This window comes from Schistocerca serialis, chromosome 2, assembly GCF_023864345.2.
Source record: "Schistocerca serialis cubense isolate TAMUIC-IGC-003099 chromosome 2, iqSchSeri2.2, whole genome shotgun sequence".
NCBI lineage: Eukaryota > Metazoa > Arthropoda > Insecta > Orthoptera > Acrididae > Schistocerca > Schistocerca serialis.
Window position 1 is genome coordinate 1130694305 of NC_064639.1, and position 1153433 is coordinate 1131847737.

Here is a 1153433-nt window from a genome sequence, read left to right on the forward strand (position 1 = left end):
TGCAAAACTATAGACCTATATCTCTGATGTCTATCTGTTGTAGAATTTTAGAACATGTCTTTTGCTCAAGAATCAGGTCGTTTTTGGAAACCCAGAATCTACTATGTAGGAATCAACATGGATTCTGGAAACAGCGATCGTGTGAGACCCAATTCGCTTTATTTGTTCATGAGACCCAGAAAATATTAGATACAGGCCCCCAGGTAGATGCTATTTTTCTTGACTTCCGGAAGGCATTCGATACAGTTCCGCACTGTCGCCTGATAAACAAAGTAAGAGCCTACGGAATATCAGACCAGCTGTGTGGCTGGATTGAAGAGTTTTTAGCAAACAGAACACAGCATGTTGTTATCAATGGACAGACGTCTACAGACGTTAAAGTAACCTCTGGCGTGTCACAGGGGAGTGTTATGGGACCATTGCTTTTCACAATATATATAAATGACCTAGTAGATAGTGTCGGAAGTCCCATGCAGCTTTTCGCGGATGATGCTGTAGTATACAGAGAAGTTGCAGCATTAGAAAATTGTAGCGAAATGCAGGAAGATCTGCAGCGGATAGGCACTTGGTGCAGGGAGTGGCAACTGACCCTTAACATAGACAAATGTAATGTATTGCGAATACATAGAAAGAAGGATCCTTTATTGTATGATTATATGATAGCAGAACAAACACTGGTAGCAGTTACTTCTGTAAAATATCTGGGAGTATGCGTGCGGAACGATTTGAAGTGGAATGATCATATAAAATTAATTGTTGGTAAGGCGGGTACCAGGTTGAGATTCATTGGGAGAGTCCTTAGAAAATGTAGTCCATCAACAAAGGAGGTGGCTTACAAAACACTCGTTCGACCTATACTTGAGTATTGCTCATCAGTGTGGGATCCGTACCAGATCGGGTTGACGGAGGAGATAGAGAAGATCCAAAGAAGAGCGGCGCATTTCGTCACAGGATTATTTGGTAACCGTAATAGCGTTACGGAGATGTTTAACAAACTCAAGTGGCAGACTCTGCAAGAGAGGCGCTCTGCATCGCGGTGTAGCTTGCTCGCCAGGTTTCGAGAGGGTGCGTTTCTGGATGAGGTATCGAATATATTGCTTCCCCCTACTTATACCTCCCGAGGAGATCACAAATGTAAAATTATTGAGCATCGAGCACACACAGAGGCTTTCAGACAGTTGTTCTTCCCGCGAACCATAGGCGACTGGAACAGGAAAGGGAGGTAATGACAGTGGTACGTAAAGTGCCCTCCACCACACACAGTTAGGTGGCTTGCGGAGTATAAATGTAGATGTAGATGTAGATTAATACATGCACTTCCTTCTTTCAAGCAGTTATTTATTTGGTTGCCAGGAGCAGTGGCAGTATTTAACAACGATTCTTCATGTAAAATTATTTGTTCTTCTAAATTATTTTTATTCAGTATTCATTCTTATCACTTTTTACCTAATGCTATTTACTTTTAATATTCTTTCTGACAATCAGTAGTTCCTCACATAGTTTGAGTTTCCATAACACTTCTAGCAATAATCTTATCTGCATCCAGCGTTAGGGTACCCCGAATGAGGTGCTCTGTTGGACATTGCGTAATTGAACACAGTTTCTCCATTACCTTTCTATATTCTTGGCAATGAGCTATTGAAAGGCTAGATTCTTGGTGACGAACTCTTGAAAGGCTGTGTTGGACACTTTGTCTAACTACACTGTTGTTGCTGTTAACGAACTCAATATCACAATTCTCACTTCATTTCAATGACATAGAACATATTGACATCACATCAATAGATCAGTCAATCAATCACACATCACATCAACAGCATCTGTCAATCATAATGTTCCCAACACATATACTCAACATAGAATGAGTATTAAAAGAACATTTCATTTGTCTTGTAATAACTGCCATCAAAATAATGTATATGTCATCTGAGGGCTTCTGCGCCTCTTCAAAGCAGATCAGCAATCCCCGGAACTTCTATATTCATGTCCATGCAAGTGTTTCCTCTTGCCAAGTTGCAGCAATAACGTCCTATCTTGAAGACGTGTGTCATTGCTTGGCATTACTCACCACATGCAAATAAATTAACAGTCCCACACAATATCTGTCCTTTTACCTACCATACTTCCATTTTATCGTGGTCATTCACAAGATGTCGGGATATGCATTATTCCTCTGAAATGATACATTATAACCACAAGGCAATGCAACATTACTGTAGTTTTGTCTTTGTTTTCATTGTTTACTTTCACTTCTGACCTCATATGAAGTAACCACTGAATAAATTGTTCAATGATCACAGGACACATTTATAATTTCATAATCTACCTATAAAGTATTTTAATCACATGCTGGTGAGCTGAAAAGTAATACCATGGATTTTTTATGTGAAACCTCTTAAAGCTTTTTAAATTCTACATATTTGCAGTCCTTTGTCATGAGAGGGCTCCGAATTCTAGCGTATAACAGTGACGAAGCGGTGCAAGCAGAGGTGAGGTTGAGGCTCTGTCAACAAAGTCAAACATTTGTCAGTGACAATATACAGTGACAGTATCAACAAATTGGTCTCTAGTTGCGAAAAATGTGTTTGTCACTAGGTTGACTACAATGAGAAATACATATGGACACATGAAAAATAGAGATGTACAATGTTAACAGTGTTTGCTTTACTTAAAAACTCTAAGAGTTTTCGCATACAAGATTCAGAAGAATTACTTTTCAGCACATCCTTGTACTTCTCACTTCTATCCCATATGTCTTTACATCGTAGACAGAATTTTTATAATGTGATTTCAGACTCTGTTGGTGTATTTGACAATCAGGTAGCTCTCAAGTGTTCTCCCAGATGGAATTCTGAAAATTAAATATGTCATCTGCACATGGTGTGAAAATATCAGTGTGTTTAAATGAATTCACAAATTTAGCAAAGGTTGACAAGGGGCAAGCAACATGGGCACCTAGAAGCTAACAGCAATCCAGTGTTTGAGAATACATGGAAACCAAAATAGACTTTTAATGCAGACTTCTTTTATTCAGTTCAATAACTGGTTTTGATCATAATGACCTCTTAGCAACCAGTAATTCTGACCTAAGGACGAGCATCAAAATGGATACAGGGATTAGTGAACACAGTGTTGTTGTAGTGGCACTGAGAACCATAACTCTAAATCCATCAAAAATAAATGAAAAATATATGTATTCAAAAAAGCAGATACAGACCAGATGTGGCTTGAATTCAAAGAAATAGTATCAACAGCAACTGAGACATTTATACCAAATAAATTTACAAACTATGGGTCTGGTACCCCATGGTACACAAAACAGGTCAGAACATTGTTGCAGAAACAACAACAACAAAAAATCCCAAATTCAAACGAACACAAAACCCCCAAGACTGGCAATCTTTTACTGAAGCTCCAAATTTAGCAAGCTGGCAGAAGAGCCAAAGAGATTCTTATCATATGTAAAGTATGCATGTGGCAAGACATAACCAATGTATTCTCTGTGTGATATCAATAGAAATACTATCAATGAGAGTGCTGCTGAAGCAGAGTTACTCAACACAGCTTTCTGAAATTCACAATCCAATTCAAGAACAGCTGCAAACGTGAGTAACTTAGAATCAGATATCCTTGCAGTAGTGAAGCAACTTAAATCACTTAATGAAAGCAAGTCTTCCAGTCCAAATTTTATACCAATTCAGTTCTTTTCTGTGTATGCTGATGCAATAGCTCCATACTTAACTATCATATACAACCAGCCACTCGAGGAAATAACTGTACCGAAAGACTGCAAAGTTGCACAGGTCATGCCAATAATTGAGAAAGGCAATATGTTTAATCCACTAAATTACAGATGCATATAATTAATGTCAATATGCAGCAAGATTTTGGAACATATATTGTGCTATCGACAAAGGATTTCAAATTGATTCCATATTTCTAGATTTACAGAATGTGTGACTGGATTCCTGATTTGCTATCAGGGAGGTCATAGCTCATAGTAATTGACAGAAAGTTACTGAGTAAATAAAACATGATTTCTGGCATTCCCCAAGTAGTGTTGTTCCTTATCTATATAAATGATTTAGGAGACAATCTAAGCAGCTGTCGTAGACTGTTTGCAGATGATGCTGTTGTTCAATGTCCGGTAAAGGCATTACAATCCCTTAAGTGCTCAATTGGAGGTAGATCTGGTGATTGAACTGGCCGGGGCAATATGTCAACACCCTGTAGAGATGTTGGAAAACACCCTCTGGAATGTTGTTCGTGAATGGTAACACAACAGGTTGAATCACCAAACTAATATACAATATACAGTCATGGTCTGCAGGATAATCATGAGGGTGCTCCTGCTCCCATATGAAATTGCACCCCAGACCATAACTCCAGGTGAAGGCCAGTATGTATAGTATGCAAACAGGTTGGGTGCAGGGCCTCCGCTGGCAGCCTTCTAACCAACACACGGCCATCACTGGCACTGAGGCAGAACCAGCTTCCAATCAGAAAACACAACAGACTTCCACACTGACCTCCAATGAGCTCTCGCTTGACACTAGTTAAGTCACAAATGGCAGTGGTTTCAGGTCAGTGGAATGCATGCTACATGGCATGCGGCTGAGAGCTGGCCTTAAAATATAGCTGTCGCACAATACAGTGGCCTATGTGCAGTGACCGGTTTTCATCCAAGGTGATGGGCGAGTTGATCCGTTTGTTCCAAAGGATAGGCCTATAAGTATTTTCCACCTTTTGGCCGCTCAGCAATGACAGAATTAAGGTGCGCACCCTGCAAGCTTTCTCTAAGGATTTTACAGAAACTTTTTGGTAAAAAAATTTCATTTTTCTTTCACTTACAGCTTTATGTGTTAAGTTCATGATGATGTGCCCATCATTTCATTAATGGTCATAGCTGTTGTGGTATTCACATGAAAGTAAGACACTGCATGAAATTAGGAAAAGTGTGCAATGAAAAAAATAGTGGTCACTATGATTTTGCGTTTGACGCTTATTACGTAATATATTGTTGCATATGAAATTTAGCTAATGTTTTGAATTTTTCTTTAGATTTGGGTAAAGGTATCTGTCATCAGTCTCGAGATAATTCATCTGATGTGGCCCACTCACCTGCAATTGTGCTGTGCCATTGATAAATCCAGAGTAAAATATCCACAACATTCCTCATATTTCATAAATATTGGTAAAGAATGTAATTTTTAAGGACCATTGATAGCTGCTGAAACGAAAAATGCTATAGGTTGTGGATCAATATATGTGAAGACATTACACTTTTTCATGTACCAAGGATGTGCTTTTTCATAAGCTTCTGACTCTTTTCTTCACTTAATAAACTTTATAAACCATTGTTTCAGAATTCTCTCACAGTTGTGTCTTCACAACATGTTAATGAGGTGAGACAGTGTAAACTCTGTTGTGTTTTGGCAAAAGAAGCAAATTTTGACATGTCAACCAGAGAAATGTGTAGGGTTTACTCAAAATTCACCACTCAAGACTCTTCTCTGAAAGTTACAAATTTACATACTAATGAAAGCAGAGGTGACAGGACATCTTTATGAATGGTCACCACGCAAGTGTGGGTGTGGAGGAGCCCCATTTAATATTCACAAAAAATGTGAGTGTAGGCTTCAGTTTAGAACAGCGCTTCCCCTCCAATGTTCAGCATTTCCCCTACAACTGCTGCTCTCCCCATGCTTCCTCAGCTGACCTGTGCATAACTGATTTGTAGCAGTTCGTTGTGTCACTGCTGAAATTGCTGCAGCAGATGCAGTACAGTCCACCAGAGACGTACACAGAACACGATGGTCTTCCGTCTCAGAATGCTATGTGGCCATCCGGAGCCCAGTCTTCTTGCGACTCTACATCTCATGACCACCACTACCAGCCACCATGTACAGTGGCTACATTCCTACCAAGTCTTTCTGCAGTATCACAGAAGGAACATCCAACTTCTCATAGCCATATTACATGATCTTGTTCAAACTCACTGAGGTGCTGATAATGGCACCTATGTTGCCTTAAAGGTGATCTTGTCTAACATAATTCACCACATCCAATCTAAAAAATAACTGACGCTCATGACCGTTACAGCATGTGTTTAAAGCAAACCTGATTTGCGTCCTCATAGTGGCCCTACCAGCACCACTCCTTAGTACTTGCACAAAATTTGAATGGGCATCATCTTTCAGATGTAGAAACATGCCTACCAACTTTCATTTATATCGCAAATCTCCTTACTGGTGTTGGAATTTTTTTCTGTCAGTGTAGTAGCAGTCCTGTAGTCATGAGATGAGTCTCCTGCATGGAACAATTTTTCATGCCACTGAAGAGCTCACACTTGACTGAAACCTTTGTTTCACGAATTGCATAGATGATAACCTTCTCCTTTGTTCTTAATTTCATTGCACAATTTCTTCTTCCTTAGATAAGTGTGCTTTTTTAACATGCCTCCATGAACTTCAGTGGTATTTATAGTAATGTTGACATATGGGACACACAAATGTTATGAGCTAGCAGTTGAATTAGCACTCACTGTTGGCACAAAGTAAATCATAAAGGGCATTACAAGCAACTAACATGGGAGCAACTTCACACTTACAGTCTGGCATCAAGTTCACGCATGTGCAGTGCAGGAATGGCGCAAGGTATCCACCACCTCTAGCCACTGGTGACTGGTTCAACACTGGCCAAAGAGTAATTTAGGCGCCCAAGAGTAATTGAAGTGACCAAGATCATCCCCCCCCCCCCCCCCATGAACCATGGACCTCGCCATTGGTGGGGAGACTTGCGTGCCTCAGCGATACAGATAGCTGTACCGTAGGTGCAACCACAACGGAGGGGGTATCTGTTGAGAGGCCAGACAAACGTGTGGTTCCTGAAGAGGGGCAGCAGCCTTTTCAGTAGTTGCAGGGGCAACAGTCTGGATGATTGACTGATCTGGCCTTGTAACACTAACCAAAATGGCCTTGCTGTTCTGGTACTGCGAACGGCTGAAAGCAAGGGGAAACTACAGCCGTAATTTTTCCCGAGGGCATGCAGCATTACTGTATGGTTAAATGATGATGGTGTCTTCTTGGGTAAAATATTCCGGAGGTAAAATAGTCCCCCATTCGGATCTCCGGGCGGGGACTACTCAAGAGGACGTCATTATCAGGAGAAAGAAAACTGGCATTCTACGGATCGGAGCATGGAATGTCAGATCCCTTAATCGGGCAGGTAGGTTAGAAAATTTAAAAAGGGAGTTGGATAGGTTAAAGTTAGATATAGTGGGAATTCGTGAAGTTCAGTGGCAGGAGGAGCAAGACTTTTGGTCAGGTGAATACAGGTTATAAATACAAAAGCAAGTAGGGGTAATGCAGGTGTAGGTTTAATAATGAATAAAAAAATGGGAGTGCGGGTAAGCTACTACAAACAGCATAGTGAACGCATTATTTTGTCCAAGATAGACACAAAGCCCATGCCTACTACAGTAGTACAAGTTTATATGCCAACTGGCTCTGCAGATGACGAAGAAATTGATGAAATGTATGATGAGATAAAAGAAATTATTCAGGTAATGAAGGGAGACGAAAATTTAATAGTCATGGGTGACTGGAATTCGTCAGTAGGAAAAGGGAGAGAAGGAAACATAGTAGGTGAATATGGATTGGGGCTAAGAAATGAAAGAGGAAGCTGTCTGGTATAATTTTGCGCAGAGCATAACTTAATCATAGCTAACACATGGTTCAAGAATCATGAAAAAAGGTTGTATACATGGAAGAACCCTGGAGATACTAAAAGGTATCAGATAGATTATATAATGGTAAGACAGAGATTTAGGAACCAGGTTTTAAATTGTAAGACATTTCCAGGGGCAGATGTGGACTCTGACCACAATCTATTGGTTATGAGCTGTAGATTAAAACTGAAGAAACTGCAAAAAGGTGGGAATTTAAGGAGATGGGACCTGGATAAACTGACTAAACCAGAGGTTGTACAGAGTTTCAGGGAGAGTATAAGGGAACAATTGACAGGAATGGGGGAAAGAAATACAGTAGAAGAAGAATGGGTAGCTTTGAGGGACGAAATAGTGAAGGCAGCAGAGGATCAAATAGGTAAAAAGATGAGGGCTAGTAGAAACCCTTGGGTAACAGAAGAAATATTGAATTTAATTGGTGAAAGGAGAAAATATAAAAATGCAGTAAATGATGCAGGCAAAAAGGAATACAAACGTCTCAAAAATGAGATCAACAGGAAGTGCAAAATGGCTAAGCAGGGATGGCAAGAGGACAAATGTAAGGATGTAGAGGCTTATCTCACTAGGGGTAAAATATATACTGCTTACAGGAAAATTAAAGAGACCTTTGGAGAAAAGAGAACCACTTGCATGAATATCAAGAGCTCAGATGGAAACCCAGTTCTAACCAAAGAAGGGAAAGCAGAAAGGTGGAAGGAGTATATAGAGGGTCTATACAAGGGCGACGTACTTGAGGACAATATTATGGAAATAGAAGAGGATGTAGATGAAGATGAAATGGGAGATATGATACTGCGTAAAGAGTTTGACAGAGCACTGAAAGACCTGAGTCGAAACAAGGCCCCTGGAGTAGACAACATTCCATTACAACTACTGACAGCCTTGGGAGAGCCAGTCCTGACAAAACTCTACCATCTGGTGAGCAAGATGTATGAGACAGGCGAAATACCCTCAGACTTCAAGAAGAATATAATAATTCCAATCCCAAAGAAAGCAGGTGTTGACAGATGTGAAAATTACCGAACTATCAATGTAATAATTCACGGCTGCAAAATACTAACGCGAATTCTTTACAGATGAATGGAAAAACTGATAGAAGTCGACCTCGGGAAAGATCAGTTTGGATTCCGTAGAAATGTTGGAACACATGAGGCAATACTGACCCTACGACTTATCTTAGAAGAAAGATTAAGGAAAGGCAAACCTATGTTTCTAGCATTGGTAGACTTAGAGAAAGCTTTTGACAACGTTGATTGGAATACTCTCTTTCAAATTCTGAAGGTGGCAGGGGTAAAATACAGGGAGCAAAAGGCTATTTACAATTTGTACAGAAACCAGATGGCACCTATAAGAGTCGAGGGGCATGAAAGGGAAGCAGTGGTTGGGAAAGGAGTGAGACAGGGTTGTAGCCTATCCCCGATGTTATTCAATCTGTATATTGAGCAAGCAATAAAGGAGACAAAAGAAAAGTTCGGAGTACGTATTAAAATCCACGGAGAAGAAATAAAAACTTTGAGGTTCGCCGATGGCATTGTAATTCTGTCAGAGACCTCAAAGGACTTGGAAGAGCAGTTGAATGGAATGGACAGTGTCTTGAAAGGAAGGTATAAAATGAACATCAACAAAAGCAAAACGAGGATAATGGAATGTAGTCGAATTAAGTCGGGTGATGCTGAGGGAATTAGATTAGGAAATGAGACACTTAAAGTAGTAAAGGAGATTTGCTATGGCAAGGAAAGCGTTTCTGAAGAAGAGAAATTTGTTAACATCGAGTATTGATTTAAGTGTGAGGAAGTCGTTTCTGAAAGTAGTTGTATGGAGTGTAGCCATGTATGGAAGTGAAACATGGACGATAAATAGTTCGGACAAGAAGGGAATAGAAGCTTTCGAAATGTGACGCTACAGAAGAATGCTGAAGATTAGATGGGTAGATGACATAACTAATGAGGAGGTGTTGAATAGGATTGGGGAGAAGAGGAGTTTGTGGCACAACTTTACTAGAAGAAGGGATCGGTTGGTAGGACATGTTCTGAGACATCGAGGGATCACCAATTTAGTATGGGAGGGCAGCGTGGAGGGTAAAAATCGTAGAGGGAGACCAAGAGATGAATACACTAAGCAGATTGAGAAGGATGTAGGCTGCAGTAGGTACTGGGAGATGAAGAAGCTTGCACAGGATAGAGTAGCATGGAGAGCTGCATCAAACCAGTCTCAGGACTGAAGACCACAACAACAACAACAAGATCATCAAGAATGGGTGAATCGGTGGAGAGTGTAAATCTGTCTCTTCAAGACAATCCTAACCTTGCCATTTATAAGCGTGCTAGTTCTTCAAATGTGTATTGATTATCAGGTCACCAAATTCTGCAAAAAGACCTTAAACTGAACCCTTACAAAATCCACCTGTTGCTAGATTTAAAGCCTCAGGATGCCTGACATAGTCTGCAGTCCGTTAATGATGGGACTGAGTACCCTTCATTTAACATCATCTGGTTTTTCACGTGAACGGTCATATCAATTGTTGTGACTCGCCGATCTTTCGAAGTGCCGCCGCGCAGTTACGCGCGTCATTCTACATGAGGCGCTGTCTGCCAGCCATGCAGCAGCAGCGCCACCTAAGCGGCCAGCCAGCCAGCGGCCGCTAGACTTGGACTCAGTTACGATTTGACTGTTAAAGTGTACACACGACTTACTCTGTTTACTTGATCTTTGACTTTCATGTATTGCGTCTTCCTTGAAATATATTTGTTCAACTTGAAGTTATAATAATTGGCGATGAGGTAGTGATTTTTCTTTTCCATCGTTGACCCACATATTCCATGGCTACTTTAGAGCAACTATTGCAAGGTCTCATAGAACAGTAAATGCTTCTCACAAATGCAATTTGTGATTTCGTTGCGGCGTCAAATGCGGGGCGTCTCTCATCTAGTCTCTACCTCCTTTTCCTCCTTACGACGAGACGGCGGAAGACTGGTCTGATTATGAAAAACGTCTTCGACAGCACTTCTTTGCATTTCATGTCACGGACAAACAAACATGTAAGTCTCTGTTCCTTTCATGGATTTCACCTCAAATGTATCGGTAGTTCTCGCTGATGGCTCCTTTGAAAGATCCTGCGTCTTTGTCCTTTGCTGAAATGTGCTCACTTCTGTCCGTCTATTTTCAAAAGCAAATGCATGTGGTAGCCTCTTGTGTTGCCTTTTATCGTTGTCAAAAACAACCCAATCAATCCTATCGTGCTCGGGCTGCTGAACTTCACGGCCTCAGTAGAAAGTGTCAATTTGTTACTGCAGTTCACAAAGAATCCTACGCCGATTCCATGGTACGGGATGCTATTATCCGATCAGCACCCAACAAATAAGTTAGGCAACGTGCCCTTCAGTTGGCAAATCTGACTCTAGATAAAGTCCTATCCATTGCTCAGTCTTTGGAAATTTCTCACGCCGCTGGAGTGCAAATAGAGGCATGGAGTGACATCGGGGAAATACAATCTCTGTGCGATGTTGACAAAGCGTGTGGCGTGTCCCTGCCGGCTGACGTGGGCACAGTAAGTTCCCAAGCGCAGCCTCAGCCTAACTGTAAACAAACCTCTAAGAAACTGCAGCAAAAGCCACGGTAACTTCCTTCATGTCTGCTGTGTTTTACGAAACATTCACGAGAAGATTGTCCACAACGTTGGGCCGTGTGTCACAAATGCAAAAAAAAAAAGGGTCATGTGTCATGCGTTTGCAAATCCGACCGCATACATGTTGTTCATTAACATGACGCTGATTCTGATTCCGTGTTGTCTCTCAATTGTACTTCTTCCCTTTCAGGGAAGTTATTCCTCACTGTCCAAATACTTGGTCGAGATGTTCGCATGCAGGTGGATACTGGTTCTGCTGCCACTATCATCAGTTCTCAGACGTATCTTCAGTTGGGTTCTCCAATCCTGTCACCTGTCACTAGGCAATTACGGACTTACAATAAACAGAAGATTTCTCTCTTGGGACAATTTGAAGCTGAGGTGTCTTACAAATCTGTCGTTTGCACTGTTCGCATATTTGTGGTCGACCATAGTAACACGGAGAATCTTTTTGGTTTCGATGCCTTTCACGTTTTTGGTTTCTCCATAGATGACTCTGTCAATATCGTCTCTGATGCTATTCCTTACGCTCAACTGGATTCCTTGTCGATGACATTTTTGTCCCTTTTTTCTCCTGAGTTAGGCCGTGCAAACGACTTTGAAGCTCATATCACGCTCAGACCCACTGCTCAGCCTAAGTTTTTTCGGTCTCGGCCCATTCCTGTGGCCCTTTGTGATCAGGTCAAACGGGAGCTGGATCATCTCACTGCTTCAGGGGTCTTGCTTCCTGTCACTTCCAGTGAGTGGTCCTCTCCTGTCATTGTTGTTGCTAAGCCAAATGGTGATATTCGTCTCTGTGGCGATTTCAAAGCCACTGTAAATGCTCAATGCCTTATCGACACTTACCCTATGCCTCAACCTGAAAAATTGTTCACTAAACTTGCTGGACGCCAGTATTTTTCTAAACTTGACCTGTCAGAAGCTTATCATCAACTTCCTCTCGATGTTGCTTCCCAGCAGTTTCTGGTCCTTAACACGCCTTTCGGCCTCTATCAATACCAATGATTCCCGTTTGGGGTTGCCAGCACCCCTGCTCTCTTTCAGCGATTCTTGGAACAATTATTGCTCACTGTCCCTGGGTGTATAAATTACCAGGACAACATTGTTGTCACTGGCTCCACCACTGATGAACATATTCAAAATCTCCACACACTTTTTCATGTCTTACAGACTGCCAGTCTTAAGTGTGATCTTCAGAAATCAAAATTTTTTCGGGCATCTATCACGTACTTGAGGTTTCAACTCTGTCAGGATGGTATTCGTCTGCTTCAGCAAACTGTCGCTGCGATTGATGCCCTTCCTCACCCTACATCTGTTAAGGAACTGTAGGCCTTCTTGGGGAAAATAGCATACTATCACAAGTTTTTACCGTCTGCTGCTTCGGTGGCTCAGCCATTGCATCGCCTGTTGCATAAAAACATGCCTTTTCACTGGTCTGCGTCATGCAATGCGGCTTTCCAGAAATTAAAGACTATGCTGAAACAGGCCCCGTGCCTGGCTACTTATCGACCTGGCCAACATCTTGTTCTTGTCACAGACGCCCCTCAATACGGGGTCGGTGCAGTCCTTGTGCACCGTTTTTCTGACGGTTCTGAACAACCCATTGCTTATGCCTCCAAAACGCTCACGGATGCCCAACAAAAATATTCTCAAATTGAAAAAGAAGCTTTGGCCATTATTTATGCTCTTCATAAGTTTGGTGTTTTTCTCTATGGATCCAAATTTCATCTTGTTACAAATCACAAACCCCTTGTTTCCTTGTTTCATCCATCAATGTCACTTCCCAACAAGGCTGCACACCGCCTCCAGCGTTGGGCTCTTTACTTGTCTCGTTTCAATTATGAGATTCTTTTCCAGCCGACAGCTCAACATGCGAATGCTGATGCACTGTCTCACCTTCCCATGGGTCCTGATCTGGCATTCAATAGGGACGAACTTTTGTGTTTCCACCTGGATGTTGCCGAGCAGCGGGTTCTGGACGGGTTCCCCACCACTGGGGACCAGCTGGCGGCTGCTACTGGTTCTGGCGCTACCCTCTCCCGGGTTTTACACTGTATTCAGAAGGGTTGTCCAGATCGTCCGTCTGCTAAGATTTGTGATCCGTTGCGCAACTACTACGCTTTGCGTTACCGCCTCACGGCTAGGGATGGTGTTATCCTCCTTTCCACCGAAAATGCTTCGCCGCATGTTGTGGTACCTGCGTCTTTGCGTGCTTCAGTCTTGCGCCTCCTTCACCCAGGGCACTGGGGTGTCTCTTGCACAAAATCTCTGGTGCGCCGTCATGTGTACTGGCCCGGCATCGACTCTGAAATCGCACACATGGTCGCTGCCTGTGGCCTTTGTGTGTCACAGGCCGCTGCCCTGAAGTCATCTTTGTCACTGTGGCCTTCACCTGAGAAGCCCTGGGTGCATATTCATGCTGACTTTGCGGGACCTTTTTTAGGTACTTATTGGCTTCTCGTTATTGACGCCTACTCTAACTTTCCTTTCATTGTCCGTTGCATGTCGCCTACCACCGCGGCAACCACCAATGCTCTAGCTCGCATTTTCTCTTTGGAATGCCTTCCCTCTACTCTTGTTACTGATAATGGTCCGCAATTTGCCTCTTCCAATTTTGCGGATTTTTGTGCCCGTCACAGTGTCACGCATATCACGGCCCCTCTGTTCTATCCACAGTCAAACGGTGAGGCTGAACAACTTGTCCGCATATTTAAGGCTCAGATGAGGAAACTCTTGACTTCTTCTGCTGCTGATGATGTGTTTCTCCAATTTCTGGCTTCTTACTGTTTCACCCGCATGGGAGACCACAGCCCGGCTGAGCTCTTACATGGCCAACAGCCCCACACACTACTTCATCTTCTGCAGCCTTCCACCTCACGGCCGTGGGTGCCTTCGCTTGGCCGGTTCACCACCGACGACCTTGTATGGGTACAGGGATATGGCAGGCGGCCAAAATGGAGTCCTGGCCGCATCTTACGACACCGTGGCCAACACCTGTATGAAATCCAGACAGACATCGGTGTTGCAGTGCGTCATTTGGCAGACCAGCTTCGGCCTCGTGTGCTGCCAATGCCTGTTCCGGATGCCGCTACACCACCTTCGGCCCTACCTGACACTCAGGATACTGGAATCTCTCATTACTCACAACGCAGTCCTCTCACCATCATATTGGTGCCAGCATAAGAACTGACGCCACCAGGAGACATGGCCATGCAGGAACCAGATGACCGTCATCTGTCGGAACAACTCTACTCAGCTCCTCGTCCTACGGACGCAGACACATCACCCATGTCTCCTGTTATAACAACCGGACTTGCCGCAATGGGCAGATTGGTGCATGGGGCCCCAGCAGATTCGACCCCACGTCTCCCAACATCTCGACCCGTTACCATTGGGAACACTTCTGTCCGTACGGGAAGCCTCCTCCTCGAGACTTTACGGCCAGTCAAACAACACCTATCGACGTTAGCAATCTACAGGCCACCTCCATCAAGACCAATGCAAAACCTTCAAAGGGGGGAAAAGTGTTGTGACTCGCCGATCTTTCAAAGTGCCGCCGCGCAGTTACGCGCGTCCTCTACATGCGGCGCTGTCTGCCAGCCATGCAGCAGCAGCGCCACCTAAGCGGCCAGCCAGCCAGCGGCCGCTAGACTTGGACTCAGTTACGATTTGACTGTTAAAGTGTACACGCATCTTACTCTGTTTACTTGATCTGTGACTTTCATGTATTGCATCTTCCTTGAAATATATTTGTTCAACTTGAAGTTATAACATCAATAATTTCCACTACTGGAGAGTAGTGCATTCTAAACAAAAGCATGATAAACCCCTTCATTCACAAAAAGTTACTGTCTCTGGCTATGATATCAGTTTGAGGAATAATTGGGCTGTACTTTTTCAGGGGGTGGACCAAACTAGCAGCGTGGTGGCGTCTGTACTCTAGTGGAGCGGCCTACCAAAGGCGTCTGTATCCCATGTCAGGGGCGGCCTGGAAATTATATCGCCAATCCGTTCTGAAGCAAGCGTGGCGATTATGCTTCTCACCTTCGAGTTATGTTGTGTGACATTAATGTTAAATTTTCCGGAGTAATAGCCCCACAGTCGGATCTCCGGGTGGGAGCAACTTTGATTTCCCAAACACCAAGTGGTGCTGAGAAGAAGATACAGACTCTTCAAGTCTGTATATATAACTGTCGCTCTCTAATAGGCAACGACAGACTAGAAGAGAGCTTACAAAAATCAACTGGAGTATTGTTGGTTTAAGCGAAGTACGCCGAAAAGGGGAAGACTGTCTCCGTTTGCAGTCTGGCAACTTGTTTTACTTTTGTGGCGACCCAGAAGGAAAACTCAATGGAGTTGGGTTCTTAATTAACAAGAATATTGCCAATAGAGTATCTGTCTTAGAAGGAACTTCCTGCAGGACAGCTCGAATGGTCCTGAAGGTGTCGGATAGGTACAAAATACAGATTGTTCAGGTGTACGCACCCACCTCAAGTCACCCTGATGAAGAAATTGAATCATTTTATGAAAGTCTGGATAGCGCCTGTAAAAAAGGTAGTGATTGTCACTTCCAGATGGTCATTGGCGATTTCGATGCAAAAGTTGGCACCAAGAAACAAGGCGACACAGTGGTGGGCAACTATGGGATTGACAACCGAAACGATAGAGGTGAGAGATTAGTCCAGTTTGCTGAGTACACCAGTATGTCTATCATGAATACGTTGTTTAAGAAGCACCCTGACCGAAAATGGACTTGGAGGAGCCCAAATTTCAGTGTCAAAAATGAGATAGACTTTATTCTGTCAAACATTTAACAGATTGTAAAAGACGTATCAGTGCTAAATCAGTTCAACACTGCCAGTGATCACCGTCTTGTGAGAGCAAGGGTCAAACTCAATGTAAGAAATGAAAGGAATAAACTTATGAAAGGGAAGAGAAGGGTAATCAACATCAAAAGCCTGGAAGAACATTCCTCGAAATTCCAAGAAGTCCTCCAAAGCAAGTTCCATGTAACTAAAGATGGTGATTTGGCGGAAATGATTGTTTCAAGTGCACAAGAAGTCGGTGGTCTATGCCAAAAAAATAAACAACCAAAGAAATTCAGTGCAAAAACTGAGGAGAGAAATGAAAATCCAAACCGATCGTGACATGGTAGCATATTCCGAACTATGTAAGGCAGTGCGAAGAGAAATGAAAACTGACATACAGAAATTCACTGAAGACACCTTACGAGCAAGCTTGGAGAACAAGACAAGTTTAAAGTCAGCCAAACGCAAACCCACAATCGGTAAAAAGCAGATTATCGCACTCGATGGAAATGACAGTCGAATCACTGAAAAGGAGGAGGTTTTGAAGTTCATCAGAGACTTTTATAGCAATTTGTATAGCAATCCAAGGGAAAATTTGAGTGCATCTAAATTAAATGATGTACCTAGTTTTCCAGATATACTCCCATCAGAAGTCAAGTGTGCTCTAGATACCATGAAGAAGGGAACAGTGCCAGGTGATGATGAGCTCAGTGTTGACATCCTCAAACTGGCGGGAGAGGTAACAATAAATCACTTGGCAAAAGTATTTACTTCCTGCCTGCACTATGCTTCAATCCCATTATCATGGAACAAGGCTAAGATTATATTGATACACAAGAAAGGAAGTATTCACAATATTAAAAACTACCGTCCTATCAGCTTGCTCTCAATTTTGTACAAAATTTTCACAAAGATCTTGTTAAACCAAATTAGTTCCACCCTAGACTCATCCCAATCTATAGAAAAAGCAGGATTCTGAAGCAATTTTAGCACTATTGACCACATTCTGACCATTAGTGAAGTGATAAGCAGAGCGAATGAATACCAACTGCCTCTCTGCATTGCCTTTGTTGACTTTGAAAAGGCATTTGACTCCGTTAGCCATGTAGCTGTCTTCCAAGCTTTGAGTGACCAAGGAGTGGGAGCAGCATATACTGAAGTGCTCAGGAAAATCTACGAGAATTCTTCAGCTTATGTTAACATCGGCGAATCAACTCAAGAATTCCGCATCATGAGGGGGTCAAGCAAGGCGATCCCATCTCCCCAAAACTGTTCTCTGCTGTATTGGAAATGGCTATGTCAAATTTGAGGTGGGAAGGTAAGGGAATTAGAGTTAATGTAAGAAGGCTTACCAACTTGAGATTTGCCGATCATATTGCCTTACTGGCCAAAGACTTCGCAGAACTCCAAAACTTAGTTACAGATCTTGCATCGGAATGTCAGCTAGTTGGCTTGAACATGAACCTTTCCAAAACAAAAGTAATGTCCAACAAATGGGTCCCAGCTGGAGATGTGAAGGTCAAGGACAGTCTGCTAGAAGAGGTCAGTGAATATGTCTACCTTGGCCAGATTATAAATATGAAGGGAGACATAAGGCCAGAAATCTATCGACGCATCAAGCTTGGCTGGCAAGCATTTGGGAAGAATTCAAAAGTATTCATACCAAAAATGCCAGTAAATTTGAACAAAGCAGTATTTGATCAATGCATTCTTCTTGTGATGACGTATGGCTGCGAGACATGGACACTGAACTCATTTACAAAGGGGAAACTTAGGACAGCACAGAGAGCCATGGAGAGATCAATGCTGGGCTATACAAGAAAGGACAGGAAAAGGGCAGATGACATCCGGTCTGTGACGAAGGTTAATGACATCTTAGAGACAGTAGGTTCCTCAAAATGGCAGTGGGCTGGCCACGTCGGAAGAAGAAGAGACAACAGATGGACGAAGGTAGTACTGGAGTGGAGTCCAAGTGAGCACCGGAGGCCTAGAGGAAGACCACCAGACAGATGGGACAAAGACATCAAGAAGATCGCTGGTAACACCTGGCAGAGAACTGCCCAAGACCGTCCCACTTGGAGAAGACTGCTGAAAGCCTACCTGAATCCACGACTCAAAGAGGCCACATCATTTAATGTTTGAATTGGCTGATGATGATGATGATGATGAGGGCAGTCGTGCAGGTACAGTGAATTTGGAACATTACAGTATGATGTTAAATGACTTTTTGTTGCCTGAAGTGCCAAAACTCTCACACATTCAATGTGTCTGTACTGCGAGTTTGTGAAATTTTCCCTGGTAAATTGATCTCCAAGAGGGGTGACATAAAATCGTTCCAGTCAGTCCAGCCCCCAGTCAGTCCAGATTTGAGCCCCACAGCAAGTCTATGTCAATAATCTGACTTCTCTGGAGCAACTGAAAGAAAACATATGTAGCAAATGGCAGCTGTCCCAGCCATCCCAGTGCCTGTGTGTCGAGGCCTCATGCAAAATTTTGTTCATTGTTGAAATGTGTGCTGTAGGCGTGCTGTATTGCATTTAAATGACATTATTCTTAATAAATAAATTCCTAAACTGTAGGTTTCAATAATAAATAAAGATTTTGTTGATAGACTTCAATCTCTATTTTATTTTGACACATCCAATTAAACTTTCTTTTGAGATACACTGTATTATACAAACTTTTGGTTGGTTTTCTATTTTAGGCCTAAAACTGTAAGATGTGCATCTACTTTGCTGTTGCTGCACACCTGAAATTGTATTATTTTAAAGACTGAGTTACAGAGGATGGCCTGGTGTTTAGCATTTTTTTATGACCTGACAATATGTAATCTGCATAGCAATCAGGAAAAGTATGTTTCTTTACTTGGTTAAAAAGTAGCATTTTTTTCTGAGAGTAACAGTAGTGGTTGTTCTGTTTCAATGTTTTGAGTTATGTTGTGTATCTTTGGTGGTTTGGTTGGTTGCTGTTTTCATTCAGAAAATGAGTTTAGAAAGACTTGTAATGTCACTCCCAAATTGCAACTGCTCATTTGTTCATTCTGTCAACTTTTGTCCAGTGTGCTGCTGATTTTGAATATTCAGTGGAAGTTTGTGCATTGAAAGAATTGAGGTAAACACACTTTGGTAATTGTCTATGAATGTATGTTATATATATTTAAAAACAAAGATGATGTGACTTACCATACGAAAGCGCTGGCAGGTCGATAGAAACACAAACAGACACATACATACACACAAAATTCAAGCTTTCGCAACAAACTGTTGCCTCATCAGGAAAGAGGGAAGGAGAGGGAAAGACGAAAGGAAGTGGGTTTTAAGGGAGAGGGTAAGGAGTCATTCCAATCCCGGGAGCGGAAAGACTTACCTTAGGGGGAAAAAAGGACGGGTATACACTCGCACACACACATATCCATCCACACATATACAGACACAATATGTGTGGATGGATTATCGGTTCAGAAGACATAGTAACTGAATATGGCGCCTTGCTAGGTCGTAGCAAATGACGTAGCTGAAGGCTATGCTAAACTGTCTTCTCTGCAAGTGAGAGCGGATGCAGTCAGTGAACCATCGCAACTGGGGCGAGTGATAGGGAGTCTCTCTAGACTAGACCTGCAGTGTGGCGGCGCTCGGTCTGCAATCACTGACAGTGGCGACACGTAGGTCCGACGTATACTAACGGACCGCGGATGATTTAAAGGCTACCACCTAGCAAGTGTGGTGTCTGGTGGTGACACCACAAAAATATTCCTTCTGTACCTGGATCGGGATAACTAAGTGATTGACAGTTAGGCACAGAAAGGGGTGATGTCAGTTTGCCATTGCCCACATGCTAATATGGCAGTGGCAGCAACAGCTCTGCTATTTGGTACTGAGTTCCTTTACATGTTTTCTGTTAACCTACAGTTCTGAGTTTGTCATGCAGGACCATAATAGCTTATCACTCAGCAGCCCATTCTCTCTATTAGCTGTAGATATTCTTTTGCATATTTATAAGACAAATCGACATGAAGAAACAAAGCATATGATGGAAATGAGTGACAGCAGTTACATTAGTGTTTGTAATTGTCTTCTGCAGAGCAATATAATGTTGGCAACCAAAACAGAAGACACAACCAAGCTTGTTACGTGTTTGGTTGTTGCTTTGGTAGCTCGTTTGCTGTTTTGATCTGTGAATATATAAGTTGTGCCAGTAACCATATGCTGTATGTTAAGTCTGCAGTTAAGCAGTGATCTCTTTGCAGCTATTTGTTGCAGTTCTGCATTATACTATTTGGCTTATTATTTATATTACATTCTATATCTTTCACAATACACATGTCACATGCAGATACATTTTAAAAAAATTGTCTGTCAGACATCAATGATCTGTGACTAGTAATTAAGAAAAACAGTGGATCAAATACAGATAGTCAGGCAATACTCACTTTATCCCAACCCAATTAAATGCAAATTTGCTCCCACTTTGTTCAAAGCTTCTGTTTATTTTGAGGCAAAATCACAAATTGGTTTGCAGGAGATAATCAGGTGAAAGACAAATAATTCAATAATACAGAGCTACAAAACAGTTTGTAAATACTCGCTTTATTGCTTCCATTACTTATATTTTCTTTCTTCTCACTGAAAAATTACATGTACAACCATTTATTTTGGTCACATTATTCTTTTCATAGTCACATTTTACCAGTTAATATAAATTTTTGATGCTGAGTTACTGAATCACAGTATACAGCACAAAAATGTAAACTTTGATTGTTATGGTCACAGCTATAGTTTTAAGCACATTAGAAAAGGTCACCAGAAAAGTTAACTATTGGCGTAAAACAATCTGTAATTTCGAAATCAGTTTTTATTTATGACTAGTTCTGAAGGAGCAAATTCTGCTACTTCTGGAAAGAGTCACTATTAAACTATTTTCTCTTTCATTGGATTTAATAAAACCATCTTTAATAAAGAAAATGTTGAATTTCAAGTGCAAAAACTTGATGGTGATTGTGAACTTGTGGGTGATTGTGAGCAGTAGGTGAATCTGGCCGGCCCTTGCACAGTGTGTTCCATTCAAATAAATTAGAGGTAGAATGTTTCATTTAAACAAATTTGTTCAAAACTTCTTTTTTCAGATCAGTTATTTTCAAGGCTTGTTAATGTAGTCCATCAGTTCTTGGCATAAGAAATCCTTATTTTCTGCTATAAAAAATCTGTCTACTGTTGTCAGACAACAGTTTCATCAAGTGTGTTTACAATAGATAAGTTGTTAATATCTATTGAGTCTGGGACATCCAATAAAGGTGTTTTCTGTGAGCACACCACTGCAGTTTTACTGTTCCTTTGCTCGTCTGGTAGTAAATGTTGCTGAGAAGAGTACAAACTGCTTCCAAGGTCACTGAGTCTTGATGCTGAAGAAAAAAGTTCACATAATTAATATGCTATGAATCAATAAATTGTGAATGACTGAATTTCTGCAACAGTGAAATTCATGCTAAATACATTAACTATTTTTATCTGAGAATTTTTTAGTGTTGTTTTTATTTTTTTATTTGAGTAGCCCCTTTGGCTAAAACATTGTTGATATAAATGATTATTGGTTAAATCAGTTAAATTTATGTTTCAATGATAAAGATATTTATGAATAGTGCTGACTTGGTGCCAGTTTTTGATATCCTGCAGACAATTGATAGAGACTTCATAGATAAATGGAAACCACTCAACATTTTTCTCCAGTTTTTGTGTTTTCAGTAGATTTACTGCCCTGAATCTGTTGTTAAAGCTTAGCTTTAACCCTGTGAACAACCGAATATTTTATATTCATTTTTTTCATTCCCTACACACTATGTGATCAGATATCCAGACAATGCAAAACAGAGTTTTATGGGACCGCTTCATCAGATACCTCACAGAACACAAAATATCATCCATAATTGCTATGAAAGATAAGGAATGACTGTTTGATGAAGCTAATGGACTTTCAGTATTTGCATGTGACTTTAAGCCACTACAGCTGGAGCCAGTAACAATGAGTTTAGGCTCATTCTGTGCAACTACGTCATTTATTCTCCAACAGCTAGTGAGCATTCTGTAGTGTTCTGAATGCTCTGTAGTAGATGCCATAGCCAGTGCAACCATTAAACTTCATCACATCAAGTTATTTAGTGAATTGTTATTCCATTTGTTGTAAATTAATGTCACTGATGGTGATGGTAAGTGACAAATTCTACATAAGCAACTGAGAGGCATAATTTGTGGGATACACAGATTCTTCAGGCACAAAACACATTTACATGTGAACACATTAATTCGTGTACCATAGCTGTCTCTTGAAACCAGCAGCACTCCCCATCCACACCTCCACCTGTGCGAACCACCATCACTCATGCACCAGACTACAGTGTAATAAGCTACTGAAGGTTATTTCAGACATTTTAAACTTAATAAGATAAACTTCCTTAAAGAAAGTGACTGTTCAGTGTGAACTGTAGCACATGGCTAAGTGACGGTTCATGGGCTACGAAGCACACTGAGAGATGGCAATCGGTAGATCTACAGTAGGATAATAAAACCTATATCAGTCAACATGTAAGGGTTTTTGGGATTACTGAATACATGGAAACTAATTAGCATATACAGTTGAAGGCAGGGCAAAAATGGATAGTTAGGATAGGATCAGAATCTATGTTCTTCCATCAACTAATCAAAAGTGGAGGGCAACTGGAAGTTTACCATTCAGAGTTGAAGCAGAAGGTAAAGCAGTAAATTGTTTAATCATTGTCACCAGAATGTACAATGTGTTTGCAATTAAATATATACAGAAGAGGCAAAGAAACTGGTACACCTGCCTAATATCAAGTAGGGTCCCATGAGCACACAGAAGTGGCACAACACTATGTGGCATGGATTTGACTAATGTCTGAAGTAGTGCTGGAGGGAACTGACACTATGAATCCTGCAGGGCTGTCCATAAATCTGTACGAGTATGAGGGGGTGGAGGTCTCTTCTGAACAGCACAATGCAAGGCATCGCAGATACGCTCAATAATGTTAATGTCTGTGGAGTTTAGTGGTCAGCGGAAGTGTTTAAATTCAGAAGAGTGTTCCTGGAGCCACTCTGTAGCAATTATTGATGTGTGGGATGTCACATTGTCCTGCTAGAATTGCCCAAGTCCTTCAGAATGCACAATGGACATGAATGGATGCAGGTGATCAGACAGGATTGTATGTCTCACATGTCAGAGTCATATCTAGACATATCACTCCAACTGCACATGCCTCACACCACTGCAGAGCCCCCACCAGCTTGAACAATCCCCTGCTGACATGCAGGGTCCATGGATTCATGAGGTTGTCTCCATGCATGTACACGTCTGTCCACTTGATACAATTTGAAATGAGACTCGTTTGACCAGGCAACATGTTTCCTATCATCAGCAGTACAATGTTTATGTTGAAGGGCCCAGGTGAGGCATAAAGCTTTGTCTTGTGCAGTCATCAAGGGTACGTGAGAGTAGGCCTTCAGCTACAAAAGCCCATATTGATGATGTTTCGTTGAATGGTTCGCATGCTGACTGTGGTGTCACTGCCAGACACTACACTTGCTAGGTGGTAGCCTTTAAATTGGCCGCGGTCCGTTAGTGTACGTCAGACCCGCGTGTCGCCACTATCAGTGATTGCAGACCGAGTGCCGCCACATGGCAGGTCTAGAGAGACTTCCTAGCACTCGACCCAGTCGTACAACCAACTTTGCTAGCGATGGTTCACTGACAAAATACGCTCTCATTTGCCGAGACGATAATTAGCATAGCCTTCAGCTACGTCATTTGCTACGACCTAGCAAGGCGCCATTACCAGTTACTATTGATACTGTGAATAATGTACCGTCAAGAGCTACGTTCACCATTAATGGATTAAAGTTAAGTATTCCACCAGCTACGTCTGTTTTTTCTAAATTCTAATTTCCTTGTCCTGTTCCAGACCTCATGCCAGCCTGCGTGAGCTAAAACGCGTGCCTTTCGGCTTCCTCTAGTAACACAGTGTTGGCTCTCCTGCCAACCACAACACTGACACTTGTTGATGGCCCAGCATTGAAATCTGCTGCAATTTGTAGAAGGGTTGCACTTCTGTGATGTTGAATGATTCTCTTCATTCATCATTGGTCCTGTTCTTGCAGGATATTTTTCCAGCTGCAGTGATATTGGAAATTTGATGTTTTACCAGATTCCTGATATTCATGATACGCTCGTGAATTGGTCATATAGAAAAATCTCCACTTCATTGCTACCTCAGAGATGCCATGTCCCATCACTCATGCACCGACTATAACACCACATTCAAACTCACTTAAATCTTGATAATCTGCCATCGTAGCAGCAGTAATTGATTTAACAACTGCACCAGATACTTGTTGTTTTATATAGGCGTTGCCAACCATAGCACCATATTCTGCCTGTTTACATATCTTTTTATTTGAATATGCATGCCTACACCAGTTTCTTTGGTGTTTCAGTGTAGTACTTAGACCCTGTTTTTCAATCACCAGATGCTTCTTTTATGTGTATTACTGAATGTTGATGCAAGAAAGATTAAATTTCATTTTCAGTTTTACCATTATATGAATTAAAATTTTTTTGTTGTAGAACAGCTTTCAAACAGTGTCATCCTTGTATTTGTGATAAGTTAGGCACAATTTGGTCACATCTCATCTCATCGCATGTAAAGAAAATTTAAACTTTGAAATATTGGCAGCAGAGCTATCAGGAAAAAATAGTAAGCTCAACAGATTAATCATTGCATATATGTCCCATTAAACCAAAGGAGGTAATCAGGTGTTCTTTACCAAGTAGCAACTGTTATAAAAGATAAATATTGTAATAAATAAGGCCGTAATTATGAAATATAAATGTTAACACAAGCACATCTATTATTAACACTAAAATTTTTCAAAACACATCAACAATATTATGAAAAGGACAGTTGTTACTCACCACATAGCGGAGTCGCAAATAGGCACAACAACAAGAGGACTGTCAGAAAGTGAGCTTTTGGTCAACAAGGGCATCATCAGAAATAGACAACATACTTAAAGACACACACTCGCACACACGTGACCAGTCTGTGACTGCTGAGTGTGGCCTCAGCAGCCAGAGACTGTGCTCATGTGTGTGTGAGTTGCATTTGTATGAGTGTTTATGTGTGTGTTGTCTGTTTCTGATCAAGGCCTCATTGGTTGAAAGCTCACTTTCTAACAGTTTTCTTGTTGTTGTGCCTATCTGTGACTCAGTATCTCTGCTGTATGGCGAATAGCAACTATCCTTTTCATAATATTGTTACATTACATCCTATATTTTTCAAGGCATATTAAGTAATTATCATGTCTTATTAAGAATTACATGTGCAACAATAGTTACTTTAACAATAGGCCATGCAGTAACAAATAAAAATGGTGATTCACATAATGTATCTGAAGACCTAGGTGTTACATATCATCACAGCCAAATTATAAAGATAAATTCGCTACGTGGAAACAGTTTCCTATTGTCTTGTCATTTGAAAATTGGGATGAGGTAATAGCTGTAAGAATTAAGTATGGAAAGTTCAGTGCATTGGCTACCATATTCAACACGAACTTGGAAGAACAATATCCCCAAATTATTGGCATCTACCACAAAAAGAAATAAATAATTGGTGAAAGACAAGGTTCTAGAATTGAGTCCTGCTTAAGCACAGTTGCAATCTGCTAGGAAGTTTCAAAACAGTACACTCTCTGATGAAGATGAAAGATTAATTCTGGAAACAACCCTTCAGGAGCATTAATCAGCAAGATCTACATCTAAATCTACACAAATTCTCTGCAAACCACCATGAGGTGCATGGCAGAGGGTATGTCCCGTTGTACCAGTTATTAGAGTTTCTTCCTGTTCCAGTCATGTATGGAGTGCGGGAAGAATGATTGAACGCCTCTGTGCATGCAGTAATTATTCTAGTCTTATTCTCATGATCTCTATGTGATACAAAGGGGATTGTAGTGTATTCCTAGAGTCACCATTTAGAGCCAGTTCTTGAAACTTTGTTAACAGACTTTCTCGGGATAGTTTACGTTTATCTTCAAGTTTTTCAATTCAGTTCCTTCAGTATCTCTGTGACACTCTCCCATGGATTAAAGATACATTGTAATACTTTTGTGAAAGTAGGAGAGTGGGACTGACAGAAGTGAAGTTGTGTGGCTGCATGATTAGTCATACGTGGGTATCATAGTCAGCAAGAAAACTGCCTACAAAAGGCAAGGTTTGGGTTTTGAGCCCTGGCCTGCCACTATATTGTTTAATACCATATTATTTGTGATAATACTCTCTAAATGTACCCTGTTAAATTGGAAAGAGCCACTACTTTAAAAAATAGCTGCTGTATATCTTCCATTCATAGCTTAATATTTACTTGATTACTTTGGTATTTTTCACATAAAATATGCACTTACATTTGTTACTAAAGTGAACTGTTCACAGTACACTACTATGATTGACATAGATTTGCAGCAAACATTGTTACTTGTCATGTGACCATCAGGAATTTTTAGTCTCTGACTCCAAATAATCACGTAATTTGTAGAATAAATAATTGTGGAGGTATGTTTTTAATTTTGTTTTGAATTGTTAGGGATTTCCAATTTCTTGCTTTATGTTGGATAGGACCTTGTTAAACACCACTGCATCACAATACATAATGCTATGCTGAATTCTAAGCAAGGAAGCAAAGTCTACATGAAAACCAGTTTTCTACTGTTTGTCCCTTTCTCCTTCCCCCAACACCTCTTCGTCTTTGCTACACACTCCAGCCAAGTTTGCTACTTACACAAATCAGATTGCACTCTCAAGAGACAATGATGGATCCGTTTAACAAAAATATTTGGCAAAAATTACAGGACACATCCCTCACATGTAGATGAAGAAATTATGTTATATGAACATGAATCTGGAAATGCTTTGTTTCCATGTTACAACATGTTTTCTCCAACTCATTAATCATGGGAAACACACAAGAACAGAACATTAGAATCATGGGGAACTTGCACTCTTGATTACGTCTGGCTATGTTGTGTACTGCCAGAGTTTTGTTTTAAATGTCCCTGTTGCCATGCAACATTGTTAATGACTGTTTGGTAGGCCCTCTCATTTTCTCCACCCAGGCTCAATCGACAAAGTTATCATAATTTCATAGAGAATGTTCTATCTGTTCTACTAGCTGATGTACCTTTAGCTGTGCGATAAAACATGAACTTCATACACAATGGGGCACCTCCTCATTTTAGTGTTAATGTCTGTCGACTTCTAAATAACAGATTCGGTGATGGATGGATAGGTACAGATGGACCAATTGCCTGGCCTCCATGCTCTCTGGACCTATGCCCACTGGACTTCTATTTGTGAGGGCATTTGAAAGCTCTTGTATATGGAACCCCAATACAAGATGTTGAGAGTCTCCATGCCCATATTATGGAAGGCTGCGAAACAATTTGACATACTCTCGGGATACATGAGCGCATCTGAGATTCACTACAACGATGGGTTGATGCATGTATGAATGACCATGGAAGTCATATTGAACATCTGCTTTGAGAAAGAGTTGCATGTGGTATGCTGGTGTATTCCATTTGTGTGTCTTTCCCATGGTCAATGAGTTGAAGAAAATGAATTGTAACATGGAAACAAAACATTTCCAGGCCTACATTCATACAACATAATTTCTTCATCTGTGTGTGTGTGTTTGAGTGTGTTCTTTGAGGCTATAGATACTGTGATAATGAATATCACCGCAGATAGCTCAATTGAAAAGGAATGGATGTCTCCAAAAAGGGCTTTCATGGAAGTTGAACAGACAAACATAGGTAAAAATGATTAACGGAAAATCTCAAATTAAGATGTGAAACAAATACTAACAAAGAGATAGAGGGGCTGGCCAGTACTTACCTGAGCTCAGTACAGCTGATAGATACACAAAACAGAACAGAAAATTTACATTCCTAGCTTTCGGAACTTCGTTCCTTCATCAGGGAGGAGAGAGGGGAAAAAAGGGAAGAAGGGTAAGTGGATTCAGTTACTCACAACCCAGGTTATGAAGCAACAGGGGAAGGTAAACAGGGAGGGTAGCAAGGATGGAGGCATGGTTGTCAGAGGGAAGCCAAAGATATATCTGACAACCATGCCTCCATCCTTGCTACCCTCCCTGTCTACCTTTTCCTGTTGCTTCATAACCTGGGTTGTGAGTAACTGAATCCACTTTCCCTTCTTCCCTTTTTTCCCCTCTCTCTTCCCTGATGAAGAAACAAAGTTCCAAAAGCTAGGAATGTAAATTTTCTGTTCTGTTTTGTGAATCTATCGGCTGTACTGAGCTGAGGTAAGTACTAGCTAGCCCCTCTATCTCTTTGTTAGTAAACATAGGTAAAAGGAAGATAACTCCAAAGAAACCGTGGGTAACAGAAGAAATAATTCAACTGATTGATGAAAGAGGGAAGTACAATAACATTTAGGGAAATTAAGGAATACAGAAATATGAGTCACTTAAGAATGAAATAAATAGAAAACACAGGGAAGCCAAGATGAAATTGACTACAGAAAAAAATCTGAAGAAATTGAAAAAGAAATGGTTGCCAGAAGGACTGACACAGCATATAGCAAAGTCAGAACAATCTTCAGCAAAATTAAAAGCAGGAGCATGAACATTCAGTGTGGAATGGGAATTTCAGTATTAATTGCAGAGGGGAAGAGTGGATAAGTGGAAAAAGTGCATTGAAGGCCTTTATGATGGGGGAAGGCTTACCTGATAATGTGACAGAAAAAAATGAAAATAATTATAAAAGTCATAGGGGATCCATATTAGAGTCAGAATTTTATCAAATAAGGCAGAAGGGATAAATAAAGTTCCTTTGGAATTTCCGAAATCATTGACAAAGTGGCAAACAAGTTCGTGTGTAGAATCTACGAGTTCAAAGATATACCAACAGACTTTGGGAAAAATATCACCACATGGTTTCAAGCTAGCCAGGACAGATACGCACAAGAACTATAGCACAATCAACTTAGCACATTGACTGCCATGAGGCTGCAGACACAGCAGAGCCTTATGCCTGATGCCATGTACATTCCAGAGGCCACTCACTCCACTCTCTTTAGTACACTATGCAGTACTGTGCACTGATTTGTATTTCTTGATCGAGTTGACACTGGGATACAGGAAAACAGTTGTAGCATCTTGTCCAATTTTGGTTTTTGCAATTTTACCTTCAGCAGACTTCTTATTACTTATTCTTACGAAATAACACTGCTCCACATATATTATAAAGTTAACTTCTAATTTATATTTTGATATGAACAGTGATATCTGCTTTATCATCTAAGGTGAGCATAAATGGTCTTAGCTCAGATGGATTCCATACTGTCAACCAGTGGAGTGGCATGACATAGTAAACATATAAATACGACTGGTTTTACAGACGAAGAATAACTGAGGATGTTCGAAGACCCTGATTTTGATGTAGGTGATCTAGTACTATGAGTTTTATGATGAAGAAGATGTGTTTGTGGACACATCTGATAGTGGCAGCTATGTCTATGACAATGATTATGTTGATTATGGTAATGGAAATGGACTGCGAAAAATCTACAGGTAGTGGTACTGCAAGAAATCACAACTCTGACCAGAGCTGAACTGATATTGTCTCACCAACCCAAGGTCGCACTTACAGGCCATGTTCATCCGAGGTACGTGTTATAGCAACAAGTTGCATGGGACCGTGATTGTATTACTAACACACCATCCAAAGATGTACTCTACTAAGCAGAATGGAGTTTTTGGCTCCCGACATGCACATGCCATCAGCATGAAACTCTGTTGTGTCCACTGGTACCCTAGTGGCAGTCAACATGTTAACTACATGTAGGAATGTGTTCTGATGTTTCAATCGATAACAGAAGCAGAACTTAAGAAAAATCAAGACACATTCATAGGATTTATAGAACTGGAAAAAGTGGTTAACAGTGTCAAATTGTGCAAGGTGTTCAAAATTCAGAGAAAAGTAGGTGCAAGCTATAGGGAAAGATAGATAATATATAATCAGCACAAGAACCAATATGGAACAATAAGAATGGAAGATCAAGAACAAAGCACTCAGATTAAAAAGCATGTAAGACAGAGATGTAGCCTTTCTCATCTGCTGTTAAATAAGTTCAGTGAAGAAGCAATGATGAAATATAAGAAAGATTCAAGAGTGTGATTAAAATTCTGGATGAAAGGATAACAATGATAAGGTCTGCTGAATATGTTGATATCCTCAGTTAAAGTGAAGAAGAATTACAGGATATGTCGAACAGAACAAAGAGTCTAATATGTACAGAATATGGACTGAGAGTAAAACAAAGAAAGTAATGAAGAATATTAGAAATGGGATTAGTGATAAACTTAACATCAAAATTGGTGCTTACAAAGCTAAGGAAATCTGCTATCTTGGAAGCAAACTATGATATCTGAAGAATGGGGTGCCAGGGCAAGGTTGGCACCTTGCAATGAAACTACAGAAGAGTATGGTCCCTGTATGCCACACTAATGAATGAGCAATGCCACTGTAGCTGTGCCTCCTAGAGCTTCATTGCTTCATTACACCACAGCAATCAGTGGTCCATTTATGGCTGAGCAGAGCAATGCTTGACCCATGTCACACTCAATGATCAGAATGACGGCATTGTCTTAGATAGACCACTAGTGTGTTAATGCCACAGGCACAACATTAAGGTGAACATTGGCAGATATTCTTCAGTTGAAGAGCCTTGTAAATTTGTCTGTATGAAGTGAGACTTTAATATTGAGAGACAGTTGCAAACACTCAGAACATTCCTGTGTAAATGGATTGTACAAAGTAAATTTTCATTTCTAAATTGCAATAAAGGGAATTAATATTTTATATGTTACAGTTCCACTTAATCTCTTGGAGCAAACCAAACAACCCATCATTGTGCTGGTGAGTGTATTTTCATATGGCACAATACATGGCAATGATGCTGGTTGTAAACTATCCTTGCATCACTTGCTGCATGGTTACAGAGTAAGAGAGTGCACGCTCTTTAACTGCCTAGTGTTGCCAGCTTTCTGTTCTTGAATTTTGTTTAACATATCAAGTGTTTCACCATTTGTGAGCCACTACAGGAAATGTCTTTCACTGAAATCACTCAGTTTCAGGTGTACCAGATTGAATGCCAGCCACTGATATCTCTACTCTCTCGTGCAACAGCATCGCTACCATTTGCTGCACTTAAATTTTGTCAATACCATAGTCAGAAAGAAGAATGGTCAGAACATCAGACACAACTGGAGGCTCATTTGCTTCTTGTACCATAACAGATATGGGACACAATGCTCTTTTTTGTCGATGATGGGAGTCAGTGTCTACTGTCTGTGAGTAAAATTGTATCTAGACACTAGTCCCGAATCAGTCAACTATGACAACATCATTAAAGTATTCAATGGTCATAATGATGACCAAATCCTTGTCACAGCAGCCATGTTTAAATTTTTTTCATGTCAAGCAGAAGCCTGCTCAAACACTAAAACACAATGGACTGCCAAACTCAGAGGTCTCTCAAGGCATTGGAAGTGTAAGTGTTCTTGCGGAATCAATTAGAGTGATTTCATGTTACGTGATTCAACCACACAGAATATATCAAATGCATACATTCATGCTGCAATTCTAAAACTAACACATCCTGTTAAAAACAGTTCTGTCTGTTGTAGAATCTCAAACTATTGCAAACTTAACAGAGGTTGATTTTGAGGCTCCATGTATGTCTGTTGTCCACAGTGCACAATTCACACAGTCTAAAGTATGTGAAAGTGTTAAAGTGGTTAAAAATTGGATTCAGACAAAGAGGAAGCTTAGAAGTAAAAACTATCAATCTTGTGGTACATGACATGTGCAACAAAATTCTGTGAGGAAGTCTTGTTGTGAGTGCTTTTTGAAAGGTGACCAGAAAGCTTGACCTTTTCATGGTGCAAAATGCCACCAGTGCAGATGGCAAGGTCACATTCAGACAATGTTTCTATGTGGCAACCTAGTCTCAGCAAAGAGCCACGACTGGGTGAACGTGCAGCTGCCGCACAGCTGTCAATAGGTGTTTACGGTTGTGGTGAAGCCATTAACAATGGCACAGGGCAAACCTCTCACTTCTGCATTGCAAAATCTTCCATTGCAACATGCAGGCAGGGTAACAAACTTTTTATTCCATTACAAGTGTAACAATAGACACTTATGTTATAGATGAACACAGGTCCTTCTGTTTCCCTAATTAATAAAGACACTTATGACAGAATTGATAGCCCACTGCTACAGCAACCTATTTCTATTTTGTCTACCTACAACAGATGAGAAATTCCAGTCCTTAGCATGTGTGGTTTACCTGCAACTTTTTATAGAGTGAAAAAATGTGTTTTGTTTCATGTACACAATTCCAGAAATAGTGGAAACATTTTTCAGTTAAGTTTATTTGATTTGTCCAAACTGTGCATGTGAGATAATGTGTTACAAATCAGCGTGCCTCACACTAATGGTTGTGACTTGTGTAGTAAGTAAAAGGAACTGTTTGAAACAGGTTTAGGATGGGCTAAAGAGTTTGAAGCATCAATTACAGTGAAGAACAATCTGGGGCTGTGATTTTTTCGCACACAGCCTGTCCCAAGCAGTTTATGTCAGTGTGCTAATTTTAAAGTAAAGGTTAATCCTGTAACATTAAGCAGCTCCAATCAGTCATGGGGAAGCTCACCTATTATATAAAATTTATTCATAATGTTGCACATATTACTGCATTGCTAAACCAGCTGTGCTGTGAAAATGTTTCTTTTGTGTGATCCAAAGAATGCCAGAACATATTTGTTGATGTTTGATTCATTTTGATTCAGCTGAGCCTGTCATGATAACTAACGATGCATCAAAAATTGCAATGCTGGGCTCTGATATTGTCCAATTACCAGTATGACTTTTTGTACAGGCTCACTGCTCAACATTTGAACACTGACTTGTTGCCTTGGTTACCAATTAGTGCTTGATTCATTTGAGGAATCTCATTTTCAAATTGATTCTCAGGATTTTGAAAATCTTAAAATTTTCCTCTTGGTTTTCAGTGTGTTGCCACACAGCAAGTGCTTCTGATGCAGCTCTTCAGGTTATTTTGTAATATGTGTGCCATGGGTGGCCACACAGATTGGAAGTAATTCCCCAACCAACGGTGCATCACTATTTATCACATTGTCACACGCTACCCACACAGTCAGGTGTTCTGCTGTTGCATACAGAGAACAATGATGAGCATGTTGTGATTCCTCACTTCCTCCAGCAGGAATTTTTATTTTCTTACTGTGCAAAGATTATTGGTGTGTAATCCATGCAAAAGTACTCATCTGATATTATTGTACTTGGCAGGGCATGGATGCTCAGACTGAGCAAGCAGCATCTTGTTGCAAAGTTTGTGCAGAACATCAATCAGTTCTACTACAATGTTGTTTTGAGTGGCCATGTCTGTTTGGATTGTGGCAACAGATTCATATGAGTTTGTAGGTCCGTTCTGGAACACACAATGCCTGTTAGTGGTAGACACTTATAATAACTTCCCTTTTGTTGTCCATGACATCCAAAACTACTGCAAGTACTGTTTCAGATTTGTCTTCCATTTTTTGTCTTAAAGGTCTTCCAGAGGTCATTGTTTCAGACAATAGACCACAGTGCATGTCAACCAATTTCCAAAAGTCATGTGCTGCAAATGGCATACACTATGTGACAACTGCAGCTTTTGATCCACGGTCTAATGGTGAAGCTGAATGGTTCTCTCGTACATTCAAAAGTCACATGGAGAAATTCCATGCCTCCTGCACGAGGGAACAGGCACCAAAAATTTTCATGTCATTTAACCACTCCTTGCTGCCTAACAAGAAGTTGCCAGTGGTATTGTTATATGGTCATAGTCACTGTATCCTCTTGCATCTTCTGTGCCTGCCACGATAGCAATCTGTTCTGCAAGGTCAGACAACATTTCAGCCGCAGGATGAAGTCTCCTACAAAGTTCTTTGAAAGGAACAGTGCTGGGAGCATGGAGTAATTACAAAAGCCACTGGATGTTCTTTTTACATCATCTAAGGCTCTGCAGGACTATTGCAGCACCGCCAAAACCTGCTCCGGTGCACTTCTGAGTATGTCATTGATTCTGGCACAGCATGTTTGTTCGTGGACCAAGCATGTCACTGTGGTCCACACCAGTTGTCACTTCCATCTTTCTGCCATTCATGACTGGTACATCCACTGTGGCACCCACAAAGGACGCCATCCCATCGCCACCAATGTCGGCACCAATCTCACAGCCTGAACCAATGTCCACAGACAGTCTGCCCATGGAAGGTCATCATACCACACCAGAAGGTCAGTTTGGTGTTCAACGGACCACAGCACCTGCTCCTCTGTACGTGGGCATCCAGCCTGTGACTGGTTTTTCAGCCTGTGTTCCAGGTCACCCACAAGGTGGATACCGGGGTGCAGTTAGAGAGCTGCCATCGGGAGGGGGGGGGGGGGGGGGGCGGGGCGGGGGGGGGGGGGGGGGGGAAGGGAATGTAGTGTTGTCCAAAGAATGGAGTACCAGAGCAAGGTGGGTACTTTGGAACGAAGCCACAGAAGAGTATAGTCCTCGCATGCTGCATCGCCAGATGAGCAACGCCAGTGTAGCCACACCTCCTACGGCATCACTATGCCGCTGCTATCAATGATCTACTTATTGCAGAGCAGAAGAATGCTTGGCCCAGTTTGCAGTCCACAATCAATACAATGACATTTGTCTTAGGTAGACCACCAGTTTTTAATATCTTAGGCATAATGCAAAGGTGAACATTGTTAGATATTCTTCAAGTGACGAGTCTTGTAAATTTGTCCATATCAAGTGATATTTTAATATTCAGAGATAGTTCTAACTACTCAGAACACTCCTGTGGAAGTGAATTGTACAAAGTTAAGTAAATCTTCATCTCTATAGTATAATAAAGTGAACTAATACTTTATGTGTTATATTTCCACTCAACCTCCTCCCAGAGCAAACCAAGGAACCCACCGTTGTGCCCGTGAGTCTATTTTCATACAGCACAACACAAAATAACATGACAGATGAAGCAAGGACATAAGAAGCAGTTTAGAACAGGCAATGAGGACATTTCTGGCCAAGAGACGTCTGGTAATATCAAGCATTGTAAGAAATGTCTGAGAATATACACACACTGTATGGTGTGGAAAAACTGGGAAAGAAAAGAATCAAAGCATTTGAGATGTGCCACTATAGAAGGACGTTGAAAATTATGTTGACTGAAAAAGTAAGGAAAGATGAGGTTGGCCACAGAATTGGCAAATAAAGCAACATATGGCAAACACTGACAAGAACAAAGGGCATAATGATATGACATGGAGGAGACGTCAGGGAATAACTTATATGGTTCTAGAGAGATCTTTAGAGGGTTTTTATGTAAGGGAAGACACACACTGGAATATATCCTAGAAATAATTGAAGATGTAGGGTGCAAGTGGTACTTTGAAATGAACAGGCTAACAGTTACAATTGCCATCATTTACTTGGAAAAATTTTAACTTTTTTAGTCAGCAATGGCATTCCTAGCGATTATTTGGTTAAAAAACATTTCTTACACTTGTCTTTTCCATCCATTTAAAAAAAATACTTGTGAGTTTTTAATTTTATCACTAGTAAGTCAGCAAATGATTATGACTTTATACTTTTCTGACCTATATATATTGTCATTTTTCTTTAGTTTTATTTCTGTATTGAACCAGAATCTCAACATCTGGGAAGAAAGGAATAGTCTCTAATAGAAGAGTAATGCATTATCTTGTTGAAGTGCCCTCAGTCAATGAGACCCAAGACAAAATCAAATCATTGTGTGGTTGCAGTTTTGTCCAAGACAACCATCAGAGGAAAGATAAAGAAATTTTTTACTGTTGAAGATAAGAGTCATTTATGAGTCTGAACAACATGTTGCAAACTTCATTGGCCCCTCTCTTTGCGTTACCTTCATGATACAAAAAGAGCTCTGAATTGTAATGCTGTTTATGAATTGGAGCCAAAACCACATGCGTCACTGACCTAAATTGTTTTTGTAATCATTGCAGTTTTCTGTGGGCCTATATCTTCAAGACAAGGCCTTGGACTATGAGTGGTTCCTATACATTTACACTGACTTTGGACAAGTCCATAGAGCCATAAAAATTATTACTAAAAATTCCAGACTAATTCTGAAATCAATGATTCATATATAAATGAACTGAATTCAATAAAATGGAATAAAATAATAACCCACAATATAGATGTTAATTAATCAAACAAAAAATTCTTACATCCTAAAAGTTACAGGGAATTATTCAAGCAACGCTGCTGTACTAAACCACAAAATGTAAAGAAGGAGTTCACCTCACAACTAAGTAAAATAGGATTCATAAGACTATTATATCATTATAGGTCTAAGTATAGCAATGCTAACAAGGAAATGTTTGTGAAATAGATCTCCAATCCAGGCAGCAAAATGCGTAGCAAGTGATCTATAAAAATAAACATAAAAGAAACACATTTGGCCAGTCCACTGTCAGATGACAAAGTCTTTAAAGATGTAAGTAAGTGAGAGGCACCACTACCAGCCACAAACAATATACTAAGAGATAGCTTTTGCTGGACTTGCATACTGTAGAAGTTATTCAATGACTCAGTAGCTAAGTTCAGAAAATCTAGAGTAAAGAATTACTATGGCCCCTCAAATAATATTATAAAATGCACTAAAAATAATAAGTAGATCCACTGATTAAAATAATTAATAAAATATTAAATGAAGACAATAATCCAGAATGTTTGAAAATATCTGTAGCTAAACAAATTCTTAAGAAAACAGGCATGCCATCTCTGGATAATTATCAATCTATTTCACATATACCTATAATATTGGAGATGATTACATAAATAAATGAACCAATATTTTAAATCTAATAATATACTTACAATTAGCTCATCACAATGTAATAGATGGAGGACCATCCTTTCTACAGTCAAAGCAGTTGAGCTGTGTAATAGTAAAAGTACACAGTTGTTTTGAAAATAAAGAGATAATCTGTGCAACGCCATTGGATCCAAGGAAGGCATTTGATGTAGTCTCTGACCAAAAATGCCAGTATAGAGTAGGGGAGAGTGCTCTATGCTTAAAATGCCTTAATGCAGACTTATTTGAAACAGGAAACAGTTACTGAAGATAAATAATCACAAGAGATTCTCTTTCATTTGCAAAGGATGTACTTCAGAGATCCGTTATTTGATGTTTCTGGTGATAATTTATGTGAATGATTTATCCTCAACTGTACCATGTTATACAGTGCAGTATGCACATGACACAACACTCATTACGTGCGGTACCAAGCTTAAAAATGTACATCACAGTATGCTGATAGCAATGGATAAATATTTCAGGCTAATGTACTATATAAAAGTGACAGTAAAACTAAAGATATTATGTTCAGTCTAATGGTTCCAGTCATTATAAGAAAACAGTCAAACCAAAGGATTTTAACTATTTTATATTAGCTTGGATACCCACTTGGGAAAATCTATGGCAGACTAACATCTCAACTACTTGCTGTAAAAGCTGAGGGGATGTGTCAGTACAGAACTCCTGTTATATACATATTATGAACTCTTTCACTGCCATCTAAATTATGTTGTAACTCTTTAGACTCAAAATTAATGTTTAATGGCAAAAGGAGGCTATAAGATGCAGTGCAGGATTTAGCCCATGAGAACTATTTAGAAATTATTTTAAACAGGTTAATATAATGATGGTGTCTAGCCCATGAGTCTATAAGGGCCTTGTCTTTATTAAAGAAAACCTAAGCAAGTATGACCAAAGGAGGTCAGTGTGTGTGTGTGTTTGTGTGTGTGTGTGTGTGTGTGTGTGTGTGTGTGTGTGTATGTGTGTGTGCGTGTGTGCGTGTGTGTGTGTGTGTGTGTGTGACTACACACATTATAGATGGAATTAGAATAAATTATGTTGATAATTGCATGTGACGTTGTGCGTTATTATTTTATCCCATTTTATAAAATTCAGTTTATTTACTTATTTATGAATTATTCGCTGCAGAAACCATGGAAGTCTGGAGTTTTTAATAACAATTTTTATGGCATTAATGGACTTATCTAGAGTCAGCATATATGCTGATGAAGTTAGTGTTGAGTGACCTTAGGCGCTTTCCAAGAGCATATAGGAACCATACTAGTCTGAGGCCTTGTCTCAAAGATAAGAGCCATAGAAACTGTAATGGTTGCAAAAACTATGTAAGCCAGTGACTCATGTTGGAGCTGCAATAGAGAGACTGTAACTTTTTTGCCCTGTGTGTACTTACCTTGCTTGGTAATGAACATCTAACACTCACCACTCATCTACATGAAAAAAGGGTTAAGTGCTAATTTACTTTACCTATGACACAGCTGATGGCTTGGTAATTTATTACTTTGTTATCAACCCATTTGTTATCACAATTAAATAAATTACATTATCAAAAAGTAAATAGTGGTTTTAGTATGCGAGTATTTTTTATGCATACAAAGAATAACTCTACAAGTGGAACAGACATATTGACACACACCTTGTTCAAACTAAGTATGCTACAGTGAAAGCAACTGTTCTCTGATGTCAGCAGGGCTGTGCACAGTATTAGGCTCACTGGTGACCCGGCGAAGGGAAGGATTCATAGGCACACTCAACGCATTATCTGTTGCCAAACAAACAGTAATACACAAAACACACATTAGTGATGGAAGAGCAGCATAACTTACTTGAGTGCATAAGCAGGACAGTACATACACAGGAACACAAAGTTACAAACATAAGTATAATCTGAAACTTGATGCAATATTAAATGCTGCATTAACTGCATTTAAATTTTTAAGTAAGCAGAAAGCAATTTACACTTTATATAACCACAGTAAGCAACTTGAAACAGTGTTAATATGATGAAGAAATATAATATGTTGTGTTTCACATTTTGTAAACATATTAAGATCAATGTATGTTTGAGATGCAGATTCTACAAATGTTTGTACAGAGTCATTTTATGTGGAAAACCTCAAAAGAACAACATGACAGGTGCTTCAGTTCATGAAAAACAAACACTCAAAGTATCTTCTTGTTAACAAAGTTTATAAGTGTTCCATGTGTATACCCTTCATCACATGGCACATGTCTAATAAATAGTCCTGTTCTGCTCATATCCAACCCAGCATATCAGGAGTGATGGTAAGAACAACTGCTGCAAGTCTTCAAAGTTCTGTGGTAGGAGTGGTACAAAATCCTATCCTTGATGCAACTACACAACAAAAAAATTGCAAGTGAGTGGTGGCCACTCAAGTGGTGGCAGGTCAGTGACTGCAGCACAGTCTATCCAGAGACATGGCAAAGTCTCATTCAGGTAACCTCTTACACATTTGTGGGAATGTGGAGGGGCTCCATCTTGGTGAAAGAAAAAACCCTTGCTATCTGTTTTACTTTGGGGCATGAGCCACAATTGCAGCATGTTGAAATAGGTGATACCACTATCAGTGTTTTCAGTGAAGAAGAAGGGTCCATAGACTGGCGTAGTGCATGTTAAATTTCACAGAATCCCAGATGTATTAGGCACTTGCATGTGGATTGTCTTCATCCATATGCATGTTGTGTGTCAGGTGACTTTTCCCAAAAGATGAAAAGTGTCATTGTCCACATTTGCTTGGGAACTCATCATTTTCAAGATGGTTATGCATATCAATGCAGAAATGCAGATGGTGCAATTTGTCACTATAGCTTATGGCTTGCAAGAGCTGCAATTTGTATGGCTTCACTGTAAGCTGCTTACAAAGGGTTTTCCATCATAAAGGTGGAATTGCTACAACACCAGCACTCCCCACACTGTGTTCTTTGACGTATGCATCTCACGTGCATGGTGACAGATACTTATTGATGAATTTTCTCTCACATGATCCAACATCTTTTCCTCAAATTCTACTGTGTGAATAATTCTTTGTCAAGAACTTTAGCAAGCTCTGTATAGCTTGAAGAAATCATGTTATACCCGTGAGATTTTTATTAGGGTTATATCTGTCGTAACCCTATGCATCAGTAACTTATAGTTATCAGTGCCACCACAGACACTCTCATGTATAATTTCAGCTGCTTTCTGAGTAATAGGTTTTACCTGTTCTAGAAAGTTTATTTTCTTGTCTAGAAAAATGCCTAACTATCTACAAACAGTACTGTTTTTTACAGGGACCCCGCCAAGCCTTGGCGAAAAGTTTCTGGCAAGGGAAAGTCTTCCCTTCAGAATTAGGTTGGTCGGTTGAGGGGTGGGGGAAGACACCAAACTGCTGGGTCATCAGTCCCTCAGAATTAGGCATGTGGTTTTATGAACAGCTGTAGTCAGCTTGTGTCCCTGTATCTGAGCAAGCACATCATTCGTCTTTTCCTCAAGTCTCGCCCTGGTGTCTGAAGATACAACTACTAGGATGTCACCTGCATGTGCAACAACACATTTTGGTAATCTTTTTGATTACCTTGCTTTGCCCTGCAAGCCACTGGACACTACATCCACTATAATTATCTACAAAGCTCTCATACAGACATTTGGGGACTCTGAGAGCTTGGAGGGGTGCAAACATGCAGTCCACCAAAGGCTACTAAATGCGCCTGCATTGTCAATTATTAGTGTGACTGCATACTCTGTTGTCGAATTTCCTGCAATCTGAAGAGCTATATTAACCACACCATCTACAGACTTCTGTTTTCTGAATCCATATTGATATTGATTTAGACCCAAGAGCTCCCTGTGCACCTACAATTGGTCACAGAACAGATGTTCCTGAACTTTGACCAAGACATTTAATAACAAAATAGATCTATAACTTTTCATTGAAGTGGGTCTACATTCTTTTTCCTTTTAATTACTACCTTTCTAGCAGTTTTTTATATAGTTGGAATCCTACCTATCTGCAAGGCCTCATTTAGAAATGCTGCCAGATATGGCACTACAAGTGGACCTACCATCCGCAAGACCTCAGGGCTCCAGATCTGAGCTCGGAAATTGCTAGCAATAGGAACTTCTTCATGAGTGAAATGTATAACCAACATCTGATTGTCGTATTTATTAAGTAGATTAAATAGGTCACTTCTAATTTGAGTGTGTATATCAGTATCTGTGTTTGTGTTATTATCTGGAAGTAGGGTGGTTAGCAGATATTCTGCTGACTCCTCCATCCAGTTGTCACTGAGCCACCCTGTTTACAAATTATGGACATCACAGTAGGTCCCTTAGGCTTCTCAGTCAATAATGTATTCAGTCTTCCCATTCATTTAACTTCCTGAAGCAATGTTTGTAGCATGTCTTAATTTCCCAGTATTTATGGAGCCTTGCAGTGTACTCTGATTGCCCTAAAGCATGTTGATAAGCTCTTCTTGATCTTGCCTTTCACCTCAGTGTGGAAAGCTTTGGGCTCCAGGGGAATGTAGCCTGACTGTTTACCTTTTCATTAGGGATATAAATGTCCTGTCTTCTTTGCAAGAGCTCAGTTAGTACTGTGCACCCAGGTCTACATGTACCAGAAGCGATTCCACTGGAAATGATACAATGTAAGCAAATAATCCATCCCAGTCCATTTTCCTGATGTCTAAACCAATCATGCTTTCCTCTGGTTGTCTCCCTTATCACTTAAGACACAACATTTGCTCCTCATAAAGACAAGGTGCCATAATGCACAAAGAAAGAAAAAGTAGGTGGCTGACTCTGTCTCTCAGCCAACAATCCCTTATGGCTTTAGCTTTACCTCAACTTGTAGTGAAAATGTGGACAAGAAAACTATGATGCACATTGTAGTAAATTTCTCTGATAATCTAAATACTTACGTACACACATCAAAAAAGGTTTTGCATCACCCCAGTTCCCATAATTCCTGAAGATAGATGTTGACTGTGGATATTGTATCACAGACATAGTCTCTTTGGCTTTTCAGAGATGTCACCAAATCGGCCCAAAGATGTAAACAACTATTTATGAGCAGCGCCTATTAGATGGAGGGGGGCCCAACAGCCAATCAGTGTCAGTCATTCCACCAGGAAGGAGGTACACAGCTCATGTTGTCTGTAGTTCAACAATGCCTAGACGGTCAATACTGTAGTTCGATCGTGACAACATTGTTACTTTGTGCCAGGAAGGGCTCTCAACAAGGGAAGTGTCCAGGCATCTCGGAGTGAACCAAAGTGATATTGTTCAGACATGGAGGAGATACAGACAGGAACTTAATGGCATGCCTCACTCAGGCCACCCAAGGGCTACTACTGCAGTGGATGACTGCTACCTATGGATTATGGCTCGGAGGAACCCTGACGCAATGCCACCATGATGAATGATGCTTTTCATACAGCCACAGGACGTCATGTTATAAATCAAACTGTGCGGAATAGGCTGCACGATGTGCAACTTCACTCCCAGCGTCCATGGCGAGGTCCATCTTTGCGACTAAGACACCATGCAGCGTGGCACAGATGGACCCAACAACATGCCGAATGGACCGCTCAGGATTGGCATCACATTCTCATCACCAATGAGTGTCCCATATGCCCTCAAGCAGACAATTGTCGGAGACATGTTTGGAGGCAACCCGGTCAGGCCAAACGCCTTATACATACTGTCCAGTGAGTGCAGCAAGGTGGAGGTTCCCTCCTGTTTTGGGGTGGCATTGTGTGGGGCCAACGTATGCCACTGGTGGTCATGGAAGGTGCCGTAATTGCTGTATGATATGTGAATGCCATCCTCCCACCGATAGTGCAACCATATCAGCAGCATATTGGCGAGGCATTTGTCTTCATGGGTGACAATTCGCGCCCTCATTGTGCAATCTTGTGAATGACTAGAGAGACCAGCATGTTCTCCAGACATGAACCCCATCGAACATGCCTGGGATGGATTGAAAAGGGCTGTTTATGGATGACGTGACCCACCAACCACTCTGAGGGATCTACGCCGAATTGCCATTGAGGAGGAGGACAATCTGAACCAACAGTGCCTTGAACTTGTGGATAGTATGCCACAATGAATACAGGCATGCATCAATGCAAGAGGACATGCTATTGGGTGCTAGAGGTACTGGTGTGTATGGCAATCTGGACCACCACCTCTGAAGGTTTTGCTGTATGGCGGTACAACATGCAATGTGTGGTTTTCATGAGCAATAAAATGTGAGAAAATGATGCTTATGTTGAACACTATTCCAATTTTCCGTACAGGTTTCGAGAACTCTCGGAACCGAGGTGATGCAAAACTATTTTTTTATGTGTGTATGAGGGGTGTACAAAAGATAAGGTATAAAACAACACTGCAGGTATAATTGAAGCCTTTATGTAAAAGTAATCCCCAGAGGTCTGAGCACAACTATTGCACTGTGGAACAACGTGAAGGATCCCCTGTTCTGAGACTTGCTGCGGCTGTGACAGGAGCCAATATTCCATTGTATCCTCGTTCCACATCATTACGAAATATTGTATTCATGATCCATGGAACTAGTATTAATCTAATCTAATCTAATCTAATCTAGTTCATCATCTGAGTTGAGACACTTTCCTTTGAGATGTTGTTTTAGTGGACCAAACACATGGAAGTTGTAGTGCGATGTGTCAGGCTGTAAGGCTCAAGCTGCTCCCACTTGATCTTGGCTGTTAGACTTTGTGAGACACTGTAGAGTTGAGGATGCGCATTATCATGGAGCGGAATCACTCCCTCCATGAGCATCCCAGGTGTTTGCTCTTGATGGACTTGTGTAGGCTGCTTAGTGTCTCACAGTATGTGTCACTGTTAATGATTTTACTGTTCTCAAGGAATTCAGTAACCTTGTATGTCAAAAATGACAGTGAGCATCCTTGCCTGCTGAGGGGAATTCTTTAGGGGGAGAGAGGGACAACACTACATTCATGTCCCTAGTTGTCTCACCATATTATCCAAAGCAGCATATGCAAATTTCATCTGGTTTGGCTGTTATGATGTTCCGAAACTTTTTGTTTGATCACTCTTTATAGACTGGTTAACAGGCAGCAGAACTGGGGTTATACAGAGTAAAGTTGTTTCTCCTTGATGACTTGGTGTGTAAAAACATTCTATCAAAAAGGAAATTCACTTGAAAAAACAAAAATTACTAGGAGACAGATTGGCTGGCAAATACTTACCTTCAAAAAAAAGAAATCCCATATACAGCTGATGGACATATTTAAAAGCAGGAAAAATAGTTATTTCTTAGCTTTCTTAGATGAGAAGATCACACCTGAAGAATGAATGAACAGCTCGGAGGGGGGGGGGGGGGGGGGGGGTAGGCAGTAATTTTTATCTATTTTTAAATGTTTGTTTTTTTATCTATTTTTAAATGTTTGTTTACAGAACTCAGAATTTCAGCTTCTTGTATATAAACTTTGCCTTTTTTCTTCATACAATACATATTCCAGATCTGGGTGACAATATGTCACAGAAAATGCAGTCTTAATAAAATTATTCTGATATACAGGGTGATTCAAAAAGAATACCACAACTTTAGGAATTTAAAACTCTGCAACGACAAAAGGCAGAGCTAAGCACTATCTGTCGGCGAATTAAGGGAGCTATAAAGTTTCATTTAGTTGTACATTTGTTCGCTTGAGGCACTGTTGACTAGGCGTCAGCGTCAGTTGATGCTAAGATGGCGACCGCTCAACAGAAAGCTTTTTGTGTTTTTGAGTACGGCAGAAGTGAATCGACGACAGTTGTTCAGCGTGCATTTCGAACGAAGTATGGTGTTAAACCTCCTGATAGGTGGTGTATTAAACGTTGGTATAAACAGTTTACAGAGAATGGGTGTTTGTGCAAAGGGAAAAGTTCTGGACGGCCGAGAACGAGTGATGAAAATGTAGCACGCATCCAGCAAGCATTTGTTCGCAGCCCAGGAAAATCGACTCGCAGAGCTAGCAGAGAGCTGCAAATTCCACAATCAACTACCAGAGGCGATGGCCGCCAGGCAGCCCGTGACAGAGCACTTCATCACTGGCCTCCAAGAAGCCCTGATCTTACCCCCTGCGATTTTTTCTTATGGGGGTATGTTAAGGATATGGTGTTTCGGCCACCTCTCCCAGCCACCATTGATGATTTGAAATGAGAAATAACAGCAGCAGCTATCCAAACTGTTACACCTGATATGCTACAGAGAGTGTGGAACAAGTTGGAGTATCGGGTTGATATTGCTCGAGTGTCTGGAGGGGGCCATATTGAACATCTCTGAACTTGTTTTTGAGTGAAAAAAAACCTTTTTAAATACTCTTTGTAATGATGTATAACAGAAGGTTGTATTATGTTTCTTTCATTAAATACACATTTTTAAAGTTGTGGTATTCTTTTTCAATCACCCTGTAGTTCTCACTTGTTCCACATATCATAAAATTCTTTATACATAATCTCACTTAAAAGTAATAACGAAAACTAAGGCATCAATATTAAAAAGAAAATTTGTATTTAATTTTTATACTGAAAAGAAAGCTTTTATTTTGATATATTGAAATGAGCGATTGCCTTTTTCCATTTCTGCTTATTGTCATCATCCTGGAATTCTTGCTTTTGTGAAACTAAGTTATATCCTGTCCACATTCATTAAGTTGCAAGTTCCTCGAGTATTATCAGGTAAGATAGCGAGGGGTGAACAAATGCAAAAATATTCTGGAATTTTTTCCTGGAACTTAAGACATAACAAAGAATTTTTAGCACGAAGCAGACTGAACTGAAAAATATTCTGAAACTCTCTCTCTCTCTCTCTCTCTCTCTCTCTCTCTCTCTCTCTCTCTCTGTGTGTGTGTGCGAAGAAATAATAATTGACTGTGGTGAACAGTAATTTAAAAGTGTCACAATTTCAGCCAGAGCTATGTTCTGGCAGCTCAGATTTATTTGGGTACCTATTTTTGTTTGTTTCTTATTTAATAATGTTCCAAATTGTTTATGCCTCATTATTGAAGTCTACACAAATGGACTATTCCAGTATCAAGAATCAGAGGACAAATTTTGCTGTCATCTCATCTTCATGAACTCACAGTTTACGGAAATGTAATATTTTGTTTTCTAACTTACTACAAAATGGAATAACTTAATGTATCAGCAATATTCTAACATTGTAATGTGACTTTAGATGACAAACAACTTTCATTGGTGAGAATTAGACAGGCAGGAATGGGTTTATAATCTTGCCTGAACACCACAAACTGATTTTTCTCTAATGTTTTTTATTGCATGCAGTTCTTTACCAAGTTATAACAGACATCTTAACACGAAATCATCAGCTAATTACCGAGTGTATGAAGCCAAGGGCATGCAGTTTCAAATAGGATCATATTTGTTACAGATCTGACATGTGAAAATGAACCATGACTAAATGTCTGTCTCAATTTTGAAAGTCAATAAACACTGTAATAGGGATTGTTCCCTTTTCATGATTTGACAGTCTAGTAGGCACCACTTCTGCTGGTGCTGTATTAAAGGTTTCTGTGATTCTGTTATTGTAGTGATTCAGACACTTGTAGCTTCAGTGTCTATAGCTGAGAAGCTTTGTCTTGAGTGAACTTACTAACTTATTCCAATCAATTTTGGTGAACTGCTTAATCATCTTAATTGTTCATTCATTGGTTTTACGTTGTACTAGTACTGTAGTGGAAAACAGTGCGGGAATTTGATCGCTGCCAACACTTTTAGCTGTTTAACAAGGAGAGCACAGGTGAGCAATTGGAACAGAGCAGAGGATTTGGTCAGGAACAGGCAACCTTCATGGTTGATAAACATGAGTGATTAGTTCATTAATCAGACAAGTGAGACATCATCAAGGATTCACTCAAGCACAACAGTTTCGGTGTTAGTGATATGATTGCCAAAGTTGGTATCCGTTATATTAAAGTTACCTTTAAGGATTCAAATGTGGATCTTGCTGGTGGAACATAGGTAGAGATAATGTAGACAGAGCTATTCAGGGGGTTTTAAACCTCACAGCTACAATGTCTTGATTGTAGCTTTAATTTTAGCACAGGCAGGGCTTTTTTTGTGCATAATAGTGAATCAATCAACTCTGTAGTTCTTTTCGGTGGAGCGATAGTAAATCAAGCCTTGCAGACATAGCTGCTGGGAGCTAGCTTTAGCTTCTGCAATGGCTATTGCATTATGTCTATTTTCTTGTTGTGAGAGGTGCTGCAATAGTGATATGTTTGTTGTTGAAATCATCAACATATAGAAAGGAAAAGTCAGTTTTAATTTCTTAAGAGGTTATTTGCTATTGCTGATCATTAGATGGAGAGTGGGAAATGAACCCCTGATGTTGTGGCAGGGGAGAGGGATGTAGTTGTTTGGTTCATTTTGCTATAGAAATTTATGAGGTGTTTAGTCCCATTAGTTGTTTTTTAACTGCACTTGTTTCCTTAGTGATTAAGTTTCTTCTGTAAGAAAGAATATTGTGGAGATTAACTTCAGTATCAAGTAGATTTAGCAGGACCCTCAGCTAGAAGATCAACAGATTCAACCTTTTTTGCAGTTTCAGGTGAGGTCAACTTTGTAGGTATTTCTGGGCAGACACAGAGGCAGAGCAGTGATCGTCTTGGTAGATAACACTTGGGCGCTACTGCAAGTGGTTATGGTTTGCTTCCTGGTGCATTTGCAGCTTTTGATGGTGTTTCCACACTGCTCAGCATTAGGCAGGAATCTTCAACAGCAGGACCACTTGCAGGGTTGCTTGGGTGTGGAGTAGGTGATGACACAGGTCGTGGTGGAACCCAATCCAAGGAGATAGCCCAACTTTCCTTTGTGGGATTTGATTACATGTAATTTGCATATAAATTCACTGGTGTTGCATAACTTGAACTTATTAACTAGAAAACAAAGTACTGGCACTGAGAAGTTTGAGTTAAGCCTAATATCTCTAATTGGGGATGGGAAAGTGGAAGAGATTGGGTGTAAAATTAATTACTAATGAGCAGTATTATTGTAGAAACCATATCTTTTGGGTTTGAGGTTCTAGATCGACTGATGAACATCTCAATGACATTTCATTGCTAAAACTGAGGGTAGGTTGAGAAAGGGGTAGCATCTAAAAATAATTTTAATTATCACAGCCCATTTTTAAATATGCCATCAGATAATAAGCTAGTAAGTTCAGTAAATTTTCATCATTTTCCTTCTGTTAGGTACCACAGTTGTATATATTTTTTGAACTGACAACGATTCATTCTCCACACCTAAGTATAGAATGTATTGTTTTAGCAATGACTATTGTTGGAGGGTCAGGTACTTTGGAGCCAAATATCAGGCAAGATGATAGTGGGCAAAGGGAATGCCAACTGGGAACATTTGGGAGGAGATTGCCAGTTCCAGCGTTTGCCTTACAACCATGGGAAAGCTTCCAAAAACATCAGTTAGAACTGGGGGATCGGAACCATTTTTATTTTCATTCTGAGACAATATGACACAAAGAAAAAATGAAAGTTTGATATATGTTTATGAGCAGTCTACATACGAACTTTGAGGTTCGCCGATGACATTATAATTCTGTCAGAGACAGCAAAGGACTTGGAAGAGCAGTTGAACGGAATGGATGGTGTCTTGAAGGGAGGATGTAAGATGAACATCAACAAAAGCAAAACGAGCATCATGGAATGTAGTTGAATTAAGTCAGATGATGTTGAGGGTATTAGATTAGGAAATGAGACACTTAAAGTAGTAAAGGAGTTTTGCTATTTGGGGAGCAAAATAACTGATGATGGTTGAAGTAGAGAGGATATAAAATGTAGACTGGCAATGGGAAGGAAAGTGTTTCTGAAGAGGAGAAATTTGTTAACATCGAGTATTGATTTAAGTGTTAGGTAGTCGTTTCTGAAAGTATTTGTATGGAGTGTAGCCATGTATGGAAGTGAAACATGGACAATAAATAATTTAGACAAGAAGAGAATAGAAGCTTTCGAAATGTAGTGCTACAGAAGAATGCTGAAGATTAGATGGGTAGATCACATAACTAATGAGGAGGTGTTGAAAGGATTGGGGAGAAGAGAAGTTTGTGGCACAACTTGACTAGAAGAAGGGATCAGTTGGTAGAACATGTTCTGAGGCATCAAGGGATCACCACTTTAGTATCGGAGGACAGCGTGGAGGGTAAAAATCGTAGAGGGAGACCAAGAGATGAATACACTAAGCAGATTCAGAAAGATGTAGGTTGCAGTAGGTACTGGGAGATGAAGAAGCTTGCACAGGACAGAGTAGCATGGAGAGCTGCATCAAACCAGTCTCAGGACTGAAGACCACAACAACAACAACAACAACATACAATGCAGTTGTGGACAACTGAAATAAAAACATTTTGAAAGGAGTAGCAGAAATGAGAACATTACCTAGTGTGAGTCAATTTTATTTTACTGTAATTGACTTGAACCAGGCATCCACAGCTCGTGGTATAGTAGCTAGCATTTCTGGCCCAGAATCAAGGGGTCCCGGGTGGCCGTGCGGTTAAAGGCGCTGCAGTCTGGAACCGCAGGACCGCTACGGTCGCAGGTTCGAATCCTGCCTCAGGCATGGATGTTTGTGATGTCCTTAGGTTAGTTAGGTTTAACTAGTTCTAAGTTCTAGGGGACTAATGACCTCAGCAGTTGAGTCCCATAGTGCTCAGAGCCATTTTAGCCAAGGGGTCCCGGGTTTGATTCGCGGTTGGGTTGGGGATTTTCTGTGCCTGGGGAGTGGGTGTTTGTGTTGTCCGCATCACTCTGTCATCATTCAGGAAAATGGCAAGACTGAAAAGTGAAGCAATTGGGTGTTTGTATGGGTGCTGATAACTACACCATTGAGTGCTCCACAAACCAAAATCATCATCTTTGAACCAGGCAGTGCTCTCATTTGTGCTACTGCTTCTAAGTTGTTTTATACCAGTTTTACTCACACTACTTGAAAGTTTTATGTTTGACCACCATACGCTGGTGACTGGACAGGTTTGTGAGCTGTCCCCATACGTATCAACTACCAGTACTACAGTTGTACCAAAGTCACACCAAAAAGCTCCTTTCTCTAACTTTTTATGTGCGGAATTAGAAAACTCTTATAATTTTGTTGATGTTGTTGTTGTGGTCTTCAGTCCAGAGACTGGTTTGATGCAGCTCTCCATGCTACTCTATCCTGTGCAAGTTTCTTCATCTCCCAGTACCTACTGCAACCTACATCCTTCTGAATCTGTTTAGTGTATTCATCTCTTGGTCTCCCTCTATGATTTTTACCCTCCACGCTGCCCTACAAAACTAAATTGGTGATCCCTTGATGCCTCAGAATATGTCCTACCAACCAATTCCTTCTTCTAGTCAAGCTGTGCCACAAATTTCTCTTCTCTATAATTTTGTAAAAAGGTTTAATAAAAATGAAGCACCATTGAAAAAATACTAAAATGAATTGTATTGGTTGTCACATCTTCATCCTGGAACTCGAATGCAGCTGTTGCACAAACTTGCTTTGCTGTATCAATATCTCTGCTGTATTTGTGTGAAAATCAGCTGCACAGTTTTCAGGATAAGATATGAAGCCCACGTTTAAGGCAAATTACTAAAAATTGAAGTAAGATGAAATGGTGTGATATATGTGAGGTTTATTTTCCATTTCACTTATTACTCTGCAACTGAAACAGTTTCTCAGCACAGATCAAGTGCCTCACATTTTCCATCACTCCAGCCACTCTTTTAACTCATTCTTAATCTTTTAATAGTAAAGCTGCTTTGATTGTATGTAGAATCATAGATAGCTTTGACACGCAGCACTTTGGATGTAACATCATGGTAAACACTCTTTCCTTGCAATGATTTTTTACCACAGTCCAATTTTATAAATGCATAAGACCGCATCTCCGAAAGATACACAAATTTGTTATCACATTCTCTGCGTATGATCAAAGCAATTTTGCTGCTTCAGTGTTCCATTTGCTTCCATTGGTCAGATCCTGTAATACCTTGTTTTCTTGTGAAAAGCTGTCACAGCTTGAAGCCTGAAAGATCATCTTGTATTGTAGTGTCAGGGTAGTTTCAAGGCAACCTAACAAAATGGCATGGTGAAACCAACTGCCCAGTGAGATTTGATTCAAGAACATCATGGGTTACATGTTTAGCACAGTGACTGGCAAACATACTTAAGACTTTCACTGTGTTAGCATTTCATTTAGATGCTGTCAAGAGTTCCATTTGTGTTAATACACACGCAAAGGCCTGCTTCCTGTGATCTTATGACGTCATATGTTCGAGCAATGCTGCTGATGAGCATTTGCAGAGTATACATCTGTTTACATGGGGTTTTCACTTACATGAACAGAGCATAGCTGCCTGTACACACCATGACTCACAACTCCCATAACTGTATTAATCAGTCACATTTGGCTTATTCTTGAATTCTTTTTTAATTAAGCTGCAAATCGAGCTGACTGGAACTTTGGAACAGCAAAAGTACTGAAGGAGCAAGCAGATTACGTATTCCCTCCACCATTTCTGTTTACTTGCTCCACGGCTGTATCCACCTTCAGCGTCCTCTCGTCGACCTTTCAGATGCTATAAAACCACAGCGATGTAATAGCAAGAACTCCACTGTTGAACATGAGCGAGCTGTGTAGGCAACAGCTGTGGGTGGGAAGCACACCATTGCCACAAACTATATTACAGATAGAAGTATGTTTCGTAGTAGTAGTAGTAATAGTAGTAGTTTCTTTTGATGCCATTTGGACGAAACTATGGCGTAGAAACGACACTGTTGACAACAGTATGTGTTGACGATAATGTACCTCTTTCGGCTAATTCTTAAATCATCTCTTTCTTTTTGGCCAGTTTTTGCGCCCTCTCAGTGCCTTGGCGTGGGCTCATCTCGGCATCCCCTTGGTACGGCCCTGACCGGTCCCACCTGGAAATGTCTACAGTGAAAAATAACCAATAATAACAGTCGATGGCGGAAATGTTGTCGTTTCAAATATGTTTGTCTGGCTTGGTATGACGCCAGCTCGCCGTGGAGCGTTTCTGTCTCGGGTACTTCGGCCGACGTTCGTCTGATGCTTTTTCTGACGTTTCGCCAGCACGAGTGGCTGGCATTGTCAAAACTTCACTCTCCATTGCTGGTGGTGGACTGGAGCCGAGCTCGCGGCTGCAAGCCATGTACCCGGCGTGCCAACGTCCAACGGCTTCTTCGCGGTCATTTCGGGTGCGGTTCTCGTCTTGCTACCTCCAACAGCCGTCGCTACAGCACGGGCAGCCAGGATCCGTTTACCTTGAGGCTTTCTTCTTTCTTGTTGAAGTTATTCTCATGTTTGTGTATTTCCATAGCTTCCCTGAGCAAGCAGGTGTTCACACAGCGCGTGCTCTGTCACGGCCGATTTCTGCCCCAACCTGCAATGTCGCTTATGTTCTGTGATTCTGGTGTTGATTGATCGTCTAGTCATTCTGACATAGACTTTTCCGCATGTTCATGGTATGCGGTATATTTCCGACATTGCAAGTGGATCCGTTTTATCCTTTGCCAATCTGAGACACTCTTTGATCTTCTTTGTCGGCTTATAAATAGCTTTTACACCGTGCCTGCGCAGTATACGGCCAATAATCTCCGTCACTCTAGGACTGCATGGCAGAAAGGCCATACCCGACATTTATTTTTCTGATGTGTCACTTCCCCGAGTGTTTGGCTGTGTTACACTTCTAATATAATTTGTGGAGTACCCATTGCTCCTCAGAACACTTTCCATGTGTTGCATTTAGCGTCTGAGGTGCTGCGGCTCAAATATTCGACTTGCTCGGGTTAACGAGCATATTGATCATGTCTCTTTTCTGGTCAGCTGGTGATTTGATGGTTTGTACAGATATCGGTTCGTGTGTGTCGGTTTTGGATACACGCTGTGTCCCAGGTTTTCACCATCCCTTGTGACCAGCACATCTAGAAATGGTAGTTTTTTGTCCTGCGCGAAACAGAAGGCCTACCACCTCGGGTGTCTGGATTACCAAAGATCCATAAGAATAACGTTCACCGAGACCGATTGTTAACTCTCCTGGCTCTCCGACATTTAAACTAACAAAACACTCGGCTGTCTGCTACACCCGCACGTCGGGAAGTCTGACACATATATGTAAAGGACTCAGGACATTTCATCAAGAAGCTGAAGAAACTAAAACTTGCACCGAACGACATCCTGATCAGCTTTAATGTTGCTTCTTTGTTTACGAAAATGCCACTCAGTGACTCTCTGGAAAACATCGGTTCCATTTTCCCGCAAGACATCACACAGCTACATCAGGCATGTCTCACCACGAGCTATTTCACGTGAAATGGCAACTTCTACAACAGCTGGAAGGCGTCTCTATGGGTAGTCCTCTTGGTCCAGTGGTGGCAAACTTCTTCATGGAACAATTCGAAGCACAGGCATTGGACTTGGCACCATGTAAAACTAAGGTGTGTACAGATACGTCGATGATACCTTCGTTGTGTGGAGCCCTGGTGAGGAACAGCTCGGTGACTTTCTAAAACACTTGATCAGCCTCCACGCCAACATGGAAGTAGAAAAGGGCAAAAACTACCATTTCTAGATGTGCTGGTCACAAGGGATGGTGAAAACCAGGGACACAGCGTGTATCGAAAACCGACACAAATTGCCCGATACCTGCACAGATTATGAAATCACCACCCGAGCCAGAAAAGAGGCATGATTAATATGCCCGTAACGCGAGCAAGACGAAATTGTGAACCACAGCACCTCAGACGCGAAATGAAACACCTGGCAGCTTGTCAACAAGTAGCCACAGAAGTCTTAACAGTTTTGTATATGTAGATGTTTATATGTGTGTATACATTACTTACCCGAAAATAATCGTTTAGTGTGTGTATTATTGCATTACACGTTTCCGCTACTGCGTATAAGGTAAAACTGCACTTGTAAATGTAAAGTCTTCGAAAGAATTGGCAGTGGCAGGGTATTGTACCATAACAGGTAAACGCTGACCTTGTGGAATTATGTATCTCATTGTGGTATTTTGTTTTTTGATCATGGGGATTTGAGCGTCCGCAGACATTTAACCTGAGGGGAGTGCAAGACTTTTAAAATTTCTATTTGTTATATAGATGAGTTGATCAGTTTTGGGGCGTATCCTGCCTCAAGAACTAAATCTTCTAGATGACACACAAAACATTATATCCCAGAGAATGGCGGTTAATCATTCAATATTTATTACACGTACATTACTTCGATATTGTACTTAAAACAATAAACGACTATACAGCAATGGCTAAATCCATAGTAGTGCAACATTTGGCTGAACGAGAGATTAAGCGGAATCTTTGGAAATCACTTCTAGAAGCGTATAAACATTTTGTAATGAATAAAAAAGCCGTACTCCAGATTCAATTGGAAAAGGGAGGGGGGGGGGGGGGGGGGGGAGTGCCTCTGTGTAGGGACACATATGTACGTACACAACCATTTCCAGTAATGTATCAACCGTTGGACCATCAACACCGAAAAAGTTATGGCTTTTTTTGGTCAATCTCAATTCACTCAACAAGTTTTCATGAGTGATCTTTGACGCCCCTTGATCAAATTTTTCGTCCACCTTATTTCCTGCTTACAACCAAGTAGAGAATTTATTATAGCAGCAGCGTCTTGAGCGTCGACGATCCAAACCACATTATTATTGCACAATTTACTGACCTGTGTAGGGAGTACGTCAATAATACTGCCTAACATTATTGCGCAGTACTATTGACCATTTAGGGCCCGCTTTGTCATACCACAGTCTAATAGACTGTGGTCATACATAGCACAACTTTTCTAATGTCGTAGTGGAGACAGAAAATTCCAGCCTCTTCACTTGTTTTCTTTCGGTGCATTTTCTGATATACTTGGTAATAAAATGTAGAGCAAGTCATTTGTAATATATTTCTACGTACACCAAACTATTTTGATCTCGTAAAATTGTATACTGAATGTAGAATGGATGTTTGCTTGGTTCGTTAACAGCTTTCGAACTATACAGGGTGTTACAAAAAGGTACGGCCAAACTTTCAGGAAACATTCCTCACACACAAATAAAGAAAAGGTGTTATGTGGACATGTGTCCGCAAACGCTTAATTTCCATGTTAGAGCTCATTTTAGTTTCGTCAGTATGGCTTCATCCCAACGTGATCAAATTGTAAATTTTCACAATCAACATGTGTGGGCTGACGAGAATCCGAACGCAATTGTGCAATCACGTCATCGACACAGATTTTCTGTGAACGTTTGGGCAGGCATTGTTGTTGATGTCTTGATTGGGCCCCATGTTCTTCCACCTACACTCAATGGAGCACGTTATCATGATTTCATACGGGATACCCTACCTGTGCTGCTAGAACATGTGCCTTTGCAAGGACGACACAACATGTGGTTCATGCACGATGGAGCTCCTGCACATTTCAGTCGAAGCGTTCGTACGCTTCTCAACAACAGATTCGGTGACCGATGGATTGGTAGAGGCGGACCAATTCCATGGCCTCCACGTTCTCCTGACCTCAACCCTCTTGACTTTCATTTACGGGGGCATTTGAAAGCTCTTGTCTACGCAACCTCGGTACCAAATGTAGAGACTCTTCGTGCTCGTATTGTGGACGGCTGTGATACAATACGCCATTCTCCAGGGCTGCATCAGCACATCAGGGATTCCATGCGACGGAGGGTGGATGGATGTTAACGGAGGACATTTTGAACATTTCTTCTAACAAAGTGTTTGAAGTCACGCTGGTACGTTCTGTTAGCTGTGTGATTCCATTCCATGATTAATGTGATTTGAAGAGAAGTAATAAAATGAGCTCTAACTTGGAAAGTAAGCGTTTCCGGACACATGTCCACATAACATATTTTCTTTCTTTGTGTGTGAGGAATGTTTCCTGAAAGTTTGGCCGTACCTTTTTGTAACACCCTGTATAACTATATCGTGTGTCATGGTGAACTTTTTACCTATTATGAAAAGATCAACGTCGATTAGCACATCTTGTGATTTATATCAGATCTGATTTATATATTAACCTATACTGTAGAAGGAATGCTACCTGTTTCGCAGCGAATTTGCAAATTTTGCCTTTAAAAGCAGCGCAGAAATCTTGTCCTCCTTTTTCTCTTGATGGAGGTTTACATATCTAAATTTATTTTTAGTGCTGCAGCTTTGTGATAACTGATTCTTATACCGGTATGAACATCTGCAAACACAACGAGATTGTCGTTGAAAGATGTAATACACCATCGCATCAATGTGAACTTCGTGCATGCTAGAGAAGTAGCTGTTTTCCGCTGACACCTTTACTATAGCTTTCAAAAATTTATTATGCATGCAGTCGACTTGAGACTTTTTCCACTTTGACTGAAATTTCTGTCACCCATTACGGTATATAGGCATGCCTGTTCGGAATCGTGTCTAGATTTCCACTGAACATTTCAGCAGTCGCACGTCCCGAATTTGGAAGGGTGAAGAAGCTTCCAAGAGCTGTTTCTCACAGTTGTAGGCTAAGCGAGGCCAAATTTGCTATAGGAATACATATATTATTAACAACGATAGTACATACTCCTTTCCAACATCATGTAACCGATGTACTCGGTATGTTATTAAATTTCATATCGTCATTGAATTGAATAGGAAATGGGAATAAACATATGGCAAATTGCATTCACTTAGGTTGAAATAGTAGTTCTAAATGTATTAAGAGTGACAGAAATGCTGCAGTTTCCATGTCACTCAGCTGATAAAAAACACAGCTAAATGGGTTTCTTTTTTGATGTGTAGCGAGTTCGGCAGTAGAAATAAAACCATTACATTAGCAGAAAGACCAAATAACGCTTTTACTCAGAAAGAAGAAAGTGTTGCACAACATTTGCCATCTGGCCTGTATTTTGTTATTTTAGGGTTTGGCCATAGTTTACTGTTAAAACACAATAAAGACACCTGCAATTCATCCAGCGCGGCACCTATAGAACTTAACTAGTCAAATTGTCTTTCATCAGTTGCATTTATTTCATCAGAGAATTTTCTAGAGATGTTATCGAAATAAATAAAAGTATTCCATAGCGGGACTGTTTCTACCTTACGTATTCTAGCTGAACCTACAAAAAAAATCCGTGCAGCACTACAAAGGTTTTTGAAGTTTGACAGCGACCCTTCACCTTCGTATTTATGAGGCCAAATATCCTGCTTCCTTTAAGATGACATTAACTGCAGACATGCACTAACGATTGCCAATTTCGTGAACTGGGATGAAAATTAATGAAGTTGTGAGGAGTCAAAGGAAGATGTTTTATTTTAGTTAACGGCAGTCATCTTGACCAATTGATGCAGTAGCTGAATTTACGATGATACGGATCGAATATTCATTGTTAATTACTGTAATGTTACTTATATGTGTTTGTTCAAATATGTTGTAGAGTACCAATGCAGAAGCGATGAAGTGTATTCGTGCTTCGAGCGGCAAAGACCATACCTACGTCGGTAGCGGAGAGCAGTAGCAGCTCGAGCAGCAAGATCTTGCAATAGTAGCAGCCGGCCACGTTGTGAAGAGTCGATGATCATTCGAAATAATGGCTTAATTGTTGAAAGTAATGGTATAACTGTACATTTGTTTGTGTAAGTCGTTCCAAAATGGTTTAAATGGGCCTTATGGTTAGTTAATAGTGGAGAAGTCGTACTGGGCATCTAGTTCACATTTGGGACTTCTCAGTGTAGGTGACCTGCTGACCTTTACAATAAGAGAAACAACTTTTTGGGGAGGGCAACCACCGCTCAGAGACATTCTGAATAACAGCAACAACATTCAGCTCCGAGTAATCGTTCAAATTATCATACAAATTACAACAACTAAAAAGTCAAGAATGATGAAGTGTTTGCAAAAGCCGCATAGTTGTATGCAGGTGCTTTACTCGCAACTACCGATTTCACGTCAAAGTAGCCGCATCTTCACGTTTATCTGTCAAAAAATACAAGCACTTTGTGAAATTTACAATTTAGCAGATGTATAATACTCAAATACTACTCCTTTAGTAGTTTTATAATACTGAGGTACTGATGTAAAGTAGATTATATTTTATTTTTCATTCGTACCTACAATAAACTACGGATTTTTAAAGTTACGTAATGCGGTTCCCAGTCTTCGGTTGTATTCCTGCTTGACTTCCGCCTTGCAGCCGCTCATGTGTTTACTTTGGTTGACTCTTAGTCGACGTGGCCTTCCGGCTTCAAGTGTATTGCTGACCTCCAAGGGCTGCTTACACCACATCGGCTTGTTATCTATACGGCAGAAGTAAGCACATTACACGGGATTCTAAGTTTTACGTCATTGCTTTTATACAGTTTGTGTCTATCGGATCTCATAATATATCCCACGTGGTATTATCCGGTAGGCCTAAGCTATTTTTAAGATCTCTTTCCATTCTCTACGTTTTGGGTCCTTACTGGATTATTATTTTTGGGATAATATTTCCCGTGTACTTATACCACCATTCCTAGACGTTAGTTATTTTTAGGCATTTTATCTCTGTTCACGGTAATGTTCCATTCATTATTAGTTTTTCTTCTGCTTTTTTCTAGGCCTGACTCATTCAGCAGTCATGCTTTGCACATTTTACAAGCATCCTTTGGGAGCACTCAATTTGATTCCGACAGCCCACCATTATGGTTTGACTTTTAACGTGGATTATTTCCCAAGAACTGGGATTCCGTAATTGTTCATATAGATATGGAAATATGTATAACGATTGTGAGTACTCGTCATTGTTTCTTGTGGAATGTCATCACTATGGCTCTGTATTTCTACCATTTGAAATTTTCACACAGTGATTTGTATTTTTGACAGATACACCTGAAGATGCGTCTATACTGACGTGAAACCGGTAGTTTCGAAATAAAGCACCTTTATACGGCTATGCGGCTTTCGGAAATACCTCATCATTCTTGACTTTTTAATTGTTATAATTTTTATGATAATTTGAACGGTTTCTGAATGTTGTTATGGTTATTCATGCAGTTACAATGATCTATAGAACGGATAGTCGCAGCGGAGTAGTGGAACTTTCAATGGTAGTATAGTTTGAATACTTAAAGTCCGAGTAACTATTCGCTCGAGGAAGCTGACTGATTAGTTTAGCTTTGCGAGTTTCCACCAGTGAGAACTGTCTAGTGGTTCCCATTGTGAAACATTGAATGGCTAGTTATGGAGGTGTGGCAACGTTATGGTAAAGAGCGGGCTTAAGTAATTTGTTGAGTGAGTATTGCACTGAGACCAAACACTCAATTGTGGATACATGATTGGACTGAAGGTCAAATGTTGATCTGGATTGCTCCATATTTACTAGCTAGTGTTCCTGCTTAGGAAGTTCAGAGGTAATTGAGTATTGATGTAATTATGTACATGTGGTTGGCGCATTCTGGGAGAATTGAATGCTAGCTGTATTACGTGGACGATAGTGTGGTGCGCCATTGTTGTAGAAAATGTATCGGACTGGTGGTTGGTTTGAGCGATAGTGATTCAATTTGCAACTTGGTTAAACAGGCAGCAGGGAATATCGGAACGAAACTACCTATTGGTCGTACAGTGTTGATCGCCCGTAAACTTCAAAGATCTTTCCCTTCAGGTTAAGTAGTAACACATTGGAACCACTTACGCACTCATATCACAGTATTATCATTATTTTCATTTTATATAAGTGGCAAGTGACCATCAGATTAGGAAGCGATAATGGGACGCGATTCGCCAACACCCGAAGAAGCTTAAATTTTGCTTGGATTGTATAGTTTCTTCGCTCAAGTGGAGTGGCACTTAGGTTTTTTATTTTCTATTTTAAATCGCTCTTTTTCTGATATACTGGAAAAGTTTTTAAAAAAAGCTTTGATACGTTAACCAAAAATAAAGAAGTCCTGAACATTATTTACAAATAAACGAGTTCTCCCCAAAAGTTATTTGAGTTCCAATAAAAAAAAACTGTAAAGAGACTTTCAGAAATTCGCAAGATAGATTTAAAAACAAAGATATTATTGATTTGTTACTAGTGACTGGAACGGAAGATACAAAATTCAGAAGTGCAGTGTTTTAGTATTACATCTGACTTGGTAATATTATTTGGGTAGAATGTCATACAAAATGAAAATAACTAAAGAAGGAAACATTATCCTTATAAATGATAACTACGGAAAGAAATATTTCATGGCAAAATATTTGAGAAAATAAAATAAATAAGAAATTAAATATTTATTTTAAACCTAAATAAAACAGAGGTAAACATTGTCGATAAAAATTGCATCGCTGACTTAACATTCAATTATTTCTCTGGTTTAAAAAGGTCGGCATTACTTCACAATCTAAGGGGAAGCTGTTACATTATGTGTTATGACGTGTCGCAAGTAAAAGAAATTTCTTAAGCGGTAAGTCTGATCATGATTAATTAACTTTCAGTGATAGATGGTTATTGAATTTTATATTTAACTAGAGAGTTATCTACTTATGTAACGTAGGATTCACGAAGGGCAAAGGTTTTTTGAACTGCGCGTTAAGATGCACCTTCTTATGACAGTTTTAGTCAAAAGAAAAAAAAAATCAATGATAATAAACTTCAATCGATTCTTAGTCCAAATAAATCACATAAAGCTACATCGTGACGAAACGGCACAGAGATCATTCGTGATCAGTTTTGTTGAGTACAACTGATAGATAATACGTAGCTAAAATATTTTGTTTTATAGTATTAAACGTACCTATGTGTGTATATTGCTTACAACAGCGTGTTGTTTTGTAGAACACGGAAGAAAAGGTTTGACAGTATTGCATCATTCAGTAAAGCATTTAACTGTAGCGATGGTTCGTTATTTAAAAGTCCAACTACGTACTTGCAACTTACCAAATATACCTAATACTAATGATCAATAGGCAGTTAAGACGCGATAATACGAGCAGCTCCTTGTACGAAATTTAAATTAAATAAAGATGAAAGTTGGGCTGGAGCGAAGTAACATCAAATTCGTTCACATATGTATGAACGTCGTAAGCGTTGTTCCCTAATTCAGGTAGTGAAGCATCGTTCGTTACAGGATATGCTTCTAAAACTGTACAAGGAGTGTTGACTGCCGCCAGCATTGTGTAATCAGCCACATTACGAGAAGTGGTGATCCCGAGCTACCACGGCATAAAGTAGCGATTGTCTTTGACTTAATTACGCAGGTATTCTTCAGACACGGTGCAAGTTCTTGCACTGTGTGAGACGATGTTGCTATTTCCTCATTGCTCCTTTTGTGGCCCTATCACGTCTGGGAAATGGAAATAACAAAATTGTTGTACCAAGTGGCATGTGCCGACGCAAACATTTATTGCTCAGAAGACCTCAGACATTAGCGTGAAATCTGCAGAACTCGCAATTTTGAGGCAGTTCAATTGCTTATATTTCCGAAACAGTTCGGTAATCTGTGTCTTGATGGTTAAACTGGATTAATTGTTTCAACAACAGTGGTAGTAGAGCACAAGAGTATTGTGGAAGTCATGATGTATGATGTTGTTAAATATTGTATTTATAGATGTTGGCGTGTCGTGATTCTAATCTTTTGTTTCAAATTTGCAGACACTGAACAGATATCCGATAGTGAATCTAAGATAGTTCGCTCAAGATTAATTCTAGGATCTTCAAGTTTCTTTGTCAGCAGTGTTTCTCACTAACCACTCGTCGAGTCGCTGCGCGTATCCTCTTCGTGCTTGTGTTCGTAACCGTATCTCGCAGAACCGAAACCAAATCCAAAGTTGAAACAACACACAGAAAACACGCTAGCGATAGGGAGGAAGATTGTGCCAAGGACCTGGTGAGGGATAATGTCACACAGCAGTTACATACATCACATCGTAACAATTGCACACCAAATAAAATCTTATTGCGACCTAACTCAACAAATTTATTTACAAAACCTGTACCTTAGGCAACGATCTCCATTATGTTTTGTAAGTTCCCTACCAACGTAAGAAGAGTGTCTTCATTTTATTGTCTCAAATAACAAAACCACACATGTAAGAGCAGAATATTCTAATCGCACACAGACACACAACATGGTAAGGTACACATGGATGTGATTTTTAGATGGCTTTCTATAAGTTCCCACATGAGCAGCCACTACCACCACACAACAAGCGAAGAAAAACTAGGCATCACGCGAACCTGAGAAAAAGAGTTCTTTTTTGTGTCGCGAGGACATTAATAACATTGCGAAATGAGACCAGTAATGATTTTAAGAGGGTACAATTTATCGATGTGTTCTAAATTCCACTAAAGATCCATTAATAATGAAAGCTGCAAGAAGCAGCGTTTCAACGTGTTTCATCCGCTATTGCTGGCACCCCTTCCAGAGCGCCGTCCCCGACGACATACGTACCGGGAGATCGAGCGAATTCCTGCAGGCGATAGAAATCGGCGAGGTCTTTGGCACTGCACAGCGGCGTGTCTACAGTGTGGGTGTTGTTGAAGAGGCTGTAGTTGACCTCGTACGCCTGGCGCTCCTTGTTGTACGCGACCATGGGCTCGAAGCGGTGGCCCCAGAGGATCTCCGTGGGCAGGTAGGAAGAGCGCGCCTGGGTCGTCTGGCCCGTGGACTCGATGGTGCCCTCGAGGATGACGACTATCTCGAACCGGCTCTCCGATCTGGTGTCGAGCAGGTCTGCGGCCGAGAGGCTGTACAGCGGGCTGGTCTCGGTGATGCGGTGGATGACCGTCATGGGCCAGATGAAGAAGAGGTTGTTGTCGCCGTCGTCGGTGCCCACGTCGAGCTCCCACTGCGACTGCGCCAGCTCCTCGCCCTCCTTGGTGCGCCGCGTGCGGATCAGCTGCGCGCGCACCGTCGCGCCGATGATGTGCGACTTGCGCATGTCGCCCACGCGGAACATGAGCGCCAGCAGCCCGTCCCGCAGGCAGATGACGGCGTTCCGGCTGAACAGCAGCGTCTGCGTCCGCTGCTTCGGCCGAGACATCTTGGCGAACACGATACCCACCTGCGAACAGAACGCCGCTCGCAGTGACGATGATATATCGTACATTGACGAAAAAATCGAGGCAGCAGTAAATAATTAATATAGAGTAATGAAATTAAGGGAATACATTTGTCTAGGTAACATACACTACTCGCCATTAAAATTGCTGCACCACGAAGATGACGTGCTACAGACGCGAAATTTAACCAACAGGAAGAAGATGCTGTGATATGCAAATGATAAGCTTTTCAGAGCATTTACACAAGGTTGGCGCCGGTGGCGACACCTACAACGTGGTGACATGAGGAAAGTTTCCAACCGATTTCTCATACACAAACAGCAGTTGACGGGCGTTGCCTGGTGAAACGTTGTTGTGATGCCTCGTGTAAGGAGGACAAATGCGTACTCTCACGTTTACGACTTTGATAAAGGTTCGATTGTAGCCTATCGCGATTGCGGTTTATCGTATCGCGACATTGCTGCTCGCGTTGGTGGAGATCCAATGACTGTTAGCCGAATATGGAATCGGTGGGTTCAGGAGGGTAATACGGAACGCCGTGCTGGATCCCAACGTCCTCGTATCACTAGCAGTCGAGATGACAAGCATCTTATCCGCATGACTGTAACGGATCGCGGTCAGCCATGTCTCCATCCCTGAGTCAACAGATGGGGACGTTTGCAAGACAACAACCATCTGCACGAACAGTTCGATGACGTTTGCAGCAGCATGGACTATCAGCTCGGAGACCGTGGCTGCGGTTACTCCTGACGCTGCATCACAGACAGGAGCGCCTGCGTTGGTGTACTGAACGACGAACCTGGGTGCACGAATGGCAAAACGTCATTTTTTCGGATGAATCCAGGTTCTGTTTACAGCATCATGATGGTCGCATCCGTGTTTGGCGACATCGCGGTGAACGTACATTGGAGGCGTGTATTCGTCATCGCCATACTGGCGTACCACCCGGCGTGATGGTATGGGATGCTATCGGTTACAGGTCTCGGTCACCTCTTGTTCGCATTGACGGCACTTTGAACAGTGGACGTTACATTTCAGATGTGTTACTACCCGTGGCTCTACCCTTCATTCGATCCCTGCTACTACCGCCACTCTTATGCGACTGACGTGAAATTTGAATAGACATCATTTTTCAGATGTAGGAACATACCCAAGACTCCAGTTTAAGTTGCACAACTCCTTCTTGGTGTTGCCTTTTTTTATCGTCATTGTACGAAAGTGTTTTGATAAGTCCGGTAAATTGCCATGAAAGAATGGAAATTTTTTTATGTGCTTTCATGATTGGTAAGCTTGACTGCTGCAAGGATCGTATAAAGAATTTCAACAATGTAGAGAGTACACTTCATTGTAGACGGCCGTCTGAACTGGTCAGTGTGTCGACTGTGATTGAAAATAGAGAAAACCGAGTTTCGTGCTGTTATTATACATTTTCAATTTGAAGGGCTGGACTGTGGCACAAATCAAAAACCGAACTGGATGAAGTTCTGTTGTTGAAAGTCTCCGAGTCATTAGAGCATGCAAATATGTCCATGCAGACTTCCAATTTCCCAAAACAGCTTTCAAACGCGAAGCGCAAACGGCTGTAGGCGGAAACAATAGCGATCTATAGAGCTATGTGGCAACGTTTGCCACAGAGCTGTTTACAGAACTCGCTGTAGCATCTCTGGTGCCGCGAATCAACTGCGTCCAGCGTACAGAAACTATCAAGCACGCTGTTCTTAATCTTATACATTTGTACATTATGCATATTTCTTTGTGCGACTGTTTTATAATTTCAAAGGTGTTCTCAAGGAATACGTGTAAATGAAATTTTTTACAAACACAGTTCATTTTTTGTGTTCGTTTCTATAGAAAATTGGCAAAATGAATACCCGGGCAATGCTGTTTGTCAGCAAGTACTTAAATATCAGTGGCGCTATCACTGATACTTGCTTTCAACAGTATTTCAAATATGATACGACTATCGTACGTTTGATTTACGTTGAGAAGTTCTAACAGAGGTAAAATGTCGAATTTGAAAATCCAGATTTCGTATCGCTCGAATGCTACTATATGTTCAACCAGCAGCGCACACACAGAAACCTCAAGGAGGGGGTGCTAAGGATATCTTCAGCTATCTTTACTTTTACTGTAATAAAAAAATAATCAAGCCACATGCAAAGTTTAAGAAAGTTTTATTTAAACTGATTATACACATATACAAGACAGTGCCATCTTATGATATAAAAAAGTTACAATTGTGGTTCTCTTCCTTAAACGATGAATTCTGTGTGCCTATTCTTCCTGGATAATTGGTTAATTATATCGTCAATAGGACAATCAATGTGAGGGTGTGTGTTCAACAGAGCTAAGCCATTAAGTCGATCCTCCTCCATTGTCTACCTCAGCCATGTCTTTGTACGGCGCTATGTTGAAGAACTTCTTTCTACTGTAGCAATAGGTGCAGGTAGACAAGCAAATATTTTGTACAGCTTGTGAAAAGTAGGATAGTCAGAGCTAGGGCAAACAGAACGCTTGCATAACAGAATGACGACCATTAAGGGCGTCTATACTCGTTTAGTTGTATTGAAGAATCTCTCCCATTAGTCTCTTTCTGATCACAAAGAGTGATTCTTCTTCAAAGAACGGTAGTTCAGTTAAGCGCAGATTCAATTTATGTGCCAGATCATTACCGTCTTGTTTCAGTAGTTATGAGGGCAAAAGTATGTTGAATTTTAAATGATAAATATTTTGTTCAGCATAACGTTCTCTCATGTCAGTCATAACATGGTCCAGTGCTGGAATAAAAACAGTTCTTTTCCAGTATGTGATAGCACCATCATTATGATCGCAGTTTTCCCTGTGTCTTTGTCTGTCTGTAAGACGAGGACCACTCACCTCTACGTCTAACTCTTCCATAACTGCCCCCTCCTCTTCAACAAAACGAGCAAAGTGGCTATGAGCATTAGCTCTCATGCTGTCATGCACCTTGAGCGTCGCATATAATTTTGCTTCTGCCATCGCGACGTCCAAGCTAGAGTCTTGTACGATTTTGCTGACTGGATATGGTATGCTCATAATATCACTAAGTGTAAACACAGTGATAATAAACTCGCATTTAGAGAGAGCTCGAAGGAGAATATTGGCTTTGGCAGCCGTTGTTCTATCCCTCCAACACCGTACTTCTTTAAGACTTTTGCAAACAGCCCATTTCAATTCTGACGTACTAACTGAGCAAACATCACAGCCTATACCCACACAGTTCTCCAGTTACAGAGAAAGGCTTTCCATTCTCCTTAGAATCGTAGTGCCTAATACTTCACCAGTAACGCTACGCTCTTCATCTTGACTCTCTTGGAGTTAAATTGTCTCGATAACATCACTGTTTCACAGCGTGAAATAAGTTCGTTACGCGTTGTTTTACTTTTGTAAGTGGCGTTCGCTTTGGCGGTCTCAAGGTGATGTTTTAGTTCCAGGTCTCCAGCGTCAATTCTAAATCTTAGGAGAGCTCTAAAATTTCCCTCGTTACTCATTATACTTTCACGATCATTTTCGTTTCCTAGTAGACTCCCATCATCTCTATTACCCCGCAGAGAAATATTTTGCTTTCCATGAAATATGATTGTTTTTATTATAGGTACAAGACGGTCTCTGTTTTCCCTAATGCTTTCCATTCTCTGTCTTGACAATTGAATTGTGAGCTCAGGTTCGCGGTTGTCTCGTGTCGCCAAAAATAATTTTGCATTTGTTGACGCTTCAACGTGGTACTTGAGCAGAGATTGGGTCTCAAGGTCACCAAATTTACCAGTAAATTTTGGTAATATGTTAGTATTTCAGTCACAGGTTACTTGGTGATAATGGATTTCTTTCCTCCAACCTTTCTAATATTCACAAAAATTGAACAGTTAATGCAAAGAAGTCCTTTTTTAACTTGTGAGAACACCAGCGACGGATACTGTTCAAAGTGATTATCATGCACTTGTCTGCATTCAACCCGTCCCCTCTTCTTGTGCTCGGACGTAGGAAAGATATAACCTTTTTCAGGTTTCCTTGGAGCTGTGAGAAGCTCGTGTTTTATATCATCACTAATATTTATTGACCCTAATATATCCCAATAATTGCCAATAACCGTGGGATTAAAGGAATCACTCGATGAACTTTGTTGTGTAAGTTTCGACGAGTTTTGGACTCTGCCTGTACATCTGGTGGTGTTTTTGCGGCTGAATGGTGACCGGAATCTTGAGATGTTTCTACTTTTCTTTTTCTTATTACATAACGATCCATTTTATTATACTGTTACGACGTAGGTAAATTATATGCCAATTATTCTCGAATAAACACTTTATTCGCACTGAAAAATGCAACACTAGTACACTTAGCTCTAAAACACACACGATCAAACTCCGCGTATTTTTAAAATCACTAAGCACAACACTGACTAGAGTCCGTAGTAATAGCCAATAATCGCAGTTCTTCACTTTTTACGAGTTACAAGTTATAGCGACGATTGTAGCTTTCAAACTGACTACCTGGCAGCGACTCTGCTTCCCTTATATATGTGACTCTGTTGTTTCGACAACATTCGCTGCCAGAATGATCGTTTCTAGACTTTAATGGAGTGTGAACAAATACCTACTGTGAAAGCGACAAGCCAATATGTGCCTTACGACGTATAATATAAGGGCAAGTTTCCAACAATGGCGTCATCCGGCAATTTATGTGTGTGGAACTTTTATTGTCGATTCGGTACCTTTCTAGTGCATTCATAGAGGGCCTATATAGTAACAATGCGTTTTTAGGAATCTCCTCGAAAGTCACTATTACCGGAGATATGCGCATCAATAGTTTCGCATGCCTGACTCGTATTACGAGTTAGCTATGGGAAACTATTATTACATTATTAGTAAAAATATTGTTACGAGCCCCGAAACAATATTTTCATTGAGAAATTACTATGAATTACTATTATTAGTACTTCACAATCAACTTATCACTGTCACTCTCGACTACTCTTCACACTTGCACTTGCTACAACTAGAACTTTTTACTCGTTCATTCTTCAGTCTTAATATTTCTGCTTCTGAATGTAAACTAGCTTCCTATTCGGAGATTAGCTGGCCAGTGTGGCCGAGCGGTTCTAGGCGCTTCAGTCTGGAACCGCGCGACCGCTACGGTCGCAGGTTCGAATCCTGCCTAGGGCATGGATGTGTGTGATGTTCTTAGGTTAGTTAGGTTTAAGTGGTTCTAAGTTATAGGGGACTGATGATCTCAGATGTTAAGTCCCATAGTGCTCAGAACCATTTGAACCTATTCGGCGATTAATCCGTGTTTAAAACGCTACGTATCGAAGTTTCTCTGTACAAGGAAACAGTAGAATATTCACGACTTTTCTGGAACAAATGCAAGACGGAATAACGTATCGAGATCACTAGAACGGCCGCGACTTTTCTCGTAGGTATGTGTTAGCTATCTATGTGCCAGGCAGAAACGTATAAAATACGATGAAGCGGACCGCGTGCTACATAGGAAAGTACAACTACTCGATAACTCGATTCAATCGAGTCGACTGACGAAAAAAACGAACGAATAGCATGCGGGCTGACTGGCGTGGGCGGCGCGGGTGACAATGCGGGCGGCTCCGTAAGGGGTTGTTGGGGGGGGGGGGGGGTTCCCGCGCGCCCCCCCAGTGTGTATCCGCCACTGCGTCCAGCGTTCTTGTACTGCGTCACATTTACTAGTCTCGTGGTAAAAACCGCTGTGGGATTTCCTAGTTCTATACCTTTCTGTGCGTAATTTACAAACACGCTATTTTACATCCATTTTAGCGTTTCAGTGTATTTTGTAATCAATATTTCCAGGAAGGAAGGAAGAATTACAATTATCGTCCCATCGGCAGAGGTCATTTAGAGAAGGAGCACAAGCTCGCGTACAGAAGGGTGGGGAAGAAAATCGGACGTGTCCGTTACAAAGGAACAATCGCGGCATTTGCCTGGAGCGATTTAGGGAAACCACGGAAAACCTAGATCTGGATGGATTTGAACCGTCGTTCTCCTGAATGCGAGTCCGGTGTGCTAACCACTGCGCCACTTGCCTCGGTCAATATTTCCAATTAATGACGCTAGTGTGTATTAATACAGTCTGAAAGAAATCAAGAAAGATGCAGGCTTTCCTTAACACTAAGAAACCGATTCATACCACCATTTACACTAAAGCTTTTTTTCCTACGAGTCAACGCTACAGAAGACTTGTGCACTGGCTGAGTCACAGCCAACAAAACTCGCGCTAGTGCTCACATAGTTACACAGCTGTTCAGAGAAAAGTAAACAAGGGATTACCGTCGTAAGGAATACACGCATGCAGATGTAGCAAATAAACAAAAGCACATATTTGAGGTCATGTATGTACATTTACGCAAGGGGCTTCAGCTAGCTGTTCCACTGATATTGACCCCATTAACAGAGTTCTTATTAGTCGCAACCCAGGGCTCTGCTGTGCACCTTCACCTAAACAAGGCGCAGTGCAGCTGTATTCGGTGTCCATATTGTTTAAGAGTAGTACGAAGGGCGTTCAATACGTAAAGCGACACTCTTTTTTTCTGAAAGCAGGCTGGTTTTATTCAGGACAATATTCTACGCCCTGTGTTATTCTCCCTCGTGGCAAGCCATCCTGAGCTTACATTTCAGCAAGATAATGACCGTCCGCACACGGTGAGAGTTTCTACTGTTTGCCGAACCCTGCCCTGGCCAGAAAGGTCGTTGAATCTCCGTCCAATTGAGAACGTTTGGAGGATTGTGGGCAGGGCCCTCCAACCAGCTCGGGCTTTTGAAAACCTAACGCGCCAATCAGACAGAATTGGCACGATATCTTTCAGGAGGACCTCCAACTACTCTGTCAATCGATGCGAATACGAATAACTGCTTGCGTAAGGGCCACAGGTGGATCAACGCGTTACTGACTTGCTCAATTTGTGAAACTTCTCTTGAACAATCATTTAATTTTTCTGAAATTGTAATCATTTGTTTGTCTGTACATGCACATCACATCTACCGATTTCCATCACATTCGGATAATTCCTTCGCTGTGTGTCCTTTCTTGTCTCAGAGTGCATATGGCTGTAAAGCAAAAGTAAAGTAGCCGACGATATTAATTCATCTTTACATTATGTTACAATGAAATGAACACCCTTGACATACGTCAACGGGGACAGATGAAAATGTGTGCCCCGACCGGGACTCGAACCGGGATCTACTGCTTACAAGGCAGACGCTCTATCCATCTTTTCTTTTTTTTTCATTTTCTTCGTATTCGTTCGTTGTATCTGCTCTGGGCGGACGTCGAAAGACACCCATTTCAGTTCGTTGTTGTTCCACTAACTCGGTTTTTTTATTACAGAGGGCAGCTAGCCCTTCGACCGAAATCCATCTGAGCCACCGAGGACACAGAGGATAACGCGAGTGCAATGATTTATCTCTGGCACGCCTCCCGCGAAACCCACATTCTCAACGTATTGTCCCGCACTACATTCGTAGTGCCCCCGTCCATTATACTCATTACTCGCGGCGCGTTGCCGATTCCCGTAAGAGTTCGGGCACTGTTTGTGCATTCGCACAGAAGAATAAGATGGTCAAGTGGCCGGTGAGCCTTAACTATATATATACATATTAAGATGGTATCTGTTCTTTCGGACATGTCCGAAAAAACAGATACCATCTTAATATATAATTACATTATGTCTCGATATACTTAACACCGCAAAGCGGCTGTTTGCGCTGCAACTGAAACCAAATTTTTGTGTTACTTACCCACGAAAAGTAACTTTTTTCATTGACGTACAGGGTGGCGCACGAAATGTGTTACCAATTGTTTCTTTCACAATTGACGTACAGGGTGGCGCACGAAATGTTTGACCAATTGTTTCTTTCACAATTTACGACGCACATTAGATATCCCGCTGGGATCTATACAGCAGTACCAGCAGAGCTTGGAAAAACAAATGACGTGTAATTCACGATACTGCCGCTAGGAGACTAGTAAGCAGCAATGGTTGACAATGGAACACTGACGACACACCAACGATCGGCGATTGTGTTACTTTTTCATGAAACGAAAAGCCTTGTTGTGGCTCAGAGGCGTTTTCGACAACAGTTTAACACACGATGGGTCCCTTGCAAGAAGACCATCCACAGGTTGTACGATAAATTTGTAAGGGAAGGGACAGTATTGGAAGCGAAGCGACCTCGGCCTAAACCTGTTCGTTCGCCGGAGAATATTGAAGCGGTACGAGTTGCCAGACGCTCCGTTCAACGCATTCTTAAAAACGACCTCCATATGTATCCATACAAGATGACCTGTGCACAGAAGCTCACTGAAGAACGCAAGCAGCAGAGACTACTGTTTGCTCAGTGGGAGGAGGATAGGGAAGAAACTCTCAACAACGTTTGGTTTTCAGACGAGGCGCATTTTCATTTAGACGGTGTGATTAATAAACAAAATGTACGCTTTTGGGCCACTGAAAACCCACAAGTGCTTCATGAACGACAACATTATGCTCCGAGGATTACAGCGTGGGCAGCAATTTCCAGTCACCGACTTATTGGACCCTTTTTCTTTGAAGAAACTGTGAACAGCGAGTCTTATTTGAGCATGCTTCGCAATAGGTTCATTCCACAACTTCTTGCTACTGCCTTGCCCTTCAACACGCAGTGGTTCATGCAAGATAGAGCAAGGCCACATACTACAAACACTGTGTTGGAGTTTTTACACGAGCATTTCGACATGCGGATCATTTCTCTCAGGTTTCCAGGTCGCTTCAGTAACGGACAAAATTGGCCCCCCAATAGTCCAGACCTCAATCCATGTGACGTTTTTCTTTGGGGGTACCTAAAGGAAAAAAATTTTTCCCGAAACGTCCACGTGATTTAATGGAGCTCAGAAGACTTATTCTTCAAGCTTGCAGTGAAATTACGGAAGACATGTGCCGTAGGGTAATCACTAACTTCAGTGTTCGTTTGAAGGAAGTTAGGAAACGAAATGGTGGACATATTGAGCATGTGCTGAGTTAGAACAAATCTCCATGGACGGCTCTTCATTGTAGTATATGTTCCTTTCAGATTGTGCTGACAATAAAGTTTATATTCAAAAACAAAATGGTAACACATTTCGTGCGCCGTCCTGTTCAAAATGGTTCCAGTGGCTCTGAGCACTATACGACTTAACATCTGAGGTCATCAGTCGCATAGAACTTAGAACTAATTAAACCTAACTAACCTAAGGACATCACACACATCCCTGCCTCGGGACCGTAGCGGTCGCGGTCGCTCGGTTGCAGACTGTAGCGCCTAGAGCCGCACGGCCAACCCGGCCGGCCGCGCCACCCTGAATTTCGTTTTGAATCAACGGGAATAACAGTTATTCACCACTGCTGCTACTAATAATTAAGACTGTACATAAGTGCAATGTTAAAGTTTCAGCCTTAGCCCAAACTATAAGCAAATTGCACTGTCCGTAACTCACATCAAAATTTCGGCTTGATGTTGGCGACCTGCGACACCGTACTCACTCTATAGACATTTTAGCTCTGTAGTCACTTCTGTGTGACTCCGTTACTTCTTTGACAGCCAGTTACTTTCCTGATCGAGGGCCGGCCGGTGTGGCCGAGCGGTACTAGGCGCTTCTGTCTGGAACCGCGCGAACGTTACGGTCGCCGGTTCGAATCCTGCCTCGGGCATGGATGTGTGTGATGTCCTTAGGTTAGTTAGGTTTAAGTAGTTCTAAGTTCTAGGGGACTGATGACCTCAGATGTTAAGTCCCATAGTGCTCAGAGCCATTTGAACCATTTTGAACCTGATCGAGGCAGTGGCCGATATTGTCGAAAGCGCTCGGATTTTTAGAGAGAACTAATGTAGCGAGTACATTGAATGCGACTGCTTTTGGAGTTTAGTAGTAGTGCGCAGCTCACCATGAAGGCCTGTATCATGACGCCGCAGATGCTTTGCAGGCACATGACGAAGATGGCCTCGGGGCACTCCTCGGTGGTGCTGCGCGACCCGTAGCCGATGGTGTGCTGCGTCTCGATGCTGAACAGGAAGCAGGAGGCGAAGCTGTTGAGGTTGACGACGCACGGCCGCCACCCCGAGTCCTCCTCCTGGTGGTCGGGCTCGAGGTCGCCGTGCGTGAAGGCGATCAGCCACCAGATGACGGCGAACGCCAGCCAGCTGAGGATGAAGCCGAGCGCGAAGACGAGCAGCGTCCAGCGCCACTGCGTGTCCACCAGCGTCGTGAAGATGTCCTGCATGTAGCGCAGCCGGCGCTGCGCCACGTGCGTCTGCACCACATTGCACTCGCCGCTCTTCAGCACGACTCGCCGACGCACCTTGCGGTAGCGGCTCCTGCGGGCACAAGCCGGAGGGTCACACACTGCGGGACGAGTTGGACGAACGTTTATGTAAAGGCCAGAGTAAGCAAGATCCGACATTTCTTGCGTACTTTGTAAGGGGTCCGTAGGCCCTTACTATAAGTTTGCACTCGGCACAGGTCGATAGGGCAAACAATCGATAGTGTCGTGTTGCGAGAGCGAGTGTAGAGTTGAGTCAGTTCCCAGGTCGCGGGCCGAGCCGTGTGGAGGCCTGTTGCTGTAATCCAAGGCTTTACCGACAAAGGGAGTGGCCATCGCCGCGGTTTAACCCCTTTGTGTTAGGATAATACGGGGAAAGTGAAAAAGCATAATTACGAGAGAGATCAGTGATATTTCTGTGCCGATATTTGTGGTTTCGCGTCTACCGCGCCGGCATCATTTGGATTGCAGTGTTGGATTGCAGTGATTGAATTTGCGTGTGACAATAATGAATAGCGAGGAAGCCTGTGCTGAGATTAGCCGTTATTAAATATGTATGACGAAGGCAGTGGCTGTCTCCTTTTTCTTGTGTTTTAGAGACGAATATAGGTTCTTGATTAATGAAGCTGTGTTGACGTTCTTCTTGTCACCAGACATTTCATTATTACAGCATTTGAGAAGGACAAAATGGAATGTAACAACTCCGTAGCAGTCAAATCCGATTGCCAGCCCCATTAGGTACACGGTCACATTAATTAATTATTATTTGGGCTGCTATTCAGATCCCGACCGAGCGGGATACATAGATCGGACTTGTTACAACTTCCAGCAGTTTAATGAATCAGGTTGTGTCGAGCTGTGCTTACTCTGAAGACTAATAGAATTATTTATTTTGTGTCTTGTAGCCCCTTTTCAAACTTACCTCTGTTTCCTGTCTTAGTTGTATTGTATTGTATGTTATCCGGGGACCTAGAAACGACGGAGAGGCTCCGTCCCCGCCGCAGCCGCAGTGGTTCACAACTCCACGACGACTACTGCAGTCCACTTCACCCCTTCGCCGTCCGACACCAAACCCAGGGTTATTGTGCGGTTCGGCCCCCGGTGGACCCCACAGGGAACGTCTCACACCAGACGAGTGTAACCCCTATGTTTGCGTCGTAGAGTAATGGTGGTGTAAGCGTACGTGGAGAACTTGTTTGGGCAGCAATCACCGACATAGTGTAACTGAGGCGGAATAAGGGGAACCAGCTCGCATTCGCCGAGGCGGATGGAAAACCGCCTAAAAACCACCCACAGACTGGCCGGTTTACCGGACCTCGACACAAATCCGCCCGGTCGATTCGTGCCGGGGACCAGGCGCTCCTTCCCAGTCCGGAACCTGTCTTAATTAAAGATGCGCTGATTTTTGAATCATCAACGGACTACTTGGAAATATTTCGAACTTGAATTCATCAGTGAATACGGCTCTTCCCAATACCCTGCTGTCTAATGTTGGTGTGTCGTAGTCCATTGAAGCCTTTTACTCTTGTTAACAAGGCGCAGAAATAGTTTCCTCGGTGCTACATAGCTCTGGATGTTATTTTCTGCCAAGCGCCGTCTCACTGTTGACTCAGTAACCGGTTCAAATGGCTCTGAGCACTATGGGACTCAACATCTGAGATCATCAGTCCCCTAGAACTTAGAACTACTTAAACCTAACTAACCTAAGGACATCACACACATCCATGGCCGAGGCAGGATTCGAACCTGCGACCGTAGCAGTCACGCGGTTCCGGACTGAAGTGCCTAGAACCGCACAGTCACCTCGGCCGGCCTCAGTAACTGGTATATCCCTATTTGTGTTTAGCTCAGCAGTCAATTCACGGACAGTTTTTGAATCTATTACTTTTAATGATCACGCCAAATTCTTTTTCTCGAGTTCTGATGTTATCCTGGGTGCTCCCGAGCGAGTACGAACATCATAGGACCCTGCATCTGGATGCCGTTGTACGGTCTTCACTACTACGCTGATGGAAATCTTCAATTTATTTGATATTTGTCGGACACCGTTGCCCTCTTGGTTCAAAAAATGGTTCAAATGGCTCTGAGCGCTATGCGACTTAACTTCTGAGGTCATCAGTCGCCTAGAACGTAGAACTACTTAAACCTAACTAACCTAAGGACATCACAAACATCCATGCCCGAGGCAGGATTTGAACCTGCGACCGTAGCGGTCTTGCGGTTCCAGACTGCAGCGCCTTTAACCGCACGGCCACTTCGGCCGGCGCCTTCTTGGTACAAAGAAATCTGGCACTTTCGAGCAATTTTCAGTTACTTTCATCTTCATTCGCGGCGCGTGTCGTACCTTCATATAGACGGAACTACAACTGAACTGCCGGCCGGGGTGGCCGAGCGGTTCTAAGCGCTTCAGTCTGGAAACGCGCGACCGCTACGGTCGCAGGCTCGAATGCTGCCTCGGGCATGGATGTGTGTGATGTCCTTAGGTTAGTTAGCTTTAAGTAGTTCTAAGTTCTAGGGGACTGACGACCTCAGAAGTAAGTCCAATAGTGCTCAGAGCCATTTTGCAACTGAACTGAACTGTGAACAACGTACGTCTACACAGTCGTGCAGTCTACTGGCGGCATCTAGCGTGTTTAGTAGAATTGCTTCGACAGATAAAGTCAATTTATATAAAACTGAGCAATAGCACTATAAATGTGTATGTACAATAATTATCTCTTCAATACTGTGTCATTATTAATCGTTATTTATCATACTATTCTGCATTATAATCAATAACTCACCCCCACCTAGGTCCTTTCTAAAACGCAGCATGCAGTTCCCAAACTTATGGAGGGTAGTGTAACTTTCTGCGGAATTGAAATGAGGGCGATAAGCGAATCGGACAAGAAGTCAGTGTCGTCGTAACTGCCGTCTGCTTCACGTCTGCTGTGCAGCGAGCTACCTTAATTTAAGTAATAACTGTAGTTTTCTTACTTGTCACTTCTTATTCCGTGTGTTTTTGCTTTTAGGAAGCTTTAATTGTCGAGTGCTAGTAATAGTGTTCCATAGATTTCGTGTTTGTTTTGAATACAGTCAGAGAGAGTCCCTTTAGTCAACCATTGTGCCAGTAGTGCTAGTGTTTGTTTTCAGTACAGTCCAGAGACAGGTAGTGCTATTTTCATTGTTTTCTACAAGAAGTGGCTAGAAACTACAGTTTAGTCAACAATCAGCCGCCTTTAATGAATTAGCAGTATAGTTAAAAGTTGATTAACTCTCTACAGTAAATTGATTTCTTAGGATGGATAGGATGTATGACTGCTGTGTACGGACGCAGGAGGAGCTGGCCACTCTTCGCGAACAGCTGAGCGTGTTGATGGCCGCGGTCAGCCGTTTTCAGGCTGCTGCCTCGGAGTGTAGCGGCAGTGGGGAGTCTGGTGCGTCGCATGGTACACCCCAGGTGTTACATGCTTCACCCACTGTCCCTGCTGTCGAGACACCTTCGCGGGTACCGGGCGCGGTTGGGCCATCCTCTCCGAAAGGGGAGTGGCGGGTTCAGCGGCGTTCGCGGCGCACGAGGCGGAGGGTAAATGTGGAGGCTGGCCGTGTGGCATCGCCCGCTCTGCCTGTGAGTGGACATGTGGCCGCTCCTTCAGCAAGGTTCGAGCAGGCACACAGGGGGAGGGGTTTATTAGTTATTGGGAGCTCCAACGTTAGGCGGGTGATGGAGCCCCTTAGGGAAATAGCGGAAAGGTCGGGGAAGAAGGCCAGTGTTCACTCCGTCTGCTTGTCTGGGGGTCTCATCCGAGATGTGGAGGAGGCCCTGCCGGCGGCGATAGAGAGCACTGGGTGCACCCGACTGCAAATTGTTGCTCATGTCGGCACCAATGACTCTTGCCGTCTGGGTTCAGAGGTCATCCTCAGTTCGTACAGGCGGTTGGCGGAATTGGTGAAGGCGGAAAGCCTCGCTCGCGGGGTGGAATCAGAGCTAACTATTTGTAGTATCGTTCCCAGAACCGATCGTGGTCCTCTGGTTTGGAGCCGAGTGGAAGGCTTAAACCAGAGGCTCAGACGATTCTGCGGAGATCTGGGGTGCAAATTTCTCGACCTCCACTATCGGGTGGAGAAATGTAGGGTCCCCCTGAATAGGTCAGGCGTGCACTACACGCCGGAAGCGGCTACAAGGGTAGCGGAGTACGTGTGGGGGTTTTTTGAGTTGAGAATTCCCTCCCTAGGCCCTACAAGACGCCTCCTGAGACGCGGCAAAGTAGGAGTAGGCAAAATGCAACAGGGAATAACAATATTAATTTGCTAATAGTAAACTGCAGGAGCGTCTATCGAAAGGTATCAGAACCGCTCTCATTAATAAACGGTCACACAAGGGACAGAAAGTTGGCTGAAACCAGACGTAAACAGTAATGAAATCCTAAACTCAGGTTGGTATGTATACCGCAGAGACAGGCTGGACAGTGAAGGGGGAGGCGTGTTTATAGCGATAAGAAGTGCAATAGTATCGAACGAAATTGACGGAGATCCGAAATGCGAAATAATTTGGGTGAGGGTCACGGTTAAAGCAGGCTCAGACATGGTAATTGGATATCTCTATAGGCCCCCTGGCTCAGCAGCTGTTGTGGCTGAGCACCTGAAGAATAATTTGGAAAATATTTCGAGTAGATTTCCCCACCATGTTATAGTTTTGGGTGGAGATTTTAATTTGCCGGATATATATTGGGAGACTCAAACGTTCATAACGGGTGGCAGGGACAAAGAAACCAGTGAAATTTTTTTAAGTGCTTTATCTGAAAACTACCTTGAGCAGTTAAACAGAGAACCGACTCGTGGCGATAACATATTAGACCTTCTGGTGACAAACAGACCCGAAATATTTGAAACAGTTAACGCAGAACAGGGAATCAGCGATCATAAAGCTGTTACTGCATCGATGATTTCAGCCGTAAATAGAAATACTAAAAAAGGTAGGAAGATTTTTCTGTTTAGCAAAAGTGACAAAAAGCAGATTACAGAGTACCTGACGGCTCAACACAAAAGTTTTGTCTCAAGTACAGATAGTGTTGAGGATAAGTGCACAAAGTTCAAAACCATCGTACAATATGCGTTAGATGAGTATGTGCCAAGCAAGATCGTAAGAGATGGAAAAGAGCCACCGTGGTACAACAACCGCGTTAGAAAACTGCTGCGGATGCAAAGGGAACTTCACAGCAAACATAAACATAGCCAAAGCCTTGCAGACAAACAAAAATTACGCGAAGCGAAATGTAGTGTGAGGAGGGCTATGCGAGAGGCGTTCAATGAATTCGAAAGTAAAGTTCTATGTACTGACTTGGCAGAAAATCCTAAGAAATTTTGGTCTTATGTCAAAGCGGTAGGTGGATCAAAACAAAATGTCCAGACACTCTGTGACCAAAATGGTACTGAAACAGGGGATGACAGACTAAAGGCCGAAATACTAAATGTCTTTTTCCAAAGATGTTTCACAGAGGAAGACTGCACTGTAGTTCCTTCTCTAGATTGTCGCACAGATGACAAAATGGTAGATATCGAAATAGACGACAGAGGGATAGAGAAACAACTAAAGTCGCTCAAAAGAGGAAAGGCCGCTGGACCTGATGGGATACCAGTTCGATTTTACACAGAGTACGCGGAAGAACTTGCCCCCCTTCTTGCAGCGGTGTACCGTAGGTCTCTAGAAGAGCGTAGCGTTCCAAAGGATTGGAAAAGGGCACAGGTCATCCCCGTTTTCAAGAAGGGACGTCGAACAGATGTGCAGAACTATAGACCTATATCTCTAACGTCGATCAGTTGTAGAATTTTGGAACACGTATTATGTTCGAGTATAATGACTTTTCTGGAGACTAGAAATCTACTCTGTAGGAATCAGCATGGGTTTCGAAAAAGACGGTCGTGTGAAAACTAGCTCGCGCTATTCGTCCACGAGACTCAGAGGGCCATAGACACGGGTTCACAGGTGGATGCCGTGTTTCTTGACTTCCGCATGGCGTTCGATACAGTTCCCCACAGTCGTTTAATGAACAAAGTAAGAGCATATGGACTATCAGACCAATTGTGTGATTGGATTGAAGAGTTCCTAGATAACAGAACGCAGCATGTCATTCTCAATGGAGAGAAGTCTTCCGAAGTAAGAGTGATTTCAGGTGTGCCGCAGGGGAGTGTCATAGGACCGTTTCTATTCACAATATACATAAATGACTTCGTGGATGACATCGGAAGTTCACTGAGGCTTTTTGCAGATGATGCTGTGGTGCACCGAGAGGTTGTAACAATGGAAAATTGTACTGAAATGCAGGAGGATCTGCAGCGAATTGACGCATGGTGCAGGGAATGGCAATTGAATCTCAATGTAGACAAGTGTAATGTGCTGCGAATACATAGAAAGGTAGATCCCTTATCATTTACCTACAAAATAGCAGGTCAGCAACTGGAAGCAGTTAATTCCATAAATTATCTGGGAGTACGCATTAGGAGTGATTTAAAATGGAATGATCATATAAAGTTGATCGTCGGTAAAGCAGATGCCAGACTGAGATTCATTGGAAGAATCCTAAGGAAATGCCCACTGCTTGAATACTGCTCAGCAGTGTGGAATCCGTACCAGATAGGGTTGATAGAAGAGATAGAGAAGATCCAACGGAGAGCAGCGCGCTTCGTTACAGGATCATTTAGTAATCGCGAAAGCGTTACGGAGATGATAGATAAACTCCAGTGGAAGACTCTGCAGAAGAGACGCTCAGTAGCTCGGTACGGGCTTTTGTTAAAGTTTCGAGAACATACCTTCACCGAAGAATCAAGCAGTATATTGGTCCCTCCTACGTATATCTCGCGAAGAGACCATGAAAATAAAATCAGAGAGATTAGAGCCCACACAGAAGCATACCGACAATCCTTCTTTCCACGAACAATACGAGACTGGAATAGAAGGGAGAACCGATAGAGGTACTCAAGGTACCCTCCGCCACACACCGTCAGGTGGCTTGCGGAGTATGGATGTAGATGTAGATGTAGAAGCGAATAGAAGGTTTTGAAATGTGGTGATACAGAAGAAGATGGAAAATTAGATGGGTAGATCGAATAATTAATGAGGAGGTACTGCATCGAACTCAGGAAAAAAAGAAATTTGTGGAACAACTTGACTAAAAGAAGGGATAGGTTGATAGTGCATAACCTGTGACTTGAAGGAATCGTCATTTTTGTAAGGAAAGAAGTATGGGGACTAAAAATTGTAAGAGACCACAACTTTAATACTGTAACCAGGTTAAATAGATGTAGGCTCAATAACGTGAATCATATTCCGAAGTGTGGGCAACAGCACGGATGTTCAGGTTATAGATAGACTGTTTTACTTACTATGATATCTCCCATTCAGATATTACAACGCCACGGTTATGGTTTAATTGAACGCCCATTTTACATAGATCTGATAGGACTTTGGCAATTGTTGGCCGTTACTTTTAGGACAGTTTCTGGTTACTTTCTTGAAAAAGAGTTTCCACTAACATTAAGAGGCGTAAATCAAGGTACTTTTCAACATCTGTATTGATCCTGAAAAAAACATGCCATACTATCAAACGAAAAGGAAGACTTCTCGCTATTAAAATTAACCACCATGTTACTTTCCCCTCTGCGTACTGTTACTTGTCCGGAAATAGACTACTACATGCTTTCGGTCGAGTGAAATCCAGTCTGTTCACTCAAGATAAAAATCACAACTATGCTTCGGAACAACTTCCAAGCTCTTCGTGCAAAAAAGCAAGAAGGTGTTAGGAAAAATCATATGAAAACCGGTCGTTCACTATAAACGAATGAGATTTACTAATGAAATATATATCAAGTTACCGTTTACCTGCCGCGCGAGGTGGCCGCCTGGTTCGAGGCGCCATGTCATGAATTGCGCGGCCCATCCGCCGGAGGTTCGAGTCCTCCCTCGGGCATGGGTGTGTGTGTTGTTCTTAGTATAAGTTAGTTTAAGTAGTGTGTAAGTCTAGGGACCGATGACCTCTGCAGTGTGGTCCCTTAGGAACTCACTCACACACACACACCACGCACACGCACACACACCGTTTACCACCCTCTCCAAGGCCATCAAAGTCACTCTGTAATACAGTGGTTACTGCAGTTTTGTACAGACTGTCTTAACACTGTGGCCAGATCGCGAGGGTTTTCTACACGAGTGAAATTATTTTAGCTGAGTAAGACACGAAAAATGAAGATTAGGGTTCTCATTCCGTTACACGGAAGTGAAAATATTCACATCAGTGAAAGGCTGTGGTATTCGACGACTGTAAATGTGTGGCCAAACAAGATTGCTCAGTTGAATCACTTCGGAATTATTTGAAGTTTTATTTGCAGCTCCTGCAGAAAGCAAAATGCGCCGGAAACATTATGCTTATACACAATTTTTTGAAATTGTGCTATCATTTAGTAAATGAATCAGTGATACCGTTTGTGTCTGCAAAGTAACACGGAACAAACTGTGAGAACACAGATGATGTCGGCTGAGTGTATATACAGAAGAAGCAAACACTTCGTCATCTGAGTGATAATGATTAACTATCGGTCATTGACGCTCTGACTGTTGCGTTTACCGGTGGTCATTCGAGTCCTTCCCGTTTTCTTCTGCCTGTCGCTAAGTAAAGAATAGGAAGTCGCAGCAGAAACATCGATTTTGTCTGGACACTACGTTGTTGTATGCAGTATTTTTCGGCTATTTTATCTTCAGGTTAGATTTTAAGGACTCATCTATATCATCATCATTAATGCTAGGTCAACTGGTTACAGATTGTGAAAGGAATCGCATACTGTCTTAACGAACCCGACATAGTCCCAAACTGGCTTCAAGGCGCTACTAAGATCTATTCAGCACGATGGACGGAAAAACGAGTACATTTTTACCAGTACGACACCTCCCCCATACCTCTTACAAAAAGTGGTAGTGTGGGCAGCACGCACACACTACGACGAAAAGAGCACCGACGTGGTAGAACGTCAACACCGGCAGTATTTGAGCAGTTGACAGATATTTTTCTACCTAGATAGGGTGTAGACCTATCAAGAAAATGACCTCTCCTAGGGTTACAAGTAGAACAAGGAGGAAGCAGATTAAGGTGTCCCAACACAGGCTGTGTAACAGAGCATGCCGGATGTTTCAACAACAAAGAAAGTAATACTAAAAGCAGACAGCAAAAATAGTTGAGGAAAATTGTTCTTAAATCAATCGACACATCAGCATTGTGGAGATGATGGTGCACAGTCTCTTATTTGTAAAGGTCAACATAACATTTTCAATGTCACCGCTACTACGCAGGTTTTCTGAACATTCTTTCTAGAAAAAGAGCCTTTTTACGTGGTTTCTCTGAATCATGAAAGTCAAATGCTGGAATGATATCTTTGAAAAGGAGACGACGAATTTCCTTCCCCCATACTTTCAGCAATCCAAGCTTGTGGTTCAAATGGCTCTGAGCACTATGGGACTCAACTGCTGAGGTCATTAGTCCCCTAGAACTTAGAACTAGTTAAACCTAACTAACCTAAGGACATCACAAACAGCCATGCCCGAGGCAGAATTCGAACCTGCGACCGTAGCGATCTTGCGGTTCCAGACTGCATCGCCTTTAACCGCACGGCCACTTCGGCCGGCTCCAAGCTTGTGCTCCGTCACTAATGCGATCGTCGTCGACTTTAAGTCCTATGCATTACAAATCCTGATGAAAGCCTCGTGTAGTGCTGGTTGAAACGTTAATTTTTTTAATATGATATTGTCTACAACACTGAATAATTTGATGGAAAATGACCACAGCCATGAAAGGTACGAGCACGAGATGAATTCTTGAGATCCTTAAACTGGAAAGACAAGGAAGGAAAATGGGTTAAAGAAGCGTTTCAGAACTACATGCGTTTTGTGGATGACGTTTTACTGTACTGCAGATATAGTTCCAGAATGATTAGAATAACTTCATTCAGTAATTTCGAAAGCAGGCATGAATTAGAATAAGACTAAAACTCAGTACGACGAACTTATCGAAAAGAAGAGCGTAAAAAATTAACAATGAAATCTTAGCTCCAGTTCAGTGTTTTTTTATGAGAAGTGAGGACAAGAGATGGACAGCAGAAGAAATAAACAGACGCGTAAAATGGCTAGGTTTACAGTCAGTGTCCATTAGCAGTTTTGACCGTAGGTAGTTATCGACTTGCTTTAAATGTGAAAAATCATACTCAGCGAGCAACGGAAAATGTTTTTGGTTAATTGCTAGGCGAGATACGAAAACAGGCAAATGGATCAGGGAACAGACTGCATTGGCAAAAGTACCTAATTTATGGAGATGAATGAGATATGTAGCCACGTCGGTGGTTCGTGGTTGCACCAAGAACACCCTTTGCTCGATTCCAAGGGATAAGAAAAGACAGACAACTTCATGGATGTTGGATGCATATACAGGGTGTCCTAGAAATGTTGCGACAAACTTAGAGGGTGTGTTGACGAACAAATTGAGGGTAGGAACCCGTTTCTGGAAACTTCATACAACGCCGCTACAGATCGTCGCATTCTTAGGCGCCGCTGCCCGCCACTATAGGGCACCCGTTCGGCAGCAAACGTGACGTTGCGCGTTGACGGGCCGTAGGCGGAACGTCTCGCAGTGTTATTTGCTATTCAGTGATGGCGACTGATTTCCACTGTCGCCAGTGGAGAAGATGAAGCTAGCTGTCGCATAGACAGGGCGTGCCTCCTACGAATGGGATGGTCTGTTGCCTCGGTGAATGACGGTTTCGGACACGGGTTTTCATCTGCATACCAAAAAAAATTGGAGGTGTTAGAGGGTCCCAGAAGAAAAATAAACTTCAGATGGAAACCCGTGTCAGCAACTTTCATCCACTAAGGCAACAGAGAATCGAATTCATAGAAGACAAGGCCTGTCTATGCAGCAGCTAGCTACATCTTCTCCAGTGGCGGCTGTGGCAATCAGTCGCGATCACCGACCAAAAGACAACGTTGCGAGACATTCCGTCTATCGTCCGTCAGCGTACAAAGCCAACATTGCTGCCGAAGGGATGGCCTGGACACACGCGCCTATAGCTTCGACGCTCTGTAGTGTTGTTGGTAGTCACATGGACGTGTAGCCTGAAAGGCGTTCCGAGGCACCTACGCCCAGTTGAGGATAGAGATGAAAGACCTTTGTTAGTGCAGGTTTCAGTGATTGTAGGCCTACGTGAGAACACACCAGGCAAGTGGGAAAGTTCTGCCTGTGCTTGTGTTTCAACGGTATGGTGGCAGCGAACAATCAGTGCTGGTTCAGCCTCAGTGTGTGGGCGGGGGTTATTGGCGACTACCTATCGAGACGAATCACCCTTCGACTACGTTCCACGAAACCCTGCCAACCCTGCTGGAAGACGAGTCTTTGGCCGTACAAAGGATAATGTGCCTACTACATCACTTATGATGCAGTTCAGCTCCTTAAAGTGCTGAGGCATATCGACAACTTATACACCGAGCACACAGTGAGACTAAACTGGTGCTGCTGGTTCACTGCCACCATACCACTGAAACACACAGTACAGAAAGAACATTCCCACGCGCTTGGTGCGTTCTCAGATATACTATCAATCACTCAAACCAACACTATCAAAAATTACCTTCAAGTGGGTGTACCCTCCTCACAGCGCATATCTGGCCATTCTGCATGCATATATGGCCTTTTTTCCTGTTCCTCTTAAAGTTTAGTCCCATTTAGCGAAATCTTCCAGTTTTTCAACAAATCAGAATCAGTGGAGCATATTAATGAATTTGTGTAATACCTATTTTGTACCCCAGATTACTAAATAATGTGTGGCATTTGAGACCTTGGCAACGGCCTTGCAGCAGTGGATACACCGGTTCCCGTCAGATCACCGATGTTAAGCGCTATTGGGCGTGGCCGGCACTTGGATGGGTGACCATCCGGGCCGCCATGCGCTGTTGCCATTTTTCGGTGTGCACTCAGCCTCGTGATGCCAACTGAGGAGCTACTCGACCGAATAGTAGCGGCTCCGGTCAAAGAAAACTATCATAACGACCGGGAGAGCGGTGTGCTGACCACACGCCCCTCCTATCTGCATCCTCAGTTGAGGATGACACGGCGATCGGATGGTCCCGATTGGCCACTTGTGGCCTGAAGACGGAGTGCATATTTGAGACCTTAGTTTCTCCTGGCGTATACAATGTCCAAATAACTTACGCGAATGTAGCCGGGTGACGTCGTCGACAACCGCCGATTTTTCAGTAGGACAACGCCCTGCCATTTTCAAGGCAAAACTACAGTAAGTAAGCGCTGTGCAAGCGAATGTAAAACCTCGGTTTTCAGAGAAACTCCGCAAAGATAACACACACACTCACACACACATGCACACGTCAGAAGTTGTTGACAGTGACGGGGAGTAGCATAAACACTGTCCCTTTTTTTTTTTGACAAGTGAGACAGCAGTATTCCATGCAGAATTTAAACAAAAACCACCATATCTATTTATAAGGTTACTTGCTAATTTAATTTCAATAGCTTCCTTAAAAACACTATCCCAATAACTGTAAGTGCATGCCACAATCTCCGTGTTGTTGTATTCCATAGGATGGGCGGTGCCAAGACAGTGTTCTGCAATGGCGGATTTACTCGGCTGCTGTAAGCATCTGTGCCGCTTACGCTTGGTACACTGGTCCTCCACGGTCCTGATAGTCTGACCAACGTTTGAAAAGAAACGGTAGACACCCGCCTTAAGCAAACTAAGTCATACTGTACGGAACCTGAAAAGGACCCTGATCTTAGACTCTTCACATTTCCGCAAAGTACGACCAATCCTGTACGAAATGTAGCCACCTCGGTATTACCATCTCTCACCCGCTGCACAGTTGGTCGATAGCACAACGTTCGTCTAATTTGTCTTTCACTATAACCATAATGACGAAAAGTGACTTCTAGATGGGATAAAACAGCTGACAAACTCTCAGGGTCCGAGATGACATGGGCCCTGTGAACCCTTCACGTTGAGTCGAATGGTGACAACTGTCAACTTGCATGTACAAATCAGTGTGAGTAGGCTTCCTATAAATGACATGCCACAAAGAACCATCCACCTTCCTCCTGATCAGCACATTAAGGAAAGAAGACAGCCATCCTTTTCCACTTCCATCGTGAAACCAATATTCGAGTGTATTGAATTCAGGTGTTCTAAAAAGTCGTTCAAATTCTCACTGCCATGAGGCCAAACAAGAAAGTACCGACTATATATCTAAAAATTGCAGGTGTCAAAGTCGCCGACTCCAAGACACCTTCTTCGAAATCTTCCATACACAAATTGTCAGTTATAGGTGACAATGGGCTTCCCATCGCAACTAGCATCACTGGTGACTGAATAAAAAGTAAGTAGAAGTCAACACGCGTCGAAATACGTTCTTTAATTCAGCCTCAAACCGAACTTCAATCAGCCGTAACGAATCAGACAGAGGAACCCGAATGAAGAGAGAGACAACATCGTAACATACTAGAATATCAGAGTCATTCAAACGCGTTCTCTCTAATCGACGTAAGATATCCGTCGACTACTTGATGTGGGCCGGCCGGAGTGGCCGTGCGGTTCTAGGCGCTACAGTCTGGAGCCGAGCGACCGCTATGGTCGAAGGTTCGAATCCTGCCTCGGGCATGGATGTGTGTGCTGTCCTTAGGTTAGTTAGGTTTAATTAGTACTAAGTTCTAGGCGACTTATGACCTCAGAAGTTAAGTTTCATAGTGCTCAGAGCCATTTGAACCATTTTTTCTTGATGTGGTGTCCACACCGACCTACCATAGGGCTCAACAGAGTAGCAAGGTGTTTTCGCTACTTTACTCACAATCGGACGAAGAGAAACGTTTTCCTTGTGGACCTATGGAAGGCCGTATAACCTAGGGGGAAGAGCTCAATAAGAATTGTGACTCTTGATAGTCTCCTGCGATAAGAAACTTTTCGTCAGAAGGCTGTTAAGTGTTTCTCTCAGCACTTTTTGTGGGGTCAGCATCGATCCTACGACAGGCTGAATCAGACAGTAAACACTGCTGTTTTGAAAGTAATCCTGCTTGTTCAGAACAACGGTAGCATTGCCCTTGTTCGTAGGTAAAATAATAATATCCCGATCAACTCAAAATGAGCGTAAAACAGGCCTCTCAGCCGCTTTGACATTTCTCTTGGGACGACGTGCCGCTGTCAACACACGATGTGCCCCCCCCCCTTCCCCCCCCCCCCCCCCCCCACCTAGCAGCCTCTGCAACATGTGAAGGTAGTTTCAAAATAACCTGTTAAATAGAACTAATAGAATCAACCACTTGCAAACGCTTTGAAGTCGGTGCAAAATTTAAACCTTTTCTAGTACGGATAAAAGCTTTTCCCGTGAGGTTTACCACAGAACATTGATATGTAGTATTAGACCCCAAGCAATGGAAGTGTTCAAACTTTGCCAAATTCCGGGCAGTTACAGAATAAAATTTCCACTCGGACTACGACCATGAAGCAGCAGCATCCAGCCAGTCCCATGAGAAAGACAAAATTTTTGAGGTAATTGTTAAAGGAAGCCGAAACAATTCCTTGGAAAGAAAAGCCAACAGTCGGCGAATGTAATGGAGCCTTTCACGAATAAGAGCTAGTTCAGAGCGTTGTTTAATGCGATTGGCGACAGATGAATTAATATGATGCACAATTTTGGCAAACGTTGCACCAACATTTTGATGACAACACCTCAGTGAAAATGATAACGCACATTGCAGTATCATTGTATTGCACCAAAGTTTATCCAACCTCCGCAAGCAACGATACATTTTCTCCCAGTAGTAGTAAACAATGTGAGACCTTCGTTTCTCCCGGCGTATACAACGCTAAAATAACGTGACGGAATGCAGCCAGGTGATGTCGTCGACAACTACCGATATTTCGGCAGGAGCACATCCTGACATTTTCAAGTTTTGCCGTGAAAGTGGCAGGGCGTGCTCTTGTCGAAACATCCGCGATTGTCGACGACGACCTGGCTGCTTTACCGTAAGTTATCTGAACATGTGTGAGATGACCCAACACTTCAACATTCTTGACGAATGTTGAGTGTAGTCAAAATTAGCCACCACCTCGAAAAAAAATAAAATTACGTGATTAGTGTTTTGCTTGTTTGCAGTTACGTGTCTGCAGTCCTGGTACAAACCGACGTTACACATTGAAATTACATTGTTGCAGAAGTTCTAGGTGTAAAAGCAAAATGGCGCAGGCTACTGATAAAGTGAAGTGGAATAATTAATTTTCGGCAGCATCAGAAATGTTACAACTTTGACAGTCAATGCAGACAGCTAAAGAAGTCACTTGACAAGGCAGCAACATTTCCGCTGCTGCCGAAACCTAATTACTGCACTATACTCGACTATCGCTGGGATACGCCATTTTGTTTTGCTCATATGGTACTGTAGGAGGGGTGGCTGGGGGGGGGGGGGGGGCGAGAGGAGGATGTTTAATGTATACGAGAACTACAAACATGTATCTCCAAACAAGCAAAAAACAAACTTTCTGGCAAGTTAAAACAGTGTGCCAGACTGAGACTCAACTCGGGACCTTTGTCTTTCGCGGGCAAGTGTTCTACCGACTGAACCTCAGGAGCACAAATCAGGACCCATACTCACAGCTGTACTTCCGCCGGTACCTCGTCTAGAACCCTCCAAACTTGCCGTTCTCCTGAGAAACTTGCAGGACTAGCAAGGTCCGGCACACAGTTTAAACCTGGCAGAGAGTTTCATATCAGTGGACACGCCGCCTCAGAGCGAAAAATTCGAGATGGAGTCAAGAAATTGCAGAAACGGTCATCAGGTGAAACGACGCATATTGTTGCGAAATTCCCACAATGTTTTATCGGCACAGCTGCCCGGCATCTTCGTGTGCGACGAACGCACTGCTGAGCAATGTCTGCGCCTTCTTATTTGTATCAGTCTGACTTTAAACCACGAAGGCGCCAAATCCAATGGAATAACGAAGCATTGCTGATCGGTAGAAAAGAGGACCGCCACGCCACCTATCCGGCGACAAACCGAGGACTCGGACGCACCCGCAAATGCTGTTGCTGCCCCCTTGCACTGCCGCCGGTGTCGCCCTCGACAAAGCCGCAACTCTGTTAGACGCGTCCTCGCTGGCGTCGTGGCCATCCTGGCCGCTGTCGTAGGAACATTTAAGTCTCTACTGAAGGGTTATCAACTGACTGATCAGTGGCTCCCTTTGTGGTCGCTGTGGCTTTAATATTGCAGGCCATGAGTCCCTTCCTGTGTTAAGCTGAAAACTTGCATCTTTGTTCGCGAGATTTGTCGAGTTGCGAAGTTCAACGGTTTCTTTCATTATTCTATCCCTATACGAAAATGTCGACAACAGAATTTTAGTAGACTGAAGAAGCTCAGCAAAGTATTCGCTACATCTGAAGTGCCTGTCAGTTACGGCAACGAAGTTTTGTGTGGATTGCACAACGAAATTCGCCCGAGAACGATTTGTTCAAATACTCCGTCGGCAAAGTCTTAACTAACAAAAAAGTTACGTAACAAGTTTGTGTGCGTGGCCATCATCCGCAACAACCACAGAAATATTCATTTTGTAAGTAGAAAAACAACTTTTTCTTGCTGCAGCATATTTTATGACGCGTTTCACTTTTTACTTTAAGGCATCATCAGTGGATCTAGAATGACACAGTTTTGTTTTGATGTGCGATATTTGTAGCCTATGAAACAGTTCACGGTTTACGCAAATAAGTGATTACTTACAGTTCAAATGGTTCAAATGGCTCTGAGCACTATGGGACTCAACTGCTGAGGTCATTAGTCCCCTAGAACTTAGAACTAGTTAAACCTAACTAATCTAAGGACATCACAAACATCCATGCCCGAGGCAGGATTCGAACCTGCGGTCTTGCGGTTCCAGACTGCAGCGCTTTTAACCGCACGGCCACTTCGGCCGGCTTACTTACAGTTAATCGAGTTTTTGGCTGGCATCTGCTTTCTCTCTCACCTGGTCACATGCTGGATGTCGCGCTGTAACTTCACTTACGGAACATAAGCACATTTTCACGTTATGAACTTCTTTCTTCACAATTTTCTTGTTCTTTGCGGTAGTTGCTGTGGAGCACTATGATTCTTCTGTCGCTAGCTATAGATATTTTACCGAAAACTGTGATTTAAAGTCGTAACTAATATGTGTTCACTTCTTATTTGGTTTGTTTATGTAGATGCTGCAACCTAACGCCGTATATCCTGAAAACTAACGTCTGTTCATTTCTGATCTCTTTTTATCCCGGTGGAGGTTCGAGTCCTTCTTCGGGCATGGGTGTATGTGTTTGTCCATAGGATAATTTAGGTTAAGTAGTGTGTAAGCTTAGGGACTGATGACCTCAGCAGTTAAGTCCCGTAAGATTTCACACACATTTGAACATTATTCTTTTTATACGGCAGGTACCAGCCAAAGACTAGAAAAACTGTAAACAATCACTTATTTACGTAAAAAATAAAACGTGAACTGTTTTATAATCTACAAATATCTCTCATCGGTCACTGAACTAAGCAGCCATGTTTAAAACTTTCATATTAAAACAATAGTGTATCATTTTAGACTCCACCGAAGATGCCTTAACCCTGTGGTGCATGAATTTCACTGCAGTGGACAACTTTTAATTGTCAATTCTCTGGATTTTCAATCAATCATGAGGCTGCAAATGCATGCAGGACACAACACCAGTAGGGAGTGCCCACTGCAGTGAACTGTGTGCATTTGCAGCCTCAGGACTGATTGAAAATGCCAAAGAAGCGACGATTAACAGCTGTCCACTGTAGTGGACGCTATGCTCCACAGGGTTAAAGTAAAAGGCGAAATGTGTCTGGAACAAATAAAATATGTTGAAGCAAGAAAAAGGCATTTTTTAATTTACAAAACTAATAAATATGCAAATTTATTTTTTCGACGTGCTAATTAAGAATTTATGACTACACTACTACAAGTCGATAGGGAGCATGCTTACGGTGGAGCAGAAGTACCGTTACCAAAGGACACAAATGTTGAGAATCTACCGCATCCCAGCCTCCCCCCCCCCCCCCCCCCCCCCCCGTCCAACACAAGTATATACTTTGTTCATCATAAGAATAAACCCATTGTAAACAAACACAAAGGCAATGATTGGTCAGCAGCAACACACTTTACACTGCTGTTGGAAATAGGTCCCACTTAATTGTTAGATATTCTTGTTACTATGTTAAGATAAATCAAACTTTAATATATTCTAATGTATTAAGAGCCATCAAAGTTTCTCTAAATCATACTTTAGCTATGTAATTTTTATTTAAAAAATCGCGGGCAGTCGCAGTCTGTGTTCTGTTGTGCTCTGATTGTCGCACTGGTAATACGTAGTGTGAAAATGGCTGACATTGCTTCCAGCTCCGTAGTGAAAATCAGAGCTGGAATACGGTTGAACAGTGACGAGAAACGTATTGTTCTCAATGCTTTTCACAGGTTTACAGAAAAAAATCACCTTTGAAGTTTACAGAAAAAATCGCCTTTGAAGTTTACAGGAAAAATCGCCTTTGAAGTTCTCCGAGAACTTTGTTTATTTAAGTTCAGACAGTAAAGTAAATGGGATGCATAGCGGAATCGGTAGCGTTGTAGAAGCGCAATTTGACGCCCGCGGATCGCTGGTTCAGATCTCTCTTTGGTCTTATTTTTTCGTGCAATTTGGAATGCCTACCTGTTTTAAATATAAAACTCATCAAATATATCCCGATTGTCACGTATCTAATCACGAGTTTTATGATAAATGCACGTGTTCTTGTTTCTAATTGCATATTGCACACAATATTCCAGTTTTCATTGGAAATATAAATGTTGTTGTGGTCAATCCAGACACTGCTACGATTTTTACCCTCCACGCTGCCCTCCAATACTAAATTGGTGATCCCTTGATGCCTCAAAATATGTCCTACCAACCGATCCCTTCTTCCAGTCAAGTTGTGCCACAAATTTCTCTTCTCCTCAATTCTATTCAATACCTCCTCATTAGTTATGTGATCTACCCACCTAATCTTCAGCATTCTTCTGTGACACGACATCTCGAAAGCTTCTATTCTCTTCTTATCCAAACTATTTATCGTCCACGTTTCACTTCCATACATGGTTAAATTCCATACAAATACTTTCAGAAACGACTCCCTGACACTTAAATCTGTACTTGTGTTAACAAATTTGTCTTCTTCAGAAACGTTTTCCTTGCCTTGCTAATCGTTTTTTCACGGCATCGAGTAAACTATACAAATGCTGCATCTTTACAGTTCCCGCCATACCGGTACAATATGAACCAAACAGAACTGATCTGGAGATAAGTTAAGGGATTTGTCCCGAGAAGTAACAAGACGTTTAAGCTGCCAGACGCACTGGAACGAATGCACGAAGCTTTGTCAACGTCACTGCCGAATGCTCGCGGAATGCAGAATGTTACGTCATAATAGAAGAAGAGAACATGTGGTGCTTGGCTGGCTTCGTGGATTCTGTTGTTCGATTCGTTATCAACGTAGCAAATGACAGTTCCAGTCCTGAAATGTATTTCTCGGCTTAGGATATGGCAGGAGTTCAAAGATTACCAGACGAATGACTGTAAGTAGACCTACAGTTACTTCATTATTAACAATATGATGCAGGCCCTGCGTGACGCTTTTAAGTAACGCATAGCTCAGGCGGAAAATTTACCCTGTGCTCACATTAGGAATTTTCATCAATCTTGTTTACAGTAAAAGTGCTATGTTAGCTAAGAACGTGCACTATTGCTGCAATTTTGCCGGATATTATTTCATTCTGTTTAAAAATTAAATTACGTACGAAGCTATATTATTTCTCTGCTCGTCCCTTTTTTTCGTCTTAACTGCAACTTACTATAACTGAAATGGCGTGGGAGTCGGGACAGGTTCCATCAGACTGGACGAAAGCAATAATCACACCAATCGTTAAACATGGAAACAGAAAAGATTGTAACAACTACAGAGGTATCTCTTTAATCAGCGTTGTGGGTAAAATCTTCTCAGGTATTGTTGAAAGGAAAGTGCGAGTATTAGTTGAGGACCAACTAGATGAAAATCAGTGTGGGTTTAGGCCTCTTAGAGGTTGTCAGGATCAGATCTTTAGCTTACGGCAATTAATGGAGAAGTGTTACGAGTGGAACAGGGAATTGTATCTATGCTTAATAGATCTAGAAAACGCATATGACCGGGTTCCTAGGAGGAAGTTATTGTCTATTCTACGAGATTATGGAATAGGAGGCAAACTTTTGCAAGCAAATTAAAGGTCTTTACTTAGATAGTCAGGCAGCAGTTAGAGTTGATGGTAAATTGAGTTCATGGTTCAGAGTAGTTTCAGGGGTAAGACAAGGCTGCAACCTGTCTCCACAGTTGTTCATATTATTTATGGATCATATGTTGAAAACAATAGACTGGCTGGGTGAGATTAAGATATGTGAACACAAAATAAGCAGTCTCGCATATTCCGATGACTTAGTTGTGATGGCAGATTCGACTGAAAGTTTGCAAAGTAATATTTCAGAGGTAGATCAGAAATGTAAGGACTATGGTATGAAGATTAGCATCTCCAAAACGAAAGTAATGTCAGTGGGAAAGAAATATAAACGGATTGAGTGCCAAATAGGAGGAACAAAGTTAGAACAGGTGGACGGTTTCAAGTACTTAGGATGCGTATTCTCACAGGATGACAACATAGTGAAAGAACTGGAAGCGAGGTGTAGCAAAGCTAATGCAGTGAGCGCTCAGCTACGATCTACTCTCTTCTGCAAGAAGGAAGTCAGTACCAAGACTAAGTTATCTGTGCACCGTTCAATCTTTCGACCAACTTTGTTGCATGGGAGCGAAAGCTAGGTGGATTCAGGTTACCTTATCAATAAGATTGAGGTTACGGATATGAAAGTAGCTAAGATGATTGCAGGTACTAGTAGATGGGAACAATGGCAGGAGGGTGTCCACAATGAGGAGATCAAAGAAAAACTGGGAATGAACTCTATAGATGTAGCAATCAGGGCGAACAGGCTTAGATGGTGGGGTCATGTTACACGCATGGGAGAAGCGAGGTTACCCAAGAGACTCATGGGTTCAGCAGTACAGGGTAGAAGGAGTCGGGGCAGATCAAGGAGAAGGTACCTGGATTCGGTTAAGAATGATTCTGAAGTAATAGGCCTAACATCAGAAGAGGCACCAATGTTAACACTGAATAGGGGATCATGGAGGAATTTTATAAGGGGGCTATGCTCCAGACTGAACGCTGAAAGCCGTAATCAGTCTTAAATGATGATGATGACGAACTGCAACTGCTCGGCTCATCGCAGGTTAGCTGGAGCAGCTGGCTGGGTGTCCAAGTTAAAGCTGGTAAAGCTGTTGTCCCGTATTACCGTTCAGTCGATGTGCTGGTAACGCAGAGCATAAACTATATCGCTATTATCGTACTTGACTGTACTTGAGACAGCATGCCTTCGCCCTGCCTGTAACGATATCCAGTGAGATGGACGCGGAAGAATACATGTTGTTGTTGTTGTTGTTGTTGTTGTGGGTCTTCAGTCCTGAGACTGGTTAGATGCAGCTCTCCATGCTACTCTCTCCTGCGCAAGCTTCTTCATCTCCCAGTACCTACTGCAACCTACATCCTTCTGAATCTGTTTAGCGTATTCATCTCTCGGTCTCCCTCTACGATTTTTACCCTCCACGCTGCCCTCCAGTACTAAATTGGTGATCCCTTGATGCCTCAGAATATGTCCTAGCAACCGGTCCCTTCTTCTAGTGAAGTTGTGCCACAAATTTCTCTTCTCTCCAATTCTATTCAATACTTCCTCATTAGTTATGTGATCTGCCCATCTAATCTTCAGCATTCTTCTGTAGCACCACATTTCGAAAGCTTCTATTCTCTTCTTGTCTAAGTTATTTATCGTCCATATTTCACTTCCATACATGGCTACACTCCATACAAATACTTTCAGAAGCGATCTTCCTGGCATTTAAATCTATACTCAATGTTAACAAATTTCTCTTCTCAGAAACGCTTTCCTTGCCATTGCCAGTCTACATTTTATATCCTCTCTACTTCGACCATCATCAGTTACTTGCTCCCCAAATAGCAAAACTCCTTTACTACTTTAAGTGGTCTCATTCCCTAATCTAATTCCTGCAGCATCATCCGATTTGATTTGACTACTGCTTTTGTTGATGTTCATCTTATATCCTCCTCTCAAGACACTGTCCATTCCGTTCAGCTGCTCTTCCAGGTCCTTTTCTGTCTCGGACAGAATTACAATGTCATCGGGGAACCTCAGAGTTTTTATTTCTTCTCCATGATTTTAATTCCTACTCCGAATTTTTCTTTCGTTTCCTTCATTGTTTGCTCAATATACAGATTGAATAACATCGGGGAGAGGCTACAATCCTGTCTCACTCCCCTCCCACCCAACTGCTCCCTTTCATGTACCCTCGACTCTTATAACTGCCATCTGGTTTCTGTACAAATTGTAAATAGCCTTTCGCTCCCTGTATTTTACCCCTGCAACCTTTAGAATTTGAAAGAGAGTATTCTAGTCAAATACATTATGTTTGCGTAAGATTTTTTCTTACGATGAACATGGTATAGACGCAGCTGCAATCTGGGGAATGGTGTGAGGAGATGAGGTGGGCTCTTACTTCCTTCCTCCGCCTACACAGGGACAGGGACAGTGATGTAGGCAGGGACCGGGCAGTACCTTCTGGAGGCGCCAGAGCGCGCGCTGCTGAGGTGCGAGGCAGGCGTGGCGCGGTTCCAGACCGCGGGGTTGAGCAGCGTGCGCGAGTCGTCGCCGTAGCTGGCTATCGAGTCGATGGGCGACCGCAGCGGCGAGTACCCGTCGTCGACGGCCGCCTCCGTGTTGTTGTTCTCGTCGTCGTCCGTCGTCGTCGTCGCGGTCGTCGTCGTGCTCGTCACCAAGTTGGACAGCGGCGGCCGCGGGCGCGCCGCCCCTTCCGCCTCTCCGTCCGTGGGCGGCATCGGAATGACCACGACTTCCGCTTTGTCGAAGAACTCCGCCGCGCTCATCGCCGGATCGCGCTCGCCTTTGCCGTACCGGAACTGCTATCACCACTACTCGCCAGACGGCTACGGTTCTCTTTTCATTTTAGTCGGGCGACTCCCGCTTCCGCCGCCGATCTCCGCAACTCGCCGCCCCTCTCGATAGCTGCGGAGAGCCACACGGTGAATGAGTAAATGGTTGCGAAATACGCACACGGGGCGCTCTATCTCGTGTCGGGTCGTGAGCGGCGTCTGCCTGACGTGAGCACAAACTGTTACGGACGCTTCGCAAGCAAAGATACTACGGTTCTCGCTACAGGACTTGGGCGAGACGCCTAACTTTCGTGACCGTACGATCGGCGCTGGAACGGTTTATCTGACTCACCCACTTCTGGGGACTTCACGCTCCTGTGGTGGGACGGGCACGTGACGAGGACAGTAAGGGGTGATACAGTGCGAGGGGGGGGGGGGGGGAGTTGAGAGAGAGGGGCATTGCATGCCTCACGGTCTTAAGCCATAAAAAAAGCAGATAAGGCATAAAACAACGGTTACCTCGATAGTAAATCCTCAAGTGGCAAGCAAAACTTCTAATTTACGAACATATCTGCTTCAGGTAATAAAATCCACGCATTTCAGAAATGATATGTTCAAAGGTTCCTAAGCTTACAAGTCTTTTTTTTTCATCTGATGATGTGAATAATTTTTTGAAATGCGTTATGACTTCATAACGAGGGCTAGAACTATCGGACAATCAGTTTAACACGTCATGGATCCAAGTTGCTGACAAGAATAATATACATAAGAATGGAAAAGAAAATTGAACATCTCTTAGATGCCCATCAGGTTGGTTTTAGGAAGGGTAAAGGCACCAGAGAGGGAGTTCTGACGTTTTGGTTGGTAATGGAAGCAAGACTGAAGAAAAATCGAGACACATTCATAGGATTTGTCGACCTGTAAAAAGCGTTCGACAGTGCAAAATAGTGCAAGATGTCCGAAATTCTGAGAAGCAGTAGGGGAAGTCGGGTTCCAAGTGGGAACAATAAGACTGGAAGACCAAGAACGAAGTACTCGGATTAAAAATGGTGTAAATAAGGGATGTCGTCCTTCGCCCCTACTGTTCAGTCTATACGTCGAGGAAGCAAGTGGGTTTAAATTCAAGATGAAGTGGTATCAATGATAAGATTCGCTGATGACATTACTATCATCAGTGAAAGTCAAGAAGAATTATAGTTTACGTTGAATGCAATGAAGTCTACTGAATATAGGCTGGGAGTAAACCGAAGAAAGACGAAAGTAACGAGAAGTAGCTGAAATGAGAACAGCGTGAATCCTAATACCAGAATTGATGATCACGAAGTAGATGAAGTTAATGCGTTCTGCTACCTAGGCATGAAAATAATCAACGATGAACGAAGCAAGAAGGACGTAAAAAGTAGAACAGAACTGGCCAAGAGAAATCTACTGGTATCAAACATGGGTCTTCATAAGAGGAAGTAATTTCTGAAAATGTACGTTTGGAGAACAGCATTGTCTACGATAGTGATACATGGACTGTGGGAAAACCGGAACACAAGAGAATCGAAGCATTTGAGACGTGGTGCTATAGACGAATGTTGAAAATTAGGTGGACTGAAAGGTAAGGAATGTCAGGTACTCCGCAGAATCGGCAAGGAAATGAATATATGGAAAACACTGATAAGAAGAAGGGACAGGTTGTTAGGACATCTGTTAAGACACCAGAGAATAACTTCCATGGTACTAGATCGAGCTGAAGAAGACAAAAACTGTAAAGAAAGACGAGTTTGGATACATCCAGCAAACAATTAAGGACGATGATTATGTCTGGTTTGCAGGGCGCTCAAATGCACGGTCACCAGCGCCCGTACGAAGTCCCAATTCTTACACAGTCCAGTTTTTACGCAATTCAATCTAGACACTGTTACAAATGATGATTATGAAATGAAGACAACACAAACACCCAGTCCCCGGGAAGAGAAAATCCTGAACCCGGCCGGAAATCGAACCTAATACCCCGTGATCCAGAGGCAGCAACGATTGACACTAGACCACGAGCTGCGGACGACAATTTAGGACGTGCGTTGCAACTGCTACTCTGCGCTGGAAAGGTTGGCACCGGAGAGGAATTTGTAATGGGCCGCATCAAACCAGTCAGAAGATTGGTGACTCGAAATATGGCTTCGTGACTAAATCTTGACTTGAAATTTTCCGTTATTTGTTTATTAAGTATAGCCAGTCACTACCTTCTGGCATATTCATTACTCCCGATAATTCCTAACAAAATTTTGCTTCATTCGTGGAGATGGATAACGTGCCGTACATCATACCTCTTCTAGCCTCACTTTGTCCGCCTCCGGTAGCGGGGTGATCAGCGCAAAAGAATGTCACTCCTAAGCGCCAGGATTCGATTCCCGGCTGGGTCGGAGATTTTCTCCGCTCAGGGACTGGGTGTTGTGTTGTCCTAATCATCATCGTTTCATCCCCATCGACGAGCAAGTCGCAGAAGTGGCGTCAAATCGAAAGACTTGCACCCGGCGAACGGTCTAACCGACGGGAAGCCCTAGTCACACGACATTTACATTTTACTTACCGAACATTGGCTTATCATACACAGATTTGTCACAGACGTGAATCGAACCTGCGAGACAGATTCGAACCTGTTGGTCTGGCGCAGCTGCGATTTAATTTTAACCTTAATGTTTTTTCCTACAGCCATGTAACAAATGCTGCGACAATGTCCCGTAGTCGCTTCAGAAAAACACAATGAACCGCAGAGATCCCGTTGATTAAAGAAAGAGCACCAGGAGGATCAGTTCAGAACTGAGCAAGCAATCTGTCCGGATTCTGTTTAAGGAACCAACCGAGCATTAGCTTCAAGCGATTTTAGGATACGAAACCCATTCCAATACAGAAAAGCTGTTTTCAGAGCGCATTCTGCGAATATTCTTTGAGTCAGAGTGTGTAGTATTCCAGTAGCGACCGCGATTTTAAAATTAGACTGATAATAGCCCCGCAAACAGGCGGTTACTCTTGCTACGCTACATATGTCAATGCACCGGGAGGGAACATCGAATGGTACAAGCACAATTACTACCGTGCGCTTATTTTCCAAATTTAAATGAAGACCAACACTTAAATGAAGCTGTAAAAACCTAATTCGTGACTGCCTCAACGGGTTTCGAATTTCAACGATGCCTAGTACGAAACCATTGTTTTAACCATAGCGCCACTGTGTTTCGAAGAATAATAACTTGAGAAAGTTGTCTTACTCAAGGCTTTTGCAGCTTTATATGACGTTAAGGAAGTATTACGGACCTGTGCTCTAAAGTTTGCTTTGGGTTCTGGAACTGTCTTCAGCTTATTTGCTCTTGATTAAGTAGAAAACTTAGAAAACAGATACTGAAGACAAATAGTTTTCGTCACTATTAACAGCGGCTCCACGAACAAGAAATGGACATGTAATGGACCTTTCCCATGCTCCATGAAAGTAGAGAGAAGATGTGGAGATAAAAATGGTTGAATTATTCCTGACGATCTGAATGTGAGAATAGCAAGGGTCGCCGGCACTGAGTGGTTTTTGACCTTCTTTCTGTTACATGCAACAGTACTGTTGTAATCATCTCGGTATGGTAATAAATGCCACCTTACTTTTGCTATGTCGCCATTCCGAGATAAACATATACTATGGCCTGAATTGCACCTCTCTGTTCAGTTTATTCACCCTTACTAGTCTCTTAATACTGGACTTAGCCATGATAAAGAAAAGAATTATATACCTTTTCCATATTTAAATGATTCCCATAGCTGTTTCTAAAATTCATCATTATTCTTCTGATATACAATCGAAATTTCTAATGTACTTACGCCATTATTGGGTACCTTTGAAGAATCAGCTTTTATGTCATTTCCGTTGAGAGTTACATCAGATTTTTTTGCTAAGAGATACCGAGACTTTCAAAATATTAAATATCGATTTGCTAATAGAGAAATCTTTTTTAAAAAAACTTAAAACAAGAAGTAATGGAAAGACAGAGGTGCTACAAATTAGTTAACTATTTACTTGGGTTCTCTTAAAAAAAATTGGAAATAATGATGGGAATATTTAGAAAATAAAGAATAAACCTGTTGAATAACTATTTTTGTTTTGCTTTGCGGAGTATGAGACGCTAGAGTATATGAGCGTAAGATAGGCAAGTTTTCGTATAATTCTTTTCCGAAGGAAGGCACCATGATCATTGTTTAACATCCGCCGACTACAAGCCCATTAGCGCCGGAGCACAAACTGAAGTTGGGGAAGGATGGAGGAGGACGTCTGCCGTGACCTTTCAAAGGAACCATCTGGCATTTCTGTCAAGCGATTTAGGCAAAATCTAAATGGTCGGGTGGGATTTTCAAGCGGCGTCCTCTCGAATGCCATTCCGGTGTGCTTCACCCACTGCGCCATCTTCCTCGGTATCTCTTTCGAAAAGTTATGACTTTCTATTAGCTAATGGAGGGAAGAGGGGGGGGGGGGATTTAAAATTATAGAGAAGACGAAGTCTCTAATACAGTAAAATCTAAACTCTGTCCAAAGGAAGGCCCAAAGGTACAGACCAGCTGCCGTGTCATCCTCAGCCCAAAGCCGTCACTGGATGCGGATATGGAGGGGCATGTGGTCAGCACACCGCTCTCCCGGCCGTATGTCGGTTTACGAGACCGTCTAATACAGTAAACAGGTTCAAATAGTTGTGGATTGCTGTAGTTTTGCAGAGTTGAAGAAACTTGCACAGGAAAGACGAGCCCCCTTTCTACGCCTATCTTCTTCTCCCCGTCTCTCTTCATCTCCTTTTACCTCCTCTCTCTGTCCATCCCTTCTTTTTCGCTTTCTGTGTCAATTTCCTCCCATTCCTCTGTCAATCTTTTGTTGCACACCTTCCCTCACCTTGAGCCTTGTTTATTGTTTTTGCAAGTTTAGATTCTGCAGTACGAGCCGAAAAGCAAGTTCGGATGGAGTTTAGTTTTACAGACATTATTTATAAACCATATGGCGTTCCAGTAGGCATATAAAAGTACGCACGTACTCGAAAGCAAGATTGTGTCAAAATTTCAAGGCAATTGATGAAGAACTTTAGGAGATTTACGATTTTGAACATACAAAATATTAAAACTGCCAAGCTGAGACTCGAACTCGGGACCTTTGCCATTCGCGGGCAAGTGCTCTACCAACTGAGCTACCCAAGCACGACTCACGCCCCGTCCTCACAGCTTTACTTCTGCCAGTAACTCGTCTCCTACCTTCCAAACTTACAGAAGCTCTCCTGCGAACCTTGCAGAACTAGGACTCCTGAAAGAAAGGATATTGCGGAGACATGGCTTAGCCACAGCCTAGGGGATGTTTCCAGAATGAGATTTTCACTCTGCGGCGGAGTGTGCGCTGATATATATTTCATATCAGCGCACACTCCGCTGCAGAGTGAAAATCTCATTCTGGATACAAAATATTTACATTTTTATTGACATAGGTCTAAATGGCGCAACTGTGTTCTAAAATCAACGTTGAGCATGTGCCCAAAGATATGACTGACCCTGATCTGATTGTCATACCGCTATGAGCGTGTCAGCCTGATCAGTTTCAGTACCTTGCAGCCAGCTACCAAACAAAGCTGAATTGCACGCAGTCACGATCACTTATTTCGGGTACCATCTTAGGAAATGTTTCACGATACTTTCACCTCTTGCCGAAGATGATGAAGGGATGTTACTGTTAATGCGCTGTCGAATAGTGTGTCACACGAACTCAATGAAGTACGGTGATTGTTGAATGTGTTAGCCACGGAAAATGACAAACATACCAGAAAGCGTGTCGGGTGTTTTCGACAGATGTTCTGGACATATCCTGCCAAGGCAGAATCTGCTTTCATCGCCACACTAATCAGAACATTGCGATACTCATCTGACTAGCTGGATATCGTCCAAGCATTCAAGTTTGTAACGCCTTCCAGCGAACGATTTCCTATCTTATCCGACACTCTGGATACGACATTTGTGGTGGTCATCTAAAGCAATGGCGAATTTATATGCGGGATCGCCGACATTGATACACAGCTGAGACCCCACGTACAACGTGTTGGGTAATTGAACCATCCAGCCTCCCGAGGGGCTATTAGGCGATCTTGCTTGTAGTAAATGTGAATCGTGCTTGTCGAAGCAATGTCCACTGAATAACTACGTTTATCTAAAACAGCACTTTGAGGTCGAGAGATACACCGTTTTCAAACTGATTACTTGGTTTTTATTACGTCCACAGCACGGTGGCGTGATTAATTACCTTTATCCTGCTCTACATCAATTGCCTATGCAAATTAAGCTTTCCTACAACACCTCTCTAACTGGCTATTTTTAATTTTCTACTAGTGGGTGATTTGGAAGGTTACACAGAGGGCTCTGTTGATAAACCAGAATAGGCTGATCGGTTAGATCAACGAACAGGCCTCTGATAGCGTATCTCAGTTTTAAAATTCCCGCGACAACAGAGAGGCAGATGCATCTGGGGCGTTTCAGCAGTACAATCGCTCCAATTGCATTTCTGAGTCAGAAACTACATGTAGTTGACCAAGCCATTTATGTTCTTGCCGGTTTCTTTCTTAACCGCGTTTGGGGCAGATTACACAACCAGGGCGGTGAAAATGACACAGTGTAGCCATGTGGGCGAGGCCTACGGCAACTGTGATACAGATGTCTCATGCCAGATACGGAACACTTAGCACTTACTGCTTGTTAGCAGAATGATAAGAACGCCGCTGTCGCACGAGGAAGACGTGCCTGTGGAGAAGGTCGTGGAACACGAGTTGTGTAATCAGAAAGCAAGGTAATCGGCGAAGCTCACTCTACTAGGAGAAGCTCCGCTAGTGAATGCTTGGTATTTTGGACAAAATGGCGCTCAGTTAGGCATACACTTCCAGAGAGTCTTCCTTTCTTTGTTTCCCTAGCATTCACTGCATCTGGTACGGTGTCCACCTTTCCAGGATTTGGCTAACTTCTACGTTATTGTTCCTTGTTATTATGACCAAGGTAATCTAACGGAGGGAAGACGGTGTATTATCGTATTCCGTTTGTGTATCGTATTCTCTGGGGCAGAATGTGGGGACCAGCCCTGAATTTGCCTCAACGAATGTGGGAAACAGCCTAAAATGCACCACGCAGATGCGATTTAGGTCTGCCTCATCTTCCTGCCTCACATGATAGCGCACTATGCGTTATGCTATGCGAGCACGTCGTAATATGCAATACAGTATGTTTATTAATTAGATCTATTACCGTAATGATGGAAGATGTGAAGATAGTATCCATACATACAGTATTACAAAAGTGAATGTACACGTATATGAATGTATGTATGTACAGGGTGTTTCAAAAATGACCGGTATATTTGAAACGGCAATAAAAACTAAACGAGCAGCGATAGAAATACACCGTTTGTTGCAATATGCTTGGGACAACAGTACATTTTCAGGCGGACAAACTTTCGAAATTACAGTAGTTACAATTTTCAACAACAGATGGCGCTGCAAGTGATGTGAAAGATATAGAAGACAACGCAGTCTGTGGGTGCGCCATTCTGTACGTCGTCTTTCTGCTGTAAGCGTGTGCTGTTCACAACGTGCAAGTGTGCTGTAGACAACATGGTTTATTCCTTAGAACAGAGGATTTTTCTGGTGTTGGAATTCCACTGCCTAGAACACAGTGTTGTTGCAATAAGACGAAGTTTTCAACGGAGGTTTAATGTAACCAAAGGACCGAAAAGCGATACAATAAAGGATCTGTTTGAAAAATTTCAACGGACTGGGAACGTGACGGATGAACGTGCTGGAAAGGTAGGGCGACCACGTACGGCAACCACAGAGGGCAACGCGCAGCTAGTGCAGCAGGTGATCCAACAGCGGCCTCGGGTTTCCGTTCGCCGTGTTGGAGCTGCGGTCCAAATGACGCCAATGTCCACGTATCGTCTCATGCGCCAGAGTTTACACCTCTATCCATACAAAATTCAAACGCGGCAACCCCTCAGCGCCGCTACCATTGCTGCACGAGAGACATTCGCTAACGATATAGTGCACAGGATTGATGACGGCGATATGCATGTGGGCAGCATTTAGTTTACTGACGAAGCTTATTTTTACCTGGACGGCTTCGTCAATAAACAGAACTGGCGCATATGGGGAACCGAAAAGCCCCATGTTGCAGTCCCATCGTCCCTGCATCCTCAAAAAGTACTGGTGTGGGCCGCCATTTCTTCCAAAGGAATCATTGGCCCATTTTTCAGATCCGAAACGATTACTGCATCACGCCATCTGGACATTCTTCGTGAATTTGTGGCGGTACAAACTGCCTTAGACGACACTGCGAACACCTCGTGGTTTATGCAAGATGGTGCCTGGCCACATCGTACGACCGACGTCTTTAATTTCCTGAATGAATATTTCGATGATCGTGTGATTGCTTTGGGCTATCCGAAACATACAGGAGGCGGCGTGGATTGGCCTCCCTATTCGCCAGACATGAACCCCTGTGACTTCTTTCTGTGCGGACACTTCAAAGACCAGGTGTACCGCCAGAATCCAGAAACAATTGAACAGCTGAAGCAGTACATCTCATCTGCATGTGAAGCCATTCCGCCAGACACGTTGTCAAAGGTTTCGGGTAATTTCATTCAGAGACTACGCCATGTTATTGCTACGCATGGTGGATATGTGGAAAATATCGTACTATAGAGTTTCCCAGACTGCAGCGCCATCTGTTGTTGAAAATTGTAACTACTGTAATTTCGAAAGTTTGTCTGCCTGAAAATGTACTGTTGTCTCAAGCATATTGCAACAAACGGTGTATTTCTATCGCTGCTCGTTTAGTTTTTATTGCCGTTTCAAATATACCGGTCATTTTTGAAACACCCTGTATGTTCCACATTTCCTCCTAAACTAATGGAGTGATTTCAACCAATTTGGTACACATATCACTTACTGTCTGGAAATCATCGCTGTGGACGTGAGAACCACCTATCTGTCAGAAGGGTGAGGGTGAAAAACCAGCGTAGACCTCGACGAGCGATTAGCCATACTTGAGTCATCCAGTATTTGAGACGCAGAGCGCTTAGTATTTTGGAACATACTTTAGACATAATTTCAATTCTTACGAGAACCTTTTCTCGCGGACATTCCCTACATGATGATGAAAGTAATTGCTAACTACATTTTTGCTCTTCGTGCAGTAAAACTGCGGCATGAAGCTTGACGTTTTAATTTATTACTTCCTTACTACAAACTGTATTCGCATTTTGTAGTATTACAAACTGTATTCGCAATTTGTAGACAGTATTCACATATACCACTGAACGTACCAGCAAAATTATATCATTGTACAACACATAATTCAGGACGTATGGCGTCATAAAAACTAAGATGAGTGAAAAACTGCCGCAACATGCGAGACGTTTAAATTTATTACTTCATTGCTACTAACTTACTTCGCAACAGTTTTCGCACACAGTATCCACATATGCCGCTGAAAAAGTATATCATTCTACTAAACGGAGTTAAAAAAGTATGACGTCATATACTGAGATGTATGAAAAAGTGCGGCATCATCTGTAGCATTTTAATTTACTGCATGTTTACTACTAACTCTGCTGGCAATATATTTCACATTTCCCCAGGCGGTATCAACATATGCTGCTGGATGTATCTAAAAAAATATATCATTGTACAACACATAGTTCAGCAGATATGACGTCATAAGCATTAAGTTGCCTGAAAAAGAAACTGCAGGACGAAATTCGCTAGGGCCACAGGTGAAATATATGTACAAATACATATGAACTACTTTGATATATGTGAAACATATTTGTCATGTGCGTACGTGGGCAACACCATGGACGAGAAGCTCATCCTAAACTCCTGGAACGATTTCAACCAAATTTGGTACCCATATTAGTTACGATCTTGGAAGAAATACTATGGGAGTAAGAACCAACAGCGCCCTATTGGTGTGACCATTGTTACGGCGTATAGTCAAGCGCCGGCACGCCAGTCGGGAACGACAGAGAAGAGAAGGCTGTGAGAAGAGACCAGCCAGCCGCACGCTGAACGGACCTCCCTCCAGGACCACAACGTGACAGCAGCGGCCCCTATGTGGAGAGGACATAAGCGCCGCGACTGACTTTTTTACGTCACGCTTACAGACTGCACTCAGAGTGGCTGAGCCTTGGATGGAGAAATGGCGTGTTAGAGTAAACGTCGACAAGTGCTAAGCCGTTCTGTTCACTAGAAGACCGAAGCAACTGCGCAAACACCGATACTGCAGACCAATAACTCTACATGCACGCCCAATACGTTTCCGTGAGAAAGTCAAATACCTCGGTGTCTGGCTGGGCCGGCCGGAAATTACTCTGGGGGGACCACATACAACACATGACCAACCGAGCTAGCGCGAGGCTCAAACAGCTCTACCCTACGCTCAACGGGCGTAGCACACTGAACAGAAGGGTGTCGAGGTCCATGTACATGACACTTATTCGACCCCTGATGACGTACGCAGCTCCTGTCTGGGGATATGCTGCGCCTACACGCCTGCGCCGTCTGCAACTCATACAAAACAAAGTACTCAAAATCATAAGCAATGCTCCACGATACACACCCATCGCGGACCTTCACCGGGAATACCGACTTGAGACTCTCACGGAGGTAATCCACAAACTCACCACAAAACTATACAGAAACTCCAGACATTCGCAGAACCCGTTTATTCTGAATCTGGGGAACTACGACCACAACCATAGATAGAAACATAAAAGACCAAAAGACATACTTGTAAGGAACTAACATTTATGGCCAAGCACACGCAAACACAACGGGACAGGTGAGAAGGGCAGAGAGAGGGGGAAAGAGGAATTGGACTAAATAGAAGACTGGAATAACTGCATACTCAGTATTAAATACACTACTGGCCATTAAAATTGCTACACCAAGAAGAAATGCAGATGATAAATGGGTATTCATTGGACAAATATACTAGAACTGACAGGTGCTTACATTTTCACGCAATTTGGGTGCATAGATCCTGAGAAATCAGTACCCAGAACAATCACCTCTGGCCGTAATAACGGCCTTGATACGACTGGGCATTGAGTCAAACAGAGCTTGGATGGCGTGTAGCCAATGGCACCCCATACCATCACGCCGGGTGATAGGCCAGTATAGCGATGACGAATACACGCTTCCAATGTGCGTTCACCGCGATGTCGCCAAACACGGATGCGACCATCATGATACTGTAAACAGAACCTGCATTCATCCGAAAAAGTCACGTTTTGCCATTCCTGCACCCAGGTTCATCGTTAAGTACACCATCGCAGGCGCTCCTGTCTGTGATGCAGCGTCAAGGGTAACCGCAGCCATGATCTCCGTGCTGAGAGTCCATGCTGCTGCAAACGTCGTCGAACTGTTCGTGCAGATGGTTGTTATCTTGCAAACGTCCCCATCGTTTGACTCAGGGATCGAGACGTGGCTGCACGATCCGTTACAGCCATGCGGATAAGATGCCTGTCATCTCGACTGCTAGTGATACGAGGCCGTTGGGATCCAGCACGGCGTTCCGTATTACCCTCCTGAACCTACCGATTCCATATTCTGCTGACAGTCATTGGATCTCGACCAACGCAAGCAGCAATGTCGAGATGCGATAAACCGCAATCGCGATAGGCTACAATCCGACCTTTATCAAAGTCGTAAACGTGATGGTACGCATTTCTCGTCCTTACACGAGGCATCACAACAACGTTTCACCAGGCAACGCCGGTCAACTGCTGTTTGTGTATGAGAAATCGTTTGGAAACTTTCCTCATGTCAGAACGTTGTAAGTGTGGCCACCGGCGCCAACTTTGTGTGAATGCTCTGAAAAGCTAATCATTTGCATATTACAGCATCTTCTTCCTATCGGTTAAATTTCGCATCTGTAGCACGTCATCTTCGTGGTGTAGCAATTTTAATGGCCAGTGGTATAAACTGCTAATCGCACTGTGATCATGATGGATATTAAATATTCTGTTTGTAACGTGGAGTGCTCACAGTGTCTTCCTTGACTCAATGTGTTTGTTTATAGGGTAAATTTTTTGAAAAAAGTGTTATAACATTTGGAATGTAATTGAACATTTATCCGACAATGCCAACAAATGTTATCCGTTATTGTTAATGTCTCCAGAACAGTGCTTCTAGCTACAGGTGCATAGCTTCAAATATAAGGTTGTTATTACGACACTGGACTAATCGTTTAGGCGTTTCGTGATGTTCCTAATATAAGCTACTGCCGGGATGACTCTTTAAATGACGCTATGACACGTTTTCTTCCTCACTCGACCAGTGCGATCTCGTGACATTTCCAACGACCATGACAGTGACAGCTGCTTGAAGTCCAACCTTGCTTCCTCCTCGTCAGAGGTGATTCACCACAGGGATTTAAGCTGTAGGAGGAGAAAATGTAGTGATGAAAGACCCTCTGGCTGCCGGCTACAGAGCTGCAAGAGGAGCGGTGTAGCTCTGCGGATGTTAACCAGTGCTAAACAATAAGACACTGAAGGGCAGTTATCTGATCAGCAAGGCGACATGCTATCCAGCATCACGCTTGAAGCTGTGGAGCAACTCACATTTTCGTAAATAACTAGCTGACGTCATCTTATCCCACGCGGGTTCTGACAACATGTTCATCTTCGTAATTTTTATGGCACTGTCTTAATAATTTTTACTGACGTCTCAACGTAAGCGCGATTGATTATCATTTGTATTCCAAATGCTCCTACAAAGCTAGAGTTGTCCGTTCATGATGGATGTCGCGCTCGCTGCCATGTAACTTTCCGCCTGTCATCGCGAGGGTTGTAGATGATCGCGCGGGAGGGGCGGGTAGCGGTGAGTTATTTCTCATCTATCAGCTATTAAACGATTGTAGAAAAGGCCTGAAAATGTAAAAACGATACTGGCACCTGGCGTATCCTTCTACTATGACATTTCAGCCTAAGTTTGGATGAGGAAGGCTCTGTCACGAAGAAGCTGCGCGTTGCATTTCCTGTAGCAATTATGGTACACTGAAATATTAAAATGGAGTGAAGACTTGCTGTAGGAGGGCCGAATATGATAGTTCTGTCAACTATTCCGTGAAGCTAAACATTGGATCGATTGCAGCGCAAACTGCTAGGGTCATTTAGATCGCTAATAGTGCTGCATTCAATGACAGAAAAGCGTTAAGCCAGGCAGGTGGACTAGTGCTCACTGAAAATGATACTGATATATGGCCTTGAATTCAAAACCGAACAACTTTTTGGGGTTCTCTGATGCAAGCCTGCGCACGAGACGGAAAGGTAACATAGCTATGTGACATCAGATCATTGCCCCCTGAGTACAAACATTCCGATCCTGCTTAGTGGTATGAGTCACAATGCTTCTCTCAAGTCAATGCCTTTCGATCTCAGAGTTCGGCAAAGTCAAAATTTAATAAGCGCTAAGAAACGTGCCGGCTCAGAGTAGTGTGGTCTGTTGACTTTTTGACGTGTGAACATGTGCGAATTCTACATTGTCAACAGCATTAATCTGACCTAGACTTTGTCTAGCCACTCAGCTTGGTAAGGTTGTAGGGAAATTTAGAGGGAGTACTTTTCTTAGGACGAAGAGACTGTAACGTCCTAGTCTTGAATCTTAGGCTTCTGATTTGGACTTCTGTCAGTCCCTGTGTCCTTATATGGAATCCAGGAAAGACGAGGCACAGGAATATCCTAAGAATAACTGTGAGCACTGTGTTATTCAGGAATATTAGATGTAACAAAGTCCAACAAGGAACGGCTTCCAGGTTTACTAGATACCCAGTTCACTATTGCGTCTACTGAAATTTGTCTTTCCTCGTGTTCATTCTGCCATAAGGTGGTCGCTTTTACTTGTAATTTTAAAAATTTAGTGTCGGGTTGCCTTTCGTGTAGTGACAGTTGGCAGTTAACCTGATGAAGGGAACTCTGTGGGCACCGTATGTCTTTGAGCGGTAAGAACTTTGTTGTGTACGTTACCGTTCTTTAACTGTTTGTGTATACGATTTTCTGAGGCGGAGATTAGGGAGTACCCGAGCATTTTCCTAGAGGAGCGTGGAATACCGTCTAAAGCCCACACTCACCCCTCTTGGATTCGTTCCAGGCCTGCCTCAACTCCCTGTCTCACAAGCTAGCACTCTGCCGAGCCACATCCACCGAAATAAGTAGATGAAAACGTTTCTTCAAAGCGGCGCCACAACCATCATTAAGGGAGCACTCATGACGTCTTTCAACAACACTAAGACTTTCGTTAAATCACCGAAGAGTGTTAGGGGCTTTGATGGTGGTCGGTGAAAGTAACCGTGTCACTGATTAGAGAATTAATCACCAATCAGGAATGATATTACAAAGCGCCTCGAAACAGTACGCTGCAACTACTATAGCATCGTAACTGACTGTCAGAATTTGTCATGTTTAAGAGAACCATGTTACTTTCGGGTGTCCATACCATCGCGACAAATATTTATTGTTGATGTACAATGAAACAGTTTGCCATTTGTTACCACCTTGTGCTTCTTACCTTGTTTGCTTTAAACAGCTTGTTAGGGTGCAAACGCGAATGTGATAATGACATGGGTAAACCCCAAACACGTCAGCACCTCTTCACTGGCCTGAAGGCCCGTGACTCGACAGGTTCTGTGGTCGAAGAGCGTTCCCCGAGCTAAATATTATATATATACATTGGCAAATAGTTACCGACAACTACTTGCCTTTTTCTATTTTCCTTGCTGTCTCAGTCAGTCATTAAGAGCAACGCTTTAATAAAGGCTTCTCTGCATTGCCATTAAAGGCAAGACATTGGTAGGAAATTTGTGGTGCTTTTAACCTCCATGATGTCCAACGGTGATCACATTCTTACCCACTTCTACAGAAAATTGTTTACAATGTTGTTTGGAACACTCTCTGAAAAACGGAAGGTCGCAGGGCCAAAATACACGGAGCAGAAGGTTACTCAAACTTGAGCCTGCCGTTTTAAGTGTATAAGAACGTAAAGACGAGCAGTGGTTGAGAAGGGAGTGAGACAGAGTTGTAGCCTATCCAAGATGTTATTCAATCTGCGCATTAAGCAAGTAGTAAAGGGAAAACAAAGAAATCTGGAAAGGGAATTAAAGTCCAGGGAGAAGTTATAAAAACTAAGGTTTGCCGATGACACTGGAATATATCAAAAATGGCAAAGGACTTTGAAGATCTGTTGAAGGGAATGAATACTGTATTGAAAGGATGTTATAAGATAAACATCAACAAGAGCAACACAACGGTAATTGAAAAGTAGTCGAAATAATCCAAGAATAACTAGATTAGAAAATTAGTCACTAGAAATAGTAGACTAATTATTTCGGGCAGCAAAATAATTGAAGGTAGAAGGAAAGGCAATACAAAATGTGGGCTGGCAGCAGTAAGACACGCGTTTATGAAAAAGACATATGTTAACTGCTAATATAAACTAAGTGTTGCGAAGTCTCTTTTTTTTAATCTTTTTCTGGAGTGCAACGTTACACGGGAGTGAAACATGTGTGATAAACAGAACGGACAAGACTAGAAGCTGAACCGAATTTTCACTCCGCAGTGGAGCGTGCATTAAATTGAAACTCCCTGGCAGCCTTAAACTGCGCACCGGATCGGGAGTCGAACTTGGTACCTTTATCTTTCGCGGGATAGTGCTCTACCGAGTAAGTTATCCAACCACGCACCGCTGCAGAATGAAAATTCGTTCTGGAAACAGTCGCCAAGGCTGTGGCTAACTCATTTCTCCGCTATGTCCTCATTTGTGGGAGTGCTAATCCCATAAGGTATGCAGGAGAACTGCTCTGAAGTTTGGAAGCTGGGAAGGAGGTACTGGCGGAAGCAGAGATGTGATGGCGAGTCCTGGGACGTGCCTTGATAGCTCAGGCGGTGAAGCACTTGCCCTCGAAAGTCGAAGTCACCGGGATCAAGTCCCAGCCGGCAAATAGTTTTAATCTACCAGGAAGTTTCAGAACAGAAGCTTTAGAAATGTAGAGCTACAGAAGAATGGTGCAGGTGTTAGATGGGTTGACTGGGTAACTAATGATGAACTACTGACTACAATTAGAGAAAAAATAAATTTATGTCACTACTACACCAAAAAAAGGAATCAATTGACACGTTACGCCCAAGAAATTAAGAAATCGTTGATTTAGTTTGGAGGAAAACGTGTGTGTGTGTGTGTGTGTGTGTGTGTGTGTGTGTGTGTGTGTGTGTGTGTTGTGGCTGGAGGCCAAGGCCCAAGTCAGCAAGTGGGTTCAGATAGATGTAAGGCGTACGTAACAAAGATGTAGATCCTTGGACAGATGTATCGACCCAGTCTTCGGACAGACGACGCCGACGCCAATCCTTCTACGAAATCATTCAACTGAGTCGCAGTAAAACTTGCAGTTTTTCCCCATTACACTTACAGGATACTGAAGAAGTGTGACCGTACCTCAAGTCTTAACGTGGAAACATCCTCGTCCAGGCAGTCAGAGTAAGCAGGCAGCCACAGTAAGTTCAACGATGTTTCTCTATATGTTTCAGGCAAATACTAGGACGGTTCTTTTGTGAAAAGACCGTGGTGATCAATTTCTCCAGTCCCGTCCAATGTGGGTCGTTCTCGGTCCGGCACCCAGTTTTAATCTGCCAGGAAGTTTCATATCAGCGCACACTCCGCTGCAGAGTGAAAATATCGTAGTGGATTCAAGAACTTTAATGTTTAAAGACTTTCGAGTGAGCACGGTACTCTACATTAAGCTACATTCTAATTGAGCTGTGTTGTAATTAAGAGGTTGTGTGGAACGTCATTGGCATTAAAACTTGTGATTGTTGGACACATTCGTGGTTATCATGGGCAGACTTCACTGAATTACCACATTACCGCAGTATAGTTTTTTCCTAATAAATTGCTAGAGGATTATGCAAACTGCAATGTTTTTGTGTAAACGTGAACTGTATTTTGTGACACATTTAAATAATTAGCTTCGCCACTGAACTGTGACTGTTAGGTATTTTGTAGATGCTGATCAGGTTCAGCGTGCTAATTTATATTCGTCGTTGACAAACTGATTACCGTTCTTGATAACCGAACTTAGTGAAGAATGAATGTGTGTGTTAGTGCAATGAAAATTATGGTGTCGCGTAGATCTTTCAGCAAACACCATCTCACACTCATCCCCACTTTCAGCTTAGCGGTGATCGAGAGTGGCGCTATCGAGGAGAGACTACGGAAACGAAGTCAGTATCGCTACACTATCTTGTGTCTTCGATGTAGACGAGGCCAACTTCACATGCGACATGTCGAAAGGGACTGTACTCTTCTGAGGTTCCATAACTGTCAGTCCTCGGTCTAGTTGACGCCATGGGTGCTCAGTTCGTTTGAGAGCGTGGCTGTCAGCTAGGCATTGGATTTAATACACTCCTATTTGATCAGTCCGGTTGGTTTGGTCTTATTTTAGGAATTGGAAGAATGAAGGAATTACGGCTGGAGTTTAACATTCAGTCAGTGACGAGGTCACAAGAGACGAATCAATAGCTCAGGAGAAAATATGCAAAGTGATTTAAGGAAACCATGTTGCACCTAAATCAGAATCGTCGGTTGGGAATTTGAGCGCGGCTACTCCAGTTCACAAGACCCTGTCTAACTCCACCTCATTTCTTCAATATAAATGCAGTCACTGAAAACAAAACGGACCATTCCTAAATTGTTTTCACAAGATGAGCAGCAGAGGCTCTCTAGGAAAGAGGTGCGAGTATTTTGAGAAAACCGACATGCTTCGTAATTTATGGAGTGACCAAAACCTGCTTTCCACGCCCGGGTTCGATTCCACATCTACATCTACATCTACATTGATACTCCGCAAGCCACCCAACGGTGTGTGGCGGAGGGCACTTTACGTGCCACTGTCATTACCTCCCTTTCCTGTTCCAGTCGCGTATGGTTCGCGGGAAGAACGACTGTCTGAAAGCCTCCGTGCGCGCTCTAATCTCTCTAATTTTACATTCGTGATCTCCTCGGGAAGTGTAAGTAGGGGGAAGCAATATATTCGATACCTCATCCAGAAACGCACCCTCTCGAAACCTGGCGAGCAAGCTACACCGCGATGCAGAGCGCCTCTCTTGCAGAGTCTGCCACTTGAGTTTATTAAGCATCTCCGTAACGCTATCACGGTTACCAAATAACCCAGTGACGAAACGCGCCGCTCTTCTTTGGATCTTCTCTATCTCCTCCGTCAACCCGACCTGGTACGGATCCCACACTGATGAGCAATACTCAAGTATAGGTCGAACGAGTGTTTTGTAAGCCACCTCCTTTGTTGATGGACTACATTTTCTAAGCACTCTCCCAATGAATCTCAACCTGGTACCCGCCTTACCAACAATTAGTTTTATATGATCATTCCACTTCAAATCGTTCCGTACGCATACTCCCAGATATTTTACAGAAGTAACTGCTACCAGTGTTTGTTCCGCTATCATATAATCATACAATAAAGGATCCTTCTTTCTATGTATTCGCAATACATTACATTTGTCTATGTTAAGGGTCAGTTGCCACTCCCTGCACCAAGTGCCTATCCGCTGCAGATCTTCCTGTATTTCGCTACAATTTTCTAATGCAGCAACTTCTCTGTATACTACAGCATCATCCGCGAAAAGCCGCATGGAACTTCCGACACTATCTACTAAGTCATTTATATATATTGTGAAAAGCAAAGGTCCCATAACACTCCCCTGTGGCACGCCAGAGGTTACTTTAACGTCTGTAGACGTCTCTCCATTGATAACAACATGCTGTGTTCTGTTTGCTAAAAACTCTTCAATCCAGCCACACAGCTGGTCTGATATTCCGTAGGCTCTTACTTTGTTTATCAGGCGACAGTGCGGAACTGTATCGAACGCCTTCCGGAAGTGAAGAAAAATAGCATCTACCTGGGAGCCTGTATCTAATATTTTCTGGGTCTCATGAACAAATAAGGCGAGTTGGGTCTCACACGATCGCTGTTTCCGGAATCCATGTTGATTCCTACATAGTAGATTCTGGGTTTCCAGAAATGACATGATACGCGAGCAAAAAACATGTTCTAAAATTCTACAAGAGATCGACGTAAGAGATATAGGTCTATAGTTTTGCGCATCTGCTCGACGACCCTTCTTGAAGACTGGGACTATCTGTGCTCTTTTCCAATCATTTGGAACCCTCCGTTCCTCTAGAGACTTGCGGTACACGGCTGTTAGAAGGGGGGCAAGTTCTTTCGCGTACTCTGTGTAGAATCGAATTGGTATCCCGTCAGGTCCAGTGGACTTTCCTCTATTGAGTGATTCCAGTTGCTTTTCTATTCCTTGGACACTTATTTCGATGTCAGCCATTTTTTCGTTTGTGCGAGGATTTAGAGAAGGAACTGCAGTGCGGTCTTCCTCTGTGAAACAGCTTTGGAAAAAGGTGTTTAGTATTTCAGCTTTACGCGTGTCATCCTCTGTTTCAATGCCATCATCATCCCGTAGTGTCTGGATATGCTGTTTCGAGCCACTTACTGATTTAACATAAGACCAGAACTTCCTAGGATTTTCTGTCAAGTCGGTACATAGAATTTTACTTTCGAATTCACTGAAACGCTTCACGCATAGCCCTCCTTACGCTAACTTTGACATCGTTTAGCTTCAGTTTGTCTGAGAGGTTTTGGCTGCGTTTAAACTTGGAGTGGAGCTCTCTTTGCTTTCGCAGTAAAGGCGGGGTCAGGGATTTTCTCTGCCTCGTGATGACTGGGTGTTGTGTGCTGTCGTTAGGTTAGTTAGGTTTAAGTAGTTCTAAGTTCTGCCCGCATCTCGTGGTCGTGCGGTAGCGTTCTCGCTTCCCACGCCCGGGTTCCCGGGTTCGATTCCCGGCGGGGTCAGGGATTTTCTCTGCCTCGTGATGGCTGGGTGTTGTGTGCTATCCTTAGGTTAGTTAGGTTTAAGTAGTTCTAAGTTCTAGGGGACTGATGACCACAGATGTTAAGTCCCATAGTGCTCATAGCCATTTGAACCATTTAGTTCTAAGTTCTAGGGGACTGATGACCATAGATGTTAAGTCCCATAGTGCTCAGAGCCATTTGAACCATTTTTTGAACCAAAACCTGCTGGAGAAAAGACAACGCATCCCTTTTGCAGTGTCATAATGAGGGAAATAAAAGTTTGAAACACCTCACGAACAGCTTCAGATCAGTTAGAAACGGTTAAACTTTGGCGAAAATACTGCTGTTAAAAAAGGATTAATGGACGATGTTTATTGCAACAGACAAGAATATCTAGTGTCACCACAACGTTTGCTGCAGTGGGCGATTTGTGTGCTTCTGTGGGGGACATAACCAAACTCCCCTTTGGAATGTATCTCATGTTTGTAATAACGAAGATTGTTCTTCTCTTTAGCACCAGTTGGTGAAGAGATCTTTGGAGAGGTTGCATAAGTACATAATAGGAAATAAATCTGCCGTGTCTTTTGCAGAGTGGAACAATCCAGCTCTTTGCATTATGGAAGAGAAACCACGGATGAGCAGGTGGAGAACTGAATACCAGTCTTCCAGACGGCGAATACGGTGTCTTAACCTCTCCCTCGCTTTTCTTGCTGCTGATTTCCAGGAGTCTATCAGGGGTACCGCGATTAATAGGCACAAAACTCCGACGTCATTCTTCCTCTGTTTCAGTGATACGAAATATTTCAATCTCTTCGTCGCTCGCATGAGCGATTGTGAGAACGATTGCAAGATATAATACGAACAATATGAGAATCAACAGTTACTAATAATTAAACATTAATTTTCTACATAAGTCTCCACTAGTTTATCTTTCCTCTGTAGTATATAGTATACCATTTAAAATGGCAGTGAAAGTTACTTTGGAGACTACGTCCAAACATTCAGTGTATGGGTTGTGGTAAAACAAACTGAATCAAATGGGTATATGATGGAGGAGAAAACATCTTTGGAACTATAACCTCCAAGCAATGAAAAAAGTGGTTCAAATGGCTCTGAGCACTATGGGACTCAACTGCTGAGGTCATTAGTCCCCTAGAACTTAGAACTAGTTAAACCTAACTAACCTAAGGACATCACACACATCCATGCCCGAGGCAGGATTCGAACCTGCGACCGTAGCGGTCTCGCGGTTCCAGACTGCAGCGCCAGATCCGCGCGGCCACTTCGGCCGGCCTCCAAGCAATGAGTACTGCCTGATGTTTTCAAGTACGTCAATACGTAGTTTGATAAATTTGCCTCTGTATCTCTTAATGCTATGAAGTTTTAACCATTAATCGAGCTAGAAAAATGTAAAGACCTGGTTGGAGTAAAAATAAGTACTATTGCATTAATAAGATTCACATTTTGAATTTTATTCCTAACGCTTTTCATCTCGGTGATCAAGGGCCGGTACTCTGCAGGTGTGCATTATGCCACTGTTCTGCCGACCTTGGTGGTTGTGGATTTGTTTTCTCAACGAACCAGTAATAGTGTGTGGAAATCGTAGCTCAGTTGGGAAGGTATTTCACAGGGGCTTCAATATACAATTAACTGGCAAACGTTTGCTGTGACAGTGCATCATAATATGTCTCTAAAAAGAATCTTTGTGTACATGAAGCAAAAGTCCCAACTCCTCAACTAGCAGCGATACCAACCGTCTTTTGTTATTGAAACAAATTACTAGAAAGACTTTAAGCTTCTAAACAATCTAATGTGGTGCCTGAAAAAAGTACGTTGTGTGACTAAATATCTGAAGGTCAAATGAGAAGCCTGATGTTGATAGAACGACATTTAGAGCTTTCGTAATGGCAGCACTGCAGGGCGAGAAAACGCAACGTCCGTTTTGTGGACAACAAGGACATTCGGTGCACTCTCAATTTACGTTTCTCAGACGCTTGTAGATAACAAGGCTTGTGTTGTTGCTGTATTTCTTTGTTTCGCGAAGACAGCCAATAGTGTTCTGCGCGTCACCTAATAAACATAATGTTTTTATGGAATAACAAACTGAAGACTATTACTAAGTAGCAATCTTTTCTCAAGTCGAAATAGCGCAAGGTATACTTCAAAAGCAAACGACGGGTTTGCTCTTCATTCTTCATGTAAATGACCAGGTAAATAGTCATCAGCTCTCTGGCTGTTTGTAGACGATGCAGTTTTACAAAGAAAGTTTACACCATTATGATCTTTTTGTGGAATTTAAGACGATATGGGGATGGAAAATGAATATTGCAAACACTTGATTTAGCACGAACAAGTTCAACATCATCCCGTAGAAACCCGGGAATATTTGATATCATGTGGTTCAAGCCAATCAATTAAAAAATCTATGACGATTTAAGTTAAAGTAATGTCACAGATTTAGTTGTGGAAACGCATACTCCAGATTTATTGAAAGGATTGTAAGAAATTTCAGTTCGTCCGTGAGTCAGGCCAATTACACAATTCTTGCCCAACAGGACACGTAATTTTATTTCGTGATAGGTTGGAATAATGATGACGGAAAAGTCACTGAAATACTCAGTCTGTAGTGGAGGATGCCACAGGAAATATGTTAGTCATCATATTTTGCTGTTAATATTCCAAGAGCTTAATTTGTGGACATGGCTGTTGTGATCTTCGAAGTCCCCTAAGACATCTAAAATAGTGATGATGAAGTGAAGTGAGACTAATGTCACCGTAAGGGTCATCGTAAGCGTCATCCACGAGCAAGTTTGAGGTCATGGGGGGGGGGGGGGGGGGCTGTTGACGAATAGTCCTGAAACAGTACGAACAACCGTCCTTCACACGTCGCACAGCAACGTCTATAGTGCGGGTGCAAAGTGGAATAAGATATTCCAGGCCTTGAGAAGAAAAGGGATAAAACGGAGACATTTAGGAGTAATGTACAATATCTACTGGATTACAGTTTGACGCAGGATTATAACTCATCGTCACTGTTATTCAGGAAGCAATTATTCTAAGAAGCAAGGAGGTGAAAGAAAATATCAGAAGAAGAACAAATATGCAAAGGGAAAGGTATATACGCTAAGGGTCTCAAAGCTCTTCTGGCCGCCAGAAAAGATGACTTGAGATAAAATATTGCATGAATCTGAGTGGCACTTAGTTTGGGTTAAGTGAATAAAAAAATACGACTGTAGAGATGATAAGTTGCGGAAGGTAGAACAGAGAGCTGCCAAACATGAAAACTGTTCATCGTAGTGGAAGTAAAATGCCTGATTGCGCTGAGCATGGTAATTGAGATATCAGAAGCAACAAGCGAAAAGAGATTTCGTCGTGGAAAGAGGTTTCAAACTTTAAAATTTATTAGAAAATGGTTCAAATGGCACTGAGCACTATGGGACTTAACTTCTCAGGTCATCAGTCCCCTAGAACTTAGAACTACTTAAACCTAACTAACCTAAGGACGTCACACACATCCATGCCCGAGGCAGGACTCGAACCTGCGACCGTAGCGGTCGCGCGGTTCCAGATTGGAGCGCCCAGAACGGCTTGGCCACTCCGGCCGGCAAAAATTTGTTAGAAGGAAATTCCTGAAACTATGTCTGGAACACAGGATTGTATGGAAAAGAAATTGGGGCTCTTGAAAATCGGAAAGGCTGAAAACGGAAAAATTGTTGTACTATATGGTGTTGTTAAATATTTAAGTGGACAGATGAAAAATGCAGGGATAAGGTACCAGAGGAAAACCGAGGTAAGGTGTATGAAAAATCTTAACCAGAAGTGCTGCAGGTGTGTAGCTCGTGTGCTAACAGACAAAGCAATACGGGCACCAGTAAAATGCGCCGCTTATAGTCACCAATATTAGTCACTACATTCACACCGCGTTTCGAGTATTTCTGCCTCTAATTCCATGTGCACAGACGTTATTTCATCTCTGAGGCTCAGTCCCTATAATATAAATTGCCTAAATCTATATGTTGTTGTTGTTGTGGTCTTCAGTCCTGAGACTGGTTTGATGCAGCTCTCCATGCTACTCTATCCTGTGCAAGCTGCTTCATCTCCCAGTACCTACTGCAACCTACATCCTTCTGAATCTGCTTAGTGTATTCATCTCTTGGTCTCCCTCTACGATTTTTACCCTCCACGCTGCCCTCCAATACTAAATTGGTGATCCCTTGATGCCTCAGAACATGTCGTACCAACCGATCCCTTCTACTGGTCAAGCTGTGCCACAAACTTCTCTTCTCCCCAATCCTATTCAATACTTCCTCATTAGTTATGTAATCTACCCATCTAATCTTCAGCATTCTTCTGTAGCACCACATTTCGAAAGCTTCTATTCTCTTCTTGTCCAAACTATTTATTGTCCGTGTTTCACTTCCATACATGGCCACACTCCATACAAATACTTTCAGAAATGACTTCCTGACACTTAAATCTATACTCGATGTTAACAAATTTCTCTTCTTCAGAAACGCTTTCCTTGCCATATAAGCCCGACGACTGACGTTTTCGTCGACAATTCCACACTTGCAGTCTATCAAGCCGGGAAACCGCCTCAAGCTGACCCATAAAACCCGCCTAAGTTGCAGCTAAAGTCGTCCTTGAACATTAAATACCCTATGTTCTAGCAAGTACAAAATGTAAAATTGACGTTTGTGTACATTTTACCCACATATTGTGAGTTGTAACAGAATAAAATCATCAATTAAATCGTTTTGTTCGCCTAGCATTCTTACTACACAATTCCTGTGTTCTTAAGGGTTAAGTTTAGGTCGGACTGTAAACGTAAATAGTTTTTGCATAACATTTACAACAGTCTTTTTTCTCATTGCCCTCACGGGGAAATTTAAATTAATAGTGTCAGTGAGATTGCGGACTAAGCCGGCGGCCTAAGAGAGAGAGAGCTTGTTGAAAATAACTTGCAGTGCGCATGCCCTGCACCTCAAGAAGCTTTTATAGGCCAATTTGAGGTTGTTTCCCGGCCTGATGCACCGCGAGAGTCCTATATCACATTATTCGTTCCGGCCTGTCCCACACCACTGTCGTGCGTTGTACACAGTTATCGTTTACACACTGTATATGTATACCGATTGCTTTATTTTCTGCTCTGAGTGATGTCATTGGGAAGGGTAGTTTTTTTGGTACTACTCTGTAAACGGAGAGTCGTAACGAAGAGTATTTACACGGTCTGTTATTTCGGCATTCAGTTTCGTGATAGAGGGCGGACTTCGCGTCGAGGTGGCCAGGTGCCTTCGCTGGCGTTTCTAATCCGCTCCTTACTCACTGAACTCCCCTTGCCGATACAGTATTCGCTTTTGACGGACAGGGTTAGCAGCAGTCTGCGACTGTTTGTTGATGTCGCTGCAGTCTACGGAGAAGTATCGTCGTTGAGTGCTGCAGGGTACAGAGCGACAGGCAGAATTTCTGTTTGGTGCGATGAATCGCAGCTTGCTCTACATGTTGAACAATACAAATAATGCAGATGAATAGGCAAAAGAATCCCGTAACATTAGGATGAAGTATTAGTGGCTTGGTGTCTGATACAATCACATATATTACATATCTATGCGTAACGTTGCAAAGCGACATGAAATGGAACAAGGACGTAAGGTGGATTGTAGAGAAGACTTCGGTTTCGGTTTATTGGGCGAATTCTGGGAAATCTAAGCTCATCTTTAAAGGTGACCGGGCATAGAACATTATGCTAACTTCATCGTAAGAATGTAGCTGATGCGAACATAACACAACGTATTCTCCTGCTCTTCATGGAATCTCACTGGATTTCGTTTCACGTGGAGCGGGAACCAAGCTGTCTTGAGTACACTTAAGTGCGGTAATAAGGTTACATCGACTCTGCGATAATACTGTACGCGAGAACAGCTTTTCCGACAGCTCTGGCCAGCCGGCTGGCCCAACTAACTTGCAGTGATGTGAACGGTCGCAGTTAAGATGTGAAGTGAGATGAGCTGAGAAACAACGTAACTTTTTAAACGGGATGAAATAATACGGTAAAAATCTAACATTGAGGTGTGAGAAAGCATCGTGCATTATTTCATTACGTCTGCAGCCTTTAACTTTGTCATTTATCACGACAAATCCATTAATCCATTAACTTGGATCCATACCAGTTTTATTGGGTTCTACCTGCAATGGTACATTGGTAACTGTAAAAACGCACATCTGGATGGTGTGCTCAATGGTGTGAAAATTGTTCCTGTTTTTCTATGACGCTTGTTTGAGACCTCATCTGTGGTGTTAAACAATGAAAATAGTCCAATAAAGAGTGTTCCGTTTTTCATATTTGTCCCAAAAATTTAATTTTTTAATGTTTTCTGAATTTAAGCAATCTTTTATAAAATATCGATGGTTAAGAATTGATATTTGCGCGAAAAACTGGAATTTAGCGTGCGATGTGTAATTAGGAACAAGAAGACGTGCAGTTTTCATAAAAAATGGTTAGATATGCGCTAATTAGGATATCTTTGATGAATTTTGTATTTAAATGATGTTGAGTTTTGAACCAAACGAAGAATAAAATCGAAAAAAAAACACAAAGAGAGTCGAACCAGCGATCCGTAGAATATGCGATTACGTTTCTACAACGCTACCGGTTCAGCCAGGCCACAAAAATCACTTAACTCTAGGAAATAAAGTTCTTCGGAAAATTTCAAAGTCGATTTTCTCTGTAAACTTGTGAAAAACGTTAAGAGCAATCTGCTTCTCGCCACTTTTTAACTGTGTTCCACGTACGTGCTTCATTACGGAACAGACAGCAGTGTCAGCCATTTCCACAGTACGTATTAACAGCGCGACAGTCAGACCATAACTATCGGTTACAGAGAATGCTAATGTACACGAATTTTGAAGTAAAAACTACATAGCTAATTAAGGAAAACGTTGATGGCTCTTAATACATTGAATATCTTAAGAGTTTCATTTACAGTAACCTGGTAATAAAGTGTTTAATATATAAGTAGGATCTGCTTCCAAGAGCGTAACAACACCAGTGTAAGGTGGGCTACAGCAGCTGGCCAATCACCAAGTCTGTGTTTGTTTACATGAGATTTATTCTTATGATGAACGAAGTATTGTAAGAACAATTCTTGAGTATTGCTAGACTGCTTTGGATCCCCACCAAGTCAGATTAAAAGTAAACGTCAAAGTCATTCAGAGGCGTGCTGCTAGATTTGTTACCGGTAGGTTCGATCAGCACGGAAGTGTTAGAGATGCTTCTTGAACTCAAGTTCAGTTCCTGGAGTGAGAAGACGTTATTTTGTGAAACGCTATTGAGAAAGTTTAGAGAACAGGCATTTTCAACCGACAGCAGAACGATTTTTTTCAACCGACAGCAGAACGATTTTTTTCAACCGACAGCAGAACGATCTTGCTGGCACTAACACACAGTATATCTCGGTGAGGACCGCAAAGAACAAGCTAAGAGAAATCAGGGTCGTACTGACGACATTTACAACTGGGATAGGAAAAGGAGTGACTAACACTGGTACAGTTTACCCTCTACCATGCACCGTATGGCGGCTTGCGGAGTATGTATACAGATGTAGTGCAGAAATAAGCGTATGTATTCTCAATAAATGTTTCTGTACTCAGCTTCACAAGATGCCGGTATGACTTAGAAAGAGATTTTTTATCGCGCAATTGCTCCGTATTGTTTCTCTTCTGGTGAAAAGGAGGCAAGCAGCCGAGATCACGAGTGGCGCTGGTCAGTACCTGCGGTCATAAAGCACTGATTATCGCGATATGTTCCCAGCCCAGACCTACCTCTGCCTGCGACGTATGTAGAAACACATACCACCGCACGTTAATATCTCTTTTTCAGGTAGATGATAACGGCAACTGTTCCGCTAATCAGCCAGATTACACGATGAGAACAATTAGGGCGATATGGACAGCCGCTCAAGTGGCACAGGAGAGTTATCAGGTTATCAAACAAATCAGTGCCTCGATTACCACGACCTGTTAGTACAGTAGATCGGTAGGCAAGCGTCATAATTTGTTAAGAACAGAGGTTTGCATCTTTCCAAAGGTAAAACAGTGATTTCCTGACACGGAAATAAAAATGGTAGGGAAATTCGTTCATTGACTCGAGAAATAGTAATGCGAAAGAGAAATTTCCGCCAGCTGAAGTGGCCGAGCGGTTCTAGGCGCTACAGTCTGGAACCGCGCGACCGCTACGGTCGCAGGTTCGAATCCTGCCTCGGGCATGGATGTGTGTGATGTCCTTAGGTTAGTTAGGTTTCAGTAGTTCTAAGTTCTAGGGGACTGATGACCTCAGATGTTAAGTCCCATAGTGGTCAGAGCCATTTGAACCATTTGAGAAATTTCCATATGAGCTGCAACCGGGTACTGAAATAAATCCACTGTCGAGAAGTGAAAATTTGTGCCGGACTGGGATTCGAACCCGGATTTCGCGTTTATGGGGAGCGGTCGCCCGAACCGTACGGCTATCCGAGCACGCTTTCGTCCAACCCAAATTCCAATATGTTGCACATTACATACATAGTATCACCTGCCCACTTCCTCATTGCTCACAGCCTCACCTAATTCTCGCAAGAAATCGAACGAAGAGTGCACCCACAATGAAGAATATTATTTAAAGACAAGGTGATTATGTTTATGTGTACGGTGTCTTTTATTTTGGCCATGTCCGAAAGAACAGACAACACACGTATAAAAAAAAACCATAAGAACTGACGACTTCTAGCACCGAACAGGAAGTGTCTTATTTGGCTGCCAAGCTGAGAGCCAAAGTCAACGTAAACAAAGCGGTCAGAAGTAGGTCGCAGCGCCGCACTGGACCCACAAAAAGCCGTGGTTGTGCAGCGCTGGTCTGAAAAATTTCAGATGCCACAGACCGACTTTGCGTGCCAATTTAATGTACTACGTTTTAGAAGAACGTTCACCTTGGGTGTTCTTCATGGGAGATTTTCCTCTCACTGGTTTAGCCGAATAAGTGTCTCTCACGAGTATGACAGTTTTATAAACGAAAATCGTTCCTCCTACCATATTAAGGAAAGATTGTGGTGCCAGGAAGTTATTGACGAGATGAACAGAGATCCTTCAGGTACTGGGTTCCAATGGTGGGATGCCAGAATAAATGAAATAAACACATACTCGTATCCATACTCATGACGTCCTTATGAAATGGAAATTGCGCGTGTCGTAAAAGACGCGCTGGCAGCAGTTTATGCCGACTGATTTATTTTCTGCTCTGGGTGTTGTCATTGGAAAGGACGATTTTTTTGGGATTGCTCTTTAAGTCAACAGTAAGTCTTAACGAGGAGTAGTTACACAGGATGTTATTTCGTCACTGAGTTTCGTGACAGTAGGCGGAGTACGCTTCCAGGTGGGTAGGCGTCTTTCGCTGGCTTTTTCAATCTGAACCTTATACGTTAAACTCTGCGTTCCGATCTAATAACTGCTTTACTCAGACAGCCAGTAACACAGCTGAGCACTCCACAACTGACGCGACTTTTAACCCAATAAGCGATGTGACGTAACTGAACGGGTGTGGGCGTACACTGGCTGTGTTCGACGCCATGTGCAAGAACCACACACAGACGGCAGGTGGCAGGGACAGCATTCCAGGGTATATAAAACGAGTCGAGGAGATGCGGAAAACAGGTCAGTGTTGTCAAAATGCAGAAACAGAGCGATTTATCTGACGTACAAAAGGGCATGATCACTGGTTTTCAGGCCGACTGTGGAAACATTTCCGAAGCGGCTAAACTTGTGAACTGTTCGAGTGTCGCTGCGGTTAGAGCATACCGTGCATAGCAAAATAGCATTATCCAAACCGGCACCAAGGCAGTTGTGGTGCACCATGTGCCGTAGATAACACGGGTGAAAGGCGGCTGCGGAGATTACGGGCGAATAGACGTGCAACTCTGGATCAACTGACTGCCCAGATGAACCAAGGGGCTACCAACAATGACTCCTGAACGACCGTTCACCGGATGTTCAATGGCGAGGAAGGCTGGAACTTCTACGCCAGTACCGCAACTAGATCGTTCAGGTACTGGGTTCTAATGGCGGGATGCCAGAATAAATGAAATAAACACATTCTCGTATCCATATTCATGACATCCTTATGAAATGGAAATTGCGCGTGTCGTAAAAGACGCGCTGGCAGCAGTTTATGCCAACTGATTTATTTTCTGCTCTGGGTGTTGTCATTGGAAAGGACGATTTTTTTGGGATCACTCTTTAAGTCAACAGTAAATCGTAACGAGGAGTAGTTACACATGATGTTATTTCGTCACTGAGTTTCGTGACAGTAGGCGGAGTACGCTTCCAGGTGGATAGGCGTCTTTCGCTGGCTTTTTGAATCTGAACCTTATACATTTAACTCCCCGTGCCGACCTAATAACTGCTTTACACAGACAGCCAGTAACACAGCTGAGTAGACCACAACTGACACCACTTTTAGCCCTATACACGATGTGACGTAACTGAACGGGTGTGGGCGTACACTGGCTGTGTTCGACGACATGTGCAAGGACCACACACAGACGGCAGGTGGCAGCGACAGCATTCCAGGGTATATAAAACCAGTCGAGGAGATGCGGAAAACAGGGTAGCGTTGTCATAATGCAGAAACGGAGCGATTTATCTGACGTACAAAAGGGTATGATCACTGGCTTAAATGTTCCCGAAACGACTAAGTTTGTGAACTGTTCGAGTGTCGCTGCGGTTAAAGTATACCGTGCACAGCAAAATAGCATTATCCAAACCGGCACCAAGGCAGCTGTGGTGCACCATGTACCGTAGATTAAACGGGCGAAAGGCGGCTGCGGAGATGTTTACAGGCCAACAGACGCACAACTGTTGATCAGCTGACTGACCAGATGAACCAAGGGGCTACCAACAGTGACTCCTGGATGTTCAATGGCGAGGAAGGCTGGAACTTCCACGTCAGTACCGTAACTGGACGTGGTGACAGGTGACGTTTTCAGATGAATCACGTTTTATGCTCCATCTGACATATGACCGTTGACATGTACAGCGTGATGAAAGTCTGAAAGCAAACACTCTGTAGCAGTTGTCGGAAGGGGAACGTGATCGTGGCATTCCGTAGGTGATCACGTGATCCTCAAGCCACAGTGGGTCAACACAAGTATGCATCTACCCTTGGGGATCATCTCCACCCCAGCACAGTTCGTTTCCCCCGCACGATACCATATACCAGCATGACAGTGCAACATATCACACAGCTCGTCGTGTACGGACCTGGTTCACAGAGAGCCAGAAGGAGTTTATCGTATTCTCCCGGCCACCAAACCCCGCGGATTTAAGCCCAGTCGGGATTCTGTGGGACCACGGCGATCAGGCACGTACCATCCAGGACCCCAGCGCAACTGGCGACGACGCAGTAGTCGCCATTATTCCACATCTCTGTCAGTATCTTCTAGAAACTCAGTGACTCTCTTCCTGCACGTTTCGCAGCGGTCCGCGTTGCAGAAGCTGGTCACTCGGCTTGGTTGGTCGGTTGGTTGATTTGGGGGGGGGGGGGGAGGAAGCAAACAGCGAGGTCACCGGTCCCATCGGATTAGGGAGTGATGGGGAAAGTACTCGGCCGAGCCCTTTCAAAGGAACCATTCCGGCATTTGCCTGAAGCGATTTAGCGAAATCATGGAAAAGCCAAATCAGGTCGCGAGTTTGAACCGTCGTCCTCCCGCATGCGAGTCCATTGTGCTAACCACTGCACCACCTGGCTCGGTGGTTTTTCAAGCTTTTGACAGTTGGTCACAGTGTATAATGAAAGTTTTTTATTACATTCTGCAAATTTTGAAGTGGCGTTCGAAGGTTACGTTGGTTGTCTTCATGTTCCGTTCAAAAACGGAAGGCCTGAAGAATAACTTTCTGTCCTTTCCATAAATTGAACGCATCGATAAAGCTAAAGGTTGGTTTGACCAGCATAGTGCTTTATTATGGAAACCTGTTGTTGGATAGTTAAAGCCTACACCTCCCTCAGAGCACACGTTTAGCTCAACCTGATAGCGACGGGTGAGTCTACATTTTAATCTTACGAATTAATCCTGCAGCTCATATATTGAAAATCTCTCTGCAAATAGTCAAATATCTATGCTAGGAAAAGACAGCTTTACGTTAGTACAGCAAAGAAAGATTACATTTGACTGATAGAGTCACAGAAAACTTTAAAACGAATGCTCCGTTGATTTAATAAACAAATGAGGTCTACTTGTACCAAGCTACAATACATTTCAGTATTCTGACAGACAACAGACACACACACACACACACATATATATATATATATATATATATATATATATATATATATATATATATATATATACGCGTAGCTGTTTGGACTTCGCATACGTTTTATTTATAGAATGGAAGCTGTTACCGATAAATCTCCAGTACAGATTAAAACCCAGTTCGAAACCTATCTTTGAATATTATACAAATGATGTCTTTCACGTTCATATCATTTAGTATTATGGACAAGCTATTCAGCAGAACCAACGGGAGTGTAACATTTGGTATTATTCTACATGTAGAAGCTATTGATTGAAGGTGAAACGGTAATTTCTAGGAAAATAATTTGAAAATCCCGAAACATAACCTCAAAAGTATGCCACTGGTCACTTGTGGATATCGTTTTAAGTCAACAGGGAATAGGCTTAAGGGCCAAAATTGTCACTAAAAACAAATTAATGGACGTCCAAAATCAAACAATTGTGGAACAACGTTCGTTTTTTTTTTACACAACGCACAAAGATATGTCGTAATTTGTCGCGTGCAGTAAGCAAAGCGCCGATCACTCAAGCTTTTTGTTTTGGAAAAAAAAAAAAAAAATAGACATGCAATCTGCATTATCTTCAGCCGGACGTGTGCTCACGTAAGTCAGATCCGATCCGATCCTATTTCTGATACTCTCACACCTGTATACAGAGACCGTTTCTTACCTATGGACATCTGAGTAGACGGAAGTGTCCCGACTTAATACCGACGGTTGGTGTAGTGATGTACGAGGTAAAACTGCACAGATGGCGAGACTATTCCACTTGCGGACAATCACGTGAAAGGCACTAACGGCCCAACTGCTGGTCCGCTACTGTAGACATCCCGCGAGCCGGAGACAGCCTGCCAGATAAGATGCCGCCCAGATAGCGAGGCACACTTTGACCCGCAGGCAGCGCTGTCGAGGGGCCAGGCAAACGCCACTGTTGATGCGTCACCTCTCATTGCCTTTGCGCATGCGCCGCCACTCTTCGGGCCTGGCAGAATTCTAACGGTGCAAGGAAGAACCGATGAAAAGCTGTTGACAAGAGACATACTCCTTCATTCCTTGCAGTAGCTTCGTGTAATAAAACTACTGGAGTCCTAAGATATGCTACCGTAGTCGATGGCGCAAACACATGTTCCTGCGAACGCATATTGAGCAGCACCTGCTTCGAATCCGGTTCCTAGTGGAAGAAGCTGTTATCGCCAGTGGTTCCAGATCAACAGACTGCGCGCCAATGTCCTTCGCTAACCCTTTCTGACTGTAGTTTCTGTTGAAGCCACTTGGGATTTTCTCATTTCGTGGCATATGCACAGTCGCTGCATTTATAGCCAGCCTTTACGTCTCCAATAGGTACTGCCCTACAGTAGCTGCAGTTTGAATTTCTTCACATGTTTCAAATGTTAGCAGTCAGAGGAGCTAATGTAGGAGCCATTTTTGTATGCAGTGCACGATTGTCTCGTGTTTTCAAATTGTGATTGAAGTTGTCTCTATAAGGCAGTTTTTGCACATGGATTAGGTACAGAAAACTGTTCTGTTCAAATTACATCTCTGTGTATTGCGATAATAATTAAATTTGTGTGTTTATTTTCGTAATTATTGTAGTGGTTCCTTTTTAAACCACTGCAGCTCTAAGGGCAACATGACTAGCTGTGACAGGTTGTTGCATTTTCAGTTTCAAGAGATGTACTCTCGCAGGATAAAGGAAGAGAAAATTCCGTTGTCGACTCAGAGATTGAAAGCAGCAGTAAAATTGGAGATGATGTGTTAGCTGCAGACAGTGATCTCGATTTGGGGATAGTGTGCTATAACAGTAGTTTTCCAGACTAATCAGAAAGTCCTGAATGGCCTTGTACATCGTCAGAACCATTAGAAAATAGTTTTTCTAGTTGAAGAACATACAATGCAAAGAAAGCATGTGTCAGTACATGGCACCTCAATGCGCTGTGTACACTGTAGCACAAAGAAGGAAGCTCACAGAGGCGGATGGAAGTGTGTTCTCTGTCAAGTAGCCCTCTGCTTATTGCGGAAAGGAACTGACTTGTACCTTGCCACCAAAAGTAATGACATTTCATGTGCAGTGGCTCCATTTGAAACCACTCTCTACGTGTACAATTAATGTACGTTAACAGCTGTTTTCCACAATGTTCTCCTTCAAAGTATGTCTAATAATCTCATAAAAAAGAAAATTCAAAAAATATAATTTTTAATATTTCGGGTCTGAAAGTGATAAATTCACAGCTAAGTGTTGTTTGTTAAGGAGTGGGGCACGTACAACTTGAAGGACACACATTTTTAGGTTATTCGCGTCGGTGCAAGCATCTCGTGGCTCGGCTCCGGTTACTACACTCTACCATTCGTTTCATTTACATTCTCGTGTCTGTAGCTACACGGACAGCAATGAACAACTGCACCCTTCTCCCTGTCCCTCACACGAACGCACACATAAGGATCCTACAACATTATTTCAGTGTGTCTTAGGATTACCCAAAACACTCGGATTCAAAATAATGACGTTGCAAAAGAAGATATTCTAGAATATGATTACTCCGAAGAATTCTTTACGAAAAAAAGGATCCAGTAAACAATTTTGAGTAGTGAATGTTGGTCAGAAACAATGATAATGTGAGATACTGCATAATGAAGGCTAAGAGAAATATACACCACCGTAACTTGGCAGTGCAAACTGTGATTATCTCACGTACAATTCCCAATATTGAAACAAGATTTCCAAGAAATGCTAGTGCTCATTAGGAAAATATTTTTCACCGTGATTTAAATTAAAACATTATCTGCCAATATATGGAAACTACTGTGGCTTTTGGGATAGAAAGCTATTACTTTTTGTGACATTCGGAAGATTTTGAAAAGAGGATCACAGTAATATAACGAGTTTGCAGTAACTGTGAGGAGAAGTTGATATGGAACAATGAAAATTTGTACTCTACTCAGAAGGTATAGAATCCGACTGTGGAAAAATGCACATTTTCCACAGTTACATTCTGCCTACATCTGTGATATCGAGTAATTGAGATTCATGAGGACTAGACATTATACACTCTATTCCATCTAGAGAGGGCCATTTACCAGTCGGTATCATGAGCAACAAATTTAATGAGATTGAAGTAAAAGCATGTAACTCAGCTGTCCCTTTAGGCAGTTAAAAGTACGTCACTTGATCGATTGTTATCGAAGAAAGTAGTAATTCCGAAGGATGTTGATGTATTAAAATGAGCGAATTGAGTAAACTCTTGTGCTGCTCCAACTAATGATATGCATTTTTGTTATTGGTAAATTAATACGGCTGATGTTGCATTTGTAAACGTGTTCTGCGAGCAAAACTTTAATGATTAAATCTATGACATTTTAAAAGTACCAATTCACGAGCATTGCAAGAGACAGCGATTGCAAATGCGTTCTGCGGTTGATTATTCAAAACATAAGACACCATAACGAAATCGACAACTCATATAAAATGGTGTATCCTGGAATTAAGACATCGAGCGTCACTCTATTTTTAACTATTAATTTAAAGGAATTTCCGCTGCGTTTCAGCGGTCAGAGCTCCTATAGAAACAAATAGCTGTATTTCTATGCTGTAAATGGCAACATCGAACACCAACAAGAAAACGAATACCTTTTGCGAGTCACGTAGCATAGAGGATGACAGATACAGAAAAATAATTAAGGAACTGGCCGCATTAGTTGTTAAAGAACGGTTTAAGAGTTCACATGTACTTGATTATAAATAGTCATAGGAAAGTTAAAGCAGAGTAGCTTCATGCAACAAAACTTTCATCCTTTTGAGCCTCAAAAACGTTTTCCCTCGCTACATCGGTAAAGACCGAACAGTGGAGAACCCAGGAAGGGAACTGATGTGAGGGGCAAAAAATGAGGTCGGAAAGATTCATCTGAGAATTATTTCTACAGTTTCGGCTTCTAAGTTTCGTCCAGTGACACGAAATAATGAAAAGAATTGTGCCCATGAAGGTAACTATCTCGATCCTTACCACTTGTAATCCGTATTGTGGGCCTTCTTAGCACCTTCAGCTTGGCGACATTATTTCAGCTATCCTATAATCGCTTGAATTGTACGACACGGCACTTGTCTGCGCGCTCTCCAGATTTTCATTGCAATGTTAGCCTAGCTGAAGTCCTACATATAAAACACGCACACACTTATGCAGCGCAACGCCTGGAAGATTATCGAAATTAGCGAGCAATCGAACTCGTATCCACTACCCCTCGAAACTGCGGAGTTTAATCTGTTCCACACGTAACGAACGTGACAGCAGAGGACACAGATGTCGCTACAGAAATGGCGCTGCTCCGACCAGCACGACCACAGAGGCGCTGTGGAGGCCGGGGTCCCACGCCAGGCAGGGCGGCGCTCGGCCCACGACTCACGACCCACGACCCGCCACGAGCGCTACTGCTACTGCTACGTACTGCTGCAGCCTGGTCGCCTCCTCGTCGGCGGACGGCGGATGGCGGACTGGCTGAGAGCGGCGCCGCGCCGCACCTTTTAGCAAACAAGATGGGAGGATCGCACGCTAACTGGCAAACACGGCGCGTGGCCTGCTAACACCTCGCGCAAACAGGCGCGCCCGCTTGACGCCGCTGCAATCTGCGCCACCGATCTCAATAACTGTCACGGTCGCTACATGGCTGCACAGTATCACTATGTCTACGTCTACGTACACTACTGGCCATTAAAATTGCTACGCCAGGAAGAAATGCAGATGATAAACGGGTATTCATTGGACAAATATATTATACTAGAACTGACATGTGATTACATTTTCACGCAATTTATGTGCATAGATCCTGAGAAATCAGTACCCAGAACAACCACCTCTGGCCGCAATAACGACCTTGATACGCCTGGGCATTGAGTCAAACAGAGCTTGGATGGCGTGTACAGGTACAGTTGCCCATGCAGCTTCAACACGATACCACAGTTCATCAAGAGTAGTGACTGGCGTATTGTGACGAGACAGCTGCTCGGCTACCATTGACCGGACGTTTTCAATTGGTGAGAGATCTGGAGAATGTGCTGGCCAGGGCAGCAGTCGAACATTTTCTGTATCCAGAAAGGCCCGTACAGGACCTGCAACATGCGGTCGTGCGTTATCCTGCTGAAATGTAGGGTTTCGCAGGGATCGAATGAAAGGTAGAACCACGGGTCGTAACACATCTGAAATGTAACGCCCACTGTTCAAAGTGCCGTCAATGCGAACAAGAGGTGACCGAGACGTGTAACCAATGGCACCCCATACCATCACGCTGGGTGATACGCCAGTATGGCGATGACGAATACACGCTTCCAATGTGCGTTCACCGCGATGTCGCCAAACACGGATGCGACCATCACGATGCTGTAAACAGAACCTGGATTCATCCGAAAAAATGACGTTTTGCCATTCGTGCACCCAGGTTCGTCGTTGAGTACACCATCTCAGGCGCTTCTGTCTGTGATCCATCGTCAAGGGTAACCGCAACCATGGTCTCCGAGCTGATAGTCCATGCTGCTTCAAAGTTCGTCGAACTGTTCGTGCAGATGGTTGTTGTCCCCATCTGTTGACTCAGGGATCGAAACGTGGCTGGACGATCCGTTACAAAAAAATGGTTCAAATGGCTCTGAGCAGTATGGGACTTTTCATCTGAGGTCATCAGTCCCCTAGAACTTAGAACTACTTAAACCTAACTAACCTAAGGACATCACACACATCCATGCCCGAGGCAGGAATCGAACCTGCGACCGTAGCGTTCGCGCAGTTTCAGACTGAAGCGCCTAGAACCGCTCGACCACACCGGCCGGCGATCCTTTACAGCCATGCGGATAAGATGCCAGTCATGTCGACTGCTAGTGATACGAGGCCGTAGGGATCCAGTACGGCGTTCCGTATTACCCTCCTGAACCCACCGATTCCATATTCTGCCAACAGTCATTGGATCTCGACCACCGCGAGCAGCAATGTCGCGATACGATAAACCGCAATCGCGATAGGTTACAATCCGACCTTTATCAAACTCGAAAACGTGATGGTACGCATTTCTCCTCCCTACACGAGGCATCACAGCAACGTTTCACCAGGCAACGCCGATCAACTGCTGTTTGTGTGTGAGAAATCGGTTGGAAGCTTTCCTCAAGTCAGCACGTTGTAGGTGTCGCCACCGGCGCCAGCCTTGTGTGAATGGTCTGAAAAGCTAATCATTTGCATATCACAGCATCTTGTTCCTGTCTGTTAAATTTCGCGTCTGTAGTACGTCATCTTCGTGCTGTAGCTATTTTAATGGCCAGTAGTGTACATATTCCGCAGGCCACCGCACGGTGCGTGGCGGAGGGTATCCTGTGCCACTACTAGTCATTTCCTGTCTTGTCCCACTCGCAAATAGAGCCTCCGCATGCACCCTAATTTCTCTCCTCGAAAAGAATGTCGCGTTCCCTTCAGAGACTCCCATTTGCTTTCAGGTGGGGATTCCAGGCTGGTCAATCCATTTCAGGAATGTTATTGTAGATAAACCATTGCCTCGCAGATGTTGCTTTATCACCGGGTGCATTGCCGTGCTGACAGAAACAGTTCTTGCCTCTGAACTGTTCCTCTACTGTACGCAGTACACAATGCTGTGAAATATGTTCGTATCCTTCCGCATTCAGCGCTTTGTTAAGCGCAAATAGGGGACCCCACCGTTAGCACAATAAACATCCCGATACCATAATTCCACCTCCTCCTCACTTCACTGTTGGCAGTACATATGTTGGCAAGATAACGCTCTCCAGGCATTCTCCAAACTCAGACCCATTCCATCGGACTGTCACAGCGCGTAGCGTGATTCATCACTCCAAATTACTCGTTTACAGTCATTTAGTGTCCATTGCCGTCGCTGGTTACACCACCTCTGGCGTCGTTTTGCACTGACTACAAAACTGCACTGAAGCACCAAAGAAACTGGTATAGGCATACATATTCAAATACAGAGATATGTAAACACGCAGAATACGGCGCTGCGGTCGCCAACGCCTGTACAAAACTAGTGTCTGGCGCAGATTATCAAGATTTATTAGCGTTTGAACGTGTTATAGTTGGCGCACGAGCGATGCGACGCAGCATCTTCGAGATATGATGAAGTGGGGATTTTCCCGTACGGCCATTTCGCGAGTGTATCATGAGTATCAGGAATCCGGTAAAACATCAAATCTCCGACATCGCTGCGGCCGGAGAAACATCCTGCAAGAAAGAGACCAACGACGACTGAAGAGAATGGTTCAACGTGACAGAAGTGCAACCTTTCCGCAAATCACTGCAGATTTCAATTCTAGGCCGTCAACAAGTGTCAGTGTGCGAACCACGCAACGAAACATCATCGATATGGGTTTTAGGGGCTGAAGGTCCAATAGTGTAGCCTTGATGACTCCACGACACGAAGCTTTACGCTTCGCCTGGAACCGTCAACGCCGACATTGGACTGTTGATGGCTGGAAACATGTTGCCTGGTCGGACGAGTCTCGTTTCAAATTGTAGTTAGCGGATGGGCGTGTACGGGTATGAAGACTACCTCGTAAATCCATAGACCCTGCATGTCAGCAGGGGACTGTTGAAACTGGTGGAGGCTCTGTTAACGGTTGGGGCGTGTGCAGTTGGAATGATATGGTACCCCTGATACACCTAGATACGACTGTGACAGGTGACACGTACGTAAGCATCCTGTCTGATCATCTGCATCCATTCATGTCCACTGTGCATTCCGGCGGTTTTGGGCAATTTCAGCAGGACAATGCAACACCCCATACGCCCAGAATTGCTGTATAGTGGCTCCAACAACACTCTCCCGCTGGCCACCAAACTTCCCAGACATGAACATTATTGAGCATATTTGAGATGCCTTGCAACGTGCTGTTCAGAAGAGATCTCCGCCCCCTCGTACTCTTACAGATTTATGGACAGCCCTGCAGGATTCATGGTGTCAGTTGCCTCCAGCACTACTTCAGACATTAGTCGAGTCCATGCCACGTCGTTTGCGACACTTCTGCGTGCTTGCGGGGCCCTACACGATACTAGGCAGGTATACCAGTTTCTTTGGCTCTTCAGTCTATACATTTAAAGTAGTAAGGGAGAAAGATACAGTTCTGTTTAGTAAATACCCACGTACGTTCATGTACTTCAGAAACAACAAAATGTTCGGAATCGATAAAGCACTCTCTCTTAAGCGATTGTACTATTCGCTCACACGCTTTGGCAAAGGCTTTTAGACCACCAATGACTTTACATGAGAGAGTTGAACGCTCTTGTGGATAAAGCAAGAGTCACACAGCCTTATTTACACCCCATACGCCCAGAATTGCTGTATAGTGGCTCCAGGAACACTCTTCCGCTGGCCACCAAACTTCCCAGACATGAACATTATTGAGCATATTTGAGATGGCTTGCAACGTGCTGTTTAGAAGAGATTTCCACCTCCTTGTACTCTTACAGATTTATGGACAGCCCTGCAGGATTCACGGTGTTGTTCCCTCCAACATTACTTCAGACGTTAGTCGAATCCATACCACGTCGTGCTGCGGCACTTCTGCGTGCTCGCTGGGACCCTACACGATATTAGGCAGGTGTACCAGTTTCTTTAGACCTTCAGTGTATGTGGATTATGAGAAGCTGCTCGATCATCGTAGCCCATTCTGTTGAACTCCCTACGAACATTGTGCTAGCTGGACTGCTATTAGCGCTTTGGAACCCACGAGCGATTTCACATAATTTCTTACAACCACCATGCGAAATGCTCGTCAGTCCCTGACAGTCATTAGTTGGGGTGCACCCGGTCTTGGTTTAGCCATCGTTGTTCTTTCACGTTCCAACTTCACAATCACACCAACAAAAATCGATTCGTACATGTTTGGAAGTGCTGAAATGCCCCTGATGGATTTGTTACCCAGGTGACATCCAATGACTAGCCTTCGTTCAAAGTCGCTGAGCTGCCGATCCATTCTGCTCTTTCTGCTTCTCCAGTAACAACACAACGCTTCCCTCTGACTTTTATACTGGCAGGTCCACCTCTCGTGACATCTACTGGTCAATTCCGCAATGCATAGGGATGTTCAGACACTTTTGATCAAATAGTGTAGATTTTCGAATAGAGAAGAAACAAAAACATTGACATAATGATTTGTTATTGTCAAGGAAGTTGACTAGAACTAATAAATAATTGAATTAATAAACAAATAAGAACAACAAATATATTGTTCGAAAATGAAGCATTCTAGTGCTCGGGCTCTGCGATTCATTAACTAAGTGATTGAATATACAAGCAAATGTGAGGTGTGCCAGCTGCAGCAATGAAATACAAATGTATGTTTACAGGTGGGCGATATTCAGCCGCCAAATAATTGTTAAAATTCATAGTGAAACCTTCAGCTGTGACTTATTTTGCACAATTCGCTACTGGTTTCGATCAGTAACCATTATCAAGCTTAGTTGGCTAGCTTGACCGACGCTAGTAACGAATTGTGCAAAATAGGTGACAGCTGAAGGTTTCAGCATGAATTTTAACAAGAAATGTAGATTATTTGTAATAACTTTTATTCACTTTTAGAAATGGACCGTTTAACATACGCTATAGCAACCCGGTAATTTTCATCAAACTCCAGCGACAAGCGTTACAAGAGAAGCGTTCTGCTTCACATAGAGATCCATCGCTAAAGTCCTGAGAGAGTGCGTTTCACAAAGTCAGGCAGTATGTTCCTTCCTCTCACATAAATTTTGAGGTATGACACGAAAGGAAATTCAGGACAAGTGAGAGCTGATGTGTCGAATTAACTGCAGTCTTTCTTCGCGCAACTGTTCGCTAGTGCAACAGGAACACCACTCACCGTGGTGTCGATTCCAGACCACAGATGAATTTCGGTAATTCTGACTATGGTTTCCTGTTCTAGAACTTCAAAATCGTATACATTTTATAACATTTAATAACTTTAAAATTTCTCATCGTAATTCACTGTTTAACAACATTAGTGCTCACTCTATTTATGAAATCAGCATCACTTTGTTTGAGTTTCTAGTTTTTTGCAGCTTTGACAGAAATGTACCTAGTTTAGTAGTACAACAAGGTACAGGACGGTGGTATGTAATTTAAGTGCCAAATCAGCTTTTAGAACGATAGAAGTTGTGCGTGTTCGTTCAGTAGATCTGAATAGTGGCTGGTGTTATCTCATGCAACAGATACCAGTCAAGTCTAGCTGACGGCCCACCGATCAGCGCTCTGCAGCAAAGTCTTGAGCTAAGTCTCAAGTGGCAGTGACTACATAGACATCGAAAGGGGTAGTGTTTTGTTTCTTCTCGCGTAGCGTCAGCGAAATATGCACTTGGTGTGCTCTGCATTTGACCAATTCGTATTTTCGGTCCCGCCATTCGATGTACACGTTAAAGTAGCCAACACGTTTGATGAGAAGCCGTTTGCTCCCCATACTGCTTGAAACAAGAAAATTACTCTCTAAAAGCGTTCGAAGGCGAGACTCGGTTACGTCAAAGTTTTTCCCCAGGACCTTCATGCTTCATGATTGTGCAGGCATTTGACGCACGAATGCTTGTAGCTACTTTTGTTTTCAAGCTTTCGGTCCCTCCGCAAGCTCGGTGATGCTGTTGCCTTCCTCTGGTAAACTGGCGCTCAATGAATGTCCCAAATCACGGTCTGCACGCCACTTTGTAGCAAAATACGTTTTCCCTTTCTGAGCCTCTCAATGTACCGCGCCGTTACAGTATAATCAGGAAATTGAAATGCCGCACTACAAAGATGGCAAACTATCGTCACTCACGGAATTAGGTCATTTAGAGATTGTGGGATTCCCAGATGAAATAATTAATTCTGACTATAGAGGTGTTGTCCACAATTTTTGCTAAATTAATTCGGAATTTTAGCGAAGACGGCGGGAGCACGACGGTTCAATCCCGCGTCCGGCCATCGTGATTTATGTTTTCCGCGATTTCCTAAAATCACTCCAGGCAAAGGCCGGGATGGTTCCTTTGAAAGGGCGCGGCCGACTTCCTTCCCCATCCTTCCCTAATCCGATGAGACCGATGACTTCGCTGTTCGGTCTCTTCCCCCAAACAACCCAACCTAACCCAAGACGGCGTTTTACGTTATAAAGGGAGCCTTCTGAGCTAAGTTTGAATACACCAGAGAGGCGCCATAGAAGTGGTTCTGGCCCCTGGAAGAAGCCATTGCCTGGCGGTAGCTGTGCATACACATCAGAACTGCGCAAATGAAGACAGCTATATTGACTGTTTTCTTCGAAACCCGAGGTTTTAAATAACCCTCACAGGAATTCCTAGGTGTTGCTGGGACCAGAATAGTTCTACAGCCAAGACACGTTTCCGTGGCTGGTAAGGTCAGACTCCAGACGACATGATCTTGACTACCGTTTAGGTGTCATAACGGATCTTGTTGTTCGGTTGTTGCAACAATCAGATCATCCGAAACTAAGACGGCAACTCGTAATTACGCTCGCATCCGAAGCACCGACGCTCCCATACCGGCGTTAAGGTGTTCCACCACGTTCTGGTGCTACGTTCCATTGTCAGACGGTGTGTCAACGGCCGTGCCAACGTTGTGCACTAGTTTCCACCAGTTCGTCGAAGTAAAGTTACGTCGGGCGTGGCCGTTACTTGTGTGGGTGACCGTCCAGGTTGACAATTTCCCTTTCGCCTTTACGGCAGAGGGGACAGGAGGTGTGATGGCGTAAAGTCCCTAATCGCCAGTCTTTGCGCTTATGTCCTGGATTAAACTGCAAACCTCTCTACAGTTTCTCGTGAAGTGAGTGCATGCGACACTATTGATGGTGACCCGTCCTTCGAATGGGGCGTTAAGCTTGGCGCACCCATTGGTGCTCTTGGAGAGGAGTAGACTGTGTGCTGACACCGGGTTTCACTCACTCTCTTCTCTCATCATCTCGAACACGACACTGCACTACACACACACACGGGATTGCAGTCATCTACTGTTAACAGCCACACTTCCACTCACAACTCTCATGCAGGGTGCTTATAATTAAACTTCCGCTACTTGAACCAGAGTATACGGAAAACACTTACGGTATGGGTGCCAAACTTTATAGGAGTGATTTTCATACTGTGATAATGTGCGCTGCAGGTTTTGCGTTGTTAGTAACTTCAGTGTCATGACTCGCCGCTAGGTGGCGGTACTGGTAGGACTATGTAGGACTGAAACACAATCATCAGTGTGCATTAAAAGGAGTACGGAGGAATTATCTTTTCGCATCGGAGTTGAAGAACATGATTCGGAAGTTGGAATTAAGTGGCGATTTGAGAATTGCTCCTGGGAGAGGCCGACGGCCAACTGCGCCACAGATAATTGAAGAAGTTACTGTTGCCATGGCTGAGAATACCGGGCGCAATGTGCGATCTTCAAGCAGTGCACGATCTGAACATTGCGTGTTCCACCGTTCGAAAAGCACTGTGAACAATTGTGAGATAGTCTCTCTAGTGTCGTTCCAGGCTGTCGTGGATGCAGGTGATCGTCACACTGAGCAGAATTTGTAACTTGGAACGTAAAGACGGTATGCAATAAACGAATGTTACCTCCTCATTTGGCAATTAAAATTAATTTATTTATTTAGCGTATGGCATTAAATATGAATAGAAACTAGCAATTGTGGATTACATAGTTTTACAAAATTTTACAAAAAATATATTAATTTCATGATTTATAATTTAAAAATGAGTCTATAAATTAATATCTAATTTGTCGATCCATTCAAGGGCTGCCTCTGTCACTTCAAACAAATCTTTCAAGTTTCCTTGGTAGGCCCCTCTGCTACAGGTTGTTACAATGTGATGGATCGTCTGGTGTTCATTTCCACAGTCACACTGAGAAGATGAAGCCCTTCCCCATCGGTAGAGGTTTTCAGCACAGATGCCGTGGCCTGTGCGGGTCCGTTTAATTGTTTTCCAGGCACGTCGCGTTAGTTCCATACCGGCTGGTCTTGGGTCAGATCTTTGGAGGGTCTGATGTTCCTCATGGGCAATACTGTTCCACATTTCTGTCCACTCTTTGTTGATACTGAAAGTAACTACCTGTAGGCATTCTTCCAGTAGGACAGATGGCTGCCTCGTGGGGATTTTAAGTAATTTTTTGTATCCCTAGATGAAGGCGTTCTGTCTTCGGAGGTCTGGTGGCGCAATGTTACTTCGAGGTGGTAACCAGTATAGAGGAGTAGATTTGATGCAGCCTGTTACTTTCCCCATTGCTGCATTTAGCTCCACGTCAATTTTTCTCACATGTGTGCTATTGACCCACACTGGGGCACCGTATTCGGTAACAGAATAGACCGGCCCTAAGGCAGCGCATCGCAGTCCCGTAGCTCTTGCCCCCCATGAGGTACCAATCAGCTTCTGTATGATGTCATTGCGCGATCTCAGCTTTGCTGCGCTGGTTTCTATGTGCTTCCTGTAAGAGAGGGTTCTACCAAGAGTCACTCCTAGATATGTTACAGAGCTTGATGGTGAAGGACCTGACAGGTAGAGGTGACATTCAACTTCGCATTGGCAATTAAAATGTGCTTCTTTCAAAGGTTTACTCCTTATTTCTTTTCCGCATGTCCTTAAAAATATATCCACAAAGTTTTCTTGTTCTACAATCACCCATTTTTCATGGTGCCCTCTCAAGTAGCGAACGTTTAATTATAACCGTACCGTACTTGGCGAAGGAAAGGTGCCTGCAGGTGCGAAGGATAGTAAAAACTCTTCCAATCAGGCGGCCGAACTTGCCTTCGCGGTCTCCCAGTCATTCATGCTATACGGCTTTCCGTATTAGGCAGTATCTCTTTTACTCGCCCTCAGTTACATGTTTTATTTTGTTCATTTAGTACATGTGCTCTGATTACTTTGGTTTTCTTGATTGGCAGAAAGTCGTCCCCCGGTCGAGTAATAACTATCTTGCATCCAGGCGTCTTCCGCCACATTTTGTCAGTGCCTCTTTTCACTTCGTTTAACCGTCTGAACTTCTTTATTTGTAGGTCTTTGTCTGTAGTCGGCTCTTTCTTAAGTAGAGTTGTGCTGGCCTACTCCATTTTGATTGTGAAGACAATATGTACTCACGCAGAGTAGGAGATGAATTCGATATTCTAGGCGCGGTCAGGGCAGTGGGTAGGATACTGCATGATCGTTTCCAAGCCACACAGCAGGGAATGTTGTTTCAACTCGCACAAAATTACCGCAAATTCCTGAACAGGGTGTCAGAAGTATTAAGAGCAACGTATATAATTACAATACATATGTAGTAAAACGCTGTTCAAAACATGTAAACATACGATTAGGAAATTTTTTTGAATTGTCTTTTGGACCGTGACAATTCATCCATTTCAATAATAATGTCAATTATGACGATACGAAAGTAATGACAGCACAGCACCCAGTTTGTGAGCACAGAAAATCTCTGACTCCGCCCGGAATCGAACACGGGCCTCCTTACTTAGCTACCGAGGCGGACCTAGGAGTGTTGTGATAGCGTAAAGACATTTTCTTGTAACAAAAATAACAAAATCTAAAATATTTTCCACGTTAACAAAACGGTTTGGAATTAATTCGAAATAAATCCGGACTGGGAGTCGAGCCCGGATAGCCCACTTATCGCGAGCAGCTGCCATAAGCCCCCTTTTTTTTTAACATGTCAAGTTGGCTACATTGTCACCACAGAGTACAAAATAATGCCGAGTGTTATAAAACTTTCAGTAGTACAAAACATACGTATAAACTGTATCGTGGCCATATTAATGGTTCAAATGGCTCTGAGGACTATGGGACTCAACTGCTGAGGTCATTAGTCCCCTAGAACTTAGAACTAGTTAAACCTAACTAACCTAAGGACATCACAAACATCCATGCCCGAGGCAGGATTCGAACCTGCGACCGTAGCGGTCTTGCGGTTCCAGACTGCAGCGCCTTTAACCACACGGCCACTTCGGCCGGCACAGTATTAATACTCAATCATTCATACATTACTCATTTTGTCTCTATGAATAGTCATAATCGTCTGATGGCACGTTAAGGCTTCGGGCTCCTCCTTGCGATAATGACAGTCGCCAAGGTGAAGATTCGATCCGGTGAAGGAGAATTCCCCTGCCGCGAGAAGAAGCTAAGCTTGTGTGTGAGTTGTCCTTTCGAGCTACAACTATAAAAATGTTTCCTTCGGACCGAGCTATGAATTTCTGCTTACAGAACCTCTACAGTTCAACTACATTTTTCAAGTCCTTCGTTCGAGTTTTAATTCCTTTGTGAGTACTTTGTCATTTTAGATCGTAATTACTTGCAGTGTGACCTGACCTGCGTTTGAGGGATGACATTTCAGGGTTCTGGTGAGGCTTTCACGGCTATCGTAGCGGCCACGGGGCCGACGATGTCCTCACCGTACTTCGCCCTCAGCAGCTATCCTCTACTTGTTGCTATCACCCCTACATGTTTCACGACAGTAAATTTAGCAGCTACGTGTTTCCCGACTTTTGGAAGATGTTCAGCGTATTTCCAAATTGAAGTTTGTGATCTTCTAATGACAGTGTCCGAAAATACTCTTCTTCTCCAGTGGGCTGTCATCTCCTTCTTGTTAATCATATAATTGACTTAATTCCCGAAAAGCCACATTATGACGTTGTTTTTCATGTAGGGATAACCTACCTAATCTGAAACCAACAAGTCGGAGATGTTTACATATTTACTATCAGTTCGTTTTAGCACAGCTGTTCTTCTTTTGATGTTCTTCCATATATCTAAATAGCGGTCACATGTAAATCTGTGTGGGAGCGTGTCAACAGGACGACATTTTTGACATAGAGATGTGTCGCATAAACAAATAGCATAAAGTCTCTCATTTCTACTGAAAACATTATTGAAGACTTTGTACCAGGAACCGTTCACTTCACTTGATAAAACATTTGTGGCGAAATTTTTCCGGACTATCTTCCAGTTCTTATCTGAATATTTATGTTCAATTTTGTTCCGTTTCATATTTTGCATTATCACTTCTACTATCGAACTGTTGTTTGCATCTGATTGGTTTCTTCGCTCGATTCTGATGTAACTGAGTTCAATGTGAAATTGTCGCACATGTTTTAATTTAGTACTGATCGATGTGACATTCGTCGACGGATCAAGACTCTTAGGCTCTCCCGCTTTTAGCAGTGGAGCAGTGATGGTGTCCGGACGGTTTACAATGCACTCTAAATATCTCTTTAAATACAAAGCTATTATTCTTTTGTGAAAATCTGTGAGACCTAGGCCTCCTTCGCCTATCTTTAGTGTTAAAGCAGTAGATGCGACGCGGAATAGGTGTCCAAGCCATATCTAACCACATACTTCAGTCATTATCGACTTCGCTATCCCTTTTGGGGATTGGCAAACATTGTCGCAAATAAAGTGCTTTTGCCAGACTAGTTATATTAACAAGCTGAACCGACTGCAAGACGCTCAGGTCTCTGCATCCGTTTTCTCTTGTGGCGAGTCTAATATTACGTAACACTGCCTTCCAATTTGTGGCATTCATTTTAAGAGGACACTTATGGAAGACGATGCCTAGGGATGTGTGTTGCTCCATGGTTTTTACTCAGTCAATTTCATCTGTGTAAAACCTCTAAGTTTAGCAAGGAACTTTTATCTCACTGATCATTGCTCCTGAGGCCTGACAGTACTCGTCCAGTGCAGTTTTCAAAACACTCAGATGTTCTCTGCTCTTGATTAACGCACCTAAGTCATCAGCATAGGCGTTTGTAACTTTTTTAGTGCCCATAACGGCGATTCCTTCCAGGTCACTGTATAACTTTCTTAGCAATCGGTCTGACATTATCACAAAGAGCAATACCAATAGCGGGCTCCCTTGTGAAACACCTGTTTGATTGTCGATTTGTTTTGCCCACTGGCTATTAATAACTATTTACATCGAAATGGCTCTCACCATATTCCCCATTACTTGCAGCATTTATCTATGCTGATCACATAGCCTTGGTGACGCAGGCTAACGATTTTACAACTTCAGAAATGACTCTCACTCAGGATCTGCGAATTCTAGGTGAATTTTTTAACGGATGGCGACTCAAAGTAAACAGAAGTAAAACTGAATCCTCCACCTTCCATCTGAGTAATAGGCATGCTCGCTATAAACCGCAAATTTCCTTTAGAATTCAGTTGCTGTTATATAACTCATTCCCAAAATATCTCGGCGTGACCTTGGATCGTTCGCTAACATATAGAAAACACCTAACTGAAACAGCTTTAAAAATGAGAACCAGAAACAATATATTACACAAACTCTCCGCAACAAGCTGGGGAGCTAAGGCACCAGTACTCAAGACAACTGCCCTCTCACTTGTATACTCTGTTGGGGAATATTGCAGCCCAGTATGGCTGAACAGCGCTCATACAGCCATGGTAGACACGCAGCTGAATGTAGCCATGAGAAGCGTATCCGGGACAATAAAATCCACACCCACAGAATGGCTACCTGTTCTGTCTAATATTGCACCACCGAAGTTACGACGTCAAGCAGCGTTGAAAAGGGAATGGGAGAAATGCTCCAAGAACCCCGAGTTACCGCTACACCAGGACTGTGATGCCACTCATAGGCAACGTCTTAAGTCCAGGAAACCCTCCTGGAGACTTGGAAAAAGGCTTACTTCTGAAGGATTCCAACCAGAAACAGCATGGCGGGAAGAATGGTTCGCAGCCAATCCCGATTCTGCAGGTCTCATTGCTGATCCTACACGAGTCCCTCCTGGATTCCACTTACCTAGGAGGTCGTGGACCACCCTAAATCGCATACGCACCAAGCACGGAAGGTGCCAGGACTTGAAGCATAAGTGGGGAATCGCTGAAAGTGCCAAGTGTGACTGCGGACACCAACGAAAAACAATACATCACATAGTCACAGAGTGTCCCCTACGAAAATATGCTGGAACTCTGACCAGCATACATGGATACTTTAGATATTAACCTATAGTTCTTATTACAACTTGAACTTCTGTTTGTCAATATTACTGTTTATAAAAACCACATTTTCTCTTTTACATGTAACTCATCCTAGTGTTTTTATCCATGTGTATATTATTGATTTATCGATCTATTCTAAGACTTTTATTACCATAAATGAATGTAATCTATTTTATTTGTAGTACATGCATATTGTATTACCAGTAACATCATTGCTGTTCAATTCAAGTAATGTATCCTTGATGCCAAACGAAATAATAATAAAAGAAACCTTTATCCATTCATGTCCATTGTGCATTCCGACGGCCTTGAGCAATTCCAGCGGGACAACACGACACCCCACACGTCCAGAATTGGTACAGAGTGGCTACAGCAACACTCTTCTGAGTTTAAACATTGCCGCTGGCCACCAAACAGCCTAGACATAAACATTATTGAGCATATCTGAGATGCCTGGCAAAGTGTTGTTCAGAAGAGATACCCACCCCATCGTACTCTTACGGATTTATGGACAGCCCTGCAGGATTAATGGTCTCAATTCCCTCCGGCACTATTTCAAACATTAGTCGGAGTCCATGCCACGTTGTGTTACGGCACGTTATTAGGCAGGTGTAGCAGTTTCTTTGGTTCTTCAGCGTATACTCAGTCTGAAGCCTTCTAGTGTCCCGAGGTCTCTTGCAGTTATACAACCTTCTTTCAAGATTTTTAAACCAAGTATTAGCGAGCGATTAAATTATGCTCTGCGAAAAATTCTGCCAGGTGGCTTTCTTTTCTATTCCTTCTTCCAAGTCAAGTCAGTGTGTTCCTATTATTTTTTCTACGCTTTCTTTTCCCATTATCGGATTCCAATCACTCATCACAATAAAAATTTTCTCTACTTTAACTACCTCCCTACCAGCTGTGACCGAGCGATCCTAGGCGCTTCAGTCCGGAACCGCACTGCTGCTACGGTCGCGGGTTCGAATCCTGCCTCGGGCATGGATGTGTGTGATGTCCTTAGGTTAGTTAGGTTTAGGTAGTTCTACGTCTAAGGGACTGATGACCTCAGATGTTAAGTCCCATAGTGCTTAAAGCCATTTGAATCATTTTTTTTATTCTTCGTACGTTCTTTCAATCTAATCATCTTTTGCGGAATCAGCTGGAATACTAATTTGTACTACTGTGGTGGGTACTTTTGGCCTCGTATCTGTGTTTGCTGTTAAAGGTAGTTTACCTGCATTCGTATTTTCTTGTTTGTTAATAGTCCTATGCCAGTACCACCCTTTTTTGATTTTGTGTTGATAAGCTTGAACTCAGTTGTTTTCGTTCTTATGGCCCGGGTCTTTGACTCCGTCGTGCTAGTGTGCCACTTGCGTAGTTTACACGGCTCAACAGTAATCTTCTCACAAACAGGAGCCGACTTCTTAAGAACTTAAAGCGATATACATCTACTATTGTAAACATGATTTGAGAACTGAAAAGTAGTACACCGTAAGATATGAGTGCATGGCACGGAAATCCAATGAAGAAAGTGGAAAAGCGTGTATGTGTTCACTATACATGAAGGTACATCAAGAAACTCCTGCACATTAAAATACTATAGCTTAACCAGGTACTAGAGAAAACATTTAAAACAAAGACATGCTCTGATTATTCTGAATCTTCATGCGTGCAAACATATTACCGGATTCCTTTGCAGACTTTTGACGGACAGTGATGGCTATATTACTGATCCATTAACATGCTTCCCATTGGCAAACAATGACTTCAAGCATCTGACTTCCTAACTCATAGTAATCAGATCCGGATCCACATAGGCGTATAAACTGTTTCTTTGTGATCTAGCAAGCTAGGGACACACTGTATCCATATAAGAAAATATTTCTTGAAATGTTTTTTTTTCACGTTGTGTAGCTAGAAATAAATATTTGCAACTATCTACGCCGCAATATCGTATGATGTTTTCATTCGGAGCCTTTTTACGTTGCAAGGATGAGGCAACTGCCTGTTCCGTGATCTTGAAATAACTTGATTCATAAAATACATACTGAAACAGCAGCAGGCGAGCAAGAAAGAAATTGCTCCTTCCTACGGGCAAGGCTTTAACCTGTCCTCTTTTCCCATTGCAAAGAGCTGCATTCCCCGCTGCCTTCCAAGTTTATCTCGGTTGCCCACATTCCTTTCGTTTTCTAAATTCCATTTCAACAGGAATTTATCCGGCTGTCGACACCGATTCTTCAGGAGTGGCTTAACCGTTTTTATTCCCTTTTATATTTGGGGCATTATTGTTGTTCGTCGCTTCCTCAGATCATCGCTGACAACATCTTACGTTCATTCAGTGAATTCCGTTACCGCTACTTACCGGTATATGACTGTCGTTTGCTGTCTCTCTTTGCATTTTGATCTGGCGGACGAGATATAACTGTATACCTCTAAGGTTGATGAAGATAATCATTAGTTTAGTTACTCTTATCCTGCTAGAGGTTTGACGGCTCATGCAGAGTCGTAGCGACATTTGTGATTTCTACTCATCAGCAGGAAAAGGGGAGATGTTACCGGTACACCAAGTACCATTGACAGCTCTCTATTCGTTGGCTTTCGGAGTATAGATACAGACAATGTCCGGGTTACCTTACCTGCATATATGTCGTACAGTTATTCACTCTGTTACGCGTTGTCAGTTAGTTCTCTGTGCCTTTCGATCAAAATATGTAGTCCCTTATACTGAGGTGAGGCAAGCCATGGCATAGCGAATGCACATATACAGATGGCGGTAGTGCCTCGTAGACAAGGTATAAAGGAGCAGTGCATTGGCCGAGCAGTCATTTGTACTCAAGCGATTCAAGTTATAATCTGCCCCCTCCTTCCTAAGTTCAATTATTGTCCACAGTAGCAAAGCCTTTTATGAAAAATTTGAGAGGAGCTAAGATTACAATAAACTTTCTAGTTTACTTAACTTTTCGTGTGGAGTTTGCTCCAGTTCAAGTGTGTGTGAATTCCTAAGGGACCAAACTGCTGAAGTCATCGGTCCCTAGACTTACACACTACTTAAACTAACTTATGCTAATAACGACACATACACCCATGCCCTAGGGAGGATTCGAACCTCCGGCGGGAGCGACAGCGCAATTCGTGACATGGCGCCTCAAACCGCGCGGTCACTCCGCGCGGCCTTTGCTCCAGTTCTTCTTGTCTAGGAGTCTGATCCTTGAAGCTGAAATTCCCACATTTTAGGTCCTCGTAGTTGAATTGATCTAAATAAATTTGAAGGTTATTGTCGCAGAATTTTTGTTATTAAGTTAATATATCTTGTCACATTTTAGTATATCATACACACTTTTGAATCACATTAACAAAGCCGAAATTACAGTGTTCGCCCAAAATACAAAAATACGTCCGATCATATCAGAGGCATGCTTACTACTACTTTACTCTGCGGTGATAACCATATTCCAAAGGGTTTGGCCGGCAGCAGTGGCCGAGCGGTTCTAGGTGCTTCAGTCTGGAGCTGCGGTGCCGCTACGGTCGCAGGTCCGAATCCTGCCTCGGGCATGGATGTGTGTGATGTCCTTAGGTTAGTTAGGTTTAAGTAGTTCTAAGTTCTAGGGGACTGATGACCTTAGATGTTAAGTCCCATAGTGCTCAGAGCCATTTGAACCAAAGGGTTTATAGTTTTTTTGACAAATGAATTTTTATTAAATTCGATTGTTATTTCATAAATGAATCCAGAAATAAACTTAGTAAAGAGTATTAGATTGCGTAATTAATAATAGAAATTTTAAGGGTGCCAAATAATTCGTAATTTAAAATGTTTCTAAAAAGAAATAATTTTAACTGTACATTCTGAGCTAGTACTTATCGATTGCAACATCGAAAATAAAGTAAATCCTTTTCATACATTTTAGCTTTAAATATAATATATTGTGTATAAAATTGTATGAAAGTTTTCAGAAAAGCAACTGAGATAATACTGACCTGTCGAAAATTCGAAAAATAACACTGGTATCGACAATTACTAATGCTAGAGGAGGATGACCCGTTACAATGTGAAAAGGTTCCCGACGTGATTGTGGCCGCATGACGGCAATTAACAGACTCTCAACGCAGAGTAGTAGTTGGAGCTAGACGCATGGGACATTACATTTAGGAAATTGTTAGGGAATTCAATATTCTGTGATCCACAGTTTCAAGTGTGTGCCGAGAATACCAAAATTCAGACATTGCCTCTCACCACAGACAACGCAGTTAACGAAACACAGCAGCGGCTTTTGTGTACAAATTGTCAGAGCTAACAGACAAGCAGTACTGCGTGAAAGAACCGCAGAAATCGATGTGGGACGTACGACGAGCGTATCAGTTAGGATAGTGCGGCGGTTAATGGGCTGCGGCAGCGGACGACCGACGGGAATGCGTTTGCCAACAGCACGACGTCGCCTTCAGCGGCTCTCCTGGGCTCGTGACCGTATCGATTTGAGCCTAAATGACTGGAGAACTGTGGCCTGACCACATGAGTCCCCATTTCAGTTGGTAACAGCTAGTGGTCGGTTTCCAGTGTGGCGCGGACACCACGACGCCAACAAGACATTGTGCAAGCTGGTCGTGGCTCCATAAGGGTGTGCGCCGTGTTTACATAGAATGGACTGGGTTCTCTGGTCCAACTGAAAAACTCATTGTCTCAAAAAGGTTATATTGGGCTACTTGGAGACCATTTTCAGCCATTCATGTACTTCGTGTTCCCAAACAATAACGCAATTTTTGTAGGTTGAGGCGTAGCGCTGTGTAACGACCCTGCCTTGGAGGCGGTTAAGTGGGAGATGTGTCTCAAGAGCTGAATAGTGACAGATGGTGACGCGAGACAGGACGCCCACGTAGTTTATGTATCAGCCGATAGAGGACGATATTGAATAGGGGGACTGTGATTTTAGTTTCGATTGTGCCCACTAGAGTGCACTAAAGTAATAGAATGTTTTTCATAAACTGTTCTGGTATTTCCATAAAGTGTTATTATGTGTTTTTGTGTATGTAAAATGTTATAAATGTGTTTTAGCAGTATGAACGATGCGTGAGTGTGGATTACTGTTAACATGAAGATAATTGTTTAACGAGTTATGTAGTAGGATTTAGTGTGGAAACATTTCGAAGAAGTATGGATATGAACAAAAGGGATTTTTGTAGAATAGATTTGTAAAGTAAGTTTATGGTAAAGGGAAAGTTAATTCAGGTATAAATAACAATAGTAAATAACTTTATGCATAAACAAAACTTCAGCATATTAGATAATTACTTCGGTAAAAAGTGCAGTCATTAGGTTTACTATTTTGCGATTGGTTATGGATGAAAAGCGCGGACTGACGCGGGAGAAAGTTATTTTGCTATTGGCTGTTGAGTAAACTGACCAATGGCAAAGCAATATTCTACGCGCCCCTTTCTCTGCTGGTAGAGAAGACTTGAAGTAGTGTAAGGACTCCTTACTAAGGAGTCGAAGCCTAGCCATGAAACAGATCGGACGTGTGCAGTAGTAGTTCCGATGGAAATGATAAGTTCCCGGATCTAGCAGTGTTTCATACATCAAAAGTGTTGGAAAGTGACGGCATAATTATTCCGATGTGTGTGTAGAAATTTCGGAATTTCTAAGTGAATTTTGAGACGAGGAAAGACAGAAATTCCGCGTGGCGTTTTGAGCAGGCAGGTGGCTAAAAACTGTGACTGCATTTGGTATCGACAGACTTAATATTTGGCGAGCATTATCGATCTAAAACAATCAGTATTTTTGTAGCTATTACGTTTTCGGGAAATGCAACACCATAAACTTGCTAACGTGAGTGAAAGGGATTGTGAGTGACTGTGTTAAGACTAGCACGGCCTTGACAGTGATACTTGTTCACCTAAGTTTCAGAGTATATTAATTGGGGACAAAATTTCCAACCTTTCAATTCGTGTTTCTCCCGAAACGTAGATTAGTGACTTTCATTGCAGCCTGGTTCACCTCGAAGTACAGTAGTTTTCGCTCGGCTGCCCTGCTGAGACAATGTTCACAGATAGGTCCGTCGTAAAGGGACGGAAAGAACCGCGCCGCCGCAAGGTGACACCGCGCCATGTCACCTGGCCACAGATGCTTGCGATTGGCATGAAGAACATTCTGGACAATTCGAACGAATGATTTGGCCACCCAGATTGGCCGAGTTGAATCCCATCGAACACTTATGGGACGTAATCGAAGGATCTGTTCGTGCACGAAATCCTGCACCGGCAACACATTTACAGTTATGGACGGCTACTGAGACAGCATTGTTCAATCTTTCTGCAGAGAACTTCAAGCGACTTGCTGAGCCAATGCCTCGTCGAGCTGCTGCACTACGCCGGGAAAAGGAGGTCCGACACGATATTAGGAGGTGTCCCATGACTTTTGTCACCTCAGCGTACTTTTAAGGATGATAGCCTGGGAATTATGTTTAGGGCAGCAGCTTAAGTTCACGGTAAGAAAACACGTAAATCCTTTTCAAACAAAAACACGAAGTCATAAAACAGGGTATGTGAAAGTGTGGCAAACAAATTTTCTTATCATATTTCTACCTCATAGTTCCAGCTCAGACTGACAGAAGATATAACAGCTCAGTATTTTAATAGCCTGCTACATTAGAACGTCGTTAGAAAAGAGATATTTTAATGTAGAAAAAGAAACAGTGCTCCACAATCTCATTAGCAAGCATTTTTAACTGTCGTAATTAACACATTCTCTGAATGTAATCCACTTTATTAATGCTACAGTTAAAATACACTTGAATTATGCCTAGTACATTATGTATTATATCACATTTAGCCCGTGCGATTAGATGAAGTTATGTAATTGGCAGATTGGTTCACCGAACGTAGTGTGTTGTCTGCCGTTTCCAGCCACTTACTCTATTATAAAACTAACATACCCTCAAAATCGAAGTGACTGCTTGCATACATATAGCACTACACAAATATACTTTCGTTCTACGGTTTGATTCGTTTTTGGGATTTATTTTGTAATAAGGACGGCATCTGAGAATGAACTGCTGCATAAATTCGCTGAGTAGCTTTCAAGGGACCAGTTCAAGTTTTACAGATTAAAGCACCGAATACAATTAACTGTTCTGCGGATGAATCTTGGGAAGAGGGATGACGACTGGCTGGGAAAGTGTAACCCTTATATAGGCCTATCAGTCTGCATCGTAGCAAAACTGTACTTAAAGTGTTCTGCGATGATCAACGTTGGGTTTCTCAGGTGTACCAATATTACTGTTGGACCGTGTCAACTATACTAGAAGCTACAGCTTCCTAATTGGATGGCTTTAAGAACGAAAGATGAGTATTGAGTATGAGGCCCATAAAGTTATAGGTGACGTTTTCGATTAGTTTTCGCGATATAAAGACGTACGATCTCGTCAACTCCTAGCTTCCTCAGCTGACAGCGTAAAATCCTCTATGTCTGAACTGTGGACATGAACTGATATACCATGCTCAAACTGCATAAATAGAACAAAAAAAATGTCCCTGAGTAAGTAGAAGCGAAGTAAGTCTTACGATGTACGCTATAACTTTAACCACAATGACAAAGATGGTTACATCAGAAACATCAACATTAATCTGTTCATAATAGCCTGATGGTGTGTTACCGACACAGTACTCTATATTACTACAAAGTGTGTAACAGAAGGTACTTGTCTGTACTGCCATAAAGAACTTTCTCCGCGTTCTGTTAACGAATGAAGCGTGGAAAGAAAGTTAGTTCATAGGAACCTGTGCAAGCTACTATTGGTCTAACTTTATCTTTACGACATCTACACGATTCATTAATGACTACTAGGGGCTGAAATATCTGCATTCATAGTTTGCGGCGTACAAACAGGATTTGGGATTTCCCTAAACAATTTTTCACAACACAGACATCGTATTACTTCGATGTCTGCCAGATGTTATACAAGATGTCTGTTTCATTGTCTCGTCATTCAAAGAAGCATGTGATCTTCCGCGCAACCGTTCTTTCCACAAAGTATATATATATATATATATATATATATATATATATATATATATATATATATATATATATGTGTGTGTGTGTGTGTGTGTGTGTGTTGTGGCGTAGCAAGACAGCCACGCCACGAAGTAGCCGAAAGGCACGCGTTTAGTTCACGCAGGCAAGAGATAGGTCTGTAACAGGATACGTAATGAATGCTATAAAGAAAAGTACGTAGCTTCTGGAATACTTAACTTTAATCCATCCTTGTTGTATACATCGCTATTGACGATATAAGTGAGACTCCATAGATACATGCAATGTTACTAATGGCGCCTTGCTGGGTCGTAGCCATGGACTTAGCTGAAGGCTATTCTAACTATCTGCTCGGCAAAGGAGCGAGGCTTCGTCAGTGTAGTCGCTAGCTACGTCGTCCTTACAACTGGGGCGAGTGCTATCCCGTATCGCGAGACCTGCCTTGTGGTGGCGCTCGGTCTGCGATCACACAGTGGCGACACGCGGGTCCGACATGTACTAATGGACCGCGGCCGATTTAAAGCTACCACCTAGCAAGTGTGGTGTCTGGCGGTGACACCACAATATATATATATATATTTCGCCACGACTGAGGAGTATTCCAGTACGGCATTTAAGTGGCTTGTTGACAATCCATTTACCTCCCATAGAAATGAGTTAATGTCCTATGGTGACTCTGGTGCAGCTAGAATCATGACAGACACACTATCTGACTTTGAACTTGGCAACTGAACTTTCTTTCAGGTCATGCATGACGTCATTGATGAACTGATGACTTCATCCTCCCTTCCCTACCTATGCCCAGATGCCATAGTGCAGCATTGAAATACAAGATGGCTGAAGTGGCACAATTGTATTAATGGAAAATTAATTAATCCCTCCCATTTCCATATCTCCAGCTAACTACAGAAGCTGACCTCATCTTCAGCCAATCATGACGCAATATTTAAAGTCCAAGGTGATGGAAAACAGACCAGGTGTGTGCTTTATATCCCACGCACTTCCTCTCTATATCCAACCAGTCAGTGTGTGGTATTAAAATAATGTCTAAAATGGTGTCAGATAACATTATTTGTGACATATGCATCAAGTCATGCCCCTTCCCCTTCTTACCCCGAGAAAATCATAACTGAGTATTAAAAAGATGCAAGAGTTGGAGAAAACAGATCAGTTGTGTACTGTGTACACTATACCTCTCTCCCTCTCAACTTTCCAGCCAATCAAAGTGTGGTACTAGAAAATAGCCCCTCTCTGTTAATAATAAATTAAAACCTATGCCCTCCTTATCTCCAGTCAGTCATATAGCAGAATTAAACCTCCAAATGAGGGAAGCAAACCAATTGTCCTATACATCCCACACATCCTCTGCTCCCTGCCTCCAATCAATCAGTTTTTAATATTAGAAAATGGCGCCAAATTTGCTGTAAAAATTACGTATGGTCCACTTGTAAGTCTCAGTATTTCCTTGAAAGTCAGAGATGTAATTTATTTCTGGCACAGAAGTTGTATCAATTTACATTATTTGCATACAGAAAAATTGTGCTCTATATCCTCTCCTCCATCTCCTCGCTTCCCAACCAATCATAGCTTAGTATTAGAAAATAGCAAATTTAAAAAAAACTGTTTCCCATTTCCTTCCCTTTCGCCCCATCACCAATCAATCATATGAGACATCTCTTCTCAGAGATTGGAGCAGTTATGCCGAAAGGAAACAGATGAAGACGTTACAAGCGATGTGTTTATGAAAGTAGTTGAAGAAGAAGAGGATGTTTACAACAAGGAAGATGAAGATCACGCTGAAGAGGAAGAAGAAGATGATGACATTCACGATTGGAAGATAAACTCCTGCAAATCGCCAGCACATTTCGACACGAATGAACTAGTGTAGCGATTAGTTTCCTCGCTGGCTTCTATGCGCAGGGCAATAATTCACTTGATAACGAAATAGTTTTTATTATAGAGAGGCCTCACGAAGCATCGATTATCGCCTGGAGTTGTGGAAAACAAACTGCATATCGATGTTAAAAGTGTACCCTACTGTCACAACAAACCGAATCAATACATTGACGTTCTTTACACTAACAAAATGAAATCCCAGAGACGCAATATCTCCATCAAGATGGTGTACTATGCGTTATAAGAACAAAAGATGAGCCGTTACGTATTTGGGAAAATAATGTTGTCTGCCCTGTTATTCACGATGGTGTGCAAGCAGTGATCTGTGTACTTAAGAGACATAGAGAGAGCTACCGTTGTCAGTTGTTTGGACGTCGAGAGGGTCAATTAGCAGAGATCGATTGTCTCATATTATTGAGTATACACAGTGTCTAGATAAGCTTACATTTTTGCATCGCACAGTTGTTGATGTTGAATGAAACCAGGCGTTGCCCATTTTCTTTTATATTTTCAGATCGTAGCACGCTGCAGACGACTTTAAAAAGACTGGAATACTGTGGTCGACACATTTGCGCAGTCGATGCTGAGATTGCGTAATGGGACTGTGTTTCGTGGTTAGGGCTTGGTATCGTTATTACACTTAAGAAGATGCTAAATGCAGGAGGACAGGAAGACATTTTACGTTATTGTGTATTATGTGTAGTAGAGGAGCAGTTCGAATGAAATTTATCAACATGGTAATGCACCCTGTCACACAGCAGCATGTTTGTGGAAAATAGTACTCCTGAAATGGCCTGACCTGCCTCGAGTCGCGACCTGAACCCGGTGGACCACCTCTGGGGTGAGCTAGAATGCCGACTTAGCTCCAGACCTGAATATTCAGTGTCACTGGTTTCCGCTATTATGGAAGAATGGGCTGCCGTTTCCTCACAGACATTCAGATGTCTCGTTGAAACTTTTCCCAGAAGAATACAATACGTCATTGACTCAAAAGGGTGGACATATCTCAGAATAATTTTTATAAATGGTTCAAATGGCCCTGAGCACTATGGGACTTAACATCAGTCCCCTAGAACATAGAACTACTAAAATTTAACTAACCTAAGGACATCGCACTGAAAGACGTATGTATTCAGTAGCAGCGATGGCGAGGCATGACAGAATCTCTGACCAGAGAGTTATTTATCGTTGCTAGTCTGCGCTTGACAGCGCGAATGTTCAGTTGCGAGAAGGTAGTTGTACGTAGCAACTCGCGAGAGCATGTAGTTCAGTTGCGAGTCGGAAGTCGTGTGTGAGGAGTCGGCGGGCGTCGACATGGGTCTCTGGTCAAGGTTCGGGACGAGGTATATTGTTAAATAAGGTAATGAAGCAGCATTGCGCTCAGCCAATAACATCTGTTAATTGTAATTAATTTGTTCAAGAAATGCCCCAATAATAATTTTGTTTTGAAAGCAATCGTTTTAAGAAAATAATCATTCCAATTGAAACATTATTTCCTATGCTTTTCCTCCCAGAATCAATTTATCAGATTAATTATTGCACAGGGCCTAAGGTCAGCGCAGCTGCCCTTATAAAATTTATCAGGTTCACCTTAACGTTAATTTTGTGGGGACTTAACATTTTTGCACATTTTTATTATCATTGAGTTTTATTACTGTGGGAAGCTAACATTTGGCACTATTTGCAATTCTATTCAATTCTTTTCATTTTCATATTTTTGTGGGAAGGTTACACTTGGCTCTATTAGGTTACACTTGGCTCCCATTTATATTTAATAAATATCAGTTTTATTCATTTTTGTGGGGAGGTTACAACACACATCCACGCCGTCGAACCTGCGACGGTAGCAGTCGCGCGTTTCCAGACTGAAGGGCCTAGAACCGATCGGCCACCGTGGCTGGCCAATTTTTATATTTTACAATTTTGTTTTGTTAGCACAATTTGCTGTAACATGAACCAAACGAAAGCGATAGACGGTAATATCATGAGGAACTTCGATTGTCATCTAAAACTTTTACGATAACTGATAAAAATACTAACATCAAAGACTGAGAGACATCCCATCGGTTGGGAAATGTCTGCAAAACGTTCATTCAGGAAAAGCCCACATATTTATTGTTTAAGATGGAACAGAACACACCGGATTACGGGCTTCCACATTAGAATTTAAAAAATTATTAAAGTAAGTATTACTGATCGTATAAAGCCAGGCAAAGGGACAAGCGTGCTCTAGTTGACACTCTGCAAGATAACAGACACGTGTAATCTTATCACTTGCAAGGATGCTGCTGGCCTCATGTTGCGGCTGAGACGTGGGCTCCTGTGTTTAATCATTACGCTGGGTAGAATTTTCTCTCGATAACAAAATAAATATTGAAGTGGTTCACTCTGTGATTATATTTTAATGCCTCCTATGGTTCTCTACAGCCTTGCGGATGGGAGAAGAAGAAGCTGAGTGCGGTAAGCCTTTGCAAATTTCTACAATGTTTTTTCTTGTCTTTCTCTACGAAAAAACAAGTGTCTCAACTTGCTAAGGCTAAACTGTTTTGTGGGAACGGGTGTGTCTGGAAAAGATACTGTGCAGTCCCCTTGATTCAGCACTCGAGATAAAAAATTCCTGCTGATTCAGCAGGGAGGTATATTATAAAAACTGGAAAAACTCGATAGGAAACTTTCATTTGGTGCTGAACGGCTGGAGAGTTAACACTGCACTCGCTGTATGTGGTAAAAACGTAAGTACAAAGAGGACTATATTAAGAACCTATACATAAATATTTTTCTTATAAATAAATGAAAGGAGGGATTCCATGTTGCAGAACTTGAGGAGTCTGGGGAACGCAGATCGCTGCGTAAAACTGCTGTCGTTGATAAAAGAGCTTCACCACCAAATTTGGACCAACAGTGCTGATTCATCTGAATGGTTGCAGGACATACATGCTGTCAGGATTCTCGACCACCCGTTCTGCCAAATTTGATTTCCTCAACAGTGGCAGACTGTGCGTAATATATCGTAGAAGAGAGAATAATACAACGCAGCTGATTTTGAAAATATTGATACGTAATTGTTTGTCTGCTTAAAAATACCAGTCTCTATTCACAAAGTATCACGGAGTGGAACAATAAGATATGTAAACACTATACCTCTAAAATAAGGCTGTGTGACTCTTGCTTTATCCACAAGAGCGTTCAACTCTCTCATATAAAGTCATTGGTGGTCTAAAAGCCTTTACCAAAGTGTGTGAGCGAATAGTACAATCGCTTAAGAGAGAGTGCTTTATCGATTCCGAACACTTTGTTGTTTATGAAGTACATGAACGTACGTGAGTATTTACTAAACAGAACTGTATCTTTCTCCCTTACTACTTTAAATGTATACACTGAAGAGCCAAAGAAACTGGTACACCTGCCTAGTATAGTGTAGGGCCCCGCAAGCACGCGGAAGTGGCGCAACACGACGTGGCATGGACTCGACTAATGTCTGAAGCAGTGCTGGAGGCAACTGACACCAAGAACCCTGCAGGGCTGTCCATAAATCTGTAAGAGTACAAGGAGGTGGAAATCTCTTCTAAACAGCACGTTGCTAGCCATCCCAGATATGCTCAACAATGTTCATGCCTTGGGAGATTGGTGGCTAGCGGACGAGTATTCCTGGAGGCACTATACAGCAATTCTGGGCGTATTAGAGTGTCGCATTGTCTTGCTGAAATTGCCCGAAAACCGCCGGAATGCACAATGGACGTGAATGGATGCAGATGATCAGACAGGATGCTAAAGTACGTGTCACCTGTCACAGTCGTATCTAGGTGTATCAAGGGTGCCATATCACTCCAACTGCACACGCCCCAACACCATTACAGAGCCTCCACCAGTTTGAACAGTCCCCTGTTGACATGCAGGGTCTATGGATTTACGAGGTTGTCTCCATACCCTACACGTCCATCCGCTAGCTACAATTTGAAACGAGACTCTTCCGACCAGGCAACATGTTTCCAGTCATCAACAGTCCAATGTCGGCTTTGACGGGCCCAGGCGAGGCGTAAAGCTTCGTGTCGTGGGATCATCAAGGCTACGCTATTGGACCCCGAAAGCCCATATCGATGATGTTTCGCTGAATGGTTCGCACGCTGAAACTTGTTGATGGCCTAGCATTGAAATCTGCAGCAATTTGAGGAAGGATTACACTTCTGTCACGCTGAACGATTCTCTTCAGTCATCGTTGGTACTGTTCTTGCAGGATCTTTTTTCGGCCGCTTCGATGTCGGAGATTTGTTGTTTTTTCGGATTCCTAATATTCACAGTACACTCGTGAAATGATCGTACGGGAATATCCTCACTTCACCGCTACCTCGAAGATCCCGTATCCCATCGCTCGTGCGCCGACTATACCACGACGTTCAAACTCACTTAAGTCTTGATAACCTGCCATTGCAGCAGCAACCGATCTAACAACTGCGCCAGACACTTGTTGTCTTATATAGGCTTTACCGACCGCAGCGCCGTATTCTGCCTGTTTACATATCTCTGTATTTGAATACACACGCCTATACCAGTTTCTTTGGCGCTTCAATGTATTATACATAACGTACACAGTACACAGTTTGTCCACAAAATACTATTCAATGCCATTCAGGTTTCATTAATAGAGATACAGTAGTGAAACCTAGATTGTCTAAAGGAGTTGTTTCAAATATCTACTCAAATGGCGAGAAACTGCTGTTTACAATACATGACGCTGCAAACCGTATGCAGGACGATGTAGTACGTCCATTAAATTTGTATATTTCCACTGTATAAATGTGAAAGCCCCGTGTGAAAAGTTTTATATAATGAAGCTATTTTAATATATTGTTTGTCTTTCCTTTTATTCCTCAGTAACGTATTAATATTAGAGGGTAATTTGATACAGATGTGTGTGCGTGAGTACTTGACAACACAGGTGTGAACAGTACTTTATGATGTAAGATAGACAGAGATATGTATGTATGTAAATGGTGAATAACGTCTTGACATTGGAATCATTTTTAATATTATTAACCTAGAGTTACGTATATGCGTAACTTTGATAATGACGTTCCTATATTACTGAGTGACAGGTATGGATATGTACGTAAATAATTTAATTTGACATCACTTTTATGCCAGAAATAAAGTACGAGGGTCACTCCAAAAGAAATGCACACTATTTTTGTAAAAATACAGTTTTCATTCTGCATGTGTGAAAGTTTTACAGTGTGTAAATACATGTTTTCCGCTTGTTTTCAAACTTTGTTCAACCTGTTCCCGTGAGTGGTGCCATCACAGCATGTCTTTAAGATGGATGCTACACTTGACGTTCGTCAGAAGCAATGTGCTGTCATATAATTCCTGTGCTGTGAAAACGAGACAGTGGGAAACATCCACATAAGGTTGAAAAGGTGTATGGAGATGCTGCTGTCGATCGCAGTACAGTTAGTCGGCGGGCGAGCAGGTTACGTGATGAAAGCGGGCACGGCAATATTGAGGATTGCCCTCGCAGCGGCAGGCCTCGTACTGCACGCACTCCAGACAATGTGCAGAGAGTTAAAGAACTGGTGACTGCTAACAGACGCATCACAGTGAACGAATTGTCACACTACGTTGGGCTAGAGGAAGAAAGTGTTTGCAGAATACTGAAAGTGTTGGCCTTAAAAAAGGTTTGTGCCAGGTGGGTTCCCAGGATGTTGACAGTGGCTCACAAAGAAACGAGAAAAACTGTATGCAGCGAACTTTTGGATACAGTACGAGAATGGTGGAGGTTAATTTCTTGGAAGAACTGCGACAGGAGATGAAACATGGCCCCATCATTGTTCACCAGAGACGAAGAGGCAATCAATAGAGTGGCATCATGCAAATTCACCCAAGACAAAAAAATTCAAAATCACACCTTCTCCTGGAAAAGTTATGGCTACGGTGTTTTTCGATTCCGAAGGACTCTTGCTTGTGGACATCATGCCAAGTGGAACCACCATAAATTCTGATGTATATGTGACGACACTGAAGAAACTTCAAGCTCGACTGAGTCCTGTTCGGCCACATAGGCAAAAGCAGTATGTTTTGCTGCACGGCCACATGTCAGTCAAAAAACCACGGAAGCGATCACAAAACTCGGATGGACAACACTGAAACACCCGCCTTACAGTCCTGACCTGGGTCCATGTGACTATCATCTCTTTGGGAAACTGAAAGACTCTCTTCGTGGAACAAAGTTCGAAAATGATGACTCCCTTGAGCACGCTGCCAAACAGTGGCTCCAACAGGTTGGTCCAGAATTTTATCGTACGTGTATACAGGCGCTGGTTCCAAGATGGCGTAAGGCAGTTGAGAGGGATGGAAATTATGTGGAGAAATGAAAATATTGTTCCTAAAGGATGTATCTACACACTGTAAAACTTTCAAACATATAGAATAAAAGATGGATTAAAAAAAATTGTGTGCTTTTCTTTTGGAGTATGAGACTTTTAGGTAGAGGTTTCGTAATTTTTACAACGTATCTGGTGCCAGTTTCTAGTGCTGGAATCTGATTGCTTGAAGATACGGAGGAGAGGGGGCATGGGATGTGCATAGGATGACTGATTTTTTTCCATCGTCTTGGATGTTTAATACAGCGCCTTGACTGACTGGAAATAGGGAGGAAGGCACATTTTTTAATTTCCCATCAGCAAAATTGGGCTGTTTTTTTAATACTACACTCAGATTGGTTGGAAAGATGAGAGAGATGTGGAATAAAGCACACAATCTGTGTATTTCAATCATCTATAGTATTTTTTAAATATTGAACTATAATTTGCTGGAGATAAGTAGAGGTTGGGGCGTGACTTTATGTGTACATCAGAAATAATGTAATTTGACAATGTTCTTGCACAACATTTTAACACTGTGCTCTGACTGGTTGAGGACAGAGAGGAGGGGTGTGGGTATACAGCACATAATTCATCCGTTTCAATCAGCTCTTGCATTAAAAAAAAAAAAATATTGCGCTAATGTTGCTGGAGTTAAGAAGGGGAATGAGGCATGACTTGATATGTGTGTCATAATTAATGTAATTTGACACTATTTTTACACATAATTTTAATACTATGCTCTGATTGCATTTTAATACTATGCTTTGATTGGTTGGAGCTAGGGGGGAGAGGTGTGGTGTATAAAGCCCACGCTTGGCCTGTTTTCCGTCATCTTGTACTTTAAATACTGCATTACTTTTGGTTCGAGATACAGCAGGGAGGTGAGCGGAACTGGGGGGTGTGGCTTCCCACTGATAAGGATGAAGAAGTCACTGATGATGTCATCAGTTCGAGACCATCGATAACATCATGCCTAACCTTGGAAAAAGGTCAATGACCGAGTTCGAGGTCAGATAATGTGTCCGGTTTGTAGCTGCGCCGGAGTCGCTCTACATACACCACTCACATTATTTTTCTACGCACTGTTACTGCTAGGTATTGGAGACTGACCAGGTTTGATTCCTTAATCATATACTCAGGAACTGCTACAAGTCATGTTTCATGAAATTCACAACTCTTCAGGTAGTTACCTTACAAGGCAGATTTCAATCGTTGCGCCTGGGTGATAATTTGACTAGATCAAAATGGATATTGCTAAAATTACTATCGGGCAGAATTCACTTATAAGTAACTCCAATGACTGAAAAGTCTGAGATAGCAAATACTATTCACCAACGCAACGTATTACTTGTAGAGTAATGCCCCTATTACTGTTCCCTGGGGTTGCTAACTATCCAGCGAGAATAAAGTGCTGCATTCCACCTGCCTGGAAATTATCAGTATAGTTTCAAGCCCAATTAGATACAGGAGGACTTCAATTACCTGAATGACTCGGAACGAGACCATGTCCAGTAACCAAACAGCCCCATAATTTGATAAATCATATAAACTTGTTATTTCTTTAAAAAACGAAAGTTAAATTAGTATACGCGTACTACTTTGCAATATTAAATTTTGACTACAAATCAATGTTGTTTGGAATTTGTACAGTAGTGTACTTACAGTGGCAGATCTTGAACATATCGGTCAGAGTCAGTAGCTAAGCTTTGTATGTGGTTTTATTATTATTAGGAATGCGGAGTTGTATGCAATTGGATGTGTTAATCATTCGGTTTATTTATCATCTCGACAGTTCACAGTTACGACAGATATGCTTGGTTCTCAATAACATTTCATAAAGCCATCCTGTGGCAACATCTCGATTAACATTTACTTTAAGTAAACTGTGCGAATAGGACTATCTATTCTGACGTGGGGATGGGTGGGGGGGACTGAAAATAAATAGTGTAAGTACTGAGTGAAATGAGTTAGTAAAGATCAGAAGTGCTGAATGCAACATGCAGAATTATGAAAGATAGTACCTCGCACCTGTTATGGAATTTATAAACAAACGTTTCATGACTTGCATGGTAAATCGTTAGAGTGAAGTTTTAAGATGATAAAGTTGTGAACTGCTTTGACTTTCCCTACATCTCATACAGAAGCGGCCCGATTTCACCATATTATAGTTGTTAGTATGAACGCTACTATCTCAACAGCAGCAGCATCCTTCCTTACAAGATGGTGTCATAATTTTAAGATTTGTGATGGAGATCTGAGTAGAAGTTCTGCGGCAAGCTCTGCGATGCGACCTGGAGGTGAGAAGATGAACTGTGTTTTTACTATGTGACGACATCCGCCAAGGAAGCCTCGCTTTGCCGCGTTTGTCGTTACAAGTTAGACGTGACTGGCTGGAATCTATTTCTTGTGAGCTCTGGCCGCTAAAAAAGCGTCCCTTGAGAATGCAGGTCTTCTTCCCTGGGCTATGTTTAACTTGGTTAACTAGTGAAATTCTTCCTAACAGTTTCCTGTAAAAAAATCGTTCCGCTGTCTCTTTCTTCAGCCAATAAAGGAGATTCCTTTCGGCATTGGTATGTTCTTAGTCACTTTGGAAAAAGTTCCAGATGAACCAACGTCCATCTTTCTTATGTTCTTAAACAAGATTTTTTGTGTAAGAGCCGCACATTCAGAAGCATCCCACGCTTTTCAAACACTGTTGTCTTTCTTATCACCTGCCAGCCGTGTACCGCAAGTCTCTAGAGGAACGATTGGAAAAGAGCACAGGTAGTTCCAATTTTCAAGAAGGGCCGTCGAACAGATGCGCAAAACTATAGGCCTATATCTCTGACATCGATCTGCTGTAGAATTTTATAACATGTTTTTTGCTCGCGTATCATGTCATTTCCGGAAACCCAGAATCTACTCAGTAGAAATCAACATGGATTCCGGAAACAGCGATCGTGTGAGACCCAACTCGCTTTATTTGTTCATGAGACCCAGAGAATATTAGATACAGGCTCCCAGGTAGATGCCATTTTCCTTGACTTCCGGAAGGCGTTAGATACAGTTCCGCACTTTCGCCTGATAAACAAAGTAAGAGCCTACGGAATATCAGACCAGCTGTGTGGCTGGATTGAAGAGTTGTTAGCATACAGAACACAGCATGTTATTCTCAATGGAGAGACGTCTACAGGCGTTAAAGTAAGCTCTGGCGTGCGACAGTGGAGTGTTATGGGACCATTGCTTTTCACAATATATGTAAATGACCCAGTAGATTCTGTCGGAAGTTCCATGCGGCTTTTCGTGGATGATGCTGTAGTATACAGAGAAGTTGCAGCATCAGAAAATTGCAGGAAGATCTGCAGCGGATAGGCACTTGGTGCAGGGAGTGGCAACTGACCCTTAACATAGACAAATGTAATGTATTGCGAATACATAGAAAGAAGGATCCTTTATTGTATGATTATATGATAGCGTAACAAACACTGGTAGCAGTTACTTCTGTAAAATATCTGGGAGTATGCGTACGGAACGATTTGAAGTGGAATGATCATGTAAAATTAATTGTTGGTAACGCGGGTCCAGGTTGAGATTCATTGGGAGAGTCCTTAGAAAATGTAGTCCATCAACAAAGGAGGTGGCTTACAAAACACTCGTTCGACTTATACTTGAGTATTGCTCATCAGTGGGGGATCCGTACCAGGTCGGGTTGACAGAGGAGATAGAAAAGATCCAAAGAAGAGCGGCGCGTTTCGTCATAGGGTTATTTGGTAAGCGTGATAGCGTTGCGGAGATGTTTAGCAAACTCGAGTGGCAGACTCTGCAAGAGAGGCGCTCTACATTGCGGTGTAGCTTGCTGTCAAGGTTTCGAGAGGGTGCGTTTCTGGATGAGGTATCGAATATATTGCTTCCCCCTACTTATACCTCCCGAGGAGATCACGAATGTAAAATTAGAGAGATTCGGGCACGCACGTAGGCTTTCAGACAGTCGTTCTTCCCGCGAACCATACGGGACTGGAACAGGAAAGGGAGGTAATGACAGTGGCACGTAAAGTGCCCTCCGCCACACACCGTTGGGTGGCTTGCGGAGTATAAATGTAGATGTAGATGTGGATAGAGACCTACAGTGTCTGCCCTAAAAGTCATGTCTGTGTACGGCAGACAATAGCGCTTTCTGCTAAGGTTTCTCCTCACTCCATCTCATAAAGAGTGGTTGCTACAGGAAGCTCACCCTCTAGCGGAGTTCGCACATCGGTGCTTCCGAGCGTCAGAGAAAGCTCTGCCATCCCTCGTCCAATGTGTGACCACCACCACCACCACCATCTCTTGTTCCCTTCATAGAAGAAGCATAACTGGGCGTCCGGCTGCCCCGGCGTTCGGTTCACTGGCAGTGTCGGCCAGTTTGCTTCTAAACCATGTCCTTACCTTCCAGTAGCATGCAAGTCTCTTCTTATACTACTGTAAGTAACGATCAGTCACACCTTCAAGTTAACTCTGCAGGCTGAGTGTGGGTCTATAATTTGAATATTGTGAATTTCATATCTTTCGGATTCATTTCGAAAAATGGTCCTGTAACATCTTCAATCATTTCGGCTGCCAGCCCATCCATGTTAGCGCAGTGTCAAGACATGCGAACACCTCACCAGCTGGCGGTTCCACATCTGGTCCAGTGACAATATCGTCCTCGTGGCCATGAGTTTCTTCTCTCACACTTTAAATGATTTCATCGTCAATGAGAATCTGGAATCCAGGGTGCAAAAAAACACAAGCAAGCCACTCACCTATAGCCTCTGGAGTGCTATCCAGACGTCCATGAATCTTCAAAAGGATGTTTCTAAAGTCTGCAAGTCATATTCGTCCTCTGCCACTTCTCTTTCATCTTCTTCCTTTTCACACTTTTTGTTTTCATCTCCGTCTTTCTGTACGTCATCTTTGGTTGAATAGTCTTTAAACTATTCCAAACTCTTTTTATAATACGGTTGTCTTCACCAAACTGCATGTTTGTGCCATCGTGTACGAACAATCGTGTGATGAGCCACAATGCTTTCTTCATTTCCGTCTTCTACCAAAAGCATCCTCAAATGTTGCCTTTTTGGATGTAATTTCATAGTTTCGATAACCGATTGGTCCATTGGCTGCGGCAAACTCGGTACATTTGGCGGCAGGAAGCATGTTTTGAAAGGTCCATCTTCTCTAACAAGGAGTACCTTTTTTCTCTATGGCCCATAGTTATTTTTTTACTTCAAGTACGAAAATTGAATCATACCATCCGCAAAACAAAGTATTTGTCATCCAGCCCTTTGGATGATTTTTGTAAAAGATGGAAAGTTTTTTTTAACATTTTTCAAGGCGCGGGTGTTCTTAGATTTTACTACAAACAGGAGAGGTACTTTGTGGTTTCACGTAGAGTTAGCACAGTTCAGCGCGGTAACGTGGTCTTTACTAACCTTGTGGCCAGGATCACCAGTTTCCCCTTTAGAAGCTAAAGTTGATCCAGGCAAAGCCTTCCAAATAAGACTTATCTCATCTGCATCGTATCAAATTCAGGGTCAAAAGATTTTGTTTCAATTCTGAATTTTTCAATAAAATTTTCTGCTGGTTTTGGAGCTGCTGATAGTTTTTCCCCATTTAAATATTACTCACGGATACCGTACCTTGCCTCGAAATTCCGTAGCCAACCATTGCTCTATTTAAATTAAGACAAACGCGATTTTCTAGACTATAAGTTTTGCTTTTTCACAAACACTTCGACTTGAAAGCAGGTTTCCCAGTGCTCGCTGCTACACAAACCACTTGAATACGGTCTCTTCGAGCTCTTTGTTTTCTGCTGTTCTCATTTTTTTTCCGAGCTCCCATCTTCATTCTCAAGGACAGACGAAGTTTAAAACTGAGGACTCGCTTTGTTTATGTCTAAAATTGTCGATGCTCCCACGCTAAACATGTCAGCTAACTGCTTACAACTGACGCCTTTGTGTAATTGTTCAAGGACTTTTATTCTGCCTGCAACGATAAGATAACGCGTTTCCTTTTAGAACACATATACCTCACAGTAAATTAAAAACGCGCAGACAAAACAAAACAAGAGGCACGGAAACGAGTAGTGACAAATCAGTGTATGCCTTAAGGTCACGTCACAGACTGGTGTACTCCGCACTGAATGACGGTCACCACAAACACAACAATACGCGTATTTCCTGTAAAACAATTGGCGCCCTGCATTCATTGTTCACCGTAATATTTTGTCTTTTAATACATTCGCCGCAGATTGATTTTATAACGATGAAGAAACATACAGTGTAATGTATGCTGTAATAACTATCGAACAAAACCAATAATTTTATTCATAAAATACAAATTTCTTTCATCAAAGCGATCCGGATAATTGGTAATATGGATAACTGGTATTATGTATAATTAGATTTCAGCTAATTGGAGTCCTACTGTATCTCATTCATACTAATCTATTCTTTTTGCAGGCGTTGGTGTCTTGTTAAATTGAAGACATTAAAACCCAGTGGCACCGAATTACTTGGTACCTATACTTAACGATTCTTTGAATATAGGGTGTGAAGTGCAAGAGTTGGGTTTCTGGACCGATACGTGTTAGTTTTTGTGGAGAAAGTAATTTTATTTCGGTCATTATGTTCGAACACGTAATGTTTCCTAGAATTCTCCTACAAATGGAGGTGACTGAAATAGCGCGATGTTTCTGTGGATCACTTCTGTCTTTTATTTCTTAGTAGATGGGTGTGACCTCAACCCTTTCCCAGTAGAGAATTTTATTAAATTATGGTCAAGTGTCGTGTTAATTCAGTCGCCATGTTTTCATACAAGCTGAAAAGTACTCTTTCGGTGACTGGGGGTTTGTTTAGTTTTTAACCGTTTTAACTGAGTGTCGACACCACTGTTGCATCCTTATAGAGGTATAGTATTTTAATAAGCCTATTTCCCTTTCTGAAATAACGAAGAAAGTCAGGCTTCAGCGTTTTGTCTTTAGTCTTGCTATTGTAGATTTCAGTCACGGTCTTGACAATATTTACATCTATTCTCTGCAAGCCATTGTTAAGTGTTTAGTAGGGTTACTTCCCATTTGATCATTTACAGGATTTCTTCCAGTTTCACTAGCGTATGGAGCGCGGAAAGTGGACTGCTAAAATACGAGGGCTGTCCAGAAAGTAAGTTCTGATCGGTCGAGAAATGGAAACCACTGGGAAAACCCGGTAAAGCTTTGCGCAGATGTGTTGGGCAGTGTCTCTAGTACGCCCATAGATAGTGTCGCTTTGCTCTTTCCAGTTTTGAGTGAACAGTGAGCACGTAAAGATGCGTCTCCCGCCAAGTATGAGGGCCTGGTTAGAGATTTCGCCTGTGTCAAGCAGCCCACATAACACAACTGTCGAGCAGTTCCTTCTTCATGCCAATTCTAGCCGCACACTGCAGGGGCAATGAAGACGCTCCTGCAGCGTTTCCAGTGACAAGTGTTTGATCACCCACAATACAGTTCATAATTGGCTCCCCCTGAGTCTCATCTCTGCTCACAAGAACCGCTGGCTATGAAGACAATTTTTTTTTTTTCCCACAGACAACGACCTGCGGACCAGTGCAGATAACTGGCAAAAAGCACAGGCGGCTGCTTTTTATGACGAGGATATTGGAAAGTTGACACAACACTAGGACAAAACTCGAAGTGGGAGCGGCGACTATGTAGAGAACTAGGTGGAAGCAGCACCTAACTGTTGCAAATAAAACGTTTCTGGTTTTCGCTGTGGTTTCTATTTCGCGACCGATCGGAACTTACTCTCTGGACAACCCTCGTACCTCTGTGGGCGCTGAAATTAGTCTAACCCTGTCTAAATGTTTGGACGTAACTTTCGTGGCACTGACAATTGGGAAAAATTTCTTATGGCATTAAGAGAGGTCCCGAGATATTTTGCTACTTGAGCTATAAAAGACTACTGGCACTGATCGGCTAGTAGTTAAGAGCGTTTCAGTTTATTTCTTCCCATTTTCAGATGTATGCACTGCTTTGTATTATAACTGTTCTGCAGAAGGCTCTGTTTCGTAAGGGAGTAATACTGTTTGTATTGCATTACGTTACATTACATTTATCGTTTTCCATGGATCCCTTCGAGTGGAGTCTCTGGGATGTGGACAGTTTTTTTTCCCTCTCAGATACATGGATATTGTACAATTCTAATGCAGACCGAGTTATGCGCTATAATCCTTGTGAAGATATTCATCGATGGAGTAGGAGGAGTTGGCCAACAGGAAATTCTTTAATTCACTCTGAAACCGACCGTTATCACTTACAAGACCTTTGATATGCTGTGGTAAGTTACTGAATGTATCAGTACCCATGTATTTGACTCCTATTTGTACTAATGTTAAGCTTTTATAGTCCTTATACAGATTGTTTTTGGTTCTGGTATTATAATCATATTTTGCACTATTTTGTGTAAAAAGAGACATGTTGGATATGACAAAGGACATCAATGAGTATATGTACTGAGAAGTAGTAGTTAGAATACCAAGTTTCTTAAAGAGGTCTCTGCATGATGATCTAGGACTGACAGCAGATATAATTCTAATGACCCGTTTCTGAATTTTGAAAATGTTCTCTTTGTGAGATGGGTTTCCCCAAAAGATTATTCCATAACTCATTAGTGAATGGAAGTAGGCCGAATAAACTAACTTCTTCCTTTTTAAATCACCTATTTCTGCTATCATACGTACTGAAAATGTAGCTGAACTAAGGCGTTTCATTAAGTCTAGAGTGTGAGTTTTCCAATTTAGCTTGAGGTCAATTTGCAGACCTAAAAATTTGACACTGTCTACAGCTTTAATTTCATTGTTTGAATACATTATACTTACAGGGTCAGGAATTCTTTGTGAGGTACTAAACTGTATGTACTGGGTCTTGTCAAAATTCAGTGACAATCCATTTGCTGTGAATCACCCATTGATACTTACAAATATTTAATTAGCTGATTGCTCAGTGAGATCACAGGTACTGTTTTTTATACCAATACTTGTATCATCTGCAAATAAGACAAAATTTGCATTTTGTGACACTGCATATGGAAGGTCATTAACATATAATAGGAACAACAAGGGACCTAAAATAGAGTCTCGGGGCACCCCTTGTCTGATGGTTTCATATTTTGAATAACTATTGTTATGTGGTAAGCCTGATACAGACACACACTGTTTTCTACTAAAATGATAGGATGAGAACCATGAACCTGCTACTCCTATTATCCCATAATATTTTAACTTTTGTATAAGGATATCATGCTTAACACAATCAAAAGCTTTAGCCAGATCACAGAATATTCCAAGTGGTAATAACTTTTGATTTTTTGTTTCTAATATATCATCTGTAAAAGTGAATATAGCTTGATCACTTGACAATCCTTTCCGAAATCCAAACGAATTATGAATGAGAATATTTTTCTGTACTAAGTGTTTATAAAGTCTATTGTACATAACCCTTTAAAACACTTTTGAAAATATTGCCAATAATGAAATGGTATGGAAGTTTTCCACTGATTATTTGTCTCATTTTTTTTATAATGGTTTGATAATAGCATATTTAAGCCTATCTGGAAAAGTACCACTGTGCAGGGATTCATTACATAAATAACTCAGTATGTCACAAAGTTCTGAGGATCAAAATTTAATTATGGTAGTGCTGATTTGATCATAACCACTGGAACATTTGTTTTCAAGAGAGCTAATATTATTAGAAATCTCTTTTGGTGAGGTAGGATATAGTTGAATTTTGTCAGAGTTCTGCAGAAATGCATTTTTTGAATATTTTAAACTGTCTTCTGAGGAACTGTGCAAACCTAAGTTGTCTGCTACTGAAAGGAAAAAGTTGTTGAAAGTGTCTGCAATTTTGGAGGTATCTCTAATCAACTCATTATTTACATTCGCCCTATTAGTTTTTCCTGTTTCACTTTTTACTATGTTCCACATAGTTTTTCTCTTGTTATTAGAGGCATTTATTTTTTCTTGTAAATAACTTCATTTTGAGGATCTGATCACTTTATTTAGAATTTTACAATATAATTTGTAATATGATTTAGCTCTGTAGTCATCGTGTTCCTTTGAAATTAAATACAGTCTTCTTTTTGTTTTGTAAGATACTTTTATTCCCTTTGTAATCCAAGGTTTTGAAATATTTAATCGGTTTGCTTTGATTACTTTCTTAGGGCAGCAGTTTTCAATGTGACATATTACTGTATTAGAGAAACAGTTATATTTTTCATTTATCCTGGGTGAACTGTATATATCTTTCCAGTCTGTAGTCCTCAAACAGTTTTTTATACCTTAAATTTCTATTTCATTTATTATTTGCATAGTTTCCCACTTCCTGTTATTAGTTGAATCAGACGCCAATATATTAAATGTAAGCATCTGGGCACCATGATCTGAAAGGCCTTTAAATATTGGATTTATACTGTGATTTGCTAGTGTGGTAGTATCTGTGAAAATGTTATCAACAGCAGTGGTGCTGGTACCCATAACCCTGGTTGTAAACTGTACTAAGGGAATGAGATTATAAGAAGTGGTAAGAGACTCTAGGATGGATCTTGTGTGACTATCCTCCAGAAAATTAAAATTAAAATCTCCACTTAGCATGAGTTCATTATTTTTAGATGTTAAGAAATATAATACTGCATCATGTTGTTTAGTGAATAACTGGAAATTACCAGTTGGAGCCCTGTATATTGTGGCTACAATTATTTTTCTTTTGTGTGTTCCTACTGGTGTGGCACATGCTTCAAAATGCTGATCACTGAAGTATGTAAGAATGTCAGTGTTTTTATAATTGTGACCCTTTCTAATGTAAGTGGCAACTCCTCCTTTCTCCATCCCTTTTCTACAATACTTTGAAGCTAAGGTATACCCTTCCACATTAAGCATTTCAATTTCACTACCTAAATGATGTTCAGAAATACAAATAATATCAACAGGATTTATAGACTTTAGCTCATCTAAACAGATCTGAATTCATTAATTTTGTTTTTTAAACCTCTGATATTTTGATGTTGTAAATTTTGTTGTCTTCGTAAGTATTATGCTTAACACTTTCAGATACGGCTTGTTTCAATACTGAATGTGTAGATAATGAGCTTAACCTAATAAAGAACTACTTCCATGAGTTACAGTGTCCCCCATTAAAGAATTTGATATCAACTTAGCCAGTACATCCTTGTCTATTCTACTGAGATGCAGGCCATGAGAAGTAAAGCCCCACCTACCAATAGTGTCAACAGGAACCGAATCAATCCCTGACCCAGCACCAGCCCGAAGCAGTCTATCCAACTCCATATTGACCCACTTCACAAAGCTGTTCAACTGGGGTCGATCGTACCGCTTGAAAACAGGGGCAAACTCAACGTTAGTATGGTTCGTTGCTGATGCTATTTTTAACAGGTCACTCTCAATACTGTAGCCCTGGTCCCTATCGATACTGTTCCCTGCTCCATCCACAATTACAACATGATCCTTCTTGGTGATACCTTTACACAAAGATCCTATGCCCTCTATCACTTTGGGTCTACCACATTTAATTATTGTGGAAGCTATGCATTTTTCCTGAGATTTAATGGCTTTTTGCCTGAACTTGAGTCGTAATTCCTCTGAATGTCCATTTTCCGAGTTAAACGATTCGAAGAGCTCGAGAAGCTGTAGATGCATCGCCGTAGTCTCCGTTTATGGGTCTGCCAGAGCTTACGCTTCCGAAGGCCATCTCGACACCGAAATAAACATCGCTCTCGGACTGCTTGTGTAAGGCTACCCCTTCCATAGCTGTCTGTAGTCGTGTTATATAACCGAGGGAGGAATTCTCGATCTGGGATGCGCACTGACAACTAACAAAGGGTTTTCTGCATCCAAAACTATGGACAAGGTCACTGTTGACACTGTGTTTCAAATTTCTCGTTACTCATAGACTGATGAAAACGCTACATAAACTGCTCCGAAAGCAGAGTTCGTCGTGAGATTTATGACATACTGTGAGGAGCTCCGTCGTGAGCTTCTGTATCACAAGGGTGTTCGTTGCTGTTGCTGTTGGTTGTCATACACCACAATATAGCTAAAATCACATTTCTGTTAAGGAGTAGTATTAACATAGGAATGCAGTGCCAGAAGAGAGAAAACAGAATTCGGGAGTTGTGGTTCGTTAATCACCGCCAACGAGCTAGCACGAGCTAGCCATTTTGTACATACCCCAACGTCTTTTGTCTAACAGTTCAGATAGATCACACAACACTAAACCATCTATCTCAGCGGATCTTAAAACCGAGGGCAGATTGCTAGTAAATAGGCTATCTTGTAACAAAACAAAATTCACTCAGCTAAAAGTTCCACAATATGGTGCGTTGTTGCTTTTGAGAAGGAATAAATACGTTTTGAGAGGAAGATGTTCGTAATGGGGATCTGCCCTATTCGAAGATGTGTTAAATAGAGCGTCATGTTAAACTAGACGGAGGGAGGAGTGTCCAGGTATTACAGTTGCTTTTATTGATCGCAACTCCCTCAACCGCTATTCGTTACATAGATGAATTTTTTACCACCGCAACAACATCACATACGGAGATGGCATATCCGGTCACGTTACACAAGGAGCATGCTTAACCGGCTCCCTCATTCCCATGTGTCATGGTGGCCGGCAGAACGACACCTACTTCCCCTGGTTTTCAAACTAGAGCATGTCGTCCTTTATATTATGAGCTTACTAGTTGCACACAGATGCTGGATGGAGCCTCAATACAGAATGCCTGTAATTAAACCTTCGCTTCTTGAGCCAATGTAGACGGAAAACTATTTACCATATGGGCAATTAACTTTGTAGGAATGATGTTCAGACTGTTCAAAATGGCTCTGAGCACTATGGGACTTAACATCTGAGGTCATCAGTACCCTATAACTTAGAACTACTTAAACCTAACTAACCTACGGACATCACACACATCCATGTCCGAGGCAGGATTCGAACCTGCGACCGTAGCAGTCGCGCGGTTCCGGACTACAGCGCCTAGAACCGCATGGCCACCACGGCCGGCTGTTCAGACTGTGGGTTTCATGATTTGCGTTTTTAGTAGTATTAGTGTCATACTTTGCCGTTAAGCGCCGCTACTGCTACGGTGACGTAGAGTTGAAACACAAGCATTCCAGGAATACTAGAGGTCTTCCCGAACCGCGGTTGAAGAACATGATGCGGTAGTTCGAATTAACTGGCGATTTGGTAACTGTTCCTGGGAAAGGCCGATGGCCAACTGCACCAAGAATTATTGAAGAAGTTACTGTTGCCATGGCTGAGAAAGCTGGAGCGATGTCAAATCTTCAAGTTGTGCAAGAACTGTGTCACGACAGTTGAACGTTCCGTGGTCTACCGTTGTTTCGGGCCGCAGTAGAGCAATCTATCGTGCAGTTCCAGGCTGTCGTGGATGCAGGTGGATGTCACACCGAGCAACGTTTGTAAGTGGAAGGTAAACGTGGTGCGCAAGTAACAAGAGTTACTGTTTCAGGAGGAAATTTAAATTTCTTTCTTTCAATGGTTTATTCGATAGTTCTCTTGTGCATATTCCTACAAATATTTCCACAAAGTCTCATTGTCCTAGGATCACTCGTTTGCTTGGGGACCCTCTCAGGTAGCAAAAGCTTTATAATAAAACAAGACAGGCCTTGATAGGTTAAATGCTGTTTTCCTCCTATGTCGAATGGTTTTGCTACTCGTGGGCTATTTCTTCAAAGTCGCCTGGATGCTTCTTAGGCCTCAAAGCGCTTCCGCAGAGCAGAGAATTGGGGTTCTGTAGCATGGCTGTCACACATGCAGACTATGGCAAGCACAAAGCGAAAGGACAATTCTTGTTAGAACTGACGTGAATATTCCTTCTCTGTCTCGCTTTACTTTAATTGGCGATGGCGACGATACTGGACCGTTATTTCACCTGGGATAGTCTATTGACTGAGTGTTATTACCTGTAGCTGGTTCACACTCTGGTTACTCTTTCCTTCCACCTCTGTATACCTACTACACATAAGGAGATACAGAACTGTTTTGAGGATTTTAATCATAGCACCCCGTCCTTCCCAACTTGTGCCCTGTTTTTCACATTTCAGTGCCAGGATGAAGATTAGTGGAACCGGTAGTTTATATCCCTCTAACGGTTCTTTTGTAATAACGGTTTTCCTGTACCATTTCACACCTGTGAGTCCTATTTTCTAGTAATGGCTGCCCTACGCACCTTTAGCAGTGTAAGTATAATCTTATTGTAGCAGTATTTTTGGAGACATACATTGTTGTACAGTCCAACTTCTGTCATTGGAAACATTGTCATGTGTTATTTGGTGTGTTGTTAATATTTAAGAATCTTCAGATCATTTTTCACTAAGATAGTTCTTATGGATTGACGGGATTCACAGTGAATGATGGCCTCTCATGTCGCTTTAACTATTTTGTAGTCCTTCACTGGGAACGCTACCGGTTTCTCACCATTACAGCTGCATCCTCAGGTGATGCACTGTTAATTAAAACGCAGTTTTTGGAACAGAATTTTATAAAAAGGGAAAAAATGTTTATAACAATTCTTCTAAATGTTTTTCACCCTTGTATTAACTGAAAAACTCTGAAATTAAAAAAAAAAAAACATTACTGACGTGAGTAGCCCTAAAACAATCGGGAAGCTGCGATGTCCCATATTTCAGGTGCATACCGAAAATGTTGATTCTTTATAGTCTGTCAGAACGAAAATTGGCATTAAGAGCCATCAGGTGAACGTCAAACTGAACACATGGGGTGATAAGACCTCGTGTAAAAATAAGTACAGCCATTAAAACTTACATAGCTAAAGCATGTAAAAAAACTTTAACAACGTTCGCGGTATGTAACATCCGCGAGTTCTACGAAAGTAAATAATAGCAACCTACGAAACGTACTGCTGCATTTTAGAATCACTCACCATTAAGAGCAAATGTGAAAACTACTACTTTTTGTTATACCAGTGCCACAGATAGGTAACTAGCGGTTTTGTACTACAAGTTCGTATTGGCAAACATTCATCACGAGTTTGATACCATGAATCATCTGATTTCCTGTGGTGGAAACATACGAAAGTGAATGAAGCTATAAGAAGGAGCCGCTTTCAGTACGCCTGGTTGACCTTTTTGTTAAACCAACGGCACGTGCCATGAAAGTGAAAGTAAGGTTCCTTACCAAAGCTTCTTTGCAGAGACGCCTTGATAAAAAGAATAAAATAAGGAAAAAATACTATAATACGTGTTTGCTCTGGCATATTTGGTATGTGTGATAGTACCAAAGTCTACGAGAAAACTGTCTAACGGCACTCTGACAACACCAGTGTGGTCTGTTTTCTTCGATGTCTCAATCTTTTCCACTGTAAGATGGTAGTTGGGGTTACAGAACTGGGTTCAGCTATGAGTGAACGTATGCATTTGACCATTTATTTACTATCGACATAAAACCTTAGTTTAAACAATTTCATTAAAAATGTTTTTAGTTTAGAGTAGCTGATTGGCCAAAACAACAACAGCAATCTATTGACCAGAATACGCTTCCTCAATAGAAGCCAAATGCAAGAGATAATATCAGCACTAAAGAACGAAAACAGTAAATAATCAAACATATTAAAATAAGATGCTTAAATTACACTATTTAAAAAAAGGCCAAACGCAATACCACTTCACGAAATATGCAATTCTCAGTAATAATTAAAATGTTAAAAGCGGAAAATAAATTTTCACTGTTACAGTGAATGCAGAAGACAGCAGAGACTCAAAGTTAGTCAATAGACTAGAGAGGAAGTTCAGTGTTAATTAACAGAGCCTGCGGCCCTGATGAAATGTACACTGCAAATGAATCAGATGTGTACGTAAGGATAAGACAAAGCCGATTTGATCACTGAGCAACGTCACGTGAATCTAAAATCCAACTGAAAACTTCTGCTCAAATTCAATGCCATAATCATTTAATATTCGTGTATATTAATAGAAACTCGCACAGAGTGGTTGCACTATACAGTTCTGCCTTCTGCTTGCTGTAACTACAACACAGTCCGAGCCGCAGGCAGACCTCCGACATGCGCCATAGCCTGGAGGATGCCGCACGTAAACAGGTGTACACACACGCGGCTCAAGTCTACCCCCAGTCCTCACACTCCACTAAACACAGCACAACCTGCTTTATTGAGCCCACGGCGGACGTGCCGTACTTGGTTCCACCAAAGAACACATTCTTACTAACAGCTGCCTGCCAGACAATGGCTAACCAATGGCTCTCAACTAGAGTTGACATCTACCAAAACTACGTTTAGGTAATTTTTGTACGCTACAAAATTGGCGTAGTACGTGGCAGGTTTACCGGAAGAATTGGTAGAATTGGTAGGGAGAGCAACATAAATGAATGTGTAAGAGAGAAAATGGGAGCCGACAACGTCCATTTGTTTTTTGTTTGTTTTGCACGTAATGACAACCGCACTACGTTCAGTGTTAGTCCACTGTGTATTTTATATCCTCACTGAATATAAATTGCATTTTATAACCAATAAAAACTAGATGTGCGAGTAACTTTTGAGCTTTTATGTCAAGAAAGCAATTACTTTTGATACAAGTACAGTTCACATGCGCGAACACAATATAAGTTATTTAGTCCCAGTATAACTTTCTTCATCACGGTCAAAGGCCAGAGCTCCCTGTTATTATTGATAAATGCGAAGAAGTATTGAAGCGCTGTTTGATACGAGGCGGATTCCGAGAGGAAGATCCGATCGGTCGCGAAATGGAAACCACAGTGAAAATCAAAAGTGTTTTATTTGCAATAGTTAGCCACACTTTTCAGCAACGTCTGAGACATTTGTCGTAGCGTTGTACCAACTTTTCAATACCCTCGTCATAGATGGCAGCCGCCTGCACTTTTCGCCGATTCTCTACGCCGATATGCAGCTCGTTGTCTGTGCCAAAACGTTGACTTCATTGCCAGCGGTTCAAGTCAGCAGAGGTGAAAATCAAAGGCCTCTATGGAGGATGATCAAACAGTTCCCATCGAAAACGCTGCAGGGGCGTCCTAATTCCCCCTGCAGAGTGTGATCTGGAGCTGTCAGGAAGAAGGAAATGAATCACAGGTATACTGTGTGGGCTGCATCAAATCAGGCGAAATATCTCATGGGCGCTCATATTTAGCGGGAGACACTGTTTTCTAGGCATCTTTACGTGCTCACAGTTGGCTCAGAACAGAAAAGACAGACGTGACGCAATCGATGAGCATACTAGAGACACTGTCCAACACACCTGTTGTAGGGAAGCAGCCTACTCACGCCGTAGTAAATGCACATCAGTCTTTCCATTGTGTGCCAGCCAGTCTGCTGCAACTAGCTCTGACGTCATTAATGTTGCGCAATACTTTAAAAGTCAAGCAAATAACCTAAAACATTTCTAGCATGTCAGGAGCAATACTAAATTAATATGTGTTGAATATCAGTTCGATAACATTAACCATTTTCGAAATTTTGACGTTTTTCTGTAAAAATCATTGGCGCAACAGAAAAGAGCTAGAGAATTCAAAATTTATAATTAGATTCATTTTTCATAATTATTTAATAAAAACAGTCTTCTGGATCTCACAAATTACGATTTTAGTGGAAATTCATGATTTTCTGGTTTTCGTCTCAAAACTTAAGGAAGCAAGATAGACTAAGTAGGCTAATAAATAAGGCTAGGATGTTTATATTTAAGTAGAATGGAGATCCGCTATAACTATGAAGATGTGAGAAGTTTCATTTGAATAACTATAAAACTATAGCGATAGCGTATCTCCAAAGGGCCAGTTCAGAGCTCGTCTACTGCGTGCAGTGTAATTAAATTAATTCTCTCGCCCAAAATATTTAACTTAGCCACGTCAAACTTTTATTATGATTACTTACCTGTGTGTTGAATGCACATTTCAACTGAGAGCTTCATCGGCCATCAGCAAAAGAAGCTATGATTTATTCAATAACTTAAAGTGGTGCATTACTAGTCCACCGGCTAGCCGGGAGAGCCGATTTGATCAGGCGTTCCCTTAGCCGTCCGCACCGCGGCTTTATATATAAGAACGCTGCGCGAGGAAGCAAGGCCCCAGTTCTCTCCAGACGCTGAATAGCACGTCATCTGTGTCGGGAGTCGCGTCACGTCGGTATCATTGCTACAAACGGCCTCGGATGCCGTATTAAGTTACTCGAGATACGCGTAACCATGAAATCATTTTTGAGTGAAGTGTTAATTCTGGGTTGACTTTAATTATCGATCTTCAGTTTGCGTATTGTCGTATTTTCACGTGCCGCCGCGGGAAAAACACTCTACCATTAGTTAGCGTGGCGTTTGATGAACCTTATCATCAAATTATGGCGAGCATTCATTTAAACATTTAATTTGGACATTTATAGTTGCATCAGCGCATTAGACTCTGAACTGCTCTGTTAGTTAGATTGTGTAGATTCTTTTGTTTTCATCTGTGACTTTCAGAATACAGAACGTTTTTTTTTCACGACCGTTTTTTGATTATAAATCCCAGACAATCTCCTAATTCATCAGAGCTATAAGCTGTAACTATAAGTGTATTCTCAGATGAAGTGGGCACTAGGAATTCTAATTACAGGCTTCACGTTTTGCTAATCACTTTCTGGTTGCCAATATTGTAGTTAGAGAGCCAGTGTTGAGAACGGCGAAAGACAGCATAAATAACATTCTAAATAATAGGAACTGGTTCTACATTCTACAAACATTTATGCAACAGTAATAATATTTTTTCAAACCGCCGCCCCACACTGTGCAAAGCCTTATCGGAGTTTCTCTGTGGTTTCCATTTCGCGACCGATCGGACCTTACTTTCGCAATACGTCTCATGTATTTTTGTTTCGCGTCTATTTTTTATTTTACCTTTATGTTGAAGAAATTACATTTTCTAGCGTTATATGATAAATCTGTACTTTTTTCATATTTAATACAACATCCCTCCGTTTCACGTTAAAGATCAACAATTTTCGAATTAAACCTAAATTAAACATTGACAGTTGCAGTGTTGCTATAAATACTGTGTATTCTTAAGTAACAGAGAGGAAAATAATTACGTAGAACAAAAATGTTCTGTCGGTCACTCGGCTCTTTATATATTCTCACTCAGTTTCTAGACAGTTCACCGCTTCCAATTTCTAGGTGAATCTAGTAAGACACTGATCGCATACGTAAAGAAAGGAATCGTTATGAGGTAACGCCCAATAGTATGCAACACACCCAATGTACAGGTAACGCGGGTAGGACCTTAACTGAACAAAGATACTAGGAAAACTACCGTAGTTTACCGTTACTTATTATTAGTCAATGGTAGCTTACAGTAGCTTTACAACTCTATTCTCAAAGGTTTCTGTTTGACCGTTCCGCCCTGCCTTATGGTGGCCAACGTGGTACTCAACGTTCTGTCTGTAGCACGCGGCGGACTCCCTCGTTGACTCCTGATGGCGCTGGTGCAGCGTCGCTCCCACATGCGATACAAAACGGAGAATCGTCGAGACGCTACATCTTAGCTGGAGGCCAACATGGGAAAGTACTTGGCTCTATCTTTACACTAGCAACCTCTCCACAACATTGAACGTCCACACTGCACTCCACGCATATGGTACGGTTTTATACAGTACGAATAAATTGCAAGATACATCCGACACAGACTCCAGAAAGCAACCAACAACCTCTGAAACTGGGCAGAGAAAGGTCCCTTGCCTTCAACGGAACTACAATACAGGTCATCGCCATCTACAGGAGGAAGTACTCCGAGCATCTTCCAACGCATAGAACTCTGAGGCACACCAGTGGCCTGGGGGAAAAACTACACTCTCTCTAGAGATGAAGCTAGATCGAGGCCTCACATGGAAGAAACAAGCCGAAAACGTTTACAAGAAGGCAAAGGATGAGCTGAGGACACTCTTCCCTCTGCTCATTCCTCACAAGAGCGGCCTCACAATGGTGCAGCATGTCCTTGAACATGCCGCAGTGGTGTCGGGTAAAGGTGCGTCGTGCAGAAGCGCGGCCTCCACCTGCCTTAGAACTTCCCAAACACCGAGCTGCACGACCTGGCGGGCATCCCTCCGCGGGAAATTCCGCCACTCGCAGCGAACCTTATACAAAGATACCCGAGGAGCCGACAGACCACTCAGTGAGCGCACGCCGTGGTCAGATCTCCTGAGAAGCTAAGGAGATTGTGAGAACAACACCCCAAAGAACCCTCATCGTCCCAAATCACCTTCTTGAATGTAAATATTGTACGAGGGCCGTTCAGAAAGCAACCTCCGGTTGATTTAAAAAAATACACCAAGTTAAATAAAAATATTTTAATATATACATCTTACAACTACATCTTTGCACTATTTTTCTACATAGTCTCCGTAGTGATTGAGGCACTTATCGTATCTCTTCACAAGCTTTGAAATTCCTTCTGCATAAAAATCACCCGCTTGTGCCTGGAGCCAGCCTGTGACCGCATCTTTGAGCTCTTCGTCGTCATCAAACCGCTGTGACCCGAGCCATTTCTTCAAATGCATGAAGAGGTGATAATCACTTGGCGCCAGGTCTGGGCTGTAAGGTGGATGGTTGATAACGTCCCACTTGAAGGACTCAAGAAGGGCCGTTGTTCTGCGAGCAGAGTGAGGACGGGCGTTATCGTGCAAAAAAACGATACCGGAAGTCAGCATACCACGGCGTTTGTTCTGTATAGCCCGTCGTAACTTTTTTATTGTTTCACAGTACACGTCTTGATTAATGGTCATACCACGTTCCATGAATTCAACCAACAACACCCCTTTGGCATCCCAAAACACCGTTGCCATCAGTTTTCTGGCAGAAAAATCTTGCGAGGCTTTTCTTGGTTTGTTAGGCGAATTTGAATGTGCCCACATCTTTGATCGTTCTTTTGTCTCAGGGTTCACGTACTTAATCCAGGTTTCGTCACCGGTCACGATTCTGTTTAACAATGGTTCTCCTTCGTCTTCATAACGTGACAGAAAGTCTAATGCAGAGGCCATTCTTTGAGTTTTGTGGTGGTCGGTAAGAATTTTGGGCACTCATCGTGCACAGAACTTACGGTAACCCAATCTTGCTGTCACTATCTCGTACAAGAGAGTCTTAGAAATCTGTGGAAAACCAGTAGACAACTCCGACATTGAGAAACGTCGATTTTCACGAACTTTTGCATCAACTGTCTGAACGAGCTCGTCAGTCACCAATGATAGTCCACCACTCCTCTCTTCATCATGAACGTTTTCTCGTCCACTTTTAAATAAACGTACCCATTCACGGACAACTCCTTCACTCATAACTCTTGGTCCGTACACGGCACAAAGCTCACGATGAATAGCTGCTGCAGAATATCCTTTGGCTGTAAAAAACCTTATGACAGCGCGCACTTTACATTTGGCGGGGTTTTCTATTGCAGCACACATTTCAAACTGCCACAAAAACTAAACTAGCGCAGGTACGACGTTCACTCGACCACGGCTTGATGCCGACTGACCTGTTGAGTGCGTGAACGCACAGATGGCGTCGCTACTCCCCCCACAACCCGCACTGTGACCAATCGGAGGTTACTTTCTGAACCGCCCTCGTATATAGATTTCCCGGTTCCCGGTTTCTTTACAAGCAAGTCGCCGGAGTAACTTCACTGTTCTCACTGCACATCACCGAGGAAGAGAGAAATCGCTCTCAAGAATAAAAGTTCGTGCCTACAGTGCTGATGCGTATGCAGCTCTAGTCGCGCGGGCCATCATATTGTCACGGACGTGTGACGCTCAGTGACGGCACATCGACATAGACAACTTGTCGTGCTTTTACTTCGTTGCCGGCCGATGTGGCCGAGCGGTTCTAGGCGCTTCAGTCTGGAACCGCGCGACCGCTACGGTCGCAGGTTCGAATCCTGCCTCGGGCATGGATGTGTGTGATGTCCTTAGGTTAGTTAGGTTTAAGTAGTTCTAAGTTCTAGGGGACTGATGACCTCAGATGTTAAGTCCGATAGTGCTCAGGACCATTTAACCATTTTTTACTTCGTTATGTAATTCGCGCCTTTTGAGCCTCATTCAGTATCACTGAAAAAATACTCCAACCAGAGCGCAAAGAAAAAGGTAGCTTTTTAAATGACTGAAAAATTGGGTATCAGCTGCCTCATTCCGTCTCCCTCGGTACCTTTAAAAATTTTCCTACTGGCATTGTCTCCTCCATTCGTTTCCTAGCACTGTTCTGTCACTGTTCCACTGCCACTTCGTCCCTCTCTTTCTCTCACATCGCCATTGTCTTCTTCGCTCTTTCTATACCACAAGCACTGTCTATTATCGTCCAGTATTTATTACTTTTCCGTCTCTTCCCCACTCCCACTATCTCCTACTTTCTCAACATTAAAAAGCACTATTATGTTCGCATGTCAAAATTTTTGGAAAAATTTTCCTCAAGGGAAGTAAAATGACGCAATTAGAACTCCATTCTTCACTCAGAGTCTTTTAAACAAGAGCATATTTACCTTTTAGTGCTCAGCTAGGAGCATCCTTCAGCTGGTTCTCCTTTTTTGGCTGCAGCAGAACATTTCGCTCATATAAAAAGAACGTAATGGTTCAGTAAAATTTTGATAATTTACTTACGTGAAATTGAAATAACGCCAAACTAAGTTACGCCTCAGACCGGATTTTACGTGCACAAAAGATTTGTATGTGCTTCAGTAATACAAAATGGGGTTCCCAAAACCCTTATGATGATAACGGGAATAATTTATAGCGTATTTCTGTGTGTTACGTCACTTTATAAACTGACACCGGATTTTACGTACGCAACTAGCGTAGCTTTGAACCTCTGTATCTCTGAAACAGATAAATATATCAATAAAATTATCACGGCTGTTCTAGATCGTAAAAATTACAGTCATTTGATCTGCATAGCCGTCTTGGAATCCGCGGTTCTGTTTTGGTACAAAAAAACCATGTTTCTGGATAAATTCCTAGAGAATATACCGTTAAAATTAGAACAATTTGCTGTGATTTCCTATTGAAATATCCGTTGCTGGCAGCGCAAAACGGTGAAATGCTTTTTTTTTGCATTTTCTCAGGACTAAATAGTGTCTCCATGAACCCCTTGGGCGAACCGTCTGTAGACCATATCTAATGCAAAAAGAACGATCCAGTTTGCTCCATTTGCGTAAGCTTGAGGAAGTGTGTAATAATAAAAAATGACCCTATACTGTAGGATAGCTAAAATAAGACGATTCTTATGCTGGGTATACAAATGGTCCTTAGCCCAAGGGCTATTCTAAAGACTTTCTACGACCAACAGAACCCGGCGTATGAGCCTCAGATAATCTCGTTTTTATGTTTTGGAACATATTCGTAGCGCATGCTGTCGGATGCGTACAAATTGGAATGACAGTTTTTCTTCCCCCTGGCGTACTAAAACTTGGCGTTACCATCACCTGCGAACAGTTTGAAGTTTTTTGTCGTAAGAAGTGTAGTTTTTCCAACACTTTTCTAGCGTTACTTAATTTCCCCTGAGAAAAATGTTCAATTTTTCGTCTTCTGTTTTAATGATGGAAAACATTCAGTAGTGCAGGCTGCATTATTGTACCGTTACTGCATCTTTTTGCGACAAATTACACAGGAACATGTTTGTTTTTTCATTCTAGTGTTATATCATTATTGTAAGCCATTTATAAATACAATAAACGACTACACCGCGAATGTTCTTTCGGAACGTTTGTATTTCTATTACAACTAAGTCATATCTGCAGCTACAACGCCAACGTAAGAAAAGGATGGGTACAGCCCAAGATCTTATCGACGTAAATGTCGTTAGAGACTTTATGCTAGTTGAGATGAACAAACACGGGGAAATAAATCGGCCTTGACATTTGTGTGATGTGATTCTGGACGACCATGGAAAATCTAAGCCAGATTGTCCGGAGCTGGGTTTTGCATTCGCGCTCATCCCTGAAACAAGATCAGTGTCTTAACCACAACATCACTTCCTACGGCATGCACAAGCTCTGACCCATCTCAAACAGGAAATACGCATGTTGAGTGTGTAATAATAATAATACATGATGTATCAGAAATACTTTTCGAGCGGATTCCTACCAGTACAAAGTTTTCATAACCATATGCCGGAAGAGAGTTTTTTTAATTAGTTATGAGAGTATCTTAAAACAAAACAGCTTCACGGAACTACCAAAAGCTGCCGTAATGTGTATTTATTTCTCGATAATGTGTTTAGGTACAGTGACCATCTTCAAGTAGCCCACATGTTAACCGATTTATGCAAGAAATAGTGCATGTCAAAATAACTTAAGATGAACTATTGTGTGTAGCAGACACTCATAGATACCATTCCATCATGTTGAAGGAAGGTTCCTTGGTGTCAAGTAGATAATCATTATCAGCTGCACCAACGAAATGAAATAGTTAAAAATACAATATATGCAAATAAATTTATAAATAGGGTACATACATAGACGCGTTATAAATACATAAAATCTAACATTAGTACCTGTCACTTACATATTTGGGTCCAACATTTTATGTAATACACAAATTGAAAGCCCACTGCAGTCTGCCGCACACTCTCTCACCAGTGTCCAATCATAAACTGATGACTTATTCAGCTGATATTTGTTTTCATGAGAGTACAGCGGTATTGCCTACAATAATGGATCACAGCTTCATCAGAGATGCTTTACTTTCAATGTCTGTGTGCTTGGTTGTGGACGATGAAAAAAATTAATAAGACAGAGGATGGGTCATCAAGCTTTAAAATGTGCTTGATGAAGCGTAGACTAAACTCATGCAATAGTAGATCGAAGTGTACACAGTTTTGCTCATATGATGAACAATTGCCTGGATTATAGCAGTTTGTATAGAAAAGTTCTACAAACACAGATTAGGTACATAAATATGTCCGCTATTATCAGCCTAGTAAAAAATATTCATGTCGTACTGTTGCATAAAAAATATGCAATGTCTAAAACTCTTGTTAGACAGGTACTCATGATAAATTCATATACATTTGTGTAGTGTATCGTAAATTTTCATGAATGTATTGTATTTTTAACTATTTCATTCATGTGGTGCAACTGATAATTATGTACTTGATGTCCAGGAACGTTCCTTGATGTAGTGGTACCCATGATCATCTGCTTTTCGCAGTTGTTCACCTTAATTGTTTTGACATACAAATACACATTCCTATACATCCCTGTTAATATATGCATGACTTGAAGACGATCGTTTGACCGAAACAGTTTGTGGATTTTGAAGCTGTGCAGCATTGTTAACAGGAAATATCTTAATGTATCTTCTGACTAATTAACGGAAAGAGTGATATTTGGATGAGATGAAATAGCAAATTTTGAACACCAAAATTTGTGGACGGATGAAAATCATTATGGAAAAATTTAGTCTACAAACCGCCAGCAGTTTAATATGTGGGATGCAATTGTAAGTGACTGCCTGACAGGTCCAAATGTTCTCCCACAGTGTCTGACAGGTGTGTTCGTCAGAGTGTTTATTCAGAACACCCTTCTGACCTTACAACATGTGTCACTGCAAGTACTAATAAGATGTGGTGTATATACGACGCCATTCCAACACATTCCAGTCACACGTTTCGAGAGACACTTGAAGGGATCGACCGAGGGAAAGTAAGGTTTTAAAGGCGCGTCGAGGACAAGGTCATTAGGGACAGAGCACAAGTTTGGACCTAGGAAGGAACGGAAAGGAAATTCGGAGTGTACTTTTCAAAAAGGAACCATCCCAGCATTTACCTTAAGAGATTTAGGGAAATAACAGAGTACCTAGATCTGGAAGGCTGGACGGGACTTGAACCGCCGTCCTGCCAAAAGCGAAACCAGTGTTTTACCATTGGGCCACCTCGCTCTGTGTACTGGGTGTACGCTCTACCAAAACTAGGGTTCAAATGGCTCTGAGCACTATGGGACTTGACATCTATGGTCATCAGTCCCCTAGAACTTAGAACTACTTAAACGTAACTAACCTAAGGACATCACACAACACCCAGTCATCACGAGGCAGAGAATATCCCTGACCCCGCCGGGAATCGAACCCGGGAACCAGGGCGTGAGAAGCGAGAACGCTACCGCACGACCACGAGCTGCGGTCCCAAAACTAGGGTTCAGTAGTTTCCGTGCACTACAAAAATGACGTAGTAAACGGTAGGATTACTGGTAGCATTGGTAGGAAAAGAAACGTAAATGAATGTGTAAGAGAGAAACTGGGAACCGACGACTTCTCTTTGTTTATTTGTTTGATTGGTTGGTTGTTTTGCACGTAATTAGAACCACACGTCAGCGTTACCCCTCGTATATTTTTTATCCTTACAGAATATAAATTGCACTTTATAAGCTTTTATGTAACGAAAGCAGTCACGTTTGACGCACATACAGTTTCCATTACAAACATAAATACATATATATAATTATTTTTGTTGTTTTGTACCCAATAGAGAGTTCTTCATCACGATCAAAGGCAAGAGTTGCCTGTTATTATTGATAAATGCTGAATTTATTTATGAGTAGCATAAACATATTTGATGTAAGTTCGACGAAGTATTGAAGCGACGTTTTACACATTTTCTCTTTTATTTTTACCTTTTTGTTATGGAAATTTCTCTTTCTAGTGCTATACGATTTTCTGTTTTCTTTATTTTTACTAACATCCTTCTGTTTAACATTACAAATCAAGTTGGATTAAACATTGACAGTTTCAATTTTGCTATAGATACTGATTATTCTTAAGTAACAGACAGCAGGATAACTAGATAGAACAAAAATCTTGCGTAGGTTACCAAAAGGCGCAGTTAAAAGTAGTCGCATCCCATTTCAATGCGAATGCAATATTTCGACTTCTGAAATAAGGGTAAAGAGCTACAACAATGGAGAGATTTATACAATAATCGATTGTTAGCATTCTTCTGTCAGCGTTTCAGTTTATTTCATCAGTGAAGTTAGAAGTTTCTCTTTGCCGTCTGCAAAATGACTTTCTCGACAGAAGAAAGAATTGAAATTGTGGAAGCATGTGTGAAAGCAGCTTCGACTAGGAAACTCGTGAAATTTTCGGGGTGAAGAAACCGGATGGAGGAGTACCAGGAAATAGAGCAATGCAGAGACTGTATAACAACTGGCGCACACATGGACCTATGCAAGATGTAAAACGATAAAGAATTCCTTCAGTTCACACACCAGAAGTTATTGAATCACTCACCAAAAAATTATTGAGAGCCCAAAGAAGAAACTGGGCCAACAGATGCATGTAAGTAGGAGGAATTGTCAGTGGATATTGAAAAGTTTTAATTTTGAGCCACATCGTGTGACGGTTGTGCGGCATTTACGGGAGGATGACAGAAACGAGTAGATTACTGCGCGCAACGTTTGAATAACATCATGAGTGGTAAAGCATGGTTTGATCTCTCTAGTCATGTGAATTCACAGAACACGAGTACTGGGCAACGGAGAACCCTAATAGTGTGTGTCAGCAACAACACCATGATGGAAAAAGCGGCGTTCGGCGCGGTGTAACAGTAACGCGCATCATTGGACCAATATTTTTTGATACTGCCCTCAACGCAGTTGGATATATGGAAATTTTTGATACATTTTGTGCTCAACTCACTGAATATGAAAGACAATACTGCTTCTTCCAGCAAGATGGGGTTACATGCCACACGTCTACGGCATCCCTGAAACGAGTCCATGACATCTTCTCCATGACGTCTTCACGTTCGATGGATCTAACGACATGAAATGTTTTCTTCTGGGGACACTTGAAAAGCAAGATCATGAAACAAATCCACATACAATACAGGAACTAAAAGACAATATCAGCCGTGAAGTTGCCGTCATCGACATCCGAACTTTACGTCGAGTGAAACTGAATATGCTTGGACGTGCACAGCTGTGTACTGATGTTTCAACGGGCCACTTTCATCTTCTATAATAAATGGCAAGTCCACTTCAGCTCTTCGTTTCTGTAATACCACTACATTTCCTTTATACTTATGCGGGCTACTTTTATCTGCTCCACCCTATGTATCCTCACTCAGTTTCTAGATGGTTTACCGCTTCCGTTTTTTAGGGGAACCTAGTAGGACACTGATCACATAAGTAAAGAAAGCGATCGTTATGAGGTAACACCCAATAGGTATGCAACACACCTAACATACAAGTAACAAGGGTACGACATTAACTGACCAAGGCTACTTGGAGAACTACCGTAGTCTGTGCTTACTTACGATAGTCTACGGTAGCCTGTGGTTGTTTTGCAACTCTAAATGCACAAATAAGACACAGATACGTGAAGACCAGTTTCATGGCTTGCACATTCCTCCACGTGAATACTTTCGCTTATTTCCTATGATTTTCAGTAGATGCATGCAACAGACTTCCATTAACACTTTAAACATAGGACCTGTCATACAGCGGCCCAATGAAAGTGTGTCCTCACTATGAAGCTAAGTAAAAATGTTTAAGTTGTTCAGTGTTATCAATGTAAAGTTGCGAAATGTAGCCCAGCCAATACAAGTTTCAGTTGATTCATTCTTTCAGTTTTTAAGTTTCTGACGATGTTTTTCGAGTGAAATACTACAAAAAACTCCTTTATTGAAATGATCAATTCCAGTCATCTGTTAGTAATTTTTCCTTCTGTTTCTAGACTGTCGATTGATAATGAAACGAAATAATAAAATTATAGCTGCAGTAACGCCATATATAAAACAAAACTGCCGCGCGGGATTAGCAGAGCGGTCTAAGGCGCTGCAGTCATGGACAGTGCGGCTGATCCCGGCGGAGGTTCGAGTCCTCCCTTGGGCATGGGTGTGTGTGTGTTTGTCCTTAGGGTAATTTAGTTTAAATAGTGTGTAAGCTTAGGGACTGATGACCTTAGCAGTTAAGTCCCATAAGATTTCGCACACATTTGAACATTTTTTTAAAAATAAAACTGAGTGGCAATAACAACGTAGAAAAAATAGTTACTCAGCTATCTTGCAAATTAAGGGCAAAAGCACTTTTTGTCGTAGAGAATAGATGGATATTCCTTTTCAGAACGGAAATGCCGCAACATGTACTTTTTGTTACGTAAGATTTTGTATTTCAGTGAAAAAAATAATAACATGCAATAATTTATAAGTTAAAAGCTACCAAAAATGCGAAATTCAAATTTAGCAAGTGCTAATCCAAACTGCGGATAGAAAAGAGAGCTGGGCAATATATACTTTATTTCGTCGCGTCTAGCGTCGTGTCGTATGTCCGATAACTGAAAGATTTCAGTGTGCAGGGGAACTCACTCGCGTCGACGATTCCGAACGAAGTGAGGTCACATCGCAAGTCTATGGCTTGCGTTAAAACGTTAAAGCAAAGGCGCGTCGACTAGGTGTCACAGAAGTTTGTGAAACCATGCCACACTATCCGGAGGTATTTGTGGTGCAACTGTGCACGATCCGACGATTGCGTAAGTGTTAGAAGAGAGTGGGGATTATTTTGAACTTTTATGAGTTTCACTTTAGAATTAGCCAAAATTTTCGACCATTAATAACTACAAAACCAATGCTTTTCAGAATAAATTTACAGTGGACGCTTGGTTTGGTGTGAGGAATTCGCCTCAAGACTCGTTGAAATACTTCTGCTCGCACTTAAGTCTTGTCGCATTACGTCTGCAGTTTGTAGGCTGTTACACCCCAATTGCACAAGACGCACGCGAACTATACAGTTGCCTGTCTATAACAGCAGCAGGCAGGAAATAACCGGCCAGTACCGGCGACAAGGGGAGACGGCACCGGTTGCGTGATTGGGTAAGGCTAACTCGTACCTGTCCGTCACAAATAAACGAATGCCGCTGCCGAAGCGGTCACTTTTCGCTCCTGACAGCACCGTAAATAAAATTACTGCAGCAACGGGCGACCCGGAAAGAACGTACACCAATATTTATTCATGCTATTTTAAGACTTTAGAGTAAACTCATTTTTGAAGGCGTTATTAAGCGATACCTACTTTTAAATAGTTGTAATTGCACGGGAATCAATATATTTCATGCACACAAACACGATTATTTAATTTTTTTTAAATTTAACAAGAACATAAAAAGCGCTTCAGTCTCTTTCATTAATTAGCCGCCGTTAATTCTTCCTTCTCCACATGCAGAGGAGGGGGTAGGGCGGGGCGACAAAGAAACACTCAACAAGGTTTGTTGACAAATAAGTGTTCAGATCGAGTGATTCGAGCAGGATAGGAGGAAGCAGAGAACTTCACTAAATAAAAAACAAAGAAAAGTCCGTCGAGACAGCTGGAAAGTATTAAAAAATAATGAAAACCATCTCAACAGCTTCTTGCAGTCAGTCCTTAACAAGGAGTTAGGCAAGCGAGCGACTGAAGTTTCAGCACGTAAAGGATCAGCGCATATGTCGCTGCTAGGAGCGAGATTGATAGAAAAAATTATAGAATTATGCGAATTCCCATCTAGTCATTCCAGTTTTGTTCTTCGAAGCTCGTACTGTTTCGTAGCGTTATTATCTAAGTCCGGATTTTTAACAAGGATTGTTCTCCCTGTTATTGAAGAATTAAAATGTTTTCGTGGATCTGAAAATTTTACAATTTTCAGTGCAGCTGCTAAATATACATCACTGCACGGGCCCCGTATCTGTTCAAAAAATGAACTCGCTCGCAGATAAAGAAATAGAATTTATTTGCCTTAGTGACAAAGTTGCACACAAAACACGTTAAATACAGATTTATGCACACAGCTTTAGTTTAACATTCTAATTGAAAGTTCCTACGTGTCCTCTTACAAAAACGAAATGATGCTTTATTTGCTATAATTTCACCGTCGTCTGACGCCTGCCGTGTAACGTGTTTGGAAGCGAAAATTACTAAAACGATGAACGTACTGAAATCAAAGGAACGAACAGCTAACGACAAAAAAAAGAGGAAAGAAGAAAGAGGAACAACAGGATAAAGAGGAAGATTACTTATCTGCCGTCGGGTGCAAGGTCAACAACTGTGTGCTCGATGTATGTGTGTAGACGTGTGTTGCAGATCTTGCAAGAAATCGTGTCGGACAGAGACTGGATGGCGAACAGAGACTGGGCGTCCGTTCTGCCTGTCAGGTACTGAATGCGGCTGCCTGGGCCGTTGAGACGAGACATGCATAGATACTTATCAGCTACTGTGAGTTAACAAAGTATGGTGACAACTCATCCCTGTTGACCTCTCTTACGGGTTGGGCTCGGTTGGGTTGGTTGGTGAAGGAGACCAAACAGCGAGGTCATCGGTCTTAACGGATTAGGGAAGGATGGGAAAGGAAGTCGGCCGTGCATTTTCAAAGGAACCATCCCTGCATTTACCTGAAGTGATTTACGGAAATCACGGAAAACCTAATCAGGATGGGCGGACGCGGGATTGGACCGTCGTCCTCCCGAATACGAGTCCAGTGTGCTAACGCTAACCAGTGGTCCACCTCGCTCGGTTTTCTCTTACGTTTCCGTTTACAATAAGAGATCATCTATAAACGTAGTGCCTCCTCGGTAGCAAAAGGAGTCTTGAAAGGTCAAAAAAGTTACGTCGCTATAAAATTATGTACGGGGACGAGATTTCCCCAACGGCTAGCAAGTTACTGAATAAGAATTCTATTATTACTTCTTTCGGTTGCAGACAAAGTGCCACGCCATTTTTTCGATGGCGACCTCCAAGAATCAGTATTCGTAAAATGAAGTAAATTCTGCTATAAGATTATTGTTATCATCAATTTCAATGTAATTTTCGTTCTGGCACTTCTGCTATTCAATTTTTAAATGAGTTCTGTTTATACAACGAAGTCCTACGATCTTGTATCGTTGAATAGTAATGAGCCAAATAAGTCCATGTGATATCGAACAACCGCTGGGTCATCCGTCTGCCTTTGGCATCACTTCGATGGGGCAGCACGGGAAAGGGGAGCACAGTTCAGTACACCAGAGCCCTCTCCCGGCCATTAGTGCCAGATTTTCCAAACCAAACCCTGTATTTCTCGATCAGGTAGGTCTCCACTTACAATAACGTGTCTGAGAGCACCTCGTTCCCGTCCCTCTCACTGAGAGGAAATCATTGCCCGTTGTATTAGGAACCTAACTCGGAACCTCCAGATGGTAGACAACATGATGACCACAGCTACGAAATGAGATTAAGTATAAGAAAGAAAAAGTGAAAATATTAGCTCCACAACTTTGCTTCCGCCGTTTTGCAATAGATGGTAGCAGCAGCAAGTGGTGGGGGTGCAGTTGGTAGGTCGTAAATCCCATACACTAAGCTTAGGAATTTGTAAGTATAGCACCATCAAAATATTAGAGGGTTTGTGATTGCATCATAAAGCTATTCTCGATTGAATGGCCAACTAACGAGCCCAATATTCGTCATATTCGGGAAGTTTTAATTTTCTGCTTTACTACGAAGAAACCTGCGGTTGAGGCTTATAAAATACTGGGTAATATCTATGATGAGGCACCTATTAGTGAAAGAACGTGCCGAGAATGGTTTCAGCCCTTCATGAACTCTGATTTTGAATTCTAAAATCAACGTGGCGGTGCAAAAGTGATGTTTTCGACACTACTCAAACCGACTGAAACAATCACAGGAGATCGTCATCGAAAGCAGCTGGTGCGTTTGAAACGAGCATTAAAAGACAAATGGCCACAATACAGCGATAGACATGAAAAGGTGAATTTGCGACATGAGAGTGCTCGATTCCATGTCACAAAGCCCGTCAAGTGGGAAATCCAACCCCACACGCCGTATTCTCCACACATTGCTCCCACTGACTATATTTTTCGATGAATGGCACACGGCCTGGCTGACCAGCGCTTCCGGTCGCGTGAACAAGTGCAAAATTGGATCGATTCGTAGATCTCCTCAAAAGATATCGGATGGCCAGTTTTTGAATCTTAATTTTTTTGTGAGTTTTTCAGAATAAAGCGTCGAACTTGGAGAGAAAACGGCGGAAGTAAAGTTGTAGACCTAACACTAAACAATCAGCTGACGAAACCAAAACAAAGAATCGGCAGTACCACTCACTACAGCCACAGCCGACATTGAAAACTAGAGTTTCTGTTGGAATATACTCATTTGCTTTGTAGATCGGAATATTTTACAGGCTATACTGAGAACTTACGTTATTTGAACTTCAAAAATAAGAAAAGATTGAAAGCGCTTATTGCTGGCGACAAACAGCAAGCATACAATTAAGATTTAACACTGGTATGAGATCCTTGATTTGCTCATCGAAAGAAATTGGTGAACTTCAGCAGGCAGAACGGTAAGAGTTTGGTCTATGTTTTAGCTCGTGAAGTTTTCTAATCCGCTTGTGAACCAGTGTGACTTTTATTCGAATCAGTTCCTATCACGATCCAATTATGCCTGCACAGAATGATGACGTCTATTGACATTTTTTCGGTAAAGAAAGAAGAAAATAGACACAGTTAGAAGTTATCCTCCAAATTATCGCAATTATTTCTATTAGGGTGACTGCATTATCTCAGAGACCTACTTCTACATTTATATACATACTCCGCAAGCCACCGTACGGTAGCTAGCGGAGGGTACGTTGTGACACTATTAGTCATTTCTTTTCCTGTTCCACTCATACATGTTAGCACACTGGACTCGCATTCGGGAGGACGACGGTTCAATCCCGCGTCCGGTCATCCTGATTTAGGTTTTCCGTGATTTCCCTAAATCTCTCCAGGCAAATGCCGGGATGGTTCCTTTGCAAGGGCATGGCCGACTTCCTTCCCCATCCTTCCCTAATCCGATGAGACCGATGACCTCGCTGTTTGGTCTCTTCCCCCAAACAACCAACCAACCAACCAACCACTCATACACACAGCGAGAAATTAACTTATCTATATGCCTCTGTATGAGTCCTAATTTCTCGTATGTTATCTTCATCATTCTTGCGCGAAATGCACGAGGCGGCAGTAGAATCGTTCTGCAGTCAGCTTCAAATGCCGGTTCTCGATAGCGTTCCTTGAAAAGAGCGTCGACTTCCTTCCAGAGAGTCCCACTTGAGTTCCCGAAGTATCTCTGTAATACCTGCGACTTGTTCCAACCTACCGTTAACAAATCTAGCAGCCCGCCTCTGAACTGCTTCGATGTTTTCCTTTAATCAGTTCTGGTGCGGATTCCAAACAATCGAGCAATACTCAAGAATAGGCGCAGTTCCATCCTATATGCTGTCTCCTTTACAGATGATCCACATTATTACAGAATACATACCATAAAACATTCTTCATTGGTGTTGGTGCCATTACGGCTTCACACACCGAAACACCGTTAAAATCGTTCTTAAAATGTCAACGTCCATACATGACATAGTTAAAAACAGTTTTTATCGTCCGTGGCCAGTGCAATTGAACGATGATCATAAAGCTGAAAACATTCAGTAGTAGAGGGAAGAGGCAGTGAAAAAGAACATCCGCGCGGGATTAGCCGAGCGGTCTTAGGCGCTACAGTCATGGATGGCGGAGGTTCGAGTCCTCCCTCGGGCATGGGTGTGTGTGTTTGTCCTTAGGATAATTTAGGTTAAGTAGTGTGTAAGCTTAGGGACTGATGACCTTAGCAGTTAAGTTCCATAAGATTTCACACACATTTGAAAAAGAACAATATTTGGATAAGGAACTATCCACTAAAATCACTCAACTTAAAAGGTATCGTCTTACCAACGGCTTCATATAGTAAAAATTTACTAACTTAAACAATCAGTATTTACATCATCTCGTAATAGAGATCGTCACGGATATGTTGCTGTAGCGTGGTACATGTGAATAGCGTGTTCAAGAAATGCAACATTCGTCCTGTACAAAGTATACGCACGTGCGGCCGGTACTACAGTGAAATGGTTTTGACTGCTTGAGGCGACGGCCGCTAAGTGGCGTTGGCAGCTGGCTGTATAACGCAACTTAAGATCTACGTGTTGTAATAACATTTTAAGGAGAAAGATGTTAACCTATTGAAAATTAAATAGCTGACATCAATAAAGCTCTTCTTATAGTTAAACCAACAGGACTTTAGCGATAATGACTAGAATGATAGAAATCTTTTGACATTATATAAATCAAGGGGTATAATTTTGTGTAACACTTTATCGTGCTGATACTTCACAATGGATTGTGAGACTTAGCCATTGCCTCAAAATATTTTTATTTGTAATATACCGGGTGATCAAAAAGTCAGTGTGGATTCGAAAACTTAATAAACCACGGAATAATGTAGATAGAGAGGTAAAAATTGACACACATGCTTGGAATGACATGGGGTTTTATAAGAACCACCCCATATTGCTAGACGCGTGAAAGATCTCTTGCGCGCGTCGTTTGGTGATGATCGTGTGCTCAGCCGCCACTTTCGTCATGCTTGGCCTCCCAGGTCCCCAGACCTCAGTCCGTGCGATTATTGGCTTTGGGGTTACCTGAAGCTGCAAGTGTATCGTGATCGGCCGACATCTCTGAAAGACAACATCCGACGCCAATGCCTCACTATAACTCCGGACATGCTTTACAGTGCTCTTCATAGCATTATTCCTCGACTACAGCTATTGTTGAGTAACGATGGTGGACATATTGAGCATTTCCTATAAAGAACATTATCTTTGCTTTGTCTTACTTTGTTATGCTAATTATTGCTAGTCTGATCAGATGAAGCGCCATCTGTCGGACATGTTTTGAACGTTTGTATTTTTTTGGTTCTAATAAAACCTCATGTCATTCCAAGCATGTGTATCGATTTGTACCTCTCTATCTACATTATTCCGTGATTTATTCAGTTTTCAAATTTATACTGACTTTTTGATCACCCGGTATATCTACAGAACGAACGAATTTATTAGGAACATTCGCAACACGCAACGCTATGGCCGACAACTGAGGCCGAACTAATGACAGAGTGTTTTCCGTCATTGTGACGGTAATAGGTAATAATAACAGATTATACAATTACATATGATTTAAAATGTGTGACAATGTACATGATGAAAGAACGGCATTTCTAACATGTTACTATGCGTTTCTTCATAATAAACCATGGTTTAAGGAGCATCACTCATATGCAACATTATGAATTATAAAGGAGGTCGAATCAATGACAGGCAGTGTTTCAAAATCTTATGTGTCACAATCTGGTGGCCGTCAGTCCCCATTTCGCTGTAGTAGGGTGCCTACCGGTCACCCAAGTGTATACTACGTATATAAGGAATGTTGCGTTTCTTGAACGTAGCGATAGGAATCACCTGCCATACTATTCATATGTACCACGTTACAGCAATATATATGTATGATGTTATCTGTTACGAGTTGATGTAAATACTGATTGTGTAAGTTATTAAGTTTTATGGCATAACCCTTTGGCAACAGGATACCTTTTACATTTAGTCATTTTAGTGGATAGTTCCTTATGCAAATATTGCCTCTTCTCTAGGTTCATGATGTTTTCAGTTTTATAGCCTTCATTCAGCTACACTGATCACGAACGATGAAAAGCTGTTTTTACTATGTTATGTACAGATGCTGTCATTTTAAGAGACGGTGTGTCGGTGTACGAAGCATAATGACACCAACACCAATCAAGAGTGTTTTATGGTATGTATTCTGTAATTAATTCTGTATAGAGTCTCGAACTCTGCAACAATATTATATGCACTTCTGTAAGCTGTTGTATGTTGTTGACGTCACAAAAATGTATGTTATATCTTAGATCTGAATATGGCTGTATTATTAACCGAAACTAGTAGTGATCCATTCAAATAAAGAAGATTTACCAGTAATGTGCGAGCTTTACTTCACGGGGTTTCAGTCCTTATCACAAATACAGAATTGTTCGTTTAATTCAATCTGAATTTTAAAACTACCGATCAATAGGTATCGTAGAGTAGCTTAAAAATGAGTAGTAGCGCCGTATGATGTACTCGTCTGAGGATTTGACTAAATAGTTTCATTGCTACGAACACTACTACATTTCAGTTTGACTCTCATTTAGGGCGCCACTTAGGCTGCGAATTCAAAATTCAGTTCATTCTGAATCGCAGATTCTTTAGATATGTTGAATAGCCCTTAGTAGGTGCTAATCCATACAGCGTGTTCGAAAATTCCCGTGAAAACTTCTAGGACTTGTAGAGGGACGTGTGCACTTAACATTTTGACGAGGAACTCATGTCTGAAAACTTACTGTTTCGGTGTTAGAGCCGCCTGAAAAAATGTTTGCTAGGTAGGTATGCAACAGAGAAGTCATGGTGAGGGGTGATTACCTCGGATCGGCTGACGTCATTCGACGTCTATCCTCCCTCTCTGACCTGGTTCGAACCTCATTAACGTGTCTATGAGCAACATGGTTGAGTACACGTTTGTAGAACACACCTACATGATCCTTCTGAGTGGCGAAGCTCACGATAATGGAAAAGCTGCTCGTCGCCTTTATCAAGATCGCCCTACACAACGACCAACTCCATCGCATGCCCTTTTCGCCACAATTACGCAACGACTTCGAGGAAGCGTAACCTCAACATCGGCACGCGTAATGTGGTGCTCCAAGGAGACGCCGCACATATGAATTGCAAGAGGCCGTACTGTATCACGTAGAAGGGAACCCGTCAACGAGTACAGGAGCAATTTGTTAATGAGTGACACTGTGAAACAAATGATGTACTGGATCGCGATTAATCAATTACTTGTAGAAGTGGTCGCGTTACTAACACGTTATGAAACAGTTGTATCGCGGAAAAGGTACGTTTCTAGACATGGGTTCCAATTCAAAATATTATCTACTTATGCCCCCCTACAGGACCTAGAAGATTGTAACGGGAATTTCCGAATACCTTGTATGACGTGATTTCTCACGAGTTTCAAGTAAGCAGTAAATAAATGACTGTTCTGAAATTTTTCTGGAATTAACGACAAACTTCTTTGTGCAGCTTGAATATGAGTATTTTAAGATTTGTAGCGTTGTCATGGAATGATGTCAGCGTGACTATGGCGCCAAATGGAGCTGGCCCCGCAACACGAGGCAGTTGAAGGAACGGGAAAAAGAGGGTTTATGTCAGTCAGCGAGCAGTTACGGTGCTCTGTGCTGGTGTTCTTCATTACAAGGTGGCCCAGAGACAACATCTGCATGGCTTCACACAGCGAAAACTCATCGGGAAGGTAGAAGTAGTACTAAGTGTGACGAGTGTGGCCCAGGAGTTTAGTCTTGCTGGCAGTATTGTTTCACTTGAATGGAGAGCATTCGGTACCACAAGTACTGCTGCTCGAGGGACTGAAGGTAGTCTACCATTGCCAACTACAGCAGTAGATGACCGCTACATAATGCAACGGACAAGAAGGGACCCCCGTCAAACGGTGCGAGCACTACATTTAACAAGACTGCAAATCATGCAAGCTCACGCTCTTTGCCCGACGACCAGTACGTTGTGTTCCATTAACACCCGCACTTTGGCGATATTGTTTGCGACGGTGCCATGAGCATAGTGACGGACCAACGCGGAGGGGGTTCCTCGGATGAGAGCAGAATCAATCTTGAGTAGTGATTCTGGACGTACCGTCATTTGACGAGATGTGGGAACTCCATCGAGGAATTGTCAAGTATGATCGTTATGGTGGTCCGTGTGTTATGGTGTAGGGAGACATAAAGCTGCATCGGCGTACTGACCTCCAAATCTTTGAACACACTAAACTCACTGGTCAGCGTTATTGTGACATATAGTACTTCCGCACTGTATGTCTTGTGAGGGGTTCGTTCGGCCCTGATTTGTTTTTATGGATGATATTTCTGAAGAAGAGAAATTTGTTTACATCATGTTTAAATTTAAATGTCAGGAAGTCCTTTCTGAAATTATTTGTATGGAGTGAAGCTACGCATGGAAGTGAAATATGAACAATAAATAGTTTAAACAAGGAGGGGAATAGAAGCTTTCGAAAGTCGTGCTATAGAAGAGTGCTGGAGATTAGATGGGTAGAACACGTAACTAATGAGGAGGTACGAAACAGAATTGGGGAGAAGACGAATTTGTGACACAACGTGACTAGAAGAAGGGATCGATTGAAGACCAAGAGATGAATACAGAAAGCAGATTCAGAAGGACGTAGGTTGGAGTAGTTAACCGGAGATGAACAATCTTGCACAGGATAGAGTAGCATGGAGAGCTGCATCAAACCAGTCCCTAGACTGAAGGCCACAACAAAAAACAACAACAACAGCAACAACAACAACCATTAGCGTCTGCATCAAACAGCGCAGTTGGAGGAGCTTTTGTAACGAGGAGATATTTTGCGAGTGGACTCAGCTATCCGCTCCTCCAACTTAAACTCTTCGAGCGAGTGCGGGATGCGTTTAGGAGACATATTGCAGCATATCCACATGCACCAACGACGACCCACCAGTTGTCAGACGCGCTGCTAGGGGAAAGGAACGCCCCACCACAAGAACTCGTAATCAACCTCGCGGCCAGCATGAAGCACATCGCAGAGCATACATTGCTGTCTGTGGCTATAACATACCCTATTAAGAAGCATGTACCGCCTTTTGCAACGTCTAGGGGACCATCAGAAATCGCGGTGACTTCCATATAATAACTGTCTTCGAATGCAAGTGTCATTTCTGTTGCCGGCCGCTGTGTCCGATTGGTTCTAGGCGCTTCAGTCCGGAACCGCGGTGCTGCTGCGGTCGCAGATTCGAATCCTGCCTCGGGCATGGATGTGTATGATGTCCTTAGGTTAGTTAGGTTTAAGTAGTTCTAAGTCTAGGGGACTGATGACCTCAGATTTAAGTCCCATAGTGCTCAGGGCCATTTGAACCATTTTGTCATTTCTGTTTGTCTCATAGTGTATTTCTTTCTGTTACCTTCTGCACTGTACTGTATCAGTTCTTTCTATGTATGGTCCAAGTTTCATCGAGCTATATTTGGAAGCGACACATTATGCGGAAGTTACTTTCGTCCTTAAGTTCTGCATGCTAGTGTATTTATGTTGCTCATTCATGTCTTTAACTATTCACAATACGTAAGGAAATATTCGAAAACTCGTCCAACTTTCTCTCTGCTTTTACTTAACGTGCAATCTGTAATTTTAACTAATAACATGTCGCCTTCAAGGTCTAGTGATTAGCGAATTAAGGGCTAAATGCCGCGGTGGTGTCGGGTTCGATTCCCGGTAAACCACCTCAGAGCTTTCTGTGGTGGAAATGTGTGGAATGGGAACTACTCCCTCGTGAAGTTTGAAACAAGCGGCGAAACTAAATCTAGACAGCATGAATAGCATGAAATCGAAAGGGTTGCATCAGGCTGAGAACCGGACTACATGTTTTTTGCTTATGAAATGTGACGACTGCCGAAAGTAAATTTTATTTTCTTCTTCCTGTAACTATTTCCAGCCTTTTTGCTTATCAAATTTTCGTTGCTCAAACGAGAAAGAGAAAAGAAAATTTTAAAGGAAACAAGACAGCATGTAAAGAGGAGTCGGGAATTTCAAGAAAATGATGACAGAAACACTACAGATTATCAGGTTACCCTTCACTCAGAAAGCTGTTGCACTCAGTGACTGTTGTGTTTTTTGCAGCGATCAGTCACCCTTTTTAAATTTTATTGTGCAGATATACATTTCAGCTTTAAGCTAGTCATTCTCAATGATAAGAATACAAGAAGTACATAGATGATGTCATAATAAGTTACAACGAGGTAACGATGTAACACCTGCCGTCTTGCCAATATGTAGCAGCCATTTGCATCATACTATACAAGTACGATGATTATAATTCTGAACCAACAGAACTTTTTCCATGATATGTTGGTTCAGATGCATAAAAAGTATTATTAACAGCAATTCAATATATTGGTTGTTTTGCATTTACAAGGAAAATCGGTTTTAATAGATAAAGAGGTTAGCACCCTCTATATCTATAGCGGAATCGCCAAATTGCACCAATCATGCATTTGACTGACATTTCGCGCCATCTATGAACTATTTAGTAAATATGATGAACAATATACTTATTATATTTTAATAAAGGGAGATATAATATAAAGATAAATAAATTTAAGCCATATCAACTAATAGGAGTATACAGCATGTGTCTTCTTGGGTTTTATAAATTTTAAAAAGTTTTTAAAAAGGTTTTACCCACCTGACGTAATTTAAATATTTTAAAATTAAAAACGGACCCCCCCCCCCCATGAACCATGGACTTTGCCGTTGGTGGGGAGGCTTGCATGCCTCAGCGATAAGCGATACAGATAGCCGTACCGTAGGTGCTACCACAACGGAGGGGTATCTGTTGAGAGGCCAGACAAACGTGTGGTTCCTGAAGAGGAGCAGCAGCCTTTTCAGTAGTTGCAGGGGCAACAGTCTGGACGATTGACTGACCTGCCCTTGCAGCATTAATCAAAACGGCCTTGCTGTGCTGGTACTGCGAACGGCTGAAAGCAAGGGGAAACTACAGCCGTAATTTTTCCCGAGGGCATGCAGCTTTACTGTATGGTTAAATGATGATGGTGTCCTCTTGGGTAAAATATTCCGGAGGTAAAATAGTCCCCCAATCGGATCTCCGGGAGGGGACTACTCAAGAGGATGTCGTTATCAGGAGAAAGAATTAGTGAAGTTCGGTGGCAGGAGGAACAAGACTTTTGGTCAGGTGACTACAGGGTTATAAATACAAAATCAAATAGGGGTAATGCAGGAGTCGGTTTAATAATGAATAAAAAAATAGGAGTGCGGGTAAGCTACTACAAACAGCATAGTGTACGCATTATTGTGGCCAAGATAGACACGAAGCCCACGCCTACTACAGTAGTACAAGTTTATATGCCAAGTAGCTCTGCAGATGACGAAGAAATTGAAGAAATGTATGATGAAATAAAAGAAATTATTCAGACAGTCAAAGGAGACGAAAATTTAATAGTCATGGGTGACTGGAATTCGGTAGAAGGAAAAGGGAGAGAAGGAAATGTAGTAGGTGAATATGGATTGGGAATAAGAAATGAAAGAGGAAGCCGCCTGGTAGAATTTTGCACAGAGCACAACTTAATCATAGCCAACACTTGGTTTAAGAATCATGAAAGAAGGTTGTAAACATGGAAGAAGACTGGAGATACTGACAGATTTCAGATAGATTATACAATGGTAAGACAAAGATTTAGGAACCAGGTTTTAAATTGTAAGACATTTCCAGGGGCAGATGTGGACTCTGACCACTATCTGTTGGTTATGAACTGTAGATTAAAACTGAAGAAACTGCTAAAAGGTGGGAATTTAAGGAGATGGGACGTGGATAAACTGACTAAACCAGAGGTTGTACAGATTTTCAGGGAGAGCATAAGGGAACAATTGACAGGAATGGGGGAAAGAAATACAGTAGAAGAAGAATGGGTAACTTTGAGGGATGAAGTAGTGAAGGCAGCAGAGGATCAAGTTGGTAAAGAGACGAAGGCTAGTAGAAATCCTTGGGTAACAGAAGAAATATTGAATTTAATTGATGAAAGGAGAAAATATAAAAATGCAGTAAAGGAAGCAGGCAAAAAGGAATACAAACGTCTCAAAAATGAGATCGACAGGAAGTGCAAAATGGCTAAACAGGGATGTCTAGAGGGCAAATGTAAGGATATAGAGGCTTATCTCACTAGCGGTAAGATAGATACTGCCTACAGGAAAATTAAAGAGAACTTTGGCGAAAAGAGAAACACTTGTGTGAATATCAAGAGCTCAGATGGAAACCCAGTTCTAAGCAAAGAAGGGAAAGCAGAAAGGTGGAAAGAGTATATAGAGAGTGTATACAAGAGCGATGTACTTGAGGACAATATTATGGAAATGGAAGAGGATGTAGATGAAGATGAAATGGGAGATACGATACTGCGTGAAGAGTTTGAGAGAGCACTGAAAGACCTGAGTCGAAACAAGGCCCCGGGAGAAGGCAACATTCCATTAGAACTACTGACAGCCTTGGGAGAGCCAGTCCTGACAAAACTCTACCATCTGGTGAGCAAGATGTATGAGACAGGCGAAATACCCTCAGACTTCAAGAAGAATATAATAATTCCAATCCCAAAGAAACCAGGTGTTGACAGATGTGAAAAATACCGAACTATCAGTTTAATAAGTCACGGCTGCAAAATACTAACGCGAATTCTTTACAGACGAACGGAAAAACTAGTAGAAGCCGACCTCGGGGAAGATCAGTTTGGATTCCGTAGAAATACCGGAACACGTGAGGCAATACTGACCCTGCGACTTATCTTAGAAGCTAGATTAAGGAAAGGCAAACCTACGCTTCTAGCATTTGTAGACTTAGAGAAAGCTTTTCACAATGTTGACTGGAATACTCTCTTTCAAATTCTAAAGGTGGCAAGGGTAAAATACAGGGAGCGAAAGGCTATTTACAGTTTGTACAGAAACCAGATTGCAGTTATTAGGGTCGAGGGATATGAAAGGGAAGCGGTGGTTGGGAAGGGAGTGAGACAGGGTTGTTATTCAATCTGTATATTGAGCAAGCAGTAAGGGAAACAAGAAAAATTCGGAGTAGGTATTAAAATCCACGGAGAAGAAATAAAAACTTTGAGGTTCACCGATGACATTTCAGTTCTGTCAGCAAAGGACTTGGAAAAGCAGTTGAACTAAATGGATAGTGTCTTGAAAGGAGGATCTAAGACGAACATCAACAAACGGAAAACGAGGATAATGGAATGTAGCCGAATTAAGTCGGGTGATGGTGAGGGAATTAGATTAGGAAATGAGACACTTAAAGTAGTAAAGGAGTTTTGCTACTTGGGGAGCAAAATAACTGATGATGGTCGAAGTGGAGAGGATATAAAATGTAGACTGGCAATGGCAAGGAAAGCGTTTCTGAGGAAGAGAAATTTGTTCACATCGAGTATAGATTTAAGTGTCAGGAAGTTGTTTCTGAAAGTATATGTATGGAGTGTAGCGATGTATGAAAGTGAAAAATGGACAATAAATAGTTTGGACAAGAAGAGAATAGAAGCTTTCGAAATGTGGTGCTACATAAGAATGCTGAAGATTAGATGGGTAGATCACATAACTAATGAGGAGGTACTGAATAGGACTGGGGAGAAGAGAAGTTTGTGGCACAACTTGACTTGAAGAAGGGATCGGTTGGTAGGACATGTGCTGAGGCATCAAGGGATCACCAATTTAGTATTGGAGGGCAGCGTGGAGGGTAAAAATCGTAGAGGGAGACCAAGATATGATGACACTAAGCAGATTCAGAAGGATGTAGGTTGCAGTAGGTACTGGGAGATGAAGAAGCTTGTCCAGGATAGAGTAGCATGGAGAGCTGCATCAAACCAGTCTCAGGACTGAAGACAACAACAACAACAACAACAGACGGACTCACAAGGGTTGAACATGGAAATTATATTACTTGCTGGCAAATATGAAATAAGTCGGACGACAATGTCAGAATTTTACTTATGTTTCATTTTATGTAATTCTCATGCAGATCTGAAGTGGTTTACTGCCCTTGAAGTTTATATACGTGGTTCATGTAGATGGCGCGATGTAACCTACCGATGTGTTGTCCGTACAGCCTACCTTCCGTAAACAGTAGTATTCAGTGAACTGTTCAAATGGTTCAAATGGCTCTGAGCACTATGGGACTCAACATCTTAGGTCATAAGTCCCCTAGAACTTAGAACTACTTAAACCTAACTAACCTAAGGACATCACACACACCCATGCCCGAGGCAGGATTCGAACCTGCGACCGTAGCAGTCCCGCGGTTCCGGACTGCAGCGCCAGAACCGCACGGCCACCGCGGCCGGCTCAGTGAACTGTGGATGAAGCCCGACCAATAGGCATTACATGCATGAGCGAAAATAATAGTGGTATGTAATATACAAACGATATGAGTTATGCCATTACTTACAACTTTTTATGACATCGTCTAACTATGTACTTCTTGTATTCTTAGCATTGAGAATGGCTAGCTTCTAGCTGAAGTCTAGATCTGCACAATAAAATTTAAAAAAGACGACTGATCGCTGCAATCTATAATTTACAAGTACTACAGATTATGTTCAATTAAACAAGATTATCATTTGGAAAATCTTCGAAAGGATGAAGAACAATTAAATAGTTAGTGTCGTACGTAACAGTGAAAGCCAGACTATCAGCGCCAGAATATCATACGGCAACATTTCCTGCATTTAACATGACTTTTACTCATTTGTAGAGATTCCTTGTTCTAACGGTAATTACGAAAGTCAATTACATCATACTCAACCTGAAGATGTTGTGTATATGTTTGGATTAAGTAGTAAAAAAAAAAAAAAAAAAAAAAAAATGTGAATGGTTATTAATCGCTTTCTAAAACTAAATCCTTGAGCAGAGCGATACTTCCTGGTTCTGCCAATTGTTTTTTTCTGTTATCAGCGAGATTTCTTTCTGTGATCAGCAGGCTTTTTCCCTTATCTGGTGATCTGAATGCGTATTTGCATTTTGTCCGCCATTACTGGACAGTAATTGAAACGAATGTATGATCAACATCTTTCTCACACTGTCGATCAACTACACACATACTTTTTACCATTCATCAATGGCAGTAACATTGAGACATGTGTCTCACGTATGCTTACATAGCTCATGAAAATGCGTTCTCAGAATTGTGGGTAGTTCCAGAAATAGGCCGGAAAGCGCTTTATTATTAACGTCAGTGAACTATTTAACAGCACAGCGCAACAGTAATTTTGTAGTGGGTGTTACACTGTTGTGGAGCCTAGACTGTATTATTATTATTATTATTATTATTATTATTTTCGATTATTCTCATTTAAAGAGAGCGTTTGAACCTGAATTCCTTTGTGATGTTTGTTTATGTTTTTCTGAGCTCAAATTTTCTTCATGTGTTCACTGTATTGTTTCTTTCGCACCGCTGTCCATTTGCATCGTGGTCTTTTCTGTGTTGTGGTGTCAAATTTATGTTTTTTGATGATGTTCCTGAATGCAGTTCTATTTTATGCATCGTTTACTGTTATTTGTGCTTGTCTGAGGTCCTCTTCAACTTCTTTTATCCATTTTGTTTTTCCCCCGTCTAAGTTGATGATTTTAAGAATTCGCTTTGAAATTCTGTTTTCATTCATCCTGTGATATGTCCGTAGAACTGCATTCAAATGGTTCAAATGACTTTGAGCACTATGGGACTTAACTTCTGAGGTCATCAGTCCCCTGGAACTTAGAACTACTTAAACCTAACTAACCTAAGGACATCACACACATCCATGCCCGAGGGAGGATTCGAACCTGCGACGTAGCGGTCGCGCGGTTCCAGACTGTAGCGCCTAGAACCGCTCGGTCACTCCGGCCGGCAACTGTATTATTCTTTTCCTTATTGTATCCGTTATCTTGTCTGTGTATTTATATAATTCTGATGTTGGTCTCTTCTTCCAGATTCCTTGTATCGGCCAAAAATTTTCCTGAGAATTTTCCTTTCTTGTTTCTCTATTTCTTTGATTTTAGTTTGCCCACCTATTTGTGTTGTTTCAGATGGATACAGTGCCTCCGGAAGTACGACAGTGTATTATTATTATTATTATTATTATTAGTTACTGCGAAGATGGACACCCGAGGACCACGTTCCAATTTCAGATACTCATTCTTTGTTCTTTCCCTTTCTTCCAGTATGTTGTCATCTGTTCAGTATGTTCCTTCTTCCTATCTTCAGCATTCTCATAAGACCTCATAAGTTGGAATCACATGCATAAGCTACATGGCCTAGGTCACGTGAATCGGACAGAATACTATTACAGTACCGGTAGCAAAACATCATTTATACGCACATTGTTTCGAGGTTATCGATACTGGGCACCTAGCGGAGTTATTCTTGGAAGTTATAAGCAAGTTACACTAAATTTAAAAGCTTTGAAGCTTCTTAGATCATGGGATCGATCTGAATCAAGACTATACCGTGAAAAGGAAACTGCACTTGGACTCAGGGTTTTTCAAATCTTTTCGATTGCAGGACCTTTCAGGAATCGGATCTATTCAGAGAGAATTAAACGTAACATTTCAACGATTCGCAGAGTATCCTGAGCATGGAATCTTCCAAGAATCACAGGAATTGTCCCTGGCAACACGACGCTTCCCAAATTCTTCGATCGCGAAATGTTACAAGGATCGTTCGTGCCTCGTGGAAGAAATGCTGCTCCTTACGTACCAACTCGGCGCACGCAAAATTTTATGCCGCATGAACCTTAACTGCATCTCAAGTTATTAGCTCGGAATCTTGAAGGAAGGAATATTAAGTTTAAAGTCCCGTGTACGACGAGGTAATTAGGCCGGAGCTCTAGCTGAATGTGGACAAGAGTGAGGAAGTATATCGGTTGTGCCCTTTTCAGAGGAACCGCCCCGGAGTTCGCTTTCATCGATTCACGGGTTGAAATGAAACTTAAATTAAGCCCTGCTTCGTCTAAATGCGATTCGAATGACTCAATCCTTGCACCATCGTACTTCAGTGTCATTGGCAACATCTTGGAAGGTGTTAGCGTCGAAATAACTTTCATGCAAGTGGTATTGAAGCAACAAGAAATCTTATTTTTACTGTTTTAATTTCTTTCGATGAGAAACTACCGTTTAAGTTGGTTGTTGATTTTCTCAGTAAATGGCTGCGGTACTTTCGAAAACAGAGTTTTCGCGAAGAATTATTAAGTGTCCACTTTTGCAAATTTGTCTGTTGTGTTAATTATTGTTATTTCGCTCTGAATAGAACCTTCAGATCGTATTGCATGCCGTTGAGTCGAAAATTACCGGTCGAATCCAGTTGTCAGTTCCGCGTACTGCGCTGCCGGCCTTGTAGAAGGTGCGTGTCCCGGTACATGGACCCTGCACGAGAGTGTCTGACGCACCATCGTTTGTCCCCGAAGTCAGCCAGATTATTCGGGATTTGTGAGATGGAATTTATTTTAGACGTAAATACATTTCGTGTCTTGTAAGATTAAGACCTGTGAGAAAATTCTATGTGAAGTACACTCCATTACTTCACGGATATATTCCTCTGTTTCATCGCAAACACCCGTTAGCACCCCTTATGGGAACTTCTTATATGGATGAACCGAACTCCACCAAGAAAACTTCGGAGGTTGTTCAGGGGTATTTTCAAAGTATTTTGGCATAAAGTACCCGTGATATCCGGTGGGTCGTCACAGAATAATTGTATTTAGTTTCATTTATTACTCCATTTATCTTTGTTTTTTATTACACTGAAAATATCTACACAAGAATGCAATTTTCTTGGACCATCCACTCGTGGTACTCGCTGTTGTCAACAGTAATGTCAATGACACTCTCCGCCTTCAAGTTTGCATTCGGTACTTCTCGGTTTTGCATCGGGCTTATTTTTCAACCAGTAGCTGTACGCTAATAGTTATATACAGTAGTGTGGATGAATTAACGGACGAAGAGTTGGCCGGTATGTACATCGTGTATGAGTTCACTGCATGCAGTCGATAAGGGATACAACGACACTACGGTGAATTGTTGCTCTGCGACGGCAACACTACAGTACAGCGCGTTTGCACTTCATTGGACGCTTTAGTTCTTCTGTGTTACAGCGACTGTGTATCACAGGCTTCTTCAAAGTTGTCAAGGTATTTTCTTGGAAACAAGGGTAACTGGTATAACAAATAGAATAAATCATAATTACACTATTGTTCAGTAACGTGCCGTCGGAGAACATTGGTCCCCCAAAAGACTCAAAAAATATTCCTCAATAACATACGAAATTTTGTCGATGGAATTCGAGTTCACTCTCTATACACTGGTGCGACAAATCAAGGTTTTCATATGGCACTGTCACAGTACTGCGTTCTTTCTCATTTTCTTGTTTGTGGCTTTTTAATTGCCTCATTTTAATTTAATTTCTTCTTGCGGTGTCACCGCCAGAAGCCACACTTGCTAGGTGGTAGCTTTTAAATCGGCCGCGGTCCATTAGTATTCGACGGACCCGCGTGTCGCCACTGTCAGTAATTGCAGGCCGAGCGCCGCCACACGGCAGGTCTAGAGAGACTTACTAGCACTCGCCCCAGTTGTACAGCCGACGTTGCTAGGAAAGGTTCACTGAGAATTACGCTCTCATTTGCCGAGACGATAGTTAGCATAGCCTTCAGCTAAGTCAATTGCTACGACCTAGCAAGGCGCCATTTATCCTTTGCTATGTATCTAATGACGCATATACTGTATCAACAAGTCCAATGTTCACCAATTGTGGATTAAAGTTAAGTATTCCAGCAGCTACGTACTTTTCTTTATAGCATTCATTACGTATCCTGTTTCAGACCTCACGCCAGCCTGCGTGAGTTTAAGCGCGTGCCTTTCGGTTACCCGTCACTGTGGACTGGATGTCTTGTCAGTCCACAACACTTCTCTATCGTTGTGTCATATTTTCTTCCGTCCCTCTTTTCTTCTTAAAAACTTCGTAACTACCAGGGCATGCTGAAAAGCAATGCCTCCGCGTTTCTTAATCTGTTCTCAATATCGCACATTACTCTGTCGACTTTCCCGCTTCGGTAACGCAAGTTACAAACCTCTGCCACTAAAGCGCTCCGGATTGTAGCGTGTAACTCGACGGTGCGCAAGGAACAGAGCGCTGTAATCGAGTTTGTAACCGTAGAAAACGTGTGTTTTGAGCGTGGGGGTGGTGGTTTCGTTAACAACATTGTTACAGGTGACTTCAGTTTACTGTTTTGAGCGCGAACAAAAGAGAGCATCAATGCAGTCCCAACACATAGGGCGAACGCCAAAACAGCCCAAGGACACGGCATTAGTAGACGAAGTCATACTCAGTGTGTTCTTGTGTAGTCAAGGTGCGGTGCATTTGGAATTCCTGCGTAACGGTACCACCATAAACTCTGCAAGATATTCAGAAAACTGAAAGGACGGGTTGGAAAAGTTCGTCCACTCATGGAGCACCCTCGACTGAAGCCAGACCGCACACGAGTGCTGCGACACGTGCAACAGCCCAACGCCTTGGGGTCGCTGTCACCGATCATCTTCCAAATAGAACGTGGGTTCATCAGATTTCGAAGTGTTTCCAAAACTTAAGGAAGACATTAGAGTTCTTCACTTCGATAGCGATGAAGCCCGTGCAAGCAGATGTGACGCTGTGGCTCCGACAGCAAAGTTAAACATTCTACAGTGACGGCATCAACATACTAGTGTCTCGTTGGGAGAAACGTGTTCGTCACCAGGGTGACTATTTTCAGTAATAAATATGTAGTCACGAAGAATAAAGATGTAAACCATTAACACAGTTTGTTGTGTTTAAAAAGCTTTAAGAATTTTCACAGAAAAAATTCAGTGGTATTACGTTCTAGCGCGACCTCTTACTCATACAAGCATTACATACAGAAATCCTTCTTTCATTTACTGCTGCATAGAGCTCTCTATTTCTCCCTGCTTTAAATGTACCTTTTTCTTTCATAAATGTCGTTTAGCTTCACAACTCTTAAGCTAAGCCTCACAACCATCATCACCACCACACCCTGCATCAGCAGCAGAGGTTCATTTATACTTTGTGAATCACTGTTAATTTGAAGCTCAGGAAATACTTTATTGTATCACATATTAAGGTTTATTTCCATTCCAATCGCGCATGGTGCGTCAGAAAAATGCTGTACACTTTTATGCCATTTATTACTTGCCTAATTTTATCTATTTGATCCTATAGCTGTGTCGTTGTTAAGTTGATCCTTGACAGTTGCAGCTAACTGGGCGCGGCAGCTTTGCAGGCTTCGGTAATGTAACGCGATTTTATAAACGTCTCTGTGTCAACGCCTGAGTGTTGTCGCTGCTTTTTAGATGGCGATTGTGTTTGTCCGTAGCTGTTAGCGCTTCACAGATCAAGCCTGGCAACAGTACTGTTGTCTGTCTGGGAATTTCTTACGTACTGTGTCTCGACTGTAGCGGGACAGATACACTGCTGGCCACCGTAAATGCAACACCAAGAAAGACAAGAGGTAGCACGACAAAATTTATTTTGTAGATAACATGTTGACCAAGTATCAAATGATTACGTTTACAGACGTCTGTGACATGTGGTTCCTGCCAGAATCAGTAGCCAGAGTAGCCGCCATTGTTGGAGATCACCGCTGCCACACGTCTCGGCATTGAGTCAAAGAGACGTTGGATGTATTCCTGGGGTACAGCAGCCCAAGCAGCTTCCACACGTTGCCAAAGAACATCTGGTGTGGCAGCTGGGGATGTAATCTGGGTCACTCGTTGAGCAACCATGGACCACATGTTTTCTATCGGCGAAAGATCCGGAGAGCGAGCCGGCCAGGGAAGCACTTCAATCTGGTTATTGACGAAGAACCTTTGGACAATGCGTGCCACGTGTGGTCGCGCATTATACTGTTGAAATATGGCTGTGGCCGAGCCCTGAAGGTAAGGAAGGACAACTGGCTCCAGCACCTCGGATATGTAGCGCCGGCTATTTAAAGTACCGGCAATGCGTACTAGAGGCGTGCGAGAGTAATATCCAATACCGCCCCATACCATAATACCCGGTGCAAGACCAGTGTGGCGGTGCATAACGCAGCTGTCCAGCATCCTCTCTCCACGGTGTCTCCACACTCGAATCCGACCATCGTGGTGCTGCAGACAGAAGCGTGCCTCGTCAGTAAAGACAACGTCATTCCATTCTACCGTCCACATCCGTCTGTCATCACACCATTGGCGACGGAGACGTCTGTGGTTCTGCGTCAATGGTAGACGGAGCAATGGACGTCTTGCGGACGGACCACTCTGCTGTAAACGGCGTCGAATGGTACGCGCAGACACTGGATGATGCGTTACAGACGCAATGTGCTGTGCTATGGTTCGGGATGTCACTGAGCGATCCGTCATTGCCATGCGCACAATTTGCCTATCAGCACGTGCAGTGGTGCACCGAGGTGAATGCGATCGACCACGACGGTCCGTCGTACCCTCCTGCATCCAACGGTCACATATCCGCATTACAGTTGTTTGGTTTCGTCCAACACGACTAGCGATTTCTCTGTATGATAATCCACAATCTCGGTAAGCCACTATCCTTCCTCTGTCGAACTCGGATACTTGATCAAACGATGTTCGCTGTTGTCTACGAGGCATAACTGATCGTCTTATGAAACAACCACAAGGAAAACACACGTGCCGAACGTATACTCGTCGAAATCGCCAAGCCTTAAATGCCGCTATGAGGTGGCGCCACAGGCACGCGTGATGTGCGTCTGCGCTGAAATTCTAATCAGTTGCATATCTCATCGCTGCAAACCCATGGTGTAAATTTCACTTGATTCGGATGCTTCCTCCAGGGTGTTGCATTTACGGTGGCCAGCAGTGTATATAGGCATCTGAGGAATGTTCATAGCTTCTGCCCCGAAAGACGACTATTATGGTCCTCTCTGCATGCTCCATGTACCCAGTTATTACGATTCACTTTTGAGAGCAGAGGGCTCATATCCTCGTCCAGCTGACCAGAGTTTGTGGCGGTTTCCTCTAATCAATGACGGGAAAGGCTGGGCCAGTTCCTTTGGAATGGCCGCAGTTGAGATCTCTCCCAATTTTTTAGTGACCCGGTCTCGTGCTCTGTCACTAATGACATGGTTGTCGATGGAATCGAGCGAAGTGGCAGAGCGGTAAGACATCGGACTCGTATTCAGAAGCACGGCAGTTCAAATCCTCGTATAGCTGTGGAAATTTAGATTTCCCGAAGTAACTTTAGATACGTCTTTTATGTGGAACATCATGGAAAAGACAAGGAGCGCAATAGTCAATAACAAGCAGTTGGTGCAGTTGTAACTCGCTGCACTGGATTGTGGGAGGGAGCGGAGATCAAATCCCTGTCCAGCAAGGCAGCTTTGAGTTTCCCCTACATCAACTAGCAAAATGTTGGGATGGTTCCTCTGTAGAAGGACATGGCCGCTTGTCTTGCATATCACTGTCCAACCCGAACTTGTTCCCCGTTTCTAATGCCCTTGTGGTCGATGGGACGTTAAAGCTTAATTTTCCTTCGTTTTCAAAAGTTCATTGGTACAAAATACTTTCATTACGAATATAAATTCTGTATTCAAGATAACAGTTAATAAACAATATGGATGAGTAGTGAAGGATTTGGGGTGGCTTGGGCTGCATGATGGTTTTATATTCACCTCAGGCACCAAACACTTAAAATAAATTGCCACCTCAACTCTCTTTTTTTATATATATAATGAATTTTGCTTACTGAATATTCGGTCGCTAGTTTGTGCCCTGAATCCGTGTGCCTTCTTCCCCCAACTTGGCTCACACTTCGCCTCCTTACAGGCTGCAGATAAAGCTGCAGAAAATTAACTTCTCGTTCTCATTCACTCCACCACATAAATAAGAAATGAGATTCAATTCACCTTCTTATATTATTTTCAAAATGACAACTCATTACGTGATAAATTAGGACAGCTATCAACTCGTATACTGCCCCTCTGTACTACGTACATAACAGATGTGATATCAACTTGATAATTAACAATTACAATATAATTATTATCGTTAACATTTCGCGTTCTTAGATTTCATGGAGCTCTTTCTTCCGCACCACCCCCTCCACGGAACTCCTATCTCTGTGCATGTAGCAGCGTAACGCAACTCGTCCACTTGCTGGAGTATACAGTGAACAGATGGAAACACAAGAAAAATACACATCAGTCACTCGATCAACCGGTCTCTAGTTGAGGTTTGTGTAACTGCGATACACACCAAGAAAGAGGTGGAAATGTTACTCAGCTATGGGGAATGAAATTTAGCAGATCAGTAATTGCAATAACGTTTTCTTATTTAGAGTACGGGTATATGTAGTACAATACCGTAGTGCTTTGAAACGATATGTTGCGTGCAGTCAGTGCAGTCCTTGACTGTGGTCATACATATCTTCAGCTGAAGATGGTTGAATGAGCGACCTATGTGACTGTAGCTCGTGTTTCCGTTCGCTTAGTGTCAATTCCAGCAGCTGGACGAGTACCTGTACTGTCTGCTGTTACAAGAGAGTCAAAGTCAGTGTTGTGTTACATTTTAATAGCATCATGTGGACGTGAATGGCACACTATGATACATTTTTGAATAGGCTTTGAGGAGAGTAAGTGGATTACCAAATAAAAAATATTGGACGCTATCTAAAGAGAGACGTACTGCTATTGACGTCTTTGCTGGTTTCTGGACAAAATGTTACTTAGGGGGATGAAGATAAGTGGGACACACTGCGTATCGTTCTGGAGAACGCTTAAAAAACTGGGATAAAGAACGGATAAGTTTTCATTGCTTACGAATATTAAAATTTCTGTGTACGAAAAATCTGGGTAAGTGCGTGAAGGACTCGCGCATTGAAGGTGCCGTACAAACTTAATTATGTCTACAGACTGCTGATCCATCCCGCGAATCGACGATTTTTGCCTGTTATCGACATCGATACGGGCAAGATGTCAGAATATTTAACATAAATTGTCATATCTTTTGATTGCATTATCGTAGAAGCTTGAATTTCTTACACCATCAAGGAACCGTAGATTTTCGTATGAAACAAAAATTTTAATTTGAAACGTGTACCCGTTCCTGAGAAAAAGGGGTCTTAACAGATAGACAGACAGATTATCGGGAAGAAAAAAATTTTAAAAAAATCGTGTGATGTAATTACAAACTAACAGTTTTCGAATTATTTCTTTTACATGTACTATGGAACTTTACTTCCTCCCAAATTTCATGATTCTTTGACAAAGGGAAGTAGCCTACAGGTTTTGAAGAGTGAGTTTGAAAGTATCAAAATCCCTGACATAAATGGCCGTATCTTTTGATTGCATTGACTGCATTGACGAGAAGCTTAAATATTTTACACCGCCAAACGATCATAGACCGTAGTATGTAATATAAATTTTAAACTTGACACGTCTACTCGTTTCTGAGAAAAATGGTTCTTAACAGACACATAGATACACAAACAAAGAAAATGACAAAAATGTGATACAATAAGGGTTCCGTTTTTGCCGTACAGAAAAGAATTTTTTTACTCATATGTTCGTTGCCGGATGGTGTGTTCAGCTCGTAGGTGGCCAGCTTGTAATTAAACGCGACTGAGAAGAATGTTGTACACTCCACAGGCATGAATGAAGTCCTATCAAGATGCCGTCGGCACACAGATTGTACCAGATTCATTGCCTCTCGGTGCTGTGGGGCGAATGGCCGCTGTAGATGTCGACCGCACGCCCCCATGGAGCCTGCAAGGAGGCGGTACCCGGCGAGTGGTGCAGTGTGGGCCGCCGCATAACTGTAGGGGCTTCGTCACCGGCGCCGGCTGGCCGTTACGCAGGCGAGTATCAACCGGCGGTAACCTGTTCCACCACACCTGCAGCGCCGCCGCACCGGGTTTCAGAAGGCAGCCTCGCGTCGTTCTGACGCAGGTACAGTACTGGGAAGTGGCCCAGTGGAGTCGAGTTCAAATCGCCGACCAGCCACACTGATTTGCGTTTCAGCGAATTTCCTAAATCGTGAGTTCCCTTGGAAAGGACGCGTCGGATTTCCTCCCCTGTCGTTGTACACTCTGAGCTTGTGATCCGTCTCTGATGATATCGACGGGAAGTCAAACATCTAATTTCCTTTCTACTTTCTTGAGGTCTATCTAGTACTATTGTTACATGCCATCCAGAACTACAACATTGTGTAGAAGCAACGTCATCATTCTAACTGACAAGAATGAAATAGTGACTAATGTTCCACTCAGAATTGGGCCATTGTGGCTTCGCCAATGCCATAAAAGAAAGAGGACCAGAGTTATGACTGATAGCATTAATCTGGATAGAACTGACAGTGTGTGTGGAGCTGTGGCAGTGTCCCAAGGCTAAAAGTTAGATTCACTATTTTTCTTCACATTTAAAGAAAAAAATGTTATCTTCATAGTTAACTGAAACATACAAATATAGTTTGTTAGTTAGTTGGTTGCGTGTTCCATTGATCAATTGCACGGTTGTGGAACGTGTCAAGTGCGCAAGAAATGCACATATGAAACAAAATTTTTTAATATATACGTATTACAATACAGAGTTAAAGATTAATATTTCTAATATTTATCCCATACCTTTAAATGGCACAAAATGCATATACTATATTTATAGATTTATTTATTCCTATTCAAGAATTCATCTATGGTATAAAAAGAGTTGTCAAGGAGATATGATTTCAATTTATTTTTGAAGCTATTACTGCTGTCTGTTAGACATCTTATTTCATCTGGTAATTTGTCAAAAACTTTTACAGCAGCATATTTTACCCGTTTGTGTGCCAAAGATAGATTGAGGAAAGGATAGTGTAAGGCTTTCTTTTTTCTAGTATTATAATCATGAATGTCCCTGTTGTTTTTAAACTGGTCCATGTTGTTGAGAACAAATTTTATTAGTGAGCAGATGTATTGTGAGGCTGATGTAAGAATTCCCAATCTTTTAAAAAGATGCCTGCAAGATGTGCGACTATGAACCCCACACATTATTCTAACCACTTTCTTTTGAGCAGTCAATACTTTTTGTCTAAATGTTGAGTTACCCCAAAATATTATTCCGTATGACATCAGAGAGTCAAAGTATGCAAAGTATGTTAGCTTACTAATTTCTATGTCCTCAAAATTGGCAATTATTCTGATCGCACAAAAGTTGCTGAACCTAGTCGCTTTAGGAGATCCAAAATATGAATTTTCCGATTCAGATTCTCATCTATGTGTACACCCAAAAACTTAGTGTGCTCTACCCTGTCTACTGACTTCTGTTAATGGTTTGCAGAAAACAAATTAATGACTTTTCCAAAGTCCTTCTTTGTATAATTTTCAACTGGACTTTCATTTACTGGATTAATAATGATGTTTGTACCATCAGAAAACAGTGTCAGTTCAGCTCCCTGTTTCAGATAGGAAGGAAGGTCATTCACACACATCAAGAACAGAAGGGGACCCATGATTGGACTCTGTGGAACACCTAATGTAATTTCACCCCAGTTAGATGAAGTGGCAAACTTATTTAAATCACTTGACCCATATAAGGAAACTTTTTCTCCCTGTTCTGTAGGTATGATTTAAACCACTCATATGCTATTCCATTTATACCATAGAATTGTAATTTCTGTAACATAATGTCATGGTTCACACAATCAAATGCTTTGTACAAGTCACAGAAAATTCCTATTGGTGACATTTACTATTTAAAGACTCTATTATGTGGACAGTGAAATTGTATATTCCTGTCTCAGTGGAATAGCATTTTTGAAATCCGAACTGTGATTTACTAAGTACTCCATTACTATTGAGATGGCAAACCACTCTTGAGTACATTACTTTCTCGAATATTTTTGAGAAAGCTGTAAGCAAGGATACTGGCCGACAATTATTGACATGTGTGGTGTCCTCCTTTTTGTAGAGATGTCTGATAATGGCATATCTTAACCTGTCTGGGAAAATACCTTGAGTTAGTGATGAATGACATATGTGACTCAGAACATCAGCTGTAATTGCTCCACATTGTTTTAATATCTTATTAGAGATGTCATCTACTCCAACAGAACATTTATTTTTCAGATATTTAATAATTTTACTTATTTCACAAGAGATTGTTAGGTGAAACTTAATCTGACTAAATTTTTTCAAACCAGACTCTTCCATGTACTGCCTAGCTTTTTCTCTTGAACTGGTCTCTCAATTTTTTTTTCTCCTACGCTTAAGAAATGGTTGTTAAATACATTAGCTACTTGTGTACTGTTAGTTAGGATGGTCCCATTCTCTTTAACAGTACAACTACCTACCCCAGTGGTTACTTTTCCTGTCTCCCATCTGACAACATTTCATATTGATTTTATTTTATTGCCTGAGTTGTTAATTTGTTCTCTAACATACACATTTCTTGATTTCCTTACAACTTTTCTCAGTATGTTACAATAATTTTTATAGTGTAAAACTACTGCTGGATCTTTACTAGTTCTTGCTGCCTCATACAGTTTTCTTTTTCTTTCCGAAGACACTTTAATACCTGTAGTAATCCAAGGTTTCTTTGAAAAGTGTGTGGTGTTACACTTAGTAATTTTCTTTGGGAAACAATGTTCAAAGAGGGATATAAATTTATCAAGAAATACGTTGCACTTATCATTAGCATTTGGCTCATTATATGCATCTCCCCAATTAACATTTATTAAGCTTTCTCTGAAGTGCCGTATAGATACCGGGTTGAGCGACCTCACACTTTTACTTAATGGTTTCTGAACTGTACACCCTGTTAGGTTTTATAAGTTAATCAGTTGTGCACCATGGTCTGACAATCCATTTACCACAGGAAAAGCACGTATTTGTTTTTTACATCCTCTTTCTGTACAAATACATTACCTTGCTACTGTCCTGAGCTATAAGTGTAGGGAAATTGATCACTGATTCGAATTTATATGTTGTTAATAACACTTCTAGTTCACTTTTACGATCAGAATTATTTAGAAAGTTTACATTGAAATCACCACAGATTAATAACTTCTTCTTTTTGCCTGACAGACAGCATAATAGGGAGTCAAACTTTTTTTATGAACAGCTCCCAGTCTCCTAATGGGGATCTGTACACTGTTGCTAATATCAATACTACATTGTCTAACTGAAGTTCACATGCACAAACTTAAAAGTGCTGATCAACACAAAATTTGCTTACTTCTACAGTTTTGCATTTATACCATTGTTTTATGAAAATGGCAACTGCTCCTTTATCCATCTTCGACCTCAGTACTTGCAGTTCCAAACGAAACCTTCATGGATGGGTGATGGAGGGTTGTCACGCCACATAACACCCATGGGAGTGTGAAATTCGCTTGCAAAGTTTTGGCGGAATGCGTAGAAAGACCACACTTACTTTTATTATACGTAGGGTGACACAGGTATAAGTGCAGACAGTAAGATCATTGGTACCTAAACACGTACCCACTTTAGTGTGTTATTTGCTTTTCTCTGCGTCTAAAAGTCTTCCTGCAAACACATAACATAATTTAATAGCTGATGTTCTCTGAACGGTCGTAACTGCGCCACTACGCGGACTACGCATCCACATTCAGCTCCTGACTTACTGCCCAGGGGAAAAACAGCGTTAATGGTTTGATCTTGCCACGTATACTTGGAGGTACTAACTACCCTAATAACTGTAATTATTATTTTGCAAATGAAGTAAAAACTGCTGTAATGTTGTTCAGTACGTTGTCCTTAGTTACCAGCAAAAATAACTGCACTTATATCACTAACATCCTGTGTATTGGTTTCTCCCTTCTCTCTCTCTCTCTCTCTCTCTCTATCTTCCCGACGAAGCTGAAAATCCTATGGTGCCATTATTCGATCAGTGAGATTTCCAAGGCGAGCTCATCAAAGTGGTTGCATTGCCTTCTCTCCGTGGTTATCTCTATGCGTAAAATCAGGTTTCTTGCTCCGTTGAGGAGGCGAGTTTTCAGATGTACAGTGCTTTTAAAGACAAGGCAGTCGTGCTGCACGCTCGAGTGCAGCACGAAATTTCGTAAACACCTCTCGAGATGGAGATAGCAAGACGGCACAGACTACGACTTGGAATAAACGCGCGTAATTTGAATTAACAACTTGTAATGCAATAATGTGAATATCATGAGCCCTGCACGAACATTGATGGAAAACTTATTTCGAGTTTCTAGTTGGGATGACATTTTCATTTTTCTGCACTGAATTTCGCCAGCTTCATCAGGCGCTACGCATATATTACTACACATCTAAAAATCATCCCATACATCTCTTTACGGAGACTGCTGAGTCATTTATCCAAATGTGTTAAAAATAGAACCGTCAGGCGACTGAACAGTCGAAACGATGACCAACTGCGTAGAAAAGATAAAACGCGCACATCGACAGTCTTTTGAGAGAGCCTTGTTCGTTTTCAAACAGTGTTGCTATGTTTCTCCAAACACGTTTGAATCCATGGAACAAATTTTTATCTCAAGAAAGTCGGTGTTATATAGTTATACCTTCGGCTGTTACCAAAAACTTCATTACTTTGCTATACATGGACCATCTTCTGGTACGCGTCTCAAAATTCGTCTAGTATTTTGATTCATGGGAACAGCTGTGTCAGTCACACACGTTTTCGATAGCCACTTAGCTCCCTGTAGATGGGTTTACGTAATGGGTCCGCGAAACAATAACCCACAGGGAAGGAGAATATGCATTGCGTCTACGCGGGAACGACCATATCGGTAGTGCTGCAATGTGAGCAGATTAAGAATAAATCAGGCAGGTCTTTCAAGAGGCGTATTTGCCAGTGCAGATTTGTTCATTTAGCAAAAGTGTATTATTGGCATGTAATAACGGCACTGTTGCTTGCCTGTTTAACTCGTAAGGCGCTGATTTGTAATGTACCAAAAAGCAAAATTGTATAACGAATTTTTGGACTAGCGTCAAAAGGTGGCCCACGTATACAACGACAACAAGTAGCAACTTAAGGTTTTTGACAGTAGCTGGTCGTGTAATTACACAAATATGTCTGTCTTGAAACATGGCGGCTGTGGGGCACCACTTTGTTAATAAATATCTCTTGTAGAAGTCGGCCACCATTCAATACAGAACAGATTTTTCCCTTGGTTCAGTGTCTTCAGAATGTCATGCAAGTCATTTTTTGAGGTGGCAGTTATTGGCGACGATTCAAGGCTGTGAAAGAGGGTGTTCGAGCAGTCCTCATTCCAGGTTTGGAATCATTTGGGAAATGTGAACTAAATTGTGTAGAAGTGCAAGACAATTTCAGACTAGCTTTCGACCGTGTTGCTTCGTGACGGACTGTCTGTCTTAGTAAAGCGTGTGACAGTATACCTCAGATGTTGATGATTTTATCAAGAACACCAAGAACACATTGAGCTAGTCACAAAATTCTGTCCACTACCAGCAATGGAGGGTGAAACTTTGACATTGCCAGTCACTCGTGCTGGCGAAACGCCAGACGAACTTCAGCCAAAGAACTGGATACAGAAACCAACAGGCAGTTTGTCAACACATGGCCACGAAAACGTTAACAATTTTGTAAAATTCAGTTGCCTTGATTTTACGTGTAGATTGTGTTTTCTTTTCAGCTGTGGTGAATTTGAATGACGCCACAGCACAGAATGCTATTTAGACAACAACCCAAATCACATCTTTAGCCGTGATATGCGAGAAAAATATCTTCAGTTATTAGTCTTCGGACCAGTGATGAATGTGGATACGTATTTCTTAAATTTATTTGAAGGAGCATCTTTCAGTATTCTTGCTATCCGTCTTGCAGACACCGTTCGGTATATAAGTTTCTCGAAAACATTTTGGTTCCTGGACTTTTATGAAGACTTCTGTTGTAAGTAGACTAATTACGAATTTGCCTCCAGTTTACCAGTCACATGTTCAACAACGCTGAGACCTGGTTCTACTTGTTGTCATTACACGTATTCCTATTGCCTTTCCTGAACACGCGACATCTTTGCCTTATTCGAATGATGACATTTGGAAGCCATTAAATCTGCGTTACTGAAGTAAAGTAGACTCCGCCTGGCCCCTAACCTGGTGTAAGACTTTCTATAAAATATGCGGTTTGCGTGTAAGTTTCGCTGTTTATTTCTGTTAAGCAGCTTGTCATTTGGCGTAGCGATATACAGTGTATCTCGTTACATAGCTTCCCACTACCAAAAAATAGTAGTCACTTTTTTCAATGACGAACTTCTATCTACAAATAACGATGTGAGAAATGTACATTTTTGTGTTTCCGAGATTATTTATGAACGTTGATACTATTGAACATGTATCATTAACACCTATTAGTAATAAGTAAAGAAGGGAGGCAAAATAATGTTCACATTACAGAAAGTATGTTTGAGAAGAAAAGTACGTGATGGGGATAGGGTGTTCCAAATAGCGGCCCCAAGTGGAATTTGTCCTGGAATTTCTGCATATATTTGGTGCTCTCCTTAGTCGTGTTGTGCTCCTCCCCTAGGTCCATGTTGCTCTTTTTGTTCTTTCCTCCATCTCGCCCCCCCCCCTTCCACCCTTTTCCCATTTGCCAGCCCCTCTCCCTCTCTTCTTGAACTTCGTAACCACAGTAACAACTTCGTAACTATAGTTGTTACTATGGTTACGAAGTTTAGAGAGACAAAGATTATCATATTGTTAGCCCAACATAAAAAGTGGGCGATGCAAGCACTACTTTTCAAGGTATTAACTCAGTAATTTTCTGGAGATACTGTAAACTGTCATTTTTATCAATTACTGCTAGCCGGTCTTATTATTTACATACGTTTAAGTAGTATTTGAGAAAGTAATGTCCTGAGAAATTGTTACTCATCTGTGCATAAACTGTGCTACGGTCGCAGGTTCGAATCCTGCCTCAGGCATGGATGTGTGTGATGTATTTAGGCTGTTAGGTTTAGGTAGTTCTAAGTTCTAGGGCATTTGTAGACTTAGAGAAAGCTTTTGACAATGTCGACTGGAATACTGTCTTTCAAATTCTGAAGATGGCAGGGGTAAAATAAAGGGAGCGAAAGGCTATTTACAATTTGTACAAAAACCAGATAGCAGTTATAAGAGTCGAGGGACATGGAAGCAATGGTTGGGAAGGGAGTGAGACAGGGTTGTAGCCTCTCCCCAATGTTGTTCAATCTGTATATTGAGCAAGCAGTAGAGGAAACAAATGAAAAATTTGGAGTAGGTATTAAAATCCATGGAGAAGAAATAAAAACTTTGAGGTTCGCCGATGACATTGTGATTCTGTCAGAGACAGCAAAGGACTTGGAAGAGCAGTTGAGCTGAATGGACAGTGTCTTGAAATGAGGATATAAGATGAACATCAACAAAAGCAAAACGAGGATAATGGAATGTAGTCGAATTAAGTCGGGTGATGCTGAGGGAATTAGTTTAGGAAATGAGACGCTTAAGGTAGTAAAGGAGTTTTGCTATTTGGGGAGCAAAATAACTGATGATGGTCGAAGTAGAGAGGATATAAAATGTAGACTGGCAATGGCAAGGAAAGCGTTTCTGAAGAAGAGAAATTTGTTAACATCGAGTATAGATTTAAGTGTCAGGAAGTCGTTTCTGAAAGTAGTTGTATGGAGTGTTGCCATGTACGGAAGTGAAACATGGACGATAAATAGTTTAGACAAGAAGAGAATAGAAGCTTTCGACATGTGGTGCTACAGAAGAATGCTGAAAATAAGGTGGGTAGATCACATAACTAATGAGGAGGTAATGAATAGGGTTGGGGAGAAGAGGAGTTTGTGGCACAACTTGACTAGAAGAAGGGACCGGTTGGTAGGACATGTTCTGAGGCATCAAGGGATCACCAATTTAGTATTGGAGGGCAGCGTGGAGGGTAAAATTCGTAGAGGGAGACCAAGAGATGAATACATTAAGCAGATTCAGAAGGATGTAGGTTGCAGTAGGTACTGGGAGATGAAGAAGCTTGCACAGGATAGAGTAGCATGGAGAGCTGCATCAAACCAGTCTCAGGACTGAAGACCACAACAACAACAAGTTCTACGGGACTGAGGACCTCAGCTGTTAAGTCCTATAGTGCTGAGAGCCATTTGAACCATTTTTAACTCTAGAAAAATAAATTAGTAATGTATTTAGTGCTGGCTAAATTTGTCTTTCGTTGAAAGTTCTTGTGCACTGTGAATGATTTATTCAATGGCAGTAAATACTACATATATTACGTACCTGAAATTGGTCCGCATAGTCATTAATGCGACCCCGAATGTTAGGGACATACGGAAGTACTGAGGTCTTTATTCCTCAGCGAAATGTATCGAGAGGATATCTGTGCACGTGCTTAACTGTGATGAGCTTATACTGCTAAAAAGAAGCGAGTATCATTGAGCTGAATAACGCCGAGTTTCTTTGACTTGAAAGGATATGCAGGCGAGCTAACACAGTCACTGTAAGTCCGCATATCATGCAGTCTACAGGCACGTGCACCTGTCTGAAACTTAATATCAGCTATTCTATGTACAAGATTAATTGAAGGGTTCATGCGAAACTAAAGCACATTTGCTATTTGTTGTAGTGATATACGATCCAGTTAATACGCAGCGATAAACGAGGTTTGTAAGTTTATTGGTCTTACGTTCCGTAAGAGTTTCTTTTAGGTATTTACAGATTTTTTAATTACCTACTTTGTCAGTGCTATTGCAAAGTGTCTTGTAATTTATTTCTACTTTTTCCACAGCCTATCCAACATCCTCTTCAAGAAATACACTTTTATTTCTTGACTACAAATAATTCTGATCTTAATGTAGAACTGAGATTTAATTTCATTATTAAGCTCCCTATAGATATACAATTTAGCTTCGGCGTACATGAAGCAAAAAAGTAAAAAAACAAAAAGAGAAATGTTTGTAACTAGCGTTTATATCCAAAACGATAATCTCTCGATTTCACTCCCAAATTTTTTCAGCTTTCTGATGTTTAAAAACATTATAGTAAGTTCTGTTGCAGTTCTGTTTCAGACGAAACCTTCTACTGTGTATCATAAAAAAAAAAACTGTCATTCAAGAATTCAAGCATGCGACATACTATTGAGAGCTAAAATTATGTCTTTGACTACTCCGCATTTCCTTGCTTAATGACGCGTGCCGGCCGTTGTGGCCGAGCGGTTCTAGGCGCTTCAGTCTGGAACCGCGTAGAACGCTACGATCGCAGGTTCGAATCCTGCCTCGGGCATGGATGTGTGTGATGTCCTTAGGTTAGTTAGGTTTAAGTAGTTCTAAGTTCTAGGCCACTGATGACCTCAGATGTTAAGTCCCATATGCTCAGAGCCATGTGAATAACGTGTGTCGCACTAGTAAGGGGCTCTAGTGAAAGAGTTAAATAAATCTTAATAAAAGAGGATATGAAACCAAATTCGTACATGACATACCTTTATAACTGAGAAATGAAGATACATTACAAGAGGTGCTGGAAGTTACCTCACTCCACTCCAAGTCCAACATGGCGCTGTATGTTCGTGAATGATATTGCTAGCTGCAGAGAAAAAGTCACGGGGTGAGGGGTCAAGTCAGGTGACCTTGGGGACCATAATCCTTTTGAAATCACTCCTTTAGGGAAAAATTATTCCATCGCAGGCATACTCGCTTTAGACGTGTGGCATGTTATCCCAAGTTGCTGCTAGCAGCGAAGTGGTTCACAAATTCATGAAACGATGCCGTGTGCCCTTCGTTTGTGATGGTGATGGCAAAAAAAAGGAAAAAAAAAAGAAAAGAAAAGCCTGATGATGCGCCGCTGTGATAATACGCAGAACACGCCCACCTTCTGTGAATGAAGGCGTTCCTCGAGAACTGCATGCTGGTCGTCAGTACTGCATGAACGTTTTGTTTTGTGAGTCCATTTGTTTTGACGAGTAGAACCACGCTTCATTACTGTACTACGTGTATTGTAAGATTCCAGACCTTTCAGCGATAAACCGCTGAAACCTATAGTACTACGTTTATCATTTGTAACAGTTCATGAACATCGTAAACTTAGCAACTTTTGACACGTGCTGCGTGATGGTCCAGTTTCCAGCCATAAACGGCGAAGAGACTTTTCTGGTGACACTAAAAATCCTGTCTTACCTGAGCCACACTTTCTTGCGGTGACAGCGGGCCCACCTCCCCCCTCCCCCCTCCCAATCAGTCTAGTCAAGAGACAAGAGATCGAAAGACGTAAGATGGCTTTAACTGCTTTACAGGGAGCCAGGGAAAGCTGGCTGAGGGCCGCAGATTTTGCACAAGACAAAGCACATGTCGAAGAAGTACAGAAAACTACGCAAATAAACCCAAGGTGAACAATGAGAATGTACGTCAAAGGAATGGTAGGGAATGCTCAACGGGTTTTATTGAGGAAAGCGGCACAAAAAATGTGTAGTAAAAGTTAACTTCTTTAAGAAAGGGTACCAGAGCTGACAAAAATTCTTCAAGGACAATAGTTGGATCATACTCACCAAAGAGTTCAACATTGCTGAGAGATGGAAACAATACTTCAGGCACCTCCTCAACTGTGATGAACCTAAAGGTATGTTCAAATTTCAGGCTTCTGACATCGAAGGTTTGGGTTATTTGCCACTTCTGCTGGAGGAAATAAAGAATCAGAAAGTGAAGATCAAGAAGAACAAAAGGCCAGGATAAGATGAAATCCAGGCATAGGTTATTCAAGCTGCAGGGGAGACGCTCCACAAGAGAATTCACCGTCTAATCAAGAGGATCTGTATTTTGGAGGAGATCCCAGAAGATACACAGGAAAAGGTGACGAAATAGACTGCACTAACTACAGAGGAATCACTCTCCTTAACGTCTGCTATAAGATCCTGTCTAATTGTATACTGGATAGAATCCAGCCGTTTGCAGAAAAAGTGATCGGTGAATGTCAGGGGAGTTTCAGGAACAGCCGTTCGACTGTCGACAACATCTGTGGGCTACGACAGTTCACCGAGAAGATGTGAGTATAGAAGAAGACATACATGTGCTGTTCATAGATTGGAAGAATGCATATGGCTGCATCCACCGGGAAATCGGATGAATTGGCTCAACAAATTTGGATTTCCAAAGAAACTCGTCAACCTTGTTCGATTTCGTCTCACTGATTTGAAAAGGCAAATTTAAGATCGGGAACCAAGTCACGGAAATATTTTACATAAAGACAGGATCGAGGCAAGGAAATGGTGTGGAACCGATATAGTTTAACCTGGCGCTCAAAAAGAAATTCGAGGGCATGGAGGTAGAGGGTGAGAAAACGAATTCAGCATGAAATCCGTTTTTCCTACGATTATTTTATGTTGTCATTCCACTTCACATCGCTCAGGACTGTTACTCCTAAGTATTTTGCGGTAGTTACTGATGCCAATGATCTTCCACCAGTAGCATAATCTAAAAGTAATGAATCTTCGTATCTGTTTATGCGCAAATACGATACATTTATTTTCGTTCATTGTCAACTGCCAGCCCATGCACCAAATTTCGATCCTCTGCAGGTTATTCTGCATTTCGCTTGTAACATCCACGAGATAAATTTTAGCTACAGTGTGACGAGAGGAAATTATGCCTCTAACAGTTATAAACATTATCTATCCGACATATAGAAAAACAGTGAAATAAAAGAAAACTATGATAAATATTAATAATTTATATAATATTTTATGATGTAATTAGACTTGGCGATGTGTATCATACCAAGACAACGATAATTGTAAATTCCTTTTATGATCTGCGTCTGTCTTCCCTTGTTTTTACCTTTTTTTGGTTGGCGTTTGTAGGTTGCGGACGCAAGACGCATATCAAAGTCTGTTAAGAAATTGTAATTATTTGTTAATTATTATTTGAGAATAGAGTTCATTATTATTATAAATATGAGTGAATAATTATTTGTAACTTTAATTCCTCTCTCAATAAGCATTATCTGTGTTAATTATTTCTTTCCGTTGCAAGAAGCGCAGCCACTGATGATAGCGATTTGTATCGCGTTTTTATCTGTGTTTCTTACGAAAGTATCAAAGGTTTGTCTGATGAAAATTAGTCTAAATAGTGCACAATATAAAAGTAAAATTAATCGGCATTAATTCAAATACTTATCCTCTTAAAAGGAAATTTGCTCTAACAATAGAAAGTCTCTGTCAATTATCTGCCGCCATCTTAACAATTATCTCAGCGGCAAATTCAAATTAGGCAACTCTGCAGACACAAATGCCAAAGGTGATAAAAATGTGTAAAAATAAATGTGCACCGGTGATCCCGAACTCATTTTAATGAAAATAATTCGAATCAGATTGGTTCTTCAAAACAGTGCTCATAGCACGATCCATATAACAAACTTTTTCTTGCTGATGTATGGAGCCGAAATTAATTACGCACGAGTTGCGAAGAATAGTGTTTCAGGTAACATCGTCAGTGTTGTGCGCGTTTGATATTCGGTGGTTTTAATGGTAATTTTGCTGAAGATAACTGTTTCCATCATAATCAATAGTTGTATAGAATCTGTTGTATGAACTGTGATTTAGTGACACACAACTTAACAGACGCCGCGCGGGATTAGCCGAGCGGTCTAAGGGGCTGCAGTCATGGACTATGCGGCTGGTCCCGTCGGAGGTTCGAGTCCTCCCTCGGGCATGGGTGTGTGTGTTTATCCTTATGACAATTTAGGTTAAGTAGTGTGTAAGCTTAGGGACTGATGACCTTAGCAGTTAAGTCTCATAAGATTTCACACACATTTGAACAACTTACAGACAACACTTTAATACAACATTAACTTGGATTTCTTTAGCAACTTGACCAAATATTTAGCCGGGAGAAAAAAATTATTTTGTAATTACTCACTGTAATGAAATAACATTATCATTTTCATTTACAAATCAGTTAAATACCAAACCACTGAATAACATAGCGAAAGCCACACGCTCCAGTCATCTGGCTTTGCAACCTTCCAAGAAACAGGATCCTCTGCAAAAAGCCACATAGAGGATTCCGATGTTGTTCTCTAAGTCATTTGTATATTTTGGAAACTATTATGGTCCTGAATACAAATTCTTTTGATTTCATCCCGGTAAGTAGTGAGTTGTATCTCTTAAAAAGAGATTCAAATCTCGTATTTCGTTAACTAAAAGACAGTGCGGAACTGTATCGAATGCCTTCCGGAAGTCAAGGAACCCGGTTGCCTTTATCTACCACGCTCTGGACTTCACTGACAAAGAGAATGAACTGTAAAACTTCCTGGTAGTTTAAAACCGTGTCCCGGACGGAGACTCGAGCTCCATACCTCGCGGGGAGGTGCTCTCTCGACTGAGCGACGCTTTCATGACTCACGCCATGTCCTCACAGCTTTATTTCCGCCGGTACCTCATTTCGTACCTCGCAAAGTTTTGTAGGAGAGTTTCTGTGAAGTTGGGAAGGTAGGAGATGAGGTAATGGCGGAAGTGAAGTTGTGAGGAACTGTCGGGAGTTATGCTTGGATAGCTCGGTCGGTAGAGCACATTCCCGCGAGAAGCAAAAGTCCCAAGTTCGAGCCTCGGTCCGGTACATAGATCTCTGTCCGGAACATGGTTATTATCTGTCAGGAAGTTCCACATCAGAGCACAGTCTACTACAGAGTGGAAATTTCATTCTGGGAGCGATCCGTATTTCGCAAGATCTCTCTTTCCGAAATGCATGTTGGTTTTTACAGAAGAGATTTTCGTTCACCGAAACGTCATAATGCATGAGTATGACTATGGCTATGAGTCTTGAATGAGTCGTAACTGTGTATGCCCGTTACCGTGTACACAATGAGTCCCATATGCGTTAAGACTGGCTATGAAAACTAAGAGTCATGCATTATGTTCACAGACTCACTGAATTTATTCAAAATGATCTTTCCCTTAATCGACACTCAGCTGAAATCATTTTAAAATGTTTTGAAACAGTCACTGTAGTCCTTTTTTGGAATTGTATTTAGTACTGCAGCACCGTTTTCTTGGATGTCCTTAATTCCATCGTGACGTTATCCTTTCATTGTCAATTTCAATTTGTGGAACAACCAGAAATCGGCTGAGGCCAAATCCAGCCAAAAACTCGGGCACAGTCTTCGCTTTGAGCTGGGGCGTTGACATGGAGGAGCCATCAGGAACCTGCCTCTCGGTATTCGGATCGAATTTGACGAATTCTCGGCCACAAACGATGGAGGACTCAGAACAAATTGGTGTTACCTCGCTGCTCCACCGTCGTTTTCGGACGAGTGTCAGACACGTACTATTACATTTTGCGGGCAGGACTCCTGCTGCATCTATGCTGGTGCTTTGGTTCAAATGGCTCTGAACACTATGGGACTTAACTTCTGAGGTCATCAGTCCCCTAGAACTTAGAACTACTTAAACCTAACTAACCTAAGGACATCGCACACATCCATGCCCGAGGCAGGATTCGAACCTGCGACCGGAGCGGTCACGCGGTTCCAGACTGTAGCGCCTAGAACCGCTCGGCCACACCGGCCCGCGCTGGTGCTTTTATCTTCTACGTGATTGTTGTTGAAACTTCAGGGATCGCAATGTCTCAACTCGCCATGAGACAGCATTGCCGTTTGGAATTTCATACAAGCAGTCCTAATGGAACTGGGACACACTGTGTATGCACTTCATCGTAGAAAGAGGTAAATGATTTTCTATATAAGGGAAGAACCATAATAAGATTAGAGTACGTTAGGAAACATGGGCTAGAACAAAAGTTTCCGAATAACCGTTAGTGAGAAATGCAGCCCCTGAAACGAAAGTCACCCAGTGAAAGTGTGTGAATTTAAAGTAATTTGCCCCGCTAATACCTGTTACTCCAGAATATTCAATTACTCGCTGAATTATGTTAGCATAGTTGTTTGGACTGAAAAGTGAAACCTTCTCAAACTTTAAATTTCTGTCTGCGACTAATTCCCTTAAATGCTAATTTTTTGTGATTGATAAAGCTTGACTACAATATCAACTACTCTAGGGTGCCGTAATTCCACTTATTTGTAAAGATATCGAGTTATACTACGCAAAAAGTACTGTAGTAAAGCAGTCGTCATGTGGCAGTAAGGTGTAATGTTTTTGACTATGAAATATAAAAGCGTTTTGCTGATGTATGGAGGAAATGAATAGTAACTAAACAAAAATACTGATGAAAAAGAAAACAAAAATTGAATTTTATTCAGTCTTGTGTGTTGAGGTAACAGGCGAGTTGTGGCGCCCAGAAAATATTCTAAGTTATTTATTCGTCTATGTCTTTGTTTATATCAGATATATAGTATTCATGAAGTAATTGGTCAAATATTTACTGTGTTTCAGAAAGGACAGAGACATTAGGCTACTGGCTTACTTTTGCTTCTATTCCTTTGATATATGTTTATTTAATCTGTTTATGTATTTAATAATGTGTGTTAGGGCGTGTTTGTGGTCCAGCCTAAGGAATATTTATTTAATTTCAAGTTATTTAAATGTAAATCCAGCATTTTGTGTGTGTTTCAATATGTTTATGGGTGTGCGTTGGGTTGGAGAAATGGCGGGAGCGCTCTAGCCAATCACAGCGCTCGTTACTATGGTAGGTGACTACCGAAGTCAATGGAGAGACTGGATGGAAGTGGGGCAGGGGGATTGGATGCAGACAGGAGATGGAGAGTGCTGAACGGGAAAGCGCGACGGACGGAGAGTGTTGACCAGTTTGCGCGTGGTCGCGGGAGATAGAAACATTTCGTAGTGCCGACTTGTGCACTTGTGAGATTTCCGTTGCTTCTGCAGTGAAGACGTAGTACGCGTTTAGAAGTGAATATCTCGCGAGCTATGTTGTTTTTCATAACTTATTACGTGAAGTAGGAATCTATTGTTTCCCTGTTATTCAACTTATATTTTATTGAATTGATGGACCATCGACACCAATAAGTGTTTAGCAGTAATAAATGACACTCTTAAAGGTAATTCTGCTATCGCACTCATCATTTAAAGTCGTTAAAATAGAACTTGCAGATTTTATTTAATTGCAATCTTTCATTTATAAATTTCTATGTTACATTCAAAATTCGCAATTGACGAATCGTAGGAACGTTCGACCATTCGATTCATGTGTATATTCATATTGTATACTGTAGACTCAGCAGTATGTGGCTTGTAATGCGTCAGCTACGCATCCCACCCCCTAGACAACAAAACCAGCCAAAACTTTTAATATTTCAACTCTTAGTCTGAGGGTACGTATTTGAGGGCCACACTTTTATTTGCAAGCCCGCATGTGGGAGCATAACTTACATTCTTGATTTCTCAAATAATTTTTTTTTTACAGTAATTGCTCGAAATAGTTTCCTCGAACAGCGGTACATAGGACACGTCATCGAACAAATGATTGGCACACCCTCTTTAGAATTCCTGTTATGTTGCGAATGATAGTGGCGGACTCCTAAATTCTTGCGCCCACATCGCCACCTGTGTTGAATTCCACGGGCTGGTCTGTGGCTGCCGTTTTATGACTGTTGTCCCACACCGTTGCATTCACTATCTCTAACCATTCGGCAAATTTTGTTCGATTCGATATGCGCTCCTGACGTTATCAGATTTTTTTCTGTACCCTGTACGTGCGAGAAAATGTGATGATTTGTGATGGTTTTCTTAAAAAAATCTCAGAAACTGCGAAATATGAGAATGATGACTGTGGCATCGATTCAAACGCAAATGCAACTCTCCAATTCTCAATTTTGATCTCAAGGAACATCAAAATTCCACCCGTTTTCTTCAATGCCTTTAAGTTTTCGTCCTGTCATGGTCAATAACGCTTCTAAGCAAAGTTTAAGCTCTCATAAACAGCGATATTATGCTGTCTCTGCTGACAAGTTACTGAATACTGTGCATTTCAACGACCTCTTGCAAGGTTATGTGAGCCTGAGTTAGTGGTGTTGCCGTTTCTTTCGATTTTGTGTCGCTGTTTGTTCGTGGCCAATAAAAACTGCCTGTGAACGAAAATAGGAAGTCTTGAAAGTGAGTTGTTATACAAACGTGCCAGCGAGTTCTTACCTGGGACATTGGAAATGGGCTGATCTCTGGGAAGAGGAAGCCTGACTTTGACTATAGGATGGACATAAAGTCGAGAGGAAGAAGGAAACAGCGTTCCTTTGGAATGTATAACGTACGACATGACAATATTTTGGTCAGTGGACAGAGTATGGGCCAAAAGCAAAGACATACACCTTGCCTCAGGGGTACTCGACCGTAAAATGTGGAATTGTTCTGTGCTTTGTACGAGAAAGTATTCTTAATTGTTTTAAGACATTTTACATGGAACAGTGAAAATACAACCACTTTTTCAGCCACAGGAACCACATTGTAGTATTTATATTGTAGCAACCATGAGCTTTTTGTTGGCAGTGACACACGTAACATATTGTTTTTTGGAAAAAAATTCATGTAATATTGTTCACGTGACCATATGCATCTTATTCAAGCAACTTAATATTTTTTATATGTAAACTGAAGGTGGAGGGGGAGGAGAAAGGAAAGCAAAGGAAAGGGATTACTGTTGTCAGCTGCATCGGGACGTTATGCAGAATCAGCGGCGACTAGTTAAAATATGTAGCTGACTGGGATTCGAACCTAAGGTCTCCTGCTTACTAGGCAGGTGCGTTAACAACCGTGCCATCCGGGACGCAGTGTTACTGCAACAGCGCGGAATGCCTCGGCACGCATCGCGGCCGACCCACATTTCCACCGAGCGCCACATTTCCGCAGTTCCTGCCCATTTCCTACATGCTTGCTGCTCAGATTGCCGCAGACCGAATGTACTTGTGCATCCGCACTGAAGAAGGTGGATCCGTTGCCCATCTACGTCTATCACTTATATGAATATGTCCAGAATAAGACACCACACATTCGTATACCATAATTAATATTTTTTCGCATCATTTCTGTAGGTGCCAAATGCAGGATTAACATCAAGGCTGGACTTCAACAACTTTTTCGGCTCTACTGTCGTATTGTCCTTATGTGTCAGTGTATTCATTGCGATAAGAACTTTAACGTTGTATTTACTTTCCTCATTACTGGTTTTAGCAACCTCGACACGAATGTCAACAAATACATGGTCAGATTCAAACGTGATCTAACAAAGATATGGCGTCTGCACCCACTTCGTACTCAGTATACACTGTACCCAATTACTACTTAATATTTATTTTGAATCGCAAGATACTAACTTTACGAATACAGCAAATGTCACTAAGTAAATGAAAAATGCTCATGTAGCGATTCCAATTTTCGTAATTGGCTTTACGGGTACTTTTGCGTTAGTCCATAACGAAAGCAGTAGTAATAATTTAAACCATACAGTTCACTTCGCCTGTCATCAGTTAAAATGAAACTGACATGCTGTGTCCTCAGAGTATGCGCACTTTCCGTGAATGAGCCAAAGAAAATATAGATCCGTTAAATGCATAAAAGCTGTACTTAGTGCCTTCACTAATATCCAACGACTGTAATTATGTCGGCTAGTGGCTTGTAATGAAAACTGTACGTTGTGCTGCAAGTGTCGAAAGCAATGGCGAAAGTGATCAGTTACTCAATACAGTTTGCGGCCGTAAATACAAGTAGCAGTAATTCAACCGAGCCTTGATCCAGTTTCCTTTTATTGCGAGGACTAACACCTGTACCTTATTCATACAAAATGATAGATGTCTGAACGCTGTACTTTTCTTATTGCTGCCGTTAATAAGACAGGTTTTGAATCAGAGGGTATCCACTGCATTCATTGACTATCGCACTGTGGCTACAAACACTGGCGAGTGTTAATTTTTTAATTAGATACTGAAGTCTGCAGCTGGTTTGCGGAGATTAGAAAAAGTTATTCCATTAAAAATTTGGGGCACTGTTGGGACGTGTACATTTATCTTCATCAGGACTGTAAGCTTGTTTAGATAGATTTGTTCTTTCAAAATTGTTATAAATAAAAAGGTGTCTTGAAAGTCTTTACACATGGTGCATAAGAAAACGTCACTGCAACACAATTACACTTTTCTGGTACTGAAAAATTAGTACAAGTCTAAATCAACGTTACTTGTGTTTCAAAGCATTGGCTTCTGCTTTAATTATGAAAGTTGAAACATTCTCAGTTAACCCATAAAAGACGTGATACATGTCAGAGAGATAATTGCAAACTTCTGGATTGCGGAGTGATTTATGGGAGGTAGTAAAACTCAGTTTTCTTGCACAAGGTTCCACTCTCATGATTACTCCAAGCGACATGTAATTTTACCTCATCAATCGTCACTCTTAAACATAATTTTTTTCACAATTGTTGACTTACCTAAACAGGTGCGTGCAACAAAACATTGGTAAATACCTCGCGGTACATCATATTTTTTTAAAGATATTAATGAAGGATTAGCAGGAACAGTGTAATCATATCACATCTGTTGAGCATTACAGATATCACTACCAAATTATGCGAAAGATCATGCTGGACATATAAGTCCTGGCCCTCTATCATACATTATTTTCTTGTATGGTTTCAATAAACTTGTTGGAGGAAGTCTTTTTCCTGCGAAGACTGTTTTTATTTTGAAATAATCACTTTATTTCATGATTTACCTATTACCTAATTGCGCCCCCTTGGAAATTTTCAAATTTACAGGAAAAAGGTGGCCAAATTAACTAATAGCTAAATCATGAAATAAAGTATATTAAAAACCTATGCACGAAACTGACTTCCATGAAGAAATTTACAGCGGATGTGGACCCATAGATACAAAATTTAATAAATGTACTTCTCTATAAAGCGTTATTATCAAATGAGTACCGAGCGAGGTGGCGCAGTGGTTAGCACACTGGACTCGCATTCGGGAGGACGACGGTTCAATCCTGTCTCCGGCCATCCTGATTTAGGTTTTCCGTGATTTCCCTAAATCGCTTCAGGCAAATGCCGGGATGGTTCCTTTGAAAGGGCACCGCCGATTTCCTTCACTTTCCTTCCCTCACCCCGAGCTTGCGCTCCGTCTCTAATGACCTCGTTGTCGACGGGACGTTAAACACTAATCTCCTCCCCCCCCCCTCAAATGAGTACTAGTAACATCATTGTGTCATTTGACTTTAGTTGTTCACTGTTTGTTTTATGAATGCGTTTAAAACGAGAGTACTAGAAATTCAGTCTCAAATCTGCAAAACATATATGCCGAACAGATACAACCAGTGGTGTTCGTATGTTCGTGTGAATGTATGCTTTAGGACGGCGATATATTTGCTATTAAAAATGACCTGGCGACTGTCAGAACTCACTAATCAACAGTTTCAATGGATAAAGCTCAAAATTATGGGGCACAAACGTTGCATAAAGTCAACATTCGTGTTGCTGTTGCCAGAAATTTCATAAGTAATTCTGAATGAAATATTCTTCTACGAGAAGAATGTTAACAAACTAGTCACACTACACAGTATGTTCCTCAGTACGCGAAAATAGCTTTACAAGTGGTCAAAAGTGCATGTTTGAATATATTGTAAACATTTGTATCAACAATTTATTATTTTTATTTTCTATTTCATCAGAACTGTCGCTGAAACTGCAAAATTTCTTCACAATTGGAGCATTCATCGTATTTTCTGTTGTTGATCAGAGAGACACTGGAAACAGGCAAGGTGTGTTCACAACTGGGAGCAGAATGTTTTCAATATGACATACTCGTGTGCTGGGTTATTTCCTTCTTCTTAACCGGAAGTTCTATAAATTAGAGTACTGAGGTACCACACCTGGACCCAACACGGCCAACTAACAGCTGGGAAGATTGTACAAAGACTTAAGCTTCCTCGCTGGTGTCAATCTCATTACAGCCCTTCTACGTGCTGTGACATCTTGTAAAATACTTAAAATGCTATAATAATACGAGGGCTGTTCGGAAAGTAAGGAACGATAGGTCGCGAAATGGAAACTACAGTGAAAATCAAAACTGTTTTATTTGCAACGGTTAGCTACACCTTCCAGCTACTTCTCTACACAGTCGCCGCTCAGACATCTGTCGTAGCGTTGTACCAACTTTTCAATTCCCTCGTTATAGAAGACAGCCGCCAGTGCTTCTCGACAATTTTCTACTCTGGACTGCAGCTCGTTGTCTGTGTCAAAATATTGTCTTCGTAGCCAGCGGTTCATTTGAACGGAGATGAACCTCAGGGGTAGCAAATTACGAGCTATATTGTGGGTGGTCAAACACTTCCCATCTTCATTGCCCCTGCAGAGTGTGGCCGAGAATTTTCATGTAGAACGAACCGCATGACAGTTATGTTATGTGGATTGCATAGCTTCAGGCGAAATCTTTCGCCAGGCCCTCATACTTGGTGGTAGACGCTAATTTATAGCCATCTTTACGTTCTCACTGTGAGCTCAGAACTGAAAAGATCGACATGATGCGATCGACGGGCGTACTAGACACAGTGCCCAACACATCTGTGTAAAGATTCATCATATTTTCAGTCTATTTTCTATTTCGCAACCCATCGTTCCTTACTTGTCGAATAACCCTCGTATAACCGACGTTTCTGCTGTATTGCAACCGTCTTCTTCAGGGCATAGACATTTAAGTTACAGTATGTAGATTTATGTACTGGTTTATTTGGGCTGGGTTGATTATGCCTTAAATTCCTGTGTCATATAAGACATTGTGTGTCATGCAGAACCATCCCGCTGGCTACAATAGTTTTCTGAGTTGAAAGCATTATTCCCAGAATAATTTACTGCACTATAACATCTAATAATGGAAGCACCCTCCACCAAGCATAAGATTGTGATGTTGGGCGTGAATAACGTCTCTGTGCAATATTGTAGTCTCATTGCTATGTAGGATACATCATAGTTAAGTTGAATTTATCCCAGGACAAAAATGTGAGTGTGGATGAGTTTGTTATTGTTTGCATCCTCGTTATCAATTCAGTGCACAGTTTTCCATAGATTATGTAAAAATCACGAACACCGCAATGATCCGGGAAGCATAAGACAGTTTACCTTAAACTTGAGTAATTTGTGCTGCACACGACTAGAACTGAAATCCTCTTGCATCACATGTACACAACTGGTAACTTCAAGTTTCACAGTAGGATGTCATCTGCAGTGGAAAGACGTCAGTTGGTCGAAAGGCTTGAAGGCATCATTTATTGGACTAAATGCGATAGAGACGCATGGAAAATTGGAGGCCGAGGGGACAATGTGATTAAATTATCATGCTTAGACTGTCCACTGTTTGTGACATTTTGTAATGAACATTCTCTGTGAAAGTTGTTCGTAAGTATTTTATTTAGAACTGTGTATACGCCCGTTTCTTGCACTAGTTCACGAGTGTGCTCACACATTTTCTGAGTTTCACCGCATTCGATATCTAACTTTCTGAATCATGGTCACTAATTTGTGTGACTTTTCGTGATCCATGAAAACAAGTGTGTCGTTAGTGGAAAACCTGTTTAGGTAAGTACAGCTATTGTTCCTTTTTGGGTTTCATCACATTTGTTGAGTATCATTGTATTCCACAGGAAACTTTCTGAATTATCGTACTAACTTGTGTGGTCTTTCCGTAATTCATGGAAATCTGTGCGTAATTTCTCGGACACTCGTGTCGTTCCTTTGTATTCGTTGTGTAAAGTAACAACGAAAGGCGTTCAATAAGCAATGCAACACATTTTTCTTCTGAAAGAAAGTTGCTTTCTTCAGCATTAAAATACACCATGTTGTTCTCCACTCTTTGGGCTACAAATCCCTATTTTTCAAGTTAATCTCCGTTCAACACGACGGCCTTACTGGGGGGGCTGTATGCCTGCGTGTTACCATTTTCCTACAGTATGTGCCACTCCACATCAATAACTTCCCTATGTCCGTCCCCGGTTGCCGAGCGCCGACACGGTAGCTCAACGTGTTCGGTCAGAGGGCTGCTCGGCCTCTGTAATAAAAAACTGAGTAAAGGAATCAACGATCAACTTGAACAGATGTCTTGTAACGTCAGCCCAGACCAAACTCGACGAACAATACCGAACAAAATGCAAAGTGGTCAGCGCGACAGAATGTCAATCCTAAGGGCCCGGGTTCGATTCCCGGCTGGGTCGGAGATTTCTCCGCTCAGGGACTGGGTGTTGTCTTGACCTAATCATCATCATTTCATCCCCATCACGCGCTAGTCGCTGAAGTGGCGTCAAATCGAAAGACTTGCACCCGGCAAACGGTCTACCCGACGGGAGGCCCTAGTCACACGACATTTATTCATTTTACTTCCCCATGATCCACGTACTGCATCCCACGGATGTCATTGGGACAAACACATGGAAGTTGGAAGGTCCGAGATCCCGGCTGTAGGGTGGATGAGAAAGAACAATCCAGTGAAGTCTTGTGATTTGTTCGCAGATGTGCAGACTTGCGTTGTCATGCGGAACGGTAGCACAATACACTTCAGAATTGACCGTTGCATCGTGGGGGAGGACATCAATCAGAATAACCCCTTCAGAATCCCACAAGAGTGTCGCCTTGACTTCACCGGCTGAGGGTGCGGTTTTGAACATTTTCTCTTGAGGATAGGCTGTGTGGCGCCACTCCATCGCCGTGACAATGTTCTAAAAAAAATTGTCGGAATCAGCTGCGCGGCGCGCGAGCAATTCCGCGAGCAGACGGTGGCTTCATTTCTGTGTATGTCGTTCTGTCCGCCGTCGAGCAACCCAGCGGGCCCCCACCATTGAGTACCGAGACTGGTGACCGAGTATGTCAACGCTACCAGCAGAGACGTGCAGTTGTGCAGCGACGTGTTTGCGATCCGTCGATTAGCTCGAGTGAGAGTGTCCGCACGTTCCAACACTGCAGCAGTGTGCGGCCGGTTGGCACCCAGGAGATTGGACAGGTTTTCGGGACCGTGTTGCGATGCTGAAAGACGCCCCGCCCAACGATTCATCGTGCTTTTGTTCATTGTCAGGTCTCCGTAGACATTCTGCAGGGGCCTACGAATATCTGCGAAACCAGCTTCCAGCCAAAGGGAACACAATGACAGCAGCCCTCTGCTTGAAACACACTTCCATTACTGGCCAATAAAATTGCTACACCACGAAGATGACGTGCTACAGACGCGAAGTTTAACCGACAGGAAGAAGATGCCGTGATATGCAAATGATTATCTTTTCAGAGCATTCACACAAGGTTGGCGCCGGTGGCGAAATCTACAACGTGCTGACATGAGGAAAGTTTCCAACCGATTTCTCATACACAAACACCAGTTGACTGGCGTTGCCTGGTGAAACGTTGCTGTGATGCCTCGTGTAAGGAGGAGAAATGCATGCCATCCGTTTCCGACTTTGATAAAGGTCGGATTATAGCCCATCGCGATTGCGAAATGACAGTTAGCACAATATGGAATCGGTGGGTTCAGGAGGGTAATACGGAACGCCATGCTGGATCCCAACGGCCTCGTATCACTAGCAGTCGAGATGACAGGCATCTTATCCGCATGGCTGTAACGGATCGTGCAGCCACATCTCGATCCCAGAGTCAACAGATGGGGACGTTTGAAAGACAACAATCATCTGCACGAACAGTTCGACGACGTTTGCAGCAACATGGACTATTAGCTCGGAGACCATGGCTGCGGTTACCGTTGACGCTGCATCACAGACAGGAGAGCCTGCGATGGTGTACTCAACGACGAACCTGGTTTCACGAATGGCGAAACGTCATTTTCTCGGACGAATCCAGGTTCTGTTTACAGCATCATGATGGTCGCATGCGTGTTTGGCGACATCGCGGTGAACGCACATTGGAAGCGTGTATTCGTCATCGCCATACTGGCGTATCACCCGGCGTGATGGTATGGGATGCCATTGGTTACACATCTCGGTCACCTCTTGTGCGCACTGACAACACTTCGAACAGTGGACGTTACATTTCAGATGTGTTACGACCCGTGGCTCTACCCTTCATTCGATCCCTGCGAAACCCTACATTTCAGCAGGATTATGCACGACCGCATGTTGCAGGTCCCGTACGGGCCTTTCTGGATACAGAAAATGTTCGACTGCTGCACTGGCCAACACATTCTCCAGATCTCTCTCCAAGTGAAAACGTCTGGTCAATGGTGGCCGAGAAACTGGCTCGTCACAATACGCCAGTCACTACTCTTGATGAACTGTGGAATCGTGTTGAAGCTGCATGGGCAGCTGTACCTGTACACGCCAGCCCAGCTCTGTCTGACTCAATGCCCAGGCGTATCAAGGCTGTTATTACGGCCAGAGGTCGTTGTTCTGGGTACTGATTTCTCAGGATCTATGCACCCAAACTGCGTGAAATTGTATTCACATGTCAGTTTTGGTATAATATATTTGTTCAAGGAATACTGGTTTATCGTCTGCATTTGTTCTTGGTGTACCAATTTTAATGGCTAGTAGTGTATATCATTTGGAAAGCTGAGTATAGCGCCGTCACCTGTGGGAACGTCATGGAACACTAGGGGCTGAAACGGGAATATTGCACGATATCCTACATATTAAATTCCCTATTTTTGAACAGATATTAGCCGAGAAAAAAATTACTGCATTACTTACTGAACGCCCCTCTTGTTGTTGTTGTTGTTGTTGTTGTGGTGGTGGTGGTGTTCAGTCCTGAGATTGGTTTGATGCAGCTCTCCATGCTACTCTATCCTGTGCAAGCTTCTTCATCTCTCAGTACCTACTGCAACCTACATCCTTCTGAATCTGTTTAGTGTATTCATCTCTTGGTCTCCCTCTACGATTTTTACCCTCCAAGCTGCCCTCCAATACTAAATTGGTGATCCCTTGATGCCTCAGAACATGCAATACCAACCGATCCCTTCTTCTAGTCAAGTTGTGCCACAAACTTCTCTTCTCCCCAATTCTGTTCAATACCTCCTCGTTAGTTATGTGATCCACGCATCCAATCTTCAGCATTCTTCTGTAGCACCAAATTTCGAAAGCTTCTATTCTCTTCTTGTCCAAACTAGTTATCGTCCATGTTTCACTTCCATACATGGCTACGCTCCATACAAATACTTTCAGAAACGACTTCCTGACACTTAAATCTATACTCGATGTTAACAAATTTCTCTTCTTCAGAAACGCTTTCCTTGCCATTGCCAATCTACATTTTATATCCTCTCTACTTCGACCATCGTCAGTTATTCTGCTCCCCAAATAGCAAAACTCCTTTACTACTTTAAGTGTCTCATTTCCTAATCTAATTCCCTCAGCATCGCCCGACTTAATTCGACTACATTCCATTATCCTCGTTTTGCTTTTGTTGATGTTCATCTTATATCCTCCTTTCAATACCCTGTCCATTCCGTTCAGCTGCTCTTCCAGGTCCTTTGCTGTCTCTGACAGAATTACAATGTCATAGGCGAACCTCAAAAATTTTATTTCTTCTCCATGGGTTTTAATACCTACTCCGAACTATTCTTTTGTTTCCTTTACTGCTTGCTCAGTATACAGTTTGAATAGCATCCCTTCCCAACCACTGCTTCCCTTTCATGCCCCTCGACTCTTATAACTGCCATCTGAATTCTGTTCAAATTGTAAATAGCCTTTCGCTCCCTGTATTTTACCCCTGCCACCTTCAGAATTTGAAAGAGACTATTCCAGTTATCATAGTCAAAAGCTTTCTCTAAGCCTACAAATGCTAGAAACGTAGGTTTGCCTTTCCTTAATCTTTCTTCTAAGATAAGTCGTAGGATCAGTATTGCCTCACGTGTTCCGAGATTTCTACGGAATCCAAACTGATCTTCCCCGAGGTCGGCTTCTACCAGTTTTTCCATTCGTCTGTAAAGAATTCGCGATAGTATTTTGCAGCTGTGACTTATTAAACTGATAGTTCGCTAATTTTCACATCTGTCAACACCTGCTTTCTTTGGGATTGGAATTATTATATTCTTCTTGAAGTCTGAGGGTATTTCGCCTGTCTCATACATCTTGCTCACCAGATGGTAGAGTTTTGTCAGGACTGGCTCTCCCAGGGCTGTCAGTAGTTCTAATGGAATGTTGCCTATCAAACTCTTCACGCAGTATCATATCTCCCATTTCATCTTCATCTACATCCTCTTCCATTTCCATAATATTGTCCTCAAGTACATCGCCCTTGTATAGACCCCCATTATACTCCTTCCACCTTTCTGGTTTCCCTTCTTTGCTTAGAACTGCGTTTCCATCAAAGCTGTTGATATTCATACAAGTGGTTCTCTTTTCTCCAAAGGTCTCTTTAATTTTCCTGTAGGCAGTATCTTTTGAGATAAGCCTCTACATCCTTGCATTTGTCCTCTAGCCATCCCTGATTAGCCATTTTGTACTTCCTGTCGATCTCATTTTTGAGACGTTTGTATTCCTTTTTGCCTGCTTCATTTACTGCATTTTTATATTTTCTCCTTTCATCAATTAAATTCAATGTTTCTTCTGTTACCCAAGGATTTCTACCAGCCCTCGTCTTTTTACCTACTTGATCGTCTGCTGCCTTCACTACTTCATCCCTCAGAGCTACCCATTCTTCTTCTACTGTATTTCTTTCCCCCATTCCTGTCAATTGTTCCCTTATGCTCTCCCTGAAACTATGTACAACCTCTGGTTTAGTCAGTTTATCCAGGTCCCATCTCCTTAAATTCCCACCTTTTTGCAGTTTCTTCAGTTTTAATCTACAGTTCATAACCAATATGTTGTGGTCAGAGTGCACATCTGCCCCTGAAAATGTCTTACAATTTAAAACCTGATTCCTAAATCTCTGTCTTACCATTATATAATCTATCTGATACCTTCTAGTATCTCCAGGGTTCTTCCATGTATACAACCTTCTTTTATGATTCTTGAACCAAGTGTTGGCTATGATTAAGTTATGCTCTGTGCAAAATTCTACCAGGCGGCTTCCTCTTTCATTTCTTTCCCCCAATCCATATTCACCCACTATGTTTCCTTCTCTCCCTTTTCCTACTCTCGAATTCCAGTCACCCATGACTATTAAATTTTCGTCTCCCTTCACTACCTGAATAATTTCATTTATCTCATCATACATTTCATCAATTTCTTCATCATCTGCAGAGCTAGTTGGCATATAAAGTTGTACTACTGTCCTGCATTAAATTCTCTATTTTTCAACAGAAATTAGCCGAGAAAAAAATTACTGCATTACTTACTGAACGCCCCTCGTACTTAAGAGAAAATCGTACAGGACGTTATTCACGCGCGCGTTGGTGAGCATTAAAGAAAAACATTGACTGAGAAGCGTAGTGGTAGAGACTTTGCTTAGAAACTCAGCGGAGAGAGAGAGAGAGAGAGAGAGAGAGAGAGAGAGAGGCAGAGGCGTGTGGTTTTGGACGGTGACGAACCTGGCGGAGTCGTGTCGCACGATGGTCTGGTTGATGGAGCTGGCGGCGGTGGACACGCGGACGATGGTGGGCGGCGCCGGGCCCAGCAGCGGAGCCCCGCGGCCCATGCGGAGGCCCTCCTCGTCGGAGCCGTCCTCCTCCACGATGGCCGCCGGCCGCACCTCCTCCAGCTTCATCCCGGCCGCTCTGCACCAGCTGCCGACCCCGCTGTTGTGGCCTCACACCACTCTCCTCTATCCCGATTTTCACTTGTCACCTCTCTGCAGAGTGTGTGTGTGTGTGTGTGTGTGTGTGTGTGTGTGTGTGTGTCCCTTACAGTGGCTCGGTGTATCTGACGCTGCTTTTACGCTACAACAAAGAGGACACTTACTTACGCAGGTCACCGAAACTGCACACCTACCTTCTCTTTCTGCAACCACCAGAGTAGGGATGCTAAAATAAATGCGTCACTCATAGCCCACGCTATTGTTTCAATAAACAATTTATTGTTTCTCTCCGCTGCGTACAATTACTTCACGGAAAACATAAATCGATCCTCGATTCTTACCATGCACTGAAACTGTACAAAACGGTAGTTATTCCAACTACTAGCTTTCAGTAATACCACTAAGCGTTCTCACTGACTTGTCAGTGCCGTATCACACACACACTTTTTACCTTTTATTACACTCGCGAGTAAACCTTTTTCATCGTATACGTTACATCAATGAAAACTGTTATGGCTCTACAAAACAGCTCAAGTCTTTTTCTTCTTAAATATCTGGAAAGCAGTTCTCATGTGGAAGAACTTAACGTTTCAGACTTTATACCTACGGAACGGATTCCTTTTGTGGCAATACACACCGTTGAGAACTGCGTACGCACAACAGCAAATGATGGATAAAACGTACAAAATCAAAAGCCAGCAAAAGGACGGCCATGCAGGTCTCAGCGACCTCATATAAAATTCGGTAAGAACACACGAATAGCGACGTTCATTCCACGGGCACAGAAATAGTAAATTAAAGCTCAGTTACTTCCTATACCTCTATATCCCCGCAAGCTAATTCTGCGTCAGTTCCGTGACGCTTTCCCACCTTTAATCTAAAAGCGAGCTCGTGTGAGCGACAACTGCTTCGCGTGATATTGGAGGCAGATATAATTCACTCACATTGTTCGAAACCGCACAAACGTTTACTGACACGAACTTCTACGGATGAGTGGGTACTGTCGGAATATTTACACATCAGATGTCTTTTTATGGTCACACGTAACACGGGCAGAATATGAACGAAAAGCTAAAAAAAGGTATGAACACTATCACAAATCTTGACGCGCGTCAACTGCAACTTGACGAGTCCACACAGAACGCACTTCAGCTACCGTGCCGTCCACATCACAGAAGTCATCACTATAGTCCGTCGCGAGCTCATCCAAGCGGTGCGAGCGGCTTCTGTAGAACGCCCACACCTCGTCGGGCACGATGGGGGTCCGCTCCTCATACGCAGTCACGAACTGCCTGCGAACAGAGAGAACAAGAGAACGAAATCACTACCTCAGTTGCAACAGTGTCACATAAGAGCACACGTACTAAAATACTATGCGCTACTATGGCACTGTCGACTAAGTTTCTTGGAGAAAATCAACTTTTCGTCCCCTCCCGCAGATAACAGCTTTCATGGAAATTCTTTATCGCAAATGTTTTCAAAACTCTTTTGTGCCGTTTGTGGTTGTGCTATCACTCCATGGTGGAAGACTGCTGCACATCATCACCGGAATCCAGATAGCATTCTGAATAAAATGTTCTCGGGTTTCCAACCGCGTCAATTGCTTAAAACTACACGAGCTTTCGGCCAAGCAATCCTTGGCCGTTGTCAAATGTATGGCTGCCAGTGGGCTGTTGGTGCGCCGTTATATACGCTAACTGCTGGCTGTGACGTCACTGGTGTCCGTGACATTGCCATATATGGGCATGTTTTGAGTCGGTGTTCGATGTGCCCTCTTCAACCACGCGATCGCTGGATCCCACGCAGTGCTGATCTGCAAGCCACCGTCTCTATTCTGGGTGTTTGCGGTAATTTTTATTTCAATAGCTTCCTTAATTGAACTGTCCCAGAAGCCGTTAGTGCGAGCCACGACAGAGGTATCGTCAAATTTTATGTGGTGACCGTTTTCTAACGCATGCTCAGCTAACGCAGATTTCTCTGGATAGCGTAGGCGATAATACCTCTCGTGTTCTTTCCTGCGTTGTTCCACAGTGCGCACTGTTTGTCCGATGTACTTCTGGCCACACTCACAAGGTATTTCGTAAACTCCAGGTGTTCTGAGACCAACAGCGTCTTTAACTGGTCTCAGTAATTGACGGATTTTCGTTGGAGGCCTGAAGATCGATTTGATCTTGTGTCTTTTCAACAGGCGGCTTATCTTGCCCGACACAGAGCCACAGAATGGCAGCAAAGCAAGTTTCTCTTCCTGCTCTTCGTCGGTGGTCTTATTCTGATAACGCCGACTCAAAACATGCCCATATATGGCAATGCCACGGACACCAGTGACGTCACAGCCAGCAGCTAGCGTATACAGGGTGTTACAAAAAGGTACGGCCAAACTTTCAGGAAACATTCCTCACACACAAAGAAAGAAAATATGTTATGTGGACATGTGTCCGGAAACGCTTACTTTCCATGTTAGAGCTCATTTTATTAGTTCTCTTCAAATCACATTAATCATGGAATGGAAACACACAGCAACAGAACGTACCAGCGTGACTTCAAACACTTTGTTACAGGAAATGTTCAAAATGTCCTCCGTTAGCGAGGATACATGCATCCACCCTCCGTCGCATGGAATCCCTGATGCGCTGATGCAGCCCTCGAGAATGGCGTATTATATCACAGCCGTCCACAATACGAGCACGAAGAGTCTCTACATTTGGTACCGGGATTGCGTAGACAAGAGCTTTCAAATGCCCCCATAAATGGAAGTCAAGAGGGTTGAGGTCAGGAGAGCGTGGAGGCCATGGAATTGGTCCGCCTCTACCAATCCATCGGTCACCGAATCTGTTGTTGAGAAGCGTACGAACGCTTCGACTGAAATGTGCAGGAGCTCCATCGTGCATGAACCAGATGTTGTGTCGTACTTGTAAAGGCACATGTTCTAGGAGCACAGGTACAGTATCCCGTATGAAATCATGATAACGTTCTACACTGAGCGTAGGTGGAAGAACTAAAATGAACTCTAACATGGAAATTAAGCGTTTCCGGACACATGTCCACATAACATCTTTACTTTATTAGTGTGTGAGGAATGTTATTGAACGTTTGGCCATATCTTTTTGTAACACCCTGTATAAGGGAGCGCCAACAGCCCACTTCCAGTCATACATTCGACAATGGCCAAGGAGTGCTTGGCCGAAAGCTCGTGTTGTTTTAAGCAATTGACGCGGTTGGAAACCAGAGAACATTTTATTCATTGTTATCGGCGCGAGACTCTGCATTCATACAGATAGCATTCTGTTTCATACCTCCCTCCTTCCGATTGAAATGACTGGCATGAGGGGGTGAAACTGTATCATGTCTGAATTTCTGTCTTGAAGAAGACGCGTACCAGTCTTCCACTATGGGGTGACAATAACAGCGGACGACAGCAACCTGCAACCATCAAATGAGGACGAGTTTTGGAAACACGTGACGTCACGCCTCCGCACGGGACGTCGGGAAAAAGAACTGTTACTGGCAGAGGTAAAGAGCTGGGGTGTGAATCGGACGCTCATAAATGCTACAACCCCTTAAAGATATCCTCCACAGATTGTGAAGCATTATTATGTGCCTCCAAGAAATTCATTCGATAACGGCATAATAGCCCGGAATATTGTAATAAGTGTGATATTTCTAGCCGTGAAAGTACACATTTTATTACGTAAAAGCAGATTTACATAAATGAACAACTTCTTCTTATATGTGTAACAGGAGGTATATTTTACTTGTAGCGAAGTTACAACATTACATTGCAATGATAAAACCAGTACGCGTAGCCGCAGCTAAATGCCTCGCCTGACTAACAAAGAACCCCTTGAGTGCGAGGTCGCAAAAAGCCAATGATACTTAACGAAATTCGACGCCCCACATATTGTGTACCACGCAGCCACAACATTGCCTGCTACTAGCAACAGGGGGCGGTACTAGAGATATCCAGTGGTGAGCACAGCATGGGGCTACTGAGAGTAGTTGAACCGCTTAGCCAACGAGTAACTCACAACAGTTCCAGTGATGTTGATACACACCAGGTCAATGGCAACGATAAATGAAGCAAACATTGCATTATATCTACAGCAACAGTTGCTGAAGTTGACATTTCGTGCCGGCCGGAGTGGCCGAGCGGTTCTAGACGCTACGGTCTGGAACCGCGCGACCGCTACGGTCTCAGGTTCGAACCCTGCCTCGGGCATGGACGTGTGTGATGTCCTTTTTCTGCCAAGATGAGTCGGTGTAATGTGTGGTGTCTTATACGCTCGATACTGCTGACAGTGTATATGGGGAGTACAGTGACGACGATACAGACTTAACAAGTGAAAGTGATATCGAAAGAGGTGTCGAGACATGTAGTTCATCAACCTCTTCGGACAGGGAGCCACAAAGCCTCGTCTCCAGTGAAAGTAGTAAAGGACAATAGTTGTCCAAGGAACGAGTACTAAACATAATTGAGTACGTGAAAGGACATCCGCAGCGTAGTGTAAAAAAAAAAGTTATGAACACATCTCGAATAAATACGCAGCAATATGACCGAGTAGTTCATAAGAAAAAGTAGGGTATTCAAGGGAGATCAAAGGGTACTTGTTACAACAATTGGTTTTTTGCACGTTTCAAGGATGCTCGATACAATTTACAGGATATGCGTGATAGCGACCTACGTTATGCACATCAAACTGCGCACGACATAGATTACAGTTGTTTCAAAGGAAGCAGTGGATGGTTTCATAGCTTCAAACAGTGGTACAGAATTGGAAGATAACGAAATTTCAAACAAAGTATCAACTTGACGATGCACAGCAAACTGCAGAATCGGCTCGAAAATTTGGAGATGAGATAAATAAACTTGTCTCATTGTTCATTAAGGAATTTGTTTTCAACTCCGAGCGGTCGGGATTTGAAGAGGAAATGCATATGAAAAGAACCATGGGTATTAGAAGTATCAAGAGAGTTGTATCAAGATCAACTAACATCAGTGCCTTAACGCATTCGTATACAATTATCGACTGCTAACCTGTACGGTAAATTGATTGGAAAGTTGTTTGTTATGCTGCGAGTAGTTGCTTCTCTTCCCAGTACGATTCTTTCTCGCGTGCGTGATGTTTAAAGGGCAGTAGGAAATGCTTACGTCACAGCAAGCAAGAGAGTGAAAATGAGCGTAAGTGAACTAAAACTACGGTATGAGCACTGCTTTTCGCCAACAGCTGGCCAAAATAACGTGATTTTGTTTGATTCCTGATCTGCGTAAAAAAATCGTACTCCTTTAGAGCAAACTAGTCTTCCAGAAAAGTTGGTAACACTGCAGTTTATACGACCTGGAACCAATGGCTAAATCCGTGAATGTGAAACATGTTATTGCAGTATCTGCAGCTACGCCTTAAAGAATAGCCAGTTTACCGGTAAGCTCCACAACAGACTGCTTCGCATTCTGTTGCATGCCATCACATTCCAGTAGTTCTTATCACCCTGTTACACCAGTATGGATCCCCATGCATTCTTTAACAGTGGATACAGTTCCCAGATGAGCGTCCCGCACGGTTTGTAACTCCCAAGGTGTTCACCTTCGATCTTGGTGGTGGGAACCTTTGTGATCAGTGTGACTCTCCACCTTTCATTCCGTGCCCATGGTGCAAGTTAATGGTTTGTTTTGAACACTTCTTGAATGTCTACAACTTCCATTTTGTGAAGTGTAATACATACATCCCACAGAAAATTGATCTCTGAGCATGTCGCACACTCATTTTCTGTCGCCCTCCTCATGCACATGGTGAGTCATTAGCAGCGAATATTTTTCCTGTCGTAACTGTTAACACAGCACTTTCAAATGAGCCTTACTAAAGATGCAACTTGCGACCTCGCTCTCAAGGGTTCTTGTAAGACGAAAATGAATCAACAAAATCCTGAGATAAATGTTGAAACCACTAAAACAAAACAGTGAATATAGGACGAGAATTAATGAAGATTTGTGTAAGAAAACTGAGCATCTATATGTAGCCTCGGAAAAAACGAATGAATCCATTCATATTATAAAAATAGGTGTGCGTATGTATGTGTGTGTGCGTACGTATGCTCCACGTGTCGTCCTAAATCACTCTGCCGATTTCAACTAAACTTGGTACATATATTACTTACTGTCGCTGTGGGGTAAGAACCAATCAAAGGGATGGGGGTGAAAAAGCTGTATGCCACACGACCTGCGGATACCCGTATTTTAGTCATCCAGTATTTGAGACTGAGGGCACTTTGTGACTTGCAATAAACGTTTCACATAATTTAAACCTTTACGAAACCTTTTCTTTCTGACAACCCCCACAACAAGACTAAGGGAAGAAAAGTTTATCGCTTGCTAAATTTTATATGTTATGCAGTAAAGCTGCCGCATGACTTTTTAAGTTATTGCTTCTCCACTAGTAACTGTATCCAGAACGCAATTCGCAACCAGTAGCCACATATACCTCTGGATATACCTGGAAAAATTGCACCATTGTCCGCTAATGCTTGAGGAGATACGACATAATACAGAATGTAACTTCAGGGCGAAATTCGCTAGAGATACAGGTGAAATGTGTGCACAAATATGTGTGAAATATGTTAAATATATGTGAAATACTCGTATATTATGTGCGTAGGCAAAGTCACGTGTAAAAAGCTTCCTTTAAAAAGGACATGGCCGAGTTCCTCGTCCATCTTTGTCCAACCTCAGTTTTTACTTCGCTTCTAATGATTGCGTCATCGACGGACGTTGAGCCCTAGTTTTCCATTGTTTCGGCTTCCAGTATTCTGAAATTACTAAAGACTACAAAATTACTCAGACTGCAACTGAAATGTAAACGCTGGCAGTTGTGTACTGCGTGGCAAAATGGTTGAGTTCTGACTCCGCCTGTCTTTCAGTGTCGGCCGTATGCTAGAGGAATGCAAGCATGCGGCCGATCCGTGTTGTCTGCACTCGGCTGCAGGGCGTGAAAGACAGGGCGAATAATCTTCACATAGGTTGATGGAAGTTACCGATGGTAACCGATGTACCTCGCCTAATGGCGCAGTGCGCACGTGCATGAGGCGCTCACCGTCTGTGCCAAAATTCTATGCAAAATGGGGTCCCTATTTCATTCAGTCAACGCGCCATCTCAGTCGTAGCAGCTGTCACCGATCAACCAGTTTAGAGCATGGTTATAAAATGAAAAGATTAAAATCGTGACCTAAGTTCGAAGTTTGTGAGATTAAGGAAGCTATCCATATAAGTATATCTCAAAATGTCATATTTTTGGGTGGACGTTCGATTCAAGCAAACTGAGAGAGGTTTTTAACGCTTTCGGCGCACCTTTGGAACAGGGGAGTTCAAATCCCTGTCCAGCTCTACAGCCTTAGGTTTTCGTGTTTCCTCCGTCACACGATGGTTTCTTTGAAAAAGGATGTCTTTTCTCTCTATCCTCGCCCAATCCGAGCTTGTGCTCCATTCTGATGACCTTGTCTACAGGATCTTCCTTCCTTTCAATTAAAGCAGAGCTTGGAATTCAGCAGTCAGTTTAAGATCTTGTCATGCATCTAATAGGTCTGATATGAAAATGCTGAGATAACGAACGGTTTAGTTAACGCCCCTGGACATCACAATCTACCAACAGTGTTCGGCGACTGTGACGAAGTGGACGTCTCTGGTCAACACTGAAGGCAAATGACTAAGAAAAGACCGGAATAGATTACGATTTTCTATCTCTTCCATATACTGTCTGCAGATTACTCACGTCAACCCTGCCTCCCGCACCAATTTACTCTCCCCTTATCTACAGAATTCTCTGTCGAAATTCTCTTCTTTTCTAGCAGCCACTGTCACTGTCATTTCAATTTTCTCGTTTTTCATTATCCCTTTCACTTCTTCTAATACCAAACAAGGCTTCAAAAGTGCTAAACTAATCAACATCATTCTTAATACTTACGTTATTTTATTATTTCTTTATTATTTCATTTTTTATTATTATTAGTGTTGTTATTATCATCACCAATTATTATTATTATTATTATTAGTAGTAGTAGTAGTAGTAGTAGTTTGTTATCATTCTTAATGCCTCCATTATTTGATTATGATATTTAGTGCTGCTACTACTATTATTATTATTATTATTATTAGCGAATGTCCCCATGGGAGAACGATAAGCAGGTGATTAACATTTCTTAATGTTCTTCTTATTTCTCCAGTATTTCTTCATTGCCTCCCCAAAGGCCTTCTTCCTTTCTTCGGTCCACTTTGGTCGGAAAGGTTTAGATTCCGTCTCTGGAGTAAACTTCCACTTGTCGATTTTTCTTCTGAATGTATCCCGGTCTGATGTGTTTGTTATGTCAATTTTTGCCTTTTTCAAATCCTTCTTAACTTCAGTTACCCAGGGTATTGTTGCCTTAAGTGATGTCATATAGTCCAATAGACGTTTAGTTAACCTGTTTCCAGGTAATCTGTCTATATGTCCATAAAACTTCATCCGCCTCTTCCTGATATCTGCCTCGATGTTTGATATTTTTTCGGTTGTCTCGGTAGTCTGCAGCCTGTATCCATCTTGTGTGTATCGTGGTCCTAGGATTTTTCTAATAATTTTTCTCTCTACTTTCTTAATTTCGTGTAAATCTAATTTTCTATTCAGGGAGAGTGTTTCACTTGCATATGTGACTGTTGGTTTGATGACTGTGTTGTAGTGTCTGATTTTAGTGCCTTTTGATAGACATTTCTTGTTATATATATTTTGAATAAGTCCGAATACTTTCTTGATTTTCTGTAATCGGTTTTTTTGTGCTATTTTCTCAAGTCCTGTTGGTTCAATAACTTCACCGAGATACTTAAAGTGCTTGACTCTAGTTATTTCACCATACTTTGTTTTTAGTTTCGAAATATCTAATTTTGAGCAGATGAATTCTGTCTTCTCAAAGGAGATTTGCAGGCCAACCTTCTCAGCACATTCTTTAAGTGTCTCAATTTGTTTTACTGCTGTTTCTTCACTGTCAGTTATAATTGCCAAGTCATCTGCAAACGCTAAATAAGGGATGTTCAATTTTCCTTTACCTCTTCCTAGTTCAATTGGCTTCCAAAAGCTTTGTTTCCTTAGTGTTACTTCCCACTCTTTCATAACTTTGTCCAAAACTATATTGAATAATAGTGGTGAGATCCCATCTCCTTGTCTTACTCCTGTTTTAATTGAGAATGGTTCCGAAATTTCCCCTCTGAATTTAATTTTTGATTTGGTTTCTGTTAGTGTTTGTTCAATTAGTTTTCGGGTTTTAGTGTCTAGGCCTCGTTCTTCGAGAATGTGACATAGAGACTGTCTGTCTATGGAATCGTATGCCTTTTTGAAATCAACGAATGTGCAGATTATTGGTTTTGACCTGATTGCTTTAATCTTTAAAATAGTTTTAAGGTTGAATATCTGTTCCGGGCATGATCTATTAGGACGAAAGCCTGCTTGGTAGTCTGAAATTGTATGTTCTAGTTGTTCTTGTGCCCTCTTTAGGAGACATGCAGATAGAATTTTGTAGGTAACTGGTAAAAGTGAAATGCCTCTGTAGTTGTTTACGTCTGATCTCTCTCCCTTTTTGTGCAATGGGTGAATTAGTGCACACTTCCACTCCTCTGGGATATTTTCTGTCTGCCAAATTTCTTTGATGATGCTAGTGATCTCTTTTAACGAATTTGGACCAAGGTTTTTCAGTAGTTCAGCTACAATTCCATCTTCTCCCGATGATTTATTATTTTTGAGTTTTCTAATGTGACTATAAATTTCTTCTTGAGATGGTGGTAGTGAAGTCTCATTCGTGTGTTCTGGTTGTAATCTGGGGAATCTTGTACTTGGTTGTGGGCAATTTAGGAGTTGTGAGAAATATTTAGCTAGTTCTTGGCAATTTTCTTTGTTAGTTAGTGCCAATTTTCCATTCTGTTTCCGGAAGCAGAGATTTTGTGGAGTGTATCCTTTGATTTGATTTGCGAATATTTTATAAAAATCTTGAGTGTTGTGGTTCTTAAAGTTTTCTTCAATTGTGTTTAGCTGTTCATTAAGGTATTTTCTTTTAGTTTGTCTAAGTATTTTAGCTGTTTGTTTTCTCACTTTGAAAAATGTTTGTTGTGTGGTTTCTGATTTGTCACAATTGTAATTTAAAAAGGCTTGTTGTCTCTCTTCTAATGCCTTATCACAATTCGAATTCCACCATGGATGCTTGGATATTTTCTTTAACGGAATCAAATCTCTTGCTTTCTGTATAATTTTCGTTCGGAAATCTTTCCAGTTGTTTGTTGGTTGTTTATCCCATGCTTCTGTAATTTCTGATTCCTTGATATTTTTCAAGTCAAATTTGGGAATTAGTGGTGATTTCCTTTGGCGTTTCCTTTTTGGAGTGAATTTAATTTTAACTCTGGTAAGGTAGTGGTCAGAATCTATATTTGCCCCTCTGCGGACTTGAACGTCGTGTATTTCTTTCTGGAAGTCATAGGAGATCGCAACATGGTCTATTTGAAATTCACCAAGCTGAAGGTTTGGTGATCTCCATGTTTTTTGTTTCTTGGGGTCTTTTCGAAGTGATGTTGTCACGATTTTTAGGTTGTTTTGCTGACATAGCTCGATGAGTCTCATGCCGTTCTTGTTTGTGAATTTGTGTGCAGGGTAATTACCGACTGTTTTTTTATATTTCCTCTCTTTGCCAATTTGCGCGTTGAAATCCCCTAGAAGAATTTTTACATCCTCCTTTGGAATTTTGGACATTTCAGTTTCGAGTTTTTCCCAAAATTTTTCTGTCTTCTCCGGTTCTTTTTTGTTGGCAATGTTGGTAGGTGCATGAACATTAATAAATGTATATATTTTGTTGGTGTGCTTGATTCGCATGGTCATTAGTCTGTTACTGATTTGATTCATGTCTATAACAGAGTCAAGGGTGTCCTTATTTACTATTATTATTATTATTATTATTATTGCAATTATTATTATTAGTTCCAATTATTATTTTCATTAATAACGTAAATTATTGTGATTTTTATTTAATATTATTTTGTATGAGTTGTTCCTGGTCATATGTAAGAGAGGGCCTTAAGGCCCTAATCGTGTCAGGCTAAATAAACGATAAATAAATAAATTTTCGGGTTATTGTATCTCAGAACACACACACACACACACACACACACACACACACACACACACACGCACACACACACGTTCAGATTTCTAGAACGTTGCGCTAGTGCAACAGACGTTTAGTTACTCCTTCATGTGTGCGAACATTCTTAGAAAAGTTCTATAATCATTTATAGGATTAAGAAAACTGGTAGTTGGGTAACTGCCAGAAGTTCTTTTTGAGTGCACAAGCCTCTCTCCTTAGTTGTCAAGTAGTGCAGGGGCTGGGCTGTTTTGGGGAAGGAGACCAGTCAGCGAGGTCATCGGTCTCATTAGATTAGGGAAGGACGGGGAAGGAAGTCGGCCGTGCCCTTTGAAAGGAACCATCCCGGCATTTGCCTGGAGCGATTTAGGGAAATCACGGAAAACCTAAATCAGGATGGCCGGACGCGGGATTGAACCGTCGTCCTCCCGAATGCGAGTCTAGTGTCTAACCACTGCGCCTCCTCGCTCGGTCAAGTAGTGCAGTTCTGGTTAACGAAACATGATACAATGAAATTCAAGTTAATAATGACAAAAAGCAAATAACCCTCTCTAATGGACACTTGCGTTTTATTATTATTGTGGTTTTCCTGCTATGGTTGCTGATTGCCTGACTGACGTTGTGTGTGTGTGTGTGTGTGTGTGTGTGTGTGTGAGTGAGTGAGAGAGAGAGAGAGAGAGAGAGAGAGAGAGAGAAGTTAATGAATGTATGTGCTAGATCGTCGGTACAGAAGCTGTGTTAGGACTTCAGGCACCATGACAATAACGAGGTTTTCGAGGTCAGTGTCAAGAACACAACCCAAATGGATGACTCAGCAAAACTGTTCCAGCAACAAGTTGTTTTTCGGTCGTAAAGAGTGGTGAGAGGCGCGAAGACCGGCAGTAGGAGGGAGGCAGGATGCGCTGAAGTGGCAGCTGACTGCGGTGGCGGCAGAAAGTACGCCGTGTAACAACACACCATCATTCACACTTTAGTACCAACTGGATGTTCTAGCCGGCATCCATTGGATTCTCTTCGTAAAAAAGCATCTAACAAGGAAGTCACCTTCAGTTTGCAGACGCCACTGAATGTTTATTTTCAGTCTCTGGAGGAAGATCTTTAAGTACATATCTTTAGGACAGAGTAGCAAGCTGAAAATGCATCTGGATTGTGATACAACTATTTGAAGTCCACAATCTCCTCTCCACAAAATCCTGAAATAGCTTGATTTCAAAGGTGAAGTGGTATTAGCAGTTTAAACGCAGTGGTGTATTTCTGAGTACATTCATGACCCCCACTTATAGCACACAGTAACATTTTTTTCGGGCAAAACTTAAATCCTTTTTCAGAGGTATAATTTACAATTTGTACCTTAGGATTCCGGAAATGATATCACAATTGTAATAGCGTAGAAGATACAAAATACTTTTAAAAACCTCCACTGGTCTCACTTCACCTGTGGCAACGTTCATATAGTATCTGGATACTTTCAGTGAATGCTTCTTTCGGAGCAGATCGAAGGATGGTCATCAGTGAGTCAGGTACACACGGGGGACGCTATGGTTACCTACGCTACTCTGTGTCAAACTGGTAGGGCCACGAGTGGAAAGTGTCGCTTTATTCTTCATACAGCCCTAATCCATGCTACCAGAGGAAGCTCATCCGTGGTCTTCGCAGTGACTCGGTGCCAACAGCCGAGCAACTAACACAGTACTTTCTTTCGTACGGCAAAAGGTCCTGCTGTTTACCAAAAGATAAAAATGACGAATAGCACGAAGATTATATGGAAAAGCGAAGCTCGTGACTATAGGCTGTGTAACTTGTCTTAAGCCTCGTGCGAATGCAAGGAGAAATAAAATACGAATTATTATTCTGCGATAAACCTACGCAGAATCACAAAATGCACATTGCAATACCTCCAAGGAAAAAATGTGGACGTTGGATAAAGTCCTAGTGTGAGCTGAGAGGGTTGTGACGACCTGCATCAAGTTACTCGGAGTGATGATCTAAAAATAAAAGAATAAAATAGCATGAACGTGGATTTGTGCTATTAAACCGGACACCTGTGACACTATTCTGTAAATGGAAGTAGTACTACCTCGACTGACCTTACTAAGGAACTACACTCATGCTCATAAATTAAGGATAATGCTGATACATAGTGAAACAACGCTCTGCCGAGCGGTTTGCGGGTTTAAATCACCTCGGGGTATGACCATGCGGTGCATTTGACCTGCGGTCGTCGCACGGTGGCGCTGGCAGCAGTCCACACACGCAGAGGTGTGTTGGTGCATGTCAGAGTAAGGTGCAGCGAGTAAGTGTGCAGACGTTTTCAGACGTGCTAATGGTGACTGTGTCTTGAAAATGGCTCAAAGAACACATATGAATGACGTTATGAGGTGTAGAATACTAGGGCGACTGGAGGCTGGTCAAACACAGCAGGTCGTAGCACGGGCCCTCCGTGTGCCACAAAGTGTGATCTCACGATTATGGCAACGATTCCAGCAGACAGGAAACGTGCCCAGGCGCTACAGTACGGGACATACACAGTGTACAACACCACAAGAAGACCGATATCTCACCATCAGTGTCCGCGGACGGCCACGGAGTACTGCAGGTAGCATTGCTCGGGAACTTACCGCAGCCACTGAAACAGTTGTCTCCAGACACACAGTCTACGGACGACTGGACGGACATGGCTTATTCGGCCAGAGACCTGCAAGGTGCATTCCACTGACCCCTGGTCACAGGAGAGCCCGTAAAGGCTGGTGTCAGGAACACAGTACATGGTCATTGGAACAATGGTCCCAGGTTATGTTTACGGACGAGTCCAGGTATAGTCTGAACAGTGATTCTCGCCGGGTTTTCATCTGGCGTGAACCAGGAACCAGATACTAACCCCTTAAGATCCTTGAAAGAGACCTGTGTGGAGGTCGTAGTTTGATTGTGTGGGGTGGGATTATGATTGGTGCACGTACACCCCTGCATGTCTCTGACAGAGGAACTGTAACGGGTCAAGTATATCGGGACGTCATTTTGCACCAGTATGTCCGACTTTTCAGGGGTGCAGTGGGTCCCACCTTCCTCCTGATGGATGGTAACGCACGGCCCCACCGAGCTGCCATCATGAAGGAGTACCTTGAAACAGAAGATATCAGGCCAATGGTGTGGTCTGCCTTTTCTCCAGACCTAAACCCCATCGAGCACGTCTGGGGTGCTCTCGCTCGACAAATCGCTGCACGTCTTCAAACCCCTACGACACTTCAGGAGCTACGACAGGCACTGGTGCAAGAATGGGAGGCTATACCCCAGCAGCTGCTCGACCACCTGACCCAGAGTATGCCAACCCGTTGCGCGGCCTATGTACGTGTGCATGGTGATCATATCTCATACTGATGTCGGGGTACATGCGCAGGAAACAGTGGCGTTTTGTTGCACATATATTTCGGGACGGTTTTCTCAACTTATCACCAATACCGTGGACTTACAGATCTGTGACGTGTGTGTTCCCTATGTGCCTATGCTAATAGCGCCAGTTTTGTGTAGTACCACGTTGTGTGGTACCACATTCTGCAATTATCCTTAATTTATGAGCATAAGTGTACTTTCTGTGGCACAATAGTGGGCAACTGAGTTTCGACCTTTAAGTCCATTACGCTTTGAGAAGTTTCAACAAAATCGGTTAACTCAGTGTAATCGACTAGCAGTTTACTCTAGATATTAGTGTCTGTATTAAGGTACATTTATTATGTCAAGACCGGTTTCTTTCGTTCAGTCAACTTCATCAGCTGACCTGCAGTTGAATAAAACAAATATTATGCTAATAGGTACAGTAACTTCCACGTAATAAATGATATGCAACTCATACTGCGAACAGTGTTTCTAACAAGTTCTCATAGAATTGAGCCGACGTCACGATTCAAGAAGTCTGATCCCGAAACGTTGATGGCACATTCTGAAGTGTGGCGAGCACGCATATCTCCGCCGAGAGTTTGGCGAAAGCACAGGGAACAGTGACTGCATAGAACATGGCGTACTCTGCACACAGACAATCAACAAAGGAAGTAAACACGTAAACATCGTCCCTGGCGTCTATCGAGTGCGAATAGCGACTGCAGGATGATATAATCGTGACGTATAAAGATAACATCCTTAATTACAGACATGATTTTCAAGCGTAAAAGATACCATACAGTTATTTCAAGAGTTTCGAAAAATGTAAACAAAAGAAATAAGAACGAGAAGGTTGTGTACAATAAAAGAGGAACAAGTATTAGACAGGTAAAACACTAAATCACTGACTACTGAGACCGATGGATATAAAAAATGAGATTATTACATGTCGTGTCATCATTAGACATGTTAGAGATTTAAATTACCCAGTTTGATTGGTTCAGTGCCGGCCAGGCTGGCCGAGCGGTTGTAGGCGCTACAGTCTGGAACCGCGCGACCGCTTCAGTCGCAGGTTCGAATCCTGCCTCGGGCATGGATGTGTGTGATGTCCTTAGGTTAGTTAGGTTTAAGTAGTTCTAAGTTAGAGGGGACTGATGACCTCAGAAGTTAAGTCCCATAGCGCTCAGAGCCATTTGAACCATTTTTGATTGGTTCAGACGTCTCCTTAACAACAAGTAGTTATATGCAACATAATTTATTCTACGTAATGATGATACAGTTTTTGGTTAATGTTTCTTCATACCCAACACCCACTCTTGCTACATAAATGAACTTTTTTTATTCCTCAAGTATTGATGTACTATCCTGGTTCAGATACTGTTCATCAGCGTTGTATGTGCACCTGCGGTTTCTTGCTGTATTTATAATTAAATTTCATCTGAACTTGATTCTACACTGAAGTGCCAAAGAAACTGGTATAGGCATGCGTATTCAAATACAGAGATATGTAAACAGGCAGAATACGGCGCTGAGGTCGGCAACGCCTATATAAAACATCAAGTGTCTGACGCAGTTGTTACATGGGTTACTACTGCTGCAATTGCAGGTCATCAAGATTTAAGTGAGTTTGAACGTGGTGTTACAGCTGGCAAACGAGCGAAGGGGCACAGCCTCTCCGAGGTAGCGACGAATTGGGGATTTTCCCGTACGACCGTTTCACGAGTGCACCGAGAATATCAGGAACCCGGTAAAACATCAAATCTCCGACATTGCTGCGGACGGAAAAAGATCCTGCAAGGACGGGACCAACCACGACTGAAGAGAATCGTTCATCGTGACAGAAGTGCAACCCTTCGCCTCAGATTTCAATGCTGGGCCACCAACAAGCGTCAGCGTGCGAACCATTCAACGAAGCATCATCGACATGGGCTTTCTGAGCCGAAGGCCCACACGTGTACCCTTGATGACAGCACGACACAAAGCTTTACGCGTCGCCTGGGGCCGTCAGCACTCACATTTGACTGTTGATGACTGGAAATATGTTGCCTGGTCGGACGATTCTCGCTTCAAATTGTGTCGAGCGGACGGACGTGTACGGGTACGGAGTAAACTTCATGAGTCTATGGACCCTGTATGTCAGCTTTCTTATTTGAATTGACGCGGCTGGAAAACCGAGAACGTTTTATTCATGTATGCCGTCGCGAAAGACTCCGAGGACACACATTACATTTTCGTTGTTTGTGCTGGAAAACTTCAGAATCACACATGACGTTTTAATTTATTACTTCTTTACTGCAGACTCTATTCGCAACACAGTTTGCATAAAGTATCCACATTAGCACTGAATATATCTGGAAAATTATATTATTGTACAAAGTTCATAAACTTTGAGATGCGCTAAAACACGCTTTTGCTTGATGGTTCAGATGGCTCTGAGCACAATGGGACTTAACTTCTGAGGTCATCAGTCCCCTAGAACTTAGAACTACTTAAACCTAACTAACCTAAGGACATCACACACATCCATGCCCGAGGCAGGATTCGAACCTGCGACCGTAGCGGTCGCGCAATTCCAAACTGTAGCGCCTAGAACCGCTCGGTCATCCCGGCCGGCGCTTTTGCTTGAAATGGAGCGCAAGCTACCCAGGCTACATTCGTCCAGTGTTTCATAATGTGATTACTTAGCAACTTCCAGAAAACTTAAGCATAATTTCAGATCCTTCCTAAGCCTTTTCTCGGTTACATGCTTAAAGTCAAATACTTAACACATTAACTCATTCGTACAGTAATTAAATGTACGATACTGTTTTGTACGAGGGAGTTCGATTCTTTAAAGAATCGGATGTTACCCGTATTTGAGTAATAGAACTGAGTACCTTGTACTCGATGGCGAATGTTGCACGGAAACGAAAGTAAATCGGGCGTGCCACAAGGAAGCTTAATAGGACCTCTAATATTTTCAACATACAGCGTGTAACGGGTATAAGTGCATATATTTCTATTGGTGACTGAGGACAGTGTACTGCACAACATTACATCATTTGCAAATTGATTATCGTAGCTATTACTAGTACTATGCTTTTTAGGCTGGTTATGATAACCAAATATATGTGGCAAGAACAAGCCATTAGTGCGTATTTTCCCTTGGGAAGCAGGTCAGATGTATGTATATGTGCGGCACGTGGACGGTTATTCTTTTTTGGCAGGCTTAGTTCACTCACTGGTGCAGTTACGACTGTGCAGAAAAAAATCAGGTCTTCAAGTTTGTTGTATGTTTATGTTAAGACTGTTCGACGCAGGGAAAAAAACAACTACCTCATCGGTGTGTGTACATATTATGGTAACGCATATAAAAATATCTGCGCTTACTTCCTTTACACCCCGTATATAACCGATGCATCGGATATGATAAGTAGCACTATAAGATTTTTCGCTGACGACAGAAAAATGTCGTCATTGCACGATCGTAAGTAAGTATAGAAAGACTTGGACAAAATTTCCACTTTATGTAATGAGTGGCTGTTCTCTGTAAACGCAGATAAATGTAAGGTAATGCCTATAGCAAAGAAAAAGAGCGATTACGTGCATTCATTGTATTGTAAAGGTGCCGAATGTCAGTTTATGGGATGGAGTTCCACGCCTGTTGCACTTGATCGGTCAATACAGGGACGATTAATACTGGCTGTGGATGACACTGGGGTTGTCCAACGATGTCCCACATGTGCTCGATTGGAGACAGATCTGGTGGCCGAGGAGGCCAAGGCAAGATATCGACACACTGGAGAGCATGTCGGGTTACAGCAGCGGTATGTGGGCGAGCGTTATCTTGTTGGAAAACACCTCCTGCAATGCCTTTCATGAATAGCAGCACAGAAGGTCGAATCACCAGACTGACATAAGAAACTGCAGTCAGGGTGCATGGGATAACCATGAGACTGCTTCTCCTGTCATACGAAATCGCACCCAGACAGTATCTCCAGTTACAGGTCCATTACGTAGCACGCAGACTGATTGGTAGCAGGTCTTCTCCTAACCAACACACGACCATCATCTGAGATAGAACCAACTTTCATCAGAAGACACAACAGGCCAATCCCCCCCCCCCTCCCTGCAATGAGCTCTCTGAAGTCGCAAATGGTTGTGGTTTGGGGTCAGTGGAATGCACGCTACATGGCATCTGGCTCAGAACTGTCTTTGAGGTAACAGATTTGTAACAGTTCGTTGTGTCACTGTGGTGCCAACACGTACTCAGACTGCTGCTGCGGATGCAGTACGATGCTCGAGTGCCACGTGGCCGTCCGGAGCCCGCTCTTCTTGCGGCCTTACATTCTCGTGACCACCGTGGCCAGCAATCATGTACACTGGCTACTTTCCTGCCAAATATATCTGCAAAATGGCAGGAGGAACACCAGCTTCTCGTAGCCATATTACAGAACCTCGTTCAAACTCAGCGAGGTGTTGATAATGGCGTCTTTGTTGTCTTAAAGGCATTCTTGACTAACATCAACTCACCACATCAACTTGTTGTTGTTGTTGTTGTGGTCTTCAGTCCTGAGACTGGTTTGATGCAGCTCTCCATGCTACTCTATCCTGTGCAAGCTTCTTCATCTCCCAGTACCTATTGCAGCCTACATCCTTCTGAATCTGCTTTGTGTATTCATCTCTTGGTCTCCCTCTACGATTTTTTCCCTCCACGCTGGCCTTCAATACTAAATTGGTGATCCCATGATGCCTCAGAATATGCCCTACCAACCGATTCCTTCTTCTAGTCAAGTTGTGCCACAAACTCGTCTTCTCCTCAATTCTATTCAATACCTCCTCATTAGTTGTGTGATCTACCCATCTAATCTTCAGCATTCTTCTGTAGCACCACATTTCGAAAGCTTCTATTCTCTTCTTGTCCAAACAATTTATCGTCCATATTTCACTTCCATACATGGCTACACTCCATACAAATACTCTCAGAAACGACTTCCTGACACTTAAATCTATACTCGATGTTAACAAATTTCTCTTCTCCAGAAACGCTTTGCTTGCCATTGCCAGTCTACATTTTATATCCTCTCTGCTTCGGATATCATCAGTTATTTTGCTCCCCAAATAGCAAAACTCCTTTACTACTTTAAGCGTCTCATTTCCTAATCTAATTCCCTCAGCATCACCCGACTTAATTCGACTACATTCCATTATCCTCGTTTTGCTTTTGTTGATGTCCATCATATACCCTCCTTTCAAGACACTCTCCATGCCGTTCAACTGCTCTTCCAAGTCCTTTGCTGTCTCTGACAGAATTACAATGTCACACACAACTTACCACATCCAATCTCAAAGGTAACTAACGCTCGCGACCATTACAGCGTGTATTTAAAGCAAACCTAATTGACATTCTCATAGTGTCGTTAATAGTGTCACTCATGTATTACTGGCGCGAAATTTGAATAGGCGTCACCTTTCAGATGTAGAAACCTACCTACCAACTTTCATTTCGTATCGCAGCTCCTTCTTGGTGCTGTGACTTTCCTTCCGTCAGTGTAGCTTCTGGTTACAAGGTTAGTGGCGGACGACTTGAGCAGGTCACATCGTACAAGTACTCGTATATAGGGACTGTACTAATAGGCGATATGAAGTGAGACGATTACATAAAATAACTATTAGGCATGGCAGTGGAAGACTTACGATTTGTTGGGTTCTGGAAAAGTGCGGTGCCGTTATCAAGGAACTTGCACACAAGACTAGTGTGACTATTTCTAGTGTGTTGTTCTAGTGCTTGGAGTCCTTATCAAACAGGCACGACAACAGAAATCGAACGAATCCAGAATCATGCTGCTAGGATCATAGCAGATCGGTATAGCCCAAATCGAAGTGTTACAGAAACGGTCGCGGAGGTTAAATGCGAAACCTTCGAAGATGCATTAGCACACAGTATTTGTGATGTACACATAAGAGTACGTCAAATGTTAACGGAAAGCGTTTTGTAACAGGATATGAGTGCTGCAACGGTCTCATCAGCCAACCTGTGCTCAATTTTAGGACACGGTGAATCGAATGTGGTTCCTGTTTTAAGATTCTATGTGACGACTGATCTTCTACGTACTTTCCTATGTAGAAGATTTTAAGGCGTTTCCATAGTCACTGGCTCATCTTTTATGTTCCCGATGATCAACCAGGCACGGTTCCCCATCAAATTACTTCAGCTATGCATTTAAAGATAAAATGAATTGAGGCTTTCTGTGTAAAAGTGTGAGTGACGGTGTAGCAGGGTCACTGAGAATTACTTTTCATGTTTCACCTTTTGGCGCAAAGCTTATCAAAGGAAGAAAAAAAAAGAACGACGTCTGTCTCCTATTATTGCATACCACCACCACCACCACCACCACCACCAAATCATCCTTGCAAGAAACATACCTTGGTTCCCGCAATATCCCGTTGCGGCTATTATGCTGCACACCGACGGATATCTCGCGTAGGGATGGTGAGAATAACAAAGCAGAGATTATGGTCGATGCAAAGGCATTTAGTTATTTTTCTCTGGAGCGATACCCTAATGAAACAGGAAACAAAATGGATACTATTGGTACGATGTAACCTCCGCCATGCACTAGACAGTGGCGTATTTATTTATGTAGATGTAGAATGTGCTTCGGAGCTGTAGACATCTTTGCCTCGGAGCTAATTCGTTTGCAACTTTGCTACTCACGTACGTACGCAGCAGGCGCCGTTCCGCTACGCTCATTGAGGTAGCGGGAACTGCGCCGTGGGAGAGCTTCAAGGACAAAGCTGAACGCACACTTGACCCTGACCTAAGGCCGGGACTACCGTACCGTACTGCTCTCCTGGCGAGATCCTAGCAGGCGTGGTTCTCGGCGGCCTCTCACATAACTGCAAATGGACGAGTGCGTATCTGTAAAGTGTGCATGTCTATGACAATTGTGATTAAAATCTGAATGAAACGAATGGAGGAACCTGATACCCTGGTGTGTACGGGTCTGGAGACAACCTCATGAATCCATGGACCCTGCATGTCAGCAGGAGGCTGTTAAAGCTGTGTCTTGGGAGCCACGGTGCAACCCTTCTTCACCCGAGTGCCGCATCGCTTCCCTTCGCTACGTGATATACTGCGGAGAGATTATGAATTTATTTATTTATTTAACCTGATCAGATGAGGGCCATATATCGGACGCAGGCATTCATGACCAGTTCTAGACGTCGCGAATTTTCCTGAGAGGGGCCTTGTAGGATAATATCGCTGTAGTCAATGATTGGGAGTATAAGCATTTGTACTAATTTCTTTTTCAGATCGAAAGGGAAGAGTTTATGTTTTTGTAGGACACGAAGGGATGCTGATGGTTTTTTGCACACTGCAGTTACGTGCTCTGTCCAGTTTAAATTTTCATCTATTATCACTCCCAAGCTCTTTGCTGAGGGAGAGAAGTTAATATTTGTTCCATTTAGGATAAGAGATGGTACGGATTCCCGATGTTTTGGGCTAATGAGCTTTGAGTGACCAACAAGTACCGCTTGGGTTTTAGCGCAGGCCTTTGACCTAATGGTCAGTGATTAAGGAGAATACTCTATTTGCTATCTGCCGTCCAAGTTTAAGGCGTTAAAAATTTTATTCCAACTTTAGGATTCGATTTTTCTTCCTCTGACTCCAGCGCAATTACATTGCATACCCTGGCGACATATTCGGTTTCAGAAGTCAGTACTGGAAGTTTAAATTGCAGTAATAATAGTATTTTTAACTTGTGTTAATTTTTTACACACACAGTTTTTATGGTACACAATGACGGCACCATAAAAAGTGATTCTCTCAAAAATAAGCACAAGTTCAAAATAAGTCAATCACTGATCTCTTTAAACAGAATGTCCTTTTTCTTTTTAAAAATAATGTCTATTGCAAAGAACGTATTGCGAAAGAACGGACACCAGTGTTACATAGAATGTAAGTAGATGAGGTTTTGCCGGTATAGTGACATGCAGAACACGAATTTTACGGCGACTCCAGTGAACGTAGAGTGGGTAGCAGATACGTAATATTTTCCTAAATTGACTGCAGTTGAGTGGTGTTTAATGCATACTGTATTATCTGGATATGTACACTGAATTCTACAAGTACTATAGTTTCTATACGTCAGCTGGACGGTAAAATGAAGGTATGACTTGGAAACGTCGAGACACTCCATAGATTGGCAGTTTTACTCATCAGCTTCTTGGCCACTCATGCTCTCAATTCCGTATCAATAAATAGCTGCCTGTGGTTTTTGTCTCTCATACTGTGCCTTTGCATCCCGTGTTAACTTCTCCAGGAGGACGCCTGGCCAAAAAGCTTGGTGATACACTGGTTAACTTTTACAGTCGGGGTACACCATGTCCCTTTTCTTGAACTGCATGCTAATCCTTTACATCATAAACACTTTGTTACGTTTAAGATAATTTTGAAAAAGTCTATTCCTTATATGGTTACTCCACGCATCGTACGCAGAAAATTATCAGCATATTATCTCCGCTACAATGTTCAAAACGATGGTGATATGAGGATCTGATATTGTCGACCTCGCTGAGAAAATGAGCCAAAATCGAGGTAACAGCACCTGCCTATGTTGTTGTTGTTCACGATATTTTCAGTGCAAGCAGCTGTTTATTACTTATGCCTATTTGTACTGGTCACTTGCTACTGTGCCCGGTGAAATAGAAAGGCTCCCAAGGAAAACTTCGAATTGCGGCCTATTTATTTGACTATATCAAAATAATGCCTAAAACATCAATGTATCATTTCCAGAAAACGCATTACGTTTCCAGTCACGTACCTAGTGTTTTAAAATTTCTTAAATTGTTTTCACTGATTTCTTCTACCAAGTTCCGTAACTGTTTTAAATTTTTCAGTAAGACTTAACCCTAAAATTTAAGTCTTAGTACTGGATGTAACTTCACACAACAAATATTGTATTCATATTTTCAAGTTCGGCTACCTTCTTACACACATATAGACTGAAGCGCCAAAGAAAATGGTATAGGTATGGGGTATTCAAATACAGAGGTATGTTAAACAGGAAGAACACGACGCCACGGTCGGCAACGCCTATACAAGACACTAAGTGTCTGGATCAGTTGTTACATCGGTTACTGCTGCTACAATGGCAGGTTGTCAACCTTTAAGTGAGTTTGAACGTGATGTTATAGTCGCCTCACGAGCGATGGGAAACAGCGGTAGCGATTACGGGGGGATTTACCTGTACGACCATTTCACGAGTGTACCGTGAGTATCAGGAATCCGATAAAACATCAAATCTCCGACGTCACTGCGGCCGGAAAAAGATTCTGCAAGAAAGGGACGACGACGACTGAAGAGAATCGTTCAACCTGACGGAAGTGCAACCCTTCCGCAAATTGCTGCAGATTTCAATGCTGGGCCATCAACAGGCGTCAGCGTGCGAACCGTTTAACGAAACATAATCGATATGGGCTTTCGGAGCCGAACGCCCACTCGTGTACCCTTGATGACTGCGCGACACAAAGCTTTACGTCTCGCCTGGGCCATTCAACACCGACGCTGGACTGTGGATAACATGCTGACTGGTCGGACGAGCCTCGTTTTACATTGTTTCGAGCTGATGGACGTGTACGGGTCTGGAGACTACCTCATGAATCCGTGGTCCCTGTATGTCAGCAGGAGACTTTTCAAGCTAGTGGAGAGTCTGTAATGGTGTGGGGAGTGTGCTGTTGGAGTGACTTGGGACCCCTGATACCTCTAGATACGACCCCGACAGGTGACACGTACGTAAACATCCTGTCTGATCACCTGCATTCATTCATGTCCATTGTGCATTCCAATGTACATGGGCAATTCCAGTAGGGCAATGCGACATCCCACACACCTAGATCTGCTAGAGAGTGGTTTCAGGAACACTCTTCTGAGTTTAAATATTCCGCTAGCCATCAAACTCCACAGACATGAACATTATTAAGCATATGTGGGATGTCTTGCAAAGCGCTGTTCAGAAGAGATCTCCGCCCCCTCGTACTCTTACAGATTTATAGACAGCCTCCGGGATTCATGGTGTCAGTTCCCTCCAGAACTGCTTCAGACATTAGTCGAGTCCATGCCACGTCTTGTTGCGGCACTTCTGCGTGCTCGCGGGAGCCCAACACGATATTAGGCAGGTGTACCATTTTCTTTGGCTCTTCAGTGTATATTTAAAAAGTATGTTGGGAATAAAAGTCAGCACAACTAACGAAATATGTATTTTTTAAATTTTTATGGTATTCGTAAAGTATTGCCGCTCGTTTACTGAGAATACGTCGGCATTGCTAAGGCTGTTGTAAAAGATATGTTCATGTTCTGCGCCCTACTTACACATTAGTTCTATTTAAATTTGCGTTGTTAACAAACGTTAGCAACAGTCAACAAAATTTGTTTTTCTTATAACATACAATACACTTCTCCCCACCCCCTTGATAGTAGTACACATTATGGAAAATACGTTGATATTGCTAGGGTTAAACATATTTTTATGCATACTATATCTGCCACAGTCTCTGCATATTCATCCATATTCAGTCACAGCCAGTGAAATGAGTAGTAAAACGTAATGTTTTAAGTGTTATTTTTCTTTCACTGAACAAGCCAAAGACAGCGCTACAGAAACCTTTTGTATACCCGTCAGCGTAACTCACATTACAGTTATTTATCCGACGTACTGGAGCACTTCTTGCGTGGTTCGTTTGAGCATTTCTGCTCACATACCGAAGCGCACAAACTGGGTTTCCTACAAAGAACAAAGCTTCCTATTATCGATATGGCCCTATAGCTTGGTATGAAATGCTGGTGCAAATGCCAGAAGACTGCGCAAATACCAGAGACTTCCCTCCACTTCTCCCAACACATTTCTGTGCTGCTGCAACATTCACGTCTTTGGCCATGGAAAAAAGTCGGCTTGCGCGTGAATCGTTCTTGAGGCTGTAATTTTCCATCAGAGACTTGCCGAATCATCGGATTATACTAGAGCGAAATGGATTATGTTCTCGAAGCACTGAGTCATAAGCCTATTGTCGAGAGAATCTGCACGCGACAACTGCTCGTCATTGTTGTTTATTCCACTGCTGCAGCTCTGTATCATAATGGTAGAAGCGATGGCAGGAGTTTCTAGCTGTTGGCTACAGACAGATCTAACAATATCACATAATCACGTTGACGCTAGTTAGCTTGAAAGCTTACACTGCAAAATACTATCCATTAAGAAGAAGAACTGCAAGAAATTCATACGTTTAAGATCCGTGTGCTCGTGAAAACAGAGTTAAGAGGGTAGTACAGTAGCAACATACGCAACCGAGATTGGAGGTTTTCCGCTGGCCCTGTCAAACAAAAGCCGTTCAGATAAACAGCAAGCGTGCTCTAGCGCGGCCGCTGCAGAGGCGCAGTTGCCGGGTTTTGTAAACACTGCAGCGGCGTACGCATTGTGTAAGTGGCGCCGCGCCGGTGAGAAACCTGCCGACTAAGCAGGTCAGCTGTCTCCTGTATCAGGAGACGCGCAGTTTGCGGAGAACCTGCCAACGCCGTGCCTACCCGAACGATTTCATTCTGCACATTAATTCAGAACAATGCTTTTAATTCTCAAATAAGCGTGTTTGATTATGTTTCGACGAATGTAAACGCCCTCTTCATTACTTTTTATTTGTACTTGAAAGTGCCGGCCGCTGTGGCCGAGCGGTTCTAAGCGCTTCAGTCCGAAACCGCGCTGCTGCTGCGGTTGCAAGTTCGAATCCTGCCTCGGTCATGGATGTGTGTGATGTCCTTCGATTAGTTAGGTTGAAGTAGTCCTAAATGTACGGGATTGATCTCAGATGTCCATAGTGCTCGGAGCCATTTGAACCATTTTTTTGTACTTGAAAGTTCTTCGCAGCATAATAATACGACTGTGTACAGAGAAGTATTGCAAACAGAATAGAATGTTATATAAATGGTTCTCGAGAAATCAACTGAAGACTTTTGTTACTCAAATTGTTGGTTGTTCTGCTGCAAACTGCTTTCCATTACATTTAGAAAAACAAGCGCACCGTAGTTACAGGCATGTAATTATAACACAGAATGTATCTGCATACGAGTATATTCGTCAGTAACAGTGAAACATGGCGGTACGTATATCAACAATTATAATAAAACACTCGTTTCTCTTAGTAACTGATAATTTGTAAATAATGTCTTATTGATACAAATAAAAAGCTATATCAGTATTCAATTATGTCACCTGTTTATGGTCATTACTCAGTAATATTTTCATCACAGTTGTTCGCATTCTACTGTGAATATTCTCCTTCTTGCCACAAACATTCTATTTATGAGCAATCGTGCGTAGAAAGAACAATTTCGCAATATATTTGGACCTCTCTGCTTGTGAATTTTTTCTTAAAAATATGGCTCAAGCTGAAAAGAGAAGTAGCAGTAGCAAGGGTAATACCTTACCTTTTCACGGAAGTAGATAAAAGTCAACTGATAGGTTTCATAAGAGAATGAGTGGACACGATGCGTTGGTTATGGCACTGAAATTGTGTTTAGGAGAGTTCAGATACTCATCAGACACTCCAGCTTCCGGTTTTGTTTTGTTTCCATAAACCCCTTGAGAGAATGCTGAGCTCACATGAAAAGGTCACCTTGTACAGAATTCATCTCTCGTATGTTAGACCAACAGGAAAAAATGCTACCCTTCAAATATTGAAAAGATGCATATTCAGAAATGTTTAATCTCAACTAGAGAGAAATTTTTTGAGTAATTGTCGTAAGTTCCGCCGGCCATTGTGGTAAGTTCCGCCGGCCATTGTGGCCGAGCGGTTCTAGGCACTTCAGTCCGGAACCGCGCTGCTGCTACGGTCGCAGGTTCGAATCCTGCCTCTCGCATGGATGCGTGTGATGTCCTTAGGTTAGTTAGGTTTAAGTAGTTCTAAGTCTAGGGGACTGATGACCCAGATATTAAGTCCCATGGTGCTTAGAGCCAATGGTAAGTTCCTATGGGACCAAACTGCTGAGGTTACGGGTCAGTAGGCTTACACACTACTTAATTTAAGCTACACTAACTTAAGCGCTAAGGACAACGCACACACCCGTGCCCGAGGGAGGACTCGAACCTCCGACGGGGGGATCCGCGCGTGACAAGTCGCCCTAGACCAAGCGGCTGCTAGAGAGAAGAAGAAAATAATTTTGTTGTTGTATCACCGAAACAACGTTCTTATACAGGGCTATTACAAATGATTGAAGCGATTTCATAAACTCACTGTAGCTGCATTCATTGACATATGGTCACGACACACTACAGATACGTAGAAAAACTCAAAGTTTTGATCGACTGAAGCCGCACTTCAGGTTTCTGCCGCCAGAACGCTCGAGAGCGCAGTGAGACAAAATGGTGACAGGAGCCGAGAAAGCGTATGTCGTGCTTGAAATGCACTCACATCGATCAGTCATAACAGTGCAACGACACTTCAGGACGAAGTTCAACAAAGATCCACCAACTGCTAACTCCATTCGGCGATGGTATGCGCAGTTTAAAGCTTCTGGATGCCTCTGTAAGGGGAAATCAACGGGTCGGCCTGCAGTGAGCGAAGAAACGGTTGAACGCGTGCGGGCAAGTTTCACGCGTAGTCCGCGGAAGTCAACGAATAAAGCGAGCAGGGAGCTAAACGTACCACAGCCGACGGTTTGGAAAATCTTACGGAAAAGGCTAAAGCAGAAGCCTTACCGTTTACAATTGCTACAAGCCCTGACACCCGATGACAAAGTCAAACGCTTTGAATTTTCGGCGCGGTTGCAACAGCTCGTGGAAGAGGATGCGTTCAGTGCGAAACTTGTTTTCAGTGATGAAGCTATATTTTTTCCTAATGGTGAAGTGAACAGACACAATGAGCCAGAACTGCGAGCTCGCATCAACGATGCTTTCGAACTCATTGATGGGGACATGCAGCGCGAGTGTGGGAGCAACTTGATTATCGGCTTGATGTCTGCCGAATCACTAAACGGGCACATATCGAACATTTGTGAATACCTAAAAAAACTTTTTAGTTTTTGTATATGTGTGCAAAGCATTGTGAAAATATCTCAAATAATAAAGTTATTGTAGAGCTGTGAAATCGCTTCAATCATTTGTAATAACCCTGTACTTGCACAAAACGATGTTCTGCAGTTAATGTGGAACTTCTTACTGCAGTATGAGTACTGTGGATACTATCACTATTTGGCTTGCACAGTCTTTTGAGCTTCCTCGCTGGGGTGTCCAGATTTTTGTCGCATGTTTATTAATGACTGAGAACTGAAATTCTTCTCTAATGGTGCCAAGTACGTCCAAGCCCGTGCATAGAATGTATCACGCTCACTACACTTGGCAGTATACTCTGATGAGCCAAACATTATGATCGCCCACTTAACAACGTCTTCGTCCAGCGTTTTCCCCCTGGAGTCAGCAGTGTTCAAATTGGTTTGATGCGGATCGCCACGAATTCCTCACCTGCTCAAACCTTTTCGTTTCAGAGTGGCACTTGCATCCTACGTCCTCAATTACTCAACTATTTGCCTCATGTATGCCAATCTCTGTCGTATCCCTACAGTTTTTACCCTCTACAGTTCCCTCTAGTACCATGTAAATTATTCACTGAGGTCTTAACACATCTCCTACCATCCAGTCCCTTCTCCTTGTCAGTGTTTAACGCATGTTGCTTTCTTTACCGGTTCTGAACTTTCTCATTCCTTACCAGTCCACTTGATTTTTCAGCATTCTTATGTAGCACCCTATCTAAAACGCTTTGATTCTCTTCTGTTCCTGCTTTCCCACTGTACGTGCTCCAAATGCACGTTCTCAAAAATTTTTTGTTCAGATTAAAGCCTACGTTTGATACCGTAGGCTTCTCTTGGCCAGAAATGTCCTCTTTGCCTGTGCTGGTCAGCTTTTTATGTTCTCCTTGCCTCCTCAATCATAGGTCATTTTGCTTCCATTGTACGGTATCAGAGTTCCGTATCTTCGTCTGTTCTGTGACCACCACTTTTCGTGTTAAGTTTCTTGCTATTCTCATTTCCGCTACTTCTCATTTTTTTGTCTTCTTAGCGTTTATTCTCAGTTCATATTCTGTACCCATTAGTCTGTTCATTCCATCCAACAGATCGTGTAATTCTTCTTCGCTTTCACTGAGGATAGAACGTTATCAGGGAAAATAATCACTGATATCCGTTCAAACCGAATTTTAAACCCACTCTCTTATTTCCGTCATTTCTTCTTCAGTGTATTGATTGAACGGGTAGGCACGCGAGACTGCTGTCTGTCTTACACCCTTTTCAATCCGAGCACCTCGTTTTTGGTCTTCCAGTCTTATTGTTCCCTCTTGGTCACATGTAAAAGGCTTTATGATCAGCGCTTCTGTGGGCTGGATCCGCCAAACACTCGGTAGATTTGCAGACGTCTATGGGACCCAATGTCTAGGCACAAGTACGCAGTTGCCGTAAATTGCGGGCAGCTGGTTTGTGGACGCAGAGCTGACGCGCGGTAACGCTCCAGGTGTGTTCCATCGGGTGCAGATCAGCCGAATTAGGCCTGTTGGCCTTTTTTGTGTGTCTTCTCACTAATGCACTTACATCTACGGTAAGAGTGATGACAGGAGTTCGAAAATGGTTCAAATGGCTCTGAGCACTATAGGACTTAACTTCTGAGGTCATCAGTCCCTTAGAACTACTTAAACCTAACTAACCTAAGGACATCACAAACATCCATGCCCGAGCCAGGATTCGAACCTGCGACCGTAGCGGTCGCTCGGTTCCAGACTGTAGCGCCTAGAACCGCTCGGCCACCCCAGCCGACCACGAGTTCAAGAAACAGCTATAGCTGAAAATAGACATCATACACTGACGATGCGTGCGACCGAAAGACATCAATGTGAGCTCCCTGTCATTGTGCTCAAACCACTGTAGCACGATTCCGGCCTTGTCATACGGACAATAATCCTACTGGAAGATGCCACCGCCTTTGGGGAAGACATCAAGCACGAAGAGAAGCAAAAATCTTCACGCAGTCCACAGCTTTCCCGGTGCCTTTGATTACTTCCACAGGTTCCATGGAAGCCCAGATGAATTACCACTACAGTATAATACCGGCCCCACCGGCCAGCGTCCGTGGCGCGGTACATGTTCCGCACAGCCGGTCGCTCGTACGAGAGCATATCCGCAGACAACAATCGGCCTGGTGTAACAAGAAACGTGATTCATCCTGCCACCTCCAATTTTGATGATGCTGTGCCCAATGCAGTTGCAACTGACGATGTCGTTGGATTTGACACGGGAGCACACGGGATCGTCTGTTGTGGAACTCTATATTCAAAGATACGTACAGAACGGTGTGCCCCGAAACATATGTTTGTGCCTGCGCCAACTTAGTCGTCAGATCTCCCACAGAAGGCCGCTTATATTGCTTTACAGAGCGGGCGTGCCTCCGAAATCCACATTCTGTGAAAAAGCGTGGATGTATAGCACCTTGTCAGTTATTCGTGGTCTCACCGTCCTTCAACCGCTTTCCGCAGGTACTCTGGACAGTAGCACTCCAACAACTGACCAGCATCGCCGTTTTCGGGACGCTCGAAGCTCCAGGTCTTGACAACCTGTCCTTCGTCAGAGTTGTTTCTGTCAGCGGATTTCCTTATTTGCGTCCCCTACTGTAGCTTGAATACTCCACATTCGTCTCCGCTTTGCTTATTAGATTTTCCTTGCCACTCCACGTGCTCGCAACTCGCCACCAGGTGGCGTTCAGTCTCGCGGTAGGAAGTAATCATGATGTTTTCGCTCAACAGTTTATAAAAAGAATCCTGTGCATATTAAGGGGCACAATTGTTTACTAGAGAAAAGTAGCCAAGTCTCGGATTATGAGTGTCATTATTTAAGGAGACTAAGGACTATTTTTTTCATTTTTCTTTCTCGACGGAGCTACTGTCTTGTTGCTAAGGATCGTGATTTAGACATGACGCTATACTCGCGTCTTAATCGATATCACCTTACCGTCTCCTTCTGCGATCGTTGTATTTTATCAGCCGTGATGTTGTTGTTGTGGCCTTCAGTACGGAGACTGGTTTCATGCAGCTCTCCACGCTGATCTATCCTGTGCAAGCCTCTTCATTTCTGAGTAAGTACTGTAACATATATCCATTTCTCTCCTTGCTGGCCCAGGTCTTCCTCCACAACTCCCCCCTCCCCTTCCCACCAATACTAAACTGATGTTCCTTTAACGTCTCAAAATATGTCATATCAAACGGTCCCTTCTTTGAGTAAAATAATGGCTCAAATTTCTGTTCTCCCAAATTCCATTCGGTACCTTCTTATTAGTCATTCGAGATACCCATATAATCCTCAGAATTCATCTGTAGCACCACATTTCAAAAGCTTATATTTTCTTCTTGTCTGAATTGCCTATCATCTATGTTTAAATTCTATACAGGGCTACACTTCAGACAAATACTTTCAGTAAAGACTACCTAGTACTCAAATTTATGTTTTATATTATCGAATTCCATGTTTTCAGAAATGCTTTGCGTGCTGTTGCCAGTCTGCATTTTATATTATGTTTACTACGGTCATTATCAGTGTTTTTGCTGCCCAAATAGCAAAATTCATTTACTACTGTTACAGGTTCATTTCTTAATCTAATTTTCTCAGAATCGCCCCATTTAATTTGACTACATTGGGTTACTGTTATTCTGCTTTCGTTGATATCATGTAATTTTGTTTCAAGACACTGTCCATTCCGTTAAAATGCTCCTCCAAATCCTTTTCGGTATCTGACAGAATTACAATGTCATCGGCAACCTCAGAAGTTTTACTTCCACTCCCTGGACTTTAATTGCTTTACTCCTTGCTCATTGCAGAGATTGAAGAACATGATGGATAGGCTACAACTCTGACTCACTATTCTCTGCTAATGGTCCCCTTTCATGTTCTTTTTCTTCTTCTTCTTCTTCTTCTTCGACTTTTCTCACTAGAGATTAGTCGACTTCTCCTTTCGATAGTCCCGTTTACTCCAATCGAAAACCGAGCGAGGTGGCGCAGTGGTTAGCACACTGGACTCGCATTCGGGAGGACGACGATTCAATCCCGCGTCCGGCCATTCGTAAGTGGCCACATTTCTGTACCGTAACTAAAAATTTTCTCAATAATACTATGGGATATCCATTTTTGGGCTGTTTATTAATATTATTGTTCCAGATTAAGGATTCGTAGCTCGTTTACCCAACGCTACTTTGATCTCAGATCTTTGTCCCAGGAACCTCATTACACATAAAAGTATATAAATATTCAAAATTTTCGCATTTTTTAAATTTATTCACCTTCGAGAACTACGTTCGTTCGCTGTTTATCGGCACTCATGTTCACTGTCTTTTCTAAACAAAGTTTTAGACCCGATCTTGTGTATTTCTTTGACAATTTATGCAGCGTGTGTTCCATATCTTGTCTGCTGTTCTTGACAATTATTTGGTCATCTACAAAAAGTAGTGAACGCATTCCGTCCTGTCCAACTAAGATACCCATTCCTGAACGTTTTTTGTACCATACTTCCACCGCTTGGTCTATATATATGTTAAAAGCTAATGGGGGTAGACTCCAATCTTCCTTAAGGCGTTTGGTGGTTTTAAAGCTTACCGTTATCTGTTTTCCATCTTTACTTTTGTTCTATCTCTTTTTACATTTTCATAACTACGTTAATCCATTTATCCCGTACTTTGTCTGTTTATGGCAAGGAAATCTCAGATCTTAGGGATGCTGTCGTATGCGTTTTTTCAAAATCCATAAAAGTCAAATGCATTTCCTGTTGCTTTCTACTACTATTTTAAGACAGTGTCTGTTATCCAAACATAATCCACCAGCCATAAAGTCAATCCGATCCTCTGAGAAAGTTATCTTATGTTCTGTTCATCTTTTCCTTAGAGATTCCAGAGAAACGTTTTGCTCTGAGGGTATTGCTCTGCACTGTTATTTGAACAAGACTTCTTATCCGTTTTTTGTGGATGTTACTTATAAAAAGCATTTTCCACTCTCTAGCTACATCCTCCCCTTGTTCTGTTTTGTTAAGAATTACATAAAAGTATTCTCTCTTTTAACCTCCACATTTCGAGAGTTGCATTCTAACATTTCGCGGACCAGAAACAGTTACAAATTTCTCTCTTCACAACTGATCGTACAATGTAAGTTTTCACGACCGATATTGTCTTCACTTAAAACTTCCGGGCTGACAGGCCGTGGTCGAAGTATAAAACTCTCTCCTGACGTTTAGTCTCCGACTGAGAGAGACATCCTCGGAGGTACAGCGGCGAACTGCGTAGAGAACTCGAGGAAGCGCTGATTACACAGGCAGTACAGAGGGCGCCACTGTCGACCACGTGGCGTCGGCTATGAGATTGTCTCTGGTAATGCCAACACTCTCGATTGAAAGTAATCGATCGTCACGCTTGCGGTGCAACGCTGACATCCAAATTTTATCCAGTTTAACACCTTCGTCTTTCCTGTTAAAATTATTACGATGTTTATCAATCTCGATAGCCTCTCTATAGAAGCGTGCTTAATAATGCGAGGTTTTTGATATGACGCTCGTCTCGCTGAATTTTATTTCATGATCACCTTCCTGGTAAACATGTTCCGCTACGGCCGATTTATCCGTGTGACCCAGGCGGCAATTCCTCTTATGTTCGACAAGACGGGTGTTCACACTTCTCTTTGTGGTACCGATGTAAACCTGTCCACAACTGCTAGGAATTTTATATACCCCCGGTGTAGCCAAAGGGTGTCGTGCATCTTTTGCCGACCTTAAAAATTCTTCTGTTTTCCTGGTGAGTCTGAGAATAGTTTCCACCCATACTTGCCTATAACTTTCCCAATGCGGTCTGTGACCTTGCTAATGAACGGAAGAAAAACTTTGCCCTTGGGCGACTGTTGTTCGTCATTACTCCTGATTCTCTGCCTAGAGCGAAGTGCTCGATCTATATCCTTGCTAGAATAGTCATTCTTCACGAAAGTTGACCGTAGATGTCCAATCTCATCTTTTAAATAAACTGGTTCACAAAGTTTGTACGCCCTGTCTACCAAAGTTTTCATTACACCTCTTTTTTGTGTAGGGTGGTGGTTTGAATCTTTATGTAGATAACGATCAGTATGTGTGGGCTTTCTATACACCTTGAATCTTTATGTAGATAACGATCAGTATGTGTGGGCTTTCTATACACCTTATGGCCCAACGTTCGGTCCCGTCGTTTAATCACAGACACATCCAGGAAATTCAATTGCCCATTCCTTTCCGTCTCCATAGTGAATTGGATTTTCGGATTAATGCTGTTTAAATGTGTCAGGAAGGCATCCAACTCCTCTGCTCCGTGTGTCCATACTACGAACGTGTCATCGACATAGCGATACCATCTGACTGGTCTCTTACTGGCAGTCTGCAACACCCGTTGCTCAAAAGTCTCCATAAATACGTTAGCCACAGCAGGACTGTTCTTCACAACTTCTCTTGTTATTTCCTCCTTTGTCCTCTCGCACTCTAAAATCACGTTTGCTATTTACAGCTGTCTGCATTCTTGTAACAGTCCAATGTAATGGGTTATATGGTGATGTTACCTGTATCGTATTTCCGTCCCTTGTATAGTTCTCATATTCTTTGTAGTCTTCCACGTCCCAGTGGGCTTGTTGTAACCAATGGTGTTATCAGTTCGTGTGCATACATTTTCCGATTAGTGGAGATAGTACTGCGTCACGTGTTCTACACTCCTCCGGAACCCAAAGTGATCTAATCACAGTGCTCAACATTCGCTCGTCCCCGTCATATAAATTTTGTGTCCATCGTCGCACGATACGCTGGAAGTGGAATGGAGTGATGACCAGCCTAGTGCGATCGAGTGTCAGAAACTACTCCATCTTGATTGAGTACATCTTCCGGATATGCTGCAGTCGTAGATGCTATTGAATAAGCGAGTAAATGATTCCCGGTGGACGTTAAAGTAGCGGACATGGCAATGATGTGGCACGAATCAACCGGCACTTGAGTCGCGGCTGGACGTGGATACGGGAAGCGGCTCGTTAGCTTCACAGCTGTGGGCCGATGACTACTAATGCACGCCGCGTGAATTAGAGTGCGCTCCTATTCAGAAGTCTCTCTTAGCGAATCTATCCATCGGGGGACTCCTGTGATAGGAGTAAGGTATGCCTGAAGTGTTCTGCACGTCTGAAGAACAAAGCATTTTTATTCATGTTGATGTTTGGAAACTGATAAATAGTGCTGTCACAGTGGGTACTTAGAATACCAAGCGATTTTAATAACGGGGAGTATTTTCCAGACATTTGATAAAATTCCGAAAAAGGCAAGTCTAACTGTAAAACTAATCACTTGTGAGATAGTAATTCCGTTCCCTAGTTTAGTTTTATTTGCAGGCGTGGCATAGCAACCTGTCTCAACAAATTTAGTGAGGTATTTGAAAGAGTAATTTTTTTTTCACAAATTTCCTTTAAGGGGCTCCGGAAAGGCTCAAAATCATGAAAAGTTCAATTTTTACTTTTTTGCGTTTTCTGAATCTGCAGACTATTACCTTTTAATAGATATATAATTTATTCAATTCCAAAGACTACAACTATTTTTAAATTTTTTTTGATGTGTGTTCTACATGGGCGTGACCCACTATGGCGCTGTTAAACTGCTGTCAAATGGTGTTATTATTAACGTCCGTGTGCATCAGGTACATTTTACATTTTAGTGATGTGAGATAAAGTATGTGTTGTGGCTAACCTGTGATGGTTCAACATATATCGCTGGTGTGATTGTCGATTGTTTCGTGTTTATTTACTCTGTCGTTATCTCGAAAATATTCGTAATTAATTCTGTTTCTTGAGTCTCTGTTTTGTTGAAGTATAATAATGAGTAAAAGTAAAGTTATTAGAAATCCTCTGAAGGCTTTTAAGAAAAGGAGAAATGTTGGAAAGCCAAAGGTATGTGTTATTACTGTAAACAATAAAGACGATAACCAAGTGAGTGAAGCTAACCTCTCAAGTACACCTGCCCATAGCAGTCAAAGTGTGAAAGAAAATACTTCACAGAAGAAGCTTGGTTCAATGAGTGAAAACTATGAATGTTTTATGGGCGAATCGGATGTGAATGAATTATTTGATATGTCGGTTCTCAAAGGAATTTTTTCAAACTGTGTAAGATGTATTCATTGTAGTGAAGTTGGTCTGGAACTCTCCATAATAAAGCACGTAGGACTTGCTAGTGAAATACAATTGAAATGTGATAAGTGTTCATACATGACCACATTTTGGAACAGTGTTGCAGTAACTGCAACTGAAGAAAATGGTAGCAAAATCTACGAACACAACAACGAGCGATGCTTGCTTTAGACAAGGAACGCCTTCGGGCTGCAGACAGGGCTGTAAAGAGTCTAGAAATACAAGCAAGAGTAAACAGGAGGAGGAACAAGAGGATGCTGAAGGAAGTGTTTGCAGAGGATGAAGATAATCCATCCTATGGACCTGGAATGCACTAAAAAGTTAATCCAATCTTTGTCGCTCGATTCCCAAAACTTTTATTTTCTCATACTAATTACATGTTTTCTAAGGATCTTCCAAACATATTTGTTTCAAACTTTCAGTAAATGTTACACAGTACCTTCTTCATAATTTAACACAGCCTTTTTCCAAAAAAACTGTATATTTTTGAATATATAAATAAAAAATTGCAAAAAAATGTTGTGAATTTTCATTACAATTGAAAAAAAAATCGTCTTTAATAACTGAACTAAAATTTTGTAAAATCCCTGTGTTGAGTTGTAGCCCATATAATTAATCTGTAAAAAGTTCAACTTCCTACCTCAAATACTTTGTGAGGAAAGATGTAATTTATAAGCGTTATTTTAACATTGCAAGTATAGGGCGTTCCGGATCCCCTTAACGCAATTAACAGGGATCTATTCTAATGGGTCAATATCATATCCCCAAATACAGACAAGACAAAATGCAAAAATGCTGTTAAATGTTAACAACAGTAAAAATATTACAAACATGCAAAATAAAGCAAAGAATAAAAATGTGCCCGAGTAGGCCAATATTTTTAATTTTCTCTTTATTCTGCATCCGTCTGAATATCTGAGAAGTGCATGTGTCACAGAATAGATTTAAGAACTACACGGTGTGCATAAACTGTTACAACTTAAGACTTAAATAGGTTTAAAACTATACTAGATATTAACGAATAGTTTACAACATTTTCAACCAAGTTTTGATGCAAAATTGAAAACCTTGGAAAATGTGGACGCCACTGGTGCAAGCTCACTGTGTGGCAGCCGCTAGACTTCTTCCTGTGGGATTTTGTAAAGCATCTGGGGTACCAAACAAAGGTTAGGGACCTACAGGACTTCAAGGCAAAGCACCCATTCGCAAAGCATTTGAACATGTCAGCGTGTAGATGTTGATCGTACTCGGAGAGAGATGGAATTCCGACTGGACATTATCCGTGCCACTAAGGGTGCACAAACTGACGCGTATGAACGACGAAACGAAACTTGGTGAGTTATCTCACCACGTGTTGGAAACCACTTGTTCCTATCTAGTACAGTTTTGAAGGTGTGGAAGTCTTAATTTGTAAAGATAATTTATGGACAGTGTATAATAGCAACAGTCTGTCACCACAGTGACATCAAAATTCACGCAAAATAAGCTCGGAGTGTGTGTTCATCTTTACCAGTATTACAACAAACACTACGAGTGTCAACACACATCTGCAAAATATAGCTATACCAATGCATAAATGAGGTCAATGGTGTTTCAATTGCTTCCCCTACGATCAGGAAGTCAGTCTTGCTGTTACTTTTTTCTTAATGGAGAGTCTTTTCCGTAAGTTTTTGAACACTAATGGGCCGCCTCAGCGCGTGCTCCAACTTCGCGTTTCGAAACAATCGCCCAATTGTTGTATTATTACTGCCACGCCGCTGCCTTCTCAACAGTCACCTTCTCTCCCGTCTCTCCTACTGACTGGACACGACGTCTCTCGGAGGCCAATTAATACTCTGTAGACTTGTGCTGAAGCCAAGGGCGCCCATCAAATAGTGTGCATCAGACGGAGGAGGGGGTGGGGGAGGCTAGACTGGGGTATGGTATATTTTTAATATTTTGGAAGACGAATGGCGACTTGTAAGTAGCTCTAAAAATTTTTCGGATCAGACCATGTTAAAAACTCGTGTGATACTGACTTTAAAATCGTTTTCTTGAAATAAAAACTCACTATATTTTTTTCTTTCCCTGAAAGTTAGGGGTGGTCCCCCGCCCCTACACCTCCCGCCCTCATGCCCACAGGCTTGGACGCCCTTGGCTGAAGCGTTTCAAAAGTGTTATTAATATCCCAAAGTTGGTACTTTTGATGGACGGTACAGTACTTGTTACTGCAGTTGTAGAAGTGTGCCAGCATTGTTCTTTATATATTACGAAGCCCACACCTACCACAGTAAGACTGGACACGACGACAAGTATATATGCCAACTAGTTCCGCAGATGAAGAGATTGAAGGAATGTATGGTGAGAAAAGAAATTATTCAGAAAGTGAAGGGAGATGAAAATTTAATAGTCATGGGGGACTGGTATTCGATAGTGGGAAAAAGAAGAGAAGGAAAAGTAATAAGTGAATGTGGAATGGGGATAAGGAATGAAAGAGAAAGCCGCCTGGTAGAATTTTGCACAGAGCATAACTTAATCATAGCTAACACTTGGTTCAAGAATCATAAAAGAAGGTTGTATACATGGAAGAACCCTGGAGATACTAAAAGGTTTCAGATAGATTATATAATGGTAAGACAGTGATTTAGGAACCAGATTTTAAATTGTAAGACATTTCCAGGAGCAATCTATTGGTTATGAACTGTAGATGAATACTGAAGAAACTGCAAAAAGGTGGGAATTTAAAAAGATGGGACCTGGATAAACTGACTAAACCAGAGGTTGCACAAAGTTTGAGGGAGAGCATAAGGGAACAATTGACAGGAATGGGGGAAAGAAAACAGTAGAAGAAGAATGGATAGCTTTGAGGAATGAAATAGTGAAGGCAGCAGAGGATCAAGTAGGTAAAAAGACGAGGGCTAGTAGAAATTCTTGGGTAACAGAAGAAATATTGAATGAAATTGATGAAAGGAGAAAATATAAAAATGCAGCGAAGGAAGCAGGCAAAAAGGAATACAAACGTCTCGAAAATAAGATCGACAGGAAGTGCAAAATGGCTAAGCAGGGATGGCCAAAGGACAAACGTAAGGATGTAGAGGCATTTATCGCTAGGGGGTAAGATAGATACTGCCTACAGGAAAATTACAGAGACCTTTGGAGAAAAGAGATCCACTTGTATGTAATCAAGAGCTCAGATGGGAAACCATTTTTGAGCAAAGAAGGGAAAGCAGAAAGGTGGAAGGAATATATAGCGGGCAAATACAAGGGTGACGTACTTGAGGGCAATATTACGGAAATGGAAGAGGACATAGATGAAGATGAAATAAGAGATATGATACTGCTTGAAAAATCTGACAGATCACTGAAAGAGCTAACTCGAAACAAGGCCCCAGGAGTAGACAACATTCCATTAGAACTACTGATAGCCTTGGGAGAGCCAGCCCTGACAACACTCTACCACCTGGTGAGCAAGATGTATGAGACAGGTGAAATAATCTCAGACTTCAAGAAGAACATAATTATTCCAATGCCAAAAAAAGCGGGTGTTAACAGATGTGAAAATTACCGAACTATCACTTTAATAAGATACGGCTGCAAAATACTAACACGAATTCTTTACCGACGAATGGAAAAACTAGTAGATGCCGACCCCGGGGAAGATCAGTTTGGATTCCGTAGAAATGTTGGAACACATCAGACAATACTGAAGAAGCCTACGTTTCTAGAGTTTGTAGACGTAGAGAAAGCTTCTGACCATGATAACTGGAATACTCTCTTTCCATTTCTGGAGGTGACAGGGGTAAAATACAGGCAGCGAAAGGCTATTTACAATTTGTACAGAAACCAGAAGGCAGTTGTAAGAGTTGAGGGGCAGGAAAGGGAAGCAGTGGTTGGAAAGGGAGTGAGGCAGGGTTGTAGCCTGTCCCCGATGTTATTCAATCTGTATATTGAGCAAGAAGTAAAGAAGACGAAAAAGAAAAATTTGGAGTAAGAATAAAATCCATAGAGAAGAAATAAAAACTTTGAGGTGTGACGATGAAATTGTAGTTGTGTGAGAGAGAGAGCGAAGTACCTGGAAGAGCAATTTAACGGAATAGACAGTGTCTTGAAAGAAGGATATAAGATGAACATGAACAAAAGCAAAACGAGGATAATGGAATGTAGCCGAATTAGGTCAGGTGATGCTGATGGGAATTAGATTAAGTAATAAGACACTTAAAGTGGTAGATGTGTTTTGCTATTTGGTGAGCAAAATAACTGATGATGGTCGAAGTAGAGAGGCTATAAAATGTAGACTGCCAATGGCAAGAAATGCGTTTCTGAAGAAGAGAAATTTGTTAACATTGAGTATAGATTTAAGTGTTAGGAAGTCTTTTCTGAAAGTATTTGTACGGAGTTTACCCATGTATGGAAGTGAAACATGAACGATAAATAATTTAGACAAGAAGAGAATAGAAGACTTTGAAATGTGGTGCTACAGAAGAATGCTGAAGATTAGATGGGTAGAACATGTAAATAATGAGGATATACTGAACAGAATTGGGGAAAAGAGGACTATAGTACTGGAGCGCAAAAACCATAGAGGGAGACCAAGAGATGAATACACTAAACAGATTCAGAAGGACGTAGGTTGCGGTAGTTAGTTGAGATGAAGAAGCTTGCTCAGGATAGAGTAGCATGGAGAGCTACATCGAACCAGTCTCTGGACTGAAGACCAAAACAAAAAAAAATGGTTCAAATGGCTCTGAGCACTATGGGACTCAACTGCTGAGGTCATTAGTCCCCTAGAACTTAGAACTAGTTAAACCTAACTAACCTAAGGACATCACAAACATCCATGCCCGAGGCAGGATTCGAACCTGCGACCGTAGCGGTCTTGCGGTTCCAGACTGCAGCGCCTTTAACCGCACGGCCACTTCGGCAGGCGACCAAAACAACAACAGCAACAAAGTATTACAAGGGAACACTTACTTAATAATTGACGGTATAAGACCCTCATTTTAATTGTTTTTACGCCTATGATTTTTTAAACCACCAGTCAGTCTATGTCCAGATTTTCTGGAAACTGCGTCTAGCAACAGTAGCGTCAATACCTGTCAGCAGTAACCGGTCTGAGGGCTGACACCGTGTCGATCAGTTTTGATGAAACTTTTCACAGCGTAAGGGAACAGTTAGAGGTCGAAAGGAAGTGTCACACTAATGGTCCTCTTCAAAGAGTTAACTAGTAATGTAAGAGGTTCTGTTTCTTTCGTGGTGGTATAGCTTACTCGGAACTTTCCGCGAGTCGTAACAGTTTGTAAGAGAATTTCGAAACACACTACGTAGTTCCCCGCAATGAAGATAAAACTTGAAGAACGCGGATTCTAAACAGGCAGCAGACAGAGCCATTGTGTCTTGAGTCAGTTCGCGGAAGAGCCGAGGCAGACTCGTAAAGCAGACTCGTAAATGGGTTGTTAGGTACCACATTTCATACGTCGTGAAGTATACAAATAAGTAGTCGTAGATCTTACTTTGAGTTAATTAGAGACGAGGTCGTCCAACGATTAACACGGTAAACTCTCAGTGTGACGGGCTGGCATTCTTGTACTTCACCCGTCGGCCAACGGGAAGCGAGGTAACAATGTTCCAATGTGTGTGAATTGCTGAGGGACCAATCTGCTGAGGTCGTCGGTCCCTAGACTTACACACTACGTTGTTGTTGTTGTGATCTTCAGTCCTGATGGTTGGTTGGTTGGTTTGGGGAAGGAGACCAGACAGCGTGGTCATCGGTCTCATCGGATTAGGGAAGGATTGGGAAGGAAGTCGGCCGTGCCCTTTCAGAGGAACCATCCCGGCATTTGCCTGGAGTGATTTAGGGAAATCACGGAAAACCTAAATCAGGATGGCCGGACGCGGGATTGAACCGTCGTCCTTCAGTCCTGAGACTGGTTTGATGCAGCTCTCCTTGCTACTCTATCCTGTGCAAGTTTCTTCATCTCCCAGTACCTACTGCAGCCTACATCCTTCTGAATCTGCTTAGTGTATTCATCTCTTGGTCTCCCTCTACGATTTTCACCCTCCACGCTGCCCTCCAGTACTAAATTGGTGATCCCTTGATGGCTCAGAACATGTCCTACCAACCGATCCCTTCTTCTAGTCAAGTTGTGCCACAAACTCCTCTTCTCCCCAATTCTATTCAATACCTCCTCATTAGTTATGTGATCTACCCATCTAATCTTCACACTACGTATACTAACTTAAACTGACTTATGCTAATGACAACACACACACCCATTCCCGAGAGAGAAATCGAACCTCCGGTGGGAGGGGCCGCGCAATCCGTGACATGGCGCCTCAAACCGCGCGGCCACTCCGCGCGGCAAAGGGAGGTAACACCGAGAAGCAGAGCGTACTTCCGCGGACGGTAATCGCGCGATTGCATAACCGCTGTTCACGCCACAGCTGGTTGCACTGAAGCAAATAATAAAAAAAAAAAAAAACGGGGGACGCTCACGCAGATGTATGCAAATAAAGTATCTGTTTTTCTCGATTTATTGCTGAAGTTATGCTCAAGCAATGGATTCGGCTTACGTACAATTATGCACATCTGATATTTCAAAATGCTTCAGGATACCACAACAATCGCCACATTTTTATAGGCAACACATTGCACGATAACAAATTTAGAGTTTTTTCAGGTTACTGATATGTAAGTAGCTTGAATAGGAGCTTCCGATCACATTTCCCTCAGGCATACACTAAATTAAAAAAGAAAGATTAGAGTGTAACGTCCCGTTGAGGTTCAAGTTGTTAGAGGAGAATCTCTTGCTCGGATTCAAGGAAATTGGTGAAAGGAAATAGCCACGGCTGATGAATTAGTGCAGTTTTATACATTTGAAGTGTCTGTAAAGTTCGATATCCGAAGGATCAGGCATTTTTGACGTTTTTATAAGTGTATAAAATGAGAAAATGTATTCGCAAATTCCGAATACGATACCACCGCAGCTATACAAGTTACTGAAAACGAACGAAAATTTGTACCGTACCGGAACCCCCACAGTACTCGCTTTACGCGAACGGTCGGTTTAACGGCTTCGGCTATCCGAGCACGCTTCGCAGACTGACCCAACCTTCCGTATGCCCCAGTGTCTGCTAGCCATGCTGCTCGCAAAGTTATGTGACTCCCACACAGAGAGAAACTGATATAACTATCTCGTCTGGTTGCCTTGGCTTTGCCATGGAATACATTAGTGCAGTATCTGCATCTGACAGCGTCTGCAAAGTTCGATGCGATATTCCTCTGGACACGCATGCGTGCGAATACGTTTCCTGGTTTAATACGGCTGCACGTCGTCAGCAGTGTCTTTTCCTCCGGACAAGCGTGCATGTCCGAAGTAACATTTCTTCGAACTTTACCGACACTATGAAATACAGACACTGAATTAACGTATTTCGTGCCAAAGTCAAGGCAACCTGACGAGAAAACTAAGTATGTCTCTCCCTGAGCTCCTATAAGCGAAGCAGTTAACGCGACCGCTCGCGTAAAGAGGGAAATCCGGGTTCGTGTCCTGATCTGCGACAAATTTTCATTTGCTTCCAGTAAATTGTGTAGCTGCGTTGGTACCATGTTCTCAATTTGCGAATACATTTCCTAAATATGGATTGTCTGACAGAACTACGTTGCTCGAGTTGGGTATTTTTATCACTGTGTCGCAGCTTTGGACTCCGAAGTTGTGTGTGCCGCCGATGACGAGCCTACAAATGGAACCATATTCCCACTTCTATCCTAAAAGTAGCTAAATTTTTTCGTCATTTCATGCAGAAAATTTTCAGCGAGTTACATCTAAATAAACTGTGTCGCAATCTCCTTATGCCCACTTACATTTATTTTACTTATCGGTTTAAAAACCAATACTAACTTGAGAAGCCGTCTGTTGTCCACCTTCTGTACGCGTTCGTATCTCGTGTTCCGGCATTTAGATGTTCTACGGTCAAAAATGGTTCAAATGGTTCTGAGCACTATGGGACTTAACATCCGTAGTCATCAGTCCCCTAGAACTTAGAACTACTTAAACCTAACTAACCTAAGGACATCACACACATCCATACCCGAGGCAGGATTCGAACCTGTGACCGTAGCGGTCACGCGGTTCCAGACTGAAGCGCCTAGAACCGCACGGCCACAAGGCCGGCCGTTCTACGGTCAGTTGGTTCTACTTGCATCTCCTGCCTCGTTTATTCTGTTGTCTGATTTTCAGTAATCTTCATTATTTCTAAGAAAATTCATTTCTGCACTTTATGTCTTACATGGAGTTCACTTTGTAAGCATGGAAAGGTACTGGAACAGCCATAACTTTATAAATTGCGACACTTTTCTTCTGGATTTACTTTTTAATTGGTTTTGGATTAGGTCGTATATGCTCACAAATATAGGTAGATTTACTACCTGAATAGTAGAAAGGTGATATTTTTTCCAAAATCGTATTCTTCACAGTGACTTTGACTTGCAGAACGTGTTTGCTATAGGAATCCGTCAAGAATTTTAGATCTTATCACTTTAACCTCCACACAGATGCACAAAGAAGTGAAGCACTCCTTTCTCTTTTGGTGTTCAGCTGTCCTCTACATTAAATCAAATACTTTATTTACAATATTTTCTTCAGATAATTTAGTATTTTTGTGTCTGCGTTCTTTCCTGTTTTAAGTAATATCATCAATGTGACTGTTAAACAGAGTTGTTGATATTCGACAACTTCTTGTCATCCTTTAACTGTTCAAATTTCAACCGTTTTGCTTTGCCTGCATTTGTTATAATCTTCAGCTCTTTGTGTTGGGCCTTCTATGGCTTTTATTAACTACTTGAGGTGTGTAGAGACTGAAGATTGGTCGCCGAAGAAAGGAAACATGCGTGTTTGAAACAGTAATGGCCAGAGAGGAGAAAATGGATTGGGGAAAAGACTGCAAAGGAAAAATTTTAAAAATCCGTTATGTAAGTGAATGGTGCTGAATGGAACTTGTAGACAGACAAGTACGTAGTAGATGAACCAAGAAAAATCTTCACAAGATTCCAAGGGATAAGGAAAGACCGAGACCACGGTTAAATGGAAGGTGAGTACACGGCATGAAAAAACACGGGAGAGAATCGTAGATTCATTCAACTGAAGTCCGCAAGGAGTACAACAGTCCAGAGGAATCTTTATTCATGATGTCAAACTGCTGATAATGATGATTAATATATATATTTCCGTCATGCACTTGATGATTAATGGAACTCCATGGGTACGTGTCGTAGTTTAATGTTATCGTAAGACAATAACTGATATTGAATGGTGGTACAATCAGCAACTGTTAAATTGGTATGAAACAGGGAAGAAGCTCATGTTCAGCCGACATGACCAACTACCACATTTCAGCAGATCTGGCATAGATGTGCGCTCTGCCAGCAGACTACTTGTCAAAGTAATTGTTCTGCAAGTCGCTGGTACTCTTAAGTCACTACACACGAATGTTAGAAATTTTCGGATGTGTGTATCTGAGTTAGTAGTAGAGTTCCTGAACTACCCTATATATTAAAAAATTTTTGCATCCATTGAGCAGAAAGGTTTGACAAAAATGGTTAAGAAATTTTCGTAAGTAAGTAGAATGAGAGAAAGGACATTTTTCAGTCTCACGAAAAGATACAAGGTGCCGTTACTGGCTGTGAGAACGTACAATACGAATTGCGTTCATTCCACAGGCACCTACTCTGCTCAGCGCACGCTGCACAAGCCCTCCGTTGTGGCTCCCATGTGTACTGAGGCGTTACTTCCGCTATGGGACCCGCCGCTATGTGCCGTGTCACACATTGACACAAAAACACAGTCCACTGTTACCTGTGCGCAAGATTTTCAAATGGCTCTGACCACTATGGGACTCAACTGCTGTGGTCATGATTCCCCTACAACTTAGAACTACTTAAACCTAACTAACCTAAGGACATCACACACATCCATGCCCGAGGCAGGATTCGAACCTGCGACCGTAGTGGTCGTGCGGTTCCAGACTGTAGCGCCTTTAACCGCTCGGCCACTCCGGCTGGCCGCAAGATTTTCGTGGCCAGTTAATGTCAGAAGCGATGTAACTATGGAGATCCACGTTTCTGCAGCAATCTTCTCCTACATCTACATCTACATTTATACTCCGCAAGCCACCCAACGGTGTGTGGCGGAGGACAATTTACGTGGCACTGTCATTACATACCTTTCCTATTCCAGTCGCGTATGGTTCGCGGGAAGAACGACTGCCGGAAAGCCTCCGTGCGCGCTAGAATCTCTCTAATTTTACATTCGTGATCTCCTCGGGAGGTATAAGTAGGGGGAAGCAATGTACTCGATACCTCATCCAGAAACGCACCCTCTCGAAACCTGGACAGCAAGCTACACCGCGATGCAGAGCGCCTGTCTTCCAAAGTCTGCCACTTGAGTTTGCTAAACATCTCCGTAACGCTATCGCGCTTACCAAATAACCCTGTGACGAAACGCGCCGCTCTTCTTTGGATCTTCTCTATCTCCTCTGTCAACCCGACCTGGTACGGATCCCACACTGATGAGCAATACTCAAGTATAGGTCGAACGAGTGTTTTGTAAGCCACCTCCTTTGTTGATAGACTACATTTTCTAAGGACACTGCCAATTAATCTCAACCTGGCATCCGCCTTACCAAAAATTAATTTTATATGATCATTCCACTTCAGATCGTTCTGTGCGCATACTCCCAGATATTTTACAGAAGTAACTGCTACCAGTGTTTGTTCCGCTATCATATAATCATACAATAAAGGATCCTTCTTTCTATGTATCCGCAATACATTACATTTGTCTATGTTAAGGGTCAGTTGCCACTTCCTGCACCAAGTGCCTATCCGCTGCAGATCTTCCTGCATTTCGCTGCAATTTTCTAATGCTACTACTTCTCTGTATACTACAGCATCATCCGCGAAAAGCCGAATGGAACTTCTGGCACTATCTACTAGGTCATTTATATATATTGTGTAAAGCTCCTGAGTTATACGTAAATCGTTCAGCAACAATAACTGAATTTTGTGACATAACTAAAAACTTTTGTGCGATTTTCCATCCAATATTTCATGACGCAGACTTTTATCTTGAAACGTTGTTCTGAATTCTGCTGTGAAAGTCCTGTGAAGTATGAAGTACTGAACCATGATCCACAGCAACCGCTTAATTCTCTATGGATACAACTTCGTTTGCCTACGGCTACAGCTTCATTCCCCTGAAATAATGTGCTAGCAGTGTCATCAGGTTTTGAAAATTGAAATTGGTTCTATTGGATCTGAGCACTATGGGACTTAACTTCTGAGGTCATCAGTCCCCTAGACTTAGAACTACTTAAACCTAACTAACCTAAGGACAGCACACACATCCATGCCCGGGGAAGGATTCGAACCTGCTACCGTAGCGGTCGCGCGGTTCCGGACTGTAGCGCCTAGAACTAGAATTGAAAACTTTTTTTTCTGAAAGTAGGACGATACATGTATGATCAGGCCCAAAGAACAATTTTGCAATGAAAGACAGGTAATTTTCGACTCGGGCTGAACAAATGGAATAAATAATTTATTCTGCATTATTGGAACCGAAGTCAACACAATAAAAATCTATACAATCGCTCTGGATCTATCATAATACAGAGAGGTACGTAAGCGGTTATTGACAGTGGATACAAAATAAGTGTACGTCAAAAAAGAAATCCAAATATAAATTAATGTATAGGTGCAGGCAATTTAGAATATAGCAATCACAAAAAAGGGTAATACCATTATAAATACATGTTCTTACTGTTGTGCTCGAATTCAAAATATTCTGTTTCGATAGCTACACTGTTTTCCCTACGCCAGGAGTGCATTTCCAAGTATAAATCCGTAGAAAGCACGAGAACTCTCTCCATCGTATACTTCCCGGATTCGAACCACTCTTCTCCATGCTAGAGTTCAGTTGCCAATCTCTGCAACAGATCGGATTCTTGTCGAGAAAGTATGAGATTACAGTTGGTATAACTCGCCTTGTTTTTGATATAGAGTGTAAACTACGGTGGCCCGCTGAAAAAGTGCGTGTCTTTTAATTGTAGCAGTGCGGCAACCAACCACTCGTAAAGCCACAAAAGGTAGCTACAAGTTACAGAACGCAAGGCGGCAGCAACGTGCAGTATGCAGTCCACAGAAACCCTGTACTGACTAAGGTTACGCCACGTGAGGGTGGGTGGGTCCAGAAATAAAACCGTATAAAAAACTATTGGTTGCTGTATTTCTTGAAATAAATCAGTCCATTGCCACACAGCTCAACCGGCATTAATATGGATAGGTTAATTTTACGTTTATTTTTCTCGTCCCTAGGTACCTTGTTGCAACCTGCACATCAACCCAATTACGAATCCATCTACATAATTAATATTTCCTTAAAAACAACGATGAATACACATAAGAAATCAGAAACTATATCGAGACCTTGACTGTGAGCAGCAGTAAGGGACAATGACAAACAAGAGTTATTGTTTATAGAATATGGCAAATGATACGATTTATTCATATAACTTGATAGTTTCCGATAAAGTGAGAAATGGCAGCTCTGTCTCTAATTTGAGATCCTCACTAATGGTAACTTTATTAGAATGTGTGCATGTAGACAGTGTTAAGCGCCAAAAACGTGGTTGCTAGCAGTAGTGACATTTGCGGTTTTTGTGCCTGGAAAATGCTTTTCAGGGAAGATCTGTATGAATCTGAGAATATTGTGGATAGTTACGATTCACAAAGATCCCGAAAATGTTTCTGAAAGCCAATGAGCTATGTTTTTAGTTATCACTAAACTCTAGTTTCAAGCATACTGGACGGCAATAGGCAGCAACTTAATATCATTCAATAAAATTACAAAACAGCCAAAGTTGCACAGAAGTTTGTTTTTATTTAAATGTTGACCAATTTCGGACCTTTGTAGTTCATTATCAAACCATTCACGTAAGTCCCACAATAACATGTGTACGCTGACCACATTCCTTGTACGAGTGTCTGATTGCAAGATACTATTTGCGTACTACGGTACAGTGCCGCTGGCAGCAGATAATAGACTACGAAAGACCGAAACTGATCACTTTAAAAAACTGTATATATATACAGATGTAACAGTTTTATAATTTTGTAGAATTAAGTAAATATGAATATTTATTTAAGCAAGTAAACGATGTTCTGTCGTGGCTCCTACTATAATTAACGGGAATATATTTGATACCATGATTGTAGAAATGTTAACGGCTATCCTTAACACTGTTTCCGTGTTGTTGTAAGGGGCTTGATAACATTAATTTGATTTGATTTTGCGCTGAATCACAGAGTAATTTTTGAGGTTGTTATACTTTTTATTGCAAAATTTGTTAATGCAAATCTCAGTATCAAATAATAAAAGAATTCAGACCTTTTAATCCTCTGTGGGCGATCTCCACAAATCTGTAACGGTTCCGAGACATTGCTGCATCTGCATAGCGAGAGGCATTTTCTCGTAGGTTGCTGTGTGTGGCAGGTTTGTAACGCTTCAGATTAGAAGTACAGGAGGTTGCACTGCACTCAGTTTCTGCAACTACTTGAACAATTGAATGTTTGGAGTTCTGTGTAACGTGGACGCGTGTTTTTCATATGTTGATATTTATTATTACTGCTATTTTTTAACTTCCTTGATACGATGGCAGTAAATGCACGGCTATTACACATGAGCGACTGTTACATTCTCGGCGTGCCCAAAAATAAGCCGCGGTCACTTTGTCAGTTCAAATCTGAAATAGCTGATGTCCTGTGCAAAATGAAAAAGGATTTAAGCGAAAGAAAGAGGGGAAGACACTGTACAAATGTAAACACTGAATATGAAAGAAGAAGAAAATACAATCAGCACCACAACCTGTTACCTAAAAGGCTGTTCGTCAGCACAATGTTGGACATTGGCCAGTTGTATTTGAGAAGAGAGGTAGATGCGAGATGCCAAACTGCAAAAGAAGTATATCAATTATCTGCCAGAAGCGTAATGTTAATTTGTGCATGAACAAGAAAAGGAACTGTTTTTTGAACGTTAATAAAGAACAAAAGCTGAAGGTCAAAAGTTCTTATATATTTTCATACGTATTATATATATATATATATATATATATATATATATATATATATATATATATATATATATATATATATATATATAAATTATTCAAAAGCCAAAATTTAATTCGTTTGCACCCCTAAATGCATAACGTAGCAAATATATAGCGTTACAGTATATTTTATATAAACATGAGTGAATGTATTTTTGTCAATATACGTTTATTGCGACCGTGAAGTAAGGAAAGTATAGTATTTACGGTTTTTTGGTCTTTATTGCGTCCAATTGTGTGTATAGAGAGTTCAATTTGTATTTTTAAAAAAGGTTTAGTTACAAAGTTTCGTTAATTAGCCCAGAAGTAAGTAGAGATAAGTCACTGATAACATGTTAATTGCAGTCACTTTGCAAGTAAGCTGGCCGGAGTGGCCGAGCGGTTCTAGGCGCTTCAGTCTGGAACTGCGCGACTGCTACGGTCGCAGGTTCGAATCCTGCCACGCGCATGGATGTGTGTGATGTCCTTAGGTTAATTAGGTTTAAGTAGTTCTAAGTTCTAGGGGACTGATGACCTCAGATGGTAAGTCGCATAGTGCTCAGAGCCATTTGACCCCCCCCCCCTTTTTTTTCTTTTTTGCAACTACACAATGTTATTAGGTACCCTCTGACATATTTTTAAGAATAGCATTTAGGGTCGAATTTACCACTTGAAAAATAAGAATGTGTCATTACGGTAGACATATTTGAAAACAATAATCTATCTGAATAAAAAGTCACTTTGGTTGTGTCTGAAATACAGGGTGTTTAAAAAATGACCGGTATATTTGAAACGGCAATAAAAACTAAACGAGCAGCGATAGAAATACACCGTTTGTTGCAATATGCTTGGGACAACAGTACATTTTCAGGCGGACAAACTTTCGAAATTACAGTAGTTACAATTTTCAACAACAGACGGCGCTGCAAGTGATGTGAAAGATATAGAAGGCAACGCAGTCTGTGGGTGCGCCATTCTGTACGTCGTCTTTCTGCTGTAAGCGTGTGCTGCTCACAACGTGCAAGTGTGCTGTAGACAACATGGTTTATTCCTTAGAACAGAGGATTTTTCTGATGTTGGAATTCCACCGCCTAGAACACAGTGTTGTTGCAACAAGACGAAGTTTTCAACGGAGGTTTAATGTAACCAAAGGACCGAAAAGCGATACAATAAAGGATCTGTTTGAAAAATTTCAACGGACTGGGAACGTGACGGATGAACGTGCTGGAAAGGTAGGGCGACCGCGTACGGCAACCACAGAGGGCAACGCGCAGCTAGTGCAGCAGGTGAACCAACAGCGGCCTCGAGTTTCCGTTCGCCGTGTTGCACCTGCGGTCCAAATGACGCCAACGTCCACGTATCGTCTCATGCGCCAGAGTTTACACCTCTATCCATACAAAATTCAAACGCGACAACCCCTCAGCGCCGCTACCATTGCTGCACGAGAGACATTCGCTAACGATATAGTGCACAGGATTGATGACGGCGATATGCATGTGGGCAGCATTTGGTTTACTGACGAAGCTTATTTTTAGCTGGACGGCTTCATCAATAAACAGAACTGGCGCATATGGGGAACCGAAAAGCCCCATGTTGCGGCCCCATCGTCCCTGCATCCTCAAAAAGTATTGGTCTGGGCCGCCATTTCTTCCAAAGGAATCATTGGCCCATTTTTCAGATCCGAAACGATTACTGCATCACGCTATCTGGACATTCTTCGTGAATTTGTGGCGGTACAAACTGCCTTAGACGACACTGCGAACACCTCGTGGTTTATGCAAGATGGTGCCCGGCCACATCGCACGGCCGACGTCTTTAATTTCCTGAATGAATATTTAGATGATCGTGTGATTGCTTTGGGCTATCCGAAACATACAGGAGGCGGCGTGGGTTGGCCTCCCTATTCGCCAGACATGAACCCCTGTGACTTCTTTCTGTGGGGACACTTGAAAGACCAGGTGTACCGCCAGAATCCAGAAACAATTGAACAGCTGAAGCAATACATCTCATGTGCATGTGAAGCCATTCCGCCAGAGACGTTGTCAAAGGTTTCGGGTAATTTCATTCAGAGACTACGCCATATTATTGCTACGCATGGTGGATGTGTGGAAAATATCGTACTATAGAGTTCCCCAGACCGCAGCGCCATCTGTTGTTGAAAATAGTAACTACTGTAATTTCGAAAGTTTGTCTGCCTGAAAATGTACTGTTGTCCCAAGCATATTGCAACAAACGGTGTATTTCTATCGCTGCTCGCTTAGTTTTTATTGCCGTTTCATATATACCGGTCATTTTTGAAACACCCTGTATCTATGACATTTTATTGAAACTTTACCACGCAATTTCTCAAAACTAGCTTCTTGTCAATTACCACTGTTTACAGCCGAGGTCTCCCTAACACTGTACCGTGGCAGGTGATTTACTGAAGAAGAATCACAACTGTAAAATATCGAGCGGTACCACCTGGAAAGATTAAAAGTGGAAGAGCCACATAAATCTATAATGGGGAAGGAAAATATCTGACAAAGCTTAAGTGAAAGAATCCGAACGAGGAAGTGGTCTGCAAAGCTCTCGTGCGGCTCGCCTTCGAGTATCGTGCGTCAGTCTGGGACCCGCCGCGCCTAGTTGCTCGCTACCTAAGGCAGCCGTTACTCCCGCGTACCGTCAGCGAGTGCAGTCAGCACCGACTCAAAGGAAGGCCTCGGCGCTTGTTCGTGACGTCACGTCGGCTAGGCACGGCGAGCGCCAGGTCTGTTGCAGGCATACTCATAATGGTGGTGTCTCCCTCTCTGACACAGGAAAATGTGAAACTATTGGCGGTAGTTGACCAACACTCATTGTTCTGAGAGATTTCTGCAATCAATTAATTGTGCAATTCATTACACTTCTTAACAAATAGTGTACTCCTGAACTTAAATTTCAACCTGTTTTAAGGACTGACATACAAAAACAACTTCACGGTCCAGCAGCAACAGAATTCGTGCTTCTTTACCTTATCTGTAAATCTGAGGAAGTTACGTTTGTACTGGGTTGCTTTGACAAGAAACTGTGAGCATATTGGTGCTCTTCTTTAGGTATCTTGGTTGACTATGGGGTGAGGAGCACTGAATGTTAATGAAATATCTTGGGATTGTACACGTTGGGGGAGGGGGTGGGGGACCGAAGAAGAGGCAAAAGAGAGATACTTGTTTTATCAAATAAAATTTTTTTATCTTATGAAGTTTCCCCTTTCAATTGCAAGAGGGGAATATTTATCTTTTCTAATGTGCATGTTTAAAAAAGTTTAAGCTCAGCAGTATTTTAGATGTATGAAGCTATTTTGTTTCCTGTTTAGAATTCCTTTCGTTGAAAACAATTGTAATCTAATGACTGGCAACAGTTGGACATTTACACATGTAAATTAGTTCACATTTCCAGTGACGATGCCAAACGAAAACTATGATCTTCATTTGCAGCTTTACGATAGGAAGAAAATCTTTCATCTGAATAAAACTGCAGAATCCAAAACAATACCAAACAGTTTGTCCAAAAATAAGAGATTTAGAGTGATAAGCACGCCCAGGCGTATCTGCCTGCAACAGACCTGGCGTTCGCCGTGCCTGGCTGACGTGACGTCACCAACAAGCGCCGAGGCCTTCCTTTGAGTCGGTGTTGGTGCAGTACGGAGGCGTGAGAACGACACTGGTACGAATACGTAGGCTACCCTCCACAACGCGCCTTACGCCGCTTTACTGACAAGGGGAGGCCGCCAATTGTGAAATTCAGATTCGATTCATACTGCGCATAATAAAAGCTCATGGCCAGAGGTGTAATGTGGCAAAGCACCAAGATGCACTTCTCAGCCGTTATCGAGAAAATCGACAGTTAAAAGAAACCGTTGCGGTGAAATGCTCTCTACGATTAATGATTTTTCTACAGCGTCATAGCGCAGCGGTAAGCGCTGGGGTTCGTAATCCGAAGGTCGCCGGATAGAATCTCGCGCCATGCAATATTTTTTTATTATTAATTTTTTGCAATTCAAATATATATATAAACTATTAATGAATTGCTTATGAATGTTGGTGAAGGCGGATCACTCTCCAATTGTACCGCCTCCATTTTTCTGTTTGTTTAACAGGGTGTACCAAAGCTGTCCCGTCCGCACTGATTTTCGACGATGTTATAAGTTGCGCTAGGGACCGCATCTACCTTCTTTCGAAGTTAGCAGGCAACTACGCTGTTATGGGGCGGCTCGTATCGGCCCATTCAACATCTGTCCTTCAAGTGTAACGAGCGAGTAACGGAGTTTATATTTCATACCTGCCACAGCAAGTTTGTGTTCGTGGGGTCTCTATTCTAATTCGAACGTTTGACTTACGCTATACGTATTCGTTTCTACGTCTTCCGTTAACTATACGTGGTTAACATTATGAAGACAATTAATAACATTTGTGAAATACAACTTTGTTTGCGGAAAACATAATGATGTTCGAAGTCGCCAGTATTTCCACGACAAACGACTTTCAACAACTTATTGTATGCATAATTGTTGCAACTGATTGTCGGGAATTATATATATATATATATATATATATATATATATAAATTACAAAAAACAAATACTAAAAAAAAAGTTGCATGGAGCGAAATTCGATCCGGCGACCTTCGGATTACGAACCCGAGCGCTTACCGCTGCACCACCACGCTGTAGAAAATTACTAATCGTAGAGAGTATTTCACCGCAACGGTTTCTTTTAACTGTCGATTTTCTCGAGAACGGCTGAGAAGTGCATCTTGGTGCTTTGCCACATTACACCTCTGGCCATGAGCTTTTATTATGCGCAGTATAAATCGGATCTGAATTTCACAATTGGCGGCCTCCCCTTGTGAGTACAGTGTAGAAGGAGAGGAAAACACGCAAGGCGCGATTCGCATCGTCCAGTGAGGCCGGGCAGATGGACGGCAGTAGTGACGAGAGACGGACAGCGCAGGGGATTTTCGGTCCGGGTGAGCAGACTGCGTGTGGGAGCGCCCAAGGTCGGCGCCGGCGCGGACCGCGCATCGCCGACCGGTCGCGAGAGGCGGGCGCCGCCGACCGCTGCAGCCGGTAGCTGCACCGCCGCCACGCCGCCTCCTGCGCTCCCACCCACACAGGGAGCGTGCCGGTGCTCGAGCTGATCCCCGGTCAGTGTGGTGGTTCACTAGCTGGCCTACACTATACAGTGTTGCCTGCATCAACCAGATTTTGAATAAAAGTTTTATCCGTTAAGGATTTGCGACACACCAACTGTTAAGGAATATGGGTAGCTTTACTAGGCAGCTACCCTGACGAGCAACTATATTTTAGGCTTTCCAAAATTAACAGATTGATCATTGGTTGGTATCTGGGCTACGCACAGTCCTGTTCAGAAAATGTGACTCGACGTTGTCATAGGATCGAGTAGTGCACAACTTCTTTCATGCCATTTAGCTGAAGTAACAGTTGTGTTGGCAGAAGAGCCAACACCGTGTTACTAGAGGAGGCCGATATGCACGCGTTTTAGCTCACGCAGGCTGGCGCGAGGAGGGAAGAACTATACTGACGTGAGGTCTGGAACATGACAAGGAATTAGAACTCAGAAAGCGGACGTAACTTTAATCCATTAATGATGAACGTCGCTCTTGACGGTACACGATTCACAATATTATCTGTTCAAAAAATACATTCAAAGTAACTGAATATGGGGCCTTGCTAAGTCGTAGCAAATGACGTAGCTGAAGGCTATGCTAAACTGTCGTCTCTGCAAATGAGAGCGTATGTAGGCAGTGAACCATCGCTAGCAAAGTCGGCTGTACAGCTGGGGCGAGTGCTAGGGAGTCTCTCTAGACTAGACCTGCGGTGTGGTGGCGCTTGGTCTGCAATCACTGATAGTGGCGACACGCGGGTCCGACGTATACTAACGGACCGCGGCCGATTTAAAGGCTACCACCTAGCAAGTGTGGTGTCTGGCGGTGACACCACAGTAACAGTTACAGATTACGGTCCTCTGGTTAATGTGTGCACTAACAACAAGTCAACAGATAATAATAACTGTAAATAATAGTTTTAAATCGTTCTCATAATTTAAATAATCCTCACCACCTTCAGTGGTTACACATTTGGTTCTTACATCTTGCCAAAGCTACGCGCCCCTCCCCCCCCCCCCCCCCCTCCCGCCGCTCACACACACACACACACACACACACACACACACACACACACACACACACACACACACAATGCAATACACATGCAATAAATATTAACCATATGATAATGAATGGCTAGACAGCTCGAAATCTGTAACTGAAACTAAAAATTCAAAAATAAAACCATAGGCGATTGATTCTGGAAACCTTTAATCACCTTTCGGATAATTCTCGCGCTTGTAAGGAAAAAGTGGAGAAAATTTCTATCTCCTGTAAGACACAGTTCATTTATTCATCACTTGCCCATACATACTTCACCAATTTACCTGCTGTCTTTAATGCTTTTTTAAATGTATTATTCTGCTTTGTGTAACACTAGCAGTTGCTTTGTGCTAATTAATTTGAAGAGAGACGCTTCAGTTGTACTAATGTTTTATTCAGTCCAAGACGGGTTTCTAGACGTTAAAATCTCATCTTTACGTGTATACGCAATTACTGTGCTTGCTCATAAATAACGCACTGTCTGGTCAGTCAGTGCAAGAGCTCCAAGTCAGTGCGTCTTAGACGGAAACTGCCCGCCCTCAGGCAGCCGCACGCGCTATGGACGAAAACAACAAAATCTCTCTCCCGTCATGTAAAGCAGTTGAACCTCCGCGGTCTGTAGTAAGAGTGAAATGAACGCAACACAGACATTCATTCATAGGCTTAGGATGGGATAATGTACTAAAAAGAAAACTAGTCAGAGTTAGTAATTTTTGAGAACATTTCTCGTGGAGAACTGCGGTTATCCTTAGTACCTTAAAATGAACATAATCAGTCTCGACCGCAAGAAACCTTTATTTTTGTGGTTACCGGTTTTGGTCAGCTACTGACCATCTTCAGACCTCATAACACATGGCCACCGCCTACCAACGTGGTATGAGATCTGAAGATGGTCAGTAGCTGACCGAAACCGGTAACCACAAAAATAAAGGTTTCTTGCGGTCGAGACTGATTATGTTGATTATATAGTCAGAGCTAACCTTATGTCTAAACTCTAATAATAATAATAATAATAATAATAACCAGAACGAAAAATGCTCGGATCAGGAAAAAAAAGGTGAATATGTCGTGGGTAGAGATAGGGATGCAAAAGACGTAAACTAGCTATTCAACTTATCTGGCAGCTTCAAAACATCTTCACATATTCGCGGTTTTTTACTTGTTAGTTGCTCTTACTACAGACAGCAGAGGTTCAGCTGCTTTGGCGGACGGGAGACAGATTCTTTTCGTCCATCTTGTGTGATATAATACATGATGTTATGTGGAACATGGCACATGCCCTCATGCCATACAACATGGAATTTCTGATGTCGAACAATACGACATATTCACCCCAAGAAATTCTATCCACCCAGAAAAACATTTTTAGCTATTATATGTATGCTCTTCAGTAAGATGATATTATATATTGTTTACTATGGCTGGGGAATGCTCAGGACTTTGGGCAAACGTTTGAGGCCTTCAGCGCATAGACTCAAAGATGTAGGTATGCGAACACCTTGCAGGTGAGAGAGCTCACCGCCCTGCGGAGGAAGGGTTAACAAGTAAAAATGCGGGAATTTGTCAAGATGTTTTGATTTAAATGTTTTTGAGGTTGGTAGACAAGACGAAAAGCTAGTTGTCTTATTTTAGGTACATTACGCTGCTCAGGATATGTCCGTCTTTTTCGTTCTATGATAGCAGCATTTTTCATTCTAGTTCCCTACTTTTACTCTATCATAATTTTGACATTGGACCATCATAGCTTGGCAACCGATGTAGATTTTTTGCTGACTTGGGCGACGACCGATCCGGTATAGCCGGCCTGAGTGGCCGTGCGGTTCTAGGCACTACAGTCCCTCTCGCATTACGACAAAGACTGCACGGTTTTCCGCATCCCACCGACAAGCTTTATATACCGTCCGCTGATAGTGTCGCCACCTGCTGTCTGTCAGTTGACGTCTAACCCAGATGGGCGTCACATTAAGGTGACTGGAGCGTGTACTTCCTAGTCCTAGCCTGCAGAAACACTCGACAGTGTCCTACCGTTCCAAGAATTGATAAAGACATGTACAACTGACAGAAAGGGAGAAAACACCGTAATAACTTGACATACATACGTGTGCCCTCACGAGCTACAATCAGATGCGAGCAATAGAATGCACCTTGCTCTAAACTAGAACAAGAGCGTACCATGTGGGGACCACCGATAGTGGTAGGACTTCGAAGACACATCAAAAGACCGGCCGCTGTGGCCGAGCGGTTCTAGGCGCTTCAGTCCGGGACCGCGCTGATGCTACGGACGCAGGTTCGAATCCTGCCTCGGGCATGGATGTGTGTGATGTCCTTAGGTTAGTTAGGTTCAAGTAGTACTAAGTCTAGGGGACTGATGACGTCAGTTGTTAAGTCCCATAGTGCTTAGAGCCATTGAACCATCTGAACACATCGAAACAAAGGAAGATATTTACGATATTTTTCCGTAAGTCTTCGTGTTCATTGACTTTCCAGTAACACCAGATTTCTGTCGACTCTCATAGGTGTCCGTCATTTAGCCCTCTGGTGTACCAGCTAGTAAGTGCTACAGTTGAGTTGGCGTAAGTTGATCCCTGGCAACCGCAGTGGAGTGGGCGTGGCAGCTTCGCGGGCCTACCTCAATCAGTAAGGTAACGCGATTTTGTGAACGTCTCTATGGCAACGCCTCACTATTCTCACAGCTCTGTAGACGGCTACTGTTTTCCCCTGCAGCCGTTAGCACTTTGCAGATGAAAGCTGGCAAAAGCTCTCCTAGCTGTCAGGATTCCTCTTAGGCTGTGTCGACTATAGGTATTTTCCGCTCGTATTTGAAAATAAAATCCTGACGGCTGTAGGAGGCGCCAGTAGAATGTGAGGTTCACAAAGCCACGGTGCGGCAAGCTTTTAGTCGGAAACGTCATCAATTCATCTAAGAAATTGATTTTAGACTGGCTACTCCGAACCATAAGAAACTTGCACGTTGTAGGACTTTTTTTTTATTTATTTTTTTGCTTTAAGCTCTCTCTCTCTCTCTCGTAACGTTTATCCCGTCGTACGCGGTCCGCTGTTTTCGTGATTTATTTGTTTTACCTTAGCGATTGGATACTCCTCCTGTTAATTATAATTACGGTAGTTACCGTTACCAGGTAACAACCTAAGGGAAGGAAGTCGTGTGTGACAGTATTTTAATTTTTTGTGTGACGCCTGTAGGAGCGTGGAAAACCGCCTAAAGGTCACAGTCAGGCTGGACGGTGTATCACACCAACGGTCGTTAATCCGCATCTGGCTCAGAGGCGAAGCTAGAGGGGTCGGGTCTGCACCACATACCAAGCTGCATGGGGATGACAAAACTTGCTAGGCACTGTGGCACGAGCTGTAAAAATAATTCTTTTTTCGTCGTTTCATTCCCTTACGGGAGGGGGTGGGAAACTAGAGAACTTATGGACTGGGCCTTATCCTTTTCCACTCTTACGCGGGTTTTACAGCTAAAATAGTCACGCAGTACTTGAGTAAGTGATATCAGTGATCTTAGAGACTCTGATTTGGCTTTGTGCCTGGGTGTGGGAGAGCATCGACAGGTTTCAACGAAAAATCGATACAAAATGCAAAACCACAGACTGTGTATCAGATCGTTTTGCTGTTTTAGAGCACAGCAATCTCAGAAAGGAGCTTCCCTCTATCGACAATTATGAGATAACTGAAAATAGTATCCTTGCAGAAATTCCACGCCGAAGAACATTTCTGAAAGCTGCCACTCTCTCTAAGATTTTTACACTACGTGGTTGAATACGAATTTTCCGAATCTATTTCCATCGTAATTTTGGAGTTTAGGTTCTTTTAACTTCGTGTGTTTCGATAACGTCATGCAAAAGAGCTTAGAAACTCAAACTAATTAAGAACTGTCTGAGGTCTACTATGAATCAAATACGCTCTTCTACTCGGCACTATTGTCAGTCGAAAATAGTGCAGCTCAAGGTATCGATTTTGAGGACGCAATTTTAAAATCTACAGCAGAACAAGTTAGAAGAAAGAGGTTCTGAGCTAAATGTCAACGTCACCAATGACTATGAAGATATTTTGTTATCTGTACTGCCTCTTTAATCACCAATTGAAATGTGTTATTTATAGAAAATGTGTTTCACTTATTTCCTGTCATAAGAACTATTTACAAAATAGTTGACGCTGTACATAGCTTACTTAGCCATTTGTGTCAAAAAACAAGCTCCCCAAAAATAATTATTTGATGTTTTGTGGGATTAGGATGTGAGGAAGGTATCAAGTTGAAACTTCGCAACGGGTGCCACACTTCCTTGCTACGCAACTGAACTCCCCGTCTTTACAGATAGCGTTCTGCGCGTTACGTTGTACGAACAGATCGTTGCCGCATTAAGCTACTATGTCAGAAGCATTCCAGGACGATCGGAAAAGTGCTGCTTATTATCTCAGTAGGTGAACCGTAATCTCTCCGTTTTGCTGTAATTAAAGACAGGGGAATTTACAAAGACAGTCTAGTGCTACGAATCAAATTATACCAGAAACTGATTGTTTATTATCACCTGATGGTACAATAGTGGTGACGGCTAATCTTATGAAACATTACAAAAGATATAGCGCTGTCGACGCTGAAAGACAATGTATTGCTGAGTAAGTGACTTACATGTCATAGCGACGGGGTTCAGTAAAGAAAAAATATTAGTAGGGGAGCTAAATATACCTTCGTATATCCGTTACCACCACACCCGTTCATCAAAACGAAATAGCGATGGCTTTGAAGAGTGGTTAATAACATGTGCGACCCTTTCTCACAAGTATACACTGGAAAGAAACTCTGTTTAAACACAATGGAAGGACTAGCTTAAATCTGTTGCGCAAAGCTTCCCGTGGTCTCCTGCTTTTAATGGAAACTGATGAAAAAACTACTGATCCGATTCCGCATAATTCGCGATTCTCGACGTTTTGCGGGTTACGATTCTTTTCAGTGAGATTTATGTGCAGAATTTGGGTCCAGCGGACCTGGAAGCAACAAGCATCTTACATATTTTTCTCGTTTTATTGGTCTCAGTAAAAGAAAAACTGGACAGACCAGATTTGGAGGTCACCGTTTAGTAAGGAATTTTTCCGCTACTTCTCCACCCACCTGTGAAAGGACAACTAGTTACTGAACGTAGGTTGGTAAATTAATACGCCTACTCTTTTACATAATACGAGCCTGTAATACGTCACACTGTCATTTGGCATCCTTAACACCTCGAAAGTAAGGCGCCCGCTGTGGAAGGGAGTGACCTCAAGAGACTAGGAAAGCTGTGATGACACACGTATCGAATGACGCAATGAAGGCGGTTACGCTGGATCGGAAGATTCCAGACAGCACCAGTGCTTGTTATTTTCCGAACACGTGTGATTCAGCAACTCAGGCGACGAATATTATACTTATGCTGGAATTCGTGAGATGTGCTGAATTCTGCAATGGCAACATCATTTTAGAATTACCCCCGCTAAGAAACCAGTTGACGGAACTTTATTCCAAAGTCGCTGTTGTACAAGATGTAACTTACTGATGTTGATATCTTTGTACCAAACAAAAATTACAAGAAAGGCATTTGTGGGGTCTGTGTCCTCCTGGTAGCTATAGTGAGCCTATTTGATACACTTTTTATTTTGCTTCTGAACATAAACGTATAAGGGGCGATCAAGATAAATTAAAATGGGACGGCCGGCCGGAGTAGCCGAGCGGTTCTAGGCGCTACAGTCTGGAACTGCTACGGTCGCAGGTTCGAATCCTGCCTCGGGCATGGATGTGTGTTATGTCCTTAGGTTAGTTAGATTTAAGTAGTTCTAAGTTCTAGGGGACTGATGACCTCAGATGTTAAGTCCCATAGTGCTCAGAGCCATTTTTGAACTTGAGACGATCCTACTCCAGTCAATGGGATTCCATGAAGCACTCCATACGGCACGACAACAAGGAGTGGTATGTCGTTTATTTTCATAGCAGGACCGCTTCGGTTGTCATCCGAGGCGTCTTTAGCTGCACAGCGATTATTATACGTCCCGTTTTGTTTCCGTTCGTGGAAGCAATTCTGGACTTACATTTCAGCAAGATAATGCCCGACCGCGCACAGCAAGAGTACCTTCTACTCCTCTTCGTGCTTACCAAAATGCTACCTTTGCCAGCAAGGTCGCTGCATCTCTCGCCAACAGCGAAAGTTTGTAGTGTTATAGGCAATGCCCTCCAACCTGTTAGGGATTTCGACGACTTAACGCTCCAGCTAGACATGATTTGGCACGACATCCAACATCTCTGTCACTTAGTCCCAGCCGGCCGCGGTGGTCTCGCGGTTCTAGGCGCGCAGTCCGGAACCGCGCGACTGCTACGGTCGCAGGTTCGAATCCTGCCTCGGGCATGGATGTGTGTGATGTCCTTAGGTTAGTTAGGTTTAAGTAGTTCTAAGTTCCAGGGGACTGATGACCACAACTGTTAAGTCCCATAGTGCTCAGAGCCATTTGAACCATTTTGAACTTAATCCCAAACCGAATAAGTGCCAGAGGTGGACCAAAGCTTTAATGGCTTGATCAGTTTGTGAAGCTCTTTCTCTTGAATAAACCATTCAATTTTTTTGAAACCGTAATCTTTTGTTGGTTTGTACATGCACATAATACCTACCGATTTTCGTCCCATTCGGGTAATTCCTTCGTGGTGCGTCGTTTTTTTGTTTTAGAGTGTATCACTTTCTGTATTTCATTGCTCTGATCGCAGATGTACAAATCACATTTATGGAATTATTGATTGTCTCACATGCCAGTAAACAACAAACAAATCGTATGTCCGCATGCACACGACTGTTGTTTCGCTGCTCGGATTACATGACCTACCACTTAAGGGCTATCTGCTTGAGAAAGAGGAAGCGAGGTTGAGTGTGAGAGGGAAGCGTGTACAGACAAGGACAGATGTACAGGGCTATTACAAATGATTGAAGCGATTTCATAAATTCACTGTAGCTCCATTCATTGACATACGGTCACGACACACTACAGATACGTAGAAAAACTCATATAAAGTTTTGTTCGGCTGAAACCGCACTTCAGGTTTCTGCCGCCAGAGCGCTCGAGAGCGCAGTGAGACAAAATGGCGACAGGAGCCGAGAAAGCGTATGTCGTGCTTGAAATGCACTCACATCAGTCAGTCATAACAGTGCAACGACACTTCAGGACGAAGTTCAACAAAGATCCACCAACTGCTAACTCCATTCGGCGATGGTATGCGCAGTTTAAAGCTTCTGGATGCCTCTGTAAGGGGAAATCAACGGGTCGGCCCGCAGTGAGCGAAGAAACGGTTGAACGCGTGCGGGCAAGTTTCACGCGTAGCTCGCGGAAGTCGACGAATAAAGCGAGCAGGAAGCTAAATGTACCACAGCCGACGGTTTGGAAAATCTTACGGAAAAGGCTAAAGCAGAAGCCTTACCGTTTACAATCGCTACAAGCCCTGACACCCGATGACAAAGTCGAACGCTTTGAATTTTCGGCGCGGTTGCAACAGCTCATGGAAGAGGATGCGTTCAGTGCGGAACTTGTTTTCAGTGATGAAGCAACATTTTTTCTTAATGGTGAAGTGAACAGACACAATTTGCGAATCTGGGTGGTAGAGAATCCTCACGCATTCGTGCAGCAAATTCGCAATTCACCAAAAGTTAACGTGTTTAAAGTTTACGGCCCCTTTTTCTTCTGCGAAAAAAACGTTACAGGACACGTGTATCTGGACATGCTGGAAAATTGGCTCATGCCACAACTGGAGACCGACAGCGCCGACTTCATCTTTCAACAGGGTGGTACTCCACCGCACTTCCATCACGATGTTCGGCATTTCTTAAACAGGAGATTGGAAAACCGATGGATCGGTCGTGGTGGAGATCATGATCAGCAATTCATGTCATGGCCTCCACGCTCTCCCAACTTAACCCCATGCGATTTCTTTCTGTGGGGTTATGTGAAAGATTCAGTGTTTAAACCTCCTCTACCATGAAACGTGCCAGAACTGCGAGTTCGCATCAACGATGCTTTCGAACTCATTGATGGGGACATGCTGCGCCGAGTGTGGGATGAACTTGATTATCGGCTTGATGTCTGCCGAATCACTAAGGGGGCACATATCGAACATTTGTGAATGCCTAAAAAAACTTTTTGAGTTTTTGTATGTGTGTGTAAAGCATTGTGAAAATATCTAAAATGATTAAGTTATTGTAGAGCTGTGAAATCGCTTCAATCATTTGTAATAACCCTGTAAATATGACTCGGCTATACGAAATATTCTCCACCTTTCGGCAACAACACTGGCGACACTTCGGCTCTATTCGGCAACTACGTGCAACAGCCTGCTCCTTCACAAAAATTGCCGCGCCATATCACAATACTGTCATGTATTGCGGCTACATTGCTGCAGTGTTGGCGGCAACACTATTAGAACCACACATTGCCCACGCAGATATTAACACTGCAGGAAAACTAATCATTAGGGAGAGAGAGAGAGAGAGAGAACTGGTTTGTCAGTCCAAACAACTGTCACGAATACATGTGTTAATGAAATAATAATTGATTCAGTAACGGTTATCTGACAAACGGAAACTCGTTTTTGAAAGTCACGACTCAAGAAAAGTATTTTATGAAAACTCTTACACGAATTCGTATTCTCCTTCAGTACACTCGTACACTAGCTGACAAATCCGGCGTTGACCAGGTGTTCACTTTGTCAATTTTCTATTAGAAACGAAACCTTATATGTACTTCTGCGATAGATTTTGTGTGAGATGATCGCGGAAAGTTTCTGCACGTTGGGCGCAGCGGTTTCGGATGGGTACAACGCGATTTTGTAAACCTCTCTATGGTAACGTCTCTTCACAGCTCTAAAAGGCTACTGTTTTCGTCTACAGACGTTTGCGTCTCGTAATTGAAAGCTGTAAAAAGCGCTGCCAGATGTCAGGGATTCTCTAAAGTCGACTCAACAACAGGAATCTCTTAGTAGTAAAAAATAAATGAGTTAAAATTTCATACTTGACGCGGCATTTTTTCTTGCATGTATCTCTTGAAATATGTGCCGTACAGCGATATATTTGCGTAGGTACATTCAGCGGCATATGTGGATACTGTATGCAAAATGTGTTGCAGATAGAATTAGCAGCAAAGAAGTAATAAATTTAAACGTCATGCATGATGCGGCAGTTTTTCACGCATCTCATTGTTTATGAGATCATATCTCCTTGAAGTATGATACGTAGGTGGTTCCTATCTCGACAGCGATTGTTGTCTGATAGTAAAAGATATGTGTACCAAGTTGGTTGAAATCGGTTAAGTGATTTAGGAGGAGATGTGGAACATCCATACACACTTCCATGTTCTTAATACGTATGCACTGCAAGCCAATTACGCAGCTCACAGAAGGCTCCTCGGCAAAAATCGTGCGGTGTTTTGAAAACGTGCAGACATGACAAGAAGACCACAGAAAAAGAGAAAGTACTCAAGTCCCCTTGACTTCTGCAAAGTTTTCGACTTTGTAACCATACCATCGCGTGATGTTCAGCTTTCATTCAAATTGTTAGAACAAAGTAATACAAGCGAAGAAATATCCATAATGGATCGATGTATTATCAATTGTTCCTCATTGCTTAGTATTGAGCCTAATACTGTTCACCTTGACTATTAATGACAAGCGAAACATTTTTACCGCTGCTGTCACTCATACACAACTTCGCTGTACTGTCCCCCAAATGAGAAACATATGAACTGAAGCACATCAACAGTAGTGTAAAATTTGGCAGTGGTACTGTATGGAAACCTAAGCAGGGACAATAACACGGCTGCAGGTTACAAGAAACGTTATTGGCTCGTCGTGCATAACAGAGATACAAAAAGCTATTTCTTGAGTAGTTCAAAATTACAATTTTACAATAGCTGAATATGCCAGTTTTTGATTACTCTAACGCTACGTATTAAACACGCTCTGTTATGAGACTGTGATGATTATGATGCATAGTGTATATCTGTTACGTTTGATTCTATCCCAGTGATGATGATGATGAGGCCCCATTCTCCTTGACAGAGCGAAGGGGACGATGCGGGAGACCCGCACCGCCGTACTAGGCAAGGTCCTAGCGGAGGTGGTTTGTCATTGCTATCCCAGTATCGCCCTGTGGAAAGAAAGTGCACTGGTTACGTGCAGTCCGCAGCTCGTGGTCTAGTGGCTAGCGTTGCTATGTCTGGATCACGGATTCCCGGGTTCGATTCCCGGCCGGGTTGGGGATTTTCTCTGCCCGGGGACTGGGTGTTTGTGTTGTCCTCATCATTCCATCATCATTCATGAAAGGGGCTAGATCGGACTGTGTACAGATTACACATGTGTACGGGCGCCGATGACCGCGCAGTTGAGAGCCTACATCTACATACATACTCCGCAATCCACCATACGGTGAGTGGCGGAGGGTACCTCGTACCACAACTAGCATCTTCTCTCCCTGTTCCACTCCCAAACATAACGAGGGAAAAATGACTGCCTATATGCCTCTGTACGAGCCCTAATCTCTCTTATCTTATCTTTGTAGTCTTTCCGCGAAATGTAAGTTGGCGGCAGTAAATTTGTACTGCAGTCAGCCTCGATTGCTGGTTCTCTAAATTTCCTCAGTAGCGATTCACGAAAAGAAAGCCTCCTTTCCTCTAGAGACTCCCACCCGAGTTCCTGAAGCATTTCCGTAACAATCGCGTGATGATCAAACCTACCAGTAACAAATCTAGCAGCCCGCCTCTGAATTGCTTCTATGTTCTCCCTTAATCCGACCTGACAGGGATCCCAAACGCTCGAGCAAACAGGTGGTATTAGTGTTTTATAAGCGGTCTCCTTTACGAATGAACCACATGTTCCCAAAATTCTACCAATGAACCGAAGACGACTGTCCGCCTTCCCCAAAACTGCCATTGCATGCTTGTCCCACTTCATATCGCTCTGCAATGTTACGCTCAAATATTTAATCGACGTGACTGTGTCAAGCGCTACACTACTAATGGAGTATTCAAACATTACAGGATTCTTTTTCCTATTCATCTGCATTAATTTACATTTATCTATATTTAGAGTTAGCTGCAATTCTTTGCACCAATCACAAATCCTGTCCAAGTCATCTTGTATCCTCCTAAGTCACTCAACGACGACACCTTCCTGTACACCACAGCATCATCAGCGAATAGCCGCACATTGCTATCCACCCTATCCAAAAGATCATTTATGTACATAGAAAACAACAGCGGACCTACCACACTTCCCTGGGGCACTCCAGATGATACCCTCACCTCCGATGAACACTCACCATCGAGGACAACGTACTGGGTTCTCACAAACCAAACATCGTCATCATGGTTACGTGCAGGTTAGGTGTGCAGACTTCCAACTCACTGAGACTACCGGTTCCTTGACTGCTGTAGGCATTCGTATTTTTTGAGGGTCTTACATCAGGAGTCTAGTATAAGTACTCATTCTTGCCACTGTAGTAAGACTCAACGAGTGAACCTCATCTGATAATGGTATAATCTATTATATCGGTCAGAGGGCAAATCTAAACTCGATCCAGATTAAAACTGGACTTCGATAGCTCGAAGTTGCAGCAGTCCAAATGGAAGCCACTACCATGATAGGTGGAGCTTGTTAGTACGCAAGTGTTATGGTTTTATTGACGCTGAAGTTACCGAAATAAGTCGATACAAAATTATAATAAGAATTTCTTTCGTATTTTGGCGCTTTATAGCGCAAAATGCTCAGGTATAAAGACCATCGTTTGGTTTTGTGACTAAGCAAGGCCCATGTTGCTTGTGCGCCTCAACAATACAGACAGCCGTACAGCAGGTGCAACGGCGTCGGAGGAGTACCTGTGGAGAGGTCAGACTGTCATTATATTTGCTTATTTACTTTTGACTCTCTGGTGCATACCAGTTTTCAGCATCTTACGACAGAAAAATGCTAGACGGGTAAGGAATCAGTGAGGTTTTAGACTGGAAGTAAGACATTAACCAACAGGCAGAAGTGTCTTATTTACGCACGTGAAGAAATTATAGGCCATTTAGCATACTCCTCGGCTGCAATAAACTTATCCAGAAACACACTACTTCTTCATATTTTTTCAGTAGCGAGATTAAGGCTAGGTATGAGTACACTTTTATGTCTCCAGATTGAGAACGCTGTGGAATAAAAACAAAGCTACTCAAGGAGCGACATCTGACGCTTCTGTGATATTTCCTGCACCTGCCGTAAGTTAACTCGTACAGGAAACGGACCCGGGAAGTGCCAGATGACGTTTCAGAAACCACTGTCTGGCCTTGCTTCAAGTGTCTTCTTGCAGTTTCTGCTTCTGGTATCGGTGTCGACAGAAACCGAGCAAGTCAAAGATACTGGCTATTGTGGAGACGCGCGTCACTCACGGTCGAATAACGACGCACCAGCAAAAAGTCTCAGGCGAAACTCAGGAGAGGTCGAACAAAAGGACGACAAATGGAACAATGATACGTCTTTGAAGACTGCCATGGCAGCTAGCTACTGCACAAACATCATGTGACATCTTCCTTCACTGAGAGAGAACAACTATATTCTATTTCCTTACAAAGTTACGGATACGTAATTTGCTGGAATATGCACAATATCTCTTGGATTTATGTAGACTATGTTATCGTCGTCTGTAGAGAACAGTCCAGCTTCTGTTGCTTACTAACTGGAATTACATAAACTACAATCTTTCGTAAACGACTTAACAATTATTATCTAAAGCTTATTTTTTACCTACTTATAATTTAGTAGTGGATAGTGTATGAAATGTTGGAACACGCGAGGCAATACTGACCCTACGACTTATCTTACAACAGAAGATGGGTTAAGGAAAGGCAAACCTACGTTTCTAGCATTTATAGACTCAGAAAAAGCTTTTGAGAATGTTGACTGGAAAACTCTCTTTCAAATTCCGAAGGTGGCAGGTGCCGAATACAGGGAGCGAAAGGCTATTTACAATTTGTACAGAAACCAGATGGCAGTTATAAGAGTCGAGGGACATGAAAGGGAAGCAGTGGTTGAGAAGGGAGTGAGAAAAGGTTGTAGCCTATCCCCGATGTTATTCAATCTGTGTATTGAGCAAACTGTAAAGGAAACGAAAGAAAAGTTTGGAGTAGGAATTAAAATCCATAGAGAAGAAATAAAAACTCTGAGGTTTGCCGACGACATTGTGATTCTGTCAGAGACAGCAAAGGACTTGGAAGGCAGCTGAACGGAATGGACAGTGCCTTGAAAGGAGGTTATAACAAGAACTTCAACAAAAGCAAAACGAGGATAATGGAATGTAGTCGAATTAAATCAGGTGATGCTGAGGGAATTAGATTAGGAAATGAGACGCTTAAAGTAGTGAAGGAGTTTTGCTATTTGGGGAGCAAAATAACTGATGACGGTCGAAGGAAAGCGTTTCTGAAGATGAGAAATTTTTTAACATCGAGGATAGATTTAAGTGTCAGGAAGTCATTTCTGAAAGTATTTGTATGGAGTGTAGCCATGTATGGAAGTGAAACATGGACGAAAATAGTTTGGACAAGAAGAGAATAGAAGCTTTCGAAATGTGGTGCTACAGAAGAATGCTGAATATTAGATGGGTAGATCACATAACTAATGAGGAGGTATTGAATAGAATTGGGGAGAAGAGGAGTTTGTGGCACAACTTGACTAGAAGAAGAGATCGATTTGTAGGACATGTTCTGAGGCATCAAATGATCACCAATTTAGTATTGAATGGCAGCGTGGGGGGGGGGGGGGTAATAATCGTAGAGGGAGACCAAGAGATGAATACACCAAGCAGATTCAGAAGGATGTAGGTGCAGTAGTTATTCGGAGATGAAGAGGCTTGCATAGGATAGAGTAGCATGGAGAGCTGCATCAAACCAGTCTCTGGACTGAAGACAACCACAACAACAACAAAAAAATGGTTCAAATGGTTCTGAGCACTATGCGACTTAACTTCTGAGGTCATCAGTCGCCCAGAACTTAGAACTAATTAAACCTAACTAACCTAAGGACATCACACACACCCATGCCCGAGGCAGGATTCGAACCTGCGACCGTAGCGGTCGCGCGGTTCCAGACTGTAGAGCCCAGAACCGCTCGGCCACTCCGGCCGGCAACAACAACAGTTTATGAAGCCACATAATCTGTTAGATAACTGCTGGACTTGAATTAAGTTTTTAATAAATCTGAAAGAAGGCTATACAAATGTTGCGGCAGATTTCGTATGAAGTTAATATTCCCTACCCACATGATCTCTATCTGATTCAGATTAGAAATCTGTTATGAACTAACTATTGTGAAACGGGAAATTCTTGTAGTTAAAATTGTGCCTTGATTATATTTCGTGAAAAATACTCGGACTTGCTGAGCTATCGAAGCACAGCAAACGACATAACTTGAAGTTTAAGTCTGCCAGTAGGTGTTCTTCTAGTTACTTCTTAAGGGTGAGTGGAAACGATGAGGAAGAAAGAACTCTCGCTATGGATTGTGAATCGTCAGTCTTTAATTATTCTTCGGAAAACGTAATGGTAAGGTCCAAGCGCTGTCTTTTGAGTAGAGTTTTTCTTTGCCAGTGCAAATTTCGAAGCACAGGTTCCTAATCGGTGATCCGCTTACTCTCGAAGGAACACTCTGCGATGTCTTCTTGCCAGAACCCGTATCCGTGGGACTCATACTGCTTTCTGAACTGCAATTTGCGTAGTTATAGTGGAAGATAACATTGCAATTTGTAATTAAGACTGCGCTATAGCTGCCGCAAATAATCTTATCTCGCTTGATGACCTCGCAATGAATATCCCTCGATCGCAACTGGAACTCTAGATAGGAACACGTGCTTCGAAATGTACATTGGCAAAGAAAAAGTTCTATTGAAAAGAAAGTAGAGGGACTTTACCTCCACTCATTTCACTGCTTCGGCTGCGCCAAGATTAGGCTGTAGTGTGACGTGTGATTCTGCGGATGTCCCAGTTCCCTGCTCCCCATTGGCCGACGAACGCGGTTACGGTAGGCAGTTAGTAAGTATGAGGCATGCCGCTTTCTGGAGGTATTTTATGGTAGATGCAAATCGGGCCCGTACCGGTCCTGCGCTATCGGCGAGGTGTGCAGCCAATGGGCGCTTTTTCCTGCTGGGTGGGGTCGTCAGCTCTGTATTGCCGCGTGTGGAAAGCGTGGAGAGAATTTGATCTTTATGGCGCCAAAGAAGTGTTCACCAGAGAACAAATAATGCTGAAATATGTTTGAAGCGATTCATATTGTCTTGATTGACTCCGACAGACAAACATTCAGTTATCTGACTGGAAAAGGCTACATGCAGATGTAGTCGATTGGTCATCAACTAGAATTGTATATTATAGACAATACATCGCGTTCAAACTAACTTGGTGTGTTATTCCAGAGGATACCTCGAACAACAGAAATCTCTTTCAAAACCTTTCGACGTAGGAAGAGAATTAGTTTTAGCACAGTAAATGGCGACCGATAAATCTCAAGCGCTTTGAAGCCTCAACCTACGGTAGTTCTACAGATTGCCTAATGAACTGTTCCAGTTATCAACATCTATAGTAGGTAAGTAGGGAAAGTAGGAAGAATTCAAACATTACGAATCACCTGGAAGGGAACGATCTATTGATACGTAATCAGCATGGTTTCAGAAAACAACGCAGCTAGCTCTTTATTCGCACGAAGTAATGGCCGCTATCGACAGGGGATCTCAAGTTGATTCCGTACTTCTAGATTTCAAGAAAGTTTTTGACACCGTTCCTCACAAGCGACTTCTAATCAAGCTGCGGGCCTATGGGGTATCGTCTCAGTTGTGCGACTGGATTCGTGATTTCCTGTCAGGAAGGTCGCAGTTCGTAGGAATAGACGGCAAATCATCGAGTAAAACTGAAGTGGTATCAGGTGTTCCCCAGGGAATCGTCCTGGGACCTCTGCTGTTGCTGATCTATATGAATGACCTGGGTGACAATCTGAGCAGTTCTCTTAGGTTGTTCGCAGATGATGCTGTAATTTACCGTCTAGTAAGGTCATCAGAAGACCAGTATCAGTTGCAAAGCGATTTAGAAAAGATTGCTGTATGGTGTGGCAGGTGGCAGCTGACGCTAAATAACGAAAAGTGTGAGGTGATCCACATGAGTTCCAAAAGAAATCCCTTGGAATTAGATTACTCGATAAATAGTACAATTCTCAAGGCTGTCAATTCAACTAAGTACCTGGGTGTTCAAATTACGAACAACTTCAGTTGGAAAGACCACATAGATAATATTGTGGGGAAGGCGAGCCAAAGGTTGCGTTTCATTGGCAGGACACTTAGAAGATGCAACAAGTCCATTAAAGAGACAGCTTACACTATACTCGTTCGTCCTCTGTTAGAATATTGCTACGCGGTGTGGGATCCTTACCAGGCGGGATTGACGGAGGACATCGAAAGGGTGCAAAAAAGGGCAGCTCGTTTTGTATTATCACGTAATAGGGGAGAGAGTGTGGCAGATATGATACGCGAGTTGGGATGGAAGTCATTAAAGCAAAGACGTTTTTCGTCGCGGCGAGATCTATTTACGATATTTCAGTCACCAACTTTCTCTTCCGAATGCGAAAATATTTTGTTGAGCCCAACCTACATAGGTAGGAATGATCATCAAAATAAAATAAAAGAAACCAGAGCTCGAACAGAAAGGTTTAGGTGTTCGTTTTTCCCGCACGCTGTTCGGGAGTGGAATGGTAGAGAGATAGTATGATTGTGGTTCGATGAACCCTCTGCCAAGCACTTAAATGTGAATTGCAGAGTAGTCATGTAGATGTAGATGTAGATGAAACGTTTCCGCCAGCCGCAGTGGCCGAGCGGTTCTAGGCGCTACAGTCTGGAACCGCGCGACCGCTACGGTCGTTGGTTTGAATCCTGCCTCGGGCATGGATGTGTGTGATGTCAGTAGGTTAGTTACGTTTAAGTAGTTCTAAGTTCTAGGGGACTGATGACCTCAGATGTTAAGTCCCGTAGTGCTCAGAGCCGTTTGAACCATTTTGAAGAAACGTTTCCAGGCACTATGGCTACAATGAAATGCTGTCAAGCATATTCTGATAATTGTGCTATTGGTAATTTTAACGTGTTTTACTTATAATTTATCAGGTGCAGCATTCGTACTGTGGCACAATGAGCGAGACCGAACGTCTGTGAAGTCACGTATAGAGACAAAATTCAGTCGCCCTTACAGGCACGACTATAGGCTGTGATAGGCAGTCAGGAAATGAAAGCGGCAGTCGAGGTGCTTCGGCGGTCGCTAAAGGACTTGCGAACTCTGTGTCGAGTTCAGCACACGGTGTGACCCAAGTTGTAAAGTATCACTGCCACGGCATCTGGTGCAAACACTGTTCATGAACTGCTCATTCTATGGAGCTGTTTGTTCTGAACTGACAGGGCAACGATCGAGAGTCTTTGTGTTTCGCAAACCGCCGATCGTTGTTTGTAATGTGTCAGTTTACACGATACCTAAGAAATACGGAGTGTACAGTGGAAAACAGATTAGGGGAAACAACAACGAAATTTTGTGTATTTACCATTACATGTCGATTGAACGTAATCGTACGTAAGTATGAGTGTGTTTGCGGCACGTCCTGGCAGTGGTACGCTTCCGGCGACGGTGGTAGGGCGTTTCGGACGCGGAAGCTGTTTTGCGATGGCGGAGATTACAGCTCGACATTGAATTAAGAAACAAAGTGACTCCGCTACGACTTAAAAAGCCGAGAAGATACCTCTAAAGTATGCTTTCGTCCATATTTCTTTCTAATGCAGACGGATTTCCTTCACAGATATATTTGAATGGACTAGTTTTCTTATTTTGATCATTAAAATATATCAACGAAAACATGGAAGCCAAGGAAGACTGTTTTTTGAAGCCACTTACGTTGGGTGAATCATGCCTCATATAAAAAAAAAGAGTAAAAAATAAAATTAAAAAAAATCAAAAATTCACTATTTCTTCGCTCCTTCTTTCAAGGGTCATGTCACTAGCATGAAATATTTTTTAAATATTGAATGTACTTGTGACATGCACAAGTGTCGTCTGTTTGGCAGACAGCGATTTAGCAAAAAGGTGCATCAACCGTTTGCTCCGATTCCACTCATCGGTCGTGACGTAACTTTTGTTGTGTGACGTCATGGAGGCACGACGTATTCGAAATGGGCTGTGTTTGAAGAGAGTGTGTTAGTTTAATGTCGTTAGTTAATGGTTACTGATTTGTTTTCGGTTTTGAAATTGTTAGTTCGTCATTTCGTTTATGAGTTGAAAGTTACAAAATTGTTAAGGCTTTCGTGGCCACTTGTTGACAAACTGCCTATTGGCTTCTGTCTCGGGTTCTTCGGCCGACGTTCATCTAATGATTTTTCTGACGTTTCGCCAGCACGAGTGGCTGGCATTGTCAAAGCTTCACCCTCCATTGCCGGTGGTGAACTGGAGCCGAGCTCGCGGCCGCAGACTATATGTACCTGGCGCGCCAACGTCCGAGGGCTTGTCCGCGGTCATTTCCGGTGCGGTTCTCCTCTTGCTACCTGCGACGGTCGCTCGCTGCAGTACGGGAAGCCAGGATCCGTTTACCTTAAGGCTTTCCTCTTTCTTGTTCAAACTGTTCGCGTGTTTTTGGATTTCTACAGCTTCTCTGAACAAGCGCGTGTGATAGTGCTTCTCTACAGCCAGAATTTCCGTGCAGGCGAATTTTATTACGTGGTCGGTCACATTCAGTGCGTGCTCTGCCACGGCCGATTTCTCCACCTGCCCCAACCTGCAATGTCGCTTATGCTCTTTGATCCTGGTGTTAATTGATCGTCCAGTCATTCCGATATAAACTTTTCCGCATGTGCATGGTATACGGTATATTCCCGACATTGCAAGTGGGTCTCTTTTCTCCTTCGCCGATCTAAGACACTCTTTGATCTTCCTTGTCGGTTTGAAAATCGTCTTTACGCCGTGTTTGCGCAAACATGGTGAATCTATCATGGTTTGGAGTGTTTTGCAGAAGACAGAGTTGTAGGCATTGTGAAAATAGCAGGGTGTATGAACCAGAAGCACTACCACCGCATACTTTAGTAACGTTACGTTACCATGTGGATTGCTCTTAATGGGGAGGAACACATGGAAACTGGATGATGATCGAAAATATCGGTCGGCGTTCTGTAAGAAATATATTGCACCGAAGGAAAAACAGAAGGTACTGCAAGATATGGAGTGGCCGTTCCAAATCCCTGACTCTAATCCTATTATAATGATGAAGTTACAGAGGTATGCTGCAGGTTGACGTAACAGTCAAAGAACATCTCTGGTATGTCGTTAAGGATGTATGGAGAATTGCAATACGTATAAAAACATATTGACCCCATGCCTCGAGTTTGTCAGGCAGTAGTAAATCCATGGAGCTTACTTTGATGAAAGTAGAATGTAATTTTTTGGTGTGTATTGTATATATTTAAGTGATTATAATTAAGATAATTGTGTTTTTGGAGAAATAGTTTTTTTTAATCCGATCATTTTAGGTTAGGCTTTACTGTAAGTGTTATTGATATCGAATGAAACAATGAGTTTACTGTTAACTGTCACCTCTTGTTTATATCTAAAACGTTTTTCAGACATTTAAATCTCTCTCATGTGGTGGACGTATGTGGTAATACGACATGTGTGTGTTGTGTTACGATATTGAGGTAACCTGTGGAACAGTAGTTTCCGAACATCATTTTTGTTCACAAAGTGTGACAGTTTGTATGTGGTGTATTACGACAGGGGAAGGAGCGTTTGAACACTGGAAATAGTGCCATAGATTACCCCAAAGTCGTAACACAACACACATATGTCGTATTACCACATATAAGACCACCTGATGATGCAGGTTTAGCCTTTGAAAAGTGTTGCGGATATGAATACAAAGTGACTACTGGTAAGAGTAAACTTGTCGTTTCATTCGAAATAAAGTTTTGTTTGTGTTCATACACTCCTGGAAATGGAAAAAAGAACACATTGACACCGGTGTGTCAGACCCACCATACTTGCTCCGCACACTGCGAGAAGGCTGTACAAGCAATGATCACACGCACGGCACAGCGGACACACCAGGAACCGCGGTGTTGGCCGTCGAATGGCGCTAGCTGCGCAGCATTTGTGCACCGCCGCCGTCAGTGTCAGCCAGTTTGCCGTGGCATACGGAGCTCCATCGCAGTCTTTAACACTGGTAGCATGCCGCGACAGCGTGGACGTGAACCGTATGTGCAGTTGACGGACTTTGAGCGAGGGCGTATAGTGGGCATGCGGGAGGCCGGGTGGACGTACCGCCGAATTGCTCAACACGTGGGGCGTGAGGTCTCCACAGTACATCGATGTTGTCGCCAGTGGTCGACGGAAGGTGCACGTGCCCGTCGACCTGGGACCGGACCGCAGCGACGCACGGATGCACGCCAAGACCGTAGGATCCTACGCAGTGCCGTAGGGGACCGCACCGCCACTTCCCAGCAAATTAGGGACACTGTTGCTCCTGGGGTATCGGCGAGGACCATTCGCAACCGTCTCCATGAAGCTGGGCTACGGTCCCGCACACCGTTAGGCCGTCTTCCGCTCACGCCCCAACATCGTGCAGCCCGCCTCCAGTGGTGTCGCGACAGGCGTGAATGGAGGGACGAATGGAGACGTGTCGTCTTCAGCGATGAGAGTCGCTTCTGCCTTGGTGCCAATGATGGTCGTATGCGTGTTTGGCGCCGTGCAGGTGAGCGCCACAATCAGGACTGCATACGACCGAGGCACACAGGGCCAACACCCGGCATCATGGTGTGGGGAGCGATCTCCTACACTGGCCGTACACCACTGGTGATCGTCGAGGGGACACTGAATAGTGCACGGTACATCCAAACCGTCATCGAACCCATCGTTCTACCATTCCTAGACCGGCAAGGGAACTTGCTGTTTCAACAGGACAATGCACGTCCGCATGTATCCCGTGCCACCCAACGTGCTCTAGAAGGTGTAAGTCAACTACCCTGGCCAGCAAGATCTCCGGATCTGTCCCCCATTGAGCATGTTTGGGACTGGATGAAGCGTCGTCTCACGCGGTCTGCACGTCCAGCACGAACGCTGGTCCAACTGAGGCGCCAGGTGGAAATGGCATGGCAAGCCGTTCCACAGGACTACATCCAGCATCTCTACGATCGTCTCCATGGGAGAATAGCAGCCTGCATTGCTGCGAAAGGTGGATATACACTGTACTAGTGCCGACATTGTGCATGCTCTGTTGCCTGTGTCTATGTGCCTGTGGTTCTGTCAGTGTGATCATGTGATGTATCTGACCCCAGGAATGTGTCAATAAAGCTTCCCCTTCCTGGGACAATGAATTCACATTGTTCTTATTTCAATTTCCAGGAGTGTATTTGAAATATGATATAGCAGTCGTGGTTTATTAAAATTAATGAACGGCACTGTAGGTGCTTGGTGGGTGCTAGTAACATTGATGTATCAATAGTGTCGGCTTACACCAGTGACACATGATGCCATGTTTGCTATCATTTCAAAATCACTAGCAAGATGACGTAGATTGGCGAACACTCACTCGAATGCAGGAAAGCGGCGCTTTTGTGTAGTCTTTTTTCCGTGCACGCCCTGTGTTCTGCGCCTGTGTAGTTGTCTCCGCTTACGAGGGGGGAGAGACAGATGACTGCTCGCGGAGCACCGAGTGACTGCAGTATTCTCGGCAGCTACTTGCTGTCTGTTTTTGAGCGGCTGCTCGGTACTTTACAAGTCTCCCGTGACGTCATCCCGTGGTGTAATGCGCCTTTGTGCAGAAGCGGAAATAGTTATGCAGGGCCTGACGCCTGCCTTTATGCGGCTCCGGGCAAAAGCAGGGACCGACAAAGCGAGCTCCACAGTCCCGTCCGTCGCTGCCCCGCATTCCAGACGACCCCCTCGGTTTACCTGGCTTGGGAAGGGTGTCAGTGTGGCCGCCTCAGACGAATGCACTCGACCTTCAGGCCAGGAAACAGGTACGTCTGCCTGCGGACCACACTTTGCCCGTGGGTTGTGCCATAACACGAACCACACGAACAGGCAGCAAACGGGAAGGGAAGGACGTCGAATTGGTACACAGTGTGTTCCATCATTCACCATCTCGCGCATTAGTATAACGTATTGTAAGGCGGACTGGTGATAAAGTGCGAGCCCGGAACTTAAAGGTGGCGAGATCGTATTCCAGTCAGATACCGGAAATTTGCAGTCTATCTTTACGCTCGCCTCCACCTCTCCAAAAAAAAAAAAAAAAAAAAAAATGGATCTGAGCACTATGGGACTTCTGAGGTCATCAGTCCCCTAGAAGTTAGAACTACTTAAACCCAACTAACCTAAGGACATCACACACATCCATGAACGAGGCAGGATTCGAACCTGCGACCGTAGCGGTCGCGCGGTTCCAGACTGTAGCGCCTAGAACCGTTCGGCCACATGGACCGGCTCCACCACTCAATTCAGCACAAAATAGGCCAGGAAATGAGACGTGGATAGAATTGCACTTTAAACTGTAGTTTCCCTGCCCCCGTAGGATTGCTGAGGGTAGATTAAGGGCACAAAATACCCGAAGTGGCGTCAAATTGAAAGAAGTTGCAAACAGGTGTCTCAGCATCCCTCTTCAGAGACTCCCAGTCGATCATGCCGTACAGATATACGAGCGGCATTCAATAAGCAATGCAACACTTTTTGTTCTGGGAGCAGGTTAATTTTATTCAGGATTCCAATACGCGATATTATTCCCCACTTTTCTGGCTACGAAATTCTTTTTTCAACATTGGGCAGACTCCCGCCACCTTACTGAGAGCGGCTGTACGCTCGCATGGTACCACTCTATAGGTCGACGTAGGGGCCAATGTCCTGTTGTATCAATAACCTACCCAACATCCACTAATTTCTTCCTGCAGAGTGTATCTTTCATTGGGTCAAACAGATGGAAGTCGGAAGGTGCGCCGGCCGGGGTGGCCGAGTGGTTCTAGGCACTACAGTCTGGAAACGCGCGACCGCTACGGTCGCAGGTTCGAATCCTGCCTCGGGCATGGATGTGTGTGCTGTCCTTAGGTTAGTTAGGTTTAAGTAGTTCTAAGTTCTAGGGGACTGATGACCTCAGAAGTTAAGTCCCATAGTGCTCAGAGCCATTTGAACCATTTCGGAAAGTGCGAGATCCGGGCTGTAGCGTGGATGAAGAAGAATAGTGAAATGTTTTATGAGCTCCCGTCGGGTGCGCGGACTTCTGTACGGCAGAAGCAGAAGTTTGTTTTCGTTTTTGTGGCGGCGAACACGCTGCAGTCGTTTTTTCCATTTCCTGGGAATATCGCAATACACTTCAAGAGTTGCGCGACCTTATTGCGTAGATGAGAGACGCTTCGTCCGACTCACCGTGCTCTTGTTCACTGCCATGTATCCGTAGACATTCTGCAAGCGCGTATGAATATTTTCAACGCTCTGGTTTTGCGCCAAAATAAAGTCAGTGACAGTTCTGTGCTCTAGGCGTAGCTCCATTGCAGACGCCATTTTGAAGCCTACGCATAGCGCCGCCACCTATTAGAACTTCTTGAGGGGCTGACGTGGGAATATTCTACGATGTTCCACAAAAAATCTGCATTGTTTTCTACCGTAATTGGCCGAGAAAAAGTGTTACGTTACTTTAGGAATGAGAATCTTCAGTGATAAGGTGTGAAAGATACGCTTACAAATTGCATGTGTGTGTCTCATTAACAACATCCAATCAAGAAATTTGGATAGCAATAAATAGCGTTAGGCCTAATTGTAGTGAAAAAAAAGTGAAGCCGCATCACCGTGAAGTCTGACATCACCATGTAAAGATCCCTGTAGGAGGGAAAAGAAGTATGGAAGTATACGATACTGAGGATAAATTACGATTTTTCATTAAATTAAACTCAAATTAGTTACATTTCGTATGGGTGCAATTAGGATGCAATGTTTTTCAATGTCATTAATACATAATATTTCGATCCAAAAGAGATTGCAAAGGCAAGGCACATTAAACTGTTTTAACAGGAATATTTCATTAGGAACTGTTATGTTTTGTTCACATAGGCTTATTCAAGGTGTCAACATATGTGACCACGAAATTGCTCGTTATAAAATTTGGCCAGGAAAATCTGATTATTCACTACAATTAGTATGAAAAACAAATAAGTTTAATAATACTTTTGCACTGTATACTCACGTAATTTACAGATTTGCACTTCTTAACCCCAATATCATTCAAATGAGAAAGGTCATATTCAACACTTTGTAATCCAGCTATTTCTCTTGGTTGACACTTGTAATTATTTGTAAAATGCACCATTTATGCTCTTAATCTAAACACCTGAGCACCAGAATCATTCGTAACTATTTAATGTAAATAATTCATTTAATAACAATTTAATTGACTCTAAACAAAAGAGAAAATTTGTTGATTTCTTTGGAACGTTATAAATACGAGCACTGTCAAAGACCGGCAGGCAGTTGGCTCAGTGTAGTTGTGGAAGTCATGTCGGTCAGTGATTTTAGAGCCGGCTAATTCCATTGTATGTAAACATGTGTGGATCGCAGAACCAAAGAGGTTGATGCGCAAGATGTAACTGTTTTGTCAGTGACGCCATGTAAACTTTACGTGTGTTTTTTAAAGAGGAATAAAAACGTGTGATGACTTTTATAAAACTACTAGATGTCTCCAGCATTACCTTTTTTAAAAATCCGGACCTCTTTTAAATATATAATACCCTAGACAACAAAAGTGAAGAGCCATAAACTTTATCTTTGAAACAATATTATTCAGCGTTGTGACGACCACCCTGCGAACATCTTTAAAATGTTTTGATGAGAAGTTATATTCTCCTAAAGCATGTTACATTTTATTTACTAACATAAAACTGAATTTTCATCATATTAAGGCAGAGGGCCGTTATAACCACCACATTACGTATCCCACGTTTCCAGAGAATTTGGAGACAGTACACAGCAAGCAGTCTCTTTCTTCCGTATCTTTCAATAATAGAAATAAGCTATAAACATTTATATACTGTAAGGTATCATCAATTAAAAAGGAGATCTTCACTGTAGCTGCGTTGTATGCTATCCCAATGGGTGAATATGTTTGCGGAGAGATGACGCAGTGGTATTCCAGTTGCAGGCACTGTGTTAACGGTTTAGAAGCAATTTCCTCATTTCTGTACAGTTGTTTCTGCAGGTCGTTGGAAGATGGATTCGTCCCGATCAGCACAAAGACCGTTTATCTAGTTTGTCTGCTTAGAAAAGGGGGCCGTGATTTACAAATTTATCGCAGGATGAGAGAGGTGTATCAAAGAGATGCACGGAGAACAGGGCCTCGCTTGTTGCACGACATTCCGGTGTCGTCGGCGTTATGAGGCGACTCGTGTATGCATCGAGACCGTGCCACGCCCCGGGCAGGTGCTCGGCGTTACCACCGATGCCACGACATCGACGGTGGAGGAGCTCATACGGACGATTCGTCGGATCAGCAAACGTGAAACCGCTGTTCAACTGTCGATAAGTGAAGGAACTGTGCTTCAAAAACTTCCTGGCAGAATAAAACTGTGTGCCGGACCGAGACTCGAACTCAGGACCTTTGCCTCTTGCGGGCAAGTGCTCTACCCGCGAAAGGCAAAGGTCCCGAGTTCGAGTCTCGGTCCGGCACACAGTTTTAATCTGCCAGGAGGTTTCGTATCAGCGCACACTCCGCTGCAGAGTTAAAATGTCATTCTGGAAACATCCCCCTAGGCAGTGGCTAAGCCATGTCTCCGCAAGATCCTCTCTTCCAGGAGTGCTAGTTCTACAGGGTTCGCAGAAGAGCTTCTGTCGTGAGTCGTGCTTGGCTAGCTCAATGGTAGAGGACGTGTCCGCGAAAGGCAAAGGTCCCGAGTTCGAGTCTCGGTCAGGCACACAGTTTTAATCTGCCACGAAGTTTCATATCAGTGCACACTTTGCTGCAGAGTGAAAATCTCATTCTGGAAACTGTGCTTCACGTTATCCGCTACGGCAAAGATTGTGCACAGTGGGTGTCCAAGATAATCAGAAGATGGTGAGAACAAAGTTTCCCTGACCCAAGGAACGGATTTCATTGCTCAGACTGTGGCAGACGTGACGTCACCACTTCGACCCTGCTTCCGAACTGATGATTAAGGAATGATAGCATCTCGGCTCCGCTCGTCCAAAAAAAGCCCGCTCTCCCCAAAAGACCGGAACAATGACGCTCAGTTTCTTTTTCGACGAAGAAGGACTTGTGTTCATCCACTGGCTACCACGGGGCGCACCCGTTAATGCTGAAGCTCAAACAAGTCATCAAGAACAAGCAGAGGATGGGGTAGTGCTTCTACAGGTCAGCGCCAGGCCACGTATGGCCAAGAAGACCTTCGAGCTCCAAACAATTTCAATGGGAGGTCCTGGAACATCCTCCTTACAGCACCGACATCTCCCCATCTGACTGCCATGTCTTCGGCCCCTTTAAAACAATCTCTGAGAGTTCAGGGGATAGATACTGGCAAGTAAGTGATACCGTGGAAAACTAGATCCGTCAAAAACCCAGAAGTTTCTACACTGAAGCCATCCACTCCCTCCCTACGCGCTGGCACCGATATGTCAATTTCAACGGCAGTTATGTATAGTTCTACTGTTACACATGAACTGTAACTAAAATATAGTTATTAAAATTTCTTTAGTTATGACTGCAGTCTCCTCTACACTTGGGCACGGCTCGTAACATAAGGATAAAAGGACATGAATATACAGGGTGATTCAAAAAGAATACCACAACTTTAGGAATTTAAAACTCTGCAACAACAAAAGGCAGAGCTAAGCACTATCTGTCGGCGAATTAAGGGAGCTATAAAGTTTCATTTAGTTGTACATTGGTTCGCTTGAGGCGCTGTTGACTAGGCGTCAGCGTCAGTTGATGCTAAGATGGCTACTGCTCAACAGAAAGCTTTTTGTGTTATTGAGTACGGCAGAAGTGAATCGACGACAGTTGTTCAGCGTGCATTTCGAACGAAGTATGGTGTTAAACCTCCTGATAGGTGGTGTATTAAACGTTGGTATAAACAGTTTACAGAGAATGGGTGTTTGTGCAAAGGGAAAAGTTCTGGACGGCCGAGAACGAGTGATGAAAATGTAGCACGCATCCAGCAAGCATTTGTTCGCAGCCCAGGAAAATCGACTCGCAGAGCTAGCAGAGAGCTGCAAATTCCACAATCAACTGTATGGAAAAAGGTTGGTTATGAAACCTGAACGTCAACTACCCGAGGCGATGGATCGGCCGCCAGGCAGCCCGTGACAGAGCACTTCATCACTGGCCTCCAAGAAGCCCTGATCTTACCCCCTGCGATTTTTTCTTATGGGGGTATGTTAAGGATATGGTGTTTCGGCCACCTCTCCCAGCCACCATTGATGATTTGAAACGAGAAATAACAGCAGCTATCCAAACTGTTACGCCTGATATGCTACAGAGAGTGTGGAACGAGTTGGAGTATCGGTTTGATATTGCCCGAGTGTCTGGAGGGGGCCATATTGAACATCTCTGAACTTGTTTTTGAGTGGAAAAAACCTTTTTAAATACTCTTTGTAATGATGTATAACAGAAGGTTATATTATGTTTCTTTCATTAAATACACATTTTTAAAGTTGTGGTATTCTTTTTGAATCACCCTGTATAATGAGTTGTGTACATGGTATAATCAACGCACAGGAAATTTATGTAACTTCTCTTTTCCGAAAACTTTACGCTTTTGTCTCGAAATGTGTTTACTTCATTATGATGAACTGGAGTTCTCTGTTACAAAATGAACAACACGTTAACGGATGCCGTCTGCCCTTTCGGGAGTGTATTGCTACAGTACGCAGAATCCGGAAATTTAGCTTCGTGTGACCTTTTTTCAGCTTGCTACATGTTCACCTTGGCCGACGCTTTCTAACATGGCGCCGGTATTATTTCTTTGTAGCACATGGATGGAAATGAAATACTTTTCAAATCATGCTGCTAATAATTTTCAGTTTTACCTGTTTGGCAGTAATACATAGTATTTGGCACATTCAGTAGGCGAGAGGAGCAGAAGACAAAAATAATCGTATCAGATTTTCTTAAAGGTCGAGAGTTGACATTGGGAACAAAAATGATTAAAGACTGCATTTACTGTGTATTGGTTGTAAATTCTTCATACCTTAAATACCCGTCACTGGAGTCGTTAAGATACTGCGCTTCACGTAATTATTAAGTTACGGATTCTATCAGTGCGTCGCATGACAGATTGAGGGATTTGAGATTCTTATAGTCTTAACAGCCTGTCTTACAGTTAGATAACTTCGCCACAGTAAGCCGCTCCACACTGATAGTTAATACGCGGAATCACAGGACATCTAACTGATATCTAATGGATTTACTCAGTAGCATTCTTGATCAGTAGTGACTCGATCATCTTCCATGGAAGTCATATAATTACAACAGGGGATGTGGGTTCGCTGATGCACTAATTATAGTAAAAAGAGATAGGAGTTCCCTACCGGAGATTTGGAGCAGGTCACGTTTTGATTACTGTGAATGCATTGTTTAGAGAGATTTTAGTTGCTGATATTTCTTGAATAATAAGAGTGTATGATATCGAAATATTGTTGGTAACGTATGTTACGATAGGCAGAACACCGTACATCATCCAGAATATAATCTGATTCCTTGGTGATTTTTTTGTTCAAATGGGGCTCAGATGTTCCCACGTGAAAACATACGAACAATAAGAGCTCATTTGATTTTACATTTCTGTGATCTACTATGTTATGATTTAACAACTCAGTTGTTGGTCCGATTGGATAAAAGATTAGGAGCTCCTCAAATTTTTCATTATTAGTCTATCAAGAGGCTATACTACGTAATTGTGGCTAAGATAAATTCTAGAAGAGTTTGCGTACCCCGAAGCATGGTCCCGTATACGAATACTAATATTTAGCATAAGTTGTTATTATCCTCTTACAGTTGGTAATTTCATTCGAATTCATTGGCTGCTGGCCAGTATCAAATAGCAGCACAAAGCACTGGAAAATAGTGGCTAAGTGTTGCGCAGTGCTGCTGGATATTAACGCTAGAGATGAATTTTTTTCCCTAAGCGACAGTGTGGAACTGTCGAATGCCTTGCGGAAATCAACGAGCACGGCATCAATCTTGGAGTCTTTGTCGATGGCGTTCTGGGTTTCATGGATAAAGAGAGCGAACTATGATTTGCAAGAGCTATGCGTACGGACTCCATGTTGATTTCTGTAGAGGAAAGTTTCGTTCTCCGAAAATGTCGTAACGCGTCAGTATAATACGTGTCCCATAATTTCGCAACAAATTAACCTCGGCGATATAGATCTATAATTATTTAAATAAATGCATTTTTAACCATCAGCTGTATAACTAAATCTTTACTCTCTACTTGTTTCGGTCACTGAGAACATCATCACCGAACGGAAAGGGAATAAATTACATGGAAAAGCAATTCACCTTTTTCTTAGACGTCCACCTGCCTGACGATCATTCTTGACCTGAGCTTTTATTCTGGCTGCTTGGTACCCTTCGTTGCTACAACGACCTACGATAGACGTGCTAGGAGGGAATCAGATTCTTTCGTGTATGTGCAGTCTTACGGGGATATCCGATCCAGATGCTTTTCCACTGTTGTCCGATTTTGATTGATTTTCTACACCGGAAATACTTATCTCAAAATCTGTCATTTCGGTGTTTGTGCGATGGTTGAAAGGGGGAACCGAATTACGATTTGGAGTTCTGAAACAGTGGGCAACGAAAATCCAGACAGCCACAATGATGGAAGTAGCAGAAAACGCCAGAAGATGAGTGCCCTTTATAAACAGTTCCGGAAGATCTAATGCCGTATTTTGGCTTCTCTCTTTTATCTTCCGTTTCGGTACCAGTACTGGCGATGATGATTTCAATGCGCCCACTGACTTTACGTGTGACAAAAAGTACTCGAGGTTTTTTATTACATCGGTTGGCTTTCGAATCCATTGCACGCTTCTCGCATTGTTCTCTTTAAACTAACTTTGGTTTCGTTAGTCTCCTGTTTGTCAGTTAGACTTTGAGTTTGCCTGACTCTGTGTGCATTCGTAGCAACTTTCTGACACGGTGGGTCTTCACAAGTTGCGACTTAGTCGCGGATTAAAACAGTCATCCAGGAAATGTAGAATAAATTTCTTTTATTTCCGTGAATGATCACAAAACTTTTGACCTTTGACTAGCGGTTCCGGTCGCAGCGACCATCTTCAGATCTGTTTTACAACATGTTCTAATATAATGCCACTGTGGCTCCATTATATTAGGACATGTCGTGAAACATATCTGAAGATTATGGATCTCCAGCAAGCCGGAGGTGAAGTGTGTAATGTTGTGTGCCTCACTGCCTTTTTTTTTAAACTGATTTGTCCCAGATTTTGTTTTGAGAAGCTCCGTAATGTGTGTAAATACCGTAAAGGTAAATGTGATTAAAAAGTACTTGAAGTGAAGTGAACCTCAGCTGGACAGCAAGACACCCTCAGCGCGGAATCCCCCAACGATAGTAGTTGTGAATCTTTGAGTATGGACTAAAAAAAAAACATAGAGGACGTGTTGCTAGGCCGTTGCTCAGAACGTATTGTTACATTTAACGAAAATTGATATTTTAGTAATAAAACCGAGTAAACTATGTGTAAGAGTTACCAAACATTCATGTATACAAATTTTCTGGAAGTGAAGAACAGAAATATCTTGTTTTTGGAAAAGGAGGTGAACTTCATTGTCATCGCCGTCTATCAATCGACAGAATTGTATGTGTACAAAGTTCACTAAAATACGGGAAAAGAAATGCATTCTTTATAGTTTCATTCAATAAGTAACAACCTCTCCTAATTTCTTAATTACAGTAATTGGATTATGTTCTTGTACAATAGTATGGTGCTTAACTCCACTGACCATTTTTGATGTAGCAGGACGTGTAGTTTGAAGGAAGTTTGTGTGCCAAGCAATCTCCTTTTCTCACGAAAAGCAGATTGCTGTTTGATCTTATTTACTTACAACACTGGTCCCTCATGTACGAAAACTGGGTAAAACTGAAGTGATATCAGGTGTTCCCCAGGGAAGCGTCCTGGGACCTCTGCTGTTCCTGATCTATATAAATGACCTAGGTGACAATCTGAGCAGTTCTCTTAGGTTGTTCGCAGATGATGCTGTAATTTACCGTCTAGTAAGGTCATCCGAAGACCAGTATCAGTTGCAAAGCGATTTAGAAAAGATTGCTGTATGGTGTGGCAGGCGGCAGTTGACGCTAAATAACGAAAAGTGTGGGGTGATCCACATGAGTTCCAAAAGAAATCCGTTGCAATTCGATTACTCGATAAATAGTACAATTCTCAAGGCTGTCAATTCAACTAAGAACCTGGGTGTTAAAATTACGAACAACTTCAGTTGGAAAGACCACATAGATAATATTGTGGGGAAGGCGAGCCAAAGGTTGTGTTTCATTGGCAGGACACTTAGAAGGTGCAACAAGTCCACTAAAGAGACAGCTTACACTATACTCGTTCGTCCTCTGATAGAATATTGCTGCGCGGTGTGGGATCCTTACCAGGTGGGATTGACGGAGGACATCGAAAAGGTGCAAAAAAGTGCAGCTCGTTTTGTATTATCACGTAATAGGGGAGAGAGTGTGGCAGATATGATACGCGAGTTGGGATGGAAGTCATTAAAGCAAAGACGTTTTTCGTCGCGGCGAGATCTATTTACGAAATTTCAGTCACCAACTTTCTCTTCCGAATGCGAAAATATTTTGTTGAGCCCAACCTACATAGGTAGGAATGATCATCAAAATAAAATAAGAGAAATCAGAGCTCGAACAGAAAGGTTTAGGTGTTCGTTTTTCCCGCGCGCTGTTCGGGAGTGGAATGGTAGAGAGATAGTGTGATTGTGGTTCGATGAACCCTCTGCCAAGCACTTAAATGTGAATTGCAGAGTAATCATGTAGATGTAGATGAAAACTTCGGCTCAAAGCTATCCGTAATACGGCCATATAACTAACAGAGTCGTATTTTAAACGTTAAAGAACAATAACTTCCTCCAAATCTTAATAGGTCACCAACTGATGCAGAAGCTAATCATTCAAGGAGGCAGCAACCAAAATTCAGGTACCAGTTACGACGTAAAAAATCTCAATTAAAAATCAATGATTCTCTCTCTCTCTCTTTCTCTCTCTCCAAACACATATATATTATTAAGATAAAAGTCATTTTATAAGTGGGGCCACAACTTTATCTTTAACGAAAGAGCGGGACGAAGTTGCCGTGCGGTTCTAAGCGCTGCAGTTTGGAACCGCGAGACCGCTACGGTCGCAGGTTCGAATCCTGCCTCGGGCATCGATGTGTGTGATGTCCTTAGGTTAGTTAGGTTTAACTAGTTCTAAGTTCTAGGGGACCAATCACCTCAGAAGTTGAGTCCCATAGTGCTCAGAGCCATTTGAAGTTATGTATGCGTGCTGGAACAGCTGTAGCAAATAATCCAGATCGTAATACAGGTATTTCAGCATACGACAGATAAGTTACAGGGAGCAGTGGGAAGATAACTGAGAGAGAAACATCTGAAGATGCTTGTTGTTGACCGAAACCGGTAGTCTAAGGGCCAAAAATTTTATGATCATTGACGGAAATGAAAGAATTTATTTTCCCGTTCCCGACAACTTTGCTCGGTGCATATTGGTTTACATCTCTGAAGTCGCCGGAGCCGGAAACTGCAAGGCGCCGTGGTTGCCATGGATACGCGGTAGTAGCTACCTGCCTTGCGTAACCTAGGGAGGCCGCGCGCGCGTGCGCTGACGTGTGGTGTGGTGTGCGGGTATTTGTCATGCCGGGACGCGGCGTCGCGCCAGCCAGCGTCGCTTTCACGTCTCCGTGCGGGACGCTCCGGCATTCCCGGTCATCTGCATCTCGCTTTCCCTTCCACGGCCAGTTTTTAGTGCTCCAGTAGGAGCACATGTCCGCCGGTTCGCTTCTTCGCCCTTCCGCAGGAGGGCATGTAACTGACATCAAAAGAAAAGTTTCGTTCAGTAAAATTACATGAAAATGAAATAACGTAAAACTAATTTTACACCTCAGACTGGATTTTACGTGCACAAAAATTTTGCATGTGCTTCAGTACTACAACACGGGATTCCCAGCTGATACCGGAGACGCTTTACAGCATGTTTCTCCGTGATATGTCATTTTATAAACTACGTTTTTACCTCACACTGAACTGCATGTGGGTATTTTAAGTGTTCAAATAGGGTAACCTTAAACGTTTGTATCCGGGGAACGGATAAAGTTATGAAGGAAATTTTCAAGTTTGTACGAGTCCGGGATCTTAGGAATACATCGTAAAAATTACTGCCACTTGCTGTGCATACCCTTCTTGGAATCCACGACTACGTTTTGGAACCTAAAAACAAGTTTTTGACTTGTTTTTGATAATGGATAAAGAGTTTTGAAAAGAGGAGATGGGTCTTCTGGATAAATGTCTAGAGAACACACTGCTCAAATTTGAGTAATTTGTTGCGGTTATTTATTATTTATATTTCAGCTCATACTGGATTCCCGGATTGGAATTCCCGACTCGGGTTTGGTCCGCAGGTGACGATGAAAGTATAGTAGAAAATCCTATTTGTTGTTTCCTGAGGATCCGGTCATGGGCTAATGGTATCTCCAGAAGTCCCATCAATCCCACAGTAGACCACATCAAGTGCAAAAAGACCAGCCGACTTGTTCTAACTGCTAAGCAGGAGCAAGTGTGTAATATTCATATTTAGATCCTTTACTGTTGGACAGCGACACTAAGGTGATCCTTTTGTTGGGTATACAAGTGGTCCCCAGCCCTAGGGCTATTCAAAACACTTAACCCTACCATTTTTTTTTTATCACCAATAGGACCCGAGGTATGAGGACCAGAAAATTCCGTTTTTATGCTCCGCGTTTTTGGAACATGCAGGTACGCATGTTGTCGCATGTATACCGATATTAACAGCTCGGTGGAAATGAATGAAACTGTGGGAGAACGCTGCCGGAAACCTCCCAGTCGGGCGTAGAAAGCTGGACTTTACATGGCGTGACGTCAGACTATAGCACCAAATGTGGCTGATCCCACAAAGCGAGGCACAGTGTGTCATTCAGCCAGCAGTTACGGTGCACTTTGGTGGTGTTCTTTACTGGAACATGGCCCGGAGACAACATACGGCTGACTCGACACGGCAGATTAACTGTGACTACTATAGCCGAGGAGTTCTGTATTGCTCACAACATTGCTTCAAATGCATGACGAGAAGGTGGTCCACTACAGCTGCAGATTACCGCTACACTGTACAACAGGAAAGTAGGGACCCACGTCATACGGTGGGCGCCATTGGAACCACACTTATTAACAAGATTGCAAATCACGAAGTCTCAAGGTCCACAGCGGTACAGCCACTGCACGGGGGTGGTCTCTTTGTCCGACGACCAGAACACAGAGTTCTGTTGACACCCGCTCATCGGCGGCCCCATTTGTGATGGTGCCAAGGTCATAGGGTCTGGACCAACGAGGCATAGGGTCCCGTCATCACCTCGGATGGGAGCACATTCAGTGTGGGTAGTGATTCTGGGCGTATTCTGATATGGCGAGAGGTGGGAACACGTAGTGCACTTAGGAACATTGACGAACATGATCGTTCTGGTGGTCCAGGCATTATGGTGTGGAATCCCCCTTCGAAATTAAGGAGAAGATCACGACGAATAGTTTACTATAAATGTCTACTTAGAAGGCACAAACGATGCATACCTTGAGCAGCCTCACAGAAAACGACATGCACAAATGTTTCGAGCAGTGGGCGTAATGATTGCAGATAGGAGCCGACTCAAATGGATATTTTTTCAAGGCGACCGTCACCAAATTAAAATTTGTTTTATGGCGTGGGATGTATCTTATCAATCTAACGCTTACTTTAATCAAGTTTTGCAATAAAACTCTTTTCTCTCTATTGTTAATGGTGTGCAGTAACCAGACACAAACTGTTTTTAGGTTACTTTTTGAATAAAATATCGTTACCGGTTTCAAATTTATGTAATTTGTCATCAGACGGTTTTCATATTTCCGTCAAACGAAATGATGCATCTCTTTAGTGGCATAGGACGGACAGTAATTCACAATTACAAACGTGAAATAAACATGATTGCGGCACAGACTTGCGTTGGAATCCAACTTACATGAAATGTAAGTCTGGATCATTTTTTTTTATAGTTTTCCTTCAGCTAATATCAGTAAAGTTGGTTGTATTTTCTCAGTCATACAAGTCGATTCGCATAATGAAGAGCTTCCGTTTGGTCACAAACAAATTTCTCGTGTGCAACACATGTTTTGACTCACTTACAACATATGAAAACAAATAGACTGTTTACAATGAAAATGAATATCAAATATGTTGCCATACAATGATATGTTACATGACACATGGCATTTTGGGAAAGGAAGCATGAATTACTTATGTTACATCGAAGAAGTATTTCGCATCAAATGTAGATCATAAAATACAGTTATATGGGATTTTCTGAATTACAGCGTTACAAACTTGTTTTACAAGCTACTCATAACAGTAAATAATTCCATGGCAGTAAATATGAATAAATTTTGATGTATTTTCATAATCATTTTTCAAATAGGAATTAAGGACTTCACACAATTTCTTATCCACATTAAAAGTAATGTCAGTGGGAAAGAAATATAAACGGATTGAGTGCCAAATAGGAGGAACAAAGTTAGAACAGGTGGACGGTTTCAAGTACTTTGGATGCATATTCTCACAGGATGGCAACATAGTGAAAGAACTGGAAACGAGGTGTAGCAAAGCTAATGCAGTGAGCGCTCAGCTACGATCTACTCTCTTCTGCAAGAAAGAAGTCATACCAAGACTAAGTTATCTGTGCGCCGTTCAATCTTTCGACCAACTTTGTTGTATGGGAGCGAAAGGTGGGTGGATTCAGGTTACCTTATCAATAAGGTTGAGGTTACGGATATGAAAGTAGCTAGGATGATTGCAGGTACTACTAGATGGGAACAATGGCAGGAGGGTGTCCACAATGAGGAAATCAAAGAAAAACTGGGAATGAACCCTATAGATGTAGCAGTCAGGGCGAACAGGCTTAGATGGTGGGGTCATGTTACACGCATGGGAGAAGCAAGGTTACCCAAGAGACTCATGGGTTCAGCAGTAGAGGGTAGGAGGAGTCGGGGCAGACCAAGGAGAAGGTACCTGGATTCGGTTAAGAATGATTTTGAAGTAATAGGTTTAACATCAGAAGAGGCACCAATGTTAGCACTGAATAGGGGATCATGGATGAATTTTATAAGGGGGCCTATGCTCCAGACTGAACGCTGAAAGGCATAATCAGTCTTAAATGATGATGATGATAATGATGATGATTTATTTCTTGGACATTTTGTAAAATAAGTTTGTAATGCTGTAATCCACAAGATCCCATCATCTAATTTTATTTAATGTCCTATGTTTAACTTAAAATAATGTCTGAATTTCAGATAACAGTGATTTATGCTCCCTTGTCCAAAACGTCATATCTTTGTGATATATCGTTGTACCACAGCATCTTTGACACTCCTATGTTATCCGCACAAACTAAGGTGACACTCAGCATTTCCAGTTTACGGTCTCTCCTATCAGCCACAGAGCGATTGTCAATGTAGTTTGTGCGGACTGTACTCTTTAAACTTGTGAGTGAACCAAAACATGTGGTGTGCATTGAAAATTTGTGTTGTGACCATACGAAAATGTTTAATAGTGCAAACCGACGTCTGTGATTGTGAAAATACAACCAACATTACGGATATGGTTCGTTGCAGGAAACCTGTAAAGGCAAATGCCCCAGACGGACACTTCACTTAAGTTGCATTATAATCCAAGACTGCAGCGCAATCATCTTTATTACACGTTCGTAGCTGCGAATTATTATTTATTCTAGGGCAAGTCACCAGTAAACCAATGTATCATTTGATTTGACAAAACCATGACAGCCGTCTGATGGTCAATTGTGTAAATTAGAAACCGGTAACGATACTTTCTGAATAAAGTAGCATATAACCAATCCGTGGCTGGTTGCTCCATAGCAGCAACAATTTGCTTCACGTAACAGCCGTAGAACGCAACAATGTCTTTATTTGAAAAAAATCCATATTTCCTCTATTATTGGTCTCAGTACGTCTTGATTGGTCAGTTGATTTATCCATCTAATCTTCGGTATTCTTCTGCGGCACCACATTTCAAACGTAATTTGCAACATCACCTCGTATGTTTGGTGTTGGTCTTCGTTTTATGGCGGTGAGTGAGAATGCATCAGTACTAAATGTCCCGTCCACTGCCATTGAATCGATCGAATTTGATGAACTTTTCACAGCTGTAGCTCTAAAAACAGTCGCGCAGTGATACATCATAACAATTCGTTCCTTAGTAATGTGAACAGTTTCGTTTCCTTTTCGTTAGACTATGCACATGGGAGAGCATAATTTATAGTGTATTTGGAGTACGAAATGTTCTTAATGTCGCCTATAAACCTAGAATGGCTTAATCATTTAATATACGTATACTGACGAAATGTAGTTTCTTGCGAAATATTCTTACCTTCCCTAGTAAGAGTCTGTTTAGTATTTGGTTAATACCTTCTTAGGAGATAACATGTCTTTCTTTAAGCATCCAAGATCCGTAGCGTATCGGAATCATCAGTATGGTTTTTTGGTGGAAGAAAGAGATTTTCTGGCTTCGTTCAGCTTAGGACTGGTATAGAAGCGGTAGATACCAGATACAGATCGTGGAGTTTACGTTTGTGAACAAAGTGTGTTGGCGATTTCAGACACTAGACAGACCGTCAAAAATTATAACAACTGCAGTGGAATGGAACAAGACCGGAAAGTGAATGGGAAGACCATGGAGATTGGAAATACGATTGGGATGGGAGTGGCAGATGGCAGTTTAACAAGTAACACTGCACAGCAGTTACCGTTTTCTTGGGTAATTTTCGGACTTTTTAACAAACGCTTCAGACAAATGCTGACAAACCTGGAGAAACTGTAAAGAGCGTAGAACTTAGAGTCTGTGTGTGACAGTAAAGAAAACGCGGCGGAAACCATTAAGAGAATTTAATGTACTGCCCGACCAATTAAAGTGTGTGCCTCGAAGGACGAATGCGCATTTTGGAATAGGTAAAGGTGTAGTGTCTGCCTCTCGCGGCTTTCTCCGTATTCTTTTAGGTTAGCCCTCCGGAAAGGTAAGAAGTACCGAGTGTAAAAGACAGAACTTGTTGAACAATTTTTCGTTTGCTCAGAGAAAGAGAATAACTAGTTCTATGCACCGAGGAAAGATGCGCAGTGGTTAAAACATTTGCCTCTCATTGGGGAGGACTGGTGTTCAAAACCCGTTCGGCCAGTTCGTTTTGGGGTTTATGTGGTTTCCATAATTATGTTAACGGAAATGCCTGGGTGGTCCTTTTGTAAAGGAGACGGCCTATCCCCTTCCTGAAACCGAGCTTGTGCTCCGCCTCTAATGACTTCGCGGTCGGCGGGATGTTAAACGCTAATCTCGTTTCTGTTTCCATGCAGAACGACAGAAGACACACTGCCGCCCTTATCTCCAGACACACATACACACACCTCTTGTACGGGGTGTAAACAAATGCAGGAAGTCAACGAACTGCAGCGTAACTGTTTGCTGTTTGCAGACGACGTGCTCCAGCAAACCAGTTTATGCATGCACCTCGCTGGTGGCCACTGCTTGAGTCCATCTTCCCAGCAGTGGCCACTGAATGTGCTGTGGTAGATGGTGATCAATTATTCATTGCTCCTTCCTCGAACACTAATACACTCCAATGACACGCTTACCCATACAATGAGCCAGATGAACTGATCATATCAAAAGAAAGTTACATTTACAAGTAGTGGCAAGACGGCTGTGTGGTTCTTAACACATGCACAAGCAAACGCTGTATTTTGCGATATAAATATATATTATTTATGTTTTGCTGTAAGACGTGTAAGAATGTGGAGGAGTGGAGGGAAGGAAGGGGGGTGGGAGGGAGTCACAAAATAAAACAAAACTAAAGAGTTCGGATCTGAAATTCGGCCAGTGATTCAATTTCTGAATGCCCAAAACATCACACCAGTGAAAAGGACCGTAGAATGTTTGTAGTTACGCCGACGAGTAAATCAGGGGATTAGTTATTTGTAGGTAGGCGCCGATTTTAGTTCCGTGACGTAAGAATGTTCATGGGGAAGAGCTAAGCGGATGGCCGTCAAAAGTGAGTGAGGAACTGATAGGAAATGTCGGTGGTGAGGTTACAGAGGACAAAAGTTTTACAATGATGATACTTGAACTTCCGTGACAGACAGAGTCTTTAAAAAAACTCGTGGACTGGTTATCGTAGGAGGCAGCTTTCTATGAACAGGATACCCAAACCTGGCCCTCACTACGATAATTATCTCTGCACTGGAAAAGATTACATGTCAAAACAATGGGAGGTACTCACTTGCATAAACAATAAACAGATATGTTAATGCGTGCGTGCGTGTGTGTGTGTGTGTGTGTGTGTGTGTGTGTGTGTGTGTGTGTGTGTGTGTGTGTGAGAGAGAGAGAGAGAGAGAGAGAGAGAGAGAGAGAGAGAGTAATTTCCTACGGCATTCGCACTTCCAGTTAAATGGACGACAGACATCTAAAAATTTTATTAAGTTTTTATTAATTCATACAGTTTTTTTAGATAGTTCATTTATCATCCGTACACGTCTTCTCGGCCCCATTTTTTTTCAATATTCTGTCCCTGGTTGCCCCCGGAACGATACGAAATAATAAAAAGAAGGAGAAAAGGACAAGAATCCAGGCATCAAAACACACGAGCATCTAAATTTTATAAGTGCAAAAGCGATAGAAAAATAAAAGGGAGCAAAGCAACGGTTGTAGAGAGGGAAATAAAGAAATCAGTTGAACAGTGGCTTATGTTCTGGCACGGGAAAAACAGGGATATACAACGCCTACCTTAAAGTCTTGAGAAATGTTGCTACGTGCACTAACATACGAATAGCGTGACAGATTTCTATTTGGTTACACTGATGAACGTCGTAGGCGTAGAAGTGAGCGAAAATAACACAAAAAAAAGTCCAAGAGATGGGATTCACTGAATACTGTAGCTGTGTGTTTTTTTATTTTTTCTCTCTCAATAATGTATGAGAGCAATAGTAAGTATGAAATTTTATAACGATAGTCTTGTAAAGCGTTCCATCATTGTATCTTGAAGGACCATCTCAAGGTTATAACGATCGGACAAAAAAGTTCCATTAATGATGCCCAGAGCTGACGGTTTGTACGAAACCATAGCTGACCTCATATACTGTCAATAAATCATGGTTGTTGACTGAACATTGTCTTTCCGGTCCACAGAAGTTGTCCTTACTGTTACTTGCTAAGCTAAAGACGAAGAGGGAAAGGACATTGAGAACCACACTCAGAAAGTGGCGTGAGAAGCAATAATTTCGCATAGAGAAGGACTTACAGTTGCAGCATGATGGTGAAAAATGCAGGTCCTTGACCATTCTGTTACTCCGGAAGAACAGAAGGACGAAGCTGACGGTGTGGTCAATACAGACGGAATACTGTCTTTCTGTGTTGTAGTCAGTCATGAATAGTTAATAGTTTTGTTTCTGAACTTTCATTTGTCCTAACTTCATTTATGGGATACTACTATTTACTACACTAAGAACACAAGCAAAGATTTTATACAAATATCGCTGTTACATCCAAGAAAAATCGACGGCAGTTAGGAAGTACCGTATGCTTAGAAGGATACAATTTTTGCTCAAAGTCCTGTAAACGTCGTTTGCATTTACGGTGACAATAACTTACTACGATTCCATTGTAATTCCGGAAGTAACTAAGATTCAATCCTATAAAAAGGTATCTTTAATTTTTTGACCTACATGGATTTCTAAATGGTTCAAATGGCTCTGAGCACTATGGGACTCAACTGCTGAGGTCATTAGTCCCCTAGAACTTAGAACTAGTTAAACCTAACTAACCTAAGGACATCACACACATACATGCCCGAGGCAGGATTCGAACCTGCGACCGTAGCGGTCGCGCGGTTCCAGACTGCAGCGCCTAGAACCGCACGGCCACACCTGCCGGCCATGTTGAGGTATTAAAGAAAAACATTAATTGTGTACTTGTAATAAGGTGGACCATCTTTGATTTATTACAAAAATACGTGATTGTGACAATGTGTACTGTTCTGTAAATGGTGTAATTACAGAGGTCCAGCCTTGTGTAAAAATGAAAAGCTCCGGTTTACTGGTGCATGCAGACACATTTCTCGGAAAACGCTTGCACTAGGTGTACAAGTTTCCCGCTAGAGTAAGCGGTATGCTTTCAAGGTTCGAGCTGTAAAATGCACTGTAGCTGATGGGGTTACGTCGTTGAGCTTGCGTGTAAAAAGAAATTGATAACAAAACAGAAGAAATAACGATCCGTTAATTTAATGTAACCAAGGAAATTTCATTTAGTGGCAGTTACAGATAAGAGAATGTCATAAACTATTTAGATCAAAGCACAAGTTCATAAAACGTTTTTGTTTCAGGGAGGTATATCCTTACCCCAGAAAACAACTGATCCACAAAGGAGAGTAGTGAACAGTCACACGCTGGTTTGACCCGCGGTACAGAAACACACGTGCCGAAACACATGTGACAGTAGGAAACCGTAGTTCTGCAAAAACTTCCTTCAAAAATTTCGAGAACCAGTTTTACCATACAGATGCTAGGAATATTCTGCAGTTCAGCTCATACTCCTCTCATACCAATCGGACAATATTCAACTCCTTACTGAGCAAAATCTTTCTGATTACTCTCGAATCCTGTACGGTACAGGCCGAAATAAAAAAACACCCTCCGCCAGACATCTCACAGTGATCTGCAGAAAGACGTGCTGTATTTCCGCACGCAGCTTTCGCAGTGGAGAGCGGGCACGTAAACAAAGAGCGGCACTTGTTGCCGGCCACCTGTTGCTACTCACCGGGACGACGGGTGTGCGCGCGCCGAGCGGACCGCGTGCAGACTGCGGAGCGGGCAGCCGCCGGCGGCTCGGCTCGGCACAGCCGGCTCCGGCCGCAGCCGCAGAGGGGGGAGCCGCGGCAAGCCACGCCACGCGCAGACTTCGGCGCCGTCTCGTTCGGCCGACCGCCTTCATCCTAGCCGTTTCGGCTGGCTCGCTCCCCCAAACCGCCCCTCTAGCTCGTACGGTCCTGTTCGTGCATTCAAAACCGAGAACCTACGCTTAGCTACACCGTGCTGGAGGGAAGATTCAGAGTCTGATTACTAAAGCAGCTATCAAAAAAGTGCGTCTAAATTCTACCGATCTTTTCTGTGTGTAGACGGTCCGCAACAGAAAAAGTCGTCACTTCACCGGAAACTTTTTCCTACTTCTAGCATCGCCGATGGGAAAACAGGAATATGTATTGGTGGAAAGAGGATAGAATGCATAAGATTTGCTGATGACATGGTATCAGTGTGTAATGGTACTTGAATTACGGCACCTCACCTGAACCTATCGATACCAGCAATATTCTACTGTGTTTCTGTAAAGTAGTTGACATATTTCTGAGACAACATTCAGATTTGATTTCATTAATGTAGAGGTACTTTGATACATCGATATGTTTATGTTGCAATGATATTATTCTTATGTGTAATCTTTCTTTTGTCAGTATGATCTTTGACGTACTTGTAACTCTCGATTTTTGGGCGCGTAAGCAGTTGTTAGAGAGTCGGACCTTGAGAAGGTCAAGTCTTGGACGTCATGTTGAAAAGACGCATATTGTAGTCAGCTTATAAAATGTGAACTTTAACAGTGAGGAAGATGTTTTCAGGTATGTTTTGTGTTGTGAAGTGATGTTTTGTGTGTTACGTGCTATGGCAACAAAAGCAATAAAAAAGAAGTGTAACTTAAATTCGGAGTGCTGATTATTTTTTTACATCACCATTGTGCTAACTTTGAAAGATCTAATCTTCAAGAATGGTTTGTGAAGCGCATCTACAAAACTTTTGAATATAGCAGAATAAAACCTAGGCCTCTTTGCATCTGAGCTTGGAATCACCACCACCTAGATTTTCGGCGATTGAGCCATGATTTTACAGCGAGACCAGCGTGGGAAACACAAAAAGATGACTGCCTAGTTTATTCATTATTACATGAAATGACTTTATTAACTGTGCTCTAATGACACCTGCCACATAATAACTTTGTTGTTGCCCGAAAATGCAGTATTTAGCAGCGTGAGCAACACCACAATCATTATTAAATTTTGACCTTTGTTGTGGTAGGGTTGTTAGAAGTGGCAGAAAGTGAGCGGCCAGTGAATAACATGCTGAAAGATCTGAATGAAGCTTGTGTGGAATATGGGACGCAAATAAACACAGCAAAAACAAAGAGTATGGTCATCAGTACAAGACGCAGACTGTCCAATATTAAAACAGGACAATCTACCATTAGCCAAGTAAGTGCATTTAAATATCTCGGAAGCACAATAACTGAAGATTTGAGATGTCGCCAGGAGGTGAAACTCGAATTGCCATAGCGAAGGAGGCATTCAACAGAAAGAGGAGACTCTTATGTGGCAAATTAGATAAAGGACTAAGGAAAAGGCGTGGCAAATGTTTTGTCTGGAGTATGGCACTATATGGGGCAGGAACATCGACGCTGAGACGAGAGGATGAAAAAACGTTAGAAGCATTTGAGATGTGAATGTAGAGGAGAATGGAGAGAATAAGCTGGATGGAAAGAATGAGTAATGAAAGAGTATTGGAAAGGGTTGGTGAGAGAAGATGTCTGCTGAAGGTTGTAAGAGAAAGGAAAAAAGAACTGGTTGGGACATTCACTGAGAAGGGAGTGCTTGCTAGTACATGCTTTGGAAGGATTGGTTTGTGGGAGAAGACAGAGTAAGAAGGAGATACAAGGTGATAGATGACATAAAGGGAAAAGGAAATTATGCAGACCTGAAGAGGACCACAGAAGACCGGACAGCCTGGAGAACTACCATGTGGAAACCCGCCATTTGGCAGAACACTGATGATGGATGATGAATATTCCCGACGCCTGCCTCCATTGGTGGACGATGCGAGGTTACGATACTGCAGCAACGAGTAACAACAGAACAGAATGATACCCTACGTGGCGTTGAATAAAGTGGACCCCAGGTTTATCCGCCAAGGAAATATTATAATGGGCGATTAAAAAGTTTATCTGGGGGCATTGCTGCGGCGCATATGGAACGTAGCTCGAGTGCGATGGAGGTATACAGGACGAATAACCTAAAACATGCACAACAAATATTTCGATAATGGAAGGCGCTATTGATATGCAGATTTAAATGGTAGGCAGGGGCCCACCTATTCAGTCCATACACAGAGTCTTATTAGTTTCAATGTGTATTTGTTTAGAAGAGGTACAAATATTTCAATGGAACATTGCTTATTGACAATACCACAATTAAAGTACACTAAATTAGAACGACAGTGGTGTTTGTTGCAGGAGTGTAGTGTAATTCGATTACGAGATATAGTAGTCTGAATATTGTAAACACCGACAGTCACGTTGAAGATCCTAAGAAAGTGGTGCACCTGCCTGTGTAGGACGCAGAAGTGCCGCAACATGGCGTGGCATGGACTCGAATAATATCTTAATAACCGCTGGAGAGAACTGACACCATGATTCCTGCAGGGCTGTCCATAAATCCGTAAGAGTACGAGAGGGTGGAGATATTTTCTTAAAAGCAAGTTCCAAGGGACCCCAGATATGCTCAATAAAGTTCAAGTCTGACTGGGTGGTGGCCAGCGGAAATGTTCAAGCTTAGAAGAATGTTCCTGGAGCCACTCTAGCAAATCTGGATGTCTGGATGTCCTGCTGAAATTGCCCAAGTCCGTCGAAATGCCCGTTGGACATGTCGTATCTAGACGTATCAGGGGTCCCATATCACTCCAACTGCACACGCCCTACACAATTACAGAGCCTCCACCAGCCTGAACAGTTCCCTGCTGATATGCAGGGTCCATGGATTCATAAGGTTGTGTGCATATCCTTACGCGTCCATCAGCTCGACCAGGCAACATGTTTCCAGTCATCAACAGTCCAATGTCGGTGTTGACGCGCCCAGGCGAGGCGTAGAGTTTTGTGTCGTGCAGTCATCAAGGATGCACGAGTGGACCTTCGATTCCGAAATCCCATAGCGATGATGTTTCGTTGAATGGTTCGCACGCTAGCACTTGTTCATGGCCCAGCATTGAAATCTGCAGCAATTTTCGGAAGGGTTGCACATGTGTTCGTTGGACGGTTCTCCTCATTCTTCTTTGGTCCCGTTCTTGCAGGCTCTTTTTCTGGCCGCAGCGATGTCGAAGATTTGATGTTTTACCGGATTACTCATATTCACGGTACACTCCTGAGATGGTCGCACGGGAAAATCCCCACTTCATCGCTATCTCGGAGATACTATGTCCCATCGCTCGTGCGCCGACTATAATACCACGTTCAAACTCACTTAAATCTTCATAATCTGCCACTGTATCAGCAGTAGCCGATCTAACAACTGCGCCAGACACTTGTTGTCTCATATAGGCGTTGCTGACCTCAGCGTCATGTTCTGCTTGTTTACATATTTCTGTATTTGAATACGCATGCCTATACCAGTTTCTTTGGCGCTTCAGTGTATGTGTTTCCCGTCATAGCACAAACAAGTGTGAATTTCACGTCGGTGCAACCCTACCCAAATGTAAATGAGTCTGCGGAGATGCCGTGCTGTTAAATGGAATACTGTGTAGGGCAAACGGGATACAGAGGTGAATGCATTACCTGTGTGTGGTCTAACACGTGAAGAACCAACGTATCCTTAAAGCCTGCGGTAGAAATGACCACCACCGGCGTCAACAGAAACTTGCAGTCAGCCACGTAAAGATTAGTGCACACGTTCCAGTATTTCAGCGGAAATTACAGCGCAGGCAACATTAATCCGCCGTTTCACATAATCTGTAATTGTGTGAAGAGGCTGACATCTATTGGGATGCAGTTTTGAACGTGGTTGTCTCTCGGCAATCTTATGTAAGTTACAATGGAGAAATAACAGACCCAACCGGTTGAAAATAATGGTTTAATGCATTTACCTAGGTTTGGACGCTTCTAAAGATATCTTCGTCAGAATGAAAAATTTAAAAGCCGTAAAGTTACATTGCGGGAAAGCAATAGTCAAAGTTTACAGTAAACATGCTCCAGTCAATAATTAAAAATTAGAAACTTTCCAGCCTTTGGCACGCAAGGACCTGCATCAACTGATGTTAGAGGCGTGTGTGGCCAGCATTACGGATTACGAACCGTTCCACCAGCTCACTAACAAGTAATAACCATTCACATGGCTCGATATCCTCTGACAATTGTTAAACAAACATTAAACAATATAAAGAAATAGAGTTAGTCCTAAAATGCGTATTATTATGTACTCAAACTGAGAAGCAGAATGTCAGTGAAGTTACTTATTTTCATTCGGTAAAGTTCGTTGGAATTATGTTATTCGGTAATTCATCGTTAAGGAAGGAAATTTAAATAGCCCAGAAGAATGCCAAAGAACTGTGCACGGTGGTATGTTTGAATCATCGTTTAGAGCGATGTTTAAGGACTTAGCGTTTCTAATTACTGCAACCAAAGTCCAATGTACTTAACATCTCTCATGCGGTTTATCGTATTATGCAACGTAGTTCGGAGGAATTACGAGTAATGATGCCCATAGCTGGAAGAGTAGAATAAAAGTGGTCGTCTGAAATTGGTTAGGTCAGGAAGGACTGAATTAAACTACTATCAAAATCTTTAACAGTAATCTAATGACATTAAGTGCGTGACAAATAGCAAAGGTAAATTTGAAAAGAAACCGAAAAGGGTTCTGCAGAGCTGCTCCAAAGACACTATGAAGAATTTTGTTATGAACTTTTAGTTTGGCCATATACTTAAATACTTACTTCTATTACTATGCAACATATTTCCACACTTGCAGAAACTCACCTGTAAACGGTGAAAATGCAGCCTTGTTTTTATATAACTTACGTTAAATTTGCAAAACGATTTGTTCCTCGTCTTTAGGATACACGGAAGAAGTAATTAATTAAAATGAACTAATATAAACCATCCCCAATTTGTTCTCGTGATTGGTTATTCAGGCATTGACAATGAGAAGCAGTTTGAAGGAGACAACACTATATGAAACGTTACCGGACACCCCTAAGCAATGCGTAACTGACCACTAGCTGTCACCAGAGGTGGGTGTGCCAGTATAAAAGGAGGAGGGAATACTTTGATGTTAGCACAGAAGCAGTAACTGGGCATGAAAACTCAATGACTTCGAACATAGACTCGCCACTGAATGTCTCGTCAGTACTAAATCCACCAGAGACATTTCAGTTTTTTCTAAGGCTGCCCAGGTGGACTATAAATGATGTGTAATGATACAATACCAATCGTCGTTATTTAGGTTTTATTTTTAGGCTACCAGTTTCGACGATATGTTACGTCATCTTCAGGCCTATAAAGTGGAGGTTATAACAGAGCAATAAGTACATATTAAAATACAGAGCGTATTGTCTAAAAGATGCAAGTGTTACATATTAATTTACATAATTAAAAGAACTCAGTCTTTATTGATATCTACATGATACAACGTAATATGTGCTATCAGAAATTAATTAGTTATTCATGCATACTGCGAAATCATCAGTAACCTAATGGAAGTGTTCATGAATCAGAAGTGTCAAAGTAATGTAACCATCAGTCCAGTATATCCATTGTCTCTAAAAATGTATGGTTATATGTGGCAGACTCTACTGGTTTTTGTCAAAAGTAAAAGACGGGTAAGGGGACCACAAACATATGTAAAGTAAGTAACAGGATCATATATCAGATAAATTAAAGGGGGGTACACTATAAGCAATGGTTCTCTTTATAGTAAGTATACACAGATAAACGATACATTAAAAAGGCATTACTCTTATTGAAACACCATATCTGTACTCAATGATTATTAGACAACACTCTGCAGGGAGGATCCAAAAGAACACTCGAGGATGATGACTGTGAGAAGTAAAAAATAAAAATATGAAAAGTAAAAAATAAAAAGTAAACATGTGTCCATTCATGTAATAAGACCATGGATGCCACAACCGAAAAGTGGATATTGTGTAAGTTAACTTTTCAAAAAGGACACCTTTTTCAACAATAACACAAGGTTTTTATGTTTCTAATTGTAAGAATACTATTTGGAAGATAGGAAACCAACATCAGTTATTTGGGCAGAAATTTCCCAACATCATACTTCTGGGGAGTATCTATGGAACGAAGATAATTAACAGTAGTCTCGTTATAGGAAGTCGCGTAATTAATAAATATACTATTAGATTATGTCGTATGGATTTACTTCTTACAGTCATCATCCTAGAGTGTTCTTTACATATGTTTAGTGGTCCCCTTACTCGTCTTTTACTTTTGACAAAAACCAGTATAGTCTGCCACGTATAACCATACATTTTTAGAGAAAATGGATATATTGGACTAATGGTTACATTTTTGTAACACCTGCATCTTTTAGACAATACGCTCTGTATTTTAATATGTACTTATTGCTCTGTTATAACCTTCACTTTATAGGCCTGAAGATGACGTAATGTATCGCCGAAACTAGTAGTCTAAAAATAAAACCTAAATAACGGCGATTGGTATTGTATTATTGACCAGCCGTAGTCCCACACTCCAGACAGAGGATGGAGTTACATGCATAAGTGATGTGATTCTGAAATAAAAATGGCCCTGAGCACTATGGGACTTAACTTCTAAGGTCATCAGTCCCCTAGAACTTAGAACTACTTAAACCTAACTAACCTAAGGACATCACACACATCCATGCCCGAGGCAGGATTCGAACCTGCGACCGTAGCGGTCGCGCGGTTCCAGACTGTAGCGCCTTTATGTGATTCTGAAGTGGAAGCGCGAAATAATAAGCCGCAGGTAAACCAAGAGCAGCCAGACCTCAGACACGGACGAACAAGGACTATGGAGAATTGCAGATGACGGTTGTAAAAAATCGCGTAAAATCAGCGGGGCGATCACTCGTGTGCTCAAAGTGCTGCCAACATTCCAGCTAGGACACTAACTGTGGGGAGGGAGTTAAAAAGATTGAGACAATCCACAATGATCGAGCAGCTCCTCATAAGCCGCATATACTAAGTGTAAAGTCCGAGGCCACTGGACAGTGGATGACGGGTGATTTGGAGGGATGAATCAGCTATAGCTTGTGGCAATCCGATGGAAGTGTTCACGGTTTGGCGACCACCTGCAGAACATTACCTGCCAACACGTGTAGGCCGACAGTGATGTGCGCAGGAAGTCGTCTTACGGTACGTGGTTAGGGTGTAGTCTTCTTATTACACTAAGAAAAAGCTTTACATAGAACGATGCGAACACATTTTTGAGCATTGTACAGGGTGATTCAAAAAGAATACCACAACTTTAGGAATTTAAAACTCTGCAACAACAAAAGGCAGAGCTAAGCACTATCTGTCGGGGAATTAAGGGAGCTATAAAGTTTCATTTAGTTGTACATTTGTTCGCTTGAGGCGCTGTTGACTAGGCGTCAGCGTCAGTTAATGCTAAGATGGCGACCGCTCAACAGAAAGCTTTTTGTGTTATTGAGTACGGCAGAAGTGAATCGACGACAGTTGTTCAGCGTGCATTTCGAACGAAGTATGGTGTTAAACCTCCTGATAGGTGGTGTATTAAACGTTGGTATAAACAGTTTACAGAGAATGGGTGTTTGTGCAAAGGGAAAAGTTCTGGACGGCCGAGAACGAGTGATGAAAATGTAGCACGCATCTAGCAAGCATTTGTTCGCAGCCCAGGAAAATCGACTCGCAGAGCTAGCAGAGAGCTGCAAATTCCACAATCAACTGTATGGAGAGTCCTACAAAAAAGGTTAGTTATGAAACCTCATCGTCTGAAATTGGTTCAAGCACTGTCTGCAGCTGATAAGATTAAAAGAATCGATTTCTGTGATTTTATCCTTGCTCAAATGGAAACAGATGAATCTTTCGTTTCAAAGATTGTGTTTAGTGATGAAACAACTTTCCACACTAACGGGAAAGTCAACCGTCACAATGTCTGTATATGGGGCACTGAGAATCCGCGGGAAACAACTCAGTATGAACGTGACTCGCCTAAGGTGAACGTTTTCTGTGCCATTTCAGCCAATAAAGTTTTTGGTCCCTTTTTCTTCGAAGGTGCTACTGTAACTGGACTACAGTATCTGGAGATGTTAGAGAATTGGCTGTTCCTTCAGCTCGAACAAGAAGCACAACAATTCATATTTCAGCAGGATGGAGCGCCACCACATTGGCACTTATCTGTCCGTAACTACCTGAACGTCAACTACCCGAGGCGATGGATCGGCCGCCAGGCAGCCCGTGACAGAGCATTTCATCACTGGCCTCCAAGAAGCCCTGACCTTACCCCCTGCGACTTTTTCTTATGGGGCTATGTTATGATATGGTGTTTCGGCCACCTCTCCCAGCCACCATTGATGATTTGAAACGAGAAATAACAGCAGCTATCCAAACTGTTACGCCTGATATGCTACAGAGAGTGTGGAACGAGTTGGAGTATCGGGTTGATATTGCTCGAGTGTCTGGAGGGGGCCATATTGAACATCTCTGAACTTGTTTTTGAGTGAAAAAAAACCTTTTTAAATACTCTTTGTAATGATGTATAACAGAAGGTTATATTATGTTTCTTTCATTAAATACACGTTTTTAAAGTTGTGGTATTCTTTTTGAATCACCCTGTATACTGCATACATTAGATGAACACTTTGGAGACTCTGTCATAAAGAAGCACCTGTGAGGCGGTGGTTTGTGAACAGTGGCATTCCTGAAATGGACTGGTCTGCCTGTAGTCCCGATCTGAACCAAGTGGAACACCTTTGGGTCGACTTCCCTCCAGATCTCAGCGTCGAACATTAGTACTTTCTGTGATTTCGACTCCTGAGGGAGAATGAGCTGCCATTCCTCCACAGACAGTTAGATACCTCATTGAAAGTGACCCTAACAGAGTTCAAGGCACCATAAATGCGAAAGCTGAACACACCCCACATTAGTGTCCACTAATAGGTGTCCAGATGCTTTCGATCAGAGTACTTCGAACATAGGGGTCATAAGAAACCTCGCCTTGTTTTACTCACTTCTTTTTCTCACCAAATGTTGCGAGACTAACGTAATTTACGTGTGGAATAATCTCGGTCCAACAGTGCGCGCTACCCAACCGGTAGCGTACGGTGTGTTCCTGTGAATGATCATCGCGCTTCTCACAGTGCGTGCACTCAGCAGCCACTTGCACCCGCACACTCTGCGCCGCGTGGTTCCTGTCAGGCCCTCCTCGTCTGCACGCTGGTCGGCCTTGCCGAGTTGGCGCCAGCGCCGCTCATAAAAATTCCTTGCAGGGCCATAGCTTCCCACCTGCTCGAAGGCCGTGGAATTTACAACTGCGGCCATCGCCCTTTCAACATAAGACAACACGCGTGTCGTGCCACGTGAAGCGAAGGAAAACAGCTTTGAGTTCGGCCTACAGGACGTGAAAGTCTTTAACTAACTCCCAGGTTCCTTCCGCAATCTCTGAAATTATATCTTTTCGGGATGTCTTTGGTACACCTTCTCCTGGACGAGCAATCACGACACAAAGCATGTTCGTCTTCAGTATGAGAGTTAAGCACACGCGGTGTCCGACAGGTTCGAGTAGTGCTGAAGAATAGGGTGAGCGCGTTCCTTGATAGCAGCCTCATTCTCAGTGAATTTAAAGTTAGAGGTGTTTCTGAACTGCGCAACAAGACGCTTTGTATTTTAAAATGGCTTTAATTTTTCGCCATCTCTGATTACTTGCTTAGACCCTAGTGATGGGTGCATTCATTGGCTGCTACGTGTGCTGGTTGACACTGCAGTATTTTCCTAGTGAAGTGCGCACACGTTGCATGGATTTCCTTAGGAAGGATTCGCTAATTTGCGACTGAAAACTCTTGAATTCATACTAAACGCGCAGTAACTTTCAACACGTGTACCACTGAGTCGCACTCTGTAAGCATTCAAAGAGGAATGTGACCTTCCGTTGGAAAACGAGTCTTGCATTTCACTGGCGTAAAAATAAATTTTGTTGAATTAGAATTTTCCTAGCTCTCCGACTGTGAACAGTTTATTGCTCTCTCTTGTCATAATTGTTCGAGTGATTTTATTTTATTTTATTATCCCTGGTATGAAACGTGAGTCGATACTAAGACAATTACAGGTGGCTAAACGTTCTGTATTACGTCAACTGGCACGTAGTTTCTGTTACGTTTTTCTGCTGAGTAAGACGTCGTAGTTCTAACACTATGTTAGTATTCGAAACAAAGAAAATTGTTCTGTTCACGATAAGGTCACAAGAGATAGAGCACAAGCTCGGGATGAGGATAAGGAAAGAAGTCGGCCATATTTTTTACAAGCCCGGCATTTGCCTTAGACGGTTAAGGGAAACTATGAAAAATTTAAATCTGGGGGGGGGGGGGGGGGGCTGGACAGCGATTTGTCGGCCTAGAAACCAGTGTCTTAACCACAGTACCAGATCATTTCATTGTAATGGAAGTAGGGAAGATTGAGGTATAACGTTCCCTCGGCCATGGCTATTTCCAACGAGCCATCCTAATTCAAGAGGGCGATTCGGAGAACTGATCCCTTACCGAAAGCAGGCCAGTATTTTAGCCACAAACGCAACCTGTGTTCAGGGCGAAGTAGACAAGAGACAGTGCGACGTTGTTGTTGTTGTTGTTGTGGTCTTCAGTCCTGAGACTGGTTTGATGCAGCTCTCCATGCTACTCTATCCTGTGTCAGCTTCTTCATCTCCCAGTACCTACTGCAACCTACATCCTTCTGAATCTGTTTAGTGTATTCATCGCTTGGTCTCCCTCTACGATATTTACCCTCCACGCTGGCCTCCAATACTAAATTGGTGATCCCTTGATGCCTCAGAACATGTCCTACCAACCGATCCCTTCTTCTAGTCAAGTAGTGCCACAAACTTCTCTTCTCTCCAATCCTATTCAGTACCGCCTCATTAGTTATATGATCCATCCATCTAATCTTCGGCATTCTTCTGTAGCACCACATTTCGAAAGCTTATATTCTCTTCTTGTCCAAACTAGTTATCGTCCATGTTTCACTTCCATACATGGCTAAGTGCGACGTTATATAGTAAAAATTTTGAAACGATGAATCAGAAAAATTCTGAAGCTATTGTCGCGCCAAACGCTTGTGAAATGTAATGATAAATACAGATCAATTACGACACGTAGAAGAGTTTATATTTAGACGGTATTTTCCCTGTCCTTGTCGACTAACGCCAAAATTGCCTCTTCTGCGTATTGAAAGTAATATTTCACTGACGGATAAAGCCGGTGATATTTTCCACTTTATTCATTTCACACAGGATTCTGCGTTCTACAAGAGTTCATTAATATGTAGAATAGGTTCGAACAAGAGAAGAATGGAACAGGTAATTGGCTGTGACTATTCCAAAGGTGTTCACAGTAACTGATTTAGAGTAAGTTAAATGACACGCTCAGGTCAATAAACGAATGTTTTTTTGGCGCTAAAACTGACGTTATCAGACGTAATGACAACATAAAATACAAATTGTAACTAGTAAGGAAAGCTTTTCTGAAAAAGAGAAACATGTTTACGTAAAATGCAAATTTAAGCGTTGTGAAGACTGAAATGAAGTGGGAGCGAATCGTATACGATAAACTGTACAGGCAAGAAGACTTTTAAACGCGGTGAACAGAAAAATGCTGCAGACTAGATGGCTAGATGGGGTTACTAATGAAGAAGGGAGAAAAGAAATTTACGGCACAGCTTGACTTTAAATGAGGAATCACTTGGTACGACACCCCTTGAGGCTTATAAGAATGGGTAATTTGGTATTTGAGAGAAATTTGCTACTAAACAATTGTTGATGGAGAGTAGGCTGAGAAATAGTAAATAAGTTCACATGTATATACCTGTACACTGTTGGAGTTATATGTGATGAAGAAATCTGCACAGGATAGACTTGCACGGAGAGCTGCATCAAAGCAGGCTGCGGGCTGGGTATTACCACTGCGTTTATCGAGCACTGCAGCATATCATTCGGCAGCGAGTCGATTTTCCAATTCTTTGAACCCAGTCTATCCCCGTTGTTGACACGTTTATTTCCCTGTCTTTGTTACTAGTATCCTAAAACTCTCTTCTTATTTATCTAAACATAATAACGTGTTGTTGTTGTTGTGGTCTTCAGTCTTGAGACTGGTTTGATGCAGCTCTCCATGCTACCCTATCCTGTGCAAGCTTCTTCATCTCCCAGTACTTACTGCAACCTACATCCTTCTGAATCCGCTTAGGGTATTCGTCTTTTTGTCTCCCTCTACGATTTTTACCGTCCACGCTGCCCTCCAAAGCTAAATTTGTGATCCCTTGAAGCCTCAGAACATGTCCTACCAACTGGTCCCTTCTTCTTGTCAAGTTGTGCCACAAACTCCTCTTCTCCCCAATTCTATTCAGTACCTCCTCATTACTTATGTGATCTACCCATCTAATCTTCAGCATTCTTCTGTGGAACCACATTTCGAAAGCTTCTATTCTCTTCTTGTCTAAACTATTTATCGTCCATGTTACACTTCCATACATGGCTGCACTCCGTACAAATACTTTCAGCAACGACTTCCTGACACTTAAATCTATACTGGATGTTAACAAATTTCTCTTCTTCAGAAACGCTTTCCTTGCCATTGCCAGTCTACATTTTATATCCTCTCTACTTCGACCATCATCAGTTATTTTGCTCCCCAAATAGCAAAACTCCTGTACTACTTTAAGTGTCTCATTTCCTGATCTAATTCCCTCAGCATCACGCGACTTAATTTGACTACATTCCATTATCCTCGTTTTGCTTTTGTTGATGTTCATCTTCTATCCTCCTTTCAAGACACTGTCCATTCCGTTCAACTGCTCTTCCAAGCCCTTTGCTGTCTCTGACAGAATTACAGTGTCATCGGCGAACCTCAAAGTTTTTATTTCTTCTCCGTGGATTTTAATACCTACTCAGAATTTTTCTTTTGTTTCCTTTACTGCTTGCTCAATATACAGATTGAATAACATCGGGGAGAGGCTACAACCCTGTCTCACTCCCTTCCCAACCATTGCTTCCCTTTCATGCCCCTCGACTCTTATAACTGCCATCTGGTTTCTGTACAAATTGTAAATAGCCTTTCGCTCCCTGTATTTTACCCCTGCCACCTTTAGAATTTGAAAGAGAGTATTCCAGTCAACATTGTCAAAAGCTTTCTCTAAGTCTACAAATGCTAGAAACGTAGGTTTGCCTTTCCTTAATCTTTCTTCTAAGATAAGTCGTAAGGTCTGTATTGCTTGTTATCAGGATAGAAAAGTGTTGTGATTTTTCTTACCTGTCATACCCTAAACCTAGTTGGTCATTAACTACCAAAAGTTACGACCCAGTTAGTCGAAAGTACCTACCGTCAATACGAGGGGCGTTCAACAAGTAATGCAACACATTTTGTTTCTGAAAGCAGGTTGATTTTATTCGGGATTCGAATACACCATGTTATTCCCCACTCTTTGGCTACAAACCCCTACTTTTCAACATATCTCCTTTCAATGCGACGGCCTGACGCGACTTTACTGGGAGGCCTGTGTGCCTGCATGTTACCACTCTAATTGTCGACGTCGAAGCTAATGTTTTGCTGCATCAATAACCTCCCCATCATCCACGTGTTGCTAAGCGCGGAGTACATCCTTCATTGGGGCAGCCATATGAAAGTCGGAAGATGCGGGATCCGAGCTGTCAGGTGGATGGAGGACGTAATAAAACTGGTTATTGTGAAATAAAATGTACTAACCGATCTTGAATGACTCATTGCCATGTTTAAGACTCAAAACCCAGAGATCCACTGCCAAATAGCTATACGAAAATGTATGACGTCAACGAATACACTGAAGAGCCAAAGGAACTGGTACACCTGCCTAATATCGTGTAGGGCCCCCGCGAACATGCAAAAGCGCCGCAACACGACGTGGCATGGACTTGACTAACGTCTGAAGTGCTGCTGGAGGGAATGGACACCATGAATCCGTAAGAGTACGAGGGGTGGAGATTTCTTCTGAACAGCACGTTGCAAGGCATCCCAGATACGCTCTATTATATTCATGTCTGGGGAGTTTGGTGGCCAGCGGAATTGTTTAAACTCGGACGAGTTCCTGGAGCCACTCTGTAGCAATTCTGCACGTGTGGGGTGTCGCATTGTTCCGCTGGAATTGCACAAGTCCGTCGGAATGCACAATGGATATGAATGGATGCTGGTGATCAGACAGGATGCTTAATTATGTGTCACCGGTGTATCTAGACGTATCAGTGGTCTCATATCACTCCAAATCACATGCCCTGCACCATTACAGAGCCTCCACCAGCTTGAACAGTCTCCTACTGACGTGCAGGATCCATGGATTCATGAGGTTGTTTCCATAACTGTACATATCCATTTCGTCCATACAATTTGATACAAGACTCGTCCGATCACGTTTCCAGTCATCTACAGTGCAATTTCGGTGTTGACGGGCCCAGGCGAGGAGTAAAGCTTTGTGTCGTGCAATGATCAAGGGTGGTACAATATTGGGCCTCCGTCTCCGAAAGCCCATATCGATGACGCTTGTTGAATAGTTCGCAGGCTGACACTTGTTGATCGCCCAGCACTGAAATCTGCAGCAATTTGCGGAAGGGTTGCACTTCTGTCACGTTGAACGATTCCCTTCAGTCGTCGTTGGTCCCACTCTTCCAGGATCTTTTTGCGGCCGCAGCGATGTCGGAGATTTGATGTTTTACCGGATTCCTCATATTCACGGTACACTCATGAAATGGTCGTACGGGAAAATCCTCACTTCATGGCTACCTCGGAGATGCTGTGCCCCATCGCCCGTGCGCCGACTACAACACCACGTCCAAACTCACTTAAATCTTGATAACCTGCCACTGCAGCACCAGTAACCGATCTAACAACTATGCCAGACATTTGTTTTCTTATATAGGCGTTGCCGACCGCAGCGCCATATTCCGCCTGTTTACATATCTCTGTGTTTTAGTGCGCATCACTATAACAGTTTCTTTGGCGCTTCAGTGTATAAACACTTCATGTAATTACTATGATTATTATGGATTTCTGAAAAAGATAGGCAATCATAAACAATTGTTTCTACTTTATTTTAATAATGTATGTTCCAAAGATGATTTTGCATGAATAGCCGGCCGAAGTGGCCGTGCGGTTAAAGGCGCTGCAGTCTGGAACCGCAAGACCACTACGGTCGCAGGTTCGAATCCTGCCTCGGGCATGGATGTTTGTGATGTCCTTAGGTTAGTTAGGTTTAACTGGTTCTAAATAAGTTCTAGGGGACTAATGACCTTAGCAGTTGAGTCCCATAGTGCTCAGAGCCATGAAGAGAGCCATGAATAGATCAATATATGATAGGATTTTCTTTTCTACGTGTTGTTGTAGGTAAATTTTCCGTCTCGTTCAGTACGAGTATGACGTACGAATTATGCATGTGTGGAGCTAGCATTGTGATTGAATTTAATTGTATTGTGAAGTAAATTGACTAAAAATATATCTATTCGATAGCAGAAACTCAACCAGTGTCCGTATTATTTAAGAAAATGAAGCGAAGCATCCTCTAGACCGATATACGAAGCTGCGTTTCGGAATTTAGTATGGTCATGGATTACGAGGCTGCAACTTTCGACAACAAAGGTCAATTATAACAGATGAGTACTGTGAAAACTAAAAAGTTAGTTTTCGTCGCCATCCTCCTTAGCAAGCATAGAAATACTTGCTATGTAAATAAAGCCACCTTTTCCTGCTGCCACTTAATTTATTTTTACCAGACGCGTTTCGCCTTCTCCCTGTTCTAAGGCATCATCAGTGGGATCTATAACGATACAGTTTTGTGCAAGAAAATTACCTCATACAGAAAACCAAAGCAGAAAGGATAACCCTGTCGAAAGATCAAGTACACATGCCAAGCAATTCATTGTTTACACTAATAGATAAAAGAATTGAATAACGCTCCGAAATATAATGTAATAATACCACCCAACATAATAATAATAGCACCCAACATCTTTACATTCACTTATCCATGAACCCCTCCACAGAATACTGAAAACAAAAGTTAAATCAGCTGTCACCAAAGCTTTCACGCCGCGCGGGATTAGCCGAGCGGTCTAGGTGCTGCAATCATGGACTGTGCGGCTGGTCCCGGCTGAGGTTCGAGTCCTCCCTCGGGCATGGGTATGTCTGTTTGTCCTTAGGATAATTTAGGTTAAGTAGTGTGTAAGCTTAGGGACTGATAACCTTCAGCAGTTAAATCCCATAAGATTTCACACACATCTGAACATTTTGAAAGCTTTCAACCACTCGCTAGCAGCTAGTACATTCATATTCAACACATACAGTTCACACCACCAACCTCCAGGTCTCTCTCTCTCTCTCGTACACAAACACACACGATACAAACAACATGAACTGAACTTAGTTTTGAACATATACTTCGTTAGGTTGGCAACAGGTACGTAATCACACCAAAGAGGAGGAAACGGGTAATGGAGTTGCAATATTTACGTTGCTGAAAGCAGTGTCCGAGGAAATAATTACATCGAGTCGCAAAAGAACAATAGTACACCACAAAAAAGAAGGAGAAACATGGTGAAGACTGTGAAAAAGGTCGGAAATCAAAATTGTGCTTACACATCGATAACAAAGTGGCAGTGCGACCTCCAGACCAGATGAGAGGAAACGCGGGTCAGCAAATCCTAAGTAATTACTTTTTTACATAAAATCGCGACATGAACTGTTTAATAATCTAAAAATAACAAAACTGTATCGTTATAGATCTCACTGATGAGGCCTTAGAAGAAGAAAAAGCCGAAACGCGTCTGGGATAAATAAATTAAGTGGTAGCAGGAAAAGGCTGTTATATTTACAAAACAAATATTACTATGAAAACTGTTCACTTACATTCTACCGTTGCTACCTCTCTTTGTAGTGTGGCCATATCTCAGGGTACCAAGTGCTGTGAAATTGTGACCAGCCGCCCAGATTTAATCTTACTTCAGAATTAATGAATAGACTTTGGGTTATAAGCAGGTGGTGCTGTTTAGAAGACGAACAATCCAGTGAAGTTTCGTGAGCTCCTCTCGGTTGCGCTGAGGTGTGTGAAGCCTTGTGTTGTCAGTGAAAGAGGAGAAGTTCGTTTGCTTTTTTGTGGCGACGAATATAGCGAAGTCGTTTCTCCTGCTTCCTGAGGATAGCTCAATAGACTTGAGAGTTGATCGTTGCGCCATGAGGGAGGACATCAGGCGGGCTCACCCTGTAACACGGTCGCCATGACTTTGCCGGTTGAGGGTGCTGTTTTGAACTTTTTCTTCGGAAAAATTTTGGAAATTTGTGGTAAGTTCCTGTGGGACCAAACTGCTGACGTCTTGTTCAAATGTCCAAATGTGCGTAAAATCTTATGGGACTTAACTGCTAAGGTCATCAGTCCCTAAGCTTACACATTACTTAACCTAAATTATCCTAAGGACAAACACACACACCCATGGCCGAGGGAGGACTCGAACCTCCGCCGGGACCAGCCGCACAGTTCATGACTGCAGCGCCATAGATCGCTCGGCTAATCCCTGAGGTCTTGTTTCCCTAGGCTTACACGTTACTTAATCTAACTTTAACTTATGCTGAGGACAACAGACACACCCATGCCCGAGGGAGGACTCGAACCTCCGACGGGGGGAACGCGCGAACCGTGGCAAGACGGCCGAGACCGTGCGGCTACCCCGCGCGGCTTTTCTCTTCGGAGTAAAGGTGGTGTGGCGCCACTCCATGGATTGCCGTTTTGTTTCCTGTTCAAAGTGATGGACCCATGTTTCATCGCCTGTGGCGATGTTCGAGAAAAAAATTGTCAAGATCGGCCTCGTAACGTGCAAGCAATTCCGCACAGATGGTCCTTTATGATCTTCTGTTTGGATGCGGGAATCCCAGCGGGCACACATCGCTGAGTATTCCAGCTGCTGGCCGAGTGTGTCGGCACTACCAGCGGAGACATCGAGTTGAGCAGCGACGTGTTGCTTTGCGATCCTTCGGTCTCCTCCAATGAGAGTGTCCGCACGTTCCAGCATTGCAGCTGTGTGCCGGCCGGCCGGCACGCGCGAGATTGGACAGGTTTGCGCGATCTTGTTGTGATGAAGACGGACACCTCTCCCAACGACTCACCGTGCTTTTGTTCACTGCTTCGTCTGCCACACCTGTGTGCCGGCCGGCCGGCACGCTAGAGATCCGACAGGTTTGCGCCATCTTGTTGCGATGATGACGACACCTCCCCCAACGACTCACCGTGCTTTTGTTCACTGCTGCGTCTCCGTAAACATTCTGCAAACGCCTATGAATATCTGCGGTGCTCTGGTTTCCCGCCAAAAAAACTCAGTGACTGCTCTCAGCTTGGAAAACACCTCCGTTACAGACGCCATTTTTAAGGCTACGTACAGCGCCGCCACCCAGCGGAACGTTATAAAACTACAGGGGCTGAGGCCTGAATGTTCCACCATATTCCACAGCAAATTCCATATTTTTTTCAACCGAAATTGACCGACAAAAAAATGTTGCATTACTTATTGAACGCCGCTCGCAGCAATTTGTATTAATGGACGTATACTCTTTTCTGCGCCAGAGAATGCTAAATTGCGCTGACCAGAAGAAGATAATGGGTAGCCCATGCTAAGTACCGCCTTTTTTCCACCGTTTCTATGCGTTCGACTTTTGTCGGTTCACCACCGTCCTAGGTTTAATTTTCTCCTTTTAGTGAACAGACCATATTTTGCTTTTTGATTTTTATATTTTCTCTTAGGAAAACAAGTTCAACGTTGAGCATACTGTGTTTACATAAATCGAAGTGGCTACTTTTCTGTCTGCCATAATACATAACTGAATATTTTTCAACTATGGATACTGATCTCTGTTTCGTCTGTGCCTGCTATTACCCTACTATTTCGTTTCTCTGACTGACTCGAGACCACTTTCGTGCAGATTTCGAGTAAAGAATGGAACTGTTAAGCCGTGGCGCCGCAGTGATAAACATTTTATTCAAAAGCGTTTAGTTAAAGTGATTTTCGAATTCTCGAAGAAACTACACGACGTTAGCCAGAAGGATATGTAAACAAAATTTTTATTCAGACGTAATCTCGTTCAGTAAACATTGTTCACCGAACAACGGAGAATTTTAGAAATTACTAGAGTACAGACAGGCGTCAAGGAATAGACTGGAGTGGAAGACATAAGTGAGAACGTAATGAAAACGACATCGATCTGAGTGTACATGATAGATGGACCAAGGTAGTTCTTTGTTGGATGACGAAGACAGAAAGAAATATCGAGCGAACCAGGAGAGCTTCTGTAAAGTTTGGAAGGTAGGAGACGAGGTACTGGCAGAAGTAAAGCTGTGACAACGGGGCGTGAGTCGTGCTTGGGTAGCTCAGTTCGTAGAGCACTTGCCCACGAAAGGCAAAGGTCCCGAGTTCGAGTCTCAGTCCGGCACACAGTTTTAATCTGCCAGGAAGTTTCATACCAGCGTGCACACCGCTGCAGAGTGAAAATCTCATTCAGGTGTAGATATAACCTCATGTTGCCGGCCGTTGTGACCGAGCGGTTCTAGGCGCTTCAGTCTGGAACAGCGCGACCACTACGGTCGCAGGTTCAAATCCTGCCTCGGGCATGGATGTGTGTGATGTCCTTAGGTTAGTTAGGTTTAAGTAGTTCTAAGTTCTAGGGGACTGATGACCTCAGATGTTAAGTCCCATAGTGCTCAGAGTCATTTGAACCATATCCTCATGTTGACGGATGAACTGATTTTCGCAAAACCTGTTGTGAAAGCACGTTCCTTGTCGATGGCAAAAGTCTACGACTTTCAGCCAGAACCGGACGTTGTCGCGTCGAATGCATAAGAGAATTCGCTTTTGCCTCGTAACTGCCGCAGTACAGTGACTAAGCGCACCAAGCGACAATACAAGAGAACATAAAAGCGCTTGCATCATTGCAGCAGAGTCGTTCTCCTCGTAGAATGCACCACAAGGAACAAAACATTCTCTGGTTTGTGGCTGCGGCGAATCGATGTTCCTGGAAGCCCATTTCAGCCAACGATTCGTAGCGCCTAGCTATACTTGCCGCAGCCGACTTGGAAAACTAGTTGAAAATCTTCAATTTGGTGAATCAGAGATGAACACGACAAATTGCTCCTAACCTCCTTGTAACAAGGCGGTTCAGTTGGACACTAAACGGTGGGAGGTTATCGACCTGATACCTGCCTTTCGAGGTGAACTATCGAAGCACGCCTCACGGATCCAGACAAAGCTTCGTGGAAGAGCAGCTATGGAAGATACCGAGAGCAAGTAAACACCAGGAAATCGGATCCGCCCACAGGAGCAGTCGGTTAGTGCAACAGGTCATGCACTGTTCGTAATACGCAGGTATCCGTGTACAGGTTCCAGTCTGATATTTCTCACAAATGTTGAAATACTCATAATTGTGAATTTCCATGTTTGATTTTATCATTTGCATAAATACCATGAACCTCCCCGACGTAGAGTGCATTATGCCCCTCTACAAGAAAAAATATCCGTATGTACAGGCAGTTGCACAGGGGGTATCGGCAGAAAGGCCAAACTGATATATGGTCTCTGGAGAGGGTTGTAGATTCAGTAGTCTGGATGATTGATCCGTCCTTGTACTATTAGCCGTCACGACCTTGCTGTATTGGTACTGGAAACTGCTGAAAGTAATGGGAAAGTATAGCCATTATGTAAGTTCGAATACTTCCACAGCTGGCCTCAGTTTGAACAAAATCCTTTTAGGAGTTACGTCGCATCATTATAAACCACTAAAACAACTATACAACCGACTGTAGAGAACCGCTGCAAGGACGGGGGAAACCGCGGATGTGTAATTGTTTGCGTGTTTTATACTGAAGCGGCCTTTTATTAAAATACAGCCGCCATGTTTCCCGACTGTATGAACTCTACCATACAGTTTCATGACTGTAGCATCGTTCTAGGATAAAATATTCCAGAACTAAAGCACCATTCGCTTCTCGGGGGTGGAGGAGGGGGGGAGGGGAGGGGGAGGAGCTACTCGGTCGGATGTTATCATCATTGACAACAAAATTCTGCCGATCGGATTGTGAAAAATTGGATCCCTTAATCTTTTAGATAGGTGAGAGAATTTAAATAGAAGAGTGGATATGTTGAAGTAACATGTAGTGAGAACTGGCTACGTGCGATGGCAGGAAGAAGAGGACGTCTAAACACCTGTGCACGGGGTTATCAACAAAAAATCAAAGAGAAGCTCTACAGTAGTACGTCTAATAATGAGTCATGAAACAGGACTGCGGATACACTACTATGAACAGTACAGTGACCGTATTATCGTAGCCAAGACTGATAACAAAGCCAACACCCGCCACAGCGGGCGGTACAGGCTTGTGTAGCTCTGAAAACGACGCAGCTCCCCCCCCCCCCCCCCCCCCCCCGGAGGTTCGAGTCCTCCCTCGGGCAAGGGTGTGTGTGTTGCCCTTAGCATAAGTTAGTTTAAGTTAGATTAAGTAGTGCGTAAGCTTAGGGACCGATGACCTCAGCAGTTTGGTCCCATTAGACCTTACCACAAATTTCCAAAAAAAAAAAAAAAAAATTTCCGAAAACGATGAAGAGATCGAAAGAATGTGTGACGAGAGAAAAGCAATTATTCAAATAGTTAAGGAGACGGATATTTAATTATGATGGCGCACTGGAATTCGACTGAGAAACGCAAGAGGAAGCCGCTCGGTAGAAATTTACACAAAGCGCCATCCAAACATTGTCAATGCTTGTTTAAGAATCGTGTTAGAAAGCTGTATGCGAGGGAGAGACCTTGATACACTTGCTTTCAGACAAGATACATAGCGATAAGATAGAGATTCCCAAATCAGATTCTAAACTGCAAAAGATTGCCAGAGGCCGATGTATACACTAACCATAATTTATTGGTTATGAACAGCAGATTAAAACCGAAGATACTGCAGAAAACTGGGAAATTAAGGCGATGGGTCCTGGATAAATCGAAGTAACCGGATGTCGCTGAGAGTTTCAGCCATAACCATTACCATAATCTTCATTCCTATAACGATAAGTCTGTTGATACGAAGTGTTTGTTTATAAATCACTTTCATGGAACCAGTCACGGTTGCCGTTCATTTATATTTTACGCGACGCATTTCAGGAAATGAATTCCATTTTCAAGTGGGTTTTCTCCGTGCGCTATAACAGTTTTTCGTATCATTTTACATTTCGAAAAAAATTACGAAAAACTGGTATTGTACTCACAGAAAAACGCCCTTGAAAATGGGAAACATTTCCCGAAATGCGCCGTGTAAAGTACAAATAAGAGAAAAACATGACTGACAGCAGAAAAGTTATTTGTAAACAAAAGCCGATTCTTTTCACAGTAGCATTTTTAATGGCTCAAATCAAATCTCTTGATGTGGATTCTCATTCGTAGAAATCTTATCCTGAAGCCGATCGAAGCAATTGTGTAATTATGTTCAAAAATGGTTGCAGTTAACTCACCAATATCATCAACATTAACACTATCATCATTACATCCATCTGATATCCAATACTATAATATTCCATGCGTTACGGACTTCAACAATACGCATCCATGTAGCCAGTGGATGATTTTTATCATCTACCAATCTTTCACTAGGTCTTCGCCTCGATATTTTATTGTAGCACCATCAACTACCTTGGTCCATCTATCACCCGTTCGCCTGACTACATGTACACTCAGATCGACGTCGTTTTCATTACATTCTCACTTGTGTCTTCCACTCTAGTCTATTCCTTGATCCCTATCTGTAATCTAGTAATTCCTAACACTCTCCGTTGTTCGGTGAATAATGTTCGGTTTCTGAATGATTTTTTTCCATTAAAAATGCGTCTCCCCGTCCTAAGTCCAAAATGATAGTAGACGCTGGTGGTAAACATTACTTTTCAGGCACATCGGAAATATATTTTTGAAAACGTATTAAGTTTACCAAAAGTACACCACGCCAATTTGGCTCTATCGTTTGTTCCAGCTGGTGTCCAATCACTCGTCTTCTTCAACCGCCCTCATTACAGAAACTGGTCAACTGCTTTTACGACTTCATTATTAATGTGTAGTAATTTCAGCCATTGTGTATGGGTAGCGTCCTCGATTCTACGTTCGGTACCAGCCACTGACTACGTTTTGAATTGAGATTATCAGAAAAGGTGGGAGGTGGGATAAAGAGTCACCCACGTTCTGCTATCGTCCTTGGCAAAGAGGGCGGCGCAATGCACATAGTTTCTGGGCAATCTCTTGCCCTTGGGGTGGGGAACTGTACCTAAAAGGTGGAAAAATCAATACTGATCAACGGCATGAAGAGGCCGAAGGCAGTGAAAACCACTACCTTAAAGACGTATAAGGTATATCGACATGTGGCGCATAGCTGAAAAACAGTGTCATGACGATCTCTCCACTGGCAAAAGATCCAGGATTAGGCCCCCATTAGTATCTCTGGTAGGGGACAACCAAGGGGTAGGTAACCAAGAAAATAAGATTGAATAATCTACAAAAGGGTGACATTCTACAAGACGTAGCGTTGGAATCTCGAGAGGCAGGGAAGCTGGGAAATCAGAAAGTTGGAATTAAAAGCCCTAGTCTAGGCTTAGTTGGAGTCAGTGGAGTGAAATGGAAGGAAGACGAGGATTTTTGGTCAGGTGAATAGGCTACAGAGCACCATCAACAGCAGCAGAAAATAATGTAAGGAAATAGGATTCATTATGAAAGGGGCAATAGGGCAGAGGAGAGAACGGATAGATGGAAATAATACATTGAAGGCTTCTACTCTGGCGGACGTGTTCGATGATGATATAAAACAAAAAATGGAATTTTGGTACGTAGTAGGCAAAAATACATGCCGGACGAAGCAAAGAGGAGATAAAAACAGACTAATACAGGCAAAAAGGGAAGTCTGCTACTTTCAAGCATAGGCCTTCACCTGAGGAAATAATTTCTGAGAATGCACGTCTGGAGTACATCACTGCAGTGGACGTGGACTGTGAGAAAATCGGGAAAGAAGAGCATCGAAGCGTTTGAGATATGGTACTATAGAATGATGTAAAAAAAAGTGGGTGGACCGATAAGGTAAGGAATGAGGAGGTTCTCCGTAGAACAGGCGAATGACAGAACGTTTGAATAACGCTGATAAGGAAGGAGGACAGGAAGATAGGACACGATGTGTTAGGAAATCAGGGAGTGATTTCCATGGTACTAGGGGCATATGTAGAAGGTAAAAACGGTAGGGGAAGGCAGAGACTGGAATACGTCCAATAAATGAGGACGTACAGTGCCAATGTTACTGTGAGATAAAGAGGTTAGCACACGAGACGAAATCGTGGCGGCCCGCATCAAATCACTCACAGAAATAACATTATCGAAAAAAAAACAAAAAAAATTATTATTTCGCCGGCCGAGCGGTTCTAGGCGCTACAGTCTGGAACCGCGCGACCGCTACGGTCGCAGGTTCGAATCCTGCCTCGGGAATGGATGTGTGTGATGTCCTTAGGTTGGTTAGGTTTAAGTAGTTCTAAGTTTTACGGGACTGATGACCTCAGAAGGTAAGTCCCATAGTGCTCAGAGCCATCTGAACCATTTCAAAAACATTATTTCGATATGTCGGTTACACTGCAGAAAGACAACTTTCAAGTCAACGCTGTTAAGTTCCTTCTTCGTCATAGTACTTAAGCTGCAATAGATGCAAACGGTAAAAAGCTGTCAGAAATATACGGCTGGTTCAAGTGTAGCCCATTTAACGCGTGTTACTTCTTTTCAGTTAAAATGTCTGAATACTCCCTTTGAGTCTTACGGAAGAAAGAAGCAATCGGCTTCTGTTCCTTAACTTTCTTTTGGCGAGAAACGTTTTGAATTTTCATCTTTGTTTGGCATAATTCAGTATTCATCATCATCATCTAAGCCGACTACATTCTGAATGCTGCAGTTGCTCTGCGCAAGGTAACAATTCCTTTAGGTCTGCTGAGAATTTTATATATAGGGTCTCATTACATCCTCCACCAATTCTGAATTTTTAACAGAATCTGTAAATCTGTTGCGTTGGCGTGTACATTTGTGAGTCTACATGCATTCATTCTAGTTGCTCTGATACGACAGACTGAAAACAGAACCGAGGTGGTTTGTTGCGCTCTGTGCGCGCGGCCGCTCGTCCAGGCGCCTCTGCGTGTAGTTTGACGCGAGTCTGGAGGGTGTAGCGATGGAGCACTGGAGCACTGGAGCGGGGCTCTAGCGGCACGAACCGCGCGCTTCTGTCACTCTGCCAACATCCTGACGTGACGTCACAAAAGCCGTTACCATTCCACACAAATACAGTCATCGTGATACATGTTTATGCACGTACAGGGTAAATAACTAAAGGTACAGCAAAGCTCGGCACAACAAATTAAAGATTTCAACGAGGTAAATATATTGAACTATAGATTGACTATGAAAATGAAGTATTTAATTAATTAATGAGTAGGCAAGTAATCTGTAACGACTTTTGTGCAAATACTGTACTAACATCTACACTAATTAATCCACAGAGAAGATGAACCTAGCAAATGATGGCACTCGTCGAGGCGAATCGCATGAGCTATTCACATGTTTATTTATGCGCTTAGTTAGCTGATGAGAACCATCTGAATTAACTGATTAATTAAGGTCAGTCGGCGTAATTATACAAAGCAACAGAAATAGCATTGCACTATGTGTTGTAAAACGTAACCACACATTACGAACAACATGTAGCTTGTAAGTTTATTTAACTGCCTTTTTTAAGCTGCTAATTAGATTTTTGGTTAGTTTTCCCATAATTTAAAGTGTATTACAGCTACATAAATTCGGGTGACACCAGCAGGAAAGAGCAACTCAATTCATATAAGACTAATGAGTCACTCGTTGTTGTTGTGATCTTCAGTCCTGAGACTGGTTTGATGCAGCTCTCCATGCTACTCTATCCTGTGCAAGCTTCTTCATCTCGCAGTACTTACTGCAGCCTACATCCTTCTGAGTCTGTTTAGTGTATTCATCTCTTGGTCTCCCTCTACGATTTTTACCCTCCACGCTGCCCTCCAATACTAAATTGGTGATCCCTTGATGCCTCAGAACATGTCCTACCAACCAATCCCTTCTTCTAGTCAAGGTGTGCCACAAATTTCTCTTCTCCCTTATTCTATTCAATACCTCCTCATTACTTATGTGATCTACCCATCTAATCTTCAGCATTCTTCTGTAGCACCACATTTCGAAAGCTTCTGTTCTCTTCCTGTCCAAACTATTTATCGTCCATGTTTCATTTCCATACATGACTACACTCTATACAAATACTTTCATATTAGACTTCCTGGCACTTAAATCTGTACTCGATATTAACAAATTTCTCTTCTTCAGAAACGCTTTCCTTGCAATGTGTCACTCATATTTTACTAAAATTAGATGTTTTGTAATTGCCTAGTGTTTAACTGCGTTATGAACCAAAGTATCTGCTCAAGTACCAATAAATGCAAAACCTGTCTTGCAGTTATTTTCAGTGCAAATAAATTTTGTAAATAGAGGTTTAGTGGATTGCCACATAAGGACATCTGTACCCAAGTAAACCCGCCCCATGGTTAAACCTTTTACCAGCACCATAAAAAAATTACAAATTTACGTAGTTCCTATTTCCTGTTTGTGACCGAGGTTTTCGAGAGGTTTCCCAGGGTTGTAAGTAAAGAGCCAGAACTGGAAACCTTCCCATATATCTCCAGCCGGGAGTTCCTCTTCCCTGGAATTTGACTGTAAAGAATATAACTTTAAAACAGATCGGAAATCGAACAGTACCCTCTACTTTTAGTGGCAGAGAACGAAAAGTATTTTTAGAAAAACCTGCTTGCAGCCTGAGACCGGCTGGCTGCGTCCTCTAGTGTGCATTTCTCTGCCCATTCAGGCCTCCAAGCACGTCGCACTGCGGGGCTCAAGGCCTCAAGCTGCCGCTGCCAGTCTCCCAGCAGGATTACCACCCACAGCAGAAGCGTGAAGTGGGAATGGGCATGCTTCAGCACGTTTAACTTGGACGATCCTGAATGAGATTTTCACTCTGCAGCGGAGTGTGCGCTGATATGAAACTTCCTGGCAGACTAAAACTGTGTGCCCGACCGAGACACGAACTCGGGACCTTTGCCCGAGTTCGGGTCTCGGTCGGGCACACAGTTTTAATCTGCTTGGACGATCCCTTTGGAGCCTCAAAGGGATCAGACGTGCTGGCGCCTTGGAGTTTGTTCTGACGGCTCAAATGGAATGACCACTGATTGTGGTAACGGTGAGATCATGTTTTAAGTTCGAATACGGGTCACAAACGTTGTTGAGTCTATTGGATTCACAGTGAATTGCCATTAATTTAAGTCATAATAAGTATTCGTTGCCACTGAAATAAAGAAAAAGATCCATCATCAAATGTGTAGACGCAAAATTGCATCTGGAGACGCAGAAATATTATTTCGCAACATTTCTTTGTCTTGAATGAATGCATACGAATTCTGATTCACCAAGAATGAAATATTGGTCTTGCGACAAATATAGGAGGAATGAAAATAAAGGTTAGAAACAAAGACCTAAAACGAAACTTCCAGTTTTAAAATTACCTTTCTCCTTTTTACCGTTGCCCTTCAGAGATCAGTTAAGGATGCCACTTAAGCAGTTAATTCAATTTTACACATCTTTGAATATACCTTTGAGGCGTAGCGACGTATGCCGATCCTGCCTTGGAGGCGGTTAAGTGGGAGATGTGTCTCAGAGCTGGATAGTGACAGATGGTGACGCGAGACTGGACGCGCACGTAGTTTATGTATTAGCCGATAGAGAACAGTATTGGATAGGGGGACTGATTTAGTTTTGATTGTGCCCACTAGAGTGGACTAAAGTAATAGAATGTTTTTCATGAACTGTTCTAGTATTTTCATAAAGTGTTATTATGTCTTTTTGTGTATGTAAAATGTTATAAATTTGTTTTAGCAGTATGAATGATGCGTGAGTGTGGTTTAAGGTTAATATGATGATAATTGTTTAACGAGTTATGTAGTAGGATTTAGTGTGGGAACATTTCGAAGAAGTATGGATATGGACAAAGGGGATTTTTGTAGAATAGATCTGTAAAGTAAGTTTATAGTAAACGGAAAGTTAATTCAGGTATAAATAACAATAGTAAATAACTTTATGCCTAAGCAAAACTTCAGCATATCAGATAATTACGTCGGTAAAAAGTGCAGTCGTTAGGTTTACTATTTTGCGATTGGTTATTAATGAAAAGCGCGGATTGACGCGGTAGAATGTTGTTTTGCTATTGGCTGTTGAATAAACTGACCAATGGTAAAGCAATATTCTTCGCGCTCCTTTCTATGCTGGTACAGAAGACTTAGAGTATTCTAAGGAAGAGGCGGAGTCTAGCCATGAAACAGTTCGGACGTGTGCAGTAGTAGTTCCGATGGAAACGATAAGTTGCCGGATCTAGCAGTGTTTCATACATCAAAAGTGTGGTAAAGTGACGGCATAATTATTCCGATGGGCGTGTAGAAATTTCGGAATTTTTAAGTGAATTTTGTGACGAGAAAAGACATATATTCCGCGTGGCGTACTGAGCTGGTCGGTGGCTAAAAACTGTGACTGCATTAGGTAGCGACAGACTTAATATTTGGCGAGCATTCTCAATCAAAAGCAATCCGTATTTTTGTAGCTATTACGTTTTCGGGAAATGCAACACCATAAACTTGCTAACGTGAGTCAAAAGGATTGTGAGTGACTGTGTTAAAGACTAGCACGGGCTTGGAAATGATACTTGTTCACCTAAGTTTCAGAATATATTAATTGAGGACAAAATTTCCAACCTTTCATTTCGCATGAAAACTTTCTCCCGAAACGTAGATTAGTAACTTTAATTGCAGCCTGGTTCACGTCGAAGTACAGTAGGTTTCACTCGGCTTCCCTACTGATGATATGCTGAGACAATGTCCACAGGCAGGTGAAGGTTCGTCGTAAAGGGACGGAAAGAACCGCGCCGCCGCGCCTTCAACAATTCACTTTTTTCTATTCTATTCCCATTAAACAGTTTTCTTTCTACTGTTGTTGGACTTTTTTAACCTGCCATCTTCTTATTTTTACGTCTATATTTTGCTTTGCCTTTGATTTATTGCTTATTTATGACAATTTCGTTCAAATCTTAACGTACATTCCTAACCGAATTACTCTTACCTTCTATGTCATTACGATCATTTATAATTCTTGTTTTCAGCGTTACAGTCATCGTAATTTAAAGGCACATTTCGAAAATTATTTTTTTCTAATTTTATATATAATATCTTTTACACCTCAACATATTTCTAGGTCCAAGCGCAGCGTCTGTGACTAGTAATTGAAACAACCTGGGCAACGGGTTCGTAATCAGACAATGCTTCAATTAGGAATAAAATCATCAGTAAGGCGGCCGGAAACACACTATCTAAGAAGTAATCTTCGTTGTGCCTACAGCCTTGCCAAAGAGGTGCAGGAACGGACATAGCTTTAAAGCAACTTCTTGCTCTTGTGATGGGAAAGTACCCCTAAAATACGGAAGAATCAGCACATGTGTCATATAATTGAAGAAAAAAGTTGCCATGACGATCTCTCCAGTGACAAAAGATTTCGGATTATTTCTCCATTAGGATCTGTGGAATGGGCACTGCCAAAGCGGAGGTAACTATGGGAAAAAGAATAAATAACCAACGAAAGGGTAACATTGTGGGAGTCGGATCGTGGAATATCATAAGTTTGAACATGGTATGGAAGCTACGAAACCAGGAAAGGGAAATGCAGGTACTCAGACTAGATACAGTGGGGGTGGTGTTCCAAAAATGAACAGCATAGAGATAGAAGTGATGACAACTTCTGCAGGACCTGACCATCATTTTGCACGACAATGCTGAAGCACGTACAGTGCAAGGTGTTACTGATATGTTTGACTGATGGGGCTGCCAAGTGCTGTACCACCAACTGCACTCCCCGGACTTAAGCCCTCGTGAGTTCAACTCGATTTCTAAACTGCAGGAAACACTTCACGGCATTCGCTTCAGAACTGCTACAAATTCGTCGGGCAATATATCGCGCCGCTCGAACTGTCAACACAGCTGCCAACGGGCTACACACAATGCTAGTGACTAGTTTGGAGGTCAGTAAAACTTTGAAACACGTATCTATTTTGTACGAGCTGTAAATAAATAATTACCACTATTAAAGTTCCAACACTCGTATTTAATTTTTAGTAGTTCCTGCTATCGATGTTTCCAAGTAAGGGCTTTGATTCAAACTGAATACGCTCAGCCCAAAAAGATAGCATGTACATGTATAAAAAATATGTCCAAGAAATATGCACACTCGGTTGGTCCTAAAATTATTCAGTTTTCATTGGCAATAAAATTTTGCTTCTGATCTATTAGTTTAAAGGTTTCTCTAAGTGCTCTTATTTATTGGTACTTTAACAATAATAATGAACTATATAGTTCTCTTGAACTATTTCAATAAGAAGAACTATTTCAAAAGGAATGGTTCCATAAAAAAAAGACTTTGCCCATCTCTACTATACACTGACGGGGAAAAAATCGCAACACCAAAAAATAATTAATGGAGAGTAATGAAATTTCGGGATATAAGTAATGAAATTTCGGGATGTAAGTATCTAGGTAACATAAGTGAGTGATTAACATTGTAAGATCGCAAGTTAATGTAAGCGCGTCATAAGCCATATCAAATATAAAACGCTGGTACTTTAATAACCGGTGTAACCGCCAGAATGTTGAATGCAAGCAGGCAGACGTGCACGCATGGTGTTGCACAGGTGCCGGATGTGAGTTGGTGGGATGGAGTTCCACGTCTCTTGCACTTGGTTCGTCAATACAGGAACGGTTAATGCTGTTTGTGGACGACGCTGGAGTTGTCGTGCGGTGATGTCCCATATGTGCTCGATTGGAAGCTACACTACTGGCCGTTAAAATTGCTACACCACGAACAAATGCAAATGATAAACGGGAATTCATTGGACAAATATATTATACTAGAACTGACATGTGATTACATTTTCACGCAATTTGGGTGCTTAGATCCTGAGAAATCAGTACCGAGAAGAACCAACTCTGGCCGTAATAACGGCCTTGATACGCCTGGGCATTAAGTCAAACAGAGCTTGGGTGGTGTGTACAGGTACAGCTGCCTATGCAGCTTCAACACGATAGCACAGTTCATCAAGAGTAGTGACTGGCGTATTGTGAAGAGTCAGTTGCTCCATTGACCAGACGTTTTCAGGGGGTGAGCGATCTGGAGAATGTGCTGGCCAGGGCAGCAGTTGAACATCTTCTGTATCCACAAAGGCCCGTGCGGGACCTGCAACATGCGGTCGTGCATTATCTTGCTAAAATGTAGGGTTTCGCAGGGATCGAATGAAGGATAGAGCCACGGGTCGTAAAACATCTGAAATGTAACGTCCACTGTTCAAAGTGCCGTCAATGCGAACAAGAGCTGACCGAGACGTGTAACCAATGGCACCCTATACCATCACGCCGGGTCGTACGCCAGTATCACCGCGATGTCGCCAAACACGGATGCGACCATCATGATCCTGTAAAAAGAACCTGGATTCACCCGAAAACATGACGTTTTGCCATTCGTGCACCCAGGTTCGTCGTTGAGTACACCATCGCACGCGCTTCTGTCTGTGACGCAGCGTCAAGGGTAACCGCAGCCATGGTCTCCGAGCTGATAGTCCATGCTGCTGCAAACGTCGTCGAACTGTTCGTGCAGATGGTAGTTGTCTTGCAAACGCCCCCATCTGTAGAGTCAGGGGTCGAGACGTGACTGCACGATCCGTTACAACCATGGGGATAAGGTGCCTGTCATCTCGACTACTAGTGATACGAGGCCGTTGGGATCCAGCACGGCGTTCCGTATTACCCTCTGAACCCACCGATTCCATATTCTGCTAACAGTCATTGGATCTCGACCAATGCGAGTAGCAATGTCGCGATACGATAAACCGCAATCGCGATAGGCTATAATCCGACCTTTATCAAAGTCGGAAACGTGATGGTACGCATTTCTCCTCCTTACACGAGGCATCACAACAACGTTTCGCCAGGCAACGCCGGTCAACTGCTGTTTGTGTATGAGAAATCGGTTGGATCGGGAGGGCGACGGTTCAATCCCGCATCCGGCCATCCTGATTTGGGTTTTCCGTGATTTCCCTAAATCGCTCCAGGCAAATGCCGGGATGGTTCCTTTGAAAGGGCACGGCCGAGTTCCTTCCCCGTCCTTTCCTAATACGATGAGACCGATGACCTCGCTGTTTGGTCTCTTCCCCCAAAAACAACCCAACCCAACCCAAATCGGTTGGAAACTTTCCTCATGTCAGCACGTTGTAGGTGTCTCCACCGGCGCCAACCTTGTGTGAATGCTCTGAAAAGCTAATCATTTGCATATCACAGCATCCTCTTCCTGTCGGTTACATTTCGCCTCTGTAGCACGACATCTTCGTGGTGTTGCGATTTTAATGGGCAGTAGTGTACATCTGGTGATCGAGCACGTCCAGGCAACATGTAGACACTCTGTAGAGCATATTGGGTTACGACAGCGGTATGTGGGCGAGCGTTATCCTACTGGAAAACACCTCTTGGAATGCTGTTTATGAATGGCAACATAACAGGTCGAATCACCAGACCGACGCACAGTGTTGCAGTCACGACGCGTGGGATAAGCACGAGAGTGTTTTTGCTGTCTTATGAAGTTGCACCCTAGACCGTAACTCCAGGTCTATTGTGCTACGCTCGCAGACAGGTTGGGTGCCGGTCCTCAATTGCTCTCCTAATCAGCACGTGGCGATTACTGGCAACGAGATAGAACCTGCTTTCATCAGAAAACACAACAGACCTCCACCCTGCCTTGCAGTGAACTCTTGCTTGACATCACTGAAGTTGCAAATGGCGGTGGTATCGAGTCGGTGGCATGCTATACAAGGAGTCTGGCTCGGAGCTGTCCTTGAAGTGACTGGTTTGTAACAGTTCGTTACAAGTACCTACTGCTGCTCAGACCGCTGCTGCACACGCAGTATGCTGCGCCAGAGACATACGACGAACACGATGGTCTTCCCTCTCGGTAGTGCCACGAGGCCATCCGGAGCCCGGTCTTCTACATCTACATCTACATGGATACTCTGCAAATCACATTTAAGTGCCTGGCAGAGGGTTCATCGAACCACCTTCACAATTCTCTATTATTCCAATGTTGTATAGTGCGAGGAAAGAATGAACACCTGTATCTTTCCGTACGAGCTCTGATTTCCCTTATTTTATCGTGCTGATCGTTCTTCTCTGTGTAGGTCGGTGTCAACAAAACATTTACGCATTCGGAGGAGAAAGTTGGTGATTGGAATTTCGTGAGAAGATTCCGTCGCAACGGAAAACGCCTTTCTTTTAATGATTTACAGCCCAAATCCTGCATCATTTCTGTGATACTCTCTCCCACATTTCGCGATGATTCAAAACGTGCTGCCTTTCTCTGAACTTTTTCGATGTACTCCGTCAGTCCTATCTGGTAATGATCCCACACCGCACGGCAGTTCCCTTGGTAGGTCTGTTACATTTTCTAAGTGTCCTGCGAATAAAACGCAGTCTTTCGTTAGCCTTCCCCACAACATTTTCTATGTGCTCCTTCTAATTTAAGTTGTTCGTAATTGTAATACCTAGGTATTTAGTTGAATTTACTGCTTTTAGATTAGACTGATTTATCGTGTAACCGAAGTTTAACGAATTCCTTTTGGCACTTCTGTGGACGGCCTCACACTTTTCCTTATTTAGAGTCAACTGCCAATTTTCGCACCATTCAGATATCTTTTTTAAATCGTTTTGCAGATTGTTTTGATCGTCTGATGACTTTATTAGTCGATAAACAGCAGCATCATCTCCAAACAACCTAAGATGGCTGCTCATATTGTCTCCCAAATCGTTTATATAGATAAGGAACAGCAAAGGGCCTGTAACACTACCTTGGGGAACGCCAGAAATCACTTCTGTTTTACTCGATGACTTTCCGTCAATTACTACTAACTGTGACCTCTCTGACAGGAAATAGCAAATCCAGTCACATAACTGAGACGATATTCCATAAGCACACATTTTCACTACGAGCCGCTTGTGTAGTACAGTGTCAAAAGCCTACGTGAAATCCAGAAATACGGAATCGATCTGAAATCCCTTGTCAATAGCACTCAGCACTTCATGTGAATAAAGAGCTAGTTGTGTTTCACAGGAACGATGTTTTCTAAACCCATGTTGACTGTGTGTCAGTGGACAGTTTTCTTCTTGCGGCCCTACGTTCTCGTGCAGCACTCATGTATACAGCGTCTGTATTCCTGCCAAGTCTTTCTGCACTTTTCTGTCAGTGTACATCGTGCACTTCCGGACATAATACAGATTATTCTTTTCCTGTGAGGAGTGTTGCGCAGAAGATTATCTATACGTGTTTTATACAACGAATGAGTACACTTCTGCACCGTGTAGACCTTGCACTGTTATCCGTTTCATAATGATTTACCCCTGACTTTGGGCTCATATTATGGTCACCGGAATCTTGGAAATGTCTGCTTTTATTTGGTGTATGAATATTACATTTTAGTTAAAAGGGGGAGACATTCGCTGTAATATTTAAGAGAAAGTGCGCTTTTTGGACCATTTTTTGGCGAGTGTCAAATTTTTGGCAGCAACTAGGAGAAAAATTTCTTTCGCGCAGTTTAAAGATACAGCCATACTCAAGTTCCAGACGAATTGTCATTCCTTTCCGGTCAGTCGTTTTGTCCTAATAATGGTAGGTGTAGATTTCTGCAGTTCGCCTAATGGTGGTACATATTTACAAAACGAAAAGTGTAATTGCATGCTCTGTTGTTGCCTTTTACAGCTGATATAATTTTGTGCAGGTAAACTTACATAAAGCGCTGATATCACATGTTTAATTTATTTGCTTTTGCGTTTCTATGCACCGTGTGCTCTCGTGTGCTGTGTTGCCGCACCTCTGAACGGTATTTCCACTTCATTTTTCCCTGTTGCAATGTTTACATCGCGGCTTCCCGTTAGGAAGGAAACAACCGTGCTCCCATTCATTGTCCTGTGCTCGTGTGAGGCAGTGCTCGTAACATAATTAGTTGTCTTGTACTTGTGTCAAATCGTCAATCATTTACAGAGTTGTGAAAAGTCTATGGTGAACGGTGCGCGTGCTTACTTGGAGGCAAAAATAGAGCAGGGTTCGAGCTGTTCCGTATCACAGCCAGTTAAGAGAACTTCTTAACGTTTCGGTATTAGTGAAAGTATAGTGAAGCGAATTTCGAAAGAATATAGAGAAACTTCCTCTCTTGTACTAACAAAAAAGAGTTCTGGCAGGCGACAGAAACTTGAATTGGACAAGTTTACACAGGGACTCTTAAGAATTAAAATCCACTATTTCTATTTGGAAAGGCAGTTTTCAACAGCGTCTGCCCTGCTGGAAAACTTGAAGACTGAAGTTTAAGATTTTCCAGGTGCGAGTGAAACGAAGGTTTGGCGTGCTATTCGAAAACTGTACTTTAGATACAAAAGGTTCAACAAAAAACCTGTGCTGAGTAAAATAACCAAGTAGCAGGAAAAAGAGACAAGTTCTTGTGCGGAATAAGACACTTGCACAACACTGGATGGACTATTTGTTGCACTGATGTGAACTGGTGTGGTGCAAATCATTCCATAAAATTTGATCGGCAGGAAAAAAATACCTTATGCATCAGCAAATGTATACAATTATCACAGAGGAAGTGTTCAAGAGTGGAATGGCTGGAAAGAAGAAATTCAAACACCGTCCGGTTCTGGAAAAAGGACTGTAATGCGCCACACTGGGAACGAGGATGGTTTCGTGCAAAATGCTGGCTTATGTTTTATTCAAAACATTCCCCCCCCCCCCCCCCCCCCCCCCCGGCCATGAACCATGGACCTTGCCGTTGGTGGGGAGGCTTGCGTGCCTCAGCGATACAGATAGCCGTACCGTAGGTGCAACCACAACGGAGGGGTATCTATTGAGAGGCCAGACAAACGTGTGGTTCCTGAAGAGGGGCAGCAGCCTTTTCAGTAGTTGCAGGGGCAACAGTCTGGATGATTGACTGATCTGGCCTTGTAACACTAACCAAAACGGCCTTGCTGTGCTGGTACTGCGAACGGTTGAAAGCAAGGGGAAACTACACCCGTAATTTTTCCCGAGGGCATGCAGCTCTACTGTATGGTTAATGATGATGGCATCCTTTTGGCTAAAATATTCCGGAGGTAAAGTACTCCCCCATTCGGATCTCCGGGCGGTGACTACTCAAGAGGACGTCATTATCAGAAGAAAGAAAACTGGCGTTCTACGGATCGGAGCGTGGAATGTCAGATCCCTTAATCGGGCAGGTAGGTTAGAAAATTTAAAAAGGGAAATGGATAGGTTAAAGTTAGATATAGTGGGAATTAGTGAAGTTCGGTGGCAGGAGGAACAAGACTTTTGGTCAGGCGAATACAGGATTATAAATACAAAGTCAAATAGGGGTAATACAGGAGTAAGTTTAATAATGAATAAAAAAAATAGGAATGCGGGTAAGCTACTTCAAACAGCATAGTGAACGCATTATTGTGGCCAAGATAGACACGAAGCCCACGCCTACTACAGTAGTACAAGTTTATATGCCAACTTGTAAGGTGTCAGGCAAATCCAACACCTTCCATGAAAACCCTGACATGATAAGCAAATCCAGTAGTATGTCACATAGCTCCGAATAAATCGTGGCATTAAATTAACCAAAGTAATACGAGTAACGAGTGAGCAAATGGAATACCACAGACTAACACAAGAATCCCTAAATGCATGTCATACATTCCCACCGTGAGACAGACGCAGTTCCGAGGGGAGAAACGAGAACAGAAGCCGAGAGCAGAACCGTGTTAAGCGAGAAGGCCCTACGATAAGGGACGGACACCCACGTCGCCAGCTAACCGCTACGACCACACCACCCGCAAGTTTTTAGCGTGAGACTTTTTCGCGTCTCTGTTACGTTGCAAACTTTAAAAACATCGCCCCACCACGAAAAGTATAATGTTTCTCATTGGATAGACAGAATTTTTGTAGCGGAGTTTAAGGTTGACATTGAGACCCTGATTGGTCAGATGAAAACACAGCCAGATAGTTTTTTTAAACCAACTTCGGTAAATTGTAGTAAGGAGAAGTTGGGAGAGAGTTGCTTCCGAGACGGCGAGGTGAGCGGTGCTGTGCTGTCCGCCGCCCCCTGACGAACACCGACAAGGTAATGAATGCACGCGATGCCGCATAACAGCGCATAAGGCTTCACTCAGAACTGCAGAAGTCTCATCTGTTACACCCCCTTTACGTAATACTAGTGTCGATCGTCAATTAAAGCTCATGGTGTTCACATTTGCCACTTGAAGTAAAAATCTGAAACGCGATGATTTTTCTGTTATATAGTTATTGAGAAGCCACATCAGCCACTGTAATTTACAACAAGTTAGATAAGTAATTAAAAAGATAATTGAGGGTCACTGTAGACCATTTTGATAGTTTTCTCTTTTGTGAAACTAAATTTAAACCTAGATTATAGATGTGAGATGGCATTTCGATCCATTGTAGAACTTGGAAACCCATTCAGGGAATATTCGTTCACATTTTTGTTGAACGCAGTTGGTTTTTACCATCCTGAATTAAAACATTTCCTTTTATCAATAGTGCAATTTAGAAACAAAGTTTTGTGAGTAGAATAAAATTTCCAATGGTAAACTTAACTGCTTTTGCGACGTTATTTTACCAGCTAACTAAAAATAGGAAAGCCTTGAACCCCTTCCACTAAATTTAGTTAGTATTAAGATTCTTTTACAGGGAGTGCAGTGGAGCTGACGCTGAAATCATTAAGTATTTGGTTATATCATCGCTAGTCTCACTGAACTCTTCTGAATTCTACATGTCATGTGTGGTCTGGCGTCTCCTTACCAGCAACAGGTCCCAGGTTCAAACGAGTCAATTCCCTAAAAAACACGCTCAGAGCGTCGTTGCGCGAAAGTGGTAGGGAGACACGATATAGAACAAACAGACACCACGCAGAATGTTTAGAAACTAGCTCCGCAGATGACGAAGAAATTGAAGAAATGTATGGTGAAATAAAAGAAATTGTTCAGGTAGTGAAGGGAGACGAAAATTTAATAGTCATGGGTGACTGGAATTCGGTAGTAGGAAAAGGGAGAGAAGGAAACATAGTAGGTGAATATGGATTGGGGGTAAGAAATGAAAGAGGAAGCCGCCTGGTAGAATTTTGCACAGAGCACAACTTAATCAGAGCTAACACTTGCTTCAAGAATCATAAAAGAAGGCTGTATACATGGAGGAATCCTAGAGATACTAGAAGGTATCAAGATTATATAATGGTAAGACAGAGATTTAGGAACCAGGTTTTAAATTGTAAGACATTTCCAGGTGCAGATGTGGACTCTGATCACAATCTATTGGTTATGAACTGTAGATTAAAACTGAAGAAACTGCAAAAAGGTGAGAATTTAAGGAGATGTGACCTGGATAAACTGACTAAACCAGAGGTTGTACAGAGTTTCAGGGAGAGCATAAGGGAACAATTGACAGGAGAGGGGGAAAGAAATACAGTAGTAGAAGAATGGGTAGCTTTGAGGGATGAAGTAGTGAAGGCAGCAGAGGATCAGGTAGGTAAAAAGACGAGGGCTAGTAGAAATCCTTGGGTAACAGAAGAAACATTGAATTTAATTGATGAAAGGAGAAAATATAAAAATGCAGTAAATGAAGCAGGCAAAAAGGAATACAAACGTCTCAAAAATGAGATCGCCAGGAAGTACAAAATGGCTAATCAGGGATGGCTAGAGGACAAATGAAAGGATGTAGAGGCTTATCTCAAAAGATACTGCATACAGGAAAATTAAAGAGACCTTTGGAGAAAAGAGAACCACTTGTATGAATATAAAGGGCTCAGATGGAAACCCAGTTCTAAGCAAAGAAGGGAAAGCAGAAAGGTGGAACGAGTATATAGAGGGTCTATACAAGGGCGATGTACTTGAGGACAATATTACGGAAGTGGAAGAGGATGTAGATGAAGATGAAATGGGAGATATGATACTGCGTGACGAGTTTGACAGAGCACTGAAAGACCTGAGTCGAAACAAGGCCCCGGGAGTAGACAACATTCCATTAGAACTACTAAGAGCCTTGGGAGAGCCAGTCCTGACAAAACTCTACCATCTGGTGAGCAAGATGTATGAGACAGGCGAAATACCCTCCGACTTCAAGAAGAATATAATAATTCCAATCCCAAAGAAAGTAGGTGTTGACAGATGTGAAAATTACCGAACTATCAGTTTAATAAGTCACGGCTGCAAAATACTAACGCGAATTCTTTACAGACGAATGGAAAGACTAGTAGAAGCCGACCTCGGGGAAGATCAGTTTGGATTCCGTAGAAATATTGGAACACGTGAGGCAATACTGACCCTACGAGTTATCATGGAAGCTAGATTAAGGAAAGGCAAACCTACGTTTCTAGCATTTGTAGACTTAGAGAAAGCTTTTGACAATGTTGACTGGAGTACTCTCTTTCAGATTCTGAAGGTGGCAGGGGTAAAATACAGGGAGCGAAAGGCTATTTACAATTTGTACAGAAACCAGATGGCAGTTATAAGAGTCGAGGGGCATGAAAGGGAAGCAGTGGTTGGGAAGGGAGTGATACAGGGTTGTAACCTCTCCCCGATGTTATTCAATCTGTATATTGAGCAAGCAGTGAAGGAAACAAAAGAAAAATTTGGAGTAGGTATTAAAATCCATGGAGAAGAAATAAAAACTTTGAGGTTCGCCAATGACATTGTAATTCTGTCAGAGACAGCAAAGGACTTGGAAGAGCAGTTGAACGGAATGGATAGCGTATTGAAAGGAGGATATAAGATGAACATCAACAAAAGCAAAACAAGGATAATGGAATGTAGTCGTATTAAGTCGGGAGATGCTGAGGGTAGTAGATTAGGAAATGAGACACTTAAAGTAGTAAAGGAGTTTTGCTATTTGGGGAGCAAAATAACTGATGATGGTCGAAGTAGAGAGGATATAAAATGTAGACTGGCATTGGCAAGGAAAGCGTTTCTGAAGAAGAGAAATTTGTGAACATCGAGTATAGATTAAAGTGTCAGGAAGTCATTTCTGAAAGTATTTGTATGGAGTGTAGCCATTAATGGAAGTGAAACGTGGACGATAAATAGTTTGGAAAGGAAGAGAATAGAAGCTTTCGAAATGTGGTGCTACAGAAGAATGCTGAAGATTAGATGGGTAGATCACGTAACTAATGAGGAGGTATTGAATAGGATTGGGGAGAAGAAGAGTTTGTGGCACAACTTGACTAGAAGAAGGGATCGATTGGTAGGACATGTTCTGAGGCATCAAAGGATCACCAATTTAGCATTGGAGGGCAGCGCGGAGGGTAAAAATCGTAGAGGGAGACCAAGAGATGAATACACCAAGCAGATACCGAAGGATGTAGGTTGCAGTAGGTACTGGGAGATGAAGAAGCTTGCACAGGATAGAGTAGCATGGGAGCTGCATCAAACCAGTCTCAGGACTGAAGTCCACAACAACAACAACAACAACAACAACAACATGTTTTTTTCGGCAAAATGGAGGTGCAGATTATCATTCTCAAACGAATGCCATACACTACGAGGAGTGGTTCAGGAACGTTCTCGAAAACTTACCAAACAGAGCCTCGATTATTTTAGATCACACTTCGTGTCACACAATGATAAATCCTATATCACGAAATCCATCTACGAAATGTAGAAAGGGTTCTTTTACTGAATTGATGGAAAGAAAAGATGTAGAGCGTCCGTGTAATGGCACGTAACATGAGACATTTACTAAAGCTGGCCTACTGGAACACGCGCAAGCGCGCTTCAGGACGCAGAACTATTTTCTGTAAAGTATGTTGCGATCAGTGTACAAGGACATTAAACTTCTGTGGTTGCCTGTAACGCACTGTGAATGAAACGCCATTGAAATCTGGCCCTTTACCAAGAACAGCGTAGCAAAGGCGAACAGGAATTTTAAAATAATGATATTTTACGAGGGCCGTTTCAAAAATCCATACAAAAAAAAAAATTACTTACGTCTTTGTGGTAAACTTTTTTTATTTTTCTACATAGTCTCCTTTTAGACTTATACACTTCGTCCAACGCTGCTCTAATTTGTTGATCCCTTCCGAATAATAGGAATTGTCGAAGTCTACAAAATAGCTATTAGTTGCTGCAATCACCTCCTAGTTTGAATAAAATATTCGTCCCGCCAGCCATTTCTTCAAATTGGGGAACAAATAGTAGTCCGAGGGAGCCAAGTCTGGAGAACAGGGGGGATGTGAAACGAGTTGGAATCCTATGTCCAATAATTTTGCACAAATGCTGAGGTGTGTGCTGGTGCATTGTCGTAATGGAAAAGGACATTTTTGTAGTCCAATCGCCGGTGTTTTTCTTGCAGCTCGGTTTTCAAACGGTCCAGTAATGGTGAATAATATGCACCTGTAATAGTTTTACCCTTTTCCAGATAGTCGATGAGGATTATACCTTGCGAATCCCAAACGACAGTCGCCATAACATTTCCAGCCGAAGGAATGGTGTTCGCCTTTTGTGGTGCAGATTCTCCCTTGCTAACGCATTGTTTAGATTGCTGTTTGGTCTCAAGAGTATAGTAATGTATCCATGTTTCATCCACAGTGACGAAACGATGCTTAAAGTCCTGCGGATTCTTCCTGAACAGCTGCAAACCATCCTTGCAACACTTCACACGATTACGTTTTTGGTCAAGCGTGAGCTATCGCGGAAACCATCTTGCGGATAGCTTTCTCAGATCCAAATGTTTATGCAAAATATTATGTACCCGTTGATTCAAGATGGCCACAGCACTAGTAATCTCATGCACCTTAGCTCTTCTGTTATCTATCGCCATATCAAGGAATTTATCAATTATTTGTGGAGTTGTAACCTCCACAGGGCGTCCAGAACGTTCAGCATCATTTGTGCCCATATGGCCACTCCGAAAATTTTGAAACCACTTATAAACCGTTCTAATCGAAGGTGCAGAGTCACCGTCATGTTTATCAAGCTTTTCTTTTGTCTCCTGAGGCATTTTGCCTTTCATAAAATAATGTTTAATTACCACACGAAATTCTTTTTCGTTCTTTTTTTGACAATCACTCTACTTCCTTGATTCACACGACTGCCAAACACCAATATGGCTGAAACTTGGTGTGCGTTCTTTCCAAAGATGCTACTAAATATCTTGACCTCGATACGCGCCGGCCGGCAGTTGGTGGCCGAGCGGTTCTAGGCGCTTCAGTCTGTAACTGCGTGACCGCTACTGTCGCAGGTTCGAATCCTGTCTCGGGGATGGATGTGTGTGATATCCTTAGGTTAGTTAGGTTTAAGTAGTTCTAAGTTCTAGGGGACTGATGACCTGAGATGTTAAGTCCCATAGTGCTCACAGCCATTTGAACCATTTGATACGCGCCGGTGGTGGCATCTCTCACGGTCTTTTGAAACGCCCCTCGTACAGTTGTGCCGCTCCGCTCTGGAAAGTGTTCTCCATAAGTGTCTGGAGGAATTCAGTGAGCCATCTACACAAAACAGTTGTGCACAAAGAGCCCTTTTTCTTGACATAGCAGTAAGACCGTTCTTGAAACAAGTAGACGACTGCAATAGTAGCAACAAACACCGAAAGATATTACGCTAGGTTTTTATTTCAGTCATCATTCTTTATTGCGAAATTTATTCGAGCTAATAGACTTTTCCATTTACTGTCTAAATGCGCTGTACAAATGTTCATTTAATGTGAGCTGCTTGCAAATCGAGCATTTATTTGCAGTTTGTCACATTATTTACCTGTGGTCGCAACAAAAACGGAACGTGCGGGAGCTGTACTGGAATGCGACTACGAAGTTGCCGTTCTTCGCTGGTGAACAGGCGTTTGTGGCGTATTACTACAGTGGCGGCGCGCTGGTGTGGCAACTACGCACCACTAGAGCCACGCATATGTACAGCTACTAACACAACTGCTTTACAAACTCTTGAGTAACAAACACGAGGAGTATTTATTAGTAAGGGCATACAATATAATCAACAAAAGTGGAAGCTGAACACCAGTGCTGTCTCTATCTCAATAGCTACAGCGGTAAGCTCAGTAGCAGCGTCTTGCGTTTGACATTACAGCGATGAAACCAGTACTCGTAATTAACGAAAGCCCACCTGTAAATAGAATAAATTTGTATCTTTAAACTGTGCAAAGTAAATTTTTCTGCTAATTGTGGTCTCGCTTTTATGACTCCACAAATTTGACACTCGCCAAAAAATGGTCCAAAAAGCACGGATTCTCTTAAATATTACCGCCTATGTCAATTTCAACTATGCTGTAGTACTGAAACACTGAATAAACGTAGACATTTGCACGATGCCGTCGAGGTACAATATACCGAAGTTCGTAAAGCAGTAGCACCAGCCTACGAGCTCAAAGTGAGGGGTCAATCATTACGAAACGGATGATATACTCGGGTAGTCAGGACCCACATTGCGCGACACGGACGGGGCTTCCTTTCAAATGGCTCTGACAAGGGAACCTCCCCATCGCACCCCCCTCAGATTTAGCTATAAGTTGGCACAGTGGATAGGCCTTGAGAAACTGAACACAGATTAATCGAGAAAACAGGAAGAAGTTGTGTGGAAATATGAAAAAAAAATAAGCAAAATATACAAACTGAGTAGTCCATGCGAAAGACAAGCAACATCAAGGAAATTGTAGTCTTAGTAGCGCCGTGGTCCCGTGGTTAGCGTGAGCAACTGCGGAACGAAAGATCCTTGGTTCAAGTCTTCCCTCGATTGAAAATTTTCACTTTATTTTCGCAAAGTTATGATCTGTCCGTTCGTTCATTGACGTCTCTGTTCACTGTAATAAGTTTAGTGTCTGTGTTTTCCGACCGCACCGCAAAACCGTGCGATTAGTAGACGAAAGGACGTGCCTCTCCAATGGGGACCGAAAACATTTGATTGCAAGGTCATAGGTCAACCGATTCCTCCACAGGAAAACACCTCTGGTATATTCTATACGACACTGGTGACGGCATGTGCGTCACATGACAGGAATATGTTGTCGACCCACTTAACTTGTACACTTGGCAAATGCGTGAAAAGATTCTTCTACCTTGCCCGATTTAGGTTTTCTTGTGGATGTCATAATCACTTCCAAAAAAGTGACGAAAACATAAGAGTTTGTCACATAAACTGCAACAAATAAATGCAACAGTTTCAAAGTCGCGTAGTTTTCGCTGTGCTCTGTCAAAACATATGTTTTTAACGTTTTCAATTTTTTCCGTGTGTAGACCGTCAAGTCCTGCGTATGTCCAAGCAAATCTGAACATGTCCTGGAATTTTGGAGAGCGACGTTGATTATGTGTGAGTACCTGAACTTTGATAATTATCTCAAAATAAAAAATTAAACTTTTCACTCGAGGGAAGACTTGAACCAAGGACCTTTCATTCCGCAGCTGGTCACGCTAACCATGGGACCACGGCACTACTGAGCCCACAATATCCTTGATGTTGCTTATCTTGCGCATGGACTACTCAGTTAGTATATTTTGCTTATTTTTTCCATAGTTCCACACAACTTCTTCCTGTTTTCTCCATTGATCTGTGTTCAGTTTTTCAAGGCCTGTCCACTGTGCCAACTTATAACTAAATCTGAGGGGGGTGCGATGGGGAGGTTCCCTTGTGAGCACTATGGGACTTAACATCTATGGTCATCAGTCCCCTAGAACTTAGAACTACTTAAACCTAACTAACCTAAGGACATCACACAACACCCAGCCATCACGGGCTTCCTTTCGCCGCGCTGCGTTCTCACGCGTGCTGATGGGCTAAACTGCGGAGAGTCGCGCCAGCTGCCCGCCGCGTGTTATGTGTGGCTGGAGGCCCGCCAGAGAATCGCGCCGGCTAGATTGAGGAAGCCAGCAGTCGGCTGAGCGACCTGCGCCAATTGACGCCGTGCCCGGCTCGCGCGAGACAGGTGCGCCGCGAGAACCCGACAGCGCAGCAGCCAGTGCGTGCCTACACCGCCAGACCCGCAGTTCCGTTTAATTTCATTACCGCTTCCAGCGGCGCAGTGCTACTGCCCGTTCTATAACCTGACACCTCAGCGCTGTTATACGCGACCTTGCGAGCTGTCGCAACTGCGCATGTGTCGGAACAGTCATTACCGCGTGTGAGTCAGTACTTGTTTCCAGCTTACGCAGTCCGTCGGTGTTTCACTGGTGGGCATGCACACTGTTGGTGTACGGTTATATACAGATACAGTAACACTTTCGTTCGTCAAAGCGGTGATATCAGGAAGTCAAGAAACTTTGGAAATTGAAATCTATAGCTTCGTTGCTTCGAGTGAAGTACTCGTATGATTTGCTACATTTACAGACTGATCTAACAGAACTACTCATGAAAATCAACAGTGTCTGAAGGGTCCAGAAACGACGCCAAGAAAAGAGATGACACAGTAAATGCTGGATGGCATCTTATACAAAATGGCCCTGAGCACTATTGGACTTAACATCTGAGGTCATCAGTCACCTAGAACTTATAGCTACTTAAAGCTAACTAACCTAAGGACATCACACACATCCATACCCGAGGCAGGATTCGAACCTGCGGCCGTAGCGGTGGCATCTTTTACAGCCTTTAGTTTGACCCACAAGTAATACACACTCTAAGCGAAAAAAAAGACTGCATCCAAAGAAAGAATTACATGAACTGGTCAGTTATTGATAGAGGTGATGTACATGTACAGACAAACAAATTACTACAATTTCAGAAAAACTCGACGAATTATTCAGGAGAGTTAGTTAGTTAGTTGGTTGCGGGTTCCATTGATCAATCCCACGGTACGGTAGCCGTTATGATGTGGAACGTGTCAAGTTCATCAAGAAATGCACATATTAAACAAAATTTTTTAATATTTCTTAAATGGCACAAAGTGCATATACTGTATTTATAGATTTATTTATTCCTATTCACGAATTCATCTATGGTATAGAAGGAGTTGTCGAGGAGATATGATTTCAATTTACTTTTGAAGCTATTACTGCTATCTGTCAGACACCTTATTTCATCTGGCAATTTGTCGAAATTTTTTATAGCAGCTTATATTACCCCTTTCTGTGCCAAAGATAGGTTGAGGAAAGGATAGTGTAAGTCTTTCTTTTTTCTGGTATTATAATCATGAATGTCACTGTTGTTTTTAAACTGGTCCATGTTGTTGAGAACAAATTTCATTAGTGAGTAGATCTATTGTGAGGCTGTTGTAAGAATTCACAATCTTTTAAAAATGTGCCTACAAGATGTGCGATTATGAACCCCACACATTATTCTAACCACTTCCTTTTGAGCAGTGAATACTTTTCGTCTAAATGTTGAGTTACACCAAAATTTTATTCCGTATGACATCAGAAAGTGAAAGTATGCAAATTATGTTAGCTTACTAATTTCTATATCCTCAAAATTGGCAATTATTCTGATCGCGAAAGTTGCTGAACCTAGTCGTCGCTTTAGGGGATCCAAAATATGAATTTTCCAATTAATATTCTCATCTATATGTACACCCAAAAGCTTAGTATGCTCTACCCAGTCTACTGATTTCTGTTGATATGTCATATTTATTGAAGGAACTGTACCTTTTGCAGCAGAAAATTGGATGTACTGTGTTTCTTCATAGTTTAGAGCAAGTCCATTTGTAGGAAACCAATTATTGACTTTTCCAAAGACCTTACTTGTATCATTTTCAATTGGACTTTCTTTTACTGGATTAATAATGATGCTTGTATCACCAGCAAACAGTGTCAGTTCAGCTTCCTGCATCACATAGGAAGGGAGGTCGTTCACATGTATCAAGAACAGAAGGGGACCCATGATTGAACCCTGTGGAACACCTAATGTAATTTCACCCCAGTTAGATGAAGTGGCAAACTTATTTAAATCACTTGACCCATATAAAGAAACTTTTTAATTCCTGTTCTGTAGATATGACTTAAAACCACTCATATGCTATTCCATTTATAACGTACCATAGAATTGTAATTCCTGTAACATAATATCATGGTTCACACATTCAAATGCTTTGGACAAGTCTCAGAAAATTGCTATTGGTGACATTTTACTATTTAAAGACTCTATTATGTGGACAGTGAAATTGTATATTGCTGTCTCAGTGGAACAGCATTTTTGAAATCCGAACTGTGATTTACTAAGAATCTCATTACTGTTGAGATGGCTAACCACTCTTGAGTACATTACTTTCTCGAAGATTTTTGAGAATGCTGTAAGCAAGGATACTGGCCGATAATTATTGACACCTGTGGTGTCCCCCTTTGTATAGAGAGGCCTGACAATGGCGTATTTTAACCTGTCTGGGGAAATACCTTGAGTCAGTGATGCATTACATATGTGACTCACAAAATCAACTGTAATTGCTCCACATTGTTTTAATATCTTATTAGAGATGTCATCTACTCCAACACAACATTTATTTTTCAGAGATTTAATAATTTCACTTATTTCACAAGGTGTTGTTAGGTGAAACTTAATCTGACTAAATTTTTTGAAAACTCTCTTCCATGTACTGCCTAGCTTTTTCTTATCAAATGTTATGACCAATTTTTTCTCCTACACTTAAGAAATGGTTGTTTAAATACAATAGCTACTTGTCTACTGTTGGTTAGGATGGTCTGGTTCTCTTTAACAGTAATACTACCTACCCCAGTGGTTACTTTTCCTGTCTCCCTTCTAACAACATTCCATATTTATTTGATTTTATTGCCAGAGTTGTTGATTTCCTCTCTAACATACATATTTCTTGATTTCCTTACAACTTTTCTCAGTATGTTAACATAATTTTTATAATAAAACTACTTCTGGATCTTTACTAGTTCTTGCTGTCTCATACAGTTTTCTTTTTCTTTCTGAAGACACTTTAATACCTGTAGCAATCCAAGGTTTCTTTGAAAGAGCTTCTCAAATACAGCAAGTGAATAACGCGTTGTTCCACCTCTGGCTCTTATGCAAGCAGTTAATCGGCTTGACATTTTTTGGCAGAGCTGTTGGATGTAATGCTGAGGGATATCGTGCCAAATTGTGTCCAACTGGTGCGTCAGGTCGTCATAGTCCCGAGCTAGTTGGAGGGCCCTGCCCATAATGGTCCAAACGTTCTCGACTGGGGACAGATCCGGCGATCTTGTTTGCCAAAGGGGGGTTTGACAAGCACGAGGATAAGCAGTAGAAATTCTCGTAGTCTGCATTGTCTTGCTGGAATGTGAGCCTAGGATGGCTGTCATGAAGGGCAACAAGACGGTACATAGAACATCATTGACGTATAGCTGTGCTGTTAAGGGTCCGGCGGATGACAGCCAAAGGAGTCCTGCTATGAAAACAAATGGCACACCAGACCGCCACTCCTGGTTGTGGGGCCGTATGGTGGGCGACAGTGAGGTTGGTCTCCCACCGCTCCACACACGTCTTCACTTCGAAGCGGGACTCATGACTGAAGGCAATTCCGCTCCAGCCATTGAGATTCCAAGCGTCTGCAGACGCTCCGGAGAGTGCTGGGTTACCAATCCGACTGTCACCCGCCGTACGACCCGCCAATTTGTGTAGCTCATTCTCTTGAATAAATCATCCACTTCTTTCTGAAACTGTAATCATTCGTTTGTTTGTACATGTACATCACATCTACCAATTTCCATTCCACCTGTGGTACGTTTCCTTTTTTTCCTTTCTTTTTAGAATATAGGTATGTCTGTTGCGAGCAACAGCCGCCGAAAGACATTTTCTCGAAGTACACCTCCCGTTAAGCACAGTGGCTATGACAGTGGACTGCTCTTTGGGAAGAGTGAGATTGAACAACACACTTGTTCTTCTTCATTTATGATTTTCATGACCTCTTTGGATCGCTCCTGACAAAGTGTAGCGTAGTACCTTCGAAAATGGCATGTCCAATAACTACCCTCGCTCTTGTACCTCTGAGCTAATGATTCGTCTCTAATGAGGTTGTCGTCCACGATATTCTTAACTCCAACTGTCATTATTTCCTCGCGCTACTGTTTCGACACTTTCTTTTTAACTGCAGTGACATAGAGAGAGGTACGCATCGAACCATAATCAGTACATTGAAAGTGTGATGGTGCGGAGCTGTTTCATATGAGAATTCCGAAAGTGAAGGCCTACCGCTTCAACCTGTTCGCCAATATCTATAGCCTTCAAGATCCCATCGACGAAGAAGGCGAGTTGCGTTTTGCATTTACATCACTTCGCAATTACTGTCCTGCCATGAGGGATGTGTTTTGCTTGCAGAAACTTCGAGCAAAACATGTTTCAATAGCGGGCGACACTGCTTGGTAGTTCAGACGCCGTCCAACCATCTTGAGTTGGATATTTACTTTGCATGTGGCTCACTGACTAAGGCAAGCCATTCAAACAGGAGCCTTTTCGACGGCTTGTCCGTGTGTTTCGTAGGTGAGTGTGGTGAGTTTAGAGTTGTGGTTCTAAAACTCAGGATGATGATAGAAGAGAGAGGATGAGATCCATTGTCGAACGTCACCTTCTCCTATCAAATAGTATAAAGGAGTCGCCGAAGGAAGAATTCTTGTCAACGATGGCGTATGCTCTCGTAACAGAACACTCTGCAAAGAGCTTTCAATATTAACAAACGAATTTGTTAGAAAGCTAGGCTAATATGGTATTTCATGGCACTGCCTCGTTCCGCTGTTGCCAGTTGAGTACTAGCAACGCACATTTTTTGATGTACCAAAATTCTACCTGTCTGCTTCAACATAGATTGCTAGCTGATGAGCGTGCGTTAAGTCTATGCCACATAAGGTAAGGTTCTGTGTACGTTCGCTAGGTGGTACATTTGGCTGTTGGCTGTAAGAGAGATGGGATGGCCAGCTCCCTCACTCTGTAACATTTAGCACGGCAGGCAGCAGGCTGGCCACACTACCTCGAAGGCCATGTGCGCAAGCGAACGCTCAGCAATGTTTCTCAGACGCGCTTTTAAGGAAATCATTCGGTAAAAAGTTTGATTCTCTTGTGTTTCATAGCCTGACACGTCAGTTTCGTAATGAACTGCCTATCATTTCGTTAACAGTCATAGTTATTGTGATATTTCGAAATTAAATAAGCTACTGCAAGAAATTCGAATAGTCTGCAATAAAAAACGGTCACTATGAGTTTGCGACTGTTACGTGTTAGGTCATACATTGGTGAATAAAAAATACAGGTAACACTGTATTGTATGTATTGTATGTTAACCGGGGACCTAGAAACGACGGAGAGACTCCGTCCCCGCCGCAGCCGCAGTGGTCTACAACCCCACGACGCCTACCGCAGTCCACTTCACCCCTCCGCCGCCCCACACCGAACCCAGAGTTATTGTGCGGTTCGGCCCCCGGTGGTCCCCCCAGGGAACGTCTCACACCAGACGAGTGTAACCCCTATGTTTGCGTGGCAGAGTAATGGTGGTGTACGCGTACGTGGAGAACTTGTTTGCGCAGCAATCGCCGATGTAGTGTAACTGAGGCGGAATAAGGGGAACCAGTCCGCATTCGCCGAGGCAGATGGAAAACCGCCTAAATACCATCCACAGACCGGCCGGTTCACCGGACCTCGACACAAATCCGCCGGGAGGATTCGTGCCGGGGACCAGGCGCTCCTTCCCAGTCCGGAAAGCCGTGCGTTAGACCGCACGGCCAACCGGGCGGGCTTAGCTAACATACTTAATTATTCTTTAAACTTGGGAGGAGTCCTCTACGTATCTCTACACTCGAGGAAATGGATTTATGTAGTGCACTCCATCCTGCTTCCATGCCCAGACGATAAAGCGAGAATGCAATGTTCATAACATCTTTCGCATCTCGTAAGTAGTTTAAGATATCGAGTATTTTGCGATATTGTTAATATGCGGACCTTTCTTCTGCAATATACAAATAACTACAGATTTTTTTCAATGGGATGATGTAATTTTGTACGAATCACCGACAGCTGGTAAAACAAGGATTGCTGTGACCTTTGCGACAGTTAAGTGAAGAAATTAGATGTTTATTTTTATACCAAGGATCGGCTTTAAATATTAACCTGTCTTTTCCTCAGTTGGTACTTTAATACAGTGAAGGGATTGCCTAATATGCTCCAAAACACCGCACCATAAAAACAGGATTTTTATTGGGCTCATACCTCGGTTTGTATCGGGTGATAGGAAAGTAGGACCAAGTGTTCTGCATAGCTCTTAGGCTAACGATAATCTGTATCGCTAAATATGCTTCTGACAGAGAAAATATGACACCATATCTTTCCAGACGATTGCGTTTTTCTTCACGTCAGTTCCTGTTACAGTTCACTATTCAAGTCAATAATGCTCCATGTGGCGTATTACAACAGTGAATGTGATTTCATTGATTTGCTTTGAGCACCGAGTTCCACGTTCATCTGTGTTGTCAGCAAAAATAGCAGCCGTTCTTTACGCAATTGGACCGAATCAAAGTAACTGTAGTGAAACTAAAGGCAGTCGTACACAAAAACTGTAGCTAAAACTTGATATTTGAGAAATTTCTCGGATAAAAACGGGATTTGACGGGTTGGCTTATAGTAATTTTTCGGACGACATTGCAGCCATGTGCAAAACGTACAGCTGCAAAATGATACTGCACATGCAAGTTCAGTTTAACGTATGAGGATGTGACATGTTTCTTCGACGCATCGATCAAGCTGATGTAATGTGAATGACAAGAAAATTGCTGTCTGATCACTGTATGTCAGACGAGAATACAGTGTCGGGAGAGATTTATTGCCGGCTGAGAGCGTGGATTACGTTCTCAGAAGCGCATGACGTACCATTTGTAGTAGATAGGAGGCGCCAGGCTCTCAAAGACTTCACCTGCCACCTACGATCAAGCAGTCACATTCATATCTTCTTTCAGACATTCACGAGAGTGTGAGATACTCAGCTAGATAATTTTTGCACAAGCGAAAGGTCAGTTTCGTAATTCTTATAAGTTCGTCGGGTACGATTATGAGGGCCTTGCGACGAATCTAACCACACTTTTTTATCTGAAGCTTTAATCTCTGCTTCGCCGCCGTTGATGACCTCAAGGTTTTCCACCTTTGAAGGACTTCCAGCACGTCTTTACTTCAACACACGAACAGAACATTACTGCTGGAGAGGAAACGACAGAAATCCATTCCTAGGTCTCCAAGAGGTAGAATCATTGTGCGTGAATTCCCTCTGTCGATATACACAGGGACTAACACTCCATAAATGGTTGCACCTCGCCTGTTGACGAACCTGATGACCGTGCGCGCTGATTTCATATAATTATTTACAAGAACCTGAAGACGTGTGGCACCGATCAATTCTATAATAATTTCAAGAGCTCAGATGGAAACTCAGTTCTAAGCAAAGAAGGGAAAGCAGAAAGCTGGAAGGAGTATATGGAGGGTCTATACAAGGGCGATGTACTTGAGGACAATATTATGGAAATGGAAGAGGATGTAGATGAAGATGAAATGGGAGATATGATACTGCGTGACGAGTTTGACAGAGCACTGCAAGACCTGAGTCGAAACAAGGCCCCGGGAGTAGACAACATTCCATTAGAACTACTGACAGCCTTGGGAGAGCCAGTCCTGACAAAACTCTACCATCTGGTGAGCAAGATGTACGAGACAGGTGAAATACCCTCAGACTTCAAGAAGAATATAATAATTCCAATACCAAAGAAAGCAGGCGTTGACAGATGTGAAAATTACCGAACTATCAGTTTAATAAGTCACGGCTGCAAAATACTAATGCGAATTCTCTACAGACGAATGGAAAAACTGGTAGAAGCTGACCTCGGGGAATATCAGTTTGGATTCCGTAGAAATATTGGAACACTTGAGGCAATACTGACCTTACGACTTATCTTAGAAGATAGATTAAGGAAAGGCAAACCTACGTTTCTAGCATTTGTAGACTTAGAGAAAGCTTGATTGGAATACTCTCATTCAAATTCTGAAGGTGGCAGGGGTAAAATACAGGAAGCGAAAGGCTATTTACAATTTGTACAGAAACTAGATGGCAGTTAAAAGAGTCGAAGGACATGAAAGGGAAGCAGTGGTTGGGAAGGGAGTGAGACAGGGTTGTAGCCTCTCCCCGATGTTATTCAATCTGTACATTGAGCAAGCAGTAAAGGAAACAAAAGAAAAATTCGGAGTAGGTATTAAAATTCATGGAGAAGAAATAAAAACTTTGAGGTTCGCCGATGACATTGTAATTCTGTCAGAGACAGCAAAGGAATTGGAAGAGCAGTTGAACGGAATGGACAGTGTCTTGAAAGGAGGATATAAGATGAACATCAACAAAAGCAAAACGAGGTTAATGGAATGTAGTCGAATTAAGTCGGGTGATGCTGAGGGAATTAGATTAGGAAATAAGACACTTAAAGTAGTAAAGGAGTTTTGTTATTTGGGGAGCAAAATAACTGATGATGGTCGAAGTAGAGAGGATATAAAATGTAGGCTGGCAATGGCGAGGAAAGCGTTTCTGAAGAAGAGAAATTTGTTAACATCGAGTTCGAGTCTCGGTCGGGCACACAGTTTTAATCTGCCAGGAAGTTTCAAAATGATGGAGGTTTATGTAACTGTAGTCATACACTGCTTTGATGTAGTACAGCAGAAAAAAAAAAAACAGTTTCTCCAACAATTCAGGGACCCTCTCTTGGATTTACATGGTTGTCAGTGTGTCTAGTATTGGGATCTATCGATTGGTGTTTCCTTATCTATAGAATTTGTTTATGGATTGTGTTTTTCCGAAACATGTTTTATTAAATATATCGCCCTCTGTGACAAATAGTGCGTACTGAAAGTTATACAGTGTCTGCACAACAGGAATAACACATAACGAATGACACCGAAATGCATGACTAAAATGTTATTCTCTTTGAGTCAGCATGACAATATCATGAAGAGGAGCGACGGTGGGTTGTTTGGATTTTCAGATCGTACATGCAAAAGTAATTTGCGTTAATGTCATGCTCATGTTCCACACCACCTCCTAAATCAATGGATGAGTTTCATCCAAACTTGGTACATATATACCTTATGGTCAGGCGACAGTTGCTATGGAGTTGTGGGGGTAAGAATCACCTACCTATAAAGGGACGGGGTTGGGAGTGGAAAAAGCATAACCTGCGACACATTCATCCAGAATGAGAGCACTTAGCGATTTGCGACAAACTTTACACATAATTTCAGATTTATACGAAATTTATTCTCACTGACAACCCCTACGAAATGATGAAAGGGAAAAAGTTTATCGCTTACTATTTTTCCGCTGTTCATCCAGTGAACGTACCGATAGGGCATGGCATTACAATTTATTACTTCTTTACAACTATCTGTATTCGCGACAATTTTACGTACGGTATTCAGATATACCACTGAATGTAAGTGGAAAATTATATCGTTGTACAACACATAGTTGAGGAGATATGACGCCATAAACATTGTGATGCGTAAAAAACTGCCGCATTGTACACGACGTTTAAATTTATTTCTTCGTTGCTGTTAACTCCATTCGCACTGTATGTTGCAGACAGTGTCCACATAGGCCGCTGAACGTACCTTCAAAATTGTATCATTGTACGACCCGTACATCAGGGAGTACGACCTCATAAACATTAAGCACAAAGCCAGCCGCCGTGTGGTACGGGCGTCGACGCAAGGCTATAAATAAATACCTGGATAACGCCGGGTTTCTCTGCTAGTCTATCTACATTGTCTTATAGCGTAACATACCTAAAAATTACTACGCCTTTAGGCACCGTTAGAAATAGAAAGCCAGCAGCAAACATGCACTGTCAAAAATAAAACTCTTTCTAGGACATCTCATGTTGGCGCATATACTCTGGCAAAGCTAGGATGTAGATTAAAGATAACTGCCTTATCTACCGAAGAAAGTAATATCCTGTAACGTATGTATCACAGCCCTCAAAGATGCTACTGTGCAATCTGTGACAATTGTATGTAAGTTCCTACAAATCCTATGAATCACTATAGCAATGTGTTCACTCACACAAAATAATCATCAGGAAACATTATAACTTCCCACTGAGCAGAATAAGTTGGCTTCTGCCTCTCAACAAGAACATTGCTATAGTAGGTCCAGAAAAGACCCTTAGACACTTCTCTGTCTTTTCATTTATCACGTCTATGCAGTCATCTCTGAAAGCACCAAAAGCTCTACTTACTCTAACTTTGATAGCAACCACCCTTTCTCTTAAAATCGCAATACTTCCATGCTGTCTGTCATTCTACCCAGCGAATTCTGCTCATTCTTGAGGTGCTTAGGCATCGCTACTGCGTCATTCTCTTTATTATTATGCTCCTTAAACCTCAATTTACAGTTTCTCCCCTTTCACCTCACATACTTCATCTCTCAATCCTGCCACTTTATTTCATAGACGCCCGCTTTCCCCATGCAACTGTACTCGGGCTCGTTCACTACCTATTTTTCACGTGGCTCATCTGCAAAGAGGGTTGGTAGTGAACGGTTGTATTTGCGCCCCTAATACTGAGTCATATTGGCTAGCCTTGGAACAACAGTGAATTGAATACACAATTGTCTATACCACAACCTTGCGAAAATGAGGTACACAATACAAGTTCAGATTGAAACTTATTTATTTCAAATAAGAAACACTTTTAACTTTGTGGCCATGCATTTTTAATTTATCAAATAAATCCGATCTGGATAAATAGTAATCGGTGCAATTCGTACATGGTTTATTGTCTCTTACCTGCACACTTTCACGTTGTTCCTTCATAGTTTATTCGCATACACTGGCGTCCATGCTTACATTCGCGGCACTTTGCTACTCCGAACTTACCACCACAACGGACAACGACCAAAAGGTCCCCTTTTCCCGCTCATATCCCCGGTCCTGAGTCGAGTCACGTGACACTACATTAATCAAAATAATTCCTAAACATGGCCACAATTCCTTTACAATTTTTATAAGATTTAAATACTTAAATCTAAATAAATTATATAATTTTACACACATTTATCGCCACATAATTTTATAATTCGTTGCAATTAAAAAAAAACAACACTATGCACGGAACTATGACGCTCATCAAAACAGAAAACAGGTATTTTCATGTCCTTTGTGCATTACACTATTTTCACTCTGCATTTAATACATAATTTTATTCTTAAGCCCGGAAAATTAAAATCAGAACTAATTTATGATATGCTATCAGATTTACATAATTAGGAATAACTCATTGTTTTGGCACTTTTTCACCCTCTCCCTTCGTTTAATGAAGTCTTTGCACGAAATATGAAACATAAAAATACTTGTCTGGCACTACAAATTATCGAAACTGAATGGTGTCTTCATAATAAAATAACGACTTACTTTGCAGTTGTTACTAAACATTTTTATAACTTAATTCTACTATGAAACATTTTGATTGAAGTACACCAGCCCAAAAACTTGCACTATCCTTTACTCAACCGATCTTTGGCACAGAAAGGGGTAAAATATACTGCTATAAAAATTTTCGACAAATTACCAGATGAAAGAAAATGTCTGACAGACAGCAGTAATAACTTCAAAAATAAATTGAAATCATATCTCCTTGACAGCTTCTTCTATACCATAGATGAATTCTTGAATACGAATAAATAAATCTCTATAAATATAGCTTATGCATTTTTTGCCATTTAAGGGAATGGGGTAAATGGGTAAATAATAGAAATATTAATCCTTAACTCTGTATTGTAATACATACATATTAAAAAATCTTGTTTCATATGTGCATTTCTTGTGCACTTGACACGTTCCACACCACAACGGCTACTGTACCGTGCCATTGATCAATGGAACAGTCAACCAACTAACTAACTAACTAACTAACATATTATTTCTGCTGCTGTACTTTTAAATTAAATTACGAACTACTTGGAAGAGCTCCATATTATCCCCCATTACCTTACACCCATGCATCTCTCATCTATGCAAGTCTCTTGCCTCACTTATGCTCGTTTGTTGCCCGTCCAGAATACAGTTTTAACCCGTTTATTGTTAAATAACGTCGCCAAATTATATGAAATAATTCCCCAACAGGGCATTACTCTACCCTTCTGAGGACTTACACTGGTTTTAAGGATTTGCTAGGAAATGCCATATAACGTATAAAGGTTTCACAGCAGACACTAGCACGTTGGGGGCTGTGATACATACGTCACAGGACAGAACTATCTTTGGTAAACTAGATACGTGAGAGTGTGTGCGCCAACATGAGATGCCCTAGGAAGAGTTTTATTTTTGGCATTGCATGTTTGCCACTGGTCTTTTGCTTTTGACAATGCCTAATTTTAGAGTGTATTGCGTTGTAGGACAATGTAGACAGATTTAGATGGCTGGCTCTGAGCACTATGGGACTCAACTGCTGTGGTCATCAGTCCCCTAGAACTTAGAACTACTTAAACCTAACTAACCTAAGGACATCACACACATCCATGCCCGAGGCAGGATTCGAACCTGCGACCGTAGCAGTCGCACGGTTCCGGACTGCGCGCCTAGAACCGAGAGATCACCGCGGCCGGCGACAGATTTAGATGATCGTCAGTATGTGTAGTAATGCGATGTTCTCATTTGTGATTCCATCCACATAGCACTTAGATTATGGAATTATGTGCTCCCATAACACGTTGTGGTAAATTTATTTATTTTTCTTAATTTATTGGCTGTCGGGACGTGCCCATTCAGCCATCTCAAGAATAGAAAGTCAATTACGATGATACGAACGTGTAAAGACAACACAACACCCAGTCCCCGAGCGACGAAAATCTCTGACCCGGCCGGGAATCGAACCCGGACTCTTCCGTTAGCAAGTTATGGTAAATATATCACTCATTTTGACATCTGTGCTTAGCATTCTCAGTACTGGTTACCTGTTTTGTCGTGGATTTAGTTTTCGTCGCTTTTACCGTGCATGAGATAAGCTGTAGCTATACAGTGTGAGGAAGCTAAGACAGGGCACCCAAAACAGAAGTAGAGCTGCGATTTTCGATAAGTTATAGCGGTCAATGCGATAAATTTCCTGGCGCACGCAGGTGACTGTTGAACTGTGACACGCTTTCTTTTAAATGAAACTATATAACTTTTTGTTTCGTATTCGAAAGAGTCTTCGAGGAGTAGTTCAACTACTACAAAAATGTGTGAAACTCTAACAGTTTGGTGACACTTGTTGTAAACGAAATCCCTGTCCACTTTCTCGACTGTCATACGCGTTGTGATAGTCGGAATAGCTTCACGAGCAACTGAGCACAGCACATACTGATGAGCATCATGAGCACAAGTAAACACAACAATCCAGCCGAAATTATGTGTTTACTCACATTTGGCACAACACGGCAGGCGTTTGTGGAACCTCTCGTCTCCTTACGGTTGGACTGTGATATGCGTCACTCTTATCTTGGTACTATATGATGAATTCAACACATTTTATGTCTTGAAGGTCCCTTCTTCAAAGCAATTGTACTGGATGGGCAATGCCTAATATTCCGATTCACCTATAAAATGTCTTAACTGTACTTGTAATTTTAGAGGATTCGTCGTTTATTTATTTATTTATTTTATTTTTTTATTTTTTTACTGTCGATAGAGATGGACGCATTCCTCAGGGTGTCGTGTTTAAATTCAGATTGCCTACACAACATCCTACAGTCGCTGACTGGAACCGTGACATCCCAAAGTGAATTTAAAAAATAAATAAAAGATTTTTGGCCTCATCCCTAAGTAATACTTCTTTTTTGAGCAGTTTTTATATGTCTTCAGCGACGTCAATAACGATTTATCAAAGGGGTTATAGGGATTATTTGTCTGTTAGTGTAATACATTTAGGTTTACAAACCAATGCCAAAACCAAGTCCTTCGTATTCGTGTATATTCAGGGAAGCAGGAAATAAAATAGAACCTCTATAGGCGTGTGTCATATCTCTTTGTTTGATGTCTTTCTTTGATGAGAATCATTTTAGCAAAGACTGTGATAGGTATAAAAAATTAATACTAATTCTTGCAAAGGCTTGGATAAATGTGTAAAACCAGTATTCTGTATGAGGAGCATAGCACAGCTGTAAGGAGTCGTCTTGAGTGATAACCGCTTGTCTGCTCTTGTCAATAGTTTATTTAACGATCAGTTTGGTAGCCTAGAAGCCACATAATCAAATTAGATCTCTTAAATTAGAAAAAACGTTCTCTACAATTGTGATATACTATATTTACTAGCAATAGTGAGAATTAGAGCAAATTACTTACAGGTAAAATCACGATATATAACTTGCGACATGGGGAGACCGAACATCCCTCGTCTGTTAATGGATGACGCAATTAGCTACTCTGCGTGTTTAAATTTCGTTACCATTATAACCACTGTCACTACCATGACCAACACCAGGATAAATGTATTTATTATCACCATAATATGAATAATCAGGTAAACAGAAAGGATGGGTCCGCGATTTCTCAGGCGTGCCTAAGAATGTTTTTAAAAACCCTTGAAAAGCGGGTTCTTGTCGATAGTTCCTACACTTTTTATTAATTTCTAGCTACTTTTGTTGGAATGTGGTATGCAATCTAATAGTTAACCGGTCATGTGCGGGCTACTATCGTCCTATCCGGATTCATGGCAGGTGTTTTTAATTTCTAATAGGGTGTTTTGGCCATTATTGATTTCATGTTACATTACGTTGGGCAGATATTTCTTGACAATACTTATTTTTTTTTTGGTTCCTTAGGTGAACTTGAGGGTTCGTAGACCCATGCTTCCCGCTTACCAGACGAATCTATAATTGCGTCATTTATTCACAGCGCTGTCGATTCGCAAGTTTAATGTCATGTTTAACATGTAGGTAAATTTGCTGTAGTTCTCATTATTTATTGTAGCTACCGTAGACCGCAATTTTAACGAACGCCTTTCCTATTGTCACAGATCTAACCTGATGATGCGGCTTCTAAGCTATGAAACCTGACGTTAAATAATTCTTTTGCAAGAACAGCCAAGCGGTTACTATTCAAGAAATATTCTGTATTTTCTAGCTAGCTTTCAACGAAATGATGATATTGCAGGCGGTAAAAGACAGAATCTCTTGTTTATATTATTAGATAAAACGTAAAGAGTTCGTATACGAAAATAACGGAGATTTTTAAATGTGGTCCTGCAGAAGAATGCTAAAGACTAAATGGGTAGATCATGATGCTAATGACGATGTACTTAATCGACTTGGGGAGAAAAGAAATTATGGCACAACTTGGTTAAAAGAAGTGGTTGGTTGACAGTTTACGTTCTGAGGTATCAAGAAGTTATAAATTCGGTAATGGATGGAAGTCTGGAGGAAGAATATTGTAGAATGCAATCAAGGCAAGTCTACAGTAAGCAGGTTCAAACGGATGTAGGTCGCAGTAGTTGTGCAGACACGAAGAATCGTGTACAGGATAGGCTAACATGCCACCATCCAGTCTGCGGACTGAAGACCGCAACAACAAGATTACATAAATCGATGTTAACTCTAGAGAAACCTAATGACAGCTTGGATTAGGTTTAATATTAATCGCAAACATTGGTTTCATGTGTACAGCTAAGATATACTATTTCTGGAAATCACAAATAGGAAAACTGAAAGCGTAATATCAAGTGAATATAAACTACCGGAATAAAGTCGCAACACCAAAACATAATTAATGGACAGTAATGAAATTTTGGGACTCAAAAAAATGTTCAAATGTGTGTGAAATCTTATGGGACTTAACTGCTAAGGTCATCAGTCCCTAAACTTACATACTGCTTAACCTAAATTCTCCTAAGGCCAAACACACACACACACTGCCATGCCCGAGGGAGGACTCGAACCTCCGCCGGGACCAGCCGCATACTCCATGACTACAGCGCCTCAGACCGCTCGGCTAATCCCGCGCGGCAATTTTGGACTCGTTTGTCTAGGTAATATATTTAAGTGATTAACATAGCAAGATCACAGATTAATGTAAGAGCGAGATAAGCTACTGAAAATGTGAAATACTGGTACGTTAATAATAACCGATGTAGCCGCCAGAATGTTCAATACAAGCATGCAAACGTGCTTGCATTGTGTTGTACGGGTGCCGGATGTCAGTTTGCGGAATGAAGTTCCATGCCTCTTGCACTTTGGTCGGTCATTACAGAGACGGTTAATGCTTGTTGTGGGTGACGCTAAAGTTGCCGTCCGGTGATGTCCCATATGCTCTCGACTGGAGACAGATCTGGTGATCGAACAGGCCAAGGAAACATATCGACAATCTGTAGATCATATTGGGCTACAACAGCGGTATGTGGGCGAGTGTTATCCTGTTGGAAAACATCATCTGTCACTGTGGTGCCAACCACTGACAGAAATCAAGTCAGTGGCTACATTCCTGCCATGTGTTTCTGCAGTATCGAAGAAGGAACATCCTGCTTCTCGTAGCCATATTCAAACTCAGTGGAGTTTTGATAATGGTGTCTTTTCCACCATAAAGACATTCTTTACTAATATCAAATTACCACGTCCAGTGTCAAAGGTAACTATTGCTCTCGACCGTTACAGCTTGTATTTAAAGCAAACCTGATTTGCATCCTCATAGTGGCACTAGCATCGCCATTCTTTTGTTACTGGTCCGAAATCTAAACAGACATCATCTTTCATGTGTGGAAACGCAGTATATTAGTATTTCGAACGATTTGGAATCACAGCGTATTTGTGCTTCACATACTTTATGACGCTCAACAATAGTGTGCTAGTTAGAAAATGATCAGAGGCATAAGGGAGAAAGGGAGGAAGCTAGAGTAGAAGAAAGCAAACAAATTTCACAATATAAAAGAAACTGTAGAAGTGCACCAAAATTCGCATCTTTTTAATTTCATTATTATTGATTGACGTTAGCCATCCATTCACACCACGTTGCGTAATTTTTAATACGACTAGAAGATAAAACCAATCGCTTTTTGTCATTAGGTGTATTCGCACACACACACACACACACACACACACCACACGCGTACGTTCGTTCATCTTCCATAGTACGTATAGCAACCTAAGTAAAATTAGAATAGAGTTTATCAGGATGGCCTAGAAGGCGTGTGCGATGCACACTCCCGTATTTTATAGCCGTGATGGAAATATGGCGATGACGAAAAATCGCGTAGATAGTGCAGGGATCAGCTCGAAAGCGCAAACGATGAAAACGGTTTTGTACGGACCATTAGAGAATATTTACCGTCTATGCTACACGCATGAGCAAATTTGATGCACGATACTAATTCTAATTTTATATCCGACGGGAGAATACTGATACTCTACCATTCCGACAGACTCAGAAATGATCATCCTTTTGCTTTCATAAACTGCTACTAGCTAAACAGAAAAGACAACAAGCAGCAATCGCTTCTTTCTTTATCATTTCCCTTCATCAAAGTGTTTACTGTCGACTCAGTGTGTGCTTAAAATATCTGTAACACGCGCACGGTTTAAAACAAGTCACAGAATTTATGTCGGAACCTACAACAGTTGTTAAGACAGTAATGCTAATAACCATTCATACCAATAAAATAAAACTTATTGTGTGTACTAATGCTAAAATTAATATTACCCTTTCAGTGACTTGAAAATTAAGTCACATTAGCTCCTCTGTGCTTAGTTTAATTAAATTACCATTATAATCATTGTCACTACCACTATCATCGCCAGCATAATAGTACTCAATGATGATAAGCATCATCATTATCGTATAATCAGTGTCATTAATGTCACCGAGAAATAATAATAATAAAATCATAATCATCATCAAAATAATCGCTGTCACCAGTATCACCAATGCCATGAACATCATCGTCACCAATATGCATTATCACCACAATTTAGTTTTAGTTACTACCAGTCACAAACAGCAGCATCGTAACTTTATCGCCAGTTATCCCCACGTTCGTATCTTCCTTCCGACAACTATAAGAATATCGCAGATTTATCTTCAGAGAAGACCTACTTTGCTTCCTAGCTTGAACTGTCTCAGCCGCCGGCCGGAGTGGCCGAGCGGTTCTAGGCGCTACAGTCTGGAACCGCCGCTACGGTCGCAGGTTCGAATCCTGCCTCGGGCATGGATGTGTGTGATGTCCTTAGGTTAGTTAGGTTTCATTAGTTCTAAGTTCTAGGCGACTGATGACCTCAGAAGTTAAGTCGCATAGTGCTCAGAGCCAGCCAATTAATGTCGTTTTCCTTGTACCTCTGAGTGTTTGTGGTAGATGTGTATGCTTGCCGGGCATGATAAACAGAATGGAACATAGGGTTTTGTAAACACAGGAGCTCTTGTGTCAGTAACTTAATAGGAAGAGAATGACGTCCCCATGATATAGGTTACGTGAAGTAGGGGACTCTGATATGGAATCATATTAGGGATAGTGCTGCTCAGTTTCTTTACTGGAGCAAAGAATTTTCAGAAACGTGTGGAAGTATTACTCCGTGTCAGTGTGGGGTATTATACAATCCTAGGAACAGATTTTCTGAATGACCATCATTCAAAAATTGATCTTTCGAGACATATTTTCGAACCCAGTTGGACGTAGATCCAGCTGGGTACGACAGCTGCAGGAGATACATTGTTGCAAGGTTCGCTGATAATGAAGGTGCCGCGCGGAGTGGCCGCGCTGTTTGAGGCGCCATGTCATGGATTGCGCGGCCCCTCCCGCCGGAGGTTCGAGTCCTCCCTCGGGCATGGGTGTGTGTGTTGTTCTTTGCATAAGTTAAAGTAATGTGTAAGTCTAGGGACCGATGACCTCAGCAGTTTGGTCCCTTAGGAATTCGCAAAGTTGAACTTTTTTTTATATATAATGAAGGTGGAACCAAATAAGCTGTCTACACTTTCACAGAAAAGCTGAATTCAGTGAAAAACTGCTAAGACGTACAGCAAAGTTACTCTGGGTGAGAGCGGGTACTGATCTACTGATCGATGTGTTGTGTGTTGTAGAACAAGTGGAACGCAAAGACGAATTGGATACTTCACATTGTTTTGTGAGTAGAAAACATGACACTAGTACAGGTTATAGAGATGGGTTCCAGTGAGTGTAGATAATTTTGGCTCTGATGAAATGAGCGTTAGTGGTTACTAATTTGGACACCCTAGGTGAGGACAATTTGAATGGGTCATGTAGAGACTTGTGCCGCAAGCAAATCGTCAGCGCATCTGCTTCACGTGAGGAGGTGAAGCATTCAAAAGGAATGGATAAGCCAGATATGGCAACTATGGTAACAGGTCTCGCGGATCTGTTCAGTCCTAGTGTACCATTGCCAGGCAACACCTACGCGTCAGCTTAGAATCCCAATGGGGAATAAGCTCCCATTTCCTGTCGGGAGTCTAAGCTGAGACACAGATGTTGCTGGTAATGGTACACCAGTACAGAATACCCAGGCAACCTGCAGAGTGTAACGAATGAATTCATCAGTCAGCAGTTGGCTGATTGAGTAACTGAGAGTGATATTCCATGGGGAGTAGCCATTGTCATTGTTCCAAAAAAGTCATCAGAGAGAACAAAGAAACACAACTTTTATTGCAGTTACTAATATCTAAATGCAACGGTCATGGATACACATCCTATACTGAACATAACGGAGACTTTGAACAATCTAGGTCGATGTAAATATTTCTCCACAAGAGTGAATATCACCAGTTGGAAGTGGTTACAGAAGACCACGTTTACCGTTGCATGGGATCATTATCAGTGTTAGCAGATTCCACTCAGTTTTAGAAATGTACCAGCCATGTTGCATACGTTACTGAATGTTGTGTTTAGGGGCTTTAAACCATGGCAGAATATGATCTGGCAACGGCCTTGCTGCAGTGGATACACCGGTTCCCAGCAGATCACCGCTGTTGGCTGTGGCCGGCACTTGGATGGGTGACCGTCCGGGCCGCCACGCGCTGTTACCATTTTTCGGGGTGCACTCAGCCTCGTGATGCCAAATGAGAAGCTACTCGACCGAATAGTAGCGGCTCCGGTCACAGAAAACTATCGTAACGACCGGGAGAGTGGTGTGCTGACCACACGCCCCTCCTATCCGCATCCTCATTTAAGGATGACACGGCGGTCGGATGGTCCCTATGAGCCACTTGTGGCCTGACGACGGAGTGCTAGAATATGATCTATTTAGAAATTATTATTGTGTTTTCTAAAGATCTAGACAAGCACACTTAACAACTGGAGGAAGTGTTGAACATGTTGCATGTTTAACATTAAGTACTGAAAAATGTCACTTTGTTTCAAGAGAGGTAAACTATCTAGGTCATGTGATTACCAATATGCTGTAAAGACTGATCCAGGTGATTGATATTTGTTGCCCTTGCTTCTTTACAGCTGCAAACAATGAATCAATTGCAATCATCTGTAGGACTGTGTAACTATTATAGAGAATTCATCGAAGTGCTCATGAATTTGTTAGATTGTTCACTCATTTGTTGAAAGAAGTGTGAACTTACGGTGGTCAACTGAGGATCAGGTCACATTCGAGAAACTGAATGAGGAACTAACGATGAGCCAGGTATAATACTTCCCGGTCACAAGAAGAATTTATCTCATCCTCTGACACAGACAGTCTGGTGACTGGCTGTGTTGCATATCAGGTTACAGATAGGGAAGAACACCCAGCAGTATATGTGTCGAGAAGATTGAATAAAGCTGAACAGAATTACTGAACCACAGAGAACAAAATGCTGAGTGTCATTTATCGCATTACCCATTTTCATTGTTACCTGTATATTAGGAAATTCAAAGTTTTGATGGACAATGCAGCAATAAGTTAGTACTAGGTCTGAAAGATCCCACAAGTAGATTAGCCCATTGGGCAAGAGTAGAGTGAATTCTACTACAAGGCAGTACAAAAACACAGCAGGGAACGTAACAATAGCAATGGCTTCAGCAAACAGATTGAGGTCATATAAGCACTTTGCAGAGAACTGGCTGAGTGGCAAAAAGCACTGACTGCTGACATGTACTGCCAGTTATTTAGGACACAGCTGCATTTAGTGACGTATAAGGGGCGCTTGAATGGGGTGGCAAAGCATAGGTTATGTGTTATGGTACCTGCAGCTTTCAAAGAAGAAATGATGAGAGAAGTACACAACCATATATTAACATGTCATGGAGAATGAAGGGCATCTGATCACTGAATTGCTGAAGAATACTGGTGGAGGCTGAAGAGGAAGGAAATCGATCTATTTATACTGTGTGCACAATGTGCTGGTCTCAGGTATCAAAGAGTACCATTGCAAAAATGTCCAACGGTATACAAGTCATTTGAAATGATGGGACGGACATTTTGCGTCCAATCAACTACAGGTAACCGTTACTTGTTAAACATAAAATACCACTTTCCACATCATATCGCAATAATTACAATACCAAATTAACAGGTGAAATCAGTGGCACATGCTATGATGAACAATTGGTTATTAAAGATTGGCATTCTCGACACAATAATTACGGATCAGGGCACCAACCTAATATCAGAGTTGATTAAGCAGCAGATCCAGAAGTTCAGAAATAGCCGTTTCCACCCCAGCCAAACGGAAGAACAGAACATCTCCTGTCGCAAGATATTAAGTTATTGAGTGAACAGCCATCATAATGATTGTCACGTTTACCTATCTTGCGTAACAACTGTGCATAATTCAGCACGTTAGAAATCTTATAGAAAACAAAGTGCAACAACAGATGTATTTCATAACATCCTGTACTTCGCTCAAGTAAGATTACAAACAAAGTTATTCTGAAGACGTTAACAGCGGTGATGCAAGAGGAGTGATAGGCGGAGGGAATGCTGAATTTTATCTGGCGGGAGATGTATAACGACTGCAGACGACACTTCGTGACGCAGCACAGTAAAAAGAACGTCCGCTTGGTTTTTCCGGTTTCTCGGTAGCGCTATCAGGATGTACGAGCGTCATAACTGCTGATGAATTGTTACATTACTTTCCGTTTGCTGCCTTTTACGGTGCTGAGATGTTATGTATTTCTATTCATTTTGCATACGATAACATCATTAGAGCAAGAAAACTCAGTCGAGTTAAATACGAAATACTTCAGCAGTATTTGATTAGCCACTAACATTACGATTCTGGATTCGGTCTCTTCCATTAAATGTTGTTGTTGTGGTCTTCAGTCCTGAGACTGGTTTGATGCAGCTCTACATGCTACTCTACCCTGTGCAAGCTTCATCATCTCCCAGTACTTATTGCAGCCTACATCCTTCTTAATCTGCTTAGTGTATTCATTTCTTGGTCTCCCTCTACGATTTTTACCCTCCACGCTGCCCTTCAATACTAAATTGGTGATCCCTTGATGCCTCAGAACATGTCCTACCAATCGATCCCTTCTCCTAGTCAAGTTGTGCCACAAACTCCTCTTCTCCCCAATTCTATTTAATATCTCCTCATTAGTTATGTGATCTACCCATCTAATCTTCAGCATTCTTCTGTAGCACCACATTTCGAAAGCTTCTATTCTCTTGTTGTCCAAACTATTTATCGTCCATGTTTCACTTCCATACATGGCTACGCTCCATACAAATACTTTCAGAAACGACTTCCTGACACTTAATCTATACTCGATGTTAACAAATTTCTCTTCTACAGAAACGCTTTCCTTGCCATTGCCAGTCTACATTATATATCCTCTCTACTTCTACCATCATCAGTTATTTTGCTCCCCAAATAGCAAAACTCCTTTACTACTTTAAGTGTCTCATTTCCTAATCTAATTCCCTCAACATCACCTGACTTAATTCGACTACATTCCATTATCCTTGTTTTGCTTTTTTTGATGTTCATCTTATACCCTACTTTCAAGACACTGTCCATTCCGTTCAACTGTTCTTCCAAGCCGGCCGCGGTGGCCGTGCGGTTCTGGCGCTGCAGTCCGGAACCGCGGGACCGCTACGGTCGCAGGTTCGAATCCTGCCTCGGGCATGGGTGTGTGTGATGTCCTTAGGTTAGTTAGGTTTAAGTAGTTCTAAGTTCTAGGGGACTTATGACCTAAGATGTTGAGTCCCATAGTGCTCAGAGCCATTTGAACCATTTTTGTTCTTCCAAGTCCTTCAATGTCATCGGCGAACCTCAAAGTTTTTATTTCTTCTCCATGGATTTTAATACCTACTCCGAACTTTTCTTTTGTTTCCTTTACTGCTTGCTCAATATACAGATTGAATAACATCGGGGAGAGGCTACAACCCTATCTCACTCCCTTCTCAACCAATGCTTCCCTTTCATGTCCCTCGACTCTTGTAACTGCCATCTGGTTTCTGTAAAAATTGTAAATAGCCTTTCGCTCCCTGTATTTTACCCCTGCCACCTTCAGAATTTGAAAGAGAGTATTTCAGTCAACAATGTCAAAAGCTTTCTCTAAGTCTACAAATGCTAGAAACGTACGTTTGCCTTTCCTTAATCTTTCTTCTAAGCTAAGTCGTAGGGTCAGTATTGCCTCACGTGTTCCAACATTTCTACTGAATCCAAACTGATCTTCCCCGAGGTCTGTAAAGAATTCGCGTTAGTATTTTGCAGCTGTGACTTATTAAACTGATAGTTCGGTAATTTTCACATCTGTCAACACCTGCTTTCTTTGGGATTGGAATTATTATATTCTTCTTCAAGTTTGCGGGAATTTCGCCTGTCTCATACGTCTTGCTCACTAGATGGTAGAGTTTTATCAGGACTGGCTCTCCCAAGGCTGTCAGTAGTTCTAATGGAATGTTATCTACTCCCGGGGTCTTGTTTCGACTTAGGTCTTTCAGTGCTCTGTCAAACTCTTCATGTGGTAACATATCTCCCATTTCATCTTCATCTACATCCTCCTCCATTTCCATAATATTTTCCTCAAGAACATCGGCCCTGTATAGACCCTCTATATACTCCTTCCACCTTTATGCTTTCCCTTCTTTGCTTAGAACTGGGTTTCCATCTGAGCTCTTGATATTCATGCAAGTGGTTCTCTTTTTTCCAAAGGTCTTTTTAATTTTCCTGTAGGCAGTATCTATCTTACCCCTATTGAGATAAGCCTCTACATCCTTAGATTTGTCCTCCAGCCATCCCTGCTGAGCCATTTTGCACTTCCTGTCGATCTCATTTTTGAGACGTTTGTATTCCTTTTTGCCTACTTCACTTACTGCATTTCTGTATTTTCCCCTTTCATCAATTAAATTCAGTATCTCTCCTGTTACGTAAGGATTTCTACTAGTCCTCGTCTTTTTACCTACTTGATCCTCTGCTGCCTTCACTATTTCATTCCTCAAAGCTACCCATTCTTCTTCTACTGTATTTCTTTCCCCCATTCCTGTCAATTTTTCCCTTATGCTCTACCTGAAACTCTGTACAACCTCTGGTTCTTTCAGTTTCACCAGGTCCCATTTCCTTAAATTCCCACCTTTTCGCAGTTTCTTCAGTTTTAATCTACAGTTCATAACCAATAGATTGTGGTCAGAGCCCACATCTGCCCCTGGAAATGTCTTACAATTTAAAACCTGTTTTCTAAATCTCTGTCTTACCATTATATAAACTATCTGAAACGTTCTAGTATCTCCAGGGTTCTTCCATGTATACAACCTTCTTTCATGATTCTTGAACCAAGTGTTAGCTATGATTAAGTTATGCTCTGTGCAAAATTCTACCAGGCGGCTTCCTCTTTCATTTCTTAGCCCCCATCCATATTCACCTACTACGTTTCCTTCTCTTCCTTTTCCTACTGTCGAATTCCAGTCACTCATGACTATTAAATTTTCGTCTCCCTTCACTACCTGAATAATTTCTTTTATCTCGTCATACATTTCATCAATTTCTTCATCATCTGCAGAGATAGTTGGCATATAAACTTGTACTACTGCAGTAGGCATGGGCTCCGCGTCTATCTTGGCCACAATAATGCGTTCACTACGCTGTTTGTAGTAGCTTACCCGCACTCGTATCTTTTTTATTCATTATTAAAACTACTCCTGCATTGCCCCTATTTGATTTTGTATTTATAACCCTGTATGACCTGACCAGAAGTCTTGTTCAAATGGTTCAAATGGTTCTGAGCACTATGGGACTTAACTTCTGAGGTCATCAGTCCCCTAGAACTTAGAACTACTTAAACCTAACTAACTTAAGGATAGCACACACATACATGCCCGAGGCAGGATTCGAACCTGCTACCGCAGCGATCGCGCGGTTCCAGACTGTAGCGTCTAGAACCGCTCGGCCACTTCGGCCGGCAGAAGTCTTGTTCCTTCTGCCATCGAGCTTCACTAATTCCCACTATATCTAACTTTAACCTATCCATTTCCCTTTTTAAATTTTCTAACCTACCTGCCCGATTAAGGGATCTGACATTCCACGCTCCATTCCGTAGAACGCCAGTTTTCTTTCTCCTGATAACGACGTCCTCCTGAGTGGTCCCCGCCCGGAGATCCGAATGGGGGACTATTTTACCTCCGGAATGTTTTACCCAAGAGGATGCCATCATCATTTAATCATACAGTAAAGCTGCATGCACTCGGGAAAAATTACGGCTGTAGTTTCCCCTTGCTTGCAGCCGTTCGCAGTACCACAACAGCAAGGCCGTTTTGGTTAGTGTTACAGGGCCAGATCAGTCAATCATCCAGACTGTTGCCCCTGGAACTACTGAAAAGGCTGCTGCCCCTCTTCAGGAACCACAAGTTTGTCTGGCCTCTCAACAGGTACCTCTCCGTTGTGGTTGCACCTACGGTACGGCTATCTGTGTCGTTGAGGCACGCAAGCCTCCCCACCAACGGCAAGGTCCATGGTTGATGGGGGGCTTCCATTAAATATCTAGTGTGAATATAAAGGAACCGTGCAATGAGAAACTAGTTAAACAATCAGTTATGGATGTAAGATATTGTTGAGAGAATATTGACGCAGGCAACACTCTCGTCCTCCATTTATTAATTATTAATTTGATGTTCTCGATGTTCTCAAAAATTCCGTGCATTGAGGAAATAATTAAAAAAAACAGTTATGGATGTAAGGTTTTGTTGAGAGAATACTGGCGCAGACAACACTCTTTTCCTCCAACTATTAACCATTAATCTGATGTTCTCAGTAATTCCGTATGAAGGGCAAATTGAGAGAAATTAATAGCCGAGTTGATAGTGCTGTTACCAATCGATTTATTTAATATGGTTCAAGTTTGTGGCGATGCTAGGGGAACTTATGTAGCTACAAGGAAGGGTAAATGTTGATTAATACGTATAGATAATGGAAAATACACAGAAGAGAAATAATTCCATAGCCTCCGGCGTATATTTCCTGTGCGATCCATAAGAGCAAGATAAGGTGGGTAGAGCGTGTACAGAGGCATACACACATTTATTTTCGGCCCGTCCGACCAGAGATCAGTTTATTTATCACAGCCATCAACCACGAATGGCAAACCACATACACATGCATTTGTATATCAGTCCACCCAACTTTATCAGTAGCACATGAACATTTAAACCTACTCACAGTCCAAGCGTCATCAACGGAACCAACGACGAACTCATGCGGAGTCCACAGAATGAGGACACCTTAAGCAAATACACGACAAAAAAAATCATAGTAATTACCTGACATTGTCAGTGTTGTAGGAGGCGTTCTTAAAATATAGTGTAGCACTTATTTGCCAAGATCGTAAGGATGGATGCCCTGATTACTAGTGTCGACTAGCTAAATGATCAGATAATGGAAGGCAGTGTCTAAATCGACTACTGAAGCAAGTCGCTTATGCCACAATCGTGTTTCGAATTCAGAAGTCAAAAATTGAGGTTTGAAATTATGAACACGATTGCAACAAAGCGCCTTGCTTCAGTAGTCGATGGAGACACTAATCTCTATTAGATGATCTGAGGATGGCCATTTAACAGGTCGAAACTAGTAATCGTTATACCTATCCTTGCGACCTTAGCAAATAAAAAGATTTCTAAAGATGACTGCAACACAGTAATTCATCGATTCGAGTGCTGCTTGCGGAGCATTAGACGATCTGCCGAGGACTGCTGAAGCACCTTAGCGGTCCTGGGTTCATTCCCAGCTGCGAGGAACCGGTACTGGCGGCGCTAGCCTCACCTCAGATTCGAAAAAGTCTTGAGTGTGGCGCCGCTTAGAGGCTTCGGGCTGACTACGTCGGAGATCATCTGGTCATCTGTTCGGATACAAGACCAGTTGCCAAATAAACACGAATGGGGGCGACCAGTAATGCTACAAATATTTTCTGCGTAAAGTATACAGTGACTCGCAGGATATTTACATAGACTAGGACGTAGGAATCGCCTCTAATACTTCTGAAACAAACGTCATATCATTTTCTCGAACCTAAAATGAAAATAGAATGTCTCGATAATTGTCAGTCCCCCCTACAAATCCAAATTGCAAAATGTATTTCCCTAATATGAAACTGCCATTTTATGAATCATAGAACTAAGGCGGAAAGATACAAGGGCGTGCTGAAAAGTAAATCCTCCGAATTTCTTATGTGGATACTGTTAAAGCTTTTTAAATAAAACAAAAGTTGAATATACCGCTACAGTTGTAAGGTTCTTTTATTTAACACGCGACCGGTTTTGGGCTCTTATACGTCCATCTTCACGTGTCGTAACTTGGTGCCGTGACCTCAAGCGCCGCGGTGGACGAGTACAAGACGCGGTGTGCTACCAACGAGAGCAGAGAATGGACTTCAGCTTTTTGGGCTGTTTAATGGCTCAAATGGCTCTGAGCACTATGGGACTTAACTTCTGAGGTCATCAGTCTCCTAGAACTTAAAACTACTTAAACCTAACTGACCTAACGACATCACACACATCCATGCCCGAGGCAGGATTCGAACCTGCGACCGTAGCGGTCTTGCGGTTCCAGACTGTAGCGCCTAGAACCCCTCGGCGACACCGACCGGTGAGTTGTTTAATGTACTTTCTTTCATTCCGACATAAATATATGTATTTGAAAAGGGTACGTACTGGAAGATCAGACCGAATGATCGCAAAAAGGGACGAAAATACTTTATAAGTTGAGTGAATTCCTGATTTTGGAACGCCATGAAAAAACAATACAGCAAAACAATAAAATATATTTGTCGGGCTTTGTTCATTCTGGGTTCAATAGTCTTCTATGGGACAAAGTAGCACTGCATGTTCGATAATTAGAAGAGACAACTGTAAGCTTTTTTTTCCTGAGAACGCTGGCCTTAACGAATAAATGATACTTGTCGAAATACATTTAAAAGCAACTGAAAATGCTTAAACTGAACAATAGAAAGGACAAACGAAGAATATAGGATCCACTGATGTGCGGTCGTAACGTTATGGTTCCATAATGGGTGCGAAACAATATTGTGACCATGATTAATTGTGACAATACATCAACGTCAACGGTAACAGGCTGTGAGTGGTGAGGGGGGGGGGGGCGGTTGGGGGGGGGGGGGGGAGGGGCTAACTGGATGAGTGATGAGGCGCCGAGTACTGAGAAGAACAGTCCTAGCTGGATCTGTGCAGAATTAGCCCCTGGTTGCTGACGATAACGAATAAATGCGCTCGGGATCAGTTACTGGCCTGGCCACTGACATGGTACACTCAAGACATAATCGCAGACGTGCAGGCGGAACGTAATGCACGTTAATTTTTGTGTGCAGAGATGGTCAGCAGCGACATACATCGGCTGTTGTAATAGGCCTCGTGCCAATTGTTTCGAAAGGCTCAAATGAAGAGGTAAGGCAGTTATCGTCGACGTCTGGATCATTACGAATGCGGTATTAGCTTAATTAAACGTTAGAGGCCTTGTGGAAGGAACCATCCCTACATTCAAGAGATTTAATCGAACTTTGAAAAACACATACGGGGATTGAGAGACGGGTATCTGAACTTCGTTCGTTCCAAATCGAAGTCTAGCGATTTGACTTTGAACTCAGCGTGCTCAGTGCTCAGTTATATGCATGAGACAGAGATATCAAGATTTTTAGAAGTTCTCCTACCACCATTGACTATCTCCTACTTAGTATACTCAGCGACTTGGAGTCTTCAGGCTCTATTAAACGATGAGCTGGCTGGCTGACTGGCAAACACCTTAGAAATTTTTTGAACATCTTGAAAATCTTGTCAACATACGTGTGGCAACGATAGTAAAATTGAAATTTGATGGAATTAATTCCCGACCCGAGTTTCTTTTTTCTATCGAGCTTTGAGTCGTCTTGAATTATTGGAAATTGGGAGACTTCGCCATTTACGTCTACAGTTCATATTACTGTGCACTGAGCAGCGACGACAGGCTTGAATGGACTGTTGTCGAGCAGTTGTGGCTAATGGACCAAGAAATGGCCGAACCGGTTGTAGGGTCTTCTTGTCTGGGTTTGCAGTGAAGCTTTTGAGCTTGGTGCTCGTATAGCCAGTCACTCTACAAATCGTAAAAGCATCTAACGAATCTCTAATATAACGTCTCTAATTTGAGTGAAAACGTCCAGAACAAAAGTCTTAACGGGAACTGAACAGAGTCGACGGAAGACAATTTACTTATTGTGTTTCCGTTAGTCTTAAACAGGTTTTTCTCTAGAACCTCGGTCGTTCTGATTGTTCAATTAGTGGATTTAGTTCTGTCGGTCCTTGCATTCATTTTTGCACCTGGGGACTTCCGTTAACTGCTGTTAACTCAATATTATCATCTCCATTTCTGAAATAAGAACCCTCTGTCCAATTCTTGCTATTGTGTGTGAGATACTGACCCTCCGCGTCATAAACGTTTGCAACCTTCGCTGTGCCAAATTTATTTATTTTATTTTATTTATTTTTATTTATTGATTTATTTAACCTGGCAAGATTAGGGCCATCAGGCCCTCTCTTACATCTAACCAGGCATTCTACTTATTTTACATTCATACGTTTTAGTAGGCATGTTAAACTACATCTAGTACAAAAAGTGAAATAAACAATTAGAAAGGTACGCCTGGAAAAATACATACATATAGAGTTTATATTCGTAGATCATAAGTACTGTTATAATTAGACATTACTGAAGAGACAAATTTTAGATAGGAGTGCTGGCAGCAGGGAGTATGAGGGAGACTCATGGTGAAGGGAGGAGAAGAATAGACATGATGAAACATAATTAAGGAAATATAAAGGAAAAGAAGATTGCCTGGCTAATAGAGATAGATGAAGAGGAAGGCATCTCAGGAGCAAGATAGGAGACGCTAGCTTTGTTATTTGACAGATGAGAGGATTGGTCTTGTACATTAATTTTGTGGAGAACTTTATGAGGATGATAGTAGGAAATGCTTCAACTTCTTCTTAAAAGCAGCAGGAGATTGAATTATGCGCAAGGTAAGAGGCAGTTTGTTCCAGAGGCGGACAGCGGCAACTGAGAAGGAGTTTGCAAAAGTTTTTGTTTTGTGAGTGGGCACAGTTAGGATACCAAATAAGAGTGACCTCGTGTTTCGATTACGATGGCATGACAGGTTTTAATCTCTGAAGCAAGGTACTGGGGTGCTTGCGCGACGAGGAGTCTGTGAAGTAGACATAGAGTGTGGTAGTCACGCAATTTGTCCGGCCGCAGCCACCCTAGCTCGGAGTATGAAGCACTAACATGATCATATCGGCGAATGTTACAGGTGTAAGGCACACAGGAATTCATGGTTAGCTCTAGCCGTCTTTTGTTTTCACTACTCGTGCCTTGTTGAATCACATCACAATAGTGGAGGTTCGGTAGAACGAGTGCTTGCACGAGCTGGCGTTTCAAGTCCTGTGGAAATATGTTCCGAAACTTTTTGGGAGCATAGAGACAAGCAGACGCCTTTCGGCACACTGCGACTGTATTCTCCGCCCAGTTGAGATGCTCATCCAAAGTTACACCCAAGTTCTTCACTGTTTTCTGATATGGTATTGGAGTACCGTCGAGCAGAATAGGAGGTAGCCGTTCGCGGAAATCTGAACTTATTAATTTCTGATGGGCTATTAAGATTACTTGCGTCTTTTTTGCATTTAGTTTAAGCCCCAGGCTTTTCGCCTATGTCACTACTGAAGACAGATCATCATTCATCTGAGCGATTGCAGTGTTTACGTCTTCAGGTCTGACGCTTAGGTAGAGCTGGAGGTCGTCGGCATAGAATTGATATTTACAGGAGGACAGAACCGACGAAATATCGTTGACATATAAAGAAAACAAAAGTGGTCCTAAGACTGATCCTTGTGGCACTCCCGAGGAAACATGTTTCCAGGAAGATTTTTCATTTACGCAGACAACACATTGCTGTCTGTCTTTTAAGTAGCTTTCAAACCATCTCATTGCACTATCAGAGAAATTAAGCTGTTGCATTTTTCTGAGCAATATGTCAAAGTTAACAGTGTAAAAAGCTTTGCTGAATTCCATTAGCGTCAATATTGTTGCCTTTCGATTGTCGATGGCACATTTCAGGTCATCAGTTACTTTAATTAGAGCAGTGTTTGTGCTGTGATGTTTACGGAAACCGGACTGAAATTTGTCATTTAGGCTGAATTCATGCAAGTGTTCAGTGATTTGCTCATGAACAATATATTCGAGTGCTTTGGAAACAGCAGGTAGTATGCTAATTGGTCGGTAATCACTAGGCAGTTGCGGGTTTTCGATCTTAGGGATGGGTCGAATTATGCTTCTTTTCCATGCAGTGGGGTATATTCCGTTCACGAGGGAAAAATTAAATATGTCAGTTAAGACAGGTACTAAGATATCGGTAACATTCTTAATCATGGTTATACCGATACTGTCGTTGCCTATTGCATCAGAAGAGATTCTCATTATTGCTTTTCTTGCCGTATTTGTTGTTACATGTTTTAGATGGAAGCTATCGTTGTTAGTTATCCTGTTTGGGGATTCTTGTGGACGGTAATTATCAGCCGTGCTGGTATTCAGAGGTGCAGAGAAGAATTCATTTAATTCGTTAGCTGACATATGAAAAGTAGTTTCCGATTTTGCCTTTCCGACCCCCAAGCTACGGAGATTCTTCCATAGAGTCGTGGGCGTCAGATCGCTGCATACAAGGGAGCGAGCGTGCCTGATTTTAGCATTGCGAATGCATTGTTTCACTCTGTTCCGTAGCTTTCTATATTCTTCGAAACGCTCGGGTTTCGGATCTGCCTCGAAACGCCTGTGGGCAGCATCCCTATTAGTCATCATTTGACGTTCTATCTGCGTGATCGGTACACTGAAATCTTTTAGAGAGTCATCACGGTTCTGATGAGTGCTTCCATCCAACACTGAAGTAACAGTAACCATGTGTTTGGTTTTTCATCTCACATCCCAGATCGCCAATGTGTTAGTGACATACAATACTGGCCATTAAAATTCCTACACCACGAAGATGACGTGCTACAGACGCGAAATTTAACCAAGAGGAAGAAGATGCTGTGATATGCAAATGATTAGTTTTTCAGAGCATTCACACAAGGTTGGCGCCGGTGGCGACACCTACAAGCGATTTCTCATACACAAACAGCAGTTGACCGGCGTTGCCTGGTGAAACGTTGTTGTGATGGCTCGTGTAAGGAGGAGAAATGCGTACCATCACGTTTCCGACTTTGATAAAGGTCGGATTTTAGCCTATCGAGATTGCGGTTTATCGTATCGCGACATTGCTGCTCGCGTTGGTCGAGATCCAATGACTGTTAGCAGAGTATGGAATCGGTGGGTTCAGGAGGGTAATACGGAACGCCGTGCTGGATCCCAACGGCCTCGTATCACTAGCAGTCCAGATGACAGGCATCTTATCCTCATGGCTGTAACGGATCGCGCAGACACGTCTCGATACCTGAGCCAACAGAGGGGGACGTTTGCAAGACAACAACCATCTGCACTAACAGTTCGACGACGTTTGCAGCAGCATCGACCATCAGCTCGGAGACCATGGCTGCGGTTACCCTTGACGCTGCTTCCCTTACCATCAGCATGTGGAGCGCGGGAAGGACTTCTTAGATGCCTTATACATCAGATGATTGCTCTAAGATCGTCTTGGCAGTCCCTACAAATGCGAAACGTAGTATACGCAGTCAGTCCAAAAACGTTTGAGACTGGATTTATAAGAGACAGAAGATAAGATGGTGGTTTAATGCTTCAGGTGTTATACTTAGTCTCCTGCTACTTGAGTGTAACGCATACAGAATGTTCATACAACCACATGTAACTGTCAGAGAAGTCTTTGGGGTCTTGTTAAATTCGCGCGTCACCTTCACACCTCCTCCGGTCGCGGCGAACCGTCAGTGACCCAATATTTTTTTGTTTCGTGGTAGGATCGTATAGATAACATCAGGTCTCGTCACCTGTGACGAGTTTTTTCTAGAAAAGAACTGTCCGCGTTTTTAATTTCAATCAAGATGCGGCAGGCGCCCGCGTGTCCTTGTCTTTGCTTCGGAGTCAACGTATGCGTGACAGACTTTGAACACACTTTTCTTTGCTTCAAAATGTTCTGGAGAATGTCTTTAACATTTGATTTAGACATGACCAGTTCGGTGCTTAGTTGCGATTTGTGGCACAACAACGCTAACACAGTATGGTCGCACTTCCGCTGCTTATCACTGTCTTATTCCTAAAATGGTATACTCCAATATGAATTCATTGATCACAATTGTGACTCATCGCCATTGTAGTTATAGGATATTATCTTCCTCAGTTTTGGGAATTGCATAATTTTACATTGTTCATTGTTGCTAGAGTGTGTGTAAGATGAGATTTACTCAGTGTCATCCGCGAAACTAATTATAAGTAATAGCGTCTGCAAATCTTACTCCTACATACTGCACAAGCTACCTTACGTTGTGTGCCAAAGTGTACTTCTGTGACGACTATCTTCACTTCCCTTTCACATTCATGTCTCACGCGTTGGAAGAATGATTTTCTCGTCATCATCATTTCACGCAACGTACGTGGACGGAAGTAATATACTTACCAACTGTTCTTTCAACATGCGGTCTTGAAATTGCACCAGCAAACTTCTCTGTGATACACAAAGCCTCTCTTGTAGCGCCTTTTCCTGGAGTTTGTAGAGCATCTCCATTAAGCTCTTGCGCAGACTAAGCTATCCCATAATGAAACGCGCCACTTCTTTCGTGAAAAAATTACGTTTCCTAACTGTTTTTTCCTACAATTAGTTTTATGCGGTCGCTCCACTTCAGGTCGCTCCGGATGGTTACTCCTCGATACTTTACGGTAGGTAGTGTTTCCAGTGATTTGTCACCAGTAGCGCAATCGAACACTAGTGGTTCTGTTGGTCGACTATTCGCTTATACACTGAAGCGCCAAACAAACTGGTATAGGCATGCGTATTCAAACACAGAGATATGTAAAGAGGCAGAATATGACGCTGCAGTCGGCAACGCCTATATAAGACAACAAGTATCTGGCGCCCTTGTTAGTTGATTACTGCCGCTGCAACAGCAGGTTATCAAGATTTAAGTGAGTTTGAACGTGGTGTTACAGTCGGCGCACAAGCGATGGGACACAGCATCTTGTAGGCAGCGATGAAGTGGGGATTTTCCTGTACGACCATTTCACGAGTGTACCGTGAATATCAGGAATCTGTTAAAACATGAAATCTCCGACATCGCTGCGGCTGGAAAAAGATACTGCAAGAAAGGGACCAGAACGACTGAAGAGAATTGTTCAACGTGGCAGAAGCGCAACCCTTCCGCAAACTACTGTAGATTTCATTTGCAGGGCCATCAACAAGTGTCAGCGTGCGAACCAATCAACGAAACATCATCGATATGGACTTTCGGAGCCGGGTGCCCACTCGTGTACCCTTGATGTCTGCACGACACAAAGCTTTACGCCTCGCCTGGGCCCATCAATACAGACATTGGACTGTTGATGACTGGACACATGTTGCCTGCTCGGACGATTTTCGTTTCAAATTGTATCGAGTGAAAGTGCGAGGTGCCGGGGCTAGCAGTGTATTTAACACTAAATTCTTCTAGAATCTTCAGATGGAAATCATGCTCTAAGCCCTCCCTTTTCTAACTCCGACTTTTGCTGTTGCACTTGGATTAAGAAGAAACGCGAACTGACTCTAATCAACCCTGCATGTGGAGTAGAAAAGAGTTTGGCACCTGCAATAATTTAATTTGATAGAAATTAATTTGATAAATAAGTTTCATTAACGTGGTGAGAAATGAAAGGGTTGCTCTACCGATCTAAAGAATGAAAGTTCTGTCCAAAATAACAATTTGATTTATTATGACTAAACTCAAAATAATAAACACAACACATGAAACATTTACAATACTTTAAATTATACTCAAATAAATGCTGTGAAGGTGGCGTTGTCCGTAAACTAGCTTGTGACGTTTATGACCAAGTGGTATGTGGAGCCAATTCCTTGCAACTCAAATCTTAAGAGAAACACCCATCCAACCCAACATTAATTGCTGTTCCAGTAGTGAGAACTCAGACAATGAACACCCAAGACACAACCACGTTAGAAAAGACGGGAACAGGCGCGCTCTGCTGAGCTCTGATTATCACCGAGCAAAATTCCCTAATCTGCCGGTGCTGCGGACAAACATTACCAAGCTGTCTTCTTAACTACAAGGACACGATCTGGCGTACCAGAAGCGATGGCTGGTTGCTTCGAAGTCCCGTCGTGGTGATGATAATGTCGCGAGTATAGTCCGAAACAAATTATCCTGGTCTGGTTGATCCAGATTAAAGACTTCCTATCAATACAAATGCGCCTCTGAGGGAGACGAAGGAGGCTCGCCACACAATCACTGACGGTACAGTGATTGATTTTAACAAGCGAAGTCACACAGTAACTCCGATACAGTCAACTTTAGCCAAAACTGCTCAAGATGGACAACATAGGCCGCTTGTACGCAGAACGCTCAATTGCCAACTGTACTCGGAAAGTTACGTTGAAGTCGAAACTTCAGCAACTTCGTCAAGCAGTTACAATTAAATGAAAGTATATTAAACAGCCAACGGAAGGCAGGCTGTCCAGAGCAGCGAGAGCTCAGTCTTGTAACCTACTCCGACCGAAAGGCGAGAGCCGACTCCCTCAAGAGTGCCCATACAAGCCGAACACAGAACATTCCCGCCCCCACGACAGTGGTCGTGGTTAAACATTCTAATCAGAAACTCGAAAACTGGCGAAAAATTCCACTCTATTACTGACGCACTACTATTCCACCAATGGAGATACTTGCCGCCAATTTCTGCGCCGATTTTGCTGCGTCACGGAACTATCCCCTGAGCAAGCCAATCACAGTTATGATTTTGCAGAAAACGCGGGAATTTTCCCGCCAAGACTGCCTGGGAACACAAATCATTCCCACACCTCGCTGGTAGCCCGCCAGAAAGTGTTTTCACTAAGTTTCTGCGAAGTAACGGAATCTCTAACCCCAGCCGCTCCGTCAGGCCCCTGTGGGCGTGTCGCCCCCGCTCTTATGACAATGTCGATGTCTGGAAAGCATCCACTCGACTCCCTCATACCCGTCAGCTGAACCCTTTCGAGATCAGCACAACCCGCCTGTCACCGGACCACCCGGGTGACGAGAGACACTGCGTGGGAAGTCCGCGTGTGAAGGAATAGCGACTTTTCACCGCATGCAATTAGAGAGGAAAATCGAATTACTCAGAGTAAGATAGAAATACGAGAGGGGGCTCATGCCACCTCTCAAAAGGACGTGTACGGGTATGGAGACAACCTCATGCATCCATGGACCCTGCATGACAGCAGGGGACTGTTCCAGAGGGTGGAGGCTTTGTAATGGTGTGTGGGGCATGTGCGGTTTGAGTGATACGGGGCCCCTGGTACGTCTAGATACGACTCTGACAGGTGGCACGTACGTAAGCACCCTGTCTGATGACCTGCATCGGTTCATGTCCACTGTGCATTCGGACGGACTTTGGCAATTCCAGGAGGACAATGCGACATTCCACAGTTTCAGAATTGCTGCAGAGTGACTCCAAGAACACTCTTCTGAGAATGCCTTGCAACGTGCTGTTCAGAAGAGATCTCCACTCCCTCGTACTCTTACGTATTTATGGACAGCCCTTCAGGATTCATGGTGTCAGTTCCCTCCAGTGTTACTTCAGACATTAGTCGAGTCCATGCCACGTCGAGCTGTGGCACTTCTGCGTGCTCGTGGGGGCCCTACACGATATTAGGCAGGTGTACCAGTTTCTTTGGCTCTTCAGTGTATATCATATGTTTATTTAATCATCGATTCTCAGCAGGTCTTTCTGTATTTCCCTAGTTTTCTGTCGACGCAGTCCTCCAATAAAGAACAGCAACGTTCACGATTTGCATCATGGAGCCTCCAATGATATGCGTTTCATTAAAGTAAATTGTAAACCGTAGTGTTCTGTTAACACTGCTCAGGGAACTCACGAAATTATCCTTATATATTTCGATTTTGTTCCGTCACCAAGGACTTGTTGAGTTCTGAATCCAGTCACAAATCTAATACGATATTCAGTAAGCTCGTATTCTGTTCACCCAACGAGAGGGCAAAACTGTATGGAATACCATGCGGAAGTCAAGCAAAACTGCATCAACCTCGGCACACTTGTCTATAACGCTCTGGGTGAACAGAGAGAGTTTTTAGAAGATTTGTTTTTCCGGAATCCATGTGGAATCGAAGTATAATACACTACTGGCCATTAAAATTGCTACACCAAGAAGAAATGCAGATGATAAACGCGCATTCATTGCACAAATATATTATACTAAAACCGACATGTGATTACATTTTCACGCAGTTTAGGTTCATAGATAAATCAGTACCCAGAAGAACCACGTCTGGACTTGATAGGCCTGGGCATCGAGTCAAACAGAGCTTCGATGGCGTGTACAGGGACAGCTGGCCATGCAGCTTCAACACGATACCACAGTTCATGAACAGTAGTGACTGGTGTATTGTGACGAGCCAGTTGCTCGGCCACCATTGACCAGACGTTTTCAGTTTGTGAGAGATCTCGAGAATGTGCTGGCCAAGGCAGCAGTCGAACATTTTCTGTATCCAGAAAGGCCCGTACAGGGCCTGAAACATGCGGTCGTGCATTATGCTGCTGAAATGTAGGGTTTCGCAGGGATCGAATGAAGGGTAGAGCCACGGGTTGTAACACATCTGACATGTAACGTCCACTGTTCAATGTGCCGTCAATGCGAACAAGAGGTGACCGAGACGTGTAACCAATGGCACCCCATACCTTCACGCCGAGTGATACGCCAGTATGGCGATGACGAATACACGCTTCCAATGTGCGTTCACCGCGATGTCGCCAAACACGGATGGGACCATCCCGATGCTGTAAACAGAACCTGGATTCACCAGAAAAAATGACGTTTTGCCATTCGTGCACTCAGGTTCGTCGCTGAGTACACGATCGCATGCGCTCCTATCTGTGATGCAGCGTCAAGGGTAACCACGGCCACGGTCTCCGAGCTGATAGTCCATGCTGCTGCAAACGTCGTGGAACTTTTCGTGCAGATGGTCGTTGTCTTGCAAACGTCCCCATCTGTTGACTCGTGGATCGAGATGTGGCCGTTGGGATCCAGCACGGCGTTCCGTATTACCCTCCTGAACGCACCGATTCCATATTCTGCTAACAGTAATTGGATTTCGACCAACGCGAGCAGCAATGTCGCGATACGATAAACCGCAATCGCGATAGGCTACAATCCGACCTTTATCAAAGTCGGAAACGTGATGGTACGCATTTCTCCTCCTTACACGAGGCATCACAACAACGTTTCACCAGGCAACGCCGGTCAACTGCTGTTTGTGTATGAGAAATCGGTTGGAAACTTTCCTCATGTCACCGCGTTGTAGGTGTCGCCACCGGCGCTAACCTTGTGTGAATGCTCTGAAAAGCTTATCACTTGCATATCACAGCATCTTCTTCCTGTCGGTTAAATTTCGCGTCTGTAGCACGTCATCTTCGCGGTGTAGCAATTTTAATGGCCAGTAGTGTATTAATGGAAGTCCCTAATTTACTTCTGTTGCGTATGACTCTCTGCCCCGGATAACGCGCTGCGTTCTGCCTGTCACGAACTTCTTAATCCTCTTACGAACTTGTTCGGGTGCCGCACACGTACGTACTTTCTGAGCAGTTACCGGCTGGCCTGGGTCAGCCGCAGCCACGGCCCTCGGACTGCCCCCGCCTGGAGGAGCTCACAGAGGCGGAGGCAGAGAGTGAGGCGGCGCGGCTTCTCGGCGGCGGCCGCAGCGCCGCGACAAAACACAGGAAGAGGCTCATTGCGGGCGGCGCAAATCTTGCGTGCCCGCTGCCGCTACTCGCCTCACCGCAGCCTAATCCCTAATGGCTGCTCCACGTACACAGGTTCCTCTCACTCTGATACTCAAATCGGAAAAGAAAGATTAACACTCGTTAGCTTTGCTCTCAAGTTTTTTGCGTTTTTTTTTTCCCCACAGATAGACCTAAGTCGAAACACGGGGCCGTAGATCAGACGACACTTCCTCACTGAATTTATGACATGTTTCGAAGAGCTATCCATGACTAAAGTGTTCCACGAGGTTTGTGTCACATATGGAAATGGCGTAATACTCTCAGGCTCCACTCTCGTGGGCCACTTTAAATGTGTGTGAACTCCTAAGGGACCAAACTGGTAAGGTCATCAGTCCCTAGACTTACACACTACTTACAAGGGAACCTCCCCATCGCACCCCCCTCAGATTTAGTTATAAGTTGGTACAGTGGATAGGCCTTGAAAAACTGAACACAGATGAATCGAGAAAAGAGGAAGAAGTTGTGTGGAACTATGAAAAAAATTAGTAAATTATACAAACTGAGTAATCCACGTGAAGATAGGCAACATCAAGGACAATGGGACTCAAGGAGCGCCGTGGTCCCATGGTAAGCGAAAGCAGCTACGGAACGAGAGGTCCCAGGTTCAAGTCTTCCCTCGAGTGAAAAGTTTAATTTTTTATTTTCAGTATATGTGACAAACTCTTATGTTTTCATCACTTTTTTGGGAGTGATTATCACATCAAAACCTAAATCGGGCAAGGTAGAAGAATTTTTCTACCCATTCGCCAAGTGTACACGTTAGGTGGGTCGACAACATTTTCCTGTCATGTGATGCACATGCCGTCACCAGTTCGTATAGAATATATCAGACGTGTTTTCCTGTGGAGGAATCGGTTGACCTATGACCTTGCGATCACATGTTTTCGGTTCCCACTGGAGAGGCACGTCCTTTCGTCTACTAATCGCACGGTTTTGCGGTGCGGTCGGAAAACACAGACACTAAACTTATTACAGTGAACAGAGACGTCAATGAACGAACGGACAGATCATAACTTTGCTAAAATAAAGAAAGTAAAATTTTTAGTCGAGGGAAGACTTGAACCAAGGACCTCTCACTCCGCAGCTGCTCACGCCAACCACGGGACCACGGCGCTCCTGAGATCATAATCTCCTTGATGTTGCCTGTCTTGCGCATGCACTACTCAGTTTGTATATTTTACTAATTTTTTTCATAGTTCCACACAACTTCTTCCTGTTATCTCGATTGATCTGTGTTCAGTTTTTCAAGGGCTATTCACTGTGCCAACTTATAACTAAATCTGAGGGGGGTGCGATGGGGAGGTTCCCTTGTTAGGGTAACTTACGCAACACACACACTCATGCCCGAGGGAGGACTCGAACCTCCCGCAGGAGGGGCCGCACCTACCGTGACATGACGCATCAAACCGAGTGGCCACTGCGCGCAGCCCTCGTTAAATCTACAACAGTATTCGTCAGCGACGAGCGCATTAACTTTTGCTCAAAATGTTCAAATGTATGTGAAATCTTATGGGACGTAACTGCTAAGGTCAGCAGTCCCTAAGCTTATACACTACTTAACCTAAATTATCCTAAGGACAAACACACACACACCCATGCCCGAGGGAGGACTCGAACCTCCGCCAGGATCAGCCGCACAGTCCGTGACTGCAGCGCCTTAGACCGCTTTTTTTTTCATTTTGTTTGGTACTGTTCGTTGCGTTTGGTCTGGGCGGATGTCACAAGACATCCGTTCAAGCTGATCGTTGATTCCTTTACTCAGTTTTTTATTACAAAGGGCGAGCAGCCCTCTGTCCGAACATGCTGAGCTACCGTGCCGGCAGACCGCTCGGCTAATCCCGCGCGGCTAACTATTGTAAATCAGGGAGATGCTAGATAGATTCTGTGGTGTCACCGCCAGACACCACACTTGCTAGGTGGTAGCCTTTAAATCGGCCGCGGTCCGGTAGTATACGTCGGACCCGCGTGTCGCCACTATCAGTGATTGCAGACCGAGCGCCGCCACACGGCAGGTCTAGAGAGACTTCCTAGCACTCGCTCCAGTTCTACAGCCGACTTTGCTAGCGATGGTTCACCGACAAATTACGCTCTCATTTACCGAGACGATAGTTAGCAAAGCCTTCAGCTACGTCATTTGCTACGACCTAGCAAGGCGCCATTATCATTTGCTATTTATCTTGTGATGCATGTACCGTCAGACCGATGTTCACCAATTATGGATTAAAGCTAAGTATTCCAGAAGCTACGTACTTTTTTTACTAGACTCAACTCCTTTAACTGTTCCAGACCTCACGCCAGCCTGCGTGAGCTTAAACGCGTGCCTTTCGGCTATGTCATAGTGGCTTGGCTGTCTTGCCAAGTCACAACAGATTCATTGGTTGAACCCTAAGGAAATGTAACGCTCACCATGAGGTGGCTTCCAAAGAAATCTTTCGACCCACTGAACACTGCTTAAATCTTTACTAAAATAGATTAAAAGGTGGGATAAATAAGAATCAAATGGCAGAAACACGTTTTGTTAGAGGTTTCTGTAGCAAGAGAGATATACTGTTGAAATTTCGGGAACGTACTATCGAATTAGAGCCGAGAAAGCTGTTAGTCTCGTTCACATACATTTCGCGAAATGCCTATGACGGTAAAACCGGACATTCCATGTCATCTACGGGCTTACCGACAGTCTTTCTTCCCGCTCACCATCCGCGAAAGGAAAAAGTGAAGTGATAGTGGCACTATTTAGGGGCTGTCGGAGTGTAGATACAGACGGACGTATGCAATGTTATGCGCAACACAAGAATTGAAACACACCATATTTTTTCTGTTCGTTATATGTGGCACTTAATCAATGGTGTTCCTCTTTTAATTATCTGAGAGTAAGACTTTGCAGCGTTATGTGAATGAAATTTATGAGTACGCATGCCTGCGTACGTGGACATAGGGGCAAACACAAAAAATTACTAACTTTCTTTGTTGTGAAAACGTTTATAAAATTCCATTTGTAAGTGACAGAGCTATCGTAAGCCAAAGTAATTGACTACAACACAGAGAATTTAACAAGTTAATTACAAACTCGAAAGTAGACTTTCGTATACGGGTGAGAAAACTGTAATTCTCTTTCTAGAAAAGTTGGAACAGTTTTCATGAAAAACGGAACGTGTAACTCCGAAATCATCCGTTACTTGCATTTCAGCAACTGGTGGGTAAAAATAAATATATTTACAGCGGAACTCTGTGTTTTTCAATCACGTCATATGATTCAGGAGCAACGCACGATGCTTTGTCTTTGGTTCTGAGCCATGCAGTGGAAGGCAGCACTGAATGTGAAGGTATTTTTAAAACTTGCAGTTTTCACCCTACAGGAGATTTATTGCATGTATGATCTATAGAACCATGCCATCTTGTAAATGAAAGATGAAAATATAAAGCTCTAAGGGAGTAACCATGGCTGCAGCACATGGCATCTGTCAAAAGGAGAGATGACGTCAGAAAAACACGTCCTCCGCAGAAGTAACCATTCACTGCTCTCAAGGACGGGTGTCTGTAAGACGGCAGCGCGGTGTTATTAAACCAGTGGTGGGGGAATTGGGCCCGCTTCCAGTTAAGTGATGAATAAGGCGAGAACCTTGAACTGCAGCGGCGGAAGGGACTGTAAAGGTTCGCCGTCGGGAAGGTCTGGTCAGCAAGTTATGAAACATTTCGCTGTAGTGTAGGAATGGAACGGAATCTTGTCCGTTCAGAAATACTAACACGGCAAAACAAGCCGAGACGGTTTAGGAAAGGATTGCAGGGTGTGAACATTAAAATTTTGCTGCTCAACTTGCTGAAGAGAAACGTTGTTTACCAATATTTTGAATATCTTCGAAGAAATTACCAACTGAATTATATTACCTCACAGCATCCTCAGTGAACAGATTGAACTAACTAACTGTGCATTTTTTAAAAAATTTTATCCATTGTTTTTCAGTGTTTCGTCCGCGACTGTTTTACTTTCGTAAAATGGAGAACAAACCGACTTCAGTCACAAGTTGCGTTTATTTACTGCACTATGCATTTCGAGCCCTGGAGTCTCATCTTCAGGTGCTTTTTAGTGATTTACATCAGGTTTTTGTAGTTGTGTGCATTTCTAAGAAACTTTCAAAAACTACTCTTTCATAGGATACAAAAATGTAATACGCCAGGTGCTAACACAAATATATGTCTTCTTGGTTCTGTTAAACTGTGTATGCAACATATGTTACATACAAGCAACAAAAAAGAAATTTATAATTTTTAAGAGCCACCACGTTTTCTTATTTCTGCTGCAAATTGCATTATTTATTTGTTATTGACGAAAACATATCGATGTTAATGTCATACTTTTCAACTCATCTCTGAAACCTAAAGTAAACAATGTATGATCTACTAAAGAGACTGACTACACTACGCTTGTCGGTCCTCTTTTTGGAGTGCTGCTGCGCGGTGTGGGATCCTTAGCAGATAGGATTAGTGAAGTACACTGAGAAAGTTCAAAGAAGGGCAGCACGTTTTGTATTATAGAGAATATGGGAGAGTGTGTCACGGACATAATACAGGTTTTGGGATGGACATTATTAAAACAAAGGCGTTTCACATTGCGGAGGCATCTTCTCATGATACTTCAATCACCAACTTTCTCCTCCGAATTGCAAAATATTTTATTGACGCCAACCTACATAGGGAGAAACGATCATCATAATTAAATAAGGGGAATCAGAGCATGCGCTGGAAGGTGTAGATATTCGTTCCTTCCACCCACTCTTCGAGAGTGGAATAATAGAATTATTGTGAAGGTTGTTCGATGAACAAATGGTTCAAATGACTCTGAGCACTATGAGACTTAACTTCTGAGGTCATCAGTCCCCTAGAACTTAGGACTACTTAAACCTAACTAACCTAGGCAGGAATCGAACCTGCGACCGTAGCGGTCGCGCGGTTCCAGACTGTAGCGCCTAGAACCGCTCGGCCACCCCGGCCGGCTTCGATGAATACTCTGCAAGGCACTTACGTGTGATCTGCAGAGTGGCCATGTAGACGTAGATGTACTTTCGCTCTGTAGCGTTTTTTTAAGCTATCAGTACATTTGACATGTGAAGTTAATATGAATTAAGATTGCACGATTCAAAAGTGCTAATGGCGACGCACGTTTGACTCTGTTTTTGAGGTTGTGCTTATAACACTGAGATACGTTTATCGTGATAACATTGAATGTTGCACGGAAAATAGTAAAAATGCAAGCCTTCAAAGCAAGCAGGACACATTCACTGTAAGTACTAGTCCTATACAACTATTATGCAATTTACAACTTTAAAATGTCTTCATTCCCTTTCTGGATATTTGTACGTTAAGATATATTAACTGTAAGGCGCCATGGTGTGCTAAATACCCAACATCTGATAAACCGTTCGCCATGTAATGCAGGCATCTGAAGATGAACAAAAGTTTGAAACTGGTAATGGCGAGGAACAATGAAACGTTTTAAATTAAAGAGTCGTTTACTTAGTGGTTGGCAGCTGTTTTTATAACATATACTGAAATTTTTGTTATGCCAAAAGAAGGAAGCAATATAAATTCTAAGAGAAAAAGCCACAGTAGATGTGAAGAGAAAAAGCCACAGTAGATGTTATAAACTTTTTGCGCGTAGACACTAAACCAAATGAGCCACTTGCACGTAATTGTACTGCACTGCTAGTGTACATTACAAAAGTTTTTAATTTTAGGAAAATTGACGCACCGTGTAATGTTATTTATTATGTCGTATGACACTCTTACAATATTCGAGGATCTATTTTCATTGCTGTATACACTGATGAACTAAAACATCAGCATCGTAATACCGCAGTGATTCTGTGTGTCATGGACTCGACAAGTTTCCGAAAGTAAGACACACCATATGCCTACCCAATTCCCGTGCGCCGCGCTGGGTAGCTGCGTGGTAAGAGGCGCCGCGCCACGGTTCGCGCGGCTTTCCCCGTCGGAGGTTCGAGTCCTCCCTCGGGAATGGGTGTGTGTGCGTTGTCCTTAGCGTAAGTTAGATTAAGTAGTGTGTAATCCTAGGGACCGAAGACCTCAGCAGTTTGGCCCCATAGGAACTTACCACCAAAACATTCCCATGAATTAATTAGTGGGCGCAGAGATGGCGCCTGACAGCATCCCATTGTTCCATTGGGTTCAGATCAGGCACATTTGGTGAGCAAGACATCAACGTGAGTTTACTATCACGCTCCTCAAACCACCGTAGCACGTTTCTGCCTCTGTGACTCTAACCGTTATCGTGTAGGATGGCGTCATTTCCGTCAGGGAAGACATCAAGCATGAATGGATGCAGGAGGTATTGTATTGTATTGAATTGGGGACTCAGAAACGACGGAGAGTCCGCTGTAGCCCTCAGTGGTTGAAAAATGGTTCAAATAGCTCTGAGCACTATGGGACTTAACTTCTGAAGTCACCAGTCCCCTAGAACTTAGAACTACTTAGACCTAAGGACATCACACACATCCATGCTCGAGGTAGGATTCGAACCTGCGACAGCAGCGGTCGCGCGGTTCCAGACTGTAGCGCCTAGAACCGCTCGGCCACACTTGCCGACGAGCCCTCAGTGGTTCACAATCCCCACAGCACTCTACTCACCCCATCGCCCAGTGGACCCCCTCCCCCGGGAACGTCTCTCACCAGACAAATGTAATCCCAAAACTTTGCGTGGTAGAGTAATGGTGTTGTGTGTGTACCAACATAGTGTAATTGAGGTGGAATAAGGGGAACCAGCTCGCATTTCGCCGAGGCAGATGGAAAACCGCGTAAAAACCATCCACAGACTGGCCGGCTCACCGGACCTCGACACTAATCCGCCGGGAGGATTCGTGCCGGGGACGATGCAGGAGGTACACAAGGTGGTGCTGCATCTGAGGCGCGGTGGATGTTTCGTCATCTGGTCGTCAGTTGATGACGTATTCAGACACGATCGTCGATGTGGTGCAACAAGAAATATGATTCATCAGACCAGATGACGCGCTTCCAACGATCGACAGTCCAATTTTAATGATTCCGTGCCCACTGCAATCGTAATTGACGCTGTCGTTGGGATAACATGGGAACACACAGGGATCGTCTGCTGCGGAAAGCCATGTTGAGCAGTGTGCTCCGAAACCAGCACTGTACTCGTCGGGAACTCTACCACAGACTGCCACCTATACAGAGCTGGTAAGCCTCCGACCGCCAAGTCCTGCGACGAGGAATGGACACCAAAAGCTTGTCACCTACTCGTGGTTTCAAAGTCCTTTAACTGCTTTCAAAATACGCTCACGACAGCAGGACGCAAACGGCCGACCAGCTTCGACGTTTTCGAGATGCTCGTTCCCAGATGCCAGGACGTAGAAGTTTGCGCTTTCTTAAAGTCGCTTATGTCACTTGCTGCCCGAAACCGTTAGTAGAATGAGTCCTCTGTCATCTCTGCTCCGCTTACATTACCTGATCAAAAGCCTCTGGACACCTATCAGTAGACATTAATATGCGTTGTGTCCAACCTTCGGCTTCATAACGACTTCAACTATTTGGGGCACTTTTAATAAAGTGTCTGCTTGCCTGTGTCAACCTATTCTTCCTCAAGAGTCGAAACCAGAGATTTCAGTTGTGTTGGACGCTAGGATCTGGAGCGAAGTCGGCGTCCTAACTCATCTGAAAGGTGTTCCATTGGGTTCAGGGCGGGACTCAGGGTAGCACAAAGCCTTTCAGGAACGCTACTATCCACAATCCGTTAAATCACCGATGCAGCTTCGTTACAAAGTGGATTGCCATGCTGATACATATAATCACTGTCTCGGAATTGTTCCTGTACCGTACGGAGTACACAATATTGTCACATCTGTTTATATCCTTTCGCATTTAGCGTTTCCTTTAGTGCACTGAGGGCATCAAAATCTAACCACGGAAAACACCTCCATACTCTGACAACACCACCTACATACTTCACTGCTGGCACTACACATGATGACATGTAGCGTTCTTCAGGCATTCTCCAAACTGAAACCGTTCCATCAGATTTGCACTGGACACGGCGTGATTCACCACTCCAAACAATTTGTCTCCTGTCGTGCACCGTCCACTGGTGTCGCTCTTCACAAGACCACAACCCATTACAGAAATATGTGGTTCACGCGGAGCGGCACGACCATTGTACCCCATTGTTTTAAGCTCCCTACGCATAGTACTTGAGCTATGTAGACTACTGGAAGCACTTTGAAACTCACGAGTGATTCCTTCCTCTAGCTTCACGTGATTTTTTTACAACCACCATCAGCGTCACGCAGAGACTCCTGTTCGTTACTACATGATGTGTACACGGTTTTGTTTTAGCTGCGATTCTCGTCTGGCGTTTCCGTTTCACAATCACATCATCAACAGTCGACCTAGACAATTTTAGAATGGTTCAAATTTCCCTGATGGATTTGCTGTTCAGGTGACATCAATGAGTAATCCACGCTCGACATAAATGAGTACTCCTAACCGACCCAGTCTGCTGCAACATAATACTGTCCGCCTCCTTTTACGCTGGCAGTTCTGCCTCTTGTGGCATCCGGTAGTCAGTTTCGCATTACAGAGTTGTGTCCGAATATTTTTGATCCGATAGTGCATATACTTTCCTTACCGCGCCAAGGGCTCAAATCTTCACCAGATGGCATTCATTATGTTTTGGTTAGTCAACGCATCTCTCTACAAATTGTATAAGTTCTGACCATATATCAATCTGAAGTTCGTAAGGATGGTTTTTACCACACTTTGACTTCTCACCAAGTCGACAGAAAGTTCAATCGTTATGCATCAATGTTTCCCGGCTTCCCTAGTTGACATTGTGTAGGCTCCCTAACTATCTGGCGTGTATACGTGTCAACATCTACATCTACATCTACATGATTACTCTGCAATTCACATTTAAGTGCTTGGCAGAGGGTTCATCGAACCACAGTCATACTATCTCTCTACCATTCCACTCCCGAACAGCGCGCGGGAAAAACGAACACCTAAACCTTTCTGTTCAAGCTCTGATTTCTCTTATTTTATTTTGATGATCATTCCTACCTATGCAGGTTGGGCTCAACAAAATATTTTCGCATTCGGAAGAGAAAGTTGGTGACTGAAATTTAGTAAATAGATCTCGCCGCGACGAAAAACGTCTTTGCTTTAATGACTTCCATCCCAACTGGCGTATCATATCTGCCACACTCTCTCCCCTATTACGTGATAATACAAAACGAGCTGCCCTGTTTTGCACCCTTTCGATGTCCTCCGTCAATCCCACCTGGTAAGAATCTCACACCGCGCAGCAATATTCTAACAGAGGACGAACGAGTGTAGTGTAAGCTATCTCTTTAGTGGACTTATTGCGTCTTCTAAGTGTCCTGCCAGTGAAACGCAACCTTTGGCTCGCCTTCCCCACAATATTATCTATGTCGTCTTTCCAACTGAAGTTGTTCGTAATTTTAACACCCAGGTACTTAGTTGAATTGACAGCCTTGAGAATTGTACTATTTATCGAGTAATCGAATTCCAACGGATTTCTTTTGGAACTCATGTCGATCACCTCACACTATTCGTTATTTAGCGTCAACTGCCACCTGCCACACCATACAGCAATCTTTTCTAAATCGATTTGCAACTGATACTGGTCTTCGGATGACCTTACTAGACGGTAAATTACAGCATCATCTGCGAACAACCTAAGAGAACTGCTCAGATTGTCACCCAGGTCATTTATATAGATCAGGAACAGCAGAGGTCCCAGGACGCTTCCCTGGGGAACACCTGATATCACTTCAGTTTTACTCGATGATTTGCCAACTATTACTACGAACTGTGACCTTCCTGACAGGAAATCACAAATCCAGTCGCACAACTGAGACGATACCCCATAGGCCCGCAGCTTGATTAGAAGTCGCTTGTGAGTAACGGTGTCAAAAGCTTTCCGGAAATCTAGAAATACGGAATCAACTTGAGATCCCCTGTCGATAGCGGCCATTACTTCGTGCGAATAAAGAGCTAGCTGCGTTGCACAAGAACGATGTTTTCTGAAACCATGCTGATTACGTATCAATAGTTCGTTGCCCACGAGGTGATTCATAATGTTTGAATACAGTATATGCTCCAAAACCCTACTGCAAACCGACGTCAATGATATAGGTCTGTAGTTCGATGGATTACTCCTACTACCCTTCTTAAACACTGGTGCGACTTGCGCAGTTTTCCAATCTGTAGGTACAGATCTATCGGTGAGCGAGCGGTTGTATATGGTTGCTAAGTGGGGAGCTATTGTATCAGCGTAACCTGAAAGGAACCTAATCGGTATACGATCTGGACCTGAAGACTTGCCCGTATCAAGCGATTTGAGTTGCTTCGCAACCCCTAAGGTATCTACTTCTAAGAAACTCATGCTAGCAGCTGTTCGTGTTTCAGATTCTGGAATATTCCATTCGTCTTCCCTGGTGAAGGAATTTCGGAAAACTGCGTTCAATAACTCCGCTTTAGCGGCACAGTCGTCGGTAACAGTACCATCGGCACCGCGCAGCGAAGGTATTGACTGCGTCCTGCCGCTTGTGTACTTTACATACGACCAGAATTTCTTCGGATTTTCTACCAAATTTCGAGACAATGTTTCGTTGTGGAACCTATTAAAGGCATCTCGCATTGAAGTCCGTACCAAATTTCGCGCGTCTGTAAATTTTAGTCAATCTTCGGGATTTCGCGTTCTTCAGAACTTCGCATGCTTTTTCCGTTGCCTCTGCAACAGCGTTCGGACCTGTTTTGTGTACCATGGGGGGATCAGTTCCATCTCTTTAACAATTTATAAGGTATGAATCTCTCAATTGCTGTTGCTACTATATCTTTGAATTTGAACCACATCTCGTCTACATTTGCATAGTCAGTTCGGAAGGAATGGAGATTGTCTCTTAGGAAGGCTTCTAGTGACACTTTATCCGCTTTTTTAAATAAAATTATTTTGCGTTTGTTTCTGGTGGATTTGAAAGAAACGGTATTGAGCCTAGCTACAACGATCTTGTGATCACTAATCCCTGTATCAGTCATGATGCTCTCTATTAGCTCTGGATTGTTTGTGGCTAAGAGGTCAAGTGTGTTTTCGCAACTATTTACAATTCGCGTGGGTTCGTGGACTAACTGCTCGAAATAATTTTCGGAGAAAGCATTTAGGACAATCTCGGAAGATGTTTTCTGCCTACCACCGGTTTTGAACAGGTATTTTTGCCAACATATCGAGGGAAGGTTGAAGTCCCCACCAACTATAACCGTTGTTGTTGTTGTGGTCTTCAGTCCTGAGACTGGTTTGATGCAGCTCTCCATGCTACTCTATCCTGTGCAAGCTTTTTCATCTCCCAGTACCTACTGCAACCTACATCCTTCTGAATCTGCTTAGTGTATTCATCTCTTGGTCTCCCTCTACGATTTTTACCCTCCACGCTGCCCTCCAATACTAAATTGGTGATCCCTTGATGTCTCAGAACATGTCCTACCAACCGATCCCTTCTTCTGGTCAAGTTGTGCCACAAACTTCTCTTCTCCCCAATCCTATTCAATACTTCCTCATTAGTCATGTGATCTACCCATCTAATCTTCAGCATTCTTCTGTAGCACCACATTTCGAAAGCTTCTATTCTCTTCTTGTCCAAACTATTTATCGTCCATGTTTCACTTCCATACATGGCTACACTCCATACGAATACTTTCAGAAATGACTTCCTGACACTTAAATCAATACTGGATGTTAACAAATTTCTCTTCTTCAGAAACGATTTCCTTGCCATTGCCAGCCTACATTTTATATCCTCTCTACTTCGACCATCATCAGTTAGTTTGCTCCCCAAATAGCAAAACTCCTTTACTACTTTAAGTGCCTCATTTCCTAATCTAATTCCTTCAGCATCACCCGACTTAATTAGACTACATTCCATTATCCTTGTTTTGCTTTTGTTGATGTTCATCTTATATCCTCCTTTCAAGACACTGTCCATTCCATTCAACTGCTCTTCCAAGTCCTTTGCTGTCTCTGACAGAATTACAATGTCATCGGCGAACCTCAAACTTTTTATTTCTTCTCCCTGGATTTTAATACCTACTCCGAATTTTTCTTTTGTTTCCTTTACTGCTTGCTCAATATACAGATTGAACAACATCGGGGAGAGGCTACAACCCTGTCTCACTCCCTTCCCAACCACTGCTTCCCTTTCATGTCCCTCGACTCTTATAATTGCCATCTGGTTTCTGTACAAATTGTAAATAGCCTTTCGCTCCCTGTATTTTACCCCTGCCACCTTTAGAATTTGAAAGAGAGTATTCCAGTCAACATTGTAAAAAGCTTTCTCTAAGTCTACAAATGCTAGAAACGTAGGTTTGCCTTTCCTTAATCTTTCTTCTAAGATAAGTCGTAAGGTCAGTATTGCTTCACGTGTTCCAGTGTTTCTACGGAATCCAAACTGATCTTCCCCGAGGTTGGCTTCTACTAGTTTTTCCATTCGTCTGTAAAGAATTCGTGTTAGTATTTTGCAGCTGTGACTTATTAAGCTGATAGTTCGGTAATTTTCACATCTGTCAACACCTGCTTTCTTTGGGATTGGAATTATTATATTCTTCTTGAAGTCTGAGGGTATTTCGCCTGTCTCATACATCATCCTCACCAGATGGTAGAGTTTTGTCAGGACTGGCTCTCCCACGGCCGTCAGTAGTTCCAATGGAATATTGTCTACTCCGGGGGCTTTGTTTCGACTCAGGTCTTTCAGGGCTCTGTCAAACTCTTCACGCAGTATCATATCTCCCATTTCATCTTCGTCTACATCCTCTTCCATTTCCATAATATTGTCCTCAAGTACATCGCCCTTGTATAGACCCTCTATATACTCCTTCCACCTTTCTGCTTTCCCTTCTTTGCTTAGAACTGGGTTTCCATCTGAGCTATTGATATTCATATAAGTCGTTCTCTTATCTCCAAAGGTCTCTTTAATTTTCCTGTAGGCGGTATCTATCTTACCCCTAGTGAGATAGGCCTCTACATCCTTACATTTGTCCTCTAGCCATCCCTGCTTAGCCATTTTGCACTTCCTGTCAATCTCATTTTTGAGACGTTTGTATTCCTTTTTGCCTGTTTCACTTACTGCATTTTTATATTTTCTCCTTTCATCAATTAAATTCAATATTTCTTCTGTTACCCAAGGATTTCTACTAGCCCTCGTCTTTTTACCTACTTGATCCTCTGCTGCCTTCACTACTTCATCCCTCAAAGCTACCCATTCTTCTTCTACTGTATTTATTTCCCCCATTCCTGTCAAATGCTCCCAGGTCCCATCTCCTTAAATTCCCACCTTTTTGCAGTTTCTTCAGTTTTAATCTACAGGTCATAACCAATAGATTGTGGTCAGAGTCCACATCTGCCCCTGGAAATGTCTTACAATTTAAAACCTGGTTCCTAAATCTCTGTCTTACCATTATATAATCTATCTGATACCTTTTAGTATCTCCAGGGTTCTTCCATGTATACAACCTTCTTTCATGATTCTTAAACCAAGTGTTAGTTATGATTATGTTGTGCTCTGTGCAAAATTCTACCAGGCGGCTTCCTCTTTCATTTCTGTCCCCCAATCCATATTCACCTACTATGTTTCCTTCTCTCCCTTTTCCTACACTCGAATTCCAGTCACCCATGACTATTAAATTTTCGTCTCCCTTCACAATCTGAATAATTTCTTTTATTTCATCATACATTTCTTCAATTTCTTCGTCATCTGCAGAGCTAGTTGGCATATAAACTTGTACTACTGTAGTAGGTGTAGGCTTCGTATCTATCTTGGCCACAATAATGCGTTCACCATGCTGTTTGCAGTGGCTTACCCGCATTCCTGTTTTCCTATTCATTATTAAACCTACTCCTGCATTACCCCTATTTGATTTTGTGTTTTTTAACCCTGTAGTCACCTGACCAGAAGTCTTGTTCCTCCTGCCACCGAACTTCACTAATTCCCACTATATCTAACTTCAACATATCCATTTCCCTTTTTAAATTTTCTAACCTACCTGCCCGATTAAGGGATCTGACATTCCACGCTCCGATCCGTAGAACGCCAGTTTTCTTTCTCCTGATAACGACATCCTCTTGAGTAGTCCCCGCCCGGAGATCCGAATGGGGGACTATTTTACCTCCGGAATATTTTACCCAAGACGACGCCATCATCATGTAATCATACAGTAAAGCTGCATGCCCTCGGGAAAAATTACGGCTGTAGTTTCCCCTTGCTTTCAGCCGTTCGCAGTACCAGCACAGCAAGGCCGTTTTGGTTAGTGTTACAAGGCCAGATCAGTCAATCATCCAGACTGTTGCCCTTGCAACTACTGAAAAGGCTGCTGCCCCTCTTCAGGAACCACACGTTTGTCTGGCCTCTCAACAGATACCCCTCCGTTGTGGTTGCATCTACGGTACGGCTATCTGTATCGCTGAGGCACGCAAGCCTCCCCACCAACGGCAAGGTCCATGGTTCATGGGGGGGACTATAACCGTATGAGTGGGGTATTTATTTGTTACAAGACTCAAATTTTCTCTGAACCGTTCCGCAACTATATCATCGGAGTCTGGGGGTCGGTAGAAGGAGCCAATTATTAACTTAGTTCGGCTGTTAAGTATAACCTCCACCCATACCAATTCGCACGGAGTATCTACTTCGACTTCACTACAAGATAAACCACTACAGACAGACACAAACACTCCACCACCAATTCTGCCTAATCTGTCCTTCGTGAACACCGTCTGAGACTTCGTAAAAATTTCTGCAGAACTTATTTCAGGCTTTAGCCAGCTTTCTGTACCTATAACGATTTCAGCTTCTGTGCTTTCTATTAGCGCTTGAAGCTCAGGGACTTTCCCAGCACAACTACAACAATTTACAACTACAATTCCGACTGTTCCTTGATCCAAGCACGTCCTGTATTTGCCATGCACCCATTGAGATTGCAGCCCACCCCGTACTTTCTCGAGGCCTTCTAACCTAAAAAACCGCCCAGTCCACGCCACACAGCCTCCGCTACCTGTGTAGCCGCTAGCTGAGTGTAGTGAACCCCAACTCTTAGACCCTATACAAATGGAAATGTATTACAGAACATGATAGATATTTCCTGTCGGTTTCAAAATTCATATACAAATAGTGATGATATATGGCACTGGTTAAAACATAGAAGCTGATCTACATACATACAGTTTATTACCTGGTGACATAGACTCGTTTTAGTGTGATCACGCTTGAAAGTTACCAATTAATCTGGCATATGCAGTGACATGTCAACGCTGAAGCATGTTGTCCATAGTTGGGTAACGGATGTTATCGAGAAAGGGCTGGACGCTAATAGCCAACCAACCCTTTCCCACAAGCGCTCTTTGGAGCCGAGATCCTGAGACGTAGCCGGCTAGAGTAGAAGGTCAACACTGTCCGACCCTAGAGCGTCGTGTGTTGTACTTGCACGCATTATTCGAAAGGGAGATATATTCCTACAAATTGTCCAGAAATAACTACACACTAGAATGATGATATCATTGACGCACGAATCAGAGGTGATTACGATGTGTGCCAAAGTGCTCCCCATATCGCAATTCTCGGAGCGTGGTCTGGAAGGCAGTCGCAAACACTTGACGGGCTGTCCAGTCACAAGAACATTTACGGAGAAGAATATCACTGACACTTTCACCAAGGCAGACTAGAAGATCCCCAAGTCACAAAAGACGATCGTCGCTGAATATCGCTCACCTCTCTTGAATAAATTGTCCTAATACTCCCACTTGCGTAGTCTCAGATTAACTTCTGTCAACGGGACACACCCCCGGAACTCCATGGGAATTTAGAACCTCTAATTAAACGTTTCTCTCAATTAAATGTTGGGATACATCGGCAGATGAAAGGGGGCCTAACTGCGTCTGTGATTACTTTGGAGAAGTCCTCTTCATCCGAGCGGCCTAGCTATCACTTACTCTAGAATTTATTGGGGTACTGACGGCGCATGTCTTGCAGCGTGAACATCCTTCTTCCCATGGTTTGCATCGATAAATGTGGTGCAGTGATTAGACGCCTGACTTGCATTTAGGAGGAGCAGGTTACAACTTACGGTCGGGGCATACAGATATATGATTTCCATGGTCTTCTTGAGTGGGTCGCATGGATGATTTCTGTGAGAAGTCGTTCGTCAATTTTCTGCCTCATCCGAGACCAAACTAAAGTCGTACACCAGTTCAAACCGCTTCTTCGTTATAATTGAACGGAAAAATTACAAAAGAGATCGCACGTTTACAAATGAAACTATGAGGTTCCAGAGATCTTTCCAGGTTTCAAACGTCTATGATGTATGCAGACTGAAGCGACAAATGAAAAATTGTACCAAGGCTGGGATTGGACCCTGGGTCTGCTCCTCACTAGGCAGATGCACTAACCACTATGCCACTCTGGCACAGCGACTTCGCATGATTGCTCGGACTACCCTACATGCTTCCCTCCTCAGTCCAAATTCCTATTCACGCCTCAGCGCACTTGGTATTCCCCCAAAACTAAAAGCGTTGCAGAGGTTCCCCAACTGTATCGGAGTAGCACCTCATCATCGGACGAAACAGGGGATCCTGTCTGAAACCCAGGCATTGGTGCTTCATTCAAATGAAACTACGTGGTTGCAGAGACCTTTTCAAGCCTCAGACATCTGTGATGTATATACGCAGGAACCATATACGAGGGTCAGTCAAATGAAAACCTTAAATTTGTAATAACAAATCGAAATTTCGTGCCTTTTTCCTGTAAGTTGGTAAGCGTGCTACAAACAGCGTGCAGAATGGTCTGTAGGTGGCAGCATAGTGCAGATGCACACATACCGTCGCAGTATCAGTATAAAGATGCGATTTGCACGAGGGAAGAACAGCGTTCTTTTATTAGATTTTTGCGTAGTGAAGGTGTGAAACCAATTGAAATTGATCGACGAATGAAGGTTCAGTACGGTGATGCATGTTTGTCACAGCAGCAAGTCTACGAATGGAGTAGGAAGTTCGCAAATGGTGGGACTTCAGTGGAAGGTCCTCCTCGTCCAGGTCAGGCACAACGAGTTGTGACTCCACAGACTATTGCAGCAGTTGAAGCCATAGTGAAGGAAAACCGCCGACACTGAATGACTTTACAGCATGTTTAGAGATTAGTCATAGGTCAGCACACCACATTGTGCATGATGTGCTCCAGTTTCACAAAGTGTCTGCAAGATGGGTGCCACGGCAGCTGACTCCTTAAATGACAGAACGACGTGTTGATGCTTGTGAAGAACTTTTTCGGCACTTTGAACGAGAAGGTGATGGCTCCTTGCAAGAATCGTTACTGGGGACGAAACCTGGGTTCAGTTCCACCAACCGGAAACGAAGACAGCGAGCAAGGAATGGCGCCATTCCTCATCACCAAAACCAAAGAAGTTTCGAACTGAACCATCAGCAGGGAAGGTTATGCTGACTCTCTTTTGGGACGAAAAAGGCGTCACTTTGGAGCATTACATGTCTAGAAGGACCACTGTCACCAGTGCATCATACACATATCTCCTAAAAAAAAATCATCTGCGGTCTGCAATCAAATCAAAGTGACGTCGATTGCTGTCAGCAGGTTTCCTTTTGTAACATGACAATGCAAGGCCCCACACTGCCCGTACAACAGTTGCGACAATCACAGACCTGCATTGTGAGTGTCTTCCTCATCCATCATACTCACCAGACCTTGCCCCAAGTGATTTCTATATGTTTGGACTACTCAGAGACGCAATGGGGGGAAAGAAATTCCGTTCTGATGAAGAGGTACGCAACGCGGTGCATGAGTGGTTGCGCGGACTACCAAAAGAATCTTTTTCTAAAGGAATTTGTGCACTTTGTAAGAGCTGGACGACTTGCATTGAGTGTGGGGGAGATTGTTGAAAGGTGATACAACTTTGTACCACTTCGGCACAATAAATAATATTTAAAAAATATTTAAGGTTTTCATTTGGCTCACCCTCGTAGTTTCGTTTGATTAAAGCACCTATGCCTGGATTTCAGGCAGGATCCTCCATTTCGTTCGATGCTGAGCTGTTATTCCAGTGCCGGCCGGAGTGACCGAGCGGTTCTAGGCGCTTCAGTCTGGAACCCCGCGACCGCTACGGTGGCAGGTTCGAATCCTGCCTCGGGCATGGATGTGTGTGATGTCCTTAGGTTGGTTAGGTTTAAGTAGTTCTAAGTTCTAGGGGACTGATGACCTCAGAAGTTAAGTCCCATAGTGCTCAGAGCCATTTGTTATTCCAGTACAGCTGGAGAACCTATGCAATGTTGTTCGAGTTTAGGGGGATACCAGATGGGCAGATCAGTGAATGTTGATTTGGACTGAAGAGGCAGGTGTGCTTGGATAGTCTGTGCAACTGTGCAAAGCCACTGTGTCAGGGTGGCGTAGTGCTTAGCACATCTGCCTCGTGAGCAGGAGACCTGGCTACGAATACCGACCTTGGTAGAGTTTTTCATTCGTTGCTTGTATTTATACGCCGTAAATGTTATCTTCGCGGACTCTGGTGCTCTCAAAAAATTGTGTGAATTCTAATTCAGAAACTGTTAATGTCAGCCTGGCGTAGAGATATGGCCCAAATGGTCGCTCTTAGTAAGAAGTGCTGCTCATATGAAAATTTCTAAAATAACCACTCACTTTGTTCTTGTGGCATGGTAGTCTTCTTATGCTGTGTTTAGGTAACTCTGTTTCTATGGCTATTTTGCATTTGCTAGTCATTGTCACCAAACTTCAAAATGTAACTTGAAACACAATGTCACAAACAAATCAACAGTGACGAAAACAACATGGCGGTCAAAACAAAGCTCACAGTCAAGCTTTGTATTGACCGCCATCTTGTTTTTCGCACTTACATGATCTTCAGAGAAGCCGTAGGATAGGTGCTCCCTGCTACTAACGGCAGGCTCGTACACTTTCAATCGTGTGCTGTGTACAGGGAGTTAGAAGCAGCAACAGCAAAGAAGCCGGAGTTGACTTACTGGTAAAGAGGATTCCCGGGAGCAGAGCGCGTGCAGCCGCTGAGGCGGCGACCACGGCGACGTGACTGAGCGGGGAGGGGAGGGGGCACGACTTGGAGGAGGCGAAGGCGGAGGTGGAGGTGGAGGTGGAGGTGGGACAATTGCGGCGGACATCTCCGGCGGCAGGCGGAACTGAGCACAGAGGTCGCGCCACGGCGGCTCGCTTTTTGCCGCCGAGTTCTCCGTGTGTGACGATGTACCGCGATGTCACTTGACACCGACGGGTGTGTCGCCCTGCCGACCTAGCGCCAAAACAGCACTGTCCCCGCACCGAGCCTCCGCGTCTCAGTCACCAGCACTTACGGTAGGCACCTCACCGCACAAATGAAACCAAAAAATCCGCCCGAACGGGCCTGGAAAGACCCAACGGCTCCGACCGACCGCCGTGTCGTCCTCAGACTATAGGCGTCATTGGATGCTGATACTGAGGGGCATGTAGGCTGCACACCGCTCTCCAGACCGCTGTCAGATTACGCCACCTGTATAACTAGTTCTCAATCGAGTAGTTTCTCAATTGTGGTGTACAGGAAGGTGTCGCCGTTGTGTGACTGTAGGAGGATACAAGATGGCATGGATAGGATTTGTGATTGGTGTAAAGAGTGTGTTGTGTACATAGTTCCGTGTAGTCAGCGTGTCCACAACTGTCCCACTAGAGCGCGCCCCGCTAAGCACAACAGCGCAGGCGCAGCGCTCGTCCGTCTCCGCACTACGAGATGGCGCTGCCTTAGAGACAGACCAAATTCTGCTTCCGCCGATCCGCGTATTAATACGTAACGCAGCCAATGAGATTGCTGCTAACGCAGAACCTTTTCTCCCGCAGATCACACTCACGCAGTGATACCTGAATGTGCGAGGTATTATAATGAGTGTACAGACCTCCAATTAGTCAGTCTGCATGTGTCTGCAACAGTCTGTACCAGTCTGCATTTGTCTGCACCAGTCTGTACGAGCCTGCATTTGTCTGTACCAGTCTATAGTCAAGTTTCAGCCTGCGCCTAATAAGATTATCAGATTCCTGTACATAGCCATGAAAAGAAATGTATAGACACTTTGTCAAGTATCAGAGACATGTCAGAATAAGATTAACGTACCAAGACCAAAGGAACTTCAGATTGTCAATTGTAAACAGCATCCAGAATCAAGTTACATAATGTCTACACTTTTTATTATTTTAATAAATGTGTGTTAAAATTAACCAAGTTCTGTTTAAAGTTGGTCACCGTCAATCTGCTACTCTAAGCGTGCAAGTGGCGTTTCTATCATCTGACCTAACGACAGAAGATAAACACGAGACTTATTGCTGACCCTCGCCCGCTTTGTTAGAGGGACAAGTCAAATAATCTGATGGTGTGTCTGCGGAAGGTCTTACAGTACGCACGCCACAGAATGCCAGCTAACTCTAAATATTGATAAATGTAAATTAATGCAGATGAATAGGAAAAAGAATCCCATAATGTTTGAATACTCCATCAGTAGTGTAGCGCTTGACACAGTCACGTCGATTAAATATTTGGGCATAACATTGCAGAGCGATATGAAGTGGGACAAGCATGTAATGGCAGTTGTGGGGAAGGCGGATAGTCGTCTTCGGTTCATTGGTAAAATTTTGGGAAGATCTGTAAACGAGACCGCTTATAAAACACTAATACGACCTATTCTTGAGTACTGCTCGAGCGTTTGGGATCCCTATCAGGTGGGATTGAGGGAGGACATAGAAGCAATTCAGAGGCGGGCTGTTAGATTTGTTACTGGTAGGTTTGATCATCACGCGAGTGTTACGGAAATGCTTCAGGAACTCGGGTGGGAGTCTCTAGAGGAAAGGAGGCGTTCTTTTCGTGAATCGTTGCTGAGGAAATTTAGAGAACCAGCATTTGAGGCTGACTGTAGCACAATTTTACTGCTATCAACTTACATTTCGCGGAAAGACCACAAAGATAAGATAAGAGAGATTAGGGCTCGTACAGAGGCATATAGGCAGTCATTTTTCCCTCGTTCTGTTTGGGAGTGGAACAGGGAGAGAAGATGCTAGTTGCGGTACGAGATACCCTCCGCCACGCACCGTATGGTGGACTGCGGAGTATGCATGTAGATGTAGATCTCTCTAGGGCTGAGTGCACCTCGCTTACCAACAGCACTCGGCAGGACCGTACCGCCACCTCTCCAAATGCTAGCCAAGCTCGACAGCATTGAACTCCGCTGATCTAACGGGAACCGGTGTCTCCATTGCGGCAAACCGATGGCACCGCGCAAATGCCTAGAAATTATTTTGACCGGCACTGGTATAAGAAAGAAAGAAAAAGTCGTTTGGTTTGGTTATGTGGGAGACCACGGGGGTTGTTGAGGCAGGTATCCGTGAAGAGTTTTCTTCTTCCGCGCACAATCTATTAAGTGTAGGTAACTGTAATGGACGTCTGTACACTATGGGATAAAAAATATCCGGACACCCTCAAAAACATACGTTTTTCATATTAGGTGCATTGTCCTGCCACCTACTGCCAGGTACTCCATATCAGCGACCTTAGTAGTCATTAGGCATCGGGAGAGAGCAGAATGGGGCTCTCCGCGGAACTCACGGACTTCGAACGTGGTCAGGTGATTGGGTGTCACTTGTTTCATACGTCTGTACGCGAGATTTCCACACTCCTAGATATCCCTAGGTCGATCGTTTCCGATGTGATAGTGAAGTGGAAACGTGAAGGGACACGTACAGCACTAAACCATACAGGATGATCTCGTCTGTTAACTGACAGAGACCCCCCGACAGTTGAAGAGGGATGTAATGTGTAATAGGCAGACATCACACAGGAATTCCAAACTGCATCAGGATGCACTGCAAGTCCTATGACAGCTAGGGGGGAGGTGAGAAACCTTGGATTTCATAGTCGAGCGGCTGCTCATAAGCCACACATCACGCCGGTAAATGCCAGGCGACACCTTGCTTAATGTATGGAGCGTAAACACTGGACGATTGAGCAGTGGAGAAACGTTGTGTGGAGTGACGAATCACGGTACACAATGTGGCGATCCGATGGCAGGGTGTGGGTATGGCGAATGCCCGGTGAATGTCATCTCTCAGCGTGTGTAGTGCCAACAGTAAAATTCGGAGGCGGTGGTGTTATGGTGTGGTCGTGTGTTTCATGGAGGGGGCTTGCACCCCTTGTTGTTTTGCATGACACTATCACAACACAGGGCTACATTAATGTTTTAAGCACCTTATTGCTTCCCACTGTGTAAGAGAAGTACGGGGCTGGCGATTGCATCTTTCAACACGATCGAGCATATGTTGATAATGCACGGCCTGTGATGGAGTGGCAACACGACAGTAACATCCCTGTAACTGACCGGCTTGCACAGAGTCCTGACCTGAATCGTATAGAACACCTTTGGGATGTTTTGGAACGCCGACTTCGTGCCAGGCCTCACCGACCGACACCGACACCTCTCCTCAGTGCAACACTCCGTGAAGAATGGGCTGCCATTCCCCAAGAAACCTTCCAGCACCTGATTGAACGTATGCCTACGAGATTGGAAGCCGTCATCAAGGCTAAGGGTGGGCCAACACCGTATTGAATTCCAACATTACCGATGGAGGGCGCCACGAACTTGTAAGTCATTTTCAGCCAGGTGTACGGATACTATCGATCACATAGTGTGCAGTGGTGTCTGTATAGTGTAGTGTCCTGCTTGTGTTGTATTATCAGAGAAGGGTGAGAGTGAAGCCCGATGTGAGTTATTGAATAGCACCGAGGTGACCCATGGCCATAACGTATCTTTTCGACGGACGGATTACCGTAAATAGCGTCATACGCCTTCACTTCATGGAGGTATAAGCCAGCAGTTTAAGCCAGGATACCTGTGGGATCCGGTATCACGATTCTTATGCCATGGTGATCAGGAATTTAACATATCCCTCTCTCCTCCTTGCTGGCGAAATACTGTGTACGGAAAAAAAAATTGTATGACAGTTATTGAGCAAACAACGAAAAAATATGTTCCAAAACGTCGTGCATAAAAACGGTATTTTTCTGGGGCTCATACCTAAGGTTCTATTGATAACAGAAAGGTAGGGCCAACTATTTTGGATGGTGCGTGGGCTAGGAACCTTTTGTGTAGTGCTGTGTGAAATCTTATGGGACTTAACTGCTAAGGTCATCAGTCCCTAAGCTTACACTCTACTTAACCAAAATTATCCTAAGGACAAACACACACACCCATACCCGAGGGAAGACTCGAACCTCCGCCGGGACCAGCCGCACATTTGTGTAGTCAACAGAAGTATCGTATTAAGGTAACAATCCTACAGTACAGGGCCAAACTTTGAATATTACACATTTTCACCGGCGCAGGCAAATGGAGCAAATCAGTTGGTTCTTTTTGCATTATTTGTGGTCTACGGTGGAGCTTAAGGAGTTTGAGGTACCATTTAGTTCAAGGTCTGTTCCTGAGAAAACCCGAAAAACGTGGTTTTTGGGTAGAAAAACTGAGCTGCGTACTCCAAGACGGTTATGCACAGCAAAAGATTGTAATTTTTACAATATATTCCTAATATCTTGGAATCATTCTCGAATATCTTCTTGATACCGTTATCCGTTTCCGAGATGCAGAGGTTGGAAGTTACCCTACTTGTACATGTAAAATACGCACGTAAAATCCGGTGTAAGACGAACGTGGTTTATAAAGTGAGGCAGCACGGAGAAATATGCTGTAACCTGTGAAGCGTATCCAGTATCATCACAAGGGTTCTGAGAACACATGTCGTTATAGTACTTAAGCACATGCAAAAATTTTTTGCACACAAAATCCAGTTGGTGGTGTCAATTTATATAGTTCTGCAATATTTCTATTTCAGCCCAGCAACTATCAAAATTTTACTAACTTATGAAGTTCTTTTCGTATGAGTGACATTTCCCGCTGAAAGAAGGGAACCAGCGGAAAAATGTTCCAATCGAAGCACAAAAAGCCGAATCTTCTTTTGTTTATATAAAGACTGTCTGGAAAGTTAGGTACCAGCTGGCTCAGCGCCTTTAAAAATTTCCTCAGAAATTTTGGCATGCGACATATTAGCGCTTTTTTATACTGAGAGAGTGAGACAGTGGCAGTGGGAAAGAGACGGAAAAGTAATAAATACTAGAAGTTAGCAGACAGTGGTTGTGGTATACAAAGAGTGCAGGAGACAATGGCTGTATGGGAGAAAATGGGGGGGGGGGGGGGCATGTGGCAGTGGGACGTACTCGTAGTTAACAGTGACAGAGCAGTTCTAGGATAAGAGTGAAGGAGACAGTGGCAGTGGGAGAGGAATAAAGAGAAGGTGAAAGTGGAAATGGGTGAGAGTCAGTGATAATGAGAAACAGAGTCTGTGAAAATGACACCGAGGAAGAGAGAGATAGTGACAGAGAGAAGAGACGGCACCAGCGGGAAAGAATGAATGAGATAGTAGCAGTTAGAGAGAGGGAGACTGTTGTGGTTGGCAGGAGAGCCAACACCGGGTTACTAGCGGAAGCCGAAAGGCACGCGTTTAAGCTCACGTAGGCTGGCATGAGGTCTGGTACAGGACAAGGAAATTAGAATTTAGAAAAAACGGACGTAGCTGGTGGAATACTTAACTTTAATCCATAAATGGTGAACGTCGCTCTTGATGGTACATTATTCATAATATCAATAGTAACTGGTACTGGCGCCTTGCTAGGTCGTAGCAAATGACGTAGCTGAAGGCTATGCTAACTATCGTCTCGGCAAATGAGAGCGTAATTTGTCAGTGAGCCATCGCTAGCAAAGTCGGCTGTACAACTGGGGCGAGTGCTAGGAAGTCTCTCTAGACCTGCCGTGTGGCGGCGCTCGGTCTGCAATTACTGATAGTGGCGACACGCGGGTCCGACGTATACTAACGGACCGCGGCCGATTTAAAGGCAACCACCTACCAAGTGTGGTGTCTGGCGGTGACACCACAAAGACAATGACAGAGAGAGACAAAGAAATAAGGTCAACGAGTTGGGATGAATGAGTGAGTGACAAAGAGCAAATGGGAGTGAATGGGTATGAGCAACTTACAGCAGTGAACTAGCGGGCGTGAGCGAGTTACACAGTTAGGGGAGCTTGTGGGTGTGAGAGGTGAGCTGCATGTTAAAACGAGCGCGAATAAAGTAGCATGCCGAAGTTTTTGGGACATTTTGTAATGATGCTGAGGAAGCCAGAATGAGGCAGCTGGTACCCTAGTTTTCAGTGAGAGTATTTTGAACAGGAACATAATCCCCTTTTCTCCGCTGATATAAAGTGTGTTCTACTTACGTGTGCGTATCGAAAACCTCACACGTTGTTCAAAAATCAAATCCCATGCCCAGGAACTGACATGTCTCTTAACTCCACAAAGTCAAGTTTGACTACTCTCGTTAAATAAAATTCTTTTGTGTTACGCGTTAACAATATGGGGAAATACAGCGAAGCAAAAATAAGTTTTTCGAGCTCCTCATGATCAGTTAGCCACACGTCAGCCACGTGATAATATCTCTCGGTCGGGTGTAATTCACGTCCACGTGTGACAGTTAGTGAACAGCGGAACGTGGCCATAGTCTGACACAAATACGTCAGCTACGTAGCAAAGAGTACACGGATGTACTATTTGCTAATCGGCAAATCACTAAGAATGAAAGTTTAGCAGGTATGTCACTATCTAAAAAATAACCGGTTACTGGCATCCAGTACAACGAAAGGGACACTGCTGGAACCATCCCGGAAATGGAGTAGTGAAATCTTCGTGAAAGTTCTGTTCATTACTAAAACATGGAATCCAAATACAAGGCGGAAGATGAGAGGATGGTGACAACTTTACGTTTCGCCGACTTCTTCAGTGTATAAAGGAGACGACATATAGGACACTAGTGCGACCAATTACTGAGCACTGTTCCAGCGTTTGGGATCCATAACAGGTCGGATTAAAGGTGGATATCGAGGCAGTTCAGAGGCAGGATGCTAGATTTATTACCAGTGGGTTCGAACAACATGGAAATGTTGCCTCGGGAACTCAAATGGGAACCCTACAGAGAAGGCGATATTCTTTTAGAAGAGCACTATTGAGAAAATTTAAAGAACCGTCATTTGAGGATAACTGCAGGGCGATACTAAAGCCGCCAACGTACGTTTCGCGTAAGGGCCAAGAAGATAAGATACGAGGTCTCAGGGCTGGTATGGATGCAGTTAGACTGTCGCTTTTCCCTCGCTCTATTGGCGAGTGAAATAGAAAAAGAAAGGACTCTTAGTGGTACAGGGCACCCCATACTGTGGCTTCAGGAATATGTATGTAGATGGGTAGATGTGGATACAGCTAAAACAGTCTCACACGGTGACAGACTGCGGGCTGTTCGCTCGTCGTAAAAGAATCGTGTGAGGGTGGTCACAAAGGTAGATAAGATCTTATTTGGATCGTGAGAATAAAAAACTGGTTTTCGGAGATGGAATGTTTGGAGTCGCTTGAAAAGAGCCATTGGGCTATCAACCTGTCATAAAGCTGTGACGTTTATTAACCTGATCACTGCGGAAAGTCCCGCCAGTAACAATGATTGGACAGCACCAAGGAAGACGAGGTAGGTTGGTGATCGGACACAGTTTTCCGAGAATAGCAAGCACGAATGTTGCTAACATCGGTTAGCGCAGGAAATTTTCTCAAGAGTGACAGATTGTTGCTAAAATGTTAAGATTTTGTCAGCTTGGAGCTGCGCCAGACACTTGTCTTATATTGGCGTTGCCGACCGCAGCGCCGTATTTTACCTGTGTACGTATCTCTGTATTTGAATACGCATACCTATACCAGTTTCTGTGACGCTTCAGAGTATTTCATATTGCTCCGAAAAGTTACGCTTACATATCTAATCGACATGAATATATCAAGTAGGACACTACTAATGCTATATTCGAACATTATGGGTTTGGTTTTCCTACTAATATGCATTAATTTACGTTCTTCTATGTTAACAGCTAGCTGTTCTTCATCACACCGACTAGAAATGTTGTCCGAGTCATCTACCACCATCCAACGACGACACCTTTCCATACACGACAACATCCTCAGCAAAGAGCCGCATCCTGCAGCTTACCCTGTCCGCCAGACCCACTACATCGCACGGGTCCCGCACAGTGCCAGCTTTCTCTTTAGCGCTCTTGCTGAGGGCTCTACGACGCCACCCGTGCCCCAGGTGTCTCCCAAGTTTCTCCGAAGAGCCAGCAGGCAGCGCCACGTACACAACACACTGACCTAGCGACCGCCCGTCTACGTGACCAGGCAGTCCGGGCTATCGTCCTGCACCGTTGGCGAGGATCTTCAGATTTCAGGTTAAGTTGTCCCGTGGGGCCACCTCCCTGGCCTGTGGGTAGCGAATTGTTCCTACATGGCCGCTCGGGATTTGCGGAGCGGTCTAAGGCGCTGCAGTCATGGACTATGCGACTGGTCCCGGCGGAGGTTCGAGTCCTCCCTCGGGCATGGGTGTGTGTGTTTGTCCTTAGGATAATTTAGGTTAAGTAGTGTGTAAGCTTAGGGACTGATGACCTTAGCAGTTACGTCCCATAAGATTTCACACACATTTGAACATTTTTTCGTTCCTACATGGACGGCTGACTTAATCAGATTCATTTAATAGAGGGATGGCTAGATCTCTGCAGTCTCCTTTATCACACAGTTTAATACCAAAGCTTGAATTAATCGAGAAAAAGGAGATCAACTGTTGGTTCAAATGGCTCTGAGCACTATGGGACTTAACTTCTGAGGTCATCAGTCCCCTAGAACTTAGAACTACTTAAACCTAACTAACCTAAGGACATCACACACATCCATGCCCGAGGCAGGATTCGAACCTGCGACCGTAGCAGCAGCGCGGTTCCGGACTGAAGCGCGTAGAACCGTTCGGCCAGAGATCAACTGTCACATGATTGATGATATATTAATGAAACGCGTCCGCCTCGGTAGTTGCGCTGTCATTGTGACGGATTGCTACGCAAAGGGGTCCGGGTTCGAATCCCGGCGGGGCACACATTCTCAACATGTCCCCAATGAAGTACATCAACGCCTGTTTGCAGCTAGGGTGTCCATTTAATTATCATTTAATTTCTAGCAAAGCTGCATGGTCATCCACGGTAACTGTTCTTTCGGGAACAGATACTACCGTCATACATAGTTAAAATATGGCTTCCCGGCCATTGACCTTCTTGTGCGAACGCACATGCTATGCCCGAACTCGTACGGGACTTTGTAGATTAATCTGCCATGAGTAATGAGTATGATGGGCAAACATCTAGTAGGCGCACTACGAATGTAGTGGTGTGGACATGTTGGGAATGTGGATCTCACGGGGAGCGTGCAAGGGATAAGTCCCTGCAGACGCACTATCCTCTGTGCCCACGGTGGCTCAGACAGTCGGCTTTCAGCCGTGTTACCGTGCGGACGGGCTCGGCGCGCCGGGCAGTGCTCCGCAGGTGTTGTTGTTTACCCGCTAGCGCGCGGTCGCGTCGTTGTCTTGCCGTATAGTACCTGTACCGACCCGACATGGCGTTCTCATATCGAAAAGCTACAATCAAACTAACGTTCAACGCATCGTACACGAGACCGAAGGCCCATGAAATTGAACGGTTTCTACGAGACATCATGCACATCGAACCACAAGAACTGATAGGAATTCATCTGTCTATTGTAACCAGCACAGTGTACCTCAAACTGATTGACGAAGCGGCCTGCGACAGATTACTCCAACGATCTGCAAACGGCTTTCGCTTCTGTCACGCAGACGGTAACGTGAGCGTGGTAGGAGTTGACCATGCTGGTCTGGGGGTGCGTACCGTGCGCATATTTGAACTACCGTTCGAAGTCCCTGCCAACCTAGTCGTTGATGCGCTGCGGCCATACGGCACGGTTCTGAGCCACACAGAGGAGAAATGGAACACATTCGAAACGTACCCTGTCCTTAACGGGGTACGACAAGTGCGCATAGAACTTAAGAAGCACGTTCCATCGTATGTTTTCGTTGGTGGCTGCCGCGCAATTGTTATATATGATGGACAACCGAGGACCTGCTCGGGCTGCGGCCAGGAGGGCCATGTTAGAACTGAGTGTCTGCAGCGCCGCCTCGTTCAGGTGCCCCGCAATGAACTTCCCCAACGATCCACTATGACCTCTCTCCCGCTAACATATGTGGAGGCGGCACGACATGATGTGATGGATGATCAAAACCTGTTACCTCCTCAAGCCGCTGCCAGCTCCGTTGGAGAGTCAGCGCCGTCGACGACGCCGCAGCCCAACGGTGCAGAGGTTCCTACAGCCTCCGCCCACCGCAGCGTCGTGGGCACCCAGCCACCGTCACTGTCGGGATCAGACACAGGGGTTCCTAGCGACCGAGACTGTGTCGAGTCCCGCCCTCCAGTGGATGTCGAATCTCGGACCCGAAAGCAAAAATCACCCAAGCGACACAAGAAGAGGCGATTGTCAGCTGACGAACAGGACAGGAATGTGAAGCCGGCGGAAGACATCGACTTCGTTGACTCGCCCACAATTGCAACGGACTCCAGTGGCATCATTCCCCAGAAGGTGCCTGAAGACAAGGAACACCCTCCTAAATCTGGTGGCCCAGAAAACGAGGCGCACTGCGTCGACTCCCAAAATGTGGGCTCCTGTGAAAGCGTCCAGCCCCCAATGACATCACAATCGTCTCTTGGTGATTGGGCAGACGATATGGAGGCAGATGATGCACAGCAAACATCGATATCTCCACCAGAGCCCATGGATGACAATGAGCCCGGAGGGCTCTGCCAGTCAGGGACTTCTACGGCACAGTAATGCACAGCATGCAGGTGGATGGCTGTGTGGTGTGTGATGTGTGAAATCACTGTGGGATTGCACCGGCACACTGCCTCCGCCACTTGATATGTCTCAGTCATACCGTGTGGGAACAGTCAACGTAAATGGTGTCCACTCCACTGTCAAGACCCGCATGTTACACGACATGATCAGAGCGGCAGACTTGGACATTGCCCTTCTCCAGGAGGTCCGTCCCGAGCTGTATTTAGACCTATATGGCTACACCACGTACAGCCTACCCGTAGGTGATGGCGCAGGAGGAACGGCCATCCTTCTCCGAGATGGCATAGACGCGACGGACGCGACGTACTTGCCGAACGGGCGAGGCATCGCACTCACACTTGGCGCAGTGCGCCTCATTAACGTCTACGCTCCCTCCGGTAATTCGCACCGCGGTGACAGGCATGTCTTCTATTCGGAGGAGTTGGCCCCACTTTTGCAAGGAAATATGGACCATTACATAGTGGGCGGCGATTTTAACAGTGTTCTGCGGCCCGAGGACCAGATACCGCATTACGTCCCATGCCCCGCTCTACAAGCATTGATACGTGACCTCGCGCTCCACGACACGTGGCTCTTGCATCATGGGACCCAGAGTGGATATACGCACTTTACCAGCCATTCTGCCAGTCGTCTGGACCGGATATACGTCTCGCGTGCCCTCCGCACAGCAACCCGTGATGCAGAACTCTGGCCGACGGCCTTCACGGACCATCTCGCGTACATCTGCACTTCTCCCTCCTTCGCGAGGAAGCGTGTCGGCGAGCAGTCACTGACACGTGGCGTCGATGTATCAGGCGCCTGCCTATGTATGCTTCCACGTTGCTGTGGTGGCTGGGATGTGTCAAACCTGCCCTCCGAAAGACCTTGATGGCCTATGGGCGTGACAGATCGAACTGGCAAAGGGCAACATCGGAATTTTACTATACAGCCTTACGTGAGCTGGCGACGCAACCGCCGTCTCCCGAACGTCAGATGTCCGTACAACGCATCAAAGCTCGTCTACTTCGCATCAGGACAGAGCAGCTAGACGGTGTCCGCATCCGTGCGCGAGTGCAAGACTGTATCCCCAACGAAACAGCGTCAGTGTATCACATTGTGCGCGAGAGGCGCCACCGCAAACGTCAGCTCATTACGGCGGTAAACACGGAGGACGGCGGGCGCGCAGTGACACAAACGGACATCGCGCACACGTTCGCCAGACACTATGGGACCTTGTACATGGAAGATCCGCGAAATGTACGTGATTATGACGGGCTGTTGCACGATTTTCCCGCCCCTCGGGACGTGACACCCGATGATAGTCTGCTGTTGCCCATTACACCCGACGAGCTGACATCGGCCTTGGCACGCGGTGCACCGAACAAGTCGCCTGGACCGGACGGTTTACCCCTGGAATTCTACCGCACTTTTTACCACCTCATGGGTGACAAGTGGCTCCAAATGTTTCAAGACCTGATCCGCCCTGATTTCATTGTCCCCACAGAATTCACAGAAGGCATCTTGATCCCAGTTCCGAAACCGAATGGTGGTTGTAGGTGGCAGGATTTTCGCCCACTCACACTCCTCAACAACGACTACAAGATCTTCGCCCGTATCCTCCGCGCGCGTCTCCACACCGCTATCGGGAAAGCCATCCACACCGATCAGACATGTTTAGGTGGTGTCAGCAACATTCATACGGCGTTAGGAGCATACCGCGACGTAATTGCGTTGACGGCGGCCTGCAAAATACGAGGCGCCCTTGTCGCCGTAGATTTTGACCACGCATTCGACCGCGTCGATCACGGCTTCTTACGCGCAGTTTTGCATCGCATGGGCCTCTCTCCGGAGTCTGCACAGGTGGTCCTTCGACTGGTCCACGGAGCGCGCTCCCGCATGATGGTCAACGGTTATCAGTCTGGTCATATTGTTATTGGACGGTCAGTGCGACAAGGGTGCCCCCTGTCGGGCATATTATTTGCTGCAGCACTTGAACCAGCTTTACATGGTCTACGGCAGCGATTAACTGGTATCTCCTTGCGGGACGTGACCTTTTGTTGTGGTGCATTCGCCGATGACGCGGTGTTCCTGGCCAGATCAGAGGATGAAATGCATATGGCGCTACAGTGGCTACGCCAGTACGGGGCGGTCGCTGGGAGCGTCATCAACGTGAAGAAGACAAAGTACATGGATGTCGGAGGGGGGATTTCCCACACAACGGCGGTGCCCTTTGACAAGGTGCCCGTACTCAAGTGTTTAGGAGTGCAATTCTATAGCAATGTCCGCCGCACGGCGGCGGCTACGTACCGCCGGCTCCTACACCAGACACGTGCTCTGCTGCAGGACAACAAACTGCGTCGCTTGGATATGCTCCTCAGAACACGTTATGTCAACACCTATCTTGTCTCAAAACTGAACTATTTTGCGCATATCCTTCCCTTGACAGCTACGATGGCCGACAGATTTCAAGCAGCATATGGACATTTCGTAAGCACCGGTCTGGTTTTTAAAGTCCGATACGCCACCCTGACACTGCCGCAGCGGGCGGGCGGTATCGGTTTAATTCACGTATATAACCGTGCGCGATCGCTTTATCTCAACACTATGCATCGCACGTGGACCTCTGCCCACGCCACTCTGACGGGCACCCTGACAGCGGAAGTGGCACCACACTCTCTGCATCCCCCGGTTTCTGTAGGACACATTTCACCGGCACTCACCCACATCAGAGACTTCTTTATTGACTTCAGCTACTTACGTTCAGAACTTCCGACGACACGGAAGCCCAGCACAAAAGACTATTATCGCCTCTATCAGCAGCGGCAACCTGTAAATACGGTCACCCACAGACACCCTGAAGTTGCCTGGAACACGGTGTGGCGAGCGGTACACACGCCTTTTCTACCTACGACGGTGCGTTCATTGTGGTATGTAGTTGTGAATGGGAAGTTCGCTACTCGTCAGAGGTTACATTCCATACATCTGACGGACGACCCCTTGTGTCCGACATGCTCAGTCGCTGACTCGGATGCACACCGTCTGACGTGTGCCGCGACCAGCGAGTGCTGGCTACTGACGCAGCGCATGCTGGCATTACTCTTGCGGCGATTGCCGGAGTCTATCTCCCCTGATGACGTATTGCGCCCCGACGTCGTATACTTTCCATCAACCAGAACGAACGCCGTTAATTGGCTAAAAGGCATGGCCGTTGACTACATATTTTGCGATGCTCCCAAAGGCACACTCGACTTTTGGTCCCTATTGATGACGACACATGCAGCTTTCAGCCGCCACCCGAAGTACAGAACTCGTTTCGCAAATTATTTAGGTTCATTATTTGCGGATCCTCCTGCTCACTGGGGCGTTCCGGGTATGAGACGCTGAAAATGGAGAAGAATCCTGGAGCATATTGATCCTCTACGGACGGAATAGGGGGGAACCCCTCCCAACAGACGAGAAGACGACTCGGACGCTCGGCTACGGCAGTTGTAGGATCTTTCTTTGTAATGAAACAAAAATAAATCTATAATACAAGAAAAATGTTATAAAAATTAAAGAAATAAATAAATAAAAAGAACAACATCGACAAACCCACTCCATCCTCTTCCTGATCCTTCGATCCTCGAACTCGAACACGTTGCTTGGGCGTGGCGGCGGGATGGCCAGGCTTCGGGTGTCGACCCCTGCCCTACCCGTCGTCCTGCTCCTGCAGCGGTTTATTAGGAGGGGGGGGGAAAAAAAAAAAAAAAAAAAAAAAAAAGATGGATAGAGCGCCCGCCATGTAAGAAGGAGGTCCCGGGTTCGAATCCCGGTCGGGGCACACATTTTCAACATGTCCCCAATGAAGTACATCAACGCCTGTTTGCAGCTAGGGTGTTCATTTAATTATCATTTCGTTTAGTGAATCTTAGGTAGAATTTGTCGAGTAAGGAGTATAACTAGTAAGTAAAGTTTGTCTAAGATATATTGAGATCTAGTGTGTTGGTGGTGTGTCAAGACATTGGACTAGGATTCGGGAGGGCCGCACTTCATACTCATCAGACCATTCAAATTTAGGTTTTCGGTGATTCCCGAAGGAAAATGCCGGGATGATACCTTTTAAAAATAGCACTCCTGATTTTGTTCCCCTCCTATCCATGCCCGAGCCTTTGCTCAGCCCCTAATGATCTTTTCGCCGACAGGAATTTGAACTAATCTTCCCTCCTTCTTCTACAGTGAGAGCTATTGCCTGTGTTTGCGCCTTGACGGACGTTTTGTTGCGGTCTAGCGGGATATTACTATAACTTTACCGGACAAAATTTCCTAATGGGTAACTGAATCATCTGAGAACAGCATGATATTGCCACTAATACGATAGGATATGTATTAGATACAAGCTGCCAGGTAGATGCTATTCTCCTTTACTTCCGGAAGGCGTTCGATACAGTTCCGCACTGTCGCCTGACAAACAAAGTAAGAGCCTACGGAATATCAGACCAGCTGTGTGGCTGGATTGAAGAGTTTTTAGCAAACAGAACACAGCATGTTGTTCTCAATGGAGAGGCGTCTACAGACGTTAAAGTAACCTCTGGCGTGCCACAGGGGAGTGTTATGGGACCATTGCTTTTCACAATATACACTCCTGGAAATGGAAAAAAGAACACATTGACACCGGTGTGTCAGACCCACCATACTTGCTCCGGGCACTGCGAGAGGGCTGTACAAGCAATGATCACACGCACGGCGCAGCGGACACACCAGGAACCGCGGTGTTGGCCGTTCGAATGGCGCTAGCTGCGCAGCATTTGTGCACCGCCGCCGTCAGTGTCAGCCAGTTTGCCGTGGCATACGGAGCTCCATCGCAGTCTTTAACACTGGTACCATGCCGCGACAGCGTGGACGTGAACCGTATGTGCAGTTGACGGACTTTGAGCGAGGGCGTATAGTGGGCATGCGGGAGGCCGGGTGGACGTACCGCCGAATTGCTCAACACGTGGGGCGTGAGGTCTCCACAGTACATCGATGTTGTCGCCAGTGGTCGGCGGAAGGTGCACGTGCCCGTCGACCTGGGACCGGACCGCAGCGACACACGGATGCACGCCAAGACCGTAGGATCCTACGCAGTGCCGTAGGGGACCGCACCGCCACTTCCCAGCAAATTAGGGACACTGTTGCTCCTGGGGTATCGGCGAGGACCATTCGCAACCGTCTCCATGAAGCTGGGCTACGGTCCCGCACACCGTTAGGCCGTCTTCCGCTCACGCCCCAACATCGTGCAGCCCGCCTCCAGTGGTGTCGCGACAGGCGTGAATGGAGGGACGAATGGAGACGTGTCGTCTTCAGCGATGAGAGTCGCTTCTGCCTTTGTGCCAATGATGATCGTATGCGTGTTTGGCGCCGTGCAGGTGAGCGCCACAATCAGGACTGCATACGACCGAGGCACACAGGGCCAACACCCGGCATCATGGTGTGGGGAGCGATCTCCTACACTGGCCGTACACCACTGGTGATCGTCGAGGGGACACTGAATAGTGCACGGTACATCCAAACCGTCATCGAACCCATCGTTCTACCATTCCTAGACCGGCAAGGGAACTTGCTGTTCCAACAGGACAATGCACGTCCGCATGTATCCCGTGCCACCCAACGTGCTCTAGAAGGTGTAAGTCAACTACCCTGGCCAGCAAGATCTCCGGATCTGTCCCCCATTGAGCATGTTTGGGACTGGATGAAGCGTCGTCTCACGCGGTCTGCACGTCCAGCACGAACGCTGGTCCAATTGAGGCGCCAGGTGGAAATGGCATGGCAAGGCGTTCCACAGGACTACATCCAGCATCTCTACGATCGTCTCCATGGGAGAATAGCAGCCTGCATTGCTGCGAAAGGTGGATATACACTGTACTAGTGTCGACATTGTGCATGCTCTGTTGCCTGTGTCTATGTGCCTGTGGTTCTGTCAGTGTGATCATGTGATGTATCTGACCCCAGGAATGTGTCAATAAAGTTTCCCCTTCCTGGGACAATGAATTCACGGTGTTCTTATTTCAATTTCCAGGAGTGTATATAAATGACCTAGTAGATAGTGTCTGAAGTTCCATGCGGCTTTTCGCGGATGATGCTGTAGTATACAGAGAAGTTGCAGCATTAGAAAATTGTAGCGAAATGCAGGACGATCTGCAGCGGATAGGCACTTGGTGCATGGAGTGGTAACTGACCCTGGCTTACAAAACACTCGTTCGACCTATACTTGAGTATTGCTCGTCAGTGTGGGATCCGTATCAGGTCGGGTTGACGGAGGAGATAGAGAAGATGCAAAGAAGAGCGGCGCGTTTCGTCACAGGGTTATTTGCTAATCGTGATAGTGTTACGGAGATGTTTAGCAAACTCAAATGGCAGACTCTGTAAGAGAGGCGCTCTGCATCCGGTGTAGCTTGCTGTCCAGGTTTCGAGAGGGTGCGTTTCTGGATGAGGTGTCGAGTATATTGCTTCCCCCTACTTATAGCTCCCGAGGAGATCACGAATGTAAAATTAGAGAGATTCGAGCGCGCACGGAGGCTTTCCGGCAGTCGTTCTTCCCGCGAACCATATGCGACTGGAACAGGAAAGGGGGGTAATGACAGTGGCACGTAAAGTGCCCTCCGCCACACACCGTTGGGTGGCTTGCGGAGTGTAAATGTAGATGTAGATGTAGGATAAATCATTAATGGGTAAAGTCACAAAGGAATGAGGGACTGTAACTGCGTGTGGGCATTGATTTAAATCAGTGGGGGAAAGTCGAAAATTTGTGCTGGAGCGGGATTCGAACCCAGATCTCCTGCTTAATAAGCACATGCGCTGACCCCCTGCACCCTCTGGACACAGCGGTCATTGCCACTGCACGGCGTACCCCAGCGTGCCTCCCGTCAGACCCTAGCCCTCGACTTATCCACACAGTACAAACGTACTGCCCCGTGTCTATGATGCTCAACACTGGCGGCATTTCTCCCGATTCCAGCAAGAGTTCGAACGTTGTGTTCATCTGCACTGAAATGGTCAATATCCCGCAGCCATTATTAATGAAGACACAAAAAAATTAATGACACTGATTTGAATGAATGTCCACTAGCAGCTTATGTCATTAATTGCTTTGTATCTTGATTCATAATCACTGCAGGATCAAAATTTGTCTGTTCTTTCGGACATATCCGGAAGACAGACGCCACATACATAAATATATGTGCACGTGGATTCCATCAGCAGTGGCATAGGAAAATGCACAGGGGGAGTAGCTAATCGATTTTAGTCTGTATGCAGATAAAAAACAAAAAACCAAAAAATTCCTACGCATGCACTAGGCTTTCATATTTGCTGTCTGAGAAATACTGTTCCAGAATGAAACTGAAAATATTTCCACCCTCTCATCCTCCCTCCCCCTCCACGTCCCCACCTATGGCCGATGGGACTTCCTCTGGCCCACCGCCTATTCGTCGGGAATGTGGCTGAAAACATCGTGACTACAATGGGTGAAATCTCAAAACAGTTTACTATACCTGTAGAGGTAAAGATTGAATGACTAGGGAACAGAGAAGAGAGAAAAAAGAAGTTAGCTCGCCGAACCGGCTGAACCTGCCGAGTAAGTTATCGACTATAGTTGGAACAGGCATTAGGAATGGTTGAATGGCTCTGAGCTCTATGGGACTTAACATCTGAGGTCATCAGTTCCCTAGACTTAGAACTACTTAAACCTAACTAACCTAAGGACATCACACACATCCATGCCCGGGCAGGATTCGAACCTGCGACCGTAATGGGAGCGCGGTTCCGGGCTGACGCGCCTAGAATCGCTCGGCCACGACGGCCGGCCAGGCATTAGCACGTAACATTGTTGCCTGGGACATGCTGTCCCAGAAATGAATTACAAAAAGCTCCAATCGACGAAGGTTTTGGAAAGGTTTCTTTTTGTTGCAAGGCAAATACCGGAACTGGAAACCCGCTCCGAAATGCGGCCTTACCTTCGAGGTGCAGAATGACACATATTTCATCCCTAAAAAGTGTTAAATGTGCGTGGCAGCAATTTCGTTGAGAATCTGGGATATACAGTTATACATACTGAGTAAACAGTCGACGTTGCTCTGTTACGTACAAAGAGACGAACCTACCATTAGGCTTTCATACTTCTGCCTGGAAATAAAATAAAATAGTTCCTGTGCCGCAGTTCCTGTCAGGACATTAAGGCAAATTCCACAGCTGGAAATCCTCTCCTCAGTGATCACAACCGGGATCTTCTGACCGTATTCTAGCTCGCTGGTGTCTGACTGGAACACTACAATGAACAAAGATATCGAACTGTTCGTTCTGCCACTCCGTCAGGGAATGAAAATGGTGCCAAGCGATTGACTTTACCCCACAACGTGCACAAAGACACGTAATGTATGTAGGCCTGCATGGGTGTACTTGTCGGGGACAGTAATGTAGCGGCAACAAGTATGAAATAGCTCTAATTCCCTGGATGCGATGAAAGTTTACCGTACGATTCCTTTTCTTATCAGGTGAATGCAGAAACAGGTAAGCTAATAAATCTACAACATCCGGCCCTGCCCCTTTAACTAGGAGAGGCTGGAATGTCTACAGTTAAAGGGAGAGGGGCTCCCCGACGGAGTTACAACCCACAATCGTTTGCAACGTCACTAAAAAATGTCTTGTTAGCATGGATTGGTATGCGCACATTCGTTGACTGTTATGAGTTCCACGGTTTGGATTAATTGGAAGAAAGTGGCGTTCATATCCACCACGGAAAGAATTCATCGATCATCCGGAAGAACGCTACGTTCTCCGTAACAGACTCAAAGGTGACACAGATTATCGATGCCCTATTCCCGATTTCAGCCTCACTTCTTGCGTATTACAGTCTACTGCCAATAGCCTTCCAGCCGATTCTGAAAAAAAATTTTAGTGATAAATCCCGGATTTTCAAATCTAATAAGATGAGGGCAGGGCAGCGCGCAGAGTACTGGTAGGACAATTAGAGGGAAAACGTCCTGTGGGGAGACCGAGGCGTAGATGGGAGGACAATGTGAAGGCTGATTTGAGGAGCCTAGGTATTGAAGGTGAATGGAAGGAAATGGCCCAAGACAGGGACAGATGGCGAAAATACGTTGCTACGGTAATGGACTCTCGAGTCCGCTATGACCAGTGAGTGAGTGAGTGAGTGAGTGAGTGTGTGTGTGTGTGTGTGTGTGTGTGTAATAAGATTTTTTTGTAGCACACTCTTTTTACCTCTTACAGAAGTTTAGAGCATTTGGTAATATTTGTACGATATATTCGGATTTGCGTATCCAATACCGTTTCTTAGTTTTAAATTTTTTAACATATTTGTTTTTGTTAATTATTATCAGCGTTAACGGTGTAGTGATTCGTTTCATGATCCAATAAATTTGGTTCTGTTTGGTCTTTTGGAACCTGACGAATAAATTAATGTTTATTATTTTATTTTCATGTGTCTAAATGGCGGAGTGCAAGTTTTTCAATTGGATGCCTCTTCGTCAGTTTGCTGAGTCCCTAACCTACCGAAGTTATCCCAGTGGGGAAAGGGGAGCTGCGACGTATACATCCTGATGACTACTCACGTCGTTGAGACGTGAAAGCTAAAGCAGAGTGAATATATCGGTCGTCCCATCGGGATTCGATTCTGCGACCTCTCGGTTTCCAAATACGCGCTTTACCACTAGAGCGTCGATCCCGACGATAAGTAAATAAAGCTACTGCACTGCACCGCTTGCACACTGTGAAGGGGGGTTCGAATGTAACGCGGGCGGCAGCAAGCGTGGGCGGTGCACGCGAGACACAGGACATCCTTCTTCGCGGACTGGTATGTGCCCGCTGCAGGGCTGCTGCTGTTATTCCGAAGCGCGTGGGACACAGCAGAGCACGTCACAGCACGCCACGGCACTGTACAGCCGCCCACTCGAGCAGACACACACACAGATCGTGCTCCGCGGGCGCCGCACGTCACTGCAGCACAGAGAGGAGGCGGGCGTCTGTTGCCTGGGGAGCACATTGAATCAGCCGTGATGGACGTTCAGCAGTAACTGGACAGCTTACGGAGCAAAGTAAGACGTCCAAGGAACAATCGGTTCATTAGAGAGTTCTGGAAAGTATTTCAACGTGCTAGGGAAAACTCAAATTGGTGACACCACTGTTCTCAGTGTTAGGAGCACCGAAGCCTTTTTATACTGGCACGGAACCGCGGGACTGCTACGGTCGCAGGTTCGAATCCTGCCTCGGGCATGGGTGTGTGTGATGTCCTTAGGTTAGTTAGGTTTAAGTAGTTCTAAGTTCTAGGGGACTGATGACCACAGAAGTTAAGTCCCACAGTGCTCAGAGCCATTTGAACCATTTTTTATACTGGCACAATGAAATCACTTTAATGAGCAGGAGACTATTCCAGCTATACTTGAACTTCCAATGTTTACATAATCACAATTTGCAACACAAGAGCCGGCCGCTGTGGCCCAGCGGTTCTAGGCGCTTCAGTCCGGAACCGCGCTGCTGCTACGGTCACAGGTTCGAATCCTGCCTCGGGCATGGATGTATGTGATGTCCTTAGGTTAGTTAGGTTTAAGTAGTTCTAAGTCTAGGTGACTGGTTACCTGAGATATTAAGTCCCATAGTGCTCAGAGCCATTTGAAGCATTTTTTGCTACACAAGAACCGAGCGCTTGTGCGTGTGTGTGTGTGTGAGTGTGTCTATATTACAGTCTGCGGGCATATTTATTTGTCCATTAAATTTATACATGATCCAAGCATGACTGATAAAATTACTTCAACAGGATAGTGAGAAATTCAGAACTGAAACACGATGCAATTGACTGCACTATTCTCTAAAGGAAGTTTCCAGACACCCGAACTGGGGAAAATGAAAATAAAAAAAATATGTTAACGGAACTTCCAGCACTTCTTTGCTCTGATGATGACTTTATCTCTAGTGTAGATGAACTTCAGTAAAAAATAGAACGCAATGGTGCTACTCTGAACGAAGTCTTAATAATTATTTAAATAAAAAAAATTCATATAACACATTTTTGTATTGGACTAAAAGTATAAAGTAATTTTCCCCAGCCCCATACAGATTCCTAACCCATACAGATAATCTTCAAAATTACTGATTTGGGATTTTAATAGCTATCAAAATACTTGTCAGATTTATAAGAAGAAACGTGTGATGCATGCATCAGATAATGGTTAGGGGATGAACTACTCATCCATCAATCATGCATTCCAAGCAACTGTGCGGCTGGTCCCGGCAGAGGTTCGAGTCCTCCCTCGGGCATGGGTGTGTGTGTTTGTCCTTAGGATAATCTAGGTTAAGTAGTGTGTAAGCTTAGGGACTGATGACCTTAGCAGTTAACTCCCATAAGATTTCACGCACATTTGAACATTTTTTTGCATTGCAAGCACGCCATGTTTTCCGCTGTAAATATTGCAAGTATTTTCATAGCTACTAAAAATTCACAATTACAAATTGTCAGGGCTATCTGTATGTGGTTAGGAATCTGTAGGAGGCTGGGAGAAATAATTTCATACCTTTTAGTACGATTTAAACATGTGTTATATTAAATATTTATTTTTATTTAAATAATTATTTTCTGCATTTTATTCTTCTGTGTGTTAAATTTTTCAATTGAATTCAATCATCTTGATGAGATTACAACAGAGTCACGTGGTGAATTTCAGGTTATCATCACCTGAGTCAATCAATATGTTGCTTCCTTCTACCTATATCTTGCGAAAAGACCGTGAAGGGATTTGAGCTCGCACTGAGGTTTACCAGCAATTCTTCTTCCCGCGAACCATTCGCGGCAGGAAAACTCGGAAATAGCAGTGGTAAACAAAGTACCCTCCGCCACACACAAGACAGGAAAGCGAGTTAATATTGCCCTGTCATCCAGTTCCGAGCTATGCTGAAAGTTTCAAGTCTCTAATTCAACGGGAAGTTAAGTTAAAACCAATTGCAGAGAGCGAGTTAATAAAAATGTAGGAAAATTAGTAATGCCTGTAACAAATTTGTTTGAAACTGCTCCAGGCGCCCGTGCGTCATGCTTGTATACCACCTCTTTTCTTCACCACCCTTAGCCGGAGCAGTGCTAAGGGGGTCTTAATGTCGTAGCAATCTTTTTCCAGGTTGCAAAGTGGTATGTGTGCCCAGTTTGGTAGAAACTGATTCAGGTGTTAGAGGTGTACCTACAAATCGAATCCACTGACGCAGACTTTCTGTAGCAGGTAATTTACGCATATTGCGTCTGTAGGGCCTACGAAGCTATCTGCTACACACAGACATCGTGCACGATCTTCAATTTTACAGATGGTGCTCTGCGTTATGCTACGTTGTAACCCGTTTCCACCCGCGCCCCCTCTCCTATTGCAGTTAGGTGGTTCTTACCCCACGTTACTACACTGTCATCCTTTTCTGAGCTATGTCTAAAATTTCAAATCTATAACTAATCACGAAGTTAGTTTAAAATCAACAGAATAATGGCAAATTTGCAAAATTTGTACCGAACTAATAGACAGACAAGAAAGCGACCTAATAACAACGTGTTAAAAATCAGCTGGAATCAGATAAAACAACGTGTAATCTACACTTCTAAAAGGAAATATGCATATTAGGCATAATGTCATAATCTGCTTGGAGAGCTGCACATGTTAGTACGCCGCTTCTGGGGATTCCCACAGAGTATAACGGTATTGTTCCCAGCTCGAATCCGCCTGACGGATTAACCACGAGGTTGGTGTGGCGCCCAACCTGGATGTGGGTTTTAGGTGGTTTCCCACACGCTACTTCTTGAATACCGAGCCGATACCCACGTCCTCGCCTCAGTTACACGCTTCGCACTTCTTTCGGAAACGTTCTCTCACTTTTAACGGATGCTAAATGCCTGATAAAATCGTGAAATGATGATGATGATGATGATGGATACAAGACTGTAGTGCTTTATACACATTTTCGTTGATTTATGTCTGTTCCAAATTTTTGAGCTACTTTGATGCCCTTTAGAGAATGTCTTAAGAAGCACATTTTCTGTTCCTCTTTTGTTGTATCAACTGTGCTATATGTTCGAGAAATAGTTGTATAGATTTCCTGGTTTTACTAAATCAAATGTAAATAATATTTGTCGTGGCAACTGTGGCCTAACAATGCATGACACTACAGAGTCATTTCGTTGATTAAGGTGGCAGTGGGCGCTAGCAGCCAAGGCTTAATTAGAGAGGGATGTCAGGGCTGTGCGTATGAGCCGGTCTTCTGACAGTGTCTTGTCGCGTACTCACTAACCACTGGTGCTAAGTCGCTCCGGCTTGGCCTCCTGGCTGGTAAATGGCTGCTAAGCTTCCTACCTACTAAATGGCTGCTAACTGCATGTATTGCTCGGTAATGTGATTTACCCTCTTAGCTGTACCCAACCATCAGTAATTCCTGGCTTTAGTTTGTTATGGGGAAGAAACAGAATCGCAAAATTTGGGGAACACGTGAATGTGATGATGCATATTTTTTTCATTAATAAAGTGTTGTAGCTCCTGGTGCATTATTGAACCTGGTGCTCATCCCGACGAAGATTTGCGTTCACTTGAGTACTCTCGAGTGAACACGAGACCATAGTTCAACCAACTGCTGTGGACAAATACTGAAATTTCGGTTTTAACAAATGGTTCAAATGGGTTTGAGCACTGTGGGACTTAACATCTGAGGTCATCAGTCCCCCAGAACTTAGAACTACTTAAACCTAACTGACCTAAGGACATCACACACATCCATGCCTGCGGCAGGATTCGAACCTGCGACCGTAGCGGTCGCGCGGTTCCAGACTAAAGCGCCTAGAACCGCTCGGTCACACCGGCCTGCGACAAAATAGACTTCGATTTAGTAAGTGCACTGGCTGGACGTCTTCTGACTGGTTTGATGCGAACCGCCACGTTCTTCTCTCCCTAGCCAACCTCTTCATCTCACAGCAGCGCTTCCAATCTACACTCCTGGAAATTGAAATAAGAACACCGTGAATTCATTGTCCCAGGAAGGGGAAACTTTATTGACACATTCCTGGGGTCAGATACATCACATGATCACACTGACAGAACCACAGGCACATAGACACAGGCAACAGAGCATGCACAATGTCGGCACTAGTACAGTGTATATCCACCATTCGCAGCAATGCAGGCTGCTATTCTCCCATGGAGACGATCGTAGAGATGCTGGATGTAGTCCTGTTGGAAGGGCTTGCCATGCCATTTCCACCTGGCGCCTCAGTTGGACCAGCGTTCGTGCTGGACGTGCAGACCGCGTGAGACGACGCTTCATCCAGTCCCAAACATGATCAATGGGGGACAGATCCGGAGATCTTGCTGGCCAGGGTAGTTGACGTACACCTTCTAGAGCACGTTGGGTGGCACGGGATACATGCGGACGTGCATTGTCCTGTTGGAACAGCAAGTTCCCTTGCCGGTCTAGGAATGGTAGAACGATGGGTTCGATGACGGTTTGGATGTACCGTGCACTATTCAGTGTCCCCTCGACGATCACCAGTGGTGTACGGCCAGTGTAGGAGATCGCTCCCCACACCATGATGCCGGGTGTTGGCCCTGTGTGCCTCGGTCGTATGCAGTCCTGATTGTGGCGCTCACCTGCACGGCGCCAAACACGCATACGATCATCATTGGCACAAAGGCAGAAGCGACTCTCATCGCTGAAGACGACACGTCTCCATTCGTCCCTCCATTCACGCCTGTCGCGACACCACTGGAGGCGGGCTGCACGATGTTGGGGCGTGAGCGGAAGACGGCCTAACGGTGTGCGGGACCGTAGCCCAGCTTCATGGAGACGGTTGCGAATGGTCCTCGCCGATACCCCAGGAGCAACAGTGTCCCTAATTTGCTGGGAAGTGGCGGTGCGGTCCCCTACGGCACTGCGTAGGATCCTACGGTCTTGGCGTGCATCCGTGCGTCGCTGCGGTCCGGTCCCAGGTCGACGAGCACGTGCACCTTCCGCCGACCACTGGCGACAACATCGATGTACTGTGGAGACCTCACGCCCCACGTGTTGAGCAATTCGGCGGTACGTCCACCCGGCCTCCCGCATGCCCACTATACGCCCTCGCTCAAAGTCCGTCAACTGCACATACGGTTCACGTCCACGCTGTCGCGGCATGCTACCAGTGTTAAAGACTGCGATGGAGCTCCGTATGCCACGGCAAACTGGCTGACACTGACGGCGGCGGTGCACAAATGCTGCGCAGCTAGCGCCATTCGACGGCCAACACCGCGGTTCCTGGTGTGTCCGCTGTGCCGTGCGTGTGATCATTGCTTGTACAGCCCTCTCGCAGTGTCGGAGCGAGTATGGTGGGTCTGACACACCGGTGTCAATGTGTTCTTTTTTCCATTTCCAGGAGTGTACTTCCTCAATAATTTTCTGGATTTATCCCAATGTCTGTCTTACTCTACAGTTTTTACCATCTACAGTTCCCTCTAGTACCATCGAAGTTATTCCGTGATGTCTTAACAGATATCCTGTCATCCAATAACTTCTTCTTGTCAGTTTTTGCCTAAGGCCTTTTCTCGCCAGTTCTGCGTAGGCCATCCCCATTCTTTACCTCAGCAGTCCATCTAATTTTCAGGACTCTTCTGCAACGCCACATCTCAAGTGCTTCGATTCTCTTCTGTTCCGGTTTTTCCACAGTCCACTTTTCACTACCATTCAATGCTGTGCTGCAAACATACATTCTCAGAAATTTCTTCCTCAAATTAAGGCCTATGCTTGATATTAGCAGACTTCTCTTGACCAGTAATGCCCTTTTTGTCAGTGATAGTCTGCTTTTATGTCCTCCTTGGTCCGTCCGCCATCGGTTATTTTGTTGCGTAGGTAGTAGAATTCTTTAACTACATCTATTTTGTGATCACCAATCCTGATGTTAAGTTTTTCGCTGTTCTCATTTCTGCTACTTCTGACTACTTTCGTCTTTCTTCGATTTACTCTCGGACCATATTCTGTACTCATTAGAATGTTCATTCCATTAGCAGATATTGTAATTCTTTTTCACTTTCACTGGGGGCAGCAACGTCATGAGCGAATATTATCATTGATATTCTTTCACATTGAATTGCAGTTCCACTTTTGTACCTTTATTTTATTTACGACAGTGCTTCTTCGATGTATAGATTTAACAGCAGGGGCGAAACTCTACGTCCCTATCTTACACATTTTTTACTTCGAGCACTACGTTTTTGGTTTTCCACTCTCATTGTTCCCTCTTGGCACTTGTAAATATTGTGTGTTACCTGTCTTTCCCTATAGCTGATCCCTATTTTTCTCAGAAATTCGAACATTTTGCACCATCTGACATTGTCGAACGGTTTTTTCTACGTACACAAATGCTATGAACGTGTCCTGATTTTTCTTTAGTTTTGCTTCCGTCATGAACCGCGATGTCAGAACTGCCACTCTGGTGTGTATACCTTTTCTAAAGCCAAACTGATCATCTTCTAACTCATCCTCAATTTGCTTCTCTATTCCTCCGTATATTGTTCTTGTCAGTAGGCTAACTTCGACGCATGAGACGTTAAGCTGATTGTGCGATATCTCTCGTACTTGTTGGCTCTTGCAAACTTTAGAACTGTGTGGATGATATTTTCCCGAAAGTCAGATGGTGCATCGACAGACTCATACATTCTACACAGTATCGTGAATAATCGTTTTGTTGCCATGTACCCCAATGATTTTATAAATTCTGATTGAATGACAGCTATCACTTCTGCCTAATTCGATATTAAGGAGGTTTTCTGGTATAGAAGTTTCAAATTTTTGTGGCACATTTCGATAACTTATGTTATGGAGAACATGTGGGCGAAATCGTTTTGCCCGCAAGCTACTGCCTATAGCGGAAATACACGATTATCGGACGGGCAGTACCGCGTCCTTGAGCGGCTAGGGACGATGCTGGAAAGCAATCGGACCGGTAAACTTAAAACTCAAACGAGTCGATAAATTCGCTGATCTAGAGGCTTTTCTCCAAAACCTACATATCCGGTAAAGAAGTAGTCGAAATTGCAAACACTTTGGCTACAATTATCTTCAACGGCGGCTTCATGGGACTCGCACAGACAGTGAATGTCAGTGGCATTCAAGTTGGCAACACGACGTTCGAATTTTGCAGAAGGCGCAACGCGGACTGCCTTCTACGCTCAGAGCACTTCTCGCCTACGGCCAATAAAGGAGCCAGGTCTGCGGCCCGGACGGAAGCGGTGCACGCCTAGATTTACGAGATGGAGGAAGGCGTACTGCGTGCTCCAGCCATCGCAGGCTGATGGTAAGTTCCAAAAGATCGACGAAAGCGCTTCCCAAAACTTTAAGCGCGATTTCGTAAACAACACTTTTTTTGCTGAGTGTTTGGATTGCCGAAAAATTACTCGACCGATTTTGATGCCTCTTAGCTGTTTTTGTAGGGAATTGAACTGGCTGTCTAAAAGATAAACAATTTTCAAAATATGGATTTTTTATGTAGGTACGTCTGGATTCCCAAAAAAGTGGATTGTTTTTACTTTTTGAATTAGTCGCCATTTTGTGAGAAAATGACATTTTCTCACTTTTCAGAGGTTCTGACCATACCTACACTCACATATTGTAATAAATGTTTGGTCTGGTTGTTTCACACCACCCAATTACCTGAACCAGGTCCACCCGCCTACCGGTGTAGGACGTGCTTTACGATCTTCGGTGCCATTTTGTTTAGTAACCCCTTAATAGTTCTGGACAAAGAAAATTTAATGCCGGTGAAAAATAGACGAATAAAGTGATACAAGCATTGTTTGACTTATCTTTTGATTTCACCTCAAAAAAATGTTGAAAATGAGCCAAATATTGGACTTCTGGATCAGAAAACCCCCTTAAGTCTTCCAAAGCTCTTTCAGATTCTGACTCTAATACTGGATTCCCTGTATCTTCTATTCCGCTCCCGTTTGTTCTTCTATCACGCCATCAGATAAGTCTTTCTCACATAGAGGCCTTCAATGTACTTAACATGGGATTACCATTGCACTCTTAATGTTACCACCATTGCTTGTAATTTTATCGAAAATCATTTTTTACCTTTCCTGCTCTTCCTATTTATTTCATTCGTAAGTGATTTGTAGTTCTTTGTTCCTCAAATTCGCTGAAAATTTTTGTACTTACTTCTTTCATCGATCAACTGAAGTGTTTCTTCTGTTACCCACGGCTTCTTCGCAGCTAGATTCTTTGTACCTATGTTTTTCTTCTAATTTCTGCGATTGCCCTTTTCAAAAAAGATGTCCATTTCTCAACTGAACTGCCTATTGAGCTATTCCTTATCGCAGTAACTACAGCCTCAGATAATTTCAAGCCTATCTCTTTATTCCTTAGCACTCCCGTGTTCCACTTCCTTGCTCATTTACTCTTCCTGATGATTCTCTTAAACTACAATTTATTCTTCACCACTGCTAATTTGCGATCTGAGTCTATATAGCTCTCGGGTGCGGCAGTGTCTGATTTCGGAATCTCTGCCTGACCATGATGTAATCTAGCTGAAATCTTTCCGTATCTCCCGGAATTTTCCGGGTATATCATCTCCACTTGTGATTCGTGAACAGAGTATTCTCTATTACTAGATCTTTTTTTGTTTCAGAACTGAGTTAGTCTTCCTCTTCTCTCACTCCCCATACCAAGCACATATTCTCCCGTAACCTTTTCTTCTAGTCCTTCCCCTACAACCACATTCCAATCCCTCATGACTATTGCATTTTCGTCTTCCTTTACATACGGAATAACCCGTTCAGTATCTCCATGTTCTGCTTTTGACGTTGCATTTATATCTGAATTATCGTTGTTGGTGCTTGTTTACTGTCGATTTTAAGAAGAACAACCCTATCACTAAACTATTCATAATGACTCACTCTCTGCACTACTTCCTGCTCGTAACGAATCTTACTGCCGTTACGCCATTTTCTGCCGCTGTTGATATTAACCTATACTCATCCGACCAGAAATCTTTGTCTACTTTCCATTTCACTTCACTGACCACCCGCCCCATTACATTTAGATTGAGCCTAAGCATTTCCGTTTTCAGATATCTTAACTTCACTACCACTTTCAAACTTTTGACATTCCGCGCCCCGAGTCGTAGAACGTTATGGTTTCATTGGTTATTCAGTCTTTTTGTCATGGTCACCTCCCCCTTGCCAATCCCCTCTCGGACATCGAATAGGGGACAACTGTGGATTCTTTTGCCAATGGTGGGGTCATCTTGTCATTTTTTCATTTACAGGCTACGTGTCCTGTGGATAGACATTCTTTGTCTTGAATGCAGTGGTTTTTACATTGCCTACTGCATCCGCATGCCGTTGGTCATTGCTGATTCTTCCGCCTTTAGGTACAGTTTCCCACCCTGAGGACAAGAGTGCCCTGAACCTCTGCCCGGGAAAGTCTTCGGTCGCCATGCTGGTGATTTTTATTCAAAATTTAAGTGGTAGCGAGGTTCGAACCCGGGACCGAAGACGTATTGATGACTAATAAAAGACACTACCCTTAGACCACAAAGAAGAATTAAGATCATAAATAGTTGTTCTTTTGTATAGCTGACCTTTCAAATCATTAAGTGTGGTAGCCGCACATTTTGTAGCATACGAGTCGGAAAAACACATGATGCAAAGCATTTACTTTCCACTTGGGTACTGTTTAAGCCAGCTTAGGTACCCTTGTTTGGGGAATGTGGAATAGGACCAAGAGGGTTCTGAGAGCGGTTTTTAAAAAGCTGCCTTCGGTCGATTGTGAGGTCCGTACCGACACGAAAGTGGCACTATACACTATGCTGAGTCGTATCTGAGTTGGAACCAAATTAACGTTTTATAAGTGTTATAATTGTTGCGATATCGGCAGCGTGTCACTGGTCCAGCTCAGCGGGGTACAGAGGATACGGGCTGCTCGGTTGCGAGCCACTGCAGCTCGTGACTGCGTCGTTACACTGCCTGAGCAGTGCGTCACCTGTTACGGCTCTACAGCTCTGTGTGACGCGTGTGCACGGAGGCGCCATGTTGGGAACTGTTTTTTCTGTGATTCACTTTCACAAATCGGAGGGAACTGGGCTTCTACGAGTAAAGTAATGTTTAATCACCACACGAAATTCTTCTTCGTACATTTTTTGACATATCTCGACTTCGTTGATTCACACGAATGCCGAACACAAAGAAATAGACCAATATGGCTTAAACTTGGTGTGCATTGTTTCCAAAGATGCTACTAACTAAACGTGACCTCGATACGTGCCGGTGCTGCCATCTCTCGGACTTTGCACGGACTTTTCAAACGCCCCTCGTAAGAGGTAATAAAATAACTATCGCATATTTTTATGAGCTTCCATGCTTCGGTTCCCTATTCTTCTCTGCGAGTAGTGTGTTTCCAAGCCAAGAATACAAGAGAAGATTAAAAAATTTATATTTTACAACTTTTACAAAAGAAGCATTTAATTTTAGACTGACATGGGAAACGATCGGACATTGTTTGCAATGCATCACGTACGTTAAATCCGTTTGACTTAGCGGCAAGTAGATTGTCCACGATGTATTCCAAACTAAAATGCCAATTGAAGATTTTTTCTTCAGAGATGAAACATTTGCAACTCTGTAAGGCAATTTCAAGCGCTGTACCACCAGAACGTTTTGTAGTAGCACTAGTTACCTCTGAGGAGCGTGTTCACTAGATTTTCTATGGTTTCACCACATCGCCTAAAACAGATGCTGTGATAGTTCCTGCGAAAAGGACGCAGCCAATTTCCTTCCTTATCCTTGCGCAATCCGACTGTCTGTTGCATATCTAATCATCTCATCCGCGATGGAAAATGGCTCTGAGCACTATGGGACTTAACATCTGAGGTCATCAGTCCCCTAGAACTTAGAACTACTTAAACCTAACTAACCTAAGGACATCACACACATCCATTTCCTAGGCAGGATTCGAATCTGCGACCGTAGCGGTCACGCGGTCCCAGAATGAAGCTCCTAGAACCGCTCGGCCACTCCGGCCGGTTCCGCGATGGACGTCAAACCCTTTCCTTCCTTTTGTTCATTCGAGAATCGACAGACCCATTTGTTCTTCGGGGGGTTATGAGTGTATCTAATATTTCGATGAATCATAACTCGCCCTATCTACAGATCTGAGACATCGCGTATGTAGCACAAATATTTTAAAACAAAATGAATCAGTTTCTGATAATTTTCCAGATTACGCCTAGTTGGAGCATTGGCGAATATGAACTGAAACACAGAAGTACGTAACAGTGTACAATGGTTTTTGCCTGTCCTAATAATCACAGTGAGGTACGATGTCTTACATACTTACGCAGTAAAGTTAATTAAAGAAATATTCTGCTTCGTATTAGATCAAGTTCAGGAGTCAACTCTATTATTACATTCACCAGTAAAATCTGCTCTTTGGTTCAAATGGCTCTGAGCACTATGGGACTCAACTGCTGAGGTCATTAGTCCCCTAGAACTTAGAACTAGTTAAACCTAACTAACCTAAGGACATCACAAACATCCATGCCCGAGGCAGGATTCGAACCTGCGACCGTAGCGGTCTTGCGGTTCCAGACTGCAGCGCCTTTAACCGCACGGCCACTTCGGCCGGCAAAATCTGCTCTTTCTTGCCGCTGATCAAGACGTTCTCCCACCCCTCGTAAAGTGAAGGAATGACACGAGGTTTCTCGATATCAACTAGGTAGCAACAAAATACACCTTCCTCCTTTATTTCGTAGACAGATGGCACTAAATGTTGTGCAGACTCCATACAGACTGACCGGACTATTTAGTACAAGGATTATTATACAAATTATTAAACATTTCCATAATATTTGTGCATTAGTAAAACAATTTGGTTTCAGTTACACCACGACAAATAACGCAAGAGATTAGGTTACAGCTTCCTTTCACCGATTGTGAAATAATATGTTTGTGTTGATGCCACTGCCCTTATTGAGTTCTGCTGTGTACCAGAAAGCCTCGGGTCTTCGACCATCTGCCTAATGCTGCAACTTCTCTGTATACTACAGCATTATCCGCGAAAAGCCGCATGGAACTTCCGACACTATCTACTAGGTCATTTATATATATTGTGAAAAGCAATGGTCCCATAACACTCCCCTGTGGCACGCCAGAGGTTACTTTAACGTCTGTAGACGCCTCTCCATTGAGAACAACATGCTGTGTTCTGTTTGCTAAAAACTCTTCAATCCAGCCACACAGCTGGTCTGATATTCCGTAGGTTCTTTCTTTGTTTATCAGGAGACAGTGCGGAACTGTATCGAACGCCTTCCGGAAGTCAAGGAAAATAGCATCTATCTGGGAGCCTGTATCTAATATTTTCTGGGTCTCATGAACAAATAAAGCGAGTTGGGTCTCACACGATCGCTGTTTCCGGAATCCATGTTGATTCCTACATAGTAGATTCTGGGTTTCCAAAAACGACAGTCGAGCAAAACACATGTTCTAAAATTCTACAACAGATCGACGTCAGAGATATAGGTCTATAGTTTTGCGCATCTGCTCGACGACCCTTCTTGAACACTGGGACTATCTGTGCTCTTTTCCAATCATTTGGAACCCTCCGTTCCTCTAGAGACTTGCGGTACATGGCTGTTAGAAGGGGGGCAAGCTATTTCGCGTACTCTGTGTAGAATCGAATTGGTATCCCGTCAGGTCCAGTAGACTTTCCTCTGTTGAGTGATTCCAATTGCTTTTCTATTCCTTGGATACTTATTTCGATGTCAGCCATTTTTTCGTTTGTGCGAGGATTTAGAGAAGGAACTGCAGTGCGGTCTTCCTCTGTAAAACAGCTTTGGAAAAAGGAGTTTAGTATTTCAGCTTTACGCGTGTCATCCTCTGTTTCAATGCCATCATCATCCCAGAGTGTCTGGATATGCTGTTTCGATCCACTTACTGATTTAACGTAACACCAGAACTTCCTAGGATTTTCTGTCAAGTCGGTACATAGAATTTTACTTTCGAATTCACTGAACGCTTCACGCATAACCCTCCTTACGCTAACTTCGACATCGTTTTGCTTCTGTTTGTCTTCGGTTTGTTGGGAGGATTTTAGGGAAGTGCGGTTCACCTGTAAAATAAGCAGCATACAGGACGCTGGTGCGACCTATTCTCGAATGACTGGGATCCGTACCAGGTCGGACTGAAGGAAGACATCGAAGCAGTTCAAGGCGGGCTGCTAGATTTGTTACCGGTAGGTTCAAACAACACTTAAGTTTTACGGAGATGCTTCGGCAACTGAAATGGGAATCACTGGAGAGTAGACAACGCTCTTTTCGTGAAACGCTATTCGGAAAATTTAGAGAGACAGCATTTGAAGCTGACTGCCGACAGTTCTACTACCGCCAACATACATGGCACGTAGGGACCACGAAGATAAGATACGAGAAACTAGGGCTCATACAGTGGCGTACAGATAGTCAGCCCCGCGGGATTAGCCGAGCGGTTTGGGGCGCTGCAGTCATGGACTGTGCTGCTGGTCCCGACGGAGGTTCGAATCCTTCCTCGGGCATGGGTGTGTGTGTTTGTTCTTAGGATAATTTAGGTTAAGTAGTGTGTAAGCTTAGGGACTGATGACCTTAGCAGTTAAGTCCCATAAGATTTCACACACATTTTTTTTTTTTTTTTTTTTGAACAGATAGTCATTTTTCCATCGCTCTGTTTGCGAGTGCAACAGGAAAGGAAATAGCTAGCAGTGGCACAAGGTACCCTCCGCCATGCAGCGCACAGTGGCTTGCGGCGTATTTATATAGATATGTAGAACTGCCAGGAAATCTTTTCTGGAAGTATTTGTCTAGACTGCAGCATTTTGTGGAAGTGAAACATGGACGATAGGTAACTCAGACAAGAAGAAAAAACAAGCTTTTGAAATGTGATGCTACAGAAGAATGTTGAAGACTGGATGGGTATATCCAGTAACAAATGAGGACATACTGAATCGAACTGTGGAAAAAAATAATTAATGGCAGAACTTGACAAAAAGAAAGGATCGATTGGTGGGACAATTCCTGAGGCAGCAGGGAGTCGTCAGTTTGGTAAAAACGACCAAGGCTCGAACACAGTGTGGAGGTTCACATTAATGTAGGTTGCGTTAGTTGAGCAGAGACTGAGAAGATTGGACCATGCAGAGCGGCATCAAACGCCTTCTGAGCGAAAACCTTCACCACCACTACAACAACAGGATTGTATTTGGGGTGAGTGAATAGATTATTTAGACACTCTACGACAGAATGAAACGCACGAAATCTGTTGTGTGAACGAAAAACAATGAGGAAGCCGTGGATGAAATTGGACCTGATTGAGACTCAGATGATCTGTCAACTTGACACCTCGTAGATTTGTGCGGAAATGACTGAATTATGCGACCATTTTCTCTCCCGCCTGTGTCAGAGAGAGGTTTACTTCATTACAGTTTAGGTACACACGACGCACAGCCTCAGACGTACTGGAAGAGATGACCAACGGCTGCAGCGATACAGGCTGGTCTCGGCCAGGCATTCAGGCCCACTCACGGTCTCAAGACTACTGTCCGTGTTCGCGGTTCGCGGCCTCTTCTGCACGACGTTGGAATTCATGCTTCCCTGTGGGCTGCCTCATTCACTATTAGGTGGTGGTGGTGGTTAGTGTTTAACGTCCCGTCGATAACGAGGTCATTAGAGACGGAGCGCAAGCTCGGGTTAGGGAAGGATTGGGAAGGAAATCGGCCGTGCCCTTTCAAAGGCACCATCCCGGCATTTGCCTGAAACGATTTAGGAAAATCACGGAAAACCTAAATCAGGATGGCCGGAGACGGGATTGAACCGTCGTCCTCCCGAATGCGAGTCCAGTGTGCTAACCACTGCGCCACCTCGCTCGGTCACTATTAGGTCATTGCTCGTTACTACAACCGAATATCATATTCTGGTATTCTTTAAGGGCACAGTTACGAGAGCTTTTAACAAGTAATACAACACTTTTTCTGAAAGCAGGTTCGTTTTATTGAGGATTCCGATACAACATTTTATTCTCGCTCTTCGGGCAGCAAACCCTGTTTTTAAACATAATTTTCGTTCAGTGCAACGGCCATACGCCACCTTTCCGGGAAGTCCTGTATGCGCCAATGGTATCACTCTACTTGTCGATGTCGGAGCAAACGCCTTACTGCATCAGTAACCTCCCCATCATCCACATACTCCGTCCTGTAGACTGAATTCTTCATTGGGCCAAACGGAAGTCTTCTGTCAGGCCGCGAGGAACCTAGTGAGCAGACACCTTTGGCTTCTCCAACTAGTGGACGAGTGTGTCCACACTACCAAGAGACGTCCAGTTGAGCAGCGAGGTGTTTGGTTGTGATCCGTCGATCCGCACTTTCCAACATTGCAGGAGTGACAGCTGTGTGTCGCTGGCCGGCATGCGGGAGATCCGACAGGTTTGCGCGACCTTGTTGCGATGATGACAAACGCCTCGCCCGATGACTCACCGTGCTTTTGTTGACTGCCAGGTCTCCCTAAACACTCTACAATGAATCGAGTGACATGTGTAGTGATTAACGAACTGGACTTGCCTTTGGTAAGACTGCGGTACAAGTTCCCTCCCTGCGATACTAATGTACACTACTGGCCATTAAAATTGCTACACTACGAAGATGACGTGCTACAGACGCGAAATTTAACCGACAGGAAGAAGATGCTGTGATATACAAATGATGAGCTTTTCAGAGCATTCACACAAGCTTGGCGCCGGTGGTGACACCTACAACGTGCTGACATGAGGAAAGTTTCCAAACGATTTCTCGTACACAAACAGCAGTTGACCGGCGTTGCTGGTGAAACGTTGTTGTGGTGCCTCGTGTAAGGAGGAGAAATGCGTACCATCACGTTTCCGACTTTGATAAAGGTCGGATTGTAGCCTATCGCGATTGCGGTTTATCGTATCGCGACATTGCTGCTCGCGTTTGTCGAGATCCAATGACTATTAGCACAGTGTGGAATCGGTGGGTTCAGGAGGTTAATACGGAACGCCGTGCTGGATCCCAACGGCCTCGTATAACTAGCAGTTTAGATGACAGGCATCTTATCCGCATGGCTGTAACGGATCGTGCAGCCACGTCTCGATCCCTGAGTCAACAGATGGGGACGTTTGCAAGACAACAACCATCTGCACTAACAGTTCGACGACGTTTGCAGCAGCATGGACCATCAGCTCGGAGACCATGGCTGCGGTTACCCTTGACGCTGCATCACAGAAAGGAGCGCCTGCCATGGTGTACTCAACGACGAACCTGGGTGCACCAATGGCAAAACGTCATTTTTTCAGATGAATCCAGGTTCTGTCTACAGCATCGTGATGGTCGCATCCGTGTTTGGCGACATGGCGGTGAACGCACATTGGAAGCGTGTATTCTTCATCGCCATACTGGCGTATCACCCGGCGTGATGGTATGGGGTGCCATTGGTTACACATCTCTGTCACCTCTTGTTCGCATTGACGGCACTTTGAACGGTGGACGTTACATTTCAGATGTGTTAGACCCGTGGCTCTACCCTTCATTCCATCCCTGTGAAACCCCACATTTCAGCAGGATAATACATGACCGTATGTTGCAGGTCCTGTACAAGCCTTTCTGGATACAGAAAATGTTCGACTGCTGCCCTGGCCAGCACATTCTCCAGATCTCTCACCAATTGAAAACGTCTGGTCAATGGTGGCCGAGCAACTGGCTCGTCACAATACGCCAGTCTCTATTCTTGATGAACGATGGTATCGTGTTGAAGCTGCATGGGCAGCTGTACCTGTACACGCCATCCAAGCTCTGTTTGACTCAATGCCCAGGCGTATGAAGGCCATGATTTCTCAGGATCTATGCACCCAAATTGCGTGAAAATGTAATCACATGTCAGTTCTAGTATAATATATTTGTCCAATGAATACTCGTTTTTCATCTGCATTTCTTCTTGGTGTAGCAGTTTTAATGGCCAGTAGTGTAGGTTCTACCTGATTTCCCTTAATCGCGTTAGGTGGTAGTTGCTTAAACGAGGCTGCGGCCGATTTTCTTCCTCATTCTTCCTCAGCTGTTGCTCTGTCTCTACAAAGGATAGTGAAATTGTTTTAGTTATGGGTTAGGAGAAATAACGCTAAGTAATCAAAGTTTTGTTTATTTGCGGGTATACGCCTGCCGTCCAGGTGGGCATAGAATTTCCCTCACCACACTATCATTACGACGTCGGCGGGAAGTTGAAATCCATCCTAGCTTTTTATTTGTCCATCTTTACTTCTAGAGACTTTTCGGATCATGTCGAATCCACGAGTCACTAAATAATGGATTCAAATTTACTGGGTTGATCTGCACAAAATAGAACTTCAGTACTAGATTTGTCGGGTGACGGCTTGCTACTTGATGGCAACGATCTATCTCTGTGAAAGCGGGCTGCAGCTCACATTTCTGCAGCGCTGGATTCATACGCTAGAGCAAGTACGTCGCAGAGTAAACAGAGTCCGTACTCTATACGGCGCGCGCGCACATACATACATATTGTGCATCCGCCCCGCCATCGCAAACATAACTTGCGGCGTTCCGCTAACTGTGTCTCTGAAAGGCATTCCACGCTTAGCTGCTTGAAGCTACGTATTGTATGCGCAAGGTCTGCCGAAAGAAATATGACAATGAGTGACAAAATGTGAGGTAGAGAATTCGCTGTGTCATGCAGCTCTGTAACGTCTTTGTGTCTCTGCAGTTGATACACACACATTCAATTGCAAACCAGCGTGAAAAATGTTGTCGGAACAAGAAAATAGCGGGCAGGGATTGGCAGAGAATATCGAGCAGAGTAATAACGAAAAACTTCGGCAGTGGGCGGAAGTACAATCACCGAGGGACGGAGACCGCGTTGTGTGATGTCAGATCGGGCTTTACGGTGTGGTTTGTCGAGTCATATTGCTGCAGTTCCGACACTGAAGGCAAACGAAGTGTTCACGGTTCAAATGGTTCAAATGGCTCTGAGCACTATGGGACTTAACATCTGAGGTCATCAGTCCCCTAGAACTTAGAACTACCTAAACCTAACTAACCTAAGGACATCACACACATCCTTGCCCGAGGCTGGATTCGAACCTGCGCCGTAGCGGTCGAACGGTTCCTGACTGTAACGCTTAGAACCGCTCGGCCACAGCGGCCGGCAGTGTTCAGGGTATACTGCACGAAGTCTACTATGAAGAGTGTGCCAAATGTACGAATATACTATTACGTGGGAGAGCTGCGGATGTGATACTCGATTGCTGCCCTTGTTGCTAATAATCGACTGAGTTAGTACGACCGTTTTCACATTCTAAAGTGACAGGCGCCACTATGTGGCCAATATTTCTACATTTCTCGACGGTATATTCAGACACTGAGGTTTCTTTATTCTGCTTGCGGGCTTCAGATAATATTTTTTGTGAATAGAACTGCTAGTGGACAATTTGAGTGTGCTGTTCTCTCTTTATTTGATGTATTGGCAATAACAAGAGCTGTATCAGATCTCATTCGAACAACTCAACGTTGTTTGTGCTTTTGATCTAATCTCATTGTGCAGTTTATTGCTTTTTTTTCTTAATGACATATTTTTCTTCTTCAGACACCAAATTTTCCATAGACTTTCTTCTAAACTTTCTCAAACTTGAGTCCTTCAAGCTATGTCCGTGTAATGTCTTTCAATATAATTTGTGGACTCCATTACGCATCTGCTCGATAATGTGTCTAAAGACGCATCTCGATCAGACAAAGCCTTTCTGACGAATGAAAATGATGGCCGCGGGAGGTTTCTTTCGGTTCTGATACGAGATAAATATCACTTGCTGCCAGATTTGGATTGTAAGCTGGAGGCGGATATACACTGAATTTTATGGTTACGTCAAGTACTTTTATTTTTGTTCCCCTGCATGCAGAGCCGTTGTTATTTTGGAACATGATGGTATGTAGAAGTGTAAAAAAAGACATTACGCAAAACCGTGATACAACCACATTCTTTTCAGGACTTTTTCCTTGAATTACTTGCAAGGCACTCACGTCGCCTGTGTTATGAGAGTTGTGGTGGTGTGGCAGTCTGCCGTCGCGTTGGACCATCCACAGAGCTAAAAGTGCATTCGCCCTCTCTGATGAAGCGTCGGTGAAATAGTCAGAAATCTGACATAGCGATGCGCACCTACTGCGTCTAGTGTCACAGCAGTTCATGATGATTTGTCTTTTAAACGTAAAGCGATACAAAATCAGTTTACTAATAGAGACAGCTGGGGATTATACAGGATTTCTATCTCTAACAGTCGGCCGGAGTGGCCGAGCGGTTCTAGGCGCTTCAGTCTGGAACCGCGCGACCGCTGCGGTCGCAGGTTCGAATCCTGCCTCGGGCATGGATGTGTGTGATGTCCTTAGGTTAGTTAGGTTTAAGTAGTTCTAAGTTCTAGGGGACTGATGACCTCCGATGTTCAGTCCCATAGTGCTCAGAGCCATTTGAACCATTTTTTATCTCTAATAAGATACCCGCTACCACATAAGTTACTGCTCATCTTACTATACTTTTAGCGAACATAATTTCAAGCAAAATTGAACTACAGAAAAAGTGTGAACAAAATACTGTAGTGTAGCTACTATTGTTACACCTATTGTAAAACCGGTGACTATAAAGGAAATGCTTCGGTGGTGAAAGGAGAACGAAACGCGGACTACGGACCAATGGAAACGTGAAATGTGGCTCGACTTGATAGTTTTATGCTGTTCTCTACCAGCGGACGGGTTTACGTTTTGAGCACACCGTGTAAAGCGTGCTAAGTAGACAGTCTTTTTCCACTCACGAAGGTACGCCGTCTTACGGTAATTTTAAATGTATCTTACGGAGCCATTGAAAGGGAAGGAAATTGGTAAGATCTTTTATATTATTTTTGAGGAACCATGTTTATTACGAGACGATAATAAAGTAACACAGTTGAAAACGATCGAGATACGTTTGATGGCCACGAGGATTGTAATGAAACGTTTATTGTACTCAAACACTCCAGTTGCCAATTATATTTTATGTCATACATGGTTTTATTCACATAAGCGGTTGTGCGCCAGTTACGTGTAATTTTCAAGTGAATGAAGTGGTTGTGCAGAGGACAGCACGGTCATATAATAAAATGCATACATTGGAATGACATCGGTGTAAGCTGAAGTAAAAATTTTGTCAACTGGAAAAAAATTTTATTTGCACTACTGGCCATTAAAATTGCTACACCACGAAGATGACGTGCTACAGACTCGAAATTTAACCGACAGGAAGAAGATGCTGTGATATGGAAATGATTAGCTTTTCAGAGCATTCACACAAGGTTGGCGCCGGTGGTGACACCTACAACGTGCTGACATGAGGAAAGTTTCCAACCGATTTCTCTTACACAAACAGCAGTTGACCGGCGTTGCCTGGTGAAACGCTGTTGTTATGCCTCGTGTAAGGAGGAGAATTGCGTACCATCACGTTTCCGACTTTGATAAAGGTCGGATTGTAGCCTCTCGCGATTGCGGTTTATCGATTCGCGACATTGCTGCTCTCGTTGGTCGAGATCCAATGACTGTTAGCAGAATATGGAATCGGTGGGTACAGGAGGGTAATACGGAACGCCGTGCTGGATCCCAGCGGCGTAGTATCACTAGCAGTAGACATGACAGGCATCTTATCCGCACGGCTGTAACGGATCGTGCAGCCTCGTCTCGATCCCTGAGTCAACAGATGGGGAGTTTCCAAGACAACAACCATGTGCACGAAAAGTTCGACGACGTTTGCAGCAGCACGGACTATCAGCTCGGAGACCATGGCTGCGGTTATCCTTGACGCTGCATCACAGACAGGAGCCCCTGCGATGGTGTACTCAACGACGAATTGGGTGCACGAATGGCAAAAAGTCATTTTTTCGGATGAATCTAGGTTCTGTGTACAGCATCACGATGGTCGCATCCGTGTTGGCGACATCGCGTTGAACGCACATTGGAAGCGTTTGTATCACCCGGCGTGATGGTATGGGGTGCCATTGGTTACACGTCTCGGTCGCATTGACGGCACTTTGAACAGTGGACGTTACATTTCAGATGTGTTACGACCTGTGGCTGTACCCTTCATTCGATCCCTGCGAAACCTTACATTTCAGCAGGATAATGCACGGCCGCATGTTGCAGGTCCTGTACGGGAGTTTCTGAATACATAAAATGTTCGACTGCTGCCTGGCCAGCACATTCTCCAGATATCTCACCAATTGAAAACGTCTGGTCAATGGTGGCCGAGCAACTGGCTCGTCACAATACGCCAGTCACTCCTCGTGATGAACTGTGGTATCGTGTTTGACTCAATGCCCCGGCGTATCAAGACAGTTATTATGGCGAGAGGTAGTTGTGATGGCTACTGATTTTTCAGTGTGAAAATGTAATCACATGTCAGTTCTAGTATAATATATCTGTCCGATGAATACCCGTTTATCATCTGCATTTCTTCTTGGTGTAGCAATTTTAATGGCCAGTAGTGTATATTCTCCTCTGCGAGAGGTTTTGGCAGGCCTAGGATCGGAGAGGATATTCCGTTTCATGCCATGCAGCAAGGATGCACTATTTTAATACATTTTAACATATTTCAATCTCAGTTATGCATCCTTTATGGACTCACATTTACATGTACATACATAGGTTTTTTTTCTAAGAATTTCTGTTAGTTCAGTTTTGCTTTCCTTGTGTTAACAATGAGGATTTATAATTTTGCAGTTTCGCCTGAAGATGGGACACTGGTCCTGAAACCGCCTTGTGCTTTCTTTTTTTAGACATAAGTATTTTTACAACTGTAGCGGATTCAACCATTGATGATGAACAACAGTTGAGGATGCCTCGTACAAGAGAAATGCGTTTCGTAAAATTCTCGAGGAATCAGCTTGAACCGGTCTCGCAGCAAAGTTTTGGCTAGTGTTTTGAGGTTACCCCGCCGCAGGATGTTCATCTGCGAGCCGCGCCTGTACTAACAAGATGTGCTGGTAGCGGAGATGAGAGGCAGCTCGTTCTCGACACGTTCAGCCCGTGTAGCCCGCACGTTGGCTGTAACGCAGTGAGACGGCGGCAGTGGAGTGGAGTGGGTGAGTCATGCCTGGCGGGCGGGCTAAGTGGGCCGCGGAGCCGTGGCAGGCGTCGCGGGCGACGCGAGCGCCAAGACGAGCGAGGCGCTAACGAGCGGCTGCGGCTGCGGCCACCTGCGGCCGCGGAGTGCGACACCGACGCCGAGCCGGCCGCGGCCACATCCTCATTGCGGGCAATCTGCGCCGGCGCCGGCGCCGCTGCCAACACGTGTCCGCAGGAAGCGCAGCCGACCTCGCGCGCGCACAGCTTCACACTTCCCGCTGCCGCCCGGCGCCTGTTAAACCAGTGTGGCACGAGCGACTCTCTGGTCAAAATCGATTACTCGAGGCGCGTGCGCCTTTCGTCCCACTGTGCAAATCAGCAACCAACCACGACGCGAATGTGTCTTTTATTGTTGTGGTCTTCAGTCCTGAGACTGGTGTGATGCAGCTCTCCATGCTACTCTATCCTGTGCAAGCTCCTTCATCTCCCAGTACCTACTGCAGCCTACATCCTTCTGAATCTGTTTAGTGTATTCATCTCATCCCCTCCAATACTAAATTGGTGATCCCTCGATGCCTCAGAACATGTCCTACCAACCGATCCCTTCTTCTTTTCAAGTTGTGCCACAAACTCCTCTTCTCCCCAGTTCTATTCAATACCTCCTCATTAGTTATGTGATCTACTAATCTAATCTTCAGCATTCTTCTGTAGCACCACATTTCAAAAGCTTCTATTCCCTTATTGTCCAGACTAGTTATCGTCCATGTTTCACTTCCATACATGGCTACACTCCATACAAATACTTTCAGAAATGACTTCCTGACACTTAAATCTATACTCGATGTTGACAAGTTTCTCTTCTTCAGAAACGCTTTACTTCCCATCGCCAGTCTACATTTTATATCCTCTCTACTTCGACCATCATCAGTTACTTTGCTCCCCAAATGGCAAAGCACCTTTACTACTTTAAGTGTCTCATTTCCTAATCTAATTCCCTCAGGATCACCCGACTTAATTCGACTACATTCCATTATCCTCGTTTTGCTTCTGTTGATGTTCCTCTTATATCCTCCTTTTAAGACACTGTCCAATCCGTTCAACTGCTCTTCCAAGTCCTTTGCTGTCTCTGACAGAATTACAATGTCATCGGCGAACCTCAAAGTTTTTATTTCTTCTTCATGGATTTTAATATCTACTCTGAACTTTTCTTTTGTTTTCTTTACAGCTTGCTCAATATACAGATTGAATAGCATTGGGGAGAGGCTACAACCCTGTCTCACTCCCTTACCAACCACTGCTTCCTTTTCATCTCCCTCGACTCTTATAATTGCCATCTGGTTTCTGTACAAATTTTAAATAGCCTTTCGCTTTCTGTATTTTACCCCTGCCACCTTCAGAATTTGAAAAAGAGTATTGTAGTCAACATTGTGATAAGCTTTCACTAAGTCTACAAATGCTAGAAACGTAGGTTTGCCTTTCCTTAATCTTTCTTCTAAGATAAGTCGTAGGGTCAGTATTGCCTCACGTGTTGGCGCAATCCAAACTGATCTTTTCCGACGTCGACTTTACCAGTTTTTCCATTCATCTGTAAAGAATTCGCGTTAGTCTATGACGTTAATTATCTATAGACTGTGCCGAGTGCCGAGTTCTAAATTTCTGAACATGACGCATCCTGCGAATGCACAGGGACATGGTACTCTGCTGGAGTCTGCTGACACAGGAAGTTATAACCTATTCTGGTCGAGCTCACTCCTGTTATAGAAATGGATTTTGTGTTTTCGTCTGTTCTTAATATGTATTATGTTTTCAGAATGAGACTTTCACTCTGCAGCGGAGTGTGCGCTGATATGAAACTTTCTGACAGATTAAAACTGGTCCGGCACACAGTTTTAATCTGACAGGAAGTTTCATATCAGCGCACACTCCGCTGCAGAGTGAAAATCTCATTCTGAAAACATCCCCCAGGGTGTGGCTAAGCCATGTCTCCGCAATATCCTCTCTTCCAGGAGTGCTAGTTCTGCATGGTTCGCAGGAGTGCTGTTGTGAAGTTTGGAAGGCAGGATACGAGGTACTGGCAGAATTGAAGCTGTGAGCACAGGTAGTGAGTCATTCTTGGGTATCTCAGATAGTAGCGCACTTGCCCGCGGAAGGCGAAGGTCCCGAGTTCGAGTGTCGGTCCGGCACGCAGTTTTAATCTGCCAAGAAGGTTCGCATTATAATGTTGTTTGCTTTGTTTTCATGGCACACTGAAAAGTTTCCCAAGGTCTTGTATTTTTTCGTGGTACTGTTCTCCAACAAGAGAGACGATGTATCTAAAGCAAAACGTATTTCTGTTTTTCAAAGAAAAAAGCTACACTAGACATAAATAAGATCGAAAATAGGTAAACGTGTTTCATCGAAAATTATTTCATCAGTGAAAAAATCAGATTTATTGGACGAGAAAAATAATTTTTGTTGTTACTTGGCACTTGGCAAGAAAAAAAAGTTCTAATGTGTGTGAATTCCTAAGGGACCAAACTGCTAAGGGCATCGGTCCCTAGACTTACCAACTATTTTAACTATGCTAAGAACAACACACACACACGCCCATGCCCGAGGGAGGACTCGAACGTCCGACGGGAGGGGCCGACTTGGCACGAAAACAAGGTACAAAGAACAAAGCAAAAAGATCCTATTTACTAGTTTCTACACATTGTATGATCTGTTTCCAAGTTTATAGTTTCTCGACAAAAATAAATGTATAAGTTCTGAAATATTTGGATGACACTTTTCTTATTCTTTCAGTTCTCAGGAGTGTGAACAATTTACCACACGACCTTAGACAAGAACTTGCACTATGAATTCTGCTTTGGTCATTGATAATCTCTGCTGTCAGTGCTTGTTCACACATTTTGTTACTATTTTTCGAATTTCCCTTAGAGAGGATAGTCCGTCGCACCCTCAAATTCACTCTTCAGATGCGAAACTTTGACAAGAGCGTCTACTATGAATTCTGCTTTGGTCATTAATGATCTCTGTTGTCATTGCTTATTCCTATATTTTGTTACTACATTCAGATTTTCCCCTAAAATGGATAGTCCACCACAGGCGCACTTTCACCATTCAGATGCCAAGCTCAAACGCAGACAGCTTTCACAAAATCAGGAACATTGACGCTGACGTGTAAACGAAAATGACCACCCAAAACGGACGAGAATCAGTCCTGGAATAAAACATCAGAGGCGCTGCAGCAGACCCACTTGTCTCTCGAATAGTCACTTGATACAAGAAAGCCGATTGTGTAAAAGGGCTTTACACGCTGAAACATTCGCACTGTCAGTTACAGCGTGGGCTTCTCATATCCTCTAGTACCGAATGCTAATTCATTTGATATGTTTTAGCACAAGGACTTACGTATTAAGTATCCAGTACATCGGTATGTTTCCCATCATGCTGTAAACACATTTCCATACGCCTCCGTGTTCTTCTTGACATTTTTTCGACCATTTCAAGTGTTCTAGTACGAGATGGATAATGGAATGTAGTCGAATTAAGCCGGGTGATGCTGAGGGAATTAGATTAGGAAATGAGGCACTTAAAGTAGTAAAGGAGTTTTGCTATTTGGGGAGCAAAATAACTGATGATGGTCGAAGTAGAGAGGATGTAAAATGTAGGCTGGCAATGGCAAGGAAAGCGTTTCTGAAGAAGAGGAATTTGTTAACATCCAGTACTGATTTAAGTGTCAGGAAGTCATTTCTGAAAGTATTCGTATGGAGTGTAGCCATGTATGGAAGTGAAACATGGACGATAAATAGTTTGGACAAGAAGAGAATAGAAGCTTTCGAAATGTGGTGCTACAGAAGAATGCTGAAGATTAGATGGGTAGATCACATAACTAATGAGGAAGTATTGAATAGGATTGGGGAGAAGAGAAGTTTGTGGCACAACTTGACCAGAAGAAGGGATCGGTTGGTAGGACATGTTCTGAGGCATCAAGGGATCACCAATTTAGTATTGGAGGGCAGCGTGGAGGGTAAAAATCGTAGAGGGAGACCAAGAGATGAATACACTAAGCAGATTCAGAAGGATGTAGGTTGCGGTAGGTACTGGGAGATGAAAAAGCTTGCACAGGATAGAGTAGCATGGAGAGCTGCATCAAACCAGTCTAAGGACTGAAGACCACAACAACAACAACAACAGTACGAGATGCATCCTCGATGGCGCCTACATCTACATCATTGCTCCGCCGTTCACAATTACGTACCTGACAGAGGGTTCATTGAAAAACCTTTAAGCTACTTCTCTACAGTTCCACTCTCGAACAGCACGCGGGAAAAACGAACACTTAAATCTTTCTCTTATTTTGTTATTATGATCATTTCTGCCTGTGTAGGTGGATGCCAACTAAATATTTCCATCCTGAAGAGAAAGTAGGTGACTGAAATTTCTTGAGAAGGTCCTTTCGCAGTGGAAAACGCCTTTAATGACCGCCACCCCAATCCATGGCGATCTCTCCCTTATTTCGCGATAGTAAAAAATGAGCTGCCCTACCTTTCAAGTTTTTCAATGTCCTCCGTCAATCCTGTCTCATGTGGGTCGCACACCGCACAGCAGTACTCCAGAAGAGAGCGGGCAAATGTCATGGACGCGATCTCTTTAGTAGATCTGTTGCATTTTCTAAGTGCTTTGCCAGCATATCGCAGTCTTTATCTTGCTTTCCCCGCTACATTATTCACTTGAGCGCTCCAATTTAAATTATTCGTAATTGTAATCCCTAACTATTTAGTTGAATTTACAGCCTTAAGATTTGTGTTACTTAACGTGTAACTGAAATTTAACGGATTCTTTTCAGTAGTCATGTGGATGACTTCACACTTTTCGTTATTCAGAGTCAGTTGCCACTTGTTGCAGCATACAGATATCTTTTCTAAATCATTTTGCCATTCGGTTTGATCATCCGATGATTTAACATGACGATAAATGACAGCATCCTCTGCAAACAATCTAAGAGGGCTACTCAGATTGTCTCCTAAATCGTTCATGTAGAGCAGGAACATCCGAAGGCCTATAACACTTTCTTGGGAAATGCCGGGCATTACATCTATTTTACTGGATGACTTTCCGTCAGTTATTACAAACTGTGCCATTTATGACAGGAAATCACGAATCCAGCTACATAACTGAGACGATATTCTATAGACACGCAATTTAACAAGAAGTCGCTTGTCAAGAACGGTGTCAAAAGCCTTCTGGAAATCTAAAAATATGGAATCAGAGGTCTCTTTGTAGCACAATTACGTGCGGACACATGTGTCTTAATGACGCCCCGTAATGAGTTATTAGGTGTGCTGAGGTCATTTCTTGGTGGCTATTTCAAGGGAACTGGGTTGCTGGCGAACCACGTTCTTGAAAGTGATCATTTAGGAACCGCAAGAGTGTAATGAAGGGGCGCTCCGTCCTGTTGCAGCCATATGCGTTATATGAGGCCCCTTTGTCCAGGCTGAAGTATTAACCCTGTTTGCCACATTTGTAAATAATCTGTGCTATTCGCAAACCCTTCGAAAAAAGTACAGTCGAAGCAAATGTTGTGATGGCATCACTGTACTTTATCATTATTTGGGTGGGTTCCTTAACAACTCGGCTGTGTAATAACAATTTGCTATGGCCCAAACGACAATATTTCGTAGTAAGTGAGCTGCGATAAATGGCACATTCATCTGAAAACATGACCTTGACACGATTCACTGCATTTGAAAATTGAGTTGGGTTGAGTTGTTTGGGGAAGGAGACCAGACAGCGAGGTCATCGGTCTCATCGGATTAGGGAAGGATGGAGAAGGAAGTCGACCGTGCCCTTTCAAAGGAACCATCCCGGTATTTTCCTGGAGCGATTTAGGGAAATCACGGAAAACCTAAATCAGGATGGCCGGACGCGGGATTGAACCGTCGTCCTCCCGAATGCGAGTCCAGTGTCTAACCACTGCGCCACCTCGCTCGGTTTGAAAATTGAGTTAACAAATCACGGCATGTTAAAACGCGTTCATTCCGACCTGTATCTGATGACTAGTTTACGAACGTCAGTCAAAAACGTCTGACCTTCAGGTCTTTTTTCATGCGATCTCACCTTTTTGTCCTCGATATACAGAGTTCCCAAGCATGTTCACGTGTCGACTTCAAAAGCAAGTGTGTCCCAATCCAGAAGTGTTGGGTTTCGCCTTATTAAATCTTTCCTGCAATGCTCCCTTACTCTGTCTCATTGTCTGCCCTGTATGTTATCGTTCGTATACCCACACACTCGTCACTAAGCGCTCCTCAGGAGTGTAACTATGATCGCTCAGGGCGCTACGGTATGGAACCGCGCGACCGCTACGGTCGCAGGTTCGAATCCTGCATCGGGCATGGATGTGTGTGACGTCCTTAGGTTAGTTAGGTTTAAGTAGTTCTACGTTCTAGGGGACTGATGACCTCAGCAGTTAAGTCCCATAGTGCTCAGGGCCATTTGGACCATTTTTTTATGATCGCTCACATCTTTAACGGATACAAATTAGAACTCGACTGCGATTGCGATGCATGTAAATGTGAACTTCAACAACTAATTCCAACAATTCAAAAGAAGCAACATAGCTACCAATCTGCATAATAACATTTGATATTAAAGAAGGGCTGCAGGGGTACGGGGACTTCTCACCCATCCCGTACTTTTGTGTGTCTTCAAAAATGCGTGTGAAATCTTATGGGACTTAACTGCTGAGGTCATCAGTCCCTAAGCTTACACACTACTTAACCGAAATTGTCCTAAGGACAAACACACACACCCATGCCCGAAGGAGGACTCGAACCTCCGCCGGGACCAGCCGCACAGTCCATGACTGCAGCGCCCCAGACCGCTCGGCTAATCCCGCGCGGCTTGTGTGTCTTCGTCGAACCAAAAATGTGGATGTGTTTGATCAGCAGCAGACAGCACAGACGTGTACATGTGCTTGCCTGAATACTCTGACGGAAATGAAAACTTTTTAACGATGAACAGCTTGACTGACCACTTCCAAACTGCTGGTCCAGCATGTCCATGCCTGTGGAATACTTTTATTAAAATATTGTTCATTTATTTTTATTAATTTAGGTATAGAAAAAGCCATTTATACATATGAAGAAAGGTGTCACTGGAATTTTTCTGGTGGAGATTGCAACACAGCATACCCAGAGGGCGCTCATCTGCAACTCACCGCCATCTTCCGGACTCTGAGAAAGATCGAATCACTGGGATGAGAGTTTTGGGAGCATGATATGGACAGATAGCACAGACAGTTCCGCTGTAGTGCGATGACTGCACAGAGATTACAGGCAGACTTTCACTTAGAACCGTCAGCTTCAGACAACCGGCAGCTGGGTGGAGATGTAGAGTTGCTATGTGTCGTTTAACGCTGACACCATGCCACAAACAACAAGAGACTTGCATGGTGTGGACCCAGAGTCAATTGGGACAATGATTGGCATTTTACGGTGTTCAGCACATCAGTCTCGCTTCTGTTTGTGACCATCAAATAGCCGTTAACGTGTTAATAGACGAGCCTGTGAAAGAAGACACGAAGCAGCCATTCTCCAGACACATACATCTCCAAAGAGTCGCTATATGGGGAGCTATTGAATATAACAATAGAGATGATCTGGTAACTGCTGAAGGGAAAGTGTAAAGCCTGTTGTCTCCGTGACCAGGTTATCAACTGGTATTTTCCAGTAGGATAATGCCTGACTTCGCAGTGGGTTCATAGAGGAATGTGTGGATCCTTGACTGATTTGTCACCCATAGATCTCACATCTGGGATGCCATGGGAAGACGTATACTTTCACAGCAGCTTCTAACCAGCAGTGTTCATGATAGGATACAACATGTGCTTCAGGCATGGCAAGAAATTTCTCAAGTTGACATTCAAAAAAAGAGTGTAGTTGAGCCCGTAGGTGACACACCACGTACTTTATTATGTTGAGTATCAAGCTAAATACAAACGTTAATGGATAATGAAACCCACCTCAGCTACACATTTATTATATTAAAACCGGTTTCGTTGATAGAACATCTTCAGGTTGCCGAGTTGTGCTTGGCAAGCTGGCAATCTAAAGATGTTCTTCGAACGAAACCCGTCTTAATGTAGTAAGTGTGTAATCAATACAACTGGGGTAGTTTTCATTAATTATTAACACCACATACTGATGTTCCGAATGGAATAAATGTCAATCTGGGAGTTCATGATACAACTTCATTCTGCATTTCATTACAGCAGTGAATTCCTCACCAGCCCAAGGAAAATGAAAATGAACACTGCTACAATGATATGACGTAATGATATACCACATTATACTGAGATGAATTTTTTTTCTCGTGTTACAGTTCGGGCCTAATTTTCCAGTAGTGGTACTATCTGAGCATATCGGTGATGCAGATGACATGCTGCGCATTTTATAAATCTGCGGTGGAAACAGACGGGAATTCACAGAAAAAACAAAATGTAATATAAAGGGCATAAATGTGATGTAACCAGCAGTAATAATATAGTGTACATAGGAGTTAACAAATAAGTGAGGCCAGATATCAAGGGACGGTCCTCAAACATAGAAGAAGCTCTTTATTTCCGCGTTGTAATTCATTTTCTCCAATTCATTATAAGAAATATTGAGGAAGAGAACGTAATCAGCACATCCCATGGAACATGTTCTTACAGTTAATGTTCAGAATGTCCTCTTGGCTACGTCTGGTTGATTTGTAGTTATTTGGTCCACCGCCAATGCTTTGTGTTTCATTTCACTGAAAGTAATATTGACCTGTGATTCACGATATTACTATGTTGACATGCCACTCACTTCAATGTCTTACCTACAAGGAGCTTCAAAAGTTTAAACGGTCTTTACGATCATAGCAACCCCACTATTGTTTTGTAGTTGTCGCTGATTACAGAACTTGGCTTCTGACAAGGTGCTATGGTAGTTTACACAAATGGGAAATTGCCACATGCCCATCTGATGTGCGGATTAGCATACAGCAACGGTCGTATAACTCAATGTTTATATCGGAAGTGATTTCCAGAACGACGGTGCCCCGACCGGAAGTGTTTCATGTAATACGCTATTCCTTTATTGATTTTTTTCACGATTAATATGCTGAAAAATTTGTACAAAACAAGTGGTAACACAGCAGTAAAAACCCATATAACATTTTCTTTTTGTTTGTGTTTGCAATGTGTCCTCAAAGTTTTTGTTACAAGCCAGTATTTTCAGAGAAATAAACATTCGCTAAGAATGACACAACTGTAGTGACACGTTTTCATAAACGTTTAACAAGCAAGATGGGGACCTTGTTAGTAAAATTTTATCGCATCACGGGAATAGAGCTACAAAATCCAGGGTGATTATGTCGAGTAGTGACTGAAACATACAAGGTAAGTGTGGTGTCACCGCCAGACACCACACTTGCTAGGTGGTAGCCTTTAAATCGGCCGCGGTCCGTTAGTATACGTCGGACCCGCGTGTCGCCACTGTCAGTGATAGCAGACCGAGCGCCACCACACGGCAGGTCTAGAGAGACGTCCTGGCACTCGCCCCAGTTGTACAGCCGACGTTCATAGAATGGTTCACTGACAACTACGCTCTCATTTGCCGAGACGATAGTTAGCATAGCCTTCAGCTACATTTGCTAAGACCTAGCAAGGCGCCGTATTCAATTGATATTGAGATTCTATTAATGACCTGCACCAGGCGAACGGTCTACCCGACGGGAGGCCCTAGCCACACGACATTTCCATTTTTTTTAATGTACCATCAAGAGCGATGTTCTACAAATGTGGATTAAAGTTAAGTATTCCAGAAGCTACGTACTTTTCTTTATAGCATTCATTACGTATCCTGTTTCAGTCCTCACGCCAGCCTGCGTGAGTTTAAGCGCGTGCCTTTCGGCTTCCTCTCATTGTGTCTAGGCTGTCTTATCTAGACACAACAGTAAGTCTAAAGGTTCAGTGAATAGTAGATAAAATGAAGAAAAGGAAAGAGTCATACGACACGTCTGTATTCGCATCCAAACTAGTCTTCATTTGTCAAAATTCACATTCGGTAACGTCGCGAAAACAGATTAAAACTACAAGCGAAGGCAACATTTGATATCACATGTCTTGACAACTGCACGCAGTGACTATGGTAGCTGTCTACTATACGGTGGGCCGAAGAGGTAGCCGCAAGTTTCGTGCCTCTGATGAGGGATCCTGGTCCCACGCGTCAACCAGATCTCGGTTTCTGTCCGTGTGTTGCCTTCTACTAGCCAGTCAATTTATACAGCATAAGTGTGGAACACACATGAGTATACCGACTACCCAGATCCTTGTCAATGCTTAATCACTGACCTTGCTAGTCCCCAGTTGTTCTGATTCACTCTCGCAGACAGTCTGTCAGTGTGCTCGTTGAAGGTCGACAAGAGATTTTTTTTTTTTCCTTTCGAATCAGTCACAGACCAATGTCCTGTGGACGTCATCTGTTTTATACAATTGCATCGACACCGAATGCAGCTTCGTAACGGTTTTTGTATTTTGTACATTTGCTTGATGTCTGCGCATTACTTCGTTACATTGAGACACAAGTCTTGACACTCAATACGTTCTACTGTCCGTAGTGAACAAATATGCTTCAGCTTATTGCGTTTGACACTACGTGGTGCTTTCCGAGATGTCTCACTGCGGGAATACGTGTGCATGCGTCGGTCACCTCAGCGGCATCTGTACCACACTTTGTCTCTTTCCCCCCCTCTACGGCATATTGAAATAATGAAGCCAGCTGATGGCAAGAAATTAGGTCTTTTAAAGCAATAAACTAAAATTTGACTGTGACTATTTGATAGGAGGACACACACGCCTGTCCAATAGAAACAGTATCTTGTGGAATGGTGGGTCAGTTTTTCGGGGTAAGCCAGCGGAGAATAAGTCAGTCGTTAAAAGCGAGAAAAAGACAGGAGATAATTTGCGGGCAAGCAGTTCGTAGGAATAAGAAAAAAAACACTCGAACTGACGGCAGATACTTAGTGTCTTCCTAGTAAAATTAAGTACGTATGTAGTAGTAAGAACAGCGGCAATAAACAAAGTGTGTCTTTGTTGTTGTTGTTGTGGTCTTCAGTCCTGAGACTGGTTTGATGCAGCTCTCCATGCTACTCTATCCTGTGCAAGCTTCTTCATCTCCCAGTACCTACAGCAACCTACATCCTTCTGAATCTGCTTAGTGTATTCATCTCTTGGTCTCCCTCTACGATTTTTACCCTCCACGCTGCCCTCCAACGCTAAATTTGTGATCCCTTGATGCCTCAAAACATGTCCTACCAACCGATCCCTTCTTCTAGTCAAGTTGTGCCACAAACTTCTCTTCTCCCCAATCCTATTCAATACCTCCTCATTAGTTACGTGATCTACCCACCTTATCTTCAGCATTCTTCTGTAGCACCACATTTCGAAAGCTTCTATTCTCTTCTTGTCCAAACTGGTTATCGTCCATGTTTCACTTCCATACATGGCTACACTCCATACAAATACTTTCAGAAACGACTTCCTGACACTTAAATCTATACTCGATGTTAACAAATTTCTCTTCTTCAGAAACGATTTCCTTGCCATTGCCAGTCTACATTTTATATCCTCTCTACTTCGACCATCATCAGTTATTTTACTCCCTAAATAGCAAAACTCCTTTACTACTTTAAGTGTCTCATTTCCTAATCTAATCCCCTCAGCATCACCCGATTTAATTTGACTACATTCCATTATCCTCGTTTTGCTTTTGTTGATGTTCATCTTATATCCTCCTTTCAAGACACTGTCCATTCCGTTCAACTGCTCTTCCAAGTCCTTTGCTGTCTCTGACAGAATTACAATGTCATCGGCGAACCTCAAAGTTTTTATTTCTTCTCCATGGATTTTAATACCTACTCCGAATTTTTCTTTTGTTTCCTTCACTGCTTGCTCAATATACAGATTGAATAACATCGGGGAGAGACTACAACCCTGTCTCACTCCTTTCCCAACCACTGCTTCCCTTTCATGCCCCTCGACTCTTATAACTGCCATCTGGTTTCTCTACAAATTGTAAATAGCCTTTCGCTCCCTGTATTTTACCCCTGCCACCAATAGAATGTGAAAGAGAGTATTCCAGTCAACATTGTCAAAAGCTTTCTCTAAGCCTACAAATGCTATAAACGTAGGTTTGCCTTTTCTTAATCTTTCTTCTAAGATAAGTCGTAAGGTTAGTATTGCCTCACGTGTTCCAACATTTCTACGGAATCCAAACTGATCTTCCCCGAGGTCCGCTTCTGCCAGTTTTTCCATTCGTCTGTAAAGAATTCGCGTTAGTATTTTGCAGCTGTGACTTATTAAACTGATAGTTCGGTAATTTTCACATCTGTCAACACCTGCTTTCTTTGGGATTGGAATTATTATATTCTTCTTGAAGTCTGATGGTATTTCACCTGTCTCATACATCTTGCTCACCAGATGGTAGAGTTTTGTCAGGACTGGCTCTCCCAGTAGTTCTAATGGAATGTTGTCTACTCCCTGGGCCTTGTTTCGACTCAGGTCTTTCAGTGCTCTGTCAAACTCTTCACGCAGTATCGTATCTCCCATTTCATCTTCATCTACATCGTCTTCCATTTCCATAATATTGTCCTCTAGTACATCGCCCTTGTATAAACCCTCTATATACTCCTTCCACCTTTCTGCCTTCCCTTCTTTGCTTAGAACTGGGCTGCCATCTGAGCTCTTGATATTCATACAAGTGGTTCTCTTCTCTCCAAAGGTCTCTTTAATTTTCCTGTAGGCAGTATCTATCTTACCCCTAGTGAGACAAGCCTCTACATCCTTACATTTGTCCTCTAGCCATCCCTGCTTAGCCATTGTGCACTTCCTGTCGATCTCATTTTTGAGACGTTTGTATTCCTTTTTGCCTGCTTCATTTACTGCATTTTTATATTTTCTCCTTTCATCAATTAAATTCAATATTTCTTCTGTTACCCAAGGATTTCTATTAGCCCTCGTCTTTTTACCTACTTGATCGTCTGCTGCCTTCACTACTTCATCCCTCAGAGCTACCCATTCTTCTTCTACTGTATTTCTTTCCCCCATTCCTGTCAATTGTTCCCTTATCCTCTCCCTGAAACTCTGTGCAACCTCTTGTTCTTTCAGTTTATCCAGGTCCCATCTCCTTAAATTCCCGCCTTTTTGTGTCTTAAGACCTGTAATAGAGCGGTAAACAAGATGTAAGCACCAGACTGTTACGCCGTACGATAAAGTACGTTTCATGTGGCAATATTATTGTTAGCGTTATGCGACCAAAAATTTAAAAGGAAAATACTCTGACGATAGTACATGAAGTGCAGACGTATGTACGGACTAAATGAAAAATTAATGAATTATGTCTTGCGTAAGGCCAAAATTATTTCCAGTTTTCCTTTACAAGCATGGAAATCAGAATGAGTTATGGTATCAGAAGGAAGATTGCTCGCAAGCCATTTCTGCCGTGCCCTCACTATTGCAGCATCTGACGAGTTGCCGTTTTCGCACAAACTTCCACCAACAACAACGCCCACCTCTTTAGAGCCACGGGAGCGTACTGACGACAAGCGGTCAGTAAGCGACACGTTGACCATCCCACTTCAATGCTCGTTTAACCAGTATCCCTGGAGTCATCCACCTAACACTTCTCATCGTAATCGACCTCCTAGTCAGGCACACCGCCGCCGTCACAGTGACGTCGCAGAGGCCTCTTCCAGACAAGTCCTCACAACAAGAAGATTACAACGTCATCTTCACCAAATTTAAGCGCGATTCGCCAGAGAACTTAGTTGGTCGCTACTGCTGCGCCGATTGCGACCTGCTACGTAATATGTAAGAAAGAGTTCTGACTTTTAAACAATCTACAGTTTTCGAATGCCTTGCCATTGAATGGAACCCACCTTATCCATAACTGTAATAACTGCTTTCTACAATCACTCGCTTATTTGTAACTGGCATCCTATGCAGCTCCTTAGGTATATTACTTAATGAAAATACTGATACAAATGCTTCAAATAACACCCGAGATACTTTGTTCTGGAGAAACCCAAGTCCACAATCGTAAACTACGCAAATCATAAAAAGTTTTGCATCAACCGGGTTCCCAGAACTCCTAAAGATAGACGTTGACTGTGGATATTGTATCACAGACATAGTCCCTTTGACTGTTCATAGATGTCACTAAACCCACCAAAAGATGTCAATAACCATGCTTGAAAAAATGGTTCAAATGGCTCTGAGGACTTAACATCTGTGGTCATCAGTCCCCTAGAACTTAGAACTACTTAAACCTAACTAACCTAAGGACATCACACACATCCATGCCCGAGGCAGGATTCGAACCTGCGACCGTAGCAGTCGCGCGGTTCCGGACTGCGCGCCTAGAACCGCTAGACCACCGCGGCCGGCAACCATGCTTGAGGAGCGCCTATTAGACGGAGGGTGTCCGGCAGCAGATCAGTTCCAATCATTCCACCAGGTACACGGCTCATGTTGTCTGTAGTTCAACCATGCCTAGAAGGTCAATACCGCGGTTCGATCGTGCCCACATTGTTACTTTGTGCCAGGAAGGGCTCTCAACAAGGGAACTGAACCACAGCGATGGGGGAGATACAGATAGACAGGAACTGTCGATGACATGCCACGCTCAGGCCGCCCAAGGGCTACTACTGCAGTGAATGACCGCTACCTACGGATAACGTTCGGAGTAATCCTGAAAGCAACGCCACCATGTTGAATAATGCTTTCCGTGCAGCCACACGACGTCGTGTTACGACTCAAACTGTGCGCAATAGGCTGCGTGATGCGCAACTTCACTCCCGACGTCCATGGCGAGGTCCATCTTTGCAACCACGACACCATGCAGCCCGGTACAGATGCGCCGAACAACATGCCGATGGACCGCTCAGGATTGGCATCACATTCTCTTCACCGATGTGTGTCGCATATGTCTTCAACCAAACAATCGTCGGAGGCGTGTTTGGAGGCAACCCGGTCAGGCTGAACGCCTTAGATACACTGTCCAGCGAGTGCAGCAAGGTGGAGGTTCCCTGCTGTTTTCGGGTGGCATTATGTGGGGTCGACGTACGCCGCTGGTGGTCAAGGAAGGCGCCGTAACGGCTGTACGATACGTGAATGCCATCCTCCGACCGATAGTGCAACCATATCAGCAGCATATTGGCGATGCATTCGTCTTCATGGGCGAGAATTCGTTCTCCCATCGTGCACAACTTGTGGATGACTTCCTTCAGGATAACGACATCGTTCGATTAGAGTGGCCAGCACGTTCTCCAGACATGAACCCTATCCAAAATGCCTGGGATAGACTGAAAAGGGTTGTTTATGGACGACGTGAACCACCAAACACTCTGAGGGATCTACGCCGAATCGCCATTGAGGGGTGGGACAATCTGGACCAACATTGCCTGAACTTGTGGACAGTATGCTACGACAAATACAGGCATGCATCAATGCACTGGGTATTAGAGGTGCTGGTGTGTACAGCAGTCTGGACCACCACCTCTGATGGTGGTACAACATGCAATGTGTGGTTTTCATGAGCAATAGAAGGGCGGAAATGAAGTTTATGTTGATCTCTATTCCAATTTTCTGTACAGGGTACGAAACTCTCGCAACCGAGGTGATCCAGAACTTTTTTTGATGTGTGTATGATTAAACAGAATTCTCTGGATATATATGTGAACCACATTCTGTGTAATTTTCATATTGACATTTTTGTAGTGAATTTCGATTTAATTGTTTCAGTCCCTCATATCGCCATGCCAAACTGGTTCAAACAACGTATGTTAAACGTTATTTGCATACAAGCAGAAATAGCCGTTTGTGTGCGTCCCTGATTAAGCCACGAACAAGTTGTGTAAGACATCTTTATTTCTTGTACTGACAACAACAAACTTTATTGAAAGTTTTTATTTGTTATTGATAAAGTTACGATCCCCAGCTATATCTGGGTTACGCAACCCAACTTACGGTTTGTAGCGGAGGGTACGTAGCGTACCACTGACATATCTCACTTCTCCTGTCTCATAGAGAGTTCGCAGGAAGAGCTGAATGGCGGCAGCCAGTCTACATTTCATATAATTGTGTGGTTTTATAAATCGGTAGTTTCATCCAGTTCTGCAGAGTGTATTTTTCTCTGCCCGTCTCTTCCCGTAAGTTTTCCATGTCGGAGTACATTTGAAATTCAGCACACGATGTATCTGTAACAGTCTGTCTTAAACATGAATGATCGATGGACTGAATGAATGTAGGTGTAATTACAAACGCTTCCAACTGTGTGAATTCCGGTGGACTTCATACGTTTAGCTTTGCAGCAGAGGCTTGGGAACGGCAACTCAGTTCAGCTTTCAAAGATAGGTTGAGGAGCCACTCAGGCGGAGGGTTTTCTAAGCGGGTTTCCGTTGGCTCTTTCAAAATCACATGCGAGGGACGCGTTCGTTCAAATTTCAGACTTCGAACGATAGAAAATTTTGAGTTGCAGTAAACAGGCGTCATCTCTCCTGTCTTCTGGTTCAAGGATAGGCGTGGCACCACTAAAAGATTCCGATTGTTGATTGCTCAATTAGCTCCCTCCAGGATTTTCGGTATCTGTGCTCGGAGACGAGGCAGACTGGTTTCGGAAGAAGTTGGCGAGTCGCGGAAGAGTCGAGACGCAGATGAGCTGCTGCGCTGCTGTGTGGTGAGCGATGCGTCGCTTCTGTGCTAACTTAGGCGGTGCTTTTAGACGGGGGTTTGTTCAAGTTTTTCGAGTTAGTACCTTTCTGTAACTATAAAGTCATTTTTAGAAGGTTATATAGTTCCAAGGAGTGATAACCATGGTTTCATTTAACTGACTCAGACTGGGCAGAATCTGTTTCTTTATGCGGTCACGATTCCCTTCACGTATCGTGATTCCGAGAGTTTAGAGTTTTTTCCGCTGCGAGGCACAAACAAGCATTGACGACTCAACTTTTACTGGATGACGATGTTGTCTGATCTGTGGGGCGCTCAACTGCGCGGTCATGTCATTAGCGCCCGTACAAAGTCCCAATTTTTACACAATCCAATCTAGCCACTGATACGAATGATGATAACGATGAAATGATGAGCACAACGCAATCACACAGTCCCCGGGCAGAGAAAATCCCCAACCCGGCCGCGAATCGAACCCCGGTCCCCGTGATCCAGAGGTAGCAACGCTAGCCATTAGACCACGAGCTGCGGACTCAGCTTTTATTGGAATATGATGGGGATTATTCTGTGAAAGGATATTCGCGTGTGAGGATATGTGCGTCCATGTTGAGCTCCTGACCCAGCCTCGTCCCTGCTCAATAATGATGATTAGTTTACCCTTACGGAACCATGGTGTTACAGTTTTTCTATGTGTTCCATGTTTAATGAAGTTCAGGGGTACATTCAACGTTGCAAATAAATTTGCTCTAATCATCAATTTAGTTCGTTAAACTCTTCCACAGTGTGTATTCCAGATTGTCATCCTTCCTACTGTTGTTACTAAGATCATTCGTCCTGTAAGAGAAAGTTAGTAGGAAATATTTAGTGAAGTTAAAACGTCGCTCTGTCGATATGAAGTCTGGCAGTAAGACTTCTGTTGCGCGTTTTCTTGGTGATGGAAATAGGACTAAATTTGAATTCATACTTCTGGGACTTGAGACGACTGACACTCAGTGGTAGGTAGAGAATCTTAATCATTGTTTTGTTCAGTAGGAAGCTCGTGGCTTCGATATCGAATAAACAGTGGGCGTCTTTTAACGTCGAGTATAGATTTAAGTGTCAGGAAGTCTTTTCTGAAAGTGTTTGTATGATATTTCACTATAAAAATACAGCAACCAGCCACTTTTTAATGCGTTTTATTTATGCCAATATGCATTTCGGGTTTGCACCCATCTTCAGCTGGCAAATTAGATGTACACTCCTGGAAATGGAAAAAAGAACACATTGACACCGGTGTGTCAGACCCACCATACTTGCTCCGGACACTGCGAGAGGGCTGTACAAGCAATGATCACACGCACGGCACAGCGGACACACCAGGAACCGCGGTGTTGGCCGTCGAATAGCGCTAGCTGCGCAGCATTTGTGCACCGCCGCCGTCAGTGTCAGCCAGTTTGCCGTGGCATACGGATCCCCATCGCAGTCTTTAACACTGGTAGCATGCCGCGACAGCGTGGACGTGAACCGTATGTGCAGTTGACGGACTTTGAGCGAGGGCGTATAGTGGGCATGCGGGAGGCCGGGTGGACGTACCGCCGAATTGCTCAACACGTGGGGCGTGAAGTCTCCACAGTACATCGATGTTGTCGCCAGTGCTCGGCGGAAGGCGCACGTGCCCGTCGACCTGGGACCGGACCGCAGCGACGCACGGATGCACGCCAAGACCGTAGGATCCTACGCAGTGCCGTAGGGGACCGCACCGCCACTTCCCAGCAAATTAGGGACACTGTTGCTCCTGGGGTATCGGCGAGGACCATTCGCAACCGTCTCCATGAAGCTGGGCTACGGTCCTGCACACCGTTAGGCCGTCTTCCGCTCACGCCCCAACATCGTGCAGCCCGCCTCCAGTGGTGTCGCGATAGGCGTGAATGGAGGGACGAATGGAGACGTGTCGTCTTCAGCGATGAGAGTCGCTTCTGCCTTGGTGCCAATGATGGTCGTATGCGTGTTTGGCGCCGTGCAGGTGAGCGCCACAATCAGGACTGCATACGACCGAGGCACACAGGGCCAACACCCGGCATCATGGTGTGGGAAGCGATCTCCTACACTGGCCGTACACCACTGGTGATCGTCGAGGGGACACTGAATAGTGCACGGTACATCCAAACCGTCATCGAACCCATCGTTCTACCATTCCTAGACCGGCAAGGGAACTTGCTGTTCCAACAGGACAATGCACGTCCGCATGTATCCCGTGCCACCCAACGTGCTCTAGAAGGTGTAAGTCAACTACCCTGGCCAGCAAGATCTCCGGATCTGTCCCCCATTGAGCATGTTTGGGACTGTATGAAGCGTCGTCTCACGCGGTCTGCACGTCCAGCACGAACGCTGGTCCAACTGAGGCGCCAGGTGGAAATGGCATGGCAAGCCGTTCCACAGGACAACATCCAGCATCTCTACGATCGTCTCCATGGGAGAATAGCAGCCTGCATTGCTGCGAAAGGTGGATATACACTGTACTAGTGCCGACATTGTGCATGCTCTGTTGCCTGTGTCTATGTGCCTGTGGTTCTGTCAGTGTGATCATGTGATGTATCTGACCCCAGGAATGTGTCAATAAAGTTTCCCCTTCCTGGGACAATGAATTCACGGTGTTCTTATTTCAATTTCCAGGAGTGTATCTTCAGTTTCTACAGTGGTACAATCTCGACAGCAGTTTGGATGCTGCAGCTGGCCTGTGCAAAAGCAACGATTCTAATTATTTACCTCAATTTCGCGAGTTTAAAGTTACGCACTATCAGTTGTTCATTTTACTTACATTCTCCTCTCCTTGTTTTTTCTTGGCTTTTCTTCTTTTTTGCAACAACACAAACACTTTTTGTCACGTATTTTACACAGGCGCACTGCGTTATCCGCCATGTTGTCGACTGACACTTTTTGTTCACATGCAAGCGGTTTATCTATGGACAGAGTTATATTTTACGAAAGTTTTGAGGTTCTAAGATAAGCTTCTGTTTTCTAAACATTGATTTGGGTGATTGAACTATTCTAAGTATGATGTATACTCTTTTTTTTTTTGGTTACTTAGGCAGTATTGAAGATAATAAACTAACATAACACATTTATACAAAGCAGTAATTCATACATTTACAATATAATGGAGATAGAAGTAAGATTTTTATGTTGTATATTATTACATGCATTTGTTGGGTTTATATTAGATTATGTTATTTCTTGATTGTGCTTAGTAAGTGGTTTGATAAGTAGAGTTTTTCAGAAATATTCGGCTTGGTAGCTCTGTTTGGTCGTTAAGTATGTCAGAAGGGGATGCATGTTTATGTGAATAAATTTCGATTTCTTCTAGGAGGTTCATTCTCTTTCCTTTGCTGGCTAGGTGGAGAAGTTGTAGGTTATGGGATATGTCTGTTACTTGATGTTCTTCTTCTGCTACATGTTGGGCGAATATGGATTTATTTAAGTTTTTTAAACGAAGATCATCCATGTGTTCTCGAAACCATATGTTGAAGATTCTCCCTGTTTGGCCTATGTATGTTTTTGGACATGAGTTGCAGTTACGTTTGTATATTCCTGATTGATTGTACGATTTGGTATTATTTTTAATGTTATGGATAGCTTTGTCCTTTATTTTTTTATTTGTATAGTAGCTGATTTTGATATCTGTACCTCGGAACAGGTTTGCTATTTTATATGACAGCTTTCCAACAAATGGCAAGCTTACATATTTTTCTTTTGGCTGTGTTGTGGTATTCTTTAATGCTGTTTTGTTATTGTATTTGGTTATGTGGGGATTTATCTTAGAGTTTAGTTCATCTATTAATTTTGGATTGTAACCATTATCGTGAGCAATTACTTTGGTGGTGTTTAGTTCTTCTATTTGGTCAGCTGCTTCTAGTGGTATTTTGTGCATTCTGTTTAGCATTGCTCTGTATGAAGCCATCTTATGTTTATCCGGGTGGCAGGATGATTTATTAATTGTGTTGTCTGTGCATGTTGGTTTCCTGTATACTTGAAATTTGTGTTTGTTGTTGGAGCTACTTATGCAGAGATCTAGAAAATTTAAACCTACTTCTGTTTGGTGTTCTACAGTGAAGATGATGTTCTGATGCATTTTATTCATTTCTTTTGCAAGGTTATCAATTTATTCTGCTGTGCCATCAAATAAGATTGTTATATCATCAACATACATTTTGTAATAAATTATCTTGTTTACTACCTGGGGGTTTTCTTTAAAAAATTTACATTCTAAGTTATTGATGAAAATATCTGCAAGCAAGCTGGCAAGACAGCTACCCATAGCAAGGCCCTCTTTCTGCTGGTACATTTTGTTATTAAAAGAAAAATAGTTCTGTGATAGTACTAGTGTTAATAGGTCAATGAATTCATATATTTCTGGTAATGCCAAATTTTTTTGTTTAAGTAAATTATTTTTAATTATTTCTATTGTTTCTTTGACCGGTATGTTTGTGTAGAGGTTTGTGATGTCAAGTGATGCAAACCTAGCAGTATCAGGAATCTGAATTACCTTTACACAATTAATAAGTTCATAACTGTTCTTTACTGAGTATGTCTCTTCAAATTTGAATGTGTTGCTAAGGATCTCATTCAATTTCTTGCTGATTTTATAAGTTGGGCTGCTCCGAGAATTAACAATTGGACGTATGGGACAGTTGACGTTATGGGTCTTAGGTTGTGCTCGTAGATGTGGTGCATAAGGGTTCATAACAGTGCATTCATGTATATATTTTGCATTTAAGAGGAAATCACTTTTTTTCATCATATTTTCAAGTTTATTCTGTAACTTCAATGGTTTTGGTTACATATTCACTTTCATACATTACAACAAACCATTGCTTTTATCTGCTTTTACTACTAAAGCTTTATTGTCACTTAGTTTCTTGTTAACACTTTTAAGTATTGTACTGTCATGGTGCTTTATACTATTATTATTATTTGCTTTCTCTATTTGTTTGGTGATAAAATTGTTAACTTTGTGGCCTATGGCAATCTGATCATTCTGAGTTAGTTTTGCCGTATCACAGGCTATTTTGGTGCCTACTATTAATTCTTTAATATTATTTTCAGTCAGAGATGGGGTGATATTATGTTGAAGCCCTTTATTCAGCAAAAAGGCATAAATAAAGCGCATTAAAAAGTGGCTGGTTGCTGTATTTTTATAATGAAATGTCAATTATCCAAGGCCACGGAGCTCAACAGTCCAAATAAAATGGACAAATTGTTAGTGTTTGTATGGATTGTAGCCACGTATGGGAGTGAAACATGGACGACAAAGAATTTAGACAAAAAGAAAATAGAAGCTTTCTAAATGTGGTGCTACCGAAGAATGCTGAAGATTAGATGGGTAGATCACGTAACTAATGAGGAGGTACTGAACAGAATTGGAGAGAAGAAGAATTTGTGGCCCGACTTGACAAGAAGAAAGAATTGGTTGGTAAGACACGTTCAAAGCCATCAAGGGATCACCAATTTAGTACTGGAGGGAAGCGTGGAGGGTAAAAATCGTAGAGGGAGACCAAGAGATGAATACGCTAACCATATTCAGAAAGATGTAAGTTGCAGTAGTTATTCGGAGATGAAGAGGCCTGCACAGGATAGGGTTGTATGGAGAGCTGCCTCAAACCAGTCTCTGGATTGAAAACCACAACAACAACATATGAGTGGAAATTCATAGCGTGACTTTTTGGGAAGTAATTATCGAATATCTGAGACATGTCCGTTTTCCAAAACAGGCTTATGTACTTTCTAAACGAAGGACCGGCTCCCTGTTCACTAGTGCACAGTTATACATGCCCAGAAAGCATGTTACGAGAGTTAGATCTGCTGCTGCGGTGTTTTTCCCGCCGCCAAGGTTATCCAGGTCACGCTTTTACATTTGTGGGCGCGGGACTATTTAGCGCGTGCGGTGGGCGGCTGCGGTACGAAGGGGAAGTGACTCCGCTGCGTAGTAGGTGCGTCTGCTCGGACCGGGTCAGCAATACGGCGCCAGACTTGGCCACACAAACTGGGGTAGTGCGTAAGTGTAACTCCTTGGTGATCCGTCTATATTTTCAAGACAGCTCGTTCTATTAATCTACTGGCTACTAAACTTGCAACACCATGAAGGCTCTGCGCAAAGTAGGTAAGAATAATGCCACCTGCATTCAGTACACAAGGAAATAATACGCAGACGTATCTTCATTCAAAAAAATAACATTTAGATGTTAGTTACTAGTGTTACGCTTCATTAAAAAAGAGTTCGCCTCCGTAGCAGAGTGGTCAGTGTGGGTGCCTGCCCTAAAGCAGAACCGGGTTCGTTTCTTGTTTCTGCCAAAAAAAAAAAAAAAAAATTTCTTGGTGGGAGGACTGGCATGGCGTGCACTCAGTCTATTTAAGCCAACTGAGGAGTTAGTTGGTGGAGTGGTAGCGGCACAACGGTCAACACATGGAAGATCACCGGGAGAGTGGTGTGCTGTCCACATTATCCTCCATACCGCACCCGATGATGCCATTGGCAGAGGATGACTCTGCAGTCGGCCGGATCCGATTGGGCCGTCTGGTGCCAGAAAGGCGAACTTTACTTTTTTGTCTAAGAAATAGAAAAATCTACCAGCACGCACGCAGAATTCGACGCCAGCTGGGTCGTAACCCGTCGTCATTGATAGATATCGTTCCACGCGTACATCTACATACATTCTCCGCAAGCCACCGTTCGGTGCATGGCGGCTAGCTCTCAAGGAAAGTAGTCAGATGTTTTTGTTTCAAGAACATTATTTAAAAGTCGGTATCACATAGCTTTTTAACGGGGTCGGAACCGGAAATTTTTTATGGCTACTTACAAGTTACGATTCCTCCTCCAAAATATTAAAAATAACCGATACCCCCAGGGTCTAGGCCCGCCTGAAAGATATCATGTGTCCGAGTTGGTCTTGTACAACCATTAGGCATTTCCTTCCCTGTTCCATTCGCAAATAGAGTGAGGGCAAAACGACTTTCTATATGCCCCCGTATGAGTCAAATTTCTCTCATTTTAACTTAGTGGTCGCTAGCGAAACGAACATTGGCGCCAAGCAGAATATATCTGTAATCGACCTTAAAGGTTGGTTCTCTGAATTTCCGCAACAATACCTCTGGAACAGAGGGTCGTCTTCCCTCCAGGTATTCCCGTCTGAATTCCCGAAATATTTCCGTAACATTTGCGTATTGAACGAACCAATCGGTAACAAATCAAGCAGCACGCCTCTGAATTGCTTCGGTGTTTTCCTTTAATCTGACATGGTTGGGATCTCAAATACACGAACAGTACTCAAGAACAGGTCGCATTAGCGTTCTATATGCCGTTTTCTTTATGGATGAGCTACACTTTCCCAAAATGCTTCCAACAGAACTAAGTAGAGCATTCGCCTTCTCTACTACCAACCTGACGTGATCATTTCATTTCATATCGGTTTGCAGGGTTACACCTAGATATTTAACCGATGCGACTATGTCAAGCAGCACCCTAGTAATAATGTATTCGAACGTTACAGGATTTTTCCCTTCTCATCCGCATTAATTTACACTTTTCTACTACATTTAGAACAAGCTGCCATTCATCGCACGAACTAGAAATTCTGTGTGAGTCACCTTTTATCCTCCTACAGTCATTCAACTATGATACCTTTCCATAAGACATAGTGTCTTCAGCGATCAGCTGTAAGTTGTTGTTCCCCAGTACTACCGCTCACATTGGTAGGGATGACACGACTGTCATATTAGAGTCGATGGGATCAGGATGCCACACTCAACACCATGTGGGAACTCTACAGCCACACGCGACTAGCGCCTGACAGGAGAGAGACAATGTTTGCTCAGCCGTGTAGGATCGTACAGCCACGTCACGGACCTTAAGTCAGTAAATGGGCTCGTTTACAAGATAAATTTTTACACCGCCTCTGTAACGAAGCACCATGGACTGTCAACACAGTGACCATTGTTGTGGCGTTCCTTGACGCGGCAGCAGAGCGCGTGCGTCGACAATGCTCCCCCAACGACAACACTCGACACAGGAGTGACACCATGTAATTCCACACGAGTCCTTGTTCCTGTGTACGGCATCACGATGGTCGTATTCGTATGTGGAGGTGCCGAGGAGCCCGAACATTGCTAGATTGCATTCGTCGTAGGGGTCCAGCACTTGTCGTGATGGAACCGGATGCCGTTGGTCACCCAACACGATTACCTCTGGTTCACAGACACACTATCTGGACAGCAGCCGTTTAATTTCTGACGCATTCAGAGCGATGGCTGTTCCCAATCTTGAAGTTATTCTTGACGACATTTTTTGAACAAGATAATTCGTCCTAACCCAGCACGATAAAGACAACATTGACTACTTTTCCGACCACTGCGTTCTCTAGATCTCACATCCATTGAAAACATCTGGACTCTGGTTGCCTATGGTCTGGAACGCCACCCCTCGGCAGTCACTACGGTTATTGAAGCAGCGTGGAATGATGAATCCATATCTTTCATCCAGACCCAGTCCGACTCAGTTTCGAGGTAGGCCAGAGCTGTTGCTGACAGAGGTGGCAACTCTATGTACTACTTTTCCCACCCTGCACATCTCCAGACCATCAAAAATACAGGGTGCAACAAGTATAACTCAAGGTATTAACATTGGTACCTGCTGACGTGTACTGAACAACGTTATATCCGTATTTACTTATTTCCAGACCAATAATTATAGCTATTAGGAGTAGTACCTCCAAGTACATGCAGCAACGTAAGCCATTATTGCTTATTTTTCGCTGGCAGCAGGTCAGATGATAAAGTATGCACACTTGGAACTCTCTATTGACGTGCATAGTCGACTTACAAGGGAAACGTGCGAACTTCCCCTCACCGATTTAATTAATACTGACACGGCGCATGGGGCACAACGAAAATTGCAACATGTATAAACAGAAAGACACAACTCTCTATCATTTTAGAAAAAAATCAGGGCTGAAAATTTTAGGCTTTGTTATACACTCTGTATGGACAGTGATACTCAAGTAGCCCGCAGCCGTGAAAGTAAGTGCTTAGTTTCATAAGTCCGAGATCTCTGGATCTAATCTTACTGCTGGTACTCTTCATTCATTCCCATGTAATTCTAGCAAAAGATTAATGTAACTTTGCAAATTATACTCTTTGTTCATTCCCATGTAATTCTAACAAAAGATTAATGTAACTTTGCAAATTACCATTTTTGTTAATTTATTGTTTTAAAAATCTTTGTCCTGAGAAAAGGACAAGTTTTTTTCGTAAGTTGGTCCCAAAGAATAAAGGATACACAAGAACTTTTAATCAAAACAGTAAAGTATTTTTATTTATATTATTGCATCTACATTTTTGACAAGTATGATGTGTGAACTATGGAGAACTGCACGAATCAGAATTATACTGATCGTAGAAACACGGAAAACAGTAATTATCGCTGTCTACAACACATGTAATAAACGCCAAATTATTGCAAGTTCATGGTTTTTTCAGTGTGTCTGCTGCAAAACAGTCTTGGTTTACGTTCACAAATGGTTCTCGGTCATCACACAGTTTCCTGGCCTGCCACACATATTGAAGCAAGTGACTGAAAGTCGGTGAAGAAAACTTACGGTGTACAAGTGATGGCATTTTTCTGCAGTCTTCTCTAGAAGCTACTCAGTCAGCTAGTCAAGCAGCAGCAGCTGGCAGAGACACAAGCAACAATACAGAAGTAGCCGATTTTGTGACATTTTACGAGTTTCTAACCAGGAGCGCATAGTATGGTTTCACCTGCGTGCTTTGGTGGTTTAGTTTCTTGAGTTTCTATGTATTAATTTAATATTTAATAGACACAGTTCTTGCATTTTCGTTTGCGCCGGAAAATAAATCGATTTTGTGATGTATTACAAGTTTGTAATTACGAGCGAATTATTTAGTCTCACCTCAGTGCTTTGGTAGTTCAGGTATTGAATCTCTGCGTGTTAGTCTAATTTATTAGACACAGTTCTTGCGTTTTCCTCCGTGTCTACAGTAGAGTGCCGTAACGCGATAGTCGTTTCTTCATTTGTTTTGAAAGCTAGTGACTGCTTGTTGGCCTTAGTCATCTAATCAGGCAGCAACAGTTGACCGTTACACAGGCAGCAATAGGCAAGTAATCGATTTTGTGACATTTTACGAATTCCTACCAAGGAGGGAATTGTGTAATTTCATCTGTGTGATTTAATAGTTCAGTTTTTGCATCTCTGCGTGTTAATCTAATTTATTAGACACACATCTTACGTTTTCCTCCCTGTATATAACAGAGTTCCACAGCACGTGTCAATTGCCCTTGTTTGTATAGTGTAGTTTTCCACAGTCTTCACTGTGGCTAGGGACTGTGATTGCTGTGTACAGATGCAAGCCGAGTTGGTGACACTTCGCTCTCAGCTCCAGGCTGTGATGGCTTCAGTTACACAGCTTGAAAGTGCAGTGGATGGGCATCACTGTTGTGGGTCGACATGCGGATCCAACGGACGTACAGCACCTTTGAGTCCGTTGATTGGTCTGCACTGTTGGCCAGCCCAGTTACTGCTCGCACTGTGCTTGACCCCTCACCTATGGTGGAGTGGGAGGCCGTCTCGGGGCATGGCAGGCAGCGAAAACTTCCCAGGGGGCCGCACATCATACTTTCCCAGTTAGTCTGACAAACAGGTTCCAGGTGCTGTCAGTGGCTCACCCTGTTCCTCAGCCATATGTAGTCGCTTGTCTTGTTTAAGAGGAAACCTCTCAGCCTGGAGGATCCGGGAAATACCTGTGTATACCGGCTGGAGTTATTTCAAACATGTTTTCTTGGACACGGAAGATATTCCACCCATGGCGTGGCCTGTTCGCTCTTCCGAATTGAATCCCATAGAGCATGTGTGGGATGCATTGCGGAGACGGGTTGAATCACGTCAGCATCCACCAACTACTCCCCAAGACTTGCGAGCAGCTCTGCAGGAAGACTGGCGTTGCAGCCTCAATATGAGACTGATGACATCACCTGCTGCGTGTAGTGTCGTTGTCAGGCCTGTATTGCTGCCAGAGGTGTTCTGGTCACGCCCGATACTGAGCACAATAATCAGTTGTCGGCATGTGTGTGCAAATCCGTTGTTGTTGTGGTCTTCAGTCCCGAGACTGGTTTGATGCAGCTCTCCATGCTAGCTTCTTCATCTCCCAGTACTTACTGCAACCTACATCCTTCTGAATCTGCTTAGCGTGTTCATTTCTTGGTCTCCCTCTACAATTTTTACCCTCCACACTGCCCTCCAACGCTAAATTTGTGATCCATTGATGTCTCAGAACATGTCCTAGTAACCGGTCCCTTCTTCTTGTCAAGTTGAGCCACAGACTCCTCCTCTCCCCAATTCTATTCAATACCTCCTCATTAGTTATGTGATCTACCCATCTAATCTTCAACACTCTTCTGTAGCACCACATTTCGAAAGCTATTTATCGTCCATGTTTCACTTCCATACATGGCTACACTCCACACAAATACTTTCATAAACGACATCCTGACACTTAAATATATACTCGATGTTAACAAATTTCTCTTCTTTAGAAACGCTTTGCTTGCCATTGCCAGTCTACATTTTATATTCTCTCTGCTTCGACCATCATCAGTTATTTTGCTCCTCAAATAGCAAAACTCATTTCCTAATCTAATTCCGTCAGCGGCACCCGACTTAATTCGACTACATTCCATCATCTTCGTTTTGCTTTTGTTGATATCCATCTTATATCCTCCTTTCAAGACACTGTCCATTCCGTTCAACTGCTCTTCCAGGTCCTTTGCTGTCTCTGACCGAATTACAATGTCATCGGCGAACCTTAAAGTTTTTATTTCTTCTCCATGGATTTTAATACCTACTCCGAATTTTTCCTTTATTTCCTTTACTGCAAATCCGTTAAATTGGAAAAACCGAACAACTTTTTTGTCTACGGTTACGCATGTTGTAGCTGTTTACCTTCTGTATTCTTTACATGATTTCTACTTGACTATCACCTGTTTATACTGTTTTATGGCAAAGTAAACGTAACCTTGCAAAAATTCCGTTTGTTGCTTTAACTGTGGACAGCAGTGTAAAACTGTTTATTGGGAAAGGAATTGAGAATAACAGTAGACTAAAATAAAGGTGATTGAGTTGCATGGAGGTGTCCTCGAGGCAGAAAAGCTTCTGTCCGCAAATCAGCACGGATTTAGGAAGCATCGCTCGTGCGAAACTCAGTTTGCCCTTTTCTCACATCATATCCTACAAACCACGGATGAGGGGCAACAGGTAGATCCGGCATTCCTAGATTTCCAGAAAGCGTTCGATACAGTGCCCCACTCAGACTGTTGACGAATGTCCAAGCATGAGATTTATGTTCCCAGATATGTGAGTGGCTCGAAGACATTTTAAGCGATAGAACCCAATACCTTGTCCTCAATGGTGAGTGTTTTTCAGAGACAAGGGTGTCGTCAGGAGTGCCCCAGGCAAATGTAACAGACCGGTCTTATTCTCTGTATACAGAAATGATCTGACGGACACGGTGAGCAGCGCTCTCTGGCTGTTTGCTGATGGATGATGCTGTGGTGTACGGGAAAAGGTCGTCGTTGAGTGACTGTAGGAGAATACAGGACGTCTTAGAATTTCTAGTTGGTATGATGAACGACAAAGTGCTCTAATAATAATAATAATAATAATAATAATAATAATAATAATGCCACAAATATAGAATACATCACATACATTCAGCAACAGAAAGATTCACATTAAGCAGAAAGGAAGGAGGAAGTGGATTTATCGACATAAAAAACCTACATTATGGACAGGTAGACAATTTAAGAAAATTCTTTATAGCACGAGCAGAAACTAGCAAAATACACAAAGCAATCACTCATATAAATACGTCGGCTACACCATTGCAGTTTCATAACCACTTCTACAACCCTTTAGCTCACATAACATCAACAGATACGAAGAAAGTAAATTGGAAAAGGAGAACACTACATGGCAAGCACCCGTATCATCTAACACAGCCACACATCGATCAAGACGCATCCAACACATGGCTAAGAAAAGGCAATATATACAGTGAGACGGAAGGATTCATGATTGCAATACAGGATCAAACAATAAACACCAGATATTACAGCAATCATATTATTAAAGATCCCAATACCACAACAGATAAATGCAGACTTTGCAAACAACAAACAGCAACAGTAGATCACATCACAAGCGGATGTACAATACTAGCAAATACAGAATACCCCAAAAGACATGACAATGTAGCAAAAATAATACATCAACAACTTGCCATACAACATAAACTAATAAAACAACACGTTCCCACATACAAGTATGCACCACGAAATGTACTGGAGAATGATGAATACAAATTATACTGGAACAGAACCATTATAACATGTAAAATAACACTACATAACAAACGTGACATCATGCTCACCAATAAGAAGAAATTAACACAACTAATCGAAATATCCATACCCAATACAACAAATATACAGAAGAAAACAGGGAAAAAATTGAAAAATACATCCAACTGGCTGCGGAAGTCAAAGACATGTCGCATCAGGATAAAGTTGACATTATACCAATTATACTGTCAACTACAGGAGTCATACCACACAATATCCACCAGTACATCAACGCAATACAGCTACATCCAAAAATATATATACAACTACAGAAATCTGTAATTATTGATATATGTTCAATTACCCGAAAGTTCCTAAATGCAATGTTACATATACCGTACAGTTAAAAGGAAGTCACGCTTGATCAAGGTCCGCGTCACTTTCCATTTTTAACCAGACATAACGTCTAAGAAAGAAAAGAAATAACAATAATAATAATAATAATTATTATTATTATAAGTTTATGCGGAAGAGAAGGAAAAACAATCCTGTAACTTTCCAACGCAGCTTTTCTGGGGTGCTGTTTGACACGATCATGTCGATTAAATATCTGGGCGTAACGTTGCAAACCGATGTGAAATGGAATGAGCACGGCAAGTTGTCAGTAGGGAAGGCGAATACTCAATTTCTTTTATTGGTAGAATTTTACGAGAAAGCAGCTCATCCATGCAGGAGACGTCGTATGGAACGCTTGTCCGACACATGTTGAATACTCTCCGAGCGTTTGGAATCGCTACCACACCGGATTAAAGGATGACATCGAAGCATTCGAGAGGCGTGCTGCTAGATTTATTACCACTAAAATAGGAATCCCTGGAGGGATGACGAAGCACTTTTCGCGAGGCATTACTGCGGAAATTTAGAGCAGCGGCATTTGAAGCCGACTGCGGAAGGATTCTACTGCCGTCGACGTACACTTCGCGTAAGGACCACGATGCCAGAAATTAGAACTCATACGGAGGCCTTTAGGCAGTCGTTTCTCTCTCGCTCTGTTTGCAAGTGGAACATGAAAATAAGTGATTAGTAGTGGTAACCTCCACCATGCACCGTACGGTGGCTTGCAGAATATGTATGTAGATGCTGAAGCTCCTAAATATACGTTCTGTTTTTGATGACAATCAAATATTTTTCTTGATCCACAATTTAGGTTGCACGCATTAGATTTCACGGATGTTTACTTCATTTAAACATTCTAGGAACCGTGTGCCTATATAACTCGCCAAGTAATTTTGACTAAAAATATAATACATGACCCGAAAATACGATAGAAAACATGGCGGCTGGGAGACTTAAAGCTCTGTCTTACAGACAACATCCTGCGTCTTATCTGCTTGGGAAACTGCATTCAAAACAGCTACCGGAGAATTCTGCAGCCGACGCTGTACTCCATTATTCCACAATGTAGAGCTCATGCATTACGATGAGAGCTTTATGTATTCCATCCTCTTCAGCCCACCCTATTCGGCCCAGTATCTATTACGAATATGAATGTTGGATATAGAATGTACCTATTACATCGATGCAGTATCATGTACATCAACGAAAGTCCATATGTATCAAAGAAGTCTTCAGCAGAAATCTCCAATAATTAAAAACTTATCAAAGATAGTAACAATAACGAATCGGTGCTTAATCACGCATTTACATCAAATCACCCAACAGGAAGTGCATATGAGTGAAAATCACGATAAGCGTTTGTTCAGAATCGTACGTGTTCTTTTGCAGACAAACTTTCTTCTGAAGAGTGCCTCATATGTTTGATGTAATCTTTCAGGTTCTATGTTTTACTTTACGATGTTTGTAAAGTGAACTTCAAAAATAGTGTTTGGTTTATACGCATAAGGTCCTACTCGTGTCAAATAAAACTAAAAAGTAAAAAAACAAACTTTTGAAATTATGGAAAGGAGCAAACACCCGACAGGCTGCTTTACATGGTCGCTACAACACACAGCCTAAGTTATTCGGGATTTAATTTTTTTTTTTTTTTTGAGTCAGTGCTAAGAACGGGCGAGAAAAAATGGGGTAACAAGTAACCGGGATTTGTACGAAACCTGAACTACTGTGACAAGCTATGCATATAGGGTACACGTTATTAACCAAAATCTTCAACCTATTTCAAGGGTCACTGTGGATGTTAAGTGGTTGGCTGTACTCCTGCTACTGCTGCTGCTGTTATCACTGCTACAGCCTACTAGTAATAACGCAAATAATAGTAATAATAATAATAATGGTGTGTTCATGTCCCAAACTGCCTTCGATAACGAAGTGATAGTAAATCTTGTATATTATTTTAACAAGGCCGTAATTAACCAGTAGCTCATTTAAGGGGGTAGGACATCAAAAGGGCGGACTTGGAGCAGCAGAGGCAGCACAGGACATTTTAATTTCCGCTGTCTATACTCTTACAAATAAAGTCATAAAACTTTGTCAGCATGACCAGGAAGGATTCAGTATTCACACTCACAGCAGTGGAAGTTCAAAAACATAACAAAATAATTTTTTTACATGTGAAATTTCATTATTTTTTGTTACTATTGGCTGCATTTATTACTGTAGGTACACTATTCTTAGTAAATAAGAGAGATTCTGTGATGTATTTTGCACAGCATACGAACCATACTTACAGGTGTATGAAAGTCCAGAATTTTCCAAGTCTATTAAAAACTGTGGTAAAAACTGAGATAATTAAGTATGAAATTTGAGTTTTTTCTAAACATGAAGTTTAAAATGTTCATTTTTCATAAATTAAGTAAATTCTAGAGTTTCATACATCTGTAAGTATGTTTTGTATGTTGTGAAAAATTCATCACAGAATCTCTCTTATTTACTAAGAATAGTGTACCTATATCAACAAATGCAGCCAATAGTACGTGAAAAAATGATGAAATTTCACATGTAAAAAAAATTATTTTGTTATGTTTTTGAACTTCCACAGCTGTGAGTGTGAATACTGAATCCTTCCTGGTCATGGTGATAAAGTTTTTTGAATTTATTTGTAAAAGTATAGACAGAGCCTTTCCCGCTCCAAATCGGCCCGTTTGATGTCCTACCCCCCTTAATGAAACACACTCGCTGTTAGAATTCTGTAGCATTTTACGTATTTCACTACTTGTAAACGAAATAATATTTTGTCAAATGCAGAGCGTAAAACAAGATTAAAGTTTCTCTTTTGACACGTATTGATTAGACGGAACAAAGCTTCTCAGTGATTATGGTGTCTATGCGTTTAATCTTTAGCCAGACAAGTACTCTTCTCTCATTAGCATGATCCCTTAAAACGCTAGTATTTAACTCACATTATAAAATAATCCGACAGCTTGGCTACAGTATTTGCGTAGGAAATCAGCTTAAGATAGTAGAACTACTTTCTTTCTACCTGCATTGGTTAAGTTCTAGTGTTAACGCAGAATTTTATGTACGTAACATGATTATAAAGGACTGTGGAGATGATCCAGTAGCCATAACATCTCCTTGCAGCAGCTAGGATGAGACGCGCATGTGTTGAGTTTGAACGCTACTAAAATTGATGCGAACTGATGCTGATTACATTCCATAACTTATGGGGAACAGGGTGTGTGCTTTAGGCAGGTAACTTTGTTCTGCATGCTTACGATTTTGTGCATCATGCATCTTACAAAGAAACAAAACGGACTAGAATCTACGCCAGCTCTCTTAGCCCGTGTGATCCCTAGGCACCAGTTCAGCTAAAGATTTCTCGCAATCTCTATACGTTCATCGCCTCTAGATGTCTAGTATTTATCGCACCCTGCTTGCCTGGTAAATTGTGATTCACTCCGTTGTGCCACGAAAAGGGTGGCCCTTGCTATAATAATTTATTTATCTTTTGCCCACAGCTGTAGTGATCAAAAGTAATGCTAAATGCTACACAGATACGACCCACGCCCTATTTTACGAATATCTTTAGTTACGTTTTAATACCAACTATACGGAGTTCTACTCGGTAAATAATACCGTCTCAGGAGAGTTCAGTGCTCTGGTCTGATCTGGAGCTTACAAAAGATTTCTTACATAAATAAAAAGATTTCACAATAACTGGCAAGGGCTCCTTCGCGGACGAGCCAACAAAATATTTTCTTGGCACTTGCCGACGCGGAGCTCAATGGAATTTTTGTCTGCTGCCAGTGAAATGAGCCATTGCGACAGTATTAACTAATGAGAATGATATGATGCGATCTATTCTTGATTCCCCTCTATGACTTTATAACACATGTCGCTGTCTAGTTGAATTCCAGTCGCTATGATTTTTATATATTTTCTCCTGGGTCCTTCGAGGCTAGAGAGGGGGAGGGAGGAGCAAATAATATGAAATCCTTCATTAATTCTACATATGCAGGACGTCAATCAGTACAAAGTATTGGCTCAAAGCAGTGCTGTATCTACAATTATTACTTGTTCTGTAGTCAGAGGAGTCGAAGAGTGTTAGTCACAAGGTCTGAAATGCCCTTGTAACGGGGTGGAGCTCCTGTGCATTCGACGCAACCAGTAGCACAATATCTCAATGAAAGCGACGGATCAAAAGCGACGGTCTTGTTGCATGCCAGCAGTGTCACACAATCTGTCTCTACTAGATTATTGTGTTTTGCGGAGGGCTAATTACGGAATTTGGATGCAGAAAATTCAAGGACAAGAGAGTGTGTTTGCTGGAATTTTAAATGGTTGTGTACATACATTTTGAATGAGAATATAGTAAGCCACATAAGCTGTTAATCTCAAACATTTCTGCAATAGTTTAATCTATCGTAACACCCAGACGAATTGTAAAAATGTACTTTGTAAGCAATGTACACGCATTTGTCACGGAAACATAGTCGAAATTATATTAATACCAACATCGTCTTCTTTCTCCCAAATAGATCTCCATTCATTTGTCTGGCGTATCATAATTATGAAGGAGACAAATTCAACGACGCTCGACTCTCAAAAACATGATAGATCTTTCGGGAAAAGTGCAGACTTTACAACGTAGCTTTTGAGCATAATATAGAAAACTGTCTTTCGTGAGAATTTATTATACCCTACAGAACTTTCGCGTCGGGCCGATGTTATTGATCAGACTTGCTGCAGGTGAGTGAGACTAATGACAAATTCAAAATAGTTGAGGGAGAAGATACAAAGCTCCATTTTCTCAGTGCCTGGTTCATACCGGTTTTGCGTCGGTGCAATAGTCCGTTTATTGTCTGCACAAGCGACATTATTTGGGTATAAAATCACAAAGTTCTGTAGACCACAGGTCAATTTCATATTAAGAACAGAGCTGAGTTCTTCGAAACTACTTAACGCATCTCGAAGAGTGAAACGCTGTGGAATTCTTCTCGTTCCATTAAAATAAAAAAGTTGATACCGATGTCTTTGTATTCTTGCTGCAATATTACTGTGAAAAGAGACTATAGTTCGTTTATTCCTCCGTGAGAAATAATAGATGCGAAGTCTTAAATGGTTTTGGAAACAGATGAGGCTAGGCGCTTATGTACTAATACTTCTTTGTAAGACAGCACGTACACGAGTTTTATTTCATTCAGGAAAGGCCTTACAGAAAATTACAGTAAAATATGAAGAGTACGATGTGTAAATTTACTTTCAGCTATCCTTTTGTTTCCTTTTTTTACACATACAGCATGTCAATATTGTACTCAATGTCCGCAGCTCGTGGTCGTGCGGTAGCGTTCTCGCTTCCCGCGCCCGGGTTCCCGGGTTCGATTCCCGGCGGGGTCAGGGATTTTCTCTGCCTCGTGATGACTGGGTGTTGTGTGATGTCCTTAGGTTAGTTAGGTTTAAGTAGTTCTAAGTTCTAGGGGACTGATGACCATAGATGTTAAGTCCCATAGTGCTCAGAGCCATTTGAACTATTTGTACTCAATGAAGATACAAGTATTTTGACAGACTGTTTCAATGACACCTAAGTAACTTGTCAGTACCACTTTTCTGGTATTGATGCTCTAGATGGGTTACATATGTACACCCCACTACCATGCAGGGTGAATCGACTTGTAACCCTGATGGATAGTATGTTGTAAACATTCAAAAGCATAAGGTCAGCTGACAGCATAGCTCTGCAGCTCTGTCGAAACCGGACATCCACCTTTTTTTTTTAAATCGATCTTGGCTTATGAAGTTTTCTTACGTTACCATAAACTGAAGATACCTCCCAGACTAACCGTGTCAGGAATATATAAAATGGCTGTTTACATCTACTGTCATAATAAAGACAGAGGGAGCGGACTGGGGGTGATGCAGGCGCAGGGGGCGACGGAGGAGGGGAATGGGGTTTTCCTTGTCAGGACCGGAACTGGCAGCACCCAATACTGACATGAGGGCACTAATTACCATACTCAAACTATAGAATGAAGTGGTAAACTGAGGATTCTATGTCAGTCGTCGTTTCTGTTCTTGCTTTATTAGAGTAGATCCAGAGTTCGGCTAATAACTAGCCATTATCAGTGCAAAAACTGCAAGAAGTACACGTTCAGAGCCTAGTATACAAAAGTTACAACTCGTGACATAACCTGTATACTTTGTACATTAAATTCATGCTAGTATTTCGGAGTTGTTATACATGCCTTAGTACGTCTACACCTCTGGTTCAGGCTCTTGTCACAGTAAGGTAGGCTTCTGAAAGCCATGAAACCGACTCTGATACTGTAATGGCTGGATGTTTGGATTTATAAGGGGTGAAGAAGAACATTCCGTTCGATGGCCGTACAGTGCAGAGTCGGTATGCCAATCAGGCAAAATCGGTCTGAGGATTAAGCGAATCACTCCATCCCTGCACCAGATTGAAGATACTCGTTTGGTAAAACACAGTGACATGCTGTGTCCGTAGCTGCCTGCTGCACTTCCTCCTCCGACAAGAATCGTCGAGCCTTCAAGGCCTTCTATAAGGGTTCGAAGAGGTGGTAATGGCCTAGGGAGATATCAGACTATAGGGCGAATGCTCCACTGTCTCCCACTTGAGCTGGCGTAATTTTTGCACTAGAGGGGACACGCATTAATCGCGACCAGCACGGAAATTAGCGCACCATTCCACAACAGTGGCTTTTGACAGATATCCTGCCCCAAACACGTTATTCATTATACGATCGCTGTCTGCCGGTACTTGTCCTTCGGTAGCGATGAAACAAATAACACCACGTTGGTGCTGTTTGGATGCATTTGGTAATAACGTCGCCAAATGGAATAATCATATAAAGTTGATCGCCGGTAAAGCAGATGCCAGACTAAGATTCATTGGAAGAATCCTAAGGAAATACAATCCGAAAACAAAGGAAGTAGCTTACAGTACACTTGTTCGCCCACTGCTTGAATATTGCTCACCAGTGTGGGATCTCCGTACCAGATACGGTTGATAAAAGAGATAGAGAAGATGTAACGGAGAGCAGCGCGCTTCGTTACAGGATCATTTAGTAATCGCGAAAGCGTTGCGGAGATGACAGATAAACTCCAGTGGAAGACTCTACAGGAGAGACGCTCAGTAGCTCGGTACGGGCTTTTCTTGAAGTTTTCACCGAGGAGTCAAGCAGTATATTGCTCCCTCCTACGTATATCTCGCGAAGAGACCATGAGGATAAAATCAGAGAGATTAGAGCCCACACAGAGGCATACCGACAGTCCTTCTTTCCACGAACAATACGAGATTGGAATAGAAGGGAGAACCGATAGAGGTACTCAAAGTACCCTCCTCCACACACCGTCAGGTGGCTTGCGGAGTATGGATGTAGATGTAGATGTAGATAGCTCACGTTTTCGCTTTTACTGCACGCTCATCGAAAAGAGACGAATGCCACACTACACACTAATGCCTTGTCTACATGTCGGTTGTTACATACTCTCATTGCAGTAGCGCTGCGTCGCGTATACGCTGCAGCAACGTCCTCACACGAAACGTTTTACCCCTTATAGTTACTATTTGTACAGTATTAAAGCAACCGATGATAGTGTGGGAAGTGACAAGTGGATCGGTGGTAGGAAACGTCTAGTGCAACTGCAACACAGGTAGTGTAGGTTGTCCGGCTGTGATTGAAGAAGTATTTGATGAAAGTCGTGAAAATGATTCAGGTTCTGAATTGGCTGCAAATTTAAATTTATATCCATGACCTAAAGTTGATTGGTAACTCTAGGCCTTTGGGAAACGCCGTCCTCTTGTGAGCATGGAGAACATAGTGATAGGCATCCCTGGGGTTGTGAAGCAGCTGAATGGGTTGAAAATAAATAAATCGCCAGGTCCTGATGGGATTCCAATTCGGTTTTATAGAGAGTACTCTACTGCATTGGCTCCTTACTTAGCTTGCATTTATCGCGAATCTCTTGCCCAACGTAAAGTCCCGAGCGACTGGATAAAAGCGCAGGTGGCGCCTGTATATAAGAAGGGCAGAAGGACGGATCCTCAAAATTACAGACCAATATCCTTAACATCGGTTTGATGCAGGATTCTCGAACATATTCTCGGTTCGAATATAATGAATTTCCTTGAGACAGAGAAGTTGCTGTCCACGCATCAGCACGGCTTTAGGAAGCATCGCTCCTGCGAAAGGCAACTCGCCCTTTTTTCACATGATATCTTGCGAACCATGGATGAAGGGTATCAGACGGATTCCCATATTCCTTGACTTCCGGAAAGCGTTTGACTCGGTGCCCCCCTGCAGACTCCTAACTAAGGTACGAGCACATGGGATTGGTTACCAAGTATGTGAGTGGCTCGAAGACTTCTTAAGTAATAGAACCCAGTACGTTGTCCTCGATGTTGAGTGTTCATCGGAGGTGAGAGTATCATCTGGAGTGCCCCAGGGAAGTGTGGTATGTCCGCTGTTCTTTTCTATCTACATAAATGATCTTTTGGATAGGGTGGATAGCAATGTGCGGCTGTTTGCTGATGATGCTGTGGTGTACGGGAAGGTGTCGTCGTTGAGTGACTGTAGGAGGATACAAGATGACTTGGGTATGATTTGTGATTGGTGTAAAGAATGGCATCTAACTCTAAATATAGATAAACGTAAATTAATGCAGATGAATAGGAAAAAGAATCCCGTAATGTTTGAATACTCCATTAGTAGCGTAGCGCTTGATGCAGTCACGTCGATTAAACATTTGGGCGTAACATTGCAGAGCGTTATGAAGTGGGATAAGCATGTAATGGCAGTTGTGGGGAAGGCGAATAGTCGTCTTCGGTTCATTGGTAGAATTTTGGGAAGATGTGGTTCATCTGTAAAGGAGACCGCTTATAAAACACTAATACCACCTATTTGCTCGAGCGTTTGGGATCCCTGTCAGGTCGGATTAAGGGAGGACATAGAAGCAATTCAGAGGCGGGCTGCTAGATTTGTTACTGGTAGGTTTGATCATCACGCGAATGTTACGGAAATGCTTCAGGAACTCGGATGGGAGTCTCTGGAGGAAAGGAGGCGTTCTTTTCGTGATTCGCTACTGAGGAAATTTAGAGAACCAGCATTTGAGGCTGACTGCAGCACAATTTTACTGCCGCCAACTTATATTTCGCGGAAAGACCACAAAAATAAGATAAGAGAGATTAGGGCTCGTACAGAGGCATATAGGCAGTCATTTTTCCCTCGTTCTGTTTGGGAGTGGGACAGGGAGAGAAGATGCTAGTTGTGGTACGAGGTAACCTCCGCCACGCACCGTATGGTGGATTGCGGAGTATTTATGTAGATGTAGATGTAGTTGACATTGCTAATTTCCTGCAGATTTTTTTTTCAAATTTTTCCAGCACTGACTTTGTGCTGCTGATTCATTGGTATGAACATTCAGCTCCATATAACTCATGGCTGACTTGGAAACAGAAAATAAATTGAAATGTTTTATTGACTAATGGTCCCAAAGTGTTGTGCTGGATACAACATTTTGACACTTGAAAGTCTAAAGGACAACAGTGAAAGTAAGTTCGATGTTCCAATGGTAATTTCTCATCTATGACTACGAGTTTCCCCTTCTTGTGTGGACTTCAGTCATTCTGCATTCCTTTTTGGAACCACCTGTCTGCAGTCGGGAACTCGGGAGCTAGCTAGACTTTGATGTGGGACGACTCACCGTCAGCCCCTCGCCTTGGCGGCGTCGGCGGCGCGGGCGGGCGCGCGCTATATGCGCGACTCGGGGCCGGCGGCGTCCAGCGGTGACGTCACGGTGACGACGGTGGGCGCGTCCTCGCTGTTGGAGTCTCCGCTGGCGCTGTGCAGCTCCAGAGAGTCGGGCGGCGCCCGCAGGCCGCAGCGCGCCTTGCCAGGCCCGCCGGGCGACGCCGACGGCGACGGCCCGCACTCTGCACACACACCGACGACACCTGCACTCACTTCTCTCTCTACACTCCGTAGAACGGGGGCGGGTACCCTAGCCAGTACCTCCAACAAGTGAAGGAGGCATTTTGCCCTTAGGTTGCATATTTATGAAGACATCTACATTTACATCTACATGGATACTCTGCAAATCACATTTAAGTACCTGCCACTGCTGCCTTTACAATGCGACTATCGCGGTGGGCGTCTATGCTGCGTGGACGTCCAGACCCTTGTCTACAGGTGTGGGAATGTTCACGTAACCACTGGCCCCAGCATCGTGCACAACTGACGCAACACACCCAACTTGCGTGAGAATACGCCGAAAGGACCATCCTGCTACTCGGAAGGCCACAATTTGACCGCTTTCAGACTCACTCAGTGGGATGTGGGAAGCACGAGTTCTCCGTGGCTTGGCTGCCTGCTTGCTTCCACGTTTTTACCGCACTGAGACTTCTGGTTGTGACCATTCCCGATTAAAGGGTGGATACAGATGGCGCTCTGGTAGCTATGCTTTGTTGGTTCAAAATGGTTCAGATGGCTCTGAACACTATGGGACTTAACATCTGCGGTCATCAATCCCCTAGAACTTAGAACCACTTAAACCTAACTAACCTAAGGACAGCACACACATCCATGCCCGAGGCAGGATTCGAACCTGTGACAGTAGCAGCAGCGCGGTTCCGGACTGACGCGCCTACAACCGCTCGGCCACAATGGCCGGCTATTTGTTGGTGGATGCCGTTGAAACCATTACCAGTATATCTACTACCCCCACGTCATTGCATGATTTTAAACCTTTCCAAAACTTTTTTGTTGCTCTATGTGTGACCAATCCGATACCAACAAAACCAAAAATAGTTAAGATTCTGTGCAATCGACAACAAATGGTTTACGTGAAACTTCCTGGCAGATTAAAACTGTGTGCTGGACTGAGACTCGAACTCGGGACCCTTACCATTCGCGGGCAAGTGCTCTAACGACTGGGCTACCCAAGCACGACTCACGCCCGTCCTCACAGCTTTAATTCCGCCAGTACCTCGTCTCCTACCTTCCAAACTTCACAGAAGCTCTCCTGCGAACCTTGCAGAAAGGCAAAGGTCCCGAGTTCGAGTCTCGGTCCGGCACACAGTTTTAATCTGCCAGGAAGTTTCATAACAGCGCACACTCCGCTGTAGAGAGAAAAATTCATTCTAGAAACATCCTCCAGGCTGTGGCTAAGCCATGTCTCGAAATATCCTTTCTTCCAGGAGTGCTAGTTCTGCAAGGTTCGCAGGAGATCTTATGTGAAGTTTGGAAGGTAGGAGACGAGGTACTCGCGGAATTAAAGCTGTGAGAACGGGGGGTGAGTCGTGCTTGGGTAGCTCAGTCGGTAGAGCACTTGCCCGGAAAGGCAAAGGTCTCGAGTTCGAGTCTCGGTCCGGCACACAGTTTTAATCTGCCAGGAAGTTTCATATCAGCGCACACTCCGCTGTAGAGTGAAAATTTCATTCTAAAAATGTTTTACATGCTTAACGTTGAATATTTAACGTATTACCTAATCTGTAAAGTAATCAGTTGTATAAAGATATTTCATACATAAGAGTTAGATTCTTTACAGAATCTGTGGTGGGGATGTACTAACGATTGTTTTCACAATAAGTATTAGAACTTTGATAATTTTACTGTATGTACTGTTCCCCAAGCAACTATCGGTTCTTTAATATATTGTTACTTTGTACTTAGATGTAATAAATCACTGTTGATTTCATGCAAAATCTGAATGGTTATAAATACTGAAATCCTTTCTCACATGATCACATGTTGATGTTAACGGTTACTTAACATGCGTAAAATAGCGTGTCAATCTGATGATGTGTGTATATAGAGAATGTGTGCTTTCGATCACATACAGTCTATCTTACACATAGGTGAGCGTAGAACTACATTTACAGAGACTTATGTATTACAGTAATGACAGTAAAAATAATCATAAAATTCGCAAGTAGGATTGAGGTTAACGTTCAGATTCAAACGATGCACTAACCTCTATTTGACATCCGAACATACGAATTAATCAGTTTCATGTGAAGAATGCAAAGAAGATAATGCTTTCTAGGAACCATGAAGGCTTCAATTTTGGTTTGTGAGTTTTTGAATTAGATTGGCGTCGCTAAATACTAGACAGTCGCTGCAGCGTATCGGTTGCAAGGAAGAATCTGCTTCTGACGCGGCGTTTATTGCCTAAAAGGCGTTTGCACGCTGCAGACCTCGTGAAAAACTATGATTGCTTTTGAGATTCGTGCTTTGACCCTCTCACTGGTTTACCGCGCGGCTCCGCCTGCTCATTACGCCCGGAGAGCGCGGCTTTCAGTGGACGCCTAAGCGCTATGCAACCAAAGCGACGTTGAAGCTGAGCTGTTAAACGAAATTGCAGGCGTTGACTAGCGTGCCTTGCAAGCGGATCCTCGAACAATGCAATGTTTCGTGCACGGAGGGCTCGTTTATTGCATTTTCATTTAGCACTTTTAAAATAAGGCTCGATATTCTAAATGAAGATATAATTTTTCGATTATAGGTGTCCTTCTGTGCATACAAATCATCTGTCTATATAGGGATTGATAATTTGGTAAATGAACAGGAACAAAGGAGGAAGTCTATTGCCAGTGAGGAGTAGATCACTGATATGTAAACCGCACATCCCGCAGGCTGTACAAATAGTCGTACCATTAAAGTCCTAAATTGTCAAATATTTGCCCGACTCAGCCAATGAAATAACTTCAGTAATCACATCCACTAACAGTAACAAGTATCAGCAGCTAGAAAATTGCCATCAGTGAAATCAGATCAGACCTCATTGATTTTTAGAACCCAGCACATCGGATTCAGTGGTAGAGAGTACGCATATGTCGGAGAATAACTCAGCCAACGTCGAAGTATCGGTTTTAACATAAAAATTACAGCCTACAGCGAAAGATGTCATGAAATTAACCTCTCTGATTTGCATACTGGCGCTATGAAATGTCTTTGCCTCTTTCTATCTGCGGCTAAGCAGTCCATTATAACATCCAAACTTCCATTAACTTTATCACAGTTCCGCAATGAAAAACAATTTATACAAGTGTACCGCGCTTAATACCATCAACGGGCTGAACCATAGAATGTGCCTAGCGTAATTTTAGAGAAAACAGCATCTTTAAGAACCAGTGTACAACTTGTACCATTTGTTTACCCGAGGAAGTCGGGTGGGAAGTTGGTTTCTGTGCACAGTACTGAAGCGATAATTTTCAATGGGATAGCTGCTCACACTCTGACGTTCATGAGAATGAATTGAACAATGACCTGCTCCACAGTGACCCATCTATCAGCGAATCTGACGTAGCTGACCTCTGTTCCTATTGTACACACATTAGCTCTGTAATCATTATATTTACCAATAGAAATAATAGCAGTTGATCCTTGACAAATCGACTCTCAAAATGCCAGTGCTCACGACTAGCGAAACGATCAGTATTTCTGTGTCGCTTGTTTAATAAATCATTACATAAAATCGGTACTGAAAAAATCTCAACAAAACCAGACTGTTGTATCTGAACTCTTTCATATAGATACTGTGGGCAAATACCAGCCACATGGACAGTATGAGATCTGCTAGAACCGTCACTTAGCATGCAGAGGTATCACGGTCTCTAATATTACAGGAACTCTATCTCACCAGCATGACAGCTACTTACAATGTAATTGTTCTGAAGTGTAAACAGTTGTTTACAATTTATCTCTTACGAAAACGGTCGAACTGCTAAGCAAAAGTGTGAAGCTGACACTCCGTTGCAATGAGGCGTTCGTTGCAGTCGCAGGTGCATATTTAATGTTTCATCATTAGAGCCATAAAGTAATTACAGATGTGGCTCAATGTGAGGAAAATCGTTAAATTACTAACTCCCAGCAGTGTCTAACACGTGAAGTCTTTGAGGAAATGATGAATAATTTCTGCATTTCATCGATCCCTTAATATGGGACGAAATAAAATAGAAAATATTAAAAGAGATATTATTTACTGTAGACACGGAACACAAATGCGTGTCACTTTCTGACATGACGTCCCCTTTGGTCAGTGCAAGTTTATCAAATCTCGTATAGTTCCTGAATTCTCGTACAACTCGATTCGTTTGTAGGAGCAAGCACTCGAACCATAGTGCGCCGTAGCTCTTCATCAGAACAGACCTTCTTTGCACCCAGTGCTTCTACAAGTGGTCCGAAAATATGCAAGTCACGAAGGTAAAGGTCTATGCGGGAAAAACTCACACGTCATGCCTGTGACAGTCTTAACTGTCGCACGGGCCCTCGTCGCCGTGCAATGTCTTGTTGCAGCAAAGGATCTACGTACAAAAGCCACATCGGTTTGGTTTGATTTCAAACTATAAATTTCTCACAAGGGTGTACTATGATTTAGAGAGTTGCTTTTCTCGTGCTATAACGTGGCGTTCGTAATCTGGACGCCAAACAATTTGGGAACATCTGACTTCATTTGTAGACTTGCTGCCAGGAAAAATACGTATTACCTATCTGACCCTTTCTTCAGAGAAGAATTTCAGTCAGAGACTGAGCAAGGAAATATTGTTTCTTCTTGGTTCAATATGCTTGTGCAATAGTCCTACTGGCTTTATTTCTGGACCAACGGATGTGAGTCTTCAGCACTGTGCCACTTAAGCATATCGACATCCTGTTAAGAGCAAAGCTTCAAACATACAGGCTACTGGCGCCATTTTCGCTGTTTTTTTTTATGCGTTATGGTTTTCAGTTGTACTCGTAGTTTCCATTTACCGGAGATAGCGAGAAATTGGAAGAGCTTTTTTCAACAGCTATGTTTTACTTGTGTGTTTGTCTCAGCTGGTCGCGAATAGAGAAAAGGGGAGGATTATTGTGCAAACAGGAATGTGGGGCAGCAGAGTTTCTTGCAGCACGTGTCGCAGATATTGGCTCAGAGCGAGCAGGCCTTGCATGTCGATGTCGCCGGCTAGCAGCTGCGCTGCCCTCAATTTCATTTTCTCAACAGACCCGCCCATCGGCAATACGACGAGAATAGTCGGAGGTCGGGAGACGAAAACAGTATACTCCTCTTATTGTCTGATATTTATGTTTGGATTTTATGACTTACATTGTGTGCTATTTAAATTGTAAGAATTGCTGCTACATATGACAGTTAAATTCCACCATACATAGCTTAGCTGAAAACTTAATTTTGTGGAATCATTGCGACATTACCTGAAGGATATCACGCACGCTCGGTAGGTGCCCTCTAAGGGCACTTTCAACCAGACGTTACCACACTCTTCCAATACCTTTTGATGACCACCTGCTTTTTATACGATAGCAAATATTACAATACGATCGATAGCATAGTCATGGTTTTCATTTATCCATATTGTTAATTGTATTAAGGAAGAATTGGTGAACGAGCTTTATACTCCGCTTTCATGAAATAGGACAAGAAATCGCTTTAGAGATCAGCGATTATTTTTAGAACTTACACACAGAATTTGGCTGTATGGCAACGTTTTCATTATTGTGTATTTCTGTATGATGTACTTCCGTTGTGGCGATGAGATCAAAAAAACAATAAAAAACACGTGCCCTGAAAAGTTCAGCACAGTTTTTGACGAGATTCATTGTACTTAACTCCGTTAATGTTTCTTGATCTGAGGCGTCTATGACTGAAAGGCGTCATAAGAAATAATAAATTTATCGCGATCCAAACAAAATTTGGATGTAAAAACTCTGCTGTCCCGCATCGACCCTATTTCTATCCATATGTGTACAACATGTTCTGTCCCCGTGGAATGAACAGAACTTGGACGATCGTCTGGGCGCATGCAGATCTTCATTGAAATTAATCCAGTTCCCGTCGTGCAGTTCAGAGGAAGTCCATCAAGGACAATTTAGTATCTGGAACTCAATTTTTGGTAACGAAAGTTTGCTGACTTGAAGCATTCAAAGAATAGCGTTTGGTATGGTGGATTTAAACTATTCTAGATTAGATTCACGTTCGCTATTAAACGAAGGCGTATACGATCTCTGTCACAACACTCTTTTTATTGGAAGGTTATACACCAAACAAGATAGGACCTATACTCGGTAGACACAGCATTAGTCCAGTGTTCTAACGACAGCGTTTTAACCTAGTGTGTACACTGTGCCACGTGAATGCGGTGAAAATTACATAGGGCACACTATCAGTACCGTGTCGAGTACTGCACTGAATCTGTGAGGGCAGTCAAGCGAAAACGAGACAGATGCAAAAAAGGAAATGAACTGTTTGTTATTTCAAAGACGATTGTCATAACTATTAATGCATTTATCCCACTGTGAGACGAGATGGTCAATTCCTTCATGGAAAACAGTTTTCGGTTACCCATGGAACCATGATTGCACGCAGGCGTACATCTCTTCGTCCGAAGCTAATCGACAGCCACGAATGTCTTTCATCAGGATTCAGGGCTCCAACAATGTTGAAATCACTTGGGGAGAGGTGGGGATTGCACGGAGGATACGTAAGGATTTCCCAGCGAAACTTATGGACCGTAGTCGAAACAGCCTTGGTACCTGAGAAGCCCTTACACTTTGTCGCCATGGAATTTCTATATTTTGGGAGTTCTGAAAAAAGGCAATTGTGACCGTGGAATTGTTTCGTGCGAAGAGCTACACGCCTGCATATAATGATCTTTCCGTAGGCAACCGGAGACATTTTTCCATGAAAGCACTGACCTCTGACCTTTGTGCCTCACAGTGGGGTAAATGTACTGACAATTATGGCGATTACTTTTGAAATAATAAAAAGTTTACCTACTTTTTTCCATCTCTCTCGTTTTCATTTGACTTCGGACATAAAAAAATTTCCTGATTAATTGCTGCAGATTCTGTCTCATCCCTTGCAGCACGAGTCCTTATTTTATTATTTTTGCATAGTGACTGGATTGCCTTAAGCTTTACCTTGTCGAACGCCTTTTCATATTCGATAAATATATAATAAATTAGTAATGTAAATTGTCTATTCTCGGTTACTTGCACCAAAGTTGAAAGACAATCATAACACGTATCTTGACAAATAGAAAATCTCTTCAGGTGTATGAAAATCCTTTTTATAGGACTCACGACCGCTTTCGTGTTTTTACAATCACATCTTCAGGTGATCATCTAGACATAGACACATATACGTTATATTTACCTTATAGTATAAGTCCTCAGTCTTAAAATGTAGCTGTAATAGCAAGGCTGGGGTTATGTGGCAGACTCAACATTCACTGTCAATCGAATAGATTGCCTGAATAACGGTCAGTTTCCAGATTCGTAGTTTTTACTGTTCCTTCCTATTGACATCAATCTTATTTTAATTCTAGGCACTGGCTTTTCTCCAGTTGAAATGCAGCCTTGGATCTATCACTGGTTTCAGAGAATAGCTCTCGGTGACTTGTTTCTATTTTATCCTACATTTTATAATGTCGTTTAATTAGGTAATGTTCTCGTGATTTCGTCGGTAGTAACGCAGCGTTTTATTATTTTTATTAGACCGTGCCAGATGATCGGGGATCGAATGACTACGTACAGCTTTTATTTTTGACGTTTCACCTCTTTATCGACCTAGCTTTTACTCTAAATTGACGACGAGTGTTGGGTCTTCCTTATAACCTCATGTTGCTCATCTTACAACCTGAGATATGTGAGTACCTGCTATTACAGCTACATTTTAAAGGGAAAATAGAATGGATATGTGTTTATATCTAGATGATCGCCTGAAGTTGTGACTGCAATGCCATGGAAGCAGTCGTGAGTCCAATAAAAAGAATTTTCATGCAGCTGAAGCGGTTTTCTATTTTCCAAGACGCATATTCGCAGCTGTGATTGCTATGATTATATAATAATAACATGCTTTACATTTTCTAAAACCATGTTGTACCTCTAACATACGTGCTTCTTTTGTTAGTATTAAGAAGTGTATCGACAAACAAAGCAACAGTGAAGGAATCTCAAGGACTGGAATCCATAGTATCAAAATTGTTCCAGATTGACGAATAATCGAACAAGTGTGAGCATTAAACCATTTAGGGTGTTATTTTAAATTTCCGAAGTCCGTTGATGTATAGCTAAAATTGGCCAGATTCAGATATTTCTCTGGAACAATACAATGTACATTGAAACATAACTTACGGACAGAAATATTAAATAAACTTTAAAAAGTAATAGCGTTGATCTTTCTGCTGTATGGTAGCGAATGTTGGATCCTAACATCTAATCGATTACGATGAATCGAATCATCGAAGATGAAGCCCCTCCACTTTGTAGCGAGACATTCGTTATTCGACCAAAGAGAAACACTAATATTAGACAACAACTAAATGTTGAGCCCATTACAAATATAATTGAAAGGTACCGACTGACTGGAAAGACCATATGTAAAGTATGTCTAATAACAAAAGCTACAATACAATATAACCCAACAGGAAAGAGTAACGTTGGACGTCCTTTAAAGAGATGGCGTGAAGAATTACGAGGTGGAACAGGCTAAAAGGCCTAATTCTTAAAGACGATTATGATGATGATTATGAAGATGAGTTCCAAAATTTCCGAAAGTCAGTGACATCAGAACACTGCCATACGAAGGTTAATTAGGTCAGCCTTGAGGATTACAAAATTTTTATCTCGAGCTGTTTTTTTTTTTCGAGAGCTGTTAATTATCACGATTCTACAGTGAAAAAAGCGGAGACGTTGTGGTGTCGAAACAGTAATCTCTCAAGATTAGTCTTAGAAATGATTTACTTCACTCCTCTTTTTATTTTTCCTTATTTGGTAGTGTTATCTTTGCATTGCTGTTACGATGGTACGCTTCGTTTTATGATTGTCTAGTTTGTAAGGCAGTCCAATTCCTTTCAGAGTATGCTTATATTTGGCAATCATGCACAACGGCTCGCTCGTCGAAAGATCCGTACCTAAAGACCAGAAATTTGCGGAAGTCAGTCAGCCAATACCCAAGAAAGGAAACACGAGTAATCTGCTGAACTACAGACCATATCGCTAACGTCGATTTACAGGAGGATTTTGGAACATATAATATGTTCGGAAATTGTGGGTTTCATCGAAAAAACGACTTTTAACAAACAGCCAACATGGAGTCAGAATATATCGTCCTTGTGAAACTCTAATAGTTCTTATCGCGAAGTAGTCTTGTCAACAGGGATGTCAAATTGATTCCATGTTTTTAGATTCCCAGAAGGCTTTTGACACCGCTCCTCACAAGCGACTTCTAGTCAAATTACGTGCATGTGGAGTATAGTCTCAGTTGTACGACTAGATCCGTGATTCCCTCTCAGAAAGGTCACAGTTCCTAGTAACTGACGGGAAGTCACAAAGTAAAACAGAAGTAATACCTGGCATTCCCAAAGGAAGTGTTGTAGGAGAAGTGCTGTTCGTGATCTACATAAACGCTTTAGGAGACAATCTGAGCAGTCTTCTAGTTTGTTTGCAGATGATGCTATTATTTACCATCTTATAAAGTTATCAAATGATCAAGACAAATATCAAAACGATTTAGACACGATATCTGTGTGGTGCGGAAAGTGGAAATTGACTCTAAAAAATGAAAAATGTGAAGTCATCCACGTGAGGACGAAAAGTAATCCGCTAAATTTCTGTTATAAGACAAATCACACAGATCTAAAGGCTATAAACTCAACCAAATACATAGGGATTACAGTTACGGGTAACTTAAACTGGAACGATCACATGGGTAGTGTTGTGTGGAAAGCAAACCAAAGACTGCGATTTATTAGCAGTACACTTAGAAAATGCAACAGGTCTACTAAAGAGGCAGCTTACACCACGCATGTCCGCCCGCTTCTGAAATACTGCTGCGCGGTGTGGGATCCGCATCAGATAGATGTGACGGAGGATATCGAAAAAGTTCAAAGAAGGGCATCTCGTTCTGTTTTATCCCGAAACAGGGACGAGAGTTGCACGGAAATGATACGCGAACTGGAGTGTCAATGATTAAAGCAAAGGAGATTTTTTTGCGGCAGGATCTTCTCAGGAAATTTCAATCAGCAACTATGTTTTGATAGTGTGAAAATATTTTGTTGGTGTCCACCTCTGTTGGGAGGAATGGTCGTTATAATAGAGTAAGAGAAATCGGACTTCGCACGGAAAAAAAGTGTTCGTTTTTCCTGCACGCTGTTCGAGAGTGGAGTGGTAGAGAAATAGCTCGAAAGGGGTTATATGAACTTTCTGCCAAACACTTAACTGTGAACTGCAGAGTAATCACGTAAATGTAGATGTGTAGATGTAGATTAGTTGTTACGTGAAGAATCTACATCTACATCTACATCCATACTCCGCAAGCCATCTGACGGTGTGTGGCGGAGGGTATTTGGAGTGCGCCTATCGGTTCTCCCTTTTATTCCAGTCTCGTATTGTTCGTGGAAAGAAAGATTGTCGGTATGCCTCTGTGTTGGCTCTCTGAATTTATCCTCATGGTCTCTTCGCGAGATATACGTAGGAGGGAGCAATATACTTCTTGACTCCTCGGTGAAGGTATGTTCTCGAAACTTCAACAAAAGCTCGTACCGAGCTACTGAGCGTCTCTTCTGCAAAGTCTTCCATTGGAGTTTATCTATCATCTCCGTAACGCTTTCGCGATTACTAAATGATCCTGTAACGAAGCGCGCTGCTCTTTGTTGGATCTTCTCTGTCTCCGCTATCAACCCTATCCCACACTGGTGAGCACTATTCAAGCAGTGGGCGAACAAGTGTACTGTAACCTATTCCCTTTATTTTCGGATTGCATTTCCTTAGGATTCTTCCAATGAATCTCAGTCTGGCGTCTGCTTTACCGACGATCAACTTTATATGATCATTCTATTTTAAATCACTCCTAATGCGTACTCCCAGATAATTTATGGAATTAACTGCTTCCAGTTGTTGACCTGCCATATTGTAGCTAAATGGTAAGGGACCTTTCTTTCTATGTATTCGCAGCACATTACACTTGTCTACATTGAGATTCAGTTGCCATTCCCTGCACCATGCGTCAATTCGTTGCAGATCCTCCTGCATTTCAGTACAATTTTCCATTGTTACAACATCTCGATATACCACAGCATCATCCGCAAAAACCCTCAGTGAACTTCCGATGTCATCCACAAGGTCATTTATGTATATTGTGAATAGCAACGGTCCTACGACACTCCCCTGCGGCACACCTGAAATCACTCTTACTTCGGAAGACTTCTCTCCATTGAGAATGACATGCTGCGTTGTGTTATCTAGGAACTCTTCAATCCAATCACACAATTGGTCTGATAGTCCATATGCTCTTACTTTGTTCGTTAAACGACTGTTGGGAACTGTATCGAATTGTACGGTATATCCATATTCTGTGACGTAAAGTGCCTAGTGGGATGCAAGAGAGGCCCTCAGGGCTCTAATCGGACAAGAGTAAATCACCGAACAAATTAGTGAATAACCAAACAAGCGCTGAGTGCGTCGCTGCATAGGCGGTCGTCGGCAGCTGGGGGCGCGCTGCCGGTTATGCGCGATTTCTGGGGCAGACGTGTCGGCGGTTGTTGATCGTAAAAGCTGGGCTGCATCCTGACCCAGAAACCGACTCGTATACAGTTTTCGCGAAGCGTTAACACTCGCAGCTACGGAAAGCGAGAGCGCCCACCAGTCCCGCAGATTGGCGCGAACCTCGTGCCATCTAACGAGGCCCTACTGTTTGTTTCCTGTCAGGCTGCTGCAAAGGCAGTCGCTGCCGGAAATGTGTCGAGCCGCAACTCGAAACAAACTATCAGTACTGGAGCTCTGCGCCTCTGAGGGACACTGCTGAGAATTGTTATGGCTTCAACATTCTCTACAGACTGTGGCGCGTGAGCTGTAAGAAAATAATTTTGGTCACTACCGGGTCTACTACTGTCGGATTCACGAACCGATGATACTGTAATGTAGGCGTAACAAAATGATTTTGTTTCTCGTTTTCCGTTTAAAATACTAAAAATAGTTGTAGTTATTGAGTTTGTACGGAGTTAATGGCGTCATAACGAAAGCAGAGCTGCCTTGCGGGGGTGCGTCTATTACATGTGAAATCGGTGGTCAATTGCTGTCGTAATTCTCAGTCAATAGCACCCGTTAGCGACACGTATTACCATTTGAACAATTGTAAAGGCTACCGTGGACAATCGTTCTGTGATAGATTAGCAATTTGGAAATCATTAAAGCACTCGCAAACTTCAGTATGAATGTGGAATAAATTTAACCTTTAAACATGTATGTTGGATCCAGGCATTGTTAGGAAGTGTGTTACGTACCAAATGATATGCACCGGTACAATTATTCTTTCAAAGCTATATTTTGCCACTTTAAATCGAAGAATTTTAGTATTCGTAAAAGAACGAGACTCGTTTTCGTTTGCGCAACATAGTCCCATTTCGCAACGAAACCTCTTCTCTCTGTTAACAATCCCATAACCGAGCACGATCGCTAAGGGAAGGAAGGCTACAGGGTTAGACCTGAGCTTTTATGCCATCTCTTATGATTTCGTTCTGGACGTCACGTTTAACTCTAATCTTCCTTCCTTGAGACATGACACATTTTTCTTTTTCAGGAGGTAATTCTCTTTGTAACGGGTGGGGCAGCTTCTGTCACCATTGTATAGCCTGTCGACTGTCACACCACTGTATTTAACTTGCGAAATTTTCAGCACAAATGAAACATATTTTTTATCACACAATTAATACATTTTGACATATATTCTATTTATGTATGCCATGAACTTCTTGTGATATCTTACTTACATAAAGTGGCAACTTATTGACATTTTCCGCCTCGTTTTTAATTCACGACGTACGGACATACAATACGGCGTTACGTTTAATATTTTAAATTCTACACTAAACTATATCCAGACATGACATTTCTAAATTTTTCACTCTTCTTATTGGTGTCGATAGTTTTTTAATATATTGTAGTAAATTTACGTTATTACTTGATTTCGACGGTACATTCCTAATTAACGAAATATCGGAAATAAATAATTACTATTTTTGGGATATAAATGCCAACAGGAATAGTGGTAACAATAGCTTAAAAACCATATGTTCTGACGCTTATGATTCGTCCTGGCCATTTGAATTGACGGCGTTTTAATAAAACCCTGGTAATTACTTCTGTGTGTTTCTAAAATCAATGTAAAATATGAGAGAGCTGGTAAATTGGGTCATAACGAGCAACTTTCTTGTAGGCACCAAGCTGTATCCCTTTCCGTTCGGCGCTGGGCGTCATTTAACAGCACCGCGCGTCGCCGGGAAGGTAGGCATACAGCCCACCATCCTAGTCCACATGGTAGCAGGACTGAAGGGCAACATTTTCAGTTTCTTCGTGACATTAACGTAAAACAGAGACGCGGTTGATGTTTCACTAACTTTTTTGCAAACAGTAACAAAAACTGTTCGACACTGCTTCGTCCTGCTTCAATGCAAGCCGTGCAACGGCGCCTAAGCGATTGTCGCACCCTTTCAAACAAACCTGACAAAATGGAGTTTACGTCAGAGGTGTCTTCATTCGCGAAATCATCTCTCTATCGGTGTCGAAAGCTGTTTGACGTACACAACAGATTTCAAGCGTCCACAGACGAAAAAATCAACGGCCGTCAAGCCGCAAAAATCTGCAAGCCATACCACACGCCCATCGTTCTATCCAGTTCTCGGCGAAGGCCTCATTAAAATGACTTCGCACTGCATGAGCGAAGTGCACAGGTGCACCATTACGTTGGTACCACTTGCTCTGTCAGACATATTCCACAAACTGTGGCAGTGTTTCCCTTAAGAATATCGAATACGTGTTTGCAGCGAGTCGTCTCAGGATAGCATTTATGGACCAGTCAGATTATCGCCTAGCAAACCAGCCCAAACGTTGACAGCGAAGCACACTTGGTGACCACGAACAAAGGCGGCGTGCCGACTTTTCCGTGTCCACACGTTCGGATTGTGGCTATTGAATACACCTTCCCTTGCGAAGGATGCCTCATCCTTAAAAAGTACGATGTATGGGAATTCAGGTTGAATGGCACTCTTCTGCAAAGGCACTGGCAAAAGTCAATGCAGCGCGAAAAACTTCTGGACTAAGGGCTTGAACTTTCTGAAGGCAGTAAGGATGCAAATAGTCTCAATTCCACACACTCAGCCGGCCGCTGTGACCGAGTGGTTCTAGGGACTTCAGTCCGGAACCTCGCTGCATGTTCGAATCCTGCCTCGGGCATGGATGTGTGTTCTGTCCTTAGGTTAGTTAGGTTTAAGTAGTTCTAAGTTCTAGGGGACTGATGACCTCAGAAGTTAAGTCCCATAGTGCTCAGAGCCATTTGAACCATTTAAACTGTTCCATTCCAATAACTTGATCTATGATCCGATAGGACCACTCATTAAAACGTGACTACATGCTTACAAAGCCCGAGAAAAAAGCGCGCATGGATACTATTCTTATCTCATTCGACGAGAGTGGAGGGGAGAGGTGGCGTTACTGATAGTGTAGCCAAACGCGCCCTCCGAAACTATTGTACCTCTTTGACACTGTCCACTGCTATGTGCTCTTCACTTTTACCTTTCACCAGGTTATGGTATACGAGATCATTCGCTGCATCACCAACACTGGTTGCCTGCGGAAACTTTTGAAATGCACTCACACTCACAGTCAGCCATCCGTAAAAATGATGAACTGATAGGTCTCACAAAAACGTAATAAATGAACAGGTAGGCTCGTCCTTTCTCCAGAAGTTCATTACGCGCTTGATGTGTGTTGTGAATCCAATACTGTAGTACATTTGGGCTTTTTACATCACATTTATGGAACGAATCCCATTGTCTCGTCTCGCCTTGTACCCTGCAATGGCAGCAGATGACCAAACAAACTGCAGCGTACACAGCGACACAGCAAATGACAGTCTGCGATACAGGGAATCTCCAATTTGTGTGCAAAGTAAATTGCTTACGAAACACTTTTACGGCCTGTAGTAGAGTACTGGTCACTTGTATTGGACACATACAACGGGTTAACAGACTGAAAGAAAGAGTGTAACAGAAGTGTCAAGAAACCTTAGGTGGCAGGCACTCGACGGTCCCTACAGCTCGCAGATGATGCGTGGGAAGTTTCTGGAAGCGCCTTTTGGGGTAAGACCTATGGATATTGCTCAGCCGGCTCTTAGACATCACGCAGATAAAATTAGGAAAATAGCGGCTGGCACAGAGGCTTCAAAGTAGTGTTCTTCCAGTGCTCCGGCGGGACGTTAAACCCTAATTTTCTTTACATTATTTCCAAAGCTCCATCCGTGAATGGATAGGAAAGAAGCCTTTACGCACTGTACAATAAAAACTACTCTCTACCACATGCTTCACAGTGACTCAGGGAGTATAGATGCAAATGAAGATATCATTTAAAGGGGGTTGGGTTAATTTGGGGGGAAGAGACCAAACTGCGAGGCCATCGGTCTCATCGGAAAGGGAAGGATGGGGAAGGAAGTCGGCCCTGCCCTTTCAAAGGAAATCACGGAAAATGCGAGTCCAGTGTGCTAACCACTGCGCCACCTCGCTCGGTATTATCGAAAGATGACACGGCTTTTGCGAGAGCGAAGCGCGAACGGCTTTCTGTAAGGGGGTGATCAAAACGTTTCCGTCCGAGGGCGTTGCTGTAGCGTATATTACACTTAGCGCAACTCTGATGCGGGTGTATAAACACCGACAAATAACCAAGGGATTAGTGTGACATTCGTGTCTTTCCGACGTGCGTGCGGTAAATTCGGAAACGTAAACTGTGGCGACGTTATTACCAAATGCGTCCAAACAGGACCGACGTGCTGCTGTCCTTTTCTTGGCTGCCGAAGGAAACAGACCGGTAGAAATCCGTCATAGAATTAAGAATGAATATGGGGCAGCACGTCTGTCGAAAATCACAGTTGTGGATTGTTGCATCAAGTTCATGATAACGTATGTCCACAGATCGGAAATGCCGTAACGCAGAACTTACGCCAACTCCAGTGGGAGGCGGTCTAGAACCGGATCTATACCGCTGATCTCTCCCCAAGCTGTTACCACACGTTGGGTCCCTTAAAAAAAGCCTTGAAGTGTCAAGGATTCCTGTCGGACGAGGATGTGCAGCAGGCAGTGACATTCCGAACGTCTTGACGGAGCAAAGCTCACGGTGATTTCACCTGATTGGCATAGCGATACTTGACTGTACAGTCTTCGAACGGAAATCTTTTGATCGCCCGTTATGCTATGAAATGAATTATAGACGCTGAAATAAAATGAATGGATGTATGGGGATGAAATCATTGAAAATAATACCAGTGCAGACCGTTCAAAGACGCTGAACCTCAAATGTGATGGTTATGCATGTGACAGCAGGGTGGCTGTACGAGAACAGATGCCTAAACTACTAGACTGTCTGAGTACTTATCTAGACCTGACTCAAAAACTTTTAACGCAGCTGATGTTTCCAGCTGTGATTTCCGCTGCTATAGCATATCTGAATGGTTTACAGTGATGTCATTTCGTGCCGTGGCATATTCACTGATTGCATCCCCATTGATCCGTTAATTTAATTTCAGCAGATTTAACTCATTTCACATACATTAGGACTATTACAGATACAAATGAAAGTCAAGCCTGTAGGTCTGGCTGCAGACCTGGTCTGCGGCAAAGTTTCAGTTGTCACTATACGTATATTCATCACATTGTAGGCTCAGCACGACATAATTTTATCTCATTGTAGATACAGCGCGAATCGGTGAAGTGAGATGGAAAGAAGACAATTATTTCTGGTCAGATGAGTACAGAGTCATTTCAACAGCAGCAGAAAACGGTATAATGACAGTAGGAATCGTTGTAAATATGAAGACAGGGGAGAGAGTGAGTTATTGTGAACAGTTCGGCGAAAGGGTTGTTACATCAGAATCGAGAGCAAACCAACATTGATTTACTGTAGTTCAGGTATACATGCCTAAGTCTCAATCAGAAGATGAAGAGGTCGAGAAAGTATAAGAAGACATTAAACAAATAATACAGTACGGAAAGGGAGATGAAAATCTAATGGCCATCCAGGACTGAAATGTGATTGTGGGGAAAGGAGTAGAAGAAAGGGTTACGAGAATGAGAGAGGAGAAAGACTAATTGAGTTCTGCAATAAATTTCAGTTAGTAACAACGAATATTCTGTTCAAGAAGCACAAGAGGAAGAGGTATACTTGGAAAAGCCTGGGCGGTATAGGAAGATTCCAGTTAGTGTAGACCATGGTCAGGCAGAGATTCCGAAATCAGATATTGAGTTGTATGGCCTATATGGCTTACCCATAAGCAGATATAGACTCAGATCATAATTTAATAACGATGAAGAGTAGGTTGAAGTTTAAGAGACCAGTCAGAAAGAATCAATGCGCAAAGCAGTGGCATGCGAAGTAGTAAAGAATGAAGAGATACGCTTGAAGTTCGAAAAAAAGAAGGAGGGAAGATTGGGTTTAACGTCCCGTCGACATCGAGGGCATTAGAGACTGACCACAAGTTCGGATTGTGTCAAAGATGGGGAAGGAAATCAGTCGTGCCCTTTGAAAGGAACCATCCCGACATTTGCTTGAAGAGATTTTGGGAAATCACGGAAAACCTAAGTCTGGATTGCCGGACGTGGGTCTGAACCGTCGTCCTCCCGAATGCGAGTCCAGTGTGCTAACCGATGCGCCACCTCGTTCGGTTTGAAGTTCGCTGGAGCTGTAGACCCTGCGGTACTGAATAGCTAAGTAGGCAGTTCGCTGAAGAGAAATGGAGATCTCTAAAAAGGCCAATGACTGAAGTTTCAATGAAAATTATAGGTGTAAGGAAAGTAACTGTGAGGAAGCCATGGGTAACAGAAGAAATACACCAGTTAATCGACGAAAGAAGGAAGACTAAAAATGTTCAGGGAATTCGGAATTACGGAAATACAAGTCACTTAGAAGCGCAGGGAAGCTAATGACAAACGGCTGGGAAAGGTAAATGTGAAAAAATTTGTGGTAAGGTCTTACGGGACCCAGCTGCTAAGGTCATCGGTCCCTAAGCTTATGCACTACTTAATCTAACTTAAACTAACTTACGCTAAGGACGTCAGACGTCAGGACTCCAACCTCCGACGGGGGAAGGCGCGCGGACTGTGATAAGGCGCCTCAGACCGCGCGGCTACCCCGCGCCTGCCGGTAAATGTGAAGAAATCCCAAAGAAATGATCCTTCGGAACGACTGACTGAGCATGCAAAAAAGTCAAAATAAACTTTGGTGAAATTAAAAGAAAGGGTGCAAGCATCTAGACTGCAACCGGAATTCCAGTGTTAAATGCAAATAGAAAAGGTGTGAAGAGTACATTGAAGGCCTCTTTGAGGGAAAGGGCTTCTCTGATGACGTGATAGAAAAAGAAAAAGGAGTCGACAGCGAAGGGATAGGGGTTCCAGTATTAGAATCAAAATTTAAGAGATCTTTGGAAGATTTACGATCAAATAAGGTAAAAGGGACGGATAACATTTCATCGGAATTTCTAAAGTTGTGGGAAGTGGTAACAAAACGACTACTCAAAGTGGTGTGCAGAATTTATGGAACTGGGAATGTACCACCAGAATCCACACTATTCCGAAGAAGGCAAGACCCGACAAGTGCACGAATTGTCGCACAGTCAGCTTAACAGCTCATGCATCCAAGTTGCTGACAAGAATAATATACAGAAGAATGGAAAAGAGAATTGAAGATGTGTTGGATGACGATCAGTTTGGCTTTAGGAAAGGTAAAGGCACCAGAGAAGAAATTCTGTCGTTCCATTTGATAACGGAAGCAAAACAGAAGAAAAATTAAGACACGTTCATAGATTTGTCGGCCTGGGAAAAGTGATCGACAGTGGAAGATGGTGCAAGATGTTTGAAGTACTGAGAAAAATTGGGTGAGCTATAGGGAAAGACGTATAACGTACAGTATGTTCAATAACCAAGACGGAACAGTAAAACTGGAAGACCAAGAACGAAGTGCTCGGATTAAAAAGGGCGTAAGACAGGGATGTAGACTTTCGCCCCTAATGTTGAGTCTATACATCGAAGAAGCAATAATGGAAATGGAAAAATGGTTCAAGAAGGGAATTAAAATTCAAGGTGAAAGGATATCAATAATAAGATTAGCTGACAACATTACTATCCTTGGTGAGAGTGAAAAAGAATTATAGGATATGTTGAATGGAATGAAGAGTCTAATGAATACGGAACATGGACTGAGATAAATCGAAGAAAGACGAAAGTAATCAGAAGTAGCAGAAAAAAGAACAGTGAGAAAGTGATCATCAGAATTGGTGATCACGAACAAAATGCGGTTAGGTAATTCTGTTGTCTAGACAGCAAAATACCCCAATAGGGACGAAGCAAGGAGGACATAAAAAACAAACTAGCACAGGCCGAAAATGCATTGCTGGCCAAGAAGAATCTACTAGAATCAAACATAGGCTTGAATCTGAGGAAGAAATTTGTAAGAACGTACATTTCCAGCACAGCGTTGTATGATAGAGAAACATGGAGCGTTAGAAAAGCGGAACAGAAGAAAATCGAAGCATTTGAGATCTGGTGTTGTAAGTAGGCTGTTTAGGTTTTCTTATTGTAAACGCCACGTAGCGCGCTCTATGAAAATCACCGGCTGTGCTGTGTGCAGTCTGTGGCTGGGTGGCATTGTTGTAATATTCGCTATTGTAGTGTTGGGCTGTTGGCTGTTAACAGCGCGTAGGGTTGCGCAGTTGGAGGTGAGCCGCCAGCAGTGGTGGATGTGGGGAGAGAAATGGCGGAGTTTTGAGAGCGGATGATTTGGACAGAGACAGCAAATTTGTAATACTGGATATCATGAACTGATGTATGTATTATGTCTTTTGAACACTGTTAAGGTAAATACATTGTTTGTTCTTTATCAAAATCTTTCATTTGCTCACTATGCCTACCAGTAGTTAGTGACTTCAATAGTTAGAATCTTTTATTTAGCTGGCAGTATAGGCGCACGCTGTACTGCAGTAGTTCGAGTAACGAAGATTTTTGTGAGGTAAGCGACTCATGAAAGGTATAGGTTATTGTTAGTCAGGGCCATTCTTTTGTAGTAATTTTTGAAAGTCAGATTGCGTTGCGCTAAAAATATCGTGTGTCAATTTAGTGTTGATCAGAATAGGTAAAGAGCGAAATGTCTGAGTACGTTCAGTTTTGCTCAGCAGTTTGAAAATCAAATAATGTAAGAGGTTTACCAGCGCAGTAAATCACTATTTTTTTTAAGGGGACGTTTCAGTGTTACAGATGAATGTTGAAAATCAGATGGACTGATAAGGTAAAAAATGACGAGGCTTTGCACAGAATCAACGAGGGCTGAAATGTGTGGAAAGCACAGGCAAGAAGAAGGGACAGAATGATAGAACAGGCGTCAAAACATCAGGGGAATAACTCTTTCATGTTACTAGCGGGGGCTTAAAGGGTAAGGCATAGATTGGAATACCTACAACAAATAATTGCGGGCGTAGGTTGCAATTAATACTCTGAAATGAAAAGGTCGGCAGTGGAGAGAATTCCGTGGGCGGTCACATCAACCCAGTCAGGAGACCGTCGACAAGGAAAGAAAAAAGTATCTTCGAGGATACAAATATTTTACTATACCAGCTACAGGGTCATTTCTGTCCAGGGAGATTTGGTGCCACCTAAGCAGAATACGAACACTCTACACCAGCTAAGGCTACCTGACACATATGGGTTGTAGTAGATTAACCTTAATAGCAGAATGGATCACGGACCACACCATCCTACAGTGCTTCGAGAGGAGATTCCCTGAGAAGCGGAGTTTTATTTCTTAGCAAATTGCAGTAACTAAGACTTCGCGTAGCAGGTGTTGCTAGAAGACAGGGCCACGGCGTTTTGTGCACAACGCCTCTCTTGCAACGTCTGCCAGTGGAGTTTGTTTAGCATCTCCGCAACGCTCTCTCGCCAGCTAAACATTCCCGTGACGAAACGATGCATGAGCTGTTAAGCTGACTGTTGGATCTTCTCTAGCCCCTTTATCAGTCCTGCTTGATAGGGACCGAGCGGGGTGGCGCAGTGGTTAGCACACTGGACTCGCATTCGGGAGGACGACGGTTCAATCCCGTCTCCGGCCATCCTGATTTAGGTTTTCCGTGATTTCCCTAAATCGCTTCAGGCAAATGCCGGGATGGTTCCTTTGAAAGGGCACGGCCGATTTCCTCCCCCATCCTTCCCTCACCCGAGCTTGCGCTCCGTCTCTAATGACCTCATTGTCGACGGGATGTTAAACACTAATCTCCTCCTCCTTGATAGGGATCCCAGATAGATGGACAATACTCAAGAATCGGGCGAATAAGCGCCTTATAAGCCAGTTCTTTTCTGGATGAGTTACAATTCCTTAAGATTCTTCCGTTGAATATGAGTCTGGTGTCTGCTTTTCCCACTATCTGTTCTATATGGTGATGAGGCGTTTTTACACCGGCCGGGCTGTGAGTGGGGACCCACCTGTCTTGCCGTGCGCCTGCGCGTTTTTACACCAGCTAGGCTGTGAGTGGGGACCCACCTGTCTTGCCGTGCGCCTGCGCGTTTTTACACCAGCTAGGCTGTGAGTGGGGACCCACCTGTCTTGCCGTGCGCCTGCGCGTTTTTCCATCTGCTAGGCTGTGAGTGGGGACCCACCTGTCTTGCCGTGCGCCTGCGCGTTTTTCCATCTGCTAGGCTGTGAGTGGGGACCCACCTGTCTTGCCGTGCGCCTGCGCGTTTTTCCATCTGCTAGGCTGTGAGTGGGGACCCACCTGTCTTGCCGTGCGCCTGCGCGTTTTTCCATCTGCTAGGCTGTGAGTGGGGACCCACCTGTCTTGCCGTGCGCCTGCGCGTTTTTCCATCTGCTAGGCTGTGAGTGGGGACCCACCTGTCTTGCCGTGCGCCTGCGCGTTTTTCCATCTGCTAGGCTGTGAGTGGGGACCCACCTGTCTTGCCGTGCGCCTGCGCGTTTTTCCATCTGCTAGGCTGTGAGTGGGGACCCACCTGTCTTGCCGTGCGCCTGCGCGTTTTTCCATCTGCTAGGCTGTGAGTGGGGACCCACCTGTCTTGCCGTGCGCCTGCGCGTTTTTCCATCTGCTAGGCTGTGAGTGGGGACCCACCTGTCTTGCCGTGCGCCTGCGCGTTTTTCCATCTGCTAGGCTGTGAGTGGGGACCCACCTGTCTTGCCGTGCGCCTGCGCGTTTTTCCATCTGCTAGGCTGTGAGTGGGGACCCACCTGTCTTGCCGTGCGCCTGCGCGTTTTTCCATCTGCTAGGCTGTGAGTAGGGACCCACCTGTCTTGCCATGCGCCTGCGCGTTTTTCCATCTGCTAGGCTGTGAGTGGGGACCCACCTGTCTTGCCGTGCGCCTGCGCGTTTTTCCATCTGCTAGGCTGTGAGTGGGGACCCACCTGTCTTGCCGTGCGCCTGCGCGTTTTTCCATCTGCTAGGCTGTGAGTGGGGACCCACCTGTCTTGCCGTGCGCCTGCGCGTTTTTCCATCTGCTAGGCTGTGAGTGGGGACCCACCTGTCTTGCCGTGCGCCTGCGCGTTTTTCCATCTGCTAGGCTGTGAGTGGGGACCCACCTGTCTTGCCGTGCGCCTGCGCGTTTTTCCATCTGCTAGGCTGTGAGTGGGGACCCACCTGTCTTGCCGTGCGCCTGCGCGTTTTTCCATCTGCTAGGCTGTGAGTGGGGACCCACCTGTCTTGCCGTGCGCCTGTGCGTTTTTCCATCTGCTAGGCTGTGAGTGGGGACCCACCTGTCTTGCCGTGCGCCTGCGCGTTTTTCCATCTGCTAGGCTGTGAGTGGGGACCCACCTGTCTTGCCGTGCGCCTGCGCGTTTTTCCATCTGCTAGGCTGTGAGTGGGGACCCACCTGTCTTGCCGTGCACCTGCGCGTTTTTCCATCTGCTAGGCTGTGAGTGGGGACCCACCTGTCTTGCCGTGCGCCTGCGCGTTTTTCCATCTGCTAGGCTGTGAGTGGGGACCCACCTGTCTTGCCGTGCGCCTGCGCGTTTTTCCATCTGCTAGGCTGTGAGTGGGGACCCACCTGTCTTGCCGTGCGCCTGCGCGTTTTTCCATCAGCTAGGCTGTGAGTGGGGACCCACCTGTCTTGCCGTGCGCCTGCGCGTTTTTCCATCAGCTAGGCTGTGAGTGGGGACCCACCTGTCTTGCCGTGCGCCTGCGCGTTTTTACACCAGCTAGGCTGTGAGTGGGGACCCACCTGTCTTGCCGTGCGCCTGCGCGTTTTTACACCAGCTAGGCTGTGAGTGGGGACCCACCTGTCTTGCTGTGCGCCTGCGCGTTTTTCCATCAGCTAGGCTGTGAGTGGGGACCCACCTGTCTTGCCGTGTGGCTGCGCGTTTTTCCATCAGCTAGGCTGTGAGTGGGGACCCACCTGTCTTGCCGTGCGCCTGCGCGTTTTTCCATCTGCTAGGCTGTGAGTGGGGACCCACCTGTCTTGCCGTGCGCCTGCGCGTTTTTCCATCTGCTAGGCTGTGAGTGGGGACCCACCTGTCTTGCCGTGCGCCTGCGCGTTTTTCCATCTGCTAGGCTGTGAGTGGGGACCCACCTGTCTTGCCGTGCGCCTGCGCGTTTTTCCATCTGCTAGGCTGTGAGTGGGGACCCACCTGTCTTGCCGTGCGCCTGCGCGTTTTTCCATCTGCTAGGCTGTGAGTGGGGACCCACCTGTCTTGCCGTGCGCCTGCGCGTTTTTCCATCTGCTAGGCTGTGAGTGGGGACCCACCTGTCTTGCCGTGCGCCTGCGCGTTTTTCCATCTGCTAGGCTGTGAGTGGGGACCCACCTGTCTTGCCGTGCGCCTGCGCGTTTTTCCATCAGCTAGGCTGTGAGTGGGGACCCACCTGTCTTGCCGTGCGCCTGCGCGTTTTTCCATCAGCTAGGCTGTGAGTGGGGACCCACCTGTCTTGCCGTGCGCCTGCGCGTTTTTACACCAGCTAGGCTGTGAGTGGGGACCCACCTGTCTTGCCGTGCGCCTGCGCGTTTTTCCATCAGCTAGGCTGTGAGTGGGGACCCACCTGTCTTGCCGTGCGCCTGCGCGTTTTTACACCAGCTAGGCTGTGAGTGGGGACCCACCTGTCTTGCCGTGCGCCTGCGCGTTTTTCCATCAGCTAGGCTGTGAGTGGGGACCCACCTGTCTTGCCGTGTGCCTGCGCGTTTTTCCATCAGCTAGGCTGTGAGTGGGGACCCACCTGTCTTGCCGTGTGCCTGCGCGTTTTTCCATCAGCTAGGCTGTGAGTGGGGACCCACCTGTCTTGCCGTGTGCCTGCGCGTTTTTCCATCAGCTAGGCTGTGAGTGGGGACCCACCTGTCTTGCCGTGTGCCTGCGCGTTTTTCCATCAGCTAGGCTGTGAGTGGGGACCCACCTGTCTTGCCGTGTGCCTGCGCGTTTTTCCATCAACTAGGCTGTGAGTGGGGACCCACCTGTCTTGCCGTGTGCCTGCGCGTTTTTCCATCAGCTAGGCTGTGAGTGGGGACCCACCTGTCTTGCCGTGTGCCTGCGCGTTTTTCCATCAGCTAGGCTGTGAGTGGGGACCCACCTGTCTTGCCGTGTGCCTGCGCGTTTTTCCATCAGCTAGGCTGTGAGTGGGGACCCACCTGTCTTGCCGTGTGCCTGCGCGTTTTTCCATCAGCTAGGCTGTGAGTGGGGACCCACCTGTCTTGCCGTGCGCCTGCGCGTTTTTCCATCAGCTAGGCTGTGAGTGGGGACCCACCTGTCTTGCCGTGCGCCTGCGCGTTTTTCCATCAGCTAGGCTGTGAGTGGGGACCCACCTGTCTTGCCGTGCGCCTGCGCGTTTTTACACCAGCTAGGCTGTGAGTGGGGACCCACCTGTCTTGCCGTGCGCCTGCGCGTTTTTACACCAGCTAGGCTGTGAGTGGGGACCCACCTGTCTTGCCGTGCGCCTGCGCGTTTTTCCATCAGCTAGGCTGTGAGTGGGGACCCACCTGTCTTGCCGTGTGCCTGCGGGTTTTTCCATCAGCTAGGCTGTGAGTGGGGACCCACCTGTCTTGCCGTGCGCCTGCGCGTTTTTCCATCTGCTAGGCTGTGAGTGGGGACCCACCTGTCTTGCCGTGCGCCTGCGCGTTTTTCCATCTGCTAGGCTGTGAGTGGAGACCCACCTGTCTTGCCGTGCGCCTGCGCGTTTTTCCATCTGCTAGGCTGTGAGTGGGGACCCACCTGTCTTGCCGTGCGCCTGCGCGTTTTTCCATCTGCTAGGCTGTGAGTGGGGACCCACCTGTCTTGCCGTGCGCCTGCGCGTTTTTCCATCTGCTAGGCTGTGAGTGGGGACCCACCTGTCTTGCCGTGCGCCTGCGCGTTTTTCCATCTGCTAGGCTGTGAGTGGGGACCCACCTGTCTTGCCGTGCGCCTGCGCGTTTTTCCATCTGCTAGGCTGTGAGTGGGGACCCACCTGTCTTGTCGTGCGCCTGCGCGTTTTTCCATCTGCTAGGCTGTGAGTGGGGACCCACCTGTCTTGCCGTGCACCTGCGCGTTTTTCCATCTGCTAGGCTGTGAGTGGGGACCCACCTGTCTTGCCGTGCGCCTGCGCGTTTTTCCATCTGCTAGGCTGTGAGTGGGGACCCACCTGTCTTGCCGTGCGCCTGCGCGTTTTTCCATCAGCTAGGCTGTGAGTGGGGACCCACCTGTCTTGCCGTGCGCCTGCGCGTTTTTCCATCAGCTAGGCTGTGAGTGGGGACCACCCTGTCTTGCCGTGCACCTGCGCGTTTTTACACCAGCTAGGCTGTGAGTGGGGACCCACCTGTCTTGCCGTGCGCCTGCGCGTTTTTCCATCAGCTAGGCTGTGAGTGGGGACCCACCTGTCTTGCCGTGTGCCTGCGCGTTTTTCCATCAGCTAGGCTGTGAGTGGGGACCCACCTGTCTTGCCGTGTGCCTGCGCGTTTTTCCATCAACTAGGCTGTGAGTGGGGACCCACCTGTCTTGCCGTGTGCCTGCGCGTTTTTCCATCAGCTAGGCTGTGAGTGGGGACCCACCTGTCTTGCCGTGTGCCTGCGCGTTTTTCCATCAGCTAGGCTGTGAGTGGGGACCCACCTGTCTTGCCGTGTGCCTGCGCGTTTTTCCATCAGCTAGGCTGTGAGTGGGGACCCACCTGTCTTGCCGTGCGCCTGCGCGTTTTTCCATCAGCTAGGCTGTGAGTGGGGACCCACCTGTGTTGCCGTGTGCCTGCGCGTTTTTCCATCAGCTAGGCTGTGAGTGGGGACCCACCTGTCTTGCCGTGCGCCTGCGCGTTTTTCCATCAGCTAGGCTGTGAGTGGGGACCCACCTGTCTTGCCGTGCGCCTGCACGTTTTTCCATCAGCTAGGCTGTGAGTGGGGACCCACCTGTCTTGCCGTGCGCCTGCGCGTTTTTCCATCAACTAGGCTGTGAGTGGGGACCCACCTGTCTTGCCGTGCGCCTGCGCGTTTTTACACCAGCTAGGCTGTGAGTGGGGACCCACCTGTCTTGCCGTGCGCCTGCGCGTTTTTCCATCAGCTAGGCTGTGAGTGGGGACCCACCTGTCTTGCCGTGTGCCTGCGCGTTTTTCCATCAGCTAGGCTGTGAGTGGGGACCCACCTGTCTTGCCGTGTGCCTGCGCGTTTTTCCATCAACTAGGCTGTGAGTGGGGACCCACCTGTCTTGCCGTGTGCCTGCGCGTTTTTCCATCAGCTAGGCTGTGAGTGGGGACCCACCTGTCTTGCCGTGCGCCTGCGCGTTTTTCCATCAGCTAGGCTGTGAGTGGGAACCCACCTGTCTTGCCGTGTGCCTGCGCGTTTTTCCATCAGCTAGGCTGTGAGTGGGGACCCACCTGTCTTGCCGTGTGCCTGCGCGTTTTTCCATCTGCTAGGCTGTGAGTGGGGACCCACCTGTCTTGCCGTGCGCCTGCGCGTTTTTCCATCAGCTAGGCTGTGAGTGGGGACCCACCTGTCTTGCCGTGTGCCTGCGCGTTTTTCCATCAACTAGGCTGTGAGTGGGGACCCACCTGTCTTGCCGTGCGCCTGCGCGTTTTTCCATCTGCTAGGCTGTGAGTGGGGACCCACCTGTCTTGCCGTGCGCCTGCGCGTTTTTCCATCTGCTAGGCTGTGAGTGGGGACCCACCTGTCTTGCCGTGCGCCTGCGCGTTTTTCCATCTGCTAGGCTGTGAGTGGGGACCCACCTGTCTTGCCGTGCGCCTGCGCGTTTTTCCATCAGCTAGGCTGTGAGTGGGGACCCACCTGTCTTGCCGTGCGCCTGCGCGTTTTTCCATCAGCTAGGCTGTGAGTGGGGACCCACCTGTCTTGCCGTGCGCCTGCGCGTTTTTACACCAGCTAGGCTGTGAGTGGGGACCCACCTGTCTTGCCGTGCGCCTGCGCGTTTTTCCATCAGCTAGGCTGTGAGTGGGGACCCACCTGTCTTGCCGTGTGCCTGCGCGTTTTTCCATCAACTAGGCTGTGAGTGGGGACCCACCTGTCTTGCCGTGTGCCTGCGCGTTTTTCCATCAGCTAGGCTGTGAGTGGGGACCCACCTGTCTTGCCGTGCGCCTGCGCGTTTTTCCATCTGCTAGGCTGTGAGTGGGGACCCACCTGTCTTGCCGTGCGCCTGCGCGTTTTTCCATCTGCTAGGCTGTGAGTGGGGACCCACCTGTCTTGCCGTGCGCCTGCGCGTTTTTCCATCTGCTAGGCTGTGAGTGGGGACCCACCTGTCTTGCCGTGTGCCTGCGCGTTTTTCCATCAGCTAGGCTGTGAGTGGGGACCCACCTGTCTTGCCGTGCGCCTGCGCGTTTTTCCATCAGCTAGGCTGTGAGTGGGGACCCACCTGTCTTGCCGTGCGCCTGCCGCAGCTCGTCGAGCGCCTTGGCGCTGCACAGCGGCGTGTCCACCTCGTACGTGTTGTTGAAGAGGCTGTAGTCCACCTCGTACTCGCCCGTCTCCTTCTTGAACGTCACCAGCGGCTCGAAGCGGTGGCCCCACAGGATCTCGCTGGGCAGGTACGACGAGCGCGCCTGCGTCGTCATCCCCGTCGACTCGATCACGCCTGCACCACACAGCCACCACAAACGTCACCAAACTGTGGTCCTCCCGTACAGCACGTAGGTTCAAAAAATGTTCAAATGTGTGTGAAATCTTATGTGAGTTAACTACTAAGCTCATCAGTCCCTAAGCTTACACACTACTTAACTTAAATTATCCTATGGACAAACACACACACCTTGCCCGAGGGAGGACTCGAACCTCCGCCGGGATCAGCTTGTAGGTATAGGCCCTACAACCACCACACAACTAGTCAACTTGTCATTCCTTCTAAAGACGCAGGGTAAGACGAAGCGCTTGTCTATACAGGGTGGTGAAAAACAACTCGAGAACAACGTCAGGGTTGGGTAGAGGACGTCGAATTCAGTAAAATTTTTGCGATAAGCACAAGTTGGAGTTTTACCGGACTGGAACTGCGACGGTAGATTGGTTCAAATGGCTCTGAGCACTATGGGACTTAACTTCCGAGATCATCAGTCCCCTAGAACTTAGAACTACTTAAACCTAACTGGCTGGCTCTGAGCACTATGGGACTTAACATCTATGGTCATCAGTCCCCTAGAACTTAGAACTACTTAAACCTAACTAACCTAAGGACAGCACACAACACCCAGCCATCACGAGGCAGAGAAAATCCCTGACCCCTCCGGGAATCGAACCCGGGAACCCGGGCGTGGGAAGCGAGAACGCTACCGCACGACCACGAGATGCGGGCTAAACCTAACTAACCTAAGGCCAGCACACAACACCCAGTCATCTCGAGGTGACAGTAGAATGCCAGCCAATCAGCGACGAGCGTGGAACTATCTTGCGCCAGTTAATACCTGTTGTGCTAATGAAGTATTTAAATTAGCTGAAGATAATTGTCTCAGTTGAACCGACAAAACTAGGCAAACTTTAAATTTCTATCCCTAGTTGGTTACGTTGGTCTCGAATTTTCCGTGATGTTTTCTGGGTAAAGGTTCGATATTAAATCAGCTACCGTAACATCATCAATTTATTAAGAAGATAAACTGCACTCCAGAAACAGCACTGCAAGAAATAATAAGACGGGGCGTGAGTCGTTCTTGGGTAGCTCAGATGGTAGAGCACTTGCCCGCGAAAACCAAAGGTCCCGAGTTCGAGTCTCGGTCCGGTACACAGTTTTAATCTGCCAGTAAGTTTCATATCAGCGCACACTCAGCTGCAGAGTGAAAATCTCATTCTGCAAAAAATAGTCAATATGTGTTACTATAACGTGCAGTATTACCAATAATGATTTAGTTTTTGATAAGCTACAGAATGAGTCAACTTTTATTCTAACAGAAGCACACAAGGGCAACAACCACAGCATAAAAAAGCAGCAACTCTGACAGAAAAAACCGCGCTGATAGACTCGCACGAACACTTTCGCTTGTTGGCCTAATTTCTGCACACTCATCATTGATTGGCTATTACACTATTGCCCTAGCTCCACAACGATACTTTTCCACCTATGGTTATTTGTAAATTTTGCTTGATTCGATTTTCCATATCCTGCTGTAGGTGTATGAGGTCGTTTCTCTCCACCGCGTATTTTCCTTAGTGTTCTCATTTCATTTGTCGTACCGCAGAATGATCTACACTGTCTGATCAAAAGTATCCAGACACCTATTTGTGGACACATTATGGGATGTACACTCCTGGAAATGGAAAAAAGAACACATTGACACCGGTGTGTCAGACCCACCATACTTGCTCCGGACACTGCGAGAGGGCTGTACAAGCAATGATCACACGCACGGCACAGCGGACACACCAGGAACCGCGGTGTTGGCCGTCGAATTGCGGTAGCTGCGCAGCATTTGTGCACCGCCGCCGTCAGTGTCAGCCAGTTTGCCGTGGCATACGGAGCTCCATCGCAGTCTTTAACACTGGTAGCATGCCGCGACAGCGTGGACGTGAACCGTATGTGCAGTTGACGGACTTTGAGCGAGGGCGTATAGTGGGCATGCGGGAGGCCGGGTGGACGTACCGCCGAATTGCTCAACACGTGGGGCGTGAGGTCTCCACAGTACATCGATGTTGTCGCCAGTTGTCGGCGGAAGGTGCACGTGCCCGTCGACCTGAGACCGGACCGCAGCGACGCACGGATGCACGCCAAGACCGTAGGATCCTACGCAGTGCCGTAGGGGACCGCACCGCCACTTCCCAGCAAATTAGGGACACTGTTGCTCCTGGGGTATCGGCGAGGACCATTCGCAACCGTCTCCATGAAGCTGGGCTACGGTCCCGCACACCGTTAGGTCGTCTTCCGCTCACGCCCCAACATCGTGCAGCCCGCCTCCAGTGGTGTCGCGACAGGCGTGAATGGAGGGACGAATGGAGACGTGTCGTCTTCAGCGATGAGAGTCGCTTCTGCCTTGGTGCCAATGATGGTCGTATGCGTGTTTGGCGCCGTGCAGGTGAGCGCCACAATCAGGACTGCATACGACCTAGGCACACAGGGCCAACACCCGGCATCATGGTGTGGGGAGCGATCTCCTACACTGGCCGTACACCACTGGTGATCGTCGAGGGGACACTGGATAGTGCACGGTACATCCAAACCGTCATCGAACCCATCGTTCTACCATTCCTAGACCGGCAAGGGAACTTGCTGTTCCAACAGGACAATGCACGTTCGCATGTATCCCGTGCCACCCAACGTGCTCTACAAGGTGTAAGTCAACTACCCTGGCCAGCAAGATCTCCGGATCTGTCCCCCATTGAGCATGTTTGGGACTGGATGAAGCGTCGTCTCACGCGGTCTGCACGTCCAGCACGAACGCTGGTCCAACTGAGGCGCCAGGTATAAATGGCATGGCAAGCCGTTCCACAGGACTACATCCAGTATCTCTACGATCGTCTCCATGGGAGAATAGCAGCCTGCATTGCTGCGAAAGGTGGATATACACCGTACTAGTGCCGACATTGTGCATGCTCTGTTGCCTGTGTCTATGTGCCTGTGGTTCTGTCAGTGTGATCATGTGATGTATCTGACCCCAGGAATGCGTCAATAAAGTTTCCCCTTCCTGGGACAATGAATTCACGGTGTTCTTATTTCAATTTCCAGGAGTGTATATACTCTTCACCTTTATTGTGGCTTGATCTCTTCTGAGGACACAAACAATGACGTGTATGAATGTCTGGAGGAACAGGAGACCATTCTTCCTCAAATGCCGAACTAGAGAAGGCAATGATGTTGAACGTCGAGATCTGGAGCGAACTCGTCCCCAAGGTGCTCCACTGGGTTCAGGTTGGGAGTCTGGGCAGGCCAGTCCATTTCAGTAATGTTATTGTCCACAAATCGGTGCCTCACAGGTGCTGCTTAATGATAGGACCCATTGTCATGCTGATACAATGAATCAGCCTCTTCGAAATATTCGCCCACCTGACGCAGAACACAACAGTGTAAAAACTGTTTACATACTCCTGCATTTTAGCGTTTTCTTGAGCGCAGTAAGGGGATCACACCGTAACCACAAGAAACACCCCCTTACCTTAACCACCTCCTCCGTATTTCACTATTGGCACTGCGCCTGATGGCAAGTAACGTTGTCTAGACATTCGCCAAAACAAAACCCTTCCATCGGACTGCCAGACTATAGCGTGATTCATCACTCAATATAATACACTACCTCAAGCGTCGCTGACCACTGACAAGAGGAATGTGTGGCTTATGAGAGTCGACTTCGGCAGGTTTCAAAGGGTTGAAATGTCCCTCATGGATTTGTTACTCGTGTGACATCCAATAACTAGTCCACGTTAGAAGTGACTGATCTCTCCCAACCATCCAAAGCTGTTGCTGCCTGTCTACTGAGAACACTCTGCGCCTCCGTCCCCAGTGACATCTACTGGTCAAATCCGCATTACATAGGGGTGCCCGTATGTTTTTGATCAGACAGTATAGTACTCCAGGCGTACATCACCCCGTCCACCATTGATCGATGCACCAGTACTAGCAGTAGGAATTTCGAAAATGTCATGTCAGGAAGAGTTTCATGTGGAATGCTGGTATGTTCTGTTCTGTGCGTACTTCTTTAATTGTTTCTTCGCAGGAAAGGCTGACTTAAAACACTTTTACCAAAAAAGAGAGATGGTTTAGTGGGACATGTGCTATGTCGTACAGGAATAGTTTATTTGGCACGAGCAGGAACAGCCGAGGGGAAAACTTTAGTGCAAGGTAAAGATTGCAGTATGTGACATAACTATCGATGACGTTTTGTGTATTACGCAAAGAAAAAAGATATGCATTAGATGGGAAGCTATGAATGACAGCAAAATATCAAACAAAAGGCTGACTTTTGAATCTGCGTATCCACTGCACTCTCTTCCTTTCTTATGCAATCCTCTTTCAAAACACAAATGCAAAAATTTTGTACAAACCTACTCGTTACAGACACATCCGAGACATCACCCACAATTCGGCGAAGACAATCGCGACCTACGTCTTCCAGTACCTTCCTCAGGACAGCAATGCACAAGCGATATCTAACTTTTTCTATTTGCCTCTCAGAAGACTCACAGACCTGTTTTTTTTAGGTACCAATAGTGCTATAAATATCCTACAGTCTTTGTTATGCATTTAAGCACCAGGAGACACCACTGAAAACGTTTTCAGCGTTACAAGAGGATTCGGTAGGTGCGGCCTGCAGCCTCTGTCTGATTGGCAAGATAACAGAGGCCGCTGTCTGTCCGCTATTTTCAGAGCGGCGACACCTGCACAAGTAGGACGGGGAGGGGGTTCGGATTCAGAAGCGCCGTGTCGCGAAGTATGCGTCTGCGCAGTGATGTAGTTTGATCACAGGAAACGCAATGCGCTCACTCATGCTGCGCCAGGCTGCTGCGAAGCGTCACATACCGAGGCCCACTCATATTACCTGAAGGTCAAAATTTTTGGATCAGTCAGCTCATTTCCCGGCAATCGCTCCCACTTACCGTGACTTGGAATGAAGTCCACCATAAACTACCACATCTCAAATCGTACCTGTTTTTCAAGTTGTTTTGATATTCTACAGTGCAGAATTGTTGACACGTTTCTATTACCAAACTGAAGCAGGAATTCTTATCTACGAGGGCAGTTCAATAAGTAATGCAACAAATTTTTTATCTCGGCCAATTTTGGTTGAAAAAAAACCGGAAATTTCTTGTGGAATATTTTCAAACATTCCCGCTTCGTCTCGTATAGTTTCATTGACTTCCGACAGGTGGCAGCGCTGTACGGAGCTGTTAAAATGGCGTCTGTAACGGATGTGCGTTGCAAACAACGGGCAGTGATCGAGTTTCTTTTGGCGGAAAACCAGGGCATCTCAGATTTTCATAGGCGCTTGCAGAATGTCTGCGGTGATCTGGCAGTGGACAAAAGCACGGTGAGTCGTTGGGCAAAGCGTGTGTCATCATCGCCGCAAGGTCAAGCAAGACTGTCTGATCTCCCGCGTGCGGGCCGGCCGTGCACAGCTGTGACTCCTGCAATGGCGGAGCGTGCGAACACACTCGTTCGAGATGATCGACGGATCACCATCAAACAACTCAGTGCTCAACTTGACATCTCTGTTGGTAGTGCTGCCACAATTGTTCACCAGTTGGGATATTCAAAGGTTTGTTCCCGCTGGGTCCCTCGTTGTCTAACCGAACACCATAAAGAGCAAAGGAGAACCATCTGTGCGGAATTGCTTACTTGTCATGTGGCTGAGGGTGACAATTTCTTGTCAAAGATTGTTACAGGCGATGAAACATGGGTTCATCACTTCGAACCTGAAACAAAACGGCAATCAATGGAGTGGCGCCACACCCACTCCCCTACCAAGAAAAAGTTTAAAGCCATACCCTCAGCCGGTAAAGTCATGGTTACAGTCTTCTGGGACGCTGAAGGGGTTATTCTGTTCGATGTCCTTCCCCATGGTCAAACGATCAACTCTGAAGTGTACTGTGCTACTCTTCAGAAATTGAAGAAACGACTTCAGCGTGTTCGTAGGCACAAAAATCTGAACGAACTTCTCCTTCTTCATGACAACGCAAGACCTCACACAAGTCTTCGCACCCGAGAGGAGCTCACAAAACTTCAGTGGACTGTTCTTCCTCATGCACCCTACAGGCCCGATCTCGCACCGTCGGATTTCCATATGTTTGGCCCAATGAAGAACGCAATCCGTGGGAGGCACTACGCGGATGATGAAGAAGTTATTGATGCAGTACGACGTTGGGTCCGACATCGACCAGTGGAATGGTACCATGCAGGCATACAGGCCCTCATTTCAAGGTGGCGTAAGGCCGTAGCATTGAATGGACATTACGTTGAAAAATAGTGTTGTGTAGCTAAAAGATTGGGGAATAACCTGGTGTATTTCAATGCTGAATAAAACAACCCCTGTTTCAGGAAAAAAATGTGTTGCATTACTTATTGAACTGCCCTCGTATTTAGCAATCTTCACTATCCAGTAGCTACGAAAGCCATACATAGTTCATAACAAAATGCAGTCGGAATAAGGCAGTCCTTGCTTAAAAAAAATCACCGAGTGAGATGCCGCAGTGGTAGGACATTGAATATACACGTGGAAAGATTTGGGTTCAAATCGCCGTCCTGCCATCCAAATGCATGTTTATCGTGGTTCCACTTACTGGCCGAATCAGATTACTTATCTTGCCACTTGACGTACAAAACTGGAAGTTGTCTGCAAGTGAAACAGTCCTACATTGGTTCGAGGTCCAGTATGCACAGGTTATTCTTGTGCACTCCACACATGCACAAGCCCCAATGCAAACCGTCCCTCACGTGATGAAGATTGGGAGACAAGTGGCTGGTCCCATTACATACATACCAGCTACATGAAGCGCACATGTCGCTGGTAACAATATTTGCACCAACGGCAGACCTCAGTTGGAATGGAGTAACTGTTCTTTCATTCAGATGTATATCCAGAAATATAGCCAAAATGTGTACGCCGTCTGCTGCCGACCGCTAAGGCGTCATTTGGGTGGTGTTGTGGTCGCAAGTGCTGACCGGTTATCATGGGCAGCTGTGATCCCGAAAAAACAATACCTAAATCGATTATATGTATAATTAAAGGGGAATCTGAAGATAGAGTTGGCACTTCCGAAGTCAGTTGTGCATTAAAGAAATTAGAAACCATCCTTGCAGCCAGAGGATAATTTATTTACAATTGCAAAGCATTTGCTAGTGTTCCAAGAGAGAATACCTGGGAGTGCCTAAGGAGAAGGAATGTACCTGAAGGGCTGGTAAGAAACATCCAGACACTGTACAAGGACTGTACTAGCTGCGTACAAGTTGGAGAGGGACGATCTTCTTGGTTTCAGACCAAGAGTGGAGTTCAGCAAGACGCAGCATTTTCCCCACTACCGTCCATCACCTTTATGGATGATATAATGAAGAAAATGAACAAAGGTTTTGATGAACTTGACGCAGTTGCCTTTGGTGATGATATCTTGATCAGGACAGACTCAACGTGAGGAAATCGCTGTTCCAAAAATACAGTTTTCAAATTAACTTGACCAAGACAATAGTGATGGCAGCCAACAGAGATGAGGATCCGGCAAGTGTGGGACTAGGAGACTACCAGCTACAGTGAGTAGTCAGTTTTCGGTACTTCTGAAGAATGATCTGCAGGATATTTTGATTATAAGGGGATTACCAAAGGGGTTTTGAAATCTACCAACATGTATATACACTGAGGTGCAAAAGTCATGGGATACCTCCCACTACAGTGTCGGATCTCCTTTTGCCTGGCTTAGTGGAGCATCTCGACGTGGCATGGACTGAACAAGTCGTTGCGGGTCCCCTGCAGAAATTTTGAGCCATGCTGCCTCTACACCCGTCCATAATTGAGAATATGTTGCCGGTGCAGGGAGGGGTTCCTGGAATAACTGTCTTCTCGACTATGCCCCATAAATGTTAGCTGAGATTCATGTTGGGCGATCTAGGTGGGCAAATACGAGTAGTTTCCTCGAACTGTCCAAAACTTTCTTCAAGCCAGTTGCGAATCATTGTCGCCTGGTGACATGGCGCAATGTCACCCATACAAATTCCATCAATGTTTGGGAACATGAAGTTCACGAATGGCGGCAGATCATCTCGATGTAACCGAACATAACGATTCATTTACAGGCAATGAACGGTGCAGTTGAACCGGAAGTCCCAGCCCATTCCATGTGAACACAGCCCACACCATTATGGAGCCATGAGTAGCTTGCACAATGCCATCTTGGCAACTTGGGTGCGTGGCTTCGTGGGGTCTGCACCACACTGGCAAGGTACCACGAGCTATTGCCAGTTGAAACTGAGACTAATCTGATCAGGCCACTGTTGTCCAGTCCTCTAGGGTTCAACCGACATGGTCACGAGACCAGGACAGGCTCTGCAAGCGATGTTGTGCTGTTACCAAAGGGAATCTCGACGGTCGTCTGCAGCTGCTGCTCATTAACTTCAAAGTTCGCCGCTCTGTCCTAACGGATTCGTTCGTCGTACGTCCCACACTAATTTCTTCCGTTATTTCACGGAGTGTTGCTTGTCTGTTAGTACTCATAACGGTACGCAAGCGCCGCTACACTCGGTCGTTCAGTGAAGCCCGTCGGCCACTGTCTTTTCCGTAGTGAGAGGCAGTGCTTGAAATCTGATATTCTCTGCACACTCTTGACGCCTTTGATCTGGAAATACAGGGTGATTCAAAAAGAATACCACAACTTTAGGAATTTAAAACTCTGCAACGACAAAAGGCAGAGCTAAGCACTATCTGTCGGCGAATTAAGGGAGCTATAAGGTTTCATTTAGTTGTACATTTGTTCGCTTGAGGCGCTGTTGACTAGGCGTCAGCGTCAGTTGATGCTAAGATGGCGACCGCTCAACAGAAAGCTTTTTGTGTTATCGAGTACGGCAGAAGTGAATCGACGACAGTTGTTCAGCGTGCATTTCGAACGAAGTATGGTGTTAAACCTCCTGATAGGTGGTGTATTAAACGTTGGTATAAACAGTTTACAGAGAATGGGTGTTTGTGCAAAGGGAAAAGTTCTGGAAGGCCGAGAACGCGTGATGAAAATGTAGCACGCATCCAGCAAGCATTTGTTCGCAGCCCAGGAAAATCGACTCGCAGAGCTAGCAGAGAGCTGCAAATTGCACAATCAACTGTATGGAGAGTCCTACGAAAAAGGTTAGTTATGAAACCTTATCGTCTGAAATTGGTTCAAGCACTGTCTGCAGCTGATAAGATTAAAAGAATCGATTTCTGTGATTTTATCCTTGCTCAAATGGAAACAGATGAATCTTTCGTTTCAAAGATTGTGTTTAGTGATGAAGCAACTTTCCACGCTAACGGGAAAGTCAACCGTCACAATGTCTGTATATGGGGCACTGAGAATCCGCGGGAAACAACTCAGTATGAATGTGACTCGCCTAAGGTGAACGTTTTCTGTGCCATTTCAGCCAATAAAGTTTTTGGTCCCTTTTTCTTCGAAGGTGCTACTGCAACTGGACTACAGTATCTGGAGATGTTAGAGAATTGGATGTTCCCTCAGCTCGAACAAGAAGCACAACAATTCATATTTCAGCAGGATGGAGCGCCACCACATTGGCACTTATCTGTCCGTAACTACCTGAACGTCAACTACCCGAGGCGATGGATCGGCCGCCAGGCAGCCCGTGACAGAGCACTTCATCACTGGCCTCCAAGAAGCCCTGATCTTACCCCCTGCGATTTTTTCTTATGGGGGTATGTTAAGGATATGGTGTTTCGGCCACCTCTCCCAGCCACCATTGATGATTTGAAACGAGAAATAACAGCAGCTATCCAAACTGTTACGCCTGATATGCTACAGAGAGTGTGGAACGAGTTGGAGTATCGGGTTGATATTGCTCGAGTGTCTGGAGGGGGCCATATTGAACATCTCTGATCTTGTTTTTGAGTGAAAAAAAACCTTTTTAAATACTCTTTGTAATGATGTATAACAGAAGGTTGTATTATGTTTCTTTCATTAAATACACATTTTTAAAGTTGTGGTATTCTTTTTGAATCACCCTGTATTGAATTACCTAAGGATTTCCGAAATGGAAAGTTCCAAGTGTCTAGTTCCAATTACCAATCAGCGTTCAGAGTCTGTTAACTCGCGTCTTGAGGTCGTAATCACGTTGGAAACCTTCTCGCATGAATCGCCTGAGTGCAAATGACAGCTCCGTCAATGCAACGCCGTTTTATATCTTGTGTAGGCGACACTACTGCCAACTGTATATGCGCATATCGCTGTCTCGTGACTTTTGTCATTTGAATGTAATTCATAGTCAAGTTGAGGACGGACGGTGTCACACAACATCTGTAGTTCAGTTCCCTTAGCTAGTAGTCTTTTCCTTGTTAGCGGGCGTCTGCTTTCATAAACAGCGATGAACACGGCCGACCATTTGAGCAGAGGTCACATGGTGCTCGCTTGTTTTTCCTGGTAGGAGCACGTGCTGTGCCGTGGCCGTCCTCGGCTTCGCGGTCGTAGCCAGTAGAGTGCTGCATGACCGCGTAAGCGAGCACAAAGTACGAGGTGGGGCGAGCACACCCTAACTGGATAGGCTGCCCGCACTAGTTCTTGTGACCGAGCATAGAAGCCGTGGCCGAACACGTAGCACGTAACGTCAAACACATTACACGTGTCATTATCCGTGTGAGACTGCAGCCAGTACGGGCTTCTCATTTGTGGTGTGCCTCTCTCTGTAATCATGCAACGCGAGGAAGCCAGTGCAGTAAGACCTAAGACTGAAACCAATGTTTACACATTGAAGGAACGGGAAGGTCTAAAAAGCCAAGTATGGAGTACATTTCTGTTGGTTGTAGACGAAAACAGTGCGTGTACTGGGTACACGCATAAACTGCTCCAAATTACTGTGTTTCCAGTCGGGAACCACTCATTTAAAGAAACACAGATGCAATAAACCTCAGAAAGATACAGCTCCTTCAGGGATACCGGCGGTAATAAAAAATAGTATTACAGCAAAGTGTGTTGGAATGTGTGCTAAAGATTTGAGACCTATTAATGCTGTTTCCGGTGAAGGTTTCAGAGAACTAGGCCAAGAATGAATAATTCTAGGTGCGCATTATGGAGAAGTTAACTTGGCAGATGTCATGCCACATCCCTGTTCTATAAGCAGACATATCAGAGAACAAGCTGATGCAATACGAAACAACATATGCCTTCTCTTATTGCGGAAGTTATTAATAAAACATGTGCTGCACGAGTTGATATGTGGACTGATTCGCATAACCAGCCGGCCGGAGTGGCCGAGCGGTTCTAGGCGCTACAGTCTGGAACCGCGCGACCTCTACGGTCGCAGGTTCGAATCCTGCCTCGGGCATGGATGTTCTAAGTTCTAGGGGACTGATGACCTCAGAAGTTAAGTCCCATAGTGCTCAGAGCCATTTGAACCATTTTTCGCATAATCAGGTGCACTATTTGTCGCTTACAACACATTACATTAACACAGATTGGTCTCTTGTGAACAATGACTTATTTACAACAAAATTCCTGGACGTTAAGAAGACGAGAGTAAATATTATGAAGGAAATTGAAGAGAGGATGGCTGATTGGGACATTCCGCCGGACATGTTCCACAAATTGTTTTTGTCTCCGACCAGGATGGCAATGTAATAAAGGCTTTGGAAAATCACGAAAGGATTCCCTGTGCTGCTCATTATATGTACACAGCACTTATCCATACTTTCGATGAAGATAGCTTCTTGTTAAATCATGCCCCGAACATCGCATCAACAATAAAGACTGCAAAATGCATTGTAAGGTGGTTGTTGTTGTGGTCTTCAGTCCTGAGACTGGTCTCATGCAGCTCCCCATGCCATACAGTAAAGCTGCATGCCCTCGGGAAAAATTACGGCTATAGTTTCTCCTTGCTTTCATCCGTTCGCAGTGCCAGAACAGCAAGGCCGTTTTGGTTGGTGTTACAAGGCCAGATCAGTCAATCATGCAGACTGTTGCCCCTGCAACTACTGAAAAGGCTGCTGCCCCTCTTCAGGAACCACACGTTTGTCTGGCCTCTCAACAGATACCCCTCCGTTGTGGTTGCACCTACGGTACGGCTATCTGTATCGTTGAGGCACGCAAGCCTCCCCACCAACGGCAAGGTCCATGGTTCATGGAGGGGGGGGGGGGGGGTAAGGTACTTTAACAAAAGTGGCCTCTGCTCGGCTTTGAAATCATCGTTGAAACAAGAGGTCTGCACACGCTGGAGCAGCTTGTACACCATGCTGGAATCCTTACACACTCAGTATAACGAAGTTACTGCTTTGCTGACGGAAAAGGACTCCGCTTACAAATTGCAAGGAAAAATTGCGGATTTTGTGAAACCAGTTAAAGAGGCCACGGATGAATTAGAAAGCGAAAAAGAACCGACAATCCACTTAGTCCTTCTTTGGTTTCACAAACTGCAACAAATTTGCAGTGTTAATGACACTGAATGTCAGGTGAGTAATTACTGTAGTTAAAAGCACTGTTTAATTATTATACGTGATAGATTTATAATTAAGTAGCGTAACTGATGTGTAGTAACAGATATGTATTTTTTAACAGGAGGCACAAAGGATTAAAAATCGAGCCTTGACTTTCGTTTGTGAGAAGATTGTAATCACTTCCAGACATAAAATTGCTACGTTTCTTTGGCCGTCTTTCCGTGATCTTAATATGCTTGAAATAAATGAAAAGCAGGAAATTCTTAGCAATGTGCGACAAATGTGTACTACTTACGCAGGTACAACGTGCAATCATTAACATAATCGTTTTTGCATAGTCAGTGGATAGTGTATTATAGAGAAACGGGAATGTTATAATTCGTATAATACAGGGTGATTCAAAAAGATTACCACAACTTTAAAAATGTGTATTTAATGAAAGAAACATAATATAACCTTCTGTTATACATCATTACGAAGAGTATTTAAAAAGGTTTTTTTTCACTCAAAAACAAGTTCAGAGATGTTCAATATGGCCCCCTCCAGACACTCGAGCAATATCAACCCGATACTCCAACTCGTTCCACACTCTCTGTAGCATATCAGGCGTAACAGTTTGGATAGCTGCTGTTATTTCTCGTTTCAAATCATCAATGGTGGCTGGGAGAGGTGGCCGAAACACCATATCCTTAACATACCCCCATAAGAGAAAATCGCAGGGGGTAAGATCAGGGCTTCTTGGAGGCCAGTGATGAAGTGCTCTGTCACGGGCTGCCTGGCGGCCGATCCATCGCCTCGGGTAGTTGACGTTCAGGTAGTTACGGACAGATAAGTGCCAATGTGGTGGCGCTCCATCCTGCTGAAATATGAATTGTTGTGCTTCTTGTTCGAGCTGAGGGAACAGCCAATTCTCTAAGATCTCCAGATACTGTAGTCCAGTTACAGTAGCACCTTCGAAGAAAAAGGGACCAAAAACTTTATTGGCTGAAATGGCGAACAAATGTACAACTAAATGAAACTTTATAGCTCCCTTAATTCGCCGACAGATAGTGCTTAGCTCTGCCTTTTGTCGTTGCAGAGTTTTAAATTCCTAAAGTTGTGGTATTCTTTTTGAATCACCCTGTATTTCATTAACGTAAAACACCTCGTTTTTAGGGGAACGTTTCGATGATTTCCACATCAGTTCTGTATTACCTGTCCCTACTGTTTATTATCATAGATCCATCAAGTACTGTGTCATCACCACCCAGAAAGAGAAATCGTTTCAAGGAATGGAGGAACAACAGATCATCCGCAGCAGATGAAGTAGATCTCTACATTTTAATGCACCCTGGAGATGATGACGATATCTTAAAGTGGTGGAGCAGACAGGAAACAGATCTGCCAGGCCTGGCTGCAGTTAGAAGACGTACGAGTATTTTATGTATCCCAGCAACAAGCGCACCTAGTGAAAGATGCTTTAGTAAAGCCGGCATGTTGCTAACAAATCGCCGCAGCCAATTAAATCCGGAACGCGTTAGTGATTTACTGCTGATCAACAATAACTATAATTTTGTTTCTGTTGCAGACAAGTGAGAAGTAAGACAAGTTACGTCTGTAAATGTTTAACGTTCTTTGTATGCCTTCTTTATGAAGATGGCTGTCTTCTAGATTACAGGGAGAACACTTATTTAATGTTTCCTATTAATGAAAGGAAAAATATATCTTCCGTTTGGAAATGAGACACGTCTTCTATCCGCGATTGTATTGGAATATCATTTTACTTTCCAAGTGCTTTATGAATTTAGCTGTGTCACGTACCCGTTCTTGGAAGCATTACTTTTGTACTAAAAGAAAGAGACAGAAATAAATACAGGGTTATTACAAATGATTGAAGCGATTTCACAGCTCTACAATAACTTTATTATTTGAGGTATTTTCACAATGCTTTGCACACACATACAAAAACTCAAAAAGTTTTTTTAGGCATTCACAAATGTTCGATATGTGCCCCTTTAGTGATTCGGCAGACATCAAGCCCATAATCAAGTTCCTCCCACACTCGGCGCAGCACGTCCCCATCAATGAGTTCGAAAGCATCGTTGATGCGAGCTCGCAGTTCTGGCACGTTTCTTGGTAGAGGAGGTTTAAACACTGAATATTTCACATAACCCCACAGAAAGAAATCGCATGGGGTTAAGTCGGGAGAGCGTGGAGGCCATGACACGAATTGCTGATCATGATCTCCACCACGACCGATCCATCGGTTTTCCAATCTCCTGTTTAAGAAATGCCGAACATCATGATGGAAGTGCGGTGGAGCACCATCCTGTTGAAAGATGATGTCGGCGCTGTCGATCTCCAGTTGTGGCATGAGCCAATTTTCCACCATGTCCAGATACACGTGTCCTGTAACGTTTTTTTCGCAGAAGAAAAAGGGTCCGTAAACTTTAAACCGTGAGATTGCACAAAACACGTTAACTTTTGGTGAATTGCGAATTTGCTGCACGAATGCGTGAGGATTCTCTACCGCCCAGATTCGCACATTGTGTCTGTTCCCTTCACCATTAAGAAAAAATGTTGCTTCATCACTGAAAACAAGTTTCGCACTGAACGCATCCTCTTCCACGAGCTGTTGCAACCGCGCCGAAAATTCAAAGCGTTTGACTTTGTCATCGGGTGCCAGGGCTTGTAGCAATTGTAAACGGTAAGGCTTCTGCTTTAGCCTTTTCCGTAAGATTCTCCAAACCGTCGGCTGTGGTACGTTTAGCTCCCTGCTTGCTTTATTCGTCGACTTCCGCGGGCTACGCGTGAAACTTGCCCGCACGCGTTCAACCGTTTCTTCGCTCACTGCAGGCCGACCCGTTGATTTCCACTTACAGAGGCATCCAGAAGCTTTAAACTGCGCATACCATCGTCGAATGGAGTTAGCAGTTGGTGGATCTTTGTTGAACTTCGTCCTGAAGTGTCGTTGCACTGTTATGACTGATTGATGTGAGTGCATTTCAAGTACGACATGCGCTTTCTCGGCTCCTGTCGCCATTTTGTCTCACTGCGCTCTCGAGCGCTCTGGCGGCAGAAACCTGAAGTGCGGCTTCAGCCGATCAAAACTTTATGAGTTTTTCTACGTATCTGTAGTGTGTCGTGACCATATGTCAATGAATGGAGCTAAGGTGAATTTATGAAATCGCTTCAATCATTTGTAATAGCCCTGTACATTGTGTGTGTGTGTGTGTGTGTGTGTGTGTGTGTGTGTGTGAGAGAGAGAGAGAGAGAGAGAGAGAGAGAGAGAGAGAGGCGTTGGTTTTGTACAGTACGGTGCAGCGAGCCGGGGCGATGCGAGGTGAGACGTTGGCGGTGACCGATCATGCTCGGTTACCCGCGTGTCCGGAATCCGGACAACAGACATGGGGCGAGTACGTGACCGAGCCGAGTCGTGTGGGGCCGGACACGAGCGGCTCGGTCCCCCTGTCAACGGGCGAGCAGTGACCGGCCAAACATTGAGCGTTGCAGCACTCTAGCAGCCAGCGCCTTGCAGTGCACGCAGACACGGGGACGCCTTGGCCGGCCGTGGCGCCACAGTGGCACACTGTGCGGGGGGGGGGGGGGGGGGGGGGCGACGGCGCGACAGGTGGGGAGCACACCGCGCCGCCGCGACGCAAATAGGTGGCGACGAGTCGAGCCGAGCCGCGCTCCGGCGGGCGCATTGCGCAAGGAGGGAGGTGGGGACCACGCTCGAGTACTCGCTGGCAGGCCGTCTTCTTATTTTCTCCTCGGTGGCGGTACCTCCATTACAGTGAGGTGACAAAAGCCATTGGCTGGCGAAGTGTCGATTTGCACAAATTCAAGTGCCGGTATTATTGAGTACACGAGGTGTAAAGGGGCAGTGCACTGGCAGAGGTACTCAGATAATTCACGTGAAAAGGTTTCTGATTTGATGGTGACCGCAAGACGGGAATTAACACACTTTGAACGCTCAATGGTAAATGGAGCTAGGCGCATGGGACATTCCATTTCGGAAATCCCTAGGGAATTCAATATTCCCATGTCCACAGTGTCAAGAGTGTGCCGAGAATAACAAATTTCAGGCACTGCCTCTCACCGAGGACAACGCAGATGCTGACGGCCTTCACATAACGACCGAGAGCAGCTGCGTTTGCGTTGTGTTGTCAGTGCTAACAGACAAGCAACACAGCGTCAGATAACCGCAGAAACCCATGTCGAACGGACAGTCAACATATCGGTTAACATAGGACGGCGAAATTTGGCTTTGTGCGCGCGGTCTCTTCCTCCCGTGGTGGCACATTGGAGTGTGAATGTATAGCGCGAGAGGACTCACTGTCCTGCCCCTGTTTCCACTCACAATAACTAGACGGAACAAGTTGTCTGGTATAAGTGTTTATTACATTAAACTTTACAACTTGCACAGGCAGCGCGCCAACTGCGGCTCCTGGCTTAGCTGGAAGACATACACGCCCGTCCGCTACGGCCAGCTACCTGCTCGGCCGTTACAACGGCTAATCCTACCTGCGCGCACAAAGGACCTGGGCGATCCACTTCTGCACATAGGTTGCAAATTCTTCCGACAGGGAGCAGACTATACTGGACAGTCTGACCTGTCCAGTTTGAAGCTGCCACTAGATGGCAGTTGCACTGAGTAGCAGAGTCCAAACAGGCTTTAATAGGCTTTTTCAGCAGACGACCGACGCGAGTGCCTTTGCTAACAACACATCATCGAAAGCAGCTCCTGTCCTGGGCTCGTCATCATATCGGTTGGACCCTAGACGACTGGATAACCTCCCCAGTTTCTGTTGGTAAGCGCTAATGGTACGGTTCAGATGTGGCGCAGACTACATGATCCATAGATCCAATTTGTCAAGAAGGCGTTGTGCAAGCTGCCGGTGGCTCCATAAAGGTATAGGCCGTATTTACACGGAATGGTCTTTGTCCTGTGGCCCAACTGAATCGATCATTCGTCGAAATGTTTATGTCAGGCTACTTGGAGACCATTTGCATCGATTGATGAACTTCACGTTCTCAAACAACGATGGAATTTTTACGGATGACAATGCGCCATGCCACAATTATTCGAAACTGCTTTGATGAACATTCTGGACAATTCGAGCGAATAATTTGGCCATCAACATCCGCTGACTTGGCTCCCATCGAACATCTGAGGGGCATAATCGATTGGTCATTTCGTGCACAAAATTTTACGCCGGAAATACTTTCGCCGTTATGGACGGCTATAGAGGCAGCATGAGTCAAAATTTCTGCAGGGGACTTTCAACGACCTGTTGAGTCTATGGCAAATCGAGTTGCGGCACTACGCTGGTCAGGCCGGAGTGGCCGAGCGGTTCTAGGCACTACAGTCTAGATCCGCGAGACCGGTACGGTCGCAGGTTCGTATCCTGCCTCGGACATGGATGTGTGTGATGTCCTTAGGTTAGTTAGGTTTAAGTAGTTCTAAGTTCTAGGGGACTGATGACCTCAGCAGTGAAGTCCCATAGTGCTCAGAGCCATTTTGAATTATGCTGGTCAAAGGAGGTCTGACACGATACTAGGAGGTATCTCATGACTTTTGTCAATTCAGTGTTTATTGCAAGGTCGGGATCTGACAAACAGCAGCTCGTAGTATACCTGACAGTCATTGAAGGCCTCACATGACGCCGTAATCGGTCCGAGCGAAACAGTGCGCGTAAAAACGTGTCTTCAAGCGGTCATATATCGGGCTCTATTGATTACAGAGATAAGGGGTCGAGTGTTTTGGGTATGCCTTGGCGTAGCGTCTATTTGTATACCTATCGCAAGAACGAACATACCGTAGATATTATACAGTAAAAGGTCAAAATATAAACTTTCCTGAGAAAACCCAGACGAACCAAAATTACTGGGTACGAAAAACGTCATTTGTGGTCATGACCGATTCTCTAAATTCTGTTCATGGCGGATCATCGAAATTTTTACTACATGTTCTTAAATCCGTCGCAAACGAGCTGCGCTTTCGAATGTCAACGTTGAGCGTGCCCAGTTCAACGTGGTACTGAACGCTCAAAAGCGATGCGACTTTTGCATAGAAAATGAGTGTGAATTCTTAAGGGACCAAACAGCTGAGTTCATCCGTCCCTAGATTTAAACACTACTTAAACTAACTTATGCTAAGAACAACGCACACACACTCATGCCGGAGGTAGCATTCGAACCTCCGGCGGGAGAGGCCGCGCACTCCGTGACGTGGCGTCTCAAACCACGCGGCCACTCCGCGCGGCGCTTGTGCGTATGGTAAGTAAGTGTACCTCAACGTGGTATAAGCGATGGCAGCGCGCTCCAGCGGCAGTTTTCGGCTGTAACTGACTTGCAAATGACAGCGTTTACGATACTGATGGCCATAAAAACCCTAGCTCTATTTGAACGCACATTTCTTCCCTTATCGCCTTGTTCTGTCTGTAATATACACAAATAAAAACTTCATCATTCATTAACATATTATAAGGCAAAAAGAAAAGTACCATGTCCAGTCAGTGACAGGGTTACTAAATGTTGCATTACAAATAGTGCGATAAAAATTTATAATAATTATCCACATAAGATGAAAATTATTTCAGCATTCTCACTTTTTAGTGAAAACCTGAGGTCATTCTTACTTGAATACTGTTTCTACTCAGCAGCAGATCTTCACAATTTGTGAAATACGAAACTTAAAGCAAGGAAGTGCAAAATATATTACTGCAAGTAGTGCATGCTGTCTTGAAGATTAAGCCAATCGAACACACTCACTGCTCACAAAGAGGGCACTTATATTTATATAACATCAAATAATACAGAATATACTTTTATCAAACTAATAAGAAAGTATCAGAAACTATGGGAAAACGCGAAGGTTGCTGAAGAAATGTTTGCATTCAGTGAGACGCGACCGGCAACACACAATCTGCTAACTTATCATTCTGCGACTCTATTCACAACACTACAACGACCGTAAATGATATACGACCACTGTTTGTATCTTACCATCTCCTGAAAGCTTTAATCGGAGATATATTAATAACTAACAAGAACACACTTTTGTTGGATCCTCAATGTGCGGTTGCCTTGAAACACGCAACTTACAATAATTCTTTAACAACCAATACGACGTTTCCTGTCATTTTATTATAACAAATCATATAATTATCGACGGGTTTACAAGAGATGCTCAATTTGTTGGTATAAATTATGCGGGATTTGTAGATTATGGTCCTCAACCGAAACTCAATATGGCGTCTCGCGTCTCTGTACGTAAGAGGGATGGTGTTGAGGCCGAGGTATACGGGTCCTGGAACGAATTTGTGACGTCACACTAGCCGGCTTATCCGCCACACTTCGCGAACGCTGGGGTCCTTGCAGAACCAACGGGAAATCATACATTTAATTGGAAAGATAGCCAGTAAAGATCTTAATTTTGTCGTGTGCTATCGAAAACTTGAATGCATTTAAACACACGGTCAACAATTGTTAAACTCGTCTGAAGCACTTTCTGGCTCCCCGGTGGAGACGGCTGCCGGCACTTGTAAGATCTCCAGAGTGACGTGCTGTGACGTACTGTCTTCCTCGTGGACCTCGGATGACGTGCATGCGACGTAGGTGGCGCTCTTCCACGTCATTGGTCCACGTTCAAACGCACGTTCACAGTATCTGACACTCTCTCAACCTTCGATGTGACGTCAGTAGCTCGACACCCTCAACGCCCAACGTTCGAATGCACGGTCCGTGTGCCGACGGTTCAACGTACTCGTAATGTTCTCTGGGAACTTCGAAACTTTTTTTGGTATCATATCCGTTACCGAGGTCCAGAGATTCAACGTTACCAAACTTAGGCACGTAATGTCCGGTCTGAGGCGTACATGTAGTTTTAATTGACGTAGTGAACACATGACAAGGGTCTAGAGTCATCGTTTGGGTTCTGAGGTCACCAAATTAAGTTTTAGTCAGCATTTTTCACCAATAAAACTTATAACGCGCTGTCTCTGAATAGCGGGCACTTCACCCTTATATAAATGCGCTCAAAGTTCTATTGCAGTGAGAAAAAAGGGCTAACATGCCCTGAAAAGAAGTGAAAATGACTGCCAAAAGTTATATGAAACTGGAAAGACTTAAAAGTCAGTAAAATATTTTCGTAACATTTTTACTCTTTTAGTATATAAATCTTTAGCCGATCATTTTCGTTGAATTGCGATCGATGAGCAAAGTATTCAGAAAAAATTTAAAGCAAACGATTTTGTGTTAACCCTATGTGTTGGTTGGTTGGTTGGTTTAAAGGCGGGAGAAAGAACCAAACTACGAGGTCATTGGTCCCTTGTTCCTAATAAAACAGTGCCACAAGTTTGAGAATAAAACGAACGAAACATGTAACACAAAACGGAAAGCAAGGAAAAGCCACAAAAAGGAAGGGAAGGCAACGAACACTAAAAGGAACAAAAGAAGACAAGAAAACAGAGACGCTAGAAACAGAAGAGAGTAAAACATGAAAGCAGATTACAGTCGCTGGCCAACCACGAGAATAAAAAGGGAAAGCCAACCACTCTGCAACATATTAAAACCTCCACCCCAAAAGCACTAGAGTGGAAGACACAGAGGGACAAAGGACATGCGCTAAAACCTACATAGAAGTATAAAACCCACTCTCACGGATAAAATGTAAAACTAAAGCTGCTGTGGAGACATTGTCGCCCAACACCGAAGGCAGAGTGCTGGGAAAGTTAAAAGTCTGCCGCAGAGCGGCTAAAAGTGGGCAATCGAGCAGGCGGTGGACGACTGTCATTTGGGAGCCACAGCGACACTGAGGTGGGTCCCCGCGGCGGAGGAGGTAACCACGTAGCCACGTATAGCCAATGCGGAGCCGCCAGAGGACAACTGATTCCCTGCGAGAGGCCCGCATGGAAGACATCCACACATTCATAGTCTCCTTAATGACACTCAGTTTGTTATGCGTAATGTTATGCCATTCCGTCCCCCAAAGCCGGAAGACCCTGCGTTGTAAGACAGAACGCAGGTCAGCTTCGGAGATGCCTATCTCCAGAAGCTGTTTCCGGGTCGCCTATTTGACCAGTCTGTCGGCAAGTTCGTTGCCGGGGATTCCGACGTGTCCTGGCGTCCACACAAACACCACGGAGCGGCGGGACTGTTATAGGGCATAGATGGACTCCTAAATGGACACTACCAGAGGGTGGCGAGGGTGGCACTGGTCGGTAGCTTGTAGGCTGCTCAAGTAGTCAGTATACAGGAGAAATGACTCTCCAGGGCATCAGCGTATGTATTCAAGAGCACGAGATATGGCCGCCGGCTCTGCAGTGAAAACACTGCAGCCAACTGGCAAGGAGTTCTGCTCAAAAAGTCCTCCACGAACCTATGCGAAGCCTACGTGACCATCAGCCATTGAGCTGTCGGTGTAAACCACTTCAGAGCCCCGGAACACGACAAGAATAGAGAGGAAGTAACAGCGGAGAGCAGCGGGGTTAATGGAGTCCTTAGGGCCATGCAAAAGGTCCAGACGAAGCTGCGGCCGGGGTCTACACCATGGAGGCGTACGCGAACGTGCCGCAAGCAGAGGTGGTAAAGGGAAGGGCTCCAGTTCGGAGAGAAGGGACCTCATGCGAACCGCAATCGTTAGCCCCGATCTGGGCCGCCGATGCGTGAGATGGACTGCCACGGGCGGGAAAAGCAGACGGTTATTCGGATGCGCAGGGGAACTATGAATGTGTGCTGCGTAACTGGCGACCAGCTGCGCACGTGTGATCTGCAGTGGAGGGACACCAGCCTCCACCAGTACGCTGGTCACCGGACTCGTCCTAAAAGCTCCTGTCGCCAATCGAACCCCACAGTGGTGCAGAGGGTCGAGTAAATGCAATGCTGAAGGCGCTGCCGAACCACAAACCACACTCCCATAGTCAATTCTGGATTGGACAAGGGCTCTGTAAAGGTGCAGCAGCGTGCTGCGATCTGCACCCCAATAGGTGTTGCTCAGGCAACGGAGGGCATTGAGGTGCTGCCAACACTTCTGCTTAAGCTGACGAAGATGAGGGAGCCAACCCAATCGAGTGTCGAAAACCAGTCCTAGGAATTTATATGTCTCCACTGCAGAGAGTGGATCGTCATTAAGGTAAAGTGTGGGTTCCGGGTGAACTGTACGACGACGACAAGTCCATGACACACGACTTTGCGGCTGAAAACTGGAAGCCGTGGGCTAGAGCCCATGACTGCGCCTTGTGGATGGCTCCCTGGGGGCGCCGCTCAGCAACAACAGTACTGGAGCAGCAGTACGAAATGTAGAAGTTGTCTGCATACAGAAAAAGTGAGACGGAGGGACCGACAGCCGCTGCTAGACCGTTAATGGCCACTAAAAATAGAGAGACACTCAATATAGAGCCCTGCGGGACTCCATTCTGCCGCATCCCCTGGATGTGGATGGAACTATGGGAGTCACCAACTTGGACACGGAAAGTACGGAGCGACAGGAAGTTTTGGATAAAAATCGGGAGTGGTCCCCGGAGACCCCACTCATACAATGTGGCAAGGATATGTCACCAAGTCTTGTCGTATGCTTTACATAAGTCAAAAAAGAGGGCAATGAGGTGTTGCCGTCTGGAAAAGGCTGTTCGGATGGCAGACTCGATGGTTACAAGATTATCAGTGATAGAGCGACCCTGGAATATATATTATGTGTCTTACATGATGTTTATACGTGCCAAAGTATATAAATGTGTAAGTACAGAAATAAACTATCAAAATTTTACTGACCTACAGTAAACACTTTATATAAACAGCACACCCTGCTGTTGCAGTGGAAAGAAGGGAAACAGCGGAAAAATGCTCCTTTTTTATTTTTTTTAGAGGTGGAGCCCCTCCACGCCCACACTGGCATGATGCCATATTTGCGTAAGGATTAGTGTTCACTAAAGTGAGGTGTCTCAGGGTACGGGTACTGCGATGTTTAGGTACGTCTGGTTAAGGTTAACCATTTATATGCGTTCATCTAGAGATAGACTGCGTCGAAAGTCGAACGATGGATACCGGTTTGAAGGGCAGAGGGAGAAAGTGCCAAGGCAAGCGCGAAGGGGAAAAAAACCTGTGCGATAGTTAGGTCGGGTTGTAAGAGCAGTAGCGGAAGTCCTGCTGACTGAGATAGGTCATGCAGGGATGGGTTAAGTTAGAAGCGGGTATCATGCAAGCGGATTCCATGTCATGCCAAATGTTCGTCATAAGAGATCAGTCCGTGACGGTGCTGCAGTTTGAGCTGTGAGAGCTCCTGCTGAGTCAGTGGTTACTTGGCGCGGGGGAAGGCCCAGGTGGCCCATCGGTGTCTGGTGGGCGAGCGTCGCAGCCAAGCGCTCGGAGATGTGCCGTCACATAGCGGCACCTTCCTCGATCGTTGGCTGCGCTGACAGGCTCGGTGAGGGCCGCGCCTGAGTCTTCCCTGTATAGCGGACGACGTAGAGCATGCCCTCGAGCGTCCTACATCTACATCTACATACATACTCCGCAATCCACCATAGGGTGCGTGGCGGAGAGTACCTCGTACCACAACTAGCATCTTCTCTCCCTGTTCCACTCCCAAACAGAACGAGGGAAAAATGACTGCCTGTATGCCTCTGTACGAGCCCTAATCTCTCTTATCTTATCTTTGTGGTCTTTCCGCCGTCCTGATCGCCGTGGTAGCCCACTCGTTGGAGCAGAGCTGCTCGGAGCCGATGGACTTCGGCGTCGTTGCGGCGGCTACCATCTTCTTCTTCTTCGGTGTGTCCAGTGTGTCCGCCGCGGTGTGTCCTGCCGCCGGCTGCTCCATTAAGGGAGCGGCGGCAGGCTTCTCTTCTCCTGCGGCGTCCACACAGACGTCGTGCGCCATCTGCGAGCGCAATTGCCGCATTTGGCTGCTTGCCACCTCCGTCTCTGCAGTCAGGGTGGCCTTAAGAGCTGCCCTATCTGCGTCCGTGGCTCCTACGTCACCATCCATCACACGGATTCCTACACCTCTTTTCCCTCCGCCGGTGTGCCCCAAGGCTCCGTCCTCTGCCCTCTTTTGTACCTTCTGTATACGGCGGACATGCCGCCGCCGTCACCCCCCGTCCACCTTCTTTAGTTTGCCGATGACACCGCCTTCCTTGCCCTCGCCCCCCCCCCCCCCTGCAACGCTCCCAACACCTTCTCCAATCCCATCTTGACCGGTTCACCGCTTGGTGCAACCAGTGGTTGCTCAAGGTCAATCCCTCCAAAACACAGGCGATCATTGTAGGCAAAACCATCCCTTCCTTCCGCCTCCTTGATTTCTATCTCACCATCTATGGCCGTCCTATCGCCCTCAGTCCCACCCTCAAGTACCTTGGCGTCACCCTCGACCGTTGCCTCTCCTGGACTGCCCATCTCCGGAAGATCCAAGCCAAGGCATGCTCCCGACTCCATCTCCTCAAGCTCCTTTCCGGCCGTACATGGGGTCTGGATCCCTCCACCATCCTCCACACCTATAAATCCCTCATCCGCCCTATTCTATGTTACGCCCATCTGGCCTGGATCTCCACCCCCCCCCCCTACCTTTTATAAATCTCTTCAAATCCTTGAACGCCATGCTCTCCGCCTCGCCTATTGCATCCGTCTCCCCTCCCCCACGCGGATCCTGTACAACCTCATTCCGTTCCCCCACCTCCTCCTTTTCCTTGAAAGGATACGGATCCTCTACACCTTCCGTAAACTCGATCCTCCTCACCCGCTTGTCTCGCCCAACCTCTCCCACCCCTGCCCACTGCCGCGCCAGTATTCCCACGTCCCACCCAATCTCCATCTCTCCACCCTCCTTACCCTCTCCCAAGGTGGCTTCCGCCAGCTCCCTCTCCCTAATGATGTCCTCCTCCCCTCCATCTACCTCTCCTATCGACTTTGATCCTCCCCTCCCACTTCCTGTGTCCTTTCCTTTAGGCACCCTCCCTCCCTTCTCTTTCCTTTTCCCCCATCCCCCTTCCTCTGCCCCTCTTCCTCCGGGCTTCCCCTCCCCCTTCCTCCCTCCCCCTATCTCCTCTGCCCTTGGCATCTCTGCTCTCCCCTCTCCCTCTCCCACCCCCTCCTCCTCTATTGGCAGGTCCCCGGACTCGTACACGCTCAGTGGACATTCGTGCGCCACAGATCATCGCCATCAGTGTCTCGTGTGTGTGCCTTCGTTTTGTGTTTAGTGTTCTATCGCCGTCACGCCACCACTGTTCACGTGTGCCGTCGCAGTCGTCCGTGTCAACAAGTGTTAGTGTTTTTTCTCGTCCAGCGTGAACGGCTTCATGTTTCTCGTTTTTCGTACCTGCAGTTTTTGCCCGCCATTTTTATTGTATTCTCTGTGCCACCTATATGTCATATTATCGTACCACTCACGGCTGAAGAGCAGCGTAATATGCTGCTGACAGCCCGCCTTCTATAAGGTGTTTAAAATAACAATAAAGAAAAAAAAACGTACGTGGCGGCTTCAAAGGCCGCAGTCGCCTCCCCCGCCGCGGCCGCCAGCACGGCCCGCATCTCCTGCTGCGCTGCCGCCGGCGGCCTGTCCCCCGCGCCACTCTCACTGGCGCGAAATTCCGGCCGCCTGTGGGCAGTGGGAGCTGTCTTCTCTCCTTCCGGTTGCGACTTCGCTCGTCGGCGCTTACGGCGCCGCCGTCGTGGCTTCCTGGTTTGCGCCTCGTCTCCAGCGCAGCCGTCGCTGGCGAAAGCCGGGCAGCCACGCCAGTTCGCCACTTGTGGGCCGCTGCTGATAGCACGAGCTGGCGCCTCTTCCCGTCGCCTGTCACGGGCGCAGGTGTGCGCGCCGGCGCACTTTATGCACCGAGCGAGTTGCGGCAGTATTTAGCCACACGCGCTTCGGCTTGGCATCTGAAGCACTGTGGCTTAGGAACCACGCCTAGGGGGAGACTGCACTGTACTGCACTGCATATCTCTGGTTACATCTACCAGGAGTGAGACAGGCTAAGCAACGAAGCTGCTGTTCCTGTGTGGACCTCAAGAACTATTTCTGCCCTCACGGGTAGGATTGGCCTATGTGAGCGGCCGCGTGGGAGCGGACGCTTCGTCAAAAGCGTCATCGGGGCTGCGGAAGAAACTACTCCCGCAGCAGATCAGGCCAACGCGTGGTCGGCCTGTGGTGGACTTGGTGTCCCAGTCCACGAATAAGACGACTGCCAGAGTGTTCGGCAGAGGCATAGAACACGCGGACTGCCTGAAGCGATCCCGCAGCAGCGGGACGCCTGCTTCCTTATGAAGGAGCCTCGTCGAGTAACGAGGCGGCCTGTGGAGAGCGAGTCTTAGCGCCCGATTCTGGACGCACTGGAGCATCGCACGCCTACGGAGAGAGGTTCGGCGGTCACAGGAAAGCCTTATAGCTTCCTTACCCTGAAGATGTCACTGCCATCAGTCGCAATTCCCACTAAGGCGATGTACAGCGAAAGCCTCTTCTTATTCGTGCGGTTGTGCAGCTTAGTGGTTGCACTCCGGAATCCGGCACTTGATAGCCCCTCTTGGGCCGTCCTCTCATCACAGATCCAAGGCAGCCCCCTGATCAGGGCCGTCGATTGCTTCTCGCGCTGTTTCGGCGCGGTCGTCTTCTCCACAGGAGGTGGATCAACAATGTGGGCGGCCACAGTGCCGCTCAGTGCGCGGTGGTCGGCCACGCTCGCTGCCTGCAGCTGGACGATGGCGCCTCAGTCCAGGGAATCTTCGCCTACTTCTTCCCTGCAGCAGCTGGCTACATCTACATCTACATTTATACTCCGCAAGCCACTCAACGGTGTTTGGTGGAGGGCACTTTACGTGCCACCGTCATTACCTCCCTTTCCTGTTCCACTCCCGTATGGTTCGCGGGAAGAACGACTGCCGGAAAGCCTCCGTGCGCGCTCGAATCTCTCTAATTTTACATTTGTGATTTCCTCGGGAGGTATAAGTAGGGGGAAGCAATATATTCGATACCTCATCCAGAAACGCACCCTCTCGAAACCTGGACAGCAAGCTACACTGCGATGCACCTCTCTTGCAGAGTCTTCCACTTCAGTTTGTTAAACATCCCCGTAACACTATCACGCTTACCAAATAACCATGCGACGAAACGTGCCGCTCTTCTTTGGATCTTCTCTATCTCCTCCGTCAACCCGACATGGTCGTGTGACTAGGGCCTCCCGTCGGCTAGACCGTTCACCGGGTGCAAGTCTTTTGATTTGACGCCACTTCGGCGACCTGCGCGTCGATGGGAATGAAGTGATGGTGATTAGGACGACACAACACCCAGTCCCTGAGCGGAGAAAATCTCCGACCCAGCCGGGAATCGAACCTGGGCCCTTAGGATTGACATTCTGTCGCTCTGACCACTCAGCTACAGGGGGCGGACAACCCGACCTGGTACGGATCCCACACTGATGAGCAATACTCAAGTATAGGTCGAACGACTGTTTTGTAAGGCACCTCCTTTGTCGATGGACTACATTTTCTAAGGACTCTCCCAATGAATCTCAACCTGGTACCCGCCTTACCAACAATTAATTTTATATGATCATTCCACTTCAAATCATTGAGTACGCATACTCCCAGATATTTTACAGAAGTAACTGCTACCAGTGTTTGTTCCGCTATCACATAATCATACAACAAAGGATCCTTCTTCTACGTCTTCGCAATATATTAGTCTATGTTAAGGGTCAGTTGCCACTCCCTGCACCAAGTGCCTATCCGCTGCAGATCTTCCTGCATTTCGCTGCAATTTTGTAATGCTACTTCTCTGTACACTACAGCATCATCCGCGAAAAGTCGCATGGAACTTCCGACACTATCTACTAGGTCATTTATATATATTGTGAAAAGCAATGGTCCCATAACACTCCCCTGTGGCATGCCAGAGGTTACTTTAACGTCTGTAGACGTCTCTTCATTGATAACAACATGCTGTGTTCTGTTTGCTAAAAACTCTTCAATCCAGCCACACAGCTGGTCTTATATTCTGTACGCTCTTACTTTGTCTATCAGGCGACAGTGCGGAACTGTATCGAACGCCTTCCGGAAGTCTAGGAAAATGGAATCTACCTGGGAGCCTATGACATCATACAGGGTGACCACAAAATCTTGCCGTGATTATAAAAATTTATAACAGAATAACCGCTTGACATAATAATTTACATTTGATGCCGTTACATAGGTTAGTGTTAGTAGTTTTTTTAAAGACCACTTACGTTAGTAAACCTCAACGTGTGCTCCCTTGGTAGCTCGGAGAATGTCGAGGCGGTATTGCAGTTTCCGCCAGGTGTTTCGTAACATGTGTTCTGTCACAGTACCAACAGCACCTTGTATCCTAGCCTTCAGTTCGTCGACGTGGGCAAATCGTTGGTGACCGTATTGTGGGTGCTTCCGTAAGCAAGGCAGGCGAAGTGTTTGGCGTTTCAAGAGGCACATTCGAGAGAAAGCGGAATAACATCATCCACTAAGTCACAACGCGGAAGAAGCTGTGGAATGATCGCGATGGACGGTCGTTGAAGAGGATCTTGACGAGAAATAAGATAACGACAGCTGCAGAAGTCACTGCAGAACTGAATGTCGCATTAGCAAACCCTGTCGTCATCAAAACAACACGAAGGGAACTCTGTAAGCAGGGAACTCTGGAATTCCAGACCCACTCTTTAGTGAGGCAAATGCCTAAGAGGAAAGCGTGATACTAACTTGGACATTAGAGCAGTGGAAGAAAGTCGTTGGGTCGGATGGGTATTGTTGTTTCTAACTTCTCGCCGAATTTACGTTCCAAGAGTGAAACATAAGGTGGGTTTGGTGACGATTTGGGCAGATACGAGGTGCGACAATAAAGTAATGAGACTGATTTTCTTTGCAAAATGTGGCAACCCTGCAGGCTTGCGTAGGTACAATATCTTTGACCTTGGTCTGTAAGCTGCTTCTAGTCCAAGCATCACATCGATGCAACTGCTCGGTCGTGAGTTGTGCTGTAATAAGTTAACACGTGTTTGTGTCTCTCGTCACGGAAATGGAACCGCATAATATTGCGAAACGGTATGCCATTTCTTCTTGCGTTAAATTGAGTGAGAACGCGACGACAACTTACGGTAAGCGTCAGAAGGGTGTTGGAGAGGAGGTTATGTCAAGAGCTCAAGTTTTTTGTTGGCATAAAATGTTTAGTGGAGGCAGAACGAATGTTGAAGATGAAGACCGCAGTGGACGACCATCAACCTCACGGATGAACATCAGCTTCGCCAGGGTGCGTAAACTCGTACGATCTGATCGAAGATTATCCATGAAAATGATTGCAGAGGAGCTAAACATCAATCGAGAAAGGGTTCGTCTAGTAATTTTGCATCACGATAATGCACCATCCCATACTGCTCTGTCAGTACAACAATTTTTAACCTCAAAACAAATTTCAGTACTACCACAGCCACCACCTTTTTCACCAGTTATCGCTCCGTGCGACTTTTTTTCTATTTCCAAGAGTCAAAACGGAGGCCAAGGGACACCATTTTCAAACAACACAAGATGTGGAAAAAGCTGTGACGAGGGTCTTGGAGGATATTACATAAGATGAGCTCCAGAAATGTTACCATCAATGGCAGAAGCGCTGCAAAAAGTGTGTGCAATCAGAAGGGAACTACTTTGAAGGAGACAACACTAAACTTGAGTAAAACGGTAAGCAACAATTTTTTTTCACATCAGTCTCATTACATTATTGTCGCACCTCGTATATCGTGGTATCCATAGGCCCCATGGGTAATCTGCAAGATAGCACTACTGTCTAGGATTGAGTGACCATTTCCGCTAATCTGGTCCAGCCCGTGGTACAATGCTCGTTCGAAGTGGCCGTGCGGTTAAAGGCGCTGCAGTCTGGAACCGCAAGACCGCTACGGTCGCAGGTTCGAATCCTGCCTCGGGCATGGATGTTTGTGATGTCCTTAGGTTAGTTAGGTTTAACTAGTTCTAAGTTCTAGGGGACTAATGACCTCAGCAGTTGAGTCCCATAGTGCTCAGAGCCATTTTTTTGAACAATGCTCGTTCCCCAGTAGTGATGATATGTACCAAGACGACGGAGGCCCCCTTCACACAGTTCGCATCGTCCAGAACTGCTTTCATGAGAGTGAAGATGAATTTTCACATCTATCCTAGTCACCACAGTCGCCATATGTCACTACTAAAGTGCATTTGTGGTCTAGTATGGCGAGAAGGGTGCGAGACCGCTATCACTCGCTATCAACTTTACCTGAATTGCCACTATTTTGCAGCAAGAATGGTATAAGGATCCCTTGCAAACCATAAAGGACATGTGTTTATCCACATCCGAGAAAACTGGAAGCTGTTTTAAATACCAATGGGTTTTCTACACTTTACTGGTCTTGACTATACGCGAACCCGCAGTCCTTATAAAGTTGCCTACCTTCCAGGGGAAACGTCGACTTTCAGAGACTTTCAGCGAATCATGGAACAAGTAATTCATAGGAACATAAATTGTGCTACATTTTTGTGATACTAGCAGCAACAGGTGGAATGCGATGGTTGTAATTCTGTAAATATTATAACAATACGCAAGTGCACAACGAATAACTTGCGAGATTAATTGTAGCGCTTTCTAGGAGCATTCTTCATGAAACGCCGCCTTTAAGTTTTTTCATGGTAAATGCTTGTCTGTGACATAAATTTCCGTAGTATAAAAGCAGGCTTAATGTAGCAGACGAAGTAGTGACTGTAGCAGCGAAAGGATTACTTTATGATTTTCCACCTGCCAACTGTAAAGCTTACCGATGAAGGATTTGTAGCAACAAGTAATTAATTAGCTTTTAATTTTATTTCATCTGCTTTTACTGGTAAAGGCTAAATTTAAAATCTAAGTACCTGTCAGGCGCTGCGAACTTTTATGTCAATAATATACGTTTAAAGCATGGTATTCCATAATAATCGGACGAGAAAGTAGAGAAATAACAATGTTTCGAAATTAAAGCGTGTTTCATGCTGAAAGTAAGAAAGAAACGTGAAACTTACAAGATATACTGGTAGAAAGAAAATGAAACCCGAACAATAAGAAGACATTGGGTTAGAGGGATAAAATGCAGGACAAACAATTGGGTAGGAAATATACTTATCTGAATCAAGTTGCCAGGTCACATTTTGTAGTATGGGCGAGAGAAAGATGTTAAGTGGTGGAACATTGATAGACGCTATAGCCACTCGATTTTGAATGCGTCGTATTGACACCGTGTGATATTTTATGGGCGACTCTTTCGCTCCTGTTGCACTTGGTCACTCAAATAATGGTACTTGGGTGAGAGCAGTGATAGGCAAAAGCTCGTTATCTATTAGAAAGTATCCTCTTGAAGTCTGCGACTGAATGGCAGCACCAGTTCAGTCACCTGTCTGACGTAAAATTTTGCTCCAATGAGCTCTACCTTGCCGTCACCCAAGTCGCAGATGGGGTTAATTTGAAGTGCCATAAACGCTACACGGCGTCGAGTTCGGAGTAAGTCCTCGACCAGTCGACTGGTTACAGTTCTGTATGTCAGTATGGCGCCAGCACAAGCTCTAATAGCTGCTACAGATGCAGTATGATGTACTGCAGCCATGCGTTGGACGCGGCTGTCTTCCCTCTTACAAGAGAAACTCCCATCGCCCCCCTCCCCCGTCCCCTCAGTTTTAGTGGTAAAATGGCCCGGTGGATAACCCGTCAAAAACAGAACTTGCATGAAAACAAGAAGAAGTTGTACTGAACTGTGAATAAAGAAGCAAAATAGAAACAGTGAACGCTCCAAGCTCAGTATGTGCAACATCGAGCGAGTTGCAAGAGCCATGTGCTGGATTACAAAGCAGGAGATTTCCCTCGTGTCCCCTTTTTTTCACAAAATTATGAACTTTTCGTCCGGTCATGGACGTGTCTTTACGCCTTCTGTATTGCCACACTATGCATTGGTTATAGAATATGAGTCATGTGGTAAGAAAATATTACAGTCACAAGTAAATGTGATGAACAGTGAGATAATATGAGAAGCCGCATAGGCCTCTCACAGAAATGAAAAGAACAAATAAATGGGTATGAACTAAGTTACAACAAAAGAGTTCAAGAGTTATAACTTTCAAAAAGAAACGCAAGAGTCATAACGTATGGTACTTGTTTAGAACAAATAGGAGGTATGTGCATCTGGAGGGTACTTGTATAGAACAAATAGGAGGTATGTGCATCTGGAGGTCCGTTCCTTACACGTCGCTGTTGCGAACGGACGTTACACAACACAGAAACAAATTTGAATACAGCGAACAGAAACGTCAATGACCTGAGGGACAAGGGCTCGTGGGCGATTTGAACATTCTGTAACATTACAGGAGTTATGTCCAATATAGTCGGATCTACTTTGCGTCACGTGAGTGCAGGGGAGTCGAAACAAATAGTGACCCATGACGTCATATCAACTTGAGATTTTTTTTATACATGTAATTCATTTATAAATTTTATTGATTATTTACAGAGTAAAGAATTTAATTATGTACAACATTTAATAGTTAATGAGTTTTAATGAGATAGATATAAATATGTTTAGACATAGCAAATCACCTTGTCGCGTTATGCATTATATGTTTTCTCTTTGTAAGAACAAAAACTTCCGTGTTGCTCGAGTGCGCGATCAAGTAGTCGTCGAGTGCGGATCTGCTGTAACTTTCATGAATGGGCATAGAATTGTTAATTTACAACACAGAGTTGATTTAAAAATCATTCTAGGGAACCACGACCCAACTTCCTGCAAACAAATCGCGTGCGAATTCTCAAATATCGGCGCGTAGTTTAAGATACATTTAAATCTACATACATACTCCGCAATCCACCATACGGTGCGTGGCGGAGGGTACCTCGTACCACAACTGGCATCTTCCCTCCCTGTTCCACTCCCAAACAGAACGAAGGAAAAATGACTGCCTATATGCCTCTGTACGAGCCCTAATCTCTCTTATCTTTGTGGTCTTTCCGCGAAATGTAAGTTGGCGGCAGTAAAGTTGTACTGCAGTCAGCCTCAAATGCTGGTTCTCTAAATTTCCTCAGTAGCGATTCACGAAAAGAATTTCTCCTTTCCTCTAGAGACTCCCACCCGAGTTCCTGAAGCATTTCCGTAAAACTCGCGTGATGATCAAACCTACCAGTAACAAATACGCGGGTGGGTATTGTCGCGTGTAGGATTCAGTAACATTAACCACAATTTACGGACAGTAGCTTAATAATAACTATCAAAGACTTACATGAGTGGCATAGTAATCGTAGTGATGCTTAAAGCAAGCGAGAAGCGATTTATTGTCGGGATACGACAAATATTAATCATTGCATAGTCAGCTTGTTGATACGTTGCTTAGCAAGTCATAAACGGACAATGATAGAATTACTGAAACGATCTTTTAAGTATCAGTGACCACTACACACACATCAGAAACTAATTACTCTAACTGTGAGGTTTCTTTTTATTTCAGATAATTGGTATTAATAAACTTCTTTCGAGGATGAAACTTCGTCAATGGTGTCCGCTCATTCAGTTTAGTAGAACGATAGATAGTATGCCTACTAGCTACGCTACTATTTATATTTTTAAGAGGAAAGAGAGCACATACCTGTTTTTCTTTTGAGAAATGTTCGCACTTTAGTCATCAGTCTTCTCAAACCAGAGGTACGAGTGGTGCTCCCTCACAGCACTACGGTATCGTGAACCACCACACACATGTGACCCTTCTCACTACATTTCTGCATTGAAAACCCTGAGATATAGCCGCGATACTAAGAAGGAAGAAAGAAGAGGAAAGATCAGCGAAAGAAACGGAGCAAAGAGAGAAGGGGAGGTCACAATTCCCCTTCATAGCTTGGACCGCTCACTGTCTCTTCTTTCCTTCTTTTTTCACAGTTCAGTACACCTTCTTCCTGTTTCCTTGCTTGATCTGTATTCAGTTTTTCACGGGATATCCACCGGGCCATCTTACCACTAAAGCTGAAGTGGTACGATAGGGAGTTTCCCTTTAGTGACCTCTGTGCGGTCGAAACCCGGTCTTCTTGAGGCAGTACCACCGCAGGAGCATTGTTACCGACAAAGATACATTTTGGGTGCATCTCAGCTAATACTTTCTGCAGCATGTTGGGTGGAAGATTACCTTCGGGTAGCCCTACAGTGTTGTTCAAATTCTACGAGCCAGTAATATTGTATTCTTCGTATCTTCAAAGTCACGTTTGACTCGCAAGGTGCGCCTGTCTCGATTAAAATATCTGTGGACACAATCAGCCATTGGCCAAGAGCAACTATTAATATTTTTATTTTGCAAGAAGTTGATCCGTGCTCAGCCAGAGTGGGTTGCAGAAATGTACTCTGCAGTCTTGACACCAAATGTATGTCCGAAGCCATACCGTCCGTCTAAGTTAAATACGGAGCTTGTGATGTCGGCTGACAGATGACTGCGGATGGCAGAAAAACACTTCGTCTTGAGACGCCTCAGGAGCCGCAGAGTAGAAACGTTGCGGCTGTCCGCCATATGCCAAGTTGGCGGCGGCCCAGCGCAGAGTGCATCTCATTATCTGACGCGCCGCTCGCCAAAACGCACGCACGCACGCACGCGGCACGGCCCATGCTTGTTTGCAGAAACGTCCGCTTGCTGGAGAGCACGTCACAATTTCGTACAGAAAGCACACAGCCAATAACATCTGTCTATTCGATACCTTGCATCTGGAGCGAAGAAATGCCGGAAAGGAACCTGTGAGAAATAGGTTTTATGAATTCGTACGTACTTGGTTTTTCGCAGCGAAAGGCTTGTGATGTTATGATATGGGGAACTTTGAACTGAAGTGATAATTCATTAGAGATTTTTGTTTTTTAATCAATCGTCTTTTGACTACTGAGCTAACATCGTTAGCTTTTTTCCTGACCGAGCGAGGTGGCGCAGTGGTTAACACACTGGACTCACATTCGCGAGGACGACGGTTCAATCCCGCGTCCGGCCATCCTGATTTAGGTTTCCCGTGATTTCCCTAAATCACTCCAGGCAGGTGCCGGGATGGTTCCTCTGAAAGGGCACGGCCGACTTAATTTCCCGTCCTTCTCTAATCCGATGAGACCGATGACCTCGCAAATTGGTCTCTTCCCCCAAACAACCAAACCAACCCTTTTTCCTGTGACTCTTCAGTCTTTTAATCGTAGTAGGTACGTTGCACAAAATATCCTAAATACCGAGTATTTGTGATTAACGTACAACTTTTCTCACAGGTCCAGTATAGTCTGTAATTATCGTATGGTGGTAAGGTCTTATGGGACCAAACTGTTCAGGACATCGGTCCCTAAGCTTACGCACTATTTAATCTGACTTAAACTAACTTACGCTATGGACAACACACACACACACACACACACACACACACACACACATGCCCGAGGCAGGACTCGAGCCTCCGACAGGGGGAGTCGCGCGAACTGTGGCAAAGCGCCTGAGACCGCTAGGCTTCCCCGCGCTGCAGTTATTGTATGGCAGCAAACCTTGGTAGGTAGTCTAATGTGTTAATGCGGACCCGATTAAGAAAAATATTTCCTATTTTTGGCGGAATGCAAGGGAGACGTGAAGAAATCTTACCATACGTAGTGGGTTACGAACGGAGCATGCCAGAAAAGTTTAAATAAATGAGAAGGGCAAAATGTTGATTTTATTGTTAGCCGCCGGTTACACACTGTGCTCAGTATGAGCTCCGGAGACGTCGACAAGATACTGTTCAAAAAATGGTTGGTTCAAATGGCTCTGAGCACTATGGGACTTAACATCTCAGGTCATCAGTCCCCTAGAACTTAGAACTACTTAAACCTAACTAAGGACATCACACACCTCCATACCCGAGGCAGGATTCGAACCTGCGACCGTAGCGGTCGCGCGGTTCCAGACTGAAGCGCCTAGAACCGCTCGGCCACCAAAGGCCAGCCAAGATACTGTACAGCGCCAGATTTTCAACTGGTGCCCAAAACTGGAACTAATTTTTTCCAGCGTAAATCAGTTCCGCATTAAGACATTAGCATATCTACCAAATTTCGCTGCCGTACGATGATTACAGCCCACAGTGGACCTCGGTGAATAGCTACACTTTAATTATAAATTCCGTTACTTGTGTTACACAAACCAAATTTTGGCTTTCCTTCTAAAATATCCATAAATTCCCTAATGTGGAAGGGAGTTAATTGCTTTATCCACGGGACACGTCTTCTGCGAGAGCTGTGTTGTAATCAATGGCCAGTCATCATGATTTAGGTCTCCATATGTCTTTTCTAAATCTATAGCTATACTCTGCTACATACTATGAAGTCCATGACAGAGTGTGCTTCCGATTTTAGCACATATTAGGGTATGTTGCACTCTCATTTGGAGCGAGTCCTCTGGAATTAGTCTAATCTTGTTTCCGCTATCCCTTAGGTACGAGTTTGTAATATATGCCTACATTCCATACTGGTTCTTGAAACGTTTTAAGAAGGCTTTCTCGGGACAGTTGGCGTCTATCCTGAAGCGTGACGCTCTCCTGTGGGTTAAATGTAACCGCTGAGACTACGTGGAGCCATTCATTGTATACATTCAGCGTCACCTGGTAGACATGTTTGGTATGGATGCCACGTACGTGAGCAAGGATGATTCACACGAGTGTTTTTTAAGCAATCTCATTTGTAGACTGACTGCGTTTTGTCATCATCTTACCTGTTTGCCTACTACTTGTTTTACCTGCGATTGAGTTATGTGGCCAGTCTGTTACACATCACTACAAACTGATACACTTATGCATTTGAGTGCTTCGGTATTTTACGATTTGACTGATTCCAGTCGCTACTCCTTGATACTGCAGTTATTTGATACTACGTTTTTTTCGTTTTGTGGGACGCACAGTTTTACTTTCCAACATTGAAAGCGAGTTGCCAATCACTTTGAAACCTGTATATTTGTGTAGTTTTCTTCAGCAAATGACAGGTTGGTTCCTTCAGTTGGCCACTAACGATTTCACTCCTCACCCTTGTGTAACTGTCCCATTGCTGCTTCTCTGATAGCTTAGAAATAAGTTTCTTCCCTTTTTATTTAATGTAATTTGTCACGTTCGGACTCTGAGGAAATGACCAGAAAACGTGTCGCTTTTTCAACTAGGGTTCCCTACGTCTAGAAGAATCAGATCGTCCTCTGATTTCAGTCGTTACCTATGTAGGTCGACCAATCAGAGATCACTTATTCTTACTCGCGGTAACAGTTGCTCCATACTAGGCATGGCTCTTAATTTCCATACTCTTAATTTCCATACTGTGGAAGGCAGCGAATCTGTTACCAGTTCGCGTGTCGGGGAATCCTACCTATTTCCCCCCCCCCCCCCCTCCCCCCTTTTCAATTATGTCCCAAAATACGTGTCTTTGGCATTACTATCTAACACGAACGTCGCGAAAACCTTGAAAACGCATATCCAGAACTGACATTAAAAATAGTCTTAAATAACACACATCAGGCAAACGCTGTTAGCAAGAAAGGAACTTGTTACCAACTGAAAGCGGGACCTGAAAACTATGTTAGACTGGTACGGATCCCTCAGATTCAGCTAGCTGGGCATTGTAGAAGCTCATAAAAGACATGCTTCGTCGAACCTACGCCACAGAACCTCTGCTAAATGGAGCTAACCGTCGTGTCAAGCCGCACCCTTAAGGCTAATTACACCTACACTACCGAACAAAAGTTTTCGATCACCTATCACAACTATGGATTTCTTGTTAAAACAGGAATTTTACTTTGAGTATTCATTATATCTCAGTTCTGATAATAAAATGGTGTAAACATACATAGAAGCGCCAAAGAAACTAGTATAGCAGGTATTCAAATACAGAGATATGTAAATAGGAAGCCGGCCGGAGTGGCCGTGCGGTTCTAGGCGCTACAGTCTGCAGCCGAGCGACCGCTACGGTCGCAGGTTCGAATCCTGCCTCGGGCATGCATGTGTGTGATGCCCTTAGGTTAGTTACGTTTAATTAGTTCTAAGTTCCAGGCGACTGATGACCTCAGAAGTTAAGTCGCATAGTGCTCAGAGCCATTTTTTTTGTAAACCGGAAGAATACGGCGCTGCGGTTTGCAACGCCTATATCAGACAACAAGTGACGGTGCAGTTGTTAGATGGGTTACTGCTGCTACATTGGCAGGTTATCAAGATTCAAGTGAGTTTGACGTAGCGCTGTAGTTGCTGCACGAACGATGGGACACAGCAGGCGACGAAGCGGGGCTTTTCCCGTACGACCATTTCACGAGTGTACCGGGAATATCAAGAATCCGATAAAACATCAAATCTCCGATATAGCTGCGGCCAGAAAAAGATGCTGCAAGAACGGGACCAACGACGACTGAAGAAAATCGTTCAGCGTGACAGAAGTGCAACCCTTCCGCAAATTGTTGCAGATTTCAGTGCTGGACCATCAACAACTGTCACGTGCGATCAAGTCAACGAAACATCATCGATATGGGCTTTCGGAGCCGGAGGCCCACTCGTGTATCCTTGATGACTGCACGAGACAAAGCTTTACGCCTCGCCTGGGCCCGTCAACACAGAAATTGGACTGTTGATGACTGGTAACATGTTGCCTGGTCGGACGACTCACGTTTCAAATCGTATCGAGCCTCATGAATCCATGGACCCCGCATGTCAGCAGGTGACTGTTCAAGCTAGTGGAGACTCTGTAATGGTGTGGAGCGTGTTCGGTTGGAGTGATGTGGGACACCTGATAAGTCTAGATACGACTCTGACAGGTGACACGTACGTAAGCATCCTATCTGATCCATTCATGTCCATATGGAATTCCTACGGACTTGGGCAATGCGACATTCCACAAGTCCAGAATTGCTACAGAGTGGCTCCAGGAACACTTCTCTCAGCTTAAACACTCCCGCTTGCCACCAACCCCCCCCCCCCCCCCCCGGACATGAGCATTATTGATCACATCTGGGATGCCTTACTGCGTGCTGTTCAAAACAGATCTACACCCCCTCGTGCCTTACGGATTTATGGGCAGCCCTGCAGGTTTCATGTTGTCTGTTCCCTCCAGTACTATTTCAGACACAGTCGAGTCCATCCCACGTCGTGTTGCGACACTTCTGGGCGTTCGCAAGGCCCTATGCGATATTGGGCAGGCGTAACAGTTTCCGTGGCTCTTCAGTGTACAAAGACTAAGCGCCCCTGATTTGTATTTGATTGGTTATTCGCATAGACTGCCGCGGATGAGTATAAAAAACTACGATGACTTGCCTTTATCTAAGAGCAGGGGTCGCCATTCTACGGTTCGCGGACCGAATACGGCGTGCGAACTCGTTTCATCCGGCCCGCCGATGGTACTTTACTCTGCTTGTTAAACATGTGGAATACGAGAAACACGAGATGTGATGCAATTTAAATTTAAATATAATGTTTAGAATATTAGTAGTTCTTCACGGGTCACAGACCTTTTGACTTTACGTGCCTAAAATTTAGTGTTTGTAAATTCCGGGCTCTCAGTTCATACCCTACATCATACAGTAGCAAGCACTCTGGGGGACAGCCGGCCGCGGTGGTCTAGCGGTTCTAGGCGCGCAGTCCGGAACCGCGAGACTGCTACGGTCGCAGGTTCGAATCCTGCCTCGGGCATGGATGTGTGTGATGTCCTTAGGTTAGTTAGGTTTAAGTAGTTCTAAGTTCTAGGGGACTGATGACTACAGTAGTTAAGTCCCATAGTGCTCAGAGCCATTTGAACCATTTGAACTCTGGGGACAGCCTGATGTTTCTTGTATACTGAAACCAGTCTTTTCTACTGTGGAACTTAACTCGGGGCCATGCGCTCTATCAGGAGCAGGTTTTTGTTGAAGAAACTGATTCTGAATTCTGTGACTTGCCTTACCCCACATCAGTGAGGTGGCTGAGCTGTGGTGAAGTCCCGTTTCGTTCTTAAAACCTCCGTAAGGAAAGAGATGTTTGCCTCATTGAAAAACACAGAGCTAGTCCACAGCTCCCAGATCCTAACTGGCTGTCAAATTTGTCATTTTCACTCGACATCACATGCCACTTTTTCTAGTTTTCACTAGTTTAAAGAATTTTATGCTACAATTTACAACGTCAACATCGATTTTCCGGAAAAAAATTATTCGTTACTTGAAGCATTCAAGGAAAACCTCATTACTACCGCCGAACGGACGGCACCCCAACATAAAAAGCAAAAAACATGCCTGACTGTCTCTAGAATGTGACGCTCTCATTGAAATAAGAAAACAGGCAAAATTGGCAGTCACAAAAAACAGAAGAAAGCAGATTAAATTTTGTCAGAGTTAGAGAGCAGTTAGATAAAAGTATAAAAGGCTTAAGAAGATTCATGAAAACAAAACTTTTCTACAAATTGATGAAGAATTTACTAATAACAACACGAGAAGCTTTTACAGAACGTTCAAACAAAGGTTATCAATATACAAAGCTCCCACCCTCCAATTTCGAGATGTAAACAGGACCATCGCTCTCAATAACACGGAAAATTGCATGGTACTACCAGGCTACTTTGAGAAGCTCGTGAATTGTGAACCCATCCTTGAAAAATCTGAATCCATCCCAAATAACAGTGAGAAGCCGGATCCAGAATCATCAACGACTGAAGAACTACAAAAGATAATTTCAGAACTGAAAAACAACAAAGCGTCTAGAAAAACTCAAACAGTGGCAGAACCGTGGAAAAAAGCTGACGAACATGCAGTTACATCCCTTCAATGTATTTTCGTTAAGATCTGGAAAGAAGAAGTGATCTACGCAGAATGGAGAAGAGCTCTCATCCAGCATTTACACAAGAAAGGCTTAAAGACAGACCCCAACAGTTACAGAAGAGTATTACCGCTGGATGCATCATACAAGATTCTTTGTAGAGTCCTTTTGAACAGGGCAGAGCCGCAATTGGATCCGCAGATCGGGTGATACAAGGGTAGTTTTAGAAAGAGCAGGTCATGCTCGGAACAAACACTAAACCTCCAAAACATTATGGCATAGCAAAAAATGGTTCAAATGGTTCTGAGCACTACGGGACTTAACATCGGAGGTCATCAGTCCCCTAGAACTTAGAAATACCTAAACCTAACTAACCAAAGGAAATCACACACATCCATGCCCCAGGCAGGATTCGAACCTGCGACCGTAGCAGTCGCGCGGTATGGCATAGCAAAAATTAAGGGTAAAGACATATGTAATCTCTTTCAATGTTTCAAATAAGCATATGATTCGACTGACAGAATATCTATTAGCAGCCCTGGAAGAAATGCGTCTGGGTAAGAAAACAACTAATTCCATAAAAGAGACCCTTACAAATACATTTTCCAAAGTTAAATTCATGGATGAACTATCATAACCTTTCGAAATAAAATCGAGGGTGCGACAGGGGGATGGACTTTCAACGTTGCAGTTAAATTGCGCGTTTGAGAAAGTAGTCGGAGAATGGAACACACATATAAAGAATGGTATAAGACTGGGTTGCAAAAACAGGAACCTTAAAGTAAATTGCATTGCCTTTGCAGATGAATGGCCCTGTTCGCCGAAACAATGGAAGAAGCACAGGATCAAATCCTTAAACTAAAGAAACAAGCAGCTAAAATAGGCCTTGGCATCTCCTTCGAAAAAGGATAGCGGCCAAAAAATAACCCTTATTACGCATACAAAATAAGGTGAAAAGATTGAAATCGGCACTGCGAGATAAAAACTGGAGCGTAAGGCAATAGTCATAAGTGTTACTCACTGATGAACCTAGGTTTGAAGTATCTGGAAGCAATCGTCGAATCTTTGTTCGACTTAGTGGAGATCGAGTTAGGAGTCAAGTGAGTGCGCGAGACGCCAACTGTGAAGCAAGCTCGGGGTAAATCAGCGTGTGGGAGTGTTTTACGGGTTATAAATTAAATGATCCAGTGAGAATTAATGGAACACTACAGAAGGAAGGATACCACAGGATACTGATCAACACTGTTGTTCCATATGGCAAAAAAAAAAAAAAAAAAATGTGTGTGAAATCTTATGGGACTTAACTGCTAAGGTCATCAGTCCCTAAGCTTACGCACTACTTAACCTAAATTATCCTAAGGACAAACACACACACCCATGCCCGAGGGAGGACTCGAACCTCCGCCGGGACCAGCCGCACAGTCCATGACTGCAGCGCCTCAGACCGCTCGGCTCCATATGGCAAGAGAGTTGTTGGTCGTGGGTTTGTTTTACAGAGGGTGTGTCAATAGAAAAGAGAAATGTGGAAGCCGAAGAATATGACCTGGCCAAGTCATCTGTCTTAAATCCGCTTTAGCTCTTACGGGATGAACTTAACAGGGAGGTTAGAAAACTGAGGTCACTTAATCTGAAGAGCTATACAACAATTTAGAGACGTATTGGGCTGCAATATCTGCAAAAACACTACAAAACCTTATCTCCAGAATGCCAAGAGTTTGTGCAGCTGTTCTGAGGGCGAAGAGTGGATACTTTGAAGAAGCAAACAAACCGTATTACATTATTGTACTTATATTATTATTGTATTATATATTGTATTGTTGTATTGTTGTATTGTATTGTATTATTATTATTATTGTACTTATATTATTATTGTACTTATATTATTGCACTTAATGATAGTGAGAGAAAATATTGTTTTTTTGGTGTATTTACTTTGTAAGAGGTGTTTGTACATTGAAATAAAGTATTTAGTTTTTATAGTGAGTGATCGAAAACTTTTGATCGGTAGTGCACTTGGGAAACGTCATTCGAAATCAACAGTTCTAAAAATGTTAACTGACATTATTTAAAATAGTGTGAGAAGTATGCTTTCTGATAATTTAATTTTAGCAACATATTTCAGTACATCTTTTGTGGACGCTCTGTCTCAGCGCCTTTAATTACGCGTTACCCCAGCTCGCAACGAGGACGGTGGGTATTGTCGTCGAATGCTCTGCCCGTATTCTTTTTACTCTACTGTGACGCGGAATGCAGGCCGAGAACATTTTTCACAGGACTGTGGCGCCGGGAAGCTGCAGAAGACGCGTGTGGGGCGTTTGCGGGATGCGGAGTGAGGCGGCAGGAGGAGTATAATAGGCCGGCGGTGTGCGGACGCCCGTGGCCGCAGCCGCTGACTGCGCGCTTATTGTGCCGACTTCGCACGTGGCGCGGTCGGCGCTTGTTTACGCCACGTGTCGCCCCGCGGCATCAAAACACCATTAAACGTCGCCGGCGAATCGAAAGAAGTCTTTTTCTACCGCGTGGCAGGCGCCGTTACTTTGAAGATTTCGGCGTTAGGTTTCTTATCGACAGTTTCTCAACAAAGATATTGGAAAAGTATCTAGCTCGAACACTTCGGGCTGCGGCCTTTTGCTTAGTACTTGCACAGCGTGAAATGACTGCCTTCGTGTAATCTACGCTGTCTGATCACCGAATAGACTATCGATACTACATTGTAACAGAAGTACCCATATGTAGTAACACCAAAGATTTGTTCAAAAGACAATGAAGTTATATATGAAGATCGTAACTGTTCTCGAAAGAACAGATACCATTGATGACCGTGCAGCTTCTCTAGAATAAATGATAATTATCATTTATTCTAGAGAAGCTGCATGGTCATCAATGGTATCTGTTCTTTCCAGAACAGTTACTGTCTTCATATATATTTAGTTAAAGGCTACCCAGCCACTGACCTTCGTCTGTGCGAATCCGCACAGGTTGCCTGAACTCTTACGGGAATCGTCACCTTAGTGTGCGCGAGTAATGAGTGGGTGGGCAAAGTATCTATTAGGTACATTACGTAGGCCTATGTAGATTGTCGACAGCTGCGAATGTGGGTCTCACGGGAAGCGTGCAAGGGATGAGTCCCTGCAGTCGCGCTATTCATCTGTGTCCTCGGTGGCTCAGATGGACAGAGCATGCCCCCTGAGTCAGAACCTCCCTATGTTTTGCCGGCACGGTAGCTCAGTGTGTTCGGTCAGAGGGTTAGCTACCCTCTGTAATAAAAAAACTGATCAACGACGAACTTAAACGGGTGTGTTACGAAGTCCGCCCCGAGCAGATGCAACGAACAAAAGCGAACAAAATGAGACTTTAAAAAAAATGGATAGAGCGTATGCCATGTAAGCAGGAGATCCCGGGTTCGAGTCGGCGCACACATTTTCAGCTGTCCCCATCGAGGTATATAAACAACACCTGTCAGCAGCTGAGGGGTAAATTAATTACCATTTACAATGAAGTTAATTTAAGTCTTCCTCTGTGAGATGGAAATCAGCGAGAAAGAGGGCACATGCAACGGCAGAGATTTAAATTAGGCTCACTGGGTCTCTGGTGTAGCAAGCGCACACTACTAGATCAGAATTTCAGTTTACTTTGGCGTAAAGTATCGTTTTTTAGATATTGATTAATTGCGCGCTATAGTATGCGTTCTACTATATTCATTTGCTGGCCCAGAAACTAGGCGTTGCCCAGGTATTTACCTGTTCCATACAGCGTCTTCCTTTCTCCTTTATGTTTATAAAATATCTCCTGAACTATGTTTCGTATAATGATACAATTCTCTACATACATTCAGCAGCATATGTGGATACTGTCTGCGAAATGTGTTGCGAATGGAGTTAGTAGCAACAAAGTAACAAATTTAAACGTCATGCATGATGAGGCATTTTTTCACGCATCTTATTGTTTATGACGTCGTATCTTTTGAACTATGTGTCGTACAATGATCTAATTTTGCACTTACATTCAATGGTATTTGTTCATCGTAAGGCACGAATACAGTTAGTAGTAAAGAAATAATAAATTATAACGTCATGCCTGATGCGGTGCTTTTACTGCATGAACAGTGGAAAAGTAGTGTAAGCGATAAACATTTCTGCTTTCATCATTTTGTACGGATTGTCAGCAAGGAAAAATTTCTTGAAGTACTGAAATTATATGTAAAGCTTGCTGCAAGTCGCTAAATGCTCTCATTCTCAAATACTGGACCAATAAAGTCTGGGAATTCACGAGTTGCGGGCTGCACTTCTTTCTCAGCCCCATCCCTACCCCTCTGATTGATAGGTGGTTCTTACCACCACAGCGAGTGTCGCCTGAAAGTAAGCTATATGTGTACCAAGTATGGTCAACATCTGTGCAACAGTTTAGGAGGAGATGTGGAACACACACACACACACACACACACACACACACACACACACACACACACACACACACACACACATGTATGTTTTTGAATATGTATGGTTTTATCTCTAGTCGTGCACCCGTAGGTTACGAAAATCCCCGTCCGATCATAGTGGTTAGGCTTTGCGTTCTTTTCATATAAATCTCTACACGAATGAATAGATACCTCTCGATAAGTGAATCGATAATTCCTTGGGCTCCAACAATAAGTTGGCCGCACCTGCTGCGCTGCTGGTAATGGTGCAGCAAGAGTTCTTAGAGAAAAGAGTGAAAGCTGCAAGCTAAGCACACAGTGCTTGAACTGCAGTTAAACATAGCCGCAAGTCTGTCATGCTACGAATGAGTGACTTTAATTCCCTAAAACTACCGCGTTACATTTCTAGCTAACGCATTAATTATTTATATAAAGTATTGTACAACATTAGTCGTGTGGTATAAAATTAGCAGTCTGCCAGAGGACGTAAACAGATTTCTACAGAATAACGTATACAGCAGAATTTGATGGTAGATATAAACACATAAAATAATCTACAAGGCTCTTTATGCCTATTAAAAATGATGATTTCACATTGATGGCATTTTAAAAGACAATACTGATATTAAGAAAATACTAACGGAGCACTTACACGAAAGTGCGAAGAACCTGCACCAGTAGGGGATAATTTGAGAGAGAAGAGGTTCAGCAATTCTGGTAATGTAAGGTGTAAGTACTCAGTGCAGCAGGAGTGTTGGTATTTAACTAAACTAAACTTCTCCCGCACAGGCCATGAAGGCACAAAGATACCGACCGGCCGCCGTGTCATCCTCAGCCCACAGGCGTCACTGGATGCGGATATGGAGGGGCATGTGGTCAGCACACCGCTCTCCCTGGCCGTATGTCAGTTTCCGAGACCGGAGCCGCTACTTCTCAGTCAAGTAGCTCCTCAGTTTGCCTCACAAGGGCTGAGTGCACCCCGCTTGCCAACAGCGCTCGGCAGCAGACCGGATGGTCACCCATCCAAGTGCTAGCCCAGCCCGACAGCGCTTAACTTCGGTGATCTGACGGGAATCGGTGTTACCACTGCGGCAAGGCCGTTGGCACGGTTGGTATTTAGGAATATGTGTCATGTGGGAGGGATTGGGATGTTAGGGAAACATGGAATTTAGGGTAAGTTAACTAGGATGTGGACTGGATACGACTATGATGAGAATGTGGGATAGGATATGGAGTGAGATCTGGTAAGTGGTGGAGTGGTGGAAGGGTGGAGGGGGGGGTCATTGTCAGGACGAATTTTATTGTATTTGAGAGAGAATATACTGAAATTGCGAGGGAGTGAATGCGGAGAGTGTGTGTAGACATAGAGTTTGAGGGTTGTGTTCGTCTAGGCGCGGCAACATATAAAAGCTGAAAATTGGAGGGGAAACTATGAGGGCTGTTGCATTCGAGTTTGCGCGATGTGCAGGATATACGGAAGTGTCTAGTGTGGGCGAGGAGGATGGAAAGACGATATCGTAACCAAGGAGGAGATCCGTTGCTTTCAAGAATTTGGTGAGAATGATAGGACTTTGGTGGAGCGGATGTACAGGCTACAGTGGCAGAGAGAGAGGATGATTTACTAGCCCGTCCTGGTCCAACATGGCCTCCTGTCTCGTTTCTAATGATCTCGACGTAGCTAGAACATTACATTCCGAAATTCTTTGACTTTCTATTTCATAGGCGATTCACATGAGCTGCAACATAAAAAGGTGGAGCTATAATAATGCATCCTAACGACTGATCACTAGAGAAAAAACAATAATAAACTGGACGGAGCTGGGAAAAGTAAATTAAAGAGAAATTTGTAACAACGAAATAATCGATTGAATTACCGCGTTCTTAAACTTTCAAAATGCGGGCTGAAAGAGACATCCTAAATTGATAACGAAGTCGGTAACATACTGGCACGACCCACTCGCTTCGGCCAGTACCTTTCTCCTGCCTTCCAACCTTGACAGGAGTTCTCCTGCTTAACGTAAGTTGGAATCACAAACGACGGCAGTCGAGTTTAGGCTTAGTCTGCACACCTGACGTCACGCATTCTCTGACAACCAATGAGCGTTCGCCAGTGTTCTGAGCGCCCTGCTGTGAACGTCGTAGCTGTTGCGAGTTTTTAAATGTCATCGTAGAGAGCTATTTAGTGAATTTTTATTCCATTTGTCACTAGTCATGGCTGATGACGGTGGTAAGCAACAAATTCAACATAAGTAAGTGAGAGATATAATGTGCTGGATATATGCTTTCTTCAACTGCAAAGCCGCTCTATGACCCTATGGCAACTGTCGCTTGAAACCGGCAACACTGGAATCCCTGTCCGTCCCTAGAACCTGCGCGAAACGCTGTCGTTTATGGATCGGACTACAGCGCTCCTGGTGTCCCTCTCCTAGGACTGGGTATACAGAGGACTTCTGTCAAGTTTGTAAGGTAGGAGGTGAGGTACTGGCGGGAGTGAAGCTGAATATACCACTCTTGTGTAAACTCATCTATAAACTGCTCTACGGTCGCAGGTTCGAATCCTGCCTCGGGCAAGGATGTGTGTGATGTCCTTAGGTTAGTTACGTTTAAGTAGTTCTAAGTTCTAGGGGACTGATGACCTCAGAAGTTAAGTCCCATAGTGATCAGAGCCATTTGAACCATAAACTGCTCGCATAAAACCGGACACGGAAGTTAATTACGTTAATTGGCTGTATCCTCGCTCACTGTACGCTGTACGTTATGAGGCAAAAATGAGCTAAGAAACACGTTACTAACGACTTAACTAACTAACTTGCTTCAGGATTCGGAGACTCAGTGGGGCTACTCTTACGTAGTAACTTATACACTGAATGGGTCTTCACATCATTCCGATGTACTTTGTGTGTTGATGCTTCTCTACTAATGTGACAAATCCCTAAAACTCAAGGAAAGGTCTGAGGACTGGACGGACAATATTGCTAACGTTCCGGGAAGTGTGTTCGCAAAGCTCAGAAGAAGATCAAATGACACGAATGTCTGAGGTTCTCCCAGTACCGACAGATCTGGTGTAGTAGTTACATAGTACACTAGGATCAAGGCTCAAGTCGCATTCCATTGGTCCTGTTTTATGTTGCAGTGGGTTCTTTAAACCCCGTTGACCTAGCACAGATATACGCTCTATCTCGAGAACTCATTCAGTTGTTTGATCATAGGAGCGGCTCATTTAGTACGCTAGACTGGATATAAAGAGGCAAAAATGCGCCTGTAAAATGTGCTATCTTCATGATTTTTTTTAGTCTGTGAACTTGTCTCTCATTAAATTAATATCGTCCTCCGGTACGTGTAATACAAGGATTCATACCTCCAGGATCGTGGCTGCGTCTATGCACAACATTAAAACTCTTTCCGTCTTTGCCTAAAATTTAGCCCTACATATCATGAACAAGCTACTCAATAATTATTATTCTACGAATTAGCCAAAACCATTCTACGCAGCTCTTTTTACATTGTATTTAGTTTCCCTAAGTAATATATTCCATGTACAACAACGTAACCCAAATTCTGTCTGATCTTTAATGTTTGCCTTTGCCTTGAGCATTACTTCTTCACAGCTCTTGCGTCCCAATTCTTGCAATTCTTGCATATCCGTTTCTTTATCTCTAGCTTTCCTCCTACTGATTGCCCCCTTCTCTCTCTTTCGTTATCAGTGTTCATCAACAAATTCTGTCTCGGGTGGTAATTCACCTTGGGGTTATTCTCAGTACGCTCCAAACAAAGAAAATCTCAGGAAAGTAATTATTAAACAACATAGAAAAACTCATATTAAAATACTTCGTTCTGACTATAAAAATGTTACTACTAGTATGATCCACTAAGTAGACTGTGTGACATAATCTAATCCTCTATTCACTTCTTCCATTTTACTAAAACGATTTTTCCGGTTTTTGTGAGTGGCTTTGGTGACATCCTCATAGAATGTTGCTGCACTGAACTGAAAGATATCCTTCAGTATGGTCAAGCTGTGTCTGATGGGATTCATAGTCTTCCCTTTGGACAGATCTTTGGAAAGCTTTTAACGTTAAAAGAATTCTAACCCGAAACCGCTGCAACTGTTTTTGTAAAAAATGTTGTACATGATACAGGCACAATTAGTAATGCAAAATTGCAAACCTCAGGTAGAGCTCTACACAAGTTTCTGCCCCTTATCACGAAAATCGAATATGATTTTGTAACTTTTGTCAATATTTGAAATACAGGGACAGGAATGCCCTTTTTATTTGTATTCGATGGGGAATATATGCCAGGCGTATGCTGCAACTGGTATAAGGTGACAAATCTTTCGTCTTTTCGCACAATCATACAGTCAGATATCTTTCTGGATAGAGATATTCTTAATAGTTTATGCTAGACAATTTAATTACGGCAGGAGATGATAGGTGTGTGGCTGAGATAAGTTGTGCAGCGGTCAGACCACAGCTGCCTTCCCACACGATAGACACAGCGCCTCGATGCTTGCTTATTCTCACAGGGCAGGTGATTTGCGGCACCCTCAGAGAAGTCACATGAACCGAAACTGAGGCTAGCAATGCAAACGCTGGAATGCTGCATGCAGTCGTGAAATGGTCCAGGAGTAGAGTCCCAGTTTAAATCTCACATCAGTGCAAATGTGGGTGGCATATTGGTATCCATGACGTTAAGAAACAGTTTAATACTTAAAATTAAACGAAAATCGGGGGCTTATGGAGTCTTTGTCGCATTCTGTACAGAATTTAGAACTGAGTTAGCCTCTCCGTTAATCTTAAAACACTACAGACGCCTCGGGATTTTTTTTTGTCCAGTGTTTGGAGCAGGAAGGGTAGCAGAAGTGATTGCACAAAACCATCGAACATTATCGTTGACATCCTGCTTCGTAGCATCTTGCAAGGAAACATCACGGACATATTTTAAGGAGAAAAAAGAACTAGCAAGATAACAGCCACAGATGCGCAGCCTTGTTAGTCACTCGCCTCACTGCATCCGCCTAATGTACGAGCGCGAAGTAACGTAAGCAGAGTGACAACCAGTGCCCTTCTGTTTGCGGAACGTTGAAGACGTGGGAAGATTAGAGAAAAGATACGCGTCTGCCGAACGTGTTTGGAAATCTTGTTCGAATCACATGTTATTTTACACGGAGATGTATTAACACTTGCCGGCCGGGGTGGCCAAGTGGTTAAAGGCGCTACAGTCTGGAACCGCGCGACTGCTACCGTCGCAGGTTCGAATCCTGCCTCGGGCATGGATGTGTGTGATGTCCTTAGGTTAGTCAGGTTTAAGTAGTTCTAAGTTCTAGGGGACTGATGACCTTAGAAGTTAAGTCCCATAGTGCTCAGAGCCATTTGAACCATTATTAACACTTAATGAAACACCAATAAACTATTAAACTACAAAAAATGAGACGATCTTGTTTATTAATTCCGAATTTACGGGCGATTAAACAGTGTATAGATTTTTTGGGCCACTCTGTAGGCTATACATACGTCGAAATCAAAATGAATAAACATACGCTACTGAAGAACTATTATGAATTATAGTTTTGATTTACAATTTCGTCATACCATTCACGTTGACGAATAGCAGAACTCCTGAAAACATAATTCACTGAAACTGTGTCGGTTTTTCCGTCCAAAGAAAATAACGCGCTACAGCGCTGTTAGTAATAGTGTTACGCTACATCTTTAATGACACGCTCATTTGTTTCACTGATATACTCTGCATTTGTGAATCGCAACATAAAAATCTTCAAAGCGAGATCTCTGGCAGCAGCTACAGATTAAAACCTAAGCATTACGACTCAATGAACAAAGCACTATAGCTTGTTGGTTCACTGACATTATAAACACAAACATCTTACTCATTCCACTGTACGCCGGCCGCGGTGGCCGAGCGGCTCTAGGCGCTCCAGTCCGGAGCCGCGCTGCTGCTACGGTCGCAGGTTCGAATCCTGCCTCGGGCATGGATGTGTGTGATGTCCTTAGGTTAGTTAGGTTTAAGTAGTTCTAAGTTCTAGGGGACTGATGACCACAGCAGTTGAGTCCCATAGTGCTCAGAGCCATTTGAACCATTTGAACCGTTCCACTGTACAGTGCTTGGCGCTCGGGCATTGGGCAGCGGAAGAGCTGCAGTGAGGCGGGGCGAGTGACAAACAACTGGGACGCGCACTGTTTTAATAGCTGTAGATTGAGGAGGTCATAACTGCGTCTTTTCAGAATTGTGGCCCAAATTTTCGAGCGGGTTTGATTGCTTGGGCTGGTATCTAGCAATTATGCTTTTTTTCCTTAATGTATGAGGTTGCAAATTTGTGGTAAGTTCCTACGGGACCAAACTGCTGAGACCATCGGTCCCTAGGCTTACACACTGCTTTAATCTAACTTAAACTAACTTACGCTAAGGACAAGACACACACCCATGCCCGAGGGAGGACTCGAACCTCCGACGGGTGGAGCGGCGCGAACCGTGGCAAGTCGGCCTAGACCTCGCGCCTACACCGCGTGGCAATGTATGACATCAAATTTCCGATGTTTTCTTGTTAGAGTATATTCTAAGCTCAGACGTAATAAGGTATGTCGAACAGATTGAGTTCTTCCATGTCATCCAGCGTGTATTCCTGAAACACTCGCGTTTCACACGTAAGTTCGTAAAAGCCGTTGATCAAGGCATTCAAGTGAATGGAGTATTTTTTGACTTTCAAAAGGCATTTGACTGAGTACCAGACCAAGGGGTGTTAAGCAAAAGTGCTATCGTATGTGATATGAAACAAAATTTGTGGATAGACTGAGGATTTCTTAGTAGGGAGGAAGCAGCTTGGATGGAGGGTCATCGACGGATGTAAAAGTAACTTCACGCGTGTTCTAGGAAGTGCGTTTGCAGCTCTGCTGTTCATGTTATATATTAATGACCTGGTAGACAATATTAATAATAACCCCAGACTTTTATTGATAGTAACCTCCGACTTTTGGCAGTTCAAGGAATGGTTCAAATGGCTCTGAGCACTATGGGACTTAACATCTGGGGTCATCAGTCCCCTGGAACTTAGAACTACTTAAACCTAACTAACCTAAGGACATCACACACATCCATGCCCGAGGCAGGATTCGAACCTGCGACCGTAGCGGTCGCGCGGTTCCATACTGTAGCGCGTAGAACCGCTCGGCCACTCCGGCTGACTTTGGCAGTTCATACAGTTACGTATAAACAAGTAGAGGAGAGTGTGGTACGCAGAGGATGGTGTACCTAGGAACACATGATGATTTTGAGTCGGTACTTAAATCTAGAGACTAATTTTAGAACCACGTGAAGGAACGCCCACTACAGACTACCATAAGGAGTTCCCACCATTTTCTGCAGTTTTTATTGTTTTTAGACATGAGGCTGTGTTTTGTGCAGCATTTGTAAATATTTCACGTTTTACACGTGTAGGTGCTTTATAGTATGTTAATGCTATTTCTAATGCATTCTTAATTCTTTAGTTAATAATTTTATGGTGATATATTTACAAGTGATAGAAGACAGCAGTCAGTAGTCCTTATTTGCAGGCTTTATTTGGCAAATCTAGATTTCGGCTAGTGCCTAACCACTATCAATGCACTATTTCATAGCATCAGTGCATGTCAGTTCCCTGTTGTTCGGGCGTCTGTCAAAGTTCTTTGAAGATAATGGCTAGGCACTAGTCGGAATCTAGATTTGCCAAACAAAACCTACAAAAAAGGACGACTGCTTGCTGTTGCCCCATCATTTGTAAATCATAGCACAGTCGCTGAGCGCACCTACGTTGCCAATGGAAGGTAACCTGAAGAAAATTCTATGTATTTTTAGAATTATATGTCTAACAAATGGACAGATAAATCACACTTCGTCGGTCGTCCACCATCTTGTATACTGAAAGAAAGGGAGGTCTTTTGCAATGGAATATGTGACACTTGTAAATAAACCGAGTTTCTTCAATGCCTTAACAATTTTACCGGTCTTGAAAGTGGAAATTTGTGTAGTTTCCTACATTTCAAAATCTATTTAACTCCTGACTGTTTTTTTGATATTAATTGTGCTTAATTTGATTACACTTTCTGATTACTGGAGTGTAATAATGTAACAGATAGACGTTTACATACTGTACTGAGAAGATTTTATCGATTGCAATGCTTTTACATGCCAACCTAACATTTGATCCTGACAATAAGTACGTGACCCTGTTGTACTTTGGAACACGTTTTCACATTTAGAAAAAAACTTAATTTTCCGAAATAATTGTTGTAATTTCGAGAAAAGGCTGCATCACATAAAATGTGAATGCCATCATTTGAAAATGGAATAAGAACGTTGATTGAACTTCTATACAGATGAAACTCTGAAAAGTCTACCAAGATACGGTAAGGGAAGAGAAGGAGAAGAGGACAGCTGCGAGAAGAGAGTGGGTTGGCGCCAGAGGCACGCACGTACCTTCGAGAATGACGACGATCTCGAAGCGCTCGCGCAGCATCTCCGAGGCGGACAGGGGGTACAGCGGCGACCACTTGTCGATGCGGTGCACGATGGTGGTGGGCCAGATGAAGAAGATCTTCTCCTCCTCGCCGTCGCCGCCCACGCGCAGCTCCTGCTGGTAGTACGGCAGCAGCTCGCCCTCCTTCGTCACCTGCAGGCCGCACAAACAGTGAGCGAACTCTCACAACACGTAACAACGTCTCAAGTATCGACAACGGTATGAGTACGGTGAGGAAGAGAGTGACATATTCAGTTGATGCCATTTCACTTGACTTCCGGAATGCGTTCGATACAGTTCCGCACTGTCGCCCGATAAACAAAGTAAGAGCCTAGGGAATATCAGACCAGCTGTGTGGCCGGATTGAAGAGTTTTTAGCAAACAGAACGCAGCATGTTGTTCTCAATGGAGAGACGTCTACAGACGTTAAAGTAACCTCTGGCGTGCCACAGGTGAGTGTTATGGGACCATTGCTTTTCAAAATATATATAAATAACCTAGTAGATAGTGTCGGAAGTTCCATGCGGCTTTTCGCGGATGATACTGTATTATACAGAGAAATTGCAGCATTGGAAAATTGCAGCGAAATGCAGGAAGATCTGCAGCGGATAGGCACTTGGCGCAGGGACTGGCAACTGACCCTTAACATAGACAAATGTAATGTATTGCAAATACATAGAAAGGAGGATCCTTTATTGTATGATTATATGATAGGGGAACAAACACTGGTAGCAGTTACTTCTGTAAAAAATCTGGGAGTATGCGTACGGAACGATTTGAAGTGGAATGATCATATAAAAGGAACTGTTGGTAAGGCGGGTGCCAGGTTGAGATTCAATGGGAGAGTCCTCAGAAAATGTAGTCCATCAACAAAGGAGGTTGCTTACAACACACTCGTTCGACCTTTACTTGAGTATTGCTCATCAGTGTGGGATCCGTACCAGGTCGGGTTGACGGAGGAGATAGAGAAGATCCAAAGAAGAGCGGCGCGTTTCGTCACAGGGTTATTTGGTAAGCGTGATAGCGTTACGGAGATGCTTAGCAAACTCAAGTGGCAGACCCTGCTCTGAGGCGCTCTGCGTCGCGGTGTAGCTTGCTGTCCAGGTTTCAAGAGGGTGCGTTTCTGGATGCGGTATCGAATATATTGCTTCCCCCTACTTATACCTCCCGAGGAGAACACGAATGTAAAATTAGAGAGATTAGAGCGCGCACGGAGGCTTTCCGGCAGTCGTTCTTCCCGCGAACCATACGCGACTGGAACAGGAAAGGGAGGTAATGACAGTGGTACATAAAGTGCCCTCCGCCACACACCGTTGGGTGGCTTGCGGAGTATATATGTAAATGTAGATGTAGATGAAGCCACTCATTGGTGATGAGACCCTGTAAAGCTCCCGAATTGTGGGGCGTTGATTGTTATATTTCATCCATTGTTCCATAGAGCCGCAGACATTCTGTACGGGTCCGTCACTAATGACCTCGATGACGTCGGGGTGGTAAACAGTACTCATCGTCATGCATTTCAATGGGCAAGTTTAGTGGACCAGTCGAGACGCAAGTGTTCAGCAAACCAGGAAGCTATGATTGCAGCTCTGTCAACACGGTTGTTGTGATCTTTGACGATGAAAGTGTCCACTGCATATCATGAATATGTTAAAGAAAGGACAATTTTCGGTGCCGGGGATGTAAAACATCGTTCTGTGCCCAACACATCTTACGAAAAGCACAACGGAAACACCACAGAACCACCACCGGTCTGAAGCAACGGGAAAGAATTGGCCCATGTCCATGCGGCTATAACATACCACTTTTTCCCGTATATATACTACTGGCCATTAAAATTGCTACACCAAGAAGAAATGCAGATGATAAACGGATATTCAATGGACAAATATATTATACTAGAACTGACATGTGATTACATTTTCACGCAATTTGGGTGCACATATCATGAGAAATCAGTACCCAGAACAACCACCTCTGGCCGTAATACCGGCCTTGATACGCCTGGGCATTGAGTCAAACAGAGCTTGCATGGTGTGTACAGGCACAGCTGCCCATGCAGCTTCAACACGATACCACAGTTCATCAAGAGTAGTGACTGGCGTATACTGACGAGCCAGTTGCTCGGCCACCATTGACCAGACGTTTTCAATTGGGGAGAGATCTGGAGTATGTGCTGGCCAGGACACCAGTCGAACATTTTCTATATCAAGAAAGGCCCGTACAGCACCTGGAACATGCGGTCGTGCATTATCCTGCTGAAATGTAGGGTTTCGCAGGTATCGAATGAAGGGTAGTGCCACGGGTCGTAACACGTCTGAAATGTAACGTCCACTGTTCAACGTGCCGTCAATGCGAACAAGAGGTGACTCAGACGTGTAACCAATGGCACCCCATATCATCACGCCGGATGATACGCCAGTATGGCGATGACGAATACACGCTTCCAATGTGCGTTCACCGCGATGTCGCCAAACACGGGTGCGACCATCATGATGCTATAAACAGAACCTGGATTCATCCGAAAAAAATGACGTGTTGCCATTCGCGCACCCAGGTTCGTCGTTCAGTACACCATCGCAGCCGCTCCTGTCTGTGATGCAGCGTCAAGGGTAACCGCAGCCATGGTCTCCGAGCTGATAGTCCATGCTGCTGCGAACGTCGTGGAACTGTTTGTGCAGATGGTTGTTGTCTGGCAATCGTCCCCATCTGTTGACTCAGGATCGAGACGTGGCTGCACGATCCGTTACAGCCATGCGGATAAGATGCCTGTCATCTCGACTGCTAGTGATACGAGGCCGTTGGGATCCAGCAACGGCGTTCCGTATTACCCTCCTGAACCCACCGATTCCATATTCTGCTAACAGTCATTGGATCTCGACCAACGCGAGCAGCAATGACACGATTCGATAAACCGCAATCGCGATAGGCAACCTTTTTCAATGTCGGAAACGTGATGGTACACATTTCTCCTCCTTACACGAGGCATCACAACAACGTTTCACCAGCAACGCCGGTCAACTCCTGTTTGTGTACGAGAAATCGGTTGGAAACTTTCCTCGTGTCAGCACGTTGTAGGTGTCGCCACCGGCTCCAGCCTTGTGTGAATGTTCTGAAAAGCTAATCATTTGCATATCACAGCATCTTCTTCCTGTCGGTTAAATTTTGCGTCTGTAGCACGTCATCTTCGTGGTGTAGCAATTTTAATGGCCAGTACTGTACTTTCACCGAATTTTGTTCACAAGCAACGGATTTTTTGAACCCCATGAAATACAAATAGTTTATCGCGGCACACAAGTGAAATATCATTTAAGGCAAATGTTTTAAACTGTTTAGGCAGAGAGGAAGTAATAGTTAAAATGGGCTCTATTTCGTTTTTCATGCCGCAAACGATGAAGAGAAAGAGAGAGACGATCTGTGACAGACGAGAGTATTGCCATCTGTTGGGATTAACGAGGACTCGATACAGAGGACGTGAGCGGTCCACGAGAGTGACATCTGAGCTCCAGTGAGAAGACCTAAATAGCACCAGCGATTTTCTAAACAAGAGCGGCACAGATGTGACTACAAAAACAGTAATTACTGTTTCGTTTGGCGATGTATTAATTTTTTATTCTTATGAATGTTCTCGTGTTTCCTGGATGGATAAATGAAATGTGCTATCTCCTATGAGATTATGACACGAAGAAGGGTTCTATTATAAAATTTTAAGCGGAAGAGGACACTGCACACTGAATAAACTTACGAAAGACCGTAAATAACGAATGTACGCAAACGAATTGGTATGATGAAACATAATGTAAGTACACGTTTGTTACCTTTCATTACTCAAGATTGCAGAGGATTTATTTTCTTGTAACAAACTGAATTACAATCTTTTAGTTTTAATAAAGGAAAGAGCATCAATACAAGAAACATTTACTAGTGAAATATGTAAACTATTGTGAATCGGACATACATTGGACTCACGTGGGACCTATTATACCCTGATATTCAGAAAAAAGCGAAGCACTACATTTATTTACCGCGTAGATAAACTGAAAGCCTTTACACAGCAGTAATTCACATTGTAGCTGTCGGCTTAATATTTTTTTTTCCAGTATCATCACCACAGCGAGTGAGAGAGTAGTAACTGATGAATTTAATTAGGTCTATTCACTAAATCCTTTCGCAAGGACGTTTTTTTGAAATAAGTGGGAAATATAAATTTATCTGCTACCTGCGAATTGTAGCTTAGCACACTACAAAGCTGCCGTTGCAATTGTGAAAACTAAATACAATTTTTCCACTGAAATCCAAGTCTTAAATTTCTCTCACAACAGCTAACTCTCTCTATTTACCTTCGACACAGGTGTTGGCTCAAAGCCTTCACCATCGAATTTGAGTATACGGTACTCAAAATTAGACTTGCGCTCTGCCAAATATACGGTTTAGTAAATTGTAGAATTACTGGCAGTATTGGCAGCATTGGTAGGGAAAAACACGTAAATGAATGTGTAGATAAACTCGCAGCCAACAAATCCTCTGTTTTTTGTTTGTTTTGCACATAATTATAACCGCAATATCGTTCAGCGTTAGTCTACTGTGTGTTTTATATCCTGAATTATAAACTGAGTTTCGTAAGTAACAAAATTTAGTTGATCGCGTATCGCCTGCGCTTTTATGTACTTGTAACAAAAGCCGGCCGCGGTAGCCGAGCGATTCTAGGCGCTCGGTCCCGCGCGAATGCTACGGTCGCAGGTTCGAATCCTGCCTCGGGCATGGATGTGTGTGATGTCCTTAGGTTAGTTAGGTTTAAGTAGTTCTAAGTTCTAGGGGACTGATGACCACAGATGTTAAGTCCCATACTGCTCAGAGCCATTTGAACCATTTTTGAACTTTTAACAAAAGTAATTGCTTTGATTACATAAAAGCGCAGAAGCTATGCGATCAACTAATTTTTGTTACTTATGAAACTCAGTTTATATTTAATGATACAAAATACACAGTAGACTAACGCTGAGCGATATTATTTGCTGTGCTGCCGAGGACAAAATTATATTTATATATATATGATTGTTGTTATTTTGTACTCAATTTCACGTTTCTCATCATGATGTATCATTGAAATGTGCGAAAGTTTATAAGTAACAGAGACGTGTTTCATGTAAAATCAACGAAGTACTGAAGCGATGATTGACATGTTTTTGTGTTGCGTTTTTTTTAATTATCTTTCTCTCAAGAAATTGCTTTTTTGAGCGCTGTTTGATATATCTGAATTGTTTATTTTTTTACTACAAAATCCCTCTCTTTTAACGTTACAAATCAACAATTTCCGGATAAAACCTGAATTGAACATGGACAAAATGAATTTTACTGTAAATATTGATTATTCTTAAGTAATATACAGGAGGAGTTCCGTAGGTTACATGGCTCTTTATATATCCTCGCTCGTTTTCTAGACGGTTTGCCGCTTCCGGTTTCTAGGGGAATCTCCTAGGGTTCTGATCGCATACGCAAACAAAGCGATCGAAGTGAGGTGACGCCCGATAGGTATGTAACATGAGTAAGCTACAGGTTACGCGGTTACGACCTTAACTGACCAAGGCTACAAGGCAAGCTACCGTAGTCTACGCTTACTTACGAGCGTACGGTAGTCTACGGTAGGTCGACAACTCTACTCAAATTAATTCGTTACACGGGAAACACCTCCAAAACTTCACACTGACCGCCGTCGGTGCATTGAACACCCTTTACCATTTGAAAAAAGGCAAATTCGCGACTGTCGCACAACACTTCACGCCTCTAGATGTCCATTACAAATAGTTCTCTACCCAATGTTCTTTCGTTTACTGGTTGAGATGGACCTGCATTCACAGAGTTCGCAACATTGCCACTGACAAGGTGCGACGCTTGTGTCAGATGATGTCGATTGGATACGTGTCACAACCGTTATTCTTACGCCGTGCTAAATGGCTGCGAGTGGTACTAAATTCCTTGTAGACACTCTGGGCTACCACTCCGTCACGTCTCCACGTCGATTCCGCGCTGATTCCATAGAACTGGCTGACACAGAGACACCATTTCGCTGTCAGGACTTCGGCCTGCAGTGGAGAGTCACGGGGTCTCCTGGTATCATTTCTACACCGTCTACAGCGCTCTTAAAGCGGCTACGTATCTCCAGGGGACGACAGCCGTACTCATAGTGCTGCAAGCTTACATTCCTGTTTGTGTGGACTCTCAGGACCTTACTGCACTTCGACTCATTCGATAATCCCGTAGAAAACGTATAGGACTATTTGAGTTGTACCTGACAAAATACTATCGTCAGTACAACGGTTGATTCTTTACTTGCTCTGTGAGACGAAAGATTGGAAACTAGAACGTGTAGAATATTAGTATTCTTGTGTAGTTAATGGATATGAAGATTAGCTTAACTTTGTATAATCCATTTCCACAGGAATGTTCCGAGTATTTACAACTGTTTCTGAAATGTTAAATTATCACCGGGCATAGACAAATTTACAAGAATCTTCATTTGGAGTTCATTGACATAATGTTCACAGTTAACAGTTCAGCATTAGACATGAAATACACTGGTGCCCTATTTTACACGATGCTGTCGTCTTAGTCGTTGATCAGGCGCTGGGGCTGCGCGTTGCTGTGCCCGGCTGTGTGTCAGCGTCTCGGTGCGGTGCTGCTGCGAACCTGAGACAGGGTGGGACAGGGTGTGGCTTCGCCAGAGCCTCCCACTCGTTGCAGTATCCAGCGAGCCATCATTGTCTTTTGTGGTGTCGATGGGAGGTGCCGATTTTGTTGCGGCACAGCGATCTTTGGACGAGACCACAATTTGAAACAGTGGGTGAAAGTGTCAATTAACATCCGAGGAATTTATTACCTCTACGCGATCTAATTATCACTGAGTGGTTTAAGCTGGGTACGCCACACCTGCAGAAACTTGTCGACTCTCTTCCTCGCTGAACAGACGTCATCAGCTAGCCTAGAGACGGTGTTAGCGAGATGTGCCGTGGAGTTTCATTTTTTTGTCCGTGTGCTTATGCCATGCACAACAATCTTTCATTTACTTTTCCAAAAACGCCAGATCAGCATGTAAATGATTAGAACTCACTGATTAAGTTGTTGAGGACGAACGTTTGAGTGATAATTACAGATTACAGTGAAACGTGATGATGTAATTGGAATCTGTGTCGTTACTGAGAGTTCAGTCCTGTTCACTTATCTTTAAGGGTCTTCTTTTTGTTTTGCCTTTTTCCCGTGCCTGTACTGCGTCATACATGGTTATTATCGGATTTGGTATTATTAATGTTAGAGGGTGGCCGGAAGTCCTTTCTGTCCCCAACCATTTACCCCCGGGACGTAATCTGTGTACCACAACTGTCTGCGTGTAAAGTTGTCCACGTGAAAATGTGCGAACGTTTTCTAATTGTTTGTGGACCGTGTAACTGAGGAGAGGCAGGACGTGGGTATTGTATTGTATTGTATGTTAGCCGGGGACCTAGAAACGACGGAGAGGCTCCGTCCCCACCGCAGCCGCAGTGGTCCACAGCCCCACATCGACTACCGCAGTCCACTTCAGCCCTGCGCCGCCCCACACAGAACCCAGGGTTATTGTGCGGTTCGGCCCCCGTTGGACCCCCCCCCCCCCCCCCCCCCGCCCCTCTTAGGGAACGTCTCACACCAGACGAGTGTAACCCCCTGTGTTTGCGTGGTAGAGTAATGGTGGTGTACGCGTACGCGGAGAACTTGTTTGCGCAGAGATCGACGACATAGTGTAGCTCAGGCGGAATAAGGGGAACCAGCCCGTATTCGCCGAGGCAGATGGAAAGCCGCCATAAAACCATGCACAGACTGACCGGTTAACCGGACCTCGACACAAGTCCGCCGGGCGGTTTCGTGCCGGGGACCAGACGCTCCTTCCCAAACCGGAAATCCGTGCGTTAGACCGCACGGCTAACCGGGCGGGTCGGACGTGAGTATGAGTTGGATGTGGAAAACTCCCTAAAAACCAAATCCAGGCTAGCCGGCATATAGCGTTCGTCGTTAACCCGCCGGGTGAATTCGATCCGGGATCTGCGCGCCACCCCAGTATCGGAAAGCGGAAGTTATGAACTACTCATCCCTCATGACGTATTTCAGGTCGGTATGAAGACTACTCTGGTATTATTCTTAGCGAAAGAACCAGAAAAAGCGAATTCCTTTTTGAGTTTCTAGTTAACAACCTGGGATAACCGCTTGCTACTTAATTTCTTTTGCAAGCTAATATTGTACTTTTCTTGTCTTGGCAACCGTTAGTCACAGTTAATTCTTTAATTTGTCAAGTTCATGATCGTACCAGTCCAGATCTAGACGCAGACTGTGTAAGTTGTGTGTCGAGCTATTTGTGGAAATCTCAGAAAATCTAAATATCGATGGCCGGACGGTGATCTGAGCGTCAGTCGCCCCGAATTTGAGTCCATTGCCTCAGTCAGTTCCGCGCTTGACTCGTTAGGACTAATAGGCTGGACAGAGGACAGCAGGTTTATTCAGAAAACACGAGAGCATTGCGGAGACGCTCATAAACCTTCAACTACAAGAGAGGCGTTGTTTATCGTGGAGAGCATTACTGTTAAATTTTATACATCGAATGTTCCAAGAAGGGTCAGATAAAAACGACTTCCTCCCAAGTATGTCATGATAAATGAATAAGACGGGAGAATCCGGGAAAGTATGACAGATGGTCAAAACAAATCATACACTGGAGTCCAGTTTAGCAACAGAGACCAAGGAAAAGGCCGGACAGACGGAACATTAGGCAACGGGAAAGCTCACGACCGTCAGGTATGGAAGGTCCTAAACTGCACCAGGTGACTCAACTGGATGACGATGATGACGATGATGATGATGATGGTGGTGGTGGTGGTGGTGATGATGGAGCCTTGCCGACGACTGTTATACCGTGCACTAAACGCGAATATAACTACAGGTGAAACTAATAATAATACCGCAAGCACCCTCCACCACACACCATAAGGTGCCTTGAAATGTACTAATGTAGATGTTTTTACATATACAGGAAGAGGACACTAGTCTCAATATTCATAGTCGCTAATGCCCTTAGTTGCGCGTCTCTGTTACATGTAGTTATCTGGAAACTTCGTATATATCCCAAGGTTCTCTTTTAATGATAATGGCAAGCAGGGAATGGTCTACAGCAGACTCCAGCGGCCTGAGAGCGTGACCGAGGCCACAGTCGGTTGCTGGGGATGCCGCTTTTTCCTGATGCGTAGCGCTGCTCTGAGAGCGCAAGTAAAACACACACTTTTTGCAACGCTTGTGTCATCTCAGCGTAGCAGTGTCCTTGTAACTACAGCAAGATATACAGTTTTTCCCACACGAATTGGCGCTGAATATATAGTACACAGAATGGAGAGGCTAGGTTGTCATTAAGAGTGTACTAATCTGAGTTACGAGTCATGTCCTCCTTAATATCCAACTTGCACACGATTTTCAACTGTTGCTTCAGCGAATGTTGGTAAGTCCTGTATCAAGCCCAAATACGTTGCATCAGCAGACGAATCGTACAACGCGGGATTACACTTTTTGCTGAGAAGTATTAACGTAACCCCTGTACACAATCTCCGATCGTACTCTGGCATAATGCGTGGAGAATTTACGATATTTAATTAGGAAAGTAAGTCACGTGCGGTTTCGCGCCAAGACCAGAGAAAACACTTTCAACAGATCAGAGTTTGTGGATCCATTTCGTTCTAGCCGCGACATGAAGCACCTTAATTGCAGTAAACAGCAGTTTTCATTTTGTCTCTAATTAATCTTGTAATCTGTATTACTTTCGTTCATCACTTGAATCCTGTCCTCTCCACTTAACTCTCCTTTTTGCTTCTTTTTCTCTGCAGTATATATATTCTTATTCTCCTGTCCCGGCGGAGGTTCGAGTCCTCCCTCGGGCATGGGTGTGTGTGTTTGTCCTTAGGATAATTTGAGTTAAGTAGCATGTAAGCTTAGGGACTGATGACCTTAGCAGTGAAGTCCATAAGATTTCACACACACACACACACACACACACATTCTCCCGTCACGCTCTCCGGTATCCCTGTTTCTACGTTCTGCCGCCTTGTGCATTGCTTCTTGCAACTAGCCACACTGTAACGAGTGCGCCGAGCTGCTAAAGCCTTGTTCTTCCGAGAGGGGAACCGGCACGGTAGCTCAGCGTGTTCGGTCAGAGGGCTGTTTTCTCTCTGTAATAATATAAAAAACTGAGTAAAGGAATCAACGATAAACTTGCACGGATGTCTTGTGACGTCCACCCGCTCAGACTAAAACGCAAAAAAAAAAAGAAATAAAAATGGGGCTGTAGCGACGTGCTGAGCTGCTGCTGACTCAGCTGTCTAAGCAAGTCATCAAAAATCTTGTAGTACACCGCAGTTTTGAAGTCACCCTGGAGATTAAGTATTTTACTTGGTTCTTTCAGATAACGTTCATATACAGGGTGATTCAAAAAGAATACCACAACTCTAAAAATGTGTATTTAATGAAAGAAACATAATATAACCTTCTGTTATACATCACTACAAAGAGTATTTAAAAAGGTTTTTTTTTTCACTCAAAAACAAGTTCAGAGATGTTCAATATGGCCCCCTCCAGACACTCGAGCAATATCAACCCGATATTCCAACTCGTTCCACACTCTCTGTAGCATATCAGGCGTAACAGTTTGGATAGCTGCTGTTATTTCTCGTTTCAAATCATCGATGGTGGCTGGGAGAGGTGGCCGAAACACCATATCCTTAACATACCCCCATAAGTAAAAATCGCAGGCGGTAAGATCAGGGCTTCTTGGAGGCCAGTGATGAAGTGCTCTGTCACGGGCTGCCTGGCGGCCGATCCATCGCCTCGGGTAGTTGACGTTCAGGTAGTTGCGGACAGATAAGTGTCAATGTGGTGGCGCTCCATCCTGCTGAAATATGAATTGTTGTGCTTCTTGTTCGAGCTGAGGGAACAGCCAATTCTCTATCATCTCCAGATACTGTAGTCCAGTTACAGTAGCACCTTCGAAGAAAAAGGGACCAAAAACTTTATTGGCTGAAATGGCACAGAAAACGTTCACCTTAGGCGAGTCACGTTCATACTGAGTTGTTTCCCGCGGATTCTCAGTGCCCCATATACAGACATTGTAACGGTTGACTTTCCCGTTAGTGTGGAAAGTTGCTTCATCACTAAACACAATCTTTGAAACGAAAGATTCATCTGTTTCCATTTGAGCTAACGCCTAGTCAACAGCGCCTCAAGCGAACAAATGTACAACTAAATGAAACTTTATAGCTCCCTTAATTCCCTTAGCTCTGCCTTTTGTCGTTGCAGAGTTTTAAATTCCTAAAGTTGTGGTATTCTTTTTGAATCACCCTGTATTTCAAGATCTTCCAAAACGATTAAAAATAAGTGCTTTAGGTGTCGCAAGCAGACTGAACCCAATGTACACGATCAGAAAACGTTCCAGACGCCCTCTGGGGAAAACAGCGTGAACTCTGTTGTAGTTCAGTGTTTTTTATTTATAAAGGTCAACAACATGTGTCAATGTATTAATGTTAAGTGCATTATGTATTCTGCTTCCTAGCGCCAAACTATTTGTACAATCTTTTTTACACAGTTCTTCTTTATATTTTAATAATGCGTACATCAGTAGTTTCTCCCCACTTCCACCTTGCTCCCTCCCTTAGCCATCGTTCATGATTATGGATTTGCATTCTTATACTGTGTTCAGTTTAGTGGTTGACGCCGTGGAATCTGCGCATAAGCGTACTTTTCTCCTGTTACCTTTGCTGTACAACTTTAACTATGTTCTTTTCTTTGAACAATTGTGCCTTCTCATCATTCGTGATTAATCAGGTACCTTTTCATGTATTTTATAAGTTGGACAATGCCAATCTTTGTAATTTCAATATGCAAGTACAATTTTAATGTCTTAAATATTAAATATTTTTCTATCTGTGTCATCTGAGTAAATAGTTATGTTTTAACGTTTCATTTCATTTTACTTTTAGATCTGAAGGTGATCATTGCTTACGACTGAAACTAGTAATCAAGTGTGAATTTGTGCCACTGAGACTGAAATAATAATTTTTTTACAAAAATTTGAACAGTTGCGGAATCTCTCGGGCAATATGCCACACATTATTAGAAAGGCTTACTTCTTTTGCCTATAATGGCACTTCTCTTTCGTGAAGTTTGAGAATTATGTCTTACGGAATTTTCTAACGTTATGCGATTGTAATCTGCGCGTGGAGATTTAGTGTCGTGCTCGTGTGGTTGATGACGATGAAAGCGAAGGGGAAGGTTGAATCCCAGTATCGGTAGGCTCAAATAGTATAAGGGGACCACGGAAACTGGGAAACTGAACGTTACCATGTAAAGCATAAAGCGCCATCAACTACTAAACGCCTTCATTCCTTAAGAGACTGTGGAGAGGTCTGGAATTTAATCGAGGACAAAGGTGGAAATCGTGGTTGTCAGGAACTTTTCAGCCCCATCTCTCCTCCTGCAACATCCCATTTCGTGACCGTTCCTGTGTGACAGTGTCGTGTTTACGGGGTAGGAGGAGCCTTGCTTCATCCTGGAGCTGATGGTCCGTTTTCCCACTAATCTTCTTGACTGAGCTGTGAGTGGAGCCTACAAGGTGGATTTGAAGAGCGAAAAATTTACCAACTACCGCCGTTGCAGGAAGAGTTCTTTATGTCCTACTAGGCTGCAGCACTTTACAGGGGCGTTGCAAGCAGGACCAGGAAACGGTTAGGGAGAAACCCTACTTTTCTGCTCGTGACGGGGGTAGGATGAGAGGCTTACACGTGAAACATTTTCGTCGAGTGGTTGCGGCCTCGCGAAATCGGGAAATCTGCCGCCGGTCCTCAAAGCTGTGTGTCCTCCGGGCCGGAATTTGTGGGTTAAAGTGATTATTATTTTGGATGTTTTGAATTAGTGAGTCTTCGTGGTCAACGAGGATCCTTTCCGGTTCGGAAAGTCTATAAACCATTGAAGGTACGTTCCTGTATACGAGCGTCTATTTCTGCTGGGACACTTTGCTGTTTTCTTCGACGAGTACTGTCGATTAGTGAACATGCGCTAGTTCGTTAAAAAATGAGGTGTCAAAGCAGAGCTTGGAGCCATAAGCTAGCTGGAGGTGCTGTTGGACAAAAAGGAGGGAATTGCCTGGGATTAATTCATGTCAAATTACATTTGTTTACGTGCAAATTTGAGAGTGATGTTTCTGAGTGAACTTTTACCTACTAACTTTTAACTGTGCTTCACTTTACTTGTTATGGTGATTATCACTGACATTTGCTAATAACCAAGTGAAGGTCGTGTATTGAACTGTTGGTGGTGCAGTAGTCGGATCTCGCAATCTTCCCTGAAAGTGGTTAGGGTGCTACAGGTCTTTTAATTATTTAGTTTCGTATACAGAAATATTTTATCATTGCCCGGGGTCGAAGCTAGAGTGGCGACATTTATTCAGACTGATTTTACATGTCTAGCGGTGTAAGGAACGAACACGGGTCCACGAAAAAACGGGCGGAGCAGTAAGTCAGGTAGTGTATCTCGTGCGCCGACAGCGAGAGGATTCTGGCCGCAGAGGCTTCGCGTGAAGCCACGGAAGCTCCGGGCTACGGACGAAAGGAAGGTTTGCCGGTCAAAATACTGGTGGCGAAGATTTCTTCTATCTTGCAGATTCGCACCAACACCAATGAATTATGCGCTTCCGCACAAGTACAGGGTGGACGAGAAATCCCCGTACCCCTGTAACCTCTGTTTAATATCGAACGTTATTATGCAGGTTGGTACCCACTGTATGTTACTTCTTATCAACTGTTGAATCAGTTGTTCGAATTGATGTTTACGTGTTTTCGCAGTTGCAGTAGCAGTCGAGTTTTAATTTGGAGACATGGCAGAGGTGAGCGGTTTTAGCTACGCTAATGGGAAGCATGATCGCCAACACACAGGGGTGACAATGAGGCAGACTATGGGAGCATTTCAGGAAAGATTTAACACGGCTCCACCGCGAAATCCAACACTTCTGGAATGGGAAAGATTTGCTTTTGCTTTTGGCAGCGTTAAAGGCAAGCCGCGGAGTAGAAGGAAGAAGACACGAGAAGAAACGAGTGTGCCGAAGCCTCTACTTCAATTAGATAATCTAGCCGGCCACTGTGGTCGAGCGGTTCTAGTCACTTCAGACCGGAACCACGTGGCTGCTACGGTCGCAGGTTCGAATCCTGCCTCGGGCATGGATGTGTGTGATGTCCTTAGGTTAGTCAGGTTTAAGTAGTTCTAAGTCTAGGGGACCTCAGATGCTATGTCCCGTAGTGTTTAGAGCCATTTGAACCATTTGAAATTGGATAATCTCCTATGAAGTCGACAAGCAAACGTGCTTTGATATCGGTATACCGAAGACAACAATGCGACATAACATGAAAAAACACCTTGAACCGGAATGAGAGAGTTTTGGGGTGCCGCGCTTTTTAATCTGCAAATGCAGTAACCCGTCCATTTATCGCTGTTCAAGTGTTAAAAATATTGTCATTTGGGTCAAACAGAATCCTCGCTACGCGCTTGAGTCAGAAAGGAACCCGTCTCACGGAGTATTATGGGCAGCGATGAGATCACAACGTCTGCTTAGATCGTACTTTCTTTAGCGACTGTGAATGGTGTACATTATTTACCCATACTAGAAACCTAGTTAGCATCTCAGCTTGAGGAATGGGGCCTCACAGGACGCATGTGGCTGAAGCAAGAAGGAATACTTCCTCACTACGCCCTTGCTTTGCGCGAGTTCCTAAACGAACACCTTCCAGGACGGTGGATGGGTCGTGGTTCATCAGCAACACGTGTTCCCCTGAAATGGCCGCCAAGAGGTCCTCACCTCACCACACCTGACGTTATGGCAAGGTAGCGCAGTGGGTAGCACACTGGAATCGCTTACGCGAGGACGGCGGTTCAAATCCGCATCCGGTCATTCACATTTAGGTTTTCCGCGTTTTCATTAAATCGTGTAAGGCAAATGCTGGAATGGTTCCATTGAAAAGGCACGGCCGATTTTCTTCCCCGTCCTTCCCAAATCCTAGCTTGAGCTCCGTCTCTAATGACCTCATTGTCGACGGGACGTTAAACACCAATCTCCCCCTCCTCCATCTGCACAGACGTCACAACGCCGGTACACCACACTCGCGGCGTGGATACTTCATGGCCGATGGTGGCTCGATAACAACCGGAGAATAGAATCCCGCGAGAGGAAACAAAACTCACCGTGTGAGACGATCTAAGGGAAGCAGAGAGTCCGAAACCACGTAGAGACGTGAACGGGAATAAATTAGGAACGCGGCTGGCGGGGACGGCTAACAACCAAGCACTCGGCAACAATACTCGGCAGGGAAGTCCGCGGTGGTTGAACTCGGCGTAAGCGCTGGCGCGTTTGGCTTACTGCCGATCACAGGTAAACGCTTGTGTCAGCAAGTCTGCCAATACTACTCCGCTGGGCTACCCATGACAGCTCATTTGCTTCAATCGCTGTGTCCGTTGGCGGCGATACTAAATCCAACACATGACAGTCAGAAGCACAGGTTTGTGAACCCTGTTGTCCTGTGTCTGCTGCAGTAACTGTCTAGGGGGGAGGGGTGTGGGGGAAGCTGTCGGACTGCAGCGACCACCCCTCCTAACCCCGCCCCCAGGAATGTACTTCTCCCAACAAAAGAGAGAGAGAGCGAGAGAGAGAGAGAGAGAGAGAGAGAGAGAGAGAGAGAGAGAGAGAGATATAGGCGGCCGTGACTGCCGTTGACTTGTTGTTCAGCCCTACAGTTCAACTCTATAGATACCGGGAAAAGTCCATAGTTTTCGTGATTTCGACAGCTGCCAAACGCAACAGTCTAACGTTTATTTACATCGGGCTTAATTTACTTTTATATATCGTACCAAATTACAATGTTCGCATGGATGTTTGTGATGTCCTTAGGTTAGTTAGGTTTAACTAGTTCTAAGTTCTAGGGGACTAATGACCTCAGCAGTTGAGTCCCATAGTGCTCAGAGCCATTTGAACCATTTTTACAATGTTCCCTAGTCATAGTGTTAAATGGAACACCCATGTATTTTTATTTTTATTTTTTTTAATTTTCAAATATCACTGTACATTTTCGTTTAAAAGTCAGCAGACTGACGCTACTGACAATATCGGCAATCATATGACTTATTATCAGTGTCACAACAGGCTTAATTTAACCTGATTGCTGGAAATGAACGTCTTTATCTTATGCGTAATTTCCATCATAGCAGCAAAACAATACGAGGCGCCTAAACTGGCAGCCACGTGACAAATTAACTAATTAACGTCCACCAATCGACGCGGCGACAACGTCAGAAAGTGTAAATGGTCCATTTAGTCATGTGGCGGTTCGACTGAGACAGACTTTGGTTACTTCCGTTGTGGGTTTACTGAAGTATCGAATGTACTTCGGTATCCTTCGTTATTCTTACCGGAAAATGAGTAACGTCTATACAATCAACGTGCTTTACAAGTTTTCTCAGTTGGTCTTTTATTCAAAATGGTTCAAATGGCTCTGAGCACTATGGGACTTAACATCTATGGTCATCAGTCCCCTAGATCTTAGAACTACTTAAACCTAACTAACCTAAGGACATCACACAACACCCAGCCATCACGAGGCAGATAAAATCCCTGACCCCGCCGGGAATTGAACCCGGGAACCCGGGCGTGGGAAGCGAGAACGCTACCGCACGACCACGAGATGCGGGTGGCCTTTTATTCTTTCCGGTGTTGCTGCTTAGATATTTCGGTTACTTGTTGCAGAGCACAAGTGAAAACTGCAAATGAAAGTGACGGTTTTGAACGGATGCGCTTCTCTTTTATTATAAAAAAACGTTCTAAGCTGTGAGACGAGATAATGTAGTGTAGTAGTCTACAACTGGTATAAAATTTGTGTAGATAATAAATATTTGGAGAAATTTAAGTTAAAGTCGTGATGTGACGTTGAGGTTGTAGTTCCGTACTGCACATACAAATGAGACACTGAATTGTTCGTGATAATTGTATTTATGACCTGAAATGTTTGTTAATGTCTGTTTCAGTAGAAGTGACTTATTGAGAAAAAAATACCGAAATATGGAACAGCAGTACGGACTGGAGACGTATTGAAGATGGCAGAACCAATGAAATCACTGCTTTAAACTTAGCAGCTCCTCTTACGGAATATGTGCAAACTAATACGAATGGCTGGCCTGATATGCAATATTTTGAATGTGAAAAACGCTCATTTCATACAGAAATATAGGGCCCTGCATAACATCTATTAGAAAGTACACAGATCAGTATTTTGAATGTTCAGATATTTCGAGTGGCCGCCGCTCGTTCCAAGCTCTGGGAAAAGAACAGGTTTTGTGGGTGTGTAGCGTCTGTCTGTTCCAAATGTTCCAAAAAATAGTAGTTATGTTTGAATATCGAGACGGAGGCTCCTTTCGAAAGCTAGAGCCTCGTATTATAGGTTAAAACAACGGTTTTCGTGATTTTATTTTCTTCACTATAGTGTTTGCAGAGTGTTTATTTTATCCACTTTCGTGATCTGTTTTTAAAAAGTGAATGAAACGCAAGCCCAAGTAGATGACGTGGACGGCAAAATTCATGAGCTATTGGAAAATATTAGTAATAGAATACTGTAGTAACAACATCAGTAGTTGAGAAGGTTACAATCATGTTCTGGCTGATATTTAGAAAGAGTCAAGGTTTCCTTAAGCACAAACATTGCGTCACAACGAAATGGGACAGTCTGTAATGTACATGCCAGATATTATAATTACATATTACTGATGTTATTAGAGTCAGAAACTAAGTTCTAGGGGACTGATGACCTCAGAAGTTAAGTCCCATAGTGCTCAGAGCCATTTGAACCATTTGACTCAGAAACGTACGTAGATTTTGTGGACATTAGTGGTCAAAAATGGTTCAAATGGCTCTGAGCACTATGGGACTTAACTACTGTGGTCATCAGTCCCCTAGAACTTAGAACTACTTAAACCTAACTAACCTAAGGACATCACACACATCCAAGCCCGAGGCAGGATTCGAACCTGCGACCGTAGCAGTCGCGCGGTTCCGGACCGCGCGCCTAGAACCGCTAGACCACCGCGGCCGGCATTAGTTGTCCTTCTTGATATTAAGTAAAGTGTTAGGTATAGGGAAAAAATCAAGTTTATATTTTTTTAAGAAAAACTTTTTATTTGATGTGTTACAAATAATTTGAAGTGAAGATTTTTAAACAAAATGCAGTGACAGATGTGGCAATTTAAAGAGAATCCTGCACGACAGTATGAAAATGTACGAGTTTTAGCACTCACCACTATAATGATATGGTACAATACTTTAATGACTTCTGCCCCCGCTCCCCATTTCACCAGACCAAAATCTTGGACTTGCCCCCGGTCTGTTGACAACGAAGAATTCAAATCGTGTCGTGTAAATTAAGACATGTGTTCCCTACAGTACGACATATTGATATCACAGTAATGGAACACAATACGTGACTATTCGGTACAAAATGCGAAGCACTGTGTTCGTTGTGAAAAACAAACCCCCACGAGTGTGTTTTAATTGGGTTGCTGTGTTGAGAGGTCGGCGATGTTTGCGGATCAGGGTAAAGGCGGGCGGCTGAGGTCCCTCACAGAGGAGAGCCGTTGGCCGCGTCTGCTGGCAGGGCGGCAAGAATTGAGCCGGCGGCCACCGTTGTAAACACCGCGTGGGGACCGCTGCCAGGGACTGCCAGACGCCGGGTTCAGCCGCTGCTGGTCGCCGCTTATTTCGCGACAAATTATCTTGGACGGCCTCTCCGCTACAGCTGTCCGTTCACGCTACGAGTCGATTCTGTTTCTTCCGACACAGCGCCACTCTGCACACAACGGTCGAGATCTGGGGCCTTACTGGCTTCCTAATCCGGCGATTTTCTTTCAAGTAAATTTCTTTTAAGTAAATTAAAATATTATGGCGTCACTGGTAGTGCTGCAAAGTGGTCTCAGTCATATCTTACTAATAGAAAACAAAGGGTGTCATTACGTAACACTTCAGCAGGAGGCAATCAGACATCATCTGACTGGGAAGAAATTGCATGTGGTTTTCCCCACGGTTCCATACTAGGTCCACTACTGTTTCTTGTGTATATTAATGACCTGTCATCTGTTACATTACCAGATGCCAAGTTTGTCTTATTTGCAGATGATACAAACATTGCAACAAATAGTAAATCAAATATAAATTTAGAAAGGGCAGCTAATCAAATTTTTACTGGCATTCATATCCAATTCACCATCATTAAACTTTGAAAAGAACCACTATATACAGTTCAGAACTTCCAAGAGATTTCCTTCTGGTGTGTGTATAAAACATGATGACATGGAAATAGAAGAAGTTGAGAGTGTAAAATTCTTGGGATTACAACTTGACAATAAATTCAGTTGGGAGCAACATACTAATGAGCTGCTAAAGCGCCTAAACAAGTCTGTGTTTGCAATGCGAATGATGTCAGACATAGAAGACATAAATATAACAAAAACTGGCATATTTTGCTTATTTTCACTCAATTATGTCATATGGTATCATATTTTGGGGTAACTCCACAAACAGAGAAAAATTTTTTAGAGTACAGAAGCGTATAATAAGAGTAATGAGTAGTGTAAATCCAAGAACATCATGTCGAAACCTGTTCAATGAATTGGCCATATTAACCACAGCTTCTCAGTATGTGTATTCCTCAATGAAGTTTGTTGTAAATAATACATCTCTTTTTCCAACTGACTGCTTATTACACAGTATCAATACTAGGAATAAGAACAATATACAGTACATAAAGATTTAAAATCACTTACTTTTGCCCAGAAAGGAGTCCAGTATTCAGCAACGCATATTTTCAATCAGCACCCATTAAGAGTTTAGTTTCAGACTAGGCAAAATTTAAACATAATTTAAAAGGGGTTGTAGAAAAATATCCGCTACCAGTCACAATAAAAGGTTGTTTATTCGCCACACGACTGGTTTCGGGCTTGCGCCCATCTTCAGGTGTTTATACAAACACCTGAAGATGGGCGCAAGCCCGAAACCGGTCGTGTGACGAATAAACAACCGTTTATTGTGACTGGTAGCGGATATTTTTCTACAACCCCATAAAGGAACAGTCACGGAGTTCGACAGAATCTACTATGGATAAAATTCATATAATTTAAAAGAATTTTTGGTGGCCAACTCCTTGTATTCCGTCCATGAGTTCCTCAACAAGTGCAGTAGACCATTCTAATTAAAATTTATTATACTTTAATTTTTGACAATACTTGGTTGTAACAGTCAAGTAACTACCTACTGTGTGAATGATGGATGTACGGAAAGGAGATGTAAGTCTTAAGTCTGTGAATAGTGGAAGTTTAATTTTAAATCTTGTACATAATCTGACTGTTCTTAACTGAGGATCACTGAAATGAATAATTTACTTTAATTTTGACAATACTTGGTTGTAATAGCCAAGAAACTAGAAAATATCTGAATGATGGATTTAATGAAAGCAGACGTAAGTATTAAACCTGTAAATATTAGAAGTTTAAATTTAATTCATGTACATAATTTTACTGTTTATTGACTGAGGATCATTAAAATTAATGAAACTCAAGTGTTTGTAATTACATTTTTGTAATGTGTTTATCTGACATGTTCTACACCCAGGAGGATTACCTCTTTTATGGGTCTATGGAATGAATCATTAATCTAATCTATTCTAGGGGCTCTTGCACTTCTTGGAAAAGTCTCGAACACTTTTTCATTTTCTTTGTCTGAATGTTAACCTATATCCAGTGACTGTTCCTGCTGAGTTTGATCAACTACCCTGCTGGCCATTAAAACTGCGACACAACGATGCCGGCGTTAACAAACGCCAAACTGGCAATTGCACTATATGCTTGGTTATGCTAGTGATTAACATTTCAGCGGGACAACATAAAATAGGTAGACTAACGCCATCTACGTTCTGTATGTAAAGAAAGACTGCGCGGCCGGTTTCTGCTTCAGGTATCACATATGAATGCTGATTGTGACAAAGCTGCGCGGAGTGGCTTAAGTAGTGTGTAAGTCTAGGGACTGATGACCTCAGCAGTTTGGGCCCTTAAGAATTCACACACATCTGAACATTTGTGACAAGCTCTTGTTGTTCCTCATATGACAAGGAGAACTGTTTACCGGCATATGTCCGAATTTGACAGAAGAAGTATTGTGGACTATCGAGATGAAGAATTACCGTTGCACGATGTGCACTACCTGTTCAAAAGTATCCGAACATCATAGTGTAACGGGGAACTGACCACTAGACGTCAGAGTCCGACTCGCCTGTATACACTCTGATGAAAGAAGTCATCGGATAGCGACATACACATATACAGATGGTGTGACACTGGTGTCAGCTGTACTCAGGGGATTCACGTGAAAGGTTTCCGACGTGATTATGGCCGCAAGACGGGAATTAACAGACTTTGAACGCGGAATGTTAGGTGGAGCTAGACGCATGGGACATTCCATTTCGGAAATCCTTAGGGAATTCAATATTTCGAGATCCACAGTCTCAAGGACGTGCCGAGAATAGCAAACTTCAGGCATTACCTCTCACCACGAACAATGCAGTGGCCGACAGCCTCCACTTAACGATCGAGAGCAGCAGCCTTTGCGTAATGTTGTCAGTGCTAACAGACAAGCAACACCGTGAAATAACCGCAGAAATCAGTTTAGGAAGTACGACGAACGTATCCGTTATGACAGTGCGGCGAAATTTGGCGTTATTGAACTACGGCAGCAGACGATCGACGCCAACAGCACGATATCGCCTGCAGCGTTTCTCCTTGCCTCGTCACCATATCAGTCGGACCCTGCACAACTGAAAAACTGTGGCCTCGTCAGATGAATTCCAGTTTCAATTGGTAAGGGCTGATAGTAGGGATCGAGAGTCGTGAAGACCCTACGAAGCCATCGACCCGAGTAATCAACAAGGCACTGTACAAACTGGTGATGACTCCATAATGGTGTGGGCTGTGTTTACATGGAATGGAGTTGGTCCTCTGGTCCAACTGAACCGATCACTGAGTGGAAATGGTTATGTTAGGCTACTTGGAGACCATTTGTAGCTATTCATAGACTTCATGCTTCCAAACAACTATGGAACTTTTGCGGATAGCAATGCGCAATGTCACTGGGCCACAATTATTGCGATTGGTTTGAAGTACATTCTGGATAATCAGAGCAAATAATTTGCCGTCCACCCAGATCGCCCGACGTGAATCTCTTCGAACATTTATGGGACATTACCGAGAGTTCAGTTCGTGCACAAAATGCAGCACAGGTAACACTTCCGCAGTTATGGACGGCTGTAGAGGCAGAATGGCTCAGTATTCTGCAGGGTACTTGGAACGACTTCTTGAGTCCATGCCACGTCGACTTGCTACACTACAACGGGCAAAAGGGAGTCCGACACGGTATTAGAAGATATGCCACGACTTTTGTTTGAAAAAATGGTTCAAACGGCTCTGCTCACTATGAGACTTAACATCTGAAGTCGTCAGTCCCCTGGACGTAGAACTACTTAAACCTAACTAACCTAAGTACATCACACACATCCATGCCAGAGGCAGGATTCGAACCTGCGACTGTAGCGGTCGCGCGGTTCCAGACTGAAGCGCCTAGAACCGCTCGGCCACACTGGCCGCCCAACTTTTGTTATCTCTGTGTAAAAAAAAAGCCGGGGAGAGTTGAGTTGTCAGCAGAAAAAGCAGTAATAGCAGAATGGTCATTGGGTGTTACTCGAGCAACATATCAACCCTTTGTAATGTCTCTTGCAGCGGTCTCTCCGGGATATTTTCAGAAATTTTATAAATTATATAACTCAGTACATATCTCGAAATATCTCTTCTTATCTTACCGATTCCTAAACATTAATTTACGATGATTATCAATGCAAAGTACAAAGTAGTTTCAAGCCCTATTATTCCTTGGAGCGTGCATTTACTCCATGGAATAGCTTCTCTGCTATCTATGTTTTCTTTTATGAAAAGAAGGATTCAGATCTTGCCGATTAGCTGTGAGAGAGTGAAGATGTATAGGTAGGTATTGTTGAGCTAGTCGCCATCTTGATGAGATTCTGTATGAGAAGGAATTTAATACATGAACTAAAGTAAAGTAAGTGTATTCGCGTATTATTTAACGGATTATTATTGACAGTGTCTGCTTACTACGCTGTGTTGCGCGGGATCAGTGGGGAACGTTTGATTTACACTGGACGAACCTGCCGTTTCGTACGCTCAAGATATCCAGTTTATTACTTTCAATAAATGGGCTAACACGGTCTTACCAGCAGATCTCCGGTCTTCCCCATGTGATCACCGAAAGTTAATAGTTATTACAAATGTTTTCAGGAGATCGACTGACAGTTTTCGTCGCACCGAGACTTCGAAATTGCTTCACTGCCTTATGGAATTTAAGTTAAGCTCAATTTAATCAGGATAGAACAGTATTGAACTGTGTGAATGTGATAAGCCTGCTTTGTGAAAGAAAATTCCCTTAATATATGCATGTTTTTTACTATCCTGATCAGTGAAGCTAAATCAGGCCGGTGTGAGAGAGGTTTTTAAATTTCAGATCCCACAAAAACAAAAAACAAAAAAAATTAAACCTTCTAAAGCTGCCCAAGTCGAATGTTTCTAATGTGACTCCCTAAGAGACCCTTGAGGTAGTGTAAAGAGCGACTCCAATGGATAGTGGGTGACTGGAAACGAGAGATATGAATTCTTTGGATTTGACGAATGTTAGCTGAATGTCACCTGCGATCTCGTGAAACGCGCACAGTGAAGTACAGAGGATGTGGCGTTACGGTATGCGGATGTTTTTTGTGGTTAAGGTGGTTAGGGTGTTATCCGCTTGTTCCACTTAAGAAAACGCTAACTATGGAATGATATTAACACATTTTACGGTAATGTGTACTGCTTACAGTAGAGGAACAGTTCGCAGAGTATAGCTGCTGTATCAGCAGGACAATGCACCATGCAGCATATGTGAGGCAATGGTTTGTGGACAACAACATTTCTGAAGCAGACTTGCCAGCGCAGGCCCAACTTCAAGCCAATGGAACGAATTTCACTGCAGATCCCAGCGTCCTAAATCACTACCTTCTCTGGTTTCGGCTCTCGAGGAAGAGTGGGCTGCCATTGCTCCACATACATTCAGATACCTCACTGAAGGTGTTTCCAGCAGAGTTCACTCTGTTATAAAGGCGAAGGGTGGACACACTCCATATTAATGTCCACTGGCCTTGCTGCAGTGGTAACATTGGTTCCCGTCAGACCGTCGGAGTTAACGTTGTCGGGCTGGGCTAGCTCTTGGATGGGTGACCATCTAGTCCGTCGACCGCTGTTGGAGAGCGGGGTGGATTCAGCCCTTGAAAGGCAAACTGAGGAGCTACTTGAGTGAGAAGTAGCGGCTCTGGTCTCGTAAACTGACCTACGGCCTGGAGAGAGGGGTGCTGACCACATGCCCCTCCACATCCGCCTACAGTGACGCCTATGGGCTTAGAATGACATGGTGGCCGGTCGGTGCCGTGGGGCCTTCGTGGCCTGTTCGGACGGAGTTTAGTTTTTAAGTTTTTAATAGATATTTGGATACTTCTTATCAGATAATGCAGTTACGTTTGTATGGATCCCACGATTGTCGTGCGAATATTAAATCAATTTCTTCAGGAGGACCGTACATAATGCCATGCAGAATCTAAAACGGCCCTCACGCCCCTCTCAGGCGTCCAGAGCGGTACAATGAACTGGGATATTTGCTTGTTTGCAACAAGATAAATATCCACGTCGACAGTACGACGCTATCGGGAGCATCATGGACTCTCAGAACGACGAAAACGTTGCAGCTTTCCTTACCGCGCTGGTAGAGTGTGACCTACCGATAATACTGTGTCCAGCGACAAAATGGAAGGAAAATTAGTGTTTGACATCCAATCGAGAACCAGGTCATTGGAGACAGCCCAGCGACAAGACAGCAAACAGGTGTGGCACCATGTAGTCATTTCAAACGACCCGGGCTCTGCTTACAGCATGCTGATGGGCGTACGAGTGTGTGTAGGCTCCAAGGAGAAGCAACGTTGCCATACTGCACTCGAGGTAGTCCAACAAGCACAGCACCTAGCTTGTGGTGTAGGCTGCGAGTCGGTATACAATCTGATCACCTCTGGTTCACTTGGCCGGTAATTTAGAGAACACATTTTACCTTTCTCACTTGGATTTTACCTTTCTCACTTGTGACGGCAGGTGCTATGCTCTGTCTCCGTGACATTGTGTTTCAACAATATAATGCAAGGTTGCCCATTGCCTACCTCGATACAGAGAGCGTTCGACTGTTGCTTTGGTCTCAGCGTTTTCCAGTCCTCTCAGCCAGTAAAAACATCTGGTCATGACTTAGCACCAGTCACCAGCCACTACGACTGATAATCATAGAGATGAAGCGGCATGCAATGACGTACCCGTATCTGTAATCCAAACTCAATTCGATTCGACGCCCAGCTGTGTCAGGACCATTGTCGTTGCCAGAGGTGGCAGCCCTGCGAACTAAATTTCTCGCCTTGTATACCTATGAATCACCTACAAATTTATACATGCCTTCTTCCTACCACACTGTTTACACACAGTAATTAAAATGTCATATTTTGTTATCCTTCCTGGTATTGCAGTTGTAATGGCCAGCAGTATACAAAGCTATGAGCACCGTACATAACTTCTTGTTTTTTGTTTCTTCTCTCATCAAAACCATGAACTTGGCATTGTCATTGTACCCATCGATTTACTGATGTGCCTAGATGTCGCAGATCCCTCAGTCTAATTTGGATATTTGTTATCAGTTTTATTTCACATGCAGATGCATAACATTATACGACCACCAGTTTAATGACGTGGCAACCAAAGGAGTCTGATTTTTACCGGATATCGGCGGTGGTGGTCAGTGATGAGCGGAGAGGTGAGTCTGTCATGTTTCGGCCCGGTATCATATATGGATACCGGATGTCTCTCACCGCTATGGGGGATAACTGAAGGCGACGCGGTATTAAGACTGGATTATCCATGCTATTGCCGGGTCTTCCAGTCAACAATCCGGTGAAAGTTTCGTCTTTCAAGACGATAATGAAGGAGAACTCTGTAAACACCTCCTACCAGGAGGGTGGACTCTATGAAACAGAAACGCCTTCGGTATCTACTGCCGTAAGCCCGATTGAGGGTGACTGGGACCAATTGAACCCTGACCTGTGTTATCGCTGCAACGCTCATTGCAAAGCCTCATGAGAGATGCCGTCGCATCACATTTGAGTAAAAACTTCTCGGTCCATAGCTCGTGGTCCTCTTGCTAGCGTCGCTGCCTTTCAGACGCAGGCTCGAGGGTTAGATTTCCAGCTGGGTTGGAGATTTCTCAGCTCGGAGTCTGAATATTTGTGTTATCCCAATCATTCAACCTCATCTTCATCGGCACGCATGTGTCCAAAGTAGCGTCAAATGCAAAGATTTCAATCAGGTGGTTAAACAACCACAGAAGAGGTCTCCTGGCCATCAATGCCATATGACCATTCCATTTCAGAAACGTCTCGACCAACTTATGAACAGAACGCCTAGAAGGTCCAAGCGGCTATAGCGCAAGGGGTGGAGCATCACGGTATTGTTACCGAGCAGCAGATTTTGTTTCCACAGATGTGGAAAGGTGCGACCACAGAGTTCCCGAAAGCCACGTCACGACAGTCCAAACCATTATACAATACGCACATTCTCCCTAAGAGAACACAAACTTATTTAGGGAACACTACAAAATTAGATTCGCTGGATCATTTTACATGTTTCTATTAGTCGGTAGGCCCAATTCTGTACGCTTTTGACCGCTGAAGCTTCTATGCTTTAAATTTATTCACAAGAGATTTCCCCATTCCAGCTCTACCATCAACATGGTACAATTTTTTAAAGAAATGAGTATTCCAGGCCCACATTAAGCCGAGTAATAGCTAACTTGACAGATGTCATCATGTTGTTGTTGTTGTGGTCTTCAGTCCTGAGACTGGTTTGATGCAGCTCTCCATGCTACTCTATCCTGTGCAAGCTTCTTCATCTCCCAGTACCTACTGCAACCTACATCCTTCTGAATCTGCTTAGTGTATTCATCTCTTGGTCTCCCTCTACGATTTTTACCCTCCACGCTGCCCTCCAATACTAAATTGGTGATCCCTTGATGCCTCAGAACATGTCCTACCAACCGATCGCTTCTTCTGGTCAAGTTGTGCCACAAACTTCTCTTCTCCCCAATCCTTTTCAATACTTCCTCATTAGTTATGTGATCTACCCATCTAATCTTCAGCATTCTTCTGTAGCACCACATTTCGAAAGCTTCTATTCTCTTCTTGTCCAAACTATTTACCGTCCATGTTTCACTTCCATACATGGCTACACTCCATACGAATACTTTCAGAAATGACTTCCTGACACTTAAATCAATACTGGATGTTAACAAATTTCTCTTCTTCAGAAACACTTTCCTTGCCATTGCCAGTCTACATTTTATATCCTCTCTACTTCGACCATCATCAGTTATTTTGCTCCCCAAATAGCAAAACTCCTTTACTACTTTAAGTGCCTCATTTCCTAATCTAATTCCCTCAGCATCACCCGACTTAATTAGACTACATTCCATTATCCTTGTTTTGCTTTTGTTGATGTTCATCTTATATCCTCCTTTCAAGACACTGTCCATTCCATTCAACTGCTCTTCCAAGTCCTTTGCTGTCTCTGACAGAATTACAATGTCATCGGCGAACCTCAAAGTTTTTATTCCTTCTCCATGAATTTTAATACCTACTCCGAATTTTTCTTTTGTTTCCTTTACTGCTTGCTCAATATACAGATTGAACAACATCGGGGAGAGGCTACAACCCTGTCTTACTCCCTTCCCAACCACTGCTTCCCTTTCAAGTCCCTCGACTCTTATAACTGCCATCTCGTTTCTGTACAAATTGTAAATAGCCTTTCGCTCCCTGTATTTTACCCCTGCCACCTTTAGAATTTGAAAGAGAGTATTCCAGTCAACATTGTCAAAAGCTTTCTCTAAGTCTACAAATGCTAGAAATGTGGGTTTGCCTTTCCTTAATTTTTCTTCTAAGATAAGTCGTAAGGTCAGTATTGCCTCACGTGTTCCAGTGTTTCTACGGAATCCAAACTGATCTTCCCCGAGGTTGGCTTCTACTAGTTTTTCCATTCGTCTGTAAAGAATTCGTGTTAGTATTTTGCAGCTGTGACTTATTAAACTGATAGTTCGGTAATTTTCACATCTGTCAACACCTGCTTTCTTTGGGATTGGAATTATTATATTCTTCTTGAAGTCTGAGGGTATTTCGCCTGTTTCATACATCTTGCTCACCAGATGGTAGAGTTTTGTCAGGACTGGCTCTCCCACGGCCGTCAGTAGTTCCAATGGAATACTGTCTACTCTGGGGGCCTTGTTTCGACTCAGGTCTTTCAGTGCTCTGTCAAACTCTTCACGCAGTATCATATCTCCCATTTCATCTTCATCTACATCCTCTTCCATTTCCATAATATTGTCCTCAAGTACATCGCCCTTGTATAGACCCTCTATATACTCCTTCCACCTTTCTGCTTTCCCTTCTTTGCTTAAAACTGGGTTTCCATCTGAGCTCTTGATATTCATACAAGTCGTTCTCTTATCTCCAAAGGTCTCTTTAATTTTCCTGTAGGCAGTATCTATCTTACCCCTAGTGAGATAGGCCTCTACATCCTTACATTTGTCCTCTAGCCATCCCTGCTTAGCCATTTTGCACTTCCTGTCGATCTCATTTTTGAGACGTTTGTATTCCTTTTTGCCTGTTTCACTTACTGCATTTTTATATTTTCTCCTTTCATCAATTAAATTCAATATTTCTTCTGTTACCCAAGGATTTCTACTAGCCCTCGTCTTTTTACCTACTTGATCCTCTGCTGCCTTCACTACTTCATCCCTCAAAGCTACCCATTCTTCTTCTACTGTATTTATTTCCCCCATTCCTGTCAATTGCTCCATTATGCTCTCCCTGAATCTCTGTACAACCTCTGGTTCTTTTAGTTTATCCAGGTCCCATCTCCTTAAATTCCCACCTTTTTGCAGTTTCTTCAGTTTTAATCTACAGGTCATAACCAATAGATTGTGGTCAGAGTCCACATCTGCCGCTGGAAATGTCTTACAATTTAAAACCTGGTTCCTAAATCTCTGTCTTACCATTATATAATCTATCTGATACCTTTTAGTATCTCCAGGGTTCTTCCATGTATACAACCTTCTTTCATGATTCTTAAACCAAGTGTTAGTTATGATTATGTTGTGCTCTGTGCAAAATTCGACCAGGCGGCTTCCTCTTTCATTTCTGTCCCCCAATCCATATTCACCTACTATGTTTCCTTCTCTCCCTTTTCCTACACTCGAATTCCAGTCACCCATGACTATTAAATTTTCGTCCCCCTTCACAATCTGAATAATTTCTTTTATTTCATCATACATTTCTTCAATTTCTTCGTCATCTGCAGAGCTAGTCGGCATATAAACTTGTACTACTGTAGTAGGTGTGGGCTTCGTATCTATCTTGGCCACAATAATGCGTTCACTATGCTGTTTGTAGTAGCTTACCCGCATTCCTATTTTCCTATTCATTATTAAACCTACTCCTGCATTACCCCTATTTGATTTTGTGTTTATAACCCTGTAGTCACCTGACCAGAAGTCTTGTTCCTCCTGCCACCGAACTTCACTAATTCCCACTATATCCAACTTCAACCTATCCATTTCCCTTTTTAAATTTTCTAACCTACCTGCCCGATTAAGGGATCTGACATTCCACGCTCCGATCCGTAGAACGCCAGTTTTCTTTCGCCTGATAACGACATCCTCTTGAGTAGTCCCCGCCCGGAGATCCGAATGGGGGACTATTTTACCTCCGGAATATTTTACCCAAGAGGACGCCATCATCATGTAATCATACAGTAAAGCCGCATGCCCTCGGGAAAATTTACGGCTGTAGTTTCCCCTTGCTTTCAGCCGTTCGCAGTACCAGCACAGCAAGGCCGTTTTGGTTATTGTTACAAGGCCAGATCAGTCAATCATCCAGACTGTTGCCCTTGCAACTACTGAAAAGGCTGCTGCCCCTCTTCAGGAACCACACGTTTGTCTGGCCTCTCAACAGATACCCCTCCGTTGTGGTTGCACCTACGGTACGGCTATCTGTATCGCTGAGGCACGCAAGCCTCCCCACCAACGGCAAGGTCCATGGTTCATGTCATCATAATGGAAGTAAATACCGTCTTTGATATCATCCTACTACTGTAACTATGTTTAATTCGTTTTTGGTTTTTTCCAAATCAAGCAGTGGAGGTTTTTGAATGAACTCTGGATGCTATCATGGCTGTTTGCACCTACCAAGCTGGCTACGACAAATGACACGTTGTACGACTGAAATATGCTCATTAAGAGAGTGTAGGTCACTGATGTCGTCAGTGCTTTACAACTCAGTCAAAAATCAAGCTCTCGAAATGAAGTGTACAGTTTGTTGATAACCCATAATTGTCTTCCATATAATGATATAAAAAAGTAGTTACTGTTTTCTGAAATTTCATTTGCATTATTTCTTATGTGTCAATATATATATCAACATACCAAACTAAATGTATTTTGTGTGCGTGATAAAATACAACATGTAGTATATTTTCAAATTAAGATGCATGCTAATTTTTTATCAACAGTTTGATATTGACTTTTTTCATATTTTACAAATGACGTCTTTTTAATAAGAAAATAGGCAATTGCCCTATGAAAGCAATTAATATGGAAAAGGATTGAAAACTACACTTACGCTGGTCGGTGTAACGGTACGTCGTTAGTTTGCCAACCACGTCGCATCCGCCTGTGACTCGCCTTATAAAAGGAGTGACGTGGCCCACTGTTTACGGCATAGTACTCATATTCCGAAAGATCTATGGTGATTTAGTTTTTAATGGGTTTGTTAGCTATTTTGAGGCAAATGCTGTGATGCTTCCTAAAACATGCCCAAGACTGAATTATTATTTGATGATTGTTCAGTGCAAGATACTGTCCTGGTTATACTGCGTAGCATAGATTACGCGATGCAGCAAGAGCAAGTCTCAGCGAGACAAACAATATTTTAATGTTCCTACAGTGTGATTAGACGAACGTGAACATAGTCAGACATGATATTGACCACGAACTGAATCTCAAATAGAGAAACAGTGCAGAAAATGCAAGTTTCTTCTTTATATGACCTCTAACCCGCAATTCCAACGCAAGAGATCATGCGATAAACATACAGAAATTCGCTGGCTGTATATAAAATAGTGATGAAATACAGAATGAGATTTTTACTCTGCAGCGGAGTGTGCGCTGATAGGAGACTTCCTGGCAGATTAAATCTGTGTGCCGGACCGAGACTCGAACTCGGGACCTTTTCCTTTCGCGGGCAAGTTCTCTACCAACTGAGCTATCCACGCACGACTCACGCCGTGTCCTCGCGGCTTTAATTCTGCCAGTACCTCGTCTCCTACCTTCCAAACTTCACAGAAGCTCTCCTGCATGTAGAGCACTTGCCCGCGAAAGGCAAGGTCCCGAGTTCGAGTCTCAGTCAGGCACACAGTTTTAATCTGCCAGGAAGTTTCAGTGATGAAATAGTTTAAAGTGGTTGGACCTAACGGGGAGAAAGACAGCAGGCTTGAAACACTCGGTGAAGACAGTTTCTGGAACGCGATAAAACATTACTTACTTTTCGGTGTGTGTGGTTCAAATGGTTCAAATGGCTCTGAGCACTATGGGACTCAACTGCTGAGGTCATTAGTCCCCTAGAACTTAGAACTACTTAAGCCTAACTAACCTAAGGACATCACAAACATCCATGCCCGAGGCAGGATTCGAACCTGCGACCGTAGCGGTCTTGCGGTTCCAGACTGCAGCGCCTTTAACCGCACGGCCACTTCGGCCGGCTCGGTGTGTGTGCTCTATTACATAAGAATACTTGTTCGTTTAGGAAATGTTCACGAATGATAATAGATAAAATATTCAATCGTACTGAAGAAATTAATAATTATTCCAAAAAAAAAAAAAATTGTTTGAAGTTAATTCTATTTGCTATTTCTATTTCCGTAACTAACATCCGACATCTGTTTTTGAAAAGTTTATTTACCGCATCGTAAACTTTGATCTGTGTGTATTTATATCTTTACTCGTTTACATATTTTGCAACTGAGGCGGAAGTGACAAACTACGTCGTAATTTACATAAATGTTTGTAAAAGACATCTCAAAGTTACGGTCTCACTAGCTGGTGTGCCAGATCAGTGGCGATTTTGCAATGAACCAATGACACAACCGACCTACCGATGTTCAAGAGACGGGAAACGCTCTTAAGGAGTAACGGAAGTCCACCATTTGTAGGCAAAGAGTTGTTTGACATTAGGGCGTTTCTTTTATCGTTTAGATAACTCGTCTATGATATACACGAACATCTCAAAAGCACGTGCACAATTTTACATATTGGACACTGTACGCTTACCCTGAATACACCGCGAAATTAGCCCCCATTAGCTCGTATTTGCCGAAAACCTTTTTCGTTGAGATTACACCAGCGGGATTGAAAAGAACTCAGGACAGTATTATTTACAAAAAGAATAAAGAGATAAGTCATATAATTATTGACTAATATCGCCAGTGTCTGTTTGTTGCACTATCCTGGAGCATATCCAAAGTTCAAATAATATGCAGTATATCCAGATAAATAGATTCCTTCTTGTGAGAGTTCTGGAAGGTTTTAGAAAGTGTATCATAGTGTCGAATAATAACCAATATACACTACTGGAAATGGAAAAAAGAACACATTGGCACCGATGTGTCAGACCCACCATACTTGCTCCGGACACTGCGAGAGGGCTGTACAAGCAATGATCACAAGCACGGCACAGCGGACACACCAGGAACCGCGGTGTTGGCCGTCGAATGGCGCTAGCTGCGCAGCATTTGTGCACCGCCGCCGTCAGTGTCAGCCACTTTGCCGTGGCATACGGAGCTCCATCGCAGTCTTTAACACTGGTAGCATGCCGCGACAGCGTGGACGTGAACCGTATGTGCAGTTGACGGACTTTGAGCGAGGGCGTATAGTGGGCATGCGGGAGGCCGGGTGGACGTACCGCCGAATTGCTCAACACGTGGGGCGTGAGGTCTCCACAGTACATCAATGTTGTCGCCAGTGGTCGGCGGAAGGTGCACGTGCCCGTCGACCTGGGACCGGACCGCAGCGACGCACGGATGCACGCCAAGACCGTAGGATCCTACGCAATGCCGTAGGGGACCGCACCGCCACTTCCCAGCAAATTAGGGACACTGTTGCTCCTGGGGTATCGGCGAGGACCATTCGCAACAGTCTCCATGAAGCTGGGCTACGGTCCCGCACACCGTTAGGCCGTCTTCCGCTCACGCCCCAACATCGTGCAGCCCGCCTCCAGTTGTGTCGCGACAGGCGTGAATGGAGGGACGAATGGAGACGTGTCGTCTTCAGCAATGAGAGTCGCTTCTGCCTTGGTGCCAATGATGGTCGTATGCGTGTTTGGCGCCGTGCAGGTGAGCGCCACAATCAGGACTGCATACGACCGAGGCACACAGGGCCAACACCCGGCATCATGGTGTGGGGAGCGATCTCCTACACTGGCCGTACACCACTGGTGATCGTCGAGGGGACACTGAATAGTGCACGGTACATCCAAACCGTCATCGAACCCATCGTTCTACCATTCCTAGACCGGCAAGGGAACTTGCTGTTCCAACAGGACAATGCACGTCCGCATGTATCCCGTGCCACCCAACGTGCTCTAGAAGGTGTAAGTCAACTACTCTGGCCAGCAAGATCTCCGGATCTGTCCCCCATTGAGCATGTTTGGGACTGGATGAAGCGTCGTCTCACGCGGTCTGCACGTCCAGCACGAACGCTGGTCCAACTGAGGCGCCAGGTGGAAATGGCATGGCAAGCCGTTCCACAGGACTACATCCAGCATCTCTACGATTGTCTCCATGGGAGAATAGCAGCCTGCTTTGCTGCGAAAGGTGGATATACACTGTACTAGTGCCGACATTGTGCATGCTCTGTTGCCTGTTTCTATGTGCCTGTGGTTCTGTCAGTGTGATCATGTGATGTATCTGACCCCAGGAATGTGTCAATAAAGTTTCCCCTTCCTGGGACAATGAATTCACGGTGTTCTTATTTCAATTTCCAGGAGTGTATGATCACGCAGAGTATCTTCGCAAATATGTTATTGGGTCGATTAAATACTGACTAATTGAACCAAGAGCTTTGTAGTGGACCGTGTATGTTGAGAAAAAATACAAATAACATGGAATGTGCCTCAAGAAAGTATAAGTGGACCACTAACAATCTCAGTATACTTAAGCTATACATTGCATTGTTCGCACACAATGCCATTGCCTACAACGAGATACACTGATCAGACAGAATATTATGACTACCTACCTATTATCGGTATTATCGCGTCCAGGCAATAACAGCGTCAATTAGCGAGGAATGACTGCTAGTCAGACACATGCACGGTGCGTGTAGCATCAGAGAGCGTGCTGTCTGTATGTAAAATGGGAAAGACGTGCAATCTATTTGAGTTTGGTCGAGGGCAGATTGTGGTGGCCCAGAGGCTCTCCACAATCATTTCGGAAACTCCACTACTTGTCGGGTGTTCGAGGTGTGCTGTTGTGAATATCTTCAATACGTGACGAAACCAAGGTGAAAGCACGTCAAGACGTCGTGGGATTGGGCGGCCACTCCTCGTAACAGATGTCGGACGTCGTAGGCTGGACAGACTGGTAAAACAGGACAGGCGGCGAACTGTGGCGGAACTAACGTCAGACTTTAATGGCGGGCAGAGAACAAGTGCGTCTCAGCACTCAGTCCCCCGAACACTCGTAACGATGGGCCTCCTCAGACGACGACGCATGCACGTGCCAATGTTAACACCAAGTCATCGGCAATTACGACTGGAAATGGGCGCGTGACCATCGGCGTTGGCTCAATGACAGAGCGTTGCATGGACTGATGAATCTAGATACCTTCTTCATCAACCGATGGGAGGGCGCGAATCCGTCGTCCTCCAGGGGAACAGTTCCTTGACACCTGTACTGCGGGACGGAGGCAAGTTAGCGGCGGCTCCATTATGCTCTGGGGAGCATTCGCGTGGACGTTCATTAATCCAGTGGAGCTCGTGCAAGGCATCATGACAGTCAAGGAGTATGGTACACTTGGTGCAAACCACGTACACCCTTTCATGACAATAGTGTTTCCCCGACGGCAGTGGCATTTTTCAACACGATAATGCGCCATGTCATAAGGCCAGGGGAGTGATGCATGGCTTCTAGGAACACAGTGGCGAGTTCCAATGTATGCGTTGGCCCCCAGCCCGCCGGATCTGAACCCAATCGAACACATCAGGGATGTGACTGAACGTGGCATTAGAGCTCATCAATCCGCTCCCAAGAATTTGCGGAAATTAGGTGAACTGTGTGTGCAGATGTAGTGCCAGCTCTCTCCAGCGTCCTTACAAGGCCTCATTGCTTCCCTGTCACTACGCTTAGCCGCTGTTATCGGTGCCAAAGGTGGACATGCCGGCTGTTATGTAGGTGCTCATAATGTTCTTTTTGATCAGTGTGCTGTCATCTGACGTATGTAGGAATACAGAAAAAATTCACACTTGGTTTAGCTAATGCCAGCTCTCTTTAAATGTGGATAAATGATAAATAATTTTACCCATAGCAAGAAAGTAAGTTCCCTACACTCTCGGATTGGAAAATGAGTGTTTAACATTTGAGTCACGTCATATTGCTTAAATTTGAAGGGCTAATACTAGGTTTTAACAGCAAATGTAAGATCTGTAGCAGGGAAAGCGAATCGAAGACTTTATTTTTTTGGAAGGCTTCGGGGAAAGGAGAGGGCGTATGTAAACCAAATCGCAAACAAGATCGCGCATAATGGATGAGTACTGTCCAAGTGTTTGGAGTCATTTTCAAAAAGACATCGAACGGATTTTAAAGATGGAGATGGGCTGCTAGAGTCGTACTGGTTCGGTATAGGCGATAGATATTATGACGAATGGCAGCTACCTCTAAATGTAGAATGGCAGCTATCTCTAAATGTAGGAAAATGTAAGTTAATGTGGATGAGTAGGTAAAACAAATCATTAATGTTCAGATACAGCATAAGCAGTGTCCCGCTTGACGCTGTCACGTCGTTTGAGCATTGGGCGTAACGTTGCAAAGCGATGTGAAATGGAACGAGGATTGTGGCACGGAAGGCGAATGGTCGACTTCAGTTTACTGGGAGAATTTTAGGAAAGTGTGGTTCATCTTCAAAGCAGACTGCAAAAAGGGCTCTAGTGCAACCTGTTCTTGAGTACTGCTGGAGTGTTTGGGATCCGTACTAGGTCGGATAGAAGGAAGACACTGAAGCAATTCAGAGGCGGACTGCTAGATTTGTTACCGGTAGGACCGAGAAATACGCGAGTGTTACAGAGATTCTTCGGGATCTCTCTGGGAATCCCTTTACGGTGAGTGATATTGTTTTCGAGGAAAACTATTTAAAAAAAGTTAGGGAACCGGCATTTGAAGCTGACTGCAGAGCGATTCCACTGCTGCCGACATACATTGCGTACAAAGAATACCAAGATACCATACGAGAAAGTAGGACTCATATAGACAATTGTTTTCTCCTCGCTTTATTTGCGAGTAGAACAGGAAAGGAAATGACTGGTAGTGGTGCAGGGTACCTCCCACCACGTGCCGTAGGGTGGCTTGCGGAGTAGGTATGTAGATGAAGATGTAGATGTAGAACATTGTAGCAAACAATCTCGGGGAACTAAAATGGGAAAAGTCGGAAGGAAGATAATTTTGTTCTCGCTCGACCTGTTGGGTAAATTTAGAGACAGACTGTGAAGGGTTTAATTCCTACTATCATGTATCTCATTAAGAAACGGGAGAACAAGATAAAAGAGAGTAGTGCGAGTACAGAATCATGCGCTCAGTCATTGCTCCCTCGCCGAATATGTGCGTGACAAGAAAGAAAATCACTAATATCGATACAAAGTAGCCTTAAGCCGTCGGCACACGGACCGTGCTGTCGAACGTTAACGTTGAGCGTGCCAAGTTCAACGTGCTGCTGAACGCTCAGGAACGATGCGACTTGTGCCTACGGTACGTGGGCCCCAAAGTGGTATACGCGATCGCAACGCACTCCAGCGGCAGTCGTGGGATGTTTGTAGTTCGTAAATCACACTGTTTACTCAGCAGGCGCGCTTGAAATTCCCACGTTAGCTCTATTAAAACGCACATTTCCTCCATTGTTCATATCCTAGTCACGTTGTTCTATATGTAATATACTCAAATAAAAACTTCAATATTCATGTACATGTTTTTAAGACAAAAAGGAAAGTACCATGTCCAACCAATAAGTACACAGACTTATAAAAGTTCCATTACAAACAGTGCGACACAAATTTACGATAGTTCTCCACATAAGATAAACACAATTTTATCTTTCCCACATTTTAGTAAAACCCTAAGGTCATTCTTACTTTATCACTGTTCCTACCAAGTAGCACAATCTTTATAACATGTAAATTAAGAAGGAACAAAATATCTTTATACAAGCAGCACAAGCTGTCTTGTACATTAAGCCAAACAAACAAATTCACTCCTCAGAAAAAGGTGAACTTCTATTTACACAACATCAAATATTGTAGTATATACTTACATTAAGCATCAGAACCTATTATATACGCGAATGTTAGGAAAAAAAATTACACTTGGCGAGACGCGAACCATCATCAGAACACATATCTGATCATGAAGCATCAACGCTACTCACTACGCTTTTTTGAGCAGGGGCCATGCTCATATTCTCTGTATCGTTCGAATTTTAGTATATGCACTGCCGAAGCAAGTACGTCTCTAAAGCGACAACGATTCATTTGTGGCCAATTCTAAGATGGTTGCTGCTTGCTAAATCCTGTAATCGTAGCTATGTTACTAACTGAAATTTAATTGTAACAAATTGCACCAAGAACAATGTGTTTTTAGTGGATCCTCAGTGTGTCGCTACCTTCAAATGACTTACTCTCATAATACGCAAGTTACAATAATTCTTTTACAACGAATATAATGCCTCTCTATTTTATTGCAACGAATCACGCAGTTAACAAAGGGTTTTCGAGTGATTCTCAATTTTCTGGTGCTCAGAAACGACATATATACGTAAAGGCTTGAACTGACTGCCAATATGGCGTCTCACAGCTCAATGCTAAAGGGAGCTGGGGTGCGAGGCCTACGAGAAAGACAGGCTGCGGCGCGTACGTCTCGAAAGTAGTCCTGCGCTCGCTCGCTCAAATCAGCAGACAAACTACGTTTCTACACCTGTTAACTCGTAACTAGGCTTGTCCGTACAAACTGAAACTGAATCTTCTACTGGAATCTGCTATTATGGAATCTTTCTGTTGTTGTTGTTGTTGTGGTCTTCAGTCCTGAGACTGGTTTGATGCAGCTCTCCATGCTACTCTATCCTGTGCAAGCTTTTTCATCTCCCAGTACCTACTGCAACCTACATCCTTCTGAATCTGCTTAGTGTATTCATCTCTTGGTCTCCCTCTACGATTTTTACCCTCCACGCTGCCCTCCAATACTAAATTGGTGATCCCTTGATGCCTTAGAACATGTCCTACCAACCGATCCCTTCTTCTGGTCAAGTTGTGCCACAAACTTCTCTTCTCCCCAATCCTATTCAATACTTCCTCATTAGATATGTGATCTACCCATCTAATATTCAGCATTCTTCTGTAGCACCACATTTCGAAAGCTTCTATTCTCTTCTTGTCCAAGCTATTTATCGTCCATGTTTCACTTCCATACATGGCTACACTCCATACAATTACTTTCAGAAATGACTTCCTGACACTTAAATCAATACTGGATGTTAACAAATTTCTCTTCTTCAGAAACGCTTTCCTTGCCCTTGCCAGTCTACATTTGATATCCTCTCTACTTCGACCATCATCAGTTATTTTGCTCCCCAAATAGCAAAACTCCTTTATTACTTTAAGTGTCTCATTTCCTAATCTAATTCCCTCAGCATCACCCGGCTTAATTAGACTACATTCCATTATCCTTGTTTTGCTTTTGTTGATGTTCATCTTATATCCTCCTTTCAAGACACTGTCCATTCCATTCAACTGCTCTTCCAAGTCCTTTGCTGTCTCTGACAGAATTACAATGTCATCGGCGAACCTCAAAGTTTTTATTTCTTCTCCATGGATTTTAATACCTACTCCGAATTTTTCTTTTGTTTCCTTTACTGCTTGCTCAATATACAGACTGAACAACATCGGGGAGAGGCTACAACCCTGTCTTACTTCCTTCCTAACCACTGCTTCCCTTTCATGTCCCTCGACTCTTATAACTGCCATCTGGTTTCTGTACAAATTGTAAATAGCCTTTCGTTCCCTGTATTTTACCCCTGCCACCTTTAGAATTTGAAAGAGAGTATTCCAGTCAACATTGGCAAAAGCTTTCTCTAAGTCTACAAATCCTAGAAACGTAGGTTTGCCTTTCCTTAATCTTTCTTCTAAGATAAGTCGTAAGGTCAGTATTGCCTCACGTGTTCCAGTGTTTCTACGGAATCCAAACTGATCTTCCCCGAGGTTGGCTTCTACTAGTTTTTCCATTCGTCTTGTAAAGAATTCGTGTTAGTATTTTGCAGCTGTGACTTATTAAACTGATAGTTCGGTAATTTTCACATCTGTCAACACCGGCTTTCTTTGGGATTGGAATAATTATATTCTTCTTGAAGTCTGAGGGTATTTCGCCTGTTTCATACATCTTGCTCACCAGATGGTAGAGTTTTGTCAGGACTGGCTCTCCCAAGGCCGTCAGTAGTTCTATTGGAATGTTGTCTACTCCGGGGGCCTTGTTTCGACTCAGGTCTTTCAGTGCTCTGTCAAACTCTTCACGCAGTATCATATCTCCCATTTCATCTTCATCTACCTCCTCTTCCATTTCCATAATATTGTCCTCAAGTACATCGCCATTGTATAGACCCTCTATATACTCCTTCCACCTTTCTGCTTTCCCTTCTTTGCTTAGAACTGGGTTTCCATCTGAGCTCTTGATATTCTTACCTCTATTAGTCCTATAATGATGGGAAGTCCATGGGTCTACTTATAATTTGTTACGGCTGTACCAGCGTACAATAAAATAAAATCATGCTAAAATGATTATCAGTTTGTGATATTCGCTATTTTTAACTTCATTAAAACAGCAAATACTCAATACTTTCAGCCAGAAGGCAAATACTTGTTTATAAAGTATGATTAATGTATAATATGGCGTCGCATAGCGACGGTGGAATTTCCTACATAATGTAAATCGTCGACTTTGGGCGGCAACATAAACAGAAGAATACGGATAGATATGCGATCCTTCACTATTTTGTTCGCTGGAGAACGAAAGAAGCCTTGAGCGCTAAACACTTGTGCTGTTTTTCTTAAGTAAGACTGACGCAGATTTGTGGCAGTCTGATCTAACTTTTACTAAATGTATAAAAACGTGTTCCGTCCAAGTTTGAGTGAAGTGTAAAAAGAAGAACTGTTATAACTTATCGTGACGACGCACGAGCGACTCAAGAGGACCACGGCTATATAAAAGAGCGCTCAATGGACATGAAACGGACATAAAAATCTACTGTCATTGTAGTACTAAGCTTAAGGTACGATATATGTTTTAGTTATAATAAATATTTGTTCTGGGAATACTGAATCATTTCACAGTGCTCATTCCTATTATCTCCTCAGTATTATTTTCATTTTAATTATGCATTTTGCTAAGATTACAGACACCAAGATCAGCAGTCTAATGTGCGTGTTACATTGATAAAAAGAAAACTGTTTTATCGTCTTCTTGCACCAGTTTTAATACTGAATTTCCCTTTTGTGTGATGTTACAGTTGTTTTTGCGCCCTTAAGAACTTTCTGGTCCCTTAGGAAATTGTTTTCTCGTAACAATAACTTCACGACCGGGTATGATCGTATCTACGATCATGAAGTAATTAGAAAGACGAAAACGCAATTTCTTAATCAATAGCACGTTAGTTGTGACTGCTTCAAGCCACGAGAAACTGCATTCACATTTCATAATGCAATATTTTATGACAATGGTCAATCCATGATTCTTACGCCAATTGTGATTGATGAAACAGTAAGCGAAATCTCAAACTCCAACTTTTCAATTGAATAACAACATCACTTTTATTTTGTTGCATCACAAGTTGCATAAGGCACCACTTCCAGCATTTAATGAGTACTGTTAAGCAGAAGAGACTAAATGCTATAAACAAGCAGTTATACCATTTATATCGATTATTGATCTTAAATTAAATTTTGCTGTAGTACTGTCAATCAGTAAGATTTCATAATAGCAGATTCCAGTGGAAGATGCAATTCTCGTTAGTACTTACACGCTCAGCTGCGAGTTAACAGGTTCAGAAACGCATTTTGTCTGCTGAGCTGAGCGAGCGAGCGAGTTCAGGACAAACTTCGTGACGTACGCGCCGCGGCCTGTCTTTCTCGTAGGCCTCGATGGCGTGCATGTGACGTAGGTGCCGTTGTGCCGTCTGATCGGTCAACGCTTAGACGCACGCTCATAATATCTGACATGCTAGATACAGCTCTGCACGTTCGGAAAGACTCCCGAACGTGCTATTACACGCTATGACGTCAGATTCTCTGCAAGCTCAACGCTCAACGTTCGGATGCACGGTCCGTGTGCCGACGGCTGTAGTCACGCACTTTATTGTGGCTTCCAGACGAAGTATGTAGATGCGGAACTTAGAGTACACAGTACCATGCTGTTGAGATCAATGCATAAAACACGCGCACACACAGTGGGCGAGAGCAGAGCAGGTGTGAGGCGGTGGGACTGACCTTCCTGCGGATGATCTGGGCGCGCACGTGCGCCTCGACGATGTGAGACTTGCGCATGTCGCCGACGCGGAACATGAGGCAGTGGAAGCCGTCCCGCTGGCAGATGACGGCGTGCCGGCTGAACAGCAGCGTCTGCGTCCGCTTCTTGGGCCGCGACAGCTTGGCGAACACGATGCCCACCTGCGAGCAAGGCACGACGAGCTAAATCACCTGTATGTCTGGTACTGACAAAAGACACTTGTTAGTTCACGAATACCTCCTAACAGTCTACCGAACGGCCTCTGCAAGGGGAGCATACACCCAAAGGATCGGCTATTTTCCTCGTCGTCCGTGCTATTGTACAGTGAGTTGAGAAAGTTATTAAGCAGTGGATTATATTAAAGCTCGATTTTCTGAAAACGCTTGAGAAGTTCACTGTGCAAGATCAGAATTCGTTACATTTAAGTATGATCTACAAACGTGTGGAAGATGAGCGAAATGTCTGTTGGGCAAATGCTTCCCTTGTGAGTGATGTCAGTGGATATATTCGTACTCGTACGGGGTGGACAACATTAAATGTAGGCGCTGCAGTCATGGACTGTGTGGCTGGTCCCGGCGGAGGTTCGAGTCCTCCCTTGGGCATGGGTGTGTGTGTTTGTCCTTAGGATAATTTAGATTAAGTACTGTGTAAGCTTAGGGACTGATGGCCTTAGCAGTTACGTCCCATACGATTTCACACACATTTGAACATTTTTTGAACATTAAATGTATCGTTATACATGACGGTAGTATTTTTAACAAGACCCCAATAAAGTATATCAACGCCTGTTTGCAGCTAGGGTATCCATTTAATTATCATTTCATTAAATGTATCGGGAAAATATTTCTGTTATTTCGTGCCAACGTAGTCCGAGCAACAAAGAGATCATTAGCAAAATATCCGAAACGAGTCCAGACCCACCACTCACTTGCTCAAGTCACATATAGATTGCAGAAAAGTCCAACAAAATCGGAACGCTGGTTAGATGTGCGAGTGGCCGTGCAAAATTACAAAACAGTACGGCACACTATCAAACAGTATCTGTTTTATATTTTCAACTAGCTGTAAACAGCCACGCTTTGCTTTTGGCCAGTCTGCTTAAATGGAAAACAAAGCAAAGAGAAAGCACGCGTTTCAAATTTTTATGGGAATTAGGTATACGCCCTAATATCCTTCTCTCTCCTGTCTCTGTCCATCTCGTCCTCCCCATTTCTTCGTCCATTTCCTCCTCCTTTCCTCTCTCTCTGTCCATCACCTCCTGCCCCTCTATCTGTCCCTCTTCCCCTCCCACCTTTCTCTCAACCTCCTCCTGCTCCCTCTCCCTCCCACTCTCTCAGTCCATCGCCCCTCTTCCCTTTCTCCGTCCATCTTCTCCTTCCTCCTCTCTCTCTCCATTTCCCCCTGCCCTTCTCTCTGTTCATCTCCTGCTTCCCCTTTTTTATGTCCATTTCGTCCCGCCACTCTGTCCATTTCCCGTTACTCCTCTCTCTCCCACCTTCAGCGTTCTTTATGGTTATCTCAAATTCAGATTCTGTAGTAGTGTCCTAAATATAAACAAATAAGTCATAAATACAAGTTTCCTGTTTGTTAGCAACGGTTCGTTACTATATATTTTATAACGTTTCCCTAGTATTAAATTTATATAAATTTGTGTATTACACATATTTAAAAAAATACGTGAATAAAAGCACGGGAGCGTACCAGTGGAACGTTATATCAAAATTTCAAAGCAATCGAGTTGAACGTTATGTCAAAATTTCAAAGCAATCGGTCAACAACTTTCGAAGATACATAATTTTGAACAAACGAACAGATACGTTTTTGTGTGTACAGTATAGATGCTAATACGTTGTCAACCATGTCTATGTTTCCTTTGTTTACGGTGAGGATTTATTTTAATACCGTGTTACTAATTTCACAACAGTTTCAAACGATTTTATAAATTTTGCGAAGTAAACACGCTGGCAATGTCAAGGATGTTGCATAGTATATAATCAAAGATACTTGTATGATCTAGATGGTACACAGGATCTGTGGCGTAGGAAGAGAACAAGAGAGTGTCGGAAGTTAGCAGTGCAGCTGCGAGAGAGAGTGCGCGAATTAGAGTGTATTGTACAACAGAGCGCAATGTTACTTAATCAAGGGGTTTCAGCAGAGTTACTGAAGGAAGAGTATTGCGGGGCTGAAACATGTTTATAAATTAACTGCAACTGGAGGGTGCGCCACAGTCAATGAAATTGTTGAAGCCGAACTAATACGTCGCACAAGCAGCGTCACCTCAGGTAAGACTGTAACATTTCAGACAACCAGTAATGGAAGAGACTTCTCAGTACCGTAGAGATTTGTTTGGACAACACATTGGGACAGTAAAATTTAATCCCAATCCTATTTATTTACCCAGGCCATCATTAACATAAGAAGAGGCCGTACTCCATATCCTATCTTTCTAACAACCGAATAACGTATTGTGATAAAGAGAAATACTTAAATATGAAAATGTCAAACGTGCCAGAAAGTAAAGCCAAATATTTTCTCTTACATTGAAAGAGCCATTCTTACTTATTAAATAAAGTCATAAATAACATTATTAGGTAAACCTTGTACTGAAACTACATTTGAAAATTCATTGAGTACTGAAATTATCGATTCTCGCAAACGATAGCTCATTTTACTCTCTTATTCAGATGTATATTGTGCAATTTTATGTGTGTAGTAATTTCATGTATCGATCGCTTGGCTATCGTATTTCAGCATTGTCTTAATATGTTGCTGATAATTGCCATTTCATTTATATTTAATTATTTTGTTTTTGGTATTGAATTTTGATCATCTGGAAGAAGTAGTTAGTTACACTCAGTGACAATTAATTTTATCCTGAGGTTACTCTACATAAATATTATCTTATGCGTAAGACAAATTTCAGTCACTTTTGATTCCAAGTAATTCTAAAGTGTGCAATATAATGGTATTCAACGAATTAAATTTTATGATAATCTGCAAATTCAAGTGAACTCCCATAACTATTGTCGCTTACGCACGTTATCATTAACTATAACGTAAGTTCATATTCAATCTAACTCAACCAGAATAAAAACTATTTTCCACTTTAGGACTGGCGAATGTATTTCAGTCAAAAATTTAATTTTTACTAAACTGAAGTTCCGTGGTTAGTAACAACTTTGAACGATTAATCAAAATTAGTTTTTATAACTACACATGTTTGCTCCCGATTGTTACTAGAGCAATATTGCCACATGTCATTCTAACGATTAGTTGTACGCTTTCCTACATCATTTTGGTTTATTTTATTCTGAATTGATACCTTTTCTGATAATTAAGCACACTTAAGGGGGCCACGCTCTGCCTATGTAACCCATGTTAATTTAGGCAAGTATTTGACCCATTTCTGAAAAAAGTATTTGATGCAGGACCTTAATATTTTTACTGTATGTTACATGATGCTCCTGAGCTCTATTGTATTTGCACCACGAATTTTCTCCTGATGGACACAATCCATGACATGGCTTATCATCAGTAGAGGACTTATGGAAGAATATGGCCCAAACATCTCTCTTCATTGCCTACAGATTTTCTTTATTTCTCCTAATTGAGTGCGCATAGTATACCAGCAAGTTTTCTATTTCAGTTCTAGTTAACCGACCCTGTCCGGTCAACAATTTTTTATCTTCTAATTTTTTTCCTCTGATATCAACAGTTAGTTTTCTCAGCCTTGTTCCCAAACGTTTTTGAACATGGCCTACACAGCCTATTTTTCTAATAATGGCATTTCCATATGGCTTAGAGTTCACCACATTGTTGTACGCCTTACTGTCACCATCGCCCAAATATTTGGTGTACCGTACGAATCTTGTTTCTACGGAGCAATGAAATATTTGTTGTACTCTATGAACTTCCATACCACCACTTGTTCCTCTAAAAGTACCCACACAGTTGTGTTCTTTATGTTCATTGACTTTACAACATTTGCACTGTTTATACGTTATCTCCACATCTAACAATTCACCGGTGTCTTCACTCGTGACAGTCACTACTCCATTCAGAGAAGTATGTCCTCTTTTCTGCCAACTTCCATCAAGTGCAACTGCAATATCCGAACATCCATCATTTTCTTCCACTGCTTCCCTAGCAGCCAGTTTCATGCTTTTCTCACTGACCTCACATACAGCTTTCTCTAATATTGCAGTCAGTTTTTAAAATTTATTTGGTGGTTGCTGTAAGTTCTTCACTGAACAAAATGTGCTCCCTGCAGCCAATGGATCGTAAGGCAAAAAACTAATCTAGTTTTTATTTCATAATGGCTTTTTGCATCTGATTTTGAAGAACTCATAAATGAAATCACAGCTGAGCATTTAGTGCAAATTAAATTCAAAGCAATTGCTAGATCTTTTCTCCCACTGGCACTCTCACAAATTTTCACACTCTGTGACTCACCACACTGTCTACATTGTACAAATTTAGAAATTACATCTGATAATATTCTCAGATTTATAATAATGTTACTGCACCCCTTATCACTTACAGTAAATTCGTTATAACTCTCTTGAAATGGTGAGAGCTTCTTTTATGATGCACTTGTTGAAGAATTACAATTGGAAACATCGTTGCCAGGCGACATAGCCTCTTGTACAGAAAGCTTTCTAAACTTGTTTCTTCTAAATTGTTGTTTGTTGAAATTGCCTTTACGTTTCGTCATATTCAATAAACACAACAAAACACGCGTAAACAAGCACTGCAAACGTAAGTATGGCAACTACTCGCAATCACACTTGAACAAAACTAACCGCTTGTTTGAAAGCGTGCTGCTTACAAACAGCAGAAACAAAAGAATACCGACCATTACATTGCAAGGATAGCCAACACACTCGGGAGTAAAAAAAATCCCTAACGTGAATGTAGGGCATATAAAGATCTAAAATAGATGGAGAAAAGTGGGTGACGGAAAAGTGGGCGTGGCACATAAACACACGTGGTAGGAAAATGGTCTTTAAATGCTCGAAAAATTTTTTTTTCAGCAAAATCCTTTTCAGAGTACTTAAATAAAACCTTAATCTATCGAAATATGATGAAAACCGGTTTTTTTCGACTTGAACGAGGGTGTGGTCCCCCTAAAACGTAGTCGATTCCCGAAGGGTGTGGGACAGTTACTGTATGATCTTCGTGTCAAGACTTAATCAAGATAAACAGGCTTCTTTACATCTATGCGTGTCCTGTTCTGGTTCCTGCATATTGTTGTACCGTCAGTGTTTCGGCTTTTTGGATTAGGCGTGGTTCAGTCTGTACTAGTTGGTAAACTCACGGAAAAGGCGCCATTATGCGTAATAAACTATTCGACAGAACGTTAATAGCCATTGCGTAGTGTTTAGACCGGCGTTTCTTTCAGAATTCCCGTGGCAGTTTTATTTTATATTCTTTTCATTGCGCCTGTGTCTGTGTCAATATCACAGGCACATACTGACAAAAATGTGAAGCACCCTGAAAGACAGTAGGAATCGCAACGAAATTTTACGGGTTGAGACGGTAAGTGATTACAAAGAGCCGACCGAGCGGTTCTATACGCTTCAATCCATAACTGCGTGACTGCTACGGTCACAGGTTCAAATCCTGCCTCGGGCATGGATGTGTGTGATGTCCTTAGGTTAGTTAGGTTTAAGTAGTTCTAAGTTCTAGGGGACTGATGACCTCAGATGTTAAGTCCCATAGTGCTCAGAGCCATTTGAACCATTTTTTGATTACAAAGGCGAGTCCAACTTACAAAGAACTTGGCAGAATGAGCCTACTTGTTGCTATGAGGTTGTACCCCCTCTGGCCTAGAGCATGCACTGATTCGGTTGGTAAGGGTGTCACAAAGCCTCTTTATCCTCTCCTGACACAAGATAGCCCACAACTGTGGCAACAGGTACTTTATATGCTGGATACTGGCTCTGGGAAGGAGTCGACATCCAGCAGGTCCTATATAAGTTCTATCAGGGACATAACGGTGGTCTTGGTGGCCACAGGAGTTCGCCAGCCTCACGCAGACAGTTCATAGGCATATGCCACGTGTGAACGAGAATTTCCCTGCTGAAAAACTGCACCAATAAACTGTCGTGTTAGATGCAGTACATGAGGAAGCAGGCTGTCCGTGATGTACCTTGACGTGAATTGGTAGCTGATGGCTCTTCAGACTAGGCATCTCCAAAACCTTGGAAGAACGAGACCTCTGTCTAAGTCGCCACCATACTCGCTGATGATGGTCATCCGAGTTTGTGCAAAAGCGAGATTCAGCGCTGAACACAATTCGACATCATTCATCAGCGGTCCCTGCCTCCTGGCCATGGCAAGACTCCAGGTGCAGTCTACGCACGAGACGTTAATTCCCCAGTCTCCGACCAATGCTGCGGGATTACACAGTATATTTCAGGGAGCCCTTAGCCGTTCTTGTGTGGCAGACGCAGCTGTGAAGGTGTTACGATGTGCTTGGTGGTTATCGTCCCTTGTGGTAGTCAAACGTAGTCGACCGGAACCTTCACGACGAGTATGCTGGTCATCACATTCCCATATGGTTCCATAGACTCACTGTTACACCTTAATGCTCCAGAAATGTTGATATTGTGCGATCCGACCAGTCAACCAAATGGAGGTCCACACTGAGGCCCATTTCCAAATTTATCATCTACATATATACTCCGCTAGCCACCAAGCGGTGTGTGGCGGAGGGCACAATTCGCTCCAAAGTCATATTCCCCCCCGCCCCCCGTCACCCCTCCCCACTCTGTTCCAGTCGCGGATCGCGCGAGGGTAAAACGACTGTCTGAACGCCTCAGTACGAGTTGTTGATAACAATGTCTCACACGAGTACGAGATATCTCAGCGTCTTTCACATTGATCACTCAGCATATGACACTGTTCACGCCCATTACATACCTTACCAGTGCTGTTAACAACACTAAACATAAACAACAGTTACGCACTCTCGTGAACATTATACTTGTTAGAGAGAATGGTGACTCTAATCATTCACATATCCACAGATGGTGGTGAAGCGACATTGACGTCTGACTGTGTCTTCTGGATGTTTCACTTTTTTTATCAGGCGTGTATTTCATCTACATTTACATGTACATACATACTCCGAAATCCACCATACGGTGCGTGGCGGAGGGTACCTCGTACCACAGCTAGCATCTTCTCTTCCTGTTCCACTCCCAAACTCTGCCTACATGCCTCTGTAAAAGCCCTAATTTCTCTTATCTTATCTTTGTGGTCTTTCCGCGAAATGTAAGTTGGCGGCAGTAAAATTGTACTGCAGTCTGCCTCAAATGCTGGTTCTCTAAATTTCCTCAGTAGCGATTCACGAAAAGAACGCTTCCTTTCCTCCAGAGACTCCCACCCGAGTTCCTGAAGCATTTCCGTAACACTCGTTTGATGATCGGACCTATCAGTAACAAATCTAGCAGCCCGCCTCTGAATTGCTTCTATCCCCCAAGCTAGGGCTGAGTCTTAACAGATCACAGCGTGGCAACTGCCCTACTGAGTACAACACCCTGCCCGCTGCTTAAGTCGTCTACAGACGATTCCGAGTCCCGACATCGAAATATAGACTTCCATGGTCCACCGGTAGAGGCAGGGCGGCGCCGGGAACAGATCCGCATCCGGCCTGAATGAGACGATCATTGGCGTCCTATTAGGTCTGTGACATTAGGTATGCTATTCACCAACAGAAGGACAACGGAAGAAATGTAGTCACATTAGACCGTTATCAAAAGTAATACATAAATCATTCAGTGTTATGTGAATGGCACATGAACTTAAAAAATTGCGCAAAAGCTAAAAACAATAGCCATCGTACAAGTTTAATGTTAATACTTCACAATGCACATTCTGCTTTTATTTGAATAGTTTATTTGTATGTAAAATCCATCCGAATTTCTTGTTGACTGAATTTCCTAAAGGTTGTTTCACAGAATTTTGTGTAAGGATGGAAGCTGCTAATCTGTAACTGTTCTGTCAGATGTTTCTAACTTTTACCATGCAACAAATGACTTTTCTGCAATTGGTGCAGTTAGAATTAGTACTGCCTACCACACGCTTAAGCAGACAGTATCTAAATTTCTACTTCTTCATGAAGCCAAAGTTTATTGCAGACTGTATGCATTTTTACGAAGAATAAAGTATGATGAGTTCTTTCTTTGAGCGGACAAAATTAAAGAATCAGTTTTCAATTTTCGTCAAACTCTTGAGATGCAGGAACAGACCTTATTACATGAGAGAACCCAAGAAAGACGTAAACTACAAATAATCTAAAAAACAGTAATCCCCTCTGTCATCAGCCCCTAGGACTTAGAACTACGTAAACCTAACTAACCTATGGACATCACACACATCAATGCCCGAGGCAGGATTCGGACCTGCGACCGTAGCGGTCGCGCGGTTCCAGACTGAAACGCCTAGAACCGCTCGGCCACGCCGGCCGGCCCTTTTTTCACCTCCACCGCTAATCCTTGTTCTTACCCCTCCCTCTGGTTCCTCCCAGACAGTTAGTGATATATGTATCAAGTTTGGTTAAAATCGAGCCAGTGGTTTAGGAGGATACGTGGAACATACATAATTGCGCGCGTGTGTCTGTGTGCGTCTATTTTTGTTGTGCCTATTTGCGACTCAGCATCTTCGATTTCCTTTTACTTGATTACCTCTGCCACTGTTGTAGCTTCTCGCTGTAACGTTAGTCAATAACTTCTTTCAGTAATATGTCGGTAGTAAAGTTAATAAGAGACTTTTATTGCCGTCCGGGTGGCCGAGCGGTTCTAGGAGCTACAGTCTGGAACCGCGAGACCGCTACGGTCGCAGCCTCCAGCATAAACATAGCCCGTACAAAATTTGACTACACTAAATTTCCTAAACATATCCCGTACAAAATTTGACTACACTACATTTCCTACAAAAAAGTTCTGTTCACTTTTTTTGTGGGACTAGAAGTATGCGTGAAGCGAGTGAGAGGATATGAAAATATTTGGTACGGTGGTAGGGGCCGTTGAATCACCTTGTATAAAAGAACGTAGCAGTTCACTAAAACAAGAACGTTGTGTCAGACAGGACGTGTAGGCATGATTTCACTCAGCATCGTGAAAACTTAGAGTAATAACTTTTATTGAGTCCGAGTCATCTGCCCGGGCGCGGTGGCCGAGCGGTTCTAGGCGCTTCAGTCCGGAACCGCGCGACCGTTACGGTCTCAGGTTCGAATTCTGCCTCGGGCATGGATGTGTGTGATGTCCTTAGATTAGTTAGGTTTAAGTAGTTCTAAGTTCTAGGGGACTGATGACCTCCGAAGTTGAGTCCCACAGTGCTCAGAGCCATTTGAACCATTAGCCAAACTTTTATTTTTCATCTCACGCAAGTGTGTGTGGACTCGGCTTCTTCCATGAAGTCGCTTAAGGTGTTGTTGGCCAAAGCATTGTGTTCAGAATTCAGGTAAATGTGAGATAGTGGTATGAATGTAGTAAGTCTTACTTTGCGTTGCGTCAGTTTTGTTGCTATAGCCAAAACTGAGAAAGACCGGGGAGGCTGAAAAGGTTGAATGTGGAAGCGGTTACAAGGCCGGGGAGCTTTTTGTACGGCTTTCACGACTCCAGAGCAGCTGGTGCCAGGAGTGCCAGCTGACTACGTAGAATGCCTTTGTCTGCCGTTGATAATTTTTGATTTAACCATGCAGATATTGTAATACTGAATCCGACTAATACGTACTGTAACTAAAACGAATTCCTACAGCCGAACAGTTATCGTGACCTGAATGAAAAGGCAGTTTTTGTGACATCTAGCTCTTGACGCATTATACACTACTGGCTATTAAAATTGCTACACCACGAAGAAGTGCTACAGACACGAAATTTAACCGACAGGAAGAAGAGGCTGTGATATGCAAATGATTAGCTTTTCAGAGTATTCACACAGGGTTGGCGCCGGTGGCGACACCTACAACGTGCTGACATGAGAAAAGTTTGCAACCGATTTCTCTTACACAAACAGCAGTTGACCGGCCTTGCCTAGTGAAACGTTGTTACGCCTCGTGTAAGAAGGAGAAATGCGTACCATCACGTTTCCGACTTTGATAAAGGCCGGATTGTAACCTATCGCGATTGCGGTTTATCGTATCACGACATTGCTGCTCGCGTTGGTCGATAACCAATGACTGTTAGCAAAATATGGAATCGGTGGGTTCAGGAGGGTAATTCGGAACGCCGTGCTGCATCCCGACGGCCTCGTATCACTAGCAGTCGAGATGACAGGCATCTTATCCGCATGGCTGTAAACGATCGTGCAGCCACGTCTCGATCCCTGAGTCAACAGATGGGGACGTTTGCAAGACAACAACCATCTGCACGAACAGTTCGACGACGTTTGCAGCAGCATGGACTATCAGCTCGGAGACCATGGCTGCGGTTACCCTTGACGCTACATCATAGACAGGAGCACCTGCGATGGCGTACTCAACGACGAACCTGGGTACACGAATGGCAAATTTTTTTTCGGATGAATCCAGTTTCTGCTTACAGCATCATGATGGTCGCATCCGTGTTTGGCGACATCGCGGTGAACGCACATTGGAAGCGTGTATTCGTCATCGCCATACTGGCGTATCACCCAGCGTGATGGTATGGGGTGCCATTGGTTACACGTCTCGGTCACCTCTTGTTCGCATTGACGGCACATTGAACAGTGGACGATACATTTCAGATGTGTTACGACACGTGGCTCTACCCTTCATTCGATCCGTGCGAAACCCTACATTTCAGCAGGATAATGCACGACCGCATGTTGCAGGTCCTGTGCGGGCCTTTCTGGTTACAGAAAATGTTCTACTGCTGCCCTGGCCAGCACATTCTCCAGCACATTCTCCAGATCTCTCACCAATTGAAAACGTCTGGTCAATGGTGGCCGAGCAACTGGCTCGTCACAATACGCCAGTCACTGCTCTTGATGAACTGTGGTATCGTGTTGAATATGCATGGGCAGCTGTACCTGTACACGGCATCCAAGCTCTGTTTGACTCAATGCCCAGTCGTATCAAGGCCGTTATTACGACCAGAGGTGGTTGTTGTGGGTACTGATTTCTCAGTATCTATGCACCCAAATTGCGTGAATATGTAATCACATGTCAGTTCTAGTATAATATATTTGTCCAATGAATACCCGTTTATCATCTGTATTTCTTCTTGGTGTAGCAATTTTAATGGCCAGTAGTGTAGGTTGCGATTTAAATATCCCAAACATTGTGAGCATTGTTCACTTTAAAAGCATTCGTACATTGTACAATTTTTCTCATCTTTTCTGTAACCACTGGATTTGTATTTATCCGACTGGCACTTTATTGGGATGTTCTTTTCTGTTGTCGTGTAGCGGCTCCAGTTAGCTCAGAAAGTGAAGGAGGTTCGACTACTTTGGAAGTGGTGCTCCACTTGAGTGGCGAGTGTGTTGCACGAATCTCAAAAGCTGTACCAGAGGCCCACCTATGTGACGCGCAGAACCTCGAGAGGGCCATAAATCAGAGTCAGCTGCTTGTGTTGGCTTGAGGCGCTCCCTCTGAACTCGTGCCAGTAGCCTTGTCTTGGTTTCGGACTACAAAACACCCACCGGGCATTGTTTGGTTTGCCTCTGCTGTTACTACGTGTTGTTTTAATGAGGCGTAATGGACTGGGTGTTCAAGTGGAAAACTCTCTAACGTTTCACTGTTTACCTCCGACAAAAGGAAAAAAGCAAGTTCTCTGAATCTTTTAAGCTGTTCCACGTGGATCTGAGCACATCAATTACCCTACCGTGTTCTTGATGATGTTTCAAGAGACATCTGCGGGAGCTCTTTGTTTTGTTGGCCTACATTATGTCTGTAGGGGAGAACATGGGATGAAGTTTCAGTTCCTCCGACCGAAAAATTTTTCTGTTTGGCTTTATCTCCTGGATTCCTGTGATAATATCAAACACCGGTAATTATTGAGTTTTGACAGTGTCAGTGGAAACATTTGAGTGCTGTTTAATACAAGGATGCAACAATTTTCCTAATATAAACAAACCTTAATACAAATTTTGATAAAATGTTCTTAATTAATATTAGGTTTCTACGTTCTGAAGTGTTACTCACGTTTTATGGGCAAACTAGCTAACGTGAATGCAAATTGCGTCAATGAAGAATTATTGAGATTTGAGTTAGAATGCTACTGGATGTCTGTGGTCATTATGAGCTGACAAATGTTGACATAATCTTGGAAATACCACGAAAACGACGATATACATGAGCACCGCATGACAACAACACACGATTACAGCTGAGCCAAAGCAGTCGTCGCAGTGGTTAGCACACTGGACTCGCATTCGGGAGGACTACGGTTCAATCCCGTGTCCAGCCATCCTGATTTAGGTTTTCCGTGATTTCCCTAAATCGCTTCACGCAAATGCCGGGATGGTTCCTTTGAAAGGGCACGGCCGATTTCCTTCCCAATACTTCCCTAACCCGAGCTTGCGCTCCGTCTCTAATGACCTCGTTGTCGACGGGACGTTAAACACTAACCACCACCAACAAAGCAGTGGTAAAGTAGCTGATCACCAGATTTTGCGCCAGTGTCTTGAATTAAATTCCAAACCTCTCTGCAGAGCCTAATGAAGCGAAGCGTACAACGATGTTGACGATGATCCGACCATCGTATGGGGACGTTAAATGGGCAGGCCACTTGCTACTGTTCGAAAAGTGTAGGCTTTGTGCTTGCAACGGGTTTCCCTCTCTCCCTCCTTTATCATCACTGACAACATAAACGTAAAATTCTTCTGTGCGCTCACTCAGTTGTAGTCACTTACATACACGAGACAGTTACACTTCAGAAACATGACACGCGGCTAGCCGAATGGAGTCGATTAAAAACGCTTGCAGGAGGGCGCGCGCCGCAGTGTTTCATTCAGTCACTACCGCATCAGATTGTTTCATTACTCAGGAAGCTATGTGAGTGTTGACAGCCCTCTTCCACGTATCTCTTTTCATACAACGACAAGTTTTGTGCGTATTTGTTAGAAAACGCATAAAAGTTGGAATGAGAATGTGATATCAGGTGCACACATACATACGAGGCAACGTAGAAGTGAACAGATGACAAGGAACTCACAGCAGCAACGAATGTTTCGATAAGAAGAGGAAAATAACTCTAAACCGCCCTGTCATTTAGTGACAGGAGAAACAACTGTTTACGTTTGGTCCCACTAACAGTAAAAGAATGGTCGTTCTGTTAAGACTGATTTTCAGTGCTTCGTAAGCAGACTGGTATACAACGAAAAAAGTGCAAAAATTTGCGTATGCAGCGTCCTATTTAATAGGACGCTGTCTACACGTCCACCATTCTCCACGTGTATAACAGAATGTAGCACTTCCTTAAACCAAGAACTTTCTGTGTAAAGGTGTGGATTCACTTAGCATCTTGAAAACGAGTTGTTTACTGTAAAAATTGCTATAGAAATCATTATCTGTATGCGTAGTTTCAACTGCGCGCCACCAGCAGAGAGAACGATCTTTACTTACACAAGATCTACGTTCTACGATACTATTAACGCTAGTGAAATAAGCTAATACAAACGTTCATACATATTTTATATTCATGAAGATGCACCCTCTTAGCGATATTAAAGATGTAATGAAAACGTCAAGTTCCAGTTAACTAACGTTACGTAGAACATGGGAAATAAGGTAAAATGTATATCTGGCATTACAGATAGGATTTTCCGTGTTAGTAACCAGCACGTTAGTATAACATTAGCTGTCAAAATAATGACATACCTGGTGGACGTCTAGTTCAAGTGCAGATGACTCGAAAATGGTTCAAATGGCTCTGGGCACTATGGGGCTTAACATCGGAGGTCATCAGTACCCTAGAACTTAGAACTAGTTAAACCTAACTAACATAAGGACATCACACACATCCATGCCCGAGGCAGGATTCGAACCTGAGACCGTAACGGTCGCGCGGTTCCGGACTGAAGCGCCTAGAATCGCTCGGCCACCGCGCCCGGGCAGATGACTTGGACTCAATAAAAGTTATTACTCTAAGTTTTCACGATGCTGAGTGAAATCATGCCTACACGTCCTGTCTGACACAGCGTTCTTGTTGTAATGAACTGCTACGTTCTTTTATACAAGGTGATTCAACGGCCCCTACCACCGTGCCAAATATTTTCATATCCTCTCACTCGCTTCACGCATACTTCTAGTCCCACAAAAAAAGTGAACAGAACTTTTTTGTAGGAAATTTCGTGTAGTCAAATTTTGTACGGGATATGTTTAGGAAATTTAGTGTAGTCAAATTTTGTACAGGCTATGTTTATGCTGGAGGCTTTGGTTTCGTTTTACTCAAGAAAACGCATTTAAAGATCACTTTTGTACATTGTTATTGAATAAACAGTGAGAACTATACGAGTACAGAATTTAACTACAATAACTTTCCAAAAAAAAAAAAGATTCTTTTAATTTTTTCTGCATCACTAATAGTTTGTGTGTAGCAAGCTAGAGAATATAAAAATGCTGCGTGTGGTGTTTGAAGGTGTTGCAGGTTGCATAAAACCCAGCTGTAGGGGCAGCTGAATCATTTGGCGCAAATGACGAAGACTTTTACTATTATCCCTCCCATCACCTCAAGTCTGACAAACCACATCAAACAACATTTTCTCCACAACTCCACTGCCAATTCTCTATCCGCCTACTCTCCACCACGATCTCGTCACACCTACTCATTACCTGCAGCGGGTTACCAGGCAAAAACTGACGCCGGCACCATCTTCTCCAACTTCTCGTCTCTAAGCAGTTCTGCATACAAAGTCAATTCCATCGAAGCAGCATCTCCACGTTATTAATAGTATCCTTCTTTGGCACGTTTCTGTGTTTTCTGATACGACTCTTATATCGTGCTACCAGATCGCGCCCGCATAGGGGAATGAAATGACAATAACGAAAAAGACTGTCTTGTTATATCAGGGAATATGTAAACATGGCGAACACGGCGACTGTGTCCTTTTAAAAACGAATGATGCATTGACACATTACATAGTGAGATGGAAAGAGCTACAACTAAAAGAAAATGTTTTTATAAATAGAGCGTATTATAAAGGAGAACTGGTCTGTAAGCAGATTTTTATTCTCGCAGCTATCACCTGAAAACCACATAACACTCCAAAGTCTCGACTATGATTAAAAAAATATATATAACAGTGCCGGTGTAAAATTGTGTCCGTTTTGAAATATTGCAGGTCTGTCGACAGAAGTTAAATGAAAAAAAAAAAATCTCTGCTATATTTAGCAGCCATTCGCTCGACTACACACCTTTTTATTTCAATTAGTCATAATTTCGTCTTCCAATAAAGTCTGTTCCATGATCCGTTAGTTTCTTATCCTGTTCCTTCCAACTCGCGCCTTTCCATTCCTCGTTGAACAAATCTTAGGTTCTTAACGATTTTGGCACGAAAACTGCCATAAGTCGAGCATGACAAAACAACCGTTTAAGAACCTTCCGTTTCAGCTATAGCCGGAAGATATTGAAAGAATATAAATGAGCAAATAATGGAAAAATTGCAGTGCCTGATTTATTTGTTACTAGTCTCATTACACACAGAAAAAAATATCAAGTTTATAACGTTGCTGGAAGTCAGATCAATGAGAATCATTTCTAGCTTGATTCAGGAGCCCATGAGAAATGGTTCAAATGGCTCTGAGCACTATGGGACTCAACTGCTGTGTTCATAAGTCCCCTAGAACTTTGAACTACTTAAACCTAACTAACCTAAGGGCATCACACACATCCATGCCCGAGGCAGGATTCGAACCTGCGACCGTAGCGGTCGTGCGGTTCCAGACTGTAGCGCCTTTAACCGCTCGGCCACTCCGGCCGGCGACGACATGAGAAGGGTAAACAACCCAATGTAAATATGTACTGTACAAGATGCGTCTAAAGTGTTCGTTGAGAATGCTGATATGTAAATAGCAACGTCTATTATAAATTCGTGCATGGACGAATGCCCATGGAGACACGATAATAAGTGTCACGTACCATCAAAAACGTCAAGCTGCAACAGGATTGTCTGCAAACAAAGACTAGTGTCACAGAACAATGAAGCAACACACAAAATTTTGTTAAGAATTGCAATAAATGAGGACGGAGATACATGAAGATGCTGACAGGGTATAGAACAAAAAATTTACACGCTTACGAGACATAAAGGAAACTGTTGATGATGTATCATGATCGGATCGACTGTCAACAGACAAAGAGACGGACAACGTCGGTTAAAGTGCGATAAAAGATGGACGAAAATCGGTGCCAACTAAATACGAATTACCAAATTAAAAGGAGATTCCGTCTTCCATTAGTACTAACTTAATAAAGATTTCCCTTTGAAGCGTTCATTTCGGTTATAAAAGGCTACATAGCAGTAAAAAATGTTTGCTGATGTATGACGTGTGTAATTAATTTCACTCGTCTCATTTGGCAGCAGGAAATGGCATCTGACACAAATATCAAGCAAAATATTATTTGTAATATAATTTCAAATAACACGCTAAGTGCTAAGCATATGTTCACGCCTCAAGATTAGACACATTGGACTGAAACCGGCTATTGAACCCTGTAAGAAACAAAAAAGGTATCTGGCATTTTATAGCCGACCGACAAATAACTTACAGGGAAGTTAGAGCCGTGGCTGTCCAGTGACTCAGTGGTCAGCAGCTTGTGAGAGTTAATGGGCTGCAAATATTCGGCCCCGCCCGCGAAACAAACGAGTCGGAGGGCAGGGGAAGCCTTTGTACGAGACAGCGACTAGCCTGTGTCTGGTCTTACCGCAATTTATTGTGGCTGTGGCGCCTCGCGAAGGGCGTGCACCTAACGTATCCGAACAATGCTCCCAGCTAAAGCGCAGGCAACTGCAGTTCCGCAGAGCGCGCCACAGGTCTCATCGGCTCTGACCACAAACGAGCGATACCTTTACATGCAGTGGAAAAAAATTACGCCAGTGAGTCATTAGAAGTATTTCCAGAACGAGGGAAGTACTGCAAGCCCTAATAAGCTATCAGAATTGCGGTTTGACGCGGCTGACCACGTGTCCTCTACTGCGCCAAACTTTTCATCTCAGAGTAGCACTTGCAACCTACGTCCTCAATTATTTGTTAGATGTATTCCTGTCTCTCCTTCCACCATCCTTCACACCTACAAATCCTTGATCCACCCCATCCTCTGTTATGCCAACGTAGCTTGGATTTCCGCCCCTCCCAGATTCTATAAATCCCTCCAAATCCTCGAACGTCATGCGCTCCGCCTCGCCTTCCGCATCCGCCTTCCGTCCCCAACGCGCATCCTCTACGACCTCATCCCCTTCCCCCACCTTCTCCTTTTCCTTGAACACATCCGCCGCCTTGATCCCCCTCACCCCCTGGTGTCTCCCTTCCTCTCCACCCCCAGCCTGTTGCCACGCCTTCACCGTTGTGTCCCACTCTCTCTCCATCTCCGCACCCTCCGCCTCCTTTCCCAACGCAACTTCCAGCATCTACCCCTCCTGGATGATGAGCTTCGCCCTGACGTCTACCCTTCCTACCAACTCTAACCCCATCTTCCTGCCTCCTCCTCAGGGCTCCCTCTCCTCCCCCTCCCTTCTCCAGAGCGGCTTCCCCCTCCTAATCCCCCTCCCTCTCTTGTGCTCCCCTTAAGTGTCTCTGCACTCCCTCCTGCCTTGTCTTCCCTCTTCACCTCTTGCCCCACCTGGCTCCTGCCTCTTGGTGCACCCGCTGATGCCCCTACTCTTCTCATCCCGCCCCCTCCCTTGCTGCCCCTTACTCTCCCCTCCTTTCCTTCCTCTCAGGCCTCTCCCTCGCCAGGTCCCACCTGGCAGTTTTATTCTTCATCGCGTGTGCTCCAAGTGGGTTTAAAGTGTGTTGTTCTGGAGTGTTTTTAATGCTGTGGCCAACTTTTAACCTGTGCGTGTGATTTCTGTGTCTTTTTTGCGTTCTACGTATCGCCAACTGTGTTTTTAAAATTTATGTCGACTTTTTTAATTGTCCCCCCATGAACGTCTCCATGTCAGTGTATTTTTACCTCCATTATCTCCCCTTACTCTGTTTTATGTCCCCCTTTTTTATCGCCTTTATGTAACATTTTATTCTTGTATTAGTTGTTATATCACTCTGCTGAAGAGCGGCGGATCGTGCTGCTGAGAGCCCTCCCCTGCCCATATGGGGCAGTGGAATGAAATCACAATAAAGAAAAAAAAAATTCCTGTCTCTGCCTTCCCCTGCAGTTCCCATCCTCTACAGCTCCCTCTAGTATAATGAAAGTTATTCCCTGATGCCTTAAAAGATGTCCTGTAACTGTTCCTTCTTCTTATTGTTTTCCATATGTTCCTTTCCCATATGTTCCTTTTTTCGCCGATTCTGTGGAGAACTCCTCATTCCTTACGTTGTGAGTCTATCTAATTTACAACGTCCTTCTACAGCACCACATCTCCAACGCTTCGATTCTGTGCTGTGCTCCATACATACATCCTCAGAAACTTCTTTCTCTAGTTCAGTCCAGTGTTTGAGATGTTTTCTGACTGTGGAAGCCCTCTTTGCCTATAAGACTCTGCTTTTTATGTCCTCCTTGCCTGATCCGTCACGTGTTGTTTTGCTTCCAAGGCAGCAGAGCTCTTCGTCCCCAATTCAGATGCTATGTTTATCGCTGTTCTGACTTCTGCTACTCCTCATTACCTTCGTCTTTCTTCGGTGTACACTCTGTCCATATTCTGTACACATTAGGCTGTTCATTTTATTCAACAGTTCCTGTAATTCTTCGCTTTTTCTGAGGATAGCAAGGTCATTAGCGAATCTTTTCATTGACATCCTTTCACCCTGAATTATTTCAATCCCTCTCTTAAATCTTTCTTTTATTTTCGTCAACGTCTCTTGTGTGTATAGATTGAACTGTAGGGGCGAAAGACTGCATTCCTTTCTTACACCCTTATTAATCCCAGTACCTCATCTTTGATCTTCTGTACTTACGTTTCCCTCTTTGTTGTTGAAGGCCTACATACTGTACATTGCCCTTCTTTCCTAGCTGCTTCACTACAACTTTTCTCAAAGTTTCGAACATCTTGCACCATTTTACATTGACAAACGCATTTTCTGGGTCGATAAATCCTACTAACAGGTCTTGGATTGTCTTAAGTCTTGCTTCCATAACCGATACAATGTCAGAACTGCCTCTCCGGTGTCCTTACCTATCCGAAAGCTTAACTAAACATCGTCTAACAGTTCCTCAGTTTTCTTTCCCATACTTCTGTGTGTTATACTTGTCATAAACTTGCATGTATGAGCTGCTAGGCCGAGTGAACGACAGTTCTCCCACTTACCTGCTCTTTCTCTCTTGGGGATTGTACGGACGATATTTTTCTGAAAGTCTAATAGTATCTCTCCACTCTCACAGATTCTACACACTAATCTGAATAATCGTTTGGTTGCCACTTCCCTCAATGATTTTAAAAATAGCGAAAGAATGTTATCAATCCCTTTTGCCTTATTTGACCACTGGTCTTCCAAAGCTCCGCAAACTCTGACACTAATAGTGAATCACTTGTGTCTTCTATATCATCTTCCATTTCTCTCTCTCTTCTCACTCTCACTGTCTCTTTCTCTCTCTCACTCTCACTGTCTCTTTCTCTCTCCCACTCTCTCTTCTACATCTAACTGTGGAATTCTCATTGCGCATTTGACTTCAATTTCACCAAAGCCATTTTTTTGGAATATCTGTATGCTGATACCATAGCCCGCCCGGTTAGCCGTGCGGTGTAACGCACGGCTTTCCGGATTTGGAAGGAGCGCCCGGGGGACTTGTGTCGAGGTCCAGTGAGCCGGCCAGTCTGTTCAAATGGCTCTAAGCACTATGGGACTTAACATCTGAGGTCATCAGTCCCCTATACTTAGAACTACTTAAACTTAACTAACCTAAGGACATCACATAAATCCATGCCTGAGGCAGGATTCGAACTTGCGACCGTACTAGTCAGCCCTACAGATCTCTTCCACAGATCGCAAAGCCATCTGGAGATACAGCCATTCAAGTAGGTGTAACATCGCATTTGTGCTCTCCTGAGTTAAGAACATCATCTCCTTATGTGAAGCGATTACAAGAATCTAAACAGAAACAATCAGCAGCTTAAGCTAAGAATAAGGCAGCGAAAAAGTTATTCGGGAAGAAGAGTGGAAAGTCTCCAAAACGTAGACCTAAGGCAGAAGAATCGTCTAGTGAGTCGACGTCCGGTGTCCACCTTGATGACAGTGGTGAATCAGGCAGCAGTGATAACAATGACGCAGAAGGTCTGTTCTGTATACGGCGCTTTTTAGACGACAAACACGGCCGATCCGGACTGAAACGACTAGAACCACTCGGCCACAGCGGCCGGCTCCGCCAGTCTGTGGATGGTTTTAGGCGGTTTTCCATCTGCCTCGGCGAATGCGGGCTGGTTCCCCTCATTCCGCCTCAGCTACACTATGTCGGCGATTGCTGCGCAAACAAGTTCTCCACGTACTCGTACAACACCATTACTCTCCCACGCAGACATTGAGGTTACACTCGCCTGGTGTGAGACGTTCCCTTCCAGAATGACTAGATCGCCCAGGTAATACCACGAAAACATTCCCCTTTCCACAACGCTTTTTTCTCCGGCTTGGATACTTTCTAAGATTGTTCCGTGATTGCTTTCACACATTTCACGCCCTCTACCACTCACCAATTAATCGCTTTCAATCAAACCATCCACATTCATTCACTTTAGAAAAGTATCTGATCTGATTTTCTCGTAATATATGCGACGACGCCAAAGTATTTTCTAGTGCGTGTATTCTTTGAAATAACAGAGATGCATATATGCATTCTCCATGGTTGTTAGAGTGGTAACTAGGACAGCTTCTGGAGTATCTGTTGAGGGATTGACGTGTTTCTGAGAGATACATATTCTGCCTTTCTTCTCGCTAAAGCAAGCCAATTAACATTTGTGCCGCTAGCGGTTTGTTTGAAGAGAAAGAGACTGTAAACGGAAAATAATTAAGACGTGGAATCACCGGAGATCTGGACATGTAATGGAGATGGATTTAATACACAATTTCCTTCATAAATAAGGTTTGTGATTTTTTGTTCTGGAGTGAATGAACGAATGAGTTTTTTCTGAATCATTTGAAGATCACGTTGGCCCTGTAATTAATGGGGAAGTGTCGAAGAGAGCCTGCAATCACTGAGTCTGTGTTAAATCGTCCAAAAAGGCTTCGTACACATCTGGAATTCGCAATCTTTCGTAAAAGGGCAAATTGTCCACACGATTGATTCTCCCGACTGAATGCAGTGTTTAACAGTAATAATAAATGTAAAGATCTCTTACAGCAAGCCAGCCGCTGATTACCAAGACGAAGGACTCCACCAAAGATTCTATTTGGCTGATTTCACGTAATGAAATATTATATTAAAAACTGTACATAGATAAAGGAGAGAAAGAGAGAAAGCGAATGAAAAATATAGATAATACTAATAATCCTCCATTACTCTAATTTTTCGCCTGTCTTATCACGGATCAGCCAAGAAATGGGAGGCCCTTACTTTACTGTAGAGATATATGTGTGAAGGTGAAGGGATCTTAAAGGCAACAGATACACGTCTATACAGACAAGACATTACACAAAGTTGGCGGCTAGCTGCATTCATCATCTGTTCTTAGATAAAGAGACGGTAACTTATTATCCCGAACATTAAAAAATGTTAAAACCACCCACTGCTGCCACTGCCACCCGCCGTCTGTGTGTGGTTATTGCACGCTGACGTCGAACATAGGCAGTGGTCACATTAATGCGACTGGAATGTAATATGGAAATGAGGTTCTGCCTTGAGCAAACACAATTCTTCCTGTTTTAGTATTCAAAAATGTTTCGGTGAAGTTTCACCATCTTCAGTGGGTTAATTTACCCTCTCAGAAAATTCTCCAAAACATGTTGGGGTATCAAAACAATAAAAACTGAATTTGCTTAAGGCAGAACCACATATACTAATTATATATTAGGAAGAAAACATGGACAAAAGAAACCTTGAACCACAAAATAATAGTTTGGGAAATAGTGCGCTGAGATTACGACGGTTTCAACCATTCCCCAGCTCAAGTTATGTGACCTCTGTCCTACTCAGCACATGATTTGAGATGTGTGCACGTTGGAACTGGCTCTCACTAATCTCCATGAGATATAGGCGACGGCTGAGCGATTGTGGATGGTGACAGCTTCTCAACCTCTTGTCTCGTAGAATTGAATACAGGATTCACGACGCGGATTTCAGTGCAAAATGGTGTTCCACACTCTGTATTAAATCGAAATTAACCATCACAATTAGCGCTCAGAGCACAAGAGTGGATGAGAAGATGATTGCGGCATGCACCAACTGTGTTAAATGACTAAGAACTATGAAATCGGTTACAACACACATGAAGCGAATGTTTCATGAAATAGTGGTTATTGGTGTTTTATCATATCATGACACATTTATTCCAGGTATCCAGACAGGTTGTAGCTTTAATATTTGACACAGACCAATGAGACGCGGGTCATAGTGGTCGCCAACAGGTTGTTAGCGCTGATTTCAGTTATACTCGTCCAGATTTCAGCTACTCAATTCTAACCTGCTATTTAAGCGACTCGACCCTTTTCCAAGCTTACAAGTATTATTCCATTTTGTGGGTTTTCTAGTGGCTGATACTTCGGTTAAAAATTGCAGTGTTACGTCTGGCGGTATGTAGCGTCTTCGAAAGCGGTCTTTATCTATGTGTAACTGAAATGGCGTTTAACTATCTTTTATGGCTTTCTTGACTATCTGCAAAATCTTATACTCACAGAAATAAACTAGGCTATACAGTAAAGTTTCTTCGTTATTATTTGTCTTCTTATAGTGTATCATTTGCGCGTACAGATTATTTAGAAAGAAAAGTTACGAGTGTGCACGTGGCACGAAAGTTGTATCAAGCACATACTTCGAGGGGCGGTAGTACTGGTGATACTGGACAAAAATCTTCAAATGAACGTATGTCCGCCGGCCGGAGTGGCCGAGCGGTTCTAGGCGCTACAGTCTGGAACCGCGCGACGGCTACGGCCGCAGGTTCGAATCCTGCCTCGGGCATGGATGTGTGTGATGTTCGTAGGTTAGTTAGGATTAAGTAGTTCTAAGTTCTAGGGGACTGATGACCTCAGATGTTAAGTCCCATAGTGATCAGAGCCATTTGAACCATTTCAACATATGTCTTTTTCTTAACAGTATCCGACACACGGCTGTTTGAAAATCATGGGCTTCAGTTGCATTTCCATCTTCAGCAGAATCCACGTGTGAATACTACAAAGCGACATTAGGCTACGTAGTGTTTTCTTTACTGACCATTCTGTACGGTCAGTGGCGGTACATCACTGAAACGTATCTTGGGCGTTGTATCGGTCGCCACGGAGTCATTTCTTGACCACCGGGGTCACGCGGTATTACTCCACTAGATTACTGTTTCTGGGGTTGGCTTAAGGGCGAAGTCTACAGAGTGGGCACAAAGGATGAGTTTCTCGCTCGTATTGTACACGCGTGTGCTCAAGTAATAGACCGTCCGAATGAGCTGAGATCAGCAGTACAGCAGCTGTCGTCAAGAGCTGCAAAAATGCTTAGCGTTAGACGGTGTACTTTTTGAGCATCTTTTGTGAGGAAAAGTACTCCATTAACCGAGACATCAAATCACAATATTTCATTTACTATGATCTACATTTGTCCTGTTCCCAATTGCTTTCATTAGTTTCAATTGAAACTGTTAAGAACAGGACATATGTTCATATGACGTTTTTTTGTTTAGAATCACTAATACTTCACCCCTAAAACAATGTACCTTCACTCCTGACTCACCGTGTCTTGTACTACTATTGTAGCTTTTGTTGATGCTCATTAACTCCACTCGCTGATTGTTATGTGTTGATAAAATGAAAACGCTATATATTCTGAACCCGTTTTCTGTTGATTATCTTCTACTGAAGGAGACGGAATTCATCTATATTAATTGCGATACAATTAAAAGAGTATTTTAATGTATTCACCCTTAAATATTTTGCATTAATACCTTAAACTACAATAATACGAAAAGAATATCACATCAAGTAACGTGCATATTTACTTAAAGAGCCTTCATTTCTATTTAGAAATTTGTATGTCGTGCGTCGCAATCTTATCTGGCATATTTTCACGTAATGAAATTTAATTCTCTGATTCTTCAGCGATACTAGTTAGAACCTACACCTTGTACACGACTCCGACTGCCAAAATTACTTTTATTGTCACAGAAATTAAGATTTTAAGAATATGAATAACACCAGATACGACGCGTAGTTCATACTGCTACATATTTTCCGTTCGCATGATGTATATATGGAGCATACCATAGTTTCCTTCCAGACCGCCGCTATGTCTAGGTGTTAGTGAACAGTGCCACACGGAAGCAGCCGGCAAGTAACGTTGTTTTCGGCGGAGTATATTTAGAAGTAATGCTACATAGCAGGAAGTACTCTTCCGTCCGGCATCTGCATATTACAGTTTTGGTGCTCGTTATTTAGTGCAGTGAAATGCAAATATTTAGATGACAGAAACTGTTCATTTCTAGATGTGTATCAGTAATGAATAATTTAGCAGTAACGCGAAAATACCTAAACTATATGTCATTTCCAGAAAGCAAACTGTTTAAATATTCAAATGATTTTGGTGTGTGTGTGAGAGACAGACAACAGAACTAAGTACCACTAAGTTCCACATATTTACCGAAACACGTCCTCCTAGTTAGACTAGTCAATAGTGACAGAAATAGGAAATTGTATTTCACTTGTGGCTCCAGAATACTGAAGAGTTCCCCAATGTGAGTGGACTGCCAATTCAAACGACTGCCCAGGATCGAAGGCCAATTTTTCAGGAGAAATTCTTTCAATATCTTCACTTTGTCATTATACAGGGTGGTCCATTGATAGTGACCGGGTCAAATATCTCCCGAAATAAGCATCAAACGAAAATACTACAAAGAACGAAACCCGTCTAGCTTGCAGGGGGAAACCAGATGGCGCTACGGTTGGCCCGCTAGATGGCGCTGCCATACGTCAAACGGATATCGACTGCGTTTTTTAAATAGGAACCTCCAATTTTATTACATATTCGTGTAGTACGTAAAGAAATATGAATGTTTTACTTGGACCACTTTTTTCGCTTTGTCATAGATGGCGCTGTAATAGTCACAAACGTATAAAATTGCGGAAAAGGTCGCTATCGTGTTGATGTGTGGCTATTATGATCAAAATGCCCATCGGGCGTGTGCTATGTATGCTGCTCGGTATCCTGGACGACATCATCCAAGTGTCCGGAACCGTTCGCCGGATAGTTAAGGAAACAGGAAATGTTCAGCGACATGTGAAGCGTCAACCACGACCTGCCACAAATGATGATGCCCAAGTAGGTGTTTTAGCTGCTGTCGCGGCTAATCCGCACTTCAGTATCAGACAAACTGCGCGAGAACCGGGAATCTCAAAAACGTCGGTGTTGAGAATGCTACATCAACATCGATTGCACCCGTACCATATTTCTATGCACCAGGAATTGCATGGCGACGACTTTGAATGTCGTGTACAGTTCTGCCACTGGGCACAACAGAAATTACAGGACGATGACAGATATTTTGCACGCGTTCTATTTAACGACGAAGCGTCATTCACCAACAGCGGTAACGTAAACCGGCATAATAAGCACTATTGGGCAACGGAAAATCCACGATGGTTGTGACAAGTGTAACATCAGCGGCCTTTTATCGATGACAATCTAAATGGTGCAGTGTATGCTAATTTCCTACGTAATGTTCTACCGATGTTACAACAAGATGTTTCACTGCATGACAGAATGGCAATATACTTCCAACATGATGGATGTCCGGCACATAGCTCGCGTGCGGTTGATGCGGTATTGAATAGCATATTTCATGACAGGTGGATTGGTCGTCGAAGCACCATACCATGGCCCGCACGTTCACCGGATCTGACGCACCCGGATTTCTTTCTGTGGTGAAAGTTGAAGGATATTTGCTATCGTGATCCACCGACAACGGCTGACAACATGCGTCAGCGCATTGTCAATGCATGTGCGAACATTACGGAAGGCGAACTACTCGCTGTTGAGAGGAATGTCGTTACACGTATTGCCAAATGCATTGAGGTTGACGGACATCATTTTCAGCATTTACTGCATTAATGTGGTATTTGCAGGTAGTCACGCTATAACAGCATGCGTTCTCAGAAATGATAAGTTCACAAATGTACATGTGTCACATTGGAACAATCGAAATAAAATGTTCAATCGTACCTATGTTCCGTATTTTAATTTAAAAAACCTACATGTTACCAACTGTTCGTCTAAAACTGTGAGCCACGTGTTTGTGACTATTACAGCGCCATCTATCACAAAGTGAAATAAGTGGTCCAACTAAAACATTCATATTTCTTTACATACTACACGAATATGTAATAAAAATGGGGGTTCCTATTTTTAAAAAACGCAGTTGATATCCGTTTGATCAATGGCAGCGGCATCTAGCGGGCCAACCATAGAGCCACCTGGTTTCCCACTTCAAGCCAGACAAGTTTCGTTCTTTGTAGTTTTTTCGTTTGACACTTATTTCGTGAGATATTTGGCCCTGTCACGATCAATGGACCACACTGTATAGAGAGGCCGTAACGTATCAATATGGACTTTACTGTCTTACTTACTTACTGTTACTTACTTATGCTTCGCGCAGTGGTCGCACCTAATTCGGAGCAGGTATTTCATCTGATGTTTTAATACTACGAGCTGTTTAGTTACACGAGACAGAACAGAGACTTTTGAAAATGAACTTTGCTCTTACTCACCATGAACGCCTGTATCATGACGCCGCAGATGCTCTGCAGGCACATGACGAAGATGGCCTCGGGGCACTCCTCGGTGGTGTGCTTGGAGCCGTAGCCGATGGTGTGCTGCGTCTCGACGCTGAAGAGGAAGCACGAGGCGAAGCCGGACACGTCGCGGACGCAGGGCCGCCAGCCGGCGTCGACGTCGGAGAGGTTTCGGCCGAGCGCGGCGGCCACCTTCTCGTTGTGCTCGGGCTCGAGGTCGCCGTGCGACAGCACGATCAGCCACCAGATGACGGCGAACGCCAGCCAGCTGAGCACGAAGTTCATGGCGAAGACGAGCAGCGTCCAGCGCCACTGCGCGTCCACCAGCGTCGTGAAGATGTCCTGCAGGTAGCGGCGGCGCCGCTTCGCCACGTTGCCCTGCACCACGTTGCAGTCGCCGTTCTTGAAGATGACGCGCTTCCGCACCCGCCGCGAGCTGAACCGCGTCTGCCGGTATCTGCGGACACAGGCGGCCACGCTTTACACCACGTCTCGTCACGCTACAGATCCGCTTAAAGTCGTGAATGGCAGCTCACACTAAATGCAGCTAACTGCGAATCATCTCCAGCTCAAGAAATACAAGATAAATAATGCGACAGCAAAGAGGAGCAGGCACTGATGTGGAGCATTAAAGCAGCTGCTGTATAGAAGTGAACAGTAGAGCGCGGTGCTCAAGAATTCTTCTATCGCAGTGTGGAGATATATACCGGGTGTGCCGGTCGGTGCGGCCGTGCGGTTCTAGGCGCTTCAGTCCAGAATCGCGCGACCGCTACGGTCGCAGGTTCGAATCCTGCCTCGGTCATGGATGTGTGTGATGTCCTTAGGTTAGTTAGGTTTAAGTAGTTCTAAGTTCTAGGGGACTGATGACCATAGATGTTGAGACCCATCGTGCTCAGAGCCATTTGAACCATTCATACCGGGTGATCAAAAAGTCAGTATAAATTTGAAAACTGAATAAATCACGGAATAACGTAGATAGAGATGTAGAAATTGACACACGTGCTTGGAATGACATGAGGTTTTATTAGAACCAAAAAAAGGCAAATGGAATGACATGGGGTTTTATTAGACCAAAAAACAATACAAAAAATCAAAAAATGTCCGACAGATGGCGCTTCATCCGATCAGAATAGCAGTAATTAGCATAACAAAGTAAGACAAAGCAAAGACGATGTTCTTTACAGGAAATGCTCAAAATGTCCACCATCATTCCTCAACAATAGCTGTAGCCGAGGAATAATGTTGTGAACAGCAACTGTAAAGCATGTTCGGAGTTATGGTGAGGCATTGGCGTCGAATGCTGTCTTTCAGCATCCCAAGAGATGTCGGTCGATCACGATACACTTGCGATTTGAGGTAACCCCAAAGCCAATAATCGCACAGACTGAGGTCTGGCGACCTGGGAGGCCAAGCATAACGAAAGTGGCGTCTGAACACACTATCATCACCAAACGACGCACGCAAGAGATCTTTCACGCGTCTAGCAATATGGGGTGGTTCTAACAAAACCCCATGTCATTCCAAGCATGTGTGTCAATTTTTACCTCTCTACCTTCATTATTCCGTGGTTTATTAAGTTTTCAAGTTTATACTAACTTTTTGATGTGTATATATATATATATATATATATATATATATATATATATATATATATATATATATATATATATATTACACTGAAGAGCCAAAGAAGTTGTTACACCTGTCTAATATCATGTATGGCTCCCGCGAGCACGCAGAAGTGCCGAAACACGACGTGCCAGGGACTGGGCTAATGTCTGAAGTATGCTGGAGAGAACTGACACCATGAAACCTGCAATGCTGTCCATAAATCCTAAAGTTTATGAGGGTGTGGAGATCTCTTTTGAACAGCACGTTGCATGGGATTCCAGATATGCTCCATAACGTTCATGTTTGCGGAGTTTGGTGGCCTCCAGAAGTGTTTAAACTCAGAAGAGTGTTCCTGCAGCCGCTCTGTAGCAATTCTGGACGTGTAGGGTGTCACTTTGTCCTGCTGGAATTTTCACACGTCCGTCGGAATGCACAATGGACATGAACGGATACAGGTAATCAGACAGGATGCCTGCGTACGTTGCACATGTCAGAGACGTATCTAGACGTGTCCGGGGTCCTTTATCACTCCAACTGCACACACCACACACCATTACAGAGCCTCCACCAGCTAGGACAGTCCCCTGCTGACATGCAGGGTCCGTGGATTCACGAGGCTGTCTCCATATCCGTGCACAATCCATCCCCTCGATAAAATTTGGCCGGCCGCTGCAGCTAAGCGGTTCTAGGCGCCTCAGTCCAGAACTGCGCTGCTGCTACGGTCGAAGGTTCGAATCCTGCCTCGGGCATGGATGTGTGTGGTGTCCTTAGGTTAGTTAGGTTTAAGTAATTCTGAGTCTAGGAGACTGATGACCTCAGATGTTGAGTCCTATATTGCTTAGAGCCATCTGAACCATTAGGACTAGTTTAATGAGCTAGTGATCAGTGCGGCCTGTCTCACCTTCACAGCTGGCGTGGCGCCAAGCGATTCGCCCCCACAGTAGCCGCAGCCATAGAATGTTTTGTTGTTAAGCGTCTTTTCCAGTCGCTGTGACATTGTCGTGTCGCCCTGATACTGCCTGCGAGTACGCGGAGTCGGCGGTGCTTTTGGAGATAGGAGTTGAGGTCGGCTGACTTAACATCTGAGAACATCTGTCAAATGGATACGTAAAAGGTAGGGGGTGTTTACCAGTTATTCCGAGGGGTACGTTATTTGATTCGTAAAGGTTAGCTAGAAGTACGAAATTCAGAATATTTCGCAGCCCCACTGAGTGGCCACGCGGTTAGAGGCGCCATGTCACTGCTTGCGCGGCTGGTCTCGCCGGAGGTTCGAGTCCTCTCTGGGGCATGGGTGTGTGTGTGTCGTTCTTAGCATAAGTTAGATTTCGTTAGTTTAGGCAGTGTGTAAGTCTAGGGGCCGATGACCTCGGCAGTTTGGTACCTTAGGAATTCACACATATATTTTGAATATTTCGCTCTGAACAGAAGTAAATTTACGGGACCAGATGGTAGCTCAGGCAGTTGGGTGAATATCCACTGTTAACGTGGACACTGACACGCAGAAAAATTTATAGGCGACTTTACTATATTGATAATCAGATTCATGACGAACATGACAAAAGAAAGGCTCTGAGCGCTATGGGACTTAACTTCTGAGGTCATCAGTCCCCTAGGACTTAGAACTACTTAAACCTAACTAACCTAGGGACATCACACACATCGATGCCCGAGGCAGGACTTGAACCTTCAATCGTAGCGGTCGCGCGATTCCAGACTGTAGCGCCTAGAACCGCTCGGCCACCAAGCCCGGCAACATGACAAACAGTGGCTTCTCTTGAATAAACGGATATTAGTTTGACAGTTATATCATTGTGAATGAGGAGGACATAGTTAGGCCTGCTATCGTTTGAAGGTCAACAAACTATAAGTCAATCCACGTCGTCTTTAATTGCGGACGATACTTGTCGCTACTAGTTACTAATTTTGCGTGGCATTCAATTACATGCATGTTGCAGCTAGCAAGCGGGCGTTTTCATCCCTTAGGTGGCGTGATCTGTTTATAAGTTGTCTTTCTTCGAAATATCCAACTGTAGTATTTTGTAAAAGTGGCGGATCTTACTTTAACGATGTGCAGTATTTCACACTTCTCTACTTTAATAGCTTCTTGTCAGTCTTTGGATGAGGCCGATATTCTGTCAACGTCTAACCTGATATTAATGCAGTTTTCACGGTAGCTGCGTCTTCTGGACAAATTCTGAGGTTGACTATCCGTAAAATCATTAATGTAAGATATATGAAGAAAGAATCACATTAAACTCCTCCGGGGCACAAATAATATTAGTTCTGTGTCTGATGCAAGTGAAATAAGAGATCCAGCATGAACTATAAATTCTTTGAGTTCAGTACTACGCATCAGTTTCCTAACAGGAGATATCTACACTACAGCATCTTTCGCGCACTTTAGTGACACCTTCAAGCAACGATATTTTTTTTCCTGAGTACGTTGGTACTGAAAGGGCCGTTGTGAGAATACTGAAATTTGAGCTGGCTGTCTAATTTGGGGAAGGGGACCAAATAGCGAGGTCATCGGTCCCATCGAATTATGGAACGATGGGGAAGGAAATCGGCCGTGCCCTTCCAAAGGAATCTTCCCGGCATTTGCCTGAAGCGATTTAGGGAAATCACAGAAAACTTAAATCAGGATGGTCGGACGTGGGTTTGAACCGTCGTCCTCCCGAATGCGAGTCCAGTGTGCTAACCGCTGCGCCACCTCGCTCGGTGAAATTTGAGGATGCCTTAGTACAGAAGTTTACCAATGCACCTTCAGATAGTACGCGTTCTCTGGCAAGTGTTATGAGCACGTAACACGTAACCGGCGGACATGTCAGTAGTGCAGTCTACAGGTGTACTACTTTCGGAAGATGCAGGTGCTGGAAACATCCGACTTCGCAATTCGTATTAAAATGGCTAGTGATTTTTTCATAAAATTGCTAACGATTCTGTTTACTAAATGATAACCGCTTCACAAGTTCTGTTTATTTTAACAGCTGGAATGGTCGTACCGGGGCTATGAGACCTGCGTGGGACTACTCTCAGATCTCACAAAGTTTTTCTAAGAATAATTGTGCTGTAATCTTCAAGGACTTAGACTTCTGGAAGCACGTTTAACTGGAGCGGCTTAGAATCCATTTTTGCGTACCACACTGAAATGCTGGACATACGACAGCTTAATGCGAGTAGCAGCCTCTTGGTTCAACACGATGATGGAGTCCTCAAACATTTCATTGTTGTAGAACGAGCACAGCTGTTTCAGCGTTGGGGAAGGAGGATAGGGCATGCAGGATTTATTACGTGATCTGTGTGCTCTCCTGTTTTCATGCCTCTTCGATCGTTTCTCTAGGTACTTGTTAATAATCTGCTTTACATTTCACCTACCGTCGTTGGAGATAAGTTGGTTGCCTTAGCGTATGATGATTTTCGCAACAAACAGAATATTGCAGTATTCGACAGAGCTGAGCGGCTATTTCGACGATGGTATAGATCATGTAATGAAACTCAGGGTAGGCTAATTTATTCAGATACCTGTAAAAAATGTAATGTGTATACAATTTTTATTATTTATTCTTAGAATATTACGGGTGTATCACATGAATAATTCGTAGGTGATAGGTTGTGTAAAAGAATATGTTCGTTAACTTATCTATGACCCATCTATCCTCAGTTTCGTCGGTATCGCTTTGAGGTCTCGACTATTTGTGACTGGTTAGGTTAATACGAAATGTCATACGAATGATCACGGTTTTATGTAATGCACGTTGCGAAGGAGTAAGGAAGTAACAGTAAAGATGCTGACGACATCGAGGTCACTAAAGACAGTTTGCTCAGTTAGAAAATATGAATGAGTGAATCAATGAAACATTTCGTCAGTTAATCAATTGTTGAATGAATACCATTATGACATCCGTTTGAAATGATATAGACTGGAAACTTAAACCAGCATTTGCTTATTTACCGTGGTTTTGGACTAATTTGCAAAGATAAAAAGTAAAAGAATAAATAGCTTTTTCAGAGAGTAAATATTGTTCCCTAATTCGCGTAATAATGTTCAATTTAGTAAGTACATTGTAGTACACACTTTCGGCAGTGGACTATGTTCTTCCTCATGGTTCAAGCTATCCCGATACCAAACTTCGTCCAAAAGATTACTTTCTCATTTATCATTTTGGTACGGATAAACTTTTCAGTTACGATATCGTTGATCCGATTTTGACGAAATGAAACCCATACGGTGCTGCAAGCTATGCCAAAGTTACCGGTGAAAAGCCATAAAAATTCGTCTAGTAGTTTTGGAGATTAGCGTGTTCAAACAGACAGACAGATACGACGGTTTTAGATAAAACTTTAATTCACGGTATTTTTTTCGTGAACCGATTTTGATGAACTATAGCCTTTACGGTGCCCCAAGTTATGCTCAAATTACCTGCGGAGCCGGCCGGGGTGGCCGAGCGGTTCTAGGCGCTACAGTCTGGAACCGCGGGACCGCTACGATCGCAGGTTCGATTCCTGCCTCGGGCATGGATGTGTGTGATGTCCTTAGGTTAGATAAGTTTAAGTAGTTCTACGTTCTAGGGGACTGATGACCTCAGAAGTTAAGTCCCATAGTGCTCAGAGCCATTTGATTTTTACCTCCGGAATCCCCATGAAAATTCGTGGTTTTGGAGAAGCGTGTTCAAGAAGACAAACGGACAGGAGAATTTTTTAGATTTATTATCAGTGTTGTAATTTTCAGCTTAACGTTTCTTTATGCTGCGGTAATTAACGATATCCGCTATAAAAGATACACGGCCTACAATTCTCCTTCAAATTTAACCGAAAGGAATACTGTCCATAATCAAGAAGCCCATTTTCCGTATTTTAGGTAAGTATTTTTTTTTAAATCTCTCTTTCCAGGCGCAGAAACTCTTCATACAGGGTCCTCTGTTTTCATGATTTGCCAAACTTATTTTTTTAACTTTTGGGATGGATGGCATTCCTCTCACCACAGTCGGTTGATCTAAGGGAAGTCGTGTGTGCCTCCTGTCTCTGAGTTGTGTGTGTCGCCGTACTTTAACTGTTCGTGTATCTTATTTCCTATGTAGGGAACTGAGAACCAGCCCTACATCTGCCTAAACGAGCGTGGAAAATCGTCCAAAAGTCAATCTCAGGATGACTGGTGAACTAGGACAATCTCCTTGTCTCACTAATCTAGCGTGCTTCGTGTTAAGCTACTCGAACAGACCAGTAAGAAGTTTCTGAAGTATTAGCAGTTAATAGCAATTAATGTTTCTGGGGTTGAGTACATTGTAGTATACTGGTGATGAAATAGTAATAGTCGTACCCAACGTTTGGATGTTATAAACAAGTAAAACACCCAAACATAACCTATGATAACTTCCATGGCGCATGTTTCATGTTGGAAAATAATCAACAAATAAATAAAATAAAATATTAGATTGTTTTTTAAGCCTGCTCCAGTCAGCAAAGAGATGAAGACACGAACTGTCTTACATCATTTGTTTTCATTCAATTACTGCGAATGTTGCTCCAGCTGCGAACGAAGCAGTTATTCCTGCCATCGCTCCGATAATAACTCTCGTTATATCACGTGATCTCGTTGTCTGTTACCACCTGTTGCTCCCACATCCTTTCCAACTACAACAGCTGCCAAGCTTTCAGACTTGGGCTTCCGTATTATTCTACGCCGTGTGTCCAAAATACAACTTTCAAAACTTAGTAATTTTCCGTGTTTAGGTGCCTAAATGGTCTTGTGGTGCAATTCGATACTCACTACATGCAATCGTCCTTTCTTCTTCCGCTCAAAAAATTCGAATGTAAGAATGAAGGGCGTGTGCACAGAGTTCTTCCTATCCTGTCACACTTGGATTTAATGCACGACACAAAGGGAAAAAAATAGAAAATGGATTTTCGTGTGTTAGAATATGCCAAATGTTTTTTAATTATACTCGTCACTGTTCGTATGTAGCGATCAAATGTTCGATTCCCGATGGAAATATGAATTTTTTCTGAGTTTTGGACGAATTGAAAAACGATCTTCTATCGTTTGTAAGCACTGACAATATGATGTTTGTGACTTCTCCTTACAGTGAGAAGCAGATAGGCAACGATAGAGTGCCGTACGAATGTATTATTATAAAACAATTTCGTCAAAGGTAGCAATGAAAAGTTTTATATGACTGTGAACCTCTCTCGAGGAAAGATAGTCTCTTTCTCGATCGCTCGATGTTTTTGTTTGGTCCCGCTGGTTGTTCAGTTTCACTGTCTTCATTATTGCTGTGTACCTCTATGAAGTCAAGGTAATGTTTCCATATTTCTCGAAAATTCGTTGTTGTATCTTAAATAGCGCAAATGGTTCAAATGGCTCTGAGCACTATGGGACTTAACATCTTAGGTCATCAGTCCCCTAGAACTTAGAACTACTTAAACCTAACTAACCTAAGGACATCACACACATCCATGCCCGAGGCAGGATTCGAACCTGCGACCGTAGCAGTCCCGCGGTTCCGGACTGCAGCGCCTAGAACCGCACGGCCACCGCGGCCGGCAATAGCGCAAATATTTAGCAATTTGCAGATTTATTTTTATTACATGTTATCCTGTGTTTTGCGTTACAAGTGTCATCACTCTCCTAATCCTGTATTAGCTGTTCTTGTTTATTACCTGTCACCCAGGCTTAAAAAAAATGGTTCAAATGGCTCTGAGCACTATGGGACTTAACTTCTGAGGTCATCAGTCCCCTAGAACTTAGAACTACTTAAACCTAACTAACCTAAGGACATCACACACATCCATGCCCGAGGCAGGATTCGAACCTGCGATCGTAGCAGTCCCGCCCGCATCTCGTGGTCGTGCGGTAGCGTCCTCGCTTCCCACGCCCGGGTTCCTGGGTTCGATTCCCGGCGGGGTCAGGGATTTTCTCTGCCTCGTGATGGCTGGGTGTTGTGTGCTGTCCTTAGGTTAGTTAGGTTTAAGTAGTTCTAAGTTCTAGGGGACTGATACCATAGATGTTAAGTCCCATAGTGCTCAGAGCCATTTGAACCATTTTTTTGTAGCAGTCCCGCGGTTCCGGACTGCAGCGCCTAGAACCGCTCGGCCACTCCGGCCGGCACCCAGGCTTCACTTTCGTATTGTATAGATGGTGTTGTCATTGGTCTTTAAAAAAAATTAAGCTCGTTGCACTTCTGATTTCTTTTTTTCTTTGCTTATAGTTCCTTATAGCAGTACGTAACTGTACACGTGAGTTCTTTGTATCATTATTTCTAATGGTTGATACGGGCTTAATGACTTGTCCTCCAATTTATCCGCACAACGAAACTCTGAAAACTTCTACAGCGGTACCTTAACAATTGTGCCAGCAATTTCAGCGCCCTCATCCACCATGGCATACCATCGCGCTTCCATCACCACTCTTGCCCGTGAGCAATACGCTCTGTGGAGAGTACAACAGACAGGAGAAGGAAGAGGGGAAACCCTGGCAACAAGAACTGATATGTTTCATCAGAAGAAGACAATCCATAGATAAGATCCTAAGGAGATAGTTACATCCAGAAGAGGCCCCCATTAGCAAAGTATTGGACTGATGAATGAAACAATTTAAAGAAACAGGGAGCACAGCAGAAGAAGATATTCAGAGCGACCAAGCACTTCTGGGGAGAGTCCAGTGTTAGAAGTTAGTATCACAACCCCTAGATCGCGGGGTTCCCCTTTCTTTCCCGGCCGGGTCAGAGATTTTCTTCGCTCTGGGACTGAGTGTTTGTGATGTCCTAGGAATTGCATTCATTTCGTCTTCATCTCAAGACGTGCAAGTCACCAAAGTGGCATCAAAGAGAAAGACCTGCGCTAGGCGGTCGAACAACCCAAGACTATCATTTCATTTCATTTCAAAACTATCATGCAAATTTATTTTCCTTGTTCTCAATAAAACGTATTTAATTTAAACTAAACATTATATAATTCACAATAGGTTTCACCTTGTTAAAGAGTAAAAGTTACTGCGAAAACTACACAAAAAAAATGAATGTGAGCTGTGTACAAACTGTCCAAGCGAGCAAGACATTTCCTCATTCCCTCCTGTCGTGTAACTGCAACGGATCAAAATCGACAATCCTTAACGGTCTTGACACTGTCTTCACAAGATCCCACAATATTTTAATTTTATACTGAGATGTGTGTCTCCTGCTTACGGAGTTCCCACTTTTAGCTTCTGTAGTAACTTTTCTTAAGAACTTCCAGTATTTACTGCATCGAGCTATAGTGGATCGCTCCGTGTGCCTCAAAACGATTCACGCCTTGTTATAAATGAAGTTCTTCTGCACTATTTTATCCACTCTCGCTGCCTGGGGTTGTTTTATAGTGAAAGGCATCTTTCTTGGAATGACCCATGCCAAAGACGTTACATAGGTGGAAAAGTGTCTAACTTTCTCGATAGTATCGAAAACGATATGCGACAACACGGCGTGGCTCGCTGGCAGACAAGGACGACGCTCAAAGGTAAAGCAGGTATGAAAGACAAGACAGAAAATTGCTCTTCCAGACATTTTCTGTAGACAGCATTTTGCCAGAGCAGAACGCATCCTAACTACAGAATCGTTGATTAGGATGTGGACACTGACGAATGGGAACTCCATCACGCGGAAGAAATGCCATTGTTTAAGAATAACAGTGAAGATGCCTCTCACCAGAAGCTGAATTAAATGTCTTGCCATGGGTAATTATTGGAGATTGAGTATGTCGCCTTATTCTTTCAATATTGCAGTTGTCAGCTTTAATTATAGTCTGCTTCCTCATGCTTTCCCGCTGTAAGTAAAATATTGTTTGTTGTTGTACTACGTACAAAGCTTTTTTATTGATTTCAGTATACAGCGAGGCGACAAAAGTCATGGGACAGCGACATGCACATCACACATGGCTGTGGTATCGCGGCGTGCACCAGGTTGGTTATTTGATTCGGGGGAGGGGACCAAACAGCGAGGTCATCAATCTCATCAGATTAGGGAAGGATGGGGATGGAAGGAACTATCCCGGCATTTGCCTGCAGTGATTTAAGGAAATCACGGAAAACCAAAATCAGGATGGCCGGACGCGGGTTTGAACCGTTGTCTTCCCGAATGCGAGTCCAGTGTGCTAACCGCTGCGTCACTTCGATCGATGCTTACACCAGGCACAAAGGGTCAGTCCATGGGCGGAGCTGTCATTTGTCCTCAGGTGATTCATTTGAGGGGTTTCCGACGTGATTGTGGTCGTACGACGGGAATTAAACAACTCTGAACGCGGAATGGTAGTTGGAGCTAGACGCATGGGACATTCCATTCCGGAAATCGTTAGGGAATTCGATATTCCGTGCAAGAGTGTGCCGAGAATACCAAATTCCAGGCATTACTTCTCACCACGGTCAGCGCTGTGTCGACGCCCTCCACTTAACGACCGAGAGCAGAGGCGTTTGCGCAGAGTTGTCAGTGCTAACAGACAAGCAACACTGCGTGAAATAACCGCAGAAATCAATTTGGGACGTGCGACGATCTTATTCGTTAGGATAGTGCGGCGAAACTTGGCGTTGATTGGCTAGTAGCAGACGACCGATGCGAGTGTCTTTGCTAACAGCGTGACTTCCCCTGCTACGCCTCTTCTGGGCTTGCGATCATGTCGTTTGGACTGCAGACGAGTGGGAAACTGTGGCCTGCTCAGATAAGTCCCGATCAGTTGGTAAGAGGTGTGGCTGGCTGGTTCAAATGGCTCTGAGCACTATGGGACTTAACATCTGTGGTCATCAGTCCCCTAGAACTTAGAACTACTTAAACCTAACTAACCTAAGGACATCACACACGTCCATGCCCGAGGCAAGATTCGAACCTGCGACCGTAGCAGAAGAGGTGTGGTGCAGACACCATGAAGCCATGGACCCAAGTTGTCAACAAGACACTGTGCAAGCTGTTGATGGCTCTATAATGGTATGAGCCGTGTTTACATAGAATGGACTGGATTCTCTGATCCAACTAAACCGATCATTGACTGGAAATGGTTGGGCTCGGTTACTTGGAGACCATTTGCAGGCATTCGTGGATTTCATGTTCCCAAACAACGATGGAATTTTCATGGATGACAATGCGCTATTTCACTGGGTCACAATAGTTCGCGATTGGTTTGGAGAACATTGTGGACGGTTCGAGTACCTGTCATGATTTCCATCGAAAACTTATGGGTTATAACCGAGAGGTCAGTTCGTGCACAAAATCCTGCCGCGGCAACACTTGCGCAATTATGGACGGCTGTGGAGGCAGAATGGCTTAGTATTTCTGGAGCGGACTTCCAACGACTTGCTGAGCCTATGCCAAGTAGTGTTGCTGCAACGCACCGGGCGAAATGATGCCCGACGCGATATTAGGAGGCATCCCATGACGTTATAACCTTAGTGTAATACTGCTTCAACAATTACTAATAAATGTAAGATAACAAAAGAGTCAACCAACTACAAATAGCATGGTCTGGGGTTCATTTCTCGATCGGTTGTAGGATTTGCTTCTCTCTTTTATTTTGCATCTCCTAATGATCTGTACGTGTGAAGAGTGGAAAATTATTCCGTAGTTCGAAGAGCACATCAAACTATATGTTCTCCACTGCTGGCTGGCTAAGTCACTTTATATATACTAACAAGGGAACCTCCCCATCGCACCCCCCTCAGATTTAGTTATAAGTTGGCACAGTGGATAGGCCTTGAAAAACTGAACACAGATCAATCGAGAAAACAGGAAGAAGTTGTGTGGAACTATGAAAAAAATAAGCAAAATATACAAACTGAGTAGTCTATGTCTAACATAGGCAACATCAAAGGCAATGTAAGATCAGGAGCGCCGTGGTCCCGTGGTTAGCGTCAGCAGCTGTGGAAAGGGAGGTCCTTCGTTCAAGTTCTCCCTCGGGTGTAAATTTTAATTTCTTTATTTTCGCGGTTATTATCTGTCCGCTCGTTCATTGACGTCTCTGTTCACTGTAATAAGTTTAGTGTCTGTGTTTTGCGACCGCACCGCAAAACCGTGCGATTAGTACACGAAAGGACGTGCCTCTCCAATGGGAACCGAAAACTTTTGATCGCAAGGTCATAGGTCAGCCGATACCTCCACAGGAAAACACGTCTGATATATTCTATACGACACTGGTGTCGGCATTTGCGTCACATGGCAGGAATATGTTGTCGACCCACCTAACTCGTGCACTTGGCGAATGGGTAGAAAGATTCTTCTGCCTTGCCCGATTTAGGTTTTCTTGTGGATGTGATAATCACTCCCAAAAAAGTAATGAAAACATAAGAGTTTGTCACATAAACTGCAACAAATGAATGCAACAGTTTCACAGTCGCACAGTTTTCCCCGTGCTCTGTCAAAACATATGTCTTTAAGGATTTCAAATTTTTCCGTGTGTAGACCGTCAAATCCTGCATATGTCCAAGCAAATCTGAACATCTCCTGGAATTTTGGAGAGCGAAGCTGATTGTGTGTGTGTGTGTGTGTGTGTGTGTGTGTGTGTGTGTGCCTGAACTTTGATAATTGTCTGAAAATAAAAAATTAAAATTTTCACTCGAAGGAAGACTTGAACCAAAGACCTCTCGGTCCGCAGCTGCTCACGCTAACCACAGGAGCACGGCGCTGCTGGGCTGTGGCTATCCTCGATGTTGCTTATCTTACACATGGACTACTCAGTTTGTATATTTTGTTTATTTTTTTCATAGTTCCACACAAGTTCTTCCTGTTTTCTCGATTGATCTGTGTTGAGTTTTTCAAGGCCTACCCACTGTGCCAACTTATAACTAAATCTGAGGGGGAAGCGATGGGGAGGTTCCCTTGTAAGATGGTATCTGTTCTTTCGGACGTGTCCGAAAGAATAGATACCATCTTAGTATATACACTCCTGGAAATGGAAAAAAGAACACATTGACACCGGTGTGTCAGACCCACCATACTTGCTCCGGACACTGCGAGAGGGCTGTACAAGCAATGATCACCCGCACGGCAAAGCGGACACACCAGGAACCGCGGTGTTGGCCGTCGAATGGCGCTAGCTGCGCAGCATTTGTGCACCGCCGCCGTCAGTGTCAGCCAGTTTGCCGTGGCATACGGAGCTCCATCGCAGTCTTTAACACTGGTAGCATGCCGCGACAGCGTGGACGTGAACCGTATGTGCAGTTGACGGACTTTGAGCGAGGGCGTATAGTGGGCATGCGGGAGGCCGTGTGGACGTACCGCCGAATTGCTCAACACGTGGGGCGTGAGGTCTCCACAGTACATAGATGTTGTCGCCAGTGGTCGGCGGAAGGTGCACGTGCCCGTCGACCTGGGACCGGACCGCAGCGACGCACGGATGCACGCCAAGACCGTAGGATCCTACGCAGTGCCGTAGGGGACCGCACCGCCACTTCCCAGCAAATTAGGGACACTGTTGCTCCTGGGGTATCGGCGAGGACCATTCGCAACCGTCTCCATGAAGCTGGGCTACGGTCCCGCACACCGTTAGGCCGTCTTCCGCTCACGCCCCAACATCGAGCAGCCCGCCTCCAGTGGTGTCGCGACAGGGGTGAATGGAGGGACGGATGGAGACGTGTCGTCTTCAGCGATGAGAGTCGCTTCTGCCTTGGTGCCAATGATGGTCGTATGCGTGTTTGGCGCCGTGCAGGTGAGCGCCACAATCAGGACTGCATACGACCGAGGCACACAGGGCCAACACCCGGCACCATGGTGTGGGGAGCGATCTCCTACACTGGGCGTACAACACTGGTGATCGTCGAGGGGACACTGAATAGTGCACGGTACATCCAAACCGTCATCGAACCCATCGTTCTACCATTCCTAGACTGGCAAGGGAACTTGCTGTTCCAACAGGACAATGCACGTCCGCATGTATCCCGTGCCACCCAACGTGCTCTAGAAGGTGTAAGTCAACTACCCTGGCCAGCAAGATCTCCGGATCTGTCCCCCATTGAGCATGTTTGGGACTGGATGAAGCGTCGTCTCACGCGGTCTGCACGTCCAGCACGAACGCTGGTCCAACTGAGGCGCCAGGTGGAAATGGCATGGCAAGCCGTTCCACAGGACTACATCCAGCATCTCTACGATCGTCTCCATGGGAGAATAGCAGCCTGCATTGCAGCGAAAGGTGGATATACACTGTACTAGTGCCGACATTGTGCATGCTCTGTTGCCTGTGTCTATGTGCCTGTGGTTCTGTCAGTGTGATCATGTGATGTATCTGACCCCAGGAATGTGTCAATAAAGTTTCCCCTTCCTGGGACAATGAATTCACGGTGTTCTTATTTCAATTTCCAGGAGTGTATAACTACAGATGAAATAAACTGAGTATCATCTCTGCATAAGACAGAAACGTACTTACGTGCAGTAGTTCAACAGAAAGTCCCTTTTTCTGTCTTTCCTGGAAACAAACAGTTCAATATTCTTTTCATTGAATTTATGTAGGCCTATATTTTGAGTAATGCCCTTTTCTGTGTAGACAATTACTAACGTGCTCGACTTGGTACCAGTCACTGCGCTTCTCAAAAATGTCTTGAGCCTACTCAGAGGCGTGAAGTATCTTTCTGCTTCAGCAGTAGCCTTAAAGATTGGAAACTCCTTTGTCAGTGTATACTTCTGAAAAATGTTGTACCTGGCCGTGGTGGCCGAGCGGTTCTAGGCGCTTCAGTCCGGAACTGCGCGACTGCTACGGTCGCAGGTTCGAATCCTGCCTCGGGCACGGGTGTGATTGATGTCCTTAGGTTAGTTAGGTTTAAGTAGTTCTAAGTTCTAGTAACCTGATGACCTCAGATGTTAAGTCCCATACTGCTCAGAGCCATTTGAACCAAGAAATAAGTAATTCAATAGTTGACAAAGTTTGTGACTGGTAGCGATAATTTAAAAAAGAAAAACAGTTGCATATTTCCTGAGACAGTCACGGTCGAAAAATAGTCAAAAATGGCTTCAAATTCTTCAAGACTTTATCATCAAAGACGTTAAAGGACATTCACGTTAAATAATCGGGACGCGCGCAGAACAAATAAAAAGCCTAATTTCGATTGAAATGGACATATCTTGCCACTGTGTATATGTTGCAACAGAAATGAAGTACTGCCAGTTAAACTGACTTCCGCTGTAACTGTAGCATTTGGCACTCAAGCACTCAGTCAATCAAAGTGAAACTATTTCGGAATACATATTCTGTCTTGCTCTAAACTTTTTTGTAGACAAAATTACTTAGCAAAACAATTGTTCCACAACCACTTCTCGTTGTTACTACAAAAAGCGTAAATTATTAAATTTAAATTATTTTGTACCTGTCAGTAGTAATCAAGTTTATAAAATGAAATACGATCAGCAGTATAGCAAAGGAGCTCCATAGTAATTTATTTAATACCGACACACTGAAAATGAAATTTTATGGTAGTTACGAGTCGTTAAAGTATCTACTGGTTTCTTACAAATGGTTGTATTGTGGCAGTTTCTTTCTGAGTTTGACTGTCATACCAGTGGAGTGACACCGCTGAGATGAATTTGAACATGATGATCTTTTCTCTGTGTCCTGCTCGTTGCTGTCACTGCCGCTGCAAGCTGGGGATTAACCTGAGGAATAGTGATCGTATGTACACAACGGTATTTTTTATGTTAAAATTTGATTTTTGCTATTTAGCGTTCTTTAATGACAGATTTGCTGAAGTTTTCTTAAATGCATAGCTGTATCTTCAGTAACGATTTCTTCGAGATTTATACAGTAATAGTAAGAAAGCCATTTTGAAAGTGATTGCAGTGCAGCGTATTAAGTGACGGAAATAACTACGTGCACGGTGCAAGTTGACCCGTAAGACACTGCCTCGTATCTGTTCCAACAGAACAAGTAGCACACAGATGTTGCACGCGTGTCGAGTGGTTCAAAGTGGTTCAAATGGCTCTGAGCACTATGGGACTTAACGGCTGAGGTCATCAGTCCCCTAGAACTTAGAACTACTTAAACCTAACTAACCTAAGAACATCACACACATCCATGCCCGAGGCAGGATTCGAACCTGCGACCGTAGCGGTCGCTCGGTTCCGGACTGAAGTGCCTAAAACCGCTCGGCCATCCCGGCTGGCCTGTCGAATGGTGGCAGTGCTGGAAAAAGCGAGATGATCTGGGCTGGCTGCACAATTTCACCTCATCAGTATGGGATCCGTACCAGATCGGGTTGACGGAGGAGATAGAGAATATCCAAAGAAGAGCGGCGCGTTTCGTCACAGGGTTATTTGGTAAGCGTGATAGCGTTACGGAGATGTTTAGCAAACTCAAGTGGCAGACTCTGCAAGAGAGGCGCTCTGCATCGCGGTGTAGCTTGCTGTCCAGGTTTCGAGAGGGTGCGTTTCTGGCTGACGTATCCCCCTACCTATACCTGCCGAGGAGATCACGAATGTAAAATTAGAGAGATTCGAGCGCGCACGGAGGCTTTCCGGTAGTCGTTCTTCCCGCTATCCATACGCGACTGGAACAGGAAAGGGAGGTAATGACAGTGGCACGTAAAGTGCCCTCCGCCACACACCGTTGTGTGGCTTGCGGAGTTTAAATGTAGATGTGGATGTAGACTTGCGCTACTAGGTCAGGTCAGAATCATAACCCATGTGTCATTGGGCGACCTTAACCCGGTGTACGCTAATCGTTTATTGCGGAGGACAAGGACGCAAGGACGTCGGGGGGGGGGGGGGGGGGGGAGGGTAGGGGAGGAGGCGGGGTAACGATGCAAGCTCCAGCCGGAGCCAGTTGCCAGGTGACGAGGGTCGGTCGCTGAGCGCCCTGAATGTTGCAGTGGACGTCAGACACGACAGCCAGACTCCATTAGCGCTGCCGCCGCGACCCGTGCTGACCCAGACGAACCCTCCAGTGGAGGTGCTGTGCTGCCACGGCCGCTGTCAGCCGCTGTCGGCCGTTAAACCCTTCCATACTAACAGCATTCAAAACTTCGCACATTAGCCTATACAGTGAAACTGAGGCTCATCAGAGACTTGAAAACTAAGGTCTTCAGTGATTACTCTGCTACTCACAGTAAAGTGCCTGGCAGAGGGTCCAATGAACGACCTTCATGCTGTCTCTCTACCGTTCCACTCTCGAACCGCACGCGGGAAAAACGAGCACTTAAATTTTTTCGTGCGAGCTCTGATTTCTCTTATTTTATCGTGATGATCATTTCTCCCTATGTAGGTGGGTGCCAATAGCATTTTCTCACAATCGGAGGAGAAAACTGGTGATTGAAATTTCATGAGAAGATCCTGTCGCAACGAAAAACGCCTTCGTTTTAATGATTGCCACTCCAATTCACGTATCATGTCTGTACCACTATCTCCCTTATTTCGCGATAATACAAAACGAGCTGCCTTTCTTTGTACTTTTTCGATGTCATCCGTCAGTCCCACCTGATGCGGATCCCACACCGCACAGCAATACTCCAGAATAGGCCGGACAAGTGTAGTGTAAGCAGTCTCTTTGGTGGACCTGTTGCACCTTCTAAGTGTTCTGCCAATGAATCGCAGTCTTTGGTTTGCTCTACCCACAATATTATCTATGTGATCGTTCCAATTTAGTTTATTTTTAATTGTAATCCCTAAGTATTTAGTTTAATTTACAGCCGTCAGATTTGTGTGACTTATCGCGTAATCGAAAATTAGCTGAATTCTTTTAGTACTCATTTGAATAACTTCGCACTTTTCTTTATTCAGGGTCAATTGGCGCTTTTCGCACCATACAGATATCTTTTCTAAATCATTCTGCAACTCTGTTCTGTTGCTTCTGTGACTGGACTGAGGACTCTCATCCAGATAGACCTCCACCCGCCGTTCTTAACGGAACAAAATGTAGGGATAAAGGTAAATTCGGGAGCACGCCAAGGAAGTTACGATCTAAAGTATAGGAGCGTTACAGGTTACAATATAAAGAGTGGTCATAAAGTCTCGAATCATTTCTAAGGAATTATACATAACTATAATCGATTTCTCTGCTAATGAGTTAGATGTGTCAAAATCAACGGTTCCGAGAGGTTTACGCATTACGCCAAAGAAAAATTCGTACCATATTCAGGTGTTTCACAAATTAGACAACAAAACTTACGCAACTCGCCAAGTTTGGTATTAAGATTTTGTTGAAGGTGCACACAAAGAACACTTCATGAATCTTTACTGTTGAGGCCAAGTACCATACCTATGAAAATAAGAAACATAACAGCCGCTTATGGGGTAGCGAGCCAATTGACACTAAGAGTGAATGACACCTCAAGCTATCACTGAATGTCAAAGATGCACACTAAAATTGAATGTATGCCTTGATTTTACACAAACTACAGTTTATGGACTCTTCGTTTTTGCAGTAGAAATAATCGCAGGAAACATTTACCTCTGCAGGGTGATTCTCGAAGATATGCAAATGTATTGCTACTTTTCAAGTAAAACTAAAGAAAAAATATAATATAGACATTGGTCCGCAAATTTTTAGTTAAGGAGTTAGGCTAATAAAAGATTTTGCCTGAAATTTACCATTTTCGCTAATATGAAGACATCGCTAGATTGTGCGAGGTTAAAGTAAAGCGCGATTTTCATTTATTTTGTTGTTATTAATCTGGGGAATAAAAGATGTCCCAGACATGTATCTGCAGTAGTTTTCCATAACGTCCAGTGAAGCAAAGACGTAATTTCGTAAAATTTTTAATTTATTAACTTCTCGTCCAAATTTGTTTTTTAAAGTCAAGACAATTTCACAAAGTTTTCAACAGAAGTTGTAGATAATTTAATTTTAGGAAAATTATGGTGATAACCTTAAATGAAACTATGAATGTGTCAGACAATGTGCTTTTATTAATACAATAGCACACGTGAATGTGGTGTCATGTAAATACACTGTTATTATTATGTTCTTTCACTGAACAATACAGGAAACTAACTCGTTTCAAGGTTAGGAAACGACTGAAACAACTCAATAACGGTTGCCAACAACGACATTCTTAATGGAACGTTTCTACATTCTTAATGGAACGTAAACAAATTTATTTGTATAATAATCTTTGCTTCTCTGGATGTGCTGGATAACTACTGCAGATACACGTCTGGGACATGTTTTATTAGATACACCAGACCAATAACAACAAAATAAATGGAAATCGTGCTTCACTTGGACCTCGTACAGTTTTGCGATGGCTTCACGGTAGCGAAGTTGCTAAATTTCAGGCAAAATCTTTATTAGCTGTAGCTCCCTAACTAAACATTTGTGGATCTACAGAACAAAGGTAACAGACAACCAGGATCTAAGAGCTCCATGCCGCGATGCAGCGTCGGTTACTGCTCGACATACGCTTCAGAATGTATTCACATCTGCTTTTAAACTGGGAGAGTAACTCTTCGAGGTGGACAGAGGTCACGCTGAACAGCAATAAAAATGAATACATAGACTAACAATAAACATATATGCGTATTATGTAAATGCATCCATTATTTCGTAGAAATAGATTGAGACCTTATGACCACCCTGTATGTTACCTAAAAAAAGCATGAAGTACGCTCACGACACGCACACAGCATCTGCTGGCTTGTAAATAATTAGAGCTACGGCTCTCTGTGAGAGGTAAATGGCCACCGAATACTTACCACGCCTGGTAGGGCATCTAATGGCCGCTAACAGCGTCAGATGTTGCGCGATCACTGTGAAAGTAATGGAGATGCCCCGTACCCGTGTGAGAGAGCGTTATCAGTATACAACAGTGTGAAAGGGGCCTTATTTTGTCTTCATTTGGGCTGCTCGTAGAATCGTCCAATATCCAGATTTTTGTGGGATTTAGATGCGAGAGTTGCCTGATGCTGGACTGCATGGGAAAGTGAGGGCAGTCATACCTGTCTAGTTTCCGGTCGACCACGTCCAACCGCCAAATGGGAGGATCGCCCAGTTGGGCGCCAAACATATTGTAACTCCTACATCTCTGCATCTGCCATCCGAGACCGGAATCCCTGCAAGCTTTCTGTATCATCCTGCCCGTTAACTCAGAGACCAGCAGCATCTCATACGTAGACTGCCGTTAACACGACAAAACAGCTGCGTTCCGAGTGGTGATGGGACCGATGATGAATGGCGTCTATAACTACCCACGTCGTGTTGTGCGCCGACTCCACTGTAGCTTGAATGCATTTTTAAGTTTGTTTTATATGCCCGACTTCTAATTTCACCACACAAGTCTCCAGGGTTGAGCAGTTATTGCCCGATGACGACACGCAATACAGTTTGCTAAAGCGGAGTTCGCCGATATTAATTATGTTTTTGGATTTAGCTTTATTACTCGTACAGAGACTCAACATTCCTTTGTTTAACAGCGCGTCGTCAAAATAAGTATGAAATGCTAATGTCTTTGCAATACATACTATCGATTATTGAGTTATAGTTCGTACCTGTTTTGCCATTTTAGAGAAGAGAAACCTTAAGCGCTTCTGCTTCTATAGTCTCAGCATCAAATGTTCACTAATTTCAATTTACTTCCTATCTCAGTTCAGTATTTAACACAAATTATATATCAACGTCATATCTGAGATATTACGTCGGTTCCACACTAACGGAATAACACGTAATTGTCATTTAACGTCACTTTTATTATTAATCCTTTTTCTTATGACGCAAATGTTAATAAATGATCACTATCTAGGAGGAAAGAGGGATTGATCCTAATCATGAGATAATAGCTTTTAATGAGTTCGCAATCGTTAATTACATAAAAGTCACGTTCAAGGATGATATGCGAACAACTTTCGTTACGTCCGTTTTCACGTATCTGTCAAAACTAATCCTGTCGCCCACAATTCAAATTAACACTGACGTTAACCCCTTTTGTCGGAACACCTAATCGTAACTATTATGTGAAAGTTTATTGTAGTCCCCGAATTAATTCCTTTCAGATACGCGCACGACCGAACAGCAGAACGAAACACAAACGACTTGTTTCGACAACCGAACAACGCAATGACGTTACATTACAACAATGTCCGCCCAATGAACATCTCTTTGGCTTTATCTGTTTTACTCTGATTAATTAAATTATTCCTAATTACAATTTATTTAGCTATTTAACGAAAACATCTAACAAAAAATAAAATAAATTTATCCCAACGTAAAAGATCCGTTGTACGTCACATTATGTTCAGTGGTGAATCGGTGCATGCATGGAGGCTAGAGGAGTTGCAACGTCTTACTTAAAGGGATACTCATATAGCCAAGTTTTTAAGGCGCCGCCCGTTTTATTTATACTTGATATTTGGTTGGAAAATTTGGCGTCTGACATTCATAAGAAGCCAGTTTTGGAGGGTGAACTGACTCCCGTGCTACGGGGGCGAAAACTGAAGTTCTGACCGTGTGCCTACGACGCACGCCCTATATATTCGCCTACACCTATAACTCAGTCCCTTCGAAGACAGTCTACTAATAATGAAGAGATTGCAATAGGTGAACACTTTCATACGACACAGTCAATTTATTTCACTTTAATTTCAAATATTACGCCCCTACTTGTTCTGATCGCACTCACTTTACACCATTACACTCATTCGTCATGGGCTTATATGAGTTTAGCATTGCCGATTCCTTACGGTAGGGTCACCTTTCAGTTATATAATAACTACCAAGATACGAAATTGATCCTGTGCTTGAAAATAATTATTTTCACCACGAGCGCTTTTCTCTTAAGCATACGCGTCCTACCCTCGTGATGGTTCTGGCGCTACTCGTTCCTTCGCGCCAAACGATCTCTTGGCACGAATCTGTCCCTTCTAGAACAATGAGGCATTACCGTCAGCTATGGAGCTGCGTTATAGCAAAGAACCCTAAGGATAGATTCGATCCGTCAGCTGCCGGCCGCGGTGGCCGAGCGGTTCTAGGCGCTACAATCTGGAACCGCGCGACCGCTACGGTCGCAGGTTCGAATCCTGCCTCGGGAATGGATTCGTGAGATGTCCTTAGCTTAGTTAGGTTTAAGTAGTTCTAAGTTCTAGGGGACTGATGACCTCAGAAGTTAAGTCCCATACTGCTCAGAGCCATTTCAACCATTTGATCCGTGAGCTACATGACCGATATCTGTATACCTACAAGTCCTTTATAAATTTGACCCGGGTTTGTAATCACTGAAATACATCGCTTACCCTCTAATCCGTGACGTATCGTATCATTTGCTCCTCTCCCTGCTGGGTGCTTCACTTCTTTTGTTACGCAGTGTTTATAAATTATCTAGTGGACAACATCGGAGGCGCCATAAGGATGTTTGCAGCTGATGATGTTTGTACGAAGACAGCAACGCCAGAAGGCTGCAGAGAACTGCAGAATGAGTTGCAGAGGATTAGTGATTAGCACAAGGAGTAGCAGTTGAGACTGAACGGAAATAAATGTAACATACTGAGCATAAACAGGCGAAAACGTTCATTTCTGTACGATTACACTATTGGCGACAAATTACTGGTGACAGTAAGTACCCTAAAATACCTGCCAGTAACCATCCGGAGCGACCTAAAGTGGAATGAGCGTATAAAATAAATAGAAGGAAAATAAGATGTGAGGCTGAGATTCACAGAAAGAATTTTAAGGTAATCAAGGTGTCGGCGGAACAAAACGCTAACCCACAATTTACTAAGGATTAACCTGATCACTTTATCTCTTCTGTGCAGTACATGCATGCAACAAATAGTTAGACATGTACTGATAAAAAGTGCTTGCTGTCTATGATATAACTTACTTTTTCTTACTGCGTTTGAATTGAACCCAACGTATAACATGCAGTAACGCAAAATACGTTCTTGTGTGTTAACATAATCTTTCGTCGATTGCTTCAACTTCATCCACGAAAGTATTGGCTTATAAAACACTTTTCCATCGATTCCCGAGTATTTCTCATCAGCATGAGACCCTTACCAGGTTGTACTTACTGGAGAGATAGACACTAATGGAAAGCTGCGCGTTTCTTTACACGATCGTTCACTCTGAATGAAAGCAGTACGGAGATGGTCTACAAACTCCAGTGGAAGACGCTAGAGCAGGGACATTGTAAGAGGGCGTGTTGGAAAGTAATTCTTCCGATTTTTTAAATGTAAAAACACTTGCAGCTTTCGAAGCTACACTTTACTCTTCATGTCTACAAATTGATTTCCCAACACAGTCGCCTTGACGACGAAATCGTTTCTCTCAACGAGAGATCATTTTCTGTTACCGTCGCTGACGACTGTTTGACGGAACCACCGTGTCACGTCTACATGCACCGCTCCATCACTATCAGAGTAAAGTCTTCGAAGCAGTTCTTTAAGTTTTGGAAACAGATGAAAATCAGATGGGGTGGAAACAGATGAAAATCAGATGGGGTCAAGTCGGGACTGAATGGAGAATGATCGGTTGCAGTGAACCCAATACGTCGGGTTGTTGCAGATGTTGCAGAGTTTGTGAGTGGTCTTGCGTTGCCATGAAGAAGGTGAGGATACTCCATGTGTGGACGAACTCCTAGAAATCGACACTCGATTAGACCACGCTGTTTCTCACGCACCGACATATGGTTGCGTCACACACCGCCATGTTTCACGCCACGGTTCGGAGCCCTGCAGCGGCAGTGGGATGCTGCAAATATGTAGACATGAAGAATACATATATAAAAAGTAAATAACGTTTGTTTAACTGCAAAAGCTTTATGTGTTCTACCTACAAAATTCGGAGGCGTTAACTTTCAGTATACCCTCGTACATCACGGAGAGATTTAATACTAAAAATTCGATAATTCTAGAAATTAGATCTAATGCGGAGCTTTACCAACAACCGTTATTCCCATGCGCCATTCACGAATGGAACAGGGAAGGTGAAAACAGGCAATGATAGAAGACATACTCTCCGCCACAAACCGTAAAATGACTTGCGGAGCAAAGATGTAGAGGCAGATTACAACAACATGTACAGGCCTACCATTGTTTCCAATTGTCCGGATTGCTAGAGTCCCTTTAAGGGTATACCACGTAACGTTAGCTGTTTTATAAGTAATCTCTATTTAATAAGACGTCGAGGGATTTTATTGTTGTGTTACTTGATAGCATATTTATTTTTTAGCGTTCGTCTAAAACCTATACACCACTTCTAAAATGTCATTGAGAAACCATATCGTACCTTTATTTAAAGAAGATAGTTTAGTTGTTCCAAAACCTAGCACATAAACAAAGTTAAAAAATATTCCAAAAACGCAAAAAATAGTCCCTTTGCGAATAATTTGTTGAAAAAATAGTTTAGATATCGCATATTAAATCAATTGTGAATTATTTTGGGTTTCCGTATTGCGCGAACAGTTGATATACATTAATGGTAGTCTTATTAAAATATAGTTCATCGTACAAAAACTAAGAATTTTCTTTAGATTAGAAACGGCATGTTTCTAAGAAACTCGTAACCACAATTGGGAACTATGTCTGTGTATTATTAGGTACAAGAGAAATTTTTATGCGAGACAAATGAACCAACGTAATGACAAACTCCTTGCTCTACTTTTTATTAAACACAATTAGTGAGACACCAACTTGTGTTAATATGCTTAGTGACTGGACTGAAGAATTCCTATCAAACAGCATTTAGCGTGTCACTCTTAACGGGAAGGAAACTATTGACGTAAAATATCTCCGGCCGTACCCCGAGGGAGTGCTATAGGACCATAAACGAGTACATAAATGATGTAGGTTTTAATGTAGGAAGCTCCAGGAGTCTGCTCGCTGATGATGTTGCATGTAGAGAAACCGCTACGAAATGCTCGAAAATCTGCAGTGGATGGCCTCTGGTGCAGAGACCGGCAATTGACTCTCAACGTAAAAGGATGTAACGTATTTAGCACAAACAGGCGAGAAGATGCATCATTATTTGACTACAACTTTGCCTAACAGTCAGTGGAAACACTCACATCCACTAAATATCCGGGATTATGGGCACGGAGTGATTTAAAGTGGAATTGTCATATCAAATTAGTTGCAGGGAAGGAAGATGACAGATTCATTGGAAGAATCCTTAGGAAGTGTAGTCCAGCCACGAAGCAGGTATGTTACAAAATTACCGTTCGGCCAATTCTTCAATATTGCTCCCTCAGTCTGGGATCCTTATCAGATAGGACTGAGAGAGGAAATAGAGAAGATCGAAAATATTAGATGCGCGTTTCATCACAGGATTTTTTGGTAGTCTCGAACGCGTAACGGAGTAGCTCATCCAGTGGGAGATGCTACAAGGGAAGTTTTGTGCATACCAGACGTGGTTCATTGTTAAAATTCAGAGAGCGTGTGTCCGTATAAGAGTCAACGGAAAGGCTATGACGACATCATGATACGACTGGTGTGCCTGAGTATACACAGAGGTCACCGGCAGTCGTTTTCTCTCTGCGGATCACTCGCAACTGGAATGGTAAAGGAGGAAAGTGACAGTAGTGCATTAAGTACCTTCCCCAAACGCACCTTAAGGTTGTGAGTAGAGTAATGACGTGTATGTAGATTTACCGGTACATAGAATAATTAGTTATCAGCCTGTTTCATGGATCATAGTTACTACTCCTCGCTATGATATGAAGCGAGTCAGTATACAATAACAGTACAAATTGTCGCAGAAAAATATGACAACATGCTGTGCATATACGCAATACCTTAAGTTATACTAATTTTGCAACAGGCGTCCAGTGGTCTACAGCTAACTATGTTCAATCTCTCTCTTAAATACACTTCCAGTAAAACACACACACACACACTATACCCTGAGAAATTATTCCTTGGAAGCGATGATCAAACAGATATCATTTCAGTTTGTGTATGAAGTTAATTTTTATTATCTATTAAAATCTATGCATCACTGAATAAGGGGTAAAGTTTTCGTGAGTGAGTAACTCACTCTTATCTGTTCCGCACTAAGCCTAAGTGACGAGCAATGTAAATCATTTCTCCTTCTATTTATAGTATTGTATTTATGAAAACATTATAAGGAATAAATGTGCAATGAGGCCGTGCCAGTATGCTGAACTGTTTAAGGAATTGTCTAGAAAAGGTTTTAGAGTGCACAGCACTCATTACACTATTACACACTTCTGCACAACAAAACTTTTTCCTCGATGACCCCAAATATGCTATAAGACATTAGAGAATGAAAAATGGAACAGTAAGTCAAATTTATCACATTTTCAACTCAAAAAACTGATATTTACCGCAACACAAGAGCTGCAAAGCTTTTGCGTTTAGGAAGATCTGCGTTTTCAATTTCGGTTCTTACCCAAGTAAATACCCAAAATTGAAATTATAAAGTTTCATTTATTGATTTACCATCATGCGTTATTTCTCATAGTCAGGTTTTGTGCAGTACTGAATAGTATGTTCTGTATTTTATCTCAATTCAGTGGCATTACATATGGAGATAACTAAATATTAATTATCAAAAATACTATTTGCATTTCCAAGTGTTGAAATTGCTTGATTATAATACCTGCATCGTCAGCAAAGAGAACTATTTCTGCCTTTTGGATATATGATGGAATGTGAGTTATATATAATAAGAACAAGAGCGGACCCAGTATCGATCCCTGTGGGCACCTGTAGTGCTATTCTACATTCTTAAAACAGTATTTCGCTATGCATACTGCCTGGGTTTCTTAATGAACATCTCTGCGTCTTTTTAGTTAGAGGACGAAAACCAGTTACCAGCAATATCTCTGATACCATAATTTGAGCTTGTGTGAATAAGGCGAACTACACAATCAAATGCTTTTAACAAATCACATACAAAATCAGTTGTCAATATTTCGTCATTTAAAATTTTTTAACCTGATTAGTGAATTGAAAAATAGCATGTTCTGTGGGAGATCCTTTTGCAAAGAGGTGTATTGTGGTTGTTGTATACCATACTTTTCCAGTACTTTCGGGAAAGAGGTAAGTAGTGAGACTGTTTAGTTATATCTAATCTGCCTAATACGCCTTACTACCTTTATTCTAAAGTAATCTGACAGTACTATATTTCAGTCTGGCAAGAAATGTTCCCTGTGATAGTAATGCATCGCATAAGTGACTGAATACACTGCATAGGCTCCCATATGAAGAAAATGATTTTAGTATTCAAGATGTTTTCAATTCCATGAGAGGTTTGGTTTCGAGGAAATTAGTAACATTCTTAATTTATTTCGCAGTCAGTGAAGAAAATTTCGTTTGCCTGTAAAATGTAAAACTGTTTCATGCGTGCGTTCCACTGTTCTATCCTTTGAACTCTCCATGGCATACTTCTGAGTTATGTGAAGAAAGTAATTATCAAATATTAGACATTATACAGAGATATTTTGATCACTTCCATAAGACAGCACAATATTTCTTGTAATATGTAGACACTTCTACTATTATGTTTGTCTTAATGTTTTTAAACAATTTCCTTTTCCTTGCACATTTGATAAAAGCTCATTCCCTACGACAGAGAAAATATGGAGACTGAATTCATTGCTGAAGCGTTCGGAAAGTAAGATCCTGTAGCCAGTAGTATGGTTTTCATTTAAGGCATATACTATACTAATGCTGCTGTTTAAGACGGGTGTGTATTTGCATTTGTTGTGAGATTGGGCTGAGTCATGACAGATGTTTATGTGCGTACAGTTGAAAAGGCTAGAACACGTAACATGCAGCAGCGATTCGTATTCTGAATTCGCGAACCAAGGCGGCCAACATTTCTGTTAAATCTGTGAGATTATCAAGTTAAAACAACTTTCAGTTCTAAATGTAAGACAGTTCGCGAAGAGGTGCAAAGGTACGTCAGACGTCAAGAAACGATGGAGGAAATGTTGGAAATTATTAGAGTGGCGGTTAGCGCCAACAGATGTTGGACAATTACGAAGTTGAGGTTCCAAGTAATAAAAAAAATCATGAACGCTCCTAATCGCTACCATAAGAGACATCGGATTTCTGAAATGAGGTATATAAAATTGGTAAAAGCCTGTGATGTGTCTCTACAACATAGGCAACACGACGGAAAAATAGTACAACTTATATTCCTTTAAGTAGAATAACCGACTTGTTATTCGTTGCCCTCTGCGGCCTAATTCGCTGGATGTAATTAAGATGTACTTCGTAACCTGCTTGCTGGTAGTTCCCGTCCATATATCTAGTTACAGTCATCATCACGAAAGGGACAGCACTTAGTATATGCGGGGTAGCGAATTACAGTGTTAAAACGTAGCATTGAACTGTACTGGAAGGTATGGGGAAATGTTCCAGAATGCACCAAACAACTAGTGGAGGCGATGTAAGGGAATATTATTTGACAGGCATTTATATTATAAACACAGATATTCGAGAAAGGAGGAGACAAAGTGAGAATTGAGAAAAGATGCGATGCAGCAGACGAAGCGAAGAGGAAGGTAATTACTGAGTTTTTTGTGCGAGTAGAAAGTGGCAAGACGGTTGGATATCACGGATGCACGGAACGAAGAAACTAAGTGGAGAATAATTATAAACTTTCTGTGGACGTACCACTTTAGCTTAAAAACATACAGTACGGCTGATTTTTGACCACGAAGAATAATGTTAGAATACATAAAGTCCTCTGTGTTCCCTCCATACTTCCAACTTCCAGAAGAATCGTGAATGACGACTTCATACGTAAGCCGAAAGGTATTGCGTAAATAATGCTACAGATTTTATTATCCTCATGAGATAGAATTTCATTTACCATCATACTGTACGCTACATAGGCGATATATTGACAATGATGTGGAAATAATGTACATTGCTGCTCACAATGTTTATAAATTTTTGTGTAAGGAATAGTAAGTATGATATCGCACCCCTGCAAGAAAAGTGACGCAAGTCAATAAACGGAAATTTTTAGTTTACGTCAGTGAAAAATACGTTTTAAGTGCCCCAAAGTGCACAAAAAATCACACCTCTACCTCGCAGTGCGTCGTCTACAGGGCTGTTGTGTCAGTTTGGCTGTAGGCCACTTCATTATTTGCCCCTGCAAGAACAAATTGTTGCTGCTGGCAGGTGTGCGTCGGCCATTCAAGAAAAGCGCCACATCCATGAAAGCAGTCTTGACGACTACAGCTGTTGTAAATATTACGAAATTTGTAAATATTACGAAATTTCGTGCGTTGCAGCGTATAAGAAAACACTGGGAATTTCTGCAGTAATGAAAGTTCACATTGAACCCCTTATTCCCGCCTAAAGTAATCCTACATTATATAAGCCCATTTACGATTCTAAGTTTTCGTAATCAGTTTTCTTTAAATTGTACCTAATTGATGATCCTTATCAAATTGTATTAATTTTCATAAATATTAATTTACACTTTTCATTTTACTAGAACAACAATTTCAATTTATTTTTCATATTTCATTCTAACTTATGTATCGATTTTGCCTCATTGATGTTCCAATGTCGTATTGTGTTACAGCAAGTTTAAAAAGTATATTATTTGTGGCGAAAAAGTGGCATAAGTATTACATGAGGGGTCATAACGAAAACAAAAAAAAAAAAAATCTTTTAGTTAAGCAAGAGAAGTGACGCGTCTCAAAGAGCTAATTAATAATAACCTGGTAGCATTCCACACGCGATGAAGAGTTACATATCCATATCACTGCTGCACAGAATATAATGCTATTTACTACCAAAAATACTTACTTGAAATTAAGAGGAAGCGTACACTATTTCAAAGTAAGTTTTATAGAATTCTTTAAGTCGATTTTTTTGCAGTTTTAGTTGTTCACTGTTTTTCCCGATGTGCGATGTGCGTGTTATCACAATACAAATCGCACAACTTCCCGCAATCAGAATGTAGGTAAAGATGTCTAAATTCAAGAAAGTGAAGAGTACTTATCTGCTATTATTCTTCAAGAAGAGTTATTGAAATAACGTTTAGGTCGTATGTGTAACAGAATCGTTCACGCAGTGCGGATCAATTACGTTCGAAAGAAAGCAAAATGTGTAGAAAATTTTAATATAACTAAAAAATTTTCCGCTTTTCCAAGTCTGGTGAAACTGTAACGCAATACATCATCATAGATGGTAGCACTGTTATTTCGCAAATATTAAGCAGTATATTGTCTGTTGCATTCATTTATAATATATTTAAGATTGTTGTTTAAATTTTTCCGTTTTGGAAATATCAATATTATCTAAGAGCTGCAGATATGCGCGTCTGCTCTGTGCATATATACATACATACATATATATATATATATATATATATATATATATATATATATATATATGTGTGTGTGTGTGTGTGTATGTGTGTGTGTGTGTGTGTGTTTGTAAACTATCGTGTCAGACTAATATGTTTTAGTGCTTATGTTCTAAGCAAGATATAATTCCCAGGTATGATACGTTGTAAAGCTACCCAAAAATGAAAGTATAAGGAACGTTCTTCTTCAATTCGAAACCTAACGCCAATCCCAGTAACAGAAACCAAATGAATTCCTCATTGGAAAGAGGTTGCTGTAAGAGACAGACAAAATTCGTAACAAAACTATTACTAACCTCGCTACAGGAATTAACAGAGCTTGCGACCGTACCAGCAGTGAATAGCAAATGTTCGCCGGTCGCCGCAGAACTGTTCTAGGAAAGGCATTCATCTCTACATCTGGATGACAGAGGGAGCCACGCGAACGTGGAGGCATTGGGAAGGCAGAGCGGACTATCTGGCGTTTTCAAACACTATTGTTTCTTCATCGTTGCTGCCGCCGCCGACTTCGCAGATGTCGCTGCACACTTTTCGTACGAGTACAAGTAGGGGCATTTTCTACCACAAGGTGCTCAACACTAGCACACGTCAGCGCTACTACGTGGGTATACACATCTAAGGCGTTCGGGAAAGGAACACTTACTTGCGGGCAATAATTCGCAAACACATATAATCGTTCTTGGAAGCACTGTCGCCCATGGTACACGCGTACACGCGCTTCACGAAACAGCTCAACCGATGGTGCGGTTGCGCCGCCACGTAGAGCATTGTTACGGCGCGGCCGAGCCTAACCCATATCGCGAGTCATTCGGCGGGCTGGATTCGCGAAGCGCTCCATGACAGGCCACCGGCGGTACGCACGGTCGACTGTTGACCGTCTAATATTAGGCGTCGCGGCTGGGAACGGGGAGCATAATGGGAGGGGCGCCGCCGCAGGGCTGTGCCAGGTGGACCGAGGAGCGGCTGACGGAGGGCACGCGCCGTTTCGCCACGGCTGCGCCGGGCCCCCGATAACAGGCCGAGCGCCTTCTCTGATGGCTGAGTACGACGCCACGTTTAAAGCTTAAATTTAATCACTTTTGTACACACCACCGTCAAGATGTCATGTTCAGCTGCATCTGCAGGGCGCAGCGAAAGGGTCCGACGACTTATGATGGTGCGAAATGTATTCGCAGTTGGGAATATGAATAACCATCCGTTGTATAAGTGAAGAACGACAACGAAAATTTGTATCGTACCGGGACTCGAACCCGGTTTTCCCGCATTAAGCGGGCGGTCGCCTTAACAGTTTTGGCCATGCGCGCACGACTCACGGCCACAATGAAACTTCCATATATCGTTGTGTCTGCGTCACAACCTGTACTCGTACACATAGTACGCAATTCCCGTACGAGGGAGGACATCTTAATTGAAAGTAGCTGCTTGGTCTCGACGGATAAATACAATACTGTAGTGCCTGTCTTGCACGCAGGCCGAGCTGCTCTAGGCGCTGCAGTCTGGAACCGCGCGGCCGCTACGGTCGCAGCTTCGAATCCTGCCTCGGGCACGGATGTGTGTAATGTCCTTAGGTTAGTTAGGTTTTAGGTTTTAGTTCTAGGGGACAGAAGTTAAGTCCCATAGTGCTCAGAGCCATTTGAACATGCATCGTTCTTCTTAACAATACAGGTACTACAGTCTCGGACTTTTAATTAATAACATCTCGCTTGTTACACAACGTTCTGACATGTTTACTGATGCATTATTCTGAGGTAAATTTGCCATTCAAGAGCCATAAAAATCCCCCCCCCCATCCATATATATATATATATATATATATATATATATATATATATATATAGTATATATATATATATATATATATATATATATACAGGGTGTTTCAAAAATGACCGGTATATTTGAAACGGCAATAAAAACTAAACGAGCAGCGATAGAAATACACCGTTTGTTGCAATATGCTTGGGACAACAGTACATTTTCAGGCGGACAAACTTTCGAAATTACAGTAGTTACAATTTTCAACAACAGATGGCGCTGCAAGTGATGTGAAAGATATAGAAGACAACGCAGTCTGTGGGTGCGCCATTCTGTACGTCGTCTTTCTGCTGTAAGCGTGTGCTGTTCACAACGTGCAAGTGTGCTGTGGACAACATGGTTTATTCCTTAGAACAGAGGATTTTTCTGGTGTTGGAATTCCACCGCCTAGAACACAGTGTTGTTGCAACAAGACGAAGTTTTCAACGGAGGTTTAATGTAACCAAAGGACCGAAAAGCGATACAATAAAGGATCTGTTTGAAAAATTTCAACGGACTGGGAACGTGACGGATGAACGTGCTGGAAAGGTAGGGCGACCGCGTACGGCAACCACAGAGGGCAACGCGCAGCTAGTGCAGCAGGTGATCCAACAGCGGCCTCGGGTTTCCGTTCGCCGTGTTGCAGCTGTGGTCCAAATGACGCCAACGTCCACGTATCGTCTCATGCGCCAGAGTTTACACCTCTATCCATACAAAATTCAAACGCGGCAACCCCTCAGCGCCACTACCATTGCTGCACGAGAGACATTCGCTAACGATATAGTGCACAGGATTGATGACGGCGATATGCATGTGGGCAGCATTTGGTTTACTGACGAAGCTTATTTTTACCTGGACGGCTTCGTCAATAAACAGAACTGGCGCATATGGAGAACCGAAAAGCCCCATGTTGCAGTCCCATCGTCCCTGCATCCTCGAAAAGTACTGGTCTGGGCCGCCATTTCTTCCAAAGGAATCATTGGCCCATTTTTCAGATCCGAAACGATTACCGCATCACGCTATCTGGACATTCTTCGTGAATTTGTGGCGGTACAAACTGCCTTAGACGACACTGCGAACACCTCGTGGTTTATGCAAGATGGTGCCCGGCCACATCGCACGGCCGACGTCTTTAATTTCCTGAATGAATATTTCGATGATCGTGTGATTGCTTTGGGCTATCCGAAACATACAGGAGGCGGCGTGGATTGGCGTCCCTATTCGCCAGACATGAACCCCTGTGACTTCTTTCTGTGGGGACACTTGAAAGACCAGGTGTACCGCCAGAATCCAGAAACAATTGAACAGCTGAAGCAGTACATCTCATCTGCATGTGAAGCCATTCCGCCAGACACGTTGTCAAAGGTTTCGGGTAATTTCATTCAGAGACTACGCCATATTATTGCTACGCATGGTGGATATGTGGAAAATATCGTACTATAGAGTTTCCCAGACCGCAGCGCCATCTGTTGTTGACAATTGTAACTACTGTAATTTCGAAAGTTTGTCTGCCTGAAAATGTACTGTTGTCCCAAGCATATTGCAACAAACGGTGTATTTCTATCGCTGCTCGTTTAGTTTTTATTACCGTTTCAAATACACCGGTCATTTTTGAAACACCCTGTATATATATTTATTTAATCGTATGGCTAGGGCCCACCTGTCGGGCAGACCGTTCGCCGGGTGTCGGTGTTTCAATTTGACGACACTTCGGCGACCAGCAGTCGATGAGGATGATAGGGTGATGATGATGACAGCACAAACCCAGTCGCTGGGCGGAGATATTCCCTCGAACCCGGGCCCAGAGGATTGACAATCTGTCACGCTGACCATTCAGCTACCGGGGGCGGATATATTATTTTTCCTAACCACTTAACCACACTTTTCACACGTATCACTTACTGCCTTAAAGAGTCGCTGTTGGGGTAGAAACTACCTGCGTATGAAAGGGGAGGGGGTGAAGGGGAGGGGTAAAAGAGAATTGTAGCCCACGACGCGTGAATACCCAGACTTTATTCATCCAGTATTTGTGATTGAGAGCATTTAATGACTTTCAACAGACTTGACACAAAATACGAAACCTTTTCTCGCTGATAACCCCCACAAAACGATGAAAGGTAAAAACTTTATCGCTTACTACATTTAGATTGTTCATGCAGTAAAACTGCCCCATTAGGCGTGACGTTCGCTACTAATTCTACTCGTGACACTTTTTCACGCTTTGTTCACATACACCATTGAAAGTACCTGCAAAATTATATCATTCTACAAAGTCCAGGAGATATGATGCCCTAAGCTCTGAGATGCGTGATAATTGCCGCATCATACGTGACTTTTAAATTTATTTATTTGTTAATAACTCAATTCGCAGCACATATGGCGCTGAATGTACCTAGAAAATTGTAGCATTGTACGATACATAGTTCACGACATATGACTACACAAACATTTAGCTGAGTGAAAACGAAACGGCAGGGTTAAATTCGCTACAAATACAGGTGAAATATGTGTATAAATATGGGTGAAACATATTAAATATATATGACATGTGCGTACGCGGGAAAGGTCACGGGTAAAAATCTCCTCCTAAAGCCCTGGATCGATATGAAGCAAACTTAGTACTAGCCATCTGGAAAGAAATACTGTGATGGTGTTGGGATAGGGTTGATAACGTGAAGAGAGAAGGGGGTCAGGAAGAGATGGACTGACAGTGGACCTAGAAACAGATATGGGGAAGGAGGAGGCGGAGAGAGAAATTGGAGTGGGAAACAGACAGAGAAATGAAAGAGGAGGATATGGACAGAGAGAGGACGGAGGAGATGGAATGAGAGAGGTGGAGGAGGAGACAGATAGAGGCAAGGAGATTGAGGAGGTGTACACAGGGGGAAGGAGTAGACTGGGTGGACCACTGAAACGTTTCAGCCCAAATATCTCTGAAACAAAAGTATACATTTGAGAAGGACCTTCACTGGTATGAACGTAAGGCAGGGACTCATTAAAATAAATACTATGAGATATTGTAAAACGCGGCAAGTATTAGTTTCAACACAAACTTATCTTTTCTTTTCTTTTTTTTTTTAATGGACACCCCGTATTATTTCTTACGCAACCAATGACATCAAAAATCACAAAAAGAATTGCGTTGGTTACATCGCAGTACAGTTTCATCCCGAGCAATTGGATAGCGAGTTTGACGCTTGAAATAAACGAAACGCGCCGCTATTGCGCACCTAGAGATGCAAGCGTGAAGCCCACGTTTCCCGTAATCGCGATGCGGCTGACGTACTTTCAGTGTTGTCACGAGGGCCGAAAGTAATAACAGGGTCTCCCGCCACAAACACTCATATGTGACGATCACGCTTGCGTCTCGGGATGTGTAGTAGCAGGGCATTCCGTTTATTTCAAGCGTCAACTTCGCTCTGCAGTTTTTTTGGGGTGCAGTTGACGTATTATGAGGCAAGTAACATCATTCTTTTTGTAGTTTTTTCATGTTATTGACTGCATAAGAAATAATATGGGAGCCCATTAAAAACACACCTGTTTACATTGTAGAATGTTTCTTAGTATTTATTTTCATTAGCCCCTGTCTTACATCCATACCATTTAGAGTCCTTTTGAATATCTATTTTTGTTCCAGAGATCTTTGAGCTGAAACTTTTAAGTGGGCCACCCTGTACATATATGTATCCATTTGGTTCATGATAAATATGGTCTACATGTAACAACGTTTTAACTTGTCAGATACTGTTCCTAGACGATGCAACTGTGTTATACAGAGTATTTATAATACTGTTATAAAAGATAGGAAAACTGAAGTGTTAACTGCCCTTCATGTACAGACTGCTGGTAGCAACTTAAGAACGTAATGTTGGTTGCCTGTATTTTGCGAAGCGGCATGTGTTCTGGAGACCCAGTAATGGTAGAAGGATGCAATACGACGACAGATTTATCTCAAAGTGAACGCATTTCTAATAGATACGCGGATGAGCACCAAGACTGCAACAACATGAGGGAGCATGGAAAGACGTCAAATTGGCATAAAGTGCACTTCGTACTTTGGTATTCACATTATTAGCATCTCAGCACATCTGTACAAATTTGGTACTAGTAAAGCCATACACGTACATTCTGCATACAGGACCGTCAGGAACATTCCGAAAAGCTTGTAAGGGTGTTGCACGGCAGGTTGCGCTGAGAAATGATAAGAAAAGAATTCGATACGTTGCGCTGTTTCTGAGTTAATTAACATGGAAGTTAGCCAATCAGATCGTTGCGCTTTCAAATTCAAGCGGCCCGCCAGAGCCGGTGTCGCCAAGCATGTTGTTCGTTTTGTATCCTCAAACCGAACAAGAGAGCGATATAGAAGCTGGACGTGGGACGATAGCAAGGCTCGAACCCGAGCCAAAGGATGAACAGCCTCGTGTGCTATCATCTACGCTACGACAAAACTGAAACTCATTATATCCGGCAGGCCGCTTGAACTCTGGCATGCAACGGCCTGATTGGCTAACTACAATGCTAATTAACTCGCAAACGGCGCTACTTGTCGTATTTTTTTCTTAACAATTGTTTCTTAGCAGAGCCTACCCTACAACACCCTTACAAGCTTTGCAGACTGTTACTGACCTATATAAGGAAAGATTACGCAACGTATTTGTATTTGTGATATCACATTTGAATGTTATTCATGTGTGAGAAGACCGCGTTCTGCATTCTGTAAGGAGAAACATTTACGAGAGTGCGTAGGTATTCGATAACGGCAGGATCTTGGGCTCATTGGGCTCAAGAGATAGCGGATTATCATTTAGCTGTATTTCAGCTAGGTTTTATTAGGATTCCATGACCGTCATGTCTATATTAAGTTGATTGTTTCGGGGGAGACATATTCGGCGCCATGCACTATTTCATTGGCCCCTACCAGACAAGCCATCAACAGGATAGACTTATCCTATGCAGGGTCGACCCGTCACGTGACGCATCTTAATCACGAAATGCGCTTGTTCGCAGCAAGACAAGTATTTATACGGAGAGCGGACACAGCGAGCTCCACCTGAGATAGGTGCTCCGACAACAGTGGATGCAAGAGTGACACCATCATTTTATCACACGAGTCGCGGTACGGTGTACATCATCACCATGATCATATCCATATGTGAACGTTCCGAGGAGAATGAATGTTGGCAGATTCCATCCAATATCGTCACATGGACTCAACACCAGTCAACGGCCTTTCTGATTAGCGTAGCCGGTAATTTTTACTTTTCTGATGTGTTAAGGCCGGCGGTTGTACGCTACCTTCGAGGTCTCTGTGACGTTATCTTCTAACAGCATAACGTAAGACCACAGGGCCCGCTCTACCTCGATACTAGTGCGTTCTCCAGAGCTCTGTGCCACTGAAAATACAGGGTGATTCAAAAAGAATACCACAACTTAAAAAGTGTGTATTTAATGAAAGAAACATAATATAACCTTCTGTTATACATCATTACAAAGAGTATTTAAAAAGGTTTTTTTCACTCAAAAACAAGTTCAGAGATGTTCAATATGGCCTCCTTCAGACACTCGAGCAATATCAACCCGATACTCCAACTCGTTCCACACTCTCTGTAGCATATCAGGCGTAACAGTTTGGATAGCTGCTGTTATTTCTCGTTTCAAATCATCAATGGTGGCTGGGAGAGGTGGCCGAAACACCATATCCTTAACATACCCCCATAAGAAAAAATCGCAGGGGGTAAGATCAGGGCTTCTTGGAGGTCAGTGATGAAGTGCTCTGTCACGGGCTGCCTGGCGGCCGATCCATAGCCTCGGGTAGTTGACGTTCAATTCAGACGATAACGTTTCATAACTAACCTTTTTCGTAGGACTCTCCATACAGTTGATTGTGGAATTTGCAGCTCTCTGCTAGCTCTGCGAGTCGATTTTCCTGGGCTGCGAACAAATGCTTGCTGGATGCGTGCTACATTTTCATCACTCGTTCTCGGCGTCCAGAACTTTTCCCTTTGCACAAACACCCATTCTCTGTAAACTGTTTATACCAACGTTTAATACACCACCTATCAGGAGGTTTAAAACCATGCTTCGTTCGAAATGCACGCTGAACAACTGTCGTCGATTCACTTCTGCCGTACTCAATAACACAAAAAGCTTTCTGTTGAGCGGTCGCCATCTTAGCATCAACTGACGCTGACGCCTAGTCAACAGCGCTTCAAGCGAACAAATGTACAACTAAATGAAACTTTATAGCTCCCTTAATTCGACGACAGATAGTGCTTAGCTCTGCCTTTTGTCGTTGCAGATTTTTAAATTCCTAAAGTTGTGGTATTCTTTTTGAATCACCCTGTAGATGATCATGTGTTGTAGAAAAACTGACAAGTCGCCAACCGCCAGCCACTACGACTGATGATCCGTGACATGGATTTGAAGCAACATGTGAAGACATACTCATATTCGTTATCCAGGCTCATTTCGACACGATTGATAGGCAGGGTGGAGAAGCTGTTGCTTTCAGAAGACTCAGAAATACCTGGTTTTTCAGTCTGCAAGTCCCAACTTGATCTAAAAGTTTCTTCCTACTACCCAGTATAAGTAAAGTGTCGTTATTTGCTTTCCTTCCTGGGGTTTTTAATACCCAAGTGTGGAATATGAGCACTAATGTAATGTGGTGACGGGTACATTAGGCATCAAAAGTAATCTGAATGTGCCCGGAGATCAGCAACTGAGTCCAGTGATCGTAAGGGTTCAGCAATGTGGTGGGTTAGTGATGTTTTGGGCCTGTATCGTGCAGGGTTGTCCATCGCTCAGTGATCTCACGCGACTAGCGCCTGACTTCTTACACCTGGTGGCTGTGCCTCGAAGTAGGTCTTCGTGGTGCTATCTTTGACCAAACTAACAAAAGACAAACTAACAAAAGACAATTTACTCATCATGTCCTGACCTACTTCGATGCAGTGAGTATTCGACTGTTGCCCAAGCCAGCACGTTCTCTGGATCTCTCACCCACTGAGACCGTCTGGTCACAGGCACGTCACAAATCGCCAGCCACTTTTATTGATGAACTTTGGCACAGAGATGAAGGAGCAGCGAATGACAAAAGGTACCCCTGTCCGGCGTCCAAACTAAGTTCGATTCGATTATCCAACCGTGTCAGAGCCATTTTGTGCTGCTAGGGGTGGCACGCCTGTGTACTAAATTTCGCACCTTTATACCCACAAATCATCTACACATTTAATCATGCATTCTTCCTAATAAAATATACACTTACAAAAAGTAGAATCTCGTCATTTGCTATCGTGCAGCAGGGTTCGTACTCTGGTTACCCATGGTTATAAACGGTAGATTACGAGCTTCTTGATCCCATCCTCGACTAAATGAACTGGAACAGCGTCTCTAGTAGCACTGATGTCGACGGACCTCAAATTTCAGTTCTTATGCTGCCCTTAAAATTTTTGGTTCCTTCCTACATACTATTATACCAGTCATGCGCGCCACTTAGTGTGAGAATGCTGATAAAATCTTCTGTGATTTGAATATTAAAAAAGATAAATAAGCTATCACTGCTTGGTTCTTTGAAAATAGAAGATGAGAAGTTGACTGATGAAAAAATAGAGGAAACTGAGTGTATACTATCAGACACCTGTTAGTGGATATTAACACAGCGTGCGTCCAACATTTGCCTTAATGAAATCTTAAACTCTGTTGGGGACACTGTCAGTGAGGTATCCCTCAAGGCCGAAACCAAACTTCTTAAGTAATAGAACTCAATACGTTGTCCTCGATGGTGAGTGTGCATCGGAGGTGAGGGTATCATCTGGAGTGCCCCAGCGAAGTGTGGTAGGTCTGCTGTTGTTTTCTATCTACATAAATGATCTTTTGGATAGGGTGGATAGCAATGTGCGGCTGTTTGCTGATGATGCTGTGGTGTACGGGAAGGTGTCGTCGTTGAGTGACTGTAGGAGGATACAGGATGACTTGGACAGGATTTGTGATTGGTGTAAAGAATGGCAGCTAACTCTAAATATAGATAAATGTAAATTAATGCAGATGAATAGGAAAAAGAATCCCATAATGTTTGAATACTCCATTAGTAGTGTAGCGCTTGTCACGTTGATTAAATATTTGGGCATAACATTGCAGGGCGATATGAAGTGGGACAAGCATGTATTGGCAGTTGTGGGGAAGGCGGATATTCGTCTTCGGTTCATTGGTAGAATTTTGGGAAGATGTGGTTAATCTGTAAATGAGACGGCTTATAAAACACTAATACGACCTATTCTTGAGTACCGCTCAAGCGTTTGGGATCCCTATCAGGTCGGATTGAGGGAGGACATTGAAGCAATTCAGAGGCGGGCTGCTAGATTTGTTCCTGGTAGGTTTGATCATCTCACGAGTGTTTCGGAAATGCTTCAGGAACTCGGGTGGGAGTCTCTAGAGGAAAGGAGGCGTTCTTTTCGTGAATCGCTACTGAGGAAATTTAGAGAACCAGCATTTGAGGCTGACTGCAGTACAATTTTACTGCCGCCAACTTACATTTCGCGGAATGACCACTGTTGTGTACGTAGTTCCGCGTAGTCATCGCGTACACAACTTTCCCACTAGAGCGTGCCCCGCTAAGCACAACAGCGCAGGCGCAGCGCTCGTCCATCTCCGCACTACGAGATGGCGCTGCCATAGAGACGGACTAAATCCTGCTTCTGCTGATCCACGTATTAATATGTAACGCAGCCAATGAGATTGCTGCTAACGTAGAACCTTTTCTCCTCGCGGATCACACTCGCGCAGTGATACCTGAACGCGCGAGGTATTAGAACGAGTGTACAGACGTCCGATTAGTCAGTCTGCATTAGTCTGTACCAGTCTCAACGAGTCTGCATTAGTCTGTACCAGTTTATAGTCAAGTTTCAGTCTGCGCCTGATAAGATTACCATATTCCTGTACATAGCCATGAAGATAAATGTATAGACACTTTTGTCAAGTATCAGAGATATATGTGAGAATAAGATTAACGTACGGATTCCAAAGGAACTGCAGATTGTCAGTTGTAAATAGCATCCAGAACCAAGTTAAGTAATTTTTATGCTTGTTATTATTTTAATAAATGTGTGTGAAAATTAATCAAGTTCTATTTAAAGATGGTCACCATCAATCTGCTACTGCAAGTGTGCAAGTGGCATTTCTATCGTCTGACCAAACGGCAGAAGATAAACACGCCACGATAAGACCACGAGACATATTGCTGACACTCGCCTACTTCGTTAGAGCGACAAGTCAAATAATGTGATGGTGTGTGTACCGAAGGTCTTACAGTACGCTCATCACAACCACAAAGATAAGAGAGACTAGGGCTCGTACAGATGCTTATAGGCAGTCATTTTTCCCTCGTTCTGTTTGGGAGTGGGACAGCGAGAGAAGATGCTAGTTGTGGTACGAGGTACCCTCCGCTATGCACCGTATGGTGGATTGCGGAGTATGTATGTAGATGTAGATGTAGATGAACCAGAAAGGTAGTCATCTTGAACGCATGGGTCTGGAGTGAAGTCTACATTCCAATTCATCCCATATGTAATCCACTGGGTTCAGGTTGGGACTTACGGCAACGCAGTTCATTTCAGTATTGTTATTGTCCACAAGCCCTTGCCTCACAAATGTGGCTTTATGATAGGCTAGATTGCCACTCAGATGGAAACTAACAGCTCCTCCGAATTGTTCCTCAACTGTAAGCAGTACACAATAGCGTAAAATGTGTTCGTAACCTCCGGCTCTTAACGTTTTCTTAAGCGCAGTGAGGGCACCACACCCTAACCAGGAAAAACAACCCCACAGTGTAACGTCACCTCCTCCGTTCTTCACTTCTGGCAGTACATACAGTCATGGAAATAAGTATTCATACAGTAGGTGGTGACAAACTACGATGGTGTGTTGGGATAAGCAAATCATCCACAGCGCCGATACGAATAAGTACGATGATGTAGCGTCAGATAACCACGTTGTTGGTAGTGAAGCTTCCCGTATGCCATGAATCTATTCTGGGAAAATAAAATATGTTACACTCCGCACGGTCTACGACAGGGCAAAATGTATTCATACAGGGGACTACTTTCAACCAAACAAACGGCTGACGCAGCCCCGGAGAGCATGCCACACTTGTGTAGTCGTGTGGTGCCCGTGAAGCAAGAGCACGTCGGACGTGGGTACCGTGGAGCAGCAGAATGGGCCGCAAGGTGAAGGAAACGACCATTGCGGAACGAAACATCGTTGTCGCCCAATATCTTCAACACAAGTCGTATGCCGAAATCGTGAACATCATAGGATGAAGCCGAGCGACTGTGCAATCTATCATTAAGCGATATAAGGACAGACATGTAGCAATAAACAGTGAACGACACGGTCGTCCACAGAAGCTTACAACAAGAGGAGCGACAGCGTCGGCACTTTCAGCATATATACATGACCACTTCCGAAAGGGCATCACTCCAACTGCAGTTCGTACCATTCTCAATCGTTCGGGCTACAGAGCCAGGGTCCCGAGACGAAAGCCCTACGTCAGCAAAAAGATCAGGAACGGCGGATGGAATTCGCGAAACAGCTTGTATCCACGACAGCAGACTTCTGGGATACTGTATTGTTTAGTGATGAAAGAAAATTTAATATCGTGCACAATGATGGTTGGTTTCTTGGACTGGAGAAGACCGAGTACAGACCTCGAGGGAAACAACATTAAACCGCGGTGAAGCACGGAGGTGGTGGAGTGATGGTATGGGGCTGTATGTAAGCCTCCGGTGTCGGAAAATTAGTGTTTGTGGAAGGTGCCATGGACAGGTTTGTGTATATGAACATTCTCAAACAGAACTTGCAACAGAGTGTTGACGCCTTGGGTCTTCCTAGAAGTTATTACTTCCGACAGGACAATGATCCTAAACATAGGGGTCCGCAGCTCGTGGTCGTGCGGTAGCGTTCTCGCTTCCCGCGCCCGGGTTCCTGGGTTCGATTCCCGGCGGGGTCAGGGATTTTCTCTGCCTCGTGATGACTGGGTGTTGTGTGCTGTCCTTAGGTTAGTTAGGTTTAAGTAGTTCTAAGTTCTAGGGGACTGATGACCATAGATGTTAAGTCCCATAGTGTTCAGAGCCATTTGAACCATTTTTTTCCCTAAACATACGGCGCAATTTGTCCGGCTGTGGTTGCTCTACAACACTCCACACACTCCACACACTCTTCGCGCTCCGGCTCAGAGACCGGACCTGAATCCCATCGAACACTTGTGGAATGAGCTGGAAACAAGAGTGAGAAAACACATCCGTAGTAAGGCCTCTTTGAAAGAGGCTCTCCTTCGAGGATGGGAAGATATCACGTCGGAAACTACAAGAAAATTGGTCCATTCCATGCTACGGAGGTTGCGAGAAGTAATACATCGGAAGAATAAGCATACGAAGTATTAAACATGTTCTGGCTTTGTTAGAAGTGTCATTTTTTGTTGGTGTGTGAATACTTAATTCCTAGCGCTGTAGAGGACTTGGCAGACGTTTTTGTATATTGTTATTAAAGGCTTGTTCACTCTCGTTCTATATACCGGCATAGCTGCATTGGCGACTGGCCAATGTGTATAGTGCATATCCAATTAGTGTTTTTGGTTTCGTAATGTCAATAAAGGCAGTTTTACTTTTCCCCGCTCTAGTGTATGAACACTTATTTCCATTACTGTATGATGACGGGTAACGTCCGCCTCTCGTAACATGTGGTGGTCGATTCTGCACTTTTGTTGTTGTTGTTGTTGTTGTTTATTTGGCCTTTGAGTGTGTACTCAATTTAGCCATCGGCAACACATAGTGACAATGTACACATAATTGAATAAACAAATACAGAAATGCATATTTACAAGAATAAAAAGCTTAACTGTTACCGTTTTGTACATAATGTTTTAAAAATTGAATTGAATTGGAAAATAATTAAAAGTGTCTTGGCTTACAATTCACACCAATTCTGAAATATCTTCATCAGCAAGAATTATTTATAATTTACGTACACCATTACAACCTACAGATTGTAACCAGTACTCTTGATGAAGTTAACTATCACTTTATATAGACGAACGTCTTTAGTACACAAAAGAGAAGAAGCTGATTGAGGAAGATGGTAGCCCATACTCAGCAATGTCTTCAGAAAGACCAACCGTTCACGGTCAAATTTGGGGCACATAAATAAGATGTGGTTGACATCAGCTTCCGACTCAGGATCACACTCACATGCTGGTGAACTGTAAACGTTGATCCGATGTAGATGTTGTGGGAAAGAGGCATGATTGAAGCGGAGTTCCACATTTCCTGCCATTGTTGTCTTGCGTGATCCTTGACTTGACGTAAGTAGTCTGTATAAGGAAGGTGCAGATCCAGGACGGTGCCTAAGGTTGCCGCTTGTTTGGCTAATGCATCAACTTCATCATTATAGAGGATACCAGAGTGGGAAGGTACCCACAACAAATGGATCGTCCGGCCGGTGCGTGTGCTGCGAATATATTCAGATATCACATCCAAGATATAACTGTTGGTTGTTTTGTTCCGTCGACTGTACTGAATGTTTTTAAGAACGCTTTGCGAGTCAGATACTATCAATATCTTGGGGAAGGAAGTGCTAGAGACAAACTTAAGTGCTTCCAAAACTGCCACTGTCTCCACCGTAAAAATGGAAGTGCTCGTAGGCAGTTTGAAGGTTTTGCGGATCTGGATCTGAGGGCAGAAAAAAGCGCAACCTTTACACTCTTCTTGCGGAATTTTGGAGCCATCGGTATATACACAGAGAAAACCCGGCCATTGTGCTTGAACGAGACGATTGAAGCCAACGTTGAGATTAGTACTGTCCAGCCAGGTCGTACTTAAATAATGGGCTGGGATATTGAAAAGGTGTTTCAGGATACTTTTGATCAGATGGTGTAGACGGCGCAGTACCCGCCAAGTAAGGTCAGTACTAGGAAGACTGACTTGTAACACAGAAATTTTCCGCAGTTCCAGGTCGCCGCAGAGGGGAGTGTGGCCACGGTAGCCAGACGGGGCGGCCTGATCCCGCGGTGGCCAAGGCCGAGCGGCGCGCGCCAGCGCGTGACGCAGCCGGCAGCCGGCAGCTGGCCCGACACCACGTGCCGCAGAGGGCGCGCTCTTGGCTGTGGCCGCCGCCGCCCCCGCCGCCGCTTTCATCTCACGCGCCCCCGCACTCGCTCTCCTTCCTCGTGTCGGAGCCGCAACACAAAGAAGCCGCGGAATCTCTTTCGACACTGGTGAGAACCTCAATAACAGACAGCCACAACGCAGTATCGGGCTCCTCCGGCTGTTACTTCTAGATAAGCTCAAGTACTGTGGTAGGAATGGGACAGTGCTCCAATGGTTTAAATCATACCTAACTGGAAGAGTGCAGAAAGTTGAAATAAGCAGTTCACAAAATATGCAAAAAACTGATGATTTCTCAAACCGGGGAACAATCAAGAATGGGGTGCCGCAAGGTTCGGTCTTGGGTCCTCTGCTGTTCTTTGTATATATTCATGACTTGCCATTCTATATTCACGAAGATGCAAAGCTGGTACTTTTTACCGATGATGCTATCACACCCAACAGACAAGAATTAACTGGTGAAATTGTAAACGATGTTTTTCAGAAAATCATTAAGTGGTTCTCTGCAAATGGGCTCTCATTAAACTTTTCTAAAACACAATATATACAGTTCCAAACAGTAAATGGAATGACACCACTAATAAATACAGACTTCGATCAGAAATCGGTAGCTAAGGTAGAATATTCAAAATTTCTACGTTATGCGTTCATGAGGGGTTGAACTGGAAAAAACACACTGAGGATCTGCTGAAACGTTTGAGTTCAGCTACTTATGCTATTAGGGTCATTCCAAATTTTGGCGATATACATCTGAGTAAATTAGCTTACCATGCCTATTTTCATTCCCTGCTTTCGTATGGCATCATATACTGGGGTAACCCATCATTGAGATAAAAGAGTGTTCATTGCACAGAAGCGTGTAATCAGAAAAATTGCTGGAGCTCATCCAAGTTCATCCTGCAGACACTTATACTGTAGCCTCACAATATATATATTCACTTATGAAATTTGTTATTAACAGTCCGATCGAATTCAAAAGTAATAGCAGTGTACATGGCTACAACACTAGGAGAAAGGATGATCTTCACTACTCAAAGTTAAATCTAACTTTAGCTCAGAAGGGGGTAAATTATGCTGCCACAAAAGTCTTTGGTCACTTACCTAATAGCATCAAAAGTCTGACAGATAGCCAAATAGCACTTAAAAGGCATTTAAAAAAATTCTTAATGGCAACTCCTTCTACTCATTAGATCAATTTTTGGATATAGTAAGTGAGTAATTTCCCCAACCCCCACAAAAAAAATTAAAAATGTTAAGTGTCATGTAATATTTTGTGTAATGTAATATCTTGTATAGACACATTTTACTAACCTGACACGTTCCACATCATTACGAAGTGTCGTATTCATGATCTATGGAACAAGTACTAATCTAATCTCTAATCTATAATCAGGTGATAAAAGTCATGGGGTATCTCCTCATATCGTCTCGGATCTACTTTTGCCAGTTGTAGTATAGCAACGCGTCATGGCAGGAACTCACTAAGAGAGGGAAGTCCCCTGCCGAACTATTGAGCCATTCTCCGTCTATAGCAGTCCATAATTGCGGAATTCTTGGCGGTGCAGGATTTTCTGCACGAACTGACATATCGATTACGTCCCAGGTCGCGCGATTCGGGTGGATTACCCATTCGATAGCATTGTCCATAATGTTCTTCAAACCAGTTGCGAACAACTGTGATTCGGTGACATGACGTATTGTCATCCATAAAAATTCCATCGTTGTTTGCGAACATGAAGACATGAGTCGCTGCAAATGGTCTCCAAGTAACCGAACATAATCATTTACAGACAATGATCGGTGAAATTGGACCAGAGGACTGTCTATTCCATGTAAACACAGACCACACCATTATGGAGCCACTACCATCAGCTTCCTCAGTGCCTCTTGGAAACTTGGGTCCATGGTTTTGTGGCGTCTTGCGCCGCACTCGAACCCTGCCATCAGCTCTTACCAACTGAAGTCAGGATTCATCGTACCAGGCTACGGTTTTCCAGTCGTCTACGGTCCAACCGATACGGTCACGACCCTATGGACCATATAGCCAAATTTCGCCGCACTTTCCTAATCTATACGTTCGTCGTACGTGCCACATTCATTTCTGAGGTTATTTGACGCAGTATTGCTTGTCTGTTAGCACTTACAACTACGAAACGTCGTTCTCTCGGTCCTTAAGTGAAGGTCGTCGGCCACTGCGTTGTCCGTGGTGAGAGGTAATGCCGTAAATTTGATATTCTCAGCACACTCTTGACACTATGGTCTCGGAGTAATGAATTTCCTTACGATTTCAGAAATGAAATGCCCCATGCGTCTAGCTTCAACTACCATTCCACGTTCAAAGCCAGTCAACTCTCGTCGTGAGGCCATAATCACGTGGTAAACTTTTTCCCATAATTCACCGGAGTACAAATGAGAGCTCCGCCAGTGCACTCCCCACTTACAGCTTGTATACGTGGCACCACCAGCCATATGTGTGCCCGTCGCTATCTCATGACTTTTGTCACCTCGATGTATTTCGGCACCGAACAAAGCAGAGCAGGGTGTAAAACACTGGACTCGTTTTAGGAAGATGTGAGGACATAAGACCTTTCCACCCACTCCACTGACGTATAGTTACGTTCTGGGTTTCGCAAAATCAATTCAGGAGAATGCTGGGGAGATTTCTATGTCCCTCAGTTTTCTTCTTCATCCTTGTCCGTTTGAACTAACGTTCCACCTGTAATGATGTCAACACCGAAGACCCTGAATATTTTAACCACCCTACCCTCCTGATGATGGTGCCGATTTCTCGCAGTATATAGTTCAAGTACTCGCCGTTACCATCCACCTTAGGTTTCCAGTGATTTCTTTAAATCGCTCCAGGAAAATTCCGACTTCATGTCAAGAAGCACACCCGATTTCCTTTCTCACCCTTTTGTAACCCGAGCTTGCGCTTCGTCTCTAATGACCGAGTTCTCTACGGGACTTTAATATTACTTCCTTCCTTCCTCCACGATGCAGAAGGAACTCGACGCCGAAAATAAGTGATGATGTTGGACCATTGCACGTAATTGATGAAGTTTGGTCGGGATAGAACCAAAGGCGCAATTCCCGCTCCGATACAAAGTTGTACCCCTCTGGGTCGACTTGGGTGACCTGAAAGGTTGGGAGACGTACTCATATAAATCTTAACCCATTTGGTAGTGATGGAGATTAAGTTCAACAACGAGTATTGAAACCTCGTAAGTAGGAATGAAAATTTATGCTACTACGTAATGACAAGTTGTTGTTTAACGTTGTTACAAAAAATCTAGAAAACATCTTGTCCGGTTTGCTTCAGATTTTTACATGATACTCTAATAAACGTTCGGACGGACGTAGGCTATATGTAAAGAGGACACGTTGCTAGCAAAAATGTACAATAGTACCTGACCAATTTACTTCAAATATTTATATGATGCACTATATATATATATATATATATATATATATATATATATATATATATATATATATATATACTCCTGGAAATTGAAATAAGAACACCGTGAATTCATTGTCCCAGGAAGGGGAAACTTTATTGACACATTCCTGGGGTCAGATACATCACATGATCACACTGACAGAACCACAGGCACATAGACACAGGCAACAGAGCATGCACAATGTCGGCACTAGTACAGTGTATATCCACATTTCGCAGCAATGCAGGCTGCTATTCTCCCATGGAGACGATCGTAGAGATGCTGGATGTAGTCCTGTGGAACGGCTTGCCATGCCATTTCCACCTGGCGCCTCAGTTGGACCAGCGTTCGTGCTGGACGTGCAGACCGCGTGAGACGACGCTTCATCCAGTCCCAAACATGCTCAATGGGGGACAGATCCGGAGATCTTGCTGGCCAGGGTACTTGACTTACACCTTCTAGAGCACGTTGGGTGGCACGGGATACATGCGGACGTGCATTGTCCTGTTGGAACAGCAAGTTCCCTTGCCGGTCTAGGAATGGTAGAACGATGGGTTCGATGACGGTTTGGATGTACCGTGCACTATTCAGTGTCCCCTCGACGATCACCAGTGGTGTACGGCCAGTGTAGGAGATCGCTCCCCACACCATGATGCCGGGTGTTGGCCCTGTGTGCCTCGGTCGTATGCAGTCCTGATTGTGGCGCTCACCTGCACGGCGCCAAACACGCATACGACCATCATTGGCACCAAGGCAGAAGCGACTCTCATCGCTGAAGACGACACGTCTCCATTCGTCCCTCCTTTCACGCCTGTCGCGACACTACTGGAGGCGGGCTGCACGATGTTGGGGCGTGAGCGGAAGACGGCCTAACGGTGTGCGGGACCGTAGCCCAGCTTCATGGAGACGGTTGCGAATGGTCCTCGCCGATACCCCAGGAGCAACAGTGTCCCTAATTTGCTGGGAAGTGGCGGTGCGGTCCCCTACGGCACTGCGTAGGATCCTACGGTCTTGGCGTGCATCTGTGCGTCGCTGCGGTCCGGTCCCAGGTCGACGGGCACGTGCACCTTCCGCCGACCACTAGCGACAACATCTATGTACTGTGGAGACCTCACGCCCCACGTGTTGAGCAATTCGGCGCTACGTCCACCCGGCCTCCCGCATGCCCACTATACGCCCTCGCTCAAAGTCCGTCAACTGGACATACGGTTCACGTCCACGCTGTCGCGGCATGCTACCAGTGTTAAAGACTGCGATGGAGCTCCGTATGCCACGGCAAACTGGCTGACACTGACGGCGGCGGTGCACAAATGCTGCGCAGCTAGCGCCATTCGACGGCCAACACCGCGGTTCCTGGTGTGTCCGCTGTGCCGTGCGTGTGATCATTGCTTGTACAGCCCTCTCGCAGTGTCCGGAGCAAGTATGGTGGGTCTGACACACCGGTGTCAATGTGTTCTTTTTTCCATTTCCAGGAGTATATATATATATATATATATATATATATATATATATATATATATATATATATATATATATATATAGAGAGAGAGAGAGAGAGAGAGAGAGAGAGAGAGAGAAAACGTTGTTAGCAAAAATCTCGATAAGCTATTGACCGATTTACTTCAAACTAGCGAGGAAACTCTGCGTTGCCCAGGTGTTCACTTATAGCTGTGTGTCCGCGCCTATACCACGCGGCTTCTGACCTTGTGCTCAATGCTGATGACGTCATATCTCCTCAACTATGTGGCGTACAATGATATTTTTTAGGTACATTCAGCGGCGTATGTGGATACTGTCTGCGAAATTGATTGAGAATAGAGCTAGTAGCAAAGAAATAATAAATTTGAAAGTCATGTATGATGCGACAGTTTTTAATGCATCTCATTGTTTATGGTGGCCTATATCCTGAGCTCTGTGTCGTGTAATGGCATAATTTTGCCCTTTCATTCAGTGGTATAGGTGCATGTTGTTGTTGTTGTTGTTGTGGTCTTCAGTCCTGAGACTGGTTTGATCCAGCTCTCCATGCTACTCTATCCTGTGCAAGCTTTTTCATCTCCCAGTACCTACTGCAACCTACATCCTTCTGAATCTGCTTAGTGTATTCATCTCTTGGTCTCCCTCTACGATTTTTACCCTCCACGCTGCCCTCCAAAACTAAACTGGTGATCCCTTGATGCCTCAGAACATGTCCTACCAACCGATCCCTTCTTCTGGTCAAGTTGTGCCACAAACTTCTCTTCTCCCCAATCCTATTCAATACTTCCTCATTAGTTATGTGATCTACCCATCTAATCTTCAGCATTCTTCTGTAGTACCACATTTCGAAAGCATACCGTCTGTAAAATGTGTCACGAATACAGTTTGTAGTAAAGAAGTAATAAATTATAACGTCATGCCTCATAAGGCACTTCTAGTATCTGAATAGCAGAAAAGCTAAGCGATAAACATTTTTCCATTCATAATTTTACAGGGGTTGTCAGCGAGAAAAAAAATTCGCAAAAGTTTGAAATTATGTTTAAAGTTAGTTGCAAGTCGCAAATCCTCCCATTCTGAATTACTGGAGGAATGAAGTCTGGGAATTTGCGTGTCTACGCTTCTTTTTCACCCACATCCCCACGCCTTTGATAGATAGGTGGTTCTTGACCCCACAACGATTGTCCGCTACATGTGTACCAAGTTGGTAGAAACTGGTCCAGTGGTTTAGGAGGTGATGTAGAACATACATACATACATGTGTATACACATACACACATCCATTCATCTATTGTTAAAATATGCAGGGATTTTTGCACCACACTCTAATAAACATTGGCATACCGATATATATATATATATATATATATATATATATATATATATATATATATATATATATATAATTTCTAGAGATTTTTGCTAAGATGTCTAGAAGTTATTGAGAGATTTACTTCTAATTTTACACAATGCTCCAATAAACATTTGGGTGCACATAGGTTGCATATTTCGGTGCATATAAAATTACGTAAATAAATGTACATTATATGTGATACGGAAGAGTTGTTAACAAAAATCCCAAATAGGTCTTGAGCGACTTACTTCAAACTTTTACACAACACTAGTAAACATTCGGAAGGACATAGCAAACAACAGTGTAGTACAGGTTTTCTATTAGAAACGATTGCAAGAAAGAAAGTACTGTGCTGTGTAAATGTACAGTTTCGTTGTCTTCCTCGCAGTCATTTTTAATTGGATAGCAGGGCATTTAAACCATTAGACAAATAGTTTCTCCCATACGTATTCTCCTCCTTCTATATAATTTTAAACAAAAACTGTGTACACAACTATGTGCTGTCCTGTTTTCTTTCTCGCAGTCCTCCTTGCATATAATTTTAAACAAAACTGAGTACAGAACTATGGACTGTTTTGTGTTCTTTCTCGTAGTCAGTTTTAACATAAAGCCGGAAAGTTGCATTTATAGCATATCGGTTTATGATTAGAATACTACTACGGAATCTTGAACGTCCAAAGCTTAGTAATTCGCCTAATTTTAATCAGCAAACTGGTAGGATTACAGTCACTGACGCTACTTTCCTCACAGAACCAGTAGCAGGATAGGTATCTCATACCCCGTACACTAATGATACCATTCGGTTTATCGACTCATTAAAAGACACTTCAATACGATTCGAGGGTTCGTAGACAATAACAAGGAACAAAACTCAAGGTCAAACAGAGGAGGGAAGAGGAGATGGACAGAAGGTAGGTGGGAGAGGGGGGTGGACATAGGGAGAAGAAAGGAGAAGATGGTCAGAGAGAGAGGGAAGGAAAACTAGGAGGAGAGGGATAGGAAAACGAGGTGATGTACAGAGAGGGAGAAGGGGGTGGGAAGGTAGTGGACAGAGAGGGAGAGGAGGAGGAGGTAGACAAAGAGGGAGGAGGAACAGAGAGACGGGGAGAAGATTAAGATGTATGTCAAATTTCCGCAATTGCGAAGCATTTACGGGCTCCCTAGTAAATTACAATTAGACTAAAAAATGGACCCAACGAAAATTGTAAAAATTAGAAATGAGATCATAGAACGAATTGATGAAGGCTGCTTGAAAACGACGAGTAAGTAGACAGAAAGAGAAACAAACAGAATAGGAAAATGGTCTGGAGTGCTATTGGTAACAAGTGTTAAAAACTAAGTTTCAGAAATATCTCAAAAGAAACATACTAATGTGTGTCCTACTTCATTATTTGAGGCTACCTTTCCTCTTGATTTCTCTACGTTAATATTTACGCTCATGCGTTACTAGCCGCTACGCGCGTTATAACTGTAAATACCCACCTAACTCTAAATGGATACTAGAATGGGAGCGAGTCTCATACAGCAGGTCTAGCAGTGCTGAATCCCTGTAGCAATAAGTGCCTTGCAGTAGTACCGCCTACTGCGTATGCAATCCTCAAGGAGCTGCTTACAAGAGCAAAGACTATCGAATAAACGAAAGAAACGTTACATGCGCTCATTCATTGCTAAACGTTCTAGACACCATTGAAATCGTAGCATCTTATGTTATCTGGGAGGGGGGGGGGGGGGGTGTATAGTAAAAAGGAGCGAAAGAGAAAGGCAACGTGCGAATACTCTGCAGAGCTTGCCCTTTTCCTAGCTCATATTTAGCAAATATCTTCATCGTACTGAACAGTTCCATGTAACTTAAAAAGAGAACTGGCCATGCTTGGTTATAAAAATGGTGCAGCAAATTACAGATTAATATCCTGAACGACCATGTTTTGTAGTATCCTGAGGTATATACTGATATCTAGTATTTTGATTTATCTAGCGGAAAATGACCTTCTACTCCAAAAATGTACGTCTCTCGATGGCTGCAAAGACTTAAGAAGTTTATATCCCTGATGCTCATGTGCATGTGCATGATTATATCCGTGCATCAACTGGTTATTTCACTTCTACACCTATGACCTGTAAGACACCTTACGATATGTGGCGAATGGTACTTCTTCCCTTTCCTGCGTCATAAGCGAATAGTGAAGGGGGAGATCGATAGTCAACAATGCACCGTATAAGTTCGAGTGCACTACGTTTCTCGTCATGGTTATTCTGCATTATTTATGCTGATGAAAGCAATGTGCTATCTGACTCTTTTTGGGACGTAACGTCTCGGAATTTTAGATAAGAATAGATATTATGGACGCTGTGATAATAGTAAAATAGCCACAGGTATTTTTTTTGGAACACTTTTTAATGTGCGTATTGAAAATATCATCGTCATATACAATTAAGGGAACAGACACCATACAATGTACTGAGACAACTAATGTGTGCCATGTGGAACAGGATAATACACTTATGGTGTCTGTTCCCTTAATTGAATCTGATGATATTTTCGAAACGGTTATTGAAAAGAGTGATCACAAAAATACCTTCGGCTAATTTACTATTATTACAGCATCCATGATAGCTGTTTCCATACTCCTAGCTAGTATCAACATGAGCGCACACCGCAACCGCGATTTTACATCGCAAATGCAATCTCGGAATCGTATCAAGAAATGTCTTTCCAATATATTTCTAACGGGAAACATAGATATCAAATGAAAAAGTAAAAAATAATAGTGGTATTAAAACTTGGAAAAGGAAGTAACAGATCTGAAAGCCAGTCCAACAGCCCTACTCGGCACAATATACAAACTGTTAGAAAGACTCATCCTCAGCATGATTAGCCATACAATGTTGGAATCTGTTCCACCTGAACGAGCCGGCTTCCGAACAAACAGGAGCCGCTGAGACGACGTTCTCTAAATGCTTATACTGAAGATGGATTTCAAAGGTAACTGGAATCATCTGTGGTATTTTTAGAGTTAACAGTATATGACGCTATATGGAGGGAAGGATTAATATGTAAGTTCTTTCATATTATTCCCTGTCGTATGGTCACTAGAAAATACGCTTAGCAACAGAAAATTCCAAGTGATTATTCGGATTACATGGAGCAAGCAAATCAAAACTGAATAATGATCTTCCTCAAGGCTCTATCTTCGCTTCTCTGCTGTTTAGTTGATAGGCGTATAAAGCATCTTTAAAATTGGGATATGCCGACGACTGGCTACTAGCTTCACAAGGGAATTAAGAAAACGAAGGATACCCTAACGAGTTATTTGGCTGCACTGGGTGACTGTTTCCGTAAATCGAAGCTCCAGCCCAGTTCAGCTGACCAAGGTTTCATGCTTCCACCCGGACAATAAACTTGCAGACACGGAATTTAGCATTCCTTTAAACAATGTCACACGAATTCGGACAGAACGCTAAGCTAAGCTATGAGGAATTCATGACAAACACAGCTACAAAGCAGCTTACAAGAAATATTATACAGAAGCTGTGCTGCACTACAGCAAGAAAACAGACATCGACCTACGTCACACAATGTGAATGGTTTCGGAGACCATTATGTGCACTACGTTCACCACAACTGCGAAGACAAAGCACTGCTTGAAGAACTTAGAAAGACTCAAAACAATCAACAACTTCCTTTCCATTTGTTCTCTGGTTATACAAGTATTGAACGACTCAGCTCTAGAAAACCACCATTTACGGAAGCTACATACTAACAACTATGATGTTGTCTGATACTGAAACAAAGGCTAGGAGGATACTGCAGCTGCTGATCCCAAGACATATCTCTGAAAAACAACCTGGCTTTGATTACCCAAAAAAATCCCTGGGTAATTCTAAACCGAATTAGAACCAACCATGAGACATATACGGACTCATTGTATAAATGGAAACTAAACCCATGTCTGAAGTGCGACTATGAAGCAGAAAGGCAGCATACACCGCAGGCTTGTTCATTAAGAGCTTGCACGAGACAATTTGAAGACTTCCTGAGTACGACTAATTGTTCAGTAAACTGTAATTGTGACCTAGATGTTCCTTTATGAGCGCTGTTCTTATTTTATGTTCGTTAATGTGATTTGTAACAGTGCCGTACGATAAATAACAAATTTGTAATGTAGTATACATCATTTTCAGGGCCTGCAACAGGTTGGATGAGCGCTTCCGTGACGTTCTCGCACTCACAAGACGAACTCAACCCGCGTCACTTTTTTTTCTCAATTTTCTAGCTCGTCTATTAATCTTAGGTCTCTTAGGTCGAAGGACACTAGATTGACGAGCAACACCGAAGAATCAATAAAAGGAGGATTTTGTACGTTATCTCCTTTCCAGTTTAGGCCGCTCCGGATCCATGCAGCTAGATACCTGGGCACTATTATCTGCTGCCCTATGGTTCTCATGGAGAAACAGTGCGAACTGAGTGTCTAAGAAAAGATTTTTGCGGAACCACTCTTAACTACTACAGAGGACATTTTAGTTCTTCAGAAGGGAAATAACATGGAAGCGTTATAAATTTTCCTTCTTGCTACAATAGATTGATATCAATATACCCTTTCCAACTTGTCTCAATATCCATCGTTTCAGCGTTAGTGTGTTGATTGGAAGGAGGAACTGTATCACGACTTTTCGCAGAGAAAGAATAACTTACTACAAGGCGACAATGTTCGATCAGACCGAGTTTGATCCGTGAACGGCAAACATTTCTGGGTGGTCAGCTCGATCTCCCAAACTGGCTCCCATAGAGAATATTTACGATAATCTCGGAAAGCGTGTTGCTACCCACATTGTTTATGACTAGTACCTTGCCACGATAAAAGCAGAATTCGAAGAAAAATTTAATTTGTTACGTCTGGAATTAGTAGATGCCTTGATTCTCAGCGTTTGGTGAGAGAGTGCTGTTGTACGCGTATAGAGTTGTAAATCTGCCGTAGTCCATCATAGACTGTCATGAGAGAGGCAGACTACGGTAGATTTTCTAGTAGCCTTGGTCAGTTAAGATCGTAACCGTGTTACATATACATCAGATATGTTGCATACCTACTGGACGTTACCTCGTTTCGATCGTTTTACTTGTCTGTGCCATCACTGCATTACTAGATTCCCTAGAAACCGGAAGCGAAGAACCGTCTAGAACTGAGTGGGGATGTAAGGGCCACGTAACGTAACGAACATTTTTGTGCTATGTAGTTATCCTCCTGTCTGTTGCTTGAAACTAGACAGTATTTAGGGCAAAATTGAAACTCCCAATTTTAATCCGGGTTTTGTCCGAAAACTGTTGATTTGTAACACAAAACAGAAGGACGTCGCAGTAAGAAATAAATAAATAAAATAAAATAAACAGATTTACTAAATACAACAGTCTAAAAAAAGAAGAATTAAAAAAAACGTCGCTTCAATAGTATGTGGGGCTTATATAAGACCAGTTTCTGTTATTTATAAACAACTTTCGCATTTATGAGTGAAAACAAAATAATTGTATGGCATTGTTGGGTTCGGCCGCCATGTGCAAGTGTCAGTCCAGTCGACGCCACATTGGGCTACTTGCGTGCAGATGGTGAGGATGTAATGATGATCAGGACAACACAACACCCAGTCCATGAGCGGAGAAAATGTCCAAGCCGGCCGGGAATCGAACCCGGGCCCGCTGCATGGGAGGCAAACACGTTACCACGCAGCAAAGCAGACGGATGAATTTATCATTAATCACAGGAGTCTCTTCCCTTTGATCATGATGATGAACGTTCTATTGAGTACAAAACAACATCAGTTATATAGATTTCTTATTTTTGTGCTGATGAACTGTACTTGCAACAAAAGTAATAGCTTTCATTGCATAAAAACATAGAAATTACGCGATCAACTAATTTTTATTATTTACAAAAGATGATTGACATGTAAGGATATAAAAACGCACAAAGGACTAACATTGAACGATGTGTGGCTATAATTATGTACAAAACAAACAATAAACGAAAAGGAGTCGTCCGCTCCCAGTTTCTGCTAATCCTACCATTTACTACGTCATTTACGTACTGTGCCAAAACCGCCAAGCAGTTTCTTTGGTAGAGTGCAGATATATACATATATCAATCAGTCCAGAGAGACAAAGCCATTTTGCATATGTCAGTCCTTTCATGTTCCATTTTTGCCTTGTTACGTATTTTAAATGTCACTTAAAACACACTATTTCAAATTCATCGTTTTTGTGATTTTTCTCCATCTATGGTTACGAATCGAGCATGAGCCATTGCCAACCAAGCAGTCTCAGTTCCACTACTGAGCTTTCAAAGTTATGAAAAGACGCAGGATAATTAAGACGGATCGGCTGTTTTTTTGTTAAATGTATAGTACTGTGTTCTATCAAACACTTACAGTTACATTTCGGATGTGGAGAACTTGTCCCATACCAATAACCTAAACAATTTTATGGCGGAAACTACGAAGTATAGGGGAGAGGGTGATACGTTTCCGTGCAATGAGTAAGAAGAAAGAAATAGGTGATCAGAGGACCGTAACACGAACATCTGCCGCCTCCCGCGGGGGAGAAGGGAATTAGTGCGTGGAGACCGGCAGTCGGATGAAAGCGAGCCATCGGCCACAGCTGCTGGGAGTCGTTAACAAGAATAGGAAAGGGAGCGGAATGGCTGACGCCGGGCACAGATCGAAGTATGTGAATAATCGTGTCGAAAATTGGTTCCACAACTTACGATCATCTTATGCTTTAAGTAAAAGCCATAGAATTTCCAAGTTACGACATGTTCGCGGATTAAAACAGCGATCCAGAAAGTGTAGAATGAATTTCTTTTATTTCCACCAATGATAAAAAACTTTAGGTCCTTAGACCACCAGTTCCAGTCAGCAACGAGCATCTTCAGATCTGCAGTAAAATAAGGAAAACGAAATACAACTACTGAACAGATTACATCTTAGAATTTTTTTTATAATTTATTGTAATTTCCATTCCCCATCAGGGGCGGGCTGGCAGCAGCATAAGCGATGCTCTTCAGCCGAGAGACATAAACAGACAGGAAGACATGTAAAAAATGGTTCAAATGGCTCTGAGCACTATGTGACTTAACTTCTGAGGTCATCAGTCGCCTAGAACTTAGAACTAATTAAACCTAACTAACCTAAGGACATCACACACATCCATGCCCCAGGCAGGATTCGAATTTTCGACTGTAGCGGTCACTCGGTTCCAGACTGTAGCGCCTAGAACCGCACGGCCACTCCGGCTGGCAAACATGTAAAACAATGTAAAGAAGAAAACATGGCGGAAAATAGAAACAAAAAAGACGGAACAGGAGAAAAGAAAGCATACAAGCGGTGACTGTAAATCGGAGATAAAAATCTAAAAAATATGTTACACAAAAAACACACACTAGATTAAAAGGCACCAGGCAAATTACGGCCGGAGCATAAAAGTCATAGAATGATGAAAACAGCCATGTGATGGACAGCGTAGCAAGGAGTAGTGATGAACGATAAACAGGTCGAGCGCACAATTAAAACCACGTCACTAGGGGACGCTGTATAATGGCACCGAAACACAACACAACACTAACGCATCACACTTATAACGTATAAAAACCTGGGGGGATGAGAGGGGGGCGCTCTGAAGGAGGACCAGGGAGGGAAGGGACGGGACGGGCGAGGAAAACAGCTGAGGAGGTGGTGCAGGGAGTCAGGGAGGGAAGGAGGAAAACCCGCTCTGGGAGAAGGAGCGAAAAGGAAAAGGGGAGCCCTGGGGAGGTGGGGGGGGGGGGGGGGGGGAACGAGGCCAGGTTACAGTTGGAAGGAAGGGTATATGTCATGGCGAAATTCAACATCCGGGAAGGGGAGGTGCTGGAAATTGCCCTGATGAAGGTTACATATCAGAACAATAAGATATGCCATAATGAAAAATTATTACTTTCATGGATGTGGAAAACGCGCTTAAAATGCGACGAGACATACCTGTTTTGTGATAGGTCCTAATATAATAAAGCCACAGAGGTACTGTCACATAATATAGGCAAAATCAGCTTAGCATCGTCCCACACATTTAAAATATGGTGTAAGCAGAGTCATGCTGTCTCTATCGCTAATGTTCATAAAAAACTGCAGTACACAATCCACAACATATGTTTGTTCTGTAAGCTCGTTAGATGTCACTACATTGAGTCTTCTTTTTTCTTTTTCTTCTTTTTTTTTTTCTTTATTGATTTTCAATTCCCCCCGAAGGTGGCGGGCTGGCAGCAGCTTAGTACGCTGCTCTACAGCCTACAGACTTTTTAAAAACGGAAGAAGAAAAGAAACAAGAAAAACAGGTGATAAAACAGTGACTTAAAGTGTAAAATGGCGGAAAAATGCGGAAAGTTAAAACAGAAAGCAAAAGGGGTAGGCAATGTCAATAAAATACACAGGAATCAGACAAGTAACATAGTAGACACACAATTAAAAAACACGGCGACAGTCTGGTTTCTGTTCGCAAGAGATAAAAAATCACACCCAGCGACAGTATGGTGGCCGTTCGCAACACTTCCCAAAAGACACAAAACGGAACACTCACTGTAAAACACTCGCTGTAAAACACTGCACGAAAATGGCGGCACAAAGATGACACTCCCGAGCCAAAGGCAGATGGGGGTGGGGGGGACCTGGAGGAGGGGGAAAAAGAGGGGGGGGACCAAGGAGGGAGAGGACTCATAAGGGGGGAGAGGGGCAGGGCAGACGCGAGAGGGAATGAGAAGAGGCAGAGGAGGGAAATGCAAAAGGACTCGGGGAGAGAAGGGCGCAGAGAGAGGGGAGGTGGGGAAAAAAGAGGATGGAAGTGGGGGGGGGGGGGGGGAAAGGGAGCCCATTGAGTCTTCACATATTCGTCAATTATAAAATTGTACAATATCCGATAAATGAAGAGCGCAATAGGTAAAGTCTGTAGTGGGTCCGCAAAATGCATGAATGATTACAGTGGTTAAGTGTACTAGTTAAAAATGTTAATAATGTTAAATTTGGAGCTATTAAAAGGAAATGCTTAAATCATAACAGATGATTTTGAAACGCTCTTATGGTCATTTTAGATAACATACATAAGAAAAAGTTTATGGAGCTAACAAAGTAACATATAGTGGATAGAATAACTAAGAAGAAGCGGAAAGGAAGAAAACAAGAGACTAAATTAAGTAACCAGCGACATCTGTTGTCGCAGCCGCCAGAATCCAGCATAGGCGAGAATTCGGAGGAACTTAACCGCCAGAAGACCTCAGTTACCTTGCGACAAGCCGTTCCAGGAAAAGTGTAATAAAATACTCTAACAGTCACTTAATAAGATTATCTTGTTAATGAAATGTACTACGTAAACAGAGAAGGGAGAATCAAATGTGATAGTAGAACTAAAAAAGGACGAAAATGGAGCAAATATGTGTTGTACTCTATATTTTGTAACGACAGGGCAAGATATACATATGAGAGACGTTCAATCATTCGCATACGTAGCACTCACCTGCCGGACTACTATTTAATACTACTCGACAATTTTCTCCAGGATTGCAAATTATATGTCTGCATTGATGAAAAGAATTCAACAACACGGCCTGTCCTTCAAGGACTTCCACAAGGATCGGTCATATCTCCACTGCTGTTTAATTTATACATTAACGACCTCCCGACGGTGCCACCCGTTACTGCCGGTTTCTTTGCCGACGACACAGCGCTCCTGGCTGCAGGCACCAGAATGGACCACCTCGTCACACGGATGCAGCGCCAACTAGATTTAGTGGACCACTGGACCCACAGGAACAAAATAACGGTCAATGCAGAGAAAACCAAAGTTATTGTCTTCACAAGTCGGAGACCCATCGTCAATGAACGCCTACGAATATCAGACCAGCCACCCCCCTGGGCAACAACTGTAAAATACTTTGGAGTGCATTTGGATGCCAAACTGCTGTATAGTCATCACATTATAGAGAAGAAGACGTCTGCCCTCAAAATGCTGGGAGCTCTCCTCCCATTTATGAAGAGCTCGTATCTCAGCCAACGCACGAAACTCCAGTTGTACCAAGCCACAGTCGAACCATCTATTTTGTATGGATCGACCTCTTGGGGTACTACGTGTGCCACTAACTACAAGAAGTTACAGGTTGTACAAAGCAGATGCCTACGATAAATCACTGGAGCCCAATGGTGGATCCGGAACCATGATATTCATCGAGCCTTAAGCGAATCTTACCTCTCAGACAAGGTCAAGGAGAAGGCACGAACCGTATTCCGGAAACTGGACATGATACGCGACAGTACACAACTCGCCACAGCACGTACGGTTGAACCCTTACGCAACCACAAATATAAAGTATCGAAGGCGATAGTATTTGAGCATCCGTAAATGTTGTTGTTGTTGTTGTTGTTGTTGTGGTCTTCAGTCCTGAGACTGGTTTGATGCAGCTCTCCATGCTACTCTATCCTCTGCCAGCTTCTTCATCTCACAGTACCTACTGCAACCTACATCCTTCTGAATCTCCTTAGTGTATTCATCTCTTGGTCTCCCTCTACGATTTTTCCCCTCCATGCTGCCCTACAATACTAAATTGGTGATCCCTTGATGCCTCAGAACATGTCCTACCAACCGATCCCTTCTTCTGGTCAAGTTGTGCCACAAACTTCTCTTCTCCCCAATCCTATTCAATACTTCCTCATTAGTTATGTGATCTACCCATCTAATCTTCAGCATTCTTCTGTAAATGTTATCCCTACGTAATTCTACATAATTTACGGATATAAAGTCCCATAGCACTTCTACACACTATTTTCAAATACGCACCAAAAGCAGCGAGTTAAAGGACCCCTCTTTGTGCCCAAACTAAAGCTGATAGAAGAATAAATAAATAAAACGAAAATTTTTACGCTTTCCATTCCTTATAGAAGTAAAAATCAACGAAGTTGATCAGACTTCAGCATCACCAAGCACAAAATAATAATAAAAAACAATCATTCACATAAAAAACGTCGTAAATTGAAATAAAGTAAAAACGGGCTACAGTACTGCGCTACCTATTGAGCACTTCTGCCGCGTGCTGCCATTTGGCACCATAAATTTTACGCTTTTCTAATAAATCGAGAACACACCTACTTTTCTCGGCAGTGTGGTCCGTAGGGAGTTCTGTTTTACTTGGCTGTACGTGGTTCTTAAGCCTTACGTCCAAAGGGCGGTCGGCTGGACCGAGATAATACTCACCACAATTATTACACTCGATCCTGTACTGACCGCAGCCATCAAAGTTGTCATGTGCACTTTTAAACTTATAGTAGTTTTACGCTAAGTTGTAGGGTGTGGCTAACTTGAAAACCTCATCTGACTTCAGATTTGCTAAAAAATTTCCGTAAAATTGTATTGGGATGCTGTCCATTCTTTCTTTATTAGTACTGTTTTCTGTTTAAGTGTGCTTTTGCCTACTATTTGTTTTTCGTTTCTTTAGCTTTCTGTACGGGTGCATGACATCATTTACAGAAAAACCACTGGCTATTGCAATCTGTTTTAAAATACCGAATTCTTTACTAAGTCGCGACGATAAGATGAGCTCATTGCAATTTAGTTGACGATTATACTGCTGTTATTACAGAAGATACGTCTTCAAGGAGTTAAGCATTTTAACTGCACTTTCACAATATACAGTAGGCCTATGTATATGATGATGAATAAACAATCCATCACATTCTGAGAAGCACAGAGATGTCCTAATCTAAAACACTAGAAGTAAAAATTACCTTTATTACCCATTTTCAAAGCTATCAGTGTGTGAGAAAGGAGTTAAATAAGCGACAACATAAATTTTTGTTCATTTGCCCAATAGTATCGACAGATAGCAAAGCAAGTTATCAGTTTGACCTAGAATCATTTCTTCTGGGCAACTCCTTCTGCTCCATACACGAATATTTCTTTTAGAAATAGATAACCGGTATAAAACATAAACAATCTTTTTTCTAAATTGCAGCAGCTTGAGTAGTACTGTAAAATAGCATGGTCATTAATGTTCATCTACTATGTACGCATAGCCTGTTAACTAATCCGTTGCACGTCATTTAGATTAAAAAAACGTTCAAATGATCCACGAAACGTGCCACTAACTAATTGATACACTTGCAACTGCGAATATTACTGAATGTAAAATAAAATTAGCATTTCACACACGCTTTAAGCACATGGACACTTGAGCTAAGTGTACGAAATAAACAATACTATACAACTGTGAAATACATTACACCGTTAGAAGCACAGAACTGCCGAATTAATACGCGGAGCGACAAAAGTATATTACCAACATAACCATAACTAAGGCCCTCGCAGTAGAGTTAATAAATAGTCAATGCCTACAGGCACAACCGGTTTAATAACAAGTGAAGAATCTAACACAAATGATAATGGCAAACGGCTGCTTTGGTGTTTAAGTGCAAGACGAATAGCAACAAAAGTGTCTTGCTAGTACAACGCGTGCATCTGAAAATAAAGGTATTGTTGAATGGGAAACCCTGAAGGGTAACTTTTCTTCCTCTGTGAAAAATGGCGTCTGTCCGTGCTGAGCGTACCCAAAGTTGTGTCTGCAGAACATTTGCAGATGGTTCTGGTGGATATATGATGTGACGTAATGTTTGTGCTGTATGATGATGAGATAATAACACCAAGGTGGCTGACGAGTCCATCGTCACCATCCGACGGAAGGATTCGAATCGTCTATCTCCTAGTCGAGGAACATTCCATAGGCGTGCGTTAACGATCTCGGCTATAGAGGCGGGTTTGTGGATGGAAAACTACCAGTATCACAATGAACAACACGACTAAACTTTCTGGTGGTCCCTGAGAGGTCATATAAGCTGTCCTCTAGCATAATTTGTGAGTCTCAGACCATTAACTTAATCCAGTGGGACTTCGCGGATTTGAAATGCCTATTTATATAATGATATATCTCACGCGAAAAGGAGCTTTAGGATATCAGATTCCCTGCTAACAACTATATTTCCTGGTTTAATACCCTTCGCAGTAGGTTTCAGCGTTTAAAAATCAGTAAAAGCTGGAGTAAATCACGTACAGAAAGTAGCCCTGCTGATAAGTTAACTCTTTTTATTCACACGTACAAGATTTTTATCTTTACGCTTCTCTCCGAGATGGAATGTTAAATTTGGCATCACTGACATCAGCTGCATGTTAATTTCAGTAATTTATTTTAGTCGAGCACGGCAGAAAAGTAGATACTCTTATCGGAATGCATTGAATCTTATGACATGCGCTCATTGGAATCTTATTATAATGGCTTGTCTATTCTTAACAGATTGATACATACACATTTTAGTGTCCCGATTACAGGTAGAATTGTATCTGTAAAACTCTAACGGGATGAAATACATGGCGTGACTGAAAGACTCAAATTTTATCTGCTGGTTTACAAAGATGAATGGATGGTGCAGAACACCTAACCTGTGTTTCATACACCTTCGGAAATTTTACATTTTCTTACCTGCACCATACCTGACAATTTGGCATAGTCTACGAAGTTTCGCATTAAGCAGCATAGGAGGCGGAAAGAGCGAACAGAAAACTAAGAGAGCGGATAATACGTGTTCTATCCCGTTTTCTTCAGCTCGAGTCTCCATTACTCAGTGCAGAATTAGAAATAATGACCGTGACGAAAGCAAACCTCTGTCTCATACGTCACGTGTCCTTGAACTAGCTGCATTGTGTTACTGTATATCTGGTGACTTTTCCGGACCATTGAACTCTGGGACAAGTACCATGTAATTGCGCGAGTTAAGCTTACACCCCGAAAATTCCTGAAACCGGAATGGGGCAGATAACTTGTGCCACTGAATCCTGCCATTGTAGTTTAAGTTCCCAGTCTTATGAGACAGTTGATGAACGTTATTCCTCCCGTATCCTCGAAATATAATCATGTAAATTAACCGATAAGTCAACCTAAACACATTATCCTAAACAAACAAAAAATGTGTAATGCCAGTATATACCATCTTAGCCTCTCCGTGCTGGAGGACTAGACCATTGTAAGAATGCTAAAATATCATATTATTTCTTGAATGTAGCAGAAACAAATGGATGATATATGTCTCGCATAGTCATAGAGCACGAAACCAAAAACAATTTAAAGAATTTTACACATTCTAGTCTGTTACAAATTATGGCCCCCGCAAAGCCGTGGGTGTTAACACGTAGCTTCCAGGATTCAGGGAGTCGAACCTGTCCCTGATCGAATCCGCCTCGCGGTGTTTAGACGATTTCACACATCCGACTAGGTGAACAGCGAGATAGACCCACGGCATCCCTGTTACATGCTACGCCCACATTTATAAAATGTTTTCGCACTTGAGCATGAGATTACTCTAGACACAGACGGATGGGGTATCCTAATATTGTTTCGGGGGAGTAGCGTCGTCAGAAAGGCCACAGACTCTCAAAAAACACATATCAGTGCCAGCCCCACAACGAAAACAGGTACAGGTACAGGAAAAGGAGGAGACAATATATTCCAGTTTAGGTTATAAGGTTATTTTTGGCTGTTTAATGTCTTGTGCTCAATGTTCTGCTGATAATTAGCACGATGTTCTAAACGCATGTCGAGAAAGATCTGAAACATAGCAGAAAGCGAATCTTTAGCTTATAATGACATTGCGATCGAGCTGCTAAAATCAGTGTGGAGAGGCATTGGTTTGAAATATTTGTTACCGTTGTTTGAAACTGTGCCTGAACTGAAAACAAGTTTCAACCAAAAAATCTCAGATTTTTTCTTTGCGTTTTATCTGAACTTAGACTCAAAAAAATGGTTCAAATGGCTCTGAGCACTATGGGACTTAACATCTATGGTCATCAGTCCCCTAGAACTTAGAACTACTTAAACGTAACTAACCTAAGGACATCACACACATCCATGCCCGAGGCAGGATTCGAACCTGCGACCGTAGCAGTCGCGCGGCTCCGGACTGAGCGCCTAGAACCGCTAGACCACCGCGGCCGGCGAACTTAGACTCAAGCACTGTATTTGGATCATCTGCATTTTTATTAATGTTGATTGCTATGTGGACATTGTACGTGATGGTCCACCTGATAGTGCTGTCTATTTTCGCTCACGGCATTGGCTAATGTAGTGATGTCTGATAATGGCCTCATGCAATCGTTTCGTTTACTGCAACCGCTTCTAGCGGATGTACTGGCTATAAAGTGTCGAAACCTATCCTGGGGACCGGGAAACCATTACTCATGGATAGCTGATATAAGGGCATGATGCAGGAACTTGTTCAGGGTTCAGCGCCCCATCGAGGTCTAGGTCATTAGAGGCAACGCACTATTTCGGATAAGGCATAAAACCTCCGCAGACTCCATCTTGCCTTTCTTCCAAAGACTCTCAAAGTCCCAAGAGACTCTCTGTTACTTTTGGGCATGGGCACAACTTTTAATGTTCCCGCCAGGCAGTGACTTGGAAGATATTGTTAATGACATCACAGAAATACCCACTTATGATCGCGGATTACAATCACTTTAAGTGATATAAAAAATGAGACACCTAAATGAGAGTAGCTGAACAGTAATTTGACATCCTCTGCTACCGAGAACGAGTCCGGTACCTTACCACTGTGCCAGCCTGCTCAGTTGTGACAATTCTTATCTCGTGAATATTCAGACTGCTTGAAATCAGCAGTCTGAGCAATTCAGTCCGAGCCTTTTTGTCGTGAAAACCTACCCTGCAACCCTACAGTACGAACGAGAGTTCTTTCGTGCTGTTACAGAAAATACCAATTGGAACGGTTCTTGGGTAGGAGGCTGTAAGGAAATGGTTATCATATCTTTGTAGCCTTTTTCACAACACTGCAAAACATACCCAAACTCTTTCCACCAAAACCCAACACTTTTCCTTCATTTCTCTTTCTCTCTCTGTCTCTCTTGAAATAATGGTACATTTCACAATGCAAACATAGAACAAATGACAGAAGCTGTTTAAGCATCTTTATAAGGACAAGTTGGATGGTCTTCGAGGCTGTAGATGCCTCGAAAACCAGAGGCTATAAATGTGGATTCCTGGGCGCCTAAACTCAATAGTGACTCAAACCTTTCAGGAAGAATTATGTATCTCTGTATGATTTTATTTACGAGCATATGGGATGAATTGTCAGTGAGGAAAAATTCCCAAGCACGTGTGCTGCTAAGCACAAGAAGAACCGCTACTATTGATCTCTTCTGAACCTCAAGACTTATAAAAGTTTATTTTTTCAGAGATGGGTCATTTGGCACAACAAAGTCCTGATCCGTATCAGCGCAGGGAAGGTACGGGAAAATAGCCCATCTGATCGTAGAATGCGAGTAATAGTATAAGAACTTGTGATCCATACGCTGCCGACTGAGAGAGAATGTACAGCCTTGTGTCACGTAAAGGCAGAGTTGCAAACGAAAAGAACTATCGATTACTGTTATCTACGCGGTCAATTTGAGAGTATTCCTGATCTTTCCCATGGATTATAGGCCTACTATCACACAGGAACACTCAAAGGCTGCTTTCGCACAAGTCAATTTTACGAAATTCAGTTGCATCGGTACTTATTAAAATACGAACTTCGGAATGACGGTTTTATGTTTGTAGCTCAAAGTGTGACTTAAAACAACAATACACTGCGGGACGCGAGTAAAATTTGTATATTTTGATTTTTTATATTTTAGTTTAATATGTTGAAATGTTTGGCAGTTTTGCGCAATTTTTGTATACCACAGCCTTTTAAAAAGACCTGAAAGCTATTCTTGCGAACAGCCAGAAAGCGATGGACAACGTACTGTTCATAGTCTTCAGTCCACAAGTCCGTCGCCGACACTGAAGTGAAATGTTCTAACTCTCTAAGAATAATGCAAAGGAATCAGGAACCGTGACGATAAACAAAAGACTAGATCGTTTAAATGAGAAATATATTTCAACAAAAGTTCACACACACAAGAAGTAATTTTGAGGATGAAACTTCCTGACAGATTAAAACTGTGTGCCGGACCGAGACTCGAACTCGGGACATTTGCCTTTCGCGGGCAAGTGCTCTACCGACTGAGCTACCCAAACACGACTCACGCCCCGTCGTCACAGCTTTAATTCAGCCAGTACCTCGTCTCCTACCTTCCAAACGCCACAAAAGCTCTCCTGCGAACCTTGCAGAACTAGCACTTCTGGAAGAAAGGATATTGCGGAGACATGACTTAGCCACAGCCTGGGGATGTTTCTAGAATGAAATTTTCACTCTACTGCGGAGTGTGCGCTGATATGAAATTTTGAGGATAATTAAAGTTTGTAACATACTCAGCATTTCACACAGTTGTTAATTACGTAAAGCCATCGCAACTTCGTGAATTTACAGTGGATGAAGCGGGAAAATTCTTCGATATCCCGCAACAAGCTGTACATTTTTTCAACGGAAATGTGCTGCGAAAAAAAGTTTGTTGCATTATTTATTGAATGGCTCTCGCCTTAAAAGTGGAGAATAATTTCAGACACTTGCCATGCGGTTTTCTGTAATACAGCGGGCAGCACTCGTAACAGAACTTTGGAAACTAAACACAGGTTTGCCAGCAAATATAGTTGTAAACCTACCGTAGGCCACTGTAGACAGTCGTAATTAAGCATAGATTACGTAGTTTTCCTAGTCGCCTTAGTCAGTTACGATCGTAACCGCATTACCTATACGTTAGGTGTGTTGCATACCTACCTGGCGTTATCTGCTTTCGATCGCTTTGTATGCATATACAATCAGTTTCTTGGTTTCCCTAGAAACTGGATGCGGTGAACCGTCTAGAAAGTGTGTGAGGATACATAAAGGGCCGCGGAACGTACAGAACATTTTTGTTCTATGTAGGTATCCTCCTGTCTGTTACTTAAAAATAATTCTTCAGTTTCAACAGGGAACGGCAACTTTATTTAAATTCCTTAAAACGTTTATTAATGGTTCTGTCGACAGTTGCAGTATTTACTAGGTGACTGGTTTCGAACCTTTACAGGCTCGTTTTCAAGCCTGACCTACTGAGGTTGCACTGACAGAGCCTTAATAATAAGCATTGAGTGGTAACTCATGCTCTATAAATTTTAGCAAGGTGAATGCCACAATCCACTCGTGCCAGTTTGATTTTGACTTGGTAACAGGTATGCGTGGATTGTGGCATTCATCCTGCTAAAGTTTATGGAGCATGTGTTGCCACTCTGCGTTTATTATTAAGATGTGGCACTATCAGTGCAGCCTCAGTAGTCCAGGATTAACAATGAACCTGTAAGAGTTAGTGACTAGTCGCCTAATGAATACTACTCCTGTTGACAGAACCATTAATAAACGCTTTAAGGATTTGAAAATAAACATATTTACTGCAAAATTGTCAATGTTTAATTCAGGTTTTATTTGAAAACTATTTTGTAACGTGAAACAGAGGGGTGTTAAAGTAAAAATTTAAAAAAAAAAATACAGATTCATCATAGAGCGCTAGAAAACGCATTTGCCTAAAAAAGGTAAAATTAAAAAAAAAAAAAACATCGTTACAGTACTTCTTCGAGCTTACATAAAACATGTTTCTGTTGTTCGTAAACAGCTTTCGCAGTTGTAAACAGGAAATTCTTGACATAGAATGAAGGCTTTCACGACGGGATGACATAGATGGTGATAAATCTTTCGGGATGTGAGGTCGTGATCCAAGAAACTCTTCTGTTCCTGGCGTTTCGTCCAGGACTGCGCTGGACATCTTCAGAGGCGCTCCTCCGCTGAGTTTTGCCGACGGATCGGTCGGACGTCCGAGAGCGACATACTTTGTATGTACAGTTACTTCGACCACGCCCCCTTTCCTACAGTATATAAGTCGCTCTCGGACGTCCGACCGGTCAGTCGGCAAGACTCAGCGGAGAAGCGCCTCTGAGGATGTCCGGCGCAGTCATGGACGAAACGCCAGGAACAGAAGAGTTTCTTGGACCACGATCTCACATCTCGAAAGGTTTACCAGCAGCTAGGAAATTCTTGTCTTTGATCGTAATGAAGGATGTCATAATGAATACAAAAACAACAATAATAATATAGATTTTTAAATGTTTGGCCTAGTAAACTGTACTTCCATCAAAAGTAATTGCTTTGGTTACATTAAAGCGTCGAAGTCAAGCGATCAACTAATTCTTATTACTTATAAAATGCTGCTCATATTTTGTAAGGAGATAAAATACACAATGGACAAATGCTGACCGACGCGTGCCTCTAATTATGCGTAAAAAAAAAAAAAATGATTTGTTGGCTGCCAGTGTCTCTCTACACATTCATTTTATGTTTCTTTCCCTGCTAATGCTACCAATATTACCGGTAATTCTGCCATCTGAAACGTCAATTAGAGCGGTACTTTAACTACTACCGAAAAATACGCTCCTGACGGTAAGCTTCCGATTTCTGTCCACCGATTGAGGACTGCAGCGAAAGTGTTTAACCTAGAGTGCTTCGAAGTATCTGATATAATAACAAGTGAAATGGGAAACAGATCTCCCGTCTAACATGTCATTTTATTTTAGCTTAATTTCCTGTCAGGAAACCTCTAACTTATTTCGAAATATATGCAACAGATTTTGGGGCCAAATATAGCAGAAAGAGCTGAGGTAGTTAACGAAATAGGGGCTTTCAAATTCCAACACAGAGCTAATGGTGAGCTCTGATGCTGCTTTCCACCTGGATATTTCGAAGTTTCTTTTCAAAGTGTGGGTTGTGAGATGCTTATCCCAACGTCCAAAATAGCTTTGAGTATAAGAATAACAATTCCAGTGACTGCAGCACCTTGTTATCGCAAACAAATTGACGATGATAAAAAAGCATAGAGTTGAATATAAGCGAAACAGAGTGCCAAATTCAGCTGCCTTGTCGACAGCTGCTACTTTTTACTTCAATGACGTAATCAATGAGTTTGACTTGGTTAAAGGATGGAAGTGGAAAGTAAAATTACAATAAAAACACGTTTCTTGGAAAGAAATGTGTTCTCACGACTTAATTGCAGCACTTTTTCTTTTATTTCCAATTAACAATTTAGACAATATCAACAATTTCTGAGGAGCAAATAAAATCTGTTATTTATTATACATGACACTAAAACAAATGTACAGTACCTGCAATAAACAATATCACACTGCAGCACCTTGTTATCGCAAACAAATTGACGATGATAAAAAAGCATAAAGTTGAATATAAGCGAAACAGAGTGCCAAATTCAGCTGCCTTGTCGACAGCTGCTACTTTTTACTTGAATGACATAATCAATGAGTTTGACTTGGTTGACTTCGTTTTTTTTTTAGTAAATGAGTACATTTTGTAATTTATTTACGAAACTCCGTCCGAACTGGCCTCGGAAGACTCAACAGTACCGACCGATCGGTGTGTCATTATCAGCTGCTAGGGGTCGCTGGATATGAATGTGGAGGGGCATCCGGCCAGCACACCGCTCTTCCGGCCGTTGTCAGCTTTCGTGGCCGGAGACGCGACTTCTCAGTCAAGTAGTTCCTCGATTGGCCTCTCAAAGGTAGAGTGGACCCTCCTGCCAAAAGACCCAGACGGTTACCAATCCAAGTGCTAGCCAAGACCGACAGCGTTTAACTTCAGTCGTCTGTTGGGAACCGATGCTACTACTGTGGCAAGGCCATCGGCGAATTTATTTACTACAATGTCACATTGCATTTGTTATGTACAATATTTTTCATTTGTATAACTCATTTAAGTAATCCAGAATGAGATTTTCACTCTGCAGTGGAGTGTGCGCTGATATGAAACTTCCTGGCAGATTAAAACTGTGTGCCGGACCGAGACTCAAACTCGAGACCTTTGGTTTTCGCGGGCACGTGCTCTACCAACTTTTTTTTATTTTTTATTTTTTTTTTGATCGTTGTGTTTGATCGTTGCGGACGTCGCAAGACATCCTGTTCAAGTTCGGTGGTAGATCCTTCCACTCAGTTTTTTATTCCAGAGGCCAACCGACTCTCTGACCGAACACGCTGAGTTACCGTGCCGGCACCAACTGAGCTACCCAAGCACGACTCACGCCCCGTCCCCACAGCTTCAGTTCTGCCTGTACCTCGTCTGCTACCTTCCAAACTTCACAGAAACTCTCCTGCGAATCAGTTGGTAGAGTGGTAGAGCACTTGCCCGCGAAAGGCAAAAGTCCCGAGTTCGAGTCTCGGTCCGGCACACATTTTTAATCTGCCAGGAAGTTTCATTTAAGTAATACTTTCCAATAACGTATCATTTTCATTAAGCCTACTTAACGAATGACAAAAAAAATCCTAAACTGTGTAGAAGTAATTGCAGAAGAGCCGCTTTTCTGGCGGGGGAAGGAGAGAGGTCGGCGCAGCTTTGGCCGTTCTGCCAGATGCGGAGGATCGCAAAGGTAGGCCTCTGTGTTTGGGGCTCTAGTTCTGGTCCGGCACAAAGTTTTAATCTGGCAGGATGTTTCAAAACAGCACACACTCTGCGGCAGAGTCAAAGATTCATTTTTGGTAAAATTTTACAATTGTAGAGTGATTGTGTCCTACACTGGAAAAACGAATGTGTCTGAAACAACTGCAACTATTTGTATTGAAAGATTTTATACAGGGTGAAAAGTATTTAAGCCGACAAACTCAGGGAGGTTGCAGGGGACATCAAAACAAATATTTTTCCCTAATGTCATTTTTTCCTATGAGGATTATTTAAACCGGTGGAGGGCGTATTACGCTCTTCAGTTGTAGGCAACTGCTGTCCACCAGTGTGGTAGTGCATTGTCTCTGTTTACCCAAGGAGCGATACACCTGGAGTGAGTACACCGATATGGTTGGTGCATACTGCGTACCGCACCACAACGGACGAGCTGCACAGCGGGTTTATCAACAACAATATCCTAATTGCCGTATCCCGCATCATACGACCTTTGCTGCTGTGTACCAACGGCTGCGTGAGATCGGACCATTTAGCAGGTTACCCGGACAGGGACGCCGTCGCACGGTAAGAACGCTGCAATTTGAGGAAGCCGTCTTGCAGCATGTGGTACGGGATCCTTCAATCAGCACTCGTGCAATTGCACGTAACATGGGGACGAATCAGACGAATGTAAGAACAGTCCTTCGAGAGCAATTGTTACGTCCATTTCACTTACAGCGTGTCCACAGCCTGGAACCAGTTGATTATCCACCCAGAGCACAGTCCCTCTACCGGTTTAAATACTCCTCATAGAAAAAAATGACATTAGGGAAAAATATTTGTTTTGATGTCCCGTACAACGTCCCAGAATTTGTCCTTTTGAATACTTTTCACCCGGTATGAACGTTTAGAACAGAGTAACATTGTTTATCTGCATTCGTATGTGTGGTTACTTGTTCCTAAAAGGGCTCATCTGTTTCTGTGCCACCGATATTGACGACCAGTTGAACGCCTTTGTCTTTTCTTTCGAGGCTGCCTCACAGAGCTTGGGCTAATGGCGTGCTTACAGAGAGGACTGCTGAACAGGTGCGACCACGTGACACGGCAGCATCCTTTAAGGAGGCGAGAGACAATAAGAAGAGCTCGCGGCTGGGCGCCCCACCGCGGCGGCAGCGCGCCCGCTGTGTTATTAAGCCGGGCGGTGGCCGGTAAACAAGCCGCAGCCGCAGCCGCTGCCACTGCCGGCCTTATTGAAACTGACGTTGAGGCTGCGCTGCGCGTCACGCCCCCCACACTTCGCACCAGCGGCCAGCCTCTCCGCCAGGCGGACTTGGAGCGCCGTACTCGCGACTCCAAGGCAGTCGCTCAATCCACTGTTCAGTCCCACTAATTAATATTTTACGTCGGGTTGGACCTGCAGCATAGTACACTTGACAGTATGACATTTTGAAAATGAAAGCTCCAGACTAGCTGCAATAAGTTTAATATTGTTTACGACAGCTGTTTCGGCTTTATTGCCATTTTCAAGGAACGTCTAGTTCGATTTGACGTCCATATTGCATCTATAGTAAACTGTCGCAGTCTAATTCGTAGTGATTGCGTGACATACAGCAATTGTAAACGTATGGAATAAGTTTCGACATGTATTTTACATTTCGCTTACTGTTAAGTACGATTTGACGTTTATTTGACTGTTCCTATACTACACCAAGAAAAAATGCAGATGATAAACGGGTATTCATTGGACAAATATTTTAAACTAGAACTGACATGTCATTACATTTTCACGCAATTTGGGTGCGTAGATGAGAGATCTGGAGAATGTGCTGGCCAGGACAGCAGTCGAACATTTTCTGTATCCAGAAATGCCCGTACAGGACCTGCAACATGCGGTCGTGCATTATCCTGCTGAAATGTAGGGTTTCGCAGGGATCGAATGAAGGGTAGAGCCACGGGTCGTAACACATCTGAAATGTAACGTCCACTGTTCAAAGTGCCGTCAATGCGAACAAGAGGTGACAGAGACGTGTAACCAATGACACCCCATACCATCACGCCGGGTGATGGCCAGTATGGCGATGACGAATACACGCTTCCAATGTGCGTTCACCACGATGTCGCTAAACACGGATGTGACCATCATGATGCTGTAAACAGAACCTGGATTTATTCGAAAAAATGACGTTTTGCTATTCGTGCACCCACGTTCGTCGTTGAATACACCATCGCAGGCGCATCTGTCTGTGATGCAGCGTCAAGGGTAACCGCAGCCATGGTCTCCGAGCTGATAGTCTATGCTGCTGCAAACGTCGTCGAACTGTTCGTGAAGATGGTTGTTGTCTTGCAAACGTCCCCATCTGTTGACTCAGGGATCGAGACGTGGCTGCACGATCCGTTACAGCCATGCGGATAAGATGCCTGTCATCTCGACTGTTAGTGATACGAGGCCGTTGGGATCCAACACGGCGTTCCGTATTACCCACCTGAAACCACCGAGTCCATATTCTGCTAACAGTCATTGGATATCGACCAACGCGAGTAGCAATGTCGCGATACGATAAACCGCAATCGCGAGAGGCTACAATCCGACCTTTATCAAAGTCGGAAACGTGATGGTACGCGTTTCTCCTCCTTACACGAGGCATCACAACAGCGTTTCACCAGGCAACGCCGGTCAACTGCTGTTTGTGTATGAGAAATCGCTTGGAAACTTTCCTCATGTCAGCACGTCGTTGGTGTCGCCACCGGCGCCAACCTTGTGTGAATGCTCTGAAAAGCTAATAATTTGCATATCACAGCATCTTCTTCCTATCGGTTAAATTTAGCGTCTGTAGCACGTCATCTTCTCGGTGTAGCAATTTTAATGGCCAGTAGTGCAAGATGGTAATCAGTGCGCGGTTGGTTTCCCAATCAGTAACCAACGACATTATACTGTTGTTGTTGTTGCTGCTGGTGTGCTCTTCACTCCGGAGACTGGACTGATGCAGCTCTCCCATGTTAGTCTATACCGTGCAAGCCTCTTCATAGCTATCGCAGTCTCCATCCATTTGACCTACTTCAAATTTGAAGTGCGTTTCCGGTTTCAACGCCATTTCAGTCGCACACTGTGATGTGCCTGTTATCCGTACCGCAGCAGAACTGCCTCTGGAGGGACCCAGAACACGCACTCTCTGCTGACAATGTGCCACTCTTACTCTGCAATGCTCTCTGCGTGAGACGAGATATATAGCTTTACATTTCACGTATCTATAAAAGACCACGTAGAACATTTGTGTACTTTCAATGGCGCTGGATATCGAGCTCATGCTCTGTGAATTACGTTTTTATTGAGCGCAAAGTCTATTTCCATTTTAATTTTTTACTCGGCTACGTTTGTTATTTCCTTTATTTGCAGGCTGTTTCGAAGCCCTGTATAGTTTCTACTTCATGAACATAGCCACAGTCATATCCTGTTGCTGTTGCACGTTATCCCCTAAAGTCGTAATATAAGTCTGTCAAGTTCATCTCATGTGCCAAAAAATTCGTTTTAGATAAACCAGCATGTGAGGCGTCGCGTGAAAAGCTTTGTTGTTGTTTCGTGACATATTGTCTGTTTTTGGTGCACTGAGTACGTGTTTGTGCAATTTTAAATAACGCTTCCGTTCACAAGAGCCCGAAAATTATTTGTCCGGACAGCCAGAAAGTAATCACGATACATGCTGCCCATAATCTCCATTTCACGATGCAACTCGTCGAACTAGAATAAAATGTTGTAACTCAACATTTATAATGAAAAGAAGTCAGAAACTACGGCGATAAATGAAAGTATACTGTTATCAACGTTGAATAAAAGGTCATCTGTTTTTGTTCTGCTGATTTTTGTTTATTTTTACTAGTTTTCGGCTTATTGGGTTATCTTCAGGAAACAACTGACTAGCGTCCGCAAGGGACGTTAGTTCTTAGGTAAACAAACACTACAAGCAAAGATACAATCCACTTGCAGAAGATGTTGTACACCGAACTTGTTTTGTAACGTCGTAAATTATACTTTACGTAACGGCCAATATTAAATGAAGTCAATTGTTAATAAGTTCAACTATTTTAATTGTTTATTTTAGTTACTTATTGTGATTAATATTGTCCATTGTGTACATTGCAATTTACAACGTCAAAAAACAACTTTGGTCCACAACATTCTGTTCTAGTGGATTGTATTTTTGCTTGTAATGTTACCTAAGAATCACAGCCCCTTGCGGACGGTAGTCAGTTATTTCTTGAAGATGACCCGATAAGCCGAAAAAGAAATAAACAAAAATCAGTAAAACAAAAAACGTTTACTTGTTATTCAACATTAAATATGGAAATTTTCTACCAAGAAGTGACGAAAATATACAGAAATAAAAAAGTCTACTGTTTTAATAAATCAGTATATTCAAGAAATGTACGCTTTCACACACACACACACACACACAAATTAAAATATTTCAAATTCATGAAAGTTTTCCTTTCGTAAGTCAGCACTCACTGCAGTTCAGAGACGACCTCTACGCCAAATTCCAAGTACTTCCACTTCTCGCTTTATTTGTTTATTAAGTGCAGTTAATTGCTCGTCTTAAAGTATTGAAAAATACTTGCATGCGGTTTATTAAAGGCGGAACACAGAACAAACACATCGACACTAAAACACAGAATCTCCAGCAAATCATCAGCTGACGAAAGTTAATCTCTACACATTTGCACAAAAATCTGCGACAGCAAATTCCATCGATAAGAGCCCAAGTCACTCGCCTTCAGTGCCATCCGAGCCATAGCATACGCGGTTGTGCACAGAAGTATGGCACATTCTGAAACGTAGCAAGACGCACCACGGGCAAATGACGACGATCGCATGAATTCCTATATACTGTACCTCTACGGTGGTCCTTTTATACCGTCCGGTGCAGTTTCGCAACGAACGACAAACAGGACACCTGCAGTCACAACGCCTTAACTGTCTGCAGTAGTGCTCAAATGGCATCCTTTCTGACTACAAGGTCTTACGTGTCGTTGTTGTTTGAATACTAACAACTTTTCCAATTTTTCTGTGAGCAGTACTGTACTATATGTATCTTCCATAAAAATATCATTTAGATAACTCTTAAATTCTGACTCCCGGAATTTTTCTAAAGATACCGAGAGTAGATTGTGACCTCTGAACTGACTGTATTTTCTCGTCTGTACCTCTGTAAAGTTACATACCTATCTTGCAATTTCGTACAGTTCAATCAATTCTTCTAATTAACAGAGTGCCGCAATTTTATCATTCTAACTTACTTCTAAAGACTAGTTAATCTATCATGATTTTATAACTTTTAGTACAAAAATCAGTTTTTACTTAATAACTTGAAAAATAAAAGATGCAACTTAAAAAAACCTCTAATGTGTTTTGACATAAAACGGAACCTAAATCCATAACGACATCTTATCTTTAATCATGGCGGTTCTGAAATTTCGTAATAGTGAATTTTTGGGGAAACTAATCGGAGGATCATACTCAAACTCAAAACATGTTGTATTTGTGTGGTCTTACATCGTCTGGTACAGTATTTTCTTATTTTGTAAATAATAATTAATGTTACTTTAGATCACTGAGCCACGCTTTGTCTGAACGTTAGCCCACACATTAAGCGCTTTGGCTGAGTGATGGGGAAGTACGGCGTTCATTCGCTCACCACCTTTGCCAGGTTTGAATTTACCACATTGTGGATGTGTACAGTTACGATAATTGCGCCAACTTCCTGAAGATGAAGCCATAAAAGGTTTCGAAATAGCTTGGAAGTACTGGAAAAAACAAAAACAGCTGACTGAAAAATTAGTATGGAAATAGACTTCGAGCCCCATAAAATATTTAGCACAGTGGATGTATTTATATGTTCTCCTTATTGCGAGGAGTTTTCCATTTCTGAATTACTTATTCTAATCAGTTATTAAAGAGTTGTGGAAATGTTACAGCCTAGTCTGACCTCTTTGTTTCGTTTTGTTGTGATACCGTGTCAACCCGCCCTTTGTTTTCATGACACAAATTTTTTTTGTAAACTGAACTATGATTATAATGCAATGTGGACCATCAATGATCTAAGAAAGTCCACACGTCATTTCTGAAACAATTCTTCGGTCCATAAGTAAAAAGTATCAATATACCGTAATTCTTCATAGTTTCGTATTTTATGGGCATTTAAAACATTTATTTTTCAATCATTGCTATCATTTTAGAGTTCATGTGAGGTGATGGTAGTTTTGAAGTTTGCGATCAAGTCTAATCGGAGACAAACACGAAGCACTAGTTTAGTTCGATGAAGATGGGATAGGGGGAAGGATGAACTCGTTGTTTTGGTGCTGAAGGCATCACACACCCCAATAAGAACCATATCCAACTGTTTGTAATGTCTAGGAGGCCGTCATGAGTCGCCATGATTTCAGTATAGGGTCATACAGAGCAATATTGGCCCTAAGACTTCTCTTGTAAGATAGGTCAAAGAAAGGCAAACCTACGTTTATAATATTTGTAGGTTTAAAAAGTTTTGGCAATGCTGAATCGAGTACTATCTTCGAAAGTCCAATGGCAGCAGGAGGAAAACACAGGGGGCGAAAGCTATTCATGGCTTGCACAGAAACGAGACGGCAGTTATAAAGAGTCGAGGGGCATGAAAAGGAAGCAGTGGTTGAGAAGGGAGTCAGACAGGGTTGTAGACTATCCCCGATGTTAGTCAGTCTACAGGCTGGTCAAACATTAAAGGAAACCAAAGAAAAATTTGCAGTAGGAATTAAAGTTCAGGGAGGCGAACTAAAAAGTTTGATGTTTGCTGATGACATTGTAATTCTGTCGGAGACAGCAAAGGACTTGGAAGAGCAGTGGAATGGACAATGTCTTGAAAGAAGGATATAAGATGAACATCAACGAAAACAAAATAATCGTTATGGAATTTAGCAGAATTAAACCAGGTGATGCTAAGGGACTCAAGAAACGGGACACTTGATGTAGTACATGAGTTTTGCTATTCGAGCAGCAAGATAAATGATGATGGCTGAAGTAGAGAGGATATTAAATGTATACTGACAATGGCAGAAAAAGCGGTTTCGAAGAAGAGATATTTGTTAACAACAAGTATAGATTTAACTGTTAGCAAGGTTTCCCAAAGAGTGTAGCCACGTAGGGAAGTGAAACATGGGCGATAAACAGTTAGACAAGAAGAGAATAGAAGCTACTGACGTGACGCGAAAAAAGAATGCTGAAGTTTAGAAGGTGTTGGGCGGCAGGTAATTTTCAAACGGTCGTTACTTCGTTATGTCGTTGTGGAAGATTCTTAAATTGTCTATGAGTGCTTTCCACCTCCCTCCGCCGTCTACGAGAGCGTGAAACTATTTTTGCTGTCAGCCAGAGACCGATGGAGAACATACTGATCATAATTTCCAGTCTGCAAGTCCACATTACTCTTTGTGCTTACTGAAAGGAAATGTTCCTATTTGCCATTTACTCAGCAGAATCTGGAACTACGACTATCAATAAAAGTTCTGAGTCTAAACTGATTGGCATATTCTGTAAAGTTCACACACACATAAAATATGCCTGAGTGTTGTAACTAATATCCCTATCGGAAACAGCACTATTAACAGTTCAGAGGTGACCTCTACGGGAAGTTCCAACTAAAATGGTCTATCAACCGGACTGCTAATCACCAAAATGTAATTGCTCACCTTAAAATCTGAAAATAACCTCGCCGCTTGCCACGTTATTTTGTCAACATTTCGGACAAAACACAAACAGTTACTTACGAGAAATCTAAGCGATTCAGAACGGTGTACAGCTCTCGCGCGTTCACTTCCTACTTTACCGAAAATGCGTTTGGGTCTTCCCAGCTCTGACGTCATCCGAGACACAACGCACGCAGGCGTTTGACTGACGAGGAAAATTTGGTATCTCGGTGCCAAGTGTTTCCTTCTGTTGCCTCTCTGGCTGTATTTATTTATATAAGAGTGTAGTGTGGCGCCAAACGCAACATCTGCTGTCGGTCACCCTAGGCACAACTAGCAGTGCCAAAATGGCCCCTTTCTCAGACACGTATTAATTAATATTTCTGACGTTTAACAATTTACAATCTTGTTAATTTGTATATCAATGGAGTTAAGTGTGTGCTTAGTTACTGAAAAAGCTTTAGTTCGGCTGCTTTTAAATTTTGCTGCCTAGAATTTTTAGGACGGAACTCGTAACAACAACAACGCTGTACTATTGTACATATAATAATTTTTTCTTCTGATTTTCGATAAATTAGTGTAATCGATGTTCTGAATTCACTTATTTTCTTTTCATGTCATTATGTTAAAGAAACTGTAAACAATTTTCGAGGTGAATATTAATGTTTATGTCAAATTGCAAGCAATATTATAACAAAATGGAAATGTAAGAAATGTTGAAACTGTTGTAAGATGTTAAAGTTGTAATTGTGTGCCTGGTCCATACGTAGGCAATGTATTAGGATATGTGGAGTGCAAAACCTTTGGTGAATACCCTGTCTGTAGGGAGCGGTAAAAGGTGGATGGCAGGCGAGCGCGGGAAAATGCACACGGGCGCGGCACGGCATAACGGGCTCAGCAGTAGTAGTCGGAGTTGGGCATCGGTCTGAGAAACACGTTCTGGATCGAGGAGGCTCTCCTGGAAGCTTCGGATGTGCCGTTTCCGACGCCTATACAGCATGGCAATATTCCATAGGCACTAAATGGAAAAGTATGGCGACGCTATGAAGAAGTAAAGTGCCGATACGTCAAGAGCCATTGCTGTGATTGTATGTGTGCTCTGCGCCTCGCCATCTCGCCGCCCGCCAACCGCCGCATCGATACGAACAGGTTGAGACTTTTAGTACTGTATTCGTGTGGACCAGTGTTACTTTTGTTCCTTACTGTTCAATAACAACTTAACTTTTACTAAAACTGTCCTATCATTTAATTATCCTCATCACTAACCTAGACAGGGTCCTTTCCACATGTTGTGCAATCCGAGTGTCCCGAGATGAAGATTTAAAGTTTATGTTAATAATAATTACCTGCAGACCTATCTATGTTAGAATGATGTTTAAAGAACTTTGTTGTTAATGAATATATAGGTAAATAATATAGGTCTGACCAAGTTGGAAGATAATGTTGAAATTGGTTTAGTAATGAAGTTTAATTAATTTGAGACAAAAATAATGGTAGTTAAATGAGCAAGAAATAAGACAAAAAGAGTAGTAACTCATATATTGGAAATCTTGAGTGCTTAACGATTTCGATAATCAAAAATTTCAGTACAGTGATCATAACAGTTTCAGGGTCCCCCCCCCCCCCTTTTCTTTTCTATTCATTTAAATTCTGAAGTGTACTGAACTGATTTGACCAGCAAAGTTAAAGTCAATATAAAACCAAAATTTATTAGTGTTTTACCTTTTTCAAAATTGACATTGTATGTGTGTTTCGAAAGTGCTATTTCTAGGGTAACCTATGCCCGATTTTAATCAGATCCATAGACAGTACGAAGTTTGTAGTAAACATTATAGTGTATTGTTGTATATTTATGGCTTGTCCATATTAGTACAGAAAGTGAAATTATTAGTTCAGTAGATTTTCTGGTTCTAAAATTTACCATATTATGCAGTATTATTACGTGTGGTTTTGCATACACGTACTTCAACTTGTACAGGGAAGAAATTCAGTTAATGCCTAATTAGGCTGGCGACCGTTTTATTAACAAATTGGTAGCATCTGCTGGGTTGTTTCTTGTCCGTGCTAACGTGTAGTTGCACTTCAGACTTGCTTGACGTATCATTGTAGTTACTGAGTGGGTGAAAGTCTGATTTTTCCTCCATTCTGGTACACGCGGTCAACATATATACCAAAATCCTTTCTTATAAGGTGAAGCCCGTCAACTTACCATAGTACAGGCTTTAAAAAGTATCGTGCGCAGTAGCGAAGGGTTACAAACTGACAGTAGAACATGACCTCTGAACTGTCTCCAAAAAGATTCCTTTCAACCATTGTTATTTACATAAAGGGAAGAGGAAATTATGCAGACCTGAAGAGGATGGCAGCCTGGAGAACAACCATGTGCATACCTGCCTTTTGGGTGAAAACCTGCCTTTTGGCAGAACACTGATGATGACGATGATGATGATTGTTATTTACAATAGAGTTTTGAAACTTGGTACAGCTGTATTATTTCATGAATGTAATTGTGTGCTGCAAATTGTAACTTTCTATTACAAATACAAATGATTCTGGATCTACCGTAAATAACGATATTTTCATTCCAAATTTGGGTTTTGGTAAGTAAGTTAAAACTTACAGAGGTAGCCTACTGGTGTCACACATGTAATGTTTCCACATGAAACTGAGGATACATACGAATTTTCAGCTTTCTGAGTCTAATATCTAGTGGCCTCAGTTTTACCTAAAAATGTGGATTTGAATCAGGATATTGGTACGAGAAAGTTGAGAGCTGTAACATTTAATTGTCACATACATTTACACATTCTGTTCAGTTTAGCCCCACTTATTTTTATCTTACAAATCGCGTATTTTTCCTAACCTACTCATTTGATCATTCTGAGACTTTACATTGGTAACATTAATATGCTTAAGCATACGCTGGTGAAGTTTGGAAAAGTCCTTTCAATCTCACTGTTAAATCATCGTGCAGACCTTGTATGCTGAGCGCAGCCGCGCTGTGATGACGTGGCTTCGGTGATAGTGAAATGGGGTCAGCTCCTGCACACTCGATCGCCTCTGTACCTCTTGCAATGATACAGTGCTTGTTTCGCCTCAGTGGGTAAATCGAGTGGCTAACGAGGAGGTACTGAACAGAACAGGGGAGACAAGAATTTTGTGGCATAACTTGGCTCAAAAACGTGTCGTTAAAAGGGCACATGCTGACAAGGGAAACTCCCCGTCACATCCCCCTCAGATTTAGTAGTAATAATGCCAGTGGATAGCCCATCAAAAACTGAACACAGATCAAGCATGTAAAACAGGAAGACTGTGTAGTGAGCAATGAAAAAAGAAGCAAAATAGAAACAGCGAAAGTCCAATTTTAAGATGTTCAACATCGAGCGACTTTGAATAGCCGCGACGCAATGGCCACGTGATCACCGTGCTGGACTGGGAAGGGGGAGATCCCTGTTCAGATCTCACTCTTGCCACACACACACACACACACACACACACCCTATATATATACTCCTGGAAATGGAAAAAAGAACACATTGACACCGGTGTGTCAGACCCACCATACTTGCTCCGGACACTGCGAGAGGGCTGTACAAGCAATGATCACACGCACGGCACAGCGGACACAGCAGGAACCGCGGTGTTGGCCGTCGAATGGCGCTAGCTGCGCAGCATTTGTGCACCGCCGCCGTCAGTGTCAGCCAGTTTGCCGTGGCATACGGAGCTCCATCGCAGTCTTTAACACTGGTAGCATGCCGCGACAGCGTGGACGTGAACCGTATGTGCAGTTGACGGACTTTGAGCGAGGGCGTATAGTGAGCATGCGGGAGGCCGGGTGGACGTACCGCCGAATTGCTCAACACGTGGGGCGTGAGGTCTCCACAGTACATCGATGTTGTCGCCAGTGGTCGGCGGAAGGTGCACGTGCCCGTCGACCTGGGACCGGACCGCAGCGACGCACGGATGCACGCCAAGACCGTAGGATCCTACGCAGTGCCGTAGGGGACCGCACCGCCACTTCCCAGCAAATTAGGGACACTGTTGCTCCTGGGGTATCGGCGAGGACCATTCGCAACCGTCTCCATGAAGCTGGGCTACGGTCCCGCACACCGTTAGGCCGTCTTCCGCTCACGCCCCAACATCGTGCAGCCCGCCTCCAGTGGTGTCGCGACAGGCGTGAATGGAGGGACGAATGGAGACGTGTCGTCTTCAGCGATGAGAGTCGCTCCTGCCTTGGTGCCAATGATGGTCGTATGCGTGTTTGGCGCCGTGCAGGTGAGCGCCACAATAAGGACTGCATACGACCGAGGCACACAGGGCCAACACCCGGCATCATGGTGTGGGGAGCGATCTCCTACACTGGCCGTACACCACTGGTGATCGTCGAGGGGACACTGAATAGTGCACGGTACATCCAAACCGTCATAGAACCCATCGTTCTACCATTCCTAGACCGGCAAGGGAACTTACTGTTCCAACAGGACAATGCACGTCCGCATGTATCCCGTGCCACCCAACGTGCTCTAGAAGGTGTAAGTCCACTACCCTGGCCAGCAAGATCTCCGGATCTGTCCCCCATTGAGCATGTTTGGGACTGGATGAAGCGTCGTCTCACGCGGTCTGCACGTCCAGCACGAACGCTGGTCCAACTGAGGCGCCAGGTGGAAATGGCATGGCAAGCCGTTCCACAGGACTACATCCAGCATCTCTACGATCGTCTCCATGGGAGAATAGCAGCCTGCATTGCTGCGAAAGGTGGATATACACTGTACTAGTGCCGACATTGTGCATGCTCTGTTGCCTGTGTCTATGTGCCTGTGGTTCTGTCAGTGTGATCATGTGATGTATCTGACCCCAGGAATGTGTCAATAAAGTTTCCCCTTCCTGGGACAATGAATTCACGGTGTTCTTATTTCAATTTCCAGGAGTGTATATATATATATATATATATATATATATATATATATATATATATATATATATATATAATCTCCACAAAATTATGAACTGTCCATCCGGTCATGTACAGAAAAGAAGTACAGCATGTTATAACTATTGTGCTCCGTTTCGGAAGTTTTGACTGTTGAATCCCTTTGATGTAACATAGTTAACTCATATATGTTGTTTTAATATCTGTGAGAGGTGTAAGCAGTATCTCGCCTGCTCTTACTATTCATCTGATTTACTTGCTACGGTAATACACTGAAGAGCCAAAGAAACTGGTACACCTGCCTAGTATCGTTTTGGGTCCCCGCGAGCGCGCAGAAGTGCCGCAACACGATGTTGCATGGACTCCACTAATGTCTGGAGTAGTACTGGAGGGAACTGACACCGTGAATCCTGCAGAGCTGTCCATAAATACGTTAGAGTGCGAGGTTAAGGAGATCTCTTCTGAACAGCACGTTGCATGGCATCCCAAATATGCTCAATACTGTTCATGGCTGGCGGGTAAAACTCAGAAGAGTGTTGCTGGTGCTACTCGACGTGTGGGGTGTCGCATTCTCCTGCTGGAATTGCTCAAGTCCGTCGGAATGCATACTGGACATGAATGGATGCAGATGATCAGACAGTACGTGTCACCTCTCACTCGTATCTAGACGTACCAGGGGTCCGATATCACTGCAGCTGCACACTCCCCACATAATCACAGAGCCTTCACCAGCTTGAGCAGTACCTCGCTGACATGCAGGGTCAATGGACTCATGAGGTTGTCTCTATACCCGTCCTCGTCCATCTGCTCAAAACAATTTGAAACGAGACTCGTCCAATATGAGCGTTGATGGACCCAGGTGCCGCGTAAAGCTTTGTGTCGTACAGGCATCAAGGGTTCGCGAGTGAGCCTTCCGCTCTGAAGGCCAATATCGATAATGTTTCGTTGAATGGTTCGCACGCTGACAATTGTTGGTAGCTCAGAACTGAAATTTGCAGCAGTTTGCGGAAGGATTGCACTTCTGTCACGTTGAACGATTCTCTACAGTCGGCGTTAGTCCCTTCATTGCAGGATCCTTTTCCGGCTGCGGCGATGTCGCAGATTTCATGTTTTACTGGATCCCTGGTATTTACGGTACTCTCGTGAAATGGTCGTACGGGAAAATCCCCACTTCATAGGTACCTCGGAGATGCTGTGTCAAATCGCCCTTGCGCCCGCTATAAGAAAACGTTCAGACTCACTCATATCTTGCTGACCTGACATTGTAGCAGCAGTAATCGATCTAACAACTGCTCGAAGCACTTTTTGCCTTGTACGAGTATATGCGTTGCCGGCCGCAGCGCCGTATTCTGCTTGTTCACATATCTCTGTATTTGAATGCGCATACCTAAACCTGTTTCTTTGGCGCTACAGTGTATATTCTTACCACATGACTCATATTCTATAACCAGTGTATAGTACGACAACTGCCAAAACTACAGAAGGAGGAAAGAAACGTAAATGATTGAGAAAACAGGCCACCAGGGAGATTTGAAGATGGATCTCACGCTTCGGCGTCCAACACCTTGACCACACAACTGCAACACCGGGATTCTAGCAATGTGCTCGATGTTGGACATCTTGAGCTTGGACCATTCACTGTTTCTATTTTGCTTCTTTTTTCTCAGTTCAGTACACTCTCTTGTTTTCATGCTTGATGTGTGTTCAGTTTTTGATGGGCTATCCACTAGGCCATTTTACCACTAAATCTGAGGGAGTAATATGGGGTTTTTCCCTTGTGAGACATCAAGGGATCACCAGCTTGTCCGCAGCTCGTGGTCGTGTGGTAGCGTTCTCGCTCCCCGCGCCCGGGTTCCCGGGTTCGATTCCAGGCGGGGTTAGGCATTTTCTCTGCCTCGTGATGACTGGGTGTTGTGTGATGTCCTTAGGTTAGTTAGGTTTAAGTAGTTCTAAGTTCTAGGGGACTGATGACCATAGATGTTAAGTCCCATAGTGCTCAGAGCCATTTGAACTATCACCAGCTTAGTATTGGAAGGAAGTGCCAGGGGAGGGAGAGAGGGAGGCGTGGGAGGTGAGGGTGGGGAGGATGAGGGATAAAAATCGTAGAGGAGACCAAGAGATAAATGCAGTAAGCAGATTCGGAAGGATGTAGGCTGTAGCATTTATTCCGAAATGAAGATGCTTCATTGTACAGAGTAGCATGGAGAGGTGCATCAAACTAATCTTCGGACTGAAGAAACAACAACGCTGTCTTTGAATAAAAGTACCATTTCTGTTCGTGGCATTACGTATTTCTTTGTTACCTTCTGCAGCGTACTGTACTGTACAGTAACAGTTCTTTCTGTGTGTGGTCCAAGTTACTTGGTAGTGACGCAACACGCGAAAGTTACTTGCGTCCTAGCATGAGTATGATTTAAGGGGGGTAGGACGTCAAACGGGCCGACTTGGAGCAGGAGAGGCACCACAGAACGTTTTAATTTCCACTGTCCATACTTTTAAGAATAAATTCTTAAAATTTTGTCAGTATGTCCAGGAAGGACTCAGGATTCACACCCATGGCAATGAAAGTTCAAAAACATAAAAAATGGTTCAAATGGCTCTGAGCACTATGGGACTAAACTTCTGAGGTCATCAGTCCCATAGAAATTAGAACTACTTAAACCTAACTAACCTAAGGACATCACACACATCCACACCCGAGGCAGGATTCGAATCTGCGACCGTAGCGATCGCGTGATTCCACAAAAACATAACAAAATAATTTTCTTTACATGTGAAATTTCAGAATTTTTTCACTTACTATTAGCTGCATTTGTTGCTACAGGTACACTTTTCTTCATAAGTAAGAGAGAATCTTCGATGAATTTTACACAGCATAGAAACCATACCTGCAGGTGTATGAAACTCTATAATTTATTTAATTTATGAAAAAATGAATGAGCTGTTAAATTTTAAACTTCATGTCTAGAAAAAATTCAAATTTAATAATTATTTATCCCAATTTTTACCACAGTTTTTAATAGATTTGGAAAATTCTAGAGTTTTGCACTAAGGAGTTTGTGTTTAACAAGAAATGCAAAATTAATCGAAGAATCTTTCTTACTTACGAAGGAAAGTCTACCTATAACATCAAATGCAGCCAATAGTAAGCCAAAAAATGATGAAAATTCACATGCAAAAAAATTTATTTTGTTATGTTTTTCAACTTCCTGGTCATGCTGACAAAGTTTTATGAATTTATTTATAAAAGTATAGACAGTGGAAATTAAAATGTCCTGTAGTGTCTCTCCTGCTCCAAGTCGGTCCGTTTGACGTCCTACCACCCTTAAGAAATATGGTGACGGTGGTAATGTTCTGGATGTATGACAAAAAAGTAGAAGTGGCTTTTCTTTGGCTAATCCACCCCTAGCGGAAAATTTTGAAAAAAAAAAAAAAGAACAGGTTGAAACTTGACTTATTTTCGAACCTGGTAACAATATCGAATATTAACACAGAAATCTGTGTCCCTGAATAATTAAAAACTTCTTGGGTTTCGTTCCCTCAGTAATTGAGTTGTAGACAGTGCCTGTGGTGTATCTTTCGACTAACAAGCCTCGTTCACGGGATTTTTAGGCTTGTTGGAGAAGTCTACCGTACCTCTAAGTAAGACGGCATTCTCGAGACACTGAGCCGCGCTGTATTTGGCGAAAGCCGGCGTGCTGTAGCCGAACTTGGCTGGCGCTGGAGGCGACGGTGGCGCCGGCTGGCGGGGCTTCGCCGTCTGATTGCCGAAGCCTCGCAGGGCGCGAGAGCTGGCCGCCGGCTCGCGGAAAACCACCGCCTCACATCACAGCTGCCGCCACGCGCCGTCTGAAAGACCCCGCGTGAACTCCGGTTCCTTTAAGAGGAGCCCCACCGTCCTCCCCGTTTACTATTAATTCTTCATTCTTTACCTCTGGCTGAAGGGGAAGCCTTTCGCATTGAATTTTAGCAGTTAGCGTTCTCCACAACAGACAAACGAGTGAAGAGCGAGAACTACGACCAAAAACCATTTTCGTCACACCAGGACTAACTAATCGAATTGATTTACTTTTCTGGTACTGTTCAATCCCTAAGAACAGAAAACGATTGATAAGCATGAGTTAACTCACCGATGCATGGCACGGCCAGACAGACATCTGAAATACCTTGCGCACATGTGGAACTCGGCCTACGTCGTGGCAACTCTTGAAGGAAACGCGATTGCAGAGGGACGACCTTCATGTGAACTACGATCTTATATCGCTCTTCATGAAAGAACATTTTAAAGATTCATTGGCATTCCTGGTTCATCACTTCGAACTGCAAACAATCAAACTCTCTGCACCCGCAAAACCACTTACTGCAAGTACAGCGAGGCATTTTCTAAACAAACAGATGAAACAACCATTGGATCCAGATTGGCCACTGGCTGCAAATATTTGGATGTGAGGTCCGCCAGTTATGCAAAACGCCGTTTTCGTCAGTACCCAAACATGTTTCGGCACCACTGTGCCATCATCAGTGGGTTTTCATCTTTTTATTTATTCTTTACATTTGGTGTGCATGAACTTTCTGGATCACTTTTGTGTTAATTACTACAGGTAGTTTGTCATGTTTTCGTGTGGCAAGCGCTTCCGTTCTCCACATCATGCTGAGATGTTGTGATGCATACGTAACTATAAACAGTATTTTCCACAAATAACGTAGTAAAATACTTTTTCACTACATCAGAACACGGTGTGAACAAACGACAATCACACTGTGTTCTGGTGTAGTGAAAAAGTATTTTACAGCGTTATTTGTGGAAAATACTTGTTATAGCTACGTATGCATCACAACATCTCAGCATGATGTGGAGAATGGAGCCGGCCGCGGTGTTCTAGCGGTTCTAGGCGCTCAGTCCGGAACCGCGCGACTGCTACGGTCGCAGGTTCGAATCCTGCTTCGGGCATGGATGTGTGTGATGTCCTTAGGTTAGTTAGGTTTAAGTAGTTCTAAGTTCTAGGGGACTGATGACCACAGATGTTAAGTCCCATAGTGCTCAGAGCCATTTTGGAGAATGGAAGCGCTTGCCAGCTTGCCACACGAAAACATGACAAGCTACTTGTAGTAACTAACACAAAAGTGATCCAGAAAGGTCATGCCCTCCAAATGTAAAGAATAAATAAAAAAACGAAAACCCACTGATGACGGCACAGTGGTGCCGAAACATGTTTGGGTACTGACAAAAACGATGTTTTGTATAACTGGCGGACCTCACAACCAAATATTTTTAACTGCAAACACAGCCAATACAAGGAGCTGCATATCAAAAGATGTATGTGACTGCAAATCTCATCATCAGTCTCAGTAGCTGGAATTTCAAGTTGGCCACCTACAACCCAAGCACTTCTTCCGCTACGTCGGTGATACATTCGTTATTTGGGTGCATTGCAGACAGGCGCTGGAAGCAATACTGATCACTTAAACAGCATCAATCACAAAATTACATTCGCGATGGCGCTGGAAGACAGTGGATGTCTTCGATTCATGGGTGTTTTAATAAGGTAGAAGGATTTCGGTACTGTAAGCCATACGGTTTAAAGGAAGGAGACCCCTCCGGACCTGTACCTTCACCACCAACGGGCACTGAGGAATACGGTGCTAACCATCTTGGCCCACAGAGCGCACGCCCTCTGTGACAAAGAAAGCCTCCAACCTATCTACATTACCTGAAGGAAGAGTTGCGTAAAAATATGTAATGTGAAGCGCAGATGAGAAAGGCATTCAAAAAAAGACAAGACGCAGCAAAGCAGGAGCAAGAGGGAGGAACTCGTTTTTGTTTCTTATCTGCGGCCACTCTGAGCCAAGATCGAGAGGCTGTTTGGAAAATACGATGTCGTAACTGTCTTCCGACCACCGCTTGAGAATAGAGCTATATTTGGCTACGTGAAGGACCCACTGGAACCGGAAGTGCCAGGAAAATTTAGCATGATCTGTGAGTGTGGCCGCCAACACATCGGGCAAATGCAGTGTTACGTATATCTCGAAACTGTGCGACGAACACAAGTATGTGCGTCTGGGATACACAGAGATATCAGCAGTGGCATTGCACGTCCTAACTTAAGAATATGCGTTTGATTTTGAGAACACCAAGTTGCTGTGTCGGGCATGTGGCTATTGAGAAAACATTATAAAGTTTTATAAGGTTCTTTAAGGTTCTTATAGAAGTAAGCGTTAGCAGCTATGCGCTGAGAACGCGCATAGCAGTAGCCAGCATACGAGATGGGTTAAGAATGCCCACGCAGAGGTTCGAAGGCAGACTTCGGCCCACCCCCACTCAACAGCTGCGTCCCCCTCCCAGCCACAAGAGCTTGGTTCGCAAGGCCAGGTGGACGGAGCAGCCTCTTCACTCGTGTAAATATATAAACATTCGCAGTCTCTCGACAATTCACCAGGAGGTATTGAGTATAACGTCGAAACTTATCGATATCTGAATAATGCCACTCGGTTAGAAGATCGAGACCTTTTATCAACAGGTGATTGAAATATGATCTAACGAAACAGGTAAAAACTCACTGTCAGAGTAATAATAATTTCGTGTTGCTCAACGGCTTAGTGCAAGTTTTTCGATTCAAACCATTTCGGCGACTTTCGTGTTCGTAACCTACCTCAGTCACCCAACCAAGAAAAGAGGACTCAACACTTTGATGGTGAATCGGAATCACGTGTCGTTTCTCACCATATGGTTGAGCGTAGTTGTAAAACTATCGTAGGCTACCGTAGACTATCATACGTAAGTTCTCCTAGCACCCTTGGTCAGTTAAGATGGTGATTGCGTTACCTATACGTTAGATGTGTTGCATACCTATCGGGCGTTACCTCATCTCGATCCCTTTTCGCGAATGCGATCAGTGTCTTACTAGATTCTTCAAGAAACGGGAAGTGGCAGACGGTCCGGAAACGGAGTGATGACATATAATAAAGGGCTGCGTAACCTATGGAACATTTTTATTCTACATAGTTATCCTCCTCTAGTTCCCCTAGCAGTCTTGGTCAGTTATGCTCGTAACCGCGTTACTTGTACGTTATGTATGTTCCACATCTATCGGGCGTTACCTCATTTAGATCCGTTTATATGCGTGTGCGATCAGTGTTTACTAGATTCCCCCAGAAACCGGAACAGGTGAAACATCGAAAAACTGAGTCAGAATGTATGAAGGACCAAGTAACTTACGGAACCTTTTTTTGGTTTCATAGTTATCCTCCTAACTGTTAGTTAAAAATAAACAGTATTTACAGGAAAAATGAAACTGTCAACGTTTAATTCAGGTTTTATTCGAAAATCGTTGATTTGTAACGTGATACAGAGGTGTGTTGTTGAAAAAATAAAAAAAGTAGAGATGTATCATGTCGCTGGAAAGCTCAATTTCTTCAAAAAAAAAAGGTAAAATTAAAAAAAAAAGCAGAACGAAAGCATATTGAACAACACTTCAATACTTCGTAGAGCTTATACAAAGTCTTGCATTTGATCATTTAAAGAACGTTCTATTAAGAGTACAAAATAACAATGTTTGTCCATGTAAACTGTAATTGCCTCAGAAGTAATGACTTTGGTTACATAAAAAGTGTAGAAGTTATACGATCAAATAATTTTTATTATTTATAAAATGCAATTTATATTTTTCCAGGGCATAAAATACACACTGGAGTAACACTGAACGATGTGCAAAACAAACAGACAAAAAACAAAGAGAAGTCGTCAGCTTCCTGTTTCTCTCTCACACATTCATTTATGTTTATTTCCCTTCCAATTCTACCAATACTATCGCCAGTCCTACCATTTACATCGCCATTTGTGTACTGTATAAATAATACCGAACCGTTGTTTTGGGAGAGCTTAATTCTAATTGAGAGACGAAGGCAAGGTTAAAGGCACACTGAAAAATCTCCGTGGTTCAAGCAGGATTCGATACTGCGATCCCTCAGTTTCCAGACACTCATTTCACCGTTAGATCACGAGGCTTGACTGCCGGAGTAACAAGACTGGACTTGTAGGAGCTTTATTAGTTGGGCGACTGGGCACCCATTGACTTAACGACAACTAAAACGAAGGAGAAAAGAGGGCGGTTTGTAATTCCTCGTTCACGGTTTTACGAAACTGTGATTGCACTATAGGTCGTAATCCCATGGGACACCGATAAATGACAATGTTCGCAGCATTCGTAGTCAGTTATGTTTTTTTCCCCGTCGGTGCAGTTAACGGAGTCCAATACGACAAATAATTTGTAACCGGAGGCAAATAGCTTTACGCAGTATATTGTTAGTTTGCTGTTAGTAGATTACATGTATTACCGTTCTATATTACCGTTCTAGCATTTTCTTGTCTTTTGTTACCTTGTATACAAAAGACAAGTACACTCGTTCCACATCCCTGAAGTTTCTCCTTCTTAGTTGGTCGACTGATTTAGGGTAGGGGACCGAACAACGAGGTCATCGGTCCCATCGGATTAGGGACGGAAGTCGGTAGTGGCCTTTCAAAGGAAGCGATTTAGGTAAATCACGGAAAACATGAATCAGGATGGCAGGAGGTGGGTTTGAACTGTCGTCCTCCCTAATGCGAGTCCAGTGTGCTCACCTCGCTCGGTGGATACTTCCTGCCAGCAGGTACACTCGCATTGTCCGCCTCCACGCCGAACTACCCATGGAGGCCATCATTGACGCTATTCGAATAACAACGACCAAACTGAATCGGAAACTAGACGATTTGTCAAACCGTTCACAACATACAAACTATTGGCAGGGCTTCCGTGGCATAGGTATAGTGTACCACATTCCTTGGTACTATGATGATGAGAAGACGAACAAACTGCAAGAGGTACCTAACGGGCAGACGTACTGCTCCTCACAAGCTGACATCCTAATTGCAAACAAATAAAGTGATTCCTTGAAACTAGAACCCTGCCAACATGAAGTATGAATTTTCAGTGACGATGATACTTCAATCAAGTTAGCGGCATAATAAATAAATTAGTGGGAACTAGGTAAGCACTCAGACGTCAGCAGCTGTAAAAATCCAGCATATCGAATGACTCGATTTCCCTACGAATATAAAATAATCACTAAGACCAAAGCATCTCTAGACGTAATTGATATGTTTAATTAACCATGACCAGATTCAACCCAAAAACTTTCTCAACTTGTAAAAATACATTTCGGCGGATCATATGTTGTCAAGACTGAGACCTTCGTGTGCTGACGAAGGTCGGTGAAGCAAAGAATGTTCGGACGCCGCTTGGAAATGATCTGACAGAATGTTGAAAGCAATCGGCGATGGCTAAACAAACCACCTACAACTAGAGCTGTCTTGTTCTTTCTTCTTCCAAACGATGTAGACAAAGAAAGATATATGTGTGGTATGACACGTTTGTACGAGTGTACCATTTCCTGAACTGTTTAGTAAACCCAACTCCCACAAGCGCCAGGAAGTACGGCTCCTGAGAGTGAACTCAGAAATGTGCAATATAACTCACAGGAAGTGAACAAGTCTGCTGTTACTTGATTGGTACTGAATGTCGAACAAAATTCTCTGTGAATCATATTACACCTATGCCATTGTAAAAGAGAACACTTCAGTACACAAGCACACTTGCAGACATCTGTGCCACGGAAATGCTGTAGAACAGTATGGAGATGCTGAGTCCCAGGCATCGCCTTGGACTATCGAACGATGTGGCGTAGAATTTAAGGCACTGGATTCCTTGTCTGGCCACCCCAGTTTATGCTTTTCGTGCTTTAAAAATATAATTTGAAATGAATGTTGCCATTGTTCCTGCAACATGAACAGGGCGGATTTGGCCGGCCGCTGTGGCCGAGCGGTTCTAGGCGCTTCAGTCCGGAACCGCTCTGCTGCTACGGTCGCAGGTTCGAATCCTGCCTCGGGCATGGATGTGTGCGACGTCCTTAGGTTAGTTAGGCTTAAGTAGTTCTAAGTCTAGGGGACTGATGACCTCAGATGTTAAGTCCCATAGTGCTCAGAGCCATTGAACAATTTTGAACCAGGGACGATTTACTCCTTTACTCTTGTCCAAATTATCTAGCTCGTCGTCTATAGTGGTGTCTACAGCCCACCAGATGTAAAATCCTAAAACTCCTTCCTCCTCTTCTTTAGAGTTCAAATTAACTACTACGTACTTCATTTTTCTTTTCAAGTAAGCACTCATCCCACTTACCAGCCTCTGAAGAATTAACTGCGTGTCGTCCTGTAATGCGATTTTTCCGCAGAGGTCGTCGATTTGTAAGCGTGACGTGGTGATAGACGTAGCGAGGTAGTGATGTGGTGCGGTCGTTGTAATAAACTCTGCTGCTCGCTGTGATAGTTGTCATACAGATCACGACAAGTGCACTTCACATTTCCAGAGCAGCGGCAGTCGTAAGCTCCCGTAGAGCTGGGCGTCTAATTACCAATTACCGTGACAGCAGATGAGGGCGACGGGGTGGGGGGACGCCGGCTTAGGTGGCCTGGCCGGAAAGGAAAGGCCTCTGTGACGTCAGAGCCGGCCTGACATTTGTCCAGCGGCTTCCTCCCCAGGGATACGAAGCACGCTGCAGGCCGCGTGCAGAACCCGGAGCCCGAGGGAGGCCAGTCCAAACGTTTCTGCGAATTATGTGAACAAATTCCTCTAGGTCGCTTAATGACTCTTTATTTATTACACCGTTTAGGCTATTGCTATCAACACATTTCTGCACTTGAGATTAAGGAACGTATGTAATGTAATGTATTGCGAATACATAGAAAGAAGGATCCTTTATTGTATGATTATATGATAGCGGATCAACACACTGGTCGCAGTTACTTCTGTAAAATATCTGGGAGTATGCGTGCGGAACGATTTGAAGTGGAATGATCATATAAAATTATTTGTTGGTAAGGCGGGTACCAGGTTGAGATTCATTGGGAGAGTGCTTAGAAAATGTAGCCCATCAACAAAGGAGGTGGCTTACAAAACACTCGTTCGACCTATACTTGAGTATTGCTCATCAGTGTGGGAGCCGTAGCAGATCGGTTTGACGGAGGAGATAGAGAAGATCCAAAGAAGAGCGGCGCGTTTCGTCACAGGGTTATTTGGTAACCGTGATAGCGTTACGGAGATGTTTAACAAACTCAAGTGGCATGCTCTGCAAGAGAGGCGCTCTGCATCGCGGTGTAGCTTGCTCGCCAGGTTTCGAGAGGGTGCGTTTCTGGATGAGGTATCGAATATATTGCTTCCCCCTACTTATACCTTCCGAGGAGATCACGAATGTAAAATTAGAGAGATTAGAGCACGCACGGAGGCTTTCAGACAGTCGTTCTTCCCGCGAACCATACGCGACTGGAACAGGAAAGGGAGGTAATGATAGTGGCACGTAAAGTGCCCTCCGCCACACACCGTTGGGTGGCTTGCGGAGTATAAATGTAGATGTAGATGTAGGAGTGAGAGGCGTTTGTTACGTAGCCTCAAAAGCTAAAAATTAAAACGTTTGAAGATAATTTCAAAAGTACTATCACTAACAACGTAGAACTTACATTCAGTGTCGAGTTCTAAGTTTTGGTGAATGTACTTTTTAAAATTAACTTTTAAGTTATTGATTTTTCATTTTTTGTGGGTTTATAACAATCACCAGTCGCTCTTTGTGTTTCTTTAATCTTAATTGCAAATATGTGATCATGGCAGTAGCCGAATACAGCTTGGTAAATTTATTACGCAATCTAGACAGTTTTGTTCACAAAATATTCACATTGATGACTTACTCACGCAGGAAATTTGTTTTCTTAATTAATCAAATGGTTATGACAAGTATGCTAGGTAAGATCAAAGCATAAAGAAAGCAGGAAAAAATGTTTTTGTGTATGGCACACGTCGAATAATGCGACATTTAAACCATACATACAACTACAAGTCATTCTTAGCGCCTACAGAAAACCAACAACATATAGAAACTCTCTCTCTCTCTCTCTCTCTCTCTCTCTCTCTCTCTCTCTCTCACACACACACACACACACACACACACTACCAGGATACCGATGTATGCTATGCAGAACACAAAAAATACCACTGAACTACAAAACGCAAACTGGGACCATTGAACGAATAGCAGCTGCAAATGGATTCCAACCTGCATTCGTACACAAGATGCCTAAGGAACTCATGAGAGGAATAAATAAAAATGTAAACAAGAACAACAAAGAAATCATCACCAGCACAGTGAGCAGAAAACAGCGAATTTGATTTGAGACCGTAAAATTTAAGAGATGGTGTTCAACCAGCAACAAATTATGTAACAAACTGTTTATCCTATTGAGGCATCTACAGCATAAAAGGTGATGCGTGTTCAGTACAGCATGTGAACCAGCGAGTCATACATCCAGACTAGATTCGTGGAACACATAAATACACATAGGTGCAGCTTCCCAAATAAATGTGTCATATCTACCCATTTTGACAACACAGGGCATTCTTTTAACATTGTAGACAATAATCTCATGATACTTCATAAACTAAAGAAAGACTACCAAATGAATCTCTTTGAATTTCAAAAGTTTCATTCACAAATGCACAGAACATCCTCAGTGACAAAGACGAACTTTTTCATAAGCTTCTCAAGCATGCATACTGATACACAACAACTTGTTACTACCATTTCTCTTTACTGATTGGAATTAGGAAAACCACACTCAATGTACAATCCACCAAACCTATTCATTATCAAACATATTCACTGAAATCTATGTATATAATTTCTGAAAACATTTAGATATTTATCCAAGACAGTTCTGTATCTCTGGTCTGCTGTTACCTGGCAGTGCTTCCAGACTTCCGGGCAGTGTGTTTCCATACTTGTACGAGCTCCGTATTGTATCTGTTTTGCGCTTATGTTCGATATTCAGTGGTATAAATGTGTGTGTATAATGGCCTGTAATGTGTTTCTTGCTGGAAAATTGAAGTAGCTTCGTTATTGTTTATAAGCTATTTCTACAATGGTATGTTATTATGGCAAATGGCACACGACAACTGAGCTGTAGCAAAATGAAATATAAGGCAGACAACTGGCTGTAACCAAGAGAAGAAATTTACGTGGCATCGTGTCACTATAAACGTAGTTCACTGAACCGCGATGGAAGCAGAACAATGACAAAGGATGTTGTAACACTATAGATTTACAGCTAACAGAAGAAAACGAAAGACTCTAAATTAATCAGAAACACTTCTGTAAAGAATGCGAGAAATGTGTAAGACTGAAGGTCGATACCAACAGAATTCAGTAAATGAACAACCACAGCAGCACAAATGTCGTGATTTTCTTTATGGATAACATTGTAAAAGCAATGTGCAAGAAAACATTTAAATCTAGATTTTAAATTCTGAGGTTTCATTCTCATTTTTCATTTGTGCTGGAAGTCTATTGAAAAGTGTTTAATAAAATAAAACATGGGCCGTAGTAGGCTATAATGTAGACGATTTTTATTTAAATCGTGCGAGTAGCTAAATTCGAAGATTTGTCATTTTAAAGCACATTGATAGCAACTTCGTCTACATTACAGCCTACTAAGGACCATGTATTCTTTTGTTATGAGTTTGGAGGCTGTGGATCCACACAAAAACAAAATTTTAAGGACATTGCCTACTACGTCTAAGCTTCAGCCTACTATAGACCATGTTTTCTTTTATTAATGTCGAGCGGTTCTAGGCGCTTCAGTCCGGAACAGCACAACTGCTACGGTCGCAGGTTCGGATCCTGCCTCGGGCATGGATATGTGTGATGTCCTTACGTTAGTTAGGTTTAAGTAGTTCTAAATTCTAGGGGACTGAAGACCTTAGATGTTAAGTCCCATAGCGCTCAGAGCCATTTTTTATTGATGTAGACCTCCACAAAGAGTGTTCTACAAAATGATGCTTACTTTTCTATATAATGGTGAAAAAAGTTTAATCCAGTTACAAATCTTTCTTCCATCTAGTCTTCACTGAATGAACGCTACAGTTTACTTGATGGGTCCATATAATCTACCACAAATTCAATAAGGAATGTCACATGTGCTGGGACGAAAGAGACTTCGAAGATGCTTGAACAATGGTCAAGAAGTTTGCGAACTGAAAACGCAACTCTTTTTATTGACTGCGAACAATCGGCTACGGCCCCAAAAGCTGTTGCGCTACCGTCTTGAACAAACTACAATGTGATCTCTAGATTCGCATAGAGGCGGAGACGGTTTCACATCCCACGTTACGCGTCTGGATTTAGGCATTTAGTAAAACATGGACTATTTGCTACTCATTTTACCTTTACAAACAATTATTCCAATCACAGAAGTGTAAATAATGAATGGTATTAAGCAAAATAACTGCATCAATATGTTATTAAGTAGGACTAACCACACAAAATGCATATTGTAACAAAATTATTGTAGAAATATTGACTACTGATGATGATTTTGAGAGAAAGGCGTTTCTTCAAATGCAAAAGAAATATAAAAGGAAGATATTAATCCTCTAAGATTCGGTAATTGATCCTTTATTTGGGGATAACGCACCATCCGCGTTACCTACGTGAAACACTCATGAAGAGCTCTACTTTCAGGCTGACTAACACATCGGACCCGCGATAGCTATGCCACCGTGCTCATTCGAGTTTGTCTCGCTGGGTGCCTTTCTTTTCTTTGAGCTTTACATGATGACTCACAAAAACTCTGAAATGCCGTGAGACTCCGGTAAATGCACAGACGAAGGTAATATTAAGGAATCCTGCAACAACTACGGTTCCTATGCCTTACTGATCAGTTTGAAATTTCCTGTAAGATTAAAACTGTGTGCTGGATTGGGACTCGAAACTAACACCTTTGCCTTTCTCTGGCAAGTGATCAACCAAATCAGCCATTCAAATACGACTCACGACTCAGAATCGCAGCTTTACTTCTGCCAGTACCACGTCTCCTTATACCTTTCAAACTTGAAAAGTTCTCCGGTATATCTTGCCAAAGTAGCATTCCTTGAAAGAAGGATATTTGCGGAGACATGTCTTAGCGACAGCTTGGTGGACTGTTTCCACAATGCACTATTTTCACTCTGAACGGGGTGTTCGCTGATTGAAATTTCATGCCAAATTAAAACTGTGTGTCTTATAGGGACTCGAACCTACGCTGTGGCAAAGCAACGCGTCCGCAACAATTTTCCTTACAGGAACGCTTGTCCCACAAGGTGCGCAGGAGAACTTCAGTGAAGTCTGAAATGTAAGAGACGAGGTAATAGCGGAAGTAAAGCTGTGTGGGTGGGTTGTGTGTCGTGCTTGGGTTACTGGATAGTTCAGTCGCTAGAGCACTTGTCTGCGAAATGCAAAGGTCTCCAGGTCTTTGTTTGTGGCTCAAATCACTCACTACTCGATAACCGCAGCTACTGTGGACATATTCGAAATTTAATCTTACCTGGAAAGGAACACTCGATCATGCGACAAAGTTGCAGCATAAAATATATTGTGCCGTTGCAAAAGTCTTTAACCATCTCCCTTGGCTTTCACTGACGAAGGCTACGAATTGGAATTCAGTGACGACCGACGACGTTCTTTGAGAGCCAGAGCAGCACGAATATTAGGATTCCGAAGAAGCGACCGTTCTATCTTCCATTTATTTACTTATTTATTTATTTTCAACCTAAGTAAATTTAATTTCGAGGAACGAGCTTAAATATCGAAAGGAAAAAGAAGAGAAAAAAGGAAAAACAAGCACGCTGAAGAATATAGCGTGAGAAGCTAGGTAAAGAAGATATTTTCCGAGAGTCAGGATAGGCTGTAAGTGGAGAAGGAAAAAGAAATAGCTCAGTCGGTAGAGCAGTTGGCCACGAAAGGCAGAGGTCCCAGATTCGAGTCTCGATTCGGCACACAGTTTAAACTGCCAGGAAGATTCATATCAGCGCACGCTCCGCTGCAGAGTGAAAAGTCATTCTGGTTACTGATTAGTTTTCTTTTTTTTCAGCATTGCGTAACATACATTTTCATAGTATGTAAAAGTGTCGACCATCATTCTGTACTCTGTGGGAGGCGCAAACATTTATTTTCTCTCTTCTTACCAGCTTTTGCTCCCCATTCTCTGTCTTTTATTAATATGTTTGCCGGCCTTATGTCTTGGTTTTCCGAATGTATGTGGGGAGACCAGGAATTACTCGGTTCTAGGAATCTCATATTATTCCAGGAATTTTAGCCAACATATGGCTGAAAAAACATGAGAAACTTCACGTTCTCACGATTTAGTGCAATACAAACTGCAAGGCGGTGCAGTTCAGCAAGCGATGAGAAAAAGCCGGCTCAGAAAAAGTACTCACAAATAAACGAAGCGGGTGTGGACTGCAAAGCTTCTCGCTGCTTGAAGGGAAGGTGCCGACTGAGGTGGAATATCAGTTTTCCTTCCCAGTAGTGCAATAAACGCGTCAAGCAAAAAGAGTGGCGTAGTTGTAAACAGTGTAACCTGCTTGTTCCAGCTGGCTGCACAAATCTCGGAGAACTTGAGACAGAGAACAAAACAATGAGCATCGTCAACAACGTTTGTGCTTGTGATGCAGACAGCCCAATTTTCGTTGTCACTAACCTTTGATGGCGGATAATGATAGTACAAGCCTTTTCAATTTGAAACGATCTTTCTCAAGGCCGTGTATAGCTTGGTGGGTCCATTCCGCTAAAGAGATTAGAACAATCAAAACTGCAGAGTCTATCGTTTGAAGAAAGAACAAAGATCTATCAGTTTTTGATGTCTTATATTGAGAGTGAGGCAATCATCTTTCCATCATGGCTGCCTTGTAACGAAATTCACCGTAGTTGCTTCAGCATTTCTGAGACGCCTTCGCGCTCTTCAAATTATCTTCTGTCTCTTACGTTAATTCAGTTACATACGAGACAGACGAGTAATGCTATAGAATGAACAAAACACAGTTTGATAAGCGCCGTCATCCGTGGGTCAATTAAATTTTCCTTAGGATTCTTAAGACGAATCAGTACCGCACCTGCGTTCCATATTGCTAGATAAATGTGGTCGCTGACCTACAATCGCTCCCGATGGATACTCCCGTATACTTGATATTTACAACTGGTTAATTTTGCCTTGAAATGATTTCGGTTTTCTCCGAATATTTATACGCATTACATTACAGTTGCAGCAAAAGCTCCAATTGGACTAGGATGAGGACCTAATTTGATTCGCGGTGTTTTAGAAGTAACCGTCACGTCATACACCTGCAGCGGTTTGGCGAAACCACGAATAACGTAAATCTGTGTGACCACCCGAACAACAATGCGACAAAGTACACGATTAAAGCAGCCGCTAGGCAATCAATAATATCGACAATATTTCCCATATGTGCAATAATACTGGCCATCTAGGGGTGAGATTGAGAGGTTGCGCACTAGTATTGAGAACCTCAAAAAATTGGGAAATATATTACGCTACGTGGAAATATTGTCCCGTCTGTGAGCAGTACTGACGATAACCTCTACAGTCTCAAATGTTTCACAACCAGAGAGGTTAGGTTAAGTTTGTTTGTTGTATGAAAAATGAGTTCGAAAGAAGAATAAAGAGGATTATTATTAAAGTGCATCGAAATGTATAAATCATTGTGGGCATTATGTGATTTTAGGGCAGATAAGCCCAAAACCCAGAAGTGTTAAGACTGACGAATCGTATGATTCGTTGCTCAGAAAGTATAGGGGACAGCCACAAAGGAAGAATTAAAAAAAAAAAAAATTAATTAATTCCAAGTTATGAATAAAAGCACACTCATGTTCAGAAAAACCAGACCACCTTGAACGACTAGAGATAGACCGTTTATATTCACAGATATGTACGTTAGTATTTTGTGCAGAAATTATTAGCATTTGAACCATGTCAGCCCGCGGTTCAAGGTCAACATCGATATCGCGACACAACGCCACCTACCGGTAAAATGTGCCTGGGTCTCGGTGTCGCCACAAACCGAAGTTAATGGTCAGTGTGACTCGAGCAGAGGTGTGCGCCAACCGTACCTTCAGATCATTGAGTTTGAAAGAGGGCGGATTGTTGGCATGAGAGAATGTGATGCATCCATCAGGGAAAGTGCTGCTCGAACGAAATGTTTCGGCAATGCAACGCGCGTATACAGAATGGTTCACGGAAGGCCGTAGAACACGACGACATGGATCAGGTCGCACCCCCCGTGAAGATCGACACCTCATCCGAATGGCATTGCAGGACAGATCTGCGTTCCTCGGCTCTGGAGCAACAGTGGAACTCATCGCGCGCTACCAGGGCTGACACTCCATCGCCGTTTATTATGGCACTGGTTACGTGCGCGTCGTCCACTTCTCCGCCTGCCTTTGACGACTGGGCAGAAACACGCTGGACGGCAATGGTGTATGCTACGACATCACTGGCGACAGGAACTGCATCAGATAGTGTTTTCGGACGAATCCAGGTTCTGTTTGTTTGAAAATGACGGCCGCATTTTGGTTCGCCGCTGACATTGAGAGCTGCAGCATTGTGGCTATTCGCACCAGACACACAGTGCCAACTAAAGGCCTTATGATGTGAGGTGCTATTGGGTACAACCAAAATCACAGTTGCTGCGTGTCCAGGGCACTGTGACCAGTGTCATCTACGAGAATGACATCCTGCGACCTGTCGCCATACCCTTTCTGCACAACACCCCAGACACCATTTTTCAGGAAGACAATGCACGACCACATGTTGCTGCACGAAGACGTGCGTGCTTGGTGTCAAAGGATGTCAGCCCATTGCGCAGATCACCAGACTTGTCGCCTGTCGAAAACGTGTGACGTGTGGTGAAGCGACGGGTGCAGCTCCGTGACCCAGTGCCAGCCAACGCAGATGAACTTTGGAGCCAGGTGAATGCAACACGGATGGCTATACCACAGGACGCCATTCGCGCCTTATATGCCTCGATGTCATCCCTCATGGAACAAGTTTTGAGGGCCCATGGTGCATCCTGTACCTACTAGGCAACAGGACACGTGCTAATCATTTCTGGAGAACATGCTAATGTACATGTCCTGTGAACAAGAACGTCTTATCCCTAGTTGTTCACGATGTTCTGTTTTTTCTGAACATGAGTGTATATAGAGCTACTTATCTCTGTGTTCACATGAATTACTTTATAAGTCTTTAGTGCACTTATTATTACATAACGTTTCAATTACTGTGTCTCAGATACTGTAAGGTGAAACTGCACTTGTAAACTCCAAATATTCGAAAGAATTGCTAGTAGGTAGGTATCGTAGCGCAATAGGCAAGTGCTGATTTGGTGGAACAGCATCGCTGATAGTACTACTTCCAGAATGAGATTTTCACTCTGCAGCGGAGTGTGCGCTGATATGAAACTTCCTGCCAGATTAAAACTGTGTGCCGGACCGAGACTCGAACTCGGGACCTTTGCCTTTCGCGGGCAAGTGCTCTACCGACTGAGCTACCCGAGCACGACTCACGCCCCGTCCCCACAGCTCTAATTCTGCCAATACCTCGCCTCCTACCTTCCAAAGTTCTGCAAGGTTCGCAGGAGAGCTTCCGTAAAGTTTGGAAGGTAGGAGGCGAGGTACTGGCAGAATTAGAGCTGTGGGGACGGGGCGTGAGTCGTGCTCGGGTAGCTCAGTCGGTAGAGCACTTGTCCGCGAAAGGCAAGGGTCCCGAGTTCGAGTCTCGGTCCGGCACACAGTTTTAATCTGCCAGGAAGTTTCAGTACTACTTCGTTTTTTGATGATGGAGGTATGGGCACCCACAGAAATTTACCTGGGAGGCGAGGAGCGGCAAGTCTCGTGTATGTGGTCTTTGATGCACCTTGCACCAATTTTTCATCCACCTTTTTTCCGTTTGCAACAAAGTGAAACAATTATCATAGTTAATAATTTTTTCATAATGCGGGGCCACAGTCATAATACATTTCTTTAAAGTCAGTACCGCCGTTAGACTATTGTTTATTTACAGTGATACATTTACACTTACACGATCATGATTTAGGCTTCAAAGTGCCGTTATCAAGTGTTTTAAGTGTTATAAATTGCCTAAGATGTCATACTGTTGTATTAAAATACTCTATTAGACACATTGTCTAAGAGTCGATATTTCTGGCAGAGCCTACTGCTTTGTTTCGTTACTGAATACATCATCTTGAGATCAGTCAACAATTTATAACTACGATTTCCGTTAGATGTGCGAATCGCTAGAATTGAGAGGGTTTGACTTCTGATCAGTATGGTGAATGTTAGAAAAATTATACTTTAAGATGCACCAGACAAACCTGGCCGGCGGCAGTTTTGCGAGTGATGTCCGGACCTTTCTTCATGTCTTGGAATGTACAGACCTTGTGGACGACATTTTGCAGGAAAGATACCAACTACTGTGAAAAAACTGAATCCAACATGTCACTGCAAAGTTTGTTCCAATGCTAGTAAGAGTCAGAAGGGAAAAAAAGACGTGTCGAAAAGAAACGCCCTGGTACTGTCCAAATTGTAATGCAGCTCTTTGTATGCCTGACTGCTTCAAAATGTCAGCAGTCCAGCTGCCCCATCCAAGCAGGATGAAGACGAGGCCAGTCTCGAAAGTGTGGAATCCATCAGTTTCTCCACTGTCGAGACATCTTTGGAGTTGGTGTATTCTCCGCGGTAAACTTGCTATTATTTTTTTTTTAATTTCGTGATCCAGGCCTCTTGTAAATCTAAATTTACGTATAATTCTATCCCGTATGAACTGGAATGCCTCTAATTTGGCTTTCATGATCTCTTCGGGAGATATACGTAGGAAGGATCATTATATTGGGTCATTAGTCTAGAAACGTACGGTCACGAAATTTTACGGCAAACTACACCAGAATGCAGAGAACCTCTTGTGGCATTGGACAATGGAGTTCGGAGTTTTTACGGAACACTTTCACGCTTACTAAATGACTTGTGACGAAACGCGCTGGACCGGCCACTGTGGTCGAGCGGTTCTAGGCGCTTCAGTCCGGAGGCGCGTGGCTGCTACGGTCGCAGGTTCGAATCCTGCTTCGGGCATGGATGTGTGTGATGTCCTTAGGTTAGTTAGGTTTAAGTAGTTCTACGTTCTAGGGGACTGATGACCTCAGATGTTAAGTCCCACATTGCTTAAAGTCATTTGAACCATTTTGAAACGCTCTGGCCTCCTTTTCTCTATTTCCTCTACGAATCCTTCCTGATGAAGCTCCAATATTCAGAAGCATTACTGGGCGAAGGATGGTTTTACACGTTACATCCTTCGTGGATAGACTGCTCATTCTGAGGATTCCGAGGAATGACAGTCTGGTATCTGACTTTCTCATGGTAGGTTTTATGTGGCGATTCTGTTTTAAATCGCTCCGTACACATATTCCCAACTAGTTAATAGATGTCAATGTTTCCTGTGATTCTTTGGCAATCGCATAATCAAACAATAACCCCGTCTTTCCGCTTATTTATGTGCCATACGTCACATTTGTGTATGCTAAGGAACAACTGCCGATCGTTACAAAAATCATAGAGCCTCTGCAGGTCTTTCTGCATATCTCTGCAATTTTCTACCGTAATTTTGTTCCACAGACGCAAGGTGGGAGTATCCGCAAGGATGTAGAACGTGTCATAAAGCAAGAGTGCATAATACATACATCATCAGTCTAAAAAATTCCGAGACTGTGTTAATAAAAAACAGGAGGAAGTTAAGATGGTTGTTTCAGCGCGTCAGGCTACATTGTCTCCCTCCACTGGAGTACAACCACCTGAAAATGTCGGAAAAGTTCTTATCATCTGTTGCTATCGGTTAGTTTCCCAGCTAATTCAAGCTGTTGGGGTAGTTATTTGGCTGCTGTCGCTTCCTGGAGTATGCAGAGAATGAAATCAATCTCGCGTCACATTGGTTCGAATGTCGATTATGTCGGCAAAGCATTGACCCTTCTTGTGAATTTCTGAACTTTATCGTTTTCTGGTAGGTTGGTATAGATAACACCAAGTCTCGTCACCTGTCAAGGTGCTTTCCAGAAAAGAATTGTCCGCTTTTTGCACTTATATTAAGTTCCGCCACGCGACCACGCGTCGTTGTTTTTGTTCAGACGTCAAGGTGTGCGGAACAAACCTTTCGCACACACTTTCCCCTTATTCAAAACATTCTGGAGAATATCTCCAACATTAGACTTAGTGATGTTGCTCCATTGCAATCTGTGTGCACAACGTTAACTCCTGCTTGTAGCTGACCGGTCGAATGGACATCTGTTGCTTTCAGTTGGTCTGTTAATTCAAGCTGTCACCGTAATCATTTGGCTGCGGTCGTTACAAGGAATGAAATCAATCTCAGAACTTTTTGGACGAACGGTAGATGCAAAAAACGAAAAAAGTGCCATATTTGGGACGAGCTTTTATGGTACGCTCCAAAGAATGGCTGATAGGTTTATATCCGAAATATTAACAGAACAAAAAGTTTAGTGACGGTTGAATTGTCGCAATTTTAAGAGAATGTCTTTCGTCTGAAAAAATTCTCTCCTTTAAGCGCGAAGTGTTGCATTCTACTTACTAGTAACTCTTCAGCTCATACAGAAAACGGGACCGAAATTTCGAACTCTCGTATTTTGTTCATTTTTGTACTACCTTTAATACCATGCCGAGAACTTTTCACGATGCTCTCATAACGAGGTACACCATAATTCCGTCGTGCTCTCCCTTCATGTTTCGTGACTGCTGCGTGATGAGTAGACGTATAACTACAGAAATTTGCACGAATGGTTACTAATGTCGATTGATGGAGCTCTCAGTGGCTTCGAACTCAACATGGACCCCAGTTTTCACACCTAAAGTCACATCTCCCATCTTAGCAGGTGCAGGGCTGTTTACGTGCGAACCGAGGCGACCACACGGTAGCCACAATCGCGGCGTCGCGCCCGCAGCGGCCGCGGGTATCGATTCCGCGTCTTCCGTGGTGCACTCCGCAGTGGTGTCGCATAGCGACACTCCGTGTCCGGGACCCACGTCCCGGAAGACCGCACCGCGCCGCGCCGCGCCGAGCCCCTGGCGAGCCGGCTACCTGCTGCGCTCGCCTGCGCGCGCCTCCCAACTTCCTACACAGCTTCTGATTTCGTTACCTCTTCATTCCGCTTATTTCTTTTCGCTACCTACCAACAATCCTCTAGGGTGTCCAGTAAGTTCCTAGCCTACTTCTTCCCGTGGAAGACTTCTGTGTAATTCTTCTAATGGTCAGCAGAGCTTAAACGTAGTCTGCACTCCATAGATTAAAAATAAATAAATAAATAAATAAAATAAAATAAAATAAAATAAATATTTCTTCTACCACCTTTCAGTGGATGCAGTGTGTAACGTAAAATCTGATTATAACAGCAACTGTGAAAGAGTGTAACAATGTTGCGTTCCAAAAGGCGAGATACACACATTCCAGAACTTAATATCTTACAGCAAGCTTTCGATTTTCGATTATCTGATTTAATCCACATATACATCTACGTGATTATTCTGCTATTCACAATAAAGTGCCTGGCAGAGAGTTCAATGAACCATCTTCAAACTGTCTCTCTACCACTTCACTCTCGAATCGCGCGCGGGAGAAATGAGCACTTACTTTTTTCTGTGCTAGCCCTGATTTCTCTTATTTTATCGTTATGATTATTTCTCCCAATGTAGGTGGGTGCCTACAGAATGTTTTCGCAATCGGAGGAGAAAACTGGTGATTGAAATTTCACGAGAAGTCCATTTAATGCGGATCCGGGACTGCATGGAAAATTGAAAAACATTGACAACGTAAAATACACATGGTTTTACCGGTAATGCTATATAATGTATCTATTGTGTATATGCTACATATCACTGTATTACGTACAGGGTAATGTATTTACAAAATTGCACTTGAAATGCAGTTGTTTCTTATTATTTGCTTTGAGTTCACGTTAGGAAAATTATCGAAATTATCGTCCAATTTTTTTTTCTTTTTCTGTTTATTAACCACTTTTTCCTGGAGAGTTAAACGAATTTGATTCAGTTTACTCTAATAACATATCAACGTAGTTAAGTGCCTCAGTGTGCACTATAATGGGTTCGTAGCTTGCCTCGTCTTGATTGTTTTCCTCTAGCCAACACACTTTGTTCGTTACAGCCGTGTCACTTAGCTGCTGTGATACCGGGTCACGGACATCGCTATTTAATCACTCGTCCGTATACTGTCATATGCGTCTTCATGATCAGAGATTTGTTTAACACCGTCGGACAGACAAAGACGAGTATCGTTTTTCTCGAAGTCCTTCGAATTAGAACAGAATACTTAGGGCCTCGTTTTTCATTTTACAGAAAGCACCGAACTATGCACAGATAATCGGCAAACTAAATGTAATAAAACGCCATGTAATTTCACTACGATATTAACTGTTTATCCGTAGATTTACGACATGGAAAATTCTGTATTTGATGCCTTATAAACTATAACGTGAATCAAGTGTATCCAATGTACAAAATAAAATTTAATACTCCACTGTATTTAGTTCGGTCGCTAGACGATTACTCTTAAGACAGTGTATGTTCAAAATGGCTCAAATGGCTCTGAGCACTATGGGACTTAACATCCGAGGTCATCAGTCCCCTAGAACTTAGAACTACTTAAACCTAACTAACCTAAGGACATCACAAACATCCATGCCCGAGGCAGGATTCGAGCCTGCGACCGTAGAGGTCGCGCGGTTCCAGCCTGAAGCGCCTAGAACCGCTCGGCCACAGAGGCCGGATCAGTGTATATGTCCATACGTTTTACAGAGAGGGTTATCTACCATTTGATGTACGCTTGTTTGCAAGCTGAAATACCATTATTATATAATAACTATGCAGTAATTCTGAAGCAACAATACGAAGAGCAGAAAGATAAATGTATAGGGAACTTGTACTATATTTTCATGAACTTTAAAAAAATTCTGCGAGGGTATATAAGAAGGGGCATTAATCACAAATGTATATTCGTAGACAGATACGATTACTGTACTGTTCATGCGTGATTATTGGTGTGTGCGATACACTTGAGATGAATTTTTGTTCCGATTTACGTAAGTATTTGTTATTTTTAATTTTCGCTTGTTATTAGTCACATCGCAGTCTTTACTCAGCAGAGATAGAAATATGTTCTGGAACTAAAAGCAAATTAACATGTAAAAAAAAATGATTTGACTAAAATACACGTTGCTTATGACCAACTTAATATTTCTGAAGGAGTATTACATTTAATCGAAATATAGCTGCCAAATACCATAGCAGTCGCTTCTTAAAACGGAAATAGTGACTTTCCAAAGACAGAATTAGGTTGCGTTCTGAATTATAATAAATGACAATACAAAACAAAGAATAACTGAAGCCAGTTTATGACAAAGTAAAATCTCCTTCACTAACAAAGAAATATACGAGAATACAAGGAATACGACCAGAAAACGAAACATGAATAAAGTTTTATAATACAATAAGAGGGTAGTTAAGCTTCCTTGAAGATTAAAACTGTTTGCCGGACTGGCACTCGAGCTCGGGACCTTTGCCTTTTCCAGGTAAGCGCTCTACAGACCGAGCTACCCACGCACGACGCAGGACACGTCCTCACAGCTGAACTTCCGTCAGCAGCTCATCTCCTACCTTCTAAACTTCATAGAAACTCTCGTGTGAAACTTTCAAGTCTAATACTTATGAAAGATAGGGTATTGCTGGGAGATAGCTTAGCTGCACTCTGCAGGATGTTTCCACAGTTAAATTTTACACTCTACAGTGGAGCGTACATTGATATGAAACTTCCTGTCGGATTAAAACTGTGTCCTGGAAATATCCCCCATGTTGTAGCTAAGCCATGTCTCGCAATATCCTTTCGTTTATGAATGCTAATCTTGCAAGTTTCGCAGGAGAACTTCTGTGAGGTTTGGAAGGTGGGAGATAGGTACTGGCAGAAGTAGAACTGTAGGAGATGGTCGTGAGCCGTGCTTGGGGAGTTCTGTCGGTAAAGTACTTGTCCGCAAAAGGCAAAGGTCCCGATTTCGGTTCTCGCTCCGGCACACAACTTTAATCTGCCACGGACTTTCGTATCAGCGCACACTCCGTTGGATAGTGAAAGTTTCATTCTGGAAGAATTCCGTACTTCACGTGCGTAACAGTAAAATCTTGAAAAATTAAAGAAGTTCCCTCTAACATTAGACGATTAATTTATTGATAGTGAACTAGTTCTCCATGGGAGAGCGTAGAAGTTAAACTCTCGCTTAGAGCTGACGATGCCGTCCAGTGTGGAGAATGTAAACATTGAGCAGTCCGCGAATATCGTTTCGGTCAACAGCGGAATTGCTCTGCAAACATTCGTGGGAAGCACCTCGCGATGCGCAGAAGGCAACACTATTACGGCTCTACGGGTGTGATGTGAAACAGTGTGACGTTCCTGCAATACTTGGATACGGCAGCGATGGTTGCCAGGAAACAGTGAATTTTCATGAATGTTGCCTTTAACATCCCTAGGACTTACTGTATGCGGTGTTTCAATCATTTAGAGAAGCATGCAAAAGAGTAGTAATAAATGAAATAAATGTTCAACAACTGGTAAGAAATCTGAATACGGTGCATTAGTGACCTGAAAGAAGACGAATGGGATAACTAAGCATATCAAATGTACCCGAGACATCGTACAGCAGACTTAAGAGCGAGGGAGGGTGACTGGCAGGTTTGGGGAAGGTCGAATTAGATAGAAGCGGTCGGGAAGTTAAAGATTAGATCTTTTGTACGTAATGTGCTAACAATTATTACAAACCAAAGTTTCGATGTCAAGATGGGTCTGCCCTGCACTACATGCACCCATAAGCGCGACCTCGTCCGAAATATGGCCTGAATTTTCTGAAACAGTATACCGGCAAACCGTCTGCAGTGGGCATGCCAACACTTTCACCACAATGAATATCGGCAGAGGACCGTCGTCTTTACGAATAAGTTCGCTTAAGTTTGCAACGTTACAGGAGATTGTATTTATTTGACAAGAAACCTGAATTGGTTTACATCCATCAAACAAATGAAGAGGCTGTCAGTGGAACTAAACTTAATCTGCAGACACTCTTGAATGAACCAGGAATCAACATTGAGAGTAGAAAGCTAAAACATAAATGCTTATTTCCATTTTTTAGCGTTCATTTACAAAGGAAAGTCCAGTAGTACTGTCTCAGTCTAATTCTTGCACCCGAAATAAAGGCGAGTCATATAGATACTATTGTCGACGCCATTGAGAAATAGCTGAAACCGGTAAAATCGAACAAGGTTCCAGACCCAGAAGGATTCCTATCAGATACAGTTTTAGAAATTAAGCTATTGCCCCTTCTAAACCCTTAAAAAATAATGAGGTATGTCGATCAGCCGGTCGGAGTGGCCGAGCGGTTCTAGGCTCTTCAGTCTGGAACCGCGCGACCGTAACGGTCGCAGGTTCGACTCCTGCCTCGGGCATGGGTGTGTGTGATGTCCTTAGGTTAGTTAGGTTTAAGTAGTTCTAAGTTCTAGGGGACTGATAACCTCAGATGGTAAGTCGCATAGTGCTCAGAGCCCTTTGAACCATTTGAACCATTTTTATGTCGATCAGGACGACATCCACCATCCAACATGGATTACGAAAAATCGGTAATGCAAGGCCCAACTGTGGCTGTCCTCACACGTCATCCTGAAAGGCATGGATCAGGCAGATGGGTGACTCCAGTATCTCTTAACTTCCAAAAAGCACTTCACTCTGAATAAAGCTAACATTTACTAACGGACGCATGATAATATGGGGCGTCACATAAAATTTTTGACCTTATTGAGGATTTCTTGGTAGAGAGGACGCGGAATTTTGCAGTTACTATCTGAAAAAAGCTACACAAATATCCAGTTTGATTTTGACAACAATTTCACTGTGGACCAAGGATTGGCAACTTGTTTCAGAAGTCTTCACAAAAAGTAGAAAAATAGTATCCAATGAGTGGAATATACACTAGTCACAGCCGGCCAAAGTGGCCGTGCGGTTCTAGGCGCTGCAGTGTGGAACCACAAGACCGCTACGGACGCAGGTTCGAATCCTGCCTCGGGCATGGGTGTGTGTGATGTCCTTAGGTTAGTCAGGCTTAACTAGTTCTAAGTTCTAGGGGACTAGTGACCTCAGAAGTTGAGTCCCATAGTGCTCAGAGCCATTTGAACCACTAGTCACAATAATTAGAGTCGTTCAACTCATATAGATACCTGGGCGTAACAATCTGTAAAGATATGAAATGATAACCTAGGCTCAGTCGTAGATAAAACAGGTGAAATATTTCGGTTCATTGACAGAATACCCAGGAAATGCGGTCAGTCTCGAGAGGAGCGTACTTAGAAAACTCTCGTGCATCCCATCTCAGAATACTGTTTACGTGTGTGGGACCCACGCGTAATCGAACTACCAGAACAGATTGTTGAGATACAAAGAAGGTTGACGCGAATGGATACAGATTTACTTGACCCACTGGAGAACGCCAGAAAAGTACCGTAAAAGCTGCACTGAAGGGGTTTGAAGTTATGTTTCAACTACTCCAGGCGAATGTCTACTTGCGAATTATCAAGGACCCGTAGTAAATGAAGGAAATACGAATATACTACAGCCCTCTATGTATAACTTCAAGAGATACCGCGAAGACAAGTTGAGGCTAACAACATCACACAGACATTTAAATAGTTACTCTTCGCTCCCCCTCTCCCCTCCTTCCGATACGCGAAGAACACTACTATGCAGTACTCTCTTCCGTCACTTCACATAGGTTTGCAGACTGCGGGGGTAGCTGTCGGTGCACAAACATCCAGTGAAAGTAGCAGCGTGAATTTCGAGTCGGAGGAGTTACATCGTACTAAAAGTCATATGTGAAAACTGATTTGGGCAGTTAGAAGCCGACTCATTAAGGTAATGTCTCAGATCCTCTGGTGCCTCATGGGCCCGCTGAAACCAAACTCACAAAAAACATTCCCAGGCGTAAATAAATGATATTATTGAAACTTGGCGGGTATGTAGATTGGACAAAATAATGCAATACATGAGGTTTCGTTTTTCCCCAATTTCATTTTTAAGGGGTGAAACACACCCCGAAATATAATTTGACGTATCAGGTTTAGAAAGAATATCTTCGAAACCCTGACATATTAAAAACTGTTTCATTTAAAAGCTGAAGTCTAACTAACGTTCTTGAAAACTGTAAAGTCAACTATTGCAATAATTTGAAATTTTGGAAAATACCCCTCCACCGTTAATTTCTAATAATGGAAATTTTTATCACATCGCATTCTTTTTAGTTTAACATTTCACACATGTGTATCTTATTACAATGTTAGTGAGTACTTCATTATTATGGTACAAAATCATTATAATAATGATTATCCACAGGGTAAAGAAATGATTAAAACACAACTTTTTTTTACACCACACACATAAAATGAACGCAATATCTTCAACTAATACACACGACGGACAACACAATGTAAAATATAATTCAGCAGGAGTCTCAAATTCTGGTGCGTAAGTATCGTAAATCGCATCCAGCGTATTTCAGTACTTTGCAAAACCTTGGCGAAGATTTTTGATTATGTATTAGCGACTGCAGCTTCATTATATTGTTCTTCAAGTGAAGACTAATATCATAATCGTTCAGAAGAACTAGGTTTGAAAATTTTCTCACGAAAATCTTCCAATATTGAAAACCGCATACGTCCAACAGCTGTAGCTCCCCCGTATGGGATTTTGGGTTCAACAGATGAACAATTTTCTTGTCCTCAGGAACGGCACTCAAAACGGTTTTTTCTCAGTCATCATCCCCCTTCATAGAGTTTTAAAAGAAACTAATGGAGAGTTTGGACCACGAATTAAAGAGTCTCTTTTTGGAGACAAAATGTTCTTGGGATGTCATCAAAATCTAGTAAACTAACGTCTGACCATGTCAATAGATATTTGACAAAAGTTTGTTTTGCCATAGCGCGAAGGAAAATCTGTGTTATTGTCAGTTTCTTGCAAAGGACAACGTGAAAGAACTGTTTTCAGTATCGTACCTGACGTCAGACAACTTGTTCATTTGATGATCTCAGAAGGTCGACGGGGCAGATACAGTCGTTGGATGTATATGGTATTCATGTCGGAAGAACTTTGTGAGGAGAATTTCGGATCTAGTTCTGCTGTATGATTATGACGTCAATCACCAGTTGAGAAACAATACAATGAAGTTGCAGTCACTAGTCCCCTTTGCCAAGGTTTTCCAGTGTCCTGAAAAATGCATGGTACACTTTCGGATATTTAGAAGGTCGGCCGCCACAATTTGAGAACCCTGTTGAGTTTTGTTTTATAGTATGTTGTCCGTCGTGTGTGTTAGGTGAAGAAATTTCTTTTATTTTACGTGCGTAGTGTAGAAAAAATGTTTTAGGAATTTCTTTGCAGACAATCATTCTTACAATGGTTTTGTATCGTAATAATGAGTTGACAACATTCCACGCGCCAGAGATACCTTCACGGTAACTATATAATACGACTAACATAATGCAATAAATGGACTTCTGTTCTTGCAACACCTGGTGCGACAACGTTTGACGGGTAGCCCAACTACCTAGGCGAAACCACTAGCAGCTGTGAATCTACACTCCTGGAAATGGAAAAAAGAACACATTGACACCGGTGTGTCAGACCCACCATACTTGCTCCTGACACTGCGAGAGGGCTGTACAAGCAATGATCACACGCACGGCACAGCGGACACACCAGGAACCGCGGTGTTGGCCGTCGAATGGCGCTAGCTGCGCAGCATTTGTGCACCGCCGCCGTCAGTGTCAGCCAGTTTGCCGTGGCATACGGAGCTCCATCGCAGTCTTTAACACTGGTAGCATGCCGCGACAGCGTGGCCGTGAACCGTATGTGCAGTTGACGGACTTTGAGCGAGGGCGTATAGTGGGCATGCGGGAGGCCGGGTGGACGTACCGCCGAATTGCTCAACACGTGGGGCGTGAGGTCTCCACAGTACATCGATGTTGTCGCCAGTGGTCGGCGGAAGGTGCACGTGCCCGTCGACCTGGGGCTGGACCGCAGCGACGCACGGATGCACGCCAAGACCGTAGGATCCTACGCAGTGCCGTAGGGGACCGCACCGCCACTTCCCAGCAAATTAGGGACACTGTTGCTCCTGGGGTATCGGCGAGGACCATTCGCAACCGTCTCCATGAAGCTGGGTTACGGTCCCGCACACCGTTAGGCCGTCTTCCGCTCACGCCCCAACATCGTGCAGCCCGCCTCCAGTGGTGTCGCGACAGGCGTGAATGGAGGGACGAATGGAGACGTGTCGTCTTCAGCGATGAGAGTCGCTGCTGCCTTGGTGCCAATGATGGTCGTATGCGTGTTTGGCGCCGTGCAGGTGAGCGCCACAATCAGGACTGCATACGACCGAGGCACACAGGGCCAACACCCGGCATCATGGTGTGGGGAGCGATCTCCTACACTGGCCGTACACCACTGGTGATCGTCGAGGGGACACTGAATAGTGCACAGTACATCCAAACCGTCATCGAACCCATCTTTCTACCATTCCTAGACCGGCAAGGGAGCTTGCTGTTCCAACAGGACAATGCACGTCCGCATGTATCCCGTGCCACCCAACGTGCTCTAGAAGGTGTAAGTCAACTACCCTGGCCAGCAAGATCTCCGGATCTGTCCCCCATCGAGCATGTTTGGGACTGGATGAAGCGTCGTCTCACGCAGTCTGCACGTCCAGCACGAACGCTGGTCCAACTGAGGCGCCAGGTGGAAATGGCATGGCAAGCCGTTCCACAGGACTACATCCAGCATCTCTACGATCGTCTCCATGGGAGAATAGCAGCCTGCATTGCTGCGAAAGGTGGATATACACTGTACTAGTGCCGACATTGTGCGTGCTCTGTTGCCTGTGTCTATGTGCCTGTGGTTCTGTCAGTGTGATCATGTGATGTATCTGACCCCAGGAATGTGTCAATAAAGTTTCCCCTTCCTAGGACAATGAATTCACGGTGTTCTTATTTCAATTTCCAGGAGTGTATGCTGGGCTCTTTCAGCGTGGTGAATCTCATGTGTTGTTTAACTGCATTCTTCTTAGAGAATCGTTAATAACAGAGGAAATGGCATGTGTTATTTTAACTCATATTCTAACACAAATACTTGCAGCTCCTGAAAGACGCTAACAAGGCAGAAAACCGTTAAAATATACGAGAATTAGTCATAAAATTTTACTTATGACCTTGAAAAAAAAAATCTAGCTGCAACCACGAAACTTGTTGTGAGCATTAGCCCATCTCTACAAACTCACCCTACAACGGGACACATTTTTCTCAATACTGAATGATTTGGCAGAGAGCTTGGCTGTAGAAGTCCTCGTTGTAGTTGTTCAGGAACCGTTTCATCTTGAAAATCAGCTCCTAGTCTGTCTAGAAATGCCTCTCACGCAATGGTTTTCTAATCTAAGGAAACAGGAAGAAGTCACTGGATGCCACGTCAGGAGAATACAGGGCTGAAACAAAATTTGACAGCTTAAAGAACTGTAGAGTGAAGAGCAATTGCAGAACGAATCATGAAGCTGTTCTGTCATTTGCAAAGATGCTGAAAACTGATGCGTGCTGGATTTACACGTATTCCACTATCGGCGTCGTACAATGGGGTAGTAACAACAGGTGACTCATGCAGCAAATTACAGTTTTTTTTGCGTGAGGTGATGAATGTGAGGAGCTCCAGGGCCGCAGGTGTTGGAGGTGGGCAGGGCAGCGGGCGTCCGTGCCGGCGAGTATTTCGCGCTCCAGTTTTGCCAGTCCTGGCCGCGCGCCCAGGAGCCAGAAGCCGGCAGGTGCGCGCGTATATTATTGTCGAAATAGAGCCCGCCTCTCTCACTCCGATACTTGTCTCCAGTCCTTATTTTTATTCTTCCAAATCACTAACGAGCTGAAACTGAAGATAATTTCGCAATGCGCAAGACTACACATGTCTGCCACCATCGGCTTTCTGACACCAGCTGCTGCATGACGGCCTCCTCTAGACTGTTCCACGCATTGTGGTCTTAACAACCGCTCGCGCGACAAAAGACGCCTACCTAAAGACCATAAGGTTTCACGTGTTACACCAACGCAGAAGAAACAAAATAGATGCAATCCACAGAATTATAGACCCATATCATTGACACAGATTTTATAGCTTGGTTCCAACATCATTAAATGTCTCGAAGAAAGCGATCTATTGACACATAATCTGCACGAGTTCAGAAAATATCGTTCGTTTGAAACTCAATTGGCTCTTAATTCACAGGAAGTAATAAGTGCTAACGACATGTCTCTCAAGCTGCTTTCATATTTTCAGTTTTCCGGAAGGATTTTGACACTGTACCCAACGACGGAGTAGGTATTAAAATCCATGGAGAATAAATAAAAACTTTAAGATTCGCCGATGACATTGTAATCTTGTCAGAGACAGCAAAAGACTTGGAAGAGCTGTTGAACGGAATGGACAGTGTCTCAAACGGAGGATATAAGATGAACATCAACAAAAGCAAAACGAGGATAATGGAATGTAGTCGAGTAAACTCAGGTGATGCTGAGGGAATTAGATTAGGAAATTAAACACTTAAAGTAGTAAAGGAGTTTTGCTATTTGGGGAGAAAAATAACTGATGATGGTCGAAGTAGAGAGTATATTAAATGTAGAGAGGCTATGGCAAGAAAGCGTTTCTGAAGAAGAGAAATTTGTTAACGTCGAGTATAGATTTAAGTGTCAGGAAGTCGTTTCTGAAAGTATTTGTATGGAGTGTAGCCGTGTATGGAAGAGAAACATGGACGATAAGTAGTTTGGGCAAGAAGAGAATAGAAGCTTTCCAAATGTGGTGCTACAGAAGAATGCTGAAGATTATATGGGTAGATCACATAACTAGTGAGGAGGTATTGAATAGAATTGGGGAGAAGAGGAGTTTGTGGCACAACTTGACCAGAAGAAGAGATCGGTTGGTAGGACATGTCATGAGACATCGAGGGATCACCAATTTAATATTGGAGGGCAGCGTGGAGGGTAAAAATCGTAGAGGGAGACCAAGAGATGAATACACTAAGCTGATTCAGAAGGATGTAGGTTGCAGTAGGTACTGGGAGATGAAGAAGCTTGCACAGGATAGAGTAGCATGGAGAGCTGCATCAAACCAGTCTCAGGACTGAAGACCACAACAACAGTGGTCTTAACAACCACTTGCTCGACAAAAGATGCTCAAAATGGTTCAAATGGCTCTGAGCACTATGGGACTTAAATTCTGAGGTCATCAGTCCCCTAGAACTTAGGACTACTTAAACCTAACTAAACTAAGGACATCACACACATCCATGCCCGAGGCAGGATTCAAACCTGCGCCCGTACCAGCAGAGCGCCTATGCAGAGTTTCCTCAAACCGAGTCATAGATTTCTCTAAATCTATGTAAAGTAAATTCTAGGGACCTTAACTTTTACATATGGACGTACAGACTGTTACCGACGTATGTCATGTGGAGGTAGCTTCACTGACTGATTGCTAAGTGAAGTTTGTTGTCCTTCTGAGGAAGACGGGTTTAACCTGCCGTTCTGTAACCGTTGCTGTAGTGCAGCCGTGTTCAAAATATTGCACACAATTAGCTACTTCAAGCTGATCTACGGGAGTGATGGACACGTCACTTTTGAGATGACACCAAACAAAAGCTTCCGAGGTATAAGGTGAGCTGACACTGAAGATCAAGCTACAGGCTCAACTGTACCTATCAACCTTTGACCATACGGATGCATTGTGTCTTGTTGTTTGTTCAAAAAAATGTGTGTGAATTCTAAAGGACCAAACTGCTTACGTCAGCGGTCCCTAGACTTACACACTACCTAACATAACTTAAACTGTCTTACACTAAGAACATACACACACCCATGGCCGAGGTAGGACTTGAACCTCCGGCGGGAGGGGTGTTGTTTCTTGTTTTGGTCTTCAGTCCAAGGACCGGTTCGACGCAGCTCTCCGTGCTACCCTATCCTGTGCAAGCTTCTTCATCTCCAAGTACCTACTGCAACCTACATCCTTCTGACTCTGCTTAGTATATTCATCTCTTGGTCTCCCTCTGCGATTTTTACCCATGCTGCCCTCCAATACTAAATTGGTGATCCCTTGATGCCTCAGAACATGTCCTACTAACCGATCCATTCTTCTTGTCAAGTTGTGCCATAAATTCCCCTTCTCCCCGGTTCTATTCAGTACCTCCTCATTAGTTACGTGATCTACCCATCTAATCTTCAGCATTCTTCTGTAGCATCACATTTCGAAAGCTTCTATTCTCTTCTTGTTTAAACTCTTTATCGTTACATGGCTACACTCCATACAAATACTTTCAGAAACGTCTTCTTGACACTTAAATCTATACACAATGTTAACAAATTTCTCTTCTTCAGAAACGCTTTCCTTGACATTGTCAGTCTACATTTTATATCCTCTCTACTGTCCGCCCCCGGTGGCTGAGTGGTCAGCGCGACAGACTGTCAATCCTAAGGGCCCGGGTTTGATTCCCGGCTGGGCCGGAGATTTTCTCCGCTCTGGGACTGGGTGTTGTGTTGTCCTAATCATCATTATTTCATGCCCATCGACGCACAAGTCACCGAAGTGGCGTCAAATCGAAAGACTTGCACCAGGCGAGCGATCTACCCGATGGGAGGTCCTCGTCACACGCCATTATTATTATTTATCCTCTCTACTTCGACCATCATCAGTTATTTTGCTCCCCAAATAGCAAAACTCATTTACTACTTTAAGTGTCTCATTTCCTAATCTAATTCCCTCAGCATCACTTGATTTCATTCGACTACATTCCATTATCATCGTTTTGCTTTTGTTGATGTTCATCTTATATCCTCCTTTCCAGACACTGTCCATACCGTTGAACTGCTCTTCCAAGTCTTTTGCTGTCTCTGACAGAATTACAATGTCATTAGCAAACCTCAAAATTTTTATTTCTTCTCCATGGATTTTAATTCTTCCCCTGAAATTTTCTTTTGTTTCCTTTACTGCTTGCTCAATATACGGATTGAATAACATCGGGGATACGCTACAATCCTGTCTCACTCCATCCCAACCACTGCTTCCCTTTGATGCCGTTTTCTGAACAAATTGTAAATAGCCTTTCTTTCCCTGTATTGGAACCTTGCCACCTTCAGAATGTGAAAGAGAATATCCCAGTCAACATTGTGAAAAGCTTTCTCTAAGTCTACAAATACTAGAAACGTAGGTTTGCCTTTCCTTACTCTATCTTCTAAGATAATTCGTAGGGTCAGTATTGCCTCAAGTGTTCCAACATTTCTACGGAATCCAAACTGATCTTCCCCGAGGTGGGCTTCTACCAGTTTTTTGTATTCGTCTGTCAATAATTCGTGTCAGAATTTTGCAGCCGTGTCTTATTAAACTGATAGTTCTGTAATTTTCACACCCGTCAACACCTGCTTTCCTTGGGATTATTATATTCTCCTTGAAGTCTGAGGGTATTTCGCCTGTCTCATACATCTTGCTCACCAGGTTTTAGAGCTCTATCAGGGCTGGCTCGCCCAAGGCTACCAGTAGTTCTAACGCAGTGTCTACTCCAGGGGCCATATCTCGACTAAGTTCTTTCAGTGCTCTGTGAAATTTTTCACGTAGTATCATATCTGCCATTTCATCTTCATCTAGTCTGCTTTCCCTTCTTTGCTTGGAGCTGGTTTCCCATCTGACCTCTTCATATTCATACAAGTGGTTCTCTTTTCTCCAAAGGTCTCTTTAATTTTCCTGTAGGCAGTACCTATCTTACCCCTAGTGATATGCCTCTATATCCTTACATTTGTCCTCTAGTAATCCCTGTTTAGCCATTTTGTGCTTCCTGTCGATCTCGTTTTTGAGACGTTTGTTTGCCTTTCTGCCTGTTTCATTTACTGCATTTTTATATTTTCTCTTTTCATCAATTAAATTCACTGTCTCATTTGTTACCCAAGGATTTCTGCTAGCCCTCGTCTTTTTACCTACTTGACCCTCTGCTGCCGTCACTATTTCATCTCTCAAAGTTACCCGTTCTTCTTTTACTGCATTTCTTTCCCCCGTTCTTGTCAATCGTTACCTAATCCTCTCTCTGGAACTCACTACAACCTCTGGTTCTTCCGGTTTATCCAGGTCCCATCTCCTTAAATTAATGCCTTTTTGCAGTTCTACAGTTTTAGCCTACAGTTCATAACCAATAAATTATCGTCACGGTCCACATCTGCCCCTGGAAACGTCTTAAAATTTAAAACCTGGTTCCTTACCATTATATAATCTATCTGAAACCTTCCAGTGTCTCCAGGCCTCTTCCAAGTATACAGCCTTCTTTTATGATTCTTAAACCAAGTGTTAGTTATGATTAAGTTACACTCTGTGCAAAATTCTACCAGGCGGCTTCCTCCCTCATTCCTTACCACCATTCCATACTCACCTACTACTTTTCCTTCTCTTCCTTTTCCTACTATCGAATTCCAGTCCTCTATGACTATTAAATGTTCGTCTCCCTTGACTACCTGAATAATTTCTTTTATCTCATCATACACTTATTCAGTCTCTTCATCACCTGCGGAGATAGTTGGCGTATAAACTTGTACTACTGTGGTACGCGTGGGCTTCGTGTCCATCTTGGCTACAATAATGCGTTCACTATGTTGTTTGTAGTAGCTTACCCGCACTCCTAATTTTTTTATTCGTTATTAAACCTACTCCTGCATTACCCCTACTTGATTTTGTATTTATAACCCTGTTCTCACCTGACCAAAAGTCTTGTTACTCCTGCCACCGAACTTCACTAATTCCCACTATATCTAACTTTAACCGATCCATTTCCCTTTTTAAATTTTCTAACCTACCTGCCCGATTAAGGGATCTGACATTCCACGCTCCCATCCGTAGAACGCCAGTTTTCTTTCTCCTGATAACAAAGTCCTCCTGAGTAGTCCCCGCCCGGAGATCCGAATGGGGGACTATTTTATCCTTGGAATATTTTACCCAAGAGGACGCCGTCACCATTTAACCAGACAGTAAAGCTGTATGCCCTCGGGAAAAATTAAGGCTGTAGTTCCCCCTTGTTTTCAGCCGTTCGCAGTACCAGCACAGCAAGGCAGTTTTGGTTAGTGTTACAAGGCCAGATCAGTCAATCATCCAGACTGTTGTCCCTGAAACTACTGAAAAGACCCCTCTTCAGGAACCACACGTTTGCCTGGCCTTTCAACAGATACCCATCCGTTGTGGTTGTACGGCTATCTGCATTGCTGAGGCACGCAACCCTCCCCACGAATGGTTCCTAGATGAGGAGTTGTGTTTTATCCGCTACGAAATGTGCCGATGCTCCAACATGTGTTTACCATATTCTAGGGACATGCTCTAAATTAGATCCCATTAAAGTGGGGGCGTAATCGAAAAGTTAACATATTAAATACTTTCGTACTAACTTCATACTGAAGCACGTTGTAGGTTGTAACCACAAACTCGCAGTTACCTCGCAAAATCGTATACTGTCAACCGCGTCAGCTTTCGCTATTAAGTATGATACACCCTGTGAGCCGAAATGAATGTGGCAAAATCTTGAATTGCATGTATTCATATACACACAGATATGATGTCAAAATTATTAATATAACCATTTAATTTCATCGAAGTTTTACAACTGCGGACGTGATTGTACTGAATATATTGACCGTAGTTTGAACAACTCCTTCATTGCAAATTTAGTGGACTGCATACACTTTGACTGGTACGAAGTGCGGTCCATTAGTGATGCCCGTTCCGGTGTCCAGTTACGCAGTGAATTAGAGACAAAACTGCTAGGTTCTGTGAAACTATATCTGGCGCTGCAGGTTCTCCATCATCTCTGTTTTATCAAACAGAGATGATGACGTCAACACTTTCAGAAAGGTTCTAACTCATTTGTGAAACTGAGTCGTAGGGTCAAATTCGGTTCAGAGACTAACTGACATTATGTTTTTTAAAGTTTTTATGGTACTTTTACTGTCCTAACATTGACAATGTACCTCTGTGCTGGAGTAAGTATTTAAAATAATAGATTCAGTCTTTCAGTTCGGTCAACTAATTATACTAGCCAACATGCTTATGATTACGTAATATATGCTTATATTAAAAGCCAACAAAATTTTATTGTTCCTCGTTTTTCTTTGTATGTAGTATGTGTGCTAAAGCAAATGTGCGAGTGTGTGTACTACTTTTCAGTTCTGTTAAGCCTACATCTTGTTTTTAAATTTTATTTCCATGTGGGTGCGTTTCAGTTATTTTCTAACAAAGTTGCTTCTGGTTGGTGTGACAGGTGCAGAAATTTCTGAGGGAAGTTAATATTAACCCATGTTTAGTCTGAGTTTAGCTTATTATTCCATCCCTCCTTTGTCGATCTTATACATCTGACGACTGGCAGCGGTGAATTCGGATTAATAGACCTATTCAGTGGAAAGAAGTTGTATATATGTTTCTCCTTTGCGTTTCTATTAAAACTGCACACGCGCCTAATGGTAACGGTTCGCGAAAGACCAACTTTTGTACGTGAGGAGTGTTGAATATTAATGTGTAGCATAGCGTAATAAATTAATGAAAAAACCACTGCATTACGCGATGACGTAAGAGGACTGCAACGGTACTGGAGTGCGCTTCTGTCTTTAGGGTATAAAGGGCGTTCAAAAAGGTTTGTACAGTCGCCTCTAATTTTTTTTTTTTTTTTTTCAGGAGGAGAATGAAATTTTTTGTGAATTTACTTGGAAAATTTAGCTACAAGTTTGTGTATAAAAGTATTTTCTTTTATTTACAGGTGAGCCACAAATGGACTGTGAAGTAGATATCAGGTGATGGAGTTCCTCTTCAAGACCGGCGACGACTCTGCCACATCGATTCACAAGAAGTTGCTCCCTGTTTATGGGGAGGACACAGTGGATCGCAGCAGTATCCCGCGGTGGTTGCAGAGGTTTAAAGAAGGTGATTTCTCTCTACTGGACAATCCACGGTGCGGTAGTCTATCGACGGCAGTGAGTGATCAGTGTGATGTCATTCTGATTGTTTTTTTGGAACCTGGCTGCACAATTAACCGGGACCGTTACTGTTTGTCACTGGACAAGCTGCTACGTGCCATCAAGACCCACAGACCACAGCTTCAGGATCAGATCATCAGACTACATCACGACAATGCCAAACCCCGTACAGCCCTTATGACGGAGGAAAAAATCAGGAAAATGGGTTGGAAAATTGCTCCTCATCCTCCCTACAGTCCGGACTTGGCTCCGTCTGACTTTTACCTCTTTGGTCGTCCGAAGTCCCACCTGCACGGTAAAACATTTGATAGTGAGAAACACGTTATTTCCTTTGTAAAGCGATGGTGTAAAAGTCATTCTCCAGACTTTTACTAAAGTGCATTTACTTCATGGAATTCATGGAAAGAACGTTGGGCCAGATGCGTCACAGCTGATGGAGGCTACATTGAGTAGGCTCAATGTATAGCTAAATGTTCCAAGTATGTTCACAAAAATTTCATTATCCTCCTGAAAAAAAAAAAAAAAAAAAAAAAAAAAAAAAAAAAAAAAACGACTGTGCAAAACTTTTTGAACGCCCTTTGTACAACCACTAACGTGACAACAAACTTGGGACAAAGTGAAAATTGCAATACTAACCGTCCTGTTTGACCGATGATGTACCGAAAATGCGTATGCATTAGAACTATAAGTAACATGGCGATTGTAACTTCATTTCGTCGGCCATATTTGGAAAAGTAAATAAAAGTCAGTTTTGATTCCTAGAATTTACTGCAGTGGGAAAAAAGTACTTTGAGTTACAACTACGGTGCTCAGTCACAGATAATTTATCGGAAAGCATATGAAACGAGTATCGGGATAATAAAAAAAGCTCTAGAGCTGAAGTGGATATCGCGAGACACATTTCGAACCGAAACAAAAAAACACATTTATCGTAATAATTCGAAACTAGTATTGCAAAACACTGTTTAGCTATATACTCTGTTTCAAGTGGGAACTTTGATGCTACAAAGAAACTCATGTATCAGTAGTAGATTGAAATGACTATCTCACAAGAAGAATTTTAACTATTAATCAGAAAGAGCACGAATCGAGTATAGTAAAAACTTCCTCCAGATAGAATGGGGATCACGACACGCTTACGAACTAAAAAAAGAAATAAAAGAAAAAAGTTATCGTAAATAAATTAGGACCGATCAATGGACTAAATGTTATAATTTTCGCCAAAACAGAAGAGATAGCATTTCGCTTCTCATACAGAGCAGAGATTTAAAAGATAATTTATACGGAAATCATAGAGCAGGAATAACAATGGAGTGAGTATAGCGTGCTGTAGATGTGGCTAACATCAAACGGAAATAGTCACATGATGTTCATGTGACTCTTGTTTACGTTTTGCGCTAAAATATAAACTTTAATATTTGACATATTTACCACGATCTCAGACCATTACTTATTAGCGACAGCAGTGCTAGTGGACTGTTGCTTCTAAGAATGCAATCTAAAATTCGTGAAAGACGGAAAACTTACTTTTCATATATAAGTACCACAAAGGCCTAATTGCAGTGATTGTACTAGTAAGAGAAAGAGGCGCAGTATGCATTGATGAATATCAAGACGAAGATTATTGCGGGCATAAAATGGTAGAGCTAATTAATGTGATTGTATGGCCATATATTTACGAGACAAGTGTAGATAAATTATGTAGTGTAGTAGGGTGCCACCAATCAATCTGTTAAATGTATACGCATTTAGAGCAATTTCCACCTATACCTAAAATTCACATATGGCAGTCTGAGTCATTTCTTCCGAATTATACGGTTCCACAAAGCATTCTGCCTATTTTAAAACACTGCCGATGCGAAACTGTTGTACTGATACATATGTTACAGAAAAAGAGTCAGTGCGATTAATATTTTAGTTTCGCTAAGGATGAAGGGCGCTTAAACATATAAAAACATATAAAAAGTAAAAACGTAAGACTTTGCTGTACATTGTAACTCTAAATTCCATCTTTTTCGGGATACTTATGCTTTGACTTACCTAGGATGCCTTTTCGCAATGCCACCCCTCTATCATAAAAAAAGGACAAAGACGTGTCAAACAGTAAAGCGTAGTACAAAAAGTGAAAAGATCCGTGGCTATCTCTCCTTTTCCTAAACCGAAAAAATACAGACATCTGAGCTGTGGCACTTGTGAACCGGTGTAATGCCCTTGGATTTATATTTTGAAAGCTCGAAGTCCGTTTCAAATATCTAATGCGAATGATTAAAATGTCTACAAAATTTGTGTAGAAAATACACGGTGCTTTTGAGCAGGATTTGTCTGCACTGGTGATGCAATGACTTTGAAAATGTGCAGCGCGAGTGACAAAACTTCCGCTCTGTATATCTGAATGCTCATTCCATAGACTTTCCTAATGTACGCCATAAGCCAGCGAAGATATAGAGAAATGTTCGATAGAAGTCGTTGTCTTTGACCAGTGACAAAGGAAACATGCGAGCAACGTCATAAACATTATGGCGGCAGACTTTTTATATTTTTTTATTTTTTTTAGTATCACATTTTAAGACTTCGTCTACCCACAACCAAACTGTTACCTTCCAACGTAAACTAGACCTCTGACATGGCAGTAAGTCAGCCTGTCACCACAACCAAGCTTTTTTTGTATCGCTTTCGCTGGATTTGCTAACTCACAACCAAACTCTTACCTTGACGAAGAAGGGACGCGACAGTGACGTGACAGTAGCCAGTAACATTACGTCACCGATTAAGGAGGGCCACTTGTATCGAACATTTCTCCTGACCTAGCCAACGAAAATATGACAATAAATAGCGCCACAAGGAAATGTAATTCAAAATGCGCACTAAGAAGTGAGGTCATAGTAGCCACTACCATTACGTCATAGCTCAAAGCCTGCTTCTAGTACCGTGAATTCCTGTTCACGCCGAACTATACTTACGCGCCTGTTTCTTCAGATTTTCTGAGTTGTCGTTTGTGCCCCCCCCCCCTCCCATACCCCCCCTCCCCCAGTTAATGATAATCGTTGAAATTTATAGATTACATTTCACAACTTTAACTGCCACTTGTCAGTTACAAATTTGTAATATATGATGAGTGCGATTTGGATTTCGACAAAAGTAAAAAATAAACTCAGTCAGTGCTGCGTTACTGTAACTCGGAGGTGTCGGCTAGCTGACAGTTTCCCTGGTACCAAGGATGACGGTTAGAGTGTGTGACAGGTAGAGTGCAGTCGGAGAACTGGCGCCCACCCCCGGGAGGATAGAATGGCCCGCGTGTCGCCGCCGCCGCCGCCGCCGCCGCCGCCGCCCGACTATTTCCGTTGCGCTCCCATTGACGTCACGGGATGAAACCATGGCAACGTCCGCTCCGCGTGGCGACGCCCAGCCACGCCGGGAGACGCCGGGATGGGTCTCCACATCCGACGCCGCCGCCGCCTCTTCTGTCCTCCGCGGAGTCACACAAAAGCCGATGACCTCGTCCTTGTGCCCGTCCACCTCTGCCTCTACGCCACGAAGCCTTTCTTACGTTCGGGTTTCTTAGCCCAGCATCACCTTGAGATGATGGCTTTATTACTCCAAGCTTTTAGTGGTGTACCTCTTTTGAAAACGAAATAGACTGAAACTGCGAAATAATGTTGTTAACGGCGTAACACAATTCTTTACTCAGCACCGGATATAAAATATTGTCGAAGATAATAACACAAGGACTCGCAATAAATTTAGAAAATATGTTGTTGGAGGAACAAAGTGGGTCTACAGAAGGTCCTGTTCAGACAACAACAACTTAAATGCATGTGGAATTTAGTAGACAAGCACATTTGCTGCTTACTGAGTACATGAAAGCTTTTGACAATGTAGACGTCACTTGCTGAGAGTAAGCCGACAAATGTACCAAGATTCAAAAAATACCATTGATGCGAAAGGCAATGTTAAAGTAACAACAAATACAGGTTTACGAGAAGGATACAGTTTGTCTCTGATACTTTTTAATATCTATGTTGACGATATGGTAAGAGGATGGCTCAAAGGAATAGAAACTTCCTGGCAGATTAAAACTGTGTGCCGGACCGAGACTCGAATTCGGGACCTTTGCCTTTCGCGGGCAAGTACTCTACCAACTGACGCCCCATCCTCACAGCTTTAATTTCGCCAGTACCTCGTCTCCTACCTTCCAAACTTCACAGAAACCCTCCTGCGAACCTTGCAGAACTAACACTCCTGAAGGAAAGGATATTGCGGAGACATGGCTTAGCCACAGCCTGGGGTGTTTCTAGAATGAAATTTTCACTGTACAGCGGAGTGTGCGCTGATGTGAAACTTCCTCGCAGATTAAAACTGTGTGCCGGACCGAGACTCGAACCCGGGACCTTTGCCTTTTCATTCTAGAAACACCCCAGGCTGTGGCTAAGCCATGTCTCCGCAATATCCTTTCTTTCAGGAGTGCTAGTTCTGCAAGGTTCGCAGGAGGGTTTCCTTGAAGTTTGGAAGGTAGGAGACGAGGTACTGGCGGAATTAAAGCTTTGAATACGAGGCTTGAGTCGTGCTTGGGTAGCTCAGTTGGTAGAGTACTTGCCCGCGAAAGGCAAAGGTCCCGAGTTCGAGTCTCGGTCCGGCACACAGTTTTAATCTGCTAGGTAGTGTCATATCAGCGCACACTCCGCTGTATAGTGAAAATCTCATTCTGAAAGGAATAGCTTTACACCTATAATTTTAATAAATAAAATTAACTGAGGAGAGCGCTCATTGCAGATTACCAACTGCTTACAGGTGACAACGAAGACACCCTTCAAAATCCATTTACAAATCAAATATCACTGACAAAAAAAAAACGTTATTATGGCTATAACGCCAAAGATGTGGTTCCGAGCAAAATTGTAATAAACGCTCAGAAAGTAGAACGAATTTAGCTTCTTAGGAAATACCATCTCTTCACAGACAAAAAAGAAATACCGAAAGCAATTGAAGGAATCAATTATATTAATGGAACCACATATAGAACACTGAACAAAAAGGTGAGGAAACAAACCCTAATAAAATTCTATAAAACAACAATACCGCTTATTCTTTGTGTGGTATGACTTGGAGAGTTGGACATAGACGAACAACACAACCTGCGGAAATGAGGTTTTTAAGACGAGCAGCTGGATTGAGACTATCTGGTACGGTAAGGAATACAACGAACAGACAAGAACTAGGAATTAAAAGCATAAACCAACAAACATATTAAGGGGCATAGAAATATACTGCCTGGAGTAGTGCAGCAATTTGACGTGGCATGGACTCAAGTCGATGAAAGTCCTTTGCAAAAATATTCAGACATGCTGCCTGTATAGCGGTCCATAGCTGCTGAAGTGTTGCCGGTGCAGTATTTACCACACGAACTGTTCGATGGGATTCTTCTCGCACGGTCTCGGTGGTCGAATCACTCGCTCGAATTGTCCACAATGTTCTGACACGGCGCATTGTCATCCATAAAAGTTCCATCGTTGTTTGGGAACTTGAATTCCATGAATGGCTACAAATGATCTCATAGTAGCCGAACATAACTATTTCCAGTCAGTGATCGGTTCAGTTGGACCAGTGGACCCAGTCCATTGCATGTAAACACGTCGCACAACATAATGAAGCCACCACCAGGTCGCAGAGTACGTTGTTGACAACTTGGGTACATCGCTTGTGGGGGTCTGCGCCACACTCGAACCCTACCATCAGCTCTTACCAACTGAAATCGGGACTCATCTGGCCAGTCCACGGTTTTACAGGCATCTAGGGTCCAACCGATGTGGTGAGGAGCACAGGAGAGGAGCTGCAGGCGGTGTCGTGCTGTTAGCAAAGACGCTCAGGTCCGTCATCTGCTACCATAGCCCGTTGACGCCAGATTTCCCGGCGCTGTCCTAACTGATGTGTGCACTTTACGTCCCAAATTGATTTATGCGGTTATTTCACCCAGTGTTGCTGGTCTATTGGCACTGACAACTCAACGCAAATGCAGCTGCTCTCGGTGAGTAAGTCGAGACCGTCGACCAAAGCGCTGTCCGTGGTGAGAGGTTGTTGTTGTTGTGGTCTTCAGTCCTGAGACTGGTTTGATGCAGCTCTCCATGCTACTCTATCCTGTGCAAGCTTTTTCATCTCCCAGTACCTACTGCAACCTACATCCTTCTGAATCTGCTTAGTGTATTCATCTCTTGGTCTCCCTCTACGATTTTTACCCTCCACGCTGCCCTCCAATACTAAATTGGTGATCCCTTGATGCCTCAGAACATGCCCTACCAACCGATCCCTTCTTCTGGTCAAGTTGTGCCACAAACTTCTCTTCTCCCCAATCCTATTCAATACTTCCTCATTAGTTACATGATCTACCCATCTAATCTTCAGCATTCTTCTGTAGCACCACATTTCGAAAGCTTCTATTCTCTTCTTGTCTAAACTATTTATCGTCCATGTTTCACTTCCATACATGGCTACACTCCATACGAATACTTTCAGAAATGACTTCCTGAGAGGTAATACCTGAAATTTGGTATTCTCGGCACACTTTTGACACTGTGGATCTCGGGATACTGAATTCCCTAAAGATTTCCGAAATGGAATGTCCGATGCGTCTAGCTCCACCTACCATTTCGCGTTCAAAGTTTGTTAATTCCCGTCGCAGAGCCATAATCACGTCGGTAACTTTTTCACATGAATCAAATGTGTACAAATGATAGCTCCGCCAATGAGCTGCCCTTTTATAGCCTGTTTACGATATACTACCACCATCTCTACATTATTTCTTTATTCGTATCAGATGTACACTAAAATGAACACATATACAATACATACAAAGAAAACTATACAGCATTGACCCATAATTGGACAACTTTGATAATATTGGGTGCTGCAGACGTTAAGTCCTTCATGCCACAGCTGGTTGGGCATAATTTACATTTGAAGAGCTGCCGGGTTGTCTGCAATTCACCGCATTTGCCATTTGGCAGTTGGAAGTTCCATTTAAGGAGATTGTGCCTCGATCTTGCGACTTCGGTCCGTACTCTGTTCAAGGACTTGCAGATAACCCACTTTTCTATGTATCCAGGGGGCAGGGATTCTTGTGCTGTCATCAAATTTGACTGGTGTTGGCATCTTTCTTTCGACTTGATGAGTCGGGTAGCCGCAGCTGATCCTTCTAAGGGCTGTGAAGTTGTTAGGAAACTCTTCCTGGACTTCAGCCTTGGCTTGGCAGGTTGATGTCCAAAGAGTGGCTGTGAGGTCACTGTATTTGATTTATGCCTCTCGATGTTAGCGGCGACTTCTCTTCTGATGTCACATGGAACAATCCCAGCGAGACACTGAACTGGAATGAGACTTGTTGCTGAAAGACCTCATAAGCAATATCTCTACATTTACATATCACTATCCCATGACATTTGACACCTCAGTGTAAGTGGAGAGATTATGTTACAACAGTGAATTAAAATAGATTCCCTTATGAATTACCGACCAGTAGGGATAATACCAACAGACAGACGAAGAAGGAAGCGGAGAGATCAAATAAAAGCCAAGCGCAAAGAATCGAGGCACTGAACAAGAGAACGTAAAATGCAAATGCCTAAAACCTGACGAAAGAAGAAGACAAGTAGAGCATATTATTATAGACGTTATGTTCGATTCCAGAATAAATTTTCACTCTGCAGCAGAGTATGTGCTGATATGAAACTTCCTAGAGAATTAAAACTCTTTCCCAGACCGGGACTCTAACGAACATTTGCCTTTCGCGGGGAGAATGTTCTACCGACCGATCTATCGAGATACGACGCACGACTTACCCACACAGCTTTTCTTCTGCCAGGAGAGAGGTGTTAGTGGAAACAAAGTTGTCTTGCCTGGATAGATGTAACATACTGCAATATGTAGACAGAAAGACATATTACTGTATCATTACACAAATGCAGATCAGTTAGTGGAAGCATATACTTCCACAAAATGTCTAAGAGTATGCGTACGGAGTGACCAGAAGTGGAACGACAACATAACATTAATCGTGAGCAAGGGAGATGCCAGACTGAGATTCATTGGGAAAATCCACAGGAAATTTAGTCCATCAACAAAGGAAGTACTTTACAAAAGACTCGTTTGGTCAATATTTGAATATCCCTCTTCGGTATGTGATCCGTATGATTTCGATACAGGTTAATTTAGTAAGCGCGAAAGCCTCTCTGAGGTGCTCAGCCAACTCCAGTGGCTGTAAGAGGCGTTCTGCATCACAGTATGGTCTACTGTTCAATTTCTGAGAGCGTGCGTTCCTAGAAGAGTCGCCCAATATACTGCTTCCTCCTACGGATATCTCGCGAGAGCACCATCAAGATAAAATCAGAGAGATTCAGCCCACACGGAGGCTTTCCAGCAATCTTTCTTCCTCGAACCACGCGTGACTGCAACGGGAAAAGCTCGAAGTGACGGGTACGCAAAGTACACTCCCCCACACATCGAAAGGTTGCTAGCAGAGTGTAGTTGCAGATGACTAGCTCAGCCGGGACGTCGAACGGCAGTTCGAATATACTCACCGTACGCACCCACGTATCAGCGTGGTCCACGATTACCGTGCTGGTGTTACCGTCAGCATTGCGAAAGTGACAGTTGTTGGTGGAACGTCGGACTAGGTTGGCACACGCCTTATCGTTCATCTTGAGGTAGACTGTGCTATCAGCTCTTGGGAATCGACATGCGTGTCGTCTCTCTAAAACCGTTCGATTTCATAATCTTTTGGACGCTCGTAGGACTCGTACAACAAGAGTTCTGGCGTCGCCATATCTAGTCAGAGCTCTGAATCACAACAGCGATCGCGTTACCTCACGCAAGCGAGTAAACAAACACACGTGTGGAGTGCTACTCGACGCGCAGCGCGTCCGAGACGTATCGCGGATGGAGGCCGACTGGTGTGAGCTATGCGACCGTTACCAAAAAAAAAGTCATAACTTTAGAGAATTAAAGTTCCTCGGAAAACTTCGAAATCGATTTTGTCGAGGAATTTTATGAGTTGCATCGTACCGATTTAAGGGAATGATACTTGCGTTCTGAACTTCACATACCATATGTACATAAAAAATTACAGAAATCCGATTGCCAATTTCAAAAACGTTTTACTGAATGTCTCTATCTAGCCAGCAGGATTCGTTCGCTTGTACTACTGTGTCTTCCCCAATTTTTATGTTTATCAAGCAACTATTAACCCATCTAGCAATACTCATCACTTTCGTATTTGATATGCTTAGCGTTAATCCACAATTTATTCTACATAGGCTATTCATTCTGAAACGTCCCCTTTCAACAATTATACAAGACTGTGCTTAAACTGACACAATATTTTTAGCGCAACGCAATCTGACTTTCAAAAATCCCTACAATAAAATGGCCCTGACTAACATTAACCTATGCGTTTCACAAATCGCTTACCTCACAAAAATCTTGGTTACTCGAACTACTGCAATACAGCTAACGCCACTACTGCCAGCTAAATAAAAGATTCAAACTACGGAAGGCACTAACTACTGATAGGCATAGTTAGCAAAATGAAAGATTTTAATAGAGAACAAACAATGTATTTACCTTAATAATGTTGAAAACTCATAATATACATATCAGTTCATGACATCCAGTTTTAAAAATTTCAAAACTCCGCCATCTCTCTCCCCACATCTACCACTGCTGGCGGCTCACCTCCAACTGCGCAACGCTACGCGCTGTTAACATCCAGCTGCCCAACACTACAATGGCAGACAACAATGCAAACTGGCCACAGACTGTACACAGCACAGCCAGTGATTTTCATACAGAGCGCTACGTAACATTGTCAATAAGAAAACATGAACAGCCTACTTACAATTCCATTCAGTTGTTCTTATGAATCGTCAAGAAATATTAAATTGTCGGGTATTTGTGGAGGTATCTGTTCCTACGGCACTTTTGCTCCTGTCCAGAAATTTTCTCTCACTTTCTGTATTACTTTAACATAAAAGTAAACAGTCGCACTAACAAACAGCGTTCCTGCCTTACATCCTTATTAAAAGAGTTATGTTTTCCGTAAAAGAGGTATGTTTCCCGTGAATTTCCAAGCTATTTTTTTCCCTTCGTCAATATTGTGTCCTCAGTGTCTTCATTTGTCATTATATTGCATTCCCATACTTCTGAAGATTTAAAGCATCTATTCTGTCTTATAGTGTGAAATAATTTATCTAGGTCCACAAATTCTATATATATTCAGTTTATTGTTATTTCTTCCCTTAGTAATAAAAATATATATAGGGTGGAGAAAAATTCGAGCACTCTGACTTGACAGCACGATTCCTTACATGCTAACGATACAAAAATGTCTGTCACAAAATTTCGTCCGAAGTATATTTCCGGACATTAAATGGTTGGTTCAAATGGCTCTGAGCACTATGGGACTTAACATCTGAGGTCATCAGTCCGCTAGAACTTAGAACTACTTAAACCTAACTAACCTAAGGACATCACACACATCCATTCCCGAGGCAGGATACGAACCTGCAACCGTAGCGGTCGCGCGGTTCCAAACTGTAGCGACTAGAACCGCTCGACCACTCCGGCCGGCCCGGACATTTAAGATTGGCAATTTGGCAACACTGTAATAACACATACAGTAACTACCTCCGTCACCAGACAGAAGTAGTTCTGTGCAGCTGGTGCAGTGGATAGCGTTTTGAGTTAGCATGCAGGAGGACGAGGGTTCGATTTTGGGCATGGTATGTTTGTTTTTATTTGCCAATTTCATTTTTCCATATAACACTGTAGTATACGCTCGTATCCGACATTTACAAAGTACTGTGTTTCTTAACAGTGAACAAAACAGACACTGCCAGATAATTCGGAAATAGACAGTTGAAACAAATGACCTGTCAAAGAACAGAGTTACTACAGAAGCAATATCAATTTCGCCGTGTTAAAGATGATTGCACAGTTAAATAACTCAACATGCAGTAGTAATTTAGGCTACATACAGTACGTCCGCTCAGATGTAACACATTAGAAGTCAGTGGCAATACTAATTTCCATAGTAATGACCCCTTGACGTTTACAAAAGAATTCGTTCTCCTAAGTATAGCAGATGCTCAAAGCGACACCCTCTGCACGTCCAACGATACAGTTCTGGACTCTTCGCAACATGGCTTCATCCAAGATACAAGAGCAGCATGGACGCAGTTCTTCCACAAGTGTCGGCAGAGCAGAATACACGTGCTGCTTCAAGCGTCACCACAGGAAGAAATCCAGAGGGTTTGGTCACGTGAACGCGGAGGCCATACTACTGGATCTCCCTGTCCTAGCCAGTTCCCAGGAAATGTTCTCTCTAAATACCGTCGCACATTAATTCCAAAGTGTGTAGCAGCACCATCATGTTGGAACAATAACCTCTGCCGAACATGAAGTGCAACATCTTCCAGTGCGTCAGGCAAATACACTGCTGGCCACCGTAAATGCAACACCAAGAAAGACAAGAGGTAGCACAACAAAATTTATTTTGTAGATAACATGTTGACCAAGTATCAAATGATTACGTTTACAGACGTCTGTGACATGTGGTTCCTGCCAGAATCAGTAGCCAGAGTAGCCGCCATTGTTGGAGATCACCGCTGCCACACGTCTCGGCATTGAGTCAAACAGACGTTGGATGTGTTCCTGGGGTACAGCAGCCCAAGCAGCTTCCACACGTTGCCAAAGATCATCTGGTGTGGCAGCTGGGGATGTAATCTGGGTCACTCGTTGAGCAACCATGGACCACATGTTTTCTGTCGGCGAAAGATGCGGAGAGCGAGCCGGCCAGGGAAGCACTTCAATCTGGTTATTAACGAAGAACCTTTGGACAATGCGTGCCACGAGTGGTCGCGCATTATCCTGTTGAAATATGGCTGTGGCCGAGCCCTGAAGGTAAGGAAGGACAACTGGCTCCAGCACCTCAGATATGTAGCGCCGGCTATTTAAAGTACTGGCAATGCGTACTAGAGGCGTGCGAGAGTAATATCCAATACCGCCCCATACCATAATACCCGGTGCAAGACCAATGTGGCGGTGCATAATGCAGCTGTCCAGCATCCTCTCTCCACGGTGTCTCCACACTCGAATCCGACCATCGTGGTGCTGCAGACAGAAGCGTGCCTCGTCAGTAAAGACAACGTCACTCCATTCTGCCGCCCACATCCGTCTGTCATCACACCATTGGCGACGGAGACGTCTGTGGTTCTGCGTCAATGGTAGACGAAGCAATGGACGTCTTGCGGACAGACCACTCTGCTGTAAACGGCGTCGAATGGTACGCGCAGACACTGGATGATGCGTTACAGACGCAATGTGCTGTGCTATGGTTCGGGATGTCACTGAGCGATCCGTCACTGCCATGCGCACAATTTGCCTATCAGCACGTGCAGTGGTGCACCGAGGTGAATGCGATCGACCACGTCGGTCCGTGGTACCCTCCTGCATCCAACGGTCACATATCCGCATTACAGTTGTTTGGTTTCGTCCAACACGACTAGCGATTTCTCTGTATGATAATCCACAATCTCGGTAAGCCACTATCCTTCCTCTGTCGAACTCGGATACTTGATCAAACGATGTTCGTTGTTGTCTACGAGGCATAACTGATCGTCTTGTGAAACAACCACAAGGTAAACACACGTGCCGAACGTACACTCGTCGAAATCGCCAAGCCATAATGGCGCTATGAGGTGGCGCCACAGGCGCGCGTGATGTGCGTCTGCGCTGAAATTCTAATCAGTTGCATATCTCATCGCTGCAAACCCATGGTGTAAATTTCACTTGATTCGGATGCTTCCTTCAGGGTGTTGCATTTACGGTGGCCAGCAGTGTAGTATGAGACGAATGCGCGATACCTTCGTTCAGTCAGCCGATCAGGCAGCAAGTAGGGGCCCAAACTCCTGCCTCACAATATTCCAGCACAGACGTTGGTTTCAAAGCTAATTTAATTTCCGCAGTCGCAAGTGACGTGCGGGTCAACGTCACACCAACGGCACGAGTGAACGCTTCTTCTTCCGATCATATGGTAGTGTTTATGAAGTCGTCGTTGGATTCCTGTTGTTGTTGGAACCATTCACAGAACTGCATCCGCAGACGGCGGTCTTCAACATGCAGGTGTTGCGTTAAAGAATAATGACAGGGGTGCAGCCAGCGCTCGTGCAGCATCTCAACGCTAGTGCGTTGCGAGACACGCAGCTGCCCTGCTGCGCTGCGTCTGCTTTTCTGGGGTTCCTGGTGTTTGACCTCCAGAGTCGCTGGAGTACGGCGAGTCCGTGGACGACCTCTGTCACGCGATGGCGGAAGGAGAGAGCCGGTTTCCTGAAGGCGAAGCTCCAGATTTTCATCTGAATGAAGTCGAACGGGTATCTAGCAGCAAATTCACGAGCGGCAACACCAGCCCTGTTATTAGAGGCACTAAGGACCGGAAGCATATCCACTTATTCATCGTTTGTACATGCATACGTCTGACTCATTGTTTTAGAATAACACAAGAAGAAATTACGATCTGCGTACGAATGTACATGGAGTCTATCATTTGCGCGTTACTCCGCTGGAAAGCAGTCCCTGTCTGGTGAGTGGCACGTACAGTATAAACATGTAATTAGTTGCAGCGCGTTGTCCCACCTAACGCGCATCATCTCTCTTGCAGCTTTTGTTCTGCGTGGTTCATCCTGACACAGCTAATTGTAAAATATTCGTTTTCGAATTATACTGTTTCCCTAACGGTAACTAGTGCGATGTTTCCACACTTCCATCGATAATGATAATGATAATAATAATAATAACAATAGTAACGCATTGAGATACTTACTAAACAGCTTGTGCTTATAAGACTCAATGTTGAAAGGCATAATTAGTTGTTCCGTGGGGATAAAACACACAAATAGTAACCAAGCTTGGAAATTATTTGCAAAGCACGTTGCTATCCCTACTGGTGACGTAAGGCACAAACAATATGTAATGGATCTGAACGTGCCAAGAATAATAGATGTTACTAATCTATGGCACCGCTGGGGAAGGGTACACGAAAACGGGTTTGTAATCCAGCAGACACAGTGCTGTGAAACAACTCGCGTCCACGACGTGCAAATGTTTTGTAGAAGACCCACTTCAATCGCTGTGTGACGATTAAGGTACCGTAACACGCAGACTACATTTACCAAATACAAACAAATGCGCCTCGACCCCGAAGCGACACCTAGACCTCATGGATGCTCCAAACGCTATCCACTGCATCAACTGCATAACGCTACTGATATATGCTGACAGAGATAGTTACGTAGTTACCACACATGTGATTACAGTGCTGCCAGATTGTCCATCTTTAACGTCCATTTACTGCCGGCAATATGTGCAGGACGAAATATTGAGATAGACATTTTTGTATTGCTAGTATGTGACGAATCGCGCTGCGAAGTCTGAGTTTGCGAATTTTTCTTCACCCTATTTATGTACATGTATAATACATTTTCTCTTCAGATAAATAAAAATTTACAATGGTTTTTCTCATTTATCTGCGATAATTATAATGCTTTCAAGAACTACGATGGCAATTGTCCTGTTTCATAATTTTCAGACACCAGATAAAAAACTTTCTTTCTAAAACTATTTTGTATCTGCTTCAAATTGTTTGGTTTCTTAATCGCAGATATCTAGTGATACAGGCAGCCAGTATTATACAATATTTAGAAGTGAACTCAACAGGATGCGCAAAAAGCAAAATCAGCCCGTATGACATTGATATGGAGCTAAATCGAAAAAGATGTAGATATAGGAATCATTGCTATGTGTCGAAGGTTGTTAAATCTAATTTCGCGCCAGTGCAAAATAAAAGTGTTAAAAATAAGAGTATGTTGAACACAGGGAAACTACCATATAAAAGGCAGACGTATATCGAAAGGTAGTACTACGGTGAAGGGCTGTTGCATACTGTGATTAAAAATGGGAGGAGATTGTTGAGAAATAATTGGTAGTCGAGAAATGCGGTTAGAATTTCATAAAAAAATAGAATCACGTGAACTCGAGAAAATCAGATATAAATGACGAGAAAACGCTTTGGGTGTACTGTTTAATCAAAAGATAATAGCTTGCACCAAAGTCCGTGAATTGTAGTGAGGATTTAGGACTGCGGCGTTAATAAATAATAGCAAGAGACGAAGAACTTAAACTTCGTAATTTTGTACAAGTAGTGTCACGCTTTCTGATTAACATGTTTGATCTATTCTGCAAGAGCGACTGCCCTTTCTTACTTAGGAGTTAAACATGCCTACAGGTTTATCTTGTGGAACAGATGCAAGTGACTTGCAAAAATCTTAAAAACAGTAACTATTTGAAAATGGGTTTCAAATGCTTGGTAGTTGTAAATGCAGGCTAGCCATGAAAGGTCTTCCACACCGCTAAGATACGTCAGCATCCCTAGTTAAAACTGCCTCGGGCATGGATGTTTGTGATGTCCTTAGGTTAGTTAGGTTTAACTAGTTCTAAGTTCTAGGGGACTAATGACCTCAGCAGTTGAGTCCCATAGTGCTCAGAGCCATTTGAACCCTAGTTAAAAACTTGTTTCGGGAAAGTGTATACGAAGAAGGCAAATCAACCGGAGGAAAGAGAAGTGATGAGTTGAGGGAATTACGAAGTACGTTCCCAAACATTCCTCAAAGGGACACATCGACGACCCTTGAAGTGTAAATATGGGCCTTGGTGAGAACACTTGCGCAACACTATTTTCTGCGGATATGATGTCGTTCGGCTAGCTCTTGAAACCTTTTATCTCCGTAAACGTATTACACATTCTGATGAAAACTGGCAACATTGTAGCGTCGCTGTCGTTCTGCTACTGAAACTTTTTTTAGCTGGTGATATGCGTCATTTGCATTTAGTTATGACCGATGTGCGGGTGTTGAATAACGACGACCGGAGTTGAAACAACCTCCCGCGCTGCAGTTTTCAAAATCTTTACGAGAAGTTCTGCTTGTAATTGTTATTATGAAAGGGCACAAATTTCTACATAAGGAACAGGAAAGTGGCGACTGCTGAAAATGTGCGATTAGAATGAAGAAAAATTTCGGTTTATCGCCCCTACTATGACGAGGTGGTTATATGAGAAACACAAGGACTGCGGGAATAGGAGAAAGGAAATCGGTCGTACCCGTATGAGTAGCAAAGTCTACGTTATGTGATTTAGAGGAACTACGAGAATCCTAAATCTGAATAGCTGTATGAGGTTTGTTCTTATATTTGTCTCACCAATATTGCCTTCCTCCTGCTCGCAAAAAAAAGAAAAATGTTTGGATGGATATTCTACACGTGATATAGACTATACCACTTCTATGTATGAACCATCTCCCACTATATCTGGTCGACTGGTGCACCTACCGTATGAAGATTATTTTTGAATAAAACATTCTTGGTTGCGAAAATATTGCCTTAATGACGCGTTTCGCCTTTGTAGGTCATCATCAGATTATCATGGATTCAGAGACTTTGGTGGAACTATTGTGCTGTGGAATAACCATACGTCCAGATCGAGCTAAACGGGGCATGTGGCTCCGTTACAGTCATGACGGAAAGTGCGGTGGTGCTGTGATAGGACCTCACTGCACTTGCCGCCATAACTGTAACGGAGCCACATGCCCCGTTTAGCTCGATCTGGACGTATGGTTATTCCACAGCACAATAGTTCCACCAATGTCTCTGAATCCATGATAATCTGATGATGACCTACAAAGGCGAAATGCGTCATTAAGGCAATATCTTAACAACCAAGAATGTTTCATTCAAGAACTTCTCTGTATCTTCATCATCTATTATGCTACTCCGAACTGTGGTTTGCTGGGGGCGTGATACCGATGGTCACGGGATGCGGCCGATGATGTTAACTATCGCCGCAGATGAGAAGCTGCGTAATAGCGAATACAGCAGTTCAGAAGAAATGAAACTATACGTATCTCAAAAGCTAGCGGAACTTTATCCTACAATAGACATCGCACCTACTCATCAGTTTAAAAGAGTTTTCCCAAGCTAATATTTCAGAAGAAAAAGAAATATTTCGCTAGAATCAGATCTCCTCCCACCAAGCTTTAATATTACAATGATAAGCGAAACACTCATAATGCTCAGGCTGTCGCAGTAGTTAACTGCCCGTTTACTGTTCACGGCGGCGGCAGTATAAAATGGTATATGGGAACTGCGCGCCGAGGAGCTGCTGGAGACGGGGGACTCTCGTAAACACGCTGGAGCCTCGCCAGAGGGAACAACCTGCCGCCACGGGCCAACGTCGGCTCGTAAATCTCACGAGCGTTCATTTATTCCCACCCTGAAATTCGCGCCGCCTGCTATTGAGAGTCGCAAGGTCACGCTGCGACTGACTCGAGTGCACTAGATTCAATCGATGAAAGCTGCCGTGACTTATTACCCTTTTACGCTACAGTCCGTATATCACCGCGCTGCTGGTATTCTCGAGCTGCCATTACACTGAAGTATGAACCATTCGTCCGTTTGCAAAAAATGAAAAGGAAATATATTCTGTTTGCAATGGTTCTCGCACTGTTATAAAATAGAAAAGCTAGACCAGTTCAGTACGGGATTACTTTGACCCCCTTATCGTGCAAGTCCATGTTTATACACGCACCAGTCACATTATTTTTGTGAACACCACCTGCATTCGATTCAACGTGCAGTAACCACTCACAGACGCCAGGTGGCAGCATTAGCAGTCGAGTCTATATAAAGCGTGTCAGCGGAACGCGGACAGCAGTGCAGTCGTAATGCGGGAACGGAGCGATTTATCTAACGTCCAAAAGGACGCGATCATTGGCTTTCGGCCCAAGGGTGGAAGCATTTCCGAAACGGCTAAGTTTGTAACCTGTCCGCGAACTGCCGTGGTTAAGGTATACTGTCCATGGCAAAATGGTGCTATCCAAAACCTTCCCCGAGTCAAGTGTGGTGAGGCGTAGCGCCGTATACCGATCCTGCCTTGGAGGCGGTTAAGTGGGAGATGTGTCTCAGAGCTGGGTAGTGACAGATGGTGACGCGAAACTGGACGCGCACGTAGTTTATATACCAGCCGATAGAGGACAATATTGGATAGGGGGACTGTGATTTTAGTTTCGATTGTGCCCACTAGAGTGCACTAAAGTAACAGAATGTTTTTCATAAACTGTTCTAGTATTTTCATAAAGTGTTATGTCTTTTTGTGTATGTAAAATGTTATAAATGTGTTTTAGCAGTATGAATGATGCGTGAGTGTGGTTTAAGGTTAATATGAAGATAATTGTTTAACGAGTTATGTAGTAGGATTTAGTGTGGAAACATTTCGAACAAGTATGGATATGGACAAAGAGGGTTTTTGTAGAATAGATTTGTAAAGTAAGTTTATCGTAAATGGAAGGTTAATTCAGGTGTAAATAACAATAGTAAATAACTTTATGCATAAGCAGAACTTCAGCATATTAGATAATTACGTCGGTAAAAAGTGCAGTCGTGAGGTTTACTATTTTGCGATTGGTTATTGATGAAAAGCGCGGATTGACGCGGGAGAATGTTGTTTTGCTATTGGCTGTTGAGTAAACTGACCCATGGTAAAGCAATATTCTTCGCGCGCCTTTCTCTGCTGGTAGAGAAGACTTAGAGTATTCTAAGGAAGGGGCGGAGTCTAGCCAAGAGACAGTTCGGACGTATGTAGTAGTAGTTCCGATGGAAACGATAAGCTGCCGGATATAGCAGTGTTTCATACATCAAAAGTGTGGTAAAGTGACGGCATAATTATTCCGATGGGCGTGTAGAAATTTCGGAATTTGTAAGTGAATTTTGTGACGAGAAAAGACGTGTATTCCGCGTGGCGTATTGAGCAGGTAGGTGGCTAAAAACTGTGACTGCATTTGGTACCGACAGACTTAATATTTGGCGAGCATTATCAATTAAAAACAATCAGTATTTTAGTAGCTATTACGTTTTCGGGAAATGAAACACCATAAACTTGCTAAGGGGAGTGAAAGGGATTGTGAGTGACTGTGTTAAGGCTAGCACGGGCTTGGCAGTGATACTTGTTCACCTAAGTTTCACGATATATTAATTGAGGACAAAATTTCCAACCTTTCATTTCGTGTGAAAACTTTCTCCCGAAACGTAGATTAGTGACTTTCATTGCAGCCTGGTTCACGCAGAAATACAGTAGGTTTCACTCGGCTTGCCTACTGATGATCTGCTGAGACAATGTTCACAGGTAGGTGCAGGTCCGTCGTAAAGGGACGGAAAGAACCGCGCCGCCGCAGTGGCTCAGCAAGGACCACAGATGACAGGGCTGAATGACGGCTGCGGAGATGTGCGCAAACGAATAGCAGTGCAACTGTTGAGCAACTCACCGCCCAGCTGAACATAAGGGCTATCAACACTGTCTGCTGAACGACCGTTCAGCGAACGTTGCTCGTTGCTGCGTATAGCCTCCGCAGCTGGTGTCTGGTTCATACAGTCATGCTGACTCGTGTTCATGGACAACGAATACTGGAATTAGCACGCAAATACCGCAATCATTGAGTGGCTACAGGTTGACCTTTCAGATGAGTGACGATTTATGCTTCGTCGGACAGGTGGCCGTTCGCTTGTACTCCTCTGCAACAATGGTCGGAAGGGTTCAGGTCCGAGGAGGGAGAGTTAACGTCTGGGGGTTGTTTTCTTGGCAGTAAGACTCAGTTTTTACAGTTTCTAACTCACAATTCAACAAGAACCGATATTTTGACCAGACAGAACGGGCATATTATAAGCGAGACGGAACAGTTCAAGTTCCTAGGCGTTCGGATAGATAGTAACCTGTTGTGGAAAGCCCATGTTCAGGATCTTGTTCAGAAACTAAATGCTGCTTTAATTACCATTAGAACAGAATCTGAAATAAGTGACAGTTCAACACGAAAAGTAGTCTACTTCGCATATTTTCATACGCTTATGTCATATGGTATTATTTTTTGGGGTTATTCTTCTGATTCAAAAAAGGGTATTTTTGGCTCAAAAACGGGCTGTTCGAGCTATGTGTGGTGTAAGTTCGAGAACCTCTTGTCGACCCCTATTCAATAGTCGGGGAATACTGACATTGCCCTCACAGTATATATTTTCTTTAATGTCGTTTGTTGTTAGGAATATTAGCTAATTCCCAAGAGTTAGCAGCTTTCACTCAGTTAATACTAGGCAGAAATCAAATCTGCATGTGGAATGCACTTACTTAACTCTTGTGCAGAGAGGAGTGCAGTATTCTGCTGCATCCATTTTCAATAAGCTACCACAAGAACTCAAAAATCTTAGCAGTAGCTCAAACGCTTTTAAGTCTAAGCTGAAGAGTTTCCTCATGACTCACTCCTCCTATTCTCTCGAGGAGCTCCTGGAAGAGCTGAAAAATTAAGCAAATTCCAGTGTTACATTGTTGATTTTCTTTATTTAAACTTACGAATTGTCGCCTGAATATGTTACTTATATTTCATTTTATCTGTTTCTACTATCGTGTTATAATTTCATGTATTGACTCGTTCCATGACCATGGAGAGTTCTCCTTAATTTGGTCCCACGGAACAATAAACGCCGGCCGAAGTGGCCGTGCGGTTAAAGGCGCTGCAGTCCGGAACCGCAAGACCGCTACGGTCGCAGGTTCGAATCCTGCCTCGGGCATGGATGTTTGTGATGTCCTTAGGTTAGTTAGGTTTAACTAGTTCTAAGTTCTAGGGGACTAATGACCTCAGCAGTTGAGTCCCATAGTGCTCGGAGCCATTTGAACCATTTTTTTTAACCATAAACAAATAAATAAAATCCCCAGGTGATCTCCTCACTCTAGAAGGCGCAATTGATCAACCCAAGTAAGCATCTTTGGGGATCATGTCCACCCCAACATGCCGTTTAATTTTCCTCGGCACTATGGTAACTATCAAAAGGACAATGCAATATTTCACACAGGTCGCAGTGTACGTGCGTGGTTCGAAGAGTACCGAGATGTGTTTACCGTACTTCCCAGGCCACCTAATTCCCTGCATTTACACCCAATCCAGCACCTGTGGAACCACCTCTATCGGGATGCTCGCACCGTGGATCCTCAACCGAGAAACCCAGCACAGATAGTGACGGGGTTGCAGTCGGCACGGCTCCACATGCCTGGCGGTGACTTTCAGAAACTCGTTGACTCTCTTCCTGCACGTCTCCCAGCGATCTTCGCTGCAGGAAGTGGTTGCTTAGTCATGCTTTTGACAAGTGCCGACATCAATGTCACCGGACAGTGTAGTTATACGACGAAATCTGCAGCATGAACTAAAAGGAAACCCAACGTATGTTCTTTCATACCTGCACCCTTACACTGATATGACAAAAGTCACGGGATACATCCGACTATCGCGTCGGATCTCCTATGGCCTGGCACCGTGCAGCAACACGACATGTTATGCACTCGACAGGTAGTTGTAATTCCCCTGCAAAAGTATTGAGCCACGCTGCCTCTATAACCGAGCATAACTGCGAAAGCATTGCCGGTGCCGGATTTTGTGCACAAACTGACCTGTCGATTACGTCCCATAAATGTTCGATGGGACTCATTTCGGGCAATCTGGGTGGCCACATCGTTCGTCCGAATTGTCCAGAACGTTCTTCAAACCGACCGCGTACAGTTGTGGCCCGGTGACGTGAGACACTTTTTTCCGAACATGAGGTCCATGAATGGCTGCTAATGATCTCCAAGTAACCGAACATAACCACTTCCAATCAATGATCAGTTCAGTTAGAGCAGAGGATCCAGTCCATTCTATGCAAGCACAGCCCGCTGTATTATGGAGCCACCATCAGCTTTCATAGTGCCTTGTTGACATCTTGGGCCCAAGGCTTCGTGCGTTCCAGCGTGACTCTCGAAGCCCACCGTCAGCTCTTACGAACTGAAATCTGGTCAGACCACGGTTTTCCAATAGTCTAGGGTCGAACCGATATGGTCGCCAGCCTAGGAGAGGCGCTGCAGGCGATGCTGTGCTGTTGGCAAAGGCACTCGCATCGGTCATCTGCTGCCGTAGCCCATTCACACCTAATATCTCTGGACTGTCCTAACAGCTACATTCGTCGTAACTCTCACATGGATTTCTGAGGTTGTTTCGGGCAGTGTTGTTTGCCTGTTACCACTGACAACTCTACGTGAACACCACTGCTCTCGGTCGTTAACTGAAGGCCGTCAGCCACTGCGTTGTCCGTGGTCAGAGGTAATGCTTGAAATCTGTTATTCTCGGCACACACTTGACACTGTGGATCTCTGAATACTGAATTACCCAAGGATTTCTGAGATGCAATGTCCCAGGCGTCTAGCTTCAACTACCATTCCGCGTTCACAGTGTGTCAATTCCCATAGTGTGGCCATAATCATGTCGGAAACCTTTTCACATGAATCATCTGAGTAGGAATGACAGCTCCGCCAATATATCGCCCAGCAGCGTCTGCATATTTCATGACTGAACCAGCCGAGAAAACATGCTGGGATATCTTGTGAACAGAACCGTTGTCCATGGCTCTGAATTTCTACAGGTACTTACCTCCAAGTGTCTGAATTAAAAGCGTCGTATAACTACTCTGAAAACCTGTCTAATAATTTCATCTTGCGAAGGTACGACTGACAATCCTGAGAGGAAGTGTGCGGGAAGCACTAAGCATATTTTGTGGAATTCCACAAGGTTCGATATAAGGTCTACTAAGTTCTCCATACACAAATGTGAAAAGCCACGCAATAAGGACACCGAGTTATTTTTACAGATGATCCAAGTGTAACTACCAGTCACAGTGGACAAACAGGAACAGAAGAACGGATGAGTAATATTTTATACAAATTAAAAATAGATTATCTTCAGATGGTTTTGTACGTGCTTCAGTTAGACATCGATATTATAAATCTCTAAGACAAACAAGACAGTGAGTTGATATATTTTACAAATTTACATTTGTTATTGTCGCACAGAAAAATAGCCTGCAACAACCTATAATCCAGAAGGAAAATTTTCCTTACACAATTCAACGTCGCATGAGTATCTTTTGTCGCTCATCCGCTTTAAATGCAACCTAAGAATATCAGTTTTCGACAACTTGTTCTGAATTATAGACGAGGTTTTGTTTGGAAAGTCTTGGCATCTACAGAATAAAAAAAAACACTGTGCTTGCGGTTTCTGACACATCGTGTAGTACACTGCACTATATTTGTTCTTACACGTACGCCATAATGCGAGTACAAAAATCAATTATATCAATAAAATTCAGAGTAATATGCCTATTAGTATTAAGGTAAGTCGTAAGCCTGACTAAAAACAGAATATTTGTGTTAGTTTTCCTATAAAGAAACGTAACCTCGGGTAAGAGCCTATGTCACACTAGAATAACCAAAAGGGTTTATTCATTTATTGGATTTCCTTTTTTAAGCAGCAATGTTGTTAGTTCCACATTACCTTAACACTAGGTACTATAGGAAATGAATAGCGTAAAATTCTAATTCTGTTTCTCCGTGTTCATTCTGAGAATACGAAATTAGATTTTTTTCTACCACAACAATAATCGTTCTTTTCCGTCGTACAATCAGGTAATCAGGTCAGTAGTGGTGATGCTGAGACTGCATCCTTCGGCCGATAGTGCCTCCGCTCAGTCGAATTTTGTAACGTGCCCCAGGGAGGTGCCAAATAAACAGTCGGCGATGGTCACTATCTGAGACCTATCTGCGATCAGGACTCCATCCGACCGGTCCTGGATCAACTCGTGATGTGTGGGCTGCCACGTACGCTGAGTCATCCAGTGGCTTCGTCTGAAGGAAATGCTCCTGACAAGTCATCGAACTCTTGAAGCTGACGATTTTCAGCCTCACTGGAGATGTGTGACCCAGAGGATGCCGCGAGATCTCCATCAAAGCAGATGTTTTGCTGGCTGGACATCATCGGATACTTAGGGCCAAACGACGATCCTTATAAAGAGTTTGCATACTCGCTGGTGTGTGAGACTAGTTTTTATTTCTTCGCTTTCACTACAGATCTGTTTCAGCTAAACTGCAATTATCGAGTGACGTGTATATTGTCTAGATAGAATGACATACACATGACACCGTTGGAAACTGTATTTTAATTGATAATTAATTTGTTATGACAGTAATTTGACAGTTCGGTAGCTACGATGTCGTACGTTTACGAAGTACAAGCACTCTTATACAGATGATGTATCATATGTGATATATCAAATATAGAACGATAGTTAAAATACACTTGCCAACGATGTTGTATATTTGTCAGTGCATCTAGACTTCACAGGGTGAAAAGTATTTAAACCGACAAACTCCGGGAGGTTGTAGGGGACATCAAAACAAATATTTTTCCCTAATGTCATTTTTTCCTATGAGGAGTATTTAAACCGGTGGAGGCCGTATTACGCTCTTCAGCGGTTAGAGGGCGTATTACGATCTTCAGTTGTAGGCAACTGCTGTCCACCAATGTAGTAGTGCATTGTCTCTGTTTACTAATGGAGCGATACACTTGGAGTGAGTACACTGACATGCTTGGTGCGTACTACGTAGCGCACCACAACGGACGGGCTGCACAGCGGGTTTATCAACAACAATATCCTAATTGCCGTATCCCGCATCATGCAACCTTTGCTGCTGTGTACCAACGTCTGCGTGAGACCGGGTCATTTTGCAGATTACCTGGACAGGGACGACGTCACACGGTAAGAACGCTGCAATTTAAGGAAGCTGTCTTGCAGCATGTGAAGCGGGATCCTTCAATCATCACTCGTGCAATTGCACGTAACATGGGTACGAATCAGACGAATGTGAGAAGAGTCCTTTGAGAGCAACTGTTACGTCCATTTCACTTACAGCGTGTCCACAACCTGGAACCAGTTGATTATCCACCCAGAGCACAGTTTTCGCAGTAGTACCTGGGACACTGTGAAATGCATCCTACATTTCCATCCTCTGTGTTGTTTACCGATGAAGCAACGTTCGGGCGTGATGGAGTCTTCAACATGCGCAATTCGCGTGTTTGGAGTGAGGATAACCCACATGCCACAGTTACTAGCGCTCATCAAGTGCGATTCTTCGTCAATGCGTGGGTCGGTGTTGTTGGGGACTGTTTAACTGGGCCGTATCTGCTACCTAGGCCATTAAATGGCAGGCACTATTACAATTTTCTCGCCAGAGCATTGCCAGAATTGCTGGAAAACGTCCCGCTCCCTAGAAGACAACGCATGTGCTTCCATCATGACGGGGCGCCGGCACATTTCAGTCGTCGCGTGCGTCGATTCCTGGACCGACGGTTCCCAGAAACGTGGATTGGCAGAGGTGGTCCTGTACCATGGCCTGCTCGACCGCAGATATGTCCCCTCTGGACTTTTTTGTTGGTTTAATTAATTTGTCGCCAGAGAAATCTTCCTCTACCGATTTAAATACTCCTCATAGGAAAAAATGACATTAGGAAAAAATATTTGTTTTGATGTCCCCAACAAACTCCCAGAGTTTGTCGGTTTTATTACTTTTCACCCTGTATATTTGTTACTCGATAGTGGCAATTTAGCCGAAACAGATCCGTAGTGGAAGAGGGAAGAAATAAAAATTAATATCACACAGCAGCGAGTCTGGACGCTCCTTATAAAAACGTCACTTGCTGACTTGTGCTACATTGCAGGCCCTACGGGATATAAACAACACTGGTGTGTACCATGTGGTCGATCTTAGCCGTATTGCTGTTGAAGGTATCTTTCTTCCTGTAATCTTTCCAACAGTTTTGAAATCAGGTTTCAGACGGCTTTCAATCTTCCATCACTTTCTTTCTTCCATTTGGATCACCAGTAACGAGAGGAGTTCAAAAGTAAGTCACACATTATTATGCCGGCCCTAGTTAACTTTAACTGAGTGTTGCACTGCCTTCAAAGTGACACCGATTCATAAGAGTATTTTTCAACATAATCACCAAATCTCTGTAAACACGGTCGGACGTTCTACCAACCCTTCAATTCCTCGACGACAGAAATCCACTCGTTGTCACAGAGCCATTATAACCCCGCTGTGTGAACGTCCTCATCGCTGAGAAATCTGTCACCCAAGATGTTCTCTCAGTTTGGTGAAAAGACGGAGATCGCATGGGAAAAAACTATACTTCCTGATTAGCATCACGCACGTCTCTGCGCCCTTTTGTCAAGTAGTTGGCTCTATTTCGCTATGGCTGTAGGCTGTACGCGACATGCCATTTCATCCATGTAACGCCAGAATTTCACGGTCAGTGTGTATACGATGCAAACGTTTTGCTCACAAGAACCCTACTGACCCATGTACTTTAACTTCTGAGCCCGTTTACAGCTGCTGCGCCATTTCAGTCGCACAGTGCGGTGCATCTGTTATCGGTACAGCAGCAGAACTGTTTTTGCAGGAAACTTGAAACGTATACTCTCTTCCGACGACGTGCCACTCTTGTTGCGCAATGGTCTCAGGGTGGAACAAGTGCAGCTTGCTTTCTGAAGCGCGAACGATCTTTCTATTTTATTTACACATGTTTATCACAAATTAAAAAACATATTTCTTTGATTTTCTGTAAAATATGACATGTTCTCTACAACAAGTAGTGTAGAGAAATCAGTATTTACTATACCGAGAATGTACAAAGGATTAATACAAGGGATCTTCGATAAAGACTGAAATTAACTCTATAGAACCCGAGTATTGAGTGGAAAACTACATTCCAAAATCCTCAGACAATCACAGCGTCGTACTTTCCGCCCTGTCAATTGAGTTGGAACAGCGAATGGAATCACATTCTTCGAATACAGTGGAATGCTGTGCATTGACACTGTTCCAAGAGCTGCTACATACAGGTCCTGAGTCATCTGATGGAGGATCAACGTTCCAAAGAAAAGGAAGAAACTGTTGGATGATGGAAGCTGCTTAACCATAATGCCATGCATCTCTTTGCCCAAGCGGTGATAGAGTTTTTGACCAAAAAAGGCATTTCTACGGTGCCCTATACTCCTTACTGACCAGTCCTGACGCCAAGTGCGACAGTTTTAAATGCCTCACTGCCAGAAAGGACCTTAAGGGTCGTCGGTTTGTTAATGAAACCTTAGTAGTGAACGCTTTAGAGGCGATTTTTAAGTGTATGAAAAAATCAGCTTCACTACAATTTCCAAAAGTGAGAACGGTGATTGGATAAGTGCATCGCAATAAGTGGGAAGAATATTAAAGGTAAGAGAAGTTTGAAGTTATTCTCTTCTGAAATCAATTTAGGAAATGAGTGCCAGTCTTTATTTTACCTCTCTCAATCATAGTAATCATTAAACAGCAATATTAGAATAAACTGTGTACTTTAAGAAAAGTAGGGTGTAGGGTTTCAAGTATTTTCAACTGTAGAAACAGTCAGTTTTATTCCGAAATTGTAAAATATACTCTAGTGATACCAAATTACATAAGTATCCATTAACGAAGTAGTATTTCCCACAAGCGACAGATCTTGAGTTTTTCTGAGGTGGTTGGATTGCGAACGAATGGCTTAAGAATTTTCACTTCTGTTTTAACTTTTCAGTAGCGTATACGGCCCCTGTTGCCAAACTGAACGACGCGATGTTGTGGTTTATGCCCTGGACTCACATTCTGGATTATTGAGGTTTAAACCGTTAGCTAGTCTTCACGATTCCGACTTGCCGTGGTCTTTTCACTAGATTAGTGAGAATGCTAGAACGGTTCCTTTGAATTCATGCCCCCATCCTTGTCCCAACGAACTTGCGTGAATTCAAGTGAACAATGTTATTGTTAGTAGGTAGCAAGGTCATTAATATCGAATGAGTTAAAGAAAATGCTGCAGTATTAGATCCACATTCATTTCGTTTTTGAGCAGTCGACGAGTGAAATACTGTTGTTGGTTTCTACCAGTTCTGCGATCATTTATCGCTCCGAAGGTACAGTTTGGTAGCTGCCTTCTGCTTGCTAGTGGAATAATGACGTAGTATGATTCATAAGGAGTATCATTAACAACTGCATTTTCGCAATGCATGGAAATCCGACCCTGCTATAAGGCGAAGAAAAGCATAAGTTATCGTATATAATAAAAGGCTTATCAACGCGAGAAACCACAAAGGAGCGGACTAGGAGCTGTTGAGATGGAACCAGCGACTCCTGTGTGGGCAAGAAACACTGAGAAAATGTGAGTGGCGGAACGAATTTGGCATTAGCGTAGGACTTGTGCACAAACTGCTATGACTACTCTACAGGGTGTTACTAAAAGGTACGGCCAAACTTTCAGGAAACATTCCTCACACACAAAGAAAGAAAATATGTTATGTGGACATGTGTCCGGAAACGCATACTTTCCATGTTAGAGCTCATTTTATTACTTCTCTTCAAATCACATTAATCATGGAATGGAAACACACAGCAACAGAACGTACCAGCGTGACTTCAAACACTGTGTTACAGGAAATGTTCAAAAAGTCCTCCGTTAGCGAGGATACATGCATCCACCCTCCGTCGCAAGGAATCCCCGATGCGCTGATGCAGCCCTGGAGAATGGCGTATTGTATCACAGCCGTCCACAATGCGAGCACGAAGAGTCTCTTCATTTGGTACAGGGGTTGCGTAGACAAGAGCTTTCAAATGCCCCCATAAATGAAAGTCAAGAGGGTCGAGGTCAGGAGAGCGTGGAGGCCATGGCATTGTTCCGCCTCTACCAATGCATCGGTCACCGAATCTGTTGCTGAGAAGCGTACGAACACTTAGACTGAAATGTGCAGGAGCTCCATCGTGCATGAACCACTTGTTGTGTTGTACTTGTAAAGGCACATGTTCTAGCAGCACAGGTAGAGTATGCCGCATGAAATCATGATAACGTGTATCATTGAGCGTAGGTAGAAGAACATACTGACGAAACTAAAATGAGCTCTAACATGAAAATTAAGCGTTTCCGGACACATGTCCACATAACATCTTTTCTTTATTTGTATGTGAGGACTGTTTCCTGAAAGTTTGGCCGTACCTTTTTGTAACACCCTGTATAGTATTGCGTACAGAGTAAAGCAATTTGTAACTAAATATGTTACGAACGAAAATGAAATGTAATCCTTCTCGGAAAAAAGAAGCAATCGGTTGTTGCATATTGACGGCTGCTGCATCAACAGCGTCGTTACAGTTAGTGAGCGCGGAAGTTGATAAAAATAGTGGTTAGTCGGTGAGGTCGCTATTGGAGACATCATCCAGTGATTACGACATGCGAATCATTCGCACACCGTGAAGCTGTACCATGGTTTTCGAGCATGAGCGCCGATAGCTCAGTCGGTAGAGCATTAGGCTTTTTTTGAAGTATCTTTTGAAGACACATACCACAACGTTCTTTAATCCAGTTACGCTACGCTGGTGCATGTCCTACTAAATGATTGTTCGAGAGTAAACCAGGTCTCAAGAACTCGGTAAACGCTACGGGCTTAATCTATCAAAATGTTGACTTTACACACTCGGAATAATCGTATTCAGGTCATTGCCGGGCAGTTATTCAGAACAAGGACGGTGGCAGAGTTACAAGCGGCGTTTATCCGATAAAACTGTAACAGTTGAGAATCTCTGAAGGAGCGGCCGCTGGGTTTAAGTAGCATTTATTAAAAGCCGGTGTTGGCAGTATTTTAAGTTTGGAGGGGTGCCTGCGCTGGAATACGCCTCTGACGTCACTGTGGCGGCAGTTAAATGCGATCCTCTGCATGTACTTTACCAACAGCAGGAAGTTGCCGTCTGGTTGTAACTCACCGGGCGCTTTGTGTTCCGTGACTTGGACGGTCACTCTGACAAAAATATCACAGCGTTTTGGAGAAGACCTTCATTATTTCGAAGGAAGTTACTAAGAGATGACTGTTGCAGCTAGGGAGGCTATACAGTTAATTTTATTTTTTGCATTGGCACAAAACATATGATAAAATATATCTTTCGAAAATCATCATCTCAAAGCTATAATATCTGAATCAGTTATCGACAGTCGAGCATCAGTTGAAATAAACTCACGATGCGGAACTTACGTGGAGTGACTTAAGTCGTCAATCACAAATAATCATACACTGTACTACATATGGTACACGGATTCGGAAGTTACTACCAGGGGCAAAATTGTGTGCCACATTCGGAGTCTAACTCAAACCTTTCTTAGCAACGGTTCGGGTTCGACTCATAGTCCGGCACGCCGGCCGGAGTGGCCGAGCGGTTCTAGGCGCTGCAGTCTGGAACCGCGAGACCGCTACGGTCGCAGGTTCGAATCCTGCCTCGGGCATGGATGTGTGTGATGTCCTTAGGTTAGTTAGGTTTAACTAGTTCTAAGTTCTAGGGGACTAATGACCTCAGCAGTTGAGTCCCATAGTGCCCAGAGCCATTTGAACCATAGTCCGGCACACAATTCTGGTACGTCGAGAAGCTCCAATGCGGAACACCAAGACTGTCACAATGATGCCACTGGGAAATTTCGTCGTTCGAAATAACTGAGAGGAAATTTTTGTCTTCTTTGTCGCATCTTCATTTTTAAAACTGTCTGTACATCCTCTCTAGGAAATTCAAGATAAAACATTATTTTTAAAACTTAAGTTTTTTTGTACTATAATTTGTTTATATTTTTCTTGTTGTGGCGTAGCAAGACAGCCACGCCACGGAAGTAGCCGAAAGGCACGCGTTTAGCAGGCAAGAGATAGGTCTGTAACAGGATACGTAATGAATGCTATAAAGAAAAGTACGTAGCTTCTGGAATACTTAACTTTACTCCATCTTTGGTACATCGCTATTGACGATATAAGTGAGACTCCATAGATACATGCAATGTTACTAATGGCGCCTTGCTAGGTCGTAGCCATTGACTTAGCTGAAGGCTATTCTATCTGCTCTGCAAATGAGCGAGGCTTCGTCAGTGTGGTCGCTAGCTACGTCGTCCGTACAACTGGGGCGAGTGCTAGTCCGTATCTCGAGACCTGCTTTGTGGTGGCGCTCGGTCTGCGATCCCTGACAGTGGCGACACGCGGGTCCGACATGTACTAATGGACCGCGGCCGATTTAAAGCTACCACCTAGCAAGTGTGGTGTCTGGCGGTGACACCACATTTCTAGTTAAGCAAAAACGGCTCTTGAAAGAGAAAAAAGTAATATCAGCAATAAAAGACTGTAATAAGTGAAAAAGATTACCTGAAACATTTGCTGATATGAAAATGTTTGTACATCTTAGGAAGGAATGGAGGACAGAGAAAAATTACTTGAAAGAATGTGGTCCAAAAGAAAAGTATCCCACAGAAATGCGACATTCCGTTTAAAATCGGTGACCGGATAATTATAAAATTCTGTTTATTTTTGATGCAGTCATAATCGGTTTCGGCTCACAGTGGTGATATTCGGGTGTTATGGGCGGCATTTGGTGAAGAAACGTTCATGCGTTGTCAAACTGTTATACAAGGCAAGAAAATTTGTTCACCAAGTGCCGCCCACAGCATATGAAGATGGCCTCTGTAGAGCAAAACCGATTACGGTTGTGCCATAAAAAGTGATTGTGTCAAAGATAAACAGAACTTTATAATAACGATGATTGTTATTCCGCCGTCGTACCCTAACGATGACGGCGACCTACCGACGCTTCTACCTCTGTTCTCAGCTTTATTTCATGATGTGATCTCACAGCTGTCCGGGCCGTTAACGGCGGTCATCAAAACCGGTAGGTAATGCTATGTCAGCTTTGGACAGATCCCCGGCAACTCTTCCAGCTGTTAGGTGGCGGGCGGGAGGTTGTGGGGGAAGCGGGAGGTCATGAGAGTTATGGCCTCCCCCCGCAAGAACATTTTACTAGAAGCGTACCAATTACACGTAACAATTTCCAAGTTTCTTAGGTAATTTTCGGGAAAGAAAGTAGCATGAAAACAGCCTAAAATGGCAAGGAATTCTAGAAGATTCCGAAAATAAAAGGATATTAGAAATCAGTCTTGTCCCACACGTCACGAAACAGTTGCAAACCAAACTCTTTATATCTCGAAATGGACTGTGTGTGTTTTTACCCTAGTGTATGTTGATGGGAAAGCAAGAAGAAACGCAGTTAACTAATTATTCGATGCCACGCAGTAAGCAAAGCATTTGAGAATTTAGAAGAGAAGAAACTAGCAAATATGTTTATTAATATGGAAACTAATCTGTAAATGTGAGCAAGGTACAACTCAGTGCCTTCATACATTTTTTGCCTGGGGATGCATAAGCTCTCTTTAAGACACGTTTTCAGTTATTCACTTGAGGAGGAGAAGATTAGTGCTTAACGTCCCGTCGACAACGAGGTCATTAGGGACGGGACACAAGGTCGGATTAGGGTTCCAAATTGTTCAAATGGCTCTAAGCACTATGGGACATCTGAGGTTATCAGTCCCCTAAACTTAGAAATACTTAAACCTAACTAACCTAAGGTGATCGGGGGCCGGGTTGGCCGAGCGGTTCTAGGCGCTACAGTCTGGAACCACGCGACCGCTACGGTCGCTGGTTCGAACCGAGTGAGGTGGCGCAGTGGTTAGACACTGGACTCTCATTCGGGAGGACGACGGTTCAGTCCCGCGTCCGGCCATCCAGATTTAGGTTTTCCGTGATTTCCCTAAATCGCTCCAGGCAAATGTCGGGATGGTTCCTTTCAAAGGGCACGGCCGACTTCCTTCCCCGTCCTTCCCTAAACCGATGAGACCGATGACCTCGCTGTCTGGTATCCTTCCCCAAAACCAACCAATCAACCAACCAACCAGGTTCGAATCCTGCCTCGGGCATGGATGTGTGTGCTGTCCTTAGGTTAGTAGGTTTAAGTAGTTCTATGTTCTAGGGGACTGATGACCTTAAAAGTTAAGTCCCATAGTGCTCAGAGCCATTTGAACCCAAGGACATCACACACATCCATGCCCAAGGCAGAATTCGAACCTGCGACCGTAGTAGCAGCGCGGTTCCGGACTGAAGCGCCTAGAACCGCTCGGCCACAACGGCCGGCTCGGATTAGGGAAGAATGATGAAGGAAAGCGGCCGTGCCCTAACATCCCGGCATTTGCCTGAAGCGGTTTAGGTAAATCACGGAAAACCTATATCAGCATGACCGTACGCATGTTTGAACCGTCGTCCTCCCGAATGCGAGTCCATTGTGCTAACCGCTGCGCCAGCTCGCTCGATTTCTCGGTTGGGAACCAGCCGGTATGGAGGAGCTTGCGGGGTGACCGGCAGCAGAGGACATGGCAGCCAGATAAATGTGCTTAGCCACTGGCTGGCCACACCTGCTGTCAATAAATTCGACACTGTTCTTGAGTCTGCACACAGGACTGGGAAACTTCAGGGCGTTGGGTAAGGCAGTACAGCAAGGAAATATCCCCTACTAAAGAAAAAGAAGAGATACATCAATTCATTCACCATAGGCGGAAACGCCTGAAAGAAACCACATTGGTCTCATTTATAACTTCCACGTTCGCATAGCCTTAGTATACCGACCTGTGTTCGCAATCGTGCTGCTAAGAGAAATACTGGTAATAGTGAAGGCACAATTAGATTTTATATCGTGAAAATTGTTCTCCTTGTAAGTTACGCTTGGGAGATGTACTATACGTAAATGTAATCATTTTATATACACTACCTGATCAAAAGTATCCGGGCACCTATTATTGGATAGCAATATGGGCTGTGTTCACCCTTCGCCTTCACGACCGTTTGAAAGCTGCTGAGGACACTTTCGGAGAAGTATCTGAACGTCTATGGAGGACTGACAGTCCATTCTTTCTCAGGAGCCGAAAAACCAGAGAAGGTAGTGTTGTTCTTGGACGCTGGGGTCCGGAGTGACATCGACGTTCAGACTCATCTCACAGCAGTTCCATTGAGTTGAGGCGGGGACTCTGGGTACGTCAGCCCACTTCAGGGATCTACATCTACTTCTACATCTACGTGATTGGTCTGCTATTCACAATAAAGTGCCTGGCAGAGCGTTCAATGAACCACCTTCAAGCTGTATCTCTACCGTTCCACTCTCGAACGGCACGCGGGAAAAATGAGCACTTAAATTTTTCTGTGCGAGCCCTGATTTCTCTTATTTTATCGTGATGATCATTGCTTCCTATATAGGTGGGTGCCAACAGAATGTTTTCGCAATCGGAGGAGAAAACTGGTGATTGCAATTTCATGAGAAGATCCCGTCGCAACCAAAAACGCCTTTGTTTTAATGATTGCCGCTCCAATTCACGTATTATGTCTCTGACACTAACTTCCCTATTTCTCGAAAATACAAAAGGAGCTGCCCTTCTTAGTACTTTTTCGATGTCATCCGTCAGTCCCACCTGATTCGGATCCCACACCGCACAGCAATACTCCAGAATAGGGCGGACAAGCCTAGTGTAGACCTGTTGCACCTTCTAAGTGTTCTGCCAATGAATCGCAGTCTTTGGTTTGCTCTACCCACAATATTATCTATGTGATCGTTCCAATTTAGTTTTTAATTGTAATCCCTAACTATTTAGCTGAATTTACAGCCTTCAGATTTGTGTGACTTATCGCGTAATCGAAATTTAGCTGATTTATTTTAGTACTCATGTGAATAACGTCAAACTTTTAATTATTCTGGGACAACTGCCACTTTTCGAACCATACAGATATCTTATCTAAATCATTTTGCAAGTCGTTTCGATCATCTGATGACTTTACAAGACGGTAAATGACAGCATCATCTGCAAACAATTTAAGACGGCTACTCAAATTGTCCCCTATGTCATTAATATAGATCAGGAACAATAGAGGGCCTAAAATCATTGGGGAAAGTGGCAACAATACGACTATTCACGTTGGTGTGTAGAATATATGAGTCTGGCGATATACCATCTGACTTTCGGAAAAGCATCATCCACACAATTCCGAAGACGGCAAGAGCTGACAAGTGCGAGAATTATCGCACAATCAACTTAACAGCTCATGCATCGAAGCTGCTTACAAGAATAATATACAGAAGAATGGAAAAGAAAATTGAGAATGCGCTAGGTGACGATCAGTTTGGCTTTAGGAAAAGTAAAGGGACGAGAGAGGCAATTCTGACGTTACGGCTAATAATGGAAGCAAGGCTAAAGAAAAATCAAGACACTTTCATAGGATTTGTCGACCTGGAAAAAGCGTTCGACAATATAAAATGGTGCAAGCTGTTCGATATTCTGAAAAAAAGTAGGGGTAAGCTATAGGGAGAGATGGGTCATATACAATATGTACAACAACCGAGAGGGAATAATAAGAGTGGACGATCAAGAACGAAGTGCTCGTATTAAGAAGGGTGTAAGACAAGGCTGTAGCCTTTCGCCCCTACTCTTCAATCTGTACATCGAGGAAGCAATGATGGAAATAAAAGAAAGGTTCAGGAATGGAATTAAAATACAAGGTGAAAGGATATCAATGATACGATTCGCTGATGACATTGCTATCCTGAGTGAAAGTGAGGAAGAATTAAATGATCTGCTGAACGGAATGAACAGTCTAATGAGTACACATTATGGTTTGAGAGTAAATCGGAGAAAGACGAAGGTAATGAGAAGTAGTAGAAATGAGAACAGCGAGAAACTTAACATCAGGATTGATGGTCACGAAGTCAATGAAGTTAAGGAATTCTGCTACCTAGGCAGTAAAATAACCAATGACGGACGGAGCAAGGAGGGCATCAAAAGCAGAATCGCTGTGGCAAAAAAGGCATTTCTGGCCAAGAGAAGTCTACTAATATCAAATACCCGCCTTAATATGAGGAAGAAATTTCTGAGAATGTACGTCTGGAGTACAGCATTGTATGGTAGTGAAACATGGACTGTGGGAAAACCGGAACAGAAGAGAATCGAAGCATTTGAGATGTGGTGCTATAGACGAATGTTGAAAATTAGGTGGACTGATAAGGTAAGGAATGAGGAGGTTCTACGCAGAATCGGAGAGGAAAGGAATATGTGGAAAACACTGATAAGGAGAAGGGACAGGATGATAGGACATCTGCTAAGACATGAGGGAATGACTTCCATGGTACTAGAGGGAGCTGTAGAGGGCAAAAACTGTAGAGGAAGACAGAGATTGGAATACGTCAAGCAAATAATTGAGGACGTAGGTTGCAAGTGCTACTCTGAGATGAAGAGCTTAGCACAGGAAAGGAATGCCGGATATTACTTCTGTTTTACTCGATGAGTTTCCGTCTATTACTACGAACTGTGACCTTTCTGACAGGAAATCATGAATCCAGTCGCACAACTGAGGCGATACTCCTTAGGCACGCAGTTTGGTTAGAAGACGCTTGTGAGGAACGGTGTCGAAAGCCTTCTGGAAATCTAAAAATATGGAATCAATTTGACATCCCCTGCCGATAGCACTTATTGCTGTCCACAAACAACTGCTTCAAGGATTCTGCCTCATGTCTGACTGTATTGTCATATCAATGCAAATACAGATAGTCACCAACTCCGATCCGTTCCTCTACCACACGCAGCGCACAGTCCGCATTTTGTGTGTCTTACCTCAATAAGAGGGCCATAGCGTAGCCACTAAACACACCTGCATACCGTAACAGAACATCTTCCGTATTTCACTGTAGGCACTATACATATTGGCAGACTACGTTCTCTAGGCATTCACCAAACTCAAACCTTGAGTCGAATGTGACAGAGTGTAGCGTGATTCATCAGTTCAAAGCACTCTTTTCGAACTAGCCGTTATCCAACACAACCTTACCACCGACAACATAAGTCTGTGGCTTACGAGGAGCTGCCACATGTTTGTACCCCAGTCTTTCTAACGCACTGCGCACAGTCACTGTGCTAGCTGGATGACTTACCTTACAGTGATTTAACACGGTTTTCTTACAACCACCCTCGACATTACTCGACGGTTCCTGCCCGGCAGCACACGAGATCTCACTGGTCTTGGTTCAGCTACGGCTGTTGCTTTGCGTTTCCACTTCACAATTGCATCACCAATAGTCGCTTTGGACACCTTTAGAAGGGTTGAAATGTCGCTGATGGATTCTGGTTCGAGGTCACTGAGGTCTCGTGACCGACACACTTTCTGTTACTGCTTCTCTACTGTAAATGCCGCGTGACTATGGCCTCCCGTCGGGTAGACCGCTCGCCTGGTGCAAGTCTTTCGATTTGACGCCACTTCGGCGACTTGCGCGTCGATGGGGATGAAATGATGGTGATGAGGACAACGAAACACCTAGTCCCTGAGCGGATGAAATCTCCGACCCAGCCGAGAATCGAACCCGGGCCCTTAGGATTGACATACTGTCGCGCTGACCACTCAGCTACCGGTGGCGGACGCTTCTCTACTGGCAACACAATACTCACCATCTTCTTTCATACCGGCGGTCGCACGTCTCGTGGCATCTAGTGGTCAGTTCTGCATTACGTAGGGGTATCCGGATATTTTCAACGCATTGTGTAAATCTGAGGAGAGGTGAAAAAAATTGGTCAGGTGTGAGTAGTATCCTCGGACGGAGGGTTGCGTACAAACTTAATTGTGTGTATAGACAGTGTATCCATTCCGGGACTCGGTAATATCGACGAGTTTAGCCTGTCATCGACGTTGATACTGATAGGATATCGGTCTCAAGGATCCCGAAACTTTTGAGAACGTTTCAATGTTAAGTTAGAAGACCGATAACGAATGACAAAAGAAATAATTTTTCTTGTGATATAATTACAAATTAACAATATCCTCATTTTATTTTCGTTACTTTCACAGTCAAATCTTTCTTCCTGCCAAATTTCATAATTCTATGTCAAAGAAAGACCCTAAAGGTCTTAGTGAGTTTGCGAGTATGAAAATATGTCACATAAATGGTCGTATCCTTTGATTGGCTCTGAGCACTATGGGATATAAAGGCACATTTGCATGCCGAGCGTGAGTTTCCTCGAAAACGCGAAATATTAATTAAATAAATAATCAGTGACAAATAAATAAAGCCTATGGCACACAACTGCAGCGCTGTGTCGCTGATAAAACAAAAGCACAATTACGTTACTCTTATGTTTGATTAAGAAAGAGAGAGCTCTGGTTGAAGTGGTGCGAGAAGCACGTATTTTATTTTATTGTCTGGCACACCGCCATATTTCATGTTATAGAAGAATACTGCGAGTTGCAACCACACTAGGCACTCGATTCTGTAAAGAATTTATATTTATAAAAGTAAGTAGGAGTATGAACTGTAGGCTTATTCATTGAATATATCTGATTTAACTAACTGTGTAACTTTTTATGTTTAGTAGACAATCACCTCTGTACGACGTATTGGCATGGCTGGCAAATTATTGTAATATTGAGATTTAGATTATGAGTCCGCACCTACCGCAGCAGTCTTTGGAAACGATTTAATTACGAAGTCCGATTATTCAGTTTTATTTCACGGTCAACTACGAGTAACATTGCCTTTACGAAAAAGCCAATGTCAAGCGTCTGATAACGAATAATCAAATGTCCACGTTCCAGATAAGCGAACACAATTGCAATCACAATCACCATCATACAGATAGAATAATTAACATATTTAAAATAACAATATATTTTTATTTATTTTTTTTATTTATTTTATATTGGCGACTGCGTGTCGGACTTGTTATTTTGTCATTTGTTACATTGTTCTCTTTGTTTCATGTTAAAAATCAACTTTCTGGACCTGGACGTCAATGTATGAGAGACAACAAAATCTGAAGATATTTTCCAATTCTGAAATTTTGCGGGAAGACGCAATGAAACTTCCAGCAAAATAAGGTAAGACGCAGCATCTTTGCATTGGTAGGCTTGACCAGACGTATAATTCAGTGTATTAGCTTTTCAGTAAATTCTGTAGTGTTTCTTTTCCGCATAACAGTTTCAGTGATAAATTTCATTCTCAGTACTTTTCCCTAAACAATAACGTATGCAACAATACCAATACACGAGTGTACAATATGGCCGACTTCTGTACGATATCATGTAACATGGCCAGCAGCCATTACCAATAATCTCAAATTCAGTTTATATTTTTAAATTAACAGACAGCCATTGTTGCTACGAGCGATTCATGCTCAACTACATTTTATTTTAAAATCAGTGTCAAAAATTTTCTTGAAACATATATCACGTGTGGCATGGTAATAACTAGAAAACAATACGCAAAAATGGAACAGCAAGGACGTACTATTCAGACGCAATCCGACTCGGACGTGAGACAAGTGTTAGAAAATGACTTTACGACAGCAACCGGTAGTGACGATTCATCAAACATTGACGCAAGTGTTGACGAAAATTTTGACAATAGGCCGTCCACTACAAAAATTTCAAAATCTCAATCAGAGCCCATGTTAATGCATGACGTCACGTCTAATGACGCGGCGGGGGCAGAGACCTTGCAAACGGTAAACATTGCCGACATGTTACAAATGCTAATGAAACAAAACGCCGAAAACATGGCAACCTTAAATGAACAGTTAAAAACACAAAATGACGAAATCAAATCTGATCTCATAGCAATCAAGATAGGTAATGACACTTTGTGTAAACGTGTGGAACTTATAGACGCCACACTGACCAAACAGATGACCGAACTCAGTACTAAATTTTCCCAGCTCAATACGAGACAAGAAAAGACTACAACTGACGTAGCACTTTTACAGACACAAGTAAAAAACCTTAATGTCACGTGTGAAGTTCTTACTGAACAAATTCAAACATATCCTTCAGTACATGACAATCTTGAAAAACGAATTACTGACGTACAGAATAAATTTGACAATGTAGAACAACACCTGACTGACATCTTACAATCTGATGCCACAGCTCATTTTCAAAACATTAATAAAGAATTTCATGATTGGGTTGAGAACAAAGACAAACATTTTGATAGATGCTTACGTGAAAATTTACCAACAATTGTGCACGACTCCGTAGCGCAATACATTACTAATAACAAACAGCTGATCAGTGACGCAGTACAATCCGTCACTGCACCCATGAGACAATTCACCGATCAACTACAGTCTAATTGTAACGAAAATATCAGTCAAAATGTACAGTTCAGAAACCAATATACATTCGAGTATGATACACACATTCCGCACACGACAAATACACAGGAACAAAACACACCACGACTACAACACATACCACGATGTGGAAACACAAACACAAGCTATTATCATGGTAAACCACAGCAACATTATCGTAATTACTCGCCAGCTGAACATACCAGTAATTACAGTGGAATAAATCCATATCAAAATGCGAAGGAAGATGAAAGCTTAATGAAACACAGGCAATTTCAGATTTTTATCCCAGAAAAACGAACCATTCATCCGGTGATTTTTCTTAAATCTTTTAGTAACGCATTTCCACGCACTTGGAGTGACCGGAAAAAGATTTCATATATTGTCGGTTACATCCAAGGCGATGCAGCTGTCTGGGCATACAGTCAAGCTGACGTATGTACCACGTACAGTGAGTTTGAGCGTGCTTTTCTGAACAAATTCTGGTCGCAATCCGTCCAGGAGCGACTCAGAAGACAAATTTTAGAACCTGAAACTTTTAACAGTAAAAATGGTAACTTACGCAGATATTTTGAAAAATACTTGAACATGGGACATTTTTTAGACGAACCAGTCGCAACGCGTGATATACTCCGAGCGTTGAAGGCCAAATTGCCTTTCAACATTAAGGAAAAACTTCTACATATCCCGGATGACGATTCAGATTATTTTTTAACAGCTTTAGATTCGGTTGACATGTTACTTGCAGATCAGCGCTTCGCGCGGCAAAACAGCAGCCACAATGTTTACACTAGTGGTATGCAAAACATGCAGGCTTGCCAACACAATTCTGGCGCGCCCACAATTGGATACGCGGTACAACAAAAACAGCAAACTCACATGCCGTCTCAGTACGGAAATCAAAATCAACACGCGTATTCCAATGCAAACAATAGTTACAACAGTAATAACATTTCATGCGGCAATCCATACAAAAGGCACCGCGGTAATAACTACAACGGTAACAACGGATACAAAGGTAATAACAAAAACACAAACAGAAATAGAAATAATAATAACTACGAGCCAAGACAGCATCAAGGTTGGACTCGTAACGATCAGTACTTTCATTCAAACTCTGCTTTACCACAGCAGCCACCAGGTCAAAATTGGAGCATACCTTACGACCGACAGGTAAGTTATAATGCGCAACAGCAACAACAACCGCAAAAGTTTGGAGATCATAATAGGCAATATCCGAATGTGAATATAATAGAAATGACACCTGATGCACAACCTCAATCTGAGTCAGTACCTAGTACAAATGATAATCCAACAAACTAGAAACAGTCACTACTTTGCCCCAGGTCGTGGCTGAAGAATTCTTGGGGGGCGACTTCAATGTTAATCAGTTATTTGACACCACACTTGAACAACAGAATAATGATATGCCGAGTAATTCTAAACAAAAACTACCTGTTTTATTTATAAGATACAACCACAATAACAATCTATCAGATGAACTTTTACAAGACAGTACACAATGTCGTTTAAACACAAATGAAATTGTTTTAGCATCTACTACTGGTGTAGTAGGTGGGATTCCAACTACTATTATCCTAGATACAGGTGCAGCTGTGAGCGTTTTGTCTTTTAATTTCTATAAAAAGATGTGTGAATTGGAACCTGTGCCTGAGTTTCCTGCCCAAAACTGTAAAATAACTACTGCACTAGGTAATAAGTCATGTAGGGTTACGAAGCAAGTTTTTGTAAACGTTAAAATAGGTAATGGAACCGTACAATGGCCATTCCTGGTTGTACAAAACCTTGTGACAAATTGCATATTAGGAATAGATATTATGAGCGAGAAGGACTGCATTATAGACTTCTCCAAAGGTAAATGTATTTTAAATGATAAAGGCAGTGTAATTATTATTGATTTGGACAGGAGAACTCTATAAAGCATGACAAACACTGTACAGGGTACAAGGTTCAGTTAGTACTTGACAAAGACATTCAAGACATGCAAACACACTCATCTGACACAGAGCTAATGGACTTGAAAACATTGCTTGATCATAAGATAAGTGAAGCTACAGCTCTCAGTGTACATGAACGTATAAAACTACAGGAAGTGTTATCCAAATATTTACAAGTTTTTACCAAACGATTAGGTGTTATCAACACGTATGTGTACAAGATTGAAGTTAAGCCTCACAAGATCTTCTACCATAAGACATATAACGTACCGTTATCTCAACGACCTGCTGTGTGGCAAGAATTAAAACAAATGTTAGACTGGAAGGTCATTGAACCATTCACCTCACCTTATTGTAGTCCTCTACTTGTTGTCAAAAAATCAAATGGAAGCATTAGGTTAGTGTTAGACGCACGAGCTATTAATGAAATAATTTTACCGGTTCACACAAAACCTGAAAATTTAGAAGAGCAATTACAGAAATTTCTAGATGCAAAATATTTTTCCACAATAGATCTCGCTAATTCGTTTTGGCAGGTGGGTATCACTCCTGATTCTCGGAAATATACTGCATTTATGTTCGGGGGGCGAACCTATCAGTTTTGTGTTCTACCCTTCGGACTGAATGTCAGCTCTGGGGTATTCATTACAGCCCTGGATACCGTGCTTGGCGACGATTTAGTTGAGACAGTCACACACTATGTAGATGATATACTGATAGCTACACAATCTTGGAATGAACACGTTGACACTCTTCAAGGAATTTTAGAAAAATTTGCACAAGCTGGAGTCACAGCCAACCTAAGAAAATCAAAATTTGGTTGCAGTGAGATAAAGTATTTAGGACATATCATTAATTCACAGGGCATACGTCCGGATCCCAGTAAATTAGATGCTATCAGAAACTTTCCTAGCCCTCGAACTAAAAAGCAGTAAAATCATTCCTTGGGCTATGTTCATTTTTCAGACTTTTTTGCCACAACCACTTTTGAACAGTAAACATCTGCTAAATCTACTCAGAAAGAATCAAGTTTGGATCTGGTCGGAACAGTGCCAGAATGACTTTAATACAATTAAACATGCTTTAGTGAATGCTAACATATTGAGCCATCCAGATTTCAATTTAGATTTTTGTATGACTTGTGACGCTTCACGTACTGGCTTGGGCTGTTGCTTATTTCAAGTTGTAAAGAATAAAGAGGAGGAACAGATAAGAATTATTGGGTTTGCGAGTCGCACTCTAACTGAATGTGAGCGTACATACTCCACTACTGAGTTAGAAACACTTTCCATAGTATGGGCATTCAGGAAATTCAATTATTATTTATTTGGAAAACATACGGTAATTTACACCGATCACCAGGCCCTGACATTTTTGTTAACTTGTAAACTTGTACATCCTAGACTATCACGATGGGCAGTCACACTTCAGAACTACTCTTTTGAAATTAAGTACATAAGAGGTAAGGACAACACCATTGCAGACACTTTGTCTAGACTTCCACAAGGTATAAATGATACCAACAGTGACTTAGAAAATATAAATGACTACAGGATTCTCTTAATGCAAGACAAGCAGTATCACCAATATTATATTGATATGTGCAGAAACATGGCTGAATTACAAAAATCTGATCCTCACTGGTATAAGATAATAACATTACTGGTAGAAAAACACAATCATCTTTTGACTAAGTATTACAAGTTACACAATGATGTGCTATTTTATCGACGACATCCAAATGCTACTAACTGGTGTGTATGCATTCCCAAAGAGTCTGAACGTAATCTAATTTGGCACACACACTTAGTTTGGGGTCATTATGGGACGAAAAAGTGTTTGGCAAAGCTCAGCACATACTGTTATTTTAGCAATATGAGAAGAAAAATTTACAGGGAACTGAAAACATGTGTTATATGTCAAAAATCAAAACCTCAGAATTTATCCACAAAAACAGATTTACATTCTATTTTACCTAGTAAACCCCTGGAAATTCTGTGTACTGACATCAGTGGACCGCATCCAGCAAGCTCTGGAGGCGTCAAATATATCTTAGCTTTTTACGATATATTTTCTAAACATGTAAAACTTTATGCTTTAAAATCCGCCACTGCAAATGCTATAATACGAAGATTCTCAAGTGATTACCTGACGCACGTGGGAAAACCTAAGGCAATTCTATCAGATAATGCAGCATACTACTCTGGGTACAAATGGAGAAATTTCTTGAAGGACAATAACATTAAAAGTATATTTATTTCGAGGTTTAGTCCACAATGTAACGCGACTGAGAGACTTTTCCGAGAATTAAATCGATTCATGAGGACCTATATTTCATCAAAACATACTAATTGGGTGTCCTACCTAAGTCTTTTCGAAGACGTACACAATAACTTAAATATTTACGATACGAATTACACACCTAACGAGATCATGTTCAATTGCAAACAGAACGATCAGTGGATAGAACCATTACCTAAGTTGTCAGACAAGGAAATCACACCTGAACAGAAAATAAAAGAAGTATTGACTACATTGACACATCACGCACAAATACGAAACAAACATCACAGAAACATAATAAAAAGAAAACAAAAATTCGAGGTAGGAATGCTTGTACTACTTCGTACTCATCATAAATCTGTAGCACTCAAACGACGCAACGCTAAGTGGCGTCTGCTATATGAAGGACCTTATATAATTGTTAACATACCGCATCCTGGTGCGTATCTGTTACAACATCCTAGAACTAACAAAATTATTGGGCTATACGCACACCGAGATCTTAGAGCATTTCATGCTGAATAATGTCAAAGTCATACCCATCAAAATATTGCTAAGCAACTCGAAAAACTCTGTTGTTACAACACAGATAATAAGTAGTATAGAAATTTTCATTTCAGCGGTTCCAGTGACGCAGTTGAAGACAGAAGAACTCTTCTTTCAGCGCGCGCCTCCACCTGAAAGACGGAATATTAAAGTAAAATTTATGACTACGTAGCAGTGGATGACATATTAATTTTTCACGCAACATTTGTTACTGAAGGTACCACTGACTTGGTGTGACACCTGACGAACTGACAGACGTCATCTGTGAAGCGATCTTTTACTTTGAGAAATAGATTAGACACACATCTCTCAACACGAAAAGCATCTATCAGTAGTCAAGGCCACACAGACACTCTACGCACACGCACAAAACGCGAGGAATCGAACATTTTCTCTCTCTTACTATTTTGAATATTTATTGAGTAGTGAAAACGCCTGGTCTTGCCTACTGATGTAATGAATGTTGTGTCTAACCTATCTTAATTTCAGATGACATCACAAAAAACATCGATAATATCCCAGCAAAACCGCTAAAGAGGATGTAAATATCTGCAATTCATGTAATCAAATGTGACACAATGTAATAACCTATAGCGATGTAATGATGATGTAAACATGTTTATGTGCAACTATATTATGTTTATGCTAAGAAAATATGTGACGTGTGTATGTATAATTACTTATTTTTTTAACTGATGTATAGTGCAACTGTTACTATGTAAAAATTTGAACAAAACGAGTGCCAAAAAAGACATTGCATAGTGAACCACTGTTCACGGACATTAACGAACATTACTAACTCTGCAACTACGCGGAAACCTATGTGAAAGAAACTGTTAATGCCATTCATTATGCAGCGTATCTATGTAAACGCGATGAACGATTTCCTTGATTAATAACTACGAACATTTAGGTGAGCTATATTCAGCAAAGAACTGAAAATGTGAAGTGCATAATTCGTGCATCATCTAGTGACATTACTACCGTACCCAACTTCAAGATGTTAACTGGATTAAATGGACACAAAGTGCCTGTCCAGAAAACAACACGACGGGTGGAAGAATTTTGGTTGGAACTTCAGGGAATGAAATGTTCTCGAAATGTGACGGACACTCTTACCTGGACTGTCCAAGGATCGACGCCAGCTATGTGCCGTCCGAGGTTCTGCAACCAAGCTTCCACGGAATGTAAAAAACGAACTGCACATGGACCAATTACTCGACGGGTCACGTCTGATCTGTAATAAGCAATGCTTTTAGTCACAACCAACTGCACCACTACGACTATAATGGAAATGAGAAATGGACACGCTTATGTATTAATCACGTTGTTATACAACAATGTTACTGTGATCAAAAAAAACTTTACCACGACGATACTAACCTGTAAAAAATTATTGTGCAGCGGATGAATATGAACTGTAATAACGACACGATGTGTATAGGTCAACGCACCTGAAAAATACGGACATTTTTCTTTGAAGTATTTCAAAACAATACTATGTAACTAAGAACATTCAACAATCTAAGTTGTATTGTGTTAAAACAAATATTGTAAATTTAAAACTAAGTTACCTGTCATAGAATGTAGTCTTCATATGTAATCTTGGTTGAATATTTTCTTTGTGCAACGACTGAAAAACGCGCGCACACGAACAATATGATCTGCAATACTGTGCCGCGTGATCTAACTGTACGATATAACGGCAGTGCCGCAGTTACACACACGCTTCTGCGCATGCGCGCACTCTATCTGCCAACATTAGAACTTTTACCGCGCACCCGCGTCATTCAAATTTTGTATATAATGTGTATAATGTGTAATGTAAGTCATGTAAATAGTTGTAGATAACTTAGATTTTCTTGTGCCTTTAGGTGAATTGCTCGCCTGCAGGTGTGTCCTTTCGCCTCGCAATTCAGGGGGCAATATAAAGGCACATTTGCATGCCGAGCGTGAGTTTCCTCGAAAACGCGAAATATTAATTAAATAAATAATCAGTGACAAATAAATAAAGCCTATGGCACACAACTGCAGCGCTGTGTCGCTGATAAAACAAAAGCACAATTACGTTACTCTTATGTTTGATTAAGAAAGAGAGAGCTCTGGTTGAAGTGGTGCGAGAAGCACGTATTTTATTTTATTGTCTGGCACACCGCCATATTTCATGTTATAGAAGAATACTGCGAGTTGCAACCACACTAGGCACTCGATTCTGTAAAGAATTTATATTTATAAAAGTAAGTAGGAGTATGAACTGTAGGCTTATTCATTGAATATATCTGATTTAACTAACTGTGTAACTTTTTATGTTTAGTAGACAATCACCTCTGTACGACGTATTGGCATGGCTGGCAAATTATTGTAATATTGAGATTTAGATTATGAGTCCGCACCTACCGCAGCAGTCTTTGGAAACGATTTAATTACGAAGTCCGATTATTCAGTTTTATTTCACGGTCAACTACGAGTAACATTGCCTTTACGAAAAAGCCATTGTCAAGCGTCTGATAACGAATAATCAAACGTCCACGTTCCAGATAAGCGAACACAATTGCAATCACAATCACCATCATACAGATAGAATAATTAACATATTTAAAATAACAACATTTTTTTTATTTATTTTATAGGGACTTGACATCTATGGTCATCAGTCCCCTAGAACTTAGAAATACTTAAACCTAACTAACCTAAGGACATCACACAACACCCAGTCATCACGAGACAGAGAAAATCCCTGGCCCCGACGGGAATCGAACCCGGGAACCCGGGCGTGGGAAGCGAGAACGCTACCGCACGACCACGAGCTGCAGACTATCCTTTGATTGCATTCACTTAAAAGATCTACATTTTTGTACGACCAAAGGACTATAGACACCAATATGTGACAAAAATTTCAATTTCATATGTCTTACTCAGACAAAGGGGTCTTAAGAGACAGAGGGACAGACAAAAGGTCTGGTAACAAGTGACAAAATTTTTTTTCATACAGTTTAATTACAAATTCACAATTTTCGAATTTTTTCCTTTGGCTATAGTGCGAAACCTTGCTTCTTGGCAAATTTCATGATTGTAGGACAACGGAAAGTACCCTGTCGGTTCTGATGAGTAAGTTGGCGAGTGTCAAAATATGTGACAAAAATGGCTGTATCTTATCACCGTCGATCTTCATATGTGACATAAATTTCAACTTGAACATCTTCTCGTCCCTGAGAAAAAGTGTTTTGAAAAGTCGGATGGACGGAAAACAAAGTGATCTTATAGGGGTTTCGTTTTTACCGGTTGACATACGCGACCCTAAAAACTGTAACCCCCCTTCGCTTTCCACATCACAATCCTAGGACCGCGCCTGCCAACAATATACACTACTGGGCATTAAAATTGCTACTCCACGAAGATGACGTGCTACAGACGAGAAATTTAAACAACAGGAAGAAGATACTGTGATACGCAAATGATTACCTTTTCAGAGAATTCACACAAGGTTGGCGCCGGTGGCGACACCTACAACGTGCTGACATGAGGAAAGTTTCCAACCGATTTCTCATACACAAACAGCAGTTGACCGGCGTTGCCTGGTGAAACGTTGTTGTGAGGCCTCGTGTAAGGAGGAGAAATGCGTACCATCACGTTTCCGAATTTGATAAAGATCGGATTGTAGCCTATCGCGATTGCGGTTTATCGTATCGTGACATTGCTGCTCGCGTTGGTCGAGATCCAATGACTGTCAGCAGAATATGGAATCGGTGGGTTCAGGAGGGTAATACGGAATGCCGTGCTGGATCCCAACGGCCTCGTATCACTAGCAGTCGAGATGACAGACATCCGCATGGCTATAACGGATCGTGCAGCCACGTCTCGATCCCTAAGTGAACACATGGGGACATTTGCAAGACAACAACCATCTGCACTAACAGTTCGACGACGTTTGTAGCAGCATGGACTATCAGCTCGGAGACCGTGGCTGCGGTTACCCTTAACGCTGCATCACAGACAGGAGCGCCTGCGATGGTGTACTCAACGACGAACCTGGGTGCACGAATGGCAAAACGTCATTTTTTCGGATGAATCCAGGTTCTGTTTACAGCATCATGATGGTCGCATCCGTGTTTGGCGACATCGCGGTGAACGCACATTGGAAGCGTCTATTCGTCATCGTGATACCGGCGTATCACCCGGCGTGATGGTATGGGGTGCCGTTGGTTACACGTCTCGGTCACCTCTTGTTCGCATTGACGGCACTTTGAACAGTGGACGTTACATTTCAGATGTTTTACGAGCCGTGGCTCTACCCTTCATGCGATCCCTGCGAAACCCTACATTTCAGCAGGATAATGCACGACCGCATGTTGCAGGTCCTGTACGGGCGTTTGTGTATACAGAAAATGTTCGACTGCTGCCCTGGCCAGAACAATCTCCAGATCTCTCACCAACTGAAAACGTCTGGTCAATGGTGGCCGGGCAACTGGCTCGTGACAATACGCCAGTCACTACTCTTGGCGAACTGTGGTATCGTGTTGAAGCTGCATGGGCAGCCGTACCTGTACACGGCATCCAAGCTCTGTTTGACGCAATGTCCAGGCGTATCAAGGCCGTTATTAGGTGAGAGGTGGTTGTTCTCGGTACTGATTTCTCAGCATCTATGCAGCCAAATTGCGTGAAAACGTAATCACATGTCAGTTCTAGTATAATATATTTGCCGAATGAATACCCGTTTATCATGTGCATTTCTTCTTGGTGTAGCAATTTTAACGGCCAGTAGTGTAATACACTTGGCAGTCTCGGGGAACATGATCAGGTTTTGTGTGTGGTAGTGAGACCTGCTCTTCTCTTAAACGTGCAGGGGAGCGCTAGAAGCGAGCGGGATCGCTAGGAGGAGTCCCGTGGAGTTTCCAGCAGCGCCAGCGCCGGCGCCAGGTGTGGCCCGCCAGCCGGCAGGCGCCGCGGAGAGCGCTTTGTGTACGCGCCGCCAGCAGCTAGTACAGGCAGGAAGCGACGCCGGGCGCCGGGGTGGCGACAGCGGCGGCCGCGGGCCACGTCCACGCCGCCGTCCCACAGCGTCTCCGAAATAGACGCCGGCTGCCCAGCTTTCCGCGAATCGTTCAGAACGAGCCGGGCGCCGCCTGCCGCCACCCCGGGCCGCCGACCGGCGTCCGTCAGCCGAGCACTCGGCGCCTCGACGTGTCAGCTCGTGCTCTGATCTCACCTCCCAATGATAGGGACCACTGCCGACTGTTCTGCATCCGTCACAAGTGCTTCCAACTGGTCACTGTGTCCGATGCTCCAAGGGTCAGGTCTAAACTCACGTTACAGATATACCTATATCTCTCTACACATAAATTTAAGTCGCCTTTTGACGTCCGTCTGTATATGCAGCCCAATCTCTGGAGACGCTGTACGGGTTTTGATCTGGTCTTCACTAATACACTCCGCAACACAATTAACGGAACAGTTTTCACAAACTCCCTAACTCTCTCATTGCAACGCATTAGTTTGAAATTTAGCTCAAGGCTACATTCAACCTTTCTACATCTACATCTACATACATACTCCGAAATCCACCACACGGTGCGTGGCGGAGGGTACCTTGTACCGCAACTAGCATCTTCTCTCCCTGTTCCATTCCCAAACAGAACGAGGGAAAAATGACTGCCTATATGCCTCTGCACGAACCCTAATCTCCCTTATCTTATCTTTGTGGTCTTTCCGCGAAATATAAGTTGGCGGCAGTAAAATTGTACAGCAGGCAGCCTCAAATGCTGGTTCTCCAAATTTCCTCAGTAGCGATTCACGGAAAGAACGCCTCCTTTCCTCTAGAGACTCCCACCCGAGTTCCTGAAGCATTTCCGTAACACTCGCGTGATGATCAAACCTTTCTCTGTAATGGTGCAAAAGTATGGTGGCTTGTAACTTCACCCTCGCGTTCAGCATGCTTAAAGTACCAAGGTGACCACACATGCGAAAAAAAGGCGAGGGTTCGGAAGTTCGCGTGAAGCGTAACGTAGGTTGATCATGTCACACTGGCACCAAATTTCACCGCAATTCTTTCCAGTAACATCGTGAGATGTGTCATACGATAAGAAGATGCTCACAGCACCTCTTACCCACATTTCACCCTTCTTTTGGTGTCTCTGCTGTGGCCAAAACTGTGACGTCCAGCGTCAAAATCACGCGGTTTTCTTATGGATGGCCGAGAAAAAACATTTCAGGTACACCGCCGTTCAGAATCCACACGAAGGAGTTGGTGTAAAAGTTTTCGGAGGAAGCACCCCTTCCCTTGGGCGTTGATTCCCACACATTTCGAGGTCGAAAACGAGAGTTTCCAATCCGATGAGCAACACGACGACGTTCTTGACAACGTTCAACAGTGCTGATTCCCCACTCCCCAGACACTCAACCCTACTCTAAGGACATCGTGGGGCTACAGACCCTTTGAATGTGTTCTGACCTGTTTGGAGTATAATTGCGAGCACAATTTTTGCTCTGGCACACAGAGTAGATCCAACAGGGACAGTTAAAAATCATTCTAAGAACTTTGTACGTGATCTAAAGCATCAACGAGTGTTTCCTATTTCCAGCCCTCTAGTTTCGCTTCCTCCAGCAACATTGATATATGTGTGAATAAAAGGGCCCGTCAATAATGTACCTCTCACAGAATTCGACGCCCATTCAGCTGAGTGGTGCCTCGTGGCTACTCTAGATCCTTAGGACAGGAAACACCTTTGACTCCCCTTAGGTCGCGTCGCGTACCCACAGGCGCTAGACAACCAGACGAACCATCTCTCACATGCATGGTAGCCCAAGTCTTTGTCCAGATGCATTTTTAAATTGCTCACCAAAGGCGAGTGCATGGCACTGAGGGCCTTGCTGAATGGGGGGACGGGGGTCTTAGGAGGCACCTTTGTGTTTTATTCACGCGCCTGTCAACTTTTCATCCCCCTGCGATCACGTCACAGGAGGGCTAAAAATAAAATAAAAAAAAATAAAATAAAACATAAACTCTCTTTGCTGCTTCGGATCACGTTCAAACTTCGTCGAATGGTTCTGAACGGCCCCTAATGGTTCCACCCCGGATACTAGAGCAAAAAATTCCAGTCGCGCTACACTCCAAAGGGGCCAGATCACGTTCAATCGGCTGCTGCCCCACGATGTCCTTAACGTAGTTTTGCCTCACCCAGGATTATCAGCACTGTCCATTGGTCGTTCTCGACCGCGAAAGGTGTCGAAATTGGTTGGCAGAAGTACTATCGATAACCTTCTGTATCAACTCTGATTTTTCTAACTTTCTGTTGTCGTCGTTTTGCCAGGCATATGTGGGAGGAGGTAATGCTTCCCCATCTTTCTTCCAACCACCTCTCTCTGAATTTTCTGAGCATCTCCATAACGGACACACGCTTATTGGAAGATCCCGCGACGAAACGCGCCTTCCATTTGTCCTATTAAATCAGCCTGGTGAGCGTCCCAGACAGACTAGTAGTAAGAGTCTGTTTTATACGTATTCTGTAACCTACTTCTTTCATGGATGAACTGCATTTCCTTATGAACCTTCCAATGAGTCTCAGCCTTTCATCTCCTTTTGCTACAGTTAGTTTTATATGGTCATTTCACTTTATGTCGCCCCGGGCGATTATATCATTATCTCGCCGAAGGTATTGCCTCCCGCCATGGACAACAGCCACAATCACTATCGCAAGAATAATCCATATAAAAAAAGAGTGTTGCATCAACTGACATTCACATTAAATAACGGAGTATCAAGGGAGACCCGTAATTTGGGATCAGTGCAGTGGTATTTTCCATTGCTGGTGTATGCCATCACAAGTTCCTCATGTGTGAACGTCGTCCTAATGAGAGCCTCTTCTCGTACTCATTTTTTTGTCGCTGTATAAATCTAAAAAGAGTATCAGACAAATATTGGTACAAGGAAGATAACTGCGAATAACCCTTGGGTAATAGAAGAAATAATTCAGCTGATTGATGAAAGTTGGAAGTACGAATATGTTCAGGAAAATACAATATAAATCACTTAGGAATGAAATAAATAGGAAGCACAGGGAAGCCAAGATGAAATGGCTGCAGGAAAAATGTGAAGAAATGGTCGTACGAAGGACTGACGCTGAATATAGGAAAGTGGAAACAACATTCGGTAAATTAAAAGCACGGGTGGTAACATTATCACTGAAATCGGAATCCACTGCTAAGTGCAGAGCAGGGAGCGGATAGGTGGAAGATTAGATTGAAGCCCTCTATAATGGGAAGAATTTGTTTGATGACGTAATGGAAAAGGAATGTGGAGTCGATACGAAAGGGATAGGTTATATAGTATTAGGGTCAGAATTTAAAGGCGATCTGAAAGGTATGAGATCAAATAAGGCCGAAGGACAGATAACATTACATCGGAATTTCTAAAATCATTTGGGGTTCAAATGGCTCTGAGCACTATGGGACTCAACTGCTGAGGTCATTAGTCCCCTAGAACTTAGAACTAGTTAAACCTAACTAACCTAAGGACATCACATACATCCATGCCCGAGGCAGGATTCGAACCTGCGACCGTAGCGGTCTTGCGGTTCCAGACTGCAGCGCCTTTAACCGCACGGCCACTTCGGCCGGCATCATTTGGGGAAGTGGCAACCAAACCATTACTCAAGTTTGTGTGTAGAATCTATGGGACTGACGATGGATGACCAGAGTTTAGGAACAATATCATCCACACAATTCCGAAGATAAAATGGGTAGTAAGCGCGAGAACTAGCGCACAATCAGCTTAACAGCTCATGCGTCCAAGCTGCTGACACGAATAATATACTGAAGAATGGAAAAGGAAATCGAGGATGTGATAGATGACGATCACTCTGGCTTTAGGAAAGGTGAAGGAACCAGAGAGGCAGTTCTGACGTTGCGCTTGATAATGGTAACACGACTGTAAAAAATCAAGACACGCTCATAGGATTTGTCGAGCCTGAAAAGCTGTTCGACAGTGTGAAAGTGTGGTGCAAGACTTTCGAAATTTTGTGACAGGCGTAAGCTACAGTGAAGGGAGGCTGATATACGACATGGACAAGAACCATGAGGGAACAATAAGACTGGAAGACCAAGAACGAAATACTCGGATTACAAGTGGTGTAAGACAAGAATGCAATCTTTCGCCGGTACTGTTTAAACTATACACCGATGAAGCAATGGTGTGTGATTAAGATTCAGGTGAATGGATATCAATAGTAATATTCGCTTATGACACTGTTATGCTGAGAGAAGGTGAGGAAGAATTACAGGATGTGTTGAACGGAATGAACAGTTTAATGAGTAAAAATATGGACCGAGAATAAACAAGAAAAAGATAAAAGAATGAAAAGTCGTAGAAATGATTATAGCGAGACACTTAACATAAAAATTGGCGATCACGAAGTAGACGAAGTTAAGGAATCCTGCTATCTTCGGAGCAAAATTACCAACAACAGATGGACAGCAAGGAAGATACAAAAGCAGACTTGCACATGCAAAGAGAGCATTCCAAAGAGAAGTCTACTGGCGTCATCCATATCTCTAATCTGAGGAAGAAATTTCTGAGAAGGTATGTTTGGAACACAGCATTGTATGGCAGTGAATCACGGTCAATGAGAAAATCGGAAGAACGTAGAAAATCAGGTGGATTGATAAGATAAGGAATGAGGAGCTTCTTCATAGAATCGGCGAAGAGAGGGTCATATGGAAAACACTGACAAGAAGATGGCACAGAATGAGAGGACATGTGTTAGGATATCAGAGAATAACCTCCACGGACTAGAGTGAGCTGTAAAGAGTAAAAACTGTAGTGGATGCCAGGACTGAAATACATCCAGGTAATAACTAAGGATATAGGGAGCAAGTGTTACTCTGAGATGAAAAGGTTGGCGCGGGACAGGGTGTCGTGGTGGGTCGCGTCAAACCACTCAGAAGACCGAGGACTTTAAAAAAAAAGGAGGATTGATCTTTACTCACAGACGACTGGGATAACCCTAACTGTAGCCAGAGGCCGGCCGAAGTGGCCGAGCGGTTCTAGGCGCTTCAGTCTGGAACCGCGCGACCGCTACGGTCGCAGGTTCGAATCCTGCCTCGGGCATGGATGTGTGTGACGTCCTTAGGTTAGTTAGGTTTAAGTAGTTCTAAGTTCTAGGGGACTGATGACCTAAAATGTTAAGTCCCATACTTCTCAGAGCCATTTGAACCATTTTTTTTTTTTTTTTGTGTCCAGAGTCAGGATCCCTTTAGTATGCACTGTCGGCGGTATTCGGGTATGGTGCAGATCTTGTAGACCTAATGAACACATAAAGACCAGTTCTCATAAATACACCGAAGTACGTGCAACATTCTCCTGGTCTCGTTTCCATTCTGGAATAACGTGCACAGAGGGAAAACAGCAGTTTTGAATTTATAGGCGGCATCCTTCTCGAAGAATAATGACAATATCATTTGCAAGATAACAATACTGCACGTCAAAAAATCGCTTATATTGGTCTGAAGTATAGTGTAACGATCTTTACCAATGGTATGACCAATCTGATGGCCACGAATTAATCCAACCAAACATTCGAACAGTAACAGACATCAACTATACCAATGTTGTTGTCGTAGAGACAGCTATGGAAACCGGCGTGACTGAACATGTTTTCCATGTACGAGGGCAGTTCAATAAGTAATGCAACACATTTTTTTTCTCGGCCAGTTTTGGCTGAAAAAACCGGAAATTTCTTGTGGAATATTTTCAAACATTCCCGCTTCGTCTCGTATAGTTTCATTGACTTCCGACAGGTGGCAGCGCTGTACGGAGCTGTTAAAATGGCGTCTGTAACGGATGTGCGTTGCAAACAACGGGCAGTGATCGAGTTTCTTTTGGCGGAAAACCAGGGCATCTCAGATATTCATAGGCGCTTGCAGAATGTCTACGGTGATCTGGCAGTGGACAAAAGCACGGTGAGTCGTTGGGCAAAGCCTGTGTCATCATTGCCGCAAGGTCAAGCAAGACTGATCTCCCGCGTTCGGGCCGGCCGTGCACAGCTGTGACTCCTGGAATGGCGGAGCGTGCGAACACACTCGTTCGAGATGATCGACGGATCACCATCAAACAGCTCAGTGCTCAACTTGACATCTCTGTTGGTAGTGCTGTCACAATTGTTCACCAGTTGGGATATTCAAAGGTTTGTTCCCGCTGGGTCCCTCGTTGTCTAACCGAACACCATAAAGAGCAAAGGAGAACCATCTGTGCGGAATTGCTTGCTCGTCATGTGGCTGAGGGTGACAATTTCTTGTCAAAGATTGTTACAGGCGATGAAACATGGGTTCATCACTTCGAACCTGAAACAAAACGGCAATCAATGGAGTGGCGCCACACCCACTCCCCTACCAAGAAAAAGTTTAAAACCATACCCTCAGCCGGTAAAATCATGGTTACAGTCTTCTGGGACGCTGAAGGGGTTATTCTGTTCGATGTCCTTCCCCATGGTCAAACGATCAACTCTGAAGTGTATTGTGCTACTCTTCAGAAATTGAAGAAACGACTTCAGCGTGTTCGTAGGCACAAAAATTTGAACGAACTTCTCCTTCTTCATGACAACGCAAGTCCTCACACAAGTCTTCGCACCCGAGAGGAGCTCACAAAACTTCAGTGGACTGTTCTTCCTCATGCACCCTACAGCCCCGATCTCGCACCGTCGGATTTCCATATGTTTGGCCCAATGAAGGACGCAATCGGTGGGAGGCACTACGTGGATGATGAAGAAGTTATTGATGCAGTACGACGTTGGCTCCGACATCGACCAGTGGAATGGTATCGTGCAGGCATATAGGCCCTCATTTCAAGGTGGCGTAAGGCCGTAGCATTGAATGGAGATTACGTTGAAAAATAGTGTTGTGTAGCTAAAAGATTGGGGAATAACCTGGTGTATTTCAATGCTGAATAAAACAACCCCTGTTTCATAAAAAAAATGTGTTGCATTACTTATTGAACTGCCCTCGTACTTTCACCGAAAGATAGCTTCGAATCTCGTAAGTTCAAATCACACAGTATTTTTGTAGCAATCCAAACACAGCGTTTGTTCAGGTATCACAAGAACGCGTAAAATACGTTGTGGATGGTTAGCAAATACCTTAGACTGGTCATCACTGATTTTCCACACATTCAGTCTCAGACAATGGGTACAATTCACTTGTTTTGTCCTTACTTCCAAGGTAATGCCGGGGCCAGCGCCCTCATCTGAGATGTATTCATGACCTTAGCATCAGACTTAAGACATCTGATAACCAACTTTGTTGCTCACCTTATTCATAATTCATAACCAGGTACTCTGCAGTGACTGCTCACTTACTATTTTCTGGATGTGATGTTCTCAGTTAATTACTCAGATTTCTAAAGAATCTGCTGTTTGTTCGATTTGTTGACGGCTATATGGAACACTGTCACATGGTATTTCAGCGAAGTGAGGCGATTGGAATTCGATGCCTTTAAAGTTCCTCCACATATAACAATGTTCCGTGTTACGTCTAGTGAACGTGGTCCATACAGAAGATTCTCGATGACGTGTGGATTACTGAGGATAAAATGTTGTACAGAATATTTCCAACGATTAAAGCAAGTAGGTCTCCGTGTACTCGTGCACGGCATGGCATAGGTGGTCGCACTGAGTATTCATTGCCGTCGGCAGAAATTGATCCAGGGGAACGGCGAGATTCTAAAATTTCAATTTTTTATGTAAGTAGTTTCGAAACGTGCCATTCCAAGAGAATTTTTAGGCAAACAAAAAGAAGCAAACTTATTACGTCACAAAGAATTGATGGTTACCCGCGGTGCACAAGAATCTCTGTAACGAATAAAAGTTCAGTAGTCCAGATATTCTCTCTCTCTCTCTCTCTCTCTCACTGCCACCTCGCACATGCCTATTATCCTCACTGTAGCAGAAATAGAATGCTAACGTGGAAATAAGGAAACTGATTAAAATAACTTTCTTTGTTTGTTTTGTAAATAGCATTCCTTGGTGTCGTAGGATGTACAAACTACAAATCATTCTGTTGATCTAGCTGCACGTGTACGAATTTGTTTATGTTAGTGGACGAAGTGTTTCCAGTAACCGGATACAACAGAAAATATTCTCAGTGTGTACTCAAAAAAAGAAAAAGATCTTCCCATAGTGGAAAGCGAAAGAGAATAACACTGACACCAACAATACATTGAGAAGCTGTTGGCGAATGTGAAGTCGATGGGAAAGAGGGAGAGAGGAAAAACATCATCATAGTCTTTTCTGGTCGACCCTGGCACCGTTTCACAATGTTTTTGTTTACATCCCGTTAGTCTGAGGTCGTTAAGGTTTTCACACAGAAGATTCTCTGGGCGATGAACAGTGTTTCTTTTATCTTTCGTTTGAATTGCAGTTCTTAAGCTCTTTACGTATCTCTTGACTGCTATAGCAAACGTGAAAATTAGTACCTAAAATTATTACTGTGCGTAAGCGTTCCACAGCAGTTTATCACGCTACATTTCACCTTTTCAGCAATAAGAGTGCAAACATTTGTTCATATGTATCTCCACCCACGTCTTCATATACACCTCGAAAGCCGTTTGTAGTGTGTCAGAGAAAATACTTTATTGCGTCCTGCGACATCTGTTGTACTCAGTCTATTCAGAAATGATGTGCGGGAGTAATGACTTCCTTCGAAATTAACTCTTTTTTTAGTGTCATTGATAAATATATACACCAGTGGTCTTAAATTTTGTTTATTACTTTATTTACCTCAAACAATCTGTTTTATTGGTGTTGATCTTTTCACGATAGTTTCTCTGCTAAATATGAACAACTATTGTATGTTTCGATGTTGATGGTCTTGAGATATCAGCGTAGAAGTGAGTTAATGGTATAGACATTTAGCGATGGTCTTTGAGGAACTCGTCTACAGAAGTGGTTTTGAGTGCCCTCAGCATTTGTCACCTGTGTGTTCACCCTTCAGATATCTTCTAATATAAACAACAGTACGTGTGATTTACAGCAACGTTTCCTACATCATAAAACATAAAATAATTACGCGGATCGTGTGTAAGCATATTTATAACTAGTTTCTTCCAAGCCGTACGTATATGCAAACAGATTGTTGTGAATTCAGTTCCTTGCTTCTCCTAAGAAGAATGAACATTGCGGATAATATTGTTTCACAAATTATCTGCAAAATATTAGTTGCTGAGTAAAATAAATTATTTTCGCTGTAATGTACTTGTAGGATGGTCACTGAAAATACAAGGCTATTACAAATGATTGAAGCGATTTCATAAATTCACTGTAGCTCCATTCATTGACATATGGTCACGACACACTACAGATACGTAGAAAAACTCATAAAGTTTTGATCGGCTGAAGCCGCACTTCAGGTTTCTGCCGCCAGAGCGCTCGAGAGCGCAGTGAGACAAAATGGCGACAGGAGCCGAGAAAGCGTATGTCGTGCTTGAAATGCACTCACATCAGTCAGTCGTAACAGTGCAACGACACTTCAGGACGAAGTTCAACAAAGATCCACCAACTGCTAACTCCATTCGGCGATGGTATGCGCAGTTTAAAGCTTCTGGATGCCTCTGTAAGGGGAAATCAACGGGTCGGCCTGCAGTGAGCGAAGAAACGGTTGAACGCGTGCGGGCAAGTTTCACGCGTAGCTCGCGGAAGTCGACGAATAAAGCAAGCAGGGAGCTGAACGTACCACAGCCGACGGTTTGGAAAACCTTACGGAAAAGGCTAAAGCAGAAGCCTTACCGTTTACAATTGCTTCAAGCCGTGACACCCGATGACAAAGTCAAACGCTTTGAATTTTCGGCGCGGTTGCAACAGCTCGTGGAAGAGGATGCGTTCAGTGCGAAACTTGTTTTCAGTGATGAAGCAACATTTTTTTCTTAATAGTGAAGTGAACAGACACAATGTGCGAATCTGGGCGGTAGAGAATCCTCACGCATTCGTGCACCAAATTCGCAATTCACCAAAAGTTAACGTGTTTTGTGCAATCTCACGGTTTAAAGTTTACGGCCCCTTTTTCTTCTGCGAAAAAAACGTTACAGGACACGTGTGTCTGGACATGCTGGAAAATTGGCTCATGCCACAACTGGAGACCGACAGCGCCGACTTCATCTTTCAACAGGATGATGCTCCACCGCACTTGCATCATGATGTTCAGCATTTCTTAAACAGGAGATTGGAAAACCGATGGATCGGTCGTGGTGGAGATCATGATCAGCAATTCATGTCATGGCCTCCACGCTCTCCCGACTTAACCCCATGCGATTTCTTTCTGTGGGGTTATGTGAAAGATTCAGTGTTTAAATCTCCTCTACCAAGAAACGTGCCAGAACTGCGAGCTCGCATCAACGATGCTTTCGAACTCATTGATGGGGACATGCTGCGCCGAGTGTGGGAGGAACTTGATTATCGGCTTGATGTCTGCCGAATCACTAAAGGGGCACATATCGAACATTTGTGAAAGCCTAAAAAAACTGAGTTTTTGTATGTGTGTGCAAAGTATTGTGAAAATATCTCAAATAATAAAGTTATTGTAGAGCTGTGAAATCGCTTCAATCATTTGTAATAACCCTGTATATAACATGATGAAAACAGTTTATCCACATACGTGAATGTCATAGGCACATTATGTACTCCTTTTTTCAAAAAATGGTTCAAATGGCTCGAAGCACTATGGGACTTAACATCTGAGGTCATTAGTCCCCTACACTTAGAACTATTTAAACCTAAGTAGCCTAAGGGCATCACACAAATCCATGCCCGAGGCAGGATTCGAACCTGCTACCGTAGCAGCAGCGCGGTTCCGGACTGAAGCGCCTACAACCGCTCGGCCACAGCGGCCGGCCTCCTTTTTTCGTTGGCTTTTATAGTTAGAGGGATCATAATGACTTTCGTATATTTCCTTTATGTCTATAAGAATGACGTAGGTGGCGTAGTTCCACGGCAGATGGAGTTCTGGCTGGCCCTGAAATGAACTGCCGGGAAGAGGTTAGAGAAGAGCAACCCGAAGGGATAGAATTATGAGAAAACTGATGCAGACGATGCAGCTACTATCTCTATCGATTCAAACACTACTGCAGTAACAGATGATAGTCTTGGTAACACAGTGTCAAGTGGACCAGTGGGTGAAACGTGTAGGATAGGTGCAGTAGACAGCGTAGACGGTCTGCCTGTGCTTAAACAAGCGTTTTGTGAAAGTCGTGAAACTGAGTCTGGCACTGAAGCAACTGCATATTTAGATTCATATGTGTGGTGTGAAGTCGGTTCTTAACCGCATTCCTCTGAAGTATGTGTTCCTCCTGGTTACTTATGTCTACTAACAGAAGCTGACATAGATTTTTTCTAACTTTCCAGTGAAACTGCCATGTATGATTTTGTGCTCCTGATTAATAGGTTTAAATTTTTACAACCCCGTAACTCATTGTGGATTTCGAAATACATTATAAATTAGGCAGTTTTACTTATTACTATTCCCAAAGAGTACATAAAGACTGTACTTCACTGATATGCTGTCTAACCATTTTGACACACAGGGCTGAAGTTAGCTTCACGAGAGTACATTCGTCGCTCAGCAGCAACTGTTGTAAATTTGTATGTATATTTTCAAGACTTAATTGAGATATCTATTTGCTGGCTCTGAATATTTAAAGTCTCTGACATTCTCACATTGCTTCAATAGTCATTGTGGCTGTTGCCCTGTTTTCACAAATTTGATTTCCCAATTCGTTTTAACTCATACAAACCCACAATACAAGCAATATCCCAGCACCATAGTCTGGGAGTTTTGTAACTTGCATTTTGCATGAACGCTCGTCCCTTTTATAATACGCAAGCTATAAAGCGTGCCAAACTTTTTACTCAATCTTATCCGTTATGATCACCCAGTTTCAAAGCGCAGTACTTGTTTGAAGCGAAAGCGTGACTGATGCGAGTGACTAAGGAATCGGTGATGTGTTAGTGGCACGAGACTCAACGCATCGAAGCAGGCTGTCGACTTCACTTCATCCACATCGTCATAATCATCTCCTGAGACGACTGTCGATACCAGTAGCCACAGGCAGTGCAGCGGTGGCCCCTGAACCTGAATGTTAAGCAGTGTTTAGTCAGGCGTATTTTTAATGTAGTAGTATCTGTAACGCGCTATTCATTTATTTAGAAAATACAACTAGCGAAGAATATGCGATACAGTATCCGATCAATAGTAACCGGACACCCCTATGTAATACAGAATTGATCACAAGGTGTCAGGAGAGGTGGACCTGCAGTATCAAAAGAGACGTGTAGTACTATGTTGTCAGTAAAGAAGTAGTAAAGTAGTAACGGCAGAAGGGTCCTAGAGCCCCGTGACCTCGAAGATGGACCAGTCACTGGATGTCGCCCGACTAGCGAGTCCAACAGGGCCTCCCAAAGTCGACTGTTGAAGATTTGGTTGTGAAGTGGTAACGCGAAAGAAGCACCATAGCTAAACCACAACCAGGCGTAATTTATATACTGCCGGCCAACGACCGTCCAGCATTACGAACGATGGTTGTAAAATATCGCATGGAACCAGTGAAAAGAACCAATCGCGGATTCCAAAGTACCACCAGCAGTCCAGGCAGCAAAATGACTGTGAGGAGTCAAAAAGAATGGCGAGCAGCTCCTCATAATCCAAACATTTCTGCAGTCTATGCAAGCGACGCTTGAGGTGAGGTAGAGAGCAGGCGCCACTGGACACTGGATGTCTGGAAACGAGTGGTCTGGAGTGATGGATCACGCTACACAATGTGACAATCAGATGGGAGGGTGTGGGTTCTGCGAATACCTAAACAGCGTTACCGCCTATCATGTGTCTACGTCTACGTCTACATCTACATGATTACTCTGCTATTCACAATAAAGCGTCTGGCAGAGGGTTCAGTGAACCACCTTCATGCTGTCTCTCTACCGTTCCACTCTCGAACGGTGCGCGGGAAGAACGAGCACTTAAATTTTTCTGTGCGAGCCTTGATTTCTCTTATTTTATCGTGATGATCATTCCTCCCTACGTAGATGGGTGCCAACAGAATGTTTTCGCAATCGGAGGAGAAAACTGGTGATTGAAATTTCACGAGAAGATCCCGTCGAAACGTAAAACGCCTTTGTTTTAATGATTGCCACTCCAATTCACGTATCATGTCTGTGACACTATCTCCCCTATTTCGCGATAATACAAAAGGAGCTGCCCTTCTTTGTACTTTTTCGATGTCATCCGTCAGTCCCACCTGATGCGGATCCCACACCGTACAGCAATACTCCAGAATAGGGAGGACAAGCGTGGAGTAAGCAGTCTCTTTAGTAGACATGTTGCACCTTCTGCCAATGAATCGCAGTCTTTGGTTTGCTCTACTCACAATATTATCTATGTGATCGTTCCAATTTAGGTTATTTGTAATTGTAATCCCTAAGTATTTAGTTGAATGTACAGCCGTCAGATTTGTGTGACTTATCGCGTAATCGACATTTAGCTGATTTCTTTTAGTACTCATGTGAATAACTTCGCACTTTTCTTTATTCAGGGTCAATTGCCACTTTTCGCACCATACAAAAATGGCTCTGAGCACTATACGACTTAACTTCTGAGGTCATCAGTCGCCTAGAACTTAGAATTAATTAAACCTAACTAACCTAAGGTCATCACACACATCCATGCCCGAGGCAGGATTCGAACCTGCGGTCGCTCGGCTCCAGACTGTAGCGCCTAGAACCGCACGGGCACTCCGGCCGGCTCGCACCATACAGATATCTCATCTAAATCATTTTGCAAGTCGTTTTGATCATCTGATGACTTTACAAGACGGTAAATGACAGCATCATCTGCAAACAATCTAAGGCTGCTGCTCAGATAGTCTCCTATGTCGTTAATATAGATCAGGAACAATAGAGGGCCTATAACACTTCCTTGGGGAACGCCGGATATTACTTCTGTTTTACTCGATGACTTTCTGTCTATTACTACGAACTGTGACCTTTCTGACAGGAAATCACGAATACAGTCGCACAACTGAGGCGACACTCCGTAGGAACGCAGTTTGATTAGAAGACACTTGTGAGGAACGGTGTCAAAAGCCTTCGGAAATCTAAAAATATGGGATCAATTTGACGTCCCCTGTCAAATACACTTTTTACTTCATGAGTATAAAGAGCTAGTAGTGTTTCACAAGAACGATATTTTCTGAGTCCGTGCTGACTATATGTCAATAAATCGTTTTCTTCGAGGTACTTCATAATGTTCAAATAAAGTATATGTTCTTAAACTCTACTGCAAATCGACGTTAGTTATATAGGCCTGTAATTCAGCGGATTACTCCTACTTCCCTTTTTGGGTATTGGTATGACTTGAGCATATTTTCAGTCTTTAGGTACGTATCTTTCTGTGAGCGAATGGTTGTATATAATTGCCAAATATGGAACTATTTTATCAGCATACTCTGAGAGGAACCTGACAGGTATACAATCTGGACCGGAGGCCTCGCCTTTATTAAGTGATCTAAGCTGCTTCGTTACACCGAGGATATCTACTTCTATGTTCTCATCTTGGCAGTTATTCTTGATTGTAATTCAGGAATATTTACTTCGTGTTCTTTGGTGAAGGAGTTTCGGAAAACCGTGTTTAATAACTCTGCTTCAGTGGCAGTGTCATCAGTGACTTCACCGTTGTTATCGCGCAGTGAAGGTATTGATTGTGTCTTGCCACTGGTGTGCTTTATGTATGACCAGAATCTCTTTGGGTTTTCTGCCAGATTTCGAGACAGAATTTCGTTGTGGAAATTATTACAAGCATCTCGTATTGAAGTAAGCGCCATAATTTCGAACTTCTGTAAAACTTTGCCAATCTTGGGGATTAAGCGTTCTTTTAAATTTGGCATGCTTTTTTCGTTGCTCCTGCAACAACGATCTGACCTGTTTTGTGTACCATGGGCAATCAGTACCATCGCTTATTAATTTATGTGGTATATATCTCTCAATTGCTGTTGATAGTATCTCTTTGAAAACATTCCACAACTTTTCTACACTTACATGATCAGATCGGAAGGAGTGAAGACTGTCTCTTAAAAAGGCGTTAAGAGCATTTTTATCAGCTTTTTTAAATAGATATACTTTGCGTTTCTTTTTGATGGTTGTAGGTATTACGGTATTCAGCCTAGCAGCAACTTCCTTGTGGTCGCTAACCCCTGTATTCGTCACAACACTCACTATTAGTGAGTGTGAGTGTAGTGTCAATACTGAAATACGGAGGAGGTGGTGTTACTGTATGCGTGCGTTTTTCGTGGTTAGGGTGTGGTCCTCGTACTGCGCTTAGGAAGTCGCTAAATGCGAAAGGATATGAACACATTTTTCAGCATTGTGTTCTGCGTACAGTAGAGAAAACGCCATCAGCATGACAATGCACCCTGTCACAAAACAGCATCTGTGTTGCAATGGCCTTCCCTGAGTCTCTACCTGAACCCAATGGAACATTGGGATGAATTAGAACGTCGAGTCGGCCGGTGTGGCCGAGCGGTTCTAGGCGCTACAGTCTGGAACCGCGTGGCCGCTGAGGTCGCAGGTTCGAATCCTGCCTCGGGCATAGATGTGTGTAATGTCCTTAGGTTAGTTAGGTTTAAGTAGTTTTAAGTTCTAGGGGACTGATGACCTCAGATGTTAAGTCCCATAGTGCTCAGAGCCATTTGAACCATTTTAGAACGTCGACTACGCTTCAGACCCTAGCCTCCAAAATAACTACCTTCCCTGGTTTAGGTCCTTGAGGAGTAATGGACTGCCACTCTCCCATATATGTCCAGATACCTCATTAAAAGTGTCCCAAACAGTGTTAGAGCCATCATAAAGGCGAAGGGTGGTCACACCCCATAAGATGTACACTACCAGGTTCTGCGTACTTTTGACCCTATTCTGTACTTAGAATCGTAGTCTCATTCAGAAACCACTCCCCACTTGGTGGAATACACTGGCGGCAGTAGACGTAGTTGTGGTAACAACAAATGTTTTCATCTAATACTTGACGTTCAGGGCATGACATCTCAAATTTTTATTCATATAGTCTTAGAAGTGGCATACCATACGACTTTTCTTTGTCTGTAATCATCTATAAATTTAAGCGAGCTTCCTTTGCAGTCAACAGACATTACTGTACGTAAATCGCTTCACAACATCGACCCAACACACTATACAATGAAACAAACCTGGGCCCCAGCCGCTTTTTCTCCACCAAAAAGCGCGAAGATTCCCACCGAATTCGGAAACCAATGCGCTTTACGCACGGCTTCCATTTCCTGGAAATTAGGCACGCACGAATGCCCATACGTAGTTGTGCTATTGAAAATTTATGCGCATGCGCAAAATTTAATAGAAAAAAGCCTTGCGTGGAAGCATCTTTAGCCTAATACTCCCAGGTATTCGCGTGTTTCGTTATATCTACGTTGAAGTCATTCTACAGCGTTACATTTATTGACTTCTGCTCCACTTACATCACAATGCCCTCTGTGTGTCAAACGTAGGTCTTGAAAAGATTAGAGAGGATGCTACCACAGTTTTCTGCATGTAGCCGGAATGATTGACGTACCAGATTTGTATTTAGGTAGGAGGTTAGTTCAAATCAAATCCTTGTCATCCTGAAATATGTTTTCCTCGATCTCTTGAAGCAAATGCCAGAATTGATCTTTTAAGGCAGTCACATTAATTTTCTCTCCCTTCTTTGTGCGGACGAGCTTCTAGAGGTCTGTGTTTCCCTCGACGCTGATAGGCTTTTAGCTTCCATCTTCCTCGCTTCGTGCGGGAGGAGCGGAGCTCATATTTCTTTCAAACGATGCTGATTTAAAGTTTCCCCAAATAACTTCGAGTAAACGTGCGTTTAGGCTCACCAATGCTCCTGACATTAGCCACAAATGTCATTTGCTCATGTTCTTAATCCAGTAATTGTCGATAGCTGCCTTACCGCAGTGTTACTCCTTGTCTGAGAGTCTCTTGTTCAGCTTTGTTACCACACGCATTTCTGTCACCTGTACGGTTTCACGACTAATCAGCTTCACCTTCTCTGTCTTTTTCGAAATGTCAAAAAATGGTTCAAATCGCTTTGAGCACTATGGGACTTAACTTCTGAGGTCATGAGTCCCCTAGAACTTAGAACTACTGAAACCTAACTAACCTAAGGACATCACACACATCCATGCCGAGGCAGGATTCTAGCCTGCGACCGTAGCGGTCGCGCGGTTCCAGACTGAAGCGGCTAGAACCGCTCGGCCACACATACCGGCGAAATGTCACTGTATTAATACATTATTGCCTTGTTTATTCCAAACAACACGACAAACTCCCGCATAAAACTTTACACGACAACCATTGAAAACTACTTAGTCAATCTTGGTCCAGAGTTATTCAGTAGGCTTCTGTTACCGAGCATCAACCTGGTAACTACGCCTAAATCAAATTCCATTAAACCCAAAAGACGCAAATTTGAAACTTTATGGTGCATGTGACACATGCGTGGGATTTTATGCTTTTTTTTAGCTGTAATAGGAAGAACATTACAACTATGACATTAAGAGAAATACATAAAAATAATGGCGAAGGATTACGTCACTTATGTAATATTTATATGCCACATTTCCAAAGAATTGTAGAAAAGTACTGAAGTAACAGAGTTAGTTATGAAGTAAGATAGCCAAAGTCTGCCTTCTGTAATGGTACTTGAATTACGTAACCATTACGGCGCCTCACCTCAACCTCTCGATACCAGCAATATTCTACTGTGTTTCTGTAAAATAGTTAACATATTTCTGTGACAACATTCAGATTTGATTTCATTAATGTAGAGGTGCTTCGATACATCGATATGTATATATTGCAATGATATTATTCTTGTGTGTATTCTTTCTTTTTTCACTATGATCATTGACGTACTTGTAACTCTGATTTTTGGGCGCGTAAGCGGTTATTAGAGAGTCATGCTTTGGTCGTCATGTTAAAAAGACGCAAATTGTAGTCAGTTTATGAAATGTGAACTTTAACAGGGAGGAAGATATTTTCAAGTATGTTATATATTGTGAAGTGATGTTTTGGAACAAGTTACGTGATATTGCAACAAAAGTAATAAAAAGAAGTGTAACTTAAATTCGGAGTGCTGATTGCTTTTTCACATCACCGTTGTCCTAAATTGCAAAAGTTTAATCTTCAAGAATGGTTTATGAAACACATCTATAAAACTTCTGAATATCACAGAATAACACCCAGGCCTCTTTGCATCCGAGCTTGGAATCATCACTACCTAGATTTTTGACGATTGAGCTATGAGTTCACAACGAGACCAGCGTGGGAAACACGAAAAGATGAGTGCCTAGTTTATCCATTATTTCAAGAAATGACTTTATTAACTGTGCTCTAATGACACCTGCCACGTAATATAACTTTGTTGTTGCCCGAAAATGCAATGTTTAGCAGCGTGAGCAACACTATAATCATAATTCATTTTTGACCTTTGTTGTGGTAGGGTTGTTAGACCTCGGTTGACGTCATCGACCCTTGGGTTATAGAAAGTTGATGTTACAAGACTGATCGAAAGTGTCTCGCACGCTTGACTAATGGAATTATAGTTATTGTTCGCAGAAGAAACTAGGGGCAGACCTATTCTTTCGCTATCAGTCACAGTGTTTCTACTCCACTTGGCTGCAACAACAAGGTAAAGGAAATAGAATGCTTTGCTCTCTGTTTCTCTCTCGTTCTCCACGCTGAAAACCATCGCGCCGAGCTGCTGCCGATTAGCCCGCCATCCACGCAGGAGCAGAGTTGGGTCGCATTGAGAGCGAAGCAGCTGGCGCGGAGTGTGTCCGGCAGATAGGGGCTACAAAGCGAGCCAGCGCTTTCTGCCACGCGGAGCGCGAACTCGCCTCGCGCCCGGAATGAAGAGTAATGGCGTCTGCCGGCGCTCCCCGCTGGCTGGCGGACTGCAGCCGCTTGCGACCAAAAGCGCCGCTGTCCGGTTCTCATTACCGGGGCGACCGTCTGCAAAGTGCACAGGGAACTCTCCCAATGTATTTTAGTTCGTTTGCATTACCCGCTTCAGATCCTTTGCCTTCAAAGGAAGGAAGGCTAGACTTTAGTCACTCGTTAACAGCGAACACATTAGAGGCACAGCTCTAGGTCACTAGAGACGGAGAAGAAGCTGAGACTGCGGAAAGACGGCCCATCATGGCGTTTGCTTTAACCGACTTGGGGCAAATCAAGGTGAACCTAAATCCGAACTTTTTTTCCTTTATTGAGTTTCGATTCTCCCCGAAAGGGGCGAGCTGGCACCAGCTTAGTATGCCGCTCTTCAGTCTACAGAATTTGTTTTAAAAAGAGGAAGATAATAAATAACAAAAACAGGCAATAAAATCGGAGACTTAAATGGTAACATGGCGGAAAAAAACGTGGAACTTAAAACATAGATGATGCAAATAAAATACATATGAAGAAGACAGCTAAAATAATAGACAGACAATTGAAAAACACGGCGACAGTCTGGTTTCTGTTTGCAAGAGACATAATATTCACACCCAGCTACAGCATGATTTCTTTTCGCAACACTTTGGAAAGACGAACAACACTGAACATTCACTTGAACACTGCACTAAAAAGTTGGCCAATATGACATACCACAGCCGAGGGCAGGTGGGGGAAACCTGGACAGATGATGGGAAAATAAAAGGGAGGAAGGAGAGGAAAAACGAAAGAGGGGGGGAAAGGTGGGAAAGGAGCCGATTGATGGCGAGGACCCATAAGAGGGGGGGAGGTGCTGGGCAGACAAGACAGGGAGTGGGGAAGGCAGAGGAGGGGACTACAAAAGGACTCGGGGGGGGGGGGGGAGAAGGGAGGTAGGGAGAGGGTAGGCGGGGAGAAAACAGGATGGAAGGGGGTGAAGAGGGAGCCCAGGGAAAGGACGGAGGAAAGGAGGGAGCGGGGTGAGGATCAGAGTTGATAGGATGGATAAATGGAGGGAGAGAGGGCATCATCTGGGAGGGGAGTTAATGGAAGCCACCTTGGGAAAGTAGATGAAGGGTGTAGAGGTGGAGGGTAGGGGGGACACAACAGTGGAGGAGTGGCAGGGGGTGGGGATGGGAGAGGCGAGGAGCAACCAGGGGGTGAAGGGGATCAAGGTGGCGGGAAGTTAGAGTATGCACAGATGTTCGAGGAATAGGAGCAGATGGGGGAAAGGAATGAGGTCATAGAGGATCCGCATGGGGGACAGGAGGCGTATATGAAAGGCGAGGTGGAGTGCATGACACTCAAGGATCTGGAGGGACTTATAGAATTTGGGGGGGGGGGGGCAGTTATCCAGGTGGGACTGGCATAACAGAGGATGGGACGGATTAAGGATTTGTAGGTGTGGAGGATGGTAGAGGGGTGCAACCCCCATGTCTGGCCAGAGAGGAGTTTGAGAAGTCGGAGGCGGTTGTGGGCTTTGAACTGGATGGAGCGGAGATGAGGGATCCAGGTGAGGTGACAGTCAATGGTGAGGCCAAGGTAGGTGAGGGTGGGGGTGAGGCAGACAGGCGGGGCGCAGACGGTAAGGGAGAAATCCAGAAGCCAAAAGGAGCGAGTGGTATGATTGCCTGGGCCTTGGAAGGATTGATTTTCAGAAGCCACTGGTTACACCATGTGACAAAAAGGTCAAGGTGATTCTGGTGAAGGCGTTGGGACCATTGGAGGGTAGGAGCGAGGGCGAGGAATGCGGTGTCATCGGCATATTGCAAGAGGTGTACTGGAAGGGGGGGGGGGGTTGGGGCATATCTGCCGTGTGCAGGAGGTAGAGGAGAGGGGAGAGGACAGAGCCCTGGGGCACACCTGCAGAGCCGGCCGGAGTGGCCGTGTGGTTCTAGGCGCTACAGTCTGGAACCGCGTGACCGCTATGGTCGCTGGTTAGAATCCTGCCTCGGGCATGGATGTGTGTGATGTCCTTAGGTTAGTTAGATTTAAGAAGTTCTAAGTTATAGGGGACTGGTGACCTCAGATGTTAAGTCCCATAGTGCTCAGAGCCGTTTCAACCATTTGAAGAAAAAAAAATGCAGTCCATTATTTTCTGGGCAACCCTCGTACAAAATGAAAGTAAACAAAAACAATATCCTCAGGATGCAAAGTAATTAAATCTGATAACACAATCAAATAATCTTCTTGATTTGAATTTAGATTAAGAATAATACTTTCTGAAGTGATTAGTTCGTTAGCAGAGAACAACAAAACTTGGAGCTTAACTAAGTCGGGTCGGACAGTTAATTCGGTACAGTTCTTAATCCGGCCGGACGCCTATTGCTGACTATAATTAATCGGCAAGATCACAATATTTGGTCTCCGGTTACAGACACACTAGCGAAATGTAAGGGACAGGCGGTATTCATTTGTAAGAAGTGCAACGTTCATCTGTGTCTGAACAAGAGAATAAACTGTTTCAGAGAATTTCACAGATATATCTGTATTGTGGACATAATTATTAAGAATGTATGCCACCATGCGTTTTAATTTTTAATTACGTAAATCCTACGGATGTATCATCAAAATATTAAAGAAAAATCCTTTACGAAACGGAGTGTTGTCAGTGCTCAATTTCTGTTTTGGAAATGTGCGACGTACCCAGTTATACCTGACAGATATATCTTAGATCTGACATACGTGTTCTATAACATATCATTACTGGTTACAACATATGATTTCTTATTTTTCTTTTAAGTACAAATTTATTTGGTTATAAAGTGCAAAATTGGCTCTGGGCACCGGTGTCTTCAATCTAATCTAATCTTGGCATCCCTACAGGAGCAATACTGACAGCTCTGAAGGATAATCTAAGTTCCTCACTTAATGCCGGTTCCTGGAACTGTGTAAGCAGCCTTTCTCGCACGGGAATTGACGTCTATCATCAAGCGACAACTAGTTCAGGTTTTTCAGCATTTCCTTTACGCTCTGCGTGAATAACACAAACTAGTGGCCGTTCATGTTGCCCTTCCTTGCATCCGCTCTGCATTTCCTGGTAGTTCTATTTAGAGTGGCTTCCACACTCTTGAGCAATAAGAGGAGACCCCCAAGTCTTTTGTAAACAGTCTACTTTGCCCGCAGTATCCGAACAAGTACACGAAGTCTGCAACTGCTTTACCTTCGATTGAGACTATTGATCATTCTAGTTCATACTCCAGTAACTTGTTTCATGCGGGTATTTGAGTGGGCTGAGTGATAGCAGGTGTGACTTAATGATACTGTAATCACAGGATACAAATTTTCTGCATTTTGTGCAATTTACAGCTTTATACTCGTAATTTAAATCGCATTACCGCTCTTTGAACCACTATTAAATGCTATCAAACTATGTCTACATATCTGTGCAACTTTTTCAGTTCTTTGATGTACATAGCTCCATAAGCTGAAAAAATTATGATGTTGCTATTAAGATTGTTTACCAGATAATTAACATACAACATAAACCGGAAGGGTCCCAATACACATCCTTGGGACAAGCCTGGAGATACTTCTACTGCTTTCTACGATTCTCCATCCCAGAGAACATGCTGCGACCTCTATAGCAAGAAATCTCAATCCAGTCACAAATTTTGTTTGATACCCTATAAGCTTAGGTGTCCTGTTTTTCTGCATAATGCCTTAAGCAAACCATTGTGAGACTGAAACAATCTTTAGACAACACGGTGCAGAATGAATATGGAAGGAACCACTACTTGACAGGGAGAAGACTGGAAGCAAGCCGCACTGCTTCACCGGAATGCATTCGGAAACTGGCTGAGACGGTCCTGCATTTTATTACCTTCCTGTCTGAAATGCAAACTAACAGCGGTCCTTTTGCACTGCTGAGTCATAAAAGACGAATTTTATTACGTATGTCTCACGCTATTTGTGCTTTGCACTTCTAAATTCATTCACCCCACAATTACAGTACTGAATAACATAACTAGGTCTAGTAACCGTCGTAATACCGAGAATTTTCAGAGACGTGAGGTAGTTCGAAATCCACATTTATGACTGCGCAAACAGAATTAAGTGCAGAAATTCTTGAGACCCCACGATGAATTATTATTCCGCATTCCTATCCTTTTGCCACAAACAAGATTTCACTGGATGACTTCTTCACACTGAGCAGATTCGGGACTTTACGTTCTCTCCTGTGACCAAACAACTTGCAGTGCGACTATAAAAACACGTGGTTTTTGACTGTTAAAGATAATAAATGACAATATGCAAATAATTTATGTTATATAGGGCGATTTATATAGGGCGATCAAAAAGTCTCCATTCAAGGGCCATACAGACCAGAATCGGTATGGCAATCACGCAAAATCGCCGTGAGCAATGAGGCAATCATTCTTCCGAGGCATGAGGTTCAAGATATCAGTTTGAAAAAAACTCATTTCCTGCAGCTTGAAGAAATCCATAACTGCCTGCTGCACATCCGCGCCCAACTGGAATCGCCGGCCCTTCAAGGGTATTTTTTTAAGGGACCGAAGGCATGGGGTCAGATCAGAACTATAGGGCCGGTGCTCTACTGCCTGCTACTGCAGTAAACGTTTAACTTCTTCGATGCGATATTTGCGAAATGGGGACGAGCGGTAATGTGAAGCAGCCGCACCCTTGGCGCACCATTCCACGATGGTGGTTTTCGACGGACATTCTGCCCTACACACATTCTGCATTCTCCTATGGATTTTTACCAGCGTTCGTCCTTCAGCAGCCAAGAAGTGCATAACAGTACATTGGTCCTGCCACAGTTCACGTTTCCGAATTTACCGCACGCACGTCGGAAAGACAGGACAGCCACACTCGGTTGGCCACTGTCAGTGTGCTCCCTGCCGCCGTTGGATAAGCAGCTGCAGCAGCAAGTCGTATACTCCTAGCTCACTCATTTGGTACATAGTTTAATTCTTAATTTCTTTGCGTGTTTTTGGTACTTGCATTGTTTAATTCATAAATTTCGGGCGTATTATAGTATTTGAGAGTTGTAGCATCGCGTTTTAGTACCTGAATAGTGTAAAATTGCGTAGTCTCCTTCCGCCGCCGAGCAGTGTGTCAGCAGTGCTCAAGTAGCAGATCACTGCATTTACTAGGCAATCTTGTATTTTAATAACCGTTTAAATTTTGTGTCGATTTTTGCGCTCTCTGTAGATTAGTTCAGACGTTCTTTGCACAACAGTTTTTAGCATGGATAGGGACTGCAACTGCTGTGTTCGGATGCAGGCTGAGTTGGCATCCCTTCGCTCCCAGCTTCAGGCAGTGTTGGCTTCGGTCACACAGCTTGAGGCTGTTGCCAATGGGCATCACTGTGGGGGTCCGGATGGGGGTTTGTCGGGGACGGCCAGCTCGTCCCACACATCCCCCGATCGGACTACGACTGTGGTTGCCCGGAATATTGCCCGCATTGAGGCTGATCCCACACCTGTGGTAGAGTGGGAGGTCGTCTCAAGGTGTGGCAGGGGGCGAAAGACATTCCAGAGGGCCGAACGGAAGGCCTCTCCAGTTTGTCTGACGAACCGGTTTCAGGCTCTTTCTCAGGCTGATACTGATCTTCGGCCTGACATGGCTGCTTGTCATGTTCCAGAGGTTGCCCCTCAGTCTGCAAGATCCGGGTGGTCGCAGAGGGTGGGCTTACTGGTAGTTGGGAGCTCCAACGTCAGGCGCGTAATGGGGCCCCTTAGGGATATGGCAGCAAGAGAGGGGAAGAAAACCAATGTGCACTCCGTGTGCATACCGGGGGGAGTCATTCCAGATGTGGAAAGGGTCCTTCCGGATGCCATGAAGGGTATAGGGTGCACCCATCTGCAGGTGGTCGCTCATGTCGGCACCAATGATGTGTGTCGATATGGATCGGAGGAAATCCTCTCTGGCTTCCGGCGGCTATCTGATTTGGTGAAGACTGCCAGTCTCGCTAGCGGGATGAAAGCAGAGCTCACCATCTGCAGCATCGTCGACAGGACTGACTGCGGACCTTTGGTACAGAGCCGAGTGGAGGGTCTGAATTAGAGGCTGAGACGGTTCTGCGACCGTGTGGGCTGCAGATTCCTCGACTTGCGCCATAGGGTGGTGGGGTTTCGGGTTCCGCTGGATAGGTCAGGAGTCCACTACACGCAACAAGCGGCTGCGCGGGTAGCAGGGGTTGTGTGGCGTGGGCTGGGCGGTTTTTTAGGTTAGATGGCTTTGGGAAAGTACAGAAAGGGCAGCAGCCTCAACGGGTGCGGGGCAAAGTCAGGACATGCGGGGACCAAGCAGCAATCGGTATTGTAATTGTCAACTGTCGAAGTTGCGTTGGTAAAGTACCGGAACTTCAAGCGCTAATAGAAAGCACCGAAGCTGAAATCGTTATAGGTACAGAAAGCTGCCTGAAACCAGAGATAAATTCTTCCGAAATTTTTACAAAGGTACAGACGGTGTTTAGAAAGGATAGATTGCATGCAACCGGTGGTGGCGTGTTTGTCGCTGTTACTAGTAGTTTATCCTGTAGTGAAGTAGAAGTGGATAGTTCCTGTGAATTATTATGGGTGGAGGTTACACTCAACAACCGAGCTAGGTTAATAATTGGCTCCTTTTACTGACCTCCCGACTCAGCAGCATTAGTGGCAGAACAACTGAGAGAATACATTTCACATAAGTTTTCTCAGCATGTTATAGTCTTAGGTGGAGATTTCAATTTACCAGATATAGACTGGGACACTCAGATGTTTAGGACGGTTGGTAGGGACAGAGCATCGCGTGACATTATACTGAGTGCACTATCCGAAAATTACCTCGAGCAATTAAAGAGAGAACCGACTCGTGGAGATAACATCTTGGACCTACTGATAACAAACAGACCCGAACTTTTCTACTCTGTATGTACAGAACAGGGAATCAGTGATCATAAGGCCGTTGCAGCATCCCTGAATATGGAAGTTAATAGGAATATAAAAAAAGGGAGGAAGGTTTATCTGTTTAGCAAGAGTAATAGAAGCCAGATTTCAGACTACCTAACAGATCAAAACGAAAATTTCTGTTCCGACACTGACAATGTTTAGTGTTTATGGAAAAAGTTCAAGGCAATCGTGAAATGCGTTTTAGATAAGTACGTGCCGAGTAAAACTCTGAGGGACGGGAAAAACCCACCGTGGTACAACAACAAAGTTAGGAAACTACTGCGAAAGCAAAGAGAGCTTCACTCCAAGTTTAAACGCAGCCAAAACCTCTCAGACAAACAGAAGCTAAACGATGTCAAACTTAGCGTAAGGAGAGCTATCCGTAAAGCGTTAAGTGAATTCGAAAGTAAAATTCTATGTACCGACTTGACAGAAAATCCTAGGAAGTTCTGGTCTTACGTTAAATCAGTAAGTGGCTCGAAACAGCATATCCAGACACTCCGGGATGATGATGGCATTGAAACAGAGGATGACACGCGTAAAGCTGAAATACTAAACACCTTTTTCCAAAGCTGTTTCACAGAGAAAGACCGCACTGCAGTTCCTTCTCCAAATCCTCGCACAAACGAAAAAATGGCTGACATCGAAATAAGTGTCCAAGGAATAGAAAAGCAACTGGAATCACTCAACAGAGGAAAGACCACTGGACCTGACGGGATACCAATTCGATTCTACATAGAGTACGCGAAAGAACTTGCCCCCCTTCTAACAGCCGTGTACCGCAAGTCTCTAGAGGAACGAAAGGTTCCAAATGATTGGAAAAGAGCACAGGTAGTCCCAGTCTTCAAGAAGGGTCGTCGAGCAGATGCGCAAAACAATAGACCTATATCTCTGACGTCGATCTGTTGTAGAATTTTAGAACATGTTTTTTGCTCGAGTATCATGTCGTTTTTGGAAACCCAGAATCTACTATGTAGGAATCAACATGGATTCCGGAAACAGCGATCGTGTGAGACCCAACTCGCTTTATTTCTTCATGAGACCCAGAAAATATTAGATACAGGCTCCCAGGTAGATGCTATTTTCCTTGACTTCCGGAAGGCGTTCGATACAGTTCCGCACTGTCGCTTGATAAACAAAGTAAGAGCCTACGAAATATCAGACCAGCTGTGTAGCTGGATTGAAGAGTTTTTAGCAAACAGAACACAGCATGTTGTTATCAATGGAGAGACGTCTACAGACGTTAAAGTAACCTCTGGCGTGCCACAGGGGAGTGTTATGGGACCATTGCATTTCACAATATATATAAATGACCTAGTAGACAGTGTCGGAAGTTCCATGAGGCTTTTCGCGGATGATGCTGTAGTATACAGAGAAGTTGCAGCATTAGAAAATTGTAGCGAAATGCAGGAAGATCTGCAGCGGATAGGCACTTGGAGCAGGGAGTGGCAACTGACCCTTAACATAGACAAATGTGATGTATTGCGAATACATAGAAAGAAGGATCCTTTATTGTATGATTATATGATAGCGGAACAAACACTGGTAGCAGTTACTTCTGTAAAATATCTGGGAGTATGCGTGCGGAACGATTTGAAGTGGAATTATCATATAAAATTAATTGTTGGTAAGGCGGGTACCAGGTTGAGATTCATTGGGAGAGTCCTTAGAAAACGTAGTCCATCAACAAAGGAGGTGGCTTAAAAAACACTCGTTCGACCTATACTTGAGTATTGCTCATCAACGTGGGATCCGTACCAGATCGGGTTGACGGAGGAGATACAGAAGATCCAAAGAAGAGCGGCGCGTTTCGTCACAGGGTTATTTGGTAACCGTGATAGCGTTACGGAGATGTTTAACAAACTCAAGTCGCAGACTCTGCAAGAGAGGCGCTCTGCATCGCGGTGTAGCTTGCTCGCCAGGTTTCGAGAGGGTGCGTTTCTGGATGAGATATCGAATATATTGCTTCCCCCTACTTATACCTCCCGAGTAGATCACGAATGTAAAATTAGAGAGATTAGAGCGCGCACGGAGGCTTTCAGACAGTCGTTCTTCCCGCGAACCATACGCGACTGGAACAGGAAAGGGAGGTAATGACAGTGGCACGTAAAGCGCCCTCTGCCACACACCGTTGGGTGGCTTGCGGAGTATAAATGTAGATGTAGATGTAGATGTAATCCCTTACTTACAAGTCCGTGCTTATATACCCGCACAGAGGTTGTGCTACGTTACATGTACGCTGCTGCGACGTCATCAAACGGAACTTTTTGTTCGTCCCTTACGCTATTTCTAGATTACGTAATTCTTTACGTAACAGCTATAGCCCAAAATTAAATACACTACTGGCCATTAAAATTGCTACACCAAGAAGAAATGCAGATGATAAATGGGTATTCATTAAACTAATATATTATACTAGAACTGACATGTGATTACATTTTCACGCAATTTGGGTGCTTAGATCCTACGAAACCAGTACCCAGAACAACCACCTCTGGCCGTAATAACGGCATTCATACGTCTGGTCATTGTGTCAAACAGAGATCGGATGGCGTATACAGGTACAGCTGCCCATGCAGCTTCAACACGATACCACAGTTCATCAAGAGTAGTGACTGGCGTATTGTGACGAGCCAGTTGCTCGACCACCATTGACCAGACGTTTGAAATTGGTGAGAGATCTGGATAATGTGCTGGCCAGGGCAGCAGTCGAACATTTTCTGTATCCAGAAAGGCCCTTACAGGACCTGCAACATGCGGTCGTGCATTATCCTGCTGAAATGTAGGGTTTCGCAGGGATCGAATGAAGGGTAGAGCCACGGGTCGTAACACATCTGAAATGTAACGTCCACTGTTCAAAGTGCCGTCAGTGTGAACAAGAGGTGACCGAGTCGTGTGACCAATGGCACCCCATACCACCACGCCGGGTGATACGTCAGTATGGCGATTACGAATACACGCTTCTAATGTGCGTTCACCGTGATGTCTCCAAACATGGATGCGACCATCACGATGCTATAAACAGAACTTGGATTCATCCGAAAAAATGACGTTTCGCCATTCGTGCATCCAGGTCCGTCGTTGAGTACACCATCGCAGGCGCTCCTGTCTGATGCAGCGTCTAGGGTAACCGCAGCCATGGTCTCCCAACTGATAGTCCGTGCTGCTGCAGACGTCGTCGAACTGTTCGTGCTTGTATTAAAAAGGATGTAAGACAAGGATGAAGCCTTTCGCCCCTACTGTTCAATCTGTACATCGAAGAAGCAATGTTGTTGTTGTGGTCTTCAGTCCTGAGACTGGTTTGATGCAGCTCTCCATGCTACTCTATCCTGTGCAAGCTTCTTCATCTCCCAGTACCCACTGCAACCTACATCCCTCTGAATCTGCTTAGTGTATTGATCTCTTGGTCTACCTCTACGATTTTTACCCTCCACGCTGCCCTCCAATGCTAAATTTGTGATCCCTTGATGCCTCAAAACGTGTCCTACCAACCGATCCCTTCTTCTAGTCAAGTTGTGCCACAAACTTCTCTTCTCCCTAATCCTATTCCATACCTCCTCATTAGTTACGTGATCTACCTACCTTATCTTCAGCATTCTTCTGTAGCACCACATTTCGAAAGCTTCTATTCACTTCTTGTCCAAACTGGTTATCGTCCATGTTTCACTTCCATACATGGCTACACTCCATACGAATACTTTCAGAAACGACTTCCTGACACTTAAATCTATACTCGATGTTAACAAATTTCTCATCTTCAGAAACGCTTTCCTTGCCATTGCCAGTCTACATTTTCTATCCTCTCTACTTCGACCATCATCAGTTATTTTACTCCCTAAATAGCAAAACTCCTTTACTACTTTAAGTGTCTCATTTCCTAATCTAATCCCCTCAGCATCACCCGATTTAATTTGACTACATTCCATTATCCTCGTTTTGCTTTTGTTGATGTTTATCTTATATCCTCCTTTCAAGACACTGTCCATTCCGTTCAACTGCTCTTCCAAGTCCTTTGCTGTCTCTGACAGAATTACAATGTCATCGGCGAACCTCAAAGTTTTTACTTCTTCTCCATGAATTTTAATACCTACTCCGAATTTTTCTTTTGTTTCCTTTGCTGCTTGCTCAATATACAGATTGAATAACATCGGGGAGAGGCTACAACCGTGTCTTACTCCTTTCCCAACCACTGCTTCCCTTTCATGCCCCTCGACTCTTATAACTGCCATCTGGTTTCTGTACAAATTGTAATAGCCTTTCGCTCCCTGTATTTTACCCCTGCCACCTTCAGAATTTGAAAGAGAGTATTCCAGTTAACGTTGTCAAAAGCTTTCTCTAAGTCTACAAATGCTAGAAACATAGGTTTGCCTTTTCTTAATCTTTCTTCTAAGATAAGTCGTAAAGTTAATATTGCCTCACGTGTTCCAACATTTCTACGGAATTCAAACTGATCTTCCCCGAGGTCCGCTTCTACCAGTTTTTCCATTCGTCTGTAAAGAATTCGCGTTAGTATTTTGCAGCTGTGACTTATTAAACTGATAGTTCGGTAATTTTCACATCTGTCAACACCTGCTTTCTTTGGGATTGGAATTATTATATTCTTCTTGAAGTCTGGTGGTATTTCGCCTGTCTCATACATCTTGCTCACCAGATGGTAGAGTTTTGTCATGTCTGGCTCTCCCAAGGCCATCAGTAGTTCTAATGGAATGTTGTCTACTTTCGGGGCCTTGTTTCGACTGAGGTCTTTCAGTGCTCTGTCAAACTCTTCACGCAGTATCTTATCTCCCATCTCATCTTCATCTACATCCTCTTCCATTTCCATAATATTGTCCTCAAGTACATCGCCCTTGTATAAACCCTCTATATACTCCTTCCACCTTTCTGCCTTCCCTTCTTTGCTTAGAACTGGGTTGCCATCTGAGCTCTTGATATTCATACAAGTGGTTCTCTTCTCTCCAAAGGTCTCTTTAATTTTCCTGTAGGCAGTATCTATCTTACCCCTAGTGAGACAAGCCTCTACATCCTTACATTTGTCCTCTAGCCATCCCTGCTTAGCCATTTTTCACTTCCTGTCGATCTCATTTTTGAGACATTTGTGTTCCTTTTTGCCTGCTTCATTTACTGCATTTTTATATTTTCTCCTTTCATCAATTAAATTCAATATTTCTTCTGTTACCCAAGGATTTCTATTAGCCCTCGTCTTTTTACCTACTAGATCCTCTGCTGCCTTCACTACTTCATCCCTCAGAGCTACCCATTCTTCTTCTACTGTATTTCTTTCCCCCATTCCTGTCAATTGTTCCCTTATGCTCTCCCTGAAACTCTGTACAACCTCTGGTTCTTTCAGTTTATCCAGGTCCCATCTCCCTAAATTCCCGCCTTTTTGCAGTTTCCTCAGTTTCAATCTGCAGCTCATAACCAATAGATTGTGGTCAGAATCCACATCTGCCCCTGGAAATGTCTTACAATTTAAAACCTGGTTCCTAAATCTCTGTCTTACCGTTATGTAATCTATCTGATACCTTTTAGTATCGTACAGATGGTTTTTGTCCTGCAAACGTCCCCATCTGTTGACACAGGTATCGAGACGTAGCTGCACGATCCGTTACAGTCATGCGAATAAGATGCCTGTCATCTCGACTGCTAGTGATTCGAGGCCGTTGAGATCCAGCACGGCGTTCCGTATTACCGTCCTGAAGCCACCTATTCCATATTCTGCTAATAGTCATTGGATCTCGACCAACGCGAGGAGCAATGTCGCGATACGACAAACCGCAATCGTGGTAGGCTACAATCCGACCTTTATCAAAGTCGGAAACCTGATGGTATGCATTTCTCCTCCTTACATGAGGCATCACAACAATGTTTCACGAGGCAAAGCCGGTCAACTGCTGTTTGTGTATGAGAAATCGGTTGGAAACTTTCCTCAAGTCAGTACGTTGTACATGTCGCCACCAGCGCCAACCTAGTGTGAATGCTCTGAAAAGCTAATCATTTGCATATCACAGCATCTTCTTGCTGTCGGTTAAATTTCGTGTCTGTAGCACGTCATCTTCGTGGTGTAGCAATTTTAATGGCCAGTAGTGTACTTATGAAGAGGAAGAGAAAAAGCATTAAACTAAGGAATGGGGAGACAGAAAAGTGAGGAAGATAAAACGTGTAAAATATTCCGCCAAACAATAACGAAAGTGCAAAAATTATTAACCATCTAATACCTTGTTACTCCAGCCCTGCCCATTTTAGCGGCCTCATTGCGTTGAGGAAGACAGCCTGTAAGTTTCTTCAGGTACACAAAATCGAGCTAAAGCCACTCATTGATAGCTTGATCTTGTAAGCTGCCAAACTGCAGGATGATTAGATTTCATCCGCTGTTCCAAATAGTCCGAGACATTTTATATGGGATTAAGGTCATGTGGCCAACGGCCTTGGCACAGTGGTAGCACCGGTTCCCGTCAGATCACCGACGTTAAGCGCTGTCGGGCTTGGCTAGCACTTGGATGAGTCACCGTCTGGGTCTGCTGAGTTCTGTTCGCAAGCGGAGTGGTCTGATCACGAAAACTGACAACCACCGGGAGACCGGTGCTGACCTCATGCCCTATCACATCCGCATCCAGTGACGTCTATCGGAAGAGGATGACACGGTAGTCGGCCGGTAGCATTGGATCTTACGAGGTCTGTTCGGACGGAGTTCATAGAATTAAAGATCGGATGACTCAGAAGACCAGTCGAGGATTGATTGCACGCCTGAGTATCAATGAAGCTAGGAACATATATGCACAGTCCTTTGAACACGGTGTTTTCATCTCAGAAGACGGGAGGACCCACAGCATACTCACCACACAGATATGACGGAAAGTGTACTACCTAGTTATCGAGAAAATCCTGGTTCATTTTCACTGTAAACTGAACAAGTGGAATAGAATCGTGTTACGAAAAACACACCATAAATGTCATAGACCCATCTTAGCGGTGAACTACGCCAGCCTTACATTTTGGTTAAACGCTTCATTGGGCTCTCGGTGCACTCGACACCTTGAATCATTTGGAAAGATTCAAATTCGCGATTCGTCGGACTCTCCTGGTCAGATAACGTCATATCTCTGTGTTGTATGTCACATATGTGCCGCTATGAGCAACGCCCTTTGCAAGGTAATGGACGGGAAAAGTACGCTGCACATTGTTCCCTTCCCAAAGTCCGCTTGGAAACCGGCTGATAAGGTTCAAATGGCTCTGAGAACTATGGGACTTAACATCTGAGGTCATCATTCCCTGCTACTTAAACCTAACTAACCTAAGGACATCACACAAATCCACGCCCGAGGCGGGATTCGAACCTGCGACCGAAGCGGTCGCGCGGTTTCAGACTGAAGCGCCTAGAACCGCTCGGCCACACCGGCCGGTGGCTGGTAAGGACCTGTATTTTCTGACAGCAGCAATTCGTGTTGAGTTGAAACCGACTGTTATTGACAAGGTGCGACATTCGCCTCTGGTTCCCATCGGACGGAAACTGCTCTGATTATTGTAATTAAGCTGCGACATATGGCTGTTAGTGCTGTACCACTCCATATATAGATATTCGATGGTCCGTGTAACAAATCGGAAAACTTAATATACAGTGTTGTCATGAGCACGTCCAAACATGGCAGCTTACTTCTACCGTCCTGTCAACTCCCATTTCATCTTATAGTGTTGAACTCATACAACCGATTGACACATGCATACCACTTCATTGCTGTAACGTTTGTCAGCTGTGGAGGACCACGTGACCGCCTGGTACTGGTTCTACAGGGTCGACATCCCTACAAAATACCAGTGTGCTTGTGTAAGGAGGGGGGGGGGGGGGACTAATATTCTGTCCGATGAAATTAAATGTGGGCTCAGCGAGGACACAGAGGTGCAAGTGCTAAAAGAAATAGGCGAGCTCGAGTTCTCTTTTGTATTTGACATACCAGAGCCGGTTTTCGAAACTCCTTCACAGGAGGGAAGGAAGAAATAATGTGTTTAACGTGTCGCCGATATTGAGGTCATTAGTGACGCCAAATCCCTTCACCAAAAAAAAGGGCTATGTAAATATTCCAGAATTGGAGTCAAGAATAACTGCAAACATGTACAACATAGACCAGTATAACCTCTTCGTAGTGAAGTAACTTGAATCACTTAAGAATGACAAGGTCTCCGGTCGAGATTCTATACAAGTTGGGTTCCTTTCATAGTATGCTGATTCGGTAGCTCCAAACTTAACAATCATACACAGCCGTTCGTTTTTCGTTGCAGCCGGATGTTCTCATGATATTTATATCGTCATCTTCCTTCTCCGAATGTGAAAACATTTTGTTGACTCGCACCTACTAGAAAATTGCACAGGGCACACCAATACTACAGAAAGGAAGTAGGAGTAATCGTCGAATGACAGACCCATATCACTAACATTGATTCGAAGTTGGTTCTTCGAACAGTATACCATGTTCGAAGATTATGAATTATCTCTAAGGAAACGTTTTATTGACAAATAATAGCCAACACGGATTCAGAAAATATAGTTCTTGTGAAACTCAGCTAGCTCTTTATTCTCACGAAGTAACGAGTGCTATCGACAAGGGTTGTGAAACTGATTCAGTATTTTTAGATTTCCAGAAGGTTTTTGACATAGTTCCTCACTAGCGATTTCTAATAAAATTGAGTGCCTCTGGAGTATCGTCTCAGTTGTGCTACTGGATTCGTGATTTTCTGTCAGGAAGCACACAGTTCGTAATAACTGACGGGAAGTCATCGAGTAAAACAGAAGTAATATCTGGCGTTAGTGTACTATAGGCCCTCTGGTGTTCCTGATCTACATAGACTATTTAGGAGACAATATGGGCAGCCTTCTAGATTGTTTGCAAGTGATGCTATCATTTACCGTCTTATAATGCCATCACCTGATCAAAACCAGTTGAAACATGATTTAGACAAGATATCTGGATGGTACTGAAAGTGGCAATTAGTCTAAATAATGAAAATTGATATGTTATCCACATGAGTATTAAAAGGGGTCCTCTAAATTTCTGTTACACGATAAATCACACAAATATAAAGGCTGTGAATTCAACTAAATACTTAGGTATTACAATTACGAATAACTTAAACTGGAACGATCACATGGATAAGGAAAGCAAACCGAAGACAGAGATTTATTGGCAGAACACTTACAAAATGAAACAGGTCTACTAAAGGCACTGCTAACGCCTCGCTTGTCCGCCCTCTTCTGGAGCATCCGCATCAGGCAGGGTTGACGGAGGACATCGAAAAAGTTCAAAGACGTGCATCTCGTTTCTTGTCATAGCAAAATAGGAGAAAGAGTTCCACGGATATGACACGCGAATGTGGGCAACAATCATTGAAACAAAGGCGTTTTTCGTTGCGGCCGGATGTTCTCAGGAAATTTGTATCGTCATCTTCCTTCTCCGGATGTGAAAACATTTTGTTGAATCGCACCTACGTGTGGAGAAATGATCATAATATCATCATAATAAAATAGGAGAGACCAGAGCTCGCACGAAAAGATTTTAGTATACGTTTTACCCCCGTGGTGTTCGAGAGTGGTAGGGTGGAGGAATAGCTTGAAGGTGATTCGATGAACCCCCTGCCAGGCACTTAATTGTGAATTGCAGAGTAATAATGTGGATGTAGATTTTTGTTCCGTCTTCACAAGTTGTCTGCCCATTTCGTCTTACGTCATCCTACATCCCATCTACCGCCTGTGCGTTTGGGTAATCGAATAATGTCCATAATCTGGACGTGTTCGTAACAAGCGTCCAGCTGCTTACTTAGATTCAGTTAGATCGACTTTTAGTTCCTTCCGCACTGTTTGGTTTCGTATTTGGTAGTCTATTCTTAAGTATTTCTTCTCCGTCATCATCTTCTTCTTCCTCTTTTTCTTCTTCTTCTTCTTCTTCTTCTTCTTCTTCTTCTCCTCCTCCTCCTCAGAAGTTACAGTTTTGCATCTTTTACTTTCCCATAAGTTCTTTATATGGTTAATCAGTTGACTCTCGCGGCGAACTGTTGGAAGGGCCGGGTTTTATTAAACGTTAATTCTTATCTTCCCAATCTAGACAAGCTAAAACGATTTTGCACCATACTCCTAAGTTGTGTAAGACGTAAACTTGTCTCTCAACTGATTGGGAAAGAAATGTTAACGAAATGGTAAAAGTTCTGTCGTCATTGAGGTCTTTGAACTTTAAACATAGCTCAGGTGAACGGAGATCGGCCTTAATGAATCGACCATTCAGACAATGCAGTAAAGGAAAATAGGGAAATACTGAAAAACCCTTATCTAGAAGTTCGGAGAGTGATTTGAAGCCAGCCCTTTCAAGTACGATTTCAGAGTGTCGCATTTGTGTGTGAGCTTGAGCTTTTCCGGCACTTCAACTGTTTGTGTTGCGCTCGGGTGTCCAGCCGGGTACAGTATTTTACGAAACGCGATATTTCGACAGCGTACCTTGCCGTCACCGTCAGGTGATACCTCTAGAATCAGCGGCTTTGTTATATTGCGCCTCCTTTATAGTCTTTGCCGCTTTGTTAGTACAGTAGACAGCTTTCCACATTACCAGAAAATCAGATGCATTTTAAAAGCCCTGCAGAATCTGGTAAACATGACGTGCGAATAATAAAGAGAAAGTAAACGTTTATGTCGGCTGTCGCACGTAATGTCTGCACACATGATACGCCACAAACAGTTCAAGACGTCGAAACAAGTGAAAATACATAAAGTAACGAGTTTTATGCTAGTGGTTAGTATTCATATGTTTTTCAACTACTGTCATAATACCAGAATGAGATTTTCACTCTGCAGTGGAGTGTGCGCTGATATGAAACTTCCTGGCAAATTAAAACTGTGTGCCCGACCGAGACTCGAACTCGGGACCTTTGCCTTTCGCGGGCAAGTGCTCTACCATCTGAGCTACCGAAGCACGACTCACGCCCGGTACTCACAGCTTTACTTCTGCCAGTACCTCGTCTCCTACCTTCCAAACTTTACAGGAGCTCTCCTGCGAACCTTGCAGAACTAGCACTCCTGAAAGAAAGGATATTGTGGAGACATGGCTTAGCCACAGCCTGGGGGATGTTTCCAGAATGAGATTTTCACTCTGCAGCGGAGTGCTAGTTCTGTAAGGTTCGCAGGAGAGCTTCTGTAAAGTTTGGAAGGTAGGAGACGAGGTACTGGCAGAAGTAAAGCCGTGAGTACCGGGCGTGAGTCGTGCTTCGGTAGCTCAGATGGTAGAGCACTTGCCCGCGAAAGGCAAAGGTCCCGAGTTCGAGTCTCGGTCGGGCACACAGTTTTAATCTGCCAGGAAGTTTCACTGTCATAATAAAGCCAAGATTTTCTTAATGTTGACTATTCCACTCTTTAGCGGCGGGGGACTTGAGGAGTATTATTAAGTAACGTTTTTCAATGTTTACTAAGAAAAGTTTTCACAAAAACAGCGAACTAATCGAATTGTGGGGAGTCAAGATAACAGAGGGAGACTTTTTGTTCGTTGTAAATGAAGTAAAGTAGGTGAAACTGATCTGTGTTACCATCTTTTGTCATCGTATTTAGGACATTTAACAGGTAGTTTTGGGAAAAGATTCACTGCGTACTATTACAAGATTTACGTCACTATATTCAGGTTTCTAAAGGTTCTCCAGGTTCGTCAGATAGGAACATCGTTCTATCAAAAACCCGTCATTGTTTAAACACCGTGTATAAATGGTAAAATACTCAATACACAACACAGACCATGTAGTTCAATCACCTATCGATACGTCCCATTGCAAATTTGAGCTCTCTAAGATATATTAGAAGTGTTCTCTTTATGGTGGACCCTCTGTCCAGCCTAAAACTTATGGAGAGAGTCGCAGCCTGGTTTCGTTGCTTTTACATCTCAGCTGTGCGGCAGGAATTGGAGAAACGTTCATACGTTATGCTCTGATTATCTGTTTGGCCTTGGAAGACGATGCGACTAAGCTGCAGGGTCAGTAGTCCAAATATAGGAAGAAGGAGGAAAAAAGCCGCTAATTTCTCTTACTGCGCCTTCTCTCGCAGAGTCTGCCAACACAAACGTCGCAAAATAAGTAGCCGCTATTTTCAGCGACCCACCGAACATTTTTCTTAGGCTCGCTGTATCATTAGCGGCCAGATACAACAACGATAAATTTGAAGCGGGGTGAGGTGGCCAACCCTGGAAGCGGTGCGACGCTTTGATGTATGAAGCGGACGTAACATTGCCAACATCGTCTGCATCAAGTGCAAGTGCGTAACACGCAACGTGGCCCCTCTTTGATGTAACCGCTCACACACTCTCCTTGGATATTAGTTTAAGTCACGCACTTCCGCCTCCGCTTTTCCGAGCGCATGAGCCAGATGCACTGTACGTGCTTAGTGTGTGACTTAATGCAGGCGAGAGAAATACGGCAGGCCAGTGTCTCTCTCACTAAGTGAATGGTAACTAAGTATTTCTGTGCTGCCACGATGAATTCCATTGCTTACGTCACGAGACATTTAAGTGCCTTGATAATTAGTTGTTTTTCTTAATTTTGTACGTGTTTTTCCAATTCGGTTACTTCCTAAACCTAGTGCAACGTCTGTATCTATATAACCTGCACCACAGTGTAGGACACAACACATAACTAAGAGTACTTCGCTACACTATCAGGCACTCTGTTTCCGCTTGCAGACACACACGCGCGCACACACACATCACACACACACACACACCACACACACACACACACACACACACACACAAAATAATCGGTATATACAGGGTGGCGCACGAAATGTGTTACCAATTGTTTCTTTCACAATTTACGACGCACATTAGATATCCCGCTGGGATCTCTACAGGAGTACCAGCAGATCTTGGAAAAACAAGTGAGTTACGAGATGACGTGTAATTCACGATACTGCCGCTAGGAGACTAGTAAGCAGCAATGGCTGACAATGGAAGACTGACGACACTGCAACGATCGGCAGTTGTGTTACTTTTTCATGAAACGAAAAGCCTTGTTGTGACTCAGAGGGGTTTTCGACAACAGTTTAACACACGATGGGTCCCTTGTAAGAAGACCATCCACAGGCTGTACGTAAAATTTGTACAGGAAGGAACAGTATTGGAAGCGAAGCAACCTCGGCGTAAGCCTGTTTGTTCGCAGGAGAATATTGAAGCGGTACGAGTCGCTGTACAGAGAAGTCCCGGGAAATCGTGTAGAAAGGCAGCAGTGCAACTGGGAATATCCAGACGCTCCGTTCAACGCATTCTTAAAAACGACCTCCATATGTACCCATACAAGGTGACCTGTGCACGAAAGCTCACTGAAGAACACAAGCGACAGAGACTACTGTTTGCTCAGTGGTCGGAGGATAGGGAAGAAACCCTCAACAACGTTTGGTTTTCAGACGAGGTGCATTTTCATTTAGACGGTGTGGTTAACAAACAAAATGTACGCTTTTGGGCCACTGAAAACCCACAAGTGCTTCATGAACGACAACATTATGCTCCGAGGATTACAGCGTGGGCAGCAATTTCCAGTCACGGACTTATTGGACCCTTTTTCTTTGAAGAAACTGTGAACAGCGAGCGCTATTGGAGCATGCTTCGCAATAGATTCATTCAACAGCTTCTTGCTACTGCCTTGCCCTTCAGCTTGCAGTGGTTCATGCAAGGCCACATACTGCAAACACTGTGTTGGAGTTTTTACACGAGCATTTCGACATGCGCATCATTTCACTCAGGTTTCCAGGTCGCTTCAATGACGGACAAATTTGCCCCCCCTCCCCCCCCCCCCCCAATAGTCCAGACCTCAATCCATGTGACTTCTTTCTTTGTGGTTACCTAAAGGAAAAAATTTTCCCGAAACGTCCACGTGATTTGATGGAGCTCAGAAGACTTATTTTTCAAGCTTGCAGTGAAATTACGGAAGACATGTGCCGTTGGGTAATCACTAACTTCAGTGTTCGTTTGAAGGAAGTTAGGAAATGAAATGGTGGACACATAGAGCATGTGCTCAGTTACAACAAGTCTCCATGGACGGCTCTTCATTGTAGTATATGTTCCTTTCAGATTGTACTGACAATAAAGTTTTTACTCAAAAACAAAATGGTAACACATTTCGTGCGCCAACCTGTAGTAGTAAGCAACGCGGAAGTGGCCGGTTAAACTGACTGCAACAAAATATATTTTAATGGGCATACAGGCAGAGTTTACTTGCTAGCTGGAGGAGACGTAGCAGCATGCAGAGATAATCAACAGATAATCTACATCTGCAATCAGCAAGAAACTGTACGGTGTTTAGCAAAGGCTCCAAACTGTATCGAACTCATTTACACCATTCCTTTTCCGTTCACGAATGTTGCTTGGAAAGAAACTGGCGGGACGCACCGTATGATACTGCATCCCTGTTTGATTCCATACCTGTAGTTACACCTACAATCCGTGATTGGGCGTTACGACAAGAGTAATGAAACAATTTAGGCATAAGCAATTCCGTGACGCAAAACTTATTTCGTGAATTGCCGCGCCCTGGATATTGTTGTGCGTTTCTATGACCTTGTCTCGTTCACCTAGCAAAAAATAAAAAATCTGGCGCTATTTGTTTGTATTTATAACCTCGTTAAGGTGCCTTTTTCGAGGAGATGATTAGGGAGAACTTCATCCCCTCTCTCAGCGTTTCAGTGTTACCGTTTCAGGATGAAATAACGGAGTATATTTTTGTATAATGGAAGTAAGCAACGTAAATATTATTTCGGTGCAACAACAGTTATAGGTGCTCTCATAAGCAATTGAATTAGAGATAGTTGGCATAATGTGGAAAGAGCGTTTCTGTTTCCAAAATTACTGGAATAGTTTGGCGCATCACGTGGCTGTTATGAATCCTGACCTAATACTAGTCATCGGCGAGACAGTCAAATGTATGATAGGAAAGATACACGGTTTCATCGTATTTGATTGAGGCTAGATCGTCGGTGCTCACGGGACGCCCGTATCACATATGTTACAGGCACTGATTTTTTTCACGTGACACTGCGCCAAGACTGCACTGCGAGTACCTTGATTCAGGAAAAACCGTTACCACCAGAGTCACCTGCCCTGTGCAACATGTAGTACTATAGCTCAGTGTCACATACACACTTCACATATAAGTTAATATTTTTTCAGAATTTTTAAAACTATGGTCTGTACATGACTGCTTAGGTGAAATCTTATAATGAACATTAAAGACGATATGGATATATTACACGGTTTTGCATTAATTAGAGGGAGATGAGGTATCCATATAAAGGTGAGAGGTAGATAGGAAATTGGAAAACCAGGGGAAAGTACCTCTGTAGTAAGGAGACGTGAAGATGTGAAATGGAAAGGCAGGAGTCGCAAATTGTGCACACACCAACCCAACACACACACGGAAAGAAGCTAGCGTGCAGTGAGCGAGTATGAACTGCTACCATATTGCTATCATTTGGAGGGAAAGTATGGAAGATGACACGCTAACCTCGCTTGATGCGATAACAAAGGTTTTACCGGAAAGAAGAGCTAAATGCCAGTCGAAAGTGCTTAGTGAGAGTCATAGTTGGAAAGAGACTATGTGGACGGCATAAACAACCGCTTCCGGATATTCGCAGCGTCTTGTCGCCTTCGAATAAAGTACCATTTAGTTTTATAAATTCAGTGGTCAGTATGTGTTGTTAGAGTTTTAGAATAGTATCGTTTGTGGTATTTCAAATATGATTACGGAAGACGATTGTCCTATTTCATGCCGCCTGGGATAGATTCCTTTTTCGTATCCTTATTCTGAAGCTCGGTTTTCTGATAGAAACGCATTTGTAACATACTGTACTAAAACTACTATTTAATGTTGAAAAGAAATTTTTGCTTATTTCTACAGTTACGACATGTAATACATTTTCAAATTTTATTTGGCATTGATGAGTAAATTCAATTTTAAGTAGACTCCTGGCTTCTAGAAATATTATTCTTTGTAGTGAGGCATAATTTTAGACTGTTTTTGAGTAATTTGTCTAATATAATTGCATTTGAAGGAGCTGCGAATGTGTGATCACATATACTTAGTACCTTCATTGTTGTTGTGTTATTGCAGTTTTATGTACAGAGAAATGCTAGGAAGTGTGTTAACCAAAAATTTGTGTGATCAAAAAGTACATGTTCCCGCAACTACGTAGTATTATTAATGGTTTATTTACCTGTTCAAAATTGCTTAGTCGAATTATTTACGTAAAGTAGGATACTGTTCTTTCCTGCTAATCATATTCTTTAGCGTGTGAAGAGAGAAGTTCCCTTTATGTGTAAAGTTTTCGCTTACGGTGAACCGACGAATAAACGAATGATTAATGTACGCCTTTGATTTGGACTGGATACTATAACTGCCATGAATCACCTGAACAGTGACGAGTTGTCGGGTTCACGCATACTTCGCCCACAATCGGCCGTGTTTGGAACTACACTGCAATTTAAATTTTCTTATGCGTATTTACTCGCTCATTTACACATCTCACTTACGAAGCAAAACTGAAAGAATGAAACGGAAAAAATTGCTGTCCAAATACCTTTACCAAGAAGGCGAGTTGGAAATTACAAGTTTTCCCAGGTAGTCTATGAGTATTTGTAGTAATCTAAACTTTGGTAATGTTCAACAAAATAATTTCAACTTGTGGCACAATTCTTTTTACAGTGGCTTCTTTGAAATACCTATTCAGTGGCCCGAAGTGTAATACTAATAAAAATGGACTGTATGTGTCGATCAGTAGCTGATTTTAAACCTGTTGTGATCACCTCAATAATTCAAACACGACACTACGCTTAAAAGTACTATCATAGTTAAGAGTGCTAGACAGTTACATTTAAAACTTATGAAACGCAAGCCGCCCTAGTTGCGTCAAATAAGAGAGCCTACGATGAAGACTTTCATGACTGGTTGATTCACTCGCTGGGAAATTTTTAGGATTGTGTGGTCGTGTTCCATGAAACTTCTTTGTTCCTGGCGTTTCATCCAGAGCTAAGCTGGATACATTCAGCCGTTCTTCTGGTTTCGCTGAGTCGTGCCGACTGACACAGCGAAACCAGGAGCACCAATGAGAAAGTCCACAGTAGCTTTGGGTGAAATGTCAAGAACAAAAGAATTTCATGAACCATCACATATATTCTGGAAAATTCGTCAACAACTAAGGAAAACTTACGCCGTACAATGAGCTACTCTAGTAAGAAAAATCGACTTTAAATTCCGGCCAATAATCATATATGAGTAAAAGGGAATGTTTAATGGTGATTCGAATACGCCTTAAATTATAGAACTCTTGATATTTGGGGCCCTTTTACTGGTTAGAGTGTGATGTGCCCCACGATTCTAGCAGGAGCATGACAAATACGATAGTTTAGTGTACATATCAGCCTTCGCTTTGGACCAAGCCTGCTTTCTTCTCCAATCCTCTTCTGTTTTTCTCGGTAGCTACGCTGGCTCCAAAACTGGCTGAAAGATGTTAAGTCTATTAACAATCTATAGCAATAATGTTTTCGACACCAGAAATAGATTTTCTACACTTTAATTATACTCTTGGTGGAAATTATTCACACATACGGCCAGTTTCGGGTCTGACATATAGTTCGAATCAAAGGAAAGCAGAATTTTACCTACTAAATGAGTTCATAGTCTATTAAATTGTCCTAGTGCAGTAATCACACAACAATCCAGTGGATCGAAGCGATTCACATGTGGCGAAAATACACATTCAAGGAACTTGAAACAAGACATTGCAACAAAAAAATCAGTATGTCCGTCAACACTGCCCTGCTAACCACTCACTATTCGTACGAGTAAATAATCACTGTGTTTCTCTAATAAGTTCTCACTCGGAATTAATTAGTAATTACTGTCAGAGAAGTCACAGATTAAACCCACGAATGAAGAAAATGAACAGTACGCAACATATGAGAATATTTCAGAACGTTAGTTATCGTACAATGGCACATTTCTCACGACAAGAGACATAGGTGTTGCTCACTTTATCCTCAGCCGCAGACTGCGTGATCTCATATGTGCTACGCCTATATACAGTTTCGCTTATGAACAATGTTTCACACTATTCATTACTGACGGCAGCCATCTTAAATAAAATATTATATAACACTCAAAATATTGAACTTTCTAATTAGTGAGTTAATTCAGAAATCTTGCACATCAAATGGAACATTAAAAATATATCAACGCACTTATAGTGCCCATGTCCAGAATCTAAATGTAATTTTGGCATAATTTCTGACTGAAATTAGCAGTGGTCTCAAGTTTTAATGGTAACTGATTCGGAAGATAATTAGTTTCAGACAATTTTAGATACCTTAAGGAAAAGTTCGAGAAATGTACCTTCAAATGATAGGCTTTAATATTCCGAAATATGTTTCCTACCGCTATCTAAATATGTAATGTCGTACTATATTAACCTTTCCAATATTTCATAATTAACAAAGATTCTTAGTTAATTAATTAGATCACTACATCGACATTAGCAAGCAGTATCTAATGAGCAATGAAATTCAATGGGACTAAGCTTATTTATGAACTTAAATATTACTATTAGGTACACTACCATACTGTCATTATAAAAATTTAGGAAAAAATTTAGAAAATTTCGGGAGGCCGAAAAACATAGCAGATGAGATTGGATACTATACTTGCTTCGTCTTAGCTTTACGATTCCTTGGCGTTTTATAAATCAAGCATTATCATGTGTTTCGTACAATAATTCTACGCCTTTCAAGCGTGATCTATGAACTTTAACTGAAAAGGATCCTATAATCACCGATACATCTTACACAGGAAATTACAAAACAGAACAAAAACGTACAGAATCATAATCAGAAATAAGGTAAATGGCAAACTTTGCTGTACAGCCGAAAATAATCGAAACTAGAAATAAGGTAAATGCCAGGCTTTGCTGTACAAAGGGAAAGAAAATTCGGTAGCTGGGTGTCTGCTACTCACAAGTGTAAGAGAAACAGTGGACAGCCTCCGTAGGGACGAGTATGAGAATCTGCCTCGGGGTCAGTATTACGCAGGTTAGACTTGGTCAGAAGAGCGCGCTGAGGCCTGCTGCTCTTAACGAAAGGAAGGAAGGAAGAGGTTATCGTCCTGCCGATAACGAGGTCATTAGAAACAGAGCAGATGTTTGGACTGGACGAGGTTACTACTAAAAAATCGACTTTAGTGTTTTCAAGGCAATTAACTCGATAGTGGCCAGAACGGGAGATTGCAAAAGGATTTCGACGGCGTTGTACGTCTACATCCATACTCTGGAAGCCACCTTGCGGTGTGTGGTGAACGGAATTCTGGTTCCACCAGCACGTCCTCGTTTTCCTGTTGCACTTGCAAATGCTACGCGGGAACGACTCTAACGAAAACCTCCGTATGCGCTCTAGTTTCTCTTATTTCCTCGTGTCGTCATTTCACAAGACTTTTTAGAAGTAATATGTTGCTCGACTCTTTCTTGGAACGCACGCTCTCGGATTTTAAACCCATCCGTCATGTGTAAAACCTCTCCCGCCGTGACAGCCACTGGAGTTTTTTGACCATCTCCGTAACGATCTCGCGCTTATGGGAAACATATCACGACGAAACGCGCCGATTGTCATAACATCTCCTCCGCGTCTTCTAATAACCCAACCTCAAACTCATAAGCAAGCCATTTCTTTCGTGGATGAATTATGTTCTACAAACAGCTCGACGTTGTTAATCCACGTTAGACCATACCACAAAGTTACTCCTAGGTATTTTATGATTATTACTGTTTCCAACCGCCTGTTGCTGTTAGTGTAATCGAACAGTATTTGATCAAGTCACCCATTTATGTACAAAACGCCGACATTTATCTACATGGAAGATCAACTGTCAGTCTCCGCAACGTTCTTCGTTCCTCCGCAGGTCTCCCTCCATTTCGCCAGTTTTCTAAAGTCTAAACCTTCGTATAAAGAATAAAATTATCCGTGACAGTTCCACGGAACCTTCGACGTTATCCACTTCGTAACTAATATACTTCGCAAACAGTGGTACCCGTGTAAAACGCCTTCAGGTGCTTCTGAAACTATTTGTCGATTTCCTCCCGTTGAGTTCTGACTGCTAGTAAACTACGAATCCAGTGGAAAATCTAGTCCGATACTCGGCAAGTTTGTACTTTATTCACAGGAAGACCGTGCGGCACCTTGTCGGATGCCGCTGGAAATCAGAAAAGTAGGGGTGTTGATAAATATCGATACTTCTTCCACAAGACGTCTATATTTCGGCAGTATCTCATCTCACCGATTTATCGATATCGAAATGACAATATGGAATGCCGATATTTTTAATTTATATTAAATTTTTTTCGCATTTTTCGATAAATATTTGAAGTTATTTTGAAATTGCAATTGAACGTTATTTTACTTACATCGTATGAAGTAGCGTTACTACTTTTTGAGGTTTCATCACGTCCAGTCTTTATCTTTGACTGTGTTAAGCAAGTATAGATGGCACAAAGAAGTCCAATTGCACTGGAGTGGGGCGGTGTGGCGGTATTAACGTAATATCGAGACATCCGATGTGAGTCGGTCCTAGGAGCTTCGGTCCGGAACCGCGCGACTGCTACGGTCGCAGGTTCGAATCCTGCCTCAGGCATGGATGTGTGTAATGTCCTTAGGTTAGTTAGGTTTAATTAGTTTCAAGTTATAGGCGACTGATGACCTCAGATGTTAAGTCCCATAGTGCTCAGAGCCATTTGAACCATCCGAATGTGAAGAAATTGCACACCAGTTGCGTTAAAAAGTAATTTTTAACGTAGCTAATGTGTTATTTCGTCACTTCGCCATTCTTCAAAAACAGTTGCTGAAAATGATGAACAAAAATCTTAATGACAAGATTGGTCTTTGTGCTGGGCGGAGACGCGTGAGGGGAAATGCTGACGTAATGGGCGCTCGGCGCTACCAACAGAACCTGCAACGTTTAACTTCACCACGCAGTTCTGACACCACAACTGCTAGGTCGCTGGCAATTCCAGAAATGGAAAGCAGGGAAGCCGACACGAAGTATTCCGCACAAATCCGTTACGTGGTGAAATCGAACGACAGACGAAGACGTGACAGCAACTGAGCCCTCAGTTGCTGTGACGTCTTCGTATGAAGCAGTTGTATAATGATTGGAATTCACGATATCCAGTGATTTATCGCACTATACGACATGTTCGTTTATTTCGATAAAGGCGTATGGGGCCTGAAGATGGCAAAATGAAATGCCGAAACTGTTTGCTTTCGGAATACAATAAAATATCTCGAAATATACGGCTGTTGGTGAAGTTTATTGACATTGAAAATATCTTTTGGGCCGGTAAATCGATATTTTTTCCGTCGAAATATCTGTAATTTTTTCGATACATCGAGGGGCGGTAATGCTACTCCTAGACAGGTGGCAACACCACGCACACTGTGATATATAGCACCCATAAGATCAAAGCCATGGATCCTACCTCTTTTAAGCAGGTCTTCCATAGTTGGAGCAGGTGTTTCCTGATTAGAACTACGTCAGTATCATTATCCACAAGCAGTTTAGATAAGTACTAGATTTTAGCTCGGCTAATACCTTCTATGTTTAAATGGCATATTCGGATTGAAGGGTCAAGTCTTTTAATCAGTTGATCCTGAAAAGATCCATTTTTAAAGCTTTTTGATTTGATTTGTCTTTCGGATTGAAGGGTCAAGTCTTTTAATCAGTTGGTCCTGAAAAGATCCATTTTTAAAGCTTTTTGATTTGATTTGTCTGCATGTCTGTAGCTAGGGAATCCAATACCTGTACTGGCTGCCTGTTCGTTCTGGCTCATGTAGCGTTACCCAGGGTGTACGTGTAACATTCCACTGCGGACGGGAGCCAGTTTACAGTCCTACAAACAACAGGTCTCATCTTGGGCGCCGCTGTCCATTTCCAATGACGGCGGGACTTCAAACTCACCTTCCATTCTTTCTGAACACCGTGAGGGGTAATTACAGGATTTGAATTAATTATGCATGTGAACAGCAAGCGAGAAACAATTTGGAAACGCAGAGGGTATTCCTATGCAGCTGTGTAAAAACAACTTGACGGAAAGCTAGCTGTGAGCTACATACTTGGAATTAACTTTTCGCTACTTCAGAGAGCCGCCGTGAAAGACGAGTGATCGTAGGACAATAAAACATGATGTAACATTTTTAAGGACATGCGGAAGAGAAACAAAGAGTAAACAGATGAAATAAGCCCATTTTAATTCCCAAATGAGGGGGTAACATTTGTTAATTGCGTACCATGTTTACGTTCCAGGTTACAAACACTGCTCAGTGTGACGACCACCTGCATCCTAGACAGACTGGAGCGGCACTAGAGAGACCGTCTCACAATTGTTCGCAGCACTTTTCGAACGGTGGTACATGCAATGTTCAGCTGTCGTGACATGCCTCATGCACTGCTTGAAGTTGGCACACTGCTTCCTGCATTCTCAGCCGTGGCAAGAGTAACTTTCTCAACAATTTGTGGCGCAGTGGGCTGTCGGCTTCTCCCAGGATCAATTTTCAAATCGCCAGTTACTTCGAATGTCTGAATCACGTTATTCAACCCTGATGCGGAGAAAGTATCTCTCCGTATTCCTTTAATGCGTCGATATTCACTTAGATCACCAGCGCTATTGCTCTTGGTTTGGTAAAGCAGCTTTACGAGTAAAGCTCTGCTCACCTTGTCCAGATCCATCTTGACTGTCTGCAGCTGTAATGCACACAGATGCTTGTGCTTCAACCCTTCGTCGCCGTACCATTACCAGCGCCGAAAGACAAGTCATGGAATTATCACTACTACCGATCCAATTCCTGCAAAGTACAGTCTGAACATCATTCCCATGAAGCTGGATACCCATAAGGTAAATAATGATCCGTCTACACTGGCTCCAATAGCGAAAGTTTAATTATGTCCACCCTGCACATACATTATCAATAAAGACAATCACGTAACAGACGTCAAAAGTAGGCCGCAGCTGCATACGACTTACGAGTAATTTCAAAAAGATCATTCGCCATAACCACTGTGGGTATGTAAATTTGATAATTCGGAGGAGCGAGGACATCGGTGTTTCCTTCAAGTGTGTAGATAATCAAAATGCTTCAAATGGCTCTGAGCACTATGGGACTTAACATCTGAGGTCCTCAGTCCCATAGAACTAAGAACTACTTAAACCTAACTAACCAAAGGACATCACACACATCCATGCCCGAGGCAGTATTCGAATCTGCAACCGTAGCGGTCGCGCGGTTCCAGAATGAAGCGCGTAGAACCGCTCGGTCACTGCGGCCGGCGTGTAGATAATCAGGTTGCATTAATATATGAGAGGTGATAAGGTCAATCAGAAACGCATGATTAACACTTCGACGTCTCATTCTTTGAAGCAAAGAACACGTGGTATGAAGTAACGATTTTTTAGTGAACGTAGACGACAAAAGGATGTGGTGCCATAGTAGTGTCGACGAAAGAAGATTCCCTACAGTTGCAGTAGGCTTGACGCGGATCCTTCATGCGTCCATCTCAAACAATCACGTAACGCGATTTTGTATACGTATCTATAGCAACGGGTCAGTGTTGGCGCAGCTCTATAGACGACCGTCGATTTCACCTGCAGCCGTTTACGCTTCGCAGTTGAAAGCTGCCAACAACGCTGCTAGATCACTCTGCTATAGTAGTCATGTTACACAGTAAATACATACAACCTGAGCAGGTTGAGCATCGTGCTCATCGAAAGCGCCTAGCTTCCTGTCGCTTCTACATTGTAAAGTTTAACGCGGAAAGGCTGTTACCATTAACAACTGTATGTCATGTTCCATCTTGGCAGCTGTATTTAGTGGGCAGTGCAGCTGTATTTAGTGGACAGTGCATCGCTAATTGAGCTAGTCAACATGACAAGGTGTACCTTATAAGCCAAAACATCATAACCACCGCCGACCGCAACGTTGGATGCAGCCTGGTGGCCTTGCGGGAACGTGGCGCAGTAACAATACTGCACTACTGGCCAATAAAATTGCTATACCAAGAAGAAATGCAGATGATAAACGAATATTCATTGGACAAATATATTATACTAGAACTGACATGTGATTACATTTTCACGCAATTTGGGTTCACAGATCCTGACAAGTCAGTACCCAGAACAACCACCTCTGGCCATAATAACGGTGTTGATACAGAGCTTGGATGCCGTGTACATGTACAGCTGCCCATGCAGCTTCAACACGATACCACAGTTCATCAACAGTAGTGGAAGAGGTATTGTGACGAGCCAGTTGCTCGGCCACCATTGACCAGACGTTTCCAATTGGTGAGAGATCTGGAGAACGTGCTGACCTGCAGTCGAACATTTTCTGTATCCAGAAAGGCCCGTACAGGACCTGCAAAACGAGGTCGTGCATTATCCTGCTGAAATGTAGGGTTTCGCAGGGATCGAATGAAGGGTAGAGCCACGAGTCGTAACACATCTGAAATGTCACGTCCACTGTTCAAAGTGCCGTCAGTGCGAACAAGAGGTGACAGAGACGCGTAACCAGTGGTACCCCATACCATCACGCCGGGTGATACGCCAGTATGTCGATGACGAATACACGCTTCCAATGTGCGTTCACCGCGATGCCGCCAAACCCGGGTGCGACTATCAGGATGCTGTAAACAGCACGTGTATTCATCCGAAAAAATGACGTTTTGCCATTCGTGCACCCAGGTTCGTCGTGGAGTACAACATCGCAGGCGCTCCTGTCTGTCATGCAGCGTCAAGGGTAACCGCAGCCATGGTCTCCGAGCTGATAGTCCATGCTGCTGCAAACGTCGTCGAACTGTTCGTGCAGATGATTGTTGTCTTTCAAACGTCTCCATCTGTTGACTCAGGGATCGAGACGTGGCTGCACGATCCGTTACAGCCGTGCGGATAGGATGCCTGTCATCTCGAGCCGGCCGAAGTGGCCGTGCGGTTAAAGGCGCTGCAGTCTGGAACCGCAAGACCGCCACGGTCGCAGGTTCGAATCCTGCCTCGGGCATGGATGTTTGTGATGTCCTTAGGTTAGTTAGGTTTAACTAGTTCTAAGTTCTAGGGGACTAATGACCTTAGCAGTTGAGTCCCATAGTGCTCAGAGCCATTTTGAACCTGTCATCTCGACGGCTAGTGATACGAGGCCGTTGAGATCCAGCACGGCGTTCCGTATTACCCTCCTGAACCCACCGCTTCCATATTTTGCTAACAGTCATTGGATCTCGACCAACGCGAGCAGCAATGTCGCGATACGATAAACCGCAATCGCGATGGGCTACAATCCTACCTTTATCAAAGTTGGAAACGTGATGTACGCATTTCTCCTCCTTACACGAGGCATCACAACAACGTTTCACTAGGTAACGCCGGTCAACTGCTGTTTCCGTATGAGAAATCGGTTGGAAACTTTCCTCATGTCAGTACGTTGTAGGTGTCGCCTCCGGCGCCAACCTTGTGTGAATGCTCTGAAAAGCTAATCATTTGCTCTGAGCACTATGGGACTTAACATCTGAGGTCATCAGTCCCCTAGAACTTAGAACTACTTAAACCTAACTACCGTAAGGACATCACACACATCCATGCCCGAGGCAGGATTCGAACCTGCAATAGTACGTAGCAGCAGCGCGGTTCCGGACTGAAGCGCCTAGAACCGCTCGGCCGCAATCGTGCTCGGGATTCGACCGTCGATCAATGGAAACGTGGCGACTCTTCGGTATCTCACGTTTTTGCTACACTAGGTTGACGGTCGTTTCCACAAACGCCGTCATCGAGGCGAACGGCAGCTTGAAACGTATAGCAAGCCTCAGACGCAGGCTGGTGAGAGCTGTATTCTCCTGCGCTTGTATGGCACCTGTGTTAGTAATCGAAGATACACTGACAGCTGTGGTGTTCCCTGATCATGTTACCCGGATTCGCCTCCCTGCTGAATATACCGTTTTCGCAGCGGAGCTCCACGCGATGCTGAAGGCACTGGAGCTGATGCATCGTGTTCGGGGCGATCGATTTCTTCTCTGCTCCGATTCTCTTAGTGCCTTACAATCACTGCAGAACCTATACCCGACTGAGGAGATGGTCCAGCTGATATATGACCAGCTGTACTTGCTCCAACGGCGGGGTAAAGAGGTATCCTTCTGCTGGGTGCCTGGTCATGTCGGAATATGGGGCAATGAACAGGCCGATCGGGCTGCCAAGGAGGCAGGATGTGGTCCAGTGTCCTATCCCCTTGCAGTCAGTCATCGCTGCACTCCACAGGAAGTGCATGGAGTTGTGGGAGGACGAATGGCTGGCGGTGACGGCCAATAAACTGCGGTTGGTAAAGTCAACCACTCGGTCGTGGCGTTCCTCCTGCCGGTTGCTCAGGCGGGAAGAGGTGGCCCTCACACGTCTTCGGATCGGGCACTGTCCTCTCACACATAGCTTTTTATTACGGCGGGAGGATCCTCCGTTTTGTGATGCTTGTGGTGTGCACATCTCTGTCCGGCACATTTTAATAGACTGCATTTTATACCGTGATGCACGGGCAGAAGCACAAGTTGATGGGGATCTACCTTCTGTTTTAGCTAATGATGAGTCGTGTGTGTCTAGGGATTTTAAGTTTTGTGACGTGTCTGGACTCTGGCCTAAACTTTTAGGCTGGAGGTTTTAGTGTATTGCAGAGTGGCTGACTCCTCCCCTTTTTTCTTTGTGGTCAGCCAGCCACTTCCATCTGCTACATTGTTTTAGCTCCCTCTATCATTTTCTTCCTGTGTTGTCCATGTTTTACTGTTGACACCCTGCTTCATGCCACGCTTCGGTGTGGATGAGCACATATTTTTCACCGATTGTTACCCGTGTTTTATGTTCCGTTTTATATTCCTGTTCTGGGGTTTTTCTTGACACCCGTCTCCCTACGTTACTGAACGGGCGCTGAAGACCTTGCTGTCGTGCGCCCAAAAAACCCCTCTACTACTACTACTACTACTACTACTACTGACAGCTGCAAACCAACCACCTGCATCCCTTCATGCTTAATGTCGTCCGCGACAGCGAAGTCATCTTCCAGCAGTACAACTGTCCGTATCTCGGAGCCAAAACCTTGCTACAGTGGTTTGAGGCGCATTATACTGGACTCACGTTGATATCTCGGCAACCAAATTCGCCTGATGTAAATCCTATGGCAAACATCTGGGTCACTATCGATCGCCATCACCGGGTACGCAAATCAGTGACCCCATATTTACGCGAATTACATGACCTGTGCGTGGACATGTAATGCCTCCAAAGCCTACCAGCAAACTCTCGGATTCCTGATACGCAGAATCAGCCATGGATTTCGTTTCAAAGCCGGGAAAACAAGCTATTAAGCAGGTGATCATAATTTTTTGGCCCTCAGCGTATTGGCAAGTGTCCGCGATTCAGCGTCGGTGACACACGGTCTTGAGGTTGGCGTCACGTATCAGAAACACAACAAGCTGCTTCATCGCGTAAGCGGCAGTCACCTCATAAGGAACTAACAGTGTACTTACGTAATTCCGAAATATAAAATGGCGTCTCTAGATTCGTGAGCTTATTGAAGCAGCGCGGCCTTGCGCGTATAGCGAGGCGGAGCACGTGTTGGAATAAGCCGGCAGGTTACCTGGGCGACAGCAGGATCCGCCAGCGGCGCGTGCTCACTGGCGCCAGAAACCTCTGCATGGCGCGCTTCTCTGGAGCCCACACTGACCGCCGGCCGCCGCTGCGGAGATAAGCCGGCGGGCGCTCCGCCCGACCTCGGCCGCCTTATCGCCAGAGGTCGCAGCTGACTGACGGCTCCCTTCCCGCACCGCCCCATCTGGACAGCCCTTGTCATCAGTTTCTCCACAGTCTGACGCGATCGTCCGTCTTTTTCTGACGCCCATCTCTTCATCTTTCCGCACTTGTTATGGTCCGCATTGCCGCGAGTGGTGTCGAGGAAGGAAGGCGCCTTTTCGTTGCGTTCTCACAAGGGAACCTCCCCATCGCACCCCCTTCAGATTTAGCTATAAGTTGGCACAGTGGATAGGCCTTGAAAAACTGAACACAGATCAATCGAGAAAACAGGAAGAAGTTGTGTGGAACTATGAAAAAAATAAGCAAAATATACAAACTGAGTAGTCCATGCTCAATATGGGCCACATCAAGGATAGATTAAGTTAGGAGCACCGTGGTCCAGTGGTTAGCGTGAACACCTGCGGAACGAGAGGTTCTTGGTTCAAGTCTTCCCTCGGGTGAAAATTTTTGCTTTCTTTATTTTCGCAAAGTTATGATCTGTCCGTTCGTTCATTGACGTCTCTGTTCACTGTAATAAGTTTAGTGTCTGTGTTTTGCGACCGCACCGCAAAACCGTGCGATTAGTAGACGAAAGGACGTGCCTCTCCAATGGGAACCGAAAGCATTTGATCGCAAGGTCATAGGTCAACCGATTCCTCCACAGGAAAACACGTCTGATATATTCTATACGACACTGGTGACGGCATGTGCGTCACATGACAGGAATATGTTGTCGACCCACCTAACTTGTACACTTGGCGAATGCGTAAAAAGATTCTTCTACCTTGCCCAAAAAAGTGATGAAAACATAAAAAATTAAACTTTTCACTCGAGAGAATACTTGAACTAAGAACTGTCGTGCCGCAGCTGCTCACGCTAACCACGGGACCACGGCGCTCCTGAGCTCGGACTATCATTGATGTTGCCTATCTTACGCATGGACTACTCAAGTAATTCGACACTGAAGCGCACCAGTGGAGCTCGGGGAATACCACGAAGTGGCTGCCCAAATCGTCGCCGAAGCCCGGCTACGTTTCACTCTTTGGACGTAGACTCTGCCAGACATTTTTCATAGTTCCATACAACTTCTTCCTGTTTTCTCGACTGATGTGTGTTCAGTTTTTCAAGGCCTATCCACTGTGCCAACTTATAACTAAATCTGAGGGGGGTGCGATAGGGAAGTTCCCTTGTCAGCGGAGAGAGACGGGGAATACATTGGGACGTGACCAGTTAGCTCTCTCTCCATATCTATAGCTACAGGGGCTGAACAAAACTATAGAGAAATGCATGCTTGAATATAACCGTAAATGATAGCCAAGCTGCAAGTTGCTCTGTTGTATTTGGTTGCGCTGTTGTATTTGATTAAGAACGGCACCTGTACAATGCTCTCAGTGCGTTGAAAGTGTCAGTCGGGTTATGTTGGAGCTAAGTGAATTAGACATTAGCAAATTGTTGGTGGTCGTATGGTGTGTACTTCCGTAATCGAGGTAGCCGAAATGTTTAGCATTTCAAAAGGCAATGTATCGAAGATTTATATCGCATGCAGGGAAAGCGGAGACACGTCATCCTCTAAGTCGCAACGCGGAAGACTGTGTGTGTTGAATGATCGTGACAGACGGTCGCTGCACAATATTGTGACGAAAAACAAGAGGACGACAGCTGCGAAAGACACTGCAGGTCTGAATGTTGCACCCGCAAACCGTGTCAGCACCAAAACAACACGAAGGAAGCTCCATATATTGCAGGGCGAACTGTAACTCGAAAAACACTCATTATTGATGCAAATGACCGTAACAGGAAAACGCGGTACTGAAGCCATAAAAACCTAGACTACGGACCAATGAAAAAAAGTCATTTCGTCGAATGAGCCTTGTTTCACACTGTTTCCAATGTCTGGCAGAGTCTACGTCCAAAGAGTGAAACGTAGCCGGGCTTCGGCGACGATTTGGGCAGCCATTTCGTGGTATTCCCCGAGCTCCACTGGTGCGATTCAGTGTCGAATTACTTGATTATTTGACCATATTGGCTGATAAAGTCCACCTCATGGTACAGTGTTTGTTCGGCAATGGTGATGCCGAATCTCAAGGCGACAGGGTCCCCGCTCACGTAGCTCGCATCTTCCAGGAACTGTTTTGTGAGCACGGGGATGAACTGTGGCATCTCCCCTGGCCACTACATTCAGCACAGATCAGTCTTATTGAGCTCTTGTGATCTACTTTGGAAGGAAGGGTGCCTGATTGCTATCCTCGTCCATCATCGTTACCTGATCTTGCGACTATTTTGCAGGAAGAATGGTATAAGATTCACTTGAAAACCACACAGGATTTGTGATTATGTACTCCGAGACGATTGGAAGCTTGGCTGAAGGCCATCGGTTTTCCTACACCGTATTGGACATGGTAATGTGTCGTGTTTTTGGTGTTTTCATATTTTTGTTCAACCGCTGTATATCTAGATATGTATTCTACAAACCACTGTAAGTGTATGGCGGAGGGTACTTCGTACCAATATTGTCGATTTTCTGCCCTATTCCTTTCGCGTATTGAGCGATGTGAAATCGACTGTACACACCTCTCTCATAACGTATTCTCATTATACCTAGACGAATTATACCAGGTGTTAGGAGAGTAATCGTAGAGTCTTCACCGAATATAGGCACTTGAAATTTAACCAGCAGGGTCTCGGGAGAATTATGTTGTTACGTCGCCTTTCCTCCATGGTTTCCCTTTTAACAGCAGACAAGCTTGTAGGTGCGGCAACCACAGCTATAAGTTTTTATCTTAGGTATTAATAGAGCGCTTCAGCTGTATTTAGTCTTTTATTATTGGATCACTACTACTTTAGTGACACTAAAAGCCACATGTACAGGTGAACATATAAGGAAAGCATTAGAGCTGAAAAGCTTGGAACTTTTCCACACAACATTCGTTGTCCACCACAACAAAACTACGGCTAAAGGGCGTATGTCATAGAATAGTCTGCCGATCATATCTGTTAGACTTTCGTATTACCTTTCACGATAAAAGCACTGCGTCTATGAATTCATTCGATTTCTGTTGTCATGCGTGCTTTGATACGGACTCCAAAGGTAGAGACAATAGTCTAGCATTGGTAGCACTAGCGCCTTATGTGAGATTTATTTTACAGATGCACTGCTCACTCCCAGAACTTTTCCAAAAAGTATAAGTTTTTCATTCTGCTTCCCTACTGATTTTAAGTGTGAGTATCTCATTTCGTATCACTTTTAGCTTTGTGTGTTATATGTATTTAAGATGTCCAGCGAAACTTTGTAATGGTACACTACAAGGTTCTGTCTTTTTGTTATAGGGACTGTCTTACATTTAGCCTCATTTAAAGAGAGCTGCCAAGCTCCTGCGTACAATTGCTCCATATGTTTAGAAGCCTATGAGTGTCAAAAGAAGTATGTAATTACACGTGAAATAATCGAAGAGGGTCCAGACCTCGACAAAGATCGCTCGTGTATCGGCTGTCTACACGTATGCGTCTCTGCGCAAATTTTTGGTAAAAAGCTAGCAACGTGAACCATCAATCCCAAGTGTCGCACACTGGGCTGAATGGCTGTCAGCCGAAACATCGTGGCAAGAAGTTGACGTTATCCAGCAGCAATCCCGATACTTCATGAAACGACCTTCATTGACACAATTTCTTTGATAGTTTCTAACGCTACGCCATAAACATATTGAATATAATTTTTTATACTAATTCATTTGTTCACATGTCGTGCTCCGTAAATTTCACGATGAAGGAGGGCCTTCACGGATGTGGCAAACGTCGAGAGACTTTATGCATGACGTATGAACTTAAGAAACATATCCTGATGGTGTAATTACAAAACCTTTAGCAGTCAGTATGCAAGATAAAACCTTTTTCACAGTTGTAACATTTGGAAAATTTACTAACATCGCTTCATAACGCATGATGGTTAAGGGCATTACTTGTTAAATAATAACGCTATCAAATATAGTACATCAATGTCCTACTGGAATGTGATGTCACTGGAGAGATTGCATAGCGTTAAGAGTTTGAACTTCTATTCTGGAAGTGCATAGTTCAAATCCTTGTCCGGTTATACAGGTTTGGAAATTATTTCGTTTCAGAGGAAAGCCGGAATGATTTCTTGAGTGACGCGATGATGGATTATTGTAAAACCGAATTCTAATGACGGCGCCATCTTTATTGAACTTTCAGGTACCACACTAATACACTCCTGGAAATTGAAATAAGAACACCGTGAATTCATTGTCCCAGGAAGGGGAAACTTTATTGACACATTCCTGGGGTCAGATACATCACATGATCACACTGACAGAACCACAGGCACATAGACACAGGCAACAGAGCATGCACAATGTCGGCACTAGTACAGTGTATATCCACCTTTCGCAGCAATGCAGGCTGCTATTCTCCCATGGAGACGATCGTAGAGATGCTGGATGTAGTCCTGTGGAACGGCTTGCCATGCCATTTCCACCTGGCGGCTCAGTTGGACCAGCGTTCGTGCTGGACGTGCAGTCCCAAACATGCTCAATGGGGGACAGATCCGGAGATCTTGCTGGCCAGGGTAGTTGACTTACACCTTCTAGAGCACGTTGAGTGGCACGGGATACATGCGGACGTGCATTGTCCTGTTGGAACAGCAAGTTCCCTCGCCGGTCTAGGAATGGTAGAACGATGGGTTCGATGACGGTTTGGATGTACCGTTCACTATTCAGTGTCCCCTCGACGATCACCAGTGGTGTACGGCCAGTGTAGGAGATCGCTCCCCACACCATGATGCCGGGTGTTGGCCCTGTGTGCCTCGGTCGTATGCAGTCCTGATTGTGGCGCTCACCTGCACGGCGCCAAACACGCATACGACCATCATTGGCATCAAGGCAGAAGCGACTCTCATCGCTGAAGACGACACGTCTCCATTCGTCCCTCCATTCACGCCTGTCGCGACACCACTGGAGGCGGGCTGCACGATGTTGGGGCGTGAGCGGAAGACGGCCTAACGGTGTGCGGGACCGTAGCCCAGCTTCATGGAGACGGTTGCGAATGGTCCTCGCCGATACCCCAGGAGCAACAGTGTCCCTAATTTGCTGGGAAGTGGCGGTGCGGTCCCCTACGGCACTGCGTAGGATCCTACGGTCTTGGCGTGCATCCGTGCGTCGCTGCGGTCCGGTCCCAGGTCGACGGGCACGTGCACCTTCCGCCGACCACTGGCGACAACATCGATGTACTGTGGAGACCTCACGCCCCACGTGTTGAGCAATTCGGCGGTACGTCCACCCGGCCTCCCGCATGCCCACTATACGCCCTCGCTCAAAGTCCGTCAACTGCACATACGGTTCACGTCCACGCTGTCGCGGCATGCTACCAGTGTTAAAGACTGCGATGGAGCTCCGTATGCCACGGCAAACTGGCTGACACTGACGGCGGCGGTGCACAAATGCTGCGCAGCTAGCGCCATTCGACGGCCAACACCGCGGTTCCTGGTGTGTCCGCTGTGCCGTGCGTGTGATCATTGCTTGTACAGCCCTCTCGCAGTGTCCGGAGCAAGTATGGTGGGTCTGACACACCGGTGTCAATGTGTTCTTTTTTCCATTTCCAGGAGTGTAGATTTCTCTCGTTAGATACCGATTCGCTTTCCACCAGTGGTATCGATACGGCTAAAGATAAGAGTGTAATGTTCTAAACGGGTCGCGGATTAAAAAAAAAAAAAAAAAGACACATGGCAGTGAACTAACCTATTTCCTCTTCTTAGAACTTAAAAAAACCCATTAAAAATCGTTCAGGTTAAGAGTCAGCCTCCAGCATGCGCAACATAATTTTGCTGGCGGCTGTTGTGACTGGACTATCAATTTTCATCCTCTGCAGGGTCCCGTTGTGCCATGAGCATGGACTGGGGTATTCTAAAAGTCGCGAATACGACTGCAGTTAGTGACATCGTGCTTGGCAAATGGAATATTCAGGAACGGATTAGGCCGCAGAGTACACATTTGCCACTAAGATAATTTGAGCCAATTGGGATCCTAACTCCGCATCGGAAAAAGACATCTACTGACAGGCACACCCCTATCCTGGTAGCGATCTCTAGACATTTTATTGTTCATTTCGGATAACATGTAGCTAATACTTCTATTCTGTACTGAAGGCAACATAGGAGAGAGGCAAAAATGCAGTGTGTTAAGAATTTCAGATTCACGAACATCTACATCCACCTCATACTCCGCAAGCCACCCAATGGCCTGTGGCGGACGGTACTTTTCGAGCCATTGACTGATCGCTCCAACCCCGTTCCACTCGCGAATAGCGCGTGGGAAGAATGATTGTCGGTAAGTCTCTGTATTGGCTCTAATGTCTCGAAAATTTCTCCTCGTCGTCATTACAGGAGACGTATGTGGAGGGAAGTAATATGTTGTCCGACTCTTCCCGAAAAGTGCTTTCTCGAAACTTCAATCGCAAATCTCTCCGTGAAGCACAACGCCTCTCTCTTAAGGTCTGCTAACGGATTTTGTTGAGCATCTCCGTAACGCTCTAGCGCCGGCTAAACGGTCCCGTGACGAAAAGCGCCGCTCTTCGTTGGATCTTCTCTATCTCTTCTATCAGATCTACCTGGCTGGGATCCCAGACAGACGAACAATACGCTAGAATCGGTTTAACAAGCACATTATAAGCTACTTTCTTCGTGGATGAGTTACATTCCCTTAACGTTCTTCCTATGAATCTGAATCTGGCGTCTGCTTTTCTCACTATTTGTTTTATGTGGTCACTCAACTTAAGATCGCTCTGGATAGTTACTCCTAGATATTTTACGGTAGATACTATTCCCAGCGGTTTATCAGCAATAGTGTAGCTATACAGCAGTGGACTTCTTTTCCTATGCACGTGCAATGTGTTACATTTATTTACGCTCAGTGTTAACTGCCAGCACCTGAATCATTCATCAGTACTCTGGAGGTCGTTCAGCAAATCTTTAGTTCCTTTTGGCGTTCGTACTTTGTTATAGACAACCTCGTCATCTGCGGACAGCCTTAAGGAGCACCCTACATTTCTAGTACATCATTTATATACAGGGTGGTCCATTGCTAGTCACCGGGCCAAATATTTCACGAAATAAGCATCAAACGAAAAAACTACAAAGAACGACACTCGTCTAGCTTGAAGGGGGAAACCAGATGGCGCTATGGTTCGCCCGCTAGAAGGCGCTGCCAGTGGTCAAACGGATATCAACTGCGTTTTTCTTAAATAGGAACCCCCCAATTTTTATTACATATTCGAGTAGTACGTAAAGACATATGAATTTATTAGTTGGACTACTTTTTTCGCTTTGTGACAGATGGCGCTGTAATAGTCACAAACGTATAAGTACGTGATATTACGTAACATACCGCCAGTGCGGACGGTATTTACTTCGTGATACATTACCCACTTATTTACAGCTACATTCTACATTTATACTCCGCAAGCCACCCAACGGTGTGTGGCGGAGGGCACTTTACGTGCCACTGTCATTACCTCCCTTTCCTGTTCCAGTCGCGTATGGTTCGCGGGAAGAACGACTGTCTGAAAGCCTCCGTGCGCGCTCTAATCTCTCTAATTTTACATTCGTGATCTCCTCGGGAGGTATAAGTAGGGGGAAGCAATATATTCGATACCTCATCCAGAAACGCACCCTCTCGAAACCTGGCGAGCATTCTACACCGCGATGCAGAGCGCCTCTCTTGCAGAGTCTGCCACTTGAGTTTATTAAACATCTCCGTAACGCTATCACGGTTACCAAATAACCCTGTGACGAAACGCGCCGCTCTTCTTTGGATCTTCTCTATCTCCTCCGTCAAACCGATCTGGTACGGATCCCACACTGATGAGCAATACTCAAGTATAGGTCGAACGAGTGTTTTGTAAGCCACCTCCTTTGTTGATGGACTACATTTTCTAAGCACTCTCCCAATGAATCTCAACCTGGTACCCGCCTTACCAACAATTAATTTTATATGATCATTCCACTTCAAATCGTTCCGCGCGCATACTCCCAGATATTTTACAGAAGTAACTGCTACCAGTGTTTGTTCCGCTATCATATAATCATACAATAAATACCCGTGTTAAAATGGACCGTTTACCAATTGGGGAAAAGGTCGATATCGTGTTGATGTACGGCTATCGCGATCAAAATGCCCAACGGACGTGTGCTATGTATGCTGCTCGGTATCCTGGACGACATCATCCAAGTGTCCGGACGGTTCGCCGGATAGTTACGTTATTTAAGGAAACAGGAAGTGTTCAGCCACATGTGAAACGTCAACCACGACCTGCAACAAATGATGATGCCCAAGAAGGTGTTTTAGCTGCTCTTGCGGCTAATCCGCATATCAGTAGCAGACAAATTGTGCGAGAAGCGGGAATCTCAAAAACTTCGTTGTCGAGAATGCTACATCAACATCGATTGCACCCGTACCATATTTCTATGCACCAGGAATTGCATGGCGACGACTTTGAACGTCGTGTACAGTTCTGCCACTGGGCACAAGGGAAATTACGGGACGATGATAGATATTTTGCACGTGTTCTATTTAGCGACGAAGCGTCATTCACTAACAGCGATAACGTAAACCGGCATAATATGCACTATTGGGCAACGGAAAATCCACGATGGCTGCGACGATTGGAACATCAGCGGCCTTGGCGGGTTAATGTATGGTGCGGCATTATTTGAGGAAGGATAATTGGCCCACATTTTATCGATGGCAATCTAAATGGTGCAGTGTATGCTGACTTCCTACGTAATGTTCTACCGATGTCACTACAAGATGTTTCACTGCATGACAGAATGGCGATGTACTTCCAACATGATGGATGTCCGGCACATAGCTCGCGTGCGGTTGAAGCGGTATTGAATAGCATATTTCATGACAAGTGGATTGGTCATCAAAGCACCATACCATGGCCCGCGCGTTCACCGGATCTGACGTCCCCTTTCTGTGGGGAAAGCTGAAGGATATTTGCTATCGTGATCCACCGACAACGCCTGGCAACATGCGTCAGCGCATTGTCAGTGCATTTGCGAACATTACGGAAGGCGACATACTCGCTGTTGAGAGGAATGTCGTTACACGTATTGACAAATGCATTGAGGTTGACGGACATCATTTTGAGCATTTATTGCATTAATGTGGTATTTAGAGGTAATCACGCTGTAAGAGCATGCATTCTCAGAAATGGTAAGTTCACAAAGGTACATCTATCACATTGGAACAACCGAAATAAAATGTTCAAACGTACCTACGTTCTGTACTTTAATTTAAAAAACCTACCTGTTACCAACTGTTCGAGTAAAATTGTGAGCCATATGTTTGTGACTATTAGAACGCCATCTATCACAAATCGAAAAAAGTGGTCCAACTAAAACATTCATATTTCTTTATGTACTACACGAATATGTAAAAAAAATGGGAGTTCCTATTTTTTTAAAAAAAGTTGATATCCGTTTGACCTATGGCATCGCCATCTAGCGGGCCAACCATAGCGCCATCTGGTTTCCCTCTTCAAGGTAGACAAGTTTCGTTCTTTGTAGTTTTTTCGTTTGACGCTTAATTCGTGAGATATTTGACCCGATCACGACCAATGGACCACCCTCTACATTGTAAACAGTAACGATCCTATCACACTTCCTTGGGGTACTCCGGAAGTTACATCTGTCGATATTATTCCGTTAAGAGCGACGTGTTGAGTTCTATCTGCAAGGAAGTCTTGAATCCAGTCGCAAATCTGCTCCGATTCTCGATAAGCTCGTATTTGTTTCACTAAACGGCAGTTGCGGAACGGTGTCAAATGCCCTTCGGAAGTCAAGGAACACGGCATCAACGAGAGCGCCGTTGTCGACTGCCAGCGGTACAAAGGGAACGCTGTCATTGTCTGTGGTGAGGCAGTGGTTGGGAGTAAACAATATTCGCCGCGCGGTTAGAGGAGTGTGTAAGTCTAGGGGCTGATGACCTCAGCAGTTTGGTCCCTCAGAAATTCACACACATCTGAACGTTTGAAACAACATTCTCGTCATTAGTGAAATAGTGTCATAAAAATAGTGACAATATCTCGTACACTAGGTGGCACTCAAGGCACAGCCTTCGCGAAGGATATTTTTAATTTTCTTCTGATCTTCTGATAACGTGGACGATGTGTAACTGTAGCGTTTCGTTTAGTGTGGTCAGTGCTTGGGCGATGGAACCTTGCCTTATGTGGACAACAGCCGAAGAATTGGGCGTCTGGCCGAGCGGTTCTAGGGGGTTCAGCCCGGAATCGCGTGACTGCTACGGTCGCAGGTTCGAAGCCTGCCTCCGGCATGGATGTGTGTGATGTCCTTAGATTAGTTAGGTTTAAGTATTTCTAAGTTCTAGGGACTGATGACCTGAGATGTTCAGTCCCATAGTGCTCAGAGCCAATTGGGCGTCACAATCTGATGCTGAGATATAGTCGCATCCTCTCGAGAAGCAACACAGATGCTACTGATACCGTATATTGGTCACCTTAAGGTAGGAATACTATCGACTGTGTCCTACATTACCTGTCTATTACAAAGGTTTGGAATTCAGTGGAAAACATTGACAACCTGTGCCGTAAACCACACTATAGCGTATTAAGCAGTGAAATGAGAGTAGAACAAATATCAGAAAACGTTTTCAGTATGACGAACTTACAGGAGCCAGCGCACATCGTACGGCTGACTCTAGTATTGACATAGGACGGTGAAGAAAAGCAGGGTCCACTTACCCACCGACTTGCTGAGTATCCGGACGGAGGCGGCTATGTTGAGTCTGGACACGACGTGTTGAGAGCAGCAACAACAAACAGCCGAGCTCCGGACACTGTTTCCATAGCCCAGTAACGTTCTTCCGCGTTTCATACGCTGCCTTGGCACTTGAAGCTGTGCAGAAGCCGAGCGTAAACAGCAAAACACTACTACTGCCCGTAATAGGCCTAGCCAGTTGAAAGACGGCACACAGCAATCGTAAGCAGTCTGTGTTTCAAGTCTATCATGGAATGATAGGAAGTCTTTTTTTTTTTATATCCTTAGAATGTTACCGCTGGAAGATAAATCAATAAAATAGCAGTACAGGGTGAGTCGCACCCCGTGTTATTTCCTGAATGGTTAAAGATGTCGGATCCGCGCGGATAGTCGTGCGTGTGAAGGCGTCGCTCGGGGTACAGGGAGGAGCGCCGACTTCGGACCGAATCCGTCCGGCGGATGAAGGACGGGCGCCGGTGTTTCGGCCAACCTGGCCGTGGTTTTCAGACAATTTCTGATATCCCACTAGAAGAATAGCGGGCTTGTACCCACGTCCAACCTCAGATACACGTCATACAAACATTTTCTCACACTTTCCAACAGGATTTAGTGCAGACGAAGACAGGTGGTGTACACTGGTTCCGTCCTGGAGGTGGGCTGGGGGAGGGGGGGGGGGATTGATAGGGGACAGACGACCTTAGATGTTTGGTCTCATAAACAGAGGCAGTAGTTGTTGCAGACTCTTGTAAATAAAATTTAGTGTGTCAGAAAGGGATTATATTTTTCATTTACTGTTTCCACGCTGCACCTGGACTACAAGAGCCCACCATCTATTAAGTTTTGTGCGGTCCCGATCGCACAGCTTTCATGCTACGCAGCTGAGGCCGTGGGCTCTGTCGCTCATGCAGTACCACGTGGAGACGGGGCCTCATCGAGATCTTTTGTCCTCTTTCTTTGTGTAAATCGCAGCTGTATTATACTTACAGAAGAAAAGCGTTTCTGAAGAAGAGAAATTTGCTAACATCGATTATAGATTTAAGTGTCAGGAAGTCCTTTCTGAAGGTATTTGTATGGATTGTAGCCATGTACGGAAGTGAAATATGTACGATAAACAGTTTAGACAAGAGGAGAATAGGAGCTCTTGAATTGTGGTGCTGCAAAGGAAAGTCGAATATTAGATGGGTACATCACGTAACTAATGAGGATATACTAAAAAGAATTGGGGAGAGGAGAAATTTGTGGTACAACCTGACTAGAAGAAGGGTTCAATTGATAGGCACATTCTGAAGCATCTAGGGATCACAAATTTAGTACTGGAGGGAAGCCGTGAGGGGTGAAAATCGTAGAGGGAGACCGACAGTACAATAAGCAGATGCAGAAGGATGTAGGTTGCAATAGTTACTCGGAGAGGAAGAGGTTTGTACAGGATAGAATAGCATGGAGAGATGCATTAAACCAAGCTTTGGACTGAAGAAAACAACAGCAACAACAACAACAACACCATGGGTGAAAATGGAAATACGCGAAAGGAGGAACTTTTACTTTTCGTAGGTACGTATGACGAAGGCAAGTGTCTTCTGGAGTTTGTTGTGACTTGGCAAGACAGCCAAGCCACTAGGAGGTAGCCGAAAGGCACGCGTTTAAACTCACGCAGGTTGGCGTGAGGTCTGGAACAGGTAAAGTAATTATACTAGCAAAAAAGGCACGTAGCTTCTGAAATACTTAACTTTAATCCATAATTGGTGAACATCAGTCTGACGGTACATGCATCACAAGATAAATAGCAAATGATAATGGCGCCTTGCTAGGTCGTAGCAAATGACGTAGCTGAAGGCTATGTTAGCTATCGTCTCGGCAAATGAGAGCGTAATTTGTCAGTGAACCATCGCTAGCAAAGTCGGCTGTACAACTGGGGCGAGTGCTAGGAAGTCTCTCTAGACCTGCCGTGTGGCGGCGCTCGGTCTGCAATCACTGATAGTGGCGACACGCGGGTCCGACGTATACTAACGGACCGCGGCCGATTTAAAGGCTACCACCTAGCAAGTGTGGTGTCTGGCGGTGACACCACAGAGTTAATGTACGTTCCTTACAAAAAAACCGTGCAGTGCATCTGAACGCTAATTCCATAGAAATTCCTGCTCTAAGCTTCGCACAAGCATCTACGAAGCAAAAACGGAAATTTCCATTGACGTCTTTCGACATATATTGTCACTGATTCTATTTAGGATGTTGCACAGACGTTGTGTCGACATAGAACGCTGCAACGAAAACAAGTAAACAACAGCTGTGGAAGAATGCCGAGTTATCTTCGACATTCCCTGGTGCGAGTCAGTTCCTTTCTAACTGCGTCGAAGTGCAAGCCGCATATGGAGTGCGAGTGTCATTGATCACACCACGAGTTGTGCGTACAGGAGCATGTGTCGATGTAGGATGCTGCAAGGAAAACAAGTAAAAACCATCTACGAAGGGATGGAAAGTTACCTGCCACGTTCGCGGCTGGGAATAGGTTCCTTTGTATTTGCGTCTTTGTGCAAATGGCATATGGATTGCGTTTATCATTGGCCTCACCATGAATTGTGCTGCGTGGCATGTTACTGTGAACTTCGTGACATTCACTGCCAAGGTGCTGACAACCAGCCCCACCTCTGATTGTCTCAGAGGGTCTGCTGCGAGCGATAAAGTAGTAGTATTTATAGTGAGCGGCTAGCCACAATAACAGCCACAGTCTTGCAACACAGGCCAAAGAATTTTTCGAGCAAATGAAAGTTTTGGTCTCAAAACGAAAGCCAGTGTGTGACGTGAGACCAGTTACACACATCCCTTCTTATTAATTAGCACATCGCTTAGTTTCGTAAATCTGTGAACTTAAAAAACTCTTTAAAATGTTTACAGTGTTTTGATACATTTTTGTTCTAGTGTATAGACATGGCAACACTCCAAGAGCAATTTGTAGACATTAGTATGCACAGCACACACCTATTTTTCTGAAGAAAAATGAGCGTAAGCTAAACCAGCAGTTGAAACCTTTGGCAGATGTTTTCAATAACTAAAATAAAGTAATAACTTCAATCAATTTATTATTTGTATTGATCGTATAGAGATCACAATGTTACAAAAACTCAGGTCCGTGGCATCCTGCTGTTCAAAAGCTAGGTGGTGAAGACACCATTCAGCAAGTTACCTCTTCTGCTAAAAACAGTATTTCATAGCTTTTTTTTTACTAACTTCGTTGCAATACTTAAAATGAGTTAACAGGCTCCAGAAAATGACATTCAGCTCATAATGTGGAACATATAAATGTTAATATAAATGTTAATGAAAATTGATAGCTGTCACAATGTCGAGACACTGAGAAAGGGTGTTTTCAAATTCCGACCAATCTATTATGTTTCAAATTTTCCATGAGATTGCTCAATCATAATGTGGCGAACTCTACATCGTACGTATTCGCAATCCCTCTCGTTAGCATGGCTGCTAACGTCGTCTTAAATTCTTTCGTTTCTTCAAAATGAGGAAACGTGTACAGCAAAAGTGAAATTAAAAAGTTACAGTATCTCGTAAGACTACAATAAAAACTAACAGACGTTTTTAAAATAGAAAATGGCAATACCTACGTTCATTCTGCTGCTAGTAAGCCACTAAATACTAGCGATAAACGCTAAACGACTGCGTCAGAGCCAAGAAAAAAGGTCTATCCGTAATTGTTTTTATTTGTTACTTTACAACAGATATCAGACATTTTATGGCTACGACAAACATACAGACTTATTTTTAATTGTTTTTCAGTGTCTGAAAGTCCGATTTTGTATCACGCTTAAAGTCACTGGCTCTCCGCCACAAAGTTTACAGCTCAGGTTTCTTACAAAAAAAGTAAACAAACATTATTCACAGAAGTCTAGTGGAGTACCATCAAAAGAAATTCTCAAATTATAGTTCGTATTTCTAGAAATAACATAAAGACCGTGTGTTTGCTTGGAACTCAACCAAAGTATAATTACTGTAGGTCAGATTCTTCGCTACTGCCACAGGAGTGACAAGGACTCAACTCCATCTTACAGAAATAAGAACCCTTCAATCTCTTTGTCAACTTATTAATTTATAAGGACTAAACAATAACGCATTGTGGAAGAGGATGTCCTCTGCTGTTCCAGCCGAAGTGTGAGTAAATAGTTTTATACATTTTTTTATTACACGTGGTGGATAAGTGCTGTCTCTATCTAAAGTAGTTATTTCCTTTTCGTGGAAATTTATCATCCTGCAGAGACCGAAAGGCACTGTTTTTTTCGTGGAATCATAATTATATTCTCCTGCAACGGTTTAGTGAAGTTATGGAATGTCACTGATACATCTAGACAAAAAAAAGTAGGGGGGGGGGGGTGCGTCAGTTTATGATCCCTACAGTTATAGCGCCTAAGACTCTTGCCATCAATCGTGGAGTATTGCTTTTCTATGCGAAATCCGTAGCAAATCAGACTAAATGGTGAGTTCAAAGAAGTACTGCACGATTCACGACACGTTTAATTTGTTGTAACGTTACCTTTACAGAGACGCACAGGTAAATCCAATGCGTTACCCTATTACAACTGTGGCTTATGGTATATCAAAGGTCAGTCAATAAATTTCGAAAGTCTGTCTTTGTGGAAGATTTCCCGGTTCACTTATCGCGCAGATCCTGTAGTGATACTGAAGATGTTCTTGCCCACAATAACAGAAACTGACGTTCTCTCCATTCAGCATTCGTGAACGGAGAGAAACCGGACCAATCAATTCAAGTACATTCGAATGAGACTCGCCTTAACCTGTACCACAGTCTGTGGCGAAACAAGCGCTGTATCATTCTGGGGGGAGACAAAGGCGAGTGAGTGTGCCGAGACTTACCCCACTTCACAACTATTAGCAAAAAAAAAAAATGGTTCAAATGGCTCTGAGCACTATGGGACTTAACAGCTGTGGTCATCAGTCCCCTAGAACTTAGAACTACTTAAACCTAACTAACCTAAGGACATCACACACATCCATGCCCGAGGCAGGATTCGAACCTGCGACCGCAGCAGTCGCGCGGTTCCGGACTGAGCGCCTAGAACCGCTAGACCGCCGCGGCCGGCAACTATTAGCACCACGTCATCATAACGCACCTTTGCGTAGGATAAAAAGTATTGTACCCTAATCTTAGAGTGAAATTAAAAGTTAAAATAACTTTTCCAAACTTTGCCAATGTATACTTCAGCATTTTAATGTTAACACTGAAGTCTGAGAATGATCTAATGAATATGTTTCGCTACATATGTTATTCTAAGAAAAAAAAATCAGTGACGCTAGAGGCCCCGCGGGGTATCCGTGCGGTCTGAGGAGCCATGACACGGCTCGCGAAGCTCCCACCGTCGGGGGTTCGAGTCCTCCCACGGGCATAGGTGTGTGTTGTCCTTAGCGTTAAGTTAGTTTTAGTTGGATTAAGTAATGTGTAAGCTTAGGGACCGCTGACTTCAGCAGTTTGGTCCCATAGGAACTTACCACAAAAAAGTGGCGCTAAATAATGCAGTTAGAAAGCAAAAATCGTTCATAATCTGCAAATGTATGTCACAATCAAAAGTTTTAAGTCTCAATATTTTGATCAAAATCGGCGTTTTTATGAAAATTTGAAGGGGCTGACTAAGAGAGATAAAAATTTGTGTGTAGCCCCAGTTTGATACAAAAACATTAGCCGGCCGGTGTGGCCGAGCGGTTCTAGGCGCTTAAGTCTGGAACCGCGAGACCACTACGGTCGCAGCTTCGAATTCTGCCTCGGGCATGGATGTGTGTGATGTCCTTAGATTAGTTAGGTTTAAGTAGTTCTAAGTTCTAGGGGACTGATGGCTTCAGATGTTACGTCCCATAGTGCTCAGAGCCATTTCAACAATTTTTATAAACATTAACCATGTGACTCCATTACGCTACCTTTATTAGTTTTCAAGTTATTCACTAGAAACTAAATTTGAAACAAAAACGTCCTTATTCGTAATAGATTAAGTATCATTTGTAATTGTTAAGGAAAGTTCTAATTACAGCAATTGATTACATCCGTTAAATAACACAGCTGTACCAAGATTCAAGACTTTACGGTAAATAGCAATCACTATAAGGAATCTTAAAGACGCAGTTCAGACGTTATGTTGCATTGTCGGTAGACTGTGCCTCGGATGACGTCACAGCCGGCTAGCTACCAAGTGCATTTTCCGTAAAAGTAGGAAGTGAACTCGCGAGAACTGTTCGCTGTCCTGGATCGCTTAGTTTTCACTGAAGTACCAGTTTGTGTGTGTCCCGTAATGTTGACAAAACCGCGTGGCACGTTGCAAGATTATTTTCCACGTTTAAAGCGAGCAATTAACTTTGATGATTAGAACTCAGGATGATAGATCATTTTACATGTAACTTCCCATAGAGATCGTCTTCGAACGGTTAATAGTGCTGTTTCCGATATGGACATTATTATTGTTATTAGCAATAATATTTTATATTGCACATGTGAGCTTACACTGAATATATCTATCAGTTACAACCAAAAACATTTATTTGTTGTCATAGTTCCTGATCCCGCTGAATAAATAGCTGGTTCAAATGGCTCTGAGCACTATGGGACTTGACATCTCAGGTCATCAGTCCCCTAGAACTTAGAACTACTTATACCTAACTAACCTAAAGACATCACACACATCCATTCCCGAGGTAGGATTCGATCCTGCGACCGTAGCGGTCGCGCAGTTCCAGACTGAAGCGTCTAGAACCGCTCGGCCACACCGGCCGGCTCCGGATAAATAGCAAGTAGTTTTCTTTCAGTGGGCACATGAATAATATCGACTTGCAGTCTGGAAATTAAGATCAGAATGTTCTCCATCGCCTTCTGGCTGATCGAAGAAATAGTTTTTAACATCTCGTAACGGCGAAGCTTTATTGTACACTATTTTATCCCCCGCCCCACATGTAGTGCACCGGCTGGGAAAATGAGCAGTGAAAGTGATCGGTACGAAACAGCCAACTCGGTAGGCACTAATAAAATACCGAAGCGAAATATGCCGAAATTAGTGCGAGAACAGCGTTAAGAATTGCTCGCAAGTTCAGAAGCTAAATTCGTAATGTTAGCCACAGTAACCTCTTATGTGACGGATGGAGATCAGAAGAAAACACTACATCACGGCTACAACCAGCACTGAGGTCAGAAGAAGATGATGCATCATCACGGAACTGCACGGACCTGCGCTCAGCTGTCGCCAGCCTACCATGGAGCTACTGCAGCAGGCGATACCCGCCGCCATCCTCACTGCCACAGCTGCTACTGCTGCCTGCCTAACGTCGCAACCTGCCGCGTCATGTTTGCTTATACACTGCACTGGAATTCGTTCGTCGAGGTCAAGCAATTAAGTCAAAAATATTTACAGAATTCCTTAACTACTTCTAACAAGCTATTAACTATGGAATCTAATGATAAGGATAAGATAAAAGTTAAGACGGAACCAGTCTCTGACGATGATTACTCAGAATTCGAAACTGAATTTAACAAGGATCGCCCCATCAAGGTAATTAATCCAAAATCTGAGGGTGATTTGTTCGAAGTAGAATCAGAGGTAAATTTCAGTGCTCCTGCGAAGTTAAAACTAGTTTCTGATAATTAGGTAATTGAAGTTGAAGTCAAAAAAGAAAAAGTAGAATTAATAAAGTTTACAATGAAACTGTGTTCAATATTTCTGAAATTCAGCCAAGTCAGGGAACGCTAGAAACTCCTTTAAAACCGGTGTAAAAGCCAAGTGGCAAGATAGAGGCATCAAATTGGAAGCAATTACTGTTTTCCAAAATTTGAATCGCATCATAAAGAACTGAACAGTAAGGCTGAATGTAGTAGAAAGAACTAAAGCATGAAAGGACTTCAAAACTGGATAGCTTATAACATTGATTCTAACCACCATAATCTGCAGGTCAAAGAAAGGCAAAAGCTAACTAAATTGCATAGTATTTTCAAAACCGAAATTGGTGAAGTTCGCAAAGGTTTCGAAGACACAGATGATCTTATGGAAGTGAGGATGGCAGAAAGAATAAGCAATGAATCCGAACTTTTTGCTCTAATTTATTTGAAGAAGTAAGTACTAAAGTCAACCGCGCGGGATTGGCCGAGCGGTCTCAGGCGCTGCAGTCATGGACTGTGCGGCTGGTCCCGGCGGAGGTTCGGGTCCTCCCTCGGGCATTGGTGTCTGCGTTTGTCCTTAGGTTAATTTAGGTTAAGTAGTGTGTAAGCTTAGGGACTGATGACCCTAGCAGTTAAGTCTCATAAGATTTCATACATATTTGAACATTTTCTACTAGAGTAAATGCTTGTCAAAAGAATATTAAGAAAGTAAAATCTGACCGTATGAAATTATATGAGGATATTTGTAAAAAAAATTCTGATAGAATGGATGCAGTAGAACTACAAGTAGACGAAATAAACACTAGTATTACTGACATAGAAAATAGGGTAACCTCTGGCAGTTGCTGTAATACGACTGTACAGCATGTGGCTTCAGCTGACGCCACTTTCATCGGATGGCGTCAGTTTTTACGTTTTGATCCAGACAAATAAATTCACCCATTAGAGTTCTGGAGTGATACTGAGGATTTTTTACCAAATGCGTGATCAGAACGTCAATTCATTTGTGAGGAGATGATTTGCGATGCTCAGATGACGTAATGATTACACGTAAAACGCTTTCTGATTTTAAAACTCGGTTTCTTAATGAGCACTGGACCAAAACAAAGGAAACGTTGTTTTGAGAGAGTTATGGAGTGGTAAAAAGTTTACTCCAGGTCGTGAATCAGAAAAAGAATTCTCTAGAAAGTGGGTTTCACGGCTGTCACATCTGACAGAAAAGATGAAGCCGGAAGTGATTGTCATGGGACTAGAAGGTATGATGTCTTGGGGTTTATTTGCAGAAAAGAATCCTTACCATACGTAGAGATAATGTGGGTAGTTTCACTGAGTATCTGAAGCGAGTAGAAAGAGTAGATGCTATTAAGGTGCAAGTGCAAAATAATAATAGGTCATCTGACAATAACGTAAACAACCGAAATAATGACAGTGGGAACGTGAGTGTTAGAAGTATGGAGGTTCAGAATACTAGATCTAATTATCGTGGTCAAGGAAGAAGACGAGGGAGTAGACAGCCACTGCGCTTTCGCAGTAAGTATTATGACGAAGGCAGAAACATAAATAATGTGTCGTCGAATCAAGATGGAAAGCAGAATGCTATCCTATCTGATTCTGCATCGAATGAACATAATAGGCTGCACGTGGGAAACTAAGTCCCGTCTATGAGGAAAGTGGCGCTAACAAGGCGGGAACAGTAACACCGCCAGCAACAGAAACACAGACCCCAGGCAAACTGCACACTCAGACCGATAGCAGGGATGATGAAATAGGAAGAGACAGTATCAGTGATGTGCTAAGCCACTCGCATTACATAGCTGACACCATTTTGAACACATTAGAAAAATGGGTGAAGAAGGAGAAAGAAAACGCTACAGATAACAGGGAGGAACAAATTAACGTGTTTAAATCAGGTAAGGACGAAGATGAAGTAGAGGGTTACACCTTCGATAGTAATGGCAATCTGAAGGCTAATGTTTCGGTAGAGGCAGTAGAGTCAGTTTTGCCAGCTTTTGAACAGGATGAGTTATTGGATGAAGGGAAGGTAAAGGAACGTATTAGCCGTATTGACATGTCACAAATTGTAAAAGCCGACGACAGTGTTATAGATAGCAATGTTGCGCAGGGACGCAGCTGCTCCGAGGTAGACAGTACTTTCGCCGATGTGCAGCAAACGAAAAGTAGAGGAAGTCGTCAGGTTCTTTGATTTCAAATTGGTGAGCGGGTTGGAAAAGCAGCTGCGGATGCAGATATTGATGACTCAATAAATCTAAGTGTAAATGTACTCACGGCTGAACAAAATTACTTGAGCTGGAAACAGATTGAAAGGGATTTATTAGTAGACTTTTATGAGGAGCCTGTTCAAACTAGAATAACTCACCCTATTATAAAAACTAACATCTCAGGAGTAACAGGGCGTTACTTCCTTGATAGAGGCGTTGAAGCAAGTGCTTTGTCCCAAGTATTCGTTGATTTTGTTCCTAATAAGAATGAACTAACTGTCACTAAAGCAAGTGGTTGAAGAATAGTAGGTGCTACTGGAAAAGTTTCTAGACCAGTACAGAACGAAGCTTTGATACCAATTGGTATAGGTGACATAATAATAGAGCATCCTTGATTGATCTTGCTCAATTCAAGTGTTGAGATGTTAATTGGCACAGATCTTTAAACGAAATATCAAGGGAGGATTGACTTTGATCAGACTCATTTAGTATCAACCTTACCAGATTCTCTAGTGGTCACAGGGTAATAATGAAGCATGAGAACTGCCTATCAGAGCAGTGAGAAATAAGGGATACCTGCAGGAAGGTACTGAATTTGAGAATAATGTGCAAGATGCTAATGCGGAAAAGAGCGATATCCTGCGAGAAATAGAGGCTAAGGTACAGCAACAAATTAAATTGCTGATAAAAGAGCTATAGACAGAAAAAGATGGCATGACGCAAAATCTTCCTCCATTAGTTTTAACATTGGTGCACTAGTGTTAGTCAAAGAAAAATAAAAATCTAAGAAAAGTTTATGCATGTTCATTAAGGATCATTCAGAATAGTAAGTATGCCTCATGCGAACACAAACTGTTTGGAATATCCAAAAAGTTTGTGAGAACTATATCTACGAAACACTTTAGATCTGAAGCCGTTCAAAACTACACTACTGGTCATTAAAACTGCTACACCAAGAAGAAATGCAGATGATAAACGGGTATTCATTGGACAAATATATTATACTAGAACTGACATGTGATTACATTTTCACGCAATTTGGGTGCATAGATCCTGAGAAATCAGTACCCAGAACAAAAACCTCTGGCCGTAATAACGGCCTTGATACGCCTGCTGAAATGTAGGGTTTCGCAGCGATCGAATGAAGGGTAGAGCCACGGGTCGTAACACATCTGAAATGTTCAAAGTGCCGTCAGTGCGAACAAGAGGTGACCGAGATGTGTAACCAATGGCACCCCATACCTTCACGCCGGGTGATACGCCAGTATGGCGATGACGAATACACGCTTCCAATGTGCGTTCACCGCGATGTCGCCAAACACGGATGCGACCATCATGATGCTGTAAACAGAACCTGGATTCATCCGGAAAAATGACGTTTTGACATTCGTGCACCCAGGGTCGTCGTTGAGTACACCATCGCAGGCGCTCCTGTGTGTGATGCACCGTCAAGGGTAACCTCAGCCATGGTCTCCGAGCTGATAGTCCACGCTGGTGCTAACGTCGTCGAACTGTTCGTGCAGATGGTTGTTGTCTTGCAAACGTCCCCATCTGTTGACTCAGGGATCGAGGCGTGGCTGCACGATCCGTTAGAGCTATGCGGATAAGATGCCTGTCATCTCGACTGCTAGTGATACGAGGCCGTTGGGATCCAGCATGGCGTTCCATATTACCCTTCTGAACTCACCGATTCCATATTCTGCTAACAGTCATTGGATCTCGACCAACGCGTGCAGCAATGTCGCGATACGATAAACCGCAATCATTTGCATATCAGAGCATCTTCTTCCTGTCGGTTAAATTTCGCGTCTGTTGCACGTCATCTTCGTGGTGTAGGAATTTTAATGGCCAGTACTGTATATTTTACGAAGCTAACTTATTAACCACGAAACAGATGCTCCCCTGTCACATTATCTTATTACAAATACTATTTCTAAAATAACTGAAAAGTCACGATCGCTTCAATATCGTTTACTAGATGACCTGTTTCAGCACTCAGAAGGTGCCATCACACGGATCTGTGAAGGTATAAGGTTAGGTTAGTGGTGTTTAACGTCCCGTCGACAACGAGGTCATTACAGACGGAGCGCAAGCTCGGGTTAGGGAAGGATGGGGAAGGAAATCGGTCGTGCCCTTTCAAAGGAACCATCCCGGCATTTGCCTGAAACGATTTAGGGAAATCACGGAAAACCTAAATCAGGATGGCCGGAGACGGGATTGAACCGTCGTCCTCCCGAATGCGAGTCCAGTGTGCTAACCACTGCGCCACCTAGCTCGGTGTGAAGGTATAACATCACAGGTTTGAAGGAGGGCTAAAATGAGTTAACTATATACATTACAATTATTACAGAACCACATACCTGAAACGTGGATTAACATTTACAAAACCATATGGACATCATGGCACATGAGGCAGACCATCTGATAAAAATCATTGTCACAACCAGTAAAAAATAATAAAAACTGCTCTCATGGTCGTTCTTTCATATAAAATATAAAACTGAAGTCACCAGATGACACTACCACTGCTCGCCTAACACCGGTCGACATCATCACTGCCCTATTCCGCGCAGGCTTACCTGCTGTGATTCTAAGCGGTTCACAACCGGCCACCAGATAGCGCTGTCCAAGCAGCGCATACTCAGTCCCACGGTATAACCACTCATTACTACTAAAACACAACGTTACTGCAACTGCTTGTCACATGCCCTTGAAAAGCCCGCATTCGATCATACATTTCCTGTACATACTATACATCACTATAAAGTACGTCAATTACAAGGTAAAAGCATCTGAGGCACAGACACTATCCATTAGCGCCTTACAAAATTACATATTATAATTTACCATTATTCATATAGGGACGTCAGGAATATGCACACAGAAAGCTGTTCATAACACGACTTAGGTACGAAGTGACGAGCGATAAAAACCTGTATGCTGGGTTTTAGCTGTCTAGGCACTATGATCTTAGGTATTCTAAGCGCTAAAAAAGAACGTATTAATTTGCTATAAAGTCTCTCACCATCTATACATTCGTTATGAGCAAGGTACGAACCAACTACGAAAACCTGCATAGGCACATGGAATTAAGGAATGCCAGGTCAGAAGCAAACCGAAGGGCACAGGAACAGGGGGGAAATGACATGCGGACCAAGATCCACAGTGACTCCACGTACACTCCCATCGGCATGGCACTACTCCTTTACTACTTAAAGTGACTCACTTCCTAATCTAATTCCCTCAGCATCACCCGATTTAATTCGACTACATTCCATTATCCTCGTTTTGCTTTTGTTGATGTTCATCTTATATCCTCCTTTCAAGACCCTATCCATTCAGTTCAACTACTCTTCCAAGTCCATTGCTGTCTCTGACAGAATTACAATGTCATCGGCTAACCTCAAAGTTTTTATTTCTTCTCCATGGATTTTAATACCTACTCCGAATTTTTCTTTTGTTTCCTTCACTGCTTGCTCAACATACAGATTGAATAACATTGGGGATAGGCTACAACCCTGTCTCACTCCCTTCCCAACCACTGCTTCCCTTTCATGCCCCTCGACTCTTATAACTGCCATCTGCTTTCTGTACAAACTGTGAATAGCCTTTCGCTCCCTGTATTTTACCCCTGCCACCTTCAGAATTTGAAAGAGAGTATTCCAGTCAACATTGTCAAAAGCTTTCTCTAAGTCTACAAATGTTAGAAACGTAGGTTTGCCCTTCCTTAATCTAGCTTCTAAGATAAGTCGTAGGGTCAGTATTGCCTCACGTGTTCCAACATTTCTACGCAATCCAAACTGATCTTCCCCGAGGTCGGCTTCTACTAGGTTTTCCATTCGTCTGTAGAGAATTCGCGTTAGTATTTTGCAGCTGTGACTTATTAAACTGATACTTCAGTAATTTTCACATCTGTCAACACCTGCTTTCTTTGGGATTGGAATAATTATATTCTTCTTGAAGTCTGAGGGTATTTCGCCTGTTTCATACATCTTGCTCACCAGATGGTAGAGTTTAGTCAGGACTGGCTCCCAAGGCCGTCAGTAGCTCCAATGGAATGTTGTCTACTCCGGGGGCCTTGTTTCGACTCAGGTCTTTCAGTGCTCTGTCAAACTCTTCACGCAGTATCGTATCTCCCATTTCATCTTCATCTACATCATCTTCCATTTCCATAATATTGTCCTCAAGTACATCGCCCTTGTATAGACCCTCTATATACTCCTACCACCTTTCCGCTTTCCCTTCTTTGCTTAGAACTGGGTTTCCATCTGAGCTCTTGATGTTCATACAAGTGGTTCTCTTATCTCCAAAGGTCTCTTTAATTTTCCTGTAGGCAGTATCTATCTTACCCCTAGTGAGACAAGCCTCTACATCCTTACATTTGTCCTCTAGCCATCCCTGCTTAGCCATTTTGCACTTCCTGTCGATCTCATTTTTGAGACGTTTGTATTCGTTTTTGCCTGCTTCATTTACTGCGTTTTTATGTTTTCTCCTTTCATCAACTAAATTCAATATTTCTTCCGTTACCCAAGGATTTCTACTAGCCCTCGTCTTTTTACCTACTTGATCCTCTGCTGCCTTCACAACTTCATCCCTAAAAGCTACCCATTCTTCTCCTATTGTATTTCTTTCCCCAATTCCTGTCAAGTATACCCTTATGCTCTCCCTGAAACTCTGTACAACCTCTGGTTCTTTCAGTTTATGCAGGTCCCATCTCCTTAAATTCCCACCTTTTTGCAGTTTCTTCAGTTTTAATCTACAGGTCATAACCAATAGATTGCGGTCAGAGTCCACATCTGCCCCTGGAAATGTCTTACAATTTAAAACCTGGTTCCTAAATCTCTGTCTTGCCATTATTTAATCTATCTGAAACCTGTCAGTATCTCCAGGCTTCTTCCATGTATACAGCCTTCTTTTATGATTCTTGAACCAAATGTTAGCTATGATTAAGTTGTGCTCTGTGCAAAATTCTACCAGGCGGCTTCCTCTTTCATTTCTTAGCCCCAATCCATGTTCACCTACTACGTTTCCTTCTCTCCCTTTTCCTACTACTGAATTCCAGTCACCCATGACTATTAAATTTTCGTCACCCTTCACTATCTGAATAATTTCTTTTATTTCATCATACATTTCTTCAATTTCTTCGTCATCTGCAGAGCTAGTTGGCATATAAACTTGTACTACTGTAGTAAGTAGGTGTGGGCTTCGTATCTATCTTGGCCATAATAATGCGTTCACTATGCTGTTTGTAGTAGCTTACCCGCACTCCTATTTTCCTATTGATTATTAAACCTACTCCTGCATTACCCCTATTTGATTTTGTGTTTATAACCCTGTAGTCACCTGACCAGAAGTCTTGCTCCTCCTGCCACCGAACTTCACTAATTCCCACTATGTCTAACTTTAACCTATCCATTTCCCTTTTTAAATTTTCTAACCTACCTGCCCGATTAAGGGATCTGACATTCCACGCTCCGATCCGTAGAAAACCAGTTTTCTTTCTCCTGATAACGACATCCTCTTGAGTAGTCCCCGCCCGGAGATCCGAATGGGGGACTGTTTTACCTCCGGAATATTTTACCCAAGAGGACGCCATCATCATGTAATCATACAGTAAAGCTGCATGCCCTCGGGAAAAATTACGGCTGTAGTTTCCCCTTGCTTTCAGCCGTTCGCAGTACCACAACAGCAAGGCCATTTTGGTTGATGTTACAAGGCCAGATCAGTCAATCATCCAGACTGTTGCCCCCGCAACTACTGAAAAGGCTGCTGCCCCTCTTCAGGAACCACACGTTTGTCTGGCCTCTCAACAGATACCCCTCCGTTGTGGTTGTACCTACGGTACGGCTATCTGTATCGCTGAGGCGCGCAAGCCTCGCCACCAACGGCAAGGTCCACGGTTCATGGAGGGGGGGGGGGGGGGGGAAGCTGGCCTTATAACAAGTATTTACTTTATTTTACTTTATTTACCAAGGTAGGCCCTACTAAAGACGTACAAATGATATTAGCAATATTCTAAAGGTGGATTTCCGAGCATAATAGATACACACCACGCATCACAATGTGTGAATAGGTCGCACCGGGTCTCTAGAGCACCGCATCAAATATGTCAAAGAAATTATGATCCTCCGATTCTAACTGGTCGTTCAAGAATTTGCTCGAAAGCTCTTTCTGTTTTTGTAAATTCCGATGTTTTCCAAAACGTTGAGTTTGCTTCCTTTCGGTGCTTTATGCAAGTTTTTCATACCTTGCTGCCTATCAGTAATTTTATGGTTCGAATCCCGCAGATGGTTCCCGAAGTGGATTTATTGTGGGCACTCGCTTTGGGTGACCATCTGCGGGATTCGAACCATAAAATTACTGATAGGTAGCAACGTCCCATTTAACATGAGAACGGCGAGCTTCAGTACAGAAAGGGATAACGCCAGACCAATACATTATTCCTTTTAAAGTAAATAAGGCCGAGACTTAGGGTAAGTGGCTGCACGTCATTAACGGGGCTAGGCAGTGACCCAGCAAGAAAAATAAAAATGTATTCACCTCTAGTGAGACGGTGGTTGACTGAAGCCATACTTCACGACGCAGTGGGGAGATCCCCATTATATAAAAGCATTTTGAGAGCTCTTTCTCTCTCTCTCTCTCTCTCTCTCTCGTCTCACGGTGGACTGCACAAGTGTGTGGTAATAAGCGAGGGCGTTGAGAGCTTTGCTTTCTGCGAAGTGAGGACGATACGCTTCACATATTGTGGCAAAGCGGTAGTTAATTATTCCTGTGGGAATTTTAATGTGGGCAAAGAAATTATGCACATCGCTCCAACCCATAGCAAGTGTGCAGTAGTCATTATTTCGACTAGGGACAGATTAACATTCTACGGAACACAGGAAAGTTGCGGCTGAGTGAATTCACTCAAGGCCACAGCAGGGCATTAGCATATCAGATCCAGCACGGAGACAACACCATCGCAGATGCCGCTTGGTAAAGTACCATCGCGCATTAGGCCACAGTAAATATTGAGTCTAGATTTTGCTCACTCCAACTTGTGTATGCTTTGAGCATTGAATATCAAAAGCTAGGATACTAACCTACCCTCACATTGACTACATGAGAGTTTTTTCATTGGTTCAAAAGGTAAATTTATTCTCCACCAACTCAGTGCATTTACCAGCTATGACAACATAGATTTACATGAGCTGATGAGGATTTTTAATAATCATTCTTTCTTGTGATAAAAAAATTTTCATGTTTAGAGATAACGATTTAATAATCTTGATTTCAATGTGTCCAAGAATTAAATATTTTATTATTGAGTGTCAAAAGTAATTGAACATGATTGTTGTTTATCACTTGATCCCTGAAAGCAACAGTTGATAAATTATATGTAGAATAAAACAGGGAATAGCTGTGTTGTCTTTCTAGAATAGATCCCAAACTTTCACTTTTATTAATTCACGCATTCTAGGTACGTGACAGCAGCATTTCTAATGATTTTTGTTATGATCTGCACCTGATATTAGCTGCCTTACAAGGCCAGGGTCATATTTATTTAGAATGTCTGTTTGACACCCTGGGCTTGAGGAAACAGTTCAGATGTTTTGTCCATTTGAAGGTACAAAGGTCGGACATACGACAAGTAGATTTGGTTTATTCAAGATTCCAATACACCATTCTACTCCCCACTCTCCTGGTTACAAAACCATATTTTTCTACGTAACTCCATTCAGTGCGATGGCCTTGCGCCACCTTACTACGAGCATCTGTATGCCTGCATGGGACCACTCCGATAGTCGACATCAAAGCCAACGTCTTGCTGCATCAATGAACTCCCTCGCAAAGCGAAGCAATTCAGCAGAGAGATGCTCCTTCGTTGCTCTTTACAGTCTTCTGTTTGGCGGAGAGGAACTCAGTAAGCAAACATTTTTGAGTACCCCAACTGATGGGCAAATCTGTCACCATTAACAACAGACATCCAGTTGCGCAGCATAGTGTATGATTATGGTCTGTCGACCACCTAGAATGAGAGTGTCCACATGTTATTGCAGCGGTCGCAATTGTGTGCTGCCGGCCGGCACATAGGAAATCGAACAGGTTTGTGCAACCCAGTTGCGATGATGACAGATGCCTCGCCTACAGAATCAACGTGCTTTCGTTCGCTGCCAAGTCATCATATACATTCTGCAAGCAGGTATGAATGTCTGCGATGCTTTGGTTTAACTCAATAACAGCTGTCTGTTTGGAATGCAACTCCGTTACAGACGCCATCTCGAAAGTTAAACTATCGGGGCTTAAGTGGAAATATTCCAGGCTGTCCCACAGCAAATTCAGCATATTTTCGACCAAAATTGGCAGAGAAAAAAAGAGTGTGCATTACTTATTAAACGCCTGTCACATATCATTGGTGAATTTCTTTGTTCGATAATTTATCGAAGTTTCGTTTTTTTGAGGGGACATGGTACGTAGGATTTTGAGAGGGCCGGAAAAGTGTAGAGTAGGTGTGGCAGTGTAGCAGCATTGGATATTAGTGTGAAAGCCATGGGGCTTGTGAGTTGTGCAGGATATTCATAGGAGTTCGGTCGTGGGGAGGAGTCAGTAGAATGTGATGAAATGGTAAAGGATTCGTACTGGAGAGATGAAGAGAGGAAGATTAGAGTTTAACATCCCGTCGACGAAGAAGTCATTATAGACTGAATACAAGTTCGGACTGGTGGAAAACAGGGAAGTAAACTAGTCGTGCTGCTATGAAGGAAGCATCTTGCCAACTGGTTTATCCAACTTGGGAAAACTACGGAAAATCTGAATTCTAGCGAGAATTTGAACTGGTGTTCTTCCGTATGCAAGCCAAATATCTTATCATTGTGCAACCTCGCTCGGTCTTAGGCGCAGATGTTACACTACTGGCCATGAAAATAGCTTCACCACGAAGATGACGTGGTACAGACGCGAAATTTAACCGACAGGAAGAAGGTGCTGTGATATGCAAATGATTAGCTTTTCAGAGCATTCACACAAGGTTGGTGCCGGTGGCGACACCTACAACGTGCTGACATGAGGAAAGTTTCCAACCGATTTCTCGTACACAAACAGCAGTTGACGGCGTTTCCTGGTGAAACGTTGTTGTGATGCCTCGTGTAAGAAGGAGAAATGCATACCATCACGTTTCCGACTTTGATAAAGGTCGCATTGTAGCCTATCGCGATTGCGGTTTATCGTGTCGCGACATTGCTGCTCGCATTGGTCGAGGTCCAATGACTGTTAGCAGAATATGGAACCGGCGTGTTCTGGAGGGTAATACGGAACGCTGTGCTGGATCCCAACGGCCTCGTATCACTAGCAGTCGAGATGACAGGCATCTTATCCGCATGGCTGTAACGGATCGTGCAGCCACGTCTCGATCCCTGAGTCAACAAATGGGGACGTTTGCAAGACAACAACCATCTGCACGAACAGCAGCATGGACTATCAGCTCGGAGACCATGGCTGCGGTTACCCTTGACGCTGCATCACAGACAGGAGCGCCTGCGATGGTGTACTCAACGACGAACCTGGGTGCACGAATGGCAAAACATTTTTTCGGATGAATCCAGGTTCTGTTTACAGCATCACGATGGTCGCATCCGTGTTTGGCAACATCGCGGTGAACACACATTGGAAGCGTGTATTCGTCTTCGCCGTACTGTCGTATCACCCGGCGTGACGGAATGGGGTGCCATTGGTTACACGTCTCGGTCACCTCTTGTTCGCATTGACGGAACTTTGAACAGATATGTTGCGAAGCGTGGCTGTACCCTTCATTCGATCCCTGCGAAACCCTACATTTCAGCAGGATAATGCACGACCGCATGTTGCAAGTCCTGTACGGGCGTTTATGGATACGGAAAATGTTCGACTGCTGTCCTGGCCAGCACATTCTCCAGATCTCTCACCAATTGAAAAATGTCTGGTCAATGATGGCCGAGCAACTGGCTCGTCAAAATACGCCAGTCACTACTCTTGATGCCGGCCGGAGTGGCTGAGCGGTTCTAGGCGCTACAGTGAGGAACCGCGCGACCGCTGCGGTCGTAGGTTCGAATCCTGCCTCGGGCATGGATGTGTGTGATGTTCTTAGGTTAGTTAGGTTTAAGTAGTTCTAAGTTCTAGAGGACTGGTGACCTCAGAATTTAAGTCACATAGTGCTCAGAGCCATTTGAACCATTTGAACTACTCTTGAGGAACTGTGTATCGTGTTGAAGCTGTATGGGCAACTGTACCCGTACACGCCATCCAAGCTCTGTTTGACTCAATGCCCTGGCGTATCAAGGCCGTTATTACGGCCAGAGGTGGTTGTTCTGGGTACTGATTTCTCATGATATGTGCATCCAAATTGCGTGAAAATGTAATCACATGTCAGTTCTAGTATTATACTCTCCTGGAAATTAAAATAAGAACACCGTGAATTCATTGTCCCAGGAAGGGGAAACTTTATTGACACATTCCTGGGGTCAGATACATCACATGATCACACTGACAGAACCACAGGCACATAGACACAGGCAACAGAGCATGCACAATGTCGGCACTAGTACAGTGTATATCCACCTTTCGCAGCAATGCAGGCTGCTATTCTCCCATGGAGACGATCGTAGAGATGCTGGATGTAGTCCTGTGGAACAGCTTGCCATGCCATTTCCACCTGGCGCCTCAGTTGGACCAGCGTTCGTGCTGGACGAGCAGACCGCGTGAGACGACGCTTCATCCAGTCCCAAACATGCTCAATGGGGGACAGATCCGGAGATCTTGCTGGCCAGGGTAGTTGACTTACACCTTCTAGAGCACGTTGGGTGGCACGGGATACATGCGGACGTGCATTGTCCTGTTGGAACAGCAAGTTCCCTTGCCGGTCTAGGAATGGTAGAACGATGGGTTCGATGACGGTTTGGATGTGCCGTGCACTATTCAGTGTCCCCTCGACGATCACCACTGGTGTACGGCCAGTGTAGGAGATCGCTCCCCACACCATGATGCCGGGTGTTGGCCCTGTGTGCCTCGGTCGTATGCAGTCCTGATTGTGGCGCTCACCTGCACGGCGCCAAACACGCATACGACCATCATTGGCACCAAGGCAGAAGCGACTCTCATCGCTGAAGACGACACGTCTCCATTCGTCCCTCCATTCACGCCTGTCGCGACACCACTGGAGGCGGGCTGCACGATGTTGGGGCGTGAGCGGAAGACGGCCTAACGGTGTGCGGGACCGTAGCCCAGCTTCATGGAGACGGTTGCGAATGGTCCTCGCCGATACCCCAGGAGCAACAGTGTCCCTAATTTGCTGGGAAGTGGCGGTGCGGTCCCCTACGGCACTGCGTAGGATCCTACGGTCTTGGCGTGCATTCGTGCGTCGCTGCGGTCCGGTCCCAGGTCGACGGGCACGTGCACCTTCCGCCGACCACTGACGACAACATCGATATACTGTGGAGACCTCACGCCCCACGTGTTGAGCAATTCGGCGGTACGTCCACCCGGCCTCCCGCATGCCCACTATACGCCCTCGCTCAAAGTCCGTCAACTGCACATACGGTTCACGTCCACGCTGTCGCGGCATGCTACCAGTGTTAAAGACTGCGATGGAGCTCCGTATGCCACGGCAAACTGGCTGACACTGACGGCGGCGGTGCACAAATGCTGCGCAGCTAGCGCCATTCGACGGCTAACACCGCGCTTCCTGGTGTGTCCGCTGTGCCGTGCGTGTGATCATTGCTTTTACAGCCCTCTCGCAGTGTCCGGAGCAAGTATGGTGGGTCTGACACACCGGTGTCAATGTGTTCTTTTTTCCATTTCCAGGAGTGTATATTTGCCCAATGAATACCCGTTTATTATCTGCATTCCTTCTTGGTGTAGTAATTATAATGGCCAGTAGTGTAGAATAACGATCAATGATATTAATCTACAGATCGGCTACTGAGCATAAGAAGGAGTTTAATGAAGCAACTGTCAACGAACTTCGTGGGTAGAAGCAGCTTGGAAACGGGTCAGTTCGACTCGGTCCGAGCACCGAATACTGGACGCACTGTGTTAAGTCCGCCAGGTGGTGTTTGCTGTGACTGGAATCCATTCTGCGCGTGCGCGCCACGTGGCGAGCCTCCGGCCTGCAGTGTTTATTACGTCGCGATCTGCCGGCCGGCCAAGTCGGCCGCTGCGGCCGCCGTGGCCCGGGGTTGCCAGCACTCTGCGCGCTGTTTACACGGGCAGAGCCGCCTTCCGGCTTCCCGCTGGCAGCCTTCCGAGGCTGGCGCGATCGTGTAGGAGGGGGTCAACACTTGTGCGGGAACCGCTCTCGCTGCGACCAGTGGTCTGTGCCGATTGAAAAATGTTTCCGATTTCGATTCACACTGCCGTCACCAATGGAAGTACGCCCAACATCAACATCTACATCTACATCTACATACATACTCCGCAATCCACTATACGGTGCGTTGCGGAGGGTACCTCGCACCACAACTAGCATCTTCTTCCCCTGTTCCACTCCCAAACAGAACGAGGGAAAATTGACTGCGTATATGCCTCTATACGAGCCCTAATCTCTCTTATCTTATCTTTGTGGTCTTTCTGCGAAATATAAGTAGGCGGCAGTAAAATTGTACTGCAGTCAGCCTCAAATGCTGGTTCTCTAAATTTCCTCAGTAGCGATTCACGAAAAGAATACCTCCTTTCCTCTAGAGACTCCCACCCGAGTTCCTGAAGCATTTCCGTAACACTCGCGTGATGATCAAACCTACCAGTAAGAAATAAATCTAGCAGCCCGCCTCTGAATTGCTTCTATGTCCTCCTTCATTCCGACCTGATAGGGATCCCAAACGCTTGAGCAGTACTCAAGAATAGGTAGTATTAGTATATATATGAAGACAGTAAGTGTTCTCGAAAGAACAGAATACTGTTGATGACCGTGCAGCATTTCCCTGGAATAAATGATGACTAGCTGAAACCCTCAGTTGCCGACAGGTGTTGTTGATATATCTAGATGGGCAAATGTCTATAAGGTACATTACATAAGTAGAATTGTGGACAGTTGGGAATGTGAGTCTCACGGGAATCGTACAAGGGATAAGTCCCTGCAGTCGCGCTATTCATCTGTGTCCTCGATGGCTCATATGGATAGAGCGTCTGCCATGTAAGCAGGAGATCCCGGGATGGAGTCCCGGTCGGGGCACACATTTTCAACTGTCCACATCGAGGTATATCAACAACAACTGTCGGCAGCTGAGGGTTTCAGTTAGTCATCATTTATTCTAGGTCGTATTAGTGTTTTATAAGCGGTCTCCTTTACAGATGAACCACATCTTCCCAAAATTCTACCAATGAACCGAAGACGACTATCCGCCTTCCCCACAACTGCCATTACATGCTTGTCCCACTTCATATCGCTCTGCAATGTTATGCCCAAATATTTAATCGACGTGACCGTGTCAAGAGATACACTACTAATGGAGTATTCAAACATTACGGGATTCTTTTTCCTATTCATCTGCATTAATTTACATTTATCTATATTTAGAGTTAGCTGCCATTCTTTACACTACTCACAAATCCTGTCCAAGTCATCTTGTATCCTCCTACAGTCACTCAACGGCGACACCTTCCCGTACACCACAGCATCAGCAGCAAACAGCCGCACATTGCTATGCACCCTATCCAAAAGATCATTTATGTAGATAGAAAACAACGGCGGACCTACCACACTTCCCTGGTGCACTCCAGATGATACCCTCACCTCCGATGAACACTCACCATCGGGGACAACGTACTGGGTTCTATTACTTTAGAAGTCATCATCTGCACTAACAGCAGCAACGTATCGACCATCCCTTTACCAGCGCTGTAGCAGCTGTCAACGTAACATCCCGCACAGACGATATCGGTTATTCCATCACTCTGACGTCACAATCGGTTTTATGGGCTTCATTCCTCCCTTCTCCCCTCTACTGGTGTCGACTCTCCAGTCGTCATAACAGCCAGCGTCACAAGACACACTTTTACCCTTGACACACAAGCAGCCCAAGCGGCATCAGTCAGAAAAGTGTTACATCTGGCAGTCGACCACAAGAATTCGTTTCCATAAAAAAATCGAGGATGTACATGGAAAATTGGCAGGACGAGGATGAAGCGTTTTCTGTGATGCGTTACCTCTTATGGTTTGGCACTCTCTGGTTGAAATGTAGTGTGTCTTGAAGAAAAGATATGACTTTAGACCTAATAGTTTTGTTTGATAAATTTATTGAAAAGGCTGCATATGTAAGGATAACTGATCATTTTATATAACACGATTTGCTATCAAATGTACAGTCCGGCTTTAGAACTCGTTTAAAGGGAGCCTGAAAGACTTACTAGTGGCCAACTCTTTCTACTCCATTGACGAATTTTTTAATAGAAACAAATGATGTATTGTATATATTCATACTATTAGTATTCTTATTTCAGCTTGAAAAAAAATAAAAAATAAAAAAAAATTGACATGTTCCACATGCACGAGGATCTCCTCAGTACGGATCTATGGAACGAAAAACTAATCTAATCTAATCTAACAACTGAAAATGCTATATTCTCTTTTCTATGTGAGGTACTGGGTGGGTTAAAGAAAAGGTTTCCAACGCTAGGCATATTTTTTGATTTAACTAAGGTGTTTAATTGTGTTGATCACAAAATATTGCTCCAGAAGTTGCACCATTACAGAATACGAGGAGCAGCTCACAATTGGTTCACCTCTTACTTTAGCAACAGACAGCAAAAGGTCATTATTCGCAACGTTGATAGCGGTTGTAATGTGGGGTCTGAGGGGGTACAGTTAAGTGGGGGGTGCCCCAGGGATCAGTGTTGGGGCCACTCCTGTTCCTTTTTTATATAAATGATATGCCCTCTAGTATTAAAGGTAACTCTAAAATATTTCTGTTTGCTGATGACACTAGCTTGGAAGTAAAGGATGTTGTGTGCAACATTTCCTTGGTTTCAAATAGTGCAGTTCGTGACCTAAGTTCATGGCTTCTAGAAAATAAACTAATGCTAAATCACAGTAAGACTCGGGTTTTACAGTTTCTAACACACAATTCAACCAAACCTGACGTTTTAATTTCACAGAATGGGCATATGATTAGGTGAGACTGAACAGTTCAAATTTCTAGACGTTCAGATACACAGTAAACTGTCATGGGAAGCCCACGTTCAGGATCTTGTTCAAAGACTTAATGCTGCCATTTTTACTATTCGAAAGGTATCTGAAGTGAGTGATCGTTCGACACGAAAATTAGTCTACTTTGCTCATTTTCATTCGCTTATGTCGTATGGTATTATGTTTTGGGTAACTTTTCCCATTCTAAAAGATATTTTTGGCTCAGAAACTGGCGGTTTGGGCAATAAGTGGTGTAAGTTCACGAGCCTCTTGTCGATCCCTGTTCACGAGTCTGGGTATTTTGACATTGGACTCTCAATATATATGTTCCTTACTGTCGTTTCTTGTTGACAATATTAGCTTATACTCAAGAATAAGCAGCTTTCACTCAGTTAATACTCGGCAGAAATCAAACCTGCAATTGGATCGGACTTCCTTAACTCTTGTGCAGAAAGGTGTGCAGTATACTGGTGCACCCATTTTCAGAAAGCTACCACTCGAATTCAAAAACCTTAGCAATAATTCACGCGCTTTCACATCGAATCTGAATAGTTTCATCATGGGTCACTCCTTCTATTGTGTCGAGAAGTTCCTTGAAAAATTAAGCTGATTCTTGTTGTATTGTTGATTGCGTTTACTTAAACTTATAGATTGACTTTTTTCGGGTTCATAAACATTTTATTTTTTTCTGTTATTACTTTTATGTTGTAATTTCATGTACTGACACGTTCCATGACCTTGGAGATTTGCTCCTCAATTTGGTCCTACGGAACTTGAAGTGTAAATAAATAAAAATAAATAATAAAATAAAATGATGACAAAACTTGAAACCATTGGTATCGTGCCCAGGGCTTGACGCGTGCTTCATTATGATGCTGAATGGCCAACACGTACAACAAAGGGCACAGTCTAGTTTATCTTCTACGTTTTTTATGAATATCTCTAAAGTAAGTGTTACTTTGTACATCTGATTTTGGCGCAATTATAGCCCACTGTTTTAACCACGACCAGTTACGTCCAATATCCTTATAAGACGGCAAGAAAATGTTTCTAGTATACACCAACACTTACATCCGATGTTTATAACATGCGAAGCTTTTCTTGTGGATCTGTGATTTGTAAACTTCAAGTTTACAGACACTTTTTCTTCAGGGAAGTTGCCAGAACGAAGCACTTGTATGTGGACACAGTGCAAAAATACTATCAAATTTCGAAGGCGAGATGGATTCCAGTCGCAATCGGGCATCGAAATGATTCGAAGGTGAAAGCTGAAAATTTGTGCCGACCTGGGACACGAAGTCGTATCATCCACTTAATGAGAGGATTGCCTTAATCACTTCGGCCATCCGGAGGACTTGTGTTGGTGGCTAAGGACGGCGTACTGAACAATATTACATTAGTATTTACGCCATTTGTGAACTAATAATTGCATAATTGCATAAAAGAAGGTTGTATACCTGGAAGAATCCTGGAGATACTAAAAGGTATCAGATAGATTACATAATGGTAAGACAGAGATTTAGGAACCAGGTTTTAAATTGTAAGACATTTCCAGGGGCAGATGTGGACTCTGACCACAATCTACTGGTTATGAACTGCAGATTAAAACTGAAGAAACTGCAAAAAGGTGGGAATTTAAAGAGATGGGACCTGGATAAACTGAAAGAACCAGAGGTTGTACAGAGTTTCAGGGAGAGCATAAGGGAACAATTGACAGGAGTTGGGGAAAGAAATACAGTAGAAGAAGAATGGATAGCTCTGAGGGATGAAGTAGTGAAGGCAGCACACGATCAAGTAGGTAAAAAGACGAGGGCTAATAGAAATCCTTGGGTAACAGAAGAAATATTGAATTTAATTGATGAAAGGAGAAAACATAAAAATGCAGTAAATGAAGCAGGCAAAAAGGAATACAAACGTCTCAAAAATGAGATTGACAGGAAGTGCAAAATGGATAAGCAGGGATGGCTAGAGGACAAATGTAAGGATGTAGAGGCTTGTCTCACTAGGGGTAAGATAGATACTGCCTACAGGAAAATCAAAGAGACCTTTGGAGAAAAGAGAACCACTTGTATGAATATCAAGAACTCAGATGGCAACCCAGTTCTAAGCAAAGAAGGGAAGGCAGAAAGGTGGAAGGAGTATATAGAGGGTTTATACAAGGGCGATGTACTTGAGGACAATATTATGGAAATGGAAGAGGATGTAGATGGAGACGAAATGGGAGATACGATACTGCGTGAAGAGTTTGACAGAGCACTGGAAGACCTGAGTCGAAACAAGGCCCCGGGAGTAGACAACATTCCATTAGAACTACTGATGGCCTTGGGAGTGCCAGTCATGACAAAACTCTACCATCTGGTGAGCAAGATGTATGAGACAGGCGAAATACCCACAGACTTCAAGAAGAATATAATAATTCCAATCCCAAAGAAAGCAGGTGTTGACAGATGTGAAAATTACCGAACTATCAGTTTAAGAAGTCATGGCTGCAAAATACTAACGCGAATTCTTTACAGACGAATGGAAAAACTGGTAGGAGCGGACCTCGGGGAAGATCAGTTTGGATTCCGTAGAAATGTTGGAACACGTGAGGCAATACTAACCTTACGACTCATCTTAGAAGAAAGATTAAGAAAAGGCAAACCTACGTTTCTAGCATTTGTAGACTTAGAGAAAACTTTTGACAATGTTAACTGGAATGCTCTCTTTCAAATTCTGAGGGTGGCAGGGGTAAAATACAGGGAGCGAAAGACTATTTGCAATTTGTACAGAAACCAGATGGCAGTTATAAGAGTCGAGGGGCATGAAAGGGAAGCAGTGGTTGGGAAAGGAGTGCCTCTCCCCGATGTTATTCAATCTGTATATTGAGCAAGCACTAAAGGAAACAAAAGAAAAATTTGGAGTAGGTATTAAAATTCATGGAGAAGAAGTAAAAATTTTGAGGTTCGCCGATGACATTGTAATTCTGTCAGAGACAGCAAAGGACTTGGAAGAGCAGTTGAACGCAATGGACAGTGTCTTGAAAGGAGGATATAAGATGAACATCAACAAAAGCAAAACGAGGATAATGGAATGTAGTCAAATTAAATCGGGTGATGCTGAGGGAATTAAATTAGGAAATGAGACACTTAAAGTAGTAAAGGAGTTTTGCTATTTATGGAGTAAAATAACTGATGATGGTCGAAGTAGAGAGGATATAAAATGTAGACTGGCAATGGCAAGGAAATCGTTTCTGAAGAAGAGAAATTTGTTAACGTCGAGTATAGATTTATGTGTCAGGAAGTCGTTTCTGAAAGTATTTGTATGGAGTGTAGCCATGTATGGAAGTTAAACATGGACGATAACTAGTTTGGACAAGAAGAGAATAGAAGCTTTCGAAATGTGGTGCTACAGAAGAATGCTGAAGATAAGGTGGGTAGATCACGTAACTAATGAGGAGGTATTGAATAGGATTGGGGAGAAGAGAAGTTTGTGGCACAACTTGACTAGAAGAAGGGGTCGGTTGGTAGGACATGTTTTGAGGCATCAAGGGATCACAAATTTAGCATTGGAGGGCAGCGTGGAGGGTAAAAATCGCAGAGGGAGACCAAGAGATGAATACACTAAGCAGATTCAGAAGGATGTAGGTTGCAGTAGGTACTGGGAGATGAAGAAACTTGCACAGGATAGAGTAGCATGGAGAACTGCATCAAACTAGTCTCAGGACTGAAGACCACAACAACAACAACAATAGCAGATCTTACAAGTCGTATGTTTTTAGATTGGGTAGTACCTCGAAGTACATGTGGCTCAAGCAAGCAATAAACGTTCATTTACTCCACAGCAGCAGGCCAGATATTTAAGTGTGCACACATGGATGAAAAAAGGTTATCTATACTGACATGCGTCGTTCTCTTCGCAGTTCAAATACGGCCATGCAGAAAACAACATGCAGTAAAGTTTGTGACGTGTTTGTGTTTCAAATGGCTCTAAGCACTACGGGACTTAACATCTGAGATCATCAGTCCCCTAGACTTAAAACTGCTTAAACCCAACTAACCTAAGGACATCACACACATCCATTCCCGAGACAGGATTCGAATCTACGTCCGTAGCAGCAGCGCGGTTCCAGACTGAAGCGCCTAGAACCGCTCGGCCACAGCGGCAGGCACGTGTTTGTGGGAAGACTCCTGGACAATCAACACTCGGATGTGTGTACATGTTAAGATACCACATATAAAAATATCTGCAGTTGAAGCTACACCCTGTATAATATAAAAATAATATTAAACACCGATGGCGAGAACTTCTCCTGCCAGCAGAATATGTTCCACTTCATTTTCATCTTAATACCGGTGAGTTTTGAACATCAAATTACAAAAGATATGTGCTGGTCGTGGCGCTTATTGTGAACAAGGACTGCCGTTACGAATTCCGCGGTTCCCGGTTTGCCCTCAAGCAGTTTTGTGTGTATGATTCACGTGAGAGATTTAGCGTTTGTGCTTGTTTTTCCAAGCGAGGCCCTCAATATTTTGCTTTTGTTTGATACTGTAGTCACGCTGAGAGGATCTATTGCTTCGAATAGAAAACGTGCGGCAAACTTAATTAAACCTATGTACGAAGTTGATGCTGAAGAATCTTCCAGAGCGAATCAGCCTGTCTACGGGTGTTTGTTGTAATGTTACACATTACGTAGGTGTAGTGAAATACTGAAGATGCTGCTGATCTTCAAATGTTTAACGTAATTTTAAAATAATACTGAAGCTCGACAGAATTTTAATCAAATAAGTGCGGTTGGAACGTTTGAAAGACCACAAGCGTTAAATTAGTTTAGGAAATGTTACCACGGTCGTGCAAATGGCACCGTTAGCAGCATATGCAAAATGGCACCGTTAGCAGCATATGCAGTATTGGGATCTTTTTGTCGGAAACACCCAAGTATCACGCTCTCTAATGGTTCAAATGGTTCAAATGGCTCTGAGCACTGTGGGACTTAACATCTTAGGTCATCAGTCCCCTAGAACTTAGAACTACTTAAACCTAACTAACCTAAGGACATCACACAACACCCAGCCATCACGAGGCAGAGAAAATCCCTGACCCCGCCGGGAATCGAACCCGGGAACACGGGCGTGGGAATCACGCTCTCTAATCTAACTTCTCATAAAATAAACTGCAAATCCCATATTACAAGATCATGCTTGTCCTTGTAATCAGTAGCGACAATAACATACTATAATTTATTATAGCAACTTAATTCGGGTAATAGGAATGGAACTCGCCTTCGTTAACGTCTTTCATGGTAATATGCAATCCCGTCCAGTACGGGGTAACGCTCATGTAGAGTGTCCTCATTTTCTCAGTCAACATTATCCACTTTGCTTCATTATACTGCGGAACAGACAGTTTTTCAGGACGCATGACTTCACTGTTTCAGCTTACACAATCATGTTCCTCGCGGTCGGCGGTATCCGCTCTCAGACACTGCAAACTGAATGTGGTCGGCCGGGTACCAGTTTAAAGTTGTGGCAAATCGCCTCCCTGAAAGCTTATCGAAACCACCAGAGGGAAATAAGAAAAATGGGTCCTCATAAAACTTTCCTAAGTAAATTATACACTACTGGCCATTAAAATTGCTACACCAAGAAGAAATACAGATAATAAACGGGTATTCATTGGACAAATATATTATACTACAACTGACAAGTGATTACATTTTCACACAATTTGGGTGCATAGATCCTGAGAAATCAGTACCCATAACAACCACCTCTGGCCGTAATAACGGCCTTGATACGCCTGGGCATTGAGTCAAGCAGAGCTTCGATGGGGTGTACAGGTACAGCTGCCCTTGCAGCTTCAACACGATTCCACAATTCATCAAGAGTAGTGACTGGCGTATTGTGACGAGCCAGTTGCTCGGCCACCATTGACCAGACGTTTTCAATTGCTGATCTGGAGAATGTGCTGGCCAGGGCAGCAGTCGAACATTTTCTGTATCCAGTAAGGGCCGTACAGGACCTGCAACATGTGGTCGTGCATTATCCTGCTGAAATGTAGGGTTTCGCAGGGATCGAATGAAGGGAAGAGCCACGGGGCGTAACACATCTGAAATGTAACGTTCACTGTACAAAGTTCCGTCAATGCGAACAAGAGGTGACCGAGACGTGTAACCAATGGCACCCCATACCATCACGCCGGGTGATGGCCAGTATGGCGATGACGAATACACGCTTCCAATGTGCGTTCACCGCAATGTCGCCAAACAGGGATACGACCATCATGATGCTGTAAACAGAACTTGGATTCGTCCGAAAAAATGACGTTTTTCCATTCGTGCACCCAGGTTCGTCGTTGAGTACACCATCGCAGGCGCTCCTGTCTGTGATGCAGCGTCAAGGGTGACCGCAACCATGGTCTCCGAGCTGATAGTCCATGCTGCTGCAATCATCGTCGAACTGTTCGTGCAGATGGTTGTTGTCTTGCAAACATCCCGATCTGTTGACTTAGGGATCGAGACATGGATGCACGATCCGTTACAGCCATGTGGATAAGATGCCTGTAATTTCAACTGTTAGTGATACGAGGCCGTTGGGATCCAGCACGGCGTTCCGTATTACCCTCCTGAAGCCACTGATCCATCATTGGATCTCGACCAATGCGAGCAGCGATGTCGCGATACGATAAACCGTAATCGCGATAGGCTGTAATCCGACCTTTATCAAAGTCGGAAATGTGATGGTGCGCATTTCTCCTCCTTACACGAGGCATCACAACAACGTTTCACCAGGCAACGCCGGTCAACTGCTGTTTGTGTATGATAAATCGGTTGAAAACTTTCCGCATGTCAGCACGTTGTAGGTGTCGCCACCGGCGGCAACCTTGTGTGAATGCTATGAGAAGCTAATCATTTGCATATCACAGCATGTTCTTCCTGTCGGTTAAATTTCGTATCTGTAACACGTCATCGTCGTGGTGCAGCAATTTTAATGGCCAGTAGTGTACTTATGTAATTCATGACACAAAATGAGTGCGATCACCTATTAAACTAAAACAGAAAAAAAGAAGCGTAGGTTTGCTTTCATGCAAACTGCAACTTCTTATTATTCTTAGATTCCAATAATTTCTTATATATTTACGAAAGTGTGATACTCTTGCAGTGGCTATGAAACCCAGATGAGAGAACTTCAGCTGATTGGATATGTTCTGTGGTCTTGTTGTAACAACTAGTATTTTGATATATGATTACAAGACCGTATACCGAAAAATTAACTTTTCGCCAGAGCAATGGTGAGTCGCATCTCATTTTATAATAGCTCCATATTCACCTAGGATGCTTAAGTTTTTTCTTGTGAATTTTATTTAAGAAGAAACATCGTCTTTACATCTGGAAGTCTTCTATTCGTCTCGTTAGCACTTTCTTTACCGTTAGACATCTAGCTCTTAACAAACTACCAGCTTCGGTGGGGAATCTGATTTTGCTGGGACGCAATTACTTCTAAATGAACTCCTGGAACGACTTCAGAACAGACAAGCAGCGACGCGGAAGTTATAAACGGCCAATAATGAGCCGGCTGCCAGGTTATGGAGCCAGGAATAGAAGCGGCGGGGAACGGCTATATTGGCAAATAGTTGCGGCTAATTTTGATGCGCAGCACCTGGCGTGCTACTTGTTAACAAAGGGGGCGCGCGGGCCGCCGCTTTCTGCCGAGGTCCTAATCCCAGAGGCACAGGTGACATGTCCGAGTCAGATATATATTGGGGGATTATCAGCTAGTTTGGTCGAATGCTTGTGCCATTAAAAAACTGTGGGCTTGGGGAGGGTGTGCCATAAGCCACACTCTGCAGTTGCTAGTCGGTACACAATCACCAGCATCAGGCTATAAACAAAATCCTGTTCGTTTCACGTCACGAGCTCAGAGTGCAGAGGCTCTCCATCGCGGCCGCCAGTATCGAATTTCGTTGTTGCGGGCCGCTGCCCAGTAGCCGACGTTGAAAAACGGCCACACGCGAGACGTCGCCACTGCTCTGCTAACGAGGGAAGCGAACGCCCAGCGGGTCACTGATTTTGTTCAGACCTCGCTTGTCCTCAGTACATACTTAGATTGACGAGTGCTGGTATGGTACGATGCGCTTGTTCAGCATTTTCGAGAAATCGAGCTTCAGAGTTTTACGAGCCTAGGAGAGCGCCAGCCGTCGAACAGCAGAGTTGGCGGAATCGGCGCCAACGGCCTTGCCTTGTCTGCTACACCGATCCTCGTCAAGTCAACCAAGTAGAGCAACGTCGGGTGCGACCAGTGATTGGAGCGGAAACGACCCAGGTATGCTACGTACTGTTGGTAGTGGTGGGGTAAAATCCATCATCAGTCTTGGAGCCAATATCCTGCATTCAGTTCCAAACATCTCCGCAGTGTCCCATAAAGGGGTAGCGTGTAACTTATGTTGATAGTGGTCCGTCCGCCGCATGGAGACATTAAGTTCGGCGGCCCTCTTGGTGCTATTCGAGAGAAGTAGGCTCTGTGCCGTTTTCACCCTCCCCCTTCTCTCTTCATCTCCAGCACGAACACGTCACCGTGCTACACACATTCAAACACGTATCAGGTACACTTAAATACCCATCTATCATGCTTCGCGAAGGGAAGGTGACATTCTGCACGAAGGATATAAAAATCTTTCCAATTAGGCAGCTGAATCTCCCAGCATCTGCCAAACTCTTTAGTGGAACCGAATAAGGTGACAGATCACACGTCTGTTGGTACTACTGCCACGACTCACCATTTTCCTTTCTATAACCTTCCTTTAAACAAATACTTTTATCGCTGCAGTTGTAATGGTACTTGAATTACGTAACCATTACGGCACCTCGCCTCAACCTCTCGATACTAGCAATATTCTACCGTGTTTCTGTAAAGTAGTTAACATATTTCCGAGACAACATTCAGATTTGATTTCATTAATGTAGAGGTACTTTGATACATCGATATGTATATATTGCAATGATATTATTCTTATGTGTATTCTTTCTTTTGTCACTATGATCTTTGACGTACTTGTAACTCTGATTTTTGGGCGCGTAAGCGGTTATTAAAGAGAGTCAAGTCTTGGTCGTCATGTAGAAAAGACGCAAATTGTAGTCAGTTTATAAAATGTGAACTTTAACAGTGAGGAAGATATTTTCAAGTATGTTTTATATTGTGAAGTGATGTTTTGTGAGTTACGTGATTTTGCAACAAAAGTAATAAAAAAGAAGTGTAACTTAAATTCGGAGTTCTGATTATTCTTTTACATCACCATTGTGCTAACTTGCAAAAGTTTAATCTTCAAGAATGGTTTATGAAACACCTCTATAAAACTTTTGAATATCGCAGAATAACACCTAGGTCTCTTTGCATCCGAGCTTGGAATCATCACCACCTAGGTTTTCGACGATTGAGCCATGAGTTCACATCGAGACCAGCGTGGGAAACACGAAAAGATGAGTGCCTAGTTTATCCATCATTTCATGAAATGACTTTATTAACTGTGCTCTAATGACACCTGCCACATAACATAACTTTGTTGTTGCCCGAGAATGCAATATTTAGCAGCGTGAGCAACACTACAATTATAATTAATTTTTTACCTTTGTTGTGGTAGGGTTGTTAGACACTGAATCACGTTTCTGCAGAAAGGAACAACAACACCACCAACATTAAAAAGAATAATAAAAAAGAGGTACATTCGCGGCGAGGTACAATCCAAATATAATAATAAAGGTGATGAAATGAACATCTATTTCTCGAAACATTCATGTACATGTAGCAAACACAGTGTAGATTAATCAAAGGAGGTATATCGCAGTACGGCTTCACTGCGATACAGATATTATAATAATAAGGAATGGTGTGGGTGTTGCAAAGGGTTGGTGAGAGAAGATGTCTGTTGAAGGTTGTAAGAGAAAGGAAAAAGAACTGGTTGGGGCATTCATTGAAAAGGGAGTGCTTGCTAGCAGATGCTTTGGAAGGATTGGTTTGTGCGAGAAGACTGAGAGGAAGAAGGGGATACAAGATGATAGACGACATAAAGGGAAGACGAAATTATCCAGACCTGAAGAGGATGGCAGAAGACCGGACAGCCTGGAGAACTACCATGTGGAAACCTGTCTTTTGGCAGAATACTGATCATGATGATGCATCTTGCAGCTCTCAAATATTGAAGAGAAGACATTTTTTAATGCTTAACACCAAATCTGCTAATTATTCATTGACTTACAAGTTTCGGATTTTGCCCATTTTCAAAAGCCACGCATATTGTATTTGTCATAAGTGTGGTGTACACATTTCTATTTATGCAAACAGTCTTCGTGGGTTTGCCGCCGGATCACGTTGTGCAAATTCCACAATGTTTCCAGTTGCTCCGAAGAAATATTGTGGAATCTGCACAACGTGATCCGGCAGCAAACCGGTGAAGACTATTTACAACATATCCACCGGAAAGCTTGAAGAGTCACATTTCTTTTTATGCCATCACACTTAAACGTAGCTCAGATGTGAATTATCCAGCACGATCACGCTGGGTAATGAAGATCTGAGCTGCATTTAAGTGTGATGACATGAACAGAACTGTCTACACAATACTTATCACAAACACAAAATAGTGGTTTGTGAAAATTGGCGAAACCCGAAACTAATCAGCTAGTCAATAATTAGTAGCTTTGGCGTTAAACATTTAAACATGTCTTTTCTTCAACTTTTAGCTGTATCATTCGTACGTATATCGCAAATAGAGTGAACGTTATTTGAAGCATGTATAGCCCGGTATCATTTCATCGTGGTACGCGCATGAATGTGTCAAGAAATAAATGTTTTCATCGCAATTCCTTTTTATATCTTATTTATACCTTACTAAGGATGTAGCACAATGGTTATCATTATTTTATTGTTCCTTTCCAAGGAAACATTATTCGCTGTTTTAATACAAGATTTTGTTGGAAGATTAGAAAAGAAAGGAAATTACTTGATTTGATGACAGTACAGGTAGACTTGTGATCTAGCGCCCAGCCAGTTCCTCTAAGGGCGGTACTTGACAACTGGCGCTCTCGTATGGTGTTCAGCAACCTCTTAAAACGTTGAGCCTCGATTTCTCAAAAACGCTTGAGTAACGTATAGAAGCACAGCAGTGTTCGGTACATCTATGCATGTACTATCGTCGTGTGAGGTTTGAGCAAAATATTTGACAAGGTGGGTTTGTAAGACATTTTAGATGAAGGCTTACTTTCTTGGTCCTTCATGACTACGGCCGTGAATTTCGTACTTACTTGGGTTTCATTTGGTAGTTTTTACGATTAGTTTAGCAACGGTCTTTGGTTATGGACACGAATCGGCTTGGTCCTGTTTGGAATAAGCCTGTACTTCAGTATACACCGTACTAGTTCGTTACTTAGTTAACTCCGTAGTTATATGCTTGCTCCATGGAACATAATTATGGTCTCTCCGTGGGATGTGGATCGATTCAGTTCACAAAAGAAAAGTATGATCTCATGCTAAGACAGAAATTCTCTTGTGAACAGAAGTCGTTGTCAATTCGGTATGATGTCAGTTTGTATTTGAAATTACTTTAAGTATCTCTTCGATTTCTACGTCACTGAATAAGTGGGTAATATTGTTTTTGGGTAAATATCTCAATACTCTCTATGCCAGTGAGGGTTAGTGGAATTCATTTGTCCTATTGTTGTTTCCGAATTGCTAATATTGCAGGCAAGAATGTCCGTAAAGGAAAGAAAAGGTACTTCGAAGCCCTTGTCGAAATGTCCTACTGTTTAAGGAGCTGTTACACAAGGCCTTATAATACACACCACAAAACTCTTCTGACCAGCTAACACATCCTTCTTCAATAAGGACTCGCAACGGTATATGGTGCCATAAGACATTAATGAATGAAACTAGATAAAGGAAGTCAAAATTTTGACATCTTCGAAATATGGTAGTTTGGGTGACGCTATGGTTGGAAAGCTTAGACGTATAATAAGATCTGTAACATTTTACTTCCAGTTCGCGCTCCTATCAACAATACAGTAAGAAATTAGAACATTTTGTCTTATTTATTGATTTTACCTTGTGCACTATTTCTGATGATGTCAACAGGGCTTGCAGAACTCAAAATCGCATGTATTGCGATTAATCTAAGTTTAGTACCAGCCCATTCGCAGAAAACAAGTTAGTAATTTTAAAACTTAAAAAAACGCCGTTTCATTTGTTGAAGTTACTTCGTCATACCTACTTATTCCTGTTAACTCTGCAGTATTGTTCAGCCGCTCAAGGCCGGTGCTTGTAATAACGCGTGTGCAGAACAGGCAAAGCAAAAGGCTTTCTCTAACAATTTCTCCTTTAGCCTGCTGCGAGACGCGCAACTCGAGACAAACACGTCACTACACTGTGAGGAAACAAAAGGACCGGAACAATCGCGTCTTTCCCTTCAGCAGCGTAGTTTGATATCGCAGAGATCGAGAATCCACTATAGAGACAGCAATAGCCGGCACACGATTCTTATTTTTCATTAGCCATCTATTATAACAACGGAAACTACCCATCGCATCCCCTCAGATTCAGCGGTAAGAGGGGCCAGTGGACAGCGTGCCAAAAACCTAACACAGGTCAGACATGAAAACAGGAAGAAGGTGTACTGAACTGTGGAAAAAAAAAAATAGAAACAGTGACCGATCAAAGTATCTCAAGTGCAAGATACAGCAATGTCAAACCGCCGTCGCGTCATGGTAGAATGGTCGCAGTGTTTGACTGCAAAGCGGACGAGCTATGTTCAAAGTTCTTTGGTATAAAAAGAAACTCTTTTTCGCTGTTCGCTGTATTCAAATTTGTGTCCGTGTCGTGGTGTAAGGTCCGTTTGCAACAGCGTGTATAAGGGACCTATAGTGAAAGTTGATTCTGCACAACTAATTAGCAGCCGACAGGAAGTGGCTTTCGAACAGGAACTGCAAGCCTTTGAAGACAAGGCGACAAGTCAACCGAATCCGCCACAGGAGAATACGTCTGGTGTGTCATACGCAGAGTTAGTGATAGTATGTGTGTCATGTGATAGGAATCTCTTATCGACACATGTAATTTGTATACCTGGTGAGAGAATGAGATATACCTCCTCGCCTGATTTAGGTTTTCGTACGAATACGAATGTAATGATGAATGATGAAAACATAATAATTTGTCACATAAGCTGTAACAAATTAACGCAACAGTTTCTCAATCACACAGTTTCTTTGTGCTCTGTCAAAACATACGTTTTCAACGTTTTTGAATTTGCATTCTATTTTGGAAGGTTTGACTCTTGAATTCCTTTGTTGTAACATAGTTCACACACGTTTATTTGTTGTTTTCACTGCTCATCACATTTACTTGCGCCGGTAATGTATGCGTGCCACTTGACTCATATTCTATAACCAATGCGTAGTACGACAACTACCAAGACTACAGAAACAGAACGAATTTCTCAACCCGACTCGTCCACTTTCCACGCCAACGCCATGACCAATTTTTTTTAAATCTCATTTTGTGCATTACTGTTCCTTGCATTTGTTCGTGGCAGACGTCCCTTGACATCAGTTCAAGTTTAACGTTGATCCATTCACACTGTTTTCTTAATTGCAGAGGGCAACTAAGCCTCTGACCGAACACGCTGAACTACCGTGCTGGCTAAACCACGACGCCGTATCTACACTACTGGCCATTAAAATTGCTACACCACGAAGATGACGTGCTACAGACGCGAAATTTAACCGACAGGAAGAAGATGCTGTGATATACAAATGATTAGCTTTCAAGAGCATTCACACAAGGTTGGCGCCGGTGGCGACACCTACAACGTGCTGACATGAGGAAAGTTTCCAACCGATTTCTCATACACAAACAGCAGTTGACCGGCGTTGCCTGGTGAAAGGTTGTTGTGATGCCTCGTGTAAGGAGGAGAAATGCGTATCATCACGTTTCCGAATTTCATAAAGGTCGGATTGTAGCCTATCGTAATTGCGGTTTATCGTATCGCGACATTGCTGCTCCCGTTGGTCGAGACCCAATGACTGTTAGCAGAATATGGATCGGTGGGTTCAGGAGGGTAATGCGGAACGCCGTGTTGGATCCCGATGACAGGCATCTTATCCGCATGGCTGTAACGGATCGTGCAGCCACGTCTCGATCCCTGAGTCAACAGATGGGGATGTTTGCAAGACGACAACCATCTGCACGAACAGTTCGACGACGTTTGCAGCAGCATGGACTATCAGCTTGGAGACCATGGGTGCGGTTACCCTTAACGCTGCATCACAGATTGGAGCGCCTGCGATGGTGTAGTCAACGACGGACCTGGGTGCACGATTGGCAAAACGTCATTTTTTTCGGATGAATCCAGGTTCTGTTTACAGCATCACGATGGTCGCATCCGTGTTAGGCGACATCGCGGTGAACGCACATTGGAAGCGTGTATTCGTCATCGCCATACTGGCGTATCACCCGGCGTGATGGTATGGGGTGCCATTGTTTACACGTCTCGGTCACCTCTCGTTTTTATTGACGGCACTTTGAACAGTGGACGTTACATTTGAGATGTGTTACGACCCGTGGCTCTACCCTTCATTCGATCCCTACGAAACCCTACATTTCAGCAGGATAACGCACGACCGCATGTTGCAAGTCCTGACGGGCCTTTCTGGATGCAGAAAATGTTCGACTGCTGCCCTGGCCAGCACATTCTCCAGATCTCTCACCAATTGAAACGTCTGGTCAATAGTGGCCGAGCAACTGGCTCGTCACAATGCGCCAGTCACTACTCTTGATGAAATGTGATATCGTGTTGAAGCTGCATGGGCAGCTGTACCTGTACACGCCATCCAAGGTCTGTTTTACTCAATGCCCGGGCGTATCAAGGCCGTAATTACGGCGAGAGGTGGTTGTTTTGGGTCTTGATTTCTCATTATCTATGCACCCAAATTGCGTGAAAATGTAGTCAGATGTCAGTTCTAGTATAATATATATGTCCAATGAATACCCGTTTAGCAATTTGAATGGCCAGTAGTGTATTTCACTTCACTCGATGTTGCACTTGGACCGTTCACTGTTCCTATTTTGCTTTCTTTTTGTTGTTCAGTACACGTTTATCCTGTTCTCATGCTTGATCTGTGTTCTGTTTTTGACGGACTGTCCACTGGCCAGCTTATCAGTCAACCTGAAGAGGTTGCTATGGGGAGTTTCCGTTGTGAGCAGAGGGTCACGTGAAGTGACAGTAAGTATTAGTTCACACAGCCCCATCTGGCTACCTCGATGACACTAGTGTAATACCAGAGGATCAGGGGCAGTCGAAAGGTGGGTCAGCTCGGCCATTCCAGGCCGGCGTACACTGCTATCCACAGGAAGGTAGCAGCTGAACCCTAATGCACTGACAAAACGAAAAGCTCGCTCTACCGAAGATCAGTTTGTTGGTGCATACTAGTTCGCATCTTATTTCAACTTTAAACTATTCTCTCAGATTGTGAGAAAGTTAATGAAAATTATAACGAATTAATACAGGGTGAACATTAATATAACCGACAAACGTTAAGGGGCGGGTATCTGACTGGAGATGGAGGAAAAAAGGTCCTGTGAACACGCGTCCCGAGATTTATCTTTGCCACTGTACGCACAGTCCGCTGCCTCCCTGCACGTTCGTCTGTCTGAAAGGAGCCGTGCTGCCTCTCCACCGTTTCCATCTTCTTGGTTGTACACGAACACCACCTCGGCTTGTTCTCGACATGAATACCGGACCATTCAGCTCCTTACGGTACCCTGCGTCAATCGCACAGCCTACAGCACACAAGGAACACACGGCACGTGGTCAGAGGAACTGAGATTCGTCAGCGCCATATACTGTGGCAATGACGCATTTCCGGACACACGTTGGTTGGACCTTTTCTCCTTCATTTCCAGTCAGGAATCCGTCCCTGCAGTTTGTCGGTTCTATTAATGTTCACTCTGCATATCTCGTTCTGTAACAAATAAAATTGTAATCTGTAAGGCTGCAAATGATTAGCATCGCTTGTGGGATTTCGTGTTTCATTTTTTTTTTAAATAACTGAGGCACGTAGAGTTCCTTCTATTATTACCTTTCGCCTTGCGACTGTCTACATATAAAACCCGGCCGGTGTGGCCGAGCGGTTCTAGGCGCTACAGTGTCGAACCGCGCGACTGCTGCGGTCGCAGGTTCGAATCCTGCCTCGGGCATGGATGTGTGTGATGTCCTTAGGTTAGTTAGGTTTAAGTAGTTCTAAGTCTAGGGGACTGATGACCTCAGATGTTAAGTCCTATAGTGCTCAGAGCCATTTGTCTTTATAACGATCTATTTCTTTGTTCTCTGTAATCTAGGTTACAATAATAATGTTACCTAAGTTCATGTATATTTATCTTTAGCCGCAGCAGATCGGTATTCCTTTACTAATTATGTACACAGAGTTTATCTTTCAGCTATTTAACTACTCAGGGTAGCGATTGTGTTGGTGACGTGTCGACTGCGCGCCATTAGCGCTCTATCGTACACACATTTGCGTTTTATAAGTTGTTTCAACGATCTGAATTTCAGAAGAGAAATTTGTTAACATCCAGTATTGATTTAAGTGTCAGGAAGTCATTTCTGGAAGTATTCGTATGGAGTGTAGCCATGTATGGAAGTGAAACATGGACGATAAAAAGTTTGGACAAGAAGAGAATAGAAGCTTTCGAAATGTGGTGCTACAGAAGAATGCTGAAGATTAGATGGGTAGATCACATAACTAATGAGGAAGTATTGAATAGGATTGGGGAGAAGAGAAGTTTGTGGCACAACTTGACCAGAAGAAGGGATCGGTTGGTAGGACATGTTCTGAGGCATCAAGGGATCACCAATTTAGTATTGGAGGGCAGCGTGGAGGGTAAAAATCGTAGAGGGAGATCAAGAGATGAATACACTAAGCAGATTCAGAAGGATGTAGGTTGCAGTAGGTACTGGGAGATGAAGAAGCTTGCACAGGATAGAGTAGCATGGAGAGCTGCATCAAGCTAGTCTCAGGACTGAAGACCACAACAACAACAACAAGTTGAAACTTACGATCTGAATTTCTTATTGCGAACATAGTTTACTGTTTCTGGGTAACGCAAATCATTTCTCCCATTACAGTTCTTATTATCACGGTCCACCTTCACCAACCTTTTCCGTTCCCAAAAGACAAATGGATCAAATGGCACTAAGGACTATGGGACTTAACATCTGAGGTCATCAGTCCCCTAGACTTAGAACTACTTAAACCTAACTAACCTAAGACAGCACACACATGCATTCCCGAGGCAGGATTCGAACCTGCGACCGTAGCAGCAGCGCGGTTCCGGGCTGAGGTGCCTAGAACCGCTCGGCCACAGCGGCCGGCTCCAAATGACAAATCTGCACTTGAGTCTAACGTAAAAAAATCAGAAAATTGCAGATAATGGAGCCATCATTGGCCTAGTAGGAGTCTTAATACAAGGTAGCATTACCATTACCATTATACATATTTTTCAGTGCGCTGCTGCAGTCATCGCTGTGATGTGTCCCATCTCCGAACAATCAGCTTTCGGAGAATTGCAGTTCAATAATTTTAGTACACATTCATTATTTGTGGGACACACTACAAAATTAATCAAACCAGAGGCAGTGTAGAATACAAGAAAAAAGTTGTGTAGGTGGTCTGACACAAACAACAACTTACACGAAACTTCCTGGCAGATTAAAACTGTGTGCCGGACCGATATTCGAACTCGGGGCCTTTGCCTTTCGCGGGCAAGTGCTCTACCAACTGAGCTACCCAAGCACGACTCAGGCCCTCTCGCCACAGCTATACTTCCGCCAGTACCTCGTCTCCTACCTTCGAACCTTCACAGAAGCTCTCCTGCGCTGCGTCAGTCGTGCTGCGGTAGCTCAGTTGGTAGTGCACTTGCCCGCGGAAGGCAAAGGTCCTGAGTTCGAGTATCGGTCCGGCACACAGTTTTAATCTGCCAGGAACTTTCACATCAGCGCACACTCTGCTGCAGACTGAAAATTATATTCTGGAAATAAGTCATATCTACGCAAGATATGTACTCGTTTTAGGTATTTGATGAATCTTCCAGCCTACCAAAAAATGAAACAATAGACATAGTTACAATTCTTCTTGTTAAATTACCGAAAGGAAAGAGCATCTAGTTCAATATTAAATAACAAACAGTTGATAGGTGATGAACTAAGACAGAAAAATTTTGAATTAGAACAGAAACATTTTCACAAACTACTTTTTAATGACTGAAGTGTCAATCGTCCCCGTGCTACATAATGAGCGCCTCAGCTGGTATCAGAGCAACTTCACTAGTACTGCGAGCTCTTACTGCCGCGTGGCACATATTCCCCGTTTGTTTATTTCTTCCTCCGCTCTAACACAGTAGGATGTGCAAGCGCCTGCGACTGAAAAATGTAAGTTCAGCTTCCAAGAAAGTAAACGCTAGTAGTTCGCGGAACAGTGGCCGCTTCTTAATGGAGATGGCTTTACTAACTTCCTGGACTACTTTACAGCCGTTAGTGATAGGGTATAAGCTCAGAGAATGGGCAGTCTTCAAGATGAATTGCACACTTCTTAAGACGGTGAAAGATGAGACGGCCAGTATTAACTCAGGTCCGTGCGAAAAGTTAACTGTATGTCAGTTCCATAACAAACAGGTCATCAGTCCCCTAGAACTTAGAACTACGTAAACCTAACTAACCTAAGGGCATCACACACATCCATGCCCGAGGCAGGATTCGAACCTGCGACCGTAGCGGTCGCGCGGTTCCAGACTGTAGCGAATAGAATCGCTCGGCCACTCCGACCGGCAACAAACAAGGCACGCGAAACCTGGACAGTAGTTTTCCTAAAATATCCATATTCTGATTTACCTATTTTAAAGCTTTAGTGTAAGACCATGAATGTGAAGAAGCGTTTTGTGTCTCACCTTGCAAACGTCATCATCCTCGAAGAGGCAGAAGAACAAAGAAAGAAAGAGTAACATCCGCTTTTATCCCGGCGTATACAGTGCTAAAATAACTTAAGGGAGTACAGCTCGGTGACGTCTTCGACTGTCGAAGAAGTCACCCGGCCACATTCCCCATTGGCTGAAAGGTCCCGGCGGATAGCTTCAACCGCATAGTCCGAAAGGGTTTCCTTCTTCCACCAACCATGGGCCGTTCCCAGCGTCCAGCGTGCGGTGCTTGGCGGATGCTATCCTGTACCACCATTAGCCATTTCCTTTCCTGTTACCGGATGCCACACTGGTTACCGCCTTGAACTCGCATTCGGGAGGACGACGGTTCAAACGCGCTCCCGGCCATCCTGATTTAGGTTTTCCGTGATTTCCCTAAATCGCGTCAGGCATATGTCGGGATGGTTCCTTTGAAAGGGACCGATCACCTCGCTGTTTGGTCTCCTGCCCCGAATCAGTCAACCAACCAACCTTTCCTGTTCCACTCGCTAAAGGCACGAAGGGAAAAATGACTGTCTGTATTCCTCCATATGAGCCATAATTTATCATATCTTAAATTCGTTGTTCTCACACGAAATGTATTTTGACAGCAATTGAATTGCTCTGCATTCACCTCCAAGCGTCGGTTCTCTAAAATTTCTCCGTAGTGTTCCTCGAAATGAACGTCACCTTCCCTCCAGGGCCGGCCGGTGTGGCCGAGCGGTTCTAGGCGCTTCAGTCTGGAACCGCGCGACCGCTACGGTCGCAGGTTCGAATCCTGCCTCGGGCATGGATGTGTGTGATGTCCTTAGGTTAGTTAGGTTTAAGTAGTTCTAAGTTCTAGGGGACTGATGACCTTAGATGTTAAGTCCCATAGTGCTCAGAGCCATTTGAACCATTTTTCCCCCCAGGGATTCCCATTTAGTTCGCTAAGCATCCCCGTGACACTTGGATGCTGCTCGAATCTATAGGTAGCAAATCTAACAGCCCGCCTCTGAATTGTTTCTCCGTCTTCCTTTAAATCGACCTGCTGCGAACTCCAAATACTCGAGCCGTTCTCAAGAATGAGTCGCACTATAATCCGATAAGCGATCTTCTTTACAAATGAACCACACTTTTCTAAAATTCTCCCAATAAATCAAAGGCGCCATTCACCTTCCTTACCGCAATTCTAACATATCCATGCCATTTAACATGGCTTTGCAACGCTACGCACAGATATTTAAACTACGTAACTGTATTAGTCAGGAAACTACTACCGTTATATCCGAACATTATTCGTTTGTTTTACTACACATTCGTACTAACTTAACGATTTCTACATTTAGATCTAATTACCATTCCTCACACCAAACAAATTTGTTTCTAAGTCTTCTCGTACCCTCCTACTGTCACCAACTTCGACACCTTCCGGTACACCACAGCATCGTCCGCAAACAGCCGCAGATCGCTGCCCACCCTGTCCGTCAGATCATTTATGTACATAGAGACCAACAACGGTCCTATCGCACTGCCCTGGGTCACTGGTGACGATACCCTAGTCTCTGACGAACACTTGCCGTCGAGGACAACGTACTGGGTTACATTACCTAAGAAGTCTTCGAACCATTCACATATCTGGGAACCTATTCCATATGCTCGTCCCTTCTTTAACAGTGAGCAGTGGAGCACAGTGTCAAATGTTTGCCCTTCATCCACAGTTCACAGTATATCACGTGAAAAAAGGACAAGGTGAGTTTCAGACGAGTGATGCTTTCTAAAGGCGTTCCGATTCGTGTACATCAGCTTTTCTGTCTCAAGGAAATTTGTTATATTCGAACTCGGAATATGTTCAAGAATCGTGCACTAAACCGATGTTAAGGATATTGGTCTATAATGGTGCGGGTCAGGTCTTTTAGCTTTCTTACATACAGGAATAACCATCGTTGTTTTTCAGTCGCTTGGGACTTTGCACTGGGCGGGAGATTTGCGATAAATGCCAGCTAAGTAAGGGACAAAAGCCGTAAAGCATTCTTTGAAAAACTGAACAGGGATTACATTCGGACCCAGTGACTTACTTGGTTTGATCTGTTTCAGTTGTTTCTTTAGGTGTGAGATGCTTATTACTATATCGTCTGCTCGGGAGTCTACGCAATTGCCAGACGATGCTATGTTTCTACCATTCTCCTGGGAGAACGGATTCTTAAACTCGAAATTTAAAACTTCGGCTTTCGTTTCGATATCCAGAATTTTCTCGCGTTGTCGACCAAATCTCTAGCTAAGGTACGATGGCGATAGTAGTATGCTCGCGCATAGATCTTTTTATTGACTCACTAATCTCTTCTAACTTTTGACTCTCGTCCTTTACAGGTTCTCTTTCGAATCGAGAATGCAGCGGGCTATGCTTTCTGAGCATTTTCCTAATTTCGTACCTAAACCACGGTGGGTCTTTCCCGTTCTTAAACCGCTTCTTCGCGCATACTTCTCCGGAGCACGATTTACAAGCAGTTTAAACTATGCTCACAATTTCTCTGCGTCCATCACAGCAGAACTAGATGATGTGAATTTGTTGTCTAGGTGAGATGATAATAACTATAGCCTTTCGTGCCCGTCATCACTGAAGTTCAAATCTTATGGGCTATTAGATCGCGTCATATTTCCTCTAAAATGATCGACGTTACGACCCCTCCGCTAGGATCTTCCTCAGGATCTTCCGGTGTCCACTACTGCTAGAACACGGTGTTCTAGCAGTACTGGACGCCGAAAGATCCTGAGGAAGATCACAGCAGACCCGTCGAAACGTTGACATCATTTTAGAGAAAATATGACGCGGCCTAATAACCCAGAAGATTTTAACCTAAATGATAATAACCCATTATCTGCTCTTTCTAGCAGAAAATCTCTTCTAGCATTCTTGACTGATTTATTAACTTTCTTAACCATGGTCGGTATGATGACACACACTGATCAGTCACAGCAATATGACTATCTACCTAATAGCCGGTATGTCCACCTTTGGCATGGATAACAGTGACGACAAGTCGTACCATGGAAGCGAAGAGGCCTCCGTAGCTCCATGGAAGGAGTTGGCTCCGTATCTGCACACACAATCCACCCAATTCTCGTAAAATCCGGGGAGGGGGCGATGAGCTCTGTTGCCACATTCAGTAACATCCTAGATGTATTCGATCGGGTTTAGTTCTGCCGAGTTGGGGGCCAGAACATCAATTGGAACTCGCCACTGTGTTTCTCGAACCACTCCATCACACTCCTAGACTTATGACATGGCGCATTATCTTGTTGAAACATGCTACTGCCGTAGGGAAACCTGATCGTCATGAAAGGATGTACGTCGTCTGCAAACAGAGTACGATATTCCTTAGCCGTCATGGTGCATTGCACGAGCCCCACTGAACCTATGGATGTGCAAATGAGTGTTCCCTAGAGCATAATGGAGTCGCCGCCAGCTTGTCCCTGTGTGCAAATATATATATAAAAGTATTAATCGAATTAATTACACTATTGTCACGTTTGATTTTTATAGATTTTGCAGCTAATGAATTGTCTTTCACTTTTAATTTACCGAGCTTGTAAATTGTAAGTCAGTGGTGGCGTAAACTTACGTCGGTTCGTGTACTCTCTATGCTGTTGAGATTTACGCAATTTGGTTATATGCTTCTTCTTCAACCATAATTACTTCTCATTTTTTGTCCGTGAATACAATATTGATTTTTATCGGACTTCCTCTTCAGATGCAGGCAGCTACAGTGAGATGACATTAGCATAGTGCGCGGAAGAAAAGAAAAATTCCGAGGTTTTGCACTAAAAAGAACTCTCATACTTCATACTTTCATAAAAAATTAGTATTCAGGCAACACAATGTCTACTACACACTTGTCGCAAGAATACGTCTTCTACCTGCGAGAACTAAAGACAGAGTCTTCTAAATAATTGACAAAAAAATTGAATGTAGTTTCCATCATTTGTCATTCGCCTTCCGGCGTAGCAAAATACATCTCTGCCGACGCTTAGTGTGGTCGCGCTAGTGATTGTTAGCATTGGTTTTAAATTTTTGTTGTAGCTTGTTGGGGCTTTTCCTTATGTACCTATACACCCGTCCCGCAGTACGTGTGTCAAGGAGGTGTTACCCTGGAAGACGACGGGTTCGCGTCCTCCCATCGGCATGGTGGAGGAGGTATCGGGATTCATCAGACGATGCCGTGCTCTGCCACTGCGCCAACGTCCAATGCTGTGGCCACGTGCCCATTTCAGTCATACTTGCCGATGTCGTTAATATTGGCACATGGATGGGTCGACGGCTGATTAGGCCCATAGTTAGGAGTGTTCGGTGCACTGCCTGTTCTGTTTTACCAGTCTGTCCAGCCTTCGATGTCCGACATCTTTACTGAAGGGTGGCCGCCCAACCCCAGGACGTCTGGACATGGTTTCACCTCGGTTTCGCCACGTAATGGTCACGCTCACCAGAGCACTCTTCGAATACCCGAGAAGTCGTACAGTTTCCGAAATGCTCGTGGCGAACCTCCGGTCCATCAACAAATTCCGATAGATCGCGCGCCTTCCCCATTCTAAACACGGACAGCCCACTACGTGCAGCGTGCGTGTGTCTGACTGGCAGTCGTTCCTCGCCATGTGACGTTGCTGTCGCCTGGACGGGTTTGTAGCGATAGTAGGTCTGCAGTCATGATGTTCTGGCTGGTCAGTGTATGTGTTGAGTGTAGTTGACAGTAAGGGTTCGTGTATAGTGTGGTGTTATGTTTTGTGTTATCGTGAGGGAAGGGAGAGGATGAAATCCGATACCGGCACAGATCACATTCCTTAAGGGGCTCCGGAACGCCCTATACTTGCAATGTTAAAATAACGCTTATAAATTACATCTTTCCTCACAAAGTATTTGAGGTAGGAAGTTGAACTTTTTACAGATTATTTATTGGAATATGGGCTACAACTTAACACAGGGATTTTACAAAATTTTAGTTCAGTTATTAAAGATGATTTTTTTTCAATTGTAATGAAAATTCACAACATTTTTTTGCAATTTTTTATTTATATATTCAAAAATATACAGTTTTTTGGAAAAAGGCTGTGTTAAATTATGCAGAAGGTACTGTGTAACATTTACTGAAAGTTTGAAACAAATATGTTTGGAAGATCCTTAGAAAACATGTAATTAGTATGAGAAAATAAAAGTTTTGCGAATCGAGCGACAAAGATTGGATTAACTTTTTAGTGCATTCCAGGTCCATAGGATGGATTATCTTCATCCTCTGCAAACTCCTCCTCCAGCTTCCTCTTGTTCCTCCTCCTGTTTACTCTTGCTTGTATTTCTAGACTCTTTACATCCCTGTCTGCAGCCCGAAGGCGTTCCTTGTCTAAAGCAAGCATCGCTCGTTGTTGTGTTCGTAGATTTTGCTACCATTTTCTTCAGTTTCAGTTACTGCAACACTGTTCCAAAAGGTGGTCATGTATGAACACTTATCACATTTCAGTTGTATTTCACTAGCAAGTCCTACGTGCTTTATTATGGAGAGTTCCAGACCAACTTCACTACAATGAATACATCTTACACTGTTTGAAATAATTCCTTTGAGAACCGACATATCAAATAATTCATTCACATCCGATTCGCCCATAGAACATTCATAGTTTTCACTCATTGAACCAAGCTTCTTCTGTGCAGTATTTTCTTTCCCACTTTGACTGCTATGGGCAGGTGTACTTGAGAGGTTAGGTTCACTCACTTGATTATCGTCTTTATTGTTTACAGTAATAACACATACCTTTGGCTTTCCAACATTTCTCCTTTTCTTAAAAGCCTTCAGAGGATTTCTAATAACTTTACTTTTACTCATTATTATACTTCAACAAAACAGAGACTCAAGAAACAGAATTAATTACGAATATTTTCGAGATAACGACAGAGTAAATAAACATGAAACAATCGACAATCACACCAGCGATATATATTGAACCATCACAGGTTAGCCACAACACATACTTTATCTCACATCACTAAAATGTACCTGATGAACACGGACGTTAATAATAACACCATTTGACAGCAGTTTAACAGCGCCACAGTGGGTCACGCCCATGTAGAACACATTTCAAAAAAAATTTAAAAATCGTTGTAGTCTTCGGAATTGAATAAATTATATATCTATTAAAAGGTAATAGTCTGCAGATACAGAAAACGCAAAAAAGTAAAAATTGAACTTTTCGTGATTTTGAGCCTTTTTGGAGCCCCTTAACAGCAACACTGGGGCCACCGAGCTCAGACACTGCGGAAAGGCTTTGAGGCAAACTCGAGACATTGGCGCAAAATCAGATGATCAAGACCTTCACGCCATTGCCTCTCCTCCCTTGGAGGGGACGGGTTTGGTGGTTGACGCACAACACACAACAGATCTACAGTAAATTACAATTACAACTAAGCTAGTTTTGAAAGAACTATCCGCCGGCCGTGGTAGCCAAGCGGTTCTAGGCGCTACAGTCTGGAACCGCGTGACCGATACGGTCGCAGGTTCGAATCCTGCCACGGGCATGGATGTGTGTGATGTCTTTAGGTTAGTTAAATTTAAGTAGTTCTAAGTTCTAGGAGACTGATGACCTCAGAAGTTAAGTCCCTTAGTGATCAGAGCCATTCGAACCATTTCATAGAACTATCCGCAGTGTAAGGACACATTTCTGTAAGAGTTCTGCAAAGTTTGGCACAAATATTCTACATATACGTCTACTTCCATACTCCGCAAGCCACCTGACGGTGTGTGGTGGAGGGTACCTTGAGTACCTCTATCGGTTCTCCCTTCTATTTCAGTCTCGTATTGTTCGTGGAAAGAAAAATTGTCGGTATGCCTCTGTGTGGGCTCTAATCTCTCTGATTTTATCCTCAAAGTCTCTTCGCGAGATATACGTAGGAGGGAGCAATATACTGCTTGACTCCTCGGTGAAGGTATGTTCTCGAAACTTCAATAAAAGCCCGTACCGAGCTACTGAGCGTCTCTCCTGCAGAGTCTTCCATTGGAGTTTATCATCTCCGTAACGCTTTAGCGATTACTAAATTGTCCTGTAAGGAAGAGCGCTGCTCTCCGTTGGATCTTCTCTATCTCTTCTATCAACCCTATTTGGTACGGATCCCACACTGGTGAGCAATATTCAAGCAGTGGACGAACAAATGTACTGTATTTCCATGGAAAATAGTTCCGTTCTGGTGGAAGCTTACCTTTCTTTGGGGAACCGCAAAGAGAGATGAATGAAAATCTAATTTTTATGATTTTAGACTATAGTATTAAAATACACAAGTTTCTTCCGAACTATAATAATCTGGACTTTTCTCATTTCGCTTTGGCTTTCAAATTTGTCGCCGTGTAGTCAAATACGTCTCGAAGAAATGTGTCTGAGTTACAGTTAAACACATGAACTCTCTTTATATACGCACTGCTTCAATGTGAACAACTAATCATTCCCCTCAGCTAACTAGTCAGAGCTGTGGGAAAAGCAGTATAATTTTACATACGATATTACAGGACTCTATTTACTATGGCTGGTCGCTGTGTTATGAAGTAATGTGCTGCTGTTTTCTTTCTTCGGCAAGCCACTTGCCAGTAAATTTTGTTCATAAGACAAAGATAGCTCTGTCTGTATTCGTATGTTATTAACTATAAAGTGCGTCGTCTTGTGTCAGCTGGTTATTTCACCGGGGCGCTGACGCTCTCTACCAAGTCGCAGCATCTGCTGAGTCGTGGGCTGTTTCTTGATGCTTTCAGCTCGGCCACCGCTCCGAGTGGCTCTTGGAACACTCGAGATATTTCCTTCCAGTAAATCTCTCACGCTATCCCCCAAGAACTGCTTACAGCTACGAACGCTTTCGTATCGGGTTTCGTAACACCTGCTTTTACTGCCTCACTGAGAAACTGTGTGAACCTCTCTTGAACACGTGGTACACAAAATGCGCCTCGGCAATGTCGTTTACATTTCGTAGTAGCAGTGAACGGACTTTCGCAAGCAGAACTTCGCCATTCACATTTTCGCTCCAAGTGTAACAACACGAACAGCACATCAACGTACAGTGTCTTTTCTTGCTCTATTTTTTAAATTTAGCCACCTTCGAGAATAGATGCAAAAATTAAATTAGGCTCTTAACAGATGACTCAAACTCTTTACGTTTCTCTGAAAGTGATCGAATGCATCGCATGTATGGGAAGATAGTTGCTGTGCCGCAAGTTGATTTTTCTTCTTACGAGGCACTTGACGTAGCCTCTGTCCCCTCCCCTTAAACTGAAGGAAAATTATATTTCTCAAAGACCCAACCTACACCCTGTCACGTCTATTTACAGGTGCAACCATCGAGTGTCAGCTTGCAAAAAGAAAGAGTATGCAATGGATACTACGTTCTGTAAGCAGTGCTGCAAAGATTCAGATGAGTTTAAGGAACGTCATCCAGAAAATCAAATAAAGCTGTGTATTTATTTATCGACAATCTGTTTCGATCATATTATCATCTTCAAGTCACGAACGCCACGACATTAGGTCAAAGGAAGGATCCCTGAAGCCGGGGACCTAATTGTACAAGTGCAAGCTGTTGTAATAATAAACCACCAGATTGGTTTTTTTGAACATTTTATTTACCGGTATCGGTTTCGAGTGTTGGCCCGTTCTCAAGAGGAATCTAGATACAATCAAGGTATTCCCGGCATATACGCGGCAAAAAAATGCAAATCCTTTTACAAACGAACAAAAAAACCATAGAAATGAAAACAATATTAAGAACCTTGACAAAATTCTTATCGGTGATGTATAATTCAGAACAAAAGACAATCCTGTATTTTACTTGCAATGTAACAGGATTTTCATCAAAGATATAAATTTATGAACAAACCATATCCCTGACACACAAGTCTCTATTGTAACAAACATGCACAAATATGACAAAACAAAAGTAGCTCATAACAGAAAGATAATATTTCAGGTCTTTTAAGTAAAAATTATACATGCAACCAAAGACTGTACATTTCTATACACGGTTCAATGTGTGTAAGGGCAGATGTCTCTGCTGGTGATCAGCGTTACATCGGTATTTACTTTATTTTCGGACTAATAATTGTATCTACACTGACGTAACAAAACACAACACCAATAAATAATTAATGTAGAGTAATGAAATGTGGGGAATACATTTTTTCAGGTAACATATTTAAATAATCAACGTTGCAATATCACAGGTTAACGTAAGCACGAGTTAGGCAAATCGAAATTTGAAAAAAAAAGTGTCTGAAATCTTATGGGACGTAACTGCTAAAGTGATTAGTCCCTAAGCTTACACATTACTTAACCTAAATCACACCCATGCCCGAGGGAGGACTCGAACCTCCGCCGGGATCAGCCGCACAGGAAATTTGAAATGCTGGTACATTAATAAACGTGTGACCACCCGAATGGTGAATTCATGCATACAAATGTGCATGCATTGTGTTGTACAAGTGCCGTATGTCAGTTTTTGGAATGGAGTTCCACGCCTGTTGCACGTGGTCGCTCAATACATGGACGGTTATTGCTGTTTGTGGGTGACGCTCGACTTGTCGTCCAATTATGTCTCATATGTGCTCGATTGTAGACATATCTGGTGATCGGGCAGGCCAAGGCAACATGTCGACACTTTGTAGAGCATGTTGAGTTACAACGGCGGTATAACGGTCAGCCTTATCCTGTTGTAAAACACCCCAGAGAACGCTGTTCATGGACGGCAGCACAACATGTTGGATCACCATACCAAATTAGCTGTCAGGGTGCGTGAGATAATCACGAGAGTGCCCCTGCTGTCGTACGAAATCCCACACCAGACCATAACGCCAAGTGTAGGTCCAAAGTGTCTGCTACGTAGATAGGTTGGTCGCAGGCGCCCACCTACCTTCCTTGTAACCAACACATGGCCATCACTGGCACCGAGCAAGAAACGGCCTCCTATCGGAAAACACAACAGACCTCCACACAGCCCTCCAATGACCTCCAGTTTGACACTACTGAAGTCGCCAACGGCGAGGCACTCGTCTTCATGGACGACAATTCGCGCCCCCATCGTGCACATCTTGTGAATGACTTCCTTCAGGACAACGACATCGCTCGACTAGAATGACCCAGTATGTTCTCCAGACATGAACGCCATCGAAAATGCCTGGGATAGACTGAAAAGCGCTGTTTATGGACAACGTGACCCACCAACCACTCTGAGGGATCCACTCCGAATCGCCGTTGAGGACCAATCTGGACCAACAGAGCCTTGAGAAACTTGTGGATAGTATGTCACGACGAATACAGGCATGCACCAGTGAAAGACGACATGCTACTGGGTATTGGAGGTACCGGTGTGTACAGCAGTCTGGACCACCACCTCTGAAGGTCTCACGGTATGCTGGTACTACACACAATGTGTGGTTTTCATGAGCAATAAAAAGGGCGGAAATGATGTTTACGTTGAGCTCTATTCCAATTTTCTGTACAGGTTCCGGAACTCACGGAACCGAGGTAATGCAAAAGTTTTCTTGATGTGTGTATTAACAACATTATTATGCACTCAGTAAGTAAACTGTATAGGTGGAGCATGTTGCCAAACTAGCAAAACAAATAACATGTAAAAAACAGTTTATTGAAAACGCTGGAGGACGTTTTTTCCATTGTTGCAATTACTTGACAATAAACAGCGTACTGGATTGATTTTTATTGTGTGTTTTCCTGATTGTACGAAATTAATTTTCCCTTCAATCATTTCGACCACTAACAATCTCACTATTAACATTCAGTAATCAAATTCGCGGATATTCTGAAATGCTGCGACGTATTGAAGCAAATGGCGATAATAAGGTCAGTTGCATACGTGTTACACAGCGATCAGCTAGAACATTATGACTACCGGCCCACTATCGATATAAACCTGTCCAAGCCACAGTAGCGTAACCTGGCGGGGAATGACTGTTAGCCAGACACGCACGGTGCATCTAGTGTTCAAATGTTTAAATGTGTGTGAAATCTAAGGCTATCAGTCCCTAAGCTTACACACTCCTAAACCTAAATTATCCTGAGGACAAACACACACACACCCATGCCCGAGGGAGGACTCGAACCTCCGCTGTGACCAGCCGCACAGTCGATGACTGCAGCGCCTTAGACCGCTCGGCTAGTCCTGCGTGGTGCATCTAGTATCAGTGAGCCCGCTGTTCGTGTGTAGAATGGAGAATGCACGCAATCTGTCTGAGTTTGACCGAGAACAGATTGTGATGGCCCGGAGGCTTGGCACGAGCATTTCGGAAACTGCACGACTTGTCGGGAGTCCGAGGAATGTTGTGGTGAGCGTCTTGAATACACGGCAAAACCAAGGTAAGACCACGTGCAGAGGTCGTGGGGTTGGGCGGCGACACTTCATTATACAGGGTGTTACAAAAAGGTACGGCCAAACTTTCAGGAAACATTCCTCACACACAAATAAAGAAAAGATGTTATGTGGAGATGTGTCCGTAAACGTTTAATTTCCATGTTAGAGCTCATTTTAGTTTCGTCAGTATGTACTTTACTTCCTCGATTCACCGCCATGATTTCATACGGGATACTCTACCTGTGCTGCTAGAACATGTGCCTTTACAAGTACGACACAACATGTGGTTCATGCACGATGGAGCTCCTGCACATTTCAGTCGAAGTGTTCGTACGCTTCTCAACAACAGATTCGGTGACCGATGGATTGGTAGAGGCCGATCAATTCCATGGCCTCCACGCTCTCCTGATCTCAACCCCTTTGACTTTCATTTATGGCCGGCCGAAGTGGCCGTGCGGTTAAAGGCGCTGCAGTCTGGAACCGCAAGACCGCTACGGTCGCAGGTTCGAATCCTGCCTCGGGCATGGATGTTTGTAAAGTCCTTAGGTTAGTTAGGTTTAACTAGTTCTAAGTTCTAGGGGACTAATGACCTCAGCAGTTGAGTCCCATAGTGCTCAGAGCCATTTGAACCATTTGAATTTCATTTATGGGAGCATTTGGGCATTTGAAAGCTCTTGTCTACGCAACCCCGGTACCAAATGTAGAGACTCTTCGTGCTCGTATTGTGGACGGCTGTGATACAATACGCCATTCTCCAGGGCTGCATCAGCGCATCAGGGATTCCATGCGACGGAGGGTGGATGCATGTATCTTCGCTAACGGAGGACATTTTGAACATTTCCTGCAACACAGTGTTTGAAGTCACGCTGGTACGTTCTGTTGCTGTGTGTTTCCATTCCATGATTAATGTGATTTGAAGAGAAGTAATAAAGTGAGCTCTAACATGGAAAGTAAGCGTTTCCGGACACATGTCCACATAACATATTTTCTTTCTTTGTGTGTGAGGAATGTTTCCTGAAAGTTTGGCCATACCTTTTTGTAACACCCTGTAGATGTCGGACATCGTAGACTGAGCAGACTAGTAAAACAGGAGACGTGGCGAACTGTGGTGGAACTAATGTCGGTCTTTAATGCTGGGCGGAGTACAAGTGTGTCTGAACGCACAGTGCACCGAACACTCTTAACGATGGGCCCCCTCAGCCGATGACCCATGCACGTATCAATACTAACACCACGACATCAGAAACTACGACTGAAATTGGCACTTGACCATCGGCACTGGACGTTGGCGCAGTGGCAGAGCATGGTCTGATGAATCCCTATACCGTTTTCATCATGCCGATGGGAGGACCCTAAAACCGGCATCTTCCAGGGTAACAACTCCTTGACACACGTACTGCGGGACCGAGGCAAGCTGGCGGCGGCTCCAGTATAATCTGGGGAGCAGTCACGTGGCCATCCATGGGTTCAGTGGAGCTCGTGCAAGGCACCATAACGCCAAGGGGTATCGTACAATGGTTGCAGACCACAACACCGCTTCATATTCCCCAATGGCAGTGGCATTTTGAACAAGGTAATGCGCCATGTCACAAGGCCAGGAGTGTGATGGAGTGGTTCGAGGAACACAGTGGCGAGTTGCAACTGACGTGCTCGCCCCCCAACTCGGCAGATCTGAACAGGAGCGAACACATGAGGTACGTGTCTGAACGTGGCGTCAGAACACATCGACGCCCTCTTGGGTGACTTGTGTGTGAAGATGTGGTGCCAACTCCTTCCAGCGAGCTACGAAGGCCTCAGTGCTTCGCCAGCCGCTGTGGCCGAGCGCTTCTAGGCGTCTCAGTCCGGAACCGCGCTGCTGCTGCGGGCGCAGGTTCGAATCCTGCCTCGGGCATGGATGTGTGTGATGTCCTTAGGTTAGTTAGGTTTAAGTAGTTGTAAGTCTAGGGGGACTGATGACCTCCGATATTAAGTCCCATAGTTCTCAGAGCAATTTGAACCATTTAAACCTCAGTGCTTCCATATCACGACGCGTAGCCGCTGTTATCCGTGCCAGAGGTGGACATACCGGCTATTAGGTAGGCGGTCATAATGCTTTGGTAGATTAGAGTATGTTCTGCCGATATGCTGTTATTTTTGTAAATTCTCATCGCCAGTTTTGTTAAGGCCTTCTCGCTACTGCTGGGGAGGCTGAGTTGCCACTGTTATTGCGGTAGGACGAGTTCGTGAAACGGCTTCTCGTGCAGTACACCGCTAAGAGAATTTCTCTTTTGCCGCTATTACACAGCGATGCCCCACGGTCAGGTAACAGCATAGGAGAATGAAGGATCTACAACACTCCCACAAATTACTAACAAAGAGTTGAAAATGTTTACTTATCCTTGTGACTTGTCGAATAATTAACTCTGCAACACTGCTTGTAATATAACACAAAAAAGGCCCTCAAAGACTAAGTGCATATATTCATAGGTAAACTTCAGTGCATAGCAAATGCAAATTAACAACAACTGTAAGAACACTTCTAAGAGTTCGCTAAACAATGTTCCCTATGTAAGTCAGCCCTCGACGGTGATCTATAACCAAGTGGGCGAGAGCTGCTCTTCTGTCTTCCTAGTAAGCTATTGTCCGTTGTCGTCCGGTCATTGGCGGATTGTACTGGGCCAGCAACTGGCTGAGGCGAAGTCGATATCTTCATCCTCAGCGCCGCCCGTGGCGCTGGTGGAACTCGCGCAAGTGGCACTGGCACCAGCTCGTATCTCCGCACCTGTCGTGTTTTTACCCTGGCTGTGTCTTGTTCGGACGACACAGGAGTTATGCTGCGTGATACGGAGTATACGAAAGTAACAATTTATTGTAGCTAGATGACACTCATCGAGTAGCGGTTCTGAGTAGATTTGGGAAAGTTTTCTTAAAGCAAATATTTCCACACAGTAATGAAAGTATTACACTACTGGCCACTAAAATTGCTACACCACGAAGATGACGCGCTACAGACGCGAAATTTAACCGACAGCAAGAAGATGCTGTGATATGTAAACGATTAGCTTTTCAGAGCATTCACACAAGGTTGGCGCCAGGGGCGACACATACAACGTGCTGACATGAGGAAAGTTTCCAGCCGATTTCTCATACACAAACATAAGTTGAGCGGCGTTGCCTGGTGAAACGTTGTTATGATGCCTTGTGTAAGGAGGAGAAATGCGTACCATCACGTTTCCGACTTTGTTAAAGGTCAGATTGTAGCCTACCGCGATTGCGGTTTATCGTATCGCGACATTGCTGCTCCCGTTGGTCGAGATCCAATGACTGTTAGCAGAATGTGGAATCGGTGGGTTCAAGAGGGTAATATGGAACGCCGTGTTGGATCCCAACGGCCTCGCATCGCTAGCAGTCGAGATTACAGGCACCTTATCTGTATGACTGTAACTGATCGTGCAGCCAAGTCTCGATCCATGAGTCAACAGATGGGGACGTTTGCAAGACAAGAACCATCTGCACGAACAGTTCGACGGCGTTTGCAGCAGCATGGACTATCAGCTCGGAGACCACGGCTGCGGTTACCCTCGACGCTGCATCACACACAGGAGCGCCTGCGATGGTGTAATCAACGACGAACCTGGGTGCACGAAAGGCAAAATGTCATTTTTTCGGATGAATCCAGGTTCTGTTTACAGCATCATGATGGTCGCATCCGTGTTTGGCGACATCGCGGTGAACGCACATTGGAAGCGTGTATTCGTCTTCGCCATACTGGCGTATCACCCGGCGTGACGGTATGGGATACCATTGGTTACACGTCTCGGTCACCTCTTGTTCGCATTGACGGCACTTTGCACAGTGGACGTTACATTACCTTTCATTCGATCCATGTGAAACCCTACATTTCAGCAGGATAATGCAGGACTGCATGTTGCAGGTCCTGTACGGCCCTTTCTGGATACAGAAAATGTTCGACTGCTGCCCTGGCCAGCACTTTCTCCAGATCTCTCACCAACTGAAAACGTCTGGTCAATGGTGGCCGAGCAACTGGCTCGTCACAATACGCCAGTCGCTACTCTTGATGAACTGTGGTATCGTATTGAAGCTGCATGGGCAGCTTTACCTGTACACACCATCCAAGCTCTGTTTGACTCAATGCCCAGGCGTATCAAGGCCATTATTACGGCCAGAGGTGGTTGTTCTGGGTACTGATTTCTCAGGATATATGCACCCAAATTGCGTGAAAATGTAATCACATGTCAGTTCTAGTATAATATATTAGTCCAATGAATACCCGTTTATCATCTGCATTTCCTCTTCGTGTAGCAATTTTAATGGCCAGTAGTGTAGTTGTGATTATGTAATTATTGTAAACGGAAACGTGTTTCACGGGACTTTGCCAGGCAGTGTTAGTACATATACTAACTGTCAAAGATATGCCTAACAACAACTACTGGTCACCTGTACTTTTTATAAGACACAAAGATTTTTGACTAATTAGTAATGCATACCATTTGTCTGTTAGTTACGTAATTACAGTGCCTGCTGTCTTCTTCAACGTTTTTTCTTCATGGTATATGTTTTATTCGTGTGTGAAAGTGTCTAAAAACGAATGTTACGATGCTGCAGGTTGTCACTGTCCGTTACCACATGCACATCTCCCGCGTATTTAATGTCTGTGACTGCCCATGGGTTTTCATGCTCTAAAATAAAATCCATTAGTGTTTTTTTTATCTAAAACAGTCCCATAAGGGTTCTTGTGATATTTATCCGTCACGTAGTCAATAACCATTATTAATATTATCGTGGAAAACACCAGTCCAGTGTTACTTGAACTTTTAATTGCTGATTTTCATCAATGCAGTAAGACGAATGTAAGCGTGTGTAACCTTGATACCAAAACCAAATCTCGTATGGAATTCTCTTTTTGAAGGTCCTATAAAAAAACAAAAACAAACAAGAAATCATCTCTTTCTGTATCCCATCGTGTATCGGAGATGTGCCTGTATTCCTTACGATGGTTAATCGTATTTTTCTTTGCTCATATTGTCTGACAAAAATATATGAGAAAAGCATGCGGGAAATAGGACAATAGGTGAAAGCAAAATCACTTCAGAGCAACTGCAGAATTTATTTCAGAGGAAAATCAATGTAGTCTAGCTGAATGATACAATGGTGTTAACATTTCAGAAACTGGTTACAATGACAAATTAGAATTTTCGGGCGAGGACATTACAAAAAATCTAACTCTCTCAGAAAATGACATACACTCTCACAAGGTGACATGACAGAGAACTAAGTTGTTTGCCCTTACAGAGTCAGCAGTCGTTGCACTCAGAATGTGTGTATCTAGGTGTATCTAGGTTTATAATCTAAAGACAATTGTTTCATGTAAGCGCATTCGCGTTTCGCCATAATTCGCTTCTTCTGGTGGCTCCAGTAACAGGCGACATAATCATTTCACAATGACGAGTTTGTGGTTTGTAGAGTTTCGGTGATACCGCAGACAGAACAGCTGAGGGCGCCTTCAGCGGTATAACAATTCACACATTCCAAGAACAACGGACGACAGTCTCTTCTGTTTTGTATGTGAATCTCGTGTGGCCTAGCATAACGGTTCACTCAATAGGTTGCGACTGGAAGCAGCAGCCTTCATATCCCCATCCGATTATCCTGTTTAACATGCCGTCTAAATTATTTAAGATAAATACCGGAATGACCCCTCCATTTTTCTAAAGCCACTATCGATCCATTCTCCAGTTTCTATGCGGACGAGAAATATTTGGTGTGTAATGAACTCAGCACTCGACAAGATCTTCTTCTCATTATTTTTGTAGGTGCGACTATGTATTCAAATATGAAAGATACGTGTTTAAGCACAATTTTGATGTGGCTGCAATGGCTGAGGTATGCGCTGATGATGGCTGTTCTAGAGTCGAAGTCGATCTGCAATAAATTCCCATTATTCGCGAATGACCGTTGAATCCTTCCATTTTTATATCCTACGGTCGCTGCACAAGGGAATCCTACGGATTCGAACATAAATAAGATGTTATTTCCTACATTTCTTCAACTGGTTTTCAATTGAATATCGTATAGTAACTTCTAGTAACATGTACTTCGATGCTGTTAGCGTTGATAATATGAATTTCTCAATCTTAACGTAACTATTGAATAAATAAGTATGACACCTTTATTAAAAATTTGACATTAATGTTTTAAACCGTATACGTTTTAAACCGGCTCCAGTTTTGTTTCATTTGCAATAAACATTGGATTCAACGGATCAATGACCATTCTAATTTCAATACCGTAAATCAATGATTCCTTAGTAACCTTATTTTGTACTAGTCTACTGAAGAATTCTGAAATTATGAAGAAATTTTCGTTTTTACATATAATAAAATTTTGTCTCCATTTCATGCAGCAAATTTTGCACCGTGGCCTGCATTTCTTAACCTCCGTTGCGCTAGGCGTCTGATAGTATAGAAACAACTGCCAAAGTAAACGAGGGCGCAGGATAGCCGTTCGCAAGAATATTGAATTACACCTGTCCAAAACAAATAAACGGTCAGCTCTGGTTGTTCTGGTTCTACGGCGTGTCAGCCAGCGACTTAAGATCCCGCAGAATTTCTTAAATGGGTTTCTAGGACACGTAAATAGTGGCTGGGGCTTTGTGCAACGCCTACTCAACCGTCGCGTACTGAGATGATTTCTACAATGAAGTAGACCGTAAGACGGAACCTTTACCTTCGTAGTTACATCTCCTACAACTCTTGGATTTTGTGATTTCATGCGTCATTCTACGTCAGGGGCGCCAGTGGTTAATACGAGGGCTGTCCAGAAAGTAAGTTACGATCGGTCGCGAAATGGAAACGACTACGAAAATCCGATAAAGCTTTGCAAAGATGTGTTGGGCAGTGTCTCTAGTATGGCTCTAGGTAGAATTATGTCGCTCTTTTCATTCCTGAGCTCTCAGTGAGTGCGTAAAGATATTATAGAAAATAGTACCTCCCGCCAAGTACGAGGGCCTGGTGAGAATTTTCCCCTGAAGCTATGCAACCAACATTACATAACTGTCGCGCGGTTTCTTCTTCAAGACAATTCTCAGCCTCATTCTGCAGGGGCAATGAAGATGTTCCTGCATCGTTTCAATTGGGAATGTTTGGTTACCCACAATACAGTCCGTAATTGTCTCCCACTGAGTTTCATCTCTGCTCAAACGAACCGCTGGCTATGAAGACAACATTTTGGCACAGACAACGAGCTTTAGGCCAGCGTAGAGAATTGGCGGAAAGCACTGGCGGCTGCCTTCTATGATGAGGGTATTGGAAAGTTGGTACAACGCTACGACGAATGTCTGAGTCAGAACGGCGACTACGTAGAGAAGTAGCTGAAAGGTGTAGCTAACCTAACGAAACTAACAAACGGATTGTCATTTTGGAAGCCCCACCATTCGCACGGACGACTACTGCAGACACAACTTTTATAATATCTGTCAGTACGTCAACCCTGAAACTGATTAGAAACCATCATAATAGACGTACCAACCCAGTAGTTGCTATAATTTTTGATGTTGTGTTTCGAGTGAAGAAGAATTATCGAAAAAACATTACGGTATGGATGAAAATCCACTCTAGGATGCCTGGAAATGAACAAGTAGATGTCCTAGCAATGCAAGTATCCCTATATGGAGCACTTAAATATGATAAACGCACTGTCTCAGATATGATATCCATACTCAGCTGTCATCGGATTGTCAAGAGGGATGGTCAAAAACATCTAAAATCAAAGGCCATTCACTACGCGCTAATTCATCCCGCGATTGCAAGAGCATCATGGTACAGTAAACAATAACATCGAGGAGCTTCACGACAGTTCCACGCGTTTGCAGAAAGGAAGAAGATCCAAATCACGTATTTCTACAATTTCCTTGGAACATGGATTCATATAAACCTACTTGAACGTAATCTTCTGCATCTTCGTTATCAGTTTCCAGGCAGCCACCATATCTTGTTAACACCCAACGATGTTAACAAAATACTTTACGAGTTTGTCAACAGTGCTGACATCCAGATATAGTTCCCTGCGCTGCTAAGCGTGGTAATTAAAATGCCAGGGGAAGAACAAAGCACAGTTTAACTACGATTATCATCCCGCGCTTGTCAGCAGGATGTGAAACTTTCAACCTGTAAATATATGCCACTATGTACAACCAATATATATGTGTCTGAATACTAGTGTACCTATGTGTATGTTGTAATACATAACTCTCGTTCACGTACTCAGTTCTCATATTCTACTTAGATGGTACTTATAGATCTGCACATACATATACCATTCTGTACCCGCAGCCTCTAAAACAATTCTTACTGGATATCCAAAAGAACAATTTATTGTTACTTTAGATACACAGTCACTAATAAGGACTGAATTGAGAGTATCCCAAATGTGTACCAACAGGGTTTGGATTTTATAGCCTACCACCTCTGTGTATCCTGGGTCAAAGTTTACTCGTTTCAGAACATTGTGCATGTGAAAATTTGTTTTATGTCAGAACCTGTCCTTTGTTATGTCTATCTAACCTGCGTACCAGAGTACATATTAAACTAACGCATGCTCCGAATTGCAAAAAAGAAACTGAAGTACAACATTTCCAGTGCTGAGACAGCATTAAGGGCAGATCTCAAAAGCCATTAAACTAAGGAAAAAACTAACAGACTGTATTTCTGAAAGAACAACATTTTGTTTTCAAATTACGAAAATCGAAGACAACCTAGGCGTTGTCTAAAGATACAAGCCGACTAAAGACAATAAATACAAGAGAACTAATCAACAAAAGACAATCATGCCCCGGGTGGAAGTAGGTTAGGCACGATACTGAGAAATTTGAAAGGAACAAATACGCGAGAAATTATTCGAATAAACAGAGTCGCACACACACACACACACACACCGAAGAGAGAGAGAGAGAGGGAGAGAGAGAGAGAGAGAGAGATATCTTCGCAGCAAGCATGAATAACCGCTTCTAGCACAGCTGCATCAACTTCCAGCTCTAGCGGCGAGTATAGAGACTGGGAATTACTGATGAGTGTTGATGCTAGATGGCTGTGTGGCGTAGTTTCGCATAGGGGCTGGTCACCATCCACATACCGTGTTCAAATTAACTGTGAACACGAATGTTGACCCAGAACATGGAGGGTTTTCGGAGTTCTAACATGGAATACACACTGTGAAGTGTCTTCAGGCCTATGCAACGGGATCGAGTGTGTGCATTTCTGAACGTGTAAGGTCGTGGTTCACTGTGTTGCGAAGTACCGAACAGAAGCCGATTGGATTAACCTTTACGAAGCTAAGGTGCCACATTTGATAGTTTCTCATATTGTAATTTGAGCGCAAAGATGGTATGCTGTTTCGAGGCGGGCGCATGTTGAAGTTTGGGACGTTTGCAGTACGATTTGTAACAGTGAAATGTCTAGACGACATACGTCGGTAGGGATAAACATTTCTTGTATTTATTGATTTTGAGCCGTGATTCTTGACCTCCTGCCTAGGTAATATAGCAAGTCGTGTTGTATCTCGTATATGCGTAAATTTTAAACGTGTTCTAGTAGTAGCGTCTTTGATTCGTAATCAAAATGTCCTGGATCTAGTGTTCGAACCCAGCGACTGCTTGTCTTTTTATTACGAAATGTCATATGGCTAGGGCCTTCCGTCTGGTAGACCGTTCGCCTGGTGCAAGTCTTTCAAGTTGACGTCACTTCGGTGACTTGCGTGTCGATGGGGAAGAAATGATGATAATAAGGACAACAAAACACCCAGTCCCTGAGCGAAGAAAATCTCCGACCCAGCTGGGAATCGAACCCGGGCCGTTAGGTAGGACATTCCGTCGCGCTGACCACTCAGCTACCAGGGGCGGACTGTCATCAGCAATGGCAGTATACGGAGCAGCCCTCGTTCTGGCATCGGCCTTGTCAAAGAGGAAAAGGAATGGGCAGCAGTTTAGGCCACCCTTCTGCCCTTGAGGTGAGACAATTCCCCTAAAACGCGAAAGAATCACCAATGGTTAACGACGTGAGGATGCAGAAGGCAATGAGAAACACTCCATTAAAGAATACAGTGTCTGTCTAAAAGACAACTGCCTTGTAATTAAAAAGTGTCTTGATGATCTCACCATTGTCAAAAGATTCCGGAGTAGTCCTCCTTTTGGATCTCCAGGTGAGGACTGCCAACCGAGAGATAACCACAGGAAAAAAAGAGAATAATCAACGTAATAGTAACATTCTGAGAATCGGAGTGTGGAATGTCAGAAATATGAATGTGGTTAGGAAGCTATAAAGTCTAAAAACGAACATGCGAAGACTCAGTCTGATTGTAGTGGGGTGGAGGAGGGGGAAGTGAAATCAAATAGAAAGAGGATAATGATTTATGGCCGGAAAAAACATGAGGTTATGTCAACAGCAGCAGAAAATGGTATGACAGGAATAGGAATCATAATGAACATGTAGGTCGGGCAAAGAAGTAGAATCGACAGCAACACAACGCCAACACCTATAATTCAGGTACACATACCAATGTCACAAGCAGAACATGAAGAGAGACAGAGAGACAGAAAGAGAATGTATGAGGGCACTGAAAGGGTAACTCAGTATGTAAAGGGAGATGATAATCTGGTAATTATGGGTCACTGGAATGCTGTGGTAGGAAAAGGACTTAAAGACGGTGTCAATGGAGAATGTGGGCTTGACAGTAAGAATGAGAGATGAGAACGACTAATTGAATTATGCAATAAACTTCAGGCTGTAAAAGAGAATGCACTGTTCAAAAATCTCAAGAGCACTTGAAAAAGATCCGGACACATTGGAAGGTTTCAGCTGGATTACATCACATTCAGACAGAGATTTTATTGTCGGGAGTATCTAGGAGGAGCTATAGAGTAAGACACAATTTAGCAATGACGAAGAGTAGATTGAAGTTTAAGAGAACCGTCATGAAGAATCAGCGTGGAAAGAAGTGGGATACTGTAGCACTGAGGAATGAGGCAGTTTGAAGCTATTTAAGGCTATAGATACTGTGTAAAAGATAACCACAGTTCCAGTTCTTTTGGAAGGGAATGGACATTCTAAAAAGGCCAGTCACAGAAGTTGGACAGAAAAATATAGGTACGGGGAAGGTAACTGCAAAGAAACTCGGGTAACAGAAGAAATCAACTGATCGACGAAAACAGAAAGCTCAAAAATGCTGAGAAAAAGACAGCTACACAGCAGTAGAAGTCACTTAGGAATGAAGTAAATAATTAGATTGAAAGAATACACTGAAGGAGGGAGGAACAGTCTGCCAAAGTGATAGAAGAAGAAGTCCGGCCGCTGTGGCCGAGCGGTTATAGGCGCTTCAGTCCGGAACCGCACTGCTGCTACGGTCGCAGGTTCGAGTCCTGCCTGGGGTATGGCTGTGTGTGATCTCCTTAGGTTACTTAGGTTTAAGTAGTTCTAAGTCTAGGGGACTGATGACCTCAGATGTTAAGTCCCATAGTGCTTAGAGCCATTTGAAGAAGAAGAAACTGGAATCGGTAAGCAAACCACAGAGGTTCCAGTACGTCAGTATTTGACACAGATCTGGAAGACGTGCGATCAAATAACGGAGGAAGTATACATAACATTCCTTCGGAATACGTAAAATCATTTGATAAATAGCAACCAAAAGATTATTCAATTTGACGAGTAGAATCTATAAGACTAGAGATATACCCGCTGACTTCCGGAAAAATATCATTCACGCAATTCCAAAGCTACCAAGGGCAGATAAGTGCGAGATTATCGCTCATCTAATTTGCTGACAAGAAGAACATACAGAATGGAAAAGAAAATGAGAACATCTTAGGTGACGATCAGGTTTGCTTTAGGAAAGGTAAAATTACCGGAGCGGCAATTCTAACGTTACTATCGATAATGGAAACAAGACTTAAGAAAAATCAAAAAGCGTTTATAGGGTTAGTCGACCTCGAAAAAGCGTTCCACAACCTAAAATAGTACAAGACATTTGAAACCGGGTGATATAGGGGAAGAGCACACCAAGTTTTTTGATCGGTACTTCGGTCTAGTGACAGATTTTAGAATCTCATGAAAGAATGCGCACTAGAGGCCGCCAAAATCAGTTTCCACCATTTTCTAAGGTTTTGTTGTTGTTAGACATGAGGTTGTGTTTTGCGCAGCATTTGTATATGTTTCGCGTTCTACACGTTTAGGTGCTGTATAAATATGTATTAAAGCTATTTCGAATATATTATTAACTCTCCAGGTACAGAATTCTGTGGCGAATAAAGTGCTAAATGCTACACATTTTTATATACATTTATTTAACTTGTGGACAGTTGAGCCATACTTGGTCGATCATACACCATTTTATACCTTGAAACAGGGGAAGATTTTTTATCATGGAACAGGTGGTACTTGCAAAAGAAGTAAGTTTCTTTAAGGTTTTAACAATTTTACCGGGCTTGAAAACGGGAATTTATTTTAAGACCAAGAACGAAGTGATAAAATTAAAAAGGGTGTACGACAGACATGTAGTGTTTCTCCCCGACTGTCCAATTTCTATGTCGAAGAAGCAATGTCTGAAAAAGAGGGGAATGGGATTAAAATTCAGGGTGAAAGGATATCAACGATAAGATTCGCTGATGACGTTGCTGTCCTCGGCCAAACCAAGTAAGAATAATTACGGGATCTGTCGAATAGAACGAACAGTCTAATGAGCATACACTATGGGTTGAGAATAAATCGAAGAAAGACAAAAGTAATGAGGAGCAGCAGAAATGAGAAGAGCGAGGAACTTAATATCAAAATTGGGGATAATAGAGTAGGCCAAATGAAGGAGTCATGCTACTTTGGAAGCAAAACGCAGGCCGGCACACCATGAAAGGAACGCTTAAAAATCAACCTAGTACAGGCAGAGAGGGCATTATTCCTGGTCACAAGAAGTCTACTAGTATCAAATATTGGTATTAATTTGAGGAAGAAATTTCTCAGAATGTATTTCTGAAGCTCATCGTTATATTTTAGTGAATTATGGACTATGGAGATACCGGAAAAGAAGAGAATAGAAGCGTTTGAGAATTGGTGGTATAGAAGGACGTTGAAAATTAGGTGAACTGATGAGATATCACATAAGAAAGTTCCCCGCAGAATGACGAAGAAAAAATTGTGTAGTAAATAATCACAAGAAAAAGGGGCATTGTGATACAACAGGGAATAACTTTCATGGTACTAGAGGTAGCCGTAGAGGATAAAACCTACAGGGGAAGTCAGTGAGTACTTCCAACAAATAACCGAGGACCTCGTGGATACGTGCTATGCTGAGATGAAGAGGCTGACACAGGGGCGACATCAAACCAGTAAGAGGACTGATGACTTAAACAAAAACTCATTGTACTTGTATTCTAAACTCAACAAGGAAAGAAGAGTACTCAGTTAAGTTATATTAATTTATTGGTGTCTTACAGAAACATGTTAATGCACTAATGCCTCGTAACTAAGTTATAATTAGAATACACCGTTATATAGGGTTAATGGGTATAAGTGCAAATAATTCTACTGGTGACAGAGGAGGGTGTACTAAACAACATTACATCAATATTTTACTTCATTTGCATAATATTAGCTACTAGGAGTAGTATGTTTTTGGTTGGTTAGTACCTCCAGGTATGTGTGGCAAGACCAAGCCATTAATGTTTATTTTCCCCTGGGAAGCAGGTAAGATGTTGAAGTGTGGATGTGAGGACACATCTATACCGAGAGGAGTGGTGCAGTTACGATCATGCAGAAATCATTAGGCAGTTAATTATGTTACGTGTTTGCAGGAAAATTTCTCGACACAGAGAAAAAAAACAACACAATGACGTTGTGTATATTATGGAACTATACATAAAAGTATCTGCACTTATACCCGTTACAGCCCCATTTTTCCTGACACAGTGGATATACACTCCTGGAAATGGAAAAAAGAACACATTGACACCGGTGTGTCAGACCCACCATACTTGCTCCGGACACTGCGAGAGGGCTGTACAAGCAATGATCACACGCACGGCACAGCGGACACACCAGGAACCGCGGTGTTGGCCGTCGAATGGCGCTAGCTGCGCAGCATTTGTGCACCGCCGCCGTCAGTGTCAGCCAGTTTGCCGTGGCATACGGAGCTCCATCGCAGTCTTTAACACTGGTAGCATGCCGCGACAGCGTGGACGTGAACCGTATGTGCAGTTGACGGACTTTGAGCGAGGGCGTATAGTGGGCATGCGGGAGGCCGGGTGGACGTACCGCCGAATTGCTCAACACGTGGGGCGTGAGGTCTCCACAGTACATCGATGTTGTCGCCAGTGGTCGGCGGAAGGTGCACGTGCCCGTCGACCTGGGACCGGACCGCAGCGACGCACGGATGCACGCCAAGACCGTAGGATCCTACGCAGTGCCGTAGGGGACCGCACCGCCACTTCCCAGCAAATTAGGGACACTTGCTCCTGGGGTATCGGCGAGGACCATTCGCAACCGTCTCCATGAAGCTGGGCTACGGTCCCGCACACCGTTAGGCCGTCTTCCGCTCACGCCCCAACATCGTGCAGCCTGCCTCCAGTGGTGTCGCGACAGGCGTGAATGGAGGGACGAATGGAGACGTGTCGTCTTCAGCGATGAGAGTCGCTTCTGCCTTGGTGCCAATGATGGTCGTATGCGTGTTTGGCGCCGTGCAGGTGAGCGCCACAATCAGGACTGCATACGACCGAGGCACACAGGGCCAACACCCGGCATCATGGTGTGGGGAGCGATCTCCTACACTGGCCGTACACCACTGGTGATCGTCGAGGGGACACTGAATAGGGCACGGTACATCCAAACCGTCATCGAACCCATCGTTCTACCATTCCTAGACCGGCAAGGGAACTTGCTGTTCCAACAGGACAGTGCACGTCCGCATGTATCCCGTGCCACCCAACGTGCTCTAGAAGGTGTAAGTCAACTACCCTGGCCAGCAAGATCTCCGGATCTGTCCCCCATTGAGCATGTTTGGGACTGGATGAAGCGTCGTCTCACGCGGTCTGCACGTCCAGCACGAACGCTGGTCCAACTGAGGCGCCAGGTGGAAATGGCATGGCAAGCCGTTCCACAGGACTACATCCAGCATCTCTACGATCGTCTCCATGGGAGAATAGCAGCCTGCATTGCTGCGAAAGGTGGATATACACTGTACTAGTGCCGACATTGTGCATGCTCTGTTGCCTGTGTCTATGTGCCTGTGGTTCTGTAAGTGTGATCATGTGATGTATCTGACCCCAGGAATGTGTCAATAAAGTTTCCCCTTCCTGGGACACTGAATTCACGGTGTTCTTATTTCAATTTCCAGGAGTGTAGAAAGGTATGCAGATGTTTCTACACCAAGGATTAAGTTTCAGCCCTGCCTGGGTGACATGGACCTAGTCTGTAACCCTTAGAGCCAATTCTCGTTGAATGTAATGTTGCACTGCACTCGAAGGCTACCATATGAGGATGCATACATCTGTCACAGGGCCAGAAATCTCCTCCAAATTTCTCCTCTCCGCTTTCCGTTCCGTTGCCATTTCGCCACAAGCTACCCACCCATGCAGCCATAATTTCCATCTTCTTAGGCTTTATCGATGATATCCTGATCACCATGCATCGGTGCCTGAAAAGATAAAAGGAAGGACACGTTTTCCTTTGGTCTTGGCGCTCTAATTATATGAGAGCAGTATCGCCACTGTCTCCCACAGGACGGCCGCACTACTCGTGTGGCATCCTTGCAGTGGAAGATCCCCTGCTGTTCTCACGCAACGTCGTCCTCAATATAGTGTTGTACGTATCGCAGTTTTTCTGGACGTGCGTGTCTGTAAGATACTATAGAAACGTTACCTAATCCAGGTATTTCATGCGTGTCAGTTATCAGTTACTTAAGTGTTATGTGGTATGCGAGCCAAACGAGGACAATAACTGCCGCTGGAGATCATGTTAATGGCCTGGAACCTTGTGATCTATTGGTTTCTAAGCGTTCCCCATAACCGTCGAAAACCAAGCCTTTATGGCGCACATTTAAGGCTCACAGCATGTGTTAATACAGTTTCACATTCATCTATGATGATTTAGTGTTGCCGATACAGAGCACGTGTTGTGCTCAATCTCTGTGGTGGCAAAGGTCTCATGGTAGAACAGTTGAGGCAACTAAGTACAGGGACTCGGTGCTGACAAGAGAGGTCCATTCTATGGTTCCTGCTGTCGTCCAGTACTGCGGCCCAAACACATACCGAGGGAGGCAATAACTGTATCGTTTTCTCTTCAGTGGTCAAATTCCATCGTAATAAGACTAGTATCATAGGCTCTCGATGGACATTCGCTAGAGTTAAATGTATTGCCCAGTTGAAGTGTTTATTCCTCACCTCGATTACCTTGTATGGGTATTTACACATTACATCCAGCTCTGTCAACTCTCCCATGTGCAGCCAGCCTACAGCCTCTCGAGGACCATCGTTAAGGCTTCCCTTTCGAAAATAAAAATATTACAATAATCTTGTTTCTGTTGTCTTCGAATCATTAATGTGTATGTCACTAAGAAGGAGTCCGCAATATATTAGATACTCGTAGTATGTAGAAGTTCCTTGCGTTGTGCGGTCCAAAATCGGGTGAAAATTATCTCTCTGTTACTGACAGTTTCTAAACTCTCGTTTATTGACGAGACATGTAGTTGCGACCATGGACAACGAGCACATTCGTAGACTCAAAAGTGTGCTATGGAAACGTACACACAGAGCAGAATAACGCCACTGCACCATACTTCACTATCAGTCCATCGCGGAGCTTATGTTTATTGCCGCACGAAGTCTCTGAGTTTCAGGCACTTTTCAAAAGAAATACAGTGTCACTGTGTAAGTGGTGGCGCCTCTTTCGCACTCTGACGCCTCCTTGGACTACTTTCTGGCGATGTATGCACCTTACCGTCTATAACATGTATGCTGTCACTTTACAACCGAAATTTGGGACATACATCACGTTTCGCATCTTCCGAAATACCATAGAGGGTCGATCATTCGAAACAATTGGGGATGAGGATGTAGAGATAAGTAGATCATCTACGAAAAAATATTGCGCCACTTTCCATAGGAAGAGGAACATGGAAAAAAACACTAAATTGAACAAAAAACCGGTCATGATACATTTTGTTTCACATGTCTTACGAATAACAGAAATAAGAATTTCAAAATGGCCATTAAAGTAAACGAACACTAACAGAGCTGAGACTCGTTTCTCCCGCTAAATTTCGTAAACGTTTTAAAATCAAGAACTGGAAAGCATGACATCCTCTTTGTTTTTTCAACCACTTAATATCTGTAGCTGTCTCCAGCCAGTAAAAACCTTCGCCACTGTATGGTTGAACGGTCCTTTTTCAGCACGGTCATCGCATTGCCGCTATGCTCTTCCTCCGCACTGCAGAGTTATGATTGTTGATAACACTGGCGATTACTACGTACATCGTCCGTCAATACTTAATCGTCAAGATCATTAACATCAAATTTGTGATAGTCTTGAATATTTTCCTGATCGGAGTATTCAGATCCTCAAGATTTTTTAATGAGCCCAGTTAGTTCGAATGTATTCCACATTTTGAGAGGTGGTAATACGGACGAGGGCTAGACAGTATGACCAGTAAACATTGGCCCTAAAACGCATAACTTAAGAGCTACGAGCACTTGTTGCTCTTTCACTGCAAACTCTTTGCTTTTACGAACGATTTGCAGAATACAGTTAGCAAATGAGTGAACAAATAAGACTACATTAGTCTGTTACTTTGAAACAGCAGAGTGTTTAATGTAAGTGCTTGCTGTTGCAGACGACCTGCACTTGTGAGTGATCGTTACAGGAGATACTCAATATGGCGTCCATTTATATTAAGCCTGCTTCTGCCCGGCATGTTAGGGGAACCAAGCACTCTCTGAAAAACTCACATCGTTAATGGGGCCTGCATACGTGAATTATTTCAAGTATCTCTACAACCAATAATCGAAGGGATTAAGATCGCGGGAACGCTGATAAACGTACTGGACCTCACCGACTTATCCACTGCCTATTAAATGCCTGTATGAGGTGTTCTCGGACATTTCGCAGAAAATGGGCTGGTACTTCATCATCCACGAGTTTGCAGCCATTGTTGGAGTAGGACCTCGTGTAGCAGGACAAGCGAGTAGTTTGAAAGGAACTGATGATACCTTGCACTTGTCAACCTGTTTGGTAGCATATAAGGTCCTATCAGTCTATCGCTAATAATTACAGCCCACACAATAACTGGAAATCGACGCTGATGACTTGCTTCATCAAATGCATGTCGATTTTCATCATCCCACACAGGCTGGTTGTGAAAATTCAAAATCCCGTCTTGCGTAAAACAAGCCTCGCCTGTGAAGAGTTCCTCTGACGTGAAATAGGGTTTTTCACCACATCTTTGCACCAGCCATTGCCAGGAGTGCTTTCTGGCAGGTTGATCTTGTAGCTGAAGGGCTTGGATAGGCTTTACGTGAATGATAATGGTACAGCAACTGTTCATACAGAATCGCCCAGACTAGAGGATGACTAACCCCTACAGATGCTGCTAGTTCCAGGATCTTATTCCATTCGTTACAATACTCGCTCCTCCACAGCAGGAGCAGGAACGGTGCAAAGTCTGCCACGTTTCGCCTTTGATGGAGCGCCGAAGCTAGTCTGCTAGCCGCTGGGAAAGAAGGTTGAGTAATTGGGAATTGTGGATATTTTTCTGCATACAGAATAGAGCTCGACGTTTGCTTCCACTTTCGAGACGATAACAGAAGATCATGTCTGCCATTTCCCTTGTAGAATAATAGGCTTCCACTATACTGGTATGTCCAAAGATAAAACTACAATTTGAAAGCGTTTTACAAACATCAAAAGACAAAATGGTTCCATTGGAATAAATGTATGCGCTGCACTTACCCAGAATTGTCAATACGGCTTTGAGTAACAACACTAACAGGTGTTTACTGCTTGCTGTATCCATGGACAATAAAAGAGGAATGTGTCTTCATTTGTTTACTACATTTTAAAAGTTGTATGTGTAAAAAAAATGGAAAAAAGAAAAAAAAGCTTTCTGTAGAAGAGATGTGTTGCACTGTCGTGAAGATGAGCAAGTGTTAATAGCTGTTACAATATGCATTTCAGACGTTTTTGTCTTGTTTTGGTATATACTGTCACTGCTCAAACTATGGAATACCTTGTGTAGGGAAGCAAACCCAACTACAGCGAGTAAAGATTTTTTTTTCCCCCAGTAACTAACTCAAGGTCAGTCCAACAAAGCGCCAGGGTGGTTGCCGTGTGCCACTAACAAGGAACCACTGGCGGATACATAGGGAGGGGGGCGCGACTCCACCCCTCCCCCCACCCTCCTCGCGCGCCGCGCGCATTGCCATTTGCCCCACCGCCGCCAATCAGTCCGCACGCTATTCGTTCGTTTCTTTCGTCAGTCGATTCGACTGAATAGAAAATATTTATCATTTAAAATTCAACATAGTTTTGCCCGCACAACTACTGAAACATAACGGTAATGACCTAGCACGTAAATTGAGTCAGTGTTTAACTGAACTACCGTTCCTTGAAGAAGAATAACTCTTTGTGATTACAAAGAGACTAATTGGAGAGATTCTTCAATACAAGCAAGCGAGCATAAACGCCCTTAATGATCGTGATTCTGTTATGCAAGCGTTGTGTTTTTGTCCTAGATCTGACTATCCTACTTTGCACGCACCATATAAAATATTTGCTTGTCTACCTGCATCTATTGCTATAGTAGAAATAAATTTTTCAACATTGCGGCCTACAAAGACATGGCTGAGGTCCGACAATGAAGGAGGATCGACTTAATGGCTTAGCTCTGTTGAACACACACCCTCACATTGATTGTCCTATTGACGTTGTAATTAATCAATTTGCCAGGAAGAATAGCCTCATCGAATTCATCGTTTAAGGAAGAGAACCACAACTGTAACTTTTTTGTATCATAAGATAGCATTGTCTTGTGTATGTGTATAATCAGTTTAAATAAAGTTTTCTTAAACTTCGCATGTGACTTGATATTTTTTATTACAGTAAAAGTAAAGGTAGCTCAACATTTCTTTAGCACCCTCTCCTTGACGTCTTTCTGTATCCGCCACTTACATGTTTAAGTATCGTTTAAAAATTTGTCAGATTATAATAAATAATAAAATGTCGTGTGAATAGGGCCTCCCGTCGAGAAGACTCCTCGCCTGGTGCAAGTCTTTCGATTTGACGCCACTTCGGCGACTTGCGCGTCGATGGGTATGAAATGATGATGATTAGGACAACACAAGACCCAGTCCCTGAGCAGAGAAAATCTCCGACCCAACCGGGAATCGAACCCGGGCCCTTAGGATTGATATTCTGTAGCGTTGACCACTCAGCTACCAGGGGCGGACTGTCAAATTACGTAAGACTATGAAAATGTTAAATATCCTGAATCTCAATATGACTCACTAATTAGTTAATTCAGACATTTACTTTTTGTAAAATTCTAAGAGGCGCACAGTATTAAAGCAAGAAACATCTACTTCTGAAAGTACATGCAATTTATCATGAAAACACATGATACAAGTGTATGGAAAGCTACCTCTTTTACTTTTTTGAATTATTCTATTTTCTGGGAAATATTAAAAGCGCATAATATTAAAGATACAAAGTTCAACTTCTGGAATTCGGTTCTGTTTATCACAAAAAGTATGATAGAAGTTTCCATGAAGGTGCCTGATCTACTTACTGAACTTCTAAAAAAAAATTTTTTATTATCTAATAATAATTATGAACAAAGTTTCAAGACAATATTGTTACGCTTCAAGGTTGTTGTTGTTGTAGTCTTCAGTCCTGAGACTGCTTTGATGCAGCTCTCCATGCTATTCTATCCTGTGCAAGCTTCTTCATCTCCCAGTACCTACTGCAGCCTACATCCTTCTGAATCTGCTTAGTGTATTCATCTCTTGGTCTCCCTCTACAATTTTTACCCTCCACGCTGCCCTCCAGTACTAAACTGGTGATCCCTTGATGCCTCTGAACATGTCCTACCAACCGATCCCTTCTTCTAGTCAAGTTGTGCCACAAACTCCTCTTCTCCCCAATTCTATTCAATACCTCATCATTAGTTATGTGATCTATCCATCTAATCTTCAGCAAACTTCTGTAGCACCACATTTCGAAAGCTTCTATTCCCTTCTTGTGCAAACTATTTATCGTCCATGTTTGACTTCCATACATGGCTACACTCCATACAAATACTTTCAGAAACGACTTCCTGACACTTAAATCAATACTCGATGTTAACAAGTTTCTCTTCTTCAGAAACGCTTTCCTTGCCATTGCCAGTCTACATTTTATACCCTCTCTACTTCGACCGTCATCAGTCATTTTGCTCCCCAAATTTACTAATTTAAGTGTCTCATTTCGTAACCTAATTCCCTCAGCATCACCCGACTTAATTCGACTACATTCCATTATCCTCGTTTTGCTTTTGCTGATGTTCATCTTATACCCTCCTTTCAAGACACTGTCCATTCCGTTCAACTGCTCTTCCAAGTCCTTTGCTGTCTCTGACAGAATTACAATGTCATCAGCTTCAAGGTACAGAAGATAAAAACAGAGAGAGTTCAGAGCCACCGTCCACCGCAGCTCTGTTTAGAAAATTATGGACTTCAAAATTTAAGGGCTGTCGGGCTAAGAATTTATACAACATAAATAAAGTACAGATTTTCTTATAGAAAAAGGGAGATCATTGTTAGTCTTCAATTAACAACGATACAAATAATTTTGTAGTCAGAAAGGGCGCAGGCTGAACGCTGTTGCCTATGCTAGAAGCAGGCTTGAAGCAAGTGTTCCCTTTAGGCGTTCGCGCCGAACATATATAAATAACGAGGTGTCTGCGTTCGGAAAGGTATTCGATAGTTGTCAGACGGTAACGGTACTGTGATTACCGCGCCTCCACCAGAGCAAAGATGTGATTTACGATCGCGCATGCAGAAGAGCGCTGCGCCAGCGACAGATTTTCATAAGTAATTTTGATTTTCTTTTACTTTTACGTAGGTGTTTCGTTTAACAACTAGTTCATTACTCTCTTGTTATCTTGTCTTCATACGTTTCAGATGTGTATTTTTTGGCGCTGATGTTAAAGAATGATTGTAAGTGGAAATTAAAACTATATGAAACGAACACACGGCGTCTCCAAGTTATTTCAGTAGTGATTCGCAATGGTTATCGCCAAATTTATAAATTAATCCAGACAGTGAGAACTTCAAGAAATTTTCATCAGACGGAGAACAAGAGGACCAGCGAACAATAAAAAAAAAGGACATCCTACAAGAAAATCAAGAAGTATTCCAGATGCGGCCATGAAGACCATATTATAATAGATACTACGTTTCTGACAGAATTCTAAGATAAATTTCAACTTATTTCTGATGCTGTTTCCTTACAGTCGCTTTTTGTAGTGTTGCCGACGCGGTCTGCCATTCACGGTCAAATTACAGCACTATCTCAATCAGTAATACGAGGTCCGCCTTATCCGTAACTTACTCCATCAAAATTCAAACCCCAAACTGATTTTCTATTTTGTATTTTCACGGCAGAACACCGAGGAAAGGAAACACTACAAGTCTTATGGGAATATGTTACTCTCCTCAGTGATTCTGTTCGGTTCGCTTAAGCTTCGGATGGCGTTAATAATGGCTGACATTATTGTGATTCGGTCGAATCATAATAATTATAACTGGCGAAACTGTGTAAAAGCGAACTTACTTGGATTATGAATTTATCCGGTTAACCAGTGCTTCGTTCTCCGTGTTCTGTTTCGTGTGCCGCCCACTGTACTACAGAAAACTGCGGGACAAGCGTGCAATATTATTCTCTCTTTTTAAGACAAGCAGCTAAGGCAAAAAATTTTACCTGCTGCCCCCCTCCCCCCACCTGCATAGTTGAAATGTTTATTTGAGAGTGGTTCCACATCGGAGCCTTTAACTACGAGCTGCGGATGTTATGTACAAAATTGTCCAAGTTACTACTTGGATCTTAAAGAGACCCTCTTGGTCCCGATAGGGCAGTACTCTTAGTGTTGCAGGAAGTGGTGCAGGGCTGAGGCTGGTTTAGTGGGAGCCGAGAGATTAGCGGACAAAGAGCGGCGGCGGCGGCGGGCGTTGGCCGGGCAGCAGAGGAAACCTCCATCAGAGGCGGAGGCGCGTCCCCGTGATTGCGGCCATCCGGTGCGCCCACGTGCAGCGGCTCGGCGCCACCGCCGCACGCTGGCCGGTCCTGCGCCCTGTGCCCTGCTGTACACGGCGCCACGCCGCGCAACGCTGCGCCCAACACTCGCGCAACACTGCGACGCAGCATTCAGCTGCGGACCGGTGTCGTCCCACCAGTCCGGCTCTATCGGGCTTCGTTACCAACCCGTGAGCTCTTCCTTTGCGACATGCAACCAATCGTTCGACGTAAACTTGCGTCTCCATAAGCCGTCCAATGGCGTTCGATTGAATCCGATCCGTCGTACCGAGGTGATCAAAATAATTTAAATTTTTCAATTTATGTTTCCAAATTTTCAGCTGATTTATAGAGAATAATGTACACTACTGGCCATTAAAACTGCTACACCACGGAGATGACGTGCTACAGATGCGATATTTAACCGACAGGAAGAAGATGCTGTGATATGCAAATGATTAGCTTTTCAGAGCATTCACACAAGGTTGGCGCCGGTGGCGACACTTACAACGTGCTGACATGAGGAAAGTTTCCAACCGATTTCTCATACACAAACAGGCGTTGCCCGGTGAAACGTTCTTGTGATGCCTCGTGTAAGGAGGAGAAATGCGTACCATCACGTTTCCGACTTTGATAAAGGTCGCATTGTAGCCTATCGCGAGTGCGGTATATCGTATCGCGACATTGCTGCTCGCGTTGGTCGAGATCCAATGACTGTTAGCAGAATATGGAATCGGTGGCTTCAGGAGGATAATACGGAACACCGTGCTGGATCCCAACGGCCTCGTATCACTAGCAGTCGAGATGACAGGCATCTTATCCGCATGGCTGTAACGGATCGTGCAGCCACGTCTCGATCCCTGAGTCAACAGATGGGGACGTTTGCAAGGCAACAACCATCTGCACGAACAGTTCGACGACGTTTGCAGCAGCACTGACTATCAGCTCGGTGACCATGGCTGCGGTTACCCTTGACGCACCATTACAGACAGGAGCGCCAGCGATGGTGTATTCGACGACGAACCTGGGTGCACGAATGGCAAAACGTGATTTTTTCGGATGAATCCAGGTTCTGTTTACAGCATCATGATGGTCGCATCCGTGCTTGGAGACATGGCGGTGAACGCACATTGGAAGCGTGTATTCGTCATCGCCATACTGGCGTACCACCCGGCGTGATGGTAAGGGGTGCCATTGGTTACATGTCTCGGTCACCTCTTGTTCGCATTGACGGCACTTTGAACAGTGGACGTTACATTTCAGATGTGTTACGACCCATCGCTCTACTCTCCATTAGATCCCTGAGAAACCCTACATTTCAGCAGGATAATGCACGACCGCATCTTACAGGTCCTATACGGGCCTTTCTGGGTACAGCAAATGTTCGACTGCTGCGCTGGTCAGCACATTCTCCAGATCTCTCACCAATTGAAAACGTCTGGTCAATGGGGGCCGAGCAACTGGCTCGTCACAATACGCCAGTCACTACTCTTCATGAACTGTGGTATCGTGTTGAAGCTGCATGGACAGCTGTACCTGTACACGGCATCCAAGCTCTGACTCAATGCCCAGGCATATCAAGGCCGTTATTACGGCCGCAGGTGGTTGTTCTGGGTACTGATTTCTCAGGATCTATGTACCCAAATTGCGTGCAAATGTAATCACATGTCAGTTCTAGTATAATATATTTTTCGAATGAATACCCGTTTATCATCTGTATTTCTTCTTGGTGTAGCAATTTTAATGGCCAGTAGTGTAACATGAAAACAGAGTGTCTCGAAAATGTCAAGGGATTCTACTTCTCAGCTATTTTGATAGGAAGTAGGACTGTCGATATTTTTAAAAATATAGGCATCCGATATATCGATTTTTGAAACAATAGCAGTACAGGCGCTCCATAGATCGAGGGAGTTTATCGATTTATGGATATATCGACGGATGAAAGAACGGCATACCTGCCTATAAAAAAATCTGCTGCACAATGTAAACACGCTGCCGTTTTTAGAGCTGTATATTTAAGTATCGATTTATTATTAGATATTCTGTACATCAATAAGCTATCAGCCTGCCCATACCCATTAGAGCAAGAATTGAAAAGGAAACAATGCACGTTTACGCTTGGCGACAACCATTTTTCTAACAATGGTAACTGTACGTAAGTGGGTCCGTCGTCCAGTTTCGTCACATATCGGATATGTCCGGAACACTTCATGTCGACTTCCCTGGTTTTTTTTTTTTTTTTTTGATTTCTGCTAACGCCACTGACTTGGCAGTTGTAGTGGCAAAATTGCCTACTGAAACTAAACAATGCAGTTTCTGATGGTTGCGCCGAGCGACGAATACGTCAAAATTTGCCCTCAGACGTCTCCACCCACCGCAAAGACTAGTCTTGTCATTTAGATTTTTGTTCATCGTTTACAAATGGTTCAAATGGCTCTGAGCACTATGGGACTTAACATCTGAGGTCATCAGTCCCCTAGAACTTAGAGCTACTTAAACCTAACTAACCTAAGGACTTCACACACATCAATGCCTGAGGTAGGATTCGAACCTGCGACCGTAGTGGTTGCGCGCTTCCAGACTGTAGCGTCTACAACAGCTCGGCCACCTCGGCCGGCCATCGTTTGCAGCAACTGTTTTTGGAGAACGCATATGTGAAGAAATAGCACACTAGTTGCATTAAAAATTGTTATTTAACGCAAATGGTGAGCTGTTTAATTCACACCGGAAATCTAGTTACTCCGTCCACCACCCCCGCCCCCCACCTTCCCCCCCTTCCCCGCCAGTGCAATCGGACTTGTTATTTTGTGCCATATACACTTCCTTCACACACTCAACAGAAACACTGGCAGTGTTGCAATCTCAAAAAGCATTAAGACTCCTTCACACAGTGAAAGTATAATTATGATATTGCTATTTTGATATCGATAAATCGATAAGTCTGTGCGAAAATAATCAGCGTTACATATCGACATTCTATGGAATATGCATCGATATATCGATATTTTGCCATTACCCTAACGGGAAGCAGATTGCGGAGACCGGCTTTCGGCCTGGTCGGCCGCAGAGAACGTTTTAGCCGGCTGAAGCTGCCCGTTTACAGATGGACCGCAAACCTAACCCGTTCTTTACTTCAAGTGAGCTGCGTACGTCAACACAGAGAGGTCGACCGTTCCCAAACATAGGCAGAAGTGACCAAAGCAAGAAGCACTTACGCCATTTACGTGCTTCCAGAGCCGTAGTACCCAGACCTATAGTCACAAAATTAGTGCTAGGTGAAATATCATGGAGCGTGGGCACTTCGACTGTATACAGTACTATCGAACGCGCCAGTACTTCGCGACTGCTGTATATGTGTGGAAGTTCAACACACACGCCAGACTCCAACTCCTCTCTCTGCGTCCATCTCCTCTTCCACCATCTCTTGTCAGTCTCCTCCTTCTCCTTCTCCTCCTTCTCCCCGCTCACTCTGTACATTACCTCCTCTCGCCTTCCCTGTCCTTCCTCCATGGCTCAGTCCATCTCCTCTTCTCCCCTCTTTCTCTGACCTTGAGCCTTGTTTATTTTTATTGCAAAATGAGTGGGTAAGTCGTGTGGGATGAGTACTATACTAGGTATCAAGGTGCCTCATCCAGCTGCTGGATTTGTGAGGGCAGGTGTTTCAATGACAGTACTTCGCATAGTTTTAGTCTGTGGGGAGGTGGAATTACTAAGTTTCAGAAGCATCAGATTCTATAGTAGTATTCTAATCGTACGCCGTTAAGCCAAAAATACAACTTTCCTGTTTTTGGTAAAACCTCTGGCAGGGAAAAAACTAAATAGCACATTGTCGTGCATACAATTTTTGTTTAAAATTATATGTAAGAACAAAGAATACTTACGAGAGAAACGATTTCTCTAATAGTTTGCATGTCCTGCTGAGGAAGAAATCGCACAGCTTAACAGTACAGCACAGCATTTTCTTTCTCACAGTCGTCTTTAACAGAAAACCTTTGCAGTGTCGTTCAAAAAAATATGTAGCCGATGTCCATCTGAATGCTTTTTAGGGCAATGCGTAAAAATGTGAAGTAAACAGAAGTACTTGTCTAGATTTTCGCTATCAGTCTTCTTTTTCATCGTAGTACCACGAAAAAAATTTGAAGTAAACCGGTCAAGAACTTTTCGGCATTTTTGGGAGTAACTTTAAACAACGACTTGTCTTTATACAGGGTGTTACAAAAAGGTAAGAACGACTTGTATGAATATCAAGAGCTCAGATGGAAACCCAGTTCTAAGCAAAGAAGGGAAAGCAGAAAGGTGGAAGGAGTATATAGAGGGTCTATACAAGGGCGATGTACTTGAGGACAATATTATGGAAATGTAAGAGGATGTAGATGAAGATGAAATCGGAGATATGATACTGCGTGAAGAGTTTGACAGAGCACTGAAAGACCTGAGTCGAAACAAGGCCCCCGGAGTAGACAATATTCCATTGGAACTACTGACGGCCGTGGGAGAGCCAGTCCTGACAAAACTCTACCATCTGATGAGCAAGATGTATGAAACAGGCGAAATACCCTCAGACTTCAAGAAGAATATAATAATTCCAATCCCAAAGAAAGCAGTTGTTGACAGATGTGAAAATTACCGAACTGTCAGCTTAATAAGTCACAGCTGCAAAATACTAACACGAATTCTTTACAGGCGAATGGAAAAACTAGTAGAAGCCAACCTCGGGGAAGATCAGTTTGGATTCCGTAGAAACACTGGAACACGTGAGGCAATACTGAACTTACGACTTATCTTAGAAGAAAGATTAAGGAAAGGCAAACCTACGTTTCTAGCATTTGTAGACTTAGAGAAAGCTTTTGACAATGTTGACTGGAATACTCTCTTTCAAATTCTAAAGGTGGCAGGGGTAAAATAGAGGGAGCGCAAGGCTATTTACAATTTGTACAGAAACCAGATGGCAGTTATAAGAGTCGAGGGACATGAAAGGGAAGCAGTGGTTGGGAAGGGAGTAAGACAGGGTTGTAGCCTCTCCCCGATGTTGTTCAATCTGTATATTGAGCAAGCAGTAAAGGAAACAAAAGAAAAATTAGGTGTAGGTATTAAAATTCATGGAGAAGAAATAAAAACTTTGAGGTTCGCCGATGACATTGTAATTCTGTCAGAGACAGCAAAGGACTTGGAAGAGCAGTTGAATGCAATGGACGGTGTCTTGAAAGGAGGATATAAGATGAACATCAACAAAAGCAAAACAAGGATAATGGAATGTAGTCTAATTAAGTCGGGTGATGCTGAGGGAATTAGATTAGGAAATGAGGCACTTAAAGTAGTAAAGGAGTTTTGCTATTTGGGGAGCAAAATAACTGATGATGGTCGAAGTAGAGAGGATATAAAATGTAGGCTGGCAATGGCAAGGAAAGCGTTTCTGAAGAAGAGAAATTTGTTAACATCCAGTATTGATTTAAGTGTCAGGAAGTCATTTCTGAAAGTATTCGTATGGAGTGTAGCCATGTATGGAAGTGAAACATGGACGATAAATAGTTTGGACAAGAAGAGAATAGAAGCTTTCGAAATGTGGTGCTACAGAAGAATGCTGAAGATTAGATGGGTAGATCACATAACTAATGAGGAAGTATTGAATAGGATTGGGGAGAAGAGAAGTTTGTGGCACAACTTGACCAGAAGAAGGGATCGGTTGGTAGGACATGTTTGAGGCATCAAGGGATCACCAATTTAGTATTGGAGGGCAGCGTGGAGGGTAAAAATCGTAGAGGGAGACCAAGAGATGAATACACTAAGCAGATTCAGAAGGATGTAGGTTGCAGTAGGTACTGGGAGATGAAAAAGCTTGCACAGGATAGAGTAGCATGGAGAGCTGCATCAAACCAGTCTCAGGACTGAAGACCACAACAACAACAACATACAAAAAGGTACGGCCAAACGTTCAGGAAACATTCCTCACACACAAAGAAAGAAAATATGTTATGTGGACATGTGTCCGGAAACGCTTACTTTCCATGTTAGAGCTCATTTTATTACTTCTCTTCAAATCACATTAATCATGGAATGGAAACACACAGCAACAGAACGTACCAGCGTGACTTCAGACACTTTGTTACAGGAAATGTTCAAAATGTCCTCCGTTAGCGAGGATACATGCATCCACCCTCCGTCGCATGGAATCCCTGATGCGCTGATGCAACCCTGGAGAATGGCGTGTTGTATCACAGCCGTCCACAATACGAACACGAAGAGTCTCTACATTTGGTATCGGGGTTGCGTAGACAAGAGCTTTCAAATGCCCCCATAAATGAAAGTCAAGAGGGTTGAGGTCAGGAGAGCGTGGAGGCCATGGAATTGGTCCGCCTCTACCAATCCATCGGTCACCGAATATGTTGTTGAGAAGCGTACGAACACTTCGACTGAAATGTGCGGGAGCTCCATCGTGCATGAACCACATGTTGTGTCGTACTTGTAAAGGCACATGTTCTAGCAGCACAGGTAGAGTATCCCGTATGTAATCATGATAACGTGCTGCATTGAGCGTTGGTGGAAGTACACACTGACGAAACTAAAATGAGCTCTAACATGGAAATTAAGCGTTTCCGGACACATGTCCACATAACATCTTTTCTTTATTTGTGTGTGAGGAATGTTTCCTGAATGTTTGGCCGTACCTTTTTGTAACAGCCTGTATACACTGGTGTCCAAAATTAAAGCAACAAGCGAAAATTTTGCAAAGTTGCGTTTATTTTACGACAAAACAGTACGAACAGGTGATAGTAAAGTATAAAAACGTAGAGAATACTTCAATGGTACATGAAAATGTTCTTTGTTATATTCCAACTTAACGGACTTGCAGACACATTCCGACAACCCGTTAATGTGCTCCGCATTGTGTGTGACAACCTCTGGCACCAATACAGCCATGACAACGACAGGACATGCTATGAATGATGTCATCAGTCTCATGTTGAGGCAATGGCGCCCATTATTCCTGCAGAGCTGTTCGCTATTCTTGGAGAGTGTTTGGTGAATGTTGACGTCGTGCAACCCGTCTCCCTAGTGCACGCCAGACGCGGTATGAGACTGAAATCAGGACAGCGAGCAGGCCTTGCCATGTGCACAATATCTTCCGTTTCCAAGAGCACGTTAGCCACCTGTGCTCTATGAGGTCGAGCGTAATCGTTCATCAGTGCGAAGTATGGGCCGACAGGACCTCGCAACAACCGCAGATGAGGTCCCGAGATCTCGTCACGATACCTGACAGCATTGCCTATTCACCGCTACAGTTTCATGAAGAGGTGTTCAAGCAGTCAACATAATCCCTGCACGCACCATTACGGATCCGCCTCGAATTCGGTCCCTTTCCAAAATGTTTGAGTCCAGAAATCGTGCTCACATTCCCTCCAAACGCGAATCCGTCGACAGTCACTTTCCAGGCCAAATCGGGACACATTTGAGAAAAGAACATTGGCCCACGGTTCGACCTTCTAGGTGGCGTGTGCGTGTTGACGACTCCACTCTGGACATCCCCTTCGGTGAAGACGCGTCAGAGGCGCACGCACAGCAGGTTTAAGACACTAAAAGCCACTTTCCCAAAGCCTTCTGTACACGGTTTGCCTTCATACAACGTCCAGTGGGTGCTGAGAGGTCAGAGAACAGTCGCCGTGCAGTGCTAAGGCGGTAACGTCGTGCCCTTACAGCCAAATAACGGTCACGGGCTTCTCTTTCAGATGTCAGCCGCGGTCGACACAGCCCTGATTTTCAGGATACAGTTTCGGTCTCTATAAGCCGTCGTCACGTTCGAGAAACAACATGACGATTCACGTTAACCCATTGGGCCACATCATTTCGTGACTGTCGTGCTTCCACTCTTCCTATGGCCTTCCGCAGCAGAGTGTCTGGTAGGTGTCTTCTCTGTGCCATATTGCACCCTGTGCGACTGTGTACACAACTATTGTGGGTGTGGACTATCCGTCAAACACTACACCGTCTGATAGGAGCCCTGACATCATCGTTGGCGTGGTTGTCCGTTGACCGAAAAGCCTTCTTCCGAGCAAAACACGATCGTACGGACATCTGTTGACAGTTCGTATGGTTGTATCGTGAATTAGCACAGGATGGGGAAATAGCGGTTTGTTGCTTTAATTTTGGACACCAGTGTAGTAGTTGTTGTTGTTGTTGTTGTGGTCTTCAGTCCTGAGACTGGTTTGACGCAGCTCTCCATGCTACTGTATCCTGTGCAAGCCTCTTCATCTCCCAATACTTACTGCAACCCACGTCCTTCTGAATCTGCTTAGTGTATTCATCTCTTGGTCTCCCTCTACGATTTTTACCCTCCACGCTGCCGTCCAGTACTAAATTGGTGATCCCTTGGTGCCTCAGAACATGTCCTACCAACAGATCCCTTCTACTAGTCAAATTGTGCCACAAACTCCTCTTCTCCCCAATTCTGTTCAATACCTCCTCATTAGTTATGTGATCGACCAGTGTAGTAGTATAGTTTTATATAAATTATGAGATTATCAACGTTGTGAAATTGTGTTGCTATTAGGGTTCTTAAATCAATTTCAGTCATATTTCTCCAATTTTCCAGTGACATATTCCTCTTATTTACAGTTTCTTCAAAGTTACGTAATATCGACATACTAAGCACTCATCTAAACAAATTATTAACTTATTATCATTAAGTAAAATAGTTATGCTGTATTGTCATTATTATTAAGGGCATAAGCATCTACAGCATGTTAAAACTGAGGGAGGGGTAACAGTGTGGATATCAGTAACCTACAGTGAAAGTAGTCTACATACTGATCAACAACAAAAAGAGGGGGGCGGGAGACATCACTCTCAGGCCCCCTTCCCCTCAGAAGAGACATCGAAGATGAAACATATATGAAAAATCATCGCAATTCGTGAACACACTGTGTCCTCCGTCCAGTCGAACTTTGAGTCAGTTCCAGTCGTCTGGTGGTAGATCGAGCAGTCAGCGAGACAAACGCTAGTGCTATGGAGCTAGACTTGTACGCAGTCTTATGTAAATCACGCAAAATAATTGTGAAACATTCTGAAACCGATACTAACCGCATTCTCGTTACCTAAATCGCTCTTCCTGCGTTTGTTTCTCATTTCACCACAGCATTCTTCAATCACATTTGCTCCTCGGAAGTTATCATTTCTATTTCACTTCCGCTGCCAGAAATATTACGTATTCTGTATTTCCTAGCCGCTAATAAAGGTTTCAAGATTTAGTTCTTTGAGACTGAGCAGTCGAGAGAGGTAAACTGTTGACATGTTGATGGGCATTATTATCAGGAACGAATCAGCGACGGACTGGCGTTGGTACGCAAAATTCCACGGTTCTGCTTCGTTCAGCAACCTTACGAAACTATTCTGCTGCTGTATTTCACTGCAGTGCACTTTCAGAGTTAAGAAGCATGACTTGAATATCGGTACATAGGAGAATTAAGACAAAGTCATTGGTAATCGTATTATCTTAAACTAATTTAATAAATGAAAAGTACCAGTTTGCTTTTGTTCTACAATATTACTTTTATTGTTAACCGGTTTTCGGCTTACAAGGCCATCTTCAGACATTTACTGAGTATTATCACCAAAGAAGCTACAACGTTTGCAAACAACATTGGAAGAGAAGTAACACGTCTAGACTGAAGTACAAACATACAGCCTAAAACCGGTTAACAATAAAAGTAATATTGTAGAACAAAAGCAAACTGGTGCTTTTCCTTTATTATAATGTTGTTCTACCAAGAACCGGGGGAAGGTTCTGTTAACATGACTAAACTAATTTAATAACAAATTTACTAGTGAAGCAGTGGCACTTGATGCGTGACTGGGGGACATTAATGACTGACGGTTTTATTCCTTAAGGTGTAATATTTCTCTCAGTGGCGACGCTGTGGTAATTCAGTGAAACTGGACAAATGTTACGCTTTTCCATATACTGAGTGAACCCGAACTCCAACGGCAACATTTCGGATGGTGTGTCAGGGTTCTTCTCTAGCTAGTTTGCTATAATGGAGCTGTCGTCTGCAGTGGCTTACTACAGAGTAATTTCTTATCCCCATTTATTTTTAAACCTGTATTTCACTGAAAGTATCCGCAGAACAGTTCAAATGTTGACGATATGCACTGTGTGTCTTGTTTGGAAACAAACCTGTTCCACTCACTGACAGTACTTGCTGCTGAAAACAGTAAAGCCTACTTTACCCTTCACCCTCGAGCTGGCATTCAGCAGTGCTCGCTTCTGTCTCTAGTTCGATTTTCCAGCAGTGTCATTGTACGTTCGCAATGATGCACAGCAATACTATGGATAGGTTTACTAATGAGGAAGCACTTCGTGTATGGGTTCAGTGAATGCAGTAGAAGTGATTGTCGGTGCTGCGAACGTATTTTAACAGGGTAATTGGCGTAACGTACATGATAAATCATACACTATTACTCTGTAACGAGCACAGGAAACCATACATTCATTATACGAAAATAGTAAATATCCAGTTTGCTTTTGTTCTACAATATCATTTTTATTGTAAACCGGTTTTCGGCTTACAAGGCCATCTTCAGACATTTACTGAGTATTATCACCAAAGAAGTTAAATGTTAGCAGACAACATGGGAAGAGAAGTAACACAGCTAGACCGATGTAGAAACATAAGGTAAGTAACATCTTTGCAATGAAAAAGTAAACCTGAACTGTACATGAATAACAATGGAGTAGTCAGGAAAACCTTTAGCACAAAATAGGAATAGCATGCCTACATAACAGTTTCTATTAATAAACAAAACTAATAAAACAAAATAAAATTAGTACTAGACAGGTCTTCACCAGGAGGTATGAAACATGGAGAGTGATACACAACAAATTAAAAGAAGAGACAGTTATTGATAACTGAATTTACTGTAGGTTCCCTCAAACACCTCCATTTTCCTGCATTTACTTATTTCTGTTTATCTTGTTGATATTGCTTAAGTTCCTTAAGTATTCTGTATTTACATTGATAACTGTCTCTTCTTTTAATTTGTTGTGTATCACTCTCCATGTTTCATACCTCCTGATGAAGACTTGTCTACTACTGATTTCATTTTATTTTATTTGTTTTGTTTATTAATAGAAACTGTTATGTAGGCATGCTATTCCTATTTTGTGCTAAAGGTTCTCCTGTCTACCCCAATGTTATTCATGTACAGTTCAGTTATTACTTTTTCATTGCAAAGATGTTAGTTACTGTATGGTTCTACATCAGTCTAGTTGTGTTACTTCTCTTGCAATGTTGTCTGCTAACATTTAACTTCTTTGGTGATAATACTCAGTAAAAGTCTGAAGATGGCCTTGTAAGCCGAAAACCGGCTTACAGTAAAAGTAATATTGTAGAACAAAAGCAAACTGGTGCTTTTCAGTTATTATAATGTTGTTCTACCAAGAACGGACGGAAGATTCTGTTAATATAGTAAATATCCCTCAACAACGTATGAAATTTTGTCGTTGGAAATCAGGTCCATTCCATCTTGATAAACAGCGCACGGATCTGCCTGTTACCGTCCTGCCACTAACATCATATACCGTAACTAATTATATCACGAAAGACCAACAACAAAAGGTTTGTGGTAAAGTTGAAACAACAACTCCAACCAGCCGTAAGCTATATTCCGTCATGGTGTCATCTGTCTGCATTAAGACACTGCAAGAGTATCGTACATCTAATGTGAAAACGTCGCGCAACGAGAGACTGCTGTGTCCCCCCAGTGCTGACAGCTTGCGGCGGCGGACTCGGAGGAGCGCCGGAGGAGGAGCAGGCCGGGACGCGGCTTGTTACAGCGTCACGACATTGTTAGGTCGGCCGTAAACCGGGGACCGCGTCGCCCACAATCGACCCTTCCCTTACCGCCGTTTGTCTGGGCCTGGCGCTTGCCCGACCCGACGACAGTAAACCGAGAGAAGTAGGGCGTCCTGGATCGTATTCTAAGCGTGACTCCTTCCTACCACTGTTCTCCTTTAATATTCGCCGGCACTGACATTTTTATGATTGCAATTGCACCTAAATTGTAAGGCTAAGCAAAAGCAGATGGGTTGAAATCCGTCTTAAAATGTTCCTTTCGAAAGGAAAATCAAGAGTATTGCCCCAGTTTAATTCTCGTACCACTCAGAACATGACTGAAATAGATATTAGTGACAGTGGCGACGAGAAACAGCTGAAGTTGTTAAAAGTTAAAGTTAAAAGCTGCTACAGAAGAATGCAGAAGATTAGATGGGTCGATCACATAACTAATGAGGAGGTATTGAATAGAAATGGGGAGAAGAGGAGTTTGTGGCACAACTTGACTAGAAGAAGGGATAGGTTGGTACGGCATATTCTGAGGCATCAAGGGATGACCAATTTAGTATTGGAGGGCAGCGTGGAGGGTAAAAATCGTAGAGGGAGACCAAGAGATGAATACACTAAGCAGATTCAGAAGGATGTAGGCTGCAGTAGGTACTGGGAGATGAAGCAGCTTGCACAGGATAGAGTAGCATGGAGAGCTGCATCAAACCAGTCTCAGGACTGAAGACTACAACAACAACAACAACAACGAAGTTGCACAGCTTCGACGGAATCCCTACCGATTCTACACCGAATTGCGGATGAGCTGCGGGCCGTTGTGACAGAGCGGTTCTAGGCGCTTCAGTCTGGAACCGCACGACCGCTACGGTCGCAGGTTCGAATCCTGCCTCGGGCATGGATGTGTGTGATGTCCTTAGGTTAGTTAGGTTTAAGTAGTTCTAAGTTCTAGGGGACTGATGACCACAGCAGTTAGACGTCTCGGTCACCTCTCGTTCGCATTCACGGCACTTTGAACAGTGGACGTTAAACTTCAGGTGTGTTGCGACCCGTGGCTCTGCCCTTCATTCGATCACTGCGAAACCCTACATTTCAGCAGGACAATGCACGAGCGGATGTTGCAGGTCCCGTACGGGGCTTTCTGGATACAGCTGTACCTGTACACGGCATCCAAGCTCTGTTTGATTCGATGCCCAGGCGTATCAAGGCCGTTATTACGGCCAGAGGTGGTTGTTCTGGGTACTGATTTCTCACGATCTATGCACCGAAACTGCGTGAAAATGTAATCACATGTCAGTTGTAGTATAATATATATAATGCATTTCTTCTTGGTGTAGCAATTTTAATGGCCAGCAGTGTAAAAACTGAGTTGACGCGCGCTTGAAGAAAGACGCAAAGCCTCCCGAGAAAACCTACTTACATAGTCTCAAAAACCTTATAATGATGCACCTAGTAATATATTACAAACCCTTCTGTAGGGATCGCCAGGACAAGCAATAATTCTTCCCCGATCCGTGTGTTAATAGAACGAGAAAAAAACCTTAGTAACTGGTACTGTGGGAAGTACCCGCTGCCATCCACTTCACAGTGATTTGCAGAGCAGTGTGGGGAAACAAGTGAAGGCGATGGCTTACGGAAGGTGCGGGACTGCACGGAGAGCCGGCCCGAGTGCGACTCCCCCTGCGTCCTCTCCTTTGCTGGGCAAAGCGAGCAGACTGCGCCTGACCGTGCAGGCAGCTATAAACTGCGCAACACACCACGAAGCAGTTATGCGAATGGGACGGAAATAGGTATGTGTGACGCACACCTTCAGCAAACAATTGATTACAATTTCAGAAAAGCTGGATTAATTATTCAAGAGAAATTTACAAATTCAGTAAGTCAATAACGCGTTTATCCACCTCTGCCCCATATGCAAGCAGTTATTCAGCTTGCCATTGATTGCTGCAGTTGTTGGATGTACTTCTGAGGGAGACCGTGACAAATTCTGTCCAATTGGAACGTTACATCGTCAAAATCCGGAGATGGTTGGAGAGACCCCAAACATTCGTAATTGGGGAGATGTCCGGCGACCTTGCTGGCCAAAGTTGGGTTTTGCAAGCACAAAGGCAAGCAGTGAAAACTCTCGCCGTGTGAGGGTGAAATGTATGCCCAGGATGGTTTGCAATGAAGCGCGACAATACGGGACGTAGAATATCCTCAGTGTTGTAAGTATGCCCCACCTGACAACCAAAGTAGTCCCACTATTAAATGAAATGGCACCCCAGACGTCTTCACAGGTCATCGAGGTTGAATTCGAAGCGGGACTCTTCACAGAGGACAATTCTTGGATCTGTTGTTAGGTAACTGCAATGACAAATTTCCTCATTGCCTCAGGCCATCATTACATAACAGGGTTTTAGCTACGAAAAATGTCAAAGCACAGTGAAAACTACAGGCAACTCCTCACAGCTGTTTTCAGGTTCCCTATCTTAGTCTCTACAGGCCGTTGTTGTGTGGGTGGACAGAAAACCAAGGTCTTGAAATACTATATACACTCCTGGAAATGGAAAAAAGAACACATTGACACCGGTGTGTCAGACCCACCATACTTGCTCCGGACACTGTGAGAGGGCTGTACAAGCAATGATCACACGCACGGCACAGCGGACACACCAGGAACCGCGGTGTTGGCCGTCGAATGGCGCTAGCTGCGCAGCATTTGTGCACCGCCGCCGTCAGTGTCAGCCAGTTTGCCGTGGCATACGGAGCTCCATCGCAGTCTTTAACACTGGTAGCATGCCGCGACAGTGTGGACGTGAACCGTATGTGCAGTTGACGGACTTTGAGCGAGGGCGTATAGTGGGCATGCGGGAGGCCGGGTGGACGTACCGCCGAATTGCTCAACACGTGGGGCGTGAGGTCTCCACAGTATATCGATGTTGTCGCCAGTGGTCGGCGGAAGGTGCACGTGCCCGTCGACCTGGGACCGGACCGCAGCGACGCACGGATGCACGCCAAGACCGTAGGATCCTACTCAGTGCCGTAGGGGACCGCACCGCCACTTCCCAGCAAATTAGGGACACTGTTGCTCCTGGGGTATCGGCGAGGACCATTCGCAACCGTCTCCATGAAGCTGGGCTACGGTCCCGCACACCGTTAGGCCGTCTACCGCTCACGCCCCAACATCGTGCAGCCCGCCTCCAGTGTTGTCGCGACAGGCGTGAATGGAGGGACGAATGGAGACGTGTCGTCTTCAGCGATGAGAGTCGCTTCTGCCTTGGTGCCAATGATGGTCGTATGCGTGTTTGGCGCCGTGCAGGTGAGCGCCACAATCAGGACTGCATACGACCGAGGCACACAGGGCCAACACCCGGCATCATGGTGTGGGGAGCGATCTCCTACACTGGCCGTACACCACTGGTGATCGTCGAGGGGACACTGAATAGTGCACGGTACATCCAAACCGTCATCGAACCCATCGTTCTACCATTCCTAGACCGGCAAGGGAACTTGCTGTTCCAACAGGACAATGCACGTCCGCATGTATCCCGTGCCACCCAACGTGCTCTAGAAGGTGTAAGTCAACTACCCTGGCCAGCAAGATCTCCGGATCTGTCCCCCATTGAGCATGTTTGGGACTGGATGAAGCGTCGTCTCACGCGGTCTGCACGTCCAGCACGAACGCTGGTCCAACTGAGGCGCCAGATGGAAATGGCATGGCAAGCCGTTCCACAGGACTACATCCAACATCTCTACGATCGTCTCCATGGGAGAATAGCAGCCTGCATTGCTGCGAAAGGTGGATATACACTGTACTAGTGCCGACATTGTGCATGCTCTGTTGCCTGTGTCTATGTGTCTGTGGTTCTGTCAGTGTGATCATGTGATGTATCTGACCCCAGGAATGTGTCAATAAAGTTTCCCCTTCCTGGGACAATGAATTCACGGTGTTCTTATTTCAATTTCCAGGAGTGTAGTTATCTGCGAGAGCTATTCGAAATGTAAGGTCGGATAGATCGCGAAAAGGAAAACACAGTGAAAAACCGATAAAGCTTTCCATAAATGTATTGGACAGTGTCTCTACTATGCCCGTCGATTATGTCATGTCAGTCTTTTCATTTCTGAGCGTACAGTGAGCATGTAAAGATGGCCAGAAAATAGTGTCTCCAGCCTATGAGAGATTTCGCCTGATTTCATGCAGCCCACACAACTTAAGTCACGCGTTTCCTTCGCACGACGATTCTCGTTCGCACACTGTAGAACCAATGAGGACTCTCCTGCGTCGTTTTCAATGGGAAGTGTTTGGTCCCCCACCATACAGCCTGGACTTGGCTGCCTCTGTGTTGCATCTCTGCTCACATCAACTGCCGGTTATGACGTTAACATTTTGACACAGACAACGAGCTGCAGATCAGCGTAGAGAATTGGCAGAAAGCACAGGCAGCTGCCTGTTGGTGCAGGGCTACGACAAATGCCTCAGTCGGAGCAGTGACTACGAAGAGAAGTAGGTGGAAGGTCTGGCTAACTGTTGGAAATAAAACATTTTTCATTTTCACTGTGGTTTCCATTTCGCGATCCTTCGGATCTTACTTTCGAAATGGCCCTCTTACATCCGAAAACACAATTGCCTCAAAAAACGTGAAAAGTAAAATTTTAAAAAAACGCAAACAAAAATATATCAAATATCGTTTCAGTACTTCATCGAACTTAAATAAAATATATTTCTGTTATTCATAAACAACTTTCGTACTTATCAATAATAACAGAAGGCTCTTGGCTTTGATCATAACGAACGATCCATTGAGTATAAAATAATAACAATTATATAGATCCAGTGAGGAGACGAGATACTGGCAGAAGTAAAGCTGTGAGTACCGGGCGTGAGTCGTGCTTCGGTAGCTCAGATTGTAGAGCACTTGCCCGCGAAAGGCAAAGGTCCCGAGTTCGAGTCTCGGTCGGGCACACAGTTTTAATCTGCCAGGAAGTTTCAATTATATAGATTTATATGATTGTGCATGTAGCCTGTATTGCAACAAAATTAATTGCTTTGCTTACACAAAAGCGCAGAGGTTACGCGATTAACTGGTTTTTATTGCTTATAAAAGGCAATTTACATTTTTTAAGGATGTAAAGTACACAATGGGCTAACGTTGTACGATGTGCACTTATAAGAACGAGCAAAGCAAACAAGAAACGAAGAGGAGTCGACAGCTCCTAGTTTCTCTCCACACATTAACTAGTTTCTTTCCCTACCAGTACTAACAATACTACCGGTAATCCTGCCATTTACTTCATTTACGCACTGTACCAAAACTACCAAACTGTAGTTTAGGAGCCGGCCTTATGGCCGAGCAGTTCTAGGCGCTTCAGTCCGGAACCGCGCTGCCGCCACTGTCGAAGGTTCGAATCCTGCCTCGGGCATGGATGAGTGTGATGTCTTTAGGTTAGTTAGGTTTAAGTAGTTCTAAGTCTAGGGTACTGATGACGTCAGATGTTAAGTCCCATAGTGCTTAGAGTGAACCATTTGTAGTTTAGGAAGGGGGCCACTCTACGTGCAAGCCTCTTCATAACTACCGCAATCTACACCAATTTTACCTACCCCACCTTTGAAGTGCGTTTCCAGTTGCTGCGCCATTTCATTTCACTCGCAGAGCTGCCTGTTATCCGCACTGCAGAGAACTGCGATCAGCCCCTTCTGTGCCCAGAACTGCAGACCCTTTCTTTCGTGTTTCTCACAGAGGAGAGCTGCATGCTTAAATCATTCCGCCACTTTGCTCGGTCCAATTATTTTATTAACAGGAAAACGTTTGTCACTCATGGGGATGCAGTTTCGGTTTGCATACTCAAATCTCATCTGCCGATGAAGTGTTCTAAATTTAGGTACGGCGAGTATCTGATATGAAAACTCATGAGTTTTCAGAAATGTTGTTTCAATCATAGATCCAATGGCGATGTCCAAATCTCACACCAGCGGCCCACGGTGCTCTCTAGTTTCCAGTTCTGTTATTTAGAATGGTCTCATTTGCCAGCTCACAATTCTGTTTAACTGCTTATTACACGATTAACAAAACTCCACTGCTTTCATTGCTCAAACACCCGATAATTACTCCTTTCAGCACCTCGAATAAATCACCCCTTTCATGTAACAGTAATTAGCGCTATATATGTAGACGACGAACTGCACGTGTTCTGTATTCATCACGTCACACCATTCGACGTACTTAGCGTGCAAAGCAATGGCTTTAAATGAGGGGCACGCTCGTAAGCCTATCTGTAAAGTAATCGGTGTCCACTGCATGCATTTTTAGAGACCAAGTAAGATAATAAAGAGATAATTCATTAAAAATGAGGGAACACAAATTGCACATCTCAAAACGCAGATAATTTAGGAAGTGGCACTGCACGCTAATGTCATGATAAAATATCTTTCAAATTAAGCACAAGTTAAATAGATGTACATCACACGTTATTTTTATTTCAAACATGTGACCGTTTATAAAAAATTCACTTTATTGCCATTGGAAATGTTTTCACTTTATCATCACTACACATGTTCCCTTTAACATCCTTCTTTTATTAGGCTGTGAACTTGGTATGATTGGTATAGCTAGCTTTCATCTTCAGCTGCCCATGTAAATATTTCATTTATTACTTTGGTAGATGTAATGTCGCCCGCTACTGGCGGCAATATATAGCTTTATTTGCCGAACCGGAAATAGCTTCATTTGCCGAACCAGAACCTGTTTTCACTAACGATATGAACTAGTATCGCTTAGCTGCAATTAGTAAAACATACAAGCTCCTTGAGATGAAAATCAAATACATCATTTCATAAGACCGATAGTTCCAAGTGTTTGGGTTGAAGTTCCTCATACAAATACCCTCGAAACGTGCGTAATAATATTTTTAATATTTTAATCTACCGTTCGCTCTTGTTCAAATGCTTTCACTGCAATACGTATCCTTCGTAGCCCCTCCAGAAACGATGGCACGGTTTAGTCTCAGAAGGGTAAGGTAACTGGCATTACTGATTTTATTGGCCGACAGCTGATGAGATTGCAGCGTGATCTCTTCTGAAAGCTAGTAATAGCTCGGTCTTGCTTTAGATCTCTAAGGCTATTGGTGAACACAGGAGCGTTAAGTAGTGATTTGGCGTGCCTCCCATCCGGATAGCGTGGCTGCATCTGAAATGACTCCTGCGTATCTGGATTATGCACATTCTGCAGCTGCACAGAGCATCTCAGAACTCTACGGTGAGAAGTATATAGACGATAGATGGTCGTAAACTATTTTGAGATCGGGCGTCATTGCTCTGAAATGAATATTTCGGACGGTGCAAGGTAACTGAGTGATGTTTGAGGCATGTATCAATTACCTATGTTTCTGAACAAACAACTGCCTGCACATCGACGCTGGTGGCACTACACTGAATTACAGCACGTCATCGTGTGTGATGTGTCCGCGTGTAAAGTATCATTCCCTGACCACGTCTATGTGCTCTTTCTGTGGTTATTGCCTCCGCCAGAATAGGTATCCACGGAAGGCGGGAGGGGGGTAGGTCAAATTTTTCTAGGTGGAGGTGATGGACTGGGTTTCTCTAATCCTCTAAATGGGTTGTGGAGGTGACCTAAAAAGGCTGGCTCAAGGGCAGGTCCTGGGAGGCAGCATTTTCTGAGTGGAATAATTACTGTGAGGGGGAGGGGGCGGGAATGGCAAATTAAAATGCTTACTGAGTCTAATTGGCCTAAAGGGCTGAATGTTAAATAACTTCGTGGAGAAGTCTGGAGCTTGCGAAAAACACGAGTCTACCGGTAGTCCTCGTGGTGTGTAGGAACGGCGTGTCCTCTGGGGCTGAGATGGTGTTCCGTGCCGTATTTAGGAAATCAGTAGAAAGGTGATACTACGTAATCTATCAAGTTATTTCTTTCAGTATGATTAGCGAGTGTGCAAAGTCTTTACTCCATCAGATAGCCGACCCAATACCTAGCTGGACGGTAAAGTTTTTGTGAATGAGTCGGGCCTGGCGAGTTTTAAAAGAAGCCAATAAATTACATTTCTTTCCGCAGAATCTGAGTACGATGTTTTAAATCTGACACTTTTCCGTGGGGTACCACCGACATTTGCAGATGCCTCAGAGACTCTGTCGGCCGGTCCCCAACAAAGGAAGCGTACTTATTTATTTATTTGCATAATAATATTTTCAATTATATATCCACACAGGACGCAAAATTGCAAATTTAATGATAGTAACCATGGAAAATTGTGTGAATATTTAACAAGTCTGAAATCTAAGTAGGCAAATATCAATTATAATATCAATTTTCTGGACTCACCATTGTGTTACCTAGATAAAGGACCATCACATGGTGGAGCTGAATCAATTTTAAAATCAGCTCAACGAATAGTTTGAGAAAGTCACAAGCTGGCGTAAATTGGTAAAGAAGCACGCATTCAAATTGGCAATACAGATATGCCAACGAGGAAGAGAGTGATTTCTTTTGGGAGTTGCTCCAATGCAGAAAGGCCTCACCTCTACAGTCAGAAGCCGCTGGGCTTGCCTGCGCTTCCCACCCTCTCCACTGCCCCCCTCCCTCACCCACCCCCATGCCCAAGCGTGGCTACGAGAATACTTTTTTTTCCCCCTCTGTAGGCTCTCCAAGGTGTTTCCTCAGAGACATTAAAAACATGCATACCAGCTCTCCGATTCCCCTTAGCTGCAGCTTTTAGACAGAGCTCATTCAGTTACACGTTCATGAGGGTGTTGTTAAGTGGTTACTTCAGGAGTCGCTGACGTCTTTAGTTAATATAGAGCAGCTTCCATTACTTTGCAGTCAGCCTGTGTAAAATCGCACTGGTAGAAATCTAGTCATACCGCGAAAGTAATCACGTGATTACTGAGACCACTGTTATTAAGCGTGCTCCCACCTTGCTTTGTGAGCTGCCTGCGCATCACTCACCAGTACTGAGAGAGTAACAGAATCTCCAGTAGCCGTCGTAAGATGGTTCCCCATGTCTCACTCGTTGTTACTCTCTAGGGGTACATGAAGATTTATTCCTTGTTCGATTTTTTTCTTATAACTTTTAATTCCTGTGGCTGACTGACGATCTGAGTAGTAGTAGTAGAGAATTTTGGACTGATCTTGTCTCATGCTGTAACGAGACTGCCTAGCATTTAAACGTGTTTGCAAATAGTCAGTATAAATTTCTTACATTGATTTACTCCTTGTCTGTTACGTGCTTATATAACTTTTCTGGAGGAAACACCTGCTGTAGAGTTGACCTCCTATGCTGCCACAATACGGGGACAGAAGATCTGCAGGTAAGGTATCTTTTGTAAAATAAAAATCAAACTGCTTTCAGTCGCAAATAGTGATTTATTTCAATGCACGATGCATTTAGAGCCCTGGGGACTCAATTTCAGATGCTCGACCAGTCTGTATTATTTTTCAAATTTAGGTTAATACTCGTCTCTTTCTACTAAGGGTTACATGGTTTTGAGCTACAGTACGAATAGTCATATTTATATACAAACGAGCTGTGTGAGAAAACTAATGAGTGATAACACGGCGAGTGATGCGCAGTGCTATGTTGTTCTACTTGTGTAGACAGGTGGGTTCATCCCTCCTAGACGCTCAATCCAAGTGTGGGCTCCGTACAGTCATCACGCGATTTTTGAGTGTGCCATCAGTGAAGTTATGTTTTTTTGTGTGATATGAAAATGGAACAGCGGAATTTAGAGCAACGTTATGCCATCATGTCCGCAATTCTGACCTTTGAATAGTTGAAACAGTCCTATGGCGAATATATACTATCAAGAACACAAGCTTTCCGCTGGTATAAATCTTTTTTAGGAGGGCAGAGAAGATGACGAAGACGAATCTCGCTCAGGGAGACCTTCAACTTCACAAACCGACGAAAAAGTCGAACGTTTGCGTGCTGTTGTGATATCAGACCGACGTTTAACAATAAGGATGATCGGTGTTTTGCAAAGATGCCCTTGAAAGGGTCAGGGGAAAGGTGAATCTAGTGGGACCAGACATTACAAAAAAGTGCATGCTGAATGATGACAACGCCCCATGCCACACGGCCGCTTCCAACGTGGAATTTTTTACCTCAAAAGGCATTCGTGTTGTTCCACAGCATCCCTATTCACCTGATCTGACACCATGTGACTTTTTTCTTTCCTCTACATCGAAAAATGTCTTAAAAGGAGATCATTTTGAGATTCTGCAGAACGTTCAAAGTGTGTGACCGACATGTTAAAGACGCTACCAGTTGAAGCCTTTCAGTGCTGCTGCCAAGAATGAGAAGAACGACTCCACTGGTGTGTAGCTGCCGAAGGGAACCACTTTGAAGGGGACAACATTGTTGTTTGAAAAAATAAAATCTTCCGTGGATACAAATAAGTCTCATTAGTTCTCTCACTCACCTCATATGTACACTTTCCACCTTAAGCGCATTTGTGAACAGACTTGTTTTGAATTGTGTATCTATGTACACAAATATGACTACTCATGCTCGTAATGCATCCTCATTTGAAATGAATCACAGCCTGTGACTAAAGGCGGATTTTTTGTTTTACAAAAGTAATACAGTCACAGAAAAAACCCTCAAACACTGGATAAACAGCCGGCCGAAGTGGCCGTCCGGTTCTAGGCACTTCAGTCTGGAACCGCAAGACCGCTACGGTCGCAGGTTCGAATCCTGCCTCGGGCATGGATGTGTGTGATGTCCTTAGGTTAGTTAGGTTTAACTAGTTCTAAGTTCTAGGGGACTAATGACCTCAGCAGTTGAGTCCCATAGTGCTCAGAGCCATTTTTGAACTGGATAAACTAGAGATTTCGTTTATCTACTGATAGGGGAGTAGTAACAAACAGGACAGCTAATTCTATGTAATTCTCCTCCTCTTCGACCTCGTCAAAATCGTACGCACTAGTCTATTTCGTTGTGACTCGTTCCTTATTAACTTTGAACTGTATGACAAAATAGAGATTTCGTTTATCTAATGATACAGGAGTAGTAACAAATAGGACAGCTAATTCTATGTAATTCATCTCCTCTTCGACCTAGTCAAAATCGTACGCACTAGACTATTTCGTTGCGACTCGTTCCCTATTGACTTTGAACTGTATTTCTGATTTGTTGTTGCGGTGATTATCGCCTGGATTTGCTAGTGGCCAGTTGGGGGGGGGGGGGGGGGGGCGGTGCACTGAACGATAAGTCGTGAATACGGTCGAGTCCAATGGTCGGATATCGGGATCTTCCCAGAAAATGCACCGGTATGCAGAAATTAAGCACAAATATAGTATGATGTGTCAATGCCAAATAACATACCTCGGTGATGCTTGGACCACGCATAAAAAGAATTGCCATCGTATATACAGAAAGTAACTGAAAGAAATATACAACGAGACGAACAGAAATGACAGTTTCTTCCATCGCATTCAGTAAACCTGTGTATAGGGTGCATAGCAGGCAACTCTTCATCTGTAAATCTGTCCAGAGGGTATCACTGTTAATGCACAACAGTGCAGGAAAGCAGAACCCTATAAACGGAGCCGAGCAGTACTGAACGAAAACTTGAAGGCAACGAATTGTTGTCACAGCAGGCACCGTGAGCGAATGGAAACAATACACACAGCGCATACCGTTGACGTCTGCACTGTTGTGCACTATTTTTAGTGTAATAGAGATACAAACCTAACAACAACCTCTCAGAGTTTGTCGTTGGAGTTCTGGTTCACGCTGTATACAGTAGACACAACACTGGCAATTGGTTAAACTCTAACCTTCCTTTTATAGAGCGGAAAATAACAAATATTGTTCTTATTAATAATTTACACCTGCTTCACTTAACTACACTACTGGCCATTAAAATTGCTACACCACGAAGATGACGTGCTACAGATGCGAAATTTAACCGACAGGAAGAAGATGCTGTGATATTCAAATGATTAGCTTTTCAGAGCATTCACACAAGGTTGGCGCCGGTGGCGACACTTACAACGTGCTGACATGAGGAAAGTTTCTAACCGATTTCTCATGCACAAACAGCAGTTGGCGGCGTTGCCTGGTGAAATGTTGTTGTGATGCCTCGTGTAAGGAGGAGAAATGCGTACCATTACGTTTCCGATTTTGATAAAGGTCGAATTATAGCCTATCGCGATTGCGCTTTATCGTTTCGCGACATTGTTGCTCGCGTTGGTCGAGATCCAATGACTGTTAGCGCAATATGGAATCGGTGCTGGATCCCAACAGCCTCGTATCACTAGCAGTCGAGAAGACAGGCATCTTATCCGCATGGCTGTAACGGATCGTGCAGCCACGTTTCGATCCCTGAGTCAACAGATGGGGACGTTTGCAAGAAAACAACTATCTCCACGAACAGTTCGGCGACATTTGCAGCAGCATGGACTATCAGCTCGGAGACCATGGCTGCGGTTACCCTTGACGCTGCATCACAGACAGGAGCGCCCGCGATGGTGTACTCAACGACGAACCTGGCTGCACGAATGGCAAAACGTAATTTTTTCGGATGAATCCAGGTTCTGTTTACAGCATCATGATGGTCTCATCCGTGTTTGGCGACATCACGGTAAACGCACCTTGGAAGCGTGTATTCGTCATCGCCATACTGGCGTGTCACCCGGCGCGATGGTATGGGGTGCCATTGGTTACACGTCTCGGTCACCTCTTGTTCGCATTGACGGCCCTTTGAACAGTGGACGTTCCATTTCAGATGTGTTACGACCCGTGGCTCTACCGTTCATTCGATCCCTCCGAAACCTTACATTTCAGCAGGATAATGCACGGGCCTATCTGGATACAGAAAATATTCTACTGCTGCCCCAGCCAACACATTCTCCAGATCTCTCACCAATTGAAAACGTCTGGTCAATGGTGGCCGAGCAACTCTATCGTCACAATACGTCAGTCACTACTCTTGATGAACTGTGGTATGGTGTTGAAGCTGCATGGGTAGCTGTACCTGTACACGCCATCGAAGCTCTGTTTGAGTCAATGCCCAGGCGTATCAAGGCCGTTATTACGGCCAGAGGTGGTTGTTCTGGGTACTGATTTCTCAGGATCTATGCACCCAAACTGCGTGAAAATGTAATCACATGCCAGTTCTAGTATAATATATGTGTCCAATGAATACGCGTTTATCATCTGCATTTCTTCTTGGTGTAGCAATTTTAATAGCCGGTAGTGTACATAACGCTCAAGATGAAATTGATGACCATAACTCACACTACACTGTTATATTATAGAAAGAGCATCAAAGAGACGTGATTATGAGTTTAATTCAGAAGGACATTGTGTGAAGGCTCGGAATAGTTTTTAAAACCTGATGACGCTACAAACAAACAGTTGTATAACAATATTTTAATTGGAACTATCAACTTCAGTCGTACAGCATTACGTCGTCAGTTATACGAAGCTGACATATTAATTGGATGTCCTGTGTCCATATATCATTCTTACATCTCCTGCTAAAACTCTACCGCCCAGTGTCACTAACTATTGGACAGACAGGACTTGTATTACTAAATCAAATGCAAGCAAGTTACAAAATACTGCAATCAATATCGTAGAAAATATTCCAAGTCCCTAAGCAAATCTGGAATGAAGTTGTCTTGATCAGATTAGTAATATAAAACATTTTTTTAAATTGAAAACGACGTAATACTATGATTCTCCCGCGCCCCTAACGTGATTTTGCCTCTGGCAATGATGTGTGAGAAAAATCAAGTTGTTCTAAGACGTATTTCTCATCAAACTACGCGCTGCTCATCTCTCCCTCCGCCCACCTCCTCTATAACTGTTGAGGTTAGTCGGTTCGTGGATCATAAGAAGATAAGTAAGAAAAAAGTCTTGCAGCTCTGTTAAATGGAAGATCCAAGAGGGATACGTACAACCACCTAGTAGGAAAGGTTTCTTCCTTCGCCCACAGTGGTACCTTACGTTCGCGATGTGAGAGTGTGCTGTCTTAAGGCCATCCGTTGAGTGTGGATCACGGCAATGAGTACAGGAGGGGTTTTGATGTCGTGCTTGTGCCGGTAGCGGTAGTGGGACAGAAGGTGAGGGCAAAACCTGTTACGGGTGCACAGTCCACTTCTTTCGATTAGCACTGAGATGGCCGCCAGGCGGATGGATCAGCATCGACGGCGTCACATGCTCTCACTCCACGACCCACCGCACAGACGTTTAGAATTTGACCCGAAGCACTGGTGCAAAGTCTGCTGAGGAGAAATATCAGATAAACACTATCTCACGGTCAGATATTGGAGGTGGAAATTTTTTAAGCCGAAGTGAACCAAATCACCGTATCATGAAGTAACGTACGAGGGCAGTTCAATAAGTAATGCAACACATTTTTTTTCTGAAACAGGGGTTGTTTTATTCAGCATTGAAATACACCAGGTTATTCCCCAATCTTTTAGCTACACAACACTGTTTTTCAACGTAATGTCCATTCAATGCTACGGCCTTACGCCACCTTGAAATGAGGGCCTGTATGCCTGCACGGTACCATTCCACTGGTCGATGTCGGAGCCAACGTCGTACTGCATCAATAACTTCTTCATCATCCGCGTAGTGCCTCCCACGGATTGCGTCCTTCATTGGGCCAAACACATGGAAATACGACGGTGCGAGATCGAGGCTGTAGGGTGCATGAGGAAGAACAGTCCACTGAAGTTTTGTGAGCTCCTCTCGGGTGCGAAGACTTGTGTGAGGTCTTGCGTTGTCATGAAGAAGGAGAAGTTCATTCAGATTTTTGTGCCTACGAACACGCTGAAGTCGTTTCTTCAATTTCTGAAGAGTAGCACAATACACTTCACAGTTGATCGTTTGACCATGGGGAAGGACATCGAACAGAATAACCCCTTCAGCGTCCCAGAAGACTGTAACCATGACTTTACCGGCTGAGGGTATGGCTTTAAACTTTTTCTTGGTAGAGGAGTGGGTGTGGCGCCACTCCATTGATTGCCGTTTTGTTTCAGGTTCGAAGTGATGAATCCATGTTTCATCGCCTGTAACAATCTTTGACAAGAAATTGTCACCCTCAGCCACATGACGAGCAAGCAATTCCGCACAGATGGTTCTCCTTTGCTGTTTATGGTGTTCGGTTAGACAACGAGGGACCCAGCGGGAACAAACCTTTGAATGTCCCAACTGGTGAGCAATTGTGACAGCACTACCAACAGAGATGTCAAGTTGATCACTGAGTTGTTTGATGGTGATCCGTCGATCATCTCGAACGAGTGTGTTCGCACGCTCCGCCATTGCATGAGCCACAGCTGTGCACGGCCGGCCCGCACGCGGGAGGTCAGACAGTCTTGCTTGACCTTGCGGCGATGATGACACACGCTTTGCCCAACGACTCACCGTGCTTTTGTCCACTGCCAGATCACCGTAGACATTCTGCAAGCGCCTATGAATATCTGAGATGCCCTGGTTTTCCGCCAAAAGAAACTCGATCACTGCCCGTTGTTTGCAACGCACATCCGTTACAGACGCCATTTCAACAGCTCCGTACAGCGCTGCCACCCGTCGGAAGTCAATGAAACTATACGAGACGAAGCGGGAATGTTTGAAAATATTCCACAAGAAATTTCCGGTTTTTTCAACCAAAATTGGCCGAGAAAAAAAATGTCTTGCATTACTTATTGAACTGCCCTCGTATAAGAATTCGTTAAGAGACTCCAGCTACAGAGGCGGATATTATACCAAGAAAAACACAGCGAAGTCGATATCAGTCTTGGGGTCGGAGACTGCTTTACTTACTTCAAAGAGAGTTAAAATGATATAGGAGAGTATACGACAGGGAGTCATAAAATTGTAATTATCACCTCGAAAAAATAATGTCACGTAATTAATCTTTTTCTTTGTTTGCAGGTACACGCAGCAACTCTGCAGCACGCTACTAGAGGATCAAAAGAAGATGGCACTGTAAATTTCTAAAATTGAGTACTGTACGGTGACTCGTTTCCTCATCTGAAGAGGAGAACGCCACAATAATCCGTGGTGACCTGTCGGAAGTGTGCGGGAACAATACGCCACCAGTGACACAGTTGTTACGTAGCGCAACGCTCCCATTGTGGTCAAGTAAGTCTGAAGGACAACAAACGAAGAGGCAGAAAATATCTCTGTGAAGAACTGGGAAGCGAAAGAGGATAGGAGTGGAAACCCTCTGCAGGAATTCTGTCGTCCCACTATCGAGGCGAGTTTGGAAAAAGTGGAGTTTCAACGTCTCGCGTGCCATTTCGAACATTACAATAGTCACCATCCACCGCCTTCGACGACCGCTCAGATCCATTTGTAAAGACCACCGACTCGGTCCGGCAGCGGAAATAGTGCTTGGCCGATCTAAATGACTTCTTTAGCTCCCTAATCACCATAAACTGGTATCACTACGACCCCGAAATAAAACAGCATATGCAAAAGTGGAAAGATGTGGATTTACCGCCATCGGGCAGTATGACGCTGTTTCTTGGGATTGCCGATTATTCAATCTGTGTATTGAGCAAGCACTAAAGGAAACAAAAGAAAAATTCGGAGTAGGAATTAAAATCCATGGAGAAGAACTAAAAACTTTGAGGTTCGTGCATGACATTGTAATTCTGTCAGAGACAGCAAAGGACTTGGAAGAGCAGGTGAACGGAATGGACAGTGTCTTGAAAAGAGGATATAAAATGAACATCAACAAAAGCAAAACGAGGATAATGGAATGTAGTCGAATTAAATCGGGTAATGCTGAGGGAATTAGATTATGGAATGAGACGCTTAAAGTAGTAAAGGAGTTCTGCTATTCGGGGAGCAAAATAACTGATGATGGTCGAAGTAGAGAGGACATAAAACGTAGACTGGCAATGGCAAGGAAAGCGTTTCTGAAGAAGAGATATTTGTCAACACTGAGTATAGATTTAAGTGTCTGGAAGTCGTTTCTGAAAGTATTTGTATGGAGTGTAGCCATGTATGGAAGTGAAACATGGACGATAACCAGTTTGGACAAGAAGAGAATAGAAGGTTTCGAAATGTTGTGCTACAGAAGAATGCTGAAGATTAGATGGGCAGATCACATAAGTAATGAGGAGGTACTGAATAAAATTGGGGAGAAGAGAACTTGGCTCAACTTGACTAGAAGAAGGGATCGGTTGGCATCAAGAGATCACCTATTTAGTATTGGAGGGCAGCGTGGAGGGTAAAAATCGTAGAGGGAGGACAAGAGATGAATACAGTATACAGACTCAGAAGGATGTAGGTTGCAGTAGGTACTGGGAGATGAAAAAGCTTGCACTGGGATAGAGTAGCATGGAGAGCTGTATCGAACCAGTCTCAGGACTGAAGACCACCACAACAACAACGGAAGTCAATACTCATTGGGTTCCGCGAATGCTCAGATCCATTTGTAAAGACCATCGAAACGGTCCAGCAGCGGAAATGGTGAAACGGCAATCGAAATGACTCCATCAGCCTCCTAATCACCTAGAACAGGTGCTGAGTATCACCCAGAAATAAAGCAGTAAATGCTACAGTGGAAATATGTTGATTGACCACCATCCAAAAAGGTGAAAGCTCACCCAGCATCGGGCAGTGTGACTCTCTTTTTTGGGATTGGGTCTTAATATTATGCTCGTAAGGGACAGACCGTCACAGGAGTCTACTAGAGACATCTCCTGACGAGGTTACTGGAGGTTTGAAACAAAGCTTCGGGAGAAGCTGTCCGAGATTTTCTTCAGGCATTTCCATGATGATGCCTATGTAATCTCCAGGGTGTGAAGATTCTCGAATAGCCAAAATGCAATCTTCTAAACAGAACTTAGCGCCAAAGCATCCATTGTTGCAGTGTTGGAACAAAAGTGTGGCATTGCGTGGTGAATGTGTACAAGAGAACTAACACCGTCACTAAGTTTCATGGTCGCGACTTGATTTTTTTCGAGGTGATAATAAAACTTTATGACTACCGCTACTACGGTGCGTTTTGAAGGGGCTGCGTTATAGTATGGAACAGGAGCGAGACAGAATGATAGGCAGTACCCACACTGCGCCTGTCGTCGACAAGCGCGACGTCTCATCTCTGAGCGCCGGAAAATTGCGCTGTTTTGCGGTGCTCCGCCGGGGACAGCAGGGGGCAGAGCGGCTGCGACCGCTGACCCTGCGTGCGGCCAGCGGCGTCCGGCGTCCAGCTCAATCAACGCGCTCGTCCGAAAATTGCTGTGCAGGGGGGCTTTCAGGTGCAGTTGAACGTACGCGCCTGAATACTGCAAAAATTACTAGCACACACGAAAGCGAAGGACGCAAGCAGAAAGACGAGGTTTCTTGTCGCGTTGCTATTTGGGCGCTGGTCGTCAACTTGGGAGACCGTAATACACAAGGGAAAACGGGACGAGTCACTTGTTAGAGATGACGAAATACAGTAATTGGCGTCTGATTACCCCCAGAAATATGTAGTTTCAGGTCTCTTGAGCAAAAACCGACTTCGTCTCCGAGAAACAAGTTGCGTAAATGTCGTCTTCCGATGGAGATAACAACAGTTTACTTGGTGATTTCAGTGGTAATTTGATGTCAGGTTTAGGATGCTCGGAATCGTGGTCATTACCACCAGAACACAAGAATTATTTAAAGAGTGTTTGGGTAAGAGCACACAGACGTAAATGAGAAATTCGCTAAGATGTATCACAAATAATTTGAGAATTTTTGGGGAAGACTCTTCATATCAAAATGAAAAAAGAATAAAAATGCCTCGAACTTCTAAAATCAGAAAACCACAATAAATTTTCGGAAAATATCTTTCAACTACATCTTACACGCATGTTAACTAACCAGGTCGTGGACTGCTGTACCAATCTGAACACTCCTGGGCAGTGCCTGTTGTGCAGATCGGCAAGAGGTGTCTGGTTACTGATGTGACAGATGTTGACCCCAATTACAAGTACGACTCCTCATCGGGTATCTACTCAACTGCTCCTCTCTGCGGACGCGGGATACTTCCCGCAAGTGAAGACGAGCTCTGTGAAGTGGATTTGTGGACACGCAGCTCACTACTTGTTTGCTGATGGCGAGAAAAATATCCAAATACAGACAACCTTTCTACAATTTCCTTCTAGAACCGATATATTCTCTGCTCATCGGAATGTTCTCCTCGGAAAAACTATACGTCGATAGTCTCAATGAGTTTGACGTCTTCTTGCGCCCTTATTCTCGCGACTCAGGTTTCCTGCCACCCTCAGTGCTATTAATGTTGATTAAAATAAAAAAGGTAAATAAATAAATAAACCACTGATGTTCATTGTTTCTCTACTCTACGTTCCCCTCGCTTTCCTTGGTTCCTGGAGGATGGGAGCGGGAGATGGTTACCAGGTCTCGAGTTGCAACCCGTGCCCAATTTGCCCTCACCCGTCCCTTTGGGCGCCAGGAAGGTTACTATCGGAAAAAAGTGGTTAGTGTTGAAGCTTTGCAAGAGGGTCGTGAGAGTGACGACGGTTCGAATCCCGCTAACGCTTATTTTTTAATCTATATTTTTTTCATCACTGACCGCACTATTTAGTTTATGAAATTTGAGATAAGCGATTTCGCAAATCACCACAGGCATTCCTTTTCAGGGAAACTCAATCCGCTTCTTCGTTTAGCTGTCGATACTTGTAAATAAATTTGGTCTAGCAATTAAATTTAATTAAAAATACTATGTAGTCAAATAACTTTAAATTCACTAGCAATTGATGTAAATACACGTGATTTTTGTTAATTGTGTTAGCTTCAGTGTTATATAAATAAAATAATATGACCAGTGATGGAAAAAAATAGATTAACAATTAAGTCTGAGAGTGAGTCGAGCCGTCGCCACATACACGCCCGTCTTACGAAGCCTCAACGCTTATCACTTGATCACTATTAACTCTAACATCCGGCACCTAAGCACACATATATAAGCCACATAATAGAGGAGTAAAATTTGTGTCGCGATTTTCTCGGAACTGACAAGGGAACCTCCCCATCGCACCCCCCTCAGATTTAGTTATAACTTGGCACAGTGGATAGGCCTTGATAAACTGAACACAGATCAATTGAGAAAACAGGAAGAAGTTGTGTGGAACTGTGAAAAAATAAGCAAAATATACAAACTGGTCATCAGTCTTGGCCACATAGGCAACGTAAAGGAGAACGTGAGCTCAGGAGCGCCGTGGTCCCGTGGTAGAGTGAGCAGCTGCAGAAGGAGAGGTCCTCGCTTCAAGTCTTCCAACGAGTGAAAATTTTACTTTCTTTATTTTTGCATAGTTATTATCTGTCCGTTCGTTCATTGACGTCTCTGTTGACTGTAATAAGTTTAGTGTCTGTGTTTTGCGACCGCATCGCAAAACCGTGCGATTAGTAGACGAAAGGACGTGCCTCTCCAAGGGGAACCGAAAACATTTGATCGCAAGGTCATAGGTCAACCGATTCCTCCACAGGAAAACACGTCTGATATATTCCATACGACACTGGTGACGGCATGTGCGTCATATGGCAGGAATATGTTGTCGACCCACCAACTTGTACACTTGGCGAATGGGTAAAGAGATTCTTCTACCTTGCCCAATTTAGGTTTTCTTGTGGATGTGATAATCACTCCCAAAAAAGTGATGAAAACGTAAGAGTTTGTCACATAAACTGAAAATAAAAAATTAAAGTTCTCACTCGATGGAAGATTTGAACCAAGGACCTTTCGTTCCGCAGCTGCTCACGTTACCACGAGACCACGGCGCCGCTGCGGTCCCAGCGTCCTTAATGTTGCCTATCTTGCCATGAACTACTCAGTTTGTATATTTTGCTTATTTTTTCACAGTTCCGCACAACTTCTTCCTGTTTTCTCAATTGATCTGTGTTCAGTTTTTCAAGGCCTATCCACTGTGCCAACTTATAACTAAATCTGAGGGGGGGGTGCGATGGGGAGGTTCCCTTGTGAGAGAGTAGTGTATCTTACCATTTGCACATTATATTGTTTTTAATGCGCTGCTAAAGGTGTAGAAAGTTTGAAGTAAATTTGTGATCCAATCGTCGTGGCCCGCCCTTGTCAGTTACCTCGCACCCGTGGCCTTCGTTCTCCGCATCCAGGAACAATCTCTGGTCCAGCCGTTCTAGTGTACGTAACTAGAAGAAGATTTAATTAGTGCGTCCTAAAAACAAATTAATAATATGTTGTAGTTGGGATGTGACCTGATTTCGCGTTGTTTATTCCGAGTTGGGAATCCTGCGGCGATCTTGGAGTTTTTATTACTTCCTGGTGATGTTGCTGCACATCCTGTATGCAGAGCGTTGGACATATCCGCTGTACGACTGGCTATAGACAGGGTGTTACAAAAAGGTACGGCCAAACTATCAGGAAACATTCCTCACACACAAATAAAGAAAATATGTTATGTGGACATGTGTCCGGAAACGCTTAATTTCCATGTTAGAGCTCATTTTAGTTTCGTCAGTATGTACTATACTTCCTCGATTCACCAACCATGATTTCATACGGGATACTCTACCGGTGCTGCTAGAACATGTGCCTTTACAAGTACTACACAACATGTGGTTCATGCACGATGTAGCTCCTGCACATATCAGTCGAAGTGTTCGTACGCTTCTCAAAAACAGATTCGGCGACCGACGGATTGGTAGAGGTGGACCAATTCCATGGCCTCCACGCTCTCCTGACCTCAACCCTCTTGACTTTCATTTATGGGGGCATTTGAAAGCTCTTGTCTACGCAACCCCGATACCAAATGTAGAGACTCTTCGTGCTCGTATTGTGGACGGCTGTGATGCAACACGCCATTCTCCAGGGCTGCATCAGCGCATCAGGGTTTCCATGCGCCGTATGGTGGATGCATGTATCCTCGCTAACGGAGGACATTTTGAACATTTCCTGTAACAAAGTGTTTGAAGTCACGCTGGTACATTCTGTTGCTGTGTGTTTCCATTCCACGGTTAATGTCATTTGAAGAGAAGTAATAAAATGAGCTCTAACATGGAAAGTAAGCGTTTCCGGACACATGTCCACATAACATATTTCATTTCTTTGTGTGTGAGGAATGTTTCCTGAAAGTTTGGCCGTACCTTTTCGTAACACCCTGTATAGGTGAAGATATGCGCTGGGGTCGGATGTACGAGTAATCGGGCAGTACAGAGCAGATCTCAGTCCGATGGATTCCTCAGGTTACAGTAGCTGCACGCCCTAACACAAGACAGCGCCAGCATTTCAGACCCCTAGCACCACGTCTAGCTTGTGCCACCGTAAAGTGCTGCCAAAGAAAAAGTTCAAAATAGTGTAATCAACAGGGATAGTGATGTCGATTGTTGAGCCCTTACTGAAACTACGAGGCTGTAATTAAACGCTTTTCTTCTACTGCTTGACACTGTAACACCACAGCTGTGACTGTAACAGCAGGTCCTGCCTCGTCAGCCGTGCTTTGTTGTGTGGAACTGGTACCGTCCGACGACCTTCTGCCGGGATCAGCAAAGGAACCTCATTGGGATCGTCTCTTTGAACATAGCAAAACTGCGAAGTTGCTTGCGCCGACGGATGAAGAAAAGAGGCAGCAGTTTGTAGAGCACGGAAATATATCCCTGTGACAAAGGCGAATAAATTTGTTGAAAAAACGGAGGATTGTAGTGAAAAGTGAAAAACCACAAAGCTTGCCAGAACAAAGTGTGTACATCTGGCTTCGATTTACTCTGAATTACAAAACGAATATGTTGTTGTGTTGTTGTGGTCTTCAGTCCTGAGACTGGTTTGATGCAGCTCTCCATGCTACTCTGTCCTGTGCAAGCTTCTTCATCTCCCAGTACTTACTGCAACCTACATCCTTCTGAATCTGCTTAGTGTATTCATCTCTTGGTCTCCCTCTACGATTTTTACCCTCCACGCTGCTTTCCAATGCTAAATTGGTGATCCCTTGATGCCTCAGAACATGTCCTACCAACCGGTTCCTTCCTCTTGTCAAGTTGTGCCACAAACTCCTCTTCACCCCAATTCTATTCAATAATTCCTCATTAGTTATATGATCTACCCATCTAATCTTCAGCATTCTTCTGTAGCACCACATTTCGAAAGCTTCTATTCCCTTCTTGTGTAAACTATTTATCGTCCATGTTTCACTTCCATACATGGCTACACTCCATACAAATATTTTCAGAAACGACTTCCTGGCACTTAAATCTATACTCGATGTTAACTAATTTCTCTTCTTCAGAAACGATTTCCTTGCCATTGCCAGTCTAAATTTTACATCCTCTCTACTTCGGCCATCATTAGTTATTTTGCTCCCCAAATAGCAAAACTCCTTTACTACATTAAGTGTCTCATTTCCTAATCTAATTCCCTCAGCATCACCCGACTTAATTCGACTACATTCCATTATCTTCGTTTTGCTTTTGTTGATGGTCATCTTATATCCTGCTTTCAAGACACTGTCCATTCCGTTCAACTGCTCTTCCAAGTCCTTTGCTGTCTCTGACAAAATTACAGTGCCATTGGCGAACCTAAAAGTTTTTATTTCTTCTCCATGTATTTTAATACCTACTCCGAATTTTTCTGTTATTTCCTTTACTGCTTGCTCAATATACAGATTGAATAACATCGGGGATAGGCTACAACCCTGTGTCACTTCCTTCCCAACCGCTGCTTCCCTTTCATGTTCCTCGACTCTTACAACTGCATCTGCTTTCTGTACAAATTGTAAATAGCCTTTCGCTCCCTGTATTTAACCCCTGCCACCTTCTGAATTTGAAAGAGAGTATTCCAATAAACATTGTCAAAAGCTTTCCCTAAGTCTACAAATGCTAGAAATGTAGGTATGCCTTTCCTTAATCTATTTTCTAAGATAAGTCGTAGGGTCAGTATTGCCTCACGTGTTCCAACATTTCTACGGAATCCAAACCGATCTTCCCCGAGGTCGGCTTCTACCAGCTTTTCCATTCGTCTGCAAAGAATTCGCGTCATTATTTTGCAGCTGTGACTTATTAAACTGATAGTTCGGTAATTTTCACATCTGTTGACACCTTCTTTCTTTGGTATTGGAACTATTATATTCTTCTTGAAGTCAAAGGAATATACCCGCGCGGTTTGAGGCGCCATGTCACGGATTGCGCGGCCCCTCCCGCCGGACGCTCGAGTCCTACCTCGGGCATGGGTTCGTCTGTCTTCTTCTTAGCATAAGTTAGTTTCAGTAGTGTGTAAGTCTAGGGACCGGATGACCTGAGCAGTTTGGTCCCGTAGGAATTCACCCACACATGAACATTTTTGAAAAAAGGAATAGATTACGGGGAAACACTTTCTTACCATTTACTAAATTTTTTTTGTTTTAGCAGTGTTTGCTCTCTGGCGTATCTCAACTAATGATTTGCTTCCTGTTATCTCATTTAATCATTTACATTCTTTTGTAAAAATATGCTCCATTGATTCGAAATCCGCTTGTATTATGAAGGAAATAAATCAATCAGTCGAGAAGACCTTGCTGGCCCATCGCCTATTCATCACAACCTTCCATTACTGTAGGACGACATTATAGACGTCTCCGCCGCACGCTCTGCCAATGGGCTACTTTGCGGTATCCACTGCCCCCATATGTCGCGCTTCTAGGACGTTAACTGCGGCAACCAGTACACGTGTCTGTCAGAGGAACAGAATTTCTGAAACTAAATATGCTGCTGACAGTGTGGCAAGCTAAAGACGCCGCGGTTAGTTGACATATACAAACACAAGTTTCTCGTCACATACATTTAAGTCCCACTTCATCTGGCAGCATCAGCAGTTTCTTCAGCGATAATGGCGAACGACCAGCACTAGGAAGTGCGAAAACTGTGGAAATCGACCATAAATAAGACCAACCTTCTAGAGCTCCTTGAGTTGGCGATGTTCTGTTAATAGCGGTGGCGAAGTAGAGTTATTTTTTCCATGTGTTTTCGACAGTTTCCGGTCACACGAGCGACAAGGCCACCGTTTTGCCAGGTAAATAAACTATCCTCTAAGAGAAATAAGCTACCTCTGCGGTGACGAAGCCATTCTCGATGGAGGAGCATTACCAACAACACTACCTTAGTGACGCGCAGGACATTTCTTTTAATCGCGTGAAGAGTAACTATTTTTCTAGCGAGGCTTAAGGTAAGACAGTAGTCTACATCGGCACACACCAGTTACAGTTTTCGTTCTCTATTATGTGTGGGGTTACAATTAAGTGCAAGAAACTGGTATTCCCTTCAGTTTCTTCATAACTAAGTTATCATCGGGATCATTACAACGGAACACTGTAATGTGACGCGCACACATTATGTGCATAAGAATACCACCAATTCCATTCTAAGCTGTATGATTATAACTGATGTTTTTCGCATTGTTAACACTAATTCCAAAACAGTGACTAAGATAGATGGGATGTCAATTAGTATAATCATTGATAGCAGGCATTTTCGACGTTAGGCCTCCCGGGATTCTGTAAGACAGCAGGTTAAAAACAAGATATGATACTCTCTTAGCCGTTGCAATTTAACGTAATAATATTGTACAACGTGTTCTGAGGCTTTACATGTCACTATCATGTGTTTCCTTCCTGTCTATTCTGCTCTGATGTTGTCTAAGCGATGGTGTGGTAATGTTTCCACAGGAGACACTGTTTTCTATAAGTAAATGTTGAGAGACCTATAGTATCATCACTGCTGACATTCGGTATCTATCAGAGTACTTATGTTCCACGAATTTGGTCTTAAATAATGGAAACTTCAGAGACTAAGTAAATGTTGTGCTCCATCAGTGCTCGATTCCAGTGTCGGAGGGAACTTAAAGCTTTGAAAATTTTCTCCGGTTTGCGACTGTTGAGAATAATGATGAGAACTGAAGCTCACAAACATGCAACTATCAGCCATTTCTCTTCCTGTTGTGACACATGAAATGCTGCCGGCTAGTTCCTAGCTCATTCCAAATTAAAAATAATTAAACGAGCAGCAAATATCCAAAAAGACGAAGTAATTAATATAGCAAAATGAAAAAAGTTAGAAACTGATACAAGGAAACTAAAATAATTATCAACATACTGGTAAAAACCTTAATCTTGATCTTACTTACTTCATATTGCAGTAAATATCAGTACTGTAAAAAAAGTAGTATTTCTCGAAATACTGACATACGTAGCACGTTAAAAGATAAAGCGTATCTATTTATTCAAAATACTCACTAATACGATTACATATTCTTCCTAAATAAATGTTTCCGAAGTTATTTTACTGGCGGGCATGTCACATACAAGGTTTTCGTTTTTCTTCTCTCAGTTTGTATTAACAAGTAAGTCGGTCACCAAATTTTCTAATATTTTACGCTGAGTTATTAAGCTTAATCAATATTACATGTTATACTCACATAGGCCACTTCCATCATCATAGGCGGACTTACGACATACCTGAAAAAGAAAGATTTTGGTCAGACTAGAAAAATTATGACTATAAAATAAAGAATTTGTGCTATAAAATATATGTTTCTTATCAGACTTTCATACCGCGTAGGGAGACTTCCTGTTCGAAATACATGAAAAGTGTTTAGGTGAAGATACCTTTGGGCGCAAAAATCTAGCATTGCTCATCATAATAGAAATAACAAAACACAAAAAGTCTCCACGGTACACTGAGGTCAAAACATAATGATAATAATAAAAATTAATTAACACCGCACCCCTAAGATCAGTCTCAACGCCGCAGTGTTTTACCAAGAACGGCCCTTATGCCCTTGCCTTCCTTCGTCCTTTGACATTACTTACGCTGTCAGCTACTGGGAGAACTGCAATTTAGTGTCGATTCCGTGTCACGGTGCAGCTTCGCGGCATTTTTCACATTAACATATTACTGAGACAAGTGAAAGAAGTCATAAGTGACTGAAAAAGTGCTGGAGTCAACTCAAGATAGACCTCAGGACCTGTGTGTTTGTAGTTTGGCACCTATTCTGATATTATTTACATAAATAATAATAATAATAATAATAATAATAATGAAAGACACGAGGCTGGATGAACAGGCAGATGGAGAAACGTACAGGCGCTGACGTTTCCTTCGTAAGCACTCCAAAAAGACATGTAAATCGTTTCTATTTATTACTCTGCCTCATATACGGCTCAATAGACTGGCTGAGAGTTTGTTCTGAATGGTTCAAATGGCTCTAAGCACTACGGGACTTAACATCTGAAATCATCAGTCCCCTGGACTTAGAACTACTTAAACCTAACTAACCTAAGGACGTCACACACGTCCATGCCCGAGGCAGGATTCGAACCTGCGACCGTAGCAGCAGCGCGGTGAGAGAGTGTTATAATGGTCCTTACAGCAGGAAGAAGTAACACACAATTGAGCCAAATACAATAACGCACATCAAAATAGCATGCCCGGGCGTCGTTAGCAGTAAGATATAAATGAAAAAAAGGATAAAGTGTATACTGAACTAGGTAGAAATATTAAACAGAAAGATAAGACTATCTGATGTTCGCGTTAAAGGTGCCTCGAATGTAATGTCATTTTAGACATGTCAATTTTGCGAAACAAACTGAGGATTAAATGAAGAAATGAGTAACTAAACTACTGCTGGTTTCTTACCTACTTTTGATGAAGACTATTTGTATACGGATCATAACTCTTGAATTAACGTAAAATTATCAATTTTGTATGAACACATTCTTCACTAACATAGCAATGTGCGTTTGGCGACAAAAACATAAAGGTTCAAAGTTAAGAACAGCAGGGTGTACACCAAACAGAGCAGTAAGAAAAATTTAATCCAATGGTAACGTAACATCAGATCAACAATACGCAGAATCTTCCGATCCATCACAAAGCGCATTTGTACTTCTTTAAAGTATTGGGTTTCTGAGGATAACATCAGATGCCACTTCAAAGCACTTTGTCCAAATATTTGGAAATACTTCCAAATTAAAGTACGAGTCACTTTAATTTCGTGGGTTCAATACGGAACGTGTGCTTCTGTTAAATATTTTGAAAGGGTCTGATGGGCTGCATCTGTTTCCAAAGTCGCGACTCGCGAAACGGAATGGGACCAGAGCCAGCGAGAGGCGCCAAGCACATTACTCAAAATGTGAAGCGTCTGCTTTTGCCCTTGCTGCTGCCATTGCCTCTCACAGAGACCGCACATGGCGAAGAAGCGTTCTTGGGGAATACTGAAGTGGGCAAAGAACGCTTCCACTGGCAGCGTGACCTTCTTCCAAAGTAATCGACTTGGTATTCTTTACTACGGTAAATACTAAAATTAAATAAAAAAGTAGTTTATGTTTTAGAAAGCTCGAAAATATCTCTCTTTAAATTAATTAGGCGTACTGGAAGCGCTCTCATTTAGAAAAACTTCAGGGAGAAATACGCATAGTATTTTATCAACTTAATTCTCAGTTTAAGATTATACATATCAGTTTTAAGAAGACAAATTGTTTGATCGACAGAGAAGTGTAATGAATCAGGCCTTGTACTATGGATTGACGTTTTCATGTCGTTAAGAGGACTAGTACCTGAATGAGTGTCAAATACGGATTTTTAAATTTTTGCCTTCAGAAATTCTCTGCAATTTTCTGAACAAGAAAAAGTTTACTAGGAATTTAAAAGTGTCTGCACACATGACGACGCGCCCCATGTCACTCAGAGAGCTCGCTTAAAAAAAAAGAATTTTGTTCACACTTATTTGTTTTTTATTACTTCTTTGTTTCTAATGTCTTAGTGCTACACGATCATTAGAAAAGTAATTGCATGCTAACACCCAAGACCCAACCGAAAGCTTTAACAAATGCATGTGGGAACGGATGTCAAAACTGTTGTGGTACCACTAAATACTCTGAAAACATATGTTCTGTATGCGCTGCTGTATTTCAATGGTAGTGCAGTGTTAGGTTTAAGGTTATGGTATTGATGGGAACGCCTGGTGGAGTAAATAGGCAACGAATTTTAATTGTCAATGACCGCAGGAGATTCATCGAAGCAGAGAAATCAGTGTTGGAAGCAAGAATGAGAAGGAAAAGTCAGAAAAAGAAAGGGAGGGAGAACAATACCAGAAACAAGATGAATATGCACATGGGACGTTATGCTAGGGTAGGAAGAGAAACAAGCTTTATCTTGAATTTGCCGGAAGTTTGCTTTTTTTATGTTCTGGTACACACTGATCAAAAACTATTAAAAATAGAGGGCTTAAATTTCTCATACTGTTTTAAAGAATACTTTACTAGAATGTTGACTGTTGTTATAGCATAAATTTGAAAATTAAATATGGGTTAATTATAGATATTATGATAATTATTCTTAAAAATGTTTTTGAACCATATTTAAGACAGCGTCATTTTTTAAAAAATCAACTTAATCATAATAGTGTAAAAACTACCAGAATAAATCAATCTTCTATTTTTTTATTTCGAGGTATGTCTACTAAAGCTGTATATAAAGATTTAACACCCTTTATTTCAGTTGGAACACAAAATACAATTCTACATCTACATCTACATGATTACTCTGCAATTCACATTTAAGTGCTTGGCAGAGGGTTCATCGAGCCACAATCATACTATTTCTCTACCATTCCACTCCCGAACAGCGCGCGGGAAAGACGAACACCTAAACCTTTCTGTTCGAGCTCTGATGTCTCTCATTTTATTTTGATGATCATTCCTACCTATGTAGGTTGGGCTCAACAAAATATTTTTGCATTCGGAAGAGAAAGTTGGTGACTGAAATTTCGTTAATAGATCTCGCCACGACGAAAAGCGTCTTTGCTTTAATGACTTCCATCCCAACTCGCGTATCATATCTGCCACACTCTCTCCCCTGTTACGTGATAATACACAACGAGCTGCCCTTTTTTGCACCCTTTCGATGTCCCCCGTCAATCCCACCTGGTAAGGATCCCACACCGCGCAGCAATATTCTAACAGAGGACGAACGAGTGTAGTGTAAGCTGTCTCTTTAGAAGACTTGTTGCATCTTCTAAGTGTCCTGCCAATGAAACGCAACCTTTGGCTCGCCTTCCCCACAATATTATCTATGTCGTCTTTCCAACTGAAGTTGTTCGTAATTTTTACACCTAGGTACTTAGTTGAATTGACAGCCTTGAGAATTGTACTATTTATCGAGTAATCGAATTCCAACGGATTTCTTTTGGAACTCATGTGGATCACCTCACACTTTTCGTTATTTAGCGTCAACTGCCACCTGCCACACTATACAGCAATCTTTTCTAAATCGCTTTGTAACTGATACTGGTCTTCGGATGACCTTACTAGACGGTAAATTACAGCATCATCTGCGAACAACCTAAGAGAACTGCTCAGGTTGTCACCCAGGTCATTTATATAGATCAGGAACAGCAGAGGTCCCAGGACGCTTCCCTGGGGAACACCTGATATCATTTCAGTTTTACTCAACGATTTGCCGTCTGTTACTACGAACTGCGACCTTCCTGACAGGAAATCACGAATCCAGTCGCACAACTGAGACGATACCCCATAGGCCCGCAGCTTGATTAGAAGTCGCTTGTGAGGAACGGTGTCAAAAGCTTTCCGGAAATCTAGAAATACGGAATCAACTTGAGATCCCCTGTCGATAGCGGCCATTACTTCGTGCGAATAAAGAGCTAGCTGCGTTGCACAAGAACGATGTTTTCTGAAACCATGCTGATTACGTATCAATAGATCGTTCCCTTCGAGGTGATTCATAATGTTTGAATACAGTATATGCTCCAAAACCCTACTGCAAACCGACGTCAGTGATATGGGTCGGTAGTTCGATGGATTACTCCTACTACCCTTCTTAAACACTGGTGCGACCTGCGCAATTTTCCAATCTGTAGGTACAGATCTATCGGTGAGCGAGCGGTTGTATATGATTGCTAAGTAATCTGAAAGGAACCTAATCGGAATACAATCTGGACCTGAAGACTTGCCCGTATCAAGCGATTTGCGTTGCTTCGCAACTCCTAAGGTATCTACTTCTAAGAAACTCATGCTAGCAGCTGTTCGTGTTTAAAATTCTGGAATATTCCATTCGTCTTCCCTGGTGAAGAAATTTCGGAAAACTGCGTTCAATGACTCCGCCTTAGCGGCACAGTCGTCGGTAAAAGTACCATCGGCACTGCGCAGCAAAGGTATTGACTGCGTCTTGCCGCTTGTGTACTTTACATACGACCAGAATTTATTCGGATTTTCTACCAAATTTCGAAATAATGTTTCGTTGTGGAACCTATTAAAGGCATCTCGCATTGAAGTCCGTGCCAAATTTCGCGCGTCTGTAAATTTTAGCCAATCTTCGGGATTTCGCGTTCTTCTGAACTTCGCATGCTTTTTCCGTTGCCTCTGCAACAGCGTTCGGACCTGTTTTGTGTACCATGGGGGATCAGTTCCATCTCTTACCAATTTATGAGGTATGAATCTCTCAATTGCTGTTGCTACTATATCTTTGAATTTGGGCCACATCTCGTCTACATTTGCATAATCAGTACGGTAGGAATGGAGATTGTCTCTTAGGAAGGCTTCTAGTGACACTTTATCCGCTTTTTTAAATAAAATTATTTTGCGTTTGTTTCTGGTGGATTTGGAAGAAACGGTATAGAGCCTACCTATAACGACCTTGTGATCACTAATCAGTCAGTATCAGTCATGATGCTCTCTATTAGCTCTGGATTGGTTGTGGCTAAGAGGTCAAGTGTGTTTTCGCAACCATTTACAATTCGCGTGGGTTCGTGGACTAACTGCTCGAAATAATTTTCGGAGAAAGTATTTAGGACAATCTCGGAAGATGTTTTCTGCCTACCACCGGTTTTGAACAAGTATTTTTGCCAACATATCTAGGGAAGGTTGAAGTCCCCACCAACTATAACCGTATGAGTGGGGTATTTATTTGTTACGAGACTCAAATTTTCTCTGAACTGTTCAGCAACTATATCATCGGAGTCTGGGGGTCGGTAGAAGGAGCCTATTATTAACTTAGTTCGGCTGTTAAGTATAACCTCCACCCATACCAATTCGCACGGAGTATCTACTTCGACTTCACTACAAGATAAACCACTACTGACAGACACAAACACTCAACCACCAATTCTGCCTAATCTATCTTTCCTGAATACCGTCTGAGACTTTGTAAAAATTTCCGCAGAAATTATTTCAGGCTTTAGCCAGCTTTCTATTAGCGCTTAAAGCTCAGGGACTTTCCCAGCACAACTACAACAATTTACAACTACAATTCCGACTGTTCCTTGCTCCAAGCACGTCCTGTATTTGCCATGCACCCTTTGAGATTGCAGCCCATCCCGTACTTTCCCGAGGCCTTCTAACCCAAAAAACCGCCCAGTCCACGCCACACAGCCTCCGCTACCCGTGTAGCCGCCAGCTGTGTCAAGTGTAGGAAAAAGAGAGATCAAAAGCTATGGTTCGTACCTCAAATTGTTTCCAAAATATTTTTTAAACGATGGTGTGCGCTATATGGACTTACAATTCTTATTCTTTGAGCAATACTTTAGAAAACTGACAAGTTTTTCAAGATTCCTCGTTGTGTTCACGAACCAATCCCCTTAACTCGCTTTTTTTTATCCGTCTACCGGTTTCTGTTTTTCCTCGTTGATTACAGTACGATAACTTTTATTTTTCATGCACTGGCGAATACAAGTGAATGGCACCATAAAATATTTATTACATTTCATACCCGTACTAGGCATTTATTTACTTTCTAAAACAATAAACGTTAAATACTAAGACTTTTTTTCTCCATTCTTGATACTACAGATAAGTGGCACTCGTTGTTGATCGCTAATAGAAGCCAGGTAAAACCACCATTCCAAAATGTGTTACAGGTGGGGAAACCATTGTAACAATATTTGTCAGCAAGGGTAAGCAGCGGTAATATGAAACAGTGAATTTTTTTTTCAGAGCTTAAAAAAACGTATTAAAGGTACCTCTTCAAAGGAGTTTTGAGATTAACTTTCTTCTCATTCTATGACTCAGAATAGAAGCAATGTGTATCAGTTATTAGTATAAGTCATTCTGTCTAGTTATAGTAAGAGCGAGTGTATGGTCTTTGACGTAGTGAAGTCTTCTACTATCAAGACAAAAAATACTTATGGTCTTTTAATATCGTCATTAATAATTGTACCGTTTTTAAAAACTGTATGGCTGACGAACAAACAGTTAGCTGCTTGTGACACTACAATACAGATGCCAGCTAAAATTTTCGCCTATTTTGTTTATTGTAAACATGATGTTCTTGTTTTAATCTATAAATCTGTAGACACTTTGTGTTAATTAGAAATGTGTAAGTGTTGTAATTTGTGTAAATTATTTTATATTATGACGTATTTATTCTGGGTTAACGGCCTTTGCCGGCCGCGGTGGCCGTGAGGTTCTGGCGCTGTAGTCCGGAACCGCGGGACTGCTACGGTCGCAGGTTCGAATCCTGCCTCGGGCATGGGTGTGTGTGATGTCGTTAGGTTAGTTAGGTTTAAGTAGTTCTAAGTTCTAGGGGACTTATGACCTAAGATATTGAGTCCCATAGTGCTCAGAGCCATTTGAACCATTTGTTAATGGCCTTTGGGAAAGTTGGGAAGAGCAGTAGTAGAATGCATGTGGCGTCAGAGTAGAGCGTTCAGGAGATTTACTAGGTAGTGAGACGTAAGAGTGAACACATACAAGTGGCGTGCATATGAGGTATGCAGTTGTTACTAGCGAGGCACCACGAGCCTGACGGGTGTGGGCAGATGTAAGAAGCTCCAACAATATCAATATCCTGCCCCACAAAACGGTCATTTCAAATTAATGTGTGTCCGCAATGTTGCGTGGAGCAATGGGAGCATTGTAGACGACAACGAAGAGGACGGCTTAACACCTGCAACGAACTGTAAAGTTGTAATATTTTCGTTCATGTTAGGAACTTTGTGGGACGTTACCCAATGACACTGTCAGGGAACTTTACTCCAGTAATAATTGTTGCACGTAAAAACTCCATGCAACTCATCTCGTCGTTATCCTCAGTCATTGTTACCTGCTTTTTCAGTTATCGAATAGCCGAGTGTTGTTGTTTAAATAGCTAAAAGTATTCAAAGACTGTCATTGCCAGTTTTATTTGTTGTCTAAAAAGGTAACTGAAAATAATTAATAATGAAGCCTCAAAAAGTTAAATAAATTGACAGTTTTGTTCAATAACGTTCAGAGGCAAAGTCATTCTTGCTAATTGATTCAAGAAAAAGTAGAGTAACTAAAATTAATGTGGTTGTGGCAATCTCAAATAAAAGAAAAGAATAGATTAAGTTCGCATATTTCATATCTTTGTCTATTGTAATAATGGTTCGCATTTTGGTGTTGTCAGTCTATTAAAAGCCAACAGTTGATCTACTAAATTTTCATCATAAATACAATCGAAAATCTGACTTGCTATGCCCACGAATTTAGTGTACTTAACTAAACGTTAATTTGAGGTTACGTGGTAACAAAAGAGCTTCTCCAGTCAGTCATTTACCTATTAGTAAAGTGTTTACACATCTTTTCCAAATTAACATAGCTGAGTTTTAACGATATCAGACAATTGCTTTCTTTATTGATTATTACTTCGTAAGGATTCAAGATGCTACTGCAGGCGGGTGTTAAGTGACTGTGCCCAATGGAAAATAATAAACGCTAAAATGAAGATTTTGCCCCGTCCGACCACCCTCTGAAGCAGATCTTAGGATCTCTTAATGCCCTTTAACATATAAATTCCAACCTAAACAGAAATGAATGATTAAGGAAACTAATCATACTAAATGATAAACGTTGTTGCTGCTTATACATTTATTGTATATTAAGAACAGTCTTTATTACAAATGTTTATATTTCCTAACTAAAATTACTGATCCATTGAACAACTCTGTCCTTTTATTATGACTGTGCGATCTAATATAAATAACGCGAAATGACTGAAATCATCTATGTACCAAACACAAGAAGACACTACTTTTAAAGATGATCTACAATGGAGTGTAACGTCAGTGGAAATAAATCCTCCGTGCTCACAGCTGTTTAGCCTTATAGCCGCCAATAAGCCGAAGCAGTTAGCAATATCACCGTATGTACTGCGCCCGGTGCGTCTGAGTGATGGTTCTCGTACACGTCTGTGACGATGGAAGAACTCCAGCCACAAAATAAACTCTTTCAAAGAGTAGGACGGCTGAAGGTGGTCCTCTGACTACTATACCCTAATACTGCCTTCTCCTCTCTGTGTTCTACAGACGAGAAACGCGATCTCCCAGCCACAAGGATGGAGTTCAGATAACGTGTCAACGTAAGTATTGGCAGAAGTGCTGTCAATGACTGAATGCTGCATACTCAACGACGACTTCCAACCCGGAGGCGAAATCCAGAATCGTATAAGTTCACAACAGTACAGTGCCTAACCGTTGTAACTATAAAATCTCGTGAGAGAAAAGACAGCGAGTCCGGCCGTACCAACATGAAGCTGATACTGAGCGACCGTCACACACGGGAGTTCAAAACGGAAGACCGCGTCTCTCCAGCGCTGGTTTCCAAGCAAGGCTTGGATTCCCACCGTCGTAATTCCGAAAACGAATCATATCCCGAAACCATGGAATATTTGTAAGTAGGCTGTTAAGGTTTTCTTATTGGTAACGCCACGTAGCGGTCTGTATGAAAATCACTGGCTGTGCTGTGTGCAGTCTGTGGCTAGTTTGCATTGTTGGAATTTGCTATTATATATCCATATATATATATATTGAACACTATTAAGGTAAATACACTGTTTGTTGTCTATCAAAATCTTTCATTTGCTAACTGTGCCTATCAGTAGTTAGTGCCTTCAGTAGTTTGAATCTTTTATTTAGCTGGCAGTAGTGGCGCTAGCTGTATTGCAGTAGTCTGAGTAACGGAGACTTTTGTGAGGTAAGTGATTTGTGAAAGGTATACGTTATTGCTAGTCAGGGCCATTCTTTTGTAGGGATTATTAGAAGTCAGATTGCGTTGCGCTAAAAATATTGTGTGTCAGTTTAGTGCTAATCAGAATAAGTAAAGAGCGAAATGTCTGGGTATGTTCAAATAACGTAAGGGGTTAACCAGCATAGTAATTCATGCGTTTTTATAAGGGGACGTTACAAATTCTCCCTCTCTACAGATTCTTCAGAATGCCGACCAACCATATTTCAGTCTTTTGTCGTCCAGCGCGTCAAGTTTGTGAGGAAAAACCTGTACTCGTACAATGGTACTCTTCTGAGTAAAAATCCTTGGTAATAAACAAGCCTGCGTGGCCTCCGAGGTGCCGCTTCTTCGTTCCTCTCAACTGCGTCCAAGATTTTCAGCGTTTCCAAAGAATAACCCTTCCGGTTCGGCTACAAAAACCGGCCGGTCGCGACTCTATTTTGCTCCAGCGCTTAGGTGCTACGACGTCCATCTTGCTATTTCCTGTGTTTAAGGAGTACCAACACACCTGCGTGGGCCTTCCTCCCAGGGCTTCAGTGCCGCCAGCCGTTTCATCTCTTCTGGCGTTCCAACCTCTACTAGTATAAGCAATCATTTATTACACCGTTTTTATAATAAAGCCACTCCGTCACCTTTCATGCAGTAATCGTTAACAATTATTAAGAAGACGTACATGACAATGTCAGTCTTTTTTATATATACTCATATATACAATGTACAACCTATCAAATGATAACTAATTGTTTTTGTAGATCACGGCAAAGTATGTGTATGAGTGCTTGTAAGGTGCGAAATTATAGCCACCTTACAATGTATTGTGTTGTTAGAAATGCTTGCCAACTTTAGCCACCCGTGGAGCCGAATGGGTGCATATTAATTGCTGTCCTCATTATTCATCAGATATTGGATAAGCAGGGGCCAACTGGGATCGCGACCGTACTAATTAGTGTATTATTTCAATTATATTTGTTGTGGATTCTTTGAAACTTGTGGGTACCCATTTTAGTTCAGTATAGCATGTTAGCGGTGGAACTGTTTAAAAGTACTAAACCAAAATCCAAATAAATACAAGGGCTATCCACGAAGTACATTACGTTTTGGAATTGAAAATAAATAAAGTATTGGAAATTTTTTTTATTATATACAGATGAAAGCCACACTTTTCTACATAGTTGCCATTTAAATTAAGGCACTTATCGTAGCGATGGACGAGCTTGGAAATTCCTTCGTCGTAAAATTCGGCCGCCTGCGCCTTCAACCATGTGGTTACCTCTTCTTGAAGCTGTGCGTCGTCATCAAAACGCTGCATAGCCAACCACTTCTTCATTGCTGGGAATAAGTGGAAGTCGTTCGGTGCCAGGTCGGGACTGTACGGCGGATGAGGAAACAACGCCCACTTAAAATATTCGAGAACTTCACGAGTGGCATTTGCCGTGTGGGCCCGGGCAAGATCTTTGAGCCCAACTTTCCACTGCGATTGTTTTGTATTGCTCTTCTGAGGTTGTGCAGAGTTTGGCAATACCTTTGAGAGTTTATTGTAGTGCCGCTTTCCAGGAAGTCCACAAAAATCACACCTTTTCTGTCCCAAAAGACAGTCGCCATCACCTTCCTTGCCGACATTGTCTGCATGCATTTCTTGGGTTTTGGGGGGGAATTTGTGTGCCCCCACTTCATTGACTGCAATTTGGTCTCGCAGTTCACATGCTTAACCCATGTTTCGTCACCAGTAACGATGCGATCGAGTAATGAGTCGCCATCTTTCTCGTAAGCGTCCAAAAACGTTAACGCTGCAGCCATTCGCTGATTTTTGTGAATCTCTGTCAAGATTTTTGGTATCCATCTTGCACAAAACTTGTGGTAACCAAGCTTTTCGGTAATGATTTCGTGCAACAAACTTCGTGAAATTTGTGGAAAACTCATAGAGAGTTCCGTTATTGTGAAATTACGGTTTTCACGGACCGCGGCATCGACTTTTCCGACAAGTTCGGCAGTTACTATGCTGGGTCTTCCACTTCGCTCTTCGTCGTGAACGTTAGTTCGGCCATTTTCAAATTTTATGACCCATTGACGCACTCCACCTTCAGTGATTATGTTGTCCCCATACACTTCACAAAGCTGCCGATAGATTTCTATCGGTGTACAATTTTTTGCAGTCATAAACCTTATTACGGCACACACTTCACTCTTCGCGGCATTTTCAATTAACGCTGACATTTCAAACTGTCACAGTAACTCAACGGAGTACAGCACGAACCTCTCACTAGCACGGCAGGATGCCGACTGAGCAGCGGAATGCCATGACACCTAGATGGCCGTGCTAGCCCCGCTCCTAATGGACACAAACGAAAACGTAATGTACTTTGCGGATAGCCCTCGTAGAAAGTGCAGAATCAGAACAGGCTGTTCACTAGAATAACTTATTCTACACTTCTCTTCATTAACCGGCCATGTTTCTTCGTAGAACATAGCCTTGTCCAAAATCAACTTCATTAGGCAAACAAGATCACTGTCATATTGTTGTTGTTGTTGTGGTCTTCAGTCCTGAGACTGGTTTGCTGCAGCTATCCATGCTACTCTAGCCTGTGCAAGCTTCTTCATCTCCCAGTACCTACTGCAACCTACATCCTTCTGAATTTGCTTAGTGTATTCATCTCTTGGTCTCCATCTACGATTTTTACTCTCCACACTGCCCTCCAAAACTAAATTTATGATCCCTTGATGCCTCGTAACATGTCCTACCAACCGATCCCTTCTTCTACTCAAGTTGTGCCACAAACTCCTCCCCAATTCTATTCAATACCTTCTCATTAGTTATGTGATCTACCCATCTAATCTTCAGCATTCTTCTGTAAAACCACAGTTCGCAAGCTTCTATTCTCTTCTTGTCCAAACTATTTATCGTCCATGTTTCACTTCCATCATGGCTACACTCCATACAAATACTTTCAGAAACGACTTCCTGGCACTTAAATCTATACTCGATGTTAACTAATTTCTCTCCTTCAGAAACGCTTTCCTTGCCATTGCCAGTCTACATTTTATATCCCCTCTACTTCGACCATCATGAGTTATTTTTCTCCCCAAGTAGCAAAAGTCCTTTACTACTTCAAGTATCTCATTTCCTAATCTAATTCCGTCAGCATCATCCGACTTAATTTGACTGCATCCGATTATCCTCGATTTCCTTTTGTTGATGTCCATTGCCGGCTGGAGTGGCCGTGCGGTTCTAGGCGCTACAGTCTGGAGCCGCCGGCCGCGGTGACCGTGCGGTTCTGGCGCTGCAGTCCGGAACCGCGTGACTGCTACGGTCGCAGGTTCGAATCCTGCCTCGGGCATGGGTGTGTGTGATGTCCTTAGGTTAGTTAGGTTTAAGTAGTTCTAAGTTCTATGGGACTTATGACCTAAGATGTTGAGTCCCATAGTGCTCAGAGCCAGCCAGTCTGGAGCCGAGCGACAGCTACGGTCGCAGGTTCGAATCCTGCCTCGGGCATGGATGTGTGTGATGTCCTTAGGTTAGTTAGGTTTAATTAGTTCTAAGTTCTAGGCGACTCATGACCTCAGAAGTTAAGTCGCATAATGCTCAGAGCCATATGAACCATTTTTGATGTCCATCTTATATCCTCTTTTCAAGACACTCCTTTCAAGACGCTCGTATTATCGCATAAAAACCAGTTACTGAGAGGGAAGTTTCATGCTGCCTGCGCGTCTTGGCAACAAAATGAAAGACATAACAAATATCAGCGGAAAAACAGGTCTTATACCATACTGAAGGGCGGAGTGCCGGCCGCTGTGGAGGAGCGGTTCTAGGCGCTTCAGTCCGGAACCGCGCTGCTGATTTTTATTTTACTTAGGAAATCGAGTAACCTTTATATGGCTTATTTATCAGATGGAGTAATATCTAAAGAAGTCGTTTGTTCGATAACAGTTACTTTGCTTTGTTATACACACCATTAAAAAGCTCTGTTATACTACACCAATATTCTACAATCTGCATTTCTTGTCACATTAGTTTACCTATATTGTTGTCTGTATGTGTCAATATTTATCTGTTAAATTACGATCTGCCTTATGCAAGATTACGCGTTTCTCAATCTTTTTTACACGACTTGAGAGAATTACCCACCAATTTTCCACCATTTTACAGTATATGTCATCCGACTGACCTTATTATTCCTATTTCTCCGTACCTTCATTTCTGCGTATATTTTTGCGCTTCTTTCTCCCTTTTATCTTCTTTAGCCTACTGACCTCATTATTTACATACATTTTTGGTGTCATCCTCACAGCCGGCCGGCGTGGCCGTGCGGTTCTAGGCGCTTCAGTCTGGAACCGCGTCACCGCTAAGGTCGCACTTTCGAATCCCGCCTCGGGCAAGGATGTGTGTGATGTCCTTAGGTTGGTTAGGTTTAAGTAGTTCTAAGTTCTAGGGGTCCGCAGCTCGTGGTCTCGCGGTAGCGTTCTCGCTTCCCGAGCACGGGGTCCCGGGTTCGATTCCCGGCGGGGTCAGGGATTTTTCCTGCCTCGAGAAGACTGGGTGTTGTTGTGTTGTCCTCATCATCATCATCATTTCATCCCCATTACGGTCGGAGGAAGGCAATTGCAAACCACCTCCATTAGGACCTTGCCTAGTAAGGCGGCGCGGGTCTACCGCGTCGCTCCCCTACGCTCTGTAAAGGAGTATAGGACCCGTCATCATCATCATCAAGTTCTAGGGGACTGATGACCTGAGCTGTTAAGTCCCATAGAGCTCAGACCCATGTTTTTGAAGGGCGGACTACCTAACTGGCAGCCGGCCAGTAAGTTAAGTAGGCGATGTGGTATGGTGAAAAGTGTGCTAGACGAAGCGACTTGGAATGTGAGATCAGAGCAACGCGGAGAGTGTACAACATTGTCTGCAGGAAAGCAGCGGTCAGGGCATCATGGGAAGGGCTATGCGACCGCGGAGGCAGCCCCAGCCTGCCGATGAGCGGCGACGCTCCGGGGCGCGCCTCGCTGGGCCGGGTTTTAATCACGCATGGCGCGCAATGAGCAAGGGGAGGGGGGGGGGGGGAGGGGCGCAGACCGGACGCGTTCTGGCAGCCAGTGGGAGGCTGGCTCTGACTGGACCGGCACAAACACTTCAGCGTTGTGCCACGTTCTTGTCTCTCGTGCTGCTGCGCCCCTGTTGTGACATGCATTCGACACAGCAAAAATGCGTATTAGGACAGTCTCAGACACCGTTTTATTTACGTTTTCAGGGAATACAGAATGCCCATAAATTAGGATTGCAGTGTTAAAAAATATATCGGCTCAACCACTTGTTTATAGTGTAAAACACAAACATTGACGCGTTTCGGAAGTCAAGCTTCCATCATCAGAGTAATAAAAAGTAAAAGATCCTGTTAAAACTCGCTAAAATGGAACATGCACCAGGCACAATAAAATTGATAATAACATTAAAACATCGTGGCTACATCCCTTGTTGAAGCCGTGTCTTCCATGGTGCATCTCCACATAGTCGTCAAAATATAAAATAACTCTAAAATGGTGTCGCCTATGGTGTTCAACATCTAACCACATGGTTCTCTCCTCTATCGTCGTAAACCGCCCGTGCGTCTTCGTTGATACCACACATCACGTAGCCACACACGACACTGAAACGCGAGTGAGCTCACGCGCAAGTAAACAAGGAAGTCACAGAGACGTCTAAACAAACAGATAACGTGTACATGTTCCAAGGACCTCATGAAATGATGGTATCCTGCCAATTGCTAAAAATGTAGCTACTAAATGAAACCAGTGAAATGTTTGAAAAAGTTATTTGTATCACCAGTTAGCTGTTCATTCAGTTCAAAAATGGTTCAAATGGCTCTGAGCACTATGCGACTTAATTTCTGAGGTCATCAGTCACCTAGAACTTAGAACTAAGTAAACCTAACTAACCTAAGGATATCACACACATCGATGCCCGAAGTGCCGGCTGGAGTAGCCGAGCGGTTCTAGGCGCTACAGTCTGCTGACCAGAGAGAGAGAAAGAGAGAGAGAGAGAGAGAGAGAGAGAGAGAGAGAGAGAGAGAGAGAGAGAGAGAGAGAGAGGCAATTATGAGGTTGGTGCATAAGTTCGTAGCGTTTATCCATAAGTTTCATAATGGCAACAGGCAAAAATAACTCAGTAATATATTCTCCTTCACTATTTGTGTCTGCCAGCGTAACTTTTCGACTCCGCGACTCTAGAAATCACGTGGGTTTGAGACGAAGAACTCATCGAGCCATGTTCGTAGCGCATTTTCATCCGGAAAGTAAGTTCCTTCTTGAAGGTTGTTCGACAGAGAGCGGAAAAAGAGAAAATCAGAGGACGTAAGATCAGGTGAATGATGTGGGTGCGGAATGACTTCCCATCCCAGCTCCTGTACAGTGTTTTGTGTCAGTCCAGCAAAATGTGGGCGGGCCTTATCGTGGACGAGCATCACTTCACGCAGTCTTCCTGGTCGTTGTTCTCGAACTGCGTCTGCAAGACGTCTCAGTTGTTGACAATAAAAGTCAGCAATGACGATTACACCTCGGGGAAGCAATTCGTATTACATCTCAACGTCACTGTTCGATCAGATGCATAACATTATCATTTGTGGATGCGCGCGGGACTTTCTACAGGGAGTTGTTGCTTTGTTCGGGCATCTCTCACCAACTGAGAACGTCTGAAACGCTATGGGCAGGACCCTCCAACCAGCTCTGGATGTTGACAGTCTAACGCGCCAATTGGACAAAATGTCGCAGCATATCCCTCAAGAGGACATACAACAAGTCTATCAGTCAATGCCAAGACGTGTAACTGCTTGCATAAGGGCCAGAGGTGGAACAACGCGTAACTGACCCGCTGAGTTTGTGAAGCTCTTTCTCTTGAATAAATCATCCAATTTTTCTGAAATTGTAATGTTTTTTTTTTTCTTAGAGTGTATATTAGTGGTAACTGTCACTACAACTAGAGGTTCTCGCTCAGGGTGTATTGGAACAGCACTGGAAGACTGAATCTGATGGGCGAGCAGAGATTACTGTGTCATAGGCATACACATTAAGTCAAATATATCGAGTCAGTGGGGATTGAAACCAACAAAGACGTAATGACATGAGCTATTGAACGTGCAATGTAACGCGATTTCATTTCATTACAAGTAATTCAACTGATATACTCTGCTGGTCATTAAAATTGCAACGCCATGAAGGTGGAGTGCAATAAACTTTAAATAGGCATGAAGTGTAATACAAGCTTAGACCTGCATATGATTAGCAGTCCAGCTTATCTGCACAAAGTAGATGCGATTAATGCCATACGCATGGTGTAGACAGCCGGCCGTGGTGGCCGAGCGGTTCTAGGCGCTACAGTCTGGAACCGCGCGACCGCTACGGTCGCAGTTTCGAGTCCTGCCTCGGGCATGGATTTGTGTGATGTCCTTAGGTTACTTAGGTATAAGTAGTTCTAAGTTCTGGGGAACTGATGACCTCAGAAGTCAAGTCCCTTGGCGCTCAGAGCCATTTTGAAGCATGGTGTAGACAGGCAATAACTATGCAGCAGGTTTCTTAGAAATCACGTTTAAATGTTGATTGTTTGTGAGAAGTGTGTGTTATGCTTCGTATAACAAGGAGAAACGTCTAGCACAAGTTTCGAAATACGACAGCGGCAGACTGTGGATCCTCGTTCCGTGACATTGCTGCTCGCGTTGGTCGGCGTCTCGATATTGTCATACGAATACGGAATCTGTGGTTTAGTTGCGTCAAACTCAACGCCATTCAGGGTCTCAGCGGCCCCAGGCAACATCTTGCCCGAAGCGACTAGGGCCAAAGATGATAGGCACATTGTTTGCTTGGCCATGCGGGATCATACAGCCACGTCACGAACCTTGAGTTGGGTAATGTGCTTGTTCGCCGCAATACAAATATCCACACCGACAGTGCGACTGGCGAACTCTGGCACAGGGCTGAAATGTGACGATCGTATGGCATTACTGCCCGGGACGATGAACAGTGGAAAAACGTTGTGTGGACTGACGAATCAGGGTACACAATGTGGCGATCCGATGGCAGGGCGTGGGTATGGCGAATGCCCGGTGAACGTCATCTGCCAGCATGTGTAGGGCGAAGAGTAAAATTCGGAGTCGGTGGTGTTACGGTGTGGTGATGTTTTTCAGAATGGTTCAAATGGCTCTGAGCACTATGGGGCTTAACATCTGAGGTCACCAGACCCCTAGAACTTAGAATTACTTAAACCTAACTAACCTAAGGACATCACACACATCCATGCCCGAGGCAGGATTCGAAACTGCGACCGTAGCGGTCGCGCGGTTCCAGACTGAAGCGCCTAGAACCGCTGGGCCACACAGGCCGGCGATGTTTTTCATAGAGGGGGCTTGCACCCCTTGTTTTTTTGCGTGGAACTATCACAGCACAGGCCTACACTGATGTTTTAATCACCTTCTTGCTTCCCACTGTTGAAGAACAATTCGGGAATGGCGATCGCATCTTTCAACACGATCGAGCACCTGTTCATAACGCACGGCCTGTTGCGGAGTGGTTACGCGACAATAACATCCCTGTAATGGACTGGCCTGCAGAGAGTCCTGACCTGAACCCTATAGAACACCTTTGGAATGTGCCCGCCGCTGTGGTCGAGTGGTTCTAGGCGCTTCAGTCCGAAACCGCGCTGCTGCTACGGTCGCAGGTTCGAATCCTGCCTCGGGCATGGATGTGTGTGTGTTGTCCTTAGGTTAGTTAGGTTTAAGTAGTTCTAAGTCTAGGAGACTGATGACCTCAGATGTTAAGTCCCATAGTGCTTACAGCCATTTGAACAATTTCTTTGGGATGTTTTGGAAAGCCGACTTCGCGCCAGGCCTCACCGACCGACAACGATACCCCACCTCAGTGCAGCACTCCCTGAAGGATGGGCTGCCACTCCCCAAGAAACGCTGTCATCAAGGCTAATGAATTCCAGCATTACCGATGGAGGGCGCCACGAACTTATAAGTCATTCTCAGCCAGGTGTCCGGATACTTTTGATCACATAGTGTACGAACAGCACGGTTGGCCATGACATGTCAAACCACGCACGAGCCCGATGGCCAGTCACGGCTTTGCTCTGTACTTCCCGGCGCGAAACGTCGCTATTTGTTCGTGGTATGAACGACGTTCGTATGTCCAGTGGCTGTGAGCACAAAAAGAGACATTCTCGCGATCAATCGTTAGAGGTCTATAAAAATGGATGGGAATGACAGAAGAGAGAGATAAGAATTCTCAATATATATTATGCAGTCGCATCATCTACGGATAATGCAAATTTGCTATGAAACGGCAATACAATACTAAGCAGAAAGGACTTAAACATTTAGTTGGCAATGAAAGTGCAAAAAATTACAGGGATCGACAAGATGGGGTTAATTGTTCTGTACATGAAGAAGGACTTTCTGCTAAATTTACAGGCATCCAGGACGTCAAGCAATTGGTGACGCGAATACTAAAATTTCTGTAGTCGCACATGTTATTACACTGTCAGTGCCAACAGTTTTCAAGGGAACTGAACAAGGAGTACGGAGACTTTATACAGAGTGATTCACAGTCCATGTTAAACGCTTCTAGACGTTAAGTTTTACGTAGGAACCCATGTCCGGAAACGTCATCCACCGACGTTGCAGAGCGTCAAAGTTACAGGTGACGGTGCCTCTAAATGTATGTAAATACAGGTGATTCCGTGATCATGTTATAAACTTTTAAGGATGATGGAGAAGGTTAGTCTGAGATACGAGTCCCTTTACCGCAAACAAACAAGTCGAAAGTTATAAGTGAGAACTATTATGACGGTGGAATACACGTGCCGGTACTGTTGCTAAAACTATAGAGTAGGCAACTTTCAGACGCCGTAGTATGGACCAAGACAAGAAAAAATGTCTAGTAAATGTGGGCTCTAAAATGCACACCTTAAGAGCAGTGGGCACTTGTTCAATTGAGGAGATGTGTTTCACACTAGCGAATATGAACAAGTGCTCACAGCTCCTCAGATACGCATTTTAGTGCCCATGTTTACCAGACATTTTTTCTTGTCTTGGTCCATACTACCGCCTCTGAAAGTTGCCTGCCTTACCTTCTTAGTAACAACAGTACCGGTATTTGCATTCCACTTTCAGAATGATTTTCGCTTGTAATTTTCGACTCGTTCTTTGCCGAACCAGGGAACCTTACCTCAAATTGATACATTTATCCATCTTCGCTGAAAGTTTGTAACATCGTCGTTCAAATGGTTCAAATGGCTCTGAGCACTATGGGACTTAACTTCTGAGGTCATCAGTCCCCTGGAACTTAGAACTACTTAAACCTAACTAACCTAAGGACGTCACACACACCCATGCCCGAGGCAGGATTCGAACCTGCGACCGTAGCGGTCGCGCGGTTCCGGACTGTAGCGCCTAGAACCGCTCGGCCACCCGGCCGGCTACATCATCGTGGAATCACGTTATGTATACATACATTTACAGGTACCGGTGGTTATAATTATGACGCTCCGTCGCGTCGTTGAATGACGTTTCCGGACGTGCGTTTCTAAGTGAAACTTGATCTACCATGTCCCCTCTGAAACCTGTAGAAGTATGCAACATGAACCGTGAAATGCTCTGTATCTTACTCCAAAGTAAATTGGTTAAGTCAAAGGAGCATGCCCGCAAACATTTTTCTCTTTAAACCCACTATTGTTGAATTTGTGAAAGAAAAAGGAGTGCGGGAACGAAAATTATGAAGTAGGAAATGGATTACGGACCTCGCGTTTTAATTTGGACTTCACTGTTCACTGCCCACGGTAAGACACCGCAGAGGTGAGAAACAACTTATTTCTTATTTTATGGGGTTGCATTTAAAAAGAAAATTGCATTGCAGTAGGGATAGATTCTGACAAAGTTCATTTCGCTAAGCTCACTGGCGTTTAATGAAACATGTGGTCTGACTAATTCACTGTAAGCTTGAAAGAATTACAAGAATAGTTTTCTGAGCGTTCTGAGGACTTTGCTTACAGTACATCTGATTTCGAGACCGTTTGCTGTTTCACTTGAAAGTGCCCCTGTGCGTTCGCAGATGCAACTGACTGATCTGCTTTGTAATCCATGACATTTACATTGTTTTCCTCAGGTAGAGTCTCCACGCCTCCATAATGAAGTTGCAAAAGAGTTACAATACTTCAATCAACATATATGTGTGAAAAAGTTTTTTCGGTTATTGAACTAAATAAGTCACTCTTACGTGGCAACATAAACGCGAAAAAATCTTTGAAATTTTCTGCGTCTGTCTGAATGTCGACAGTTTGTATCAGATAAAAATTATATTATGTCTCCAGGACACCAAAAATAATTAAATAATACTCTTTTGTTTGTACTTATGTTGTTTGGACATGTATAACATTGAACCAAGTCGTATGCAGTACAACTGAATTTCCATTAAAACGCAGCACGTTCGCGTTTGCCGCACGCATGTCGGAAAGACGCGAATGCGCCTACTTGTCGGTGCCTTTACAACCGAATCGGAGTCGCGATACATTGCATACACGCTACAGCAACGTCCTGAAACGGAAACTTTTTGATCTCCTCTTATACAGGGTGAAGAAAAATTCACGCACTCGTATTTCGCAGAGCGATTCCTCACATACTGGCAATATAAAAATGTCTCTCATAAAATTTCGTCCCGCGAAGATTTCGGGAAGTAAATGGACATAAAAGATTGACAGTCTGGCAACACTGTAATTATATGTAGGTAACTAATGTCAGCACATACAATAGTGCTGTGCAGTTGGTGGAGTGGTTAGCGTTTTGGGTTAGCATGCAGGAGGTCGAGGGTTCGATTCTGGGCAAAGAATGATTTGTTTTTATCTGCAAAAAGTAGCTGAGTTGTACGGTATCTGGCGTTTTTATCGTTGTCCAGAGACTACAGTGGGCCTTCTACAAAACATCTGCAGTTACATACGAACACGGAAATGGAAGTACAATTGTTTTCATTGGTCGGCCTTCAAAGAAGCCTTTTGCACGTCGTCGACGTGAATTGTTTCGCGCCACTGCATCTACTAGATTCCAGACCTGTTTTCTGTGTAACGTCCGTCAATGGTCCCATCGAAATTATTTGGCTCTGAGCACTATGGGACTTAACATCTGAGGTCATCAGTCCTCTAAACGTAGAACTACTTAAACCTAATGAACCTAAGGACATCACACGCATCCATGCCCGAGGCAGGATTCGAACCTGCGATCGTAGCGGTCGCGTGGTTCCAGACTGAAGCGCCTAGAGCCGGTCGGCCACAACTGAGCTCTGAGACGCTGAACTACGCGTTGTAGCGCTTCCCAGGGGCTATATTTATTCTCGTACCGGTCGAAATGCAGAAACGCAGCTCTCACAATATTTGATTAAAAGATTGTCATTCACGCTTTCAGAACAGACGGGAATATAATTAGTTGCATGAAGCTAGTTTTTAAAGCAGCGCATTACAAACTTACGAGCACATTGAATCCCGTTTCAAAAAGCAGCACTAAATTAGATTTCCATGTGCAGTAATTACTGGCACCTGTCGACTGGCACAATCAAATTTTCAAGCGAAGCAGACAATTTGCAGCAGTCAACTGGGACCATCAATAGTTCGGTAGAAGCAGAGAGCGGTGTCATGTCCGCCACCAATAAACTAGCTAGGGCCGGTAATTAAAAACCAGTACAAGCAGAAAGCGCCTGGCGGCAGAATGCTACTCTCGTTTGTCAGCATTAGTAGGTTCAGTGACTTTTCGTTCTCTGGTAGCTATCGGAACGAGATCGTGTTCATTTTGTTTACTTATTTATTTATTGTTCCGTGGGACCAAATTAAGGAGAAGTCTCCATAGTCATGGAACGAGTCAATACATGAAATTATAACACGACAGTAGAAACAGATAAAATGTAATACAAGAAACATATTCAGGCGACAATTAGTAAGTTTAAATTAAAAAAAAATCAACAGTGTAACACTGGAATTTGCTTAATTTTTCAGCTCATCCAGGAGCTCCTCGACAGAATAGAAGGAGTGAGCCATGAGGAAACTCTTCAGTTTAGACTTAAAAGTGTTTGGGCTACTGCTAAGATTTTTGAGTTCTTGTGGTAGCTTATTGAAAATGGATGCAGCAGAATAGTGCACTCCTATCTGCATAAGAGTCAAGGAAGTGCATTCCACATGCAGATTTGATTTCTGCCTAGTATTAACTGAGTGAAAGCTGCTAACTCTTGGGTTTAATGGTTTAATGGCTCTGAGCACTATGGGACTCAACTGCTGTAGTCATAAGTCCCCTAGAACTTAGAACTACTTAAACCTAACTAACCTAAGGACAGCACACAACACCCAGCCATCACGAGACAGAGAAAATCCCTGACCCCGCCGGGAATCGAACCCGGGAACCCGGGCGTGGGAAGCTAGAACGCTACCGCACGAAAACGAGATGCGGGCTTTCTCTTGGGAATAAGCTAATATTGCTAACAACAAACGACATTAAAGAAAATATATACTGTGAGGGCAATGTCAGAATACCCAGATATTGAATAGGGGTCGACAAGAGGTTCCAGAACGTACAACACATATAGCTCGAACAGCCCGTTTTTGAGCCAAAGCCGGCCGCGGTGGTCTAGTGGTTCTAGGCGCGCAGTCCGGAACCGCGGGACTGCTACGGTCGCAGGTTCGAATCCTGCCTCGGGCATGGATGTATGTGATGTCCTTAGGTTAGTTAGGTTTAAGTAGTTCTAAGTTCTAGGGGACTGATGACCACAGAAGTTAAGTCCCATAGTGCTCAGAGCCATTTGAGCCAAAAATATCCTTTTTGAATCAGAAGAATTACCCCAAAAAATAATACCATATGACATAAGCGTATGAAAATATGCGAAGTAGACTACTTTTCGTGTTGAACTGTCACTTATTTCAGATACTGTTCTAATAGTAAATAAAGCAGAATTCAGTTTCTGAACAAGATCCTGAACATGGGCTTTCCACAACAGCTTACTATCTATCGGAACGCCTAGGAACTTGAACTGTTCCGTCTTGCTTATAATATGCCCATTCTGTCTGATCAAAATATCAGTTCTTGTTGAATTGTGAGTTAGAAACTGTAAAAACTGAGTATTACTGTGATTTAGCATCAAATTATTTTCCACAAGCCACGAACTTATTTCATGAACTACATTATTTGATAATGTTTCAATATTACACACAAGATCCTTCACTACCAAGCTGGTGTCATCAGCAAACAGAAATGTTTTTGAATCACCTGTAATACTAGAAGGCATATCATTTATATAAATAAGAAACAGCAGTGGCCCCAGCACCGACTCTTCGGGAACGCCCCACTTAACAGTGCCCCATTGGGACTGAACATCATTACCACTCTCAATATTGCGGAGAATTACCTTCTGCTTTCTGTTCTTAAAGTAAGAGGCGAACCAATTGTAAGCTATTCCCCTTACTCCATAATGGTCCAACTTCTGCAGTAATATTTTGTGGTCAACACAGTCAAAAGACTTCGTTAAATCAAAGAAAACACCTAACGTTCGCAACCTTTTATTTAATCCGTCCAAAACCTCACAGAGAAAAGAGAATATAGCATTTTCAGTTGTTAAACCATTTCTAAAACCAAACTGTACATTTGACAGCAAATTATGAGAATTTAAATGCTCCAGTAACCTTGTATATACAACCTTCTCGATAGCTTTAGCAAACACCGATGGCATAGAGATAGGCCTATAATTGTCAACATTATCCCTGTCTCCCTTTTTATAAAGTGGCTTCACTACCGAGCACTTTAATCGGTCAGGAAACCGACCACTCCTAAAGGAAAAGTTACAGATATGGCTAAGTACATAGAACAATACTTCAATATGCTGCTAGATACCCCGTCATATCCATGAGAGTTCTTGGTCTTTAGTGATTTAATTATTAACTCATTCTCCCTCTTGTCAGTATCGTGGAGGAGCATTTCAGGTAACAGTCTCGGAACACATTTTTCTACGAGTGCTATATGATTCCCTGTTGGGACTAGGTTTCTATTTAGTTCACCTGCTATATACAGAAAGTGATTAATAAATACTGTACATATATGCGACTTATCAGTAACACGGACATTCCCACTACGCACTGATTCTATATCCTCGACCTGTTTCTGCAGACCAGACACTTCATTTACGACTGGCGATATGGTTTTAATTTTATCCTGAGACTTAGCTATTGTATCTGCATACCACATACTTTTTGCCTTCCTAATAACTTCTTTAAGCACCTTACAATATTGTTTGTAATGGGCTGCTGCATTTAGATTTTGACTGTTTCTAACGTTTTGGTATAATTGCCACTTTGTTCTACAGGATATTCTTATCCCTTTAGTCAGCCACCCAGGCTGCCTGTTTGTGCTAGTACCCCGTTTTGAAGGTTTGCATAAGATTGTATGAGTTAAGGAGGTCTGCCAGCATCCTTTTCCTTGCACAATCACTTATACAATTAATATTGAAGTCACCACATATAATTAACTTTTTGTATTTCCTATAAAGTGAACCAAGAACCTTCTCTAGCTTTAGCAAAAATGTTGTGAAATCGGAGTCTGGGGATCTATAAATAACAACAGTTAGAAATTTAACTCCACTAAATTTAACCATACCTGCGCAACATTCAAACACCTTTTCAGTGCAGTACTTTGAAATATCAATTTACTCAAATGGGATACCGTACGGATACCGCTTGTGCATCAATCGTCGCTAAGACCAATTCAACTGACAATTTAGGAATGAACGCATGTAGATAAGTTCACATTTTACAGGAGATAATCAAAACAAGATCGTCGGCATTTTTATTATCTGGAAGTATGAACATTATATGAAAGTGTGGAGGTTATCTGGAAGCGTTGTAGACCTACATCTCTAGCTGTGTATGGCGGAAATACGCGGGGTACCAGTATTATTGTCTCCACCCACCCCATCTCCCTGACCCCTCTTTACCTTCTACCTTCCCGATTCACGGATGTTTCACAGAAAGAAGAATTGTTGGTACCAGTCTATAAGCACCCGAAGTTCTTCCTGTAGTGCGCCCATTAAGCGAGATCCAATGATGAGCCAGTACATTACGACCACCTGCTTAAATAATGTGTTGCTCCGACTTTGGAACGATATACCGCGGCGATTTCGCGTAGCACGCATTCGACAAATCCTTGGTAGGTTGTAGGATGTGTTTGGCAACACACTTCTTCGGCAAAAGTCACACAAATTACTGACCGGTCATTAATGAGTGTCGAGCTAGCCCCCAGATATATCCCAAATCTGTTCCACTGCGTTCAGATCAGGTGGATTTTTTCGCCAAGATATCAACGCGAGATCACTGTCATGCTCCTCATATCACTGTAGTACGATCTGGCCTTGTGTGACGGACGGTTATCCTGCTGGAAGATACGATCGCCGTCGGGAAGACATCAAGATAGAGGGGTGCGGGTGGTCCCTAATGATGTTCACGTACTCGACAGCTACCAAGGTCCTTAGATTGCTACCATAGGCCTCATGGATATCATATCCCCCACCATATAATATTGCTAACACCGACCATCGTCCACGGTGTGGTGTATGTTTCAAGAAATCGTTCGCCTTCAGACAGAGTATCCGAATACAACCATCAACCAGATGTAACAACCCCAAAAGTGATTCACCCGGCCAGGTCGCACTGCCCAAAATGGATGATCCCTTGCCGTCTACAATCGTAATTGGGTAAACATGTAAGGGTCTGCGCGGAGCCACATGTTTAACCCTGTGCGCCGAGCAGTGTGTCACGAATCACGAGTGCCTGCGCCAGCATCTCACAGTCCGTCGCACGGATCGTCACCCGCGTTAAAAAGCGGGCTGAGACGTGGACGTACAGTGTGTTAACAGTGTAAGACGGCAGAGTTATGAGAGGGGAATGCGGGGGGCGAGGGGGGGGGAGGAGGAAGCAAGCATTGGCTGCCGAGGGGTGAGGAGCCGTTGGGGGGGGGGGGGGGAGGGACAAGGCACGCCTACCAGTTGCAGTTCAAATGGCTCTGAGCACTATGGGACTTAACATCTATGGTCATCAGTCCCCTAGAACTTAGAATTACTTAAACCTAACTAACCTAAGGACAGCACACAACACCCAGCCATCACGAGGCAGAGAAAATCCCTGACCCCGCCGGGAATCGAACCCGGGAACCCGGGCATGGGAAGCGAGAACCAGTTGCAGTGCTGGCACTACAAATTGCGCGTCATGCTTACACGAAAGCAGATGAAAGGCTTGGAAGTAAAACTCGCTTTAAATGTTGCTCGTAAACGAAACTGAAATCGTCAAGTACATTAATTTATATATATATATATATATATATATATATATATATATATATATATATATATATATATATATGTCTACTATGCGCTCACAAACCATTCATCCGATTGCAATGAAACTTTGGTGAGTTGTTCTCCGAACCCCCGAAAAGCGTAATAAACAATGTTTCAACAGTTAGGTCCCTGTAGGATGCGTAGCGCAATTGCATAGGTAAAGGCTTGTTAAGCAGTGGACCCAGGTTTAATTCCCGCTATTCGCAATTTTTTTTTTCATTTTATTTCATTCCCTGCAACGTTAAACTATTAATTATAAAATTTAAATATACTTAAACAGGTCATATAGTATAACGTAACTGTCAATCTCTATATATAAAAATGAATGTATGTATGTCTGCCCTCTGTGTGTTCCCAAACCATTGATCCGATTGCGATGAAATTTTGGTGATTTGTTCTCCGTACGCCCACGAAGATTCCTAGCCGAAAAAAAAAGAAATAAGACACATTCTTGAGGAGATATGTGGTCATAAACAATGAGATGCCACCGCGGGAAAATACCCAGATTTATGCATCCACTATTTGAGAATGAGAGCACTTACCGACTAGCAACAAACGTTACATACAATATCAAACCTTTAAGAAAATTGTTCTCGCTGACAACCCCCACAAAATAATGAAAGGGAAAAAGGTTGTCGCTTACTGCATTTCCTCAGTACATACCGTAAATCTGCCGCAGTAGGCATGACGTTTTAATGTATTATTTCGTTACTATTAACTCTAATCGCAGCATATTTCGCATACAGTATCCACATATGTCAGTAAATGCGCCGGCAAATTTATGTCTCTTTTCGACATATAATTCAGGAGATATGACGTGGTAAACATCGAGATGCGTGAAAAAGTGCCGCGACAGGCATGACGTTTTGTTCTATTATTTCTACACCACTAACACTATTCGCAACACGTTTTGCAAACGTATTAAAAAAAAAAGTATATAAAACCACGGGCGTATTCCTAAAAAAACTCCCGAGAGGGGCCTGCAACTGCCTCTTCACTCATTTTCATAACGTTTAGCACAACTGCACAATAAAAACACGCAGAACAGTACAGCGCAAAACAATAACAGATCAGACGACAATGGCTACCTTGTACAACACAGACAGCTACGTAATGTTGGCAGCAGTCGAAACTGCGTGCCTACCGAAGCCTCCCGACGATTGCCGACTTTACCGATTCAGGACTAGGGAGAGGTCTGCCATCTAAAAGTTTTTTTTGTACAAACACCTTGTCGCCTGCTCGTGGTTTCACTGACCGACAAACATTTTCCACAGACGCTAAATACAGTAGTAGGCGAACAACCGAGCAGTTTCACAGGGACGCTCTTTCCATACTTTCCTTATGGTGTCACGTTTCCGCGATTCAGTCTCGAGGTGAGCAGTAGGCATAACATTTTAATTCGACGGAACGGTACGTTTGGTGATTTATTTTGGAACACGGAGGAATTCTGTGAGCAAGACTCTTCGCGATGCATAAGGTTTAATAATGTATAATGTATAATGTATAATGTATAATGTATAATGTATAATGTATAATGTATAATGTATAATGTTAATAAGGTTTAATAATGAATAGGAAAATAGGAATGCGGGTAAGCTACTACAAACAGCATAGTGAACGCATTATTGTGGCCAAGATAGACACAAAGCCCATGCCTACTACAGTAGTACAAGTTTATATGCCAACTAGCTCTGCAGATGATGAAGAAATTGATGAAATGTATGACGAGATAAAAGAAATTATTCAGGTAGTGAAGGGAGACGAAAATTTAATAGTCATGGGTGACTGGAATTCGTCAGTAGGAAAAGGGAGAGAAGGAAACGTAGTAGGTGAATATGGATTGGGGGGAAGAAATGAAAGAGGAAGCCGCCTTGTAGAATTTTGCACAGAGCATAATTTAATCATAGCTAACACTTGGTTCAAGAATCATAAAAGAAGGTTGTATACCTGGAAGAATCCTGGAGATACTAAAAGGTATCAGATAGATTATATAATGGTAAGACAGAGATTTAGGAACCAGGTTTTAAATTGTAAGACATTTCCAGGGGCAGATGTGGATTCTGACCACAATCTATTGGTTATGAACTGCAGATTGAAACTGAAGAAACTGCAAAAAGGTGGGAATTTAAGGAGATGGGACCTGGATAAACTGAAAGAACCAGAGGTTGTAGAGAGTTTCAGGGAGAGCATAAGGGAACAATTGACAGGAATGGGGGAAAGAAATACAGTAGAAGAAGAATGGGTAGCTCTGAGGGATGAAGTAGTGAAGGCTGCAGAGGATCAAGTAGGTAAAAAGACGAGGGCTAATAGAAACCCTTGGGTAACAGAAGAAATATTGAATTTAATTGATGAAAGGAGAAAATATAAAAATGCAGTAAATGAAGCAGGCAAAAAGGAATACAAACGTCTCAAAAATGAGATCGACAGGAAGTGCAAAATGGCTAAGCAGGGATGGCTAGAGGACAAATGTAAGGATGTAGAGGCTTGTCTCACTAGGGGTAATATAGATACTGCCTACAGGAAAATTAAAGAGACCTTTGGAGAGAAGAGAACCACTTGTATGAATATCAAGAGCTCAGATGGCAACCCAGTTCTAAGCAAAGAAGGGAAGGCAGAAAGGTGGAAGGAGTATATAGAGGGTTTATACAAGGGCGATGTACTCGAGGACAATATTATGGAAATGGAAGAGGATGTAGATGAAGATGAAATGGGAGATAAGATACTGCGTGAAGAGTTTGACAGAGCACTGAAAGACCTGAGTCGAAACAAGGCCCCGGGAGTAGACAACATTCCATTAGAACTACTGATGGCCTTGGGAGAGCCAGTCCTGACAAAACTCTACCATCTGGTCAGCAAGATGTATGAGACAGGCGAAATACCCTCAGACTTCAAGAAGAATATAATAATTCCAATCCCAAAGAAAGCAGGTGTTGACAGATGTGAAAATTACCGAATTATCAGTTTAATAAGTCACAGCTGCAAAATACTAACGCGAATTCTTTACAGGCGAATGGAAAAACTGGTAGAAGCGGACCTCGGGGAAGATCAGTTTGGATTCCGTAGAAATGTTGGAACACGTGAGGCAATACTAACCTTACGACTTATCTTAGAAGAAAGATTAAGAAAAGGCAAACCTACGTTTCTAGCATTTGTAGACTTAGAGAAAGCTTTTGACAACGTTAACTGGAATACTCTCTTTCAAATTCTGAAGGTGGCAGGGGTAAAATACAAGGAGCGAAAGGCTATTAACAATTTGTACAGAAACCAGATGGCAGTTATAAGAGTCGAGGGCCATGAAAGGGAAGCAGTGGTTGGGAAAGGAGTGAGACAGGGTTGTAGCCTCTCCCCGATGTTATTCAATCTGTATATTGAGCAAGCAGTAAAGGAAACAAAAGAAAAATTCGGATTAGGTATTAAAATTCATGGAGAAGAAGTAAAAACTTTGAGGTTCGCCGATGACATTGTAATTCTGTCAGAGACAGCAAATGACTTGGAAGAGCAGTTGAACGGAATGGACAGTGTCTTGAAAGGAGGATATAAGATGAACATCAACAAAAGCAAAACGAGGATAATGGAATGTAGTCAAATTAAATCGGGTGATGCTGAGGGTATTAGATTAGGAAATGAGACACTTAAAGTAGTAAAGGAGTTTTGCTATTTAGGGAGTAAAATAACTGATGATGGTCGAAGTAGAGAGGATATAAAATGTAGACTGGCAATGGCAAGGAAATCGTTTCTGAAGAAGAGAAATTTGTTAACATCGAGTATAGATTTAAGTGTCAGGAAGTCGTTTCTGAAAGTATTTGTATGGAGTGTAGCCATGTATGGAAGTGAAACATGGACGATAACCAGTTTGGACAAGAAGAGAATAGAAGCTTTCGAAATGTGGTGCTACAGAAGAATGCTGAAGATAAGGTGGGTAGATCACGTAACTAATGAGGAGGTATTGAATAGGATTGGGGAGAAGAGAAGTTTGTGGCACAACTTGACTAGAAGAAGGGATCGGTTGATAGGACATGTTTTGAGGCATCAAGGGATCACAAATTTAGCATTGGAGGGCAGTGTGGAGGGTAAAAATCGTAGAGGGAGACCAAGAGATCAATACACTAAGCAGATTCAGAAGGATGTAGGTTGCGGTAGGTACTGGGAGATGAAGAAGCTTGCGCAGGATAGAGTAGCATGGAGAGCTGCATCAAACCAGTCTCAGGACTGAAGACCACAACAACAACAACAACGTCAATCTTGTAACGTCTTGTTGAACATTCCTGTGATAATCTGACTCTGAGTCAACGTCAAATAAGAAACTAAACTATTTAATACAGTGTTCAGCAAGTGAAACCTTCCCTGATCATTTTTTTATGGTGACCGCCGAATTTATTAAGACTTGAGGGGCATTTCAACTGCATGAAATATCACAAACACTTTGTTAGCTGCATAAATAAAAAAAATACAAAAAAGGAACTAATTTCAAAAAATAACTAAAGATTTGGAATATTGAAGGCAAAACAGTCGTAAAGATGAAAAAAATTCTTGTACCAGCTGTGCATCAGTAGTAGAGGAAGACTGTCGAATTTCGTTTACGATTCCTGAGAATTCTGTCTGAGCGTAGTCTCAGCAGAACTAAAACGCATTGAAACAATAATGAAATGTCACAAATAACAGTCAAATGATTCTACGGACAAGCACATGATAGAACTGAATGAATAACTTCTATTACAATAGACTGCTAACAAAGATGAATTTACTGTGTTTAAATACAGAGAGACCCTAAAATTTAGCTCCGTCTCCTGCGAAATAATATTAGCATGCAACAGACAAGCATGAAAAGATTTTTCTGTCTGCCACAAATCTTACGCTTCTTTTATTGCTAAAGTATCGAAAGTGGTCTTCAATAGCATACACAGAGATGTGTCAATATTGTCTAATTACAACAACAATACTGTATCGGTTAAATACATCGATATCACCAACCAGCTTACAAGATACTCATACGTCGCGTTCGCGAGTACCGTTCGTATGTCTGAAACTCACATCAAAACGAAGTTCCCGGGCAAACGAGAGAAGCTCAAATAAGATATAAAGAATTCCCGACTAGTTTATCTGGTAGAGCTTTCTCTTTTTCATCAGCCTTCTCCCTTATAGCTATGAGACCGTTACGAGAATGGTCAGCGTGAACCATTACAATAACCGACAAAATGTATGTCGCGCAGTATGTGAAGTGCTGCTACGAAGTTTTCGGGAATCCTGTTTTCTGCTATTTCTACTCCGACGCTTATTTTCTGCAATGTGCATGGCAATAGATATCGTTACGTAATTTACCAAAATTATATTCATGAGAGGTGACGAGTGCAAGAAATATTGCTTATAGGCCTCTGTGTGAGACGTTACTGTTCTGATTTTATCTTCACACTGTGAATGGACTGAAGAATACTTGCTAAATGGATCTTGAAAACTCAGTTTTGGAGTGGTATATTTGTACCACATACTTGACGACTTTTACTACCTGTCATATTCCTGTTACATTCTCTCGCGAAGCAAACGAGCATATAATCATATGTGCGTCCTTCATTAGTATGATCTGTTACGTCCCCTGTTTGTCCAATGTGATAAAGATCCGGCACACTTCAGTGGCATTGCCGTCTTCCGTAAATAACGGACCAACCGTAATCCCCCATTATTCCACAAATGAATCGAAGCCTGAATCAGAACTTTTTAACTGTGGTTGTGTGTTCGATCTATTCAATACAAGCACGCACTGTTGCTTCCAAGTTTTGTATGGCACAGTAGACTGCAGCTGCGACCCGTCACTCGAAGAGAGAGAGAGAGAGATGTACAGGTTTCTACACCGGACAGTACACAGCTTTAGATTGCTTTACAGCGGTGGTGTACAGACCTGCCAGTACCGTAAGCCGCAAATCCCTCACTGTGACTGTGGAACGGCCGCAAGTTCAGAAATAACATGGCGTGGGATAACTTATTATTCTGTATTGGGATCCCTCTGCCGCAATGCTAGCGAGACTGAGCACAAAAGAATGAAGTTCTACAATGGACCGCTGTCTCCTTCACGCGAGCGAATGAAAGATGAATTTAAAAAAAGTTAGAAGAACGAACGCTGAGTGGCGGACCATCATTAGATGTAGCCCACCGTTTGTGCACTTCTGCTCTACAACACGAGTTAGTCTCTCATTTTTGCACTTATGTCAATATGACTGGGTATTACCACATTTTTATCGGATAATACCTCTTAGCTTATCGCGCTTTGGCAAGAATTTTGCCTTCGGGGGTATACATTTTTAAACGTTAGTTTACGTTTGAACGATTCGCTCCCGTCACTGTCCTACAGTCTGAATACACAGCTCTGCAGACCCAGTTTCCAGTGTGAGTACACCGTGGTTCCTACGTGTGAAACATTCTGAGTGTGTATACCAACACGGAAACTAAAAGCTGCCGGGCTAAATTTATCAGTGGCACGTCCGACAGTTGAAATACGTAACATCTGGAAAGCTATAGTCAGACTGACGATTGCCGCAACCTCCTAACCGAGAAAAAGAGCGAACGGTTCTCATGTTCACAAGGAAAGCGAAGAGGAACTGGTTCTTCACGCCAACAGCCATATCGTTACGTAAGTCCCATCGCTCTCTAAATGTGTAATGATCGGTAAGAAAAGTTCGAATACCGATTTCCTTAAGCGCATGGAAACACAATTCAAAATTCATTAGCAAACCTGTGATTTCAGTGCAACAAGATACATTCTAATTTAAATTTAGATCTGATAACCGAAAAAATTTGATTAAAATATCAGAGAAATTGGATGGTTTACTCATGAGAACGGGCTTCACAAATTGAGTAAGTAAATAACGCGTTCGTCCACCTCTGGCTCTTAAGCAAGCAGTTATTCGGCTTGGCATTGATTGATACAGTTCTTCGATGTCTTTCTGAGGGATTTCGTGCAAATACTGTCCAATTGATGAGTTAGATCATGAAAATCCTGAGCTAGTTCGAGCGCGCTACTCATAATGCTCCAAACGTTCTCAATTGAGAAGATATCGCACGACTTTGCTGGGCCAAGATGGAGTTTGGCGAGCACGAAGACGAGCTATAGAAACTCTCGCCGTTTGCGGGTGGGCATTCATCAACATCATCATCATCATCATCATCGTTTAAGACTGATTATGCCTTTCAGCGTTCAGTCTGGAGCATAGTCCCCCTTATAAAATTCCTCCATGATCCCCTATTCAGTGCTAACATTGGTGCCTCTTCTGATGTTACGCCTATTACTTCAAAATCATTCTTAACCGAATCCAGGTACCTTCTCCTTGGTCTACCCCGACTCCTCCTACCCTCTACTGCTGAACCCATGAGTCTCTTGGGTAACCTAGCTTCTCCCATGCGTGTAACATGACCCCACCATCTAAGCCTGTTCGCCCTGACTGCTACATCTATAGAGTTCATTCCCAGTTTTTCTTTGATTTCCTCATTGTGCATACCCTCCTGCCATTGTTCCCATCTACTAGTACCTGCAATCATCCTAGCTACTTTCATATCCGTAACCTCAACCATATTGGTAAGGTAACCTGAATCTACCCACCTTTCGCTCCCATACCCACAGAGTTGGTCGAAAGATTGAACGGTGCACAGATAACTCAGTCTTGGTACTGACTTCCTTCTTGCAGAAGAGAGTAGATCGTAGCTGAGCGCTCACTGCATTAGCTTTGCTACACCACGCTTCCAGTTCTTTCACTATGTTGCCATCCTGTCAGAATATGCATTCTAAGTACTTGAAACCGTCCACCTGTTCTAACTTTGTTCCTCCTATTTGACACTCAATCCGTTTATATCTCTTTCCCACTGACATTACTTTCGTTTTGGAGATGCTAATCTTCATACCATAGTCCTTACATTTCTGATCTAGCTCTGAAATATTACTTTGCCAACTTTCAATCGAATCTGCCATCACAACTAAGTCATCGGCATATGCGAGACTGCTTATTTCGTAACTTCCTTGCAGATTAAAACTGTGTGCCGGACCGAGACTCGAACTCGGGACCTTTGCCTTTCGCGGGTAAGGAGTGTTCGTTCTGCAAGGTTCGCAGGAGAGCTTCTGTAAAGTTTGGAAGGTAGGAGACGAGGTACTGGCGGAAGTAAGGCTGTGAGGACGGGGCGTGAGTCGTGCTTGGGTAGCTCAGTTGGTAGACCACTTGCCCGCGAAAGGCAAAGGTCCCGAGTTCTAGTCTCGGTCCGGTACACAGTTTTAATCTGCCAGGAAGTTTCATATCAGCGCACACTCCACTGCAGAGTGAAAATCTCATTCTGCTTATTTTTTGTTCACATATCTTAATCTCACCCAGCCAGTCTATTGTTTTCAACATATGAGCCATAAATAATATGAACAACAGTGGAGACTGGTTGCAGCCTTGTCTTACCCCTGAAACTACTCTGAACCATGAACTCAATTTACCGTCAACTCTAACTGCTGCCTGACTATCTATGTAAAGACCTTTAATTGCTTGGAAGCCAGTAATATGCCTTTTCTAGATCTATAAAGCATAGTTACAATTCCCTGTTCCACTCGTAACACTTCTCCATTATTTGCCGTAAGCTAAAGATCTGGTCCTGACAACCTCTAATCAGAGCAAAATGCCTCGGGTGAGCATTGTCTTGCTGAAATATTTGTCCTGTATCGCTTGCCATTACGGCAACAAAACTGGGCTTAGAATATCACCGACATCTACATCTACATCTACATGACTACTCTGCAATTCACTTAAGTGCTTGGCAGAGGGTTCATCGAACCACAATCATGCTATCTCTCTACCATTCTACTCCCGAACAGCGCGCTGGAAAAACGAACACCTAAACCTTTCTGTTCGAGCTCTGATTTCACTTATTTTATTTTGATGATCATTCCTACCTATGTAGGTTGGGCTCAACAAAATATTTTCGCATTCGGAAGAGAAAGTTGGTAACTGAAATTTCGTAAATAGAGCTCGCCGCGACGAAAAACGTCTTTGCTTTAATGACTTCCATCCCAATTCGCGTATCATATCTGCCAAACTCTCTCCCCTGTTACGTGATAGTACAAAACGAGCTGCCCTTTTTTGCACCCTTTCGATGTCCTCCGTCAATCCCACCTGGTAAGGATCACACAGCGCAGCAATATTCTAACAGAGGACGAACGAGTGTAGTGTAAGCTGTCTCTTTAGAAGACTTGTTGCATCTTCTAAGTGTCCTGCCAATGAAACGCAACCTTTGGCTCGCCTTCCCCACAATATTATCTATGTGGTCTTTCCAACTGAAGTTGTTCGTAATTTTTACACCTAGGTACTTAGTTGAATTGACAGCCTTGAGAATTGTACTATTTATCGAGTAATCGAATTCCAACGGATTTCTTTTGGAACTCATGTGGATCACCTCGCACTTTTCGTTATTTAGCGTCAACTGCCACCTGCCACACCATACAGCAATCTTTTCTAAATCGCTTTGCAACTGATACTGGTCTTCGGATGACCTTACTAGACGGTAAATTACAGCATCATCTGCGAACAACCTAAGAGAACTGCTCAGATTGTCACCCAGGTCATTTATATAGATCAGGAACAGCAGAGGTCCCAGGACGTTTCCCTGGGGAACACCTGATATCACTTCAGTTTTACTCGATGATTTGCCGTCTATTACTACGAACTGCGACCTTCCTGACAGGAAATCACGAATCCAGTCGCACAACTGAGGCGATACTCCACAGGCCCGCAGCTTTATTAGAAGTCGCTTGTGAGGAACGGTGTCAAAAGCTTTCCGGAAATCTAGAAATACGGGATCAACTTGAGATCCCCTGTCGATAGCGGCCATTACTTCGTGCGAATGAAGGTGTAGCTGCGTTGCACAAGAACGATGTTTTCTGAAACCATGCTGATTACGTATCAATAGATCGTTCCCTTCGACGTGATTCATAATGTTTGAATACAGTATATGCTCCAAAACCCTACTGCAAACCGACGCCAGTGATATAGGTCTGTAGTTCGCTGTGCAGTATGGGTGCCGCGGATGAGAACAAAAGGCGCCTTTCTATGAAAAGAAATGCCATTCCAGACCATCACTCCTGCTTGTGGCCAGTATGGCGGGTGATGGGCTGGTTATCCACCTCTGTCTGGGGCGTCTCCAGACACGCCTTCGCTGGTCATTGGGGCTCATTTCAAAATGGGACTCATCAATGAAGGCAAGTCTACTCCAGTCAATGAGATTCCAGGCCGAAGAGACGCCCCATACAGCGGTGGGATACCAAGTTAAGTGCTGCCGCCGCAGGATCCGTCAACTGGGAGTGCCATTGCTTTTCACAGCAGGACCGCTTTCATCGTCATACGCGGCACCGTTACGGCACAACGGTGCGTCAACGATATCCTACGTCCCGTTTTGTTGCCCTTGATGGCAAGCAATCCGGGGCTTACATTTCAGCGATGCCGGTCCGCACATGGTGAGTGGTTTCGATGCTTGCGTTCGTGCTTGCCAAACCCTATTTTGGCCAGTAAGGTCACCGGAGCTTTGTGGGTACCTCCCTTCAACCAGCTTGGGACTTTGAAGATCTAACGCGCCGGTTGGACGGAATTTGGCACGAATGCCTTCAGGAGGATATCCGACAACTCTGTTAAGTCAATGCCAAGCTGAATAACTGCTTGCATGAAGGTCAGAGGTGGACCATGTCTTACTGATTTGCTCAAGTTGTGAAGTCGTTTCGCTTGAAAAATTCGGCGAATTATAATTTTTATCCTTCTTAAAGTGTATCACTTCGCAGGAGATGGGACAAAAATTTCGGATCTCTCCGTGTTTAAATACATTACATTCATCTTTGCCGGAAGTCTATTGTAAAGGACATTAATTATGCTATCATGTGATTGTTCGTAGCATCCTTTGACTGTTATTCGAAACATTTCACTATCATTGCAGTGCGTTCTAACTTAAGCTGAAGCTAAGCTAAAACTCTCGTAAACTCAAATGACACGCAACAGCAGAATGCCCACGCATCGTAAACTAAATTATCCATTCTTCCTTTACCACGGTTACAGAGCTGGCAAAAGGTTACTTTGATCTTTACGACCGTTTTGCTTTCGTTTTTCTGAAACTTGAATTATTTTTAAAATTTTTTTTGGAACATTGTTCTAGGAAAACAAAAGAGTGTCAATGAGGTTCTGGAATATACCGACGGAGATGTGGAGCCATGCCAGCTGCATTGACGAGGCCAGCTGCGCTAGATTTCTCAGTTGAGGATCCACGATGCGAACAGCGCGATCGGGGTGGTCTCGCAGATTCTCGATTGGATTTAAACCCGGGGAGTTGGTGGCCAGGGGAGCACGGTTAACTAACCCACGCGTGTAGACTGCGAGCTGTGTGACGCGTTGCGTTGCCCTGCTGGTAGACGCCATCGTGGCGAGGAAACATAAAGTGCATGTAGGGGTGGACATGGCCCCCCAATGATAGATGTAAACTTGTGTTGATCCATTGCACCTTCCAGAATGACGATGTTGTTGTTGTTGTGGTCTTCAGTCCTGAGACTGGTTTGATGCAGCTCTCCATGCTACTCTATCCTGTGCAAGCTTTTTCATCTCCCAGTACCTACTGCAACCTACATCCTTCTGAATCTGCTTAGTGTATTCATCTCTTGGTCTCCCTCTACGATTTTTACCCTCCACGCTGCCCTCCAATACTAAATTGGTGATCCCTTGATGCCTCAGAACATGTCCCACCAACCGATCCCTTCTTCTGGTCAAGTTGTGCCACAAACTTCTCTTCTCCCCAATCCTATTCAATACTTCCTCATTAGTTATGTGATCTACCCATCTAATCTTCAGCATTCTTCTGTAGCACCACATTTCTAAAGCTTCTATTCTCTTCTTGTCCAAACTATTTATCGTCCATGTTTCACTTCCATACATGGCTACACTCCATACGAATACTTTCAGAAATGACTTCCTGACACTTAAATCAATACTGGATGTTAACAAATTTCTCTTCTTCAGAAACGCTTTCCTCGCCATTGCCAGCCTACATTTTATATCCTCTCTACTTCGACCATCATCAGTTATTTTGCTCCCCAAATAGCAAAAATCCTTTACTACTTTAAGTGCCTCATTTCCTAATCTAATTCCCTCAGCATCACCCGACTTAATTAGACTACACTCCATTATCCTTGTTTTGCTTTTGTTGATGTTCATCTTATATCCTCCTTTCAAGACACTGTCCATTCCATTCAACTGCTCTTCCAAGTCCTTTGCTGTCTCTGACAGAATTACAATGTCATCGGCGAACCTCAAAGTTTTTATTTCTTCTCCATGAATTTTAATACCTACTCCGAATTTTTCTTTTGTTTCCTTTACTGCTTGCTCCATATACAGATTGAACAACATCGGGGAGAGGCTACAACCCTGTCTTACTCCCTTCCCAACCACTGCTTCCCTTTCATGTCCCTCGACTCTTATAACTGCCATCTGGTTTCCGTACAAATTGTAAATAGCCTTTCGCTCCCTGTATTTTACCCCTGCCACCTTTAGAATTTGAAAGAGAGTATTCCAGTCAACATTGTCAAAAGCTTTCTCTAAGTCTACAAATGCTAGAAACGTAGGTTTGCCTTTCCTTAATCTTTCTTCTAAGATAAGTCGTAAGGTCAGTATTGCCTCACGTGTTCCAGTGTTTTTACGGAATCCAAACTGATCTTCCCCGAGGTTGGCTTCTACTAGTTTTTCCATTCGTCTGTAAAGAATTCGTGTTAGTATTTTGCAGCTGTGACTTATTAAGCTGATAGTTCGGTAATTTTCACATCTGTCAACACCTGCTTTCTTTGGGATTGGAATTATTATATTCTTCTTGAAGTCTGAGGGTATTTCGCCTGTTTCATACATCTTGCTCACCAGATGGTAGAGTTTTGTCAGGACTGGCTCTCCCACGGCCGTCAGTAGTTCCAATGGAATATTGTCTACTCCGGGGGCCTTGTTTCGACTCAGGTCTTTCAGTGCTCTGTCAAACTCTTCACGCAGTATCGTATCTCCCATTTCATCTTCATCTACATCCTCTTCCATTTCCATAATATTGTCCTCAAGTACATCGCCCTTGTATAGACCCTCTATATACTCCTTCCACCTTTCTGCTTTCCCTTCTTTGCTTAGAACTGGGTTTCCATCTGAGCTCTTGATATTCATACAAGTCGTTCTTTTATCTCCAAAGGTCTCTTTAATTTTCCTGTAGGCGGTATCTATCTTACCCCTAGTGAGATAGGCCTCTACATCCTTACATTTGTCCTCTAGCCATCCCTGCTTAGCCATTTTGCACTTCCTGTCGATCTCATTTTTGAGACGTTTGTATTCCTTTTTGCCTGTTTCACTTACTGCATTTTTATATTTTCTCCTTTCATCAATTAAATTCAATATTTCTTCTGTTACCCAGACGATATCACCCAGAAAATGCAAAAACATATTCCCGACACCATAACGCACTCTCCTTGCTTGCTTTCAGACGTTTCACGCCGTACATGCCAGCGGCCATCTGTTCAATGGAGCATAAAGTATGATGCGTGTGGAAAGGTCACCTGACACTCATCAGTGGACGTGCAGTTGCGATATTGGCGTCAAAATCCCAGCCTTCGTCGTCGACGAACGGCAGTCAGCGTGGGGACGTGAACCAGGCGCCCGCTGCGGAGGCCCATATACAACAATAGTAGCTGAACGGTCGCTAAGGAGACACCGTTGGTAGCCCCTTGGTACATCTGGGTTGTCAGCTGCTCAATAGTTGTACGTCTATTCGCCCGTACACACTCTCTCATGTCATCCATGGCCCGTGGTGTACCACAGTTGCCTCGGCACCAGTTTTTGATAGTGCCTTTTTGTCATGCACGGCATACATTAACCACGTCGGCACGCATACAGCTTACAAACGTAGCCCTTTCGCAAATGCTTGTACCCGCAGCCCGAGAGCTAATGATCATTCCCTTTTTGACACAACATAATTGGCTCCGTTTCCGTAGTAAGACAACGACTGCTCCGTTTTCTACGTCTCCCTGACACCCTTTACATACCCTCCGCTGCTAGTGCTGCCACCTGCCGTCTGTGAGTGGTTGCTCTACTTTGACGTACAACATTTAGGGTGGTCACATTAATGTGAGTCGACCGTGTAAAATGCACTCTAGGTGTTTTCCCCTTCTCTTTCGTCTCTTAATTCATCTCACTCTCAAACCTTTCAAAATCGTGGCTGCTACCTAGTATCGTATATCCTCAACTCTTGCTATTTTGTTCTTTCAGAGAAAAAATCGTAAGAACGGCAAGTAGCTAAACAGCTCGTAATAAAATCTTGGCAAAATTAGGTAATTCAAGCAAAGTAGTACATTTAAGTGCAAAAGAATAGCAGAGTGTACTCGATCTGGAAAAAATGTTTCTTTCGGATATATTGGAATGATCTTTTGCCTGGAAGAAATGATATTTTGCTGTTATCGGGCTCATATCAACTGCTGAATTCTAAAATTTTTAAAATGGATTCCAAAGGTTTTTTTATGTTACGCAACAGAAAACTTTTAGTGTTAGCAAAAACAGGAAGAATCTTCATTACAGAGAAGAAAATCACATCTAAATTGCTGCGAAAACGTTAAAATAGTTCGGGAGCAACTATATAGTCTCAGAATTGAAACAGCAACGTACGAAAGTCTTTCTAACATTTCTGTAAACATTATTTACCCTTTAAAACATGAAAATATGGATGTACTTTAGTTAAATGAGCGGAAAAGATAGTACTGTTAGCAGAATCACGTGAGTGTATTATTCAACTAACATCCTATGCAAATTGCTTAGACATGTGTTTACAGTTTTATTCCTTGGTCGCTAGCAGCCCACTAACTACAATAATTAATATGCTTACAGACTAAATGATTATTTGATTTGTTTACAGTAAGATATCGATACATCGTTCTCACCGTTTTTAACTACATATTGTCACTACAAATAACACGAACACAAATTGTTTTTTATTTTTCTTTGACCTTTGCTGAGGATGTTAATAATTTACTATTTTCTGGTACTTGCAGTGAGATTTCTGGGTTGCATAATTGAAACAAGTAGATAATAGGGACTAGCGGTTAACGTCGGGATGTAATAATCAATTAGTGAATAAGTGATTAATCTTCTGGCATCGGTTGACTGCCGTGCTCGACTGGAATCAATTAAATAATGCTTGGTGTCTTCCCATATTGTAAACTAGAGATGAATATTCATTTCTTGAAGATATCTTGAGATGTAGGCATAGATTATCAGCTGTCGATCAACACTCGTGACACTTGCGGGTACGGGAATTGCCATTTTGTTACTTACCTCAAAGAGTTGGCCAACTGACTGGCATGATCTTCGCAATACGTAGAGCTTAAAATGTTGATTCTGTGGATACGTGCAGATGTTATTGACATAATGTGGCATGACTCAAGTCTGAAATCTAAGTACTACGATATTTTGAGAATGAATACTTGAATGTTTGCAAAGTTTTGTCCTCTTATATGTTTACATAGTTATTTCCAAAGACATAACCGAATGAAAACAATTACATTAAATTATCGAAAAACTGCAGTATCTGCAAGTTGTGTCGTACTCCGTTATTGTTAGTTTGGAGACCGCAAGACTCCTCTGTTTGGTTCGTACTGATTCCACAAACACGAATCACATGAATCCCTTCTCGGTCGCTACTTTTATCAGATCTAAACTACAGCTGATAGTAGACCCGCACATTTTGATTTCCTGGAAATTTTCGATAGCACTGTACTGGCGCTTTGTAAACAAAATATGTGATTACTGAATATCGGAAGGTTTAGCGATTAGATCGAGGACTTGCGGATCACCTGGAAAGGGCACGGTGCGTTGTATGTTCTTAACCACAAGTTAATCATACTTGCACGTTACTTTTGGTGTGACAAGGTTTGACATAAACATACCTGCAGATGTATTAATTCAATTTCTTAGTGCGCACGTAGTGGGAATAGCCCATTTACGAACTATCACATCCCGAAAATCACATTTCCCCAGCTGTAGTCGTTGCCAATATTTTATGGCATATGTGTTACGTTGACCAACCTGTACGTACATGGCATTTGTGTATTGTACAGTCTACTTAGCGTTGATATTAGTTGCTTACTGCAGTACACGCGGAATCCTAGTTTCATACCGTTGTAAATGTTTTTTATGTATGCTGAACTTACAGAATTCTCATTTCAGTTACGCACGCCTTACCGTCCTCCTCTTGTACGAATAGACATTCTGTATCATGAACACTGCGAGATGAAACATAAACACAATAAACTCCAAAACCAAGATAAAGACGAAACGTCTCGAACCGACCTGCTAACATAAGACACACAGCAACAATAACCTTACATTTTCTCGTTAGTACTGCAGTCCCCCAAAAAAGTTGGGGTGTTTGGTTCTTTTTTTTATTTCACTGACCAATAAAAAATAGGTAATTTATTCCAGAGTCGTTTGGCTCAAATGGAAAAGGAAATGGTTAAAAATTTAGAGTTATGTACACATTGTGTCACCGTAGCGTATCTTATGCGAGCATCCATTGACTACTGCCCTTCAAAACTATTGTATGATACGTTTATATCAACGTTTTGTGATTCTGATTTGCCTGACCTATCATTCCGCTGCTGCAATGTACAGCAGTAAGCTACAGTAAACTATAATAAATATTAGAGCTTATGCACAATGTAGTCGAAAGGTGTGATGCTTAAACAAGGGTGTGTCTAGGGTACCTCGTTTATCAGGCTGTCACCATATCAACCTCGTGACTGGCAGTTAACGAAACTGTGTGGATCTTCCCTGTCTTCCAACTTTCAATAAGCATAATCTGTCGTCTAAAAATTGATTTCCGCCAAATGAGGTTGCGTTACGAAACCTTGTTCCCGCTAGAAAACAACATAAAAGAGGATTCTATACGGTCCGTACTGAACGTAAAGTGCATCCACATTAGATAACGACAAACAAAACGTGTTTTCCTCTGTTCGAATTACGCGTTGCTGAAGTAACACGAAATACTATTTAACGGAAACGACAGCTATACGGCTCGGAGTTGCGTCAGCGTGATAATTAGAGAGAAATGTCATTCCCAGATTAAGAACATTACAGAAGAGCAGAGTTTTAGTCTCGTCTCTTCCACGTAAATCTGACAGGGTGTCGTACAGCAACAACAACTGTTTTAAACCGAGTTTTTTATGTAAAAAGTTTGGTGTGTTACACTGAAGGTAGTAAATTATGGGAATAAAAAAATAATTTTGGTACTTCAGGAAACGTCATTTGGTTACAAAATCATCTATAGTTTTCTAACCTGTGAAAATTTTGTAATCGTATATTTTTGTCCCACTAAACCTCCAACAGCGCAAGAAGTATCTCGCCTTTCTGTTCCTCCGACCACACTACCACAAAAATCTAAACACAGCCATAGAGATCGTAATTCGCTTCCTAATTCAACAAAAGTTCACTGTGTTGGAAATATTTACTTTACATCTCAGGAATATAAAAATACATCACAGAAATTTGATGCAGAAATCAAAATCAGCTATACAGTTTCATAAGTAGCGGGTGTAGACATAGGTTAAAACTAAGATCTGTGTTTTATATCAACTGTAGCTGATGAATTCTCGTAGTATTTGAAGCGGCTTATTTATCATATCACGATGGAAACAAGTTTTGGTTTCATATACCGTATGCCAAAACAAAGAAAAAACTGTAGTCTTTTTTTTAAATTCTTGTCACCCAATACGAAGATACATCAAAGACGCAAATTCAGCATTTTAAACGTTCATTAGGCAATTAATAAAATTCGACGTAGGAAGATTTACTTTTGAACTGTATTTGGATAAACATATCCAACCAGCTACAGTCCCTTTTACTTTCACTGCAAAAACTCACTTTAAGAAAATAATTTGTAGTTTTTGAATTACACTTCTTCCAGAGTATATCAGCCTTGCATCCGCTTCTCCGACAATTAGTTTTAACGGTCATTTCACTTCAGTTGGCTCCGAACTGATGTTTGAAGATATATGAACAAAATTCTTCCAACGACTCTTTGTTTCTAAATTCATGCCACAGACAACAAAAATTGTCTCTGAGGCATGTGCACTCGTGTGTATCCATTTGCAATGGGTTCACCAAATAAACAAAAAAATTAAAAATTGTCTGTTTATCACGGAAAGTTTGTCACAGCACTCCTGAGCAATATCAATACGTGGTGGAGTGTCGCCTTGCTCGGATGCAGGCTCGAATCCGTCGTAGCATACCACGATGAAACAGTCCAAGTTGCCCCACTCTTCAATGGCGATTCTGCGTAGGTGGCGCAGAGTACGTGGTCCTAGAACAGCGCGTTTCAATAGGTCCCACACATGTTCGATTGGATTCATGTCTGTAGAACAGGCAGGCTACTTCATTCTGGTGTTCTTAGCATGCTGAAGGAAGGTGGTCACGAGAACACTTCGATGAACACGCGCGTTATCGTTCATCAAGTTGAAATTGTCGCTAAAATATGTTGCCAGTGCTTTCCCACTACTGGTTGCAGAATCCCGTCCCTGTACCGCAGAGCAGCGAGACTGCCTTCAATAACCAGATAGCTCACATCTGGGACAAGGTGTTGGAGGCGTTCTATATTACCAGGTTGTCTCTAAACACATTGTCTGCTATTATCAGGGTACAAACAGATCACACCATCTGACGCTAATCATGAAGTGTTCATTGTGCATTACTTCTTGCTTGTCTGCAACTGAGTCTGTGGTGTTGTGGCGTACGATGTGGTGCTCGTCTTGGTCGTTGTGAATGCAGATTCGCATCATGAAGTGGTCCAACAGCTTGATGTGATGCATGACGTCCTGTTGCCTCATTGCAGCCCGAATCCAGTTCGATCAATGGGTTCCATGACTCCCAAGTCGTCGATATCGATCACCCTGTGCCTCTGTGCAGTTGTCGAACATTGACGACCTGTGCTGTGTACGTCATCAACACTACCCGTCAACTGGAACCGGTTCCATATCCACACCACACCACTGTGACTCCGGTGCATGCATGGAGTAACTTCTCTGGTTGCTAAGCCTCCTGCGCGCACTGTGATGGTAAGGGCCGGATCATTGGTCGCGATTGTCTTTTGTGACATGATGATATTCCCTATGTTCCACAGACTTCTTTAATGCGTCTCTGTTGATGCCTTACTTCCAACTGAAATTCTGCAATCCATTCGAGTGCGGTACTCTACCACTTAAAGTAGTAAATGAGTTTTACTATTTGGGAAGCAAAATAACTGATGATGGCCGAAGTAGAGAGGATATAAAACATAGACTGGTAGTGGCAAGGAATGCGTTTCTGAACAAGACAAATTTGTTAACATCGCGTATAGATTTAAGTGTCGGGAAGTCGTTTCTGAAAGTATTTGTATGGAGTGTAGCCATGTATGAAAGTGAAACGTGGACGATAAATAGTTTAGACAAGAAGAGAATAGAAGCTTTCGAAATGTGGTGCTACAGAAGAATGCTGAAGATTAGATGGGTAGACCACATAACTAATGAGGAGGTACTGAATGGAATTGGGGAGAAGAGAAATTTGTGGCACAACTTGACTAGCAGAAGGGATCGGTTTGTAGGACATGATCTGAGGCATCAAGGGATCACCAATTTAGTACTGGAGGGCAGCGTGGAGGGTAAAAATCGTAGAGGGAGACCAAGAGATGAATACACTAAGCAGATTCAGAAGGATGTAGGCTGCAGTACGTACTGGGAGATGAAGTAGCTTGCACAGGACAGAGTAGTATGGAGAGCTGCATCAAACCAGTCTCAGGGCTGAAGACCACAACAACAACAATATTCTACCTGTAGGATGTGCACAAGGCAACTGGATGTACGTTTGCAAACATTGTCAGGTATGACCTTCCGATCTGTACAGCAACAATCAGGAAAACAGCACACCTGCACGACGTATCAGATTGATGCAAAACTTTTCTTGATGTGGATATTTTACTGTTGTTGCTGTTTACGATGATTTTCATGGACAGTATAATGGAACAGTAATGAACGCTTCCGCATATCGGTATTGTGTGTGGTTAGACTCGCTAACAGCTACTAAGTATCCAGAATGAGATTTTCACTCTGCAGCGGAGTGTGCGCTGATATGAAACTTCCTGGCAGATTAAAACTGTGTGCCCGACCGAGACTCGAACTCGGGACCTTTGCCTTTCGCGGGCAAGTGCTCCACCAACTGAGCTACCGAAGCACGACTCATGCCCGGTCTCACTGCTTTACTTCTGCCAGTATCTCGTCTCCTACCTTCCCAACTTTACAGAAGCTCTCCTGCGAACCTTGCAGAACTAGCACTCCTGAAAGAAAGGATATTGTGGAGACGTGCCAGGAAGTTTCATATCAGCGCACACTCCGCTGCAGAGTGAAAATCTCATTCTGGAAACATCCCCCAGGCTGTGGCTAAGCGATGTCTCCGCAATATCCTTTCTTTCAGGAGTGCTAGTTCTGCAAGGTTCGCAGGAGAGCTTCTGTAAAGTTTGGAAGGTAGGAGACGAGATACTGGCAGAAGTAAAGCTGTGAGACCGGGCGTGAGTCGTGCTTCGGTAGCTCAGATGGTGGAGCACTTGCCCGCGAAAGGCAAAGGTCCCGAGTTCGAGTCTCGGTCGGGCACACAGTTTTAATCTGCCAGGAAGTTTCAGTTACTAAGTAACTCTTCGCACTTGGCACCACAGAGGGGGTGAGCGTCGAATTACGAGTCTTTTATAAACGTATCAGGCGCGAAAACAGGGGTCTTAGTCTGACAACGAAGAGGCAAGATTCCGGCTGTCAACGTTTCAGAACATTGTCTGTGGCAGTTAGCTTATGCCGCGAAGCTGACCTTAAAATACGGTACAGTCTGTTCAGTGCTAAGTAAAATGTTTTCCGCCAGCGTGCTCTCTTGATTTGCTACGTAATACATAAAGCTACATCACTTTATGTAGTACCAGATTGTCGAGTCCGCGAGAACATATCTTTATATTTTACGGTAGACCCAACAATGACGATTTTTGTGTTTTGAAGTCGCCCGTTTCAGCAACTGAAAAGCAGAAAAAGGGGTATTGTTACTTAGTTGTAAAATATAAATATACGCTCTCATAGACAGTTTTGTATTTCATTTTGTCGTTTGCAGTTCAGCACTAAATCAAATGATTTCTCCTAAGAGTTTAGGCAGCATATTGCAAGAGAGAGCAATGCCAACCTACTTTCTTCCGACTTGATTTGTAATATACTAAACTGCAGTGAATGAATATATCCCTAAATTAAAAAAGAAATCCGTGAATCGCAAAAGTAACAAAAGATCTCGTGTAACAATCTTGTGTTCTGTCCTGTAAAGTATTTGTCTGAATGTGGCGTAGAGTGTCGGTAGTGCCGTGTCTGCTAGTACAGTATAAAATTTAAAAAGCATCAAATAAAACTCTGACACAAAAATCCCTCTAAACCGTTAAAAAAATGTATTGCCCGTTTAAACTTAACATTAGTAGTACTACTTTGATCCAAGTGTCGTTGGTTCCGGGACCGCAAAGTAAATAAAATATTATATAAAATATCAAAACCAGTCCGTTATCAATTAGCCTAACAGTGTTAAACAATGGAGTTACCTATTTATTTTATATTATATTTACGTAATTACGTACAAAATCAGTTTCATGCATTAACCTGTCTTACGAGGCCTGTGTCCTACAGTGGTCTGATGATAGCGTAGTAACTCACGCTTCATTAAACCGCGAACACGAGTCGCGCGAGTATGAACGCGAGCGGGGTGTGAAAGAGTGCGACGATTCGAACGGCCAGTCGCGTTGACGATTGTTATCTGTATTGCGAGCTTTTCGGAGTAGATTAATTGAGACTTAATTTCTGTTTTGATTTTTATCTACTCTACCTAGGCAGCTTACTTGTATTTAAATTTCATACTTTATCATTTTTAGATATATTCTGATTTTATTTTATTTACTTAGCGGTCCCCCGACAAGACGAAGCCTGGATAAAAATATTAGTAGTGGTATTGAACTTAAAGCGGCAATACGTTTTATTTTTTACATTTAGAGGATTTTATACGTCTTCTTTTAATTTTTAATTTAAGTATTATTACCAGTTGGAGTCCAGTTGTGAATCGGGAGAATAGTTTTGGGTGGTACAGCCGGTCTGAAGTTGCATAGTGAGTGCATTTGGTCTGAAGTAAGCTGATTTCTTGTAACTGTCTTATTTGATGCTCAACGTTTGCTTGGTTTTATTTGAATAGGCACCCGTCATTAGCACTGCCCTTGCAAGTTTCAAGCTAGCTATATTGTACAAGAGCCAGGTTTTCCAGGACTTCCTATTTAACTGTTCAACACCTTTTATTGCTTTAATTTATTCTTGTTTTTTTTTGTGAAGTTTCAATTCCCTAAGGACTTGTTGTTTTTGGTCCACTATTCAAGAGCTAACAGCTATTGCCGTAACATACACGCTCTCGTTTTAACTCGTTCTTGTTTTATTCGTGGGGTTTAAATTATTTACGGAAATGTTATTTGCCGACTATTTAAGAGCTAACAGCTATTGCCGTAACATACAAGCACTGTCGTTTTAACTTGTTCTTTTTTTATTTGTGGGGCTTAAATTAGATTACTTGTTAGTACTTTGAAAGTTTATTCTAAAGTTTTTCTTCTTGCAGGCAATGTAAAGTGTAATTTTGGGATAATTTCAAGAGCCATCCGCTTTCCTAACTGCTGCTAAATGTATCTTAACTCTTTCTTTTTAGAAGTACCAGTCACTACGCTACTTGGACAGATCCTGTAGAACGGTGCGTCGAGAATCATGAACTTGTGCCGCGTATGAGTCGTTAAGTCCTGCCCATATCATTGTAAAGGCAAATTAACTATGTAGCTGCTGGTATTTAATTGTTATTTTGCGTGGTATGGTTTACTTGAATAAATATTGCTTTGATGGTGCAATGACGTGTATTTGAAGGCGTGGTCCTACCACTCCACAAGCACCTTGCTCCATGCCCATCTGACGTTGCATTCACTTGGGTTCAGGGCCAACAGCCAGTCTCTGGAGCCACCGCTGCTCCACCACTGGTCTTCCCGCTTTTCGCTGTAGCTTCCCAGTGTTGCAGTCTTCCTATAGACGATGGTCGTCTGTGAATAGCTTGGAAATCACGGCGTTATCCACTAGGTCGTTTCTAGATACTGTACACAGTAACCACCTTGTAACACCCCGCTCCTCACCCTGTGATAGTCTCGAAGTTACATCTTTTTATAGACCAACGCGCCTATCTGCTTGCGTCAAAATTTGGTCCGATACCAAGCAAGTTCTTTTTTTCTCCACTAAACGATAGTATCGAATGCCTTCCGGAAGACTAGGAACGCGGTATGAACCCGGACGCCCTCGTCTACTCTGCACTATAGATTTTATGGGTGAGTAGAGCAAGCTGTCTCCCGTAAGAGCTCTGTTTGCAGAATCCATGTTGATTTCTATACAGGACATTTTCGCTCTCCAAAAGGGTAATAAAGCGTGTGGACAAAACATGTTTCGTAATTCTACAACAGAATGACGTCAGCGATATAAGTCCATGTCCGACGACCGCTGATGAAATCAGGAAGGTCCTGCGATTCTTTCCCAATACTTTGTACCATTCGTTGTTGCAGTGACCTACGATAAACTCTGTAAAATTTCAGAGGTTTCTCATTCTGTCGAAATGTCTTAGTTGCTTTTCCACCTCGCGATCACTTATGTCAATATTTTTCATTTCGGCTTTGACGCGATCACTGATAGGGAGAACGGAATTACGATCTTTCATGATGAAACTATTTCGTAAGATATTATTATAATGAGCGATCAAATAGTTTCCGTTTTAGAGGCGCTTTTTCCCGCTTATATGCGAAGTAGTGGGAGTCCAGTGAAGGTATATAAGCATCGACATATAGGTAAGGGATTAGTGTGTCATTCGTGTCTTTTCGAAGTGCCTGCGGTAAATGCGGAAACATGAATTACGGCAACTTTATCAGAGATGCATCCGAACACAATAAACGTGCTGTGATTTTTTTCTCTGTTGCTGAAGGACAGACGCCGGGAGACATTCATCAGAGACTGAAGAATGTGTATGGAGCACCACGTCTGTCGAAAACCAATGCCTTGAAATGGTGCTGCAAGTCCCGTGTTGGTGGCGATTCGACACAAGACGTCGCTCAATTGGGGAGGCCACTGATTTCAGGGAATCTGTTGCCTCGGTCACTGTGGAACGGTAATGCGCAACGTTGGAGAAATTACGCCTTGCAGTTCAGGCAAAGCGTCCGCGAAAACTGCGACAAGTGTTGACTGCTGCTTCGTGATAGCGCAAGTCCCCACATCGCATACGTAACGCAGAAGTTACACCAAGTCAAGTGGGAGGCACTCAAGCAACAGACTTATAGTCCTCTTCCCATGGGATTATGACGCCTTCGGTCTCTTAAAAAAAAAAAAAAAAAGGCCATGAAGGTTATGCAGAACGCTGTGTTTTACCAAACTGGTATCTTCTGTTTGGTACGTCGGTGAGGTTACTGCCTCGAAGCTCACGACCATTTTGTGTATTCTGGACTGTACGGCCTTCAGAACGGAAACTTTTTGTCGCCACTTATAGGTTTATCAGAGTTCTCTGTGTCATTTTCCGTTAAGTACGAGTGCAGCTACTGAGTGACTGAACAGACGATTTCACACTTTCCACACGACTGAAACTTCCGAGAATATTTAGTCAAAAATATTATTTTAGAATTCATCGTATGCTTCCCGCATTTTTCACCTTACGTCGTCTTTAATTTGTTAGATTTCACTTAAATCTGTAATGAAGTCCTCTTTGTTTGTTTGGCAATTTTCTAACTCGGCTATTTAACTGTACTTCTACATCTACACTCTGCAAGCCACCTGGCGGTGTGTGGCAGAGGGCACTTGCGCTCCCACTATCTCAACCCCCATTCCCCATGTAAGTGGGCTGCTTCTGTGTTGGCAGCGCTGTGTAGCGCTTTGCATTGGATCTCTGACTGCGCTTTCTTTGTAAGAGACTCTGAGGCTGGTTGGTCTCGTTGTTGGAAGTGAATCGCCAGTAGTGTAGGGCAGTTGAAAGTTAGTCGCCAGCAGTGATGGAAGTACTCTTGGACAGTTGGAGGTAAACAGCCAGCAGTGATGGATGTTAGATGTGAGAAATTAGAATTGATGGAGGGTAGAGATCTGAAGTGGTAGTGTACGCTAACGATCTGGACATGTTCGACTTGGAGACTGAATGTTATTCGTGATTATATACCTTTGTACTATATGTCAATGACGATTTATATTCGTGTTAGAACTGGATGTCACATTATTAAGGTAAAAAAAATACATTATTTGGTTTGCAACAAAATCTTTTCTTTGCTGATCACATGCCTATTAGTAGTTAGTGGCTTTAGTAGTATGAATCTTTTATGTAGCTGGCAGTATTGACGCTCGCTGTATTGCAGTAGTTCGCGTAATGAAGATTTTTGTGAGGTAAGTGCTTAATGAAATGTATAGGTTATTGTCAGGATTGCTTCTTATTCAGACCTATTCTTTTGTATTAATTATTTGAAGTCAGGTTGTAATTTTTTTCTGAGCAGTCACATTGCGTTGCGCTAGAATATTGTGGGTCAGTGTTGACATAACAAGAAAAAGCAAAGAGAAAGTAGGCTCAGTACGTTCAGATTTACTCAGCTGTTTCAGAATCAAATAACGCAGAAGTTTCATCTTCTCAGTCAGTCTGCAATTTAAGTACTCGCACATTCGTTTAAATAGAGAAGTTTCACCGGCACCATTCGCGAATGGCGCGTGGGAATAATGATCGTCGGTAGACTGGCGAGATGGTTCCAGTTTCTCGAATTTTCTCGTTGTTGTCGCTTCACAAGACGTATATGGGAGAAAGATACATGTTGTCCGACTGTTCGCCGAACTTACTGTCTCGCAGTTTCAATAGTAAACCTCTCCGTCATGCACAATGTCTTTCTTGCAGCCTCTGCCACTGGAGTCTGTTGTGCACCCCTATAACGCTCTGGCGCCAACCAAGTTGTGACGAAATGCGCCGCCCTTCGTTTTATCTTGTCTATTTCTTCTATTAATCCAACATGGTAAGGGTTGCAGTCTAATGAGACATACTCAAGAATCGGTCTAACAAGTGTTTCGTAATCCATTACTTCTTTAAGGTTCTTCCTACGAATCTCTGTCCGGCAGCTACTTTCCCTACTGTTTGTTTTATGTGGTCATTTTCCTGAAGGCCAATCTGCATACTTACTCCTAGGTATTTTACAGTAGTTACTGTTTCCAGCAGTTTGTTGTAGTGTAATTGTTCAGTAGTTGATTTCGTGTCCTACACTACTGGCCATTAAAATTGCTGCACGACGAAGATGACGAGCTACAGACGCGAAATGTAACCTACAGGAAGAAGATGCTGTGATATGCAAATGATTAGCTTTCCAGAGAATTCACACAAGGTTGGCGCCGGTGGTGACACCTACAACGTGCTGACATGATGAAAGTTTCCAACCTATTTCTCACACACAAACAGCAGTTGACCGGCGTTGCCTAGTGAAACGTTGTTGTGATGCCTGGTGTAAGGAGGAGATATGCGTACCATCACGTTTCCGACTTTGATAAAGGTCGGATTGTAGCCTATCGCGATTGCAGTTTGTAGTATCGCGACGTTGCTGCTCGCGTTGGTCGAGATCCAATGAGTGTCAGCAGAATGTGGAATTTGTGGGTTCAGGAGGGTAATACGGAACGCCGTGCTGGATCCCAACGGCCTCGTATCATGGCTGTAAAGGATCGTGCAGCCACGTCTCGATCCCCGAGTGAACAGATGGGTACGTTTGCAAGACAACAACCATCTGCACGAACAGTTCGACGACGTTTGCAGCAGCATGGACTATCAGCTCGGAGACCATGGCTGCGGTTACCCTTGACACTGCATCACAGACAGGAGCGCCTGCGATGGTGTACTCAATGACGAACCTGGGTGCACGAATGGCAAAACGTCATTTTTTCGGATGAATCGAGGGTCTGTTTACAGCATCATGATGGTCGCATCCGTGTTTGGCGACATCGCGATGAACGCACATTGGAAGGGTGTATTCGTCATCGCCATACTGGCGTATCAGCCGGCGCGATGGTATGGGGTGCCACTGGTTACACGTCTGGGTCACCTCTTGTTCGCATTGACGCCACTTTGAACTGTGGACGTTACATTTCAGATGTGTTAAGACCCGTGGCACTACCGTTCATTCGATCCCTGCGAAACCTTACATTTCAGCAGGATAATGCACGACCGCATGTTGCAGGTCCTGTACGGGCCTTTCTGGATACACAAAATGTTCGACTGCTGCCGTGGCCAGCACATTCTCCAGATCTCTCACCAACTGAAAACGTCTGGTCAATGGCGGTCGGGCAACTGGCTCGTGACAATACGCCAGTCACTACTCTCGATGAACTGTGATATCGTGTCGAAGCTGCATGGGCAGAATCCATGTCAGTTCTAGTATAATATATTTGTCCAATGAATACCTGTTTATCGTCTGCATTTCTTCTTGATGTAGCAATTTTAATGGCCAGTAGTGTATGTGTGCGCAATAAGTTAAATTTATTTATATTCAGGGTGAAATACCAGTTCGTGCAGCATTGTCCAATTCATTGTAGGTCTTCCTGCAGCTCGCTACAGTATTCTGATGTTGCTGCCTTCTTGTAGACATGTGTATTATCTGCTAATAGGCTAACGGAGCTTCCGACGTTATCCGCCATTGTGCATCTTTCGCATCCTTCACAGCTTTTCTCGATACCGTATTACCATAAAAAGTCACTTCGTGTCTGTTATACGAGCGAAGCTGGTGCACGAGTTCCACTACAAGTCAAAGAAAAGGTCCAGTTAAGGGGCCACAGCGCCGGAGGGCGTCACCGCTAGTGTAAGGGAGTTACATACTCCCCGCCGAGCCTGACGCCGGGAGAACACGTACGCTGACAGTGTGTTAACACAACGCAGCCGGCTGGTGGTTGAGACACGGCGCGGACGAGTGGGACAGTTCGCCTATTGCGCTGGGGCGCGTCGGCGGACGTGCGTTTCCTGCCGGTGCCTTCAAAGGCGGCGCCCGCGGCCTGGGGTATTTTTACGTTTCCGCGGCCGCGCCGCGCTGTCTGCACGGCGGCCATCTGGGGCGGCTGTCGCAACGGCAGAGGCGCGGGACGCCAGCACACACCAAGACTGAGCGCTCCGTGAGCGAGCCGGGCCGTGCACGCCGCGAGTCAGAAAGCGTACTCACTCAGCTGCGAGGCTACTGGCTGTCTCCTCAGGAGCGGTTTGTTGATACACGGCAAACCTCCTGTCTGCGTGGTGGGCAGTGTGCGATTTGTGCTTTTACCGGTGGGGGGGGGGGGGGGGGGGGGGATGTCTTAGGGGGTAGTATAATTACGTATGTTACTAGCTTGGACTGTGGCGTTACCCATGGTTAAACAGTTATTTATAAATAGATGTTAATTCCGAAATTCACTATTCACGCGTATGCACTATCAGAATAGCTATCCCTTGTTATATCTTTAAAAGTACATTATTGGTAAAGTTTATTTACAAAATCTTCTACATACAGGTATACGATGGGAATTCAAAAAGTAAAGCACATTTGTGAAAAGCTGTACTTATTCTGACGATAGAAAACTGAAACATGCGTTATTTTTCTATGTAACCTCCCTAGACTTCAATGCAGTTTTCCCGACGTTTTATGAGTTTTTTTTTCATCAGAAAATACGTTTTTCGGTTGCATCTGTAACCAATTTTGCACCGCAGCAATGACGTCTTCATCACTTTCAAATCTTCTCCCCTGTAGTGCTTCCGTTAAGGGTCCAAACATGTGAAAATCGCTTGGAGCCAGGGCTGGACTGTATGGTGGATGTTCCAGCACCTCGAATCTCTATTCCTTTATTGCGTCGGCTGTCCGTTTGGCAGAATGTGGGCGAGCGTTATCTTGCTGCGGGATGACACCTCTTCGCAGTTTTCCACGACGTTTGGGTCTGATTGCAGGTTTTAGTTTCGTAGGCAACACATCACATCCACCATACAATAGAGACCTGGCTCTGAAGCCTCGTTTACGCTGGGGCGACGTCTTCCAACATTGTGGCATGCTACGGAAATGTGGCGTGCGTCGTCTTGTAGCATGCTACAACAGGCAACATCTTGCGGCGTATGTTGCATGCGGCAGGTTAATTTATACCAAAGCAACAGAATTTGTGCCACACGTGTGTCGGTCTTGCAGTATAAAGGATGATAAAGTATCGCAGCGGCGGCCTGCTTGGTACTTGCACGTGCAACTAACAACGGAAATGAAAACCAAAGGAAAATAAAACGATGGTGGAAGAAAAGAGTATTTAAAGAAGGTCCACGAAATAGTATCCTAGTAACTAGAGGCAGACGATGGTGCGTTATTTAGTGATGTGTGCTTTCGTCCCAGGCGCGTTAGTCCGCGCCATACCGTTGCCAAAAGGTGGCCAGACGGTGAATGTTCGCACAGGCACCGCGCAGGTCACCACCCCGTGTCAGGGCCCGGGGTGGGAATTTCAGCCCCCAGCTCACCCAACTCTGCGGTACGACTGCTGCGGTATGACTGCCACACTACCTCCCTCGCAGGTTAGCAAGTAAACGGATTACGACGCACCTTAGACGAAAGCAACAATGACAACATGAGAATGATAATTTGGTTCTAAATGTTTTGAAATGCTTAACTACTACATAACACTTTTTCAAAATTAATAAGCAAACATATTAATAGTATTAATAGTAAGACTGTATTAAAAACTTTCTGTGTGGCTCCACAAATTTAAATTATATGTAAAGTTTTACTCCAGTGCGTGGGAAATAAACATCCCAGGTTGGGATGCATAAACTAAAGCCAGAGGAGGGGATGGTCTGATGCAGAGGGAGGGAAATCCCCCCCATACCCCCCTGCAAGTCGCACACTGGTGGTGGGAGATACGCAGGCCTTGCTGTAAGCTGTTTTATACAGAAATCGGACAAAGTTTCGTCCTGTTCGTCGACCAAAATCTCCAATAGTTATGTGTCACACTTATTACCTGACAAGTCCAGCCACTGAATAATAACACTAGTGCGGAAAACAGTATTATTAGTTTTAAAAATCGAAACCTCACTTCCTTATCCGCCTCCCCGAAAACTCGAGTCCAGAGATACATCCAATAATTGTTTAACATGTAACCCCTCTATCACACCTTGTGAGTATTGTGTATTGAACCGGGGACCTAGAAACAACGGAGAGGCTTCGTCTCACCTTAGCCCTCAGTGGTTCACGACCCCACAACAGGCCACAGCAGTCCACCCACACCGAACGCAGGGTTATTGTGCGGTTTGGTCCCCAGTGGACCCGCACCCCCCGGAATCTCTCATGTCAGACGAGTGTAGCCGCAAATATTTGCGTGTTAGAATAATTATGGTGTACGCGTACGTGGAGACAGTGTTGGCGCAGCAATTGCCGACATAGTGTAACTGAGACAGAACAAGGGGAACCAGCCTGCATTCGCCGAGGCAGATGGAAAACCTCCTAAAAAGCCATTCACAGGCAGGCCGGCACGCCGTAGCTCGACACGAATCCTCCGGGCGGATCCAATAAATTTTAACATAAAATTTCTTTTTCGTGTAACGAGCAGTAAACTCTTTAAATGTGAATAAGAACATGATGAAAGTCATGAGTCTTCTGACTGGTTTGGTGCGACTCGCCACGAATTCCTCTCCTGCTCCAACCTCTCTTCATTTCAGAGTAGCACCAACACCCTGTGTCCTCAACGATATTCCCTGATGTCTTAACACATGTGCTATCATCCTTTCCCTTCGTCTTGTCAGTGTTTTCCGTCTGTTTCTTTCTTCAACGCCGGCCGGTGTGACCGTGCGGTTCTAATCGCTTCAGTCTGGAACCGCGTGACCGCTACGGTCGCAGGTTCGAATCCTGCCTCGGTCATGGATGTGTGTGATGTCCTTAGATTAGTTAGGTGTAAGTAGTTCTAAGTTCTAGGGGACTGATGACCACAGATGTTATGTCCCATAGTGCTCAGAGCCATTTGAACCATTTTTCTTCAACGACTCTACGGAGAACCTCCTCGTTCCTTATCAGTTCACCTGATTTTCAAAGTGTTTGTAGCACCACATCTCAAACGCTTCAGTTCTCTTATTTTCCCATTTTCCCCACTGTGCATGTTTCACTACGACGCAATGTTGCCCTCCGAACGTACGTTCCCAGAAAGGCCTATGTTTGATATTAGTAGACTTCTCTTGGCAAGTGCTATTGTGCGCTTTATACCCTCCTTGCTCCGGCCATCATGGTTTATTTTGCTGCCTAGGTAGCAGAATTCATTAATTTCGTCTGTATCATCTCCACCAGTATTAGGTGACAAATTTATTGCTATTTTGATTTCTGCAACTTCTCATTACTTTCGTCTTTTTCCAGTTTACTTTCAATTTTTATTCTATATTCATTACACTCCATTCAACAAATCATGTAATTCTTCTTCACATTCACTGGGAACAGCAGTGTCATCAGCGAATCTTACCACTGATATCGTTTCACCCTGAATTTTAATCCCACTATGGAACTTCTATTTCCGTCGCCGCATCTTCGACGTACACACGGTGGTCCACTGATAGTGACCGGGCCAAATATCTCACGAAATAAGCATCAAACGAAAAAACTACAAAGAACGAAACTTGTCTAGCTTGAAGGGGGAAACCAGATGGCGCTATGGTTGGCGCGCTAGATGGCGCTGCCATAGGTCAAACGGATATCAACTGTGTTTTTTAAAAATATGATTCCCCCATTTTTATTACATATTCGTGTCGTACGTAAAGAAATATGAATTTTAGTTGGACCACTTTTTTCGCTTTGTGATAGATGGCGCTGTAATAGTCACAAACGTATAAGTACGTGGTATCACGTTACATTCCGCCAGTGCGGACGGTATTTGCTTCGTGATACATTACCCGTGTTAAGATGGACCGCTTGCCAATTGCGAAAAAGGTTGATATCGTGGTGATGTATGGCTATGTGATCATAATGCCCAACGGGCGTGTGCTATGTATGGTGCTCGGTATCCTGGACGACATCATCCAAGTGCCCGGATTTATTTCTGTCGGGAAGGTTGAAGGATATTTGGTATGTGATCCACCGACAACGCCTGACAACATGTGTCAGCACATCGTCAATGCGTGTGCGAAGATTACGGAAGGCGAACAACTCGCTGTTGAGAGGAATGTCGTTACGCGTATTGCCAAATGCACGGAGGTTGACGGACATCATTTTGAGAATTTATTGCATTAATGTGGTATTTACAGGTAATCACGCTGTAACAGCATGCGTTCTCAAAAATGATAAGTTCATGAAGGTACATTTCTGAAAGGTGGCTACACTGAGTCACAGCGCCAGAGATTGCGCCAGAGAGTATTATTCAGCCGCCTCCACCGGCATTGCTTGTCGTGAAGTCGTCGTGGAGAGTTCTTGTCGAGAAGCAGTGCTAGAGAGTGCTTGTGGAGATGTTGCAGTAGCGTGTCGTTGTTGAGAAGTTCCCATGGAGAATGCTTGTTCAGATGTTGTCATATTGTTTTGATGGGCTAGACACCAGATGTTGTTGGATTAGGGATGTTGTAATGTGCTTTTCGTCAATACATATGAAGGTAAAAAAAATCCTTTTTTTATTATTTCAATGTCTTAAACAATAATGCCTCTTGGTCACAGGTTCAGTCAACAAAGCCTCTGGCTCGTGTTCATGTATTAGACTGTATTTCTGGTTTCTATGTGCAATTATAGTATTTCAGTTTTATTTAATTACTTCAGTATAAATGGTGTGTAAAATATCTTGTCTTATTGAGGAGGTACCGTGCCAGATGTGTACGTTGAATCACACTTCCACACACAGAACAGTTACATTTGTGTTTTGTTGTTTCGTAGGTTTTATAGTTGCTGGTGACTTAATTAATTAATTGTGTTAACAGAAGTTTTGTTTCATTCTTTGTTGTTGTTCTATGCAGTCAGATTACGCACTAATACTAGTCAGGGCTAACCGGTTACGAGACTGCGTAACCGGAGAGACAGCAAAAATTATTTGCATATTAAAAATTTAATTAAGTCCCCATGCACGTGGCGACCGCTGCTTCGGATCGTCCCTTGGAAATCTTCTGATAGTAAAAATAGCAGACAGTAGTATTGTTGTAGTAATTTGTAGTTTAGTAATTGTAGTCTATATTGCATGTGTAGATTTGGTAACTGAACATTTGTAGTTGTCTTGTCATTCTCAGAATTTAATTTCTGATGTCTTGTATACAGGTCTGACAATTTTGTGCAATTGTGAAGGTTTCAATTGTTCGCTAATCGTGTTTGTCGGGAAGCATTTCGTGTGAATGGTATTGTTGGAGATAAAGTGTCATTGTGTGTAATTTTCGTATAGTGACGAGTTTTGTATGTTTTGTAAATGATTACGCAATCGATGAAAAAGGCAAAAATGATGGATAGACAGAATGACGAAATTGTTAACATGGCGAACTCGCCAACACAGGAGAATAGTATGGTGAATAGTGAAGTTGAAACCAATTTAATAAGTCGGGAAAATAGTCCGGAACCAATTCAAAATTTTTCACAATCAAAAAATTTTCAGAATTCGAGATTAACGACAGAAGATTCTGGATTAGTATCGAACACAGATAGCTTTATGGCTATGTCGAAGGAAGCTAGTTTTGCGGGAAATGTTAGGGGCGAAAAGAATTTCGAACCAGTTAATATGGAGCAGTTAATGAGTGCAGTATTAAATTTGGGATCACAAATAGGAACAATTAAAACTGATATGGGAACATGGTTAAACTCACTGGGATTACAGATGGGAACTTTGGCAACACGGTTAGAAACTGATATGGGAACAATGGAAACACGGTTAGACTCACTGGGATCACAGTTGGGATCTGAATTAAAAACAGTGGGATCACAAATAGGAACAATTAAAACTGAGATGGAACAATGGAAACACGGTTGGACTCACGAATAGGGACATGTTTCAAAAACATGAAAGATGAATTAAAGAAAGAAATTAGAGAAGAAGTACAACCGATTTTGAATTCTCACAATAATAGATTAATTGCAGTAGAGATTAGACAAAAGGAACAGGATAGAGAACAGGAAGAAAGAGATCGCGCGATAGTACAAATATTTTCAGAGTTAAATTTACATCGTGCACACGATAAGGAAGAAATATTTGAGAGAATCGAGGAATCCGTACCAAATGACAGAATAAATAACCTAACACAACAATATGAACAGTTAACTACTAAATGTGTTAATACTGAAACTCGAGTCGCGACACTTACGGAAGACGTAAATAAACAGAAAGAACAAATAGGTGACTTATCGGAAAGAGTTGAGGAGATTGCAGATAAATTGACAAGTCTTAGTTTAAATGGGAACAGAAATTCAGATGATACAACTCCATTGCCATTTTCAGAAACCGAAGAGTACCAGAACATAAATAAGCATGTTGAAAATCAGGGAAAATTTAATGAACGCGTGAAAAGGGAATTTGAGGCATTACGAAAGCAAGTCAAACATATTGAAGGCGAAATCGTAGGAAAAGACAGCAGAAGAAATTTAGAATCACAAATAGCAGAAGGGTTTGAAGAAAGTAATTTATTTCATTTACGGGATGCAACAAGAGAGCGCCAGACGCGCGAACTTGACAATAATCGACATTCGGACTGGGACAGACGCGGTAGGTCTTTGTCGCCACGAGGCGAAAACTTTGACTATAAACACTTCTTAACTGTTCGGAAATTTAAGATCTTTCGCAATTCTGAGAATGACATACATCCATGTTCATGGTTAGATCAATTTATGTACGCACTTCCACCAAATTGGCCACTAAGTCACAAATTGGAATTTATGTGTGGATATTTAGAAAACGAACCGGCTACGCGCATGCGCGCACTTATTGTTGTTGTTCTTGTTGTTGTTGTGGTCTTCAGTCCTGAGACTGGTTTGATGCAGCTCTCCATGCTACTCTATCCTGTGCAAGCTTTTTCATCTCCCAGTACCTACTGCAACCTACATCCTTCTGAATCTGATTAGTGTATTCATCTCTTGGTCTCCCTCTACGATTTTTACGCTCCACGCTGCCCTCCAATACTAAATTGGTGAAACATCGATGTCTCAGAACATGTCCTACCAACCGATCCCTTCTTCTAGTCAAGTTGTGCCACAAGCTCCTCTTCTCCCCAATTCTATTCAATACCTCCTCATTAGTTATGTGATCTACCCATCTAATCTTCAGCATTCTTCTGTAGCGCCACATTTCGAAAGCTTCTATTCTCTTCCTGTCCAAACTATTTATCGTCCATGTTTCACTTCCATACATGGCTACACTCCATACAAATACTTTCAGAAATGACTTCCTGACACTTAAATCAATACTCGATGTTAACAAGTTTCTCTTCTTCAGAAACGCTTTCCTTGCCATTGCCAGTCTACATTTTATATCCTCTCTACTTCGACCATCATCAGTTATTTTGCTCCCCAAATAGCAAAACTCCTTTACTACTTTAAGTGTCTCATTTCCTAATCTAATTCCCTCAGCATCACCCGACTTAATTAGATTACATTCCATTATCCTTGTTTTGCTTTTGTTGATGTTCATCTTATATCCTCCTTTCAAGACACTGTCCATTCCATTCAACTGCTCTTTCAAGCCCTTTGCTGTCTCTGACAGAATTACAATGTCATCGGCGAACCTCAAAGTTTTTATTTCTTCTCCATGAATTTTAATACCTACTCCAAATTTTTCTTTTGTTTCCTTTACTGCTTGCTCAATATACAGATTGAACAACATCGGGGAGAGGCTACAACCCTGTCTTACTCCCTTCCCAACCACTGCTTCCCTTTCATGTCCCTCGACTCTTATAACTGCCATCTGGTTTCTGTACAAATTGTAAATAGCGCACTTATTAGAGATTGTAATAATCTAAATGATTTTTATCATGCATTTCTATCGGCATATTGGTCAGAAAACACGCAAGGCAGAGTCAAACATAGTCTTATTATGCAGCGTAATTTTAAACAGTCTGAGTTCCGTACGCCAGCAGAATACATTGAAGACATGATTCGAAAGAATCAATTCCTGTCCAACCCTTATAACCCAACTGAATTAATTCGCATTTGTTTAACTAAGCTGCCACAATCCATAAGACAAATTGCTTTAGCCGGAAGATGTAAAGACGACATTGAGACTTTTAAGACGTTGCTACAAGAACTTGAGTATGACAACGACGACGGGACTTCTTGTAATTTTTTCAGTAACAGTAATTACAATAGATTTTCAGAAAAAAGGGATAGTGATCGGAACGGACGTTATATGGGTAATTTTGAGAATGACAGACGAAACAGACAGGACAATAGATACCAGCCCTATGACAATAACAGACGTTCTAACAGAAATTACACAGACAATTACAATAACCGTAATTCCTACCAGAATGATCAATCATACGGAAACAGTAATCAGTATCATCAAGACAGAAATTATTCATACAATAATAGAAATTCTTACTACAGAAATAACCAGGGTAGTAGGTCTAACAGCAATTTCAGAAGTGACAGTCGAAATTACACAAGAAGTAGTTATGCAGACAGACAGGAAAATAGAAATTTTAATAACAGACACAACCAAGAATTTGCATCCAACAGACAGGAAGGACCTAATTGGCATCCTCCACGTGACAGAACTTCAGAGAGACAAGTGCAAATAGTAGAAATTGATCCACGAAATGACGGGAATAATCAACGACGTGACGCGAACAATCGACAATGACTTGTAGCTTCGGCTTCTGGCAGCAATATAGACGGTTCAGAAAGTAATAACACTACGACTTTATACTATGTACGACTGGAAGACATGAGAGACATTTTGATAGACGAAAAGGAGAATAATGTAGACGCATTTTTACATCCTGTTATTGAAGTATGTATGGGTAAGAATAAGTTCACTGCAGTTTTAGATTCTGGGAGCCCATTGAATGTCATTAGTGAATCAGTTTTTCGTATATGTGTAAGAACTATTGCTTGTCCTGTGTTACCTGTTTCTAAAACTACAATTCGAAGCGCTATTTCTGGAAAAAGTGTGAAAGTCAAACAACAGACCAACTTAAATTTCGATTGTCAAGGATACGAATTTTCTGCTAATTTTATTATTGTTCCATTACTCAACACACAAATTATATTAGGTATGGAGTTTCTTAACGCATATAAAGCAATTTTGAACTTTAAAGAAGGAAGTGTGAATTTGACTGTTGCCGGAATGCCGAAAAGTTTCAAATTTTTCGAGTGTTTAACAAAATCTGTATCAGACACAAAATGTTTAAGGTTTCTTACTTCTGATGTTTTCGCTGAGCATTATGACGACAATGTGTTCATTCATGACAACGACAATAGATACAGAGACGCGATGGATGATATAATTAACAGCGAAGAATTAATTAATGAAAAGGTTAAGAAAGCTGAAGTGCCAGATGACGTTGCGAGAGAGGAACTGTATCAAATTTTGACTTCACATGCTACAGTATTTAGTCATCACACAGGAACTATACAAGGCTTACAATATTTATTCAAAGTAGAAGAACACACACCATTTCGGGGGAAAACGTACGCTATTCCTTTGGCTTACAGAGACAAGGTTAAGAGTGAACTTCAATACATGTTACATCAGGGCATTATTGAGCCAGCAGTCAGTCCTTATACCAGCCCATTACACGTTGTTCTTAAAAAGGATTGGTCAATTCGTTTGGTTCTAGATTCCAGACAGATAAATTATATCATCATTCCTGAAACAGACCGTCCACAAAATTTAGATGAACTTCTTCAACATTTCCATGGAATTAAAGTTTTATCCACGATTGATATGCGCGCAAGTTTATGGCAAATAGTACTCCACCCTGATTGTAGAAAATACACTGCCTTTTTAGCCTTTGGTAACTGTTACCAATTTCGGAAATTACCCTTTGGACTTACTGTATCTTCAGCAGCATTCATTCGTAGTTTAAACGAAATTTTACCTGTTTATCTTCGTGACAACATTACTTCATATGTTGACGATATTCTTATTGCTAAACGTTCTTGGAGTGAGCATAACAAAATTTTGGATTCATTATTACGTATTTTTGCAAGAGTTGGCATTACAGTGAACTTAAAAAAATCTGAATTTGGTCGTTCTCAGGTGAAATTTCTTGGTCACATTATTTCTACAGAAGGTATTCTTCCTGATCCAGAGAAACTAGACGCTATTCGTAATTATGCTGTTCCTACCACAAAACGTGATGTCCGTAGTTTCCTTGGCGTCTGTAATTTTCTTAGACGCTTTGTTAGATTGGACAATTTGGCCACACCTCGTTTATGTGAACTGTCAGGAAGGAAATCTAATTGGTGTTGGGATGAGGAAGCTCAATCACAATTTGAACAACTTCGTGATGCTTTAGTTGCTGCTCCACTTCTTTCACATCCGGATTTATCTAAAGATTTTTGTTTGGCGACGGACTCATCATACAAAGGCCTAGGTGCACATTTATTTCAAGAGATAGAAGAAAACGGCGTTGTAGTACAGAAAACTATTGCATTTGGAAGTCGTGTTCTCTCCAAATCAGAAAAGAATTCTTCGATTACAGAACTTCAAGCTTTGGCTGTTGTATGGGCTTTCACAAAATTTCGCATATTTTTGTATGGCAGACATACTAAGGTTTACACTGATCATCGAGCTGTGGAATTTCCTATATCAACAAAATTAACTCATGGAAGATTGTCACGATGGGCGCTGTATCTACAGGAATTTGATTTTAGTATTGTTTACATACAGGGTTCTTCAAATATTATTGCTGATGCTTTATCACGTGCACCTATGGGTTTGAAACAAAGTGCTGAAGAGGACTGCAAAGAAAACAATTATTGTTTGATGTATATTCAAGGAGTTGCGTTTGAGAATTTTATTTCGTCTTCGCTCCAGGACATCGCTAAGGAGCAAAATAAGGATCCAGTCTGGAAGGACATTAAGGAGAAGTGGAGGAGAAAGGAAAGCGTAGCGATTAGACAGTATTATTTAGTTCGCAATGATATTCTTTTTAAACGAAAATCGGTCGACAACTCTGTTTGGTTAGTTTGTATTCCTGATGAGTGGGTTAATAAATTGATTTGGTACACATTTCAGTTATGCACACTTTGGTCCCAGAAAATGCTTTCATAAATTACGAAAAAATTGCTACTTCAGTAATATGGAAAAACGTATTCGATCTGTTCTTGCCAAATGCAAATTATGTCAAAAGGCTAAGCCGCCAACTATTTCTCACAGAGCACCGTTGCTTCCTATCATTCCAGCGAAATTAAAGGACATGGCTGCAGTCGGTTTGTTCGGTCCAGTGGTTCGTTCTACTAACGGTTTTGCGTACATTTTGGTAGCAGTGGAACTGACATCAAAATATGTGTGTTTTACACCTTTACGCAAAGCAACAGCTCGTTCAGTATCTAACGCTTTCATCAAACATTTTCTTAAAGAAGTGGGACATGTTGATAAGGTTATATCAGATAATGGATCACAGTCTCGCTCTAAAATTTGGCTTCGTACTCTACGTCGTCGCAAGATTAAACCAATTTTTATTTCACTTTTTCACCCTCAATCTAACGCTTCAGAGAGATGGATGAAGGAAATCAATAAATTGTGTCGACTTTATTGTCATCAGAATCACAGAACGTGGGATCAGTATCTTCATATTTTTCAAAACATTCTGAATGAACTCCCTAATGATTCAACTTCTTTACCGCCTATATTGATATTAAAAAATAAAGCACCGACAAATCGCATTTCTGAAATCGTTCCTTTTCCGCCTACACAGAAACTGCGGCATTCTGAAGTCGTCAACATGGCTCTGCAAAATATTGCATCTGCGGCTGCTAGAAGAGAGAAATCAGCTAAACATCCTGGTCGTTTAAAAATCTTGTCAGTTGGTCAAAAGGTGTTAATTAAGTCTCATTGTTTGTCTCACAAAGGAAAAGGCTTGGGTCGCAAATTTTTTCTGCTTTATAACGGTCCATATAGAGTTCGCAAAATTGTTCATGATAACACTGTCGAAGTAGAAACTCTAAAATGTCGGCGCTCTAAGGGAATACATCACATATCGAACGTTAAAATTTTTGTGGAATGACATACTTTCGAGAAACCAACAGTATACGTAAACATACGGAGAGTACAAGGATACCGTGACGTGTTTCGGCGGCGGCACGTACTCAAAGCAACAGTCAAGTCTGCGCGCCGCACAAGGCAGTCGTTGACCGCAAACAATTACTTCCTATGTCACGCGTACCTACAGCTGATCGAGCGCTCAGTGCGAATGCACTGACAGCCGTAAACAAATACACAGTCTAATTTCTCCGAATAAATTCAGTATAAAGCTATAGTGACTTGATAAATTATGTTATTAACGTTCAGTATTTTTCAGGATACGGTTGTATAAAATATTTAAGAACTTCAGGTAAATTCTGTGTGTGTCCGACGTTAAGAAGACTTGCTATCGAGAAAATTTCAGGAAGAATGTCATTTCGAAGATGAAAGTAATAAACTAAAAAGGTAACTATTAATTGAGTTTATTTTTCAGGTAACATATTTCCACTTAGGTACGTACTTTAGACGTAATTTGCTGCTCGCGATTACGTGATTTATACTTTGTGCTAAATTTCATGTTCTATGAATTTACTTGTGAAGCGACGTGCTTGCGTACATTTGCTGATTTTGACAATGATTGATCAATGAACAGGGTTGTTACTTATGTATATTATGCACCGCTTGGCTGCACTGCTTTTTCACTGATGTCACATTTTTTTTATTATTTGCCTGCTGTGCTTGTTTATTTAAATTATAATTGTCACATGATTAGTTGTGCTGATATGGTTATTTATGTAAGTTATACTTTGTGATTTATCTGCTTGCGCCTTCATGTTTACTTATTAAGATTACATATGAACATTTATTTGCTTATGCTGATATGATGCTAATGACCTGTTTATTGTGTAAGATATATATTTGCTGCATTGCGTATAGATTGCATATTTACACATTTCTGCTTGTTGTCATAACTATTCTTTAATTTGGTATATAGCAATGCTGATATACTGTGTACGAACATTGAGTTTAGGTGACACTATGGTATTAGTTATAGATTGTTCACTTGGCAGAGCCTCGTTATAGGGATTGTGCTACATCCACTTGTTAACATTCTGTTCTCTACTGGTATATTTACTCGCTATTGCATGTTTCGTTTACGCAGTGCCTGATATTTTTAAGATAAGAAAATGAACTGCTATAATTCTACGAACGACATTGGTACAAGAAACTTCATTGAAGTCACATGAGCTGGAGGTTTTTATGGAAGCTGTATAAATTTATGTTACTAAGAAGGAAAGCGTTTCTGAAGAAGAGAAATTTGTTAACATCCAGTATTGATTTAGGTGTCAGGAAGTCATTTCTGAAAGTATTCGTATGGAGTGTAGCCATGTATGGAAGTGAAACATGGACGATAAATAGTTTGGACAAGAAGAGAATAGAAGCTTTCGAAATGTGGTGCTACAGAAGAATGCTGAAGATTAGATGGGTAGATCACGTAACTAATGATGAGGTACTGAATAGAATTGGGGAGAAGAGGAGTTTGTGGCACAACTTGACCAGAAGAAGGGATCGGTTGGTAGGACATGTTCTGAGGCATCAAGGGATCACCAATTTAGTATTGGAGGGCAGCGTGGAGGGTAAAAATCGTAGAGGGAGACCAAGAGATGAATACACTAAGCAGATTCAGAAGGATGTAGGTTGCAGTAGGTACTGGGAGATGAAAAAGCTTGCACAGGATAGAGTAGCATGGAGAGCTGCATCAAACCAGTCTCAGGACTGAAGACCACAACAACAACAAAAGAAGGAAACTAACGACATGACATACCAACACTAGGTTTAGACCATTGACAGTTATTACACTGCATTCTTTGTGAGTAATTGAAATAGCAAATGACACTTGACACAAGAAATACTCCACACATTTGCTTCTGTTTTGCCATGATTCTTGAAGTGGTGTACACACTGTGAAATATTACGATTTATTCGTTCAAAGTCTTATGTGATCTTTCATACTACGTACTCGCGCCTACTTACTGAAAGTTATTCAAACTGAAGGCTGTTAGAGTTCATGTATGCATTTCTTTTATTTTATGATGGACAAGGTAACCAAAATGTATTTTATAATTCATAATGAGTAGAAGATTTGGCTCAGGTGGCCTACACAGAGGTTGTGTGAGGACATTGTGTCTTCGGATTGCATGGGATGATAAATTGAGGTTTGCACTAGGATTTTATCTGTACTTGTTCGAGGAGACTGACTAGAGGAAAGAGTTGTTATGGAAGTGAAATGACATTGGTAATAAGGTTTATATGTATCGACGCATTGAAGAGGTATTATTGAGGTATTGAGATTGTGTGAAGTTGATGATTATTGGAGTTTTGGTGGATAAGAGGTAAGGTAAATGATATTGGTGATAAGGTTTATATGCATCGGCGTATTGAAGAGGTATTATTGAGGTATTGAGATTGTGTGAAGTTGATGATTATTGGAGGTTTGGTGGACAAGAGGTAAGGTAAATGATATTGATGATAAGATTTATATGTATAGATGTAAGAGGTATTATTGAAGTATTAAGATTATGTGATGATGATGATTATTGGAGTTTTGGTGGATAAGAGGTGAAGTAAGTGAGGAGCATTTTTTTGTTGTTGGTCTATATGGAACAAGGAGGATGAAGATAGCAGACTAGAACACTCAAGTGGAAGGAAGATTGTCTAGACACACACTTTGTTAAATCAATAAGCAATATATATATATATTTTTTTGGAGAGAGGAAGTATTTGCATATCTTGGCACACTGACAGTTGTTCTGCAACTGTACATTTTGATCTGGCTTGGCAAACATTGGTCTTGACATGATGACTGTGACGTTGACTAACTATTATTCTGTTGTACACAGTTACCACTACTACTTGATACACATGTTGAACATCAGATTTTGACAGAATTGCATTTACACAGTTAACACTATTCAATTATACAATAGTACTTAAATGTGGATGAAAGATGAGTGAGTGTGTTTTGTGTGTTTCCCCTTCCTAATCCCAAATAATTGGTACCGACCTATCTCCTAAATATTATTTTACTTGTTTGATGTGGCTTGCACTGACACCCATAAATATTATAGGTTTACTGACATTTGTGAATTTGTAATATTTAGTATGACAATTATCTGATATCATTTGTGTGTTTATTATAATTTGTATGTTTAGTGTAAGAGCATTGATAATAATTTTGTAAAAGCAATTGTGTGTGTCTTCAAACTGTTGTTCGTGCTTGCACCTGTTCAACATTGCTGGGTGCCACTAGGAGATGTTTAATTTGTGCTAATGAACTCTGATGAACTGTCTGATTAGTGATAGTGAATAATATGGACTGTTATCTGCAGCTGCTCAACATTACTGGGTGCCACTGATTGACTGCTTCTACTGAAATGATGTCACTTGTTGGTGTCTACACCTGCTCAACATTGCTGGGTGCCACTGATGGAACTGCTTCTACTGAAATAATGTGACTTGTTGCTGTCTGCACCTGTTTAACATTGCTGGGTGCCACTAATGGAATTGCTTCTACTAAATAATGTCACTTGTTGGTGTCTGCACCTGCTCAACATTGCTGGGTGCCACTGATGGAACTGCTTCTACTGAAATAATGTGACTTGTTGTTGGCTGCACCTGTTCAACATTACTGGGTGCCACTGATGGAACTGCTTCTACTCCAATGTCACTTGTTGGTGTCTGCACCTGTTCAACATTACTGGGTGCCACTGATGGACTGCTTCTACTGAAATGATGTCACTTGTTGGTGTCTGCACCTGCTCGCCATTTTTGGGTGCCACTGTTGAAGCTGTTTAAATACTGCTGATGAAATGTTATGAGACTGATATTTGCACCTGTTGATCATTGCTGGGTGCTACTGTTGGAACTGTCAACTACTCTGAAGAGTTCTACTCGTTTATTGAACTATTGAAAGGGTTTTATGTGAATATTAGTAAAACTGATTTTTTTGTGTGTTTACTGTTTATGAAATGTTATGACATTCTTACCTGCACCTGTTCGTCATTTCTGGTGCCATTGATTGAATAATACTTATGTAAACTATTATGTAAAATCTCATGTATGCAAGCATTTGTATTCCGTACTGTATTTTATATATTAGGTTATTGAAGGGTCAGTGCAAACCAAAATTTATTTAGTTATGTGATATTTACTTATTAATATTACTTTTTTAATTTTTTGTCTGTATTTTTTGGACGAATTTGGTGGTATTTTCACCACCAATGCTGGCAAAAATACCATCAAATTCTAGCCCGTGGAGGAGGGGCATATGAAAGGTGGCTACACTGAGTCACAGCGCCAGAGATTGCGCCAGAGAGTATTATTCAGCCGCCTCCACCGGCATTGCTTGTCGTGAAGTCGTCGTGGAGAGTTCTTGTCGAGAAGCAGTGCTAGAGAGTGCTTGTGGAGATGTTGCAGTAGCGTGTCGTTGTTGAGAAGTTCCCATGGAGTGTGCTTGTTCAGATGTTGTCATATTGTTTTGATGGGCTAGACACCAGATGTTGTTGGATTAGGGATGTTGTAATGTGCTTTTCGTCAATATATATGAAGGTAAAAAAAATCCTTTTTTTTATTATTTCAATGTCTTAAACAATAATGCCTCTTGGTCACAGGTTCAGTCAACAAAGCCTCTGGCTCGTGTTCTTGTATTAGACTGTATTTCTGGTTTCTATGTGCAATTATAGTATTTCAGTTTTATTTAATTACTTCAGTATAAATGGTGTTTAAAATATCTTGTCTTATTGAGGAGGTACCATGCCAGACGTGTACGTTGAATCACACTTCCACACACAGAACAGTTACATTTGTGTTTTGTTGTTTCGTAGGTTTTATAGTTGCTGGTGACTTAATTAATTAATTGTGTTAACGGAAGTTTTGTTTCATTCTTTGTTGTTGTTCTATGCAGTCAGATTGCGCACTAATACTAGTCAGGGCCAACCGGTTACGAGACTGCATAACCGGAGAGACAGCAAAAATTATTTGCATATTAAAAATTTAATTAAGCCTCCATGCATTTGTCACATTGGAACAGCCGAAAGAAAATGTTCAAACGTACCTACGTTCTGTATTTTAATTAAAAACTCTAGCTATGACCAAATGTTCGTCTAAAATCGTGAGACATATGTTTGTGACTATTTACGTACTATACGAATATGTAATAATAAATGGAGGTTGCTATTTAAAAAAAACCCAGTTGATATCCGTTTGATCTATGGCAACACCATCTAGCGGGCCAACCATGGCGCCTTCTGGTTTCCCCCTTCAAGCTAGACAAGTTTCGTTCTTTGCAGTTTTTTCGTTTGACGCTTATTTCGTCAGATATTCGGCCCGGTCACGATCAGTGGACTACCCTGTATATTGAGACAACATCCCTGTTTTGCAGCCTTTTTAATCTGAGCACTTAGTCTTCCATTCGTATTATTTCCTCTTGGTTCTTGTACATATTGTGTATTAATCGTCTTCCCCTGTGGCTTACTCCTATTTTTCTCGGAAATTCGTACATCTGGCACCATTTTCACTTCCGAACGGTTTTTCCAGAGTCCATGAACGTGTCTTGATCTTTCTTCAGTCATGCTTCCGTTACCAAACGCAAAGCCAGAACTGCGTCTCTAGTGTCTTTATCTTTCCTAAAGCCAAATTTGTATTATATACAGTCTTTTTTATAGACAACAATGACGCACAATTATATACGGCTGCAGTGACCCGAGCACCGAATCACAAAACCATGAGAGAACATTAACTGAAAAATGCAAGTCCAGGTCGAGTTGGATCACATTCAATGTTTGTTCTACACCACCACGTAACTGTCCCAGTCTGTGTGCTGAACCTCCGCCTAGCACGGCTGAAGCACAAGGCAGCAAGGCCCAACTCCACTCGTCCGCCGTTGGCGCTGTCGTCGCGGGAAGCAGCCGCCCCCTCCATGTCGCGGGCGGCGCTGAATACGATCACGATGCCGGGGTATGTAGGCACGCCGCCACAAAACTGACCATCGTCTAACAGATTCTCAATTTTCTTTTCCATTCTTGTCAGTAGCTTGGACGCGTGAGCTGTTAAGCTGATTGTGTGAGAGTTGTCGCAATTACCTGCTCTTGCTGTCTTCGGAATTGTGCGGATCACATTTTTTCGAAAGTCTGGTTGTACGTAGTCAGTCTCATAGAGTAATCAATTGCTTGATCTTCCCCAAACGATTTTTGGAAATTCTGTTGGCATATTATCTATCCCTCCTGCCTTACTTGATCTCAAATCTTTCCCAGCCTTTTACATTTTGGCCCTAATATTGCATCGCCTATGCCTTCCACATCGACTACATTTTCTACTTCTATTACGTCATCAGGCACGTCCTGCCCCTCATAGAGACCTTCAGTGTATTCTTTCCACCTATCGACTGTCTCCTTTGAGCGTTACACTGCGATTCTCAATGTGCTATTAATGTTAGCAACCTTGCTTTTAATCTCACCAGAGGTTGTTTTGACTTTTCTGTGTGCCGAGTCAGTCCTTCCTACGATCATTTCTTTTTCGATTTATTATTTTATTTCCTCCGCCCATTTCGTCTTGGATTCTCTGCACCTCATTTATTTCATTCCTGTTTTTCCCTGAATATGTTTGTACTTCCTCCTTTCCGTGTTCAATGAAATATTTCTTCTGTTACCCTAGGTTTGTTCTGGCTGTCCAACATCTGTGACTGCCCTTTTTAGAGATGTCAATTCCTCTTCAAACAAACGGCCAACGGGGATATTTCTTATCGCAGTATCCACATCCCCAGCGAACTTCAAATGCCTCTCATCTTTCCTCGGTACTTCCGTATCCACCTTCTTTAAACATTGACTCTCCCTGACTAGTCTTTTAAGCTACAGCCTACTCTTCAACATTACTAAATTATGATGTGAATCTATATCCGCTCCTGCACGCGCCTTACAATCCAATATCTGGTTTCGTAATCTCTTCCATGATGTAATCTAACTGAAATCTTCGTGTATCTCTTGGCCTTCTCCAAGTATACCTCCTCTTCTTGAACGGAGTATTCGCTATTACCATCTCAAATTTATTGCAGAACTCAATTACTCTTTGTCCTCTCCCATTCCTACCGTCTAGCACATATTCTCCCGTAACCCCATCTGCCATTTCTTTCCCTACAACCGCGTTCCAATCCTTTGATTATTTTATTTTCCTTTCCCTTTACGTACTGTATTACCCTTCTATATCGTTACATGCTTTCCCTATCCCTTCATCTTCTGCTTCCGACGCCGCTATGTATACCTGAAGTATCGTTTCTGGCGTTGGTTTGCTGTCGAACAACCTTATCATTGAAATGTTCCAGAAGCCCCCCTCTTTGCTCTACTTTCTCATTCATGACGAATCCTACTCCTGTCATGCTTTTTCTGCTGCTTTTGATATCATCATATATTCATCTGACCAAATCCTGAACATTTCACTTCGCTAACCTCTACTATACTTATAATGATCTTTGCATTTCCCTTTTCGCGTTTTGTGTCTTTTATACTACTTTCAAACCTCTGACATTCCATGCTCCAACTCGTAGAACGTTATCCTTTCATTTGTAATTCAGTCTATTTTTCACGGTCATCTCCTCCTTGACAGTACCCTCCTCGTCCCCTCCGAGATCCGAATCGGGGACTAAACCGGAATCTTTCATCAATGGAGAAATCATCATGTCACATTTTCAGTTAGAGACTAAATGTCCTATGGATAAACATTATGTGTGTCGTTATGTGCCTTTAATGCAGTGGTTTTCACTGCATTCTGCGCCCTGATGCCGTTGGTATTCTTTGATTCTTGCGCTTTTTGGGGCAGTTTCCAACCTTGTTTTCCGGTACAGGAGCATAGAGAAAAGTTGTACACAATACTCATCATAACGTTATGTAGACAAACCAGGGTTGCGTTCATACATAACCCTGCTTCCTTTTCACTATAGTCCAGAGCAGCCAAACTTATCATAGCATCGCAACACGCATAATAAGCTTACGCCACCAGAGTCAGGACAAATTAGGACAGAACGAAACTTTTTTTTCTCACTTTCGAACTGTCAAGCCATTGGGTCGGCACAGCCGCCTGTAACTCTCGCCGGCCGAAGTGGCCGAGCGGTTCTGGACGCTACAGTCTCGAACCGCGCGACCGTTACGGTCGCAGGTTCGTATCCTGCCTCGGGCATGAATGTGTGTGATGTCGTTAAGTTTAAGTAGTTCTAAGTTTAGGGGACTGATGACCTCAGAAGTTAAGTCCCATAGTGCTCAGAGCCATTTGAACCATTTTTGCAACTCTCATTGGCTGAGGTCGCGCTCACCCTAAAGATGTTAGTGAAGACAAACCAGCGCGTCAGAAACAGGACTGACAACACAGACAATCGAGTAGTGGGTACAGATTATCACAGCAAAGGTTTCTCGTGAAAAACATAGGCGTAAAACCCGAAACTTGAAAGTTGGCTGCCACAACAGACAATTTTCAACCCACAAAAGCATCGAATTCAGAGATGCGGTGTTAGCATTCTAACAATCGATATATCTCTTACGGAAGTACAACAGAGATGGCGATGCTATTCTCTCGAATTCTTGTGGAATAATTCAGGGAACCGGTGTCCGACCCAACAATTCTGCTGCCTGTAACATACATCTCGCAATGCTATCGTGAGGATAAGAGAGATTAAGGTGTGTACAGAGACATATAGACGGTCATGTTGTAAGGTGGACATGTCATTTCGATTTTCAGAGAGAGAGAGAGAGAGAGAGAGCAGTGTATGTTACCGTTGAACAATCTTTGCTCTTGTCGTGACATAGTCTTTGCCTCTGCGCAGTCTGATACATTGTCAGTTGAAGTGTGGTAGGTGATGGACGTATTCAGTATGCTGTGTTCACTTGTGATTGTATCTGTTAGATGAAGAAAGACTTATTGCAAAGGACAGCAAGAAAGAATGTTATGTATGTAATGAAAGGCAGAAAGAATGAGTCATGCTTTAACCTACCAACTGATTAAGAGGTTTGGTTTTTAAATAAATTCCCTGTTAACATTATACTCTTTTTAAATCCTTGTTCACTTCGTTAAGAATTGCATATTTCAGACCAATGAAATGTGTGAAGATCAAACGGAGTTTTACTCTGTCTTTTTGAATACACACTTCATTCTAAAATCGTTTTGTTGGAATATCATTTCATAGGAATAGTTAAACACCCCATCTCACTGTTTAAGGAAGGTTTACCATTACGCATTACCACATTGCTCTATGTGGTATGCAACAGTTTGAATACTGTTTGAAAATTGGTGAAATTTTCGTATTCTCTTGTTCACCATGCGCACAATATTATTCCTACAAATAAACTGAAGAGGCTTTTCTTGTAGGAAATTTAATATGGTTAAATTTTGCACTGGGACGCGCTTTTCGCTGGAGGCCACGGTTTTCGAGTTACTCAATAAAAACGAGTTTGACGGTCACTTCTGCAGGCTTTTCTTGAATAATTCGAAAAGTACGCCCTCTAGCAAGAACGTTTACAGTCCAGAATTGAACTACATTAAATTTCCTGCAAAAAAAAAAAAAAAAGGAAAACTGTTGAATGCTGCCTAGTCGTCCTAGCTGTCTAGGAAACCTGCTTACTCGGATCGCTAGACAAGCAATTCAAGCAAATCGTATTAATGAACTTTATTACGAAATGAACAATGACAATACTTAACTATGACAACAACATAGAAATGTCGCAAGCAAAGGGCAACATGTCAATTAGAAATCTCTTCAGTATATACAATTCCGAAGTCGCTGGTTTTGAAGTGCCTTATCTTGATGCTGCTGTAGAAGTAGGGCGCGGCCAGTCGGGAGCGGGGCTTATTTTCTCATCACATAGACGTCGATGCTGTCGCGATGTTGTCTTAGAGAGGGGTCAGTCAGCGTGCAATTGGCTGACGTCTTCTTCACAGCCCTCTATGCTCTCTCGTTTCCGTCTGGAATTCCGGCGCTTCACTTTACGCCCTAACAACAGTTCAGTTTTTCTGGACGACTAATAGTTCGTGTGTAGCGAATGGGAGAATATAACAAAATATTAATAAAATATCGCAAATATAAATAACGTATATAATTAAAATAGTATAAATAAAACAGATTTCAAACATTTACATCTTCCAAATTACGGAATTTAGCACCGTAATTCCAACGCTCCTGGACAGACAACAATTTAAAATTTCAACAGTCAGGGTAGACGCTCAAATCACAGCCGAATTTCTGCTGTTGCTTTCTTCTTCATGGAGAAAACTGTGGCAGGACTAACCTATCTAGACATGCTTCAAAACTGGTTATTTGATCAACTTGCAGACGATTCAAATGACTTCATATTCATGCAACATGGTGCCCCACCTCATTTCTCTAAGCACGTCCGACGTTACCTGAGCGACACAATTCCAGGACGCTGTATTGGAAGAGGAGGAACAGAAGATGAACTTCATCGCCGGTGGCCTCCCAGGTCACCAGACCTCATACCTCGTAACTTTTATCTCCGGGGTTACGTAAAAGACAGCGTTTTTATCCTCCTATGCCTCACACTCTCGAAAGCCTGCGACATCGCATTGTTGGAGCTGTGAATTCGATAACGATAGACCAGCTGCTTCCTGTGTGGCAGGATATGAGCCATCGTTTTGATATTTGCCGTGTAACACATGCTGCTCACATTCAACGCATAAAAATTTGAACTTTTCTCTTTCCAGGAACGTTGGGATTGTGTTTCTATCCTTTGTAGTTTAGAAGCGAAAAATTTTTGTAATCTGTTCCTTATTCTTGATTAGCCCTGTATATTACTTACATTTTTTTTAAATTTATGAATTTGGCCAGCCCAAGGACCGCATACAACTCAAGACTTATGGTGTTTCTTTTTCTTCCGTTCTTCCCGGTACTTCATTTTCTCGCCAACTGCTCGTCTCTGCTCATCTGTCCACACTCTCTTAGGTCGAGGTTTTGGCTCATCTTCTTCATAGTTTGCGTTTTCTATAAGTAGCCTAAAGTGATTCCTGTCACGTATTATTTCTTCTGTAACACCTATTTTATTGGCGTCTTTCTTTACTGCTTCTATCCATCCTACAGTTTTTTCAGCTTACTAACGTAATTAAAAATGTTCTTTGTAATCTGTGTTTCTTCCATTCCTTTTTAAATGTCCATAAAATTTTAGCCGTCTCTTCCTCATTGTGATCTTTTCTGTATTTTTGTATAGGTCTTCATTTCTCCTTTTAATCTACCTATTTTCTTTGTTTTTCTCAGGACCTAGAATTTTTATTAGTATTTTTCTCTCTCTTTTTTCTAGTTCTGTTAATTCACCGTTCTTATGCAGTGTTAAGCACTCTGATCCATACGTTACTTGTGTCCTAATAACTGAATTATAATGTTTAATCTTTGCTTGTATGGATATTGATTTCTTATTGTAGTAGTGTTGTGTTAATTTATATGGAAATTCTAACTTTTTATTCTTTCTTTATTTGTTGTGTTATCCAGTCCATTGGCTTGGATCCATTCTCCCAGGTATTTGAATCTATCAACTCTTTTAATTTTTCCATACTTTGTTTTCCTAAACTTTTCTATATTATGTTTGTGTTGTATGTACTCGGATTTTTCATAGGATATTTTTAGCCCAGTCTTTTCAGCAATCTCGTGTAACAGATCAAGCATAACTGTTGCGTCTGTTCGGTTTTCAGTTATCAATGCCATATCATCCGCAAAGGCTAAATATTTCACTTCGGATTTGTTCTTTCTTTGGCCCATACTTATACCCATTGTGCCTCTGTTTTTTAATGTGCTTTCCCATGTTTTTACTATTTTATCTAAAACCAAGTTAAAGAGAAATGGGGACAGTCCGTCTCCTTGTCGAACTCCTGTTTGGATTTTGAATGGTTCAGAAATTTCGCCTTGAAACTTAATTCAAATGGTTCAAATGGCTCTGAGCACTATGGGACTTAACATCTATGGTCATCAGTCCCCGAGAACTTCGAACTACTTAAACCTAACGAACCTAAGGACACCACACAACACCCAGCCATCACGAGGCAGAGAAAATCCCTGACCCCGCCGGGAATCGAACCCGGGAACCCGGGCGTGGGAAGCGAGAACGCTACCGCACGACCACGAGATGCGGGTGAAACTTAATTCTTGATGTTGTATCTGTGAGCGTTTGTTCAACAAGTCTTCTGGTGTTTTCATGTATCCCTGATTCATAAAGTATCTGGAATAGTGTTCGTCTGTCAACTGAGTCGTAGGCCTTCTTGAAGTCTTGGAAAGTAACTATTGTATTTTTATTTTGTATAGCTCTCACTCGCAAAATTGCTTTTAAATTAAGAATCTGTTCTGCACATGATCTACCTTTTCTAAATCCTGCTTGACAATCTCCTATTACTTACATAATAAATATCAGTGTTACAAAATTGTAGTAGTAGTAATCAGTCAAAAATAATTCGTTTCGTGTGTGAAGCATAACCGAACCATTTTGGTTTCCCTGTCTACTTCACTCCTCTGGCAGTGATTGTTAAAGTGCGCGTCATTTACGACGGCGGCCGAGTTTAGGTTCGTTCTGCGCATCTGACATCACAAAACACAGTCAGCCAATTAACATAGAACGACGTTGCCAGAGCTCGACTACAGTGCAGAGCACGGACGAATGTCTTCAGTTTTAGAAACGATCAGTCATAAATAAATTAATTGAACAAAAGCAATGTCTTGATAGCAGACTTTCTTTTATAGAAAGTTTGGAAAAAGCATTCTTTATACCAATTGCTTCATAGTCTATTAATTAATTAAACCAAACAAGCAATAAGCCTCCTAATTCAGGCGATAGCAAGGAAAGGTGTTTGTATCATTCGCACTAACCTCCTTTTCGCAATAAAGAATAGCGGTAATTGATTATTTCCTATTGTACTTCGACGAATCGGGAATAATTCATAGTCATACCAACAGTGTTTGTATTTTGCGTGACTTTATAAAGTCCTCCGGGAAACGTGTTAGATGACGAGCTGCGTTAGCGTAATGGTTAAAATGTATAGCTGCCAAGTGCAAGGTTCTGAGTTCAAAAGCCGGCCGCGGTGGCCGTGCGGTTCTAGGCGCTGCAGTCCGGAACCGCGGGACTGCTACGGTCGCAGGTTCGAATCCTGCCTCTGGCATGGATGTGTGTGATGTCCTTAGGTTAGTTAGGTTTAAGTAGTTCTAAGTTCTAGGGGACTGATGACCTAAGGTGTTAAGTCCCATAGTGCTCAGAGCCATTTGACCCATTTTTTTCAGTTCAAACATTATAAGGTGTTTAATATTTTCTTTATTTAAAAACAATATTGAAATGTCATACTTCATGAATTTTATTCGTTTGAATGTATTTTTTTTGAAATTTCTAGTGGAAACTAAAATAGACCATACGGAAAATATACGCTATGGACTTTTACCTCTGCAAACTCTTCAAAATTTCGTGCAAAGGTTTACTACATGTAACGCTGCACAATAACTGCGTTGAACATCGAAACAAAATTAAGTCATTTGTGGGGGGAAGGTATCAGTCAAGAAGATTTGTAAAAATCAAATTTTTGGGCCAAATAGTTTTTGTGAAATCGAATGACAAATTGTGTCAATGTAGTCGAAACACCATGTGTCTGCACAGGCGAGCAGTGAAATGATGGCAAAATCGCGCTGTGTGGGGAGCACGTCTCTGTGGCAGCGAAAGGGTTAATGCGGCCGTGGTGGCTTTACTTCATAAACTGCGCGCTCCCCCCTAAACGTTAAGTTTGCTTGGCGCTTGCAACTGGCAACGCAGCAATCTCCCGCGTCTGGGCGGGCATGAGCGAACCGCCAAGATAAAACAATTGAACTATAGCCGCAGGTTGGGGGGACCGCTGCGTTACTGGAGCGGGCGCTATACGAAGCGCGCGGCGGAAGGCAGCGCCGACAGATGCGGCCGGGTCGGCGGCCCAGTCTGACACAACAACATTGCGCAGCGTCCCCCGCGCCCGCTCGGCGACAATAATAGGTCGCCGCTCTTCCAGAAGGGAGTCGCGAGCGTCAAAATAAGCGCCGCGACGGGATAATTATAGGCGCGGCTGGTGGCGGGCGAGTAGTGGCGTGCGTGTCGCCGCGTCCACACGCGCTGGCGCCGTCTGTCGCGGAATGCAGGCAGCTGCCGGCGGCGCTTTTGTCTGCAGGCATTCTGCGCGGCAGGCCGGCCGAGGCGACCGATTCGCCTGAAATGTTGGCGGCAGCCCGCCAGCGCCGGCGTGCGTGGCTCTGCACGAGCGGACGAGTCCAAGTCGGCAGTGGGGCGTAAGGAGTGGAACGAGATAGTTCTCGGAAAGTAGCCGACCGTGAACGACAGTTAGCCAAGGTTACTCAAGAATTAACCCTTAACTACTATAGACCGTCTCTCAGACCGCTACTGATTTTTGTGTCAAGATATTTCTCACACCCCTGCAAAGCCAAATGGACTCTTACATGTACCTTCCTATTGGCTGTCAAGCTGCACGTGCCAGCATTCTTGGATTGTTGCTGCTCTTTGTTTCGTAATTATTAGCCTTCAGAGGTCTCACAGACGTACCATAGTGTTTGCGTGCCGTGTTTTTATTGTATGCTACGGTTTCTCCATGGCGGGGAAAGCTAGGCCTTCTGTGCAACGTGTGTTATGTGAGATAGATGTCTTCACTTGCAAGATGAGCCTCAGACACCGAAAAAAGAATTCGAAAATCGAAAAACGCGCACCTTATGCCCTCCTCGTCTGAAGACGAGAACAAGGTATCCATGTCAACAGCGTGGTGTTCTCATTTGTTTGGAGTGTTCCAGGAAGGTCTGCGTGAAGTGTTTGCAGGTGGAAATTGACTAAAGTATGATTCAGTGGCACATGAGAACAAGTATTTAGTTTTTACTTGTAATTTTAGAAGTAAAATGGTGACAAAGTTTCTCCATTCATAGACTTATGGACTGAAATATTCGCTCTACATTGCAAAGTGAGTCGTAAACTGAAAGCTGACTTCGCACACAATTTATCGTAAGTCATGTCGGATTTTTCCACCTACTTATATTGCCAGTTTGTAATATAATCCCTCTGATGAAAATCTATGAGTGAGTAGAGAGCTAACTATTTGCTGTTATTTTCGTAACTCATAAAATAAAAATATACTCCAGATTTCGCTTTGTTTTAATTGTCGAAGTGTTTAAAATACCGCAGTGTTTAAAAAAATCAAATTTCTATAAAAGCCACCTCTAAGAAGTGTAATGAATGACTGGAAGTCAAGAAACTATATATATTCAGCAAAATTCGGGTTTGATATATAAAACAGAAAAATGCCGTCTGTGAGACCCCTCCATAGTAATTGTTTTCCTGTGAATGACCATAGTAGTTAAGGGTAAATCGTTTTGCAGCGGCTCGCACAAACTCCGTAACTTTTGCCTATCCGGTATCCCAACTCCGCAACGTATCAGAAACTGCTCTTAGGCCGGTATTACACTATCAAATTTCTTTGTCAAAGATTTGATCAAAGATGTGATCAAATATTCCGTCAAACATATTTGACAAAGATCTTTCACGTAGCGCTAGAAGGGGTATTACACTGTCATCATATTTTTCGTCAAATTTCAAGATGGATGACAACAACAACTTGTTATTAACCGCAGCAGTTGCATGTACCACAATTGCACATGCGGATGTGAAGCATGGGGAAAAAAGGGAACATACCTGGGTGAAACCGTGGGTTTTACGACCACACGATAAAAGCATTCGCCGGCCGGAGTGGCCGTGCGGCTCTAGGCGCTACAGTCTCAGGTTCGAATCCTGCCTCGGGCATGGATGTGTGTGATGTCCTTAGATTAGTTAGGTTTAATTAGTTCTAAGTTCTAGGTGACTGATGACCTCAGAAGTTGAGTCACATAGTGCTCAGAGCCATTTTTTTGATAAAAGCATTCAACAAAACTTGTTACTTGAGCTTATAGTGGAGGACATCAAGTTGTGCATCAATTACTTAAGAATGGATGAGTATACAAGTCCGTCTGTGCTCGAGTGAAGTGTCTCCTCATATCACAAAGCACAATATTCATTTAAGAACTGCTACATCTGCAGAAGACAGGCTCACTGTAACACTCCGATTCCTTGCTACAGGAGAGGGTTAGGTTAGGTCAGTTTAGGTTAGGTTAGGTCAGGTCACGTCTCAATCTTCTTAATCTATTTTTGTATTCAGGGTGCCTCACGTTGTTAAGCGCCTCATCAGCTTCATACATCTCTATTAATTTTGTAGTTGTCAGAACACACCAATTATATTTACCGGCAGTGTTTATAAAAACACTACAGACGACAGAACACTGCAGCGATGCTAGCGCTCCATGCGGTAACATGTCACATCGCACTTGCAGTGAACAGAAGACAAGCGACTTCTTTGATCAAATCTACAGCGAGACCCTAGATTTGATCAAATATTGGACGACATTTGACAAAGTTCCCTATTACACCATCAAATATCTTTGACAAAGATTTTTGATAAAGATATTTGACAGCCTTACTGCTGGACACCAAACTCAGCAGCATACCTAGAAGATAAGGTTTTCAAGTCTGATCAAACCGTCACGAATAGTGTTGTGACCAGACCAAACTACAGGGTGTTTCGAATCGGTCTTTACAACTTTGAAAATTCATATAAATTAGTTCATACTTTTGTTTCGCGTAGTTTGCTAGTGCCGAATCGCACCGTAAGGAGCGCTAGCGGCAGTTGCGTAAACGATGGCTGCCGTCGCTGGACCCTAGCGTGCTAGCTGTGTGTTTTGGTTTGAAAAATCGAAGTCGACGACAACAATTCAGCGTAATTTTCGTAGCAAGTACACTAAAGATCTTCCTAGTAGGCCTACTACAGTCTGGTACCGCACGACCGCTACGGTCGCAGGTTCGAATCCTACCTCGGGCATGGGTGTGTGTGATGTCCTTAGGTTAGTTAGGTTTAACTCTTTGAAGGGCAGGAAAAACTGTAACTAACCACCTACGTAGACGGTTTCAATGAGCGGTGGCCACTGTGGCTAACCACGTAATGTTTTCTCCCTTTCCGCTCAGGGGCCAGTAGTCTCTGCCAACCAGCTAATTGTTGCCTAAAATGCCGCTAGATGGCAGTGCAGGTCTTCTGCGCGAATTTTTGCCACGTATTCAGAACAATAGTTAATACTTCTTCATTGTTAGCACTGTTCTTGGAAGTGGCATGCAGTATTCTCTGTAGCTCTTCTTTATACGACTGTTTTTTGTGAGTAATTGCCTATATTTATGTGTTGAACACATATAAGTCTACGTGTAATGCAACTTTAAATTGAAATAGAATTTTCCTTGTTTTACTGACAAATTTCTGTGTGGTTCGTGCTGCTAACCACCGCCCTTCTGCTCCACCCAGTATATTTTCTTCGTCTCCATCGAATATGTCTAGCCGAAAAGGAATAACTGAGGACGAATGTTACCGAATTTTATTTGAAGAAATACCTTCTAGTGACAGCAATGCTGACAGTGATGGCACTGTTGGAAATGACTCCACATTCACAACAAGCTCTTCAAGTTCTAGTCTTGTGTGCAGTAGTGTGGTTCTAAATTTAACCAGTGGTCTTCATGGAAAGAATCATATTATTTTCATGGACAATTATTTTCATCATATGATCTGTTCAAGGACCTAAAATCCAATGGTGTGTAAGCTTGTGGAACAATAAATCCCAGAAGAAAAACATACCAAAACTCAAGGAGATAAAGGAACTGGAAAGAGGGGAATTCGATTACAGAATAACCAATGATGGCATAGTAATCTATAGATGGAAAGATAACAGGGCAGTCAACTTGATTTCAACGTGTTATTCACCATCAGATGTGCCCACAGTAACTCGAAAAATGAAAGATGGAACAATAACCAATATCACTTGTCCAATTGTATTGAAAGACTACAATTCCAGTATGAACTATGTGGATAATTTTGACCGACTAAAGTCAGACTATGCTATTGACAGAAAAAGCAATAAATGGTGGATGAGATTGTTTTTTCACTTTTTAGACTGCTGTGTGACAAACGCGTTCATTATGCACAAAGAAATCGAAATGGAGCAGTTCGCCAATAAAGAATTCCGTCGAGAGGTTTACAAAATCTTGTTGGCTCCAAAAATAGTTTCAGTGGCAGCTAATTTTGCTTCTGTATCCCAAAGTAGTATAGCAACCCAGTTCAAATCACACAAACCATATGTAGACGAAAGTGTTCGCCACAAAAGCATTAAACATCAACCAATTCACTCATCATCTAGAAGATGCGCAGTTTGCAGTTCAAAGAAAAATCCAGTGTGAACAGTGCGGATGTGTTCAGTGTGCAAAATACCTTTGTGTCTGAGAGCAGGCAAGAACTGTTTCAAGAGATACCACGAAAATTAAAGACTAGTTATTTCAAAGTTCAACCACCAAATATCGAATTTGTATACTGTAATGGGGTGGTGGTTACCTGTAGTGACCACATTTAATGTTAATATTTTGTTGTTGTTTAAGTGAATTTTTACAAACTCAATGTATAAAACATGTCAAGACAATAAAACAAATGTGTTACAAGTAAAATAAATTTGAAATTTGCAAATAAATTTTCTTGCCCCACTAGGGTAAATTTTAGTGGTGTTTACCTGCCCCTCAAAGAGTTAAGTAGTTCTAAGTTCTAGGGGACTGATGACCTCAGATGTTAAGTCCCATAGTGCTCAGAGCAATTTGAACCATTTTTTAGTAGGCCTACAATTTATGAGTGGGATAAATGTTTTGTAGAAACAGGGTGCTCGGTAAGATGTGAGAAATCATGATGTCATCCAAGTACATCTGACGACGTCGTTGAGCGAGTGAGACAACGCTTTTGTCAACAGACGTACGCAATCGACCCGGCGTGCATCTCGCGAACTGCTAATCCCACATACCACTGTTTGGCGTGTGTTGTGAAACCGTTTGCATTTGAAACCGTGCAGATCGACGATCGTAAAAGCAATAAAAGACACTGATAAAACTTCTCACAAGAACATCTATGCGGATATGTTAAGTCGATTACATGAGGCTGAACATTTCTTGGACAAAATCATCTCTTCTGGCAAGTCGATTTTTCACTTAAATGGCAAAGTTCACACATAACTGTAGGATTTAGAGAAGTGAAAATCCACATCAAACATTGCAACATGTTCGTGATACCCCTAAACTGAATGTTCTTTGTGCATTGAGCAAGAAAAAACAGGCCCTTCTTTTTCTGTAAGACAATCATCAACGGGATAGGGTACCTGGATATGTCACAACAATATCTGATACCACAGATAGATGAGGATGACCAAGAACGAAATGTTTACTTCATGCAAGATGGTGCACCACCCCACTACCTGGCTGACGTCCGAGATTTTCTTACAAGGGAACCTCCCCATCGCACCCCCCTCAGATTTAGTTATAAGTTGGCACAGTGGATAGGCCTTGAAAAACTGAACACAGATCAATCGAGAAAACAGGAAGAAGTTGTGTGGAACTATGAAAAAATAAACAAAATATACAAACTGAGTAGTCCATGGGCAAGATAAGCAGCATCAAGGGCACTGTAAGATCTCAAGCGCCGTGGTCCCGTGCTTAGCGCGAGCAGCTACGGGACGAGAGGTCCTTGGTTCAAGTCTTCCCTCGAGTGAAAAATTCACTTTCTTTATTTTCGCTAAGTTTTGATCTGTCCGTTCGTTCATTGACGTCTTTGTTCACTGTAATAAGTTTAGTGTCTGTGTTTTGCGACCGCACCGCAAAACCGTGCGATTAGTAGAGGAAAGGACGTGCCTCTCCAATGGGAACCGAAAACATTTGATCGCAAGGTCATAGGTCAACCGATTCCTCCACAGGAAAACACGTCTGATATATTCTATACGACACTGGTGACGGCATGTGCGTCACATAACAGGAATATGTTGTCGACCCACCTAACATGTACACTTGGCGAATGGGTAAAAAGATTCTTTTACCTTGCTCGATTTAGGTTTTCTTGTGGATGTGATAATCATAAATTGAACAAAATAAATTAAATTTTTCACATGAGGGAATACTTGAACCAAGGACCTCTCGATCCGCAGCTGCTCACGCTAACCACGGAATCGCGGTGTTCCTGATCTCACACTATCCTTGATATTGCACATTGACTACGCAGTTTGTATATTTTGCTTATTTTTTTCAGTTCCACACAACTTCTTCCAGTTTTCTCGATTGATCTGTGTTCAGTTTTTCAAGGCCTATCCACTGTGCCAACTTTTAACTAAATCTGATGGGGGTGCGATGGGGAGGTTCCCTTGTTAGTGACCACTTTCCAGGTCAATGGACTGCCTGTGATGCGCCAATTGCATGGCCCCCCACGTCCCCGACCTGACACCACTCGATTATTTTTTATGGGTATTTATCAAGGATATTGTGTTTGTACCTTCTGTGCCGGCTTCTCTACCTCAACTTAGAGCAAATATTTACGCCCCCACTGCGCAAGTTACACCTGCAATGCGACAGCCAGTTTGGGTAGAATTTAATTTCCGATTGGATGTGTGTAGGATAACCAGCGGAAGCCACATACAACATCTTTAGTTTAAGAAAAAAAAAAAAAAGCTTGATGTGTTTCCCTACTAAATAACACTAACCCCAGCTCTATAACTTCTTTCAAAAAATTCATATGAAGTTGTAAAGTCCTGTTTGAAACACCTGGTACAATCGTCCGGCCACAACTGTAGTTTTTTTTTATTGCTGAAATGAATAACAGATTTACTCAGCACTGAGACAGACCTTTGACGCAAGATATCTTTATAAGTTACAACCATTATTGACTATTAAAGCATCACCTTGTGCACAGATTAACAAATTGTTCTCTTGCAGTACAATGTTCGCCATTTAAACGAACAAATCCATCAAAACTTTAACTATCACGTCAGTCCTATACTGGTGTTGACTCCTTCTCGTAATGTCACGGACTGGGCGACCCCTGGCGTGGACGACACTATACTGACGTCAACTTGATGGCGCTGCAGAACCGATAGGGCAGGTGTGGTCTTCAGGAGCGCCCCCCTAACCTCTTCAGACCTGACACCAAACTTTTAAAGAAAGAATTGGAAAATCGGTAATATTTCACTTCTTAGCATCACTAAAAGCTAATTATATTTTAAAAAAGAACTTTATCATGGCCTACATGTCATGTATCGTATGTAATGCAGCAGGCCTCTATCAGGGAAATGTAACCAAAGCCCACGTATCAAATATGACATCAGGTCTCTATGAAGCTAAAATGGTCAAATGTATAGAATGCTTATTTGTTGCTATTTATTGGAATTTTAAGGAATTTTGGGTTAGCAACATTAATTAACAGAAATCAGAGCTTTTGTACTCTATTTATTAATTCTTTCAAGGCTTTTTATGAAAATAAAAAGTGCAGTGTGTAAAAATGACAAAGATACAATCATTCCAGAGACTAAATTTTGCAAAACAAAATTCATTACATATTCTTATATAATAATATACCTGATTACGTATATATGAAGATTACGCAACTTAGGAGTTTTCCTTCCACGCTCTAAACTGCTGTGTGGTGTGTGGAAAGTTTTCAAGAAATTCCTTCTTCAAGTGAAACAGAGGAACACTTCACAAGTCTGGTATTTTACGAACTTATGACTGGAGCAACCTGGCTTTCTACATCTAGATCTACATTTTTGTCTTCCAGCGAAAATTTCTGGCAAATGCAATGCATTCCTAGATCTTTTGTATGCTGGTGGGACAGCTTGTATTGGTTTACACTTCTTTGCTTCATATTTCCCCTTTCGTCCGATATATTTTGGTCGATGGGCTCCAGAAGCACCTCCACAATTTCTGAATCCGCCAAACTTAAAAGCCACGTACACTTACAATACAAATACAGTTAAATTCGATCTATAGTCGAAGAAGCTATTCATTTTTTTTCTTTTACAGTAAATAAAATGTAGCAGACAAACTACATTTGTCTTATATTATTCACACACATGTATAAAGATAACTGGCCTGATCAACGTGTAAAGTAGTGTCCTATTGTATTTAATTTGATGCGGTACATTTACACGTGTCCTGAGACTTGTAAATACGAGCACAGACTTAGAACGCCACATACGTTAAGTATTTAGACCTATTTGCTTTACTTATCATGATTATACCTCTTAAATAATACTATTTCTGTTTGTTACCTTTTCTCTCACATGGCATCTTCCGTCGCTCGCAAACACCGTGCTTTTCGTTAAGTGCTGCCACCTTCTTGTGACTGCGAGAAACTTGAAAAAATGTCGAGCATGAAGCGCAGATTAACCGGCCGCTGTGGCCGAGCGGTCCTAGGCGCTTCAGTCCGGAACCGCGCTGCTGCTACGGTCGCAGGCTCGAATGCTGCCTCGGGCATGGATGTGTGTGCTGTCCAACTGGTTTAAGTAGTTCAGTGGAAAATATGCGTTAATGGATTGCTCTGGCAACATGTACCAACCAACGTAAAAAAATGTGACTTGTAATGGCTACAATTACTAGTCTGAACATGACGTAAATACTGACGTAATCATGTACCGTAAACTTCCCTCTGTCACCAACAGAAATACCTGCACTTATTCTTGTTACAGGCTGTGTATGCTTGCGTTTCAGACTTGAAAGGCATAACTTCCATTTTCATAAATTTTGGAAAATACGTTTTATACTTTGCACCAAAAAGACACTTTACTCGGCAGTCGCTATGCCGAACCGCCGACTAAAGTGTACGTCGAACGCACGTCTTTAGTTGTCTTATAGGAAACACGTCGATTTATGACCTGGCAGACTGTATTAACTGCGCTCGGAACACAGTCCATCTTTTCTTTCTTTTTTCTTTTTTTAATGGAAAGAGCAAGATCGAAGCTGCAATAAAATGTATTATTGTCAGGGAACCGAACAAGCAGAATAAAAACTTTTGCAGGTGAATGTACCCACAGATGACAAACTTTGCGTCTGAGCTGCAAAACAAGTGGAAGGCAATGTATCTTCTGAGGCAGGTACGTAAGGAAGGGTGCTGCGATGTTTGTGAACATACGAGTAATGCGAGGTGCTATTCGATTGTGGAGTTGGCGCAGCTGAGTGTAGAATAATTTATGTTACGACCTGAGTCATTACAACTGCCGTCGAATATTTGTCTGCCCACACACATATATCGTAATTCTCCTATCCATGAAAGTGACAATAAATTAAATTATTCTTGTAGAATCAAGTTTGCCAAGATCGCTGGTAAACTTTCATCTTACTGTTACCATTTTCGACAGATCTGCGCGGTCGTCATAGGATCTTGTAACATTATTAGATGTAATAATTTTACAAGATCCGATGATGATAGCGTAGATCTGTCGAAAGAGATAAAAATAGTTACTAGCGACCTTGCCAAGCTTGATTATTCAAGAATAATACCATCTTTAGATCGCCCTCAACGACTGACTCAGTGTCAAACATTTACAATAAATTAAACGATTTTTTTTCTTTTTTTTTTTTTTTTTTTTTTTTTTTTTTTTTTTTTTTTTTTTTTACAAAATCCGCTAAAGGTCTCTGAATTTGGCCCTACTAACCGTTCAGTGCGGTGCGACGCTGGCTGCCTCCGCGGACACAAACTAGACTGTGGAAGCAGGCACTCAGTTTTCTTCCTTACCCTTCAGTGTAAAACATTTATAATATATTTGACTGAAGTGGTCGAGGCACACATCGAAATATAAATATCAGGTTGTTCTGGGGAACTTGTGACATCACAGTTAGACTTCAGGTAGGACATCACTGTACCTTCGATTGTGATTTCTTTGTTGTCCTAGGGATGTTTCCTAACTGATTATTGTGAGGAATAACTTTTATCACAATCACTAGTTTTCCCTGTCCTTATTCCTATCGAAACCATTATATACACATAATAAAAAGGGGCTATGCTGCTATGTTGTGCCTTTAGCTCTGAGAAACAGCGAGCGTTAAGCTCTAATAAAAATATACAGCTTCCAATGTTCTTATACAACTCAAGAGCTCTGAATCTGAATTTTATTCTTTTCAGTAATGTAGAATCTTGTACGAAACTTAACAGGTTTCTCGAAAAACAAAAGATTTTACCCATACCGATACCACACACGACGTTCGAAATGTTGTCGACAAAATAATCCTATTTTTCTCTAATTAGACGAATTTTATGGTGAGAGGCACAATATGCTCTTCGTTTCTTATGAATAAAAGCCATAAGTGACGAGAAATATTTTCTCAGTCACAGAAAATTTTTAATTGACGCTTTGTAATCGTCTTCGACGCAAGTTTCTCATCTTTTACTCCTGTTTTTCGTCAAGACTACTACGGTGCAGTTTGTTCATTATATTTCAAATGTTATGTAATTATCTTTCTATTTTATTCATAGGAACCTCATTGGATCTGTTTTGAACTATTAACTGAAACATTTGTAATGGTTTCCTGTTCGTCGTCAAGATATTACATGAACTTAACGCGATTTTTTATAAATGCTAATTGTCTGGATTTGTGTGGGAAAAAATGCAAAGCTGCACCAAGCGCGGGTCTTTGATCTCCACGGTTTCCATTATGGTAATTCACGATGGGAACATTAGTCCACTCAAGATACACTTTCTCACTCTGCCTCATAAGTAGGTCACAACGTACTCGTTTCAGAAATATTTGAATTTCATCAGTCATCAATAAGAGCAAAAGTTCTTTATATTTCGAAATTTCAGGTTCAAACGTTATTTTACACCTCTTTTTGCTTTGTAACGGCCCTGTCCTATTCTCCTACTTCTAAATATAGTATTCTCTTATTGTCCCTTGATATGTGTGGCAATGTGTTAAAGTGCGTGACGTTACTACGACCTTGAGTGGCTGTCTAGCGTGTAACTACAAACTCACACGGATTAACAAAATTTACACATCCAGATGTACTTTTATTTAAATTGCACTCTTTAGAAATGTAAGATTTCCTGTTTTTATAATAAGTGCGTTAGTTCTTTGTGAATAAAAAAAAACATGTTTTATATAAGCTAGATGAAGTATTTAGGCTACGTTTGATATGATTTTGTTTTGTGTTCTTTTTTAATTTTACTTTTTTGAGGACATTGCGTTTTCTAGTGCTTTTTTAATTATCCCTCTGTTTCACGTTACAAATCAACCATTTTCGAACAAAATCTGAATTAAACATTGATAGTTTCAGTGTTTCAATTTCGCTGAAAACTGTTTACTTTTAAGTGGCAGAAAGGAGTATAACTACGTAGAACAAAAATGTGATTCTTGAGTTTCTCCCGGCGTATTTGATAGTCAAAATATCCACGGGTGTACTGCTGGTCTACAGTGTCCAACGGGCACAACATTTCGGCGATCATACATGTCGCCATCATCAGGTGAACTGACGGACTGAGCTCCAGTGAACGTGACGGTACGGAGATCCGTACGCTATGGCTGCTCAGAGGGAACTGGGTTCGGTCGCGGCGGCGGCTGATTTAAATACCCTCCGCCCTCGGCGCGCTCCCTCCGCCGTCCGCGCCCCGCGCCACGGTCGCGCGGTGGAACAGATTGCGACGGCGTTTGAGATGACGTCGGTGTGATGGCTCTGTCCGGCGTGGTCGTCACAACTATACGTTTGCTCGATTTACTCTCGATTAACCCAGTCGCTGGTTCCCAAGCCTTGCTAAGATTATAGCCACAGTCACGGTTCATGAGGTCTTCATTAGTGCGAATTTCGATGGCCTCTCTAACAACGCTGTCCCAGTATCTCCAGGAATTGGAACATCTGAGAACTGTATTTCGGAAAAAATGGGCACTCAGAGTGGCAGATTCAACGTGCTCTCCGCCCAACCACTACAGCACAACCTGTGGAGATGGATGAAATCACGAGGGAGGAGGTAGGCACTGCGTTTATTCCATATACAGGCCCACTCCGGGGAAAATCGCCCGCATTTTGAAGAAACACCGGGTCGGAACTGTGTTTTGTCCTCCGAATTAAACTCGTGCACTGGTGGGGAGCGCCAAAGATGACCTCGGTCTGAGGAAGGCCGGCGCGTATCAGATTCCGTGTCAATGTGGCAAGTCGTATATTGGTCAGACGATGCGTACCGTCGAGGATCGATGCCGTGAACACCAGAGGCACACTCGACTGATGTATCCGAGCAAGTCGGCGATCGCTGAACATTGTTTGTCGGAAAATCACACTATGGAGTATGAACGCACGAGGATTCTGGTACAGATGTCGAGATACTGGGACAGCGTTGTTAGAGAGACCATCGAAATTCGCACCAATGACGACCTCATAAACCGTGACTGTGGCTATAATCTTAGCAAGGCTTGGGAACCAGCGATTGGGTTAATCGAGAGTAAATCGAGCAAACGTATAGTTGTGACGACCACGGCGGACAGAGCCATCACACCGACGTCATCTCAGACGCCGTCGCAGTATGTTCCACCGCGCGACCGCGGCGCGGACGGCGGAGGGAGTGCGCCGCGGGCGGAGGGTATTTAAATCGGCCGCCGCCGCCGCGACCGAAGCCAGTTCCCCCTGAGAAGCCATAGCGTGTGGATCTCCGTACCGGCACGTTCACAAGAGCTCAGTCCGTCAGTTCACCTGATGATGGCGACATATACCATCGCCGAAATATTGTGCCCGTTGGACACTGTAGACCGGCAGTATACCCGTGGAAATTTAGAACAAAAATGTTCCGTTGGTTGCACGGCCTTGTATATTTCGTCACTTAGTTTCTAGTGATACAACGCCTATTAAAATGTAAATAATTTGTCGTATTTCTCTCCCGTCTTTCAACATCGACTACCCTTTTGCAATACGAAGGTGAATAATCTCTTGAACACAGAGTGTCACTTGCGACCCTACAGTTTTTGTGATACTGCGATGGCTGCTTAGAGCACCCTCAACTGCGCGACTGGAATTGGTCGTGACAGCCGACGGATTCCCTGTGTGGACGGAGAGGTCTAGAAGATTTCTGTGTAATGGCGCTTCCTGCCATTGTTTCCGTCAACACTGACACCCTGCTCGCAACAACCACAGTCCTATCTCTGTTTCTGTCTATCTCTCTGTCTCTCTCTTTCTCTCGTCACTCAACAATGTCTCCTGTCAGGGCAGTCGCAGTCGATTCAGTATTTGTGTATAGTAATCTTTAAAAAAATTATGTGTGAAATCTTATGGGACTTAACTGCCAAGGTCATCAGTCCCTAAGCTAACACACTACTTAACCTAAATTATCCTAAGGACAAACACACACAACCATGCCCAAGGGAGGACTGGAACCTCCGCCGGGACCAGCCGCAGTAATCTTTATTTCTTTTAGCTCTACCCTTTATAATTTACTTAATATCTTAGTAAACTTGAGGAAAATATAAAAATGTGATAGTGATATAACGCTGTGATAATACAGCCTCACTGACGAAAGTTGGTAGCTCACAGGGGTAGGCCGCATCACAACAGTAACAGTATCACACAGTACCGTCAATAAATGTGAACTTAACCGAAACGTCTGCTACTGTATACGACAGCTAACTACACTCCTGGAAATTGAAATAAGAACACCGTGAATTCATTGTCCCAGGAAGGGGAAACTTTATTGACACATTCCTGGGGTCAGATACATCACATGATCACACTGACAGAACCACAGGCACATAGACACAGGCAACAAAGCATGCACAATGTCGGCACTAGTACAGTGTATATCCACCTTTCGCAGCAATGCAGGCTGCTATTCTCCCATGGAGACGATCGTAGAGATGCTGGATGTAGTCCTGTGGAACGGCTTGCCATGCCATTTCCACCTGGCGCCTCAGTTGGACCAGCGTTCGTGCTGGACGTGCAGACAGCGTGAGACGACGCTTCATCCAGTGCCAAACATGCTCAATGGGGAACAGATCCTGAGATCTTGCTGGCCAGGGTAGTTGACTTACACCTTCTAGAGCACGTTGGGTGGCACGGAATACATGCGGACGTGCATTGTCCTCTTGGAACAGCAAGTTCCCTTGCCGGTCTAGGAATGGTAGAACGATGGGTTCGATGACGGTTTGGATGTACCGTGCACTATTCAGTGTCCCCTCGACGATCACCAGTGGTGTACGGCCAGTGTAGGAGATCGCTCCCCACACCATGATGCCGGGTGTTGGCCCTGTGTGCCTCGGTCGTATGCAGTCCTGATTGTGGTGCTCACCTGCACGGCGCCAAACACGCATACGACCATCATTGGCACCAAGGCAGAAGCGACTCTCATCGCTGAAGACGACACGTCTCCATTCGTCCCTCCATTCACGCCTGTCGCGACACCACTGAAGGCGGGCTGCACGATGTTGGGGCGTGAGCGGAAGACGGCCTAACGGTGTGCGGGACCGTAGCCCAGCTTCATGGAGACGGTTGCGAATGGTCCTCGCCGATACCCCAGGAGCAACAGTGTCCCTAATTTGCTGGGAAGTGGCGGTGCGGTCCCCTACGGCACTGCGTAGGATCCTACGGTCTTGGCGTGCATCCGTGCGTCGCTGAGGTCCGGTCCCAGGTCGACGGACACGTGCACCTTCCGCCGACCACTGGCGACAACATCGATGTACTGTGGAGACCTCACGCCCCACGTGTTGAGCAATTCGGCGGTACGTCCACCCGGCCTCCCGCATGCCCACTATACGCCCTCGCTCAAAGTCCGTCAACTGCACATACGGTTCACGTCCACGCTGTCGCGGCATGCTACCAGTGTTAAAGACTGCGATGGAGCTCCGTATGCCACGGCAAACTGGCTGACACTGACGGCGGCGGTGCACAAATGCTGCGCAGCTAGCGCCATTCGACGGCCAACACCGCGGTTCCTGGTGTGTCCGCTGTGCCGTGCGTGTGATCATTGCTTGTACAGCCCTCTCGCAGTGTCCGGAGCAAGTATGGTCTGTCTGACACACCGGTGTCAATGTGTTCTTTTTTCCATTTCCAGGAGTGTATATATGCGCTCTAGATTGGGGATTTGTTGTAAATTCTAATATGATCCTTGTCCTCTTCTAGAATTCTGACCCTACGCTATGACTTTTGTACGATCTTTAACGATCCAGGCAACGCATCTCTGAATCCCATATTTGTCATGTGTACTTCTAATTTCAGAAAGGTAGTACTGACATCGTTTTAGTGTGTGACAAACATGAAGACCAAAACGTGAGCCTCGCGTGCCTATATTGTGACTGATGTGGGCCGGAGCTTAGGCAACGAAAATCGGAGCCGAAGGAGAGAATGCGTCCGAACTGGACCACACAGGCGAGGCAGCAGCAAATAAATTATTCTGAAAATATTCGCAAGGGAGTGCATACGTCGCGAAAATATCTGCTGGTGACGTTGTGAAACGGCCAATGCGTCACCAAGGGCCGAAATCATCGGAGCGCCACTGCGTCTTGCGACCAACATGCTAAAACGGTGTCCGCCGGTATTTATAATCACTTACCCCACACACAAACAATTCACTACACGTTGACAGCGTTTATTTCACAGAACAAAGTTCTAAGTGCGTTTAAGAAACGTCGCCACAGAGCGACTAGAAGTGTAGCAAATGAAGTACCGATAAATTAGTTTTCTGGCTTTGGTGCAAGAGTACTTGCTAAGAAAAGTAGAACGCATGTGTTGAGCCATTAAGAAATTTTAAAATACAAGAAACAAGAACCTGAGTGCGCACTAAGATTTATATATTACACTACTGACACCGAAGCCTTCGTGTCTTTCGTGTTTATAGAGAAGCAACAAACGCGTACCCATTCGTCCGCAGCTTAGATAAGTTCGTACCGACTAAGGTCCAAAGCGAGGGGAAAGATCCACCGTGGTATAACAATCATGTACGAAAGGTACTACGGAAACAAAGAAAGCTTCATCATAGGTTTAAGAGTAGTCGAATCATAGCTGATAAGGAAAAGCTGAACGAAGCGAAAAAGAGCGTAAAGAGAGCAATGAGAGAAGCATTCAACGAATTCGAACATAAAACATTGGCAAACAATCTAAACAAGAACCCTAAAAAGTTTTGGTCATATGTAAAATTGGTAAGCGGATCTAAATCCCCTATTCAGTCACTCGTTGACCACGATGGCACCGAAACAGAGGACGACCGAAGAAAGGCAGAAATACTGAATTCAGTGTTCCGAAACTGTTTCACTGCGGAAAATCGTAACACGGTCCCTGACTTCAGCCGTCGCACGGACGCCAAAATGGAAAATATTGAAATAAACGATATCGGAATTGAAAAACAACTGCTATCACTTAGTAGCGGAAAAGCATACGGACCAGACGAGATACCCTTAAGATTCTACAGTGATTATGCTAAAGAACTTGCCCCCTTTCTATCAGCAATTTATCGTAGATCGCTGGAAGAACGTAAAGTACCTAGCGACTGGAAGAAAGCGCAGGTCGTTCCCATTTTCAAGAAGGGTCATAAATCAGATGCGAATAATTATAGGCCTATTTCGCTTACGTCAATCTGTTGTAGAATAATGGAACATGTTTTGTGTTCTCGTATTATGACGTTCTTAGATAATACAAATCTCCTTCATCATAACCAACATGGATTCCGCAAACAGAGATCATGTGAAACTCAGCTCGCCCTATTTGCCCAAGAAATTCACAGTGCCGTAGACACTGGCGAGCAGATTGATGCCGTATTCCTGGACTTCAGGAAGGCATTTGATACGGTTCCGCACTTACGTTTAGTGAAAAAAATACGAGCTTACGGAATATCGGACCAGGTTTGTGATTGGATTCAGGATTTCCTAGAAGAAAGAACACAACATGTCATTCTTAACGGTTCAAAATCTGCAGATGTAGAGGTAATTTCGGGAGTACCGCAGGGAAGCGTGATAGGACCTTTATTGTTTACAATATACATAAATGACTTAGTTGACAACATCGGTAGCTCCGTGAGGCTATTTGCAGATGACACGGTTGTCTACAAGAAAGTAGCAACATCAGAAGACTCGTACGTACTCCAGGAGGACCTGCAGAGGATTAATGCATGGTGCGACAGCTGGCAGCTTTCCCTAAACGTAGATAAATGTAATATAATGCGCATACATAGGGGCAGAAATCCATTCCAGTACGATTATGCCATAGGTGGTAAATCATTGGAAGCGGTAACGACCGTAAAATACTTAGGAGTTACTATCCGGAGCGATCTGAAGTGGAATGATCACATAAAACAAATAGTGGGAAAAGCAGGCGCCAGGTTGAGATTCATAGGAAGAATTCTAAGAAAATGTGACTCATCGACGAAAGAAGTAGCTTACAAAACGCTTGTTCGTCCGATTCTTGAGTATTGCTCATCAGTATGGGACCCTTACCAGGTTGGATTAATAGAAGAGATAGACATGATCCAGCGAAAAGCAGCGCGATTCGTCATGGGGACATTTAGTCAGCGCGAGAGCGTTACGGAGATGCTGAACAAGCTCCAGTGGCGGACACTTCAAGAAAGGCGTTACGCAATACGGAGAGGTTTATTATCGAAATTACGAGAGAGCACATTCCGGGAAGAGATGGGCAACATATTACTACCGCCCACATATATCTCGCGTAATGATCACAACGAAAAGATCCGAGACGCACAATTCGTGAATGGAACAGGGAAGGGGGGATCAGATAGTGGTACAATAAGTACCCTCCGCCACACACCGTAAGGTGGCTCGCGGAGTATAGATGTAGATGTAATAGTCTAATGGATAGGACCGCTGCCTCTAGACTGCAGGAACCCGGGTTCGATTCCTGGTCGGACTGGAGATTTTTTCACTCGGTGCTGAGTGTGTATGTTGTTCTAATCATTTCATATATGCTTCATCATTAAGTACACAAATCGCCGATGCAGTGTAAAGCAAAAAGACTTGCACCAGGCAGCCAAATAACTATGGACGGGGTCTCTAGGCCAACTATTCCTTACGAACATTTGCTTTCAGTTTGTGGAAGAAAGAAGGATTCAGAAAATTTCATACAAAATAAAACTCAAAATTGTGTGTATTATGTAGAGGTCGCCCAGCCTATTTGCTATTTATTTCGAACTACCTGAATACTCGACATCGTTCGGGTATGTACAAGGTGATCAAAAAGTCAGTATAAATTTGAAAATTTAATAAAGCACGGAATAATGTAGATAGAGAGGTAAAAATTGACACAAATGCTTGGAATGACATGGGGTTTTATTAGAACCAAAAAAACCAAAGTATTGCTAGACGCGTGAAAGATCTCTTGCACGCGTCGTTTGGTGATGATCGTGTTCTCAGCCGCCACTTTCGTCATGCTTGGCCTCCCAGGTCCCCAGACCTCAGTCCGTGCGATTATTGGCTTTGGGGTTACCTGAAGCTGCAAGTGTATCGTGATCGACCGACATCTCTAGGGATGCTGAAAGACAACATCCGACGCCAATGCGTCACGATAACTCCGGACACGCTTTACAGTGCTGTTCACAACATTATTCCTCGACTACAGCTATTGTTGAGGAATGATGGTGGGCATATTGAGCATTTCCTGTAAAGAACGTCATCTTTGCTTTGTCTTACTTTGTTATGCTAATTATTGATATTCTGATCAGATGAAGCGCCATCTGTCGGACATTTTTTGAACGTTTGTATTTTTTTGGTTCTAATACAACCCCAAGTCATTCCAAGCATGTGTGTCAATTTGTACCTCTCTATCTACATTATTCTGTGATTTATTCAGTTTTCAAATTTATACTGACTTTTTGATCACCCAGTATTTATTTCGCTCTAGTATTACTGCATTCCCTCCTTGAAGCTCTCTCTTTCATCTCGTCCTCTCCCCTCTCCCCCTCACGGTCCATCTCCTGCTCCCCCTCGCTCTCCCTCCCCCTCATTTTTTGTCCACCTGCTCCTACCCTCTGTCTGCCCATTTGCTCCTCCATTCTCTCTCTGTCCACCTCCACATCTTCCCACCCCTAACTCTCTGTTCATCTCTTCCTCCTCCCTGTCTCCGTCAGTCCCCTCCTGCTCCCTTTCTCTGTCCACCAGCTCCTCCTCCCTCTATCCATCTTCTCTCCTGCTCTCCCCCCGCCCCCCCTGCCCATCTCCTCCTCCCCCCTCTATATCCTTCTCGCCCCCTCAAAATCAGCCTCCTCCTCCCATGTCTCTATCTCCTCCCTCCCTGTCTTCATCTCTTTCTCTCCCCTCTCTCTGTCCATTTTCTCCCTCACCCTCTCTCTCTCTGTCCATCTCCTACTTCCCTCTCTCTCTGTCCGTCCGTTTCTTCCTTCCCCTTGTATGTCCACGTTATCGCCCCCTACCCTATAGGAGATTGCTGGTTCTTAATCCTACAGTATTTCCTTCCGTAATCTGTGTGCCAGGAATGATTGAAATCGATTCGGTGGTTTAGGAGGAGCTCTTTACCTGAGTCCTTAACTGCGTCCGCACATTTCACATCCATTTAACTCATATTTCATCTATCTCTCTAACGAATTACGCCCTGAAGTTTTTTTTTCACCCGGCTCAATGTTTATGACGTCATCACCTGAAAAAATTTCAGAAATTTGTGGTAAGGTCTTACGGGACCAAGCTGCTGAGTTCATCGGTCCCTAAGCCTACACACTACTTCATCTAACTTAACAAAACTTACGCTATGGACAACATACACACTCATTCCCAAGGGAGGACTCGAACCTCCGACATGGGGAGCCGCACGGACCGTGCAAGGTGCCTCAGACCGAGCGGCTACCCCGCCCCGCATCATCACCTGATCTATGCGACGTACACTGACATAATTGTGTAGGTACATCCAGTGCTATACGTGAATACTGTCTGAGAAATGTTGCGAATAAAGTTAGTATTAAAGGAGAAATAAATTAAAAAGTTATGCCTGGGGTGGCAGTTTTATGCACGAACACAGTAAATGTAGCAAGCGATAAACTTTTTTCCTTTCATCATTTTGTGTGGTGTGCAACGAGAAGGGGTTTCTTTAAGGTTTGGAATTACTTGTGAAGCTGGTTGCAAGTCACGAAGTGCTCTTTCATTGTCAAGAACTGGATGACTATAGTCTGGCTATTTTCGCATCGTTAGTTACGCTTCTTTTTGAGCCCCATTCCTCTGACAATTAAGTGGTTCTTACAGGCACAGTGGTTCTTTCCAGGCAGTAAGTGATTTGCATACCAAGTTTGGTTTAAATCGATGTAGTGGTTTATGAGGAGCATGTCATTTTTATCATATGTAGGGATTTTTAACTTTAATATTTTCTTGAAATGTTCTAGTTATTCCTTGTGGTCTGTGTGCCAAATAAGATCGTTGCTTCAGCAGAGGTTGTTTCTCTCCTTTAAACGTGAACAGCTGACAATCGGCGTCTATGCACTCGCTGTATGTAGCCAATAGGGATTGTGGGAAAGACACATACTGACCGCTGATCGCTCATGGGACTGTTGGATGTAGGCCACGCGCTATTTCTTTGGCGCCGGCGCCCAGCTAGCTAGTAGATCTTCCCCCTTTGCGAACGTTAGTTCCACACTGACTGACATTTCTAAAGTGTCGACTCCCAACTCCGCCACCACAGACAGGAGCCTTACAAAACTGTCTTTCTGTTCATAAAAATCTACGTCTTATCATTTAACGCTCGCTAACAGATGCTCACACCCTAACTATCCTCAACAGGATTACCATGTCCTGTACAATTTATCACCAAATATACTGATGTACCATTTTGTAATTGTTATCTACAACCTAGAATGGGCTTAATTGAGGGAGTACAGTTTGTATCAGATGTGTACGTATTAGTTTTCTGCCAGCGTGATAGCTTTCAGATATATGTTCGTACTTCCTACAATCACGTTATAACAGTTTTTGACACTGGCTGGTACCGGAAGCAACAAATGTAAAGTAAAATGCTGCTGCTAGCTTTTAGAACACAATGTCATTTGGCATTTGCATTTTCAAGGACAACTGTGGCGAAGAGCGAAACAGTTTTGAGACTTGCTACTAATTAATATCCATTACATGTTGTGACTTTCATCCAAATAATAGCTTTAGTACGAGTGTGTGAGTGATGGGGTTCGTTTTACAAGGTTCATAATTTTTTTATAGAAAAGGGGGAGGGTCGGGGGAGAAAAAGTACCGTTCTCTGTCGCTTACTGGGTAGGTCTTTACGCTGCAGTACAGCAGAAACTTCCAGTTCGCCCGTTTGACGAGACTAATGGAATTAACTCTTTCAGTACCAGTGGTTCTGCCTGAAACCACGATACTGTCATTTTTTTGAGATGTTAGTGCCTTTCGTAGTTTTTAGTGAGGTACTTTTGCGAATTTAGTTCATTGTAGCAATCACAGTGTTCAAAGCGAAGGTCGGCGCAGAGATTGTGCTACGTGATTTTAGGAGGTCCTGACATGCGGTTTTTTTATAGTGACATTATTTACGAATATTGTAAAAAATTTTACTATTAATTTTGTGAGTATTATCGAAATGAAACCACCGGGAAAAAATTATTGAATTTTAGGTCCATTTTTACTTGTTATGTAGGACTAAAATTTGTTTTAGGCATTATCAGTTAATGGAAGTTTCGAGATCATGGGTCTTGTCCAGTACAAAATAATTTGCTTTCAAATATATGACAAGGAAAGGTGGGTGGCTGAAAATTGTAGCCGCGCGGGATTAGCCGAGCGGTCTGCGGCGCTGCAGTCATGGACTGTGTGGCTGGTCCCGGCGGAGGTTCGAGTCCTCCCACGGGCCTGGGTGTGTCTGTTTGTCCTTAGGGTAATTTAGGTTAAGTAGTGTATAAGCTTAGGGACTGATGACCTTAGCAGTTAGTCCCATAAGGTTTCACACAAATTTGAACTTTTTTTTTTAAATTGTATGTCCCAGTGGTTCCAGAATGAAACCACCTTCTTAAAACAATCGATTGTTCACCTGGCAGTAGTGGCAGCACAATGCACCTAACATGAAAAAGCTATGTTTTGGGAGTGTCCGGATACTTTTGATCACATAGTGTATTTCTAGGCGCCATCCACTTCACGGCCCAGGTACAGCCATGGAGAAAATCTCAGGTCGTGAATTTTGTGACGTGCTTGTGGGATGTCTGTTCGACGCAGAGAAAAGAGAACCAAAACACAGCTGTGTGTACGTGTTAAGTAACGACATATAAAAATATCTGCAGGTATACCTGTTGCTCCCTGTATCTGTATCCTTTTTAACTTCAGACTTGTTTGTTGCCAGCTGCGTTATGGTGCTGTACGTTTTGTTGGGGTTTGGGTGTAGATGCCACTTGTAGCAGTAAGTCTTCAGTACTTCCACTTCTACATCCAATGTCTTGTCGTGGTGGTTAAAATTTTTACTTGGCACGGACTTCAATGCGAGATGCCTTTAATAGGTTCCACAACGAAACATTGTCTCGAAATTTGGCAGAAAATCCGAAGAAATTCTGGTCGTATGTAAAGTACACAAGCGGCAAGACGCAGTCAATACCTTCGCTGCGCAGTGCCGATGGTACTGTTACCGACGACTGTGCCGCTAAAGCGGAGTTATTGCACGCAGTTTTCCTAAATTCCTTCACCAGGGAAGACGAATGGAATATTCCAGAATTTGAAACACGAACAGCTGCTAGCATGAGTTTCTTAGAAGTAGATATCTTAGGGGTTGCGAAGCAACTCAAATCGCTTGATACGGGCAAGTCTTTAGGTCCAGATTGTATACCGATTAGGTTCCTTTCAGATTACGCTGATACAATAGCTCCCTACTTAGCAATCATACACAACCGCTCGCTCACCGATAGATCTGGACCTACAGATTGGAAAATTGCGCAGGTCGCACCAGTGTTTAAGAAGGGTAGTAGGAGTAATCCATCGAACTACAGAGCCATATCACTGATCTATTGATACGTAATCAGCATGGTTTCAGAAAACATCGTTCTTGTGCAACGCAGCTAGCTCTTTATTCGCACGAAGTAATGGCCGCTATCGACAGGGGATCTCAAGTTGATTCCGTATTTCTAGATTTCCGGAAAGCTTTTTACACCGTTCCTCACAAGCGACTTCTAATCAAGCTGCGGGCCTATGGGCTAGCGTCTCAGTTGTGCGACTGGATTCGTGATTTCCTGTCAGGAAGGTCGCAGTTCGTAGTAATAGACGGCAAATCATCGAGTAAAACTGAAGTGATATCAGGTGTTCCCCAGGGAACACTGCTGCTCCTGATCTATATAAATGACCTGGGTGACAACCTCAGCAGTTCTCTTAGGTTGTTCGCAGATGATGCTGTAATTTACCGTCTAGTAAGGTCATCCGAAGACCAGTATCAGTTGCAAAGCGATTTAGAAAAGATTGCTGTATGGTGTGGCAGGTGGCAGTTGACGCTAAATAACGAAAAGTGTGAGGTGATCCACATGAGTTCCAAAAGAAATCCGTTGGAATTCGATTACTCGATAAATGGTACAATTCTCAAGGCTGTCAATTCAACTAAGTACCTGGGTGTCAAAATTACGAACAACTTCAGTTGGAAAGACCACATAGATAATATTGTGGGTTAGGCGAGCCAAAGGTTGCGTTTCATTGGCAGACACTTAGAAGATGCAACAAGTCCACTAAAGAGACAGCTTGCACTACACTCGTTCGTCCTCTGTTAGAATTTTGGTGCGCGGTGTGGGATCCTTACCATGTGGGATTGACGGAGGACATCGAAAGGGTGCAAAAAAGGGCAGTTCGTTTTGTATTATCACGTAATAGGGGAGAGAGTGTGGCAGATATGATACACGAGTTGGGATGGAAGTCATTAAAGCAAAGACGTTTCTCGTCGCGGCGAGATCTATTTACGAAATTTCAGTCACCAACTTTCTCTTCCGAATGTGAAAATATTTTGTTGAGCCCAACCTACATAGGTAGGAATGATCATCAAAATAAAATAAGAGAAATCAGAACTCGAACAGAAAGCTGTAGGTGTTCGTTTTTCCCGCGCGCTGTTCGGGAGTGGAATGGTAGAGAGATAGTATGATTGTGGTTCGATGAACCCTCTGCCAAGCACTTAAATGTGAATTACAGAGTAATCATGTAGATGTAGTTGTAGATATGCAATGGCCAGGTCGAATACTTACGAAAACTTTCTTTTGTATCAGGAAGTTCATGTTATTACAATTTTAATGGGCAGCAGCGTACACTGTAGCTTATAAACCAAAAGCGTGCTGTAGCCAGACAGTGGCCCGAATCACAGCTGTAACAGACTCATACCAACTTCTGCCGTCTTAGAGTTCCAAGTATTCCCGTTTCATTTAAAGACAACACTTCAGACTCGCGTGCACTGCCAGCTGACAGAGGTTGCCTCGGCTGACGTCGGGATGACAGAGAGAATATGATACGCTTTTAGAGAAGCAAACTGCGCTGCAGTTGCGGCTGACGAGAGGCAGGAGGGAGCCGACGTGTGCGTACACAACGCTGACTCACGCGTCACTCCCACCAGAATGGCGCTAAATCTCCTGGCCAAACCTGTCTCTTTAAATCTCCCTCGTCATGAAGGTAATAGATTAAGTTTTGAAGGAAGGCTACTACAGGAAAACCACAGGTGCAGAATTATTGCTTGCAGTTACTCTGTCAGTACGTCGACAGCTCCATCTGCAAATGAGGGTCATGCGAAAATGGAAAAAAAGAATATGTTTCCAAACAATCTCCCTTGAAGAAGATACTCTACTTCCAGTGCTGCCTTAACCGAACTGCATAAGCAGTGAACAACTGGCCGAGATTTCTTTCGTAAAACATGTCACCATTGACAGATATTTGAAATCGACACCAAGACCACTAAAATTACCCTTTTAAAAAGAAAGTTATTTACTTCGGTGACTAGCTTAAGCAGAACGTATTCCAGTTGTGCTGTTTTCATCTATTTTCTTCTGCCAGACGATGGTCCCTTAGATCGAAATTATTTGCAGAAATTAATAATGTCATTATTAGAACAGTAGCTTTGGTGGAAATGATATCGTATTACACCCTCCTGACCTAGTAAAATACTTACAGAGAGAAAGGTATTGGAATCCTGTTGCTTAATACCCACTGACAGTAAGAGTGAATCACTGTACTATTTCCTTGGACAAGCCGTCATTGGCCTAACTGGTGAAATCTACTATGTAAAGCAAAGGATATTATTTCATACTTCTCCTAGAATCATAAATGTTGCAGATCCTACTAATTGCGCAAACTTCAAGCTGCGTTCGTTTCATTGGCCCTTAGATTTAACAATAAACATAAATAGTAGGTTGGTTTTGAACAATACGATATGCCAACGCTGCAGTTACAACCGCAGCAACTATTTGCTTATCACTCACTCGGATAAGCCCTGTATCTACATCTATACACTGCAAGACATCTGACAATGTCTGGCTAAAGCTATTCGAGTACCGACATATTTTTTTCCTTCGTTACTGTTCCAACTGCGAATGGCACATGGGAGGAACTATTGTTGGTAAGTATTCACTTGATCCCCAATTACTTCGAATTTATTCTTGTCGTCGTATCGTAAGATAAATGTGGAAAAAGGTAAAAGTTGCGCGACTTTTCTTGGAACGTACGCTCTCGGAATTTTCACAGCAAACATCTCCGTGACTCACAACGCCTCTATTGTTGGGTCCGCCACTGGAGCTGGATAAACATCTCGATGACGCTCTACTGTTTACTAAACAAACCTGGGACGAAAGGTGATGCTCTTTTTCGGACCTTCTGCATCTCCTCTGTTAATCATTCTACAAGACAATGACTAACGACCAGAAAATGAACGGCCACGCCCTTCTTTCCTGAATTCACTTATTTTGGATTCTTCTACTAAATCCCTTACAGTTGTATTCCTATTGACGATCGACGTGCAAGCAAACGACGATGGTTAGTTCCTGCTACTTACGTGCAATATGTATTTTTCGTTCGGAGTTAACTGCCAATCTTTACACTAAGCATTTAACTACAGGTTTCTGGCGTCCTGACTTCCCCTCGCATAACAGCCTTATACGTGAACAGCCTCATTCGTATATACAAACTCTTCAAATATGCCTGAAGCTACTTTCGCATCTGTTTATTCTATAAAGGTTCAGTTTCGTAGCTAATATTTAATTCGGGGACAAAATTAGTCCCATATTCCGTAATGTATTTTCATTTTCACTGAGTGACAATGCAGAACTCTGTTTAAGGTCAACTAGAAATCACAAAATACGATATCAATCTGACGCTGCCATCTAATTTCTGGATCTCACGGAGAAATAGTACGAACTGATATTCACAAGATTGTTGTTTGAGGAATATATATGGATTCATACAGGGCAGATTTTCAGTTTCCGAATATTTTCTATTGTATATTGATACAACATTGCCCTTAAACGTTTACTAATTGTATGTCTGACGAATGAATTAAGAAATGGAACACTTATTTGAAATTAGTATTTTATCCACCCACAGCAACTGTAGTCGCATATAATAGAATAATAAGCAAACAGTTATATGCGACTGGTTGGTTATTATTTCATTATATTATTTCAATCTGTTTCTGGTGAAATTCCTGCAGTGTTTCTAGATTCATAGTCAATACCAAGCGCCAGTTTTCGGGAAAGTTATCCACTGTTCGTGGTTTGCCCAGAAATTATTGCCAACGTGTTAAATCTTCAGGATGTTAACGACGTTTCTTTTCCGAGTGAGATTTATACGAAGATATGTCGCTATGGTAAAAACCTGCCCTCGCGCAGTGCTATTAAGCATTCAGAATTGATATAAAAATGAAATATAAGAATATGTGAATTTACAAAGGTCGTAACCTCTGAAAACACAATACACTCAAACATTATATAATAATGGTATGATGCTTATTGTGAAACCCAGTTGTAATTTTACAATTAATATAATGTCCTTGCATCCTCTAAGCTGATAAGAGACATTCGTGTAGTGGCCTTGAACGGACACGAGTAGATAAATGAAAAATAAAATAAAATAAATAATAATAAGCGGGTTTCTTCAGGAACTAGGAATAACAGAAGGAAAATTATAGGATCGGACAATACCCAGGAAGAAGCTTAGACAAAAGAGGTTCCAGGACTGACTACCAAGAAAGAAGACTGGTGCCCTCTGGACACAGGAGAAGAAGGAACAACACAGCCACAGGATGCGTAACTACTGGGCAAACGTCAAAACCCACTCCAAACGCAATAGTTGAATGCCGTGGTCCTTAGTTGGCCTATACGAAATTAGGAGAAGAATAATCGGGTTTCGAACAGGGGACGCAAAAAGTGAAAGAATACGACGCTAGCCGTTTTTCCGCTATTTGTGTTGAGTTTATCTCGCGCTGAAAGGCATCTAAATTACTTCCAAAACTTTGACGATCGTTTTCTGAGAAAACTGTGACTATCTTCGGATAAGCCAAGACATGTGTTTGCTTACTGTGGATTTGCTTCCACTGTGACACCTTATTCGTTGTCAGACTAGTGCAACAATTCTCAATAGTCATTCAGATGACGCCTGTTGGTAATCATGTAACGAGATTTTTCGCTATGGTTAGTATGAGGAGAGATAATGTAAGGGGGGAAGCAGAAAGCAGAATAAGATGAAGGGTTTGGAGGAGACTGAGCAGAATTCAGTGAATGTGGAACACCTTAGACAAGATGGTTGGTACCTGTTGTTTTGTATAAGTAAGGTGAGGGGGGGTACTTGCCTCGGTTACGCCGCGCGGTGCTGGATACTGTGTGTACGTCAACACGGGTGAGACGCCTCATTGGGCGCTGGGCTCGGTTTTAGCGACAGGGCGGGCCGCGATGCCGGCCGGGGTCTTAATTTAGAGGTGGCCGCTATTTCAGAGCCACTTTTCTCGTAAAGTAGCGGACGCCGCTGGCCGCTTCGTTTCCTTGTCGACTCGCTCGCTGATTTACAATGGCGTGCCGCGCGCTCTGTTGTTCCAAGGAGAAACATCAGACGCCAGAATCCCCACTAATGCCCCAGATGCAAGCCTGCCTCCCGTTATCGTCGCAGAGACGGCCGGATAGTTTTTCGTCCTGGAATACTTGTCAAATAATGAACCACCACAATTCATATATCGTTTTTAATGACTAGCTGAATCTCAACAATAATTTTCGGTCGTGTTTGCTTCCTCTGTCGTCTAAAGCGCAGTAGTATTTTATGCTATATTGTAGTTAATTAAAATACAGCTGTGTTTACATACAATAAAACGATATGTTTATAGTGCATCTTCTCGACAAGTCGAAACACCATTCGGGATCTGCTTTTTCGGTAGTTTCGCTTCTTTTCTGTTTTCCCGTGATCACTTACGCAATTGTATTTGGCGACACGAAGGGCATCCGGCCACCCCTTAAAATTAACACGCCAAATCCGGTTAACCATAACAGCAGACCTCGCCATTCGGGATACATGCTTGGAAAGAGAGTGAGAGTTATGCAATTGTATTGAAGCCACTACTACTTTTTCCTACTCTGTGCCAACCTTGCGAAGCCCGACTGCGCTAATAATGTTTGCTGTGTGTTACGAATTTCGTTTCCCCTAAAGTTTATCCCATCTTTTACCATTTGTTTCATATTAGAAGACTCTCTAAAAACGTTCACACTTTTATCACTAATCTGTTCTCCGCTATGCTCTATTATAATAAGAGTCTGAAGTGCTATTTTCATTGTCCTATATCAATACGTATATTATATTACATATTAATATGAGCAATAAATTTGTAAGGTCCATTCATAGCTTATGTTAATTAGCTGAATTTCTTCTTTCATAGTGTTTTTTGGCACATTATGTAATTAAATTACATACAAGGTATAAAGATCATGGTTTTATCAGTAGTTCCGAATGGTATCTACAAGTTTTCCACTTCTTTGCAAGAGAGAACACTTAATTTTCGCGAAGGCTTCTACTGTGTAACGACGGAAACTGGAACTGATTCTCTTATTCCTCCGACAAAACCTTTTTCATACCGCCATCTTTAAAGTGTCAATATTTCCACTGCCTAATATCTAATACTGCTGAAATTTTAGTAGCATTCATTGGTAATAACGGCTGCAGATCATTATGGGTTGATAGCCTACAACTACGTCTATATCTGTACTCCGCAACGTAAACGTCCGTGTAACCCCTAATTTCTCTCATTTTCTCGTTGTGGTCATTTCGCAAGACGTATGTGGGAGGAAGTGATACTGTATGTTTCCCTTCTCTGCCTGGAACGCAGTCTCTCGGAGTTTCAGTAGTAAACTTGCCCGTCACACACAACGCCTTTCTCGTAGCCTTTGCCACAGCAGTTCACTGGGCTTCTCCGGCGTAATGCTATCGCCCAGGGTGAACGTTGCAGTGACGAAACGCGCCCCTCTTCGTTGGATCTGTTGTATCTGTTCTACTAATCCAATCTGGTAAGGATTCCGGACACATGACCATTGAAGAACTGGTCGACCAAATTGAGAAAAATCATTTTGGGTATTAGGCTGCGTCATGATGAAATAGTGAAAAAACTATTAAAATACCGACGTTTCGGCCATCTTCGCAGCGGTCTTCTTCGGGGCACACAAGTTCTTCACCCTAAAGACGACTCCCGAAAAAACAGTTCAAACGTCGGTTTTTTAGTTTTTTTACTGTTTCATAACGACGCTGCATAATACCCTAAATTATTTTATTCAAACAGACGATGGCCGAGG

At 43.2% G+C, this 1153433-nt stretch overlaps 2 protein-coding genes, 1 non-coding gene and 2 pseudogenes across 8 annotated transcripts; all 5 read right to left on the reverse strand.

Moving 5' to 3' along the window:
* Positions 1-20758: 20758 nt before the first annotated feature.
* On the reverse strand, positions 20759-129836 carry LOC126458593 (G protein-activated inward rectifier potassium channel 3-like). Its single transcript, XM_050095737.1, has 6 exons — positions 129702-129836; positions 96410-96877; positions 73249-73678; positions 62701-63313; positions 38875-39000; positions 20759-21578 (listed from the first exon to the last, which is right to left on the reverse strand). The coding sequence occupies exons 2-5, from the start codon at positions 96736-96738 to the stop codon at positions 38894-38896; spliced, it is 1479 nt and encodes a 492-aa protein (XP_049951694.1). The 5' UTR covers positions 96739-96877; positions 129702-129836; the 3' UTR covers positions 20759-21578; positions 38875-38893.
* A 117574-nt stretch (positions 129837-247410) lies between these two features.
* LOC126458594 (inward rectifier potassium channel 4-like) lies at positions 247411-914966 on the reverse strand. Of its 6 annotated transcripts, none has more exons than XM_050095742.1 (7): positions 914874-914966; positions 685235-685715; positions 658245-658424; positions 616059-616251; positions 561780-561998; positions 533659-533887; positions 247411-248639 (listed from the first exon to the last, which is right to left on the reverse strand). In XM_050095742.1, the coding sequence occupies exons 1-6, from the start codon at positions 914930-914932 to the stop codon at positions 533706-533708; spliced, it is 1314 nt and encodes a 437-aa protein (XP_049951699.1). In that variant the 5' UTR covers positions 914933-914966; the 3' UTR covers positions 247411-248639; positions 533659-533705. The 6 variants fall into 6 exon arrangements, with proteins under 6 accessions (XP_049951699.1, XP_049951697.1, XP_049951695.1 ...); XM_050095740.1 differs by lacking the exon at positions 914874-914966 and adding an exon at positions 716724-716943; XM_050095738.1 differs by lacking the exon at positions 914874-914966 and adding an exon at positions 716412-716866.
* LOC126458700 (5S ribosomal RNA) lies at positions 608574-608694 on the reverse strand (annotated as a pseudogene).
* Positions 654121-654221, reverse strand: LOC126458770 (U6 spliceosomal RNA; annotated as a pseudogene).
* A 22923-nt stretch (positions 914967-937889) lies between the features above and the next one.
* Positions 937890-937962, reverse strand: Trnaa-cgc (transfer RNA alanine (anticodon CGC)). Its single transcript has one exon. It is a non-coding gene; the product is annotated as a tRNA-Ala (tRNA).
* Positions 937963-1153433: the final 215471 nt, after the last annotated feature.

What these genes read in the sequence shown, in the direction of transcription:
- LOC126458593 (XM_050095737.1), bottom strand. Translation starts at nt 96,738, where the DNA reads ATGAGCGCGGCGGAGTTCTTCGACAAAGCGGAAGTCGTGGTCATTCCG. An exon ending in TCATGATACAGGCCTTCATG is followed by an intron (nt 63,314 to 73,248) that starts GTGAGCTGCGCA and finishes TTCTGTTCGCAG; the next exon opens with GTGGGTATCGTGTTCGCCAA. An exon ending in GGAATTCGCTCGATCTCCCG is followed by an intron (nt 39,001 to 62,700) that starts GTACGTATGTCG and finishes GTTTGGCAACAG; the next exon opens with ATAATGCGTTGAGTGTGCCT.
- LOC126458594 (XM_050095738.1), bottom strand. Translation starts at nt 716,516, where the DNA reads ATGCCTCCACGTTCGCGTGGCTCCCTCTGTCATCCAGATGTAGAGATG. An exon ending in ACATTTGCTATTCACTGCTG is followed by an intron (nt 685,716 to 716,411) that starts GTACGGTCGCAA and finishes CTGTGTCCGCAG; the next exon opens with ATACCGGCAGACGCGGTTCA. An exon ending in CCCAGATCATCCGCAGGAAG is followed by an intron (nt 616,252 to 658,244) that starts GTCAGTCCCACC and finishes TGCGGCCTGCAG; the next exon opens with GTGACGAAGGAGGGCGAGCT.